Source organism: Dermacentor andersoni, chromosome 10, assembly GCF_023375885.2.
Source record: "Dermacentor andersoni chromosome 10, qqDerAnde1_hic_scaffold, whole genome shotgun sequence".
Lineage (NCBI taxonomy): Eukaryota > Metazoa > Arthropoda > Arachnida > Ixodida > Ixodidae > Dermacentor > Dermacentor andersoni.
In genome coordinates this window covers 81,749,427-82,556,926 of record NC_092823.1, presented here as the reverse complement: position 1 = coordinate 82,556,926, position 807,500 = coordinate 81,749,427, and the positions used below count along the sequence as shown (strand labels likewise).

Sequence of the window (807,500 nt, the reverse complement as noted above, 5' to 3'; positions counted from 1 at the left end):
GCAAGTACAACTAGCTTCATGAAACACCAATTTTAATAGGTTTGCTGTTCGTTTAGCGACGTTGAATTACGAGATAGCAAGTTGTGGACAAATAATGTGGCCTACACTGGCACGCCCACTTTTACTTTTATTTTGACTTCATTAAGAACGCTAGCAATTGCATTTTTACAATATTTTGCTGCGTATTGAAGGCTTTGGAAGCTTCTGCTATGAATTATATTTCAAGTTTGTTCAAGCATCAGACATGCGTACATTTCTTCTAACTCAGCGCAACGTTATTTGGTTTATGCTTTGTTTCATGAAAATGGTTGAATGTTTCACTTACGTTTCCATATATGTTTCATGATTCTTTACATACAGATAGGCGCACAATGGTAATTCCCGTCACCACCCGCAAACGGTCGCATTAACGTGCAAGTCATCGCTGCCTCCACGTAGTATACTATGACGTCATGTGAATTAAGCGGTCGCGTTTAACGAGAAAATGCCAACAATTACATAAGTCTTAAATAAAAAGCAATGAGGGGCACTCATCTCGTGTCAATTCATATGATGCAAAAGAACTCCGCTTAACGTACATTACAAGTGGTTTGAATTCTCCGTAATTCTTTTATTATTCCACTTTGGTTAAAATTTACACCGCAACTAACGCCGTGAAATTGCCGGCCGACTCTTCTTCGAAAAAGTTTAAAATGCCGGAACTGCGAAAACACTTGACTGCAAAGAACAATGGAAGAACTGCCGGAAGTAAATTTGAAGCGTGCGTGATGTAGAAGACGTACGCGCAAGCAAATGCAAGCGTAATCGCCAAACTACACAGGAATTGCTCTTCGTTGCAGAACTAGCGCTATTAGACGGGTCTAGTTAGGTTGTTCGTTTCGTGATAAAGGTTTTACTAGCGCGAAATCAAGCGCCGTGTCTGATCTCTCTGTAGCACGTTTAAGTTTAGCGCTCATAACGCGTATCGCGCGTCGAGAAACAAGAAGAACAACAACTTTATTGACTCAGAAACCTGAGTGGTGTATGCGGGTGGAGCCCTTATTCCAGGGGCGAAACAACGCTCGGAAAACGTTCAAGCTCGACCAGGGTGGACAACAAGTTAGTGTCTGTTCCTGGCATCCCACATTCGTCTAAACCTACGAGGCAGTTCTCCTTTCCGTTTCTCCGTTAGTTTGACTTTTTCGTTATCTATAGTTTCGAATTCCAGGCTTGTGCCGGTCGCCGTTCATCTTTACTGTCTCGGGACCGCCGCCGGCGTTGCAAGTTAACTGCGGCTGGTCATACTCTCGAAACCGGTCTCGCCCCGAGCTGTGCGAGCCTTCGCTTCCCGTTGGAACACGCAAAAAGCTTCCAGGAGCCAAGTTCCGAGCTAACTCCGTTATCGTTTCACTTGGAACATTTCAATTAGGTTAAAGTAAACACGATCTGCCCCCGACGTGCTCGGCGTCCTGCGTTGCCTCCAGTAAGAGAGATAGAGAGAAAGCGAGGCTTGTAAAGCGTTTCCTGGTTTCAGTTTTAATCAATGAAATAGAAAACAGTAACTTCACTGGCAACCGCTACAGCCCAATGTGAAAGCGAACTACGCTAGACGGGGAGCGAATAAACGACGCAAACACGGCACTAATGCAGCGTCACCGCACAAACCAGGGATCAATATTTGTTTTCCTTCGATTTTCCTTTGATGACTGAGCGGGAAGTGGGTAGCGTGTTTTATGTGGGCCTTTATTTCTGTTTCTTTTTGCCTTTTCCTGTAGCTCGATCTTCACAAACGCAGAGGTCAAGTGAAGTGCGCAACGGTGTACAAGAACAGCGGCGGATTCCTCCATTTAATGAGTGTTCTTACGGCTGGTATAATTTCCTCCTCTTTTCTGCGAGGAGTTAATCGAGAGCTTGATGAGTCTTTACGCGTCTGCTAAGTACAAGATTGGAGAAAGCACGAACCCAACCGTCGTCTCTTCAGCGCCACACAAAATATCAAGCTCGCGCATTAAGCTTACGTACTAAGCTTAGCTGGCCTTTTATATAAGGCCAGCTTTAGCAGAAACATTATAATAGGTCCCAAGGCTAAGCCCGACAAGACTTTGTGCAGTGTCTTTTCTCCCCTTTGTCCCCCCCGTGAGACCAAAGTTTTTTGTGCGATTCGCCAACTGGCGACAGCGAATATGGCGTCGAGATGACACGATGCCTGAATTATCCGGTACACTATCCATGAACGGCGGAAGGCGGGATCACGTGACCAACGAAGGCATGTCATCTCGGCATTCGCTGAAAGAACTCTGATTAGGTGTGTGGTCCGGTATGAGAAGTGTGGTGTAATATAATAAATACACGCAGACAGAATGAAATAATATTAAAAAAATGACGCTCTTCACCCTATAGACGAGGCAACCTAAAGTTTGCCCGCGCGGCACCAGCCCCGAATGCTCCCCTAGCGGACCGATGGAAGTTTCGAGGGTCGTCACTGCGCGAGCGCGCGCCCGTGATCTGTTCGGCGGGAGCGCTCGTGCTGGCTCGGGCGCGTTGTTTTCGCGATGGCGAGTGCGACCTCATCAGCCAGGAAAGGTGGCACGCAATACTGCTGTATTGTTGATTGCCATAACAGCCTCGAAAACACGAAAGGTCGAACGCCGCCCGTGAAATTCTACAGATTTCCGGGGAAGTGGTACGAGAAGGTCAGACGACAAGCATGGATAATTGCAGTGCGCCGAGTCAAGTAAGCACCATACTTTCGTATTCGCGTGCAATATCGCGGCTGCTCGATGAAACGGAATAGTGATATGCCTGTTTTTAGCGCCCAACCGTTTGTTTAGTCATGCCGCGTTGTTGAATTGTGTTGACATCCGCTGCTTGTTAGCGGTAAATGCATGCGTGTTGCGACGCTGAGCTTGACGACGCGAGCTCGATTCCCGGCCACAGCGGCCGCATTTCGATAGGGGCGAAGTGCAAGAACGCCCTAGTTACCGCGTGCTTTGATTTTTGTGCACGTTAAAGAACCCCCGGAGGTAATAAGTATTCCTGAGACTAACCATTACAGCGTGCCTCATAATGATTTAGTGGTTTTGCATGGTTTTGGCAGTTAAAGCCCCCGAATTTATTTGATTCTACTGTGCCTTCACTCGCAATCGGCATGGACGAGCTTTAGAGAATTATTTCCATTTTCCAAACGCTGCAACTTAATTTACTAGTTGTGCAGGTAACGAAAGGGGACGCGCGCTACTTTTGTCTGATAGCAGACAGCATTTAATGCAGGCCGCGGTCATCGCGTGCGTCGGTAAGCGGCAGATCGGAAAGCAGCCGATCGAGACGTGCGCGTTATGTTTGTTGTTTGGCCATGCTTTCGAAGTTCACAATATCCAAGTTTGCTTTAAGGTAATTACCACCTTGCACATTCTTGCTGATTCACTCTTCCTGCCAAAAACCTTCGTTTCCTGTAGTAGCCGGCCATCGGTGCAAGCTTACTTTAGCTGTTCGCCCGACGAGGCACTAGATTTGCTTTGGTGAGGCATGTATCTCTAATGCTTGCGCTCGTGCAGTTGGTCCTAAGGTAATCGCCTGTTAACGTGGTCTGGGTTCATTTCGCGGAGCAGTCTGTACGAGCCAATCCTCATTAGCAGTGAAAAGGCACCTTGCTGATTAATGCGATGAGTTGCAATGACTCCAACATCTGCATTGAATAAGGCGTGATATACACTAAATATTTATTGCAGCATGATTCAAAACAATATGCGCCTATGTAGTATTTAAATTGTTAATTTTGAGCAGATGTGTGTTTTGGCTGTTGTGTTCTAGGATTTCGTGTATCCTGGGAAGGAAACTGCTTTAGTGTTCTGGTGAAGCAGCGTACTGACCAGGACAAGGCAGACACACACATGAATACAAGACACTCGCTGTGCTTGTGTCTCTCCTATTTGTACTGGTCAGTGCGCTGCTTCACCAACACGGTATGATGATTAATCACCAACTCGCCCAACTTCCCACATTACTGCGTTAGCTTTATAATGCAGTTCTCCTCGTGCCACGCAGTGACGTTATTGGGGCACGAAATAGGCATCACAAGTTACAGGCACTAGCATCTCCGAATCACCATGTATTAAAGGCATGTACAGTTTGCCAAAAACAGCTCAATTTGTGATTTGCCTGAACCTAAGCCTGAGAGGGTATAATGAGCTATAGGCTAGGCCACGTTGTTGAAGGTGGGAAGATGGTCTTTCTCGTTAGTAACGTTCCATGCTCATTTGTGCCTAATACATGTGTTCTTTCTGTGCTCGCAGTGCTGATGACACTCCCTGGGAGCCATCCATAAGCATGCGAACTTACAAAAACAAGCAGGCTTTGCGAAGCGAAGACATCGATAACGCTTGCCGTTGTTCGCTGACAGCTCCGCGCAAATCAGAACGAACACAAACGTGTAATTTACTAATGCTCCAGCCAAGAAATTTAGCAGCAAAAGGCGGAAGCACAAAATGAGAGCAGCCGTGTGCGCGCACTCAGCTACCGAGGAAGCTAACGGCAATTGTCACCGTCCCTCCACATCTCTGCAAGTATGCATGACCGCTTTGTGCCTGCATCATATAGAAATAAAGTGGCTAAACTTCTGAACTTGGTGTATACCTCTAAATCGACGTCGTATACGATCTTGGACACCTGTGACACGCCCTTGGCTTTCACTGTCACATCACCGTCCACGATTTGTTGAACGCCGTACACGTGCGGAAGCAGACGCTCCCCTTTCGTGAGGTTGCCGCCACGAAAAAATCTGTCCGCGTCGGCAGCCTTCTTGAAACCGCATTGCAATCTTTGCGTCGCTGTTGCGCAAGCAGGCGATCTGCCACCGTCGAAAACTGAGCGCCGTGAGAACGAGCAGCGAAGAAACGCGCGGGCGAACCGGTGTAAACAAAGCGGAGACCGTGCCACGGCACGACCGCGCTGCATCACGTTTCCACATTGGGGGCGCTGTCAGGAGGCGCAGTAGCGCCGCCTGGCCATGGTTTTCTCGTCTATGGCGTAGACGCGCGTACGTAATGACGACAGCGAACTGCGTTCTCAAAGTGTGAACTTATGAAGAAAGCTCAGAACGTTATTGAGGATGTTTCCGCGCTTTTGTGTGTTTTGAAGTGTCGTTACTACGCAAGATCCAAAAGATCCACGTCATCGGGCTACGTAGATATATGCTTCGCGTGACCTTTGCTGAAAGGTGCCGCCATCGTGCCAGGCGTACGGACAGCCGGATTGACAGACCGCGCCGGGCACTACATACCACGTGCGTGTGTGCGCTCTGTGCGTGTCGAAAAGGCAATGTAACTGTCCTAAAAATCCGTGGGTCTTCTAAAAATTCGCTTTAGTTAAGGCATGGTCTCCTATTATTTGATGAAGTTGTCAATCTCGGCACCTTTTTTCGGCTGGCCTTAAACATTATGTCTATGCTGATTATAGTAACAAATTATTATTATTATTATTATTATTATTATTATTATTATTATTATTATAGCGAAACCTGTATTCGCGAAATTATTATCATTTTTTTTGCGTGCGCACGTGTTTATGCGTGCATGTGTGTGTCAGCTCGCACTGTCTTTCCTGGGTATTGTTTTACCGAGTGCGCCAGCACCAAGACCCTCGAGGTTGTTCCTGGAAACTTTAACAAACACGTTTGATTGATGGATTATTGTTATTAAAATATGCTGACTGCGAATATAACAACAGAGAGAGAGAGCAGGAATATGCTGCCTTTCTGTTGCATCCATCAACCTTGAACTGTTTGTACTATAGAGTGACGTGCATCACATTACTTTTGAAGCTCATTGCCGCTGCCGTATGCTGCGACTGTACATGCCAGTGACGAAAGTCAGCCACGCGAGATGTGGAGTAGTTACACCGAGAACCGGATGTGAAAGATTATTTAGGCTTTGTAGTGATTTGAGAAGCAAGCAGCACTTACTTCTGTCTGAAAAATTAAACGTGAGTGTTTTCCGGAAGTGGGTAAGTTTTATGCCGAATGTCGGCGAGAGCAGCGTCTGCCGCAGGCGATAATAAAACTCGTAAGTTCGTCAGCGGACGTATACAGTGGACTGGAAAAAAGGGAATGAGGATAAATTTTACTTTGTTCTTTCTATACTTCCACTTCGTTAGTTAACTGCACGATCCATCCTTATTCATTGGCCATTTCTTGTATACTTAAAGCACGCGGTAAATGAAAAAAAATATTGACAGAGTAATTTCTTAGATCAGTCACTAGAGGAATCTCCGGTGCGGCGAATGCTCAGCTGTTGCCTCGGGAACGGCACGTACACATCGTGGATTTGTCTAATCTCGTGGCTGCGGCTTCAAACACTGTAACGGCGCCGTTTATCGTGCTTCACTTTTATGAATTTCCCAGAAATCACATTTTTCTAAACGCAAGAAGGCAATGAGTTTCTGTCCACAAGGGTAATGATAGCGAATCGTTGGACTTGTAACGCAATACCTGGCTGATTCATGTGATCAAATTTGCAAGTTCGAAAAGCCGTTAGAAGCTAGAAGGACGAACTCGAGGCAAATCAATCTGCTACCCGTCATTGCCGGGCTGGATGTGAAGCAGCATACTTTCAGCTCCCATATACCCTATATCACTAGAGCTCCCTCCAGTAACACTTATGTAAAAAAAAAAAAAAAAGCAACCTTCAGTCTGTTCTTCCAACCGCATGGGAGGTCATATTTGCCTAGCTGCGCACTAGATCGAAATAAGCAGGTAAAACCCGAGACCAAACACTTTCTTTTTCACTCCCTTGAGCCTGCTCGCTCCACGAAATCGAGCGGCTAATGGGATGACAGACGCTGGCAACACTGTGTCGGTTCTCCGACTTCTTCGCAGCAGGCTCCACTTTCATCGCGGGGGCTCCGATGTCACTTACGGGAGCGTTTGATATCGAAAGAGCGCAGCTGGTACTCGTGTTACCGGCCCGACGGCTCGCTAATGGGCGGCCAGACGCAATTTGAGCGGCGCCCCATTTGCCGAGACCCCGCGGCCGCGACGGCCCTCCCGGCAATGCGCACCTGGGTGGCTGAGGCTATGCGCGGGCATTACGGCGGGAGGTTGCCCGTAGCGGTCGTGAGGCTGCGAGAACGCTACTGGGGAGATGACTCGAACCTAACTTGCACCAGAATACCAAGCCACGCGCTCTCTTACCAACGCAGAGAGGCCGCATTCACGAAGACACTTGTCCGTACTGGGCTCATTGCGATTCACCTCGCAGGAACAGACTCGGGGTCATAGCATTTCTGCAAGTACGGACTAAGATGATGATGTATTAGAAATTAAAATCACCGGAACTTGCCAACATAGCGTGAACGTACTTAATTGCTGCCGCTGGCTAAATGAAGCTTAAGTAAAAAAAAAGCGAGAGGAATGCAAAGAGAATATTCGAGAACACCTCGGTTCGTATTTTGTAACGATCCACTTCACTTTCTTGTCGGACTTTGTAGCTCGACACTGCTGAGCGTGGCGCACTCTAGCCGCGGTTGTTGCCTCGACAGTGGCCGCTGCACATCGTGGACATCGAACACCACGAAGAGTGAAGCCCGCGAGTATGTTCGTCGGACTAACATCCACTCGACTTTTCTGTGTTGCCTGTGCGCGAGAACAAGGCCTGGTGCGCAAGAATGGCAATAGCCTGCAGCGCGCACTAACGATTACACGGCGGATGCATGCCCGAAGCGTCATCGAAGGGAGTTTACGGTCGAACTCGGACCGTAGTCCCGTTGTTCTCTGTGTTTAAATAAATGCTTGGTAAAGTTTCACGTCCACATCTCGTTTCTCGCGCTTTCCACGATGAAAAATACCAGGTGCAGGGACTTGTTCAGCCATCCGTACTTTATGCTACCTGGAGTTTTTTAACGTGCACCTATAGAACGTTGCGCTAAGCAGCGCAACGCCGTAGCTGCCGGCTGACCGCAGCGGGCGTGAGCAGACCGCAAGGAAAACTACAAAGCCAACTTTGCAGCGCTTGGTAGCTGGCAGCGACGTTTCTTTGGCGACTGCGGGAAGAGGCTGAATGGACCGCCGAGATCATTTCTCGCGCATGCTTGCCCACGGTGCTGACTCGTAGCGGTTTTGTCGTCAACTGCCTCGTTATCAAGAGAGAGAGAGAGAGAGAGAGAGATTTCATTCGCCCAAGAAGCGGAAGGGGTCAGCCCGGCTCCGTCATCACACTTGCAGTACCTGTGCAGGCCGCGCCGCCAGATGATGAGCCGGAATTAAAGGAACAGTGACACAAAAGTATTGCCACATTTTTATTTTCTTATGCGATGGAATCGTATCCCGTATCTACGCTATAGCTTTTCAATTACTCCAGCGTGGAAAACATAATTACGTTACCGTTAGTGCAATCAGTTGAAGAAGGCACACCGAGTGAACCACGGGATCGTACATGAAAAAATGGAAGGCTCATCACGTCACCGAAACCTGATGTGGAGATGTCGTGTGCAACACACAACTGACGCGTACGCGAACTTTATGACCGCAATGCGCAGCAAATTCAGCCCTCGACGTGACATGAGCGGACAGCGGTTTCCCGTACGTGTCCAAGAGAAACAGCCAAATTAGAAGGGCTGACTGGCACGCGCTCGTGTTGTTTGTGATAGCACGTGACCGCCAGCCTCCTTGATCACGCCGTAAGCCCCACTGCACATGGCGCGCGCGCTGAACGGATCACATAAAATATGCGGTAATTAAATGCATTTGTGGTGATCTCGAGGAATTGAGGCTTCGTACCGTAATTATGGAGCCGACAGACACTTAAAAATGAAAGCAGTACTAAAATTTTTAGTGTCATCGCTCCTTAAAGCACCCTTGCCCTCAATGTTGGTGTGATAGCAAAAAAAAAAAAAAAGAAGAAGACATCCGGTGCATTCACTAAACGATTCCTCTAGGATCAACTGCGTGTTTTGTCGCAATTATGTTCTAGTTTTTTCCTTATGTCGACAGAGCCATTGCAATTGGCCTAAATAAAAAAAGAATATCTTCGGGTAATACACGAACTGTGGGATAATGAGCAGCCCTGGTTAGTTCTGGTTGCCGGTGACTAAAAGAACATAAAAAAATTTACGCGTGGCTCTGCTATCGCAAACACCAGAGACCACTGGAACTGGGGTAAGGCCAGTAACGTAGTGCCAAACCGCACACTTAGTTTCAGTTCTGCTGGGCTTCCCCCGGCTCTGCTGGTGTCTGGTGTTTGCGATAGCAGAGCTACGCATAATTTTTTTTCCACTGCGAGAAAGAGGACCGCCGAAGCGAATGCGCGGGGTTTTATCGGAGAGCAACCACGCACACAACCTTTCTCCCCGCCGTGTCGCTCCTGCTCCCCTGCTAGGCTCCACCCACCTTCGCAGTGTCGCTATGCTGCCGCGATGCTATTATTATACTCTGTTTTCACTCTCTCTCTCAGCTCTCTTTCCACCAGCTCGGCGAAGCTGCGAACGTCAAACGAAACCCAGGGAGGTTCTAACAGCTCCACTGTAAAAAAGAAGATAGGAACTGCTTGAGTTTGTCCAGGTAAGGCTATATACGAAGACCATGCCCTCGTTCGGGCGATTCTCAAGGACACCGTGATTAAGAACGGGAAATTGTTATTCTCCAGTGAACGAGGGCTGTCGCAAAGCTTTTATATCCTGCCAGACCTTACGCTACCAATTGTTTAAAGGGCTCCTCCCCAGGCCCTATCGCAAATATTTGTTATACACTGGACGTTGTTACATGTTCTCTAGGGAGCGTTCTGCAAGAAAAAGTTTTCAAATCAGCTCATTAATAGCCGAGATAGAAATAGTTTAGTGACAGGAACCCATGATTTCAGGAGGCGAGCTCCACTGCATAGCGACACACTAAAGAGCTTTAGATTAGGGGACGCAAGCGGCTTGCGTACGCAAGAACTAGGGAGCACGGTACTGCGCATGCGCAGACTCCTACGTCATCGCCTGCGCATGCGCAGTACCGTTGCCCCTAGTTCTTACGTATGCAAGCCGCTTGCGTCCCCTAACCTAAAGCTCTCCACTTTCTCCACTTGCCCCGTCTAGCCTCCGCAAGCTAAATTCCTTCCCTGCGTTCTCCCATACCGGACATCGAGGATCGCGTGACGCATACGTCACGGGGGCCGCCTTCATGTTCTTTTTCTCCTCGCTTTTTTTTTTTTTTTTTTTTGCGGCGCTGCGCACTTTCGCCGACAGCGTTGCGCGCGAGATGTGATTGTTTCGTTTCGCGAAGCGCACGATTTTGCAAGCTGTGCACAAGGACATATGACTAGCGGTATAATTCAATGCTACACGAAAACTGCGGCAGAACAAAGGGTCGCGCAGTACGATTACGCTCTGGAACACGGTAGAAAACGGCACGGTTTCGGTACCTGCGCACGTGACTGCAAGACCATGGGAACAAACACACGAAGCGGAAGTACATCTCTCTTGCCTCGGTGCGAAGTAAAACAAAATATACGCAGACATTCCGTTTGTGTGTTTTATTACTTCTCTAAACTGCAATTCGTTAGTTCAAGCAACAGATCCCACAAATACCAGACGTTGCCTTAAGTAATTCTGGAAGTCAAGTGTCACCACGAGTGACGTCACAGTGCGGACACCAGTACGTAGGCACCGGAACACGAGTACGTAACCGTCCGGCTTTAAGCGCGGTCGCCGCGAGAGAAAGGGAAAACGGAGTTCGGATTGAAATTTCAGACCTTTCCACGGCGCGTAGCCATGTAATACTTTGCGAACACGATCGTTAGCGCACATTGTATGTTCTGTGCTTGTCAGCTCAAGATGGCCAGAACTGGTGTGGGGCCCTTTAAAGGGTCATTCACTAGATTACATAGCAAATTTAGGTGATGCGCTGGAAGTTTTTACATATCTTCTAAGAAGTGTTCAACCGCAAGAACTTTAACTGCGTATATAAATAAGCATTTGTATGCCTACCCAACGACAATCCTGTCCGTCCGCCACGTAAGACGAGTGCAATGGCTCATACCCCGGTAAGCAAGCAAAAATGCGATGGCTCCTACCCACGTAAGGCAGACGTACGCTACAAGCACTCAGCAAAGTGAATCGAACAGTGCATTCATTCATTGAAAGCACCTATGCAACACACAGAACAGCATACGTTTCAATAAAAAGCAAGCTACAAACAAGCATCCGAACCATAAGTAAAGCATTGTATACCATTGCATGCGGTTACGTTTGTCTCGTTTAGCGCAGCAGACTACTTCGCGCGCTCTGCACGAGAGCGGCTGATTAGCGGTATAAGTCAATGCCACAGTCATGAGCAATGATGCAGGCGCGAGAGGAATAAAGAGCGTGATCGCGGCGCCGGATTACGGTAGAAAATGCCATACATAGTTTCGTTCTCTGCGCGCGCGACTGCACGACGTTGGAAAAGACGAAACTCTTGCTACCGTACGAAGCAAAACAAAGACTGGCAGACATTCGGGTCTATATGTTTTGTTATTCCGCTAAACTTTAATTCCTGCACTGGAGCAACACATTAAAGAAATAACTGATGTCGCCTTTAATAATTCTCGAACTCACGTGCCACTATGAGTGACCTCACAGCACAGCCATGTACATAGACGCACTTGCGCGATTGACGTCGACTCTCCGGGCGGAAGCGCGGTGCCCGTCACCAGAATGGCAAACGGCATTTGGTTTGAAATTTAAGCTCTTTCCGCGGCGCGTAGGGACGTAATAGCAGACGCGGTTGTTAGCGCGAATCATATGCACTGCGCTTGTCAGCTCAAGATGGTCAGACATGGTGAGGGACCCTTTAAGGGACGCGGGACCGCACCTCACGGTGTCATCCACCGTCCGCCATTAACACGCCCCGTCGATCTGACGAGAGCGATTTTTCATAAGCAGGGACGTGCGCCCGCTTCGAAAACGCGGTGCGCACGAATGGACAGGGCGAATGAGCTGGAGGACGCATTTGCATTCGCGTTCAACGTGTGGAAGCTTGCCGTTTCTGCTTTAGCGTGGTCAACGGAAGCAGAGCCATCATTAGAGGCCCACCAGCTCACTCATACGTCCCATATAAAAGTTTATTCTTTCTCTCTCTCCCATCTCTCTCTCCTATCCCTCCCCCTTTTCCAAGATTTCCTCTCAATGGAAACGGGTCCAAAAGGCAGCAAAATGGACGCACTGGCCACTCTCCTCTCCACTTTACTCACGGCGCCTCTCCGGTTGGGCGACGGCCGGCTCGCAGGGAGTCCGTAATTAGGCGGGCAGCCGTGCACGCTTATTAAGGAAGCGAAACGGAGGAGGGAGGAAAGGAAGAGAGAGGAGAAGATCGCCGAGCGACGGGGAGGGATTATATTATTCCGCGCGCGCGTGGCGTCGTTGTCGGCAGGCGACTCATGAGTCGTGGGAAAGTTGCCCGCGTACTCCCTCCTAGTCCTCCCCCTCTCTCACAATTCGCTTTGCAGGCAATGATGAGGGCGGGACACGGGACCAGAGCAAACGTCAGGGCCAAGAAGGGGGGGGAGGGGCACAGTTCAAGGGGCAACGACAGCAGGCTGTGACGGCACGTGGCAGCGATGCTGTGGCCGAGATGGTCATTGCGGCGTGAAGCTCGTACCTTTATATTTTATTTGATGTCTTATTTTTTTTCACGAGTCTATGAAGCAGCTAATGCGATAGCGAATTCTGAAAATATTAGGAGACCGAGACGGTCGAGCGGGCGGACGATGACAGATGGCGCGCAAAACTGCGCACGACCAACGTAAGTAGGTGTCGTTTGGGTCATTGAACGTTTTCATTCAAAGAAAAAGAAACGCGAAAGAAAGAAAGAAGGTTTTTCATTTGCGAGTTCTCGCGCCTTCGAAATTACAAAGAAAATTCCGGGAGTTTCACGTGCAAACACCACAACCTGATCGTGAGGCACGCCATAGAGGCGGGCTCCCGAATCATTTTGACCACCTAGGGCCCTTTAACGCGCACCCAATCCAAGGTACCATGAGTGTTTTTACATTTCACCCCACCGATTCGACATGAAACAGAAGTGCGTCATGTAAGACGATACAGCATCGATCCCTTTCGCAAGCGCCGGTAGCGCTTACCGCAAACTGTTACGGTAACGCAGGGGCTGTCACTTGGCGCATTTTCCTATTAGACATGAGGAACGAAGCGCTCTTATATGACGCCGGAGCAGATGAGCTCCACCTACACTTTGCGATTTCGGCACGGCCACTCTTACCTCACTTTGATGTTGTCTGAGCACGGCATCCTCAAATTATGACTGCCATCGCCGCCTTTGTCAATGTCGTGCAAGGACATCTCCTGACACAACACTGACGGAGACGATGATGGCAGTGACAACTTGATGCTGCCTTCCTGACAGAATATTGACAAAGACAATGATGGTAGTGAAAATTTGATGCTGTCTTGCTCAGCTAGGCTTAGACTTCCTGAGACAATACTGACAGAGACGATGATGGCACTGAAAATGTGGTGCTGTCTCGTTGAGGCTTACGCTTCCTAACACAGTACTGATAAAACGGTGATGGCAGTAAAAATTTGATGCTGCCTTGCTCAGGCTTAGTCTTCCTGACAGAATACTGACAGAGGCGATGACGGCTGTGACAATTTGATGCTGCCTCGCTCAGGCTTAGATGACCTAACACAATACTGGCAGAAGCGATGATGGCAGTCACAGTTTGATGCTGCCTGGCTCAAGCTTAGATCTCCTGACACAATACTGACAGAGACGATGATGGCAGTGACAATTTGATGCTGCCTTGCTCAAGCCTTCTATTGGCTATGAAGGATATGTACGAGGATTTTCTTGCGTGGACATATCGGCACGACTGCAGACCTTTAGGTTGGAGCTTAAACATAAGCATTTTTTCACAAGTTTTCAAACATAGGTTTTTCTCTCCCCTTCAAAAACATAAGCTGATCAGCAAACTGCCCCGTCGGCTTCTCACCCTGAAGTGTGTCCCGTGGATTTGCTGCCGAAGTTCTGGCAGACCTTACTTATGTTTCACACGAGGAACGCAATCCGACTCTTAAAAATGTTAAAACATGCTACTCTCCGGGGTTGCTTAGTGGTTATGGCGTTGCACTGCTAAACACGAGGACACGGGATCGAAATGCGGCCGCATTTCATCAGGGGCGAAATGCATGAATACCCGTGTTCTTCCATTTAGGTGGTCTCTCGGTCTCCTCCTTATGGAACTTGTCGAGGGATCAAATACATGAATCCTAACTGCAGTTCCATTGCCAAAGGCGCTGCAAACGAATTTGAACGCTCCACACTGTAAAAACAAGTAAAATATGTATTTTTTTCATGAGAGAATACACTTGTATCTCCCAAAAATTGTACCCGAATGAACTGATATCAATGCTTCCGTGTTTTTGTCCATTGAATAAGTAAAGAAAATATCACACGAACTTTAGGACTATATCAGTTCTAAACCAGCAAAGCAGACAATACAATGAAATATACAAATGCGAAGATACAGCTTGATAAATATAAAAAAAATGTCACTGGATACAAAGTTCACTGCACATGTACACAGCACCTCGCAACAAGATATTTGAATATAAGTAAATGTCTCCAATTAATATACGTATCCAACAAAAATACGCAACAAAACAACAACAAAAGCACGTAACTTTCCGCAGAAGTTGCGCTCAAGCAAGCGTGTTGCAACCATCGAGTTCCCACAGTGATGGCGGCGAGCGACCATTGTTTCTTTTTCTCGTATCCTAGCCAGAAAGCGCTCAAAGCGCTGCCAGGCTAAAATCCACTTGGCCAGAGAAAAACGAACGCGCATCAAAGTGCGCCGCGCGGTGGTCGGGGCAGCCCGAGATAAACGCATGCGCTCTGGCTGGCTCTGGCAGCCCGCGGGTAGGGAGAACAAGAAAAATGAAGAGGCTTAATGTGTCCTCGCGAATAAAAGTCAAAATAAAAAAAAGGAACCTAGTTACCTTTGCTCGCTTTAGTGTCTTGACATGAATGCTTTGGCACACGTGAAAAAAAAAAATGTTGATATTCTTTTCTATGACACAACGGCACAAATAAACCACAATAACGCTTCGTTTCATCGGACCTCGCTGCGTGCTTTGTTAACTTGTCTGATAGTGTGTTGGTTTGGCTTGCCTCATTGTATGGTGCGATGTACGACTTTAGAAAACTCAATGCACCTCTGACGTCAGATGTTTTTAACAACATTAAACCAGCAAAGTTCCAGAACTGAAAATCTAAAGCACGACTTTGGAAATGTCGGTGCACCTTTTGGATCACGAGTTTATAAAAACGCTATACCCATTCAGTTTCAGAATTGAAATCTATGCGCTCCGCACATTCCGCGGCCTTCGTGATATGCTGCGACGAACCCGCTCGCCATCAAAACGCCCCTGAAGCTTAGTGCTTGGATGGGATTTCTCGTGTTGTGTGACTCCAGGTGCATGGGCGTTTCCACGAAATACAGCCTGAGTTCGCAATGTTCGCGCTGAAATGTCTGTCTTTTGGAGCGTGAAAAAAATATTCTAGACAAACTATAGAATGATTTCCGGCGCCGGGGGTTGTTTTGGTCGGCGGTGCATGTCAGCAAGAAACGATTTCGGGGGGAGGCATTGAAGCCCGATAAGCCCCCCCCCCCCGCCCCCTGGCTACGCCCCTGGTACGCAACCTCGCGAGATTACAGAATACTTCATTTGCGTAATCCTACCGGACTGCGTACGTGTAAACGGGGGCTTCAAATCCGACCGGTTTCTTTCCGAATGACACAGCGAACGCTTTCGGAGCTGCTCGAAAAATCCAAGTTAAGCCTCCCTCTTCTCAATTTTTAGGTGGCTCCCCGCGGAGCTTTTTGAAGTTAAGCAGGCCTTATAACAGTACAAGAAAAAATGGAAGAAAAGAAATGAAAGAAATATAAATGTAGGCGCACTGTGATTGGTCGAAGCGTATGCAAATGCACAGTTTGCCTCAAAGCGCGGCGACTGCTCGGGACCACGAGCACCGGCCCCGGTCTGCTGATTGCAGCCACGTGCGCGCGGAATACTCAGAGTGAGGGATTTGCGAACTGCAATGGCTCAATCGAGCCAGCCGCTGCCGCCATTAAAAGAGAGCGGATGGCCGGAACGGCGCGTGTGAGCGCGTGTAACCAGTGCGTCGGTGTCGAGTGCACACACAGATGTCTCAACGAAATGTGCACGAGCGGTAATGGTAGGAGGTGGGCGGGGAGGGGCTGCGAATTCTTCAAAGAGCCGGACGGTTGTCTTCTAATTGCCGCCGTCGAGTACAGTTCGCGTCGGCCCGGCAACGACGTGCCTTCGCAGAAACGACGATGGACACCCATATCGGAAGCGGCATGTCCATAACGGAGTGCGCTTAGTCCGTTCAAAGGCGCCCGGTTTTATGCGTGCTCACCGCTGGAAGGGCGGTTGCTGCGATTGCCTCGGACCGTTACGCGAAGGCTCCGCTTCAGCACAGAGCGAAGCCTCACCTTCGCTTGGGAGACGTGGCAGCAGCAAATAGAAACGTGCAGAGGCTCTTTGTAAGCAGCCGGTGCCACGATACTGCATGGAGACGTCCGGTAATCGAGAACTGCGCCGCATACGCCTGGTTTATGTGCGTTCCGACAAATTGCGTGCAGCCTTGAGCAAGAAGTGAAATATCCCGTCTTTTCAAGTGTCGGTCCCTTTTGACGTCACAAAACTGCGCGTCGGGAGTGAATTCTTCATTGATTCTGGCAGAGTCCTTCGGTTAGGGTTTAACGGTCTGTCGTTTAATACGAAACGGCGAAGTCGGCGTCATGACGCTTTTTACGAGTGGGAGATGACGACAATAAAAGCGCGAAAGTAGAAGGCGAAAGTTAGAAACGAAAGAAGAGAGGGCGCTCACTTTCAACAGACATGTATGCTAGTAGAATGGATCTTGAGATCTAAAAACCGAATCACGTTAGGCACCTCATGCGTTTGTGTTAGTAGATGTAGAAAATCTCGGAACGCGTTTAGTACTCTAGACGTTTGATTATGGAACGGACGCCTTTCACAGTTGTGAAGAAGCAGAAAATTATCCGTGTTTCGAATATATGACTACTGTTCCGTCGCACTCTCCTGTCTCTATGGCACAGTATATAGCACCCCCCCTAATACCGTACTGTTCAAAACCACATGGCTAAGACGCAGTTCACTGCGGATCTGCCGAAACCTCTGGTTTTACCGCACTGCACGCAATTTCCTGGACGAAGTCCGGACGGGTGTGCCTTTGAACGAGCTAGAAATGCCGGTCAAGTAGCCCCGCTGAAGTGGCGGACGCGGTAATCAAATTCGCAAGCCCTTGAATGGACCGAAACACCAGATACATAGCTATGCCACGGCGATCGAATCAGCGCGCACTCCACTGTCTTTCGCAATGGCCATGCGCATAAAGCGTATCACGAGAGCTATAGCGCATAAAAAGAAAAAGAAAGCTGGCGTGATGCATAAAAGCTCTCACCTGCTACTCGGTAAGTAAAGGCCTGGGCCCGTATGCTGTCGAGGTTCATCTCATTTGCCATTATTCTTGTCTTATCACATGGTGCGCCGAGTCTCGCCGATCTCAGCGATAACGACGGCTTGCGTGCGAGTCATGTCCGAGCCAGAAAGAACGGAAAGTGAAATATGGCGCTAGAAAACAGAGCCGTTGGTTGTATTTTTGAAGGAATCATATCATGACCTATTCCTCTCGAGAGCCGTTATTGGCTAGGACATAACTTGCACGCCACCACACAGTTTTCTCACGATACGCCACTTGGAGCGATGTACGATAGGATAATAATAATAATAATAATAATAATAATAATAATAATAATGCCACATCAAATGAAACGTGACAGAGTAGGGGCCCTACACACTAGCCTATAGCACTACATTTTTAACTTTGCGTTCAAACGCTAACTAAAAATTTGGAGATAACGCGATAGGTTTCAAAACATCCCTGACTGCTTGTTACGCTTCCCGGCAACCACAGCTTTCTTGCGGATGCGCGGAGGCGAGCGCGACGGTGTTGTTGCAAGGAACCGAGCGGGTCGCGCCGCTAGGAAAAAGGGGTTTGTGTTTGAGTTTTCGCGCGACAGAATTATGTTTTCTGGTACATTCAAATTAAACTCCAACGCTGTCATGCTTGTAGGTTCTGTTTAGGTCGTACTTTACGAGTTTCCTGGCGTATATTACTTTCAGCAATTCAATTACTTCAGTAACGCCTCTGCGCCACGCGGAGGGCCTGCGTGGTTGTGGTTGGGAATGGCTTGATCCCCAGGCGACGTTCTACGCCGACAAAGGATTTTAACGCGACAGGTTAAGGAGCTCCTGTCGCAGAAAAGCCGGTGTCGTCGGTGTCGGCGTCCGCGGCGTTGGACGTGAGCGAAAAAATCCCGGCAGGCAATTCATAAATAAAAACAATTTGCAACATCGGCTGCGTGGGAATCGAACCAGGGTCTCCGGAGTGTGAGGCGGAGACGCTACCACTCAGCCGCGAGTTCGTTCCTTCAAAACGGGACAAAATCGCCTTTGCCTTAGAAACGTGCCGTAGAAAGTTATACTGCGGTGTATATCGGTAATTATGACCATGTAACTTACAGAAGTCGCTGTTTCACGAGTAGCGAAGTACGTTTCCGCTAAATTTCTTCTGCGCTCTGCGCACACGCAGAGTCATCTTGCGGCAAACACAGAAGACCCCCTCCTCGCAATGTACGGCGCCGCCCCGACACATGGCGCGCCACTCGCCCCATTACCGCGTCCGCCTTCATGGCGAGTCTGGGCCCGGCTATCTCTGCCGATCGCGACGTTTGGATGGCGTAGCGCGTTTGAGTAGGTGGTGCGAACGGGGTGCGATAACGCTATCGCGTTCCACTCTTGAAGGCGAAGCTTAAGCCTCCTCCAATTCTTTTTTTTTTTCGCGACACGCTGCCCTTAACGCTGTCGAGTTAAAAGTGCAGCCGTAATGCTTGATTGGCAAATTACACTACTACAATACCAGGAAAGGCCTGTCATACGGTCTCCTCGTAGAAAACTCCATTTGGCTGTACCGCCACTGGTGTCGCATATTTATTGATAGAATGACGATATGATTTTGCACCAGGGGCATCTCCCGCGGAACGGAGAGCTTCGTCATGGATAGCAGTTCCCCTAAATGGTAAGCTTATTCTATAGCACTTCTTTTCGTCTGAAACTTTTCTCGCACCTCCATATGGTAGCCATACTCTTCACGACACAGTCTGCGTCAGAAGTGTGCAGACCACTGGCCGCGACAAGAAGTTGACTGTTTCCGCAGCTGGTTATTCTGATTTCTAGCCTTTGGTAGCTGCTGCGAACAACACAAGTTCTGTGCGGTTTTACTGGCCACGTTCGCGCACAAAGTGTTCGGAAATTCGACGTGCGCTCAAATTCCGCGGCCCGTAAACTTGTGCCACCAACTGCGCATTCTTATTCGCAACAAAGTAATATGCGCCCAGTTAAGCTGCTGTCTTCAAGCAACTCAGTTTAACCTCTCTTCTTTGCCCTCCCTCGCCTCGAGGCGAATTAGATGTGCCTGTTAAAAATGCACATTTAACGTATTGCAACTTAGGCGTTATTAAATATATGCAGCAGCTGATCAAGATTAAATGAAGGCAAAAGAGAACACGAATACTTTTTTTGATCCACAAGTGTTAGCTGAGCGGAATAACTATCAGAATTACGTCTGGCATGGAATAACCATCGACTACTTAGCGTGCATTGTGCTTGACAAAGCCCTATCCACTTAAGAACTCCACCTAATGTAAGGCATTACTGTCAAGGAAATTAACAATAAATAGAGCCAAAAGCTGAGGAAAACCAACTATACGCGGCCATGCACTGGTGCCGTGTGCAAACGGCCAGCCGTCAATGCTCGAAGTGATGTAATTTAGCGCACTTTTCGCATAACAATCAATATTGCTGCGCAGCTCCACTTACACGGCTCTACGATGTATGCAACAAGTTTTAAGCGTAATTAATTTTACCGGCAGTTCTAACTTTGAGGCGTTGTCCTGGCGTGAAATACCCGCAGTGCCCGAAGGGCTCATAACAGTTTAAAAGCCAGCACCTTCACTTTGAAGCCTTCGCTCAGATATACTGCATTCAACTAAGGCAGCGCTGAGAGCGGATGTGGAATAGCGTTTGTTGCCCCGTTAGCGGTCATGAGATAAAGAAAAAGAAAAGAAAAGCTGATGGGGCAGGCTTCCGGTAAGGGGCACGGTAATTGATTGCCCACTTTCTGGGTTCCAGCGATAAGAAAGTGCGCTTAGAAAGCACCCCGGAAATATTACAACCACCGAGTTCTTGTAGCTGAGCGGCGTTGTAAATTTTCCGTTCATTTCGCCTATTAAAAAGAAAGAAGAAAAGAAAAGCTAAACAGCGGAAGGCCAGCTACTGATAGCGCCAGACTATCGTCCCGAAGGCTACGCTTCAAACAGACGCACCATTTCCCCACGAAGAAGATATGGCCGCTTTATACTTCGTCTCAGTTTAGTTTTATATTCCTGGCTGTAGCTCTGAACTGCGTGAACAAGTGCTTAAGGTTAAGGAAACAAAATGAAAAAGAATACAAGATTTCGTGATCCCGATCACTCAATGAACAGAGGCCGAACTAACAAAGCTATAATTTCGTAAATGCTCTCTTCCATTGGCCGTCCGCGTTCGCTGATGATATGCCCAGCATCTAGTCTGGATAGAGTTTTCTCTTACGAACAGTTATAGCTTTACAGCCTTTTGTGTGAGCACGGGCCTACATTTATTCCTGAGAACCCGTGCAGTATGGACACATTGCAATGAAGCGACCCGGAGTGGTTTCAACCCCCTGCGTTATATTTTGGGAAATTGTCATTCGTAACGCGCGCACAAATCTTTGCACATTGGTTGTTCTTTATTAACTGAGATGTATAGTGCGGGAAGTTTGGCTAATGATGAGACAGCTATTCCAAACTCATAGCTAACACACACACGCACATCAAGAACTACACGATGGAACAGTATTAATAGAAAACTAAAAAAAAACAAGTATTAGGGCCGTTTTCGTGTTTCCTCCCTGCAGAAAGATGGCCGCCGCACCAGGAATCGAAACCACGACCTTGCGCTCACTAGCAGAACGTCACAGCCTCAAGCCATCGCACAAGTTAGAAAACACACGCGTTCCAATCTGAGACTTGGAGGAAAGTAGAACAATCAAATGCTTTGTGTCTGAGCCCTTTTCGTTTTAAAAGTTGCAAGTGGCTGTCCCGCCTTTGGTAGCGAACCAGTAACCACCTGAAAGGTTCAACGACAAGTTACCCATCGCTATCGGCATCATCCCTCATTAAAGAAAAGAGGTAACGTTGTGAAAAAGCCGGTGACACACCATACTTATTGCAAACATTTCCGATCCTCAACCAATCAACGAGTGAATCAATAAATCGATCAATCGGAACAATCAATGCGATTCACGGAACAATACAGGAAAACTCAGACTGCGTATAGCTCCTCGCCTATAACAACACAAGAGAAATATTAATGCAGTAACGACCTAGCTCTGACTCGGAACAGAAGCCCAAGAAGCAGTAGCAGGAAGTGTCTGCTACGAGTGCCAATGACTGGTGGCCTTCTGTATCTCTCTCTTTCTCTAAAGGACAGGCTTGGAGTGAAGCGTGGAGAGCCGCGCATAAATTTACGAAGGAAACACGAAACAACGAAAGACGTGTACATGAGGAAAGAAAAAGGAAGGAGGGAGGGGAAGGGGCGGAGGAAAGTGATGAAACGAAGAACCCTGCGTAACCCGAAACGTCGTCCTGTCAACAACATGAGAAGGCAGAAGCCAGCAACGAAGTACACGTGGTTCCCCTCCGTTTTAATCTTTTTTTGAAATTTCTCCTCGCTCGCTCACAATTGCTAGCACCTTTATCTGTGTTCCCGCGGTCCGCCGAGCTAACGGCGATGTTCACAGCAAATAGAGAATTGAGAAAAGAAAAATAAAGAAAAGAAAAGAAGAAAGAGAACAGAGCAGTCGCGAGGAAAAAAAAATAAAGCGGCCGCACTGTCAGAATATAGGAAGCACGTGAGAGTGGGAGCAGTAAAGAGGGAGGGTCAAGAAAAAGCAGGCCCCGTTGAGAGAGTACAGCCGCCTTTCAGTAGCAAAGCACAGAAGAAACACTATCCTGTTTCCGTCGCGAAAATTTACGGGCGGGCGCGTTTTACGGCGATGACAAGCCATCAATTATGGCTGCCAACGCTCGGGTCGCCATTAAACAAGCTGTCTGGCCTGTTTTATTATTTTTTTTTTCAAACATGTATCCTTTCTTCCGCCTCCTACGTAGAAGTACCGTGCAGTTGTGTGTTCCTATCATGGGGATCTCCATATAGGGGGATTATTTTTAGGTTTTACGAAATTCTTGAAAACACCAGGTGATAGATAGCATATAACTCTTGTCCTTGAGCTTGAAGAAAGGGAACCGAGGAGCCCACCTGTGGGCAGTCGTTTCTTCATCCACTTTCATTTCCATTAATTTATAATTTGTTTAACTCAGTTAGTAAGTACAAGTGATTTCCCCTTAGTGTCTTTGTTGGTTGGCTTCTTATGATTTGTCCTCGAGCTGTATGTAGTATATGAAGACGCGAACATTACGATCACGAGAACTCGAAACAGTTATTTGACTAGTAAACAGAAATTCGCCATTTCACTTCTTAATTAATTACATGACGGCACATATTGCAATGGACGGATCGTAACCAGCGGATTGCAAGACGCATCCACTTGAAATAAATTTCCAGAATGACACCAGCTTCGAGATATCATTCCCCAAAGTATGGGACAAAATACATGGACGTTCGCGTTACTTTGTGCACTTCAACGAACAAAAGAGCGTTTCATCAAAAAAGTAAGTAGAGCAACAGTGCACCTTTTACGGCGAGTTTGATGGCACATATATTCAAACTGGTGTCATTCTGGAAATTCACTCCAAGTGGATACGCCCTGGAAATTTATCTGCTGGCTACAATCCGTAAATTGCAATGTGTACCGTGAAGTAATTAATGAAGAAGTCAGTGAAGTTTTGTTAATTAGTTCAAAATGTGTATCGACTTCTCCGCCTCTATGAATAACCCAGCTCAACCCCTCGATGTATGTTATATGCAAGAGGTAATTTTTAAAAATGTCTTAAAACTTAAAAGTGATCAGATTGTACAAGGTGCACACGTTCACCCTTTAGAATTACCGCCACGCTTGAAGCAATGGTGGCCGAACTGGGCTTTTCGCTTTGTTTTACTTTAAAAAAAAGACAAAGAAAACTTTGGTGGCTTTAATATAATGATTTATTTCCATCACCATTACATTGATGGAGGGGTTGGATGATGCTTTAAACGCAAAATCGACTGAATTATAAATTTGCGCGAGTAATTCGCGGCTTACTGCCATCCCCGAAGTCGTGTTGTCACGTGTTATAGCCAGAGACAGCTGTCGCTAAATTTCATTTCCTACATATTTGTTCGGACGAGCGGAACTTTAAGCGCTGCAGCTTAACGACCAAACGTCATAAAACAGCACCGCTGGTACCACTAAGCCCGATTAAATGTGTAGCACGAGGCATGGCGACGCTGTGAAAAATTTATTCAGTCGATTTCCCTTCGATCCCCGTTTCCTTCAGATCCTCAGTTAATCTTCTAAAATGTCACCGCTATAAAAGAGCGTTTCGTTAAAAAAGTAAGTGGAACAACAGTGCTTTTTTACGGCGAGTTTCATGGCACATATATTCAAACTGGTGTCATTCCGGACATTCACTCCAAGTGGCTACGCCCAGAAAACTTATCTGCTGGCTACAATCCGCAAATTGCCATGCGTACCATGAAGTAATTAATGAAGAAGTCAGTGAAGTTCTGTTAATTAGTTCAAAATGTGTTTCGACTTCTCCACCTCTATGAATAACCCATCGTTGAAAGGCAGCAACCCAGGCTAAAAATGCACACGCTTATGACGCTTACTGCGTACAGTCAAGCACAAAATATTAAGAGACACGGTACCTCATAAAAAGTTTTGATATCTCCGCAGCCGCACAACGTTCGCTGGTATTCGCATTTCCTAGCCTCCACTTGCAGATGCGAACAACCCTGCGATGTACGGTTTAACTGGCTACTGTTACAGACCGCTAGAAAATTGAGCGTTTCCCCGATATTTCGTGGTCCGTAAACTTTTGTTGCCGACTGTGCTAAGACTGTAGCAAAACTCGCAGTTGTGGCAGATCATGCGTAACCGTTGTAGGCAACCGTACTGCACTTAACTGAATGGACCATCGTACGCGTTCACGTGTGTACGTCCTGCGGGTCAGGCGTGTTATTAGACATTTTGAAATAGTATGGCATCGAGCTGCTTTGTATTAGAACCACGCTCGCGTGAACGGGGAGCCAATCCGTAGGTGATCAGCGCGTACACTCTACGTGAAAAACTCGGGATTTCCACTGGTGCGGGAACGCCGGCGCAATCTGATCACGCGTCTGCGCCTTCCCCCAACACTGCACGCAACAAGCTCAACAAGGGGGGCTGCTCTTCCCTCGGCCTTTGCGCTCATCCTGCTTCCCGTCACGTGGGAACCAAGGTGCAGCGACACGATGGCCTTTGTTAGTTTTCTTTCTTTTTTTTTTTTTTTTTGCTTTTTACGGGCGCGGACCTGCCTCGTCACCGCGATATAATTAAAGGGAATTTTCGTACCGACGCGCTCTGATTAAAAATTCAAATTCATCTCCCATCAACGCCCTCGGCAATATACTTTTCTTTGAGTTGTGTTTTTGGTTTTTCCTATACTTTACCCCTGGCGTTGCGCTAAAAGGCACCTAGTACCTATATAGACGGCGCGAAGCGTAGTACAGGCTGGCGTGCCCGATCCATCGGACGTCACTTGTCGAATCCCGGACGCGCCCAACGCAATTAGCGCGCGTTCGTGAATAATTCGCCACGGATTATAACCAAAAGAACGGGGTAGAGAGCACGCGGAGGGGGAGGCGGGGGGCAATGCCTGGAGCGCTGCCAGCGATGCCTTCTATTTTATCTTCCTACTGCCTCCCCCTCCTCTCCTTTTTTGTTTTTCTGTTGTGGCGTCGTCTGGTTCACAGTGTTGCCTGTCGACAGAGGAGAGGCCATCTGTGATTCGTCTTTCAGCTGATTACTCGGGTGACGCACCGTCTGCGGCGGCGGGGTAGTCTGGCGCTTTGGAGGTCGTGGGTACGATTCCCGAAGGTTGCGAGGATGTTCTCGGTACGTGGGAGCTTATAAAAAAGAAAGGAATAAAATAAACCTTTTTTTTTTCACTGGTATCCACGATGATCGCTGCGCCTGGATGTCGCGAGCAAGCGTTCTCGACGCACAAAATTTACCCAATGCCCCCCCCCCCCCCCCCCCCTACGTTGGTTCGCAACTTTGGTCCGAAGTTTGAAATCGAATTAAAAGTCTTCGTTGGGGATAAAGTGCGTGTGCCCAATCGCTTCCTTGAAGGTGGCCTAGACGCAAGGCGTCACGTTAAAGAACCCCAGGTGGTCCCTGTTTCCGCAGTCCCCCACTACGGCGTGCCTCATGATCAGATCGTGGTTTTGGCACGTAAAATCGCATGATTTCTTTTTTTAACCGTTTATTTAATTCATACATTTCTGAAGGTCCCCATAAATAGCTGGAGGCCTTAATGATGAAGCAGTTTTAACGTTGATGACGATGTGCCTTCTTCCAACACTTGTTACACAGCTTTCATTTTCGTTCGTGTTTTCTTTATGTGTTCATTTTTCTCTGCTGAATTTTTTGTACGTTCATGTTCGCACTATTACTGCTTGCTGGAGCAATTGCTTTTCTTAAGCATGCGGTAATTGTGGGACGTGTCTCTGACAGTTTAAACTTTGAGATCTCCCGATGCTCCCCAAAAAACATGGCTGTTCACGTAAATGGCACGAAGAATAATAACAAGACTGAACTTGCGTAACCTCAAAACGGTCACGAAAACTAATGGTAGCCTTTGGATGCTCTTTCGTAATTGCGAGGGACGCAATGCTTTGACAGCTATCGAACTGAAAGTCGCGAAGCGAATCGAAATTCAAAATCGATCATCGAATCGGAGGGTCGCAGCCAGACATTGAAGGCGCCAAGTTTCGCAACTTTAATGGGAATGCATCGCATATTGAATCACGGCCGCAGGACGTTCGACTAAATCGTTGCTAAAGGCACTCTCGCGATCCTTTTATTAAGAAACGGGAGCACTTCTGATTGTTTCTTCTTTTATGGCGGCGAATGACATTCGCATTGCGTAGAACTCCCAACAAAGACAGGCTAGTGATGCCCACAGTGTATAACTCATTCCTGTGGAGCGCTAACGAGAAGCATATGACGAGACGAATAAAGACGCAATCTTTCCTATGGCCCTAGGATGCTTGTGTAACCCTTTTATATAAGTCGTTCCGACGGTCAATGGAGAACGATTCTTTCGGGAGCTTGCTTCGCGTAAAAGAAATACCGTGGAATAAGGAATGAGTATTTCTCTGCAGTATGGTTATGAAAGAGTCAACGGTTTAGCTTTGACAATGCGGCTTCTTTTTTCGCTCTCCCGAGAACAGCTGTGGCGGGCAGTTTCGAATCGAAGATAACGTGGTAGTTTTCTTTTTTTAATGTTGAAGCTTTATTTTAGTTATGCACTGCAAGCATCGTGAGACAGGGTTTTGTGGAGAGGACAGTGGGGATGATGTTGAGCGTCACCCCGAATTATACGGTGGAGTGAACTGGACGACAGCCGAACAAGTGGCGGTAGAATTAATGAAATTGTGGGGTTTCACATGCCAAAACCACTTTATGATTATGAGGCACGCCGTAGTGGAGGACTCCGGAAATTTCGACCACCTGAGGTTCTTTAACGTGCACCTAAATCTAAGTACGCGGGTGTTTTCGCATTTCGCCCCCATCGAAATGCGGCCGCCGTGGTCGGGATTCGATCCCGCGACCTCGTGCTCAGCAGCCTAACACCATAGCCACTGAGCAACCACGGCGGGTTGGCGGTAGAAGAAATGTTGCGGCTGAAGCGCTTCAGCACAACTAAGACGCACTGGCGCAGAGAGCAACGCAGCAAGACGCAGCTGTAAGAAATCAGCATTCTCCCGATACCTCGTGGCACTGCATATAACTACAATGGGACGAAGATGTCTTTGTGTTGAACGAGAAGAACGGCAAAAAAAAAAAAAAGCGCTCAGCAGGGATATGTCGCGGACGACATGTTTTTAATTAAATCCTGCGGTAAGTGCCAATACCACGATATTATGATGGAAACACCGCCGCAGAGGACTCTGGAATATTTTCGACCACCTCCTGGGGTTCTTTAACCGCGCGCCCGATGAACGATACACGGGCGTTCCTGAATTTCGCCATGATGGAGACGAGGCCGGCGCGGCCGAGATTTGATCTTGCGCCCTCGGCCCTAACGGCGCAATGCCAAAGCCACTCTACGCTCCACAACAGGTACGGAGGACATTTTCATGCCGTCAGACAAGCCGACCGCATCTACTTGTTTATATTATAATTACCAGGAGAACGGTGCTGCGATGCTTTGGTCGAAGGCACCGTGTCAAAGTGTCCTCTCCGTGACTGCTTAACGTCTTCGTGTTTGCGTATATATATATATATATATATATATATATATATATATATATATATATGTATGGGTCTATAGTATGTGCACACACTGCCGCTGACTATATGCTGACATAAGAAGTGCAGTGGCGTCAGCGCCGAGTCACTTACAGGCTGAAGAAATTGCGGGTCAGGAAAAACTTCAGTGAAGACTCGTAACAGTACTAACAGAAAATACTAATCTGCCCTGCAGGAAAAATGCCCTGTAAAGGCACGGCGGCATTAGTGCAAACTGAGTCACACACGTTATCACTTTCAGAGGCAAATTTACAGCATACAACATATAAGGTTTGTTCGATTCAGAAAAAGGTGCACGGCACCCCAAACGAAAAGGTGCAGGGGGTGCCGGCCTGCACCCACTCGCTGCAAGGTTCAAGGGTGCAGTGCACCGCGGCGGCACCTTGCCTTGCACCCCGTTCAATCAAGCACGGGTGTGCAGGGTGCACTGCTGCACCTCGGGGAATCGAGGGTCTAGGTGCAGTGCACCGTGAGTAGGTGCAGAGAAACTTGGCTGAATCGAATAGACCTATAGAGATCGACCCAGCAGCCATTTACCGACACTGAGAACCTCCTAATCCGCAGTTTCTAAATAAAGTAAGCAAATGGCGGGGACCTCGCGTCGGCAACCGTTTTGTGCGGTTCTGCGAGTAAAGGAGGATTCTAGAGGAAATCGCCCCTAAGACACATACCAAAAGCAAAGACAAGGTGGTTTCTTTTTTGCATTCACGAAGGTTAGAGGAAGCGAACTTCACTGTAAACCTGGACCATGCCCAACGCGTGCCCTACTTCACAGGTTATTGAATTAAGATTCAAAGTGCGTGCGAATATTGTAGAAAGCAGCGATACAAACGTTTAGCCAATGTTAAGGACCATAGCCAGAAACAGTAACAGATTTACATTAACACGGTCTTATTTTACATTCTACAAGTGATGTGGGGCAAGTGGGGAGGGGCAAGCGCCATTTGCACTGCTGCTGGTAGGATATACTGTACGGACCACCACTAAGTGTATTTGCGTGAAGTGTGGATATATATATGCCAACCTCCCTCCTTCTAGTTGTCAAACTTCCATCGCTTTAACGGTCACTAACGCACGCATGCAGCCGCACCGACCGCATCCGCGCGTTTCAATGGCAACGGCGCTCGCCTGTCCCCTTCCTGAGCAGCCTAACCACTGAGCATCTTGTTTTTCTTCGTCAATGCATTCGCCACTATACGCGCTTGACAGGCGAGACAGCTCGACGCTTAGCCGCGAATACACAGACAACAGCGTCGATCCCGAACTTCCTCTATACGTGAAGATGTCCACCGTGCAGCGTCACTTGCTGCGTCCTCCCTGAAGACGGGGAAGTGATCCGCACCGTCGGCTTGAGTTGCGCCCATTACCGTGATAGCATGCCGACAGCGAGCGCCTAGAGGGGGGAGAAGGGGGTGGAGCAGTGGAGCCCGAGCAAAAAAGCTCGCCTGTCCTACATGTGTCAGTGCACCGAAGCTCGGAAGGCCGGGGCCTCTCAATGCGGGGCATTTGCTCTCGAGACATGGCGCAACGGAAGAGGATGTCCGACGACGACACCTTCCTCGTCCGCGCACGTCGCCTAGTGACCCAGGCGGCCTCATTCGGCCCGGCCGGTTACGCTGCCATAAACGTAACTCGATCATGCCTTACATCTATCAGTATGGGCTGGATTTCTTGTTGAACTAGAGAGAGAGACATTCTTTTCACAACAGCGCAAAGGGCAAGGACGAGACCGGTGCACATACACAGCGCAGATAAAGAAGGAAGGAAGGAAGGAAAAAGTAGAGAAGGAAAGGCAGGGAGGTTAACCAGTTTAGCGTAACCGGCTTGCTACCCTACACATGGGAGAGGGATGGGGGCGCAGATAAAAGCTTCAACAGTGCCTAGAGAGAGACGAACCTGAGCGCAAGATCCCGTATTTCAGTGAAGGCGTTCGTGCGAATATAATTTCCCTAGGGCCTCATTCACTCCAGAAATCATTCACTCATTCATCGCTCACTTGTATCCGCACTCACTCACTCATCGCACTCCCTCCTTCCCTCCCTTCCTCCGTCATTCAGTCACTCTCTCTCTCCCTCACTTATACACTTTCTTATTCTCTTGCGCAATCGCTCACACCCGAGTCACTCGTTAATCACATGCTCCCTCACACATCCCCGACTCCCTCACTCATTCATCATTCCCTCACTTATTTGCTCACACGCTCACTCGCTCGCTCACTCAAGGCGCATTATCTCACTCATCGTCTCCCCAAAGGTGCCGCGCTCACTGATTCAGCACCAACTTGTTTATCTTCTCGCAGCAGTCGCTCGCTCACTCGAGGATCACTCACTCCAGTGCGCAAACGCACGCACAAGCACGCCGCAGGTCAGGACAGTGAATGCAGCGCATGCGTTGTTTCAGCGGTGAGTCATCAATCGTTTTCCGTTCCCACCGTATTCCTTTCGGCGTGGGAAAATGAACGGCTGCATTCATTGCGTGGGCTCGCAATCTTTTCAGTGCGGCATTCGGTTCTCGTCGAAGCAAACCATGTGTACACCCAAAGCTCGCACGCGTATGGCAGGCGCTGACGTCATATATTGTAGTCAAATTTATTTCAGTAGGACGGCCGTGTCGCGATATTAAGCTTGGCTGCTTGAACTGGTACGCGTATACGTGAATTGATGGACGCGATGACGTCAGCCTTTCGGGTTCCTACCCTAAATAACTGCATCGCAAGACGGAATAAAGTGCTAGCTGCTAATCTCCCGCAACGTGATCACGACTTTTTGTCGCTGTACGTCGCGGTTTAAGGACCCAGAATGAATGCAGGGAGCATTTCTTTCTCGAACAAGTATGCTCTTAAAATGAAAATCCGTTCAAGCCAGTTGCAGACTTTCAGTTTTCAGAAAGAAATGCGAATGGGCGTTTATAAAAACAACGATGTCTGCAAACTGCTTCAAACAATCAAAGTAGGTTAGTAAACCTAAAATAGAATACATATGACCACGACAAATTTGATTCCATCCGACCTCATTAATCAGACTGTACTTTTACATCCTCTGCGGCTGAGTTCTCGTCCTACTAAAAAAAGGCGAACAACTTTGTTCTCAGTAAGCACGACGTTAAAGCCAAGCAGAACCTTCTTGCTCTTCTTGGGCCTAAAAGTCATTGACGTACCCATGGGCTGTGGGAACGCTGTAGCCGGAGTCTGCGGAGCGAAGAGAAGGGGGATGAGAGGGCGTCCTATACTGCCATCGTAAAGAGCAATTTTTAACCCCCCTTCCCTCTCTCCCCCCGGTCCAAGCCTACTGGTACACGAGTGACGCAGCCGGGGTGGGAATTGCGATCTGCAGCTTTCAGTGCACGCTATGGCGTCATTACAGGTACATCGGCTGTTTGTGATACACGTGCGAACTATGGTCGTGAAAAAAATGTAGGTTTTCTAATTTCAGACGCCTTAATACAAGACCCCGTAATATCAGCGCTTTCGAACGAGCGAATCTCACTTATTTAAGAGACACTAAAGGCAAATAGTTAGTCGACGTGGACTGTTATAATACCATTCCAGAAACCTCGCAGCGCTTGTGTCGTGTCAAGAAAATAGTTTACGGGAAATTTGCGCCTGAAAGGTCCGCATACCTTTAGCGCAATTCAAATCGCCCGCCCCCGAGCGGGAAGTGGTGACGCTGCGTAAGCCATCACCGCCCTTTATTGCCATCTATGAGTAAAACGGCGCCCGACAGATGGCGATACGGTTTTCTGCGCAGAAATGCAAACGCGCGGCCATGGGGTAATCGAGGCAAGACAGAGAGTTGGATTTGCCGCTGCAGCTGCTCTTGGCCAAGTGGCGTGGACTGTTCGGGAAACACACGACATCACATGGACATCACATTTTCTGCAGTTTGTGTGAGTTTAGCGAGCCAGCAGAACCAGCGCAGCACTATGCTGTAACGAAACTACGGAAACGTGAAAGCGCGGGCAGCGAAGAGTGGAGCAAACGGAACCTTTCGACCGTCCGCGTCCGCGTCAAGGATAACGTCAGCGAGTTTTTTTTTTTTTTTTTTTAGGTCAAATAGAACTGGACAGTTGGCATTTTTTTTTTGTCTTATACTGAGTGGTTGAGTATTAGTGAGAGAATAAGAATGAGGAGTGCCCTCGTCATCGGGCTGGTACTTGAATGTCCCGGGGTCGTCTAATCGCGTGCTGCATTTACCTCAATTTCTCGATCACTAAAGCTCTGTTCGCGATAATATTGACGCCTCAGACGTTCTCGAGCACTAAACTATGATATTAGCTTGACCTAATATTTGCCTTAAGTGTCCGTTTAAATAAAAATAAAAGTTATGAAACTGCTTCATCTCAATGATGTTCTTTAATTTTCCGTTGTTGCGGTGAGAGGATTTTCATTATATTGAGGCATGTAATGTGTCACATAATTTTTGTTTATTGTTATTTATTCACAGTGCCCTTAAAGTTAGCCATGGTGTGTCAGGTAATTTTTATTTATTTTAATTTATTTATAGCACCCTTAAACCCCAATTGAAGGCCTTTAAGGGCACTTTAAGAAACAATCTTGTTCTGTGTCTTGTTACAGCATGTCAATCGTAAGGACTGCTTTCGTTTTGTATGCTATTTCATTGTTATAGCGTTGTTCTGTTTAACCATGCTGCTCTTGTTGCTGCTTATTTTGGCTTGGCCTCTCAGGCGCCTATGCCTTTAACCTCAAAGGCAACGTATGCAAGTTAATTGTCCTAAATGAACTCCACAACAAAAACAAATTAAGCAGAGCAGAAATGCATGGTGGCTTGTTTCGGTGCAGCGAATTCACATGCCAAAACAACAGCTCTCTTCAGGCTAATGCCGGCTCACAAACGCTAATTTAAGTTGCCTAATTAAATCACGACGTTTTTATTTAGGCAATCGTCATTGAAAACTTGCCGGAAATCGAACGGAACTAAAATATATATTTGACACAATGGTGATGTCTATTTTTCGGTATTGATCTACGCTGTTTGGAACATTAACGTTCATATTTGCCTCACCCAATATTAGGTATTCTTCTGGATAAAATATTTGACACCTACTAAATCCATTTGCTGCTCCCAAAATCCGCTAAAATTCGGTTTTCGCTCTTACATATTTGTCATATAACGCGCATGCCATATATCTTAACGATATCTTGAATCTGTACAAAATAAAGCAACCCGATTTATTACTTCTTATTCACGTTGTTAAAGTGTGTAAGACCTGAAAAAAAATCTCAGTGAGTCGCCATAGCTACGTGCAGGAAACCTTGTCGCCTAACATTTGTTCTCTCATTTTATCACATTAACACCTCGTTTCCCTTTGATCATAACTTTTCAGCACGCCATATCTCATCTCGCACCGATCATGCGCATTAAGATAAACCTGTATATGCCAGAACAAACGAAAATTCACAGTAGCCCGCTTGATCTATCGAATACCGAGTAGAACGCATTGCTGTCAAACACAGCCACGATAATGAGTAAATTTTCTCTTCGATCGGCGTTACTTAGTTTTTAGAAAAGTAAGTTTGCGAACTTGTTTTGCTGATTTGCTTTAACTTTCTATGTAATGTGCAGCATTTCATTCTCGAGTTCTGCTGATTTTCATGCTTGAATATCTAGCTTGTCTTGCTGCGGTCCTGTTTGTACATGCCTACTTACCTTGAGCTTTACTTTCTTTTCTTTTTTTAGTTTCTTTGACTACCTGGCTTCTTTCACACACTTGTACTTAGGTTGTTACCTTTTGTTTTATTGCATTTTGGATTATGTTCCACCCTCCTCCTTTGGGCACTTAGGGTCAATAAATGAAAGGAAATGGGGGAAAAAAAAAAGGATTTCATTCAAATCAGTTTAGCGGCTGTCTCAGGCAAGCCTTCCTCTGTATCACACGTACTTCAATAAGAGAATCTCAGCTGGCCCTCAACGAAATAAGAAATAATAATAATAACATAAATAATAAGAAGTAACAATAAGAAACATGCGCCACGAAACCTCAACGTCACTGAAGCTGAAGGCTGCAAGAATCCTGATCTTGCACGCACCCGAAGCCACCTCTAAGGTACGGCCGTTATAAGCGCAAAGCTAACGATCAGTTCAAGCCGCTGAACTCGAATGCACTCTAAAGAAAAACAATAAATCAAATTAGTGCGACGAACTATTCCTTCAAGACTCAAGTTTGGGCGGAGTACACGCTTCCTAACACTTATCACTTACAGCTTCAGCTTGACCTCGCCACTCTGATGTGCTTCTTAAAAGTTTATTTCGAGACATCTTGAGACGTCTGAGCGGAGATACGCTTCAGTATACACTGTTATAAGCACGGCTGCTCTTGCGAAATGTTTCCGCGAACGCACCGTAATCTTGCTCGTTATTTCACCCCATGCCCTTTTTCTGCCCACACGCTATCACCGCCAGATGAAGGAGGCATTGTGTTGCTCACCGAAAACCCTTTACGCTGTATTGCCAGTACAATCCTGGGGTAGCTGGCTTCAGCATTACCAGCGCAGAACTCCTGCGTCCTACATGACTCAAGGATTGACGAGGTTTGCGTCTCACTGTGTCACAACACGAACGGTTGTCTGTACCTCATCTCTGGACAACAATAAACCATAGTGAAGGCGTGCTACCAGTTTACATCACTGGACCAGTGCGCAAGTGCGGTGATCATTCGGTCCGTATGGAGTACGGAACGGCGTCCGTAATAGTGTGCTCACTATGTATGATCTAACCGATATAAAATTCCTCGTCACAAGGCTTCAGTAATTTAGGAGCCACCGATGAACGTCGTGTAAAGTAGCTCCGTAGTCTTGAAACCGAAGAACGTCACCGTGAGGTTTGAATAGAATATTCGCAATAGCTGACTTCCTGTATTCCCATGAGCCTGAGAAGGAGTACGCGTATGAAAAAGTTCCTATTGAAAATTGTGAAGAATGTTGGTTGTACTGTAGAATGCATAATATAGTTCAGATTGCTAGACATGATAATGAATTCTGGTCACTAGACTGATGGAGATGATACCGTTCATTTACAATATTGGGCTAGTTGTAAAGGTCCTCCAGTTGTTCTGTGTGAAGGCAGTAATTCGAAAGCATTGTGTTCGAAAAAAACATGATGGATGACTAAGATAAGCGCGAGTGATTCGCTACGCTACTTGTGAGAATCACGAGAAGAAAGGAAGCTTTCATGCGCATACGTTAACGCGTCATAATGCTCGGAGTGTTGTCTTCGTGAAGGAAAAAAGTGGAACTGAGATATCGCGCCAATGATATTCCGCTCGCTTTCCAGGACATAACAGCATACTATTGGCATAATAATAGCACAATAACGGCTTTCTGTACCTTCTTTTCTATATGTGCGGATAATAAATGAAAGATAAACTAATCTCCCTGCACTGGTATATTTATGAAGTAATCTATATATGCAGGCCCCCAACGACGTGAGACCCCAATCTCTGACCAACAATAGCACTTGCTATCAGGTTACAAAGCTTGGACCTATCGCTTTTTCATGAAGCTTCGATTCGACTACGTTTGATGTAGTACCGCTGAACAATTTAAGGCAGCGCAGTGAACTCATTTTTTCTTTTTTTTTGTGATGAAAATTAATAGCAATACCGTTCCTGTCTCATTCCAGGCGTTGTGTCATGCCACCGACCTGAGAGCAGTTCGCAGTGGCAAAAAATAAAATAAAAATTGTAATTAAAAATCTTTAAATTGCGGTTAAGCCACACTATAGCTCGAAATACTAATTAGCAGTAGCTGCACATCGGTGGGAAAATGGGTGACTGAGCAGACGAGACTTGCGCGCGTACGTTGCGCGTGCCGAAGTCTACAGCGGCCGGCACGATCCGTTCGCGAGGCGCGGCGCAGACGACGGACCGCGTTCTGCTCCGCATCTTCAGTCCCTCCCCAGGACGGGGAAACCACTGCAGAAGGAAGCTTAAACGCGGGCGCAGCCGTCTGCTTGACGTGCGCTAACCGACCTATTGTTGCTGTTTCTTTCCCGTCCGTGGATGGTCTGTTCTCCCGTTCTCAAGTGAAACGCAGCAAGACAACTCTTCACTCACCACTGGCTCGGGCGCGGCGTACGATCCCAAGAGTTTCGCGTCGGCGTTCTTCAGTGGTGGAAGCGCTGGCTCGCCTGAGGGATCACCCGGCTTGCCGCCAGCAATCCGAGGGCGTGAATCGGATGGAGTGAGAGAAGCAGGGAAAAGAGGGGGGAAAGATGGTTGAAAGCGAGATGGACAGCGAGGGAGAGAAAGAAAGCGCGGGGGCGACCTCTGGCGCCGCCTAGCGGAGCGCCCTCTCACCGCGCGTCGCAACCATGGCGTCGTCTGCTGCTGCCACTCTATGCGTACTTGTGTTTTCGTTCCCACCTTTTCTTGTTTGTGTCTCTCTCGGTCGCAGCGCAGCGTCGCGGCGGAGACCACGCGCGTCGGGCAAACCGGTCCAATCTGGTTGGACGCCCCGTGGGCCGCGTTATGTACTCTCGACGCAGGGAAAGCGTTTTTTTTTTCTCCATCTCTCGCAGGGCTTCCTTCCTCCACTTCATCCATCCTCCTTTCCCGTAATCTCGCCCCCGGGGACCCGGAGCCGGCGACGCGTAGTGGGAACTCCAGAGTAGTTGAGGCGCTCAGTTTCACCGTGTGCAGCGGCTCGAATCTCCCGAGCGGCGACGTCGTTCTCTTCCATCCGCTCCCGTGCGATGGGAGCGCAGCGGGAGGGCAGAGAGGAGGTTTGGATCTCGGATGCAGGAGACGGTTTTCTCTTTGTGTTTTTTTCCTTGGTCAGCTGCTGCGCGCTCTGAACGCTACTCTCGCGTGCTCTTCTTACTCCTCGTTCTTCTTTTTTATGTGTACGCGATGAGTGCTTCGTAGTAGCTGCAGTAGTAGTAGTAGTAGGTGGACTGATAGTAAAAAAAAATGCTGTTCGCAAGGGTATATATGGGCAGGTTGAGAAAAAATTTAAGCAAGGGGCATGCATCCCGCTTTTCGAACTGCATCTTTCATGTTATGCGCGCACTCAGAAAAAGTAGTACTGTGCATAGACTGAGTAATATGAATGGAAAGCCAGGAAAAAAAGAGAACAAGGAGCGAATGACGAGTCAGGAGAAAGGGAAACGTGTTGTAGATGGGCTGCGTTTTGCGTATTCTTGGCTCTCTTATCTGAGCCAGGTATAATACGCGTTGTAGTAATAGTTGGAGTAATAGTAAGCGAAGGATGAGGTCCGTGAAGGAGTAGGTGGAAGAGGGAAACGAGAGCATAGGGAGAGGAAGGGCAGGAGGACTCAGGCACTCCACTGCGTGTCCCGCCCTTTTTCCACCGCGAGAGAGCTCTTCACATGTGGTTGTTGTGTGTGTGCGTAACGCGGAGGGGACCCTCCGTCGTCGGCTTACCGCCGCACTCCCCCCCGATTTGTCGTCGTTTGTTAGAGGCGGGCTCGTGCTGGCCTGCGTACGAGTGGTGCGGCGAAGCGTCGCGCGCCGGCTGATTCGGGGATGCTTTTGTGGTCTGTCTTGCACCCCTCCCGTTCACGTCTTTCTCTCTCCATCGGGTTCCCTTCTTCTTCGATTTCCATTCCACTCTCGACAGTTCTCGCGATCGCTTTGTCGCTCGGTGTGTGTTTAGGTGCCTGCTGCCTTTCCCGTGCTACGGCGATCCACCTTCCAACTACTTCGATTGTTCGGTCGCTTTTAAGGGGTGCTTTTAACGCGCATCCTTTCTAGCACGAGTAGAAGCTCGGGTGCTCTGCTGCTTGGACGAGTTGAGTTGGGGCTGCCGGGTCGGAATTTCCTTCCCACGTGCACTCGAATTCTATTTCGATTATCCAACTATTCTTTTTTCTTTTTCATTTCCGTACCTTCTATTACTCTCGTGGGATGCAATTGTGCGAGTGCATAAACATTCTGTATTTCTCCTTCTGCATTTATATGTCATATGTAATGTATAACGTGTACTTGGATAAGAAAATCTTGAATAGAAGCTGCATTAGAATAACGTTGGGGCCTTTACGGCGAATAAGCATAAGCATTTCATAGAGATTACACATTGTATAAGGCTGAAGTTTGCGAGATTCTGTGAGCCGACGTAAGTTGTAAAGGACTCATTTAATCACTTTACTAACTCTTCGTTTCACACAGATTGAAACATGTGCGTTGGGTCGACATCTCATTTTTTGTTTTTACATTTCTGTATCATATATTACGCCTATGCAATGAGCCCTTGGGATGCAACTTGTCGCTAAAGAAAAGAAAAAAATAAAGAACTTTCGATGAGAGGAATTTATTGGCAGGCAGAATTCGTTTAAGGGTAACGTTAGCAACGTACTGTTGCCACGTACCGATGTTCACAAGCGCTGTTCCATAAACCCGATGACCACACGTGCGCGAAGCCAGAGAGAGAAAGCTCTCGTGGAGAAACAGCAACTTGTAATCGCACAGCAGTAAGCTGCGTAACAGCAGCACTACCTCTGTATTCGATTGGCCGTGTCACAATGTTCCGGTGGCGCTTTTAAGGTCGAGTAAGGCAGCATGCAAGCTTTGATGCAAGTACTGGTGTGCTCGAACGGCGTTAATAAAAGCCGGTTAACGCCATTTAACCAGCTTACTTTGGCAACTCGACTTACTAATCTCTTAGGGCTTAGCCTTTTCAGAGCGCTCTCAAAGGATCAGTAGAATGTCTGTGTAGTAATTTTCCAAAACTCGACTGTATAATCTGTTTGGACGGTTTATGTGGCGTAAAAATATCTCGGAAGCTGATAAAAGAAAAAGAAGGCTAAAATGTTGCTTCTTTACTTTCGCGTCCGAACCAGACCGCCGGCAAGTTAGTACGGCGTCATAGATTTGCCGGTATTGTGGCACATCTGGGCCGTTTTTCAGCTGAATAGAAAAAAGTTCGCAAAGCACACTAAGTTATGTTTAACCTTTAGTTCACTTCTAACGCAATGTAATCCTCAGCTATCTATGAAATATGAAAAACTAATGAGGCAGCACCGAGCTGTTGCTGTCCAAATCTTATGGCGTTAGAAGATATAACACGGGAAGTAGAATCCTCTCTTTTGATTTTGCTTCGTTTACATAATAATTAAACACTTCGCAGGTTAAACCTGACGTTTCTGATATTACAAAATGTAATTGACCATTCTATAATATTATTCGTATTTATTGTTTGTTTGAATTTTCTTACTTTCGAGATCAGTAGTCTTCACATACAACAATTATCTAAACGCATTCTCACGTAGCTCCCTGGCTCGTTAAATGGACAATAAATTGTAGGCATTCATTAAGGAATTCCAATAGCTAATCAAGCTAGTTGAACAGAAACGCATTTCAAGCTTATAAAAGTGCTCTTGCTTGGTCAATAGATATTGTGATAAGCGTGCTACGACAGCACTATCAAGGGAAGTATTCTGGTTGTCTACTTTCTGGGGCAAGAAAACCAAATTCTTTTACATTAACTTATTGGACATTTCACCGTTGTCGTTCCTCAATTTTCGTTACAAGCTCCCATAAGCCACCAATAGTTTTTCTGTTAGCATTTGCTGACATACCCTGCATGAGTTTTACATTTTGTTGTCTCACTTTTTCGTTTATCATAATTTTCAGTACTGTCATGCGGGCTATTTATCCTCGTGGTGTTTGTTCTTGTATAATTTCCGCATTTTAGAGCTATGCGAAGTACTTTTTACCTACGCAGATGGTATTTCTACCAATTTCCTCAATACATTGCGTGTGATATTTTTTTTTTTCATTTTGCTTCTTTTAGTTACCAAGTATGTGCTTTTTAAACTTCGACTGTTTTCAAATGCTTAAATTTTCTTCATGCACTGTGACCCTTGTCTGCACTACTTTATTCGCTGCTTTCACTCATCGCACTAATTATGTTACGACTTCAAGTGTAACTATAATATGGACTATGACGTTGTAAAAGCAGCCTTGGTGCCATAGCAAGAACATGTCAGCAATAAAATAAAAAAGAATAGGCACTTCTAGTTTAAAGAAAAGTCTGCAAAATACAGGGCTCATTTTATCTCACAAGTTCTATATTTCAGTACCCGTAATTACGAAGCTTTCTAACGCAATGTTAGTCTTTGCGGTCTGCCTGCGTGGTATCTTCGGCCCTTTCACAATTTTCTTTTTCTCGATGTGGCAGAGGGCTGCGCAAAAGGCGTATGACAGCACGCAGTGCTTGGACAAGGGCAATGAATATCTGATGCGCAGTGGTTGATTGAGAACGGAAGCCTGTGATCAAGTCCCGTTGCAGTTCCGTAGCAGTCATTGACTTTGGGACCCTCGTCTGCAAACTATTTGTTGTTTACTCGTTGTTTTTTGAATGAGGAATAAACTGAAACTGAAATAACAGTACGTATTTGCAGTTTAGAACGCGAGAACAAAGCATTATAATATAGAGAATGGCGTGAGAATCGACGAGAGGAAACGAGCTACAGAGGATGGATCAGGTCCCATCCGGTCCTATCTTATGTTTCATAATGAGAAATCGTAAGAAGCGCACAGAAAAGGGCTGAGGCAGGACGAGGGATTACAGCGCTTCAAAAAATTTTATGCTGAGTTTGTGAGGAGCAGCCGCTGAATATAAGCCTATAGTTACAGTAAATATTTCCAGTACATGTGGCACAGCAGAAATAAGTAACGGGAGCGAAGTGACAAAAAAAAAGAAGAGTTTTATCACTTTTGCGCAGAAAAAAAAAACAAATAAAAGGAAAAAAATTCGGCTCCATTCCACCCTCTGAAAGTTCATGTACAGCGAAACTGGCGCGACCGTTATGCAAGTAACACCCCTCCAACTGACATTACACGACGCAAGATAAGCACCACCACAAGCTACGTACGTGACGCACCTGTGAGGAAGTGCAGCATACATGCTCATTCCTCTAGGGCATCCGCCTAGCACTAGTGCCTTATTGAACTAAATAATTTTTTAAAGGTAATTGCGCAGAAAATGCGTAAAGTACGGCTTACACACAATCTGCAGACATGATAGCTTCGAGTTGTTACTCGAATGTACGAGAAAACGTAAATCTATTACGCGGAAAATGAAAGACAAAGCTCTTTTCCAGTTGCCGTTTAAGGTCTGTCTGAGTGACGCGGCCGCTAGATGGCGGTAACGTTAGCACAGCATATATCTTCATCCTTGTTGACCCTCAGCCTTGCGCATGTGCCTTATTGAAGTAATTGAATTTCTCAAAGCAAAATGCGCCAGAAAATTTCTAAAGTATAACTTACACACAATCTGCAGACACGACAGCATCGGATTGTAATTAGAATATAAGAGAAAACGTAATTATCTTGCGTGGAAACTCAAAGACAAACCCCTTCTCCAGCTGCCACTTTTTTGGGTGAGCACGCAAAGAAAAATACCGACCAATTAGAGGCTAACGGCTTCGTTGTAAAATAAAGACTACAAAAGTTAAGAGTCACGCTACTGATACCGGGACCATAGAGCCCAAGCGACGTTGACATAGACTGACAAGGACGGTCCTTGTTTTTCTATGTCCGCGTTGATCAACAGATTAAAGGTAAGACTATCCGAAAGAAATGTTTATTTTTCATTGAAATGTGCGAAATACACCGAGAAGAGGGATCTACGTGGAAACAGAAACAAATTGCTTTGTGAGAACTTTTTCAGCAATAGGTGGACAGCGCCAAAAAGTACTGCAAGCGAGCTTTACCCCGAGCCACGTGTCATTTTGTGTGGAACTCATGCGCACAGGTCTGACCGGATGAGACATTGATGCGTGCGTTGCATTGGCTTTACATCATGTGTGTGAGATAATGCTGCAGCCGGGGAGTATCTTGCATCGGTCTCTTTCCCCACACCGTGCCTGAAAAAAAAAAAGAAGAAAACATGAAAAGGGAGCCTCACGCTAAGCTCCAATTTCTCGTCGCCCTCTCTTCCTGCTCTAATGTCACAAGTAGCGCTTCCAGCTTGTCGTGCACTGTTGGCGGAATAAATTTAGCCAGAAACTTCGTACTCAAAGCCGAAACTCTGTAGAGAAAATAAATATAAAACAGCAGGATTTCTGGTGTGTTGCCTGTAAGCACCATTCGACATAAAGGGTTAAACGCTATGGCCCCGATGTAATATAAGACGAAGTAGCCTAAACATGTGTCCCCTTTAACCATATACCCTTAATAAAGGCAAAATCTCCACCTTGCGGGTTTTCGCAGATATATTACGTCAACCACATACCCTGTGTCTCAGCTAACGTTAGCCAAGCTGTTTAACAGTACGAAATATTTAAGAAAGACGGTGCAAGATATAATTATGAAAGCCTACGATGTTCAGTCGTCAAAGCTGTGACAACCAAAACTACAGGTCTTAAAAGCATATCTTGCACCGTGTTTAAAATTTTTTTTTCGTTGAACAGCTTCCTTAACGCAAGCTGGGGCCCCTTATATATATATATATATATATATATATATATATATATATATATATATATATATATATATATATATATATATATATATATATAAACTAACTCTTGGTGGGACAGTAAAAGTGTGGCTGTAGACTAACACAAACACCAGCCCTCTTTCTCATACGGTAAATGTCGACAAGCCCGTGAGTTATTCTTGTTCCTGAAAATGATGTTTTGTCAAAGACAGAAAGCTACATTACACTCGGCGACCTACGTTCGTCCGCAGTTTGAATATGTGTCATTATTGTGGGACACACATCACGGCACGCTACAACCGATTGCCAGGAAAGCGCATTTAAAATCGTCGCGCTCAATTTAGCTTATGCAGCAAGGGATATGGAAAATCCACGACTGCGGTTCTCTGCGTATCTAATCCAACGTACAAGTCATGGGGGGACCTCGGAAGAGATAATAAAACTGGCTGAAAAGTTACTATTTAACAAGTTTAAGAAGATATGGTGAAACAAGTTGTACAGAGCAAATTTCTATTTTTGGAACCACTTTGGGAACCAAAATTATCTTGCTGCAAAAGATTACTTTGAAGGCCTTCCTGCAGCCTGTCGCCCTGTTACCTTTGTTGCTGCTTCTCTGGCCAAATAGTCCGTGATTTTGTGCCACACGCCGATATAAATGATATACAGTGATACAAAGCGATATAAATGCTGATATGGAAAGGCGTTATTTCCTTCATGGTAGCTGCTTGTAACATTAAATTTTTCGTGGCTTTCTATCACACAAGCCTAATGTACGCCTGTATATAGCGATAACGCTGCACGTATTATTTTTCGTTTCTGTGTGTTAGGAGTACCTGTACTGCTGTCGGCACTTTGTAGGGCGTCATAACCTTTGCGAAACTGATTGCTCAGAATTTAATTTAATTTCCACAAAGAGGATGAATTTCATTGAAAGGAAGTGTCAGGACCATTCTCACTGCTGCTTTCTGTCCCTCAATGTATCATGTAGCTTTCGAAACGCGTGATCAATCAGATTCGGCTGTGTTGCAAGCGTGGAAGCAGGTGATATTGGTTAGGACAATTCGTGCGTGTGGGAGAGCATGCTTGCAGAATACCGAGCAGCACACCGAACAGTAAGGTGTCATACAAATATCCATATGTCCGCCCATATCAACGCATAGGAAACAATTGCATGTATGACTATTCCGTAAGGTACACTACGAGAACGCAGTCCTTCAGTCACTATTGTCTACTCCGGACCAATTCTCTTGCCGTCAAGATCATCTACTCAAATTTATGCACCCAGTTAGCATGTTCGTGCACCTGCAAGGCTGCAACCATTTAAACAAAAACATTATACGACTGGAACAGTTTTGCAGGCATTAGTGAGTAACTACGCGTTGTTGAAAAGCCTTTTAGAGCAGGCCTAATATTAGAACCAAGCCGTTGAATAAAGCACCATGTAACTTTCTTTACAGTAACTTGGATATTATTGCATACATTATCGAAAGTAGCACATTTCTAAACATCAGAATACTTTTGAAAGACAAAAGTAAATTATTTCTGCAGCCACAAATGCTGCGTGTAGAAGCCTAGTGATCGTACCGTAAGCTTTCACTCTAAAACTTTACTGTTACGCAAAACATCTGCGTTGGTGTCACACCGAACACCACATCGAATGCGACAATAAAGAAAAAAAAAACGATAAAGAAACACGCTTGTACGTTACGTCGGTGCAGCACAGATTGTGAATTCTAGAGTGTATTGGCACGTGTAAGATTAATACATTTTTGTCTTTCCTGCGTACGGTATTTGAAAAGTACAATCACTCTCATCTCTTGTTTCTATCACGGCAACGCAGCACTGCTGTGATTCGCCAGGCGATTTGATAAGAATCAATCAGCGTCTCCGTGAAAATACGCCGCGACTCTGATATCTACTGTCGCATAGCGTTCGTCGTGGTCTATCTCGTGTAATGAGAGTATATTTGCGCGCTTGGATAAAACTTAAGCATCCTGTGTAATTTATTCAGAATACATAAAAAAAAAAGATCCCGAACTAGCATTACGTGAAGTTGCGAAAACCAGGATAGGAAATGTAAGGGAGCAGTTGCTTTGAACATCGACCAAGAATCTCATCTATACGCGTTACAAAACAGTGCAGTATGCAACACACGGCGAAAAGTTTAATCATTATGCAATATCAAAATGGGAGCGCTTACGGAAGTGATTGCAGCCATTGATGAAGACGATGTCATTGTGATGATCATTCCAAATGGCAAAACCTATCAGACGGCGGTTCATAATATCTGTATATTGACAAGCGTACTTATTTATCCTCTTCTCGGGGACTCCATTTCATCTGCTAACAACTTATCGTTCAGCGCGAGACGCGCATGCATGATTCGGAACTTACTCGAAGGTTATCGTTGATTCTATCTGTTGTGTCTGTTGTCGCCTAACTTTGAGTAATCTGACTGTGCGCGCGCCACGAATTGTGCAGTTTTTTCTGGAAGGCATGCACGCACCAGCGATTACGCTGGAACCTTGGACGAGTCACTATAAAAGCCGATGCGCTTGACCTGAAGGTCAGATTTTCTACGATCGCCCACTTTGCTCGCCGCTATCATGCATTGTGCATGGGGGCGAAATGTGAAAACACCCGTGTACTTAGATTTAGGTGCACGTTAAAGAACCCCAGGTGGTCGAAATTTCCGGAGTCCTGCACTACGGCGTGCCTCATAATCAGAAAGTGGTTTTGGCACGTAAAACCCCATAATTACATCATGCATTGTGCCTGAGTGTTTCTTGTTTACCCGCCGTGGTTGCGTAGTGGCTATGCTGTTGCGCTGGTAAGCGCGAGGTCGCGGGTTCAAATCCCGGCCACAGTGGCTGCATTTCGTCTACTGAGATTTAGGTGTATGTTAAGTGTCGCCAAGATGCCAAAATTAATTCGGAGTCCCCCCCCCCCCCCCTCCCCGCCACTATGGCGTGCCAGGTCGTGGTTTTGGCCTGTCATCATCATCAGCCTGGTTACGCCCACTGCAAGGCAAAGGCCTCTCCCACACTTCTCCAACTACCCCGGTCATGTACTAATTGTGGCGATGTCGTCCCTGCAAACTTCTTAATCTCATCCGCCCACCTAACTTTCTGGCGCCCCCTGATACGCTTCCCTTCCCTTGGAATCCAGTCTGTAACCCTTAATGACCATCCGTTAGCTTCCCTCCTCATTACATGTCCTGTTCATGCCCATTTCTTTTTCTTGATTTCAACCAAGATGTCATTAACTCGCGTTTGCTCCCTCACCCAATCTGCTCTTTTCTTATCCCTTAACGTTGCACCAATCATTATTCTTTCCGTGGCTCGTTGCGGCCTCCTCAATTTAAGTAGAACCCTTTTCGTAAGCCTCCAGGTTTCTGCCCCGTACGTGAGTACTGGTAAGACACAGCTGTTATATACTTTTCTCTTGAGGGGTAACGGCAACCTGCTGTTCATGATCTGTAAAGCACCATAATTTAATTTATGCGTTACTTGCTTTGCCGAGCACATCATCATCATCATCAGCCTGGTTATGCCCACTGCAGGGCAAAGGCCTCTCCCATACTTCTCCAACTACCCCGGTCATGTACTAATTGTGGCCTTGTTGTCCCTGCAAACTTCTGAATCTCATCCGCCCACCTAACTTTCTGCCGCCCTCTACTACGCTTTCCTTCCCTTGGAATCCATTCCGTCGAGCACAAGTTCGCTCAATACTGGGGGGGGGGGGGGGGGGGGGGGCTCCATTCTGCGTGCGGCTAGGGCTGACGGCGAGCTCCGGATCTAGCCCCACACAGTCGCTCCGTAGTACTCCCCAACCCGTCGAGCGTGTATCGCGGCTACGTCGGGTTCGAACGAATAAGGCAACCAGCGGCGTGAACTGCGACAACGTTTATTGCTACCAGCAAGAAAGAACACTGGCAGAGGGAAGTCCTCTCTGTAATAAGTAATAATAGGCTGGCCTCGATGCCCGGGACAGTCAGGCAAACGAGGTCACTCACGGGTTGCGGCAGGTACTCTAGTCCGGCAGGTTAGGGGTCCGGCGTCCGAGAGAGAGGGGATCCCCCGGTGGCGCTGTTTTGTACCTTTTTACCTTCGCGAGGGGAATGTCCTCCTCGCCCGTCAGCTACCTTCCGGCGAGTCGGGGAGGAAGGTGCGCGCGCGTCGCGAGAGGGAGGGAGAGCGGGGGAGGCCGTAGTGCGCCTCTCCCGTGTCTGTGCCGGCTGTCTAACTGTCTCTCCGATGAGGACACCTCAACTGCAGCGCGGTTGAGGTGTCCTCATCTGAGAGACAGTTACTGCACTGCACTTCACCCCACGTTTTTCCTTCCCAAACAAGAATCTCTCTCTCTCTCGACGTGACTGCGAGGACGCGGGGGAAGACGGGCGCGTGTGCTCCCCACAATACAGAGTTACCTGATTCGAAGTTGTCGCTCTTGTATTCTTCACCGTTACTAGAACGTGACATTATTGCCAGCCCGCAATCTCAAAAGTACTGCTGTGGAATTGTCGCTCCAGTTTGGCCGCAGCGAGTGGTTTGGCATATATCGGTACATAAAATTATCCTGATTTGATTCTTTTGTCGGAAACTTGTTTATCCACAGAAGAGAGTTTTCGGTTGAAGAACGACCTGAGTTTTCGTCTTGACCACCCTCCTCAGAGAGGGGAGGTCCGGCCCTTTTCATTAAATCGAAAATTGGCCGCCATTGTTAAGTTCACACTCCAGCCACTCTCTGCTGAAAGTGAGATTCATACATTGCACCTAATTATTTCTGGATGTGCCCCATGTTCCATAGTTATTACTCGCTTCCCTACAACGGCTTCAAATGCCGGTTCTCTTGATTCTCGCGGTTGCAGCATACGCAAAGGATATAGCCATAACTGGTGATTTTAATTCTCACTACGAATCGTGGGGCTATCAATACGGTTCTTGGGGTAAGCGGTTGTGAGATTGGGCTTCTTGAAATAGCCTTTATTGTGTAAATTCTAGAACTCCAACTTATGTATCTGTGCTTGACCTAACTTCTTCCAGATCAGGTTGTGTAATTTCGTCCCCCTCTGGCAGCACCTCGGCCTTAAAGTGACCATTTTCCATTAATTTTCTAAGCAGCGTCCCCACTCACTTCGATAAGTAAGCATGTCCACCCCATTCTTCATTATAACCCATTTGAAGACTCACTGCGATCTGTTTGAAACGAACAGTGTTACTACAATGGGCCTGCGGGCTCAGTGACCTTCGAATCTCTCCCAGCCCAATGCGACGAATCGCTTCGTGAAGCCAACAATGCAGCTACTTCGGACAGCTCCACGGCGGCAGCAAGGCTAGCTAGCCACGTTTGGCGGACTGAGTATTGTTAGTTGATTCCCTGTCGCCTTCACGGTCTATTTGGAGCAAGAGAACTCCCAGAAAATAGTATTTGACGGTGCTTTCTCACGGCCCCCAGTAATCCTCGCAGTCATTTGACAGACACGGCGGCTAACTGCGGAGTCAGTTCTGGAATCAAGACGGGCCAGCTTGAGTCAAGCGTGACAAACCCTGTCTATCTCTTCTCCCCATCTTTCATCCCCCCCCCATCCCGCTCCCATGTGTAGGGTAGCAAACAGGTTAACCACCACCAGCTTGAGTCAAGCGTGACAAACCCCTCTATATCTTCTCCCCATCTTTCATCCTCCCATCTCGCTCCCATGTGTACGGTAGCAAACCGGTTAAGCTAAACTGGTTAACCTCCCTGCCTTCCTTCTCCACTTTTTCCTTCCTTCCTCCTGTCTACGAGGACCCTCTCCGCTCGGTGTGTTCAGTGAAACAAAAGTGCGGAAGTGAGTGTGTGAACCCTCTTCCCCAAAGGCGGGTCCTTGGACGACTTTGAACGCTCCGATTGGACGAAGTTCGGACGGCAGGAAGGGCGGAGGGGGTTTTAAGCAGCTGTTTTCGGCTGCTGTGTGCTTCGTTCCAGTCATGCTAGACTGATGAAATGTAACGTTCTCCAGTTATCAGGTAAATAAATGTCGTACTCCTAGCTCTCGATGAGAACAAGTTCCTACCTTCAACCACGCCCTTAGCGTGGCTGAGTCGGACGACGGCATGGGCCAGCCCTACCACTTTTGACATGGCCTACCCCAACTCATACAACCGGTAGGGATAAATGAGAAGTTAAAGTACTTAATTTCTGTCAAGTAATGGGTGACAGTTAAAAAAAATACAAATACAGTCTGCAATTATTGTGAACGCTAATGTAGAACAAGAAAAGTAGCGTGGAAAATGTAAGTGTATGTCCAGGTAATTGTAGCGGCTGTAAATTTGTTAAATTATTACATTTCTTTAAAAGAGTTAACAACAGTCGTTCCGTAATGCGTAAATTGTCTGTAGACGATTTGTGGCATGTTTACGAGTCCCATTTTGGAATTTGGTCGCGTGGTATTTTCAGGGGGCCCTGATTGCAAACTACGCCCTCTCCTTGTTTAGGAACGCTAGGCATTGCGTTTATCTCTCGGGCTATACCAAATATCAAAATTTGCATCGAATAAAATTGTACGTGAGGAAACATACCCGCCTTCTTTTAAACTCGCTTTCGTAAACTGACAGTGCAGGCATTACTGAAGACATATGCTTGTCCTCTGAGAGGCTCCTACTATGCGTTCATTCGGGAGCAAACTGCATGCTTTGGGAATCAATGACTGCGATTGCATTGTCCCCGAGTAACTATTGTGCGGAAACTTTTTCAACACTTACAAGTAAACATCTGTGACATGGTTTTCCCAAATGTACCGGCTCCAACAGAAGGCTTTGAATTTGATAATATAATTGCTAAAGATGCTATACTGCTCACCATATACAGATAAAAGGGGCTATTGGTTCGCTTTTGTTTGCGCCAAAGTCACCTATACCGCTCTCCGAGAATTTTATTTATCTACTCCCCAACACTTACGTCTTGTGTGTTTTCTGTGGGTGCCTAAGTATAAATGATTCAGCAGACGCACTGTTGGTGGCACTCCTTAAAGGCCGGGTGGTGATAATTCTACGACCTTCGGCATGTATCACTGCTGCAGGATAGAGAAAAATGCGCAGTTCATGAGGAACATGCCGAATCATCAGTCCCAAAAGCTGATTTCCAGCATCTTTAGTTTCCTGGCGCCCCTGGCGGTGTTTTACTAGAAAACCTGAAGCTTCACTTATCAGAATGCGTTGCCGAATGTCAAAGCCTAATTTTGTTCTCACAGCTGTGGCTTGGCTCCTTCCTTTAAATTTTACTAGTGCAGTGAGCCTGAAAACACGGAACATCTTGCGATTCTCGTAGGTTTAACAGGCAAAAAAAAAAAAAAAATCAATTTCTATAAAGCCCCCTTCAGCAGCTTGGACTGGGCCTTACACTCTAAAAAAAGTTTACACCCTTTGGGGCTTATCTTGTCCGCAAACAATAATCCTCACCTGTCTTGCCTGCGTTTCCCTTCTTGAAAAAGCTGCGCTCGTTGCGCTTGATGCTGATAACGCGCATGCCGTTCCTGACTTGGAAGTACCGGGCTCGCAGCGTTAAAGAAAGGAAATGCGGGCAAGACAGATGATGATTATTGTTGTGCAGCAAATATACACACCACAGGGTGCAACCGGTTTTTACAGTGTAGACCTCTTGTTATAGCACTTTTTTTTAAACGTCTGCACTAGGATACTGCAACGCGAAGGCATGTGATGCGAAATTCAATTTTGTAAGCGATACAAACCGACCACCATGTTAATATTATCAGCGTTGTCAACTGATAAGATGATGAATACCAACGATATTATTACCACCTATTATTTTACATATTCCTAAATTTTAAGTAAGCAACAATTATTATAATTTTACTTTATTCCCTTAAACTTAGCTCTGTTCACCTGGGTTGGCTGGTCCTCGCGGAATCGGGGCTTTTTAGCTGGGCCTCCCACTGCTTTTCGGTGGTTACGTGCCCTGGTTTGGTTCTTGCGGCTCCTCCACAATCCCACGCCATGTGGTGTAAAGTGTTGGGGACGTCCTGAAATTTGCAACAAGTACGGAAACTGGGTGGGTGCAAGTCTGTACTGTAAGATCCCTTGTACGTAGGCGTTACATACTCCTTCCCGCTAAGTATGGGGTTTGGCGGGGGGCACATTCTTTGGTCTAGTCGGTATAGTGTTGTAGGATGCTGTATTTCCTAGGGACGTCGTGCTTCCCTGGCAAGTTTGGCAGGGAGGCCCGGCGAGTATGACCTCGGGCTGCGGCGTTTGCCGTCGTGTTCCTTGCCAGGGTTTTGTGTCCCTGAGTCTAGACGATGTATGTTTATGGTGTGTGTCTTCTTCGCGCTCTTTATGATGCGTAGCGCTTGCTCGGATGTTCTGCCTTTGTGGTAGTTTCCTCACGCCAGTTGGGAGTCGGTGAGGACAATGGCCTCTTCGTCGCAGGTCGTGATGGCTAAGGCTACGGCGACTTCTCCCTGCTCTAACTTACAAAGTGCCCAGTTTTCCTATCTTTTTTCCCTGCCCCACCCGATGCATCGCTGATCCTCCTTAGGGAGTTGAGCTCTACTGCCAGGCACACAACCGAACCAAATCCACAGTTCAACGGCGTGCGTTAGTGCGGATAAACTAAAAGCCGCTGTCCTTGCAAACATGCGTGCAGTGCTCGTATGGTTATGTAAATTATATAAATTTAGTATACAGTACGTCTGCGATTTATACTTTTACGATTTATTGTACACTACGTGTCTCTCGAAGTAGCATTGATTGAGGTCTTCAGGCTGTGAGAGAATTTCAGGCGGTGCCAGGGCTCGGTAGGCAGCATTAGGCATGCCTTCACCGCGTCAGACTCAACGTGACTAACAGGAGGCATATTTGAAATGCAAACTTCATTTGTAATATTCTCCGATGTGTTCCGCGCGCAATATACCTTGGAAGTTGCTACATTCCTGTCTATTCCTGCCTCTTGAGACTGCAGAACTGCAGTCTCGAGAGACAGGCAATACCTGAAGGCCGCACTGAAGCTGGGTCGCTAATCTGAATAGCGGCATATTCTTGGATATTGAAGAACCATTGCAGAAACACCACCTGCCATTTTCCCTCAATGAAAGTGATTCTGTTAATTTGTAAAGCTTATAATCATGGGACACATTTCCTCCTTTTGCTTATGTCTTCCCTTATCTACTTTGCCATTATACTGTTTAATACTTTTCCCTTATCTACTTCGTACATTATCTACTTAGCATTTTGCTTTACCTCAGAAAGTATTTACTTGACTTGTACTTACCGAAGAGTATTCATGTTTCAATCATTTTTTAACACCTATGTATCTTGCATTTTGTTACAACAGAAGCCTATTCCTTTTCTAAATTTTCTACTTTCTCTTTTAAGGCTACCTGAGAATTTGGAGCTCCATCTTTACGACTGCATTCACTGGAGACTCATGTTCTTCTTCCCAGAATATCCACATCACAAAAATGCAGGTACCTCTAAACTTTCGCCGTTGATTGGTTTTCCTTCACTTGCCTAAACCATTCTTCATACTAAAGCGCTGTTTTGGGAGCTACAGAAATAGCGTCCCAAGCGGCCGTGAGCTGGAAACAAATGCAATTTTCACCGGAGAATGGCGTTTTCTACAAATAGTTCAACGCGCTGAGAAAACAAAGCGCAAGTGTTCCGGGAAAATGGATTCCACCTGAACGAGCAGTCCAATCGACACTGTCCCTTCTATACAAATCAATTTTAACGCTTCGAACTGCTATTTAGAAAAGGAATTGCGCCGAAAGAACTGCGGCGTTCACGTGGAATCTATCGGACGCGATGTAGTAATTTGTTCATCCAGTTTTACTTTTTTACAGCGCACTGCGGGCAAACGAAACTCTGTTAAACGAAAGTTCCGGATAAACGGAACGAGGAGGAGGAGGAGGGGAGGAAATAAAGAGAGAAGGCAGGGATGTTAACCAGAAATGCGTCTGGTTGGCTACCCTTCTCTGGGGGACGGAAAAGAGTCAATAGAAAGATAAGATAGAGAGAGGGAGGGGAGGGGGAGGAGAGTCGCGGTGAGCTCACGCACGCAGGCGGAGGGCCTGACCGAGTTAAAGACAACGGTACCATCTTTGGTTGGCCGCCAATAGACACAGTGTTAACAAGATTGGTGTAAGCGGAACGAAACTTTTTTGTGAACTCCGGCAAAACGGAACTTTAACCGAAACTGCTACTTACCTCATCGGCGTATGGAACAGGAAAAGTTCGAGAAACATGTCGAATGGTGATAAATAGTGAAGAAAAATTCAATCCATCGGGAATTCATTGGAAAACTAATGCTGGTCCAGATTATGATTACGCAATAAAAATTTCACTCTTTAAGGATTCTGGTTTGTTTCATGGCCAGCACCCTTACCCTTAAAGGGACTGCGGCACTGAAATTTCGACCTTGAATTACGCGCTGCTTGACAAACTACAAGCGTCTAACGGCACGCTTGCAAAAATTTGAGCGCGTATGGTGCGCTAGAAAATCTGCATTTTTATTTTTTCACATTGCGCTTAAGCCGTACAGCAGTCTGGCAACATTGAGTTTTGATGAAATTAAGTCCATCCGGCCATTGAAAAAATGAAATAAAATGGGAAGGAGCGTCACGCCGCCAGCCTCGGCAAGCGAGCTCTCCGAGGAGTCATTCCCTTCGCTATTTCCCTCGCAATATTGGCCCAACACGTGACCCTCGAAACCGAGCGTATCGGCGGTGAATGTTCATTCGCTTCTTTTTTTTTCGGTGCTCGACTGCCCTGCGGTAGCTCTGCCTGCAGAGCGGGAGTACTCAATCTCACCACCCTCTCGCATGACGATTAAGTGTTGGGCCAAGTCTTTTGGCTTCTGCAGGGTTGGGGAATGCTTCATCCTAGTTCTTTCCTTCGTCCATGCGTTCCGCGACGTATATGTGCGCGGTACACGGGTGGTTTTGTTTTTTGCACGTGCCTCTTGGTGGTCGGCCCGATATAATTCCCGCTGGCATTCGCTGTTCTGTGCAGTTATTGTGGCGCGAATGAAATAATTGCGTGCACCATGCGTACACGACGTCCTTGCCGCGCCCGGGTAGCGCTGACACAACGCAAAAAGAGTCCGGCACGGCGCAGAATGTTTCGCAGCAGACAAGACTTGTTGCAAAGCGGTTGCGCACATCGCGACGTCACACACGCCATTCCAAAATGATGGTAGCTGTAGGTGGGAGGCGCTTAGCGGCAGTGATTTCAAATTCAGATTTCAGGTTAAATTGTACACGGAGAGTACGTCTACCTTTGGTATGTGTACTAAATAGTATTTGGTATTGCCGCTTTTGTATATTTGGATTTCTATGCCTAACCTCCTTGAAGCTTGAGTCCGCAGCATGTGTCAAATAAAAATTAGAGAAAAATACTGGCTCCTTGCTCTTTATTACAACGATAAACTAAAAAAAAAATTTGCACGACTATTTCACAATGATAAGCTGAAAATGTCTGGACGGCCGCGCGTTGACTCCTTTAAGGTTGTCAAAAATTTATTGTATACGATGGCGAGTTCAAACTATACCTGTGATACGAGAAGCCTTAGCTGAAAACTGTGTATTAATTTTGATCTTCCCGTTCACTCTGAATATTTTACGCAAGAGATTGACTGCCGCCGTGAAGTTTATTTCACGTGGTTCTCGAATCGTCTGTAGATGATCTCATTATGTGTACTTGCCACAAAAAGTAGTCAACAAAGAAGAATTCACTTGACACAATCAACGATTTGATGCTATCGCTTAACCATGAGAATTAACCATCGGACAAACTAAACGTTCGATGGTTATTCACGCAAAATAACGGTAGTGAAATGTTTATTGTGTAGCTGTAGTCAGCTAAGCTGGGGCGCTATAACGTAAGACTATTCCAAACTTTTCTATTCCAATTCTGCTATCAGCCCTCCACGATTGGTCAAAAACTTTTTTCGACCACCCCCACTTCACCTGTCTGTCACGCGACGTCACGAAAACCGCGATACCTCCCCATCTGATATGATGTGTACACACTGATTATGCATGATTTGATAGAAAAAAGAAAAACAGTTATTTCTTATTGGACCCCTTTTCGCCATTAGCCCTCGGCTATTGGTAAAAAGGTTTAGGGCTGCACCCACTTCACCTGCCTGTCACGCGACGTCACAAAACCGCAAGAACTCACCGCGTCAAAGTGACGTGTACGCGATAAAGATGCATTAATATGCCGAACAAAACTGAATTTTTTTCGGAATAGCAGTAGGCTGCCCCGTTCCGAAAGGAATGGAAGATGGCTGCCGCCGATCGCTCAGACGCTGGCTACTCGCACCTGCCGGAGAGTATGAGTGTATTTGCGTAGAATAAAACTTGTTGCGTGGCCGTGTAACGTTTTCGAGCACTTTCGGCACGTTTACCCCCTCATTCTGCCAACTCTTCTTTGCTGAGGGTCCGCTTTAGCGTCATTCTTGAGCTTCCGTTGCATGCCGCCGCTATTTTCCACCAGCCACCGCAAGCTATAAGTAAGGGAAAACCGACCAATCGTAGACGCCGGCACCACCCTCTTCATCTGGTTATCGACTTTCAGTGCAGTGGCTCGGCCCCATCGAATCCCTCTCCACTTGAGCGTTCTCCTCGCCTCTTGTCAGCCAATTAGATACGACAAACCGCTCAGTGTAGGCAATGTTATTCGTTTTTCAAGCAAGCAAAAGTGACCTCCTATGAACGAGGAGAGCGTTTGATTGGTCTGTTCAGACAACCCTGCGGATGACCGCCCGGTGCTTGCGTTGGCGGTTACGCAAATTTGACGTCAGGAGATTGGAATAGAAACATATTGGAATAGTTTTACGTTATAGGGCCCCTGGTGGCGGGCGACGCGGGAGTCAAGTGAAATAATCAAGAGAGCCGTGAAATACAAAATGTCAACAAGTAATTACGCCAGGTGTCTGTTGTCCCTCAGGGACATTGATTACCATCTTGTGCAGTTAACGTTCCTCCTGCAGGCGAAGATGATCTTTTGCACGGCGAAGATATTGCGATTCGAGGAATTCGAGAAGTTTACCGGCGTAAATAGCAATGAATACTTGGTGAGAGCTACGACGTGTCCCAGTTTTCCAGGCAGACGTGCTACAAGGATAGGAAACAAAAATATTATGAAATAAGTAGTAACGTAACAGACGTGGCGGCATCCGGAAACAGTATGAGAATCATGAGGATTTGGCTTAAAGCTGTCGAAAAGAACATTTCGACGACCAACTGTCTAGGAAGACAAAAAAAAAAAGAAAGTGAAAGTGGTCGACGTAAACCTCACACATAGCGGAACGGCAGAAGGTAGGAACACAAGGGCTTTATTGAATTGCGCGTTCCTCTCCGCATTTTTTTTCAGTAAACCGCATTCCTTGCTTTTGTTCCGTTATGCTTTTCGGTGTGCGAATGTGGCGGATAGACAAACACTGATCGAATCGAAACACTTAGTGCGTTTGTGCCTTTAAGCTTCGCTCGAAGGCGTGATGGCGCTTCGTAAAAAAAAAAAAAAAAAAAGAAAGCGTCCCTGCCCTCCCACTCCATGCCCCAGCATGCGCTTTCGGGACAATTCTAATGTGAGAGAACTTTGTGAATGCAGGCTTACTTCTACGAAAAGTTGTTGCTCTGGATGGGCATCTAGTATGAGCGGGGTGGTTTGTTTTCCTGCTGTCTTGGACATGTCCTTGAACGGATGAGCTCGTACAAAAAAATTACAATAAAGAGGCAGTATCGTCCGAAGCGCGAACTAGTGACAGCGACAGCAAGGTTCAGAATGCACTTGAACTCTTCGGATGATGTTCTAACTGCATGCGGATGCGACATGGGTGAGCGACGCAGCGCGCAAGGCAAGCGCTGCTAGGTAGAAGCTAGAAACAGCGCCCTGGCATCTACCAGGTGTCTCACGACGCTTACGTGACGACGAGAAGCGCCGGCAGAGGCGCTGCAGGCGACGCGCGTCTCTGCTGTGGAGAAGATAAAACCGACGTCAGTCGGCAACTAGCGAAACGTTAGCCTTACTGTTCTTTCAGCCCAAACCAGCGCATACACACATCAGCTCGGCAGTAATCGGCACATCAGCTCAGATAATGTGCTTATAGTATGTGCGTGCACACAACACTCGGGCCCGCAGCGCGAGGCAGAGCGCCGCCCCGGCTCCGCAACCGAGCCGGTTCGCGCAAGCGCTGACCATGCCTCTACTTAGCTTCGCCGTTTTTTTGCAGCCAAACACAGTCCACGTCGCTGGAGACCCTCTAACCTTCGGCGTGCGAGCTGCGCAAGCGCCGTCGATAGCAGGACAGCACGACGGAGGCGCCAACGGCGACGACAGGGATGTACCTAGAGCTACGTATAGTTCTGCCACAATAAAATCCCTCTCTTTTTTTTTTTTCTGCCGTTCTCGGGCCTCTCGGGCTTCTGCAGCGTACACCGTCCAGACAGACCAACCCAGTCAGGCCAAGTTGTTTGCGAAACCTCGTCAGAACGGCAGCACGCGCCGTTGGCCTCCACTTGACGCGGGTTTCCGGGCCGGGAGAGGAAGGGGGGGAGGGGTGCGGCGAGGATCGGGAGAACCTGTCGAGATCCCGGAGCCTCGTCGCGGATGAGTTACGGCAGCCGCGGGGTTTTTGATGGAGGGAGGAGCACCCTATTTATGGATGTTTGCGCAGGGTCGTGTTGGGCTCTACGCAAGTTCGTGCGGGACGCGCCACGTGTGCTCCTGTGTACGGCCGGGGCAGCCTGCAGTTACTCGCGGTCAGACGCACATCGCCGAACCCAAACAGAGGAAGGACCTCCTCCCCCCTACTTCGCACCCGTGGTGTTTTCCAAACACGATATATCGTGCTAACGGGTACCCATGTGCGGCGGTTGGGATTACCAGGTGGCAGGTTTAGTCGATGGATGGAGAAGTGCTTGCTTTCGGGCCGATAAATATTTAAGTTGCTCGATTGAGCGGGAATGTTTCAGTGAGAAAAACAGGCAATGGATTGTTTTATTGCGGTAATGACAGAAATATTTGCCGCGCGTTGGGATGCAGTGCTATCGCCCCGACGTAAGCTTCTGGAGAGAAGTTTCACGCAGACGCACAGCGTATTGTGCCCAAAGAGCTTCTGACCATAGCACCAAGAGGGAAATCTAGCGCCACCGTCTATGGGAGTCTCTCCTAAGGGGCGCTGTGCCGTCATGGGAATGACGGCATATGTGTCTGCGAGGCTTGTGTTGGCTGGTCTTGTAAGTGGCTTCGTCTAAAACGTGGATATGGCTACACAAATAACTCTTTCTTAAAGTAAAATCTTCATAAAATGTTTCCATTCAGGCATATTACATCTTCCAGTGAAGTTTACTCACCTACAATGCATAACCAAGCGAAGAAAAGCAAGAACAGACGACAAACTGTTCCAAAGCGAGCACAAATCTTGTCGTCTGTCCTTCTACTTTAGCGGCTCGCTGGCGCTTTTTGCGTTACATATAATTGTACATGCAATAACAAGTTCTCATTGTTAGATAAAACATGTTCTTGCGTCATAATAAAGCTAACACAGCTTTTTACGTGCTGTTTTAGTAGAAAATTAATCGTTGTGACAGGCGCAATGGTGTTTGCCTGGGTCTCCAAGGATGAGGCCAATCCGAACCCACTATATACCGTCATTTCCATGCATACCACAGCGCAGCAGCGCCAGACTTCCCTCTAGGTAATCTAGTGAGAAACTTAATGATTTTGCCAAAAGAACACGCGCGCTGAGGTGAAAGAAACGCGAGGTGAAATGAAGATTCACTGTCTGTCAGCCCGTATATTAATAACAAAAATATTGAACGTTAGTACGTTCAACAACGAAATCAACAGCCCCTCTCCATTTATAACGTACGGCCAGTGATGACTAACAGGCGCATGTGCATATCCAGTTTTCATTGACACGTAGCAGCTAGTGCCCCAAAAGACACGTGGCACGAATAGCTCGTTTTCAATGAAACGGGCGGGTTTTCGCGAATAATTAAAAGCACACGGGAAACATTGAAAAAAATGAAGGTGACAGAGAGGTTGTAGAAGACAAGTCCCAAGAGACAAATGCAGTGATTAGGCTGTGGAAAGCTAGAGCTCTGTTGCGACGAGAATTAAAAATCCAGCAATTGAAGGTCAAGAAAACAACAAAAATCTTGAGTCAGTTTTCGAATCAAGAACGGTCACTGTGATAAAACTAAGGCCACTATTGTAGTAGTCGGTACATGGTATGTAGTCAGAATACTGAGCTATCGATTGATGCCTTTCTCAACTCATCATCACGGAGCAGGAACAGGCTGGGGGACGGCTACAAGACGCCTGAATATTGTATTAGTAAGTTCGCAAGTGTAGAATCATCACAGACACTATCTTGCCTCTTGTACACCTCCAAAACAATATATTTAGTACGAAGCAAAAGCAGGAGAGTAATAGGTACCACTGCGGCGCCAATCACAAATAGACCTTTGCAAATTCATTGCATCGCTCCCTTTAGTTGCTCTAAAGAGCACAATTGATAAATACCCTTACACGAATATATATAGTCATCCACTTTTCACTTCCAAGCAGTCACCATGTTATTGTCCAACGACAAATATTGTTATAAGAAAAAACTGCACTCAAGACCAGCCAAGCCTGATTTTGTCCTTTATAGTGGATAACAATTATAGGAAGAAGTAGAAACAAATATGGCGCCGAGGCGTAATTATACCGACGTTCTGTTGTCGCAGCTGCTTTCTCAAATGTACATAAAAAATTTAAACACTTTTATACGAGGGCCTTACTCGGCCCGTAGAACAGCCATGGAACATTTACTGACATGCACACGAACGAACTTTTACTATCATTCGCATGAACGGGAAACGAGTTAAAGTTAAATATATGACCATTTCTGAAATAACACTCGGCCCAAACAAAGTCACCGTTACACATTTGTCTTGTTGCTCCAATGTGCATCGAGATACATGGCGGCAGATTTGCCCAGAATCACCCGAGTGATGAAAAAGCGTACAAAAAAGGAATAGCGGACGCGTGATTCGGTCCTACAATGCGCGACGTCGGCCATGCAAACGTGCAAAGCAATATATATATATATATATATATATATATATATATATACTCTACTGCCTTGCTTAGATCAAGGGGTGAAGCATGTGTAGTAAGGCTTCAGGCCCGCAACACGGGCGCGTAGGTGTCGCAGACAATCAAGGAAACTGACAAGCACAGTCCGTTCTGACGATGAGCGGGTGAACCACCAAGTGCCCGGGTCATAAATATATCTGGGAGTGGGCACCAGCGAGATCACTTGTGTGGACAGTCAGGGCAACACAGCTACAAGCATATTCAGCGGTCACGTCTAAAGTCGAAAGTATATCCAGAGGCACCGTAGTATGCCTGTCGAAAAAAAAGAGTTATCTCACAAGTGGTGTTGTAGCCCTTGGAGTTGCAGATGAATTTCATCAAAGGCAAGGCCACGTCCGAATCCTGATGATCAGCGAAAATGTACATCAACAGCATGTGAGCTCGCTTCAGAAACAGAATCAGTTTATCAGAATCAGTTTATTCATGACAAAAAAGGGGATAATTGCATGATGAGTATACACAGAAGGAGCTCCCGTAGTGAGAAACTGAAATGGGATCTCAGTAATGCTCCATTAAAGTCTTTCCGTGCTTGTGCTGTGTCTAGAAGAGGCGAGTAGTCTCGGCGATACCGTTGCAGAGTAAGCAGTGGCCTGACTCCGCGTAAAGTTTTATGGTATGAAAGTTCACGTCGTGCACAAGAAAGCCGGCGACATCAATAGCGCAGGTGGCCGGGAAGACTGGAGTGGTTCTTTTCTGCTGAGCGTATTTGGTAACCACAGCAATAGACACACACTTTGCGACAGTGAAAAGTGAGGAAAGGTCGAGTGAGTCAAAAAATAATCAAGGACTCATACGGTATGTGAAAAGACGAAAGAAGACAATCAGATAGTACTGACGGATTTCTCAAGCTATGGCAGAGTTCGTATATATGGTTACGTAGCAACGCACAGAAGAGTATATGCCAATCAAAAGAATCAACTTGGTCATACGTGCATCGAATAAGGAAAAAGGAAAAAGTATCCTGCCGCCAGGGCAACGTGGAGTTGGGAGATAGCGGTTCATGAAGGGTGCTCGAGGATAACAACTAGCAGATCATATACTTCAGGCGACGTGCATACGGTAGAAGATCCCTCCCTAAAAAATGAGTTTCCGAATATAGGCATCCGATGATTCGATTGGCAGAATGCTGCGTATTCGCTGACATTTATCGCCGATGGTCTATGCATACTTTATTATTCACTCTTTGCAGCCGCTCCCTTAAAGGTCAATTGCGAAGGTTAGTAACAAAGTCGTTTTACTGATTGGATTTGTAACAAAGCTCCGCACTGCAGGCTAATCAAGTGAAGTGCTTTTTGTCTCCAGCCTAGTAACATTTCTTGGTAATCCCAGTGCGTCGCGCAGATTTGTGCCCGTGTAAGCAGTAACTCCCAATTCGGGCAACAGAAGAATAGTGTATGGTTCCTTTGTGACTTAATGTTCACTGAGCAAAAAAAAAAAAAAAAAATGATGTCACACATTAAAACTGATCCACTGTAGGTCTTGTTCTTGGCCTTAGCCAAACTTTTTCTTGCCGTAATCACACAATTCCACTTAGCCAGCTCTATACCAGTGGAATCGTGGGTAAATCAGTAGACTCGCTTAAAAGCTATGTTCAGAATTGATTTCAGAGTTTCTGTATAGTAGTGACGTTCCATTTATTTTGCCATGTACTCGCGAGGTATCTCCGGGATGGACACGCAGGTCCTTGTTCTTTGATGCTCAATTCTTGTGATATGGTGAACCAAGATGGCCATGTGCACTTTACTGTATACGCAGCTAAGAGCACACTACAGTGAATCTTGGTGGTCTCATAACAGGATGCAGCAGCGCTCTCCCTATTGTCTACATGGTTTCGTTCAAATTGATTGAAATTAGAAAGAAGAAAAAAAATCACGCAGAAGCTCCTTTGGTCAAATGCATAAGCATACTACCAGAAGAGATTCTACCAGGACGATTCCTACTATACTACAAGTAAGCGTACTATCAGGACGCGGAAAGCGGGGCCGTGCGGATAGCGAATCAAGATGATATAGCAAACATGGCCTAGGTGTAATGTGAACCTCAAGGCTCAGTCGTGGACTGCTGTATGATACATTCTCTACAAGCATATAATGTAACTTACAAGGTAGAACAATCAAACTTTTCACTTTTTCATTTGAACGCAAGAATCTTTAGAAACAAATATGACAACCTGCAGACATACGCAGAATTACTGGGAACACAACTTGACGCTATTGTATTTTCTAAGACTTGGCTTATGAAAAATACTATCGCTCCTTTCTGGCGCTTTGGAGAAAGGGGCGGTGGTCTGGCGATATACTTATGGATATAATATACCACATACGGTATATTATACGATATATTAGCTACGACGTCATAGATGATTACACAGTATCAGATAATAATGTAGAATGCCTCACGGATAGCACAACGCGTTTCCAGGTAGCTGCTATCTATATGCCTATGCACCGCCTATAGAGGCGCCACTGATAGCCACCTAGCGGACGCTTCCAAGAGTACACGCGGGAGCAGTAGCAGATGGCAACCCTTTGCAGCATGGATGGCTGAAGTTGGCGGCTGCGTTTTCTCCTTTGTTCGGGTGCTAGACTGCTTCTTATGCGGTGACAGCTGTAGGGAAGATGTTGACCTTCGTGGGAGCTGGTATGAACACGATGTTTTCGGTCTTTGGGACAACGTGGTCCCCATACGTGCCAGGTGCATCCCGCAGACAAACGCCAGGAACCGCATTTACATGAAGTGGAGCTCATGTTAACTAGCCGATAAATTTTGTTGAGTAATCGGATGTCTTGATCGCTCTTTTCTTTAATTCTACCCTTGCGGTAATGGTTGCTTCTGTACCTCCATAATAAGCACGCGTCGTTAGTGTAGACTTATATAAAGGAAATCCGCACGGTGCGATGTCTGCACATGCCATTGTGATTTTTCTGCCGATGAATAGATGTGACATCGCTGAAGCAGTGCAGTCAAAGTCGCCTCAACAATAGTAATTGTGAATTTATTGATGGAAACGCGTACACAAAACAATGAAGTCACTAAACACACGGGTTAATAAAAGGGCTTGTTAGCCTTGTACCACCGTTGCAATTATGCTGCGTACGCCGATGAATTGCCTTTCCCGCTGCAGCTTTTGCAATTTAAGCTAAAGCCGGACTAAATTTTTAGTATTTTTTTTAAATGTTACTAGAGAGATATGATATATGATCTATGATATATTATATATGATATGATATATGATATATGAGCCACATGATATATTTAAAGGACGAGTAGCACCAGTCAAAGTAGATGAGCGCTGGCAGCAAGACCGGGTTTAGTCCTCTGCGGCGTAAGATAATAAGAAAGAATTCAGTTGAGTACAAAATTCACATGCAAGAAGGGCCTGCGTTGTGAAGCAGACGAATCACTCGGGGTGCTAAGTCTGCTCAGGCAGCATCAAGGTGTGATGACTTCCCAAACGTGACGTGAACTTTTCAGCGAAAAATGGAGCAAAAATACCATATGCAGCAACTCTTAGCAATTCTCGCCTTGAACTACCTATGTTCTAAACACATTTCCAAAAAACAAAACACGATATCTAAGATGCGCTCGGGCGAAAAGAATAAAGCTGTTAAAGAAGCACTTCCTTGGTATCATTCCGACAAGACACAGTGTGATTTATACCCTTTACAAACGAGGCAGGGTGAAAACCTCGCAGCTCAAAAGAATCAACAAGAGTTATGCATGGAGCAACTAGCAACAGTTAAACATGTGCGAAGCCACGCTTAAGATAGATGCAAAAACTTGAAGTGCGTGACAGGTTCTGCGAGGATTTACCGGGCCAGATAAAACTAACAATTTCAGTTCTTGCAAAGTTCAGTAGTTTTAACATACAACAAAATGCGCTCGTGCAGTCGTGCTGCCTAGCTAGCGCAACGCGGTAAAGAAGCGGCAAACGGCATTCCGAGCTTTAGCGGAATGTCTTTGAACCGAATGCTGCACTGCAGACGAACTTCGTCCCTTACGCGTCTAACTATGATCGAGTGAAAAAAAAAAAACACCGGCGCGGCCAAGGAAAGGATGACAATAAGAAATTTCCCACCGAAGCGACGATCCATTGCTGCCGTTGCTGCCGCTGATGATGCTTCCCGGGGAATAATTAGAACCCTATCGGCAGCACGTTTTCGCAGGTATTTGAGCCCCCAACCCTGCAACAATTCTTCGACATTCCTTGAAGCTTTGGCCACCCCACACATGCGATGGGTTTTGCCTATTTTGATCTGAAAACGTGAATGAGACAGACAAGCACGATATACGACGCAACAAACTACGGCGCACGGCTGGCTCCTCTACCGTGTGTTCTGCGCAAGGCCGCCACCAGTGGCGCGTCCATCGGCGTGCACTACGCATATAGGCGGCATATCGGTTCGAAACGTTATTCTTATGTTATATGGAAAACCCCTTAATTTCATTTACATCTCAAGGCACTCATTTATTCAATGCAGGCGATATAAACATAAACTTAACTGGTAACGAAACATACGCCGTGGACTTCATCAATTTACTGGCTGCTTATAGTTAAGCAAACTTGATTAACGTACCAACATGTATCGGAGTCAACAATGCAAGCTGCATAGAGATTTGTAAAAAGAGAGCAACTCAACTCCGGAGTAATAAGCTGTGACATAAGTGATCCCTTACCGCAGCACTATATGACGACTCAAATTTCATCCAGGAAAACTAATAACACCGTGGTGTACAGTGAGTGATATAAATAGTAGATCTCTCCATGTCTTTGTGAACTGATTTATGCCACTGAGTGGTCCACTATAAATCTACAAAATAGTGTAAACTTTGCCAACGAGATGTTCTTTTCCGAATTCAAACGCCGCTTTGACAATTCAGTTCCTCTGAAACATGCCAAGGCACGGAAAGGAGCAATAAGAAAACAGTGGATTACTTACACTCTACATCGTGGAATACGAGAAGAAAATAGGATTTATCATGCTTTTCTGATATATGGAAGTTCCGACGTTTTCACAGAGTACAAGAAGGTGCGAAACACATTTTATTCTGACCTGAAAAACCAAAAGGTAAATATACTCGCTTAATCTATTCGCGCGTGGCCAAACTGATACTAAAAGAGTATGGTAATCATATAAATTATTCGCTGGAAGGAATAGAGCTCCTGTGTACCTTGAAGAAGGAGTGGTTAATGACTGAGTTATAACAGGCGAAGCTTTACTAGATATGGCGAATGAATGAATACTTCGTAAACGCGGGAAAACATGCTAGTGGTGATGCAGATAGTGACCTGTCAGTGAATGCGCTTAATTTCCTGACAAATACTATATATTTTGAGTCAGTTGCCACAGAGGAGACGGAGCTACTGTTTAGTAAACAGGAAGATGACCCGTCGCCATGATACGATGAAATGACAGTGAAACCAGGGAGCTATGTTGGCAGCATTACAGCACCGACTGTTACTTGCAGAACGAACATAATGCTTGAAAAAGAGATATTCCCAGATTGCCTAAAGATAGCAAAGGTGGTTCCTATCTACAAAGGTGGAAATAAAAATCAGCTTACCAATTATATACCTACGTCCGTGTTACTGGTGTTCTCAAAATATTTGAATGGGCCATTAGTGAAATATTGATGAATTCTTTATATAAGTACAACATAATATCTAACTCCCAATATGGTTTTTAAGCCAAAAATCCACGGAGCAAGCATTGTTCCATACAAAAGAAAAAAATATTCAGGTAATCGAAAAAAAAGTGTTATAAACTGGGTCTATTTCGAGACTTACGAAAAGCGTTTAATTCCTTGAATCATGAACTGCTGTTGTTGAAACTACAACAATATAGTATAAGAGGTATTTCACTCGAACTAATGACAAATTATTTGTGCCATCAATATCAATTCAGAGCAATAAGTAACTTCTAGCCAGCTAAATGTCACAACTGGTGTGCCACAGGGTTTGATACTCGAGCCAAGACTGCTTTTGCTTTACGTCAATTATATGTAGGAGATCGGCATTAAACAAGATATCGTAATGTATGCAGACGTCACCAACGTATCTTTCCGATCAAAAGATATGATCTAAATATAAACGATGAAAAACAACTATTTATAAGAATTAGCTCTATACCAAAACCAAAACAAGCTACAGTTAAATGCAAAGAAGACGCAGTACAAACTATTTACATCACCAAACAAATGTGACGCATGCGATGTTGTAATTCATGAAGAATCACTACAAGTTACGCGAATGAATGAACATAAATTTTGGGGAGTCTGGTTCCAGGAAAACATAACCTCGAATACATATGTATTACATTTGACTTCAGACAGGCAGAGCCACAGGTTGCATTCGGCGAACTAATTCTTTAATATCGTTGTGGCTGAAGAGAGACCTTTATTACTCATTAGTGTATTCAAAACTTACGTACTGTGCTTTAGTCTGGGGGGCAACTACTGACAGCAACTACAACAGATTATTAGTCTTACAAAAAAGGGTACTGCTTTTATTTGAAAATTGTATAGGAGTCATACATGAATTACGAATTCGGGAATTATTCACTAAACATAACATGTTAAAAACCAACCTAATGCACTTATTCAAGCTCATGCAGCATATACCTAATGCAGCTGCATTTAAAAAATATACTACTCCTGAAATGACAAATATAAATGGTGATCAGGAAAAATTAGGGGAAACACACAGTACATTATCAAATAACATGTTTTTCTAAACAAATATGAAGGTATAGTCAGCCGCAGTTACCCAGGAAAAAAAAATGAAAGCATATGTTCATCACTGAAATCTGATTTTGAACACCTCGGCAATATATATTCTATAGAAGAAATGTATCAATTACTACTGTGTCCCGTAACACTTTGAATCTATAATTACTGTGAATAAGTTGCACTTTTTTATTTACAGATATCGCTGTCCCTATTTCGAGACATGCGATTACTCCAGTTCAATTTGTTTTAGGATGTGATTATTGTATTAGGCCATTGTCAGAACACATTCATTTTCTGCAGTATTGAGTGTATTATACTACCTTCTTCGTTGCTAGCAAATTTAAACATTTTTTCTTCTAGTAACTCTTCTCATGGGAAGAAATGTAAATTTTCTTGCGTAACTGTGATCATAACTTAATTTTTTGCATGATTTTTCGTTTGCATGGAGCTTTGAATATTTTATTTTTGATTCTATTTTTGTATTGCACTTGTTGCGAACAGAGGCGGGGGTACAGAGGCCTGTGTCAGGAGATTGAAGCCTCTAGCCTCTGTCTCCGCAGGCAAGACCTGAAACAAACAAAACGAGATTGAATTACATTAAAGGTATGGCACGGTTCGCTTCACTTTGCTGGGCGCTTGTAGCCTCTGCCTTACGCAGGTATGAGGCATCGAATTTTTGCTTGCATACGCGGGTATGACCCATTGCTTAAGCATTGTATAAGCCAACCATTGTCTCACGTGACGTACAAGTTTGTTGTTGAGTAGGCTTAAAAATGCTGACGCATTTATTCGAAAAGCTAAAATATTTTGTCCCCTATTTGAGGTCGCAAAGGGCACTCAAGGATTAAACTTCAAAACACAGCACAGGAAAATTTTTATTACCGAGCAGGACATCTCAGGAATGTATTTTTCACGTTTCGAATCGGGTTATATTCATGTTCATCACCGTTGTAATAAAGCTTCCAATGTTTCCGGGGCACGTTTGTAATGCTGCACTGTCTCTGACATCAGCCACTAATGCACTGAAATGATTTACATAGCATCTTTATTACGTTAATTTAGTGTGGTATACAAATATACAATATATAATGAACAAGTAATTAGTTCAACGAGAAAGAATTGTCAGCTAAGTAGCCATCGTTAGCTGGACGCACATAACACACTTTACGGATTGTAATACCATTTGCGTTGACCAATTACCGCGTCTATTTCGCTTGTGGCAATCAAGCATTTTTGCTGCACTTTTCCTACAGGAAAGGAAGAGCGGAGCGCATCAAGAACTAAGTATTCAAGTCAGCGGCAGATGTTACCATTTGCCCGTCAGCTAAAAAGTTTAGCCAGTAGCCCCGCCATACTTAAACACGTACATGTTCACTAAATGGAAGCTGTAAGATAGTTTACAAGTTTCTATATAGCTATTTAATGTATTTGTCTATTTCTGTATACTAATGGTAACTCTATTTTACCTTTACACTATGGTTGTAAAGCTCTTGCTATTCTACAAATAATTGACTGGTATGTGATGCTACATTCTAATTGTTTTTGTTATATGGTGCATTGTATAATCAATATGGGAATGTTTTTCGGATATTATATTACCTATAACTGTAGGTCATGAAAGCTTGGCATTTTGTGCAGAACAACTTCGTATTTGTCAAGATTCTGCTTAAGTTCTGTCATTTCTGCATATGCCTTGCAGCTCGGCGCCTTCTTAATTGCTATGCGGACAATGTCATGGTCCTTAACTGAATCTCATCCAGAAAACGTTGTCGAGAGTTCTGGAAGCTTAATTGAGTTGGATACAGTGATTTCATCATGAAGCCAAATAAAGAAGAAAAAATGTGGACTGGGCTTTTGACTTGTGCATGATATCAACGTGATGCACTATATATTGCATGACGTTGATATCATGTCGATATATTTGTAATTTTGCATGGAACCTGCGATTAAACACTACACACACACACACACATATATATATATATATATATATATATATATATATATATATATATATATATATATATAAGAACCAACACGACCAAAGACTGGACAGAACAAGAAGAACCATGAACTCAGAATTGATTTGACTAGGAAAACGATCAGCTCGCATACAGGAAAGCATAAAATGTCATTCCGACCATGCCGCACCCAACACACTGCTCTTCTCTGTAGAAGACCCCCCCCCCCCCTCCTCCCTAAAAAAAGGAAACAAAAAGTAACCGAGTACACGCAGCGCACAAGAGAGGGTCAAGAAATACGACTATTCTTTTTCTGAACGTCGACGGATGCTGGCGCTGTTCTTGATTTCAGTGTGAAAAGGTTGAGCTAGTTCTCAGGTTGACCGCTGAAAATGTGTATAGATGTGATTGCCGTATATTTAACTAGCAGCTCAGATCCGTAAGATTGGCAATTTGCGGCCAAGTGCGGCGAAAGAGCCCCAGTAAAGGAGAGACCGGCCCTCAATACCATACAGTTACACAGAACCCTGTTTACCAGCACAGAAGACGGAGGAAAGATGAACTCCAAACGCCCCGGTTACCGAGAAAATTTCTGCATGGGCATGATGGAACGTTTTTATAAGAAACTGACGTTGACTACTCAATTTTGCAGCACGCGAGGGATGTTGGAAAATTGTTTTTCGGCCACTTCCATAATTATACTTTAGTGTCTACTGGTACTTTCTTTATCTCTAAGCGCGTTTGTTACGCCAGGGCGCAAGAAGTTATGAACTGCAACATTTCGATTTCTAACATAAATCTGTAGATGACTTATTTAGACCTAGTATGATAGGTGTGTGACAGCCGAGATCGAGACAGAAATGCCCTAGTGAGTCGAATCAGATCACTGCATTGGGTCGGCGACTTTAGCGTTGCAAGGCGCTGCCTCTAGAGTTCGCAAACTGTAATGTTCGTTAGAAAGGTGATGGTTTGGGCTAGTTGGTTTTCCATTTTAGACTGCGTGGTGCAGTGCGAAGCGGGACAATGCCAGACAGTATGCGACAATGAAAGTTCAATTTGTAGTAAGCGCTTGTGCTCGTTTTTTCCTGTGTCCCCTGTCCTGTGTCCCCTGTCACACAGTCTGTAATGTTCGCCAAAATTTACGAAAGAATAAGAATGGGGGGGTGGGGGGGGGGCGCATACGGTACGCATCACCAAGGCATGACCAGCAGCTTACTGGGAGTCCCGAAAAGAAAAGCGCACAATCATTGCAATCTACAAGTACGCGTACTCGGATGCATTAGGCATAAACTTGGAGGTTAACAAAAAAAAAACTTGAGAGAAAGTTGAAGACCGCGCAAGGAGAGGTGGAACGAAAAATGATACGCGCAACGTTAAGAGACAATAAGACAGCAGTGTAAATTGGAGAGTAAACGGAGGTAGCCGATATTGTAGTTGACATTAAGACTAAGAAATAGAGCTGGGCAGGCCATGTCATGCGTAGAGCAGATGACTGGTAACCTATTAGAGTTACAGAATGGTTGGCAAAAGAAGGTAAGCGGAGTCACAGATGCCAGGAGAATAGCTAGCGTGATGAAATTAGAAGATTTGCAGGCATAACGTTGTGTCAGCTGGCACAAGACACGGGTAATTGGAGATCATCGGGAGACGTCTTTGTCCGGTAGCGAAAATAATATCTGCGATGATGATAACGAAAGGTCTCGGGTAGCATTGACTGACGCCTCGAGTCTCCAAATCAGTCCTCGGTTGACAACCTGCCAAGATTCACACCTTACACTAGTGGTCGCGAAATTCATAGCCCTGCCGCAGTTCTCCAATATTACTTCAATCTTACTTCAGTACTTCAATCCCGCAGCCGATTCAGAAGTTGACCGAAGCTGAAAGCTCCAGGTCATGATCGGGAATGGATGGGAACCGCAGCCCTGGGTTGCGGGACCAGGAAAGCGGCTGGAACCGTAGGTCCGGTGAGACACAGCCCGCAGCAAACATGGGCCGGGATAATAGGCCCAATTGCACTGCCTTGAGCGAAACGGGCAGTTAACTACAAACTAGCCTTATTTCATATTTGACGGGGCGCTGAGTAAAATGGTGGGCAGTTTTCCGTCGTTCTCATCTGCTTCGTCACGGTGTGACGACTGCGACGCCATTAGCGACGATCCTCATCGCCTTGTGAGATGCTAGGTGTCAGGGGTGCTGCTTCTTGTACCTCCATCGCGTGCTATGGTCACGCCAAATTGTCGCACCTGCGAATACATATAACAACGTCCGAGGAGTCGCAGAGCGACGCTAAACCTTGCTATCGTTGTCAGTGCTTCGTCCATTGGGCGAAACTTCCGATTTTTTTTTCTTCACCAATCCCGCGTGTACCACGGCTGATGTGCCATCGTTAAGCAGCACTGTCAAGCGCACATCTTCTCTTACTCGCTCACTCAAAAACTGAACATCGAATGCAGGCTTCACTATTCGAAAACGTGCCGAAATTTTATCTTCGTTGCATGTCACATATTGTGATTGTATGTATGTTGTATGTTGCGTGGTATGTGTGACGTTCTGTTAGTCGTGTATGTTGGTCGTGTATGTTGGCTGTATAATAAAAAATCGGTGAAACCTTCGTTAAATTTTCCATCAGATCATTTGGAACAGGTAAAGAAATGACACTGAGTTGTCTTGCAAGGGGCGAAGATTATCGAGCCAGCCAGCACAGCGGACTGGCATCGCCGTAAACCTGCGAAAAACCGCTTCCAACATTTACCTGGCAGCGTAAGTACAGTTGATATAGAAGCCCTTTCTTGTAATCTAGCTTCAAGCCTTTGGACTTGATTTATTTTGAGGGTACGTAAAAGGGAGAGCGAACTTTGCGCCCATATGTGGTCTTAACTCGATTTGTTTACAGGTATACTTATTCGATCTCAGGTAACTAAAACCCTCGATAAGTGAAAAAAGCGGGGTTTTTAGTACGTTCAAATAAGGCAGGTCATTATAATCAATTAATAATTATTTATTTTTGGGGCTCAGGAAGAACGTGAGGTGTAAACAACGGCTTTGTGTGTTCAAACACTGGAAGAAACAAAAAGGTAAAAAAGAAGTAAAAAAAATTAGGCCGAGAGTTATCGGGCAAAAATAGAAAAAGAAAGACATACGAAGACAACAAAACAAAGCAAAAAAGACAAATGAAAACAGGTACATAATGAGCAACGATCAAGATAAAACAGCAAATTGAGACACACGACCGACGTGCAAAACGTGACACAATAAATCACGGAGCTTGAATGCAAGTTGGTGGCCAGGAGCGCACATTCGATGATGTGAAATATAGGGAAGGAGAGAAGAGGGCTATGAGAGGACATAAGGGGACATAAGCTAGGCTCATGAGAAAGAGCGAAGCTCGGAACTGAAATAAGACAAGACGTTTTGAAAGATATCAACATGGAGAAAATGACAGTTGTATAGACTTTTCCATTCGGTGTAGAGGCTAGTGTCTGCTGAAAGAGGCAGGAACGTGGAAAGGTTGATGTTCCCTCCTAGTCTTCTGAGGAAGCAGTTGTATAACGGAAGCTAGGAGATGAGCGTATGTAATAATTACATGAATAACTTTGCACAAAAATAGGACGTTGGTACGACAACGGCTGAAGGTAAGTGAAGGAACTGTGGCATAGTTATCCAAACTTGAAAAGCTCATAGTGCATGAGGTCGGAAAAGAATGTTTGTGTTAAGTGATTAACTTTTTCTGAAAGCGCTCGATTAACATGCTATTCGAATCGTTTGCGCCATTTCACACCACTGATGCGCATTGAAGTAATAGAATACTAATGGAGATGAGCAATTACAAGAGTTAGGAGGGGTACATAAATGTCTTGTAAGTCTGCAGAGGGAACCGAGCGTGCGCAGGCCTCGTGATGCTGGGCGCTTAGAGTGGGCGGATAAACTTTACGTACTATCAAAAACCCCACGGAGATCGCTTATTTCAACCTCGCTCGCCAACACACTGCAAGATGGAGGGAATAGCGAAATACAATATTACGGGTTTTACTGGAATATGACGCAATTCTGATTTTAGATCAGTTTAAATTGAACCCGTTGAGTCGGCACCATTCAGAGAATGAAGGTAGGTCAGTTCGCGGCAGTCCCTAAAACACTGTGCATCTCCTTAACACCTTGGATGTTATCAAGGGTAAAGAAAAATGAAGACTTCTTGATTGCTGAGAAAACGTCATTGATGAAAATTGGGAAGATAAGCGGACCTAACACGGAACCTTTGGGTACCCCACTTGATACCGTATGGACCAAAAAAAAAAAGATTAATCAGTGATGCTCACGAAGCAGGACCTACCGAAGAGACAGCTGCGAAGGAAAGCTGCAATAGCAGCTCCAAAGCCACCGTGAACAAGTTTTATGAGCTGTAGCAGATGATTGACTACGTCAAAGGCTTTGGCGAGGTCGCAGTGCACAGCACCAACTTGCCTCCTTTGCGCGATGGGCGTGGAAGCCAGTATCAACGAGCTGAGCAGCTTGATGGTCGTTCAGCGGCCAGAAAGAGATCTGTGCAGATTTATAACCATACATTTTTTTTACACTGAACAGCCATACACTGTGAATGGATAATTCGAAAAGCGTAGAAAAGGCACAGGAAAGAGAAATCGGGCGGTAGTTTGCGAAATTCGTTATGGCACTGGATTTAAAGATAATAAAAATTCGAGTGTCTTTCTTGCAATGCTCGCAAAAAAAAGAGAGAAGGTAAGTTATTCAGAGAGTAATTAAAGATTAATGTCAACGCTGCTACTATGAAACTGCCATAAGCTTTGGCAATAGCGGCCGGTATGCTATCTGGGCCGCAGGGCAAAGAGTACCTCATAGTGATAAGGCATTCACGGATGACATTCTCGCCAGAGAGTACCGAGCTGGGAGTTACAGCAGAAGAGCAGCGTAGATGGAGAGTGCTTTCAGCTGATTGCTTACATAAAGGAGAGAAAGGGACTGAGAAAAGAATCAGGGACTGTACTTATCCAGCACGGGAACCGAGCAAACGAGACGACCTCCTCGTTTGGAGTGCATACGCCTCTAACCAGTCCGCCAGCTGCTTAGAGGCGCTCTTCCCCGATTACTTAATGTGGGACTTGTGACCCCGTTTATACAGGTGATCAGAGAGAGGGCGTAAGAGGCGGAATTTTTCTGCGCATTTGTTTCGTTGAGGGGATCTGGGCTTTCTGTGGGCACGCTCTCTACGCTATATAAGAGTTCTGTGTTCCGCGAAGAACGAGTAGGGGAATTTACACCATTTGGGCTTGTACTGGATGATGTAGGTATGCATACAATTCAGAGGGATCTCGAATTGTATGCCGATAGAAGTAAGTTTCGTACAGTGTCTAGGTCAATGCTTATAACATATTTAGGGGAGCTGTCAATAGCAATTAGGACATCGCCACGTATTTGTTTGCATCCAGATAAAACTCTGTCACTGCGAAATTCATCGTAGTTAGGAGGGAACAGGTCAGAAGACGAGCCATGTCACTGCAGAGTCAGGTTTCAGTTAGCACAACAAGGAGGAAAGAAGAGGAAACAATGTCGCCAAATAGCTCAGGTGCTTTGGAACGAAGACTTCGAGCGTTCTGAAAACAGATGTCCAAGTTACGCAATTTGCCCAACTGTAGGGACCTGAATGGCATAGAACACAAACCGAGCCCATGAAACAGCTTGAAAATGCAACCCATCGGCTACACGGATGAGTCATCAAGGCGTTTAAAAGCTTTGTCATAAACGAGCACACGGAAAGAAGAATAGGAGTCATGCTTTCTTGAAGGCGCCGGCAGGAAACAGGGTTAACATTGAGAGACTTCGAGTGATCAGTCACGCGTAAAGGCTAGTTTCGGGTAGAGCTTCGACACAAAAACGCTTGCGAACGCTTATGTTTATGGGCAACAGTTATTGCCGATTCACTCACTACAAGTCCCAATTTAGACAGGAATTGTGATCTTTATTGTTGTCTCAATGAAGTTACGGTCGGCACACCCCACCAGAAAAGGGGGGGGGGGGGGGGGGGAGGTTGTTGGCAGTCAGGGTAAGCGATTTCGTCAAAGCTTTTTCCGATTCTTTGAGAGAAAGGTTTGCAAATGGCGTCACCTTACCAATAGTAGGGGGAAGCGAGGTTGAGTTGACGGGGCAACGTGCTAGCTCGGCATGTGGTGATTTAGCTTCCGCTCAAAAAGACACAAAGAAAACAGGCGACACTGTCCACTTGGCGAGACAGGTTTTGAGCATTGTCACCGCCGAGACGCCTAGTTTCTTCGCACTAGGAGTCTAGGCGTCGTGTTGCTGTATGATGTGCCTTCTAACCCGTCGAGAAGCAGTTTAAGCAGAAGTACATCAATTTGCGGCACAGTATCAGGAGGACTAAACTTGGCCGCTAATTAGGCTGTAGGCTGCTCTATCAGCAAAGAAATTTGAAAATAAATAAGCATTATATATTGCTGAATACGCAAATTTCAATTGAAGCACGACTGGAGCCAGAGCTAAATGAAAAGAAGCGAAGTACACCGCAGAAGATATCACGTCCTAATGGATTGCGCACCTTGCTAAGCTGGAAGCGGCGCCGAATCCGGAGTTCTCTAAAAGAAAGTCCTATAATAATAATAAAAAAAGAAAATATGAAATTTGGTATGCGCGCCTATTCATACTTCAGTTCGTAGAAACGTGTGCGGTGGAGTAATGGACGAAGCGGGACTTTACTAATGACGTGTTTGCTCACATTTCCCACGGATTTTCGCGTGGCTCTTAATAGTACGGCACGTGGAGACTAATACTACATAAAGAACCTTTTCCCCGTATCAGGCCATTAGGTTGCTGCAATACGACGCTTCGTGTTGCGCAAGCCACTCGAACACTCGAACACCGAAGAGCAACGTGAAATGGGCTGAAGTAGAGTCGGTAAGACGGTAAGAAACCAAGCTAAAAAGTAGGTATTCTCAATGAAACCAAACGTGATGGACAAAGAGAATTGGAGGCATGACTTAACGATGTAAGTTCATATAACTAGTAGGAAAGTCCGGTCTTAAAACATGTTATCTTTCCAGAGTTCTCATTGGCATGACTGTATGGCCACAACTATTGAACTTGAAGTGGCTCCGGCGTTCAACATAATTAACGTGCGTTTAAATATTCGTTCAGCTCTAAGTTGTCTGTATTGTTTCATAAACATACTGTAGTCATAGATGATGGCTATGGCAAGAGTGGTAAAAATAGAAATACGAGGAAAATCAGTAAAACGACACCTAGACAACCACAAGCCAAGGAAATACCTTTAAACAAATTGTATACCAGTCGCCTATGATCACTGAAAGTAAAACTCCTAACCTAGGTATAACAGCTAAAACCTCCTTTAATAAAAAGGTACCAACAGTGCTGAACCGTGAATTTCACTGCTCTAATTTACGCGGAAATTTTATTAGAACGTGCTCGCAGGAGCAACAAGCTGGTGGTATAAGTTGGAGAGCAGCGATCTAGTTCGTTAATTGGACGTGGACTGCGACAAGCTTCGGGGACGAGAAGGCGTGCCCGTTTTCGCCCTCGGTGGCAGGGAGCACTGATGTTTGTATGCAGGATCGCAAGCTCTTGAACCTATTGTCGAAGAATCACCATAATGACATTATGGAAGCAGCTCTGAACGTGAGAAGTCGGAACGACGTGGTTGATAGGGGGCTACCGGCACTAATTATTACCATATAGCAGCGGCTTCCTTCATCTAATTACCCGCCGTGGTGGCGCAGCGGCTTCGCCGTTGCACTGGTAAGCCCGAGGACGCGGCATAAAATCCCTACGACGGCGGCCGCATTTCGTTGGGGGGAAATGCAAGAACGCCCGCGTTCTATGTATTGGGTGCATGTTAAAGATCTGCAGGGGGTCGAAATTCCAGAGTCCTCCACTACGGCATGCCCGATAATCACATCGTGGTCTTGGCATCTAAACCCCAGAATTTAATTTTTTTTCTTGATAAAATCATCTACCTTGTTTAGCGCATTGCGAACAAGCTCGGCGAACAAATGTTCTTTTACGCCACCGCCGATTAGGTAGCCTAGCTTTTCCGCTTATGTCGGGCCCAACTCGGCGATGCAGACGAGCCATGGCGTCGCAAAAAGCGGCGGAATATATTGACACTGTTGAAAATAGTTATTTATGAGGCGTGTAATGCAACGGGACTCCTCTTTCGTGCTTCCCTAAGAACACTCAGCTCCATCTAGCGCCGCCGCCGCGAAGCTTGCTTATGGCCTCCGAAATGCATGCGCGTCGGTGCATGCGAACACCATGAAACGTGTCATGCGGCAACCGGGCTCCTTTCCTGAGCTTCTGAAGATGATGATGATTTAATGGCATCCCCTTTAAACGGGGCGGGGACAAATAGTTACCTAGCCGGCCTCATTGAATCAGGTATGCTATACATGTTTTTATCTAGCACATTTGTATGCATATCCTTAATTTTTAATTTTTACGTTCCGCTCTTCAATGAACCTCTGCCACGCCTACGGGGACACGCACATGCCATCTAGCGACACCTCCGAGAAGTAAGTGCATGGCCTCCGAGACGAGAAGCGTTGCACGCAGGTACCAGTGAACGCCGCTGAGAATTGTTTCCTCGCTTGCCGCGCACACACTGACGCATACCCAATGACTGAAGTTGTCGAGAGAGGTAGAGAGAGAGAGAGAGAGAGAATAAACTTTATACATGTTTATAGAAAAGCCGCACATACCCAGTGCATTCACGGCGCAGCTCGCTAAAGCGTTGGCGTGAAATGCGTTCATTAAAAGCTGCGCATACTTACTGCATTTGTGACGTATCCTGTCGATGCGTCGTGTTGCTGTCCTTGATGAACCCTTCTGGCGCGGGTCCGATTCCACTCAGCATCGGAGGAGATAAAACGGATCCCTCTCTTCATCTTAGAGCGGCATCTCAGGAGTGGCACATACTAGTTAGCCAAGTTGGCCTCAAAGACGCTCATTGAAGAGCGGCACACCTACTGGCGCATAACCAGTGACACAAGCACAGACAGAGTAGCACGTGTTCTTTGTTCTGGCGTCGCACGCGGCCGCCAGAACTAATTGCGCAGGCGCGTTGACAGCGAAGGGCTGTGCCTGGCTGTGTCGTCTGCTATCGGAGCAATCTAGCGGTGTGTGCATGGAGCGCTGGTTGCGTCGCAGTACATGAACATTTACGGCTCTTGCTAGAAGAAATTGCTCGCAATGGGGGGAATTCATAGCATTCCGGAATATTTGCATTCTTTATCCTTCACGTCGCGGAATTGATGACGCGCCTCCACATGTTTTTGTTAGTGTGTTGTTTGCACGGTGAAATTATACAGTATCCTGTAGTGAAACCAAGAAGCGCTGAAACACTGCAAATCCACAGAACTTCCAGCAGAGCTGTGTTCGTGTCTTTCATCGGCACGTGTAGCACTCCTCTAATTATGGAATGCTCCGCGCGGTGAGTCGATCTATTGGAATATTCCTGCAGAAGTGTAATATGTCCGTTTGCCCGATACGGTGCATGTAAAAAGAGGTCGCAGTTTCTCCCGAAAGGCGAAGAATCGATTGCGATGGCAAATTAGTAGACAGCTATACGAAGTAAGGATAGTAGTTTCATTGGCAGTATAAACATGGAGACATTCGCTTACTAAATAAATTAACAAGCATGGTGTCAGCGAGCACAGGCAAACATGAACACATCACACTCGATGACTACGGACACTCGCCGTGAAAACACTGGCGTGAGGAAGCGCGGCAGCAGCAGAGAGTGGAGTGACCTTCGTGCTGTCTATCGCTTCAATGAAAATTGAGTGGTGAGAACACAGCACGCAGGAAGGTATCAGTCATCTGCAGATCGCTTACAAGATATGGCGCTGTTGGTATTCGGGGTAGCGTTTAGGCCAAGAATCATTCAGCCATAGGGATGAGCACGTTGGGGAGTAGAAGCAAAAGAAAAGTCTTTATTTTACATTATTTACAGACTGAAACAAGTAGTGAGATTCTGGTCAGGACACACATGTCTGCAGACGTAAGAACACGTCGGCACTCGTCTCACTGCACCATAGGTCCGCTTCTAAACTTCTTCTTCCCTAGTTCCCTATACAAAGGAATTCGATGACCTCGTTGTGGCCAATCAGAAGGGTCGTACAATTAACAGAACTCCGCCTCTTACATCGAAGCTTCGAAGCAAGGATGAGCGAATCTGGAGACAGATTTCGTTTACGCTACTTCCACGAAACAGGGCGGCGGATGCTGCCGCTTCTAAGTGAGCCTCTTTGCTAGCGTGTCACAGTAGGTGTCAGGCCATGTCGCCAGACAGACAGGCGCTGAAGAAGGGGGCTGCCTCGGGGTATAAGCACCCAAAGAATGCGCACTGCCGATTTGGGTTGCAACAGCACGCGCGAGTGGGGACCGCGCCAAGTACGGAGTTGCCGCGGGAGTAGAACGCCGCCCGCCCCCTCCCTCCCCACTTGCTCCCCTTGCGGGCGAGAGATTGAGCTGCGATCATATTGCGCGTGGTCGCGAAATATGCACCTGGTGCCGGATAACAACGCCACCCCCTCTCTCACATCTCTCCACGGCCTTTCGCGCGACGAAAGACAGCGCGTTTCCTCTCAGCTTTCCTCCCTTGTACGTGCCAAATTGAGCCGCTATCGTCAGTTCCCCTCGCGTGCTTTCACTCGCACATACCGATGCGCGGCGACGGTGTTATCGCCCTTGGGCTTTATATGGAACATCACGGCGACGGCGAAGCCGACGGCAAAAATATGCCTGGAGAGCCCATAAAATTGCTATCGCAATAAAAAAAAAGATGAGCACGTAGACGTCAAATCGGTGTGAACTTGCTCTATACGGGACAAAAAAGTGGGGATCACTATAACAAACTCTAACTCTAACAAACTATAACTAACAATCTCTTGCATACTCCAACTTTTACAAGCGAAAAAGAAATGTACGCAGCGGTAAACCTTTAATCTGACCTCGAACTGACAAATGACAAGGGACGCAAGTTCGTGCGAGCGTAAGCCGTGCGGTAAAGGCGGACCGATAGGATCGCCCTGCAGTTTATTGTGGCACGCGTGCGGAGGATTCTCAAAGCAACGCCGCACAAGGCTTGCTCGCGAATCCATGCAAGAAGCTCAATAGTCAACAGAAATGCGTGGATGCTTGTGAACTCATTCAATCACTGTTGACATCACGGAGAATCGGTTTAGCCACTTAAGGGATATGCTTATGTTCGCGAATATTTCAGCATTTTGGCGTTATTTACCCGCGTTCGAAACTCACCTACCTGCGTCCCTCTCCCTTAGAGGCACCTTAGTTCAATTTGTTCTCATGGTACGCATTTCCTCAATCTTAATTATGGGGCCCTCTGTTGGCGTGCTAACGTCGCCCATAAAAAAATATGCGCATAACCTTGCATATTTCTGAGCACTTCGTGTTCAGAAATATGTGCTGACTGGCGTGATCTTGTGTTTCCCATTTAATCTTTTTATTTTTATTTACACATACTGTTGGCCTGTCGGCCGTTACAGAGTGGATAAAAAGCAGCAGTTTAATATTTAGTACGATACATGAATATTCCAATATTAAATAGAGCACAAAGAAAAACAGGTCAATAGCATCATTTCGGCAATTAGTACAGTAGATGAATAAAGCACTACGTGAATAAGTGAACACAAGTGAACAAAAAAAGATACACACGCACACACGCACGCGTTCACGCACGCACGCCCGCACGCACGCACGCCCGCACGCACGCACACACGCACACACGCACACACGCACACACACGGGCAAGATGAGTGTCCAGCTCAGGTGTGTGCTGTACGTGTGCTGTGGAAACAGCGGCATATATGAAAAAGGGGTGCAACGAACATGGGAAACCTTTTTGCTTGTACTCTGCCACTGACATTTCTTATAAATGGGTATCGCCGACCGCGACTATAAAGCTGCTCGCTTTTCGTTGTCCTGCTCACTGTCCGGAGAAAGAAAACATGCCCGCAACTGCAATATACCCGAAACCTTTTCTGGCACAGAGTGAAAAGCCCCCTGCGGAGTTCCATGAAGAGAGGGAAGTAATTTTGGATCTTCTTTGCAGTGTGCGGGAAAAACCTTTGTTAGACACAGGAAAGGTTACTTAAGGTTGCGACCTTCCAGGGTGTTCGCGACACGCCCGTAATTGAACGTGGGAATTCTTTCTTTCCTTGAATAGAAGCGGCGATACGGGAATAACGATGACACACGATTCACGCTGAGTCGTGTTACAGGCACTGCCCTTCCCGATGGCTAAATATGCATTACGCTGGGTGGTCGGAAATATGCTTGCCGACTAGAAGTACTCAAAGTTGTTAACCTGCACCCCAAATATATGTAAATAGTTCAGCACAACATTCATTTGGGCTAGATGGTGCATACATGAATAGGAAGGAACAGCGCCAACTAAGACAATCACAAGTGGGGAGAACGACACAGGACAAAATCCTGTGTCGTTCTCCCCACTTGTGATCGTCAGTTGGCGCTGTTCCTTCCTATATGTAAATAGTTATCTTTTTTACTCTATTCGTTCTTCCCGCTTTTTTTTTTGCTCCGTGGCGGAAATCGGGAGAATTGTACTCGCTAAAGTAAGGGGGTTTATTATGTGAGTTGCGAGAAATAATAAAATATCGCTGCATTCCTTGCCTGGGTGATTGTCGGTTGTCTAGGAGTTTTAGTTGGGGGAAGGGAAGAGGGTGGGGACGTCGCAATAAGACTTACATTCATCTAGACGCAGCCCTCTGTGATCTAGATTAGAGATGCAAAATTTCCGGAAATATTGAGCAATCAGAAAAAACCTCTTTCTCTCACGTTTTTTTCCCGAAATTTTGGAAAAAATGGAATATAGCAAATTTTCTTTAGCATATGGCAGTAGTTTATTGCCAAAAGTCAAAAGCCATAACTCTCATTATGTAAATAACAGAAGTGAAATACTTTCTGCCTTTTCACAAACGAATGCAGGGTTTAACAGATGGAAGGCAGACCAGAAGTACCACTGCGAAAGCGTTCAGTTCTCTGTGAATCTGTGCGGCTTCCTAGAATTGTTACGGCAGTTCAAACAAGGAACAAAGAACACTGAAATGTCTCTTCTATGGCTATTTCGTCGTGGCTTCGACTATGGAAGCATTGATCAAGATGGTAAAACGATGAAGTTCTACCTCTTATTCAGACTCAGTATCACTGGCTTCATCTGTAGCATTCTTCATTATGTTGAGATGCGCGTGTACAAAAACAAGCTTTTGCACCGTTTCATTACGCAGCCTGTTCCTACGCAGAGTATGAATGTTGGCGAAGCGGGACCACTTCCGCTCACAAGCAGCTGATGATGGTTGAATCTGTAAAATGTTTCGAGCCAGAGGCATCACTGTTTTACTCGTGCAGATTCCCTCCCACCACGTTGAAGGAGGCATGTGGTTAGCAGAAGCCCATATTCAGGACCTTGACCATATGCCTGAATTGGCCCTGTACTCTGCCACATCGGAGTACACTTTTCGAACTTCTAGGTTCATGTGCTTACTGTGCTCCGAGATCCAGTCAAACGCAGACAAGACTTCTTCGTCAGTCAGATTTTTCCCCTTGTATCTTGGGTCAAGTAGGCTTGCTGCACAGTGCACTGGATGAACTGTAAACACTTTGCGTGTTTTTAAGGCTTTTCAGCTACATCCTGTTCACTTTGAAAAGAACAGAGCGCTGCAAATTCGAGTGAATCTCCTCGGCTAGATTGTGAAAAAAGTTTGTGACGTCGGACAACAGGGCCCCGTCACCTTCTAGAGCTTTGATAGCCTTTGCGATGGGTTCCAGCAAAGTATGGCATGATTTCAATGTGACCCAGAACTCTTCTTCGTCAAGAACGACCAGCCTAAGAGTCTTGTCGAACTTCAAGTTTTCCATTATAGCTATTTCCTGCAAGACCTCCTTGTTTTTCAAGAGGCTTTCAAAGGAGAGACAGACACCACTCCATCTTGTCTTGCTTGGAAGCTTCGGGCTGCAGCTCACACTTTTGCCGTAGTTCGATTCCTGCCTTTCCTTGAATGTGGTTAACACCACGTGGGTTTTCTTCACGTATTTGATTATATCTTTCGCCTGCTTGTGCAGATCGTGGATTGTGCCAAGAGTAAGGAGATCATTCATCAACAGGTTCAGAGAGTGTGCGGCGCAACCAATCGCTGTAAAATGAGGAAATCGCTTAATAACGAAAGCCCATGCCGCTTTCATATTGCTGGCATTGTCGGTTACCAGAGCCTTTACCTTTGAGCTACCAAGCGATTCCATAACAGCACAGATTTCTTCTGCCATATAGGCCGCAGTATGCCTGTTGTTGCCGGTGTTGATTGACTTGAAGAACAATGGCGATGGTGTGCAGAGTAGAAAGTTTATAACTGACTTTCCTTCGACGTTAGTCCAGCCGTCAGTGACAAGGGTGATGCATGAAGCCTTTTGAATAGAATTATTCACGGATACGGTAGCCGCCTCGCACTCAGCGTCGAGCAGTGGACCAGCCAAGCTGTACCGGCTCGGGGGCTTGTAAGATGGTCTGAGTGCTTTAAATGCTGCCTGCCAATGGTAATTTCTAACCAAGGAAAACGGTGAGTTGGAAGCATATACGCCTTTGCCAACGCTTTATCGGCGTTCTTCTGCGCTTGAAGTGTCATCGTATCGACGAAGTGAGTAACCTTTCCAGTCGCTGAGGCTGCGCTGCTTGCTGTGCTGCTTACTGCGCCGTTATATTCGCTTGACCTGAGACTGATACATGAAGGGCTGCGAGAGCGGCTTCGTGGTGTCACTTCCTGTCTTGGGTATTTCACGCACTTAGCAATGTGCTTGGAAAGGCGAGTAGCATTCGGGAAAGTGTAGCTGCTGTTGCAGTACTTACAGACAGCGGGTCCCCGTTTCCCGCCAACGGTCTCCCCGACCGTGAAGTGCATCCTCACGTCGGAAATTGGCCGTACAATTGCAGAATCTGCTTCCACACGGCTTTATATGCGGACTTCCGCCACGGGTTGCACAAGTGTACGAGGGAAAGCCAAAATTGAACAATAACGGGCGCCGAAACATGAGAAACCGCACCCGAACGACGAAGCTACGCTGTCGCTGGAGCTGACATTATGTGATGTCGATGGCGAGTGGTCAGCCGCCATTTGGCGTTTAGGTATTATTTGCGACGTTTCCGTTTCCGTTTCACGTTCAGCGTTTCGGTTTCACGTTCAACGCTGGGTGTCGCCGAAGCTTTATTTCTGTACGTTTTCCCCGCAGAAATTTCGGCCAATTTTTCCAACTGCGCCGAAAAAAACAGGAAAAAGCCAGTTTTTTTCGGGAATTTTCCCGTTTTTTTTTCGCAAGTCGCATCTCTAATCTAGATGGGTTGCGGTTACATATTTGGATAAAATTCGAAAATGTTTACAGCTACTGTGCCTTCAGTATCACTTGCTGCGGTGGCTTTTATGCTCGGCCGGTCTAGGGTGCATTCACTATCGCCGTGATTTAAGCGAGGCTCGACTGGCGCACTAGCAGGCATGCGCCTCAGACATGTGCAGCTATATATACTAGATGGCGCGGCGATTTAGTCGTAACACTTCTGATAAATAGCTATAAAAACTCCAATGATATATCGAGGGTGTGACTCCTACCAAAGGTCGTGAATTCGAGTGATTTCATCAAAACATATGCGAAGTATTTCGCCTTAATTAATACCAAAGGTCGTGGGTTCGACTCCCACCAATGGTCGTGGGTATTGGTGCCGCTTTTTGGTGGCGCACAATTTTGCTGCCATAACGTGGGACATCGTATTTTCCGACTCACAAGCCATCTAAGGCTTTCACATAAATAATATCGTGGCATCGTTGTTGGATGTCGTTGGTGAAGTTTCTCAATTTCGTACGTTAGCTGTTCGTGAGCTCCGCGTCGGAGAACTGACTGTATAGAGCTTAAAGCCGATCTCGAGTCGGGAGACACGCCGCATGTACCAGGACCCTCTGTGTCGAAAATTGAAGCGCGCTTCGCAGTGCCGGGAGTTCTGCAGCCACAGGCGTCGTGGCATGTGAGGATTGAAATCGCGGTGCTTCTCCTCTCGTCATTATAAACACAGCACAGCCAGAACTGGTCGATGTAGTCGATCCCTCAGTATAGATGTGTATGTGGCTACTGCATCGGTCGTACACCAGGAGTAGGCTCAATTGTCTTAGTGCAGATGGTAGTAGATGGGACTTTTCATGAAGTCCTGGAATTTTGAGGTGTTCTTGAGGGCGGCACAAACACCATGGAGGAGACACCAGCCTGGCCACAGGCGCGTACCCCGTAAGCGAGGCACAATATGCCCTGATAGTTGTGTTATATGATCTGTGGGGTCTTTGGCCGGCGTGTGTGGCGAGTTGGTTGGAAGGGGTCCGGGCCGTGTGCCTGGCGGGTGCACGCATTGTCTTGACGGTGATGTGCGTCGGGATTGAATGATCTTGAGGAATGGCAATTGTTTGAGCCGTCGACGCACTGTGTCGCATTCCAAGGCGTATCCTAAAAGTTGGCCTAAATGCTCTGAATTGTGCGTAAGTTACTTTTGCAGCTGTTGGATATAACAGGTAGGCTGTACCGGAAGGTTAACGATTTACCCCTGCGCACATTTCCCTTTCGCGGTAAATCTTTAACCCGACCTCGAACTGACAAATTACAAGGGACGCAAGTGCGCGCACGTGTAAGCGGTGCGGTAAAGGCGGGCCGTTAAGATCGCCCTGCAGTTTATCGTAGCACGCGTGCGGAGGATTCACAAAGCAACGGCGCACAAAACTTGCTAGTGAATCCATGCAAGAAGCTCAATAGTCGACAGATATGCGTGGATGTTTGTGAGCTCATTCAGTCACTGTTGGCATCACGGAGAATCGATTTAGCCGCTCAACGGATATGCTTATGTTCGTGAATACTTCAGAATTTTGGCGTTACTTACCGCGTGCGACACTCACCTACCTGCATCCCGCTCCCATGTAGGCGCTTGAGTTCAGTGTGTTCTCCTGGTGCTCATTTCCTCAGCCTTAATTATGAGGGACGTCTGTTGGCGTGCTTCACATCGCCCATAAATATATGCGTATAACCGTGCCTATCTTCTCTTTTTTTTGCAAGCGTGCACTTCGTGTTGAGAAATATGAGCTGAATGGGGCGATATTGCGTTGGCCTTTTAATTAGAGCGGGTAACAGCAAAATATAACAGAGGCAAGCAGGAGTTGAGAGTTATGCCTATTGAAATACATATTCGATTGGTTCTACTTGAATGAAACTAAACATGGCAAAATAAAAACGAATTTCGCACATTCAAAAATCTCGTGGTCGACCTGCAGCACTGTCGTCTTTGATGAATAGCGAGTGGCCTCACAATTAGTGTCCTGTTTGGAATCCTGCGGGGATCTAGTGCATTTGGCATCGTGCCCGCACCCACTCCTCTTGTACGGCCGGCCAAAGATTTTCCGCCGTCAGAGCATGAAGTTGCCGGGACAAAAGCATGGTTTTCGCGTTTCCCCACACATTGTCGATTACGTTGAGATCTCCTGATTGTCGCGATCAGCTCAGGACGGCCACCTAACGGTCTTCGAGAAATGTACTGACTATCCTTGGCATGTGGATCGGCGACCAGTCGTGCTAAATGAGGACATCTCCATATGAAAATCGCCCACGCAGCCGGTGCGCCAGCGCGACGTCGCCCAAGAGGACGCAGTCTCTGGAGGTCCTGTGCCTGCCCCGTATTCGGACCAGTGGCACAAGGCTATCCTTGGTCAGTATCCTCCCCCAAGATACGACTGTTGGGGTTGCACTTCTTAATTTGCTCGGGGGAATACCTGTAAAGAAAGCATAGACGGGGGACTGCTAGATGTATTGTAAACGCAACCACAAAAAAACTGAGTGCAACAAGAGCGATGAATGTTTCACGTTACCTTTTATATACGCAACGCCTAATTCTTTCGAGGAAATGCTTCGTCGAATTTTCATTTAGGCGCCGCACGTTTCACTGCGCTCACTTGCACGACTCGTATCTGTCACTATGGCTTTTATTAGCGTTTTCCTTTTGAGCGCTTATTTGGGCGAGGGAATAATTCTTAGCGTACGCAGGCACCGGTGCACCGCACTTCTCGACAGCACCACCAGATGGCGCAGCGTGTCCAGAAAAAAAGCGCGAGAGAGGAGCCCGTTAATTCGCCGGATTACGCGTTTCCGAGCCTTCCAGAACTAGCCCTCGTTAACCTCCCTGCCTTTCTATACAACCTTTTTCTCTCTCGTCTCCTTCCCAGCGTTCTTACGCACCACTGCGTCATGAAATTAGTAGGCCACGTGCTGGCTTCCCGGCGGCGACGCTAGATGGCGTTGAGTGTTCATAGGTAATCGCGAAATAGGAGTCCCACTGCAGCACACGCCTCATAATATCTGGCTTCGCGGGTACCAATAAGTTGTGCCGCTACGCTGATACAATGATGAACACATTATCGTCATTACTATGTTATTAAAATATCGGGTTTTACGTGCCAAACCACTTTCTGATTATGAGGCACGCCGTAGTGGAGGACTCCGGAAATTTCGACCACCTGAGGATCTTTAACGTGCACCTAAATCTAACTACACGGGTGTTTTCGCATTTCGCCCCCATCGAAATGCGGCCGACATGGCCGGGATTCGATCCCGCGACCTCATGCTCAGCAGCCCAACACCGTAGCCACTGAGCAACCACGGCGGGTGCATTACCGTCATCGTGAGGTGGGTTCCAGCGTAGTATTTGTTCACACAAAAATATAGATACATATTAAACGATGTGCCCCACACGGGAGACATAATCCTTTTGTTATGCACGGACATATAGGGACACACGCACACACATGTTCACGGGCAAGATCAGGCACACGTACGCGCGTGTGCGCCTGCACAATATTAATGTTTCGAGTGTCCAGCTCAGGCGTGTGCTGTACGTGTGCTGTGCAAACAGCGGCATATATGAAACAGGGGCACAACCAAGGTGGGGAAAACTTTTAGCTTGTACTCTGCCAGTGACATTTCATATAAATGGGTATCGCCGACCGCGATATAAAGCTGCTCGCTTTTCGTTGTCCCGCAGACTGTCTTGACAAAGAAAACGTGCCCGCAACTGTAATAAATCCGAAACCTTTTCTGGCACAAAGTGAAAAGCCCCCTGCGGAGTTTCGTGGAGAGATGGAAGTAATTTTGGATCTTCGTTGCAGTGTGCGGAAAAAGCCTTTGTTAGACGCAGGAAAGGTTACTTAAGGCTGCTCTCTTCCAGCGTGTTCGCGACACGCCCGTAATTGAACGTAGGAATTCTTTCTTTCGTTGAATAGAAGCGACGATACAGGAATAAGGATGACACACGATTCCCGCTGAGTCGTGTTACAGGCACTGCCCTTTGCGATAGCTAAAGATGGATTGCGCTGGTTGGTCGGAAATATGCTTTCTGAAAAGTTGTTAACCTGCACTCCAAATATATGTAAAAATGTATTTTCTTCACTCTATTCCTTCTTCCTGTTCTTTTGCTCCGTGGCGGAAATCTGGAGGGTGATATTCGCTTAAGAAGGGGGGTTTATTAAAGTGTGTAGCGGAAAATAATGAAATATTGCTGCATTTCTTGCCTGAGTGATTGCCGGCTGTCCAGGGGTCACGTTGTAATAGTAGTCTTCAACGTGCCAGGGGTTTAAGTGGGGGGGGGGGGGGAATGGGACGGGGGCGTTGCAATAAGACTTACACTTACTTGCATCCATCTAGACGCAGCGCTATGTGATGTAGGTTGGTTGCGGTTACTTAACTATTGGGATAAGATTCGAAAATGTTGACAGCAACTGTGCCTTCGATATCACCGGCTTCGGGGCTTATATGCTCGTCCGGTCTTGGGCGTAATCAGTATCGCCGTGATTTACAGCAAGCGAGGCTAGACTGGCGCATTAGCATGTTAGCGCCTCAGAGGTGTCCAGTATGAAGCAACGTGCCTCACCTGATTGTTGGAGGCGATGTCGCGGATATATATATATATATATATATATATATATATATATATATATATATATATATATAGTTTGCTAGTTTGCGCAGCGACTTAGTCTTAACACTTGTGATAAATAGCTTTCAAAACTCCAATGAAATATTGAGGGTGTGACTCCTACCAATGGTCGTGAGTTCGAGTGCTTTATGTAACTCAATGCTAATTAATTTCGCCTTAATGAACGCCTAAGTACGTGGGTTCGACTCCCACCAGTGTTCGTGGGCTTTGGTGCCACATTTTGGTTGCACACAACTTTCCTGCCATAACGTGGGACATCGGATTTTCCGACTCACAAGCGATCTGAGGCTTTCGCCTTAATAATCTCGTGGCCTCGTTGTTTGACGTCGTTGGTGAAGTTTGCTAATTTCGTATGTTAGCTGTTCGTGAGCTCCGCGTCGGAGAACTGACTGTATTGAGCGTAAAGCCGATCTTTGTCTTTCTCTGTATTCTCTCTCTCGAGTCGGAAAACACGGCCCGTATACCAGGACTCTCTGCGTGAAATACTGAAGCGCACTGCGCCGTCCCGTGATTTTTGCAGCCACATACGCAGCGGCATATGACGTCTAAAATTGCGCTGTTGCTCCTCTTGTCACTATTAACACAGCACAGCCAGAACTGGTCGGTGTACTCCATCTGTCAGTATACGTGTATGTGGCTGCTGTATCTCTCGTACAGCAGCAGTATAGGCTAAATTGTTTTGGTGCGGACGGTGGTAGATATGGCTTTTCCTGAAGTCCTGGAATTTTGAGGTGTCCTCGAGGGCGACACAAACACCATGGAGGAGACACCGGCCTGACTGCAGGTGCGTACCCCGTAAGCGAGGCACGACATGTACTGATAGTTGTGTTATATGGCGTGTGGGGTCTTTGCACGGTGAGTCCGGCTAGGTGGTTGGAAGGGGTCCGGGCCGTGTGCCTAACGTCTGCACGCCCTGTCTTGACGGTGATGTGCGTCGTGATTGAATACCGTTGAGCATTGGTAATAGTTATAGCCGCTGACGCTCTGTGTGGTATTCTGATGCATATCCCAAGAGTTTAGGCCTGAATGCTCTGAATTGTACGGAAGTTGCTTTTGCAGGTGTTGGATATAACAGGTACGCTGTACCCGAGGGGTCCAACAAGCAACATCCTGTACAGCTGTAACATGGATTGTGTGTACACTCTCCAATTATTTACTGCTAGGGAATTGAACAGCTGACAAATGGCAATCAGTCATGCTCACGGGGTTCGCTTGATCACAGCAATCAAGAACCTGTGACTCCTGCTGGACAATATGCCTTGTCCGTTGATTGGTGCCCATGTAAGCCAATGTATTACGCAGGCATTGGCTTCTGGGTAAATGCGACAACTGCGCACTTTTCCCGTAGCACTTCCAGTCCTTACATACGAAGCATAAGTCCCCAAATCTCTCTCTGGAGAATTCCTGGTTCGCAATATGCGAGAAAGAAGCATTCGTCACAAGTGGACATACACCGCAAGTACCGCCATTTTGTGCTGTCTCCCGCAGGCCGCAAGGTAAGACAGCACATGATGTCGACACACACTCGCTATCACACTGTAACACACGATCTAACACACTCGCTACGACATAGGAAATCTGGCTTATAGGCGCCAGGCTTTCGGTAAATGTGCAGTTGATGATTAAAAAAAGAATGTTGGGCGTGTCCTTGCATATTCATTTCACAAGCGCGAAATTTTTTTTAGTTAGCACAATGTTTTGTTGAAGCAAAGGAAAAGTTGACCATAATGAAAAATTAAGCTGCCCCGATTATTATTATTATTATAAAGAGGATAATAAATATTTGCTCGAGTTCAGTGGGCAGTTTTTTATTTAAAACAGAAAAACAGTCACATGCAGCGTGCGATGAAGGAACACATTAAGACTATCAGATTTCTCAACCAAACTATATATGACAGCAGAAGCTGTGGCTATTCAATGGTACACGAATAATGGAAATTGTCACATTGTGGTAAGCGAGCAAGGTGTGGTCAGTGATGGCCGCGCACTGGTGTTACCAGCGTGGTCACAGCGCGCTCTACCCGTTTCGAAGGCTTGAAGCAGTGGTCCACCTAACGCTATCTCTGGCGTTGCAAAAATACTGAAATCAATGCGATGAGCTCTTCGCCATCGATGTTACGTTTTTCCACGACAGACCCATGTAGGGCTCCCGTGAAACACGGCTGAAGCTCAGCTAGGAAACTCTCGCGCACTTACACCAGGTGAATATAACTTGCATCAGCGTGGAGAGGACCAGGGACGCTATCTTGTACGGGTTCAAAAAGCCGACATTGGGTTTTAGCTCACGCGATTGCCCTAGGCCGCGCCGATATCGCGGCCAAGGCAAATCTAGGCCAATTGCGTGAGGCTAAACTGAACGTCAGCTTTTCAAACGCATACAAGATAGCGGCCCACGATGTGAACAAGAGAACAACCATGACAGGACGAGTGCTCACTGCCAAGTTCATTCGAGAGGCGCCAGCTATTTATAAGCTGTCCAGAACACAATAAGAACTATCGGGATCGACAGTCATACGCACAGCGGCAAAACAAGTGCGGGTGCTTATTGAGAAAAAAAAAAAAAGACATCTCCAACTTTGATAGGCTAAGTGTCGTCCTGTCGTGGCCGTTCTCTTGTTCATGTTCTCGTACCTTCGCGATGCTTCATGTTATGTTCAAGATGAACCAGCTCACGCAAATCGAGTTGTGGCTACTACACCGGACGTTGCACTCGACGTAGCGGCTTCTCTCAGCTGATAACCATGACGGTTTATCACGCACCCCTTGCGAGGTAAATATGCCCGGTAGCGAAGTTTCCATAGAAGCCCATACGTTCAAAACATGGTGGTTCATCGGCGGTTTACGGGGCTTAGCGCCATCTGTACGAGGAGGGAACACTTCCGGCGGAAGAAAAATTAATTTAGCGCCATATCCATTAAAAAGAGAAGTGACGTCATTTCGTTCTCAAAGGCGTGAAATTTGTTTTGGTGACCTGCTATTAGAGCTGTGTGTTCAAATGCCCCGCCATTCGACTTGATGAGCGTTTCGAACTTTCAGCGCTGAAAGGGATGCAGTAAAAGGACAGCCGTACGGGTGCCGAAATTGCACCCCTGCACAGAACATACTTTCTTTGGTGGCCAACGAAAGCTTTAAGGGTAGAGTGCTGGTACTATCGTCGGACGCCAAGCCCGTCGGCCAGCCCTTTCAAACGAAAACAACTAAAGTAAACAACTATCTGACGGTCGTAGCTCACTACTTTTGATTGAACAGGTTAAAAAGCGATGAAGCTACCCGCCTCACCAAATTCAGACAAACATCGCAACAAGCACAGCAGCACAACGCGTGAGGGGGGCGTATTGTAACAAGTGAACTTTACGAGCGCGTCTTTCTACATGCTTCAAGAGCTGTACTGGATTGCGAGTGATAGCGCCGTCGACGCCCCCTCCTACGATGGGCGCTGAAAAAAAAAGGCATTTATTTATTTATAGGTAATGGTAAAATGAAATAGAGCTGTCTGTTCTTCACTCGTCACGCATGTATAAAATTAACTAGGAATTTTATTTTCGTTGAATGAATCTAACTGTGTCTCACTTTTATTATAAAACGTTTTTATCTTTACCAATGCTTGCTCCCTCCAAACATAGTCGCGCTTCAATCGCTGATCCCATAACCACCCTTGCTGATGTCGGTCAAAATTTGTTCCGAACCGCCTTTCGCCCTAAGTTTGACGACCTATTTGGATCGACCTTGCCACTTGTGTTAGTCCAGAAAGCTCCGGCTTGTGCGTGCAAATATCAGCGCCAATGAACGTTTCAGTCGTCTCAAGGCGGCAGCTTAGGCAAACGAGAGAGAGAGAGTAAAAAACAAGGAAATAAAGGAGAATTTATCATGCGCTACATGACAGCACCCTTGAGCGTTTTGATGGGTTTGTGCATTTGTGGGCTTCAGCGCGTGTTTCAGCGTTTTCACGCAGCGAGCTGCTGCGAGCTACCACAAGCCAGAGTAAGCGAATGCTGGTGTATGCTGCCCGAAGCCACACCAATCCAAGTCACTACCATGGCGAGCCGCTTGTGTACTCATGTTACCACAGTCCGTAGTCCGCCGTGGTATGGCGAGGCCTTCATCCCTCCGTATCGTGGACATTTACCACCAATTGAACTGCGAGAGTTAAAAGTCTAAAGCAAAACAGGAAATTGGCGTGGCAGGTATTTACCGAACAGGAGGTACTGCAGCACGACAGGAGTAGCACAAGATGGAGGTAACGCACAGCCGAAGTGACACACTCACTGCTAATATGCATTAGAAGAAATCAAACACTGACGCACAAAGTGTTTGGTTTCTTCCAATGAACCTCGGTTGTCAGGGTAGCGTGTCCTCGTTGTGTTACCTTCGTCTTGTGTCACTTCTGTCGCGACAGAGTGCGCCACTTGCCATGAACGCGGCAAACGGGGCAGAAATTCCTGCAAATCTGATTGGAAGGGGACAAGCTAGGTGACGACGCGCCATCAGGACCATGACGTTGTCTCCGCTTCATCCTGACACCGGAAGACTGCGGGAAACGCAGCCGCGAACCCCAGCTTCTTCGGTAAAAAACTAAATATTGTAGCTACTGCGAAAGGCGCGAGATCCAGTGAGTTCTGTCGTAGCAGGGGTTCGTGTTTGCCTTCCGTCATACGGTGCTTAGGAATCGGTACAATGACCTTGTTGTTCTGAGTGCCGGGGGCAAGAAGAGGAAGAGTGGGTTGCGGACCGCCGTACGCGTAACGGCGCAGAGGAGGAGATGGCTCTTAAGAGGGTCGAGCGGTTACCGTCATCCCATTTTTCTCGGAGCCGTTCTCTTCCTGTTATTGTTTCTTCGCTTCTGGAGGGGATGGCAGGAAACGGCCGATCGCGTTCAACCCACCCTCCCCCCTCCAACTGTCGTCGATGTTGCGTTTGTTCCCGGCCTGTTCGGCCGCGAAGCGTGGGCGGAACGACAAATGCTTTCGACACTCTGGAGTGACAACAAGCAGGGGGGAAAAGAAAATAAGCGTAACAGGCGCCATTGGCTGCGACTGCCCAAAGACGTTTTTTTTTATTTTCGATACGTTGGCTCGGCGATAGCTCTTCATTCATTTATCGGAGGGTTTGTCCCTTCGCACTTAATTGTGAAAGCTCTAGCTGTGGGGCGTTTTCAGACATGCGCTAACCTTTTACTGCGAGACAAAATGTAGAGCAAGATCAGTTCTGAACTACATCGCAAGTCGCATTGTGCTTATTGGAGAAGTAATAAGGTTGCTTTATATATCCTGGCCGAACGAAACCAGAACAATAAAACAAAGCGTGTCACAGCTTCACTGTTCGGAAATACACGGTAGCGTTTGTTATAATGTAACACAGCACATTAAGCGACATCTGAAGGTGAAATACGAGTTCTAATTCGGCTGATCACATCAAGAATATAGTCGGGACATTCGGCTGAAACGGGCATGTATGCGTTCACTCTTTATTTGGGCACGAAGGCGAGATTTATTCGCGGCGCGATATATTGCAGGAGTTTCATATTTATGGCGGCAGTTCCGGCTTATGTGCAAGAGTGATGTGCTGGGTACTTCTTCGCATACATTTTCATACGCAAATTGCTGAAGGGAAATATGACACCGCACTTATTCAAAGACCGCTAATATATCGCCACATTATACTGACAGTGTACAACAAAAGAAATACTACCGAAAGTGTCAGTGAAGAATCTAACTTTCCATTGGACGACCTTGTGCAATAAACGGCGAGCAACAACCAAATTACAATTGATAGCGGCGAGTACATGGTGTCGGTCGCTGAATTTTAGCTGGCTGGCTACTGCTTCTGCCATAGTATTGATGTATCACCGTACATTCTAGAGTGTTCGCTGGTTTTTGTTTATATGCGTAAAGGCACAACGCTGTTCGCGTCGTTGCCCTATAAGATTGCACGCTACTATCGATTCGGCGACAATATTAAAATAATTTCGCACACAGTGTAGGTTGATATCCGTGATAATAAAGTGAAAAACGGTCACCATTTAGAAGTAAAGCAACGTGAGCGTTGGCATGAAACAGGCATGAAATGGGGCCCCACGGAAGGCTCATTACTAAGACTTTATCAGTCACTTTTCGTAGGCTACATTCGATACAGCCTTCCGATACTCTCAAACTTGAGCATTTCCTGCTTACGGACATTAGAGAGCGTCCAAGCGCAGGCACTAAAAATATGCCTGGGGTTGCCACGGCGTGCCTCCAACAAAGGCACAATTGAGGAAGCCCACGTATGCCCATTACCGATATACCTGTCCCACGAACCACTTCGTGTGTATTTACGCTTACTGACACGACACCATTGCCATCCATTGACGTCGGTTCTACATGAGCGACCGGACAGCAGTTTCACAAGTGCACTCCGCTGCCATCTACCCCACATAACATCAGGCTATGCCCTTCCATATCACCCCGTCAAACCACCATGGGTGATGGTTCAACCTTCCGTATGCGTACATGTCCCCGGCATACTAAAGAAATCATTGGTTCCCGTCAGTGGACTACAACAACTTGCTCTCGCGTACATCTGGTCAGAATACCAGACATATGTTCATGTTTACACAGACGGCTCCGCGTCACCTAAGGCATCGACAGCAGCTGTGGTGATACCAGCCCAACAGATGACTCGAGGTTTCATACTAGACCATAATTCAACATCAACCGCTGCAGAGCTTGTGGCTATTCGGGAAGCGATTCGCCACATCTGCGGGGAAAGACCTCAAGAGTGGTGCATTTTCACGGACTCAAAACCCGCGCTGCAAATTTTGGGATGCTTCCTGCGCCACACCGCATATCAGGTTCTGGCCCTGCAGATCACCGAGCTACTTTCATACGCTCAAGAAAAACACCACCGCATAGTGTTCCAATGGATCCCGGGACACTGTGGGCTCAACGGCAATGAGGTGGCCGATGCTGCAGCAAGGCGTGCCCTCAGCAATGGCCTGCGAACTGTAGTGCCATTCTCCAGACCGGACATCACATGCCTCCTGTCGGAATTAATGAGGAGTGCGACGAGAAGATACTGGGCCCAGCCAGACGCTCGTCACGTCCGCCTTAAAAGCCTGGATCCCGATCCCGTGGAATTCCACGCCCCCATACATGCCTGATACACAGACTGCGATTAGGCGTCGCCTTCACGCGCAAATATTTGCACATTATTGGACGGACAGACTCCCCGGACTGTTCAGTGTGTGGCGCTGTAGAGACTATAGAACATGTGCTCGTGGTGTGCCCTGAGTATGCGCGAGAAAGACTGATATTGGCAGATACATTGAGACATTTACACAATGGACCACTGTCGGAGGACCTCTTGCTAGGCGCGTGGCCACAGAGTTGGCAGACGACAGAGACAATGCGTGCACTTTCACGTTTTTTGGGTGACACGGGCCTGGACTCACGCCTGTGATAGCAGTTGTGTAATGTGTCATTCACCTCGTTCCTCCCATTATCATCCCCCATTGTGACCCTTTTTCTTCCCCTCTTCCCCTTCCCTTACGTAGAGTAGCAGGCCAGATGCTCCATTATCCGGCCGACCTCTCTACATTTCCAATCATTAAAATACTTCTTCGTGAGCGTGACAATATGGATTTTTTTAATGAATTCCCCCCCCCCCCCCCCACACACGCGCACGCACGCGCACGCACGCACACGCACGCACGCACGCACGCGCACACACACACACACACACACACACACACACACACACACACACACACACACACACACACACACACACACACACACACACACACACACACACACACACACACACACACACACACACACACGCACACACGCACACACACACACACACACACACACGCACACACACACACACACGCACACACACACACACGCACACACGCACACACACACACACACACACACACACACACACGCACACGCACGCACGCACGCACGCACGCACGCAAAAATAAAGAAGCCGAATAGCCCTTACTACTCCTTTCGTGGTTGGTCCGTGGTCGATGGTCGGACTCGGCATAGAAAACAATCGTTCTCTCTCTCTCTCTCTCTCGTTCGCTCTTTGTTCCGCTCTCTCCCTCTTACTCTTTCTCTCGCTCGCTCTCATTCGCTCGCTAGGGCTATTCGCTGACATTGAATAACATTGTTGATGGTTTCTGCCCGTTCTTTCTCTTTTCATTTAGAGCTGGCAGGTGTACCGCCCCCATTTCCCCAGTATCAGTTGCAAGCTAGCTCTTTTTCCCCTCGGTGATTCTTTAGAAGGCATGCAAACCGCACAATAATATAGCAGCGAGAAGACTTACAGTTGCTACCACTCATCGACTACCTTGAGGGACGCACCTGGCAGTCTCCTCGAAAATTCGCACGTCACGTGTTATCGTTGTGCCTCCGGAACAACGTGCTTTGCAAGTACAATTTCAAGCCAAATGACACCAGCTACCTCCTTGTTGTGCCCTCAGGGCGCCGCAAGAAGATTCTACGCGTCTGTCAGGACGCACCTTCTACCGGCCACTCGGACTTCACATGCACAATGACCAGAATTCGTCAGAAGTACTACTGGTACAAATTACCGAAAAATGTGAAGCCCTACGTGAAAACGTGCCGTGATTGTCAACGCCGCAAGATTCCGCCTAAGTGACCAGCCAGTTTTCTCCAATCTGTTGATACTCCGAAAGTTTCCATTGATTAGGTTGGTACGGACTTATTCGGTCCCTTTCGGACGTCTTCTGCTGCCAACCGATGGATTGTGGTCGCCACCGACTACCTTACTCGGTATTGCGAACACAAGGCAGTTCAGTCAGCCATCGCCTCCGACATTTCGTTATTCTGCGTTCGTAACATCGTTATCCGCCATGGTGCGCCAGCCGTAGATCACGTATCGCGCTACAGTGTTCACACTACAGCTTGTGTACGAATTCATGCAACGAAGTGGCACCACGCACCGCAAGGCTACTGCGTACCATCCGCAAACCAGTGGCCTAACCGAGCGCCTAAACAAGACAATTACTGAGATGATGTTCATGTACGTCGTCGATGACCACAAGAACTGCGACGATGTGCTTCCGTGCATCACATTCGCTTACGCCGCTTCAGGTAACCACAGGATTCAGCCCTTTTCGCCTACTGTACGGACGCGAAGTTACAACTAGCTTTAACGCAATGCTATCGCCTGATACATGCACAGCTGCTCTCACGGATGCGTACTCGTTCGCCGAACGGGGAGAAGAAGCTCGTCAACTTGCGCTACTGCGTATTCAGTGTAAGCAAAGTGATGATGCCCACCGTTACAACCTTCGTCACAGGTAGGTCCTACACAGCCCTGGCGATGGCGTATATAGGGCTCCACACCGTCTTGGTGTGGAGCCCTATATACGTCAACGAGGTTGCTCCGAAAAACTCCTACGCCGTCACTTTGGTCCATATGCAGTTTTACAATGCCTCAACGATGTCAACTACAGAGTGATCCCAGCAGACTGTTCAAGGCGCTCCTGTCCTAAACCTGTGCCCGAAGTCGTGCACGTAATTCTGGTGAAGCCCTATTACTGGCGACGACTTACCTGTTCTGTACTCTCGCGTTGACGCTACTAATGTGCTCTTTTCCATGGTTTATTTTTTTCTTCTCCCCTTGTCTTTTTTCTGATCCGACTCAATCGTGTCCTAGCATCGGCATGATGCATTTTCAAGGGTAGAGAATGTTCCCACGCGTGTTCTTTCATTTTCATTTAATATTCATAATAATCAGATCGGGCGCCCATTTTTCGGACTTATTGTGCGTAGGAGACGCCGTGAACGACGTAGGTTGTTATGGCCGCTTCACTAAAGGTGCCATTCGCTGCCGATGAACTGCGTTCGCCTTTTCTCTCGCAACAATATTAATTACAGACAGCTGCTGCTCTGCCTCGTGCCGGCTGTTCTCGGCTAGCTCGTCGTTCTAACTCAGGGTCAAATCTGGTCCCTGTCGTAGGTTTTCGGTCACCCTATGACTTATTTCAGTTTCGCTAAAACTGAGCTTCAGTGAGGATGGCTGTTTAATTCAGTTAGGATGGCGTTGGTCGTGAATACTCCTTCAGCCTTTTAACAGAGCTCAATGAGCTATGGATACACACGAAAAAAAAGAAAACGGCGCTATTCGTCTCCCCCCCCCCCCCCTCCCTTGTCCCCACTTCCCCATTTGATGGCCACCATGGGTTTAGCTACTATACTATTCCCCATTAAAGAATTTTACTATCAGAAAACGAGTAGCCTGGTATTAACTAGCAGCAAAATCACGTTGAAGTGCGCACAGGTGCAACAAAATACAAGACTATCTTGAATAACTGCCATTGTGAATGCAACGCATATGTTGGAGGTGCGTTTGGTTAACGGGTAAGTTTACGAAGCTTGAGTTTGAGTTTCGCATTTTGATTTATTATTATCAAAAGTTAATTTTAATTCCTCCCATTTGATTTGCTTGTACTTAATCATCACGACGTGCACTGTTGCCTATGGTAACGGCGTGTAACACTATTGGCTTTGCACCCTGTTTAGAGTTGTGCGTAGATGTATCTTTGACCTCTGCAAAAAAAAAAAAAAAAGAAAAACGAAGGAAAGAAAATAAGAGAGGAAGATAAGAAAGAAAGAAACGCGCACGGAACACCGAATTGTAAAGCCGCGGGCAAACGAACAAAAGTAAAGTAGTTGGACATATCTGATTTTGTCATTCCTGGCTGGCTGAGCATATATCTCCACATGGTATTGAAGACCGCGTCTGGTCTGCTACCCAACGTGTAAGGAAATGAACTCTAGCTCCCCTATCTCGTGCCTAGATGCCGGATCTGAGTCGAGCGGTTCTTCATAAGGACACACAAAGACACTGCACGCCTTGCTCTTATTCTCCGTGTTTGATTTAAATTTTATATCTCACGTTCCGTGCACAAACCTCCATTCGCACGTTCTCCGCGGCGCTTCCCATAGCGGCCTACTTAATTAGGGCTGCTGGGGGCCGTCGCACCTTATTTGCACAACAATGAGACCCGCAGTTCTTGAGCTAACTTCATTTCCTTTTTTCTCATCGGACAGCGTCCACCGGAACGTTTTCTTTTTCCCTCATTCAGGGTCCGCTGCCGACTTTGTTATGTCCGCTGCCTGTATCTTCTGTTTTTGATCACTCTAAAGTATAATGCTTTGCCGGCGGTAAGGACGTGCCTCGTTTGCCGCTACGCTACTGTAACGAGGCGGCTTCCCACTCTGTGACACTGAAGTCCGCAAGTTTAACAATGTGTCCTTTGTGGAAGATAAGAACATTCCATTTGGCTTTAACGCTATTTCGCTCCCTTTTCTTTCGTATTATTGCCGAAGCGGTACCGCCTTCGTTAGCGGACAAGAGGTCGTGACACGATTACTTGGTTGCAGAGAAAGTATGTGTAACAAAGGCAGGGAGGTTAACCAGAGAGGTAGTTCTGGTTGCTTACTCTTTCCTGGAGGAAAGAGGCGAGGGGATAAAACGAGAGAGAGAGAGAGAGAGAGAGAGAGAGCGTAAGACGATGACACAGAGAGGAGTACGGATTAAGAAAAGTGAATAGAAAAGCGCCAAGAGAAAAAATGAACCGTCTAAGGCAAAACAGTGTACGTGCCATTAAAAAAAAAATAAGTAGCTGCCCCCAGCATTAACAGGACAAGCAGACAAGTGGCAGTATTTATATGGTCATTATTTTTGGGGCTGCAAGTCGATCCACCTGACGCATGTCAAAGGTTTTAAGCGTTAAGTGTTTCCTATTCCGTAGAGTTAAATTTCATGATCAAAGGCTGACTGCAAGGAAATTTAACTTTCGATAAATTTGTTAGAAATTAGTTATATACCACTGCAGCAATCTTCGTGAAGCCTCTGGGCTGCTAATTATACCATTTTCTCGCTAGCTGCCCTTAAGCAGCACCTAAGCAGGCGATACGTGCAGCTATACTCCGTTCCACCTAATTTGGCAAACGAGGAAGGCTGCGGCTGCTTCGGCCCAAGAGTATCGTGGTAGAACGTCACGTGGCTTCACCCAGTGTATCACTCCGCCAGTCGCCGCCGCGGAGAGCAGAAGTAGGAACGGTCTGGTCCGAAAAAAAAAAAAATAATAATACTGACATTCCTGAGACACGTGTCCAAAGAACATGCGCAGCACGTGTGCCTGCGTATTTGTCGCCCTGCCCTTTTTCCATTATCGAACTTCGTTGTTTCTAAACTAAAGTCACGTGGCGCCGCATCTGTTAGAAAACAAAAACTGTTTCAAGTGAATTTATATGCCTGATGAGTAATGCCAACGACAAATAATTTCTTCGACCAAGTGGACTCGCATTAAAAAACAAACAGCTGTACTATGTTCCGCAAACTATGTTAAGAAGCGGACGGCTCTTTTCAGGGTCGAGTGCTGAGATCACCTAGCGTTTGGCATTTGCCAAGGTGCGATGAAACGGAGTATATAATATAGTAGTGGTGCTATGACGTGAATCCCAGCACGTCGCGTCCAAAATTTTTCAACGAGCCGGGGGCAGAAAATTGATGTACTGACTCTAGAGTCAAAGCGGGGCGAAAAAAGTGGCAACCGCTATCACGCTTCCATGTTACTACCTCTCCATTTTTAGCGAAGTTCTTAGGCCCCCGTGTTACGCCTGAACACGGCCAAGGGCATTGATTAGATGTTCACCACGAGGTAAGCGTTTATCTGCAAGCGTTAAACCCTGCAAGCGTTTATCTTGCATGTTTACCGTGCAAGATAAAAGCTTTTTCCTTTATTCCTACTACCGGAAATACTCGTCGATTGGCTTGGTGGATTCCTGGCTCAAATGCCACCTCGAGCCGCAACACTGCGTTCAGCGACCGGCGTGCTTCGGTGGCGTAACCCAGCGAACGAGCACAGCGAAAGATGAAAGAGCGAATGCGGAGCGCAGCGGGGGATGAAATACGGCGAGAGCGAAGAGGACGCGAGGAAGAAAGCGGAGGAGGAGGGTGCAGCGGGAGAATGAGGAGGAAAGCGCTAAAAGCGAAGTTTAAGCACCACCAGATGGCGCTCGCATCCGCGACGGCGCCTGTGGTGCGGGGATAAATTAAGGACCAGGTAGCTCGCCTTCACGCATAGCTTCCGCCGTAAGCGTTTAGCGGCAAACATTCGGCGTGCATAAGCTGCCGTTACCGTGAAGCGGCAACTGGGTTGCCGGTCTATATATAGCGCCGCGTGTCATGGCTCTGCCAGTAGGTGCGGTGATGGGTGCTATGCCTCAATATATTGGGAAATGAAAACACGTATAGAGTTGCGCTCTAATTTCTCATTAGGAGGTATCGTGGTCGTCAGTGATTTCATTAGCGCGAAAGATAATGAAAATACCATACAAAAACAGCCATTTACACGCAGCGGGTACGTATAGACAATGTGTAAAGTTGATTCCGCAGATGTTTAGAACGGTCCGATGGTTATTTATAAGGTTTCTACCTAAAATTTGCGGTGCTTGGAAGGGTGCGGTTGTAGGCGCCTAAACTAAATGGCCCGACCATACCTAGGGATCATACCTCGTGGTCGCGTTGGTTTCGGGTATCGTGTGAATCGAACCTCGCCGTCTGCGCCTGCTCGTCTGCCAAGCGTATTAACATGGTGGCGTGGTTGCGGTTTTTTCTATTTATATGCATAGGCGCTATGTGGAGCTTTTTCTTTAGAGCCAGTTATATTAAATCTGTTGCTGCGGATGTCAGGCGCTCGACCTGGTGCACGTAGCCCCACCTGGAGAACCACAGAGACCAACCAATCAGAGCTTGCGGTAGTTTGAGCATCTCTCACTTGAGGAGGGCTCGCCGCGGCAACGTGGGGTGGCTGCGGTATCTACACTGCGTAGTAGCGTGGCGTCCGATATCGTGGAAATCATGGTGAGGTGCAGCGCATTTCCCTGTATCATGCGTCACTTCCACCGAAGGGTGATGCGGTTGTATTTTTGAAGTTCGGTAACAAAAACGGCAATAATGGCGAGGGAAACACTCTTTTTTTGCATGCTGTCTAAATGTTTGCCTGGCCCTACACCTAGCATGCTCCACAATATGACGAGGGTGGCATATGAAATAGCGTACTCATACACTTACCCACGCACACAATGTACAGAGAAAGATGAATAGCTGCAGAAAGAAAAATAAGGAAGAAAAGGAACAATGTTAACCAAGTGGCGCTCAGTTGACGTCCGGCACATGGGGAAGGGAGAAATAGTACAATAGGGAAAGAAGCAAAATAATTGTACGCACACCCTCAAAGAATGTTCACTCGCTTGTGATGCAGCATAGCCAACAAGCACTCGTCTAGGCTCGTTGTCATGAAGAAGCACATGAGCGCTTTGGTGGCTTTGAGCACACTAGAGGTCTACGGACAGTTCCCGGGATCTTAGCTCCTGCGCGCAATCTATCGTCAGAGCGTCTAAGACGAGTACATAGCAAACCTTTAAGAGTCGTAGATTGTACAGTGGCATTTCTATTCCTCATCCCTTCCCCCACGCAGAGAATAGTGTAGGCGACTTTGCACACGCTGGCAGAAATATCGCGGTTTATTTAAATGACTTTCATGCTCTCTCTCTGTCGCTTCCACAAGAGTGGCATGTGGTGCAGTTGGCCATTACGATGAGGAATGAATGAGGAACAGGCGCACACAGTAACAGATATGTAGTACAATCTTTGGTAAAGGTCACTAGAACCTAGAGCCTCTGGGGAAGGCTAGGAGCACCCTCGTTTCACTCAGAGCACTACCAGTAGGGCTTGAAGGTCCGTCCAAGTACACGCTCCGACAAAAGTGGTATACTCCACGCAGTCCACGCAGCGGGAGCCGGAGCAGCGGCACACTAGAGTCACTGGAAACAATTTCAGAGTACCGCAAAGGTCGGGATTTGACTGGCAACACTGAGCGGCCACCGCCATATACCTTCCAAGCCGACTGCGTCGCGGGAAGGCCGCCGTGTTGGAAGAGCTTGATATTCGGTGACACATCGGGTTGAGTGTTTGCTGAAGTACAAATACTTTGTGCCCGGAGATAATGGTTGCTAAGAACGAAAATAAAATGTTATTTTGTGCGAAGTAATGCAGCCGGTGGTTGTTTCGCACACCGATCGTGTTTACTGCTGGAACTGTGCTACGATTGTGGGCAGCAGCTTAGCGCTGATATCGAGAGCTTATGCACGCGTTTTTTTTTCTCCTTCCGCGGAGCGAGCTACGAAGGAAACATTTTGTCACTTCGAGCTGGAATGAGGCAAGCTTGTGCTTTTGGGCATGAACATCGTGGACCGCCGTCGGCTTCTATTGAATGTTTCCAAGCAGGACGAAACTAACACCTGACAGTGTCACAGCCACGTACGTTCATTGTATAATTTCACAGGCTAAATCGGATACATTTAATTTAGTTTGTAAACGGATACCACGCGTTCTCGATTCTGCCGGGCGACTTCGTCCGCCGTATACGCACGACACACTGCGACTGCCGTGTGCGCACCGGTGTTTGGCCGTAATCGTAAGACGATCTGTGCACAGCAGGCATAAATACCAACTTCGATGACCATTTCTCGCACTAAATCTTGTGGAAGGCCAATATGAGACATCTGCGTGATTACAGCAGCGTATATGTACTTCTGTACACTGGTAATGAGCGAGAGTTTGCTACCTTGCGATTTATGAAGGCGGCTGTCTAGTGCGTTCATGAGGGGCTACTCTTCTCAACTTATTTATGACTGTTTTCTTAGACTGTCAAGATTTGCTGCCCGTGTAAAAAAAAAGGCGGGAATGCCCGCTGGTGACGCAGCACTTTTTTTTCTAAGTTACATGGGCGATGTATAAAATTTTTCTGCTTTTAGACCGGTTTATGTAACATGCATAGTGACAGAGTGAAGCTAAAGCTACTGGGTGTTTTGTTGTTTTGTATTTCTTGTTATGGGCATCCAGCACAACAGTATCCGGGTATGCACCGTAGCATTTCAACATAAAACATAGTATGTTTGCTGACTTCAGTTCATTGCATGTGCTCGGCTTGCAAGCTCAAAATTTGAAGCATGTGTTGTGAATATCACCTGGCCATTGGTTTCAAGCTCGAAATGCGTATGTATAAATGAGCAAAGAATAAGTGGAAAAAAGGAAGTATCATGGACCTCGTATTGACCATGTTTTTATTGACTGCGATCGCCACGATCTGCGAAAGACAAGTGCCATATGGGTCGAGTGACTCGAGGCGAGAGCGCGCTCACGTGCGCGGAGAAATCATGCGAGTACCTGATGCACGTGAGGACGCGAAATTCTCGAGCGACAAGTGTGCCTTCGAGTGCCACGAGCGCGAAATAACCGCGTGTGTTGAGCAACAAACGCGTATACTTGTACCTGCGTCAAGCGTGCAAGACGCGAACGATCCCTGCAAAGAACTCCTATTTTCGTAGCATCGCTAACACCGCGTGCACTTCGGCACTTCGCTTAAATATATTCTAAAACAGTGCTGAAAAGCACAAACAAGCAAGGTGTACTTATACCTCGCACACGCGGGTGTTTTTTGTAGGCTTGAAGTTCTCCCGGCCGATTCCGTGTAACGACGCAGAACGACGCTCTCGTCATTCTTCCCGGTCGGAATCGAGTAAAAAGTCTTTCCAGACTCTGTTCGGTTGCTGCATCCGAAGGCTCAGCAGCCAGGCATGATTTCCTTGCAGTCAAACGCGAGCGCGACAATCGGAACACACACACAAAAAAAGAAATAATGTAGGGAACCTGCGCTGCCTGCGCTCTAGCTCAGCCGGCCCGCCCGGCGCTTGGAAGGTATATGGCACTCCAAAGTCACGTGGTACGGTTGGGCCAATGAACGCGTCGGCGGCGCGGGGAAAACGAATGCGGTACTCTGAAATTTTTTCCAGTGACTCTACGGCACACTGCATCGCGACGCCATCTACAGACGGCATCTGGGATCGAGACAGCTAAAGGGTGCCCTTTATTATCGGCAGACATGATCCCAGATGCTGCCTGTACATGGCGTTGCGATGCAGTTTGCCGTTGCTCCGGCTCCCACTGCGTGGACTGCGTGGAGTATACCACGTTTGTTGGCGCCTGTACATGGTGCAACTGCACGAAGCAATGTGAACGCACTGAACAGTGAAAGGGGCCAACAGGCAGCGCACAGTGGTGTTATCCATGTAAGGAAGTTTGTAGAATGCAAGCAGGGAGTCATTTAAGAGATCTATTGGTCTCGTGAAGCAGCGTAACTGGGCCTGACGGGCAGGCGCGTCAAAAAAAGTTTTCAGTAGCACTAAGACCTTTTCAAACACGTGACGGTTTCAAGCACGTGACGCTTCGGTATACATTGCACAAAGAGGAAATGTACACGGAACCTTGCGAATTCATTAGTGATAGGACGCAGCAATGCCTGTCTTAGGCAATATTATAATAGCTTACAATACGCTTCTGGAAAGCATGGTCACTGCGTAAGCTCATCGTCCATAATGTTCACTGACAGACCAACTTGTACTCTGGGCGGCCAGTGAGATCCGGAACACGTGCGCAAATGGCGTAATAGGTTCTTAAAGTGGAAGTCAAGGTGAACTGTTAAATGACAAGGTCATGCCTTCACGCGCAATGACAGACTATTAAGCCAAAGAAAGCATAGAGGAAGTTAATTGTTAATCATACAGGGTTACGAAAGTGCCAAAGAAAGCTGCAGGTAAGCCATTGATAACGTCCCGCATCGTTAAAACAGAGACAGTGACAGACACAACTATACAAGGTATCGATAGAAGTTATACAAGCAAAGTTTACGTATGATCACGCACTATTTAATAGCAATTCAAATACTGCATTTTGATGTGGGGCAGTACACCACTGACAAAAATCATGAAGCTCTCAGTTATGCAGAATACGCTGGGAGCAATTGCTACTATGCCTTACAGGACGCATTCTAAACCTCTATTTACCGCCTATCACACCATGCGCTTATCAAACGTGTACTGTTACTGTCGTTGACAGCTATACAAATAACAGACTGAACATGACATATTATTGTTATCCAAGGTTGCTCACCTCCGCACCAACATTCACTACTCCCTTGCACAATGCCATGAATACTTCTCTTTGTCTCACCTACATGCAAACTACGGTTTTCAACCTTTAAAATATTGCTACGTGTAGCTGATGCCCAATGCTATTTACAATTTATTTACAGGCGAGCTAATTGAGGCCAAAAATTGCAACGCTATATCAAACGGGCGCACACTTCGCCTTCCTCCTCCTCCTCAGTGCAGCCACACTGTGGTGGCTGTTCCGTATCAATATGCTTTGCCTTCTTTACTAAACAAGCTTTCTGACTTATTTTATAGCTCGATTCAGGAAATTTTTCTATAATTCCCTTTTAAACATCTTTTTTTTTCTGTCCATTGCCCAGCCACTATTTCTCGCTTACCTGTGTTGAGTGTCGAGAATGAGCTATTATTGTATTTATTGTATGCTTCAATTTATGCTGCACCGCGTGTTCAACTTTCTTTCGATCCTTCCTTTTGACTCGTGCTGTCTATTTCTTTTTTTTTTTTGTGCGGAGCGCTGTACCGGTGTATACATGCGGAAATGCAGCACCGTCAAGCCGGGACTTAGCTGCTCTTTTCCCCTCTCCTCAGCCATGTATCTATGTATGCAAGTCTGGAATAAGAGACTGACTCAGGGTCAACGTTATTTGAAATGTAGAAATAAAAATTCGGCAGAGGCACTTAAAACTGCTCACGTGTGGAAGTGCGAAAGAGCGTTACAGTCCTTTCGGTGAAATGTTTTCGATTGTGAGGCGGCGCCTCATTTTATACAGTCATGACGTGGCGCCACCTCCTCCCATTTGGCTGCGCCGTCACGTGTCCAATGACGCGCCCACTAGGCCACACGTGCTGGTCTCGCGCCCCGGAGGCTCGGGTTCGATTCGCGCCGAGACCCAAATCTAACAAATGTTCTTTACGAAGCCATTAATTTGCTTTATTTACATGAGTCTCCCAGAGAAATTTCACGTCAGTCCGAGCATCTTCGACGTGTTTCGACTCTTTGCGCCATCGGCCATTTTTGGTACCACCTCTCGGTCAGCCCGCTGCCCCCGCCGGATTTTTCGCGTAATGGGGCACACAATGCTTTCGCCTTAAACGGTAAAGAAAATACGAAAGTAGAGGAAAAGGCTACTTTCCAAAGGTGGATGCCGAATCCGCATATCCGCATGAGCCATGCAGTGAAGCACGCGTAATGCGGAGATGTGGGTTCGGTAAAATGTCATGTAGAGTGCTACTGTTCATATACAGGGGCGATAAGCGAGTAAGTATTCAAGTAGTTACAACGACTTTCACGTCTCGCAGTTTTGCGCACAGATAGTTTCATCTGTAGTCGGCCTTTCGGCGACCCTCCTCGGCTGCGCTTTGCATGAGAGACTTCAATGTTGGGTAGGAAAACGAACCTCAGCGAGCTCACGAGAGACCATGCTCGGTGGTGTCCTCAGCCTAAATGAAAGGTAACTGGCACCTCTTTCACTTGCACGTCGGAATGGGGAAACAAGGAGCTGAGTTATAACCATGTCTGATTTATATTCCTTGTATTATGTTTGTTCGTATTGCAAATGATTTATTCTTTAAAATTGCGAAGAGCTTAATTGTATAATTCTTGGCCGTCGTCGTACTATAAACATAAATTACTGATTAGGAAATTTTGACGTTTTTAGCATTTTCTTTCTGCAGATTAACCCTTCCGATGCACATGCTAGCATTTCATGACTTGATCGAAAGTTTCATCTACAAGGTATTAGAATTTTTTTTGCGTGTTTACTTAATTTCAAAGGTATCGCTGAATCGGCTTTCGAAAGAACAACTTTGCACGCTTTTGTACCTTGAGAAGCTGTAGATCAACCAAAAGCCCGAGCATACGTGGTCGGTTTAGACGTGGATTCAAGAAAACGCAGCTGTGTGAGTGCATGTGATTTGCATGTGAGAATGGATGGCCGCGCCAGAGAAAATCTGAAGTGCGACCTTAGCCTTTTCTTCATTTTGATCGGCCAGTATTGCACCTTTGCAGCTTTACGGAAGCAGCAGTAATATCTATAACCAGTACATACGACCCGCACCGGGAGCTTTTTTATTTTTGCTTCTCATGGCTGGTTTTCTTATTCCTGAAGTATGCGCCAAGTATTATGCGAATACTTAATGTCCCGCTCTGGGGCTCCGAAACCCTCACTGTTTGCTCTGCGCATTTCAGCTCACTTTAAAACGCGAGCGTTTGAAGAGCCAGTCGTGCACCAAATATAAAAATAATATATCTATAGGGTCGAATGCAAAGCAGACTCTTGCAAGAAAGGGAAGAGCTGCTAGATAAAGAAAGCATTGAGTTCCTCGTAATGCGCGGAGTTCCTCGAACTGAAATGGAAAAAGAAGTCAGCGGTACTAGCGAACCATTTTCATACTTTTGGCCTTACCGCCTTCAACTTGGCTGGAGCCCCTTGGAGCGTCGTCATCGGAATTCCCATTTCTGACTCACACCGTCTCCATCCTACTCCCTTTCCTTTTACTACCATGCGGGCCACCATTAGTGCCTGCGCTACTCTTGAGTTGAGTGAGGAGCTTTTATTCGATGGCAGGCAAATGCGAGAGACGCCCAGACAAAGGCGGCTAGCTCACTGTTATGACATCGCATGTGCTGCAGTGTGAAACGAATGCGCTAGTTCCCCGATCAACTTAGTTATTATTGGTCAGTGTCTGTAGTAAACTAGTAATGGTAAAGCTGATACTTACGAGGCGAATTCAGCTCGTACATTCACCTTTATTATTTCCATTGTAGAATTGCTTTTAGTATCGCATAAGTATCTAAGACGATTTTCAATATTCAGTTACTACTTCGCCCGCCTATTAAATTAAAAAGACGAATAAGATGATCTTACCTGTCTTCGTCTTGAAAGAATCTCGTTTAATGTTGTTTGACGAAACGGCTGGTACATCTACCTCGAAAGCGATTTTGCAAGATCTGATAGAAGAGCTTTCCACCATGACGCAGCATATTTTTTTTTTTTGTGTGTGGGAAACGTCCTCCCGAGAGAATCGTTTCAGAGCCCTATGCATCACGAGGATTAGAAATAGGAAAACGATTCAATTGAACTTTCCTTTTCCTTTTGTTTCACTCCGCACTGCGAGATTCTCTACAGCAACGGTGAGGCATGTCCCAACGACAGGCCACCATCCTACAGTTTGTTCTTTTTAAACGAAAAAAAAGAAAAGAAATGAAAAATATGTGGCCGGTTTCCGCTACACTTTCTTTACAATTTCATGGCAGCGTAGGCAACGCCTGCGAGCCTATTCACAGTGTTCGGGAATATGCAAGAAAACGTAGCTGCGATCCTAATTTCCGCGGTGCTGCGCTTTTTTGTTGTATGACTACAAATTTCTTCCATTGGATGCGGGTGACAGTTGGCTTTCGTGGGGCTTGCAGAACTTCAGTTATTGCCCTAGGAACAAGACCTAGGGCTGCAGCGTGCCTTGGGGTATCGCACAACAGGCCCAACGGTGATGTAGATTGCTGCAATGACGATGCGGAAAATACAGTATAGAGCAAATTACTATCATTAGTTCAGAAAAACGGAGATCAACCATCAAAATTCTGGCACATTTCTTAATGTACACTTGCTCCCACTAAAGAAGCTTCAGCATACCACTAAATACTGAAGTCTTGGCTACATATGCTACGAAATTGCTGCATTTAAAAATTGTGGGCAGTAAGATACTCACGTCGCAACCATAACATATCATGGGCAACTCATGACTTTGCACATCATAGTCATGAATATATGCTCCTCAACATAAGATTGTACGGTGGTTGAAGAGGAATAAAATATGAATTTGATTTCATTATGGCATAGCTGTTTCATGTTTGTGGTTCTAAATAACACGCTGTCCATTTCGCCATTTTGTCAATGTTGGGAGACGTAACATCAATATTATTACACATTTTACGAAAATAAGCACAGACTAATTACAGGGTGGATTAGTCAAGTATTTCTGCAGCACTTATGTTCTGTCAGGGAGGCGACATGGTGCAATACCAATAGGCAAGCACCGCATCTGTCGATGCAGTGAGGTCTTCCTCAAGCCTTACCGTGTAGCAGAGACATTGATTTTTTTCATCAGCTAGTCTTTCCAAGGCCCATATCCTGCGCCATTATGCCACAATTTTTTGTACAGAAGGCGTTGGCGTGCTAAGTTCAGTATATATAAGCAAGCGAAAGGAAAAGGCCTAGCTCAACTAAAAGGATGTGGCCGTTGGGTGAACTTGGAAGCACACGTTACGGAACGCGCATCAGATGCCACCACATAGCACATTGAAAAAAGGTAAGGCGAAAAACTATAACTAAGTTTCAACAAGGCACTCCCTCACCAGAACAGGAATTGGCCTCCATGGTGCAGTATTCGGCCACCCCCTCCCACATGGCTCAATCTATTACCCCATGGTCCTAAGTCCTCAGCAGCTGCGGAGCACCTGACCAAGGCGGCAGTCAGACCTGTAATACAGCAGAGGGTGCTAAGAATCTCTGGTTCCGGACAGGCCGCCAATGGAAACTGACCGTTCAACAACCGAACCCTCTCGAGTGAGGCTTGCTTAGCAGGACTCTGTGAGGAAATATGAGACATTGTTTTGGATATTATCGGCCTTAGTGAGATTAGAAGAACTGGTGAAGCTTATACACTGCTGAATAACGGACATCTCATCTGCTATAGACGTCTCTTAGATAAGAAGCAATACGGGCGAGGATTTCTAATCCATAGGAGATAGCGGGAACATTCACGAATTCTACAGAATTAATAAGAGGGTAGCTGTAGTCGTAATCAAACATAATAAAAGGTATATATTAAAGGTAGTACAAGCCTACGCTCCAAGATCTATTCACGATGATGAGGAGGTAGATCAGTTTTATGAAGATGCTGAATTAGCGATGAGAAAAGTGCAAACTCATTATATTATAGTAATGGACGACTTCACTGCAAAAGTGGGGAAAAAGCAGGCTGGTGAACAAGCAGTGGGCAACTACGGCGTCGATTCTAGGAACGCTAGAAAAGAGATGCTCGTAGAATTCAGAGAAAAGAATAAGCTGCGAATAATGAACACCTTCTTCAAGAAGCGTAGCAACAGAAAGTGGACCTGCTAAAGCCCTAATTGTGAAGGAAGAAATGAAATTGACTTCATGCTTTCTACTGATTTCAGCATAGTGCAGGATGTAGAAGTGATAGGTAGGATAAAGTGCAGTAATCATAGGTTAGTGAGGGCCAGGATTCCCCTCAATGTGACGAGAGGAAGAGCATGGTTGGTCAAGAAGAAACAGGTCAACCTAGAGGCAATAATGGTAATAGCAGGCAAATTCCGGCTGGTACTTGCAAAGAAATATGCAGCCTTAGAACAGAGAGATGATGATGACATAGAGCTAATGAATGGAACCGTAACTAGGTCGGCTTCAGAGGCAGCAACTGAAGTGGCAGGCAAGGCGCGAAGGCAATCAGTAGGCAAGCTCTCCCAAGTAACAAAGGACTTAATAAAGAAACGACAAAATATGAAAGCGGCCAACTCAAGAGATAAGGTAGAATTCGCGTAACTGTCAAAACTGATCAACAAGGCGACAATTAGCGATATTCGAAACTATAACATGAGAAAGGATGAAGAAGCCGTAAGAAATGGACGCAGCCTGAAATTAGTGAGAAAGAAACTTGGCATAGGACAAACCAAGATATATGCACTAAAAGATAAGCAGGGTAATATCATCGGCAATTTCGAAGATATAGTAAAAGCAGTGGAAGAATTCTTTAGTGACCTGTACAGTACCCAGAGGAGTCAGGATACCTCAATTGGAAACAATAATGAACAGGATATAGAAACTCCTCCTATAGCTTACAGTGAGGTCAGAAGGGCCTTGCAAGACATGAAACGAGCAAAAGTGTCAGGAGAAGATAGAATAACAGTCGATTTGATCAAAGATGGAGGAGGCCTAATGCTTGGAAAACTGGCGGCTCTTTATACGAAGTGTCTAACGACTGCAAGGGTCCCAGAATACTGGAAGAATGCAAACATTATACTAACCCACAAAAAGAGAGACGTTAAAGAATTGAAAAATTATAGGTCCATTAGCTTACTCCCAGTATTATATAAAATATTTACCAAAATAATATCCAACAGAGTAAGGGCAACACTGGACTTTAGTCAACCAAGGAAACATGCTGGATTCAGGAAGGGATACTCTACAATGGATCACATCCATGTCGGTAATCACGTTATCTAGAAATTTGCAGAGTACAATGAGCCTCGCTATATGACTTTCATAGGTTACGAAAAGGCATTTGATTCAGTAGAGATATCAACAGTCATAGCGGCATTACGTAACCAAGGAGTACTGAACGTTTACCTAAATATCTTGGAAATTATCTGCAGAGGTTCTACAGCTACCTTAATTCTACACACGAAAAGCAGGAAGATACCTATAAAGAAAGGGGCCAGACAGGAAGATACAATCTCTCCAATGCTATTCACTGCGTGCTTGGAAGAAGTATTCAAGCTATTAAACTGTGAAGGCTTATGAGTAAATATCGACAGCGAATATCTCAGCAACCTTCGGTTTGCCGATGACATTCTTCTACTCAGCAACAATGCAGACGAGCTACAATAAATGATTGAGGACCTTAACAGAGGCAGTGTAAACGTGGGGTTGAAGATTAATATGCAGCAGACATATTATGATAAATAGCCGGGCAAAGGAGCAAGAGTTTAGGATCACCAGTTGGCCTCTAGAGTCTGTGAAGGAGCACGTTTACCTAGGTCAATTAATCACAGGGAACCCTGATCATGAGAAGGAAATTCACACAAGAACAAAAATGGGGTGGATCGGCGTACGGCAGACATTGCCAGCTCCTGACTGGAAGCTTACTGTCATCATTGATAAGGAAGGTGTACAATCAGTACATTTTAGCAGTGCTGACATATGGGGTTCTATTCCTCCATGGTGTATGCGCCGTACTCAAGTGAACCTTACAGTCCCAGGACTTCAGAAAAAGTCGGACTTGCCATCATCAGCGCTCAAGCAACTAACTTTACTTCTGTTGTACGAGAAATACAGCGACTGCACACACGTCTACACTGATGGATCAACTACACCAACCAGTTCCGGCGGCGCTGTAGTTATACCAGCAATGAGAATAACCAAGCGATTCAAGACTTCCCATGTCACTACGTCTACAGCTTCAGAGCTCGCGGCTCTCCGCGAGGCGCTTCAAGTGATAAATACTGATAGTCCTAGAAAATGGGCAGTCTACTGCGATTCAAGGCCGGCCTTGCAATGTGTGCATTCATTTCTCCGACATGGGAATCACGATCAGCTCACGTGCGAAATCGCGGAACTTGTCCATCACTTAGGAGAAAAAGGCCATGATATCTCTTTTCAGTGGATACCAGGTCATTGCGGTATCATTGGTAATGATGACGCCGATAAGGCAGCTCGGACGTCAAACCAAGAAGACCGCTGCGTCCCCATTCCGCTCTCAAGGACCGACGCCGCGAGACAACTTGGCATTCTGGCACGCACGATCTCCTTAGCAGAGTGGAATACCGTACATACAAGGCGCACAAGACTGCACCGACTAAACCCATCACTTCAACTCAGACCTCCAGCCGGTGTGCACCGGCGTGAAGCGTCTCTTCTGTGTCGGTTATGGCTTGGAGTGGCCTTCACGAATGCCTACTCAGCCCTAATTGGAATGGCTGATAGTCCTGCATGTGATGTTTGCGCATGCGAGGAGAACATTGACCACATATTGTGCCATTGTCCTCAATTTCAAGCACAAAGACAGTATTTGTCCGACACATTGAGGAGACTAGACCATCGTCCTCTGAGTGAACAGACAATATTAGAGCACCGTCCCGACCGATCATCGGCTCAGAAGGCAGTGAAGGCACTCTTGTGTTTTCTCAGAACTTCTGGTTTGCTCGAGCGACTTTAACTGAAGTGCTGTCCGTACACGTACCTACACCTTCTCTCTCCCTTCTTTCTCTTCCCCTTCTCCCTTCCCCCAGTGTAGGGTAGCCAACCAGACTATTGACTGGTTAACATCCCTGCCTTCCTGTATTCTTCTCTCTCTCTCTCTCTGACATATGGGGCAGAGACTTGGAGACTGACAAAGAAGCTTGAGAACAACTTAAGGAGCGCGCAAAGAGTGATGGAACGAAGATTGCTAGGCATATTGTTAAGAGACAGAAAGAGAGCGGTTTGGATCAGAGAGCAAACGGGTATAGACGAGATTGTAATTGACATCAACAGAAAAAAATGGAGCTTGGCAGGTCATCTAATGTGCCGGTTAGATAACCGTTGAACCATTAGTGTTACAGAATGGGTACCAAGAGAAGGGAAACGCAATCGAGGACGACAGAAGACTAGATGAAGCGAGGAAATTATAAAATTCGCGGGCGCTAGTTGGAATCGGTTGGGGCATGACAGCGGTAATGGGGATCGCAGGGAGAGGCCTTCGTCCTGCAGTGGACATAAAACAGGCTGATGGTAATGATGATGATGATGATGGCCATTGAGCCAGCACAGGTGCCTGTATTTCCAGTGCTTCCTCACTTCACTGATAAGCTACGTAATGTTTAAATCTTCTGAAAATTCACTTGTCAGTAGTTCATTACCGGCATTAGTTTATTTTCGCCTTCATACATTTTTCAGCAATTTTGCCTTCATAAAATAAGTTTCTGTATCCTGTTCATTACTGTTTCTCATTGAGATATCATGCCTCCTCTGGGCACTGTACAGGTCAGTACAGAATTCTTCCCCTGCTTTTACTATGTCTTCGAGATTGGTGATGGTATTACCCTTCTTATCTTTCAGGGCATACATCTTGGATTGCCCTATGCCAAGTTTCTTTCTCACTGATTTCAGGCTGCGTCCATTTTTTACAACATCTTCAGTCTTTCTCACGTTAGAGTTTCGAATATAATTTATTTTCGCCTTGTGGATCAGTTTTGATAGTTTCGCGAATTCTATCTTATCTCTTGAGTTGGCCGCTTTCATTCTTTATCGTTTCTTTATTAGATACTTTGTTACTTGGGAGAGCTTGCCTACTGGTTGCCTTGGTGCCTTGCCTTCCCCTTCAATTACTGCTTCTAAGGCCAACCTAGTTACGGTTTCATTCATTAGCTCTATGTCATCATCATCTCTCTGTTCTATGGCTGCATATTTGTTTGCAAGTACCAGCCTGAATTTGTCTTCTTTTACCCTTACTGTCTCTAGGTTTACCTGTTTCTTCTTGACCAATGTTTCTCTTTCTCTCTTGAAATTGAGGTGAATCCTAGCCCTCAGTACCCTATGATCAGTGCACTGTGTCCTACCTATCACTTCTACATCCTGCACTATGCTGGAATCAGCAGAACGTATGAAGTCAATTTCATTTCTTGTTTCAGCATTAGGGCTTTTCCAGGTCCACTTTCTGTTGCTACGCTTCCTGAAAAAGGTGCTCATTAGGTATTCGAAGCTTATTCCTTTCTGCGAATTCTACCAGCATCTCTGCTCTAGCGTTCCTGGAATCGACGCCGTAGTTCCCAATTGCTTGTTCACCAGCGTGCTTTTTCTCGATGTTTGCATTGAAGTCGCCCATTGCTACAGCAGACCAAATGTTCTATAATTTGAACAAACCGACTAACCATCACGGTTTTTAAGACGAAGTACAGGACTCAAAAACGCTTTTCTTCCACCTGCCGGTGTTACATACTCAACTAAATGCATTGTGCCAAACGTATATGATAACTGCTTCTCCTCTACTGAAAGATTTCGTACGCGATACTGAAATGATTATATGAACACAGGAGCCGACCACTGCCTTCTGCATTTCTGTTTAAAAAAGTGGAACCAATAACAGATCGTCCTGCCGAATCTCCCACAAGATCCAATTAGCGAAAAAGAAAAGTTTCGGGTAAGCTCATGCTCCTTCGAATAATATGCTTCAGGTACACGTGCCCGCAGCCCGAGCACCTGGAGCCAGCGATGCTTGAACATATCGGAAACGTTTTATCGACAGCGCCGCGGCAGCTTCGCGAAGAGCGCATCAACATACTGTGCTTCGATGCAAAAATGGCTCAATCAATCATATTTTTTCTCATGTTGTTGCTTTCAGGAAGCTTTCAGTCTTTCAGTCTTGAAGACAAACAAAGCTGCCTATCGGCCGTTCCATCTGTTGCCTCCTTCACCTTCAATCCAGCTAAGTCACAATTCACAATACACACGCGGAAAACATCACCAATAATGACTACGAATAACGACGGCAACGTGAACCACCAATGAAGGACATGGAAACAAAGAGCCGCAGAGAAATGCCGGCGCAAATTTTCTTGTTTTCCAAGCATCGGTCATGATCTCAGCTGATGGGCTACGATTGTTTCCGACCTCAAACACAGCTGCCGCTTGATGTATCAGTCGAACGCTACAGTGGCAGCGCTGCCGAGCTAAAGTTGTGCGTTTCGCCATGTTGTTGTTTGATAAGGATGTCAAATTAATGGATACACACATCTGTCTTAAAGAATGGGCCTCTTGCTCAGCACATTTAAGAGTAGTCTCGCTATCAGACGCCTTTCTCAGTCGATGCACTTCACTCGAGTCGAAGGCGCATTTTCAAGGAGTTCCTCGGCGGAGGAAACATGCAGTAGTGTTCATAAAGCGCAACGACACTTTGGGTGAAGGAAAGCCCATTGCCTCTACTTGGCTGAGTCGAGGAGAAGCTTTGAGTGAAGGCGTGTTTAAGAATACGGGGGTAAGTGATATGCCATGCAGACTTGAACGGTAAGAACGTCATGCTTGCAAAAAATAATCGCCATTGAAATACAATATGTCCCATGTGAAAGCTAAATGGACCTCCGCGAAGTTTGACATGACACTTCGCTGTCAGAATTTTCCTTTAAAAAAATGAACAACCGTTCAGGGCCCTCCATCGGGTTTTCCTCACATTAAAGCCCAGCCGTAGTTTATTAGGCACACTACTGTAACATTTCAAAGAATGACGCAATTCATGAAATTTGCTAAATTGAATCACAGTGTGAAGATGTCATTGGGTAGTGAAAACTAATCATGTCTGTCAGATATATATTTCTTGGGCCTTAGTACGTGGGGGAGGGGGAGGGTGTTAAAACGAAAATGTCGTTGTTTCGCTCGAAAGGCGAAGCATCGATTGCGACAGCAAATTATTAGAAAGCTAGACGAAGTAAGTTTAGTACATTTATCGGCCGTATAAACGGAAGAACGCTAACTAAATTAACAAGTATAGTGCCATGCCACCGCCGCACAGGCGAACATAAAAACATCTCACTCGATGCCCGCGGACATTCGCTGTCAAAAGGCTGTCATGAGTAAGAGCGGCAGCAGCAACGAGCGAATAGATCTGCGCGCTGCCTCTCGCTTCAACTAGAACTACGCGGTCAGAACACAGCGTACACGACGCTATCAGCTGCCGGTGCTCGTAGACTACTTTCCCATCGCAGATCACTTTCAAGGTTGGGCCCACGCGGCCGTGCTCAGCCGCATCATACGCAGCCGCTGCGGGAGTAGAAGCCCCCTCCCCCCCCCCCCCCCCCCCCACTCCACCCGCCCCGGTGCCTTACGTGCTATGGAAGAGGCTGCGCTTCCTTCACGCCTTCCTCGGTTGCGCGCGCGAAATGAAGTCACCCTCTTCGGCTCATCTTCAAAGGCTTTCACTCGAACCTGCAGCACATGGCGTGCATCCAAGATGTCGCATTTTACGTGGAACACCATGGTGACGCCGGCGTTGGAAATGCGCCTAGGCTGAACGTATAATTTCTATCGCAACGAAAACAGGAAGTTGAACGCAACTTCTCTTGTCCCTTTGCTGCCGAAAGATGGGGGAGCTCGCATGAGGCGCCCGTATTGTAATCGCTTAGAGGGGAGCCTTGGTTTTACAAAAATTAACAACATAAAGGCTGTCGGAACTGAGTTGAGGTTATTCGAAGACATTTAAGTATTGATTGTAGCGTGGGGAATCGCGTGCCGCCTGCGGGTGGCTTTGAGCATTTGTCCAACATTTACCCTCTGATGTGCCTTAGATGAAAGTCCACAGGTCGTTTTGAAGTCGTCGGAACGGTTCCGTCAATAAGACCCAATTGGTTATTGGCTCAACTGAATATAACGATTCAGCTCCGGTTCTAGGTTCAGTTCCTGTTCGGTTCGACACCCTGCTTGGCATGCCACCCGAAATGACATACATTCGAGCTAAAAGTCCCAAGACGCAATCCCCGAAAAATAATTGCAGATTTGTGGCCTGCTACCTGACCTCCAAAGAAGAGGCTGGTTGCACTCGACTTGAGAAACAAAGATTACTAAGTACTGTTTTGGATAAACACTTAAAAAAGTTGTATATTCGGGTGAGCTATACGAAAGGCAGGTTTTCTTTCTAAACTTTTCATAAGTACCTTTCAAAGCGAATTCGGGGTTCTGACGAAGGATGCCTCGCTGGATCTTTGATTGAAATTTGATACCAGCACACCGCTCCACGCCACCGTCGGCACCTTCATCGCCGAACAAGAACATTCGCCGAAGTTCCTTTAACAGCTTCACTGTAAACTTGCACCTGATGGTGACGGAGTGTTGTTGCCACGACAAAGCGCCAGTAACTGAGATGGCGGCTGTGAGAGGGTTGCTGGGAGGTGACTCCAACAGAAAAGAAACACGAAAAGAAAACTACCAAATTAGAGCATGCTGGGAACAAAGCTGCACAGCAGTGACCATATTGCTATTTACAAACGGTGACGCTTACAAGCTTCCTAATTCACAGAGGTAAAAGGTGACGCTGACAGGCTCTCACAGAGTTAAAGGGGGGCATATAATGCCGAGCCGCAGCAACGCGGAATACCAAGTACACATATTTTACACAGTTTTGTTCTGCAGCAAATCACAAATTCGTAAATCGATTTGCCGTATATTACAAAGTAAATGTTAAATATCTGGGCCTGAGGCATGAGAGGCATTCCTGCTATCTCCAAACGCAGTACACAACAATCAAGAGGGTTTTTAAAAAAATTATAATACAGATATAGGACACGTGACCGGAAGTTTCTTGGGTCGCAAGCTCACTGTTGCCCTGGCGCTCGCAAAACCGCCTACAGTTATGCTGAATGCACGTCATTGCTCTTAACTTCAACACTTCGCGAAGCTTATCGACACTACAATACCTGTAATATTTTTACAGCGGCCATAATTATTGTTGAGGCTATGTAAAGTTTGATCAGATTTTTTTTCGGGGGGGGGGGGGGCCGTCACATTGAACAAGGGTGGACATTCATTACATCGCCGCTTAGAAGAGAACTGATTCCTGCTATATTCCGGCAACAGCTGGAAGTGTCCAGGGAGCTTTCTGTTGTATAACAATCTTGTAGTTCGCCCAGCACCGAGGTACCTGGTGGCGCCGATATCTCGCCGATGTTAAATGAACCGAACTATGCTCACTTAAGCAAAGTGGCAAAGAAAAACGCGTGAGCGAACTGAATAAGGGGATCCGAGGGCCTCAATTCGGAAGCGAAGCTTGCTTTACCTCTTACCTCCATGTTGCGGTTGCTGACGGCTGTTCTCTTGCTGGTTATACAGCGTGGGCCACTCGGTATGGGCCATTCAGTATTGTGCCGCTTGGTATGGGCCGGATTAGAAAACTTCGGCCGTTGGGTATGTGCGACTGGGTGTCTGCCGCCTTGTATGTGTCCGAACAGACAATCCAAGCCACCGAATATGTGTAACTATGCATGTGCAGCTTGGTGTGTGCACATTCGCGCTAAGAAAGAATAAACAAATCCACCAAAGTGGGTGTGTGCCACGTGGTTGGTGCCCGAACGTCAGACAAGCAGTACAAGAGGCAGGTAGCGAGGATGTCGGCTGCACAGAATTGAACAAAAGTCAAAAACTATGGTCGCATAACTTTTTCGGTAATACTTAGATATCTTTCGCTACGTCTATAGCTGCAGAGGTCGCGGCTCTCCGCGACGCGCTTCACGTGATAAATTCTGAAAGTCCTCAAAACTGAGCCGTCTTCTGCGATTCGAGGCCGGCCTGGCAATGCGTGCAGTCGTTTCTCCGCCACGAAACTCGTGATCAGCTCACGTGCGAACTCGTGTAACTTGTTCATCGCTTGAGAGAAAAGGACATGATATCTCATTTCGATGGATACCAGGCCATTCAAGTATCATTGTAAATGATGACGCAGATAAGGCAGCTTGGGCGCCAAACAAATAAGACCGCTGCATCCCCATCCCTTCTTAAGGACCGACGCTGCGAGACAACTTCGCATCCTAGCACGCACGCTCTCCTAGAGTGGAATGCCGCAGATACAAGGCGCACCACAGTACATACTAAACCCTTCACTGCAACTCAGACCTCCGGCCGGACTGCACCGACGCGGAGCGTCTCTTCTGTGTCAGTTGTCGCTGGGAGTTGCCTTCACGAAAGCATATTCAGCTATAATTGGAATGGCTGATAGTCATGCATGTGATGTTTGCGGATGGGAGGAGAACATTGACACCTTATTGTGCCACTGTCCTCAATTTGAAGCACAAAGGCTACTTTTGTCCAACACATTGAGGAAACTAGATGATCGTCTTCTGAGTAAACAGACAGTACTAAAACACCGTCCCCATGGATCATCAGCGCAGAAGGCAGTGAAGGCACTTTTGTGCTTTCTGGGAACGCCTGGTTTGTACGAGCGGCTTTGACTCACGTACTATCCGTGCACGCCTGTACACCTTCCCTCTCGCGCTTCTCTTTCTTCCGATTCTCCCTTCCCCCCAGCACAGGGAAGGTAACCGGACTCTTGACTAGTTACCATCCCTGCCTACCTTATATCCCCGCTCCCCTCCTCTCTCTCTCTTAGATATTTTACCATTCAGATCTGTAACAGTAGACACTTTAAATCGCATTTACATTATGCTTATTTCGTTTCAGCTTACTTTATTAAAAATTGATAACAGTTTTTTTCAAGGCCAGGTTCATGGCTGATCGCCCAGAGTGAGTTGCGCCATTTCATTAGGGAAGAAGAAGCAGCCGAGTGGGGAGAAAAAGTTAAGTGAATAAAATGGATCAAGAGCCTACATTCAGTGAAGAGAGCTGGGCGACATAGAAGTGAACTAGGAGGAGCGAATACAATTTATTGTATTTCTAAATTCTTTCCAGCCAGCATCTTTCAGGTAACCTCCCCTTACTTTTTTAACCTGCAGCCATCTATTCAACTGGTTCGAATTCTCTAATAAATTATAACTTTTTGAGAATTTTTCAAAGCTTCTAATTGTTAATTCGTTCCTACAAATATCAGTGTGTTGAAGGCCTCCGAATCTTGGCCCGTGTGGCGATGTGGGCACGTACCATATCTGGAAGGCTAATCTTCATTGTTATAAACATCAATCAAAAGTCCTATTTTCCCACATATGCCTGGGATCGGCTCAACTTATGTTACCGACAGCCATACCAACAAACAGATCCAGAAGACACAGAGATCACTGGGCGAGTTACATGTTTGGTTTGATTGAAATGTAGAAATCGAAAGGCGTAGTTTTGTCCGAAAGGCGAAGCATCGATTGCGATGACAAATTAGCGGACAGCTATATGAAGTAAGAATATCAGTTTTACCGGCCGTATAACTTTGTAAACATAAGCACACTGACTAAATTAAAAATCATGGTGTCACGCGCACAAGAAAACATAAACACATCTCACTCGATGACTGCTGAGACTTTCTGTCGAAACACTGCAGTGAGGAAGCGTGGCAACAGCAGCGAGTGGACTGACCTTCGCGCCGTGTCTCGCACCAAAGCGAACTAAGCCGCGGAAATACAGCGCGCGGGGTACTGTGTCCCCGTCGCAAATGGCTTTCAAGATACAGCGGTCCGGGCAGGAGCGCGCGGCCGCCCGGGCCGCCTGGAGAAGAACGCGCCTCCCTCCCTACTCTCCCGCCCCCCCGGATACTCGCGCTCGACGGAAGTCGTTGCGCTTCCTCTTCGCTTTCTTCCCTTTCGTGCAGAATATCGCCGGCTCTCCCTAGCACGCTTTCACTCGCGCATACAGAATACGGCGCGCGGCGACAATTTTATCGCCCTTGGACTTTATATAGAACCTCACGGCGACGCTCACAACAGAAATGCGCTTGCAGTGTCCATATAAATGCTATCGCAATAGTAAGGAAAATTAGGAAGTTAATGTTGCGGAAAGATATCTTACCGCAGGAAGAGCTGTACCAACATCTTCCGCATTACGCGAACGGTACTCTACAAAATGAGCTACTGTGATGGCCATCCTGCTGTACACATTCTTGTGTATTCGTGTGTGACGTGCGTGTGTGTGTCTGTGTGTCTCAATGCACTTGGTTATCTTGACGATGTGAAAAAAAAAGTCTAAAGGCGTGCAGCCAACTAATGGCAGAGAGGGCGATTCAATGTCTACTTGGCGTCAATCAAAGACTGTCATCGTCAGCGAGCATTTCAATGCGAAGGCGAGTAGCGAGAGTGAGAGCACTGGTCCGATTCCATGCCTCTCCTCCAATGTTCTGAAATTACGCCAGCGCGACCACGAACAGCTCTCCTTCAAATGATGAAGGCAGAGCCACTGCGCACGGCACTATATCGTGTAACCCCTCGCGCGAAGAGACTAGGGGGAGCGTCGGACAGTTCATGACCGTCGAGGTCAACCTGCCTTTTCGAGCGCAGTTCTCAGGCGCCAGTTCCTGCGTTGAGCTTCGGCGCCAGCATCTCTCGGCGTAACCAACGGAACGAGCACAGCGAAGGATGAAAAAGCGAACGCGGAGCGCAGAGCGGGAGGAAAGACGACGATAGCGGATAGAGCGTGAGGAGGAAAGCAGAGGAGGAGGGTGCAGCAGAAGCATGAGGAAAAGAACGGAGGAGTAAGGCATGGCGAAAGGGTGAGGAGGAAAGCGGAGTGCCGCAGGAGACGTTCTCCACGGCTGCGACCAATAGCATATATAGAAACAAAGCGAACGCTGGCGTGGGCTTCGGACGCCACGCGCATGCGATACTTCGCCTCTGCTGCAGCGGCTAGAGAATGCGCTCCCAACGGCACCACGCGTTCCAGTGTTGACGCCTGCCGCTGCTGCTAAACTAGCTGCCAGAGCAAAGGCTCAGCGCCACCGCCGAGAGGACCCCGTCGTTCAGAATCTTATTCCTGACCACAACGTATCGCGAATTCAAAACACCAAAACAGCTGCGCCCAAAATTAACATTACGGACTATCGTAATCGTCGGTGAATTCTTTTCTTTCCTGGGCTACACATTTCATCTTTTGTTTTTTGACTGCACGACTGGTGGGATCGGCACACGAAAGAAGATAGACAGGCATATACCCAATACGAAAAAGTTGTAACTCGCTGAGAATGACATTGTTTTTGAAGTAAGAGGCCTTCTCGATTGGACAAAAAGCCCGAATAATAATAAAGACCAAAAATATTATTCCTGATACGGTATACGATAAAATACCATTAAAGTAAATGAGGGACGAAATGAAAAGAAAAATAATAAATGAAGGAACTTTATAGGGCATGGCTCGGAACAACATTAATTTGGAATAGAGAGTGCATACTTGAATTAGGAAGGAACAACGCCAACTAAGACCACCACGAGAGGAAGAACGACACAGGACAAGCGCCATTACTTTATCTAACTTTATTCACCGAAAAATCGGCAAATATAAAGAAAATCACAGACATGCGCGCAAGGGCCATAATGCATCATCCGCCAAACCGTTCAAGATATGACATTTCGCCTTTAAGAGGGTCACGGAAGTATCACTAACACAGTTTTTTTCTCTCTTCTTTGCATGGAATGCTTCCAAAACCTCACGTGCCTTTGTATCGCTGCTTCTGCCAAGAATCTTTATCTCCCGAACCATGGTCCACACTTCTTGCAGTAGAGGCATTGTTTCCGTGGCCAATGTTCTGCCGCCCGGTCACACGCAGTGCAAGTTGCGCAATGTTGCGAAAGATGCGCACCTCTTTCTTTCAGCGACCGTACATGTTCATTCACGCATCTACCCGTTTGGCCCACATAGGTTTTCCCGCTATTCCTTCCTAATTCAAATTCATAGGGCATAATGATGTTTCATGGCCTGCTTCGTGCCGCTTTTTTTGGAGGGAGGGGGGCGCAGGGATCGTTGGGAGGAGTGAAGAGGGTAATAAATGAATGGAATTTTGCTGGCCTCCCTAGCCTAATACTATATAAGCAGTGAGGTCCTGTATGACAGAGCTGTACGTCTAGGAATAAAGTGCTCTGTTCTGTCCCTTATATTTCTCTCTGAGTGGCTTTGGAGCTGTGAAAGACGGGAATAGATGTTTCACGTGTGATGCGGTGCTCGGTAATCTGAAGCAAGTCTCTGAGAAGTCTTTGGCAACCGCTGCTGTGTCCATGTCTACTTATAGAGGGCGCCTATTTAACTCTAACTTTGTCTGTGGGGGTAGCTCCGGTTCTTAGCATGTGTTTAGGCACCTCGTTTCCTCTACTGAGCCCTTGGGGGCAATGGAAGTTCTTTCGCAGGACACCTGTACTGCAGACTTCCCTGGTTTTCGGATTTGATAGTGTTGAGTGTTAACTTTGAGGGTCGCTTATTGCTGCTCACATAAATCAATAAAGTGTTAAACATGATAAGGAAGCGCGGCCATCAAAAATGCATGTAAGATAATTTACTTATCTATCAGGAAAACCAAGAAATCATTTTACATTCTCATCTAAGAATGCACTAACGTCTAATAACTCCTCAAAGCTAGAAACTCGTTTCCCCGCACTGACACACAGAAATGAGGGCGACAATCGGCGCAAGAAACTTCAGCTTCCCTGCACCGAAACTGCTGAAGCGGCAAGCTGCCACTTAGTATGCGATATCATCGTGCCTTTCCCTCTTCCTCTCTAGCGCTGTCTACTCCCAGATCCACCCACGTCGGTCCGACGGACGTCGCGGCTTGGCGATGTCGCGAGATACGCTGATGAAAGGACGCCTCGGAGGATGCATGGCAGAGTCCCTTGAGGTGCCCGTATACGACAGCTCTCGTACGGAGACTCGGGGCCGGATGCGACTCGCTGTTTACTCCCGATAATTCATTCACCTGCACAGGGTCATCAGCCCGTGACGAGAGCGCAGTGGCGGGTGCAGGAGACACTCGCTTTCAGAATCAGCACTCACGGGCATTACGGCTCGCTTGTCAAGATGTCAGAAGGGCATCTATCTTCCGCAAGTATACTAGGAGAGGAAGGCATAAATAATTTTTTTCGAGAAAGATATAAAACACGGTAGCGCAGAAACTGGGGTAAAGGCTGCATCTGCTTGGAGTGTATGTGTGAATGTTTGAGGGCGCGGACACTTGCAGACCTTCAGAAACCAGCATATAACGTTACATAGCGAAAAAAAAAATAGAAGCATATTTGAGATCAAAGCTGTCAAAAATTCAACCGGTCTTTCAATGTGTATGTAATGCAGCAGCATTCGCATGAAAATTCTGCAACTGCGGCTATTGGCCAACAACAATGGGCTATATGTGGCTTAAAGGGACACTAAAGGTTACCAGAAACTCAAGTTAAAGTGGTAGAGCAATGTTCTAGAACGTCTAAGGCGTCAATATAATCGCGAACAGAGCTTTAGTAACCGAGAAATTGAGGTAAATGCATGACACGATTTGAGACCCCCCAGCGACATTCCGGTACTAGCCCGATGACGAAAGCACTCCTCATAATTTGTGTTACTAATACTCAACTACTCGTACTAAATATATCATTTCATTTGATTATAAGACGGAAAAAAATGCTACTTGTCTACGTCTATTCGATTCTAAGAAAAAAAACATTTTGAGGTTACCCTTCAGTAATATGGGTGTTCGAAAGGTTTCGTTTTCGCTCGACTGTGCGCGCTCGACTCTGCGCCGCGCACGCTTTGGAGTTTCAGTAGGTTCGTTATCGCGTCGTGCTGTGAGGGTTCTGCTGGCTCGCGAAAGTTTCATTTGGAACAAGCAGCGAGAATGCCACGTCCATGTGATGTCGTGGGAAGCCCTCGTTGCTTTCCCGCTCCGGAGAGCCGGTGTCGAGGCCGCCGTCGTAGTACGCAACGACGCCGGCAGTGCGAGCCGTCAGCAGCAGGTCGCGCTCGTCGGTGTTCAAATCGCTGAAGTTGAGCCCACCATCGCGAGCCAATCTGTCGGTGTCAGGGTCCATTGCGACGAGCGTCGAAGTTTGCGTCATAGAATGAAGTACCAGCTTATGGGCGTCTTCCGCTGGAGTTTGAGGTATAGTAGCGGCGCCTGGTGGCGGTGCGGGAAACGACATCTGGGTCGTGCCAGCTTGGGTCATATTGAGCCCTGGCTGTGGCGAAGCACGTTTCTAGGCCGAGTTTTGCGTCGATTCGAACTTTTTGATGCCCTGTTGCAAGTACGAAAAGGCTCGTCACTTCTCACAGACCACGCCGACCACGCTGCGAGCTCGCCGCAGCCTATAGTTTAACGAAAACGGACTCTCCGTGTGCCGTGGGACGTAATTCGTTTCTCCTTCCGCTAGCCACCATACTCCCGCTTTCGCTCTGCTGTCGGCTATGTCTTGGCTCTGTTTCTGGCCGCGCGTTTGCGTTTTGCGCAGAAAAGCCGTAGCGCCGTCTGCGGACGCCGTTCTACTCACCGATGGCGCAACGTCACTATGAGACCATGATGTCAGTACTCCTCAATCGGAGGGCGGGCGATTTGAACTGCGCTAGAGGTACGCGGACGCTTCAGAACGCATTTTCTCTTAAAATAAGTCTCTCCTTCGCACGAAACAAGCGTTTCGAGGTTTCTGTGATGGTATTTCAACAGTCCACGTTGACTTACTAGTAACCTTTAGTGTCCCTTTAAGCACCTCGTTGTGTAGTGATCGTAGTCAAAGAAGTCCAGCAGGAGAGTCCGAGTTACACCTCTTTATTGCGTCATGTTATAAGGCCGGTTGACAGTCAGTCAATCGATGGCACCATCGTCGTTAGAGTACAGCGGATTGGCAATAGGCGTACGCTGTCGCCCCATACGCAAAATTACAATAGTCGATGTCTAAAACATGGCAGCGCTGGCTTTGTTCCACCTACGCAATCATTTCCGGCGTGTGCTGCTTTGAAAAGCATAGCCTTTGAGACGCGTGTCTGTTTAGTTAGATAAATCTGTCGTAGAGGTGTGAATTTGGACATCAGCTATTGAGCCATAAAAGAGAACATTCACTTCACGGAAATCTCCTATCCAGGGAGCTCAAGTGCACACAGGCTGAAGCAGATATTTCAAGTCTGAGGGCGAAGATTCTTTAGGTACAGTCCGTTTTGCAGATACAGAGACTCCCTAACTTTCTATACCGGCAAAAATATATGTCGGAGGAAATGTTGATACAGATAAATTGGCGATCAGTTTATTGGCATCAGTTGAGGTCGGAAGAGTGCCAAGCGCATAGCTTGATTTGTTAACCAAAATCAAGTTCCGTTCAAATTGCGTAGCCACCAAAAGTGTCTTGGGCTTCCGTATAACAGGCTAACAGTTTGCAAATATTGTCAACAATGAAACAGCATCAACACTACGACAGACCTCAGTGATTCCTGCGGGTCTGAACTCATTTACTACGACAGAAGCATTCTGAAACCACCTTGTTGTTCAACTTCCCTTCTTCCTTTCAAAACAAAACAAACTGTCCTCAGCCACTACTGAGGAATGACCTATAATCCAGTGGTTTTATGGGAGAGGGGGTTGAACAATAATATAATACATTAGAGCAAAAATTAAAAATATGTAATCAATATTATTTCCGTTCTATTCCAGTATTCTTACATATTGGTGGAACATGTTTTATTTAGATAAATAATCAGTGAGTTCACATTTATAAGATTTCCTGGTCAGGAAAGGAAGCAGATGAAGTTGAAGACGGATAAAAAGGAGGTCAAGCAAGGTGAGAAGAGCAAGATAGAAGAGAGAGATCCAATGTGGTGATTAAGTTACGTTAATAAATGCTCCAAGGCTCCCAGCTTTCGGGGAATTGTACATTTTGGCGCAGTCGGCTGTGGATCAGGACGTGTTAGTGACCTTCAACGTGACACAGCGAGCAGGCGAGCCAGTCATTACAGGCTGCATGGCAAATGGGAGGACTTCGTTTGTGAACCAGACGAGATGACCAACCAGGCTCTGCTCGATGTCATCACCACCAGGGCCAATACTACAGTGGCAGATGTGATCACTAATGGTGCTGCAAAAACAAACGTGCAGCTGAGTGAACTCGCCCTTTGGACAAGCCGTGGTATTCCTGCTAACTGCAGCGCAAGCGTAAGCGTGCCTTCATGCTCATCGTACAACGATGACACGCGCTTAATATATAAATGGGCCAGAAACAAGGTAAATGCAATGAATAGGTTTTCGAAAAGCGCTTATCTTAGAAAGCAATTTCAAGAAGCTCGATCTGACATAAGGAAAACCTGGCCCCTTATCAACAGTCCTTAAAGGAGGCAACATTTAAACGCCTAAACAACACCTTTCATCCTATTTTGCTGCAGGTGATGATACTGTGGAAAAGTTATTTAATCAGTCATTTTCGAGTATCTCCTGATTGAGAAAAGCACGGCCATCTGTGTGCACTTTAACAGATGGGTTGCTAGATTCAGCATGTATTCCCCTACTCTCGCTTGATGAATTGAGGAGCATTGTTTTTAAGCTTAAGGCGAATAAATCACCAGGCTTTGACACAATATAGGTCGGTGAACTCCAGAGTAATTTTGACGCGATTAAATTTGCATTGCTATCTCTTCTAAACTTTACTTTGGATGCTGGTGTGATTAAAGTTGAAATGAAAACCCCAATAATAATTCTACTTCATAAGCAAGGTGCACGCAATAATATTCAAAATTACAGGCCTATTTCGATAAACCACTGTATAGCTCAAATATTAGAGAAACATGTGGCTTTTGCCATAACACATTTTCTACATAAGCATAGTGTGTTACCATCATCAAATCAGTATGCTGTAGCTTGCCATTCTTTGGTAACTCAACAGGGAAATGCAGTCCTTGGCTGATGTCCTTGAACACTTTCAAGACCTCCTTTACTCTTATGTCCAAAACACCATGTTCGACTATAGCCAAAAAATCGTTCACTACAGCAAGCTACAGTTTCTAGATTTGGCGTTAACTACCACACCGGACCACGTTTGCTAGTCATACAATCCACGATCAGAAAAACCCTTGCTTAGCGAAAATTCGGGACACTCAACAGTCGTAAAAAGCGGCATAGTGTTCTCGTGCCTGCGGGCGGCCTTAACTAAATCTTGTCCAAAAAGATAAATGAAACTTTCAGCCATAAAGTTATCAGACTAAAAAATGCAGGATATGAAAAACATGTACTGTGTACATCAGCCTATAAGTTGATTTGCTATGTGCGCAATGGCTCTCAGAAAGAGCGTAACAGAAAGGAGATTGACAGCAAAAAAATTGTGTCAATACCATATGCACACAGAATTGCGCATAACTTAAAAAAAAAACGTAGGTGGCAGATATGGTCTACGAGTAGTTTTTTCAGCACCTAACGAACTCGGAAAATTATATGCCGCATTGGATCGTAGAGGTTTAACAAAAATAAATGTGAATGGTTGTAAGGGCACGGTCAAGCATAAGGAAACATTTGTCGAGTGCAGGTCGTCTGTTGCCTACTGCTTGTCCATATCGTGTGGAAAAGTACACATCGGCCAAATGGGTCGGCGTGCAAACACAAGACTTTTGGACCACAAAAGGTCACTGGGGGGAAACACTTATTCCCACATTAAAGGGCACTGCTCACAACATGGGTGCTGGCCGCTTTACAATGACACCACAGTTTTATCGCACCATAAGGATCAGCCCACCAGCGAAATAATCGAAGCGTTTCACATTCACAAGAGGGGAGAGGATTGTATCAGTCAGCCATCTTTACATCTAAGCCATGGTGCGGTTGCCTTTTTGGAAGCACACTAAAGGAAAAGAATTGTATAAAATGTTTGTTAGGGGTGCAACAAATACGATAGGATTACACACCATGATCGATAGGTGCCATATTTTTGACGCCCGAGTATGCGCCGGCAAATGATTGTAGAAAAAAGTGCCTTTAATCTTGTCTTGATATCTTTTGACGCGTGAGGGCGCGCAGGTATATAAATATGAAGTGTGTGTTCTGAAATAAAATAGTTGCGAGTGCAGCGAACGTCGTCTTGTGTGTCTTCTCTGTGTCCGTGTCAGTGCGCTGCTTCACCAGCAAGGTATGATGATCAATCGCCAACTAGCCCAACTTTCCACATTACTGAACCTCTCCGATGCAGTTAGCTCCGTACAGAATAAGGTAACTAAAGCCATGGACTGGTTCACGTCTAATTTAATAAGCGTCAACCCTTCTAAAACGCGACTTGTATGTTTCCATAACCTTATGAAAAAAATCCTGCCTTTGAAACCTTTATTCTTACACACGTCTGACTGTTATACATGCAAATGTCAACCTGTTAAATACGCCACTTCTGTTGATAATCTTGGGTGGTTTTGGACTGTGATCTTTTATGGAACTCGCATTTCTCCCACCTCTGTAGCAGGTTGCGCGCCGTCTCCTGTGTATTATTCAATATGCAATGTGTTATGCCAATCTCTTTGCGAAAAGTTATTGTGAATGCTTTAGTCTACAGTGTGCTACGTTATGGCTTGACTGTTTACGGTCAATGTACCCTTAGATGGAGCTCAAAAATTAACTCAATTTTACGTTCACCGTTGTCATTAATGGCGTACGATTTGTGCCCAAGGAAAGTTACAAATGTCTTAAAGTTGAATTTGCGAAACTTCACTTCTCTGATTGTCGAAAGTGTTGTAATTAAACACTTCTTGAATAATGATTTCAAGGTGCGGTATACACCAGCCCGTTCCTTAAGATCGAAAGAACTGTATGTGGTCCCCAACACGGCAACGATGTATAGAAAAAGAAGGCTGCAATATTATGGTCCAACCATATTTAATAAAATACCAACGCATGTGTTGGAAGTTAACACAAGACGTGGGATCCAGGAATTACACAGGACTCTCGAAGTTTAAAAGAACATTTTGTATAACTTCAACATTTCGTTCCAACCTGCTAATAGCTAACTCCGCTAATAACCATGTGCAATTTTCTGTGACCCGACTGCCAGGTACTGCTAGCCAAGCCCTCTGAGGTTTTGGTAGGCCTGCTATCTGTATTTTGTTTTTCTTTATGCCCAATGAATATTGCATTGTATGAAAACTGATGTAGCTAAGCACAGCAGGACTTGCCATGAGTCCCAATTATGCAAGGCAAGATTCCCACCTCGTGGAAACGTTACGGTCTTATCAACAAACTCAGACACCCCATTCGAAGTATTTCACCTTGACTTCACCTTGACTTCACCTTGACTTCACCGTGAACTTCAAAAGAAAGAAGAAAGAGCACGAAAAACTCTATCATTTCTGGTGGCAATAGATGAAAACGCCAGATTTTTGGCTGCTAAGCCCGGCAAGGACGAGACGAACTTCGTCAATTTTCTTCCTGAACGGGACATATTTAGGAACGTAAAAGTGGTGCTCGCCGAAAATGGTCCTGGTTTTCGTAGTGACAAACTTCGGGCTTGGACCCAGCTACGCGGCGTCGAACTACGTTTTGCCATCCCATACCACGCAGATGCCGACTCTCTTGCAGAGAGAGTCATACGCGACCAGAAGACATCCTTGGCTCTCTATCCCGAGTTCAAAGGCGGCTGGAAGTGTGCGTTAGAAGTGCCTGCTTCACATCATAACCGTTCCTACACTGCTCGATTACGATACAGCCCTCATTTCGCCGCTTTTGGAAGGTCTGTGTGGCTTGCAGCCAATAAGGCACTAGGGATTATAGAAAAGGTTACACTCCGGGAAAAGGTGCTGTCTGCAGAGCAAGATACCGCCGGGCTATGAAAAGCAACTTTGATGAACGACATCAATCCTGGATACCTGGTATAACTCACGGTGACATGATTTTGGCGAAAAAGGGCCCTGATTCAAGGACTCCATTCTCAGACCCGTATCTTGTTACCAGCACAGTCAGGCAGTAGGGGATCTTGAAAACCCATTATTATGTAGGACCGAGAGGAAAGAAAGAAGCTTCATTCCTAAATGTTATTCCGTACCATTCACTGAGGGTTGGCGACAGAACGCGGGGAGAATATGATTATGAGGTCAGGAAGGGAAGCAAATGAAGATGAAGACGGATAACAAGGCGGTAAAGGAAGGAGAGAAGATAAAGATAGAAGAGAGAGATCAGATATGGCGATTTAGTTATATTAATAAATGTTTGAAGGCTCCCAGACTTCGGCGACTTCTATAATATTTTCTGTGATGAAAATTTTTGCGTGGTATATTACGCTGCTGAATTCAACATACATGCATTTACCTTAGCGCACTCAGACACCTCGCATGCAAGTACAATGCGCCGTGGAGCAGTAGGGCTTTGGCATTGCGCTGCTAAGAGCGAGGGCGCGGGATCGAATCCCGGCCGCGGCGGCTGTGCTTCGATGGGGACGAAATGCAACAACGTCTGTGTACCGTGCGTCTAATGCACGTTAAAGAGCCCTAAGGGGTTAAAATAATCCGGAGGGACCCACTATGGCTCACTACCTGGCTTACGACGTGGATTTGGCACGTAAACCCGCAGAATGTATTGTTTTATATAAGCCCACTACATTTATTTCAATTCTACAGCGTTATAGTACCTTATGGTCCGGCTGTTTGGCCATAGGCATATAATTTTATTTGAGGAGGTACTACATTTTATTCTTCAATAATAGTTAATTAATTCAGTCATGGTGCATCTTGTTTATTTGCGTTTATTTTGTCTTTCGTCATGGTGATTTTGCCTATGGTCAGTGTAGTAAGACATGAAAGGTATTGTGGAGCAGTCTGCTGCCATCAATCAGTAGGACAACGTCCGGAAAGCTAGCGCCCGGCATGTAGGTAGGCTGGCATTTGAGATAATGTTTAAATAAACAGATTTGTTACACTGTTAATGAAATGCAGTGCTTTTACACATATAAGTTATGGTCGCCGGATATGAGGGAGTACAGGCTCGATCATTCGTTGTGAAGGTCCTAGTGGGGAATTATTCAAGTGTGCGGACAAAACTTCTTCAACTCATGTCACAGGCGAAGCGACGCATTGGCATCGACAAACCTAGAGCAATTTTTTTATAGTGCATTTCAGTGCTTCTCACAGGTTTAACAGTTGACAGCTGTGAAACCTGTGAGCTACTATGAAAAAGAAAAGTTACGTTGTCGTTACTATATTGCTGTTGGCGGTGATGTCACGGATACTTTCAACGTCGTTTTCGTTCGACTACTTGATTCTTGGCGCATCCTCTCTTGTGGGTATGCGCATTGTTTGAGCGTCGTCATCATCATTATCATGCGCTTCTACTTTGTGCCCCTGAAAACGCTGTTTTTACAAGCATGACGACGAAGAACCGCGCGCCACCAAGCCGACGTCTTGTCGAGGACAACTTCTATGCAATGTTCACGATATCCTCCTCGTCCGCTGTTATCGCCGAGATCTACGTGGCGGCCTCTCGCGTGGGACGTCATCAGGCCGACTCCACTGCCGCGCCGCGCGCGCGCGCTCGCTACGTGAAGGAAACTTGGTGCTGTGAGCTAACGTGCTCTGCTCGAGGTTTTGAAAGGCGAGTCTGCAGGCTTGTAGAACAGTGTACGCTGCGACATCCTGAGGCGTCGCCGTCATCACCACACTTATTGTCGATCACTGCTAGCTTCGTCCGCTGGACATTAGTGTGCACAGGCACGTGTACATCGTTGGTGTCTCGTCATTGCTGCTCCGTTGTCGTGGCGCACTCAGAATGATTTGCCGGCAGTTTTATGACAATGAACTGCAGCATTTGGCCTTCAGTTAGTGTGTCTGCGATGCAATACTGTGTTTGTCTGTCCAGCACGTGCTGCGTCTTCGGTCGCCCGCTCCATTGGCCACAGTCGCTCCAATTTTGTTGATGCCCGGCGTGATAACCATTTAACGAAATACGTTTGATGCTGTTCTCGGGAAACTAGGCATTCGCTGCGGAGCGTTAATAAAAAGCTATAGCTAGGACCCAACTCCGAAACCGCTTATTAGAATACATGTGAAGTCTAGAAATGCTATTCTGAGATAACCTCTGGGCCGATTTTAATGAAATTAGATGTATGTGAGAGTGAAAGTTAAATTCCAGTGCCTGCTGACGCAAAATTTTGAATTATGGCCTAAATATTTTTACACTCCCCTGAAAAACAATAGAAGCAAAAAGTTTACGAATCCGTAACTCTGATCCAAAAACAGATGTCGCAGTTCGGTAAACTGCAATCAACCCCCTGAAGGCGTCTCCTAGTTTCGCTTTCAAGGAAGATACGCGCTCCAAGCGGTTGCCGGACATCCTAACTTGTTTTCTTATTAATATTTTTGTGAATTTATATCGAGCGAAGCACGGGAAGTGGCTGTCTTCGTGAGTTCGGTGAGCTTACCTCCGCTCAGCCTTGCCAGTGTTATAACAAGTCGAATCGCGCTTGGTGATCTGGTTCGTTTGTCGTCCCAACTATCAAGATGGGAAAGATAAGACCGAGAAGCTTGATCAGGCGTGCAACGAACGGTAGGCGCAGGAAACCAGGTTAAGCGAGCATTAGACGAAGATAGCTAATCGGGGCATCATGTGTGTTGCGCGGCTCTGTGGTGTTCTAACACCGGGAATTCGAGTTGTGCGAAGTTTTTCAGGCTTCTTAACGACAGCAGGTAAGCACAAGTACTTTGTTTTCTGAACAGGCATTCATTTTGCATGAGTAAACCAGTTCGGTGGAGGCCTGAGTGGACTGACATAGGAGCAGTGTCGCTCGACCCATTCGTCATGATGACAGCCCGTCTGCTGTCGGTGAAATGCTCGTACTGAAAGGCTTGAGTGCGTGCTCGCTTTTAGTGCTCAGTTACCGTGCTTTAGGCTCAGCTTATGCGTGCGCAAGCTTTTGAGCACCTGTATTATGGAGTAGGTGGAATGTTATTGCAGGAATCATGTAGAAATGGTGTTTCGCCGTCAAAATGTGGTTAATTATACCAGTAATACAAGTATGGACTACTTGATGCTAATTAAGTACGAACTTGTAATCCCCCTTACTAAGAAGAGTGCTCTTAAGTTTTTTTTTCTTATGATTGGTTGGTTCCTTGCGTTGCTGTTGCGTCAAAATAGTGTCCTCACACTTGCCGTGCTTTATTGTATGTACGAATATGACTCAAAGTAACGCGATATGCAGATTACATGAGCTTGTAAGCGCAATATCGAAACATATGATACCTTATCCGGCTTGTCGTTCAAATAATCAGAGGAATTATAGGCTATTTCCTGTTTATGCAAATGCATGTAGCCAGTTTAAAATGCTGTGGGTCCTTACTTATCGTACCATCAATGAAATACATCTATTATACTCTACCGTCTTTCTGTAACCCACAAAATGTGTCGCCGTCATAACATATGTGATAGTTAAGTTACGTGTGACCAGCCCACGGTGGTTAATTTGCGCATTGGTTTGGATGTTCTGCAATCTATGTTTGCTCATTATGCATAAATTTCAGATGTGAATGAAAATTACTTCTGCAGATTGACGCTTTCGCATTGCGTGGAGGTCAGTTTTTTTTCCAGCACTGAATGTCTGTACAAAAACAAAAACGTTCAGTTTTTACTTGTTTTGAGTTTTGGCTGACAGAGAGATAGGCGAGCTGTAGTTGATATACTTCATAGAACACGAACAAAATTAACGATTGGTGGTGCCAGGGAGTTATTTTCTTTATACAACCCGCCACTATATCTGTAAACTAGTTGAACTGTAGCCCTAAACTCAACCACAAGTAATGACTTTCGAAGCGACTACTTTCACGAAATGACGGAATGCAATACCGTCATTTAATGAACGTAATACCTGCGAATATTGGTAGTTAACGACGTTTTGCTATATAAATATTTTTCATTATAACTGCTTGGCAGTGGTGTGTACGAGCACTACAGAAGTGCTTTAAAAAATGAATAGAAGCATTCAAGGTGAACGCGGCAGAAAAAGGAAGCGCTTCGCAAACACGGGACACTTAGTGGGTTCCGCTCCGCGATTTGGCCAATGTCGCCGCGCGGTCAGCGGACCTGCAAGATAGCACGGACCCAGCCCGCCTGCACGTGAAGTGGGAAAGGATGGCTTCGCGGCAAGCCTCCTCCTCCCGGAGGCGCGCCCTCTCCCTATATCTTCTGTCTTCATCAGTGAAGTTATGGAGGCATTGCTTTGCTTGTGAATTATTTCCAGTTGGCTATCCGGCAACCGCCAGTGGTGGAAGGGGCGCTGCCGTCGCATATCGACATGGAACCGTGTGTCCGAAGCGTGGTATGGGGAGTTTCCGCACCCTGCTGCAACCGCTAGAACATACGAAGCGAACAATTTTGACACATTAGTTTACCATCTTACATGAATTTTTAACAATGTTGACAAAGTTTTAGCAAAATTCCTGCTCACATATTAGTGGTGTATCTAAGAGCCACTTAGGATATATCAGATTTGTCCGCTTTAGATGTGAGTTAGGTGATTTTCATTGCCGAGGTAAAGGGTCGTAAACTTCATAGTTTCGCTTCCTTAAAATTTGCAATTTGCAACAATGTTATAAAACATCCGACGATCTAAACCAAAATGTCTCTTTCCACATTCTGTAGATCTTATTTTTATTTCAAATGCGACAACTCGCATTAAACTTGGTTCTGTGGTTGCCTAGATAAATGGTTTGGAGGGTCCTACGTATTTAGATTGGAGCTGCCGAGCTGAAGTTTCACCTGAATGCGCGCACTGCTTAGCGCCATTGCAGTAAAGCGTGGTCTGGAACATCCGATATAAGGACGAACAAAATTAATGGGCAAAACAAATTTATGTAGCCTTGTGCTTTAGGGCTAACCTTCGCAATATAATTTTAATTCAACTAGATTGCTCGCTCCGGTACAAAGCTTGTCCCTGCATTTTAGTCGGCTCAGCGTAACCGTTTGTGTCTTTGCTCCTTCCACGGGTAGCTAGCACATTTCGCGGACGAGGTTCGTCTAGCTATGTCAATTATTGCTATCGCGTACCAAGAATAGGCGATTACATTTGCTTAGATCACCCTTTTCTACATGTTTTGTTTTGCGAGAGAGTCGTACGTATTTCAAACCAACACAAGAAAATAAAGAATTTTATGTTGGCAAGTACATAACAAAATAAGTGGCTCAAGCACTAAACACACAAGACAGAAAAACGAGTAAGGGGGGGGGGGGGGGAGATGTACAAAGCAAAGCCAATGCAAGTCGTAGAGTTTCATGCAAGAATAACAAGAGGAAACTCTGGCTCTAGTGTCTACGGGTGCTCCTATCGGGGTGTTTCAGCCAACACGAATAGTCCGTCGGTTTGCCTAAACTAAGTTCTGGCTTCAAACGGCTTAGTGACTTTGTAAATTCGTCATAACAAAGCACTGGGCAATAACTCATTTCATCAACATTATTAACATTGTACGACGGGAGGATTCGAACACAGGACCATTAGCGTAGAAGCCCGATATTGAAACCATTACGCCATTGACAAGTGGCGTAGAACGCCCTTGTGTATTTCTTGCGGGCAAACTGTTTCAATTTGGCCACCCTGACAGGTAGAACGGCTGCACTTTGTAGCGAATGTGCGTGTCCGCACAGTATTCTTCACTTAGAAAAGTATAGCTCGCCTTGAAATTTAGGACAATGAAGAGAGATAAGGTGTAATAAACAAAGCCATAAGAACGTCAGAATCCATAAATCCGTAGTTGAGACAAATCCACGTGCTACCCATCATTACCATGGTGGCTGAACGATCACAGCGCTGGCGTTCCCTCTAGTAATTATTCTATGAAACTCTATAATTCAGATGGATCGCAAAGCTTCGGGCGAAACGCAGCGCATAGCCAATTGTCACCGACACCTGCGAGTGTAATTATGGAGCGGCGACTGAAGCGTGACTAGGGGAGAGGCAAACAAACATTGTTAACGAAAAAATGTTTTTCAATTGAAAACAATGCACAACTTCATTTAAATCAACAAAAATATAATTGCTTATCGAATTTATACGCATGTCGCGAGCAAAAGAGAAATGCTGCTCTCTTTCGTTTGATTATTAAAAAGAAAGATGCCGCGTTTTCCGCACTCACTAAAGAAAAGGGGGTGTACACGTGAAAATTGTGCAAGGAAGGCTCAGCAACGCTCCAATACATGTTGTGGGAGTGCAATGTAATTATAGCAAGAATGTCAGTTGCCCTAGAGACCCTGTCGCCTCCGCCGCTCTGCGCAGCTCAGACCTCGGCACCCAGACCTGGGCAGTCAAGCAAGCCCGTGAGGTGGCGTTGAAGCAGGGCTTTGACGTTGCTCCGTGGGAGACATAAGCCCGGGTCCCGTTAAATCTTGCCGCACGTTCAATAAAATTGTATCCGTCCGTCCGTCCGTCCGTCCGTCCGTCCGTCCATCCGTCCATCCATCCATCCATCCATCCATCCATCCATCCATCCATCCATCCATCCATCCATCCATCCATCCATCCATCCATCCATCCATCCATCCATCCATCCATCCATCCACCCACCCATCCATCCATCCATCCATCCATCCATCCATCCATCCATCCATCCATCCATCCATCCATCCATCCATCCATCCATCCATCCATCCATCCATCCATCCATCCATCCATCCATCCATCCATCCATCCATCCACACCACTATGAACTGTAATACAATACACCTCTTGTATGTGTGCGGAAAGGTGAGCTTGTAAATTCAGCTACTACTATACGCCTCCGTCAATTGTTACGTTGTTTGCTTGCGACAATTGTCTGAATTCGGGAGACGTTCAGTTAGCGAGCTGTGTTTTCATCGTAGATGAACGAGCTTAGTCAGGCGTTGTGAGTTACGACTGGCAGATAATAGTTCCCTTAGCAGCCTTCGTGTGGCTGCGCTGGCCAACGGACTTGAAGTATGACAATGCGACCAGCACTCGACACCCACAGTTTTATTCGACCTGCAAAGAAACCATGTTCTGCGCAACTGGCACTTCGCTGCTTCGGTTCCCCGGTAGAAGCTGGAAAGGACCATCGAGTAGAATTGCGCGGCATTTGAAACTACTGCTCCAATAGCAGGCTACCAACATAAATTTCGCGCCTTTCGCAGCACAGCGACGTGACTTTATTTTTTTTGCGTTCCGCCGTAAGTGTTCCCTTTTCACAGAGAAGGCGCTAAGCCCCATGAAGCCCAGATAAACCGCAACGTTTTGAACGAATGGGCTTCTGCGGAAACTTCGCTACCGGGTACAAATACCTTGTACAAAGGCGCATCATAATGTTCAAAGGCTCTCCTTCGCTTCTATTTTTGAGAGTTAAGTTCTTAGCTGCCTATTCCTGTGGTGAGCATCGGCGTAACCGAGCGATCGAGCACAGCGAAGGATGAAAGAGCGAACGCGGAGTGCAGCGGGGGATGCAAGACGCGAGGAGGAAAGGGGAGGATGTGGGTGCAGCGGAACAATTAGGCGGAAAGCGGAAGAGCAGGAATGGCGAAAGCGTGTGAAGAAAAGCGTAGTCCGGTAACGGTGACTACGAGATGGCGCCAGAGTAGCGCGCTTCGTCTTGGAGGTCTGTCTGCGACAACTGGTGTTTGTCTGCGACAACTGATTCATGCTGATGTTTTCTCGCACTTAGAACAACAGAAGCAAGGTTGAAGTGCACCGCAGCAGACGTCGAGTATTCGCAAAGTAGCATTTCTCTCGTGCACGCTAGCGCACACTTGTTCAGTCTTCCCGTTGTTTAGTCTCAGCCGATTGCTCTCAGTTTCATGGGGATGACCTCTCACATTCGAGCCGGAACGACGAAACCAGAACATGCTCGAGGCACTTTGTCAAGGGAGAAAAAAGCACTTACCTTCCAATTCACCAAAACCTCTACAATTGTGATGTGCAAGGCACGTTCCATGTAATGAAGCTACAAATGATAGTTAAATAATTACGGCCGTATTTGCTCACTTAAATGGTATAAAATAATGATTTGTTAACTTACTTTGAGCTACACATCGCAAGCAATCTCGCTTTGTGGTGACAAACACTTTTAGGCGCACGTTAAAGAACCCCAGGAGGCCCAAAGTATTCCGGAGTCCCCCACTACGGCGTGCCTCACAATCAAATTGTAGTTCTGGCACCTAAAACCCCATAACTTAATTTAAATTCAGCACTTCGCTGGCGCTGTCCATGCTGTTTACTTCGTTGACACAACATACATTATTTTAGTCGTAAATCTGACGTCCTTTCTCAAGCGTCGGTGTTCTAAACGGGTCTGGATGTCTTCGACTGCCTTAAAACCACAATTTAGAAGGACCGACCTGTTTAAACCAGCGCCGCCAAAGCATGCCTTCGTAGCAGTGGCCGCCTCGGTGTTTCGCGGAACTGACACGGTGGTGCTGACGGTTGAGCTAATCGCTGCGCCGCCTTACCATTGACGGTAACCAATAGAAGGCAAGTGCAAGCAGCAGATTTTTCCGTGTATTAATTTGTGGAGAAAAAGAACATCGAATTTGTCGCATCTGTAGCTGAGGGTTGGTAACGTGAGCGTCTGTGTTAGCTCTATGGAGATGGAATGCTTTTGACAGAATGAATGTTTCAATGCAGATGTGAACTTTTTTTTGCACACTTTCGAGAGGTTCACAAATTCACCTACAAGTGCCGCGACAAACGACGGAGGCATACTCAGGACATGGAAGGCATACGCTCTTTTATTAAGTTACAAATGGCCCAGGTTGCTAGAAGTCCCTCGTCCCCCGACATACTATGCCGAGCGTTCGAAGCGGACGCTGCATCGTATGTTGAGCGTGGGGCGAGAAACTCAGAGAGCTAACGAAGTGCACTCCAAGGCTATTTGTGTCCTGAGCTCTTGGCAGGAGAACGTCATCGACGCTATAGGGAAATTTTTAACGCTTTGAAAAGTTTCGCGTTATCAGCATATAATAAAATTGAAGTTAATAATTACTGCTGAAACGTCGTTAATGAATATTACTACTATTACTACTACTACTACTACTACTACTACTACTACTACTACTACTACTAATAATAATAATAATAATAATAATAATAAATAATTGGGTGTGCGTGCTAACAACAATATATAATTATGAGGTACGCCGAGGGGGAGGGCGGCGGGTGCCAGGAGCTAAGTTTAACCACTGGGCGTTCTCTAACGTGCCCATAAATCGAAGTACACGAGTTATTGTCGCACGTTTCCGTGGACGGGTCATGCTACAGCCTTGCTTCACTCCGTATCTCGATGGGGACATGTGTGGACGATTGCAAGCGCCACACCAGCAGGCGACTCGTTCACAAAACGATCAACATACATATAACCCTAAAATACTGTAGTATACAACGTTTCTGGCACATGACATATCTTGCAGACATATTACATTTCTACATACCAACGTGAATGTAGTGGGAAGTATGTGGGTGGAAAAAAAAAGCTCTTGCGAATAAATAGGCCCCAGCAGGCACTCTGCCCCTCGTAGGGCGTCAGCCGTCATTTCCAAATGAGTTAGGGATCAGATAGCAGCGCAGAAAGCATTTCATTTTCGCCTCATGCAAGCCTAAGTAGCCGTACCGGAGCGCCCGAAAGCATCCCCGACGCATGAAAAGGCCTCGGTTGCGAGCACATCAATACGAAGTAGCCAGCGTGCCCCGCCCATCACTGAGCTTACGCTCTGTGCGTGCGAACAGGACGGCCGGAGCCAAATCTGCCAGCGGGCATAATCTCGGAGGCCGTGATCAGCCTCGAGATGTTCGAGATTCGGTCTAGAGAAGCCAGTCTCGGGTGTAACAGCGGTCGGGGGACTCTGCTGCAGTGCCGGGCGCTCGCGTGTTCGCTACATGAAGGTTTCTTGACGCGGTTGGTCTATATACCTCCCTAGATCAAGTGTCTAGAACCCAGTGAGCGTGCAAGCTTGCGCTACGCCGCCGGCAATATTCTAGACCACAATTTGACGAGATATCGAGCGGAGTCGCCACCTGGCAGGCCTACAGAAAACTAGTTAGTGTGGATTCCTCCTCGACCCGTCGCCTAGCCTTCCCTGAATACGCACTTTACGTGTAGGGCGGGGATGTCTGGTGGAGACTTCGTTCCGTCTTAACGGCACTTCCAAAATAGCTTGTTAGCCCGTTCATGGCCTTTTCGTGAACTGCAGCCTTGCACTTGGCGCTGCTGTCTGTTCACTGTAATAAACATAATGCTTAGCAAATGTTAGCCTACTTAATACCTAGAAACCTAGGCAGCGTGAGGTAATTGAGTTTTACTAGATCTATTGTGATCCAAAGTTGATTATCTGCGCCTGTGACGAAACTGATCTCGTCTCTTCCCTACTTTTAAAGCGAATAACATTTCTTTTTTACTATTTCTGCAGTTTTCTAGTCGGTCGGTAGTCGGAAACGGTAAGGAAAGCGTTCCTTCAGTCATTCGCATGCCTGTTCGTTAGTTCCTTAGATAGTTCGCTACTTTGTTCTTTCGTCGGTTGGTTTGGGCCATTAGCTGAAACTGACAATCATCGTCGATGCTTTCTGTCCAATATTTTTAAAACCAATATTTCAATTACCTATTTCTGATATCTGCCACTCTCGTCAGATTTAAACCCTAGTGCTGGTGGAAGGAAAACATTCTCTGAAGTTGTAGCTATGTGACTATTCGATATCCTTAAAAATAGGTCGAGTGGTTTCCGGATTTTTTTTTTTTTTTCGGCGACGGACGCAGTATTTGCTCTTGTAAGTTTGCGCCCTCGAGCAGCCAGCTCGAACCTTAAGAAGCAATTAAAGCACTAACATTTGTGCCTGAGTTTCTTCCTCAACATATGGTTCACTATCCTTGTAAAGCTCCATTAGCCTTTAAGAAAAGGATTTAGACCAGGGCCAACTCAGATTTCGCTATTAAAATACGTGAAAAAGGTAAATTCGAGCAATTTCAAAACAGTGAGCCTAAATATTGGACATAAAAATTTATCGTAAAAGTGAAATAGTCGTAAGCTTCAATAAAAAAAATAGAATCGCGAAGTCTACAAATTCGTAACTGTGCACCAAAACCAGATGCCGCAGTTCTGTAAGCTATATCGATTAGTGCGCCGAAACTGGCGAAATTTTATATGTGAGTTTACAGCCTACGTAAAGCTTTTACTGTGCGCACCAGGGTTTTGTAAAAGTATTATTCAGAAATTAGTGGCGCATTTGAGTGCCTTGACTACGAACGTCTGTTCAGGGAACGAACCCATTTAAAGGATTGGCTATATTCCGGTCGAACTATTACCGTTCAGATGTATTGTGAACGGCTGTACAACCAGGACCACTATAAAGAATTTGATTCTTCAGCGAACGAATTTATGTATCCCCGATGGATCATTTGTTGTTTTACAACGAACGAGAGGGAAGAGGGGGGCAAGAAGCGAAGTCGCCACTACCCTCCGCAGAGGTCACCGAGGTTCGCTAACGGCAGCGCTAGCGATGCACAACACGAGCGCGTTGGTCACCGTAGAAGGCCTGCTCACGGTATCGAACCGGAACTGAACAGAAAACCTAAAATCTAAAAAAAAAAAAATCTGTTATACTTGGACGAAGCGGAACTGAACCGAAACAGTGCGATTTTGTTTTTGTCTCGAGCGAAACGGAAAGGCACAAATAACGTTTTTCATTCCAGGCTTGCCACCTTTTTGGAGCTTTTCATCCGCGCATTGTCTGCACTTGTGACTCAACAATGCCATACCTCATATGAAAGTACACATCATCTTTCCATTCTCTTCGAAGCAGCCGCACCATTAGTACGGTTCTCAATGTATAAGGCATTGGGGGAGAGAGGCGAGGAGAGGGGGCAGACATGTTAGTAATGTACGCACTCAAAAAAAAAAAAAGAAAGCGCACAGTTACTTTAATAAAGGGAAGTTTTATATGCCCTCTGTCTCGGTTATGTGCACTTCATTTGGTTGGCTTCTTGCCAAGTGTGGAGGACCGATACTAGATATAGTGCAATATAAGATTTTGCTGATCCCTCGGCTAATCCCAGGATGATCTCGGAGAAGAGGCTGACCCCGGAGTTGTGTAATCCGCCGCCACGTAGATCCCGTGGATTGCGTGACGGGGATTTGCGCCTCTTCATCACTTACCGGGCAAGCACATAATCTCTATTTTACATAGTGCATTGCAGGAGGTCCCCATGATTAGTTAACTTGTACTTACCAACCAGATTTCTCGACGTACTCCTCCGTTACGCTTTGAGGCACAGATAATACTGCCATATAGGGGCCAATTTCTTATCATTCCTGAATTGAAATTGAATTGAAATTGAATTGAAATTGAATTGAAATTGAATTGAAATTGAATTGAAATTGAATTGAAATTGAATTGAAGTTGAATTGAAGTTGAATTGAAATTGAATTGAAATTTAATTGAAATGAAAATGAAATTGATTTATTCATTATATGTTCCTCCAAACGAATATTGCTCCGCACTTCTGACTTCAACACGTCGAAGCCTACTGCCTTTAGTCCCGACTGCCTACTATGGTCCCTAAGAATATTTATTATAAGGACCTCAGTTTTACCTACGGCACCCATTGCCAATCATCAGGATATCGGCTAAATTCCTAAGCCAACACTATATGTGAGCAGTGCGGCATTTGCAATTGTTAGGCCTGCAATCATTATTTATTTGCTCATCCCTCGCTCAATTTAATATTCGCTGCAGCCAGAAGTACTCTTTGTTTCACTAAAGTAGCTTTCCTTTCTGCTTCAGTTGTTCTAGAGGGGTGTTTGAGATTTTCTTTGTTTAGCTATACACCCAACAATTTCTTGACATACCCGTAGGTTACATTCCCAACTTCCTGTTGAATCGATACCAGTTAAATACTCGCTTTTCCTTCAAAGGACCATAATCCGCTATTTGTCTGTTTATAACATTAGGGTGCAGATATGTACCTTCATGGTCACACGTATCAGAAAGCATCCGACAATTCCCTGCATAATATTATCCGCATAAATATTTATGAACTTAGTTATTCAATTTATTTCTTAATGCAGCAGATCTCATCAGAGATTAGAGGAGACACGGCCCATTAAATTTCTGTGTAATCATGTTTCCTATACGTAAAAAACGTATCAATATAATATCATACTAGAACAACTGAACGCAACAACAATCCCATCAGTAACAATAAATACAACGCAGAAAAGATTACTCCAGGTACAAAAAAACAACAACAACATTTCAGCAACCAAGTAGGCACACAAAGAAATCAAGCACATAAAGAAACCTTTCTTAGCAGACAAAACACAAACACTGCAAATTTATTCGTTCTTTATTGGATGCAAAATGAGCCTGGAAGAGAGAGAAATAATGAATTAACACACTTGTGCACTAAATGTGAAGAAGACATCTGCATCGTAATTGAAATGATGAATTAGTCAAGGAAAGATCAATCGTACCAGCTAACGTTGAAGGCGTAACGTTAGGTAAAAGCCAAATTTATTATTTTTCTGTCGCTCGTTTATTATATTACCAAAAATTGTAAACAACAATGGAAAACAGATGACATCCATGCAATGAGTCCTGGCCACATTTCCCCGCATACAGCGAGAGCATTCCGCAAAATCAGTTTATTGAAATAAAAATATACATACATATATATATATATATATGCTTTTGTCCTGTGTTATTGCAGCAAAAGAAAATTGTTTAATGATACGGTTCTGTAAAATACATAGTGCTCTTTTAATAACGCTTGTTTTGAGGGAACATTACTTCGACTTACTGCTGATGATGCTGCCCTATACGTCCCAATAAACAATCTTTCTGATACAACCCTTATGCATCGCGACTTGAATCACATTTATTTGTGGTCGTAAAAGTGGGATATACATTTGAATGCCTCGAAATGCCAATATGTATAATATACGGGCATGCGTTCTCCCATTCTAGCTACGCACAGCTTAGATCAAATGCCACTTACGAGTGCTTCAGTTAAAAAATATATCCGTCTTTATTTTTCTTCTGAGCGTGCTTGGAACAGGCAGTTTGAACGCGTATCTGCCAAGTCAAGTTGGATGATGAACTTCATGAAGTGCAATTTACGCAAATCACGACTTTAGGTGTCAGACATGCTTTCGTATTCTAGTTTCAAACTTTTACCGTAGCATGCTTGCGTGGTCTGGGAGGGCCCTCAGTCTGCAAATTCACGCGCTATGGTCGAACGTGTTCGAAATAAAGCAACCAGGTTTAATTCAAATAACTATTTTTTTCGCTGTCTACATCAATAAATGCTACATTAGGCTGGGCCCATTTGGGCCAACGGCTACTCAGGGAAAAATTGCTCGTTCTGTGTAAAATTTAATTGGGAAAGATTGGGGTGTAGAAAGAAAAGAAAGATTATACTTTGCGACTTGACGTCACGACCATGCCTAGAAGGTCCATGAAATGCAGTGCTGCATCAATGTCTCTAAATGCCCATTTTTTTCCGCACGAGAAGTAAGGGGGTTAACCGAAGGGCCCGATTTATTTTTATTAGTCCTATCATAAGAAGCCAACAAACACTGACACCAAGGACAACAGGGAAATTTTGCTTTGACTAAGTATTTAATTATATTTGGTTAGTATTTATTTTTAATTTTTTAATTATTTTCTCCGCACGTCATTTTACATAGAAAAATCTCCCTAAGACGGTAACTAATTGAAATTCTGAAGCCACGCTATGGCGCATTGTTTTCTAGTACAATATTGATATGCACCAATGTTTGCTGTCTTTCCTTTGCCTGCTTTCCTTTGCTTTCTGCTTGTTTCATTTTCGGTCATTTCCTACACCTACCATATTCCACCCTGCAATAAGGTCTGGTTGCCACTGCATAATATTTTGAACAAATAATAATAGAAAAATTACGGAATGCAGCGCCATGCTTTTTCCGATATTTGCACGGCGACGAGTCCTACTAGTCGAAACCTCAGCAGTCATGGAGGCATTGCGGAATCAGGGTGTAGACGAGCCGTATGTAAAAATACTGAAAGATATCTATAGCGGCTCCACAGCCACTGTACTCCTCCATAAAGAAAGCAACAAAATCCCAATAAAGAAAGGCGTCAGGCAGGGAGATACGATCTCTCCAATGCTATTCACAGCGTGTTTACAGGAGGTATTCAGAGACCTGGATTGGGAAGAATTGGGGATAAGAGTAAATGGAGAATACCTTAGTAACTTGCGCTTCGCTGATGATATTGCCTTGCTTAGTAACTCAGGGGACCAACTGCAATGCATGCTCACTGATCTGGAGAGGCCGAGCAGAAGGGTGGGACTAAAAATGAATCTGCAGAAAACTAAAGTAATGTTTAACAGTCTCGGAAGGGAACAGCAGTTTACGATAGGTAGCGAGGCACTGGAAGTGGTAAGAGAATACATCTACTTAGGACAGGTAGTGACTGCTGATCCAGATCATGAGAGTGAAATAATCAGAAGAATAAGAATGGGCTGGGGTGCGCTTGGCAGGCATTCGCAGATCATGAACAGCAGGTTGCCATTATCCCTCAAGAGAAAAGTGTATAACAGCTGTATCTTACCAGTACTCACGTACGGGGCAGAAACCTGGAGGCTTACGAAAAGTGTTCTACTTAAATTGAGGACGACGCAACGAGCTATCGAAAGAAGAATGATAGGTGTAACGTTAAGGGATAAGAAAAGAGCAGATTGAGTGAGGGAACAAACGCGCGTTAATGACATCTTAGTTGAAATCAAGAAAAAGAAATGGGCATGGGCAGGACATGTAATGAGGAGGGAAGATAACCGATGGTCATTAAGGGTTACGGACTGGATTCCGAGGGAAGGGAAGCGTAGCAGGGGGCGACAGAAAGTTAGGTGGGCAGATGAGATTAGGAAGTTTGGAGGGTCAACATGGCCACAATTAGTACATGACCGGGGTAGTTGGAGAAGTATGGGAGAGGCCTTTGCCCTGCAGTGGGCGTAATCAGGCTGATGATGATGATGATGAGTCCTACTATGGCGCTCTGAATCACAGTGCAAACTTTACGTAGAGGTTATAGGGAACGTCGTATGACAGAGACTTTGTTCGATAGTCTAGAGAAAGCAAGTGCAGACGTCTGTGGGCTGTCGTGAGCGAACTACAAAGCCCAAGAGCGGCGGCTAATTCTTGGTTGGGCGGGACGTTCAAGTGCGACTACGTCCCCGCGGCGCCACTAGTTTTCGCGTGTGCTCGCTATTTAGACATGTAGGAGTTTTCAGTCGTACATAAATGCGAAAAATAAACTGTGTGTAATTATTCTGCGTATATACTGACCACACACAACTGACGACGCATATCGCATTCGCGATTTTACGAGCAGCGATCAAATGCGGGAGACCCCATCTGGCCGAGATCCCAAACGTGCACTTGTGAATTTTGCAGCGCTTGCGGCGTTGCGAGCCTGAAGTTCTGCGCGAACGCAGAGGACGCCCTGCGCAGCTCTCCGGTGCGTATCGTTTGAGGGACACTTGCGAGAACAAGGGTCAAGGATAGTTTCGAGATTGATCAGGTTGATCGTTCACGCCATTCTGGTTAGGTTATCTTGGAGAACGGGTTTACGGCGAAGGATAACGTCACAGGTATCACGCCCTAAAGAAGCGTGTTACAAGTGCGACCTTTGAGCGGAGCCTTGTACGTCTTTCTTTTTTTTTTGTCGTTTCTATGCCTGATCAATGGCAGTCAAGTGGCCTTGGATTACGTGAGACGTTACGCAAGGGAACACGAAAGATACCAGGCTGGCGATGTACCGCACATTATCCTCCATCGGTGGCTGCGCAACCGAACAGATCCTTTTTCGCGATGCCTAGACCACATGCCATTGTTGTGACAACTACGGCGGCACCATGGAATCTCTTGAGCGCATCTTGGTTGAGTGCCCTGCTTACAGGGAGGATTGAGGACTGTATCTGATGAACATGCAAAAAGCTCGGCCAAGGACCCTCGACCTTGGCACGAATACTAGCTGGGTCCTTGCCCAAGGAAACAGCAAACAGCACAAAGCCCATAACTTCTTATTTTTATTGAATCAACCGGGTTGCACTCCAAATTCGGACCCACTTATCTGATACCATCAGGAATGTGATCTCTTTTTATTAATCTATCGAATTTTACGAAGATTACCCGCCTTCATCGCCTAGGACACTTACTTTACTGCCGGTAAGATCACATGACTTGAACGTTCTTTGGTTGTATTTTTGATTTTTTCTATTCAGCTGCCGACCTTATTCTACTGCTTCGATTCTCCTTCGTCCCATTCCCTTCAAACCAGCATGTAGACGAATATACCCCGGCTAATCTGCTTTTCAATAGAGAGCTCTCTCTCTCTCTCTCTGTTAATTCAGATACATAGAGAGCTGGCACAGCGCTGGTTTGCAACCTAACCCTTGCATTAAATGACACGCAAGGGTATGCTAAACAGGATAAGCGGAAACAAAAGAAAAGCCTGGAAAAACAATTTGCAGGAACCATCAACGATGATTGTCAAGTCAATGTAAGCATATATCACGAACAAGTGGGCGAGTGAAAAGACTAGCGCGACAGCGAGGGAGAGAGAGAACCAGAGAGAGGAGAGTGATCGACCAAACTTTTTTCTTCCAGGGTCCCGCTAACGACCATCGAACATGAACCAACCACGAAAACGGCCGAAAACGCTAAAGAAATTTAAGATGTTCGTTTTAACAAGCGATAACTTGACTAAACAGAAACAACTATGCGATATCAGTGTACAGCTGGGAAGCAGATGAAAAATAGACTTGGCGAATTTTCTCACTACGTGTGCCAAAATATCCTTTCAGCACATAATGCCTTATAGTAGGCTAGAGTCATTCCGTTACAGTGCAGATACACAAGCGAACAATATTTAGCTATTTTCGGGTGAAGGTCTCATTATCATCTACGCTTATGCCGCTTATCATGTGTATAATATGTAAGTAGCAGCGCAGAACATAGTTGTGTTTTCCTCTTATCAGCACATCCTGTAACCCTGAACAACGTCACATCACAAGCCTTCTACTCATATGATGGATCAGTGTCCTTGCGTTCGAAGACACAGAACTCTAATATGTGGAGAGACGACTACAGGCGCCTCCTTCTATATTTCGATATTCAAAAGTGCCACACGGAAACGCGGCACATAAACACATATTATTGTCACGTAGTAGTGACGGTAAAAAACAAGAGCAAAACAGCTAATAACTCACCCAACTATTTAATAGGTGAACCTGGGCCCACAAACGCAAGCTGCACTCAAAGCACAACGATAGCGGTGAACACGGTCGGCGATCATTAAGATCTGATCTGCCTGTCAAGCGCGTCGGCTTTTATGCATGAGTCGTCGAAGTTTCCAGAGCAATCGCTGGTGGCCGCGTGTCGTCCAGAGAGTGCTACACAATTCGTGTCGCGTGTACAATCAGATTACACGTGCTATAGTGACAACTAAAAACGCATAGAACTATCGATAACATTCCAGTAAGTTGCAATCATGCAGGCGCGTCTTGAACTGAGCGATCACTTTAAGTTCTTAGCGGATGAAATGCCGTCCCAGAGAAAATGATGAATAAGTACACGTGTCATTATTTAGAGTTAGTAAATCAGGTGCAGTGACGAGGAATACAGAATTACGAACCATATTAACAATGCGCTTTCATTTCATTCTTGCAGCAGTACTTGTCTCAGACAGACGGAACGATGCCGAAACATTCGTCGCCGAATCATGGAACACATACGTGCGTCCGTCACTGCTATACCCGATAAGAGAAACTGATCAGCATCTGACCCATCCAGAGAAGAACGACGCAAAATGCACGGAACCTGTTTTGTTATTCTTGTCGCACCATGTCTCGCGTTGCAGATACGACTGAAGCGAGAAAAGTTCGGCGCCCTGTCGGAGAGGATTCTAGTCTCTCGTATCCCCTTACGTTGTGTGCGGTAAGAGGTGCGCTCAAGAGAAGAACTGACAGCAAAACGTTATCACATTTTTCCTTTTTTTTCCATTGCATATCTGTCGATCAAGTAGATTCGTCATGGAGCCTGAATTCGTTGTGAGTGAAGCGAATAATTACGCTACCCGTTATCAGACATGCGGGCCAAGCGTAGCGCGTGCAAACGGGTTTCTCTCTCACTCTCTCACACACACGCACATGCGCACACTATGAGCATGCTGTCGAAAACTGGCAATTCAGCAAGGGACCTCACAAAAGGGGAACGCGGGGATCTGTGGAGCGTCCAAGAGGAGCGTACCAGTGAAAGGGCCAATTTGGCACTTTTCTTCCTCTGCACAGTCATTGTATGGCCTCTTGACGCTTCAGCGTGCTGACGGGCGAGTTCTCGAGTTGCTTGCGATGTCTCGTGTCCGCCTGCTCCACTTTCGGTGACGTGGATCCTTTTAACGCGTCCGAAGCCGCGTTGCGCTTAACTTGCTTTTGGAAGCGGTCATTATTGGGGGTAATTTCATCAATTACTTCTCGCGCTCTCGAGGAAAGCGGGCTCCGCGACTTAATTATGGAGTCGACCAGCACGCAAAAGTAAGCAAGAAAAGTGGTATGCCAAATTTCCCTGTTTTTACTCTTCTAAAGAGACACTAAAGAGAAAAATAGTGAAAGCTAGGTTCGAAAATTACCCTACTACAATGACAAAAAAGCCACCCTTGCAGTGAGGCCAAGATTCGTAAGCCACGAAACGCGCGAAAAATAACATAGACGAAACGTTGGTGGCGACACGCCCGTGAAGTTCCCGCAGCTGTTTGCGAAAACATCATAGATTTTGACGGTATCTGCGCAGGCTTAGTTTTGTGGGCTACATACAACTGCATAAAATGTACTACGCTGCGTTGTAAAGGTTTCAAAGGTCCAAAACGGCATGTTTCGAGCACTTTTTTTTAGTCAACGCCCGCCACAAACACGAAAAAAAAAATAACACTATGAAATTCCTGACGTCACACTGGCGTAACAGCGCCAGGATTTCGGTGGGCAGTTCGGAACGGGAAGCTTCTACCTTCATTTCCGCTTGTAATGATCAAGACTTCATCGTAAGAGAAAAGAAAGAAAAGTTTTCGAAGGATGTGTTGCAGATCTAAACTGATTAGGATTGCCGCTATATAATTCACTGTCCCTTCAAGAACGAACCCGCGTAGCCATCCACCAATGCACACCTCAGCCGCCATTGGTTCGCAGTGCAACAGCGGTCGTCATGACAACAGAAACCGCAAAGGAGCAAGGAGAGCCTCCATTAAAAAAAAAAAATTAAATTATGGGGCTTTACGTGCCAAAACCACTTTCTGATTATGAGGCACGCCGTAGTGGAGGACTCCGGAAATTTCGACCACCTGGGGTTCTTTAACGTGCACCTAAATCTAAATACACGGGTGTTTTCGCATTTCGCCCCCATCGAAATGCGGCCGCCGTGGCCGGGATTCGATCCCGCGACCTCGTGCTCAGCAGCCTAACACCATAGCCACTGAGCAACCACGGCGGGTCCTCGATTAAGCATGAAGGGCACGTTAAGAATTAAGCTCGACACAGTCTTAGCTCAGTCGTCGCCGGAGATGGCTACTTGCATTTCTGCCTCCTTCGCATAACGAGGCCGTAGTTGAAAAAATAATAATTATGCATATCCCACGCACATGTTGGATTCTACGTGAGACGAAGCCTTCTCGAAGCGTGTGAAGAAGCGCTATAGATTTAGCGGTTTAATTTAACGGTTCGAATCCCGCCGCCGGGTGCGGTTCATTTCTTTTTAAGTGAATAGAGTGTACGCAGCGGCAACACGACCAACGACCAACATACAGGCCGACCGACCCAGACGAATCCATAGAATGGTAGGCGAATGAACTTCGCTTTAGAAATAATCACGACACTTATTCTCCAGGAAGAGTCTTCTCTCACTTATTCAATGAACTGAGTGGTGTCGGCTGGTGGTATTTGTTTCATCGTGTAAACGAATTGCACTCACAGAATAACGTGCGTTCCTTCGTGATAATCGAGTGAAGCCTATGAATGACTTTCGTAGCGTCGAGGCGGTCCTTACTTTAGCATTATCTGAGAGCTAAACAGAGCACAGCAAGATATGCATAAATATTCGCATTTCAAGATTGAAGACAACGTGCTTGGGCGGATAGTATAGGATGTGTTGCGCTGTCGCGTTTGCGCCAAACGAGATAAAAATGGAAGAAAATATTTTGATATACTCAACTGTAGTTGACGTATAGGTAATGCGAAGCATTCATGACTACTCGAGAACTGTTGTACGAATAATGCAACTGCTGTTTAGCGAGTGGTTGGATGGAGATTGCAGGCTGTAGTACTCATTTTGCAGTCATATCATGAGAAGCCAACAAACACTGACACCAAGGACAACATAGGGGAAATTACTTGTGCTTAATAAATGAAGTAAAGAAACGATACAAAGATCACGTTCTCGTGGCGCCTGCGGCAAAAAGGACGTTCCACGTCTGCCGCCAAGGTCTGTGAGTGGTGGCGCTGGCTAAAGCTCCCAGGATTCTACTAGGACACATAAATACCCCAGAAAAGTAGTTGGGGAAACAGCGCCGCGGGAGCTCAATTGGTAGAACATCGCACGCGAAATGCGAAGGTTGTGGGTTCGGTTCCCACCTGCGGCAAGTTGTTTTTTCATCCACTTTAATTTCCATTAATGTATCGTTTCTTTACTTGATTTATTAAGCACAAGTAATTTCCCCTATGTTGTCCTTGGTGTCAGTGTTTGTTGGCTTCTCATGATATGACTAATAAAAATCGGGCCCCTCAGTTAACCCCTTTCTTCTCGTTCATTTTATAGTAAGTAAGCCAGAATGTTTGCTATGGCAAGATATGAAATAAAGATCCCGCTAGAAGCATCGGTGCACGATGAGGTTGGAAGAAGCCGCATCTTCATCGCGTTCGGTTCACCAAAACAGTGAAACGCCCCTACCTCCCACCCGCGAAAACGTGGTTGCTCTCGGAGAATAATACTTCGCATCAGAACAGAAGAGTGCATATCTAATGATCGATTACGATGGAAATACCCCGTTCGTTGAGGCAAAGAACAGAGGAATCTTTAAATATTCTTTAACGGACATTTTGAAAGATGGAGGCCAAGACAACAGCCGCCTTCTGAGATGAACAGAACATGCGATGCCGCGAAGTGGCCCTGCGTACGGCGACGCTTGGCGTCCAAGGCTGAGCCGATACCACGGCGGGCGGAGCGATTCTAAGCGGCGATACGCGTTGTGCCGGAGGCGGCGTTTCTCGGTCACTGGCATTTGCGAGGGCGCTTGAAAGGGCAACAACCGATTCCGAATGCTCCACTGGCGAGCTGCTAAGCCAGTGATCGAACGCTTGCTCTTGTTGCATATTCTTTCCCCTGCAGGCACCGCAGAAACATTTGTACGCACCAAGATAAAGTATCGAAAGCCAGATCAGTAATCGACATAATGATGTGGACAACTAGTGGCAACATTTTGAAAACATTATATTGGGGTGCAAGTTTGAGTATTATATGTAGAATGATTTAGGGAAAATGAATTGGAAGGCTCGGAGTTTATTCTTGGTGCAAGCATGTGTCGTTTTGCAAGGGGTTCACTTCTTTTATTGTTTTCGAGGCATGTTTTTCCGCCACTGGGCGGGTGCTATTCGAATACCCCACGTATGACACTGGTGGTCTTCTCTTGTCTGACGTTCCTCTAGAGAGTTGTCGCATTCTGGAAAATTGACCAAACTCATTGAAGAATGAAATATTTTTAAGCCTTTCAGCTCCTGTGCGCTTGCGATAATTCTCAAGCCCGAAAAATAAGGGTTAAACTTCACATTTAACTGGCACGTGTTACTCGGCATCTTAGGGATCTAATAAGGAACTTGCGAGTCGGGGTGTGTGTTTGTGTGTGTGTGATATACAACCATCTTCACTTGATTGCTCCGTAACTGCTCTTTCCAAACGCTTGAGGGCGTTTAAAAGTAACGCAGCTAGTTTACGAAACCTCGGGAATTACGCGCGCCCAATTTGGTACACTTCTTTTCTTGAAGAAGCTCCACCAGGTTATCGTAAAATATTTATAAGGAAGCAGGCACGGTGCATGATTTGTTCCCGCGCCGCTAGAAAATCAAATATACATTGGTGGGGACGTTGACGACGCTGTTAAATAGATCTACTTGCAATCAACAAATCAGTATTTATTTCCCCTAATATGTTATATCGGTGAAAAGGGGACGAGGAAAACATTCTCAGCAACGCTGCTCGAAAACGCACCATCCACACAAGAGGATTACTTTGAGAGCGTAAAAACAATAAGTAAAAGGAAGTAAACGCAAATAAGTAAAAGAATAATACATATGAAAGCAAAAGACACGTAACTTTCATTGAATTTCCAAGCAGACGTAAGAGAAGTGTTCGAAAAGCACAGCGTTATAGATAGCGTTCGCGATTACGAAACCCTTTCTATTACGCTGGTAGTGTTTAGCGCTTCCATTTCAATACCACGCTGTGCTGGGTGTGCTTCGCAATGTGCGGCTTGGTTAGCCTTGGCAGTCTGTAAACAGAGCGTGATAATGGTGTTTTTTTGCGGGGGCTTATATCGCTAGAAGTAAGCACTATCAGTCTGTTCCAGGTTAGCAAGCGCGAAAATGTCGTTTCGTTCGATTTGCGCTAACGTAGGAGCGCATTAGCCTGAGCGTGTACGTTTCAGCTGCCTTAACAATTTGCTTCACGAAAAGATTCATTGTGTGTTTAAAGCACAGAATGTCCTTGACTGCGCGAATCGCTGTTTTCTGGAGTATTGTTAGGTTGCTCAAGCTTGCCGATCTTACCCTTTGAGCTTATCAAAGACACTGGGACAATGTATCTGTGATCCAGTTGTTCATTCTAATATTCCACGATACATGCTTTGTGAAAATCATTCCGAGTGTGCTAACTGATTTGGCTACGGCAACTTTATAGAGGCCTAAGGAGATGTGTTCCCGTAAATGTACGGATGTGTCAAGGGTACAAAAAAGGACGCATTTCGCTTTTCTTTCATTTAAGGTTAGCTTGTTTTTTGTGGCCCAGTCTTGAAGCTTTAAACAGGTGTGAGCTGGTAGTACTTCAATGGTACGAAAATCTTTTCCACTAGATTAATACTGTGCAGTCACCGGCATAGATAATAAGTTTACCTTTTGTGTTGCTGTTCACTATATCTCTTATGCAGTAGAAACTATTACTGAGCTACATTGCTACCTCGTGGCCGTTTATTTTATTTTATTTCATTCGTTACCTAGAGCCAATTACCTCAATATATTCAGCACTGATACACAAGTGGGACTTGGTAAGTTACCGCGGGATTCCACAATAACCAAAATATCCTAATTTACATAATAGTAATTTATGATTTACGCAACCAATCGCTGTGCTGAAGTCTAAATTCAAGAGGAGTGTCAGTTGGCTGCTTCCTTTCGGAGTATTAGCATTCGGTAATAAGGCTGTAGTTTCTAGAAAGTACATAAATTATATTACTTATTATTTATTTGTGGGTTGTAACCTTTTGCCCGCTGTTGCAAGGAATTGGAACGAGCTGTAGAACGGAGCATATCATTTGCAGCGACCTTTAATTTCTCCGCAGCAAAGATGACATTTTTCTTGTTTTTGTTTGGATCGCACTACGAGCAAATACTATGAATCCTGCCAATTGGGCAAGATGGATTGGATTCATCGTAGCAAACAAAACTCAGCGCGAAGAGCAGAGGCAAACGCATAAGCACACGACACAAGCTCCGCCTCAAACTGAAGTTTTATTCTGAATATATTCACGGGCGTAGAAGAAAAAAGAATTACGCGGAAAATCGTCTGGGAGTTGCCTACGCATGCGTGAGCACTGTGCCACTCGCTGATCTCCACGCATCCCGGTGTCGTTATCAATGTTATGAATCTTGATCCGACCAATAGAAATGACAGCGCTGTGTCGATGCGAATTGCCGGCGACGGCGGCACAAGGTGAATTGATGACGCAAGCGAACTGCTGCAGCTGGCAGCGCCAGGTGCGCCGATGACGTTCCGATCATCATGAGCCGTTAATTATCGCTCTTTTAGCGCCTGTTCCATCCGTGATGCATCCGTGAACCGTGATCAACCACACTCCGGTGGGGGCTGTGTCTGATGCGGTTGCTAGGGCCGTATCTTGAAAGCGATAAGCGATAGTGACCGAGAACGCAGACTGCAAGCAGCCTCGTGTGCTCTGTGTTCTCGCGCTTAGTTTGAGTTGAAGCGAGATGCAGCACGAAGGCCAATTCCCTCGCTGCTGCGGGCCCACCCAACCTTCTTACTTAACGAACGGAAGGACGGGTTTCCTCGTTGGGTATAGGCATAGAAATGTCACCGCATATAAACAAAGAACCAGAAGAAAAGTGACCGCACGCCACAACACCGTAGACTTGTAAGTAAAATCACACGTAATGCAGCCGCCTCGGCGGGGGACTTACAGCCACACCACAGCCACTAAACCATACGACTCGCATTATAGCGATTTATCAGTGTATGTATATTCAGTATCATGCAAGATCAGTGATTTCTGGCAGACGCGTGCCAGAAAAAAAAAGAGAAACCGCGTTAGTTTTGGTGCAGAACGGCCGCTGTTCTTATACGAAATTGTGTACTTAAACACTGGTGTGCGCCGTATTTCTTACAATGTGAAGCCACATGTGAGTTACCATGGTCCTCAGAACGCAAGGTCGAAGTGTGGCGTAAAGATGCTTTTTTTTCGTCAAGTCAAAGGAGGTATGGTGGCCTTCATGCGCTCGCCATTTGACAAACGCGCCTGAAGCTTGGTAGTTAGAAGAGGGCCTTACCCAGTGCGTCATGCGAATAAGTTCTCCCCATGGGCTGTTGGAGTAGTTTTACAAAATACCATTGTCACACAATGAAGTGTTCATGAGACAAACTGGAATACTTCTTAACAGATGTGAAAATGAGTATTGGACGTCTTCAAAGAGAACTTATAACTTGTCCGTGGCTTTACATTTGAACAAATTCGGTTGAACAGTTAATTGTGTAACTAGATAGCGAAAAAGAACATTTAAAATTTGTAAAATGTTACTCTTGGTCTAGTTTATCAAATTTTCTTTAGATGTCGGAAACCATACGCCGCCTAGACGTGCGGCTAGATTAAGAAGCAACTGAAAGAGCATGAACGGTCTTCATCGGCACGAACCGGATCGCATGTAGCGCAACACTGCTAGATTTGCTCGTGTCGAGTTTTTCTCAAAGAGACCGTTTTCAAGAAGAAGTTGGCATACTACTGCCTGTGATTCATGAGAAGCCTTTTTTTCTACTAATGTTGCCATACAATTGCTCAGTGTTGCCTCTGTTGTTCTGTACCACAGAAAATTTTGTTTCTAAGATTCTTTTATAAGATATAATTTTGCATATGCCTGATATCATTATGGTTTCTCCAGTAGACAGAACTTTCTAATTACGGGGCCCCTTATGTATATACTTATCATGCAATTATCCGCATCTTTATTATGAATAAACTAATTCTGATTCTTTGTTTACTCCTTAGATCTCGGTTCTTATAAGTTAGTGTGTGACGTAATAAATAAACCATTCGAGGGTATCGCCTTATAAGGTTTCCTTCTCGTGCATCTTTTGTAAGGTTTATTACGACTACACACCTACTAGCCCGCCGATGCATTCTGTCGAGCTAAAGAAATCTATACGCCAAATCACCCCCCCCCTCCCCCTGCTTCTTCTAGTATAAAAACCCGCCACTCGGAGCCTTTCCGTATGGCATTAGCTTGTTTATGTTGATAACGGTTGATTACCGTACAGCAAGCAGCTGCGACAGAAAAAAAAAAAAGTTGCAGCGTTCAGTGCAGTACACCGCAACGAAGGACTTGCCGGCCCGTTCGTTATGTCATCGAGCCGGGTGAGGGAGATGTCCTTGTCGCTAGCCTTGCCTCCTTTCGCGGCGGCTTCCCCTCTCCGTTGGGGCAAATAAATTGGCTCTTCTCGACCGCACCGCGGATCAGACACGCGTCCCGACCCTACACGATGTTGTCTTCCCTGTGGGGACACCCCCTGATGAAGGAGCTCATTCTAGAACGGGACCCGCGCACTGCCGGCTGGCCCATGGTCGGGAACAAGCAGTTTCTGGTCTTCCTGTTTGCCGCGTATATATACGTGGTGAAAATCGGAGGGCCGCGCTTCATGAAGAACCGCAAGCCGTACGAGGGCATAAAGCCGCTAATCATTGCCTACAACGCCAGCATGGTTCTGCTCAACTGCTACTTTATGGTGGCCTTCCTCAAGAGGTCGTACCTGGGCGGCGGCTACAGCCTCCTCTGCCAGGGCGTCGACTACGAGGTTCGCGACGAGGTCACCATGGGCCTGCTGAACCTGTGCTGGTGGTACCTGCTCGTCAGGATGGCCGACTTCCTGGATACCGTGTTTTTCATGCTGCGCAAGAAGGACTCGCACGCCTCTTTCCTGCACATGGCGCACCACATCCTCATCGTGTTCAACGGCAGCTACGGCCTCGCCTATGGTTCTGACGGCCAGATCACCCTCGGAGTCATCCTGAACAGCTTTGTGCACGTGGTGATGTACTCCTACTATCTACTGTCGCTGCTGGGACCGGCCGTGCGCAAGCATCTCTGGTGGAAGCGGTACCTGACTCAGCTCCAGCTGGTGCAGTTCATCATCGTGTTCACGCACAACCTGCTGCCGCTGTTCATCAGCTGCGGATATCCGCGACCGCACACCTACATCATGGTCTGTGAGGCCATTTTCTTCTTCACCATGTTCATCCGCTTCTACTTCCAGGCCTACAAGAAAAAGAAAGCGTGAACTTCGAACCCGTGGTCAGGCGTCAGTACGAGCCTTCTGTGCTCTAGCGTCCGTTCGGATGTGCATTTGCGAACCGCTGAGACACGATACGCTACTTTCGTACGTTGCAACCTGCACGGACTGTCGAAGGAGGACTGCCGCAAGTGGACTGCCGGAAATAGAAGGCCGAAATCTGAAGGCTTCATGTGGACTGCTGTCCATTACTGCAGTAGCATGTGATATTATGTTGGTACGTAGCAGTTTGCTGACGGATTCATTGTTCTGTTAAATTTTCATTATGAGCTCCTGCTCTACCTTTACCATCGCCGTGCTATGCTTTCTTCAGATAAGCTGCACTTGCGAGTATTTGTGCGACCGTCCCTCATAACATTTGTGAACCAAGACATGTCATTCACATCAGGCCATTTCCGTTGATGTGTACGCTCCTCGGGCAGCACGTATCAACGAAGCTTAACGGCTGCTTGTCGACGCCGTCTACTTGACCGATTCCCTATCTTGAAGCGAATTTGTTTAACTCGGGTAATTTAAACTGCAATCAAAGTAAATTATAGCTCGGACAACATCCGAAACCCTACCCTGTCTACTAAAGACTCAATACGGAAGCGCGGACTTATAGCTTACCGTGTCTGTGTGTAGATGGACTAGTCAGGCTTATCAACAATGAACACGCTAGCATACAAAACCATTTCTCGCGCGCAGTGCCTCATCTGGAAGTGTTCAGCTTTATGAGACAATCTGCGCGACGTGTAATAAGTCTGGTGTTCAGCCGACCGGCATTTCTGTGATGTTTATTGTGTGGTGCCCTTTGGCGTTCCTTGCTGTGGCGGTGGCTGTAGAGCAGTCATGTATGATTGCTCGATTACGTCGTAACATCATAGTCGGCTGACGAGGAAGACGATCGCGGAAGCCGAGCTTGTACGAAAAGATAGCAGTCGCCCTTGCCCTCAAGTTCCTTATGCGTTGTTCTACCTGAAATATTTGTGTCATATTTATACGTTGCACTGCACAGTTGATGGGACCGAGAACCGTGTATACTTTCTTGGTTTGTTCTTCTAATGCGCTATTTATGTAAAAGAGCTGCAAAATAAAATTCTGAGTCAATGTATGTTTCCTTATTTTCCATGTTGCCGTAATATTCTTGCGCAGTTACCTGCGTCGAATGAACTACAAAGAAACTGACACTTAGTATCTTCGTAGGCATAAAAGCCCAACTTTTATGCACTTCAAGATACTGCCGGTGTTCTGTAAAAGGCCTTAGCCAGAGGTTTTTCCTCTGGCTAAGCAAGATATCATAGAGCCAGACAGAGCAAGATAACATAGAGCAAGATATCGCAGAGTATTGCCCAAACACTACTGCACAAAAAAAAAAAATGTCATGAAAATTAACACTAGATGAAAATGGCACATATGCATGCCCAATCGAAAACAATAAACTGCGTATCGCTGTCAACCGGCAAAACAGGAAGAACGATGAACGTATAAAACAAAGCGAAGAATGAAAATAATATGCACGTACAACAGACACGTTGAAATTTCGGAAAACCGAAGTTTTGGCAAAGCGGTTAATAAATGCTTGACAACTAAGGATAAATCGCATAAGCTTGTTTGCTTTCAACTTATGCAACGCGTAATCTCGTGCAATGTTCATGTTTACCCGCCCCAAAGGTCACAACTTTACTTTCATTCAATTTGTATGTTTATGCTCAGCATGGTTAACGTACGCCGAAGCGCAAGCTCCAAATCAGGTGGAAGCACAGTGTGAGTCACCTACGCAGTGATGCCTCAAGGATGAAGGCGATGCGTGATGCTTGTCGGGGGAATGGTGGTGATGGCAGGCGTATGCCGAGAAATATACGACACGCATCAAGCAACGTTAAGGAATTTCGCACATCTGGTGTCACAGAGGGACATACCCATTCTGAACCATTAGCCAAGAGCGGGAGCACAGCGCCAGTGACTCATACCGCATGAATAAATCAGACAAGGCTATGTAAACCAAGTAATCCGGTAAATATTGCCACGTCTGCCCTATGTAGACGGCAAGAAACACCGACGGCCAGTTTTAGTGGACGCAGTCGGGTAGTGCGGAAGATCCGAAGACGAAGCGACGGCTGCACGCATGGTCTCTTCACAAGCTGTGTTTATAACACGGGCGGCCCTATTTCCTGCTCTAGGTGCACCCGGACAGTATAATTTCCCGTTTCATTAAGCGGTCGATCTGGTTTAGATGCGCCCGTGAGTCCATCTAATATGCTCGGGTTTTACGTAGATTTCTTTTGTAGCACAGAACAGAGGCGCACACGTTTGCACTTTATATAAGCCCTTTCGCTGGTAGTTTCATAAGACGCACGAATAACCTTCTGCATATATCCACTTACATGTCCACCTACATACTGTTGGTGGCCTGTCCAGCCTACACGCCAAACACGGAAGAGTTGGAAAAGAAAGCTTCGCTTTAAAACACGTGTCCACGAGCCGTCACGCTGTATCGCTCAACTTCGCCGAAAGAGACGGTGTGCCTATTCTGGGGAAACATTGGCATAGGATGGTGCAGATGGGCAGGTTGTTTACGCGTAGTGCTACTCTGAGCGCAAACACTGTCTTGTCTAGTTGGTTGTACTCTCATTGCTATTTTCAGCGCGAACAGTGTTTTGTCTATTGGGCTGCCCTTTCCTTGCGGTGGAAATAGCACCGTATCACCATAAGTTTTCCTATCCAGGCCTAGCTATTCTAGTTAATAGACGTACATATAGTTCATTCGCTACCAATACCTCCTTGTCTGCCGTGTATCTAAGCACGTTGTTCTTGGCATCGCCCTAGGTGGTACATAACTGCGAAGTGTATTAAAGTAAAATGTTATCGTATTTAAATGAATTCTCTGCTTTTCTCCTCATGTTACCGCAAATGTGTTCGCCCTAGACAAATGACCTGTATGCTCTAAGCACGGTAGAACGAAAGCTTTCTTTCTATATTAATGAGAAATTACTATATGCCCCACGAAACAGGGAATCCGGAGTTGGCGGTGTGACCAAAATATTGTACGAAAAGGCTACAAACCGTCGACCTTTAGGGGAAGCTGTATCCATGATCTTTGGTGCTAAACAAAGTGCAGGTAAATAAGGTAGTGTTAAGACACTTGAACGTACGACCTTTGGTGGGAGTTGAAGGTACGACCTTTGGTGTTAAATAATGAGAAGTAATGCACAGTTATTTAAGGCAGAGTTAATTAAGGCCCTCGAACTCTCGACCGCCGGTGGAAGTCGAACCCACGACCTTGCGTTGTGCGCACCTAGTGACGAACACCGTTGGCCACGTTGGTTCTGCTGACGTGGTCGCAATGTTTTCGCATTCATCAACGTAGGGGTAACTAAGTGCCCCTTGAATTCTTTTATTCTAGAAGCTTTATTGAAAATGCTGATTTGCAGATCCACCGTTTTAAGTCATCGTCCACGTCGCACCTTCTCAAATACTTAAAGGGCCATACAGCAGACCACAGCATGTAGTCTCAGAAGATGCCTGGTTGAAGTGAAAACAACCTGCTTTCTATTGCTGGAGATGGACATGCTTCGCGATTTGTATGGGTATTACGATTTTAAATAGCTATTGAAATTCGTGAGAAACTGCATGTCGCGGCACCTTATTATAAATCTAGGTACTAGGACCCGCCGTGGTTGCTTAGCGGCTATGGTGTTGGGCTGCAAAGCACGAGGTCGCCGGATCGAATCCCGGCCACTGCGGCCGCATTTCGATGGAGTCAAAATGCGAAAAACATCCGTGTGCTTAGATTTAGGCGCACATTACAGAACCCCAGGTGGTGCAAATTTCCGGAGTCCCCCACAACCGCGTGCCTCATAAACAGAAAGTTATTTTGGCACGTAAAATCCCATAATTTAATATTAAGCTAGGTGCTAGGGTAGGAAATTCATCAGAGAACCTCTCATTCATGTAGCCAAATTAGCTGTTAATAAGGCCAACATAACTTTTTCTTAAAATCCTATTCGTTATATTTTTTAGGCGCTTGCGCTATTCTCCGTGTATAATGCGGAGTAAGGAGTGCTCACGCATACCAGCGTCGCTGAATCGCTCCCATAGTGCATGTCGGTGAGCGCAGTGAGCTGTTGGAATTTCTAATATTTTTTTTTATTTCTGAGGGAACGCCTATGCCGACGGAAAAGCACTGCTGGTGTTTCTCGCCACTTGTATACCGCGGGAAAAGGTACACCGCTGGGTCAATGCAGGCGTAGAAGCGTCGTTTCCTTTTCGTAGCCGCGACCTGGCTTCTCTCGTGCGTTGGCTTAGAAATCGCCGCAACAGCTAGAGACAAAACGACAAAAGCATGCACATATTACCGAAGAAATTGTACAGCAATTCAACAAGCCCGAACCACATGAAGATCCCTCCCCCGTCTCACTGATAAACGTCGTAATAACTTTTTTTTTTTTTTTTTTGCGAATGTACGGGACTTGTCTTCGACGTCTGCCTCTTGTCTACGTACAAACGCTATAGTACTGATTGTTGTTTCCAGCTCGGGTGTTCATAAATGCGATCGCACCTTCGGATCAAAAATATCCTACTAAAATATGTTGCACTGCGTTTTTATGGTAACTACTGAATGACTAAAGTCTGAAGACACTGCGGTTATCGTTGAATTAGAAAAACAACTACCATTAAAATGGTTGTTCGTCACTTTAAAGGCCCGAATAGCCCTGCATATGGGTAGATGCGCAATAGAATGAAAGACGGCAGTAATACAAACGTCAACCTTAACGACAGACAAAACATCTTGTGAATGAGAAACAGTGTTCACGTACTTGGAAGGCGCAGAAATTTATTGCGGGAATACGTATTGCGGGAATACGTAGGAACAACACGATCAGGTATACCCGATTCGACGTATCGATAAGTTTCAAAAGAAGCGAATTCGCAAACAACATGCGCGCAGCAGTACAAAGTAGCTTTTCAAGTGCTGCCCCATTTCTCGCCTAAGTATATGAGGGGGCGGCAAACATGGTAGAAGAATTGGGAAGTGGTTACCTTCCAAGTTATCCATTGTAAGCAACAGACAACGTTGAGCAAAGGAGACATGACCTAAAGTCACATGATCAACAAAATGAGCCATCAGTAAGAGTAATTGTTTTTCTTATCATCCTTACCGAAGCCCCGCTGGTACAATGTGAAACGCTACAGGCACTTCATGGTGTTGCTGATCGCGATGCCTCGAGAACCGGCGTGTGGTTAAAAGGTGGCGCACAACCACATTGGTGACACTGATAAATTGCCAGGTTCTCTTAACTGTACAAACGATTGAGTGATTGGCCTGCCCGATATATATTTTGCCCCAAGTTCAATGAGCATCGTGCGCAGCCACCAAGCCACAGTCAGTGCACCTATTGAAAGGCTGCAACATCAATATTGTTTCTTGTGTATGTAATATCCTTGGCAGTTTGTGTGGAGCTGTCGATAACGGACTAAATACACGAGTAGGCAAGAGGTTTCCGTCGTATCACACTCAACCATGCCAACACGTATGCGTGCTGTGACTCTAGGTTCTGTACCATTAAAGCACGACGACATATATAACGGGTGGTCGGGTCGGTACGTCTATGGCAGGTTAAGAGAACGTGATAATTCGTCAAGCGCAGAACCTGATTCTCTACTGTCGAGTGATTGCTGGCATTGTGGTTACGTGCCATTCTTTTTAACACACAAGCAATCACGAGACATCGCAGCCTTAATTTAAGGCGGAGCTGTTGACGGTAGATTGTTACCAACTTGCTCAATTTGCAGTAGTGTTAAGCAGTGTGTGGCGCCATTTCGCGGGTACGTTGCCATTCTTTTTGCAATGCTTTTCAACCCCAAAACAGTTTCCGAAAGCCACTAAAACGTCGTTCTCGGTGAGGAAAAAAAGAAGAAAAAGGAATGGATGTTCCACTGATAAAGTGAGGACGCGTGCTCGTCTAGCTGACATTTAGAATTACAGTTTTCCGCCTGAAAAGGATGTCCATCCAACAACGCCGTAGTTCATTATAAGTCAGATACTGAACTTAATTATACAGTGCCAGCGGGACGCCCCTAGCTGTGGTTGCGAGGCTAAATTTATTGAAGGTCTCTTTGGGTCGTCCGAAGGTGTACACGCTGTGCGCGTGGTTGCAAGAAGGAGCTTAGCACTCAGCCTACTTAGCCCACTACAGATTGTAAATCAAGATGTCGTCAGCAATGCGGTGTGCCGGCACGTCGCTTGAATGCTGACCCAGCTAACTGCGACAGACAGCATGAGATGGGGTCTGCCGTTAGTTTTTTAGCATTTGGAACAGTTACAGCGTTCCCTAGGCGCTGCACTACAGCTCGAAGAGCCTTGTACCCTCGCTCAAGGGAGCCCCAGAGGAGGGTTTTCTCAGGGAAGAATAGGAAAATGAGGCGGTGACAAATGGTAGTCTACGAAAGAAAGGAAACGTCCAAAGGGTCGAGATGGAGGTGGTTAGCGCATCACTTTTTTTTCACTGAGGGGAATTCGCCAGAACCCTGAACGGACACTGAGTTTGGAAAATAAGTATGCGGATCTATATAGCACATTTTGTAACGTACGTGAAGCGAGGCTTTCGTAAAAAGTGGTTATTGAAATGCTATAAACGTGCTTATTTCGTTCCTGCGTGTTTATAGCGTAAAGAAAACTGTCGCGCGCGCATATGCTCTCGCGCACCACTGCCACACACTGTGCAAAACCACTGTGGCGCAATCATTTGAAAGAACGAGTTGGCTCGGTAGACATATGCGTGCGATTGATGCCTAATGGTTATGGCATCAGACTGCTGTGGTGGGAGGCAGAGGTTCGATCCGGCCATCGGCAACCTAATTCAGTTTATTTTCAGGCGTGAACAATTCTACAAGACAGGACCCAGGAGCGCCCAGCAGCAACGGTCAGGAAAGCCTGGGAGGGTTCTCAAAGAAAACCTCACTTTAAAAACATGTTGGGTATATGTACAGACTGCACCGCAGAACCCAATGGCACGCACACAGTGACACACGCGCACAATAACACTGAACTTGTACATTTGCAGCGAACCGAAAATTTCTCATTTACAAAAACACCAAAGAAGAACTGTTCGAGCGGCTGTATTCTGACCTTGGTGCCCTAGCGCAACAGCATTAATCATTAGGCGAATATATTAAGGCGAAAGCCTGAAGTGGCTTATGCCCCCGATGACCTTGAAAAAAAGCGTAGTCCGGTCCTGTGATGCAAAAGCTGTCATCATCAGCAGGGGGCGCGTACCCCACTAAGCAAGCAAAAAATGCAATGGCTCATCCCTCTTGTAATGCAGAGACTACATGTACTCAGCATTGTGAAGCGTACAGTCCATGCATATATGGAATCACGCATACAACGTACAAGAACGCAGCTTGTATTCGGAGTGTGCAAAAAAAGACAACACGTGACACTCTCAATCGCTCGTACCCACGTAAACAATGGTCAAATACTCCGATAAGCAAGCAAACAAAATCTCAGTGCCCTGCCACTCTGTCACGAAGGATGACCAGCGAAGCTGTGTATGGTGGCCCCTTAATGGCAGACTGCACTTCCGCTGCGGCTCCGCCCGGCATTGCACTGTCTTCGGGATTGGCCCACGTATGGGGAGTGCTTAACGCCTGCTTCACCTCCGGCGTGGGCCGGCCCGGTATCGCACTATCTTCGGGATCGGCTCTCGTACGGGGAATGCTCGACGCCTGCTTCACATGGAGGTTAGCGGTACGGTCTGCAGACTCCATTCTCGGTCGCCGAAATACTTCCATATGCCAACGCCCAGGTAGGAAAAAGGGGCGAAACTGCCTCTTCCACAAGTCAAAGCGTATGCCACGTCAAGCACACTGGTTCCTTTGTTTCTTGTAATGCAAGCATCGTTTACCAAATGCCCTTGTAGTGCCGAAAATTTTACTTTCGGCAAAGTGGAACGTGCTCCAAACATGTCTTCGAGAACACAAACTGTCCAAGAAGAATGCGACTCTGTCTCACTTGGCTGCCCATTGCCGATGGTGTGGATGCACCCAAAGTTCCAGAAGAGGGTTGTAGCGCCGAGAAAGACACCACATAGACATACAACCTATGTGTTGTCTTTTTCGGCGCTACCACCCTCTTCTGGAAACATATACCAACTAGCCCCCCAACAAGTATTAGTCATGCACCCCAATGTTTTCCAGCGTATCTACCCTCACAAGGGGAATGCAACAATTGAAGGACTGGATTCTGCAAGCGTTCTATATCAGAAAATTACAAACAATGTATAAGCCAAACATTCAATGAGCATATAAATTCTGGCATATAAATCATATGAATCATGACCATATAAAGCCAACAAACTACGAAGCGAAGGAAGGCATCCCGGAAATTAGCTGTGGTTGAAATGGAAATGTATCAAACAATCAAGAAAATGGAAATGAATGGCCAAGAACAGATAACTTGCTGCAGGTGCGAGCCGAACTCACAATCTCCGCATTACGCATGCGTTGCCCTACAAACGGTGCTACGGCGACGTCTGTGCTTTTGATAAGCGTGATTCTCTGCGTAACCTAATTGTCACTACAGAAAGCAAAATAATTCCATGACTTAAAGCATGGTGGCATCTTTCGGGTAACGATTCCGAAATATTTTCGTCCTTACCAGGCTTCCACACCGTTCGGCACGACCGCATTAACAGGCGAGATGGGTGAGCCCTAATTGTAACTAACCATAGTTTACGCTCCTATCAAGTTACTAACCACAGTGATCTACAATGCATTTTCATATATTCGCAACCTTTGCGCCTACCCCGGAAAATCAGCCCGTGTTACCGACCTCCGGACTGCTCCTTTGTCAACCAATTCCATGGTGCGTTTCATTCTCTGCTCGTATCGCACCTACGCACAGCGTTGCTTTTGCTCGGCGATTTTAAGTTTCCCTCAGCAACGTGGAATGGTCTCGATCTCACGGCGTCGAAACATTCCACCGAAAGCGATTTCGTTAAAACATGCCTCACTTTTGGCTTGTCTCAGCTTGTCATGAACACTAAAAGAGAAAGCGCACGTTCGCCCAACATACTACACCTCGTGCTTACAACCCATCCCGATCACATTCCACCATTTACACACTTACTTGGCCTAAGTGGTCACGCAGTACTTCACGGTACTTCTTGTGACCTAGCACGCATTAAGAACAAAACGAGAACGCTAACTCTTTATGATAAATGTGCCTGTGGCGCCATTAACAAGGATTTAAACGGCCTTTGTATAGATTTTATTAACGGCTTTTCACAGCGTTCAGGCGAGTTGAACTAGTTCCTGTATAAAAATAAGATAATTAGTTGATTAATGTGTACTCACCATCGGCGCAAGAGAATTCCCAGCTTCACCGTGGTTTAACAGGACGTTAAAGCGACTAAAAAACAAGGAAGGATGCACTATTTTGTTTGCCAATGCAGGTATCGCATTCAGCAGGTATCGCATCATTGAAAAAAAATTTGATTCTCTTGCCGCCAACACTAAACGTTCCTTACTATCATCTACATTACCACCTATGCTACAAAATAACACTCAACAATTTTGGCAAGTTATCAACCCTAAACCAGAGTAAAAGGATTGAAGGACCCTGCATAAACCTTGTACGGCTATATCACTGTGTGATGACCTCAACTTACCCGCGCGAAAGCAGAATGTCTGCGAAATGCTCGTCTGCCTTCTTTTCAACGTCTAGATAGGAGCCCATAGGCGACCTCCCAGATTAACCACACTCTGATCACCATGAGATGCTTGGTATACCATATGAAACTAACGGGAGAATAAAAATAATTGAGTCCCTGAAAAGGGCGCCAGCAGGAACCAGTTGTATAAATGCAAAAATCCTAAAGAATTAAAAAAGAACACATTTCCGGCGCTCTCTTATCGCACGTTTTCCGCAGTGCCTTGCGAGCGGCATTGTAACTCATGACTGGAAAGGGGGCAAAAGAATTCGTATACAAAAAACGGCCCCAAATAATCGCCAAAAAAGAAAACCGCCACCCAATCTCCATTACAAGTCTCTCTTCAACAATAATGGAGCAGATAATTTGTTCACACTTAATGAAATTTCTGTTTTCAGTGAATATTGTTCACCCTTGCCGACATAGATTCCCCAAAAATCGCCTAACTAGCCTCATTCATTAACGATATCAGCTCCAGCCTAGACGTTAACGTACCCGTCGACGCACTTTTTCCCCATTTTGAAGAAGCTTTCGACAAACTCAAACAATAATAATTTAGTTATGGGGTTTTACGCGCCAAAATCACGATCTGATCATGAGGCACACCGTAGTGCCTTTGGATATCCGGTTCCGTTGCAAACTTGTTGGTGTCGGCTTGTGCTATGAACTGCGCGCCAAGAAAGCACTTCTGCCTTTGAAGACCGCCCACACTAAGCTCGTTAAACGAGCTGTTGCTACGTTGTGCCTAAAGACGGCTCTCGGCAAGTGTTGTCCGCACTGTATCTCAGATGCGTTCAATCGTCAGGCCAAAAGACTGCTGAGCGTCGAGTATCCACAGCACCTCGTCATTTGGGTCGCAGAAGGTCTTCTCAAAAAGATGCGAACGAAGCCGCAAACGTGTTAAGCTTACGCACAACGTACACTGTAAAAACATTTCCTTAAGAAAAAAAAAAACAAATTTTTCGGCAGTGGCCGTGCCAGAAAATTTCGGTAAAGCTCTCTTTTGCATTTTTACTTTCTGCGTTATTGAACACGTTCTTTCAGTTTTACATTAGCAGAAATACTGTGTTTAAAGACAGTTATCTTTTTTGTATACAGAAAAAGCTCTGTTTCCTGTTTTAAACCTTTTCTTTTATTTTAATAATATTGCGTTTTATTTTACAGAATATGTAGAGTAAAACAATTATCCATTTTGAGGCACAGAAAGATTTCCCCGTTTTCTGTTTATATTCTTCCGTTACTTCACATTTCTTGTCTGTTCCACTCTACAGAAGTGTGATGTGTAATGAAAATTTTCTATCGTGATGAATATTGGGTGAACCAGGACTGTCGCTGAAGCCAACGTTTTGAAACGGCATTTCTCTTCCTGATGGTGGTTGCGCTGACTGCAACCGATATTCCTTTTTCGACCACTGTTTACCACTTCTAGCTTCCATTTTTATTTAAAGATCTGTCTTGTGCAGTTTTCTATCGCGCGTCACATAATCATTAAATAATAACGAGTGTCATGTCAATATGCAGCTGGACTCAAATCGAAAATTACCCTATCTGGTCCACGCTGGAAACATTCAACTGTAGCGCAAAAAGAAGAAGGTCACATGTAGCGTTCGTGTGTGTCTGCGTTCTTACTTTGCACAGTTTCCTTGCGCTGGTGTTAAATAAGGTGAACACTTTATCTATCAGTGGCTGTAAGAAATAATTTGCGATTTAAGTCGTTGTATAAGAAAATTATTTTTGTTTTATTATACATGAATAGATCACTGGACGGATAAATATCAAGACAGGAATATTAATAGAACTGATTAAGCGCAATACACTCCAAAAACTAAGGAGGGTATCGATGAAGTGAAGCGGCCGATTTACTCTTCAAAGTGTTGTTTTACTCTCGCAAAATGTCGAGTGGAGTGAAATGCATTGTTCACTTCGTCACCAAGGAGAGAGTGAAATGTGCTTTTCACTCTGTCCTTCTGAGAGAGAGTAGAATGCCCGTTTTACTATTGCGGAAATAGAGAACAAAACGTAGCGTAATCTTCTGCTTCAACTGTAGGACGCGGGCCCCGAACATGGCAATGTATAACTCACGCACACTGAGCAAAGAGCACACAGCATTGTTTTTAGGAGAACAGGCAGCCACAGTTCAAAGGAACGCGTAGCGAGCGCTCTACTTTTTCACTCGGAGCTGCTCCACCACTCGCGCGCTCAACATCGCGGAACAGCACAGCACCGGAGAAAGTGATGCGTCGAGCGAGCAGCAACGAAGACCATCCAACGGAGATGGCGTGTCAGCCATCTCGCGCCGATGCGATAACGCGACAATCGTTCGTCATTCGTTGGATATAAGAACAAATCCTCCACGGTAAGTGAATTCTAACTTAGGTGCACATTCTGCCTATATGACATGCTATCGCCAGGAAGTCGTCGCGGCGCTTAGCCGACGCGATTGACAACGGACTAGGCATCGCGCGCTGTCTCTCTCGATGTCAATCGAAAAAGCCAGTCGTCGCGATAACTGCATGTGATGTTATCATTTGCCGCTATCCGTAAGAGCTTTGAACATCGCAAGAGCTCCAAGAACCATGATATGTTCAATGAGCCGTGAAGCGAGAGTGAGCTTAATATGGTTTGTTCACCAGCCCATGATTCCGAGCCTATGCGGAGCGTGCTTAGCGTGCGTTTTGTGTGTTTGAATTTGTTTAGTTTGGCAGTCTACTGTGTACGGAATACTGTTGAACAAAGGAGGCACATAAAAGAAGGCGTCATTTTGGTGGCGGCATACTTTCGTGTGAGATAACCCGCGCCGTTGACGGTGTCTCGCCCATGGGTAATATACGACCACTGAAGTTACTGCAGCGCCAGCGCTAGTTAGAAACTTTGCCTCAGGCATTCAGCGGCATGCTGCAAGAGGTCAGTTGGGAGCGTTATCTAGAACTTGCTGAAAACGCAGTAGGAATTGATGTTTTACGCTGAATAAAGTGTAAACCTCATATAAGCGACCTTGCACGCGACAGCTGCAAGCGATGCGATGGAGATGGCTGTCGCGTTCGCTCGTCGCTTACAAGTCGTACTCCGTGCGAGCGACGGTTTTGAGCGACGTCTCCCCGGTGTTGCAGGGATGAGGGCTGCAAATGCGCGTCAAAACTAGCGTGACGCGTGCTTTAGTAATTTAAGTTGGTGTATTTTACTGTAAAAAGTTGCATTAAGTATTTGTGAAGGTCTTACAGTAGGTTCTTATCCTTGCACATATAAAAATTCAATCGTTTGCTCGTTCCGCGCGACAATCGGCAATATTTGAGTAATGTACATCCAGCTCCGGCTTCCGGCTATCGGCTAGTCGCTCATCGCACTTCCGCGCGACGACCGACGAGTTCTACATTTTTAGAACCGAGCGATCTGTTCAAGCGACGGCCCGTTTTGTCGCTCGAAGCCGTCGCTCGAAGCCGTCGTTCGTCGCCGTCCCGCACTAAATCGCTCTAATGGGGTTTAGCCCTAAGACTGAACTGTTTTTGCTCATGTATTGAAATGGTGTGATTATATATCTGATTTTATGTCTCCTGTTGCGGTTTTCGAGCGCGGTGCCAGTCTGAAAACACGCTTATGTCTACAAACTCGGTGAATTGTCAAGCAACGAGTTATGCATCGGCATCGAATGTTACGGCTGCTGTGTGGAATTACAACTGCAGGGGCGCTTTCCATACGCTTATTGTTTTGGTCATTCCTGTGCATTTGATAATATGAGTTGGCGTTTTAGAGTTAAGTCATATGAAGAGCTAAATCACTCTTCCTCTGGGGGTTACAAGCGTAATGTGTGCATCTTGCTACTGCATGGCAGATCGAAATGGCAGATGAAAGGCCACGGTGAACTTTCCTTTTATTATTGAAATCTGGGTCAGCTTGCCATAACAAGTCTTGTTGCCCTTTCTTATAGGTACCTCCAATCATATCTATTGAACTGAAGGGTGATATTTTCATCCCTACTGAGCATTATGTTTGCAGATATGATCCTCAAGTTATGGCTTGAGCAGTGGCACAACCAGAGATGGTGCGGGGGCACACTGGGCACGTGCTTAGGATGTGTCACAAGTGCTGTTTGCGACACACCAGACTAATGACAGACTTATGACATCTGACAATGACCGATATTCTATATATTAGCAGGAGTATTCTGACATTGGTGCTGAATGAGGATGAACTTTCGACTATTTCTTTTTTGTTTAAATCTAAAAATTGATGTTAGTTCAGCAGCACACTGTTGCAGTCATTTAGATGTTTCGCATGCATTTTAGTAAGGAGACTAAGAGCTAAGACTTTCTTTTAGTGTCATGACCTTGACTGTCTTGATGTTGTTTTACACCATGACCTCGTGTTGACTTTTCCACACTATATTTTTCACCCACCCACTTTATATAAGGCAGGAAGGCAGCTGCAAGGACACAAGGATGTCAAAGAGCCAGCCCAGTGCGACTTCACGTAGCGCTGAGGAGCGCACGCCAAAGAATCGAAATACATTGCCATGCAATTTGGACGAGAAAACCTGAATGTGGGCATATTAGGTGTACCATTTGACTAAGTGTCAACAAAATCAATATACAGTATGTCACACCAAGATAAAAATTATCGTGCTCTAGGCAGTCAACATAATATGTTTATGTAATGTCTCTGATGGGAAAGTCCAAATCAAGTATGCTCTCTGGAGACAAACACATAGGAGCAAGTGTCATTGAAAAGCTAGAAATGTTTAAAAAGAAGCTGATTAGTTTTGTGAGAATTGACTGCTTTTTGTGTTGCCTCTCAACAGATATATCTATGTTATAAAAAAATAATTGGACAATGAAACTGCATATTTGCTTAGTGACATTATGCATACTTGTAATGAGCACGGTGCCTGTGTTCGCTACCAAAAGCTTGGTTAGGTGCTTACACACATTTAACAGCTTTAATAGTTTACATTTAATAGCACGTGAATGCAAGGGTGCAAATACAAACCACTGTGATTCTGTATTTTGAATGCTGACATGAAGCAGACAGATTTTCATGTCTTCCCTTTTACTATATTTTACACCTAATTTTAGAAGTATGGCTTCCTTTTAGGTTCCAGAAAAGGAAAGCATTGGCGGAAGAGAATCCCATGTTTAAGAAGTCATCGTTTACATGCATGCTCACGAAACCAGTTCATTAGAACCGCTCGTCCGTCCTGAAGCGAAAGCAAGGAGCACTTAATGCCTTTACCTGTGTATACCGTGGTGCACACCTTACATCTTAGAAGCCGGAGAGTCACTTGGAATTGAAAATTATTTTAAAAATAGAAAATTGTGGTTTGTCCGGTGTAAGCCATGAAAGCTTCTGGCAGGTATTTGATATTTTCATTAGGGTGACTCAACCTACTTGCCAACTAAGTATGCCAGTGAAGGTAGAGATGTGTTCAATGCAAAGAACTGAGAGCATCTGAGTAGAACACTTGTTCATCAATTGTCGGATGTGAATATATAGTGTTAAGCAAAAGCCCCTTAGCTTCATGGCTTCTGTCGACAAAATATTTATGAGGCAAAATAAAATTAATGCATCTAATGCGCTTGGTAAATCTCTGGACTTAAGATAGAGTACACAGTGAGGTGATGTATTAATCTTGCCAGATACAAATGTACTTGTTTTGAGACGAAGATTCTGTGAAGTGCAATAATTTTTCTTACTTTAGTGCATCTTAGCTACTTCAGTAGGAAAAAAACCTTTGGTTTCAGGTAGTTGCTTCATTGTGCAAGTATATGCATAGTCGCATGCAAAATCCCCGTACATGGAAGGCCTATGTAAAATAGTATGGTGCCATCCTCAATTTATGTTTTGCTTCGTTGTTTGTATTTTTTCGTGCAGTTCCCTGCCTGTACTTATGCTTATGTCGCCTTTGTTGCATCATATTCAGCACATGATTCTTGGTTTATATCTGAAGCCATGCTATACTTTATTAGATTGCATATTCAACGAGTCACAATAATTGATCATGTAATTATGCAAGCTGCTCTTCAGAAGTATAGCATTCTTACCGTAATGGGAATGAAAAGCTACCATATATTACCAGAAACTTGATGCGCAAGATTTTAACGCCAATGCACCTTGCAGTTTTCTACTCATTTGCTACACACTAAATAATATCGTAAAAATAATTACATTTATTTGTGAGAAAGTGTAACGATCAATCCCAACAGCACCAGAAAACTACATTAGTGAGGAGGCCAACCGAATAGGAAATATGATACGCATGTGCACTGCTTTAACACCGGGCAGGATGTTGCTGCAGAACCACGACAAGCCACACTTAGAAACAATGGGGTGCAGCCCATACATAAATAATTTTATGTGAAATATAAGCAAAGCTAGCTAGACCTGCGGCCTCACATGAGAATATACAACACATTTCTGAATGCGCTGTACTCTCACTCAGGAACATCCATACGCTGTACAGGACCTTATCAAAAGAGCTGCTGTCTTAGAATATGGCACACAAAAAAGTTTTTTGCACAATTTATCTAGATTACCAGCCCCATGCTTAGCAGCTCATCTGGTAACCTCTGCCACATAAATGCACGCGTTTTGTGCCAGAAATGCGTTTGCTGGCCAGTAATGTAGCGCATATTTCTCTTCGATTATAGCGTCAATACTTTCTGAGTTTGCACACGTTTGTTCTATGTTTAGCGTTAAATTGTATGCTTTATTTTTGAAAAGAAGGAGCCAATTGAAATTAAGGATATTTCTGCGCTGTAATACTGATGAAACTTTAGAGGAGATACTTATGTTTTATAACAAGATGTGTTCTAAATTTCATGGGCATCATTGTAATCTGATTTCCTGTGTTTTTCAGTATGTTTCTCAAATTATTAATCTATTTGTCTTGTGATTGATCAATAAAAATTTCGACGTTTCAAGAGAAAATATTTCATTTGAGTAACTCGGCGACTACATATTACATCCCATTGACCAAGCAAAAGTGCAGGAACTGCTTACGGAGGAATCAAATATTCCCCACATGTAAGCATTGCGAATCGCTTCTAACGTGACCATGGGTCTCGTGACCTGGACCATCGGTCACGAGACCCATGGGAAGAGTACTAGACACTATTGGGAAGAGTACTAGCACTGTTCTGAAGGAGTACAAGCACTCTGTATAGGGGAGTAGAAATACTCGGCTGTTAGGAGTAGAAGTACTCGGTTAGCAGGAGCACTATTACCCATGTGGGGAGAGTATTAGCACTCTCCGGAAGAGTACTAGCACTCCCTTGCGGTGGGGTAACAAAACTCTGTCAGGAGGAGTTGCCCTACTCTCTCGCAAAGAGGGTCGATCTACTCTTGAAACGAGAGTGAAATATGGGACAAGCAGTTATTCCCTCAAAGAGAGTGCCCGGAACTCTCTTTGTTTTTAGAGTGTATGTTCAGAAAACAGGCAGCGTCGGTTTCCCTCTAAATGTTATAACAGCTTAAAATTGAATTTCCCAGGCTATAGATAAGCTTCCGCTTGCCTTGGATAGCATGCGTACGTAAAGAAGGAAGAATAGGAAAAAGTACGCCGCCCTTTCGCAGGCGGCGTACTTTCGGAGGCTCCGCCCTTTCGGGAACGGAGCCTGCATCTGCAGGCTTACTACCTGTGCGTTGTACCACGAAGTGTGCTATGAAAGTGGCTGTTCCTGCGTCTACATTATTGGATGTTTTTCTATCAATACATCATTTACCTTTAGGAGTGATAGGTAGCGCCACTCAAGGCCATGGGGGCGGATGTGGAAGACCCTTTTTTGACCGAGGGCGTCATGTAGAACGTGAACGTCTTGGGCGTAGACGGTTAACTAACAAACTTTCGTACGCTACCTGAAGACATCAAACATGCCAAAGTGCTGACCCTCGCTATAGAATGAAAGAGGAATGTGGACCTGGCAAGAGTCGCCACCGCACTAAAATTGTGAATGAAACGCACGCATAATGTGGAGGCTGTGGGTTCGAATTCCCACAGCGGCAGGTTTTCGCCTCGTCCACATTTAGGGTAATCATTCCTCGGAATTGCAAAACAATGCAAAACGACGGCAGACCGGATGAATAGAGATACCCAGACAGAGCATTTATTCAACACTAAAGTTAATTTCTCACAAAGTGAAAACTGCAGACAAGTTTCCCTTAGTTCTGATTTGTTTCTTTTGGTTTCTTATAGTTAGAAACTAGTGTGCAGATTAACAAAGAATGAATGTTTTCTTTTTAATAACATCGTAAGAGTTCGCTGCCTGGACCACATTTCCGTCTGTTTCCAATTTTCCTTATTAAAGAAAGTTTGGCACACACCTTCAGGTTGCAGTTACTTGAAAAGATACACTACAATATTTATGATGGTTGTGCGGTTTGCAGACACAAACAATTTTTTATTGCAAGCGGGAAGTACATTTTTGTACCCTGCAATAGTGCTATAGTCTCTAAACGTATTCTTCAAAATGTCTTTCTTCATGTACTGATACCATTCATTTCTGAAAAAGCTGCAGCTTTAGATAACGTGTGCCTTTCCCACTGATGAAAGTTTCCTACCTTTTATGTACTAGCACTGACAAAGTCTATTGAGAAGTTGTCAAAGGTTTTTCTTATCGATAAACCTTTCAAGTGTTCCGTGAAAGTGCGCAGACATTTCTTTCTTAGTTCTAGTTAACGACGCCGTATTATGTTTCTGTTATTGTGATTATTGTGGAACCTTTTTGCTTTCTTTGACAATTCCCTCATGCTGTGCTCAAGAATGGCTGTGTTGATTTTTACATTGTGGGTTGCATAATATTTATTGTAGTGTTGTACCGCAAACATTGTGAATTTCAAAATAGAGTCATGCATCGCCAATATTTTTTTTTTTTGGCATCTGCTTATTGTGGTCCAACAACTTCGTTGTGCGTGCTGTGGCAATGGTAGGGGAAGGGACCGGCGACTGGGGCAGCGAAATCGCCACACTTGACGCTGTCGTGCGGGCGCATGAAGATAGCGAGAGCGCTGGGCTGTCTCACGTGGCCAAGTCAGCATTTATCCGCAACGACGGCAGCGGGATCAAGGATCATTATCACGATCTGTTCAGCCCTGACTCGCATGGTAACCAGCCGTCGAACGGAATAATTACTTCCAAACTACAACTGACAGTTCGAACTGACCTCGAGTGTGAAGGGTGGGAACAGCCCTGCACTCTTGCTCGTTAGCTGCAGCTCGTAATGGCGCTACCAAAAGCAAAACTAATATCATCATTATTACGTAGTAAGCATTATGGCCGCTACGGTAGCGGCTGGTGGGGCTCGTCGCGCTGCTTGCTCACTGGTTTTGGGCGCTTTGTTACCGCTTTCGGGGCGCTGTTCATTTGTACGGTACCTTAACATGACTACAGATATCTTGATTATGTCGCCAGGTGACTGAGAGGCCTCAACTGGCAAAAAACACACTTCAGACAAGTAAGCTTATGTCGTTTATTGTCATTGTGAATTAAGCAGTACATGCCGCAATTTTCGTACAGACCAGGTGGAGTAAATGTTGTCAGGCACGGAGTTTACAACATACAAAAACACAGATAGCCATCTATTTAATGAAATTGAAAGCTGGAGTTGAGGTTTCTCATCGTGTTCGGCCAAAGCAGGAAAACGAGTTTCAAACAACGATATTCATGCTGCGCTACCCTCTTACTTATATTGCGTACAGTGCTACTTGACGTGTCTCATAGTATATTGTCTGCGTTCAACGATTTCAGCTATATTAAAAAAGAAACGTAAAAAGTGCTCGGAAAAGATGTACTTTCTACAATGTAAGCTGGAGCTGCATTATCCCATTTTTTTTCATATTACATTGGCAAGAGGCACGAAGTGTAGGAATAAAAACAACGTTATGCTAAATTTTACATCACACATTGTCCCCTCTTGATATTTCTGCTGCACATATAGTGTTTAGGTGCGGCAGGAAAGGCTTCGACACAAGTGGAGTATTCGTAGGAAGGCGAGGAACGTTGTGGAGACAACAATGCTTACAAGGACCTTTGCAAATATTGTGTGAATAAACAAGGACACCGAATAAACATATAATGCTCAGGGATCCTTGGAAAATGCAATTTGCGGTTTTTTGTTGAAAAAAAGAACGTGTCGATTTGTGTATCCAAACAATTCAATGAGGTTGCAAGGAGACGAACATATCAACTGAATAACAGAGGTGAGCAAGGGAAGCGTCAGCCCGGAGCCAACGTTTCTGCAATCAAACATATTTGCGAGGGCCTTGACAAAGACAAGTTCCCACTCTGAGGCTTCCCTTGCTCGTCCACTGTTGATTCACTGAATTTAAACTAAACATGTTCCGAGTACATGCCAAAAGTTTTTGGGAATACACTGCTCAGGTGTCGCTGCTGCTGTTTGAAGAGAAATAAAAATTGTTTTAAGTGATTTGTTATGCTTGCGAAGTGTGGAGTAGGCCGAGTGTGTACATTTGCCTTTTATAGCTATCTCTTTCGGTGCAGGGCTAGCCTAGTTATTTATTTCATGCAAACTGTACATGAGGCTATTTATGCTGTATTCCGTGTTGGAAATTTTAGCAACACGGTAAAATAACAAGAGCCATATTTGAATTAACTTTGAAAACCAATTACTCTATAATTATTATTTTCCACTTTTACGAAATGACTACAGGAATCTGTTTAACCCGCCTCACACTCAAAGAAATTCAAAGTTGAGAATGCGAAGCAGTGCACGTTTACTCTCCGGTGCACACACCGAGAAGCTGCAAGGTTAATCCGTTGTCATGGGTAGTTGCCAAACGGACTGTGCTCGGTTCGAGCGGCGAATTTTCACGCAGCTAGCAAATCTTTTTTAAAGCATCACGTCATTAGGCGGCCAGAGCAGCAGATCACTAACGACGGAAGCCGTGCATGCAGCCGTTATGCCAGTGAAATGCCGAAGCTGATAAAATTCACCGTCTTTACACACGTTCGTTTGATTGCAGCTGTCGAATGTTGGAGACGTAATCTAATTATTGGAATCTTATTAAAACGAACCAGCGTGACGCTTCTCAAAGAAAACGACCACCCCGTTCGCAAAAAATTACCGCCGTTCAATTTGAATCGACAAACGGTACGTACTGCAACCGATACCAGTGGGATGCTGCATATCACACGTCAGTGAGGTGTCAAAACCGTTATTGAAGCAATAAAACGCCGAGTTTAATAACTGAAGTCCCTTAAAAACAACTACTTCTTTTGTGTACGAAAACTACATGTTAACTATGTTTGTCGGCTACTATATGTACATCTATAGATGAAACATTTAGCGGTGTTGAGCGGCTCTGGCAGAATAAGTACAAATTAAAGTATGCAAGATTGCTCGACTTGCGCGCTTCATGCTGGCACGCGCCGTGGTTGATTTTTTTTTACCTCTGTGGCGATCGCTGGAACTTGAGAGTGTGCGGGGCCCGCTTTGGCTACGTCGCAGATCGCTTTCAATATACGGCGCCGGCACGACTGCGCCGAAAGCAGCAGCCACCTAAAAATATCTTCATAATTTGAAATTTCCGCTACTTTTCGAACTCTGCCGCCGCCGCGCGACCTCAGCGCCCCTTGCGCGTCCCCCCGCGGGAAGCGGCCTTGCGTCCCTCACTGTCTCTACCCCTTTTCATTCCCTCCCCTCCTTGTGCTGCGCGGCTGAGGTGTGCTCCCCTGGGAGACAGCCACTGCGCTGCACTTTATCCCACTATCACCTCCTTCCTTTAAGAATCTCCCCTTGCGCCCGTTTTTCTGCACGACGATTGGTCTCTATGCCGTCGCCCTTGGAAACGCTCGTATCTTGCGTTTTTCTTTTGGTTCGCGCCATTTTTCTCCTCAGCTCTGCTGTCTCGCGGCGCTTTAACTCGGTGGTGTGAACGTTGTACGCTGTGCTTTCTGCTCTTTGTGGTAGCGGTAACCCGTGCTGCTGCGCGTATAACTGCAGCAAGAAGCCTGAAAATGCTCACTCAGTTTTTATGATACCACAAGGAAAGCGTGACGGCTTGCGCAGGAAGCAGTGGCTACATAACATTGGCCGAAAGAACGTTGTTCTGAGAAAGAACAGTGTTGTTTGCGAGGTGAGGCCACTTTCTTATTGCTCGTATGAAAGCATCCCCTAATGCTGCATTTTCGAAATTCTTCCCGCCTGCTCACCAGCGATTTTGCTGCGGCAATTTGTATGTTGAATAAAAATGGAGTTCTCCTCACTATGCTTATTATTGTGCTGGGATTCCGTCATCTCGCACGTCTCCAACTGCTGTTGTTAAGTCAGAAATGCAGCACTATGGATTCTGCTTTCCGCTGTGAACATTTACGTGCGAAGTTACAGTTTGTCAGTCAAACTTTCGAAATTTTTAGGATCCGTTGCCTGTTTTACTAAACATTGAAATAGCGGCTTGTAGAGGAGCTATTATTTTCAGATTACGTCGATATGTGCGTCAGTCATACAGTTAGTGCAAGCCCTGAAATAATTAGTAGCAACTATACCCATGGTATTGCAGCTGGTGAGGGCTAGCTAGTCCACATTGCATTTTTTAAGGCAACATCCAGTAGGTCTCTGTTTCAAGGTCGCGTTGGGAACAGAAAATATCACGGGCTCAGGAAGGCCAGAAGTCACCCAAAGCATGTGCAGCCATGTATAAGAGATTACTGATTAGCAAAGTTCATTAATGATTCATTAGTTATTCAACTAAGGTGTATTAGGAAGATTGGGGTTAATTTCGGTTTATTAAGGAGGAATAAAGTGGATGAAGAAGGTTAGGGTTATGGAGGAGGATTAGGGATGATTAAGGAAATTCATGTGGATTAGGGTGGATTAAGGTCAATTATAGTGCATTACGGTGAATTAGGGTTAATAAAGGAGCATTAAGACCGATTAGGGTGGATTAAGGGAATTTAGATAAATTAGGGTGTATAAAGGAGGATTAAGGTGCATAAACAAGAATTAAGACGTATTGAGGAGGACTATGGTGGGTTAAGGTTGATGAAGGAAGATTAAGACCGATTAGGGTGCATTAACGAGGAAATGGTGGATTAAGTTGAATTAGGGTAGAAAATTTGGATTAAGGTGAATTACAGTAGGCTTTACAAGGCATTCGTATTCGTGTCTCTTAGGAGATACTTAAGAACACCATGGATTTTTCGGAATTTGCTTTGAACTGCACTTCCGCGCACGCATGAGTGGGCGACGATTATTATTTGCTTTTCTCACGGATACATGCAATGCGCAGGGGGTGCTCCCATGATCGCGCACGCTTACTCTTGGTATCGCTATCTAGGCGGAGGCCAGGAATGTTCGCTTTGAAAGGGAATGTTCCGAAACCATCTTTCTGCTGTTTTGTTCCGCGGGGAAACATTTCCGTTGATTTAACACGAGCCGAAATCATTGCATCAATGAGCTTTGATTTGAAGGTTGATCAATCAGTAATGGTTGTGGTCATGATCTAGTAATGCAGAAAATTTTCTTCAGGCAACAACGCTTAGCACTGCAACGTATTTCACTCTAAACCACCTCCATCCTCCTTCATGGACCTTAATGCACCATAATCCTACTTCTTTCACCTTAATCCACCCTAATCTAGCGTAATCATCCTTAATGCACCTCCATCTACCCTAATCCGCCTTCATAGACCTTAATCCACCTTAATTCTACTTAATGCACCGTAATCCTCCTTAATACACATAATTCCATCTTTATACAATCACTAATCATTCATTAATTAACTTTGCTAATGAGAAATCATCTCTTATACACGGCTGCACGTGCTTTGGTTTGCTTCCGGCCTTGCTTGAGTCACTGATGTTTTCTATCCCTGACAACGCGACCTTGAAACAGAGACTTAAGGCTATCGCTTAATAAGCCACACGCAGAGGGATTTGCCACAACAATACAAGATCAGACGCACAAAGTAATGTAGCTCATCATGTGGCACAAGAATAGTCTGGAATAGAGAACTCGCCTCAAAGCTACTTTTACATCAGCATACCCCGTTCATACGGCTTTAAGAAACAAACAACCTCCTCATAAACGTTGCCTTCAGCATTATCGATGCCGTTATCAGCATTTGTCAGAATTTTCAACACGACTGGGGCGCGCAACTGGCCCAAAACAAAGCACCTCCATAGAAGGTTGCGGCGCGGCCGCGGGAGCCCAGGAGAAAAAGCGTGCCGTGCGCAGCGCGCGCAGCCTGCGGGCGAGGATAATCGAGGAGGAAAGAGCCACGCGGAGGAGAGGGTCGCTACTTTAAAATTATCAAGGGTCTTTACAGCCGTTGTAGATGAACGCCCCGTCTTCCTCGCCTCACCACCGTGCTTCGCACGCGACAGAAGAGGACGCGCTTCCTAGCTCGGAGACGCGAGATTGAGCCAATGGAGTCGCGTTCGCAGGCTCACCCTCGCGCGCGTTCGCTCCCACGTACACCATGCGGCACGCGACGACGATTCTATGGCCTTTGGAATTTATACGGAACCTCACGGCGACACAGACGCCGAAGGCGACACTGACTGCAGAGATGAGCCTGGAGTGTCCATATAATTCCTATGGCAGTGAAAGCTAGTCGGCCTTGACGCGAAACAAGTATGCGTACGATTGTGGCCTTAGCATGTTCAGCATTGTCAGCTGGTTGAAATTCCCGCAGGTTGTTATACAATGTGTCGTTAGTGCTCGCGTGCGTTACATTTTGTAACGCACGCGAGCACGAACGTTCGCGCCGGCATCTACGCCGAATCATGTGTAAGTAGCCGACGCAGCCCGATCCGTGGATCAGATGCTTATGCCTGAGAGTAACTTGTTTTCGCGTGCAAAGACACACCCAATAAAAATTAGTTTTGCGTCTCGCATGTTGTGGCCCAGTCTAATTCTTCACCGTCACACCAGCGTGACAGTATACCGCTTTCAATCGTTTCTGGCTGCACTAACAGATTCACTGTAAAAACAGAAGAACGTGCACGAAGCTTCGAGAGGGTGCATTTGCAGATGGCACCACGTGCCGTACACTACTACAGTCACTGAAAAAAAATTCAGAGTGTCGCATTTGTTTTCCGCGCGCCGCCGCCTGCCGCGGCCACCTGTGATTGGGTCGCTCGTGTCAGGTGACCGTTTGCCGCCATATCCCTTCCAGGCGGTTTCAGTAGGCGTGTCGAACACGAAGCGGACGCAACGCGGACGGAGAGCGCACACTTTGTGGTTGGCTACAGCACTTTGTTCCTGGCGAGCGCGGGCCACACGTCTTACCGTAACATTACGCCTTGTTGCTGTGCCTTCGTGCGCAGCAACCAAACGGAGTGCGGAAATACATTTTTCTGCATTCCGTGCCGGAAGGACGACCGGTATTGACGTTCTGCGTGGCTGCACAGAATTGACCGCAAAAGCTTCGCGCCCTCGAACACCCGCTTGTGCGAAGTAAGTTTGTTCAATAACTTACGCGCAATTTGCTGGACATATATTGCTTTCAAGCGACCGTACTTGCGTGTGACCGCTAAACTTTTCCACTTCGGTACACGCGCCTCGGTCTGCTTGGAGCTAGCTGTTCGGTTCGCGCGGCCCCATCTGCATTGCCTTATTGTTTGATGTTCCGTTCTCGCGGCTCGCTTTGCCTCGCGCTATCGAAAATCACGTAGTACCTAACTTTCAAGTATGCTTTTCGGTTTGCGCGGCCAGTTATTCTTTGCGCTATTTTTTATTCTACATGCGTTCTTTGGAGCAACAAATACGTGAAAGCCTGCCTTGAAGAGGAGGCGTGCTAGATTTGGAAAAGGGATGACAAATGCATAACCGAGGCATTAATAGCGCTAACCACCAAAGAAGTACACTTCCTGGATGCATATATGGATTGAACTCGCTATCTTGTTTATGGTGGGACGTTATTATGTCTTGCTGATTTTTGGAGGCAACTTTCAATTTTGTTAGATTGCGGCATGCGTGAGTTTTTGCCATTTATATCTGGTTTACTAGCAGTAGACGTTCAGCGTAAGTAAAAATGCGTTGTGCGTGAACATGAAACGTCGACCAACCATGTTGCCACCAGCCGACAGCTGATATCCCCGAAGGTTCAGGTGACATACCGCAAAAAAACAGGTAGCCAATTAGCACCGGATGAAGACCCCATTTTCCCTTATCGAACCATTGATCTAGGCTTAGACTTTCCTTGTTTGCCAACAATTAACTCTGCAGTAATATTAAAATGAACACAGCCGTTGGGCTACATTGTTGTTTTTACAATCGAATGCCTGCTACTGTTTGAAGAACTGGTGTTGCAATATTTTCCCGTGATGTAACTGTTAAATTATTATCTGCTGTTTGCGTCCACATCTTACTTTGTGATGCATGCTTTTCTTAATGTGCCAATTTTGTTAACAGCACAAAGAGAGTCAGAGACTTCTTCCTGAAATGTTCTTCAGGAAGAACATTCCTCTTTCATGCTACTGATCTGATTCGATTAAAGGGTCTGCAATAAAGAGTACGATCTCAAAATACACGCGGCCTTTGAGAAGAACTGCACCACTGTCAAGTACTGGCCACCTCAAGCACAATCAAGACAAAATTCCAGAACACAGTAAATGTTCTGGAAGTAAGTGCACTAGAAGTTTGACGTTATCAAAGATACAAAATTACTTTACAAAAAGCAGTTATTCTACCCCTACGCGAAAACAAGCTTGCCTCGTGCGTGAACGAAGAGCTCTTAATGTTACAACGTGCAGGAACGCGTTCACAGAGCTTACTTGACAAATCAATGACATTACAAGCACGCATTCGCAAATACGTCACTAGCCGCAACACGCGAAGTTGTCGGCATGCTGCGGCTACTGGCGTTTGTAAATATCCTTCTTTAAAACGCATTGTTTGAAAATATAACCTATTAAATCGCGTTTTCATCCTTTGTCTACTGCGCTCGACGCATATTGAACTATAAGTCTATTGTTGCTGGTGAATCTGTATAAAAACGCAGGTTTTTCTTTTGTGTTGGCCAAAATTTTCAGTAAGTATTCGTCAGGACATCCGAAAATTTATTAAAGTTGTTGATACGGCTGTATTCTAGAACAGCGATCGTTTCGGAAGAATATTTCGGCTCCAACCGCAGTCCAGAGGAGCACGTCTTACTGCTGCTTGGGTCGGAACTATACCCAAAGGCAGAGCCGTAGATATTGATTGGAAGGTTACGCACGTACTTTAACTCATCGAGCAATGTTGTATGACAAAAAAAAAAAAAGAAAACTGAGGACACCTACACGCTACCTCCGAAGTGACGTGTAGCAGTGCCGAAGGTACGAGGTGCCCACGAGGCTGGTTGAATGGGAACATTGTAATTTGTGTATTCCCATTGAGATTTCTGTTTTGGTGAAATGTTATGTACCAACGCCAGGCAATAAAGAAATGAAAGCAGGCAAACTCGCGCTTGTTAGTGGCTCTTCGCCCTGACAGCAATAAATAAATGGCAAAATCCATCATCGCTTACTCTCATCTCACGCTGAGAACAAAGCATTACGTATGTTTTGTCTTTGTTATTGAAATCAGCTGTTTCTTTTGACGCTGCTAAGACAACATAGGTAGCGCCGAGCAGTAAAATTGATTCGAATTGCATTTAGCAAATGGCGCCACAGCATTAGCGCTGGTGATGTGTTGACGATGTTGACGATGTGTAGCGGAACGCTACAGAGGAGTAATTGTTCACGCTATCATTAATTTATTGCTCCGCTTAGCATGGTACGCGATGACGGTGGCGACGAAACGCCACATAGACGCTGAGAAGACGGCTCGGCGTGTGGGAACATTTACTAGGGTGTTCGCTCTTACTAAAATTGGCTAAGGATGCTGCATTGAACTGCTCAGAAAGCGGATGGATGAAACTAAGCCCCACTGTGCATTCAAGAAAACGCAGTCTATAATTAGAACAAAAAAGCATTTGTCGCGTCGCTCCACCAACAATGGAGGATGTATGGAAAGGATGGCAAGCAGACTCGCAGCTGGCGACGCGGCAAGGATGAACACATACTGAGGAGAATTCAGCCTTGCCGTTGGCTAAGGAGCGCTGCAGCTTCCCCAGTACTCCAAGTAACTAGGGATATGGAGTATAAGCACTTCTCACGACTTGTGAATGCGAATCTAATAATGTCCAATTGACCACCGCTGAGCGATCCTTCGAGTTATGAATCCCTCGAGGTCAAGCGGGTGCGTTGAGGCGCTTGGTGCACTGTGATTTGGCCTTACCGAGGCGCATTTAGAGCGCACACGAGAGCTTGCACGGTCAAGGAACGCGTGGATAACGCAAGGGTGACGTGGCCTGGCGAAGGTCCTTTTCGCGCATCGCCTGGCGTGCTATTGCGGCAGCAGGCCTACACCATTGCCTGATCTGCTCCGCTGAGACGTGCTCGTGACGTGGCGTCGCAACCAAGGGGAACGTACGTCATTTTTCCGCACTACAGACGAGAAGTGCCGGTTTCTTTAGCTCAATAGGCTATTCGAGGCTATTGCTTTAAAAAAAAAAAAGACGCGCATGCAAGGTAACTCCTGGGGCGTGATGTTGTAGCAATTCTGTTACTTTTTTACAGCGAAGGTGTTAAGCGCTTGCTCCCGTTGGATCTTGTCCGTGCTTACACACAAAACTTCTAACACGTGGGCTGATCCCGACAATAGTGCAATGCCAGGCCGACCCGCGGCGGAAGTGAAGTAGGTGTTAAGCACCCTCCATACGTGAGCTGATCCTGAAGATAGTGCAATGCCGGGCCGAACCGCGGTGGAGGTGCAGTTCGCCATTAAGGGGCCCACATACACAACTTCGCTGGTCTTCCTTCTACACAGAGTGAAAGGGCCCTGCGTTTTTTTATGCCTTTTGCTGCCATCAGCTCCAGCTGCCACTCGTCAAAAATGACATGGACACGCCCATTCTGTCTGTCGATCACACTGCGCGAGAGCCTTCGCGTGGTAACGCCGAGGGGTGCCAACGAGCCATCTGTAGAAGACGACGCTGGATGCCAATCCGATTATTAACGCACGGACACGATCGTGTGTGAAAGTAGCCCTTAACTGCTTTGCTGCAAAAGGGCCGGACAATACGTGTGTGCGGAGATTATAAGACAACGTTTAACCCTGTTCTAGACGCAGAGCAGTGTCCTCTACCTAGTATGAATGAGATATTAGCTGCGCTTGTCATAGGGCTGAAGTTTTCGAAGGGGGATCTAAACAGGGCATACTAACAGGTGGAAGTGTCGGAAGAATCTAAAAAGCTGCTCACATTCAATACACATAACGTACTGTTCGCTGTAAACAAAGTGCCCTTCGCAGCCGTCTCGCCACCAGGGTTGTTCCAGGACATTATGGATAACATCTTGAGAGGCCTACCAGGAGTGATATATTATCTGGACGATATACTTGTGACAGGAGCTAATGCCAAAGAGCACCTCGAGAATCCTGAAGCAGTGTTTCAAACACTGGCGCGAAAAGGTGTCCGAGTTAGGAGCCAGAAATGCGAGTTTTTCAAGCAAAGCCTTTAGTATCGTGGGCATGTTATCAGTAAGACGGGAGCCAAACTAACTAACGGAAATGTTCAAACTCTTCTGAAATACCTAACGCCTACTAACATAGGACAGCTGTGTTCGCTGCTTTGACTCAAGAAATTCTACGGCACGTTTACACCGCAATTGGCAATGCTTGCTATAACCATCCGCAGATTGTTACAAAAGGACGTCTCCTGGTCCTGCGACCGAAAATGCGAGGGCGCATTTAGAGCTATCAAAGCAGTGCTGTCATCAACCGAAGCTGTTGCGCAATACGACCTGAGCCTCCCGCTGCTGCTGTCGTGCGATGCGTCTTCGTACGGTCTCGGAGGCGTGTTATCACGCGTTATGGAAGAAAGCACCGTAAGACCAGTGCCTTACGCTTCTAGGACATTATCAAAGGCACAAGAAAAGTATAGCCAGATTGAAAAAGAGGCGCTTGCCTTAATCTCTGGCATTCAAATAATTTCATTTTTATAATTATGGTTGATAATTTCTGGTAATTACGGACCATGAGCCGCTACAAGCCATTCTTCGGCGGAAAAGCGGCCTCACGGCCATAGCTGCCATTAGGCTTAGGCGGTGGACTATAACACTTTCAGCTTACACGTACAACCTTGTCTACCGAAAGCCAGCCGACAACGTGGACGCGAACTATCTTTCGCGACTGCAGTTAGAGACAAGTGAGGGAGAGGACAGCTCGAGTGAGACATTTTATGAGCTTCGCTTAGCATCTCTTCCTGCCACAAGCAGAGATCGCGCGCGACACAGCCCATGACCCTGTTTTCAGCCTTGTCTTGGACTTGACCAAGAAACGGTGCCCTTCGCATGTTCATGAGATAGTGTTCAAACCCTACTTCACCATATGCAGTGAATTGACTGTCCACGTAGGGTGGCTGATGCATGGAATGCGAGTGGTCGTGTCGACAAAGCTGCAACATCCAGTCTTGGAGGAGACACACCAGGGAAACCTAGGTATTGTGCAGAGCAAGGAACTCGCCCGAAGCTACGTGTGGTGGTCATCCGTGGACAAAGATCTCGACAATCAAGTAAGACACTGCATGTTATGCCTGCAGCAGCACTTACTCGGAGTATATTTCAAACAATTTTTGGGAACACGCTGCTCAGGTTTGTCACCTGCTGTTTGAAGAGAAAGAAAAATTATTTTTAGTGATTTGTCATGTTTGAGAAGCATGGAGTAGGCCGGTTGTGTGCATTTTCCTTCTACAGCTATCTCGTACGGGGCAGGCAAGCCTAGTTATTGATTTCATGCGAACAGTATATGAGCCTTCTGTATTAAACAAGTGTAAATTATGGCACGTATCCAGATCTAATTCTAATCCTAGCACTTACCATCTGAACAACGTTCTGTTAGATTTCATCATGTGATTAAATTATCTGGGTGTACAGATTACAAATAACTTAAATGTGACCATTATTATTAAAGCATAACTGCGAGTCGGCCTAGTTGGAACAGATTCATCATTTAAACATTTTTGTGCGCTAACTAACAGGGACAAAGAAGAGGAGCAACGCAAGGACGAGCGCTTTCTAAGAACTGGTTTTATCTTCGAAAAACTTCCTGCTTAATTACCCAAAGATCTGCGCGATTTAGTCAAACAGAGCACGCCTGTAGCGTATATAACACTTGAGATAAAATGTCGTAGACCAAAGCCCCCCGATCAACATAAAATCATTGTGGCGCATGTAACAAGCACTTACGGTGAAAATACGTTAAAGATGTGATGACTACAGCGAATTTTCTTTATCCACCAATGAAACAGAAGGATGGCTGATGCATTTTTCCTTTTGTTTTTAAATCCAGTGCGCTTCCACAATTTCTCTCGTGGTTTGATTCCTATGCCTATACAAAATTTCGGTGCTACTAAGACACAGGTGAGCAATCGCGTTCTTGGCAATGCATAGCCAAATGCGTATCAGGGCGACCTTTCAGACTAGATAAGTGTTCCATCTGTCTCGTGTTGATCCATACCGAAGTCTGCCCTACGTATACATGACCACACGTCATGGGAATCTGATAACGTTTTTCACGCAAACAACAAATTGGTTCTTACGCGGATGTCTAACGCTACATTCATTCTTTTCATCTTCCTTTCTTTCGAACTTATTTTTGAACTTAGAACACACACTACCTATTTTGTTTTTTTGCCCAAAACACTACATTTATTTCATAACTCCCAACCACCTTCTTAAGTCTATGTGAAAGGCCGTGAACATACGGAATCTCTGTAACCTTGGAAGCCAAATCCTTCTGCCTTTGATTCTTTGTACATCGTTCTTTATCCTGTTTAAGTTTTTTCATTAGTCTATCGCATGACGGCAGCATCCCAACCAGCGGGTACCCAGCCTTTCTCAACCTATCAACTTACTCAAAAAATGTAAAGTTGTAATGTAAATATGTATACGTAAAATCTGTTCGCGCAACGGCCATTTCGTCGCTTGAAGCCGTCGCTCGTTGCTGTCGCACAGGAAATCGTTCTCGTGAGGTTGGGGCTTTAATCGACTTGTAGCGCATATACAGTGCCATCGAATAATAGAAAGTGTGCCGCCCTTGGGTGAAAGCGGGCTTTCTCCCCGATGACGAAACCACGAGGCACTGTGCTCTCCAGGCCTGCTCAGAATACGTCGTCGACAACAGCGCGCGCGCTGACATTTCGAGCACAGCGATTCAAATTCAAGATTGAATGGGAGACGGGGACATAACTTTTCTACAGAATTTCCTACTATTGAAGATTTTCTTGATACTTTGTGGGTGATTCGCGCTATGTGTGCTTGCGCGTACTCGAGCAGCTCACGTTTTGCAAGTGCAGGAAAGCACATAGGCCACACGCTGAAGCTGGGCTTGTGCCGTGGGAACAGGCAACAGCGCCTTGGCAGCTACCAGGGGTGTCGCAACGCAGGCATGATGAACCGAGCTGCAACCGATAGGATGTCTGGAGTGAGGAGTTTAAAGCTACGGCGGCGATTCGATACGAAGCGGGCGCATGGCGGAGCGCCGTAGTCGGCGGCACGGTCGTGCCATTTGCGAATGCACCCTCTCGAATCTTCAGGCACGGTCTCTGTTTTTACGACGAATCTATTAGTGTGGTAAGAAAAGATCGAACGCGTTATACCACGGTGCGGAAACTAACTAGATGTCTCTTGGGGCGTTCGGCCACATGCCGATACTGACGTCCCTTGATAATTTGAAAATACCGGCACTCTTTCAACTCTCCCGCCTGCGCGCGACCTCCTCGCCTCCTCGTCGTCGCTTGCGCCCCCCCTCCCCCCCCCCCCCACTCCTGGGAACCAGTTTTGCACCCGTTTTTCTGCACGGCGATTGGTATCCTTGCCATTGCCCTTGGAAATGAGCGGGTGTCAATTTCTGCTTCTTTTTTTACTTTTTGTTGGCGCCATATTTCTCCTTAGCTAGGGTGGCTCGGCGTATCAAACATCACAGACTCCTCCGATGTTGTGCGAACGCTATGCCGTTCTGCAGGAAGAAGCCTGAAAGTGTTTAGTAAATTTGTATGATACCACAGGAAAAGCGTGACGGCTTGCGCAAGAACAGTGGCTACACAGCATTGTCCAAAAGAACTTTGTTCCGACAAAGAACAGTGTTTGCGAGATATGCCGCCTTTCTTATTGCTCGTATCAAAGCATTCCCTAATGGTTAATTTTTTTTAATTATTCCGGCCAACTCATCAGCGTTTTTGGTGCGACAATTTGTACGTTGAATACAAATGGGGGTGTCTTTGGTATGCGGAATACTCTGCGCGGAGTCATCCCCTGTAACGTCGTCAACTGTTATTCAGTCGAAAATGCAGCACCATAGGTTGGGCTTTCGTCTATGGACAATTATGTACTCAGGTACGGCCTCTCGATCGCACTTTTAGTGATTGTTAGGATCAATTCCCTCTTTTACTGAAAAACGACACAGCGGCTTCGAGATGAGCTTTTTGTTTTCAGCTTACTTACATACAGTGAATGCAGGCCCTCAAAAAATCAATGCTAAGGATACGCGTGGCATTGTCGATTATGAGCGCTAGCTATTCTACAATGCGTTATTTTGCGAGTACCCCTGCACTGTCACCTGAAAAGGGCAATGCTTTGCATCTGCACAAAAATGCGTGATTTGGAAACTTAATACATTTATTCGCTATAAGAGGATGAAGGTGGACGATTTGTAGCTTTATAAGCGATAATGAACAATTTATTTCCCCCCATAAAAAAAAGGCAAATGAGAGAATACCGACATAGATACCTAGGGCTCCTTAGAAAATGCGTGGGCAAGCTTATAGTAGGGGAGGGCGAACTGAAATTTGTGGGTGGCTCAACTTGGAAGTGTGGGCAAGTTAACTTTAGGGATAAGCAAAATTAAAATCTGGTGATGGGCTAACTTGAAATTGGGACGCGGTCCAACTTAAATTTGGGCGTGGGCGAAGCTAAAATTTTGGGTGGGGCAACTGATGTTTAAGGGTTGGCCAACATAAACTAGGGGATATGCCAAGTTGAAATCTGGGAATGGACCAACTTAAATTTGGGGCTTAGTCAAATTGAAATTTGGATGTGGGCCGACTGAAATTCAGGTATAAGCCAAGTTGAAATCTAGTGATTGGACTTGAAATTTGGACGTGGTCCAATTTAATTTGGGGTCGGCCAACAGAAGTTTGGTGGTGGGCCAACTTGAAATTTTGAGCTGAAGTTTGGTTATATGCTCACGCATACTTAGACAACTTCAGTAGAGTTTTCGCATTATTTTTCACTTTTTGAATTTCCTTTGAATTGGGCTGCCACGCACACAGGAGTGCGTGACGATGATTATTTGGTTTTCTCGCGGATGCTGGCATTGTTCAGTCCGTGCTCACATGATCGCCCACGCTTGCTCGCACTGGAATTGCGCAACCGTCCTATTCAGTTTAGAGACCACAACGCAAAATCTACTTTCGCACTGAGAAGACAAATATATATGACGGACGATGCACTCGCGGCTGATTCATTATAAAGAGGCACCATAAATATAGTATCTGTGGTGCAGATGTGCGCACAGGTAAGAAAAAAAAAAATACACAGAGGGTTGTGCTACAAGCAGTACTAGATCAGATCCACAAAGTATCTTATTAGATGGCAGAAAAAATGCTGGAGTATGGAACTCGCCTCAGATCTGCGCTTACGTCAGTATGCCCCATTCATGCGGCTTTAAGAAGAGACCGACGTCCTCATGAATGTTAGCTTCAGCTGTTATTCTCGATGCTGTTATCACTATTTTTCTAAATTTTCTTGACCAACGGGGCGCACAAGTGGCCCAAAATCATGCGCCTCCATCGAATACTGCGGCCCGTCCGATGGTGCCGAGGAGAAAGCGTGCCGTGCGCACAGCGTGCAGCTGGCGCGCAAATATAATCGAGGAGGAAACCACTGTGGGGAGGAGAGTGTCACTACGTTCAAATTTTCAAAGGGTTTTAGCCGGTACAGCCGATACGCGACCGCAGCGCGGCTTCGACCAATATTGGCTGCCAGATATATCGAACTGGAAATAATTCACAAAGAAAACAGCGGCGTTGTGACGTGAATGGTGAGATAAGAAGGCAGAGGGAGAGGGCGCGAAGGAGGGAGGATGAGTGTTCCCGCTGAAGTGTGGCCTGTTCACGAAGCGCCTTTTTTTCTGCCGCGTTTACCTTTCACACTTTTGTCCATGATTTAAAGCACTGAGACATCGCTCGTGCACAGAAGCGCCAAGCAATTATACGGAGAGATATTTATATAGCAAAGTATCGTTAATTTTCAATATTCGCTGTTAAATTGTTACGCTTCATTTCGTGAAAGCAGTCGCTTTGAAATTCCTAACTCATGGTTAAGTTCAAGGCTACATTTCAACTAGTCCAAAGATATAGTGGGGGCTTGCATAAAGGAAATACCTTTCTGGCACCATCATTCGTTAATATTGTTCGTGTATTGTGTAGTGAATCAACGGGCCGATTTGTCATCCAGCCAAAACTCAACACAAGCAATAGCTTAGCGTTTTTGATTTGATTCACACGTTTCCTACTGGAAAAAGTCCGATATCCACGCAGCGCGAAAGTGTTACTCTGTAGAAAAAGTTACGAGAAGACAGCTTAAACCTTTCTTTGTACGATGAGAGGTGCATCAAAAGGCAAGATGGTATTAGGTTCGTGCATCGTTTCGCTGTCATTGCTCTTGAAATTTGATGAACATCACGTTGTTGTTTTTTACTTTAGAATTGGCTGCTCATGTCGAGTAGGAGTGAACAAAACGTATAAACCGAGAAACACGCACTCAAGCACTTCATTCCATTGATTTCACCGACAGCAGATGGGCTGCCATGATGACGAATGAGTCGAGCAACACTGATCTTACGTGAGTCCATTCAGGCTTGGACAGAACTAGTTTACTCATGGAAAATGTGTACCTCATCAGCAAATTGTTAGATACTTGTAAAACCCCGTAATTAAATTTTTTTTTGTTACGCACTGCACGTGGGACACGCATGTTTTTCAACCCTGTCGTCGTTAGTGTTGGGGCGCTACAACAAAAACTATTCGAAACTTTTCTATTCCATTTCTGCAATCAGCCCTCCGGTAATGGTCAAAAACTTTTTTGGACCACCCCTACTTCACCTATCTGTCCCGTGACGTCATGAAAACAGCGATAGCTCCTCCTCTGATACGACGTGTACACGCTGATTATGCATGGTTTGACCAAACAAACGAGAAATTATTATTTCTGATTCGACTCCTTTTAGTCGTTAACCCTCGGCTATTGGTAAAAAGTTTTCGGCCTACACCCACTTCACCTGCCTGTCACGCGGCGTCACAAAACCGCAAAATCTCACTGCGTCTAAATGACGTGTATGTGTTAAAGATGCATTAATATGCCGAACAAAACTGGATTTCCTTGTGAACGCCGCAGGCTGCCCCGTTCCGAAAGGAATAAAAGATGGCTGCCACCAATCGCTCAGGCAATGGCTACTCGCACCTGCCGGAGAACATGGGTTTATTTGCATATAATAAAATTTTTTGCTTCGCCGTGTAACATTTCGGGCGCTTTCGGCGCGTTTACGACCTCTTCTGCCAAGTCTTCTCTGCTGAGGATTCTTTTTTAGCGGCATTCTTAACCTTCCGTTGCATGCCGCCGCAATTTTCGACCACACACCTCAAGATAAGTAAGAGAAAGCAGACCAATCGCAGACGCCGACCCCACCCTCTTCATCCGGTTATCGATTTTCAGTGCAGTGGCTCGGCCCCATCGAATCCCTCTCCACTTGAGCGTGATCCTCGCCTCTTTTCACCCAATTGTAGGCAATGTTATTCGTTTTTCAAGCAAACAAAAGTCGCCTCCTATGAACGAGGAGAGCGTTTGATTGGTCTGTTCAGACAACCCTGCTGATGACCGCCCGATGCTTGCGTCGGCGCTTACGCAAATTTGACGTGATCAGATTCGAATAAAAACATATTGGAATAGTTTTACGTTATAGCGTCCTTGGTGTTGCCGTATGAAAAAATCGAAGCCAAGCCAAAATAATAATTGCTTGTTCGGTTTGCTCGACGCTAACAGATTCAGCCATTGTCGGCTCGTCATAGGGCAGGGTTTTATACGCGTGAAGTACACGCAGGGCAAAGCGCGAGCCAATCACAGGCATCCCCTCCCTGTGGAGGAGAGAAAGGGCGTGATGGCGTGTTCGCTTGCCTCGCACCCGCCCTTTGCCACCAGTTCCGGCCCGGCACTCAGACGGAGAGGCCACATTAGCTTCGTCCTGCCGAAGAGCAGGCTGCGTTCAAGGAACGGGAGCGGGCCGCGCGTCGTGCGTTTCACGGAACAAGAGCCGGCGTTTCATGAACGCCGCCGGGAACTCACTCGAGAAAGGGCTTGTCGTTGATGTGCCGACCTCGCCGTGAGGGAGCGCGACGCCCAGGCATTACGGCAAAGAAGAGCCGCAGATCCCGAGCTTCGTTTGCGCCTTTCCACAGTAGTGGAAGGGCGCTCAATTTTTTTATATGCTCGGTTTATTCCTTCTAGCGCTGTCAATTTCGCTATAACTATTGAAAGATTACATCTCTGCTCATGCATACATTGCGCTCTTATTCTGTTGTGTAAATACGTTGATGACAACTGACAACGAAAGTTTTGAATACATTTTCTAATGGTTTGGGCGACAAGGCACCTATTTAACTCGAGGCACCGACTAACGCCGTCACCGAATGGCCACAAGGTTTATTGGCGCTACGCTTACCTTCTGTGGTGAAGTAGTGGCTTACGAGTTGTGCTACTTAGCCCGAGGACACGGGATCGTATCCCGGCTGCGGCGACCGCATTTCGATGTGGCAGAAATCCAAAAACGCCCGCGTACCTGTGCATTGGGTGCACCTTAAGCAACCTCAGTTGGTCAAAGTTAATCCGGAGGCCCTCCCGACGGCGTGCCCCCTAATGAAATCGGGTTTCGAGCTCGTGAAACCGCAAACATTAATAATTTATTTTTAGCGCTATGCTGGAGCTAAATAATGATGTCAGAATTGTTCGCGATCACTGAACCCTGCCACGAAGGCTAACTTGTCGATCACTCACTAGCTGGTGTGATCTCTTAGTAATCTGCCCTGGTTGCTTAGAGGATATAGTGAAGGGGTGATAAGCACCAGCACGCGGGATCCATTCCCGGCCAAGACGGCCGCATTTCGATGGGGGCGAAATGCGAAGACACCCGTGTACTTAGATTTAGGCGCACTTCAAAAATACCCTGGTGGTCCAAATTATTCTGGTGTCCGCTACTACAGCGTGGATCACAATAAAATCGTTGTTTTGGCAAGCAAAACCCAATAATTTAATTTTTTTTAATGTCTTAGTGATTTCCTTGATGATTTCAAGAAAGAAATGTAGCCGCACCGGCAGAACTTGACAGAGGTGAAAAATCAGAGCCTCGATAGTAAACGGGACTGTCAAGGTCTCGGAAAAGAAGCAACGGATGCAAGAAAGTTACAGGACTGGAAGGCAGACGCAGCACTGTCACAGCGTAAGCTGGAGGAACGGCTCATACGCGCTCCATTTTTGAAAGCACTCACTAGAGGGTCTTAACGGCGAAGTCTCTTCGCTGCCTTTTCACGAGAATGATTTGAACTGTCAGCGCGGCGTCCTGCTGTCAGCCTTGCTGGAATGCAACACAACTGCAATGTAAAGGTTGCACGTATCGACGCTACGCGGCGCGCATGTCACATTGCGTGACAAATGGCACGATACGGTGCTAATGATGATGATGATGATGATGGTGTATTGACATTCTCTTTGAAACGGGACGATGACAAACAGACACTTAGCCTGCTTGATTTAATCAGCTATGCTACACATGTTTTTCAATCTAGCATTTTTGTACACATCATCTTAATCTCCTTTTTCTTCCTTACACCTTCTCTGTCTATCTTGTACCTATGCAACCGCTACATGGCGTGCCACCTGGTGTAATAATATGCAACTGCAATACAAAGTGTACACGTATCGGTGCTACGCGACGCCCATCTCGCATCGCAAGTGGCACAGAGGACCTTACATGGAATACTCACGTTAACAAATTAAAAAGTGAGCTATCTCGAGTTACTGGCTGCATGATTAAAATACAAAATATACTACCCACCTGGTTGAAACAAACGTTATACTACTCACTTTTCTATTCAAGACTCAGTTACGGCATTTTAGTATAGGGAACTACGACAGCTTCAAACTACAACAAACTAATCATTGTACAAAAGAAAATATTGAGAATGTGTGAAAATTATGTGGGTGACAAACGAGGACTCCGATCAAAACCACTCTTCATTAAATGTAGCATGCTTAAAGCAGATCAAGTTTATTATTTCAAACTACTCCAGTGGATTTATAAAAATAGGCTGCACACAATACCTGTCTCGACAGTTGCACCTCATACCCAATACGTAGATAACACCATCTAAAGCCCGCCACAAGAACTAATTACGGAAGGCAAATATTGAATTATCAACCGATTAATATATTAAACAGTGATCAATCTAACGTACAATACACATAATCCTTCCATAACTTCAAAAATGACTGTAAAAGCCTATTAGTGGGCAGTGACATTGCATTTTCATTTTGAGTAATTTGTGCTCATCGCTGATAACACATGAGCCTCAGTTATGTTACAGATTTTTCTCAGCGCTTCTAAATTATATTTGCCATTGTTTCGGCATTTGCATTGTACATCAGTCTAAACCTTCGTTCTTTTCTAAAATGTTTCTATGTACTGATCTATTTACTGTATGTGCTATTTATTTACGGGCGTGTGATTCTATGGTTTTCATTTCTTTGTTGACTTCTGATGAAAGCCAATTTTATTGTTATATAATACTTATTGCTTATGTATCTTCTGCTTTTTGAAAACCTACAACGTCGATGTAAAAGTAATGCTTTGGAGACATGTGTTCTGAATAATCGAATTTTTCGTTGCTGTGTGCTGTGTGTTAAGGTATGTTTGGCAAATATGTATGTGAATGATGTCATGCTGCCTTGAACTGTAGGGGCACAGAGGCCCTTTCAGGCATTATGCTGTGATGTGTGGTGCGCGACATGGTGCGGTGATCGCGACGGTCAAGAGCAGACGACAAGGAGTGCGCGCGCGCCGAGGTGGAAGAAGGAAAACAACGACGCCAAAGAGCGTCCGGCACGAGAACGCGCGGCGCATGAAAGACAACAAAAAGAAAAAAAAAGCAACCAATTAGAAAAGACCACGGGGCATCAGGCAGCCAATCCGAGAATGCCAAATCGGCCAGACCCGAAGAAAAAGCGTGGTGCGCAAGGGAGACGGGGAGGACACGCAAGGAGACGCAGGGGAGATGCCAGGAGAGTCCCAGGAAGCGACGGCAGGAGGAGGTCAACCACCGGAGCGGGCGTTGAAGACGGGCCGTCGGGTTCCGGACCCGAGCCACCAGGACTTCACCCGACCGGGGCCTCCTGCCAGCCTGTTCCTGTGCGTCGCCCGTCTACCTGAGCGGGCCGTCAGCTCCTCAACGCCGGTGAGCTTCTGCGCCAGTGGGCAGGACGAGAACAGTCGGGCTACGGGCCCGAGTTCTACGCCAGCTGCCCGGCCAGAACGCCACCCCCGTCTGCCGTGCCGCCTGCTGCTCGAGGCCGGCGTTCGAGCTTCTGCGCCCGTGGGCGAGACGAGAACAGTCGGGCTTCGGGCCCGAGTTCTACGCCAGCTGCCCGGCCAGAACGCCGACGCCGTCTACTCGCGCCACCAAGCCGCCTGCTTTTCCTCGCCTAGCCAGAGCGGGCGCACTCCGGTCGCCCGGTCGGTCAGCTTACACCGCGACCTATGGTGAGACCGGCACCACTCCTTTCGCCAGCTTGTCGCCGCGTCGCCGCGTCGAGACTGTGACGCGTCCCCGCCCTCGGGGCAAGCCCGGACTCGCGCACTCGTTTACCTCATGCAAGCCCTATGTGTGTTCCTTGCCGCTATGTCTGCTTGAGTGTTTATTTTAGGCATGTTTTCTATTTCCTTCTATTTATCTTAAGTCTTTCTTAGTTTGATTAAAAGTATTTGTGTGTGTGTTCAAACCAACGGCTTTGTCCTCAATTGGGTTCTCAGAGGCTCTGCCTAAGAGAACCAACCGAACCATTTGAGTACATGAACCTTTGCCCACATAAGTGGGTCATCACATATGCCTTTACCTCTGCCCCCTACATGGAGAGAATCCGTGAAACAATAAACTTCAAACTTCAAAAAAAACAAGACGCTCGTAGCAGAAAGGACAAACAGTATAAAATTGAAAATGCCACACTAGATGAGATTTTCCGTATGCAGAGAAACAAGCAAGCCTCGCGATATCTTTGAGGATAAATAATGTGGCAATAACGTAACAACATTCGGGTGATAAAGAAGCCGTATCGTGCTTGCTACATTGTTATTTCGTTTATCTTAAGGCTCGCGTATAAGTGTTTCGGAGAGGGGAGGCGTTTGGGCGTGGCATTGAAAGTGAAATATTTGAGGAAGGAAGCAACAGAGCTTACATGGGGCAGACATGCTTTTGATTTAGTATTGACTGGCGCTCGTTTACCCTCGCGTTTGGAAAGAGACAACCAAAGATAACAGAAGCGAGGGGTCTAAGTGGTTCTGAGTTTTATAATTTGGTGAATGCGTCTCCGTATATCCCATGTATTTCTAAGATTACAGAAACTTATTTAAGCCAAAGCCGCGTTTTTCCACAGCTACGTCGCAATTCTTCTAATTCTTTATGCGAATTCGTTGTGCACTCTCACGATTACAACGCCCATTTGCATCTGTTGCATTATTTCCATTCATTCGATTGCCACTGTCGGTTTGTCAACCTTCTATCTATCCTAATGGAAACCCCAAAGATCACTCTGATTTTTTTCCGCAGCTCCTGTAGGGCTGGCCGTCTCTCTTATTCACAAGACGTTTTCTTTTTCTTTCATTCAGAATCCCGTGCTCTATGTTCTTCTAAGGTTTCATCGCACACTGCACACGACCAATCTTCATATTTCTAATCCTTTCCCTCTGCCTCGGTCAAAGGGCAGCCCCGTATCCTTCATGGAAATAAATGAACATTTTCCACTAAAAGAAAAGGATGCATAGTTCCGGTTTCCCAAATCCAAGCTGGCGGCCACTAATATTAGTTGTGCCCCTGTTGTGCCCTTCTTTACCGTGATGCTGAAGCTAAGGTGGACGACTGCATGAGTGCATTGTGTTGTGCGTGTAAGCGTTTGTGGTTAGCAAGCACTGATATTGTTGGTTTAACGAGGGCCCGATAAATTGACGCACCAGCTGTCGCGCAGTGCATGTTTCTGCAGCGCAGCTCTTAGGCGCCCAGTCCTGCGTTGAGCGTTGGCGTGCGTCGGCGATGTAACCAAGCGAACGAGCACAGCGAAAGATGAAAGAGCGAACGCGTAGTGCAGCGGGAGATGAAATACGGCGGGATAGAAGAGAGCGCGAGGACGAAAGGGGAGGAGAAGGGTGCAGCGGAAGCATGAGGAGGAAGGCGGAGGAAGCCACCTTAAACGGCCACTAGATGGCGCTCATGTCCGTGCATTCTCGGCAGGGGCGGCACCGGCCCTACGTATCAAAGAAAAAGAAAAGAACCAGAAAGCTGGCCTTCGCGCGTAGTGTTTGCCGCAAGGTAAATATTACGGTTGCATAAGCGGCTGTTGCCAGGATGTGGCCGGCCTGTTTACAGCGCCGCGCGTCGTGGCTCCATATATACCTTGGTGGCTCTGCCAGTCGGTGCGGTGATCGCTGGTATGTCCCAATATGTCGCCAAATGAGAACACGTATGCTGCTGCGCTCAGATTTCGCATTAGGTAGTACGGTAATCGTCGTGATCTTTCTTTTTGTCTATTTTATGCCTGCCTTGGCGATTATTGAACTCTTGCTAGTTGCTTCACGCGGAACTGCGTTTTTTTTTTCTTTATATGAGGTCTTCGCCCCGCCTTACTTGCAGTTGGGCTAAACCCCGCTTATTTTAATACTATGATTACAGGGAAGCGTTTCCAAAATCTTGATTCTTTTCTCCCTGGGATATCTTTGATATTGTGGCACTTGGAATATACTTTAGAGAAGAGGTAGGTCAGGGTGAGGATTTCTGTGAGCTGCTGCGTATGGTACGGCAGTCCGCAGAAAAAAATTCGCGTCATGTTTGTGAAGGTATTAAAGCTTGCTGCTGTCTGAGCAGACTTGCTATGCAGGGTGCTTTGTTTCACAAGGAGTGCCTTTTCTGTGTGCATTTTGTAATAATTAAACATTTTTCTTTATTACCTTTTGCGGCACAGGAAAGCAAGGTTTGCGCCTCAAGGAACTAAACCAACCCTTGGTGTAAGGCCTGCGTTCCCCCTCCTTTAAATATGCATATGCTTGTCTCTTTAGTAGCATTAAAAAAAGGAAATACTCATACGTTGGTAAGACTTAGGGTTCGTGTGTTTCGAAGAATCTCACTAATAGAATTTCAAAATGACAAATCACTAGGGGAGGGGGGCAGTCCGTCATCGTACGCAGCGCCATTTCATCGGTAGCGCAGCATCATTATTCACCCGTGAGTTTGGCGACTTCGTTGACTAGTGCACGCATTCCTATTACCAATTCGCAATTACTCATCTTGAGGCGACTTTCAGGGTACTTATTCGGCCATGTCACGTGAATCCACCGGTAGGAAATTAGTACAATATGTGCCGGCATCGAGGCGTGCGAAGTCGTTTGAGACATAGGTCTGCACCAATGACCTGTGTTAATTATTGAGATATTGAACCAGTAACGCATCAAGGGTAGAATTTGAAATAATCGATCAAGACATCGCAATAGCAAACAAAACAAAACGGCAACATAACGCAAGCTGACTTCGTAATTGGGCTTCGCTGCGCTTGTCTACGGCACACATCTGGCACGTATGCAAGCTGGTTTCTCCAAACTCCGGTAACAAAATGTAGATGCCCGCTCACAAAGAGGTACGCGCCTTTCTAGCAGTTGTCACTTTCCGGTAGTCTGGCATCCGAACAAAGGAGAAGTCGTAGCCGCGAAATTGAGCCATTCTTGCTGCAAAGGCTTGTTGTCTGCTACTGCTCCCAATCGCGCTTACGTGATCGCCCACTTGCTGGCCATCATTGGCGCCTCTGTAGGCGGCGCACTACGCGAATACTGTGAGAGGCACCGAGGCAGCGCACTATGAAGTGGAACCTACTGAGAGCGGCAGCGATGACTCCCTCGAGTATGGATAATTGGCTGTACACCTTCTTCAGATTTATATACGAGTTTGAGATACCGCCATTCGATTTCCTGATGAGGTCCACGACATGTGTGGCGCATGAGTAATAAACACTTTTAGCAGAGCGTTGCTTGCGCTGCGATCCGCTCGCCTTTAGCACTCACCGGTGGATGCATGATTTTTCGCCTACTTAAAAAGCGTGTCTCCCAGAGACGCTAGCGACGCGCTTTCAGGCTGGCTGTAAAACGACAAAGAAACCAAGTAGACACACTCTAGCCCAGCGCTCATTGGGCTTCGTAACAGAAATATGGGCAGAGTTATTCATTCCATTGCAGGTATAAGCGTTAGCGTTCTACTGAGCGGCGGTTCGCGAATTATGTTACAATGTATCGGTCTGAGCGGAGCATACCGTAACGCTCTGCTGAAACTGTCTAATGTCATGTTCACACGGCGATCGCAATGTTCGAAAAGCTTGTATTTGTAGCGTCGACTACATTGGGCGTTAGTGGCGCTACGATCACGAACGCTGCTAGCTGGTCGTCCACAATGGCAATCGCGTGCTTCGCGTAATTAAGCACAGCCGAGTAAAATACAACGTGGCAAGTAGGTGTGTACGCAGTCAGGGAGGTCACAGAAACAAACAGAAAAAAAGCGGTTGCGCATCACATATACATCGAAGACAACACAACCGAAACAAACGCCACTCAGCATAACGGCCGCTGCTCTGAAAAGCTCACATCGCTTCGACCGGCCATTCATTGTTCGAAGCGGCAATGTCAGAATTCGCGTAACCGGAAACGTAATACCGAAACTGCGGGGCCCGTCGCAGATGTCGTAAACGGGCTATCTGGAACAGCTAGAAAAATAGCAGTCCGCCGAACAAATATACGTTGTGTCTTTAGCAGTTGTTGTGATCTTGCACTCCATGTGACTGCAATCTGAACAAGATAGGTGTGCTCTGAGAACTTGCATTTCTATGTAAACTTTTGTGCATTAAATGAACAACCGTGTAGGTTTCACGACCGACGCTACCCACAGTTTGAAACCGTTAGCGTACTTTTGCCGTATCTTGCGGCCCAGCATCGACGTCAGAAGGGAGACGGTGGCCTGACGAACGGTTTTGTATTTGTATACAGTAGTGAGCTTGTTGATCGGAAACAACTGTGCCGGAAATGCACAGTGGATGTTTCCCAACACTTTGCGCAAAAGCTGAAATGGTTGCTTCAAAGGCTTCGAGTAATCATTTTCGGCGGCCCCCGTTGCTGGTCACAGCGATCACCTCCGCCTCCAGGAAGTCACGGTGAAGAGGCAATACATATAGCAAATTACACCACTTGGTACTAACTTGGCTTTTAACTTTGTAGATGCGGTAAAAGGGTTCTTGCTCCCAAAGATAAATTTCTCATTATGTCGCGTTTATTTTTGTGCCTATTTATTGTAACTTTCAATTTTTATGATGCCTGTTAAAAGGAACTTCCTGTGTATGTGATTATGAGCCTGATACTGCAGGCCCAATATTTTTTGTGTTGTACTATTTCTTTGTTCTGAAACAAAAACATCATTCAATAAAAACAGCGATTTACCGGAAGACACGTCTGTTTCGTTAGGTTGCTATTTAAGTATATTGGTGTACACTTTGTTTATACTGCTTTAACGTTAAGGAAATAACAAATACTAATAGTGTGACCAGAGATGTCCTAAAATTGTTTAATACTCTATGTAGTGAGTTGTGCCCGATTTTTAACACATCCAAATCATTGAGGAATGCGCTGACGTTGGAACGTCTCAGAGCAAGGTGTGTGTAATTTCTCTGAAGCAGAACCTTGCCTCATGGGTGATCGTCTGCTACAGTGATGTGCGTCGTGTCTTTTTGTTTTGTATTCTTTGTGAGTGACGCACATGATTCTAATATGGTCGCATACATAGTCAAGGATATAACTGTCAACACAAAAGCCCACTGGCTCTTTCAACAAGGTTTTAATGCATAGCTCTAGGCTTTACATATGCCTACGGAGACTGCCTTTATTGTCTGTTTCATCCGCTCCACATATTCGTTTCTTTTTGCATTACAAGAACTTCCTAATATTCGTAAGGCGCGGTCAGTGATCTAATTATGCTCCAAGTTTTTGTCTCGGATTGGAGCCAGCTGTTCGCGCTGCTCAAAATTTAGAAACTTGCCCTATTTTAGAGATAGGTTGTGTCGCATTCTTTTTTTCTCGGTATTAGCCACCTCTCGACCTCAGCAGAGGTCCGGCTCGAGGCCATTAATTAGGCAGCGGCGCTTCAAGAGACTTGGACAATCAAAGTGCACGGGACGTGGATGAGATCAGTGTGCAGGCGGCGGATTCAAACCTGGTTTACGAGCTGCCATTGTTTGAGCACATAGATTGCAGAACGCAGGGTGCAGGTTTCGACATCCGATGTGCAGTTGCTTTGTTAGAACAACGGCTACTGATTAAAGCACCGCTCTTCCGCCAAACTTGAGGAACGGGGGAGATGAGCAGACATTCCGTTCACGTGCGGTGGTTGCCCAGAGCTTCAGCTGTTGGTTTTACGTATTTGTAGGTTAATGTTTTCGTCTCATCAAATGTAGCACTTCTGCTTCACTGTTTGCAACATATTGTACAAAATTTCTTTAGGCGGGGTCATGTGACAAGCACCAACACATGGAAACACCTGTTGAAATATTACGTTTACTATCAACGCTGAATATCAGCGTAACCGAAAAACAGGCTTTTTCAGAGCTTGCATCTTTAGGGATGGTCGGACAGTGCGAATGTGCAAACAGGCATTTTATGAGGTCAGTCAAAGACAAGTATTTAAATGCGCAACTCAATAGCCAACGGCTAGTGCAGACAAATCGCTTAACGTAATACGTAGTTAGCGGCTTCATCTCCTCGTATTCTAAGTTCACAGAGATTCGCAACACAAGGGCGCGCTGTCACTCCAAGCTCAACAGAGGCCTTATTAGCGAAGCAAGCTGTATGCTGCACTTTCATTCGCGTATCAGCTCCCCGCCTAGTGCTTACGACTTCTGCGCGCTACCACTGTCCCTACGGTATGAAAACTGCCTAAAGTTCCGCTTGCACGTTACGCAATTCGATATTGCATAATTACGCAAGAGATTTTCCCCGTTTCTCCGTATGGTCGAAGCCGCGGGACGAATGTTCCCGCAACCATGGCGCAACTAAGGGGAGGATATTTGTTCTCTTTAATGAGGTGGCCGCGCCGCAAATATTTGCGCTTCGTCCATGGCTTATTAGCATTCTTGGTCGAGCAGCGTGCCCCGCTTCAAACGTCGTGGTTGGTTGCGATCAGGACCATATCGCCGAGGAACGGGAAAGTAAGCGCAGGCGTTCTACGGAGTAATAGAGGCCCAGCGTTTGTGATTTCCAGCCGAACTCGCACACGCCCAGATATGGCAATTAAAGGCGGGCCCATTACGCGGTACGCGGGATGAGTTCGTGGAATCCTTTCCTTTATGAGCTGTACCTAAAAAATTGTTAGAATCTACAGGTGGTGCCGACTAATCCTCTTATCTAGCATGATTCTGGACATCTTTTCTCATCTGCAAGTGTGCTTCTCTGCACTGCAGATTTGTGTAGCTTTATGGCAGTATTGGTAAGTGTTCAAATGAAGGTGGAGTGCTAATTGCATATCATGGGCTGGTCTCTTGCGTGTAGTTTCATGACGAGAGCCAGCTATACATTTTACTTGTCACAATACAAGGAATATGTGGTTGTACATGCCGTTTGCTGATGTGACTACGCTACGATCAGTTGGGCGGATAGCCTCGCGGGAAAGCTAACTTTACAATTATGAAGAGGATCTACAGGGCGCACTGCTCAAATACATGGTTACACCACCTGCTATCTACGGACAGAAAACTGGAACAAGAGAATGTGGACATCATTCTTAAAATTGGCTTGCCCAACTAATAGAAGTTCTTTAATATAGTTTGCTCAGGACGAGCTCGTTGGCTAGTTGGCTATGCATGTACATTTCATCACAGTGCACAAAAAGCTGACAGGGACAGACAGAGTGGAGACCCCAAAGCGCTGATTGCAATTGGTTATTGCCACGCAGAGCGCTTGTAAATATACAATTCGACACGTGAGCGCACGGACAAAAAACAACAAAGCTATGACGACACGTGAAGACCTTCCTTAATAGCAGTGAAAGGTGCCGTGCGAATCAAAGCCACGTCAAACATAAAACAAAAACAAATAGCAAAACGGTACTACGAAGGCACTCTGCCGACCGAGCCACCACGTGAACCAGCGGCCTTAAAACAGCAATTGTTAAGCATAGTGACCAAATACCGGTTGCTTGTTTCGGCGTTATGTGCGCTGCGATCAAATAGACAAACATGATTGTTCCTGGGCAGTTGCAAATAAGGTCTATCTTGAGCTCTATCTTCTAAGCACAACAATCGCGAACATGGGCACAGGAGCCACGGAAACAAAAATTACGGAGAAACTATTGACTGTGATTATCGGTGTGACTAGTCCAAACCAACGAATAGACAAGGGAGCGAGGCGATAGCGGAAAAGGGTTCCATTCAAGATTTGGAAATTACCTGCAGAGAGCGCAACTTGCAATCGCGACATCAGTATAGATTCCGAAAAGGCAAATAACTGAACGTGTGTTACCTTATATTAAAAAAAACTGCTAACTTAGACAATAATTTATACACCTTAAGAGGCAAATTTTTAGACTTCAAGAAGGCGTTCTATCGTAACAAACATGGTATTCTTTTTGCTAACCTACAACGATATGGAACACGTGATATATCTACCAGTTTAATTTATATCTACCTGTCTAAACGAGCGCAGTTTGTCGGTAATGATGACATGAAGTCATATTTATAGCCAAATAAGTACCCGCAATGATCAATTTTGGGACATGCTTTGTTTCTTTTTTACATTCGTGATATTGTTACGGTTCCCCACACTTCGCATATAGTTCTTTGTCCTGATGACCCGAGCGTTTTCGTTTCTTCTGCTGGCTTAGCTGCAGTCGTACATTGGCATATTCCTGGCGACAGTATATATTAGAATGGTTATATGCCAGTCAAATGCAAATAAATGTAAATAAAACGCAGTTTATAATATTCAGTGTCATTAATAAACCACTTTTATCTGTTAGCCTAATTACATTCCCATCTTAAGCATTTGATCGTGTAATGCAATACATATTGTTAGGGGTTCAATTTCACGCAAACATGCGTTAGATGCCACATGTAAAATCCGCTACAGACGATGTTTCGAAAGCAAATAGGTATGTTAAACAGATACTGTGGCTTGCTACAAAGGCACCTAAAATGCTAGCTTTGCTTTAGAGTGATAGCTCTATTACTCCAGCTACAAATTTAGACAAGGCCTGCTTCCGTAAATCTGACCTTCAAGCTCACGCAAGGTCAAACTGGGACTTAGCCTGCCACTACTGGCGGCTGCTGCGTAGACCGCGTGTGCGCCCATATCTTGAAAGCAATCTGCGATGGGGATAAAGTGCGTGGTCGCGCGGGCCTCACAAAGCGGTCTGCGATGTGTACAAGGTGCGCCGAGTGCTGGTAGCTTCGTAGGTGCTGTGCTTTCGACGCTTAGTTGGCGTTGATGCGAGACGCAGCATGAAGGTCAATTCGCTCGCTGCTGCTGCCGCGCCGCGCAGCGTCAGTGTGTTTACTTGTGGTGCAGTCGTAGATGCCTTAGTTGCTGACGGCGCCGCGCAGCGTCTGTGTCCTTTCCCAAAGGAAGGAAAACCGTGTTGTCAATCGAAAAACTTGGTTTAACGCAAACTTTTTCTTTAATTCACTGACACCTTCAGTAGTGTATCCTCTATTAAGGAGTTACGTATCAAAACAACTTACCCTCGCGTTGACTACTAGGTCAGTTGGTGCATCAGGTAATGTCGTTGAGCAGAATAAGGATGGGAAGAAACAATGTGGACAAGACAGACGCTCACTGACAAGTAGAGGGATCGCGCATGCGAAGTCATAAGGCAGATGAACTGCTCATACATATTCACCTGCAAAAGTTCTAAAAGATACAAACTCCCATTAAGATAATTTTTTAATATCTGTGAGGGCTGCTGACGAGAGACTGACACATGCGGCTGATTGTGCGCATATCTGGCCAGCCTCAATAATTTCCCCCACCAGTCTTTCGTTAGACTTGTTCACAATCGTTACATTGTTGAAGAGCGGTGTGGAAACACAATCTTTGCTGTGCGGAGGTACGTGCATAGCACCCTCTACAGCCTTCAAAGACGATGAGCGCTCCCTGAGCCGGTCGTTTATACATCAACCTGTTTGTCCAACGAAAGCTCTACCGCAGCATAACGGAATCTTGCAAAATACCTTTTTTTTTGTCTGATCGCGTACTAGGGACCACAACCTCTACACTTTTCAAGGGGCTTTGAAAACTGCACCCACCCCATGCTTACGTCCTACTTTCGTCAGGTTCTGCGAAACGGCGTGTATGTATGACATCACGACATATTTTTTTTTTCCTGTTTCACCTATGCGGCTGCGGAGGGTCCCACTTTGAGCTTCTTTAAAAGCGAACCTCCCACGGCGACTGCACGACCGGAAGGGAAACCCAAGCTTTCCAAACGTGACACCTGCATTCTAAAGTTGTGCTCGACCTTGTGCAAGCAAGGCTTTCTGAATGCCGAATGGAGACGCGACAAAGCTACCCCTCGTCTGGCGAGCTTTAGGCGTGAACAGCGATACCGTAAGATACTTTTCTTAAAGCGTGATAAATATTGCCGAAAAACAAGATTGCCCTATTTAAAACACAAAGCAAGCTGTAAAAACTGCAACACGCCATTAGCAGGAACGTTCAAAGGTAAAAGACAATGAACGTGAACAATCATGAAAAAATTCGAACGCCCTATTAGCTGCTGATGTGGATGATTGGCGATGCGCTACAATAAAAAAAAAAACAATAAAAAAGTGGTCACCGTACCTGTACATTTTTCAAACATGCCTTTTTTTTCAACGAGAACTTCAAAGACAAGTCTGCATTGAAGGATGTACCGGAACATCGAACTGTGGCGGTGCCGTCAGCAGTTATGCAAAGTCGTGCATATAGCATCCCCAACACTTCATTACTCGTGCCTTCTATAACTCATAAGCCCTGTGAAGGGTAGCAGGCTAGAGCTCACTTGATAAAATAATCGCCTTTGACTTTCCTTGAATAAAATCTCTTACCTAAATGTTTAGTGCCAAGTTCACTAGGTGATGTTCTGGTGGTTTTACGGAGCGTTTACATTGCCTGCAACAAGAAATTATGAGAGAATGTAAACATGTCACATCATATGTCGATTATTGTAAGGTTATTTCTCAAAATTATTCACGTAATGCATTCCTTGAAAGCTATCGCACCCATTGCAGCATTTCCCTCAGTTTTCAAGAAAAAATGGCATTTCAGGAACAGCGAGCGCATTCTTTCTGCTGTACTTACCGCACTCACTTCCGGGCATGTGTGGCCATGTGAGAGATGTGTATGTTAGCTTCAATTATCGCCACTGAAGCACCAGAACGCTCTTCTAAGAGAGATTTTGCAGGAATAGAGCAGCCAATTTTACAGAGCAGCCTATGCTTACCTATGAACTGTCAAATTCAGCATGATAGCGCGGAGCAATGCCATGTCCCAGTTGCGAAGTTATGTTTTACGGGCGGCAGTGGGTGGGCTGCATTCTTAATTCATAAGTACCAGCGCTAAATGAATAAGACACGAAGATAAGACACACACAATGTTCGCGGTTTGCAGCCTATATGGCGCCTGGTTTGGCGGTGTTCCGTTGTTCTCGCGCTGGTTACATGAATCAAGAAGTCTTTGGAAGCCTTCTAAAAGTTTCCAAGGCACATTTCTGAATATCTGGGTGACATCAGTGAAGAGTCTACTTTGAGTAAAAGACGGTAATTGTAAATCTTCCCTGGCTTTTCATCGTACGCTTTCAAACGGCGCACCTCTTCATTTATTCCTACAAGGACTTTCCAAAGATGAGCTGCGCTTTCTTCTGTTCCTTCAATTATACTTTTCTTTGTTGAATCCTTCTTTTGATGTGTTCATTGTACTGGGAACTAAAGCACCAACAATAACAAACTAAGGACATGTGGAGAAATTCCTGCTTTCAGCCTATTCTTCAAAAAAGCGCGTGCTTCACAATAGAGTAAGCTTCAAGACTGCATTCATCACAATCACTTTCGCTTCACCGCGAGTGGAAAGCGCCTTTTAGAGACTCAGGGACGCGCCCACGGGACGGCTTAATAAGCTGCTGAAAACTGGTTCTCAGCAAAAAAGAAAGAAAAAAAACAAAGAGACAGAGAGAGAGAGACGTAGAGAGAAAAGGAAAACTCGGTGAAGTTGTTTGGGTCTCTCGACAGGTATCGTTGTTGCCGACCTGTTTGAGCGCTCCTTTTAATCATATTTAAGGATCAATTTAAAAAGTAAAAAAAAAATCGCATTTATATAGAGGTGCGCGGCACCCCTGACTTTAAACTTTGTCATTGGTACTTTCTGTTTAGGAGTGTTACAGGAAATAAATTATAAAAAAAAACACTTGCGACTGCCTCGCGACCAGCTTCGTATTCAACTTCCTTCCAAAATATGAAGGCGCATCAGAGGAAGGTGCATTTTCAAGGTAGAGATCCCACGGGTGCTCAGCATGAAAGGTGGGAAAGCGCGTTGCTGCGCAAAAAGGAAAAAGAAAGAGGAAGAAATCAGCAAGTGACTGAAAATTTTTTTATGCGAAGCCTTGTCCGTGTTACACAAAAATATTTTCCGTTAGAACCAAGTCCATGCGGTCCAAGTGGAGCGAAGCATTGTCTTCTACATCTGTCAGTTCCAATTATTACTGTCGCAAACTGAAAGTGCGTAAAGGGAGTTAAATAAATCGTTCTCAGGTGGAGTGCTGTTAAAAAGCTCTATCAGGGTGCAAAACGTGTCTGTGTTGTGAAGAAAGTAGGCATAACGTGGCAGTAGAAGCCTGAAAAGTGAAGAAACCATGGCCACAGTACTATATAATTCAGCTTCGAAGTGTAAGAAATTCTGAAATTCCTGAAAGCAAGTGCGTAACTGATTTTCAGGAATAGTAGTAGTAGTAGTAGTAGTAGTAGTAGTAGCAGTAGAAGTAGCAGTAGTAGTAGTCGTAGTAGTAGTAGTAGTAGGAGTAGTAGTAGTAGTAGTAGTAGCAGTAGTAGTAGTAGTAGTAGTATAGAAGTAGCAGTAGTGGTAGTTGTAGTAGAAAACTTTACTTGTTGCGTTGTAATGAAGTCCCAGAGGGTGGAGCGTTCAGTATCCGGCCTCATTTAGTAGTAGTATTTTATTTCGGCCATATTATACAACATGCCCCGCCCCCGAAGACAGGCTAAAGGAGGCAAATAAATCATGCCTCCTGACAACACCTTGTCCCCGGATTACTAGTCGCGGCATCGGTGGCGAACAGGCGAAGCACCTAATTCTCAGGAACGCTGCTTAGTAAAATTAATACCACAAAAAAAAGATCACAAAATGTACACCAATACTAAGATAGATCACTGCAGAAAATATTTAGCCGTAGACGAAAAACAGAAATCGCTGTGGATTAGTAAATCAATTAGAAGAGAACAAAGCCATTCACGCCAATTTATATGTTTCTGTGATTATTCAAAATTATACAGACGGAAAAGACATCTTTACTTTTTCCTTAAACATCGACACGTTAGTAATTTCTACAGCTATCTCCACAACCAACTGGTACGTACTATACAGGATTGCCATTTGGTGATGTAAGCATTGTTTTCTATAATTGGGTCTTGATCTAGTGGCGGACAACGCGACAACATTCAAGTCATGTGTTATATTCCTCGACGGATAAGTATTGCTGAAAGTATCGAAAACCTGCTTGAACTTATAGAAAATGTAAACTGCCAAACCCAAGTTATAGGAATGAAAAAGATTGCGAACATAAGTCTCAAAAACATTTGCTTCGACTGGCCTGCACACAACGCTCGTAGGGCTCTTTTTTGAAGTCAAAACAATTAAAAGGTATCAGTTTTATTGCACGTTCCCTATACTACGTTACATTATACAAGATTGGAATGAACGAGAGCAAAATACAATTGTTTCGTAACTTGTTGTGGAACAAGGTGCCTGGTGCGATAGATTACACAGATGGAGCTGGCTAGTTTCATTCTAATATAATTCGCATGATCTGTCCACCCTAGGTCGCTGCGGGAGCATATACCCAGAAACCGGCAGCTTTGCACTTGTTCAATGCGCGAGTTATTGAATAGTCAATTGATATAACCTAATGGTTTCTTTTTTGGATGAAAGAGCATAAACTTTGTTTTTTTTACATTCAATTTAAGCTGTTGGACAGACAGCCGAATAAATAGCTGGTTCAGCCAAGCATTACAATGCTGCTCTTGTTAAGGATTAGAACTACAAAAAAATTAAAATAAATTTGTATCATCAGCACAGAGCACAACGTTAATATTCAACGGAATGTTGACAATGTCATTAATATATACAGTAAATAAAAGAGGTCCCATAGTTGAACCCTGCGGGACATCAAAATTCACCATATCGAAATTAGATTTTGCACCATGCATCCGTGTACACTGTGGCCGTTCAGTTATACAACTCTTCACAAGTGCATTTGCAACTGCAAATTCCGTAAATGTCAGGTTTTTTAGTATCATTGAATACTTCACAAATTCGAAGGATTGGATTAGACAAACTTTAATAAAAGTTCTGCAGGACGCATGCTGCGCGCAGCGGGCGTCTCCAACGCAGGAATCGACAGGGAGTACCTGGCGGCCGCTGCGCGAGCCTGCTGGATAAAGAACTGCAGTCTTGTAGAATTTCTGGTCTTGTAGGAGCGGGCTTCGTAGGGTCTTCTCCCTCTCGTCGGACGTAGAGTCGGGCGAAGCGTTTCTGCACTCCCAGAGCACGTGTGTGAGTGTCGCGGTGACCCCGCACGAGGGGCATGCATCATCGGGGTAGACGTCAGGGTAGATGATGGGTAAGGTGGCGAGGTTTGGATAGGTATGTGTTTGTAACAAGCGTAGCGTTAGGGCCTGCGGCCTGTTTAGTTTCGGGTGCGGGGGCGGATAGAGACGTAGTCTCAAGTAAGAGTGTTTGGTTATTCCATTGTACGTTACTGGGGCGTCCCTGTTCGCCTCCAACTCATCGAGACGTGGTTGCCAGGGGATGACGACGCGGTCAGTAAGTGCATGCCCAGGTGAAGGCATGTGCTTACCGACCCAGGTGACCCAGGTGAGGGGGAAACCAGATGGTGGTGCGGTTATTGAGGGTGCTGGGATCAGCGCTGCGGAGGATGCGTAACGCCTGGTCGGAGACGACTCCTCTCTCGAACGCTTTGATGGCCGGTCTAAAGTCGCTGAATATCGTCTTTCGCTTATCGTCGAGCATTTCCAGGTCTATGGCCGATTGCTACGCCACCTCGGCGTCGTGTGTGAGTACCATGGCGACGTTTATGGTCCGCTGCGAGGACGAGACCGCTACCGCGGCAAAACTCGGTTGCATCGGTAGGCTGCGGCGTCCACGAAAGCGACGTCGTCTGCTTTCTTGCATATGCGTTTGAGGAATTCTGTTCCGGATGTACGTTTCGCGGAATGGGTGCAATCGTGATCAGGTCGTGGGGCTCGTGGGGAACCGGCGTAAACTGCGGTGGATCCTGCGTGTTCGGTGGGAAGTAGCCGAGCTCGCGCAAGATTTGACGGCTCGTCTTGGTCATCGTCATTCGTATCATCTGCGCTCTCTCCTGAGGCTGAGCGATCTCTTCGATCGTATTCTGCACGCCACTCGAGGAGACGACACGTCGGCGTGGTGATCGGGAGCCCCCAAGGGCCCGCTTCACTACCTTTCGGATGAGTGTATTGAGCTTTTCACGCTCCGATTGTTTCCACATGCGCATTGCTGCGACGTAGGTAAAGTGACATAGGACGAACGCGTGTACGTGACGCAGCAGATTGTCTTCTTTGAGGCCGTGGTGACAGTTGGCCACTCTGCATACGAGTCCTATTGCGTTGCCCGTCTTTGTCGTCAGCTTCTGGACCGATTGGATGCTTGATCCGCCCGCCTCGATAATCATTACTACTACTTGGATGGAGTCGACCCTGGGGATTGGGCGACCATCTCTGGTGCGGACGGTGATGTTTCGCTCGGTTGGGGGTTTCCACCCCTTAGGCCTTTTGCCTTGTCTTTTTGGAGAGTACAACAACAGCTCCGATATGGCGGAGGAGCACTTGAGGCCCGTGTGATCGAGGTAGGACTCGGCGGTTTGGACTGCCTCCTGCTGAGCGGATTCGATAAAGCCGTCCGATCCCGCGGAGCACCAGATGGTGATCTCGTCCGCGTATACCGTATGGTTGAGGTCTTGTATTTTCGAGAGGCGTTCGGAGAGCCCGATCATCACCAGGTTGAACAGCGTCGGCGAGAGGAAGGAGCCCTGGGGGGTCCAAGCTCTCCGAGCTTGAGTTCTTCCGACGTGAGGTCTCCGGCACGGAGCACGGCCTTGCGACGGGTTGGGAAGGAACGGACGAACTCGTAGAACCGCCACCTGAGCCGTAGGTCCGCGATCGTCTTAAGTATTGCCGTGTGCTCGATGTTGTCGAACGCCTACTCCAGGTCGAGGCCGAGTATGGCAATGCGTTTGCGGAGCCTGCGGTTGAGACGCTGGCTCTTCCATCGTGTCAGTAGAGACTGTTTGGCCTCGAGGAAGTGGGCGAGTCGGCCAAATGGCATGGATACGCCAAAAAATGGCCAAATGGCATGTATATGCCAATCTTCTCGGTTGGCATATCCGTGCTGAATGTTTTCATGGCCTTACCAGCGTCGGCCTTGAGCTGAGCCATCCACGTCTCGAGGTTCGGGGAAGTCTCGGGAGGGAGTCGTGAGGCGCGAGTCTTGCAAAAGCGGTCTCAGTCGACCCACGTGTACGACTTGGGCTTCCTGGCGATGGTGGGTAAGTGCACGGTCAGTATGAGATGGTCGCTGCCAAGATCCTCCGTAAGAATGGACCAGCGGGCATCGGCTGTGTTGTTTACGAAGCAGAGATTCGAGGTGGTGTCTCTGTGCGTGAACGTGCAGATGTGGATAGGGAACGCCTTGTGCGTCACTGGTGTGAGATCCAGGTCGTTCGCATGCTGCCACAGCGCGGTACCCTTGAGGGTGTCGCACACGTAACCCCAGGTGCAATGTGCAGCGTTAAAGTAGCCAGCTATCACGAGCGGTATCGAGCCTGCAATCCGAAGGCTTTACAAAAATGTAGAAAAATCCCAATGGAAAACAGTATATTTTCAAAATTGTAAATTATGGTATTTTTTATATCTAACTGCTGTTTGAGTCGATTTACTGGACTGAAAACCATACTGTTGTTACAAATTAAATTTTTAACTTGTATGAAATTGTTTAGCCGATTAAAATGTATTCGCTCAGTTACTTTTGTGAAAATTGGCAGTACCAAAATTCAGCGATAATTGTTCGGGTCGTGTTTGCTGTCTGCTTTGAACAGAACTGTGACACGCGCCACTTGTAATTTGTCTGAGGATACTCCAGTGAGCTGCATCCTATTGCATATATGTGCGTAAGTGAGCCAGCGACAATATTAACAGCACATTTAATAGGGAAAACAGCAATTTTATCCTCTCCAGGTGAGCACGTGTTCCTAGAGGCATTAATGATCCTAACGACTCCATTTGTTGATGTAGGTGACAAAATATAGAATCAGCACTACAGGAGGGTCTATAGTCCTAGTTAAATGGGTGTTAACTGATGCATGGTACACTCGTGCTATTATAAAGTGATAATTACGTTTATTAGCAAGTAAGACCCCAGAATAAGTTACCCCATCGATATTTGATTTCAAGGGAAGGTATCGTTTCTTGCTCCCTATCATTGAGTTGATTCCTTGCCAAAGTAGTTTAGGATTGTACGAGATTGACGAAAGCTTATTTATGTAGAATAAAGACTTTCCCTACTTTAAATCCGAGGTTAATTTGCTCCGGAACTTCTTAAACTCAATTAATTTATCCGGACTTCTTGTTTTCAAAAATCGAAAAAATATCTTATTTTTTTGTTCAGTTCTTTTCAAAAGTGCTCCTGTCATCCTTTCCTTTCTAGCCTTCCTATCCTTCTTTATAGTTTGTGTCGGAAATGCAGTTTCATAGCATCCTAATACTCTTTTAATAAATGTATCGTTCGCACGAGATGAGTCCGCTTCATTGTATACGCCATCCCAATTGATAGTAGACATCAAATTACAAAAGCGAGCAATACTGTTCTTATCATAAGCTCTCCCTGGGCGTGTCAGAGCATTCATTTTTGCTTTCTTCGGAAGGAGCGGAAAGAAGGGACTGATTCCAGACAAAAATACTCCTGACATATTGCAATCCGGAGGGTAATTAGTAAAACACAGATCTATAAATGTTTCCGAGTGTTGTGATACGCGCGTGGGCAAATCAATAACATTCTCGCAACCACTGTCAGCATTGTTTCACTCAACCTAATCTTTTGGGGGTTATCTTCAAGCAAGTTTATATTAAAATCACCTAACAAAATGATGCGCCATTTATTAAGGTTTGCATGCTTCAAAAGGGAATCAATCCACCGCAATAAGCTATCGCAATTGCCTTGAGGGGTACGATACACAGCCATTTCGGCCACTCTACAATTAACAATGCAGACTACTTAAAGGTCATCATGAACAAGAGCATAACTGGACAAGATATCAAACGACAACCGGTTATGAACGCATAAAGACACGCCACCACCTCGCTTTTCGTCTAAAAACACTGAGATGGGTTTGTAGTCAGCAAACTGTATGACATCTGAATTTGAACAAAACCATGTTTCTGTAAAAGCAACAAAATCAAAAGTAAAAGACAGTTTCTGTAACTAGGCTTCTACTTATTCTGATTTATTTGTTAAGCTATGACAATTGAAATGGTAAAAGGATATATGTATCGCTATTTCTAAGCACCATTCTTTAACATGTGAGAAAATGATTCGGAATTGAAGTGTGCTATCGTTAAGCAAGTGTACTGCGCAGCCATACAGCTGCATGCCCTTAAATAATCTTAGGAATGTCCTCCTTGCAAGCGATTCTAATAGCTCGTGTTCCTTGTTGCTTTCGAGCATATTCGAACATAAACCTTTCCTTCCTTTGACCAGAAGAAGTAGTAGTTCTTTTCCATAGCCTTTGTTTGCTACTGCTATCCGGCTGGCCTGGTCAATCAGCGTCGCTAGTCGTTCAAGGTGGTGCTGGAAAGAGCGACTTCCCACTGGGATGGGGAGACATTGGTTATTCTAGGTAGGCCGCGTGGTTTGAAGCATTACCACATAGAATGATAAAGGTTTGGGTGCGCTCCTCAGAAAGGACATTTGTCGGGGTACTGGGTAGGGAAAAAGGTGGGGCGGATAGCAAGGCTGGGGAACGTAATCGTTTGGAGCTGGCGCCAAGAGGCTGCATCTGCGCGGTTTAGCTTCAAGTTTGGTGGAGCGAGCGTTCTAGGGGATATTATGTGGTGGTGTAGTGTATGCGGCTATGTAAATGCTATCTTTTCCAACTTGTCTGGGTTGGACTGGCCTTCCACCGGCACCCGGAGGGCGAGGCCTCGAGATGTCTCATGAACGCGCTCATGGCCAGGGAGAGGCGCATGCCCAGCTGTCCGAACTAGATGAACTAGTTGGATGTGTTGGTTTTACGCGCAAGCGTAACTGTCCGGCTCTTAAAATCAGTGAATATGTGTTTGAAGCTGTGAAGCAAGCGAACATAATCGCGCAGAATTTTCTGTGGCCATGACGGAAAAGCCACGGTGGCGGAGCTTTTGCACATCTGCGACCGCGCCGAGTAGTCTGCCGGCATTTCAGAGTGCTTTTGGTTGCTCGGAAAAGACGCCGCATCGGCGCAGCTTCCACGCACGATGGCCTCGCGTTTGTGCAGACGCGGAAGGAAAAAGGCGCAAAATAAGTGAACTTTTCCATTCGGTCGTGTGTTTAGTCTTATTTAGCTGTTGCTAATGAGGTGTCTATGGTCTCTCGTCTATGTAGACCTTCCCATTAGCGCTATCACAACACAAGGAGAGACAAAGAGGAGGAAAGACAGGGAGGTTAGCCAGTGTAAGTACCGGCTGGCTACCCTGTGCTGGGGAAAGGGGTAAAGGGAATAAAAGGAGAAAGAAGAAGAGGAGAAAAAGAAAGAGAAATCGGAAAATCCACGCAGTAACGCGATAGTACGCGATACAACACTCAAAGGCGATCGCACAATTCGCATGTCCTTAAAAACTTCAGCAAAGCCCTTAAGGCCTTGAGTGCCGAAGCCCGTCTGGACCAGTGTGCTAGAGCTTTTTCCTCTGTAAAGGGGCAATTGTCCAGTTTTTCGAGCGCGGTCACGAGCATTGTTCTTGGCACTTTGTAGCTGGGACAGTCACAAAGGAGGTGCTCAATCGTCTCCTCGCAGCCGCAGGTGTCGCAAGTAGGGCTGTCGGCCATTCCAATGCGGAATGAATAGGAGTTCGTGAATGCCACGCCGAGCCACAGGCGGCACAGAAGTGTTGCTTCCGCTCATGGTAACCCTGGTGGTAGACGGAGTTGCAGACATGGATCCAATCTGTGGATACGTGCGTTCCTGAACTCATTGGTGTTCCACAGATTCTGCGTAAGCTCGCGGGCGAGGGAGCGAAGACTTTAGGCTGCGTCTGTTCGTGACAGTGGTATTGGTATAACGTGGGCACCATCGTGGGCCAATCGGGCGGCATCATCCACACTGTGATTGCCCGAAATTCCGCAGTCACCCGGTGTCCACTGGTAGATGATGTTGTGCCCCTTGTTGATTGCGTGATGGTGGAGTAGTCGGATGTCTGCCACTAGGTGCCTATTTGGTCCGTGGTTGAAAGGGGACATCAGACACTGGAGAGCTGCCTTCGAGTCCCATAAGGGGGACCATGACTGTGACGATTTGTGACAAATAAACTCTAGAGCAGCACGGATAGCTGCGAGTTCTGCAGCCGTCGATGATGTAATGTGAGACGTCTTGAACTTGGGGGTGACAGACTCTGCGGGAATTACCACTGCTCCAGCTGAACTATGAGAGGAGACAGAACCATCCGTGTAAACGTGGATGCGTTCTTTGTGTTTGTCATGTAGGAATGAAAGCACGGTTTGTTTGAGGGCGAACGATGACATCTCCGTTTTCTTTTTAATACCGGGAATAACAAGAAGAGCCTGGAGTGGATGGAGGCACCACAGCGGTAGAGATGGTGGTGTTGCAGGCGTGAAGTTTGATGGTAAAGTGGAGCGTTACTCAGTCTTATCATACACAGCATTACAGTGGTGCTCTGTTGTTACACTGACGTCCTCGTTTCAGCATTAAATACTATTTTCACTTGAATGTTGCTTTTGGTCTTATGGTTCTTTTAATTATCGTACCATTACATTATTTTATGTATCCTAAAGGGAATATTGTCAATTTTAACATGTTCCCATTGTTTGGTTTGTACGATAGGACTGTTTTTAGATGGCATGCGGCGTTTTTGTGTTCCTTTGAAGCTTCTACATTATTGGTAACATTGCTTGGGGGCAGCTAGCATACATAAAATTCACTCTCGCATTCTTCAGTCTACTTCTTGGAGTAGCTTTAATATTAATTATTTCTAGATAATTCTACTTAGTTCATCCGATAGCATGTGCTGATTACTATGCTAAACAAGAAACTCTAGCACACGCCTTGTCCTTGCTGTTCATCACTGTATGTACACTTGCAAATTATATTTCTGTATATTCCAGTCATTCTTAATCAGTTTCTAGTTAATTGATAATTGTTTCTGCGAGTTTTAGTCATTGTTGATGTACTTTCAATTCGAGTTATTTTACACTTCTCATACATTTTGCTCAAGCTTTGCATAAATATTACGTTTTGAATGAATTGTTGCTTTGCCATAAAGTTCTCATTTCATGCGCTCATGGCAGAAACGCCCGGGCCTAGCACTTGTGAACACGCGCCCATTTTTTCTTAGCGGGATACATGCCCATTGTGATTGTAAACATCGTTGCTTTATACCAAAGGCGGTATCCGGGATTCATTCTCATGGGCATGCTCAATTTCATGTGACTTGGTGGAGGATGCGTCGGCCTCTATAGCCAACAGTGTTTCGCAGTCCGCCAGAATGTGTTTGACAAAGCACCGACGACTCGACTCATCTGGAACCCACGAAAACGAGCTTCAGACTATTGCAAACCTTTCCAGACCACCTCTGGACCAGCCTTTCGATGTAGTCTTTAAAACTTTTAGAAATCTTAAGTGAATAGTCCAGGCAAAGGAATTATTTGTCTTTGCGAATCCTCTTTGAAAACTAACTTTTTGAGTAAGTTTCCAAGACCTGTTGTAGATCCGCTCAGAAAAATAATTAAGGGGCACGTTATCAAACATATATGACCTTTTAACAACGAGTTTGTGTTACACGTGCCCTCTTTATGCTGTTTTTATCGTCTCGTATAAACGTTCTGTACCTCTTTTGTATTACCTGGGTAGGATGACGATATTGAGCGGTTGACGATGGTGAAACGACAGCGTGAAGACGATGGAAATGCGGCTGCAGTATGACGACGAATGCATAGCGACTACTGTATGACGACGCATTGAACGACGATGGCAAGGCAGTGGCATAAGTACAATGGAAGTACGACGAATGTATGCTGACAACTACATGATGGTGACGGCATTCGAAAACTTGTATGACGACAATGGTTCGACGACGACGGCATGACGAGAGTCGGATGACGTAGCTGAAGTGACGACGATGGCACGACCGCGACACAATGACGACGACGGCCTCACACTGAAGGAATGATAGCGACAGATTATGACTGCATGACAAGGGCGCCCTGATCACCATTGAATGGCGTGTGTAATATTAGAGGACAATGACGAAGTAATGAATAAAGGGAAATCAGACATCCACCCGTTCGTAGCAATTGCTACAAAGGAAACCCATACGGGTTTCTCGAAAGGAAACAAATTCGACTTCGCCCTGCCATCTGCTAGCCGCCTGGTTAGCTCAGAGGGTAGAGCGGCGGCCCCGGAAAGGCGGTGGTCCCGGGTTCGAGTCGCGGACCAGGACGAATTTTTCTTCAACTATGAGGCTTTCCTTTCGAGGTACCCGTATGGGTTTCCTTTGTAGCAATTGCTATAAACGGGTGGATGTCTGATTTCCCTTTATTCATTACTTCTCTCCACCTTGCGGGTTTCCGCAGAACTACTACGTCAATGACGAAGTAAGGTTCACGTCAATGGAACATCGAAGGCGGTATGACGGCGATGACATGAAAGCAATCATAATACGTTACGCAAGTAGTGACGCTGATAAACCACAGCTTGACGACGACGATATGATAATGCACCGACCATGACGACCAGGAGCCCATACCTACCTGCCCTAGCCATTAGACAACTTGGGCAACTGGGACGAAGTAGAAGGCGTGACGACGACAGCATGACGAGAGTAAGATCACGAGGCTGGAATAACGGCAATGGAACGACCGCGATGGCATGATAACGAGGATCCCATACTTTGCAGCCCAAGCAGGAAGACGACTGGGGCTACTGGTTCGGCGTAAGGCGCTAGAGAAATTAGACAGACCGACCGACCGACCGACCGAACGACTGACTGACTGACTGACTGACTGAAAACGGCTAGAGTAGGTAAAGTATGCTATTCGCATTAAAAGTAAGTTGAAAAGAATTAGCGCAACACTTGACAATGACACATTGTTTTGAAATATTTTCAAGAGATCTGAAATGTTTATTTCGCCTTTCTTTTGTCCGCAAGGGTCTCTCCCTGTCACTGACTAGCCCTGAGTGTTCCGTTGGCACTTAAGTGATTGTGGAGCCAGCGAGGCATATCTGAATCGGTTGTTCCTTGTGCACACCACCAAAGCTTTACATAGTCTTCTCCTGTCGAGTGTTTATTTAGAATGAAGACATGATCTATTATGAGCAAAAGTTAGCTCGAAATATCTGTAGTCTGCCGCACACAACTCACTTTGTCCCTGAGGCAATCTACCACTAACCGCGGCACTTTCCTTAGCCTTAAGTTATAACCTTCTTTCCACAGACCAGAAGCTTTCCAGACGCGGAAGATATGTTCGTCGTGAAGGTTGCCGAGTAAAAAAAGAAGTTTCCCATCTGTAGCAGCGGATCAGACACAGCGTTGAACATGATCCAGAGCAACCAATGCAGAATTGCAAGGCCATCCGCGTTCTGTTAACTCAAAACATCGTCCCCTTCGTACATGAGATGAGTCTTGTATTAAAAAAACGCGTATGCTGAATTCTAAGGCGAAAGGATTAAGTGGCGCATACTCTCGATGGTGTTGAAAACGCGCCGTGCGGTAGAGAAATTCATGCGAGCTCGCCACACGCCGACACGCCCTCGTGCCACTGCTCTCACGTTCGGTCGTCGTCTTCTTCCACAGCTGGCTCCGATGCCGCTCATCGTGCAAAAAAAAGGAAAAGATAATTAGGATGCAGTTCATTCAGGCACTTGAACCCACGACTTTCGGTGGGAGTGGAACCCTCAAGCTTATGGGGAAGTAGAACCCACGAGCTTTGGTGTCAAGGCGAAGTTAAATTTAAAAAAAATTAATTATTGGTTTTAACGTGCCAAAATCACGATCTGATTGTGAGGCACGCCGTAGTGGGAGAGTCCAGGAATTCTGACCATTTGGGGTTAATTAACGTGCACCTAAATCTAAGTACACGGGTGTTTTCGCATTTTGCCCCATCGAAATGCAGCCGCAGTGGCCGGGATTCGATCCCACAATCTCGTGCTTAGCAGCCCAACACCATAGCTACAAAGCAACCACGGCGGGTGAAGTTAATTAATCCACAGTTAATTAATGTAGAGTTAATTAAGACAGTCGAACCCACGGCCTCTGATGATAGTCTGACCTATGACCTCCACTGTTAATTAGGCGGAAGTTAATCAAGGTAGGTCAATTAAGGCATTCGAACGCATGATTTTTGCTGGGAGGAAATAAGTAATAAGAATTAACGACGCATTCTGATAGGAATATCAAGTAATTAAATTAATGTCTCTTGTGCGTGCAGGCTTTCTCCTTCACCTTCACTGGCGTATGCTATAGTGTCTAATTTTTTGGGGGAAATACAAAGTGATATATTGATCCCTTTAAAGAAGGAGAACTAACATTGTGCATCAGCTTGTGGCATTCGTTTCCTTACAAGATGAAGTCACGTCATTAGATTGAGTACTGATGCACATATGTTCAACATTTTCTCAGATCATCGTAAAAAGCTAGTAACGACAGACGCACAACGAAATCAACACAAAATTCCGCCATGGACTGGCACTGGTGTTGCCAGGGCCACCACCCTGCAATCGTGCGGTGTGTGTTAAAAAGCATACGTAAAAAGGAACTCTATTACGTTCGCCTACGGACGACCGTTCTAAAGGGCTATCTCCGTTCAACGAGTGTACAAGTAATCTGAGGAATTACTGCAATGCCACGAACTGCTCAATAGGCACGAATAGACGCTCAAACGCTTTCTGCAATAGTGGCGTGCGTTAAGCAAAAGCACATAGGACAAACCTACATGACACTCCAAAAAGGGGATAAATGGAAAGCGTCGAGGCTACCGCCGGTATAGGCGTCGCAGGAGTTTATGGGCGTTCATGGAACACTCGAAGACGACCCACGCTGACGGGGGGATTAGAATTGCGAACGTTGTTCTTCCACTTACGGTTCGCTCTTCTTGAGAATCGATCGCACTACTTGCGAAACTTGTGCAATATCAGCCTTCGCTGAGCTGAGCGGCTTTATTTCGGCTCGATGTGTTGCACGTGGATTACCAGACGACGAAAGGGAAACGAAAGTCCATAGACAGCCACTTGCACTGCCCTATTGAGCGGTCTTTGGAAATGAAGCAATCGACCTTGTCCAACGTGACCTGCTGTTACAAAGCTCGCTGAGAGCCCCACACAAAAGTGAGAGATATAGAAAGAGACGAGATGCACGGAAGTTAACCAGATGGGAGTGTCCGGTTTCCTACCCTGCACTCCGGTGAGGGAAATGGAAGTGTGTAGCAAATCAGATATACAGGGAAATACAACATTAAGAAAAAAAATCGCAGTTTGGCCGGCAAGGCAAAGCATCGATGTCGACAGCAAATTAGTGGACAGCTATACGAAGTAAGGATGGTAGTTTTATCGACCGTATGAACATCTAAACATAGGCATACTAACTACACTAAAAAACGTGGTTTCCCGCGCTCACAAGCGAGCAATGAACACATCTCACTCGATGACCGCGGAAACTTGTTGTCAAAACACTGGAGTGAGGAAGCGCGGCAGTAGCAGCGAGCGAATCGACGTTCGTGCAGCATGTTGCATCAATTAAGACAAAGCCGCGAAAACACAGTGCGCGGTGGGCTGTGTCCCTGTCGCAGATGGCTTTCAAGATACAGCGACCCGGGCGGGTGTGCCCGGCCGCCCGGGCCACCAAGAGCAGAACACGCGACGGAAGACGGCACGCTTCCTCTCCGCTTTCCTTCGTTGCGTGCACGAAATTGAGCCGTGATCGCCGGCTCACTCCCGAACGCTTCCGCTCGTATATACAGCGTACAGCACGCGGCGACGATCTTTGTCGCACTTGGACTTTATACAGAACCTCACGGCGATGGCGACGCTTACGGCGGGAACGCACTTGGAGTGTCCAGATAATTGCTATCGCAATAAAAAGAAATTCGAGGACAACGAGGCACATCTTATCAGTTGTGCGTGCGAAAGCATTCGTGTCCGATTGAACCCCGCTGAGCCGTTCTTCGAGTTACGAGCTCCTCACGGGCAAGCGAGCGCATTCAGTGGCTTGGCGCGTCTTGATTTGGCCTTACCGAGGAGTAGTTAGAACGCTGGCGACAGCTTGCGCGGACCACCGTTGGCGCGGAGAAGGAACGCGCCGATAACACAGGCACGTCATGGTTGCTTACTGGCTATGGTGTTGGGCTGCTAAGCACGAGGTCGAGGAATCGAATTCCCGCAACGGCGGCCGCATTTCGATGGGGGACGAAATGCGAAAACACCCGTGTACTTAGATGTAGGTGATCGTTAAAGAACCCCAGGTGGTCCAAATTTCGGGAGTTCTCCACTACGACGTGCCTCATCATCAGATCGCCGTTTTGGCACGTAGAAGCCGATAATTAAAAAAGAAACACAAACACAGGCTTCCGAAAGCGAGGATGACGTAGTGTCGCGGCGATGAATGCTTCCCACAGGCGACACGTGGCGGGCTGGTGTTCCGTTTGGCCGGCTCTGCTCTGTCGAGGCGCGCTCGTGGCAGTTGCGTCGCAGCCAATGTGAACTCCATCGAGATGCACTCGTCACGTAGCAAACAGAACACGCTTAGTTGAGGTTGTGCCTAGATGACAGTCGCAATGACGCAGCCGTAAAGCGATTCCGTCAATATCAGCGATTCCATTCGCTACGCTATGCATGTATGTACTGACATTACCGTGGCCGCCATATTGTTTTACATCCCGCACATTGAAGAGCGGCACTTTATCTCAATCCACTTATCTTCAACAGCAATGTGGAAGCTCTCAATAGGGCAACAATGTCGTGTACGGCGCGTCACGCGAATACTCTCCTATGCAGGCCCAGAAATCCTCTTAAAGTGCGCAAACCTGTGCAAAAGAACCATTAATTTCGCTTTTCCTTAAGGAAACCGCAACCACAGTAGGCTTAAGAACACGAGGAACCAGCCGCACCATATCCATTCTCTCTAACATTTTCTATATGACCCGATCATCCTGTGAGCCTTCGTCACAGGATCTGGCGTTTCCTGCTATTCGTGTCGACGGCGCGCGATCGCGACACGCTCACTGTTGCGTAACCACTGTGGTACCTTAATCTGGCGTTCATGTCAGCGCCACGTATGGACGTTTTCATCGGGGAGAGCGAGAACCTCCTCTCTGGACTCCCGCGCGGGAGTGCGACTGCACTCGTAGCAGGGTGTTCAATGCGCGAGGGTTTACTCGCAATCACCACAGCTCATAGAAAAATTATGGCGGCGCCCAGAGTGTTCTCGTTGAAAAGGTGCATAGAACAAGTACCGGAAGATGCACGAAAGAAGAGCAGGCACAAAGCTTATACTTGGGAGTGCGTCGTCCGTCCTTCACAACCAGTCAATCAGTGTGAGTTTTTGGCAGGCGTTTGCGAATGGCAGTTTTTGACACCGAATCGAATACGAATGAAATTGTGCCAGAATCGAATCAAATATCGAATAATTTTACTATACTATTGGAATAACCAGTAGCCGTCTTCACCAGGATTGTAAGACGATCTCCGTATACTAGTATTCACAACAGTAACAAGCTTCTGTAATAATATTGTACGTTTTAAATCATTGTTAGGAAATAGGCCTTTGGAACAAATGAGCAGTTTGGTCGCATACTCAGAACTAGGGGTGTGCGAATATTCGAAACTTTCGGAGAATGAATCGAATGGTGTCTCATTTGATTCAGTCTTCCAATCGAAGAGGCACTATTTGGGCACACGCATATTTTTCGAATAGCTTTACAATATTTCAGAAGCAACATCTTTGTGCAATGAAACATACAAGTGGAGCAATTGTACGACACATTTCATTCCCGTGGTCATAATAAAGCATAAAACAGCAGAACTTTGTCATACGTAGTGGCTACATTTTTCAGGGAGCCAGACTTTAGCGATATACAGCGACCATTCGCAGTATCCGAAGAGTCCTGTGTATGTGAACGAACAGCGTACTTGTTCGTTATGCTAGATATGTGATTTTAATAAAGGAGGCTTCATAACGTGCAATGTAATGAAAAATACTTGCTACCTTTATGAATTCTAGGGTGTGAGCATCGTTTCGTGACAATGGCTGTTCATTATACAAAAAGTACTCCAAATCTATTAGGTATTCGATTTGATTGAATTAGTTTCTGGAACTATTAAATTTGTGTCAATTTGTGTGAAGCTCCACTGGCGTTGTTTAAGTATGCGCAAGCGTACCCCCAAATTTCACTTGGCCCTCTCAGAAATTTCAGATTTTCACAAATTTCAAAAATTTTTCACAATTTTTCACAAATTTCCCCATGCATTTTGTAAGGAGCGCTATGTATTTTATGGGAATTGTCATTTTATTTTTATATTATGTTTTGTTTCAATTCTTCCTTGTCGCTTAAGAAGCTATATCAATCATACATTCATACTATTATAACGATTAAATGATTTAATTTTACAAATTACCCATTTTTCTGCAGATACAAGACATTACATTTCTCGCGCGACGGGGCTGTGATACTCTCCAAGGATTGCTTACGCATTAAAGTTACTGATGGCTCGCCCGTACTCAGGACTCGTCGTATGATTGCTCACAATTTGGCCGGAATCGACTGGCTGCCTCAGCGACTTAGCGTGCTTTACTGCGCTACTTTCTGCGTTTTCTGTTAACGACGACCATGCCAGGATCATATCAATATAACTTTGGATGCAATATTATGTTTCACCGCACATAGTTGGTGATTGAGTATATTCAAAAACTATCCGAAAAGATGTTCGTGTTCGGCAATAGTGCATAGTCAATTCCAAAACCGAATGGAAAAGTACATTATAGAATTCGATTTCGTTGTTCGCAGGTTACCCTACTACTTAGTGCTCCTTATTGGCATCCGTATTTACTTGCAAGCCATCTTACTGATGCTGCGCTTTCTCCCTTTGAAATCTTACCGCCCATCTCTCCTTTTCAAAAGCGTTCTTCCTGCGCCCTCTGGAGCGAGCCACCGAAGGGTAAGACTGAATCGCTGTCACTGTGCGCCAGGTGGTGCCACACATCCAGGGAATTTTAATATGGTGTAATATGGTCGGCGCGCTTACCGAGAAAACCGTGGAGGAAGAAAAATGGTGAAAACAGACAGAAGTTTGAGTAAAAGTGGATTCTGTGGTAAGTTTCAGAGCAGTCGCATTCAGGCACACACTTTTAAAGTATTGATATGAGATGGGCATTGTGGCTTTACGAAGACTGGGAGACTTCGATGCACGACGGTAATTTCCCAGGGATGAGCTCATTGTGGTCATCAGCGATAACGTTACCCGCCGTGGTTGCCCAGTGGCTATGGTGTTGGGCTGCTGAGCACGAGGTCGCGGGATCGAATCCCGGCCACGGCGGCCGCATTTCGATGGGAGCGATATGCGAGAACACCCGTGTACTTAAATTTAGGCGCACGTTAAAGAACCCCAGGTGGTCGGCGTGCCTCATAATCAGAAAGTGGTTCTGGTACGTAAAACCCCATAACTTAACTTAATGATGACGTTGGAGCAGGCAGATTTATTCTGGCACTCTCGGTTGATAATTTATCTTCGCGCTGCACATCACTCGTAGCATATAATGAATCCCCCACACGTCTGAAAGTCCACATTGACGAAGAATCGCAAGCAGAAGGTCCTATTTTCATGTTCTGGTGCCCATCCAGAGACACCGGAGGTTGTACGCAATTGCGTGAGAATCCTCGTCTCCGCACCAGTGTTGCCACGACACATAAAAAAATAGTAGTAGATTCTTTCGCGAAAAATTAGTAGAAATCAGTAGATTTTTTATTTCAATTTTTGCACTCAGTTTATGAGCCCACGAATTCAGCGCTTATATTAGTACTCTGTTGAAGTATTGTAGCTTCCAGGAAATAGTACAAAAATTGACCCCGAGATTCGTAGCGATACTTTTGAAAAACCCGGGGATCTAGAGAGCCATTGTCAAGCACGAATTTAAATACAGTGAAGCCCTCCGATGGCGTATTCAAAGGCGTCAGATGGTAGTTAGTACCTGAAAGCCTTAGAGTATAGTATCTTCCAGACAGGGGTAATTGGAGATCGCTGGGAGAGGCCTCCATAGAGGCCTCCGTGCTGCAGTGCACATAAAAATAGGTTGGTCATGATGATGATGATAATGGTGGTTTCATAGTTGTGGGGTTCGATAGTGCACCCACTTCCACAAATTCACCGCCTCACCTTTTTTTCCCATAGAGCATAGAAACTCTATGCCTTTTCCCCACTTTGCTCAAAGACAGAGGTAGCGCCACGTTTGAGAGTCTGGAAACGCAACAATGTATGTTAACCTCGGAGCCAGCCACGTTTTTCTTTCTCTCGCTAGGTGGCATCACATTAATATAACCTCTGTAACCTCTATAACCATCCATCCATCCATCCTCTGTACTGAAAAAGTTGCAGATTTCGCTTTTGTTTCTGTAGAAAAGCAAGAAAATCAGCAGATTCAAGCGCTTTATCACTGAATCAGCAGAAAATTTTTAAAATCAGTAGATCTACTGATAAATCAGCAGCCGTGGCATCACTGCTCCGCACGGCAGCAAGCAAGACGTGTCACTCCGCAGGATCATATAAAGTGTGTGACCTAAGTCGCCGCGATTTGCGCACTGTGGCAAACGTGCGAATCCATTCTTGGATCGCCAGATCTGTGTGCTGACACCGCTCTGATTTAAAAAAAAAGAACAGTGTAGCCCGCGGGTGCGCTTGCTTCTCGATTGCACAGGGTTCATATGGGGCATGCAAATCTCCGCCAAGTAATTAATACCAGAGCTGCTGATGAAATGGGTGGGTGAATAAATGTATATTATTACCACATTTCTCTTGAATTATCGAAAGCTGGTGACCTTGGAGTTCGTGTGCTGTACTAAATTGAACAACTTGTTCCTCAACGTACCCAAAGAGGATACGAGGCTGGGTAGCAAATTCTTTTTCTGTGGGTGCACTAAGCCTTTTTAGCGTGCTAGTTCAACTACACACAAACACACACACACACACGCACAAATTGCAAGCCGGCGAGTAGTCGCGTGCTCAGTGTTAGCCAGCAACGCATACTGCCTTAAGGGCTGGAATTGACACTTTGCAGCGGTCTTCAATAATTTTAACATAAAAGTGTCGTCGTGTGAACGTCACATGATTAGACAGCAAATTTGCGGCACTGTTTTTCAGCCAACGATCCGCTGCTCTCATGTCCCAGCTCGCGTTTAACCAGATCCGAGTTGGTGGTCAGCTAGCCGTCTGTACGGTTGCAATAATGTTATCTGCTTGCGGAGGTAAACCAACGTTGCCAAGGTGTTCCAAGCAGTGAACGCTGTAGAGGCAAGAGAGACTTGTTGCAGTGACTTCGCTTGCACGTTTTTAACGCGACAGCGTTAAAGAGCTTGTGTCGCAGAAAAGCCAGTGTCGTCGGCGTCGGCGGCCTTCGCCGTGGGCGAAAAATCCCGGAAGGAAATTCATAAATAAAAAGAACTTGCAAGATGGACTGGGTGGCAATCGAACCAGTGTCTCTGGAGTGTGAGACGGAGACGCTACCACTCAACCATGATCATGGTTCGATGGCTCAAAGCGAGACAAAATGCCTCTAGTGAATGCGGTGTTGCCTTAGAAACGTGGCGTAGAAAGTTATGCTGCGGTGTATATCGGTAATTATGAGCATGTAAATTACAGAAGTCGCCGTTAAACGAGTAGCGAAGTACGTGTCCGCTACGTTCCTTGTGCGCCTTGGTGCACACGCAGAGCCATCTTGCGGCAAACACAGAAGACCCCCTCCTCGCAATGTACGGCGCTACTCCGACAGGTGGCGCGCCACTCGCCCGCTTCTCTCCTTCATCTCGTTTTAGCGCATTGGGGCCGTGAGGAGACCGGTGCGAGGATGCCCCAATACCCTTGTGTTTAATAAGTTTTCTCGCTTCTCCCCTTTCAACTTCCAGCGTGCGTAACTCGAACCCTCGTGGTTAGGCGACGCGGCTCCTCTCTCCACTCACAGCGCGATTCCTAGGTGCAGCGTCCGATGCGGGACGCCTCTGACGTGATCGCTGCGCCGTAGTGCATCTGGTGGGAAAGCGTCCCCTGCGATGTGTGCCGTGCTGCTGGCGAGAAGTCATGCGTGTGCGTGGTACTCCCAAGCGAGATAGAGGACGATCCCATCGAGGCGTCAGCCCCGTGATCAGGTCCGCCTTGATGGCGCGTCGCGGCCCGGCTGTTCATGCCAATCACGACGTTTGGCTCGCGTAGATCCTTTCTCCCTCCGAGACACCAATTCTTTGGTTCCTTCCGCTTGCTCAGGCGCACGTTTCGTCTTTGTGTGACTCAAGAGCATGCCGAGCGAATGAGTGGGCGGTGCGAGCGGGGTGCGATAACGCTATCGCGTTCCACTCTTGAAGGCGAAGCTTGAGCGTCCTCCAATTTTTGACCGCAATTGTGTGCCACTATTGTTTATATAGGCTCAGTATTCAATGAAAGAAGTTTCCATCCTTCCAAATAAACACACTATGGTATACGGCTGCTAATGCGTTGTTTTAGATCACTTTTATTTTTTTTTGTTCTTTTTATGGTTTTTTACTTGCAACCCGTCGCGAGGAGGCTCACATCCATGCTTGCGCGAGCGAGCGCTTTTGGCGCGTATCAAAGCATGGACGAAACGCCCAGCGAAGCATAGACGGAACGCGCGGAGTGATAACTTTTCTTGAGCTAACATCTTGCGTAGATTGTGTGTGTAGTGATTATAAGGGTGAAGGGAAGAGAGAAGTGCAGTGCCGTAACTGTCTCTCAAAGGGGGACACCTCAACAGCACTGCACAGGGTAGAGGAAGTGGGAAGGAAAAGATTAAGAGAGAATGAAAGAGAGCGGAGAAAAAGAAAAAAAAAGGCAAGAGGGTTGAAAAAGAAGAAGCAATGCGGGGCTTATAGCCGCGCTCTCAGTTGAGTTTCGACAAAAAAGTCGAGAAGGGCAGCAAACGCTCTCTTGGCGATGGAGGCGTGGGCTGCGGGAAATAGTAGTTCTGTCTCCGTGTTGCAGGGTAGACCCACACGACGATAGGATGTACAGAGCGCGGTGCGCTCAGCGTCGAACGATGGGCATCGCAGCAGGAGATGTGCGAGAGTCTCATCCTCGCCGCATTCCGCACACGCGGGGCTGCCAGTTCCGCGCAGTCTGTGCGCTCGGGCGGCGGTGTTGTAGCAGCCGACGCGGAGACGGAGAAGAAAGGAGCGGTCCCAGCGGGAGAGGCCGGCGCGAGGGAGGCGGCGAAGGGGTGTCCCCGCCGCAACACGTGGGTCAGGGTGATGCGCGCGGAGGGTGCGCGTGATAGTCGTCCTGGCCACGTCGAAGCGGGAGACAGAGGTGGCGAGGGGGAAGCGAGCTGCGAGAGCTTCCTTCGCGAGGGCGTCAGCTGCTTCATTTCCGGGCAGGCCAATGTGCGCGGGGACTTGCGTAGATTCCACAGCGTCGACTTGTATGTATGGAATGCATTATAGAGTCCCGAAGCAGCTATATGTCCAGGGCGTCGACGATGAATCATAACTAAGAACAGCAACCCTATACAGCGCTTGAATTGCCGAAGGGTGTGATAACTAACTTGATCAGCTTCGCTGTCTTTGATAATTCAGATTCTAACATTCCTTGGCGAACATTTGCCACTTCGACAGTATCTATCTATCTGGCCACCTACGTCTTAGTGCTCTCATGGTGGTGTCAACTTGGTATGTACCAAAATTGCCATACTACGACAACAGTGTACGAGGAACTTAAATGATCGGTCATGACATGAATATCATGACATGTGTGGCCCGTAGGTCGTGAAACAGGTGCTCTCATGGTCGTTTCGTTAACTTGGTAGGTACCAAAATTGGCATAGTATGACGAGAGTGTATAACGAACATAAATGATCCGTCATGACATGAATGTCATAATATGCGTGTCATGTAGGACATGAAAGAGCGGCCTACATCTTGGTGCTCTCATGGTCATTTCGTTAACTTGGTATGTACCAAAATTGGCAGAGTATTACGAATGTATGACGAACATAAATGATAAGACATGGCATGAATGTCATGATATGCGTGTCATGTAGGTCATGAAACAGCCACCTACGTCTCGGTGCTCTCATGGTCGTTTTGTGAAGTTGGTAGTCTTCCAACACATTGCTTCGTATAACATCGATTCCCACAGGACGTGGATTCTACCGGCTGTAGTTTGTAGTTTTGTTGTTCAGTGGCCTACAAGGATTCTATGCAGAGAAGTTCGGTAGGGGTAACCGTGGTTGCAGGGTTTAAATTCAGTTTCGTAGCGTTAAGCAGCCTGTGTCGCCGAAAATTCGGCGTCGGCTTTCCGCGTTTGGCATCGGACGTCGTTTCGATAAAAATATTTTCGTACCATGCATACCCAGGCCTGCCATGTGACCCAAGGAATTGACTAAACTAAGAGAATTTCTCAAGCTAGAATAGGTGGAAAAATCGTAAACTTCGACTGCGACACAACCTACAGACATGATAGCTCTCGGACTCTAATTTGAATATACGAGAAAACATAGTTCATTTAAGCGAAAACTAAAACAAACCGTTTTCCTAGCGTTTCTACAATGCATAGACCGGGCACGGCGTCCGCCATTTGCGCACGCTGGCGAACTCCATGGAGCGGCGTGCCCGCTTCCTTGAATCACTCCCAAATGGCGCTCGCTTCCGCCGCATCGCGGCCCACGCAAGAGGCCGCGTTTCGACTAGAAAGCCCGCCTTCGTGCATAGCGTTCGACGCGAGCGTTTCCCGGTAAACATTACGGTTACACACGCTGCAGTTGCCGGGAAGCGTGCGTGAGAAGCAGTGAGGGATCCTTGAACGCTATCGCCTTCCACATTTTAAGGCGAAGCCTAAGCGTCCTCCATTTAAAATTTTGATGTCATCGGCATATAGCAAAAAAGAATAGCTCCTAATAACAGAATGAACGTCAGTAATAAAAACTAAAGACAGGAACGGTCCTAATACTTATCTTTGAGGGACGCTGCTAGTTGCCATATAAAAAGACGACGTTTGGCCATTGACGTTAACTTGAGCTATCAAGAAGATAAATCTACAAGAGATTGACAACTGACGAGTCAACCTCACAGTGCGTAAGCTCGATCAGAAGCAGTGAATGGCAGACTACACCAAAGGCTTTGCTCAGGTAACAGTAAGCGGCGTCAACTTGCCCCTTTCGAAGTACCGGCGCCGAGGTCTGTGTCATAAAACTTGCGAGATTTGTGATAGTGGAGCGGCCGGTGAGAAAGTCAGGCTGATTCGAAATGAGTGAGTTCTTCACAGTAAAAGGCAACATGTTGTGAAGAGCAAGCTGAAAAATCTTAGACGAAGCACAGAGAAGAGAAATCGGGCGATAATTCGAGACATCGGTGTTACAGCCAGACTTAAATACAGGAAAAACGTGAGCAATTTTTCACATGTGAGGGAAAGTGGAAGTGGTCGAAGTGTTGTTAAAGATAGATGTTAATACTGTAGCAAATATACTGCCGTAGGTGTTTAGAATTGTGGAGGGGATGCCATCGGGGCCGCAGGACGGGAAGGCTTGAAGCGCCTAAGGTATTTGTGGATGAGCTTTTCATCAAACAACACAACACAAGATGTAGGAACCGTCGTGTGTGCTTCACTGACTCCAGCGTTGAGACCGGCAGCTTTCTCTAATGATGAGAAAGGGGCAGCAAAACAATCGGTCACTGCTTGGACTCCTGCTCCTCTAGAGTAGACCAGGCGAAAACACTTTCTACTTACATTAGAGCACTCACGGATAAACTTCCAAAATTCCGCCGACCAGTTGGAGGCGCTCTTTTCCAAGAATACATAATAATAAACCAAGAAAATGAATCAAGATGCATTGTTTCAAGTTGATTGGTATAGTGGAATCGTCTGTGAACAGCACATGGACTCACGAGCAGGAGGCATTGCCGTCTACGTAACGGGCAAGATGTGTGTACAATCACACACCCTTGACTCGCAAGAGGACAATGCCACCGACTGTGGGGATGTCTGTGTCCCGCAAATGAAAGACAGAATTGTGACATCCATTGTTTATATACCTCCAGGCACACCCAAGTCTGATATCGAAAAGTTCATGACCACACATTCGCATGGGTTAGCCCTGATGACATTACCCGTGTGATCATCGTCATAGTTGCAGACTTCAATGTGGACATTTCAAAACAAGACAAGAAATGGTTCACTCGATTCATGCCAGAAAAGTGTGATTTGAAGTGCAACACTAATCCCAAAGAACTAATCCAAGTCACTCAACTACTCAACAGCGGTCGTGTATAAATTTACCTTTTCCCAAGATTCTGTCTAAGGTTTAACCAAACCAATTAGTGTATATATCACAGTAATCACAAAGCTGTCGTCACTACCATTAATAAATGATGAAAATAAATAGATGTACCCGTGTCTAACCCTGTGTGATGGGCTACAGCTTCGCTGGTCATCCATCTTCACAGAGTGCAATGCCTCCTAATTTTATTTTTATTTGCATTACGCCCCCTTCGAAATCCGGCCGCCACACCTGGGATGTGATCACCTGACCTCGTGCTTAGAAGCGCAACGCCGTAGCCACTAAAACACTGCAGCGGCTTTCAAAAGCGTGCGCTCAGTCGCTTGAGAGCGGCAAGCCAACGTTTTAACGAGGACGGTAGGCTCATCTGCATATCTCGGGTATATCAATCGCAAGCTCGTTTGGATATCTCCGTTGTGTCAGGGTAAGGTAATTCGCACGCAGTGAACCCGCCACGGTGGCGCAATCGCTATGGCGTTCTGCTACTGGGCTTGACGTTGCTCGCTCGGCAGAAGGTTTCGTAAGCGCTGTAGCAGCGATGAGCCGTCAGGCCAAAAGAACTTTCGGCATCATATCAATGCCGTCGGCGTTTCTTTTTAATCATTGTGCGTTTTCGTGCATTCAATGTGCAGGGTGCGTCGTTCTGTCTTTAACAAACAAGGAAATGCGCATAATGGGTTGAGCACACGGATATATAGAAGGTTGCGTATTTAATGGAGAGAGCAAAATGACCAACGATTACGATACTCCCTAATGCGAAATTCGAGCGCAGCTGGATACGTGTTTCATTTAGCGATATATTGAGGCAAAGAATTTGAGACCGAAATCAACGCAGCGACTTGCACTGGGCCAGTGCCGTCAGTGCAATTTATTATTCGATTTGCTTTTTTTTTTGCTTTTTCATTATGAGTCTCTGTGATCATTGTGCTTTATGTACTTTTTTTTTTCAAATGTGATATGTGACATCTGCAACGTGCCTGTTTCCGATATGGCGGTGTGCAACTTAGCTGTGTGCTTTTCTTTTTTTCATTTTTTCCCTCTTTCTTTCTTTTTTGTCGGCCTATAATAATGTGTTGTTGACTTACACAAATTTATGCAAACCTGCAATTTTGATGCTTGTTTTTCTTCTGTACCCCCCCCCCCCCCCCCCACTGTAATGCCTGAATGGGCGCTGTGGGTACTAAATAAATAAAATAAATAAAATAAAGTGCCTTCGCAGAGAGAGGGCCGTATGAGAATTCTGGCATGATGAGCGGCACCGAGCTAGCTCTGCATGACGACCACGACAAACGCCAGAGCAGTGGCACGAGCGCGAGCGGCAGTATCGGAACGCTGGCATGATGAGCGGCATCGGAGCCTGCAGCGGAAAAATTTATACGCTGTGATAGCTGCGATGCCAGAAATCTGCACATTTAAGCGTTTCTACACTATTGCCGGCTGCCATTATCTTTTGTGTCCACTAAACCCGGCCGACTATTTAAGACGGCAGAACCGCAACCCTTACAAGACCTGTGCTTCTACGCAGCGAAACAGTCTTAGGGCAGCCGTGGCAGTTCGGGAAAGGCGAGATCGAAAAACGCCTCTCAGCGGTCGCCTTAAGTAAATGATGGAGGACACCCTTTCACCACACTATGTCAGTCACCACGCCTGACATTCTAGGCGTGGATGTGACTTCATCCTCTTGCGCGCTTTCCCCCCTCCCGATAACTGCCGACTCCTACTTGGGTCTTTAAGGAAATAAAATTTTTTTCTCTCTCTCTCGTGCAATCTTTATTCTATAAGATACAGTGCCCGCAGCAATGGAACCTATATATGCGTGTTACCATTCTGGCCAGCACTGAAGTGTCTGCCTTGACTGCTAAGAATGTAGCTTCAAGGCAAAGTAATGAAACGCATTTCAAAGACATATCTGCGACTTGACACCACCTGGCACGTGAAAGAAAAAGCTTAAAAAAATTATGTTCAGTCTGTATTCAAGCAAACTGCACGCCTGAGCCAATGAGAAACAGAATGCGGAATAAATTAAGCCAACACGAAAACGTGACTCGGTTTTCTTGTGCGCACACGATCTTTCCGTGGAGTTTCCAGGCATCCTCTTCAGCCCTACCCTGCATGGAGAACAAACTACCCTGCATCGTTTTTTACCTCGACATTGTCTTCGTGAATCTATTTCGCAGCCTTTGTCATAACTGCAACGAGACTTGAGATGGCCTCTGTCCACCTAGATGCCTAGTTAGCTGTCATCGGCGAGTAATGAAACATCGACACGCTACATAAGTTTTCAGATGAAGTCACACACGTCGCGAAACATGATTTTATGTGACGCTTCACTGCAGGCGATAGCGGTGAATCTTGATAGAAGAGTACGAGCGCAATTTGCAGTGTTAGAAGGGTATGGCTATGAGTATTTAGAGGCTCTTTCCTGCCTAATTAAATATTGTGAATGGTATGAACCGCAAGCTCGTCTTTCCTGCTGACCGGTTTTATTGTCTACGTTGCGGTTACTCTTGCTTTCTTTGTCCTGATATTTAGTACGAATAATACCCTTCTTGGAGTGTATTGCGAAATAGCAATGCGTGTGCATTGCGAAAAAAATTTTGTGCTCTAGAACACAATTTTTTTTCCCTACACCATCAAGAAAAAGAAACTGCCATCGTTGGGTATGGGCAGATCGCCATCAGAGATATGAGCTCCTGCTTAATTATAATTATTAGATATAGAAACGCACAAGCACACAAAGGAAACAGGGAGGCAGCAAGCTGACAACTGCCACCGAGAGGGGCGCAAGAGAGAAAGAAAAAAATAGGAAAGACAATAGGAAATAAACAAATGAGAGAGACACGAAGAAATGAAAGTAGGAACACGGAAAAAATGTCTATAGATGGGAGGCCAAATCAGTTTTCTGCATGAAAGGCAGCAAGGTTCTATGAGCCTGGTCGCCTCGAGCAGCACTCCCTCTCCGAAACAGGCAATCCTCAAGGGGTCGTACACTTGAGTGCAATCAGTCTATATTCCTTAATTAGCAGTGCACGTTGTGTGACGAACGCGGAACACTCCAATATAGGGTACTCAAGTGCCTCACAAGAGCCGCAGGACGTACACGGCGGACTGTCTACACGTCCTTGACGATACGAGCGTTCGCGCACCAACACAGAGCCAACTGTTAATTTCACTAACAGTGCTGTACTACTACGAGGCAAGCCACAACCACAAACACAAGGAGGGAAGGAGCCGTTTGCAATACGGTGGTCTGGGTGCTGCTTTAAGAGGTATCGGAGGATGAACACACGGGCGTTGTCAATCATACAGAAAATTTCTGGGCAGTCACTGCCGTCGTGAGCACAACTCGAAGCGAGTCGATCAGCCTCTTCATTTCCAGCAATACCCATGTGCGAACGCATTCACTGGGCAATGAGTGACACCCCACGAGAAGTAATTTTGATGGCGGATTCTATTATACTGCGTAGAATTGGACTATTGGCATTCTTTCTCAACAGACAGCTAAGGGCAGCGGGGGAGTCTGTAAGTATTACGACCTTTGATGTGCTTATTTCTTTCTGCACGTACTTCAGCGCAGCATCAATCACTGCCAGCTCCGCAGTTGTGGATGAGGATGGATCAGGTGTTCGAAATACCCTTCTTATGTCAGTTGGAAGGCAAAAGAATGCTGTTGCAGCGCCTTCAGCGTCGCTGCTTACCAAAGTGTCCGTAAACACTTTAAGATGGTCTCCATATTTTTCAAATGAGTGCAGCTGGGCCAACTGGAATAATCCTGAAACAGGCTGGTCAGACATTTTGTGTATCTCGGGAATCAAAAGATGAACAGGGAAGAGGCATTTGTTGTTGTGTTCGTTCGAAGTTGTCAGTGAGGTAGTATATCCTGAAAACTGCCAGTAATGGCAATGAACAATGCCGCCATTTTCCCCATGCGGGAGAACGGTCGCTGAATCAGCCTCCTAATAAGTGCTTGACCATCTGATGCTCGGTAGAGCATCTGATGCTCTACATGATATACCGCCCTATCGTCTGCTTGCCGCCTCAGGGACAGCTGGTGTGCTTCAGTGAGTTATGGAACAGACTGCGCCTCCCGAGGTAAGCCAAGAATCACTCCGAGGGCAACACGATGGTGCCGTTACAATTGGCACATCAAACTAGGCGGCACGTTCAACACTTTCAAGGCATAAATCACGCGAGAAAGTACAAATGATTGATATACCTGTAGTGTTGTCATCTGGTCCTAGACGTCGCCCCTAGCAGTCAAGTTGGCCACATACCTGAGTAGGAACTGCGATTTGCGTCGTGCAGAGGGGACGGCAGGGCGCCATGATAGGCGATCGTCGATAATTACGTCCAGATAACGGTGTTGTTGTGCCCAATCTATCGGTTTATCTCCGAGGTATAGCCGGCTCATGGTTTGACGACCGCGTTGTCAAACGCGGTCGTCACATTTGCAACGCTGAATTTCATTTCACATTATTTTTCTTTTATCATGCGCAATAATGAGTGGTGATGCTAGCGATAACAGCGACGCGGCACCGTCCTAGCTGCGACGCACGTTTGAAACAATGACGAATTAGAAAAGAAATGGTTTGTTATAAAAGGCGGCCTATGAACACATGCCGTTCAGTGCAGAGAGCTTTACGGTACGCGCAGCGGCTTCTGAAAAAGTATGGTGCTCCACTTTTGCAAAAGAAGCGTAGCTATTTCTAAAGAGGTACAAGTGCAATATTTGCAGCATGGCAAATCAGCACGCTATCTCGGCCTTTGAAGCAGATTATGTGCGCTCGAGCGTTGTTAGCTCTTTTGCATTGGGCTGAAGATACCTGTTTTCATGTTTTCATTGTGTATGGAGTCCTTAGCATAGAAAGTTTCTTGCTTTTTATTAACATTTATAACAACGCTTCCTTGACCTTAGATAAGAAAAATAGGCATTACACGAAGAAACACAGCATCTCCATAAAAAACCTTTGAAGGCTCCAGTATTGCTTACACGAAGGCGCGTAGTGTCTACATTCAATATATTTGAAGCCTCCAGTATTGCTTACCTTCTGCCTGTCATTCTACGTATTGTAGGAACTTCCACTATTTCCTCAAAATATAATCTACAGCCAAAGGACATCATGGATATGCAAGGGCAAAGTTCCAAGTATCAGAAGACGATTGCAAGGCTTCGAAGACAGCAGGCGAAGGCCCGCAACACAGTTGAAATGCTTAATTGACTGAGATGCCAATACTTTGCAGCTGTATAAGCAGAGACGCACTGGAGTACACATTCGAGATGAGGAGATGGTGCGTGCCCAATTATTTTTGTAGCCATGTTATTTTGGCATGCAAACATTCACATAATTTTGCTATCTTATTTCACCCTCTTTCGCAGAAGTACAAGAAAAAGCGTAATATTTTTTCCTGCAAAAACAATCACATGTTGAACAAATTGATTGCTGGTGTGTCTGTGCAGTTTTCTTTCGTTCTTGGATAGTTGCAACACGTCTTGTATGTATTTTGCTTATGTGAAGTATTATCATCACGTCATTAATTTGCTAGTATTCTCCATTACTTGCAGTAGTTCCTGTTTCCACGCCTGCCACTTTTCTCACAACGTTTTTGCAATAAAATGTTTTCTGCTATTTTCATGTTCTTGGCTGTGCAGCAGGTCGACTTATATTGAAGGAACATGGCACATTTATTTACGATACTCCTTTTGGTGTGAGTTACTAGAAGTACAATATCACAAACGATAAAGTTCTACTTCCTCAACAGTTGGCATGATTTTTGTGCTAAGTGACAGTTTGAAACAGCAAATATGAATTAAAATATAATTAACATAAAGTTAAACGCCTTGTCGCGGCGTCGTCGCAACATATAAACAGCGGCACAAGCGCCTGAATGAAATCTCTCGATTTGTGCAACGTTATGGGTCACAAAAGATAATAATAAAAGAAACGAAACTGAAATCATTGCCTCAGAGATTCGGCGGCGTGCAGCCACCATCTTCGAGGCTGGTGCGTTGCACGGATTCCGCTGGGTGCGCTGAGAACGAAAGTCCACCGCAGGCGCCCATGTGAGTGTCTACTCTTCACGTTTCCTATATTACTCTATGGTTATATGCCGTCGAATCAGAGCTTCGTTTATAGCGCTGCGCCCTCCTGTAAGCTTGCGGCGATAGTGTCATTGCAGGCATTCAACCCCTACAGCGCGCGCTTGAGTTTGTGATGCCGTGTGAGTGCCACCGTAAGTTTCGGTGGCGTGAATAGTCTCCTGCCTCACGCCGAATATCTCGCTACGCTTGGCGGGCTCACTGAACTAATCGACTAAAAAGTAATTCTTAATTATTATTGCGATAACAATTATGTGGACACTCCAAGCGCATTTGTGCCGTCGCCGCCGCCGTGATGTTCCGCATGAAGATTAAGAGCGATAAAATTGTCGCCGCGCGCCGTATGTGCGAGTGAAAGAGTGCGTGGGTGACGAGTTCCCTGTCGCACGCGAGGCACGGGGTTGAGGAGAGGGAGGGGGGGAGGGGGCGTACTTCTCCGGCGTTTGCTGCGACGTGGCCAAACTGCGCGCCCGCGTGGGCCTCATCTTCACAGCGATCTGCGATGTTTTGCAGAGTGCGCATAGTGCCGGTAGCTTCGTATGCGCTGTGCTTTCGACCTTCCATTCGCGCTGAAGCGAAAGAGGCAGGAATGTCAATTCGATCGCTGAAGCTGGCACGATTCCCCACTGGAGTATTTCGACAGCGAGTTTCCGCGCCCATCGAGCGGGAGGTGTTCATGTTTACCTGTGCACTCGTGACACCGAGCTTGTTAATTCAGTTAAAACGCATTGGCGGGCTAGTTGGTTTGCATTCATGATCCAATGTGAAAACGCGACTGAAAGAGGAAGTAGAAAGAAACAAAGAAAGAGAGCTGTCTTTTTGTGCCTGTTTTTATCTACAGTCTCGTTCAGTCGCACTTTGGCATTCTATCATCGTTAATTTAGTTACTAAGCAAATGTTTACAAGTTTAGACTTGTAGGTAGATATAAATCTACATACTAGTGTGCTATCGCAATTGGTTCTTCGCCTTTCGGGCAAAACTGCCACTTTTAATTGAGTTCCTATGCCGTAATTATGGATAGTACAGCTACCGAAGAAGCAAGAAAAATTTCTCCTACGATTACGATTCATCCTAATGCCAAATTTCAGCGCAGCTCTCTAAGTGTTCTCTTTTTGCGATATATTGACTGGCGCGGACAATCATTCTCGTGCGGCACGTTGCAAGCTGAGCGAGGTGTGGCGCGACTGCCTCGATACTCGGGAGATCGCGAGTGGCAACACATCGGTGACGCGTGGGCGCGATTGACAGCAGCCGCCGCAGACAGACCTCCGTCCATGCAGTGCTGTTTCCATTCAGACGACGCGCGCTACTCTAGCGCCCTCTCGTAGCCATCGTCGCCGCACAGCCCGGTTTGGCACTTTGGCCACACCCTCCTGCTCAGCTTTAATTCCGCCTCATGCTTCCTCTGCACCTTCATCGCCTGTTTTTCTGCTCGCGCTCATTTCGCTATCGCCGTCTTTCATCTCCCGCTCCGCTCCGCGTTCGCTTTCATCCTTCGATGTGCTTATTCGCTCGGTTACGAGGTAGGATGCCCACGCTCGGCGCAAAAACGGGCGCCTAAGAATCACCTAGGCTAGGCTGTATCAGGGACAGAGCCGCCGTGGAGCACGTGAAGCGTCGTGTGCATGCTGCAGAGGGTGTATGCACACACAGAATTGACGCCAACGCTGCTCTGGACCCTAGCCCGGCGCTGTCGGGTCCGCCGTACTCGTAAATGTTTCGGGCTTTTCCGCTTGACTCAATAACGTGCCCATGCGATCCCTATAAAGACGGACACGCTACGCAGTGGTAAAATGGCTTGAGTATCTTGTTTGTGTTGTGCATCCTGTCTGTATCTTGCTACGAAGGTTCTTAACTCTGTTTCTGAACCTCAAGTGACGAAGGAAAGTGCGCCATAGCCTAGAAAACTAGAAATTTTTGCAATGGATTGCGCATATTTGTAGTCGTTATAACTACTGATGAGCACAAGCCTGCATTTGATAAATACATTATACCTATTATGCCAGAGTGGTCTCTCCCAAACACGACCACTGCCGCTCGGATTGATAAACCTACTGCCCAGTGATGCTTCTCTGACAGCCGAGCGAAACGCCAAATTTAACTCGCATTGCATCCTGTGTGGCGCAGCAACGGCCACATCTGCGCTCGTAACACGTATGACGAACATTCAAGTAGTGGCTTCTTTCCTCTACATATCGACGTCAAAGTGAGGCGCGTGGGTAGTACTGTTACAAAGATACAACTGATGATAGCGTAACATGATTTCGTCGCATGAACATTGAGCAAGCGAAGTGACCACCTACGACCGAGCGGAAAGACAACTGAAGCGAAAAAATTATCGTAGAAACTTCTATGGTAGTTGTCTAAGTATGCGTAAGTACTGGGCCACTTGGACATCTCCACGCAGCCTGGTGTCACTATCAATGTTATGAAACTTAATCCAGCCAGTACAAACGACAGCACTGCGGCGACACGAACTGGTGCGGGCGGCGGTGCAAGGTGCATTGATAACGTAAGAAAAATACTGCAGGTGGCGGCGCCAGATGCTCGGATGACGTTCCGACCCTTATAAGTCGTTATCGCTCTTTAGCGCCTTATCCAGCCGCGTCGAACCATTATGTACCGTGACCAATCGTACTCAAGGGGCGGTTTGGTATGGCACGGTAGCGCGGACCTCACCTTGAAAGAGATCAGCGATGCCGAGAAACAGCGCCCGGTGCTCGCATCTTCACGTGCTGGGTTCTCGCTGCTTACATAGCGTTCAAGATAGACGCGCGGGCCCGTATCTTGAATGCGATCTGCAAAAGTTGCAGTGTGCAGCATGTGATGAGGACTCCGTGAGCCCTGTGTTCACGCCGCTTCGTTGGCGTTGATGCGAGAGGCAGCAGAAACGGGAATTCGCTCGCAGCTGCGGGCGTTACCTCGGAAGCGGTCCTCTTACGGGTCGGACGGAAGGACGGTTTTATCGTAGGGTAAGCATAGAAATGCTTACGGTTTTAGTAGCGTCGCAGATTTCGTGTTTGTGCTCCTTCAGACCTGTTGGAACAAGAAAGCACGGCTTGAGTGCTCAACGTGGTACCTGAGAGCTGCGGTTTTGACGCTTCAAACTAAGAAGTAAGTGCCGTGACGACAAACGAGAGGAAACAAACGAATGAACAGAGGCAGCAGGACGGTTTGTGAGACGGTCGTCTCTTTTTTTCTTCGTTTGCACGTCAGACAGTCAACATAAAGGTCATCGTTGGACGTCTTAGGAAACACAATTAAAACTGCACTACCTTGAGATGAGCTGCCACTCCGTCGCTGAACAATGTGCGCGGTTCACCAGTACACGACCAACACATTCACCACACCTCGCTGCGTATGCAACCGCCGGGGCAACACATCAACACTTTCAGATATTAGTAACTACAGTCGAACTAGGAATGGTGGGTAATGATGCTCTTCGGGTTGTCTATGGTTTCCTTTGTTCGAACGGCGGTCACTTCACATCCGGTATTCTCCGAGCGTTCACTTGACGCTAAGACGTCGCCGTCGCAACCATAAGGGTCTGTACTTCCGACGAAACGGTTGACAGATGAACTGTTGTAGACACAGCACGAAATGCGTCCACTGCCTGTATGTTGTACAAACATCAATCGACAACGTGAGGAACGATGACATGTTGCGACAGCTGGTGGCGTTGGCAATCGGTCATGGCGTATCCGGATGGAAGGTTGCGGCAGGGTGCTTGCTCATTTTCTAAGTTTCCTTTGAACGAGCCCTGAAACACATTTAGTGAAAGTCTGAATACTTTTCTCTTCATCGCGTGGTACGACGAAAGTACACGGCTATTTGGAGACTGAGCAAGTGCAACACGCCCAATTCAGAATGGGGTATAATTCACCGTGCTTTTGGCGAGTTTTTATCGCTAGTTTATTTTGCAGTGGCTATGTCTTGTGAGGGGCGACCAACAAAAAGTGACATTTAACCTTCAGGCCGCTCACCGCAGTGTCGCCGCAAGATGCGACAAAGACATATAAAATTTGTGAGATATAAACACTATTTCAGGGCTTCTTCAAGAATAGCATCTATTCTAACATGAGGCCTCGAATAAACATACAAGAGTCAGAAAGCGCATTTTCACTTTGAAATGTCAGTGGAAGCCTGCAAGGATTTTCCACCTGCTCAAATCCACGCTACTACGTAGTTTTTACAACAAAGATACCTATTGATCTTTAAAACTAAGGTTTGACTCGAAATACACATTGACCTGACAGGTTCTTTGACACTGCTTTTTTGCTTTTTTTAGACGCTTGCATATTTGAAAAATGTTGCTAATGTCGGAGAATCTAAATCTAAACGTACTTGACGTGCAGAAAATCGATAACCACTGTCTTCTGTAATTAGACAACATCAAGCAACAAATCACCCAAGAATCACGCAGGAAACATCAACAGTAGTCCGAAACCTGATGCATCCGAAGCCAAGGTTTGTACAAAAGGTCTTGTCTTCATCAGGTTTGACGAGAACAATACATCTTGTCGAAAAGTTTCCTCCATCGACACCACTTGTTCGACCACTGCTAGTCCCTTCGTCTCTGCATTCCTGTCAACCAGGCATCAGTAGATCACACCGAAGAATGTCGCCAAAATCCTACGCGTGGTCATTTTGACACACGCGACAGAAACTTACTTGAGAGCCTTGATTTTGTATGACAGAGGCTCCGATATGCCAGCTCCCGCTTCGAAGCCTAAAGGTTGTTGGGCCCTACCGGGCTGGCTGCAATGTATTCCTTAATGTTCCCTTTATATCGATGACCCTCCCAGCTTGGCATATGCATTTCATTTCTGTCATTAGGGACATCTTTTGTGGACCGCAGTACTATGCGTTTTAGTATTTTAAGCTGCTGTTAACATGTATTGGGAACTTCCATTTCATTATCACTCAAACATTCTGCCAAAAGCTGCACGCACACATGAGTTCGATGGTTTATCATGTGTTCGATGTGCTTATCATATGTGAGTGCGAACAGCCTGAACAACGGAGGTACCTTACACAGTTATCTTTCGGCACTCTGCCGAGTACACGGTAGAAAAGTTGAGAAAAGTGCAACGCTAGCGCATCTCTAAGTGGTCAGGGATGCCACGAAGTATAGTTTTCGAAGTGCTAAATCACTGGACTTTGTCTGCAGCACTGGTGCGAATACTGCAGTTTCCTTTTGAGTACATTCAAAGCATTACAATGGACAGTGTTATGTAGGCCTGGTCTGTACGGTGGTACTACACTCCAAACGCGGTGAATATCATAGTAGTTCAATAATAACAGATGTAGATTATTAGTACTCTTACACAATAAATGACGGAAGCTGCCGTGGAGGCTTGGACATTTTTTTTATGTCGGGGTAGGTATGAAATTGGCATCGATGTTACAAAACACGCGAGCTTAATTTACATTTAACGCGCAGCGTCATGATATACGAGCTGTAAGATGACGTATTGCGCCACAGTTATCTGTGTTTCGCTGTGTGACCTCTAATCCAGGCGGCGGCATAGTTACCCCAGCCAAAAAAAAAAAAAATTCGAAACATGTTAACTTGGGTGGGTGTTACCATCATTCATTATACGCAGCACTGGTTAAATTCAAATGGATGCAAAGTTCCCACGCCCCCCCCCCCTCCCCCAATGCACGGCATCAATGTCTACTTCTGGATAGAAGCAAATAAATAATTCGGCAAAATAAGCAAACATAGACTACCACTTGCGATCATGCGTCAGTATAGAATCGCTGCGTGTCAACCACCTGTACTGTGCAAATCCCGCATATAATAATGACTATAATGACCCCATTTCATCCCTTTTCATATTCTTTTTTCTAACGCTTTTATTTTTGCCGCGCTCTTCTTTCCGTCTTTACTTCCCCTTTCCCTTCCCATAGTGTAGGGTAGCAAACCGGAGGTTTTAAGTCTGGTTGACCTCCCTGCCTTTGTCTCATTTGCATCTCTCTCTCCTCCATATCTTTGTAAACATGCCAAGTGTTTGGTGCTGGTTATGTGATGCTGCAACGGCAACCCAATCTCCGTCGTGCGAAAATAAGCACATCGCAGCATTTTCTTACAACGTGCAAATTCAGGTGAACACGTAATTGAAAGTCTGTAGCTGAAGCTTAGTTTTTCGAACATTGTCGGGGGGAAACGCCGCACTAAGTTAGAGCCTACTTAGCAAAACAGAGTTCCGCAATTGGTCATTGTTGAAGGCTCTTGACATTAAACGACACTGGAAAAGAATGATTACTTAAGCTGTATTTGTATCTTGCGGTCCCGAAATATCAAAACGGCTACTCTTAATGTGAAAAGCGGGTAAGGAAACGAATGATTAAAGCAGCTCGTCGTGGCGTGAGGATCTTTGACAGCGTAAAGTCAGATATCTAGTCAACGGTTTCTGGGCCAGAAAGTAGAGTGCATTTTCGAGGAACAAACGACAAAATGTAGCAGGTCTCGAGGATTCGAGAACATCTTCTGCATCACGACGGCCCGAACAGAAAGAACTACTATGTTACGATCCACTGTGACGTTTGGTGCCGTTGTACAGGCACGGAATTGAAAAATAGATTTCTTTCATATCAACCTGTTTTCGCCAATTGAAAAAAAAAAAGTCGTCTGCTTCAGAGTTGCTAATTAGTGTCCCTTGAGAATGCTACATGAATTCCTTACTAAGTTAGGACTATTTTCCTTTGGTTAACTCGTGGTGAGTGCTCTGTGGAAATTGTTTCTACCTGAAATCCTTGCTATGAGCGTTGCATACATCACAGGGGCAGAAAAGGTGATAGGTTGGTGTGGCAACAACAAAGAACACGCATGAAACCTAGTTTTCTAAGGCGCTGGATGTCGAACAACTCCTTTGTGGAATTGTCCAATGCCGGAAGTTGGTGCGCGTCTTCTCCCGCTGTACTTAAGGTATAAATATGAGCGAACACTGATTTTGACGGCGTCAAAGGCATTACCGACACTCGCGTTACGTGACGTCATCAGGACATAAATGAAGATGGGCGTTACTGCACCGCAACCCGACGCGACTGAAAATTGGATGGTGACGGTTGCTTCTTTTGGTGTGACCTGTTTGGAAGGCGCTATCCCCTGTTGGTGACATCACGTGGTGACTTGACACTTCAATAATACAGGCGGGCCAGTAGTAGCAGTTTTGGTGATGTTCTAGTGGAGGCTGCAGGTTACGAGTGCACGATCATGTCGGCAGTTGACAATTAGAGGATGTGATCAAACTAAGTACAGCATGTTCATGGCTATACAGAGATAGTACAGAAGACTTTGACACATCTCTATGCAACAACAATGCCTCCACAACTTGTTTGGATTGAACTGTAGTTCGCGTTCGGTAAGTCTATTCATATGGGGTGGGAACTGCTGAATAAGACGCGAATGCTGTGCAATGAGCCTGCGTGGTTCCTAACGTACGTGGACACGGTCGCAGTGTAATCAACATCAAATGTGGTCCTACTTGTCCTGGCATCATGACTGGCGATAGATGCGGTTGACCACAAGCGGTTACAAATTACATTAAGGTGCAGATCACTGGTGCGTAGAAGTGAAAAATTAGAAAACGTGAGACAGCGCTTAGCGCAACCTTCAGAGTTACTGCCTGATTACTCGCGTCATATTGCAACCATGACTATTACTTCGCCAACGACGATCTAAAACATTGAGTTCCGGTAAGCTGCCTGCTTTCTAGCGTCGTAATATAGCGACGCACTTGCTTCGAATTCACAGCACAAAAACGTCAGAGCCCGTTTTGACAAAACTTCTCTTACGTGAGTTCCGCTTGCGATTGCCCATAGCCACTGTAGTCCTGTCAGTATCACGTCTATAGCTGTGATATTATAGGGTGCCGTAACTCTGGCCAACAAACAGGTGCGTAGACGTTTTGCTAATATGGGACCAACGGCTGCTGCATCGATCGTAGTGTGTTACTGCAAGAAAGTACCTACTTTCGATCTAAACACTATAACTATTCTTAAACTTTCTTCTTACACTTTCTTAGGGCTCACGTTCTCCTCGCACAATATACGCCCACCTGCATGCATTTTCTGTCTTCAAATGCCGCGCTAGCTGCATTCCTGTGAAGAACCTTGTGTCACGCTGATGCGCGCATGCTATTCCTGACCTGAATGTCCCCGGCGCACAGGGTTAGGGAAATTTAGAAATGCAGGCAATATAGTTGACGAATCCTGTATGAGGGCAAGATAAGCATGAAAGGGTGCAAATATTTCAGAGTGCCGCATAAAAAAAAAAAAAAAAGCTGTCACAATGTCAAGTTTCAATTGCCTCTCTATGGAGTTCCATTTCAACCACTTCGTCAACCACTGCGGTCAATAGTCCGTCGGCAGTGGGCGAGGATGGTCGGGTACGAAAGCGGGGATGACTAGCGGTGGACCGTCCACGGCAGGGCGGGCGATAAGCCAATGATAGCGTCACTTCCTTTGTTGGTGCGCAGGCTCCTCGGCAGAAAGAAGCCTCCCCTGGGCGGGGACACGTAATGTACGGGCACGACGCACAGAACGTCGTCGGCAAAGTAGAAGTATCCGTAGCGAGGCTCGGCGGGCAGAAAGACGCCTTCCTCCGACTGCTGCTTGCTGCTGTCACTGCGCGGGTCACCGACGGCGACGCGGCCTGGCGTCGTCCCGAGGCGGAGTCGCGTGGCAAGGAAATTGGAGATGGCCGACGCCACGTCCGGCACGAGCCGGTACGGAGGTATCTGCCGCAGGAACAGGTGTCCCAGCACTCCGTGCTCCAGGTTCGCGCACGTCTCCCTCGGAAAGCGGCCGTTGGTCGCTTGGTGGCCCCTGCGAGGATAGCGAGCAGCTGTCGTTATTATCGCCAGAGAATTCCTAGGGACTCTAAAAGCAAACCACTGAAACTGTATAACGCCCCTCCGCAGAAGGAACAAAATATTCACGCGGTGCTTTTTTTTTTTTTAGGACTATGCGTTATTTTGAAAAATCGCCTGCGGCAGGAAAGATAATTTCGCTCCTCGAGCTGGATTACTCGAAGAAGGGAGATTACTTCAACCAGAAATCGAAATTATTAACCGAATAACCGAACGAAAATTCACTAATTATTTTTCGAACTAATTGCTTTGGCGCAGATATACCAATTTGCGAATTCGAGCCGGTCAGTAACCAAGGCATATTGACATGGAACTTCTGAGCGTGACATCTGCTTCGCAATATGCACCATGGTAAAAATGGTAAAAATGCACTGAGGTAAAAATGCACTGTTCTACTTACTTTTTTTAACAAAAGGCCGTTTAATGCAATAAAACACAAAAATAACTGGTACGCCTGCGTATTTAATCGCACCACATTGGGATGAATCTCTCGCGACTGACGTCATCCTGAAACTTCGTTCCATGTGGATACACCTTTCATCCGGGCCTGTCCTTGGTGTTTCCTCCTTTGTCCTTTGATGTTTGAGCGGTTACATGATGCATTCCAATAGCGACCACCAACTAGCGCGACTACCCTGTTAAACTTGTGAACTCGCCGCATAAAATTCTATAATTATAATTTGCGAAGTCAAGTATTTCATTAAACATCTAAATTACGTATTTTTGTTAATTACATCAATATGCATTTCAATATATCATGCAAGTAATATCCGTCACTTGTGTATACCCTAGCTTAGATACTATAATTACATCAACAACCCGCAATTTTCAGAATTCTCTATAGTATAGCAACAGGTATATTGATTTTTATTCAGTATCTATGTGACATAAAATTACTTTTTCTTCTTTGGGGAAATGGAACAATTTTTACTCTCTTTTCAAGGCATTTTGTTTATGTCCATCTTGTTTACATCGCGTATACGTGCGACTTGAAGTAAACGGACGTTCGCTTAGAAACATACAACGAACTGCACAACCGTTACACTCTACGATAACTAACTGTGTTACATGTACCGTTAGAAGTAGTCAAGAACTGTGCAATGAACGCCGCAAGAAACACTAATAGAAGTAACCTTAAGAATTAAAAAAAAGTCGGCGATGTGTTTGAGACAGCAAACGCATAGACGCAACTGGCACATTAACATTAACAAGGAGGAAAGAACGGTGGTAGCCAGTACGTCCGGACCATTCAATTTTCATTGCTTTGCAGTTATTGTCTCCAGCCGTAGTGGTGGTTGTGTAATCGTCTTTATTCACGTACTGACCACAGGGTCTCCTTCTCGCTTCATATCCTGCAAGTTAGAATCCAGGTCAGACTGCACAACGTAGGAGAGGAGCGTGTTATAATGAGAAATGTACACTAACGCTAGGAGGTCGTCCAAATCCCTATGCGAGACGAGCGGTCGAGAAAAGTGTTTTTCCCCCTTTTTGTCTTATGTTCAAGGGCACTTCACCCCAATTCCGCTGATTGGAGGCAACATACATGGAAAGCATATTGGATTTAGTCGGATTAGTGCGCTCAGTGTGGCCATTCGCTTGTGGAAGATACGGCCTCGAGTTTTCAAGGTGCCATGTACATAAACGCAAAAGCTCCTCCACGATATCAGCTGTGACTCGACGTTCCCGGTCGCTAATAATTACACGAGGCGGTGCATGTCATTCAACAACATCATGAAGTAGGAAGAGCGACACTTCGGTGCCAGTGGCTGATGGTACGGCCGCAGTCTCGCGGTAGCGCGTGACGTTGTCGGCACGGACAATTGTCTACCGTTTCCCCCTGGATGACTGAGAAAAATGACTTAAAACATCAATTCTAACTTGCTGTAAGGGCAAGCTAGCAGGCGGCACACGTTGAAGGAGACCAGATGTGGCAGTGGCTGGACGTTCCCGACCGAATGTCGCATTCTGGAGCACTAAAAGCATTCTTGAATGCGATGAGTCAGCACGGTGCCTAAGTCGCCGAAGGTAGAGCCATCGTGCATAGCCCAAAGGATTGTTGGCCTTTGGAATTCTTGGGCTAGAAGGAAGCGTGCACCTGTACTTGAGTAGTCCCTTTTGTACGTACACAGTAGCTGTGTGTTGCAACAGAACGGGCTGAAGTGGAATGGCTCAAATTAGGTGTCTGTCCCTTAATCCGCTTTGAACACATCGGTTGAACACATCGGCTTTGAACACAAGTGTCCATTCAGGTGTCCACTCATTATGAACCTAAATGTATCCTCTCCAGGTGTTGATGGTATTCCTGCTCAGTTTGGGAAAAGCGCTAACACTTATTCATATCTTCTCAGAACCTTTTCACAGTCATTAAAATGCTCAGTGCTGCCCGGCGACTGGAAGGCGGGGAAAGTGGTTCCTGTGCCGAAAGGTATTTAGAGCAACCCTGAAAGCTATAGGCCTAATACTTTGATTAGTATTCCGTGTAAGCTGACGAAGCACATAATTTGTTGCACTCTTATCTCATTTCTTGATGACAATAGCTTTTTTGCCACGTCTCAGCATGGCTTCAGGAAAAACACAACTTCTGCTCTTTACTAACGACTTGCTTTCTGCCATTGACCATGTCTCTTCTAATGACTGCATTTATCTTGACTTGCGCAAGGCTTTCAATACTGTCTCGCACTGCCTTCTTCTATAAAGCTAACATAAATTAACATCGACTGAAATGTGCAAAAATGGGTGAAAAGCTTTCTACCCTCTCGCACTCAATTTGTGTCTGTTAATAACTATAATTCACCCGTTTGTTCTGTCACGCCTGGAGTGCCAGAGACTCGGTCCTGGGACCATTGCTATTTCTTACTTTTACTAATGATTTGATAATAGAAGTTTCCTCAGCTATCAGATTACAAGCTGACTGTGTTATTTATCGCAAAATAACCAACCCAGCTGGTCTTCCTTCAAACCGATCGAAACAATGTCTCGTAATCATGTTCTAAATGGATGATGACGCTCAATATTCGTAAGTGCAAGTCTATGAAAATACCGCGCTCAGGTGGCCTCTCGAATGTTAACGCGTATGTGTTTAACAGTGAATCCTTAGATTGCGTTCACTCGCGTAAATACCTTGGTATCCATATTACGAATAGTATGTGATGGAAAACGCACATTGACTACGTAATTAATGATGCTAATCGTAGCCTGTTTCATTCACCGTAACTTATGCTCTACTCCGAGATCTTTAAAGGCAACTCTCCACAAAACTAACGTCACATCAAAACTCGTATATGGCTGATGTATTTGGGATCCCTGTTCTACCCTATCTTTTTCCCTTGAATCAATTCAAAATCCATGTGCCCGTTTTACTGTACTCAACTACGCCCGCAGCGCAAGCGTGTCAGCAATCAAGCATTCTCTCGAACTAGACGGAAAGGTGCTCGACTATGCAACTTTCATAAAAGCTTTTCTCATATCCCGCGCTAAAACGTGAACATCTCGCTGCCCCTTCATGCATTTCCACCCGCGTTGATCAAACTCTGAATGTCCATGTGCCCAGCTGCTGAACGCACCAGTGCGCAAATTCCTTCATACAGAAGACTGCATCTGAATGCAACCACATCCCCGCCTCCACCGCCATCAATCCCAACGAATCTTTATTCAAGACCGCATTTTGTACGTTGTTAATCAAGTGCTAACCGCTCCCCTCTGTAACGTCCTAGTCGCCCTGAGAGTATCTAAACAAATAAATAAATAAATATAGTGAAAATGGGATGCTGCAGGGGCCACGATATTATCAAAATTGTCTGCGTCGCAGGCCGTCGTGTTAAGCGGCGTACGGGAAAGACAGTCTGCGTTAGCATACTTTCGGTCACACTTGTAGCAAACAGTGAAGTTATATTCCTGCAACCTCAAAGCATAGCGCTTAAAGCAACCACAATGGTCCCGAAGGTTTTTTTTAAATTATGGGGCTTTACGTGCCAAAACCACTTTCTGATTATGAGGCACGCCGTAGTGGGGGACTCCGGAAATTTAGACCTCCTGGGGTTCTTTAACGTGCACCTAAATCTAAGTACACGGGTGTTTTCGCATTTCGGCCCCATCGAAATGCGGCCCCCGTGGCCGGGATTTGATCCCGCGACCTCGTGCTCAGCAGCCCAACACCATAGCCACTGAGCAACCACGGCGGGTGCCCGAAGATTCACGAGCCAGCACAGGAAATGGTGGTCTGTGACGACTACGAATGGGCGTCAGTAAACGCAAGAACGAAATCGCTGAACCACAAAGATTACAGCGAGGCATTCTTGCTCTGTCACCATGCAATTTCGTTCAGCTTTGCTTAATAAGCGGCTTGCTGGCAATAGTCATAGCGCTGGACCAGGACGGCACCCAGACCAACGCCACTATCATCTGTGTGGATTTCTGTTGGCGCTGTAGGATCTAAGTGGCGAAGGATACGTCGGGACGTTAGCAGTAATTTGAACTGACGAAATGCAGAATCGCACTCAGGTATCCACTCAAACTGTCCGTCGCTACGCAGATATTTGGGATATGAGACGTCAGCAAAACCAGGAATAAATCGGCGAAAAAGCAAGGACTCAGAAAATTACGAAGTTGCTTCACTGACTCCGGTGCAGAATGCCTCGACAGATGCCCTGTTGAAGGGATCAGGCCGGATACCGTCCTTATCAGCAAGATGACCCAGCACAAGCACCTCACGGTCACCAAAGTGACACTTCTTAGAATTAAGGACCAGGCCAACGTTTTTTATGCACTCTAGGACAATAACCAGGCACGTATTGCGCTGATTGAATGCGCGATCGAATTTAACAACGTCGTCAATGTAGCGCATAAAGACGTTCCACTTTAACCCACGCAGAATTGTGTCCACGAAACTTTCAAAGGTTGCCGGAGCATTTCACAACCCAAATCACATCACAATAAATTCTTATAATCCATCCGGTGTTATGAAGGCTGTTTTCTTCTTGTCTGCCTGGTCAATCGAAATTTGCCAATATTCTGAGTGTAGATTTACTGAAGAAAAATAAGAGGCCCAGTGAAGGCTATTAATTGCATCATCAATCCGAGCAGCGGATAGACATTATTCTTGGTCACGGCATTTAATCATTGATAATTGACAAAGAATCTCCTGATAATGACATTATTAATGAGAATAATGCCACTAATATTGACGCAGAATCTTGCTGACGAATGTGACTGGAGCTGCCCAGCACAGCCGTTGCGATTGAGACTGCACAATACGGAAATGTTTTTCTTCACACACTTTATATGCATTGGCTCTACAGATGCATGGAAACTGTCTAGAACTTCACCGTGATAACCGCAATGCCCACAGCGGTGGACGCACGCACAATATCTGTCGAGGCGCAAGGTTCCCCTTTAATGTAAGTTGTTTCTAATAGCCGGAACGAAACATGGCCATCGACGAAAACTTCACCGTGCGGCAATCGACGGTCGCACCACATTGTCGCAACAAGTCAATCACCAAATTCACTTCGTGCATCTATCGGGGAATAGCTACAAATTGCGTCGCGAAAACTCCACCAGCCAAGGATACTTCAGCAGTGCAAACATAAACACGACGCAACGACTCGCCGCTGACTCCACAAAACATTGCAGCCTCGTCCTACCGAAACAAAACTTTACGCCTAAAGGGACCTTCAAAAGCGAGACTCATTACAGAAGCAGTTGCTTCAGCATCCACTAAAGCAATTGCAGAAACGCCGTCAACAAGTACATGCACTTTGCTCTTAATCCTAAAAATTTCAGGGGGCATTTCTGTCGATAAAGTCTGTCGAGCAACCTCCCCTCCATTGGCCGCGCTAGCTAGTTTTGTGCTTGCGAAGCCGAGACGGAGCCGCGCAGTGGCAGTAGAGATTGAGATAAGCGGGGTGCACAACAGGTTGGTGACGTCAAACTCCTGTCAGATGCCGGCGAGCGACTCCGAAAGATTCTCTGCCAGTAATCGCTGCTGCGAGGGACGCCAGCTGACCAAGAGGTGGTGTACGAAGTTGAGTTGTCCTCACAGGACATGTGGTCCTCATTGGAAAACTGGATCGACCACTCCGTGTTTGTTGGGCACCGATTGCAAAACTTCGCTACGTGGCCCGCGACACCACAGTGGAAACACAGCGGCAGAGGCCGCAAATTTTGATGTTCCTCAATGTAGTCAGGCACGTTGGTGTGGACCGCTTAGCCAGCAGGTACGTCACATTCATTATTGCTAGGCATGGACCGCCAGGAAGAGTGCATGAGGCGAGGGCGTTGGTCATAGTCGGGATCTTGATAGCTCCTGGTCCCTCTCGTCTGTGGGGTAGATCTATACTCAATAGTCGCTGCGTCAATGTCCAGTGCCAAGCGGCCGATACGGCCGTGTTTGTCATATCGTGTGGTGAGTACGCACTAGTGATGCCGGGTTTCCGAGGGCACATCTCTTCTCGATGGAATAACTACTCGCGAACAATCTGCCGTATGGTTTATGGACGGTCAGTGCTCGCATCTACACTCGCCACCGTTGTGACGTTAGTCAAGCGGCCAAACTTGGGTGCTATCTGTCCCATCTTCGGCGTCTCTAAGTTTCCCTAGAGACGAATGACGTTACACACAGAAACAAAGCTTTCTTTAACGATCAAAAAATTGTAGACGTCTTCAGCTACTTCTTTCAACAAATCTCCAACTTTGTCATCTTCGGGCATTCGAGAGTTGACAATTTTGCACAGTTTTAGCTCTTGTTCTATATAAGCAGTACATGTACAGCGGGAAACTGAGCCCTTTGCGAAAGCGTCTGTGCAGCGCGAAACTGGAGTTTCTAAAAAACGCTTGGAGCTCCTGGACGAAAGTCTTCCATGAAGTGAGCGTGTTTTCATAGTTCCCGTACCAGACGAGCGCTGTGTCGGTAGGGGAAACACAGCACTGGACAATTGTGCGGTCGAGTTCCAACCGTTAGACCAGCTCACCCTTCGGTAGTTCGTGAACGACTCGTCGACATTTTCGCCGGCTTTTCCTTCAAAAGAGAGCGGCCCCCGGTAGCACTACTGCGAAACACCATGCGCTGGTCGCGGAGTGGCGTCAGAGCCTTCAGGAATCTGGCAAGCTTCTTAAGGCATGTCAGGTGAGGGTGGCGGAAGCCCGTTAAGTCGATGATTTCGGCGAAGTTGTAGCAGCGTAGGCTTCGTCGTTAGGAGGGGTGCACCACACGTCCAGCAAACTGTTACGAGCAAAGGGAATAGGTTTATTTAGGCCTTGAACAGCAGGAACAGCAGGCTACGAGCTGAAGGAATGGCCGCTGCGCAGTCGTCGTTTTCCTCTTCTTTTCCTTCCAATCTCTACGTTCCTTTTAAGCACTTGGATGCAACAACATCGAAGAGTCATGATGTTATCTGCCATGAATATCTGAAGGGTTAGCTCATAACCGCTTCGCGCAGCAAAAATGGCAGTGTAGCCGCGGCTGCTGCTCGAGGAGTAGAGTGGATGACTGGCGTTATGAATCGCACCTACAGAAACTCCTGATGGCAGTCTGTACTTGCAATGATCATGTGGTCCCAGAAGGTTTTGATATCTCGTAATCACCAATGCGTCATCACGCAGCTTATGACATAACAGCTGTTAGGTACACGTGACGTGTACCAAACAGCTACGCCGATCCCTGGAAATTGGAGCTTTCACACGTTATCGAGGCGAAGGCCTTGACGGCTCATGGGACGAAAAATCCGACGTCCGGCGTTACGCCGCCTGGCGTTATGGCACCGGAATTCATAGGGAGTGGCAGCCTCAACCATTGGTGGGAGACGAACCCACACCTGTGGTGTTAATTAAGGTGAATTAAATAAATACCCACCACTTTCGGTGGGAGTCCAGCTCTCGACATTCGATGGAAGTCGAACCTACAACGTTGGCCGTTAATTAATGCGAAGCTAATTAAGACACTCGAAATACTAGAACCCCGGACCCTTCGTAGGTGTCTGACCCGGGGCCTCTGGGGTTAATTAAGGGAAAGTTAGAGTTGTAGAGTTAAATAAGATAGAGTTACTAAAGGCACTAGTACCCATGACCTTTGGTGGGAGTCGAACACTCGACCTCTGGTGAGAGTTGGACCTACGACGTTTGGTGTTAATTAAAGCAAAGTTTATTAAGGCACTAGAACCCACGACCCAACGTGGGCATATGAGCGAACCGGCCATATCCTGAAGTTGGAGGCTAAGTGAAATCGTGAACGATGAGACAGAAGACAGAAGCCCAACCTTCGGGGTTAACTAAAGCAAAATTAATTAGCACACGGTTAAATAAAATATATGTAATTAAGGTAGTACAACCCACGGCCTTCGGTAGGAGTGAAACCCGCGGCTTGTGGCGTTAGTTAGGGCGACGTTAATTAGGTTCATTTAATTAAGGTACAGTTAAGAGAATAGAACCCACAACGAAAACTAGTTAACGAAACAAACAACGTATTAGAATGATAGTGCCAAGTAAAATAATGAATGTCTCGTAGGCGTCCAGCCTTTCCCCTTCATCCTCTTTAGCGCAGGTTAAAGTTACTCAGCTTTTTATTCAACTCAACAAAAATGGAACTTGACAAATAAGTTATGCGGTAACCTCAACCTAGAGGCAGGTTCATGACAAGGAAATATTGTCGGGTGAATTACAAAGTTTACATTAGAGAAAAGAGACAGAGGGAAGTAGACTTTGTGAGAAGTACCTCGGTGCATACAAGCAAATTCGATGCTTCGCTGAGTGGCCGACAAATTATTTCAAAGACTGGTTTGAATATAGAAATATTTACAGTATTTGTGTAATCTATGTTGATGCATAATTACTACAGCGAAAACAACGAAGACGAAGGCGAGACACGCACCGACAGGACCATGTGCTGTTGATGGACAACGCCGAACGTTGATAATAAATTAAAATGCACATGACTTTTCTTCTCGCAGAGTGCTTTCGCACGTTTTATATGACTGCGTAAATGTTCGCTGAATACACATACTTTACATGCAACCAAACTCACGCACTTGAGGAGCCACGGCACCGAAAAACACAAGGCATCAGTAAAACAACACGAGCTACTAGTGACACCTACCAATCCAAATAAAACTGAAATTTATAGTTGCTCTAGTCTTCTACGTGATGGCGCTACTCGGTTCTGTGGGTCTACGTACGTCCCTCTGAGCACTCGAGGCAGTTTGACTTGCGGTTGTGGGTGGAACATATATGTCCCAATGACCAACAAAGGGTTAAAATAACTCGCTGCTGCCCCACACGAATTGGCTCGCGACTGCTGTAGGGACCGCAGGCAGACCAGCCGAATAGAAAATGAGAGCGCAGGCGGCGGGAGCATTTCCACGATGTCTAATATCGTGATAGATATGGACACAACTGGGTGACAGTAATGTCAGTCGCTTACCATGTGCAGTTGCTAGAAGAACTTAGAAGAACGATGCTTGCACGTCGTTTTTACGACGAAAACAGTCAGTATATCTTTATATAGCTAAAATAGGTCTTCAACAAAATCAATTGAAAGCTAGCACCACTCTAAAAAACTCACTAGAGGAGTCCATCAGTATTACCCTTCTAAAATCTATTCACAGGAGACAAAACGGGGAGATTCGTTGACGGCAGAAATCTAAGAAGCAACAAATAGTAAGCAGTTTTTAATGTACATGACTATTCGTAGCTTAACAAAAACTACACGCTTAACCTTCAATCACGTCAGCGTTTTCTAAGAAATTCTCGAAATGGCTTTGGATGAGCGAGGCGATGGTGGTTACGATAACGGTTCCCAAACTGTCACGACGATGAATAAAAGCCACTAGAAAAGACTTCGCCATAAAGGAACGTCTCCGCTGTCCTCCCACACCTGACTACTTTGAAGTCGTCGATATCAGCATCTAATCTTAAGTGCTATTGACGTTTATCCTCAGTAACCACAGGCAGCTCTGCACGAACTCCAGCCATATATCACGCGCACAATAAAGATTTAAAAATGTTCCTGGTAGTGACTGGCTTCGTTGTCTGCTACATAGAATGACATCATTTGCAAAATGAAGAAAGAATGTTCGCATGTCGACATTATTAATGCGTCTCCATTGCTCACTTATTTGCATAAATAGCGATGGCCTTGTGCCTATATATCACTGCAAGTTATCTGCAGAACTTTTATGCAACTATCTCAGAAACTTGCGCGGCTAGTAAAATGCAAACTACGAGACTGCTATAACTCACCCGTGACTGCAGCTGCAATGTCCGCAAGGACCGGGCTGCTGGTTTATCGCTGGCTTGAATCGCAAGAGATTTGTCATTCTCAACTATACATGTCACGGCACTTCTACAAGGGAAACTGCATGCGCCTACTTCCCCTCAGTGTCTTTTTCAAACCGGAGCAACAAGTACAAAACGTGGAAGTCAGAAGAGGCGCTTTTAGTAACGGCCATGCTAACGCCGCATAATGAAAAATCGGCTCGCCTGTACTTGTGGAACATCGCCGTAGCAAGATTTTCCGGCATAAGGTTATGACTGTTTTCTCCAACATGCTGCTTTAATACTGTAATCCAGTCCTAGCGACAGGAATTCATGAGTGCTATCAGATGTCCAATTTTTAAAACATTCTTTGCCGTCTTTCCCATGTGTGTTCATAATTTGCATGTAAGGGCATGTAAATGCAAGTGTCATCAGTCGACACAAGTCGCATGTCAACAGAAGTGTCATCAGTCAAAGCGAGCCGCATGCCCCTATTCCACCATCTCATCGGTCAAGCTGCATTCACACAGCCGATAATTGTTGTTTCAGTCCGCGGGCTAGTGGGACGCGACTTATTGCTGAAGCACCATAAATTTACTCTGGTAACTTTATTCGTATTCGTGCGTGTGTCGACCTGCCAATATGAAGCCTGTCTAACATGCTAGCCAGAAGCTTAAATCACCTTGAATTCCCAGCTCTGAGTTGCTGTCCCGTTGAGAAGAAGTTTTAAAAAACTAGAGCAGCTCGAATCCGAGCAATCACCGACGAACTGACAGTTATGGGACTACAAGCTATAGCTGGCTCCGATACCAATCATCATGCCACCGTTCCCATACTCGCGCTCGTGCCATCACTCTTGCGTTCTTCTGCTTCTTCTACAGCTAGCTCCGATGCCGCTCATCATGCCAGCGCTCCCATACTGCCCCTTGCGGTCGTGCCACTGCTCGCGCGTCTGTAGTCATCTTTTATAGCTGGCTGCGATGCAGCTCATCCCACCAGCGTTCCCATACCGCCCCTCGTGCTCCGGCTACTGCTGGCACTTTCGTCGTCGTCTTCTTCAATAGCTGGCTGTGATGACGCTCATCATGCCAGCATTCCGATACTGTCCCTCGCGTTCTTGTCACTGCTCGCGCTCATCTTATTGTATAGCTGGCTCTGATGCCTCTCATCATGCCAGCTTTTCCATACTGCCCCTCGGGCTCGTGTGACTGCTCGCGCGTTCGTCGTCTTCTTCGACAGCTGGCTCCGATGCTGCTCATCATGCCAGCGTTCTAACACCGCCTCTCCCTCTGCGAAGGCGCTGATGACACTGGCCTACTGCCAGTCGGCGCGGTGATTTTCTTCTCAAATTCCTTGCCTCAATATATCGCGATATGAGAACATGTATCAAGCTGCGATGAAATTTCGCACAAGGGAACATCGTAATCGTCACACACTTTTTTGTCCCTAGATGGTGCCCGAAATAATCTGTCATGAATCACGAATACCAACTTCCCTAAGCCAGTACTTTACTTAGATTACGTCAAACTGATAATATTGGCGTGCATTTAGACCAGCTGCCGGCGAGTATGAATCGACGTTTTTTCTTGCTGCCCCATACTCTAAGCACAATGCTTCTTGTTGCAGGTGACTTCATGTGCGTGTATCGTTAGCCTTATCAGACGGACTGTCAAACGCTGCAGTATAATTCAAAAATCGCAGTTGAGCTTCTATGGTGTGCAACTTCTACGGAGGCTTCGTGGCAGAGTTCGCAATGTCACCATTGTACTTACATTTTGAGCACGAATAAAAGTCTCTGTTCGCTGTAGCTGTAAGGTGGTCTGGAGAGAAAGAGCCAACGCAACGATGTTTGGGAAGTACCACCCAAATAGAAAATTGATGTCGTCAGAGACGCAAACATCAGCGCCTGTAGGTCTAATAATGGAAGGTAGAGGACCTCTAAAAAAAGGAAGTCATGTCAGTCAGATGATGGCTAGGGTATAGAGATTACACACGTTTCAGAACATAATGTAGAATTTCGCAATAGAACGGCTTCTGGACGAAAATGTGAAATCGATGTCAGGAATGTTTAAACTTGATATTTTGATTATATATTTTTTTCGTTTTATAAGTTCTCGTCTTGCCAATGGGCGGAGTGGAGGCGACCACCGTCACCGCAATCAAGACACTGCAATCTCCCCTTTCCTGAAAAGTATGAAAGTGGCTGACTACAGTAGGGCGCTGTGTCCTGCTTTTTCTCGGCGGTTCATGATTAAATGTAAAGTGCAACGAACTTTTCGGGCACGTTAAAGGGATATTTTCAGAAATACGGTGTGTGCCGGCAATACTGGCCACGGCGTTAAAGAAAGGACTACGAGATACGACGATGGGATAAACGGTGTTTTGTTTGCCTTTACAAGTGCCACGAAGACTTTTTTATTCTTGTACGTGTTGCGGTAGTTTGAACACACACTGATCAGACTAGAACGTATGAGCGCCATGGATGCACATCACTACGCATAGCGTTGACTTCCGGATGTTGCCTTCCAGAGTAAAAACTGGGACTAGATGATGGCATCATCCACAATAGCAGATTACAGGACAGTAGGGTGTCAAGCTGGGCTAGTTGATTCATCTTCATTAAAGCGGCACTGAAAATGGGACCGCGACATAAAGAAGAGAAGCACATAGGACTAACGCTGTATAACCAACCGTTAGTTGTGAGTTCAGCAGCACTTGTACTGTGCGCTTTTCTTTGTGACGACATCCTATATGCTTCGCAGTTATAATGAAATCACAGAACAGTACGCACTCAGGTTCAAAGTTCATCTTCCGAGCGAGAACCACTCGGTGCTAAGCTGTTACTCTAAGTTATCACCGTTCTAGTCTCGAAACACGTATGGGCAGTAAGCGTGAAAATTGAAGTGATATTCTTGGGTTCTACGTGCCAGAATCACAACCTTATTACGAGGCGTGCCCTAGTAGGGGGGACTCTGCAATAACTTTGACCACATCTGGTTTTTAAGGCCAAATCTAAGTACACAAGCGTCTTTTGCAATTCACCCCCATCGAAATGCGGCCAGCGGGGCTGGGATCGGATCCGCAACCGCGAGCTCAGCCACGCCACGACATTGCCACTGGGATACCACGGCTGGTTAGGCGCGAAAATGAGCCGCGATGCATTTCGTGTTTTCCAGTATGTAAAACTGTACATGTGCCTATGGTGCAAAAAGAGCCAATAGTGTCCAAGGCAGCGTCATCTGTGGCACTCGGCGGAGAATGAAAAAAAAAGAAGAAACAGTAAAAAATAAGGAAACAACTTCCAAGACACCGGTTGCTACACAGCATGTGGCGGAGTCATGTTTGGATGATTAAAGTGGTCATAGCGCTTGTCTCCGCTTTCTTTTGGCGTCATCTGTCGGTGCGACGGAGCCTGCTCACGAAGATCGCTTTTTGTCCTGCGCGTATACATATTATTATGGCGACATGTACGGCATTGTCTCTGGCGGTGCGGCTATATATAGAGCTGAGAGATCCAGTGACAGCCACCTTTGCAAGGTGACTCTAGTCACCACAGTGAACTCAATACCAGAAATAATGCGCACGTGGGAACGTACATAACACCGCTCATGGCAAGCGCGCTTTCTAACAAAAAGTAAAAAGAAAAGCAGAACGACGTGACACAAAGCATCAAATACCACGAGAAGGTAGGCGAGCGTCCTTTAGAAAGCGACACTGTACGTGCGCAAAGAATCGCCAAGAAAGCTGCAATACGATTCCTGAAAGCCGCCCTCGCACAGACCCCTCCGCTTGTAACCATCCCAACGATTTCGGTGCCAGTGAGTTGTACAAAATACAGCGGTCACCGGCTCATCCTGCTTGCATAGCGCGCACTTGCGAAACCTCACATTGTTTTCTGTGGCACAATTGCTTCGCACACGAAAAAATAAATATACATGTACAAAAGAATGAAGAACAATATAGCGAGAAAAAGGAGCTTTACCTTGGCCGTCGTTTAATGTGGTGTGAGCTGCAATAATGATGTTTCGTGACGATACTGAGCGATAATGGCAAACAGCTAAAAGGCGGAAGCAGAAAACATTGTTCAGAAAATTCGAGTTATATGTGCAAAAATAGCTTTGAAAGTTAGGCATGGAAAGAAATAGGTCGAATCCTCCGCACTTGCAACGCTAATGATGTGCCCACCAGAGGGCGGTTTGGACTGCCTGCCAAGGGCGCATAACATTTCCGACATATATAACTGGAATACCGAGGTCTCTAGCCATTCTCTGGATAATAGAAGCGTTTTACAACCAAGCCGGTATTGCGACTAAATTGGCTCTCGAAGATAGTCTGCGAACATCCGCTACAAACGCTCATGAAAATTTGCTGATAGCTGTCGGGAAGAATATTCAACGAGATGTAGGAGACACAAACAATCAGAAAGACCTCTTCCGGTCCGGCGATATCAAGCAGTGTCTTTCTGTCTCGAGCTCTGCTTCAATAGAACAAAAATTGTAATTCTCGAAGTTCGCACAAGTCTGTCGGAAATCTTAGGAATGGCAACGTACCGCAAAGAACGTCATAGCTTTGGGTAATCTACGACATTGGCTCCTTCTATTGCTTTGAAACGTGTTCAGGAATAGGAATGATTGAATTTTGTATTTATGATCACTATTCTCACTTCAAATTTTAATAGCATAATGTCAATTGTTCGCTTCGACATTAATTGAATATACTAATTTTACATTATTTACATTGTTTACATTAGGTGTTTTCGCCTTTGAGTGCTATGTATACCTGCGATCCATTGCCCCCTTACCCTATGCCCAAGTTCGACTCTGTAAGGTGTTTTTTAAATAAAGTAGTCAATGAAAGGTTGAGTGGAATCAGTTGAACACCTTTCATTGGTTCGGGCTATATTTTTTCAGCAGCTTACAACCACTACGGCTTTTTAGCGGTCTTGCAACTGAACTTGTGCTGTATTTGCATTGTATTGCATTGCTGTATTTGTGCTGAACTTGTGCTGTATTTGCAGCATTGCATTGCTGTATTTGCATTGCACTATATTGCATGCTGCTGTGCATGGGTAACCACTGCCGCCGCTGCAAGTGGTTTACCCATTCATGTACAGTGTGGTCCACTGTTAAAGGGAGCACTCATATGTGCGCCTCTCTCTTTGCTGGCGCCCTAACTGCAAGTGGCTACGGAAGCAATGACAGTGCACTGCACAGATGTATCGAAAGGAGTCAGAGCTAGCAACCACAAGTTATGCGCAGTAAGTCCAGGCGATTGTACTCTTGCCAGAGGGCGAGATCCTAACAAGCTCGGCGCTCAAGTGTTCCCTTTAACAGTGGACCCCTCTATACCTTGATAAAGCCACGTTATGGTTTCCTTGTTTTGCTAGCTTTCGTTTTGTCGTTCATAAACTGGTTGTATTGCTTGCAATTCTGGTGCCTTACTAGTACGGTGTTACCTTTCATATAGGCATGCTTAATGATGTGTTGTTTATCCATAAAATGCGTTTTCTTTCGATTCATTTGAGAATACTTTTTGAAGACATGCCTCTCGTATATAATTTCTTTCAATTTTGCCAGCGTCCATTCCTACAGACTAGTCAAGACCTACACGTTTTCAAATTTAGCACGAGGTGCAATTTGGAAGGATTTTCTTGTTATGGCTCCCAAGTCCGAGACAGATAGCAGCAAGAAGTGGAGTGGCCTGTTGCAGAGGGATCACGTAGGGAAGGAATTGCAACTTCTGCTGTGCCTACGAGGGAGTGTATCATTTATGCATTGGGGTCTTGAATACCAGACTTCCATTCGAGTTCTTCTACATATAGGCTAGAATAGCTAGGACTCACCTATAAGTAAAGCTTGGTGCTGAGATGAGAACGAAATGTGAACTGCGAATGAAACGGAATGTGCAAAGTGTGCCAATCTGCATGACAGGAAGCAACAACGGTCCTGCAGGTGCATTTTCTAATACACGGCATGCGAGAAATCAAGACAATGCTGGCGTGCTGTAGTGGAGGGCTGTGTGCCAAGTTTGATCATTTGAGGTTCTTTAGCGCACTCGAACAAAACTTTTTTTCAATTGGCGCCTAACATACAATGCACAGTTTCACGCTTTATATTGGGTTTAATTTGGAGGCAGAAAATATCATGGCAGGCATACCAGCATACCAGATTCACGCAGCAGTGATACACACCGTCCCGTCACTGTTAAGGGACTGTTGTCCGTCAGGATTGATCATTTTTTTTTTGTGCTTTCTCCGGAAAATGAACGCTGGCGACGTTGGCCCATGCTCTTAATGTTGCCGGCATCCAGTTTTTGAAGACAAAACAATGATGAAACGCTCTCTCCTCACAGACGCGGATACCGTGACGGTGAAGGAACGGGACGGTCGACGGCAGTGTCGTGTGAAAGTGTTCCAAAGATAATGTGAAAGATACAAACCGGGTTGATTTTCATCGAAGGTGGTGGCAAGCTGGTTCAGAGCGATCGATTAGGTTGAATATCCCTACAGGGACACACAAGCAAAGTCACATCTAGTTGATTTATTTTAGGCTCACAGCCAATTACTTCGGCCGGTCGAGTCAGTTGTGGAAAAGATAAGAAAATGAATCATCCTTATCGAAGATGTGAGACAAATAGCTCTAGCTAAATTGCTCGGTATGATGGCGTCCATGCATTCACAAGAATACATTCCCACTGTATGCAAATGGTCCTGTGCGAGTCACCCTGACGGCTACATAAACTCTCATCCACTGCAGCCACAATGTACGTATTTCCAATGTCATCTAACAGCTATTGAATAAAGTGACGCCGCGCAGTGCCTGTGCAAGATCATGTGGAAGAATTTACGTATATGCAACCAACAAGTGACTCCAGAAAGGCCATTAAAACTGACGGCACTATTCACTCCAACAGCGCTTCAACGGTGTACAACGTAACAGCGTGAACAGCGTAACAGCGTGGTCAGCATGGGCGATTGCATCACGGGCATAATCGCTAGTTGAAGCTGTGGCGGACGGAAGCACAGTGTCCAATGGTAGCGTTGGTTCGCGGCCATACAAGAGGTAAAACGGGGAAAAGCCAGCAGTTTCGAGACGGGAAGAGTTATATGCAAAGGTAATGTAAGATAGAGCCAGGTCCCAGTCACGGTGGTCGTCTGAAACGTATTTGGATAGCATGTCTGTAAGGGTGCGGTTCAAACGCTCAGTGAGGCCGTTCGTTTGGGGGTGGTAGGAGGTGGTAAATTTATGCTGTATTGAGCAGGCACGCATGATGTCGTCAATGACTTTGGCCAAAAAGGTGTGGCCGCGGTCTGTAAGCAATTGACGTGGAGCACCATGCATCAATATGATATCATGTAGCAGGAAGTCCGCAACATCAGTTGCACAACTGGTCGGAAGAGCACGGGTTACGGCGTAGCGGGTCGCGTAGTCCACCCCGACTGCAACCCACTTGTTTCCTGATGTAGATGCCGGAAATGGGCCTAGAAGGTCCAAGCCGACACGATGGAAGGGCTCGGCCGGGATGTCGAGCGGCTGCAGGTAACCAGCGGGGAGCTGGGAAGGCTTCTTGCGTCGTTGGCAAAGTTCACAAGCGGCGACGTAACGTCGTACGGAACGGGCAAGGCCCGGCCAGAAAAAACGGCGACGTACACGGTCATAGGTTCGAGATACGCCGAGGTGTCCTGCCGTTGGTGCGTCGTGAAGCTCTTCTAGAACGGTGGAGCGGAGGTGTTTAGGTACTACAAGCAGGAACTCAGAGCTGTCTGGATGAAGGTTACGACGGTACAGAGTACCGTCGCGGAGGACGAAGAGGCGTAGAGTAGCATCGGCCGGAGAGTGTTCAAAACGGTCGATGAGTGCTCTGATGTAGGCGTCACGGCGTTGCTCGTCGGCGAAATGAAGCAGCTGGGATACCGAGAATACGCAAGAAGCACTGGCAATATTGGAGGAGTCAGCGTCATCAACAGGGTAACGCGACAAACTCTCAGCGTCTTGGTGCAGGCGGCCAGACTTGTACACCACGGAATATGAAAATTCCTGTAGCCTCAAAGCCCATCGACCAAGCCGGCCTGTAGGATCTTTTAGCGATGAGAGCCAGCAAAGAGCATGATGGTCAGTGACTACGGAAAAAGGGCGACCGTAAAGGTAAGGACGGAACTTTGCAACCGCCCAGACAACAGCAAGGCATTCGCGTTCCGTAATGGAATAGCTGCGCTCCGATGGTGCTAGGAGGCGGCTCGCATAAGCAATAACGCGATCCTTGCCACGCTGACGCTGGGCTAAGACGGCACCTACGCCATGACCGCTGGCATCTGTACGTAATTCTGTAGGGGCATCAGGGTCGAAGTGGGCGAGAATGGGTGGTGAGGTTAGAAGAGTGACGAGACGAGAGAAGGCGGCGGCTTCTGCAGTACCCCACGAGAATTGTACGCCTTTCTTCAAAAGATTAGTTAGGGGCCTAGCAATTGTCGCAAAATCTGGAACAAAACGACGAAAGTACGAGCACAGCCCTACAAAACTTCGAACGTCTGCGGCTGTCTTCGGAACCGGACACTCTCGGACAGCGTGAGTTTTGTCGGGGTCAGGCTGCACTCCGGAAGCGTCAACTAGATGGCCCAGAAGAGTGATTTGTCGGTGGCCAAAACGACATTTGGATGAGTTAAGTTGCAGCTTCGCCTTTCGAAATACATCAAGTATAGTTGTGAGACGCTCAAGGTGAGTGTCGAACGTTGGCGAGAAGACGATGACGTCGTCGAGGTAGCAGAGGCATGTGGACCATTTGAAGCCTTGGAGCAAGGAGTCCATCATACGCTCAAAGGTTGCAGGGGCGTTGCATAATCCAAACGGCATTACTTTAAATTGGTATAGGCCATCAGGTGTGATGAACGCGGTTTTTTCTTTGTCCATATCGTCAACAGCAATCTGCCAATATCCCGAACGAAGATCAATAGACGAGAAATATCTGGAACCGTGCAGGCAATCAAGGGCGTCGTCTATACGTGGGAGCGGGTAGACGTCCTTTTTTGTAATGCTGTTCAGGTGACGGTAATCAACACAGAAGCGCCACGTGCCGTCCTTCTTCTTAACCAACACCACAGGTGACGCCCAGGGACTCGATGAAGGCTCAATGATGTTTTTATCGAGCATTTTGTTCACTTCATCTTGAATTACTCGGCGTTCCGACACAGAAACTCGATACGGTCGTCGGTGAATAGGCACAGCATCGCCAGTAAGAATGCGATGCTTGACCGCGAGCGTCTGGCCTAAAGGGCGATCGTCGAAGTCAAAAATATCGCGGTAGGACGATAATAATTCGCAAAGGTCTTCAGCCTGCGTAGAGGACAGGTCCGTCGCAACCATTTTCTTTATGTTGGGATCGACGCCCGAGGCTGGCGCGATGGGCATGCTAAGGTCGCGAGAACCATCAGTCGATAACGCTGCCACGTATTGGTCGCCGAGACAATCAATGGTGGCAAGGCAAATACCTTGCGGTAGAATTTTCTTTGCCAATCCTAAGTTACTGACAGGCATGCGAGTGTGGTTCGCAGTAATAGTAACTATACTGTGAGGCACTGTAACGTCATACCTTATTGGAATGTCGGGCAGAGGAGTGACGAGGTACTCGCCATCAGGAACTGGTGGGAAAGACAACAGTTCAATGTAGGCTATGGAATTTGGCGGCAGGCGAAGAAAGCCGGTGGAGCGTAAGCGGCAGTGGGGTGAGTCAGAAGATTCTGCGAGCATCGGCAACTCGAGGCGAAGGGTACTGGAAGAGCAGTCAATTAGGGCAGAATGGGCGGAGAGAAAATCGAGGCCGAGAATAAGGTCGTGGGGGCAATGAGCAATTACGGTGAAGAGTACAGGAGTGTGGCGGCCGGCGATGCTGACACGTGCCGTACACATGCCGATGATAGGCACAGTACCGCCATCCGCAACGCGGACGACGCGTGCCGACGCTGGGGTGAGGAGCTTGTTCAGTCGTCGTCGGAAGGCAGCACTCATAATAGAAAGATGTGCTCCTGTATCGATGAGTGCCGTGACAGGATAGCCGTCAACGCCAACGTCAAGAAGGTTTCGGTTAGTAGGTAACGTGAGCAGAGGATTTGAGGGCAGGGTCGACAACGCAGCTTCACCTCCAGAAGCTGCAGTGCCTAGTTTTCCGGCTGGGTGCGGGAGGCGACAGGCGGCGAAGAAAAGCGGCGGGGTTGGGGCGAACGAGACTGGTGGCGTCGAGGTGAGGGCGAGCGGCTGTAGCGAAGGTTCGGAGCAGGGACATCAGCGGTAGTAGGTGCATGGCGGTTGGCATAGGGTACAGAAGGTCCAAAGGTGCGGGAATAAGTGGGGGCGTAAGTCCGAGGAGGTGGTGGCCATCGGTTGCGGCAGTGACGGGCGACGTGGCCGACGCGACGGCAGTGGAAGCAGATCGGCCTGTCATCAGGTGTACGCCATTCGGACGGGTTGCGGCGAGATGTGGCAGAAAAGGACTGCCGGGGACGAGGAGGGCCGCTAGATAACTGGGGAACGCTGGGTAGAGACGTGGAACACACGGTGTTCAGAGCCATGTTTTCAGTTTCCTGTCTGACGACAGCCTGAATCAGCGCAATGGTGGTTGCTGGCGGATCGGGATGCGGCGTGGAGAAGGCTGGTAAAGAAGCGGCCTCGAGTTCGCCGCGAACAATACGGGTGACGTCGTCACAGGTAGTGGTCTGACGTGGTCGACCCTCACATGTCGACGTAGCAGCAGTGTTGGGTAGGCGCGCAATGTGGTTTGAGATACGGCGGCTCTTAGCCTGTTCAAGGCGACGGCATTCTTTTATAATGGCATCGATAGTCGACACGTTGCCGAAAACAAGCAAATTGAAAGCGTCGTCGGCGATGCCTTTTAGCACATGTGCCACTTTATCTCCTTCGGACATATGATCGTCAGCTTTACGGCATAGAGCCAAGACGTCGAGGATGTAGGAAACGTATGGCTCTGTAGGTGACTGAACACGAGACGCAAGAGCCTTTCTCGCGGCAGCCTTGCGCCCAAATGGGTCGCCGAACAGTTCCCGCAGTTTTTATTTGAAATTGTCCCAACTGGTTATTTCGTCATCATGTGTTTGGTGCCACACGCGTGGGGTGCCACCGAGATAAAAGATGACATTGGCGAGCATAATCGTTGGGTCCCACCTGTTATTAGCGCTGGCATGTTCATAGAGCTTGATCCAGTCGTCGACATCCTGTCCCTCCAGGCCAGAGAACACACCTGGGTCACGATGTGGGGCAACCGTGACGACTGGAGCAGTCGGACAAGCCGAAGCCGTTGCGGAGGCGGGTTCGTCACCGGGAGGCATGGTGACAAGCTCGGTGTGCAGACCACTTCGGAGTTCCGTGGTGAGGACGGGGATCGCTGACCTCCACCAGAAATGTTACGTGTGGAAAGACACAGACTAGAGATGCTATTTACACGCTATTTACACTGGAGCCAGGCAGCCAGGCTGACACTCGCTCGTGCCGAGGGCACCGACCAACTTCTTCGTCGTTCTCGCAGCGGCTCGTCTCTCGCGGAATCATATCGTAATAATATTTTCATTAAACGTGCTACCACGTACCTGACAAAACGTTTCGGAATCCGAAGAGAGAAGTCAGGCTGCATCTGTTTGTAGCTTAAGCGCTCAGCGACAAAATGAAAGGTGCAATTTCTGTTTTGCGAGCGGCTACTGCTCGAGCTTGAGATTTCAAGCCGTAAGTGTACTGGATGCAAGCAAGTTAAGCTGATCGCGAGGTTCCTTCCCGGCTTTTGCGAGCCAACCTTCGCAGCATTGTGCAGCACATATACATCACATGAATGTACCATCGCACGTATAGAATCCACGTGACGTAGTTCTTAGCGAAAATGATGTACCTTTTGAGCAGCTCGCCCCTGTCAACTTCATTTCAGCGTTGGTTAGCGATTTAATTTATTTGAATAACTTAAGTTTGGCGCCAAAAATCTTTTCCTTCATCATCTGTCCTTAATGTATCTTTTGTTCTCCGCTCGTTGACCATCAAACATGTGTCTTACCACGAGAAAAGACTCGTGCTATATGGGGCTTAGGTGTACGTCAATGATCACGCGAATCTTTCTGGAATATATAATCGCGATGTCTCTTTCTGCACAGATTTACCTCTAAGAGGTTCTCCATAATATCGGTGAAGCAATAATTTATTCGGCACGTCCACCGGTGTGACGGTGTGCCGTTTGCACATCTTTTCCCCTGCTTACGTGCGGTGCGGCCTTAGTCAGTCGTCCCTAATGGTGACCCCTAGAAACGTCCTCGTCTCCGGAGCTCCGGGGCTCGGGTCCGCCGACCGGAAGACGGGCGACGACCCGGTGGTCAGCGGCCGCGTGGTGGACACCACTGCTTGCAGGCTGGCTCGCCGCACCGTGACCGAGAGGGCGCGACGCCTCGCAGGCCGCCGTAGTTCGCCATCCAAGTCGTCGTCTTCCTGCAGGCGCATTCCCGGTGAAAAAATTAGTGAGGTCGGCGGAGAACGTACGTGCATATAAAGTATCCGCAATTATGCGCAGCAAGGCATACAACATTTCTTTCCGTTCAACCACGAGAAAAGTGCAAGCACTTAAAAGAGACTAAAGATACCCCTTTTTGTTTAAAAAGATGTCAGCCGTCACAATGTTCCTAACATAAATGTAATAAAGCTGCTCCCTCTCATTGCTATCAACCAGAGCGTCTGCTGACCCCAGTCTTGGATACAGTGCAATAAGGTAACATTGCTGTTCCGCGCTCCAAAACATATTTCATTATAGGTGTTAAATACAGTTTCACAAAGTAAGAGCCCTTTCACACGGGTACTCGAAAGGATTTTGAGCAAAAAGACTTCTAACGAAAAGTAGTTTCGTCGGCAGACACACGACAGGGAGCGATCTCTTTTTCAGAAGCGGTCTTTTGTGGAAGCGGAGTTCGTCGATCTCTTTTACGGCCGAAAAGCAGTAGCCTCGAAACCAGTGGGCGCCAGCAATTATCATTTATCAAATGAAAATAAGCAACAGCGTATTTTTCCGTCCCTTAGGCTCATCATAAAATATAATTTTGTCTCGCAGAAGGGCGTAGTAAACCCAGTAAGAATCATTTTCTTCTGTACTCTCGTAAGCAGGTGGAACGGGTCGGGGATGTCACGTCGGATGCCATGTCGGATGTCACTACAGCAAATCTTTACACCAACGTTTTTTAATCTGGCGCTGTTAAATTTATTCGAAAAACGTGTCGTAGAATAAGGTTTCACTTGATATCTCGAGATACGTCACTTTATTTCGGCCTACTTTGCTTCGAGCTCTACCGCCACGCTTTCGGTGGCGTGTCTAGAAGGAAACCCTAAAATGAGATCTCCGGTGTCGTGTGTCTGCTGGGTAACACGTCTTCATTAAACAGTTTTTTCAACTTGGTCGTTCAAAGTCTTTCAAAAGACTGCTTAGGTAAAAGAGGTTTTGAGTGCTCGTGCGACAGAAGTAAAACTGGTAATTTGCAGACAGAGGATTCTGCATTTCGACGTTAATAGCATTCCTATTTTTCTTGAAATTTCGCGAACGCTGTGCACGGCACACATTCTGGCATGCCATACACATGCATGATGTGAGATACTCTAAGTTGGTTAAGTGGGGCATCGCAAAGTCAACCCTAATGAATGCGCTTCGCCGCTCATGTCCTCACAAGTGTTTGTCCAGTTTCCTGGAGCAGGAGGATCGCCTGAAACATGCCGGTTTTACGCAGTATATGATCACAGCTGTGGCCGAAGGTCTCCTCAAGACCGTAAAACGCGGGCGACAGGATGAACAGCTTACGTCACCGGAAATTGCGCGAGGGAAGCCAAAACGCGCAATAATGCCGTAAATCCACGATATCTCACACAGACCGAAGAAGATTGGCAATAACACAAATGTAAGCGTCACCTTTTGGGCGCCAATCAAGCTGTCCAACTTGTGCAAGGCCAGCTACTCTGGTTCTGAGAAACACAGTTGCCGGACAAATCACAAGGAAGGCTATGTTCCTTGTGAGAACAATATCGTGTATGAACTACCCCTGTCGTGTGGCAAAAAATATATCGGCCAAACGGGAAGGTGCGTAAATGAGAGGCTGCGTGAACGCGCTAATAATGTGCGAACTGGATGAGTGGGGCATCAGGCTTTTCACTGCAGAAAGCATGGGTGCAGTCCCATTTATAAACAGTGCTCGGTGATAGGAAGAAGCCCAACGCAAACAACACGTGAGATTCTTCAAGCGGCGAAGATAGCTAGTTTGGGGAACGGATGGGTTACGCACCTTCAATCGATTTTTCAAATAAAAGAATTCAATTTCTTAAATGTGACACAGAGGGCGGCTTGCTGGAGATAGAATTTTATAATTGCAGTTACAAAATTTTTTTTTTTTTGGCTATGCATGGTCGCATTTTTCATCTTAGATATCATCTTAACTTTCCATTACACATGTCTTGTTGCTGTCTTATTTGTTCAAAACCAGTACATATACGCATGCGTGCGTTGCTGCTCTGCCCTATATATATATATATATATATATGTGTACCGCTTCGTAGAATAAAAAACAATTGTTGGAAGTTAGCGCGATGTCCGCGTCGTACTTCTGTCTTCCGTCCCTTTTCATGTGCTATAACAGTAAAAGTTATGGAATACCAACATGCCCAAACTTACCCTATTTCAAGATATTTTTGATATTTTCTCCAACTTCTGTGAAGAAAAATTTCTAAACATTTGCAGATAAATAGTTCAACATACCTCACTGCCCTTGGCAATTCTTTTTTTGCTATGTAATGACAAATGTACATTATGAAATACCTGTCACGTAGTTTGCAGAATGTGGCCTTTTGATCGAATTAAAAAAAGAGTCTTGGTTTAGCAAGTAAGGCTAAGCAAGGATTGCGATAGCAACTTAGAAGACAACTATACGGAATAAGGATATTAGTTTTATTGGCCGTACAAACTTGCAAGCATCCACTAAGTAAACTAACAAGCATGGTGTCACGCACGAACAAGCAAACATGGACACACCTCACTCGTCGACCGCGCAAACTCGCTGTCGAAACGCTAGAGTCAGGAAGCGGGGCAGCAGCAGCGAGCGAATTCACCTTCGTGCTGCCTCTCATTTGAACGCGAACGAAACAGCGAAAACAGCGCAACGCACTCTCTGTCCCCCTCGCAGATTGCTTTCAAGATAGAGCCCGTGCCGCGGCGCCATACGCAGCAGGAGCCATACTAGAATGCCCTTTACCCCTCCCTTCCCTCCCTACGGTGCCGTGAGCGCGACGGATGACGCCGCGCTTCCTCCCCGCTTTCCTACCTTCTCGTGCGAGATTGAGCCACCATCGCCGGCCCACCATCACACGCTTTTACTCACACGTACAGCACACGCAGCTTGCTCACGATGTTATTGCACTTGGACTTTATACCGAACGCGACGGCGATGGCGATGGCAGGAATGCGCCTGGAGTGTCCATACAATTGCTATTTTGCTATCACCATAAAATAACATTGAGATTGCAACTTGCAGCAATATCGCTTTTTAAATAGTGGCATCGAAGAACTTTTTTTTATTTAAGCGGAATGTTCTTGAGGTAACGCATTTGCTTTAGTTCAGTAGATGGACTAGGCACATTACAACATGGCAACAGAATCTTACAGTAAAGGGTGTAAGGTGTGCCAGTTAAGGAAATAATTTCCTTTTTAAGAACAGAAAGAGTAATTTTGATATATAAATGTTCAATTGTGAGCCAAGGGCACATTTCCCACAATCATTTACCTGATGTTTAACTGCGAAGGTCTTCCAGACATTTCCTGCCGCTGTTCCGTTTGGTTTGTTTGGTTTGCTTTGGAGCAATTAAGCGTGACACACACATATTCAGGGGCCTTGCCCTCCTGAGCTCAAGACGACAATGTCACAAGATTTTCAAGAATTTACTTCTTTTCCTAGTTTTTATTATTCTGACGGAAATTAAGGCGTCCCAGTATTCTAAATGTAGCATAAGAAGGAGAAAACCCTCTTAATATTCAGACTTCGAACATTGGAGCACGACAAACATAGTCACTAATACAAAAACAAGTGCACCGGCGGCATGAATCAGCATTGCCATTCATGATTAATATTTCAAACGCTAAAAAGCTGAAAATGTTCATTAAGCGACATCCACAATCGTAGGCGCAAGACGCTGTCCTTACAATTTTTTTGTATGAGGGCTGATATCAGGTAGACATGTGTCCACGCCCATTTCTTAAGTAGAGTTTAGCGCCATTGCTAGACCGCTCGTTTCGGCATATCATTTGGAGCCTATATTCTTTATGAAATGAGGCACTTCTTGGTAGTAAACTTGAAAATGAAGATGTTTTATTTAAAGAATATTACTTACGAGGTATGTCCCTTTGGGTATCTATTTTGCGAGGAACTTTACTCCGTTGTCTTTAGAACTTTCAATAGTCGGGGACAAGTTGCACCAGTAGACTGTTGATATAAGTAATAGTACCGCGTCACCCACGCATTTTTTTCGCGACGGCACCGTAGGGATACGTCATCACGATATGTTCAGTTCCCTGGCAGTGTGATTTGTCAAATTATCTTAGAAATGTTTCGGCCGTATGGAGCGGCCTACGTGCACGTAATGAAGCACGAGGCTTCTGTAGAGCTCGTGCGTTCTGCCAGACAAATGCCCACACTTGCACCAGTGTTTGTCTCAGAGGCCTAAATTTGCATTGTGGCTAACTGGTTCGTTTTTATTAATTTAATTATAATGTAAATGCAATCGGACGACTGTGTTAGCATAAATATACAGCTCGAAAAGAGAGTAGTAAATTAACACGACATAGAAAATGATAAAGTAATGAGGCAAATGAAGCAGAAGTTACAAGTTTACTTAACTCAATGGTAAAGCGTGGCTTAATGGTCCGATTAACGTTCAGGAATTGCGCTCCAAACTCCCAAGAACTGACTGCGACCTTGAAACGATAAACCAGCGAGAACCGGAAAAATGAAATATCACTAAGGATACTCTTGATGTCGTTATCAGGCACCACATGACTCCTCTGCGTAGATATTCTCATAGAGCCCATGCCACAAGGGCTGGCGTTTACTTGCAAGCGCGGGACCAAATATTATTTATAGCGCTAACAGCTGACCCATCTATCCCACAAAGAAACACGAACTACTTATCAGTTTACGAGTTTTCTAGGTATCGCAATTTATTTGCGGTTTATACAATTTAACATGTCGGAACCTTGGCTCCAGGTGATAGAAAAATCTCTAAGGCCACCAATAGCTGACACATTTGAGCACACGTCAGTGTGACGAAGCAGACTAGGTTACGTTTGTGTTTTCTCAGTTATGACGTCTCCGGTCCTGCCGCAAAGCCGCCATTTGTCGCCGAACCTAACACACACGGCAGGTTCGCTCGCGCGCATGCGCAACATTACCTCAACGTCGGCGTCCAGAAGCACGTTGTCGGCGACCGACTTGCGCCGGCGCAGTCCGATGAGAAGCTCGGAGAACTCCTCCTGGAGCTCGCCGAGACGCGTCTCCAGCCGCTCTCGCTCCTCCTCTTCCGGTGTCGTCACCGCCGGCGCCGGTGAGCGCGACTGAGGCCGCTGTGGCCCCCGCGTCCCTTCTTCCGGTTCCGGCGTGAGAAGCGGTTCTCCGAAAGGAGCCACCGCCGTGACGCTGTCGCCGTTTGTGGGCGTCCCGAGGCTTCGGGCGCGCAGTTCGTCCAGCGCGTGCCGGACCCGATGCAGTTCGTCCTGGACGTTCTGCAGTTTCTGTTGTAACTGTCGATAGAGAAAGAGGCAAAGTGCACATGGCTTCCCTTCGCGCTTAGTGGTTGCAAAAGTGCGCGCGTCAAGGTACGTCGTGTCAGGTTGGAAGTGGTGCATACCGGCAGATTTCAAAACGGTACACGTTTTTACACTACGAATTGTTGCTAGAGCGACCATTCGTGGAAAAGGGTAGAACGATATTTTACTAGCCGTCCGAAGTTTGAGCAGCAAAAATGTACTTTGAGGTCCGCAATGAATTGCCTTGAAGGTAGTTCCTTCAGCGTAGGAAAGCTGGATTAACGCGTCATCGCAGAGATCCACCCTACATACTATTAAACTTCCTGATTGAAAGCGGTATTATATCTGATGACAAAATAGCATGCCGTTGTTGCCTATACTCATTTCTTATGCTCATTAACTTATCTGTTGTTTATAGTTATGTTATGTGATTGGATTGACTTGATTGATTGCCTTAGTGACTGATCGCAAGAACTGCAGAACGTGCTTTTTTTTTCTTGCTGTGCTTTTATACAGACTCTTCAAACACACCAGCAAAAAGTGCTTCATTTCGGAAACGTTTTTCATGTTACCTTGTGCTTACGTCCTTTGATCCTTCAATAATGTGTATTGTGGAGGAGGTCGCGATACCACAGTTGCCAACATTTGCAAGTTCATTCAAATCAACCGAGCACATCTCTAAACACTAAGTACATGAGCGCCCTATTCGCTTATGACATTATTATTTAAGAAGACGAATTATAAGGGCATTGGGGGTCCCCTGTTCGTTTATATTGAGAACATTACGCAACTGGTCACCACGCGGACAGCTTCGACATTGTCAACTGCATCGTATGTAATGGCGCGCAGTATCTAATCAACTAAACAACATGCTTTCATGAGTAATCCAGCTGGGGCAATATGGCAAAATTATGTTGATCTGGCCTTTTGCTTTCGCGCTAAGCCACAAAGCCACACACGTTCACTGTTGCTCCTATGCTGCCAAAATTTGCATGCAAGGGTGACTTGGTACTAAAATTTGAACGTATATAGCCCAACAAAGAACGAGACAGAAAGGCAGGCGCTATACTCCCGGTAGATCCTTCATCCGCGAATGCGCCAAGATTTCACAGAGATGCGCAAAAAGCACAGAAATATCTACAATGTGGCAAGCACGTTGGTACGTCAGAAATGCGTTTATTCAAAGGTTTAGGAAACATTGATGTTCCCAAAAACGAGGAGTGTGCAGCACAAAGTCTGCTTATTTGTAGCCTTTGATAAATAGTTTTGAAAACAAAGAGAAGTAAAACGATACAACATGCTGCCGTTTGACGGATAACAAATACATTTATATTTGCCGTTTCGGTTGGCATTGTGTTGACTAAAACGCCGTGACGCCTTTACGCAGTACTTGTCGCAGCCTGTCAGCGTAAGCTGGGCACTAGGCGATATTTCCCGATGGAAAGATCAAATTGCGTATAAAACAGCTGAGTGGAACTCACAATGTTTCCTTTTTCAGTTATACATTAGCTCATAGCAGTGGACATCAGAAAAAGCGCGATAACTGCTGATGCACTAACCATCAATTAGAGATTTTTAGTAATGTCTAAAGTGAACACTTCTAGGTATACATTGCAATTGTGAAATTCAGGCTGCTCAGGGTACAAATTATGCCCGCTTGTTAGAAACTCCGGGGCTAGTCCAAGTGCTGACATCTTCTGGACCTTGCGCAAGAATGCATTGGCGCTACACAGACCATTTCCCCACGAAGCCTGCCTTTTACGCAGCGAAATTACCTGATTTGCTTCAAAGCTTTCGCACGCGACAAAGCTCTGGAGACAATGCAAGCGTGCTTGCCAGTGCTAGCTGGCGTGGGCAGAAGTCTGAGTGCGATTGATGTCAAGCACTCTTTTAATCTAGACGACTGCAGAGAGAGCCTCAGTTTATCAACGAAATGATGCGCTCGAAGGCATTTATTCGTTATTTGTTGCTGTGAGGGTATTTACGCAGTGCTTGTTGTTTTACTGCGTGATTTTGTAGAGAATAAAGCCTGAGCCTGGCATATCTGCAGGGGTAGTGCACACGGCTATACCTATACCCCGACTTGTTAATAAATGTGTGCTGTCCTTTGCTCAGCTTTTGGGTAAGACAACAGCAGCATCAGCAGTCACGGTCAGCGAGATACTAAAGGTCCGCAAAAAAAAAAGAAACATGAGAAAAGTAGCTACGCTTGAATAAAGAAGTATTCAAAGTCCAGATACAATGCCCTGTTTCAATTATGCCTGCGAAATTGCGTGCCGAAACAAAATTGCATTAATGATTGTTTTCAAAGCAAGGCCCTCTTTACGTTCGAGCCCCCCCATTGTTTCAAAGATGACGACTGACGCCATTAGAAGGAAATCAATATGAATGAGCTAAACCAAATAATAGTATTGTATTAAAGACTCTGCTAATGTAGCACACTACTGTGAAGAATATATCTAAAGGAACGCAGTATAATACCAAGAGCTCGAATATCCATATGCCAGGATAGCTTCTCACTTAATCTGACGCGGCTGCAAAATTAAGCCCATACTAAAGCCCATACTAGTGGTACGTTCGCCATCAGTAAACGCTCACGCAATAGATAACGTCTCAGGTGCCTCGAAACAGATAACGAAATGCACTGTGATTAGGCCGCATGTGACTGCACTTGTATCCCAGTGCATAGCTGCATACGTGTTACCCTCCTTGCACCAATATGTTTTTTGGAAAGCATAGGCTATGCTCGGATTAGGACAACAACTACAAAAACTCGACGGCATTGAACACACCATATACACCGACGACATTACAATCTGGGCTGCAAAGGGCAGTGACGGCCAAATCGAAACTGCCCTACAAGACGCCATTGACGTCGTAGAAAATCACTTTGAAGGCACGGGACTCCACTGTTCCCCTGAAAAGTCGGAGCTTCTCCTATACCGCCCCACACTCCGTGGACGCCCTCTACGGGGCTCCACGAATAAACGCCAATACGAGGAAATCGAACTCAACCTGAGGGATGGCAGACCCATAGCCGTGGTCCCTAGCATCCGCGTTCTTGGTATGACCATAGAAGCCCACGGAACTAACCCTACGGCTATCTCCAAGATCCTTCGACAGACCGCTAATACATCCAGACTCCTGAAACGAGTGACCAACCGACGAGGGGGTATGAAGGAAGAAAGCCTCATCCGCCTTGTCCAATCTTTTATCATCTGTCAGATTACTGATGTTGCGCCTTTTCTCAACTGGTACAAAGCTGAAAAGACTAAACTGGACATCATCGTCAGAGGAGCCCATAAGCAGGCCTTAGGACTACCCAACCACACCAGCACGGAACTTCTACTGCAATTAGGTATCCACAACACGCTAGACGAGTTAATCGAAGCCCAACGTCGTTCTCAACTAGAGCGGCTTACCCTCACGGAAACTGGCCGCAGCACTCTAACCAAGCTGGATATCACCTACCACCGTCAACATGGAGACAAACACCCAATACCACGCGACATTCAGCAATGAATACACGCCGACCCTATTCCCAAAAACATGCACCCAGACCACTACAAAGAACGCAGGAAGGCACGAGCTACCTCCCTGATCAAAGCTTATGCCAACACCGCGGGCGTCACCTTCGTCGACGCAGCTGAGTACCAAGATGGACGGCGCTTTGCGGCGGTTACCACAGCAGCCGGCTTGCTCCGACATGCTGCCAGCATCGTTACCCAAAATGCCGAGACGGCCGAGGAAGTGGCCATCGCCCTGGCCACTCTTGACACAGCCTGTCACACCATACTGAGCGATTCTCGAGCAGCAATCAAGAACTACATCAAGGGTCGTATTTCTCAGCAATCACTCCGTATCTTACAACAAGTCCCACATTCGTATGAAAATCAAATCAACCTCGTCTGGATCCCAGCACACGCCGGCGTTGTCCACCCGCACCTCACCAACCTCAATGAAGTTACACACTCCGTAGCACGAGGACTAGTCAACCGTGCCTGAGAGGGTGCAGGTGCACCTGCAGAACGCGACCGCCTTACAGGATACAACGACCTTGTGAAGTCATTTTACCTCGCAAGAAGAACCTTCCCCACCCCTCACCACAAATTAAACAGAGCACAGGCAACCACCCTTCGCCTGTTACAGACAAATACATAACCCTCCCTCATACGCTATCACACCATATACCCCGACATCTACCCGAGCCAGATGTGCAAGGTCTGTAAAACTCAATCAGCAACACTCCCCCCACATGCTATGGGAGTGCAAATATCAATACCCAGACCTTAATCCCGTGACCCTCTCGTCGAGATGGCACGCCTCCCTGCGCAGCTCCCATCTCGACGACCAACTCTGGGCGACTCAGCAGGCCTACGAAGCGGCGAAGAGGCAAGACTTCAACGTCCCATCGTGGGAGGCCCCAGCCGACTAAACTGCTGGTGCTCATTAAAGTTCTCTCTCTCTCTGTTTTTCTCTGGAAAGCATGAAATAATTTTTTGGCCAAAGAGAACACGATATCTTTGTTCTGTATTTGTCATGATGTAGGCTAACATGCCGTAGCAAGTGATTCGGTAATTGACACAGGCTCTCAATGTAAGAACACGAGAAACTGTCGTTAGGCATGGAAAGGAGAGCTACAGAGGCGACACCAACGAACTGTGTAAATCAGTAGCTGTGTAAATTGCGCTACCGTTTCTGGAGTCTCACGAAGACTAAGACTTAAAGAATCAACGTTGGGATCGCGGCATCGCATGACACCGGCAAACTAAATCACCCTTATCATCCATGTTTGTGGTCGTTCAGTCGCGACTGTTCACCAGATTTGTGATGCTGGCGTTATCCATAGATTGAAAAATTGCTCCAGGCGGTTTGAACAGGAGCCGAAGGAATGGTGTTGGCTTAACTAGGACTTCCCCTACGTGGGTCGACTATTGCGACTTGCAATATATGCACTTTCTGCAGTATAAACAGGAGCGTCAGGTTTTATCCGACACTTTCAGGTAATCCGCTGGATGACTTAGGCTCAAATTTCGCCCTCAGATAGCAAGCTGCCGCGAATTTTTTTCATAACGCGCTTTTGGTAAAGACCCCGCCCTCCTCCCCAGTGTTCTGCACAATAAATGGAAAGTGGGTATCCTCTGCGACGATACACATCAAAACAAGTCGCTTTCACTGCAATGAAACGATGGCGCCCCCTGTCACAGCCATGGTGAACACCATGCATTCGCTGTACCTTAGACAGATTGCACCACCGTTTCTTTGGAGCGGAATCGAAGCTTTTTGACCGGCACTGCAGGAGACGACATCGACTTCAAGTTTATTGCTGATGAAACTAGTAAGCAACGGCAGAAAATGCGATAAAATTTCAAGCTCACTAAAGCTGTTACGTAGCGAAGTTTGAGCGGAAATCGGCAAATGGTTTAAAAGGCAGAGTCGCTTATAGCTGCCGCTCTTATTAATGCAGCAATCAATACAATGACTAAGCCTCACAGTGCCAGCTTCAGTGGTACTTTGAGTAGCATTGAATATCCTTCCCAGCTTTCATGCGATTATTGTTTTAAATATTACCTATCCATTTACTTGCACTCAACAGGTTCGTCCGTACTCTAAGATGCTAACGATTCCTGCGCCTCTCCACGAATTTCACCTAACAGTGGCCCTTGATTTAAAATAAAGGTATTAAATGTGAGTAATAATCGGAAAGTGCTGAAGCACCTATCATCGCAAATTATTCGCTGCACAGAAATAGCGCATAATATCTACTACTAGGCAGCGTCTGATTGTGTTATATTGCGCCATCTTTAAGGCTGCTATGAACCGGCAATAAAAACGGTAACACGTCCCACTGTCCTTGAAGGCTTTCAGAGAAAGCAGTTTCGTGGACGAAGAAAGAAATTGAGGCACATACTTCGTAACACAGCATTTGTGAACACATTCCGAGCTAGAGCAGTTTACTTATTGAGCCTTTAGACCTCCTCGTATAAGCACACATGCTAATTGGCGGGCACGATGATGCAGTGGGAATAAAATTCTCATCCGTCTGATACCATTCACACGTCTGTTCGGAAAGATGGTCTTTCTTTCTTTCTTTAGTCTTTTTTTTTTCAGCGCTCACGGTTTTCTTGTTTTATGTTCGCAGTTTCACTCATACAGGCAACAGTCGTGAACAATACCTTTGGTCCCTCGTTTGCGCGCCGTCGCGACGATGCGGTGCGTTGGAATTAAGGCCCTTCCAGTGGTCACACTCTCTGCACCTCGGCTTTGAATAGCAGAACGTCGTCTGCATCGTAGAACTGGCGATTCTGCTGATGGCGGCCATGGTGCGGTAGCAGACGGCAAGAAAAAAAAAAAGGAAAGGGAGGAAGGAGCGCAGGCAGCCGAGCCGGAATAACAGAGAGGTGATAAAAAAACAGGGAAAGAAGGCAGAAAAGGTAGAGTGTGCGGTGTGTGCGTTGGAGTGGCAAGAGAAGGGGAAGAGAGGGAATGGAAGAAAGAAAGGAATCTAACTAAGACGTGCATCTACTAGGCAAGCAGCACTACTACGGCAATGCATAATGAATAGGGGGGGCAAAAGCCAGCGTTCGTACAGCAGACGACAAAGGAATGTCGTTCCGCGAGCCGCACTACGGCGCTAGCCTTTTGTTCACCGTCCCCGAGGGCAATTCGCACCGACCTCTGTGGCGTAATTACGCGGCTCTCACATCAAAAGCCCGCCAATAGGGAATTAGGTGACCGAGCATAGCGGGCGAGAAAGTCACCACGCCAGGACACCTGAAGCGAAAGCTGGAGAAGCAACGAGCGAGAACGAGAACAAAAGCGAACACTGTCCGCGAAGAGCACCGCCTACGCCGTTTGGAATTATCGTTTTTTAAGGCGTACATTATCTTATTTGCATATCCAATTTATTCTCGTAAGTTGCCCGTGTCGGATCTCTAGAGTATCGATTTGGTGGCAGAGAGGAACTTGCGAATTTCTCGTTAATGTGTCACAGTGTGTCGGCGAGTACGGGTGCCGGCTTACACTACTCCCGTTTCACTTTAATTTGTTTCAACCGTGCATGAAAAAAGAAAACAAATATACAGCGAAGGAAAAGAAGCAGCCCAGGTATAGCTACAGTGACAACACACGAACACTTCTGCGTTCCGGAGAGCACCTCATAACGGTCAAAAAGGCAACTGACCTTACATACACACTCAGTGAGCAGCCGTGTAACAAGGAAAAACTGACGTGAGAACCGCCACAACAATGCGATTAATTGTGTTCCAGATTAGACGAGCCAATTAAGTCTGTGGCGTGACGCCTACACCCGCACAATGTATTGATGCCACATTGAACCAAGAATTTCAATCACTTACACAGAACCCGCAAGCTCGGATGGCTGTGCGTTTTTGGACACGTGGACATTTTCGTGTTTCAAAACACTCCTGTAGGATATGCGAAAGCTGACATTAAATGAAGTAGGTTTAAAAAATTAAATTCTGCGGTTTTAAATGCCAAAACCACTTTCTGATTATGAGGAACGCCGTAGTGGAGGACTCCGGAAATTTCGACCACCTGGTTTTCCTTAACGTGCACCTAAATCTAAGTACACGGGTGTGTTGGTGTTTTCGCATTTCGCCCCCATCGAAATCCGGCCGCCGTGGCAGCGATTCGATGCCGCGACCTTGTGCTCAGCAGCCTAACACCATAGCCACTGAGCAACCAGGGCGGGTATGAAATGGGTTTAACAATAAAATGGTGTATACCATTTGTCGGTGCCAGTGCTTTATTATTTTTCGACTGGAACTGTGAATGAAAACTCTGAGGAAGCTGAGACAGAAATTAGGGAACGGCTCAATTGAAATTTCAAACGGCGTCGTGATGGGGGCAGCTGGTACTGCCACACAGAGTTAGGTACTATATCGCACAGTGTGTCGTAGAATATAAGAATGTTAACGTTCCTGCTTATTTGGAAGCACTGCGTTACTTCCAAGCTTAAGATAAGCCTTGCGTTGCCACTGTCTTTGTCGGCATAATTCTTTCACCCGTGTAGCATGCAATGTCAATGTTAAGCTTGAGCCCAACGAGCGTTAAGAGAAAGATGTAGCTTGGGGCTCTTATCTAAATACATGGGAAAGGAGATATCGTCTTTCTGGGCAACCACTGCAGCAAGACTGATAAAGTTTGTTGCATTTAAAAGAAAGAGATAAAATGTAGTGACAGTTTATATCGAAATTTCGATTTATGGCGTCAATTGCTTTCTAAAAATTGTTGAAAATCGCGAATTATCAAAAAAGGAAACTATGAAATCTACAACCCTGTATCTCAGAAATGATAAACGATATCACAATTCTGTGAATTGTATCTAATAGTACATCTAGAGTGGTAAAAAAAACTGGCGTGTAATATATGGCTCTTAAATAGATCACTAATATGTGAGCAGGATGTTGCGAAACCCTTGAAAATGATGCGACAAATTTATGGAAGATGTGAATTGATAAATCAAATTTGCCCGCTTTGGATGCTCTAACGGATGCAGTTTACAGAACTTCGACATCTGGTCTTAGTGCATAGCTACGACTTCGCAAACTTCGCCCTACCGTTTTTTTTCACTTGCCAATTTTTAATATTTCGTTAAATATTCAGGTTATAAATCAAACGTTCGCTTCCAGCAATCACAAGAATTTAACTACCTCTCTAAAATGCAATAACTTTCATTAAAATCGGCCAAGTGGTCATCTCAGAAAGGCGTTTCTGCGTTTTATATGTATTTGAATAAGGGGCATCGCAGTTGGGCCCGAGCTGAAGTTTCCTCTGAAGCTCATATTTGCTGCATGTGTGGAGTATGCTAGGCATTTATGGGTGCGACCTATTGAAAGGCACCAGTTTAGTGAGGCTTTTTTCTTATGTAATGATGCTTGGTTCATATGGCCCGTGCTCAATAAATATAAGGCGCTAGGAATGTGGCTTCATTTATTGGGTTAATTCTGACGATTGCTATACAAAACGTGGTATTAAGCGCCGAACAACAGTAGAAAAACCTTAGCTATACTTCATCTATTAGTGTTGCAACATTGCACTGACAACGGACCGTCTTAGCCCTGTGGCTACGGTGTGGCGCTTCTGAGGCAGCGGGTTTAAGGTCCCTCTATAATTTCCAAGGTAGCGCCATCTGCCGCGCGCGCCACCTAGGAAGTTCCTGTAGCAGACGGCGCCCACGCTAAACCGCGGCGCCGCGGCATTCGTGAGGTGAAAAAATATCTGCATACGCGCGGAAATAAAACCTTCTGGTGCCTGACTGTGGTGAAAAACGAAAGAAGCACCCGAACTGCTAAATTTAGTCCTTTAATTTCGAATAAGTGCTCCAAGAAAATAGCTCAAGAGAGCGTAATGAGGGCTTGATCGCCTCGATTCCGCGTGTTTACATTTCGTTCGTTGGCGCTCAATCGCCGCGCGAGCCTTGGTGATTGCTTACGCTTAATCCCGTATGCTCTGTGAAATCTTTTGCATGTAAGTGTGCTGCGTACACATAGCGCTTGCATTGAACGAAGAAGTCGTGTAAAAATGAAGGCTGACAGTCGCTTGGACCGGAAAACTTTCGACATAACGTCGCTCAAACGTGCGATTCTCAAAGCGCGCCACCCTCACAGCAACTAAACAACATACTGTGTGTTTGTGGAAACGAGTGCGCCAACAGTCTTCTTGTCGCTGAGTGTGTCTGCCGTGTAGCGATTACACGACGACTGCTGTGTCTTGTGGTTCAATGCTACGAGCCAGTGCAACTGTCGTGACATGATGAGGTGGTATGGATCGTGTCAGCGTGTCTCCTCGATCGTGTTCGGGCTGCCAGCGCGATCTGATCTCGCGGCACACCAACATCGAGCGTAGTGTGTGCGCGTGTGTGAATGTGGATGACTGTTCTCGTGAACCGTGCGCCGTCTCCGCGTAAACTCGAATCATGACGCGCATTGTTGTGTTTGTGCCTTTTCGCCTCCGTGCACCGCTAAATCCCCGTAAGAATTAGAGGGCCCTTATACGAAAAGCACGCGGATTGACCCAGCTATTACTGCACTGTGTTTTGCTGGCAATCCGCGCATCGCTTGTGGCGTTTTTCTTATGTTCATTTGCAGTTGTGTGTTTTTCATCAGTAAAATGGCATTGCCGATTACTGAAACATCTTCGAGTGTAAGGGAAACTTGGAAGGAACGAGCTCGCAGCTGTATGTAATGTACTTTTACATACTGTATTACGCTTTATTATTTGACGGCCAGTAGCTGTGGCTATGCAGTATTCGTTTTTAAAAACAGAGTAATGCAGGCACTTAGCAATATATTTATTCATATATGCAATGCACAAAATACGATTAGGATATTGGAAATTACATTTTGGACATGTTGTAAAGCACAGTTAACAACGCGCGCACAAACACAGGAAAGTGTAAAAGCAGAATTCGCTGCTGAATTTTATTTTTTATCGCACGTAACGCAATGCGGATATTTGTCAGCGAGTTAATGCGTTTCTGCCCCACTATTTACTTGCATGCTAGGTCATACTGCACTTGCTAAGTCAACGGGCTCGTAATGCACTAAAATCAGTAATCTCCACAAACTTCGGCCGTCAACATTCATGTGCGCGAATGAAATAATACTGCAGCTCTGCACACACAGGTGTATACTTTCTCTCGCACCTTCGTATCGCTCTACGTTACTTTCCTCGCATAGTCGTGCAGTTACCGACGGTTCAGTCTTTCCGTCCATTTCTATGCAACCAGAATTACCTTCTGGTTAGGTTTTGTTTGCTGCGCGGGATGCAAAATAACTTCTTGTCGTCCTCCGTCTGATCTCGGCACCCATCCGCACAGCAACAAGGCATTTCGGTCCTTCGCATCCTAGGTCATGCCGATCTATTCAGCGGGCTCACAGCGAACTAAAATAAATAATCTCCACAAACTTCGGCCCTCAACATTCATGCACGCGAGTGAAATACTATCACCGATCGACACACGCACGTGTATACTTTCTATGGCACCTTTGTATCGTTGTATGTTACTTGCCTCGCATAGTCGGGCTGTTACCGACGGTTCAAAGTCCGTCCGTGCAATTCTGTGTAACCATACTTTTCGTCTGGTTAGGTTCTGGTTGCCGCGCGCGATGCAAAATAACTTCTTGTCATCCTTCGTCCGGTTTCGGCACCCAACCGCACAGCAACAAGGCATTTCCGACCTCCCGGAACGAAATTATCGCAGCGATGTGCAAAGCACAACAGGCGAAACGCGCGCTCTTCGCCCGGCGCGCAGGAACTTTCATGGCGGCAAAGGGGCGGAGCAAGGTCACATGTCACCGATCAGCCTATCGCAGGCGTTGTCGGCTGGATCAAAGCCTGGCGGTACTTTTAAATGATTGAGGGACTTTAAGCGGGTTCCATGCCGGCCACGGCGACGGCAATTCGAAAGGGGTGAAATTCTAAAACGCTCGTGTACGTTTAGGAAACTTATGTGGACAAAACTATTCAGAAGACCCCACTACGGCGTGCATCGTAATCATATCGGCACGTGTACGTCATTATCCTTACCTCGGGGACTGCATTTCACCCACTAACAGCTTAATGTTATCAGTCAGCGCAAGACGAGCCTGCATGATTGGAACTTACTGGGATGTTACCAATGGTTCTATGAGTTGTCCGTTGTCACTGAAGCTTGCGCAACCTGGTTGCATACGCGACGCGTATTGTGTAGTACTTTCTGGAAGACACGCGGGCAGCAGCCATTACTCTGGAAACTTCGATGACTGACATCATGTAACATCACATTTTCGGCGATCGCCGACTGTGCTAGCTCTTATCGCCGTTCTTTGAGTGTAGCCTGTTTCTGAGGGCACAGGTTCGGCGAATAAAACGCTAGTTTCATCCTTAACCGTTTTGCTACTTTCTTCACCGTCACTACTACGTGACATCTGGTGAAAGTGCTGGGTACGTTCATGCACAGAGCACACCCAAAAAGCCGTGAACCAAGCAAGAACTCGGAAGACAGCACCAACGCCGCCTCGGACCATCCAGCAAGCCGTATGCTAGAAAACTTGCCCCCGGAACACTGGCTTCTCCCCGAGGAGAGCAGGATCAACACCAAGTCAGCAGCAACGATCACAATAGCAGCGTCGCCATCAACGATAGTGCTTCAGCAACCCAGGCAGCCTTCCGCGGAGGTTCATCGGCAGACCCGGAGATCTACCTTATGACATTCGAGAGGGTGTCAGCCTACAACAAGTGGAACCCTGAAGACAAGTTGCGTCACGTATATTTCTCATTGGAAGACTCCGCCAGGACTTGGTTCGAAAAACCAGAGTCCTCGTTAACGTGGCACCTGTTCTGCAGCGAGTTCCTGAAGATTTTCACAAGCGTCATCAGAAGACAAAGGGCCGTAATTCTACTACAAGCCCAAGTACAGCTCCCTAACGACAACGTTGCAGCAATCCACCGAAAAGATGACTCGTCGTTTCCGGCACGCCGACCCGGAAATGTCTGAGAAGAAATTACGCCTTCTCGTGCGTGGTATAAAACAAGAACTCTACGTCGGACTGATGTGCAACCCGCCCACGATCGTAGCAGAATTTTTGTCAGAAGCCATGACGATTGAAAAGACTAGAGTTGCGCACCATGCACTTCAATCGCCGCTTAATGTCAGACTCTATAGGAGTTAAAGCCCTTTGCTCCAGCGACTGGCGGGAGACAATCAGACAAGTTGTGCGCGAAGAACTGCGGAAGCTGTTGCCAGCGTCGCAGTCCCAAGTTAACTCGATTGTTGACGTAGTCCGACATAAAATCCAGCGGTCATTGGGAGTTCACGAAGTAAAGCCGGAATCACGACAGCCTCAGCCTAAAGCGATGGCTTACGCCGCTGTCAACCGCCGTCAAACTACCTTGGCGCGCCCACGCCAGGGTCCCGTAACGCTGCAGTTTCATCGTCCGCCACGGCCGCCATCAGCTCGCCCACCCGTCCACTAGGGCAACTACTCAAAGAAGACAGACGTCTGGCACGCTCCTGACTAACGCCCACTCTGTTACCATTGCGGAGAAGCGGATCACGTCTACCGCCGATGCCCATACCGGCAAATGGGCCTGTGAGGGTTCGCCTTCAACGCATCGCACAAACAGCAAGGTGAACGCCCACTTGGCATCGCTGACTACGTCGCCGTCACTCAATGGAGCCTTCGACGACCGCCCTATTCGCCGTCACGACGGCGCTACCTGTCCCCTCAACGCCGACCATACACTGGCCCAGCCCGGGGCCGGTCTGCAAGACCATGTCTGGAAAACTAAAAGCAGCAACCGATGGAGGTTCGGTTGCTGCTCGCGAAACTGCCGAAGATCCTCCGCCAGCAACGATGCCGAAACAACTATCTCGAAGGCACATCAACGAGACGCCGCCATGCTGGCGAAGCCTAGAAGCTAAGAATATGCCGACAAAAGAAGACTTGACGACGCGAGGTTCCAGCCACAAGTCAACACGACGCAGCCGGGATCAGATGCCAAGACCTAACTGCAACGCAAGACAAAGAACCATCGACCTCTACGTGCTTCACGACTGCCATGCAGTTACTGCCTTAGCGGACACAGGAGACGACTACTAAGTCATGAGTGAACCCATCACCGCCAAGTTAAGAAAGTTAAGAGTGCATGGGAAAGCCTCAAATTCGGACTGCTGGAGGAAACCTCATAACACCGACTGGAAACTGCAAAGAAAGACTCACCCTTTACGACCGGACTTACACTGCCACCTTCGTTATCCTCCAAGTCATTCTCATCATGGACTTATTGAACCAATACGGCGCAATCACCGACCTGAAGTCGAAGTTGATAGCGCTGATCAAGCGATACCACCGGAGAGCTTTCGTAGTCGCCATGCCTTGTGTGTGCTCGAAGATCAAGTGAGCATCCAGCCTCACTCCTGCGTTTTCATTTCCACAGGCATTGAAACACCAGCAGACATAGAAGGCATCATCGACCAGGGCGATTAACGTCTACTGCTCGATCGTGATCGTGATGAAACAGCGCGAAAGTCTTCTCCGACCACACAAAGACTGCTTGTCGCCGTCATCGAAAATTCGGCAAACACCAGTCGCAAGCATCGTATAACCGAAGAATCCGTTCGACCACTTCACCAGAGCTCTTACCAAGTGTCGATACGAGAACGAGAAGCCATAAGGAAACAAGTTGCCGAAATGCTGCGTGACGACATCGCCCAGCCGTCCAGAAGGCTGGGCGATACGAGAATCGATAAGAAAATCGTAGGCGTCTCCTGTGGTCTCAGTGAAGAAGTCTGCGCTTCTGTGTCGATTATCGCCGCTTGAAAAAAAAATTACCAAGAAGGACGTATACTCCTTCCACGGATAGACAACGCATTGGACCGACTCTACAATGTTAAGTACTTTTCATCGATGGATCTGAAGACTGGTTATCGGCAAATTGAAGTCGCCGAAAGGCATCGAGAAAAGAGTAGTTTTAACGCCATACGTCCTCTTCAAGTTCACCGTGACGCCATCCAGACTCTGCGCCTGCAATGTTCCAGCGCGTGATGGACACAGTCTTGGCAGGAATGAAGTGGCTGTATTGTTTTGTCAACTTGCATGACGTTGTAGTTATTGCCACAAATTTCGAAGATCAGCTGGGCGGCCTCAGGCCGGCTAGTCGCGATCAAGTCATCTGGACACACCCTGAAGCCAGAAAAGTGCCGTTTCGATTACAAAAAGCTTCTGTTCTTGGCCACGTCACCAGCAGGTCTGGAGTCTGTCCCGACCGCCAGAACACAGCTGCCATAGCTAAGTTCCCGCCACCCGTCGACAGAAAGGCAGTGCGCCGATTCCTTGGTCTGTGTGCATATTATATGCGCTTTGTAAAAGACTTTTCGAAAATTGCGGAACCTTTAACTCCTCTCAGGAAAGCGGACATCGAAATTAAATGGGAAGCACGGCAGGATGATGCATGTGAGGAGCTAGAACGACGGCTGCAGTCAGCAGTGGTGCTTTTGCGCTTCGGTGAAGACGCCGATACGGAAATACGCACTGACGCAAGTAGCGTATAGCCTCGGTGCCGCGATACTTTAGAAGAAGGAAGGCGTTGAAAGCCTCACAGCTTGTGCTAGCCAGTTACTGTCAAAAGCGAACGCGAATTATTCTACTACGGAGAAAGAGTGCCTTACGATCATTTCGGGTGCGGCGAAATTTTGGCCTTAGATATACAGCAGGCACGCCTTGTCTTAGCTGGCAAACTTACAGGATTCTTCAGGTCGCCTAGCCCGATGGAGTTTCAAACTTCAAGAATTCGACATTACCGTGGTGTATAAGTCCGGGAGAAAGCATTACGACGCCGGCTGCTTGTGGCGCGTCTTTGCTTTCCCGCCACCACAAGGCAAACTGGACGACGGCGCCTTCCTAGGAACAATAACTGCAGACGACTTCGCCGAACAGCCTGGAGTAGACTCGGAGTTAAGGAGCCTTGCGGAGTACCTAGAAGGCAAGACCGACGCTGTCCCTAGGGCATTTCGGCGTGGACTGTCCTAGTTTTGCTTGCGCAACGACGTCATCGTAAAAAACAACTTCTAAAACACATTTTTAGTGAGGACCCTGAAAAACCGATGATGCCTAATGACGATAAGTTTCTTGTGGCAGAAAAAAGAAAACCTCAATCAAGCTTCCTACGCACGATTTCATTAGGTGTCACTACTAAGTTATCGATTTGCTTGCGCCCACAATGCCTGCGCTAGCGAAGAACATCTGGTTGTGAACTTGGGCTACCACATCAGCTTCAATAAGGCATCCTAATTAGGAGTATCCAAACTTGTGTGCCGCTATGTATGCTGGCCGTAATAATAATAATAATAATAATAATAATAATAATAATAATAATAATAATAATAAAAAATAACAATAATAATAATAAATAATAAGAGCTTGCTAGAGCCCTGCATTGTGAAACCAGTGCCTTAGATCAACGGACTACCCGATCCGAGTGTATAGAAACTATCGAAGCCGAATTCAGTCAATAATTCATGCTGAAAATGGCTTTATTTCACAGCCTTAAAGAAAATGAGGACATGAAACACGGGAGAATATTTGGAACGAGTATTCCAAATCTAGTATGAAACATCGATGCCCTTCCTGAAGTCGTTATCGTGTCTTCAATACCTCGCGTACCTTGTACGACGCTTCACAATATAACTCACTTTCCAAGCAAACGACCGAGCTGAAATGAATATTTCTACCACACTTTTGCGTAAATATTCGTTTTCTCCTTCATTGTGCCGCTATTTAGGCGCTGAATGCGATTATACGTCTTTTCTGCGCCCCTAATACGACTTTATTAGTCTATCTGTAACTGCCGAAACTGCGGTAATTCAAAGAGTCCGCATCTATCGACTCAAACATCGGAGGCACCGACGCAGTCGCTGCAGCGAAATACTTGTGACTTGGTTACTGCCAATGCCAACGGAGTTCATTGATTTCATCTTGAGCTTTTGTTCTACGACCGATAAGATGTAGTTTGAAAATGTTTGGAACCGCTGTTACAGTCCAGGAGTTGGGTATCGATTTATTGCCTGCCCTCAAAGACAATGAGCAGAGGTCGCACCAAGCGGGTGAGACTGAAAGAGCAGGCAATTACGACGTTCCCTTATAAAAGAAAATAAGCCCGTAATAGGGCATTTCCTTCGATCGCAAGGTCCTGCCAGAATGAAGGGGATTAGGGAAAGAGTGGCAGCCACACCATTATGGGGCCGAAGATGAGCTTTTTTGCTACATTTGTGGTGGAAGTTCTTTATGGCGCTATATCGAGGACCAATACCTGGCTGCCTGAGGCGCCCATTATTCCCCTTGCTGAATACTTATTAATTCCGCTTCAGTGGTATTCTTGCACAGGCAAAAACTACGATGCTTGGAGGTATCTGTATTGAGTAGTGATGTTCAGCTTGACATCTAGTGGGAGTGATATTTCTTCATGAGAACTGAGAATGAAATAAATCGTTGCCGTGAACCGCAATGCAATCTGAGCATGTCCCATTGACGAAACAGACGAATTAGACGGTATCAAAACGGTATCAAACGAGTATTAGGTACTGGACTCTTTCACGGGCACACTCGCACTTGAGCGACCTATCGCGACTTAATCGTGTAAGCGCTATCCTAGCTATCGCACTGCCAGTGCTGCTAATCGCCACGCATATACTACCAGGCAGCGAACGCAATGGACGGAGCGCTTTCACCTCTTTAACACCGAAGGTGCTTGGGAGATCAAATCAAGTAAGCACATGCGAGATACTGCAGAGTGTAATGTGCAGGAATACATGTTCAGTGTTCCACACGTACCGCTACGACGAGCGAAAGTGAGTGGTGCATCTGAGAACGTGCTCTAGACGGCGCGCAAAGTCATGAGGGCAAGCAGATTCTTGTGCAGAAAGATAGCAAGTGTGAAGAAACACGAACGTGGCCTTGGAAGCAGTGTTACCTTGCAAAATGAGGTATGCTGAATAGAAAGTTCTTGAACGTGTGAAGCTGAAAGTGTTGTCTAAATTCAGTAACGGAGTCTTCTGTGGCATTCATAGGGATAAATGAATGATATTCTATCATGCAATAAAATGAAGGGCAGTATTTTGTAAAACTTATCTGTTTATTTTGATGATTTTTGTTTTGTCATCCGCTGAAGAGTGTCCTATGCCTAAAATAGCGCTGTCGTCAGAATCGATAACGAATGGCGGCGAAGAGTACAGTAAACTGACAAGTATTAGTTGAAGAATATGAGATTGCGGCGCCCAAGTTGTGCCCCGAGTTAAAGTAAGAATTAAAAAGAAACTATGCTTATTCAGCAAATATGAACCAAAACTGCTCCAAATAAACAAATGGTATGCATATAATTTAGTTAACACTGTCCCATCTTTAAGGTGAAAGCCTTAAGTCACCTTTGAAAGAAACGCGGCGTCTAGAAGAGTTGGAAAGAAAAAAAAAAAAAAAACACGTGCTTTTCTTCGAGCGAGCGGCGGGTGGAGAGGGGAACGGGCTGCGCGCTCACACAGAAAAACAGGTGTTGCCTCGTTGACGTCACGCGGCGGCGGCAGCGGTTGTGGCGACAGTCGACTGCAAAGCGATAGAGACGGCGATGCAGGACGCTCGCCCGGGGCTTAGCAAATTGCGCGGCAGGCATCGGGAGTAAGCTACGGCCGAGGATGCTGGCCACGCGAGAAACGAGATGCGACGTGCGAAGCGGTGGAAGCAAGGTGTTCGACCACAAATGCTGCTTTCCCCTGCTGAGAGGAAGCAACGTAATAGCGTTCGGCTTGTGTTACACATGTGTAACATTTCCTCGCTAGAAGCGTGTTGCACTTTTAGGTATTGCATTAAGTGCTCGCATGTGCCGTTGAGTAGGTAGACCTAAAGCGCCACACGTCTACTTCGCACTGCGGTTCGTAATGTCTTGCGAGAAGTCTGACCACTCCTATCGTATAACTTAATGCATTACCAAGTGTGCCAGCAGGCTTTCGGCTTCACGTGTTACAAGGATACAATAACATGGTCCTAAACATTTTTCGCGGATCACATGGCTCCGAATAACAATGAAAGCTTCCAAAACTGTCTTTCTGTTAGAGGCATACGTGTACGTGTTACTGGTACCAGAAAGTCGCAACTTCGGAGACGTGCACAGGAAATGCACCGCTGTTGGCGACATCTATGAGGCCGTGATGAACCAGGAACATTCGTTTTTCGTAAAGCTCCTGGATTATTTTTACGCGTCTGTGGCTAGCTCATCGATTACTCGCATAATGCTATATATAAGATTGTTTAGGCCATCATTAAAAATTAATGTTCGGAAGGTCGCAATGGCTTGTAGGCGGATCAAGTAAACCTATTAAAAAGAACTTCCCTTACAAGTCGTGCGCCCTCACGTGCTTTTTTCAGCACTTCTGTAACACCCTTTTCATCAGGCTCGTCTCTGACCTAAACTTGGTTTTCTCCTTACCTCCATGGGTAAGTTAAAGTATGATCTAGTCCAACGAATTTGCCTTTATGCCCTTGAATAACGTTTCCCCTTTCCACTTTTCTTTTAAAACTGTAATTTCGTATAGGCAGTGAGAACAAAAGCAGGATACCAAAGACAAAATTCTTGCTTGCACGTTTTCCTGTTCTGCTGAGCGTCTTTTCCGTTGCGATATTGTATAAATGCAAACTAAACATGATATTTCAACACTTATGCCGTGACAATATATACCGGCCGGTGTGTAGCATAGATGCTAGCTTAACGTGGTATGGAGGCCATAACCACAGTCAGTTAATCTTACGCGGCATCGGGGACACTGGCCACATGAAGTAGCTTGGCTTCTGATTCACACTTCAGTACAAGGTTGTTTCCAGTCAAATGCATACGACGGTCGTGTGACACTTGCACTTCGCCCTGTAAGTTGTGATTTCACTGCGAACAAGCAGTGAGCAGGAAGGCACAGGCTTGCAAGGACCATCTGGCGTGTGTTATCTCTGATCCTGCTTGTGTCTATAAACCATCGCACCCACTTTGGCAAAGATGCGGGGAAGTTAAAGAAACGTTCGCATAGAAATGCCCGAGGATCACTGACTGAAATTTCTGTGCAAGCGATTGTTTCGATCTTGTTATGGCGGGTAGCCTTTATGCAATGGTCGGAATCATTAACGGCGAATATCCTCGTTTCGAGTCCACCTGTTCCGTGATCGCTACTTTATTGTAAGCTACATTCAAGCTATGAAAACTGCACATGAATTTGTTCGTAGGCAACACTAGTAATGACACAGCACGTGGCATACCCACAATGTGTGGTAATATTTCTCTTTACGTGGAGGTAGTCACGCACAAAGCCCTTACAATAAATACAGAAAACAAGGCTTCATCCAAATTTGCTGCGACTGTCTTACGCTCTTTTGGAGTTCTCTCGTCGACCGCTACTACCACTCTCCCAAATGAATGGCGGCTGACACTACGTACGTCTGCAGATAGACATGCCATAATCTGCTCGTTAGAGGCAGCAGCCCCGTGTTACAACACTGAGGGCGCATGAATGTGCGAAGCGTGCGATCGTGAGGTGTCTTTATCGACCAGCACAAGAAGGACCCGCACAAATTGTAGGTGCAGTTTGGTGCATGTAGACCCTCGGCTCACCTCGTGCAAGGGAGGCCTGACGATCTCCTGGTTCCGGCGCTCAGCAGTGTAGCTGGAGCGACGCCTGTGTTCTCCGGGGATTCTCCGCCTGGACAGCAAGTCCGACAGGTGGTCCAGCTGTGAGAAGATGGCCGGGAGCGCAAATGGATACGTGCACCTTGGTGGTGAAAATCAGATTGCGCGTGTAAGCAACAGATGTATAGATGACGTTGCGCGTACTTTAGTTATGGAACAGCGTTTCGTGCTAGTTTTCTTTTTTAAGTGAAGCTTTGTTTGCCTCTACTGCTATTGCTGCTACCTCCGTAACTCAAGCTACCTACAGTAGCCTGACATCTGAAATTGTACTTTGATAGTGGCCGTGCGTATTTGAGGACTCATCCTAATTTCCGCATATATTGTGCTGCTTTTACTTTTGCGATGTGTGACACGTTATGTATTGTTACGTGTCTCACGTGAACACGAGCAGCCCTTGGTGCGAAAATGTGATCGTTTTTCATGTCAATGAAAATAAAATTATAATATCAGTCGTTTATTAGTTATCGAGCCACAGAGATAGCCACTTCGCTCATTTAATTCAGTCACACGCTAATTATTATTAATTGCGATTTCATTCGCACGACTGAGAACTACAGTACCAGTGTTTTTTTTTACTGCATTTTACTTCGTGGATCTGGATGAAACGGACAATGATACGTGCTACTTCAACCTCCGACAGCATGCTTTATACACAAGGAAAGCAATGATAAACGAGCGACGTCACAAATGCACGCAACTACGGTTTGGCCGCAGTTCGCACCACGTCGTGCGCACATCTACAAAGTGCTACTCACAAGACGTCAGAAAACACGAAAGGTATGCACGTCTGCGCCGTTTCCTTATTGACCGTTGCCTTGCACGCTGCGTCGATGGAAGTTGCGCTTTTGTGAATTACCATCATTGCATACTGGCCAAGAATGTGACGATAAACAAGGCATGAGAAAGAAACAAGTCACGGCCGCAGATTAGGAAATGTAGTTTATTGCCAGAAACACAAATGTATAACATGACATAAACATGTGTGACAAAATTTGCAGGACGCTTAAGCTTCGGCTTTAAGAGTGGAACGCCGATAGCATTAAAAGATACCTGGCTGCTTCTCACGCTTCCCGGCAACTGGAGCGTATGTAACCGTAATGTTTACCGGGCAACGCTCGCCGCGAACGCTATGCACGAAGGCAGGTTTTCTGGTAGAAACGCGGCCTCTTGCCTGAGATGCCACGCGACGAAGACGAGCGCCAGCTGGAGGTGTTGCAAGGAACCGGGCGCACCTCTCCGTGGCCCCCGAGACACCCTCGCGCCGGCGCACGCAAATGGCGGACGCCGCGGCTGGTTTGTGAATGGTAGTAACGCCGGACAAACGGTTTATTTGAGTTTTCGCCTAACAGAATTATGTTTTCTCGTATAGATAAATTACATTCCGAAAACTACCAAGCCTGTAGGTCGCGTGTAAGTCATGGTTAACGACATTTCCTGGTACTTTAGCTTAAGGAATTCAATTCAGTAAATTTCTTCCGCGGCATCAAGGCCTGGGTATACGTGGAACGAAAATCGCTTCGCCGAAACGACGTCCGACGCCGACACCAGATCTTCTGTCACACGGGCTCCCTAACGCTATCACGTTAAAAGATTGAACATTAGCGGATGAATAATCAATCCCTTTACTTTTGCAGCATGATGGTGGGTTCACAACGCACATGTCACAGCAGGACTTGTGAATAAAGAACGCTCCAGCAATCTGCCGCGCTATGTCATATTTGTGCCACTACAACTCATTTTTGTTTCTTTCTCGCCTCTCGCTTGTCGCGCTATCCTTCGTCACTATGGAATGCCAGAAAATTGGAGATCAACAAAGAATCTCGAGAACAAGTTAAGGATCTCGAAAGCGATTGAACGAAAATCGTTAGGTGTAATGTTACGATACAGGTAGACAGCGGTGCGGATAAGATTGCAAACGGGGATAGGCGATATTCCAGTTTTCCGTGCGAACAAAATTTAGCTAGGCAGGCTATGAATGCGTACGGTAGATAATACATAGATCATTGAGGTTATACATGGGCGCCAAGAGAAAGGAAGTACAGTCGAGGACGCGGTAGAAAACAAGGTGGGGTGATGAAGTTAGGAATCTTGAAGGCGCAAGTTAAGATTACCTAGCGCAAGACAGGAGTGATTGCAGATGCAGAAAGAGGCCTTCGTCGTGTAGTGGACATAGGAAATAGGCTGATGATGTTGATGATACAGATGGAATACCGACTCGCCTATCATTCAGTACTTCTAAATAAAGAAAATGAAACGGACATATTGTAGTTGAGGTCCATTGCAGTTGAAACAGGCCCAGTAATGTCTCAAACCAAGGAGAATATCTCATAAAATAAGTTTTTCCACACAGGTACACGCCCTTAAAAGATGCACAACACTATGTCGTTTGAATTACCGCTTTTTTGTCGCAGCGCATGTGAAATATCATTTTGACACGTTCGCATTTTCAAAAATCTCACTACGCTAGCCGATGCGGCGGTCGTACCAATAGTGCGTATTCAGCGCCGGCTGGTAGCATTCCACTCGTTTTCCTGTCCTCAACGTGTGGCGCGCTATGCACGCACTCCCTATTCGATACTTCCGTTATTTAATGTGTCCCGCAAGCCATCACGAGCGCGGGTTACGAGCTCGGCTTGAAAAGCCTCCGTTATACGAAACTGAGTGTTCGTTCGCTGTATTTCACCAGAAAAACACAGAAGACGGTAATTGTTCCGGCAAAGACTTCGGTGTTCTCGTGGTAATAAAGACGCGCAATGGCAGGGCCGACGCGCCCTGCGGACGTCATGTCTGTTTTTCTAGCAAACGCATTTGCATGCCGCTGTTCATGGCCCAGACTGTCCACCAGAAAACAAAATTTTGTCGCTGCCAAGGAAAATAGAGACCCGCTGTACGCTGTTGTAATTTATATCTATATTCAATAACGCCAACCACGCGAGGCAAGTAATCCGATTTATGCGTTGCGCTTCCCGAAAGCTTTCGTACGCAGTCCGGTCTCCCGTATTTCGGGAATGTGGAGGCGATTTCAAATGCGTATTGAGCTCGAAGCAAGTCATTCAAATTATATTCTTGAATTTCATGCGACAAAACCAAGATACGATTATCAGGCACGCCGTAGTGGCGTACTCCGGATTAATTTTGACAACCTGGCATTACTTGAAGTGCACCCAGTGTACGGTGCACGGGTGTCAGCGAGTCGTAAATCATGATGGAAAAAGTCATGACGCCCAAAGGAAATATAACGCCAAAGAAATATTTTTTCTCGTGCATTGCGCTCGACACGAAGGCTTCCGAAATGTGAGAAAATCAAACCTAAGTTTCAAGCGACAATTTCAATGCGCGACTTCCCGCGCAGGTGCGCTGATAGGCGACGCAGCATTACGCACTGACCTCAGGAAGGAGTGACCTTTGCAAGCGCGCAGTTTTTTGTTTTTTTTTTCACAGTACTGGGGACATAAATGTCCAAGCAGGAGCGGGTTGCAACATGAGTTCACAAATTAAAAGTGCGCATAAAAACTCTTTGAAAAAAGCGACCAGAGAAATTTATGGTCAAGTGCACCTAAATCTAAGTACACGGGTGTTTTCGCACCTGGCCCCCATCGAAATGCAGCCGCCGTGGCCGGGATTCGATCCCGCGACCTCGTGCTCAGCAGCCCAACACCATAGCCACTGAGCAACCATGGCGGGTGCAGTTTCCGGTATGTATGTATGTATGTATGTATGTATGTATGTATGTATGTATGTATGTATGTAGCCGTTTTTCAGCCTGCCTGGGTCACTGTGTAGTCCGTGGTGGAATGGTTAGCCCATCGGGCTGATGTACTGAGGTGACAGGGTTCGAAACCAACCCTCGGACCAACTTGGGTGACTGATTCAGTCCGAATGTGTACATAATTAGCGTGCCACTCTTCAACGAACCTATTTCACGCCGACATCGGTCACTATAGATGCTGGACAGGATAGGCACAGCTGTTCGAGCAAACTCTTTGATGCCAACTTGGAGCGCCGGTTATGTGTCACTCGGTCTGTGTTGATCTCTAATGAACCTCTTTGTTGCCAATTTGGGTCACCGGCTATGCGCCAGTCGGCGCGCGCCGCTCTTCTGCGAGCGGCTATGACGCCAACTTGGGAAACAAGGCAGGTTCCATTGAGAAAGTGCCACTGGGGAATGAGCCGTTGTACAATGACAAAAAAAGATCCCCCTGTAATTTTCCGGCTCCCTCATTGAGCAGTGATAGTTTCGAATTCATCCTCTTACGATCCATCCTGAGATGTGCTGCATAATACGTCACTACAGCAGAACTACCGTGGTGCCGCGATCGGAACAGCCCGCTCACAAACAGAAACGTATCAAAGAGAAGCTTACATTAGAAGCTTTGCTCTAATTGCAGAAGCGTAACACGAGCGCAGTCAAAGAAACCAAAGTAACGCGCGCGTTCTATGCTGTACACACAGAAAACGTGCTTTGAAATATATTGCTAAGAGAAAGAGGGTGAGAGCGGCCACTGGATGGCACTCCGTATCTGAGAACGAAGCGGATGATCCGATGGAATTCTGTACGCGCGACGTAATTTCGTGTATATCGTTCGGCCGCTAAGCGCCCTACGTCGTGCGACGCGTAGCCCGACTAAGTGTCAAAACACACTGCGTCTTTCGCATACCATTGCGCATGTTGAGAAAGTAGCGGAGGCGTTCTAATTATGTCCGATTGGTGCGTACTGACAGGAGCTGCAACATTGCATATAATCTTAAATGGCGCGCGAAGAAAGAACGAATGATATGCCTGGATATATAATTTCAGTAGTGGTCCATACAGCCGTACCGAAACGACTCCTCCGAAGAGGAACGATGGCAAGGAACACAACTAAATCAGGCATAAAACACGATCGCGCGACCATTAACGACACCTACTAGTTTCATCGAATGCTTGTTTATAGCAATGCGAATGGAATAAAAAAAGCAGTATAAATGAAAACTAGGAAAATTGACAGCGCTTGAGTCCCTCGTTTCCTTATTGTGTTCTGTTAATATATTTCGATATTTCTTTTTGACAATGAGAGTACACATCTTACCGCTGAACTAACTTTCGCGCACTTTTACAGAAACAACATCTTTGGGAGTTAAAATATTTGCCCAATGTGTTTTTGTTTCGTCATTTGACGATATTCAAATTTGCACCTGTGTGCCCTCGCGCGGTTTAACTTTTAACTACAATAGGTTTTACGTGAATACCTCGCAAGAAATTTGCCCCAGCCAATAGTAATCTCGTTACTCGGCAGGTGCTTTGAAATTCCACAAAATTAGGCACTTATTTCAACTTTATCACGACAGTATCGTGGACCTCGCAACAGGCTGAACGACGCTCATCTTAATCAGGAGCAATAGCATGGATAGCCCCTGAGATAAACCTATACATAAAGCTGCATCCGCGTTTGGTAGGCATGATGGTGATTCCAGACTTCGATATTATTGTTCTTCGTTTGTGGTGATCAGTTTTTTTGCAACGCAATTAGAAGGAAACGAAAAACAAGCATTCACAAGCAATGTTTTCAGAAAAAGGAAACTTCGCAGACGTATGCCAATGTCCGAGCTACTCATACACCCAATACATCGACAGTGTAAAAGGGAGCGCGCTCCAGCTATAGCAAAGTTCTATAAGGGTCTGGTCTGCCACTGCACGAAAATCACCCCAACTAGAATTCTGTGCATTTTATAACTTTCGGTAATTACGTTGCAACGTAAATTCGGGCTAGGGTGCAGGCTACGTTGTTGGCAGTTCTTTGATTGACTTACGATACCGACATCGGCGCCAGTCTTCATCGCTGCCGCACGACAACCATTGTCGCAATCCTTTTGACAAATTCACCGCAAAATGCAACGAGTGGGCCGGAAGGGAATATTCGCCCATAGGCAATAATTGACTCTTACAAGTGCGTTTCGTTTTTTTTTTTTTTGTCTTGGCGAATCAATCAGCGCGAGAGTTCCGTATACTTTCGCTTCGCTCTGTACCTGATTGGCGAACTCCCTGATAATCTCGTCGGGGTCGGGCACGATGTCCATCTGGGACGACACGGCCACGTTGAAGGCGCCGGCGTACGACGTGATGGTGACGGCCAGCGGAACCTCGGGCGTCCAGCCCGCCCAGGCGACCGCGGTCTTGACGCGGCTCATGCCCAGCACGACGTGCTCCTCGGGGCCCGGCATGTTGCAGAACACCGCCGACGGTTTGCGGTGCCACATCCCCATGAACCTGCGAGGAGACTCGCAATGGAACACAGAAGCCCCGTACTTGGAACAAGCTTAGCGTGAGATGGTGAACTGAAGTGACGGCCACGTCGTTTGAATAAAACGGGGGCCGTACTTCCTGTACAAGTCTGATAGTTTGTGGAAGTGAACAAGCCCGAAAATGTCATACAAGACAACAGGTAAGCAGACTAGTGAGACATTGTTGCGGCAAAAAGGAAAATAAGGACTTCAGTCAAGTCTTATACAACTCAAGTCTTTATTTTCCTTTTTGGCGCAACAGTACATTCATTAGATCCCAACCAACTCGCCCAGCAAGTTCTACTCAGGTAAGCAGACGCAGCAAATCGAAACACTGTAAGTAATGGGCAACTTAAGAGGAAGCTTTAGCGCGGGTGCTCCTATCTAAATACATGTAAAATGAGAATTCGTTTTTCTCGGCAACCACTGCACAAAATTTGATGAGGTTTGTTGCATTTAAAAGAAAATCTTAAAATATGGTGACTGTTGGTTTCAAATTTTTTATTTAGGTCGTAAATTTTTCTATTCGGAATTGGCAAAAATCCAACATTTTCGAAAAACAAAACTATGAAGTTTACAACTCTGTAACCCCGTAAGGAAAAATTATATCACAATTGTGTGAATTGTATCTGATACCATATATAAAAAGGACAATATTGATACTTTGCACATGAATCAAGAAAAAGAATCAGTATTATGTAAATACAGCTTTTGCAGAATGCCTGTACACAACGTAATACATTCATGTAATATATAAATTGACATATAGAATTTGTCCGCTTTGTGTGATCTAATGGACGACATTGACAGAGCCGTGATATCTGTTCTTAATGCAGAGCTATTAATTTCTAAGCTTCGTGCTTCTATGACTTTCAAACTTCCGAATTTTTGAAAATATTTTTAACAATATTCAGGCCCTAAATCGAAATCCCGCTTCCAAAAGTGACTAGAATTTGCTTTCCTTTTGAAATGCAACAAACTTCATTAAAATCAGTCCAAGGGTTATCTCAAAAAACGTTTTTGTGTTTTACACATATTTGACTAGGCGGCGTCGGAGTTGGACCCGAGCTAAAGCGACCTCTTATGTGTATTAGATTGATTTAAGTGCCACAAATGAGTGAGTGCAGAGAGTGGGGAGTGCACGACACTTTCCGAAAATTAGCACACCGCAGTCTTTTTTACATTATTGTGCGCTAGAGTGGAAGCTACTATGCGTCAACTGGTGCTGCACAGAACTCACAGAAACCAAAATTCTTGAACACTAGCCTACACAGACGTCGGCGCAAGCTGCTATAAAAGCGCTGCGGCGTTACCCAAAGGAGACTTGATTTCTCAGCAAATTGTGGCTGCGCGGCGCTGTTCACTGTGTGACGCAGTATGTCTCTGTACGTGACACTGTGTGGCTTTTTGGCGTCTTGACAGACTGTTTGACAGTGCCGACACTCAGTGTTATGTTAAAGAAAAAAATGAGACATCCAACCAAACGTAGATGCGTGCTACAAAGGAAGCCCATTCGTTTTCCTTCGGCCCGGTTTCCTTTGTAGCACTGAGATACGTTTGGGAGGATGTCTCATTTTCATATTATAAATTACTTCTCTCCACCTTGCGGGTTTCCGCAGAACTATTACGTCAAACTTTAGTCTTGTGCTGTTCACTCTCTCCTTCTTCGCTTCTATTTTTAACGTGAAAGCATTCTATGCCCCATTACGCAAAAATCCGGCGCTATAGTCGGCGGCGTGTCCGAATGATGGTGCTTAAAGTGGCCGACGGCAAAGACTAAAATCGCATAAAAAATACCCGAATTGACGTTGAATTTCTCAGCAAGGTTCCCGTAATCAAAGCAGATCAATGCGTTCGAAATTCTAGAACATTGAGCAAATTTCGGCCTTAGTAGGAGTCGAACCCGGGACTCCGGGATGCGAGACGAGAACACGTCCCCGACGCCACGGCGGCTCCACGGTTTTGGCTGACGAAATGTGTGCCTAGTGCGTGTCTCATTGCGTACGTTACGCCTCAGCCATCTCGCTGGCTAAACGTGTGGCCTAGACAGTGCGTTCTTGGGCACGTGACGGTGCAGCCAATGGGTGGGAGGTGGCGCACGTCATCAGCGTATAAAACATGCGTATAAAATAAAAACGGCCGTGGCTTAGCTTGGTTAAGCCTGGTGATTGCGAAGCAATAGTGTGTTATTCTCGGATCAGCTGGTAGTATGGCTGGTGGTAGTCTTGGGTTATGCTAGTGTTACGGCTTACAGTGAATCATCTGAGAGGAAGTCATCCGTCGAATCTTTGTATGCCAACAAACATTTCCCTCACCAGCGTGCCCATTACAAAATCTTCCAGTATCGATTGGCCTACGGTGCGGTAACACTCCATTTTCTCTGCGTCGTAAGATATGCCCACTCGGTGCTTGCAGTAGCATTCGTTAAAGTACGGTAGCGTTACGCCGTAATAAATGTTCGGGGTTATTGTCCCTGTCCAAAATGCGATACAGTTTGTTGTACGCGCCCCTGGTGAGAGGAGCGGGAGTTAGGCCGCCGTTGGTGGCTACCGCCTCGCCTCGCGACGGATTGAGATGGGGCCCCGTTTTTACACAGCTGGTGTGACGTCACACCGACCGTAGTGCCCCTGGTGAGAGGAGCGGGAGTTAGGCCGCCGTTGGTGGCTACCGCCTCGCCTCGCGACGGCGTGAGATGGGGCCCCGTTTTTTACACAGCTGGTGTGACGTCACTCTAGGTCACGTGGTGTGACGTCACGCAGCGAGGTCACGCTAAAGGTCAATGGTGCCTACCACCGCCTCGCCACGGAACGGGCTGAAGTGCGACCTAAAGTAGTATTGCTTCGCAATAAAAAGCATCGATGTGTAGCTGAAAGCCGCTGAGCGGTCCTTCGAGTTATGAACTCCTCGCGGGTAAGCGGGCGCTTAGAGACGCTTGGCGCGTTTTCATTTGGCCCTACCAAGGCGCAGTTACAACGAAGGCGTGAGCTTTCATGGACAAGGAACGCGCAGAAAGAAACATTTCACCAAGGCGACTAAAATGCTTTCGCATTCTCGCACGTAAGCAGCCTTAAATGTCTCCGCCGATCATTTTGCTCTCATTATTTTTAAGAAACAGCACTGCTCCAAATGTCACCAAAACAAAGGGCAAAGAGTTATGTTTACGTGATAACTGAGACTACCAGAAGAAAACATTGGGCTGGTTTGTACTATCAGCTCTTTGTCCCGTGGCCCGTTGTTCTGGTTTCACCCTATTTGCGATGTTAGGCCAAGCATGCCTTCTGATAAGTCTAGACTTTTCCTGTGCAGCAGCTTCCTCAGCACACACACAAATAAGTAGAAGCCAGCTAAATATTTGACATGTACCTGATGCCACACCGACGTCACAGAAAGCGGCTTTAGCAAGAGATTTAGAAAAAAAAACATAAGTTTAGCCTTTATGTTCTCCAGTAACAAGTAGTGCCTGATTGCTGAACAAACGCCAATACAGTGTTGAAACTGTAATAGACAAAACAGGCATTTCGCGTTTTGTACCAACATCAAGATCAAACCTTATATCTGTAGCATAGAGTGCCTGGTTGTTCGCGAGTGGATTCAGAATGTATCCTTGGGTCTATTCAGACAAACAAGAGTCGAGAAAGCAAAGATCGAAACGCGTTCGTCACGCCCTTCCTTTCTAGTTTCTTGCTCTATGGGGCTGGTCTCAAGATCTGTTAGTATAGTATAATCGGCTATGTGACGAACGGTGAAGCGAGAGTACCGACCAGTGTGCCAGACGGCAGGGCAGCAGCGTGAACAGGATGTTTGCCGCCCCGTACAACACCACGGGGTCCGGCGAGTTCTTCAGCTCGTCCATGGCCTGTCGTACTTCCCAAAGGCGCGGTATGGCTCCCTCGGTGTTGGTGGGGAGGCGCACGAGGGCGCTGCTGAGCTGGGTGCCCAGCTCGGGCACGGGCTCGCCGGTCGCTGGCTCGTACCTCAGGTCCACGGCCAAACACACCTGGAAATGTAGAAACACCGGAATGAATCAGAATCAAGCTCCGAGTTAGGTTCGTAGTAAAAAACAACACATATAAAGAGAGAGATGTCCGACAGCACTAGGCTGCATAGGAAGAATAGATAAACGTTTATCGGATTCAACAAATATTAGGAAAGGAAATATCCAGGTTTGGGTTCCCCATTCCAGGACTCCAGCGATTGCAGCTGCTCACCTAGCTTGATCCAGGAGACACATTTGTGTCTCCATGTCAGCGCGGGCGAGGACGGCGTCCCAAGGATCCCCCAAAATCGTGGGTATCAGACATGACCGGTGCCTCCAATGGCGTGTTCTGGCATTTTCATATTACGTGCTGAAGCATCCCTAGCTCTCGACTCTCACCACGGAAATTGGTTTGAATATGCATTCGGGTTTATGAGATGCAACCTACCCACATATGGGTAGGTATTCACCTGCAGTTGCGTAAGGCTACGTGCATCTCTACTTTCAGTAATTTATGCGGTAGAACATACCGCTGTCTTTTCTTGCGTTGATGTTTCAGTAGATCGCCAGCAGTGTACGGTTCGTATTGCTGATCCCCATTGTTCTTTGCTCGGTTTGTTAAATCACGAACTAAAGTGCGCGCCTGCTCATTACCCGAGGCACTCTCGTGGCCTGGGCACCAGATTATGGTGTGGTCGTGTTTTACCTTGTAACAGAGTATTATCGCGACAACGTTAGGTAGCCTACCATATGGAAACAGTCTACAAGAAGACATCTTCTGAAAGGTGACAAACAGTCATTAAAAAACAGTTGGAAGCCGATTCAACCTATAGTTGAAGTCACGGAAAGACAGTGTCTTCCTTGGTGAGTTGGGAATGAGAATGGGTTGTTGCAAGTGCGTAATTTATAGCGATAGTGACACTTTAGCGAAAACGTTTGATCGACGTCATCTATAGGGCACATCACCTTCGAAGTTTTATCGTCAGTTATCATTAACAGCATATCAATATTATTGTCGTCGTTCCAATCATCATTATCGCACTCATCATCATCACCATTATCATGGTTTCATCAGTGCGGTTCTCAGAATAAATTGCATGATTCATCATCACCGTCATCAACATGAGCCATGACCATCAGCTTTGCCACATTTTTACGTTGCACTAACTTCCGGATAGGCCAAAGACAGAGTCTAGAAAAAGAAAGATTTTAAAGCTATATACCCGATACGGAAAACTGGCAGTAACTCATCAAAATTGCCCTAAAAAGAGCTTGCGTTTAGTGGTGCCAAAATTATCTGTATAAAGCCAGAATATTATTACAGTAATAGACAATAAATACGAAAACCATAAATAATGAACTATGCTTGAAAAAGGAAAATGTGAATTTAATAGTTCGATAAGTTAGGAAACTCTTATATTTTAAATGTGCGAACTTTTTAATCATGTTTATTATGTGGTGGTAAGCATTACAAATAGATAAAGCGGAAATACGGGTTCCATTTCAACCGTAATTTTTCCGTATTATGAGTAGTCAGTGCCCTCCAGCCACACTGCAAAATACACTTGATGCTATCATATGATTCACTGAATTGAACCCCGTAGGGATAATAATCAGCCGGCATACTTTAATGCTGCACGCTACAGAGCGACAGTTCTACAGAATTCCCGAAAAACATTATCATAATCATGATCATGACCGTCATCATCATCATATGTATTTTTCCAGCTACACGAAGACCTCTGCAACAGATATCGAATCGCGCCTCTGTTGCGCGCGCCGACCCCACCCAACAGCAGAATGGTATACCATCGCCCAGACCAAACTCCGTACTCCTTAATAGTCCTGCACAACTGCGAGCGCTTAGGAAGAGATCCTAAATACCTTTGTATTCGTTATGCATGTCGAATGCCCAAACAGAATTTTAGAAGCACTAAAGCCTTAATAGTAGTCCCCCTAATTAGCCACAGATGCCGTGAATGATGGGATTTAGCACCGTGAACTGATCGATTCAATTATACTTTATTGTATGTTGGCAAGGCGAAGGCAAGTATGTTCCCCGCCTAATTTCGTAAATTGAAGTTATCGCGACCTTCATGGTAAGTGGCTGACACGATAGGCGTCCACTTTATTTCTGTAAATCTGCTTATGACTACTAGCACTGCGTCTAAAGCACATGTTGTCCAAACTATTCCTGCGTAAAATGCTGACTGCGAGCTTAACGGCTGTAATAAATGGAAGCAGAAGTCATAAGTCTAATTACCGTCCCTGACGCATTCAGCTATTATGTTGCAATGGCTAGGAGAAGTGCATTTAAAAGGCCCATAAAATTTTACAAACTCATCTGAGCAATATTACGGCACAAAATGGTCAACTGACCTGGCGCTGTTTTAACGAAAGGAACTTGTGTTACGGTACTTCGAACGTAAAGGTGACGTATTCGGGCTTCTTTATTTCATTCTTTTTACCTCTCGACAATTCACAATGGAAACATTCGAAGCGTGGTTATAAGTAGCCTCTAGACTTACAAATTTACACACACACACGCACACGCACACACAGACGCACTTATATATATATATATATATATATATATATATATACACGCGCACATATGGATAGATATATACAAGGTATACCAGCTAACTTTTGCGAGCGCTTAAAACTATGCAAATGCCATGTAGCTGGACAGAATAAAGCTTATCTTATTTGCCATCGCTTGGAGATGCTGAAGGCATTTTTTCATTACGCCGAATTAGATATAGTTAGTCTTAATAATTTGTTCCACTTCTGAAATATTATAATTAGACGAAAAGTGCCAATCAGAAAATTGGAGAGCGACATGATAAACTTTCGATAGAGCTTTCGGCTGTTGAAGTGAGGTGACAGTGTTCTTGCTAGGTTGAACGCCAACAATCATTATCTTTTGGTCCGCAAAGTACGTACATGCATACTTTGGAAATGCGATTGGATTACAATTGCATTGCACGCCGAGCCGCATTGCTCTACGCCCGTGCTTCTTCCGAGGCGCACTTTCGCGGTGAGCAACGTGGCTTCGCAGGCGCCGCCGAGGTAGGTGCTCCTGCATCCATTTTGCAACACGCATTGGAGCCAAGCCGACGCGCGCGTCCTTTTACACCCAAGTGGCGAGCCCCCTCACGTGACGTCACGAACCGCTGTGCGCGCCACTGGAGCTTGGTGCTCCCTCGTCTCGCCGATAATACATGGTGGTGTGTAGTAGAGGTAACGCCTCTGGCTTTCACTGGAAAGCTCGCTCGGGGAGGCCTGGCTTCGAGTCCGCCTACGTGCAAACGCATTCCGTATGTTCTTTTCAAATATCTTAGTTAATTATGCCTCGATATGTCTACACAATTACTTTCCATACATTATGACCTTTTTCGATGATCTACATCGACCTCATACATACCATACTTACATTTCAGCGTTCCTAACATTATATGTACTGCCACCGCCGGACACCGGCAAAACGCCCAACGAGCCAAGTAGTGCATTCGCACTAAAATTCCGCTATTGGCGTCGGACGTCGTTCCGCGAAAAATAATTCCAAACTGCAAGCACGCAGGCCCTCCGCGTGGTGCAGAGGCGCCAGTGAACTAATTCAGTTCCTCAAAGTAAGACACGTCAGAAAAATCGTTAAGTACGACCTAAACACAACGCACAGACATGATTGCGGAGGATTGTAGTTTGAATATACCAGAAATCATATTTCTGTAGCGTGGAAACACAAACATAAACCCCTTTTTCAGCGTTCGTAACGGCGCCTCTTGCTCGGTTCCTTGTAACGACGCCATCCAGATGGCGCTCGCATCGCGCATCCTCAAGGAAGCCGCGGTTGCTTAGAAGCGTGACAAGGAGCTAGGGATCTTTGAATGCTATCGCGTTCCGCTCTTAAAGGCGAAGCTTAAGCATCCTCTACATTTTTTTCTAAATGCACAACACGCCTGACTGACAGTCGGTATATTCATCCAGTGTGCAGAGAACGTTTACTACCCCCCTCTTTGCTTCTTTTTATTTATTCCCGCCTTATGATTTGTGTAGGGATCCTACCTATGCGCTCGTTCAGTTTGAACTGTTCTAGACTTCTCTCTTTGCCTTCTTCCTATCTTGCTCTCTTGAATGCATAAATAAGAGCAGTGCAAGCTGTTCGAAGAAGCCCAGTAACTCCGGGCTACCGCATGTGCGATGGACAAAGCTAAAGCCGGTGTGATGGCCAGCAAATGTGTCTACATGATTCGAAGAGCCTGCCCCTTTCGCCCATGGAAAGCCACAGAACGTTCAGAAGACAAATGGCTGTGCTTCCATAAGACTGAAAAAAATTATTTCCATTTCCCTGTGGATTCAGGCCCATTATTGTGAAGTGAATAAATGCGCAGACATATATCCTCGCAAAATGCCTTGCCATAGACCTCGACTGTGCATTCGCCAGGGAACGCTCATGAATAATGTGCATCAGGAGGTCTCTCATGCTGCACCCGTGTAGTCGCCTGCTGGTCTCATGGGGATCCTCTCAGGAACGAATACCACAAGTGCGGACTTAAAATTCAGGGTCTTGCGATTTGATCAGGGCCGAGGTCACTTGGTTATTTTTTTCCCCAATATTCTTATTTTTAGTTGCTTATTTACAAAAAATATTGCAGGCTCCGTATGGGCCGCATCACAAAATCAAGAAAACTTTTGAGTACGAAAGCAGTAGCAGAGAAAGAACCAATGCGGCCAAATACAAAAGAACAATGAAAATTCTCAAGACTTTCTATCGCTTTCCTACTTCTCGTTCAGATGACAAGGGTGAGCAACTCTAATCTTTAGTCGTGCAAAAGAATATGAGACGTTGAAAAGGTACGAAAACAAATATGAATATGCTTATTAGAGGAACAGCTTGGTTCACCGGATATGCCGTCCCTTGTGACACCTTATATCCGAGCGGTATTCCTTTCATGGCAAGAACAAATAGTTGTTACACCATCCGTACTGCTGATGCGCATCTTTACGCGTGGGCGCAATGAACATGCAACGTCTCCTTATCTATTTTCCTCTTTTCCCGTACTCCTTGTGCAGGGAAGCAAAGTAGACAATCGTCGATAGATTTTCATTTGTTTCCTTTTATTCTTTATCGGTCTCTCTCAATAAAAAAAAAAATTGACAGTTTCGCCAGTAAGACGAAGCACTCATATCTATTGCAAAGTAACAAACAGCTATACGAGGTAGGAGTCATAGATTTATTGGCGGCCTAAATTGCAGTAAACACTCGCTTGCTCCATGAATTAGCAAGCGTGGTATCAAGCGCGCACATGCAAACATGAAAATATCTCACTAGATGGCCGCGAACACCTACTGTCACAACGCTGGCGTGATGAAGAACGAAAACAGAGGGGAGCGAACGCTTCTGCTGCCTCTCGCTTCGGTGTGCCTCCGAGACGTGAGATTACGCGACCTAAATCCCTAGGCACACCGACAGACCGAGCACAAGTAGCAACGAGCCATCCCGGCTCGCCCAAGCTTTGCACCCACCTGAGATTGACTCCGAGTTAAGGCACGTGTGGCGCTAGGTCGGGCTGGAGGAGAAGACGCGCTCAGCTGCCTCCCGTATCGCGCTCTTGATTACGGTACCACGCACCTACCTCATCCCAACCCGCATTGGGCGCGTTTTATTAAGTGACCTAAACCACATCGGGCACGCATTAAGTCACCATCATTTTTGGCTCAACCTAGCAGCTTCCCTTCGCACCCACATTGTACGACGCGCGGAGCACGATATGATGTTATCGCACGTCGATTTTATGCATAACCTCACGGCGACGGCAACAGCAACGACGAACATTCAACTGAAGTGTCCATATAATTGAATTACGCAATAACACATGGGAGCGAAGAAATCATTTTTCCCGGTTACCACTGCACTGATTTAGATTGGCTTAGTGACCATTAACGCGATTTCTGTAAGACCACACGCGTCAGCGAACTCGCCGCAATTTCCTTCTTTCCTTCCCTCCTCTCTCTCCCTGTGATCTTTGTTTTCCCCTTTCCCATTCCCCCGGTGTAGGGTAGCCAACCGGACGTTATTCTGGTTAACCTCCCTGCCTTCTACTTTTCTCTTTCCTCCTCCTCCTAGATTGGCTTTGCGGCACCTAAAAATGCTACCAAATTCTACACCTGGTAACTTATATAGAAAAGAAACTCAAGCATGAGGATCAATACACTATTCGTCAGCAATAAAAGCGATCTTACAATTCTGTAAACTACACATACTGATAAATAAAATCGGAGAAAATTGATGTATTTTAGACTGCTCTGACTTCTACCACTAATTTGCGACTGGGACATTTCGTCAATTCTTGGAAACGTTGTAACAATATCACATCAGCTGTCAATTGATATAACCCATTTGTCCACTCGAGATGGTTTAACTGGCGCGATTTACAGCACAGCAATCAATGTTCTTGGCGCGTAGTTACAGATTCGTAAACGCCATGTCTTACAATTTTTTTAAAAATCTTGTCGATATTCAGGAACATTTAAAAAGAATTATAAAAATAAACATAAACTGTTATTGTAGCGCAGCAAGAGCTGAATAGACGGTTGAACGGCCGCTGACGCTTTTTGCGCCGTTCACAGACACTGGGCCAGTGGCTTGGCGTGTAGAATTTAGCAGGCATGCTGCAGACATCGCACAACTAAAGTTCTAGTGGAAGCCACACGGGTGCAAGAGTTACCACGGGTGCGATACCTTTGTGTAGCTGAACACGAGGCAGAAAGTTCAATTCTTGGCCTCGGCAGTCGCATTCCAGTAGCGCCTCAATGCAAAGACGTGCGTAAATTAAACTTTGAGTTCGTGTTGAGGAAGCCTAACTGGGCACATTAATTTTGAAGCCCATCACTAAGCCGTCTGTGACAAAGCGCTGTGTACCGCACGTCTTTATTTTTGTCCCGTGTCACGCTGTTTAAACATTCTATTGTTTGAACAAATTCATTCGTGTTCTTTTGTTGGGAGAATAAAAGCCTACTCATGTTCGTGAAAGTGTTTAGCAGAAGATTTCGTATTGGCCGTGGAGAACTTGATAAGTACTACAAACACAAATACTGTTAATACAACATTTGTAAACATTTCATTCGATGAAATAGCTAGCGGACAGGTGGCTGTAGTCGCTGCAAGCCTGAAGAGTAAAGGAGTGAAAGAAAGCGTGTGGAGTATCTACGGTTGCGTTGCAAACGTAAGACCTGAAGAAACCCCAAACCAAAATGGCGCTACTTTCGTTGCTTTAACTTTTCCCTTATGTTCTTGTATTCGCACTGAAAGAAAGATACTCAAAGATTAATTAAAACAAGAATTCAGAAACTCCATAAAATTTATCCGCCATCTTTTTTATTCACTTCATTTTTTCACATACAATTCGTTTTTATTCAGCACAGAAAAACATTGAAACATTATTAAAGTCAGCGTTTAATAACTCGTTCAGAAAGTCACCTCCCAAGCACCATCTCTTTAGTCACTTAACTTTTCCCTAACATAACCCATAACAGACAAAAAAAAAAACATTCAAGCAGGGATTAAAACAAGCACTGGGTCGTTTGTCTCGTTCAAATAAGTCGCTTCTAGAGCAATGTCCGCTCACGTTCTCCGGGCTGTCGCTCTGCCCAGGGAATCGTGCCATAAATAAGTTAGGCCCGTCCCTGCGAAAACTTTGTCTTTGACCATTTTGGCAGAAACGTAGCTCAGGGTCCGCCTCGTGACGTCGCAGGCGCGCAAGCGTTGTTTGCTCAGCGTCAAACAAAAGCGTCGCGTGCCCCAGGTGCGTCAATCGTGTTAGCGGCACGCGAACGACGGTGCGCTCGGGAATGAACTGGCAAACTCTGGTCGCACCTGCGAGGCTCCATACGCGAAGATTGCGGGCAAAAGCAATTTGTATTGATTTGCAGGCCTTGCTGCGTGGCCGTCCCAAGCTACCGGCGCTCCCCCAGAGCACTGACCGTGCATCTCTTACTCGTCGCAGCGGCCATTTTGCTTCGAGCGAAGCGAACCAAGGAGTCAAGACGAGGCTTCCGCTAGGATGCTTCGGATTGAAATGAATGTGAAACGAGGAACCTTATTTGTTTGGGATTTGAACAAATCAGCCCATTTTAGGTTTGCTGGTCCCACTGTTGAAGCTGAGTTCTAGTGACTGACTGCGCCATAGTCGATAAACGTAGACCCTCAGTATTGTGACGCGAAGCTTTAAACGAAACATTTTTTTCAGGAGTCTCAATTGAATATTTATTCTCTTGCTTGTACAGAAAACACAGCTTCGCGTATACGTGTTAGCTGCAAGTAGCTCACTGAGTTTTTCCGAACATTTTATTTATTCAGCTACCAGCCTTGGTTGCTTGGTGGGTATGGTGCCGCGCTGCCAAGCACCTCTACGCTAAGCAAGAGTTCGAGGAATCGAATCTCGGCCACGACGGCCGTATATCGATGGGGATGAAATGCGAAAACACCAATGTACTTAGATTTAGGGACACGTCAATGAACCCCAGGTGGTCCATATTATTCGGGAGTCCCCTACTACGCGTGCCATCAATAAGAGAAAAAGGAGCAAAACAAGAAAGAGAGCTCACCATGCACTAGGCTACATAAATATGTAGGGCGGTAGAAGAACGGAAAAGTGGGTAGAGATTTAGAAGCAGTTAAATAGAGAACAAGAACGCGTGTATGCGGTTACAGAAACGCACCTTAGAGACTCGGGAGAGCCGCCAGTGGTTGAGAACAATGTTTGGGAAGGGTGCAACAGAACTAAATGGGAAAGAAAAAGAGGGGGAGCCGGAATGCTCATCCATCAGGGAGCCAATTGAAAAGGAGTAAATTTAAAAGGTCAAGAGCATCTTTGGTTATCATGTGTAATGAGCGGAAAGAAAACTTGGCTGGGCGTAACGTATTTGTGGACCGGAAATATTTGCACAGATAAGAATCAAGAGTTAGTGGAATGTCTAAAAGCCGATATTAAGGGTTTCGGGAACGGTGCCGAAATTGTCCTATTAGGTGACATGAACGCCCATATACAGGATTAGCTGGCTATACGGACAACAACGAGAAGTCAATGCTAGATCTTGCTGAGCAACATAACCTCTTTATGGTGAATACAAGGCCTAAGTGTGACGGGAAGACCCCGTGGGAAGTGGGAAATCGGCAATCGACCATTGATTACTGCCTGGTCAAAGCAGAAATTCATGATAGGTTCAGAGAAATGGTCATTGACGAGGAAGGGTATAGCATCATATGGAGTGACCATAAGCGCATCGTTTTGAAAATAGGATATGCAGTTGCGAAAGAGAGCAAGGAGCACAAAATGGTCAGTTGAATTTGGAACGCAGAGCGAATAACAAATGTGGTCACAAGAGTTGAGGAAGAACTACGCAAATGGCCAAGCAAAGAGCGGGAATATGGTGAGCTTCCAAGCCTAATAACGACAGAAATACGGATAGAGAAAGAACCTATTCGTTGGAAAGGAAGCAAGAAACCGAAAAGCTGGTGGAACAGGGAGATACGAGAAGCGGTCTCCGAACGACAAGATAGCATCACGAGAGCAGAATTAGGCGAAAAAGGCGCACTTGCGGCAGGATGAAGTAGCCAGTAAATGGTAAATATACCAGGAGAAAAAAAATCTATGGTTCAAATACTGGTTGAAGCAAATATAAAAGCTGAAAGTGAACGTTGGTTGTCAGAAATACCTGAGAAAAAGAAAGCTGCATCTTGAATATTTTGGAACCACATAAAATTATCAGGCGGGAAGTCTGGAACAATACAATACCATATCCTAGACCCATATGGAAACAAACTGGAAGGGGAAGCGGCATCAAATTACATCCGAAAAATAGCAGCCGAATCTCTCCAAGGCAATGACGAGGTTTCACTTGAGGAAAGAAAGAGCATGAAAGAGAACGAGATGGAAAAGGAGCTGGTGCGGTCAAATTTCAAGTGGAAGAAAACCAAAGAGAAAATTCCGAACAGGGCTAGACGAGGTTCCCGTTAGGCTGATTAATGAACTACGTCCAAAAAGTAAAGGAGCTCTGCTGAAAGCAGTAGAAAGAAGTTTAAAATATAGGCCAATGCCAGACAGTTGGCGACAAAGTAGAATGAACTTAATTTATAAAGGTAAGGGGCAGAAAGATAGGAATCACTCATATAGACCTTTGGCCCCTACATCACTAATATACCGGTGAGCAATGCAGGTAATTAAATTAAAGCTGCAAGCATGGGCAGAGAGAGAGAGAGAGAGAAAGGTTTAATGATACGTAATGCAGAGACGTCGGCCTGAGGTACATTCCTCTAGGCAGCTGCTCTGCGTTGGCGAAAGGGAAAGAGGGAAAGAAAGATGGAAGAAAAGGGCGCATCATGGGTGACGATGATGAGAAAAGATGCAAAACATATAGTAAGCTGTTTGGAGAAGTTAAAGCCCAGAGTCCAGTCGCGTGCTTTCTTAAAAACCAAGCAAGGCCTGGATAGCCTTAAAACAGTATTTAACGTCTGATCAAGAGCCTAAAATAATGTCTTCCGAGAGAGGTGGCCTGCCGAGGGGCACAAGGACATTGTTCAACTTTTGACGCTCTTCCACGTATGAGGACACTCATACAGCACGTGACCTAAAGTCTCTTTCACAATGGATAGTTCGCAGTCTGGTGACTCGGTGCATCGCATGAGGTACACGCGCGCTCGTGTAAACGCCACCCCCAGCCTAATTCTGTGCAGGAGGCTGGCACAGCAGAGAATAATGATATTTTGGGAGAACTTCAGAATGGCTTCAGAATAAGTAGGCGTCTGAATGATAACTTATCTGTCCTTACTCAGTCTATTGAAATATCTAGAGTAGAAAGGAGCCCGTTAAATGTGGCCTTCTTTAGACATTAGAGGAGCGTATGACAACGTAGACCGCAACATTTTGTGGAATATTCTGGAAGGGAAAGGCGTGGGCGACGATTGTATGCAGCTTTTGAGAGAGATTTATCTAGAAAATACCGTTTCTGTCGAATGGGAACTACCTTCCATGCATCACGCTCCCTGTTTAGCTCATTTTTGACCTCTTGCACCTGTTTGAGAAGCTCTTCCTGGAAAGCCTCCATTTTGTGCAGCCTAGTATCGACATCACATTGTGTGCCGGTTGATTCGATGCCCTCTCCATTTTCATCCGTCTCCTCATCTGCCTTGAGGGACCCCTGGCTCACTGCCTGCTTTCCCGTCTTGCTCGCCATGTATTGCACGGTTTTTTGCAAATACTATAATACTATAACACTATATCAATGCAGAACACGTGCCTTTTAAGAAAAACCGATACGCACAGGATCTAAATCCTCAAAATGTCACAAAGCAACTCTCACCACTGTTTCAAAAGCAATCACTGCCGCGGAGACCAAAGGTATGACACGCTCGCGTACGCGCTCAACCACGCGGCGACGCTCTCATTTCCTACCAAAACACGCACAGTAAAACCACTAATAGCTATTTGTCTTGCTACTTCCAAGCTACCATTTAAAGACTACAAACACTCAACGTCCCACCCGGCTGCACGTGTTGAAGTACGTGGCACGAATGGACGCTCTAACCATCCTGCAAAACCAAATGTACACGAAGTACACCCGCACACCCGAAATACGAGAGACAAAAAAAAAGGAAAGGAAAAAAAAAACCACCCAATTACTATTTAAAGGAAAAAAAGAAGCCAATAAAAAAAGGAGCAAGCTCAAAGCATGCACAAGAACTTATGATTTCGTCGCCGCCACGGAGCCCCGAGAAGCACGTCCATTCAAGTCCAAGTCGTCGCCGACTTCAACCGTTCAACCGTTTGCTGCAACGCCTCACAGTGGCCATTGAAATGCAATGTTCAACGTACACGGCAGTCATACGCGACTAATTTCTTTTTGGGAAACACCTTCAGCTGTCAAAAACCTCACGGCACCACGCTGTTCAACTTCTGAAGCGTCCATTACGTCACGCAATCTTGTTCAACCCAGTGTATGAGAGCATTAAGGAACATTTACCCTCCCACCTGCGTGTCTCTTTTGCAAATCTTTCATTCTTCTTTCATTCAGGTTCTTTCTGAACACGCTGCGCCACCTAGTGGCAGTGCCAGAAGTCCACCGTGGCCTTCGAGAGCAGAACCGTCGCACGCCGGTGCCTCAGAACGTTCGCAATTGTTCCCTCGCTTGCCGGAAACCCAGTGCCACATACTCAGTGACAGAAATTAGCGAGAGATTCACTGAAGAGCGACATATTCATTTTAAACGGCACGAAAAAAAAAACACGCACACTGAAAGGTAAGAGCACAGGCCCTGGTCAGGACAAGGAAGAGGACAGCTCCTGTGCTCTTCCTTGTCCGTTTGTTTTTTGGCGCTGTTTAAAATTAATAATCCGTACCAACTAGCTCGCGCCCAAACCCTTCTCGGTGGCATACAGCGAATGCATTCACCGCGCAGTTCGCTAAAGCGTTGACTTGAAAGAAGCTTAGAGGCAAGAGACACATATCCAGTGCATTTTTTGGCGCAGCCGGTTAAAGAATCGGGTTGCGGTCCTTGAGGAAACCTTGTGACCCGCTCCGGTGGCTTAGCGGCCATGGTGTTGCACTGCGAAGCAAGAGGTCGCGGGATTAAATCCCTGCCGTGGCGGCCGCATATCAGTGGGGGCGAAACGCAAAAACGCACATTTCCCGGTGATTAGGGGCATGTTAAAGATGCCGTGGTGGTAAACAATGACCCGCAGTCACCCACTATGGCGTGAATCATAATCAGATCCTGGTTTTGGCATGTAAAATCCCAAACTTCAATTCAATCAATCCAATTGAGGAACCCTTGTGACTTGGGTTTGGTTCTGAACAGCATCGCATAAATTTTGGAATATTTTTATCAACTGTAAAAGGGCGCATTCCCAGCAACACATGCCTAATTACCCCAGTTCTTGTTAAAGATGTTCATTGAAGAGCGGGACACCAACTTTCACAGACCCAGTGCCAGTATTTGGCATGAAAGGGCTTCAGTGAAGGCCAGCACAGACCAAGTGTTACATAGCCAGGGCTCTAAGCCGGAGTCAAAGAGATTGATCGAACTGCGGTACCTATCTAGTCCGGCATATTACATTGCTCCATGAAGGCGTGAAAGAGGTTCGTTGAAGAGCGTCACCCTTGTACATAATGCCACATAGACTCAGTGACCCAACTTGATCCGACGGCTTGTGTCAAAGCAGGTTCCCTCAACGCCGCAGCCGGATACGCTACCCATTCCATCATGGACTACCCAGTGATCCAGGTACGCAGCAGAATGATTAGATACATATATACATGGATATTTACATACATGCAGGAAGTGTGTGAAGTACCCTAAGAATGCTAATGCATTATGTTCATTACAAGTATGCGTGCCATTGCGGCCAAATTGTTAGGAACGTAGGCGCAGAATAGTTAGAAAGGTTTGATTTAATAGAGAAATTGTCCTCTGGATTGCGTATATATTCACTCTGCAACCTTCGTCAGCGCGAGGTTACCCATCATCCTGGCGATGAAGTGTGGGAGCCGACAGAACCCCGTCCGATAGCGCGGCAGGTCCGAAACATTGCTTCGTCACTACTTCGGCCCTTGCAAGACTTTACGGCGACTAAGAAACGTTACCTACGTGCTTCTCCCAGAAGTCACCTCAAGAAATTCCCGGCGGCTTCCACAAACTAATTTCGTTCATGTTTCCAGACTCAAACCGTGCTTTACGCGCCATGACTCGACCGTCAAGCGACCTTACTTCCTTGGCGACTTAGGATCGTTCTTGTTGTTTTTCGTTTGTTTTTGTTGAGTCCTGTCTTTTTTTCTTTCATTCTTTTTTTGACAAGTGCAGATTGTTATTTCGCGTGACGACACACTTCTTTCGTTTCTTTTTTTTTTACCGTTATATATAGCATCGAGACGGTGCTTCTTTAGGCGAGGGGGTAGAGGTAATGACAAATGTCATGGTATATGAGTCGTTGTCTGTGGCACAGGCACGCTTGAGGGGTTGGAGATATAGGAGAACGTGTTTCGTTGTCTATGTTGCGATACAGACGTGGACACCAGGCTGTATCTGTTGCTTTTCCTGTGATAATATTGCTACACGCGTGTGGTATTCGATTGTATGAACGAGGCGCGTGGGCACCATCACACGAGAAAAGAGGCGTGAGAACGCTCTCTGGCTCTCGAGCTGTCCGCTGAACTGACCAGCGCTGCATTACCCCTTCTATATATTTTGTAAATAGTCTCCAGTTTTAATCCTTCGTTCGCGTAACATTTTGATGGAGGGTGCCGTTCTTCGTCCTCGCCACGGAGCTGCGCAGCGGCCGCACCGTCCTGCTTTCCGCCATGGCTCCCGGTGACGACACCTCGTCTCCATCTACTCCTGGACCCCGACAACAACGTACCTTACGGTTACGAATCCCCGCGACTCTGGCATATTCTCCCGCCAAGATAATGTCCACGTCGAAAACTGGCTCAGCCTGTATGAGCGTGTCAGCCGAAACAACCGCTGGGACCCTACCATTATGCTAGCGAATGTCCTATTATACTTGGGCGGAACTCCTCGTGTCTGGTTCTGGACACACGAGGACGAGATTTCTAGCTGGGATGGCACGTGGCGTTTCTGCGTTGATTACCGCCACGTAAACCGAATTACTAAAAAGGACGTTTACCCTTTACAACGAATCGACGACGCTCTTGATTGTCTTCACCGTGCCAAATAGTTTTCCTCCATCGACCTTCGATCTGCTTATTGGCAGATTTCCGTCGATGAGCAAGACCAAGAAAAGACCGCTTTCGTCACTCCAGATGGCCTCTAGCAATTCGTCGCAGCTATCCTTCACGTCTTCCGGTAGGTTGGGCTCCAATTGAACTCATCGAAGTGCCACTTCGGGCGCCGACAGATGACAGTGCTAAGCCAGCTCGTCGATGCTTCCGGAGTACAACCCAACCTGGTAAAGGTTCGAGCAGTAATGGCTTTTCCTGTACCTCAGTCTGTCAAAGAATTTCAGAGTTTTGTGGGGCTCTGTTCTTTTTCCGACAGTTCGTGAATGATTTCGCAGCAATCGCTCGACCACTTACTGAACCTCTGAAGATAAGACGTGCCTTCTACGTGAGGTTCCCCTCGGGCTGCCGCATTTTCACGCCTTATCAAGGTTGTCACCAATCCACCGGTCTTGGTCGATTTTGACCCGTATGCACCTACAGAGGTCCGAATCGATGCCAGTGGTTATGAGATCGCCGCCGTCTTATCGCAACGCCAACATAGACACGACCACATTATAGCCTACGCTAGCCGGCTGCTGACAACTGCAGAGCGCAATTATTCGATCACCGAGCGCGTATCTCTTGCTCTGGGCTGTGTCAAAGTTCCGCCCATATTTATTTGGCAAGCCCTTCTCAGTAATCACAGACCATCATGCGCTCTGTTGGCTTTCGTCGCTCAAGGATCCTACTGGCCGGCTCGGTCATTGGGTCCTCCGACTACAAGAATATCCGTACACAGTGACTTATAAGTTGGGACGCCAACACCAGGACGCAGATTGCCTCTCTCGCTACCCAGTCGAAGATGCGACCTATACGTCTGATATTGACACCGACGCCTGTGTTCTCCATGTTTTTCCACTGCTCCATGTCGCCGACGAGCAGCGCCGTGACCTGTCCTTGCGTATCATCATTCACCGCCTAGAATCTTCCTTTGCCGACGGTTCCCTTCGCTTATTCACACTTCAAGATGGCGTACTCTACCACCACAACGTTCACACCGACGGCCCTGCATTAACCTTTGTGATCCCTAAACACCTTCGCTCGGCTGTTCTCCAGGAACTTCACGACCTCCCCACTGCCGGTCACCTGGGTAAGTCACGTACCTACGACGTGATCAGCTTCTTTTAGCCAGGGCTTGCTCGGTCCGTTCGAAGATACGTAGCTGCGTTTGAGAAATGCCAACGACGCAAGACACCATCGACGCTCCCTGCTGGGTACCTTCAACCACTCGACATTCCCGCGGAACCATTCGTTCCGGTTGGTTTGGACATACTTGGCCCTTTTCCTCTTTTTACCTCTGGGAACAGGTGGATCGCTGTGGCCACGGATTACGCCACGCGCTACGCCATCCCCCGAGCGCTTCCTACAAGCTGCGCCACAGATGTCGCCGATTTTCTTTTACGTGATGTGATTTTACTATATGGAGATCCGCGACAACTTCTGACAGACCGTGGCCGGACATTCCTATCAAAAGTTATCGCGGACATCCTGCATTCCTGTGCCACGACGCACAAGCTATCCATGTCATACCATCCGCAAACAAATGGGATCACGGAGCGTCTCAATCGCACTCTTACAACATACTCGCGAAATATGGCTCTTCAGACCACACTGACTGGGACCTCGCTCTACCGTTTGTCACATTTGCTTATAATACCTCGCGCCACGACACAGCCGGTTATTCCCCATTTTTTCTGCTGTTCGGCCGAGAACCAGTACGGCCCCTCGACACAACCCTCCCTGTTAACGCGACACCGACCAGTGAATATGCACCTGACGCCATCGCCCACTGTGCCCACGCAAGAGACATTGCCCGTGATTACCTTTTGAAATCCCAAGAGAGACAAAGGCGTTTGTACGACCGGCGACACCGAGACGTGCACTTCCCGCCTGGTTCTTTGGTGCTTCTACGCTCTCCATCGCGTCAGGTCCGCCTATCAGAAAAACTGCTATCTCGTTACATAGGCCCATACCGAGTGCTTCGTAGCGTGACTCCCATCACCTACGAGATCGCCCCTTCCAAGCCCAGTGATATCGTGCACGTTACACGATTAAAGAAGTATTACCCTCCCAGTGATGACATTTAGACACTCCAGGACGTCACTTCTGCCGCCGGGGGATTATGCTACACGCGTGTTCTATTTGATTGTTTGAACGAGGCGCGTGGGCGCCATCACACGAGAAAGGAGGCGTGAGAACGCTATCTGGCTCTCGAGCTGTCGGCTGAACTGGCCAGTGCTGCTTTAACCATTGTAAATATATTTTGTAAATAGCCTCCAGTTTTAATACTTCGTTCGCGTAACAATATGTTGCATTGTGATTCTTTAGGTATCATTTGCTGCAACAATTAAAAATTACCAAATCTTCCTGCTCTCGCATGTTTACTGAAAAGTAGTTGCTAGTCTGCGTTCGTGTTGCATTAGTTTGTGCATTCGTTGGCGCTGTTCTCGGGTATTTTCGTAGTTGTAGCAACACGATAATTCCCAACCCTAAACAACGACAACGTGGCCGTGCTGCTCCTGACGAAAAATGAGTGGTCATTAAAGCGACCCACACTTCGTGAAAACACATTCACGACAGTGTAAAATACTTACATATGTACTCAATACTGTAGAGATTGATTTACACAACGCCCACCTTGCGAGCGACGGAACCCGGACTGGTCCGTGGGTTGGGGCTCGCTGAGGCCTGCTCGTGCCAGGGGTGCATAAGATCGCGTGTCCGCTATCGCGCAAAGCCAAATTTTGATGTAAATGCTCGCTGGCATGCTTCGGCCTCCGCGGCCGAAAACCACGGGCGCATTTTTACAATTGCTAAAAGGTACAGCGGGGTGTGGCGTTTCTCGCGGCGCTCGACGGTTCTGCGCAGGCGTGAGTAAGAGCGGGTGCGTTAGAGAAAGCCTGTTGGCCTTTGCTCCTTGAATATGTGACTGCTTAAGCACCACGAAGGAGGTTTCTTAGCGCGTGTTGTATGCGTTTGTCTCCTAGACATGACGCCATTGCGGAGTGCGGTCGAGTTTGTTTACGCTGCGCCGCTACTGCCCGCGCGCTGAGGCAGTGGGCACGGACTGTTCGGTGATCGCTGTGTCTGAAGGGGCAAGGTTCTGACTGGTGTTGTATAAGTCGCGGGTCGCTCTTTTTTGTAGCGACGATAGATTGCATTTTTTTACTAGCACTGTTGCAAGAGGGCACATGTAACCGGCAAATGGCGGCCTCAGAAGAACAGCTGAGGTTATAATAGAGCAGGTGGCGCTAGATCTCCAAGGCACCCAAGGCGTTGCTGGGGGGTGAAAGCTGGAAGCAGGGCGGCCCGTGAGGCATTTCTACAATTGCTAGTAGGTACAGCGGGGTGTGGTGTTTCTCGTGGCGCTCCACGGTTCTGCGCAGGCGCGAGTAAGACTGGGTGTGAGAGAGAAAATCAATCTTGGGGCCTTTTCTTCTTGAATATCTGACTCTGCCTGATGGAGGTGCCTTCCCGCGCCTCGTCCCCCAGCTCATACGTTGTGCTTTGCTCGATCTCCAGGAAGCATTTTTACGATTGCTAGTAGGTGCAGCGGATTGTGGCGTTTCTCGCGGCGCCTGCGCAGAACCGTGGAGCGCCACGAGAGACGCCACACCCCGCTGCACCTACTAGCAATTGTAGAAATGCTTCCCGGAGATCGAGCAAAGCACAAAGCGCGAGCTGGGGAACAAGGCGCGGGAAGGCACCTCGATTCCCACACGTGGCAATGCCGGCATAATCGGCATAATGACGATTGAATGACGATGGCATGATTCGGCTAGAGTAACGAACAAGAAGTGATGCCGACGAAGCCGACAAACCAGTATGATGACGATCGCATGAAGACAACGGTATGATGACGGCTGTGACAACGACGGCACGACGACAATAGCATGCCGACGACTATGCGACTATTAGAGTAAATTTACGAAATTTGAATGATGACGACGGAGGGACCACGAAGGCATCACGACAGCACTATGACAACGAATGGGCGAAGACGATGCTATGATGATGACGCAATTACGGCGATGTCATGGTAACGGCCAGAAGATAATTAGATCACGAGTGTATTACGAGGATGGTGTATCGACGACGGAATGGAGAGTCGGATGACGAGGCTAGAGTGACTGCAACGGAACGACCGCGACGGCTTCAGGACAACTGAATGATAACAAATACCTGACGAGTGTGTGGCAATAATGAAATAATGGAGGCGCCATGACGAGATTAGGATGAAAAAGCTGTAATGACGATAATGCAATGACCACGAGGCTACAATGACCTCCAGCAGACACCTGGCGGCTCTACCTTAATATTAGGAAACCTACGCCACTGGCGCCGCGTAGAAGCCGTGACGACGACGGCATAAGGAGAGTCACATGGTGAAATGGAACGACACTGATAGATAGATAGATAGATAGATAGATAGATAGATAGATAGATAGATAGATAGACAGACAGATAGATAGATAGATAGATAGATAGATAGATAGATAGATAGATAGATAGATAGATAGATAGATAGATAGATAGATAGATAGATAGATAGATAGATAGATAACGTCCTGACAACGCGTAAACGAACCTTATAATGCTCACGCCACAAAATTTACTCTGTCATGGCATCATCGCTATCGTCGGAAAGCAGGAACAAGGACAAGTTCGCGTTATCGCCTACGCCAGTCGCCTCGTCTTCCCTTCAGACTGCAAGTTCTCCATCACTCAAAAGGCCATTAAACATTACCTCTGTATTCAGCTTCTTCAATCCAACTCATTCAGTTTGTTGGTTACGGCCTAAAGCCATTTGTCGAAAGTCCCCTCTAGCTTTGCTTAACAGGACACTGTCATGAAAAACCGCAGGCTGCTGAGATATTCCTCACATATATATGTTCATACAAACAGTCCACAAGCACCCAGTTCTGTAAGCGAGTGTTTGAAGACGCTCAATTCAGGGCTGGTAGGTAGCAAGTGCGAGTCTGGCTACCGCTTTCGGACGGTGCGGTCCAGGTTGGCGTTCGCACACGCCAAATGGTTTCGGTATAGGTCGGCCAATAATTCGAAAACAAAGAAGGCACGGCTGGTGCCGAATTCGCAACCGCCCGTAATCAGCTTGGAACAGATCTCGGTGAATTCTAATTGAGGTGGAGTGTGCGCACCATTGGTGTAAGGGGCATTAAGCCTCGCTCCTGGCTCTCGCTTCCGAGGCGCGAGCGGTTCCAGTAAACTGGTTCCATGAGCATGCACGTAAACAGACTAAGGGCACTCTAAAAAAAAAGGCCAGCCTCTTACACTGTGGCGTGAGTGTGTTATCGTTTCTCAGTTCGTCGGCTACTGTGCGTTCCAGCTCACTCGCTTTGTTCCTCAGTCGACAGTAGACGACTGTCGAGTGAGGAACGAGTCCAGGATTATTCAGGTTGGTAACATTATGCTTGCAAAGATTTATTTTTGTACAGCCCGCCGGAAAATGTGTGTTTTATAGCTAACAATATCAATTTAAATTCCTTTATATTTAGTTGGTCATGCAAACGGTTCCCGCACGCCATGCTGGGATTCCACCACAATCTCTCCTCACAGGACGTATTGCTTCAGCTTAGACACCAGATCGTAGGAGACGCTACCAGCTCAACTAAGGCCTCGGCCTAGATATGAAAAAGGCCTTTGACAGCGTTACACACGAAGCGATCATAAAAACAGTTAGAACATTAGGACTAGGCCAAAGAACGTATAATTACTTTAAGAGATTTTCTCACAGACAGGCGCGCATGCGTCGTCGTCGGGGAGGAGGAATGTCCGGAATTTGAGACAGTTACGTCCGGGGCACTGGAAAGATCCATCATTTAACCATTACTCTTTAATTTAGTTCTACTCGGTCTAGCCGAGAAATTAACAGAAGTAGAAGGATTGCATCACGTTCTCGACGCGGATGACGTCACCCTCTGATTTTACGGGGGAGGATGTGGAGGAGGAGGAGGAACAACCTTTATTCTAGTCCTGTACAAGGTGTTGCCACCTGTCTGGCTAGTCCCATGTCGGGACCGGGAGGTCAAGCCTCCTAGCCCTATCACGGGCGTACTGGACAGCCAGGACTTGAGGGATATAATCTGTGGATCTGATCATTCCTAAAAACTGATTCCGGGAAATGTCAGGGCCGAGCGACCCACACTCCCAGAGCAGATGTTCAAGCGTGCATATCTCCTTTCCGCATGCTTTGCATACAATATTCATGTCTGTAATGTCATACCATTCCTTTATTTGCGCAGGTAAATAATAATTGCCTAAGTGTAACTGCTTGTGCTCTGTTTAGCCTGTAGTGAGGGGGTGCAAACTCCCTCCTTTCCATGTAGTAATGTTTTGTAATTTCATTGTATGCAATGAGCGTCTCTCTATGTAGGTTCTCCAATTAAGCAGAATCAAAACCACATGCAAAAGCGGCCCGGTCTGTAAGGTCGCGGGCGACGCTGTTGGCTGATTTATTTCGATTGACAGGTATGTCCTCAAGTGAACCAAGGTGTGCCGGGAGCCAATAAATGTATCGTGTAACATTTGTTTGCATTTGGTTAATTATTCTAGCAGCCTGTGGGGCAATCTTTCCCCTATTGAAAGCTCTAATAGCTGTTTTCGAGTCACTGTATATTTTTGTGAATCTATCGTCTGTTAGTGCCAATGCAATTGCAACTTGTTCAGCGACTTCAGGTTTGCTAGTGTAGACCGTGGCGCAGTTGGTGCATTTGCCCTGATGATCCACTACCGCCGCCGCGAACTTAGTTCGATCCTTGTAGGCAGCTGAATCAACAAAGCAGGCTCCTCTGCCCCTTTAACCATTTTCTTGATTAACGCCCTGGCCCGTGCAACTCTCCTGTTGATGTTATGTTTTCTGTGCATATTCCTGGGTAGCGGTGCGACAATTATGTTGTCTGCGAAATCTTGAACTTTAGTGTAATTTGCTGGATCCGTAATGGGGTTGATCATGATCTTGTCCAGGATTGATCTTCCCGTGCGGGTTGTAGATAGTCTCCCTATTTGTGATGTTTCTTGAGCCGCCGCGATCTCCATGGTCGTGTTGTGTATTCCTAACTTGAGCACTATTTCAGTGCTTGTTCGAATTGGGAGCCCCAATGTGCTTTTAACAACCTTCTTGATCGCTGCGTCAAGTTTCTTGAGTTCAACCTGCGTCCAGTTGTACGTGGCAGCGGCGTATGAGATATGACAGAGTACGAAATAGTTGATTAACCTGATGAGGTTATCTTCTTTCATGCCCTTGTGTCTTCCTGCCAGGAGTCTGATCATCATGCACGCGTTATCCGTTTTAAGGGTGATTTTCTTGACTTCCATATGGTTTCCACCGTTGGCATCAATGAAAAAGCTTAGTACCCTGATCACGTTGACGGGTATATTGACACCATTTTCTGTATGTAGCTGCATATTGCTTTCCGATAGAGGCTTCCAGCCCTTAGGCCTGCCCCCTTTTTCACGTCTATAAAGTAGCAACTCCGATTTATGTGGGGAGCACCTGAGTCCAGTAGGTCTCAGGTATTCCTCCAACGTCTTGCTTTAGTCAGTGCGTCCTGTATCTGCCCTTCACTGCCACCAGCACACCATACTGTGAGATCATCAGCATATATGGCATGGTCAATTTGCTTCATGGCATCTCGCGTGGAAAGTGCGCACCTAAAATCCAGCACGTTGTGAGTGTATATATTATTGTCCTCCAAGTGGTCTTTTAACCTATTAAGGATTGCGTGTTCAGCGTCCTTCCCCACGCATGATGTAAGTGATGCTGGCATTAAGTTGTCCAAGCTTGGAGGTTTACCCGGTTTGGGTATTAGTATAACTTGGGAAGCTTTTCATTCGTCTGGAACCTCACCTGAAATCCATGCTTCATTGATGAAATTGGTCAGCAATTCAATTGACCGCTCATGGAGATTGCTCAGTGATCTGTTTGTTACTCAATCAGGACCGGGGGGGGGGGGGGGGGAGGATGTGACGGCCACGTCGAGCGAACGCTACAGGCAGTAGTAGATGCGGTCCAGGATTACTTGCGAGGAATGGGCCTCGAGTGCTCGGCTACCTAGTCCTAACTCTTGATCTACAAACCCACAAGCAGAGGTCGCAAAACCTTTTTTTTTTGCGAAATGTTCGCCGTATTTAGTAAAGCAGCTCCAGATAACAATCAGCCTATCTAAAACAGGCGATATTGTTACGGAAGGATAAAAAAAGAAGGAAGATCGCGAGACGCTGGCTGCTGCGGGTTGTTGCTGGTCAGCCATCTTAACCACACTGACTCTTATGTATTATATGTACAGTTTGTGTATACTGCCAACATTCCCGTAACATATTGGTGGGAGAGGCGGGGTACCAAGGCTGGAAACGGAGCTCCGCAGTCGGCGCTGCATCACCGCCCCCAACATGAATGACGGCGAGCACGCGGAATCAACGTCGCTGCCGTGTCCTACGTCACCGTCCGCCAGCGACGTCGCTCTCCCCATTGGTTGTGCTTGTGCAATCCAAGGATCCTGGAAGTTGCTGCGGGATCGATGAGGCCAACGTTGTAGAGTGGGTGGCTATGTACGAACGCGTGAGTGGAATCAACAGATGGGGCCCTATACTTATGCTAATTAACCTGTTCTACCGAAGAGGCACCGCAAAGGTGTGGACGAAAACCGCGAAGAGGAGCTAACCAGCTGGGAAAAATGCAAGGAGCAGTTGAAAGAATTGTTTGGCAAACCAGCCGGCCGTAAAATGCCGCAAAGCAGGAACTGGCCTCCCGTGCCCAATCCCCCACTGAGCCCTATGTCTCGCACATCCAGGAAGTTCTGGCGCTTAGTCGTAAAGCGGATCACGACATGACAGAAAGTGAGAAGGTAGGACACGAGCTGAAGGGAATCACTGACGACGCCTTTATTCTGCTCATGTGCAAAAGCTGCCCTACAGTTGATGCTACCGTCAAAGAGTGCCGACATTTCGAGCAGGCCAAAATCCGATGCGTCCTGCAACCATTGGCCAGACTTCCCAATACTGCCGTAACATCAACGCGTGAAGATCAACCCGCACAACAGCATGCCTCGCCATCACAGGACGTGGTAGGAATCGTTCGACGTGAACTGGATGCGATGGCGCGCGCAGCTTTCTGTTCACGTAGCCCTGATGGTATCCCCTTTTCAGTTCCCCTCGTACAAGCCATCGTTCGCCAGGAACTTGAAAACATTGGTCTACATTCTGTCTGCACTGTCGCCAACGCCAGAGCCCACGAACGCCCTTCTACTATTTTCGATCCACCCCGACGCTTCATTGCGCGTTATCACAACCCGAATGAGTGGAGAACTGCGGACAACCAGCCGATAAGTTTCAGCTGTCACCGCATTGGTCATGCCGCCATTGGTCATGACACCTAATATGCCGATAGCCTGAGCCGTTTAAATGGAAATACCCGCAATACATCGCCCACCGCCGAGTCATGCAGCGCCGACAACCCTGCTAGCAACACGTGGTACAGTCGCTTACCAATATCGTATTACCAGTATCGTTCATCGAAAACACGTCGCCCATCTTCCTGTTCACCGCAGCCACGTAGTCTTTCGTCCCCTGTTGCTTTTGGCCGCACCCTTTCGGAAAACGAAGAATTGCAGCCCTCGGCTGTGGTGCTGCACTGGGTACTGCTGCACTAAATCCTCTGTCTGTGCCCACAAGGAGAAGTGTAACTGACGTTAATATAGACGGCATACCTGTCCAAGCACTCGCCTACACTGGAGCCCCCGAATCTGTGATGAGTGCTAGCCTACGTAGACGATTAAAGGAGGTCCTCACCCCAGCAGCTGCCCGAGTGCTTGGTGTAGCCGACGGCGGCGTACTGGTTGTTGGCGAGAGGTGTACTGCACGTTTAAGTGTAGCCGTCGGCGGCGTACTAGTTGTTGGTGAGAGGTGTACTGCACGTTCAAGTACAGCCGGCCACCCTACGTCTGTTCTCTTTGTTGTGATCGATAACTGCCCTCACGACGTTATCCTTAGATTGGACATTTTATCTAATCATTCTTCTACCATCGAATACAAAACCGGCGTTCTTCAGTCGGAACTGCCTCAACTCGCCGATGCCACGAGCACCGCACCACTGCAGTTGTGCTCGCTTCACGATGTGCGTCTGTCACCCGAGCCAGTCACTTACGTCACTTTGACCGCACAGCCACAGTTTCCTGACGGTGAATGTGCTTCGCTCTGTCGTCGACGTGATTTTAACCGCAACGTTGCTATTCCGCATGCGCTGGTCACGGTTACTAAAGATGACGTCGTTCTACAGCTTCAGAATTTCAGCCCGTGCTCTCAAGTACTTCCTGCCGGCATGTTTTTTTGCAGCGTTTCCGGTACATCCGAATTTAACGTTTAGTGTCTGAATGCCGGGAGCGGTTTATTAGCGCCAATTGCTGGTCATAGCTCTGGCTCCTTAACGGATGACTTCGCGAAAATGATTGCACATGACCTCACTTCTGCACAGGCCACGGACATCGTCTCCTGCTCGAAACGTAAGGTGGCATCTTTTATTTCGTCGAGAGGCCTTTAGGCAAAACATCCGTTGTTCAGTACCGAATAAACACTGGAGACACGAATCCTATTCGTTGGCGTCCCTATCGTGTATCGCATGCTGAACGTAGAGTCATCAAATCAGAAGTGGATAAAATGCTCCGCAAAGGCGTCATCGAACCACCAGCCAGCCCTTGGGCTTCGCCTGTCGTCCTTGCGAAAAAGAAAGATGGTACCTGGAATTTTTTCGTCGATTATTGCCACTTGAACAAGATGACGCAGAAAGACCTCTACCCACTACCACGCATCGATGAGGCCTTGGACTGCTTGCACGGAGCTAAATACTTCTCGTCCATTGATCTTCGATCCAGCTACTGGCAGATTTTGGTTGAAGAAATGGACCGCGAGAAAACGGCCTTCATCACGCCTGATGGTTTATATCTGTTCAGCTGGAGCAGTGGTGATTCCTGCAGAGTGCGTCACACTCAAGTTCAAGACATCTCACATTACATCATCGACGGCTGCAGAACTCGCAGCTATCCGTGCTGCTCTGGAGTTTATTGTTCACAAATCATCACATTCATGGTCCATCTTATGTGACTCAAAGGCAGCTCTTCAGTGTCTGATGTCCCCTTTCAACCATGGACCAAATGAGCAACTAGTCGCAGACATCCGACTACTCCACCATCACGCAATCAACAAGGGACACAACATCATCTACCAGTGGATACCGGGTCACTGTGGAATTTCAGGAAATGACAGTGCGGATGACGCTGCCCGGTCGGCTCATGATGGTGCCCAGATTACACCCATACCGCTGTCAAGAACAGATGCAGCCACAAGTCTTCGCTCCCTCGCCCGCGAGCTTACACAGAATCTGTGGAACACCAGTGAATTCACGAACGCACGTCTCCACAGATTGGATCCACGTCTGCAACTCCGCCTACCACCAGGGTTGCCACGAGCGGAAGCAACACTTCTGTGCCGCCTGTGGCTCGGCGTGGCATTCACAAACTCCTATTCATTCCGCATTGGAATGGCCGACAGCCCTACTTGTGACACCTGCGGCTGCGAGGAGACGATTGAACACCTCCTTTGTGACTGTCCCCGTTACGCAGTGCGAAGAAAAGTGCTCGTGACCGCTCTCGCAAAACTGGACAATCGCCCCTTTACTGAGGAAAAAGCTCTAGGACACTGGTCCAGACGGGCTTCGGCACTCAAGGCCTTAAGGGCTTTGTTGAAGTTTTTAAGGACATGTGAATTGTGCGACCGCCTCTGAACGTTGTAGCGCGTAGTTTCGCGTTACTGTGTCAATTTTCTTTTTTCTTTTTTTCCTCTTCTTCTTCTTTCTCCTTTTATTCCCTTTACCCCTTTCCCCAGCACAGGGTAGCCAGCCGGTACCTACACTGGCTAACCTCCCTGTCTTTCCTCTCCTTTGTCTCCTCCTCCTTATATCTGTTCAAAATGATGCCTTTTGGCCTATGCAATGCTCCTGCGACAGTTGTACGAATGATGCACTCTCTTTGGCAGGGCTACAAATGGAGCACTTGCCTTTGTTACCTTGACGACGTTATTGTTTCTTCTCCCACTTTCGGCAGCCACCTTACCCGACTCACTGCCATTCTTGCGGTCTTCTGAAAAGCCAGCCTCCAACTGAACTCCCCGAAATGTCAATTCGGGCATTGTCAGATTACTCTGTTGGGACACTTCGTTGATGGATCCGGTGTACAAACAGATCCGGAAAAAGTTCGCGATGTTCGCAGCTTTCCTGTGCCACGTGCTGCTTCTGACGTGCGCTGCTTCGTCGGCCTGTGTTCCTACTTGCGCCGTTTCGTCAAAAACGTCGCCGACGTTGCTCAGCCTTTGACAGATCTCTTAAACAACACGCCATTCTTATGGGGCACGGAGTAGGGTCACGCGTTCGACGCTCTAATTGGGTTTCTGACAAGCCCTCCCATACTTGACCACTTTGATCCCTCTGCACCAAACGGAGTCCACACTGAAGCAAGCGGCCGCGGCATCGGCGCTGTTGTCGCCCCCGCCAGAGAAAAATTACTGCATCACCGAGCGGGAGTGTTTCGCCTTAGTTTGGGCTGTCGCCATGTTGCGGCCATATTTGTACGTCCGCATGTTTTCGGTCGTTACAGACCACCACGCCCTCTGCTGGCTGTATTCCCTCCGAAACCCGACAGGATGACTTGGTCGCTTGGCTTTGCGGTTCTAGGAATTTTCATTTATTGTAAAGTACAAATCTGTATGTCTGCACAAGAACGCTGACTGCCGCCTCTCTCAACGCCCGGTGGATGATCCTCAACCTGCTGCACATGATCCCGTGACCTGCGTTATGGCTCTTACTGACACCACCGACATGCGCGCTGAACGACAACGAGACGAATCCTTACAGTCCATCATCACCGGAGTGCAATCTGGCCGCACCAGCGGCACGTGCCGCATGTTCGTGCTGTACGACGACATCTTCTACCGCTGCAATATCAACCCTGACGGTCCTGAGATACGCCTTGTCCTTCCTCGTCATCTGCGATCCGTCGTTCTGCACCGACGGCGGGACAGCCTGGAGTTTTGCGTACATACGACCGTGTACAACGCTGGTTCTTCTGGCCGGGTCTCTACCGCTCTGTGCGTCGTTATGTCGCAACTTGCGAATTGTGTCAGTGCTGGAAGAAACTTCCCTTCCACATATCGAACGACTCCATCCAATTGAAGTTCCCTCTGAGCCTTTCTTTCGCGTAGGCCTTGACCTGCTTGGCCCTTTTCCGACGACGACTAGAGGGAAGAAGTGGACAGTCGTTGCTACTGATTACGCGACACGCTACGCGATAACAAAGGCGTTGCCGACTAGTTGCGTAACTGACGTCGCCGATTTTCTGCTCCACGACGTAATTCTCCACCGCGGTGCACTTCGACAGTTACTTACAGACCACGGCAGCTCGTTCTTGTCTCGAGTTGTAGACAACCTCCTCCACTCTTGTGATACTGAGCTCAAGCTGTCTACCGCATACCACTGACAAACGATCAGCGTGGCATCCCATTTTCAACCGAACACTCACTGAGATGCTGTCGATGAACGTCTCCAACGATCACCGCGACTGGGAAGCCACGCTGGCCTACGTGGCTTTCGCGTATAAAACACGTTGGCGGGCAAGTTGCTTAGGATCCATGGTAGATTGTATAAGCGCAACTGTACGAGGACGTAGGAAGAAACAGATACACAAAAACTGCGCTTGACAAAGACATACAGACACAGACGTAAAGCGCTGTGTCTGTGTATCTGTTTCTTCCTACGTCCTCGTACTGTCACGCTTATACACTCTACCATGGATTCGCGTATAACTCTTACCGACATGACACTGGAAGATGTTTACCCTTTTATCTTTTGTATGGTCACGACCTTACATTGCCGTTTGACACCATCCTCCCTTCTGTGCCACGTGTTGCAAGTGAGAACGCTCGTGAAGTTATCGATCGCGTTCAGACGGCGCGTAAAGTCGCCCGATCTCGTTTATTAGTCTCGCAGAATATACAAAAACAGCGTTAAGACCGGTGCCATCGCGATGTTAAGTTCGCCCCAGGTGCTTGAGTGCTCCTTTAGTCACTATGTCGTAGCGTCGGCCTCTCCGAGAAGCTTTTCTCTCGCTACACAAGGTCGTATGAAGTCCTACGTCAAGTTACCGACGTCAATTACGAGATCTCGCTGTTACAGTTACACTTTGATCCATCCTCAAGTGCGACGCCTGTTTACAACGTGCACGTTCCGCGATTGAAGCCATATTTTGCTCGTAATTCTTTGCCTAACATGCGCTGAGACGCCGTCTCAGCACCCGGAGGTCCTGTTACGGAAGGATAGAAGAAGAGGAAGGAAGAAGAAATCGCGAGACACTGGCTGCTGCGTGCTGTTGCTGGTCAGCCATCTTAACTACATTGACTCTTCTTGTATATGTATTGCAAATACAGCCTGTCTATACTTCAACATCCCCGTAACAATGTTTAGTCATTCTGTAAGTCCATCAAAACACTTGATATGCATAATGCTGCTTTATTATCCCCAAGGATCGCTTTGTTGAGCCACGCGATTATGCTCAAGAAAGAGGCTATCCTAAACACAGCATGTTAGGCTTGAAATGAGGGAAAATTATTCCGATGGCTGACGCAAATATTCTCCAACTTTTGGCGCTTGGATGTTTCGGGGTTGCATTGGGTTGGCGCACACGAGCGCTATCTTGTTTCAGTTTACTCGCGAAGCGATCAGAAAGTGATATTTTCTAATTCATGCTGGAAATTCACAGACGCCACTGCTTTTTATTGAGTGGAAACCGGTACAGCCAAAATATTTCTGAACACGAATGTGCACTGAGGCTTATGATGCGCATAAAGTGTTATCGTCACCAAGAGACATTTCCGTGTAGTGTAGCTACTGCTCCACCCAAAGGCTACACAGTAATTGCCCGACAACTTTGCGTGAACAGACATCACGTAAAGTTCGGTAAGAACGAGCAAAAACATCGCCAGATCGTTCCGCATCAGGGGATGACAACACATTCAAGCAGCAGTCTCACACAAGCCACATAGGAGGAGGAGTAAAAAAAAATTCGTATTCGTCAGATGATAGAGTTCTTTGAATTACTGGGTTCTTTCTTCTGCCAGGCAGCGTGAAGTGGCCGTAAGGCCTTGACTTTCGGCGATTTCCTAAGCGCAGTTGACGGTCCACAGCTCGACTTAGAGATCGGAGCTGCACATCGCTATCTCCCAGTCTGAAGTGTTATTAAGCTGGAGTTCAGCCCTAGGCTTTAGCTCGGGGCAGTCGCTCAATATATGTGTCAGGTACGCCTCATGTGTGTCGTAGTTATTTGCTTTTAGGTGAGAAGCTGCCCAGATATATTAGTGAATACTTGTAAGCGTTGGCAAACGAGCTAATCTGCAACTGTCTCCGGGTAACCTGTTGCAATTTATTCAGTGATATATGTGGAGGGATGTATTACTGTCTACGTTGGCGCTAGTGGATAGTAATTACCTGGAACGTCGCGATGCGATTCCTCGCTGAACACAGGTCGAAGCATTCCAATTCCAGGCAGACGAAACCTCGGTCATAATTGTGGGCAGCCTCATATTCTGGGTGCGAGCAATGTGCCGACACCCAGATGATTCGAGTCTGGCGATGACGTGGTTGATGTTTGTTTCGAATTTGCAGGCCAGTTTGTGTATTTTGTCACTGGCAAAATTTGTGACTACAGTTTTAGAATCGCTAAATATGATTGTCGCGGTGGTGTAATTTTAGCCAGAGCGACAGCTGCCTCTGCTGCTTCCTGTGCATGCATGCAACAAACTGTTGCTGCAGAGTGGCCCTGGCCTTTGTTATTGACTATGCCTATAGAGAACGTATCTTGACTTGGCTATTCTCCAGGCCCGAGCAGTGTTTATGCAAATTTTCTAAAACTGGTACATCGCAACATAGAAAACAAGAACAAGCCGAGCCGGCCAGATAAAAGCTTTGGCTCTTGCGCTCCTTCTGTCGTTGTGGTGTTAAGAATGCATATGTTTATGGTATTGGGTCTATCCTTAAATGTCTGCAGTATAATCGTCGGAGCTTACATATTGAGAAGTATGTGGATCCATATCAAATACCGAGCTCCTCCAGTATGTATCTTACTTCAGTTTTGGACAGCCTCTCCTTTTGGGCTTGTGCGTCTCGGCCAGCTCCTCTGGTGTATTGTGGATTCCCTATTCTAAGAGGTTCTCATTAGCCGTGTATCCAAGGAGGTGAAGAACTGAATAGTTTGATTGTCTAATTAGGTAACCGATTTTCTTCTTTTCAGCATGGTAGGGATGCAGGTAAGGAAAGGAAAATGGCGTTGCAGGCCATTCCCGCATTCTGAAGAAAGTGCTCAACAGGACGACGAAGAGGACGATCGAAAGAGTTCGTTCATGGTTGTGGTTATGCTGGCGATATGGCTGTGATTTCTCTGTATATATCTTGTAAATATAATTTTCCCTGCTCTTAATCTACGTCATATTTTTGGTGGAAGGGCGGGCTAAGAACTCGTTGCAATGGAAATCCGCAGCAGCCGTCGCTTGGATTTTTCCACAATGGCAGAAGAGGCGGCCTCTTTCTCAGCTGCGGCGATGTCAACGGTCGTTCTTGCGCAGCCGGATGATCCAGGCACGTTTCACGGAACAGATGACGTCGATATTGATGACTGCTTGGCCGTATACTAGCGTGTAATTAAAAACAACCGATGGAACGATACGGTCATGCTGGCGAATGTTATATTTTACTTACGAGGGACGGCAAAGGTCTGATTCGGGAATCTAGAATCTGAAATCTGAAGTTGGTATTCTTGAAAAAAAAAATATGCGTTACCTATTTGGAAACGCCATTGGTCGTACGGCCGGGGCGATCTTTCCCAAAACAGGACATGCTGGCCCTTTGTCGCAAAGCGGAAGATGACAGGGCGGAGTCAAAGTCGGACAGGTCTTAAAAGGCATATCAGATTATGCATTCAATCTGCTCAATTGCAAGGACAGCAACACGGTTGACTCTATCATACGGCAGTGCACGCGTTTTGAGAACGCTAAAAGCCGAAGCATCGCTCACCAGTTCGTGCGATTGCTTAACACGACGGCCATATCGTCGTGACAAAACGTACCTGCACCGCCAGTACCGCTCACCGCGGCGCATGTCGCAAAGATTATCCGATGCGACATTGAGGCTATGTCTCCTGCTTCCACGCGCTCCCGCGCCTTTGAGTCTACGTCCCGCATGATACCACTTCTCCAAGCCATCGTTCGTCAGGAGCTTTTCAGACTCTGCGCGTGTCGTCGCTTCTTCCCGCCCGATTGACCATCTCCAAGTCTCCTGTGGTCAAAGCATGAGGACCGCACTACGTCATCGCAATCCGGCCGAATGTAGGAGTGCCGATGACCGGCCTATTCGGTTTTGCTGCCATCGTATAGGTAGCGTCACCAGCTATTGCAACAGCCGTTGGTCCTGACCTCCTAATGCGCCCTATGCCCACAACCGTCGTCGTGAGAGCAATCCTGACCGGTTCGAACCTCACTTCGCCCAATCGCATACCACCAGCAATAACGCTCCCACCATGTCAAATCGACGCTCACCATCTCCACTTGGACACCAATTTCCGTTCGCCCCTCTCTCGTTGTCCGTCATCCTGCTGGCCCCGATTCCGCCGCCCATCGTCGAGAATTGGAGGTCTGCCTTCGGAAATCTACACGATGCAACGCCCGGAGATGACCCTGCATTAACGAACTGTCCACAAAATCATCTGACCACACTGCCTACTAATCGTAACCTAATAGACCTTAGAATGGATGGTGTACATGTCGCTGCTCTCGTTGAAACGGGAGCGCAGATATCTGTGATGTGTTCAGAGCTTCGTCATCGCTTAAAGAAGGTTCTCAAACTACCGATTTTGTCAACCGCCCATGTCGCCGATGGTTGAATGCTTTCTGTCGTTGGAATGTGCCCAGTACGCATTAGTGTCGGTGATCGCTCCACGACTCTACTACCTGCTGTGCTCGAGTAGTGCGCCCGTGAGCTCATCCTCGGCACGGACTTTCTATCAGCCAAATCCGCCCTGTTTGATTGTGCAAGTGGTGTCCTCCAGCTCGACCTGCCCCTTCACTTTGACGCTCCGCCCACACGTCAACCCCGTTTGTGCTCCATCGATCACGTTCGACTGTCACCTCAAGCTGTTATGTACGTGAACTTGGCTTCCCTACCTTCCATTTCCGATGGTGATCACTTGTTGACTCCTATATCCGTTATTCTATTGGCCTGAAATATTGTCGTTCCCCACCACCCTAGTTGGCACCACTAATAACGCAGTGTCACTGCCCATTTTAATCTTCAGCTGGCAGAGGCAAATTGTTCCGGTAGGCATGGCTCTGGCCAACGCCTCTTCTATCGATGAGCATGCCATTTCTGCATTCGCTGCAGACGATTCTTCGTCTTCCACTCCTCGTCCAGTTCAACCGATGTCAGTTCTGACAAAATTATAGCGGATGACTTCGTCGCCGCCCATCCTGTCGATCTCCGGCACTTGTTGATGTCCTATAGCGACATCTTTGACTTTGATGACCGCCCGTGGGGCCAGACATATGTTGTCAGACATAGGATTTATACTTGAGACGACAGCGCCATCCGATGACATCCTTATCCCGTGTCCCATGCTGAGCGGCAGGTGATATAGCGCGAGGTCGATGAGATATTCTTCAAAAACGTCATTTAATTTTCCTGTAGTCCCTGGGTATCACCTGTCGTCCTAGTAAAGAAGGAGGATGGCAGCTGGCGCTTCTGCGTCGACTATCGGCACTTGAACAAATCATACCTAAGGACGTCTACAAATTGCCCCGGATTGATGACGCCGTCGACTGTCTTCAAGGGACTACTTCTCATCCATCGACCTCCGCTTAGGATATTGGCAGATTTCTGTCGACGAACTGGACCGCAAAAAGAGCGTATTTGTTAAACCTGGCGGACTTTAAGGTTATGCCTTTTGGGCTTATGTAATGCCCCCGCCCTGTTTCAAAGAATGATGAACTCTGCTTCGTGGCTACAATTGTTCGACATGCGTCAGTTACATAGATGATGTAATGTTTCTTTACCAATATTTGAGAGCCATCTGACTCGCCTATCGGCAATGCTTTGTGTTTTCCGAAGTGGTGGGCTTCAGTTGAACTCTTCGAAGCGCAGCTTCGGCAGTCGTGAAATTGTTGTACTAGGCCACCATCTGATTTCTCGCGGCGTCTAATCTGATTCCGCAAAATTCGTGTCGTGAAGCAGCTCCCTGTGCCACGTTTGGCCAAAGATGGCCTGACCTTTTTGGCTTGTGTTTTTTTAGGTAAATGCAGCTTTAGGACGCCTCCCCAAAGCTGCATTTACCTAATAAAATGTTTATTCTGTTTCTCTTACTTTCCACGTTTTGTCACGAACTTCGCCGCCATTGCCCGTCTGCTAACAAAGCTCCTCAAGAAGGAAACCACATCTTTATGGGGTCGGCAAGAAGCCGTTGCATTTCAAACGCTCACCAGATTGCTTACTACGCCTTCCATTTTGGTGCATTTTGACCCCACAGCGCCTACAAAAGTATGAACCAACGCCAGTAGACATGTCATCGGCGCTGTCCTCGCACAGCAGCGACAAGGCCAAGTTCACGTCATCGCCTACGACAGCCGCCTCCTCCCCCCTTCAGAACGCAAGTTCTCCATCACTCAACGCGAATACGTTGCTCTAGGTTGGGCAATCGCTAAATTTCAACCGCACTTGTTTGGTCGCAGCTTTTCGGTCATTACGGACCACCATGCGCTGTGCTGGCTCAGATCCCTATCAGACGCTGCTGGACGCCTTGGCCTCAGGGCGCTCATGCTTCAAGAATATAACTTTGATGTCCTTCACAAGTCCGGCGCATTGCACCATCACTCCCATTGCCTATTACGTCATCCTGTGGGCCCTGCCGATTCCACGGCTCATGATTCCGACATCTGACTCTTCGCCATCTCCGACTTGAGTGATACATGCAACTAACAGCTCAGTGATGCAAACGTGCGCTCCATCATCGATTGCCTACGCCCTAATCCCTTCGACACGTCCCTCTACGATTTCGTGATCCGCGACAATATTCTATACCATCGTAATACCAACTCCGATGGTTCCGAGCTTCTGCTAGCAATGCCTACGAACTTCCGTTCGAATCTTCCCCACTAAACAGCCGGACACATCGGAGTATCCCATACATACGACCGCGTGCGGAGTCGATTCTTTTGGCCAGGCCTTTACAGGTCCGTGCGGCGGTACATCTGCTTGCGATTCCTGCCAACACCACAAGTGTTTGTCTTTGCAGCCTGCCGGCCAACTCCAGCCTATAGACATACCAACTAGTTCGTTCTACAGCATTGGCCTTGATTTCGTTGGGCCATTTCCGACTTCCCTTTTGGGGAACAAATGGATCACCGTAGCTTCTGACTACGCGACATGATGAGCCATCACATGGGCACTATGGCACTACCGACCAGTTGTGACACGGAGGTAGCTGACGTCCTCCATCACGACGTAATCCTCCACCACGGCACTCCACGGCAGCTGCTGACAGATCGCGGTCGGTCTTTTCTTTCGCTCGCTGTCGACAATACTCTTCGCTCTTGTTCCACAAGTCACAAGCTAACCACCGCCTACCACCCGCACACTAATGTACCTACAGAACGCCTCAACCGCACGCTCATCACGTTGCTATCCATGTACGTCTCGGGAGATCACCGTGATTGGCTCAACGTTTACGACAAAGAAAACAATAGGATGAGAATGGTATGACGACGACCGAATGACGACGATGGCACGCCAACTGTATCAGGACAGTGGAGGGATGACGAGTGTATCACAACGATGGCGTGACGCCCCCTGTCTGACCAAAACTGTGCAACAATGATGGAATTACGACAGTGATAAGAAGGCAACGGCATGACGAGAGTCGGATGACGATATTAAAGTGACGGTTACAGAAAGGCCCTGATGGCATAATGGCGATGTTACGACAGTCAATGTCTGACGCGATTATGACGACGATGACAGCCACGACGGCGATGGCATGACAACTCCGGCCTAATCACAATTCATTAACGATACCATGATTCGGCTAGAGTTAGGGACAAGCAGTGACGCCGATGTACCCGCCAAACCAGTATGACGACGACCGCATGAAGACAATGGTATGCCGACGGCTATGTGACTTGACTAGACTGAATTGACGAAGTTTGAATGTCGACGACGGATCGACCACGAACGCATCACGACAACACTGGGACAGCGATTGCGTGAAGACGATGCTGTGACGATGACGTAATTACGGGAGTGGCATGATAACCGCCAGAAGATAATTCGATGACGAGTGTATTACCACGATGGAGTGACGACGACGGAATGCAGAAAGTCGGATGACGAGGCTAGAGTGACTGTAATAGAACGACCGCGAAGGCTTGAGGACGACGGAATGATAACAAATGCCTGAAAAGTGTATGGCGACAATGATAATGGCGGCGCCATGACCAGTTTAGGACGAAAAGCTGAAATGACGATGATGCAGTGACAACGAGGGTACTATGACCTCCAGCAGACACCTAATGGCTCTAGCTTAATATTAAAGGGAAGCTGAAAGGTTTTCCAGAAAAAATGAGTGAACATCTGTACATAATGGTTTTCAAACCTCTGAATTCGAATATCGTATCGAAATTGAGCGAAAGAAAGCGCAAATATATTTTATTTCGACGAAAATTGCAGCAGCGGACACGCCCAGCTCGCGCGTCTCGTTTCCGCCTGTGATTGGTCGGGCGCCTCGTGACGTCAACTCTAGTAACCGACCGCTGCCGCTACACATGAAGCGCGGTGCCAGGTAGTTTGGTGCTGTTTTTCTGAGACGGTAATGGAAAATTTAGAGAGACTGCGTTTTTCTGAGGAGTTCGGCGTTACTCCCTACATGTACGAGGCGATTGCGAAGAGCCGGCCTCTCGAAGAAGCAAACGATGCTGTTGCGAGCAGTGCTTTCGACGCGAACGAAAGCAAAGTCTTGTGATCTCCTCGTGTTGGAAATGCTCTTTGGTGAGTATGTTTTTTGTAAAGCGATCTAGTGATCTCGCCGATCTTTCGCCGATCTAGTGAGCTCGTTTCCGGTCAAACAACTGTAGCGTTATGTTTCTGCATGCCTCCTCGTGGAACGTAAGCGGGGATGCGATCGTCGGCATTTGTGCGCTGTTTAAAGTTGTCGGCAATCTACAAAGACAGTTTAAACCCGTTAGAAGCTTCCCGGTTCATGCAGTACGTGTAGTGACCTTCATCTGTTGACTACCACGTTGACTACCACTCACGTTGATTACCACGCACGTTGACTACCACTCTACATACACGCAGACGCACTAACAAAGGAACCTATGACGGCATCAAAGGTCGCTTCTACTGGCTTGGCTTGTCCGCCAGTGTAGCGAGGTATGTCGCTTCCTGCGCCCTATGTCAGCGTCGAAAGCTCCCTACATCAGCTCCAAGTGGACAACTGCAACCGGTTCCGTGTCCGTCCCAACCATTTGGAGTTGTTGGCATTGACCTGTATGGTCCTCTTCCTGTGACTCTCACCGGTAAACGATGGATTGTGACAGCCGTTGACCACTTGACACGCTACGCCGAAACAGTTTTGTGTGAGTTCTGCCTCCGCGTCTCAAGTTGCTGCATTCATACTTGAAGCCTTAATTCTGCGTCACGGTACTCCTTGCGTCCTCCTGAGCGACCGTGGCAAAAGCATTCGTCTCGCAACTAGTAGAAGAAGTACTGAGAGCCTCCGGAACCACCCACAAGACTACCTCCAGTTACCATCCGCAAACCAACGGCCTTTTAGAGCGATTTAATCGCACGCTGTCAGACATGCTAGCTATGTACACCGCAGCAGATCACAGAAACTGTGACGGAATTTTGCCATTCGTGACTTTTGCGTACATTACCGCCGTTCAACGCACGACCGGTTACTCGCCAATTTACCTTGTCTATGGTCGTTCGCCCTGTTCCTGTCTTGACGTCTCTTTCTTCGCGCCAACTGTCGATCGATGCCCATACTCCCGTGAAGAATGCGTGTCCCGCATTCTGCGTTGTCGCCAGCTCGCCCGCATCAGCACCGAAGCACGGCAACAGGACCGCAAGTAGCATTACGACGCCTCTCACTACGTCGTGTGCTTCGGCCCTGGCGAGGAAGTCCTGCTCTGGACACCAGTTCATACTCCTGACTTGTGTGATAAGTTTCAGCTTCGGTTCATTGGCCCCTACAGTCTTGGAGCAGACCTCTCCGGTTAACTATCGCGTGCCACCAGTTATTGTTCCAAATGACCGCCGCTGTCACGCTTCTGAGGTGCTCCACGTTTCCCGTATGAAGCCTTTGACGAGGCGTTCGCCGCCCCTTTGAATGGCGTTCTTCTTCATCATCGCATGTGGGGCTCGCTCGTGTGATACTTGCTTTGGCCGTGGTCGGTTCACCGCATCTCCGGCGCGTAATAAAGGTCGTGATAACTGCTGCATCACAACATATATATACCTATACCTATATATATATATATATATATATATATATATATATATATATATATATATATATATATATATATATATATATATATATATATATATATATATATATTGACACGTGTACTTATCTTTATCGGGCGACCACGTTTCGCCGCTTAACAACTGTAATCGCACAGCGACGGACGCGCCTGCATGCATCCGACGTTTCTGGAAAGTTATCGATGCTTCTACCCGGCTCCTCCACCAGATGTCACGTGGTGGTGACGTTAAGAACACAGTGGTAATACTGTGAAAGGCAAAACTAGATTTTATTGGGCGAACCTGTGCCCACAAAACAGGCTACACTTACAGCACAACGAAAGCGGCGAACACAGTCGGCGATCGTCGAAAATCTGATCAGCGGGTCAAGCGCGTCGGCTTTTATAGAGCAGTCGTCGAATGTTCCAGACTAATCGTTTGGACCCGCGTGCCTTCAACAAAGTTCTACACCATTCGCGTTACGCGATGAAATTAGATAACACAAGGTTCGGCGATAACAGACAGCCGGGTAGAATCATCGATAACTTTCCAGAAACGTCGGATACATGCAGGCGCGTCCGTCGCTGTGCGATTACAGTTGTTAAGCGGCGAAACGTGGTCGCCCGATAAAGATAAGTACACGTGTCAATACGCCGACGAGGACTCAGTGAGAAACTACTCCGACGCTATTTCGGACCCTACAAGGTCATCCGACGTATTGGCGCTCTGGACTATGAGGTCGTGCCAGACGGCATTTCGCATTCACAGCGGCGCCGCGCACGATCTGAAGTGGTCCACGTGGTGCGCCTTAAACTCTTTTACGGACGCTGACGAACTTCGTCATTTTTGTTGTTTTCTTTGCTACGAGTGCTTTTGTTTATTACCTTCGTTTGTTTGCAGCATCGGGTCGATGCTTTTTAAGAGGGGGGGTATTGACACGTGTACTTATCTTTATCGGGCGACCACGTTTCGCCGCTTAACAACTGTAATCGCACAGCGACGGACGCGCCTGCATGTATCCGACGTTTCTGGAAAGTTATCGGTGCTTCTACCCGGCTGTCTGTTGTCGCCGAACCTTGTGTTATCTAATTTCATCGCGTAACGCGAATGGTGTAGAACTTTGTTGAAGGCACGCGGGTCCAAACGATTAGTCTGGAACAGTCCACGACTGCTCTATAAAAGCCGACGCGCTTGACCCGCTGATCAGATTGTCGACGATCGCCGACTGTGTTCGCCGCTTTCGTTGTGCTGTAAGTGTAGCCTGTTTTGTGGGCACAGGTTCGCCCAATAAAATCTAGTTTTGCCTTTCACAGTATTGCCACTGTGTTCTTAACGTCACCACCACGTGACAATATATATATATATATATATATATATATATATTCTAATAAGTGCATCAATCGCGCGACTTGGTAAAGAGCAATAAAAGACACCTACTAAAACCCTCCGATTTTCAAGCTTGTGTTATCTGACGGTACGTAATTTTATTAATGTCGAGAAAGACAGACTTGACATGTTGAAACCAGTTACAATAACAATTTTTGTAGTTCGTTACTAGAACTTTTTTCTAGCAGTACACTCAATATCAGGGCCTCCCGATGGAGTGTTTATGCTTCAAAACAACCTAGAATAGCAAATGAGGTGCTCCATGGCCAAGATTTCACAGAATCACGAATCAGGAGGAGACGAAGCCGAAGCGCTTCACCTGCAGATGATGTTTTTGACGATCGCCACCTTTGCTCGCCGCTTTCGTTGCAATTGTGTGTTGATTTTGTTAAGTTCGCCTAATGAAGAGTTAAAGGCTACGCCCCATGATCGCGATTTTTTGCGCGACAGCGATGAGCGACCGTTTCGAGCGACGGATCGGGCCGTCGCTTGAACAGATCGCTCGGTCTTGTTGCTCGATCGCTCGGTTCCGCAAATTTAGAATTCGCCGTTCGTCACCTAGAAGTGCTATGAGCAACTACCCAATAGCGCGAAGCCGGAACTGGATGTACGTAACTCAAGTACTTCCGATTGTCGCACGGAAAGAGCAAACGATTGAATTCTTATACGCGCAGGGATAAGAATCTACTGAAAGACTTTAAGAAATATTTTATGCTGTTTTTGCAATAAAATACGTCAACTTAAGTTAATAAAGCACGCGTCACGCTAGTTTCGGCGCCTATATTGCAGCCCTCATAGCGGCAACTCTGGGGAGACATCCTCGAAGACATCGCTCGCATAGGGTACGACTTGTAGGCGACGAGCGAACGCGATAGACATCCCCGTCGCGTCGCTTGTCGCTGTCGCGTGCAAGATAGCTTGCATGGGGCTTATACCTAAATGTGAAACTTCCACTTTGGACTCTGCGTCATTTTTCCGCGTCACTACTATGTGACAATACTTCTAACAAAGATTTATCAATGATACTTTGGACATCTAATTCTTGCACAGTTCACTGTGCACTGAGCTACCAAAAATGAAATCATACAGCCGCTTTTGATATGATATGGCATAGTCGACAGGTGTTTACAGAGCGATCTTGTAAGCAGACGACGCCTGAGCGCTGATGTCGATATTTTGTGCACTATTGTTACTTCAAAGGTAAAACAAAACTGTTACGGCAGGCGTACATTCATTAATCAAACGTGTTTTTTATATCTAAAATAGCACACGTATCACTAACCTACTGCTTGAAGCTCAGCTTAGAGCATGCTGTTTTAGGGCGGGCTTTGACGTATAATGACAAAATAGTCAAACAACAGTGCGCCGAAGCCGTTGGCGCGCGTCGGAGCTTGTGTCCAGTGGTTGCGTGCCTTTTCCTCCTACCGACGCGAAGCGACGCGTTCGCTTGTCGGCGCGAGTCGAAGCATACCGACGCATGCAAGTGGTTGCGCCTTCAGGCGCCCGTTCCTACGCATTGTGTACGCGTAACCGAGCGAATGGCGAAACCGAGCGAACATGCGATCTCACGATGACATGTCGACAATAGCACGTTAAGCATTGAATAGTTATACGGACCCAACGCAGTGCTTCTGTCCAAACGAGTTATGCGTGGGGCGTGCGCTGCAGCAGCACTCCTCTTTCGCGTTTCCGTAAGAACTATGGGGTAAGCATACTACTTCCAGAAGCTGGCCGAAAAATGCGAAAATCGCAAGGGCGCCATGTTGCTACTACTCATTTTTGTAATGCTTGAAATATTCAAAATACTATGCAAAAACAAGCATTTGCGCGTAGCACGTACGCATGGACAACGTTTAAAGTTAATTTTGAAAATATTTCAGAAATATTGGATGAGTATTTATCAAATTTGGTTGTAAAATCTACGATGCGTCAAAAGATGCGTTTCTAGGCGACTGCACTGAAGCAGACTTTTGTGGTTATGTTTGTGGCGGACGGACCTGTTTTTAGGGCTCCGTGCCGGTGACGAAAACATGTATTTTTCTGCGTATTTGCGCTTGCTTCTATTTTTGAATTGCTGATTTTTTATCCTTTAAGGAGTAACTGGCTAGTGTCCTTCTTTTTTCTTTTTCGTGTGCGCCGCTGTGCTTCGCGAATATTTCGTTTTGCAGGATAGTGAAAGCATCCTTTCGTGAAACGTGTTTCAGCACGTGCAAGCGTGTGGGACGTTAGGACTTTATAGCCTTTAAATAGGATTTTCGAAGTGGAAATATAATTACTTATTAGTGGTTGTAGTGTGTGTGCATCGATATCGGGAATACTGCTTTGGTAGGACAGTGAAAGCGTGGCCGCGTGCTTGAACACATGTGAACACGTGTCATACCTTAAGTCCGTGCGGAATTTATTGCTTCTAAATCATTGGTGACAAATTCCTTTGCAGCATTTTAAGGATTTAGATTTCGTGCGTATCAGTGTTTACTAGAAGGCACTTGCTCTGAAAGCTTCGCTATTTGCATTAGAAAAAGTCACGGAATACATGGCAAGAAGGCCGCGAAAGCGGGCAGTGTGTGGGGGGTCCCTCAAGGAAGACGAGGGGAACAATGAGAATGGAGAGAAAATCGAGTCAATCGGCAGACACTGAGAAGTCGATGTTAGGCTGGAGAAAATGTAGGCTTGCCAAGATGAGCTTGTCAATATGTCGAAGAGCTCAAAAATGATGAGGTAAATATGGAGCGTGATGCACGGAAGGCGGTGGGAAAAAAAGACTTCAATCAGCCAAGGGAAAGCTCAACAGGGCGGCCATCGTGAATGAGAATGGTCCTGACAATGGAACGCAGTCTGCCGACGTGACAGGAGAGGGAGTGTCAGCTAAGCACGTGGAATGTGTGCAACGTGAGTAGGGGGTTGCGGGATAGATCCGCGCGTATCTTTATGCGGCCACAAAGGAAAAGCAGGAACGCAGGGGTCAATGACCTTGTTAAGTCCAAATCACACAGAAAAGGATGACAAAGGGAAGGAGGGAGAGGCCTCGGCAGTAGGAGAGACTGAAAGGTTGATTATCGCCGGTGATTCAAACCTGGCCAGGTGCCCAGAGGCAATTGTGCAGAGGGAGAAAGGTGGCAAAAGAGTGGCGGTATGCACATTTCCAGGACGGACACTGGGCACTGTCGTGGAGCGATCAAAAGCAAAGCCCGCGGAAAATGCCCACGGACGCAACCTTGTCGTAGTAGCTGGTGGGCTAAATGACGCCCTAAACAAAAAAGAAACAGGACCAGCCCAATGATTCGCGAAAGATGTAAACTTGCGCGAGCTGTCCCTTCAGGTAGAGATCGGGGTGTGCACGGTGCCGGAGGTGTCTGTACTTGCCAGTAACGTACAAGGAGCCGTAGTGGCTGCTAATGAGGCTGTTTGGAAATGAGCCGAGGGAAACGTTTCGATGTTGTAGAAGTAAACAGGGAAGTGAAAAGCTGTGGTAGTTTATAACGAGACTGGATCCACTTAAGTCAGAGGCTTAGACGAGAAGGGGGCTGGTGACTTGCTGGTCGCGCGGTTGCTTTTTTGCGAGGCCCACGGGTGATCAGGAGGCCAGTGTAGGTGGTAATGAAGAAGGTCCCCTAGGGGAGCCTAGGAATAGCATAGCCCTCAATAAGAGAAAAAGGAGGAGAACAAGAAAGAGACCTCATAATGCACTAGGCTACACAAACATGCAGGGCGGCTGAAGAAAGGAAAAGTGGGTAGGGATTAAGGAGCAGTTAATTAGAGAACAAATAGAAGCGTATGTGGTTACAGTAACTTACCTGAGAGACTCGGAAGAGCCGCCAGTGATTGAGAACTATGTTTGGGAAGGGTGCAACAGAACTAAATCGAAAAGAAGGGGAGGGCGTGTCAGAATGCTGATCCATCAATGAGCCAAACGAAAAAGAGTAAATTCAACATGTCAAGAGCATGTTGGTTATCATGTTTAATGAACGGAAAGAAAACTTGGCTGGACGTAACGTATTTGTGGTCCGGTAATAATTGTACAGGTAAGTATCAAGAGTAAGTGGAATGTCTAACTGCCGATATTAAGAGTTTCGGGAATGCTAACGAAATTATCCTCTTAGGTGACATGAATGCCCATATACCGGACCTAGATGGCTATACGGACAACAACGGGAAGTCAACTCTAGATCTTGGTGAGCAACATAACCTCTTTATGGTGATAACAGGGCCTAAGTGTGACGGGTAGACCACGTGGGAAGTGGGAAATCGGCAATCGACCATTGATTACTGCCTGGTCAAAGCAGGAATTCATATGTTGATAGAAATGGTCATTGACGAGGAAGGCTATAGCAGCATACGGATTGGCTATAAACGCAAAAGTTTGAAAATAGGATATGCAGTTGCGAAAGAGAGCAAGGAGCACAAATGTTGTTATATTTGGAACGCAGTGCAAATAACAAATGTAGTCACAAAAGTTGAGGAAGAACTTCGCAAATGGCCAAGCAAAGAGCGGGAATATGGCGAGCTTCCAAGTGTAATAACGACAGAAATACGCAAAGAGAAGCAACACGCTCGTTGAAAAGGAAGAAGAAGCCGAAAAGCTGGTGGAATAGAGAGATATGAGAAGAGATCTCCGAACGAAAGAAGGCGTCACGAGAGCCCAATTATAGGCGAAAAAGGTGTAGTTGCCGCAGGATGATGTAGCCAGTATATGGGAAATATACAAGGAGAAAAAAATCTATGGTTCAAATACTCCTTTAAGCAAAGATAAAAGCTCAAAGTGAACGCTGGTTGTCAGAAATACGTGAGAAAAGGAAAGCTGCACATTGAATACTTTGCAACCACACAAATTCATCAGGCAGGAAGTCTGGAACAATACAACCCATCCTAGGCGCAGATGGGAACAAAGTGGAAGGGTAAGCGGCCTTAAATTACATCCGTAATATAACAGCCGAATCCTTCCATGGCAATGACGGGGTTTTACTTGAGGGAAACAAGAGCACGAAAGACAACCAGATGGAAAAGGAGCTGGTGCGGACAAAGTTCAACTAGAAGAAAACCGAAGACAAAATTTCGGTGCGCACAGCAACATGGCTAGGCGAGGTTCCCCTTAGGCTGATGAATGAATTTGTTTCAAAAAGAAAGGGAGCTCTGCTGAAAACATTACAAGAAACCTAATATATAGGCGAATACCAGGCATTTGGCGACAAAGTAGAATGAATTTAATTTATAAAGGCAAGGGGGAGAAAGATAGAATTCATTCATATAGACCGTTGGCCATTACCTCGGCAATATAAACGTTAACAATACAGGCAACTAAATTAAAGCTGCAAGCACGGGTAGAGAGAGAGAGAGAGGTTTAATGATACATTGCTCCAGCCAGATACTCTGCGTTGGCGGAAGGGGAAGAGAGAAGGAAAGACGGAAGAAAAAGGCGCACGATGGGTGACGATGATGAGGAAAGAAGTAAAACATATAGTAAGCTGTTCGGACAAATTAGAGCCTAGAGTACAGACCCCTGCTTGTAAAAAAAATGAAGCAAGGCCCGTATAGCCTTAAAACTCAATTTAACGTCTTTATGCAAACACTCGCAGGTACTCTTCGGCCTCGGCCTCCGCGGTCCGAAGCCACCGGCTGCCCAGCTTCCAGCTCGGTTCCCCCACCCCATCAGCGCCCTGGAGATCCCGCGCCACCTGCTCTACTACATTCTCAGGTGTTCTCCTGAGGCCTCCGTTTCCCGGTTACACGTGCACTCCTGGAGAAGTGCTTGTAAAGAAATGCAATATATCTTCGCAACGAAAAAAGTGACCCGCGACTTATTAAACAGCAGGCAGAACCTTGCTCCTTAAGACGCAGCAATCACCAAATGGGGCGTCCGTGCCCACTGCCTCACCGCTCAGGCAGGTAGCGGCGGAGCGTAAACAAACTCGATCGCACTCCGCAATGCCGGCAAGTCTAGGAGACAAACGCATACAACTTGCGCTAAGAAACCTCCTCCCTGGTGCTTAGGCAGAGTGACATATTCAAGGAGCAAAGGCCAACAGGCTTTCTCTCTCACACCTGCTCTTACTCGCGCCTGCGCCGAACCGTCGAGCACCGCGCAAAACGCCACACCCCGCTTTACCTACTAGCAACTGTAAGAATGCGCCCGTGGGTTTCGGCCGCGGAGGCCGAAGCATGCCAGCGAGTGTTTGCATCAACATTTGGCTTTGCGCGATAGCGGACAAAGCGATCTTATGCACCCCTGGCACGAGCAGGCCTCGGCGAGCCCCACCCCACGGACCAGCTTCACGGAGATCCAGCAAAGCACAACGCGCGAGCTGTGGGACGAGGCGCGGGAAGGCACCTCGATCCCCACACATGGCTACGCCGGCATTATCACGAGTGAATGACGATGGCATGATTCAGCTAGAGTGACGGACAAGGAACGATGCCGATGAAGCCGCCAAACCAGTATGACGATGATCGCATGGCGACAACGGTATGATGGCGACTAGGTGACAACGGTGGTAATGACGCTGGTAAAACGACCGCGTGACAACGACGGCATGACGACAATAGAATGCGACGACTGTGACTGCAGTCAATTGATGAAGTTTGAATGACGAGGACGGATCGACCACGAACGCATCACGACAAGACTATGACAACAAATGCGTGAATATCCTATGACGATGACGCAATTACGGCGATTGCATGAAAAAAGGCCAGAAGATAATTCGATGACGGGTGTATTACGACGATGGGGTGACGAAGACGAAATGAAGAGAGTTGGATGAGGAAGCTAGAGTGACAGCAATGGAACGACAGCGACAGCATGAAGACGACGGAATGATAACAAATGCCTGACGAGTGTATGGCGACAATGATGATGGCAACGCCATGACCTTATTAGCATTAAAAAGTTGTAATAATGATGACACAATGACCAAGAGGGCACTCTGATCTCGATCACACACTTAGTCGCTCTAGCTTAATATTAGGCAACCTACACCACTAGCTGGCTTTGCGCAGAAGCCGTGACGACGACGGCGTGAGGAGTCACATGGCGAATCTGGAACAACAAGGATAGATCGATAGATAACTACCTGAAAGTCCGTGAAGGAACCTCATAATGCTCAGGCCACAAAATTTACTCTGTCATGGCATCGGCGCTATCATCTCAAAGCAGGAATAAGACAATTCCGCGTCATCGCCTACGCCAGTCACCTCTTCTTCCCTTCAGAGCGCAAGTTCTTCATCACTCAACAGACAATTAAACATTGCTTATGTATTCAGCTTCGTCAATCCAACTCATTCACTTTGTTGGTTACCGCCTAAAGCCTTTTGTCGGAAATCACCTCTAGCTTCGTAGAATGGGTCATTCACACCGGCGACTTGAGGAGGTCGCGCGACTATTTGCGACTCGCGATCAAAAAGCGAGCGAAGACGACTGTTGTTTACACCGGCAAGCCCGGCTGAGCGCGACCTGCAAGCCGCAATCCCGGAGGTTATCGTTCTCAGCGAGAACTCTCGGAATCTACGCGGAATTAGCCGTGACGCGGGAAGAGGCCGGATGTAGACACAGGAAAGATCACTTCCGGTGCGCCGCTGATTGGTTTATCAGTTTTGCGACCACGGTCGGGCGACTGAAAAATCGCGCAGAGAGCGACTGGCCCAAAACGGTCACTTTTCGAGAAAAGCGACCGTTTGCGACGATTTGCAACTGGTTGCTTTACGACCAATTTGGTCGCGCGACCACTGTCAGTCGCCGGTGTGAACAAGCCCTAACAGGCCACTCATGAAAAAACCGCAGGTTGCTCACACATATATGTTCATACAAACAGTCCACAAGCACCCAGATCTGTAAGCGAGCGTTTGAAGACGCTCAATTCAGGGCTGGTAGGTAGCAAGCGCGAGTCTGGCTACCGCTTTCGGACGGTGCGGTCCAGGTTGGCGTTCGCACACCCCAAATGGGTTCGGTATAGGTCGGCCAATCATTCGAAAACAAGAAAGGCACGGCTGGTGCCGAATTCGCAACCGCCCGTTATCAGCTTGGAACACATCTCGGTGACTTCTAATTGAGGCGAAGTGTCCGCACCATCGGTGTAAGGGGCATTAAGCCTCGCTCCTGGCTCTCGCTTCCGAGGCGCCAGCGGTTCCAATAAACTGGTTCCATGAGCATGCACGTAAACGGACTAAGGGCACCCCCCCCAAAAAAAAAAAGGCCACCCTCTTACACCGTGGCGTGAGTGTGTTATCGTTACTCAGTTCGTCGGCTACTGGGCGTTCCAGCTCACTCGCTTTGCTATGACAGCGCGCTGACAATGGACAGTGTTGCAGATGAGGACTGTCGACTTAGGCTATTCGGGTTGGTAACATTATGCTTTCAAAGATTTATTTTTGTACAGCTGGCCGGAAAAGGTTGTATTTTATTGGAAACAAATTTAAATTCATTTATTTTTAGTTTGTCGTGCAAACAGTTGCACAGGACGTGCTTCTTGCACGTGCACAGGACGTAAGCAGTCCATGCACTCGACGTACTGCTTCAGCTTCAACACCAGATCGTAGACGACACTACTAGCTCCAAAGGCAATTTTCGGCATAGATATTAAAAATGCCTTTGACAACGTTACATACGAAGCGAACTTAAAAACAGTTACAATATTAGGACTAGGCCAAAGAATCTATAATTACGTTAGATATTTCCTCACAGACAGGCGCGGTTGCGTCGTCGTCGACGACGAGGAATCGCCGGAATTAGAGACGGGCACGTCCGGCATGCCACAAGGATCCGTCATATTACCATTACTCTTTAATTTAGTTCTACTCGGTCTACCCAAGAAATTAACAGAAATACAAGGATTGCATCACATTCTCTACGCGGATGACATCACCCTCTGGTTTCCCGGGGCAGGATGTGACGGTCATGTCGAGCGAGCGCTACAGGCAGGACTAGATGCGGTCCAGCATTACTTGCGAAGAACGGGCCTCGAGTGCTCGGGTACCACGTCCCAAATGTACAAACCCACAAGCAGAGGTCGTAAACCCCTGCGTGACGAGGAACGTAAATACCCCAAAATACGCATTATATTGGCAGATGGTACTCGCGTCCCGCACGTAGACAAAATTAGAATCCTGGGGTTACTTCTGCAGGCATATGGCCATAATAGAGAGACGGTGCGAAGACTTCGTCGTTCGGTAGATGACACGATCCGACTCTTGCGTCGCATCATGAATAGATGCAATGGTATGCGCAAATACTGGCGATACGTATCGTGCAAGCGTACGCGATAAGCCGCATAACGTATCTTGCCCCCTACCTAAAGTGAATAGAGTCCGAAAAAGAAAAAAACAAGATCGTCGAATGCGTGATACGAAAGGCTTTCAAGAGGGCGGTCAGCGTTCCACTCAACGCGAGCACCGACAAGTTTCTAGAGATCAGACTTCACAAATCACTGGACAAGTTAATCGAGGCGCACGACGTTGCGCAATAAGACCGATTATCTAAGTCAACAGGTCGATGTACCCTCGAGTCGCTCGGCATCCTGTACCACACTCAGTATCGAGAAAAGACGGTGCTTTCGGCCTCGGTCCGCGACCGCCTGATCATCCCGCCCTTTCCCAAGAACATGCACCTGACGCACCACTACGAGAGACGCAACAAACGAACATGCGACCTTCAAAAGAAATTTGGCAACAGCAACGAGGCGGTGAACGTAGACGCGGCGCGCGGTCGCGTCTCGCGGGAAGCGGCCCGCATACTCCAAATTTGTGACGACGGTGACTGGTCATCGCCCTCGCAACGCCAATATTCTACGGTCTTCCTCCTCTGGATTCCGGCACACACCGATGTCCCGCTCGCGGTTAACGAGGGGGCCCACGCCACGGCTCGAGGGCTCACACGCCGAGCCGCCGCAGATTATGTGGCAGCCGCCGCCAACCCCGAGAGCGGGGCATCGGATCTCTCAGATCGGGACACTACGACAGAAATGCAGCAACAAGAATCACAGTGAGCGTGGGGCGATCGCCTAACCAGGTTGAGACCTCAAACAACACTAGAGACTCAAAAGACGTACATTTCCGTCACCGCGCGATAAATTAAACAGGAACGAGGCCGTAACCTTACGCTTGCTCCAGACACACACCTACCCTAGCGCCACCGTCTTATATCACTGCTACCCGGGTTTATATCCAACTGATGCGTGTAAAGCTTGCGGACAGAGAGAAACGCTGCGACACATGCTCTGGGAATGTGCGGGAAACAACGACACTGAAACCACCTCGTTCGCGACGCGTCCATAATCGCGGCCGTTGCCAGAATACAGGAAGCCTTGAGCTCGCTTCTTCCTGACGCCGCCCGGCTGCGCGACCAGCCGGGGATCTTCTCCATAGGCGTCGCCACCGCAGGGAGGCGGCTCTCAAAAGCTTAGGGTTGGCAGACGAGCTCTGGGCCGTCCGGCAAGCCGAAGATGCCGCGCGAGTCCAAGGACTTCGAGCCGCCACCTGAGGCCACCACAACAGAAATTGTCGGACCATTCCTTAATAAAGTTCCTTCTTTTTCTCCTGGAAAGAGCACGATAAGTATTTATTTTATCTACGTTTTTTCCCCATCTGGGCTTGTTCAGAAAAGTGAAGTTTCGCAGCATTTGGTAGGATGTATGCTTTATTTATTTTGGAATTCAATTGTTGACGTTCTCAGAATGCATGGCCTCAAGGCAAGCTTGTGCAGAAAATTGAGCGGGCGAAACGTTTCATGCGTAAGCATTTTTTCGGTTTCTATCTAACCGCTCTCTCGCCAACCTGAGTCACTGCCTAGCTTGTGGCCGAAAAAGTTGCGCATCGAAGTGTTGTGCCGAGGGCCCATGCTATGTGGCAATGTATGCATACGTGCCGCTTTTCAACGTCGACTTTGCATACGGATATCGCCCGGCCACTGACTGACGTTCTCAACAAGGACACTGTATTCTTTTGGGGCCGCGAATAAGCCAACGCCTCCAACACCCTCAATCGCCTGTTAACAACGCCTCCGATATTAGGCCACCTTCATCCATCTGCACCAACTCAAGTTCGCACAGACGCCTATGGCTGCGACATAGATGCTGTCCTCGCCCAACCGCAAAATGGTGTGAAGCCCGTCCCTGCCTACGCCACTAGCCTCTTGTCCCTTCCAGAGCACAATTTTTTTATCACTGAGCGCAAGTGCCTCGCTCTCCTGTTGGCAGTATCTAACTTTCGCCCTTACTTGCTAGGCCCTCATTTTCTATCATCGCGGACCCCCACTCCCTGTGCTGGCTATCGTCACCGAAAGATCCGACTGTCCGCCTTTGTCGATGGGCGCTCAGACTTCAGGAGCATTGTTTCGTTGTGACGTACGAGTCCGGCCGCCTACATCTGGACGCCGACTGCAAGCTTGTCTCGTCATCCTTTCCATCCTCCTGACAATGACAAAGGGAATCCCGACGCTTGCCATCTGGTCATTCCTCACTTTCGAGACATCGTTACTGAGCAGCGAAAGAACGACTCTCTCCAGTCGATCATTTAGTGCTTGACTTAAGGACAATCAGATCGCTCAACCAGAATATTTCTGCTCAATGATGACATTCTTTATCGAGGCAACATCCGCTCTGATGGACCAGATTTACTGGTAGTTGTCCCTCTTCAATTCCGTTCTACTATTCTTGCTCAGCTCGACGAGACACCCACTGCCGCAAACCTTGGCGCCTCCAGCACTTACGGCAGAGTTCGACTTCGCTCCTTCTGGCCAGGCCTTTAACGCTCTGTGCGTCGTTACATTACGGCTTGCGACCCCTGTCCGCGTCGAAAGAGGCCATGTGCGCAACCTGCTGGCCACCTTCATCCAATAGATGTTCCCCCGAAGCCTTTCTTCCGTATCGGCATTAACATTCTTGGCCCCTTCCCAACATCCATAAAAGGAAACAAATGAAGAGCCATTGCCACAGACTATGTAACAACGCGCTATGCCATTACACATGCCATCCCCACAAGCTGTGCTACAGATGTAGTAGACTTTTTATTTCAAGACATGATTCTTCACCATACCGCGCCAAGGCAGCTGCTGACAGATCGTAGCTGCTACTTCCTGTCCCAAGTTGTCGAAGACATACTTCATTCCTGCTCCACCGAGCACAACCTCGCAACCGCATATTACCCACAAACGCACGGACTGACTGAACGATTGAATCGCACCCTTACAGAGATGTCCTGTATGCACGTTTCAGCAGACCATCGTGATTGGGACAACACGCTGCCCTACACGAGATTTGCGTACAATTCCTCACGTCATGATACCACGGCTTTTTCGCCTTTCTACCTCCTGTCTGGTCACCATCCCACTCTGCCTTTTGACACCTTGCTACATTTGGTGTCGCGACATACTACGGAATACGCCCATGACGCTGTTGGTTGGGTTCGTATGGCTCGCCAGAATGCCTGTCACCGACGTACATCGGCTGAGACGTCACAAGAGACTCGCTGAGAATGTTGCCACCAGAACGTTCAGTTCTCTCCCAGAAATCTCGTTTTCACGTGGACACCAAGTCGCCATTTCGGCCTGTAGAACTGCTGTCACGCTATAACGGGTCCTACAGAGTATTGCGACTGTTAGGTCAATTAAATTGCGACATCGCCCCTATTTGAAGACACGCCATCTTCCTTCAAGCTACAAACTGACGTCGACCACGTAGCCTGTTTAAAACCGTACTGTTCATCTAGTTCGTTATCATCGTAAGAAGCGCCGGGACGGCGCTTCAGCCCCCGGGGGTTAGGTTACGTTGCACTTGGACAGCACCGTGTGCGCAAGAGGAAGACGAAGAGGAAGTGGTAGACTGTCTCCTGGAGTAGAAAAGCAAGCTTCTCTTGCCGCGGTGGGCCCAAAGCAGTTCGGCGCCTCTTGAAGCTTCGCTGACCTGCAGTAGTGTTTTGGCTGAGTATAGGGTGACTTCAGATGTCTGACTAACCTTACTCCAGGCCCTGATTTATTAGCCTTCCTTGCATGAGCCGCCTTGGGCTGATGTCGACCAATTCTTCAGGCCAGGGAAGATCCCTCTGGTCATTATCGCTGCCACCTAATGAACTGCTTTTACATTTATTTTTTTTCGCACTGGTATCAGCACTATTTCTGTTGCGTTTGTGCCTACCAATGGAGGCCCACCAACCCACAGGCTGTCCAGAACGAACTTAAGACTATGTCCAATCACTTATACGCGAACGCTCGAACGGGGGGGGGGGGGGGGGGGGGGTATAGTGTGTCGGTCACCCAACCACACCTGTGTTCAAGACCTACTGGAATGCACTTCATTCGTTTCCACTCCGGTGAGTGCTTTTATTCCACCTCACCTTGGTTGCACTAAGGTTCTCGTTCGGGAAGTAGACTCCCGCTAAAGTAAAAGTGAAACTCTGGACAAGCTCTCTGCAGCAGGCGTAATTGCTATTTATCGTTGCATTCGGCTGGTAAATAGCGAGAGAATTCCAACGGAATCAGTAGTTGCAACGTTTGTAGGCGCCATCATGTCCGTCAGAAATAAAGGTGTGGCCTCTTGTGTTCCGTGTAGAACCACTCGCGTCACGTCCAATCCAATGCCACAATTGTTGGAGATACGGACACAGCGCAGGAGGATGTAAGTCAATTTTGCGTTACCGCACCAGTGCTAATGATCATCGGTAAAATGAATGCTCTGCACAATCTCAAGAGTGTTGCCTCTGCGGGGGAGCAAACCCAGCACACTCTTCGAACTGCTCAGCTCGCGCTGAAGAAATAGAAATTCCTGAAATAATCAATCGCCGTCGCTGCTGCTGAAGAGATGCAGTTGCAGTTATTGAAGACAAGGCCTTCGAATACTCTGGGTGTTGCAGCGCGCTACACTCCAAGCCTGTATCTTAATCTCTTGGAAGCTGTTACCTTGCCTGTGGAAAAAGCAATGGCTAAAGCTATGGAAAAATTGATATCCAGCCTGTCAGATTGCCTAGCGCAAATCATTTCCAGCCAGATGATAGAAATAATGCAGGCCACTAAGAGACCGATGCAGTCCTCAGTTTGCAACGCCACACCTGAAATGTCTAGAGACGCCTTCTACATCTGTAGATGTAGATCTGTAGATCTGTCGACAGACACTACTCTGCTAGTCCAACCAGGCGAGGATGAGCCCTCTTATTCAGACACCGTGTCATGGCTATGGAACTTGACACCCGAGCTTGCAAATGCATGCAATCCCCAATTTCTACGATTATGAAACCAAAATAAAAAAAAAGAGCCAACCATCTCCTGCGATTTGTGAAGACGCGTCTCGCGCTACAGCCGCATCGCCAACGCGTGGCTCGGCTCGGCTCGCGCTGCTGATTGCTGGCGTTCTTCTTTTTTTGGATGGTGCTTCGGGCTGCCTCGCCGTTCGCGGTCGCTGTGCATTTTACATAAAGAACCGCCAATAAACCTCTTCTCAGATTAAGGCAAGTATTCTAAAGGCGGCAGTTGCCGCTGCTTTGCGATCACCTTCGGACAGCTGAAAGTACTGCAGTGGAACTGTCGCTCTGTATTCTCAGCTTTAAGTGATTTATCTTGCCTGTCTAATCAACTTAGCCGAGATGTCATACGTCTTCAAGAAATTTGACTTTCACAAGACAAAAATTTTTCATTGAAAGGTTTATGGTCTTTCCGATTAGATCGACACTCGCGAGGCGGAGGATTACTGGTACTCGTTTCCAGTAAAACTTGTCACAAGGCAAAAATTTATATTCAGATCATAGACACCCACTGCGAAATTCCCAGGGTATCTTCCGTTTTCAATTCTAAATGCTTATTTCCCCACCGGTGTGCAAAGTACGCGTCGGCTTGAGGGCTGTGGATGCCTGTAGAAAACAAATTTTCTTTGCAGGGGTTTTTAATTCGCATCACGTGTCGTGGGAGCTAAAAGCAGATTTGTGTGGCAAGCGACTATGGGAGTGGAGTAATAGTCACCTTTCATGTCAGAACACAGGACAAGTAACATTCGCTAGGAGTCACTTTCGTTGGGTGTTAGATTTAACATTTTGGCATCATCGTTTCGCCGAGGGTAGCTGTTGACTCAGCAACCAGCAGTCATCATGTTCCCGTGCCCTTGGAAATCGTTTGTCCAATAACACGTTTAGAATACCAGGCATGCAAATTTGTAACCACAATAAATTTAAAACTGCCTTGCGTTCAGCTGTTTGGAAACTTGCGAATGATAAGAAAATCGCTTCAACCATTTGCTTAATTCTAGAGGGTTCCCGAAGCAAGCTCAAATTGTCATCCCTTTGACTAAAGGCACTGCTTGTCGTTGGTGGAATGCTGAGGGTACGCGGGAATATCGAAAAAAAAGTCGCTTGGAAAATGCTTCTGCATAATCACTGCTCGACAAATGGGAAAATGTGTCAATTGCACACTGGTGAATTTAAGTGTACTGTTTATCGAGCCAAATATGAATATGATATTAGGCATTACGATTAGTTATCAAATACAAAAAAAACGCGTGCTCCTTTTGCATTTCTTCATGCTAGGAAGGTGTTACCAACGCCCTTAGTATTAGACTCGATCGTTTGACCCCGCAAGAATTGAGCGTTTCCCTAGAAGAGATTGTGAAACGCTTAGAAAACTGATTTACAGCCCAGCTTCCGGCTATTAATTGTGCATTAGATTTCGTGGATGGCTCGACTCCAATTTCCCTATCTGAGCTAAATGAGACTGCGCTATGCTTGCCGAATACAGCCCCTCGCCCTGATGGAGTCACAAACGCAATGTTCAAAATATTGTTACAGGAATCGCCTAATGTTCTTTTACATCTGGTAAATTAATCAAATGAATATGCTTGGATTCTATTGCAATGGAAGCGTGCCAAAGTAATAATGTTGCTTAATAAACAAGAGGGAGGGTATATATTGGACAACATTCGGCCCATCACGCTTACATCAAACGTAGTAAAATTAATTGAGAGGTGCCTTCACCTTTGTATCACGAAGTTTATTATAGATAATTTCATGCTTAGTCCGGTGAGATTGGTTTCAGGGCCGGCTGCTCCATCTGGCATGCCCACGTCGGCTTGGAAAGCCAAATACGTCGATATTGACGTTCGATATTGCTAAATTATTGATACCGCAGAGCACACTATATAAACCATTCTATTAACGTCCTGTGGTCTTCCTTAGCATATAGTAGCATGGATTCCCCCATTTTTAGGTGAAACAGAAGTCAATTGCTACAAAAGTGACTTTTCTTCTTCTAGGTACAAACAAACCAGAGGCGTACTGCAACGGTTGGTACTTTCCCCGGTGCTTTTGAATATTCTGATGAGCACACTTGCCTGTTATCAAGAGGTAACGAATACTATTTATGCAGATAATATTACGTTTTTCGCATCCGCAAACGACATCCACACGCTGTACGGACGACTTCAAACTTACCACTGTGCTTTCGGGAGATGGTTAGATGTTAATAACTTTTTACTCAATGCCAGCAAGTGTGCTTCTCTCGTTTCTCCGATACATGACACAGTCCACATCTCATTGTCTTACCGCTTCCAAGACATACCACAGGTAAAGTCTGTTAAATAGTTTGGAATTATTTATAACGCCTCTCTCAACTGGCGCCCACATATAGTGACTGGAAAAAGTGCCCCTGCAATTCCCGTATTGCGTAGGCTGAGCAGTCGTCGAATAGGATTAAGAGATACACTTTTAATGCTATATCGTATGTACGTTCTTCCTCTATAAGAATTTGGTTACGTGCTCTTCTCTGGAGCTCGAGCCTTCATGCCCTGTTCTCTAATCCTTTTAGAAAGAGAAATATTACTTTTGTGCTTAGGTCTTCCTAAATTTGCTGCGAATGCTGTTCTTTATCTAGAATCCCGTATTCCTCTTCTATCGTGCTGGTACCGGCTTTTGAAAGTGCAGACGGTCTTGAGAATTTATGAATCACTGCTACTCCCCCCCCCCCCCGACATCCTCAAATAATGTTTATTTCACAGCCTGCGCTGTTTTTCGGTGTCATCTGGGCGCGATTACATTCGCGCGAAAAATTAACCTGACTCTTTGGACGAGCACATATGCGATGTACTTCCGATTCCCGACGGAGCTGTTGCCATGGATATTCAATTCAGTGACATTTTTCCTAAAAATGCTAAACTACTTCTAGATCGTATTCTAGACGGCATATTAGAATATCATCTGCAGAACCTTCAAACAAACATTGCAATTGGGACAGATGCTTCACAACGTGAAGAAAAGTCCAGCGGTAGGAATATTTGCCCCGATCCTTGATTGGACATTTTCTATTCGGTTGCCAGATTTTATACCAATCTTTTTAGCCAAATTTATGGCAGTGGTGCTGGCATTACGCAAATTAGGACCATCAAATACGTCCGTTGTAATAATCACTGGTTAATTATCAGTGCTTCTCGTGATTCTCGCGTATAGAGGTCGTTTCATTCAGTGGTACGTAGGTACTTCAGAAGCGTGCGTTTTATTTGGGTGCTTGGCCACAAATGACTAAATATAAATGAAATTTCAGATTCTCTAGCCAAGGCATCGATAAGTGGCCCGATTCCCCCGTATTGCCATTCGACTGCTCATGTCACTGCAGCTAGATTTCGCAGGAGTGTTATTATGCAGGTAGTATCAGGGTCCGCAATTACCAGCTCTGTGAATTACCGACATCTTCTATACCATTGGCACAGAGACTTTTGCCAAACACGAAAAACTGAAGTGTCCACCACGAGGATGCACTGCCGTATACATACGTTGAACATCCATCTACACAGGTGTGGTCTGGTCCCCTAACCATTATGCTTATTCTGTGGCGAAGCGGAGACAATAGACCATTTCTTGTTGTAAGTGGGCGTTTTTCTGTTATAAAAAAACGACTGCTCGGAATCCCGGGTCGCAATACTGGCCTAAATGTATCAGTGCCTCTGATCCTATCTTTTGGAGCGTCCATAATTGGTTTCACTCACAGATATGTTCGCTTAGCAATCCAAAATTACCCATTTTAACCAATCTATTACCGTGTTAGACTGATCGTCCTCCCTCCCCACAATAGCCTTCTTTCATTTATATTGTTATTTATTTATTTATGATTATGATTTATAATTTATTTATTTATGTATTTATGAGTGTTGCAGCAGGCGGAGTCAGCCTGGCATCCATAGACGGCAATTGTTCTGCCTGAGCCTCCTATGAGTGTCACTGTGTGTGTCACCAGGTGTCGAAGAGCCCCGTGTCCCGCATGAGGGCAATCAGCAGTCGTTGCAGCCTCTTCCCGATTGCCGCAGCCTCTCCGGAGAAAACAACGCCTTCAAAGTCCTGTGCGAAAGACCATTCTTTTGCAGGCTGTCGACCATGGCTTTCCTTTCTGTGTCGAACTGCGGGCTTATCCAAATTAAACGTTCCATGTCGGCGATATCCCTACCGGGGGCACAGAAAAGGGAAGCGCATCGTCCAGTCAAAATAACCCAGCCGCGGTATACGCAGAGTCGGTTGAGATGCCGTAAAACAGTGTTGCTTCTGCCCGGGTAAATCAAAGGGTCACACAGGCTGGATGTGCAGTCTGGTGGAACGCCCTAATATGTATGTGTTAATAGCGCACGAGCCAAGCCTGCAGTATGACTATGTGTGGTCTAATTGCGAGCCTAGCCCATATTTATTTATTTGGCAAGATATGGCGACCAAATCGACAGATTTCTAACTCTAGACAAGCGTAATTCAAACTTAATACGCCGCACAGCGGTGGAAACCATTTCACCGTTTCGGGCTTGTTTGGATCGTTCTCGAAGACACATTCATCCCTTTTAAGGGAAATATGCTCTCCCGAATAGCCGACACATTTTCATGCGATCTCATTCGGATGACAGCTTCAGAATGCAAAGAGATAATGCCAAAGAAGAAAACTTACACCGGGCGTGTTTCTTTTTTGAAGGTACAGAATTAAACAAAAAAATCAACTGTGGCAGATGGCACAATTCTTGTCAATGTTTGAATTCAATTAACGAATTGCAGATGATGAATTTGCGATGCGTATCAACTGGGAACGAGGCACCAGTTTCGACATCATCGTCATCTTCAGCCAATTATTATGGCCGCTGCATAACGAAGGCGTCTCCAGCGATCTCCATTTCGTCTGTTATTCTTCAGCTAATTTCAACTTGCGCCTGCAAGTTTATTAAATGCATAATCCCACACAATTTTCTAGTTTAATAAATTCATCACTGTATCTAATTTTGTGCCGTCCTCGGCTGCGCTTCGCTTCCCTTGGCACTCATACGGTAACTCTAACGGTCCACCGGTTACCTGACCTAAGCATTACATGAAATGCGAAGCTCCATCTTTTTCTCAAGGACAACTAGAATATCTGCGATACCGGTTTCCTATCTGATCCATGCGCAACGTTCTTTTCCTCTCTCTTAACGTTATGCCTAACATTTTGAAAGTGCCGCTTATAGGCACCCGTTACTGAGTTGAGCGTCGCCGTCCCTCGGCACGCCTCGCCGCCCCTCGTAACCGAGCAAACGAGCACAGCGAAGGATGAAAGGGTGAACGCGAAGCGTAGCAGGAGATGAAAGACGGCAAGAGCGAAGAGAGCGCGATGAAGAAATATGGAGAGGAGGGCGCAGCGAAAGCACGACGACAAAGGCGGATCAGGAGAGTATGGGAAAAGGCGGAGGAGGAGAGTATGGGAAAAGGCTGAGGAGGAAAGCTAAGTGCGGCACGAGACATCCTTAGCGGGGGCGGCCAGGCATGCAGCGAGCGCTATGGCAACCGAGCAACGGCGTGGGCTTCGGACCCGCTACCCATGCGTTACTCCATCTGCGCCGCCGCCGCCGCCGCGAAAGAATGCACTCCGCTCGAGCCACGCGTTCCCGTGTTAACACTTCCTTTTAGAGCGCAGCTCTTTGGCGTCCGTTCCTGGGTTTCGCGTCGTCGTCGGCGTTGTCGTCGGCCTCGTAACCAGCTCCGCCCCCCTTTCATCCCCCCAGCGCTAGCAGCGACCGACTGATACCGCTGGATGCCGCTGACGCCGCTAGAGAGTCAAGATAACGTGACTGCATAGAACACCGTCGCCGCCATGCAGAAAGAGGAGGAAAGGGTCCCCCCCCCCTGTTCTTGTGTGGCGGATAGGGTGCTCTTCAGTTGCCGACGCGCCGGTTATTTCACGTAGGCCCCGGCACGTCGACGAATACGTGACCACCTTCCCACGGCTAGACCTGGTTCTTAGCGCTGCGGAAGCGAGGGTATCATATTGTTTGTGTCGGCATCGGCGGCGTTGTCCCTGAAACCAACTCCGCAGCTGGGGTTGACTCACTATCGGCGTCAGCGGCATCAGTCAGTCGCTGCTATCTCTTCCCTCCTCCCTTTATCGTGTTGTCCGCTTGCTGCGCGCGCTTCTGCCCCCATCGTTTGCCGCTGGGTGTACACGCCGCCCCCCTCCCCCCTCTTCCTGCGAGTCTCCGGTTGTCAAAGCGCCGGCTCGAACTTAATTCCTTTCTTCGCTCCTCCTCCAATGCAACCCCTGTGCGGTGGCAATCAGAGAGCCAGATCGGTGGCGGCGGATGTGTATATGTGCACCGCCCGAGCCGAAATTGCCGCTGCCGTTCGCCCTGTGCGGTGGCAATCAGAGAGCCAGATCGGTGGCGGCGGATCTGTATATGTGCACCGCCCGAGCCGAAATTGCCGCTGCCGTTCGCCACTGCGAAATTATCTTGCTGGTAGTAGCTGCCTACTTCGCCCCTACCGCACTCACGAAAGACGTCGTGCACTTCCTGCAACTCGCATTAACCGTCCATCGATCCACACCGATGTTAGTAGTGGGGGACTTTAATGTTGACATAAAGACAAACAGCAATTTCCTAACACTTATGCGGGAGAACATCCCGTTCCTCTCGCTCGTAACGCGTCCCACGGCTGTGACAACCTCGCGAGGCACTTGTATAGATCTCGTCTTTGAGAATCAAGCATTGGTGTACCAAGTCGAACATATATCAGTCTATTTCTCCGACCACAAAGCTTCCTTCATGACTGTCAAGAACTGTTAGTGGAGTCTTTGTTAAAGGAATACGTGTGAAAAATAAAAAAAAAAATTCTGTGATAGCGCATACATGTGTTGCTCGATTTCTTTGCCTCAATCTATCGAAAAGGTGAAACAGCTTATTTGCTGCGCTCAAATTTCGCATTAGGAAGTAACGTAATCGTCGGTAATTTTTTGAAGGATTAGCGACGGAACCAGTGGAAATGCGTCGTCTGCCGCTGCTGCTAAATGAGTTGGCCCAGCAGAGGCTCAGCACCGCCAATGAGAGGGCCCAGTCGTTTAGAATCAAATCGTTTGCCACGATACATCGCGAATTGAAAACAGCTAAACCGGTGCGCACAAAATTCGCATTAGGCAGTATCGTGGTTGCCGGTGAATACATTTTTGTTCCATCTCTCTTTGCGCGGGCCTTAGCTTGTTCTCGAGGTTCTTTGTTAGCCTCTAATAATCTGCAATACAATGATTGTACACTTTCTTTCGTAACGACCGAGGTAAGCGCCTAGTCAATATTTGGTAACACCAACAATATATGCACTCCACCCCTCCCCTCTTTTTCCGTAACCTTATTTATCGCAATCAGGGTTCCCTTTCAGGAATAGACCTAGTTAAACATACTCCTCCCCAGACTATAGAGGCTGACTGAAGATCATGAATTGATGTTCCCTTGCGAAGCTATTGAACATTGCCTTTGTCTTTTGTATATTAATCCTCTACCATACTATTACACTTTCTCTATTATTTTCCTCAATCATTTATTGTAATTCGTCCACAGTGTTGCTGAACAGGACAATCTTGGCTGCAGACAGCAGGTTTCTGGGATATTCGCCGATGATCTTCAGTCCTAAGCCTTCCGGCTCTGATAGATTGAATGCTCTTAAGCATGCAGTAAACAGCAATGGAGAAATTTTGTCTTCTTGCTCACGCCCTTCTTAATAGTATCTTTTGCACTTTATATTTCGAGATTCAAGGTAGCTGTGGAATTATTGATGATATCTCCCAAGATATTCCCTTATGTTTCCTGTGCTCCTTCATTACACAGTGCAACCATGATTGCTGGTTTCTCTCCTGAATCAAATGGCTTCTCATAATTATGAAAGCCATTAGAAAGGTTGATTGCACTCCGCAGATTTCTCTGTTACATGAATTATGACGTGTATGTGATCCACTGTAGAATCTCCTTTCCTGAATCCAACCTATTCTCTTGGTTGATTGCAGTCGTACTGCCCTCATTCTATTGGTAATTATTTTGGTGAATATTTTACGCAATACTGACAGCAAGCTAATGGACCTATAACTCTTCAGTTATTTTACGGCTCCCTTTTCATGGATTAGTATAATGATGGCATTTTTCCACCTCTCTGGTAAACTCATTCTAGTGAGGCATTGCGTGTAAAGGACGCATATTACCTGCTCCATCTTTGATTAAATTGACTGTTATTTCATCCTAACCTATAGATTATCGCCGGGATATATCTTGCAAGGCTGGTCTAACTTCATCGCTAGTTATAGCCTGAGGTATTTGTATCCTGTTATTACTACTACCAATGAAGCTTGCATGCTCGGCTTAAGTACTGTACCAATAAGTATAGAATTTTTCTGCTACTTTTAGTATATCAACAAAATTTCTGAGGCTTCTAATGTAGACTTTACCCTGTTTATCTTTTACTGCACACCTACTGCCCTGTCCTACGCGAAACTTTTCCTCGCTGATTTCATGTTGCAGACACCTTTTACTGCTTTGTGAATTTTCCCGACCTTCTGATTTTCGAGATATACATTCCCAAACCATGCGATGAAATACATGGACGTTGCACTTACTTATGCATTCAATAAAGAAATCGGCGTCTTGTTAAAGGTCTAAGTGGTACAACGTCGAATTTTTCGCAATTTTAATGACGGACATCTCGAAACAGATGTGATCCACAGACTTCGTGCGAAGAGGATATGTCTTGCCAACTAGCTACGATTCATAAGTTGCAATATGCGCCGTAAAGCAATTAATTAAAAACTGAAGTCACCAAGTGATTGTTAGTTCTATTATAACGTAATTTTTTTTGCGAAATGTTCGCTGCTTCGAGTAAAGCAGCTGGAGATAGCAATTAGGCTATCTAAAACAGGCGATATTGTTACGGAAGGATGAAAAAATATGGAGGACGAAGAAGATCGCGAGACGCTGGCGGCTGCACGTTGGTGGTCAGCCATCTTAACTACTCTGACTCATCTTGTATACATATTGTTACCTAGGAAGACGCAGACAAAAAGCTATATACAAGTATATTTACACGGGAATACGCCGAACTTGGCCAAGAGGCAACAGCCCGCGCTAGCCTCTAATCGTCGTCGTCGTCTTCTCACTGCTCTCCTCTTCGTCATTGTAAACACTGTTCCGTAGCACTAGCCCTGGCGGCAAAAGAGCCGTCCCGGAGCGACTAAAGGCCGGACTCGGAAGCAGTCTAGTAGGCTTTGAGCGTACTGACGTGCACGAAATCACTAGATGCCAGAGTAGATGACGAGCTTGAGCTCACAGGAGTATTTTCGTACGTCACAGGCGTCACCTGGCACAGCACGCGGTAGGGCCCTGTGTATCGCGAAAGGAGCTTTTCTGAAACTCCGACGTGACGAACCGTGAAAGGAGTCCATCATGCGTTCAAAAGTGGCAGGAGCGTTACATGGACCGAACGGCATCACTTTGAATTGATAAAGACCGTCTGGTGTTATAAAAGCAGTCTTCTCGCGGTCGAGTCGTCCACGGCAATCTGCCAGTAGCCGGAGCAAAGGTCAATAGAGGAGAAGTAGCGAGCACCGTGGAGGCAGTCAAGGGCGTCATCAATCCGAGATAGGGGATACACTTCCTTTTTGGTAACCCTGTTAAGGTGCCGTTAATCCGCGCACAAACGCCATGAGCCACCCTTCCTTTTTACCAGTACAACAGGTGATGCCCATGGACTACGTGACGGTTCAATAATGTTCTTGGCAAGCATTTTGCGAACTTCGGCGTGCATAACTTGATGCTCAGCTGGTGACACTCGATGCGGGTGGCGATGAATAGGAGGGGTATCGCCGGTATTAATGCAATGCTTAACAGCTGTAGTTTGCGCCAAAGGACGATCATTAAAGTAAAAAAATATCGTGGTAGGAAAACAGAACGCGGTAGAGATCACGAGCGTGCTCGGAGGGCATGTTGGGCGCAATCTTTTTTGTAAGTTGGCGATGGTACAAGTTGCCGACTGCGATGGTAGAGGAGGATCAGCTGAATTGTCGTCTACTGCAATAGATGCTACTGAGCGATCGTCGAATGAGCAAAGCTAGGCCAGAGACATCCCGCGTGGCAGCACTTGTGTCAAGCCAAAATTGACCACTGGCAGGCAGACGCGATTCGGCGTGATAGATAAAACTATATGAGGTATTGTGATCCCGTATGTAAGTAGGACGTCTTGCATAGGAGCCGCGTTGTAGGGACCGTCTGGCACTGGTGGGGATGACACTAAGTCAACGTAAGTCAGTGCCGAAGGTGGCAAGCGAACGAAGTCGAGGGAACTGAGGCGACTGGGGTGTGTTCAGCGGGATCCAGAACGGGCAGGTCAAGGCGGAGAGTACTGGCGGAACAATCGGTGAGAGCAGAATGTGCGGAGATGAAGTCGAAGCCGAGGATGATGTCGTGGGGACAGTGGGTGATAACTGTAAGTAGCACGATAGTGGAGCGATCGGCGAAGCAGACGCGGGCGGCACACATACCAATTACAGGGGCTGTTCCGCCATTGGCGACACGGACAACAGGCGTCGTGGCAGGCGTGATTATTTTCTTCAGGGGGTTGCGAAGGTCAGCGCTAATTACTGAAGAATGCGCCCCAGTGTCTATAAGAACAGACACAGAAACACCGTCGACTTGCACGTCAAGAAGGTTCAGATGAGTGGGCAACGTCAGCACAGGATTTGGCGGCGTAGGGAACAATGCAGCGTCACCTCGAGGCGCTGCATCGTCTAGTTTTCAAGTTGGGAGCGGCGTCCGAAGGGAGTTGGCGAAATAGAGCGACGGGGCTGGCGAGAGCGAGATTGTCGTCGTTGGGGCGAAGGCGAACGAGAACAGGAGAATCAGTGGCGGCCTTATCGGAGCGTGCAACATAGGGACGAGAAGGGCCACCTGAGGGGCGAGATTAGTCAGTATAAGCAGACCTGGTCGCGGAACTCCAGCGACTGCGACAGTGCCGAGAAATGTGCCCGATTCGACGGCAGTGAAAACAAATGGGCTTGTCGTCAGCAGTGCGTCATTCAGATGGCTTGCGGAAACGTGGTGCGTAATAACGTGCGGGACGGGGTGGAATGAATGAATCCGGGTAGTTATCAGGGCGATGGGCCGAGCAGATGGTGTGAAGACCGAGGTTTGCGAATTCCTGGCGGACAACTGCCTGGATCAGGGAAACCATGACTGCAGGTGCGTTGGAGGGGCTGGAGTCGAAGGCAGTCGGATAGGCGACCTCGATCTCACGCCGGACGATCCGGGTAACATCGCCAGTGTTGGTGGGACGAGGAGCGTCGGCACAGGAAGATGTCGCTGTGGTGTTGGGCTGACGGGCAAACTGCTGGTCAATACGTCAGGTTTTAGCGAGTTCCAGGCGGCGGCACTCTTTTATAACTGCATCCACCGTCACCACGTTGTTAAAAACGAGCAAGTTGAAGGCGTCATCGGCAATGCCTTTGAGGATGTGGGAGACCTTGTCGGACTCAGTCATGTGTGCGTCAACTTTGCGGCACAGAGCCAAGACGTCCTGAATGTACGTGACGTAGGGCTCCGTTGACGTCTGCACGCGGCCAGATAACGTCTTCTGCGCGGCAAGTTGGTGACCGGATGGGTTGCCGAACAAGTCTCGGAGCTTTTGCTTAAGCGAATCCCAACTGGTGAGCTCATCTTCATCTTCGACCAAACTCGAGGTGTGCCACCGAGGTAAAAGACTACGTTGGCGAGCATGATAGTAGGGTCCCACCGGTTATTGCGGGTGACGTCTTCGTACAGGCTGATCCAGTCATCGACGTCTTCCCCATCTTTGCCCGAGAATACGCGAGGATCACGGGGAGCGGGGAGAGTGATGTAGGGCGTCGAAGTGTGGGGCAGCAGGTGTCGGAGCCGGCGGAGTCGAGTTGTCGTCGCCGGGAGCCATGAAGGAAGGCTCGATGCACCGTCCACTGCGAAGCTCCGGGACGAGGGACAGGGAACGTTCACCTCCACGAGATATGTTACGTAGGAAGACGCAGAGAAAAAGCTACATACAAGTTGATTTGCAAGGAAATACGCCGCACTTGGCCAAGAGGCAACAGCCCGCGCAAGCCTGTAATCATCGTCGTTGTCTTCTCACTACTTGCCTCTTCGTCATTGTAAACACTGTTCCGTAGCAATATTGTAAATAGAGTCTCTACACTCCCAGCATTCCCGTAGCATAGTGGTGCTAGGGGCGGGGTACCCCGGCTGGAAACCGAGCTCCGCAGTGTACGTCACATCACCGTCCGCACTACGAATGACGGTGAGCACGCGTGACCAACGTCGTTGCCGCTTCCTACATCACCGTCGCAGGTGACGTCGCTCTCCCCATTGGTTGTGGTTGTGCAAACCAAGGATTCTGGAACTTTCTGCGGGACCTTTGGCGCCGACGTTGAAGAGCGGGTGGCTATGCACGAACGCGTGAGTGGAATCAACAGATGGGACCCTACGCTTATGCTAGCTCACCTGTTCTACCGAAGAGGCACGGCAAAGGAGTGGAACAAAAACCACGAAGAGGAGCTAACCAGCTGGGACACATGGAAAGAGCAGTTGACAGAATTGTTTGGCAAACCTGACGGCCGTAAAATTGTCGCAAAGCAGGAATTGGCCTCCCGTGCACAATCCCCCACGGAGTCCTATGTCTCGCACATCCAGGACGTGCTGGCGCTTTGTCGTAAAGCCGATCACGACATGATAGAAGCTGAGAAGCTAGGACACGTGCTGAAGGGGATTGCTGACGACGCCTTTAATCTGCTCAAGTGGAAAAGCTGCTCTACAGTTGATGCTATCATCAAAGAGTGCCTACAATTCGAGATGGCAAAAATCCGATGCGTCCTGCCACCATTTGGAAGACTGCCCAATGCAACGTCGACGCGTGAATATCAATCCGCACTGCAGCATGCATCGTCATCAGAGGACGTGGTGCGAATCGTTCAACGTGAACTGGGTGCGATGGCGCCCGCAGCTTTCTGTTCGCGTAGCCCTGCTGCTACCCCATTTTCAGTTGCCCTCGTAGAAGCCATCGTTCGCCAGCAACTTGAAAACATTGGTCTACACTCTCTCTGCGCTGGCGCAAACCCCAGAGCCCACGAACGCTCTTGTAATATTTTCGCTCCACTTCGACGCTTCTGTCCGCGTTATCGCAGCCCGACTGAATGGAGAACTGCGGACAATCAGCCGATATGTTTCAGCTGTCGCCGCATTGGTCATGTCGCCCGATACTGTCGCAACTCGTGGCCCTCAACAACTCATACGACGACAGCCTGAGCAGTTTTAATGGAAATATCTGCAATGTTTCGCGCACCGCCGAGTCCAACAGCGCCGACAACTCTGCTAGGAACACGTGGTACAGTCGCTGACCATCGCCGCACGGACACCAGTCGCGCTCACCGCAAACGCGTCGCCCATTTTTCGGTTCGCAGCAGCCACGTCGCCTTTCGTCCCCTGTGGCTTTCGGCCGCACCCTTTCGGAAAACTAATAATTGCAGCCCTCAGTGGTGGTAGTTCATTGGCTACTACTGCCGCAAATCCTCTATCTGTGCCCACAAGGAGATTGTAATTGGCGTAATATAGACGGCGCACCTGTCCAAGCACTCGTCGACACTGGAGCTCACGTATCTGTGATGAGTGCTAGCCTACGTAGACGGTTAAAGAAGGTCCTCACCTCAGCAGCTGCCCGAGTGCTTCGTGTGGCCGACGGCGGCGTGCTGGTTATTCTTGGGATGTGTACTACGCGATTAAATATAGCCGGCCGCCCTACGTCTGTTCTCTTTGCTGCGATTTAAAACTGCCCTCACGACGTTATCCTTGGATTGGACTTTTTATCTAATCATTTTGCTCTCATCGAATGCAAAACTGGCGTTCTTTAGTGAAAACTGCCTCAACTCGCCGATGCTCCGAGCACCGCCCCACTGCACTTGTGCTCGCTTCACAATGTGCATCTGTCGCCCGAGGCAGTCACTTACGTCACTTTGACCACACAGCCACAGGTTCCTGACGTTGAATGTGCTTCGCCCTATCGTCGACGTGATTTTTAACCGCAACGTTGCTATTCCGCATGCGCTGGTCACGGTTACTAAAGATGACGTCGTTCTACAGCTTCTGAATTTCAGCCCATGCTCTCAAGTACTTCCTGCCGGCATGTTCTTGTGCAGCGTTTCCGGTACATCCGAATTTAACGTCTAGTGTCTGAATGCCGGGAGCGGTTTATTAGGGCCAATTGCTGGTCATAGCTCTGGCTCCTTAACGGATGACTTCGCGAAAATGATTGCACATGACCTCACTTCTGCACAGGCCACGGACATCGTCTCCTGCTCGAAACGTAAGGTGGGATCTTTTATTTCGTCGACAGGCCTTTAGGCAAAACATCCGTTGTTCAGTACCGTATAAGCACCGGAGACACGAATCCTATTCGTTGGCGTCCCTATCGTGTATCGCATGCTGAACGTAGAGTCATCAAATCAGAAGTGGATAAAATGCTCCGCAAAGGGGTCATCGAACCATCAGCCAGCCCTTGGGCTGCGCCTGTCGTCCTTGCGAAAAAGAAAGATGGTACCTGGAATTTTTCCGTCGATTATTGCCACTTGAACAAGATGACGCAGAAAGACCTCTACCCACTACCACGCATCGATGAAGCCTCGATGTCACAGACCAATAACGTGAAGTAAGAAGAGCGACGCTTCGGTGGTAGTGGCTGATGGTATAGCCGCCGTCTCGCAATAGCGTGTGAAATTGTCGGCGCAGACAATTATCCAGCGGATTCCCTTAGATGACTTTGGAAAAGGGCCTAACAGATCAATTCCAACTTGCTGAAAGGGTGAGCTAGGAGGCGGCATAGGTTGAAGGAGACCAGATGGGGCACTGGTTGGGCGTTTCCGACGTTGGCACTGTATGCAGCTGGCGACATACAACTTAACCGAATGTCGCATCCGGGGCCAGTAAAAGCCTTCTTGAATGCGATAAAGGGTGCGCACAGTGCCTAAGTGACTGGAGGTAGCGTCATCGTGCATAGCCTGAAGGAGTGCTGGCCAGAGACGCTCCGGCACCACTAGAAGGAAGCGTGCGCACGTGCTTGAGTAGTTCCATTTGTACAGCGGCCCGTCATGTACACAGTCAGTAGCACTTGTTGCACTAGAAGGGGCAGAAGTGAAGAGTGGCTCCAATTTGGTGTCTGATCGTCGTTCTGCTTTGAACGCATCGATATCTGAGAAAACAGATGTCCCAGAAGTGGCGAGATGATCAAAATCGTCTGCGTCGCAGTCCGTCGTGGTAAGCGGCATACGAGAAAGGCAGTCTGCGTGAGCATGTTTACGGCCACTCTTGTAGGAAACAGTGAAGTTATATTCCTGCAACCTCAAAGCCCAGCGCCGAAGGCGACCACAAGGGTCGCGAAGGTTCACAAGCCAGCACAGGGAATGGTGGCCTGCGACGACTAGGAATGGGCGTCCGTACAAGTACGAGCGAAATCGCTGAACCGCAAAGATTACAGCGAGGCATTCTTGCTTCGTCACCGTGTAATTGGGTTCAGGTTTGCTTAATGAGCAGCTTGCATAAGCAATCACGTGCTGACGGTCGTCATAGCGTTGAACCGTGACGGCACATAGACCAACGCCACTAGCATCTGTGTGGATTTCTGTCGGCGCAGTAGGACTGAAGCGGCGACGGATCGGTCGGGAGGTCAGCAGGAACTTCAACTGACGAAATGCAGAATCGCACTCGGGTGTCCACTCACACCGTGCGTCCTTATGCAGCAGATTTGTCAGAGCATAAGCGACGTCACCAAAACCAGGAATCTGCGAAAGTAAGAGCAAAGACCGAGAAAACTACAAAGTTGTTTCACTGACTGCGGTGCACTGAATGCCTCAACAGCTGCCGTCTTGAGGGGATCAGGCCGGATACCATCTTTGTCAACAAGATGACCCAGCACAAGGGCTTGACGGTCACGAAAGTTACATTTCTTCGAGTTTAGATCCAGGCCAGCGTATTTGATGCAGTCGAAGACAATGTCCAGGCGCGTATTGTGCTCATTGAATGTGCGCCCGAATATAACAACGTCGTCAAGATAGAACATGCAGATGTTCCAGTTTAACCCATGTAGAATGGTGTCCATGAAGATTTCAAAGGTTGCTCGAGCGTTGCATAACCCAAATGGCATCACATTGAAATCGAATAATCCATCCGAGGTTATGAAGGCTGTTTTCTCCTTGTCTGCCGGGTGTATCGGGATTTGCCAATATCGTGAGTGTAGGTCCGATATTAAGCGTAGCCCCTTAAACTTCGTAAAGTACTGCCACGCTTTGAAGAATGCCGCCCGGTCCTCGAGAGCTCTGCCCGAAGCCGACGCCGCGTCGCTATTGGACTAATGGCATCACGTGGCCCCTTGCGCCGGCTTCGTTTGTTTACAGTCACGCTTCAGTGCCATTTTTGCTCGAGAAGCGGCACTTGTTGGCGCCATTCCTTCCGTAGCTATTCTGTGTAGTTTTGATTTTGTGAACGCCTTGAAGGATGTTTTGTGGCAAGTGCGACGTCGCTTCACGTCAATAAGAGGCCGAATGAAGGCAATCAATTGCATCATCAGTCCGGGGCAGCTGACAGACATCCTTCTTAGTGACGGCGTTTAATCTTCGAGAATCGACGCAAAATCTCCAGTTAACCTCTTTCTTTCTGACGAGTATGACAGGAGCTGCCCAAGCACTCGAGGACTTTTGTATTATACCATTTTTCATGATGTCCCTCACTTGTTCCCCGATTATGTTGCGCTCGTTAGGCGACACGGGCGTGCAGATCCCGTGTCGATAGTATGGCGTGTGCGCGACTCGGGAATCGAGAACGCTATATCCGGCTGCGCAAAGTCAAACACTGACAGATGCTTAGAAAGCCTATCCGCCAAGGTATGGCGCTTCCTTGTGCTGAGCGACTTGTTTATCATAGACAGAAGCTTTTTGTCTGAGACGTGGCGAAGGTCAGAAGGTTCACACGGCGGGTCTGTTAGTACGGCTACGGACGAAGACGTGCATTCTGTAAAGTAGGCGAGCTTCAAGCCGTCTGGAAGCAGGACGGGTTCTGCCGAGCAGTTGGCCGTCCACAAGCCAGCACGCCCGTTGCAGATGGATACCACACAATGAGGGACAAAAAGGTTCTTCTTCACACAATGTGGATGCATTGGCTCTACGGAGGCATCGAAACTGTCTGGAACTTCACCGCGACATACCACCGGCACGGACACAGATGCGGACGCAGGCACAAGAGTATCTGCAGCTACACAAAGTTCGCCTTGACTGCAAGTCTCCTCTAAGAGCCCGGACGAAACATCGCCATCGACGCAAACTTCCCCCGTGCGACAATCGACGGTCGCACCACACTATCGCAAAAGGTCGATGCAAAAATCACTTCCTGCATCAATCGATGAATAACTACAAATTTCGTCACGAAAACTCCACCAGCCAAGGATACTTCAGCAGGGCCCTTACAAACAGGGCGCAACGACTTGCCGCTCACTCCACAAAACGTTGCAGCCTGGTCCCACCGAAATACAACTTTGTGCCACAACCGACATTTAGAACCGAGACTCATTACGGATACAGTTCCTCTGGTATCCACTAAATCCATTGTAGAAACACCATCAACAAATACATGCACTTTGTTTTTAATCATGGCAACTGCAGCGTCATTTCTGTCGATAGCACGTGTCGAGCGACGTCACCCCCCTCGGCCGCGCTATCTAGTTTTCCGGTTGTGAAGGCGAGGCAGAGCGGCGCACTGGTGACGCAAATTGACATAAACGCGGTGCGCGAGAAGATGGTGGTGGGGTCAAACTCCTGTCAGATGCCGGCAAGCGGCTCCGAAAGCTTCTCTGCCAGTAATCGTTTCCGGGAGGTACGCCAGCTGACCAAGAGGTGGTGTACGGCTGCTGAGTTGTACTCATCGGAAGTGTGGTTCTTGTTGAAGACCCGGATCAACCATTCCACATTGCTGGGCAACGATTGCAAAACCTCGCTATGTGGCCCGCGACACCGCATTGTAAACACACCGGCAGATGCCGCACATTTCGATGTTCCTCCATGTAGTCACGCATGTTGCTGTCGACTGCATAGCCAGCAGGTGGGTCACATCCATCAAGGCTAGGCATCGGCCGCCGGGAGGCGTGCGTATGGCGAGGGCGTTGGTCGTAGCCATAATCTTGATCTTGATAGTTCATGGTCATTCTCGTTTGTAGGGTAGACCTATACTCAACGGTCGCTGAGTGAACCGTCGGTTATGTGGTCAAAACGGCCGTGTTTCTCTTCTCGTGTGGTGAGTACGCACCAGAGATGCCGGGTGTGCAACGGCACATCTTTTCCCGATGGAGCAACTCTTCGTGAAATATCTGCCGTATTGTTGATGGAAGGTCAACAGACGAGCTCGGGTCTACACTTGCCACCGTTATGACATTAGCCAGGCCACCAAACTTCAGTATTATCCATCGCTTAAGCGCCTCAAAGGTCCTGCAGTGGCGAATGACGTCAGACACGGAATCCAAGCTTTCCTTGGCGATCAAAAAATTGTAGACATCTTCGGCTACTCCTTTCAACAAATTTCCAACTTTGTCATCTTCAGACATTTTAGAGTTGACTATTTTACACAATTTCAGCATTTCTTCAATATAAGTCGTGCAGGTCTCACCGGGAATCTGAGCTCTTTGAGAAAACGTCTGTTCAGCCCATTTCTTTTTTTACTAGAGTCTCCAAAACACGCTGTGAGCTCCTCAACGAGAAGCTCCCATGAAGTGAGCGTGTCTTCGTGATTCTAATACCAGACGAGCGCTGTGTCGGTAAGGAAAAACACAACATTGGACAACTGTTCGGTCGAGTTCGAACCGTTAAACCAACTCACCCTTAGGTAGTTCGCGAGCCATTCGTCGACGTCTTCTCCGGCTTTTCCTCCGAATGTGAGTGGCACCCGGTAGTATTGCCATGGAACACCGGGTGCTGGCCTTGAAGCCGCGTCAGATCCGTCAGGAATCTGGCAGGCGTATTCAGGCATGTCAGGTGAGGGTGGCGGAAGTCCGGCAAGTGGACGGCTTCGGCGAAGTTGTAACAGCGTAGGCTCCGTGGTTACGAGGTGTACCCCGCACCTCCACCAACTTGTTAGAAGCACGGAGAAAAGGGGTTTATTTAGGCGTGCGAGAGCAGGAATAGCAGGCTACAAACATCAGGAATGGCGGCTGCACAGTCTTCGTTCTCCTCTTCCCTTCTCTTCTTGAGCCCCGCGTCCCTTTGACGCGCTTGGACGCTACAATATATTGTACATACAGTCTCTCTATACTCCAACATCCCCGTAACAATATTCAAACATTCTGTAAGTACAATAATTAAAGCACCCGTTATGTATAATTCCGCTGCATTATCCCCAAGGGTCGCTGTGTTGAGCCACGCGACTACGCTTAAAAAAGAGGCTATCATAAACGCAGCATGGTAGACTTGAAATGGGGGAAAACGGTTCCGATGGCTAACGCAAATATTCTGCAACTCGAGTGGAAGCAGGTACAACCATAATATTTCTCAACGCGTACGTGCACTGCGGCTTATGATGTGCACCAATTGTCATCGTCTCCAAGAGACATTTCCATGTAGTGTAGCTACTGCTCAAACCAAAGGCTACACAGTAGTTGCCCGGCAATCTTGCATGAACAGACATCAGGTTAATTTTGCTAAGAACGAGCGAAAACACCGCCAGATCGTTCCGCAGCAGGCGATGACAAAACATTCAAGCAGAAGTCTCAAACAAGTTACATAAGAGGAGGAGCAGTAAAAAAACTTCGTTTTCATCAGATGATGGTGTTCTTTGGGTTACTGGGTTTTTTCTTCTGCCAGGAAGCGTGAAGTGGCCGTAAGCCCTTGACTTTCGGCGATCTCCTAAGCGCAGTTGGCGGTCCACAGCTGGACTGTGGGATCGGAGGTACACATCGTTATCTCCCAGTCCGAAGTGTTAAGCTAGAGTTCCGCCCTAGGCTTTAACTCGGGGCAGTCGCTCAATATATGTGTCAGGTACGCCTCATAAGCGTCGCGGTTTCTTTGCTTTTAGGTGAGAAGCTGCCCAGATATATTAGTGAATACTTGTAAGCATTAGCAAACGAGCTAATCTGCAACTGTCTCCGGGTAACCTGTTGCAGTTTATCCAGTGATTTATGTGGAGGGATGTATTTTTCTATACGTTCGCGCTAATGGATAGTAATTTTCTGGAACGTCAGCTTGGCCGTATACGAGCGTGTAATAAAAAACAACCGATGGGGCGATACAGTCATTCTGGCGAATGTTATATTTTACTTACAAGGGACAGCAAAGGTCTGGTTTGGGAATCTAGAATCTGAAATCGGAAGTTTGTATTCCTGCAAGAAAAATATGCGTTACCTGTTTGGAAACACCATTTGTCGTACGGCCGCGGCGATCTTCCTCATATGCAGGACATGGTGGCCCTTTGTCGCAAAGCGGAAGATGACATGACGGAGTCAGACAAATTTCGACAGGCTTTAAAAGGCATATGAGATTATGCATTCAATCTGCTCATTTGCAAGCACAGCAACATGGTAAACTCCATCATACGGGAGTGCAAGCGTTTTGAGAACGCTAAAAGCCGAAGCATCGCTCACCAGTTCCTGCGACTGCTTAACACGACGGCCATATCGTCGCGACAAAACATACCTGCACCACAGGTACCGCTCACCGCGGGGCATGTCGCAGAGATTATCCGATGCGACATTGAGGCCATGTCTCCTGCTTCCACGTGCTCCCGCGCCATTGAGTCTAGGTCCCCGATGATACCACTCCTCCAAGCCATCGTTCGTCAAGAGCTCTTCAGTGTTGGATTCGACTCTGCGTGTGCCGTCGCTTCTTCCCGCCCGACTGACCGTCTCCAAGTCTCCTAGCGTCAAGGCCCGAGGACCCTGCGACGTCATTTTAATCCGGCCGAATTTAGGAGTGCCGATGACCGGCCTATTTGGTTTAGCTGCCATCGTCTAGAGGGCGTCGTCCGCTATTGCAGCTGCCAATGGTCCTGCCCTCCTAATGCGCCCTATGCCCATAACCGTCGCTCTGAGAGCAATCCTGACCATTTTGAACCTCACTTCGCACAATCGCATACCACCCGCAATGAGACTCCCACCATGTCGTATGAACGCTCACCATCTCCGCGTGGACACAATTCCTGTGACGCTGCATTACCGACCTGTCCGCAAAATTCTCTCAGCACACTGCCGACTAAACATAACCTAATAGACGTTAAAGTGAACGGTCTACGCGTCGCTGCTCTCGTTGACACGGGCGCATAGGTATCTGCGATGTGTTCAGAGCTTCCTCATCAGTTGAAAGTTCTCAAACCACCGACTTTTTCAACCGTCCATGTCGCCGATGGTGGAACGCTTTCTGTCCTTGGGATGTGCTCAGTACGCATTAGTGTCGGTGATCGCTCCACGACTGGAGTACCTGCTGTGCTCGAGTAGTGCACCCGTGAGCTCACCCTCGGCATGTCATTTCTATCAGCTGAATCCGCCCTGTTTGATTGTGCAAGTGGTGCCCTCCAGCTCGACCTGCCTCTTCACTCTGACGCTCCGCCCAAACGTCAACCGCTTTTGTGCCACGTCGATCACGGTGCCACTGCCACCTCAAGCTGTTATGTACGTGAGCCTGACTTCCCTACCTTCCATTTCCGATGGTGAACACTTGTTGACCCCTATATCCGATATTTCATTGGCCCGAAATATTACCGCTCCCGACACCCTCGTAACCACCACTAATAAAGGAGTGTCACTGCCCATCTTAAACTTAAGCTGATGCAGGCACATTATTCTCGTAGGCATTCATCTGGCCACCGCCTTTTCTGTCGATGAGCATGCCATTCTGCATTCGCTGCAGACGATTCTTCGTCTTCCGCTCCTCGACCAGTACAAACGATGTCAGTTCAGACCACATTATAGGGCCTGACTTCATGTCAGCATACGCTGTCGTTAGGACGCTTCTCCAAAGCTGCATTTACCTAATAAAAATGTTTATTCTCTCTCTCTTACTTTCCACGTTTTGTCACGCACTTCGCCGCCGTTGCCCGTCTGCTAACACAGCGCCTCAAGGAGGAAAGCACATCTTTATGGGGTGGTCAACAAGCCGATGCATTTCTAACGCTAACTTGATTACTTACTACTCCTTCGATTTTTGTGCATTTTAACCTCACAGCGCCTACACAAGTATGAACAAACGCCGGTGGATATGCCATCGGCGCTATCCTCGCGCAGCAGCAACAAGGCCAAGTTTGCGTCATCACCTACGACAGCCGCCTCCTCTCTCCTTCAGAGGGCAAGTTCTCTATCACTCAACGCGAATAGTTGCTCTAGGTTGGGAATCGCTAAATTTCGACCATACTTGTTTGGGCGGAGGTTTTCCGTCATTACGGACCACCATGCGCTGTGCTGGCTCTCATCGCTATCACACGCGACTGGACGCCTTGGAGCTGGGTGCTATAGCTTCAAGAATATAGCTTTCATGTCCTTCACAAGTCCAGCGCCATGCACCAGCACGCCGATTGCCTATCACGTCATCTCGTGGGCTCTCCCAGTTCCACCGCCATGATATCGACATCTGCGCCTTCGCCATCTCCGACTTGAGTGATATCTGCAATCAACAGCTCAGTAATGCAAACTCGCGCTCCATCATGGATTGCCTACGCTCTAATCCCTCCGACCCGTCCCTCCACCAGTTCGCGATAAGCAACAATATTCTCTACCGTCGCAATACGAACTCCAACGGTCCCGAGATTCTGCTCGCAATACCTTCGACCCTCCGTTCCACTCTTCTCCACCAGCTACAGTATGCCCAAACAGCCGGTGACATCGGAGTATCCCATACATACGACCGCGTGCGGAGTCGATTCTTTTGACCAGGCCTTTACAGGTCTGTGCGGCGGTACATCTCTGCTCGCGATTCCTGCCAACACCAGAAGTGTTTGTCTTTGCAGCCTGCCGGCCAACTCCAGCCCATAGACATACCAACTAGCTCGTTCTACAGCATTGGCCTTGATTTCGCTGGGCCATTTCCAACTTCCCTTTTGGGGAACAAATGGATCGCCGTAGCTTCTGACTACGCGACATGATGAGCCATAACGTGGGCACTATGGCACTACCAACCAGTTGTGACACGGACGTAGCTGACATCCTCCATCACGACGTAATCCTCCACCACGGCACTCCACGGCAGCTGCTGACAGATCGCGGTCGGTCTTTTCTTTCGCTCGTTGTCGACGATACTCTTCGCTCTTGTTCCACAAGTCACAAGCTGACCACGGCCTACCACCCGCACACCAATGGACCTACAGAACGCGTCAACCGCACGCTCACCACGTTGCTATCCATGTACGTCTCGGGAGATCGCCGTGATTCGGCCAATGTTCACGACAATGAAAACAATAGGATGAGAATGCTATGACGACGACGCAATGACGACGATGTCACGCCAACTGTATCGGGACAGTGGAGGGATGACGAGTGTATCACAACGATGGCGTGACGCCCCCTCTCTGACCAAAACTGCACAACGATGATGGAATGACGACAGTGATGGGAAGACGACGGCATGACGAGAGTCGGATGACGCTATTAAAGTGACGGTTACAGAAAGGCCCCGATGGCATAATGGCGATGTTACGACAGTCAATGTCTGACACGATTATGACGACGACGACAGCCATGACGGCGATGGCATGACGACTCCGGCATAATCACGATTTAATCATGAAACCATGATTCGGCTAGAGTTATGGACAAGCAGTGACGCCGATGGACCCGCCAAATCAGTATGACGACGACCGCATGAAGACAATGGTATGACGGCGGCTATGTGACTAGACTAGACTGAATTGACGAAGTTTGAATGACGACGACAGATCGACCACGAACGCATCACGTCAACAATATGACAACGAATGCGTGAAGACGATGCTGTGGCGATGACGCAATTACGGCGATGGCATAATAACGGCCCGAAGATAATTCTATGACGAGCGTATTACGACGATGGGGTGACGACGACGGAATGCAGAGAGTCGGATGACGAGGCTAGAGTGACTGCAATGGAAGGACCGCGGCGGCTTCAGGGCGACGGAATGATAACAAATACCTGACAAGTGTATGGCGACAATGATCATGGCGGCACCATGACGAGTTTAGAATAAAAAGACGATGATGCACTGACCACGAGGATATTATGACCTCCAGCAGACACCTAATGACTCTGACTTAATTAATAGTAGGCAACCTACGCCACTAGCTACGCGTATAAGCCGTGACGACGACGGCATGAGAGTCACATGGCGAAGCTGGAACGACAATGATAGATAGATAGATAGATAGATAGATAGATAGATAGATAGATAGATAGATAGATAGATAGATAGATAGATAGATAGATAGATAGATAGATAGATAGATAGATAGATAGATAGATAGATAGATAGATAGATAGATAGATAGATAGATCGCTTCCTGAAAGTCTGTGAAGAAAGCTTATAATGCTCACGCCCCAAAATTTACTCTGTCATGGCCCCGTCGCTATCGTCGCAAAGCAGGACCAAGGACGAGTTCGCATCATCGCCTACGCCAGTCGCCTCCTCTTCCCTTCAGAGCGCAAGTTCTCCATCACTCAACAGGCAATGAAACATTGCTGATGTATTCAGCTTCTTCAATCCAACTCATTCACTTTGTTGGTTACGGCCTGAAGCCTTTTATCGGTAGTCAGCTCTAGCTTTGCTTAACAGGACACTGTCATGAAAAAAACCGCAGGCTGCTGAGATATTCCTCACACATATATGTTCATACAAACAGACCACAAGCACCCAGTTCTGTGTGCGAGTGTTTGAAGGCGCTCAATTCAGGGCTGGTAGGTGGCAAGCGCGAGTCTGGCTACCGCTTTCGGACGGTGCGGTCCAGGTTGGCGTTCGCACGCGCCAAATGGGTTCGGTATAGGTCGGCCAATAATTCGAAAGCAAGGAAGGCACGGCCGGTGCCGAATTCGCAACCGCCCGTTATCAGCTTGGAACACATCTCGGTGAATTCTAATTGAGGCGGAGTGTGCGCACCATCGGTGTACGGGGCATTAAACCTCGCCCCTGGCTCTCGCTTCCGAGGAGTGAGCGGTTCCAGTAAACTGGTTCGATGAGCACTGTACGTAAACGAACTAAGGGCACTCTAAAAGGAGGCCAGCCTCTTACACTCTGGCGTGAGTCTGTTACGTTTCTCAGTTCGTCGGCTACTGCGCGTTCCAGGTCACTCGCTTACCGATGACAGCGCGCTGACAATGGATGGTGTTGCAGATGAGGACTGTCCACTGAGGCTTTTGTACAGCTGGCCGGAAAGGTTGTATTTTATTGGAAAAAGAAGTATTTTTTATCCAAGTATCTCTTTTCACATCTGGGCTTATTCAGAAGATAGTTTTTCAGCGTTTGGCAAGATGAATGCTTCATTTATTTGAAGCAAATGTACGTTGTCAGAATGTATGGCCTCACGTTGAACTTGTGCAGAAAATTCAGGGCACGCAACGTTTGATTCATAAGCATTCTTTCGGTTTCTGTCTAACCGTTTTCCCGCCTACATGAGTCACTGGCTAGGCCGTGATCGAACTGATAGCGTATCGGAGTCCTGTGCTTAAAGCCCAGGGTGACAATGTGTACATACGTGCCTCTCTTCAACGCTGACTTGGTGCACAAGGGATGTGGCCATCGCTCTGTGCTGGTCTTCAAGGATACCGCTTGACGTCACCTTTGGGCACTGGGTACCTGCCATTAGGTGCGTGCCACTTTTCAAAGAAAGTCATTGACGCCAACTTGGATATAGGTACATTGCCACTGTCAAGATACCGCTGCCCAATGACAAAAAAGAGCCCTTAAATTTCTCCGGTGCCCCGCGTAATCGAACCAATGCTAGAAACGTTCCTCAAAGAGAGCAAATAGACAGTTGGGCAGCCTGCCTCGCAAATGTTCTGGCTTGGGGCCGCTTTTCTCTGAACGCCTATCACGCCAACGCCTTAGCGTGTTGCGCTATGAAGCAACTGGTAAATGTGCTTCTATTCAACGAATATCTCGTTGACTTGTTTCACTGACTATGTGCCACTGAACGTGCGGCGATCAAAGGAAAAATTATCAGCGCTCGAAGGCAACGGCGCGAGACGCTTCTTATGAGGGAGGCTACGCGGACTTCTTCGCAGTGCCAGTAGACGGCACAACGCGTCCGGAAACAAGCGCCAGATAGCAGTCCAGTTGTCGTATGACACGTTCCTCAGCGTTCGCTCACAGCGGCCCTGCAAAAATGTCGGAGGTCACGTAGTTGCGTTCCCGATTGCGGGTCACGTCGTTCACGTCGGGTCAGCCTTGGTGCGAAGGGCCAACACGTCGAGAATGTACGACACGTAGGACTCGGTCGACGTCTGTACACGTGTGGCAAGGGCTTTCTTGGCATTGACTTGGCGACCGAACGGATTGCCAAAACTGTCGCGGAGCTTCTCTTTGAAGAGATCCCAGCTCGAGATCTCCTCTTCGTGAGTCTGGAACTATGCAAGTGGAGCTCCGTCGAGGTAGAAAAGAACGTTCGCAAGCATAATAGTCGGATCCCACCTCTGACTGGTGCTGACACGTTCGTATAAGCGGAGCCAGTCGTCGACATCAGGACTACCGACTCCGTTGAAAACACCAGGATCCCGAGGGGGGGAAACGGCGACGTAGGTCGGGGCTGCAGGCGGAGACGGTTGCGTAGATGAAATGCTCGGGGCATTTCATCTACGCAATGAAATGAAACTGCCGCGTAGCTCCATACGGGGAACGCCCACCTCCATCAAATTAATGTTACGTGTAGCTGGAGCCCAATACTATATACAATTTATTTACAGGGAAGCTAACGGAAGGCCAAAATGGCGACGCTATATCAAGCGGGCCCACGTCGTCTTCTTCCTCCTAAGTGCAGCCTCACTGTGGCGGGTCGTAAGCGCTACTGAACGAGTGCGTAAAAAAAAACAGACACACAGACACAGCGCTGTCTCTGCGTGTCTGTTTCTGTCCACGTACTCGTTTCGTGGCTGTCGTCGCCTACGCTGAAACAACTGTCTGCTTCTTCTTCACGAGAGGTATGCGGACAGTGTACATATTTACACTGATGGTTCCACAAACTTCCAGTGTTCGTCCGGTGCTGTGGTTGTCCCAGCAAGAGCTATTACCATCAGCTTTAGGACTGATCACCCAAGGACATCGACATCTGCGGAACTGGCTGCTCTTCGCGGTGCACTTTGTTTCATAAATCGTTTCATAAATGTTTCATAAATCTTCAGTGACTCAAAGGCAGCCCTACAATCTGTGCTATGAGCTCTGCGTCGGGGGACATACGAACAGCTCGTATTCGATATTAGATGTCTACTCCACACATCACATGAGAAAGGACACCACGTGACGTTTCAGTGGCTGCCAAGTCACTGCGGCGTCATAGGAAAGACACACAGGAAGAGGCCTTACACTTTGCACCGTCCGAAGCAGCCAGCAGACTTCGAGTTCTTGCACAGGAGATCACGCTCTCTCTATGGTGCACACCAAGCAGCCAGACCAACCGGAGCAATCGTTAATACCACTTGCCCTCTTTGATGCATCTCTGTATGCCAACTGGACTCCGCTGAAGAGAGACCACTCTGCTTTATCGCTTATGGCTAGGGGCGGCATTCACGAAATCTTACTCATTTCGCATTGGAATGGCCGACAACGCTCTCTGCAATGCTTGTTTTGCGAGGAGACGCTAGAACACATTCTTTGTGACTGTCCTGAATGTAATTTTCAGAGACCGTCCCTGGCGCCCGTTCTAGCACACCTTGACAGTAGACCATTATCAGCTGAAACGATTTTCACATGTCGCCGACAGAAGACATCGCAGCTGAAGGAGACGAAGGGACTACTTCGGTTTTTGAAAGAGACGGGCTTGGACAAGTGGCTGTGACAGTGATGTCACGTACACGGCTGTGTGCACACACTCTCTCTGTCCTCCCCATCACGCTCTCATGTGTAGGGTAGCAAACCGGTTGAGCTAAATTGGTTAACCTCCCTGCCTTTCCTTCTCCACTTTTTCCTTCCTTCCCTTACTAAAGTACGCACTATAACACGTGCTACAAAGTAAACAATGCGACGAAACCGCTTCGACAGCACTCGCAATCACTGCTGACCGGAAAATTTCCCAGAAAGGCAAACTTCCAGCGACGGTTCTTTATCCGACGTACGGGGAAGAAAATTGATTGCACCGAAACGGCCACGCATCCGGGGTGTCAGGAGCGCTTGAAAACGATATCAGCGCTGCTTCATTTTTCGCGAATGAGTGAGAGAGGAGGGGAAAAGAAAGCGAGCTCAGAAATAGCGCTTGAATACACCGAAGCAGTGAGTGGTACCGCTGGAGGCTGGCTGTGTTGCGAAAGCTGAAAGCTCTCTTCAGCTAAAGCAAAACTATGGTGCTACGCAGCACTTTTGCCAATAGGCAAGTATACAAATACGTAAACAGCACGCGGCTAGCTTCCGTACTTTTACAAACAAATAGAAAAAGAAGTCCGGAATAAACAACAAAAAAGCGGTTCACAAAAAAAAGAAGAAATATCCTTCCCTGAGCTTCGAACGGACTCGCAATTGGCTTTCAAAGAACGAGACGGAATGTGCAGAAGGAAGTTGAATGAAGTATTCGAGCGTGAAGAAATGCCAAGTGCAGCAAAATAGGTGCGGCTACGGATAGCTAGGTGTGACGGACAGGTTCGATCGCACGCTTCGGGGTAAAAAATTATCGTAAGGTAAACGAAATCTAGAAAAAAAAAAAGAGATGTCGCGACGTCTTTCGGGCGCGAAGACGCTTATTGGGCGTAAGGAAATAATAGGAACTCAAAAGTTAGAAGTCCTTACTCATGCCACGACTGTGCAGCTTGGCGTGAAATAAAAGCTCCTCTAGGTTCTAGGAGAAAAAAAAGGAGGGGGGAGGAGGGGGGGAGAAATATCGGGGCGTGTTGGGGAATACAAAAGTTGAAAAAACGCTTCGCTGTAAAAATGACCGTGCGCCTTTCGAAAAGCGGACGGAGCTCGCATGTATAGAGCACGCTGCATTCAGGCCTCTTTCACACTTCGCTAAAGAAAGAAAGAAAGAGAAAATAAAAAAGAAAGAGAGGAAGAAAACGGCCTACGCGAGAAAGGCAGCGACACGAACCAACTGCTCAGACGGAACGGAGGGAGAAGGACCTTCATGCCGTCAGAGTAATTCGTTCCGTGGCCCTGAGAAATAAGTCCTCAAAAATAAAAAAAGAGAAATCCCTCCCGTTGGCAGTATTCCCGTTTCTTTTTTTCGGCAGTTGTTTCCGTACAAGCTTTACAAAGGCTCCAGACTTAAAATTGGCGTGCGCTTATGTTTTCTACACACTTTACGCTTAAGAACCATCTCGCATTGCGTAAGGATATTTTCGACAGCGTTCTGATTTTCACGGAAAAAGGGGCGAGCATTAATTTTTATTAGTGATCTATACTTCTTTCTCAAAGAAACCAATTATAGTACGTGCCCCAGCCTCTAAGAAATAATTCTCTTTAAAATACGAAATAAGAAAAAGCTCGTAGGGTAAGGGAACTCGTTAAATGAGAGATTGCGGTATGTTCTCTCGCTTATTTAGAGCGCATCCTATTTCACACAGCCATTCTTTGCAGCTTCACTTTTGTTACAAAATAACACTCATGGAAATCGGGCTCTATTCTTCTTCAGTGTTATCAAGAAGCTGATAGATCGTGTTGTCAAGCGCCGTTCGCATTAGAGAACCTCAAGATTGCTTCGCCCTGAAAGTTTCTAAAACGTCTACTTACGTAACAGCGTAATTTTCTATAGTCCTGTAAGCGTCACAAATGCGTCTTCTTCCGTTGCATCACACTCCACCGAAGAGCTGTACTTTGTTAAACGCGAGAACAGTCACAATGTTTGTAACTATGAAGTCGAGATTTAGGATAATAGACGCCAAAGCTGCAGGATTACGGTTTCCTTTTCGCAGGCATATGGCTGGTGTGTCCGAAATAACCGTTCACCACTACGCCAATGGACAGTACAGATGCCTGCACTGGATTGTAGGGAGCGTCGTATGGCTTTTTCGCTAAGAAAGGCTTTAAAACCGAGCTTGTTGGTGCGTCTTTCGTGACCTCTTGGCAACTGCGTTCGTCACGGGTTTATAGACTAGAGAAACACGAGCGGTTTGCTAGGTCGTCGAGCGGACATGCTCAAACGTAAGCACTCACTACAGTAGCTTCCTCGTAAAACATTCGTGTAAGTGACAACAGACTGCGATAGAGTAAGTTCGTCGACAAACCGACAGTCTGGCGCTAGTATGACTCGATAAGTTACTTTGAGGCAGCTTATCGAAAAGGTGGACGTTTACTTTCTTTGAATTGCGCAAGAGTCGTTGGGACTATTTGGGAGGGCCAGGCTACGCACAGGTGAATAAAATTTTATACACATCATTCAAGCGTGTGGTCTTTATTAGGATATGACTATGTGGAACATGCTTTCTCAAAGGGCTCTGAAGAGAATTAGAATTTGAGCTGTTTTCAGGTTGCTCTTAAACGTAATGACATAGCTGTACCGCTAATAGATTCTCACGTATCGTTGTACGTACATGTACGCGTGTATGCAATCATTACATGTTTAGGTACATATATAGTACCATATATAGTATATATATACCATATATGTATATATAGTACCATATATAGTATAGTATGTATGTACAACTACATTGTACTTTTTAAAAAGCCAAAGAATAAACTTTCGAACTGTTAACATTTACTGAGCCACAGCGGATTAAATACAAAAACGCAATTAATAACATGTGAAGACACAATGATGTGCCGGCGCGAAAAAAAAAGAAAGCCTAACTTGCATTACGGCGCCTAACGTAGCGGAATTGCACCGTGGGTTATGAGGCGCACCATATTAAATCTTGCGGTTAATTTTTTTTTACAAATAGGCAAAGTGGAACCGCCAATTGAACGAATAATAATTTATCCAACTAAATTGACTTTGTGTTTATCCTTTAGTATCCTTTTAACTCAACACGTGGGTGAATATACTGCTGGCCAATGTGTAAGTTGGGTGCGGCGAGGCGAATAGCGAAAGATGGCTTTCAGGTCGTAAACCTTCCACATGTCAAAGCTCGCGGCCGTTGTCAAGCATTTTTCATGGTCGGCCTATATCGTGTGTTCCAGCTAACGGTAGCCAAGCTGTTCAAAGAAATAAGACATTTAAAAAAAAAGGACAGTGCACGATAGGATGATAAGAGCTATAGTGCTTTGTCGTCAGAAATCAGTCTACCGAACACCGTACGTTCTATAATCGTATCTTGAATTGTTTAAATTTCTTTTTTAAGAGCTTCGCTAACGTTAGCTGGGACATCCTATTTACTGGACAACAGGATCGGCTCGGCATCGTGCTTCTTGAAGATGGCCTGTTCGACTTTCCTCTAATCGAACAACTTAATTGCCTTTATCGTCGGGGAAACGTGACACAGCCCCAGCGCTTCCGTTGCCAGTGGTGGCGATTACGTATACAAGGAAGACGCTCCTTACTTTAGAGAGACTCGAGCTACATTGGAGAGACTTTGAAAGCCTCCATAACCGAACCTATAGATATGTCGTAAATATATCTTTTCGCTTGTGGTCACCCTCGATGGCCGCCTTCGTCTTATCCCCTTTCTCTTGTAGTGAAGGCTACGCCAGCCAGCTTGAGACTGTGTCGCCATTTGTAAATTCTCTCGCACGTAAGTTGCTTCGCGCAAGGCTCCCCCCATGTGAAATTGCGTCACCCGTTTCCCATGGCGCGGACAACTGCGGGACGAAAAGTTGGAGAAACTGTGTGCAGTTGGGCTCGTTGGCGATGTCGTTACAGTTACAGTGCCACTCTTCTCATAATTTTATTGTTTTTATTTGTAAAATACCTTACAAGGCCCCTACATGGGGATTCAGTAAGGGGGGAATACAATCAGTAACATACAATCTATTAACAACAATAACAAATGAAATCAGCAGCCAAGTGCACAGCCTAAAGGTCAGAGAAACATATTAGCTACATAAAGCTGCGTATGATTACAATAAAAAGGAACAATATAAGTTTGTAACAAACGTATTACAGTTAAGAAAAATAAAAAAAATAAAACAGGGCAGTGAGTGCGATATTAATGGTTAACATGGGTTAAGCTCCTGAGTGATGTTTCGCAGATGTAGTTACGCTGCCCCGAGAAATCACTGCAACGCGAGTTTGGTATCATGACTGACAGCCGTGACAAGACGGACGTTCCCCACAGTAATAAAATGACGTCACGATCGGCACGCTTGACAAACCGCGCTTTACCGTTTTGTTTTTTTGCTTTTTTTTTGCATGCGGGCTCGTTTTGTCGATTGCGCACATGTTGAGAAGTGCACGTCGACGACTGCGAGGAGTTTCCCTGCACTACCAGATTATCTCGAAGATGGGAGCTCTGGAATTCGTTTTTCCAGTTGACCCGCCCCCCTCCCCCCCCCCCCCAAAGAAATAGGAACACTTTTCGACCAGAATAAGCGGCCACGAAAGAAAGTAAACAGCGGGCGGTTGTTCAGACTCAGCGTCCTAACTGTGCTGACGTCCAGAGAGTGTGAGCGGAGAGAATGAAAGAAACCGAACAGGAACGAGAACGAAATGCTGTCCGATCGAGAGCAGCTCTGAGGTAAACCCGGAAAAGAAACCGGGAAAGAAAGCACGCAAAACGAAGCTGTTGCAAACTCGACAGATCTGCACTCTCTTCGAACTGTGACAGCTTGCCACGTCACGCGACAAGAAAAATAGACAAGCGTGAGCACCAGCAGCAGAATTTTACTCTAAAATTTACACTGGCTTTCCGACTGCTTGCCACCCTTCCAGTCAGCGCCACGGTGTACTGCCTCCCGTAAATGAAAATCGCCAGCGGGTCCCGATACGGCCAACCGGGCGAGTGGCACAGTGCAGCTTGCACGGTGTGAAGATAAATGCACTTTGCACATCGCGACGCAACGAGGCGTGAAAGCGCTTCAATCGGCGAAACGACTTCGCGATAAATGCATCGCACCGCCTCTTAACGCGAAAGGAGAGGCTAGTTTTTCTACTAGAAATATGTCTGCGTGACTTCGGATGATGACGTCAGCCGAAGAACACTATGCCATTTAAGGCTAAGGCCTTATATGACCCATGAAGCGAAACATCCGGCGTCCGTCCGGCGCTAACAGCCGATGATGCCAAAACCCACGTGACCAAGTGATGACGTCACGTTGCCGGCGATCCAACTGCTGCGGCTCGCACTGGGAAATCCCACGGTAAACAAAAAAAAAATTAAATTATGGGGTTTTACGTGCCAAAGCCGCGATCTCATTATGAGGCACGCCGTCCAACTCCGGGATTTCGAGCACCCGGAGTTCTTTTACGAGCACCTAAATCTAAGCACACGGGTGTTTTCACATTTCACCTATTGTTGACTGTTTGTTGACTGTTCTTGTTGACTGTTCTCTTGTGACTATATGTAATAATGCATTTACAGGAAATATGCCCCACCCGCTGACAGAGACTATTGTTGGGCGACAGCATCATTTGCATTTTTGAGACTTTCTTCTACAGAACTCTGGAGCCATTTAACGTGCAGATTGTATGTACCATGTATTTCTTACGTCATAGTGTTACTGTGAAAACGTTGCTTGACGAGTTCTGGTGCTTGTATTAAAAGGCTATTTGATATGTAATCCTGGAACCCTCTATGTTGTAGGCTAGACCCATTCAAGAGCTAAGGAGTAGCCGGCGCCTTAAATTATGCGTCAACATATCCGTATATCATATCAATGAATAAAAGTGGTTTAGGGTGCATTAAAGTTCCTGCAAATTAGAGCAAGGTGAATTAAGGTAGAGTTTAAGTGTAAGGTGATAACTTATACAAGTCATTATGCCTTCGCATTCAAATCAAGTAAGGCCACTTAAGTGAACTTTGCTTTATATCGGTTGTTACACAAAGTTCCGCTGCTAAATGTTAAACAATTCTGAAGCCTTCTTAACACGCACGTGTGCTTTCTGAATTAAATATGTATGCCTGACTTTATAAGTTAGAAATAAATGCCTTGCCTTTAAAGGACGAGAAATTGTCCATTATTTTCTTTAGTGTTCATAATTAAGAAGGTCACTCCTCTGCACGAGCTAAAAACAGCGGGGTATCTCAGCGACATTCATCTGCTTCAGAGCTTATCGAAAAACATAGTTTTCCTAGCCCCTTAAATCCACTTTTCTGAATCGGGTGCCTGGATATTTGGATAATTACCTTTTTCTTGTGCGCCTTTCCCGGAGATAGCAGAGATTATAAGAAAGAGAGGGTTCCCACTCAATACTGGAATAGATGTTATACGAAGCCCTTCGCTAGTAGCTCACCACTCAGTATTGTTTGGGATTGGGCAAAGCATTACCACGTGGACAAATGCGGCTGCGCAAGACGAACACATTTGTGTCTGACTCGACTGTGCGTGCGTAACGACAACCTCATGACGACGAGGATGAAAATCGTCTGATGCCGACGCCCCGACTTCCACAAAGGCCGTTCGACACAAAGCCATTTGTTGGGTTGGAAATAGGTAGTGGACGAGCGCAAGCGAGAGAAGCAGCTATTGTGACGTCATCAGCGACGACGTGTTATACGATCGTACCTACCCGTGGCTCTGTCACGTGGTGCATGCTAAGACGACGATGGCATTTGCACGGCAGAGATGACACCCCAAAATCTGCTCCACCTGGCACGATCGTGAAGGCGATACAGCGTCGCACAGATTCTGCGTAGCGTTAGCTGCTGCGAGGAAAGTACTAGGAAATGTGGATCGATCCCCGAGACGATACAGTCTGACAGGGCGTCCCAGAAAGCGAGGTGCCACAAGGAAGTCACACACTAGATGCAAGCGTCAAATGCCTCTATGTTCTACTTTGGTGGCCGCTCCTAGCCATCATAGTTCTAGTGAGCGTTGGCATGAGAGAATGCGAGCTCGCGCGCTCGAAGGCAACGGTTCGATTCCACTGTCACCCATAGAATTTTTTCAACATGCATTTATTTTATGCCAGGCTCCACCGAAAATCTGTCCCATGCACGTACGTGACGCTGTCGCGATTACTACAATTTATTGGTACCTCCTCGAGATGGCACTACTTTGCTGATTTGTTTTGTGGATTTAGATAGATATATACGGGTTACAAAGGATCTCTAGTGCTGTATCTGCGCGATGAACAGATCCTTGTAGTAGCTGACAGGGAGAATTAGTTCCATGGACAGGTGACGTGGCAATGCGGAAACAGGTAGTCAGGTATCGACTACCCCTTAGTCTCGGGAACGATCCACGAACGACTATACGAAATGATGACAGACGAACGTGGAAAAAACATAGCATGGGTAGCCATATCATAAACGTTAGACCCCGAAATTTGGGAGAGATGCTAACGCAAAGTATGAGCCAATAATATCAGAATTTCTAAAAATGAATTAAAGGCAAATAACAGAGATCGCAAGAAACATAGAGAAGAAAATGGAGGCGTTTCCTACAACATTTTGGGAATAGAAGGAACTGACATGTAATTCAGCAGGACATGAGATAGACACGGAGAAAAAATATTTGTGAGTTGGAAAGCGGAAACCGCGTACTTATTATTATTATTTGTTTCGAAAACATATATACACTATAGAGGAAAGGGAAAGCGAGGAGCAAGCTGGCAACTGCCTGCGGAAAGCGCATAACGCCTGCCTACTCTTCAGAAAGCAGGAGACAGAAACAAAGAATTGGAAGATAGGAAGTAGGGGAGGGAAGTGCAAAGCAAGAGCAAGATGGCAAATCTCAAACAATTAAGCAAAACACATACAGCAGGGCCGGTCACAGCAGGTCACCGTACTGAAGAATGTAGACATAGACGAAATAGTGTTTGAGTGGTGGAACAGTGAAGTAAAGCGTGCTATAGAAGAGCGTAAGCAGGCTTCTAGGTATCATCGAGAAGCGAATAAGTTGGGATTAAAGGGAAAATAGGTGCTCCTTACATGGAACAAATATAAAGAAACAAAAACGGTGGGGAGTGAGCTCGTGCAAGAGAAAATTAGATGCACAAGTTAAGGTTGGGTGAACAAAATTCGCAATAGAGACAAAGGCGCAGCGAAAAAATTCTGGAACCAGGTGAGAGCATGCGGAGCTCCAACTAAAAACTTGCAGACGGCTACAGCCGATACAGACGGGGAAAAGGAGCCAGCCGGGCGACCTAAGGAAACGGGGACACTGACGGGTCGTAGTGCGGTTTCAGCCATTCGACATGAATTGTTTAGCGGCCGCGGCACCATTGGTCCCTAGATGGCTGGAGGGGCTCAGTGACGTAGTTGACGGGGAACCTCTGACGAGTAAGGGCCGCCATACTTAGGCAGTAAGTTAGCGAAAGGCCGGGTTCGGAGAAGGGAACGCGGAGCCACACCAATGTACCAGGTGAGTATGACAGCGAAGAGAAGCTGCTGTCGTGAGTCGTTCTGGCAGGCCTGGAATTGGGAGGCAACTGAGCGCGCCAGCTGGCGACATTCCTCACATAGGTTACGACTTCAGATAGTGTCGAGGACTCGGAGGCACCAGGGTGATATGGGAGGATAGCGTCCACGAAGGAGGAAGGCTCACGGCCGTAAAGGAGGAAGAACGGGGAGGACCCTGTGGTAGACAAAGTGACGCTGTTGTAAGCGTAGGTAACGAAGGGTAGTATCTAGTCCCAATTGGTGTGGACATCTAAAACGTACAAGGCGATCATGTCGCCTAGTTCGCGATTACAGCGCGCAGTCATTTCGCTGTCCTTGGGATGATAGGGGCTGGTAGTGCGACAGACGATTTTGCATTCAAGTACACTGCAAACAAAAATAACGACGAAATGGGAGTAAACCGCCAGTCTCGTATCGCATTCCCGTTCCTGGGTACTACGTACCAGCTGGGTCAAAAAATTTACTCCCCTGCTGACTGTGTTTATTGCATGTAAAAACCGGAGTATTTTTCTTATCCGTGTGAAGGTTGTTGGGGAAGATAGTCGGACTATTTTTTACTACTTTCACGAAGTTTTGAGGCTATTCCTGAGCGTTATTCCTGAAAGCTTACTGGTTATGGCGCCAAGTGTCGCGTTTTCGAGATATGTCACCACATCTTGAATAGGTGGAACCATCTTTCTTCGCAGCGCAGGAAACAAAGACGAAAAACGTCGCGATGGCTGGCTTGCTACGGCAGCTGGAGCTTTGGCGAAACTGAAACAGGTGTACTGCTTGCAAGCACGTGTAAACAAACAAATAGCGCCATACTTCGTACGCAGCTTCCACTACTCAGCCAACTGACAATTATAAATTGGTCAGTTGTGGGCCAAGCAAGCACTTATGTGATACACGCTTCCGTACGCACTTCTTCTCGACTCCCCCTAAAGTCAACACAGGAGTATTTTGGCCGATGCGCCGCCCCCGCATGTTTTCCGATAGCGGGGCCGTGCCTGTCGCCGAATATAGGCTTAACTGGAAGGGACGGATCTTCTGGGGGCCTGCGGAGTACAATGGCACTAATTAATCACGCGAGCTTAAGCAAGGTTCCAGATCACGTGGTTCTAAACTCTCTGTGAATGGTTTCCATTCACGCCATCTAAAACTGCGCACGTCGTTAGGTCGGCTAACGACATCGTTTTACTACGTCTCTTAGAGGTGGTAGTGAAACGGTGTAATGTGGCGCATTTTACTCCAGCATGCCAGAGTAATTTTTTTTTTTTTTGTGCAAGGCAGCTTTCCATGCGCTTGAGCGGCGAAAATCGCAATCTCGGCTAATTTTTACTAGCAGTGTAGAAGAGCTTCTGTGGCTTCGGAGAGGAAGGAATTTCCACGAACACTCAGTAGCTCACGAGGCCCATCGTGCCGAAGAACGAAGTTATGAGGGATGAACAAGGCGATTTCCCGTAATGCGGCAGACGGAAGCGCTGAAGTTTCGGCGTTGGGTGTCCGGCCCAAAGAACATTGTTGCTGATCAAAAGATGCATGAAAACGGTCGAGCATGCTCCAAGAGCTGGGTGCACTGGTTGTCATAGATTCGGGAATAAATCGATGTGTTGGAGACAGCTGCAGATGACGAAGCAGCTGAGGTAGCAGGAGTAATGTTGGCGACAGGTAGGTAAGTCATGTCGTCAGGCAATTGGCGAGGTTAAACGGAGTCAATGTCTTCAAGTCAACCCAGAAATTCACCACGTAATAACGTTGATGAAGGTAACCGATTCGTAACATAAATCGCTCCTCAAAAACTTTTCAATTCACAGAAAGGCAAAACGAAGGAACAAGTTATTGCGCGAGGCGAAGCCTTCAGATTGTGAAAACAGGGCAGTAATACAGGCAGCAGAGTCGCAAGAGTGAGGCACGAGAGTAGAACAGAAAGCAGGTATGTCAGTGTCCGGGGTGATGACCGCTCGTGGAAATAGAGAGAAACACAGCTCAGATTGGGCATCACACGTAGGCGATCACGCCAGATAATCCAGCACCTCCACCAAATGCAAGTACACGTTTATACGTGAGCGTGCTTTATAACTGGGACCAAAGTGGTCCGATCAACGGCGAAGCAGGGTAAGCACGAGCACCAGCAACAGTCTTCTTCCACGTCTTTTGCTGGCGTCCATAATTGTCCCTACAACGTTAACATCTTTGAATAAGACGATGCTCTGCTGTACATCATAGACAATATTAGGGATAACTTCGGCATGAAAGAAAGCGTAATTCAGACTGATATAGATGCAGCAGCAACAGAGAAGCCTCAGAGAACAAAATTTTACGCAGAATACTTTTGTCGGAAAAAAGCAGGAGAAAATCTCCCTGATAGCACGGCCGCAGGACCCGATGAAATCACAATACCGTTAATGAATAAACCTCGGTCCAAAGAGCAAGGCACTGCTGACTAATGCCACAGAGTAAGCGATTAAGACGAAGAAAATTCCAGCTGGATGGCGAGAAAGCAAGATCAACCTCTTCTATAAAGGCAAAGGTGATAAGGGTAAGGCGAGCTCGTACGGCCAGTTACGGTAACATCGATGTATACAGAATGGCAATGCACGCCATAAAATTAGAACTGTCGAGGTGGGCGGAAAAAATGGCATATTGGGGGAACTACAGAATGGGTTCAGACAAGGTAGACGCTTAGAGGATAACGTGTTCGGACTAACTCGGTGCATAGATATTTCAATACCTCCAAATAGACCTCTAAGGATATAATTCCTAGATATTAAAGGAGTCTATGACAACGTAAACAGGGAATTGTTATTGGATATTCACAACCACGAAGAGATAAATGACGATTTCGTGGAGCGGCGGTGGGGTATACTGGGAGTTCCGCGTAACTTGAGTAAAACATTAAAAATATGCAAATACCACGTAGCTGGGCAAAACCAAGGTAATCTCGTTTGCTATCAATTAGAGTTAGTCATTATCTTTTTGTAATAAAGGATAAAGTTTATTAATGCCTTCTAACCCTCCACGTGCAGATCGCGCATGCGCGTAGACATTGTGGCAGCACGATGACGCCTTTCGTGCAGGCAGCCAGAAACAACGCACTGCTGCAGCGGGTCTCCATGATCAATGTGAAAATCCATTATTTCTTACTTTCAATGAGACTGCGGCAATGGATCGAACAGTTATATTACTGTTACAGGTATACGATGATTGGGCCGGACTACAAGGTTCGGTGCCATACTCGAACGGAACGCGAGTATAGCGCAGTTCGACGTCGTTTAGATACAGAGTCACGTGCAGCGCCTCGTGAGAGTGCCTGAAGTGGTGGACTGCAGCGGGCTTATTTTCCCCTCTCGAGTCGCCCCTAACTTTCGAAAACACGTACAGCTGCCAGAAAATGCTTACGCACGCTACGAATGCGGAGAAAGATGCGTAGGCGTGCGTCTAGAATTCACAAGTACTGCGCGCGAGCTTGCGTATTCACACGCCGTATAAGGAACCCGTGAGGTCTCGGACACAGTGCCCGGGCGAGACGAAATCAGGTTTTCCTTTTCGGTTAGTTTCGAGTGTACAGAAAAGACGGGAGAGGAATTGCTCGGGGGGGGGGGGGGGGGGGCGTTTCTCGAGTAAAACAAGCGAATCCACGCCAGCAGAGACGCCTTCACGTAAGGCAAATAGCCTTCAGAGCGCGCGTATGCAATCAGTGCGTTGTAAGTCAGGACAGCTAGAGCAGAGCTTTCATAGAATCTACATCGAAAATGTGAACTGGACCGGTTGGAATGCTTGCAGAATATTGAGCGTGGATAAAGCAAAGAAGTCGGGAAGAGGTTTAGGCGAACACGTGCACTGACTTGCACTTCACTGTCAAGGACCTGGAGGACAGAGATTCACGCAGTGGAAAGAGTTGAATTGTGGCGAAACAAGGCGAAATCGCGAGGAAATCGCTTCGCGCGTTTCTCCCCTCGTTTCTTCAGTAATCCCACACACCTGCTCTCTGCACGTAGTCGCAAAGTTCGTGTCCAGCATGTACTGAGACGCGGGGTTATATGGGGAGGTGAAGCACCGAGAAATGAATTTAATACAGCGGAGAGTGTCTGCTCGTACTGTGAGTTTAAAGGAACAAAAAATGACTGCTCATATGAAGAAGACAACTGCCGGTATGAAAAACAGAAAAAGAATACGCGTAACGTACGTTAAGGCGCAGATGTCAATTTACAGAGTAAATGGGAAGATAGTCGATATTCTAGTTGATATCAAGAGAAAGACATGAATCTGGGCAATCATGTTACGTGTAGGGCAGATAGCCGATGGTGTTATGGACTTACAGAATTGGTTCTATGGGATTTGAAACGCAATCGGGGATGGCAGTGGACGCTACAGTGTGAAGGACCGAGGAAATTTGCATGTATTATGCGGGTGTCAGCTGGCGCAAAACAGAGGCAATTAGAACACGTTGGTAGAATACCTCGTCTTGTAGCGCACGCAAATTGGGCAACGATGATTATGGAAACCCGAGCCTAAGCACATAGAAGAAGCACCCAATAAAAGAGACAGTTTCTTAGGCATTAATGAGAATAAGAAGAATGAAGTGTTAAATGATTCGCTATCTGTAGTGAAAAGATACGCCACTGGTAGGGTTCACTGCCGTAGAGAAGAAAGCAGGCTGTCACTTTCTACTTTAGGAGTACAGACGGCCACACGCTTCCTGGATGACTTGACCACGCTATCTAAAAGCAGCTTCGACTGGAATGTCTTTTCTTCCCATTTTGCCCTCTCTCTAGTGACGCCAACGCTTACCTGAAAACAGCGACATATTAGGAATATTATACAGCATGTACCATACTATCTATCATATTGTTACAAGCACGGGGAAAAGGGGTTTATTTAGGCGTGCGAGAGCAGGAATGGCAGGCTACGAAGAACAGGAATGGCCGCTGCACAGTCTTCGTTCTCCTCTTCCCCTCTCTTCTTGATCCCCGCGTCCCTTTGACGCGTTTGGACGTAACATACCTCCCCTCGCAGACAAAGCCCCCTGGGCGAGTCAACTAGCTTGTCGTGGCGTGCATGATTTCAACCGTGCGACATGCGCGACTTGTGTCCTAGCAGAACGTCTACCAGTGTTCGTGAGGCGCGCGAGAGTATAGTTCACTTCGCTGACTTTGTCGATGACAACATACGGTCCATCGTAGTTTGCGAGCAGCTTATGACACAAACCGCGCTTCCTTGTGGGAGTCCAAAGCCAAACGAGATCACCAGGGTGATATGTAACAGGCCGATGTCGTGCGTCGTAGCGGGCTTTGGAGTTTTCTTGTGATGCCAAAGTCCGAAGATGCGCAAGTCGCCGAGCCTCTTCAGCGAGGCATAGCGTATCGGCGACCGTAGGATTGTCGTGGTGGTAAAAAGGGAGGGCAGTGTCGAGCGTATACCGGGGCGGCCGAGCATATAGAAGGAAGAAGGGGCTGTAGCCGGTTGTCTCGTGCTTGGCGGTGTTGTAGGCGTAAGTAATAAACGGTAGAACTTCATCCCAATTCTTGTGATCGGACGCAACATACATGGAAAGCATATTGGTGATTGTTCGATTAGTGCGCTCAGTGAGGGCGTTCGTTTGCGGATGATATGGCGTCGAGTGCCGGAAGTGCGAGTTACATAAACGCACAAGCTCTTCCACGATATCCGCCGTGAATTGACGTCCCCGGTCACTTATGATAACACCAGGTGGTCCATGTCGTAGAACAATAGCGTGAAGTAAGAAAAGCGACACTTCGATGGCAGTTGCTGATGGTATAGCCGCCGTCTCGCAATAGCGTGTGAAATAGTCGGCGCAGACAATTATCCAGCGGTTCCCCTTAGATGACTTTGGAAAAGGGCCTAGCAGATCAATTCCAACTTGCCGAAAGGGTGAGCTGGAAGGCGGCACAGGTTGAAGGAGACCAGATGGGGCAGTGGTTGGGCGTTTCCGACGTTGGCACTGTATGCAGCTGGCGACATAAAACTCAACCGAATGTCGCATCCGGGGCCAGTAAAAGCGTTCTTGAATGCGATAAAGTGTGCGCACAGTGCCTAAGTGACCGGAGGTAGGGTCATCGTGCATAGCCTGAAGGATTGCTGGCCGGAGACGCTCCGGCACCACTAGAAGGAAGCGTGCACCCGTGCTTGAGTAGTTCCTTTTGTACAGGATCCCGTCACGTAGACAGTAGCTGCTTGTTGCACTTGAATGGGCAGAAGTGAAGAGTGGCTCCAATTTGGTGTCTGTCCGTTGTTCTGCTTTGAACGCATCGATATCTGGAAAAGCTGGTGCCACAGAAGCGACGAGATGATCAAAATCGTCTGCGTCGCAGTCCGTCGTGGCAAGCGGCATACGGGAAAGGCAGTCTGCGTCAGCGTGTTTTCGGCCACTATTGTAGGAAACAGTGAAGTTATATTCCTGCAACCTTAAAGCCCAGCGCGCAAGGCGACCACAAGGGTCGCGAAGGTTCACGAGCCAGCACAGGGAATGGTGGTCTGTGACGACTTGGAATGGGCGTCCGTACAAGTACGAGCGAAATCGCTGAACCGCAAAGATTACAGCGAGGCATTCTTGCTCTGTCACCGTGTAATTCCGTTCAGGTTTGCTTAATGAGCGGCTTGCATAAGCAATCACGTGCTGACGGTCGTCATAGCGTTGTACCAATACGGCACCCAGACCAACGCCACTAGCATCTGTGTGGATTTCTGTCGGCGCAGTAGGATTGAAGTGGCGAAGGATAGGTCGGGAGGTTAACAGGAACTTCAGCTGACGAAATGCAGAATCGCACTCGGGTGTCCACTCAAACCGTGCGTCTTTATGTAGCAGATTTGTCAGAGGATAAGCGACGTCAGCAAAACCAGGAATAAATCGGCGAAAGTAAGAGCAAAGACCCAGAAAACTACGAAGTTGCTTCACTGACTGCGGTGCACTGAATGCCTCGACAGCTGCCGTCTTGAGGGGATCAGGCCGGATACCGTCTTTGTCAACAAGATGACCCAGCACAAGGGTTTGACGGTCACCAAAGTTACATTTCTTGGAGTTCAGAACCAGGCCAGCGTTTTTGATGCAGTCGAGGACAATATCCAGGCGCGTATTGTGCTCATTGAATGTGCGCCCGAATATTACAACGTCGTCAAGATAGCACATACAGATGTTCCACTTTAACCCACGCAGAATGGTGTCCATGAACCTTTCAAAGGTTGCTGGAGCGTTGCACAACCCAAATGGCATCACATTGAATTCGAATAATCCATCCGGGGTTATGAAGGCTGTTTTCTCCTTGGCTGCCGGGTGTATCGGGATTTGCCAATATCCTGAGCGCAGGTCCACTGAAGAAAAATAAGAGGCCGAATGCAGGCAATCAATTGCATCATCAATCCGGGGTAGGGGGTAGACATCTTTCTTAGTCACGGCGTTTAATCTTCGATAATCGACGCAGAATCTCCAGTTACCGTCTTTCTTTCTGACAAGTATGACCGGAGCTGCCCAAGGACTCGAGGACTCTTGTATTATTCCATTTTTCATCATGTCACTCACTTGTTCCCCGATTATCTTCCGCTCGTTAGGCGACACGCGATAAGGCTTTTGCCTGATCGGGCGCGCAGATCCTGTATCGATAGTATGGCGTGTTCGTGACTCGGGAATCGAGAACGCTTTGTCCGGCTGCGCAAAGTCAAACACTGACAGATGCTTAGAAAGCGTATCCACCAAGGTATGGCGCTCCCTTGTGCTGAGTGACTTGTTTATCATAGACAGAAGCTTTTTGTCGGAGACGTGGCGAAGGTCAGCAGGTTCACACGGCGGATCTGTTAGTACGGCAACGGACGAAGACGTGTATTCTGTAAAGTAGGCGAGTTTCAAGCCGTCTGGAAGCAGGACGGGTTCTGCCGAGCAGTTGGCCGTCCACAAGCCAGCACGCCCGTTGCCGATGGATACCACACGATGAGGGACAAAAATGTTCTTTTTCATACAATTTAGATGCATTGGCTCTACGGAGGCATCGAAACTGTCTGGAACTTCACCGCGACACACAACCGGCACGCACACAGAGGTGGACGCAGGCACAACAGTATCTGCAGATACACAAAGTTCACCTTGACTGCAAGTCTCCTCTAAGAGCCCGGACGAAACATGGCCATCGACGCAAACTTCCCCCGTGCGACAATCGACGGTCGCACCACACTGTCGCAAAAAGTCGATGCCCAAAATCACTTCGTGTGTCGATCGGGGAATAACTACAAACTCCGTCGCGAAAACTCCACCAGCCAAGGATACGTCAGCAGTGCACACACAAACAGGGCGCAACGACTCGCCGCTCACTCCACAAAACGTTGCAGCCTGGTCCCACCGAAATACAACTTTACGCCCCAACCGACCTTTAAAACTGAGACTCATTACGGATACAGTTGCTCCGGTATCCACTAAAGCCATTGTAGGAACACCATCAACAAGCACATGCACTTTGTTCTTAATCATAGCAACTGCAGGGGGCATTTCTGTCGATAGCACGTGTCGAGCGACCTCACCCCCATCGGCCGCGCTAGCTAGTTTTCCGGTTGTGAAGGCGAGGCGGAGCGGCGCACTGGCGATGGAGATTGACGTAAACGCGGTGCACGAGAAGTCGGTGGTGGCGTCAAACTCCTGTCAGATGCCGGCGAGCGGCTCCGGAAGCTTCTCTGCCAGTAATCGTTGCCAGAAGGGACGCCAGCTGACCAAGAGGTGGTGTACGGCTGTTGAGTTGTCCTCGTAGGAGGTGTGGGCCTTGTTGAAGATCCGGATCGACCATTCCACGTTGTTGGGCGACGATTGCAAAACCTCGCTATGTGGCCCGCGACACCGCATTGGAAACACACCGGCAGATGCCTCAAATTGCGATGTTCTTCCATGTAGTCGCGCATGTTGCTGTCGACTGCATAGACAGTAGGTGGGTGACATTCATCATGGCTAGGCATCGGCCGTTGGGAGGCGTGCGTGCGGCGTGGGCGTTGGTCGTAGTCATGACCTTGATAGCTCATGGTCCCTCTCGTTTGTGGGGTAGACCTATACTCGATGGTCGCTGAGTTCACCGTGGGTTGCCATGATGTCGAAACGGCCGTGTTTCTAATCTCGTGTGGTGAGTATGCGCCAGTGATGCCGGGTGTGCAACGGTACATCTCTTCCTGATGGAGCAACTCTTCGCGAACGATCTGCCGTATAGTGGATGGAAGGTCAACACACGAGCTCGGGTCTACACTTGCCACCGTCGTGACATTAGCCAGGCGACCAAACTTCGGTATTATCCGTCGCATCTTCAGCGTCTCAAAGGTCCTGCAGTGGCGAATGACGTCAGACACGGAATCCAAGCTGTCCTTGCCGATCAAAAAATTGTAGACGTCTTCGGCTATTCCTTTCAACAATTGTCCAACTTTGTCATCTTCAGACATTTGAGAGTTGTCTATCTTACACAGTTTCAGCACTTCTTCAATATAATTCGTACATGTCTCGCCGGGAATCTGAGATCTTTGCGAAAGCGTCTGTTCAGCGCGTTTCTTTTTTGCGCTAGAGTCTCCGAAACACGCTCTGAGCTCCTCGACGAAAAGCTCCCATGAAGTGAGCGTGTCTTCGTGATTCTCATACCAGACGAGCGCTGTGTCGGTGAGGGAAAACACAACATTGGACAATTGTGCGGTCGAGTTCCAACCGTTAGACCGGCTCACACTGCGGTAGTTCGTGAGCCACTCGTCGACATCTTCTCCGGCTTTTCCTCCGAAAGTGAGTGGCACCCGGTAGTATTGCCACGGAACACCAGGTGTTGGCCTTGAAGCCACGTCAGATCCTTCGGGAATCTGGCAGGCGTATTCAGGCATGGCAGGGGAGGGTGGCGGAAGTCCGGCAAGTCGACGGCTTCGGCGAAGTTGTAGCAGCGTAGGCTCCGTGGTTACGAGGTGTACCCCACACCGTCCACCAATTTGTTACAAGCACGGGGAAAAGGGGTTTATTTAGGCGTGCGAGAGCAGGAATGGCAGGCTACGAAGAACAGGAATGGCCGCTGCACAGTCTTCGTTCTCCTCTTCCCCTCTCTTCTTGATCCCCGCGTCCCTTTGACGCGTTTGGACGTAACAATATTAATATCGTACAGTATGTACCACGTTTTTAGGCAGAAGTTCAAGTTTAGGCAGCAATATTCAAGTACACTAAATCCCAAATGTCCTCATATTCTACAACTGTTCGGGTTGCGATATTACCAAACAATAAAAAAAATGACTGCTCCCTCAATATTACGTCGCTGCCTAAACCTTTAGGCCAATTTGTTACTTGAAAGAAGCTCCTCACTGCGACAAGAGCTGTGCAGGTTTTCTTTGAAAACACATTCGCAAGGTGCCGCTATTAGTGCTGCGGCTCCTATGCTGACGTCAAGAACACAAAACGCAAGGAACCCTTTTAGAATGATTGGTTTAAGAGCATAAACCGGGAGTACATAATAAGGGAATGTCTCAAATTAGTTTGTCGAAATAGTGCAATAAAATTGCCAATCGCGCCGTTCGCGCAGAGAACCGAGATGCCCGGCAAAAAAACACGGTGGAAATTACGTTGAGACCTGCATGTCTCTAAGTATGTTCACCGTTCAACTCCGAACATCACGCGTGTTTAATCCCTATAGCCCTTCTAATTGACTTCTTTCTTTGATGGCATAGTACTGGACCTAACTAAGGTGTGTATATGGACGTTTCCTCGCCAAAACACAGCCGCGTATACAGTGGTCGAGCAGTTCTAAGCTTTTAGATGTAGTGGTTGTGTTTAGTCACGGGTATCACGTTCGGGGGGCATCACTCATGCGCTTCATGCATGTAGTCGAACACGTTCATCAGCGTCATTTGCGTCATCGCGGGTACTGTTAATTTAGAAGTTTTATTCGGGAGCTTAGCGGTTGTGGTGCTGGTGACACGGGGCGGCCGAATAGTGGCAGAGAACGACTCATCCCGAATTTTTTGGATGACCTTCCTTTCCTAACGACCGTACTAAACAAAGAGAACGTTGCTACGCAAAACTAGTTTTTCTTCAACGTTGGTAAAAAAAAAAACTTATTGGCAGTTCGTATTTTCATATTTTTCCAGATACACTACACTTTATTCAGCGCGTGCAGCAAGCGTGCGAGGTCTCACCTTGATGTCGGGCGGGTTGACAACGCCATGCTTCTTGAAGAAGCAGCGTAGCGATCCCGACATGGCGGTCATGAGGACATCGTTGAAGGTGCTCCGCGTGATCTGCTTGATGCGGTAGACCTGCGACAGTCGCAACGGCAGAAAATTTGAAGCAAGCGGATCGGGTGCCGTAGCCACCGCGTACAATTCTATTCCTGATCACGCAACGTGAAGGGCTCTTGATACCTTATACTCGCAAGTGCTGACGCTTTTGCACATAGAGTGGTGTATTTCTATCCCATTGGTGGTCCAGGCAATTTAGGATTTAGGACAAATTTTTGTAGCAGGAAAAATCTCGTTTTGGAGCAGTTTAGGAGCAGAACAATCGGCTTTTTGGTGCACTTGGAGCAGCACAGAATTAATCTGTGGCCATTTGGCGAAGCTTGTTATTACTGTGCAATGAGTGAGTGCTGTTGAAGAGTGAAACAAGACAGAAAGCTAAGCCTGCCTTCCGATGGACCATGTACCATGCGCGATATGTTGCAAGCACTTTTATTTGGGTAGGCAAGGAACTTAATTTTGTAAACAAGTAAAGAAAATTTTGCAGGCTAACGAAAACAAAGATATGCGCCTGGGCGCAAGACGGACATAAAGTTACAAATGACCTAGAACAATTTGCGCCGTCATACACAAGACAAGGAGTGATGGCAAATGTCTTATGTGCCTTCCAAACGACAGATGTGCATTGATATGCATTACCGCACTAGAAAGAATGTGTATTACGCCCAATAGCAATGCTAGAGGCTCGACAAGAGACTAGGCGTCCATGAACGACGCCAAGATGTGGTGCCTCCGTACGGTGTGTCGCAAAGATAATGATGGCGGTCATGAACAAGGTTCGTACCATGCCGTGTACTCGCTTTCGTTTACTCGCTTTCGTTTCGTCGTTTGCCGGCTACCCGTGTGTCGTGTGGCCTCCGCGAATAGATACGAGTCCATTTGGCGTAAAACTGTAACTTTTGTCGCCGATACCCGACCGACCTTTCGAAGTACTCCCCTTTTACTGCCCCCCAGGGCTCAAATCGGCACACGCACGTCCGAAATTGCTCTGAAGGCCTGCCAGTACAATTATTAGGCCTATCGGTGCTCGTACTGTGACAGGATAGGGTGGGTACACTGGCCTATAATTTAAAAATACATAGAGAGAGAAAGGCAAAGGAAAGATAGGGAGGATACTGTGTCCTGTGACATTTACCTCTTCGCACTCTTGGGATGCCTCACCGCAATACTTCGCGTATGTTTCACCGCGTAACACTCAAACAGCAAGGCGAAGCCAACTATTGGGAACCGACATCTTTCAACGCGTCGTGCTTTTCGTGCTTCGAAGCCATTCGCGAGGATTACAAAGGCGCAGTCGGCGCCATCGCTACCAGCAGCTAATTGTTCTAGTAAAAAAAATGGCGCAGAACAGCAAGAAGCTTGGTGGCGAACGTAGAGGTAGCTAGGCCTAGCGTTGCCGCGGTGGTGGCTACGGCTGCCAGCGGGTCTGCGAGTGGAAGCGCCTTTTCGATGCAGCTAGATAATCAAAATGGCGGCGGTGGTGGCTTCAATCAATGCCGTTTTGGACCAGCGGTCATAGCAGAAAGTCCGGAGAATCGCATGGCGACGGGTTTTTGCGTCCGAAATTTCAGACGTTTTTTATGCATTGACTCTATGGTGTACCGTAGCAGTGCCGCGAAGGCGTCCGAATTTTCGGGCATGTCCGAAAAAGCACATTTTCAGGGTGCCAGTTTAGAGGCTTCGTCGTTAGTATGACAGTAGGCTTTACTCATGTGCAGGATGACTTCGTACATTTGTCTTCCCTGCTGCGAACGGCACTTGGCGTGAACGTCCAAGTCGTTCACTTCTTTCGCGGAAAGTACTTGCGAAGTGGCGTACAGCTTGTCTCTGCTGGTTAACGTTGGAGCATGAAGGTACTCTCCTGTTCCTTTAATATGGCTAAACCCGCAAAAAGTATTTGCAACATCCCCGAGGACCACGCTTACAGCTACTTGCACATAAAGAATGCCGAATAACGGATATACGTGCGGCCTTCGGCGACATATGCACGAAGTTTAAATTCCGCGGTCTTCCCACCTTTCCAGTGTCGCTGCGCTCACCACAGCCGGCGCTCAGCAGCGCGGTACCGCTGCTGCTCAGTGGTGCAGGCTGTTCACTGGATGGAGCCTATATTGAGGGGCATGCCACGGACAACGGCTTTGTAGGTTTTTCTAGTGAACTTCCACAGAAAATTCGGGCCGGGTTTTTTTTCCTTAGCCCCACTCCTAGTGTAGGCAGTTTCATTGTCACAACCAATCTGGTTAACCTCCCTGCTTTTCCTCTTCATTCTCTGTCTCTTCATTGCCACCTATCGGCACTTTCATCTCAATGGCAAGTGGGCTTGTCATGGTAAAGGCATAACGTAAAAGTCTTGGATTGTAGCGCGAAGTGACGCGGACAGAGACTAGGAGCAGACAGGACGACCGCTCGACCTGCCTGCTTGTAGTCTCTGTCCGTGTCACTTCGCGCTACAATCCAAGGTCATGTTACCGTACCAACTCGCCCAGCTTTCTCTCCTTTTGCATGAGAATCTTACCATATATTTTTCCATCAGCCCCCAAGGATTACGACTAGCGGCATGCTTTGCGGCAGCTGTGGCGTAGCGAAACTCCTCGTCCAATCGGTCTGTTCATACAATTAGCCAAGCCCGTTCAAAGTGCCCAATACGTGTTTTGGCTAAGTTCTGGCTCGGCCTTGAAACGGGCGACTACTATGTGATAGTTTGGTGCTCGCCACCGCATCTGCAGCGCTGCGGCACGTTTAATTGCATACAAGATCACACAAGGGCATGCTCGGTAGTCTATGCTTTTAATTCAATGTCTGACACCACAAATGTCTTACTTTTACAGCAGATTCGACAGCAAATCGAGGAGTTGAACTTTACCAGTTACGACTTGCGAGAACATATGCTGCGTTCCTGCGCACAGAGAGATCTCAATAGCATTCCTTTTGCCCTTCCCACACGGTGCCTAATAATTTTATTACGATGTTACAGAACCTAAAGCTACCTAGCTTAAAAACCAAAAAAGAACGGGCAGGCTGGTATGAACCAAAAAGGCAACATCAGGAATGATACAGAAGGCTAGTGCAATATTTCTGCATAGAATAAGATCGCCTCATACGTGCTTGTGCAAAGCGCCACCCACACACGTGAGCCATGGTCATCGTAAAACTTTACAGAGTCGCGTTTCGCTAGAATCATTACGCAGCGCCCAGAGCGTCACCTATGAGGCAGTGCGTGGGTCGGCGCTTCGTTTGCTCACCTGCGACAGGCGTATGCTTCCGGCCGTCCACGCGATGACCCTCTGTCTGCCGGGAGGCTTGGAGCCCCGCTTGAGGTAGTTGAAATCGCGCTTGGTGAGCAAGAGCCACGAGATGAGAAAGGTGAGAGGGCCAACGACCAGCGCTCGGCACACGTTGAGGGGAAAGCTGGAACCGCCGAAACGCGGCTTCAGCTTCAGACTCGGCCCTGGGTCGCAGAGGTGGTTGCAGAACAGCATCATCAACGACACGCCGTCGCTGATCACCTGCGTGTTCAGGCAGAGAAGAAGAAAAGAAAGGCCTTGCGCGTCAGGGATGGAGAAAGTATATACCTTGACCCTTTCGCTAACAACAGACATTGATGTTCCGCTCATAGAAAGTGGAGAAAAGGAACACACGTAGAAAAAGAAGTATAAGAATAAAATACAGAAAGAGGCGGTAATTTATGGGTCGCTGGTCTCTTGGGACGCAGCCAGCCCCTGCATTATAGAGATAGGACGACACATCCGAAGAAGGAGAAGGCTCAACAGGAGCTGTTCTTCGTGGCACGAGTTCGCACTTTTATATCCCATAGGCCCCAAGATTACTACGCCGGGCGTGTCGAGCTTTCGCGCTTTCTTAGAGAAGGCTGCCCCCGTGCTTCAGTGGTAATGAAAGCTTGGGGCCATTTCAGCGTGCAAAAAGCGTCTAGACGAAGAAAAGAAAAAGGTTCTAACTTGTCTACGTCCATCGGCATGCTTGTGGCGTTCAGTGAACTTTGATACGATGTGATTTCAGAAAGGTTGGCAACATGCGAACTCCGTTAGGCCGGCCTGCTACAACCCATCCATTCCCCTCAGCACAGAGATAGGGAAGACTTGTTTTCCTTCGTTGGCAGTAATAATACTGATTAATGCCATGTCGCTAAAAAACGAAATATATCATATCTGAATGCTAGACCAATGTGGGGATGAGGTCAGTGAAGATTACGAAATGATGGTCACATTATCGGACACTATAATCACAACAAAAGTGCAGTTTTTATAGCGATAATAATTATATGAACCCTCCAGGCGCATTCTCGCCGTCGCCGTGATGTTTCGTATAAAGTCCAAGAGCGATAACACCGTCGCCGCGCGTCGAGTGCTACATGTGCGAGAGAAAAAACACGCGAGGGAAGCCGACAATTGCGGCTCAGTCTGGCGCGCGCGAAGGGAGAAAGCGGAGAGCAAACGCGCCGTCTTCTGTCGCTAGAAAGGCCGTGGGGCATGGAAGAGAGGGAGGGGGGGCGGCGTTGTGCTCCGGCAGCAACTGGGCACTTGGCGATCGGGCGCAAGGGCAACTGACAATCGCGGCTCAATCTTGCGCTCCATATATGGAGGAAAGCGGGGAAACAACGCGAAAAGGACGCGTGCGGCTTCAACTCCGCCAACTGCGTACTTTGCACGGACGCGCGCGCTCGCGCGCGCCGTATTATGACAGGGATCTCCAGACGGTTCATACCTTTGTGCACGGCGTGTTCCCGCCGCTCTTGCGTTAAAGCAATAGACCGGACGAAGGTCACTTCGCTCGCTGCTGCTGCCAAGCTTGCTCACACTAGCGTTCTGACAGAGAGCGTTCGCGCTCATCAAGTGCGACGTGTTCATGTTTTCCTGCGCGCATTGACACCAGGCTTGTTAATTCAGTTAGTAAGCGAATGTTTCCAAGCCTTACGGCCGATAAAGCTACTATCCTTATTTCGTATAGCCGTCTACTAATTCTACATCGCAAGAGATGCTTCGCTTTTCCGGCGAAAGTGCTACTTTATTATATTTGTACGCCAATAAAGTTTCCCACTGGCCAATGTACCTTTTCTATAAAATCCACAGTGTGCGCACTTTCAATAATTTCAAATCGGCCCGGTTTTTAGCAGGAAGTGTTTACTATTAAGAATCCAGAACTGTTATTTTCAGTAGGAGGTTGACCGTTGGATTAGCAGAGAAAGCCTGATTGTTGTCATCCGCTGTAATTTAATGTTCTGTCTTTGCCAGCAAAACCTCGAAAGCATCAGGACATATAAATTTGCGTCCACAACATGAACCTCTAAACCACCTGCAGCCCTCGTCGACTTCATGGAGGTATTATTTTGGGCTTATTTGCTATTTGATTTCTCTAAAATAAGAACCTTTTATGTGAGAAGCTGTCAAATAATAAGGCGTTAATTATTCAATATGGTAAAAATAATTACAGCACTATAAATAACTATTATCAACGATAGGCCTCCATAACATAAATTTAGCGGCTAATACGCCTGAAGCGAGCTTTAGCAATACGCAAGAAAGCACTTCAATACTCAACTAAACAGAAATTCAGGTGTCGGAGAAGGGCAGAAAAGAAAACGGTAACAAGCTTTAACTTTTGAAACGTGTTCCCTACAGTAAAAAAATAAATAAAAGAATGACTCGGTTTGGCAGATTTGCCTTCGCAGAAGAAGCGATGGTCCAGCTATCAAATAGAATAAAATGCGAAAACTTGTTGCTGGAGGTCCTCTCTAAGGCAAAATAAGACAGTTCTATAAATTATTATATAGGGCATAAGCAATGCGACATATAAAATAGCATTCAATGATGTTGGACGCATGTCTAGCGGATGCGAAGCCATGTAGAAAAGTGGGACCAGTTGGTCTTTTTTTTTTTTTGATGAACCGGTAAAATACTGCACAGTTTTCACATTCACGATAAAGGCTATCATTTATCTCTCATGGCAATGGTGGCGGTCCAAAGCTGCATCTATATACAAATACAGCATGAAACCAACTCTAAGATGGCAACAAGTGTGTTATAAAGCCCTCACTGTACAGCGCCGGCACTATCGCGATATCACTGACTCACTCATACCGTTGCTTTGCCAGATTGCCACCCACGTTACAAAGTAGAACATTCAACTAAAGCAATTGCGAGTGAAGACATTAATTAATCGGGTGAGTCGAAATCTAGGTGCTGCTGTCGCAATCAGCGTCGTGTGCGACTACTACAGTATATCAGCATACGAGACTAAATATCCTGTTCCTGAGCAAAAGATAAAAAGAACGGGGCAGCCAAATTAATAACGAAAATAAAGCTCTTCTCGTAGTACATTATTGTACAGAGCATTAAAAATAGTTAATTCTGAGGTATGTGAAATTAACGTGTCTCGAGCAGAATAGATATCAGTGCAATTTCATCAAGATACTCCTTCCAGAAGGGCCCTTAAAATGGTGACAGCGGTTGATGTACTCTCAAGATCCGAAAGCAGGCTTGACACATAATCGTTTGTAAATCGACTGTTATCATTTGCGGGACTGTTACGAACGCGAAAATTCCATTTTCGGTTTACGTGTCACTGTTAGATGCTAGCAGCAGCGTCTCTACGTGCATTCACAGGGTTACCATATCCTCACGTTTATTAGAGTATAAAAACGTTTCCTTGCATATACGCATAGGCGAAGGTGTAGCGTCGTATGGTGGGTTGTCACATTGGAGCTGCGTCCTGGATTTTCATGAAATGTCGCGAAATTTGAAATATACTTGGTGGTTGTATTTTGTCATCTGTGAGGAAATGGCGGCCTATATAAAAGTGGCATCCGTATGATAGAAAGCTGGCAGTAATAATATAACTAAGCAGCCTTAGTCAGGCACGTACCCAGGATATTTTTTTTTGGCGGGGGGGGGGGGGGGGGCAACTCAAGATAACTTTTCTATGCAAATGAGGAAGGGGGTACCTTTACTAGTATAAATGTGAATAATGCCCACCATTCGCCATAAAGAAGCGTAAACCCACAAAAAAGAAATGAAATAAGGAATATTTCACAGGTACGCCTGTGAGATACACCTCTTCCTTTACTTGTCAAACAAGGAACCATACCAAATGGACTAGCGCAGGAAAGACGCGCAAGTAGAACACTGCCAAGAACAAGTAAACAAGCGAAAGTGTAAAATAAGGATTTCTAGCGGCGTTTTTTGAATAGGCACTGCAAGAATTATAGAGAAATATATATTTGCGGAACCATCAGAGGTTCTTTTGGATCCCTTGTTTACTGCTCTACCAAGTTAAGTGCCAAAACCGACTCGGATTGTTATGTGGGAAGTTGTGTGACGATTCGTGACCCCCGTTCCCCTACAAGCGCGTAGAGCGCAGGACGCTACGGTTCTAGACGCACCGCGCCCACCGCGGAAGGTTAGAAAAACACCCACATAAGCACAGCAGAGAAGTGGCTACGTCAGGCGGCTCAACTGATTACTGTATAAGTGTAATTCAAAACGCACGGAATTGATCTTCCCTTCCGGCTCCATTTTCTTTACTTCCTTTTTCAATAAAAATGTGTTGATCCATAAATATTTTGTCAAACAACGGTTAAATTTCTTTCGATTTTTCTTCCTGTTTGGCTGTTGTCTCGGCTCTCTCCCTTAGTAGATGGCTTAATTTCTCAACTCCTGACGAATGTTGTATCTTGCACGAAAAGTGCTGTACAATTAGGGAAAAACCATGCGAGGTAGCAGGTGACAGTCACATTTCTTATGGGTTTAAGGGTTATTGCAGGGTTTGATGATGGACACCGTTTCGCATTCTTTTATTTTCCACCTTATCTAACCCATATCCCGGGCGCATGGTTCAGGGGATCTGCCAGCGTCGCGGCGAGCCGTCACTCGAGGAAAAAATGAAGCAAAAGAAAAAGGTAAATGCAACTGTCGTTTTTTTCCAGCCGCAACTTGTTCCACAAGCATACAGATCAGCTGGCTAGGAACCGAATCCCTTTCCTGGTCCCTTGATGAGTGTAAACAAAGAAGGTTGAACTAACGAAGCAACAGCGATGCACGGAACCGTTGCAATATATGGCGAGAACTGAATGCATGTCGAGTTAATCGCGCGTGAGCCGAACAGATCAGAAAACTGGCCTTCACACCCCAGGAGATGCCGATACCTACCGTCATTCAAAAGGAGCGAAAAAGGCGGTAAAACGTTGATCGCCGTATAGGTGTCAGGTCTCAAGATTGATTTGGCGGCGCTTTAGGAATGTGCGTGAGGAGTGGCAGTGTGGGTAGAAAGGGGGAGGGGGTATGCCGCTTAATTCCGAGGGGGGGAGGGCTGCGCCCTGGGTAGGTGCCTTAATACTGTTCCACGTACATCTGGCATCTATCATATCCGAGGTGCATGTGCTATGCAATTAAAGTTGATTTCCAAGAGAATTCAAGACGATATGCAATACATTGTACAAAGGGTCTGGGAAGAATATATGCACTTCGGTCACGCACGGCGCATAAATTTTATTGCGATAGCAATTACATTGACACTCCAGGCCCATTTCTGCCATAGCAATCCCCGTCATGTTCCGTATAAAGTCCGAGGGCGATAATGCTGTCACCGTACGCTGCATGGTGTAGGTGCGAGTGAAAGCGTGCGAGGGGAACCATCGCTGCTCAACCTCGCGTGGGCAAGAGAGGAAAGCGGGGAGGAAACGCGCCGTCTTCCGTCGCGCACATGGCACCAGCAAAGCGAACGCATTGGGCAGCCTCGCACGCCCTATGTGCATCCGGGACTGAGTCTAGGTGCGGAGGCACCTCATACTTTTGCATGTGCTGCGTTCTCGCCGCTCAGTTTGCGTTGAAGTGATACATAGCACGAAGCTCACTTCACTCGCTGCTGCTGCCGCACTTCCTGCCGCCAGCGTTTTGACAGTGAGTGTCCGTGGTCATCGAGCGTGGTATGTACATGTTTGCCTGTGCGCGCTGACGCCATACTTGTTAATTTACATAGTAAGGGAATATTTGCGAGTTTACACGGACGATATTTATCCTTACTTCGTATAGCTCTCTGCGCATTTGCTATTATAATGGGAGGTCTGCCTTTCTGGCGAACCTCCAACATATTTTATAAGCAGTATGCTTTTACCACTTTTGTCGAGAAATTGTAAGAAAAAAAGAACGGGAAAGAAGAAAAAGGCGTCTAAAATAAACCGTCTCGTGACCCAATGTGACTCCAGTTTAGTTCGGACAACAAAGCATTTCTACAAACCACCTTTTTACTGTAGCCACTACAAAGTTTAGTGATGTGCGAGGTGTGGTTCAAGCCAGTTAACGAGGTCTCCTGTTGAACAAACGCATCGTGGCACTGTTCACTAGATCAAAATTTAGGTATACCGCAAACACAAACGGCTCAGAGAACCACCTTGCCATTTTGCAGCCACTTGGCTTTTCGCAGCCGCTTCATATATAGTTATGTACCGTTACCACACATAATTTACGGTCTGCCATAAGTGGCGACGGAAAGATATATACGCCGAGCGTTTACCTGGTGCACTCTAGCGATGAGCACGGTCTCTCGGCCCCGGTCGTAGTTCGGCAGCACGTGGACATCCCACAGGGGTCGGTTGACGTTCATGCCTCGGGACATGAGCGCCATCAAGTAGTGACGCAACTGCGCGCTGTCCTTGACCGGGCGGTTGTCCTCGAGGACGTGGTTCTCGATCCGGAACGAGTCGTCCTCCACCCACGTGAAGCCGCCCACCACGGGGATCACCTTGCGCGTGAACCTGCGACAAAGATCGCGAAGCGCGGAGTGACGGGGGGGTCGCACAAGAGTGTGCGCGCCAGTCCTCTTCGTGTTGCCTATTTCTCGCTGCTTTTTTTCTCCACAACTTTAAGAGCGCCAACTCATAAATTCTTCTGCAGTAGCCGCTGCCTTATAAAAGTAGCAGCTGCTCACTTTTGCCCCCAATATATAAACAATAATAACAAGATATGCGCTGCTGAGAAGGGTGAAGAGATATAAAAATACTGCAAATTGCAGTCTTGAATAAAAACAAGACTGAATTGTCGCTGACTGAAGCGGGGACAAGGTTCCCAGCTGTAGACACGTCTTGGGCGCAAAGCAATATTAAGGACTCTCGTTCCCATAACATGGATTATGATGCGCAATAGCGTTGCCGGAAATATTATGCAGTTAGCCTCTAGCCGACGCTTCACTGAATGCCATGATCGCTGTCAATTTGGTTCCGGATTTTGCAGATATAATACAGCTGGCGCCAGGACGGTTTCTGCCTGCCTCGGCATCTGCGGTGGTGCCGCAAATGCTCCTGCGCTTATCGCCAAGTTGTTTAAAAGCCTTGGCGCCAAGACTGCCAGCTGTACGCAAAAGGGTTCCAGCTTCCTCAGCAAAGCACTAAGGGGAGCGATTTCGTTCATTACCTAGGTTACGGGCATTACCCTATGTAGACAAAATTACGCGAAGATCGTAGACGGCTCAGGCATCAGGAAGAAACTAAAAAAACACGAAGAACCTTCTTTACATTTTTTACAGTATTTTTACTCTGAAACGCACGCTAATAGCAGGTTAAGCCACAAATGCAATATGATCATGAAAATGCAATAAAGAAAAACAATATCTTTCACCTGTCTCTTGCTCTTGATGGTACTGAACACCTAGCGAAGTCAACAAAGCTTCATTTCTAGCTAAAGCAACAAACAAAGTTTACATTCTTACGCTCATTAGCGCCTCTTCTTAGAAGCCAAAATGTATGCCAGAATCTGCGGGAATTTGATATTGTCGAGAAAGACTAAGCAAAACAGCACGTACCAACCGGACAAGAAGTGCAAAAACAACAGGACTTCACTAGGGGTTATTCGTCGCATCACGTATACTATAAACCGTGTTATGTGTCTCCCACCAATGGTGCAAAGGTGAGTATTGTTCGAGAACAGATCCTGCGGTAATGTTGAACTTCAGCTAATGCGCTGAACTGGGAGTGAATCGAGCAAGGAACGCCGTATAAAAATAGATTTAGCCTATATTTCTGGACTGTACGCTTTGATTTCATCTTTCTGTTTTCTTATTTTTTTTTGGGGGGGGGGGGTAGGGGGGCGTCTTGCGGAAAATTCAACAAGTAACAAGAATGTTCGTGGTAGCATCACTTTTTCATCCATCCCAAGTTTCGGAGCTGCAATTGCCTTTCGGGGTAAGGTACCGTTCGCTGGCTCCTATTATTTTCCTTGCGCTGCAGCCCGTACTCGGCCGCCATTTTTCCAATTAACTGAAACGCTTACCATTAGCAACGTCATTCTTCGTGCGGTCCGCTTTTATCTTCCATCGAGCAAAGCATAGCGCTAACTGAACGACCGCGTGGCAGCGGTCTTTCGACGCAATCTTTGTAGCGACGATTGGGGAAGAGGAGGTACTACAGAGCAATGGCGCTTGTAAGGTAAACAAAGGAAAGCCCCCTCCAATCTCCTACGCGGTAAGTGCTCCGCTAACTGGAAACATCGTAGAGCTCTTGCCTGCATTTTCGCGTCGCCGCACTCCACAAGTAAGCGGTGTGACGCAAAGCGGCCGTAGCTGACAACGATATCGTCATTTCGAGATGTCATATCCGATTCATCCAATGAGAGTTTGACGCAATGGTTTTGTATTGCCGCTACCGTATTGTTCTGAAAGCGCCGACAAAAAAAGAAAAAGAAAACTGCGACAGGAGCCGCAACGGGGACATCTCGTGGCGACAGTTTCAACTATGGTGTCTGGAGGACGTTCAGTAAATATTCGCTGCGGTGGCTCTCAGGGTATGAGAAGCGGCGGGTGCGAAAACGGCCGAAGACTCGAAAACGGCTGGAAAACAGCCGGACAACGCAAGTACGTAACTAGCGCATTGAAAAAGTAACATGCTGGCAACTCCACGCTTGCCTTATGCCAAGCTTGCTACGCTTGCCAACACACACGTTTTGCCTTATGGCTTCCTGAAACGATTTTGACAATTTCGTACAAACGCACTGAGTCGATAGGATCTGTTCTTCTGATCATTAAGTGACACATTCAAACGTTCCGCGTAAAGCACGCAATTTATTATGGGGTTTTAAAAATGTACATCGCTAGCGATCGCAGCGGCGCCCCTCCGCTGAGTTTTCAGCCGCCCCAACCCAATGGACGTCTGTTGCCCACCTGACGTTTGTTGGACGAGTTACCCAATTGGCTACCCAGATCGCGTCATCGATAATTTTTTCAGCTTGATGGTGAACAAATGCTGTTCGTAATAGTTGGAAGGCTGGTTAATTTGTTTCTATGAAAGAAAGTGACAGCAAGAAAATACACAACTACTTATGACTGCACTGAAGCACTTCCAGCACTACACAATAAGTGTCCTCTGCTTGTGTTAGAAGTTGCTCCGTGTTGACGCGAGCTGCGAGGTCAGCGTTGGTCTCGATCTTTCTTTTCGCGAGCAGCAAGGTTCGCGCTTGTTGCGTTGTGTGCTGCAAACTTGGCGATCGGCAATACGTTAACCTGCGACAGCGTGTCCCTTTTAGCAAGGCGGCAGACGAGCGAAGTGGCTGCGGCGTATTGGACGGTCGGTATCCGATCGACGCTAGCATCTGCGAATTTGCGGCCGCCATTTCACGCTAGTTGATTATTGCCGTAATACGGAGTTTAAGCGTGACCGTTATTCGGGTAAACGCTAGTGCAAGCCGACTGGGCGTTTTACCGGATGAGCGGAGGCGCTAACGCGAACCGCTTGTACGGTGCAGCCGCCTGGTGGCACAGAGCTTCGTCAACACAGAGCTAATATAGCAGTAACCAAGTGTATTCTACTTATCGGGTGGCTTAAATTTTTCGGCAGGAGCGCAATCGTGAACACGTTGTCTTTTGAAACGTTAAAAATGTTTTACACTTGGTTACGGCAATAGTAGCTCTGTGTTTGGCCGCTAAGGTCTACGTCCCCAGGTGGCTGCACCATGCAGGCCGCTCAGGCGGCTCACGTTTACGCTTAAGCCCCTTCATCACAGCGGTAACAGTAAAAAGGCGCCTCGGCCCCATCGCAAAAGGGCGAAGCTCGCCTATGGTTACCGGAATACCGGACCCGCTCGGCGCTGCGACATATCACTCGCTACGCACACTGCTTGGAGAGCTCTCGCAGAGATCGACGACCAGGTGACTAGCAGAGAGGTCGGAGAGCCTTCCCGCGCTGGCTCCAAGAGAAGTGGAAGTAGACGACAGGATGCCACATCGTGACGTAGAGCCGGCGAAGGTGGAGCTTAGCCCCGAACATTCGGTGAACGCGTTGAGGAGGAAAAGCACGGTAAGGAGCAGGGTAACTGATAAGCGTCCGTATATATCTCAACATGAGACGCTTGACTTGAATTGTGACGCTAACATTTCACTGTAGCTTTACCCTACGCGTCTACAAAATTTGTACAAGCCGTTTTAGGGACCCTTTGACAAGACCTGCTGCAGTCATCTAAGTTTGCTCATCTCGCTGACACGGTAAAAGCGTTGCGTCCTGGTTCTTGAGAGAGCAGTACCCCCTAAAGCTACAGACAAGTTTATTTCCGCAAATTTTTGCAAAACAAGGGCAGCTATGCACGTGTATTCTTGCTGATGTGCGGCGAGTCAATGATGAGGCAGGGATAATGCTTTAAGCACCTGGCTATTAGAGTTGGCTATTATGGCTATTAGCCGATAGCCTGGCAGCAGTTCTTGGCGAATTAAAATCCGCACAGGAACACCCATAATCTACTCACGTGTAGAGGTTCTAGCGCGGTCTCCAACATCGGCATTTAGAACCCAGTCTGGACCGCTGAGTCGACAATACACAAATGCCCCCCACTTCCAGCCTACCCCCCCCCCCCCCCCCCGCCAATAAGAAATATATTGTCGGCAAATCATTTTGAAACGTAGAAATGACAAAACAAAATTTCGCTTTTTCATAGTGCAATTGAAGCATGGGGTCTGAATGATTCTGGTTACGCAATAAATTTAAGCTTGACGCCTCGACTTTTTCGCTGTTTTTTAGCCGTGACTGTGCTCCAAACATAAAAACAAAACACTGCGAGCATTGTGAATAATGGCATTATGTCTCATTCAGACATGTGTACTGAGCAGATAACGAGATTTTCTTTACTCCTCAGGGACGTTTTCTAAGTACACGTTGCGTTCTAGGTATGTAGTAATTGCTATTGTTTCCTTGCAAGCAGCACGCAAACGGACGTGGACGACTGAAAAAAAGAAAAAGAGATCGTGCACATCCAAGCTCATCTTGGAATCTACGTGAAGTGAAAATATTAATCAAGTGCAATAAACTCGTCAGCTTCATTCCTGCGTCTGTGACCTAAAGGCAACTGGAGCGCGCCCACGTGCTACGTGATGCGACACATGCTGCGACCACCTCACGCGGCTACTTGGCAGTGCGTAGGTTGGAGAACACGTGCGATTGTGGCCTTATTTGGCTGGAGCACCGAGATGCTGCGCTCGGAGACCGAAGTTCGACGTCTCCAGCGAGGACGTAATCCTATTTCTGTTTTTTTTTAAGTGTGAGCTATTCCGCAAGACAGGAGCTGCAGCCACCATTCACGGTGAGCAAAATCTGGAAGGGATCGCAAGGAAAGCTGCGCTGTAGCAAAAAAAAAATTAGTGAGAACTAACGTTCCTCTGTACGCTTTCCCGGTCGTCTTCGCGCTTTTGCGGGAAGACGACGAAGTGCCTTCTTGGTAGAACGCGCTTCCGATGGGCTGCGCGAATTTTGGCCTTTTTCGGCAGTCTTTCGATCTTGTTTTCCTAGGCTTTGTGCTCAATCGACGACGGAACTCGAGAGGACCACGAGGATACCGCTTTCTCCGCAAGTGGGACCTTATTTCCTCCATTTTTGGACTTCGTGTGTTCAACGCAGCACGTAGCTGAGGCTACCGCGGCCGACCGGGCCCGCGGCGTCCCCACCGGAGGATCGTTTGCCGCTCGTGGTCGCGCGGAAGTTGTGAATCATGGCTACTATGGAAGGAGCGACTACACCCGAGGAATCTTCGGTTCCAGGACAATGGTACGCTAGCGAAGGAGGAAGGTACGTGCCGCTAGAGAAGAGCGGACAGAAAACTGCGAAACAGCGAGCCCGGCAGAGGCAAGCAGGCAGGAAAATGGCGGCCAAGTCGATCGAGCGTCAGCATACGCGCATTCCAGACGGCGCCGAGAAAATTGTTCTCCGACCACGTGGCGGCTTAGTTAAGCTTACCAAATATGGAACAGCATATCTGACTGACATCATCAAAATGTCGGCGGGGATTAACCCACGCGAAGAGAAGGAAGATATAATAACTCCAAATATGAAGCAGCACTCTGTTCTCGTCATCACTACGAGTGCGGAGAGGAAGCTGAAGTACGCGAGCGTGAAACACCTCATGTTCGACGGTGAACAAGTGGAGACTTTCGCCTACGTGGCCACCCCCGAGCACTGCGGAAAGGGAGTCATCCACGGGGTTCCACTCGGATACTCCATCGAAGAAATTCTGTACCGCCTAGACCGCAAGGATAACCCCGAGATTCGAGGCGTCCGCAGGCTGGGCAAAGATTCACAGTCGATCTTTATTCTCTTCAAGGAGAAAGAAGTGCCAAGGTGGATTTACCTTAACGGGGCACCGCACAGATGCCAGCTGTACCGCAAAAAATACGAAGTGTGTGTCGCCTGTGGCCGACTCGGGCATCGCGCTGACGTGTGCCCGGACCCGACGAACGTCAAGTGCCGTGGCTGCGGCCTCGAGAACCCGTCAAGTGACCACAGGTGTGAGCTGAAATGCCAGCTGTGCGGCAAAGACCACGCCCTAGGAGATCCCAAGTGCCGAGAACTCTTCCGCACTCCCTACGAAGTTAAGAAGCGACAGTGGGAGAAGATGGCACAAGCAACGACGACTGGTGGGGGACATCAGAGTCGACAACGCGAACCCAAAGGGGGCAAGGACTTCAAGTTTCGTGAGGACTCTTTCCCAAAACTGGAAGCAAATCAGAGCAGACCATCGCCGCCACCCAAAGGGCGCTCTGGTTCCCGTGCCAGGAGCCAGTCCAGGGGGCGCTCCAGCTCAAGGGACCCTGCCAACCCATGGAGACGAGGTAGGAGCAAGGAGCGTAAGGGTGTGAATTTTGCGGGCAAGGTCTCCCAGGAAAATAATCAGAGGGATAAACGGGACGAGGAAATTGAGAAATTAAAGAAAATGGTCGAAAAATTAACGGGGATAGTCGATTCGCAACGGTCCGAAATCCAAAACTTAAAGAAATCACAGAGGCAGGCAACCCCTCCTCCGCAACAACCAATTAGACAGATGACCCCCCCAGCGGCACGTCAACAGCCGCAAGGAGAGGATAAGATGGTCACAGAGGCGTCCCTCCCGCCACCAACGAAACGCAAAATTCAAGACGCCGACCCTATTCAGGCTATAGAGAAAAGGGTCGAAAATTTGGAAAGGTTAGAGGCCAAGATGAATGAATTCATGAACCATATCAACATCCAAATTCAAGCTGTCCTCGGGGCAGTTCAGAAACAGGCCGAGGAATGCCAAAGGCTAAGGACTGAGATGGTCGCCATGAACGGGTGGCAACAGAATATGGAGCAGATCGTCACGCAACTGCAAAATGGCCAGGCGCGCAAATGAAAATCAAATCTGGCAGTGGAACTGTCGCGGCTTCCGGCGCAAGCGGTCGATTCTGCAACAGTACCTTCCGCTATTAGATGAGACTCCTTTGGCGATTGCCCTCCAGGAAACTGGAGGACCCGCAAAACTGTCAGGTTATCAGGCATTTCATAGTGGCAGGGGGGAGAAATCCTCGGTCACAACGCTCGTGAAAAGAAATATCGCGGCCATTGAACACGATTTAGAGTCGAGAGAGATCGAGAACGTGTTTGTCGAAATTCTAACCGGAAAACAGAAGGACCCTAGTTTATTCCTTCTAAATTTATACAGCTCACCCAGGCAAAGGAAGGTGAGGTTCAGGGCTCTGCTTCGCAAGGCCCTCAAAATTTCAAACAACCAGCCACTGTTGATAGTGGGGGACTTTAATGCACATCACCAGGAATGGGGGTACCCGCACCAAAGCCCGAAAGGCAGACAGCTGTGGGAAGATACGCATGACATAGGGCTCACTCTGCACACGGACCCTGAGAGTCCAACGAGGGTGGGCAATAGCGTTAGTAAAGATACATCTCCAGATCTGACATTCTCGAAAAACATTAAAGATCTAGAATGGCATAATTCGGATCAAAATTTTGGCAGCGACCACTACATAATTGTTTCCATACTGAAAGAGGGCCTTCAAACGCACAGGGTTCGCGCGCCGGCCGTCGTTGAATGGGATAAGTTTAGAGATATCAGGAGAGCGCAGGAACTGGGGCCCATCCGAAACATCGAGGAATGGACGACGGCACTCAAATCAGACGTTAAAGAGACGACGAAAACGCTCGAAGGGGATAACGCCCCGGAGATAGCGGACAGCCGTCTTCTGCATATGTGGGAAGCTAAGCAAAGCATGGAGCGTCGTCTCAAAAATCAGAAATGGAACCGCAACCTCAGAAGAAGGATTGCTAGGCATAATAAGGAAATCGAAGATTATACTTTTACATTATGCGAACAAAATTGGGCCAACTAGTGTGACGAAATGGAGGGGAGCATGAACCTCTCCAAGACGTGGAACATCCTCCGGCACTTGTTGGACCCCGCAAGCTCGAAAACTCAATCCGGTATAAGATTGGCAAAAGCTAGGCACGCGTTCGTAGGGAACGATGATTATTTCATGAAGAAATTAATTGAGACGTTCGTGGGGGAAACATCGCGAACTCCACTACCCGACTATGGTGGAGCGCCTAAAGCCTGTTTCACATGATGCGATTTTCGTCGCACCGGAAGTGCGATTTCCGTCGTTTGCGATGAAAATCGCAGTCGCAGTGCCGACCCCCCGATTTTCGGCTGCGACCAACCGGTTGGTCGCACAGTCGCACCGTCGCACCGATCGCTGCGATTTTCCTTCGAAATTGCGCGGAGAGCTGTCAACGGAGCTATTTCGCCGGTTTGTTTTGGAAAATGGCGTCTGGCAATACAAGTGCAATGCGCGGAGACGTGGATTGTCGAATTCGGTACGTACGCGAAGGGAGAATAAAAAACTTGTACCGCATATTCGATTCTCCCATTTATGTACATTTGTCGACACGGTACGCAGCAAATAAAGTGCATTTTCACGTTTGCTTCGTACGCCTTTGTGAGTTGTCAGTGCTAGGAGGTGTTCGATCCCCAGCAGACGACGAGGTCGTCACAATTTTCTTTTGTTGAGTAGCATGCAAAAATCGCGCTTACGGAGCAGCTTGAATTATTTCAACCTCGGCAAGGGCAAATGACAAGACAGCAAAGTACCCGAAGTTTCAACGTTGCGCTGAACGCGGTACCCTTCAGTTGCATTTTCTTGTCGGTTTTCAAGCATGAATTTCCCGATGCATCTTGAAAGCTTATCTTGCCTCTTATTAAATTTGACAGAGCAAAAGTGTAAGCTGTCGTAATGAATTTGCTACGATAGCATTAAATCCGTGGCTTGAATAAAATATGGCATGCGCGTTAAGTTGCACCTCTTCTCTGGAGAATTTTTTTTCCTTGCACAGAAACCAATAAACATTGACTATGTTGCGGACTTTGTATCCTTACTGCATCTGTATGAACACTTGCTCAGCAACGTAATTAACTGTACAGCTAGTAGATTAAGTAAATTGCTTGCTATAGTGGCACAGTGACAACGTACCCTCCTGCACAATCATGTAGAACTCGTGCAACAATGCGAAAACCAGGCAAACAGCCTGTTCTTGTGGGGATAAAACAGTATAAAACGACACGCTGAAGAAAAGTAAATGAAAACTGTGCAGTGAAGTCAGCCAGTAGAAGCAGTTCTTGCACGTTCACAGCTGATCAAGTGTGCAGAAACATTCATGCCTTGCGTGTTTCTAGTAAGTTTCTAATAAGTTTGTGATCACATATATTAGTGTGTAAAACCATGTAACGATATCCGTTGCGATTACTATCTTTATAGGTAATGAAATACCATGCTACTTGCAAGAACATATATCACCCGAGGATTAAAAAAAAAAATTAAATTATGGGGTTTTACGTGCCAAAACCACTTTCTGATTATGAGGCACGCCGTAGTGGAGGACTCCGGAAATTTCGACCACCTGGGGTTCTTTAACGTGCACCTAAATCTAAGTACACGGGTGTTTTCGCATTTCGCCCCCACCGAAACCCGAGGATTTTAGAAATTTCTGCATTTCAACTATACACAATATGTGGTTTATTCAATAAAAGACCACAAACTGGGCTTGTTTGCAGTGACAAACTTATTCCAAACTTTACTTACATACAGGCAAGAAAAAAAATTATAGACAGACATATCGTTCTTCAATTTGTTCACCTGCCACTGTGGCTATAGCATTCTGCTGCTAGCACAAGGCGAGGGGTTGATTTGCCAGCCATGGAAGTCGCATTTTGATGGGAGTCATAGGTGAAAAAAAAAAAAGCTCTTGCACTTAGATTTAGTTCATCACCTTTCACTGAACCCTTACACTTCAAAATACTATTGCATAGGGGGGCATGCTTATGCACCAATAGAAAGCAAAGGGCAGAATTGTAAAACAACCATCTGTCGTGATAATTCGAGTGTGTAAATATTCATTGGATCAATATGTATTGTTCAACAGCACCGCACAAATAAGCATGATCAGGTATAGCAAGTAGGAAGCTGGTTCTACAGATGTATAAATGTCAAGGCATGAATGCTCATGCTACGTCGCACACATAGCACAAAGAAAACCTTTTTCAAGAGTTGTCCCTTCTGGCAGATATGAGTGGGCCATAAGCAGCAGAAACTTTATTGCAGGACATTGTGTAATACCGCTTATGAAGGAATGAAGAGAGTGAAGAGGCTTTTAACAGCAGTACCTCATGCTACTCTAATAAGAAGAATGATGAGCAAAAACATTTCTGGTAGAGCACTTATACAGTAAATTTCTGAAAGACAGAAAATTCCAGGTGAGAGTTGGAGGTACATTTGGCCCACACACACCAACAACGCGGGCATACTACAAGAAACACTACAGCCTATGGTGTATTACAGTCTGTGGGAAAGCTATCTTATACAGAAATCAAGAATGATGCAACAAGCCCTCAACAACACTGCAGACTTTCTTGGCCAGTCTGGCCTCTCGCTTTCTGATAAGTCAGCTCATATCGACGGCGGAAAAAAAAAAGACTAGAATCAAGAACTGCCCCAGATTACACATTGTGATCCACATAGCTGGACAAATATGCCTGCAAGTGAACATCTACAAATCCTCAGCTAGTGTAAGCCCATGACGGCAGAGCCAGCACGTGGGTGAAACAATTATGCAATGCCTGGACGCAACTTCCACACCTGGTGAAAAGAATAATCTCGAAATAATGGGGGTGGACAAGTGGATACTATAGAAAATTGCAGATGCTGTGCTTGTGTCCAAGGTATAGTACGGTATGAATTACCAGCAGCACACAAAAAAGACAACTGATCGAATACAGGCATCAGGTAGTAATAATAGGTCTTTCCAACTTTACCATGCTTGAAGACCTCTATGAGAAAGAGCTGACGAACAAGCACCTAGACAGAGTAGAGTTGCAGCCTGCAGCAAAATTTTTTGTCTCAAGAGCTCAGAACCTCGTCCCAACATACTATGCCAACTAGCATATGAGATGCAAAGATGACTACCCCTCCCTTCAGAAACACAACCTCGGGAGTACCTGAACTTGAAACACAACTGGCCCATATCGTGAAATATGGGGGCAAAAAATTAGGCCAGGAGACTATATGCAACTGCCAAACACACAGAGGAGGTTGCTAATCATGAAGATGCAAGCAAACATAAGGCACATATAGTACACTGATCTGGCAATAGCAGTGTAACAGTAGTATGACACTACATAAAACTAAACCCCATATAAGTGAGTACCACTCCAGGTCATCCTACACCTATAAAAACTGAAATGAAAGCATTCAAAGCAGCACTTGTAGTGCAGATTACACCCTGTACAACACCCTGCATGGATTCACCAGAAACTGTCTGGGCCTGCACATCATACAATATTGTCAGGAAAATCAGGAGATTGACACGCGACTTGCAAGCACATGGCCAGAAATTAAATTACAGGATACATAGCCATGCAGATATTCCAGGACACAAGCGGGCTTATAAGCCCGACATAATAACTGAAAACTAGATGAGTTTGTGTGTATTCATTATTAACTAAAGCGCAACAGATTTCCCCAGAAAAAGAAATACATCTTTGAAGGATAGATAAAGATTGGTGCTTGATGCAGCCAAACATAAATAAAAATGCTACAGAAAGAAAATAGAGAAAAATTCCAAGTGCAGAAAAAAATTATTACAATTGCCAATCCTGCATGCCAGCACCTTTCAAGAAACACTGTTGTTATTCCAATAGACAGACTGACAGCTTGCTGATGCAAGCACATTCTTCCAATTCCATGCCATTGGGAAAAAAATGAGTTTCCTGGAAGGTAGCCACATGCACACTTGGTGATCACAATGTTTTTTTTTCCCTGGACTTGTATATCTATATGTATTTTCTCCCTTTCCGGCTTTTATGTTTGGTTTCATCAAGCACTAGTCTTTATCAGGTTTTATTGCTGTACTACTTTATGGTAACCTTTATAGATCACTGCATTTTCACAATAAACCTTTTAATTAGAAGTTAACGTACCCTGTTCTTACTGCTTCACACTGTACAGTCTTGCTACATTGGCCAAATAAAAGATTTTATAAGGTATCATGAGGGCCATTAAAGTGACTTGTTGCAGTCTAAAAAAAATATGAATAGCCTGGCTGCAAATGGCACCAGAGAACACATAGGACGAACAAGAAAACCGAGATGATCTAACAACCAAAAGTTTAATGTACACACCGAGTAAATGCTCGCTGACAAGCAATAGACTGAACATACACGAAAAGGAGAAGCAAAAATTCATGTGCGTTTCCCGACAGGAAATGCATCCATTTCTAACGGAGGCCGTGCTGACAAGATTAACCCAGCATTTTTAGATCTACAGCTTCCGTAATTTCTCTAGGCAGCCGATCTGCACGGAATGCTAGCTTCTTCCTCTACAATGCACGCTCAGATGTGGAGAGTGCATTGTGGAGGAAGAAGCTAGCATTCTGTGGAGATCGGCTGCCCAGAGAAATCATGGAAGCTGTAGATGCAAAAACACTGGGACAATCTTGTGTCAGCATGGCCGCTGGTACACTTTCAGAGATGGATGCGTTTCCTGTTGGGATCAGTATGGACACACATCAGATCTTGCTTCTGCTTTTTGTGTAAATTCGATTTATTGCTTGTCAACCAGCATTTACTCGGCATGTTCAATAAACTTTCATTTGTTTATATACCTCATGATTGTCTTGGTCTCTAGCAGAAAGGTGTTCATTCTTTTTACAGTGAAGCTGTATATGCCTAGGCGAAACACTCGTGGTCCGATCCCAAAAACCCTACTGTAGGGGTATGAGCCATTGTTTAAGGGGGTGTGAGCCATTGCATTCGCCTTGCATGATGGACAGAGAAATTTCATGTTGGGTAGACATAGAAATGCTTATGCATTTCAAACATACATTTATCTGCGTATTATTGCAGGGAAGGGACACAGAGGGGGATGGGGTTAAGACAAGATCATGATGTCATTATTATCTCGCAGCAAAGGTGTGGTGGGCCATTGGCTAGACCGATAGTGACGTCGTTTCTCTCTAGCAGCAGAGCGCGCGTGCAGCAGTCTCTCTCCGACTTCGCAATAGGTTCGAAAATGTGTCCCTGTATTTAATTAAATGAAATGTGCAGCCCCGGTGTGTCACTTGGTAACTACAGTGCATAACTGAGTCATAAACATTATGATTAACGCATTACAATACACAAGTGCGTAACATAATTCAGAAAGACTTTGATGGGCCCACTGGATTAACACAATGAACCACTCATTGCACTTTCCATGATGGTGATCTTGCAAAGTGCAATGTGTGGCATTCCAAATAAACAATGTGATAAACCCACGCCAAACATGTGCATAACCTCATTAAGAAACACAGACATAACCAATAATATAGAAAGACCTGAATAAACAATTGGAATTAACCCAGTGATAAACACCGGAGCCGCACATTTCAGCTTCGCTGGTTTACCGTCTGTACAGGGTGCATGGGCAGTAACTTTTTCTGTTATTGATTGTTAAGTATTGTATAATGTTGTGCCAGTAAAACACTTTGGGCTAGTTGGTGCAATGTATTGGTACTGCTCTTATTGCTGTTTTTTGTCTTAATGTTGTGCCCTTCTTCCTTTTGTAACAACTTTTTATTCCCCCTTGCATAATACTCCAACCTTGCAGCCTGCGAGGTATATAAATAAATAAGTACATAAGCACGTCATTCATTCATCTGCATACACCTCACACCATTCCTTGCTCAACAAACGTCACTGTGTTGATGTCTCGCAGCGTGCATGTACTTTAACTGCCGTTTGCATTTCGGTATGGTTTGTGAACAGTGTAATGCATAAAGATTACATGACATTAAGGTTGTGACCTATGCGGTGCATAGCAAACCTTGCAAAAGATGACATGTTGGATGTTGAAAATAAGACAAATTGTATATATTGCAGTTACTTTAACAGCATTTAATTGACCACTTGACAAAAACTTCACTTCGCATAGATTCCAACACGTACACTGCATCTGCAGTTTTTTTTTTGCTTATTAATGTGGTCGTTACTGCATGGCCACATTGCAGATTTGAAAACAAGGTTAAATAAATTTGTTTGTTGCAATATAACAATATGTGTAGATCACTGCGATTGTAACACCAGAACTTGATACAAACATGCACACTATAGGATACCGACAAATGCTCAGGACAAACTCTAGAATGTTTGCATCCTGATACTTATGAAAGTGAACAGTTTCATTCCATGGCTGTCAATGAGAGGGAGAGAGAAAACTTAATTGTGTTCGTGGAACAAAAACGCATTGATAAGCTTAGAGATATAGTAATTGCTTAACACTCTCGAAATGAATAATTATAGCTTGCTATCGACATTGAATCAGCCTTTCGACAGCAAGAAAAGGAATCAGTTTTTCCAGCTCTGAACATTGAATTGCAGGAAGTGCAAGCAGGCAGACTAGCTTAAGAAATCTGGATGATTGCTATAAATTACTGCGAAGGAACTATAATGTTTTATAACATTAATAATATAATAATAATATTTATTTCCACAAGACAGGCTAACCGTGAGCGGCGTGCGAGGCTGAGCAGAAAGCCGAAAAATTCTACGGCAAGTGCGCCTACCGTCGGCCTAGGATCCTGCATGAGAATAGCGCGTATTGATATGGTCTTCTTGTTAGAAGTTCCGAGTATACTACCAGCGCGAGACACAAAGTGGACGAGAAGCGTGTCTTTTATAATGCTGTGTTACAACGTACAGGTTTCTACAAAAGTGACGGTAACTGCTCGAAACATTTGATGCGTCGGCTTTTGCGCCTTTAGAAATGTTTAGAGAGGGCTCCCATATATATATTCGCAGCGCAAGCACGGCGATGGATGAACCAGGCTAGCGCTAAGGTTGAATTTCACAACACAATTTTCATTCCACGTCCAGTAATCACACAGATCATTTGAGGCTTCGTTCAGGGGCACACGCGGGCTTTCGGGTTGGTGCTTCTTGTTGCTTTTGGCGCAAGAATATGGCTAGGATCAGGCACCACATAAGCGCAATTACGGGCAATATACACGCATCATTTCTCCAGGAGCTGACGCCGAGCACGGGTAGCGCGAGGATCTTGTTGGGCTGACACGAGAACTTCGTGGCAGCCGAATTCCGAATACTGCATAAGCGGTGAGGGTAGCTATATGAACTTGTCGATAGGTCATCTTGTAGATTGTTGTAGCGCAGGCAGAACGAAACGGTCATAGAAGGTAGATAAGACAACACACAGCGCTGAACCACCTGCGAACAGCTGTTTACGTGCGCGATGTCGCACTGAACTACAGAAACCGCCGTCGCGAATTCCAAGACAAATCTTAACTAACGTTTTTAAATTAGTAAACGTACATATTATTTGCTTCTTGTCAAGAAAAGTCAATAATATTATAGTGTCAACGTTTTATTCACTACAATAAAAGAATTATGCAGCGTGTGCCACGAAACCTGGCAGTCAGCAACCCTGGGCGTCGCACCAGTCGCATTGTTAAAATCGCAATCATGTGAAATGAGCCCTCTAAAAATCGCCTTGCGACGCGTGCGACAGCACCGATTTTCGTCGTTGCAGTCGCAGCATGTGAAACAGCCTTAACGAGGCGTTGGACGCCCCCATCACAGAAGCGGAAGTGCGAGCAGAGATTGTAAGACTCCGAACGAAGTCGGCTCCGGGCCCTGACGGGGTAACGAACAAAATGCTCAGGAACTTGGACGATGATTCCATTAGTTATCTAACGACGTACATGCAGGAATGTTGGGAAAAAGGCGAGCTCCCACAACAGTGGAAGACGGCAAGCATCATTTTAATACCAAAACCCGGGAAGCCTCCGCAATTGGAAAACTTACGGCCAATTTCCTTAACTTCATGCGTGGGGAAATTGATGGAGCACGTCGTCCAGACCAGACTGATGGGCTTTATGGAGCAGGGCGATCTGTGGCCACATGAGATGGTCGGGTTCCGACCTCACTTGTGTACGCAGGACGTCATGCTCCAAATCAAACATGATATAATAGACTCAAGGTCTAAAGATGCAAAAGCAATTCTGGGACTGGACCTCACGAAGGCTTTTGACAACGTAAAGCATGAGGTGGTCCTGCAAGGGCTGAACAAGATTAATGTAGGTACCAGGACATATCGATACATCAGGGACTTTCTGACGGGAAGAACTGCTTGCATGAAGTTCCAAACGCTGGTATCCCCCACAATTGAGCTAGGGAGTAAGGGTACGCCCCAAGGATCAGTGCTGTCTCCCCTACTCTTCAACGTGGCTATGAGAGAACTCCCCGAGCAATTGGCAAAGCTCGAGGGATTAAAATTTAGTATATATGCGGATGATATCACCCTCTGGGTCAACCGGGGAAGTGATTCAGCCGTCGAAAGCCTGCTCCAGGCCGCCACCGACATCATAGTCGATTACGCGGCCGAGAGAGGCCTAGCATGCTCGCCGCAGAAATCAGAATTGTTCATATACAATCCGAAACACTTAAGGTGCAAGGCACCATCGGAGATCAAAATTAATGTGGCGGGTAAAGAGGTACCAATAGTCGAGCAAATTAGAATCTTGGGCCTGATTCTCCAGTCACACGGCCACAATGGCGAGACCGTCAAGAGGCTGCAGAATCACGCAATACAGACCCTGAGCCTAATTAGGCGGGTGGCCAGCAAAGGCCGAGGGTTAAAGGAGAAAAATTTAATTAAACTAATACAGGCGTACATATTGAGCCGGGTGAGCTATGCAACGCCATATCTCGATTTGAAAGTGGTGGAAAGAGAAAAGACTGATTCTCTAATGAGAAAGTGCGTAAAACGAGCGCTGGGACTGCCCATGTGTACATCAACAGAGAGACTGATGGCTCTAGGAGTGCACAACACATGGGCAGAGCTGGCGGAAGCGGTGCGAACCTCTCAAATTGAGAGACTTAGCACCACGAGGACAGGAAGAGCCATATTGGCCAAAGTTGGAATAAATCCGGACAGAGGCCCCACCCAAAAGGTGGAAGTAGATAGGGAAGTTAGAAAAAATCTGATTATCCCCCCCCTGCCAAAAAACATGCACCCGGAACATAGCAAAGACAGGAGGCATAAACGAGCCGAAGCATTAAAAATTAGATTCGGTAATATCTCGGAACATGAGGTGGCCTATGTAGACGCGGCGGGAGGTAGCGGCAGTTTTACGGTGGCAACGGCCGTCAGCGGCCGGGGTACTCCCGTGACCGCTGTCACTCTGCGCGGGCGCAACATAGAAGTTGCCGAGGAAATTGCGATCGCATTAGCTTGCGCTGGAACGGACGCGAAATTTGTGATCAGTGACAGCAAAACTGCCATACAAAATTTTAGCAAGGGAAGGATCTCGCCCTTAGCGGCCAGAATCCTAGGCCAGAGAAAGCTAGATAGAAAAATTCAAATAATTTGGACTCCGGCGCACGAAGCCGTCCCCGGCAACGAGGCGGCCCACGAGCTGGCTCGAGATCTCTACCGCCGAGCCGCTACGGGGCCCCTCGATGACCGAGGGAGCGGAGAGCGCATGCTAAAATATGGGGAGATCACGCAGCATTATAGATTGGCTCGTAGACTGGTATCCCCGCCAGACCCAAAATTAAACAACACACAAGCAGTCGCGTGGAGACGACTACAAACTTATACATATCCGCACCCGGTTATGGCGAACCACATGTTCCCCGAGGCCAGGAGCGATAAATGTAATCTTTGTGGGGCGAGAGGGACCCTCGACCACATAATATGGGAATGTCCGTACTCTCCCGGGGGAATACACAAAATAGATAGTAGAGACGCCTGGGAGACCCTGCTGCGCAGCTCGGACTCTGAGCTCCAGCTCCGGCTCGTCCAACTGGCTGAAGAGGCTCCTGGGACCCAAGACCTCCCAGCCTGCATCTGAGGCGGCGGCACTCGCCCCCTGCCCTGCGTGTCGGGGGGTGGGTAGATCACCTAATCCGTTGGACATTAAAGTTTATTCTATCTCGCGCTTTTGCACACTGCTTCCAATCGACCATTACCCACTTGCCCCACTTCGACAGCTTTTAATGGTGATATTTTTTAAAACGAATAGATTTACTTGGCTCATTTGCCCGTTTTCGCGGTGAAAGGAGGGTGGGACTCGGTAAGGAAAAGCATGGTTCGTTCACTCGCTGGCTCGCTCGTTCGTTAGTTCGCTCGCTTGTTTGTTCGTTTGTTCACTCGGCCTATTAGCTTACAGTCACTATGACCCTCGGCGGTGTATGCAGAATTGTTTTTCTTCCTGTTTTGGATATCTCTTTCTTCCAGTGAGGCAGCATCAGAGTTTACGGCATATATCTTTGCTTCGATTTTCTTCGAAGAAACGGAACTAACGTGCTTCTTCCTGCTCTTCTACATTAACTTGATTCAATCATGCACCAGCATGCCGCTTATGGAGTATTTGTACCGCAGTTTGAACACTCATTTAGCAGAACTGAACGCCTCTTAGTAATCACGCTCTTGAACTGAATCTCTGAAGTAGCCAGTAAGTGGCATTCCCAGTGAAGCAGCAGCCACGTCAAGGAAAGATCCCTGTGCAGCCTTCAACGTCCCGTACAATTTGAGCAATTGCGCTACAAATGTACCAACAAATCCTGACTCACACCTGAGAATCAAGGTAAAGTGGGTACGCCGACGTAGTTGCGTTCGCTTGACCCACGTGGTAGACCAATCGGCTCGATCACCTGCTTTGTCTATGACACCAGTCTGCCTTTCTTCTGATTCTCGCTTCCTCTATCAAGCCGTAAAAAAATAAGCTAAGATGGTATACTAGTATTGTAAAGCCCCTCCCGCAATCTCAGTCTGCTTCCTTTCCCGTAAGTTTATTACGGCACATGAAGAATCCCTTCCGAGGTTGCACGCTGGAGCGTCTCTGGCACCATAGCTTACGTGTGTTTGGTAGAGCTTTATACATTCCTTTTGAATGACTTGAAGCGAAGCTTTCTTTGCCTCTTCCTTCTACTTTTACACTGCTGTGGCTGCTGCTGATGGCTGCTACTGCCTGGCACACCACCTCGAGGGATGGTTCAGAGAGTGTGTATGGATGACAGGAGCATGTCGGATAGAAAATGCCACGCGAGAAACTCGTTTGCACCCCAACGCGTCGAATGTGCACAATGCCCTCTGGAGCACTTTGGGCGTCGCCACTTTAGCCTCTTGACAGCTGTAATTATCCGCGACCCCCCTCAAAAACATTGCTGAAACTGCAGCGCTTCCCTTTCTACTAATGTGCGAGTCCACGGGGAACGTAAATAGAACTGTAGAAAGGAGGGAGGAGAAGAGACAGCTTCCATACAAGGGCGGAGGGCGGGGGAGGTGACGTGAGAAGGTAAGGAAACCTTACTACTATACGACAGCGGCTGCGTGCAAAAGTGGGTGATGTTAAGTTGAAGGTGTGGTGCAGTACGTTCCTGCTATTTCTGAAAAATAAACACCATGCAAATATGTCAAGTGGACAAATTGCGCAAGGCGTGCAGAAGCAGAGCCGCATTATTTAAAGCGCACGGCAGGGTCCAGGCCACACAACGGAAGCGGTCGACCGTCAAATCAACACTTCTGTGCCCGCCGTGATAGCCTTCCGGCTATGGCATTGCTAGAAGTCGCCGATTTGATCCGACCGCGACAGCCGCATTTCAACGGAGGCGAAATAGAAAGCGTACGTGCAATTAGCTTTTGGGACACGTTAAACAACATCACAACGTCAAAATTAATCCGGAGTCCACCACTACGGCCTGCCTCATAATCCGGTTGTGGTTTTGGCACGTACAGTCCCATAATCCAATTCAAGTTTAATACTTCTGCCGCTACACGATGTGCCGTGTTAGGCAATGACAATGCTCAACCCTCTGAGAGATTATGAAATATGGCGCACAACAACGCCTCAAGTGACCACCTCTCCCTGTGTGTTCTGAGTGCTACGCAGACAAACAGCAGTGGTACATGTAAGGTAAAGTTTAACATTACCTCCCCATTCTCGCATTGGACTAAACGTTGAAGCAAATAAACTTTCGCAGTCAATATCGCCGCTAATTATCGTCAATCAAAGCAGCCGTCACAGAAAGCCTTGCGCACATCGATTCCCACGGTGCGTAGGATCTGCATAATGTTTTTACATTTCCCCTCGTGACAAATTCTCAAAGCAGTTGTAGTACTAGCGCTAATAATCATTCCTTATTTAAAAATTTAATTTTGAAGTTTTACGTGATAGAACTACGATCTGATTAGGTGGCACGCCGTAGTAGGGGACTCAGCAATAATTTCGGCCATCTGGGTTTCTTTAGCGTGCACCTAATGCACGTTACACGGGTGTTTTTTGCGTTTCGCCCCCGTCGAAATGCGATCGCATTGGCTGGGATTTGGTCCCGCATCGCCGGGCTTGGCATGACGACGCCAAAGCTACAGTCCTAGCACGGCGGGTTGCTGATAATAATATTTACTGCTTATCATAGTGTCCACGAAAAATCTTTACGTCTTTGTACTGGAGCACTTGCCACAAGATCTCAATATACAGCCGCTGATTACGGTACTATATAATAACCAGTGAATCAATCACGCTACACTTGATGTGCCCAGGAACAACTGGAAATGTGAATACTGGAGCACAGAGAAGCAAATGACAAAGGTAAAAAAATTAAGACGAAAATTTACGCGATGAAAAATGAAATGGAAAGAAACGAACAGAATAAACAGGTGCATAGTGAGCGAAATTGAGCAATAACACAAAATTGAGACACATAGAACTTTCATGCACAATAGGTCACAATAAATAGCTCTGATTGAACACTACTGCATGGCTAATTCAATTCTGGGGTTTCATATACCGAAAACTTCATGGCTACAAGTGTAGATTCGATGAGGTGACATGCACAAAACGACACATAAACCATAAGCTGAAATGAGAGGAGCACAGTTAGAATGACGTCCCACGAGGAAACACGAAGCTCGAAAGAGAGAGAAGAGATCGTGTTTACAAAGATATCAAGAGGGAGAAAATTGCTGCTGTATACACTTCACATTTTCTGTAGACGCGAGCGTCTGCTGAACGAGGCAGGAGCGTGGAAGGGCTTATGTTCCCTGCTAGCTTTGTGCGGAACCCGCAGTGAAACAGAGCCTAATAGATCGGAATGTGCGAATGTGTAATAATAGTGTGGAAATATTTATATAGAAAACGCACGTCGGTACGACTACGTCTGAAGCTAAGTAACGGATGTAATAATAATAATAATAATAATAATAATAATAATAATAATAATCTTTATTGCACTCATGAAGTGAGGGAGTGCAGGAAAAAAAGCTGACAAGTCAGCTTGACTAGTTCCCAGCTCCCCGGAGTACAATATAGAAACAGAAACACTTTTCGCATGGCAACATAAAAACCACAAACAAATAGTAATAGTAATGCAGCAATAACTTGTCGATAACAGTGAGAATAAGTAACTGTAGAAATAAAAAGTTTGTTAACTGCGTGATAGACCCCAATGTGAGATTATTATTCCCACTTGAAGAACTGTTGAGGCGCGAGTGTAGAAAACGATGTTCGCTTATGCTCAAGAGTAATAAAAAATAAAAGTAGCAGTTTCACTCGATAGACGAATCATTTAGGTGATATCAAAGTATTAGTTAACTACACGAAGTAATAAGACACATGGGACCGATTCTTTAACAGTACCGCGCGGCGGTCGAGTGGCAGGGCTGTCATCGCCTTTTAACTGTCCGGAGCGACAATATCACCAACAACAAGATTGAACAGCAAGAGATCAGCAACATCTTGCTGATCTAGCCGCTTCGCGCCGTTAAAAGGCGCTGAACGGCCCCCGTACGTAAGCGGTACCACGTACGTTATCTTACCGAGCGAGTAAACTGCCGTAGACATTCGCTTAACAATAATATTAAGAAGCATGGTGTCACGCGCGCGCAGTAAAACATGAACATAGCTCACTCGATAATCGCGAACACTCCCTGTCACAACCCTGGCGTGATCAATTGCATCGCGTTACCTCTCACTTCACCGGGCCCCGTAACCATGAGATTACGTTCCCTCCAACAATAGGCATGCAGGAACACAGCGCGCATAAAGCCACGAGCCACCTTGGCTTGCCTTAATCTTCGCACCCACCCCAGATTGCCTACAAGATACCTGGCGTGAGCCTCACACGCGCTGGGTCACAGTGCGGCGCCATGCTCAGCCATGGCGGCTGATCTGGAGAAGGAGACGCGCGCTCACCTGTCTCTCCTAGCACGCGCTTTATCACGTGACTTTCAACATCGAGCGCGTACGTAGACCGCGCGCATTAAGGCACCATCGTTCTCGGCTCACCCTCATACGCTTTCTCTCAAACCCACAGTAACAACGCGTGATATGAGCTTACTCGGACTTTATACCGAACATCACGGCGACGGCGAAAATTTGCCTAGTGTGTTCATATCAATTCTATCGCCTAACCATACTAATAATAATAACACTCAATCAATTAAATGTTTATTACACCGCCCAGGAACCACTGCAGAACTTTTATACAGTTGTAATAATAATAATGATAATAATAATAATAATAATAATATTAATAGGTGCTGCAAAACAAGAACAGCGCAGCAGGAAACCTTTGTATGAAACTGTGATGCGGGACACAAGCCGCAATGGATGTACCGACAGTAAGCGAGCCCCATTTATTCCCAAGCCGACATGATGGAGCGGCAGTCGGGGGCGGTCAGACAAGTGAGCCGGCTGAGCAAAAGTAAAAAAAAAAATAAAAAAAAATAAAAAAGAAACGAGAACTACTTAACGTTGAGATCTCGGCAAGTCGATGTCTGTTGCGCGGTTCGGAGAAGCGCGAGATGAGCGATGGTGATGGTGTCCAGGAAAGCCCCCGTTGCGTATATTTCCACGCCGCTTGACAGTGGCTTGGTCGGGCAATCCGCATAAAAAATAATCAATAATGCAACTTCAGGGAATTCTGAGCGAATAGCGATTAGAGGGTGCGAGAGCTCGCTTGGACGGTCCGCTAGGTCTTCGTGCCGTTTCTTCGGGTAATCGCTGTCAGGGTTATCGCCCTAAAGGTGTGCGTTATCCTTGGGGACAGCTTTCGCGTTGGACAAACCTCTCGGCTCTGGCCTCACGCGGTCTTCCGCTAACCAAAACTACTGCGACGTCCAGCCGGTGATCTCTTATGAAGTGAACCACTACACAGAGTTAACTTGACAACAGTAACAAATAAAAAAGAAGGTTCCACAGTGCTTGGAATGCCCGTGTGTTAGTCGACGCTGGGCCTTGGGTCCGATGGCAAGGAAACGAAACGAACTGCTTGACTGGCGTCCCTGCTGGGTATTGAGAGCGAGTAAGTGATGAATGGGGTGTTACTTGCGGCGTCGGAATCTTTTCTGTCTGCGTTGTCGTTAGACGAAAGGCGAGGAAAAACACTTTCTTCTTTGTGTATTTCTAAACTCCGGTTCCCGGTCAAAGTGATTGGCACATAGTGCAACTGCAGAATGCTCGCAACTCAACCGTAAAGGCAGTTCGCTTTAAGGACAGTGCTGCAGAAAGTTCCACACATAGCAAGCATTCTAGAACGTATATACCACGCATTGGTGACACTGCTAGTGCTGCACGAAATTTGTGATAAATTTGGAAGAGCGCCTGCCACTATTCTCTGGGGGATCGGACTAATGTTTCCGTGCGGACAAATATGTCCATCTCTTCCAGCAATGGCGAAGAAGCTTTTGCGAGAACAGCCTTTGTAAGAACAATATCGGTTCTAAAGGTACCCACCTCAGTTCACCGTGATGAGAGTTGTGGGCAGAACGCACTGGTAATCGCAGCGTGACTACGAAAACCACTGAGTGTTCGCTCGTAGCTGTAACATGAAGCCACTGGTACAAGTAGGCCGTATACAGTGCACCTCGCTTTATTACGACGTATTTGCACCTATTCAACGTAGACGCTGTCACTCCCAACGTTAACGGTCCTTGCAGGCACGACAGCAAAACACAAAACAAATCAAACAAGCAAAGAAAAAATGAGAAAGAGAAAAAAGAAAGAAGGAAAAGATACCAATTTTATTTGCATGATGTGCTGTTAGAGTACAAATAAGCAAAAAAGACACTTCGTCGCGGCTACTCAACATCCAACCATAACGCGGCGTGATCACTGTGATTAAGCTCTTAGCAAAGAAAGAAGAGAATAAAGGGCGATCTGACGGGCTTTATTTTTGCTACTGAAAAGAATACGAAGTAACAGACAATGAAGCCATAAAAAAGCGTAGACGAAAGTAAATGTTATGCATAACTGATACACGTACAAGTCAAATCGAAATCAACATGCACTAGAATACAACTTGCCGCAGGTAAAAGCCGAGCACACATCTTCCACTTTCCACGTGCGGTGCTCTACCAATCCAGCTACCACAGCAGCCGTCCTACCATCCATTTGATGTTTGCACACGTCCACAAGATTAGCGCTGGATGAATATTATGATCGTCTCGTTTGAAACGGTGCGTTGGCCTGTGCAATCGAGCACGACCCTTCTACCTTACTTGTACCTATTTTCGGTCTTTAGCACCCACGGCTAATGGTAACAAATAATGGTTATGATGATCATGATCATTTATTAGCATCCCCTTCGAAGTGGGGCGGTGACAAATAGTCACCTAGCCTGCTTGTGCTAATCACATATGCTATTTATTATTTCCAGTCTAGCATTTTGTCCATATCATATTATTATTTTTTTATTTGTTAAAACTTCTACGTCTACCTTGTACCGTAAGCTATGCCTGTAATGAATCCGGTCCTATCAATATTTCCCCAGGTTTTCTTTGTTTTTTTTTTCACCAGTGCTCTAAACATATCTGCCTTATGTCGACTGCTTACTGTCTAATGCTTCCACCCATTTTAAATCTCAGCGCTTCTGGGAAGGAGTACGTTACTTAAAGGTGTCGCTGGGTGAATACCTTCGCATTCCATTAGCACGTGCAGAGTGGTCCATGGATGTTTCGCTGCAGCAGACACGCGCCTCATGATGTTGTGAATATTTTCTCGAGTACGTTTTTGTCCTTAGGCAACCAGCTCGAGCCTCAAAAAAGTAAGGCACTGCCCTCTTTGTTATCGAACAGATTTGTCCTTCGAATTCCTTTCTTCCCATTCTTGTAAATCTCCGTGCTCTTTTTTTGTCTCCATCCATTGCATCCAATTCGCTGTCTCTGTTTCTGAATCGTAGTGATGACTTCGTTTTGCCTATTTACGCTGTACTTTCTTGACCTCTTCCTCTATGCTATGTCCAGATCTTAGAGTACAGATGCTTGTGCACTTTAGCCGCCCAATTACTTTCGTCAATGTTCCTGAGTCTTTCTCCGAAACTAATTTCGCGCTGAGCTTCTCTGGCTCTGGAAGTGGCACAACGCATGTCACCCTGCACTCCCTCATTTGTAGTTTTACCGAGTCCTAAGTGAATATCCACCACTGTATTACATTTCCGGCATTTACTGCATTTGGCATTTCTATTTGGTATCACGGGACTGCTGACCACAGCCAATCACGGCCAAGGCGGTGGATGCAGAACATCTTTCTGAACGCAGGCGTGACGCACTATGTTAACCTAGGAGCAGTCCATTACGATGGCAGTTAATTAAATTAAATTATGGGGTTTTTAGGTGCCAAAAGCACGGTCTCATTATGAGGCACGCCATAGTAGGCACTCCCAGAAATTTTGCCCACCTGGGGTTCTTTAATGTGCACCCAAATCTATGCACACGGGTGTTTTCGTATTTCGCCCCCCATCGAAATGCCGCCGCCGTCGCCGGTATTGGATCCCGCGACCTCGTTCGTGCTCAGCAGCCCAACACCACAGACACTAAGCAAGCGCAGCGGGTCCGATGGACGTTAAGTGTACAGTTGCGGTATTTGTGATCGGTCTCCTCCACTGCGTAGCTTACGTAGACGGGGCTAGCGGCAATATTTGCACGGTCCAATTCCTCCAGCCGTCCCACTTTTCCCACCTCTCGCTTACTATTTGCCTTTGACTCTCAACCAAAAACGCTCTCACAAAACTGTTTCTTTTACCCCCTTAAAAAAATGTTGTTATAGCTTGTTTTCGTAACCTCGCAAGCGCATTTTTTTGTTACTTTGTATTCTGAAAAAGTTATACCCGCCGGGCTGACAACGACTCTTACGCGTGTACATCTTCGCTTTGTGTTTTAGTGACCCACACTTATTGAAAGAACAAAAATAACTACGCCCACCCATCTCATCTACATCCCAACTAAACACCAAAATGCATTTTTATCTTCTTGGTTCGTGAACGCTTTGACTTCTGTTACCCTACTCTTCGTGGCAGATTTTTTTTCTTTCCCTCCCGCATCAAGGGTATGGGAGAGCAAGCTTCGCGGACTTAAACGCTGCTCAGGCAAGCAGCAGCTTCTACGCTGAGGAAAACAATTACGCTTGTCGGAACGTTGGCTCCCGCCACGTTCTTCGTTCAGCCACTGTTAATCACTTCAAAACGCCCCACGTGCTACAAGCAAAAGAAAAAAAAAACAGTAACATGAGTTTTTATGTTCTAAAAATACCAGGGTCCTTCTGCGCGTGCAAACTAGGTCCCGGCTGTGTGCCACATATAAACGCACCTCTTGAGAACACGAAAAAAATAATGAACAGTGACAGAAGTAAGGGAAAAAAAAAGAAGACGGAAGTTTGTTTCTCGGTGATGCAAATACTTACGTCAGGGGCACATGAAGAAGGGCACAACAGCTGACAAAAACAGCTACGCGCGCTCCTGGTTTCCTACTTCTGCTGTGCGTCATTGCAGGCATGTTTATGTTCGAAACGGAAGAAAAATAAACACACAGACGTAATGTGACCATGTCTAGAACCAAGATGACACACCTACAAGCAGAGCGTGTTACCTACAGTTGAAGAACAATACAATCACATTTAGTAACGTTCATATATTCGTAGTTTCTCAAGAAACGCGCGTGCTTAGACATCCCGTAAGGGAGTTGTAAACACTGGCAGCTCACAGAAGGGAAAGTCCCGCGTTCCAACACGCACCTAATTATGTGCCTAGTTTCCTCGAGAACTTTGTGGCATTTCGTCCCCACCAAGACGTCATAACGTAGCCGTTACAAGAAGTCTGCTCTGGCCATGCTATACGGAGGTGTCGCCACTGCAAACTGCGCAGTCCCTCAGTATAATCAACCGAGACAAAACTGGCTGTGATGTAGGTAAATTGAAGTGGTCAGTTACCTCACTTTGCGAAATAGGATCGCACCCCGCGTAGCCTTAATCCCCTCACCACCCGCCCCGCCCTTCTTGTCTCAGGAAAATGCGGTGGGTTCAGTTATCGCTACAGTGCGCCTCAACTTGTGAAGATTGTGCCGAGTTGCCATATTTGACCAATTAATTACTTAGTATTTATTTATGGATACTGCAATCCCCTTTCTGGGGATCTTCGTAGCTTGCTTTACAAAATTAAATAGTGGAAAAAAAAAATGCCCGAACAGTCAAAGAACACAGGTTCCACCTGAATCTGATAACGCAATAAAATATCTAATGCAGTAACTCTAAACTGGATACAAATGATTTTAGCGTTGGCCAAAGCACAGAATGATTAGTTAAGTTATGCCACTGTGTAAGAGTTCGCAAAAAAAAAAAAGAAATAGCTCAAACAATTACTTCTAGTACTGAATGGCGTTATTGATAGGTTATGTCGTTGGCTAGTGGCATATCCAGATGAGAATTCATTCAATTATGTTGTGTCTAAGTTATAATGCTCTTTAATTATTTGATAAAGAAACTTTACCCATGAGTAGTGATTTCTCTGGCTAAAGGTTTGTAGATTGGCTTTCGACGATCGATGTGCGGCCGAAACAATTAAAAACAAAACGAACAGCTTTTTTGCTACGCTTTAGAATTGGTCAATATTTGTTTTTGTTTAGGGGTGCCAAATATATGCCACATAAGTGTTGGTAGTATGACTGTCTCGTATGCCAGCAGACCAACGTTAGGTGCAGAGATCAAGAGCTCTTCGAAGGAAGTACAGCTTACGGGATGCATTGCTTGTTACGAGATTGATGTGCTTAGTCGAATTAAGGTTACTGGCAATGAAAACAAGTAGATATGCATACTGTGTAACTTCAGAGAGGTACACATTATTAGCAGAACAGACAAATGTAACAGTATGCGTAACTTCAGAGAGCTACATATTATTAGCAGAATAGACGAATGTAACAGGGTTTTTCTTTTTGTAATTTCAACTAGGGCTGTTTTCTTAAACTGAATGGACATTTTGCAGGCTTCACACCATGCACAAGCTTTCTAAAAGGCGTCATATATCATTAGTTGATCGGCAGAATGTTTTACAGTGGAGTACAGTACATAGTCAACGGCGAACAGCTTTATGTTAACCGGGGTATCGCGTACAATGTCGTTAATAAATACCAAAAACAATAATGGCCCAAGCAGTGATCCTTGCGAGACTCCCGAGTAAACTGGTAGTTGACGACATATGGGGCGCTATAACGTAAAACTATTCCAAACTTTTCTATTCCAATTCTGCAATCAGCCCTCCGCGATTGGTGAAAACCTTTTTTGGACCATCCCACTTCACCTGTCTGTCACGCGACGTTACGAAAACAGCGATAACTCCTCATCTGATATGATGTGTACACACTGATTATGCATAATTTGACCAAAGAAAACAAAAACAGTTATTTATAATTCGACGCCTTTTTGCCATTAGCCCTCGGCTATTGGTCAAAAGATTTCGGGCTGCACCCACTTCACCTGCGTTTCACGCGACGTCACAAAACCGCAAGAACTTACCGCGTCAAAGTGACGCGTACGCGTTAAAGATGGAATAATATGCCTAATAAAACTGAATGTTCTTCTGAATCGCCGCAGGCTGCCCCGTTCCGAAAGGAATAAAATATGGCTGCCGCCGATCGCTCCGGCACTGGCTACTCGCCCCTGCCGGAGAGCATGGGTTTATTTGCGCGCAATAAAACTTTTTGCGTGGCCCTGTAACGTTTTCGATAACTTTCGGCACGTTTACGACCTCGTTCTGCCAACTCTTCTTTGCTGAGGATCCGTTTTAGCGGCATTTTTAAGCTTCCATTGCATGCCGCCGCGATTGTTGACGAGCCACCGCAAGCTAATCAAGAGAAAGCGGACCAATCGCAGACGCCGGAACCACCCTCTTCATCCGGTTATTGATATTGAGCGCAGTGGCTCGGCTTCATCGAATCCCTCTTCACTTGAGCATGCTCCTCGCCTCTTGTGAGCCAATTAGATAAGACAATGCAAGCAATGCTATTCGTTTTCCAAGCAAATAAAAGTGACCTCCTATCAAAGAGCGGAGCATTTGATTGGTCTGTTCAGAAAACCCTGCCGGTCACCACCCTGTGCTTGCGTCGGCTGTTACGCAAATTTGACGTCAGCAGATTTGAATAAAAACATATCGGAATAGTTTTACGTTATAGGGCCCATGGCCTTTGAAAACGACATATTGATGCCTATTGCTAAGAAAAGCGTTCAGCCAAGTCACAATTTGTCTGTTCTGTCGTGTTTTCAAGCTTAAAAACAAATTTTTTATGCAAAACCTTGTCGAAAGCCTTTTCAAAGTCCATAAACATAACTTCGATTTGGTATCCTTTATTTATTGAGATTGCGAAATCATGCACCGTTTCCACAAGTTGCGTGCAAGTTTAAAGATTTCTTCTGAATTCAGGCTGATATTCAGTTAGTATTTTCTTTTTCAAGAAACTCTGATATGTCGTTAGGAATGGTGTGTTCGAGTAGCTTGCAAACTGTACATGTTATTGAGATTGGGCTATAGTGATCAATACATTTCTTATTTCCACTTTTATGAAGTTGTTTTAACCTGCCAATTTTCGTTCTAGCGATGACTTTGAAAACAAAACAATGAGGTACTTAGCGACCCATTCGGCATCCTTTTTCAAAAACGAATTTGTAATATTGTCCCCTCCACACGATTTTTTAAAGTCAAGACTGAGCAGCATATTAAAAATTTCGTGTTCACTCATGACTAAATCTTCTATGGCCGTGCAGAGAGATCGAAACTAAGCATAACACTATGCCTAAATGCCGATTTAAAATGCTCATTAAACCTATAGATTGCGCCCACAGAAAATGTCACAAAAAGCTCCAAATTCAATGAGTTTATATAAGTAACTTAAAAGGCACAATAAGGTTTGACTGTTTAATTTTATTTACAGTAATCACAACAAAGGTACAGTGCCCATGCAGCAATTCTTGTTTGAACATACAGAGAGCCGAGGTCGAGGAGACGTCAGAAACAAGCTCTGCGTATGTGAACGTTGGAGTTAGTCTACGATTTTTTTTTAGGTTGGCGGCCTTTTCTTGCCATCTCTATAGCATGCCGAGCAGGTACATCCTACTTTTGATTGTCCTGATGCCGGAAGAAGTTCAAAAGTGTACTGTCGCCTCTTTCTTAGAAATCACGCGACCCACGAGTGCATGCAGGCGACTTTACAGCTTGAAGCAACACTGCACGCCCCCATCAGACTAATGCGTTCTATAAACCTACCAAGGCAAGCAATACTCCGCCGCCATCTTTTGTTTACGCATAATGGGCCACCCTCATGCAAAATACAGGTTATGCACGGTGGTTTGTGGCACGAATGAAACGAAAAATAAAGAAAGAAAGCTCGAAAAAGCAAAGGCATGGCGAAAAGCCGTGAGATCTGCGAAGAGCTATCCACAAACGCGTTAGTGTTTCATTTGCTGGCGGTGACGTGCAGTGAAAAGGTACTCGCAGAACCAGCCGACGATGTCGTTCTCGGACGCAGATATGCTGAACATCGTTCGCCACTTTCGCAAATGTTTTTCGCTACATGAATATTAGAGTTGCTGCTGTCTGGTGACAGTCAGTGTTTCAGTCAGAAGAAGAAAAAGAACAGCGAAGTAACGTAACCATCCGCATATACCTATGCTAGCTACTAAGTCACACCATCGGTCGCGAACACTCTGCCATTGCTTCCCAGCGATTTTGCGTGTATATCTGTGTGTCTGTCTGGGTTATATAGAAAAGCACTCAGAAAATTTTGCGAGTAATGTAGAACTTCTAGAGTTGATGTTAGGTAGCGTTTTTATGCCAATAGTAAATATACGGACATCTCGGTCGACTATATTGCCGTCGGCGTCGCCGTGATGTTCTGTATAAGATTCAAGGGCGATAACATCATTCCCGGGCGCCGTATGCTGTATGTGCGAGCGAAAACATGCGAGGATGTGCCCACCATAGAGGCCCAATCTCATGTGCGCAGAGGAGGAAACCCGGGAGGAAGCGCGGCGTCTTCCGTCCCACGCAAGAAACCGGAAAGGGGAGGGGGTGCTTTCTACTCCGGCGGCTGCTGCGTATGGCGCGCGTGCGCGGGCCTTGAAAGCGATCTTCGATGGGGACAGACTTCTAGGCATCTGAGCACACTGATGGCGGACAGCTTCTTGTGCGCTCTGTTCCCACCGCTTAGTTCGTGTTAAAGCGAGAGCCAGCACGAAGGCCTAGTCGCTCGCTGCTGCTACCGCGCTTCCTGATTCGAGCGCTATGACTGCAAATTTCCGAGGTCATCAAGTGAGATGTGTTCATCTTTGCTTGTGCACACGTGACACCATGCTTGTTAATTTAGCCAGTAAGCGAATGTTTACAAATTTATACGGCCGGTAAAGCTACTATCGTTACTTGCGCATGGCTGTATACTAATTTGCCATTGGAGGAGGAGGAGTAGATTTTAATGAACAGAAAGGAGGAGAGGTCGGCCTGGAGAGCGTGTCTCTAGCCTGCTACTCCTCACTGGAGAAAGGGGAAGTGGGAAATACAGGGAAAGGTAGGTGGCGGGTGATTATGTTATGGTACAATGAGATACTATATACACGTTGTCCAATATGCGGATGCGCACTGTAGACGCAATGCACGTAAGAGTAATCTTGTCCATACCCAGGGAAAGGTAGGTGGCGGGTGATTATGTTATGGTACAATGAGATACTATATGAACGTCGTCCTATATGCGGATGCGCACTGTAGACGCAATACACGTAAGAATAATCTTGTCCATACAAAAAGTAATATTGTCCCAAAAGGTTCTTGCGCAAACACATTTCGTACTGACTGCACGTCTCGCAGCTCATGCGGGCGGAAATGCGACTTTCTTTTTTCAGGCTAATAGATTTTTTTCTGGCTCTTGCGGCTCTTTTTGTGGCAGGTACGACGGTGGTCGGTTGACGGTGGTCGGAATTGGGCGAGGTTAGGCGAGGAAATGCGCTGAGGGAAAGGGCGTGTGCCCTCGGGCAACTAAGTTGCGCAGAGGTTCACAGGGAAAGAGTGGAAGAAAAGGGATAGCGTCACGCGTGAGCTCTCGCACAACCACGGAGAGGGTCACGAAGGGAAGGGAAGCGGGGGGGGGGGGGGGGGGTCAACGGTACTCGTCGTTAGGTCCTTCGTCGCGGCAAGACGAAGGAAATGATCCGTACACTCGAGCAAGCTTATTGCAGAGGGGAACGAGAGGGAGCAGGAGGGGATGGATGCTCTCTCGCTCAGTCACTCGGGCTATTCGCTTACGCTGACAAACATCGTCGATGGTATCTGCACAATTTTTATTTTTTACAGCGCTCATATTACGTGTGATGGCAGTTATGGTATATTCTCTGCGCTATTATAGAGAGAGGTGCATGTATTATGCCTGTATATAAAGGAACAGTTGATGGATGTTAATAACTCTGTGCACTCTTGCTATCAGGTCAAAGGCTAACCCTGCCAAAGTGCTGATAATTGTAGCATTTTATTATGGTGCAGGACTTAGGTCGACAGTGCGCAGTGAAAAAGGATGCGAAACCATTGGCGTACCAGAGTGACAAACACGCAGGTGAAACTCCAATATACCGAGGTCCCTATCTCAAACTTATCACGGGACGGCTAGCTTATTAAGAAAAAGAAAATGTCAGTAGAATAAAACACGCGGGGATTCACGATGAATCAATAAGGGCTCTACAAGACGTCCTCGTGAAAGCCGTTTTAGCCGCACAAGCAGAAGACACGGTAAAAAGTTTTCAATGCATTATAGGGTGTAAGTGGTGTGTTTTTTCTCTACTCCGGAACAGACGGTAAATTGATATGACGCGACACATCTCGCCGTGACAGGAAGCGACCGTTCCCGACTATTTCCTTGCGCCTAGAAACAAGCTACAGGCTTCACAATTGCATGCGTTGTATGCGTGCTAAAGAGCGTGACCTTACAGAAACTCAAACGCACTGGCCAAAAATATCACGCAAGAAAAATGAAAGAAAAGAACAATTGACATTGTCTGCCTGCATTAAATCGCCTGAGTTGTAAAGATTGCCAGTCTTATACAGGTTACTTTATAAGTTACTTTGGAATTATTTTTTGTTTTCACAGTAGAGAAAGCAAAGAAGTGTTCATGTTGTCGTTATCTCTTTTTGCTCGCAGTGCGCATAAGTTTTGTAAAAGAAGCAGCTTGTCAATAACACCGAATTCGCTGATGTTGACAGGCAAGGTGCCAGGTTTTCTTTTATTTTATTTAATTTTCGACATGCTATCTCAAAAGATTTAGCTCGCGAGAAGCTATCTATATATGCTTGGAAAGGAAGAAAGTGTTTTTCGCAGCAACTACTGCAGCGAGTATGATGAGGCTTGTTGTAGTCAAAACAACAGTTAAAAGTGAGTTACTGTAGAAGTTGTATTCTATATCTAGCCCGTCATAGCTCTTGAAGGATGCAAGATTTTTAAAAAGAACTCTAGTGTTAAACTTACAATTGTGCGACTCAGCAATGAAACACGATGTCAAAATTTTGTAAGCTCCAGTTCATAATACATTTATTGCGCACGAAACTTACGTATCGTATGTAACTGTAAACTATACCGCCAATTTCTCAGTAGCACTTTTGCAAAGTTCTAGTAAACATTGTAACAAATTTACGTAAGTTGTAAATTCATACATTGAATTTCTCAGCTTTAGATGCTGTGACGTACGGGTCGCTAAACTAGAGCTCGCGGCCGTTGGCGGTCCATCTGATGAGAGCAGGCCCGCAGGGGGGCCCTTTTTTCTCCGAAAAGCCCCGCTGTGCCTCCACCCGAGAGCGGTGCGTCTCCACAAAACATAGCGCTCTTGCGCTACTTCCTGCGAGCCGGCTTCACTGCAGTTACTCGATCGCGCCACGACGCCACCTCGTCCGGGGCAGCGCTGACGAATCAGGAGCCTCCGGCGACCACCGCCTGAAGAGCGCGGGATGCCCTGAGTGGCTGGTCCCATCCACCACGTCAGAAGAGCCACCGAAGCGTTCTCTACTTCCCCTGCATAATGCTCATTTCTATAGTCTGCAGCATGCATGGCGCGGTAACCGAGGAGAACATCTTTAAAGAATCAGGAAACACCTTCAGTGTACAAGTTGTAGTGGAGCAACCTAAGTTTTGTCGAAATTGACGGTTAGGGAACGGAGGGAGGAGGCACGTCGACTTAAGAAATAAAAAGAAAAGAAGGTTCGTAGGGCAATTAATAAGGGCTGCTCAAGATGATTGGTTCTCGATGTAGTGATTCCAGCACTCCATTATTCACAGCTTGTCCTCTGTAGAAAGAATGTAGACATGTGGTGCTTAGTAATAAAAACGGTTGCGTCAGCTGTTAATTTTGTCAGGTCGCATGGGGTCATTCACTACCAGTTCGTTCATTTAGGAAAGACGCGGAATATGTCTTTGTGGATGCGGCCTAGAATTCACGGAACGTTCTTACGCTAGATTTGTTCGTACGAAAATATTCAAACCAATCCTGTTGCTGGGCGTAATATTAACGAAGGCGGCCTGGACAATGACAATGGACATTTATGAAGCAGAGGGGCTCTGTGAATTCGGTAATGAATGGCTGAGCAGCGAAAATGTTTAGTCTCTATTTTTTTTACCTTAAACATGCAAGAAAGAGTTCTTTGCACAGAGGGATCTGCCCGAACCGCCACTGTCAAATCATGAATGTAGCCCGGTTTTGTGGGCACACGTTCCCTCAATAAAACTTAGTTTCGTCATTCGCAGCTTTGCTACTGTGTTCTTTACCGTCACTATTACGTCACTAAATGTTCCTGCCAGAAGGAAATTAAAATGAAATTATGAGGCGATATCGTGCGTCCTGATAACAGTATAACATTTTTTGGTTGTACATCTTGATGAAGACTTACCTTGGAACGTAGATGGTAAAGAAAAATTCTTCAGATTCCAGCTAAGTTCAAATCTACATGTTATTATTTAATGATCTAGTCCTATTTAAAATATTGTTTGCTAGTCTGGGGCCCTATAACGTAAAACTATTCTAATATGTTTCTATTCCAATCTCCTGACGTCAAATTTGCGTAGCCATCAACGCAAGCACCGGGCGGTCACCCGCCGGGTTGTCTGAACAGACCAATCAAACGCTTTCCTCTTACATACGAGGTCACTTTTGCTTGCTTGAAAAACGAATAACATTGCCTACACTGAGCGGCTTGTCATATCTAATTGGCTGACAAGAGGCGAGGAGAACGCTCAAGTGGAGAGGGATTCGATGGGGCCGAGCCACTGCACTGAAAGTCGATAACCGGATGAAGAGGGTGGTGCCGGCGTCTACGATTGGTCGGCTTTCCCTTACTTAGCTTGCGGTGGCTGGTGGAAAATCGCGGCGGCATGCAACGGGAGCTCAAGAATGACGCTAAAACGGACCCTCAGCAAAGAAGAGTTGGCAGAATGAGGGGGTAAACGTGCCGAAAGTGCTCGAAAACGTTACACGGCCACGCAAGAAGTTTTGTTATACGCAAATATACCCATGCTCTCCGGCAGGTGCGAGTAGCCAGCGTCTGAGCGATCGGCAGCAGCCATCTTTTATTCCTTTCGGCACGGGGCAGCCTGCGGCTATTCCGAATAAAATTCAGTTTTGTTCGGCATATTAATGCATCTTTATCGCGTACACGTCATCTTGACGCGGTGAGTTCTTGCGGTTTTGTGAAGTCGCGTGACAGGCAGGTGAAGTGGGTGCAGCCCGAAAACTTTTGACCAATAGCCGAGGGCTAAGGGCTAAAAGGCGTCCAATCAGAAATACCCTTTTTTGTTTTGTTCGGTTAAATCATGCATAATACTGTGTACACGTGATATCAGATGGGGAGCTATCGCGGTTTTCTTGACGTCGCGTGACAGACAGGTGAAGTGGGGGTGGTTGAAAAAAGTTTTTGACCAATCGTAGAGGGCTGATAGCAGAAGTGGAATAGAAAAGTTTGGAATAGTTTTACGTTATAGCACCCCTGATGTGCGGCCGCTCTTAAAGTATCAGACAATCAAAAATCGATTGCCGCTCTTGAGAACCTGGAGCTGTAGTGAAAGAACGAACCATAATATTTCAAGATATACTATCAAGGTATATACTTCTATTAAGTACTAACAAGGAGCATACACGTTAGATAGGAGGCTACGTATATCGTGAAGTAAGGAAAGCATAGGAGACATTTCTAGAAACTTACCTCCGCACGAATAAAAAGCTTCAACTTTAGAGAGGTACATTACCGATTGCGAAAACAAAGAACAAATTACGGTTTGCAAACTTTACTATATTAGATTTTATATAACCTAAATAAGAAATGATAGCTTACCAAAAGAGGCGTTGCAGACGGTGTCACTAAAAGGGGTCAGAAGATGCCTTACTAATGAGTTACTATGCTAAATACGCGTTTTATCTAATTGAACGTAACTGCGTCAGTACTGCTAGTTTTATAAAGGATTACACACCGGTTTGGGGGGGGGGGGGGATGGAGTGAGGGATTTCTTCTTTTTTCTTTTTTTCTATGCACAATTATCAAATGGCCCATGAGGCTGGCTTCTGCAGCAGCGAAGCGGCACCTAAATTCCCATTGGCTGCGACCCTACGTCACGTGGGCGCCTCTACGGAGCAGAGCAGGCGAAAGGCCACACCTGCTCGCCCGCCATGTGTTGAGTGAGGCGAGAGAGCATCGCTGCGACATCACGTCACCCTCGTTCTCGCGAGCCTGTGTTATCCACGAGTTCCTTCTCCGCACATGATGTAGCCTGCGTTCTAAATTGACCTGGGTGATTGCGATAACGAAATTAATGTAATAAAAACCAGAAATAGAATCCGAAAGCAAACACGTTGGCCTTAGTGAGTTTCGACACTACGACCCCACGCTCAGAAGCTGAGTGTCTTACCCACTGAACAAAGCCAGCGTTTGCTGAATAGCAGTATTGCGCAGTCTGCTTTACGAAATCATGCTATTTGGACCTGAATTTCCATTGCCAAGCCAGGCGTGACGAAGGCGGTGGCGTCAAAATCACCACGACTTATACCCTGTCACAGGGGAAAACTAAACAGCACTTGAGCAATTGCATTTCAGCGCGCTGAGTGTCATTTTGGCGGCGAGCTGCTACGTGAGAAAGAAAAGTGTTCTGTGAAATCGGTGGCGACGGCGATCGGGAGTCAGAAGGCGAAGCATATATTTGTTAACTTAAAGATGCGCACACAAAAACAATTTGTTATTGTTGGCAACGGCCTTTACAAACAAGCGACGCCAGCGGCAGCGACTTCACCAGTATCAGTCCAAACTGCGCTTTCCGCCTAACAACTGCGTGGTCATTACCCGTCACGGCCACAAACAGGCCGAGAACGACAGTAGTTTCTTGCTTTCCTTATTTTGGCACAGTGCCACATTTTACTAACTATTAACGCTGGCAATTTTAAAAAAATCTTACTAAACGTTACTCGAGTCTGCTTTCGAAATTACTTTCCTTATTTTTTACTCATTGCTAATGAAGCTACACACTTCGTCGCCGCGAAGCGGGTTCGACGAACACGCTCGCCCACAAGTGCATTCTGCAGTAAGTTTAACTGAGCGTTCCCGCGTGGCAGTCGGCGAATGACAATGGCGGCGCAGCGCACTCGCTCAAAGTACACTTAAGTTGGCCCCTGTGGCACGGGTATTACTTGCGAGCATCCCCATTTGATTGTATGACAGTCGGGCAAAGTAGCATGGCGTCACGGATCGAAGTGCACCGGCCTTGTCCTGTCTAGGGTGCGTTGGCCTAGCGTTCGAACTTAGTCCGATCGCACTTGCTTGTCAGCGAGGAGTTCATGACTCGCAGGACCGTTCAGCGGCGTTCAAATGGACATTAACTCTTTCGCATGTACAACTCGTAAGAAGTGCTTAGGTGTCCTCGGATTTTTTTCTCTTTTCTGTTTGGTGCAGATACGTTTATGTTCTTGTCTTGTATCTTGTTTAGTATTTGAACAATTTTCATTATCAATAATGACACGTGCAACTTCTCCAGTTTTGCTTTGTTTCATAACGTTCCGCACTGTGTATGTAATGAAGCACATCATCATGTCGGCGATATTTCTTAGAGTAGATATAGTTCTGGGTTAACGCCCTCTATCAGGTGCAGGTGTGTGGCTTTAGACTTTAGCCCTTAGTTTTTTTTAGCATTTTGCAAATAAAATTAGAAATATGAATAAAGTGAAAGCGATGTTTTTCACCACAACTGTGGCGCATGAACTTCTACACCGAGGAAAGAATCGATCTCCGTCCATGACGATAGTATCGTTTTTGCCCGCAATGTTGCGCCAGAATTCTGGTCATTAACCGGTCATACTGGGTGGACACGAAAATAATGCCAAGAGCACCACGATTATATTCAGTGCAAAAATATTAAAGATCAACTCCAGCTGCGATTTAAAAACGCGTTTAGCATGCCTTCGGACGCGGCTATTACTTGTGGCACCATGTTGCTCTATGCTTTTTGAGTGGCGCTACCCTCACCATTTTGCCTTAAACATGCACGTAAAGCAGCTGCTACTTCGAGCGTCACTTCCACAAGGACCAATTTGGAAACCTGTGCTGTGTCAGCGTCTCAACAACCGCGTGCCAGTATACTATGCACCGTTCCATACATAGCAGTGAACGCTGTGGAAGCTACGCAAGAAGTTCGGTCACGAAAAGTTATCACTCCGTACAAGCAATTTCCTCTATGTCGTCCCTATTTTCTTTGTTTGTTGGCTTCTTATTATATGATCAATAAAAATCGGCCCCCTCGGTTAGTCATTTTTCTTCTCGTTTATTACATAACGAGGGTCTCGAATAGGGCAACGCTGATGTCTTCAGGTAGCATGTGTGGATTTATTATGGACCATTTGCTTTCACCCAAAAAAGATCCCGTACTACTGACGCCTTCGGCAGAAAGGATGTTCTACATCCGCCGCCATGGTTTGAGAGTGGTGGCGCTGGCTAACACTGCTAGGCTTAGTTCTAGTAGTAGCACATAAATACCCCAGAAAGTGGCTAGCAAAGCGGTGCCGCGGTAGCTTAATTGCTAGAGCATCGCACTCGTTATGCGAAGCCATGGGATTGTCACTCACATGCGGCATGTTGCTTTTTATCCACTTTTAATTCCATCAATTCATCATGCATTTAATTCAAATAGTAGGTAGAAGTAATTTCCCTTTTGTTGTTATTGTTCGTGTTTGTTGGCTTCTGGTGGGATATATATATGTATATGTATATATATATATAGATGAGCACCACGAGCTAGCTCTACAGAAATCATACCAATTGCATCTTAGCGTTAGTCGTGTGTACTTACAACCAGTATTACTTTCATCACTAAATATTATTATTAATCAGGTTGATTAAGTCAACTTGCTATTTACTGGTTGCATCTCAAACATTAAAGTTGTAGTGCGCCTCAAATGAGCCCGGATTAAATGTTTCGCGTTAAACTTTCTCTCGCTATGTGTGCCCAGAAAGGAAACAAAATGCCGCGAAATGCGACAAAAAACACGCGGTGGGACTCTCGCGCGACTGCAATGGCTGGACAAGCAAGTAATGGCTGGACAAGCAAGGGTGAAACATATTTCTTGAATTATAAAGCGGGGAGCTTTATAAATGCGTTAACGGTGTGGGTGTGGAAGTGAAAAAAAAAAAGAAATTTTCTTTGGGAAGTGAGGGGAGGCGGTCACGTGGCCGAGGTATATATATATATATATATATATATATATACACATCTGCCACGTGATCGCCTTCGCGGAGAAAATATTTTTTTTCTCACTTTCACACTCCTACTGCCACCGCATTAACGAAACTGCCCGCATGTCCCGCAGCAAGTATTGTCGTCGTAAGCGCAATCATGGGTGTCCTGTGGATTCAATCTGCACGCCAAGAAGTGTAGGTGTAGAACATTTAGCATTACGAACCATGGCTTGCCACTCGCTTCAAGTACCGCTACTAAAACATCTCTGCCTGATTTTGTATTTTCAGCGCACACGTCAACATTTCTTTTCATTTGGCTTACAGGCTCTTGTGAACACTGTGGAACGCTACTACGGTACAAATTTTTTTTTTATTTTGCTCATTTAGTTTGCCTTGCTGTATTTGTGAGCGACCGTTTTTTTTTTCATCTATCTATTGTTGGCCCTACAAGAAAAACAGAATTCGCGACGTACGTTTTGCTACACTGTAAAGTCCGAAGCTGTATATTATATATATATATATATATATATATATATATATATATATATATATATATATATATATATATATATATATATATATATATATATATATATATATATATATATCGATGTGTCAACTCGGGTTTTTATATAGTTTCTTTCCGTACATATTTTTTTAAAAGGAAATAGCATATCATATTCGTCGCGGAAGTCGTGCTTCTCGTGCGGCGCGCACTGTCCCCGCGTGAAATCTTCCTCGCGTAGGATGGAACCACCCCGAACCGCCAAATGCGAGAACCATGTTCCGCCACATTTAAATGAGAGGCAGCTGCACGCGTCTCTGCTGTAAGATGCAAAGCCACTCGGCCAGTGACGATGCGCATCTGCTGGTCCTTTCGCAGGTCTCCTGCATCACACATGCATAGAGAGAGAGAGAGAGACGAGAGAGAGACGAGAGAGAGAGAGAGAGAGAGAGAGAGAGAGAGAGAGAGAGAGGGGGGGGGCTCCTTATTTGAAAAACAGAGAATTTTGCCGGCGCGTATATGCTACGTATATGCGGCGCCATGCTACTCTGTATAGGGATCGGGAATGGGATTAACAGATTCCAGGAGAGAGTGGGAGAAAAAAAGGATAAAAATAAATATGAAATGTCCGAGTGGACCTGATACTAGTATTTACACAGGTGACATGGCGGGTAAATTTAGGCTTTTGTATATGAAGTGTGCAATTTCTAAAACTTTCCTATTCTACCGATTTCTGACAGGTATTTGAACAATAAATCCAAAACCCGTCGCTGTTTTAAAGGGCCGGGCATTGGACCTACGATGCTCGGTAACGTTAACGGTTCGTGGCAAATCATGTCCATTTGTTGCTCAAAAAATTGTCTCTCGTCGCGGTACGCGGGGCATTCTAGTAATATGTGCTCAATCGTCCCTAAGTTGCGACAGTTATCACAGTATGGGTTAGTGGTAAGCCCTATGCGGCACAGATAATTGTTCGTGTATGCCACGTTCAATCGAAGACGATGGTACAATGTCTTGAAGTGTCGAGGAAGTGGTCGTGGAATTTTCGGTGTCATTTCTGAGTCATTGTAACGCAGGAAGTTATCTTGGCGAAGCGGCAGATTCCAGATGCGGCCTTTTTCTTGATAGGCATATTTTTTTGCCATGTTTGAAGCGTCGGCTTTTGCAAAAAATGTTCTTTTGAACTTGCGGTATTGGAGTCCATTTCTCGCAGCTTCATCCGCTCTTTCATTCCCCGAAATGCCGGCATGGCCAGGTATCCACTGGAACTTTATGCAATGCCCAGCAATATTAGCCCTGTGGTGAAAATAACCAATGTCGAATGCTGTAGGTTGATTATTGCAACGCTTGTACCTGTTCCACATACTTTGTAGGGCTGCTATTGAATCTGTGACAATCACCCATGTCTTTAGCGGCTGCTGTCGACGTACATACACAAGGGCCTCCTTAATGCCATATAGCTCTGCTGAAGTAGATGATGTCGCTTACTCAAGACGAAACGAGAATCGTTGCCCTGTAGAGGGAACAAAAAGTCCGCATGATGAACGATATGGAGTTGTAGAACCATCTGTGAAAATGTGCGTTGCGGCTGTGTATTCTTTGTGCATATATTCCAAAGCTATCTGATAAGTCGCTGCTTGAGGCATTTTCTATTTCGCATTCATTCCAGGTATATATGGCACGATTTCCAGTGGGGACAGTGTCCATGGTGAAATGTTTCGTGGCATAATTTGTGGCGCTTGAGCAGGAATCGAAATAGATATGCTTCCGACGGCCTGCCCAAAGCTACATGTAGCACGGGTTCTAAAAATATCCGTTAAAAAGTGAGTCTTCGTATGAATGACGTGGCGGAGGTAAATCCGAAGTGTCTCCTGCGAAGATAGCACTTCGAGAGGCAGGCATCCAGCTTCTGCTACAGTTGCTGAGCGGGAAGACCCGCGGAAGGCCAAGACATACGCGAAGGCAGTTGTTTCGTGCTGCCTCAAGTTTTCTCTTGCTTGTGGGAGATATTCTGTGCAGGATCGGGAGCTAATATCGTAGTGTTCCGTCGACGTAGGCCTTATGGAGGAGCACCATCGATCGACAGTTGCTGCCCCACTGTGATCCGGCCAAAAATCGGAATACGTGCGACGCCGAGGAAATCTTCTCACTCAGTTTTTTCACTTGGGGCGACCATGTGAGGTTCCTATCGATCGTCACTCCAAGAAACCTTTGCGTCTTGACGTATCGAAGGGCACGACCACCCAACACTAGTGGGTATTTTTCCACACACCTACGCGTGAAAGCCATGGCAACGCTTTTGTCGGGGGACAATTTCAGACCCCTTGGATTTAGGTAGGCCGATATATTTGCTAGCGCTCTCTGCAGACGTTGTTGGGTGGTACTGCGGGAACACGCCGCACTCTAAATGCAGATGTCCGCATACGGTGTGATTTTGACGCCGCGGGGCAGGTTTCTTCTCAGGTGGATGAGAACTAAATTACATAATACTGGGCTTAACACAGCTCCTTGTGGCACTCCCTTCTCGACGGCATAAAGCGCGTGGGGCCATCCGGGGTACACACGAAAAGTTGGCGTCCTTGAAGATAGTCTTCAATCCATGCGTAAAGCCATACTCCAAGACCAAGGGTTTCCAGAGCGTCAAGTATTGCTTTATGATAGACCGAATCATATGCTGCCTTACTGTCTAAAAATAATGCAGTAGATACGTTTCCAGAGACCAATTCCTCTTCAACTGATGAGACTAAGGCAATGACATTATCAATTGCAGACCTATTTTGCCGGAAGCCATTCATTTCATCTGAGTAAACTTTTGTAGTTTCCAGGAACCAATTTAGTCGTTTGTAGATCATTTTTTCGAATAGCTTCCCTACGCAATTAAGCAGAGATATGGGTCTGAAGGAGGCGTAATTTGTTGGATGCAAAGTGAAAGCGGAGAAGCGTAAGAGACAGTGTGGGCAAACGTGCCCGTCTCACAACTATTACGTTCTATAGAAGCCAGCTGGTCCTCAACAGCGCTGCTTGTACGTTGCCCGACTACAGTTTTATTCGTAAAGTGAGTAGTTCAGCAATTCGTTAAAGAAAGTGCTCATGGTGCGGTTTCTGCGCCTATTTTATGAAAGTCAGCAAGATTGGTCAACTGAGCTGTCGAGCTGCGTATCCTGTGCGACTCTCAAATCACTTGACTGCGCGTGTCCGTGTCTAAATGAGTCATCTTGTGCTCCTCTAAAATTTCCGTACCTGCACTGTGACGTCAGGCTGCATGGAGTCTGCACGACTAACTTCCACAGGCTCGTAAGCTTATGTCGTTGTTGAGACATATGATTGCGCAAACGAATAATGTCTGAGCGTCGACGGTGTTTAGTTTCATGAATGACGCGTACAATATACATCATCATCATCATCATCATCAGCATGGTTACGCCCACTGCAGGGCAAAGGCCTCTCCCATACTTCTCCAACAACCCCGGTCATGTACTAATTGCGGCCATGCCGTCCCTGCAAACTTCTTAATCTCATCTGCCCACCTAACTTTCTGCCGCCCCTTGCTACGCTTCCCTTCCCTTGGGATCCAGTCCGTAACCCTTAATGACCATAGGTTATCTTCCCTCCTCATTACATGTCCTGCCCATGCCCATTTCTTTTTCTTGATTTCAACTAAGATGTCATTAACTCGCGTTTGTTCCCTCACCCAATCTGCTCTTTTCTTATCCCTTAACGTTACACCTATCATTCTTCTTTCCATAGCTCGTTCCGTCGTCCTCAATTTGAGTAGAACCCTTTTCGTAAGCCTCCAGGTTTCTGCCCCGTAGGTGAGTACTGGTAAGACACAGCTATTATACACTTTTCTCTTGAGGGATAATGGCAACCTGCTGTTCATGATCTGAGAATGCCTGCCAAACGCACCCCAGCCCATTCTTATTCTTCTGATTATTTCCGGCTCATGATCCGGATCCGCCGTCACTACCTGCCCTAAGTAGATGTATTCCCTTACGACTTCCAGTGCCTCGCTGCCTATTGTAAATTGCTGTTCTCTTCCGAGACTGTTAAACATTACTTTAGTTTTCTGCAGATTAATTTTTAGACCCACTCTTCTGCTTTGCCTCTCCAGGTCAGTGAGCATGCATTGCAATTGGTCCCCTGAGTTACTAAGCAAGGCAATATCATCAGCGAATCGCAAGTTACTAAGGTATTCTCCATTAATTTTTATCCACAATTCTTCCCAATCCAGGTCTCTGAATACCTCCTGTAAACACGCTGTGAATAGCATTGGAGAGATCGTATCTCCCTGCCTGACGCCTTTCTTTATTGGGATTTTGTTGCTTTCTTTACGGAGGACTACGGTGGCTGTGGAGCCGCTATAGATATTTTTCAGTATTTTTACATATGGCTCATCTACACCCTGATTCCGTAATGCCTCCATGACTGCTGAGGTTTCGACAGAATCAAACGCTTTCTCATAATCAATGAAAGCTATATATAAGGGTTGGTTATATTCCGCACATTTCTCTATCACCTGATTGATAGTGTGAATATGATCTATTGTTGAGTAGCCTTTACGGAATCCTGCCTGGTCCTTTGCTTGGCAGAAGTCTAAGGTGTTCCTGATTCTATTTGCGATTACCTTAGTAAATATTTTGTAGGCAACGGACAGTAAGCTGATCGGTCTATAATTTTTCAAGTCTTTGGCGTCCCCTTTCTTATGGATTAGGATTATGTTAGCGTTCTTCCAAGATTCCGGTACGCTCGACGTCATGAGGCATTGCGTATACAGGGTGGCCAGTTTCTCTAGAACAATCTGCCCACCATCCTTCAACAAATCTGCTGTTACCTGATCCTCCCCAGCTGCCTTCCCCCTTTGCATTTCTCCCAAGGCTTTCTTTACTTCTTCCGGCGTTACCTTTGGGACTTCGAATTCCTCTAGACTATTTTCTCTTCCATTATCGTCGTGGGTGCCACTGGTACTGTATAAATCTCTATAGAACTCCTCAGCCACTTGAACTATCTCATCCATATTAGTAATGATATTGCCGGCTTTGTCTCTTAACGCATACATCTGATTCTTGCCAATTCCTAGTTTGTTCTTCACTGTTTTTAGGTTTCCGCCGTTCCTGAGAGCATGTTCAATTCTATCCATATTATACTTCCTTATGTCAGCTGTCTTACGCTTGTTGATTAACTTCGAAAGTTCTGCCAGTTATATTCTAGCTGTAGGGTTAGAGGCTTCCATACATTGGCGTTTCTTGATTAGATCTTTCGTCTCCTGCGATAGTTTACTGGTATCCTGCCTAACCGAGTTACCACCGACTTCCATTGCACACTTCTTAATGATGCCCACAAGATTGTCGTTCATTGCTTCAACACTAAGGTCCTCTTTCTGAGTTAAAGCCGAATACCTGTTCTGTAGCTTGATCTGGAATTCCTCTATTTTCCCTCTTACCGCTAACTCATTGATCGGCTTCTTATGTACCAGTTTCTTCCGTTCCCTGCTCAGGTCTAGGCTAATTCGAGTTCTTACCATCCTGTGGTCACTGCAGCGCACCTTGCCGAGCACGTCCACATCTTGTATGATGCCAGGGTTAGCGCAGAGTATAAGGTCTATTTCATTTCTAGTCTCGCCGTTCGGGCTCCTCCACGTCCACTTTCGGCTATCCCGCTTGCGGAAGAAGGTATTCATTATCCTCATATTATTCTGTTCCGCAAACTCGACTAATAACTCCCCCCTGCTATTCCTAGTGCCTATGCCATATTCCCCCACTGCCTTGTCTCCAGCCTGCTTCTTGCCTACCTTGGCATTAAAGTCGCCCATTAGTATAGTGTATTTAGTTTTCACTCTACCCATCGCCGATTCCACGTCTTCATAGAAGCTTTCGACTTCCTGGTCATCATGACTGGATGTAGGGGCGTAGACCTGTACAATCTTCATTTTGTACCTCTTATTAAGTTTAACAACAAGACCTGCCACCCTCCCGTTAATGCTATAGAATTGCTGTATGTTACCAGCTATATTCTTATTAATCAGGAATCCGACTCCTAGTTCTCTTCTTTCCGCTAGGCCCCGGTAGCACAGGACGTGCCCGCTTTTTAGCACTGTATATGCTTCTTTTGGCCTCCTAACTTCACTGAGCCCTATTATATCCCATTTACTGCCCTCTAATTCCTCCAATAGCACTGCTAGACTCGCCTCACTAGATAACGTTCTAGCGTTAAACGTTGCCAGGTTCATATTCCAATGGCGGCCTGTCCGGAGCCAGTGATTCTTAGCACCCTCTGCAGCGTCGCAGGTCTGACCGCCGCCGTGGTCAGTTGCTTCGCAGCTGCTGGGGACTGAGGGCCGGGGTTTGATTGTTGTGTTCATATAGGAGGTTGTGGCCAAGTACTGCACCAGGGTGGCCAATCCTGCTCTGGTGAGGGAGTGCGTTACCGGTTCTGGTCACCGGGATCAGGCCACACTCCAGGCCTGTTTGTGCAATTTTATCAACACGCGGATTTCTTTTTTTTTTTTTTAATCCGGTGGAAAATTGCCGGCACCGGGATTCGAACCACGGACCTCTTGCACGCGAGGCGGGTGTTCTACCTCTACGCCAATACAGCGTACAATATACAGCGTCGTACAAGTACAGCGTCGAAACGCCCACTGGAATGTAACTGACTGGACAAATGCTAGCAATTTGATGCAAGCCGCGAGGAAATTTTTCCCCCTCTAACGCGCACGAAAGCTCGCAGAAAGAAGGTCCTGTCAGCTATAATTCATATATAGATATATATATATATATGTGGGCATCACTTGGTGGCACCTTGAAACTGCTTGTAGAAGTGGTCTGCTTGCGATGCCCTTTGCCACGGCGAATCAACCGATTCTATTGAATACTAGCATTTAGCATTCGGCAAATTCTTCAGAAAACGAGAATGGTAAATGCTCAAAATTAGGTTCCGTATGCCAATATAGTGTTCAAAAAAAGAATTACGAATCATAGTAATTTGCTTTATGAAATAAAACACATTGCCATCCACCCGACTGTAGCGCAAAACTATAATGCAACCCCATAGTGATTTCTTCGAAATAAAGCTACGTAATTGAAGAAAAACGCTTCTTTCTCCGGGATGAAAGCTGGGACCAACGCTTTTCTGTGGGGAAGCTCTTTACCATGAGAGCCATTCTGAGGTAATTTTAGCTACCACTCAAACTAATTTATTTTGACTCCTGTATCGACCAACGTTCATCAGGTTAGCGACTCAGATCGCATAGAGCTCCGTGAAAGAGGACGTTCACTCAACGACGTTGGCCCGGCTTAAAATTGGTGAGCGTTTGTGTCGCTCTACGAATGCGTGTTACCATAATCGTCGCAAGTAAGCCTTGCAATAACAGAATAACATCGCAAGTAAGCCCCGCAAAGAAGAAATCGTAGCGAGAGATTGATATCCCCAGAGATATATTACAGAGCAAGCACGAATCACATACTCCGTTGGGATCAATTCAAAGCAATTTTGTTCGACGAAACGCGTACAGTGAGCTTCCATGATCTGTTTTGACCCGTGGCCAAAGGTTAGTAATGGGTCCAATACTGAAGCGCAATAAGGCATCAAGGTATAGGTTTCATACTCGCATTGAGAGCACGATAACAATAGAGAAACCTCACAAGCGTCATGTTCTATAAGTCAAGAAAGGACAAAAGTATAGATAAAACAATGAAGCCATAAAAAAAACGCTGGACTATATTACGTTCCACAGTAGTGCAAAATAGACGAAAGGTGGACAAACTGGGTAGTTTAAAAATCTGGTTGGCTCACCATATGGGAAACCTTCACTCAGCGAAACGACAAAAACACATAGATATATCAAGGTATGGTTACGGAGAAAGGATACGTGAATACAATGTCTTGATAACAGAATTAATGATAGGAAATATTTTTTTCGCTACGATATTAGGTTGCGGGTTTGTTTTAGTTCTAGTGGGAAAGACTTCCATAAATAAGCACCAGTAACTTGTATTGGTCGCTCTCCCTATGTGTCGTGATGTGGAGGTAAGTTATACCAGGCTGCGGATGACATTAGGACGTTTGCAGGGACAACATGGCCACTATTAGTACATGACCGGGGTAGTTGGAGAAGTATGGGAGAGGCCTTTGCCCTGCAGTGGGCGTAACTAGGCTGATGATAATGATGATGATGATGATGATGATGATGATGATGATGATGATGATGATGATGGCATTTCTAGCGACACGCGATGTCGTCCGTAACAGGGACGCGCGTAGAGGACGGTGTTGTTTCCCTATACTGTTAGTAAGCACAACAGTATTTAGTTGACGTAATAGATCATAGTGGCAGTACCTGAATATCTTTAAACAGCGATTCGCTATGATTGAAGAGGTCAGAGTGAGTAATTATTCTTATAGCCCTTTTCTGAACTTTACGTGCCGGCTGAAGGTATGTCCTTTAAGTCCAGGCCCACGAATCAGCACAATGTGTTAAATGACTATGCATAACTGATAACGCCACATATGTGGTACGGAGAGTTTTGCTGTCGCAGTAATCTCGGGCTTGCAATAAGTGATAACACCCCTTTGAAAGACTATTACACAGCTCATCAAACCATTTGTTTTTTCATTGTAGGTGACCGCCTATTACTATGCCAACATATTTCAACGAAGATGTGCGTTCGCGAGGATTGTCATTAAGTAACATGTGAAATGATGATACATATAAAGGGTTATTTCGCTATTGATTTATCATTCATCTTGTTTTTTCCTACGTTAACTGCTAATTAATTTTCGCAGAAAATCTGGAAATGTTAGTCAGCTCGTCATTAGTTCATTGTACAGGGAAAAAAACGAACGTGGCAGAACTAATCCTTGGTGAACACTTGTACTAATTCGCAGAGAGCCATTCACTACGACATGACTGCAAGTCTTTGAGTAACTTCCAAGAAACTCGGCAACCTGCTCGCGAAAACCATAGCATTTTAGTTTGTTTAGTAAGATGTAGTGATCGACGGTGTCGAAAGCGCTCCTTAGGACAAGAAATACCGGTGCGACAAGCTTATTGTTATTGAGAGCTGCGTTAAGTACTTGAATGAGTAACAATAGAGCAGTTGATGTGGAAAAACCTGACCGCAGGCCGTATTGCTGCGGGCCTGTTATGTAGTAATTTTCTACAGATTTCTGAATTCGCTTGGCAAGGATCTTTTCATGAACTGTATTGAGTTTACTCGGGAGCAATATCGGTCGATAACAAGAAACATCTGATTTATTACCATTTTTAATATCCGCATAACCCTGGCTAATTTTAGTGACGATGGCTATGCACAAGTGCTTAACAAGAAGTTGAATACGCGGCTCAGTATACGTCCTAATACGTGAATGTTTTCTTTAACCAAGCGTACGGTCACACCATGTTGACCAAACGCCTTGTGACATGACATACGTGCTACAACTGAAACTAATTTACACAGCTCTATGTCAAAAACAGAAAACGTATTTTCAATGGAATGGGATAGACTTGTGTAGAGATGCAAGCTTGATAAGTTGGCATCGCGTTTTCGCAATAAAATTATGTTTAAAATTGTGTAGGACCATAAGTTTGCACGGTAATAAATAAATAAGTAAATAAACAAATATATATATATATATATATATATATATATATATATATAGTGCCACTGCAGTGCACCCGGTTTTACTTCTCGAGTAATGGCCAAGATCTAGAAAAATTGACACACCACTGGCATAGCAAGCGAACTGGCGTGTTCGTCACCCCCCCCCCCCCCCCCCCCGGCAAAACAAAGAACAACAAAAAAAAACATTACAGGTGACGGAAGGTTGTCCTCACGAGAGATTTGGTAGGTGCAGGGAACTTTCCCGTCTAGCAAATAGACGCCCTAAAGAACGCTCCACTGGGAATGATATACTACCTGGATAGAATTTTAGACACGCAAGGACACACAGTACTCATTGGAGGAAAGACTATCGCGTTCAGAAAAATAAATAAATAAATAAATAAAAAGCACGAGGAGGCGCAGAATGAAACTATAAGTGCAGCAAGCAAACTCCTTCAGCACTTGAATATCGAGGTTAACCTTCCATGAAAATGTGTTTCTTCTTAGCTATAAGCCGGAAAGCTGGGGCTCTTGCATCGCCTTGAGTACAGGTTGAGTAAGATAGATCGCTGCCTTGGAATGAACACAGCCTAGCTTGATCTGATTAGGGGGCCAGTGCGCTCTCAGTGCCGCATTATTGCTTCACGCTTGGAGCGCTACACTACGCCCATAAAGAGAAGGAAAAATAGCTGATCAGCGACTAAACGTGACGGGCCACAACGGTTGCTGGAGTGAGTGGTGACTGAAAAAAAAAAGAACGCTGAAAGGCTTTAACTCGGAAACAAATTGGAAAGAAAGAAAAGCGTCCTCATTTGCTTGCTCCTGGATTGGCGTGCGGAGTAGGAAGCTGTCATTTGCTCCTTTATTCATTCATTCATGTATTAATTCATTGTTTCACTTCTTCGCGGAACTAGTTTCACTAACAATTACAGAACAGTCTAGAAAGGGAGTACCAAAAATTTGTATATAACAAGACATTGGCAACAAGAAATATATATATATATATATATATATATATATATATATATATATATATATATATATATATATATATATATATATATATATATATATATATATATATATATATATATATATATTTAAGCAGAACACGATATCACGTTGTTTAAACATACAATCTTTGAAACGAGACAGATTCGATGGATTGCTAATATTGACAGGTGTGCTTGTTCCCGGCTACCGCTTTTCACCGGCTCACGAATGTTAAACGTAATTCGTGGGTGCAGGACACGCCTGCGCGTATCGGAAGTTTCTCGAATGTTATCGATGGTTCTGTCCGCTGTCTGGTTGTCACGGAACCTGGTCTAATTTGATTGTATGCGCGACGCGAATTAGGTACTACTTTGTCGAAGACCCGCGTACAGCAAATTGTAACGCTGGAGCATTCGACGAGTCACGCATAAAACCCGACGCGCTTGCCCCGCGGAACAGATTTTCGACTATCGCCGACTGTGTTCGCCGCTATCGTTGTGCTTCGGGTGTCACTTGCTATCATGGGCGCCAGTTCATCCACTAAAAAAGTTAGTTTCATGGTTGCCAGTTTTGCTGCCGTGTTCTTCTCTAACGTCACTACAACGTGACGATATACGGCGACATTGTCTTGCCGATTGTTAAGCCAACCTACAGCTTAAGAAAAGAAATTCGTAGATGCAGTAGTGACGTAGGTGCTACAAATTTTACGGTATTTATTTTCCAGCTGGAATAGCCGTACGAAAAAGGCAGATTGTTTGTTATGCCGCAATCACAACGTTGTCTAATGAACAGTCCTATCCACTTTGTTTGGCAGAAATATAGTGTTTGCATTTAGCGTAAAAAATTTAATCTATGCAGTCGGTGCGTTCTACAAATGAGTCGGAAACTGTTGCTGACAAAACAAGCATTATGTTCTTCGGGCTTTTAAATTAGGCTGAATATCTATTACCACTACCACAATGATAATCCATCCGAAATCGTAGTGTAGCGTGCACGTGGTTAGAAGCTAACAAGGTAATAAAGACAAAAGAAGGGAAATCCTAGCCCTTACAAGAAAAGAAAAACTGTCTTGCCGCTTCTTTATCAGAAGGGGACCAAGACTGCGATTACCGACTACATCAGCTGTATTACGTTCAGAAAGGATAATAAAAACAGTCGTACAAAACAATTCGTGTGCACACGTCAGGAGCTCTAGCAGGTAAAAATTATTGTGGAGTCGTGAACTGCGGCGTCTCATAAAGTGTTGCTTTGGGATGTAAGCCCAATCGGTAAGTTATTTACTCGTTCCTATGCGTTGTATCGAATTCAGGCACTAGTTATGCACAGTAGTGAGTTTTATTAAGAGTCTAAAGCTACGTTGAAAGCATGCACAAGCAATCCAGTTTGTCGCACTAAAGATACGGCGGAATGGCGCATCCGTCAGGAGAACGCTCTTCCGCAACTTTGTTACGTAAAGCTTCGCAACACCTTCGCATTACAGTGGTTAAATTGTGTACAGGGTTGCTTATCACGCACGTATGCTTTCCCGTCATCATATGCACAAGCTAGGAACCTGCACAAACAAGAGGGAGATGTAGGGAAGAGTGTGTGCTTTAGCGCACTGCCATGGCAATCTGTGCTAGTGCTGGCTAGGGCTCGCTGTTGCTAGCACTGCGGAAGCCTTTAGAAGCGGTTCTAGGAGTTAAATACGTTATAAAATAAGAGGTTAGAGTATAAAAGTACGTAAATGGCACAAGAATATGCCATCGACATGTCGAAATGAACAAAAAAGTTGCAGTTTGGCCCGAATGGCGAAGCATCGATTTCGATCGCAAATTGATGGACAGCTAGCTATCCAAAGTAAGGATAGCAGTTCGATCGGCCGTATGAACTTCCAAACATAGGCATACTAACTGAATTGACAAGCATGGTGCACAAGCACGCGTTCACAAGCATGGCGCACAAGTGTACCTACCACGCGCGCACAAGCAAACAAGAGCACATCTCGCCCGATGAGCTCGGAACCTCGCTGTCAAACCGCTACATTGAGCAAGCGAAGCAGCAGCAGCCGCCTATGTGACCTTCGTGCTGCGTCTCGCATAAACATGAACTAAGCCGCGAAAACATATCGTGCAGCAGAATCTGTTCCCATTGCAGATGGCTTTCAAGATATAGAGGCCCGGGCGGGCGAGCGCGGCCGCCTGGGCTGACCGGAATAGAACGCCCCCGCCCGCCCGCCCCTTCGCCTGGATCCTTGCGCGCGACGGAAGACGGCGCGCTTCTTTCCCGCGTTTTCACCTTGCGTGCGCGAGATTGAGCCGCGATCGCCCGTTCAGCCTCGCACGCTTTTAGTCACATATACAACACACGGCGGGTGGCGACAATTTTATCGTCCTTTTACTTAGCGCCTCGAACCTCACGACGACGGCGACGGCTGAACTGCGGTTGGAGTGTCCGTATAATCGCTATTGCAACAAAAAAGATCCGAAGACACCTAAGCACTTCTTATGATCTGGGAATGCGAAAACACCAATGTCCAACTGAATGGCACTGAGCGGGCCCTCGAGCTTTGTGCAGCGAGTAATGTATCGTAGCAGCACGAACTGCCCGAGCCAGCAAGCAGCGGCGCGGCGATGCCCATCGGGCGATGTGCGCGTCGATGCCCCATCCCCTCACGCAACACCTGGCGGGCTAGCTGGTGCAGCAGGTGTACCCTTTCGCCCACTCTGCGAGGCGCGCTTATGCCGAGAGCGAGGTTGACGTGGCGTCGCGGCGCTGCCCTCTCTCCTCACGCACCACCCGGTGCGCTATCACCAGTGGCGTAGCAACAGGGGGGGCCGGGGGGCCGTGGTCCCCGGGTGCAAGGGCCCAGCGGGAGGGGGGGGGGGGGGGGGGGGGTCATACGCCTGAAGACACCACTTTTTCCGCGGGCTTGACTGGACGCAAATGGCAAAGAATGTTCCGGTATCCAGTAGCCCGAGCTCATGTACCCGATTCGTTGCGCTGCAGAATTGTCGGCTGCAGCTCTATCAACACCCCATGAAATAACCGCACGAATGTGCGGGCTAAAAAATTTAATTCGAAAAATGGTCGCTAAGTTATTCGCCTTAGCGGAATGTTTCATGTGGGGTGTGCCGTACGTTCATGCTGGGAGCAGGAGTCGCTAAACATACAGTAAGGCGTTGAGGCTCTTGGGTCCCTCTTCCGATCAGAACGCGCAGCGAAGACGAACAAAGACAGCAGTGAAGAGGGCGTTCAACGAGCGCGCCCGGCGCTCTCGTTTACGGCGAAGTGTTCGTTGAGAGCGACGTTGCATAAGTGCGGCCGTCAAAAGTCGCGAATGGGATTCTCTGGATCGTCTTCAGACTCGGTGCGGCCGAAGAGTTTGGCGGCGTATGACTCGACAGGCTGTATATAGTCGCGGGCGCCGCGATGTTCAGCTCGCTTTTACTTCCCCTCTCCCGCTCGCTCCAAGAAGCCGCTGCGAAACCTGAAGTTATGTTTCACGCTTTCCTTCTTACCCTCGAAAGTTTCAGAAAACTTTTGTTATTGTGTGACTTCATGTCATAGGTATAGTGTCTGTGTCAGCTGCACAGAATTAAAAGAAAACGTGAATTTTGTAAGGATATTTCCGGATATTCTGTGAAGTTATGTGTCTGTGATTACTAGGAACTCGGTAGCGTGAAAAATATGGCAGCTAAGTAATAACCATATCCTTAATAATCCCCTAATTAGTACTTATAGAGCAAGCACTTCAATTCCAGAATTGAAGATTCAATGTCCTATTATTAACTCAACAAAAACTTCTTAAACAAAATCGATCTGGGTGCTACAACCTACAGTACTTTGGCACTGCGGGCGGCGCCCAGTATGGCAGTAGCGAAATATGAAATCGTGGACCAGTGAGGTTGATCCCTCAACCCTCTCCATCAATTGCAAGTGCCGACCAACAGGTTTCGCTGGCACGGGCTTCATCGAGGTCCTTTTTTTTTATGGTGACGCCAAGAATGGACGCGAAGCGTGCTCTATTCTGTTCCCAATCTTTTGGTGGTACCGCAGCTAGGATAATCACGTTCGTCCGAATAGCAGCAAATAAAAACAAGGCTTTATTGATCACAATAAAGAGAACTCGTAATTGTCATAACATTGGCGCCCGCGCAGCAGGGAGGCAGGTGGCGTTTTCCGTTTTTCTAATATAGGGGGGAGATCAGCGTCACTGAGACACAATTTAATTTTCGTTTTCGTTCAGGGCTGCCCACAACCAAAATACTGCGGGCCATAGTACCTACGACGATTTTTGTGAAGTTGTTGGGCAAGATATGAATGTCGGTCTTCAATTTTGCAAATGCAATGTTGCCGCTAAAATTGGTAATTAAAACTTAATAAATTTTTGTTTGCTTGTGACGTGAGCGGTATTTGCCACGATGCCGCATTTGTATTGGTTGCCAAGCCTTACAGTCGGACAGAAGATGTGCACATGCGCTTATCACAAGTTATCAGTGCAGCACACTGTGTTATTTGGTGCAGAAAAAAACAGCGTGTATTGGCCTTGTTAGGATCGGCCTGCAGCTATTTCAGCCCGCTGCCGGTGCATCGATCAATCCGGGGTGGCGGCGCCCTTCGGAGAACGAGCGAGGACGACGACGTTAACCAACACCTCCTAGACTAGAAGGCCGGAGTGCTCGGCGAGTGACGTCACGGGCAAGAGGCCATCGGTACGCTCGGGGATACGGGTTCAGTGAAGGGATCGCGGCTTGGTTCACCTAGCAGCCGTATGCTTTTATTGACCACTCCACACGTTTTCTTCAGTCGAAACTGCGGAATGAGCAGCAGGCACCTTACAAAGCATTTATTTAGAGGCACAGATACAAAACAGCTTTGTAAAGCTTGTGCTTGTATTGATGCCAGAAGCTTTTGTAGCATCGCGCTTTGTCGTCTTTGTAATGTACGTTTTTTGTGAATTATTATTAATTATACCCCATATTTCATACCTATTACTTCAAGTAAATTGAATCCATAAAAACCTCTCCTTCCGTATTTTGTACTTGTGGTTTTTACGGCACGGCAATGACGAATGGAATGCACTCGATTAGCTTCACAATTGCGTATGAACAATCTTATTGGGGACACATGTATTTATTACAATCTAGATTATGGTCAAACGAATAATTTCGCTTTCGATGCAACAATTACCGCAGTCCACTAATTTACAACAACTCAAATGAGTTTAGAAATGGGATATAAAACATTTGTGCAGCTATTTACACGAAAACAGCTGCCTTATTGCGCAGAGTTTCAGCTTTTCTCTTCCTTGCCTTAGCATTGGCATCCAATATTTTGTCATTCATCTTGCAGCAGTAGTTCAATAAAATATTCGTCCTACACCACAAAAGGTGCCTTAACACAAATTCAGATTTATGTCTATCCTCGCAGGCGTCGAACTCTGAGGAATCATCACTTTCTGTAAATGCACTTGCTGTAATTGAGCAATTAACTTTCCGTATTTTTCAACAGTAACTATTTAAAGAAGTTCTGAACATCTTACCCAGGAGTGCGCTAATACAATGAAGTCTGCACGTGGTAGCGCCCTAATCCAGGCACTCTGGGCTTCTTCATGTTGCGGAAACTTGAAGACATTATTTTTCTGCCTTGATTTGTACATGCAATTGCTCCGGCAATTGGGCACGCAGCACTTAATAGGCATATCTTGGCATGGCACTCCACATTCCGGGGCAATGAAGACTCGCGGTACACACAATCGCAAGCACAGCACAAGTGTTGAGACTACATGCACTGGTCACGTCTAGAAAAAAAATGTGCGTTCGGAAGCATGCAATAGCATGGCCGAGCATGCCGGGACTTGTTTAACCCCGAAGCTATTCAAGGAGCGGCAGGGCTCCTGGAACTAATTGAATTGTTGTCGCCGCTTTCGTCCCCTCGGTCTTCTCCGAATAGCCGGGGTTAACCACTGTATATCTTCCGCCCTTCATTTTCAAAACTGGTGCGCCGCTCGTAGCTTCGTAGCACGCTGCACGGAAATTCTATGTTGGCCTCTTGTGCGTGATGTCGCTCAAGGGGAGAGGGTCAGCCAGAAGGCCTTAAGTTCTCTAGAGGGTGTTGCGTTAACCCACCATGCGCCGCCTTGGCAAAAGGGTGCTTTACGGGACGGGGGCCCCAGGATTCGTCACAGTCTGCCGACACACGAGGCGACCAAGGAGAAAGGCAGCTCTGAAATGTAGAGGTACCGAATGAGTTTGGCGGGCCAACTATTGTTACCCAACTCTCCAACGCGGACCTGATCTGCTACGGGTGGGGGAGTTGCCGCGGGAACGTCGTCGTAGGCTCCTTCCCAATGTGCTACTCGGGCGCGCTACCCGGTTGGCTCAGGGTTCTGCGAAGCCCCTCTGACGTCGGCTCCGGACCATTGGACCTGTGTGTGTGTGTACGTGTATGTGAGCCCTCCTCCTCCAAAAGGGCGGGTCATCTTCAATGACGTCGAGCTATGACGTCGAGCGGAGTGCTTATAAGCAGCGATTGTCGGCTGCTAGTGTGTGCTCGTTGTCGTGCTCGAAATGTACTCGTGAGCTGTGTGCTCGTTTGCTGTATGCTTCGTCTTGCGGGCTCCATTTGGGAGTCACGCTAGAATGTTGATGTATGTCTAGTTTCAACTGTAAATAATGTAAATAAACCCTGCTTGCCTAAGTCCCGACGAAGAGTCAAGTTCATCCCTACGACTACGACTGCAACATCTTACAGGTTCGAGCTCCACCACTGGAAAAGCTGGCGCCACCGTCGGCGCAACGTGCTATTAGGGATCACGTGGACATAGCGGCCGCGTCGGCTGCTTCGGGAGCGCCGAAGCGAGCTGAAAAGGAAAGTTTAAGTTCCGTCGTACGCTGCGGTCCTCATTTATTGGCGGGATTTTCCCGCTTCGAGTGTCTCCTTTACAACGATTGAAAGCACTAGAATAGGTAGTGGCTGCCTTTGAAGGTGCGCAACATGGTAGGCTTGCTCGGTGCCGCAGTGCCAGACGTACGCAACGGAGCCCGCTGTCCGCCTTATTCATACGTAGCCGCCGGACAAGAAGCTGCGTGAAGCTTGGCTCGCGAAACATAAAACCGGCGAACAGTCATCGGCTGCCACTCGGGTATGCAGCAAGCACAGACGCGAGGAAGATTTCTGCTTCGGCGCCGGGTCTGCAAAGTTCGAAAAACGCGCACTGTGACGCTCGCCCGACTAATGTCATGACGGTTTGGTCTATGAACTTGTCGATGCTATAGATACTGGCAAGTTCACTGGAGTGGATAGCGAGCGGTAAAAAGCACGCAAAAAAAACGCATGGCATATGGTCATGTTTGTGTTATGAATTAATGCACTGGATTACAAAAAAGAAGCAGCGGGAAATAGCCCGCTGAGAACACCGATAAACATATAGTGTGACGCAACTCGATAAATAATATTGAAACGTCCAAGAATTTAGAAAAAAAAGAAGATTGGATCGTCGCGACGTCCAGCACATCAGTCCCCGTAGACGTCGCAGTCTCTACAATGAAATTATTTTTGAACAGCTCTGATAGCGCCCACGCAACATTGGTTGCTTGTATACTGTCAAATGCTCATATTCTGCAGCCTAAAGCTCATGGCACGGTGCGAAAACGCGCACGCGGCAAAAGCGCAACAGTGCGCGGACAAGCATGCAGACGCGCAGTCGGTCGCTGCGAAGCTGTGCGATCGCTGCGTTGAGGCTTCATTCTATTACGCTCCATTTAGATATATGTTGTGTCGGCAGCGGCAGGCAAGCGGGGGGCCCCAACGGGCGAACGCGCGGCTAGCGCCGGCGCAGTGAAGGTGACACGGAGCTAACTGCTCCCGATGAAAACCGGAACGAAGACTCAGCCGACCCGCGGCCGTTTATTATTAAAAAGGCTTCACATGCCAGATGACACCTCCCGATTGGTACAAGCTCGTCACATGACAGAAGGGGGGTGCGCCATCTAGCTAAACAACTACAAAACATACATGTACGATGACACAGAGATCTGACAGGGGGCGACACTATACTACAATATACAAACACTAAAAGAACATATTTCACATAGTTTGGTCTCGGCGTTTGCCTACCTTTCACGCAAGAAGCCGGTTCGGGAGACTAAATAGCGGCGACCGCGCACAGTGGCGTCCACTGTACGTATTCGAAAAAGAGATAGCGTCTGTAAACGATTCTGTGCTTTCAGTTTGCCCAAGATTATTATTTAGACAGTACAAAACTTCTCTCATTTCGAAAGTACTTACAGAAATTTCCGGGAGTGCACCCGGGTGGTGTTTTCAGTGAGCGCTGACAGCAAAACCTATGAGGAGCGCGCTGCGTGATCCCTCATACTACGCCAGCGAGGCGCTTCCGATAGATGGCGACTCCGTAACTCCTCGCCGCCAATTCCTGCTGCATTCGCGACCTCTGGGAAAGCGAAGGAGAGGGGGACCCGGGGGACGTGCGTGGTGTCCAAGGCGGCTGTACTGGTGCTGAAACCCGGAAATCGTCGCTATCCTCGCCTTCCTCGTCTACACCCGGCGGCGGGGGGGGGGGGGGGGTGACAGAAGACCTATGGGCCCCGGGTGCCAGACGACCTAGCTACGCCACTGGCTATCACCCCAGCAGGTGTCCCTTTTCGGCCGCTCTGCTCCGCCGAGGCGCAGCCAACGAGAACTGTGTCGAGGCGCAGCCAACGAGAACTGTGTCGAGGCGCGTTCATGACGTGGCGTCGCAGCCAGTGCCAATGACAGTTTAGGTACCGTTTCGCTGCTACATTGACCAGACGACGGCTTTTGCGCTCAGTGGGCCATTTGATGCTTTCGCATCAATAGTGCGGCAAAGACTAACAATTTTGAGGCAGTGGTTAATATGAAAACTGGAAAAACCAATCAGCAAGTTTCAGCGGTGGCGATCAGGTAAGGCGGTCGCTGCCACACTGCGGTGCAGCGTTCGCTTCTACATCGCAAACTACTTCGTCTACGCTTCTTTTTATTTCTTTTTTTCTCTGTTTCTTCTTTCGACAGTGGCTCCGGTGTGGGAAAAGCTCTTTCTCCGCTTAGATCTGAAAATGGCTAATGACAGCAAGCAACGCGTGCTCCCGGTCGCACGATATCAAGATCTAATGCACCGTTTATTGCATCGTTTTCTCATCCGATTTATAGCGCATGCAAGAACGGCGTAGAAGCTTACTTAAATGCACGACTCGATGCTACCATGCGTGTGGCGCAGTCCGGCAACAGTGATGACGCACTGTTTCGTGTCGTCTTGCCTTGTCAGTGGCAAAAAGGCTTTCGCCACGTCAGGCAAACGACCGCCGGCAAGAAAAAAAAAGGGGGAAAGAAAATTCACAGAGGATTACTATACTCCCAATGCCAAATTTGAGCGCCACTCTCTACGTGTTTTCCTTTCGCAATACATTGGCTGGCGCGGACAATCTGTATCCTGCGGCGCGTTACAAACAGAGCCAATTGCCGTGCAGCTGCCTCGCCAGTGGGAGATCGCGAGAGGCAGCACGTGGGTGACGCGTGGGCGAAATTCACAGCAGCCGCAGCAGACAGACCTCCGCGCACGCAACGGTGTGTTTCCGTAAAAGGTATCGGTGGACCGGCTCGCCCTATGCCTTATCAATAACGTCGATGGTGAAGAGACGACGGGCGCAACTCTGGCTCCATGTTGTGGCGATCTTCGCCCCAGAACACCGTCTAGAGCGGCACTACACTTCTCACACTTTCGCTATACCCTCCTCCTCCACTTCCCGCTTCGCGCTATCTTTGCTATCGGCGTCTTTCATCCCTCGCTGCGCTCCGCGTTCCCTCTTTCATTATGCGCTGCGCTTGTTCGCTCGGTTACGCCGAGGGACGCCGACAAAAAGGCAGTAACGGGCGCCTAGGAGCTGCGGTCTAAAAAAAAAAAAGAATCGAATAGGAAGGAAACAACAAATAATTCAGCCATTCCATGCAGCCATTGCAGCCATTGCAGCCATGCAGCCAAATGCAGCCATTCCACTCTCTTAATGTGGGCTACCAGCGGGTCTGTAAAAACATGTGCGTGGCTCTGCTATCGCAAACACCAGATACCACAGGAACTGGCAGAAGGCCAGTAAAGTAGTGCGAAACCGCACACAAGACACACGTGCGCCGACAACGCGTCCCTGCGGCGTCCGCGATTCGCGTGGCCAACGCCGTAGTTGACGCCGTGGTTGTCTCCACTTTGAACGAAGCGCCGGGAGAGGAGAACATCGAGGCACCCCAGTAGCCGCCGGAGAAGAGAGCCCCTCTTCCCTCGCCTTAATCCCATGCCTCGCAAGCCACAGGAGAGGGCAGGCAACCGGACTACACGCCACCACGCTCCTCGCTCACGTGCCCGCCGCTCTTTTTCCCCCGCTACGCGCCACCCACACTCGCTGCGTCGCTGCGACGCAATGCGCACAGCGAAGTTCTAGCAGCTACACTGTAGCATACAAAGCACACCCCTGAGTGTAAAAAAGTTTACTTATTTTGGAGCTTTTCCCTTCGACGTCTTTAGAATACTCAGCGAATACGCGCATTCGCCACTAATAGCGGCTCAACCTTTTGAGGTGTCCAAATTGAAACGCGCCAGGCATCTCAGGACGCTGGCTTCCCCGCAAGAAATTCATAAGGGCGTTCTGTGGCGCTTGTTGCATGCGTCCGTGGCGTAATGGTCTCAATGTCGGCCTTCGGTGGTGGAATCCTGGGGGCGGATAATTTTAATCATGTTTATTGAATTATTTATGACACCATACTTTGTTGAAAATGCCGAATTGCGAAAGTCGAAGAGACGTTTAAAGCCAGAAGGACGAAGTTCAGGCAAATACATGTACTTCCCACAATTTCCATGCTGGCTGAACTGCCCCGACTGCAGCTCCCGTAGACACTAGCGCCAGAGTTCCCTATAGTAATTATTGTACGAAACTATGTGTAGGTGGCTTCGTAGCCGTTCTTCCCGCTACGCTAGGTGTAACCACATGCCTTACTGGTTTCATGTGGCTCCTCAGGGAGAGCGCGAGAGTTTTGAGGCACGGACATTAAATAATGTATGGGAGGGTAGACATATACAGCTCCGCTGTAAAGATGTAGTCTATAGCTATGCCAACCAGGTACTCAGCGTGGCAGTCGGGGATTTTGACACAACGCTAGCAAAACGACCGACTTTTCACAGTTTCTGTAGTTGTAATTTAACCACTGACTAATAGCTAATCAAATTTGTGCCGTATTACTTTTGCAGATTTCGGCATTTCTAAAAAGCAACCAATTTTGTGAGCTTTCAGTACCTTAGCTACAACGCATTGAACGCGTACAGCCACTGCGCGTTTCGTTAGAAAAACGAGTCATCAGCCGCGCTGATACCAATTACCGCAACGAATTAGTTACGACACGTGTATTCTCGAACACGTCTGCGCCCACCCCTTCCTCAGAAGCCTATATATATATATATATATATATATATATATATATATATATATATATATATATATAAATAGAGAGAGAGAGAGAGAGAGAGCATTCGCCATATTATGAAAGAGTCGCGCCATCAAAGTAGCAGCGTGTATATTTACAGACAGGGCCGAACATGAGTTTAAATGTATGCAGAACTGCGAAGTTTTATACAACCTTGTAACTCGCGCTAGCATTTTTTAAAGTTCCTTATTAATGCGCTGCGTTGACGTATTATTAAATCAGTTTTCCGAAGAAGTGTCCAGAAAAATCTCGCGCTAGCATTTTTTTGAGGTTATTTATTAATGCCCTTACGTTGAGGTATTAATAAATCAGCTTTCCGAAGAAGCGTCCAGAAAGAGCTGCTTTGGGCGATAAAGCAGACGGTACGAGAAGGGTCGCTCGCGCTTCTTCGCGAGCAAAAACTGAATGCGGCTTCAAGAGCAGTCGGCGCAGCTAACTGTACGGAGCAGCTAATTGTCTGCTATCGTTAGTTAACGATTCTGGTAATTTCTAGATTGCAGTTTCAACTTCGACGTCTTCGTAATTGTGAAGTGCTGCGACACGAACAGATTTACACTATTCACAGAGTGAATATGCAGCGAAGCGCAATTGCAGCATCATTATTTCCGCTAAGTACAAGCTGTCACCACCTCGCCAGGAGGCGCAACGAATAGAATGCGTTCCTCCTCCTGTAAAACCCGCATCAACGCTACGGAAGCAGGTGCGGCACTTTTTACGGCAATTATGAGCACGTGGACTTGCGAGAGTTGCGTCGAAAGAGGCACGCTTCACCACAGCACGCACAGAACTGAACACACACAGAATAGGCGCTGGCGCGAGCTAGGGCGGCATGTATTTAGCTGTCAGCGTGCTTTGCCCGACGCATCCTAACGTGAAAAAGAGAAATACGAACGAGAATATTCGGACGTACTTCCGTAAAAACAATCCCGGATACATCTAAGGCGCCCGTAAAAGAAGCTGGGGAAGATGTCGCACGTATCTTTAGCCGTAGCTTCTTTTTTTTCCTTCCTTTGACAATAAGAAACGAATGCACGATGTCATTATAGAAGCCTAATCTCGAACAAGAGCTTCTGCAGCAGAATCTGTTTAACGATTGCTAGTTAGTTTGCGGTTATGTAAAAATAAATGTCAAACTTCTTAATTCTGCTTATCGTTATTCAACATATTTACGCATGCCTTCAAGCGTTAGCACATATAATGCTTCAGTGGTGGGCCGTGTAACCTTGCAGGCGAAAGTACACGCCCGTGCATTAAAAGACAAGCGAGATAAAAAAAAAATTATACACCGGGAACATTGGGCCACATCGCGACAGCTGGTGTGGCTCCAACTGCCACAGTTAATTTCACGAAGAAACACCAAAAACTGCCGAGGCACATTTAATAAGGGCCCCTCAACAGGCCTGGGTATTTCGAGCTAAAAAGCGCAGTGCGTACAATACAAGTTCGCGATCGTGTCTGCTAAGTATTACATCGCTATGCGCCACGGAGAAAGCTCCAAACCAAATTCCCTTTGCCCTTCTCCTAGCCGGAGAGGTACGCAAGTGCGCCTCCGTAGATGGCAGTGCTGCGACGTCACTCACAGTGACAAGTAACTCCGAGAATTAATCAAGGGAATATCTGCTATTTGTGTAAGCTGATACAGTGGCTATGATGTTGGGCTGCTTGGCACGAAGTCGCGGGATCGAATCCCAGCCACGGTGGCATCATTTCGTTGGCGCAGAAATGCGAAAGCACCCGCGTGCTTAGATTTAGGTGCACGCTATAGAACCCCAGGTGGTCCAAATTTCCGGACTCCCCCACTAAGGCGCGCCTCGCAATCAGATCGTGGTTTGGAATGCAAAATACCAAAATATAATTTCAAATTTTTCAATAGACCAATTAATGTTTGGAGAAATAATAGAACACACGTTCTTTTTTTTTTCTTCGTACTGCAGCAAGAAAGATGTACTTCCGTTTCGTCTGCCTGTTCCCACGCACTGTAAACACAAATGAGCCCATATGGGCGTTTTAACAGTTGATATGCCATTTTTCCCCCCTAGCTTAAAATGAGTACGCCCACGAGAAGAAGTAAAATAAGCTAGAACCATTATTATACCCCCGACCCCATTTGAAGGGGCATTGCGGTTGTAAAATGGGGGTTTTCAAGGAATAACGGTGGCGTAGGGGAAATTGAGACGAGCCAAACAGAGAAAAGAATAACTCAGCCATGACCAACAAGGCAGTCAGCCGCAGCGACAATTTCAGTAGGATTATTTCTGCAGTCAGATTCGAAATATCCCGCGCAATGTGTGTCGGCACTGTTTTTCTGTTCGGAGTAGCCGCGCCTTGGTGCTGCAGAGGACGCCGAAGTCGGAACTACGCGCGGAGGAACACCAGCCTTCGGAGCGCGCGCGCGCGCGTTGAAGCAGCTTTCAGCGACGGCCATTCGACCAGCGACGGCACATTCTTCTACCGTGGTTGATGCTTCTCACTGCTTTGAACCCCCAAGACTCCACGGTAAGTGACTTTGAACGATGATTACATGTTCTATGAGTGTGCATGTGTTCTAAGTGAGGAGACGCGCTGATATGACTTGTTGAAGGTCTCGATACAACATGGCGCGACAGTTGACCGTCCAGAACCATTTTGCACGATCACTGTGTTTCTTCGAGCTTTGTCGTAATCGAGGCGACTTGAGTGCTCAGAGTCAAGCGAGTGTACTTAAAAATTAGGATTTTATATAATGAGGGACTTTGCCGCGTCTTTAATTGGGCGGATGTGAGCATTCGACATGATCCCCGAAGCGCAAGCCACTACCATAATAGTTACGTGCAGTGCGAGGTGAGCTAAGCTTCGCCGCCTAACCGCGGCCTGAAAATGTGGCGGCTCGTTAAGGGCTTACTGCGGTGCGCGTGTGTGAGTGTTTGTACAGCGATCATTTGAGCGAGAACCGGCGGCGCTTCTTTGTGCGCGGTATCTGCTAGCTGGCGCGTACGTGGCGCCAATCCCCTAGCTCGTGCGATTGTGTGCAGTAGGTCGCTCACTTAGCGCGCATTGTGCAGATTTGCCAGTACGCTCCTTTCTATCGTCTGTGTCTCTTCGCGCCCACGTCGTTGATTGTGCAGGCAGTGCGCGACTGCGGCACGTAGCATGTAGAGCCTGCGCCCGTCGACTTTGATCTACGGGCGTGAAATGTCGGCGGCGCGTTTGTGGTATTAAAAGCGTGTGGTGAGCTTCCAACGGCACTACGGGTCAACGCCGCATGAGCTGCCGTTCAGAGTAGAAGAACCTCTTTATTGTTAGCGTACTGCTTGGCGGTAACAGGTGTCCTGCTTGGGTTCAGATTACTGGATACGCCGTCACTTGAACCTCGGCGGCCGGAGCAGGTGAGTACCAGTGTCGCCGGCACCTCGGCCGGCAGAAAACGGTGCCCGTGCCGTGACGAGATATATCAATTTACGCGATAGCATTGCCGGTGATAGGTCATACGGGCGCGTCGCTCCATGCCTGTGTTCTTTGCTGAGGCCGCCACTACGCCTGCGGTGCACTTACTACGTTATATCTATATAGTCGATGCTTGTGCAATGTTGTTATTCAACAGCTGGCGCTGTGCTCTGGATACCTGAACTTGTTTAATGTTTAATTACTTTGCTGCTGTGCCATTGCCTATTGGGTACAGATATTTAGTATTGAATTCTAGGTGCCAAATTAACACAAAGAAGTTGCGCTTTTCAACTCAGGATCATATCACACATCACAGCGTCATCCTATATTGCACGAGTATTAATAACAAAATTTCTGTTGCTGGTGAAAAAAAAAAAGGGCAGACCGATCAACCTGTAACCTGTATCTGTGAGAAAAATGTGCTTCAAGTCCGCGATTGTCTATAAAAAAGGTACTACCTTGGTATTCAATGTCAGTAACACTCATAAGTTATGCATCCTTTTGTGTGAAATAATTTGTCTTAGAAGCCATTCATTGTAAGGGATCAGTAAACATCTCATAGCTTAAGTAGTGCATATGTGCATGAGTTGGGCAAAGGTATTGGTTTGTAAAGAGCAAAGCCATTAAGATATAAAATATTGGCAAGCTTAGTTTAACAATAAGCTGACGAATATACAAAACCTAATGTAGCAGCAGATGTTCTCCAAGATAAGCTTGTGACCAGCTTTTTTGTGTTCTGTGTGATCACTGTAGTGTCAAATTTTTCATTTTTATTTCAGGACTGCGGCTGCGGTCGTTTCATTGCCAACTGTGAGGATGAAGCAGCTTCATGGCCGTAGATCGGGCGCCTCCCATCAGTTTCCCTTTTCAGCAATAGAGGCCTTGGTATGCTCTTACCTAGAGTTTGCTTTTTTACCCTGTATGTTTTGAGCGCAATGGCTAGTTTAGCGGCATTACTTAGAGTGATTGGTGTGACACCTGTTCCATAGGAGGTATGCAGGTTATCCCACGTAACTCTAGCAAACTTTTAAAAATATGAATGTGCCATCTAGCTGCACAGAACCTATGTAATGTTGTTTCCTGTCTCTTGGAAATACTTGGATTTGCTGCATTTTGCCTAATTACCTAATTAGTCTTAATCAATTAATCAACTTCTCAAATGTAATTAGATAAAAAGTCTCAATTATAAAATTGTAGAGCAACGTGAAAATTTCCCAGTACAGCTATCTGTGGCTCAATATGTGCTACATAATGTGTTTTTAGAGCATGAAAGAAGCCTGAGAATCTCGCAAAGTGCCTTGAGTATGTTTCTGTGTGACAGCGCCTGTGTTGTGTTCTTCCTTCAGTCCTCGTCCTTTGCGCTGTACTAACAGTCGACCTCGAGTGGCCATTCCCGTGGCAGTCTTGCATGTATTGAGTGCTTGCCCTGTATAGGCATGCGTGTTTCCAGTAAGCAAAAAATACTGAAGGAGCCCAACGTGATGTATTTCAGGACAAGTGTATGGTGTAAATTACTATGTGACAATAAAATAAACTGAAACAAGACTTCACAGTAGAGGTATGCAGGTGTGTGCATCAGCATAATGACGAAAACCTCATGCAAGTTTAGAAAAATATTCATTAAGTTAGTTTCTGTCATTCTTCTCTGTCACATTATTATTGCAAAAATGTGCTCTCTAGTATTGCACGATTAAAAACACAGTTCAAACACATCATTTGCTGGAACCTCGACATTCATAGCAACATAGAGAGGAATGGTTAAAAATTTGCTTTGCCTCTCTGACCTTCATTTTAGGTCTTTCTCATGTTTGCTAAGCTTCTTAAACTATCATAGACCCCTTCCAGGGTTTACAGGCAGCTTGAGCACATTGTGCCAGATTGTGGAGAAGCTGCAGAGGTCACAGTGTGTATAATGGTGTGCGGTAAATGCAAGTTTATTGCAAGATGCATTATGCTCAGTACCAATTATATTAAGTTATAATTTTCGCAAAAATCTCTGTTTTCCAGATATATATCAATGTGTCTCCAAAGAACTGCACTTTTTAAAAGAGTTGCTCATTCTCTGTCTACTGTTCGGTGTTGTTAAATGCATGTATGTTGGACAGCATAGTGCTTGGCCTTCAGCTGAAGGTAGTAGTGTAGGTAGTAGGTAGTAGTGTAGAAAGTGGTAGCAGTAGTAGCTTTATGCATGTGCATAAAGCTGCAGTAAGCCAAATGTGAAAAGATAAGGGCTAATACGATACAGCCATGTAGCAAAATTTACACAAGCAAACTGTTTGATGCAATCCCTAGGAAACTAAGCAAAAATATAAGAATGTGCTTATATGATAAACAGTACCTATGTTTCAGGCGCATGGCCTTCTACCGCCATATTCCATAACAGTTCATTATTTAACACTTTAAAACTACTTGCCCTGTTTATGTCTAACTGCTCTAAATTCGAAAATTTTCATTGATTGCACTATGAAGGTTTTGGCCGTGGCTTAAGTTACTGCTAGAATTAAATTTACAGTTGTGGCCGTCCTATGTGTGATAACAAAAAGCCATTTTGGAACCAGGTGACTGTTATGCAGTATGCTAAGTGTGCGTATTAGAACAGCCACTTATATTTTCATTGTAACCATGTATAAAGTATGTATGTACACATCTCGAAGCCATAGACTGTGTACTGTTAATTGGAGGTGTTATTGTGTGGAGTAGGTTTTTTTGTAAGCATTGTCTAGAATTTGCACTACATTAAGGTGTAGTGAAGCCAAGCGAAAAATATTGACAAAATGGCTAAAGTACATTCTTAAGAGTATTAAGCGCACTTAGATGACTTTACAGCATGTAGTAAAACAAGAATGGGAACTGAAGTGCTTAATTTTTGTTCATTATTACCATATGGCACCAACATGCAATGAAGACAAAAGAGGAAGAGAAGTGCACTAAAGGGCAACTCGCTCCTGATGGGAGCTGCATTCACATCTACATGATGCATGCAATCTTTGAGTTATAGCAGCAGCTAACCACCTGTTCACATTGTTGCACATTTGTATTGTTTATGTACTAAGTCTGGCCCTGGAAGTGTTAAGCAGTGCCACTTGTGGCATTGGTGCTGCATGCAAGACATCCTTCTAACCACAGGTGTTATGTATTATGTAAACCTAAGTTCTTTTAAATTCATGTAACCCACAAAAGTTCCATTTGAAAGGATGTGCCATATTTGCCACCATTGCCATGAGTAGCATTGGCTGACAGTCACAGGGCGAGACGTTAACCTTGCTCAGCTATTATGCAAAACTATTTTACATACAAATGTGGTAATTAGTATACATGCCGAAAGCCTCACAGAATAAAATTTTTTATTCGCATCTTACAACGATTGTTATTTTGCTTTAACTCAGGAGGCCTTTCTACCTGCGTTGCATCCTGTGGCTGGACCACTCCCACGATCTCGGCAGAATCGTTACACAGGTGTGTTCTTTTGTGATTCTCAGTACTGATATTTTCTAGTTTACGTTCAATGTAAATGCACAGATCAAATGAAAAACAGGTTAAAAGATGAGCTCACAGGCACTGTATCCAAATGTTTGTTAGGAAGGAAAATCTTTTTTACAAGTTGTCGTTATAGCAACACAAGAGAGTCTGCACATCACACCACCAGTACCTAGCAAGCAACAGCATTATACCGTAGAAGCCAGAACATCAGGCGAAAACCTGTACTAAACTAGGGACTGTATTAAGACCTTTTCGAGGCTTAAACTATTTCTTGGGTTACTCTGTCTAATTGCTTGAACTGAACTGACGTGTCCTGCAAAACAATTTGCATTTGCATTTGATACAATCTGCAGCAAAATATGAACAAAGGGCTGCAATACTCTAAGGGCCTACTATTGAAGTTGCAACCAGTCTTCCCAGTGTACTGCAGCCTCAGGAACATGAAATGTGGTACACTGTACCACATGCACACACAACAAATTTCAATCCATGGGCATCTGTACACTGTGCTTGTGCAGGACTGCGCAACTGGCTGTTTATTCGTGACTGAAACAGCTACGTACATCAAGACTGTATTGGGAAGCCACCATCTTTTTCAGTCAGTGTAACAGTCCATAAACATATGGATTTCCATGAGCATTTTGTCTGCCACACTTTTCTTTGTCGTTTTTTTTGCACTCCAGCTTTGATGGCTGCAAGACACTTCAGGCTGGCTGAAGAGACAGTGGTAGCCTAGTAGGTGGCCTCACAAAGTTGTTATTTTGATTTTTAAGAGCCGACTTGCTTTGGACAATGCTGAATAACACATCAAAAGGCACGGGATTATTGACAAGGTTAGAATGACTTTGAAAGAAGTTTAAGGCTTCTTTTAAACTCTGATCTGTCTGCTGAGACCAAATCATGTCAGCTTTTAATGAAGCAATGTTCAGGTTGGAAAGCTGCAAGGCTGTGTGGGTACTCAAACACCATCATTGCTTCATATAGCTGAAGTTGCTGTGACATCAAGGCAGAAGGAAATGACATGGCAAAGGAAAGGTTGGTCGACAAAGGACTCATTGGCAATTATGTAGGTTCAAGGGCTATTGCACTGAGTAAGAAAATGTGTTCCTGATACAGCGTGAACAGTGTTAATGCTGAAGAACAAACTGACACCATCTCCCCAGTCCTACACAAGCACGTGCATAGAAAGGGATGCCTGTTGGCCTTGAGGGCCACCACTGGAGGGATCACCTGCTATCGCTATGACATAGAATGTGACATCAGATGACTATAGTTCACACCTTTGCTGCAGCTCGCTGGCTGGGCAATTGAAGCCTTGATTGTAAGGATGAAAAGTTTCAATCACAAGGTGGCAATTTAGTTGCCAACTCTTACAGCTTGGTTCACTACTCAGTGCTGCAGTGCTGGACGTATTTGACCAAGCCTGGTGCGAGTTCTCATGAGTACCCATGTTCAAGCTGCCGCTAGATACTTAGTTGATAAAGTCACTGAAAATGAAATTTGGTCTTCGAAAGAGTCATGAAAACGATGCACACAAGGCTTGTAGCGTGCTTACTTGGTATGGCCTCAGTCAAGACACCCTGTGTAGAGATGCTGGCAAAAGTGCAGCAGAAGTGTGGATTGAGGAGACAAAAATATAAGCTGTTCAAGTTCCACATATAACAAACTGATAATAAATCGCCGTTCAGCAAGAACTCCGGCAAAAGGGGCAAGCTGCACTCCCCACAACGAATGCTATAAAAACAGTACTGTTATTGCAGCAAAATTGCCTATAGCTCTTTTGATAGCTTGATAGCTGGTAGCTACTTCATGGTAGCACTTGATAGCTGGTATCACACAATGTTTTCTATGCCACGGAAATATTCCAGCACGTGGGGGCCACAATTCTCCTAGAGGCCAATACAGACACAGGTTGCCAGCAAGCATGGACTAAAGATTTTTCCGTTTGCATTGATGTAGTCTACCACATTTTGTTTTCTTGGGTGCACAGTCACACTGGGGTAACAGTTTTCTGTCTGAATATTCATCGCAGGGAGCACTGCAGCCAGCTAAAGCAAGTTTTTTGTTCACACCTTGCCACAGATGTGGCAAGATGTAGACTTGACCCATTTTTCTAGGCACATTTGTTGGGTTCAAGAAAGAACACAGAGTAGCTTAAGAACTTTATTCCTTCTAGATTTAAGGCGTGGGGCCAGGTATTAACCATTGTTTTAAGAATTTTCCCAAACCGGGAAAGATTCTTTCTTGAAAGTCTTCTCATATCAGCTTGATACAGTCCCTGGCTTAGTATGGGTGCATGTGCTGTGGCTTTGTCTTAGTCTGTTTAAAAGGTCGTTTTCCTTTTGAGTGTTCCAGTCGCAAAGAAATCACAAATATATTTTGATTTCAGGAACCCTTGTGACATTACATAATTCCTTTACATGTTGCAACCAAGCTTATTTTTTAAACACATGCCTTTCTTTCAACATGAAAAAAACATCTTAGATGAAACAAGGCAAAAATGGCTGCTTATGCATTTGTACGATATTCCAACTGAGAGGGGTGAAAAGTAATAAAATGTTCTACTCATAATTTTTCTACCATGTGTACAACATTTCTTAATAGGCATGAAGCAAGTTCACTTTGATCACTAGCCTATTACAGAAACAAAAAATGACAAACTGAGCTTTTAAGGGGGCCCTCAGAAGGGCCCAGTCCGTGCGTCTTCTTTTCTAGCGCCATGGCTGTGAGCGCAGCTGAGCACATCTGCAGCCTGCACACCCTGTTCTAGAGGTGATCTGCTGCGTGTGGAAAGACTAGACGTGCTGATATGGCGTGGTATTATGTGCACAGTCTTCCCACGTGTTTAGTACACGGGGTTGCATAATCTGTAGTTTCAGAGATGCATTGAAGTTTGATACAGACAAAGCATTCACCTCCACTGCCAGCACTTTTCATGATGGTATCGTTCCATTGTGTGTGGCAGTATCAAAGAGGACAGGGTGGATGCGAAAGCAAGGCTGGGTTTGCTTCATGCTACCTATGTGAAGGTATCGTTAACACACCGTGAAACCGTATCTTTGGTCGCTGACTCTCAAATTCAAAATTTTTTTCTCATTCAGATTTGTGTTTTCTGACTGCGGCCCTTTCCGTGGGAAAACAATCCATTTGCAAATGTACTTATTTGACTAAACGGTCGACTCTGAGTACAACAAACCAAATTGCTGATTTTAGTGCATTCGTTATGTTGGGGTTCCTTTGTATATGACTCCAGAAAAAGCCGACCATTGTCTGCTCACACTCCGCCGCGCCCGCCCATATAGGAATAAACTTAATTTTGGTTGGCCACGATGCTTATTGGTGTAGTAGCTGTCGTGTGTCCACCCATACACATTTTGTTGGCTTCCCGAAAACCTCAAAGAACAGCGGTATTTTGCTTATGTGCATTCACTAATCAAATAAGTACATGTTTGCTAGAATCCCCATAATATTGAGTCAGCTGGTCTGCTTGAAAATGTTCAAAATATGGCAGTTAGATTTGTAATAGGAAGTCATACTAAAAGGCTTTGTATTACTGAGAGTCAGGGTAAGCTGCAATGGCAGGATTTAAAAGACTGGGAAATCTCTTCAGTTAAGATTATTTCAAGCATATACTGTTCCAAACATGTAGAGATAGAGAAATTCATATCAGGCTATCATCATACCTCACAAGAAAGAGATTACACTAAAAAGGTTTATTAATTTCCTTTACTTATAGGTGATGCCTCACATTGTTTTTTCCTTGGACCAAAGGGACTGCAAGGTTTTTCAGCCTGCAATTGTTTGCATAGTTTTCAAAGATAATTCCCTCCCTGCTTTGTGTGCTTGATTTGAATGTAAGTTACATTACACAGAATGTATACCCCCCCTGCAATGCCAGTACAGGCGAAGCAGGTACTAAATGAATAACCATGAAAGGATTTTGGAGCGAGCAAAAATGGCATGTGCAATAGATATGCGTAGATGTCCCGTTGGTGTTGCTGTCAAACAAGAAATTGGGATATCGAGGAACTGAGCAAAGTAACTACATGTGTGCTTGCCAAACTATAGCTGTCATTTACACCTTGATTGTGACTTAGCTACCAAAAGAAGTTTTTTTGTCTTGTTCTTTTTCTGTTAAAATGTACTTTTTTCTTTGTCTACTTTCGTTTGGGTTTTTGTAGCTATATCGTGCACATGTGACCAATAATGCCGTGTGGAAGTTAGTGGTTGTTGGTATTTCTCACTGCCTGTCGTTTGTTCAATGTGTGTACTAAAGTCAATAGAGCACCAACCAGTATAAACTAGTGTGTTGAATTTGTTTTCTTGTTTTAGTACAAATGATCTGACTGGTTATGTGCCCAAATAAACAATTAGATTATGAAGACAAAGTTCATCAGAACATGTCATGCATTTTACTTACAATTACCCTATTTCAACTGCACAACCCACACATTAAGGCATGTAGATTTAAGTGGAACAAGTCTTTTTGCAATCCTTAGTTCTGAATAGGTGAGAGCAGTGCTAAGGGCACAAAGTGAGTCCACATAGATAAATGGCATGGTGCACTGTGCACTGACTAATAATTGATGTGTTTTTGCAACAGACAAGCAAATAAATATCCAGTAATGCCTTGTCAGAGGCACAAAAGCACATAAAGAGGCAGGGGGTGGTCAGATACAAATGTGCTGTGGTTTCAGGTTTGTTAACAAGCATACCACTTTTCTGTAACTTCAGAGAACAGGTGCTGCGCTGACACATTAATCTTTTTTTTCTTGTTGTTATTTTGTGGGATTTGATTAGTTTCTGGGTTAATGGTTGCTGCTTTTGCTAACATGTTGCACTTATGAAATTTGGGCTGTCATCGGCACTGTTTACAGTGTATGTACTCTTATGGTCACATTATAGTGGTGCTTAATCGTGAAGGCTCTCATTCAAATATAAGCTTGTCTGGTCTACATATGCTTTCCTTCATGCCAAAGAAATAAGATATACTATGTTTATGTCAGAAGGAAAGAAATTGAGACTGGTGTCTATTATTGCACATAAATCTATGCTTAGTTGCGTTAACATTCTTGCATAATTTCAACAACTTATTTAGTGCATTTCTGTAACATTCACACTCTTTCTTATCCACTTAGGTGTAAGGAATAAAGGACAAAAGTAAAGCATTGCAGTGGATTTAACTTAATGCTCTTGATTCTTGTTACCTTCTTGATAGCTTTTCTATTTGGAAGAGCATATGTACAAAAGCATGTTTTGACCAAATAGGCTGCTGTTTGGGAGGCTTTGCAAGCACCACTATAACGTGACAAAAGCAGTGTGTGGCCATTTGGTTATATAAATTCTGGTGTAATGACACCACAAAAAGTAAACAAAGATATGTACGCACATGACACAAGCACCGGATCTCACTTCAAGCTTTAAAATAAGGAAACAGGCAATATTTAATAACAGGTGGAGACATGATGTGATGATATCTGTTAAAAGAAATTCTTTATGCAGTGCAACTAATGGATCACTGATACATTCGTCATACTTTTTAAATGTTGCAAGCCACAATTACCTTGCATGTTGTCAGGTCGTAATACCTGGCTACAACGCAAGTTTTGTGGAACACAGGACCGCAGTCACATTCTTTGCAGTATTTAACATTGTGTGATGGAGGATTGTTTCACACGGATGACTCATACTCCCTCAATTTCCCTGATTTCGCATTAATAGAGCATCCCATCTGTCCAATGTAGGCACGGCCTTATGATGGCAGCAGACTACACAACGCTTGCGGCCTAGCTCACTAGATGCATATTGTGCTTCAACCACAACCAACCTTTTCCTTTTTTTGGCTTCTGCCTTTTATTACAGCACAAAACTCTCCTAACAAGGGCCTGAGAAAACAATGATTTGCGCAACTAAATTAGGCATGAATATGGAATATAATGAATGAGATGAAGTAAAAAAGTGGTTGCAGTTGTTTCGTATGCATTTGTAATTTTCATGGGTAATTGTGTAGCTGGTCTCTACGGGCAGAAATTTTTTTTCTGTATGAAACATGTGATGAGAGATTTGCTCTGATGAGAAAAAAAGACAAGCCAGGAAAACAAATTAATTTGTTGCGTGCAGCACAATTTGCAGGCGGTGCACTGTGCAACGGAGGTTATGTACAGTCAGCCATTCCCATCCAGTCATGCTTGCATTGCATACACACATTGTATTAATTTGAGATTGCGGCTAATGAAGTTTGTGTGGAATAACTCATTCGCACATAGTGATGCACTGCAAAATAGATTGGTTCGTTCCTGTGTTCATAAAAACTTGTAGCCAAAAATTATGAGCAGATGTACATAAGATAATTAAGCTTTGGCAGATTAGCACGAAAAGGACAAATGCATCAGTCATTCTCAGCTACATTGCACAAAGAATTTGTTTTTGAATTAATGACATCACTTCCTGTCACTATGTGATGTATATGATGTCTGTTTTCTTATTAAAGCGAGAGTTGAGGTTAGGCATTTGTGTCCTGCATGTCTTTGTCTTCGTTTGCTTCTGTGGTGCCATTACACCAGAATAAGTCCATGACAGGAGCTGCCAGTCTATGCAGTTATACTACATTGGGCTCAGTACGCCTGGCGGCCTGAATGTGACGAGTGCGAAGTAGCAGTAAGAACTTCAGAAGGGTAGAATTTTGTGTCGGTGGTGCATATTACAGTATGGTGAAGCGCTATAGATGGAACAGTGTGAGGTGAGACAGATGGGAAAGTGCTACAGACAACTGTGAATGTTTACTGGAAAGTTTCGCTGCAGCGGGACAATGCATGCGTTATCCTGGTGCAGCAAAATTTGCCAATGTTCATAGTTGTCAGTAGTACTTGCCCATCTACATTACACTTCACCTTACACTAGTAGCAGTAACAACAGCAAACAACTGACCCGAGCAATAATGAAAGCCCACAGAATTGCCAAATTGTAGGAGAAATGTTTCAGTGTAACACGTGTTTTGTTAATTGACAAGCAAATGGCATACATGTCTGCGAACCGATGATCAGATGCATTTTTCATGCACATACATTATTTTGTACAACTGCTTCCTGCTTTGGTTTTTTATGGCTTTTAGGAAGCATTCCAAAGTACTTAACTGTTTGTCTGTTCTAAAATTGAATCTGTTCTCAGCCAGCACTATGTGGCATTACTGCATAAGCCCTTACTTCGTCAGTGTCCTTCGCACTGTTCCCAACTAAATATGAATAACCAAATAACCATGTTTTTAAATTTTCAGATTATGAAGAAAATACTCTTAATATGTATTTCATTAGAAAAATTTTCTCAATTTTAGGAAGAAGTCTGGCTGGCCCCAAGCCTGGTGCAAAATGAAGAAATGGCACTCCACATCAATTCATGTTTACTTGTCGTCATAACCAGTCTGTTAGCTTAATTTTTGGTTCTTCCTATTGAATTCTCAAGAAAGGTACCAACTCTGTCATTCACTCTGCAAACAAATTTTTGCACTTGGGGATGCAGCCATGCACAAAGCCTTTGAGCTCATTAATATCTTTATTTTTTAAAGAAAGTGCAGCTGCTGCGTGGAGCAATAGGTTGAATAAGACGAGGGTAAATGAAAAGATGGCGAAATTAGTCATCAACAGTTGTCCAACAAAGGAAGTCTCAAGCTGGAGGCAACATCTTTGCAAGAGAACCAAATGGCTCCAGCCTGAGACATTCGTTGTTCAACCTGGCAAGTCTCCTTCTCTAAATATTTCCTCTAGCCTGAGACCTATATCCATTCCACCACCCTTGACCAACAATACACCTATACATTTGGCAACCCATGGAAAGGTAGCAAATTCACATTCAAGGAAAGGGAATGTAGTGTGCACCCTGGAAGGTAGCATGAACAGTATTTTATTTACTTAATGAAATGCAGATTTGCTATCCAATTACTTTATTTTGATCCCCGTTTTATAATTGGACAGCATGGTTCCTCAGAGAGAATAGTAATTCGAAGCTCACACAATTTTGCTCCTTTATGTCCGTTAAATCTGTCCTGGTTGCTACACTATCAGCCCTGTCTGCAATTGCGTAGCAGTGTTTTGAGCATGCATCCAAATTCAAAAGAATAGTTAGACTTCTACCTCAGAATGTTTGCTACTGTGTTGCAGCTCGAATTCTATGTCTAGGTGGTCACTGTGATGCCATGTGCTTTTTAAATAAGACCAATATGCTATTTGAAGGGCAATTAAATGCAATCTCAAATGACCTCAGCTCGGGGAATGACACAATTGGAGGTCAATGTGATAAGGAGGATTTGATTTCTGAAAACAAGGCACTTAAACGGGAGAAAGCATGACTAATTTCGTATAAAGATGCTGCTTTTGGATATGATCAGGGAAGGTACTTGTTCGTGGCTGCATTTGCAACATGTGACATTGCTGGCTTTATATATTGCACTGGGTACAGTGAAATGTTGCTGCTTGCACAATATTCAACTAAACATGGTAGCCATGCTAATGTGTCCATGCAGAACACAACTCATCCACTATTATGGACTACAGTGGAATCTCGATAAACGAAAATCGCTTCGAAACTGCCGCTTAAATAGGACACCATCCTGATAATTGGTTGGCTCTCTGCAATGTCTCTCAGTAAATATAATGCCTGGTAAATGGAACCAATTTCCCTGGCACCTTGAGGCTCCATTTAAAGAGCACCCACTGTAAAAATATAGGGGGGATCGTGTTTGGAACTTTCGTAAATGTAGTCTTAAACAAAACCGCATTTCAGTGGGAGCGAAATGCAAAAGCACCTGTGTACTTAGACAGGTGCATGTTAAAGAACCCCAGGTTGTCCAAATTAATTCGGGTTACTCGCTATGGCATGTGTCATAATCAGAAGGTGGGTTCTGGCTCGTAAAATACAATAATTTTTAATAGCTTGCTCAGAAATCCAGCACTAAATTATGTAGCTTGTTTGTGTGATGAGTCCCAATTTCTTAATTTAGTACTTTGACATTTATCATATTTGTGTGCTAGTCCATGCAAAATACCACTGATCGGCCTCATTATACCAGCCACTGTTAATTAGGAATGGCTTAGTCAAGCAACTTAAACTTACAGCACAAACACCTAAGACGAACCACAAAAGGAAGATACAACACACACTGGTGCTAACTTCTTTATTTCTTCGTCGTCGATGCAATATAAACCCTAGGCCACACTACCGCGCAGGCACTCAGATTACATTACAGAGATCTGCCAAATTATCACATACGCAAGCTTAGGAAGTCAAATTCAGATGGATGCAGGGACAAAGATATCTTACTAATGCAATTATCGCCCTGCCTTTCTTGTGGTAAGCCTCTAAGGCAAGCCGCACATGCTCATTCTTGCTTTTGCCAAGAATCGACGTCCCATCAAGTTGTGCCTCACAATTGTTGCAAGAGTTTATATGCGCACCAAGGTGCGCTCCACTATCTACATTTTTGTTTACTTGTTGCGCATGTTCCCTGAGTCGCTCATTGATGCAATGCCCTATCTAGCCAAGCTATGTCTTAGCACATGAGAGTGAATTGTATAAACCACGCCGACCGCGCACAACATGTATGAAGCATCATGCCGAATTCGGCGTCCTCCTCTGCCCTCTCCGCAGGTGCGGGAGCATAGCTTTAAAAGCTTGTTCGGTGCAGAAAACGCCAAAGGAACACTATGCCTGCAAGCAATTTTCTTGAGTTGATAGATGACCTTATGTGTTTAAGGGACCGCGCAGGGAACATGCACAAAAAGTAAACAAAAATGTAGATAGAAGAGTGCACATTGTTGCGCATATAAACTCTTGCAAAAATTGTGAGGCACGACTTGATGGGACGTCGATTCATGGCGAAAGCATGAATGAGCTTGCGCGGCTTGCCTTAGAGGCCTACCACATAAAAAGGCAAAATGATAATTGCATCAGTGACATAGCTTTGTCCCTGCACCCATCTGAATTTGAGTTCCTACGTTTGCATATGTGATAATTTGGGAGATCTCTGTAATGTAATGTGTGCGCCTGTGCAGTTGTGTGGCCTAGGGCATATATATGCATCGACGACGAAGAAATAAAGAAGTTGTCAGTTAGTGCCAGCGTGTGTCGTATCTGCCTTTTGCGGTTCGTCTTAGGTGTTTGCGCTGTAAGTTTTAAGTTCACAATTATGTGCCAACTAGGCCAAATGAAATTTTACTCTTAGTCAAGTGAGCTCAATATATAGTCTGTGCAAAAGTGTGGAGCGTCAGTACAAAGTAACAGTTCAAACACATGGCTCTGTAGTTACAGTTCAGTATGAAACGAGATAAGATTTCTTAGCATTTCTTTCATTTACTAATTTCATTGTATTAGGACATGTAGAATACTAGCAACTGGCATGCTTACAATGTACAGTGCTCTTTTTTAAAATCCAGGCAATTGTTTTACTGGGGCAGAAATGTGCTTTCTTTTGGGCCCGGAAGTGAACATATTATATTTCTTACATTTGGTGTAAAATAAATTTTCTTCACTGTCAGTGTGTGTCTCGTGCATTTTTCCTTTCAGCAAGTAGCAACTGCTCTCGAAGGCGTTTGCTGGCCTCGGAGGCACTGCCGATAAGCTAGGACGACTGTATAAAAGCTTTGCAAAGAGGGGCTCTGTGATCAGCGAAAGGGAAAAAAAAAATGAAGACGTGCGGTGACGGGTTCATTCGCCATTGGACCACGTGTGCGCGTGACTTGGTCGATTCAGCGGTGGCCCTGTGCCGTCGATTGGACCACGTGTGGCGAGCCCGCGGCGAAATGCTTCGTGGCGGTACGCCGCGCCTATGCAGCAGCAGACGGAACACCGCAGGCCAAGGTGTCGGACGCCGGCGTTCGCTCCGAGCAGGTGCGACGCCTGCTCGGGTGGCAGCTCACGGACGGCCGAGTTCCCTTGAGCCTTGATCGCCGGCGTTCGACATTTCGGCCTGCGGTGTTCCGTCTGGTACTGCGTAAGCGCGTGACCCGCGCCACCATGCATTTCGCTACGAGCTTGCCGCACCTAAACTAAAATGCCTTTAATTCCTTCACAATACTCCCATTGTACCTCCCAGTCAAATAGGGGGGGGGGGTGAAGTGGGCGTATACGGTACCCCCGTTGTGTGCCCAATTAATGCCCACGTCAATGGGAGTTTTATCGTACGCCCTTTCAATGGGAGCAAAAAGATGTACAAAAGGGAATGCGCTAGAGGACAAGCAAAAAACGCCCATCTGGGTGTTTTTTTGTTTACAGTGCGTCGTTCAGTCGCGCGCACAGACGACGAAACTACGGGGTCTATAACGTAAAACTATTCCAAACTTTTCTATTCCAATTCTGCAATCAGCCCTCCGTGATTGGTCAACAACTTTTTCGGACCACCCCCACTTCAGTTCTCTGTCACGCGACGTCACGAAAACCGCCATAGCTCCCCATCTGATATCACGTGTACACACTATTATGCATGATTTAACCTCACAAAAGAAAAAAGGTTATTTCTGATTCGACGCCTTTTAGCCCTTAGCCTTCGGCTATTGGTCACAAGTTTTCGCGCTTCACCCTCTTCACCTGCCTCCCACGCGACGTCACAAAACCGCAAGAACTTACCGCGTCAAAGTGACGCGTACGCGTTAAAGATGCATTAATATGCCGAACAAAACTGAATTTTCTTCTGAATAGCCAGAGGCTGCCCCGTTCCGAAAGTAATAAAAGATCGCTGCCGCCGATCGCTCATGCACTATACTCGCACCTGCCGGAGAGCATGGGTTTATTTGCGTATGCTAAAGCTTTTTGCGTAGCTGTGTAACGTGTTTGAGCCCTTTCGGCACGTTTACGACCTCGTTCTGCCAACTCTTCTTTGCTTAGCATTAGTTTCAGCGTCATTCTTAAGCTTCCGTTGCATGCCGCCGCGATTTTCGACTAGGCACCGCAAGCTAGGGCAGGACATGTAATGAGGAGGGAATATAACCGATGGTCATTAAGGGTTACCGACTGGATTCCGAGGGAAGGGAAGCGTAGCAGGGGGCGACAGAAAGTTAGGTGGGCAGATGAGATTAGGAAGTTTGGAGGATCAACATGGCCACAATTAGTACATGACCGGGGTAGTTGGAGGAGTATGGGAGAGGCCTTTGCCCTGCAGTGGGCGTAATCAGGCTGATGATGATGATGATGATGACCGCAAGCTAAGTAAGGGAAAGCGGACCAATCGCAAACGCCGGCACAGCTCTCTTCATACGGTTATAAATTTTCAGTGCAGTGGCTCGGCCCCCCCAAATCCCTCGCCACTTGAGCGTACTCCTCGCCTCTTCTCAGCCAATTATATAAGACGAGCCGCTCAGTGTAGGCAATGTTATTCGTTTTTCAAGCAAACAAAAGTGACCTCCTATGAACGAGGAGGGCGTTGGATTGGTTTGTTCGGACAACCCTGCGGGTGACCGTTCGAAGGTGACGTCGGTGGTTACGCAAATTTCACGTCAGGAGATTGGAATAAAGACATTTTGGAATAGTTCTACGTTATATGGCCCTATGTCATTATCTACCGTGTTCCAGCGCGATCATTCTTTCTGATACGCTTGTGGCTGCCTCAGTATTCGTGTAGCACTCATACCTCTAGTCAGATATAAGACAAACGAGACAAACAAGACAAACACAACAGCTGGCGCGGGAAACCGCCAGTGGAAGTGAGCCGCATAGCAAAAAAATTACCGACGATTACGTTACTTCCTAATGCGAAATTTGAGCGCAGCAGATAAGCTGTTTCACCTTTTCGATAGATTGAGGCAAAGAAATCGAGCAACACATGTATGCGCTATCACAGAATTTTTTTTTTATTTTTCACACGTATTCCTTTAACAAAGACTCCACTAACAGTTTTGACAGTCATGAAGGAAGCTTTGTGGTCGGAGAAATAGACTGATATATGTTCGACTTGGTACACCAATGCTTGATTCTCAAAGACGAGATCTATACAAGTGCCTCGCGAGGTTGTCACAGCCGTGGGACGCGTTACGAGCGAGAGGAACGGGATGTTCTCCCGCATAAGTGTTAGGAAATTGCTGTTTGTCTTTATGTCAACATTAAAGTCCCATCGGTCGCCTCGCTCATGGCTCAGAAAGAACTGGCAGATAATTTCGCAGTGGCGAACGGCAGCGGCAATTTCGGCTCGGGCGGTGCACATATACAGATCCGCCGCCACCGATCTGGCTCTCTGATTGCCACCGCACAGGGCGAACGGCAGCGGCAATTTCGGCTCGGGCGGTGCACATATACAGATCCGCCGCCACCGATCTGGCTCTCTGATTGCCACCGCACAGGGGTTGCATTGGAGGAGGAGCGAAGAAAGGAATTAAGTTCGAGCCGGCGCTTTGACAACCGGAGACTCGCAGGAAGAGGGGGGAGGGGGGCGGCGTGTACACCCAGCGGCAAACGATGGGGGCAGAAGCGCGCGCAGCAAGCGGACAACACGATAAAGGGAGGAGGGAAGAGATAGCAGCGACTGACTGATGCCGCTGACGCCGATAGTGAGTCAACCCCAGCTGCGGAGTTGGTTTCAGGGACAACGCCGCCGATGCCGACACAAACAATAAGATACCCTCGCTTCCGCAGCGCTAAGAACCAGGTCTAGCCGTGGGAAGGTGGTCACGTATTCGTCGACGTGCCGGGGCCTACGTGAAATAACCGGCGCGTCGGCAACTGAAGAGCACCCTATCCGCCACACAAGAACAGGGGGGGGGGGGGGGCCCTTTCCTCCTCTTTCTGCATGGCGGCGACGGTGTTCTATGCAGTCACGTTATCTTGACTCTCTAGCGGCGTCAGCGGCATCCAGCGGTATCAGTCGGTCGCTGCTAGCGCTGGGGGGATGAAAGGGGGGCGGAGCTGGTTACGAGGCCGACGACAACGCCGACGACGACGCGAAACCCAGGAACGGACGCCAAAGAGCTGCGCTCTAAAAAGGGAGGAGCAAGAAAGAAGGCGGGGCCCGTGACGTAGGCGCCACGCGATCCTCGAGCTACAATGCGGGAGAACGCAGAGAAGGAATTTCGCTTGCGGAGACTAGACGTGGATAGTGGGGAGAGTGGTATGTTGGCGGCGATGCTCGTTTTGTTGAAATCATAGGTTCGCGCCATTGAAATATTTCTAGCTCGATTATTATTAAACCAATTCGAAAAATTTTTGCGGCAGAACGCTCGCTAGAGAGCGCGTAACGACTTCCAGTGTATAACCGGAATCTTTTCTGTGGCCTGGTGGGGGACCCTTTAAAGACTTCGCATGAGCACGTGTAAGGAGAAGCTGATTAGAATAAGCGAAGGTCACAGCGGAAGATACTAGTGACCTGTTACAGCGTTGTTACAAATTTCGCTTGTTATTACCACCAAAATGAAAAATGAAAAAGAAAACTGCACATAATATTGTCGCAAATGATAATCCAGAAATTTGTGAGGCTGCTTCGCTCATTTAGTCAGGTCATTTCCGTATATTCATTAGGCTATGAAATGTTTTGATAAATGTGGTTCCTAAAGCTGCCAGCATTTTCTATTTCATCAAGAAAGTGAAATTAATTGAGTAATTAATTAAATAAGACGAACTTCAAAAAAGAAATATCAAGAAAAAGGACTGTCTTTCTTCACAAGAGCAAAGAAAATCGCTGGCGTGCGGGGGCGTGAGAAACAATTAGACTAGTCTTAGTGAAGCAAAATCTCCGCATGGCACCATACTCAAGGGCACGGACACCTTTATGGGATAAGCGGGAGTTGTTATAGGATAAAAGTCTGTGTTCGCTTGCAGTCACTTTTATTGTATCGTTTCGGGAGTTTTCCTCCGTGTACCTAAACAAAGGCAACAGCGACGCTTCCAAAAAAAAAAGAAAGAAAGAGAACGGAGCGCCAAATGGTGACAAAGGAAGTAGACGACGGAAGAACAATGGCGGGACCTCGTAGAAGGACGCTCTAAGCGAGGATGTACGGCGTGTATACTGCCTTCTCGGAAACTCGAAGCAACCTTCCGAACTTCTACGTTTTCCCTGCAGCTACAGGGATAAAGCGGCAAGCAACATCGGAGTGCTGCGAATGAAGTCCGGAGAACAAAGCGTGACCGGACAGAAAAGGGGCTCAGGTCCCGCTGCAGGAGCGCCGACAGGAAAAGGCTTAAAGCACACTTAGCCCTGACTTCCGCCCCAGGAGATTCGGATATACGACGGTAAAGGGGGGAGGGGGGGCGGGGAAGAGGACAACGAAAATAGAGAGCCACTGTCGCCGCCAGAGAACAATGAGACGCGCCGGTATGTGTCGCACAGAGGGAAGCGAAACCATAGAAGATAGCATGTAAATCAACACGAAAGGAAAAACAAAAATCAATCTGTGGTAGTGCACGGACATAGCAGAGTGGAGTTTCCACGGCGTGAAAGCGGATACAATGGCCGCTGTCAGTTATCTTGTCATCCCGTTGCGGCCTTGGCACGCGTCGCGTCCATGCGGGTTCGTCCCTTCTAGCCTCCCTAGTTCACCAACCTTCTAGGTCCTTTATCTCCCTACCCCACCGGCGGGAAACGGGAGATGGACTAAGTGGCGGTTTGTCAGTCTATACGCTCCCGCGGCAAGTTGACGTGCGCAATGAACAATCTGATAAAGCGCGCCATTTTATCTTGTTCTGTGTTGTTCGTGGTCGGCACCGTGTTGTGCCACCATATAGGATTACCAGGATTCGCTTTCGAGAGAAACTTGACTCTCGCTCCTAACCAATGACACCTGATTATTCGAAAACGCTGCTCTGAAATTTAACCTGGCAGACAAAGAATGCCTTATGACGGGCACATATTTCTACGTGTTCATGCTAGCAATAAAACAGTGTAAAGAGAAACGAAACATGAAGAGTGGATGTGTCTTCAGTGTATTCAGACATTGTGGTAACGAGGAGGAATATTGTAGTCATCATCATCATCATCATCATCAGCCTGATTACGCCCACTGCAGGGCAAAGGCCTCTCCCATACTTCTCCAACTACCCCGGTCATGTACTAATTGTGGCCATGTTGACCCTCCAAACTTCCTAATCTCATCTGCCCACCTAACTTTCTGTCGCCCCCTGCTACGCTTTCCTTCCCTCGGAATCCAGTCCGTAACCCTTAATGACCATCGGTTATCTTCCCTCCTCATTACATGTCCTGCCCATGCCCATTTCTTTTTCTTGATTTCAACTAAGATGTCATTAACGCGCGTTTGTTCCCTCACCCAATCTGCTCTTTTCTTATGCCTTAATGTTACACCTATCATTCTTCTTTCCATAGCTCGTTTCGTCGTCCTCAATTTAAGTAGAACCCTTTTCGTAAGCCTCCGGGTTTCTGCCCCGTACGTGAGTACTGGTAAGACACAGGTGTTATAAACTTTTCTCTTGAGGGATAATGGCAACCTGCTGTTCATGATCTGCGAATGCCTGCCAAACGCACCCCAGCCCATTCTTATATTGTAGTGCGTACTGATAAACCGCTGAGAACGGGAACGCACGGCGTTTCAGACATTTTGAAGCCACCCTTTAAGCTGTACGCCAACACAGATTAGCAGCGTTTTTCTATGTTCGTGATTGGGAAGTGTCGTGCCGTAAGTGATAGCATTTACAATGGTCCACGTTTTAGTTAGCGGGATTACTTAAGAGTCTTTCAACTGGTAACTCATTTTTTCGAGCAACAAAGCCATATTTAAAAAGACCCATGCCCAATATATTGCATTCGTGCGCGCTTTAAGGCCACGTGCATTATAAGAAAACGTGATTTTATTATCCAATGGGCGCCTCAAGCGTGGAGAAACCTGATTCCGGATGTTCACGGTGCTCAGAACAACATAAAAAAATCCAAGGACACTTAAGGAATTACTATAAGCTGTGAATCCGAAAACATTAATGTCCAAGCGAACGCCGCTTAACCGTCCTTCCAGTTATGAACTTCTGGCGGGCAAGCAAGCGCGTTGAGACGATCAGCGTCTTTTGATTTTGATGGTGATAGTGATCTCAAGAAAGGAAGGACGCTTTAGATCACTATCACAATCAAAATTAAATTTGTCTCACCGAGGCGCAGTTAGAACGCAGGGGACAGGTTGCGCGCACAAATAATGCGCGGTTAACACACGCTTCCGAGAGCGAGGGTGACGTGGCGTCGCAGTAATGCACTCCCGCCTCACCAATAACGCGGCAGCATGTGTACGCTTTCTCCCTCTCTGCTCCGTCAAGGCCCAAGCCAACAAGCGCGAGCCACCGTCACGAGCGCGCGCTCACGACGTGGCGTAGCAGCCAATGGGTACGCTAGCTGCTACAGACGCCGCCGGCAATTTCGCTCAATCGGCCATTCGACACTTCCGCATCAGTAGGAACAAATAGGCCGTTGGCCTGCTCTGCGAAAGCGGCCCGAAGGATCGACACCACCTCAAGAAACAGAAGGCGCGACAGGTCGCAAAATGGCGCGGATGGCAGACGATAAGACAATATCGGAGCTGTAATACAAAGGGCACGTGTCAGCATGGCTCATTGCGTGTATAAGGCAACAGGTAGGCGTTTCTACGCCGCAGTGCATCGTGCTGCAGAAAAGGTTTTGCTACCGAGTCCTTTTGCTTGTGCAACGACAGCCGTTACTTTTACGTTCGTGCAATCCCGAGATGCGGCAGTGTGTCAGAGCTGCCAGAGTGTACGCTCTCTCGTGTCCGAGAGGATTTGTATCAAAACAGGATTTTACGAATGCGGTTATGCTTTCCTCACTCTAGGTTGTTTCAGCAAGGTAGGCATGGCCGATTGAGTAGCCGTCGCCGTCAGTTTGCTAATTAACTAAGACTGGCAAATGACTCTCTAATGTTATTGCGATAGCAATCATATGGAAACTCCAGACGCATTTCTGCCGTCATTGTCCATGTCGCCGTAATGTTTCGTATAAAGTTCAAAAGCGATAGCGTCATCACCGCCAGCCGTAAGCACGAAAGCAAGAATGCGAGGGTGAGTGGACGATGTTGGTTCAATCTTGCGCGCGAAAGTGAAGCAAGCGGGGAGGAAGCACGCCACTTGCCGTCGCGCGCAAGGCACCGGGGTCAAGGAAAGGAAGGGGGGGTTGCGTTCTGCTGCGGCGGCGGCTGCGTATGGCACGGCCACGCGGGCTCCTTTTGAAAGCGATTTGCGATGGGGACAGAGTGCGCCGTGTGCTGATAGCTTCGTGTGCGCTGTGTTCTCGCCTCTTAGTTCGCGTTGAAGGGAGAGGCAGCACGAAGGTCAGTTCGTGCGCTGCTGGTGCCGCGCTTTCTCCGTCCAGCGTTTTGACAGCGGGTGTGCGCGATCATCGAGTGAGATGTGTCCATGTTTCTTTGTCCGCGTGACACCATTCTTGTTAATTTATTTAGTAGACAAACTTTTACAAGTTTATCGCGATGATAAAACTACTATTATTTGTATAGCTGTCTACAAATTCGCTATCGCAGTCGATGCTTCCCCTATCGGTCGAACCTGCAACTTTCTTTGTTTTGAAGCAAGAGTTTAAGTGCTGGTATAGAGGTGGAAGGCGCAGGAAGGAAGAGCGATTTACGCGATCTTGAAAACACTTTCTGTTTTTTGGATATTAATAGACGAATTCGGAACGAGGACACACGCGTAACAGGTGCTCAAAGGGTCCGTCGCACCTGCATGAGTCGGTATTCGATAAGCGCACGCTTTTGTTACAGGAGCCCAGGACTAAATCACTACAAGCAATTCGTAGGAGGTTTTCTTGTAGCCGCACACGAGAGCTAGCAATGCGCTGCAGAGTGTGCGGTACTCACCTTCGGAAGATGCGCTTCCCCTCGTCATTGGTCTTGTCCAGTATGCGCTCGACGATGAGCTGGCCGAGTATAGAGGCCGTGAGTCCCGGCTCCAGATAGAGCACGCAGTGAGCCACGTGGAAGTTGAACTCGGTGTCGTGCAGCCAGTAGGTGTCCATGGGCGACACGAACCGCTTGTCGTCCTCACACAGCACTCCCTCCCTGGCCGAAGCGCACGAGGTGCCAGCGTGGCGCAGTACCACGGCCACTGGGAGCAGCGACAGCAGCAGCAGCACCAGTGGAAGGCCTGCACCACATTGACGAGGTGTTTGACATTCGTTTCGGGCCACAAGAGCGAAGAGACAAAAGCGGCGACGAGAAAACTGGAAATGTTAACTACGAAAGTAACTTAAAATAAATCAGACTTTTGCTTCATATTAACTTTAATGCAGATATTGTCGTTGCGATGTTACTGAGTGCCAACGATAAGTGTGTATAAACTCCGAAACGTTTGGTAAAATGCAGTGAGTTGCTATACTTACCCTTTTATGCGAAGCATACTAGCCGCACAACCACGCTCTTCCTTGCTGCGCCGCGCGCGGCCGCGTAGCTACCATATGACGTCATAACAGCTGCAAAAGCGGAGGCTCAACTCGTGCGCTCGCTTGCGACCGCGTAGCTACATAGCCGGGTCTCAGCTCGTGCGCTCGCCTGCGGACGCACAGATGGTACTGCGGCCTAACTCCCACTCCTCCCGCTAGGGCACTGACGTCACAACAGCTGCAAGCCGGGCTCAACTCTTGCGCTCGCCTGCGGTCGCACAGCCGGTGGTGCGGCCTAACTCCCGTTCCTCCCGCTAGGGCACTGGCGTCATAACAGCTGTATAAAAGAGCGGCGCGCTCTCGTCGAGGCCAGTTGTATAGCGCGATGGCGGGAAAGGAAAGGGCCGCTCGTCAGACCGCAAAGCGCAAGTTACAAAGAGCCACGGAAACGGCCGAAGAACGAGAAGCTCGGCTTGCCAAGCGACGTGCACAGTACGCGGCTAAACAGCAGCGTTCCTCCACAGAGACCGAGGTAAAGGACGAAGTTGCGAGTGTATCTGGGAGTACTTCTACTCTAGTATGCTTCGCATCCTGGGCTTAACCTTAGCTAAGCCACAGCCATATTTTTCCAACAGAGATTCCCAGGAAGATTTGAACTGATTAACGGTTGCCGAATCGGCGATGTCACTGAAGCCAACGTTTTTACTAGAGGACTTGGCTTCCTCCGGACATGAACTGTTTTCCTTGGTACCCGTTTTCTCCCACCCCCAATGGTGAAACGGTAATAAGTGGGTGCGCAGAATTTACGGTAAGGAATGTAGAAGTGTATACAAAAAAATAACTATCCATCCCCCTACAGGGAAATGGGGGTAAACAAAGCTTGTCCTGCGTGCACCTGACCTTCGTAATGGTTACGTCCCCACCAGGTCGATGCCGGGTTCTTTCGGCCTTCAGCTCCCTGTGCTACGGGTCTTGTTTACGTTGCTGTTGGATTGCCTTGGCTCGGCTGGCTCTAACGACTGGATCGGCGCGCCGACGGCGAGGCCTTTCACGGACAACTTCCCGCCACCGCTCGCCGAAGGCTGCCTTTTCCTCGGGGAATGCACAACGCATGGCCGCCCCATCCGTTTTCTGAGACTTAACTGAACGGAAACGAACCGTTTGCTGCCCTTTCCCACCGCGACGGAAGCGGAACGGCTCTGACTGGTCGCACGCATGGTGTGAGCGCGCGCCTATGCAGTTAGAATCCTTGCTAATGACACTCTCCGGCGCCAGCATAGCTGTCAACTCATCAAACCGCCCTTTCCCACAGCTGCTCTGCTCAGGGAGAAACTGGTTTTTCTTGCGTGACCACGACAGCGCCACCGAAACTTGTGAGCGAATACAAGCTGAGCTTGGAAAGAGAAAAAAGAACTGGAAATAAGAAAAAGAAATTGAGTAGATCCCATGCACTGTGGGAATGGCATTTTGACCTGCGAGGCATTTCGCAGGTAGCTGGCTATGCTGCATCACTTGGCATTCTTAAACGAGGTAGTTGTTGCACCAGCTTGTATGTGCAAAGCGAGCAGTTGTGCGTGCGATGTGAGCGTGTTTGTGATGACAGAAGTAAGACGACGGCGACAGCAGAACGAAAGTTAGGTTTTAAGCATAAAAGGATTTAACTCCTGGTATCGGCGATTTTCAAGTGACTTTGACGCAAAATCCAGAGCCGTTATCCGGGCACTCTAACAAGAACACCCGGGCAAGTTGACAAGGAAATTTATTCACCCGTAGGCACGCTCACAACTGCGGGGTGAACGTAAAGTACAATATAAGGTATAGTACATGTAATACGTCATACTTGATGTAAACAAAACAGATTAGCAAATGAAATAATAAATGGTGTCTGCTTAACATTGGCTTCGCCACTCACAACAACAACATAACATCATTACAGCGTCCACGCAACAGCATTATTGTCGGGCTCGAATTTACGAAAGACACCCGGGGCACATACAAATACAAAGATTCAGCTCAGGCCAACAGAATTGAACATTATTCTGGCTGTAGAATGACTTTGCCTCGGGAGACGGTTATGTACCGCGCAGGCCAGCGGCGAAGAAACTCATCAACTTGCGAGAACAAAACGAGATCATCCGGGCAACCAATCAAAACTTAAGCAAAATTTTTTTTTAAACTTAAGAAAAGCAGTGTCTGGCCCCCCACCCTTTGTACAGGACCGCATTACATAGGCTAGCTACTGCCCAAATAAGTTACAAGAAATATTCCTTCCGAGTTCTTCCCAATGTACGTTCACAATATCACTCAAGCTGAAACTTCTAGTACGCTGAAGTGTTATCTGTCATTTCCAATAGCGACGTTGCAAAGGCAGATACAGGGCATGGCCGGGATATGCATACAGTGGCCTGGATATGGTCCTTGTAGTCGCTCCAGCAAGCGCCTTAATCAGGAGGAAAGCGCACTGGCGAATGGTCAACTGCCAGAATGCTGGCGGTGTCATTTCGCAGACCGGCTGCCGCCGTAAATTAAAAACTCATTATCGGATGGTCCTGTGTGCTTTACTGTTGCAGTAGGAAATACTCTTCAGGAAAGATTGTTTCCCGGATAACTGTACTGTTTTTATTTTTCCTATGCTCTAAAGGCGGATGGAGGCTACATTCTATTTTATCAGTGCGCACGTACACTAAATTATTTGCGCAGCCCTCCTTCAAGGCTTCTACAATTTTGCGGGCATCTATTACGCGCGAGAATAAGGTATACGCCGACGAAGCTCTGGTCTCATTCATCGAATGCCTGTGGTCCCGCCACGGAACGCCTCCGCGCGCTTTCCTTTTTAATGAGACGTGAGCGCCCATATTTCTTTCGCGCTGTCCTCCCCTTCCTCCCCCTCCTCCCCACGTCTGTTCGCCCTCGCTCAAACCATTAACAACGCGACGCTACCATAATGTCTGGCGTCAGAGGCAGTGGCTTCACGCTTACAGCTTTCTTTCTCCCAGTATACTTTCTTCATTTTTTTTATTCTCTTGATTTCTAGCTATTCAACGTTAAAAACAAAGCAACAGCGGGTTCCCGGAACCGTAAATCCCTCTTTAATGAGAAGGAATGACACATCCACTTCGACTCCCTAATGGAAAAGTTAAGGAAGCCCTCGAACGACCCTGCTTGTACCGTAAGAATAAGCGCGCTCTCGCCTAAGCTATAGGTCTTGTTGCTACTTTTCCCTGCCGAGTTTTAGGGATTCGCACTCGTTATCATTTATTTTAGTATCCTTTTTACAAGCCTTGCGAAAGTTTCTTGGACGGATGTGCGAGAGGAGCTGGGATGAGAAACGCATTTCCTTTGAGCACTGATAAGGAATTGCCGTCGGATAAGACCTTAAACGGCTCTTGACTTGGAAGGAAGGCAGAATTCGGCAGAGAGAGAGAGAGAGACAAAGGAGAGGAAAGACAGGGAGGTTAGCCAGTGTAAGTCCCGGCTGGCTACCCTGTGCTGGGGAAAGGGGTAAAGGGAATAAAAGGAGAAAGAAGAAGAAGAGGAAAAAAAATGGAAAAAAAAGAAAATTCACACAGTAACGCGAAACTACGCGCTACAACGTTCAGAGGCGGTCACACAATTGGCATGTCCTTAAAAACTTCAACAAAGCCCTTAAGGCCTTGAGTGCCGAAGCCCGTCTGGACCAGTGTCCTAGAGCTTTTTCCTCTGTAAAGGGGCGATTGTCCAGTTTTGCGAGAGCGGACACGAGCACTTTTCTTCGCACTGCGTAACGGGGACAGTCACAAAGGAGGTGTTCAATCGTCTCCTCGCAGCCGCAGGTGTCACAAGTAGGGCTGTCGGCCATTCCAATGCGGAATGAATAGGAGTTTGTGAATGCCACGCCGAGCCACAGGCGGCACAGAAGTGTTGCTTCCGCTCGTGGCAACCCTGGTGGTAGGCGGAGTTGCAGACGTGGATCCAATTTGTGGAGACGTGCATTCGTGAATGCACTGGTGTTCCACAGATTCTGTGTAAGCTCGCGGGCGAGGGAGCGAAGACTTGTGGCTGCATCTGTTCTTGACAGCGGTATGGGTGTAATCTGGGCACCATCATGAGCCGACCGGGCAGCGTCATCCGCACTGTCATTTCCTGAAATTCCACAGTGACCCGGTATCCACTGGTAGATGATGTTGTGTCCCTTGTTGATTGCGTGATGGTGGAGTAGTCGGATGTCTGCGACTAGTTGCTCATTTGGTCCATGGTTGAAAGGGGACATCAGACACTGAAGAGCTGCCTTTGAGTCACATAAGATGGACCATGAATGTGATGATTTGTGAACAATAAACTCCAGAGCAGCACGGATAGCTGCGAGTTCTGCAGCCGTCGATGATGTGATGTGAGATGTCTTGAACTTGAGGGTAACGCACTCTGCGGGAATCACCACTGCTCCAGCTGAACTATTAGAGGATACAGAACCGTCTGTGTAAACGTGGATGCGTCCTCTGTGCTGTTCATGTAGCATTGAAAGCACGGTTTGTTTGAGGGCAAAAGTTGACATCTCCGTTTTCCTTTTAATACCGGGAATAACAAGAAGAGCCTGGAGTGGATGGAGGCACCACAGCGGTTGAGATGGTCGTGCTGCAGGCGTGAAGTTCAACGGTAAAGTTCCATGGTTGGCGGCAATAATCTTGCTAAACGCTGAACGAGGTCGAGCGGCAGGAAGGGAGGCGAGATGATGCGATGGAAGTCGGGCGAAGTGCCTGATATGCATCCTTAAGGTGTCGACTTGAAGATACGTGTTGATGGGGTGGTCATGCGCGATGGCTATTGTTGCTGCCGTGGACGCACATCTGGGAAGACCAAGGCAAATTCGCAGAGCTTGAGCTTGTACAGATTGGAGGGCACGGATGTTGGTCTTGCCGGTCCCACCCAGTACAGGTAAGCTATAGCGCAGGAGACCAAGGAACAGTGCGTTATAGAGTTGGAGCATCGCACTCACAGACGCACCCCATGACTTTCCCGCAAGAAATCTGAGCAAGTGGGTTATCATGATTAATTTCCTTTTTAGGTAGGAGACATGAGCACTCCAGGAAAGGTCTCGATCGATTATCACTCCTAGAAAGCGGTGCGTCTTCTCGTAGGCAATTGGCTGTCCATTAATTCTGATAACGTATGGTTTCATTGCTTTACGCGTGAAAGCGACTATAGAGCACTTCTCGCAGGACAGCTCCAGACCTCGTGCTCGAAGATAACCTGATGTTAGTGTGGCCGCTTTTTGAAGTCTGGCGCGCACCTGAGGACGCGTCGCTCCTGATGACCAAATGCATATATCGTCTGCATAGATCGACACATGGACGGATTCCGGAAGGGTGTGAACCAGGTCGATGAGCACCAGGTTAAATAGAGTGGGGCTCAAGACTCCGCCTTGTGGTACGCCTCGGTAGGTGTTGCGTTGTGATGACGCACCGTCCTCTGTTTGCACAAAGAATGACCTGTCCTTCAAGAAGCTGGATATCCACCGAAATACAAGGCCGCCGAGGCCGACATCACCCAAGGCGTCCAGGATGGCTTGATGGGTTACGTTGTCATATGCGCCTTTAACATCCAGGAACATCGCCGCTGACAGTCGGCAGAGCTGGGTGAGAAAGCTATACCGCGATATTTGCTGCGTTTGCTAAGCCCCCTTTCCATTTTTGCAGGCTCTTGTCCTGATTTTATATTAACACTCAAGTTATTTTACGGTAAATGTTATAACTATAGCCTTCACAGCACACCGCATGGTACACATAGCAACTTTTACTTTTCATTTCACGGAATTTGTGAAGTAATTCCGAACTGATTGACTACAGTCCTTCTGCATTTTTAGCATAGCACGCCCACGTTTGCGATGCACAAACACACAACGGTCCCTAAACCGAGCCCACAATGCATTTGAACGACATGGATTTGTAACCACATGTATTTGTAACCGCATCGTTCGAGCCATGTGATGCTCGAGCGCGTTGGACTGAAAGCTGGGCGAGTTAATACATATTCATAGTCATAGTTCATAGTTCCGGTAGTGGCGTGGCCAGCAGACCGTTTACGATCCTGTTCCTCGTCTTACAGGTCGCAGCATACTCCGGCAACCACTCTGACCAGAAGGCAGCTCGATTTGTGTGCGAACAGCGCATCGCATTGTCGACGTCGAATGGCGGGATCTTCGTCAAGGCAGCGACTGTGCAGTCATCGTGGTTTGTAAATTGGATCACACACAGTAACTGTTTATCACCTCCCAGAATTCCTATCAGCAATCCGTACTGCCTGTGGCAGCGATATAAAGGGACGTCTAGTTGCGACCGGGTGGTGATAAAAGCCCCAACGAACAGTTTTTACTTGAGTGGTTCTGGTACCAGCATGATCAGCAGGACATTTAAGATCGTGTTCATCGGCTTGCAGGTGGGCTATCCATGTAAAGGTATTTGCTACAGAAGTGACTATTTCTTCCTACTATTGCTGCCGGACATACGGTGTGTTCTCAATACAGTGCATTTGCCGCACATCCTTTACGATTTCTAACGAAACTCTCGAGGGATGTAGCAGCGAATCCTGGCCGAGTTGAGAATAAAGAACAGATGATATTGGAGCTCTTCCAAGGTGAGGAGAGAATGAGTCAAGAATCAAGTAACATTGTTGCGAAAGTTAGTCCCATTGAGCGTTTGACGAAATTCCAATCCTTTGTTAAAGTTTCTGCAGAGATGTCGAGCCGTGTTCATGAATTGGGGGAAAAAAAGGCAGTCGTTCAGCTTAATAAAGTGGTTAATACACTCGAACATAAACATGATAACTTTGAAAATAGAACCAGAATAAAATAGAAGCCTGGTTATTATTCTCTTGCCAGAAGCACAGACAAGTATAGATTCGTCCTGGATATTCTATTAACGTAGCTTTAATCAGGCTCACTGACAGGACCAAAGTGGAAATTGATGGGGGCAGATCCGCAGGATCTGTTTTATAGCGAAGCTCTATATGCCTAGGCGGAACACTCGCGGTCCGACCACAGAAACCCTACGGCGGGGGTATAAGCCATTGTTTAAGGGAAGTATGAGCCACTGCATTCGTCTTACGTGACGGACGGGCAAATTTGTGGTTGAACAGGCATATAAATCTACGTATTATTACAGGGAAGCGACAGAGAGGGGGATGGGGTTAAGACAATATCATGATGACATAATTAAAGAAATAGCTTTACAGCGGAACTGTATATGCATAGGCGACACGCTCGCGGTCCGACCACTGAAACCCTCCAGCCGAAAGTGCGGCTCGCCATTAGCTACGCCGATAGTGACGTCATTTCTCTCTCGCACAGCTGAGCACGCGCGCTGGAGCGTGTCTCCGACTTCGCAATAGATTCAAAAATGTGTCCCTGTCTTTAATTAGGTGAAATGTGCGGCCCCGGCGTGTCACTTGGTGACTGCAGAGCACAACCGAGTCAGAAACACTATGAATAACGCATTGCTAAACACAAATGCGTAACACAAATGAGAAATACTTTGATGAACCCGCTGGATAAACACAATGAACCGCTCATTGCACCCATCCATGATGGTGATTATACGAAGCCCAATGTGCGGCATTTCAAATAAACGCTGTGATAAACCCAGGCCAGACGCGTGCGTAATTAATCTCCTTAAGAAACACAAAGACGTAACAAATAATTGAGGAAAAGCTAAATAAACTGTCGGAATTAATCCAGTGATAAACATCGGGACCGAGCATTTCATGTTCGCTGGTTTACCATCTGCAAGGGGTGCATGGGAGGCGTTTTCCTTTTTTGTTGATTCCTGAAAAGCATTCGATTTCCTTAATCACAACGTTCTTTTTACGAAACTCAACGCTTATGGCATAACAGGTCCGTCTTCAGAGCTATTGCGAAGTTACTTACGCTACAGACAGCAACAAATTTGCATTTCAGGGCTACTGTCTGGCACAAAAACAATTAACAGTGGCGTTCTACAGGGGTCACTACTCGGACCCCTGTTATTTTTTATATTCAATAATGCATTCCCAAAGTACCTAACTTCTACACAATATCTTCTGTACGCGGACGACAGTACTGTTTACACTTCCCATAAGCACATCTGTACATTGACTATGCGTTTAAATCACGGATTAAACAATACCAACGGTTATTTTAAAACGATTGCTCATTAACCTTCCCCAAACAAAATTTATGGTTTTTAGGTGACACAATAGACAGAGACCTACCCTTTCACCTGTATACGTAGCGTCTCACCCAACGTTACCATTTAATGAGTGTTCATTCTTACGCGTTCAATTACACTGCCTTCGAAAATTTAATTTGCATGTCAGCTTATCAAAAAAGAAAACTACTTCTGGCATCAGGCTGCTTTAAAAGCCAGACACTGGTTTGAAAATCAAACTCTCTAGACATTTTATTATGCCTTTATTTTCGCCATGTAAATTATTGTATAAATTTTTGCGGTCTCACATATCGCTGTCACACAGCTCCATTGCACCACATCCAAAATAACGATGTCCGTCTCATCGCATCGGCTCCTTATAACGCTGGTGTTACCGCCATCGCCACAGAGTTAAATCGCCTGACAAAAAATAAAATTACCTGTTACAGCCACAGCATCGCTATTTACCGCGTACTTAAAAAGCCACAAATACATTTATTAAAGCCAAGCTTTCTTTGCAACTTCTCCCAACTTTCCGGCGGTGCTGCTGCTGCTGCTGCTGCTGCTGCTGCTGCTGCTGCTGCTGCTGCTGCTGCTGCTGCTGCTGCTGCCGCCGCCGCCGCCGCCGCCGCCGCCGTCGTCGTCGTCATCGTCGTCATCGTCATCGTCATCATCATCATCATCATCTAGCTCACACGCACCGCTGGGTATACCTTGCAACACCCTCAGATGGCGCTCACTTCCACGCCTCCGCGCATTGGTCGCTCAAAGGAAGACTACACTCGCGGACAACTTTCTGTGGCAATGAAGGGAAAGCTACGGGGGCGGAGCTTCTGCACATGTGTTACCACGCTAAGTAGTCCGCCAGCGTTTGACAGTGCTTTTGGTTGCTTGGAACAGATGCTGAATCGACGCAGCTTCCACGTGCGACGGTTTCGCGTTTGCCCAGACGCTGAAGGGAAAAGCCGCAAAATAAGTAAACTTTTACATTCAGTGGTGTGTTTTGTCTTATACTTAACTATTGCTAATGAGGCGTTTATGTTTTCTCTTTCCCTACTTAAGCTAACGTGTAGGAAAACGCGGGCCTCTTTTGAGAAGCGCTCTCACGTGTGCGCGCTTTGCCTCCCTAGCTTTGCTTTCCCTTCATTGCAACAGGAAGTTGTCCGCGAGTATACAAATGAAGCTGTGCAGGGTGATATGGGCTGGACAAGTTTCTAGTTGAGCGAAGCTCACAGTAAAATTGATTATGAAGAACGATAGAGGAATATGGAAGAAAGTAAACGGGCTCGGAGTGTGTTCAGATGTTTGTACATGAAAAACACTGATTCCCAGTGCGAAAAGAACTTGGCAGCTTAGCAGCAAGTATGCGACCGGTATGGTGAGCAACATGGCAAGAAATAACGTCATCAGAGGGGCTGAGATAATCTCATGGGTGGCGGCAATGAAAAAGAAAACTGCTACGTGTAACTACTTAAGGGAAAAAACAAAATCAGGAAAGAAACAGTTTATGATTACTCAAAGGCAAGTTTGTTATTTTTCGTAGGGAGATCAGGGGCCCTATAACGTAAAACTATTCCAATATGTTTCTATTCCAATCTCCTGACGTCAAATTTGCGTAACCACCGACGCAAGCACCGGGCGGTCACCCACAGGGTTGTCTGTACAGACCAATCAAACACTCTCCTCGTTCATAGGAGGTCACTTTTGTTCGCTTGAAAAACAAATAACACCGCCTACACTGAGCTGCTTGCCGTATCTAATTGGCTGTCAAGAGGCAAGGAGAACGCTCAAGTGGAGAGGGATCCGCTGGGGCAGAGCAAGTGCACTGAAAATCGATGACCGGATGAAGAGGGTGGTGCCGGCGTCTGCGATTGGCCGGCTTACCCTTACTCAGCTTGGGGTGGCTGGTCGAAAATCGCGGCGGCATGCAACGGAAGCTTGAGAATGACGCTAAAACTGACCCTCAGCAAAGACGAGTTGGCAGAATGAGGTGGTAAACGTGCCGAAAGTGCTCGAAAACGTTACACGGCCACGCAAGAAGTTTTATTATACGCAAATACACCCATGCTCTCCGGCAGGTGCGAGTAGCCAGCGTCTCAGCGATCGGCGGCAGCTATCTTTCATCCCTTACGGAAAGGGGCAGCCTGCGGCTATTCCGAAAAAAATTCAGTTTTGTTCGGCATATTAATGTATCTTTATCGCGTACACGTCACTTGGACGCGGTGAGTTTGTGCGGTTTTGTGACGTCGCGTGACAGGCAGGTGAAGTGGGTGCAGCCCGAGAACTTTTTACCTATAGCCGAGGGCCAATAGCGAAAAGGGGTCGAATCATGAAAAACTGTTTTTCTTTTTCTGTCAAATCATGCATAATTAGTATGTACGCATCATATCAGATGGGGAGCTATGGCGGTTTTCGTGACGCCGCGTGACAGACAGGTGAAGGGGGGGTGGTCGAAAAAAGTTTTTGACCAATCGTGGAGGGCTGATATCAGAATTGGAATAGAAAAGTTTGGGATAGTTTTACGTTATAGCGCCCCAGGATACATTGGAACACGTCCTTACAAAGCGACATAGAACAAGGAAAAAGAAGCATGTGCTTGCTGAGGTAAAGCTAAGGAAACCATGCAGCATGTTTTGTTAGAATGTGAAGATATCTGACCAGCAGTCGATTTAGGCACCTCTGGCCCACTTGAAGCCCTTGGGTTCAGCGAGAGCAGGGGAAAGTAAACATGTCCGCAATAAAGATTAGTAAGAGGCGATTGGAAGATTGGCGGAAGGAAAGTAGGGAAACGACAAATAACGCAGGCGTATAAAAGCAAGGTTCCCAATAGGGTCCAGGAAATTTCGTGATAAAAATTCGTCATATTTTTTTTCTTTTTTAACATAGGCAGGACATTAGGCAACATAGTAACAAGAGCTTGGTGGCGCAACCCACCACCCCGTTTCAAAGTGGACACTCATAGCATCCATCGATCCCGGTAGGGCATCCCGGCTCCGCGCATCCCGCTGGGAAAAAAAAAGCGGGGAAGAGCGATCGGATCTCCGACAGTCATAGCTAGCGGTACAACGTACATTGTGAAGAAAAAGAAACTTTAAAGAGATGTATACAAAAATGCTAGCTAAAAAATTATAACCCGTTCCCTACCGGGAACCGGGGTGCCATCGAAGCTCGGGATCCGCGGCTCTTCGTTGTCGTAACGGGTCAGCTGCGCGCTCTCTCGCGGCGAGGTCGGTACGTCGACGACTTGCCCTTTCTTGGGCGAGTTCCCGGCGGCTTTCATGAAACGCCGCCTGTTATTCGGCCGAACGCACGAAGCGCGGCCCGCTCCCACTACCGTTCCTTCAACGCAGCCTGCTCTTCGGCAGAACGAACCAAACGCTGCCTCCCCATCAGACTGCCGGGCCTGAACTGGCGGGAAACAGCAGGCGCGAGGCGAGCGAACACGCCATCACACCCTTTCGCTCCTCCGGAGGAAGGGGACGCCTGTGATTAGCTCGCGCCTTCAGCTGCGTCTAGTTCGTGCATAGAAAACCCCGCTTTAAAGGGCGCCTATCATGAGTCGACAGTGGCTTAATCGGTTAGAGGGGTGGGCTAGCAACCTGACAGGCAATTTTTACTTTCGCGCACCTTGAGTTTTTCCGTATGGCAACACCGACGCCGACAAGAGCGAAGCAATAGATGCTTCGTTTGAAAAAACATGTCTAGCATGTCATGCACGCCAGGTGACCATTTTTCAGCGATCCGCTTCAATGGGATGCCATTAAATCATCATTCGTTCAATCATCAAATTCGTTCCAAGTGTATCCACTTGGAACGAATTCTGAGGAGCACACCAGCTCGAGCTATTAATTTCAGACGTGCCCAACGAAATACATTTCCATTGCTGTTGCTTTAGAGCTTAAACGCATAAAACAGCGCGTTCCTATTAATATAAGTGAAACAACAGTGCCTTTTTACCGCAAATATTACGGCACCTATCTGGAAACTGGTGCGATCTTGAGAATTCTTTTCAAGCTGATACGCGTTCAAAACTGACAAGCTACAGCGGTAGATGCAATGTGTGGTGTAAAAAAATTAATAAAATGTAATTAGTGAAATACTGATAATTTGTCAACTCAGAATTTCATTGCTCATTCAAGAATACTGCTCAACGGGATATTTGGTCGGAGGGTTACAACGGTACTAACTGCAACAGGGAATTTTTAAAGCATGCACGTAATACATATGTATCGTCTTCCTTTCAATTTGTGAGTGCGGCAGCTGCACGTTGCCGTCACAACCGCCGCCTTTCCGGAAGAGCGCGTGCGCTGAGGGCACTGAGCGCGGCTAGCAGCCACTAAAACTTACTGCAGCATGATCATATTTTGAGCTGGCTTTTTTCTTTTTTTTTTGCTTAAATTTTGTAACGTGCGATGCTCTCTCCTAGTTCCCTCCTTCTGCCCCATGCGCTCAATTCTCTCTGCCCCATCTCTATCCTTTAACCGGCCGCTGCACGCCCTCTCCACTTGTTAACGACTGGGAGAAATAACCCACACGCGATGCTGCGATTCGCCGCGAAAAGACTGCTGGCAACAGCGATTGTTGCGCGAGAGTTGTAACCGGCCAACGGCGGCAGAACCTCGGCGACATCGTTAATAGCGGCAGTTGGTCCACCTCCCGCTTGGCATTTGTAACGACCAGTTTTTTACGGCTCACACGCATGGCTTGCCGTTATGATTACCTCGTTGCTATGGTGACCGCAAGCCTATGGCTCGAAGCCAAGCGGACACACAGCTTCCCGTTGTTAACGGCGACACACAGATTGTGTTTCGGTGACCCTTCACATATTGTACAACGGAATCCTGAATTAATGTATGTCGTTGGAATAAATGGCGCACCGCTCGGGTCTAGTGCAGTGTTTCAATTGAAAGAGCCAAATTTTTTGTTAGGACGGTAAAGCTGACAGAATCACGTCTGTTTTCAACAACGCATTTCCAGCGTCAGCGAAGCGAAGTAAATGTTAATAATCGTCACACGGATGTCTGGATAAGTACCGCATTGATATCACATAACTGAGGAAGAATACCTAGAACACTAGTTAGAACAATAGTTAGAACAATAGCTGAGATTTTTAGTAGTTTCCGCTTTCCTAACAATCCGCCTACTCTTGCAGAAATCATCAACATGAACCGTCTACCTCGTTATTTTTTTTTTATTTCCTACAACGCCAGATGAAATAACTGCTGTTATAAATAACCTAAAAGTGACAAGCGCTGGAATTGATGAGGTCCACCCTGCTAACATTAAACTTATTTCGCACCTAATTTCAGACATACTTTCATTTATTGTTCATTTATTGTTCATTTATTGTTCAGGACTGGTTTATTTCCCTCTGAACCGAAGCGTGGCAAAGTTATCCCAGTTTTTAAAAAAGGCGACAACTCACTATTGCACAATTACAGACCTATTTGGATTCTGCCGTATTTTGAAAAAGTTATTGAGAAACTAAATGAAATACGGCTAACAAATATCTTTCTAAATTTAATATCCTCTCTGCATGCCAGTTCGGTTTTCGCCATGAGTATTCCACAGAGATGGCACTTATTCATCTTACGGACAAGCTAAAAAAAATTATTGACGAGGGATTTCTCGCAGCCTCAATTTTCATCCATCTAACGCAAGCATTTGATAGCATTAATCATAATACCCTATTTTCTAAGCTCGAAGCAATTGGCATTTGCGGTCCTGCCCTTTCGCTACTAAAAAGCTACTTATATAACCGAGTTCAAGTTGCTTCTGTTTCCAGAGCTTATTCTCGACAGCGAACTACTAAGATCGGTGTGCCTCAGGGCTCCATCCTGGGGCCACTGCTGTTTTTAGTCTATATTAATGATTTACCTGATTGTCTTCCTTCGACAAAATGCATTCTGTACGCTGATGATACCACAACATTCACTTTTCATAAAGATATCTCATCTCTCGTTAATAAACTACATGCTGACTTAGAAAACATTCTAAGATGGTGTAATGTTAACATGTTATCTATTAATGCAACTAAGATTAAATTTGTTGTATTCTCTTCACATCAACGAAACACAGCTTCTATTCCACCTATCAGTCTTGGTCCCCACTGCCTTCATCCAAGTTCATGTTCATCTTTCCTTGGCGTTCTACTTGATTCTAATCTGAAATATCACAATCATATTGCTCACGTAAAAGAGAAAATAGCTTATGGTATACGCAGCTTAATTAAAGCACGCCCTTACTTCACACGTACCACATTGCTCTCACTTTACCACTCTTTCGTCCACTCTCACATTACTTATGGTATAATATGTTGGGGAAACACCTATAGTACTCCTGTTACGTCTTCACAGACAGTTCAGAACCGAGCCATCAGAATAATTACCTATTGTTCACGCTTTTCTTATGCCACTTCCTTACTACACGATAATAACATCCTTACTATTTCTGGGCTCACTAAATACAACCTAGGAACTTTTTTTCTATAGATTTCTACATAATGAGCTATCATCGATCACATTTTCCCCATCTAACCTAACAACTAATAGTAGCCCCAGATTCGCGTTAAATAACAATTTTCTTTTACCACGAATCCGCACTAACTACGGTAAACAAACCGTGGAATCCACTTCCATATCAGTATGGAACACTCTTCCTCTCATTATGAAAAATACAATATCTTTACACCAACTCAAAAGGGAACTCAAAATGCATTTGTTATTCACAAACCAATGAGAAAATTTACTGTAACCGTGTCAGGAGGTCAGGAGGTCCCGATACAGTCATTGACTATGGGACCTCCTCCTGCATACTAAATACTTGTAATTTGACCCAACTTCTAACAATAAATTCTGATTCTGATTCTGACAATACTAATTGGAATATAGATCCCACAGCCCAGCTTTGCGGTAGGATGACACTAAGCTAACTCCGGAATCAGAGGCAAAGCGGCTAAGACGGAGACGGCAGACATACACAGGCGTTGCTTACTAGAAACGTTACATTGCAATGCCACACTTCCACAGCAATACAAAAAAAGTGAATAGTTCTAGTTACAGCTAGTGGTACACCACTGTTACGTGTGTTAAGGGTACATACTAAGAAACACAACACAGATTCCCGAAAAGATATGGTCCCTCTTTATCAAACAGAATGATGTCCTTGCAGTTATGCGTAACATTGCTCCACACGCGCCCCTCACATAAGTTGTCCTTAATTGCTATTAGCGCGATTAGTGCTAATAGCTCTATTGGCACTAATAGAGCTATTATCATTATTAGAGCAATATGCGCAATGTGCGTGAACTTGCGCATATTGTCCGTTTGTAACCTATTTCACGCCAACTAGGGACACTGGGCGTCTGCCACTGGGTATGTCCTGCGGGTATGTGCCACTGACTATATGGATACGGGCAGGCGTCCGAATACACAATTACGGATTAGACAACTTGGGTCTCTGGTATGCGCAAATGTGCACGTGCCAGTGGGTCACTGGTTAGGTGCCATTGGGCACGTGCCACTCTTTCGCGCCCACTCGGGTATTTGGGTATACGAATAACAATCATCATAACATATAAAGCATGCCGTCACGAATTACGCACGCATCCTAAGAAATACTGATAAGCGCATTAACGTCGCCAATCATCTATGAAGAATGGGTACGCCCCCAAATTTTGAGCTGCAAATATCCTGTTCAGTAATCTCGAAAATGTTTGCACAACTTGTGATGCATCATCATTTACTTTGCCATAATGACCCTGATGGCGCATTAAATAAGGGAGGGGGGGTGGAGGGTGATTAAACACTATATTCGGCGACATAGCAAGAATGTCATGAGTGTAAAATGAAAAGCACCGCTTATTTTAATTTTTCATATGTTTCATGAAACGAATTACACCATCATGTCCCCAGCTTTGGTACCTAGCATAGTTCATAACCAACAACACGACTTATTTAACAAGTCAGGCATTCTGGAAGACCTATTCAACCCCTTTTGTCAAACGCAAGAAAATTTCACCGTACCATGCTGAGACAAACATTACTGAGCGTGCCAGTTGCCATTTGAGGGCTATCCTTACTGCAAATACGACACGTCAGGCGGACTGGGACATCAATTGTTCAGAAATGGCAATCGCAACACGAACCACAGTGAACCCCTCTACTTATTCACTGCTGCCCTTCTTAATTTTGGAAGGGAAATTCCTTCCCCATAAGTAAACAGGCCTGTCCCATACCGTCCTTCTCACCCCAATAGATGCAGTTTCACTTCTTTACGCATGGCTTCCCGCTAACGCCACTGCTGTTCGCCAGCATTTGGGCCACGCTCGACTACAGCATATCATGTGTGCGACAAAACTACAGTTAAACAACGACATCGCGACTGCAAAGGGTTGAATTAACAACCGGCCAAACAGCCTAGCAAGGCCTAACTCTGCGCATGAAAATGCAAATTCGTTCCACGGAAATGTGCTTTCGTACAATATTTCATGGTGGGCGCAGCCAAGCCGACCATAAATTTTAAACCTCCTTGCGCCCGCTCTGCTCCATCGAGACGCGCTCGCGACGTGCCGTCATAGCCAATGGCAATGGGAGCTTAGTTGCCGTTTCGCTGCTACAGACTACAGGCGCGAGGATTTTTTTCGCTCAATGGGACATTTGACGCTTTCGTATCAATAGGATGTTGGTGTTTTTGTGCTCGCAACGGTCTCGACGGGAATTTAGGGCGCAGGCTCCTTTCCCAAGCGTATCACCCTGAGGAATATCTAAGGCCAGGCCGGGCTACACTTGTGCAAATTGGAGAACCAGTAGGCGCCTGGTGGCGCTGGGAATCGAACCCACAACCTTCCGCAGCCGAGGCGGGCGCTCTACAACTAGTCCAAGGCTGTAGCAAAAACTGGCAAATAGCTGTAAACATCACAAAAACCGACTATATGCGACCCGCCGCCGTGGCCTAAAGGGGTTTCACTGTTAAGTAGTAGATCGTATCCCCGCCACGGCGGCCGCAATTCGACGGGGGCGAAATGCAAGAACGCCAGTGTACCGTGCATTAGGTTCCCGTTAAAGAGCCCCAGGTGGTCCAAATTAATCCGGAGTGCCTCACAACGGTGTGCCTCATAATCAGATTGTCGTGCTTTGCACGTAACAACGCAGAACTTAAGTCACAACGGGGAAAAGTGAACCACTTACATTTGTGATGACATATACAATGAACCCCTAAACCGGGTATCCGTATATAAACATCTTGGCCTCCAAGTTACGGACCGCCTAAACTGGACACAACATGTCGATGATATTTGGGATAACTCGCGAAAGGACGCGCTGATTCTACGACGAAAACTAAGTAGTGCAACACAAGAGCTCGAACGACTGGCCTAGAAAACCATTGTGATGCCGCGTGTGAGGCGCGGGAGTCCCGTGTGGCAGCCATATACACAGCGAAATATTAGCAAATTTGAGAGAATCCTGAACACGGCACTAGATTTATTTTTAGCTCATACCGCAGAGAACACTCACGATCAGACCTCGGGAGGAAGGCAGGCCGCATTTCAGACTGTACATCAGAGGATGCAGGTTAATAGTCTGAAGTTTTTTTTTTCTTTTAAGATTTCCATGGATATTTCAAAGTGGGCATTTCAAGCTATTTAACATTAGATACATTACGGTCACGTACAAAGCACATTGCCCTTTTCAAATAAACAACAGACTGTTTTAAACATTTCCATTTTTCTTAGAACTGATGATGCGTGGAATAAGGTGCCATGTGATGTCGGAATGGATGTTACTGTAAGAAAATTCGAAGCTTCACTGTTGAATGTATTATCCTAAATTATATTGAGTGGATAGATTGGTTTAAAAATGCCTTTAAAAGGTCCTGCTGCAATATTGTTATTGCATGCACAGGCATGTTCCAGTGCATTATATTGCTTAAAACATCTTGTGCGCCTATGACTTCATGGTAATGTTGGAACACTTATTCTACGGCAGCGTTTCTGTCTTCTTCTTTTACTGAAACAAGGGCCCTGAAATGTAAAACTATTCCAATATGGTTTTATTCCGATCTCCTGGCATCGAATTTGCGTAATCGCCGACGCCAGCATCGGGCGGTCACCCGCTGGGTTGTCTGAACAGACCAATCAAACGCTCTTCTCCTTCAAGGGAGGTCACTTTTGCTTGCTTGAAAAGCTAATAACAGTGCTTACACTGACCGGCTTGTCTTATCTAATTGACTGAGAAGAGGCGAGGAGCATGCTCAAGCGGAGAGGGATTTGATGTGGCCGAGCCACTGCATTGAAATTCGACAGCCGGATGAAGAAGGCGGTGTCGGTGTCTGCCATTGGTCCGCTTCCCCTTACTTAGACTGCGGTGGCTGGTCGAAATTCGCAGTGGCGTGCCACGGAAGATTAAGAACGACGCTGAAACTGATCCTCAGCAAAGAAGAGTTGGCAGAACGAGGTCGTAAACGTGCCGAAAGTACTGGAAAATGTTACACGACGACGCTTTATTATACACGTTTTGTTACACCGTCAAGATTTATTATACGCAAATAAATCTATGCTCTCCATTACGTGCGAGTAGGCAGTGCCTGAGCTATTGGCGGCACCCTGCGACTATTCAGAAGAAAATTTAGTTTTCTTCGGCATATTACTGCATCTTTAACGCGTACTCGTCACTTTGACGCGGTGAGTTCTTGCGGTTTTGTGACGGCGCCTCACGGGCTGGTGAAGTGAGTGCAGCTCGAAAAATTTTGGTCAATAGCCCAGGGTTCATGGCGAAAAGGCGTCGAATCAAGAGTAACTATTTTTCTTTTGTTCGGTCAAATCATGCATAATCACCGTGTACACGTCATATCAGATGGGTAGCTATCACGGTTTTCCTGACGACGTGTGACAAACAGGTGAAGTGGCGGTGGTACCAAAAGGTTGCTGACCAATCGCGGAGGGCTGATTGGAATTGGAATAGAAAATTGGAGAGAATTGGAATAGAAATGTTTAGAATAGATTTAGGATATTGCGCCCCAGCTTTGTTTTTGTCATTCCAATCCTTGCGCTCAACAAAAGCAAGTCCTGTTTTTGCATGTATGCTGAGAGAATAAAAGGAGTTAGAGCGCGCGCTTAAGTTAATTTACATATTTCTTTGCGATACGTTTAGGATATGGCATTTAACATTAGGGGCGTGGACATAAAGCACATCATGTTACAGAGAACAAACTCATCACAAAACGCGTAGGGCAGCCCAATGAACGATCGGTTTTAAGTTAGACGCTTTAAGTAGAATACAGAAAGTATGCTTACGGAACGATCCTGCGCAACATATTCACGCCCGCCTCAAAAACAGAAAAGCAATATGAAGAACAAAGAGTTGGAAGTTTGCTACACTATACTGCTTTGCGAAGAAAGCATATTCGCGTTAGCAAATAATTTCTGCTCCAAGCAATTGGCTATCAGTGTGCCAACGAAACGGTTCCCTACAAACTCACCAATCACGGCGCAGACGGACACGAAGGCGACTGAGGCCACGAAGTACCAGGTGAGGTTCCTATCTACGGGGTGGGTGAGGAGCTTGATCGGTGCGCTGCGCATGTAGCGTGGTATGACCACCGGTGGCTCGGCTTGCTGCTCTTGCGTCTGCGACGGCTGCTGCTGCTGCTGCGGCTGCTGCGGCTGCGACGACGGCGCAGACTTCTTCGTTCTGGTCCCCACACCAGCGCCTATTCGACTGTCGTCCAGGTCGATGATCACCTGGCGGTGATCAGCGACGGAGCCACGGCTTGAGTACGGCGGCGGCCGGCCGTCCTCCATGCGTCGCTCGCCGGCGGGCTGATGCAGATCACCGGTAGGGTCACCGGGCGCCCGACGAAGCCATGGAAGGGACCGCTTCGGGCGGAGAACCCCGGGCACTCACGCTGGTCCCGGAATCGCTATCGCCATCGCTTTCCTTGCTGCTGGCGCCCTCTATGGGCGGGTTTCTTCTCCGGTATTCCGCTTCCGTGCACGCGCAGGTGCCGGATGGGGAAGTCGTCATCATGGCTCCTGGAAAACACGAAGGAAAGGAGGAAAGTTAAGTTACTAAACTTTTTTTTTTCCAGGCCACTTTTTAACGGAATGAAGGATACGCAGCAGCGCTCAGAAGAGACAGGACTAAGCAGAAACAATAAGCATGCACTGTGTACTTCTACTTATGGTATTTAGCAGAGACATATTTTTTCCATAGCAGACTCACACCTTAAACGCAGCAAGCTGAGGAAAACAAAATATGGTAGGCAACCATAATCTATGACTTAGGTGTCTCTTAGTAGTACTAGCCCCTCGGCTTTGGTGTTTAGTGAACGCAACGCACGAACCGAACTCGGAGGCAACTGTTTGCCTTTAATTTGCCGCTTAAATATCATGCCATTTTCTTGTTTGGTACGTCACTAGTGACGTAATTACTTCCACTTTCTACTTCCGGGTTTCCAGTAATTTCGACAAAGTCGTGCTTACGTGGCGGGTCTCTAAAATGTACTATGTTGTGTTTTGGCGTACGGTAATCAGTGGTTTCTAATCAATTCTGATTATTCCAGGCACTTCAGTAACTCAACTTCCTACTAAAGCTATGCTCTCCTACTACATCTATAATGAAACCCATGAATTCTGTACTATACTTCTATTTTGTCCGCGATCGCCTCAGTCATTTCTAATTAATTCTAATTATCCCAGACACTTCAGTAACTCAACTTGTAAGTAAACTTAAGGTCTGATATCATATCAATTATGAAACCCATGAATTTTGAACCACAATGTTTTTCTATATTTTTCTGATTTATTTTGAATTTCCTCCCCGGTCGTCTGAGGAGGTGAACCACAAGTGCTGCGCAAGGAACAAGAGTGTCACTTGATGCTCGTGCCACTAAAATGCCTAAACGAAATCAAGACACGAACCAAAAGTAAACGCAAGCGTAATGGTTTGGGTTTCTGTCTTTGAATAGTCACGACTACCAACATTTGTGTTTTGAAAAAACGCGGTGGAATTGCGGTGCATGTTCCCAAACGTAGCCGCATACACAATATTACGCCTGCGCGCTTGTTCCCAAGTGCAACTCTTTCTTTACTAGTTTCATCTTGAGGAAACGTTGGTGTCCGCAGGTTCCGCGCTGGCAGCGCCTCTTCTCTGATCATTCTCTTTACTGCGATGGCTTGTGTACACACGGCAAGAACCATCTGCTGCACAAGTTCACTTCGCTGACATAATTACGCTCGAAACAATGAAAATGATCTTCATGAGGGTACTTAAACTTTGTGACACATCGATGCGTATTCTTCGAAAAGCTTCAGTAAGGTGTATGACGCTGGACATTGTGAATAGCGTATATCCTAAGAATGTTTCGAATAAAGCAAACGTTAAAACACTGCGCAAGCCATTTTCCATGTGAGCATGCTGGCTAGATGTTTCGGCTTTAAGAGCAAGAGTAATACCAACGTACTCTTTGTACTGGGCCCTTTGTAAATGTAAAAAAAAAGATGGGAACGAGACCACCGCTCATGGGCTTTACCGATAGCATGAGTGTAAGTATGTGAAACAAATAAGATGGACGTCACAAAAGATAAGTAACCAGTGTCGCTCTCCAGAGTCAACGAAACGAGTCCTTGTCCACCAGAGCCTTCGTGCCCCGTGACAAGTGCCCGTATGTGGCCGTCGAGCGGCGTCGACGTGTCGACGCGGTTAAGTGCCTATAATTAGAGCTTGTCACCAACATCCGTGTTGGTAGGAGAACGGGCATTAGTGTCTTCGTATGCGGAAGCACTAATGTGTTCACATAAGAAGACGCTTATATCGCCAATGCAAAGAGAAAGATTTTTCTGCAAGCAAATATTTTTTCTCCCGAGTTCAACCAAGCCTACAAACCTACAAATAACTCGCGCAGCTGTTCGAAGAAAAATTGCGCCACCGCAAGTTGGAACAGAACAAAAGTGACTAGAGGGCAGCGAGCTTGCTCGAAGCACACACGCTCGCACTTGCTACTCGGCAAAGAGGACAGGGAGAGTCCGGACATGGGTATAAGGTAAGGAACGTACTATAGAACATAATAGGAGAATAGATAACAGAGGATAACAGAATTAAAACAGAAAGAATGAATGATGAGGAGTAGATAACACCGGGATCTTATTGTGTGATAACCGTAGGTCTTTGGCACCGGGTTTGTAATAGGGAGTAAATTTATGTGGGACTAAACAAAATTCGGAAAAGGGGACAGAGAATGCGTATTGAGCTACCTTTTCTGCAGGTTTACTTGCAGAACTTCACGACATGACAAAGCCATGTATGGGAGTTACGTCGCCATATTCGTACGGTTTCCTTATGACTGGGACTCAGAGTCAATTGCGCCCCTTTCGATTACGCCTTATACAAGCCGTACAGGGAAAAATAGACAGTTTTAGTTACACGTACGTAGAGGCTTTGCGCAAGTAGAGCTTCTAAGTGTGAGCAGTGCGCATGCGTAGAACGTGGTGGCCGCGCGCGCGCGCGTCTCGCGGACGTACGTGAGATTCAATTCTTTGCGTGCGTTTCTTGCGCACGTAGACAGCTCCGCGCGCGAGTTCCGCGAGATCACGAACAAGCGATATCGGGCCGCGCGCGCGCAGACGGCTTGCATCGAAACACGGCGACAGGATTGAATTGGCTACCGCCGTGTCTACATTTCCAGATAGATGTATCTACGGGGTCCCTCTTGGCTTGCGTCGCGTACGTGTAGCTAAAAGCGTTTCAGATGACGTGCACGTAAGGTACGTAGGCTTATCACGTTTGCGTACGTGAAGCCTCTACGTACGTGTAATTAAATTTGTCTAATGTGTCTCAGAGTGCAGTATATATGCGTACAGGGTACATGCGTGTCGTCCGTAAAACGCATGTGACCATTTGTAAAACGTCGGTTAACTGAGTCCTGTTCATGCGGCACTGTCTCTCAGTCCCTGTAACAGAAAATGTTTTTCGTGAGTCTCTTGGCGCAGATGCACCGTCGCTGTGGGCCGTTGTCGTCTTAACTACCTCAGAATGAGCACGTCTTCACTTAACAGTTATAGTCCTACAATGAGCCCCGTACCATATTGTGTCGTGCGGTGCTCACTCCTTTACTTGTCCTACTCCCCTTTTCCCTTACCCACAGTGCCGGGTAGCAAACCGGATGTCCATCAGACTGACCTCCTTTAGCTATCCTCTTTTTTCTTTCTCATTCTCTATAGCCTAGGCAAGAAATATGCTGACAGATGAAGGCACAACATACCAACTTCCTTACTTTTTGTTTGCCTTTTAGGCATCATACATGGATTACAATCAAGTTTTGGATTCACACTCAGAGGCTAGTAGCGAGTCCAACTGGTAATTATTTGTCAGAAGCGGAGCAACGCATAGGAAACACACTGGAAGCATTATATATCCCAATGAGAGCATACAAGCGCATCGAATTTAAAACTACCCCTGCCAAGCAACAGGGCGCCAAGAAAACTGGTGATGTGTCTCGCGAGTCAAGGCTTAGAGGTGCGCCTATCACCTGAAGCAGTAGCTGTTATGGTGCAGACACTTTTCTGCGAGATAACGACAAATAACACTGAGCCGAAAGAGGAATAGCGAAGTCGTTGAGAAGGAAATACAATATCAACCATTATTTAAAAAAAGAATATTGCAACTTTCAATGCGTAAGCATTTCTATGCCGACCGACGAGGCAACCTGTGCGTCACGTAAGACGAATCACTATGAAAAAGACAACGTATGAAACATTGTTGCTGTGAAGGCTTTGATTAAATATACGAGGATGGTGGAATAAAAGGAATCTCTAGAACTACATGTAGAGCGGGCTTGGTGCTTTGTAGACATCAGGAAGTTTCGAGTTTACGAAAACTGAATGCCAAACGTGCCACATCCCCGTTGCATTTCGGTGGTCGCGGGATGCGCCTTCCGTTCGGGCGTTCCTTCACCGATCGAAATGACACGTATCTATGAGGATTTATGCGGTTCACGTCGCGGAACACAGACATAGAAGCAGTCAGTAACTTGATGAGGATGGTAAGGAGTGCTAAGGGGTTATACGGGTCTTATCAGGGTGGATAGTGGCTAGTCGCAGATGCATGTAAGGTGTTACAGAGCAATAAGGGCTCGTAATGGTCGGATCAATTCTGATAGTGTTGATAAGCACTAATAACGGTTGATAAGGGTCGGGTCAAGTCCGATAAGGTTGATAACGACTAATAAGGGCTGATAAGCTTATACTAATCGGATAGCGTTTCATAACAATGATTATGACACTGGGCAGCATGCAGATGAGCAAGTGGCACAATGCTTACGCATATTTAGACAACTCCCAGAGGAGTATGTGCGTGAATTATATTCTTACTATCCTTTCTACTCTCTTCTCCTTTAGCTTGCGTTTCTGTGATAGCCACAATATATCCTATTTATTGTCATTCCATAATTTTACAAAAAAGAAGAGTGTTGGATAGTGTATTTCATTAAGGGAGTAACTTTTACTCCCTCTCATGACCGCAGTTTTTTCGTCTGCACTCTAAAAACAGTTGCACGCTTTGGGGTGTATATTTGTCCAACAACAATAATCGTCATCTGTCTTGCCCGCGTTTCCTTTCTTTAACGCTGCGAGCCCGGTACTTCCCAGTCACGAACGGCATGCGCGTTATCAGTGTGACGCAGCATTCTCGACAGGAAAGTAGCGAGCGCCGAGTTTTCAAGAAAGGAAACTCAAGCAAGGCAGATGACGATTATTGTTGTGGGACAAATATACACCCCAAAGGGCGCAAACAGTTTTTAGAGTGTGCTACGAAAGACTGAAACGCTGGGATGCGGCAGTGAGGCTCGAACTGTACGGTGCAATTCTGGCGTGCTTTAGGCGCGGCGCAGGCGCCCGGGAGTCGTATCGACGAACGCGCCCACGGAAATCGCGTAGCCTCGCGGTGCTGTCCGAAGCAGAAAAACAGGCGTCGCGTTGCGTTGCCCTGCGCGTCCGCCAATGAGAGTGCAGCATGAATGGCACGTCACGCGATACGTCACGTCTTAGCTCCGACAACATCGCCACGTGGAGTGACCCTCCGCGCATCTTAGCGGAACGGCTACGCGGAGCACGCGGCTTACGCGGAGCACGCGGCTTACGCGGCGCGTACCCGCCGCGCTCATGCGCGTGCGGACGCGTCAGCGGCGGTGCGGGCGTTCGCAGCGCATCGCGTTTTCGCGAGCGCGAGAAACGCGCCATGTGGTCCCAGCTTGACGGGTCATACCTGCACAGAGAAGCACGTCAAGCGAAACATATCAGATGCGGCCACCTGGCAAGACATCTGCTGTCAAAACACCCGGCACTACGCGATACATAGAAGTATTCACAATAAGAGTTCATATAGACGTGCTCTGACTGGCATCAATCGTCCCGATGGTAACTGCATCTCATTCAGAAACTGAGGCAAATTGGCACGCGCATACAAGATCCGTCTGCGTATAGTTGCACGGTTGGTGAAGCTGCAGAGGAATTTGAACTGAGAATAGCAAGTGGACGAACAAATCTCAGTTCGCTCGAACCATCGATGACAAGTTTTTAACTTTAGCGTATGGGGACCAGTTCCGCTAAAAAAAAGAAAGAAACTCTATCTCTTCGACTAGAAACGGAAAAGAAAGAGATTCTTGAAAAATAATCTCCGGTTCTTTCATTGAAAGAACATTCATGGGGTAAAATATATATTTTTCTGTGTTTCTTTGTTTTTGGAAATTGATATTTCACAGTGTACAGATAGGATGAAATGAAGAACTAAGCAAAACGTGAATCCTCTAAAGGTGACTTCTCGCGCGTCTCGGCAATATTTATGCTTCTAATACTGCCCTAAATACTCGTAGTTGAATGCGCGCAATAAGGCGTCAGATAACCGCTTCGAGAAAACAATTGCAAGTGTTACTTTTGCCCTATTCTGCTCTTAAAACCGAGCTTGGTAGAAGCTCTATCGTCGGTGCAAGCGCGCGTAGGTTTCCCGCCGCATGTGCCCTTACCATCGATAGAAACGCCTTCGAAACTGTCATGGCCAGATCGAGCGGCTGCGTCTTCCTGGTCGTTTCCTATGACATCGCGGTGACATTGGCCCAATGGAATTAGACGGGCTTTAAAAATGAGCGGTTTCATTTCCTACATCACCACCTGATGCTCTACCTTTCGCGCGGCCTACAACGACGGAACGTAACTCCTATGTATCGCTAGGAGTAGCGTTGATAAATGACTGCTCCTCTGTCATTTTGATTGGCAAGGAGTCCCGAATGTCACGTTTGTGGTAGCAAAAAAGATGGTTGCGCACCTTGTGCCCAATTGTCCTCGTTTCAGTGCCCCGAGGAAAGCCCCATGCTTGACAAGCTTGACCATCGGCCCTTTAGGGAAAATAATTCTTGGACCCTGCTCCGATGGCGCCAAACCAAGTTACTCTAAACGCAGTACTGCTTTTTTAAATGAAAAGTAAGTTGACTCAATGAGAAACTGAAATCGTTGACAGTTGCCTGTACCGTGCTTTCGCGGACACTTTCTCTCGATATCTTTTCTTGCTTCTTCCTCGTTTTCTTTACCCTTTCTCCAGTGTGTGCAAGTAGCCAACTGGACACTTCTTCTGCTTAACGCTTCCGCATTTTATCACCTGTTTGATTTATGTAGTTATTGTGTCTTTCTAACCCTAGGTATACTTAACCGTGCCTGCCGGTCGGCCTAACGCTGCTTCCATACGCCAACAGTTAATGTTGCGGGGAAATGATGTCTTCGCTGTGTGTTTGACTGGCTTCCGGTTCATTACGGTCGATAACGAAGCAGAGCTCGCCCGAACTTCTTCTGCTACTCGGGGTGAACCCAAGACTGCCGGCTAATGCTCATTAATGCAGCTGCGGTGGACCGCCGACCATTCCCATATCGAGCCAATGGCAAGCGTATACCTAAGTGAAGGTCCGCCGCTCCCGGTGCTGGCTTCCGGATCCGCATGCAATCGTCGCTCACACACACACACGTTTTCTTCGGTTCCTTTGCCTTTCGCCTCTGGTATCGATCGCCTCATCACAGGTCATTCGCAAGTGTTGTGTGCAGGGGAGCTGAAGCCTACCACATGCTCGCGAAGTTTAACGTTACAGACCACGTGGGTTATAGAATTCGTTGCTCAACCCTTCAAATACCAAGCTTGTACTCGTCCTCGCAGTTCATGCCAATATTTGCAAACAACGGGCAGGCTCAGTGAATAGCTTCTTATGCTTTGCTTGCCGGAGACGACCCGCTCAAGTCTGCTCAGCGGACGCCGTTCGTTTGCGTTTCGGCGCTTGCAAGTATTTGTGGAAATTCTCGATTCTTTTCTTTATCATCCGTTGAAATGATCACGCTTGGACATCACACGTGTGCTAAAGGTATGCCTCTTTTTTCAGAGCACGTGTATTTATAAATATTTCGCGCAAATAAAGGAGCTAAAGAGGGCATCTAATAATTTTCGAATCATGGTATAATGTGTAAACATTTGGCAGAATGAAAAAAAATCAGATTGGTACGACGACCGAGTTTATTACACTGTTGTCGTAACCGACGCCGACACATTTTTCTACAGCGGCTTTATTTCCTGGACCGCACGCTGGCAGTCTCACTGTGCGGCAATACTTCCACCGCTTCCCCTTCCGCTGTGCGCATCTGTATATATATATATATATATATAGTTTTGTTTTCTCACTATATCTCGCACCATTTGCAGTATTTCCAGGTAGAAAAAGGTCATTTGTAGCAGCAAACCTCCTTTGATACTTCCAACAGAGCCGTCTACCCCATCGGCCTAATTTATTTATTATTTATTTATTTTCTTGCTCTAAGCCCCTCGATGTCTGAGAGACTACAGGTCATGTGTCCCCGTCTCTGCGTGCGCTATACATACGGACCATTATAAGCTAACGAAACTTATCTTCACAGTGGTGAATAGCGTTTATCAGGCTGTCGGTGTTTGCTCTAACGAATTTATCAGTTTGCTGATTTATTAAAAAGACTGTTTTACTATAAACAAAGAATTATTCTGAAAATAAAAAAAAGCAGATAAATGTCGCGTTGGCTAGCCTACACTGGGGGGAGAACAGGGGAATAGAAAGTTGAGATATAAAAAGGGTAAGGGAGACACAGTGAGAGACACGAAGCGCACCACACAGTCTAAGACGTTCGCACAGCACTGCTGTCCTTGAGAATCAGGACCCAAACTCATGAGAATTCGTTGAAGACTGGCGTCTTTGTTATATACATAAAGAAGCGTTTACTACATCACTCTACACTGTGGCTGGTTCTGTACTGATTCAATGATAAGGAGCGGGGACAACAAATACAATAAGACGAGAACGTCACACGTGTGTTAGAGCACCTCGACCAGAACATGCACTCGATAGGCATTAGCAGTAGCTTGCACTTCGCCGCACGCAACTACTTTCACAAGGTACGAATATGCCGGCTGCCATAGCTGGGGCCCACGGCGCCGGAGCGCGCACAGGCGGCTTTCCCGGATACGTGCCCTAGCCACGCTCTCCTCCGGCTGTTGCTATTCTCACGCTGTGTGGACATACGCGCACGCCCGGACCAGTGAACGACGACAATCAATACGTCTGAGGGGGCGCCGACGTCAGCTATGGGTAATGTCTTCGGCTCCCTTCTCAGTTATGTCTCGCTCTCCCCGCCACTCTAAAAACGCGTCCGTTTTCTCCCCGTCTCGGTTTCCACACGTTTCGCGACCTGTCTTTCCGTTCTTGAGACATCTCATTTCGAACATTACACGGTGTTTTTCTTGAAGGATGCGCCTATCTTAAGCAATGTTGTTGTGGACTTGCCCAGGCATGTCACATATGCGGAAGCCTTCGCTCAAGCGGTCTAGCATCAGCAGTGACCGGCATATTGACTTCAGCCCGTGGAGTCGAGATGGTTATAATTAAAGGGCCCTGCTGTACTTTCTGCACGATCTAGGGTTGCATTCATTACTATGTATTAGTTTTCTAGTTCTTTTCTTTTTTCCTACGGTGCAAGGCAGCCTTTATTGAAAACAAAAGGACAAAGGAACAAGTGTCAGTCGAATATTTGAAATAAGTGCTGTAACGACATATACGCAAAGTTTGTATGCATAGTAGTTACCGTAACATTCTAAGGGGGTGCACGTATTCTTTGAGAGTAAATAATTGCCGGCTTCTTATCGTACAATATGGTAACAGCCGCGCAGGCTTCCGAAGATTTCGTTATTATTTACGATGTCTGAAGGTTGCACCAATGCACGTAAAATTTACAAGGACGTTGTATATTTTACTACAGCTGCAGGCTAGATGCCATACGCATGCGATAGCTCGACACCTGGTGCCGCAATTTCCTGATTCCTTCTCGCGAATCCTAATTCGATTGAAGCTAACTTTGGATCTAAATAATTACATCCTAAACGTTCAAACTAGTGCGGATGTTACAGTTATTCATGGTCAATAAGGAGGGTTATCTTGAAATTATCAAAATTTGCATATTTAGAAAAATGCACAGTGCATTTGTGTTTCAATTTATCCTCTAGAACGACAAAAAAGAAAGGATATCTGTACTCATTGCTTAAACCTCAAAGTTCATGCACCATGATGTCCCTCCGTTAATCGTGGCGGCATACGAACTTTTGAGAAACTTCCGACGTCGAAGACAGTTTTGGCTTAACGTTAGCGTAACAGCGGGGTTAAGGAAAATAACGTTACCGTCCCGCAAACTAAGTGTGCAGAAAGCGAGTTTTAGTATAGCGAGATAGTATAAATTTACGTGCAGGACACTATTCCATTACGCTTTAAATTTCACACACATAGTGCACGTAAGTGGTTCTATCTGTGTGTGCGTCAGGAAAGTGCGAGAGGCAGCACAATGGAAGTTAGGAGTGCGTTGTATTTGTAGTTTCCTTGTCCGGCGGTCTGCGGTGAAGCAGTAGCATAAGATGTCCACCATAGCTTTCAAAATATTCCGATCTCAGAGGCTATATGCCTTCGTCGACGCGCCTATCCCCCAGCTTCACCGATAGGTGGGACTGGCATATCGGAGGTTTTTCTCGCTAGGCTTAGAAGCGTTCGAAACAAGAATCGATCTCGAAAACTCCTGAAGGTTATCCACAACATTCTGTCACCGAATCGGTCTGAGACGAAGTGAAAGCCTTTTACCAAGTTAGGAATGAAGGGAATTCTAGAAAAACAAGGCCAAAATCCGTTCGAAGCGGGCGGGCGGCAGCGCCGCCATGTTGAACATAAACTGAGTAAACCATGCCAATGCGGTAACGCTAAATCTGAGAAATAATGTGCGTACGCTTAACCATATTGGTCGTTCAGCCTTCTGCGCATGCGCATTTGGATCACTCTATTCCGCTAAACGCGCTATTGCGATAAACACGATAAACACGCCAAACTGAAACTGTATATTATATCGCCTCAACGAAGCAATGTAGCCGATCACAGCGATAAAACCGATCATCTATGTGCATTGTTGATACAATGGATTGTCCTCCATATCGAATGCTTCAGTCCACTCTCCCCTTTCCCTAGATGATGGTAGTCAGCGGCGCTCAAACTGGTTAACAACCCTATCTTTCCTTTACCAATCATCTCTCTGTGCCTTCGTTAGGAGAATGATACCCTAAGACCAAGAAAGCTCCATTAACTATTTACAGGGCCAACAATATTAGCAAGCGCACAAATTCTGTACATTGCCAGTAAGTTAACCCGCTCGACCGTCACGTAGGAAACTGCCTAATCCGAACTCCAAAAATCGATATGTGCATATGAAAGAAGTAGACATGCGGGTGCATTTGCTAGACGAATCGACGAGCCTAATCGATCAGTGAAGTATGGAAGTAACAAAAAAAAAACGAAACAAGTGCGCTAATTTAACCAGCAACAGAACACCCGCCTGACCGCGAAACAATACCTGCTGTAGACGTGACCAGCTATGTCGACCTTGGAAACTGCCATCGTGCTGTGATTCTTGAGAAACTCATTTCGCCACGCGCAGATTTTGGCGATTTCCCCAGTTCCATGCTTATGGGCAAATTTGGACGCTACAGAAAGCACACTTTGGTAAGTGATTTGTGGTTATGCGCCCAAATTCTGTCTCGTACACAGAACTTTGAATGCTAGTCATATGTGCTGGCGTTCTCTTTTTCATCACTTGTACGTCAGCAGAATTCATTATTTTACATTTTACCGCGAAACTGTTAGTCTCTCGGTGGTCAGCATTTTTAGTGTCCGCGTCCCTTTGCAAAAATGTATGCCGATCCCGGTGGCATTTGCACGACAGCAGCTGTCGTGGCCCGTACCCCCGAAAGGCAGAGGGTTCAAGCAATCAGCAAAGTGAAGCGAAAAATGCGTACATTCTCTGGAATCACGCATACAGCATCTATAACAGCATTCGTTTCAATAAATAGCAAGCGCGAGACAAGCATCCGAACCACATAATTGATGATAAGGCGCTCGTGATAACAATGGGAAGCACGTCGCGCCGCCCGCATACGTTTACCGGTATAGATTACAGCTGCGTAAGCTGCCGCAGCGACAGAAGCTTGCGACGTGGCAAGTGGCGTCTCTAGCCTTTTCCTATATAAAAGAACAGCCTAGCAACTGATTCCATTGTTGTTGTAGGACCTCTATGGATACGAAACCAGCAGTTAAAACTCCCTAGGAACAGCGTGAATACGTAAAGCGGCAAAGGGAAAAGGAAACGGCAATAAGACCAGCGGCGGCCAGCTGCCAAAATAACAAATACTTCCATTAGTACCATTACCCTAAATTACCATTACTACCATTACCCTTCTACAATAATTTCAATTTTCAATGCAATTTATTTCCCAGAAGCATCTGGACGGCTTCCTGGCTAAAAGCTGCTAGAGCAGCTTGACAAAAGGCGCAGGAAGCTGTTACAAGGCATAGCGGACAAGACACATAAAAAAAACAGGTATAATCGCAAGCAGCGGAATCAAACACGATTTCAGTTTAAGAAATCAGTTTTACAAGATACGCCAAATATCAGCAAATTAAGTATTGAAAGAAAGAAACAAAGTTGAGAACAGGTAACGAAAGACACAAAGTTGAAGTTCATTCTCAAATAACAATTTCAAGTGCACTGTACGCAATCAGTAGGCATGAAAACACGAAATAAAAGAACAATATGACTTACAACACGATAGATAAGCAATCGCAAACACTCTGTACATAAACAATACACAATAGTCCAGAAACACGGTATCAAACCAAAAGGTCACTCACAATACGCTGGATCTTTTATTTAGTTACAATTGCACAACATATGTTCGAAGCTGCCTTCTACTATATCCAGCAGCATTTTGGTGCTTATTAAGTGTTAAGGGAACATTGTGAGCCAGTGACTGAAATTTGTATTGCATACCCCTCCCTCAGTAGTTGTAGTGGTAGTTTTCATGGGCATCAACTTTAGCAGGGCCAGGATGACGAGTAAATATTTTATCTGCTTTCATTGGCAGCTAACCCCACCAGTTAATTCTCCAAAATGGACTAATGCCCCGCTTCATCCTCTCTTAAGCTCACTTTAAGTGCGACTGTTGAACTTCAGCACAGCTTATGCATACTTGAGCGTGTTAGAGCTATCAGCATAGCCTAAACGTCATTTACACAAGATTCTCTTGTTACTCAACTCGTTCGGAAGTTGGAAGACTATACATTGTTTGTTCATGTTTCACTCAAACCTACCACCAATCAGGCACTTGCGCCTCCTAAAATTTCGACACGTCTACCCAGCAGTCACCGTTTTACTCTGTTATTTCTTTGCTGACAGTGCTATACTTGTCTGCACGCTTTCTGCATCTCGGCCCCGTTGAAACCGTTGCACCACACCGCGTCCCAGAAACACGAAGAGGCCGCTGCGTTGTCACGTAGCCCGAATGAGCTCCAAGGCTGCGGGCAGCATGTGCAGAAACCATTGGCAATCGATACGTCCGGTAGGACAGAGAGGCGCGCGGTCGTCCGATGCGCCTCGTCAAGGGAAAGGCGATGCCGCGAGCGGTGCCAGCCAAGACTTCCACGAAGGGCACAGCCTTCGAGTATTCTGCACTTGTCTGCGCTTACAACTGCGCAAAAACACGAAAGGAGATCCGGGCCGAAATAATAGAAATGTCGTCATCGCCATGCCAGAAATGTTTGCCCTATTGACAGAACTTTCAGTCTCGGACAGCGCTGCCGTGAAGTGCTATCTAGACAAGTGCTGTCTCAGTGCTGTCGTGAAGCACAAAATGTTGTCGTATCATGAGAAGCCAACAAACACTGACACCAAGGACAACATAGGGGAAATTACTTGTGTTTAATAAATGAAATAAAGAAACGATAAATTAATGGAAATTAAAGTGGATGAAAAAACAACTTGCCGCAGGTGGGAACCGAACCCACAACCTTCGCATTTCGCGTGCGATGCTCTACCAATTGAGCTACCGCGGCGCTGTTTCCCCATCCACTTTCTTGGGTATTTATGTGTCGTAGTGCACGCGAAATGCGAAGGTTGTGGGTTCGGTTCCCACCTGCGGCAAGTTGTTTTTTCATCCACTTTAATTTCCATTAATTTATCGTTTCTTTATTTCATTTATTAAACACAAGTAATTTCCCCTATGTTGTCCTTGGTGTCAGTGTTTGTTGGCTTCACATGATATGACTAATAAAAATCGGGACCCTCGGTTAATCCCCTCTCTTCTCGTTTATTACATAACGAGGGTCTCGAATCCGGCAACATTGATGCCTTCAGGTAGCATGTGTGGGTTTATTGACCAGTTGCCTTCACCCAAAAAGATCACGTTCTCGTGACGCCTGCGGCAAGAAAGACGTTCCACGTCCGCCGCCAAGGTATGTGAGTGATGGCGCTGGCTAACACTCCCAGGGTTCTACTACGACACATAAATACCCAAGAAAGTGGATGGGGAAACAGCGCCGCGGTAGCTCAATTGGTAGAGCATCGCACGCGAAATGCGAAGGTTGTGGGTTCGGTTCCCACCTGCGGCAAGTTGTTTTTTCATCCACTTTAATTTCCATTAATTTATCGTTTCTTTATTTCATTTATTAAACACAAGTAATTTCCCCTATGTTGTCCTTGGTGTCAGTGTTTGTTGGCTTCACATGATATGACAAATAAAAATCGGGACCCTCGGTTAATCCCCTCTCTTCTCGTTTAAAATGTTGTCGTGTCACACGTGATTGCAGCAAAAGTAATTTTGTCGCATTTCCGCTCTTTCTCCGCATTTTACTTGAACTGCTAGTTGTGTTGATGGATAAAAAAAAGTAATTAAAGCCTCCTCTGGGTATAAAAAAACAAGCTCAGAAGCAGGAATGAGGCGATTCTTTTGCGAGAAATAAACTGTGAAATGTGTAGCCCGCGTGCGTAAAATAATAAGGGTGGCTCCCCCTCCCTCCCCCCCCAATAAAAAAGAAATGCACCAGTTCGCTTCGACAATCTATTTTCCCTGCTTGTGTCACTCTAATTTGTACTATTTTGATTCAGATAAGATAAAATCTCAGGTTTCTTCAAAGTGTCCTATGCCCTCTAGTCTAGTTTCTTTTCAAAAATACGGCAGAACTGGCCAAAATTCATGGTGTTCCCAGCATCTGCCACAACGAATAAAGTCATTTCACTACGTGAAATTTGTCAAGGTAATTGAAGCAGATGGTTGCAGATATTGGAAACACATTGCTCAGAAAAACAGGCTACTCAGTTGTTGCAACCTTCGGCTGCTGAACATGAAGTCAAAAATTCCTCTCTTGCCGCCGGAGGTTCAAGTTCTTTTTTCCAGTTCAAGTTCTTTCATACATCACGTGATGATAAATACATAAGGTACGGTAGAAAGATCTCATTATATTTAGGCGAAATGCGAAAAAAAGACAAGAAAGCGAGTCGATCCATCATATTGTGCAGGTGAAACAAGCTGAGTTAGCGCAGACTAATTCCGAGCTCTTCACAATAACGCATCTCGTAGCCCTTGTGTAACCATGGTACAATAAATTCACACAATCGATCTTCGTTTTCGCTATAGAAGAAAAATCAACTTGGTATTATTGTGAGCGCTGTGGCAAGTTTATGGACAAGAAACCTAGGCTGATAGTCCATAGCCTCACTCAATGACTGGATCTCCTGCTTTATAATAATAATAAAAAATAAAAAATACGCCTTCGAATATACGCTTCTGTTAAAGAGTATTATTCTCAGCTGCCATCAGAGCTTCTTGATTCTTGAATACTAGAATACTATATTATGATATGTGTTACCGTGGAAAAATATAGTTAATATTTCACATTGCGACGCACGATTAAGCGATTGAATGCGTCGAAGAATTGAAGTGCTTCACTTGAGTATTCGTAGTGTATTTAAGTTTTTTTTTTCTTACATCATGTAGAAAATGACAGATTGCGCTTAACTAAAAACGGGTGCAGTTTGAACCGAACCCTGAACATTTGAATGTTAAGTCTGGCACCCTTACGGCAATGCGAAGAATACGGAAGAACTGGCAAAAGGCCCTCTCCTAAGAAGCCTTACCAAACAAAGCAGGAATGACCGAAATGAACAAAACAAGGCGAATTGTTTACACGAGCTAGCTACTTTAAAACTGACTGCTTTTGGTTCAAGTGTAGCCTCTTCAGTAGTACAGTGTTTCTATGCTTGACAACCAAATTTCTTAAACATTTTACTTCGCGAGAAAACGCTCAGAGAAACGCAGCCAACATAGACTTGGAAACTGGGGTTGCAGTTTCATTCCCGGCGGCGGCGGCTGCATTCCGATATTGGCTCAATACAAGAACGCTGGCGCATCGTAAATTATGTACACGTTGATCAATCCTGGTGGTCAAAATTAATGCGGAGCATTCCACGACACTGCGCCTAGTTTAGAGACGTGAAACCACGCCATCTTGTTTTAAATATAGCCTGCCACTCTATATTACCGTGAAATTTGGCCACGCGAGATAAACCCACAGGCACGAAGAGAGAGAACCCGCATCGGGTGTCCTATTTTGTTGTAGGAAATAAAGTTGAAGCTCGAGCGCCGGTCTTTGGTGAGAAGAGATTCGTTTTGCAGGTTTAGGGACGAGTGCAGCATGGATGGCTTTGCGAGCCATGTGCTGAAGAAAAGCAGCAGATGAAAATTAAATGAAATTATTAAGCTAAAAATCTTGTCACACAATATATACAATTGCTCATTGCCTATGACCAGAGGTGGAAAAATGCCTTCGTTTTCTTCTTTTCGTCCCTCACCCTAGCGCCGTAACTACTGTCATCACCTCACCCTCACATACAAAAATTTGACCCCCCTCCCTGACCCCCGTCCTTAGCACCAAACTCTTAACTCACCCTCACGCTGAAAAAGCTACCATCCTTCTCTCACCATACGTTTTCTACAATTTCCAATCAACAATTTACTGGATCCGAGTCTTAGTTGACAACACCGGTTGTCTAGTGCCATTCCTAGTGTCGAAGCGTGTCACACTACTTTGCTTTTACGCGCTTTACCATAGAAGGTTGGCAAAGTACACGGAGCTCACTCAGACTCACTCACAAATTATATATATATATATATATATATATATATATATATATATATATATATATATATTTGCTTAACACTCACTGGGACTCACATTTACCGAAATCCTACTGAGCCGTGATCGCTGACTCATCAAAGCTAAACTCAGCCACGCTCACCTAGATTTAAGCTCACCAGATCTATACTCAGTTGGGCTCACTCGGACTGAAAGTCACCATAACTACTGTCACCCGGGCTCACTCGGGCTCAGACTCACGAAAATTCTACTCAACTGGGCTCGCTCGGACTCGTACTCACGAAAATTCTACTCAGCCTGGATTACTCGGACCTATACTAACCAGAATTACACTGAGCCGGAATGACTGGGGCTCAAACTCAACAAAATTCTACTCAGCCTGGTTCCCTCGCACTCAATCAAACCGAGAAAGGTAATCTGGGCCCAAAGATCTCAAGAACTCATACTTTCTTTTCAACTGAAGATATAATGACCGAAAAGTGCAGGAGGATTACAAAGGCTAATAATTTAGAAGAGTATGCACGAGAATCGTCAATATGGTTGTAATTTCCTTATATTTTGTTCATCACGATGTCTTGTCATAACCAAATGAGTATGGCACTCGAACTTGGCATTGCTGGATTTATTTCGCCTAAAAGTAAAACGTTCAAAAGGCATATTGAAAGAAAATGCAAATTCTTATTTGTTTGTGCATGTGTGCCTGCCTGCGGAGCGCAGACGCTTTGGTTTCTGTGATGCATGTAAATTTTTCGTTGTTCGGGATTGATCCCAGTATTTTCTTTCTAGCAGTGTACTAAATGAAGGCTTGCCTCTTAAACAAACGTTTTCTCTACTGTAATTGTGCGCAAGGAAGGTTGACTGTACGTAATGCCACTTATCCGCGATTTACTATAGAAACGCAGGAGATCCAGCTCGTTGTCATGCTTTTTGAGGTGTCGGACATAATGCTAGTCGCTGAGAGAGAGAGAGAGATAAAAGAGATGCGAAAGGCAGGGAGTTTCACCGGAAGATAGATATCCAGTTTCCTATCCTGCACTAGGAAAGGGGTGGGGGAGACAGAAAGACAGTTAAAAAAGTGCAGACATGAAAAGAGTTGGAGAGGGGAAACACACACACAAACACACACACACACACACACACACACACACACACACACGCACACGCACACGCACACGCACACACACACACACACACAGAGAGAGAGAGAGAGCGAGAGAGAGAAAGAAACGCAGGAGTGTCGATCAGAGTTGTTCAAGCAGGTCACTTGACCGGAGAAACATCAGTAGTGACTTCGTCGCCTTCTGGTGTGAAGACAGCATCAGTCGGCCCACCAAGATCGTCTTCTCAGAAAGCGGTCCGTCATCGAGGCGTGCCAACGCCGTTACGAGCGATTGTCTCTGAGAGCTGTAGCGAGAACAATAACACAGGATATGTTCGATTGTTTCCGCGCTGCCGCAACTATCACAAGCAGCACTGTGAGCCATTCCGATGCGGTAAGCAAATGCATTCGTGAAAGACACTCCTAGTCACAGTCAGCAGAGCGCAGTTGTCTCGATTCGGGATAGTCCAGATTGAGTGCGCAGTCGGAGGAATGGGTCCAGGCGGTGCAGTAGAGTATGTCGGAAACCTGGCGTGTTCCAGATGGATCGCGTCGCATCACGTGCTAGCATGCGAAGCTTTGTTGCAGCATCAGTTCTTGATGGGTTCCTTCACGGCATCTTCGTGAGCCCTCCTAGCAGTTCGATTCTCAGTACCAGAAATTCAAACGAAAGAAGGACTCTCGTCGCTAGTTCTCAAGCAGCTATCTCTACTCATGCTGCGTGAGACACGCAAGAATCATCTTCATATTTACATTGATTCCTTGATAACTCTGCTGGGATATACAGGAGCTGCGATCTTTTCCGAAAAAGCCGTGACCATTTAGTTGAAAACATCTCACTGGACAACGTCGAATGCTGCGGAGCTTGCTGCACTTCGCAGCACCACGAAGATCTACGCATAATCCACGAAGATCTACGACTAAGATGGAGCATATTCACCAACACGAAGGCAGCCCTGCATTGCTTGCTCTCCGCTTTACATCATGGACCACAATACCAACTTGTGCTAGAAACAAGACAGTTACATCACCAGCTGGCAGATAAAGGACACGACATCACTTTTCAGTGGCTCCGAGGCCACTGCGACATCTAGGCGCTGAGAATTTCTTAAGTGCTCTTTAGTGCACAAAATGAACCGTAGTTTCGTCTGTGACAATGTATATGTACCATAAGTGCAGATGTGCAATTCTAGCAGTGACACTGCTGCCAACCATATTTGCTCTAAATAGCGCTGAACGCAAGTATCAAACACGAAGGGGGGAAAAGATCTGAGAGGCAGCGTCACGTGATCATATTGAAGCACAGCCATAAAAGCATAAAAAAGGACCATAAGAAACAAGTCCTCCTCACGTGATGTGAAAGCAATAATTTTTATCCGCTGAGCATGTGGAATGAAGAGCACGCCACGAGGGCGCCACTAAAACCTACCACGTGCCATAGTTTTTGAAAAAAGCCCAATAACTATGCAGGACCTTCTCCTGAAGACTCACTGCACAGATTGGCTCCGGAGAGAATGTCGTGTGGTGGCGTCACGGGAGGATGGCTTGCCGAGGCTAGCTGCTCGGTGTCATGCTCCCTGCTATTCGCATTTCCCGTCCCTCAAGAGACCAAATGCGAACGCGAAAGCAACATCGGCGACCGTCAATCAAACTACGATTCACGAGAGCAACGGTGGAAGTCCCCCTCACCTCGTCCTTCTCAAAGGCTGCGCTCGACCCTGAGGACTTGCAATGACCGGTCCCTCCAGACAGGCAGCAGTAGTACCACTCATCGTAGGCAATGGTCACAAGCGTAGTTAAGCAGCGCGACCAACGAATTAGCACTGCCATGATGTGAACAAGTCACGCCGAACGGCAGCCACCACTGCTTTCGTACGAAGGCTTGAGCGCCCGAGCAAAACAGGAGAGGGTTCGAACAAACTTTGAATGGGATTGGTAACTGCGCTATAGAAACCTACTGAACTGGAGAAACTCTGACAGCATCGAGCTTGCTCGCTTCTCGCAACAACGAAGCCCACAACGCGCCTCGTTAGGCCTTTGCCGCAAGAGAGAAAGAGCAAAGTATTTCCGTGCTTGATATTTTTTTATTGACTCGTGTGATATATCCAGTATCTTACTGCCGTCCCCGCCGCAAATTTAGCTTTGTTTTTCTTTGTGTTTATGACGGCAACATAAACAGAACTCACTCGCAATTACAAAATTTATTTTTTCCCTCGGGATTCTCTCGGACTAAGACTCACGAAACGCTTATTTAGGCGGATTCAGCCCCACTCGAACTCGCCAAAAAGCAACTCAGTCGCGTAGTTACCGCGTTGATTCGCAAGCGCCGCGTAACCACATTGAGATGTTTCGTTCTTGTTTTCCTGGCGGTGAATCATCCGACAGCCATGTTAAATTTGTAGACATACGAAATGCGACTTAAGACGCGAACATGTTATGAGAGTTCAATTTTCCTGAGGGCATGCAAGCCGTGCTGGCTCAGAAACTAATGGTGTTTTTCTCAAACATGAGGTCACCTTTCCTCTTTATGTCACAGCAGTGGCAAACGGCAGTGCGCAAAGTGAAAAAAAAAAGAATATGTAATTACGACACTTTGCTACTAGTTGAATAAGCTCATATAATGCACGGAAAAGCCGAAGCGAATACTTTTCCATCAATAGGTGTGGTTGGTAACGGCAGGAAGCTTAAAATCATTTTTTTACAATACATGTCTGTGGACGACGAACAAGAAGCCACATGAATGTATGTGCTGAGTGCTGTAGTGTTTCTAAGAAATTGCTAGCGGTGTTTTGCACGCTGTATCTCATACTCTGGTTACGGGCATTTGAAAACAGGGACTTTGTCGCAATACGTGAATATATACTAAGCAACTGCGTGTCTATCTATTAATCTATTCTGCTGTACTTATTCTGGAGAATCAGTGCAACAGCTCGAAGTTGTCGAGGTTGAACTAAAACAGTTAAGTGGAATGTTTACTGCAAATAAATTCGTGAGAGTGGCCATGAAGGCGCCCTTTGTCTTCCTATGACAGATTACAGTGGTCGCTTTCGGGCCACTTCTGCGAATATTCAGAGGTGTTTCAACAACGTAACCAAGCTTTGTCGTTGCATTAAGCACGCTCGTGTAATGTTTACGAAACTCAAATACCGGTATTAAAATAGTGTTGTTGTGTAATACTACTTCATTATCGTTTCACACGACTACTGCAGCGCTCAGACAGTGCTCTGAAACTATCAGTCAGATATGTCCTTAGAACGTGGGATCACAATGCAAGAAGACTAAGCGATACTGATTATTAAGAGAGATGTTTATGAACACTAGAAAGCATTTTCAGCCTATCCATCCCAATTCACATTCAAAACATTCAATAACCCATTTTTAAACACAACCATAGCGGCCATTACTATCTGTTACCCGTTGAGATTACTGCGGAAGAAACCATCTATCAGTTGCAGAATTAGTTAACTCCTTAGGCCATCATCATTAGACTGCATCATAAACGTAACTGCACAAGCCTGTATCAGATGCATCAAAACATTTAATTTGGTGCACGCAGGAGCTGCTATTCGGGCATGCCATTATCCAAGCCCGAAGGAGGATATGCATTTTTTTACAGCAGCTGAACGGTTGCAATATTCACGGTACTACAACTTAAGTAAACTCAGAAACACAATTTTAACACATACCTCCGTATACCCTTTCGCTGTGTCCTACGCCACGTTAAGTTGCTAACAAATTCAGACGTGTTGAGTTGTACTATCACAACACTTTCCGCCTAAATACCTTGCATATTAAATATAGAGAAGATAATTATGCGTCGTTTTCGAGACCTTTAGATGCAATAAAATACGGCACGCTGCTCTGTCTTTCACTACAGAATGATACGCTGTGCTGCTTCAGGGGGTGTATGCCATGATACTTGCGTAATGCATGAACACTTGGTATCGCTGCCCAAATGACATTTTAACTAATAGTTATACCGACGAGCTTCCTTGGAGCTGCGAAGGTTCCGCAGTTTGTTTCGGTCGGTAGCCTTGCACTGGTAACTTCGGCGAAGTGATACGCCCAATCGTTTCGCTCATCCTGTCAACGCTTGAGCGACTCGCCATCGTGGAACCGCGCCAGCTCCTAGCCAGCAAAAAGAAAGAAAGACGTAGAAAATCGGCAAGCGTCGACTGGAGATGTATTCGGGTAGCGGCCCATTACCTACCTCGTTCCAAGAGCGTTTCCAGTGCTTCCACCAGGGGATGACCTCTGCACTTCCCCGTGGTTTGGCCAAACGGAAAGAGGCAAAACAAGCCCACCGGGAGGGGCAGCGAGAAAGATTTATTGCCGCAGCGTAGCGGCAACGCCACTCCTGATATGTGCGCGTCCGGCGGATTTCATGGCTTTAGCAAGAGATACTTCATTCCTTAAGCGTTTCACATCCCTGTATCTCATTCCTGCGAGGAACAGAAAGAGTTATCAAGAATTATTTGTTATGCTAATGTACTTATTCGCCGTCATGACAAGAATGCAGAAAGAAAGACGACATATTCAGCTGCATCTACGCTTCTTCAGCAGCCCGCAACCCCTGTCGGGTGCGTCCTTGCAGAAGCAAAATACGTTAGACTAACACTTGCGCTAAGAGCATGCAAGCTAGATATATGTATAGGTTGAAATTGAGTCGTACCTGCCGTTCTGCTATATGAAGCAAACATATGAGGTAGGTAATGGTACTTAAAGGAAATAAATCGATATTGACACGTGTGCTTGTTTATTTTTCTCCAGTGACCGCTTTTCGCCGGTTAACAGATGTTAAACGTAATTGGTAGGCACAGGACACGCCTGCATGTATCCGAAGTCTTTCGAATGTTATCAATAGTTTGATTCGTTGTCACTCAACCTTGTGTTAATGTGATTGTATGCGTGATGTTAATTGTACAGTACTTTCTGGAAGGCACACGGGTACCAGCGATTATGCTGAAACGTATGAAGAGCCATGTATTAAAAACCAGGCGCTTGGCCCGCTGATCAGATTTCCCGACGATAGCCGATTGCGCTCGGCGCTATCGTTGCGCTTCGAGTGCGACTTCCTTTTATGGGCACAGGTTCATTAATTCAAAGAAAAAGCTAGTTTCCTGATTCACAGTTTTTCTATACAGTGCTCATCGTCGTCACTACAACGTGACAATACTGCTATTTCGATATCCATCACTAAGATAACACAGCGCAACACTCGACACATGTTTGCCAGAATTGAGACGAATTCTACGCGCTACCTACGCTTTTCAGGGTCTTGTTGGGTAACGGATCATATCATGCCATAACTTTGCGAGCGTATGCAAGAAAGCATTTTTGCATGTTTTATTTAGGCGAGGCTTAACCAGTAATGCAATAAATCACGTATTCTCACTGTCCTAGATATATGGAAAAGCCTCTGCACGTAGCGAACCATACGCTGCGTTTGAAGATCGAATCGTATCATGTTAATGTGAATACATCACAGACATAAACATTTCGAAAGCCGCAATGTTGTTAACAGGGTGTCATTGAAATAACAACAAAGGTTACAGGGACTAGTTGAAAACATGGAGAAAAATGAGCAAAACGAGCACATATGAAATATTTGGATATCACATAGCAAAAGTGATATCTTTAGGGTTCCTTTTAAACAAGTTGAAAGAAGAAGGGCATCTGATGCTATAATTCGAGTTATTTCAACTCTAAATTCCTATATATTTAGAGAGAAACAATGACAATAATACACTGCGCACCAAATAACGATGCGCATTGGATTCATTTTACTCACAGACTGACGAAGGATCTTGCCGGTAATTAAATACTCAACTGAATACACTCAACCATGATGAAAATATGACTAACATTGTCTTCCATCCTGTAGACGGATTATAGGTTAGAAGGCATTCCAGTTGTTTATATAAGTTAACAATATTTCATGAGAACAAAAAGCTGTTTTGATCCCCGTAAATGGCTGACGTCTCGTACGACCTGAATACTATTCAATTGGGTCAGTTTTAGCCAATAGTAACATCACTTACAAAAATAATCACATAGGCGCTAATTCACTACGCTAAGCTACTTGACACAACATGCGTTCGAACTTAACACTTTCATCCGTAATTTAGACTGTTTGGTTTATATGGGACTGGTACGATTATAATAGTACAATAAAGCCTAACCAGCAATGCCGCACTTTTGCACCTTTTCAGTCAAAATGTTGTTACGACGTGAAAGAAACGGGGCTTATTTATTAGGCCTCCAAGCGAACCCCAGACGGGAGAAAAAACGTCCTTCTTCTCTTTCTCTTCCCCCCACTCACACTTCTTCGTCTTCCACTTATTAGGCTACGTTTATTGTAAAATTTCTACCCTCCTAGACAAAGCGCGCTGGGCGAGTGGGTTAAGATCTCGGAGTGAAGGGCATCAGACGAGCGGCGTGTACAACCTCACTCTCGGTGGAGCGTCATCCAGTTGCGGTGAGACGCGCAAGTCAATAATTTACTTCACTGAGCTGGTCAAGAATAACGTATGCGCCAGTGTAGTTAGCGAGGACTCTCTGTCACAGCCCACCTTTGCCCATCGGACACCACAGCAAGACTAGATCCCATGAAGAATAGGTGACATCATCCCTATAGTGGCTGTCGTACCGCGCATTTGACCGCCATTGCGAAGATAGAGTACGCATGCGCGCCAAGCGTCGAGCTTCTTCAGCGAGACACACAGTCTCGGCGATTGAGAGACCGTCGCGAGTGGAGAGAGAAAATATAGTGCCCAGCATGTGACGCGGCCGACGAGCGTAAAGGAGGAAAAACGGGCTGTAGCAAGTAGTTTCGTGTTTTGCAGTGTTAAAGGCGTATGTAATGAAGGGCAAGATGTCGCTCCTGTGTTTATGGTCCGCTGCGACGTACATGGACAACATGTTCACCAATGTGCGGTCGGTACGCTCGATCAGCCCGATCGTTTGCAGGTGATGCGGTGTAGAGTAGCGAAAGTGAAGCGCACGATCGAAGAAGCTCTTCTACGACATCTTCAGTAAGCTGGCGGCCACGTTCGCTGGCGATTACTGGAGGAGGGCCGTAACGGAGAATGATCGAGCGCAGCAGAAAAAGGAAAACTTGGCTGGCGGTGGCAGATAGTAAAGCAGCCGTCTTGCAGTACCGGATCAGATGGTCGGCACATACAATCATCCAACGGTTTCCTTTCGATGAGTGGGTAAAGGGACCCGTGAGATCAATTGCAACTTGCTCGAAAGGAGCGCTAGGAGGTGTCAGTGGTTGTAGGAGTCCGCCTGGTGTCGTAGTTAGATGTTTGTGGGCGTGACACATAGCGCAACTGGCCACATACACTTCAGTCGACCGATGCATTCTGGGCCAGTAAAACCGTTGTTCGGCACGATGCAATGTACGCGCTGCTCCTAGATGTCCGGAGGTAGGATCGTGGCGCTGGTATAGAAGAATAGTAAACATAGCTTCTCCTGAACTACAAGAAGGAATCCGGCACCATTTGTTGCAAAATTCCTTTTGTAGAGGCCACCACGAACACAAAAGCCTCGGGTTGCCGTGGGGTAATGCGCAGCGTTGAGAAGCGGATCTAAGCTAAAGTCTTCTCGCTGCTCCTTCTACAAAACCTCTTTATTAAGAATTGCTCGTGCCAAAGAAGCAATCCGGTGATCAAAGCTACCCACGTCAAAAAGTGTCGTGTTTAGCGGCATTCGCGAAAGGCAGTCAGCATCAGCGTGTCGGCGACCACTCTTGTTTGAAACTGTGAAGCTGTACTCCTGCAGGCGTCGAGTCCAGTGCGCAAGACGACCAGAGCTGCGATCCCGAAGGCCGACAAGCAAGGACAACGAATGATTATCTGCGACGATTGTGAATGGACGCTCATACATGTATGAGTGGAAGCGTTGCAGAGCAAAAATGGCCGCTGGCCTTTCTTGCTCCGTAACGGTGTAAATGCGCCCAGGCTTACTTAGCGTGCGACTCGCATAAGCAATTAGGTAATCTTTCCGGTCACATCGTCTGACGAGGGCTCCACCGACGGCCATGCCACTTGCTTCAGTGTGAATCTCTGTGAGTGCGGCTGGGTTAAAGTGTTTAACGATGGAGCCCGTCGTCAGTAGGAACTTAAGCTGACAAAAAGAAGCGTTGCATTCATGAGTGCAATCAAAAGCGGAGTCCTCATGCAGAAGACAAGTCAGGGAAGTCAGGCAAAGGAGCTCGATACTCCAATTCTTGTTCACCATAGGTTAACAAATACACACATTGTAAGATAAGCGTTTTCGATATATGTAACCGATAGCGTCAAACTAAGGATATTTCTGCATCTCCTAGCGAGCGTCTCACTGACAGCGCTATTCTCTATTGCACTGATGAATTCATCCGTGCGTCCTTGCTCACCGTGGGCTGTTGCGCGAGTAATAGCTCAAAGAGACGAGCACATTTAGCGACAATTCGAGTAAGTACACTTCGCCTCACTGAGTGCTACTTTCGCTGCGAGGTGCTGGACGGCAAAACGGAGTGTCTTTCGGTATTGATGACAATGACTGTCTTTCGAGCTTTGCGGCTTCATATGGTTCTCAGCATTTTGAGTTTCAGAAACGATTACCCTTCCATTACAAAGGAAACTGCCTTTTCACAATAACCTTTGCCATACTAATAGAATGCTATAATCTGATTAACGGGTCTCTTCAGTTTGAGCATATACATGCAAGGAACACGTCCAAAATCCAGACAGTTAAACTGTCCCATTCCATGGACAATTTGACGGGTGCCTAAAATTGACGTGACGACGTTGTTCTATTTTCAATGAATGCATTGGGTTGCTCATAACATTTTAAATCACAAAAAAATGTCGGAGATTCAGTCTTGGCTCTACATCACGCATATTTTTATAAGCACTGCCATCGCGGCTACACAGCTCAGCGCAGCGACTGTTCGTTCATGGAAGACACTCGCTGGCTACTTCACTCCACATCAAGTGTCACCAAGTATACAAGTCTCACAGCCTGCAAATGGCTCTTAGTGGTACGAAATTTAACCGTCTGACTGGGGTATAAGACATTCAGAAGATAGCGGGAAATGACAAGCACAGTGGACAAGGGCAACGAGCGAGGGGTCAAGAGCACGAGCCGGCATTTGGGATATAGCCTCCACAGTGGCGGCTGAGTGGGAAATCTTACGCAAATACACCGCGTAGGAGGTGGGCACGCAAGGGTTCAGAATATTGTTTGTTTCAGCTTGATATATACTGTATTCTACGGCCGTGTTAGGTATACGCAGGAGGTTCACTAAAACGCCGTTGCCGCATGCGGCATACACAAGGAAATTTCTACAGAGTCTAGTAGGCAATAACCTGTATTGACGGTACACGGTTGTCAAAGACGTAGTCATACACTTCATACACAGCTGACTTGCTCTTTCATTCCCCGAAAATCCAACGTGAATTATAAGCGAAATGATTTGGACAAACTCGAAGAAAAAACCCTGAAGATCTTGCGCTATCTGGGTCGGCAGACACACATTAAACAAATGTTAGGTTAGGGTTAACGTCCCGACAGTGGCCTCTGAGCCACGCCGAAGGGGAGGGCTGCGCATCATATTTGACTACCGGGGGGTTAATTAACGTGCACTCGATGTGCGTTAAACGAGAGTCTTAGCTTTCCGACCCCATTAGAATGCAGCCGCCGCAGCCAGGACCGAACCCAGGACCTTGGGCTCAGCAGCGCAACGCGATAATCACTGAGATACCGCGATGGATAAATATTCTCCAAGGAGTCATCTCCACGCTTTTGCAGAGCCAAACGAATGTAATCCTTTCGAACGCTTAGGACATGTGAACCCCTGCGCACATTGCAGGTATATATGATGTTGAAACTCGAAATGCTCAATGACAAAACTACGGTACATCGAACTCTTCCTTTTTTTCTGCCCTTCACACGGCGTTTTAGTTTCACATATTCTAATATTGCGGGCCCTAAGTCGAACTTTCCTCCTTGCACTATACTGCAGTGCGCCGTCTGAAATATATAATTCAAGATTTTTGCGATAGCGCGGTGACATTTATGTGATAATGCAAAGAGAGCAAGGGCCCGCCGACATAGCAAAGTTGTGTCGGTTACAGGAAACCGAAAACGGGGCGAACTGCGTTTCATCTGATCACAACATTTGATTTGCAGTCATCGAAACGGTTGTATCACGGATTCGACAAGAACTTCATCTTACGGATAGATTTATGCATACCAGTTCGCAACTTGAGACTGCGTTATAAATGAGTAGTTCTTTCGCAGGCCGTGTATATCTGCACAAAAAATGCCTTCAGATTTGGACCATTTCCATGGACGCGCATACTTCCAACTTCGCATGCATAATGTAACAGGTTTTCGGCCGCAAAGAAGCAGCAGCGCTCATACCTGAAGTGATGAAATGCATGTACGGGACATTTCTGGTACGTTTCCCCCGCGTGTTTATTATCCGGAAAGAAGCAGCGTTTTCCTGCTTAAACAACGCTTGCTTCTGCCTGACGGCCGCTAGGGACTTTTTTTATGCCTCTGAGTTAAGCAACACGTCGTAGCTGTAAGCGCCAAATCAAACGTATGCGACTAAAACGAAAATGACTGATTGAAGATTTCATACAGAAGTGTGAAATTTGCAGCACCGAAGAGAACGAGAAGTACAAAAGCACTAAGGAAAAGCAAAAATATATACTACTATACGAGCACCTAAGGAACAAAGCAAACGCATTATTGTTTGTTACAGAGGAAAGCATCTTGACAGATACAACGCACCACGGGTGGATATAAGCCTTACTAATCAAAATTAGATTCTGCACTTGAGCGTTTCAAGATATAGGTCGTTAGGGATGCCCTGATGCAGGGCTACGAGTTTTATTTTGTATTCTTTGGCCGCGTGGGATTGCTTAAGCAGCAACAAAAGCTTGGCACAAAAGCGTTTTTAAATTCTGACGCCATCGGAATGCGGTCGCCGCGACTATGGTCATCGAACCCGCGACCTCGTGTTCCGCAGGATCGAGAACCTTGTAGCCACCGAGAATCTGCGGCAGGTTGCACTGATTGTGATACGGGGCTCTATAGGATATTTAGACGGTTGCTTGTCGGCTTGTACCTTTGTTTATAAGTAGAATTCGCTTTTACGCTGTAACTAACACAGTCAAATTTCCAACCACGTCCCGGAAGCTGGGAACTATCACTACACGTTAAGCCGTTTTAATGCTAGTGTATGATACACTTCAAGGCGACGCGCGGTTTGCAGGTTCCATTATGTACCTATACAAGTTCTCCATTTTTACCCTAATTTTGAGACAAACACACCAACCGCAGTTTCACACAAAAAACTATGCTGATTCCACGTACACATTGAGATCTGTGTGATGCGAAGCATTGACGTACGCAGAGTTTATGGTTATGCATGGACATCGTTATCAAGGAAAATACAGCCTCAATCAAAAATGGCACGAAGAAATCTGGCTCAAACAGGCGCTTTCATTGGACATCTTCAGCAAGCAATGATGGACTTTACATACACGTGCATTTAAATCGATTCCTGTGTTCCAGCGACCTCGCAGATTCTTAAATTAGCATTGCTGGAGGTCTTTTTCTCTTTGTAGAACATATTTTTCGCGTGAAAACACCGATTTTTAATAAACTTGAACTTAGTACAGTTGGTACTCAGGAGATTGCAGAAAGAAACAGTCTTCGAACAAACGTAACTACGTTTAGTTAGTGTCAGTTACCAAATACAATCTAAATAGGTACCCGCGTATGTGAAAGTGTGTTGGTTTATTTGTATTCTGTAAATCTCGCATGAACCTTACTTAACTCTAAATATAGAATAATTGCAGCCTCTGATGCACTGTGCTCTCTTATTCAGGTCGTAGAAAATGGTAACAAAAATGGTTCATGAAATAGCTATAGATGTATAAGGCTGCTGTGCCAGACTTGGAAATCTTATCGGATGAGAACACATTATGCGCAGAACGTAGCCTTCATAGACAGCGTATGTTTTTACGCAACTTTCAGTTATCTATACGTCATCTCGGATGGCACCACATAAAACCGAGTGATACGCGGCGCCAGAAGACACAGGCGCGGGCACGTTGCCGGAAGCTGCAGTTTCGTCCGCGCCAAACCGCTCCATCATCCTGTTTGCTCCCTCCGTCGAAAGTCACTATTTCTATACTTCTCGTTTCGCTTAGGTACACTGTCTCGTTTTGTTTTGTTTTTCTTCTTCTTGTGTCTCCTTTTGAATCGAGATGGTAGGATGTTTGCGTCACGGTCCTTTCAAGGTCTCGAGAAGCCCAAGACACGCGCTACGTACGAGGCCACCAGGGAGGCGGAGAAATGCGCCGAGCGCATCATTTTCTTTCACTCGGGCAGCCCGAGAGGCGTGTGCCCGTGTCCCGAGCCCACGGCGGAGAACAGGGAAAAAAAAACGCTGACATCCCCACGAATTCCCTTCCGACTTCCTGGCGCCAACGTCGTACACATCCGACAAAGCATCATTTCTTTCCCTGCCATCGCGATCGTAGGTCAACCTCTTCTCTCGTCCTTCACACGACCCTCCCTCCCTCTCTCTCTCTCTGCGATATCAAGAAGAGCGCTTGTTGGTGTCAATCTCATCAAGTAGCACCGGGCGTTCGCTGTCCAAGCTAAACGCCGGCAAACGCCAGCAGCGCCAACGACGGCAGCCTCAAACGCGTAACGACCAACACAACTGAAGGAATCGTCGCCGCCTTCTTCGCTTGCCATTTGGTCTGGCTCGGTTTACTCCATTTTTTTTTCTCTCTCTTTCGCTGCTTGGCCTTAAGCCCATCCTGCCTCCCACGTTGTCGCACCGCGAAGCGTGTCGCCATCGACCGCTTTGGGCCAAAAGAGTGTACTCTCTATATATAAACACCGGAGTGCACGACCGGAGCCGCAATTTTCCTCAAATCGAACGCTGCTAGTTTTGCCAGTGTTTGTGTGTGTTCTCCGCCGCCGGGCTCCATTCGGTCCATTTGCGCTAATGCAATAACGTAAAGTGTTCTCTTCCCCGAGTCCATCCTTTACAATTCGGGGTCAATGTAGCCGTGCGGTACGGAGTGCGATCTACGCTTGTTCGCACAACGAAACCTCTTTGCTTCCGATACTCTTCGAAGCGGTGCGACAACCGTGTAAAGACAGGTTGTAAATTTGGCTCTGCTCTGCATTTAGATCAACTGGGCAACTTGTGTACTGCGCGTGGCAGCTACCGGCATCAACGGCTTTCTGTCGTTTGGGCGAGCCCGTGGTTTGGTATGTTGTTCGAAGGAAACGTGGCTCGCTTTGTCGAATGGAATGCAGGTCACGAGCCGGTCGCATACGGGGCGCCAGCAGCAGCCGCACGGCTTAACCGTGCCATTCGTTTGATTGTATTGATTTTTTTTTCTCTCACTCCCTGCGCCGAGTGGTCCATCTCAGCCATAAGGCAGACTGGGTGCGAAGCAGTGGCGAATGATGAATAAAAAATATATTGGAAAGCCTAGGTCAGCTTTTCATATATTCAGAGCTCACGTTTTGCCCGATGCCCAGTGGCAGCGCCGAGATAACTTTTATGGCTCTTCAACGAGTGACACAAGCAGGATTTCATTTCGATTTCGTTGATTTCCTTCGAAATGTCGTTGGTTCTCCGCTTACTTACGCGGGCAACGAATCGCCGTCGGCATCCTTCTGGGTAAGCTGATATGATAAGCACGGCCCCACGGGCCGAAAGAAACATTGTCGGAACAAGTGAAAGCTACGGATCCGTCTTCGTATGCGCCTCTGTTCTGTACAGTTAGCGCTACATATGGCATTTCAAAAGAGCTGATACGGCTGCTTCGCACTGGGTCTTTTGGTATCCTGCCTTCAATTTCTTTTTCTTTTTTAAGTTTTATTACGCACGTATTGCTCACTTTGAAGGCCGAAATTGCCTACCTCAGCAGTGAGGAACTGCTGCGAGAGCACGAATACGTCCGGCGCTCCTTCGATCTACTTCGAACACATATGCTCTATTCGCCAGTTCTCGAAATCCCTGTCCTAGGTCGAAAAAGAAATAATAAAAAAAGAATGAAAGACGTACTGAGACAGGAACAACACATCGATGTCTCGTTGTCTGTGTCCCTGTTCAAGGAAAAATTTAAGGAAAAACAAGGTGCTTGTCTCAGCGTATGTAGGACACCGGCACACAGCGAGCCTCAGCGAAAACTGCTCTTCCTTCTGGTTCGTTCGAGAGTTGGAGCGCATCACAAAGTAAGAACTAATAATAATAATAATATAAAACACAGCAGCCTGTTTGCTCAGCTTCGAAGAATCTTGTCTTGTAAAGTGAAAAGGAAGGACATCTTTTTTGCCTACTAGGTATGCCTGAAGCGGCCGCATTTGTTTGCACAGTGTATTGGTCGGAAAAGAAGATTTTTGTTCGAACGCCCTGGTCACATTTTCAATTTAATCATAGTTACGTATTTGAAGAGAACAGTAAACTGGGCGAGTTGTTTTTTATTCCTGTTTGAAGGGGATAGCGCCAGCGCTAACACGCAACGAATAAAAGACATGGTACGGCGGACAAAGCGCTGCCTTTCAACTGACAGATTTTACTAAGGAAACGTTTACATACGTTCCATGCTAACACACGACTAGATATAACAGGGAGTGGGGGAGAGAGGACTTAGGAAGGAGAAAAAAGATTATTGCGATAAAAAGGTATGCAAGGCAATAGCACGGGGGTGATGCATATATGTAATACACTTTATTTATTTTTTACTATAAAATATGTATTTTGAAAGTCAGCGCTTTGTCAGTGGTATGGTGTCTTTCTGTAGCTGCGTGCCTCCTCGGCGCTATACCTTCAAACATGCATATTATAAGACAGGGACCGACCGAGCTGCCAAGCGCTTTTTATTCACAAAAAGGAAACGCACCACCTCGTTCGCGTGCCAATATGCACATGAAAAATGTGACGTACGTTAATATTGTTTGCACTAACCCCTCCCCCCACCCCCAACGTCCGAACGGGGAGTATAGGGCTTCATCCGCGAGACGTGAACAATTTCTCAGGACCAAGTGTACAGGGGCAACGATACAGTTCACTGCAGAAGTTCTTTTTGTACAACGGCGTATGAATCAATGTATCGTTGAAGGAGCTTCACACAAAGTCTAGAAGTTCGGACTGCAGCCCAAAAGAGTAATGCGGCTCCAGGGTGGAAATTGACATTGCGACGTTTGTTGTCACAGCGACGTTTCCGCTCAGCTTTGCTAGCTTGTTCTTTTCGCCGCGCGATTTGACGGCAATGTGCGCAACACAGGCAGCAAATTCTTCCGGAAAGGACGCGGTAGGCGTAAAAGGTGCTAAAACGAATGCTCTATCGAATACGGAAGTAGGAGATAGTACATACGCTAGAAAAACGAAAAAAGGAAAGAAGCCTTGTAACCAGTAGTCAGTTTAATAGCAGTAATATATGTGAATGTGACAAAAGAAAGAATTTAATCCCACTCAGTGTATTCAAAACGGACGGACGTAGACGAAAAGCATGTTAGACAAGTTCTACGGAAGCACTCAGTAAGGCCGTTAGGTCACGGATTATACGTAGAAGTATAATTGTGCTTGGTATCAGTGGTCCAATGTAACATCCTCGAGAATTTGTGAAATGAACACCTTGCCGAAGTCACTGAAACGCAGTCTCAGCGTGTCTCGGCGAATGCTCGACCAAAGTGACAGACCAACGGCGACCGGCAGGAGTCAAAGGCAAGGAGCCATATAAATCAATACCAATAAACTCGGAAGGCACGTCCAGGCAACGGAGAAGTTGTAGTGAAACTGACAGAAGGAGATGCCGAGTGTTTACGGTGCTGACAAGTAGCACAAAAGGCAAACCATTTGGAAACGGTTGTGGACAGGTCAGGCCAGAAGCAACGGGTCTTGATGCGGTCCTAAGTCTTACGGAAGCCTAAGTGGCCAGCGGAGACGTCCTCGTGAAAAGCCTGTAATACTCGAAGGCGAAGGCAGCGAGGTAGAACTGGGACCTTCCGATTACCCACGGGGCGGTAACAGTAGCGATGTAGCACAATATCTTGAAGACAGGATTGTCAAAGCAGTCTTCCCAAGCCACTGTTGTGTGGTTGGATGAAGGCGATCGACCGGAGATGGGCAGTAGGAGTCTTCCCGTTGAAGCTAGACAAAATAGGAGCGTAATGAAAACATAAGTTGGTCCAGGGAAGTTACTGAGAGCTGGCATGATGCAGGCGCAGCGTCAGTAGGAAGTAGTGGGGAAGACACCGACGCGTTACCGCGAAACAGCGAGAGTGGGCAGCGAGAAAATGCGTCTGCATCGCGATGACTTTTGCCAGACTTATACGGCATTGTAAAATCATAGTCCTCCAATCAGTGAGGTGTTGCTTAAGGACTTGCAAAGCCGACTCTCAGTCGTCACGCCATGCGGAAGCAGCGCCCGTAATCAGTAGCTTGTGTAGAGGAGCCGCTATTGCAGCGAAATTGCATATAAAGTGATGAAAATACGAAGGCAAGCCGAGAAACTACTCTTTCTGCTGCAGTGGACGCATGAACTGGAGAAGAGCAGCAGTCTTTTCGGGCTCTGGCTAGATGCCACGACGACGCCCGAGAGTTTTCTGCTTTTGCTTGGAAATGTGAACTTTTGTGTGATGATCTGGAGACGAGCGTCTCAAAGGTAGTAAAGAAGTTCGTCTATTTGTTAAAATGTTGTCTAAGAGGAAAAGGCTAAATTATCATGAACGCAACAGAAGCAGGCCTTCAACTTTTGTCTAGGAAGAACAGTAAACAGTGGCTCAGATGTTGCTGGAGCGCCACAAATAGGAAAAGGCTAAAATATCATGAACGCAACAGAGGCAGGCCTTCAACTTTTGTCTAGGAAGAACAGTGAACAGTGGCTCAGATGTTGCTGGAGCGTCACAAATGCCAAAAATGATCACGTTATATTTACAAAGTCCGTCTGGTGTAGAAAATGAGGCTTTTTCTTTGTCAGCTTCATTCACCGGAATTCGCCAATACCCTGTTTGAAGATGAAGGCTGGAGAAATACTCTACCGCTGTAGTGCGTTCAAAGCGTCGTCAATTCGAGGTATGACATATACGTCCTTTCGCGTAATCCTATTTAGCGCTCTTCAATTGACGCAAATGCGAACGAAGCCACCTTTTTCTTTATTCGAACGACAGGATAAGCCAAGGAGCTAGGTGAATGACGCATAATTTTTCGCGCAAGCATGTCAGAAAACTTGCTGTTCAGTGACCTTCTGTAAGGACGGTGGTACACGACAGAGGCGTCGTCGTATAATAGCAGAACCATTGGTTACGGTGCAATGTGTGGCCACAGAAGTATGGCTCAAAACAGGGGTACAGCCATGGAAGCAGACTTTGTGCTTCGCCAAGACAACCAGTAAGGCGTCAGACTGGGAGACTGTTAGGTCAGCACCAGTGACAGTTTGGAGAAGGAACGAAAAATGCAGGTCTAAGGCTAGTACTGGCAATGAAGAAAGGCAAAGCGTCACGATAGAGATATGTTGAGGGTCAGCGAGGGTTGCCACAGCCATCGCTTTGGGGAACAGCACAGGCTATGGGGTTGTGTTGCAGGCAGACAGAAGACTACGGTCACGTGAAAACCAGACGGGACAACAGGTGATCAGGATTCCCCGAAAAGTACAGCGGGAAGAAGGGCGACTAGAGCGTCAGCGTCGGCGGTCCGGCTCGATGTTACTGCTACAGCGTCCTCGTGACCAGGACGCAGGATGAAATCTGTAGTGACAACCATGTTCAAGCACAAAGGTGAAGAGTCCGAAATGTGTGTAAGCGCTGCATACGTGATATGGGCAATTTTCTCTCGCCGTGAAACGACGGATGTAGCAGAGCGTAGGAAGTCCCAGCCTACAATAAGTTCATGGATACGCGTGCTAAGCGAAATTAACTCAGTGTGGTGGAGAATTATGCCGATGAAAACAAGAGAATTACACTGTCCATCGCAATGAATGAACACATTATTACCGCCGCGCAACATCGGTCCAAGTTAAGGCGTTTTTACTTTCCGTAGCCGCGATCATAGATCACTACACAGAACAGAAACGTCGGCACCAGTATGGATAAGAGCATGCACGGGAACGCCTTTTACAGTTAAAGTTTGTTGTCCGGGCGAAGAGGCCGACTTTTCGATAACCGATAGGAAGCAGATTTTCCTCCCAAAACTGCAACAGCTAGTTTTGTTAGTATTGTGCAGCAAGATGGGAAGAGGGGCGAAGCGGTGATGTAGAGCGTCGCTAGGGCTATGGAGAAGGACATCTGGCCGAACAGGAACTGTGAGGTAGATTCAGGGCAGCTGCAGCAGACCGAGAAGGCTATTGATGGAAGGAGCACGGTCCGGAATTGGAGGTGTCGAGTCGGCGGGTACAGTCTCTCTCATACTCGGCACAGCACTAAGCGATAGGACATAAACATGGAGGTTAAGGACGAAGTATCGAAATGAAATGACAGAGAAATTCTGTGAGACACGTAGTGTAGCGCATAAAAGAAGTAATCGATATTCTATTCAGTAATGACTTAAGTGCCAAGGAAGGTAAAGAAAGCCGAGAGCGACGAAAAGTGATAGTAATGACACAACGAAATTCGCATTCAAAGTTCGCTTAACTTCATACAGCTGTGAATGAAGCAAACGAAAGTCACTAGGACAGAAGCGAATAAACGGTGCAATTCGGCTGATAATAGCAGTACGTGCGCTCTAATCATTTTTACTGTTCAGTTTGAACGGAACCACAGAGTTCTACAAGCGCTGTATAAGGGAGCGCAGAGGCTGCTTTTCTCACAAGTGCGAGCGTTACACATGATAGAAACAGTTTACTTCTATAAATGCTGGTCCGAACCGCCCAAAACGGTCGTGGCGCTACTGGTTACTCTGAAAATCTGTTTAGAAAGAGAGGGAAGAAAAAGAACCGAAAAGCTGGTCTGTTTTCCATCTCCGGAATCTTTTGGATTCAGTGAACCAGAAAAAAAAGCATGTGTAGCTTCTAGCTTTAGTGATCGTAAACAAACAGGTACCACGCGGTAACGACTCTGCCTGGCGAAGCTGGAAATTAAAAAAAAAAAAGGAACGCCCTGCCGCCGTTGCTCTTCGAGGAACCAGGCTTGCCGCTGGTAGCGACGATGTCGCAGCTATCGCTTGTACCATACCATTGCTCCCACCTGCAAAGTCAGAAATCAGAATGCCATGCGGCGCAGAAATTCAAGCCTTGGTACAAGACACCGATGGGCACCTCCTGCACCTTGGTACAAGCACCTCTTGTGGAGTTGCCCTGGCACTAGAGACTTCCTGAAGCCCTTGCTCAGAGGACGTCGCCTCCACAATGACTGGCATAGCAACCTCAGAGGGGTCAAGGCGACCACTGTGACAGAGTTTTGGTGCACTTAATGGACTATGAAGGGTTTCATACCCATACTTATAAGTCTTTTTTTTTTTTTGCTATGCTGTAAAGGCGGCCCTCTACATGATAAGAGTATTAACCAGCAAGTGGCGCACCACAGGAGTTTCCGAATAGCGCAGAGCGTGGAAAGCGGAAATGACTGCATTCCCATCGTGACTCCGGTACCCTGAGGGCGTGGCACCACCACAAACGCTATAGAAGACGGCGGATTGCTTTTTCTGTTGGGGGGAGGGGGGGGGATATGTACGTGCGCAACCAGAGCGATCACTCATCGCTTCAGAATGATCCATCGGCTTCGCTGGAGCGCTGGAAACGTCACGTATAGGTCAATTGCGTACATGTACACGGGGGGGGGGGGGGGGGGGAGGGGGGGAGAAAGCCCTTATTGGAAAACTACCAAAACCAACTTCAAGTTGACTAGAGCAAAGAGAGCAAACTAGAGCAAACTAGAGCAAAGAAACTAAGTTGAAATCATATTTAGCTGGTTCCAACATTACGCAAAGGCGTAATAGTTACACAAAACACTCGCAATGCATTGTATAGCGCAAATGATTATCGTTTTCCGACGGCAGAGTTACAACGCGCCTCCAAACACACACACACACACGATTATTATTATTATTTCTTTTAAAAACATATACACATTTAACAGGAAAGGGAAAGCGAGGAGCAGGCTGGCAACTGCCAACGGAAGGGGCACAACGCCTGCCTACTCTTCGGAAGGGAGGTTACAGCAACACAGAAAAGGAAGATAGGAAGGAGGGAAGGAAAGAAAGAGCAACGGGTCAAATCTAAAAGAATAAAGTAGAACACACAGCACAGGTCACACCGGTCACCGGTCACTGAAGGTCACGCAATTGTAAAAAAAAATATAGAAGATGGCGATGCCACTTAGCAACTATAAGAAACGGCAACTATGCGTTCGTGCCGCCTGCTGCAGGCGCAGTATCTTAAGCTGTGCCGCCAAAGCTTCCATGGCAATCGTTGCTCGGAATTTGGCGAGAAGCAAAAGGCCCCGCGAGACAGGAAAAGGATGCAGTGCAATCTGGCTAAACATAACACAAGACATCGTTGTGCGATAAAGTAACCGTATCGATACCCTCAATAATGCGTCATTGAAAAAATCATGAGCCATTCCACTCTGTGAAGTTGGTTACCAGCGAAGCTGTTTAGCACACGACACAGAGGTGACGTAGAATTTCGAACAAAGGCACGAACGTGTTTATTGTCCTGATCGCTGGTCAACGTGAAGACAGGTATGCACACCACATTCTCGTATTATCTCTCTTATTAAATGCGTCCGTTTGTAAGAAAATGAAGGACTCATACGGGGCCTTCAGCAATGGTTCATACAACCGTAAATTTAAAAAAAAAGAAAGTTTTAACGCGGCCTCCCCATTACGACGACAGAAGAGAAATGAAGTTTTAGGCTGGAGTGATGAGCGGCAACGGAGCCAGCTGCGGAAGAAGACGACGATACTCGACCCATTGCTGATGATAATTGATGATGATAACGACGACGGTATAGTTTCTATTTAGCCCTGAATGCCTCATACCCCTTAAGCTATGAGCGCAACGGAGCCAGCTGTGTAAGGAGACGACGAGGACGAACGCGTGAGCCGTCGCACGAGCGCGTTCGCGCGGTAGCGCCGAGGGGCGCCAACGAGCTAGTTCGCGGATTCGTGGTCGACGGAAATGCCCTAGCCATATATAGCTTGGCTATGAAAGGCCACTCTGCTGTCTGTTTATATATTGCTGGAGTGACAGAGTCTGCCGCCTTGTGGTTAGTTAACTTGCTGCACTCGAAACGTAATTTAACCAGTGTGAAACGTAAGCATGCATCGCGTTTTCACCGGCCTAATCTTTCAAAGGTGTCGCGAAGTAAATATCGCCCGAGAAGAACTTTTCTGCAAGCGCCACGGATATAAGTACGGCCCGACAACGAGCCATAAAAGGTAACATGAGATACCTACACATTATAGAGTAGAGAGATAAATCCATAAAATTGGTACGAAGTCTGCAAAACCTACTTCTCCTAAGAAGCTAGACAAGAAGTGTGATTCATATTAGATCAATTATACACAATTCAATAGCGTCACATCTATACGCATCTTGCTCGAAAGCAGTCGCACATGTGACGCATTAGACTGAGGAGCAGAACCGAGGGCTTCGTTTTATCTTTATTCGGAGTTAAAATTTTCTTCTAATAAGAAGTGGTGGTTGTTTTGGGTTGTAGAAACAGGTGGGGTGCGCCTGGCAATCAAGGCCCGCAAATGCTTCGCCCGAGCGTCTTTTACAATGTTTACTGCGGTGTTTCACCACGCGTCCGACAAACCAGTCTCTCTTCAGGAATGTATTGAGACAACATAAAGCTGCTTTGCGGGCTATAACTCATTCTTCTAGAAGGACAAGGTGTTGCAGGCACGCATGCGGAAAATCCTTTCTTTGTCTTCAGTTTCTCCAGGAAAGCAACACTTTCATTTAGGTATTTTGGGCCCAACCACATAAAGTGTTCAATGCCTCCTGTTTTGTCGCATGTCGTACAGATTCGGAGAATTGATACGCCCCGAAACTCGTATCACCATTACTCGTTATAATTCATTCGATACTGCATCTATAAGCTTTGAACACGCTGAGTTTCATGTGTTCAACGCTTGTGGCTTCGAAATTAACTCGTTGATAAGCAAATATTTTAGAACACTCGTTGAAACAGCGCGCCCCTCGTTACGTGTGTTCCGCTTAAGGGTCACGTATTCGAGACATGAAAACTCGCGAGTCGAAGCGACGATGAATTGCCGTACGTATGGCGTTTCAATTCGTTAGACGCGCCGAAGCAGAAAAAAAATATGCAAACAATCCCCAGAGGCCATTCAAAATTTACACCCCATTAACACCTTGTTCCTGCCTCCTTGGAGAGAAGACGACGATAACTTATAGTCCCAAGACGCCAGGCCAGAGAGAAAAAAAAATTTGTTCTCGTTTTTTTTTTTTTGATGCTTTCCTCTAAGCAACCGGCAGTCACACGCGAGTGAACTCTACGTACAGCGTCCCCCTATGACGCATTCTTCACTCGTTGGAGCTCACGTGTCGTGATAACTCGCCGATGTGGACGCTCTGCTCTGGCGATCAATCGCCCGGTCGCGCGATCGCCGCGCGTATGCAAATGAGAGCTCGCGCTCCTGCCGCACATTGTGTCGTCGCCAGGCGACGGCGTTCCTCTCGAGCGCTCGTTCCCCGTACTACTTCTTTGCGCGGCGTACGCTCTCCTCTAATCACCCGAGGCCCGTGTCACGCGCAGGGAAAAACACTTCAAGCGGCGTCGCGCCTCCTAAGCTCACTCTACTCGTCTGCAATGCTGCGAGAGTACGAGTTTCGGCCTAAGAGGGTGAAAAAGTTTGGGCTGGTTGGTGAACGATAATTACATGTATGCAGCTTGAGAAGAAAGTGGAGATTACACGTTGTTTTGACTCTCAGGCGTCGTGGATAGCTCTGGCTCGGAGCAAATGTCTCGTAGAAATGGGTCCCCATATCATTTTTAGGTTTCAACGGTAGCCTTCGAACAACCAAGATACATAATACCACAGAATATTGCTGCAGAGATTATTGTTACATGGACACTGATGCTTAATAATTGGCGTGATAGTGGGAAAAGAGGCTCCCGAAGGGCGGGCCATACCAATAATCAAAAAGAAATAAAAAAAACCTACAGTGAGTAAGGAATGTGGATAGATAGAAATTCGTACAGAAACTTCTCTGGGAGTTGCCTAACCATGCTTAAGCATTGCGCTACATGCTCATCTGCCCGCAGTCCGATGTCGTTACCAATGTTATCAAACTTGATCAGACCAGTATAAACCCTTATCAACCATTATCGATTGTTATTAACCTTATTGGACACGACCCAGCTCTTATCGTTATAACCTTATCATAATTTTTCCGATCATTAAACACCATTGTGCTCTTAGCACCTTATTCGTCCGCGTCGAAGCATTATCAACCGCGATGAGGCCAATATAACCCCTCCTCAATCCTTATCATATTTATCAAACCACTGACTGCTTATCTGTCATGTTGCCCAACGGGAAACGCATCAGACCTCAGAGATCGCTGACATTCCGGTTGGTGATGGAAAGGCCCCAACGGAAGAAGCATGTCGCGACCATCGAAATGCATCTGGGGAGGCATGTGGCACACTTGGCATAAATTTTCACCAAATCAGAATTTTCCTGATGTCTAAAATGGTCCAAGTCGGCTCTACATGTGGTCCTAGAGATGACTTTTATTTCACCATTACCAAATCTGTCAAAAATGCCTTCATAGGAACAGTTTTCACATGACATTTGTTTTGTACGATCTCTACAACGCATTCATATGGTTAAGATATATTCACCTTCTGCAGGCGTGGGAGTTTTCAGATTGACCTCGTCAATGACCTTGATAAGGTTCAGCACAATTCTTCGTTTTGACTATTCCAACGTCTTCAGTTAGGGGACGTATTATACAATGGTATAAAACTTTGTTATAAACATTGTACTGTAAAGTTAATTGTCAACCTCTCAGATATACTACAGGTACAGTCATCCGACCGACAGGGTTGTCTGCTCTCGCCTTTACTCTTCGCTATATACTTGGAACCCCTATGCTTAAGCGTGCTTTGCGACTCAAGCATTAAAGGATACCAGTATGCAAATGACAAAATTTAAGTGCTAGCTTATACGGATGGCATTGCCTTTTTCTTACGTCGATAGGTCCGGTATTAACGAGGCAACAAACACTGCCCTGCGTTGCTGTGAATCTGCAGCAGCTAGTGTAAATTTTGATAAAAGCAGGGGTTTTGGGCTAGGCACGTGGGCATTAACTCCTTCTGTTATTCTCGAATATTCATTGGAATCAGACTCCCTTGCGATATCTTGGTGTGGCTCTCAATAACTTCCGTAATAGTGAAGCTCATTGGACGTCCACGATAACCACTATCGTTCGAAAGGTGACAACGTGGTAGGGACGTGATGTCTCCATTTTTTTTTAAAGCTAAGGCATGCAACATATTTCTGGCTCCTAAGATTCTTTATGTTCGACAGGTCTTGCACTGCTCACGTATCGATGTTCAGGAATTTCATCGAATATTTGCATGTTCTATTTGGCGTTCATCGTGGGAAGCCATGAGAAGGGACAACCTTCTTCTTCCGCTTGAGAAGGGACGCCTTCCAATTGGGAAGGGAGGCATTAGCTTGTACGACAATTGGTCATGCGATTATCTTAGCTCAAAAACGTCCGTCAGCCATTCCTTCTCGCAGTTAACGGAACACCTCCCTTTTCGTTTTGTCACAACAAACTTTGCTCAAGAATTGCCGTTATGGGGCTTCCTAAAGAACTTAATTGTCGACACTGTTTCATTTTCAAAAGCCACATTGACGCTAGTATATTCGTTTACAGTTCATCGAACGTCGCTAAATACAGCACCTTATACATAACCTTTTCCCTAAACCTACGCATCAAAAGCCGTATCTGCCTCTATTTGGACAAGATGTACTTTTCCGTGTCCGTACAATGTGTACTACGCGAACAGCGAAAACCTTTTTCTTTAAGTTGCACACTTCGATCCTGCCAGTAAAAACATAGCTTCAGAAAAAAGGATTATATGTACCCTGGAACATAAACTGTACACTTTGCAATCAACCCGAGACAACAAAACTTTTTTTTTTTCATATCATCTTTGGGACATTCTACAATGAAATATCAAAAAGCACCTTCCTCTCGCATCTTACGGTGTCCGGTTCCTTTCTTTCAAAAAGACAACCATTACTACACCATATCATTTGTTTATGTTATCAGGACTGTATTCATTAGGGAGAAGGCGAATCATTGACAGGCATGTCGAGCCACCTCGCTCGACAAGGTCTGTCTTTCGAGAAGTGGCTGCTCAAGTGGGAAGTGTGGTTGCAACCTTTGATCCCGTTCCTTAATGGATTTCGCATCCGGACCCTTGTTTTTGTTTTCCCGAATTTTGAGCTTTCATTGGACAGCGTAGCATGTGCGCACTTATTTTTCATCTGTGTCGAAATGTAGTGTAACAATTTTCGAATGACACTACTCATAATTCCATGCAACGCAGAAAAAAAAAGAAGTAGGTGTTTACCCTGGTGGGTAGGAAACTCGGCTTGTGAGCACGGGATCGTAGGTTTGAAACTCACCACCGCTAACGTTTTTCCTAACGAATTTATTTTGGTATTAAAAAACTAATTTCTTTATAGCGATTCCTCTTATGTGACGGATGGACAGGCAGGTTTCCACGTGTTGGCATAGATATGCATTTGTATTTTCAAACAAGAACAATGTATTGGATAAAGGAAATATCGCGAATAACTGTGCTTTGGCATAGACTGCTGGAAAAAACTCTTCGTCAAAACATGCTGTGTACATCCGAATGTCTAGTGACAAGGTGCGTTATCGGTGCAGTCGCTAGCGGTACATTTAACGCACGCACGCACGCACGCACGCACGCACGCGCACGCACACACACACACACACACACACACACACACACACACACACACACACACACACACACACACACACACACACACACACACACACACACACACACACACACACACACACACACACACACACACACACACACACACACACACACACACACACACACACACACACACACACACACACACACACACACACACACACACACACACACACACACACACACACGCATACGCAAACATACACAGAGACTAACAGACCCATGAGCGCGCCAATGAAACACCCATGTTAACAAAAGCACCAGCTCTCAACTAAGGATATGACACTCGCGGCATATGTCTAGAAAAGCTAATTTCCCTCATTTATTGGGGTGTCAAGCCAGTTCCATTCAGACTAACTTCAGTAGCGCAAAAGAAGGCGAACTTTGTGTGCGCTTATATTTGTGTACGTGCGTACGCACCCATAGTTATTGGCGCTGTTCAACTGAATAAGTTCGATGAGCAAGCTCAAATTCCAACGCTATAATGTTTTGTAGTCCCTTTCTGTATGCTTACAAGGTTACATGAATTTAGAATAATGCAGAAGAAAAGAAAAACACGCCACGCAGGCATTTATACGGGCACAAAGCCCGTCGCGACGAATTCTAGATTCACGGTTTAAATTATATATACCTATACCTGTGTATCTTTAAATACATACATTTTTTGTACTTCTCGCAGTTATTGTGACGCTGCTATGCAGCAGGTCGTTCGTGAACATCAGTCTACATCCATCTCTGTCTTTCCCTCTTCTTTCTATTGTTCTTCTCCCTTCCCCCAGCGGTGGGTAGCCAAACGGACTCTCCACTGGTTAACATATCTGCCTTCCTTCCATCTCTCTCTCTCTCTCTGTCTCCATGTAAGAGACGGCTATATGGCAACGCTTGTCCATAGATAGTGAGTGAGGGGGTGGCAGTTCAGTTATATTAAAGCGAATAGCTTTCCTTGGCTCTTTCGACCGTTTTCGTGGTTGGCAGTGGGACTCGGCAAGAAAAACGTCAACGCTCTTTTTCGCTCGCTCCCTCGGGTCAGCGATTTATCCAACGGAATCTAGAAAATATTGAGACACAAAAATGCGTCTCTCCGCACGCGATTTGCGGCGGGTCTGAAGATGCAGCCGTCCGCGTCTGCACATAGAAGCTTAGCCCATTTTAAGCTCTCAGGACCGACGTGATTGTCTTGGTTGCAGCCAGCTCATATGCTTACTTTACTGCTACCCTACTGCTATCACTACACCATTATGGTACTTTGAAATGCATTATAGCGGCCAGCATGCCATGAAAAAAAAAAAAAAGCCGGAGTTGATGTGTGGCGTATTTCGCAAGAAATCGGCCCCAATCGCTTCTTTCTAATGCGAGTATCGCGTGAGCCGCTGTTTGCGTACTCACTCAATGTTGCCTGCCCGCCTACGAAATTCAGCTGATAATAGCAAGTTGCGTGGTAAGGGGCGAAAAATTCGTGCACGCGGCCTTGTTTACAACATGAAAACTAACCGATGATAGCGCGAGGAAAAAATGGGTTCCTCTAGCATGCTGAAAAGGCATCAAGCATAAAGAGCTAACTGAAATGAACAAACATAAAGCCTGCGACCCCTGTTACACTGAGAGTCCGATGTTTTAGGCGAGTAAGAAAAGAACGCGTCCATTTTCAAACGATGCCACCGCTGACGCTGGCCTTCGCCTTCTGTTTGTCCTTTCAAAAAGACAGTTGAGCTGCATTCATATTAGAATTCATATTATAAGATGGGAAAACATATCCATTTCCCAGCCTGCATTATTTTTCGGAGCACACTGGCCCCGGTTTCATATACCACAGGTGGTCTATGCACAAAAATTGCTTAACCCCTTGAATGTAAGTATTTGAGAAGTGCCACCTATTTGTTATGTGCGAGAGAGTCTACAAATAATCTATGATGACATCTACCCTAACTATGCAACATTTTTCTATCAAAATATATTAACTGGACTATTCCAAGATAATTTATTGAGTTTAGGTATAGAAGCAGTCGTCGCTACAGACGGCTCACAGAGTGGAAAAAAAAAATCTGGACTTGGTATTTTCGCTCCTGCTCTAGACTGCTCATTCTCAATTACGATTCCGGACAATTTATCCGTATGTCAGGTTGAATTTCTAGATCTAGTATTAGATTTAGGTAAGCTAAATTCATCAATATTGACGGTAGTGATAATGACGGACTCTTTATCTTTGTGTACATCACTCACCACAAATAGTGGTGCTAGCCTTTTACGCACACTTCGTTTTCTAGTGCCTGACCACATAAATTTATTTAGATTACATTGGGTGTCTCGTCATAGGGGATTATACATGACCGTGATGGCTGACAGTCTCGCGAGAGCGGCCCTCAATGCCCCTGTACTATCACTACTTCCGGCATCAGCTTACCTATCTACTACTAGATACAAGAGATATGCAATTGCTCTAGACTTTTTGAATCTAGCGAAAGCAAATTTTTCAGAATATCGACACCTCCTATTGCCTGGCACACAAATTCCTTTGACATCATAAAAACTGAAGTAATTTTTACCCGGTTACGCTGTCGAACACCATTATCAAACTTTTATTGTCACAGGGCTGGTCTGGCACACTGCCCTCTGTGCCCATTATGCGCAGTAGATGAAACCAGCGATCATTTTTTTCTTATTCTGCCGCCGTTTTTTCCGCTTAAAGAAAAAGAAACATTTTAGAACCAATGTTCACGCAACTTAGTTTAAATTTCTCCATTTTAAATATCCTTTCTCTAAGAGCCTCCTCTCTTGGCAACTACCACAGGGACGTCTGCTCAGTCATGGAGGAATTCAAAGTTGTTTCAAGACGTTTTTCTTAAGTTCTTCAAACATTATTTTTATCTGTTTCCACATGACACTTTTTACCAGTTTTTGTACTACAAACGTCTTCCTAATACCATCCAAAACTTGGTCGATGCCTCGCAGTGGGTACGCGCCATCGAAGAAGGAAATCCAATCAAATCCAATCATAAACTGCCCCGTCTACAACATAAAATAAAAACAACCATTTCACCTTGAAGTTAGGCTTCGTCAGGCAGAATGACACAAGAACAAAACGCGAGTGGCGATGCCGTCTTAAGATTTTCCAGAGAAGCTCTCTGTGACGTCACGAATTTTAACGACGTCTGTTCTGGCCTGGTTAGTTTTCTCTCGCTATCTCTCTCTCTCGCTTTCTCTCGTAAATGTTATATTCTCAGGGAACCAAAAACTGGGCTTGGGAAAATTCAGTCAATTTTTGCATAACCTAAACGGCTCAAAGAGGAGAAAATACTTCGTAATCCGTCGCGTCCCACTGACGTACGAGAATTAGGGCGCGAAACTCCAATAATATAACTATATGACTAATGTTTACTTTCTAACGTGCAAGTGATAACCGCAAAATTGAAAAAAAATGTCCAGATGTTCTCGACATTTCGTGGTGAGTTCGCTACAGAAGTGCGCCAGCAAAAGTTCTAACAAATTTTAACAAAACTCTTCAAAAGCAGCTGATTTATTACGGAAAAGAGATAGCGTGATAGCACCGCACGGCAAACAGCGATGGTAGAACTGTGGCTTGCACGATGCACTGAAGAAAGGTGAAGGATTCAGGCAAGCTCGCATTAAGACGAAACATGGGGCATACCGGGCACAACATACAGACACTTTTTGAAGTGAGCGCGCTATTTCGAGACTAAATTATTATTGCTAAACCCTCGTTTTTTGCCTGTCGAGAGGCTTTATGCAGACAGTTTTATCGACGAGGAGGAACATAGCGTATTTGCGAAGGTACTTACGCAGATACGCTGATGATCGCTAGAGTCATCCCATCTCCCAAACAGGGGGATATTAATGATCCAGGCATTTACCGCGCAATCGCGGTTCTGAGTATCATTAATACTGTGTTCGAAAAACTTGCTCTAAAACAACTAAGAGATCCTTCATGGTTATATTGCGCTCAGTTTTACAAACACGATATTAAGGAAGGACAGGACGTGGACGGATGTAGCGCAAACTACCAACTGTTTAATACTGGTAAAGAACGCACTTATATACAAGGAGATATGGAGCGGGGGGGGGGGGGGGGGGGGGAAGGGTTACATATAAGATATGACAAGGTGACGACGTGTGATCATAGTTCGGGTCAGGCATACATTGTTCACATGCACCCGTTCGCCCTGGCAAACTCGACCTCAGCTTTGATAAGCGCGATGGACGGAGTGCTTACCTTCCCCCCCCCCCCCCCGCTCCATATCTCCTTGTATATAAGTGCGTTCTTTACCAGTATTAAACAGTTGGTAGTTTGCGCTACATCCGTCCACGTCCTGTCCTTCCTTAATATCGTGTTTGTAAAACTGAGCGCAATATAACCATGAACGTTCACCAACTAGCCCCCTTCATTGCTTTACTAAACTAAGAGATCACTTGGAGAGCAGAAAAACCATACCTCACTGCCAACATGGTGTTAGGAACAACAGGCCTACGTCTACAGCAGTAATGGCATTCTCGTAAGTGTTATGCACATCTCTACATAATAATGGAATAACTGTAGTCTCGTTCCTAACATAAAGAAAGCATTTCATACTGTTAATCATACTACTTCAATACAAAAACTACAGCATTATGGTTTCCTGAACTCCACCCTTGATTTCTTTACAAGTTACCTTACTATGAGAAAACAATTAGTGCACCTGAAACACTTAAAATCATCCCAACAGTCTTTATGTGCTACATTTCCCAACGGACCACTGCTGGGTCATGTTTTATTTTTCCTTCACATTAATGATTTCCCTCTCAGTTTAACCAATCCTAAAACAGTGACGTAGGCTGATAACACTGCTAAATGTTTTTACAGGCAGCCCACTAACTGAAATTGAGGCTAAGATAAGCGACATCTCCACATAGTTTAAAGCTAACAAACTGGCAATAAATGCCGCCAAAACAAAATACGTTCTGTTTAGGTCAAGGAACAAAGTTATCATAGACAGTCAATCACATATTTGTCTTGATAACGCATTGCTTGAGCAAGTTGACGCCATTAAATACCCCGGTGTAAACTTCGACACCAACCTTAACTGGCAGAAACATATTCATACCTTGTGCACTAAGCTTACTTCAGCTTGTTACGTTCTGTTCAGAACCAGGGGTTGCTGGGCATATCTGTTCTCAAAATAATTTGTTTTTCTCTTTTTCTTTGTCACTTGGCCCACTGCTGTGAGTGCTGTTGTAGTGCATACTGGTCCTAGATTGAGCCAATAATTTCTTTGCAGAAAAGAACGCAACGTACAATGACGTACTCGAACAGGTATCAATCCAGTGCCCCTTCGTTCGATAGATTAAACATTTTCCCACTCACTTTGGTACACGAAATGAAGATGGCAGTGAATTACATCATACGAAATAATTATTATACCAAATTAATTAATTTTAATTAATTTTTTTTTAAATTGCCTAACAGGAACACTAAAATGCAACCAATATTAATTTTAATTTCCCTGTAACCCATAGCACCTATGGACACTGCCTAATTCAAGTGTTGAATACTGTACCGCTTGAAATCAAAATGGCTGGCAACTTGCTATTCTCTATCCAGCATTTCTGCTTTTTGAAGGTTCAGGGCTACGTTTGGTGATTTCTTATATGTTGACTCTTGAGTGTTTATCGCCACTTCACTGATCATGTATAACCGAGTTTTCTGTACATTCTGTTGCTAAAATAAAAAGTACATACAATGGGCGGACACTAGCTGCGGCTATTAGCCAAGCATATCTTGTAAGTGCTCTTGTATTCATTTTTAGATAAATACAGAAAAAGAACAGCGCACCAGCCACTCTCTACCTCGCACTGGCAAGTGCGGATTGCAGCTTCTCCCAGCGGCTGCTGGGAACGGTAGCGCTGTGATTGCGCATTAGTTGGTTTTGTGATTCAATTAGTTACGCCTGTGATTGCTGCGTTCTCAGTGATTCAGGCTCAATGGGCTGCCACGTGCTGCATTCGGCTAATAACTTTCGGAAGCGAATGTGAAGTGCGTCTAACGCCTCGGTGACTCCGTAGACTCCGTTACTGCGTGTGCAGACAAGCGTCCGCTAAGGGCTGCCAGCATAAACAGAAAGGAATTTACGCTATCAGATTCGTCGCGTATACAGTGCGAATATTTCTGTTTCCAGTGAGCGCGCGGCGACGAAATCGGCACCGGTGAGCAAACTGGGATACGAACGAAAGGTGCGTATTCGTGTCGGCCAACTATTGCGAATGGACTAAGGCAACTCTTCCTTCGTGGGGGCACATTCAAGTTATTCTTTATCATGCTTGCCAACCAAAGTTCTGGTGGAAGTTGACCGGGGACGTATTATGAAAACAGTACGGGCCGACGAAGCAAGCGAAGGTACGTTGCTTTACCTACTGCAACCAAAGCCATCCTTGCAGTGAGCCAGGCGCCCCTAGTTGACATGGACTCTGCCGTGTTTCCGAATCTCCCCGGCAAGCTGCCTGGCCGGCACCACGAATTTCACGCTGCATTACTTCTGAAAGCAAAGCTGCTGTTGCACAGCATAGTTGTTAGTTTTTCAGCTATCTCGAGTCGGCGAGGCATCGTTCAAGACCCAAAAGTGTGCATGCGATTTCAGCGCGTCGCGCTGCATCTGGTTTGTCGCGGCATATGCGTGGACACTTTGGTGAGGCCGTTTTATCAGTTACTCCATATTAACGGCCCTTTTGGTCGAGTCATTTTACAGTTATTTATTTTCTAAAGCTCGATGCCCGGGTGTCAGGTAGACAATGCATAGGAAATCGTACCTCCAAAATTTTAGGCGCACGAAAAGCTAGCCATACGTGTCTCCTCGGAGTTTGGATAGTCAGCTGGATCGGGATGAGCGTCGCTGCGGCACATCGCATGGCACACGGGGACATCTCTGACTGATTGACACTTTGGCAGAGTTTAAGGATTGACATACAATAATACCACGTTGCAAGCATGTTACACATGGACAGTGTTTACCCTGACTAGTATCTTATTTTCATCGCGGGGAGAGCTGTGGCAGCGCCCCTAGACCGGTCGCCGTCCCAAATTGCTGCTATATGGGCGCTATAATGTAAAGCTATTCCAAACTTTTCTATTCCAATTCTGCAATCAGCCCTCCGCGATTGGTCAAAAGCTTTCTTGCGCCACCCCCACTTCGCCTTTCAGTCACGCGACGTCACGAAAGCCACGATTGCTCCCCATCTGATTTGCTGTGTACACTGTGATTATGCACGATTGGACTGAACAAAAGAAAAATTGTTATTTCTTATTCGGCGCCTTCTCGCCCTTAGCCCTCGGCTATTTATCAAAATTTTTCGGGCTGCACCCACTTCACTTGCCTATCACGCGACCTCACAAAACCGCGAAAACTCACTGCGTCAAAGCGACGTGCACGCGTTAAAGATGCATTATTATGCCGAAGAAAACTGAATTTTCTGCTGAATGACCGCAGGCTGCCCCGTTTCGAAAGAAATAAAAGATGGCTGCCGCCTTACTCAGGCACTGACTATTCGCATCTGCCGGAGAGCATGGGTTTCTTTGCGTATAATAAACGTTTTTGCGTGGCCGTGAAACGTTTTCGAGCACTTTCGGCACGTTTACGACCTCCTTCTGAGAACTCTTCTTTGCTGGGGATCCGTTTTAGCGGCATTCTTATCCTTCCGTTGCATGTCGCCGCGATTTTCGAGCAGTCACCGCAAGATAAGTGAAGGAAAACGGAACAATCGCAGAAGCCAGCACAATCCTCGTCACCCGGTGATCAATTTTTAGTGCACTGGCTCGACGCCATCGAATCCCTCGCCACTTGAGCGTGCTCCTTACATTTTATCAGCCAATTAGATAAGGGAAGCCGCTCAGTGTAGGCGATGTTATTCGTTTTTAAAGCAAACAAGAGTGACCTCCTCTAAACGAGGAGAGCGTTTGATTGGTCTGTTTAGACAACCCTGCGGGTGACCACCCGATGCTAGCGCCGGCGGTTACGCAAATTTGACGTCAGGAGATTGGAATATGTTATAGGGCCCCAAAGCTCAGTAACGACGCGCTAAGGAATTTCCGAATTCTAGAAACTCATTGAGACTTTCCAGGAAAAGGAGAAAACTTGCCGCTCGTCGTCAGCAACACGTCAGTTGTACACCCTCCAACGCGATCCCACTTATCCGCATGGCGACTGAGGATAGAAGGCGCTGTGATCGGAAAATGGCGGCGCCCTCGATAAAGCAGTCTATAAAACGCTGAAAAAATTTGTGGAAACCACATGTGGCAGAAATTTTCTGTTTCGAAGAATAAGGGCCGCTTTATGATTGACAAGTACAGCAACTGTGAACAGTGGAAGTTAATTGTGGCCTTGGCAGCAAATTACTGTTTGAAGCGCTGCAGAGCTCCACAAGTGTATTTAGCGAAGAACGTTCAAAATTTACCCCATGTCTTTAGAACGTTTACATGCCAAAAATCTGCTATTTCAATAAAATAGGCGGCGATTTATAATAGTTTCCTTCGTTTCTGGGTAGAACCCAGTTATTCCCGACTTTTGCATCACGAACAAAATTTATGAAAATCGGGTGAAACCCGATTTCCTCCCGAAGTTAATGTTCCTGAAGTTCTTTATGTTCTGTTGTTTTACCTGCCAAACCCACCGAAATTAGCCCTCAGCCTATATAAGATATGTGATCCAGGGCTTGTGTAACATGGGATATTACCGACAAAGTGGTGATATAACGAATGCATCTCGGTTGTGCGTAATGATTCAATAGAATAGGACATAACACATGCACATATAATGCCAGCTCTTCAGAATCTAAAAAAATTCGCCGACGATTACGACACTTCGTAATGCGATTTTGTGTATTATTTTTATTTTGTATTCCTTTCGCGATATACTGTGGTATGTAGCGGACTCGGCAATCGTGGAAAATATGATCTTCGGGTCAAGCGCATCGGCTTTTCTACATTACTCGTCGAAGGTTCCAGTTAAGTAGTTGGTGCTTGCTGGCTTCCAGAAAGTACTACACATTTTGCGTCGCGCATGAAATCAGATTACAAAACAATCACAAACCATGACAATCAAAGCGAGCGCAAACGATACCAAACCAAGCAAACCGAACAAGCGCGATCGAGAGCGGAGGCGAGCAGACGATAGTAGGAAACCAGCGGTCCGGCTGAGAGCAGATACGAGTACACATCGAGCGGTTGCGGGCGGGTACGCATGAAACCAGTTTCCCGCCCACACCTTTTAAACTTTCGCTTGGTGTGCTCGTTCACTCTGTTACGCCGCCGACGACGACAACGACGACGCTGAGCGCAGGAACGGGCCATTAAGAGCTGTGCTCTAAGAGCACAGATGCCTCTTATTAATGAAAGAGAGCACGATATTGAATGGTCAACATACTTTTTCTGTATGGAGACGACCACTTTTCTGGTTAGATACGCAAGTTTCACTGGTTGCTTTCCATAATATAGCAGGACATTCTGACCAGTGAGGTAGTGGTGAGCGCACTTTTGTTGTACCAAGTCATGCAGCAGAATACATCATAAGACCTGTACATATAATTTCTGGTCATTTCAGTCAATTTCTAGACCCGACGAGAGCATCGTCGAGGAAACAAATGTAGATGGACGACTTATAGCCAGGAACGAGGGAACTCATCATTTGCCCGAACGTGACCGAATCATTACAGGCGAAAAGGCATAAAGTTGAAATGCTTGAGACCGTGGGCGGTAACGAAGGCCATCTGCAAGCAGCGTCTCTCATGAACGGTGATATGCCGATAGCCGGACCGTGTATTAATGGCCGAGGTATATTTGTCATACCGCAGATCGATGCACGAGAAATATTTGGCTCCATTGGGGCAGTCGAGAGCTTCATCGATGTTAGACTGACGATAGACGTCTTTATGCGCTATCTTGGTAAAGTGCCGATCGTCGACGCAGAAACGCCAAATGCCGGTCTTGTTTTTTTTTTTTTCACTAAGACGACAGAAGACGCTCACAGGCTAAGATTTTTACATATGTATATATGCGCTAGGCTAATACTATACAGTGCCCTTTCGGAGCATTTTGTCCTTCACTTTGAATGATGTGGCACTCTGCGTGAGACGGACGTCAGTGAGTAGGGCTGGCATCACTGGTATTGATTCGTTGTGTTCCCACAGGCAAGAGATAAGGCACTTATAGTCAATGGTACTGCGGTAGAACGCGAAGACCCCGACAATAGCATGAGCAGGAGAAGGTAAGAAGATACCATCTTGCGAATGTTGTCGGCAGGTGAAGTGGTGCTGTCTTACTAAGTGGAATTCAAAGGGAGTTCGGAATTAAGAGTGGTGAGATTGCTTTCGTCGAGACGACAGATAGCGGCCATCGACCTTCCTTGCGGGGTAAGTTGAGTCGTTATGTAGACGCTAAGAAGCGGAACAGAAGCTACGTTGCCACATATAGTGACGAGAAGGCAGCATTTCTAACGTAAAAAAAGAACCTCTACTATCGAACTAACCGCCTGTAGGAACAGGCAGTAAGGACATCAGAGTGACGTATGCCATAGCGATTTCGGGCAGGTGTCCGACATAATGGATGCAGCATCATCGCGGCGGTTTGGGTGGGGAAAATAGGCAAGGTTACGGACTTCAAGCTGAAGATGACAGGTTGCGCAGCCTGTCGGGGCGGAGTCGTTCGAGAAAAATCCAGGCGGAGATAGAATATTATGGTCCGTAACCATGAATTACTTCTCGGGAAAATGCGCCGACATAACAAGCAACTTCAAAATCTGGATGGAGTCAATCCCGCCAATAATCATCGCCCTTTCATGCCAATTAAACAAGAAGCACAATGACCAACGTTTGCTCCTGCGTTAAAGCAACAACCTCACCAGCGTGTCCAGTATAAGTGGAAGAAATATTCTTCGACAGTTACTAACGGTCAAACATCGGAGCGAAATCAGCCATCCTACCAACGTCATCCCCAACGATTACCGGAGCGCACACCTCAACCATCAATACAGACGACGGAAGCAATACGAGCAGTCCAGAGTAGCAGCCGTAAATGATGCACAGCTGATTGAATTCATCCCGCTTGCTGTTGTTCGAGCTATCATCTCTGATCTCGAATAACCTTCCAGAGGTCAACACACAATTAATGATGCAGCCATTAACTAATGTGCCAGCTACCTAGGGCAGTAATAACGGGTGTCGCAAATGAATACACATTAAGAAGACGTTGCGATATTGAAAATTTATCCGATACAACGCGGAATTCAGCCAACGTCATTTATATAATGTTATTAATAATATTATTATTATTATTATTATCATTATTATTATTATTATTATTATTATTATTATTAATAGTAGTAGTAGTAGTAGTTGTTGTTGTTGTTGTTGTTGTTTTGAAAACATACTAGACAGGAAAGGAAAAGCGAGGAGCAGGCTAGCAACTACCACCGGAAGGGGCACAACACCTGCCTACTCTTCAGAAGGGAGGAGACCGAAACATAGAAATGGAAGATAGGAACGAGGGGAGGGAAGAGGTAAGCAAAAGGCAAGATGGCTAATATAAAAGAATTAAGCACATCAGACATAATACAGTTCAAACACGAGCCGGTCACAGCAAGCCACGCCACTAACGAATGTCGAAATATAAGGAATGTTGTCTAAGGTCCCGTCACTGCAAAAATAGAAATGGGCTCCAAACGTGAGGGCTGCCATCTTTACGGACTGCCGCACTGCCCTTAACAGATTCCAACGCAGTCAGATTTATTGTCTAGTTTTTCGCACCATTACTGACTCTGTCAACAAAAGAGCATCACATGGGGCGTCTCTCGTTTGCTCAATGGATAGCTTTACATGCAGGAATCGCCGGAAATGAAGAGGCTGATCAGCTGGCTTCAGTTTGAGTTCATAACAACTGTGTCTGCCCTGAAATCTTGTGAAAGCTTGATGACGTTCGTCTGCTGATTCGCCAACGCCTACTCAAGCAGCATGCAGACCAACGCATCGCAAACGCAGCGTTCCCGCCCCGTGTTCACGGTCGAGGCTTGCCTCGTCGCACTAGAGAACAACTATACTCAAGCTAAAAGATGGCTGTGTGAACGTGTGCGAACGCTGATACCGACAAGGACGTGTGGTCAGTCCATCGTGTGCGACCTGGGGTTGCTGCGAGACACTTGAGCACCTGATAGTGGAGTGTCCCGCTTACATAGCGCTGCGCAAGTCGCTAGTGAGGGACTGTCACCTCCTTGGCCTGCGGTGTACCACACTCGACGAATGTTTGCACCCCAGTGGTTGTGCGCGCCTCGACGGGATCAGGCGGTTCGCACACTTCTTACTTTCCTAAAATAAACTACTATATATGTGAACACATATTCGGAGAAAACAGTCTCAATAAATGTTCAGACATGCCAATTGCGCGGATTGCGTAGGGCGTCCTCAGAAAAGCAAGAGGAACCGAGCTACATACACCCCTCAGACATTAGATCATGAAATGTTACTCTCAAAACTAAGCAGCTGTGGTCTGAGAGGCCCGTATTACTCATATTTTTTTTTTTAATTATTTAACAGGCTGACAGCAATGTGTCTGTGTAACGGAGTGTTGTAGCTCTTTGTTGCGTTCTAAATCGAGAGTTCCGCAAGGTTCTGTTTTGGGACCGTCGGACCGGTCGGACATGATGTTTGTCGAGCAACAACTTCTGTTACAAGAATTGTTTTTCTAATAATTTCAAAAACGTGAACGTGAAATCTCGCTGCTTACGTCTAGTAGGTAAAATATGTTGCGCCTCTTGCGCACGCAAACTATGGCAAGAGGACTCGTGCAATCTTCGTGCCGGCAAATTTTCATAATTTGAAAGATAGTGAGTTCACAGGATGATTCAAACAAATAAAATCATTCTTAAGGTCACGGCTGATACGCAATGCCCACATTTGTGGAACTACACCTTAAAGGCTTTCCAAGCATGTATACAGATGACGGAGAACTTTCAGAACACGCCGATATAGTAAGCGTCTTTTTCGCATCTTCTTCGTTATCGGAAGGTGTTCGTGCTAACCCTGAATGCGAAATAATCATTGCTGTCAGGGTCTTTTTTTTTTTCAATCTACCTTATAGGCATAGCATGTGCATGATTTCTAGTAGCGTTTTTTTTTAATTAGCCCTGGAAGAATCATAGATAAATATATATCTTTGGGGAACAATCACACTTCTTTTCGATCCCTCGTTTACTGCTCTACCAATTTAAGTGCCAAAACCGAGCCGTGTAGCGCTTTGGGAAGTTGCGTAACGATGCGTGGGCGCTAGTACCGTACAACCGCGTAGAGCGCAGGACGCTGCAGTTATAGACGTACTGCGCCCACCGCGGAAGGTTATAAAAGCACTCACATTACCACAGCAGAGAAGTGGCTACGCAGCCTGCTCCAATACGCAAGTTCGCATGCTTTGTGTCTTTTGGGGTGAACGTTTACCGCACTTTCGCTCCAAATTCGTGCTTATTTGGACGCAGTTGACACCTAAGCATCCAACAATTTAAGGCGTCTTTTTCGCGATTGTAGAGCAGCATATTCCCAGTGGCACATACGGAGTTGTTCAAGTTGGCGTCAGAGGCGTTCATTGAAGAGCGCTACACAGCTACTCGCACATACCCAGTGACACGAGTAGGCGTCAAGGAGTTTCTTGGAACAGCGATGCGTACCCAGTCCCACATCACAGTGACCCATGTCGGTGTGAAGGAGCGTCGTTGAAGAGAGGCACGTAGGTACACATTGCCACATACGAGTGATTACGCTGGAAGAGTCATCTGTATGAAAGCCGACGCGCCTGTCCCGATGATCAGATTTTTTCGGCAATCGACGAGAGTGCTCGCCGCTCTTATTGAGCTAAGTGTTACTTCTTACGCTGGACAAAGATTCGCCCAATAAAGAGTTAAATTCGGAACTCAGTTTCGACATTGCATCTTTCTTCACCGCCACTACAACGTGACACTACGACGCCATACATGTATGGAGCTGCACCGGCTGGGGAAGCGAACAGGCTTAGCGGCACAACTTCTGCGCGCCTACATCTCCTTCTATCGTGCCGACAGAAACAAAAACTCCACGCTATGTAGGGTACCTATTTTTGTGGAATGGCCTAACTGTCGAGTTGCAGTGCTGAAGGACAATGCGAGAGGCCACGGAAGTGTAAAGAGTTGCCTCTGTACACATTTCCAGAACGACACTGACAATTCAAGCCCGCTCGACGCATCCGCGTGTGACTCGATCCCACCGCACCCATACCGTCGTATATTCCAGCCGGCGCTTACTACATGCTTTCCAGGCGGCTGCGCTGATCCGCAAGCCCGGAGACCAACAGATTTCGAAAACGCAGAGGCAAGAACACTACGCGGATATAGAAAAAAAAAGAGAAGTGAATAAAAATATAAATCCCAATATCGCCACCGAGCTGAAGCGTGAAATACGCGAAACTGCGAGTGAAACGTTCCGACTGGGCTGAGCTTTCTCGGCTGTCGGAACTCGAGTTGGTGAAGATAGAAGCGCTAAAGGGGAAAAAAAGGAAAGAAGGAAAGGCCGTTATGAGGGAACGGCGCTTCATGGCAGATACGTACATTTCCCTCTTGAACGCTTATGCAAATCACGGGCGAGCTTGGGAAGCGATGCAGTGAAGAATACGGTAAAGGAAAGCAACAAGGGAAGCTAGTAGAGGCAACGCCTGGCGAACGAGCGCCAGGGGACTAGCAATAGTTGTTTGCCCATTTTTATTTTGACAAGAGGAACAAAGATGGACGCGGGCTTTTCGGGAGACAACGAATGCGCGCAAGCAAGTTGGTGTCAAGCTTCGCCACTTTTGTTTTGTTCCTGGCTCTTGCCGCTGGGAGACTGACGCGCTTGTCGTCGGCGTGCACAGATGTCAGGGGAGCGCGATTTGTCACGGGGCCTTTATCTCTCTCTCTTTCTTTCTTTCTCTCTCTCTCTCTATCTCTCTTTCCCGTTTTCGTATGGCGGGTAAACACACCGATGGGTTTGCGCGCGCTAGTTTTCGCTTTTTGCATACATCGGCGGCAGTCGCGCGCATGGACAGAATGTCAGACACAGCAGCAACCGCGCCGCCGGTAGGCGTGGTGCGAAGGCGTCTGGGAAAGCGCGGAAACGCGTTAATTAATGCATGGTTCATACATACACATGCAGGGCGGTGTCTTCATCGACAGATCCCCTCGTCGCGAGAAATTTGCATGTTTTATCGTTACGATTAGCAATTGCAATGAGACACGCAAGAAAAAAAAAGACCCTCATCGGGTGAGACCGCGGCACGCCACTCCGACGTTGAAGGGTGAAGAGCTTCACCCTTCAAAGTCGGACTGGCGTGCCGCGACACTTAGGGCCATCTGTTAAGGGCGTGGGAGCTCAGTTTCCGCTGAGTTTCATTTTTCTGGGTGATATTGGTCAGCATTCGCTACGCTATCAAAAAATCTGCAGCGTCAGCTTTTGCATCGAGAGCCCCTGTTATGTGCTCGCTTCCCTCGTTCTGAACGTTACAGTTAAATTCAAATTGTCGCACACGACTACATCTACATCGGCAGAACTTGCAGCTCTCCATGCCGCTATGATGTACATCACCGAAGAGCCTACAGAGAAATGGGTCGTATTTTGTGACTCAAAGGCAGCCCTTCACAGCATCAAGTCCGCATTACGTCCCAGAACTTACGAGCAAATGACATCTGAAATCAGGGAACTGCACCACCATGCTCTGGAAAGTGGACACCACATTATATTTCGGTGGATTCCTGCTCACTGTGGCATCGTCGGCAACAACCTAGCTGACAAGGCTGCCCGGTGTGCCCACGAAGATACCAAGACGCGTCCAACACCTTTGGCGAGGTCGGACGCTGCCAGAGAACTTCGCCAACTTGCGCGTAAGAAGTCCCAAGATCTCTGGATTTCAAGTGGCCTAAATTGCAGATTACGTAAACTGGACCCCACGCTACGGCTACAACTGCCATCTAGCCTTCCCCGCGGCGAAGCAACCTTGTTGTGTCGCTTGTGGCTGGGAGTGGCGTTCACGAACGCATACTCCTACCGTATGGGAATGGCCGAGAGCCCGATGTGCGACTCCTGTGGGTGCGAGGAGACCATCGAGCACCTATTGTGTACCTGCCCTCGCTACGATGTCCAACGCCTCTCTCTGCGGGCAACTTTAAGCAGACTGGACTCGAGATGTTTCACCGAGTCAAAGATACTCGGACCGTGGCCACACCCGTCACTAGCTCGAAAAGCGATTCGTGCACTAGTGCGGTACTTGAAGTGCACGGGCTTAACAGACCGTTTATAGTGTCCTTGTGTATGGTGTCGCTCCCACACGTACCCAGTGCTCCCTCTCTCCCTTTCCTCCTCTTTCTATTCCCCTTTCCCCCACCCCCAGTGTAGGGTAGCAAACCGGATGCTGTTCTGGTTGACCTCCCTGCCTTTCCTACCCTTGTTTTCTCTCTCTCTCTCTCCCTCGTTCTGTTTACTGAGCTGTACTCTTCAAACAAAGGACTGTAGGGACGGCACACCGGGACAAGGCTCCCAACTCCACAACCTGACTGCCAGTCCTGTCGTGCTTGTACGCGCGCCACGAACGGGGCATCTTTATTCTTTGCTAACTCTTATGGTATCTAAGCTTATGGTACCTTAAGGGTTACGGCCTGGATTCCAAGGGAAGGAAAGCATAGCAGAGGGCGGCAGAAAGTTAGGTGGGCGGATGAGATTAAGAAGTTTGCAGGGACAACATGGCCACAATTAGTACATGGCCGGGGTAGTTGGAGAAGTATGGGAGAGGCCTTTGCCCTGCAGTGGGCGTAACCAGGCTGATGATGATGATGACGACGACGATGATGATGATGATGATGGTGGTGGTAGTATGTAAATCTGCAGGACTAAATAACCCGTCGGAAGAGGGCGCTACAGGACTAAATAAATGACGCACATGAGCACATCTCCCCTTATCGTTTTGATGTCTGCCGCTGAAAGCCCCAAATTGTTTTAAAAACATAAAAAAATTAAGGGGCGATTTAGCGGAAGTGTGAAAGAAATGTGCGAGCATTAGCGCTCACTTCTTAGAGATCCCGGATCCAGGATTTACAGGTACGCTATAGAGTCAAATATTACGCCAACGCGGAGTGTTAAAATACCATTCCAGAAACCTCTCGGCACTTCTTTCGTGCAAAAAAATAACATAAAATCTAGTTCAAGAGAAAATCGCGTTCTCTTAGCTTAATTCAAATCGCCCGTCCTTGACCGGGGAGCAACGACGTTGCATACGCCGTCACCGCTCTATACTGCTGTTAGGGAGTAAAACAGCGCCTGACAGAAGGCGCTACCATTACTTGCGCAAAAACAAAAACGCGCGGCCATGGAGAAGCAGAGCCAAGGCATTGGATTCGCAGCTGCCGCAGCTCTCGGTAAACTGCCGTGGACCGCAAGGGACTGAAAGGCGAAAGCGCAAGCGGCGCAGTGTCAAACGAAAACTAAAACCTTTCGACCACCCACGTCGGGTAACATAAATTAGCTCTTTAAAAGAAAAATCGAATAGAACTGGCTGAGAAGGAAGGAGGGTTCTAACGGTTGAGAATGGCATTTTTAATACCAAAGCGCTGCAGGCGGTGCTAAAAACTTTGCACCTGTTAAAAACGCGAGACCAGAAAAAAAAACTAAGTTTGTACAATATTGGAACAAATCGCAACTGACGCCACTCGCTAAAGGTGTCAAGAAAAGTAGCGGCAAATGTTTATCAGTATTTCTTTTACTGCAAGGACGCGCAAGCCGGATACACATTTCAGAACCATTATCAGTGAGTCTGGTTGCTGCTGGCAGCACAACGTAAGCCTATTCTTGCAAGAGAAATTAATGCTGCTAGCTATGAACGACCCGTTCCGAACCAAGAAATCGGATGAATTAGTGTAGTTGTGCATGGCAACGAATATCTTGGTTATGCTTATTCGGTTGATATAGAGTTATCATTCTACTCAGTGCCACAGCATCAACTTTGAACGTCGGTGAATTCATGCATTGAGGAAGACTGTACTAGTCCGTTCCAGAATGATGTCGGACTGTGTGGGGGAATTTTTTTAAATCTTTTGGAATATTTCCGTAAATATATCTCTTATTGCTCTTAAAGAGCAGCCGTTTTTACAGCGGAATGGCATTTGTATTGGGTCCTGTGGTGCTCCAGTTCTCTACAATATTTTCTAGCTAGTGCAGACGGATCTTTATACCCCGTTTTTATGAAAGAAACAATTTAGAAGATTTGCGGTACGTCGATGATTTTTTAGTGCTTTTAACATTTGAGTCTTCCTACCGGGACACGGTTAATAAGGTTTAAGCTATCTTAAGCAGTACGGACAAGGCCTTGTTTTTACCCATGAGCCACATGAGAAACATTTTTCTAGAGTTTTTGGATCTTATCCTTCAAAAGTCTGCAAGACGACACGCGTGTTCGGGTTACCAACCTCGCGCACTGAAGGAACACTTGGCGCTGAAGTCAGCTCATTCCAGAGTAGCAGAAAAGGGAATTGCTTACTCATGTATGGATTCGGCTCTCAAAAGAAAAAAAAAAAGATCGTGTGTGCATAAGACGCAGGAAAGTTTTTACAGTGAGGCGCGCCGACTTTTGGCAACAGGTTTCCCTTTGTCGCTCCCGGCAGCCGTCGCCGAGGTCCTGATAAAGAAAAGTCAGAAAGAGGGCGGTGGCTGAACGTGAAAGGTTCCGGCCTGTGGCAGTGCCTCATCTTCACAAGGTCACTCAACAACTGAAGAGAGTTCCTAGCAGGCACAGTGTCCCTCGGGCATTTTCTGCGCCGAACAAGCTTGCCAAGCTGTGCACCCGAAATTGCGATGACCGCAGGCGTGGATCCTACATCGGGCGCGGAATCTCCTACATACCATGCACAACCGGCGTGGTTTATGCCTTCCCCTCTCTCCTGTGGAAAGACGGGCAGACAGGGCGATGTATCGATGAACGACTCTGGGAACATGCGCAAGAAGTGCCCAATAATGGAGACAAAGGTGCGCATCTTGTTGTCCATATTAGTTCCTGTTGCAATTGTGCACAGCGAATTAATGAGACTTGGATTCTCGGCAGAAGCAAAAATGAACACGCGCTGCTGGCCTTGGAAGCTTAACACATAAAGTAAAGGAAAAATGACTGTAAGATGACTGTATCAGCCATACTTCGTCATGCCTATACTCAGCCGAGTCTCTTCTGCTCGTGTCTTCGGTAACTGGCTGAGATGCGGCATCTAGGTTTCGTCATAGGGCTAGTACCAAAATGTAACGGGGGAGTCGCAAATTGTGTCCTGCATTTACGCCAATTTCTCGTATACTAAAGTTCTGTTCGCGATAATATTGTCGCCTTGGAGGTTCTGCAGCATTATTGTGCCCCTTCGCTCGTCGTGCACTCGATCATATGACGAAATAAGCCAATACTACCGCCTTAAACGACACATCAGGCCCGAACCACACAGTAAACTAAACAAGCGTCAGAAGATCACCTGGCGCAGGTTACAGACACACTCATACCCGATCCCCTATACGTATACTTGCACATTTAACCACACAGAGTAAGTCCATACTGTCACCTTTGCGGCGAGCTGGCTTCGCTCTGTCCCATCTTCTGGGACTGTGAGGACGACCCCCTCCCCCGATCTCCTGGCCTCTCCCTCACCTTCATCGTGAGAGGAAGTGCTACTTAGCGCCAGTTCGGACGTGGAACTCCGAGCCGTGGAGCGAGCCGAAGCTGTCGCCGTCACGCATCGCCTGGCGGACATCTGGCCTTCCTGACGAGCCCATGAATTAGCTCCCCACTCTGACGAATGAAGTCGTTTCTCTCAATGCCTTTCGTAGTATGAGCCATTGATGATTACAGTTTTCTACATGTCCTCTCTGATGCATTTTTTGCTTGCCTAGTGAGGTATGAGGCATTGCTGATGATGATAGCTTTTGCTTGCACTGTTCTGTGCGCTGACAGGATTGTGCCTTTGGGGGGTAGTGGTAAGCAGCTTCGCTGCAAAAAATGCATATTCATCTTTTTCTCACAATCCGCCCCTTTCCTAATGATAGAACACATGCCCCCTTCGTGCCCTACATCACCATTAAATAGGTTCAAATGCTCCAGTTCGAAGGATAAAGAAACGAAGTGGATAAGGCCAGAATAAATCAGTGTTTTCCTCTCTTGTTTACTTAAAGCCAAAATGCAAACATTGAATAACATTGCAAGGAATTACGGGCCTCGCGTTTGCTACGTCCCTTCTGCGTAAAACAAACGCCTGCACTGTACAGGCATTTATCCTATCAGGATAAAGAAAATTACTATAAAAAAGCACCATGGTACAAGATACAAACTTCACATAAAAAGTGGCTGAGCCTTCTGTCTCAATCACAAAATATTTACTTTTAGCTCTGACCTAAACATACCATCAATCGTAACGGCCTTATTGTGCTGTTATACTGCTGTTCGGCTTTCATTAAGGAGATTCTCTTAACCGTGTGTAATCGCAAAATTAAAGTTTGCCGATTCCGCTATATCACAAAAATAGCATTATTTTTGTCCCCGACCACGTGTTAACCATTAGCCTAATCAATATCTGCCAGTCTTTGTACACAATAATGCCAGTATTGTCATTGTCATCGTCTTCTTTCCATTTAGTTTTCTCAATGTGTGCATATATATATATATATATATATATATATATATATATATATATATATATATATATATATATTGTAGCAATAATACAATCATACCGCAAGCAGGCTGCAGCAGCGCGCAGAATAGATTCATCGCTTTATCGAAGACAGCTACGAGGACGGTATTTTTCAGCGTGCCAGCTACACGCCATTGTTGTTCAGAGCCTAGCCTTTGAGTGTACATAGATGCTGCGCAAAGTTATTTAGATATTATTATTTGTGCAGTCATTTCTGTACAGTTACTTCGGCGTTATAAGAACACACAGTTTTCTTGTGCTGACGTGAAGAAAAGCGCTTTCGGGCGACGCGTGCTGTGTTAAGGCATTCGACCCAGTTCCTTTGTCTGGCGGACAAACCGACACAATACCTGGGTTCTCTTTACGCATTATATAATGGCGCGGAGAGAGAAAACACGCCGCCCTCTGTAGGACAACGCGACAAACATCCATAACCACGCCCATAGGAGAAAAAACGACGGTGTTCGTACCAGAGGCGCACAACGGGGATTCCAGCGATGCCGCGAGCAATGGTGTAAGGGAGACGGAGAAGGGGGGGGGGGGGGGGGGGCATCACATCGAACGACTCGATCCCTGCCCTCCCCCTCCCCCCCCCTCTTTCTTGCCGTCCCGCTACGATGTCGTCGGGGGATAATCAAAAAGGAAGGGACCCGTGTGGGTGTGTTTTGCGTCGGCAGTCCGAGCCGTGAATCAATCACCCGGCGGCATCGGGTCGTGATGACGTTGGCCGGCGTGGGGTCAATCAGCGATGGACGCCCCAGCACCCTGTTTCCCTCGTCTATACCGTATTGCTCCACTCACAACCTCCCGCCGAAAGCTTAACTATGGTAACAACCGTAGAAAATGAATAAACGCGTCTAGCCGAGCAGTATGTTACTGAATTTCTTGAATCTATGATGTATCAGGGCTACTGCAATGAGAGCGTGTTTATATATCATCATCAGTGTCATCATCATCATCAGCAGCAGCCTGGTTACGCCCACAGCAGGGCAAAGGCCTCTCCCATACATCTCCAACTATCTCGGTCATGTACTAAATGTGGCCACGTTGTCCCTGCTAGCTTCTTAATCTCAACCGCCCAACTTACTTCCTGCCGCCCCCTGCTACGCTTCCCTTCCCTTGGAATCTAGTCCGTAACCCTTAATGACAATCGGTTATCTTCCCTCCTCATTAAATGTCCTGCCCATGCCCATTTCTTTTTCCTGATTTCAACTAAGTTGCCATTAACTCGCGTTTGTTCCCTCACCTAATCTGCACTTTTCTTATCCCCTAACGTTACACCCATCATTCTTCTTCCATAGCTGGTTGCGTCGTCCTCAATTTAAGTACAACCATTTTGGTAAGCTTCCAGGTTTCTGCCCCGTACGCAAGTACTGCTGGTAAGACACAGCTGTTATACACTTTTCTCTTGAGGGATAATGGCAACCTGCTGTTCATGATCTGAGAATGCCTGCCAAACGCACCCCAGCCCATTCTTATTCTTCTGATTATTTCAGTCTCAAGATCCGGATCCGCAGTCACTACCTGTACTAAGTATATGTATTCCCTTACCACTTCCAGTGCCTCACTACCTATCGTAAACTGCTGTTCTCTTCCGAGACTGTGAAGCATTACTTTAGTTTTCTGCAGATTAATATTTAGACCCACCCTTCGGCTTTGCCTCTCCAGGTCAGTGAGCATGCATTGCAGTTGGTCCCCTGAGTTACTAAGCAAGGCAATATCATCAGCGAATTGCAAGTTACTAAGCTATTATCCATTAACTCTTATCCCCGATTCTCCCCAATCCAGGTCTCTGAATACATCCTGTAAACACACTGTGAATAGCATTGGAGAGATCGTACCTCCCTGCCTGACGTCTTTCTTTATTGGGATTTTGTTGCTTTCTTTATGGAGGACTACGGTGGCTATGGAGCCGCTATAGATATATTTCAGTATTTTTACATACGACTCGTCTACACCCTGATTCCGTAATGCCTCCATGACTGCTGAGGTTTCGACTGAATCAAACGCTTTCTCGTAATTAATAAAAGCTGTATATATATATATATATGGCTGCGGGAATTGCGCCGGCCCCAGTAGTAAAATGAAGAAAAAGATAGTACGACGTACGTTGAATTTGCAGAGTGTATTTCACTGACGTTTCGGATGATGGAGCAGCCTTTGTCAAAGTGTTTGACACAGGCTGGTCCACCATCTGAAACGTCAGTGCAATATACTGTGCAAATTCAACGTACGTCGCACTACCTTTTCTTCATTATACATACATACATACATACATACATACATACATACATACATACATACATACATACATACATACATACATACATACATACATACATACATACATACATACATACATACATACATACATATATACATACATACATACATACATACATACATACATGCGCGACCATTCACAACGACCGTTACACAGCAATTGTCATTGCCTAAATAAGCGGTTTGCATGGGTTGCAAACGTGCATGTTAATGTTGCACCCTGCTGCATGCCACCGGGAGCACAGATGTCTTAAAGCCAGTCACGAAAATTACTTTTTTCATCTTTGCTTCTAACATCAATATTGAGATTTAGGCAAATTCATTGAACTGAATGCCATCCTCAAGGCTATTTTACAAAGCTAATTTAAACGAACGTCGTGGTTGTCGGTTGTTTCATTGATGACGAACACTTCTCATGATGACGTGGTAAGAAAATTACAGTTAGCTTCGAGCACTTATGGGACTTGCGCAAGCGCAACGAATGAGACGTGAATACGCCACTCACTGTCAATACGAATGATCAGTGCTGTTCACACGTTCAAAACAGCCTCGACGACGTATTCTGCTGAAGGCATTCCAAATAATAATGAGTAGGCAGCGTGCGGGTGAAGGTTGTGCGTTCCAACTACATCCGGTGGGCATCTCATAAGCTGAGACTGGTGAAATCAGGTAGAAGGGGGACGGGGAACGGGGTTCCCTGCAGCTGTAATAAGAAATCACCGGTATTGTGAATGTGCGGCTTTATTGCTCACCTAAAAGAAAACGAGAGGTTTTATTGACAGCAAAGAAGCAGAGGTCGACTTGAGCTGCGTTCTAGTCTGCGACTCTGCACTGGAATGGAGCGAAACGGAGCAAAAGTACTAGTACTGGGAGGGATGATGATGACCAGAAAGTTTATGGTTAAAATTCGGAAATAATATTTGCTGGAAAGTACCTTGATTAGCCCAAAAGAAAGGAATAGGCGATCGAACACCAAGGAAGGAACGAGAACAGAGTTAACGTTTTAAAAAATGGGAGGAAAATATACAGACTATGCTTTCTACAAGGTACTAAAAGAACCAAGAATGAGCAGGGCACATGAAACTATAGTTTTGAGAAATATGAAACTGGACTTATATAAGAGTACCCTTTAAGTCGCCATTATTGACATTGCCAGAAAGTTAGTTTCATATTGAATGAATTGCTTTTTGTTTCCTTTTTTTTTCTTTCTGCAAATGATGCTTGCCTCAACAGATAAATAGCCTATGCCAACGTGATTCCAGCAACCTTCACAGGCTTTTTTCCCCTTTTTTTACGTTCCTCGGCATAATGTAAAGAAAAAGGGAAACATTTTATTCTGGTCGAGGTTACTACGAAGTGGAGTTGCGCAGGTTATGTACTGGGCAGAGGATTAGAACCACCCGTCTATTCCAGCAACTGAGCGGGTAAGCGCAAGTCTCCTGCTTTAAGCCCGGTCCATTGAAGTGCATGGTTGTCTTCGCGGCCGAGCGCATCGTCGCCCCGAACGCCTTATCTCGGAGGCAATCTGCAGAGGGTGCAAGGTTTGGTCGCCTAATGTGCGCTGTCTTCCCGGGCGCTTATTGATGCAGGTCTCGCAATTTAACGTTTCAGAGACGCGTTAATGCGAGAGGTCACGCGCACCGTTCGCTACCCGCTGACGGCGCTCTCATCGCGCTAACGTTGGGACAGCGAGAGTTCGTGGTAATCGAGCGAGGTCCCCTAATCTTTGCCTGTACGCGCACGACACCGTGCTTGTTAATTGAATTAGTAAGCGATTCCATGCTACGATTTATGAGGCCGATAAGCGTACGAATGTAACTTTCTGCAGTTGTCTAACACCTTGTTCCCTAATCCATGATTCGGCTTCGAGGCGAAACTGCGTCTTTTTGTAAGGAGCGCTGTTACTTGCAAGTAGTTTTCCTCCTTAACTGCTCCTTTATTGGCACAGAAAACTGTCCGCAAGTATACCGATTTTCTTCGTGCAAACGCCGTTAGTTCAGGTGACGCGCAGAGCTGTAAACCTGCTGCTGATTGATTTAGAAAACTGCACCACACTCACCCTCACTGCGGCCTGTCTTCTGTTGCGTCAACAAAGTTGAAGGCGACAGCTGGCCAGCTCTCCTGCATGGGATAACAAAGACCACCGTGAACCTTATGTGTAAAAATAAATAAACAAATAAACAAAGCATCCTTATAGATCAGTCGTTAATTATAGCTTCTTACGCAAACTGTGCTAAGTGAAGTTGAGAAACTGTTGTCACAGTGACCTCTAATGAAGAGTTCACTAAACGCAAGTGTATTTGTTGAGAAAATTACTTTGAGAAAACAAGTATTTCGTTCTAGTTTGGGGTGACAAAGTACAAGTAGCCGTTGAAACCCAAAATTAAAATGAAGCTTTGCCTCGGAAGCTGCTATCTAAACACATGCAAACGGAACAATTATTCTTTTTTTTTATTCCTAGCGTGTGCGAATCCTGTGGTTTGGCGAAGCTTCAATGTTAACATTAAACTCCTATGTCTCTCGCTCCACCTTTCCACTTTCCTATGAAATCATTCTGTGTCTTCAAGCACAAGCCACGGGCTATGCGCGAAAGAATGCGGTAACAAACTCTTACGCCCCCCGTCTCCCTCTATCCTAACAGGGATCAGACTATTTGTCCTCTGAGGACGAAGCCTCGGGTTCTCAACAAAGGTCAGACTGCGACCATTGCTCCGGGCCCGGTGATCACGATCGCACCAGAGCCATGTGCGCGGACCATTTCTTTTCTTCTCGGCATGGTACTCGCAGTGTGTTCACCTCCCGAGAATTCTATTCCGTGTACTCGAACCTTGTGGACCTTCTCCAGGTTTCCTTCCTTGTCGTTCTTTTATGTTACAGCATACCATAGTTTCTTTTATTACATTACTATTTCTAAATGAGCTTCGCATCGGACATCTTGTTTGCCGTAGCAGGCAAACACGTTCCGGTACTTGAATTCCGCTGGCAAACAGGGGCACAGTATGGAAGGGAAAGAGAGAATTTATTAACGGCAAACACGGCAAGGCTCGGACGGAGCCGACGCATTCTGACCGTCTGCGCGAGACTTTATTGCGCAGGAATAATGGCTCCGCTCACGCTGTAATACACTTATTTCAGCACATCCGTAGTGTATACGGTAGCGATGCAACGCTCTATGGTAAGCAATCGAACAACTAAACACACAGCGCACAATGTATAGTCCCTTCGACTAATCAATTCTTACGAAAGGGCCGTCCCTTATGTAAACACGGTCGATGTGATTATGAGGCACAGCGCGCTTATTGCGAGAGAAAAAGAAACATCAAGAAAGTAATATTGAAATTATTATTGCAAGACTTCAATAAAATGTTGTGTGCCTTGTGCGCCCATCATATCTCGAGCGGTGACTGCGAGTAGTGAAATGAAAAAGACGAAGGGAAATTCTCGCATGTACCATCTATCTATCTATCTATCTATCTATCTATCTATCTATCTATCTATCTATCTATCTATCTATCTATCTATCTATCTATCTATCTATCTATCTATCTATCTATCTATCTATCTATCTATCTATCTATCTATCTATCTATCTATCTATCTATCTATCTATCTATCTATCTATCTATCTATCTATCTATATATCTATCTGTCTGCTTGTCTATCTATCTATCTATCTATCTATCTATCTATCTATCTATCTATCTATCTATCTATCTATCTATCTATCTATCTATCTATCTGTCTGCTTGTCTATCTATCTATCTATCTGTCTGCCTGTCTATCTATCTGTCTGCCTGTCTATCTATCTGTCTGCCTATCTATCTATCTATCTATCTATCTGTCTGTCTGTCTGTCTGTCTGTCTGTCTGTCTGTCTGTCTGTCTGTCTGTCTGTCTGTCTGTCTGTCTGTCTGTCTGTCTGTCTGTCTGTCTGTCTGTCTGTCTGTCTGTCTGTCTGTCTGTCTGTCTGTCTGTCTGTCTGTCTGTCTGTCTGTCTGTCTATCTATCTATCTATCTATCTATCTATCTATCTATCTATCTATCTATCTATCTATCTATCTATCTATCTATCTATCTATCTATCTATCTATCTAAACTCTTTTCTTCCTAAAGAAAACCATCTGGACACTGCGAGAGACATCGAATGCTGTTAGTCGCCTCATGGCGTGCGCGATGCGAGAGTCCCTCTCTCAGGTACTTGTCATTCGCTATTCCTATTTGAGCAGAAACGCCACATGAGACTACAGTTGTGCCCCGTCAGGCAGAACAGAACAACGTTGCTTCGACAGAGTACAACGAACCAGCCATGATGCCATCGCTGTCACCGTCACATTATCGTCGTCCTCGTCGTCGCCGCCTTGACGCTGTCGTCACGTAGACGCCTAGCGTCACCAACCCAGTTGCTTGCCTGAAGGAATAATCTTTGTGGCAACGCTTTGCAGAAAGCTGAACGATGCTTGCTAACAAGCTACTTGCAAAGTACTTCGTATAACATCGACTCGCAAAATGCCTGGGATTTGCATAATTTTAATTGTGCTTAGAGGTTGTCTTTTTGATTGATTGATTGATTGATTGATTGAGTAACTTTTATTTTACAGTCCTGCAGAACGCGTATTAGCACGTCGCGGGCCGCTCCCACGTCGGGACCGACAGGCCTAGCCTGCCAGCCGCATCGTAGGCCTGCTGGACAGCCCAACGTTGCTCAGCCAGGAGTGGGTTGCGCAGGGCCGCCTCCCACCTAGCTGAACTGAGGTCAGGGCTTGCTATAGAGATACATCCCCAGAGCATGTGCGAAAGTGTTGATCTATCCCCGCAAGCAGGGCACGCGTCATCAGTGTAAATCTCCGGATATATCGCATGTAACGTGAACAGGTTGGGATAGGTTTCTGTCTGCAACAGTCTGAATGTCAGTGCCTGAGGCCTAGTGAGCTTGGGGTGAGGAGGAGGGTATTGTCGCCGCGAGAGATAGAAGTGTTTAAGAAGTTCATTATAAGTGGCCGGCGCGTCCCTACCATGCATAACTCTCTCTTCGGTCGTTACAGCGCCAGCGCGGTCAGTCAGTGCGCGCGCGGCAGCGTGGGCCGTCTCATTGAGGTTCGTGGGGACACCCGCCATGTGCCCAACGTGGGCTGGGAACCAAGTAAGCGAGTGATACTTGATTCTATCCGGACCTGCCTTACGAAGCAGCCCAAAAGCCTGTTCTGAGATCACTCCACACTGAAATTCCCTAATGGCCGACCGTGAGTCACTGTAGATGACGTCGCTGCTGTCATCAAGCATCGCCAAGGCAATGGCCACCTGCTCGGCTATCGCCGGATCTCCGGTTCGTACAGATGCACAGTTCGTGAGTCGCTGTTTGGAATCCACCACTACTGCAGAAAAGGAGCACCCCTTCCGATATGCGGCCCCGCCAACAAAGCAGGCTCTACGCCCCTCTGTCTGGATCTGTTTGAGTATGGTTGAAGCTCTTGCTTTCCTTCTACCCTTGTTATATTCAGGGTGTACATTTCTTGGTAACGGCGATACGGAGATCAAATCTCGTATATCCCGTGGTAACTGGCATTTTCTTGGTGCTTTTTGATGTTAATAATTTTTCCACACGCTAATTGCCCGGAAACAACCCGAGTGATTAATTAAGGGATTAACTTCGGCAAGGATGAGGCACAGCACGTTTCTCCTCGTGAAACCGTGCTCCGCGGGTGGAAATCTCCCGCCATCATGTTAACACTGTCTGTCATTTACATCATTCGCTCTCTCGAAAAGGCCCGTGAGATAACATTGCCATTTTGGTTGTTCCTCTCCTTCAGCACGATGTTGATACGCAGCCGAGGAAACCGGATTTGTATATAGCGCCGTTATCATGCAGCTGGTGACAGAATATCTTCAATGTGAGAGAATTCGCAATAACAAAACAAAAAGGAACTAAATGCTGAAATAAAATCATCCCACTGATAAAAAAATTAAAATATGGGGTTTTACGTGCCAAAACCACTTTTGATTATGAGGCACGCCGTAGTGGAGGACTCCAGAAATTTTCACCACCTGGGGTTCTTTAACGTGCACCGAAATCTAAGTACACGGGCGTTTGTGTATTTCGCCCCCATCGAAAATGCGGCCGCCGTGGCCAGGATTCGATCTTGCGACCTCGTGCTCAGCAGCCCGACACCATAGCCACTGAGCAACCACGGCGGGTGTCCAACTGATAAGCACAGGTACTGTTAGTACAAAGTGAAATATGCACAATATAAAAACTTCAACGATTACGATACTTCCTAATGCGAGTTTTGAGCGCAGATCTTTGAGCTGTTTTGAATTGGCGATATATTGTAGCAAATAAGTTTTTTTTCTGAGCGACAGGGTCCTCTCGGCGGCGGCGCTGAGGCTCTGCTGGGGCAGCTTGTTTACAAGCCCTGGCAGAAGACGCAATCCCACCGGTTGTGCCGCTCGTTGTTCAGAAAGAAAGCGTGAATGCGCGAACGCGTGGCTCGCGCGGAGCGCATTCTCCAGCAGCGGCGACGCAGGCGAAGTAGCGCATGCGCAGTGTGACTAAAGCACCCGCAGCGCTCGCCCCATGCCTGGTGCGCCTGGTCGCCGCCGCGGAGCACCTCTCGTGCGGCACCTAGCTTTAGCGCATGCGCAGTGTGACTGAAGCACTCGCAGCCACGGAGGAAGGAAACTAAGGAGAGGCCCTGACGTCACTCTTTGTGAAGCTGAAGTGAAGCCGGAAGTTGGCGTTGCTAATGGCGTTGCTCCGCCTATCGGGCTTGTTTACATTTCTCGCGAAACCACGCCGCGCTGCGCGCAGCAGTGCTTCTCGGACCCGTGCGCTCCGCAGCAATACTAAGCAGTCGTTAGCACGTTAGCATGATTCCGCGAAAGAGGGCAACATTTCCCGCGAATAATGCTTCGTCCGTAGCCATCGCCGTGGCGCGGTACATAGCGTGCAGCGTTACATGCGCGTTAATTTCACGAACTTTAGTTCCTCCTGTCCCACCTGGCCACAGCAACATCCGGTAGAGCACGGTCCAGATAACGCAGCGCAACAAAACACGGGAGACCAACGCAAACCCGCCCGCACGGCGCCTTTGCCATGGTAAGAAACCTACGGAGCTACATGTGCGAGCTCGCAGAACAATAACAAAGCCGCCATTGTGGCCCGAAAGGCGGGGCCACTACAGCAAAACAATAAAAAATACTGCAAAACAAAGGAGAACCTACTACGTCATTTCCTCCACACTTTTCTCCTAGCGCACGGAGGGGGTAGGGCCTCTCCTCAGTTTCCTTCCTCCATGCTCGCAGCGCTCGCCCCATGCCTTGTCGCCGCCGCGGAGCACCTCTTGTGCGGCATTTAGCTTTCCTGCTCAGCCTTTTGCAATACTCTCCTCCTCCGCTTTGCTCCGTACGCTTCCGCTACACCCTCCTCCTTCGCTTTCCTCCTCGCGCTCTCTTCGTTATCGCCATCTTTCATCCCCTGCTGCGCTACGCGTTCGCTCTTTCATCCTGCGCTCTGCTCGTTCGCTCAATTAGGCCAAGGGATGCCGTAGCGGACGCTCGACGCCGAAAACGGGAACCTAACAGCTGCGCTTTAAAAGAAAAACCCCAAAACTTTTTCGGGGTACTTCGTGGGTATTGTGTGAGTGCGCAGATGTGTCTCGTGTTGGTGTACGTGCGCAACTAGAGACTACAATGACCACCATTTGTCAATTTCAACGTGTGGCATAACTGTTCGTGACAAGTTTGTTTATGACGCATTACTGAGTCCCTCTTTGACCAGCTTCTCGGAATAAAGTTGGTTTGTCAACTGAATATAGTGAAATTATCAATGCAGGTAAGTGTGGAAACAACAAAAACAAACTTCTGTACAGTGAACTGCCGTGTGATAACTCTACGTGTAATTTATTCGAGACCTGCAGCGATGAGAAAGTTCTGCGTTGAGGGCAATGAAACCGAGGTATGCTTTCTGTTTTGCGTGCAGGACTTACAAATTTACGAAGTTTTTATAGCTGCTCAAGGACCAAAAATGGTGTCGCAATTAAGATGTAGCACGCAATGCAAGACTCTGTATACTTATGGCTAACACAACACACACATAATGGACCGCATGCGGCCGATACACACATCCGCGTAGCGAAAGACCTTGAAAAGAAAATAAGTGACTTGCAATAGTACTACGCCGAGCGACCACGCAGTAGCAATTTTAATTTCATCCTCTGGAATTTTTGTTTCGTTGCACCCAGTAGTTGCTCTTGACGCCATTTTATGTGCCTGCGTATGAAAACAAAAGTGCACAGCAAGAGGTTTTTTTTGCCCATCCCTATCGAAACGCCGCGCTACTGTCTATAAGAACTGCACTAGAAAGTTTGAGGCCCAAAATTCACCTCGTACGAAGCCCGTTTTATTTCTGAAACTTACGCCTTTCGGTGCCTTTTATTTTGACTTCTCGTTAGCGATACCATGGAAAGTATCGTAAGATTTCAACGGATTCATATTGTTCATATCTGTAATCATATTTGAGCACACCGGAAATCAGAGAATCAGTCATGTGTGAACCAATGGGCTGCAAATCAGATATATGTTGGCATTCATGCCGACACCTACGGTAAATAGGAGTTTAAGTAACAAACCAATATTCGAAAACTGGTTGATACTGTTAACATCTGCGTCACTATTTTCGTCACAAGTATAAACGTTCTACGACAAGTGGAGCAGAATTTTACATTCCAAAGGCGTGCATAAGATTGTGAGGGATCCCACAGATGGATTCGCGTTTCCTTGGCGCACAGGCTGCCTGTTTTCGTGCATAAATATGCAGCAGGCATCGCACCGTTTTTTTTTTAATTTTTGTAAAAGCCATAATCACGTCATCCGTTTCTGGAATTTGTCACGAACCTTTTTAAAGATTAGGGCTGTGTTGAAGCAAAACATTTTGGCTTTTCTCTCTTTGTTGGCGTCACTTCAATGCATTAGTTTAGACGTGTGCTTTTGTTTGGTTCAAGTGATAGAATTCACCCGGTTCTACACATTCACCACAAATAACCAGCGATTGTATTTCAAAAAAGAAAAGAAATCGTCAGCGTTGTTGCGTCTCACATATCAGACGACCTAATCGACTTAGGAAATCAAATCGTAAAAAAACACACCATAGAGTCCACGAGTCTAGAACGGGTGTTGAATCGCATTTAAGTGCCCTTTCCCTCTTATGTTCTCGGCAGACCACCATAAGTGATGTTGCCGAGGTTATTTTCAGATGGTGTCTCAAACGTAAATATTGGCTCAGCAAGATGACAAGGTGTTATCGTACCCGCCGTGGTAGCTCAGTGGCTATGGTGTTGGGCTGCTGAGCACGAGGTCGCGGGATCTAATTCTGGCCACGGCGGCCGCATTTCGATGGGGGCGACAACACCCGTGTATTTAGATTTAGGTGCACGTTAAAGAACACCAGGTGGTCAAAATTTCCGGAGTCCTCCACTACGGCGTGCTTCATAATCAGAAAGTGGTTTTGGCACGTAAAACCAGATAATTAATTAAGGTGTTGTCGTGTTCGCTAAGCAAGCGTATGAGTGGTGGTGTTTGTAACGTCCTTTCTCTTCTTTTATGCGAAAGCACGAAATGACCCATTGGGCAAAAAAGCCGACGTATGTCGTCTGTAGAAGCGAAAAGCGGCACTTAAATTCCCATTGGCTGCGGCGCCACGTCACGGGCGGGTCTCGACGGAGCAGAGTCGGCGAAAGGGAACGCACGCTGCCGCAGTAGGGCGCCAGGTGCTGCGTCAGGGGAGAGGGCATCGCCACGACGCCACGTCACCCTCGTTCTCTCTCCCAGAAGCCTACGTTATCCGCGCCTTCCTAGTCCACGCAAGCTCTCGCGTGCGTTCTAACTGCGCCTCGGAAAGGCCAAATCAAAACGCGCCAAGCACTCTGCTTTATGACGTCTTGCTACTTGGTCTAAAATTTTCATAACCAAGCCCGGCGTCACAACATCTGCAGCGTCAAAATCACCGTGTCTTGCTCGGGAGCATCCCCATTAAATTCTGCGGCAGTCGGTTGGGTTAAGATGACATGTTAAGAGTACACCGGCCTTCTGTTATATAGAAGGCATTGGCCAAGAGTGTCAACACGCTCGCTTGCCCGCGAGGAGTTCTTAACTCGAAAGTCCACTCAACGGCGTTCAATTAGACATTAACGCTTTCGCATTCACAAATAATAAGTTCTTAGGTGTGGTCGGATTTTTAATGACTAGCATTTTAGTCTACTAATCCCACTTTGGTGTGCTGCAATCTAATAGCTATCGTGTGGCATTTAAAAAATATACGTTTGAGAGTGCGCGTTGTCGCCTTTTTCTGTCCGTGTGAGTACTTTCTGTCGGAAACCAGTTGTGGTATGTGCAACAGAGAGAGAGAGAGAGAAAATAATGCAGAGAAAGGCAGGGAGGTTACCCAGAGGTACTTCCGGTTGGCTACCCTGCGCAGGGGGAAGGGTTAAGAGGGATAAAAAGAGAAATAGAGTGGAAGGGGGAGATAGAAAGAAAGGGAGACAAGCACGAACAAAGCGCGTACACTAGAGAACGGTAGGGGGAGGCATTCTTAGAGTCTGTCGTGAAGCCCCGTAGACCGCAAGAACGTTAATAGCGCGAGTAAGGCCTTCAACGCGGATGTTCTTTCGGAGCATTGGCCTAAAGCTTTTAGTTCTGAAAGTGGACGATTGTCCAGCTGGTCCAGTACCCTGCACATCACTTGTCTCTCAGCACTGTATCGCGGGCAGACACAGATAATGTGTGCGAGCGTCTCGTCGATGTTACATGTGTCGCACGTGGGGCTGTTGGCCATTCCTATGAGGAAAGCATAGGCGTTTGTAAAGGCAACGCCTAGCCACAGACGGTAAAGCATAGTCTGTTCACGTCGTGGTAATCCAGGCGGGAGGTGCATCCGTATGTCCGGAGACAACGAACGCAACCGACACATGGTGAAAACATTTGAGTCCCACAGGGGCAAAGTACACTCACGGGACATCAATCGCAGCCCAGCCGCAGCGTCTGTTCGCGAAAGCGGAATGAAAACTCGTTGACCACTTTCATGCGCCGATCGGGCGGCTTCGTCGGCTTGGTCATTCCCGCTGATGTTACAATGTCCTGGAAGCCACTGAAAGATTATGTTGTGACCCTTATTATAGCTTTGATGATATATGTGCCGAATTTCTGAGGCCAGTTGTTCATTGGGTCCGTGGCGCATTGGGCTTCGTATGCACTGAAGGGCTGCCTTGGAGTCACTGAAGACTGTCCATTGTTGCGGTGGTTTCTGCTTAATGAAATCAAGTGCAGCACGGAGCGCCGCGAGTTCTGCACCCGTCGATGTGGTCACACATGAAGTTCTTAATTTGATTTCCTCAGATTGTGCCGGGATGATGACTGCAGCAGCAGCGCTGTTGAGTTTTACTGAGCCATCTGTGTATATATGTTTCCGGAATCTGTGCACGTTGTGAATGTGCTCCAAAGTTGCTTGCTTCAAAGCTTGTAATGGCACTCCAGCTTTCTTTCTGACTCCTGGAATTGTCAGTTGCACTTGCGGCCGGTGCAGACACCACAATGGATCTGACAATCGTGAAGCGGGCGTAAATTCTGATGGCAAGTACGACTGATGTCTTACAATAGTTTTAGCAAAAGTTGAAAGTGGCCTTTTTGCTGGCAAGCAAGCAAGATGGTGTGAGGGAATCCGAGTCAGGTGTCGGATGTGCGCTCTCAGGACATCTGTATCAATGTAGACTGTCAAAGGCGCGTCTCTGGCTATGGCCACTGTCGCAATCGATGACGTTGTTTTGGGAAGACCGAGACAGGTCCTTAGTGCTTGGGCTTGCACGCTCTGGAGTTTGCGATTATTCGTAGTACAAGTATTACCTATTACAGGTAAGCTGTACCGCAGGAAGCCCAAAAACAGTGCTTGATATAGTTGCAACATTGACGGTACTGTTGCGCCCCAGGACTTCCCGCCGAGAAATGCAAGAAGGTCCACAATGGCGGCCAAACGCTTCGTCATGTACGAGATGTGAGGGCTTCAAGACAAGTCTCTATCAATGATGACGCCAAGAAATCTGTGCGTTCGTCTATATCGTATGAGTTGGTCATTATTCCGCAAAGCATACGGGGACATCGATTTACGAGTAAAAGCAACGACTGCACATTTCTCAGCAGAAAGCTCCAGGCCTTGTCTTCTTAGGTATCTTGACACAGCCGTTGAGGCTTTCTGAAGTCGTGCGCGGACTTGTACACGTGTCACGCCTGAAGCCCATATGCAAATGTCGTCTGCATATACGGAGAGCTGTACAGTTTGCGGTAACGAATCAGCGAGACCAACGAGCACCAGGTTGAAAAGGGTAGGGCTGAGTACTCCGCCTTGCGGTACACCACGACTGGTATAGCTAGATGGCGTTGGTCCGTCTTCAGTCAAAATAAAGAACGATCTTCCATGCAAATAGTTGCATATCCAGCGAAAGGTGCGTCCACCAATCCCTACAGCTTCTAAGGCGTCCAGAATTGCCTGATGATCTACATTGTCGTACGCACCTTTAACATCAAGGAATAGGGCCGCAGTGATTCGTTTCAGATGTTTCTGGTGTTGTACGTATGTTACCAGGTCGATAACGCTTTCTATTGACGAGCGGCCACGTCGAAAACCAGCCATTACCTCTGGATAGACGTTGTAGAATTCCAAGTACCATTCTAGCCGTGCAAGTATCATTCTTTCCATTACCTTGCCGACACAGCTGGCCAGTGCTATTGGACGGTAAGATGGCAATTCCAACGGGGATTTGCCAGCCTTGAGGAGTGGAACAAGCCGGCTGGATTTCCACGTTGTAGGGACTAAGCCGTCACGCCATGATGCGTTGTATAGGCCAAGAAGGGCATCTCTGGCCTCTTGACCAAGGTTTACAAGCGCAGAGTATGTGATGCCATCGTGTCCTGGTGACGAAGATCGCCTGCAACCAGCAAGTGCGGCCTCCAGTTCCTCGACGGAGAAAGCAGCGTCCATACGAGGATCCCGGGAGCAAGGGGGCACAATGGGAATAGGTGCGCAAGGTGAATACGTGAGCGCCGGACCCGCGATCCTTGCGCAGTAATCTTCGGCCACCTCGACTTCTCGGCGTCCTTGTTGTAGGGCTAGAGACTTAAATGGACGACGCTGTTGAGGAGCTGTTCGAAGACCACGGATTGTTCTCCAGACAACCGACAGAGGTTTACGTGGGTTGAGAGACTCACAAAACGACTTCCAGCGTTGATTGTGCAGTACAGCAAGACGACGCTGAATTTTCTTTTGAATGCGTCTGGCCTCTCTAAGGTCGTAGAGTGATTTAGTCCGTCGGTACCGTCGTTCCGCTCGCCGGCGGATTGCACGGAGGCTCTGTATTTCCGAATCAAAATCTGTGTATTTTTCTAATGGCCGAAATGAGCGCATAGCATCCTGCATAGCCTTGGCGATCTCAAATTCTAGTGTGGACGAAATGCCTTCGTGGCATGCGTCTTCAATAAGGGATTTAAACACGGGCCAATCTATTGTTTGTTTAAAATTTGATGGAACGGATTTGGTGAGGCCTTTTATCTGCATGTAGGTAGGAATGTGGTCGCTTCCGTGGGTTTCTATATCTGCGAACCAATGGACGCAGCGAGTGAGGCATCGCGAAACAAATGCTAAGTCTAAACAACTACTGTATGTCCGGCCGCGCAGAAACGTGGGACTGCCATCATTTAGACAACAAAGTTCATGGTCGCAAGCAAAGGACACGAGGTTTCTTCCTTTCGAATTTATCTTGTTGCTTCCCCAAAGTGAATGATGCGCGTTGAAGTCCCCAACAACAATCCATGGACCAGGTGTCGCATCTATAATGTCACTCAGTCTCTGCCTATCAAAACGACTTGATGGAGAAAGGTAAGCGCCCACTAAAGTAAACGCAAGGTTTTGTTGTTTCACGGTCAAACACACACACTGATTAGTGTCATGTGGCCGCACTGGATGAACAACATAAGTCAATTCACACCGTATGTAGATGGTCACTTTGCTAATGTCAGTACAAGTCGATGACACATGAGGTTCATAGCCTGAGATCCGGACGGATGTCTGTAGCTTCGGTTCACAGACGACAACAATGGGGAATCGATTGGTGAAAACGTAATGGCGAAAATCACTGCGGGATTTCAGGCCACGGGCATTCCATTGCATAATAGATGCTTCCTTGACTTGTCTGAAGAACGGCTGATGCGGTAGAGCCATTGTGCTTGCTACTCGAGGCTCGCAAGAACCGGATCCAGGCCGTCCAGCGCTTGTAGTGCACCTCGAGCAGATGGCGTCTGCATGTCGTTTAACAACACGCGAATGACATTCATTAGAGATCTTATTATGGCTATTACTTGCTTGTCTTGACCTCGCACGTGATCTGTGCCCTCATTGGTTCGTCGGTAGTCCACCGTCGACCTTTGTTGGGCTGGAGGACTTAATGTCGGAAGTGCAGGCCAGTCGTTTGCAGCCTGATTAGCAGAGCAGCCCCTTAGACTATGGACGCAAGCCTAAAAATTCCATCTAACACCCTTAGCGACATTACGTCCTGTCGACATTACGCCACCATACTCGTGCTGTCGTCATACAATCGTGATCGTGCGTCGTTGTCATGCCATTGCCGTCATTCCGTCGTCGTCATATGGCCTTCGTCATACAATTGTTGTCGTGCATTCGTTGTCCAATCATTGTCATGATGCGGTTCTCGATCCGTCGCCGTAGTTCTCGCTTCGTGATCAATTTCTCGTGAAGCCGTCGTCTCCATACCGTCATCCTCGTGTCATCATCGTCATACAGTCGTCGTCATCGCATTATACTCATGCCGTAGTTGCCACGCTGCCGTCGTCATGCCGCAATCGTTATTTAAAAATGTTCATCCGATTGTCTTCATGCCCCAGTCGTCACACCCCCTTCGTGGTTACATCGACGTTATTCCTTCTTGGTCATTTCTTCTTCTTCACTGCATAATCGTGGTGCTGTCGTCCAAATGCCGTAATGGCCATGGCTGACCCTGGCAATAATTTGCCATAGAAAATGCTCACAAAACGCTGTCCTGCACCGCCATCGCGTCCATCCTATGCCGCCTGACACCGTTTATGAGGACCAAGGCCACCAGGCTAAATGCTACAAGCTGACGCTTTGGGCCAATAAGTACCGCAGTACTAGCATGATTATTACCTATGCTCCGGGCCAGGTAAAACAGAAAAAAAATGAGTAACAACTCGGGCAGTGACTTTTAAGTGATTTAATTGACGGGGGGATTGTATTTTATAAGGATGATATGATGGGCACATCAAGAAAAGATAAGATAACGAAGTGACACCAAGAAACGTTATTTCGCGGAATAGAAAGGCAACAAAATTTATCTGAGGAACACTGAAAAATGTTGCAGCGAACCCTTGAAAGGTCTTCTATTTAACTTTGATTTGATAAATAAACTACTTTGTATTTGCCTCAACAAATTACCTTTAAAGCTCTCACGAAGGATGTCCCTGCACAGGAAAAGCAGTTAACAGGACAAATGGCTTTTATCTACCCAGCTAATTTCATCGGCAATCTCTCTAGATGATACGCTGCAACTGTCCCTCTATAAACACAAGACGCTCGATCAAGGTCTCACATATATTTACCCCTCTCTTATTCGTTTTGTTTAAAGGATGATGAAGTTTATTATACTGCTGTTGCGCAGTTATGTTGAGCTACGGTTCTTTGAAAAGGCCGGCAGCTTATTAAGGTTTATTATTCTGAGTTTCTCGTGGCTACGTAAGCAAGCACAATGCAAAAGAATAAAGCTTTCACGCGTCTTCGCTTGCTTCTCTATTACACCTTCAATTTTAACACAAAAGAATTTTTCAAAATTGATGAGGTAGCCACAATGGAAGTTCCTCGGGTACGCAACAGCGCATCACAATTTTACGGACGCTTAGCTAGACGGCAGCTTGCGATGCACTTCTTCGTGAAGAAGCCCGAGACACAGACACAATAAAAGAACCTAAATGAATAAAAATAAAAACCGCAACGAAAGAAGAAGAACGTACGGAACGTATAGTCTTCGGATATAGGCTGAAGAACTTTCATTTTCGTCCCGACAAAGTTGCAGGCTCCTTTCGTCGACGGACTTATGGAAGTGGGGGAAATGAATTACGGACACCCTGCAATCTTTCATCCTATACGAGGCTCCGAAATGTGAATTTTCCGAGAGGCGCATCGGAGAGAAAGCCGCCTTGCACAGTGAAAATCGCTGATGTGAAACGAGAAAAAAAAAAAGGACAAAATTTATCTGAGGAACACTGAGTACAAAATACAATAAAAAGAACGGGCGATACCAAACTAGCTTTAGGATTGTCCGCGGCATCTCGAGCATTGATCTCCTATAGATGTGATCATTCAGTTACAGTAACTATGAATGGCAAAATATACTTACAATTAGAAATGCTAACATTGTCCGTGCCTTGTAGTAGACGCTTTAAAATTACTCTGTCGAATATGGGCACAGAAAGGGACGTTGTTAGATGAAGAGGCACTTCCGAGGTGTTGGAAGGCTGCTTTTATGTTAACATTACGTTCTTGCATCACTGGTCAATAATCTTCTCGAAGGGATCAATTTCCTTAGAAATCGGGGCTGTTTGCCGTGCTTTATATTCTTTATATGATCGTTTCAGTACCACGCTTGTGATATAATCTTCCGAGCCGTCTCTAGCGAAAGTACCATAACCCTCCAGCGTTTGCGAACCATCTCCCATTATTCAATAACAAAAAAAAAAAGAAACCTTGCATGTGCAGAATGAGATCTGCTTTTCACAAAATTAATTAAACTGTCTTTCTTTACAGGTCATTTTTATTTGTGCGGCGAATTCTTACACTGCGTTCAAGGCCGTTTGGAGATAATGGAATGGAGTGTAGGGGGGGGGGGGGGGGGCTGTCCGCGGTTGCCATCTGGAAAGTTTACAGCTTATGAGCTTTTCCAGTGCGCGCACTACTAGTGTACTTCTAGTGCACGACACTCAAAAATAATTATGCGGCTTAAAACCAACTGAGGTCAAAGTGATTTATTCAGCGCATATGTCGACCAAATTTAGGAAGCACGCTTAGTGACTTGCTAAGAAATCTTACAATAATTGGCGTAAAGAAGCGCTTCAAGTGCTTTTTCGTGATCTGTGCTTCAACAGTGAACTCTGAAACAACAACGAATGACTGTTTAATTTTCTTATACTGCTAAAATCAGTCTCGACAGTCAAGAACAGCAGTCCAATGATGAAATTTGATGACCTTATCATGGTGTTATTGCGTCACCAAAGGTTTGCGACATGGACAAAATTATTTCTAGAGCACGGCTCGTAGGCGCCCGTTTCTACGGCGAGCATTGGCGTCCTCCGTAACCGAGCAAACGAGCACAGCGAAGTATGAAAGAGCGAACGCAGAGCGCAGCGAGTGATGAAAGACGGCGATAGCAAAGAGCGCGCCAGGAGGAAAGCGGAGGAGGAATGTGCGGCGGAGCCATGAGGCGGAAAGCGGAGGAGGAAGGTATGGCGAAAGCGTGAGAAGGAAAGCGCAGTGGCGCGCAAGACAGCCTCTGCGGCGATGTTGGCTACCAGATGACGCCAGAGTAACGCGCGTTATCTGTTCACCGATGACGTAACCGATACCATATATGGAAACAAAGCACTGCATGAACAGTCTGCTTGCGTCGGCTGCTGTGAATCTGTCATAGCTCTTAATGTTGATACACCACTTTAAATCCCAGTCAGTAGCTATATTTATCATTTAGATAAGTATTTCAAATCAGTGCAAAGCGAGCTGATGATGGCAGCTGAGCACACTTCGTGGCGTGCGCTGTTACAATCATCTAGAAGATAAGTTTTTCCAGTAGATACTGATGATGCGTTTTGAATTCGCACTCACGCAACCACCCGTCGCCCTTTGTGCAGCATACGAGAGTGCCGTTCGGATTTCTTGCCATGCCAGCAAAAGGCGACGGTACGACGATTAAAATGTGCAATGTGCACAAAAAAGGCCCGATAAATGACACGAGAAGTTATGATGAACAATACAAGTTGCATGAACCGCGAATATGTGACAGTCTTTCTTAAAATGATATAAACAGACAAATCCCGGTGACGTTCACCGTTCTTCGCCCTTTTCAACCGTCACCGTCACCGTTATTTTATAAAAAATAAAGAACGAATAACAACTCTTCCATTAGCTGATACCTAAATAAGAAGAATGTGCAACACTACTAAGTGTAAAAGTCTCTATAGAAAAGATCGAAAAGTTCTAGTTCTAACGAAGTACGCGGACGTATAGGGTAGACAAGTTTCGGATGCAAGAATGAGACACACACGATGCAGTGGAGCCAATAATAATCGCAAATGCGTGCGTCTTCAAAGAAGCGTTCAAGCCTCGTGTAGTCCTTCGTAAATATGCATGTATGCGCGGGCCGGTAAAGAAGTAGGTCACCGAGAAGCGTTTCGCTGCAAAAGCAAGAGCAAGCTGTCTCTGCTTCGATCGAACCTGCTGAGCTGACGACGTCGTTGTCGTGTTTACGTTTCTTTGTCGACCTGGCTGTCATCTAATCCGCATTCCTTATTAGTGACGCAATAGACAAAAGTCTGTCACTGCGGCCTGCGTCACCAATATTCAGACTTCGTGCGCACTTGTTTTTATAGAAACCGAAGTACGCATGTGCCACCATGCCTAAAAGCTTACAATGTGACACCTGCAATTTGGCGAGGGACGAAGCGCTAATATGAATGACACTGATACCAATCTGTATTCCCATTATTTTCATGTCTAAAAAAAGAAATCTAGTTTATTTTTATGAGAGCGATGACAAGCGCGAAAACATAAGAAGCTGCTACGGCTAACATATCGACCAGGCCGAGGCACCGATCATGTTAGGGATGCCTTTGATGACATTGTGTACTATCACAGAACTTTGATAATTTGTTCATTCGTACATGGCATAGAAACTCGTAAATCTGCCACAGCGTTCTGAGAGATTCCGTGAAATTTCTGCTCATGCGCCTAAGTGCACGAGCGTTTTCGTATTCCGCCAATATTATAATGCGGCGAAACTTAATCATCGCGCTTGCCAATAACACGCTACAGACACTGAGTCTTTGCCTGTTTCTGTATTCTGAGTGCCGTCAAGGTGGACATTACAATAATAAACAATACCGAGAGCGGAAGCAAATTCTGGCCTAACACTTGCGGAATGGCAAAGCGGCTGCAGCGTTCTCGTGTTGAACGCGAGGTATCGGCTTTTTAATGCGAAAGAATTATATGCCCATGAAGCGGAAAATCCGGTGAGCTTCTGGCGTTAACATGCCATCGTGACAAAACCCACGTGAACACGCGATGACGTCGCGTTCCCGGCCCTTGAGCTACGGCTGCTCGCACTGTGAAATGCCACGTCGAACAGCCACGGCGTTGGACGGACGCTGTGGCCCACATCCAAAAAAAACTGACTTTGGCGAATTGCAAAACTGAGCTGACCCACGGTCAAAATCGGCCTGGCCCACTCGGAAAATATTGGCTCACCCGCAAAGATTGGACGGCGGACGCTCAATATTGACTTTGCCCAATTCGAGCATGCATGTGAACGAGTGAAACGTGTCGCGCCGAAGAGCCACAGTGCTTCCGCGTGCAATGAACCTAAGGAGACGCAAGTGAATCTGCAAATGTTTGTGCTGCTACACGCCACCCATCTTTAAATGCTGTCAGTGCGACAAACAGGGATGATAACTGCGTATTCATTTAGAAAAAAATGAAAGAAATGTACATTCCCTATCACTGCGGTGGCTGGGTAATTCGAATCGCCGCGGTAGCTCAGTGGCTATGACGCTGCGCTGCTGAGCTCGAGGTCACTGGTTAGATTTGGGTCGTGGCGGCTTAATGTCAGTGGCAGGGAAATATGCAAAGTTTGTGCACTTAGATTTACATCCAAACTAAAGAACCTTAGACGCTTTAAGTTAGTCAAAAGTTGCCCACAACGGCATACGTAATTTTCGGATCGTGCGTTTCGCACCTAGAACCACATATCCAAATTCTGTTTATGTTCAAGCGACACAGACGGAATTTGAAACCACCACCCATTTGCAACGATCTCAGGGGCATCAACCATGTGTACAAGTGATAGGTACACTTCGACACGTAATTACAATTATGGCACCCCTTTCTGAACGGAAGCTCCGTAAATTTCACCCAATTTGAAGGATTAATTCTCTAACTCTTCATTCAGTGAAATTTTGACGTGAGATGCCTTTAAAATCGGCCAGATGTGGTCGCTTGTTGAAACCCCAAGTAGGAAAAACATATACTATTATCACTCACATCGTTCTTATCGTACTACCAGGCACTTTACTTTGGTATTGTTATGTAAAGGAAAAAAAAGAACTAATTACTCGATAATGCACGCGTCACGTGAACTGACGGTGTCGTTGTTGCGCCTAGCATGACGCAAGCGGAGCTAAATTTAGCATCTCGCTCGCGGTTCAGAGACGCTTAGCTCCGCAGTACGTTTATCGATCCCAGCGGGAGCGTTCGCGCTCAAAGGAGCCTACTATGCCATGGCAAGTATAAATCACCAAACTTAAACATGTCTTAATCAGGAGCTATAAGGCATACAAGTGCATAGTTTTTTTTTCAGAAATTTCACGGTAGCTCGGTTATGAAGCGTACCATACGCTGGGTTCAGAAACGGCGTGAAGTGACACGGGCAGCAACACAGCCAACGTACCCATTGGCGCGCTTCACCTTTGACCACGGCGGCCCCACAACCAATAAATAGGGAGCGAGCACGATAGCAAGATTAGATCACAGGAGCCCCACTAGCAGTATCACAAGTTGAGCACACAAGCTTTCTAATGAGTGGTTAAACGCAACTTGTGCATTTAGTTACGTCATTTCTGTGGCCTAGTGCCAATACAACCTGAGTAGCACCAACAACATGCTTCATATACCCAACTGTTGCTGCATCCCTGATATGTTATACCCAACTTTTTTGTTTCGGAGGGAGGCGCGATGCGTAATTTGCTAAAATTTTCAAATTTTCAGTTTGTTGTTTTTTTCGTTTTGTGTGACGTTCCGGATTATTTCTTGCTAACGGTGTGCGTAGATGCTTTTCTTCGAAAGCCATTTATAGGTTTTCGATGGCCTGTCGCGGGCACTAATTTAAATGGACCAAAACGCGGCTCGGCAAAACAGAAGTGTCTTAATTAAAATCTATCGATCACCGCAGCAGCACACTTCAAAAATAAATAGTGAGCCAAAAAAAGATAAAGATTTAATTACCGGTTATCTTGAAATTGATTCCACTGGTATCTGCATAGTTTAATTAGAACACTGTCAGAATTCATGAAAGCTGCAAGAAGCTCAGGCAAGTGTCCTTTCTATTCCGGTATATTCTTCAGAGCATGAAAGGTACATAATACAATATACAGCGTGTCCCAGTTAATTTAGCCAGAGTTTAGAAACCCGCAAATGACATGTAGGTGGACAGAACAAAAGTAATGTTGTTTTCCGTCGCTAGGAGATACTCAAACTTTTTTCATTCTGCCTAATTAGTCTTACTTAATTTTTTATTCAACTTCTTAAATATTATAGTAAGACGAAAACAGTCAATGAGAAAATTGTAGACCGACATGAGAAACTCCCGATACAGCTTTTTGTTACTCAATAGTGCCGCATAAAAGCGTCTTTCCGAGGGTGAAAGAAGCCCACGATTACATGCTAAGTGCCTCGAGCGGCCAGTCATGCGGAAACATTGCGTGCATTTGCGGGCTGCGTTCACGCTCGGAAAAACACTTTTATGTAGCAAGGATTGAGTAAAAGAAAAGCCGTATGGGGAGCTTTTCATGCCGCTTTACAATTTTCCCACTGACACTTTTCATCCAATTATAATATTTGAGAAGTTGATTAATTAATTAGGACTAATTATCTAAGCAGGCGCTATGACAAGATTAATTTCAGGATGTCCAAGCGACGCCAAATAACATTATCTTTGTTCTGCCCAGCTGCGTGGCATTTTCATATTTTTTAAACTCTGGCTAAATTTAGCGAGGACACCCTGTATATAAGCTTCCGTTTAACAAGAACAAGAGTGGCGAATTTAAAATGATCCATCTTTTGTTGAGTTTGTTTCAGATCCTTATCGGTAATCTTTCTCATTCAATCAGGAACAGCCTCCTCGTCTTCATTGAATCTCTACTAACTTCTTGAAATTGCGAATACGCAGCAAAGTAAAAAAAATTATCCATAATTTCAATATAGCGCAGTAAACCAGGTAAGACTTCGGCTTTAATTATGCGAGTGAACAGTTAAATCCAGGAGCCACTTCGACTGAAGATGCTGCATGCAGACTGTCTGAATTCCTTGTGTTCACTCTTTTGTGTAAATCAATATTAGACTGCAGGTGAGGATGCAGTTATGTTAAAATCTTTATCCTTTTAATGCACGACAGCTCGCTTTCAACTTCAGTTCCAATAGACTTCGAGGCCAAAACTTCTAAAACTGATGTCTCGAGCGAAATGACGCAGTACCACCTACAACATTTGAGCGTTTTCATTTTCTCTGTGCATTTGCAGTACTACTGTATAGGCTATGAATACTGTGAGCTAGTGCGTAAACTAGACGGCCTTGTCGTACCGACGTCGCGGTTAGCATTGACGTTGTCGATGCTTTCAATGTTGTGTTCAACCAACAACCTTATTCTGAGCGCATGATTTATTGTGCGCATGCGCCATGCTCGAAGCATTCGAGCGAAGCATTGCTCGCAAACGCCGAGATTTTGTAAATAACAATTCCTATGCCATGCACGTAATTTCACGCACGTCGGTACAGTGTTGCTCTTTACGGCCTCCGAAATCCCTGCACAGACGCCACTCTTCTCAGAGTCCCGAGCTTCTGCGGCGGCAAATCCGCGAAATTCGGGAGCAGCGCCATCTAGCCGCTGCAGCTGGACTCAACAAGACTTTGGCCGACAAGCTCGCGGCCTGAATCACTGTAGACACAGGTGGCGAGATACTTTCCCCGCCGCGAGTCTCGAACTCTGTTTTGGCGTCTTGTACTAAGCCGTCACTGCCAGAGCCCGAGATCTGTTCCCCTGCATTTCAGTTAGCGACGCAATGTCCATGCTCTACACACGAACCACACCTGATGACTTCAAAGCAGCCATTGGACGAATTTGGATGCATTCAAACCACGCTGAAGGGAGACGAGGCGCAAGAAAACTATCGGTTTGCGCACAGACAGAGCATTCTACAGTTTTGAGCCTCAAAAAGCTCGCAACTCCTACTTTTGTAACGCAAAGCACAGGCCGGTTATCTCCTTTCAACGGCATGGCTTCTGGCTAGGACAGTTGGGCTGCTCGCGACCTTTCGCCAAGACCAGCAAGGTCGAGCGCCTCGGGGATCCTTGGCCCGGCCGCTGCAACGCTGCGAAAGCGCAAGTCGCGTCGAGCGCCGAGACTGAAACTCGCTTCGTCGTTGCCTCAGAGACCCGGTGTACCAACCGGACGGATTGCACACGACCGCGACCAATGCAACCGTCCCCGTTTAGCGAGACAGGCGGCAGTTTTGTCTGCGAGGCCACCTGGCATGTTTTACCAACTGCGACGAGCTGATCGTCGGCGAGACATGCGACCCGAGCGCAAGACTCAGTGCGGACCCCCACAAAAGCTGGTGCTCCCGTTGAATTGAACGACTCCCCATTGCCAAGTGTTGACGATTATGCTATACATATTATCCATGAACAATATGTCCCGGACGATGTTTTTACCTTGCCGGAAACAATTAGTATTTTCCGTCAACATGTACCTTCTAACGTTAACTAACAAATGCCTGCGCAATTAGTACATCTATATGTAAAATCACGGTTCAGTGTATGGCGTTTGATCTTTTATCTATGCAATCAATTCGCAACTAGGAAATGTGGATGTGGCTACATGAAACACAGTCGCAATGCAATTTTGCACACACACACACACACACACACACACACACACACACACATATATATATATATATATATATATATATATATATATATATATATATATATATATCGTGTGATTGCGCAAAACATAGTCCGTGAAAAGTGTTCATGCTCTCAAAATTTGTCACAGTTGCGGCTTCTTGTCGTCTCATTAAACATGCACGAGTGCAGACATATTCCTGCTCCATTCTCCCAAATGCTCAATTACGGACTGTCAGGAACTTCATCTTCTCTGTGTACGTTTTATTTATTTATTTATTTAGTACATACTGCAGACCTTTCGGTCCAAGCAGAGGGGCAATAGAATGCATACAAGCGAAAGAGAATAAATTAGGAACAAGCAAATACAAATTTATACAATTTTTAGTCACGCTGTGTCTGTAAACTGTCGCTCCAGTCTGATAATGTTCTGGGAAAAAAAGGAAAATAAAAAGAAAATTATAAACCAAATGAAAGATATATATAAAAACAATAACTCGCTCGGGCTTCATTTCGCGACGAACCGACTCCTTCCTGAATATATAGATGCCATGTGTACCGCCAGGCTTTTGTTCCCAAAGTTTAATATCGCACGAAACCTTGGACTGAAATCCGCGCATACGACGCGCCAGCTCGCAAGATGGTGGAGGCGGTGCTCCTCTACGAAGCACCGATCTTCTCAATGGGGAATATATGTATATTGTATGCCGGTAACAAATAAACGACATTCCGAAAAGGTTCTGAGAAAAAGAAAAAGAAAGGAGGCCGCGATATGGTGGTTCGAAATATCAGACGCACGGCAAGAATGAATTTGGCGACGACGGAGCTGACGGCAGTCACCGTAAAATGATGGAAAATACAAAACAGAAATAAACACAAGTGCGAGGCTATCAGATCAGATCCGGATCGGGTCAAGAGCGAGCTGCGGAAATAGAATCGCAGTTTGCTAAGAAAGCTCCGCATATACTTCCGAGTGTCGCTCCATATTAAACGCCCCCGTTTCGGGAGACGGTATAGTTTGGCGAAAGTATCAAGCACGGGGAATATCCCGCGCATTATTAAAGAGCAAACGAAAAAGCTCTTCTATATTATACCAGCGCATACCGTCGCTTCCTCGTGTTAATCATCTCTTCGCGGATATTTTACAAGCGGAGTGACCTCATGGCAGGAGGGAAATGTTCCTGACGAATGGAAAGTGAGCCGCCTGGTGCCAATATTGAAGCAGGGCAAATCCCCACTAGAGCTCAGCTCTTACCGCCCGATAGCGTTGGCCAGCTGTGTAGGAAAGATAATGGAACGGATGATCCTTGGCCGCCTGGAATGGTACCTTGAACACTACAAGATTTATCCGAGTTCCATGGCTGGTTTCCGACGTGACCGCTCTTCCATCGACAATGTAGTTGATCTCGTTTCATATGTCCAGCACGAAAGGTCCCGTAAACGTTTATCTGCAGCTTTATTCTTAGATGTGAAAGGGGCATACGATAACGTATTGCATGAGGCTATTCTCGACGCTCTTGTGACGGTTGGCCTAGGTGGCCGAGTATTTTTATGGATTGCAAGTTACCTATCTGCAAGATCATTCTATGTATTAACTGATGATGGCCCAACTACGCGACGCTATACCAGCAAGGGCGTTCCTCAAGGCGGTGCTCTCAGCCCGACGCTATTCAACCTCGCTCTTATTGGGCTTGCTGAACACTTGCCAACTACCACCAAAATTTCAGTATACGCAGACGACATCTGTCTCTGGACTTCGGCAGTCACACGTCCTCAGATACGTGCACGGCTTCAGAGAGCGGCTACTTTGACAGCGAGCTACTTGTGTGAACAAGGTCTCAGCATATCGCCAGAAAAATGCGCCCTAGTGGCGTTTACTCGCAAACCAATGACGCCTTATGTCATCTCAATCAACGGGCGGACCATTTCCTATGTCAGAACCTACAGATTTCTAGGCGTAATTATCGACCGAGACCTCTGTTGGAGCCCGCACGTGGCTTACATGAAACGACGCCTAACAGCAACCTCCCAGTTGTTTAAATACCTGACAGGAAAGACGTGGGGGATGTCAGTAGACGCAATGCTGAGACTCTACAGAGCTCTCTTTCTCGGTTTTTTAAGATACAGTCTACCTGTACTGAACAACACCTGCAAGACAAATATTCGTGTTCTGCAAGCAGCGCAAGCTCAAGCACTCAGAATTTGTCTTGGTTTGCCGAGATGCACGTCAACTGAGGCAACTATTGCGATTGCTCGGGACCATCCAATGCAGACTCACATCACGGTGGAAACCCTGAGAACGCATATCAGACATTTGGCACGGGCCCCCTATCACCACCTTGCAACACTACCTTCAGACAGGCACCAAGCATCATTCTCAAAAACTATTGTCAAGTACAACGACAAACTTCCCTCGGGCTTCACCGCTGCATCTAAACCATCGATGCCCCCTTGGTGCCTTGTCAGCCCCACAGTCCATCTCAACGTGCCAGGAATCGGGAAAAAGTCTGAGTTGTCGTCGCCTGTGCTGAAACAACTGTCTCTGCTTCTTCTGCACGAGAGGTACGCAGACAGTGCACATATTTATACTGACGGTTCCACAAACATCCAGTGTTCGTCCGGTGCTGCAGTCGTCCCAGAAAGAGGTATTACCATCAGCTTTAGGACTGACCACCCAACGACATCTACATCTGCGGAACTAGCTGCTCTTCGAGCTGCACTTTGTTTTGTCAATCGGGAACCACCTCGACAATGGTCAATTTTCAGCGACTCAAAGGCAGCCCTACAATCTGTACTATCAGCTCTGCGTCGCGGGCCATCTGAACAGCTCGTATTTGATATTAGATGCCTACTTCATACATCACATGAGAAAGGACATCACGTGACGTTTCAGTGGCTGCCAAGTCACTGCGGCGTCATCGGAAATGAAGACGCCGATAAAGCCGCTCGGACAGCTCTTGAAGACACACAGGAAGAGGCCATACCACTTTCACGTTCCGACGCAGCCAGCAGACTTCAAGTGCTTGCACAGGAGATCACGCTCTCTCTATGGTGCACACCAAGCAGCCAGACCAACCGCAGCGATCATCAACACGACCTGCCCTCCTTGATGCATCTCTGTATGCCAACCGGACTCCGCCGAAGTGAGGCCACCCTGCTTTATCGCTTATGGCTAGGGGTGGCCTTCACGAAATCTTACTCGTTTCGCATTGGAATGGCCGACAACGCTCTCTGCAATGCCTGTCTTTGCGAGGAGACGCTGGAACACATTCTGTGCGACTGTCCTGAATATAATGTTCAGAGACAGTCCATGGCGTCCGTTCTAGCGCACCTTGACAGTAGACCATTGTCAGTTGCAACCATTTTCACATATCGCCGACTGAAGACATCGCAGCTGAAGGCGACGAAGGGACTACTTCGGTTTATGAAGGATACGGGCTTGGACAAGCGACTGTGACAGTGATGTCACGTACCACACAAGAGTGACAGACTGTAACCAACGATGTGTGTGCCGTGTTATGTGCCCTCTATCTCTTCTCCCCATCTTTCATCCCCCCCATCCCCCTCCCATGTGTAGGGTAGCAAACCGGTTAGGCAAAACTGGTTAACCTCCCTGCCTTCCTTCTCCACTTTTTCCTTCCTTCCTACAAGCGGAGTGTCATTTGCATGTATTATTTTTGATGAAGGTTCTAGGTGAAATTGGAGTGGCGCTACACAACATATAGGAATAACATGCACTATCAAGAAATTGAGCTTCTCTGCCAGAGAATGTTGGGAGGTCCGATTTTGTGAGTCTCGATTTCTTCCTAATCGTGCCGAATGCATTCGGAGAATGTGGGAATTCGCGGCACTCCGCTGTGAATTCGAAACTATGCGAAAGCCTACAATTACGCCTGAAATACCTCAATTTCTCACACGACTAAGGTTAGCGGTAAAATAAGAAGCGGCAGCGATAACATCTGTCCGTGCGGTCGGGACGGCTGGACACTTACACTACGTGCCTTTCCTGAGACTAACAGAAAATTTTAGAAAAGAAATATATAGGTCGCAAATAGCGCCTTTCAAATACTTGAATAGTATTGATCGAAGGGACGGGCATTAGATGCATACAACGCTGTCAGTAGGGGCGGGTGCTATGTGCTATGGCAAATAATTATTCGCCAAAAGAGCGAAAAGGCGCCGGGCGCCCTCCGCTGAGTGCTACAGTGGTGCCCTACAGGCTGATAATGTTCGTGTTTTACGGAGTTTTTAAATATCGCCTGCGGCAGATGGAAAAATTCTTGCCCTCGGGCTGGGTTATTCGAAGTGGCGGACATTACTGGCAAGAGAAACGGCGACACATATTCGATCAATTAACAAACATTCAGTAATTAACTTCATCGTTAATTATTTTACAGCCCATATTGCAATTTATTAATTGTAGCCGCTGAGTTTGCAAGGTGTATCCACCTGGATTCAATTTCCAGAATTACACCAGTTTGCAGACATGCATCATCAAACTTGCAGTAAAAATGCACTGTTGTTCCACTCACTTTTTCAACATAGCGCTCTTTTATGCACTGAGGCGTAAAAGTAAGTGGAACGCCGATATATATTTCGTTCCACACTTTGGGAAATAATATCTCGAAATTGGTGCCGCCCTGGAAATTCATTTCAAGTGGATACGTCTTGCAAGCTCACCAGCTACAATTCGTAAAGTGCAATATGTCCCGTAACGTAATTCATCGAAAAGATAATTAGTGGATTTGTGTTAATTAGTTGAACATGCGTTTAGATTTCTCGTGCAAGTAATATCGGCCCCTCTGAATAATTCAGCTCAAGGATTAGCATTATGTCATCCGCAACAGGGCAGTTAAAAAAAATCTATAAAACTTTAAAAAATGATCGCCCTGTATATGCGCCGACTACTGAAAGGAAGAAATAATGGAAGTTCGTAGTAGAGTGCTCTTAGCAAAGCATAGTGACTTAGAGCGCTTTCGAGTGTGAAGTTCGAATGAAATATACCATAGCTGCACGTGAATTGTTTAGGCGATGCACCCGTGCGGCACTCGCTGTAACTGATGTAGACATACTTCGCCACCGGGTCGGACCACACGCTAACGGATAATGCGAGATTGGCCTAAATTTGTGCTTTCATTTTATTGCGAAAGCAATACTGCTCGCACTTTCGGCCCATCGGTGGTCGTGGCGCCTCCTTACACAGCTGCGCGCCACGTGACCGTGTGACGTCACGCCAGACCGAGAGAGGGGCCCCAGCTCGCGGCATCGATGGTGGAGGCGAAGCCTTGCGCGCCGCTGCTGCGGCGCTACCGAGAGAGGGCGCTCGCTGGTGTGACGTCACGCTAGGAGGATAAATGGGGCTACAGCTCGGCTCCTCGCAGTGGTCGGCGCGCTGCCTTCGCTGTGTCGGATGATGTATAGCCATAAGTTTAACAAAGGGCAACCATCTCCACACCATTAGCCGAACCAAGGCGCAGCCAAGGGTATTGCTTTCGCAATCTTCCAGGCTTAACCAAGCTAAGCCTTCAGCCAATTCTATTTTTCTTACGAAAGCTCCGCTAAAATACCACGCTTTCTACTAAAACTGTATTTCTCTTCGCCTAATTGCCTACTATTTCAAGCTCCGTCTTCGTTTTCGTGTCCTTTCAAGTTTCCTTCTCCCGAGGTGCTTGTTTGGACTTCGAAAATGCAGATAATCTATTCTCGTATATACCTACGCCGCTACGTACTCAAGGTGCACCGCGCATGGCTATGCATACACTGTGAATACACCTCCATACGCGTGTATACGCATATCGCCACGCGTCTTTCTACATGCTTAAATTTGCATTCTGTTTTTTAAGTTTTATGTGCACGATTATTATTATAATGCTAGTCTGGGCACTCTGTGAGGAAAAATATTCGCTCTCTTTATGTTTTTTTTCAGAAGTTTTCTTTTCTTAAATGAAACAAAAAATGCACATTTCTGTTTTCTGCCTGTTAATACAAGATAAACACGTAAATGTGCACTTTCGATATGATGTGCTGAATTGGGAGTTGTATGATACACTCGTTACGTTGCATGTTTCGAAAAGAAATAAAAATAATTAGTCGTTAGATACAGAAAAAAAAAACTCAACGCCGAAGCGTGCAATGCAGAAAAAAATGTGCTTCGTTCCCTAGAACAAGAAGACAAGGAAGAGGCGGTGGGGCACCGAGTCACGGGATTTCCACTTGCCTCCTAAAACAGTTCAGGGTACCCCCACACAGTATCGAAAGCTAGTAAAGCGAAGCGCTCGTCCGTGTAATTCATATAGATAGAAGTATTTCAAATGCTTATTAAGTAGATACCCAGTAATGTGCGATCTATGTAAGGTGTCACGCCATTGCGAGCACTACGGCAACAACGACGACTTGCTTATTATGATGAAAAAGACGACGGTAGACTTTGACGAATGACTATCCATCGCACCTTTTCGACTAATTTCATGTTCTCTTTAAATGGCTTTGTAGGTATATTTTCATTTATATCTCAACCCGTAACAATGTATATACGACAACGGCAAGGGTTGATATATCGCGCACCAGTTTATCTAAGGCACAGCTAAGTTATGTTAAGGTTCACTGCTCGACGGTGTTATGTCGAGTGTCGCGTTCAGTAGAGTAGCGGGCTAAGATTGTTGAAATACGAGATGCAGCCACAAATCTTGAAACTGTGAAGTCGCCTCGCGCCCACACGATTAACGCCACAAACTGTACGTGCGCAGTTGACCATGTGTCCCAATTTGCGAGGTCTAGTCTAAGTGCCCATTTCTTGAAAACATGTAGGAAGTCACTATGTAAATAATTACGCCGTTCAACGTGCCAAAACCACGATTTGATAGCGGGGCACGCCGTCGTGAGGGACTCCGGATTAATTTTGACCACCTGGGGTTCTTTAACGAGCACCCAATGTGCAGTGAACGAGTGTTCTTGCATTTCGCCGCCATCGCAATGCGGCGGCGGCGACCGCGATTATATACCGCGCCCTTTAACTTGGGTAGCGCAGCGGCATAGCCGCTGAACCACCGTAGCGGGCCAGAAATTTATTCGTTTCATCGGTTGCAAATATCGATATCACCAGTAACTACCCTAGGTATGTTTACATCTATTGCAATGTGATTGTACGATAGTATCGCATCGCCAAGGTTTGGCACCAGCACGACGATACTTGCTAAATATTAGGCGCACGTAGAAGATAAATTTCATATACCAGAATTTGGAAGTGTGCGGCATAACACGCGCACACAGAACGGAAAACAAAGTGCCGCTCAAGACAGCCCGTGGTATGTGTTGTCCTGGTCTTTGTCGTGGAATGAACGAAAAATGAAGACGGGGTGCTGTGAGCTTCACTGATACGAATTGTCCTACACTTTCCAATATTCAATACCAGTCAACCTTAACATAAGGAGGTCTGTGTGTTTTATAAAACGCAGTGAAACGATATCCGAGGTAAGATATTTCTGCAAGATTTATTGCATTATGCACAACAGAGGTGCCATCACTGGCACTAGTTAAGTCAGTCATACAAAACTATCAGGCTCACTGTAAGTCGTATGCTCACGGCAGTAATGCTACGCAGTAAAACCGCATGGTTTGTCGCTATGGGTATACAAAGGCATTCAAGATATTAAATTCACCGTCAAAGCTTGCGTAGTTTCAACATGTTTTGGATTGTTTGTGTCAAACATTCCAGGTGTCCACGGGAAACCGAGCGGGCTTTGTCTTGATTGTATCCTTTGCTTGCTCCTGTCGCCATGTTTTTGCCCATCCGGATATTCTTTATGCTTTGCATATATCTATCCCCACAACACTGATATAAGCACATATGCACCCCTCTAAAGGTACCGCAGTGGAGGCCTTGTGACTCGAGGCACGAGGTATCACTGGGTAGGTGTCTAGTGGGTTGCAAACCATCCTGGCAGATTGACATGAGGATGTCTCCAGAAGGCAAAGTCGTGGTGCTTGTCAACGGTTGGCGCCACGTATACCGATGGGATTTCACTGTATTCAGCGATGTGGGCGGACGTAGTCCTCAGTTAGTGAGGTCGAGACAACACGTCCCAGAATAGCTGAGGCCCGGCTTAGCGGCCCGGTCGGCACTTCGGGTCAATGGAGAGTGTGGAGCGGAGGAGGAGGATCAGGAGTCCCATTTTTTAAATGCACTAGCAACCTTACCTCACGCACATTCCAGTCTGTCTGTCTGTCTGTCTGTCTGTCTGTCTGTCTGTCTGTCTGTCTGTCTGTCTGTCTGTCTGTCTGTCTGTCTGGTCCGTCCGTCCGTCCGTCCGTCCGTCCGTCCGTCCGTCCGTCTGTCTGTCTGTCTGTCTGTCTGTCTGTCTGGTCCGTCCGTCCGTCCGTCCGTCCGTCCGTCCGTCCGTCCGTCCGTCCGTCCGTCCGTCTGTCTGTCTGTCTGGTCCGTCCGTCCGTCCGTCCGTCCGTCCGTCTGTCTGTCTGTCTGTCTGTCTGTCTGTCTGTCTGTCTGTGCTTGTGCCTAACCATTTACCTCCCTGCATTTCCTGCGTACTTTCCACATGTTTTGGATTGTTTGTGTCAAACATTCCAGGTGTCCACGGGAAACCGAGCGGGCCTTGTCTTGATTGTCTCCTTTGCTTGCTCCTGTCGCCGTGTCTTTGCCCATCCGGATATCCTTTATGCTTTGCATATATCTATCCTCAAGGAAAGTCTTTGACGCCAAGTTGGGTAACTAGGTCTGTTCTACTTACCGCTCTGCAATGACGAATAAGACCATTTAATTTTTTTTATCCGATGCTGAGAAGAATCCAACGCCACGTCACAAGGCTTCCTCAATGACAGCGACCCGACGATTAAGCAGGCTGCGCAAAAAAATGCACGGGTATATGCCGTTTTCAATGAACACCTGTCGTGTGAGCGCTTTAGCGAGCTGCGCCATGAAAGCACTGGGTAAGTGCCGCTCTCTCAATGAATCTGTCGGCAACTTGGTTGACTGAGTATGTGACACTCAATATGCGTCAAACGAGGGTAGTGGATTCCGTGCGAGAACTCTCTAGAGGAACATCAGATATGAGATAATCTACTTCAAGTTAGCGTGCTTGGAAAGCAATTATCGAGGTACTTGAAAAATGTACCGGATGGAAAACCTTGCGAAAAATGACGAAAGAAGTGATCCTAACGCATGACGACGTAGTGACAACGAGACCACGCGCAAAGTCCCCTGCCTTCCGACTCGTTCTACCAAAGCACTTTGCAAATATCATACTGATTTGCAGCGAAGGTCCAATTAGAAGTGTTTCCAATATGCATGCGACGTGGTTTATATACAGATATTTTCAGAATTATATTTTCTTTAAGCAAGCTATCTTGGCGGGCGCGATCGTGCACATAGTGCTTTAAGGAGCTCTAGGCGATGGCAGAGAGGAAAAATAAGAGAGCGAAAGAAAAAGAAGAAAGTACTCCTACAAAAACACCGTCCAGGCTCTCACCCAGTCCAGCGTTTAGCGAGCTCAGTTCTTGCGATGGCAATACATCGAGAGGCACATCGCTTGTCTGAAATCGTTGTTTTTTTTACGTGGCTTCCATGAGACCGTCCTGGAGTCGATCGATAGTCTTCTGTCCGCGGCGAAGGCGTTCGACCGTAATTGGTTCCGGTGGAGAGCTGCCAGCCCGGGCAAATGGGATCACCCTGAATTGGTCGAACGCTGAGCGCAGACGCGCGGTTAATTGCGTTATCATCGATGAAGCAGCTCTCAGCTGCCTCGTCACTGGAAGCGAGTGAAAGGTGAACGAAGCTCATCTGTGCATCCGGTGTTCGCGGAAACATTACGTGCTTCTTAATCTTCATTCGCTCTTTTTCGGAGCACAAACGCGAAAAAGACCGAAGTCCTTTCTGGAAGGACGGCTCAAATCATGCGTCTTGCAATTCAGAGCAGAACGCACCTCAACGTGCCTGTCATTAATAGGACTGCAGCATGAAGCAAGGCACGCAGAGCTCCGGGCAGGCATGTCTGCATAGCAGGGGAGCGGTTCCCGCCAGCGTGCTATAGTGCCCCGTCTAGTGCATGAGGCTTGGTCAACAGAAATGTTTTGTGATCCTTTCTTAGTGACAGGTGATCGCTAATCATGCTACACTCTGCGCAGCGACATAAATCGTAGTACCGAACGATAGGTGACGTGATGCGATCAGGCACGCCCTCACTTTGCACACAGTCGACTGTTGAGGCTCCCTTGTACGTGCTCCACTTGCTGAAGTCGAGGATTGCCTTCGAATCGAGGCCAGCTTGTGAATGAGGGGCTTTTGCTTGTTTTGTTTTCAAGTGGCGTCCTTTAAACCGATCGATAGACCGTGCAAAGGGGTTGGGGCTGGCTATTAACGCTAGCTTTTAAGCATCTTCCTTCTCTTTGGAAGCCGTGTTTCCTGTTCTACAATATCTGCGCACAGTGCTACGTATAGTGCGGAAAACACGGAACAATATCAGAATTCAGAGTGTGGAATCTGTGTCTGGCCGCCAACGTCACGTGGGATTGAAGGTGAAGTTCTGCACGAACTGATATTCGCCAACGATACGCGAACAGCGATGGAAGCCTCTCCCCCAAACATCTGCACACTGCACTAAAGCCACTAAAAGCGAACTAACAGAATAGATGTCACCGAAAACCACTCTAACTCGCATAAGAATATCCTTATTGTCGGCATGAAAGGCTTTGGCCACGCTAACCATTACATCATCCATGATCTAAATGCTGAGTTAATTTCTTGTAAGTTTTATTTTTTACGAAAAGTACCCGCTTACAAATGCTGTCACTATAACCTAAGTCAAAACCGGAACTAATGGTTTCAATTGCTCATTAGCTTAGTGTAGAAGAAAGCTCTGGGTTGTCCATTAACTTTGTTAGTCACGTGTTTCATTCAACGCCGGCGCCCGTGCTTGCGGCGAATCCATCTCGGATCTACTCGGTTTAAGTAAAAGCCCCTCAAAAACCAACGGTGATTTGACCGCCGCTCAAAAGCCGGTTCCGCAGTTCTATAGACCGTGTGGGTACCCTTGTGAGATTCACAACGTATTTCCATCTCCCTCACAGAAACAACACAGAAATCTCCTTCCTCCCATCAACCTGCAAATATCTCTAGCTGGTTTACCTTAATATTTACAATACTTTCCATTCGCTTCGGTCTTGTGGCGAATAGTTCAGGAAGTTTCCGCTAAAAACATAACGAAGAACCATTGGAACAAATCGCGTTTATCTCAAAAGAAACTAATTCGCAAGCGAAGCAGTACTAGCGAAAGAAGGAATAAAAGAAGTAAAGAGAGCGAGAAACAAGGTTCTTAAAGGGGAGTTTTGTGAGTGATAACGAATGACCCATATTTCTGGCAGCTCTACTAATGGTGGTTGAACCGTCAAACCCATGGAGTGCTACTGAATCAGAAACTAAATCAGACGTGCCTAGTTTATGCACACGGATACGTGTCAACGAAAGAAAAGCTGGCAGGGAAGCACGCCATTAGCAGAGAAATTATTTGCGTCTTATAAAAAAAATTAAAGAAAGGAACTCGGCTTTATGGCTTACCGCAAGATCATCACACGCAGAGCGTCGTGCAGCAGGAAGTCACGTCCCTGCTAATATATGCAGCCGATCCAGATTATTCCGGCTTGAGCCGAGTCCACGAATTGCTATTGAACAGGCGTAGTTCGGCGGGCGTGATTGGAAAAGCATGACGTATTGTGCGCGAAAGCATATTGTCTGGCATAGACTGGTTGCCAGCAGTTAGGTTCTCTTCAATATTATTGTTCCTTGAAAAAGAAACATTATGGAGATCTGCAGATTCATGTGCCACGTGCTTTGTGATTCGGCGTTATTATTATTATTATTATTATTATTATTATAATATTCGTTGTTTTTGTTGCAGTCGTCGTCATCTATAAATGGACTTCAAAAATACATGCAATAAGTTTTCTGTCTAACTTAGATATTGTTCATTTGCTCTGTTCTATACAAGTGGAAGAAATGCCTTTGTGTGACCATCAAGCCTTTACGCACGTCTATTCTTCTTTTTTCCTGTTTTTTTCATCAAAGTAGTAGCAAACACTTTTGCCTTGTCTAGACCATTTGGCTTATCTGTACAATGCATTCTGCGTATTAGCTTTTAGGAGCGGCGGTACCGTGGTTTCGTAGCTCGGGCACTATATTAAGCGCCAATAAAGCGCAACGCACTACACCAAACGTTTAATTATTCATAATCACCCACCACTGTCATGACTGACTGTATGCTTCTGCGCACTGCCATCCAGAAAAACGTCGGGGTTAAAATTTTTGCGGTTACGGCAATCGCAATTTGATGAGGTAGGAGTGCCCCAAACACTCCAGCTCATAGATTATTGTGCATTTTGAACGAACCCAGCTGATTAAACTATTCCTGGTGGATGAACAGTGCAAAAAGAAAAGAAAAGGAGTTGGACGCGAACACGCAATCTTATGCACACCGCCATTTCGTCAACGCGCACGAATCCTCGCGCGCCTTGTGGTTGTCCTATATAATCGCAGTCGTCACTGCTACGAACGCAGTGCTCCACCTGCCGTCGTGATCGCACCTGGCGACGCCTTAGACATTGTTGCGTCATCGTGGCGCACTGTAATTCCCTCGTCGTTGTTCAGGTGCCGTCGTTCTCGTTGTTGTTAATTCGTTAGCATTCTTTTAGGGCACTTTAGGAACATTCAGGGGTGCTAACAATTTTAGTATGTTTGCCGTTAACCGTTTTCTTGCCTACCTGAGTCACCGGGTAGTCCGTGGTCGAATTGGTAGTGCATAGGGCTGCTGCGCTGAAGAAACAGGGTTCGATACCAACCGTCGCATCAAGTTGGGTCACAATATGTACGTATGTGACCCTTCTCCAACGAATCTCTTTCGCGCCGACATGGGTCGCTGTAAGACGGTGGAACGGGTGGGCACCGCTGTGCAATGAAACTCTTTGACGCCCACTTGGAGTACCTGGATATGTGCCTACCAGTCTGTGCAGGTTTTCCACGAACCATTATTCGTTGGCAAATAAAGTGGTTTGAACTCCACATGCTCGTCACCAAGCGCACGCGCCGTCTCTTTGAGTAGTATTTAAAGACTCTTAAATAAAAATTAAATCACGCAATTACTAGACCGGCGTTTGTCAAAACTCCTTGAGGGTATAGATTACATAGTTATAACTAAATTAACGAAAGTGAAATTTCCTTGCATTTGACTTTAGGTAGAAACTCCGTCGATTTTTTTGCCACGTCAAGGTAATAACATCTTTACGTTCCCGAGACCCCCCTGTCACGCGTCTGATAGAAGAATTGTCCGCACACTCGGAAATAGTTATACACAAGCGAAACAACGCGATAACGAAACCGAAATCCAACCGAACGGCCCAGGGAACATCTTCCTGTGACGTCACGAGTGGCACGCCTACGTAGAAGGTGCGCAAGGCATGCCGGACGCGCCAGCGCAGACAACGAAAGCGGCGAAGAGCAGATGCTCAGATGATTCGTAACCACGCCGGACCATTCGTACAATGTATTCTGGCGACAATGTGAGCTTCACCAAATCTTCAGACCAATAAAACCGTCACAGCTACGAATTCAGTAGCCAGGAATCGCCATTCGCATTCGGCCCACCACCACAAGAACCAGCGCCCTGCTAAACAAATCCCGCTGCCAATTGAAAATCTAGGTTAGTCCTAACCACTTATTTTATATGTGCTGCTTGCTATCTCAGGTGTTTTACCCTTTCTCGAGGAAGGGGTTCGCATACTCCCTATAAAATGTTCTGGAGCGCTGTATTGCGCGTTTGCATTTTTATTTAGAAGCGCAGTTTCCCCGGAAGAAGGCCGCTGAATGTCGTAAACACTGACCGGTGCATCTGTTTACACCGGCATGGTACAGCGAGCGCTGGTCGTTCGCTTAAAGTATAATGCAAGCAGCGCCTCACTGACATCAAATAATATCATAACATAGCAAAACACGGAGATTAAAAAGAAATTAAATTATGGGGTTTTACGTGCCAAAACCACTTTCTGACTATGAGGCACGCGGTAGTGGAGGACTCCGGAAGTTTCGACCACCTGGGGTTCCTTGACGTGCACCTAAATCTAAGCACACGGGTGTTTTCGCATTTCGCCCCCCTCGTAATGCGGCCGCCGTGGGCCGGGATTCGATCCCGAGACCTCGTGCTCAGCTGCCCAACACCCATAGCCACTGAGCAACCACGACGGGTATACACGTACATTTTCAGCCTGTAAGCACTGCCGCGTCCCTATGAGTCGTGCTGGTATGAGCGACCGGACACCTAACTTCAAAAATAGCGAGCGGGGAGATCGTGGTACGCGTTGTTACGCTGACTACTTATAATTCTTCGTACTCTTCTTGATGAACGCAATGCGCAATTCATGTGTCTCGTAAAGTAGATATAGATGAACAACACGGCCGTATTATTTTTCATTTAGACAAGGCGTACATTTTTTCGCGGGAACGCCTATGCCAGTACTGACACCGTTGTCAGCTAAGCGAGGCGGTTGTTTCAGTTGTAGCGAATCTGGGAGCATCCGCTTGTTCGTCCTTTGGGATAAGAGGCAACCAGTGCACCTCGGCAGCAAAATAATGAGTCAGCGTAACGATACGTAAAAATACACCCATGTGCGCAGTCACATTTAATTTAGGGAAGTGCCGGCTAGCACGACTGGCTGTTTTCGACGACGTAAACGTACCGATGTTGATAGTGCGCGTGTAGCCGCATTTCGCCTTTTTCGTTTGCACTATACGAAATGAAGAATAGTTTATTTCAAGTCCGTATGGTGAAAGATCAATTAAGAAAGAGTTTCCTGCATCATAATGACATAATAAACTTCTGGTCGATCACTGAGGTCCGTCCGTAGTAGACGCAGAACTCGGCGACTGATAAGCCTCACCAGCGCTGAACGCGGTCGACATCGCATAAGAGTGTGTGTGCGGCAGGCGAGGGCTGAAATTCGTGCAACCAACAACGCAACACCATTTTGCGCCCACCACTTGCCCGTCGAGGCAGAGCGTAACTTCTCGTGATAGAAACTTTTCACACCAAACGCTATATAGCTCACGATCGCCGATTCCTCGGCACTGTCAAACTGCCATTAATTCCCAGCTGGGTCTGCGCGTATGCCGCGTATGACACAATGCGGCCAATAGCTGAAGAGAAGGCCGGGCAGGTGGTTCGAGACACTTAACAAAATTATTATTTTTTAAATCTGCACAACTTTCAAACTTGCTTTTCCGATTAAATGGCGGAAGTGTGCAGAGACCGTACCCAGCGACTTTCATTGATATCTGTTGACATCGAAAAATTGCCAGAGTCGCCCTTTAAGGCGGCTGCTTGTCAAAAAACTATAGGTTATTTTTAAAATTTGCTAAGTCTTCACAGGACATAGATAGTTATTCATAACAGTTTGATCGATTCACGCAACAATAGTTCTTCTTTCAAAATACGTCGCCACGTTTGTGATTATATCTTCGCCTGTCTTGTCGTGTCCTGTTCAATCGAAATCTCACTGTGGGCGTATTGTTCGCCTCTGTTACCCTGTTTTGCAATATACAACTACGTATAAAGCTTCTGGTTGGCCACAAAAGCAAACAGTAACTTGAAGTAGCCGCTCAGATTACGTCCTTTAGTTTCAAAGTAACAAAGTTCACGCTCAAGCCCCTTTCCTGATTGAAAACTGTCGAACACGTCCTCTAGTTTTCTTTTTTTTTTTTTAAGACGCCGAAGTCTAACATACGCTGCCTTTGCCGAGCGAGGCGACTTTCTAAGATTGTTCTTAAAAAGAAAGGATGTTGGCTCCCCATCAAGCAGCAGAAGCGGTAACGCAGTGCTGCGGACCAGAGATTGGGCGAAGTAACATGAACTGTAGTTTCGATTGTGCTTTCCGTTATTTTTAACCTTTATACGAAACGGAAGCCAACTCATGGAAGCCTTGTCTACAGAGACAGCTGTGCGCACGAGATACACGATCGCCGATGGTAAGGTAATAAATAAAGGCCCTCTTCGGGGCACGACTTCAGGGCGCAAGGAATGAGTGCACTTAGAGGAAATTGATTTACGACGCTCTTCATAGTCTACATCTCTTGGTCCAAGTGACGCCTGTCTTCCGGCAGTTCGGCACTTCTATTTTTGCACGTTCCTCTTTTTTTAATCCAGTAAAGGAATCTGATTTGTCGAGAAAATTTGCACGACCGCTTGACGTTTCTTTAGAGAAGTAGAAAAAAAAAAACCAATAAGGTCGCCGCTTCTGGCCAGTCGTAGCGCTCATAAGGCTGCTGCGAAGAATCGGAATAATCAAGGCAAAAAGGGTTTCAAATGTGACTGGGCGCTATTCTCTGAAACAAACCAATATATGTTACGTGAGTTGAGCTGTTATTTGTCATACTTAGTGCACAGTACGCATACTCACCACTCTTGTACCAAAGTATATCAAAAGCCGATTCCTTGTGGGGGCAACTGCATACACGATGTCATAGTCTGTAATGTGTAAAGAAGAGGGCACTGATGGTGGCCTTGGAGACGACGAAGTAGAGTTTAGGTTTCCCGCTGCTCTACGCATGTTGGACTCCGCTATTAAAAGCCATTTGTGAATAGACGTACGCCTCTTCCTTCCCGTAACGTTATTTCGCTGTTGCAGCGTAGTGAGCCTATGGCATCCTTCTTTGCGCCATCCCACAAACAACGAGGAGGTTGCGGATGCCCAATGCATCGGAGACATATGCGAAGGTGAATGCTTTGAATGGCCGGACGCTGTATTTACCAACACCAGTGGCATCATAATCAGCCTGTTGAACTTCACCGAAGGACAAAGGCCCCCGCCACCAATCGTTATTAACCTCAATTTGCGTCATATAATTTCGTGTTTACTCCTGTTTGGCGTCGTCGACTGCTTCTTTTCGTCTTCGACTGGCTTATTGTTTTAGTCTAATAGAGCACGAGTTATCCGTTCCGCTGAATATCACAGCTATGCACAATATCGTGGATTATGGCCTGCTCAGCATCGCTTGTTACGCTGCCCTAAATCTAAAGAAGATTATCAGCTATCGAATCTATAAGCTGTGGTGCCACCCTCATGACGCTTAAAGGTACCATAACCTGACAGTACATCAGCGTCTTGAGTAGACGCATTGCCAAAGCATCTGGGACTGTATGTATCGCACATTCGGCAACAAGGAGCGAAACTAAAGTGAACTTCTCAAAGCTATCCTAGTAATATAAGTAGTATAGGCACCCTGCAGATGTAACTGTTGCGCTGACGAGGGCTCTTCTCGCAGCACATGAGCATCTCCCGGGGAGAGAACAACGGCGGCGGCATCCGGTATTACATACGGTAAGGTTTCGCAGCCGGACGCGCTCTTTGCTTTTTAAATTGAAGCTTTATTTGCCTCTTCCTTCAACTTTCCCATTGCTGCTGGTGCTGCTGGTGCTGCTGCTGTAGCTGTGGCAGGCTGTGTCGGGGGTGGTTGCGAGCGTGTATGTATACATGGACGGAGCGTGGCACAGAAGAAAGCAGACGCGAGAAATTCATTTGGACCTCACAGCGTCGAATATGCACAATGCCCTTTGGAACTCCCTGGGCGTCGCCACATTAGCCTCTTGACAGGCGTAATTATACGCGACCCCCCCCCATCCCCCCGCCCCCAGAAAGCATCGCAGAAATTGCAGGGCTACCTTTCTACTAACGTGCAAGTCCAGAGGGAAGCTAGATAGAAGTGTAGAGAGGATGGGAGAGAGAGGTCAGAGAAAGGGTAGAACCGATCGCGAACCGATTGGTTAACAAGCCTTGTTAGTCTTCACTCACTGTTCCCATACAAGGGGAGGAAGGATAGGGGAAAAGGTGACGTGAGAACGCAAAGAAACGCTACTACTGTAGAGACGACAGCGGTTACGGGCAAACCGAATAAATTTAAAGTCACGGTACAATATGGGGGGCTATACCGTAAAACTATTCCAAACTTCTCTATTCCAGTTCTGCAATCAGCCCTCTGCGATTGGTCAAAAACTTTTTGGACTACCCCTACTTCACCTGTCTCTCATGCGACGTCACGAAAACCGGGATAGCTCCCCATCTGAGATGACGTGTACATACTGATTATGCACGATTTGACGGCACAAAAGAAAAACAGTTCTTTCTGATTCGGCCCCTTTTCGCCATTAGCCCTCGGCTATTGGTGAAAAGTTTTCGGGCTGCACCCACTTCACCTGCCTGTCACGCGACGTCACAAAACCGCAAAAACGCACCGCCTTAAAGATGCATTAATATGCCGAACAAAACTGAATTTTCTTCTGAATAGCCGCAGGTTGGCCCGTTCCGAAAGGAATATAAAAGATGGCTGCCGCCGATGGCTCCGGCACTGGCAACTCGCGCCTGCCGGAGAGCACGGGATTATTTGCGTATAATAAAACTTTTTGCGCGGCCATGTAACGTTTTCGAGCACATTCGACATGTTTACGACCTCGTTGTGCCAACTCTTCTTTGCTGAGCATCCGTTTGAACGTCATTCTGAAACTTCCGTTGCATGCCGCCGCGATTTCCGACCAGCCGCCGCAAGCTAAGAAGGGAAAGCGGACCAATCACACACGCGGGCACCATCCTTTTCCTCCGGTTATCGATTTTCAGTGCTGTGGTTCCGCCCCATCCAATCCCTCTCCACTTGAGCATGCTCTTCGCCTCTTGTGAGCCAATTAGATAAGACAAGCCGCTCAGTGTAGGCAATGTTATTCGTTTTTCAAGCAAACAAAAGTGACCTCCTATGAACGACGAGAGTGTTTGATTGGTCTGTTGAGACAGCCCTGCGGGTGACCGCCCGATGCTTGCGTCGGCGGTTACCCAAATTTGGCGTCAGGAGATCGGAATAAAAATGTATTGGAATAGTTTTACGTTATAGGGCCCCCAACTTTAATACTTCTGCCATGATGCGATGTGCCATGTGACGCTATGAATATGCTCAACCCTCTGAGAGGTTATAAAATACGGCTCAGAACAACGCCTCAAGCAAACGCCTCCCCCTATGTGTTCTGTGTGCTACGCAGACAAACAGCAGTGGTGCACGCAAGATAACGTTTAACATCAACTCGCCGCTCTCGTGTTGGACTACACTTTGAAGAAATTAAACACCGGCCGTCATCATCACCGCTAATTATCATTAGTCAAAGGAAACTGCACAGAAAGCTTCGCTTACATCGATTCCCAAAGTGCGTGGGATCTGCATAATTTTTTTTGCCCTGGTTGTTTAGATTTTAATCGAGAACCTAGGTCCTTGATGCTCGCTGCAATTAATTGGCGTCCCAAAAAACTGCTGTGTTGAGGCGTGCGGACAGCACTTGCAGCAATTCTTTAAGGATTCTTTAGAGTTTTGTCAAGCCGTCGTGCAGACTATTTTTCTTCTCTTACCCCCAGTTTGTACTGCACAATGTATTGCAAACTGAAATAAATATTTGATTGATTGATTGATTGATTGATTGATTGATTGATTGATTGATTGATTGATTGATTGATTGATTGATTGATTGATTGATTGATTGATTGATTGATTGATTGATAAAGGTGTTTCGGGGCGCGGAGTGCAGCATAGCCACGGCGCGGACGATCGACCGAGCCGGTTCGTCGACAAAAGTCAGCTATATTTTCCGCGTTTTCGTTGAACCGGCTGTGACGACAAATGGGCGCATCGTAGAGTTACCTGCTACACGTGTCTTTTCAACTCGGATGTTTTTGTTTCATTAATAAAATCGCGAGTAATGTGTGTGCTGTTGATGGAAGCAAATTGGAATGCTAACGGTTGATGGGTGGCGCTTGGTCGTTAAAACCACGATTTAGGACCGCAGACGCTTCCGCTGCAACACCAAAACGGCCTCTGACAACACCTAATTTTTTTACGACATGCTGAAACAAGAAAGCACACTTAACTGTCGCTGCACCGACAGCGATATGGCGACGCATTGCAGGCTGCCATACAGTTGAACACATTTCAAAATAAAAACGAAATGTTTACTGACTATTCCGGTTTTGCATTCCAAAAAACGTGTCCTATGTTATTCTGCCAAGCTCACACGATGACCCGCTGCGTTTTATTTATTTAATTTATCTATTTGTAAAATACATTACAAGGCCCCTACATAGGGCACTGAGTAAGGGGGGCATAGAATCAAGTAAGCACATACAATCTCTTGACAATATGAATGTAGAGAAAGAAGCAACACCAGCCAAGTGCACAGCCTAGAAATGAGATAAACACATTAGTTACATACAGCTGTGCATGAGGACAATAAAAAGGAACTCGATAAGTTCATAACAAACGTGTTACAGTGCAAGGAAGGAGGAGGAAAAATAGAACCAAACAGTGAGTGTGATAGCAACGGCAGACAGCCAAGTTCTTGGGATTCCCAAGGCGGCAAAGCGCGTGTATGTGTTTCGATATTGGTGATGCGCTTTAATACATACAAACATGTATCAAAGTGTAGAATATTAATAGCTGCAAGGGCGAACCTGTGACTCAAGGTTACAGCCACCGACGGTTGTCAAAACCTCATGAAAACGAGAAAAACCGACGAAACCATAAAAAACTGCTTTGCTGTTGATAGGAACCTTCGGACTGGCCTTGGTGCCACTTCTTGGACATTAAACGTTAAACTCTACTCTTCTTTTCTCATTTTGACTGCACGACTTTCTCATTAACCGCGGGAGCAGGCGATGGGGGGCTTTAAGGAAGGAAAGAAAGAAAGAAAGAAAGAAAGAAAGAAAGAAAGAAAGAAAGAAAGAAAGAAAGAAAGAAAGAAAGAAAGAAAGATGAGAGCTAACTTGAAAAGTCGTTCGTTTCGGCAAGGACCATGTGGGCTGGCGGGCATTTCACATCCCCCAATACTCTCAGCACATTAGGGACGCTAACATATTCGGCACGCACTGCAAAGCGGAAAAAAATATACAGAATGAAAAACGGAAAAATAAAATTAGCACTCTTTCTTCACGCGAACCTAAAGCATCTCACAGCAGTGCGAACGACACTAGCTTTCTTAGAAAGCGCAGTCAGTTAAACAGCAAGTGTACTAGATTTACTTACTTCCGTTCTCATCTAAAAATTTTGCAGAATCTTCGGATACATATTCCGTGATGAAGTAACAACGCAGACACGCCGCGTACCCGTGCACAAATGACACTTCGAACTTCACCTCGGGAACGCCGTAGTGGGCTTACGCTTTCCCACGACACGGGAGCGGCAGTCGTCGCAGCAGCCTGCTTAAGTTCTTCGGCTGCTGTCAACATGGAAAAGAGAAACGCATTTGCAGGCTGAAGCAGATAAGTTACATACTAAACTATTGCTTAATTACAGGTTCTCGAGCCTTGTCGCTGCGTTGAGTTTGGCTTGGGGAACGCGTTTCCCGCTGATATCGACGTCTGTATAAAACAACGACCACCTTGACTTTGTAGACGTGGCCTGCTGCGGCCTCGAGGCTAGCGCTGCGAAAGCGCGCGTCCAAGTCTCGCAGCTTAAGAGGAAGCTGTAGCTCAGGTGCTCCTATCTAAATACATGTAAAAGGAGAATTCGTTTTTGTCGGCAACCACTGCACCAAATTTGACGAGGTTTGTTGCATTTGAAAGCAAAACTTAAAATCAAAACCTAAGATCTAGTGACTGTTGGTTTCAAATTTTTGAGTTAGATCGTCAATTCTTTATGAAAACTTGGCAAATATTGAAAATTTTAGAGAAAACGAAACTATCAAGTTTACAACTTTGTAACTCAACAACGAAAAATGATAATGCAATGCTGTGAATTGCATCTAATAGTAAATCTAAAGCGGACAAAATTTATATGTTACACATGAATATAAAAAAAATCAGTAATATGGAAATACAGCTTTTGCAGAACCCTTGTACACAACGTAACGGAGTCATGTAAGATGTAAAACTACACATAGAATTTGTCCGCTTTGAATGGTCTAATGGATGCCGTTTAGAGAACCGCGACATCTGTTCTTCATGCAGAGCTATGAATTTGTAAACTCCGTGCTTCTATTTCTTTCAAACCGAATATTGTAATATCGTTTTAACAAAATTCAAGGCCTAAATCGATATTCCGCTTGCAACAGTCACTAGAATTTGACTTTCTTTCTCAAATGCAACAAATTTCATTAAAATCTGTCCAGGGGTTATCTCAGGAAAACGTTTTTTTTTGCGTTTTACATGTATTTGAATAGGCCGCGTCGGAGTTGGACCCGAGCTGAAGCTTCCTCTTAAGGAATCCCGTCGTAATGATCCTACGCTGGTCGTAGCCATAACGAGCGCCGCGCCAAACGCACGCACCCATTTCCATTGTGCCCCTCGGAGGCAGCCCGGGCGGCCGAAGCACCCTCTGCTTTCCCCAACGAATGATAATGCGACCGCGTGGTGGTACCTTCTGTTAGTCTGCCTTGTGAAGCGCCAGGACAATTCACCTATAACAATAACCGTACGGAACGTGTACTTTCGCTGGATTCAAGGCAGATGGACGCATTAACTGGTCAGCAATCGAGATAAGCAAGAGACGTTTAGAATACTTGAGCAAAAAAATAAATAAATAAAAAAGGCAGCGAAGAGATCGATCAGGCCGCGGTCGATACATGCATGGGTAACAGCAAGGAGACGTAGGCAAAATGCTAGACTGCGATAGATGTATATTATTACCTGATTAGCAGAAGGAGGCCTGCTGACTGTTTGTCGGCACTTCGTTTCGAAGGGAATGCCAACGGAAATCATCATCGTCATCATCGGTGGCAGAACATGGCGAAGCGTACGGTGCTCATTTCATTGTGTGAAGATGCCTGCCAATCTGTTCGTCGGAGTCCTTATGTTCGGAAAATCGTTATGCCCTAGCTAAGACTGGTATTACAAGCTGCAAAAAAAAGCTACTGAAAGAAAAACAGGAACCACTAAATCAAACGCCTGTGACAATGCATGCATACACATGACGAAAAATTTGTCCCTCCTTACAGTAATTTCTCAGTCAAAGCTCACAACTGCTTCTCTCCTTCTCCTCTTGTCGTGCAGTGTATTCAGGGTCATATCACACAATGCAAATAAATCAAATGTCTAAAATAGTTAAAACAGGCCACTTCTTCGTTACCGTGACGAATACATGCGTACTAAATGAACAACTTCTGTTTTACTATCCTGCGATTCACGGAACGGTAAAATTTCACGCAATGTCAACGCTCGAAGACTGACCCATGTATTCTAAAACCATGCTCGATTCGAAGTTCTTCCTCCGCTCCACCGAATTAACAACAGCGGCATCCCTCCACCGAAGTAGGTGCTACGTTTGTCAGGAAGTGATGCGGCGAGTTAATGAAGCGTAGTGACCATTCTTTCTCGAGGGGTTACGCTTCTATCAACTTTCTTGATGTCTAGGTGACTACACCGTTTCACCCGTGTCACTGATGTTTGACACGGTGTCACCGCCCCGTTTGGAAGCGGATGCAAATAAATCGTCACGACAATTGAGTCGAGTTGAAATTTTTGAGTGGTGGACCTTTTAAAATACTGGGATGAGTTTCTTTCAAGCATACCACCTCCGCATTTAAAGAGAGAGACGGAAGAACAAAACAGCGTTTCATTAATCGCATTAACACCAAATGCAAGAAGTCACTTGAAACTACGGACGAACCTTTCCGTTCAAGAAAATCAATGTGCACATAGTATACACATACTATCAAGTACTAGTAAGAAATGTGGCAACAAACAACTCACGAAGTCTGTCTTTTGTTTACTTTTCCACCGCTGGCTGGACACAGTGAACGACAAAAGTCTCCCCGCTTGCCTTTTCCCGCTGTTTGCTCGCGGAACGCCTGCATTCTAATTTGTTTCGTAAACTGGATTTTGAACAACACGCGAACACACGCGTATTTATTGAAGTCAGGCTGTGCGGTGCACACATTCTGTTAAAATATCGCATTCGAGGCTTTGACTCCTGACTGTTCTCACATATATTTTTGTTCTATGCTGCGTTTTATATACCTGTCGTCCTCCTTCTCTCCCCGAAGAAAAAGAAAGTATCATTAACGAACGCGCGAATGTCAAAATCATGTCTGCGAGGGAAAATGAGATTTTCGTTCAGAAAGCTCTAACGGCGTTCGCTTAGCACAGTTCTAAGCGCTGTAGCTGCATTTTTTCCCCCTTGTACTATTTATGTAGCTAGTACAGAACGCTTCCCTTCACGGACAAAAATGCCAGTTTGGGAGCAAATTGCGCTGTCGTCAGCCTCCAATCGTGCAGTGACAGCTCCCCAACCAGCTTTGTTCCTCACTCCGGAGTGAACGCGCTTTCGTGTGACAAGGCAGAAATGCAGAACCCACGATTAGCGCTCGTGTGTGTATCCAAGAAATAAGAAAGAAAACCAAATTACAGCGTGCCTGTGAACAAAAAGGAGGCGTTCAATGATGGACAGCTGCTGACGGTGAGCGTGTTTCCCCCCCCCCCCCGTTCTTCGGGGGCATGAAATATTCAAACCGAGCAGGACGAACCCGTGACGTGAATACACTCAACGCGCGCTTCGTCGATCGCCGCACTAGTGGCCGTAACGACGGCACGAATAAACTCGTTGGCGACGGTTTTTTTATGGTCATCTTTTGAGTACCACGCTTATACATCGCGGTTTACTTCTGAATGAGCAAAGGCATCGCGGCACCGACTGGTTGCGGAAGCGAGACATGAGGCAGCGATGACTGAATGAATGGCGTGAAACTACGTTGGTAGATGGGGGGGGGGGCGGAGGTGGGGGCTCACTACTTACCTCAGTGAAAGTGCGTTTTTCATAGCGCGCGTTTTCTCGACACACACACACACACACACACACACACACACACACACACACACACACATATATATATATATATATATATATTTGTAATCGCCAGTAATTCTGGATGGAGAAGCCGTCTTGTAAGCAGAGGAAAAGCTCCTCTAGGTATCTACGTATACGTTGGCTTAAAATAAAGCTGAGCAGCTTTGGAGGGGAGAAATCGCAGAAATCGAGAAGGGAACGCAGAAATTCTTTTCGCTGCATCCACTGCAGTAAATCTGGTGAGGTCCTTTGATTCCATTACAAAAAAACTTAAAATTTAGTGACTGTAGCAAGCGGATTTTATGGTTCAGTCAGGTACTACTGCCTAGGTACAAGGGAGGTGGAGGGGGGGGGGGGGGTATTAGAGAAGAATTAAAATAGATGAGATAGTTATTTATAGAGTGCACTTGCTCACCATTCCGCCCGATTATTCAGGTTGTGGAATTTTTACTCAGAACTGTTGAGAATCTGCTTAGTAGGTATACTGATGGGCTAGTTGGTGAGCCATGGTATTAAAACAGCGTACTTAAATCTGACACGTTCACGCACGCATAGAAAGCACTTACACGTGCACAGTACACATAGACATACATATAGACGCAGACATACACATACACAAGCGCAAAATTTTTATGAAACGAAGGTATTAAGTTTACAACCCTAATTCGGCAATGAAAAATGATATCACACCCTTTTTTTTGAACTGCACCTCAGAATACGCCTAAAGTGGGCCAAATTTATCTATCATACGCAACTAATTTGTGAGCAGTACTTTTGAAAAACACTTTTAAACACTCCAACAATTTCGCGCAGGCTACAGGCTCATATAACAGCTTTGTCAGACTTAAGTGCTCCGACAGATGCAGTTGACAGAACCGCGATGCCTGTATTTGGTGCAGAGCTGCAGATTTGTAAACTTGGTGCTTCTATTTAAACAAAAGCTAATACTTACTTTTGTGTAGCAAGACTGAATATGTGCTACGTCACGCTTATATGTATGCACTGCGCATGACCCACTGCGGCACTACTTTGTATATATATCCCGTTCATTCATGCAATAAAGTTGTTCATTGCCTGACCCCGACACGCCTACATGGTGGCAGCGGTTCACTATCGCTATGTCGGCCCCGTCAACGCTGCTTCCCCCGCCGAAACCACTGGACCCGTCAGCAGACGCATGGCTTGGATGGAAAACTTGGAAATGTGAGTTCACATTGTTCTCCACGGCTACCCAGTTAAGTAAGCAGCCCAAAGAAGTCCAAGCAGCAACGTTAATTGTAACAGTTGGAGAGGAGGGCAGAAAAGCTTACAACGCCTTCAAATTCGAAAATGAAGCGGATAAGAACAACGTCGACATTTTGCTTCAGAAATTTGAAGAATTCTACAAACCAGTGACAAATTTGACGTTTAATGAATTTCGTTTCGGATCAAGAGACCAAAAGCAAGGGGAGTGTTTCAATGACTGGCTAACCGACCTGAGGCTTTTAGCAAAGAACTGCGAGTTCGGGGACCTAGAAGACCGTTTGCTCCGGAGCCGAATCATTCTGGGACTGCGAAACAAAAACTTGCAGGAAAGGCTTATTTCCGAGAACCCGTCATACAGTAAGACCATTGAAATTTGCCGGGCCCAGGAACTGGGAAAAGAGCAATTTAAAGAAATCAGTGAAGGCGCAGAAGCAGCACGTTTCGCAGTAATTCAAGCAGTCGCCAAAGAAACGAAACCATGTGGTCATTGTGGCTATACTACTCACCGTGGCGAAATATGCCCGGCTGAAGGGAAAACATGCAAGAAGTGTGGTGGGCGTAATCACTTTGCTCAAGCATGTAGATCCTCGGTGCGACGACAAACCAGAGGCGTTAAAAACGTGCTGCGCGAGGTACAAGCCGAAGAAGACGATTTCTTTTTACAAGCCCTGACTGTCAGTGCAGTCGAAGCGGCAGATCATTGGAGTGCAGCAGTTGACATTGAAGGCCGTAAGTTTACGTGCAAGCTAGACACAGGTGCTAACTGCTGCGTCATTTCAAACAAGGATGCTAAACTGCTGCCGAACAAGCCACAGCAAACCTGCCACGCCACATTGACTGCTTTTTTCGGTCATAAGACTACTGCGAGAGGAAAAATTCGGCTGCGACTGTCAGCTAACAGCAGAGTGCACGAAGAGTCGTTTTTCGTGGTCGAACAAAATGTGCCCGTGACTCTGAGCGGATCAGTGGCGGAACGCCTCGGCTTTCTTTTTCGCGTGCAAAACATTCACGTCGAAGAGTTATACCCGGCAGCACAACCTTTCGCAGACGTTTTCAGTGGACTGGGGCAGCTGAAAGGCGTGGAGTATACAATGCAGCTCAAGCCAGGAGCCGTAGGAGTCGTCGTGCCAGCCAGAAGAGTTCCAGTGGCCCTTCAAGACAAAGTCAAGGAAGAGCTTCTGCGCATGGAAGAACAAGGCGTGATAGCAAAGGTAAAGGGCCCGACGGAATGGTCGAGTTACATGGTCACAGTCATCAAGAAAGATAAAGTGCGGATCTGCCTAGACCCCATAGCTCTGAACAAGGCGTTGTTACGGGAAAACTATCCTATGCCTACTCTCGAAGACGTTGTGCCAAAGCTTGCGGGCGCCAACGTTTTTTCAACCTTAGACGCAGCATCGGGGTATTGGCAGATAAAGCTAGACGACTCAAGTTCCAAAATTTGCACAATGAGTACACCGTACGGACGCTATAGGTTCTTGCGCATGCCGTTTGGCATCGCCTCTGCTCCGGAGATATTTCAGGCAGCGATGCACCGCATCCTAGAAGGTCTTCCAAATGTCGCAGTAGTAATGGATGACATTCTTCTCTGGGGCAAGACTAAGCAAGAGCACGACCACAATCTACAGCTTCTTCTAACGCGCTGCCGAGAACAGAATCTTCGACTAAACTTGAAGAAATGCTTCTTTTTGCAGCGAGAGGTGCGCTACCTGGGACACGTGCTCAGCGCCGAAGGCCTGCGTGTGGACGCCCAACGTGTTCAAGACATTCTGGAAATGCCGACACCAAGAAACTGTAAGGAACTTCAAGTGTTTTTGGGCACTATGAATTTTGTACAGCGCTTTATCCCAAACATGTCTGTAGTAACGGCACCACTACGAACTTTGTTGCGAAAAGACATTGCATGGGTTTGGACGGAAAAACAGCAAGAAAGCTTTCTTGGATTGCGTGAGGCTCTGATTCAAGCACCTGTGCTCCGCTATTTTGATCCAAGCAAACCCGTGACGCTATCAGTTGATGCAAGCCAGCTGGGGGTAGGCGCTGTGCTTATACAGGATGCGCAGCCTGTTGCTTTTTCCTCGCGGACACTCACAGAGGCACAGACCAGATATGCTCAAATCGAAAAAGAAACTTTAGCTATTGTTCATGGATGCACCAAATTTCATGACTACATATTTGGACAGCATGCAGTAACAGTTGAAACTGACCACCGCCCCTTAGTGGCGATATTCAGTAAGCCGCTGTACCAGTGCCCGCTACGTCTGCAACGCATGCGCCTAACTCTTCAGCGTTATCCTATCATTGTGACGTACAAGCCTGGCAAAGAGCTGTTCCTCGCTGACGCCTTATCAAGGTTTCCAAGTAAAAGATTCTTGGAAGAAAACGAGCAGTTTCAAGTAAATGTTCTTGAATGTGTTTCAGCCTCTCAACGCTCCCTGCAAGATTTACTAGCAGCAACTAATGATGACGACACCCTTGTAAAGCTACGGGACTACGCGAATACAACGTGGCCGCTTCACAAGCAAGAAGTCCCGGAGCCACTTAGGTCGTATTGGGCGTACCGGGATGAGATACATGCACAGGACGGCCTCGTGTTTCGAAGCAATAAGGTAATTGTACCGCAATCAAAGATATGGGAAATGATGAGTCTTCTTCACGCGGCGCACGTGGGAGTAGATAGGATGAAGGCGAGAGCAAGGAACGTGATGTTCTGGCCAAATATTTCCAGCAACATTGAGCAGTTCTGTAAAGCCTGCAAAGTGTGCCAAAAGCATCAGCCTCGACACCCTAAAATGCCACTCCTGAGTCATGATGTGCCCTCACTACCATGGGAAGTTGTCGGCATGGACTTGTTCTCGTTTGAAGGCCACGAGTTCGCCCTTATTGTCGACTTCTACTCCTTCTTCTTTGAAATTCGAGAGTTTCGTACAACAACTGCAAGCTCTCTTAACACGTGGTGTTCTCAAATTTTCTCGGTCCATGGCTTGCCTAGGAAGTTGTGCACTGACAATGGTCCGCCTTTTAACAGCAGAGAGTTTAAGGACTTTCTCAACACCTTGGCTGTTGATCACATCACCTCAAGCCCCTATCATCCCCGTTCCAATGGCATGACGGAGAGAGCGGTTCAGGAAGCAAAAAAGCTGTTAAAGAAGTGTTCCTTTAAAATGCCTGTGTTTCAAATGGCATTGCTTGAATGGCGCAATACCCCACGTGATGATGTGCTCCAGTCCCCCGTGCAGAGGCTGATGGGACGCCAGACTAGGACGCTTCTACCAGTACCTACCAGCCACTTGGAACCACGGACAATTCCCCCTGACGTGGTCCAGGGCCGCCTTCAAGAAATACGCCAACGACAGAGGACCTACTACAACCGTGGCAGCAGGAACTTGCCGCCTGTGATGCCAGGTCAGCAGGTCACAGTGTACGATACAAACCAGCGGACCTGGTCTCCCGCAGTCTTTCTCCGACCAGCCGATGAACACCGCTCAACGATCGTCAAGACTGAAGACGGCCGGGAACTTCGGTGCACACGAGAGCACCTCCGCCTGGTAGACCCACAGCCGGAAGCAAGCCTCGTGCCCGAAGACGTATCTACCACAGAGCCCCCTCAAGAACTACGCAGAAGCACAAGACTTCGACGCGAGCCCTGTCGGTACCCTCAGCAAGAGACACGGTGACCACGTCTTAAGTTCCCCTGTAAAAGGGAAGATGTAGCAAGACTGAATATGTGCTACGTCACGCTTATATGTATGCACTGCGCATGACCCACTGCGGCACTACTTTGTATATATATCCCGTTCATTCATGCAATAAAGTTGTTCATTGCCTGACCCCGACACGCCTACATTTTGTTAATCTTTTCTAAAAAGTGTGAAGCCATATATCAAGATGCTGTTGCCTACGGTTGCCACATTTCAACTTTCGACATTTGATTTCAACAAATTTAACTCAGTTGGATCGGGCGCTTTTCTAATGGGATGCTTTCAGCTGTTTGCGCACATTTCAAAAGAGAATTTAGAGTTGACCCGCAACTAAAACCTTCAAAGAAAATTATTTGAAAGTATACACCTCAAAGGGGAATCATATTAACAAGATTTTTACAACCAAATTAGCCTGACCTCTGTGCTAATTATTTATTTTGTTTCGTTCGAACAATTGGGTGGAATGACGAGCAAGTGCAATCTATCAATTACGATCTCTTCTATTTTCATTCTTCTCTATTACACCCCTCCCTGTCTTGTAACTAGGCTGTAATATTTGACCAAATCATAAAAAATAACATATTACATCATGTTCCACTACGTTTCGGCTGTCCTCCGAAATAAACGATTCGAATAGGAAAAAAAATAGAAATGTTTGTGAAATAAAATTGACAGCTCTGCTTCAACCTTGCCGTTAGGGCCACAATTTTCGTTCGTTCATATGTAACCTTTAATCTTAGGCTCCGCACTTTCATACTGAAGTAACAAAGACGTTCGAATTCCGTACCGCGCGCAAGAGCGGATCCTGAAAACACCGCTAGGAGAACGGTAATGGAAAACCATTTCCGAGAACGCTCTTTAATTTCCCATGCGGTCCCAATTGCGAAGTACCCTTTTATACGTAAATGACAAAAAAAAAAAAAACGAAGAACACCAAGAAAGAAGCGGCATGTCGACAAATACGATCAATATATGGATCCGTTCTGGTTTACCGGCAAGCAGGCGGAGGCATGCGCTATTTTAGAGCGTTGAGTCGTCTTCATTTAAGTTCCAGTTTCGATGAGCGGCAGCCCAACGATTTTCGCTTTGCCGGCGAACAATTCCTCCTTTCTTCTCGATAACGCAGTCGCTGCGGTCTCCCAAATGCGAAATAAATGAGAAGCGTTGAACTTCAAGATGGACTGATTACGACTGACGACGAGGTAGGCATTAGGCGCAAGGAGAACGAACACAGTCCCGTACTTGCTCTTGTGACCTACCTTTGTTTTTTGGGGGGGAGGAATAGTTGCTCCTGCATGTTGTTGTCCTCGGACTGACAGCTCGGACCTCAAAGAGGGTTAGTCTTACCGCAAAAGCTCTCTCTCTCTCTCTCTCTATTAAATTTCCACTTGTCATCTTTGTGAATTTTCAAGGGCGTTTTTGTTTCCATTTTTGCGCTCAGTTGACCATGCCCCTTTCTCGATCCCTTATCTTATTTGTCTATTGTTATTTATTTTGAAGTGTTGTGCGCCCGCGCCCTGTACAGCGCCCCCTTTGAGCAGACACATGGAGCTTCTTCACGCCGGAAATAAAAATACAGCGAGCAATCATCGCGTGACCAGCATTCGCCTCGTTCTGCAGGAGTGCCCAAACAGGAGGTATGTGGTCGATAGCGGGGACAAGGGTCAAACATGTAGGACGCACTCTGTGGTTTACCCTCGTGTTTGCTTCTTGTTGTGGTTTTTTTTTGTTGTTGTTGTTCTTGTCATCACGCGAAATGAAACCGTTTCCAGCTGATGGAGCATACGGTTGCTGCGCCGTAGCTCTTCGCACGCATTTCGGCGTGTCTTTTGTTCATCGAGGCATACAGTCCCCTACTGAAATTGATAGGATGGATGGATGTTATGAGCGTCCCCTTTGGAATGAGGCGGTGGGTTGCGTCATCAAGCTCTCGCCTAATGTCCTACTTAAGTTAAAGAAGAAAAAGAAACCGCAATGAACTCCCAGAGCCAAATTTCTTGACCCCCTATTGTGAACTTTCCTTTTCTACATCTCCGTTTTTTTTTGTTTTTGTTTTTTTTGACGTTTCCCTGCTTTTCTTCCATGAATATTTTAATCGCCTGTTACTAATCTCTATTGGGGACTTGTTTACTTTTCCCCTGCTCTGGCTGAACCCAAGGGCTTCAAGGAGGCCAGTCGTGCCTAAATCGACCGCTGAGCAGATGACTTCATATTGTAATAAAACATGCTCCATTGTTTCTCTAACAATGGAACTACGATAGAGGGAACTGCGGCACAGCCATCTTTCGGCTAATATGGAAGTGGAAGTTAGGACAAGGATTTGCTTTACATATTGAATGGAACCTGTGTCGAAGGCGATGAAAGAGAAACAGTGAGAAACGCCAAATTATTTTAGATTGATTTTGGCTTCTAGCGCGAAGTGAAACACGGACACAGAAAGGACACTTCGCGCTAGAAGCCAAAATCATGTTACTGTACCAACTCGCCCAACTGTTTATCCTTTTGCATTATATTATAGATTGATAAACTATTCTCTGAAAACTAATTTCATAATTTTCGCGACAGTAGGTTGACTATTGGTAGGGAAATGGAATACGAGAGTCGCGTTTATTTCAGCTAAGCTCAGCAGCCCCAGCGAGGGTACGTGAGTGTGACGTGACAAATTTAACAGTGTGTGTATATATATATATATATATATATATATATATATATATATATATATATATATATATTATCTGTGCGGGCGCCGCATTCGCCTACTAAAGGTTCCTGAAGCTTGCGATATGCCACGTTCAGCTGTATAAAAGGAAACGCAGTGCTTTTTTAAGGATTGACAAATAAGTAGGCCTAGCACGCCGTCACAGCCCACGACTTCAGAGCGAGCAGTAGCGAATACGTTATTACCGTGTCGCGAACCACCTTTTTCTTTCTTTTCGAGTCTTTTCAGGCTAACACAAAGCTACTTCACGCGATAAGAGTGACGTTTTTGATATTGTACAAAGGTTACTTGCTAATACAGGTTAAATAAACGTTTTTCCTTAGTATCCCTCCAGGAGGAAACGATGGTTGAACCTGCATGCCTGATGCTCCCGTAGACATTACAGCTGGAGCGCCCTCTAGTGGTTTTGGCATAAAGCTCCATGCATCGAGGCACAGCTAATAAAAGCACTGCAAAGTTGGGACATGCGCATCGATAATTCTCGGTCAAGGTAGGCACGGTCATAAATAGAGCGCCCAGAAACCGGTCGATGCGGCTTTTATTGAAAACTGAGACGACGTTTTCAAGGAACCGACAGCCGGTCAGAACATGAATCGAGATAGGCCCGTTGGTGGAACGATTGCCTAAAATGAACCACGTTTTTCTCCTTAAACGTGGATTTATATCTCAAGTTCTTCACTTGTAGACGCGAAGAATGACCTTTGGCGCCCAACATGGCAGAAATATGAAGAAGCACAAGTGGCCTGTCACATGACCTTCTATTGCACTACGCGGTTCTTGGTCCCTGCTTGGTTTGTAGAGCGAAGAGAAACACACGAAGACTAGACAGGACGAGCGCTAAACTCGCCAAACTATCCTTCCCTTTGCGTTATATTTCCTGGTCTCTCTCTTAGTACTGAAATACAATACGCTTTTTATTATGTTTTCTTAAATTACAATGTGCTGATAGGCCTTCGTTCGTCATCATCATCAGCAGTAGCGTATTTCACGTCGACTGCAAGGCGAAGGCCTCTCCCTGAGATCTCCAATTACCCCTATCCTCCACCAACCGATTCCAACCAGCACCTGCGAATTTCTTAATTTCATCTGCAACATTTTGTCTTCTGCCGTCCTCGACTGCGTTTCCCTTCACTTGGCCCCCATTCTCTTACCATAATGGTCCACCGGTTACCTAACCTACACATTACATGACCTGTCCAGCTCCATTTATTTCTCTTAATATCAATGAGAATATCCGCTATCCCTGTCTGTTCTCTGATAGACACCGCTCTCTTCCTGTCTCTTGACATTACGCCTAACATTCTTCGCTGCATCGCTCATTGGGCGGTCCTTAACTTGTTCTCAAGCTTCTTTGTCAGTCTCCAAGTTTCTGCCCCATGTGTTAGCACCGGTAGAATGCATTGATTGTACACCTTTTTTTTTTTTTTCAATGATAATGGTAAGCTTCCAGTCAGGATCTGACAATGTCTGCCGAATGAGCTGCAAACCATTCTTATTCTTCTGTAAATTTACTTCTCGTGATCAGGGTCTTCTGTGAATAACTGACCCAGGCAAGCGTACTCCTTCAGAGACTCCAGAGGCTGACTGGCGATCCTGAATTCTTGTTCCCTCGCCCGGCTATTGATCATTATCTTTGTCTTCCCCATATTAAACTTCAACCCCACTCTTATACTTTCTCTGTTCAGGTCTTCAATCATTTGCTGTAGTTCATCCCAACTGTTGCTGAACAGGACAATGTCATCTGCAGATTGAAGGTTGATGAGATACTCGCCGCTGATCCTTACTCCTAGCCGCCGTGGTTGCTCAGTGGCTATGGTGCTGGGCTGCTTAGCACGAGGTCGCGGGATCGAATCCCGGCCACGGCGGGTGCATTTCGATGGGGCGAAATGCGAAAAGACCCATGTACTTAGATTTCGGTGCACGTTAAAGAACCCCAGGTGGTCGAAATTTCCGGAGTCATCCACTATGGCGTGCCTCATAATCAGAAAGTGGTTTTGGCACGTAAAACCCCATAATTAATCCTTACTCCTAAGCTTTCCCAGTTTAACAGCTTGAATACTTCTTCCAAGCACGCAGTAAGTAGCCTTGAAGAGATTGTGTCTGCTTGTCTGACCCGTTCATTTATAGGTACCTTCCTACTTTTCTTGCGTAGAATAAGGGTAGTTGCGCACTCTTTATAGCTATTTCCTAAGATATTCAGATATTTCTCCTGTACTCCTCGATTACGTAATGCCTCTATGACCGCTGGTATTTCTACTGAATCGAATCGCTTTTCGTAATCTATGAACGCCATATAGAGAGGGTGATTGTACTCTGCGGATTTCTCGATTACGTGATTGATGACATGCATGTGATCCATGGTAGAGTATCCCTTCCTGAAGCCAGCCTAATCCCTTGGTTGACTGAAGTCCAATGTTGCCCTCATTCTATTCGAGATTACCTTGGTGAATATTTAATATAATCCTGGAAGTAAGCTAATGGGGCTATAATTTTTCAAATCTTTAACGCCTCCTTTTTTGTGGATTAGTATAACGTTTGCATCCTTCCATTATTCTCGGGCCCTTGCAGTCGATAGACACTTCGTATAGAGAGCTGCCAGTTATTGAAGCATTATGACTCCAGCATCTTTGACTAAATCGACTGGTAGTTCACATTCTCAATGCGCTTTCCCCCGTTTGCTGTCTCGTAAGGCCCTTCTTAACTTCATCGCTGGTTATAGAAAGAGCCTCTGTAACTTGCTCATTATTATTTAGAATGGAGGTATTCTGGCTGCTTTGGGTACTGTACAGGTCATTATAGAATTCTTCCGCAGCTTTTACTATATCTTCGTGGCTGCTGATGGTATTACCCTGCTTATCTTTCAATGCATACATCTTGGTTTGTCCTATGCCAAGTCTTTTTCTTATTGATTTCAGGCTCCGTCCGTTTTTTACGGCTTCCTCAGTCTTCCTCACGTTATAATTTCAAGTATTCCTTATTTTCGCCTTGTTGATCAGTTTTGACAGTTTCGCGAATTCTATCTGCATCTCTTGAGTTGGTCACTTCCCTTCTTTGTCGTTTCTTTATTAGGTCCTTTATTACTTGGAAGAGCCTGCCTACTGGTTGCCTTTGTGCCTTACCTCCAGCTTCATTTGATGCTACTGAAGCCAGCCTAGTTACGTTTGTAAGTTATGTTTGTACGTTGTACTTCATTTGTAGTGAATAGAACAGTGGCCCTGACTGGGCCCGCTTTAGTCAGCCAAAAGACCCTGAAGCCGGCGTGGCATCCGGGAAGCGTGCTTGTCATGCACCTCGGAAGCCCGGGCTCGATTCCCACTGAGATCGGATATTACCGAATATTCTTTGCAGAGGCATTAATTTGCTCTGTTTACAAGAACCTCCCGGAGAAGTATGACGTCGATTAGAGAATTTTTCGCCGTGGTTTTACTCGTTGCCATCGGCCATTTTTGGTACCACTATTCGGTCACGCCGCCGACTACAACGCCGAATTTTCGCGTAATGGGGCGTATAATGGTTTTGCACTAAAACAGCGGCGGAACACATCTTCCTATGACTGCCGGTTGCAAGGTGTTTAGCTCCGAATCAATATCGCGACACGAAGTATTGCCACCGTCGGAACGAGTTAAGTATGACGCATGTACTGCCGCGAGATTCCTTCTTCGCGCTTCCCTAAGAACACTCGGCGCCATATATAGAGCGCCCGCAACGGACCCGGCGCGCGGTATCCAAAATGCATGAGCGCCGCTGCGTGCGAACACTGACAAAACGGGTTATGCGGCAACCGAGCTCCTCTCTCGCCGCTTCCTTCCGCACACGCTGCGACATCTGGTGGCGCCGCCCAGAAGTACGCGCGCGGCCTTCGAGACAAGCGTGGTGCGTCGGTGCCTGCGAACGCAGAGAATTGTTTTTTCGCTTTCGGCTCACTCAGTGGCACATACTCCGCGACCCAAGTTGGCGAGTAAAGTTCAGCGAGGAGCGGCGCACACGTAGTGCATTCATGGCGCAGCAAAGCTAAAGCGTTGGCCTCAAAGGCGTTCATTGAAAAGGGGCGCATACGCCGTGCATTTGTGTAGGAGCCTGCTAATTCGTTGCGTTTCCGTCCTTGAGGAAGCCTTGTGATGTGGATTCGACTCCACTAAGCATCGGAGCAATTTAGGGCTCTTTTTTTTGTTGTTCTCGAGCGGCGTCTTGTCAGTGGCGTACAGCTAGTTAGCAAGTCGGCATCAAGCAGGTGTATTCAGCACCAGCAAATATTAGGCAAGGAGAACGGTGTTTGTTTCGGCTGGCGGACATTGTAAATTGCATTGTCGCACGTCTCAACGGACGCAACCGATACCGCTCTGATAGCGTAAAATTTTGCAATCATGGCGATTCCCCCCCCCCCCCCGACTGGCCAGAAGGTTGGCGTATTGGCAGGCACACGAGCATGAAGCGACGCGCATGCGCAATGCCATGTCTGGACACCAGGCTGTCACTTCGCAAGAGGGCGCAGAGACGTGGTTTCGCACGCGCTTGCAGATCCGGCATCATTTTGTCCCCGCCCGTACTTTATCTCCCGCCTGTACTCTTTGCTTTCTGCATTTCGCTTCTCACCGGTGGCATCATTATAATTTCTTTCCCCTGGGCGACAGTAAGCATAAGCTGACGAGCTCGGCGCAATCCAATCCTAGCAGCCGAAGGGGCGATGTTGCTGTAGCGCCGGCGGAGTGGCCGGGACGCGAAATCTCCCGTCTGTCACTTTGTAGGTCCGGAAATTGGTTCCCCGCACAGCACTGCCGACTTTTTTTTCTTCACACACCTCTCGGAAAGCACTGCAGTATCACGGCGACGTACACTGACGAGCCCGAGAGATTTCAAGACGACTGAGGGAGTCAGGCCATAACCACAACTATATTCAAAGCCGCCGCGAAACCACAAAGGAAGCCAACTAATAGAAAAAAAATCGTCATGAATTGGAGTGTAGCACGAAGCTACAAAGAAAACCCAGACGGGATTCTCAGAAAGGGAGTGGTTGAAGAGATTTGCATCGTGGTCTGCAGATTGAGCCTGGGACCAACGTTTTTTTGGAGGCGCCACTCTGCAACTACGAACTTGTTTTCTAAAAATTGCATATACCTTTTATTTATAATTTCATGTCAGGTAGCTTACAGTGGAAGCTGCTTAAAATGAAAATACCTGTATGCCACAAATAGTGCGACATATCAGGGAATTCAATATATCATTGCTCGCCCATAACGAACTTCTCTCATTCATTTGAAATACGTAATTTGTTAACATCAATGGATAAACAAGGCCATGAAGGAAGGCTTATGAAAAATAAAACGCACAGTAGGCAGTTTTTGCGTGTGCCTGTTTGTTCCCCAGCGTCGCTAAGAATTAGTATCTTATAGCGCGAACAAGGTGGCGTCGAAACCCTTGATACAGGGACGGTTTCATCTTAATAGGAGAAACAGATCTCGAAGACTCTAATTTCGCTGCCTGCATGCGCCGGAAGTAAATGCGGAGCCGGGAACGCGCCATGGCTACCATGTTTGGGAGACCATTTATTGCGTAGCCTTGCTCCATACCGCTTCACTCAAAGCAGGCGCTCTACTGGCTCTGCACATCTACCGCACACCGAGTACTGAAACTCCGGGAGACGCAGCGAATCACAAGCCGGGTTTGATATATCCAATGTTTAATTCGTAACGAGGAAGTTCTTTTACGCAAGTATATTTCAGTAAGCTTTCCTTGTTCGATTAGATGATATTTCGGCTTAACCGGGATCGTAATAGTTCGGTTCGAATGCACAAGGTTTTTTACTCAGTCAAACACCCTCGGCCTTGCGGATTTCTGCACAAGCTATGACAAAAACCAGTGCGCCTGCACGAGCCATATATTTGTAATTGCTTCCAACTCGCGACGCCAGCGTCCTAAGCTGCGTCGGATACGGTCGACACCGCGCACAAGCAGCGAATTAAACACGTTGCTTGTGGGATGATAGCTCAATGATTAGTGCGTCAGCCTGTCTGCCGCATCCGGCCCTATTACCGCATTTATTTCTTCCTACGTCGTGTCCTAAAAGCCTGATATGCTTTCCATTTTTCTACATTACCTTTGAATTGGGTTGACATTACACTGATTTCTACGTAGATTATCTGTGCTCGTGTCCAGAATCCACGAGCTGAACCACTAAAGATCAAGTGTACTAAAGTTGAAGTTAAAGAAAACCTGAAGTATTTGTCAACCATTTCCAGTTTTTATAAGAAGCACAGTTATGAAACAAAGACAGGTAAGACATGCAGGTGGAAACCGCGCGGTTCAACTCGAGAATGCCACGCCTGTGCTATGCGTTGCCCTGTCCTCGAAATCATTAGGAAAGAATAAATTTTTTTCTTGCGCTTCAAGCAAGTTGCTCTTGAAGTTTGCAACCGCGAGAGCATATATTTGGACAACAGAGACACTTTCAGCCTGCTGTTATTATGTTTGATATCTTTTTACTATATATATGTTATCCCTAATTATCTGTTCGCTTTTATTTGGTCTCCAATTCTGCCTTTGCGCTGCTGCGAACCCCTGTAATAGGGGCTGCGTGCCCACCAAGGCACCGAACGGCAGCGTTTATCCAGCGCTGCTTTGGCTGTTCGTTTAAATAGACGGAAACAAAATGGTAATAAGGTTAAAACTAGCTTGGAATTCACCATCCAATTCGCATTATACTTTAGTCCTTTGTGAATTACCATTACGAAATCACGCACAACGACCGCAGTAAAATGTCACGCCGCTTAGAAATTAGCTATGCCCAAGGGGTGCGCGGTGGACGGCAGACTTACGCGCGCAATACTTCGTTAGTAGAGTCAGAAGTGGGCACTCAAAGAACAAAGAGGGCGACGTCTAAAGGCTTTGATCGCGAGCGAATACGCGGCAGAAAAGGCGAGTCCCGAGCACGTGGTGCCGAGTGGCGCCGAGAACAGAGATAACACAAAAATCATCGATCCCACGAAACTTTCGTGAACGCGTTACGCAGAATATGACAGGGAAAACATGTGTTGTAGAGGGCCACTCTAACGACAACCCTCGCTGCCACCGAAGGAAACGTGACAGCTGGCCCGACTAATAAAAAGGCGACAGCGGAGCTACGCCCATACCCAGGAATTTGGGACATTGCCCCCCTTAAGCAATCTTTCAAACTTCACCGCAATGAACAAAAGTATCTTAGCGGACAGCATTCTATAAAAGCGATATTTAAAAAAAAAAGTCAGCCAAATTTGAACAACCTTCAGTTATCAGTGTCGAGAAGGCACTCCCTCGTAATGATTACGACACTTACCCCCGTATTCAGAAATGCATCTTAACTTGAAGCCCATGCTTGACTTGGTCTATATGACGCCTGTCGTGAACACGCTGGAGGAAACGCAATGAACAACTCGGGCGCGTTGACAAGAAACAGGAGTGAATGTGAAGAAAATGCCTTATACGACGCGGACTGATCTCTCGTGCCCACGCGTGCGCCTCCTCCCGCTGTTGACACAATACGAGAGGTACAAAAAAAAAGTTAGAGGAAGAGAGACAGTACATTGGGTGCAAAGGAGGGAAACACAAGAGATACATGGAGATTTAAATATACCATAATTAAATTAGGAGAGGGAATCTGTAAGATAGCACAAACGCCTTGCTCTTTGAAGCCCGAGCTCACTGCCTGAGGACAAAAACATGCGGGAGCAAACGTTCGCAACCGAATGAGGCATGTCTTTATACTTGGTTTATTTTAAAATTCCGATAAAGACTTGCCCTGAAGGCGTAATTCTTGATGTGTATATGTGTATCATACGTGTGTTGTGAGGCCTGCGTGGTGTATAAATTGAAGCAGTGTTCTGTGGAATCTGTTATCATGTATCCAGCGGTCATAGCTGGTTGCGACACTGTAGCGGAGGCCGGCTTGCAGTAGGAGACGCGAGCGTTCCCATTGGAAGCCTGGACATTACCATATTAGGTGGTACGTCAATGGGACATGGGCAGTATGGACACGGAACACCCAGTAGTAATTGCGGCTAGTTCCACGTTTAGATAACAGCCGTTGTAAGGGGGAGGGGTGAGGGGTGAACGGGAAGGGAGAGGGCACGTGTACGCCGTAGCAATAGTCGAGAGACAACTCGGCAACTTGTAATGGAATGCCAAGGTCAAGCTGCTTAGAAAGAGTCCACCTTGCGGAAGCGCCGGGATGAAATTCAGATGTGAGCGGTAAATGATGGCCGGCGGTTAAGATGAGCAAGGGAAGTTTAGAGTACCAGGAACAAAAAAGCACTGAAGATGTAACTGTACAGCATAGATATAGGGACGTTAATGCAGACAGAGATCAAGGACAGATGGGCAGACTAGACGGCAGTATATGTAATAAAACGTCGTTAGCTGAGGCTGGATAGGTGACTACCGCCACCCCACTTCAATAGGAATGGCATAAGAAGCAATGATCCGATTCAACCAAAGTGCGCATGTGCTATCGAAGCTCCGCTCTGTGCTTCCAACTGTCGCTGTTCAGATTTTGTAATTATGTGCGAAGTTCGAAGGAAGCAGTCGATCACTTACAAAGTGTACGGTACTGTCGTTTGTGAATGCTCATATTTATTTCGGCTCGCTTCATTTCACGACTCCGAAGTGTTTTCTCGCTTCTTCCTCTTCATCTTTGGTTTTACTCTCTGTGGAATGGTCAATCTGTGATCTGCGTAAGCAAGTCACAGTGATATTGGAGACCGATCAACCCAATTAACACTTTAACGATTACAGAAGAGCCACGCACCAGGGTATGAGCACGCAATTATCATCCATGGGCAATTCAGGCCACTCCAGGGGCAGGAGAGCACGGCAATATTTTTTTTTTATGGAACCAATCCTGTGGCGGATGGGGGCTCGGGCGGGGTTGAGGAGGAGCGTCGTGAAGTACGGAGTCTTGTGGTACGCTCCCCGTAACAGCCGCAGGTTGTTGCCATAATAAAAAAAAACGATGTCATCCCTCTGCCTGAAATTGTATCCGAAGACAATCCTACGCCTAAACATCCCAAATCTTCTTTCAAACGACTCCGCTGAATTAAACACACCAATATCGTCTCATGCTGTGACCCAGCACAGGCGTCATACCAAAGGGGGTATCACTGGTGAATTGCGCGCCCTGAACAGTACTGGAATTGACAGATCCTACCCGTATCATCACTCTGAAAAAGAAGAATGAGAACTGGCACAACAACGACACCCAGGAAGCGCATATGCACTGTTGCTCAGGCTTCGGTAATATCGGAACGCGCAACTGGGCGCGGTATTCGAAAACTCTTTCTTAAATAGCTTAAAAAACCATAGCTTTGCTGTGGGCCTCTCATCCTAAACTTGCAACAGCGCACACGAAGCGGGACTGAAGGGAAAACGAAACGTATAACGAATTGCTGTCACGAGCACCTTTCGCACCTGTTACATGGCAACACGGTAGCCGTGCAACTAAGCTCGTAAAAACTGTTGTTGACACGCAGCATTCAATATGCGAATGTCTCTCGCTCAATATGTCAGGATAGGGTGGCGCTACTATCCCCAGATACGGGGAAGCTTGTCGTTGACTCATTATGCATAAAAATGGCGACAAGGATATATTATTTGCGTTTCCACGTAGGTGACCGATAATTTTCTCCAGACGAGAGGGAGAGAGCATTTCATTGCCAGGAATGTAGAGGTTGGCCGGAGGAGATTCGTTTCTGGCCTGCTACTCTGCGTTGAGAAAAAGGGGAAGCAGAAGAAAAGTAGATAAACGTGTTCTTGACATCACGGGGCACTTCAGCGTTGTTCGGCTAGAATGCCGCTGCTGATTTTTCTCGGCCCTGTTACCCTGTTGTCCTGTTGTCCTGTTACCATGGCCTTTAGATAACAATGGCCAATTGTGGTTCAGATGCTTCATAGAATTACGGTTCGCAGCCGGTTACCGAACAGCCACCGCATAATCGGCCGTGACTGAGATGCAGCAGATGCGCGCGACCGTTGTGCCGCCAGCGTAAGAGCGACAGAATGCTTCTCTTTTCCTGACAAAAGAAAAACAGTGGGACTGCGCTGTTTATTACCTTTGAAACCCAAATAATATGGTTCAGTGGCACTAAAAAACGTGCTTGGTTTTGCTTTCTCCGAACTTCTTCTCTAGGCTCACATAAACGGAACCCAGCATTTAGTGCAAGCCGACAGCCTGTATCAGCTCCTGTAAAACGCCAGTTAACTATCCGAATGTGAAGTAAACTGTGAGAGTGTGAGCGTGCGTATCGAAATTTCCTGCGAAAAAATACGACCCTGCAAGCTGCGCAAAAACGAAACACTAACGAACTAAAGCTCTTCAAAAGTAGAGGAATGTGCATTCTACGTCCATCATTTGATGGTCCTTCTGTGCAGCATAGGGCTGGCTAGAGATCGCTGACAAGTGGAAGCCGAGTAATATATCCCACGTTTGTGCGAAGCACTGCCAAGCTTAGAGGCTTTCCTATTCACTTGTCAGCGCCCCGTAACTCGAACGCGGTACCGGAGAAGAGCATTCGGCAAAGCAAACATATCAACCAGAAGATAGCACACTAAGAAATCAAGGAATCAAACGCTAACAAAAGAGAAAACTCAATAGTGCGACTTCTGGTCTCGCCGTTCGATGGTCGGGGCTTCCTGAACTGGTCGCACGCCAATGGATTCGTCATTTCCTCTGAAGCCACGCAAAGAGAGGAAAAACATTTTGCTAGAAGCGCGGCGAAAAAAAAAAAGAACGGAAAAAGAAAAACTCCTCGTCTGTTCTTTGTTACCTCCTTCAGCGGTCAAAGCAATTTGGGAGCCGCCGAAAAGGAAAGAAGCTTGGAACGCGCGAGATCGATTCGATACCGCGCGCTTCTCTTTCTGACTTGCTCCGCAACGCGCCTTGTACGTTCCTTGCGTCCCACCTCTGGTACTCACACTCGGTTCGCCCTATTCGTTGTATTTTATATTTCTCTTGCTTTGCGAGGAATTTCTTTCGTCCTCAACGATTTCCGTCCGTGAAAGATCTCCGCTGTGCTTCCAGACGCGTGTAGCAGACGAAAGCCACACCATCTGTTCGATTCGGCATCCAGAACCTCTCTTCGTTTCCTGCTATCTTACTTGCCTAGGCGTGCGTAAGACCCAGAGTATTCTCATTTATTTCGCTGCCCTCTTTGTAGCTGCACACCGCTCACTTGCAGGTTCCCGGAGAAAAGGGAAATCGTTACTCCTCCTGTAGGGCTGCAGGCGCGTAGGGATTGGAGCCAGAAGTTACGCCAGTTCTACACCTCCCCTTCTCTTCACGCCTGCTCGTTTTTCATCCTGTGCAGACGAATTCGAACGTTCCGGCTTTTTATTGTGCAGCGTTTTAGCATCTGGGGTCCGAACTGAGAAATTCGTCACTGTCCTCAGGTGCAATCACAGAAAGCAATCAGAAGTCGGAAGGTTAGGCGGGGAAGATGCAGTAAGGCGTGGCCACTAGTCCTGCAGTAAAATTATAACGACAAAAGTAGGCCGCGGCTGGACCTCACCAAGTGCCAAATGAGAGCTTCTGCTGAATGGTAAGCTCCCGCATAGAACAGAGAGATAGAAAAAAAAGCGTTGTATAGAAAAGCACGGGGTTAAGCAGAGGTAGTTCCGGTTGGCTACTCTGCACGGGGAGAAGGAGTACATAGAGAAAAAGAGAGAGGAAGGAGGAGAGAGAAAAAGAGGGATGAGCGGTAGGGGGCGGCGTTCTTAAAGTATATCGTGAAAGCCCGTAGACCGCACGGATCTTAGCAACGCGAATAAGGTCTCCAGCGCAAATGTTCTTTGCGAGCACTGGCCTAGAGATTTCAGTTATGATAGTGGACGATTGCCCAATTGGTCCATCACTCTGGAGATCTCTTGCCTCTCGGCATTATAGATCGTGCAGACACAGATAATGGGTCCTAGCATCTGATCACAGCTGCACGTGTGTCGCACGTGGGGCTGTTAACCATTAAAGTAAAGAAGGCACAAGAGTTGTTAAATATAAAGCCTAGCCCCAGACGGTACAGCATGGTCTGTTCAGGTCGTGGCGGTCCAGGCGGTAGAGGCATCTATATGTCCGGAGACAACGAACGCAAACGACACATGGTGGAAACGTGGGAGTCCCACAGGGGCAAAGTACATTCATGGGAGATCAATCGCAGCCCAGCCGCAGCGTCTGTTCGGAAACGCGAAATCAAGACACATTGACCACTCGCATGCGCAGTTAGGGCGGCTTCGTCGGCGTGTCCATTCCCGCTGACGTTGCAATGTCCTGGAAGCCATCGAAATATTATGTTGTCTCCTGTCGTGGAATTTCTTAGACGAGTTGTTCATTGGGTCTATGGCGCATAGAGTTTCGTATGCACTGGAGCGCTGTCTTGGAATCACTAAAGACTGTCCATTGTTGCCGTGATGCCTGAACTATGACATCCAGTGCAGCACGACGCTCTGCACCCGTCGAGCATAGGTAATCACATGAGGCGCAAACGAGAATAAACAATCAACAGCGGGAGTTATACAAAGGTTGCCAAGCGTGTCTGAAAGCAAACACATTGCATTTTTCGACGTGCGTTTCCGTTATAATGTGCTAGAAAACAACTGGCTTGTACTGAAACAAAAAAAGCAGACAGACTCAACTCCCCTTGGCATCTACGTAAAGAGAAGCATTTTTGGTGTGAGTGACTCATGAACTATCTGTGTGTATATCTGAAGGATGATTTTCGTGGTACAAATATTAGTATTAAAGGGCAGCGCGTTATATGACGAAAATATTTTATTTGCAGTGAATTATAGATAGACTGGATATTATATACACGCATTTACATGCACTACAGCATACATATATTGTTCGTTTAAATTTTCGTGGTGATCCATATTTCCGTGTTGCATTCGTGGTGTTTCTGAAGCGTCAATTTCTTCGAATGTCACTGCGGATCGAAACGCCACAAGAGTCTCAACGCGCTGGTTTGCCCGCGAGAAACAGTGTTTTATGCCACTTGTCCATGCATGTGTCCGGGGTTTCAGTGTCAGGTTTCAGTGATGGTTTCAGTGTCAGGCTTGTGCCCTTAAGGTCCTGTGTTTGAATTCTTCTGTCGGATAATTTTAATAGTGGGCATTACTACGATACCGATTATACGGACACTCCAAGCGCATTTCCGCCATCGGCGTCGCCGTGATGTTTCGCAGAATGTGCACGCACGACAACATGGTCGAAGCGCGCCGTATACTGTTTGTGCGAGTGAAAGCGTGAGAGGGTGAGCCGACAGTGACGGCTCAATCATGCGCGTGCAAGGGGGGAAAGCGGTGATATAGCGCGCCGTCTTCCACCGCGCGCAAGCAGAGGGGGAAAGACAGGGGGGGGGGGAGGTTCTACTGCGGCGGCGGCTGCACATGATGCAGCCGCGCGGGCCTTATCTTTAAATGGGTCTGCGATGAGGACAGAGTTCGTGACGGATTTAGTTCACGGTGAAGCGAAAGTAAGCATGAAGCTCAGTTGGCTCGCTGCTGCTGCCGCATTTCCTCGCTCCAGCGTTTTGACAGCGAATTTGCGCGGTCATCGAGCGATATATGTTTACGTTTTCTTGTACGCTTGCGACGCACTGCTTGCTAATTTATTTAGTAAGCGAACGTTTACGAGTTATACGGCAAATAAAACTGCTATACTTGCTTCGTAATTTGCTATTGGCTAAATAAAGAAGTCACGAAACTGCGACATCTCTATGTGGAGGTAGAAGGACGACGTTTAGCAAATACATATACTAACCATCATTCCCGTGCTGGCTGAATCGCGCTGCTTGCAGCTCCCTCAGACACTCGCGCCACAGTTCCCTCTACTAATTATAGCACAAAGCCTGCTTGAAACTGCAAAACTCGTAAATTACTTCGCTGCCCCATGCGTAGACGGCGTTACCATCCCATTCAACCTGTTCGGCGTTTGAGGCCAGATACGTAGGCAATTGTCCCCTGAACCCGGCAAGAAAGCTTCGCTTTAAAAGAACTGTTTGATGCACGGCTTGTGGTATAATATATGGCGCGGTTCAACTACGGTCTCACAAGTGCCTATTTCAGGCAACACGTTCTAAACCCTTCAAAAATGAAGTTCCAGGCAATGTGTCACAAGGACACAGTGCAGCCTGCGAAAGACCGCCAGGCTGCAAGGTAACGCGTCTTCTTACAAAGTATTGCCGTCTCTATATATATACAACAACGCTCGCAGCAATAGCTATACCAGCGCTTCCTTAACAACAATATGAGGGCGTTTCGTGAAACTATATAAAACCAGTATGCATTTTATATTCTTCAAGGTTTCGTATCAAAAGCAAAGATAACAAGTCAAGAGACACAGGTGATGAATCAGACGACAATAAAATCATAAAGTATAGGAAGTCAGCGAGGTCAAGTGCATGCGTACCACAAATATAATCTGGAATTGTGTACGTCTCGAAATTTCAGTGGCGGTTTAACAATTGTGACAAGACGTATTCCGAAGAATTAGTCCGCAGTTGCTATAGGTAGGACGAAACAACGAGGACAAAAAAAAAGTTAATTGACCGCAGTTCTTTTTTTATTTCAATCCGCTCTATTTTTCTCTGCATCTTGTACCGCTGCCGACTGGCGAATGGATGGAACCGATATCGCCCACAATTTGGTCAACTTATGTTTGCGGGAAACTCTACAGGTGAGGGAGTGAGCGAAAAGGAAAACAAATTGATGATGCCATCCACGGGAACTCTAAGAAATGGTAATAATAAAAACAAAGAAAAAATAGTTATACTGGCGAAGCCGTTCGCTCTGAGACACACCTCTTTAAGCGTAACCATACTTTAGAACGTTAACTATATGGACACCCTCGCCTCAGCTTTATAAGTTCCTGCCCTTTCAGTAGATGTGTTCATTCATTCATAAATCCGAGGACGTCAGATACACGGTACGTGGGTTTCTGTACCTCAGTAATTGTTCAGTAAACATCAGGCGCCGCTGCTTCGCCAGGGCTGAATCACGCGTCACAGTTGCGCAATCTGGCTACGCCCATACGCCTCAACGAAGCACTGTACTATGAAATTCCTATGGTTCTCTTGCAGTGCCCCTCATCGAAAGACTGCAGCGCCGAGATATCTTCGTAAGAAACGCAAAGTTTCCCACTCTTGCACTTACATGGTAAGAAGAAGGCCCACCGTTACCAAATGTGCTAGTTGGCGCATGACAGCTACATAGTAGAGCCCACAAAAAAAAAAAAGAAAAAAGAATGAACGCCGAACTGAAGGAAAGCAACATCCCGTTTTCTTTTTTTTCTTCAGCGTGGTTCAATTTTCTGCTGACTGTTCGAAAACGGCTACGGATACCGGAATCATTTTGCCGATTTGTGGCACAGACAACGACCGAGCTTTCCGCATCCATTGATATGTCGTTGATATGTGCTAGGACCTATACCTGACATAAATCTATATTCCTGAATAGGAGATAACGTTCATAAATTACTACCCGAGGCGATCGCTGGTTGTCACATGGGCGCTCAAAAGGCCTTTGAGCAAAAAAGACTTCTCCCGAAAAAGAGTTTCGCCCGCAGGTACACTACAGGGAACGACCTCTTTTTCTGAAGCGGTCTTTTCTGGAATCGGAGTTCGTCGATCTCCTTTAGGGCCGAAAAGGAGTATCCTCGAAAGCACCGGGCGCATAAAAGAAAGTTCGGCAGAGACACTTAATACTGCTCACGGGCGGGAATGCGAAAGCATTGGAGTCGCTGTGGAGAAAAGGTTTCTCTGAACTATTCATCCGCATGTGGCCATGCACGTTGCAAAGTTGCACGGCATTTCTTTTTGTGTTCCCTTGCTTCGTCTTCTGCGGCGTGCTTCTGTGGGCGATCACGTTTCACGGATGCCGCTGAGGTAAACGCTTCAGAGTCCATCCCAGTAGACAAAGCACCGATCAAATCCGAAGAGAAAGTGAAGCGCAGCAGGCAGCGACGTGACTTATGCAATTGCGCACGCACTAGGCACAACTTTAGTAGACCATAACCGCTGGCCCACCGCGGAGAAGGGGAAACCTGCTCGTTTCGCACCCATTAGGCCCGGGATCGATTCCCCCGCAGACTAAAATGAACAAGATTTTCTTTTGAATTACATAAAGTTACTTTGTTTACACAAACCTGCCTGCCAAACTTCACGTCAATCCGAGTATTTTCCACGCGTTTTTACTCGGCTTGCCGTCTGCAGTTTTTGGTACCACATTTCGATCACGCCGCCGACGACAACGCCGGACTTTCGCGCAATGGGGCATATAATGACTTCGCAGTAATAACGTGATGCCTTTCAGAAGGTGCATAGTGAACCCAGTAATGTTCCATTTTAGTCTGTACACGCTTAAGCGGGTCGAATTGGTCGGGAATGTCATGCGATGATGCTTACAGACGCGCACCGCACGGACGAGAAAAAAGCTGCGCACGCAGCATTGAAAAACGTGTAATGCAATAAGTTGGTTTCCCGTTACATTTCGAGATACATCAGTGTGTTTTGGCCGATTTTGCTTGGAACGCTAGCGCCTAGCTTTCAATACCGTGTCCGGAAAGAAACACTAAAAGGAGATCGTCGATGCCGCGTGTCTTATGCGCAACAGCTCTTCGTTAAGAAATCCGTCAACTCGGTAAAAGACCAATTACGTAAAAGAGTGTTTGTATTCTCGAGTGACAGAGGTCCAAGGCGTAGTTCAGAAAGCATTTAGAGCAATACAAGAAAGCAGGCTTACGTCACTCTGGCATACGACAGGAGTCAACAACAAACACTGGCGTTCTTTGGCAATCCATGGCCGTTGCGCCAATAAAACAAGAACAAACACGAAGCAATGCCAAGTAAATTTTCCTCGACATGAGCCCGCTTCAAAGGTTGCATGCCGACAAGTGGAAATCAGAGTTAAGCATTCATTTTCGACAACGTAAACCAGACGCCAAAGTTCATTCTGTACAAGCCAACTGCGAGCTTATATTTGCTAACATTGATGATCCTGGAAATGCCGAATTACCAGAACGCTGCACGCTCTCTTCTGGTTTTCATTCATTTAATACTTATACACTTCTCCGTGGCTTGAATTACCCTAAGCATGGTTGGTGACGCCACGTGAATAGTTTCTTGTCTGAGATTTTGCTGTATTTTGGCGACCTCCTGACAATTTCAAACACCAGAGGCGTGGTAAAAGAACCCCCCCCCCCCCCCCCCCCCACCACCACCACCGCATTTAGGTAAATCATGGAAAACTTGCCTGACTCCTTCCACTGTTTTGGAAATTGAGTTCCGTGAGAGCTGCTCAGTAGCGTTGCCCGCAGCACGTATAAAGAAAGTTCTTAGTCTGCTTTGTAATGCGTCATGTAACGCTATTAGCCCTGTAATACCTACGTTACACTTGCACTGCGAGTTGTTTTAAGTGCCTTTTGAACAAACAAGGAACCGGAACAATATGTGGAAACAAGACGTTACCAGTAGGATCAACTGACGTTTCAAAGTACTCCATTCTACCATGTCCTAGTAGAAATGTAAAAAAAAAAAAAAACTCGGAAATCGAGGGCGGGTGTGGGGTTAAGGGACACAAACTGCAAATAATGCGACTTGCCGAAATCACTTTTGTGCCCAAGCACGGAAAACCATTCTCGATTCAAAATTTATGGCCTATTTGGTTACATCGTGCACTGGAAAGCTGCTTCAGTACGTAATCCTAAATTGGCTCCAACCGTTCTTGGAGATGCAAAATGTCTTCTCCCATACACAGTACGGATTCTCGCCCCCATTGGTCCACTCACGATGTTGTTCTTCAGTTCAAAGATGATCTCGCTGACCCCACCATAATGGCGTAAAGAGAGATCTTCTGGCACTTGATGTCAAGGGAGCTTTCGATAACCGTTCTCATGGTCTCATCCTTGATAACCTAGCCCACTCTTATTGTGGCTTCCGCATGCACAATTACGTACAAGCCTATCGAGAGGACCCTGTAGCCACAGCGGGAATGGGCCCATACCGGTCATTACCGGAGCGGGCACATCTCAGAGGTGAGGGGAAATTACTGGAGCGGGCAAATTACCGGAGCGAGCACATCTCAGAGGTGAGGGCTATTTAAGACAGCATTCATGCTACTCAATAAAGCTACGGTGAGACTACCTCCGCTTCTGCAGGAAGTCGAGGGGATATGCCACGCGATATTTGCGGACGACTCGACTCCCTGGACGAGCATCGGCTCGGACTGCGAAATTCAGGACCACCTATGGTGGTCCTAAATTCGGTCCTGAATGGTGGTCCTGGTATATGCTTCCACGGAACGATTGCTTGCTCTAGGGGTAAACAACACCACCGAGCAACACATCGAAGCCCATATAATGGCGCTACTCGAAATATTAAGACTAACTCTCACACGCAGTCATAACTGCGGCTGGGCTACCCAGATCATTCACGCTCTACGCGAGAGCAAGGCCCCGTACCCTCAAAAATCCGAATCTTACTCACCATAGCACCGATACCGCGCAGTATGCATCCACAGCATCATAATAGTCACTGGGATACACGTGTTAAATACCTTAAGAAACTCATAAGCACCTAACCGGAGGGCACCGTCTGTTACACTGACGCTGCCCAGTACACTCTTACGATCGGGAGGAAAGAAAGACAAGTGTCGGTGGTGGCGGACGATCAGGGCGATATCGTCTCCTAGTGCAGCGTGCAAACCAAGGCTACGCTCACGGGGGAAACGGTGGCCATAGCAATCACCATGAAACGTCTTCACTCGCTGGAAGATATCACAAAGCACGACCACATCATCATTACCAAGTCGCAAGACGCATGTCAACCTACCTCAGGACGCTGATCGCGCTCTCGCCGGCACACGGAAGCTCCCCTTAGATCCACACCCCTCAATACCACGCATCAGTGTGATTTCGACATGCCCCGGTCCCGCCTCACTGTCGGGCAATGACCGCGCTCATGCTTCTGCCCGAGAGCTAGCCTGTCGGACCCCTTGCAGTGAGGCGGCCAACCCAGATCAAGCCTCCCGTAATTTCCTAACGCATACCGTGACACTCTAGACGTTTACAAACTAGGGCGCTTACGATATCATCCTTCACCAAAATCCTTCCGCAATAAAGCCATCTCCCTGAGACGGCTTCAAACCAACGGGTATCCCAACCTCCTCCTTCTCAATAAGTTCTCTATACTTATACCTCACCACCTGCCCCAGCTCTGGAGCACCACCGACGTCGTTCCACGTTAAAATTGAGTGCAAATAAGTGCCAACGAATATCCCCATTATAAGATCCCCCAACCAACATATACGCAGTGGGATGGGATCCTCGTCGCCCCGAGCCTCATATCTGGCTTGTCCTCATCCGACGAGCATCAGCGGTGGCAGCAGCCAATGGGCCCTAAACTAAGGGCCCCAACAAAATCAATCCTTTCACTTTAAAATAAAGTGTCTTGTTGAATTGAATTGTGCGATTTTACCTGCCAAACCACGATTTGATTATGAGGCACGCCGTAGTTGGGGACTCCGGATTCATTTTCGCCACCAGGGGATCTCTAACGTACCCCCTAGGAACGTGACACGGTAAAGCTTCTTCTTCGTCTTCTTCTTTGCGAAACAGGTGGCTGCTCTACGTACTTGTTATTGTATTTAGCATTAATGCACCACGCAGTACAACTCTTATGCGAGCAATTCACCAGTATACATGTGCTGGCATTGACACAGGGCTCTTTCATTGAATGCGCTAGTGGCATCTCTAGGTGCGTGCCGGGAAGAATAAACGACTTTCAGCTACCGAATAAACTTCCCAAACTAACATTTCGGTTATGGATTCAGGGCCCATATTTTAATACAAGAGTTTAAGGCGGCAACCATATAAACATATGCTGGCTCTCCAGTAATCGAGAGTACATGTAAGCATGCAATGGCTGCCAACAAAGCAGATTGGCTGCATATGATACTAGCCACAATCTCCAAATGGATATAGGGCATGTTCATAATGGCATACCACACTGCATCACACCACACTGCGCACTCGTGGATATGGACGCAGTTTCCTGTCACAGACAGCGACAGGAAACATTTGAGTCCATAGGGCATCTTCTGCTGCCTTCAACCTCTTTTCTTCTTCCAACAGTGCAGCGGGCTCAGCATCTTTTACTACTTTTTCTTGTCGCGTCGAAGTGATCGGCTGCAAATATGCGACCTTAGCTAGGTGGCCGCAGTCCGTGTTGTCGCCTTCATGCACGGCCGCACAGTCCTGGCGTTGTCGGCCAGTAGAGCAGTCTTCTGCTCTGGCGTCGGTGTAAGAAATAGCTGGCTCTGACGTATAACTCGCTAAGCGATCGGCTTCCGTAAAATGCTTCCTACCCCTCTTTTCATTACGCTGCATTCCTCGGCTTAAGCATTCGTAACGGCGACCTCATCGAAATGAAGAACGATGCTGAAGCGTATGTGGCCACGCCGTGACGTAGGCCACAAAGCTTACTGAGCCGAAACGAAGCTGTGTTCAACTGAACCTCGTTGCAAGTCTCGTCTGGGCCAAACAGGCATCCGCGGCACGCAGGACGCATGCCGGTTTGGTCACGCAGGGCCATGCCATCTCTCTGGGCAGCGAAAAACCCGCGTCGCAGAATTTACGGACCGCTGGCGTTGAAAAGAGCACAGGAAACTCAGCGCCAAAACAGGGCAAGTTTGTGCTGCCCTTTAACTGCCTTTTGAACGCCGCTATTGGAAATGACAAATCGAAATTCAGCATAATAGAAGTTACAGTTTTAGTGATATTGTGAACAAAATAAGAAAGTAATGAGACGCAATATTTTTCTAGTTTGTTTGGGCAGTAAATAGTGTATGTAATGCGGTCCCGTGCAAAGGGTTTGGGTCCAGAGACCGCATTTCGTTAGTTTGGACTAGTTGCGCAGAAGATCTCGTTTAAAAGAAATTATCAGGTTTTACGTTCCAAAACCACGATATGATTATGAGACACGTCGTAGTGAGGGACTCAGGAAATTGCGCTAGAAGATACACTGCCGTTTTAATTAATATTTATCCGAAAACCCTTCTTCACGGGCTAAGGGTAAAAGTGACTTATTCCAAAACTACCGTTCATCTTTTTTTTTTTTTCAAATTTTTTCTGCCCGCCGCGGTGGCGTAGGGGCTATGGTGTTGCGCTGCTAAGCACGCGGTCGTGGGTTGGAGCCCCTGCCACAGCGGCCACATTTCGATGGGGGCAAAATGCACGAAGTCCCGTGCATTAGGGGCACGGTAAAGATTCCTTGCTGGTCAAAGTTAATCCAGAGTTACTCCTACGGCGTAGCTCATAATCAAATCGTGGTTTTGGCACGGAAAACACAAGAATTCAATCCATTTAACAATATGTAAATATGTGCACCAGGGCGAGCTTCATCTTCCACCGACCTCGTTTATCAATATGCCAAAGGTCAGTTCCGGCGCTCGCGGGCTATTTTAGAGAGCATCTCTTAGGCGCCCAATCCTGCGGCGAGCGCCAGCGTCAGCGTCTCTCAGTGTAACTGAGCGAACGCGGAGCGCGGCGAGGAATGAAAGACAGTGACATAGAAGAGAGCGCGAAGAGGAACGCGGAGGAGAAGGGCACAGCGGAGCCATGAGTCAGAAAGCGGAGGGGGGTATCATAGAATTTCCTACAAAATTACTAGAGGGAACTCTGGCGCTGCAGTCGTTGTCCTACCATGGGAATGATGGGAAGTACATGGATTTGTCTGATCTTCGTGCTTGTGGATTCAGACGTTCTTGTGGCTTTGTATATTACGCTATATAAATATTATTGTCGTATATTTCGGCGCAATATATATTCTTCGAAGTGCAGAAGACGCCGGGAACGCGTACAGTTTCTATTAATTGCAACGATTGAGCTTGTCCAGGTGGCCAAATCGAAACGCGCCAAGCGTCTCAAGGCACTGGCATGCCAGCGATAAATTCATAAGGGCGTTTCATTCGCTTGTCGAAACGTGCGTCCGTGGCTTAATGGTTTCAATATCAGGATTCTGTGCTAGAGTCCCTGTGTTCGAATCCTGCCGTCGGGCAATTTTAATGATGTTTATTTAATTACTTATTCCGCAATATACTGTTGAAAATGACGAGTTAACAAAGTCACAATGTCGTTTGAAGCCAAAAGGACGAAGTTTAGGCAAATCCATGTACTTCCCATAATTCCCATGCAGGGACAACCACTCCCATTGCAGCTCCCGTAGACACTAGCGCCAGAGTTCCCTCTAGTAATTCTTGTAGGAAACTCTATGGGGGGTATGACGAACGCGCGAGAAGAAAAGCCTAGTGGCGCGCAACATGGGCTCTGCGGCGACGATGCCTACGAGATGGCGCCAGAGTAGCCCGCTTCGTCTTGTCGCCAATGACGCCACCGATACCATACATCGAAACAAAGCGCTGCATGAGCGGAGGTCTGTCTGCGGCGGCTGCTAGGGTTGGCGCTTACGCACGCACTCCCTCTTGCGATCTCCCGATTAGCGAGGCAGTCGCGCCACACTTCACTCCCCCTTGCAACGAGCCGCACAAGACAGCTTCTCCGCGCCAGCTAATGTCTCGCGAAATGCAAACGCGCATAAAGCTGCACTGAAATTTCGCATTCGGGAGTATAGAAATTGTGGGTGATTTTTTATTTTTTTTATTTCACCTTGACGCCTAGCTTTACTGAGTGACCGAACGCCGCAGTGCACATTCCCGTACGCGCAAGTATTAGTAGGAACAATGAAATATTATCGAGCGTTTTAAAGTCTTATTAATGTAGCTTAGGCTCGGTGCGGTGGCGTAAGACGAAATTTCTGTTGGCGTTCACGGTGCACTTAATCTAAAACTCACTTGGTGTTACTCAAAAAGAACTGTTCGCGACAAGGGAACCCCTACATAGATACAATGATGCACTGATGAGCTCCCGCAAGTGGTGTAGCCAGCGGTGGGCATGCCGTGCACATGCCCCCTCTCCGTCCCTAGCCAAGCTGGTGCTCCTCTCCCCCGCCTCTCCCCCCCTCTCCCCCAACTCTTTCACGAAAAAAAATTATGGCTAAGTCAGCGGCTCCCGCTTCATACGGACGTAATTTTTATTAATCGTTTTCGAGCTCAGGTTCTTGCTGTTTTCAAGTATTCTCCAAACAATGTGTAGCGGTTGCAGTCCGCATGGAAGGCCTTGAAGAAACGGGGAAAGAAAGCTAGGGCCTTTCGTATTTTTTTTATCTTTGCTAAAGCGCGTGGAAGTCGTGCTGAGGAAAGAGCAGTAGAGAAGCCGGAGCAGTGCTACAGACGCCAGTTGCAAGTAAATGTTCTCCGTCGCTCTTTACATCTCGTCTACGCTCAATCCAAAGTGTGTCCGGCAACGTGTTTTCACGACCTGCTATTACGCTCTCAAGCAGAAGACAAAATGTTGGGCTGCCTCCTGCTCCTTCCACGATATTTTGTTTGTGAAAACCAGACGACAATTGCGCTGGCTTCTGCTCTGTCTGCTTTATTTTGCTTGTGAAAACAAGACGACACATTTGGCTTATTTATACTCCTTCCGCTTTATATTTCTCGTGGAAGCCAGACGACACTTCGCACTTTCTTCTGCTCTTTCTGCTTTATATAGCTTGCCTTGGCTGCAGCAGGGCGTGTTGTTCACAGCCTTTAGGCCTCATGCGCGCACTAATTTGATGACTCCGGTAAACGAGCGCGGCTATTTGTCGCTATATCGATTCGAACCAGCACCCGAATGGCCCATTTCGCAAGCATAGAGGTTCCGCCGAAGCCTCGCAAGTCACCAGGGCGTTTCGTAGAAGCTTCCGGCATTAAAGCTCCTCTCCCTTACTGATTGCAGGCTCCGGAAATGCTCGCTGGTGTTGTTCGACCAGTACGCGAGTCCAGAAAAAGTATAAGACGGCTTAGCGATTTCAATGTATTTATTTTCTTTTAATGCTCGCGATGATAACCTTTAAAAATCGTGTCCAGGATATCCTGTTAGGCAGTATTGAGGGAACAAAATTTACTCTTTACTTACGCAACCTTTAGTTTTTGCCTTCATTCATAGATTGGCTATATGCGAGTTCGTGCATAATTCTTGTCATTGCAATGCTCTAAAAATTGACATTTTCTGGCAATGTACTCACGGCTTGTAACAACATTTAAAACACTATTTCCTAACGTTTTCGTATTGTACCCTTAAAGGAAGCAGCCCCCGTAACAAGTGTAATAGTTATCGTTCTGCCGTCAAATTTTCAGGTTTCATTGATTTTCATCGTTTCATCAACGCAGATTATACGTAACCATAGCACGACACTCGTAGAATCTTTAAAGATCGCTTTTAAGGAGGTATGTGGGACTAGAAATCGCTACCTTCGCCACAGAAACAGGTTTTCTAATTTTGTTTATTTTGGATTCTCTGACGAGTAAAGAAGCTCATCACTGTGTTTGGTTGTATTTAGCGCCGCTGAAGAGAAGAAAACTAATTTTCTTCTCGTGACCGTTGCGCGTGGTTACCGTCGATACCACCCACGAACGCTGCATTCAAGAGACGGCGGCGGATTGGGCAAGAAACCGAACACGGTGTTCGGTTTCTTGCCGAACAAGAAACCGAACAAGCTTGTTTTTAAAGCGTTTTAACCATGTCAGAGCTTCCAACGAGGGTATAGAAGGTCGCAAAGTTAAATCTGAAAAAGTAAATGCATAATTCTGGTCTAAATTTGAAAGCTTACTGCTCTGAAGCTGAAAAAACGAAACGTGGGCTACTTGAATCAGGAATAGCAGGTTCCGAGTGAAGAGGAGCGTCAAACCTATGGAGCAGGGAACTCACTTCTTTTTTTTAAACATCAAGCTCATTTTTCTCACTTAGCGCTTTTTGTACAAACAAAATCTTTAGGAAAAGTATCATTCCCAAACTGCTTCGCAAAAACTGGCTTTCAAATAAATGTTTGGGTTGAAAATTTATGAGGAACAAGATGAGGTACTTTTTATATTTTTAAATATTTGTTAAAACAAGAAGATTATTACATACCTGACATAAAAAGACAACGAAAAAGAACTGAACTTACCCTCAAGATGATGATATTGCTACGAAACAGCCACCACAGTGTGGCTGCACTGAAGAGGAGGTAGACGACGTGGACCCGCTTGACATAGCGTCGCCATTGTGGCCTTCCGTTAGCTTCCTCTGAATAAATGTATATAGCATTGGGCTACAGCTACACGTAGCATTAATTTGGTGGAGGTGCGGGGTACAGCTACACGTAACAATATTGTTACAAAAATGTAATGAAAAGCACGCAGGTGGCCTTATCCTGTCCTGTAACCCCCCTAGAAGGTATCTAAGAACAATCAGTGCGTCTTCATTCTTTCTGAAGTGATATAGATTTCCTAAGGTGATATACCTAATTGGTCCGTGTAATAGCCATGACTTCTTTTCTATTTGAACTGTACTAATGAAATTGAGAATACGTACTTAAAAGAAGAAGATGCGTAAACCTATGAAATTTTATAGGTGTCCGTACAAAGGTTCAAAAGTTAATTTCATGATCTGCATCTCCCCTTAATCAAATACAACAAGTCACGTTGTTCCTCAAAGGTTACATGTAATCCTACATTGTAGTTTTCATGTTAGGCCAAGGCGCTGACGTCCTTCCACAACTCGGTCCGCCCACAGGCTGAGCTGGGTAAAACAGTTGACTCGCTGTGACTCTGCATGTGAAACTTCCACAGAGAACCCCATTTAGCCTTATTTACCTTTCTTTTGCCCAATTGCAAGAGGTCTCAAACCATCAGTTAAACATATTGTGCTCTCTCTATGCCTCATGTGATAATATTTAGAGAACTGAATACTGCGAGCACGTGTGATAGGAGAACCAAGAAGATGAACAAGTGTCCGGGCGCTGACTCATCAGTATGGGGAAGTAATGGAATGCATAGGATGTTGATATACGTGGACAAGACATACTCATTAGTTAACCTTTTTCGTTGGAATAGAACACACGACTCGCATTTCTTATCTCAAAATTTAGAAATAACATCATGCAGATCTCACAAAGTGTGGGAATCAGTGTTCTTGCAATCAAACCTCGCTTCAGGCTCCGAAAAACGTTACCCGAGGGGGCAAGGCGTTGATCTAAAGCCAACAATTGCACAGGTGACAGAAACGAGTAGACAAACACGGGACCACTTCCCCAAGATACCTACCTACAATCAAGTGCAAGAATGGCACTAATAATGGTACTAAAGGTTCTAAATGTGCATTGACTTAGAACCGCAGAGCCCTTTACGCGTAAGCCTTCCAAGAATACAATCTTTTCCTTTCACTCTCTCTCTCTCTTTATGCTGACCTGCCAATGCCAGCATGCGTTTTTGGTTTTTATCACTATGACTTATGTGAATCTGAAAATTACTTCACAAACACAGAATGCTGAGGCAGTGCGCCATGTCAGTATTTGCGGCTGCAGATATGTAAGCCAGCCTTCAATTATCTAAAACAAGATAAGGCAATCGTCATGCATGAGCCACAACCTTTTGAGATTGAACACGTGTGTTCATGGTCAGTGGTCTGGCGCTGCACTTGCTTAAACGTTTCCACGTGGTTTTCTGTCTTAATACTTGAAAGAAACATTGGATTACTTAAAGTTTAACGTTGTTGCCAATCTGCGTGGTTTTTGGTTTCATGGAGTGCACATGCGGAGTTTGGTTTAAGAGGTCTGTTCTGTTGTTTTTGTTCTTGCGCAACAGCACGGTTGAATGTAATACTTGTCCGAGCTCGCCGAAGAGGCCTACTGCTAGTATGAAGCTCCAGGGTGTCTTGAGGGCCTTTTTGGCGCTCATCCGGGGCTTCACGCATCTCTCTATAATTATCATTACCAAGGCAGTTGCTTATTCATGATAAAGTTGATTGCCTGACTGATTGTTTAACTGGCGGCGGTGTAACGTCTCAGAGCAACAAACGTCGTATGAGACAAGGCGCCGCGGAGGCTTTGCAGTAAGTTTCACCAGGTCGGTTGATGTTAATGCGCATGCAAAACATAGTGCGTGAGCGTTCACGGATAGTGTGCCAGTTGGAATGCGGAAGACACGCCTGGTGATTGAAAGAGCTCGTTCAATGCATATATATATATATATATATATATATATACACACACGGGGACCCAGGCGCCGGACGTCGACACCGGATTTTCTGCAACACGAGGCCATTAATGCTATGGCGTTAAAAATTAGCTAGTCGTTTGGAATTTGCTCCATAGCTATTAGCTCCGAGAACGACCTACAGGGGCGCTGCGAGCGCCATTTGCGTGACGTCAGGGCGCAGACTCGCGCCTGTCGTCTGCAACAGTTAGGTCCGGACGCCTCCTGGAGTGTTTCCTTTGTTTTGCCGTCGTTCCCCATGCTTGCCTACTTATGCCAGCCTACTCAAGTATATTTCTGCGACGTCTTCGTCCGCAAAATTTTATTAGAAGAGCTTATATTTCCCAGACACTAATACATTTCTCCAAGGCGACGCTACAGTGCTAGCCGAAGGAGCTCGGTCCGGCGCCCTGTCGGTTTTTCATGCGCCGTTCCACATTTTGCAGCGGTAGCCCACGTGAGTAATAAAGCACATAAACGTAGGAGCATAGTATATAACAACGCACTTACGCGACCATGTTTGCAGTGATGCAGCAAACACGTAACAAATCGTGGCCATACATGACTTCTACAACATTTACCTTGATCTTAACCCCCGAAAGCGTGTTTCCTCACGATAGGTATAGTTCTCTGTTGAATTTTAGGATTTATTCACAGAAACCTTCCATACTAACACGAGGACAGAACTAGCACCACAGTTTAGGTTCTGCCGGCACCAATTGCTTTCTTAACTGCCTCTCCAGATTAGGCCGCTCTTCGCCAGTAATTTTAGGTGGAAGTCATTTGAAATAAAGCTAATTGAAGGTTACAGCTGTTTGCAAAACACACAAGGGAATGGACCAATATTTATTCTTATTGCCTTTTCAGTGCTACATAGGCACTCAACTCAGCTGAGCAATTTACAGGTGCTTGTTGCTGGAGGGACAGATATGACGAATCTGTATGGCTCGGCCATACAGATTCATATACAGGCCATACAACAGGTGCTCGGCCCAAATTCTTGAGGGAATTATGGCTTTTCGGTCGTATGACTGAAGCCAGCAAGAAGTTTAAGCCTCATTCATTAGTAGTATGGCACATGTTGAAGATGTCATTATTGACCGGTGTAGCTCAGAAATTAATTGAACTGATACGAGGCTTGTAGTGTCTTCTTTTCGAGGTCGGCATACGAGGTGCCCTTTAATGCACTAACGAAGCGGCGAGCTCGCACTTGGTATATTTAAACTACGGAGGTTCGAGACATCGTGAGGCAGAAATTACTTGCATTTTACACTTGAAGGCAGCCTAATATGCACTCGAGTTCCTCGATCATACTTTAGGCATTGCCATTGGCGCTGTAAACAACTACGTCATAGTTTCAATTCGAAGTTATAGTGAACTAATAGGGTTCGTCAACAGTGCCTGCTTCCCTGTAACGCTTTCGTTGCGGAAGGGGCGTGCCATATTGTCGATGAAGGCTGGCCGGTTCGCACCATTGTGAAACATTCTATCGCTTGTGATGAATTGGCTCTCTACCTTGTAGCGTCCACCGCGATTCCGAAACGTGGGAACACTGCGCTCTGAGCCAGCGCCTTGGTACGGGCTGCGAAAGACAAGAAAAACTAAAGGTGAGTAGCGCTTGCTTGATGCGCAATCTCGGCAAGCGACGTTCTGTTCTAGAAGCCTGCTATTGGCGCTGCGCGGCGGTCCCTCGGTCCCCGACAACATTAAGTACGAAACGTTCCTTTTTTTTTTTTTTTGATTGCTGGTTTCGTAGCCATGAAGTACATACTATCATAATGCTCCGTCGAGTTAACAGCCACGAACAATGCCTTTTCTAGGTGCCTGTTTCAGAGAACGGTGAAAGTAGTAGCATGCCTAACTCCTCCCTTCACTCATTATTGATGTGGCTACGTTTGACCTGAACAATTGACCGGAGCAATAAGAATCTTGATGGAAGCTTCACTGGCAGTACCCTTTCTAACACGGATTTGTAGTGTGACACCAAATACCAAGATTTCTGTTCCGTGTAACACGCAATATATGCCATATCTAAGTACCAAAGGAATGTTATGTTCTTAGCAAAGGCATCACACACAACACTGCATGCTGAAATTGCAGGCATTCTCGTTACGCAAAATTGGCCGACAGACACGGCGCCCAGTTGCATTGCGAAACCAGTAAACCCCTTCAAGCTACATAAGTTGCAATATTCAAGCCGCAAATTTTCACGATTCACGCGGTTTCGAAAAACCAAACCGCAGTTCAGATGTGACAGCAGTGACCAGCCGAAGTTTTCCTTCAATAAGTACGGCTGGCGCGACCAAGTTAATACCGAAAGCATGCACGAAGCTGATGAGCACGCGCGGCAGCCGAGCCAGCCGGCCACCGGCGTCCCGGCTGTAACGTCACTCGCCAGAGGGCGCCAGTCCAACTGCACGCCGGTTATAAACACGGCCTTATATACGCACGTATCCACAGCCATCTTCCATATACTCACGTTACTTATGATATTGCTCATCTCTTTGACGCTCATGGGTCGCTCTACGTAGGCGAGCTTTCCCCAAAACGAACACCCGCCGCGGTGGCTTAGCGGCTATTGTGTTGCGCTGCTACGCGCGTGGTCGCGGGACCAAACCCCGGTTAGGACGGCCACATTTCGAAGGGGCGAAATGCAAGCACTCCCGTGTCCCGTTCATTGGAGGCACGTTACAAGATGCCCTGGTGGTCGAAATTAATCCGGAGTCCGCCGCTACGGCTTGCCCCATAATCAAATCGTGGTTTTGGCACGTAAAACAGCAGAATTCAAAACGAACAGTCAGTGATCTAAGCCTACATATGTATGTCCTTTTCTCTCCTATAGTCTTATCTCGCGCTTCCAGACTGCACTTGAAATTTAACTGACTGTATCAGAAATGCTCCTGCGACTTGCCACGCGTAAGCGCTCCAGCAAATGTACGCATCACACATGTAAGTCTAAGCTGCACTACAAACGAAAACCACCCTGCCTATTCTGTCCGGCTCCTAGCACGCACGTGATCCGAGGACCCACAAAACGGGCGCTGTTTTAAAGTTATGTAAACAAGCTTTGCAGACAAGCCGCCGTATAGCTGCACCAACTCTCGTCCCAACAGCATTCCCGGGGTTTGCGTTACCGATTAAGGAGTCCCGTACGGGACATAAGGCGCATTCGTGAGCAAGCACGCACACGGTCGGTACCAATCTTGCCTCCCCCATTAGGCGCGCTCGCACGGGCAATTAGCCTCCGAAGGCTGTCGGGCGTTCATTAGCGAGCCGCAAATCGGACGCCCTGATTCGTAAGCAAACAGAGGCAGCGCCCGCCTTAGCAACGTCGTTTATCGGTGACGGTGCCCGAGCTCCCTCGGCGTACGCATTCGGCCCGCGCGATTACACGGAGCATTATACGTAACTAAGACTCTGAGCTTGGGCGTATTTACCGGTGAAATTTGCTGAGTAATCAGGCGTCGTAATCACCGCTGTACTTGTTGAATGCGGTATTAGAAACAAGTGCAGCCGAGGTATCGACGCAGAAGGACTGTCGGCGGGTAATTTGGGAAGACTGATTTGCAGAAAATGATGGTGAGATGAATTAGCACTGTTCAGCGAAAGAGAGAACCCGTTTAAGAACGTAATCTTTCGTTTAACGAAGTGCTGCGCAAATTCACGGAGCCATGCGGAACACACACGGAATATCTTCTGCGACAGTGTGTTGTATACAATACACTGTCGCGGAAAATGAGTGAGAAAGTTCCCCACGGCCACCCTCTTTCGGTACTGCTAAATGAGACCTGCCTTTTCGCAGAATTAACTCGCGCTTCAAGTGAGTTAATTCTGCGAAAAGGCAGGTCTTAGTTAGCAGTCCCGAAAGAGGGTGGCCGTGGGGAACTTTCGCCACTCCTGTCTAGACTTCCTTCGCATCTTCTCTCAGCAAAGATTCTGCAGTCTACTTTCGCCACATTGCAAAGGCTCGAAGCTGTTAATCTGTACAGGCTATGGACAGCAAACAAATCTGCAAACAAGTTACCCTCCAACTAAGAACATCGTCACACTCAGACGTCAAGCACGGTGGATGCCTCACAGGCTCCGATACGAGCACCACGGTGCTTCTGGGAGCCGCATAGGAGTGCAAAGAAGCGAGCCAACGGTTTTATCGAACAAGAGTCGCGGCGTGGGACATAACGCTCGGCCGGTCGCTGCACAACTGGGGTCGTAAACCGCGCCCCCGGGAACTCCACCACAGGCGATCCCTCGCGTACAGAGACGCCGCCATGCCGTAAGGTCGTCAACGGCGTCGGCGCATAACGGCGTACCGCGCGCAGTGACGAGGTCTGTCGCTAACGGTTACCGCGGCACAAACGAGAAGACCGTCCGTGGGAATGCGAGCGCGGGTCGCCGCCGAAGATAGGGTGAGACGCGCGGGGATGTTTATTGCCGTTCGCGTGCACGGTCAAGCACTAATTCTAGGACACGGAGCAGCTTTTTGTGCCCAGCAACTTGTCCCTACAATACATTTTTCAGATCCCGCACGCTTTGATGGAATGTATCACAAGAAAGGTTAACCCAAGGAGCTTAACTAACTTATAGATAAAACTATTTGATGTTCGCACGTTTGCCCTTATCGTTATTTTGTGCAACGTGTAAACTGATGCAATGCTTATGCACCGTACCGTTCCTCACGTTGATTTCCACGCGCTGGTTATGCTTATGCCGTACACTGATCATAAGCTATGTCAAAATGCAAACAACCGTTTTGACTGACGGCACACTGTAAGATGTCGCGAAGACCCAGGCGATGTTTCTTCCTGCTCGTTAGAAGAACGGTTACTAGACCGTTGTTTGCTTCTCACTAAAAGAGTATAAGTCATATTGCAGCGAAGCTGTATGTGGCATTTCAGCAGTCCGCGAACAAACCGAGAAGGAACCAGATGGCGCCCCTCAGCGCAACCGGTCGAACGCGTTCGTGCCACTGCTCATGCTTTCGTCGTTGTGGTCTCCTTCCACTGCTGGCTCCGTTGCCACTCATTGCTTAAGACAGTATGAACCATTCATTGGCAAGTGAAAACTTTCGTCATCGTCGATATTATCGTCATCAACAACAATAATTATCATCATCAGCAATGGCTCGCGCATCGTCATCGTCTTACGCAGCTGGCTCCGTTGCCGCTGATCATTCCAGCGTAGAACTTCATTTCTCTGCGGTCGTCGGAATGGGGAGGCCGCGTTAAAATTTTATTTATTTGTAGTTGTAGGGACCATTGCTAAAGGGGGCATGAGCCATTCATTGTCTTACGTGACGGACGCATTTAATAACAGAGGTAATACGAGAATGTTTGTGCACACCTATTGTCACGACTACCGATAAGGAGAATAAATATGTTTGTACCTTCGTACGAAATTCTATACAACCTCTGTGTCGTGTGCTAAACGGCTTCGCTGGTAATCCATCTTCAAAGAGTGCAATTCCTCATGACGTTTTTAATATGCTCTTTGTGGCACAGGGCAGATATGAAAGTATATTTATTGCTTCTACATCCATTGTGTTACAGTTGCATATTACCATTTGGGGCAATCGGCCAAGAATATGAACATACACAGAGGCAAATACGTAGTGACACGAGGGTGGGCTTAGGATAAATAGAAGAGCTTTCAAATAATCTGTTAAATATTGTGTGCTACTTGATTAGGAGCTATATGCATTAACGATATCTATGACGCAGCAGCAAACGTACAGTTTTAACGTACAGCGTTACAACGTACAACGTACAACGTACAACGAACACCAAAACGCCTTATCTGTCCCTACTTTGCAGGTCTATGTGCATTAATAATATAAAAAATTTGTTCGAACTTACTGAGATAAAGATTATTCTTACCTGGAGAGGTCAGCCTAAGATAGGATTTGCAAGCTACTTTAAGTGCGATTGTAAGAGGAGAAAAAGTCACAGTTTCACCCCAAAGTGGAAGCACCGATTGCGATAGCAAATTAGTAGATAGCTATACGAAGTAACGATAGTATTTTTATCGGCCGTATAAACTTGTAAATATTCTCTTACTAACTAAATTAGCAATGATATAATATGTAAGCGCGACTGAACGAGGACGTCGAAAGAAACAGACACAGACAGACATATTACAGCGAAGCTGTAATACACACAGACACACACCGTGCTTCTGTTTCTTTCTACGTCCTCGTTCAGTCTATCATGGATTCAAACCAACCATCCCACCAACGTGTTTTAACTAAATTAACACGCACGGTGCCACGCGCGCACAGGTAAACACGAACACATCTCGCTCGCTGAGCACGGAAACTCGCTGTCAAAATCCTGGAGTGAGGAATCACGGCAGCAGCAGCGATCGAATTGACCTTCGTGCATGTCTCACTTCAGCGCGAACGAAACTTCGAAAGCACAGCGCACACGAAGTTACCGGTACTACGCGGACTCTGCAAAAATGGTAGATCGCTTTGAAAATGAGGCACGCACGGTCGCGCACTTCGGTCACGTCTCACATCGCTTTCACGATACGGTGCATTCGGGCCGCAGCGGAAGCAGCAGCCGCCGGACAAGAACAGCCCCTGCCCCTCCCTCGCCTCACACCCGTGCCTCGCGCGCAACAAGAGCGGGCGCACCTACGGCCCGCCTTTCTCGCTCGCTCACGCGAGATTGAGCCGCGTTCGCCGGTTCACCCTCGCCCGCTTTCACTCGCACATACAACATGCCGAGCGGGGCGAAGATTTTATCGCTCTTGGACTTTATACGGAACCTCACGGCGACGGCGACGGCAGAAATGCGCCTGCAGTGTCCATATACTTGCTATCGCAATGAAAGTGACTGGGAAAGGAAACATGTAGGACACGCTGACAAACACACACTACGTTTAGCAACTGAATGCTAGGGTTTTACATGCCGACATTACTATATGATTACGGGACAGGCCATGGTGGGGGACTGAGGGTTGATTTTGACCACCCGGGGTTCTCTAATGTACTGCAAACGCACTCTACACGGGCGTTTTCGCATTTCGCGCTCACTGAAACGCGACCGCCGTGGCGGCGATTTGATACCGCGCCCTGCGACTTAGCACCACAAGGCGATATCCAATACGCCACCATGAACACAAACCTAGTGCTAAACCAGTTAGAGGTACACACGCATGTACTGTATCGCTGCCAAACAAGTACAGTGGCAAACCACCAGAAGGAGTATAATCACAACTTCCAATGAAGACCTCGTATGTGACTACCCCACATCCGAAGTTGACAGGAGTGCCCTTAGGACAGCTATGGTGGGGCGCTTAAATTACAGGCATTTTACAGAGGAGATATTGGGCCCACCGCCTCACGCACCTCACGCTATATGCCAGGCCAGAAAGGCGCTGCTGCGTTTTTTTAACGCACCAACCTGTATTACTGCCTGTTACTAACACAGCGACGAACGCTTGTCTTTTTAACTCTACAAATTGTGAGAGTACATCTTCCTTCTCCCCTTTTAATCACCTTTTCTCCTTCCCCAGTGACAGGTAGCCTGCCGGGATGAGTCTGGTTTACATCCCTGCTTTTCTATTATGAATTTCTCTCTCTCTCTAATGAATATTGCGTGGCTGCTCTGTGCAGTGTAGCGACCCTCCGTCACTTCGCCGTGCCTCGCTGTGGGGGTCATTGCCCACGGCTCGTTTCGGAACCGAGGCAGCTGCCCAAGTGGGACACCACCCCTGCCACTCGGCAAACCTGCTTTTACTTAAGAATAAAGCAAGTCGACCACTTGTTCTCAAACTGTCAAAACGTGTATTCCTTGGCTCCGCTATACCTAGCTCCCAACAGCAGTATTCAGAGCAGTAACGTACCCGTAATTCTAAGCAGTGAAGAACAGGATACGGAGGCTCCTTCTATAATTATCGATAAATTAGAAGGGCCTTGCAAGATATGTCCCAGGAAAACGTGGCAGAAAAAGTTGGAACAGCAGTCGATTTAACAAAAGATGGAGGAGATATTCTGCTTGCAAGGCATGCGGGCCTTTAGACGCACTGCCTCACGACTTCAAGTGGACTTCGGAGCTGGAATAATGCCAACATTATGCTAATTCATAAGAAGGGAGAATATAAGGAATTGAATAAATTGTAGGCTCGTTAGCCTACTTTCAGTTTTGTATAAAATTTCCACCAAGATAATTTTTCATCGAATCAGTACGTTTGACTTCAATCAACCAAGAGAAGAGGCTGGCCTCAAGAAGGGATATTCTACAACCATCACACTCATGTCATCAATAGGGTAGTGGACACATGTGCAGAGTACAATGAACCTCTTTATATGGGTTTCATAGATTATGAAAAGGCATTAGTACTGATACCAGCAGTCATGGCCTCATTGCCTAATAAAAGAGTACAGAGAGCATACGTGAATATCTTGGGAAATAGCTACAAAGATTCAACAACTACCTTGTTTCTCCGCCAGAAAAGCACAAAATTAGCTAACAAGAAAGCGCCAGGCAATGACGTAATCTCTCCAATGATTTTTAGTAGCGTGGTTTGCTAGGCCAGTTGGTGCATGGTGAACGTAAAAGGGGTTCCAGCAAGTACGGACGCGAGCACAAATAAGAAGAAACGGACAGGAACACGCCAGCGCTGTCCTGTCCGTTTCTTCTTACTTGTGTTCGCGTCCGTACTTGCTGCAACCCCTTTTACGTTCACCTTGCTCTCAAATGATAGTCAGTGCATACTTAGAAGCAGGATTCAAGCTATTAGGCTGGAAAAGTTTAAGAGTGATGAGTAACTGCTAATATATAGCAACCTTCGGATTGTAGATAACATTGTCCTGTTCAGCTATTGGGGCTGAATTGCAACAAATGATTGAGGACTTTAACCGAGAATGTGAAGAGTAGAGGATGGAAGATTACTATGCGGAAAAGAAAAGTCTGGCAAGGTGATGAGAATTCGTCATTGTCGGTCAGCCTCTAGAGTCTGTGCAAGAGTACGTCTACCTACGTCAATTACTCACAGGGGACCCTGATCATGAGAAGGAAATATACAAAAGAAAAAAATGCGTGGGAGTACATACGGCAGGCATTACGAAAGCCTGACTGGGAGCTAATCACTCACTTTGAAAAGAACAGTGTACAATCACTGCATTGTACTAGTGCTAACATATGGGGCAGAAACCTGAAGTTAAACAAAGAAGCTAGAGAACAAGTTAAAGACCATGCAACGACTAGTGGGACTAAAATGTTGGGCGTAACGTTAGCAAACGGGAATAGTACAGTGTAGAACACAGAGCCTATGGGGATAGTGGATGTTGTAGTGGACATTAAGGGGAAAAAATGGAGCTGGCCAGGCGATGTAATACGTAGCGCAGACAACCGGTAGACCGTTAGAACTACAAAGTCGGTGCCAAAGGAGGAGAGCCCGTCGAGGAGAGCAGGAAATTGCGTGAGCTGATGAAATTAGGAAATTTGCAGGCGGAAACTGGAATCAACTAGCGCAAGAAAGTGGTAATTGGAGCTCACAGGGAGAGGCCTCCATCCAGCAGTAGACATAAAAACAGGCTCATGATGACGGCGGTGATGATGATCGGAGGGAGTACCTGAGCAAGGTAAGCACCCTGCCTCTGAAAGGGAAGAAAAACAACGGGTTAGACACAAGCTACGAACGTTGAGAGCGCTATTTCTCGCCTTTCCATGATTCTTGCGTTGGTGTGCAAGCTGGCGCAGACCTGGGCACTGGGAAAAAAAATTGTGGACTCATCTGCGATCGCGAGATTTCTCCAACCCTATGATCTAATTAACCACGGTGCGTCAGAACACGGCACGCCGCGTTCCCCGATCGCGCCGCTTCGTCGGGCCTGAGGCTTCATGCACCGGCGTCTCCGGGAGGGAGACAAGCGGCCTCCTATTAGGGTAATGCTGTCTAACGAGCGCCGATGCTTCATCCCGTCACGAATGTGACGCGACGGCAGGCAGTGAAGCGACTGACGCCCGAACAACGGAGACGTCAGAGCAGCGAACGACACGCGACGTCCACGCAGCCAGACCCGCTCGCGCTGATGCGAGTATATAGACGCGAGCGGTACATAAGTGAAAGCATGCATAAGGACAGGCGCGACTCACGTCACGCCTTGTTAGACCGCATGCCATGCGACGCAGGACTATGCCATTGTGCGCGGTGCGCGCGACAGGTGGAAATCCGCGCTGCATGAGTAACGACCGCGCTTAGCATATAAGTTGCTCGCAGCTTGGCCCCGAATTTTGTTGCCCGCTGCATGCAGTGCCTGCTCGTGAAAACGGCGCTTCGATGGAGAAAACTTGTGAGATGAAGAAGTAGGTAGTGCGAAAATGTACCGCATGAAAGTCAATTTGGTGGAATCAGGCAGCTTTGAATGTTTAAATCGGGCGGTCGCGAACATTTTCCATCAACCATTATCTCCTACCTTGCCGGTTTATGCGAAGCTCCTTTTGTCGGGCAACAATGGGATGCGTCTATGCGGCTGTACGTAGCGCTGCATGCTAGTGCACTGCGTTCGGAAGAAAGTCGAATGAACGCAGACACAAAAAAGAATTCATGCAGAAACTCCTCTGGGAGTAGTTTAAGTATGCGTAAGGATTGTGCTACTTGCATGATCATCTCCACGTAGCCCGGTGTCATTATCATTGTGGTGAAACTTTATCAGACCTGTATAAACGACAGCACTGCGGCGACATGAACTTCTGCAGACGGCGGCGCAGGGTGAATTGATGACCTGAGCAAACTACAGCAGGTGGCGGCGCCAGGTTCGCTGACGGCGGTGCGATCATACTCAGCCGTTATCGGTCTTTAACGACTTATCCATCCGCGTCGAACCGTTATCAACCATGATTAATAGCACTCCGGCAGAGGCTGCGTATGGCGCGACCTCGCGGGCGCTATATTGAACGCGACCTGCGATGGGGACAGAGTGAGCCGAGTGTTGATAGCTTCGTGAGCGCTGTGTTCTCGCCGCTTAGTTCGCGCTGGGGCAAGAGGCAGCACGAATGTGAATTCGTTCGGTGCGGCGGTGCCTATCTTGAAAGCGATCGTCTAACGTGACGGACGGGCGGACGGACGGAGGGGTTTCCTTGTTGTGTAAGCATAGAAATGCTTACGCGTCAAAAAAAAAAAAAAAAATTACAGGCTCCGAGCTCGGCTTTGTGGTCTTACTAGTACAAAGTCTTACGCTCCAACTCCCAGCTGACACAGCAGCCGACTCTATATATATATATATATATATATATATCTATATATATATATTTATAGATAGATAGATAGATAGATAGATAGATAGATAGATAGATAGATAGATAGATAGATAGATAGATAGATAGATAGATAGATAGATAGATAGATTGTGACGCCGTCCTTATTCACGGTGAAGAAATCAGCAAAACTATGAATGGCGAAACTAAGAGTTTTATTGGGCGAACCAGTGCCCTAAATACCAGGCTACACTGAAAGCATAACGACCGCGGCGAACACAGACGTCGATCGTCGAAAATCTTATCTGCCACTCAAGCGCGTCGGCTTTTATACATGAGTCATCGAAAGTTCCTGCTGTTTCAGAGTAATCGGTGGTACCCGCGTGTCTTCCTGAAAGATCTACACCATTCGCGTCACACATGCAACTAGATTACACAAGCTTCGGTGACAACAGAACCATTGATAAGATTCGAGAAACTTCCGATACATGCGGGCGCATTCCGCACTGGCCGATAACATTTGTTAGACGGTGAAAAGCGCTTACCCCCAAAAGATAAACAAGACCACGTGTCAATATATATATAAATTACCGTTCTACAACCCTAAAAACACCACTCTTACAACGATAAGACGTTTGGTAAGCCAGAAAAAGCGCAAGAACGAAATGCGGGTGGCGACGCCTACTTAAGTTCCCGCACCTGGGGGTTGTGACGTCTTGGATTTTGATGGCATCTTCTAGGGCCTACTAATTATATATAGCGGTACAGATTGACTAGATAGTGTTCTAAAGGAATCAAACAATAAACATGCCAAGTTTCGGGAACCTTTATCCAGCCAACGCGGCCCAAATGCGAAAACATACTTTGGAATCCCTGACGTCACGCTGACGCACCGGCGCTGGGGTTTCGCCACCAAATTCAAATACTTATACGTGGACCTTCATTTTCTCATCTAATAATCAAACTATTTTCTTGAAATCACTGCCTGCAGGGTTATCAAACAATGCTTCATTAGTCTAAACTGATTTATTGTTTCGCTTTAGTGTCCCTTTAACGTGCAGTGTAGCGGCTATGGTGGCGTTCAGAGAATGGAATCCACCATTCACTGACTACGTCAGGCTGTAGAAAATCAAGGAAAAAGGGTTTACTTTGCTTAGTTACACGGCTCCAGTTACAGAAGCCCACTTCATGCAGGAGCAAGTTAAATGAGTCCAAGTTCACATCAGGACCCTCTGTCCCCACTCGCGAAAACACTCCGCTTTCAGTACCGCCGTCTTCCCTAGGCAAGTCGACTAGGGAATCTGACGACCGTCCAGCAGCAAATCACCACCGTCGACTCCGTTGCGATGCCACGCCCATGCTCGCAATAACCCGCAGTAACTCCGGCTTCGAAGAGACTGGTTTGGAATATGTGGCAAGACAGACACCTGCGCCTCTCATGTCTTCGACGTTGTTCTCCTCCTTTTTATGCTTCGTTCAGGCTGCCAGGCAAAGGGCCGGGTGATGCCTTTTGTGGGACCCGTCAAGAGTTGGTGTCCACGCGGCATTGACCTGTGGATAGGTGCTGATGGATGGGTAGCGGTTTGACGCGTGTTAAACGTCTAATTAACTGTGACTCCTAAATCTTCGTCGCTGTTTCCCTCCTTTTCATCCTTTGCTCAGGCTGCCACGTAAATGGCGCGGTGTCCACGCTGCTTTGACGTCTGGGCAGGTGCTGATGGATGCGTGGTGGTTTGTCTTGAGGCAAACGTCCAATTAACGCCTTGATGGTGTTGAGACGTAACAGCACCCAATCCAGGGCACACGAGCGTTTTGTTGCATTCTGCCCCACCGGAATGCGGCTGCCGCGGCCAGGATTCCAAGGAACGATTTCACGCTCTGCAGCGGCTCGACTGAAGGACATCTTGTGTCTACCTCGACCTATAACACATAACCTTTTGCATGTGCTTCAGTGGGAAACACGATGTCAAGCCTAGTCAAACACAGTTTGTCGGGTAACTTGAGCGTATGAAAGCGGCCCGATTGTTTCTAAACATATTAGCATTTCGAGAGAGAGAGAAAGACAAAAAGGCAGTGCAGGGGGTTTAACCAAGGTCTCGCCCAGTTAAATGGCTACGCTACATGTGGATAAAGGGGCAAAGGCGATAAGAAGGAGAGTCACTGTGCCCGCACTCGTAGATGAATGTTCCCTCAAAAGCGCTCATCTGGTTCATCATCATCATCAGCAGCAGCCTGGTTACGCCCACTGCAGGGCAAAGGCCTCTCCCATACTTGTCCAACTGCCCCGGTAATGTACTAATTGTGGTCATGTTGTCCCTGCAAACTTCTTAATCTCATCCGCCCACCTAACTTTCTACCGCCCCCTGCTACGCCTCCCTTCCCTTGAAATCCAGTCCGTAACCCGTAATGACCATCGGTTATCTTCCCTCCTCATCACCTGTCCTGCCCATGCCCATTTCTTTTTCTTGATTTCAACTAAGATGTCATTACCTCGCGTTTGTTCCCTCACCCAATCTGCTCTTTTCTTATCGCTTAACGTTACACCCATCATTCTTCTTTCCATAGCTCGTTGCGTCGTCCTCAATTTAAGTAGAACCCTTTTCGTAAGCCTCCAGCTTTCTGCCCCGTACGTGAGTACTGGTAAGACACAGCTGTTATACACTTTTCTCTTGATGGATAATGACAACTTGCTGTTCATGATCTGAGAATTCCTGCCAAACACACCCCAGCCTATTCTTATTCTTCTGATTATTTCAGTCTCATGATCCGGATCCGTGGTCACTACCTGTGCTAAGTAGATGTATTCCCTTGCCACTTCCAGTGCCTTGCTACCTATTGTAAACTGCTGTTCTCTTGCGAGACTGTTAAACATTACTTTAGTTTTCTGCAGATTAATTTTTAGAGCCACCCTTCTGCTTTGCCTCTCCAGGTCAGTGAGCATGTATTGCAATTGGTCCCCTGAGTTACTAATGAAGGCAATACCATGAGCGAATCGCAAGTTACTAAGGTATTCTCCAATAACTCTTATCCCCAATTCTTCCCAATCCAGGTCTCTGAATACCTCCTGTAAACACGCTGTGAATAGCATTGGAGAGATCCCATCTCCCTCCCTGACGCCTTTCTTTATTGGGATTTTGTTGCTTTCTCGGTTCGGTTGTCTTCAAAATCTGCATTAGTGCTTTGGTGTGCTTGTGCGTAATAGACGTTTGCAGCTGAGGATCCAGGATCTTAGCTTCAGGGAGAGGTTTCTGGTGTAAGGAGCTGAGACTTATACGCATGTCATTTCGTTGAGAATTTTAGGCTGTATAGTGTCTCGGAATGCTCTGTGGTCTAATCCCGCCCACAAGACCTGCACACGGCGCTGTTGAGTATTTAGATGAGCAATAACTAAGAGTTCCTCAATGCGACGCCCAAACTTAAGCAGCATACTAAAGTTGTTTCACACGGACAAACCAGAGCGGCGCTGTGAAAGTCCCTCTTAGCCAACTGGCGTAACAAAATCTGATATGTTGAACTAAGGCGGTTGATCCTCAAACGCGCCATGATCTAACTACATTGATGGAAAAAAACATTCTTACGTTCTATTGTGTTTATACACTGATATTCCTTTGGGAGCAGAAGCTTGATGCGGGAGAGTTGGTTTAACATACTTGAAGAAAAGACAGCGCTACAAAGACGCGGACTAAAAGAACATGTTCTTCTTGTAGTCTGCGTCTTTGTAGCGCTGTTCTTTCTTCAAGTATTCCTTTCGGAGCTTTTCTTTTTTGAAGGCCACGTTTTCTTTTTTTTTTCTTGAGATTGTATCCAACGATACCGCCCACTCTGTCCCTGTATACAAAACCTCGTATATCTTCTCTCATTAGGAATACCTGTATAACAGAAGACGTGTCCAGTGGTGTAAACCATCTTTGCGCTTACCAGTGCTCTTCGCTAAACTTTAAGGCAACCTATATTTTTCACTGCCATATAACGGCAGTAAAAGCAGTCATGTGTCACTATTACTCGTAGAATTCGTGTGACGAGCGCGGTCAGGTCGTGCTCGCTGTGGTGCCCTCTAAGGATCCAGGGATGTTAAAAAATCTCTCCTGGTGCAAGAACGTTAACTGTTGTGCAGTCAGTGGGAATTGAAGGCCAAAAAAATAACTACGAAATTCATAAGGCTAATAATTCAGAATTGGCCAACTACTGGACTAGGGTGGCCAGTTCTAGCGAGCGCGTTTTCTAAACGTAGTGGGCCTACCAAAGGTGGTGGCACCTGAATTTCTTTAACACATAATAGCTCTTGGAAAACCAGCAAGGCGGAGAGAACTGATTATTAAGGGGAAAATGAGACATCCACCCAGTCGTAGCTATGGCTACACAGGAGCTGCTACTACTGGGCGGATGTCTCATTTCCCCCTTATTAGTTACTTCTCTCCACCATGCGGGTGTCCGCAGAACTATTATGTCAAATTCTTGCCTTTACTTCGAGTTGTTGATGGGTTCGCCTTCGCCCTGTCATCTGCTAGCCGCCTGGTTAGATCAGATGGTAGAGCGGCTGTCCTGGAAAGGCGGTGGTCCTGGTTTCGAGTCCCGGACCAGGTCGAATATTTCTTCAACTGCGAGGCCTTTCTTTCGAGGAACCCGTATGGTTTTCCTGCGTAGCTATTGCTACGACTGGGTGGATGTCTCATTTTCCCCTTATTGTTTAACGCTAATTAGTCTCGATCGCTCGCTTTTGTTTGTTTGTTTGTTTGTTTGTTTGTTTGTTTGTTTGTTTGTTTGTTTGTTTCTGCCGTATATAGGTTCCGCTCCAAGCCTCAAAACGCCTGGTGGCTGGAACAGAGTTTTGAACGGAGAACTTGGAGTAAAAGAAGAAAAGGCTGATGTTTCGAATGAAAGATTGTAGCGAAAAAACGCTGCACAGACTCTAGATGTTCTTCACGCCAGCATACCGCGTAACAGTTGGTTAACACTAGTCATACGACTGATCTCATCCGGTTAGCCGACAAACTTTCCATTCACAACTATTGTACAATTTCTCTTCCTGTTGGCATTTGGCCCTCAGTCCTTTGCAGCTAAAAGTATTCTGATTCGTAGCATCCCTCAAAACGCAAACCAGACCAAACAAGCAGCCTTTCACGCTCTTCTTTCTTTCTTTTTCAATATACGCGCTCATGTTGTGGCAAAGTTCATGTTGTCGAAGAGCATGGGGAAATGATGCGCATTCGAAATCAGCAAGAACCAGCGTAGGCCTGGGTATGGTCAACCTCTTTGGAGTCGCTGGCATGCGCAGATATCGGACAGCCAGTCCCACGACTCACGTTTCTAGCAGAAATATTTCATAGTATGAAAACTTCGTTCTTGCTTTGCGTTTCCGTCTGGTCATGCACATGTCTCTGGACAGAAAACCCTATAAAATTAATCACTGACTTTTCGCCCACTTGGTGCAACATGCTCGATGAAGTGTTTTACGCGGAAATTTGTTCACGTGGACACAGGAAAGGACACACAGAACCGCTATTTTGTGTCCTTTCGTGTGTCCGTGTGAAAATATTTCCGCGCTGATACACTATACAAAAGATGAGCTGGGTTTTTCTGCTCGGCGACTGCAAGGTCCGCCACGTTGGGTAAGTTGGAACGTTCTTCCAGAACCGATGCCGCGCACGCGCCAGTTCGTCCTTTATTCAGTGCCGCGCAAGAAAGCCAGTAACCGCGTTCTGTCTTCCCCGCAGACGAAAGTGCGTCGTACACGAACAAATCCACAAGAGACCGCGAAGGTATCCCAGAACGGCGAGATTCTCAGCAGACGGGCACTTCTCGGCGCTTTCAAGAACAACAGAGCCCCCTTGCGTGGCTGAACGACCGACGCTGTCAATATTTTAGCTCACTGCGCCGGCGCCTTGCCGCTTATCGCTGTAACGCAGCGCTTGAAACAATAGCGCGCCTGGCGAGCGCGCCGAACGGCAACCCTTGAAATACCCTCTGGCGACCCTGGAGTCCCGAACTGAGAGCGCCAGCGCGCGCCAGAGGATCGATGGCACGAGTGCGTCGCGTCTGCGTCGGCCAGGTCAGACAGTCGTTAGTACGAGCGTATTCTCGGGCACGTACTCGCCCTTTACACGGAGCGCCGGGGCTGAAGTGTGCTTCGGCGCGATCGAGCGCGCGATACGGCAGATTGTCACGAACGCCCAGCGGATAACAAGAGTCTCGAGGCAAAAAAAGAAAGAAAATCGACGCTTGGGAAGCGGAGGGTGTTCGGAAAGCTTTAGTTGTTGGAACGTGAGAATAGGACAAAATTGACAAGCGAAAGGGACGTTAGAGGAATCGGAACTGCATAATTTAAAGCTCGGCGTTTTGTTCTTGTGTTTTGTTTTTTTTTTTCACCTCCTTGAGTTCTTGCTTCTACAGACTGTCTTCTACTTAAGTTCACCCACAAAGCTGTATGCAATTTTTTGCCGTCTCAAAAGCGTTTTCCTGTGCTTCATTGTCATGCAGTTACAATATACACCGGTGTTTGTGCATATCAAATGAAACACTTCCTGCTTTTTTTGCTAAAACTGCATTATTAAGAAGAAGAAGACGAAAGCATTTATTTGTGGTGAGGAAAGAAGCTCCTAAGAAAAGAGGCCACCGGCTGACCCTTCTAAATAGCGAACAAGTGATTCAGGCAGCAAGCATTCTACCAGCATTTTCAGTTTTGTCGCTGAATCACGTATCTGCCAAATATGGCATAAGCACTCTTGCATCCCAAACAGGAAGGTTGGCTTAATATGTGCAGCCACAACAAGCCTCTCTACTCCTAATAAGGCGAGCGACTTTAAGCGCGCCGGCCTATGAATCCTAGTTCTATGTTTAACAGTAAAAGAAATATGAAATCGCAAAATAAAAGCGTTGGATTGCACAAATTTACCCATTTGTTTTGAGCAGCTGGGGATTTTAGCTAAGCAAAATTGTTCGGCATAACAAAATAAATTCAGGAGACTGCTCAGTAAGTAAAATCACTGCACGCACCCCATGATTCAGTGAATAGTTTCTGTAATTTTCTCTTCGTTGAATTTCAGAAACGCTATTTTTGCGGCACGATACTCGCACCGTCAGATATCACATATCACGCGATATGCATCGGTCAAAATATATTTGCTAATAGACACCTTAATAACTTAATTTTAACATGTGCGGCTAGCATTGGAATCGCACCCGGGTATTGCTCAAAGCGTCTGTACTAAAGAAAAGTCTAGAAGTGGATTGAGGTGCTCATCCACAATATCTCTTACAAAACACGTTCGCGTTCGTTTTATTCTGCGGAGAGAAAGGAAATTTGTCTAAGAAAATACCACGTAATGTCGCACTGCATCTGACCCCAAGTTTACACAATTATACACCAATGCAAATGCAATTCGCTTGATACCTAAAACGCACACTTTAATTTTGAAGTCGCAATGGCTGGGCTAAATTAGTAAAGGAATCCGTTATCAGGCTTATTTTTCAGAGAGCCAATTAGTGATCATCGCACAAATATTAGCGTAAGCCGAAAGGAACAGTAGGTAGCCGAACCGATAACGTACTTCTGTTTACGGCAGCGGTTAAGAAGCCCTTGTGTCCTCTTAAAACGCATGGTCTCAGCAAGGCCCCCTATAGTTGATGGTCGTACGCATGAAGAAACTTAGGACGCATATTTATTCAAGTACTGACAGGGCTTCAACAAATGAGACATTAGGTACTACGTGTTCATTACCAAAATTGTTTCATGATGGAAACGGTCGTGTTTTTAGATATGCTGGGTCTCGTCGCACTGCTTAGGTGATTACTGAAACCATAAAACAGTCAGATACGGTAGCAAAATATTACTGAGCAAGAAGTTCGATTTCTGCATTTATTCCGCATCTGCCTTTAGCCCAAACATCCCAGACAATGTATTGTCTAAATAAAGCATTCGTTCATCCATTCATTCATTCATTCATTCATTCATTCATTCATTCATTCATTCATTCATTCATTCATTATATAATAGTTGTCCGAAGCCTCTCAAACACTTGCCTCTTCTCGTATGTCATAATGAATAAGAGTCGTAAAACGTGCTTTGTTGCAATCACACTGTAAACTTCATCTAAGCGCATTGTTCACAAATGCAACGCTAAATGCAGCATAGCCACGCCACTTCTTGGAAATGTATACCAGCAATTGACAAAGAGAAGGAGTGTTTACTGAGCTATGGAATACTGTGCTATCATCCCGTGAACAGGAACATCGTACACTCTCAACTTCACAGGCGTTGTACGAGTCAATGCGTGTATTCTCTCGCCTCTCATATCATTAGTGGGTGGAACAGCGCACTAATCACTGCCGTGATTATATAATCAATTCGCATACAGGTGAAGCTTTCTGAAGAGCCTTTCTACGATAATTCTTGCGTCCTCTTTTTGCGTGTGCGTCCTTTATCCACTACGCACCCTTTGAAAAAGACTCTGGCATCTGAAGCTACATACAAAAACACAATTTCTCCAGAAGCTCACTACGTAGCCCAAGAAGAATCGAACAACAAACTAAGCTGCGTATGCTTTTTCAGTTTATAATGATTCACAAGTTAACAGAAAAGTACCGCGAGTTAAGAGTCAACCTCTCGTGGCCATGGGTTGATCTTAATTAAAGAATTTTCTAATACAGACGTTGATAGCTACTGCCGCATACTTACACCACGCTGTGTAATAAAAAAAAAATGAGTTAAGAGGAAGCTTTAGCTCGGGCCCTACACGAAGCGGCCTATTCAAATAAATGTAAAACGCAAAAACGTTTTTCTGAGATAACCCCTGGACCAATTTCAATGAACTTTGTTGCATTTGAGATAGAAAGTTAAGTTCTAGTGACTGGTGGAGGCAGAATTTCGATCTACGGTCTAAACTTCGCTCAAGGACATTTCAAAAATGCGGAAGTTCAAAAAATATAGAAGCACGAAGTTTACAAATTGATACCTCTCCATCAGGAACAGATACCGCGATTCTGTAAACGGTGTGCAAATTCAATATGTTATTGAGCGGACAAATTCAATATGTTATTTTAATATTGCGTAAGTTTTTTGCGTTGTGTACAGGGGTTCTGCAAAACCTGTATTTCGATGTCATTAAACGTTTTTAGATTCATGTGTAACTATCAATCTTGTCCGCTTGATATGTGCTATTAGATGCAATTGACAGAACTGTGATATCGTTTTTCAATGCTTAGTTACAGAGCTGTAAACTTCATAGTTTCGTTTTCTGAAAATGTTCTATTTTTGCCAATTTTTAGTATAGAATGCACAACCTGAATCGAAAATTCGAAATGAGCAGTCACTAGATTTTAAGTCTTTCTTTTAAATGCAACAAACGTCGTAAAGTTTGGTAGAGTAGTTGCCCAGAAAGACGAATTCGCCTTTTACATGTATTTAGATTGGAGCACCACAGCTAAGCTCCCTCTTAAGTATTCTCTTGCCAGGGAAACTTGCATGCTTAACTTTGTTTGTGAACAACGGTTGGTTGTGATTTCCTTCTTTCAAGAATGTTTGAGTTTATCCTGAGCTCAGGAATGAGAAACACTAGTTCACCGCGTAACGAATGCTCGGACTTACCGCAGCCGTTCATTCTGCCATGCAGACAGTATTCCAAATGTCCGAAGCTTGGTAACGTCTTGAAAGGGCACAGCCGCCAGGAATTCTGCAAAAGTGTTTGCGAGAAATAACTTAAAGCCTCCGACTGAACCATGTACCAAAAAACAATCTTTTAATCGCACTTCGTACAACCACAGCCAGCAATTTTGACGCACTTTAAGACTTCTACGTTTAGTTGCCAGCCATAAAACTCGGCTTCCTAGAGAAAAAAAAATAACGAATACACTGGAACCAATTTGTAACCAATCCAGAAATACGGAGTAGGAACGAAGTGTAAAGCACAAAATTTCGCCGACTTCAAACCGTCTATAAAACATTACAAGTTAAAATATTCGGCACGTGACAATGAAACTACTAAAGCTAACCGTGATTGATGAAAGTGAACTAAGCACAATGGCGCTCTTAAAGAGAAATGCACGGTGCCTTTTACTTCCAAAATCATTAAACACCTACAGAAAGTGGGCCACAAGAAATTATCTTAGAGCACCCATTTGCGTTCATCTTACCCGGTGCATTTCAATCCCTCCCTCCTCCTCCAGCCACCCGCTCCCCCTCTTTTTTTTCTTTCTTTCTTTCCTTCTCTTTTTCTTTTGCTATGCTAGAGTTTCACGTCCGGAGGGCGAGCTTTTGCCACGTTTCCATGCAACGTAATCAGCACTAAATTATTCAAACTACGTCTGCTCCCGCTTTCCTTTTCTTTGAAGATTGCAGGTGACATTAGGAGCATTAGAGTAACGATCCGACGAAATCCCGACGAGAAATGCCCGCGTGTTGAGACACTTTCAGGGCCAACTAGTGCACCTGCCAGTCATCTAAATTATAGATATAGACTAGCTCGACACATGCACAACCTCGAAAGGTAGTAATTTCCGAGGCATAGCTTCGTGAAGCCGCAAGTATTACGCCAACGTGCCAGATCAAGCAGGATGCCTGATTTGCTGCCTTTTAAAAGGCAACAGACCAATATTTTAGAAGGTGCCGGGGTTTTACATGCCGAAAATAGAATCTCCTTACGACGCACGTCACAGTGGAGGGATTAGGAATAACTTTGAGATTATGGAGTTCTTTGACGCGCACCCAATGCAAGTTACACGAGTGCTTTTGCATTCGGCGCCCGTCGAAATGCGACCGCCGCGGCGGGGATCGAACCCGAGACCTCGAGCTGAGGAGTGCAAGGCCACAGCCGCAGGCCTATCGTCGCGGTTGAGCGAAACGTTGAAAGATTGTGAGCGAAAAGCGAAATAAAAAAAAAGAATAAAACATCAATTTCTGCCGAGAATGGCGCGGTGTGTTAACGGGAAGCTCGTTTTTAGGACTTCACAAGGTGATGAACATTATATTAATTATCTGGCAAAACTTCAGAAAAACACGCATATCCTGCAGACTAGACATAAAGAAATTTGGTTAGTGCCGACGCCTAGGGCATATTATACCGAGCAGTCTCTTTCTTATACTGTTCCAGTATTATTAAATAAATTGAACAGAGACTTATTTGACCCCTTTCAGCATTCAAGTGATGTTATTAAGCTATATTTTCTTAACAAGATTACGTAATACTGCACTCAGTTTAAACCTATACCTGTTATTAATTTTTCCGTTTCCCCATGACCAATTATTTGTTTTTCTAATGCCTATGTTTGTGCTGCAATGCATAGCGCTGCCTTTTACAAAGTGTCTTGTTATTTAGTTTCAGTGTTTATTTGGACAATCGATAATCTCTGCCTGTGTACTGTACTGCCGAGTTGATAAAGGGGGCAGGACCTCTGTCAAGCTTACGAGCTTTTAGTCCTGTCTCCTTCTCTGTTCAAGAGAAAAATAAAGACTGAATTGAATTGAATTGAATTGACTCAAATGACGTCATCAACTTACGAAGCAGCTTGCACGCGGCGAATAACAGAAGCCGGAAGTCACATGTTCTAATGAGTCATTGCATTTTCTATTATTCTGGCCCCTTTTTTACTTAACTGAATGGCAGCATGGAAGCTATATTACTTCCGGATTGGCTGCGCGGCGCAGGTGATACGTAAATAAAAAGGCCGAATGGAATGAATCGTTACGAAACACAGCAGCTATGTCTATCGGTTTATTAAAAAACGCGCCACTGTGCTTTGAACTTTTTCATCATAAAGAATTTCGGCTCCCGCGGAATGCTTACTGGCACTTTTCGCAGAAACATATGTTTGCGAGTTTTCTCCTGTTCGTCTTATTTCGGGTGTTTTTTTTTTTTTTTTTTGCATGTTCTGCACCTATGATTTCTTATCCTTCCTTGGTTTATACCCGTGTTGTTACGCATGGATGCATTGACTTGCCGGCGGAGCGTTCAATTTCGAGTCAAGCAATGAGGTGCCTTCGTGTTTCGATTTCACGCGAGCGCTCCTTTGAATATGCGCCCGCTGAAAGGAGACGGCAAATGAGCTGCGGGTATTAGCGATATGCAATCAGCACGGTCTTGAGCTCACAACCGACTGCCAGTGTGCTCAAAGCGATCATTTGCGCTAAATTATCTGCACCAGCTGGCGCACGGTGCTACCTACGTATGCTGTAATGAGAAAGATCGTGCGACACTGCGAGTGTCCGATGTGGTTCTGACGCTATTGCTAGCAGTATTAGATATGCATTCATTTACTAACTCTTTGCACATACTTTGCTACTGGCGACGTTGCGTGTCAGCCATTACGCAGAGCATTAGTTTCTTTATAACCTAAAAGGAAGCCAGCTCCTAATTACATGGTAACTGACTAATAATTTTCCGCGGTATTCATTCGCCGACTTCAATAAGCCTTGTTGTAATAAATAAAAAGTTAAGCTATTGTAACTGTATGAAGCAGATTTTCAATGCAGTGGTTCAATTCTGGGATAAGCGTTGTTGAAAATTACAAGTCTCAGAAACTAAACGACAAAGTTTTCAACCTTTTAACTCATTAATAAATAACGGCAACAGGATTCGGTATATTGCGTGTATTAGGATATCTAAAGCGGACAAATATTCTCCCTTATACAGAGTACGATTAATTTGTTTGTACATTTGCGAAACTCTCATAAGCACAATAACAATTTCATGCAAGTTGTAGAGCCATAAATCAAACTTGACTGCATTGGATTCTCCCCTGAGAGATGCAGTTTACAAAACTTCGACGCGTATTTTTGGTGCCCACTTACGAAATCATAACCTTCGTGCTTTCTTCTTCTTTTTCTAGTTCGCAGACTTTTGGCAATTGTTGTAACCAATCCAAAATACTAAATTAGAATCCTGCTTGACACGCTTCTTTATGTATTAACTAAATATTACAACTATTAAGATCACTCCATCGAATGACGGAAGGTCTGCGTTTTACACGAATACAGAAATCGTATCTGACCGCGAGCTAAAGCTTCCTCTCATACGTTTTTGCTGAGCTACGGAGTAGCGACATCCCGAGCAGATTGAACAGAAGGCGTTTCACGGTAACCATGGTTTCCATCTTTTCCTCTCCTAGCGGACTCCACCAATGAAGTGCAAAGAGACGCCAGGCCGCAGGACAATGTTTACAGAGCTTTCTCACCTTGTCTCTCAGAAGCTGGTAGTACTGAAAGGAAGAGGAACGCCTGCGTCGACACAAGCAGTCGTACTCGCGAAAGAAGTTCCACCAGCTTTTTTTTTTCTTTTTTGAGCGCTGAAAAACGTGTCCCAAGTTCCGAAGTGCATGTACGAGACGATACGGTTGCACGCCGAGAAGTCGCTGGCCGGGGGCAATATGGAATAGCTAAGAAGGTGTGCTCGCGTCTCGGCGCTAGTAGCGGGAGCCTCGGAAGGTTTCTTTCAATTCTTTTTGTCTTCACTACAGCTAAACCGCCTCTTTGACGCAAAGCTTGTTTCCTTTTCCTGTATTTCACTGCTTTCGCGAACAGATGCGTGTTCGTCCCGGAATTTTTGTCTGCGGTCTCGTTTCGACCGATGGCCACGGTGTTTCAGTCCTAGCGTGTTGGTTCCGACCAGCAAATAAACTTAAAGAAGCCAAACCAAAAAAAAAAAAGTATTTGTGATTCCCGATTGATACCTGTACGAAACGCTAGTCGACTACAATTAGTGTGTGTATTTTGAAATGCTGTACATGGACAGTAGAAATATTTATGACGGACCCATGCTGCCTCGAGAATCATGGAGTTGCATGCAACATATACTAGAGGGAAGCCTGGCGCTAGTGTCTACGGGAGCAGCAATGGAAGCGATTGACTCAGCATGGGAATAACGGGAAATACATGAATTTGCCTAAACATCATCCTTCTGGCTTCAAACGGCTTCGTGACTATGTGAACTCGTCATTTTCAACAACGTTGAAATGATTACATAACCACTCTTAAAATTGTCCGACGGCAGGATCCGAGCACAGGGCCTATAAGGCAAAGAGGCCCAATATTGAAACCATTAAGCCACGGAGACATCCATCGACCAGCGATATGAAAGACCTTACGAATTTATCGCGGGCAAGCTAGTGCTTTGAGACGCCTGACGAGTTTCGTTTTGGCCACCTCGACAAGCTCAATCGTTGTAATTAGTACCGATCGTGCGTGTTCGCAGCGTCTTTTAGATTTCACAGAGTATACATTGCTCTGAAATTCACGACAACAAATGCATACAAAGCGCAATGAATACGCAAGAACGTCTCAATCCACAAACACGAAGATCAGATAAATCTGCGTACTTCCCATCATTCCCATGGTGGCTCCACGACTGCAGCACCAGAGTTCTCTCCAGTAATTATTCTAGCGAACTATATCGCCATAATATCGGAGACGCTGCAATTTCCAACGAGTGACTGTGGCTAGATTGCGCTTTCGCGTTGCATTTTGTAACGTATCTCGATATTTCGATCACCAGTACTACGTTTTTGTTAACCGAATGAAAGCTGGCTCTCGATCGCTCCCCTGAGTTTTCTTCTTTTTTTTTATTGCAAGCGCTTGCAGCAGTAAAACACGGTGAGAAGCACAGGTGCGCTGGTCAAACGAGCGTCGAGCATTTATATCGGATGTGTCAGTGAAATGTTTAGCTTGTAATAAGCAACCACAGAGTCAATAAAGAAATCATTTTCCTTGCAACACAGCGATGACGGTGCCTAACCTAGATAGAGACTCGCGACAATCACCAATACCTGGATTAAATATTGTTCGCTAATTAGCCTTTCGTGTGCGGTATTATGAAAATGCTTCCACTGCAAGCTGAAGTCAGCCAGTAAGCAAACAATGCTCATTGACTACATTAATGCATATTCTTGTGGCACAGCGCGAAAACATAGCTACGAAAAAAGTTTTAACTGGAGCATCAATGCATAATTCCTCCCACATGAGCGACAAATCTACGGGACACTTGTTTGGGCAAGTAATAGCTTTTAAAAGCAAACACAAAGGTCAGAGTGACCACAGTTTCACAGATGGGATGCTTTGTGGCCGCGTTGTGATTTGGTGAACTGCAAGAAAAAGCGTACCCAATGCTACTGCTCAAACAAAGGCCTAACCATAAATGTGGAGTAATTCTTCGCGCAAGTTCTTCGCGCAGAAGGTTTCCAACGCCTATAGCAAAAGAAGTTTTTATGATGAATTAATGACGCCGAAAATGCCCGCATCAGTGCTAAGCGGAGTATCACCATCTTCCCCTTGAAGAAACAAGGAGATCTGCTCGAAGGCGATGCACCAGAAGCATAAGCAGTGCTTCGCGCTGGGTCGACGGCGTATCAGAACGTTGCCCCGATGAGGAACGCCGCCAGGGGCGCTGCAGGCCTAGCCACTTGCTGATGCACCAGATAAAAGGCCATGAAACTCGTCAGTGTTCTTCGTAGCCCCGCGAAAAAAGACTCCGTATAGTTATCTGAAGCTGTATGCGCCGTTCTGTTCAGAACACCTTAGCCATTGACTTACTTAGCCCGGCTTCCGTGTCTCGCTGGGACGAGCCACACAGCTGAGGCAGGCGGAATGCAGCGCGCAACGCAGATGGCGAGGGCCTGCGAGCTGATCGTGTCTTCTGGAACGCGAAGCCTTGTCCGAAGCCCTATCTCGAGCTAGCAGGCACTGGCTTGTTGCTGCACGACCGCCGTGGCGTTGAAAGCAGAGCCCGCGGCGAGTGATTATGAGTGACAATTGATATCAAACTAAGTCGCGAAAGCGTGCGTTTACAGATAGCCAGTATGAGCAAGGCTAACTTAAGCTGGCCCTCTGAAAGGGGCACCGCGGCACTGAATTAATTTTCGCGCGAACATGGCAACCTGTGCGACATAAGATAGCGCATCGCGTTGTGTTGTCCTTACCGCCATTACCACAGGCGTTTGCCCACTCCCGCTATCATATAAGTCACTACTGTCTGCAGCGCAGACTAATCGCGCGTTGCGAGTGCTTGCTTCTTTGAGAGTCAGAGATTTTAGGGGCACCACAGGAGTTCTATGCAGTTACTGCATGGAACTGCGCCGCTAGTGTCTATGGGAGCTGCAAGCAGGGTGCGTGAGCCAGCGGGCATGGGAATAATGCTTACTGCACTAATGGCTTTAACCGGCTTCGTGACTACGTAAAGTGATCATCTTCAACAAAGTGCAGCATTATAAGTAAACAAATAAATAAATAAGTAGTAATAAAACCGTCCAGTGGCAGGATCGGAACACACGACCTCTAGCACAGGAGGCCGATATCGACGCCATTACGCCAGGGACGCATGCAAAAAGTGGAACCAGCGCAATTAGGTAGCAGTTGCGCGTGCCTGCATAAACTTATTGCGTTCTAAAAAAAAAACAATATAGGTTTCTTCTAAACATAAATCAATGAAGGCAGGTAACAGTAACAAACGAAGCCACGAGAACGCCTGAATCCACAAGCAGGAAGGTCAGACAAATATGTCTATTAATCCTATACTGCCACGATGGCTGAACAATCGCAGCGCCAGAGTTCCCTCTAGTATTTATTGTAAGAAAATCTACGATAAGCACCTGGCATCCACGGCCTGGTGTCTGCGTCACCGAACACATTAGAAATGCCCAGATAGTAATTACCATCGCCTCGTGGAAACAGCGGGCGCCGTTTCAATTATATATATAGGTACCTATCATAGAACAGAATACCCCACTAGAAAACTCGGTTCTCGCGCCTATTTCGCTGCATTCCAAGCACTGTTATCTTTCTCTCTCTTTTTCAGGGCTCTCCTTCTCGGTTTACAGTCTTTTATTTCTTTTAACTTTAGTCGCCACTTGTCATTACTATCAGCTTCCGTTTTCTCTTCTCTTGGATGATATGATGATTTAGCACTCAAGCTTCCAGTATTGCACAGTTATAGCAAACATTAACAAAAGTGTCATTCGAACAGCGCCAGAGTGCCAACACTGGAAGCAACAGCACCAGACGAGGCAGCCGCTTTGTGATAGGAGGAAGACAAATTGCGGCAGTTCCGCGAAAAAGATCGAAGCGGCATCCGCGATATACATCACAGTGCCGCACACAGCAACACTTGCCCTGCCTCGAGCAGTATCGGAAACAGCAACGATCCACGCAATAATGACTCCGTGCACGGCACCATGTATTGCCTTTGCACTTTACTTGCTTGTGTTTCTTTCCGGGTCCCTGTTGCATCCGTTACCTCTTTATAGCGACAAGGGAGAAAAACACGAAATAAATTTATAGACATAATGTATACTTTAAAAAGTCTACTTAGTAATTGCCCCGGAGTAGTTTGATTATTAAAAGAAACAATTAACATTAAAACGTTTCATTACTTTCGCGTGATCCTGCGGCGCCGTACGTCAGTGTGACGTCAGGGATATTGCTACATGCATTGGCCTTGCTCCAGAGCTAGGCTGAAGACGACCAGCGTCGAGCAATCCCCCTGGCCGTTGAGGCCGTGAAGACTCACCGTCCTCAACGCGCGGGGACTGCTTCGTCCTCCCCCCCCCCCCCCCCCCCCCACTACCTATGTCTAGGTTAAGAGACGGGAACCAAGCTCGGTGGAATAATAAAGTTTTCAATCAATCAATCAACTGCGTGTTTCCATTGAACGACGCGCGCGGTAGCGCCGACGAAGAAGAGGAACTCCTCCTCGGTCTCGAGCTGTCGGCTGAACTGTCTAGCGCTGCAGCTGTCTTTGTAAACAATTTAAAATCCAGTTTCGGTTTCTAATGGCTATGACCGCTGGCGCCACTCCGCGCCCAACGCTCCAAGCGTGCCCTGATGTATTTCCTTTCCCCTCACCTCAATGAACGCATTCTTTGTCTGGTCCCCGACTCGTGCATTCCGGCTATGCTTTTACGGCGCCTCGCGCCAGGCCCTTAGGCCTCACGCCATATAGGTCCCGCGTCCGGCCGCCCCGTCGAAGTACTACAAACTAGTGACGACGTAAACCGTTTGCTTTACTTGCTACTTGCCTTTACCGTTTTGCTATACTGCTCCTCTACTGCTTCCGGCATGCAACGCGCTGCAACTAAGTCGACTTCTGCTTCTTCTACCTCAACTTCCCTGCCTTTGTTCTTTGTGCCCGGCATGGCATTCGCACCCCCCATGCCACCTTTCCTTGCGTTACCCGGTACTCCTTCAGTACCGTGGCTCACGTGGAGGCGTTCTGTTTGCAGGTTTCTTCAGGCGACCGAATGCGAGGCACTACGACAAGAACGGCAAGACGACAAGAAGAAAGCCAGTTTACTCAGTACCTTAAGGCTTGAAGGGGCACGGTCTCTACTACGACCTGACGTCGCAAACGGACCTGACAACTGCAACTTTCGAAGACATTCTTCGCCTCTTCGACCGAGGTTATGAAGAAAGCCCCAATACCCTGGTGCATCGTATTATCTTCAGGGACAGAAAACAACAACCGGGGGAAACCTTCCAGGACTTGGTATGCTGTTCTGTATCGTGTTTTCATTGTGCGATGCAGATGACGGCACTCTTTCTTCTTGTTGTTTTGATCCTTGGCAGCAGCTATTTATTCCTGTGTAAAGAAATAAAACGGTCAGTTATTATTGCGCCTACGTGGTTGTCCCGTGTCGCCTTCCTTCGTCCGTTGTTTTATTTAGCGCCTTCGTTGTAATCACGTCACGAACCAAGGCACTTCTATTCTGGGCTAAGACGCCATTCAAGCTTTGAGGATTGACTTTCAATGGTCTCGCCCTCCCATGTCAACAAGTTTCAGGAGTTCCAGCTGAACCAAGCATTCAGCTTTCGTCTCTACCGCAATACGCTCCAACAGAGTTCGCCCATCTGTTCTCAGGACAATTGGGACTTCTAAAATGCTTCAACCACGACGTTTGTCTTCAAGCTTCAGTGCAACCAGTCTCAGCGAAACTGCGTCCTCTACCTTTGGTTCTCCGTGAGCAAGTCTCCGCGGAACTGCAACGGCTGGAATCAGCTGATATTATCGAACGAGTCTCAGCGTCCGAGTGGATTTCTCCGCTCGTCGTGGTTCGGAAGAAAGGCAATTCCATTCGACTTTTCGTCGATCATAGAGAACCCAACAAGGCTATCGTCGTCGAGGCCTTTCATCTACCGAGGGCTGACGAACTGTTGCATCGACTCGCTGATGTTACTGTCTTTAGTAAGTTGTACTTTCGGTGCCGCTTATCATCAGGTTTTATTGTCCGAGAAAAGCCGTGAGCTTACTACGTTCATCACTCGCGACGGTCTCTTTTGCTTTAAGCGTCTGTGTTTCGGAGTAGCATCTGCGCCTTCCGCTTTTCAGCAAATAATGTCTTCTGCTTTAAAAAATTGTCCAGGCACCTTGTGCTCCCTTGATGATGTTCTTGTGCGGAGTCACACTCAACGGGACCAGGATAGAAACTTGCAAGCTGCCCTGTCCAGAATGAGTAATGCAGGCATGCAGCTTAACCACAAGTGCGTTTTCAGTGTCCCAAATTAACTTTCCTTGGACATAAAACTTCCGCATACGGCATTTCGCCGATGGATAGCAAAATCCATGCAATCATGGAGGTACCACAGCCTAAGGACAAAAATTTTTGGGCCTCACGGGAAATTACGCTAAATTTATCCCGCAGTACGCCGACTTAGTGGAACCGCTAAGGAAACTCCTAAGCCAAGGACAAGCCTTTGTCTGGGATCGGGATACTGAACACAGTATTCAGGCAATTAAAGGCGTACTTGCATCGTGCCCGGTAGTGCGCATGTTTAAACCGCATCTTCCTATTGTATTAACAGTTCATGCTTCTGACGTTGGCGTAGGAGCCATTCTACAGCAGAAATGCGGAAATGAGCTCTTTACAGCGTCTTTTGCATCTTCTACTTTATCTTCCGCAGAACGACGGTACTCCGTGGGCGAACGGGAAGCATAGGCATGTCTGTTTGCATGTGAACATTGGCATGTTTAGTTGTGGGGTAGACAGTTCACATTACGAACTGATCACCAAGCTCTTGTCACATTACTGTCTTCAAGGGGTTCCGGACAGCGTCCATTAAGGATTTCAAGGTGAAGTGCAAGATTAGTATATTACAAATTCACAATTGAGTACTGTAAAGGTGACGAAAATGTCATTGCGGACACATTGTCGCGCCTACCTGTGCCTCCCGAATCCGAACCAGCATTAGATGAGGAAATGGTGTCTTTGGTTTCATCATGTATTACAAAGAAAGAGTTCAAAGCAGCTACACAGGCAGATCCAGTTTGCCAAGCATTAAAAGAAAAAATTGTCAAAGGATGGAGAAATGTTGCGGATCTTCCGCCACAATCACATGCATATGCCGCCGTACGGTCCGAATTGTCCTACATGGATAATCTGCTTCTCCGAGGTGAACGTATCCTTCCTACTGTCTCCTTGCATCAGGAACTCTTATGAGGGTCATTTAGGCATCACTAAAACAAAGCTCAGACTGAGAGGCGTCTACTGGTGGCCTCACATGGATAGATAAGTTGAGGAACTTGTGGTAAATTGCTTTGTGTGTCAACAAGCCCATAAATCTGCCAAACCGTCTTTTGCTCCATTACAACCTGTCGAATGGCCGTTCAGAGCATGAGAACATTAGCTATAGACATAACAGGTACATAACAGGTCATCTTGATCGTGCTCCACAATATGCACGTGTTGCCTTAGTCATTGTTGACTATCATTCCAAAAGGCCCGAAGTTGCTTTTATGCCTTCAGTCACATCTGAAGCCATCATGCGCAGTCTTATTTACATATTCAGCAGAAAAGGATTTTCTGATGCTATAGCGTCCGATAATGGACCACAGTTTGTTTCTGCAGAGTTACAGAACTTCCTGAAGGAGACAGGCATTAAGCATTTCTTGTCTTCTCTTTACTAGCCATAGGCCAATGGTCAGGTAGAAAATTTCACCGTGTCCTTAAAGAGTTCATACAGATTGCTATTTTGGAAAGCGAGACCTCAGGCTTGCTGTCTTAGAATACTTGGCAATTTACAGGTTTACTCCACATTTGACTGCCGGTGTCTCCAGCTATGCTGCTCCATATTCGTCAACCACGAACTCGTCTTGACGTCGCAAACATGCTTCCAATTCATCCTGAATATGCTTCTCCTAAGTTTCGCCAGGAAACGGAAAGTAGAGTGCATCAAAAACAGGAAAATACCAAAATGTATGTAGATCGTCGTCGCGCAACCACATCGGGCACTCAAGTCTGTCTCAAATCTGGTCCCAGACACTCCAGTCCACTCAATATTTATCGCGAAGTAGGTCGAAGTACTTTCCAGGTTGAAAATGACAAGCGTTGGAATGCTTCTAAACTGGTGAAGTACATGTTACGACAGGGTGAAACGACACATGAAGAGTCATTTCAGTGACGCACATACTTTTATGATAGTTTTTTCAAATTTCTTCCTGTTCCTACCGGTACCCGTTTTCCTGCTGCATCTACTTCATTGTAACCGCCTGTTTCACCACAGCGACCTGGTTCACCCCATGCAGAAACGTCTCTTGAACGTCCGTACACTCCTTCCCAAAACACAGCTCCTGAAGGCACTCGGGACACCGACAAACATTCCAGTTCCTGTAAGAATAACAATTCCTCTGATCCTACTCTACAGCCTGAACCACTCCTCTGTAGGTGCGCACGTCATAGATAACTTCCGGTACGGTTTAAGGATTACGTTTCCAAGTAGCTTCCTGCCTTGGTTTATTGTCTGCAGAGGTTCCAAACCTGCCATGCGAATTCGGCTCCTACGCCAAAAGTCTTTCAGTGCATGTTTGTTAGCTAAATAGTACACAAGTAGCATCCTTACGGGGGGAAATTACCAACATTCTTGCAGTGCAAAGTGCCGTATACGCAGTATTCGATCCACGACAGCCTCAGAGCTGTCTCGACTAAGGCTCAGAGCGAATGAGCCACCCATCAGTGTTGTCCAAGGGGACACACGGATGTTTGCATTGCTTCTTGTACTCAGTGAGCTCTTATCATGTATGACATGTATTGTTAAGAACGGCCAGCTGCAGTGCAAAGTTTTGCCAACCCGTTGCGACTGTGGAGGCAACATCCCGGGAGCATCGCCGCCAACCTCTAGCCAGGGCGTGACTAAATCGACTTTGTGTCGGGAGACAATACGCGCATCCCCCACTCTCCGTCGCTTCAGCTAGGATGCGTTCGATGAAGCAGGCTTTGTGCTGAAACCGCCGCCAACCTCAAGCCTCATCGCCGTTGTGACGGAATGAGTTCGGCGGGCCAAGTATTGTTACCAAACTCCCGGAAGCGGACCTGATCGGCTACGGGTGCGCGAGTTGCCGCGGAAACGCCGTTTTGCGCACCTTCCCACGCACCGACCAAGACGCAAGGCAACGCGCTACCCGGAACGGCTCCGAGTTCTATGAAATTCGTGTGGTGTCGGTTTCGGACCGTAAACACCTGTGTGTATGCGTGTGTGCGTGTGTGTATGTAAACCGTGCAGCGGAGAGGCGGCTAGTTTGCGATGACTAAACGAACGTTCGCATCACCTTGTATCGGGACAGGACCGAGTGTTTAAAAACCGCTGTTGTGCGGCTGTTCAGGACACTCTCTCTCAAGCAGTCATGTTAGACTGATGTACTTTCTCAAACAGTCATGTTAGACTGATATGAATACTGTAAATAAACACATATTCCTCGTTCTCGATGAGAAGCAGTCCTTCCCTTCATCAACGTCCTCAGCGTGGATAAGTTGGACGACGGCATGGGCCAGCTACCTTCTAATTCATGCCCGACTCCAATCTTGACAACGGATCACGAGCGATGGGATTAAGCCCCCAATCATAACAGTATGTGCTAGTATGCGCCTCTTGTCCTCCCAAGAGGGGTATTTTCCCGAGCTCCAATGCAATTGTGTTCATGAACTTGTGTTCATTTGCAGTGTCTTTATGTTGTATGCTTCTTTCTTTTAAAAATGGGGAAGCCAATGATGTCTGCTTAGAAAAGAAAGTCTGTGATAGGTACATGCACCTGAATTTTCTATGGTATAAAGACGTCATCACCAAACACTTGCGTCACGGTGCATACGCGTGTCCTCTAGGCCCAACTCAGTTCACTTTAATAACACACAGCATGTAGTATCACGCCTTTCCATTGCATTTATTTTTCCATTTGGCCAACGCCAACAAAAATGTATAGATGACACATGCCATAAGTCCATTTTAGTCATTGTATAACTGCTTATACTTCTGTATTCTTCTGTAGGTCCTGACTCTTGCTTCTCTCCCGATGAGAGCGAGTGGCGCATTTTTCTTTCAAGGGAAAGGTGATGTAACATCCAGTTTCGGATTCGAATGGTTATCACCGTTGGCACCACTCCGCGCCTAACGCTGTGAGCGTGTCCTGACGTATTTCATTTCGCCTCACCGGAATAAACGCATTCATTGTCCGGTCCCCGACTCGAGCAGTCCGGCCCTTCTTTCGCCGCACTCCCGCCAGGCCGTTATGCCTCACGCCGTAGGTGCTGCGTACGGCCGCCGCGTCGAAGCTACTATAAAAATACATTGCAAATAGTGTTGAGTGATTCATCCTTCGTTCGAGTAAACGATTTGGTGGCAGGTTGGCGTTTTCCCGTCCTCGCGACGGGGCTCCGCGCCGTCCAGCTTTGCGCCACGGCTCCCGGTGACGACACCTCGTCTGCATCTACACCTGACACTCCAACAGCAACGTACGTCACAGTTACCAATCCCCGCGATCCTGGCGTATTCTCCGGCCAACATATAATGTTGACATTGAGGACTGGTTCAGCATGTGCCAAACTATAATCTGTTTCTTTTTTTCCTATTTTGGCCACTATAGCTCGGTAAATGTTCTTCACGCTTACGAAATTCGATGTTTGACTATCGTAGAACACAATGAGGACCATTTTGAGGCGTAAACCGTTAGCTAGGCCAACGCAGATGCCCTGAAAACCTATGGCAACACGGCTTCCTAATGCATCAGCTTCAATATGGCGTCGCCACCCATACATCATTCTAGCACGTTTTGTGGCTTATCGAGCTTCCTTTCACAGCAAGGGTGAATTCTGTTGGTGTTCTTTAATGATAATTCAGTTATACAGACCAAGCCGAAAACTCTTAAACAACATATCTGGCGTTGATAACATCGTTTTAGAGCTACGTCCGCGCTATTTATAGTCCCGGCGCCGGTGCGACAGCGCTTTTTCAGCCGGCACGGCTAATGGAAGGTCATATCTCCTCGAGCAGGTTTGTAACCTGATGCTATGGCGAAAACGGTTAGTTGTAAACGACAGACGGACGACGCGTGCAAGAAATCCGGATTCCAAACATTTCCAAAGGATATATATCAATAGAAACTCCGGAAAAATATAAAGAGGGGAAAGTGCGTGTGCTTCCTGTCAAGCTTTAGAGGGACATAAAAAGAGAATTGCCCTGCAGTTCGAGGAAACTGACTTCGCGCTTCCGGACAAGATAAACGTTAATACCAACCCGAGAAGCGCTACGCTAAGCTCGCGAAAGCGAGTCGCCATGTCTGTAATATACGAGCAGACGAAGGGAAAACTTAACCTCGTCGTCTGCCTCCCTCTTTCGTGTCGTCGTTTCCGGTCGTCTGTTCGCCGCCATGGTCGCTCGCACACAAAGAAAGGGCTTGATTACTGGCTCTGGCGAGAGCGCACTTTGCGGTGCTGTCGGAGCTGCACAAATACCCGCTATTTTTGTACTGTAGTTTTGCGTGTAGTTCTTCCCTCCGCTGGTGCGCCGCACATTCGCGCTCCGCTACCCGCCTAGATGGCGTATGCAAATTAGATTTCCCCGGCATGCAGAACGTCGCCCTCTATTTGCGCCCGCTCGGGACGACATAATAAGCCGCGCCGCGGTTCTGCTCCTCAGTGTGGAAGGCGGGAATGAAGACTAAAAAGGAACTCCACCGACTGACGCTGACACTTGGGCAGCCGCAGACAACAGGTGCAGTGTTTGCAGTTTAATTTTATTAGTGTATGAAGAAGGAGTAGTTGAGAAGCATGGAGTCAAGAATAGGCTCTGAGAGGAAAAGAACCAGCAGTCACAACTCCTAATTATACAGGAAAAAAAGAATAACTTGATTTTCATGCAGCTGAGTTAGAATAGCGAATCCATGGCATTGCAGCGCCTGATAATCTTCGGGACGGGTATATTTAGGGCTTCTATCTGACTGAATCGCGGTGTACGTAGAATCTCCGTAGATGTGGCGATGCGGACAAAGCATTGACGCAAATAAATGTTTTCTTCTTCTGCTTCATACGTAGACGCTTCCGAAGATATCCCCGTGTGCTTCACGTTCTCTAGATGGCCAGTGCATCGCTGATTGGGGGTAGCTATAATTAATCTACAAGCTTTTCGATCTCTAAAGAACACCGTAAGTAGACGGCATTGTTAATTTAAAGGGCCGCTCAGCCACTCCGGCCATCTTGAGCTGACAAGCGCCGTGCATACAATACGCGCTAACGATCGTGCTTGCCAAGTGTTAACATCCCTACGCGCCGCGGAAAGAGCTTACGTCACACAAAACGCGGTTTGCCCATCTCGTCGCGGGCACAGAGCTCCCAGCTGGAGAGTGGACGCCAACCGCGCAAGTGCGCCTATGTACGTGGCAGTGCTGTGACGTCACTCATAGGGACACGTGACTTCGAGAAGTGTTAAAGGCCACATCAGTTATTTGTTTGCTCCTTTGCCGCAATAGACGTATTAAGGTTTAGAGAAGTGATAAAACATACAAACCGAATCTCTGCGTGTTTTTGTTTTACTAAGTAGCGTAGGAGAACAGATGAACTTCCGTTTCGTCTGCTAATTCCCCACGGCGTGCAGTCGCGCGCCCAGAGAACGAAACTGTGCCATTTTCTACCATGTTCCAGCGCCGGGATCACGCTCTTTAACTCTCTCGCACGTGCATCGTTGCTCGAGACTGTGGCGCTATTCCGGCGTTCTTTTGGGGAACGCGCAAAATGATCTCCTGCGCGAAACGAGACAAAGGCAACAGCTCGCGCATGAGACCATCGCAGGAAGTGTGGCAGTGTGCAAAAACGCCAGAGGAAAAAAAGAAGCGGGACGCGTAACGTATTTGTCAAGCAATTCTTCGGCTCTGGTAAGGGAGAACGCAGGGAAGGAATTTCACTTGCGGAGGCTAGACGGGGCAAGTGGAGGAGAGTATGCATGTTGGCAGTGCCGCTCGCCTCCTGAAATCATGCGTTCGCTGAACTTCAAATATTGCTATCTCGACTACTAATGAAGTAATGGCTTCACGCCTTCAGCACTTTTATTCAAACGAATCGAGATATAAGAACAGAACCAGCTCACTTTATTTAGAAAGGGAAGTGCCAGTTCAAAATTATAAGCGATCTCGTTTACGTAGAAGCATCATATCTGTCATCTCTCACTTCATTGACTTCGCGACTTCGACCCTGTGCTTGACAATTCATGTCAATTGAACTGAATCTCGCACGCAAAACGAAACAATAAACAACGACATAGACACGAGACGGCAAAAAGCATCGATTGCGAATTAAGTAAGAGGTACGGCGCGGTAGTATGTCCCGCCAGTCTTTTGGATGCATCCGAATATTTCTATTGGCTGCAGATTCTCGCTGTCGTCCATGGGAGCCAAAATGCACACGATACTTTGCCGGTACTTCAAGGTTCAGCGCACACGCACATTACTATACAGCGTGCAACGAAAAGACGTCAAAAGTTTTGTGTAAAGCATCTTGAATAATATGAATGTTCAGTTTTCGGGTTCTTTCTTCTCTTTTTCTTTCTTTTTCAGCGATGTAGTCCATGCATCCCGATGAAAGCCGTAACTAACCAGGTCCCACCAGACGGCGTCATATTCTGTGGCAAGGTGGCCTGGTGCGGGAACTTCAAGAAGACGCCCTCGTTTTTTTTTTTTTGCCTCTTTTCTCGTTTTTGCAACCAGCTCTCGCGGTGTATATGGATTTCCTTGTATTGTGGAAGTGTAATTAACACATACAACTCGACTCAATTACCTCTTTAGTGTCGCTTTAAGCGCTTCCTCGGCATCATCTAACTCACACGCGAGTACACCGACAGTCACGCAAGCACACATGCGCTGTCGCATTAATTTTTCACGCGCGGTGGACGCCTGCCTTTAAGGGAGGTTAAGCTGTTCCTTTAGGGTACACCTCGAAAACAAAATGCACTTACCAGGCGACACACTTTGAGCAGTGTCGAAAGCACGCTAACCACGGTGGTCATTTGCTATTCACGCGTTAGGACAGTGTAAAGGAAGCGCACTAAGATAGCCATTTTATGATTCCTTTAGTAGACACCACACACACGAGAGCGAAACTATAAGTATTACACTTGTCACAAAAAGAGCCGGCGACGACTCGCAACACGACGAACAGCAACAGCAATGATGTCGCTTTTAAAACGCGAGTCGAACTGAGTCAAACCTGTATGAAAAGTTCTTTTACTCGTGCTCTGTCGAGCGTTAACATTATGGGCTCAAGCATGTTGAGCAGTGCTACACATGATGCGACGTACGCCACAACGTACTTCAATGCAATGACGCGAAAGACGACTTTACAATTAGAGATAATTCTCATTTATTTATTTACTTATCGGCGCTCCTGGCTTAAATACCGATAGAGGGTGGAATAAAAAGATTAAAACACGAAACTCGCAATATTCGCCACATAAATCAAACGAAAGGGAGTAACAGCGTTCAATCACCAATCTTTTCTTTTTGTGTGTGTGTGTGTGCTTATGCTTAGTTCATCTCGCAGCGATTGAACGCTACGTAAAAGGAAATGTCAGGCGAAATCTGTTTGGTAAAATATTCACATAAATGAGTTTTGATTTAGGCGAAAACAACCTCGGAAGTTGGAAAAGCCGATAATGCGTTGTGTGAAGCAAAAAAAGAAAAGATCAAATAGAAACGGCGCCGGGAAGCGCTCGGGTATTAGTCCGCTATTTCGTTGAGCGAGAGCGGAAGTAGAAAGGAGGGACTTATCTGTTCTGGAATAACCGCAGCTGGCGGAGACATTTAGGGCGTCCACGCCTCGCGATATGATTAAAGAGGCATTGCGCTCATTCGCGTGCTTTATATCACTGCATCAAAACGTGCCGAATAAGTTATCGCACGGAACAGAACAACGCGGGGCGAGGTTATGGAACGCGTAAAATATTCAACCCGGCGCGTTTACAATTAAAACAAAAGGTACGCGTTGTTAGCGCCGCATGCATTTTGTATGCGAACGAACAGCTAAGCGTGCTGTATACGCTCCCTGCTTCGACGGTGGCGCGCCTAGTGTCGGCCGACTTAATGCGACGCGTTAAGGCTCCCTCGTCCAGCACAGCGCTAACCCTTTATTGGGGCGTACACGGGAGACGTTTTCAAAATGGCGCCATGCGGCGACGCATTTCGCAGAGTACAAACACGCGATTACAATGTGTTCGGTAGATTACGATATGCGTGTCGACTTATACGATTTCCCCTTGATGCACCGACGGTGTGCCTTTGTAACCTGTGTGTTTTCGTCAGGGCGGGATTACTTTCGGTTAGCTGGCAAACTAAATGCGCGAATATAATCGTAATTATTTCACCTGGATATGTATCGCGACTCCAACCGGCCAGCTCCACAGAATCACGTGGTGATATATAAATGACGCAATCAATGAAACAATCGATTGGGCAAACAAGCACATGTTTTAGCCTCACCGCCTGGCTTTCAATTAGAACAAGGCGCCGCTGTAAGGCAGTGAGCCATTAGCTTGAATCCCTAAAGTTCTGCGACAGTATTGCGCTGCAAGATGGATGGATGCCAATCCCCGTCCACCACATTTGACCACGGCCGGCCGAATACAAATAAGGAGTGAGCACACTTGGAAGGTAAGGCCACTGGACCCCGCTAGCTGTATCGTGAGTCTAGCACGTCAGTTTCCTATAGCGTGAATAAACGTCACTTGTGCGTTTCTTCACATCGCTATTTCTGTGCCCCAGTGTCCATTTACACTAAGCAGCACTTAAATACAAGGTCTTATGCGTACCCCACTGCGGCTACGTCCCCGATGCAGCCTCACCGACGTTTCTTCTCCTTTTTTTTTTTTTTTGACTCTGTGGTGTCGTCTACGAGAAGCTAGTGTTGCACACTTTCTTACATATCTGATAACAGGTGACAATTACCGTCATGGTTATCTCAATCAGTGAAAATTTGCTGATTTATTGTTTAATTTCTCCCTAGTCGGGCCAGCTGCTTTTATTACCATGGCCTTATATAGCAGACTACAATGGGAGGTATAAGGGATGTCCTACGAGACGATGGAACGGCGTGTTGACAACTTTCAACAAACCAAGCTAGGTGCCAATAGTCGGCCTCATCCTTGTGTAGAGCGCGGGAAGGGCGGACGCCGGGGCGCTCCGCCTCCAGCCAGCGACGTCTTGCGGTAGTGGCTCGGCCCGAGATTAGATGCTTTGGCCGCGCGTGCCCTGACACTTCTTATCTCGAGCCCAGCAGCTACCGTTAGACGTCGCTGGCTGCCTCCGGAGTGAACCGGTGGCCGCCCTTTCCGCGCTCTACCCAAGGGTGACGCCGACTGTACGTCGCACAAGAAACGTAGAGAGAGAAAGAAGGGAGAGGTAAGGCGGGGAGGTCAACCAGACGATCGTCCGATTTGCTACCCTACACTGGGGGTAACGGAAAGAGGGAATACGAAAAAAGAAAAGAGGGAGAGAGTGAACACCGCGCGCACGTGCGAGAATTCACACAGAGGACCGCGACCGGCACCTTTCGCGGATAAACCTCCAGAAAGGTGTACGAATTGTGTGTTGCGTCATCGGCGGACATGGCCGCGGTAAGAGTATCTGATTTGGGAAAGAAGTCTGGTGTCCAAAGGCAAGCTCCAGTTGAGATGAGATAAACGAGAAAAAAGGGCGACAGGAGGGGCCCGTTTTTTGTCAATGGGAACAATGCGAAATCCATAGATAGTGAAGCCACGAAAATTATAGGGAAAATAATTGGTTCCTTTAATCGAAATGTAGAAATCACAAGGTCACGAAGAATCAAAGTGCATAAAAGAAAAAAAGAAGTTAAGCGACATAAGTAGCACTGGAGTTGGAACTGTCATTCACCCATAGTAGTTAACCCATGACCAATGAAAGTATCAGGTCGAGTTTCAAGGAGAGCGAAACGCATTCTATTTCGACAAAGAATAGGCCGGTGTGAAGAGTTTTGGAAATTTGGAGGCATAGGGTCAAGTCTGGTGTTTTCACTGGGCCCCAAATAAATTTCACCTCCACAATCTCTGTCTTTTTTCTCCTATTAAGTGTGACAATTCTCGCTACATATAGAGCGGGCTATTCCAAAATCATATGAACGGGAAATTACACAAACAAAAAAAAGATAATGCAAATGCGAAACACTGTCAAAACACTATGACAAAACAACGATACTAAAAGAAAGTACGAGGATCCCAGAGAAAAATGTACAAGATTACGTACAAGATGTAAAAATGTAAAAAGATTATGAAGATGCCACGCATAGTGGAAATCTATGTAAGCGAAGCTCTCTGTGCTGTTTGCTTTGACGATAATTAGCGGTGACGTTAGCGGCGAATTTTTAATTTCTTCAGCGTTTAGTGCAATACAAGAGTGGTGAGTTGACGTTAAACGTTGCCTTCCGTGCACCACTTCTGTTTGTCTGCGTGCTACACAGAACACACAGCGAGACGTTTTTGCTTCAGACGTGGTTGTGCGCCATTGTGCATAACCTCCAAGAAGGTTAGCATTGTCATTGCCTCACACGGCGCATCGAATATGGGGCTGTACCTGCCAAAACGACAATCCCATTATGAGGCACGCAGCAGTGGCGGACTACGGATTAATTTTGAGCCCCTGGGGTTCTTTAGGCGCACCAAACCTCAGTGAACGAGCGTTTCTGTATTTCGCCCCCCTTTGAAATTCGGCAACCTCGAGCAATGCCATAGCTGTAAAGCTACCGCAGCGGGCGCAGAAGTGTTGATTTGACGTGGGACCGCTTGCGTAGCGTCGCCTAGACGCTATGGTGCTTTACTGCGCATTTGCATCTGCGCACCCTGCGTCAGTTGTCCGCTTGACGTGCTTCTTTTGCAGAAATAGCAGAAACCCACCGCTCCGCACCTTGAACTGAAGAGGAAGCTTTAGCTCGGGCCCAACTCCGACGCGGCCTATTCAAATACACGTAAAACGCGAAAACGTTTTTTTCTGATATAACCGCTGGTCCGATTTTGATGAAGTTTGTTGCATTTGAGATAGAAAGTTAAATTCTAGTGACTGTTGTAAGTGGAATTTAGACTTGGGGCCGGAATCCTGTTACAAGAATTTTCAAAAATTCGAAGTTTGAAAACAATAGAAGGCCGCAGTTTACAAATTAATAACTCTGCATCAAGTGCAGATATCGCGGTTCTGTAAACGGCATCCATTAGATCATTCAAAGCGGACAAATTCGATTTGTCATTTTATATTATATGTGAATTCGTTACGTTGTTTACATTGGTTCTGCAAAGGCTGTATTTACATAATACTACATTCGTTTTATCTTCGTGTGTAAGATATCAGTTTTGTCCGCTTTAGATGAACTATTGGATGCAATTCACAGAATTGTGGTGTTATTTTTCACTGCTAAGTTACAGGGTTGTAAATTTGATAGTGTCATTTTCTTAAAATTTTCAATTTTTGCCTATTTTTGATACAAGATTGACGACCTAAATCAAAAATTCGGAACTAACAGTCAGTAGATTTTAAGTTTTTCTTTTGAATACAACAAACCTCGTCCAATTTGGTTCAGTGGTTGACGAGAAAGACGAATTCTCATTTTACATGTATTTACATAGGAGTACCCGAGCTAAAGCTTCCTCTTAAATTTATTCAGTTTGTGAGCAACCACTGTCGTGTCCAGGAGTAGCCTATTCTATAGTCGGGTACAACTTTGGAAAAAAAAAGGGGGCGTTTACTCCTGCGAGGCGGATGCACACGAGCCTCCACCAATGGGCGCGCACTCTAGACTGACGTCACGAGACGGACGGCCGGAGACCCCACCGATTGAAAAGATGGCCGCCCGCGCTTACGTCTGCCCCTGGTCAGGGTGAATTCCCAAACGGTTTGTGGTGGTCTATCACGCCGGAAATATTGTTGCGAGCTTACGATGCACCATTTCTGCAGCGTGCGTTTATTCTGTGCCGTGAACCGGCGACGAAAGATTGCAGCGACCATCGCTGACGCTACGCTACGTGAACTGGCGACACTGCGGGCTCGCATAAAAAACGTGAAAAGGAACGAAAAAGAAACTATCACATTATTTAAATTATTAATAAAGGGGAAAATCCGACATCCACCCGTTCGTAGCAATTGCTACAAACTCATACGGGTTCCTTGAAAGAAAAGCCTCAGAGTTGAAGAAAAATTCGTCCTCGTCCGGGACTCGAACCCGGGACCACCGCCTTTCGGGGGCAGCCGCTCTGCCATCTGAGCTAACCAGGCTTTTTTTTCTTTATTACCAGGTTGGCTACAAGCCTCAAAAGTGTTTGTGATCATATATCACACTCGTTTTATGTCTATCACAGTATCAAGCATTGACACCACAGCTTCCTCACAGTCATTCGTCTTGTACACATCACGTGCCTTCGCAACCATTTCCACAAAATATTCATACACAGATCGGCCTTTAACATCAAAATGTATATATGCCAACAGACTGCGCCAGACTGCGTGCAGCCCAAGTAAAATGATAACATCCATCAGTTCAAAATCACGTTCAGGTGGTAAAAAGCGAATGTCATGTGGATTGAGTCGTAGGTCTATCTTTAAAGTTCTCTGTAATATATCCCAAAAGAATGTGGCATTATTACAATCAATGAAAACATGTTCGATCGTTTCAGCATTGTTGCACAGAAAGCATCTGCTTCCCCATGGCACATAAATCCCTCTTTCCTCTAACCACGTTTTAACAGGCAAGGTTCTCGTGTGAAGCTTGAAGAAAAATGTTTTAACGTTTGCCGGTATCCACATATTTTTAACCCTTTTAAGCACGTCTTGCCCGGGCCCTTCTTGAAACTTTAACCGATACAATGGAACTGGGAACATAATCTAAATGAGATCCTTCATAAGACGCTTTCTTCTGCGGAAACCCGCAAGGTGGAGAGACGTAATTAATAAAGGAAAAATTAATTGCAATCGCTACGAACAGGTGGATGTCTGATTCTCCCTGTATCAATTACTTCTCTCCACCTTGCGGGTTTGCGCAGAACTACTACGTGAAATTACTGAAATTAGTTTGTGAAAGCACAAAACCAAAAAAGATATGAATCTTATGATATTTAAAAGCAAGAGTATTTAAACCGATAGATGAAGCATTTTTATATCTTTCCTGTCTCGATCGTCTTCTCGCCCCAGGTTTTTAACGGTTCGATAAATGCATTGTTTTCTTTAAGTACTTGTTAAATAGCAACGGATCCATTCTAAGCCCTGAAAATGACTAGTAAGTGTGCCATGTACATGTAAACCAGCGCAAAAGCCATGCAGAGCTGCTTTTTCTTTTGTCCCTTGCAATGAAGCTAAAAGGCGGACGACGCACAGCATTGTAGAAGGCACGGGGTTATTTCTTTCTCGCGGCCCGGCACATGCTGCAGCATTCCAATCGCGAGAGCTCTACCAAACGAGTCACCAAAATAAAAAAGACTATTTATACCGAGAATTGGGCGGTCTAGAAGCACGGTTTTTTGAGCGGTACTATTCTAGTCGCGTAGGCAATCGGCTGTAGCGCATCGGTCATCTGGGCGGGGCCTCCCCTTTTTTCTAAATTTGTACCCGACTATAGTCTGCTCACGTAGTCTTTTCCCTCTCACCCCCTCCCCCATGTATGGGAACTGCTAGCGATGAGTGGTAAGGATGTCATTCACTCGTTTCGTGACTTTGTCGATTCTACCTACTCTCTGCCTGTATTCACTCCAGGTAAGCGCCGCAGTTTCTGCAGTAAAGTTCGCTAGAGTTGAGGATTGGGCGAGTTGGTATTGCATTCTAACACGAAACATGGAAAGGAACATGGAAAGGGAGAAAGAAGCCGAGACGGCCACGACAAGTAACAGAGCGCTGAGTTCCAGCAGGTTTTATTGGCAGGTTGCGCGAAATATATAGCCACAAGAAAGGATGAGGCAATGTCGTCACAAAACTTCATAAAACGTCACACTAATAGACGACTACACCATCTGGGTCACAGAACGCGCAATATTGTCATGCACGGTTAAACTCCCATCAAGGAATTTTACTTCCTGTGAAAATAGGCCCAAAGATGGCGCGTTAACACACTTGCAAAGGTTTTGCAGGGATCACGGATAATGACAGCTGTCAAAGGGGTATTGCGGCGACGCCCATGGAGCTCCAGAGGGCATTGTGTATATGCGACACCGTGGAAAGGTCAAAACGAGTTTCTCGCGTCGCGTTGCCTCTCTGACGCGCTCCTGCCATATATATGCACGCTCTAAACCACCTCCCGACGCCTCGCGCAAGACAGCAACAGCAGTAGTGGAAAAGTCGAAGGAAGAGGCAAGGAAAGCTTCTGTTTAAGAGACGATGTCACAAGACTTGCTTGGTCAGTCCTCCACAACGGCATGAGCCGTTGTCACACATGTGACAGATTATTTAGATGTATTCAAATATGCGCGGCACTTCGAGTGCACATCCTGGTTACTTGTATTGCATAGCGGAAGTTTCTAGCTGGGAGAGAGCTGGTCGCTCCCCATCTATGCCATTGCGACCCCCTCCTCCCTTCTTGCGGCAATATAGCCCGAAGGGGGACGCGGACGAACGTAAACACAAAAACATGGATCGATTACGTCACCACAAAAAAGGCCGCGACAGCTAACGCGCAACAATGCACAATTGACGAGGCTCTTACTTAGCTGCACTGCAGCGCTTGAATAAACCTTGCCTACAGATAACACGGTAAGAGGGGGAAATAAAAATGAATAAAGAAAAAAAACGGGTTTTCGCATAACATGGCGACTAAAAGAACTTGCGACAGCAACTTAGGTTCTTTCTTGGAAGCACTGCTTCTGACGTGCGTCGTCTAGCTCATCAATCATGCACCTTCACGTGCAGGTTGATGAACGCGCACTAGAAAATCGAAGATGCTACACGCTTTGGTGAATTAAGCTTGCGAAAATGTTGTTGCGCGTGCGCGAACACGGCTGTCACGAGCGCCCTCTACATGCTTGGATACGAGAAGCAGATGAAAAACCAATGTAGCAGCCCTTGTGTGCCTTGAGACGCCATCTTGTGGCGTTTCTTTTTCGCGCTATTTTCGTGGAAAAGCCGGCTAGTTTTGTTGCGTGTGGGCACACAAATTGCTTCACTGGGAAACGGAGAACGAGTTTATTTCGGTTTCCGTCCGAGAAGAGCTATCCGGCGAGGAAAGCAGCATGGATAAGCGACGGCCGGAGATGCCATCACAGCATCCAACTCGCTCCTCCCAGAGCCAGTTCTCATCGCGCTACCTTGGGGCTATACTGAATTGCCGTATTCCAGCGCAGCGAGGTTATTTCAGCCTGCAAGCTTCGATACGCCCTTATAGGCAGCCGCATTTTGCCGCAAATGTGGAAAGCTCAAGATGGACGAGTACGGACAAAGCTTGCGAAAGCGAGGCGATTTCGCTCTTTTTTTTTTCGCTGTTCACCCTGCCCAGACAATAGCAGTTCGCCCCGACATCCATACTGGCGCATCTTCTCTCCGTGCAGGACTCCCAACAATCTGTGTAAAGGGGACTTCGTAAGCTTACGTCAACGCTAAATACGTAGACGTGGTCAAGGCGCTACTTCTGTTGCCGGTGACGGTGTCAAAATATCTGCAACAAGTCGTCGCTGAGAAGCAACTACAATAAATAGTATAAAGTGATGTCGCAAGTGCGCTTCATATGACAATCAGCGCCGAGCACTACACCACCGAAGTGATCGAAACGCACCATTCGAGGGCAGTTTATCTTAAGTTGGTTTCGCAGACGGGCGGCGCGCGCCGCGACCACCGTGAGAGACAGTTCGCCTGGTTTGTTTTTTTCTGCCGATGGTGTGGGGATACTCAAACGTATTTTCATTTACCCTCTCGACATTCATGCATCAGTTAAAGAGCTTACAAAAACTAGGTGTTCAATCGCTATAGCAGAGGCATCTTCGTAACCGGTGACACCCACGGACAGCGAACAAGGCCTACCGTCTTCATCGGTGGCACTTAGTGCAAGCAGTCCAGAGAGCGGCGAGCCGTTTGATACTTTCCCATGTTTACCGTGCGTGAAAAAAGGGCCGTAGTAATAAGACAAACAATTATGTGAAACTTTTATTTGGTTCAGATGGGCCATATTACTACGGTAAGCTTTCTTAAGCGGAGAGAGAGAGAGAGAAAGCACTTTATTTGCACCCGTCAGAGAGAATGGGCGATCGGGATGAGACGCAGCTTCCCCTTACACCGTCCACCCCCCCTAGAAGTCGGCCGGAATTAGTTGGCTTCCGGCGGCGGCCTGGGCTTGACCGATGACTTGTTTTTGGGCTTGTTCTTCCTGGCTACATAGGGAGGATTCCCACGACTCTTTATTCCCATGTAGACCGTTTAGCGCTGGGCAAGCCCAGAGCATGTGATTTAGGGTCGCTATGCCTTCAGAGTTTTTGCAGTTGGAAGAGTGCCCCTCAGGATGCCATTTGTGTAGGATATACGGGTTTGGGAAGGTATAGCCGTCTGCAGTTTTCGCCAGATTACTTCTTCCTTCTTTGTGAGATATCTATCGGGGGGAGGGAAGGTCCTCCTGCCCATTCTATAGTGTTCTAGAATTTCTCTGTATGTGGTTAAGTCTCGCTTTTTGGACAGGGACTAGCCTTCCTGCGCTGGAGCCAGGTATGTGAGTCCTCGGGAGACGTCGTTGGCGATCTCACTCCCTGTGAGTCCACAAGGGGCGGGCGCCCATATTATTCTAATTAGGCCTTTGGGTACGTTCTCCTTGCCTGCCTGCAGAATTTTTCTAAGCGGAGAATCACGCTCCGCCCGCCGACTGTCGGAAGCCGCGGATCGCTCGAGACGGTAGCTCTATATAGCTCGCGGTTGTCGAAGCAGCAGTCGACGGAGCTGGCGATGTAAACGCCGCTAGTCATAGAGCGTTCAATTTCGTGAGCATTTTAGCGTATGGGCAGTTATGTCACGGTGAAGTGCACATAGAGTTGGTTCTCTCTACACTCTGTCGGTAGCAGAGAGCAAAGCAGGGAGCAACGTCTTGCACGTTGGTCGCTGCGCGCAGCCAGTCTACCACATCAAGTGTGGTGACTCGGCGACACATCGGCAGTGTGTTTCGAAGACCTACCCTCCGCTCTTTGTTGAAGGAGTGCACGTCGCTCACACCAGTCCCGCGCTGGCATCAGTAGTCTCCAAATATGTATTTTGAACGTAATCTTCTTCCTTCACTGCCGAGCATCGATGCGCCTGGCGAACAGTGGCAGTTTTTGAAAGCAGATACTGCTCCGAACGATCAGTTTCGACGGTACGCTTTGAGAAGTCGGAGCTCGATGTCATGTACGAAAACGGGAACGGACTGACTGCGTCTTCAATTATTTTTGCTGCAGTGAAGAACACACCCGGTTGCGGCGGCAGACGCCAGGCAGAAACCGGAAAACGAAACTCGCGTTCTAACCACATGAACGCTGAGCAACGCAGCTTAATCTGTTGTGCCACAAGTTGCGCTTACTACTTTGCAAACCGTCAATCCTGTGTGTTTCCGGGGCGCGGTGTGACGACACTATGTAGCGTGTACTCGGCCACTGACAGCCCTTGCCTCTACGATTTCGCTGCGCAGATTTGCGATATTTCCCACACTTCGTTTTCTTTCCTTTATGTCATTAGACATGTGTCGCGAAAGAAGCTTCAATATGGGTTCAACCTCTGCAAGCACTAAGCATAATTTGAAGTAAATGCGTTAGCAGACCGAGAAAAGCGGTAACATTAGTGCAGGTATTATTCCCAACCATGTATACCGTAGGTGCGCTCGGTAAGCCCATTTCACACCGCTAGATTTGCCACCTGTCAACTTCGTCACGGAACCGGAATCCGTCGTGAGACATCGTTTCTTCGCCAGTTTCTCCTTTAAAAAGAAAGGAAAAAATACCAGACACCAGATACGTTGACCGATGCTCCTAGAGTTACCGGCGTCCCTTCACCGTCACGCCGGTGTCATAAGGGTGAAGGGACGGGGGCGATGACGGCATTGTGAATCAGGCCTAACGCACTGAGCTAAAGCGAGATCACGGCAAAAACGCTAGCGGCTAGAGCAGCATGCGTATATATATATATATATATATCCACAGTGACGCAGACGCGCGTATGAAGCGGTTTATGACGTGTCGGCCGGGGTCCGGCCTTCCGCAGGATGATGAAGGCCGGACCCCGGTATATATGTATATATATATATATATATATATATATATATATATATATATATATATATATATATATATATATATATATATATATATATATATATATATATATATAAGTGTATGTGTGTGTGTTAGCAAGAAGAATGATACAACTATAAGACAAACACAAGGACCATCATCGAAGTTGTGACACAGTCGTAAAAACCAAGGGTTCTTTGGATCGCCTATGGCCGTGCTTCGAACTGGGTGCTAGGCTTCCGGACATCTGACATCTATTGCTCCTCTCTGTGGAGCAGCGCACGGTACTGACCACTCTTGAATGACAAAGGTAAGTAATGCACCACAAGCAGTTTTAATTGCGATATCGATTGCATGGAAACTCCGAGCTAATTTTCACTGTCGCCGTCGGCGTTAGCGTCGCCATGTGATTCGGTATATATTTAGTTATGTGTGTGCTACGTTCTACGACTTGCTATATGACGTGCGGTCTATGCGGCCCATACTGCCAGAGCATTCTATTACTGCAGTTGCTCAGACAAGGTCTTACATTCCTGGCAAAATTATTCACCATAATTTTGATAATGGCAGCGCACAAACAAATGCCACGACACTAAACACTGACAACGCGTTCCTTTCATCTGATACCTCACAAACTTAACATTAAAAATGCGAAACAATAACAGAGCTCAAACCTGAAAATGATGTTATTGGCGCGCCTGTGCACTGCCTACGGGATGGGTCCAGGAAAGGTGTTTGAAACACACCCGATACCGAAAAAAGGTGGTAAAGTCGCTACGACAAACGTTTGCTTTAATTACTAAATATAAATGAAATTGTCCGATGGCAGGATAGGATTCAAACAGGGGGCCCCTATCACAACAGCCCGTTTTTCCTTAGCTTACGTTTACTTCAATTCATACTGACACTGCAATTACGATTCTTACACTTCGTGTAATATTCTAACATGTTGCTATCGCATTCATTGCTTCGCCCTTATGGCGAGACTGATATTTTGCATGGCCACTACACCCGTGCTGTACAGTTCACAGCAAAAGTTTACGGAGCACGCGAGCAATGGACAGCGGCGCCACGCCCAATGCTCATCCCTCCCTTAATCGATGGCCTGTCTATTCTATCCCTCGGCACAAATATTTTCGATCTTTCTCTTTTTACCGCGACGCCCTTTTCGGCAGCCACGGCGACGTGCTTCTGCCTCGTGAGCAGTGTGTAAGTCTCGCGTGCCCTTCGGCTGGCATCAGTTTCATTTACGGGTCGCGACGATGACTATATTTTCATTGACAGTTATTCGTTGCTGCTTTGACCGTTTGTTTTAATCACTTTGTGATGTTTTGCAGGCAGCGCTAGCACGAGTACTGCGGCCCTGTTAGAGACAAAAATAAACCCTAGGCCCAAAATGACGTTATTCTGGGACACGCCGTCCTGGGGGACTGCGCATAAATTGACTGCACACGGACGTTTTTTTTTTTTTTTTTTTATTTCGCCCCTACCGCAATGTGACACCGACGGCCACGATTTGATCGCATGGCTCCGGGTTTAGCAGTGTAAGGTCCAAACCACCACGCTACGACAGTGGTTACGTTTAGAAAAATTAAGCATAGACGGGTGCAATGACTTTCTTTTGCAAATGTATTCGTGACACCTATATAAAGGGATGTTATGGTGCATGTAGAAAAGCTCTAGTACGATGTGAAATGCCCGTCGTTTTCGACCACCTTATAAACCACGCGTCGGTATCGGCCGGTTGAGAGAGTTAATAATATCCGGTCGAGAACGCAGGGTCTCCCATTCCGGTGTGATTGCCTGCCACACAACTTATCCTCAGTGCGGTTGCGGTTGACGCGTATCGACTGGCATTCTTTTTTCAGCACGCGCCCCACGCATTGTTTATAGGATTCGGGTCGGTGCCACGTGGAGGCCACTCAAGCCGGCAAAGAGCAAGTTTTTCGAGAACACGTGCTGACAATACGCGCTCTGTGCACCGAGCTGTGGTCATGCTGGAAAAGGTATCAACCGTCGCTGAACGTTGAACGCCCGGCGCATATGGAATCAGGTGTCTGACGATGACTGCGCATGTGCTATGACGCCATACAGTACCCTTCCAGACACACAAGGGAATCAAGGCTACCTTTAATAGTCGCTTCCCACACGCTCACGGAACATCATCCACCGGAGAGAACACTTTGCTTGTATTCAGGGAGAAATCTGGACGAAAAGCTACAAAGTTAGATTAGAGTAACAAGTCAATTTTTTTACGGATTCAGCTTGTGTGTGAATTGCATATACGGCTACAGCTTCAACAGAATTCGCAATGAAAAAAAGAAGCAGTGTGCGCATCATGATATCGCCGGGGAAAGCCACATTGACAGTTTCGAAATAATCACAACCAGGACAGAACAGTTAAATGAATGCTGTAAACATTGCACTACTACAGTAAAATCAGGTAAATTCCTGAAGGCAGTTGTATGTGAACCTTATTTCTGAGGCAGAACATTTGGCTGCTCCGCAGCTATCTTTGCGCATAAAGTATGCATACATCATAAACTTACATGTGCTTTAGTGGACGCCGAACACGTTGGCGCTGCTCGTCCCAGCGCGTGGAAAAAGTCGATTGGTCCGTGAAGATGATCTCGCCCCACTCTCCTCCTGTCAAATCTTTTGCGCAAGCACCGAACATAAGCCTTGCGAGCAACTGCCGGTCTGAGAGGATGGGCTTCTGAGCCGCTATGAAACTGTGTAGCCCAAGCTCACTCAGCCTTCTTCTTAATGTGTCGGACGATACCGTGAACGACAAGGCTGTGCGGATATACCCCGCGCTTTGAAAGGGATCGTCCACGACTGCCGCAGTAATTAGGCGGTTCCCTTCCCGAGTCGCGGCACTTGGACGCCGACTGCGCTCCACATCTGTGAATCTATCGTCTTCGCGGAAAGCATGGATTAACCTATTCACAGCCGTTCGACTGCTATTGGTTCGGCGACAGATTTCCCGCTGAGGTGCGCGTTGTATAAATGTGTATTCACTCGTCTAACGGAACTCGAGGTGCCATCTTCCCTCTCTACTAAGCCGCGCGACCAGTAGGTCTATTTACACCGATTTTTCGAGCGATAGGAAATATCTGTGTGGCGTGATGCCACTGAACGACTCCGTCACGATACTTGTACGCAGATGTGCCTCCTATAATGTATAACGGAAATTTTGTGCCTTCATTCGTCTTTTTTTCTTTTGGGAATCGTAAAACGTCATTTCACCCTTTCATTTTCCATCCACAGAGCTCTAAGACTTTTATGAGCTAGAGGCCATCGAAACAGGTAGTCCTAGTAAAGGTTGCGTAACGATCGTGGCAACCCTTCGCACAAACTGATACCTACCCATCGGCACACCGCTCGCGGCCCGCCGTGATTGCGATGATGCTCCTATCAAGCTAGAAGCACGACGGCCGTACTGCTTATGGGCGCATTGCGTGAAAAGAACGAGCTATCTATGCGTTGCGCGGCAGTACAAAAATTGACGTGCCAGCGAATAACAAGGAGACCCGTTTCCAGTCTATCGCTCCGGTCGCGGGCAGGTGGCGCACCACTAGGCGGCGCTGACAGGCGGGTTGGCCCCTGCTGGAGTGGAAGCTCCCCTAGCTTCTTACAAGGAAAGGTGAAGCCATCGCTTGCCCCTCCTTCACGTGAAATAGAGCCTTGTCGGGTGATCTCCACTTACAGATTAAGATGATTGATTTGACTCTGTTATTGTAATGCTAGGCTAATCAGAAAATGAAAGCTGATTGTTCTCAACGTGAATATTGATGATGTCCTTCCCAATACAGTATGCCAGGATATTCAGATTTCACACTGAAACCAGCAATACAGAGATACACATAGATATGTATGTGTTCGGTAAAATAAGCCAAGGAGGTTGATTAACTCGTGGGAAGTGTGCAAAAAGCGCTTCCTCACCATTTTTTATCGTTTATTTATGGTTTCATCGTGCCCCTCCACTGCGGCTTCACCTTCGGGACATTGTTTCCACTCCAGCAGTTTTTTTTTAACCTCCTTGGTTGGCCCGTGCTCGCACGGTTCGCAAACTTTTGCGGTCGACTGTACATACCGCTGGTACAAAACGCGAGGCGACACAATATCAGAGGTCATGGTTTTGGCCCAATGAGGTCGCCACCAATTGACGTGATAACAGTCGAGCCTCCCAATCGGGAGAGAGGACGCTTCAGAGGAACCAGAAACACTACACCGCACACTAGTTTTGAATTCGTGGTTTGGGGAAACAAATCCAGACAGATCGCTGCGCATTACCTCATCAAGGAAATTTCAATAACGAGCGGACGTCGCAGACACCACAGCTGACGTCAGTGACTTTCTGCTGCAGTCGATGTAATCAACTTATTAGAAGAGACACCAGGCGGAGCACAAACTACTTTTCCTTGGAAGAAAGGCAGTGAATCGCAGATGTCTACGAACTAATGCTTGTAACTATGCATTCTGTAACGCAACGCAAAGTCACGATGACGAATTCTAGGCTGAATAACAAAGAAATCGGGCGATCATAATTTTCTTGTTTGATACATCAGTATGGCCAGCGAGTAACACCGAACACACAAATGCCTGTATTAAGCTGATGAGATTCTCTGTAGCCATACAGAGTGGATATCTCTCTTGTGGCTGGCAAGTCAGATCTGCCGAATCTCGCAGGGTGGAGTAAGTATCATGAAAGGAAAAAATTTTCATCCCCTCGAATATAGCACGAAGCTACGAAGGAAACCCACACAGGTTTTTCAAAAAGATCGCTTCGCAGTTAAGGAAAAATTCGTGCTGGTCAAATAGAAATTAATTAAAATCAGGGGTGTCACGAGCGAAAACCACGATCTGCTTATGAGGCACGCCGTAGTTGAGGACACCGCGCGAGGACTCCGGACATTTTGACCACGTATAGGGTTCTTTTACGTGCACCTAAACCAAAGTACACGGGTGTTTTCGCATTTCGCCCCCATCGAAATGCGGCCGCCGCGGTAGGGATTCGATCCCGTGACCTCGTGCTTAGGAGCCCAACACCCTATAGCCACAAAGCAACCAGGAAGGATGTGCGCCCTGGTCGAATTTTCGGACCAGGACGAATTTTCTCTCAACTGCGAAGCGCTTTTTCTAAGAAACCCGTATAGAGAGAGAGAAAGAGATGAAGAGGAGAGGCAGGGAGGTTAAACAGAAAGCCGTATAGGTTTCCTTTGTAGCTTCGTGCTACATTAGGACGGACGACAATTTTTCCGTTTCACGACCCCTGCGGCTAGAGGCTGCGGTGTGCTGATGTTGAGCCCGAGGTGGCCGGCTCGATTTCAAGTCATGTCGACAAATATTCGAATGGAATCGGAATCCAACACGGCTCACGTGCCGAGTATCGGGAGCCAGTTAAGTAGAAACAGGCAGACAGAATTGACTCCGCGACCTCGAACATAGCATGCACTTGTATCCCTTCTGTTGTCTATGGAGGTTAAACCCATCGGTCAACCAAACATCATCCAGTCAAATAGTGCATAATGATTTGCCGGCAGAGTAGTTCTCTTCATACGTCACCCCCTCCCCCCCCCCCCCCCCCCCCCACTGTCCAGGGGCGCTGTATACCTGTTGAAGTTGTGATAGACTTAGAAAAGTGCAAGGCCCGTATGTTATAAGGTTTCCTTTAGTTCGACCTCATTCCTTTTTTTTTATTATTTTGTCATCCGCCAGTCACAGCCGGACGATTCTGATGATAACACGGACATGGCGGCGCTCGGAGCGTGCTACAACGGCGAAAAGGAGCAACATCGAAGCAGAATTGTCACATTATCTGGTTCCAGCTCTCGCGAAACATTAGAACGCTATTTACAGGAGCTTGTTCGACCTATATATTTTTTTTATTTGTATATGCGAAGAGGGAGAAAGTGGCTGGGGTCGACTTGCAGTCGAAGCCAAAGCTTGGCAGCGGCACTAAAGGTGAGACCAATGAGATATCGGGGACGCTAAGGCATTATTACAATTTTATATTTGCCCGAGAGTTCGACCCGCAGCATTTGGCTATTCCGCGCGCTTGTTCTGAAGGACTTAAAAAAAGTCTTTTTTGGGCTATTACTGCACACAGAGCGCTCGTGGGAGCGACAATAGTTCATAAGGTCACTGTTCCAGTCGCAGCGACACCAGCAGCCGAGACAAAAAAAAAATTATAATCTGGTGTTTGACGTGCCGAAACCACTGTCTGATTATGAGGCACGTCGTAGTGGGGGACTCCGGATTTATTTGAACCACCTGTGGATCTTAAACAAGTCCCTAGTACGCGGTACATGGGCGTTTTTGCATGTCGCTAGTTCATCGAACAGGCAACACTGCTCACGCATTTCTGTTTGTGTACTTTTTGTTCGACGCGCTTGGCTTGGGCATCAAAAGTTAAGAGGGGCAATTTGTACGACCACAGCGGTGATGACGACGGCAGCCCTAGTGAGCAAGATGGCGCAAGTGAGGACGAGTATTCCAATGACTAATGAATTTTCGTTGTATAATGCGGCCACGGGTGTGTCCTCGTTTCTTCTTTCCTGAGATGCGATATGAGGGGGGAGGAGGTCGACCTAATCGTGTAAATACGTATAGTCAATTTATTATACAGCAGGCAACGCTGCGATGACTAGGCTTATCTTACTGCTCGCATTCACGAGCACGAATTTGTGCGTCCTAAATTAAAGAAAAATATAGGTATGCATCGCTCAATCGGATGTAACATTGAATTTCATACTTTTATATGCCAAAGTATGACCTAAATATTACACAGAAAGCGTCGACCATATGAACCTATATCCCAGGCGCTTTGTACGAAATAATTGCTGAACATATTACGATTACAACTTGCGGACGTAAGGGTACGTCAAAAAACGTAATATATTGCCTGGTCCCAGTAAGCGACGTGTGAAGTTTCAGGCGAAACCGCGAGCGGTCCGCAGCTGTGTCCGCGGATCACTCAAACGTGTCATTCCTTACCAGCGAACACGAACGGAATGAGGCGTTTCAGTGACCGGAGCACTTTGTAACGGGGAGAGTCACAAAGGAGGTGCTCAATCGTCTCTTCGCAGCCGCAGGTGTCACAAGTAGGGCTGTCGGTTATTCCAATGCGGAATGAATAGGAGTTCGCGAATGCCACGCCGAGCCACAGGAGGCACAGGAGTGTTGCTTCCACTTGTGGTAACCCTAGTGGTAGACGGAGTTGCAGACGTGGATCCAATCTGTGGAGACTTGCATTCGTGAATTCACTGGTGTTCCACAGATTCTGCGTAATCTCGCGGGCGAGGGAGCGAATACTTGTGGCTGCATCTGTTCGTGACAGTGGTATTGGTATAACATGGGCACCATCGTGGGCCGATCGGGCGGCGTCATCCGCACTGTGATTTCCCGAAATTCCGCAGTGACCCGGTATCCACTAGTAGATGATGCTGTGCTCCTTGTTGATTGCGTGATGGTGGAGTAGTCGGATGTCTGCGAGTAGTTGCACATTTGGTCCGTGGTTGAAAGGGGACATCAGACACTGGAGAGCTGCCTTTGGGTCACATAAGATGGACCATGAATGTGATGATTTGCGAACAATAAACTCCAGAGCAGCACGGATAGCTGCGAGTTCTGCAGCCGTCGATGATGTAATGTGAGATGTCTTGAACTTGAGCACGACAGACTCTGCGGGAATCACCAATGCTTCAGCAGAGCTTTTAGAGGAGACAGAACCGTCCGTGTAAACGTGGATGCGTCCTTTATTTATTTATTTATTTATTTATTTTATTTATTTATTTATTTATTTATTTATTATTACCCTCAGGGCTTACAAGAAGCATTATAGAGGGGAGGGGCATTAGAATATCAGTACATATAAAATAAATACGAGAAGAAGTGAAGAACAGTTATACCGCAAATAATATACAGCAACAACAAGTAAATAAGCACAGAAGTAACAAGGCAAAAATAAACAATTAAAAGTCAAGTAACAAGAATATAAAAAACGAGAACATGGAATAATAGCAATGAAAGAAAACGATAGCAATAGGTGACAACGTGATAGTGACGCAGTTTTGAAGTAGGCTTATAATTCGTTTGATAGTGCTCTGCGAAAACGGTCTGTATCAGTGATAGCGACTAGTGACGCAGGCAGGTGGTTCCACTCAAGACATGTTCTCGGCAAGAACGAGTGTGAGTAGGTAACTGTGCGCTGCGCAGGTACATGAACTTTGAAGCGATGATCGATACGTGCGGAGACATAAGATGCTGGTGTAATGTACCGGGACTTGAGCTCGTGGTTATGATAGTAGATTTTATGAAAGAGCGAAAGACGAGATAATTTTCTTCGGGAAGAGAGAAGGGGAATGCCAAGAGCAAGTTTCATGTTAGTAACGCTAGAAGTACGGTGATAATTGTTAAGAATGAAGCGGACCGATCGATTTTGGACACTTTCAAGGATATTTATTAGAGTAGCATGGCCAGGGTCCCATATCGAGCATGCGTATTCGAGGTTAGGCCTGACATAAGTGACGTAGAGTTTGTTGTTTTAGTTTCGGTGGAGCTAAAGAAAAGTTACGTCTGAGATAGCCTAGCATGCGGTTAGCTTTCGACGTGATGTATTCGATGTGTCTTTTCCATGAAAGATTGTTAGCAATATACACACCGAGATATTTGTAAAGAAGTACTGGGTCAAGGGGAGTATCATTAAGTATGTAGGCGGGGCAAGCTGACTGGTTACGGGAAATTCTCATTGTTTTGCATTTAGAAGTGTTTAGTTCCATTAGCCAATGCTTGCACCATGCTGCAGTGTTACTGAGATCATCCTGGAGTATTAAAGTATCGTTAGTGCTTTCAATCTTGCGGTATATAACACAGTCGTCAGCAAATAGACAAATGGAACTTGCAATTTGGTTAGGAAGACCGTTTATATAAATTAAGAAAAGTAAGGGTGCCAAAACAGAGCCTTGAGGTACCCCTGAACCGACCGGAACTTCAGGAGAATCATTATCATTAATGCTTACATATTGTGTACGGTTAGAAAGAAACTCTCGAATACAGTGCTTGTCATGGAGGAATGAAAGCACGGTTTATTTGAGGGCGAAAGTTGACATCTCCGTTTTCTTTGCCAGTGTACAAACTTCTCTTATATACAAATACCGAAAGTAAATCAAGAAATAGAAATACCGACTAACAGTCAAAGCACACATGTGATGTTATATAAACAAGAATTATGCGTAGTTATCATATAAAATTGATTACAAGCACCACTACGAAAAGGAAGAACATACGAGGACACTTAAGGACTTATGAGATGTGAATACGAAAGCATTATTGTCCAATTTCACGCCGCTGAGCGGCCCTTCGAGCGATGAGCTCCGCGCGGGGAAGCGAGCGCGTTGCGACGCTCGGCGTGAATTGATTTGGCCGTACCGAGGCGCAGTTAGAACGAACGCGAGAGCTTGTGCGGACAGGAAAGGCGCGGACAACGCAGGCTTCCTAGAGTGAGAGCGAGGGTGATGTGGCGTTGCGGCGGTGCCCTCCCCCCTCACGCAACACCTGGCGCGCCAGCTGGGCAGCAGGTGTATCCTTTCGCCCGCTCTGCTCCGTCCAGGCATCACAGCCAATGGGAAATTAGGCGACCTTTCGCTGCTACAGGTAACACACGCCGTCTTTTTTCGCTCAATGGACCATTTGACGCTTTCGTCTAAAAAATAAAACGTTACAGTGACGCTTCATGTATGACGCCGCAAACACGCACAGCGAGCACCACGGCGTCGAAGCACTAACGGAAAGTGCGCAGAACGAGGCAATTTTCATCCTCCAGGCGCCTTTCTCATAGGGCGCTCGCTTCCCTCGCGGCAACAAGCATAATTTCGCCGATTTCATGGGCGGGGCATCGACGCTTGAGCGTAAAAGTACCATAGGAGAATAAATATGAAACCAGGTTATTGACTGAAAAGAATGCTATTTAGTGGTTTTTATACATAGAAAGAGACCACGATGTTTCGATGGAGTAAGGAAGACAATTCCGCAGATAAGATTGTTTCGCCGTATGCAGACATCCGTCCTGGACGGCTTCCGGTTTTGCTAACTGACGTAGCCCGCTAAATGCAGCGAGCAAGAAAGGCATTGGCGGCAACAGCTAGTAGCGGGAGAGTGTTAGAATCTAAGCCCGCAGAGTTTCAACACTTTTCCTCTGTAAATAACGGCAATTTTGAAAGTCAAGGTTGCCGCAATTTATGCGAAAAGTTTTGTGTATTAATCTGGAGGCGTGATGCACAAGTGTTTTTATCTGCAAACTTAAAAACTGACTTTCCGCACATTGAAACAACTTCACAACGCGCTTTGTACTGTGGCGCAGTAGTCTGATAAGGCCCGTGACCGGAAGTTTGCCACATACGTCTAGATGAGGTACGGTTGACTTGTGGCAACATCTTTAAGCAATGCTACCCACATGTTTTCACATGCTATCGCTCCAGTTTCTTCGGTTTCTTGGGTATATTCTTTACAAATATGCGCAATAGACACTTGTTACGGCTGCAATAAATTACGGTATGATGAACCAATTTGCCGCTGAGACGTTTCTTCAAGCCTAACCTGCCTGGTAAAAACAAATAAGCGAAAAACGGAAGTGATTAGTGCAGACAATAAGGACACCATCCAGTAATGAAAGTGGTTGTTACGAGCAGTGGGTCTCGCTCCGCCTACCTTACACAACAGCCTACACCAAAGGTTTTGGACGGTCGGCCTTGATCAAGAGCTCGCACCCACGTCATTCTCGTAGTAATAGATGCCACTGTGAATTGGTCGCAACGATGCTGCCCAGAGCCCTTTTTTTTTCATCCTAACGGCCCCTGTTCACTGAAGCGCGACAACACCTGACGCACCAGATAATGCGCGTGCTACAGACGAGCGCGAGAAAATGCATAGTTTTAAAATAGCGGCAACCCCACGCGGGACACTCCGAAGTAAAATGGCCTATCTACACTGCGCATGCGCAGAACCGCGACACATTGACGTTGGTATGCGATGGGATCACCAGCGTGGGTTAGCGAGGTTGAGCAACAGGCGCCGCATCTCGCAACATGCCTCTCGCTTCGCCACAACCGTGAGAGCGTCCTGACGACGTATGTAGGTTTGCAGCGAGCAAAAGAATGACACGACAGGCTTTCTTTCTAACGACGTAGCCATTGCAAATGACCTGCACGATAGAAGACAATTCATTATCAATATTGTACGTTCTTGGCCATGACTTCATCAAGAGTTTTAACCCGAATAAACGCCTTAGAAGAAAGACGTGGTTCAAGTGTACCTTTATGGACAGAACATGTAGCATACATAGTCAAATTTATGTGTTCGGCTGCTAAGCACGAGGCTGCGGGACCGAATCCCGGCCACGGCGGCTGCATTTCGATGGGGGTGAAATGCGAAGACACCCGTGTACTTAGATTTAGGTGCACGTTATAAAACCCCATTTGGTCCAAATTTCCGGATTCCCTCAGTGCAGCGTGGCTCATAATCAGGTCGAGGTTTTGGCACGTAAAACCCAATAATTTTAAATATTCCAATGTCTGACCTATAGTACCATATGAGATCTCCAGCCGCGCTCAGATCGATAAAAATATTTACAACATTTCAACCTAAGTAACGATATGACATGTAACCGACTCACTTCCGAATTCGCGAGCTCACATAAATGCCGACGGCTAACCAGCTAAAGGAATTCACAAACGTTGTCAACTTCTTTCAGTTATCTCCACAAAGCTGGAGGGTATAAGCGGCGATGGAATAAAATCAACCCATAGGCCACCTTAAACTGCATGGGAAGACTTCAGCAAGTTCGTAAATCATCATCATCATCATCATCATCATCATCATCATCATCATCCAATTTTATGTCCACTGCAAGACGAAAGCCTCTCCCTGCAATCTCCAATTACCCCTCTCCTGCGCCAACCGATTCAAGCTGTTGCCTGCGAATTTCTTCATTTCGTCACAACACCTAGTCTTCCGCCGTCCTCCACTGCGCTTCCCTTCTCTTGGCCCTCAATCTAAACCCTAATGGTCCAACGGTTATATAACCTGCGCAATACATGACATGCCCAGCTCTGTTTCCTTCTCTTAATGTCAACTAGAATATCGGCTATCCCTGCTTGCTCTCTGATCCACACTGCTCTTTTCCTGTCTCTTAACGTTATGCCTAACATTCTTCGTTCCATCGCTCTTTGCGCTGACCTTAACTCGTTTTTGAGCTTCTTTGTCAGTCTCCAAGCAACACTGGGAACGAGTTACAGCAAATAATTGAGAACCTTAACAGAGAGGGTTAAGAGTGGGGTTGAAGATTAATATGCAGAAGACAAGAATATTGATCAATAGCCAGGCAATTAACAACGAGGGTTCATGCTCGCCAGTCTGACTCTAGAGTCTGTGAAGGAGTACGTTTACCTAGAGAGAGATAATTTAATTGAAAGAAGGCAGAGAGGTCGGCCTGAGCTAAGGTGCTCTATCCTGCGACTCTGCACAGGGGGAGGGGGAAAGGGGACATAAAGATGTGATAAGGGATGATGATGACCTAGCAAGAAGGATGCGCAAAGGTGAAAGCAAGTTCAGCACTCTGATGATAAACATTCACAAATGTCATCCACGAAGCCACAATCAGGTTTCGCATCGAGTCTGTAGTCACCAATTTGAGTGAACTTAAAAATAAAACGTTTACCTAGGTCAATTACTCACAGGGGACCCTGATCATGAGAAGGAAATTTACAGAAGAATAAAAATGGGTTGCAGCGCATTCGGCAGATATTGTCAGATCCTGACTGGAAGCTTACTCTAATCATAAAAATGAAAGGCTTACAATCAATGCATTCTACCGGTTCTGACATATAGGGCAGAATCGTGCAGTTCATGAATTGCCATGTCTGAGTCTGAAAAACCGTAAGGTAGCGTCGCATCGACCGGCGAATTGAACAATGCTTGGGTTATGCGAAAGAAACGCAATGCTTGGGTTATGTACGAGATGGTGAACCTGCGCAAACATTTATTTACGGATGAGACAAAATTCCTTACCGAATACGCATTATTATTTTATATACGTTTGGCGCTTATCAATGCGCGAATCATGCCAACACCCCCCGAACCTAGGCCTTGGCGCAGAGCGCATTCGATTGCACTCGACAGACCTTTAACATACCTGTGAGGCTGTTATGTCGGGCAGCAAAAGAAATTGCTATTTTTTCTAAAGCGTTTCTCTATCGATAGTTGTTCAATTCACAACACTGTGGCAAGTGCACGCACGTGATAAGCTTAGTAAGCTTATTTTCGCTTTTCGTATTTTTCTTTATGGACAAATATATGTCCATGGACTAATTGGACTTCATAGACTAATAATATATCCAGCATAAGGATTGGCTGAGATTTTGTATTAGGAACAATTCTGGCATAAGCGCCTTTTTTATAAATACGGGCCCTGATCGACAGACGCCTCTTGATTGCTTTACCTTGGAAACTCAACGTTCCTTGGTGGCGCGCGCCCGGGCAGCGGCCATCTCCAATGGCGTCCCGGAATAGGGGCTGCCACTCAGGCGCACAGCAAGCAACTCTCTTATTAACTTCTTGAATAAATTGTTTCTACCACCACCACATGCGGTACGACGGATATCCGCGTCTACATAGCGCATAGCACTGCATAGCACTGCCCCGCAAGCCCGCAACCGGCTCCCAACAATCAGCAAGGCCCTGTTTGCACGACGTCACACCATCTAATGATTTGAGCAAAGATCGAGACTGCAGCCACAGCAACTCCGACGCAGCACGAGAATTTGGAAGCAGCCTGAAAGATTTGGCTACGACACAATGTGCAACGTCGCGTGTAGTAGCCAATCGGATAAAATACACGCTGTAACGTCAGATAAAATAAAACATTCCAACAGTAAGTATATCCGGCAAACAAGCCGGCTGATTTAATAAAACGACGACGCACCGTAGCAGCCGTGGCTTCGCTATCTGCTTTCTTCTAGGTCATAACGAAGACTATGGCGACATTTGGCGGCTCGCATTAGGGGCGCGGCAAACTTCCGTCCCCCGCATCCAAACCTTGCTAATTAAGGCGACATCACATCACAGCAGCTGAGTCGGGTGTAATTTGTGTGAGAACTGTGGAGCACGCAAATCGTGTTTTTCCTGGTTCTTTCGCCAAATGGTAAGCTCGAGCTTATAGTGCTAGAGCCTTAGTGTAAGCGTTGTTTACATTCAAGGAAAACGTCTGTCTGCATGTAGACGCTGTGTCTATACCAGGACCCCACGCTGAACAGGTGCGTTTCGTGACCACTAATTACGGTCTCCTGAACAAACGTAACGCCGCCAAGTAATACCAACTGTCCAAAGCAGTCTTGTTTCGCCGATACAAACATAGACCGCACACCGATGGAATACATCTCATGTCGTTCTGCTCCATTTAGACTTGTCGGTACTTTGCAACTAGTTCTATTCACTGAGCGCAGCGACCGCCTCGGCTCGGAACTAATTTACTGCGATCGCGGCAGGTTTCACCAATGGCCTCCGCGACCTTTCAAACAAATACACTTTTGCGAATCAGGCAGCGTCTTGTTCGACCGCTACGGCTATGCCTCCTGTGGCCTGCGAAATACATGCACACACTACACAACTCTCATAGCCTGCGCAACGCACGTGACCTGTGCAATAGTTCAGTGGTTAGCGCGCTCAGATGCCAAATTGACATCGCTGCCGGGGTTAGAGTTCCTTTCCCAGCGGCGCTGCTAAGAATATATATATATATATACTGTGTTAGGGCAACTATACAATATATGGCAGCCGCTACGCCAAGCGGGCGACCACGGACACACGGACAGCTACCGTCGCACTCTCCATAAATGTCCGCGGGTTTTCGCAGTTGCGATAGCAGTTATATGGACACTCCAGGTGCACTTCTGCCATCGCCATCATCGTGATGTTACCTATAAAATCCAAGGGCGAAAACATCGTCGCCGAGCGCCGTATGCTGTATGTGCGAGTGAAACCGTTCGAGGGTGAGCGACGACGGCGGCTCAATATTGCGCGCGCAAGGGAGGAAAGTGCGAAGGAAGCGCACCGTCTTGTGTCGCGCGCAAGGCATCGGGGGGGAGGGAGGAAACCGGGGAGGGGGGACTTCTTTCTACTCCTGAGGTTGCTGCGTATGGCCCGGCCGCACGGGCCATACGCAGTCTGCGATGAGGACAGAGTGCACCGAATGATGATAGCTTCGTGTACGCTGTGTTTTCGCCGCTTAGTACGCGTTGATGCAAGAGGCAGCGCGAACATCAATTCGCTCGCTGCTGCTGCTACGCTTCCTCACTCCAGCATTTTGACAGCGAGTTTCGACGGTCATTGAGTGAGATGTGTTTGCGCCTGCCTCTGCGGGCGTAACACAATGCTTGTTAATTTAATTATTAAGCGAATGTTCGCAAGTTTATACGTCCGATAAAACAACTCTCCTTACTTCGTATAGCAGTCTAATAATTTGCTATTGCAATCGCTGCTTCTCATTTCCGGCGAAACTGCGACTTTTTTTTCGATTCAACCAGCTGACGTAGTTCTTAATGTCAACGCCGCGTCGCACTTTTTGTTATAAATAGACGAACACTGCAGTCGAGCGCCACGCCACGGAACGAGCAACGCCATAAAACGAGGCTGCGTGCTGTGTTATTGTTAGTGCACGGGCCATGCATATGAAATTATCCTACACACGGCCCAAATCCCTGCCGTCAGATTCCTCGTACGACCAGCAGTAAATGAAAACGTTTCTTCGTGCTCCTAAGCTCTTCTCAAAGGGGCCCTTGGGATTAAGGGATTCCTGTTTTAAAGGATGGAGACGGGAATCACGTCACCGTCGCTTTAAATCTTTTAGCATATTTTTTTTTAGAATCTTGTTTCTGTCTCTTTCTGTTTGTTTTTTCCCTGTGTCTTATACCGCAGATTACATTCTCGCGTTCATTTTTCCAGCTAGAGGATTACCAGCGCAGGCCGTCTCTCACGGTTTGCGGCGCTAAGCACATTTTTAGTGGCAGTGAGGTCCAGCACGAGAGTGGCCGTAAAACCAATAGCAATCTTCTTCATATGCGAGGTGCGGCGCACTGAAGTGCCACGAAATAGGGGCGACGAAAATCATGAGCTGACCTAATGAATAGCTGGGCCGAGAAGCCTACAGCACGTGAGGGACGAAGCATAGCGTCAAACACATCCTTGATGTTCTACGTCGTCGGTTCAACGAGCTTGTTGCGGCGCTGCGCTAACGCCGTCGTGTTTCTACGACCGCCGAAGTGCTAACGTTAATATTAACGCCATAGCGTTCAGGAGCCGGTGTCCCAGAAAATCTGGCGTCGGCATACAGCGTCGGAAGTCGTTTCGGCAAAAAGATTTTCTAACCACCCATACCCAGGCCATCCAAATGACGAAAGAAATTTACTGAAGTAATTGAATTTCCCAAGCTAAAATACGTGAAAAAACGTAAACTACAACATACACCCAACCTACAGGCATGATAGCTCTCAGTGTGTAATTTGACGATACGAAAAACATAATTCTGTTGCGCGAAAATTCAAAGAAACCGCTTTTCCAGCGTCTCCACAATTCAAAGACCGACCGCGGCGTCCGCCATTAGCGCACGTCGGCGCGTGGATGTCTCGGGAGCCACGGAGCAGCGCGCCCGCTTCCTTGCAACACCTCCAGATGGCGCTCGCATCCGCCGCTTCGCGGCCCAAGCAAGAGGCCGCGTTTCTACCACAAAACCGGCCTTCGTGGATAGGGTCCGCGGCCTGCGTTTGCTGTTAAACATTACGGTTACATACGCTCCAGTTGCCGGGAAGCGTGAGAAGCCGTCAGGGATCATTGAATGCTATCGCGTTGCACTCTTAAAAGCAAAGCTTAAGCGTCGTGCAAATTTTTCATTTCCTTCTTGCAGTTATGAAGCATGGTCGGAACTCGGAACGAAAGGTTTGGTCAGATAATTGTAGCCAGCTTATCTTCGATGAAGTGTCGGTCGACGTATATATTGAAATCTGTTATTGTTATTCTTCGTTAGTTTACAGTCTCAAAGCAAGGAACACTTTGCGGGTAAGGTCATATGAAATAACACGCGGCTATTATCAAGCACACCAGAGCACTAACCACAACCGGTAAAGTGCGACTAACCCAACTCAATAACGCCTTAACTATTACCCAAAACGGTTATTGCTGACTAGACGACGCCGGCAAAAAATAAAAAAAAATCAAGAGCGACGCTTACCGAGGACGTCAACAGTGTCGATGACGAAGGTAAAGAGGACGCTGACGGTAGGATGTTCTCGCTCTTCGGACAAAGGACTGTGGCTGAACTACGTCGTGGAGATCAAAACTTTCAAGTAAACGTTCTAACAATGCTGTAACCTCCGCCATACTTAGAATACGTTATGATAGCGACGAAAACGGCTCGAGGTGCGACCTTTCCGCAGCCGCCAAGGGGCAAAGCAACGGCGACATTCTAGTCAGAACTTTCGAGATTCGCCTTTAGCCCCGGCGACAGCGTTATCGTGCCCGCGACGGAACCCGGCCGCACACTTTCGCGTGATGGGAGCAGCCAATAAGATTTATCACAGCAACCATTTAGAGCCGGAACGCGAGAGAGGTCTACAGGGTTTGCCAACATACGAGAGGCGAACTGCCTTCTCCTGGTGCGTACCCTCCTACCGTCTCGTACTTTAGCAACGCAAGATAGCTGTATTATAGGCACCGCCTGAAAATAAGAAGCCGTAGTCCAGACAACGCCATTTGTGCAAATAAATTTCCTCCTCCTGGCTGAAGAATGAACTCTGATGAACGCACGAAGAAAAAGAAAAACCTTAGGAAGGTTTTTCTTTTTTTTTTTTCGTGCGTTCATCAAAGTTCATTCTCCAGCCAGGAGGAGGAAATGTATTTGCACAAATGACGTTGTCTGGACTACGGCTTCTTATATACTTAGGAACACTTGTGCCTCACTACTTTGCCAGCGTGTTCCACAGCACAAAAGAGGCAGTTGCTTCGAGTCGCGATTGCGGGCGTTTCTAGCCGGCCATTTACGAAGCAGGAGATACTGGAGTGCCGCCAAACAGATAATCAAAAGGAGACGCAGGCGCTGCTGTGATTCCTACATTACAGCGATTTATTTGCACTGCCACAACTTTTTTTACCCACATGCTTCATTTCTCTTCTTTCCTGTCTACCTTACTTTGCTCAATGCACAGTAGCAGACCGAATGGTTCTCCTCTGCTTAGCTCTCCTCGCTTTCTCATTTCATTTCTCCCCTTCTCTCTCTCTTTCTCTCTCGCACGGCAACCACACACATACCGACAACAACACACCACAGTTGTCAGAGACTGTTTTCCTTGATTTCGACTTTTCACGTATTACAGATTTTACAGCGCAAATTACAGGTTTCTTTTTATTCTTACTTCGCAGTCTCTTCGCCCCCTACACATATAATAACATCCGTTATAGTAACAATTACACTACAGCTGTCATTTCGCGATCCTTAGGAGTAGCTGCTGCTTGGAATTCGTGTAGAATACACGGCTAACTAAAGATAACTCAAATGAACGCTCTTCTAAGAAAAAAAAATGTATCAGTATTTGAGCAAATATGGGAAAGAGCACCGTATTTTGTTTCAAAAGTAGCAAGGATGATGAATATGGCACGAAAATGAGCAAAAAGAAAGGGAAAAAGGTATAAAGGCGCTAACACAGAAAGAATGACCAACAACATTCTCCAACGACGATGCTGACCATCGCCCCTCCTATGGATGCGCCGTTAGACGCGCGAGCCATTTCTTCAAAGTGCTGTAGAGGGCGCCACTAGCGTGTGTAATTAGCAGAATCAGCGCTTTCCTCAGCCACCTCGTACGCATAAACGATCTGCCAGAGCCGCTCCCGACCGCGCCTAACTGCTCTGCAACGTGTGGACAACTCTCGAATTTTCCAGAATATAACCGGCAGTCCTACCTTTCGAGCAGGTTCCCACAAGTAAACTGCCACGCGATATCAGAAAAAACAGAGGCTCGGTGCAGTTGAGTGCAAGCGTCAATACACTCTCAAGTTGTCCCTCACTGTGCGGAAAAACGAGCCAATGAAACAAACAGTTTGATTTAGTTGCGGCACTTATTTTTTAGTGAAATGTCCACGACATTCGCAAAGTACTTCTCGAACACTAGTTTCCAGAAACAAGGCGGCAGGAACAGCGCGACATGTCCTGCGAAAAAGTTTGGCACTTCTCTTTAAAGACTCTGTCGTCACTGCTTGCCTCACGGTTACAACAAAAAACATTGGAGGACGCTTAAGCCTCGCCTTCAAGAGTGGAACGCGATAGCGTTATCGCACCCCGTTCGCACCGCCTACTCATTCGCTCGGCATGCTCTTGATGAGACGAAGGTGATAAGTGGGCGAGTGGCGCGCCACCTGCCGGGGCAGCGCCGTGCATTGCGAGGACGGGGTCTTCTCTGTTTGCTGCAAGATGGCTCTGCGTGTGCGCCAAGCGCAGTAGAAATGTAGCGGAAACGTACTTGGATACTCGTTTAACTGCGACTTCTGTAATTTACATGCTCATAATTACGGATATACACCGCAGTATAACTTTATACGGCACGTTTCTAAGGCAACACCGCATTCACTAGAGGCGCTTTTGTCCCGCTTTGAACCATCGAACTCATGGGGGAGTGGTAGCATCTTCGTCTCACACTCCGGAGACCCTGGTTCGATTCCCACCAAGCCCTTCTTGCAAGTTGTTCTTATTTATGAATTGCCTTCCGGGATTTTCCGCTGACGGCCGAGGCCGCCAACGCCGACACCGACTACACCGGCTTTTCTGCGACACGAGCACCTTAACGCTGTCGCGTTAAACTATTCGCAAACCCAAGGTCACACTTTCGTGCTTTTGCGAAACGTTCGTGCTCAACCACCAACGAGTCGCAACGTTGGTGGTGGTTGGTTGGCATCGTAGGAAGCGCCGTGTCTTTAACACGGGGCTTCCTACGCTGCGCACGCACAAAATATTGGGTGTGGATTATCCCACAGCACTTATAAAGGCTTCACCATGAATACGTGTCGAAATTTGGCCTAACTCATATTGCTGGACGTCAAGCACATTCGAAGGATCTAAAAAAAAAGCTGCGGTTATTTAGCGGTAAGTGGGAGGGAAATGTGGGAGGAATTACTGATTCAAATCACATTCACCACATCGCAAAATCTTGTTCAGGGCCTGAACAACGCCTCGAAGTAGAGATTGCCAGTATTCTAATTATAGTGCATAATAACATTGGTACACGTAAGAGTATAGATCCGTGCATCAAGCAGAATTACAAAACGCAATGACAATACAGAGGGATGGAAAAAAAATACGAAGAAAAACGAAACAATTAAACGGTAGGTAAAAATAGCGACAAGAATAACAAATTAGCATTATACAAGAAATAAAACAAGGAATATTTAGAAAATAAAAGCGGCTAGTAATGATCAATAAGATTATGCGGACTTCAAGAGGGACTAGGGACTCTCAGTATTGCGCTCCAAATAGGTTTCATTGGCGGTGTCAAGTCGGGAGGCGGTGACTGATTGACTCAAAGTGCGTATTTTCGGGCAATTTCTATGTGTTTGTACTTCTACTGCGGATACGCCGGAGGCGATGCAACGCGTCCTGCTTCGTCCTGTCCTCATCTCGCCGTTTCTCCTCGAGTGCCCTACCAGAGATATACTACGCTAACAGTATGGGTCATGGTACAATTTGCGCACGACACAAGAGTGAACTAAGGACTGCGGCTCGAGTATGCTGCCGTATTAGTGAGCAGCGTTCATCACGCCCTCACTCCTGTCCTCGTGATCCTTCTTCTTATTTGCCCTTGATTGACCTGAACAGAGTAACAGTTTAGAGCGCACGAGTTCAGGCTGACGTCTCTACCTGTCTGCGAATGAAATGTTTCCTCCTCCACAAGTACATTCCTCCTCCTGCTTATCATCAGGCCCATGAAATATTTTTTTTTTTGCCCTAGATGAAATTTAAAAGGGGGAAGCCGAGACTTGCCCCCGTATCCTCAAGTCAAACTCGATTCGAAGCTCTCCACCGAGTTGAGCACAGCGCAGCCCTTCGACTGAAGAAGACGCTACGATTGCCAAGAACTGCCGTGGAGTGTCAGTGAAGTGCAATGACTACTCATGCAGACGGGTGGCGCTGCCATCGCTTTTCTTGAGTAGGGCTGAATTGTTGACTTAAGGAACAATCCGGAATACGAGGCGGGTCGTACTTGTGGCAACGACGCAACTTTCGCCACTTGACCAATTTTCACTCGCAGTTGCACGCGCTGGAACAACGGCACATTGCGTCCACAGGGCAAACCTAACTACGTTTGATCAGCTTATAATATTTTGCGTCGGTACCATTGCGTCTGCCTTGGTGACGTTATTTGCCTTCTGCGCCGCACAGACACGTACGTGGTGCTACGAGAACACCACATGCAGACTGTGTACGGAGTCTTTCAGGGCTTCCTCAGACATATGCCTTGCGAAATTGCAGGCATATCTTTGTAATTTCAGGCATATCCCTGTTACATATCCCTTACATATTATAGGCACCGCTAGCGGTGCCCGTAATGTGTCAGTCGTGGTTACAATATTCAGATGTACGAGGATGCGTGCATATTAAGCGATGTGAGGTCTTCAAATGCTTATGTTGCAACTCTTTGTGTGAGCTGACATCAGTCACTAGTGACGTCGGACATGTTATTAGCGATAGCAACCAGGCAATGGCAAGGAGCACTTACGAAAGAAAAAACTTTCTGAATTTTACGGCAGAACATCTGCCTTTCACGCATCTTTAATCGATATTTTTTTTATTTTCTTGAGCACAGTTCCCATCTCAAGCACAGCTTCTGTCAGCACATTTCGTAAGTGAAAAAAAGCTTCGCGTGCCAATCCCTGAGCTAGCTCATTGACGCAAGTCCCGGTAACGGTGATGCTTCTCCATGGGATGCAGTCTCGCACCTCATTATATTTGATGTTCTTCACCTCTTGGTTCAGAAATGCTAAGCGAACATCCATGTGAGAATGGCGCCAGTCGCTTTATTGATCGAGCGTCGGCTGCTGCGCACGTCGGCGTTCTTCAACTTCCTTTTTTTTTTGTCTCGTTTCACCGCCTCATCTTCCTGTTCAGGAGCAGATATATTTTTGTGTTCTCTGTGCTCGCGGCCTCCAAAAGCAACGGATCGATATTAGTACGTGACCCTGAACTCGCGCATACCTAGGTGTGGCACAAAACTCCACCGGGCGTACTCAAGTGATGTCACGTACTCACAAGTTCTACTCTGCTGCTAGAGATAAAGAAATCGAAATGAAGTCCACCTTTACAGAGTGATGGCTGTACAACAATATTGCGACAGCGAATACGTCAGTGCACACCTACCACTCAAGCGCAGCAGTGGAATCTTAGGTTCTTCCGTGAAGCGTTACTTGTAAAGCTTTCAGTGGATTTCAAATTCTAACGCATCTAAGACAAAGCTCCATACCTTTGAAGTCTGAAACGTTAGCCCAGCGGCTGAAAGCTTTGCAATTTGCAGTTGATGTAGTCTATAAGACCGTGCTTTTCATGTGGACGATGCTTAATTTGCGTATTTCAGAAGCATGGCCCATACCCAGGTGTGATTTTTTTTAATGTGCCTGCACAATGAAGTGGCACTATGCGTGAGTATGAGGGCCTCTTGTATTTTCTCCCAAATTTTATCAAATTGCTTCTACTTCGGGCGCATTTCTTTTTTAAGATGACTCATAACGTTTGCTTTTAGCGCGGTAGGGTTGAGGCAAAAAAAAAAAGGTAAGAAGATAAGAGTCACAAGGCCACTTATGCGTGGACTATAGTGTGCTCAAGTTGGCATGATATCGGGAGCATCTTCACCAACATAATAGTAGCATTGCTCGATTGCTCCAACATTTCGCTTCGATCAGGACCCATACGTCGCATTTAAAAAACTTACTATACACGATTCTCCTACACACCTAACGAATTATCACGCCCCATAAACACCCGGAAATTAAAGAAACAGGACGATCACGCTCAATTTCGTAAAATACGCGGCTTTCGAAGGCGAACGCAAAATATCTGTGGAACCGCTTCTGTGCTGAGCATGACGAATGCAACAGAAATAGGGGCCGGTTTAAACGCGACATAAAATGGTCAATAAAAAGTTGTGGTTGTATAGCCGTAAGCGCGATAGAAATGTGTCAGCATTACTTAGCCCCCTTCTGAGGTCCCGGTTCCACAATTTAAAGCGCGTTCACCACATCGTAAAGTGTTGCTCGGGAGCTCATCGTTCGAGACACGTGTTGCTTCTTCGAGAAGTGGTGGTTCGGATCAGACCATGTGCACCGTCAGTTGAGCTCTATATGAAAGTGAAACCTCAATATAACTCACCTGGATCTAAAGAAATCCAGGATGTAACGAACTAATTCAATTTCGCGATCTTAGTTACATTGAAAACCGTGCATTTCATTTTCGCGATTTAACGAAGTAATCTTACGACCCGCTTTCGATTTAACGAAGTCTTTGGCCAATTCCAACATGCAGTTGGAGCCTGTATGGCTAGTAACTCTAACAAAAAGCAATAAAAAGTGTCGGCCGAGGCAGAAGTTGCTTCAAGCGTCCTACTGCGCGATAAGTTCGAGCGGCAAAAAGCACCATCACAGCGCGCGCGCCGGAGCGCGGTCGGCACGCCGAGGCCACGGGCGCGCGGCAGCTCGCAGCGCCAGGAGAAACACGACAGCTGACGATTCCTTCTGCGCGAGGGGGAGGAGTGAACGCGCGCTAACGCGCGCTAACGCGTTCAAGGACGCGCTGGGTGGGGTGGCCAGGAACGCGCGCCTATATACCCGCCTTCTCCGCCTAGCGCGCGCGTCTTGTCCTTGCGCGCGCCTCTCTGAGGCAATAGAGAGTTTAGATTAAGGGACGCAAGCGGCTTGCGTCCCCTAGTCTAAAACTGTCCAATCTGTCCGCGGAAAATGCAAAGCGCGATCCAAAAGGGTTGGTGCCTTCACGCGCATTTTGTTCTTCCCGCGCACATCTAGTGTAGGCGGTCGTGTAATCTCCCGAGACACGGTGCGAAGCGCTTGCTCATGTTGTGACTGCAAGTTCGCGGTCATCGAGCGAGAGCTCTTAAGCTTCGCCTGAACGCGCGTGATACCGATAAGCTACGAAGCTTCATTCGTCCAGTTGTCTCTTTTGTACCGCCATTAATGCTCCGTCTTGAAGCTTCAAGTTTATTATAATTTTGACAATACAAGATTGTCATGGCGCCGGAGCAAAAGGCGAGACTATACACACCTGACTAGGGCCCTGGCGCCACGAGCACAGCAGACAACAGTGCAAAAAAATGTATACATATATACACATAATACACACATACACATACTAATATATACGTATGATACAATTAAACATACAATAAATCAATACAACACAATAAGTATAAATAATGAAAATGAAGAAATAAAGTACGTAAAGAAAGATACAGGAAGGCCAAAAGCCAAATGGGAAAAAAAGTCTTGCAACGCATAAAATTGCATATCAGTCGAAAAACAAAAAATAAATTACAAAAAACAGGTGTCAATTGTTCGAAAAATACAGTTTTGATTTCTTTCTGAATATTGAAATGGTTGAGGAATCTTGCATGATATCAAATAAAGCACGCTCATCATTAAGTAAGTTAGGAATCTGCCACTGTAAAAGCTGATTGCCGTAGTTTGTTCTAGTTTTTACCTTAATGAAGTTCCTAGCTCTTAAGGGGTAGTTCGTTGTGGTATTAGTATATATAGAAAAAAAGTTCTCACGATTACTTATGAATTCTAAACATGTTTTTTCGGATAACTTTTGTTTATATAGACTAGTGACACTCAAAATACTGTCCTGGTGAAAGTACTCAGAGGTATGTTCGTACATCGATAGGTTATGAATAATACGAACACACTTTTTCTGCATTCGGAATAGAGTTTCCAAGTTAGCCTTAGAAGTGACGCCTTAGAAGTGAAACTGTGACTTCTTTTTTTTTTATCGCTCACACTTCCCACACATGCGCTTTCTTTATACTTTGACACTCCTAATGCTAACGCATCAAACACAAAGAAAAGGCGATCTTCTAAAACATATTGCGGCCGGGCTCTACCCAACCGTGGTGCCAAGAGAGAATCCCAGGCGGGACGTCACGTGACTATATCGAACGGAAAGAACTAAGCTCGCAAGGAGGACGGCCAGCAGCAAGGAGGAAGCCCGCCCATTCACGTCTTACACTTTTGTGCCGTGCGCCCACATGTGCATGCATGAAGCAAAAGGATGGAAGTGCAGTGAACGACCGCACACATCAGCACTCCGCGTGGAACACAAAAAATATCGACACCTATGTTGCACTTAAGTCCACTACGCCTACGACGAGGAAGTTGGGTGCTGTCGACTCCCGCGCCCAGCTCAGTTTCTCAGCCTGCTTTTCCGTATTCTTACGCTGTCACAACAATGGAATCCTCATTCATCAGACAGGCAAAGTACTGACATTCCTGGGGGCATCGATCGAACACAGCAAGCAGTGCCACGGCTACAGCAGCAGAATGTGCCTATTCTATAAAGACTGGGAGGTAGGATTGTTTTCCTTGCGTTTATTTTCTCTGCGCATTGCATGCGTAGATGAGTGCGCATTAATTACTACGAAATACTCGAAAAACTGCACAGTTTGGAAACCTTTAACAACCTTTCGTGTGTCAGAGCTTTTTTAACTCCCGTGCCCTTGCATGTGTCATCCGCTTGCAGAACGTCCTCCCCTGATACCCTGGTAGCTGAACATAACAAAGAAACATTCTGTCGCGACACGCATTTTTTACTGTAATGACCATCTTTTCTGCTTCGCTTCTCGTCTGCATTTCTTGTCTGTCTTGCTTTGTCGATTTTCGACTTTCTGTAAACTAGGTTCTTCATTGCACCAGTATTAACAAAGTGGTCTTACGATTTGCATAATTCTACGCTCCTTACACGATGTAAAATTTTAACGCGATAGCGTTACGGGTCCCGTGCCGCAAGAAAATCCGGCGTCGGTGTTCGCGTCGGTGGTGGGGATGTTGCCCGTATGAGAAAAATCATACCGACCCACGCATCCCGGTCCACGCAAACCCTCCTCGTGGGGCAGAGGTGGTATTGAAATAATTTCATATCTCAAAGTAAAATGCGTCAGGAAACTCGTAAAGTACGATTTACACCCAACGTCTCCACATGATAGCATCGCATCGTAATTTGAATATACGAGGGAACATAATTCTGGTACACCCAAGCTCAAACGCAAGCCCCTATTAACAGCTGCTGCTTGAGGTCTCTCTTAGTAGGAGCGGCACGTCCCAGAAAGCTTGTCTTCGCGCATAGCGTTCGCCGCCAGTGTTTCCAGGTGAAAAAAAAAAAGGCGATAGGTTAATTCGTGGGGCTGCTGAGGAAAGACCTGAGCGAGCGAAACATTACGGTTCCATGAGCCGCAGTTGCCGGGAAGCGTCAGAAGCAGTCAGGGATCTTTCAATGTTGTCACGCTCCACTCTTAAAGGCGAAGCTTAAATGTCCTCCAAAATTTTTAAGCTTCACTTACGCAATGCCCATTTATCGGGCCTGTAAGGTATTTCGAATATATATATATATATATATATATATATATATATATATATATATATATATATATAAATATATATATATATATATATATAGAAGAATGCGACATGATACTTTTTCATTCAAAATGATTGTCATCTGTGTTGCGTGCGCTTACTCTCTCTGATACTGTGCTTTCACTCCCAAGAACGCTGTGTCACGCTGAGAGGCATCGAAGTAGCCGGAGCGCATTATTACAGAAAATAAACGGACGCAAGATGACAGTCACCGCTGGGGGCACAAGACAAGCTCCAAGGAATGCAAGTTTTTCGTGGAGAAGCAGGCGCGATGACGAGGGCTCGGTTGCTAGGTCATAATGCGATGACCAGCTGAAAAGATACACTGCTATAGCGCAGACACTCGCATCCGCGAGTAAAGCAGGAAGCTGCGCGTACCACTGAGACTGCATTATTCTTATATGAGGCAATCGGTGACTTGTTCCCCCCGGCTTCCTTGGCTCGTGGTCAGGGTGGCTGGCCATCGCTCCTGCTTCTAGTGTAAACGCTTATTGGACAGCAATAAGTCGGTGGGCTGCTCTGTCGAGTCTGTAGCGAAAGAAGCGTAAGCGGAGCCAAACCGTTCCAAGACCAAACTGAATTTGAAGTGTCAGGTTTAAGGTCGGCGGAAGTACAGAGTGGTTACGAGTGAGGCCGTAGTGGAACGCACGGGAAGAATTTTAACCACACTGAGTTCCTAAATATACACCTGAATCTGACTACGCGAGCGTTATTGCATTTGACTCTCGTTTGAATGTCGTCGTCGGGGCCGGGATTCGTACCCGTGAACTCATGTTCTCAGCGGCAGAAGGCTGAGCCACCACGACGGATATTCAAGCAGAGAGTACTGCTGACGACTGAGGTTGGACGCATACGTTGCAACGGCGCATGCGTGGCAACGACGCGAGAGAGAGAGAGAGAGAGAGAGAGAAAGAGAGGCGTCATGGGCTCCTGTGCACGCGGTCTGTGCATTACAAGGCCCGCCGCTCGCGTTTGGGCGGGATATTACCGCGTTCTAATATCGGACGCCCCAGACGTCCGCGAGCAATGTGAAGGGGGCGTCGGCATTCGCGTTGTTTCGGCGTCCGGTTGAGGACGCAGGCAGCGCCATACAGCGGCAACCGGAGGAGGAAATTGAATTTCAACTCCCTTGCCCCTCGCAGAGTGCTCGAGCGCCAATATAGGACTCGGGAAAAAGCCGGAAACGAAGAACCATTCGCCTCGCGAGTGCGCCACAGGGGACGGCAGGCCGAGTGCCAACGCGTAATGCAGTTGTGCGAAAAGCGAGCGAAATGAGCGTGAAAGTTTCGTTCTCCTACCGCGGCTTGCGTCACTGTTGCCTTCGCAGCGGGGTGGCGCGCCGGGCGGAGCGCTAATGGTGCAGGTATATTTTCCGGTTACGTATCGGCCGAGCCAAGACTACACTGTTTTTCTCGTTCCAGTTAGGTTCCACTAAATAGAACACAGAAGTAAAAAAAAAATATGCAGGACCCACCCACTCTCGGAATCGATGTAAGCGAAGCTTTCCGTGCTGGACGCTTTGATTGACGATAATTAGCGCTGATTTTGACGGCTAAAGCTTAATTTCTCCAACGTATAGGCTAACACGAGAGTGGTGAGTTGATGTTAAACGTTACCTTGCGTGCACCACTGCTGTTCATGTGCGTAGTACACAGAACACACACGGAGAGCTGTTTGCTTGAGGCGTTGTTCTGCGCCATATTTGATAACCTCTGAGAGGGTTGAGCGTTGTCATTGCCGCACATGGCACATCGCATTGTGGCAGAAGTATTAAACTTGAATTGCATTATAGGGCTGCACGTTCCAAAACCGCACTCGTATGATGAGGCACGCCGTAATGGCGGACTCCGGATTAATTTTGACACCGCGAGGTCCTTTAACGTGTCCCCAAAATTTAAGTGCACGTACGTTTTCTATTTCGCCCCCGTCGAAATGCGGCTGCTGCGGTTGGGAATAGATCCACGACCTCTAGCAATGCCATAGCCGCAAAGCTTACGCGGCGGGCGCAGAAGCGTTGATTTGACGGTCGACCGCTTCTGTAGTGTCTCCTGGACCCTGCGGTGCGCTTTAATTAAAGCGGCTCTGCTTCTCCGCGCCCTGCATAAGTTGCCCGCTTGACATACTTGCATAACGTTTATTTTTCAGATATAGCAGCAACGTACTGTACCGTACCTTGAACATAAGCTTGTCCTGCTTCCCGGCAACCGCTGTAATATAGTAGTGGTGTTTCCATGACTTCTCACGTCATCTCCCCCCTCTCTTATATGGTAACTGACTTTTCTCCTCCGCGTCCTTCTTCACCTCTTCTTCTCCTCTCTAAAGTTCTATTTGCGTCCCCTCTGGCATCGCACGTTAGTAGAAAGGGAAGCGCTGCAGTGTCTGCAATGCTTCTGAGGAGAGTCACGGATAATTACAGCCGTCAAGCGGCTAAGTGGCGAGGGCCAGGGAGTTCCAGAAAGTATTGCGTACATTCGACGCGGTGAGGTGAAAACGAGTTTGTCCCGTCGCCTTTCGTCTCTTATTCGCGCCTGTCATGTATATACACGCTCTGCACCCCCCCCCCCCCCCGACGCGGTTTGCGCGACAGCAGCAGCAGCAGCAGTAGCAGTGGGAAAGTCGAAGGAAGAGGCAAAGAACGCTTCGCTTTAAAAAAATTGTTCCCCTGTATGGGTGCAACCTGTGTGAAACAAATCTCAGTGAGCGTCGGCTCTTCCTCTGGTCAAGCTTGTTGGCCTTGTATACTGTATATCACTCTTAAAATCGCGCCACACAAGTTTCACTACGTGGAATGTTGTAGTCCCGTTGCATGCAGGTTATGCCACCTAAGCGTAGCATATTTGCAAGAATGCTCCACCCACAGAGTGGAAGTTATGCAGAACGAGCTTAAGAGTGCAGTCACAACTACCAAAAGAAAAACAACCAGACCGCAGTGACTTTTTCATGATGCCGAATCAATAATCGCAAGCAACCTTTAAGAGACCGCCACAAATGAATACGTTCAGAGCATACTACGCCATCTAACCGCTGTTAACGGGGCCGAGCGCACTCTGCGGTGGTCCTGCAGGCCTACAACATAAAAACCTACCAATTTGATGTTATTGAAATCTTCTGACGTGAAGTTTACGTAACTGCTGACGCAAGCATCGGGAGGTGAAACGAAGCGTTGTCTGAATAGTCCAATCAAACACACTCCTCGTTTATAGGCGGCCATATTTGTTTGCTTTCAAAGCCACTAAAAATTTCCTACCTTGACCGGTCTTTTTTTCTATCTAATGCACTGCCAAGAAGCGACGAGCATGCAGAAGTGGAGAGGGATTTGATGGGGCCGAGCTAGCGCAGTGCAAGTAGATAGCCGGATGAGGAGGGTGGTGACGGCGTCTGCGATTGGTCCGCTTCCCATTGCTTTGTCTGCGCTGGCTGGCCGAATATCGCGGTGACGTGCAACGGAAAGTTAAAAATGCCGTTAAAACAGATACTCGGCGAAGAAAAGTTGGCAAAGCGATGTTGTATAATTGCGGGAATGGTACAACATCATACTTGCCACTAGGCAAAACTTTTATACGCAAATAAATGCATTCTGCCCGGCAGCTCCGCGTCGCGAGTGTTAGAGCCATGTTATATTCCTCTCGCAACGGGGTAGCCTCCGGCTGTTAAGAATATCGAGTTTTGTTGGGCATATTAATACATAGTAATACAAGCCACTTTGACGTGGTGAGTTCTCGTGGTTTTTTGACGTCGCATGACAGTAAGGCGAAGTGGGCGCTGCCCGAAGACTTTTGACCAATAACACAGAGCTAATGGCTAAAAAGGCATAGAATAAGAAATAAATATTTTTCGTTTCTTCGGTCTAATCATGCACAATCACTGTCCCCACATCATATCACATGGTGAGGTTTCGCGGTTTTCCTGAGGTTTCGTGACAGACAAGACAAGTGGAAGTGGCCCGAAAAATGTTTGACCTACGCTGCACCGCTGAAATGGAACAGAAACAGTCTGGAACAGCTTTACGTTACAGCCTCCAATGACACCCGCTGATATTTCGCATAAATACTTTTTGTGCGCGTATATGCAAAGATGTACCAGGATAGCTTTTACTCTACATGTGCGCAAACTTGTAGCGCTTGTTCTTTGCACCCTTCCACGTGACTGTGTTCTTCTTGGGCGACTTTCTCTTACAGGAATGTCTTAAACACTACGCCATGAAATAGTTTTACTAGAGTATATTCAGGTCGACGGGATCATATCCCGGCCGCGGCGGCTGCATTTCGAAGGGGACGAAAAAGAAAGAAAAAATAAACGCGCTCCTATGGGTAGGCAGCGCAACCCGGACGAAGGACGAGAGGAAGTACACAATACGTCCTTCGTGTTAAAATAAACGCCCCTGTCTCGTGCATTGGGGCACGTTAGAGATTCCGTGGTGGCCAAAACTAATCCGGAGTCTCCGAGTACGGCGTGCCTCCTAATCAAATCGTGATTTTGGCACGTAAAAACCCAGAATCCATTTCAATTCTGCCTTCACTTGTACGACGGGGAAGAAAGTTTAGACTCTAATGGAATAAAATTATCTCTGGCGGCAAGTCCGCTGAACATGCCGGAGTTTTCCATAGTTAAATGGAAAAGATTTGCAAATAGCAATCGCACTGCATAATCCGCTAGCCTAAGCGCAGTAGTTATTTGGCAATGATTAGCGAAAGTTAGCAAAGTGGTTAAATAATAGCGGGAACAGCAACTGACTCGATTGGTTTGACTGTACATATATGTCTTTATTTAAACACAAGCAGCCTGTTCGTAATGAAGAACTCGAGGGCACCCATTGAAACAGTAAGCGCATAAGTGTTTCTAATCAGCACGTGCGATGTGGCTTAGTGTAATTTTTTAACTAGCTATCTACACTTATGTGCTGGGAAAAGCACCAGCTTCATCAATTCGATGCTACGTTATAATCACAACGTCCGAAGATTCTCATCGTGGGCAGCAAGCACCGCACGTTGGCCCACCTTGCTGTGTCTGCTAATTGAATGCCCATAATTAATCCATTTTTGTGCGACTAACAGCTTCCATTAATGTATTCCGTCAGTAGTAACTAGCGAACAACGCCTCAGCTGCTTTACGACCTACCAAGTGATACAAAAGCAGGTTATTCATTTATGCCGTGCAAAATGAATTAAGCTTTACTGCGAATACGCGGCCAAAGAATTTGCTAACGGCTGTGAGCATTCTACTCCGGACGTGAAGAAGACATGATTGGCTTCCCCCGTCGAGAGCTCCGTTTGCTTTCTTATTTTATTTTTGCAACATAATATAAATAGAGAAAGGTAGAAAGAAACAAAGGAAGACACATTGGAATAGAGAAAGCACACGGTAAAGAATCTGCTGAAATTCCAGGGAATGCCAAGGAATTCCAAAACCCGGGAGGCGGAGAGCGCCAGCAACCGCTATGATTTCGAAGACGCCAACATTCGTATACAGCGCTGCAAGGATAAAACCGAAAAGCTCTTCGGACACATGTCCTCGGGCTACTACACATATCGCGATTGGTCAAGCAAGAGAACGCCTGTATGCTCTCCCCAGCAATAAACTTTGCTATGGATTCGTCGAGAAAAATGGTTATTGCGCTGCCTGAACTTTCTCGGTGGAATAATATCAGGCACGAAGGGAATTATGAAGCGCGGTTTGTTGCATTTTAAAACGAGTAAATACCGCGTGATTATGCGACGACCGTCTCTTATTACAGAAAGTCGAACACTGGAAGCGAAATTGCAATTTTTTATTGCAACGGGCATGAGCATTTGCTGAAGCAAAACCAATAATTCACTGGAGCTATTATATTATTTAGCTCTTTAAAAATATTCGGAATATTCTAATAGGCGAATCAGCATGCTGGCAAATTCGACAAGTAATACATGACATACATGCCTATAAAGTTAATGATTAACGAGCTAATTACCGTAATATGTCTTGTTAAGGGAAATCGCAATTGTCAGACTCGCGAAATACAACGGGCCCAAGTCCTCGTTCTCGCATTTGATTTATGTCAAACATAGGCTGTACACCACATATTTGGGTTAAATTTTGTACTCGCATATTGCGAAGTTGTAGTTTCTGGTTCGTTTTTGTTTAGTTCAGCCTTTGAAATACATTTTACGGGCTTACCTTCGTGAGCCTGGCGGCCATTCCTTCATCAAGAAGACATCCAAAACGCCTCACAACTCATCACCCAGACACAACCATGCTGAAGACTAGAGCACATCCTCCGCCATCACAAGTGAACAGTGCAGTTGCTTTCTAAGCTTTGAAGCGTTCACAGTACTATGCCCTGTTTAGCACGTAGCAGACATCACTACGAAAGCTAGAGAGACTGTTCTCACTGCTGGCATTTGCGACCAAACTAGATCGCCCCTTACGAAATGAAGGTATAGATATGCGTCGTTTAATTCGTGGTTCTACGTAACCTTAAGTCGGCAAGTTGTAGTTGTAATAGATAAAGTAGTATTCTGCTGAAAACTCCGCAGAAGTAAAAACTGCAAGGCGAGACAGGCGCTGTTGATATCATTCAAGCTGTTTATCTACGACATTTCAGTTACTGAGACGAAGCTTACTTCCCTACGGCCTCTCTTTAATGGCGCTGTTATCCCTTGCCCTTTTTGGTGAGGGCGCCTGACATTTTTCATATTTCTACAGCTTTCTCTCTTCACAAGCAAAAAAGAAAAAAGCACGCGCGAACTAGCTTGCGGAAGACATCTCATGTTTATACTTCTGCCGATGTTCCACAACACCCTAAGTGGGATATTGACAAATAAAACAATATATATGTTTGATTATTCTAGCACCTAAGTGGATGCCTAGCAATAAACCAAATTGCTAGTACTCTTTCAACTGGACTCCAGACAGCAAGCACTTGGTCCTGTTAGTGTGGTATCATCCGTTTTTATTTAAAGCTTCTTCAATGATATCTGGGAAGACGCTATACTATACCTATATGGATGCTTATGTAACCAGAGAATACAAGCACAATGATAAAGAACTAATGGTAGCACGTACATGCATTATGCTTAATGCATGTAAACACATGATGCACAATTCATGATCTAAGCGATGATGGTTGGATATGGTGTTTGTAGTACAGGCATGAATTTGTCATGCCTATTGGAAAACATACAAACACAAATCAGAAGTTACAAGCATATATACTTTGGCAAATATCTACAGACTCCACAGTTACCTTAATCCTCAACAAGTGGACAAAGACCTAACAAGCAAGGGGTCAGGCAAGGACACATAGTTCAATTAATACCTCAATTAACACCCTCAGTTAACGCTATTCAATAACGACATAAACTCTAACCTTGACGTAAGTATTCCACTTGACGATCTGTCCTTAGACTTCGAAAAATGCTTTTGTAGATGTACTGCAACGACGGTTCTTCAGAAAACCTTAGTCCTTTTGTCTTTAACTGCATTCGTAATTTCTTGACTGAAAGAAAGCAGTTCGTTTATGCTAACAATCATTTCTATACTACAAGTCCAGTTCTGTTCGGTGTACCCGAAGGCACCCCCCGTTTCTTGGGACCCGTTCCTTTTCCAATCTAAATCAACCATCTCCCCGCTAATATCACTTCCAGCATACCTCTGTTCACGGACCACTGTGTGGGTTATCGTCCCATCCATAGCGACAATGGATCACAATCACTTCTAGAGGACTTCGATGAAATCACCGCTTGGTGCATCCAGTGGTTGACGTCCCTGAACAAAACTTTATTCGTTTCGAAACAATCCTCTTTTGAAACATTGCATTAGTATTTTTTACCCGTAGAAAGGATTTCCATCCCCCAAAATTTGTCATCTACAACTACAAAATATCCTCTATCGACGCATAAAAATACCTTGGTGTCACTCTTTCAAATAATGTGTCTTGTTTCTCTCATATAACAAACACAGCTAGCAAAGCTATGGTGTATTGCAACATGGGGCAGTGTCCTCAGGAAGGGCTCACAGCTGCCGCTATTGGTGTTGAAAGCCTCGAGATGGCGCTACTAGAGCATGGGTTGTCGCATGATGCACAGCGTCCGATGCACTACGGCGTTTTGCATACACCACACTTATGAATCAGGGGCCCATTTCACAAAGCTTTTCGTTCGCAAGTGCTGTTTTTCATTCTCTCATCACCTTCACTAATATGTCCAACGTCACTATTGGCTGGCACGACTACCTTTAGCGTAAGAACGTTTTGTCAATACGGGCCCTGCGTTTTAAATGCCAACACGTCAATGCTAACACGTCCCTGCTTCGACGGTATTGTCCAAATCATTAACTTGGGCTTGTAGGGTGGAGCCATCACAAGGTTCAAGAAGAGACCTCATTACTTCATCAAGCTCCGCAGTTCCCGAGCTGACTACTTTGGCGACGTCATAAAATGTCAAGCAGTTTGCAACAATAAGGAACTGCGTTGGTGCGGGATGATCATTCGATCCACGTGATTGTGTGATCCTGGTTGAGCCAGTATCCGTTAGAGAACTTCATGGAAATCCACAGAGAACGACTGTGAATTATACATGCAATTTTTACAATTATGTGTCACACACGAAAGAAATGTATCAATGAAAACCTAGTCCTCAGCAGTGGCGTAGCACCGGGGGGTGGTGGGGGGGGGGGGGGGGGGGGGTTCATATACGTCTGAAGACACCCGGAAATTGTTGATATCCTCGACTGCCTCGACTAAACCCGGGGGGGGGGGGGAGGGGTAGTGACAGAAGACCTATGGGCCCCGGGTACCAGACGACCTAACTACGCCACTGCTCCTCAGTATGCAGATATCACTCCAACAATACCTGAATATTAAGTAAAGAGACTGGCTTCTTCATTTCGGAAAGTCATAGGATCAACATTTTTTTTTATGTAGCACAAGTAATTATTTCAATTTGATTATTTACCTAATTACTCAATTATTTATGTAATATAACGCAAAGCAACAGTAAAACTACGTTTCATTAATTCAGTAATTATTTATTATTTAATAATCATATGTTTTAATTGTCTGAGTTATGCCAAAGTTGGGTAATTAAGATGTATTCAATAACTAAGCAGCTCATTAGTCCCATTCAACTGTATATTGCGGTGACAAGCACTGTGTATAATTTAAACTGGAACACCACCGGGAAAATCGAGCCTTTATTTTAAACAATGCGTCGTTTGAACTACATAAACTAGAAAAGAAGTCACAAACAACATAATCTTTCACGTACGCACTTGAGGCATACGAGCAGCACAACTGAAGACAGCAGGAATGAGCGGAGGATCGATAGATGTTGGTGCCGGTGTTGCTGTCACGTGGGCTGGCATCCAAGTGCCGGACCTTCCCACGCTTTCGGCCTCACGGCAGTGCATGGCGCCTGCTGCCCGTGAACCCACAGTACCCCCTTCTAGTACACTTTAGCAAAGTCAATCACAATCTATGACACCTTCGACGGTACTTGTGTCTTGCTCCCCCCTCCGTGAAATACTAGCATATCTAACACGTGGCGGGTTAATATCAAATATGCATGCTCTGCTTGGGACCCACACCTATCTAACCTTTCTAACGCAATTGAACTGGTCCAAAGTCCTACATTACTCCCATCACAGCGGGGTCACAAAACTAAAAACGGAAGCATATCTTGCTAACCTACACGTAAGGCGTCTTAGATCTAGCTTCTGCATTCACATACAAGTTTTAGAATTCCTCTTTTAGCAATTCAGTAATCTTGATCTCATAGTGTTTTCTGCCACCCAAACCATGCGAATGCAGTCTACCTGGCACTGACTTATACTGGCACTTACCTGTGCTTGTCTTTTGTGAAGACCACGAAGGATTGGAGCGCTATTCCCAAGGACGCTGTGCTCCACTCTGACTCACATTATTTCAAGATCGGCAACTGAATAATTCTCAATAAATATTTGCCCACCCCTCATGCCAAACCCAGTTTCTGGGGTATTTGAGGTATAATTAAATAAACGAATAAATGATCTTCGGCAGGTGCAAAGCGAGGCGAGCCGAGATGGCTGGTGGCTGCATGTGAGCAGTCGTTGCGCGCGCCAATTGCTGGATGTCCCTTTTCCCCGTCGTCAAAAAATGCATCTTAATTTGAAGCACATGTCTGACTCGGTCTAAATGACGCCTGGTCTGAATGTTCCCAGGAAGCTCATTGCGTTTCTTTAGACGCGTTCACGACAGCCGTCATATAAAACAAGGCAAGCATGGGCTTTAAGTCAAGTTGCATTTCTTAATGAAGCGGCTAATCTCAAGCTTCGGAGACACCGTTGAGAGGGTACGTAGCAGAAGGGTTGGCTCCCCTCCGTTTGCGCTATTCAACACATAAGCGCTGTGACAGTGAGTGTTCGTGGTCACCGAGTGAGATCTGTTCATGTTCGCCTGTGCGCGCATAACACTATGGTTCTTACTTTAATTGATAAGCGAATGTTTATTGCCACTTACACAGCCGATAAAGCTACGAACCTTACTTCCAGCAGTTGTGTAATACTTTTCTATCGTTATCAATGTTTGTCCCTTCGGGTGAAAGTGTGATTTTTTTCAAGAACTGTCTTTCGTCAAGGCATAATTTATACGACTATGTCCGCACTCCCACAACACTGATAAACCTGCTACGAGAAGTACCGCGATAAACAAGACCGTCATCATGTTGTCCGGTAAAGAGTAGCTTCTGGAGCACAAGGCTACAATTTTTAGCCCGGTGGATATCTCCAGGCGATGTTACAATATAGGCGTATTTACCACACACGCGAACAAGTATATATATATATATATATATATATATATATATATATATATATATATATATATATATATATATATATATAACGCATTGTTGAGCCTAGTCGCAAACTGCTAATCACTAAGGCCCAAACTCGTCAACGCCAATAGCGCCTGTGAAGGCGACATTTCTTTTTTCACTCCTGGAAAATTGATGGATCCTGTTCACGCTTGACGACAGCAAACCGAGTTCTTGAAAAGACGTGCCGAAAATATATACGCGCGCATTACCTTTGTTTGTCTTTTTCAGACAGCTTCTGTTGCTTCTGGCAAGAATGGGGCAGTTGGACACATTTTCCCGAGCCGTATGTTTGTGCTGGCGTGTCCGTGAGTGACAAAAATACCATAAATCACCTTAGACGGCAAACGCGAGAGCCGACGAAGCAAAAGATCGATTTAATGCTTCGTTGTCCGAGCCGTCCAAAAGGATGTGCCGCCGGAGATCTCCAGAACAAACAAAGAAATGGCAAAAAAAAACGATGAACAAAAGAAAGTACGTTCAGCAGTGGGAGCCTATAGATGGGCTAGACCGTAGAAGTCGGCTGTGCGAGGCAAGTGCAGAACACACAGAAGAGGCTGCAGTCAGCGTAACGACCAGGTCTCGACGTGGTGCGGCCGGTCGCCTGTTGGCGAGCGCGTTCGATCGCAACAGATTGCACGCCGTATTATACGGGAAGGGCCCAACTGCTCGAGGGTATCGATGACGGAGCCGTTTCGACGTTCCCCCCGTTAGGAATGTTCATTTTCTCTGCGCGCCTAGACGGGACCATAGGGTTTTCTACAAAGCAGTTCCTGGCGGGAACTCTGGCCTCGCGATCGCTCGGCTACCATGGACACGAGGAGTATGTGGATTTGTGTAATCTTCGTACTTTTGGCTTTAGATCTTCTTCTGGCGATGTTACTTTATAGCGATTGATTTTGACAAACTTCCGACTACCAATAATTTTCAAAACACGGCAAGACAATAATTATATCGCGCGTATGCGTAATCATAGGCGGTGTCCAAATCTACGTCCCAGAGGATGGCGCCCTCTGCATTTGAAATGCGGATCTTAAAGGCTATGCTTTTGTTGCTTGAATGCGGCGCAAGCGATCTCCTGAGCCGGAAACACGTCATAGACGTCGGGTTGTCGACACCAGCCGTTGTTAATTTGTTGAATTTATGCCGCAACGTCATGTTGAAAACGATCAACCTGCAATGTCGCATAGCCGTTTCGAGTTACAAGGGTGAAGTCAAGGGAATGCATCAATTGCCTATAATTCCAACACATGCTTGCTGAATCGCTATGCTTTCAGCCCCTTAGGCGCAAGCTACAGAGTCCCTTCTACAAATTTGATTATACCATTTGATGATGGACATAACCTCTGCTCTGTACTGCCCTTTATTTCTTTTCTTGCGCATCTTCCGCAGTGCGCCTAAAAGTGCCAGTAATGAGTTTAATTTTCGTGTAACCAGCACTTGCTTCCTCGATGTCGGCGTACTGTTATATAATAAGGTTCCTGTAGGAAAATCTTGAGCTGGAATGATTATTGGCAATGACTTGAGTGGGGATTATGCGTACATACATGAATTTTCTTTCTAGCAATTTCGCACGGATTCCCTTATGAACCGTATTGCACTCTCACTTACTGTTTTCTGTCGTTTAACTTGATTATGTGGTGGTGTCGGGATGGCTCTTTAGAGTGGGTTAAACGCATTGTTAGGACAATTTATTAATTTTACTGGCCATTCTTCCACGAAAAAAGAACTAAATACCGACGTCTACGAGTGCGCGTGCCGCTGAGTTTAAGCGAAGCTTTGTAATTAGCACTCATCATGCCGAATTATCATCTTTATATGTTAAACGCATAGTGACGTAAAGTGACGTAAACCACATGCTACTAATCAGTACGGGCAAAATGGTACTAATTATTGAATAATTGATTTTATGATTAATTTTGCTGAGTTAGCTTTTAGTCGCAAGAAAGCGCCAGTAATACTTTCTGGCGGACTAGTTGGCTTATACTTGAATTATAAGCGTGCTACGCAGAATCCACCAGAAATGAAAACAAGCACAGGACAGGAGTGCGCTTTGCACTCATGAAATACTAAAAGCATTGCAGGGGAAAATCAGCTACAAGAAGCTAAAAAGATGCATAAACGATGCAGCTCCACAAATAAGGCAAGTCTCGTAAGTTTTAGTAAATCCAGCATCTGTCTCAGCAAGAAAATTGGCAGTTTAAGCAGGTTTCACATATGATGTTGCGTCAACTGATTTTTATAAATTATTCTGGTACATGTTATTTTTCACCTATGATGCATTCATTTTTGTAAATCCATTAGATGTGTCTATTAGAGGGATTTGCACAACATACAGGATTTTGGACCACATATCCCCCTTTATGTTTTAGTGACAAAAAAAATTGGTGTTTCAGTGTTGCCTGAGCCACTCCGTGACGTCATTCTGTCCGCAATCTATTGAAGGTCATTATGCGCTGATATAATACAGGAGGAAGTCCCAGAGTTCAAGACTGCAAGTACGACCTAAAATATGCATAAAACAAAAATAACAAGTTACGCATATTTAAATAGATGACAACACAACGACCGCATACAAGTGCAATCTGATGAACACTGAGAATATAAATAGTGCACATACCCTCAACATATGCATACGAGCATATGCTAAAATTACCAGCATACATACCAATGAATAAGTTAGTTCATGGGTGCAATAAACATGTACGCTATAGATTGCTAGAAACAATAATCAGCACATACCCCCTACTTCTCTATTTCACTTATACATATGTAATGTTCCGAAGTTGGGCCGTCTTCAGTCTGTAAGAAAAAGCACCTCTCAGTTAAATAGTCCCGAATCCATTGATACATCCGGCCACCAACTCCAACAGCCTCAAGCGAGTACAGTATGGCCTCATGAGCGACGTTGTCGTATGCTCCTTTAATATCTAGAAAAAGTGCCACTGATAGGCGCTTGAGGCGTTTTTGATTTTGGACCCAGGTTACGATGTCAATGACGTTGTCGATGGACGAGCGACCTCGACGAAAGCCCGTCATGGCGTCCGGATAGATGTTGAATCGCTCTAGGTACCATTCCAAGCGAGCAAGAATCATTCTTTCCATCACTTTACCGACGCAGCTCGAAAGCGCAATCGGACGGTATGATGAGAGCTCAAGCGGAGACTTTCCAGGTTTCAGAATGGGGATCAAGCGGCTCGATTTCCATTGTCTAGGAACGGCGCCGTTCTGCCAAGACTCATTGTAGTAGCTGAGCAGCTCATCACGTGCGTAATGTCCAAGGTGGCATAGGGCAGCATACGTGATGCCATCAGGTCCTGGTGACGACGAACGCCTGCAGGTCGCCAACGCAGCATCGAGCTCTTCGAGTGAAAAGAGCACGTTCATTTCTGGTACACGTGCCTCAGGGATGTCATTCAATGCTGCGTCAGTAATGGTGGCCGCGGACCCAGCAATCCGTGCACAGAACTCTTCAGCCACTTGAAGTTCCGAGCGGAGTTTGTATAGGGCCAGAGCAGCAAAGGGCTTCCTTTGATGCGGAGATGAGCGAAGTCCCCTAACAGTTCTCCATATGTGCGAGAGCGATTTTCGGGGATCAAGCGACTGACAGAAAGTTTTCCATCGCTTGTCATCCAGTTTATCTATACGACGCTGTACTTTCTTCTGTATGCGTCGTGAAGCCCTCAGATCCAAGACGGACTTCGTGCGCCGATACCTCCTCTCCGCCCGTCGGCGTTCCGCACGAAGCCTCTCCAGTTCCATATCCAAGTCTGTTCGCCTTGCTGACCTTGTGAGCGAGCAGATGGATGTTTTCAATGTCTCTGCGATTGCATCTTGGATAGTGTGTGAAAGGCCTTCTCGACATGCGTCATCCATATCCTTCTTAAACTTTGTCCAATCAACTATACGCAAGACAGTAGAAGAGCGTTGCTCAACTCCTCTGATCTTTATATATGTTGGAATATGGTCACTTCCATGTGCTTCAATGTCCGTAAACCAGTGGACGCTCGAGGCAAAGCACCGTGACACCAAAGTTAAGTCCAAGCAGCTACTATAGGTGGTGCCCCGCAAGAACGTAGGGCTGCCGTCATTCACACAGGACAAATCATGGTCGGCAGCAAAGGAGGCGAGACTCCTGCCTTTGGAATCAATTTTAGTGCTTCCCCATAGCTGGTGATGCGCATTGAAGTCACCTGTAATAACCCAGGGGCCATTGTTCATCAGTAATATTTTCTTGAGTCGTTCGCCGTCAAAGTGACCCGCTGGGGATATGTAGGCTCCAATTAGTGTGAATGACACATCTTTCTTTTGGATATTCAGGCAGACATATTGGTTGTCGTCGTGGGGCTCTACCGCGTTAGCGACATATGTAAAGTCCGTGCGGATGTAGATGATTACTTTCGTGCTCGCACCGCATGTGGACGAGACGAAAGATTCGTAACCGGACAGTCTGAGTGGAGTTGATGTATTTGGTTCGCAAATGACCAGTACGGGAAAGCGATTTGTAAAAATGAATTGGCGAAAGTCTGCTATGCGGGTCCTTAGACCCCTAGCATTCCACTGAAAGATCGACGCACTTTTAACTTCAGTGCGGAAGGGGACTATTGGTCGAGCCATGATGCTCAAACGATGCTAGCAAGCACTGGATTTAGTGCATCTAGTATTTGCAGAGCACTTCGAGCTGCTGGGGTTTGCAGCTTGTTCAGTATGATGCGCATTGTATTAATTAGCGATTGCAGCATATTAGCCACCTGCTTGTCTTGGTCGCACAAATCACTGACAGTAGACTTCGGGGGTTGTCCAGCAAAATTTTGCTGTGATTCTGTCGGTGGATGCTGTCGTTTCGGTAGAGCCGGCCAAGATTCTGCAGGTGTGGTCTTCTCAGTTGCGTTGTTCTTCGCGGTCCTTTCGACAGTGTCTGGCCCGGGCGGCAGAGGAGGAGGAGGTGTCGTAGGAAGTGGCATGCGCGTCGCAGAGACAACAGCCTTCCTTGAGGGGCGCCGGCGACGGGAACGTCGCTTCCTGACTTTTTCGGCTGCTTCGCGATGAGATGAATGATCTCTCGCCATCTCTTTCAAGATAGCCATTTCCTTCTTAATATGCGGGCATTTCCTCGAGGAAGCTTCGTGTGACCCTCCGCAGTTTGAACATTTCATTAGTGTCGCGCCACATTTATCTGCAGCGTGGGGCTCGGCGCAACGGGGGCATGCGGCCTGATTTTCACAGACGCTGCTCACGTGTCCCAGTCTCATGCATTTGCGGCACTGAAGAGGTTTCGCAATGAAAGGCCGCACTGCATGTCTGAAGTGTCCCACCTTAACATGCGAGGGTATATATTTACCCTTGAATGCAATCTTCACGCAGCGTGAACTGCCTAGCCGCTTGACATCAACAATGACCTCATCTTTGGCTGGCTTGATAAGAATCGGCAAGTCGTTAGTAAGGATGGCGACGTCTACGTCGTAGATAACGCCACAGACTACGTCAGATCCCAGAGGGATGTAAGAGCGCACCTGAATGCCATCGATGTCCGTTACGCTGCGTAGAGTGTTCAGAGCAGCCGCATGTTGGACATCAACCGCCAGTAGATTTTTCCGAGTGTTGACTCGAATGTCCGATATTTCATTTGGCACCAGGGCTTCCAGTGACATCGACACAGATTGCCTGTTGAGTAGCTTCATGTTGACGGTGGGAAGCAAGGGCACGAATATGATGGTATTGGCGTCCGGCCTCTGCGTGTGTCTTACTGTTTGCGTGCTTGATGATGAGGACGTCCTGGTGTTTCTTCTCTTCGCTCTGCGGCTCTGCACCAGCTGGAAGTCGTCATCGGAAGTGTCCTCGCTGCTGAGAGAGTAGACATGGGTGTCCTCGCTGTCGCTGTCGCTCTGCTGACCGTTCCGCTTCCTGGAGGCAGCCGCCGCTGACGCCGCCGTCGCCGGCAGACGTGCGGGGTCGTCCACTTCCATTACGACCGAGCAGGGAGCGAGGACCAGCGGATGAACTTAGATTTTCAGAGAAATAAACTGGAGCAAGGAAGAACAGCTCTGTGTCAAAAACACTTCGTGCCGCAAGGTGGAGTGTTGAGCCCCATTCTGTTCAACCTCGTCTTGGTAGGACTAGCGGAGTACCTACCGCGGTCAGTTCGCGTTTCAATATACGCCGACGACATTTGCATCTGGGCTTCTGCGGTGACTCGACCTCAGGTACGAGCCAGGCTTCAGCGGGCGGCAACCATGACGGCGTCTTATCTACGAGAACAAGGCCTCAGCGTGTCTACTGAAAAGTGCGCATTGGTTGGCTTTACGCGCAAACAAATGTCATCGTATCCTGTTTCAATCAATGGTCAAGCGGTATCCTATTCAAAGACACATCGCTTTCTGGGTGTAATCATTGACCGCAACCTCTCGTGGAGCCCTCACTGCGTCTATCTAAAGAAGAAATTGGTTGCCATTGCTCAGGTCTTTAAATTTCTCTGCGGCAAAAACTGGGGTACACCAGTCCGTTCTATGATGCAGCTCTACAGGGTACTGTTTCTCGGACTCCTACGTTACAGTCTACCAGTGTTGTCAAATGCATGCAAGACGAACTTTCGCGCCTTGGAGAGCATACAAGGTCAAGCCCTACGCACGTGTTTAGGGCTGCCTCGGTGCACGTCAACAGCAGCAACAATTGCCATCGCTGGGGACCATATGATCCAGACACACGTAGTGTTCGACTCTCTCAGAGCGCACATTCGCCATCTGTCAAGGATCCCCGACCATCATTTGACCTCCCTACCAGCCGAAAGACCTCAAGCGACCTTTTCACGAGTGATTAGCGCTCATCAAGAGTGCATACCGTCATCTTTTACACCGGCGACAAAGCCTTCATCTCCCCTGTGGTGCCTACGACAGCCTCAAGTGAATTTTGATATTCCTGGAATTACAAAAAAGTCCAATCATCCATCGCCGGCTCTGAAGCAACTTACGCTCCTATTACTACACCAGACGTATCATGACCACATACATATATATACCGATGGTTCGACCTCACGTGCCAGCTCAACTGCCGCATTCGTCGTTCCAACCAAGAACGTTACAGTTAAATTCAAATTGTCGCACACTACTACATCGACATCGGCAGAACTTGCAGCTCTCCATGCCGCTATGATGTACGTCACCGAAGAGCCAACAGAGAAATGGGTCGTATTTTGTGACTCTAAGGCAGCCCTTCACAGCATCAAGTCTGCATTACGTCACAGAATAAACGAGCAGATGATATCTAACATCAGGGAAGTGCACCACCATGCTCTGGAAAGAGGGCACACCATTACATTTCAATGGATTCCTGCTCACTGTGGCATTGTCGGCAACAACCTAGCAGACAAGGCTGCCCGGTCTGCCCACGAAGATACCCAGACGCGTTCAATACCTTTGGCGAGGTCGGACGCTGCCAGGGAACTTCGCCTACATGCACGCAAAAAGTCGCAAGATCTCTGGAGTTCAGGTGCCTTCAACTGCCGATTATATAAACTGGACCCCACGCTACGGCTACAAGTGCCATCTAGCCTTTCCCGCGGTGAAGCAACCTTGCTGTACCGCTTGTGGCTGGGAGTAGCGTTCACAAACTCATATTCCTTTCGTTTGGGAATGGCCGAGAGCCCGATGTGCGATTCCTGTGGGTGCGAGGAGACCATCGAGCACCTATTGTGTACCTGCCCCCGCTACGATGTACAGCGCCTCCCTCTGCGGGAAACTTTGCACCGACTAGACTTACGACCTTTCACCGAGTCAAAGATACTCGGACCGTGGCCCCACCCGTCGCTGGCACGAAAAGCGAATCGTGCATTACTGCAATACTTGAGGAACACCGGTTTAAGAGACCGTTTATAGTGTCCCTGTGCATAGTGTCCCGCTCACACGTACTCAGTGCTCGCTCCCTCCCTTTCTCCTTTTTTATTCCCCTTTCCCCCACCCCCAGTGTAGGGTAGCAAACCGGATACTCTTCTGGTTGACCTCCCTGCCTTTCCAGTCCTTGCTTTCTCTCTCTCTCTCTCACTTATACATACACGCACCAAGGCTATATGGGTGATGAAAATGAACGAACAGAAAAAGAATTGGCTAATACTGTACAATTCAAACAGAAACAAAATGGTGGGTGCCGTGATAATGAGGTTTGCCGAGTGGTAGGGGTGGTAGCTTAGATGCCTCGATTCCAAGAGCGGGGTGCAATGACCCCTACAGCGAGGCACGGCGAGGTAAACTGGCGTTCCAAGGAGTGGGGACAATGTAGGGACGGACGGTCGCTAGACAGTGGTTTACTTTGTGAAAAGTCTGGAAATGCGGTGCCGAGGCGGCCGAGCGGGGTGGAACACCGAACGTGTAGTATCCGTGCTGGAGATTGCAGTTTAGTGTGCTTCCGGCACGCGTTAAATAAGACCAGCTGGTGAAAAGTTGAACTAGAGCCCTCTATTAAGGCGCCCTTCGTAACGCACCCCCACCCACGCAAAAAAAAAAAAAAAGAAAACGCGAGTCGAACCCACGACCTCGCGCTTAGCAGAGTTACACGCCTAAGCCACTGAACCAATCACGGCGGGTCCCTCAGAAGCAGCTGTGCTGGAGTCAGCACGCTAAACCAACAGCAGAATTAGCCAGGGTTAGCCTACAAACCGGATGTCTCCTCTAGCCAGCGATCCCTTAAAACTCGAAAGAGAACACTTGCGCACAACACAACAGCTCGCAGTAAGAAAACGTGCCAACTGTGGAGTCGAGCATTACCACGAAGGTAAACGGAAAACGATTTCGAGGAACCAAATTACACGGGAGTTCGAGAAATATTACGAGCCGACAGCGTCGCAAACCGGCGGAGCCGCAGCAGGCCTAACTGCGGTGCTTTAAAGAATGCGGACACATTCCTGCAAATACACTGCGCATAGCTACGGACACGGCTGACGTGTTTTGAGAGCACAATGCGTCCCTGCTGTTGTGCACAACGGGCGATCGGCGGAAGCGGTGCACAGCGAAGCCAGTGGCAACCAACGTGCGACTCTATACCACGCCGGTAGTTGCCGGCGCCATTATAAAAGCGACCTTGTCGGTGCCATTATAAAAAGCGACAACACAAGGCGCAGCGACGACACGCTCAAGAGCACGGTACGGGCGCGCGTCATGGTGACAATCTATTCAAGCGGACTCGAGAATAATACATCACGGCGCGAGGGGCAAACGCAGCCGCACACCGGAATATTCGAACACGCTGTGTCTACTTTCTATCTCTTGGTTTCTTTATATATATATATATATTGCACTGGCTGAAGTGCGAATGCACCTACAATGAGCCATGCAAAGAACTACTGTAAAAAACAAATCTCTTGGCTGAGTCAACAACAGCGAAGCAGGCGTGACCGACGGCGATTGAATAGGATGACTTTGCTGTAGGAGAAAAAAAGCACGGTAAGCTGCATTTATTATGCATTTGTATTCTTTGATATTGATGTACGGGGTGTTTTTTTTTTTAACCGTCCCTAATTTTTTAAAATCGCCTTTGGTAGATAGTGTAATTGTAGTACTCGATCTGAATTAGTCGGAGCGGCGGACATTACTCGCACTGGGAATCGAAATGCATAACTGACAAATAAAAAAAACTAATTAACGTTCTTGTAATTGGTTCGCGGCCCATATTGCTATTTAAGAATTCTAACTAGAGATATTGCAAGACGTATCCATTTAGAACGGATATGAAGGATCTGACGGTTTTCAGGATAGCCCGCGTGAAACTAGCGGTAGCAATGAATGCACTACTGCTACACTTCTTTTCTTTAAACAAACGGTCGTATTATGCACTGAAGCACAAAAGTAACTAGAACGCGGATGTATGTCGTCGCTCACTTTGCGAATGAGCAGCTCAAAATTGGTCTCAGATGGAAAGCTGGTTCAAAGTGGATCAACCTCCGAACGTACCGCCTGCACTTAGTAAATTGCAGTGTGTGCCGCAAAGTAAATAACTAAAAAGGTAATTTGTGAATGTTTGGTAATTAGTCCATTGTGTATTTTGATTTTCCGGTGCAAGTAACGTCGGCGTCTGCTTATTTTAGCTCAATGACTGCAATTATGCTATCTGCAAAAAGTGTTTTTTTTTTTTCTCAAGTTTTGCATGATCCAAAACGAAACACCCGGTATATAACTCTGCCTGAAGTGCTGAGATTGCAGATACATTATACACGGCGACTACATTTTTTTTATTTATTCATTGAGGCCGCGAAGCGAAACGCCTGCTCATACTATTCAGCCTGAAAACCAAAGTTCATTGTTGAACACCGGCACGTGACAATTTCACTGTATGTCTGGCCTGCCACTGCGAATCGTGTGACGCTCGTGAGCTTAGTATGGTAAGCAGGGAAACCTAGAATCCAAAGTCCCCAAGCTTATTTATTACTGTACGTTAAGAGTAGAAACTATCTTTAGCACTACCAAAATAAAAATGAGATAAGAGAAATGTTATGGAGGTTAAGAATTAAATCGCCACATGGGCTATGTCAGATACATAGTAGTGGTCTCCAGATTTACTTTGAGTTCGTAATGTTGGCTGCAAAGCACAGTACACGAGTAGTTTTGCATTCTGCTCCGAGCACTATGTGGACGTCGGGAATCGAACCAGCGACCTCGCGCTCTGCCACATAATGCCATACTCACTAAGCTGCATTGGCGGATACTAAAAAGAAAAAAAAAAGGACAAAGTAAATGAAGCACTTCACAATGATACCTGCTGCTTAGTGCCGCTATTGAAAGACGTTGTGAGGAGAAGAGGAAGATGATGTGACGCCAACATCGATCGGCGGTATCGCTCTGCCCTGTGGTTTCGACTTACACATTCTCCCTGCACTTATATCCCCTGTAAATATTCTTCCCTGCAATATTTGATGGAAGTGCTGGGTCAGCTCGCCACATCCCGGATCTGCAGCTCCGCAGCGAAAGAGACGTCCATACCGCTGCTTTTTTTTTCTTCTTTTTTTCCGCCTACGCAGGCTCGCAAGTCGCTCTGCACTCAAAGTCATTCCGAACATGTCCAACCACTTTACCCAAACTAGCGACCTGCTTAGCAGCATGTCTCGCGAATAGCTGAGCAGGATTCCACGTATTCATTCCTTGCGCCAATTTAGCTATTAACGAAATAGTTATACCTGACAATGCGGTTGTAGTTATTACGGAAGGAGGAATAACGCGTCAAATTATCGCATCAACGGCAGTTCGTTCGAATATTGGATTCTGGCTCCCTGTATGAGCAATCTCGAAGACAACTTGTAGCCATAATTTCACTGAAAATCAGCAGGATACGCGTTGGAGTGACCTCTGCGTCACAACTGATGCGGGGAGGCGAGGTGAGATGCGTCGAACGCTTTATCATAGACTCGGACGTAGACGGAGAGCAGCCATGGCCTCGACCAGCGCGAACAACGGGTCAAAACATTCGGGTCCCGGATGTCAGCCGTCCCCGCACTCTTGTGCCACTCACGCCGAGTTTCGGGGCTTTCGTGGGGCGCAATTTCTTTGCCTTCGACAGCAGCGTCGCAGCTCGCTACGACTGACGCGTACTTCAAGCGTTTCTTGCATTCCAAATTACTCGACTGCTTCGCACTGCACACAGCGACGGCCAGGCCCGGGTCGCTCCCTGATTTCCACGCGCAACGTTACAAAAAAAAAAAAAAAGAAGAACGAGATTTTTTAAAAAAGAAAAGCGAGAAAGAAGAAAATATCGTAAAGAAAAGAAAGCTTGTCGTATCCAGGCCTGTGCCATGTTTTTTTCCAGAAACGCCGCGTGGCTAGGCGGAAATTAGCAGCAACAAATAATTCGTTAGTTTCGTTGATAGCTAAATATGCTATTATTACCTTTTTAATTACTAACTTTCGGCCACATCTGCTTGCCAAATTGAAGCCGAGGACCGAGGAGTAGTGAAGTAAAGTCTGCTTAGCAGGAATCCTAAGAATAGGGCCACCTTCAAAATTAGTATTTTTTTCACTTCTAGCTTGCTTCCTTTTGACAACTTATAACTGTGAGGCCGGGGAGCTCTATGAGTGCATCACCATTCTAGCCACGAAGGAGTGCACCCGCACTAATAGAAAGAGCACGCCTGCAGAACTAATGGAACGAAAGGGATAAGGCGCAATCGCTGGAGCCAGATACTCATTCGAGCATTTATGAGATGAAAAACAGAAATGTGAAGTTGCGTTTGACCGTTTAATTAGATATCATCGTCAGAAAAGTTCTTAATATTTCTTTCGCGCTCTCTGATTTGTTGTAACGCGGTGTACCACGTAATTTCCATTACCAAACGCCGCCGTTACTTGTCCCTATAGGGGAAAAGAGACTAGACATCTGAACTCAAGACTTAGGCTGTCAGGAAGAAATGAATGGCCGTAACGTCGTGTTGTGACAGGGGATCTACGAAGGATGGCGCGCTGAAAGGTCCCGGTGATTTATATGAGGGACGAGGGGTGTCGGGGGTATGCGCCGAAATCTCAGAACACCCACGTTGTCAAGTCCTACATCCCCCAGTTTCCCTAGTCCCTGTACGGGAACGTAAACGGACACATTTCGGAACTATCGTCGCCAGAAAGTCCTATCCGCTGACTCGACACTTTCAAGCTGCGTACAAGGCCAACCTCGTGAACTGGTTAACGTAACTTAATGGCGGCTCTTTGCGGCTCATTTTAGGTACTAGGGAAGAAAGCGCAGCCCGCGGCATAAACCAGGCGAGCGGCTTGTGGGGTCACAGCCGACCCACTCCCGGGGTCATTGCATCTAGACATCGTTCTGCCAAGTAAGTCTCCTCGCGCTCTCCTTACGTACTTGCAGCACGGTGTGTTCCACTACGCAACCAAACGCAGATTGACTACACACGTGCAGACGCCTCCTTCTCCGCGAGCCAGACAATGAGCTGAGAAGGTAAAAATCAGGAACAGCCAGACATTGCCGGCAGCAGAACGGACTGTCGATATGCACTTCCCCGATGCCCGGAGCGGAGGACACAGACAAACGCGCGGAGCCGCCTGCCGGGCAAGCGAAAGGGGAGAATGACCTTATTTGCCTATTCCATTTATCAACATTCGGCCGACAACACGGGCCGCTTTCGGTTCATTCACGAAGAGGAGCCACACCGGGCGGAGACGAAAAAGAGAAACAGGACGATGATGACGGGTCCCGGGCCGACCAGTGCGGAAGACTAAAAGAAGGCGAGATAATAACATCTCGCGATATGGCGGGCGCCTTCGGCCGGCCTCATAAATAAAACATCGGGACACGCCAGCTATGTGCCCGGACGGTCGCGTTGTCGTCTCGGGCGCGTCTTTCTCTCTTTTCTGCGCCTACGCGTAGCGAGCGGAAAGAATGTGTCTATGTGTACCGTGCCCTGCGTCAGTAAAATACAGCAGCGTTAGAGATGCGGGAGGTAGCGCTGACGCCCGCCAGGGATTCATGCAGGGCACTTTGCGGCGCTCTCAAGAGGCATTCACTTTCCATTGCACTCGAATGACATTTATCGTTGTCATTGGTGTTCTTGCTGTTGTTATTAGTATTGTTGTTGTTATAACTATTGTGCTTCGTATTCCAAGCATGGTAACCAGGGATCATCCAAAATCAAAACGGGGGCTGACAGATGGAGTATAGTACACGTGGTATGACCGCCGCGACGACATCTACGCGGAACTACTCAGCCTAACGTCTCTTGAAAGGCCAAGCCATTGCCTTTCAACTACCCCATCCACTGTCCCCAGACTCCATCTTAATACCTTCAATATAACCCGACGTATTGCTGCTACTCTACTCAAGTAATTCGTTCAACTCGAGCCTCTTTATGTTGCTTGCACACTGACCGGCTGACCGGCTCTTCTAAAACCGCAAACGCACGCCGCCTACGACACCTCTGTAGGCTCCCTAACCTCTCGCGCCGCTATTATCCCACCCTCCTATGTTCTTCTTTCTTTTTCTCAATTCTTTTTTTTCTTTTTCTCTTTATTATTTTTTTCTGCCGCCTTCCCACTCAACCACTCATGTCCCGAAGTCTTAGATATCGCGCCTTGACTTCAGGCGCCAAGCGACAGCGCTCACTTTCTTTTCAGTCTCTCCCTTTACAGCCAGCCGCCACAGACAAGAATCGCACGTGATGTCACTCCACTAACCCGTTAAACTCAACCTGCACAGGATGACGAGGCCGCCTTTGACGAGGATAGGTCGTCCTATAGAAACGTTGGCCAGCCTACCTGAGGCACCTTATCAATGTTTGTAACCTTGATACCACACCAGAGAACATTAGCCTTTTCATGTTCCACCCTGTCATCACCAACACTACACCGTACACAGAATAATGAGTCTTTATAACGGTTATTTTTATAATCTTGATAGCTTTCACAGCTCACGGTAATTGTTCTTCGTGCTTTGCGCTGTTGTTTTACTGTTTGACAAATTGTTCAACTGCCTTTCATCTGCTATTGCTTCTGTACTTACCTTGTGTTCTGTCGTATGTAAACTCTTCTTTAGATAATTTGGTCTTATTATTCATTGTGTTTGTTTTGTTTTTTATTTATATTTTTCTGTAGCTATTCTTTGATTACCGACTTCAATGTAAGCATGAGCCAAAACTCAAACCTTAAGGCTGGTCGTCGACACGTTAAGTAAGTGGTTCCTAGATTATTATATATTATTATTATTATTATTATTATTATTGTTATTATTATTATTATTATTATTATTATTGCCAGTAGCAGTGTTACCGTTGATGTTGTGAACGCTTGCAACGTCAGGGTTGCCAATTACCAGCTTGGAAACATACAAACACCGCGCAAGTTAGGAAGTAAACTTTTGCGTATTCGACGAGTAGTTGGGTAAGTAAACTTGCCGGAATGAAGCTTTGCCCCCCTACTATTTTCAGTAATGTACAATTGTTGAAGTGCCCGGTAGGATGAAAATTAAAAAAGAAGGAAACTACGAACGTCAAGTTAGCAAGCGTCTTCTGAGAGTGATCCCACCCGCTCATAGAAACATGAGGAAAAGAAAGAGAAGGCGCGAAGCACAATACAAATTGACACAACGCATGACCTGACGTCACATAGTACTGACATGTGGTTGCTAAATCGCACGGTCAAGTAGCATCGTTGCAAGTATTCCTTAAGCATCTTCCTCAATGCTTTACCGACATAAGTTCTCGACTATCGTAAATAGACAGTTGACTTGAATGTAGCCATCCTAGCGCCCTAAATATTTCCGCCTTCGCTAACCTCATTTACCTAAAATCATCGGAAGAGGCTCAAACAACTCTATGAATTTACGTAATTCCTTTCCGAGATGATGCTGGAGAGGATAAAATCCAAAAGTATTAATTAACAAACAGTCTTCACAGAACCCAAAATAAACTCGCATTGGATACTGTGGGTAAACAAAGCCGGCTGCTAGATTTCAAACCAAGTGTCGTTTGTAATGATCTGAAATTCTTCGAAGTTCGCACTAAGGTCGTTCACGTCTGCTCCTGCACGAGTTTCCTTACTATACGGCCTTCTACGGAGATGACAGAGGGACACATCATTTGCATAGGAAATGAATACGCGGTTGAATTATAAGACGAAAGTTCTAAATCCGAACGCACTCGTTTGATAGAGAAACATACCTACGTAAAGAGCGGCCGCTCAAGCCGTTTCGCGGCCGAGCAAGTAAAGGCCTGACCACCCGCCAGGCGGCGTAGCGATGTCCGCTTCGGCTTCACCTCAAAGGTAGACAGCTTATGGTATACGTCTGCGGGGCTACGTCCACGTGTCCCGTTTCCATAGAGACGTCGATGCTGCGCCGGTCATGTGCCACTGGTTACGCCCACTCCACAGCGCTTTTCCACGCGTCACCTCACTTTTGTGGTAAAGTGTTTCCTTTTCTCTGTAGAGAGAATTTTTCTATTTCTTGCGTTAGGAACATGGTTGAATTATGGGGTTTTACGAGCCATAACCACGATCTGATTATGAGGCGCGCCGTAGTGGGGGACTCCGGAAATTTGGACCACCTGGGGTTCTTTAACCCGCACCTCAATCTACGTACACGGGGGTTTTCGCATTTCGCCCTCATGGAAATGTGGCCGTCGTGACCTTAAGAACATGCATAGCAATACGTTTATTGTGCTTGGTGAGCGTATTTCGCACGGGTAGCATAGAATCTGAGTCGTAGCAGCCGTTTAACGTGCAGCCACCAGTTTGTTCTTGCGCCCATTATTTCTGGAAGAGCACGCGCACTACTAATTCCAACGCGTAATTTCCCAAAAGTTCCTCGCAATACCTTAGGTTTGAAGCACAGAATTTGTTATCTGTGACCATCCCGTGCCATTACACAAACGTTTCATTCGGCGCGGCTCGATCAGTGTAATGCGCATTTGGGATCGTTTTGTGAAGGAGTTGAGTTGAGTTGAGTGGTTGTAGGCTACTGGTGGGATTAGCCTTGCAGTAGCTGCCGGCAATTGCTCCACCGTAGCGACACTTAAAATACATAAATCATATAAATCAGACACAGACCTCACAACTACACTACACATAGTCACACCTAAGGTCACCATGTGGAGGCCAAATCCGTGTCCTGCAGGTAATTTAAAAGAAGGCGAGAAACCTCCTTCCTATCTAACCGGTTTAATGTTGTAATGGCTGGTCTTCCCGCTGAAGTGCAAAAACATTGCAGGCATATCCATATGTCGATATACGCGGACGACATTTGTATTTGGTTAAGCGGATATCAACACAAGCGTTTAGCTCTGATAGCTCGACAGGCCTTACTTTCAGTTCAAAATTACCTTCAAGGTGTAGGGTTGACTCTCTCGGTGGAAAAATCTGGCTTCATCATGTTTCCAGGTAGAGGAAGACGGTATGCGCGGCTGAAGATAGACATTGATCAATCTTGCCTTCGTCAATTGAAGTACAAACGCTTTTTGGGCGTAATTATTGACTACCGTCTACAGTGGCGACGAGCTGTGGACTCTATTGTGACATCACTATCTCCGCGTCTCAATGTGATCCGTAGAGTTGCAAGTGAGCAATGGGGAAATCACCCTTCTTCAATGATCAGGCTGCACGATGCACTAGTGACGAGTCGAATAATGTACCAGCTCCCTTTAATTTCCCCCTCACTATCACAGCTGGAACGACTTGAGGTTTTGCACAGAAAGGGCCTAAGGAGGGCTCTTGGCGTTCCGCAGTCTGCTCCTAATAATGCAGTACTTTATGAGTCTCTATCGAGACCTCTTAGCCTAGTCGCTTCACAAAGGCTATTGATGCAAATTGGCCGCCTCAAACAGACGATAGCCGGTCGAGCCCTTCTACAGAGCCTTCGAAAGAGATCCGAGTCCCGAGCGTACTTGGCCCTTAATACTATTGGTTACCTGGGTCTTGACGCTAGAGGTCGAACTAAGAGGTTGAATCCACCTTGGTCTTTCGCGAGCCTCGATTGTTCGTTGACAATTCCTCACGTTCGTGCTAAGCGGAGTTCTCCTTTGGCGGCAACACGTTCGCTCGTACTGGAACATCTTGAAACTGAATATGCACGTCATCTTCAAATTTTTACTGATGGCTCTGTGGACAAGGTCAGAGGATCTAGTGCAGCTGCTTTTCATATTCCCGCTTTAAAGTATGATTGGTCGGTTCGCTTCACTACAGTCGTGTCCTCCACAACGGCCGAAAGCGTTGCCATTGAGGCAGCCCTAAAAAAGCTACGGCTTTGTACGCCTCAACCCGTAGTCATTCTTACAGATTCGAAATCCGCCCTTCAAAGGTTAGAGTATGGGTTCCCTACTGATGCTTTATGTCTAAGCTCCCTACGCTCGGTGCACACTCTCCTTATCAAAGGCTTCTCCATACGATTCCAATGGGTGCCCTCGCACATAGGTATCATAGGCAACGAGATGGCGGACAGCCTTGCCCATAGAGCGCTGTCTGGGAATCCTTTGAGAAAAGTGCCTCAAGAGGACAAGAGACTCTTCAGAGAAGCGGTGTCGTGCCACTTCCACTCTTTGTGGAGCTCACCTCACAAGCCATGTGTGACTAAGGGTCTCAAAAGAAACCAAGCCACTTTACTGCTCCGCATTCGCACGGGCTCTGCTCGTACCCCTGCGTGGATGTGTAAGACTGGCCTGGCGTTGTCACCATTATGTTCAACGTGTGGTGTGTGCGGTGACATAGAACATTACCTTATGTGCTGTACTCTGTATGACGCGGAAAGGAGCGTGTTATTCGGGTCCCTCAAGAGGACAGGAATTCCCCACAGTTCTATACAGGACATTTTTTTGTGAAGGATGTTTATCTCACTGTGTGTGCACGCTGCATGCGCCTGACCCGGTTCGCAAGTGGCACTTGACGCGTTGTTTGTCATGGTTAAAACACTCTTCTTGTAGTGTGTGTTTGTCTGGGCCTTTATAAGGTCTGTGCGATCCAGTACTTCTCTTCAGTTCCCCATGTAAACATGAAAATATAAACTTTTTACTGCGATAACAACTACATGGACACTCCAGGCACATTTCTGCCGTCGGCGACGCCGTGAGGTTCCGCAAAAAGTCCAGCGGCAATAACATCGTCACCGCACGCCGTATGCAGTATGTGCGAGTGAAAGCGTGCGAAAGAGAGTCGGCGAACGCGGCTTAAATCTCGCGTGTGCGAACGAGAAAAGTGGTCCGGAAGCGCGCCCTCTCCTATCGCGCGCGAGACAGGCCGTAGATTCGTGTGCGCAGTACTTTCGACGTTCTTTCGCGTTGAAGCGAGAAATGCGCGAAGGTCAATTTGATCGCTGCAGCTGCCGCCACGATTCCTCACTCCACCATTTTGACAGCGAGTTTCTGCTCTCATCCAGCGAGATGTGGTGGTAGTGGTGGTTGCAGTGCTGCAGCAGGCGGGGTTAGCCTGGCATACATAGCCGGAAATCGGTCCACTTGAGCCTTCTGTGACTGTCACTGTGTGCCACCAGGTGTCGAAGAGAGCCCCGGGTCTCGCATGAAGGCAATCAGCAGTCGTTGTTCTGGTTAGGTCTCCTTTCTCTAACCGCTTCATCCAACACATTTTGTTCGGACTTTCATGATACGCTCTGTTGTCTAACCGTAAGATTTCCCTCGTATTCATTATTGATCCTAGGCGACCTTAACTACCCTGCTATTAATAGGGCACTGATTTCTCCTCAGTAATTAGAAGTTCGCCCAAGTGCTCATCTGTCATTCATATTTGTTTGGACTGTAACTTACGCAGCTCACGCTTAAGCCAACTCTGTGCAGAACACATTCTGCTAACATAATGGACTTAATGCTCACGACAGCACCCCAGCATATATTATTCTATTAGAATTCGAACGCTCTTACAAACGACTAAATTTAAAACGACTAAATACGACTAAATAAATTTCGGCCAACACATACACTCAAGAAGAAAAACCGAATTACGACGCCTAGCTATTCCTTCGTACAACGCATAAATGCGGCAACCATCTTTGACCTTATTACATCAACTCGTGTAGCTACAAGTGAAATCGATCCGCGCGCTGAAATTTCAGCAGCCATGAATGTACAGTAACAAACCTTCTACTGCAAGTGCTAGTTGAAGAGGCCAAGTTTGTCCAGGAAAAGCTTCACTGTCATTGTATTCAAGACAATGTTGTGCGTGTGCGCACACACGCACACACGCACGCACACACACACACACACACACACACACACACACACACACACACACACACACACACAAATATACAGATCCAACACACTAGTTGAGATCAACGTGAAGCGAAGCTTTAGTGAAGCTGTTAATTAATGCAGCACAACTAACGGAAGGCATACGATTGTGTTTAGCTCCATCATACATGACGCGTAGTAGTATAGCGGTGATGAAGACGATTAGTTACCTGTAACGAGGAGGGCGAAGGTATTCGGTATAAGTAGGTGTAATGTTGGCAGCTATCATGTTGTAGATATCGTCATAAGATGAGGAACACTGACAAGAGCACTCCAGGGTGCTATCGGCAGACGAACAAACATCTGCAGTGAGCGAAGACATTTGGCACTCGTCCAAAGGTGTCCCACAGACCACTGCTAATGTCGCGCGGAAGTATGCGTGTTCATAATACAAAGTGGAGTACGAGCAGGCAGACAGAGTTGGCTACAATTCTAGCAACAATACTAGGGAGCGCGATACTGTGCGACAGAACGACTAGTCGCCATCAGGTACAGGGGCCGCGAGGTGAAAAGAACAGAAGTAGCGGACTGATGGGCAACCACGGGCCGAAGTCACCAGAACGTAAGGAAGGAGGTGCAGCAGGAATAGAAACAGAGCGGTGGTGGGAAGACAGGTCGAATTGAGCAACGCCGATAGAGCAGCCAATCAACGCAGAGTCGGTCGACAGAAAGTCGAGACCCAGAATCAGATCTCGAGGACACCGCTTCAGGACTATAAACAAAACTGTGGTGTGGAGGCCGGCAATAGTCCGTCGTGCTGTGCAGATGCGAACGACAGGACGCGTACTTCCGTCGGCAACGCGTACGGTGCACGGAACGACGGGCGTGAGGATCTTTCTGAGCCTGTGACGAAAGCCAGAAGTCATTACATACATCATCTCGGCTACTGCATCGGTCAGGGACATAACGCGGATGCCATCCAGCTCAACATGTAATAAGCTTACATAGGCAGGCAGAGGTGCCAAAGATTTGCGAGGCCGAGTCGAGTATGCAGCATCATCTCTGGGAGCTGGATCGACTAGTTTTTCAGAGGAACGAACGGCGCCATTGAAGGGCTACGCGCCTGCGGCTAACGAGACCGACGTTTTGGGGTCGATGGTGATCGGCTGGTACTAAATGCAGTAGCTCTGCCGTCGTTGTTAGAAGCCTGAGCGTACACATGAAAATGGCCAGGGCTTTGCTCCGAACGCTTTCTCTGAAATCGCCACCGGCGTGACGATGGTCAACGGCTGAGGCAGGGTCGTGCGATATGTCCAACGCAGGAGCAATTAAATCAGTCGATGACCACGGAAACTCGCTGCCAAAACGCTGCAGTAAGGAAACGTGCCAGCAGCAGCGAGCGCATTGACCTTCGTGCTGCTGCTTGCATCACGCAAACTAAGCCGCGGAAACCGCCTAGCGCGGACTCGTTACCCGCCGCACATGGCTTTGAAGATACAGCGATCCGGCCGGGCGCGGGCGGCCGCCCGGTCCGCACGTTTACCCGCCCGGAGTAGAGCGCGCCCCCTTCTCTGCCCTCCCCACGATGTCTTGCACGCGACGGAAGGCGGCGCGCTTTGTCCCCGCTTTCCTCCGTTGCGTACGCGAGATTGAGCTGCGATCGCTGGCTCACCCTCTCACGCTTTCCCTCGTACATACAACATGCAGCGAGCGGCGACGATTTTAGCGCTCTTTAACATTATACGGAAGCTCACAGCGACGGCTACGTCGACGACAGAAATGTGCCTGGAATTTCCATATAATTCCTATCGCAATGAAACGGTGCAGGCAATGTCAGACGCTCAACCGCCGTCTGCCTCTAAATGGTGCCTGTTGCACTAGTCGCGGTCGGTCGCCGCGCTTCCGGCTGATAAACCAGGTGTCTGCGACAACGCGAGTTTCCGCGCCGATGCCCTGCGCCACTTGCACTTAAGCAGCTTTAAAGCTGTCGGGCCAAGGCTCTCAGAGGTGCTCGACCTGGCTGGCATTGATAAAACTTCGCATGCAGCATAAGTGTCCCGTTCGGAAGCCGTACCATCAGTAGGATATCAGTTGCCTTCCATGTGCATTGCGAAAGGCGGATATGTGAGCTTTTCAAGGCTTTAAACACGGGACAGCTGTGCCTGCACGGAAACCGATGGTCCCTTGCGCGTCTGTACATTGTCCATCTCTTGTCGTCTTTCGACATGGTCTCTTATGCATCTCATCTAGTCTCTTGAGATGGTGTCTTGTGCGTCTTGGCGTCGTTAGTCGCTTGCGCCTTTTGCAGTCTCTCAGCGGCGAGTCCATGTCACCGCATTCGGTCAATGACTGCTGTGAAAGCAGGAGTTGTGGTTCCGACGGGGTCAGATGTATTTCGTTTCCAGGGTCCTTGGACAGATTGGTGAGGTCCTAGAACAGTTGGAGCTCGAAGAAATACCAGATCAGTGGAGCTCGACGAAATACTAGATGATAGTTGATCCTTACCCGCCGCACCGAGAAATGATGACGAGCCCGCGATACTCAGCGGGAAAGATGACCGGTGCTCGTGAAGTCGAACTTCGTTTCTGGCGCCCGTCGTTATGGATTGGGCCTCGAATATGAGCTCGCAGGCCACACGGCAGTGAGTAATGTGTGGGCGCTGCTCCATCTAGCACTTTCTACCGCCTTTGGTTGAGCGGACATCGTTATGGGGTGGGCCGCGCACCCAGTGTCCAAGCAAAGGCGAGATTGGGGGTTGGGTCGCTGACTGGCGGTGGATGGGTTGTAATGTCGGGCTCTGGTTGTGATGGTGAGGTATGGTGTAGGATGCTGAAGCAGAGTTCGACACCCGAGGTGGCAAAAGTAATTGACAACCGCCGTATACAGCAGGGCACGCCCCGAATCTATCTGCCAAAGTCTTGTCGGGTGCAGTCGCAGCTGCGGCAAGGTGCTGTTCCCACACTTCGCGGAGTTGCCGTCGCAGACACTCGGTTGGAGTAGACAGCTATGTCAAAGTAGAATCAGTGGACGCCTTACGCTTCCCACGTCTGGATTGGAGCCTAAGGCGACATCCAGTAAGCCGGTGCCTGCGGCTGGGCAGCTTGCGGACCTCTATGTCGAGGCGTTGCTGGGAACGACTGCCGCGTCCCCCACCTTGACGTCACCAATCTCACGTCACTCGTCCACGGAGCAGTGCTGGTCACTGTCGCTGCAGGCAAAGGAGAGCCTGTAGAAATCAGCTACGAAAGCTGCACGCCATTCAGGCCAGGACCGGCGTCTGATGCCATCGTACTCGTGCCATGCCTTGGTGGCACCGCAAAGTCGGTTTGCTGGAACCGGCGTTTTCGGTAGTCCGGTCAAGAGTAATGATCTTTTTCCACGCAAAGGAAGGCGTCATTCTGAAGTACTTGGAACTCGTAGATCGCAAATAACTGGAGACGGTAAGCTAAGGCGAGGACCTGGAGCTTACGGAGGCGATGTAGTCCAGTTGCTCTGACAGCAGCGAGATGGCTCGCATGACGTTCGTGAGGCTGTCAGGCGAGACTCTCGAGGAGACAGGGGCGGTGTTAACGGAGAATACGACAGCCCCGGTACACACGCTAGCGAGATGCCTCTACAAGGAAGCATGTACGGCATGCCTTGGCATCTGACATTGTTGCTGTCCTGGGGCAGGAATACACGGCAAGTGAAGCTTCAACGGCGTCCCATGGCCACAAGAGGCACTAAAGAAAGCGAGATCCTACGAGGACTGTCCTTAAGGCAGGGAAGCCTTGGGCTGCGTTTTCAGAGACTGCACCATGGAGAAGAAACAGTGGGCCGGCTTGCTTGCTTGTCACTTCTTCCGTGCTGGTGCCTGCAGTCGTTGTTGCTGCCTCAAAACATGGCTCGTACCCACGCGGCGGCTTGGTCACACTGGATGAATTGAAAAGTGGAGAAAAAAAAAATACCAAAAGGGGTAAAGGCAAACATGCCCGCAGTCCGAACAGCCGAGCCAAAGTGCGTCTGTTTTTCTTCATTGCACAACATATATATCCACAAATATGCCCGCCCAGGTACGTACCGGCTCAGTAGTTGACAGTAAATAACGACAGCGGGTTCGTCTGCGTAACCGTTTGGACATCCTCGATAGACGTCCTCTCACAATGGGCAGAGTGCTTGAACCATGGTCATGCTCTGATGAGTTGAGGCGTGCTGTGAGTGAGTGTCCTTCGCGTTTCGTTTTTTATCGGGGGCTAATCTTATGGACTGCCCTACGAGTGATGTAATCTTGCATATTTTAGCGAGCTAATCTCATCGCCGTGTTGTCCTTGTTTATGCATACATGAAAATACTTGTGCGGACTTTTCCACTCCGGTGTAATGGGTGACGGTCCTATATTTACCAGACTGTGCTTTCTGTGTTGCTGCCCGCAGATTAGCTTATTTTTATTCGGTTATGTTCCTGCGCGTATAATAGTATCCACATATTATTGTTGATGTTCCCTGTTTATTGCTCCTAGAAAAAAGAATTTTGAATTTTCGGATACTCGGCCTTAATGTAGCCTAGATTCTAATGTTGATAGATCTTAAAAAAAAAAGAAAGCAAGAGATTGTGGCCACGCCGAATCCGAGATAGTTGACAAGGAAGGCTTGCTTTAAAATTAAAGTTTTCTATAAGCTTTGCGCGATCCATCTACACTCAACAACACATCCTTACGCACAACGTTCATGGACGAAGTAAGCCGCGTAACTTACGCAATACTGCACCGTTCTAGCGGACGAACTCGCACTCCCTCTGCCGAGATAATGAAAATCGCGCGGTGGGGAATCTCGTGTCTTCCGACTTGTGCTGGATCGGCTTACCATCTTGGGTGCATCTGGTTCTGTTTTCTGTTTTTCGTTATTGTTGTCGCGCATGTGAACAGGGAAGCTCCCAGCGCTCGCCCAATGGCGCGACTAGGCGCGGCGCCACCTTGAATTACGCTTATCGGGACTCGCGACGCACCGGGCGTTATGAAAGCGAAGCAAAAGGCGTCTTTTGTTTCCTCCTCATCGCGCTTGGCCTCTGCGCTGCAGCAAGACAGGATATTGCGCTTCCGCTGCAGTGGTGTACGCGCGTGGACTGCTAATAAGACAGAGCCAAATGAACGCCGAGAGAATTACCATTCCGTCGAAGCGATTTGAGGCCGCAATAGCAGCAACAGGTAGTACTAGAAAAAAAAAAACAAAGCAAGAAATTAGGGACATCCAACGTATGCGTCGGAATTATTGTGAAGCGATGTTTTTCTGAAGCATCAAGTGCTATCAAGCGAAAAGCGCGAGTCACAGTCGTCTTTATTGCCATCCTGCGTAATGTGTCAGCTACTGATATGGTAATATTCGCAAAGCCGCACTGGATTACAACTTTCATCCCGTGCATTCTTTATGCACCACATGATTCGTAAGCTATGCCGAAGGCACGCTGTGAGACGTCGATGCACTGATACCGCGAATGCGAAGGATGACGCTTCCTGTTTGTCGAGAGAAGGATGGTGAAGAGGGGGTGAAAGCAGAGAGAAGTAAGGACGCCTAACATAGTGGGAAGGCTGATTCTAACACGCCCGTTTCATTCTCGCGTGTGCCAGCGATCCAACGGAAACTGGCACAAAAGCGTGCATTACGCTATGCGACGCGTGCGACTATTTGGCTGAACAGTCAAAGGAAGGCCCGTAACCTGGGGGAGGGTCCTGGCGGCCCCCGAAATTATCCCCGCGGCGAATTTCACTCGATGCAACTTACATATATGTCACTATATTATATGTAGATGTCAATATGTACACCATATGTTCCTACTATCATACGCCAGCGATGTCCGGAGTCCACACGAGAAAATAATGAACAGAGACCTTTCATAGCCGTCGTTCTCACCGCGAAAGCCCTCTGGAAATTTATTCCGGGGGTACCCCACTGAGCGATCGGCCCGTGGTGTTCACAAAGAGAGCTTCTATTTGCAAGAAAGCAAGGAAATGGGGGTCGGGGGCCACGCGATGCGTGAATCTAATTAGCGGTGGCAATTTGTGTCCGAGTCTCGATGCGCAGAGCTCCCAACTGGACGCTGACCGCGCACGTGGTTGAGCTCGTCGCACGCGCCCGCTGGCCAGCTCGCAAAGCGCGCTCTCGTTTAGCGGATTTCGCGCAGCGTAATTAATGTTCCTTGCGCAACCTGTTCACACAGGCGTTGACGGCACGGACAGCGGCCTCGTTTGAAAACCAGTCGCGAAGCGAGCGCTCACAATTGCGAGATTTATGCGTGAATGTCGGCGCCAGTGACCCTAGGCGTCAGAGGTCGTATGCAAACGCAGTCGTTAATTATTTTGCAGGTACTGAAACACAATTATTAGCATTGCGCTCGTCACGGCATTTAGCCTTGCGCTGTAGCAAACAGTACCTGTTGATTCAGGCGCTGTTTCCATTACGATTGCATCACTCTACGATTGCGACATCGAACGCATTGGCACCCACGGATGCTGGCAGTGTGGATTGCGTGGCAGACGGGGGTAACGCATATTGCACTTGAACAATAGGAAGAACTAGAATTGGCCCAGCCATGTAAAGCGTAACTTACGCAACTTGTCAAAGAGTGGCAGCCAAGAGAACGAAGAACAGTCGTGGTCCGCAAAGAACTATGTGGTGTGATGATATGAAGAAACTTGCAACTATAGAATGCGCTGGTTCGCGGGAGGCGCGTGTTATTGGTGATCGATGGTTGAGGTCTTCGTTCTGGAGTTTGTATAGAATATGCTGACTATGGCAAGCGATCCACTACAACTACGACGTCTTTCTCTCATAAGGCGCTTATTTCGGTTATATATTTAGTTATTTATTTATTTATTTATTTATTTATTTATTTATTTATTTAAATATACGGCAGGTAGCTAGAGCTGAACAAGCAGGAGAGGGTTAAGATGTTAGCAGAGAACGTTAGTAGAAAAAGCGATAACAGTAGTATACTTTAAAGCAGATCTGGGCAAACATCTCCAATGTCCGACTTAACGAGTAAAAAGAAAAAGAGCGCACGCGCTGGAATAACTTCGTTCGTGCGAAATATCGAGGTAGAACTTGAGAGTGGTTAGTTCTCGAAAACATGGCGGGCTCCCATATAGCAAATGAGTGTCGCGATTTAAGCCGATATTCTTCTGGTACAACGCATAACAAAAAAGAAAGAAACCTTAATCTGGCCAATCTAGGGGGAAGTTGCAGCGGGTGCAGCTGCAGTCGCTCCAACATGCAAGTTACCGACGACGTAGATTTATAACCTCATAAAATAAGCCGAGCGTCCAAACGGTGAATGCGCTCCACCTTTGCAGTATTGACAGCTTAGAAAGGATACCAAGCTATTGCAGCGTAGTCAAGGACTAGGCGATCTAAGGAACGATACGCTTCCAGCTCGACATTAGAAGGAGATCCATTTTATTTGCTTCGAAGAAAACGAAGTTATTTAAACACTTTAGCGCGCCGTATACGATGTGGGCGCTCCAGAAAAGCTTACTGGTAATTACCTAATTATGACACCTAAATATGCTACTGCGTTTACACGTCCCAAGGACCGCGTCAATGCTGTAAGTATGAATGAAAGGCATTTTGCTAGTTGTAATGGGCATGAATACAGTCTTCGAAGTTAATCCTCAGTCCCTTTCTTCTTTTTTCGTCCCAGACCGCGAGTTTACGTGAGTTTTGTTTAGAATTGAGCAAGAGGATGCAGATTGAACACTCGAATATAACACAAAGCCTTCGGCCAACAACTTCACTTTAAAACAATCATCAACGTCATTGGCAATGCCGCTTACACAAATAAGAAAAACAGCGGTCCAAGTACTGAATCCTGCGGAACCGCGGATAATAGCCGTAAATTATCCGCCCTGACATTTATCCCATCGCAGCACTAAATTTGCGGTGCGCCGGTGGTAGAATTCGTCCGGCTGGCTGAGGAACCACTTTGCTCATTGCCATGAAAGTTGTCATGGCCTTTTGCGAACTCGCAACAATAACACCTCACACATGCCAATGCGAGACACATTTCCCCACCCGTTGGCTGCATTTCCCTGAGGATTTCGATGGGCGTTCGCTCTTTGCTTCATAGAAAACGAATCACACTTCGTGGCTCCTACCCCGTGGACGTGTGAAGCACAACCACCATCTTCAACTGACAGAAGCGCTATGCCACGCAGCTGCCTCGAGATGAAGCCGGGCCGTTCCAAGAAAGGTCTACCGTTGGGAATCGATATGTTTACTTCGCATTTACAGCCGTAATATGGGTAAAAAAAATTAGGCGCAAAGACTTTCTGTTTCACCCTCGTAGTAGCGCGCAAATAATGCTGACGCCCACAGCGGTAGGCCGAACGGTGACTCGCCTCCGCCAAGGACGCGACTGAGTGTAGCGTTGACGATGGGCCGAATTCGCTTCGTACAGTCAAGGGCATAGCAAGCCTCTTGATGCCTTAATCCTCCGCACGCGAGCCGCGCATGCGCCATCACTATAACGGCGGGAGCGGCGGTGGCACCGACAGTTTTTCTTTCTTTTTTTCTTTGCGCGCTGAGCTTTCACTTTATCCGCGCAGTGGCATCAGCGAGCCTCTTCGATTATCCGTCCCTGACAGTCCGGGACTGCTTGAGATGGTGCTTCCTGCCAGTGAGTGTTGCGTATGCAGCGTCTCGGCTAGTTCCGGGCCGTCCAGGACGAGAAAGCAAAGATGCTGAGTGCGTTCATTACACACGAAACCTTCCGGTCATGTATTTTAAAAGTGAAGCTTTTCTTTGCAAACCTACCCGGGTGTCGTAACTCTGGGTGCTGCAGCGTAGCTATTCTCTTGCCGAATAGGCCAACCAATCACAGCTGAGTACGGCAACCACGTACGCCGCGGTGTTCCTTGCACCACCACCAGACGGCACTCGTACCCACGCAACCGCCGCAGCGGTGGCGCCGGCTGTGCGGGGGAAATAAATAAAAGCTACAAGAAAGCTCGCATTTGCACATCCGCCGCTGCACTGTAATGAGGAAGTCAACACTTCTTGCGCATACAATGGATTTGTAGCGCGCCACGTTCGTATCTGCACGCTGCCTCTGCTGCATCTGAAACCATGACGCGCCCAAGGCGTCTGTTGTTCTCGCTGGTAGTCAGCAACTTTCTTTTAAAGGGCCCTTCACCAGGTTCTGCCCTGTTGAGCCGACAAGCGCAGTGCATACAATGTGCCCTAACAGTCGTATCTACTAAGTATTACACCCCTACGCACCGCTTTTGAAAGAGCTTAAATTTTAAAACCAAACATTATTTACCCTCCTGGCGGACTCCACGCTCCCAGCCGGAGAGTCGATGTCAATCGCGCATGTGTGCCTACGTAGGTGCTAGTGCTGTGACCCCACTAGTAGTGACACGTGACTTCGAAAATTATTCAAAACAACATCAGTTACTTAGTTAATCTGCTGCCTCAATAGACCAATTGAGGTTTAGAGAAATAATAAAACATAGAAACCGAATGTCTCCATGTCCTTGCTTTACTTCATATCGTATCAAGAGAGATGTACTTCCGTTTCGTCTGCTGGTTCCCACGCAGTGGAGTATAGCGCGCAGAGAACGAAAGTATGTCATTTTCTACCGCCTTCCAGCGCCGCGATCCTGCTCTTTTATGCGCCCGCTCCTGCTTCAGTGATTGTGACTGTGGCACTAACTTATGCACTAATCAGGCGTTCTCGTGCACAACGCGCAGGATAGTCCACTGTGCGAAACAAGACAAACCCAACAGCTCGTGCGCAGTGAGGCACTAGAAGTGCCTCACTCAGCAATACTGCGTGCGATGGATAAAAAAAAAAAAGACTCCGGGGCCTGCGAAATATTCATCATGCGATTCTCCGGCTACAGCATGGGACAACGCAATGAAGGAATTTCGCTCACGGAGGCTAGACGTGGCAAGTTGAGGGAGTGTCTATGTTGGCGGTGACGCTCACTTCCTGAAATCATAGGTTCGCGTCACCTCAAATATCTCTATCTCTCTTACTAATAAAGTAAATGGAAAAATTGTTGCAGTAGAACACTCCTTAGAGGGCACGTGATGATCTCCAGCGTATAATCAAAATTTGGCAACGTTGGCAACTTTGGCTCCACTGAGGCATTATCTGGAGAACGGCTTTATCACATAGCCAGTTTTTCAGTGCCGATGCACACGCGCTGTATGGAACCTCTCAAGCATGATATTGTTTCCAGTCTAGGGGATTACGTTAGAATAGCAGCTTCTCACAGTATTTAGCCCAGGAGACGACTATGGAATGCTTGATAGTACCAGACTGCGGTATAAATGTTACAAACAGAGATAAGGTTCCTCAGAAAGGCTGGTCTACGTTTCTACAGACGGGCCTATGCACATTTATGCCACTTTCTATTTTCGCTGCTGCTTTAGTGCAATGTTTTCGCGCGGACCAAATCACTGCTAACCTGCAGCGCTAAGTGCAGATTATTTGTCCTAAATGTATATGTACCCTCTCAACGTTGCCAACAAAAACTTGTTGGAATTATGTCAATTTTACTAAATTTAATTTTTGAAAGTTCTGTTCACTGCATTACCTTGTGTGCTGCAGCGAAGTTCAACATATTGCCGAAGGGGCAATCTGCCAAATTTCAGATTATGCTCCAGCTTTGCCTCTTAAAGTCAAGAAATGAAGAAACATGTCACCTAGCAATATATCTTAACTTTTGTACTCAGTTTCCCAATTGCTTTGTGCGAAAATATAAAATTATGCAAGAGCTACGTAGCCGCACCAAATCAAGGTAATGTATGACGTCGCTTGGAGCAAGTCAGAGTACTTTATTTATTTCGCCTAATTAGATAATTCCTTATTATTGTTATTCAACTACTCAGGCATTATATTTGATTTAAAGAATAGAAAGTACCGCCCTACTAGTTGCACGGCACTTTTTTGTATATTGCGAGCTTTCTTTCAGGCTTGGCAGAGAGAGAGAAGGGAAGAAGGAAAGGCAGGGAGGTTAACCAGACTGAGTCCAGGTTGCTACCCTACACGTGGGGAGGGGTATGGGGAGAGGGAGGGAGAGGGAGAGAGAACTTAGGTGTAGGATGGCTATAGTCGGACACTCAAGTCTGTTGCCCTCAAGTAGTGAAAAAGCGATCGAACTGCTTTCTGGACTAATGAACTGTGAGGCCAGGCTCCCAGGATCTTCGCTTCCGTAAATGGCCTGTCATCCAATCTATTTAAGGCACACTGGAGAGTCTCACGTTGATTATGGCAAACAGCATTTATGTAGGGCGTATTGAGCAACAGAAAGCTGGATGAATAATTTTTCCGCACGCTTGAGAACTTTCTCATTAACACTGTTGCTCTCAACATAATATTGAAGAAACAAATGCAAACAAAAGTAGCCCCATTTAAGCGATGAGACCGTTAGATTTGGCTTTCCAAACAACGCCGCGGGTGAAATATATTTGGAAATAAAATCAGAAGGGAATACTGTTAGATCATACGGCGCTTGGTTCTGTCCAACTACGTGGCACCTGCATATTTTTACATCTTGGACCAAGTTACGTAACACACTGCATATTTCTTTTAAGTGTCTCTTTACTCTCGCCTGCGCCATTCGCGGGACACCATGCAAGTTCCGAGACGAGCGAGAGTCCCGAGGTACCACTGCGCGCCAGAGACTCACGAAATAATTAACGGCTGTTAATTATTAACCTCACCTTCGATTCAGCACTGATGAGGCCAAACGATCTGCTTATCACCTCTGAGCATACCGATTGATGTCAGACCCTGCATGCTAGACAGAGCCTGCATTGTCACCTCCCCCCCACCCCCCACTGCATAGCAATAACAAAATATTAACCGTATACCAAGCATTCGTTCGTTAATAAAGACAAAAAAGAATAGAAACACATAGAAGGAAAGCAAGTTTGCGATAACGCTAATATACGCGCTGCAGCTCCTTCACGCCATCATGGCTATTTGCATCGCCTCGGCTTTGTTATATCATTAGTTACAGCAGAGTCCTTCTAGGTTATAAAAAGCAAAACATATTCGGCTTGAAAAAAAAAAAGAAAACAAGATGGAAGTCAACTTTCCTGTTTCGGTGAGATGTTTCTGGAACAATGAACGCCCAAGTACGTGGAAAACAATATCCTGAAGTATGGAATTTAAAGGCAAGGTTATTAGTAGCACCGATTTATCTCAAGGGCGGTGGCGGAAAACCTGGTGCTCTTTTTTCTCCGCTAATCATCTTCCATCGACGCTCGAATTCACCGATAAGTTTAGAACATTAGTGCACTGCTTTTCACATTTATTATTTCTTTTTAGCGACCTATATACTACCGGTTGTGATGAAATTGACGAGATGACCTGAAGACAAAAAAAAAGGAAAGAACGCGAGAATCCTGCCGAGTATAGTGTCGCAATGCTGTATGAAGTTAGTAAATGAGATTGCAAAGTCGGTAAAGCTTCAACAAAACGAGGCTCTTTACTGTCTTTCTTTTTTTCTCCAAAGCTCCATGAAACTATGCAATAAAAACCCCACGTAAAGTAGAGAGCCTAAACAAGCTTAAAGTTTCCACTGGTCATCCATTCCCTTTACTTTGTCTCCTTTCCGGAAGATAACTCATCGTCAAGAAAGGGGTCACCCGCTCCATGTACCCGTTTTGCTCTAAGTAGACAGCCCCGAAGACAGCGAGCTAGCAAGCAATTCTCAGGTGGGTTTAGCACAAGACCCTGGAAGACAGCCAAAGCTAGCTCCTTCGTCAACGTCGTTCCTTACCATTTGTCTTCAGACCAAAGCGTCAAGAGACAAGGAACATTGTAGAGCAAACACCACGGCTACTCGCAACTTTCACAGATTTAATGAAAAATAAACTGTGCAGACGCCGTTGTTTGTCTGCTTTAGTACGTATCCTGCCTGTTGGCGCTTTCTTACCAAGGCGAATGGATAGCGACTTAACCAGGTTTCGGTTCGTTTACGTTCGATACCATTCGAGAACCCCAAGAATATAGAGTGCCGACAGGTCAAAGACGAAGCAGGTAGACTGCCCGAAACAAACAAACACACAAACAAACAGAAAACCGGAACGGGAAGTGGTGCAAAATGTCTGTTATTTACTACTCAATAACACTCAGAGTGTGCGTCATGGTAGGTCCTTACACTACACTGTCGGGTGCGATGCCGAAGCGTGACAGGCTCTCTGTGCCGGGTCCTCTGGTCACTCAGCGTCAGAAGCCTGGACAGCATGGAATCGGACATGCCTGACAGAGCGGAGTGCTACTGCGCTTTACTAGAGAAACGCACGCTAGATTGCTTCCTGCATTCTTGGGCGACATAGATCGGGTAAGAGTGATCCTGTCCTAAACGACAATTTTCGAAACAAGTTAGCATACCAATTCCCAGAAAAAAATACAAATATTGAAGATTGTAATCAGTTACTCTAGCTGCACTTGACCATTGCGTTGCATGTCATTACGAATATAAAAAAAAGAACCTTTGTTATATTCAGAGTACACAGCTAAAGCGAGGCTTATACGCAAATAAACGTGGCGGGCTGGCAGCCACAGGGTTCAGACGTAGGCATTAACTACTACAAAGCTCTGTTTACATTGGGTTTCGTGACGTGACTTACGACATGGCATTTTAACGTGCACAACGATCTCAGTAAAGCAATGTATGGGGATATCGGGTGGTTTACCATCAGAGGCGGGAGTTGCATACAGTGAAAAGGCGAACATCGAACGCGACAGAAAAAAAACAGAAAACCACTACACAGCAAACATGCACACCCATACGTTTTCCAAGTACTGCGACCTGTCCATACTGCAAAGCCTGTTTTAGTCATGAACAAGTACATTCTAGCGCAAGTTGCAAGTTCTCCCGTTAACTCAGTACCCGGAGTGATGTGTCGTGCAGTTAAGCAACAAGACTGCTTTGCTTCGAGACGGCTACTGTGGTGTCTTTTTTTTTTTTATCTCTTATCGCCACAACCCTCACAGTTCGTTCGCCTAGCGCAATAAAGCTGACAAGAATCCCACGACTGTGGGTAATCTGTGAATGTGGCTTCTCTTCAGTGACCGTAATTGTGGCGCAAATAATGGGGTCCAAGAGATGTGAACAACCACTACAAAGCTTGGTCAGTTTTCGACGCCAGGCTTATTCCTGCCGAGCGCCTGGACGTTTTACATGTTGTGCATTCCTGCCAACAAAAGGAAACAGCTTGTAGCATCATTATTTACAAAGAAAAAAAGTGAGCGCGTACACTGGCATTCGCAAGTCTTTCTTTGATATTCGCAGCTCCGATCAACAATCCCGGACTGAGCAAGAACTTTGAAACCTGTCGCCATGGCCAGTGTTGTTTTTGAAGCCAATTTACTCCAGTACTGTTACTTGTAAACATTGTGTTTATCCCACCTATACTCGCGCTCACGGCGCCACCGCCGCATCATTTTAAGGTAGAAGCCTGTAGTGTCACTACACTAAACTAAAGTATTTGCACTAAAAAAGAAAAAAAAATGAACTTTCACGCCCGCAGTCGTTCTGGCGTACACCGGGACAGATACTTACAAACGTGCACAGCTGACGAAACGCGGACGCCATAACGGCACATTTACGCTCGCAGTGCATCACACATGAGAAAAGCGCAAGCACGGCCAAAGGTTAAGTTCAGACCTCGGCAGAATACACGCAAAAACAGAGCACAGTCCATCGAGTAAACACAGCGCCTCTTCCAATAATGACGCCGCAAGAGTTCATTTTGCTGTAAAAGTAAATAAGTTACGTTTTTGCTTTGTGTTTTTTTCTTTGCTACACAGAAACTTCTCATACAGAGTTCGGTCAAGCTTCTGTCAGGGCGAGTTGAGTTCGGCAAGGCAAACCGCGAGGCTGTAGCTGTGCCGAAATATGGAAAGTTTTAAGAGTGTTAAAAGTGGCTTTCTTTGAAACAAGGGGGACTGCTCAGAAAAAAAAAAAAAAAAAAAAAAAAAGATGCATTGGCATTAGATCTTGGTAGATGCCTAAATAGTTAAGCATCGTACTTAACTATTTAAATAATAGAACTTATGAAAAAAAGAAAATTCACTATTAAAATCGGTGAGCAATGAGCGTTGTCCTATTTTTCACATTTCTTGGAAGAGTAGCCATTCGCCGGTGCTACTGCGAACATTTGACTTGACCAGCACGTCAGTAGGAGTGCTAAAGCTTTATTAACATGTACTTTCACAATGATACGGCTTGACAAACAATCCATAGATTATTTTAGATCATACTACAAATAATTAGGACGGACAGAGCATTGGTCAAAATACTCCTTTTCAGCGTGTCCTGGCTCATTTTCTGAAAAAGATTACCCTCGGAAACTTTTACTTCCTGGAATTTCAATGCATGCAGCATGAGTTCCCAGCTAGGAAAATGTGAGAAAATAAACTCGACAGCCTACAAAAAAGTTTAATTATGGGGTTTTACGTGCCAAAACCACTTTCTGATTATGAGGCACGCCGTAGTGGAGGACTCTGGAAATTTCGACCACCTGGGGTTCTTTAACGTGCACCTAAATCTAAGTACACAGGTGTTTTCGCATTTCGCCCCCATAGAAATGCGGCCGCCGTGGCCGGGATTCGATACCGCGACCTCGTGCTCAGCAGCCCAACACCATAGCCACTGAGCAACCACGGCGGGTTCACAGGCTACAAAGGTAATAAGGGGCATTCTTTGTCTAAATGTCGGTATAAGGTAAAAAAAAGTGTCTTATAGGACAGCGTGGTAGCCTTCATGCAGTGATATCTTCCCGAGGTAATGTCAAATTGTGCAGATACAGCTACATTACCTGGCACCTGTATTCATTCAGCACAAAATCAATGCAGTTAAAAAAGGACGCTTGCGATGCCTGTATCTATTCAGCCCCGGAATATGCGGCGATCACAATGCAGTAAATTCAAGCCTTTCCTTTGTAGTTGATAGCGGAGTGAAGTATTCTAGCTCGAAATCTTAGTGCCTTTGTTGGAGTATTTTATAGTCCACCCTACAATCGTCAATTTTGCTCAAACAATGTATAGTTTTTTCCGCAATCAAATGCTAGATGTTTCTCGATGTATTCCAGCCCAGGTACGAGCTATGTGCTTGTTCTTTGAGTGTGAAGAGTACAATAAAAAAAAAGAAAACGAAAAAAAAACATAGTTACGTTGGTTGGAGCTGCCGTCATTCCATAGCGAGGACAAATAAGTAGTCGGTAAGATTACGAGCATGTTTCGGTTGGTTGGAACGCATATGATCATGCGGAAGCGGCGAATGTTCACGTGTGCGATACAAAAAAGAAAAAAAGAAGAAGTGTGCGTGCATGAAGACAGATGTACTGCGAATAGAAAGAAACGAGCGCACCCGACCTGCCGTTCTGAAAAGAGCGAATAAAGCAACAAAAGTTTACGCTATAAGGATACTGACAAGACAGGATAGGACAAAGTCCAAATATCGAATGACACTTGCACTTCCCCGCGAACAGCGACATCAGCTGCTCCTCCGTCCAGCGATCGACCGTGAACGATCGTCTGCGCAAGAACTATGAACAGCTGTATGTTGCATCAGAACAGACGTCAAATTTTACACAGTATATTGACAAACCACGCACACACTAGTTCGGTCATCGGCAAATAATTAGAAAACGCTGCCCTCTAATTTCACAAGACAGCTTTAGTCAAAGTCCTGCTAAAAACAAGCAAACAAACAAAAAAGCTAGTGCAACATTGGTTTACAACACGAAAGTGAAGTAAAATGTTGAAGTAGCATCTTGAAGTAACGTCTTGTTTCTGCGTTGTCGCCGACAATAGCAAAAAAAAAAAAAAAAAACAAGGAAGACCACGAGTACGCCGTGTCGCGAATTATTTCAATATCAAGTGCCACGCACATCCCATTGCCTAGTTGCGATATGCCTGTTGCGCTGTTGGCAACAGCCGCGCCAGACCGCCGAGTACAAATTCCGTTCCTTAGCGCTTCTCGGTTCACAAGAAACCAGTTTGAAAAAAAAAAAAAAAAATGTTCCGTAAAGCGGCTAATATCGAATGCATGCGGCGTCTCTGAACGTCGGCCACAGGCACTCACAGCTGTACGCGTAATTTGTAAACAGGCGGAACGCAGGCTGCTTCGCTCCTACAAAGGTGTAGATATGATGTGCGCTGCTTAGATGAAAATATGTGAAATCAGCGCGTGAATACGCTGAGTGACTGTCTCGATCTTGCATGAAAGTAAGAGGCGTGAAATTAACTTGTCTTAGGCGAAACGACTCCATTTGACGAAATAAATATATAACTTTTGTATTGTTCGCAGCACTGACGAGTATAGCGCTAAGCATGTTACGTCATAAGCTAAGGCAGAAAGGTTAAATTTTATTCCACCGACGTGCTGACGCATTACATTTGCTGTACCAAATTAAATTTTCCCTTTGCTTAGGCTAATATTTGCATGCGTGGTTCACCTGCTGGAAAGCAAGTTTTTTAAATCGGTTATCTCTACCGTTATCGTCGCGTTAGACGGTTCAGCAAGAAACAAACGACGCGCTGATAACCACTCAATGTAGAACGATGCTGTCAGAGCGCTGGACATTCGAGGTGAGTGAACGAGCACTTCACCGCAAGAAAGGGTGAAATCAGAACTAAATTTGGCGCTGGACATACGAAATATAGCTTATGGTAGGGAGATGCGCCGCGCGCAGACGAAACCAAGGAGATGCGAGCCCGGCGGAGCAGACGACAGGAGAACCATCGCTTACCCTTGACGGCTAGGCTCCTCAGCCGGCGCTCTGTAGCGTCGAGCTCCGGAGCCCGGCGCCGCGGGTCAAACCCCGGGGAGCCGCCGACGCTCGCAGCTCGGCGCCGCGGCTTCTGCGCGTTTCTCGCCTTTTTCACTGGCGGCACATCAACACCTCACGGCCGGTGCGGCTCACACACAAACACGCACATCTCCACGGCCGCTACGACATTCCGTCGTCGACGGGCAACCGGTCACAGCGGCAGCAACGGCGCGAAGCACCACGCACTCGACGATCCCGCCGACGCGCTCCGATCGTCGTCTGCTGCTCGGGCGCTCGCCGCTCTCGCTGCAGACGGCGCCGTTCGACGGAACCCGGCCGCCGCTGGGCGCCATCTTGTATTGCTCTCCCGCCTCTACTCTCTCTCTCTCTCTCGCTCTCTTTTTGTCTCTCTAGGCGACTCTTCCTCTCCGTGCGCCGGTGTCGGTTCGAGCGGAGACCTTCTCTTTCGAGGCTCGCGTCTCCTCTTCGCCCGCTCGATTTCTTCGCTGTCTGGGCGTGCTCTTTTCAATAACGCGAACTCTTCCCGCTGCTCCCTCCGTTCTCACCGTCTCGGCCCTTCACTTCGCTCGATCGGTTGGTTTCCCTTCTTTCAGTTTGGAGCGCTTGCTCCAGGTTTTTGGGTTTAAGCCGACAGGGTGCGTGTTTTCACTCCGTCTCCTATGGGTTACCAGGTGCCCCACGGCTAGGAACGAGGAATTCATAAAATAAAATAAATGGAGGGGAATACTTCATAGATGTTAAGCCTTTGTCTAGAAGTAAGACATTTTCCGCCATAGATATTCAGGTGGGTTCCTGGAAGAGAAAGGTGCCATTAGCCCAGCAATCCAGGTAGGTAACTAAATATTCACTAAAAATTTTACTGGTTATTCACTTTCAGACATGTTGCATACGACATTCAAGCTTCGCAGTAGTTTTTAGGTTTGTCGAGACCATTTTCTGATTATAAGGCACGCCTTAGTGGGAAAGTACTGATTAAATTTGACCCCCTGGGGTTCTCTACCACGCACCCAATGCCCGGTACACGGGTCTTTCTGCATTTCGCCCAAATTTAGCAGTAGTCAAGCCATTTTTGCTGAGAAGAAATCCCAAGACTAACCAAACTTTCGACGTACCCGTCTCTAAACTGACAGAGAAGGAGGGAACCGAGGTGTCCGATTTTTGTTAGTCACACTCATATGAAGCAAACAAATGATGAAGGCAACGAAATGATTCGGGAAATAATTCGTAGTTATTAGTCAAAATATAGAAATGGTAAGGGTAAGGGAAATGAAAGCGGACGACAAGCAATTTGCTGCTGGTGCCAGCCAAATCCACGAACTCCACATCACGCATGCATACATGAATACCCAAGAATGTGGACCTAGGAGCCGCCGCT

The 807,500-nt window shown here is 46.6% G+C and overlaps 3 protein-coding genes, 2 long non-coding RNA genes and 1 other non-coding gene across 10 annotated transcripts in view; 4 read left to right on the top strand and 2 right to left on the bottom strand.

Moving 5' to 3' along the window:
• LOC126544176 (uncharacterized) overlaps positions 1 to 35,959 on the bottom strand; it is a 93,186-nt gene extending 57,227 nt beyond the window's left edge. Inside the window, exon 1 of one of the 2 annotated variants that reach the window (XM_055062473.2) lies at positions 35,726 to 35,959. The gene's annotated coding sequence lies outside the window, so the exon portion shown is untranslated. The remainder of the gene's footprint in view (positions 1 to 35,725) is intronic. The other variant, XM_055062474.2, reaches the window with a different exon arrangement.
• LOC140213656 (uncharacterized) lies at positions 18,807 to 56,860 on the top strand. The gene is made up of 3 exons (XR_011890578.1): positions 18,807 to 19,135; positions 51,446 to 51,537; positions 56,307 to 56,860. It is a non-coding gene; the product is annotated as an uncharacterized lncRNA (long non-coding RNA).
• Positions 56,861 to 159,168: 102,308 nt separating this feature from the next.
• Positions 159,169 to 165,118, top strand: LOC126544175 (very long chain fatty acid elongase AAEL008004-like). Its single transcript, XM_050191409.3, has 2 exons — positions 159,169 to 159,959; positions 164,877 to 165,118. The coding sequence occupies exons 1-2, from the start codon at positions 159,169 to 159,171 to the stop codon at positions 164,947 to 164,949; spliced, it is 864 nt and encodes a 287-aa protein (XP_050047366.3). The 3' UTR covers positions 164,950 to 165,118.
• An 81,223-nt stretch (positions 165,119 to 246,341) lies between these two features.
• LOC126544174 (putative diacyglycerol O-acyltransferase Mb3761c) lies at positions 246,342 to 806,488 on the bottom strand. Of its 2 annotated transcripts, XM_050191407.3 has the most exons (14): positions 806,084 to 806,488; positions 702,283 to 702,367; positions 599,905 to 599,966; positions 530,655 to 531,207; positions 510,500 to 510,785; positions 421,924 to 422,164; positions 415,641 to 415,904; positions 412,300 to 412,419; positions 310,345 to 310,580; positions 306,329 to 306,569; positions 300,248 to 300,364; positions 279,746 to 280,093; positions 274,541 to 274,764; positions 246,342 to 252,005 (listed from the first exon to the last, which is right to left on the bottom strand). In XM_050191407.3, exons 4-13 carry the CDS (start codon positions 530,974 to 530,976, stop codon positions 274,558 to 274,560), a joined length of 2,382 nt encoding a protein of 793 aa, XP_050047364.2. In that variant the 5' UTR covers positions 530,977 to 531,207; positions 599,905 to 599,966; positions 702,283 to 702,367; positions 806,084 to 806,488; the 3' UTR covers positions 246,342 to 252,005; positions 274,541 to 274,557. The 2 variants fall into 2 exon arrangements, with proteins under 2 accessions (XP_050047364.2, XP_072141006.1); XM_072284905.1 differs by lacking the exons at positions 599,905 to 599,966; positions 702,283 to 702,367; positions 806,084 to 806,488 and adding an exon at positions 552,822 to 552,965.
• Positions 486,797 to 502,236, top strand: LOC140213655 (uncharacterized). Of its 3 annotated transcripts, none has more exons than XR_011890576.1 (4): positions 486,797 to 487,304; positions 489,011 to 489,116; positions 491,618 to 491,687; positions 499,042 to 502,236. It is a non-coding gene; the product is annotated as an uncharacterized lncRNA (long non-coding RNA). The 3 variants fall into 3 exon arrangements; XR_011890577.1 differs by lacking the exon at positions 486,797 to 487,304 and adding an exon at positions 488,090 to 488,173; XR_011890575.1 differs by lacking the exon at positions 486,797 to 487,304 and having other exon boundaries at positions 488,194 to 489,116.
• TRNAS-CGA (transfer RNA serine (anticodon CGA)) lies at positions 545,126 to 545,198 on the top strand. Its single transcript has one exon. It is a non-coding gene; the product is annotated as a tRNA-Ser (tRNA).
• Positions 806,489 to 807,500: the final 1,012 nt, after the last annotated feature.

What these genes read in the sequence shown, in the direction of transcription:
- LOC126544174 (XM_050191407.3), bottom strand. Translation starts at nt 530,976, where the DNA reads ATGGAGGACGGCCGGCCGCCGCCGTACTCAAGCCGTGGCTCCGTCGCT. An exon ending in GTCCGTCTGCGCCGTGATTG is followed by an intron (nt 510,786 to 530,654) that starts GTGAGTTTGTAG and finishes AATGTGGTGCAG; the next exon opens with GCCTTCCACTGGTGCTGCTG. An exon ending in GGGAAGCGCATCTTCCGAAG is followed by an intron (nt 422,165 to 510,499) that starts GTGAGTACCGCA and finishes TCTTTGTCGCAG; the next exon opens with GTTCACGCGCAAGGTGATCC.
- LOC126544175 (XM_050191409.3), top strand. Translation starts at nt 159,169, where the DNA reads ATGTTGTCTTCCCTGTGGGGACACCCCCTGATGAAGGAGCTCATTCTA. An exon ending in GCCTACAAGAAAAAGAAAGC is followed by an intron (nt 159,960 to 164,876) that starts GTGAACTTCGAA and finishes AAGTTTCAAAAG; the next exon opens with AAGCGAATTCGCAAACAACA.